General features: G+C 35.6%; 1 protein-coding gene and 1 non-coding gene across 3 annotated transcripts; one reads left to right on the top strand and one right to left on the bottom strand.

Annotated features, from left to right (window-relative positions):
- Window positions 1-209,141: 209,141 nt before the first annotated feature.
- Window positions 209,142-1,148,385, top strand: SNTG1 (syntrophin gamma 1). Of its 2 annotated transcripts, XM_044245617.1 has the most exons (20): window positions 209,142-210,491; window positions 493,690-493,765; window positions 758,107-758,160; window positions 767,613-767,747; window positions 827,673-827,729; window positions 845,749-845,806; window positions 846,638-846,681; window positions 846,773-846,814; window positions 847,479-847,538; window positions 894,988-895,090; window positions 903,022-903,104; window positions 919,342-919,472; window positions 945,814-945,943; window positions 975,498-975,536; window positions 1,047,607-1,047,723; window positions 1,048,826-1,048,897; window positions 1,088,170-1,088,322; window positions 1,090,865-1,090,957; window positions 1,115,854-1,115,964; window positions 1,147,767-1,148,385. In XM_044245617.1, the coding sequence occupies exons 3-20, from the start codon at window positions 758,134-758,136 to the stop codon at window positions 1,147,923-1,147,925; spliced, it is 1,614 nt and encodes a 537-aa protein (XP_044101552.1). In that variant the 5' UTR covers window positions 209,142-210,491; window positions 493,690-493,765; window positions 758,107-758,133; the 3' UTR covers window positions 1,147,926-1,148,385. The 2 variants fall into 2 exon arrangements, with proteins under 2 accessions (XP_044101552.1, XP_044101553.1); XM_044245618.1 differs by lacking the exon at window positions 847,479-847,538.
- LOC122905651 lies at window positions 491,078-491,212 on the bottom strand. Its single transcript, XR_006384379.1, has one exon. It is a non-coding gene; the product is annotated as a U4 spliceosomal RNA (small nuclear RNA).
- Window positions 1,148,386-1,153,433: the final 5,048 nt, after the last annotated feature.

Below are 1,153,433 nucleotides of genomic sequence, written 5' to 3'. Positions count from 1 at the left end.
TCACCTCACACCAGTCAGAATGGCTAAAATCAACAAGTCAGGAAATGACAGATGCTGGCGAGGATGCGGAGAAAGGGGAACCCTCCTACACTGTTGGTGGGAATGCAAGCTGGTGCAACCACTCTGGAAAACAGCATGGAGATTCCTCAAAATGTTGAAAATAGAACTGCCCTATGACCCAGCAATTGCACTACTGGGAATTTACCCTAAAGATACAAACGTAGTGATCCAAAGGGGCACGTGCACCCGAATGTTTATAGCAGCAATGTCCACAATAGCCAAACTATGGAAAGAACCTAGATGTCCATCAACAGATGAATGGATCAAGAAGATGTGGTATATATACACAATGGAATACTATGCAGCCATCAAAAGAAACGAAATCTTGCCATTTGCGACAACATGGATGGAACTAGAGCGTATCATGCTTAGCGAAATAAGTCAAGCGGAGAAAGACAACTATCATATGATCTCCCTGATATGAGGGAGTGGTGATGCAACATGGGGGCTTAAGTGGGTAGGAGAAGAATCCATGAAACAAGATGGGATAGGGAGGGAGACAAACCATAAGTGACTCTTAATCTCACGAAACAAACTGTGGGTTGCTGGGGGGAAGAGGGTTGGGAGAAGGGGGGAAGGTTATGGACATTGGGGAGGGTATGTGCTTTTGGGTAAATTGGAAGGGGAGATGAACCATGAGAGACTATGGACTCTGAAAAACAGTCTGAGGGGTTTGAAGTGGCGGGGGGGTGGGAGGTTGGGGTACCAGGTGGTGGGTATTATAGAGGGCACAGCTTGCATGGAGCACTGGGTGTGGTGAAAAAATAATGAATACTGTTTTTCTGAAAATAAATAAATTGGAAAAAAAAAAGAAAAAAAAATTGATGTGTTTTTATTCTGGTAATAGGAAAATTAGGGCAAATATTAGTATGTTCAAGTCCTTATAGAAAGTAATTGAATGATTTAATAAGGACCCCAGATATTACCTGAGAAACTCTCTTCTTGGATTGATTTTAATGTCTAGAAAAAACGGCGAATTTTACTTTCTGTTCTCTTAAAAATATTTCAATTTTTCTAAGGCAATGTCTCAAAATCACTTTTTTATCTTATACACCTAAACTTTTCCCCAATATTTTTCCTGTGCCTTCCCTAATAGGCTTCAGAAGTCTTTTTTAATGATAGATTTATTCTAGAATGTTTTGGGGGCCACTACAAAGTGATGGGGATTGGCTTAGACTTTTCATATGGTTGCATGATTGCATTTCAGCAAGGAAAATTCTGTACAAAAGTACAATATTTCCTCTTTCCATAGCTTCTACAACAAGTGATCTCAAACTGGAATGCTCCAGTTGAGGTATAACTGAAGTCTAGCCAGAGGTTTCCTTTGTTTTCAGTATATAACTGGGCTTCTGTAATTTCTCAGATAGGACAGTGAACCTTGATCATTTTTTAACTAAAGCATTAAAGTGCTTTAGCTTTAGGAGTATAACAGTGACCTGATATATGTATACATTGAAAAATGATTACCACAACACACTTAGTTAACATCCATCACACATTGTTACACTTTTTTCTTTTAATGAGAACTTTTAAGATCTACTCTCTTAGCAACTGGACAATTTTAAGTGATTAAGAATAGCCTTAATTCACTGTCTTATTTCATTTGAATAGCCTTAATTCACTGTCTTATTTCATTTGACTATTTCATGGTTAGTTCAAATATTTGCTTATAGTGTGAATTGGTTTTATGACTTCTTGTTAGTTACACTTGAAGGGCAACTGAGAACCACTTTGAAATCCTAAGCCTAGAGATTATTAATCAATGGTGACAAAGCCTCCATTTAATTATTCTTGTAATTATATTTATTGAGCAAATTCAGGAATCAAATTGAGGACCCAAAATAAGGACTCAAAAACAAGCAGTGCAAATTACTAAATCTAGAAAAGGATAGACATGTGTAAACATGATAAGGTTCATAAAATAGAGTCATAACAGGCTTTGCAAATGTTTGCCTAAAAATAAATATTGCTTCAGGAATATTTTCAAAAAATTAAAATGGAAATGCCTAATCTGAATTTTAAAAAATTCATATATTGAAAGTGGAGATATTCTGAATTTTAAAAAGAGAGAAAGAAAAATAGTGTAATAGAGAAGATAAATGTGATGAGTAGCAAGGATAAGACTGAGACACCTGACACAAAGAAATGCACAAGCCATGTCCAGGAGTTTGGAATTAGCCTGCATGTTCATGGGCCAGGACTGTCACAACAAAGTGCCATAGACTGGGACTGGGTGACTTAAACAACAGAAATACTATTTTTCTCAGTTCTGGAGATTAAAAGTCTGAGATCAAGGTATTGGGGGAATTGGTTTCTTCTGAGGCCCCTCCTCTTGGCTTGTACAGGCAATTTTCTCACTATGGTTTTACATAGTCTTCCCCCTATGTATGTCTGTGTCCTAATATCCCTAATAAGGACAATTGAATTGGAATTAGGGCACATCATAATGAGTGCATTTTATGTTTTCAACATCCCTCCCTCCAAATAGTCACATTCTGAGGTACTTTGGGTTGCTCTCCAACATGACTTTTTTTTTTTCTTAAGATTTTATTTATTTGCTTGAAAAAGAGTGTGTGTGAGAGAGAGCACAGAAATAGAGGGAGAAGCAGATGCCCCCCTGAGCACAGAGTCCAGCATAGAGCTATATCCCAGGACTCCATGATCATGATCTGCACTGAAGGAAGACGCTTAACCAACTGAGCCACCCACTGTCCCCTATTCAACAATTGAACTTTGGGGTGGGGTCACAATTCAGCCTCAAACAGCCTGAGAATAGGATTAGGGAGAAAATGAAAGTCCCTTGAAGGGATTTGCAACGCAAAGCAAACCCTTCCTGGTAGGGAGGATGAAACTGAAATCTGAACATATGATATGCTAGCATGGTGATTGAGGCAAAAACAAAATGAATAACCAGGAACTAAAACACGCAGGGATAATTTGAGACTCATCTTAATAGTTAATTATTGTGTCATGATAATTTATTAGATGCGGAGAGGGCTTTAAAGCAGTAGCTTTAAAATGAATCACTAAGGTTACTGCATACAAGAAAAAATGATCAGGATGTGGGAAGATGCAAGCATACTAGAAGAAAATTGTGTTAGGAAACACTGAATCCGAATTCATTAAACATTGACCCTCCACTACCTAATTTTCAGTTTAATGAGAACTCTCAGATATTATATACCTTTATTTGTTTATGAGCATTCTTTTGTGTGGTAGTCTGCAACCTAACTGAAGATGAAGCTTATCATGATTTAACAGCTTTGTTTTGGCCAGGAAGCTTTTTGTGATAATTTGCATGACATCTTATGAATATTTCAGTTGAATAAAAATCAATACAACAGCTGTTATATGATCATCAAAGATATCTGGTTATTGTGTCTTAAGGAATTCAGTTTTCCAGAGGAATATGGAACTATCATCCAAATTCAGAGTTACTTTTGTTATTTCCACAGCTACAGGGGATTTGCTTCCTCTAATTATCCACTACTGGTTACATTTTTATGAGAAGAAAAAACCAAGATGAAAGTGTTGTGGAAATCCTTTATACTAAGCCATGGAGTATGGCATAATGTACAATTTATATATCACATAGTCTAGAGATGTAGACCAGAGTATAGAATTATAAATGTTTAGTTCATAGTACAGTCCCTGATTATTAATTTTCTTTTGCAGTAAGTAGTTATTCCATTCTAAACTATGCTTTGAAAAGGAATTTCTCTCTTTTCCAACCTTGAAAATAAGAGTTTATACTTTCATTGTGTCATGATTGACATATTGATAAAATATCATGAAAACTAAGGTCTTGGGTCTATTAGAAATTAGCTACAATGACAATGAAGCAATATAATTTTCACTCCCCCAAAAGATTATAATGTACTATTCCAAGAATATATAATTTTCTATAGAATTTTAATACCATAACCTTTAGACATGAGACATTTAATAATATGCATGATTTTGAGTGTTGGTGAAAAGTTACACCATTTTCAAAAAAAAAGGAATTAATTTTCCCACATCTCTTTAATAAGTAAACATAAAACTTAAAGGAAAATAATAACAGAGTAAACAACAACTAAAATGATAGATGATACAGAAATTACCCTGGAAAACTGTTCTCTCCCCAGAAAATGAAAGAAAACCTTAAAAAATAACATCAATTTCTCCCTCATGAAACAGTGATTTAAGTGTAAAAACGAGATATTTGATTTCCTGGTGACAATATCAATATATTTAAATTTAACATTATTGCTTGAAGCACAAAGCTGATTTTGAACGCTTGGTCACATTAGTTGTCAGAGGCAAAACCATGAGTTCTGGATTATGTTTTATTAGTTAATATTAAGAGCCACTATAGTTTATCTGTAAGCTTCTACAGCCACTGAGCAAGAGAGAGAGAATGTGCCAACGTAAAGTAGATGCTCATTCATACTTCAAGCACAGCTCAAAGACATTATTCTTTTCAATACTTAACTAACCAAGCCAAAGATCACCACACTTTTTCCTCTACCTTTATAGAATTGCAGGCTTTCATATGAACATGTGCATTATATACATACATGTTACAGACTTGGAGATAAATATACTACTCAGATTGTTTCTGATCAGGGAGGCCTTCAGTAGATGGCCTCCAGCTCTCCTATGTGAGGATCTGCCTCAGCTGCAGATTACTGTCCTTTAAGCTAAGTCCCCTGAGCCCTGGCCATTTCAGTCCTACCAGGTCATTTAGATGGGCTATGCTCACACCAGATTGGCTGAAACTCTTGTTGGTCCTGCATGCAGACTGACACTGGCTTCCTTTCTCCTTTCTCTCCCTGCTTTTCTCAGGCTTTGATACCTAATACACATCTCATACCTCAACTCCAACTTGGTGTCTATTTCTGGAGAAATCAACCTGTGATATATATGGTCAAATAAGCATAAAAATACTAAATAAGAAGGAATTGTTTTAAACATTAAAAATAACATTTTAAGTCAATTGAGACAAGAGGTAATAAATTACAAATCCAGAAGAGCAGTCAGTTCATATTCATGTAGAACATAGTTGACCAAAACGGTGTGTACATATAAAGAACTTTAATAGATAAGTGTCATTAGAATCAAATTGTAAACCCTGTTACCATCCCAGACAAATGTGTAAGAAGAGGGAAAAATCATAAAGTAGGAAATTTGGGGATATGAGTCACTAGTCAGCTTCTCCAGAGATGGAATCTAAAAAGTAACAGTTGCTTGTGTACAAAAACACATGTGTGGTCAAGAGCAAATTAACATATCAGATACTCTTGTGTTTGTTGTTTTAGTTAGACAGATCAGAACTTGAACTCTATTCTGAATGATTCCAAAGTTCTTACATTTTCTTCTTATGCTTTCCCTTTGAAGAGATTGTGCAGAACAGATTAGTGAATATTCCAATACAATCAAGATGTCAACAGTGTAGGACCTTATTGTGGTCACATTTGGACAAGGTGCTTGGAACATCCTATCATGCCAGAAAGCAAGGAAGTGCTTGAAAAAGAAGATGGAAATGTCAAACACAGTAGGACACAGTATCCAACTGAAGGAGCTTCCAGTGGTAAAAAATGGGGATTTTTTTTAACATTTTCTTCAATGCATTGTGGTTTTTTTTTTTTTCATTAAGTTTTTTATTTAAATTCCAGTAGAGTTAGCAAACAATGTTATATTAGCTTCAGGTGTACAACATAGTATTCAACAATTCTGTACCTTACTTAGTGCTCACCCTGACAAGTGTATTCTTTAATCCCCATTACCTATTTCACCCATCTCCCTACCACCACCTTTCTGGTAACCATCAGTTTGTTCTCTAAAGTCAAGAGTCTTATTTCTTGGCTTGTCTCTCTCTCTCTCTCTTCATCTCTTTTCTTCTCTTGTTCATTTGTTTTGTTTCTTAAATTCCACATATGAGTGAAATCATATAGTATTTGTCTTTCTCTGACTGGCTTATTTCACTTAGTATTATATTCCCTAGCTCAAGCCATGCTATTGCAAATGGCAAGATTTATATATATATACCACATACTACATCTTCTTTATCCATACTCCAACACAGGACCCCAAGACCATGACCCAAACTAAAGACAAATGCTTAACCAACTGGACCACCCCAACATCTCTAAAGTATAGGCTTTGAAATAATATATCATATTGATTGATTAGTTGTGGCATATGCACTTTTATAAGATATTAATAATAATGGAACATGAGTGTTGGCATACAAGTTCTTGTGTTAGCCTTGTAACTTTCTGTAAATCTAAAACTATTCAAATATTATAAATTCTTTTCTTTAGAAAAGTGAACATTACAAAATAAAAAAACACATGCTGATATATATGGTCACTTAAAAAGTGTTCCAAGACTACACAATGGGTAAAAGACTGTTTCTTAAACAAATGGTGCTGGGAAAACTGAATATTTGCATGTAAAAGAATGAAATTGAATCTTTGCTTTAAACCATATGCAATAATTAGCTCATAGTGGATTAAAGACAGAAACATAAGATGTAAAAATATAAAGCAGTTAGAAGAAAATATAAGATTCTTCAAAGAGCTGGAGCAAATAATCCTAAAATTTGTATGGAATCAGAAGAGACCCCGAATCACTAAGGAAATGTTGAAAAACAAAAATAAAGCTGGCGGCATCACCTTACCTGATTTCAAGCTTTATTACAAAGCTGTGATCACCAAGACAGCATGGAACTGGCATAAAAACAGACACATAGACCAGTGGAACAGAGTAGAGAGCCCAGATATGGACCCTCAACTCTATGGTCAATTAATCTTCGACAAAACAGGAAAAAATATACAGTGGAAAAAAGACAGTCTCTTCAATAAATGGTGCTGGGAAAACTGGACAGCTATATGTAGAAGAATGAAACTCGACCATTCTCTTACACCGTACACAAAGATCAACTCAAAATGGATAAAAGACCTCAACGTGAGACAGGAATCCATCAGAATCCTAGAGGAGAACATAGGCAGTAATCTCTTTGATATCAGCCACAGCAACTTCTTTCAAGATACGTCTCCAAAGGCAAAGGAAACAAAAGCGAAAATAAACTTCTGGGACTTCATCAAAATCAAAAGCTTCTGCACAGCAAAGGAAACAGTCAAAAAAACAAAGAGGCAACCCACGGAATGGGAGAAGATATTTGCAAATGACAGTACAACAAAAGGTTCATATCCAGGATCTATAATGAACTCCTCAAACTCAACACACACGAAACAGACAAACACATCAAAAAATGGGCAGAAGATATGAACAGACACTTCTCCAATCAAGACATACAAATGGCTATCAGACACATGAAAAAATGTTCATCATCACTAGCCATCAGGGAGATTCAAATTAAAACCACATTGAGATATCACCTTACACCAGTTAGAATGGCCAAAATTAACAAAACAGGAAACAACATGTGTTGGAGAGGATGTGGAGAAAGGGGAACCCTCTTACACTGTTGGTGGGAATGCAAGTTGGTGCAGCCTCTTTGGAGAACAGTGTGGAGATTCCTCAAGAAATTAAAAATAGAGCTTCCCTATGACCCTGCAATTGCACTCCTGGGTATTTACCCCAAAGATACAGATGTCGTGAAAAGAAGGGCCATCTGTACCCCAATGTTTATAGCAGCAATGGCCATGGTCGCCAAACTATGGAAAGAACCAAGATGCCCTTCAACAGATGAATGGATAAGGAAGATGTGGTCCATATACACTATGGAGTATTATGCCTCCATCAGAAAGGATGAATACCCAACTTTTGTAGCAACATGGACGGGACTGGAAGAGATTATGCTGAGTGAAATAAGTCAAGCAGAGAGAGTCAATTATCATATGGTTTCACTTATTTGTGGAGCATAACAAATGGCATGGAGGACAAGGGGCGTTAGAGAGGAGTAGGGAATTTGGGTAAATTGGAAGGGGAGGTGAACCCAGAGAGACTATGGACTCTGAAAAACAATCTGAGGGGTTTGAAGTGGCAGGGGGTGGTGGGAGGTTGGGGTACCAGGTGGTGGGTATTATAGAGGGCACGGCTTGCATGGAGCACTGGGTGTAGTGAAAAAATAATGAATAATGTTTTTCTGAAAATAAATAAATTGGAAAAAAAAAAAGAAAATATAAGAGAATTGTGGGAATTCACAATCATCCTCCCTGGATGAGACTAATTGAAAAGCAAAGGAGGAGTGCCAGACACGAAAAGACAAATACTGTATAATTCCACTTATGTGAGATACCTAACCCAGGCAAACCCTTAGAAATTTTACAGAAAGTAGATGGTGGTCACCAGGGTATAGGGAGATAAAGAACATAATGAGAGATTGTTCAATGGAAGAAAGTTTCAGTTTTGCAAAATGAAAGATTTAAAGTTTTTTTCTACAACAATATGAATATAGTTATTCACCACTTCATTAAGAGAGTGTTTTCTAAGTTTTCCCAAAACCTAAGAAATCTATTTTTGATGTCCTACCTTGCATAGCCTAAATAAAGACTTGTCTCTTGTTTCAATCATAGGGGTTGTATTAGGAAGCTCTACTTTGTCTGATACCAGTAGCCACCCTTAGAACATACGCTTTGCACATCATTCTAATCACATTTTTGTGATATCTGAGCATAACCCTTTGTATCTTTCAAACTCAGCTGTGATGAATGTTTTATGTATACTTGATCTATAAGTTTTAGCTATTTCTTCTGGGGAGTTCTCTACCTATCCAGAGGAATTTACATTGCCAGAAACATACCTCCTTTCGAGTCCTAGTCTTCACTAAATTATTTGCAACCACTTTTGTCACGCTCTTAATTTTTTCTCCTCCTTGAAGCATTTGACTAAAACCTAGGATGTGTAACTTTTAGCATGTCTAAGGATTTTTCTTTTCTCATTAATTGTGTTTGGATTATGAAAACTAGTATGTTCATTATAGCAATCACTATTTTTTATTTTTAATTATATAATTATTTATGTATTATATATTTATAAATAATACAAATTTGTTTTGTGCATCTAAAAACACAGACAATCCTATATTTGAAAATGTCAGAGCTTCTGAAATAGAACCACTGAAAGTTGTAGTCAGACTGAACTTTATTGAATTATATAAAGTGAGCCAAAATTAATCTAATGATAATCTTTAAAAAGTAAATCTAATAGAGCAAAATTATTGAATCTAGGTGAAAAGAAAATGAATAATGCATATATATGACTTTTTGTTTATTTCATTTAGCTAATGCTAACATAGAATTATGTCGGACAATTTTCTATATAATTTCTAAATATTAACTAAGTGATTCATTTAACAACTCAATGATAAAATGGAATCTCAGAGAGGTTCTATAACTTGCCCAAAATCTAGGAGTTCAGGCAATATGTTCAGGATTTCAACCTGTCTAATCTGGCTCTGGAGTCTATATTCTTGAGCCCCTACAGGATGCTGCCTCTCACTTATAAAAGTTTTATCTAGTCTAATTCTTGAATTTTTATCTTTCCCTTATGAAAGCACTTTTACTATTTAGAACAAAATACATTTTGATTCCATTCACTTTATACTTAAGAAGGTTTGTCTTTAGGCCTCATAACCATATTTTGGTTTAGTTGTAAACAGGAAATGACTAACAATGAATCTGATATCTTACAACATTCAAATATTCAAAAGGCTTGAAAAGAACAGCTTATAAAACAGCTGTTAGATTGCCTAAGGTAAAACTCATGGAAGTGTATGATTTTCTCCTATAGGATTACTTATAAATGAAATAGTGCTAGGGAAAATAAGTGGATGCAATGAAACATAAATTAAAAATCAAAGTGAAAAGTATAATAATTTAAACAGCTTGATATATTTGAATTCCTATATAACAGAAAGGTTTTGTTGACTACAATGTTTGGCTTTGGTGTATTATAAACAACACTGCTGTCTCTGCCAGTTGAATGATAGTGGTCCACCTGTGTAGAGAGAATTGATACCTATAAGGCATCACACAGAAGCATTCCTCAAGACATGTTCATTTGGTCCTTCCCTAAGGTTATAAATTAATTGGCAATCATGACACATGGGAGATGACAAACTGTTGTTAAAATGTCAAATATCCTCCTAAGGCAGAAATTTCTCTCAGATAAGAAACCACATTTAAATGAGTTTTTTTTTTTTTAATGAAAGATCTTTCATGGCTTAATGAAAAAAAGCATTTCACTTCAGTATGAGAGATCCAGAACACAATGACAGAAAATAACAATTATTAAGCCACTGAGAGACAAAAGAATACTTTTTCATAAAAATGTTGAGAGGTGTGAAAATAAAAATTATTCCTCTGCAAACTACACAAAAAGCGTTGAGCTTTATATAAACAAAATGTATTATCACTCTTAGTTTGATGTTTGACATCTTTCCTGAAAAGCACTGCTTTGTATTTTAAAAAGTGATTGAGTTGTGTTTTCTTTTAAAATTACCCTTCTGAAACTAACAATTTCAGTGATTTCTATGTATTAATACATAAGGGTAGTCTTACTGACAAACCCTAATAGCTTAGAAAGGGAAGACTTCCCCTCTTATAATTCTCCCCCTTAATCCAGAGATTGATATTTTATTCCTAATATTAGTTATTATAGAATACAAATTGTTTACAATCCAAATACCATGTTTCTATTATGGTTTCTTCTCTGTGTCTGGGTGTTTAAAGTAATCCAAATTGGCATTAACTTTCTAAAACTTTTTGACTAGATGAGACATTGTTCATTGGCTCTTAATATTCTACCATTTCTATCCTTTATACAATGTCTCAGGCTTAAGGAAACATGAAGCATTTAGAATTAAATAATATATATTTACCATACAGAGCAAACCAAATATTTCCAGGTGTATCCACATAGGTCATCAAATTTCTGGGAAATGTCATAGACTACAGCTGTTTTTTTTCTTCTATTGCTATATGCTTTATTTTTACCAGATCTTGTAGTAGATTCAAGTAAAAATCAATTAATTAGTTTAACAATATGTATTGTATTCAAAACTGTGCCAAGACCTCCATTATCTGCTGGGACTACAATATATATATGCAGGGAATGATGATGAACAATTTTTTTAGTGAGCAATATTTCCATTTTGAATAACATAGTCTAATCACTTTTTCTTATAGAAACAGGGGCTTTCAGGCTTCAAATCATTACTCAGAATTATTATATGACAAAGAAGTCCATTTCTTCTATATTCTGCCACTCTTTTTTGCCTGTTCAGAGAGCATTTGGCCTACAAAACACTTCTTTGAGTTTCCTGATTTTGGTTCCCCATTTCCAATAAAATGGACTAGCCAGTATTGTACACATGTGTAGCTGTATCATTTTACATATTATGCTTTACATGTGCTCAAGTGTATTTACTTACAACCACTTTTCTTCCAAAAATGCTCTGTTGAAAAGTTTAAAAGTAACCTGAGAAAGTCACAAGAATAGTACAGCAAAAACCCATATACACCACATAGGTACACCAAATATAACTTTATCTTTCATATTTTTCTTAATATTATGCTATATAACAATGATTATTATTGCTAATAAAACATCAACTCCCTTAAAGCATATCTTAATCTTTCTGATGATCTCTGTGATGATTAACTTTATATGTCATCTTGGTTAGGCTATGATGCCTAGGTGTTTTATCAAACACCAGTCTGGATTTAGTTTGAAGGTATATTTTTAGATGTGATTAACATTTTCATCAGTAGACTTTGAGTAAGGCAGATGAGATGGGCCCCATCCAATCATCTGAAGAGCTTCAGAGCAAAAAATGGTGTTTCCTGAAAAAGAAGGGCTCAAGACTAAAACATGGAAACCCTGCTTGAGTTTCCATCTGTCATTCTGTGGATTTTAGATTTAGAACTGTGACATCAACCCTTACAAGTCCAGTCTGTCAGCTTGCTTTACAGATTTTAGATGCCCCAGCCCCCACACTCATGTGAAATATATATAAAATATATAGATATATGTTTATATACACATAAAATATATTTATGTGAACATACATATATGCAGAGAGAAATATATATCATTTTTATATATTATACTGTATATCACATTATATGTATATTGTATTATATATGTCTATACATACACACATTGTATTATATGTGTGTGTATACTATATATATATATATATATATATATGGAGAAAGAGAGAGAGTATTAGTGAGGGCTGTAATCCACACCCACACATACATATCATATTGTCCTTTTTTCTCTGAAGAGCCCTAATTAATACAATCTATAAACCATTATTATATTCCCTGCAGACAGCAGAGATCTTGGCACATATTAGGAATGCAATAAATACCATTGAATTAATAACCTGCTTTTTACTTGAATCTTCCACAAGACTTGGTAAAAATAAAACAAACAGGAAGCATAGAACTAATATCTATGTTTTATGGTACTTTCTGGAAGATTTATAGAAAAATGGATAAGGGAAATGGTAAGTGATGTTAAAAGAAAGTGTCTTGAAAAGATGTTAAAGAAAAAAGATGTCTAGACTTAATTTCTTCAAAGTCCCTTATGATTAATGCTTATTTTCTGCTTACTTTTTTATTTGTTTCCCCATTCTTTCAAATCTGTTTGTTTGAAGGCTAGATTTGAGGAAGTTTTCTTTTATATGCTGCATAGAAGACATATCAGAAATCTGTATACAGAAAAACAAAAGGGCAACTGTAATAACACACTGTAAAAGATAATACATTTTCATCAGATTTATGACAGAAAGTATTTATTTCCCCTCAGTGATTCACCATGGTGAGATCATCAGAATCAGCACCCAGACCAAAACACAGTCACCAAGCAAATGGAACATGCAATCTAGATATGATTACTAGACTGGAGTTTGAAAACCAAAGATAAAGATGCCTCAGAAAGCAAGTATGGAAGGGTTCTGGGACATGGAGAAGTAGGAAGTAAAAGAATTCTGTCTCCTCACCTAGACAACAATTGCAATAGCAGAATCCATGGATTTTAACTATTTTGGAACTGGAGTCTGTTAGAAAGCTTTCAACTTCCAGGAAAAGTTTGAACAGTAAATGTCAGTAATGTCAGTCAATTTTAGATTTAGTTCAGAGGGGCTACCCATTCCCCACTCCCTTACCCTTATGGAAAGCATCAATTCATGTTCTCTGAGCAGCTTTCAAATAGCTTACAGTATTTGAAGTGGAGAGTGGAAGCCCTATTCCCCAAATATTAGGGATCTGTGTTCTCATTGCTGATTGTTGCTTCTGAACACCAAGCTCTCTTCTTGCTGTTGGAAACATCTCCCAGTTGAACTGAAGTGAATTTCAGGGGATTTAAAAAGCCAGCTTCTCCTCTCTCCTTTTTTTTTCCACCTTTTCAATTTATTTTTCTCTTTTTCCCTTTTCAGGGACCAGATATCTAAAGTGTAGGACATTTTTTTAAATATGTTTTTTTATTTTTTATAAACATATAATATATTTTTATCCCCAAGGGTACAGGTCTGTGAATCGCCAGGTTTACACACTTCACAGCACTCACCATAGCACATACCCTCCCCAATGTCCATAACCCCAACACCCTCTCCCAAGCCCCCTACCCCCAGCAACCCTCAGTTTGTTTTGTGAGATTAAGAGTCACTTATGGTTTGTCTCCCTCCCAATTGCATCTTGTTACATTTATTCTTCTCCTACCCCCTTAACCCCTCATGTTGCATCTCCACTTCCTCATATCAGGGAGATATATGATAGTTGTCTTTCTCCGCTTGACTTATTTCGCTAAGTATGATACCCTCTAGTTCCATCCAGGTCGTCGCAAATGGCAAGATTTCATTTCTTTTGATGGCTGCATAGTATTCCATTGTGTATATATACCACCTCTTCTTTATCCATTCATCTGTTGATGGACATCTAGGTTCTTTCCATAGTTTAGCTATTGTATTCATTGCTGCTATAAACATTTGGGTGCACATGTCCCTTTGGATGACTATGTTTGTATCTTTAGGGTAAATACCCAATAGTGCAATTGCTGGGTCATAGGGTAGTTCTATTTTCAACATTTTGAAGAACTTCCATGCTGTTTTCCAGATAAAGTGTAGGACATTTAAAAGCAAACATATATACAGGTAAATTTAGAAAGTCACTATATATGCTCAAAGAAAGGCCCAGATTCATAAGAAGCCCAATATCTTAAATGTACACCTCAGACTGATGCCCAGCACAAAGGTAGCCTGCAATAATCCAAAAACAAAAACAAATTAATACAGGAAAGGGGATGATCTAATTTCCAGAGTTACCAAATTATTTGGTTCAAATATCCAATTTTCAAAAAGAAATAAATTACAAGGTGTACAAAGAAATAAGAAAGTATGGCCTGTGCAAGGGGATAATAAGACAGCAGAAACTATCTGTGAGAAAGTCCAGATGGCAAACCTAAAGCCAAAGTCTTTGTTAGACTTTGAAACAATTCTCTTAAAGATGGTCAAAAATCTAAGAAGAATGTGGGGAATGTCAAGAAAATTATGTATGAACAAAATGGAAACATCAATAAGAAAATAGAAAATCGTAAAAACAATTCTATAGCTGGAAATATAGTAACTGAAATGAAAATTTATGATAGGGATTCAAAGTCAGATGTGACCAGTGGGAGAATCAGTGAACTGGAACACGTGGGTGGCTCAGTCAGTTAAGCATCTGCCTTTGGCTCAGGTCTTGATCTTGGAGTTCTAGGATCGAGCCTGCATTAGGGTTCCTGCTCAGCAGGGAGTCTGCTTCTCCCACTCCCTCCTCAAGCTTGTGTGCTCACTCTCTCTCTCAAATAAATAAAATCTTAAAAAGAAAGAAAGAAATAAAGAAAAGTAAATAGAATTTAAGGGAACTATGTGAGATCATGAAGAAGACCAACATATACATTTTGGGTGTCCCAGGAGAAGAGGAGAGACAGAAAAAAGCAGAGTTTATTTGAAGAAATAATGGCTGAAAATGTCCCAGATTTCATGAAAGACATAAAAATAAACATCCAAGAAACAGCAAACTGTAGCCTGAACTGTAATAATCAAACTGTCAGAAGCTAGAGACAAAGAGAGAACCTTGAAAGCAGCAAGACAGAATTTACTCTTCATGTATAAGGAATCCTCAATTAGATAATCAGCCAACTTCTCACCAGAAGCTTTGAAGGCCAGATACTTGGGTCTAGATCTTCATAGTGATGAAAGAAAAACACTGTCAACCAAGAATCCTATATCTAGCAGTACTTTTCTTCAAAAGTGAGAGAGAAATTAAGATGTTCCCAGATAAACAAAAGCTGAAGGAGTCATCACCACTAGACTTGCCCGCCTGGAAAGAAAGACTGAAATGAATAGAAACTGGCAGGTTACTCAGAGCCATACATAGAAAAAAAGATCTCAGTTAAAGTAATAGATGGACAATTGTAAAAAGTTAGTATATTAACTTCAGTTTATACCTCAACTTTTTTCTTCTTCATGATTTAAAAAACTAATACATCTTTTACATATGTTATTTTTTTCTTACTTTATTGAGGTATAATCAAAATTAAAATTGTATATATTTGAGATGCACAGCTTGATGATTTGGTACATGCAATGAATTACCACAATCAAGAAAACCAACATAAATATTACCTCATATAGCTGTTATCATTTTAATATTTTTTCAGTTCTGTTGAGATAATTGTCATACAATATTGTGTAAATTTAAGGTGTACAATATGAGGATTTAATGCACATATATATTGCAAAATGTTTACCAAAATATTGTTATTTAACACATCTTTCACCTCACATAATTGCCATTTCGTTGTTGTTGTTATGCTGAGACATAAGTAAAATTTTATTTTCACATCAACTTTTGGGTACACTATTATTAACTACAGCTGTGCATCACTATGATGTACCTTAGATCCCCAGAACTTATTATTTCATTACTGAAAGTTTGTATCACTTGATCAATTTCTCCCTATTTCCACCACTCCTTAATCCCTAGTAACCACCATTCTACTGTATTCCTATCAATTCTAGCTTTTAAGATTCCACATATAAGTGAACTTTATCTGATTAATTTCACTTAACCTAATATCCACAAGGCCCATCCATGTTTTGTAAATGACAGGATTCCCTCCATTACTATATATGAATAACATTCCATTTTATATATTTACTATGTAATTCTTATCTACTCCCTCTCTATGGACACTTATGTTGTTGCCATGTCCTGGCTATTGCAATTAATAGATATCTGAGTACAGATATCTCTTCAAAATTTATTAAAAATTTAATTTCTTTAAGCGATATAACTAGTAGTGGGGTTGCTGGATCATATGGTACTTCTATCTTTAATTTTTTGAGGAAACTTTATACTGTTTTCTTTAATAATTGTATCAGTTTACATTTCTGTCAATAGTAAAGGAGAGTTCTCTTTTTCCCAAATCCTTGACAGCATTTGTTATATATTGTGTTTTTGATAATAGCTATTCAAGCAGATATGAGGTGATATCACGTTATGGTTTTGATTTATTTTCTCCTGATAATTAGTGATGTTGAGTACAACTTTGTTTCATTTGACATTTGTATCTTTTCTTAGGAGAAATGTCTATTTAAGTTTTCTTCTCATCTTTTATTTTTATTTTTTATTTATTTATTTATTTTCGTGCTATTGCTTTGTATGAACTCCGTGTATATATTGCCTATTAACCCTTTATCAGATATAAGGTTTGCAAATTATTTTCTCCCATTCATTATGAACATTATGATGATAATTTCTTTTGTTATGCTTAAACTTCTTAGTTGATAGAGTCCCACTTACTGGTTTTTGCTTTCATTGATCATGTTTTTGGTTTCATATGCAAAACTCATTGCCAAGACGGATGACAAGCCACCTTTTTTACCTTCTATTCTAGGAAGAAAGTTTTATAGTTTATGTGTTACCTCTAATATCTTAAACAATTTTTATGTAAATAATCAATTTTGAGTTATTTTTTGTCACTAGTATATGACAGGACCCCAATTTTATTCTTTAGCATGTGCATATAATTTTCCCAACACCATTTTTTCCATCTTTTCCTCCTTGAATATTCCTCTTCCCTTGTCAAATATTAATTAACTGTATATGCATAGGTTTTTGGGGGGTTACAATTAAGTCCCATTGGTCTGTGTATCTGTTTTCCTGCTTGTATGATACTGTTTTGATTACTGTAGCTTTGTAGTATAATTTGAAATCAGTAAGTGTGATGTCTCCAGCTTTTTCTTCTTGATCAAAATTGCTTTGGCTATTTGATGGTTTTTGTAACTCCACATAAATGTTGGGATTTTATTATTTCTGTGGAAAATGCCTTTGGAATTTTTACAGGGATTTCATTGAATCAACAGATGGCTCTGAATAGTATTTATATTTTAACAATATTAATTCTTCCAATACTTGAATAAAAAATACCTTTCCATTTATTTGTACCTTCAATTTCTCTCATCAAAGTCTTATAGTTTGGGAATAAAGATCTTTCATTTTCTTGGTTAAATTTATTCTTAAGAAGTATTTTATTACTTATGTTGCTATTGCAAATGAAATTACTTTATTTCTTTTTAAATAGTTTATTTTAGTATATAAATACACAATTGATTTTTCTATGCTGATTTTGTATCCTGATGCTTTACTGGATTTGTTTACTAGTTCTAATACTTTTCTGGTGAAGTCTAAGATTTTCTGTATACCAGGTCATGTCATCATGATTTTCTCCTGTCTAAGCATTCTGACTAGGACTTCTAGTACTAGTTAAATACAAATGGTGAGAATGGACACTCTTCTCTTGTTCCAAATCTTAGAGGTAAAGCTTTCAACCTTTCACTATTGAATTGATGTTAGCTAAATATTTTTATTCACATCATTTATTATTGTGGTATTTTCCTCCAAATCCAATTTCTTGAAGGTTTTTACCAGAAATGCATGTTAAATTTTGTCAAATGCTTTTTATTTGCATATGATCTGAGATGATCATATGTTTATTCTATTTTATTTTATAAATTTTTGTATCATATTTATTGAGCATGTTGAACCATTACTAATACGTTCTAAAAAATAATTCCTATTTTAAAAGCTGTAACTTTGGTTTATAAGTCTGTATTTTGTCTTCTGCATAATTTAAAAGACAATGCATAAAAATTAGTTTATCTTTTTAGACATACCACATATAAAAATGTAATTTTTTAGTTTTTATTTTTTGTCCCTGCCAGGCTTTATATTAACATATAATGCATTATGTGCTTCAGGGATACAGGTCTGTGAATCGTCAGTCTCTGACATCAATGACTAAAAGGCAGTGTGGATTGAGGTCTAAAAGAGCAGATAATTTTTATGTTATTGAAGTTAAACTGATAAACATTCAGATTAGAATGTTGTAACTTTAGAATAGTATATATAATCCCCATGGTAACCACAAAGAAAATAGTTACAGAATTTACCAAAACAGAAATGAGCATATAATCAAAACACTTCACTAAAAAATATAAACTAAATACAAAAGAAGGTAATAAAGTAGGAAATGAAGAAAAAAATTATAAGGAGTAGAGAAAATAGAAAAATGACAAAAGTTCCTCTTCATTGGTAATTACTTTAAATGTAAATAGATTAAACTTTCCAATCAAAAGTCAGAGATTGGGGGGGACAAGATGGCGGGGTACTAGGAAGAGGCGTCTTTTCAGCTGGTACCCCAAAGTGAGCTTATTACCTACCAAAGAACTCTGATCACCCATGAAATCAGCCTGAGATCAGAATTATACATGTCTGGATCTCTACAGGGGCAGAAGACGCCAGTGAGCAGGTAAAGCGGAATGGGAACGGCGGACTGATATCGGAAGATAAACAAAAGGGGGAGGGAGCCACCAGAGGAGACCGGTGGGAAAGTAATCCCCCAATCCGAGCGAGAGCGCCCTGCGTCTGGGGACCAGCATTAACTTGGAGACTGGTTGAAAGCACTCCAAAAGAGCAAAGGATCGCGGGGGCAAATTGTGGGAATAGGGGAGGCTAGGGACAGGGGCTTAAGTCCCCGGTCCCAGACGGCCTCCCCGGCGTGGAGGCAGAGAGAGTGCGGTGGAGAAACCGGCTCCTGGTCCCTAAGCCGCCAGCGCGCCCCAGAGCGCGGGGGTTCCGGCTCCTGTGAGGGGATGGGAGCCGCGCCGGTCTGCAGAACGCGTGCTAGCCCTACCACAAAGCTTGAGATGCGCGCGCACGTCCCTCCAGCTCTCCTGGGTTTCTAAGGCCCTGAGGCGCTTCTTGACCCGCACCATTGTTTCAAAGTCTAAGCCAAGAGCGCGCGAACTCTTCCCCGGACAGAGGCGCGCAAAAGCCCAGCCTGCGGCTTACGGACCAGCGCCCCGATCTCAGTGCCCCAGACGCACGCCGGACCCACAGCCGCCTCTGAAAAGAGGTGCGCGCAAGCCGGGCACTCCCAGCCCGGGCCGGCGGCAAAATCTCAGTGTGCGATCGCTGCTTGGAACCTCTCTGGCGGTCAGGAGCTCCCAGACAGCCGCCACTGCCTTGGCTTTGGGGACGAGCAAAAGATCCTGCGCCCCCAGGGTCTGCAACTTGGAACCTGCACTGCCAGCGGCCAAGGGGGAATTTATTCAGCTTCTGCACCCAGACTGAGGCTTCTCTCTGAGACGGAGATCAGGAAGTGTTCCAGGGTGCACCTTGACTGCACCAGAGTTGATACATCCAGCTACATCTGTTCAGTCTTCTCCCACCAAAATGACTAGGAGGAGGAATGCCCAACAGAAGAAAAATACAGAGGATGGACCTTCTGCAATAGAGCTAACGGCTATCAACATAGACAATATGTCGGAAAGAGAATTCAGGCTAACAATTATCCAGGCAATAGCTAGGTTGGAGAAAGCCATGGATGACCAAACAGAATTGATTAGGGCCGAACTGAAAGCGACCAGACAGGATGTTCACAATGTTAGGGCGGAGCTTAAAGCCACCAGGGAGGAGGTCCACAATGCTCTCAATGAGTTCCAATCCAATCTAAACTCTCTCAAAGCTAGGGTAACTGAGACAGAAGATAGAATTAGTGATCTGGAAGACAAACAGATAGAGAGAAAGGATCAGGAGGAAGCCTGGAACAAACAGCTTAGATCCCACGAAAGCAGAATCAGGGAAATAAATGATGCCATGAAGCGTTCCAACGTCAGAATTATTGGAATTCCTGAAGGGGAGGAGAAAGAAAGAAGTCTAGAAGATGTCGTGGAACAAGTCCTTCATGAAAACTTTCCGAATCTCGCGAATGAAACCAGTGTTCATGTACTAGAGGCTGAACGGTCTCCACCCAAGATTATACACTCCAAAAAAACATCACGACACCTGATAGTCAAATTGAGAAATTATAATTGTAGGTATAATCTCTTGAAAGCTGCCAGGGCAAAGAGGCTCCTTACTTACAGAGGGAAGCCCATCAGAATAACGTCAGACCTGTCCACAGAGACCTGGCAAGCCAGAAGAGGCTGGCAAGATATATTCAGGGCACTAAATGAGAAGAACATGCAGCCAAGAATACTTTATCCAGCAACAATGACATTCAAAATGGATGGAGAGATAAAGAGTTTCCAAGACCGGCAAGGCTTAAAAGACTATGCAACCACCAAACCGACACTGCAGGAAATATTAAGGGGGGTTCTATAAAAGAGGAAAAATCCCAAGAATAGCATTGAACAGAAATATAGAGACAGTCTACAGAAAGAAAGACTTCAAAGGTAACTCGATGTCAATAAAAATGTATCTATCAATAATCACTCTCAACGTGAATGGCCTAAATGCACCCATAAAACGGCACAGGGTTGCAGATTGGATAAAATGACAGGACGCATCCATATGCTGTCTACAAGAGACCCATTTTGAACCTAAAGATACACGCAGACTGAAAGTGAAGGGGTGGAGAAGCATCTTTCATGCCAATGGGACTCAAAAGAAGGCTGGGGTAGCGATTCTCATATCAGATAAATTAGACTTCAAACTAAAGAGTGTAGTCAGAGGTACAGAAGGACACTACATAATCCTTAAAGGGACTATCCACCAAGATGATCTAACAATTGTAAATATCTATGCTCCCAATATGGGAGCAGCCAATTACTTAAGAAAACTGTTAATCAAGATAAAGAGTCATATTGATATGAATACACTAATCGTAGGTGATCTTAACACGCCTCTTTCAGAATTAGACAGATCATCGAAGCAGAAAATCAATAAAGAAACAAGAGCATTGAATGACATATTGGACCAGATGGACCTCATAGATATATACAGAACATTCCACCCTAAAACAGCAGAATACTCATTCTTCTCAAGTGCACACGGAACCTTCTCCAGAATAGACAACATACTGGGTCACAAATCAGGACTCAGCCGATACCAAAAGACTGAGATTATTCCCTGCATATTCTCAGATCACAATGCTTTGAAACTGGAGCTCAATCACAAGGAAAAGTTCCGAAGGAACTCAAACACCTGGAAGCTAAAGACCACCTTGCTTAAGAATGCTTGGATCAACCAGGAGATCAAAGAAGAACTGAAACAATTCATGGAAACCAATGAGAATGAAGACACTTCGGTCCAAAACCTATGGGATACAGCAAAGGCGGTCCTAAGGGGAAAATATATAGCCATCCAAGCCTTGCTCAAAAAAATTGAAAAATCCAGAACACACCAGCTGTCTCTACACCTTAAAGGACTGGAGGATCAACAACAAATCAAACCAACTCCACACATAAGAAGGGAAATCATCAAGATTAGAGCTGAGATCAATGAGGGAGAAACCAGAGATACAGTAGAACGTATCAATGAAACTAGAATTGGTTTTTTGAAAGAATCAATAAGATCGATAAGCCACTGGCTACACTGATCCGAAAGAAAAGAGAGAAATCCCAAATTCATAAAATTATGAATGAAAAGGGAGAGATCACAACTAACACCAAGGAAGTAGAAACAATCATCAGAAGTTATTACGAACAGTTATATGCCAATAAGCTTAGCAACCTAGATGAAATGGATGCATTCCTGGAAAAATATAAACTACCAAAATTGAACCAGGAAGAAATCGACAACCTGAATAGACCGATATCTAATAACGAGATTGAAGCAGTGATCAAAAACCTCCCAAAAAACAAGAGCCCAGGACCTGACGGATTCCCTGGGGAATTCTACCAAACCTTCCAAGAAGAAATAACACCTATTCTCCTGAAGCTGTTTCAAAAAATTGAAGCAGAAGGAAAACTTCCAGACTCTTTCTATGAAGCCAGCATTACCCTGATCCCCAAACCAGGCAAGGACCCTACCAAAAAGGAGAATTTCAGACCAATATCACTGATGAATATGGATGCTAAGATTCTCAACAAGATCCTAGCCAACAGGATCCAACAACACATTAAAAAGATTATCCACCATGATCAGGTGGGATTCATCCCTGGGCTACAAGGATGGTTCAACATTCGTAAATCAATCAATGTGATACAACAAATTAATATGAGAAGAGAGAAGAACCACATGGTCCTCTCAATTGATGCAGAAAAAGCATTTGACAAAATCCAACATCTGTTCCTGATTAAAACGCTTCAAAGTATAGGGATAGAGGGAACATTCCTGAACCTCATCAAATCTATCTATGAAAGACCCACAGCAAATATCATCCTCAATGGGAAAAAGCTTGCAGCCTTCCCGTTGAGATCAGGAACAAGACAAGGATGCCCACTTTCACCACTCTTGTTCAACATAGTATTAGAAGTCCTAGCAACAGCAATCAGACAACAGAGAGAAATAAAAGGTATCCAAATTGGTAATGAAGAAGTCAAACTCTCTCTCTTCGCAGATGACATGATTCTTTATATGGAAAACCCAAAAGACTCCACCCCCAAACTACTAGAACTCATACAGCAATTCAGCAGCGTGGCAGGATACAAAGTCAATGTGCAGAAATCAGTGGCTTTCTTATACACTAACAATGAAAATACAGAAAGGGAAATTAGAGAATCGATTCCATTTACTATAGCACCAAGAACCGTAAGATACCTGGGAATAAACCTAACTAAAGAGGTAAAGGATCTATACTTGAGGAACTATAGAACACTCATGAAAGAAATTGAAGAAGACATAAAAAGATGGAAGACCATTCCATGCTCTTGGATCGGAAGAATAAACATTGTTAAAATGTCTATACTGCCTAGAGCAATCTATACTTTTAACGCCATTCCGAATAAAATTCCACCGGCATTCTTCAAAGAGCTGGAGCAAATAATCCTAAAATTTGTATGAAATCAGAAGAGACCCCGAATCGCTAAGGAAATGTTGAAAACAAAAATAAAGCTGGCGGCATCACCTTACCTGATTTCAAGCTTTATTACAAAGCTGTGATCACCAAGACAGCATGGTACTGGCATAAAAACAGACACATAGACCAGTGGAACAGAGTAGAGAGCCCTGATATGGACCCTCAACTCTATGGTCAATTAATCTTCGACAAAACAGGAAAAAATATACAGTGGAAAAAAGACAGTCTCTTCAATAAATGGTGCTGGGAAAACTGGACAGCTATATGTAGAAGAATGAAACTCGACCATTCTCTTACACCGTACACAAAGATCAACTCAAAATGGATAAAAGACCTCAACGTGAGACAGGAATCTATCAGAATTTTAGAGGAGAACATAGGCAGTAATCTCTTCGATATCAGCTACAGCAACTTCTTTCAAGATACGTCTCCAAAGGCAAAGGAAACAAAAGCGAAAATAAACTTCTGGGACTTCATCAAAATCAAAAGCTTCTGCACAGCAAAGGAAACAGTCAAAAAAACAAAGAGGCAACCCACGGAATGGGAGAAGATATTTGCAAATGACAGTACAGACAAAAGGTTGATATCCAGGATCTATAATGAACTCCTCAAACTCAACCCACACGAAACAGACAAACACATCAAAAAATGGGCAGAAGATATGAACAGACACTTCTCCAATCAAGACATACAAATGGCTATCAGACACATGAAAAAATGTTCATCATCACTAGCCATCAGGGAGATTCAAATTAAAACCACATTGAGATATCACCTTACACCAGTTAGAATGGCCAAAATTAACAAAACAGGAAACAACATGTGTTGGAGAGGATGTGGAGAAAGGGGAACCCTCTTACACTGTTGGTGGGAATGCAAGTTGGTGCAGCCTCTTTGGAGAACAGTGTGGAGATTCCTCAAGAAATTAAAAATAGAGCTTCCCTACGACCCTGCAATTGCACTCCTGGGTATTTACCCCAAAGATACAGATGTCGTGAAAAGAAGGGCCATCTGTACCCCAATGTTTATAGCAGCAATGGCCACAGTCGCCAAACTATGGAAAGAACCAAGATGCCCTTCAACGGATGAATGGATAAGGAAGATGTGATCCATATACACTATGGAGTATTATGCCTCCATCAGAAAGGACGAATATCCAACTTTTGTAGCAACATGGACGGGACTGGAAGAGATTATGCTGAGTGAAATCAGTCAAGCAGAGAGAGTCAATTATCATATGGTTTCACTTATTTGTGGAGCATAACCAATAGCATGAGGACAAGGGGCGTTAGAGAGGAGTAGGGAATTTGGGTAAATTGGAAGGGGAGGTGAACCATGAGAGACTATGGACTCTGAAAAACAGTCTGAGGGGTTTGAAGTGGCGGGGGGGTGGGAGGTTGGGGTACCAGGTGGTGGGTATTATAGAGGGCACAGCTTGCATGGAGCACTGGGTGTGGTGAAAAAATAATGAATACTGTTTTTCTGAAAATAAATAAATTGGGGGAAAAAAAATTAAATCTTATAAAAAAAAAAAAAAAGTCAGAGATTGTCAGACTTTACCGGGTGAGGAAAAAAACATGATCCAACTATATTACCTCAGGCAAAAGACTCACTTTAGATCACTAAACCACAAATAGATCAAAAGTGAAGAGATGGATAAAGATACTTCATGCAAATATTTACCAGAAAAAAGCTGGGTGGTTATACTAATATAAGACAAAATTGATTTTAATTTTAAAAGTCTTACAAGAGGGATGCCTTGGTAGCTTATTCACTTAAGCATTCACTTAAGCATCTGACTCTTGATTTCAGCTCAGGACATGGTCTCAGGTTCACGAGATTGAGCCCTGCATCAGGCTCCATGCTGGGCACAGAATCTGCTTAAGATTCTCTCTCTCCTTCTCCCTCTGTCCCTCCCTTCCCACTCTCTGTCTTTAAAAAAATAAATAAACAAAAAATTTTACAAGAGATAAAAATAATATATTTATAAAAGTTTTAACTCAACAAGAGTATAAAGAATTATTAATAATTACACCCATACTATCTGACCATCAAAATATATCTGGCAAAAATTTATAGGATTAAAAGAAATAGACATTTATACAATAATAATTGAAGTCTTTAATATCCTACACTCAATAATAGAAAAACACACAATAAAACTATTATATATAGCACATATATAGGACATTCTACTCAACAACAATGATATATAAATTAGTCTCATGTGCACATGAGACATACTCCAGATCCCCAGATTCTGTTAGGCTAAAATATAAGCCTCAACAAATTAAAAAATGTAAAGTACTGGGGTACCTGGTTTGCTCAGTCACTTAAGCTTCTGACTCTTGATCTCAGCTCAGTTCTTGATCTTGGAATGTGAGTTCAGGCTCCACACTGGGCTCCATATCGGGTGTGGAGCCTACTTAAAAAAAGAAAAAAAAAAAAAATATATATATATATATCTTTCATGATCACAATAGGATTAAAGTAAGGAAAACCAGAAAATTCACAAATTTGCAGAAAGTAAACCACACATTCTTGATCAATTAATAAATCATAGAAAAATCACAAAGGAAATTCAGAATATACTTAGAGATTAATTAAAATGAAAACACCACATATCCAAACTTAAACAGTGAAAATAGTGTTAAGGGGGAAATGTATGGCTATATATACCTCAGCATTATTCACAATACCCAAAAGGTGGAAGAAACTCAAGTGTCCATCAACAGATGAAAGAATGAAGAAAATATGGTATATACATACAATGGGATACTATTAAGTCTTAAAAATGGAGGAAATTCTGACTTATTTTGTAACATGGGAGAACAAGGACACTAAGCTAAGTGAAACAATTCAGTTACAAAAAGGCAAATGCTGTATATTCTACTATGAGGTATCTGGAATAGTCAAACGCATAGAAACAGAAAGTGGAATGGTGGTTACCAAAGGATGGAGGGAGAGGTGAATGGGAAACTTGTTTGATGTGTATGGAGTTTCGGTTTTGCAAAATGGACAGTTCTGGACATGGATGGTGGTGATGGTCACAACAATATAAATGTATTTAATACCACTGAAGTACACTCTTAAAAAGGGTTACAACAATTATCATATGGTCTCACTGGTATGTAGAATTTAAGATATAAGGCAGGATATCATAGGAAAAGAGAGGGAAAAAATGAAACAAGAAGAAACCAGAGAGGAAGAAAAAAATCATAAGAGACTCTTAATTTCAGGAAATAAAATGAAGGTTGCTGGAGGGGAGAAGGGTGAGGGATGAGGGTAGCTGGTGATGGACATTGGGGAGGGTATGTGCTGTGGTAAGTGCTGGGTGTTGTATAAGACTGATGAATCACAGACCTGTATCCCTGAAACAAATAATACATTATATGTTAATAATAAAAGTGGTTAAGATGATAAATTTTATACTATATATATTGCCACAATAAAATATTTATTTAAAAAGAAAGAATAAAAAGTCGCTGATTTTCTAAAATGAAAGTACTCAGGCAAATAATGCCTGAGATCAAAGTTAGAAAAATGAGGGAATTACCTACTGAATTGGAGAAGACACTTGCAAATAACATAGCAAATAATGGGTTACTATCCAAAATATATAAAGAACTTATAAAACTCAGCACTCAAAAATTAAATAATCCAATTAAAAATGAGCAGAAGACATGAACAAACATTTTTTTCCAAAGAAGACATACAGATGACCAATAGACAACATGAAGAGATGGTCAACATCACTCATCATCAGTGAAATCAAAACCACAATGAGATATCACCTCACACCTGTTAGAATGACTGAAATAAAAAACACAGGAAACAACAAGTGTTGAAAAGGATGTGGAGAAAAAAGGAACCCTGTGTACAGTTGATGGCAATGCATACTGGTGCAGCCACCATGAAAAACATTATGGAGTTTCCTCACTCTACTGGGTATTTACTCAAAGGATGTGAATACACTAATTTGAAAGGATATATGTACCCTTGTGTTTAATGCAGCACTATTTACAATAGCTAAAGTATGAAAGCAGCCCAAGTGTCCATCTCCAATGACTGGATAAAGATGTGATATATAATATTCACTTATATATGAATATTATTCAGCTTTAAAAAAAGAATGGAATCTTGCCATTTGTAACAACCTGGATAGAGTTAGAAAGTATTACGCTGAGTGAAATAAGTCACTCAGAGAAAGACAAATACTATTTGATTTCATTCATACGTGGAATTTAAGAAACCAAAGAAATGAACAAATTAAAAAAGAGAGAGACAAACCAAACCAAATCAAAACAAAACAAAACAAAACAAAAAACCCAGACTCGTAAATATAGAGAACAAACAGATGGTTACCAGAGGGGAGGTGGGTGGGAGGATGACAGAAGTAGATGGTGGAGATTAAGAACACACTTATCTTGATGAGCACTGAGTAGTGTATAGAATTATTGAATGACTAAATTGTACAACTGAAGCTAATATAATATACGTGAACTATATTGGAAGAAAGAGAGGGGAAGGGAAGGGAAATTGCCACCTGAGCCTTCAGGTGGATTTTGTAAATATGTGTCAATATCCATTTTATTCCTAGTACCATTTCTTAGAGCACATTCCTTTAGTAGGCTTTGGTAACAACACAGTGCTCAGGATCATAACTTTTTTAAGTTTCTGGGAATGGGAAATCAAATTCCACAACACAAATAGAAAACTGCAAAAAAAAAAATAGTACACAATGAAATGTCTTTATTATATCTCATTATATCAACTAGTTACTGCAACTCAACTCTTAAAAAGCAGCATATAAAGTATAGCTGAATATGGGATGGAATGGATTTAAACAATTTGATATTATGGGGATGAGAGTTCCAGGAGTAAGGATAGCAAAGGTCTACAAAGTTCTGAATTTGTCCAGACTCAGAGAGTAACTTTCTCATGTTTGGTCCTGTTGCTTTTTCTATAGACTCTTACAAATGTAGCTTTTTATAAATAATAGGATAAAAATGAGATGAAGAAGAAGAAAAAAAAGAGAAAATAATTCTTATTTTATCTAGGTCAAGTCAAAGCATTTGTGCAGCACAGTGTTTCCAGATCCTTCAGTGTTCCTTCTAACTATACAAGATACCTTAAAATTGGAATTTTTCCATTTTTAACATTATTAACTTTGAAACTTTAAAAGTGGTTGTGAGGAAAGGCCCACATGTGCCTTATTTCCTGACTGAATGTCCAGATGAAAACCAAAGAAAGGAAGCATTGAAGACGTGACCACAATTGTGCATACATAGGTGAAAATGAACTAAGGAGGTGGTTGATGAATGTGGTGCTGATTGTCCAGCAGGACAAGCAATTTTGTTTATTTGATAGTTTGTACAGATTGTGTTTGGCTTTGAAATGTTTTTAATTTTTTGGCAGCTGAAGCCTCTGTTTCTTGCCTCTCATCCCAAGCATTTCAATATGATGTCATTTAAAGATGGGAGCCAAGATAAAACAGGCATCTTTGGGATAAAAATTAGCCAGCTGCCAGGAAGTGGAGGGTTTTGCAATAAACAAATGAGAGGGCTGTCACTTGCACAGCCCAAAGACTGTTCAATGAGTCTGTTAATCATTTTCCCTGCCTCTACTAAGATAGTCCCCTCTGTCCAGGGTGGCCATCTAGGACTCCCCTGTGGAAAAGGGGCAAGTCAAGATGCAGTGCCAATGTCCAACATTGTTCAGGGTCTTTGCAATGAAAATGTTAGAGATTCTGTCAAATTATATTAGTTAAAGGCACAGCACTTAATTTCACTATTACATTTTGTTGGGAAATGAACCCCTTGATATATTCAAATGTATAAAGAGACACTGAGTGCCAGTGAAATTATGTGATATCTGTGAAAATACCTCAAAAATCATAAACTATTCTTTGAAAGTTCCTAAATACATATTCTACAAATAAAAGTATTTTTTCATATTAATAGAATCAAAAGCTGTAAGTGGCACAAGCCTGGAATTTTGGTTTCAGTTTTATTATTTTATATTGCTTTTACATCAATAATAGATTATGGTTAACACCCCTTAAAGCTATAGGTTTAAAAAAAAGGCATTATAATAGAGGACCGTAATAATAGAATATAAAGATACTTCAATGAGAAGAAGCAATAAATATTCCTAAAATGAAAACATTAAGAGTTATTGGATATAACAATAAATTACCTTCTAAATAACCAGAAACTTCCTTAATGTATTAACAAAATTTCCAACATAAAAATATGTTTTTTTCATGCAACCCAGAAATTTCACTCTGAAGCATTAACTCAAGAGAATTAAAACACAGAGGTGGGTGTGTGCATGCTTGCAGATTGCAGGTGTGCACGCGCACACACACACACACACAGACATACACACAACTTGTAAATGAATACTTATAAAAGTGCTTTGCATAATAATGCAGCTCTGGAAACAAGACAAATGTTCATTAACTGATGAATAAATAAAGAAATTTGGTATAGTCATAAAATAGAGTATTAGTCAATGATAAGAATAAAATACTAACACACATACACATGGATGAATCTCAAAACATACTGTTAAAGAAGTCAGCCCCAAAAAGCAACAAACAGTGATTTCATTTATAGGAATTCCTAAAACGGGCAAAACTAACCCATGGTAGATCAGTGTTTGCTTGGAGGCAAAAAGGAAGAGGTTGACTTCAAAGAGACACAAAGAAATATTCAGTGTAATGCAAATTTGTCTATGTCGATTTCGGTGATGCTCACTACTTGGGTGTGTATTAGTATATTGGTGTGAACAACCCTAAGTAGAGTAAAGGTTCAGCAGTGGGGTAAGCAGAAGTCTTTGTAAGTTTCAAAAGCTCTTTGGAAACTTTGGAAGCCACCTATTACCTAAACTATGGAGCAATTCTGGCAGAGATTATCTCACTACCATCTTGTGGCATGTTCCCATGTGTTCCCAAAATGTCCCACATGTTCCCACATGTTCCCAAAATGTCCTTTAGTTACCCAAATGTTCTCAGGAAATTCAGACCTCTACTTTTTAAAACCTTAAACAAATTATAATGTGAGTCTAATGGGGGTCCTCATTTCATCTTGCCAGACTGTTTAAGTTTAGACAAGACCCAACTTTGGCTAATAGGAGTAATTTGGGTTCTTCCAGTAGCTTGCAGAAGTTTATCTTCATCATGGGATTGTTTTCTTCTATGATTGTTGTTAATAGATTTATTCCTACTCCATGCCATGCCATCCAGCAGGAAATTGCCTATCACATCACATGCTGATGTTTATGCTAATAAACACCTTGTGGTTGAAGCCACTTTAAAAAAAAAAAATTTCACTTTCTTGTTAGAGCTGTGCTGTCAAATACAGTAGACACAAGGCATGTCTGGCTATTTAATTTCAGTTTAAACTAAAATTAAATAAAATTTAAAATTCAGTTCCTTAGTTGTGCTGTCACATTCCAAGCATTGAATATGTGTCTTGTAACTGCCAAATAATGGTGAAAATATAGAATAATTTCAACATCACAGAAAGTTCTATTGAAAAGTGCTCCTCTGGAACATGGATGAGGACTTTTCAAAATTTCTTGCCTTTTAAAATTATCACCGCTGAATTGTGGCATCCAAGGTCAACTTTAGGGCAATGCTATTCTAGACTGCTGATTCTATCCTTTTCACAAATCTAGGAACTCTAGGTATAATTCTAGGTGCAATTTCATAGAAAGCGAATCTCTTACTGCAAATATTTTAAGGCCTTACCCTTTTATTATCTAAGTTTAGTTTATCACCGGTTTCTCCAATGGTACATTTATTGGTGCTAAGTGATGTGGTCCCATCATGTCTGTGCAACAAAAGGAGTTTTACACAAAGGTGATTCCCTCCTTCTCCAATAACATCTGGTGAATAAGAGCTGGTGTACAGCAATGAATCCACTGTAGTTTCCCTCCAAGTTTACAATAACCCCACAGAAAATTTGAGATATTTAGGAGCTAGGCAGAACATGCCAATTAAATCAACCACAGTGCATGAAAGAGAATAGGAAATAAATAATTGGATGAATGAATGAATGAATGATCAATTCTTATTGTGTTGATTAAGACTGTTCAATATACATGATAGAGATTTCCAAATATGTTTCAATGAAATGTTTGTTAAAATCTTGTAATTAAAGAGTGGAACCTTTTCCAAAATTATTCGTTTGTGGGTGTACACACACATACACACACACAATGCTATATAAGGCTTATATTCTTCAAGTTATTATTACAGAAGGTATGAAGCTATGCAAACTTCTACAAGTTAGGAGAAAAATATTGAACTACCATTAGGCTTTTCCCAGGAAAATTCTTGTCCTTGATTTTTTTTTTATTTTTTTAAAAGATTTTATTTATTATTGATTTGACCCACAGAGAGAAATATCACAAGTAGGCAGAAAGGCAGGCAGAGAGAGAGGGGGAAGCAGGCTCCCTGCAAGCAGAGAGCCCAATGTGGGGCTCGATCCCAGGACCCTGTGACCATGACCTGAGCGGAAGGCAGAGGCTTCACCCACTGAGCCACCCAGGTACCTCCCTGTCCTTGATTTAAAACTGACTCCCCAGTCAATATTTAAAGAATGAATTGCATTAAAAATTGAGATAAACATGACTTCTCACTAAAAGTGAAAATAGTTTTATCATTATATAGCAATGATAAAATCCAATCTTTAAAAAACTACATTGAGCTATTAAAGGAATATTTCACTTTGAGTAACATGTTCCCAAATTCATCATTCAACTTATCACATACAATATATTTGCTTCCTGGCGGCTTTGAAAGTTTGTTAGATAATGGAGTAATTTATATGTTTTATTAATGTGTAAATTAATCCTGATGTGCTCCAAATTAGGAAACTTGGCAGTACAGTACTTCAAAAGAAAACTTGACATTTTCAGGTTGGACTCACACTATTTTTAAATGTTACCTAAAACTCAATTACACAGATCAAACAAAGACAACTCCACACATACTTGAAATGTTTTTCATATCAGAAATTGTTGTCTGGACTGATTAACTCATGGTTCTTATAATTTAAAATTAAATTTAAATATTTAATTTAAATATTATTTAAATATTATAATGTTCTAAAATACAAATTAATTGACTTATTCTAATAAGTCATTTTTATCACTAAAGGTTTACAAGGTATAAATAATACATTTAATAACTCAATCCAACAAGTTTTTAGTGAGTAACTATTTATTGCACTGTATTTTCCTAGGCCCTGAGGAAGGGACCCAATAAATGAAAGATACAAATCCTTTCCAGAGAGTCTATGTTACAGTAGGCAGGAATTGGAGGAAGTTTTAGATGCAGGTGACTAAAGGTAGCTTATGATATATTTTTACCTATATATCATGTATTTCATAAATAATATGTATGTTCAGATTTTCCACTTAGTAACTTTTCCACTTTTTCAAAAAGAAAATCAAAGGCACTGTTTTTTCTTTTTTTTTTATTAAGGAACAAATCTCTAAACAAATCTCTAGGAAATTCAGATCTTATTGGAATAGTATTTTGCTGAACTTAACTGAGTTTTGGATGACCCTAGTCCTGTAGTGATAAGATGAGGAAAGAGAAGAATTCATCCATGCCTCTCTGCCTTCTCTGCAAGATGTCAAACATCATCAGTTTTCATAACCTCAGAAAAGCCTGTTGGCTTCTCTTCACTGGCATGGGCTTGCCCTGCTACCATGACCACATGCAGAGTTGGATAAAATAAAATGTCATTCAATAAATATTGCACTTGTAAATATTTTAAGGGTAAATTCTGTGTGACCTGATAAGAACAAAACAAACATAAAGAGTTTCATTTTTATCTTAGGTATGGTACAAACTTAATATTGAATCTATGATCACTGCTATTTCAGCAACCCAAGATTCTTACCACCCTTGGGCATGCAATCCTTTCACTTCTAGATTATACTCTTCTGCTGATGGCTGATGAAATTGAACTGTGACCATAACACAACATTTACTATTACCCAAAAGGGGATTTCAAGAGACAGGTTGACCTTTGGAAATATCACTGGCTTAGTAACTTTTAAGATAATTTTATCTTGCAGGTTTGTTCACAATATATAGGGCCAAAATATTGAAAACTGTCACCAGTCTGCCTCTGTCACCAGCATAACCAGAATTGAGGAGTTTGAGCCATTGCCAACGAGATTGCCTGTCTAAATAAGATTTCAAAACCTATAATTGAGAGTAAAGCTTAATTACTAATTACTTAATTACTTTAAGTAATTAACTAATTACTTTGTAATTACTTAATTACAAATAATACATTATATGTTAATAATAATAATAATAATAATAAAAGAATATTCTGCCAGTAACAATGCAAAAATTCCAAAGTCTTGTCTAGATTTTATGTATGCAGTAAAAATAAAGCAATGTACACTGCAGAACCACATTCACTGAAGTTTTTTCACTGCTTTCACTGCTATTTTGTTCAATAGTATATGCTAGCTTGTATTTTTAACTCTTTAAAGACAAGGTTCATATTTCAAACTGCTAACTCTGCCAAAATGAGTGTTACATTTCTCAAAGTCTGCCTCTTGTCTAGGAACATCAGCATCATCCAGGACTCAGGTGAGGCACATTTTCACATTCCACCATGGACCTACTGAATCAAAACGATGGACACAGGATGACCAAGATGATTCTGATACACATTTAGGTTTGAGAATCACTGGGCTAGAGCATTATAAGAGCCTCAGATCTTGGGACCCACCAATGCTGGAGTATGTACAGGACACTTCCTCTTTCTTTGTTATTGCTAGACATCTCCAGGAATGTAGAAGTCACTGTGTCCAAAATAACTCATTGAATCCCTGGAGAGATATTAAAATCATAAAAAAGCTTCTTCTTCCCATGAGCCCCAAATCTTTAGAACCCAAGTGAAGACCCAGTTATTACAATTCCATTCTTAGGTGCTTAATTTTAAACAATGTATTCTTAATTCTAGTTGAAAATGATGGTCAAACCCATTTTATGCTAATTACCTTTCTACTTTTAGAAAATATTTCTCCTGTTACCTTTTTTAAAAAATATGTCAGAGTGGCGGGGGGGTGGGAGGTTGGGGTACCAGGTGGTGGGTATTATAGAGGGCACAGCTTGCATGGAGCACTGGGTGTGGTGAAAAAATAATGAATACTGTTTTTCTGAAAATAAATAAATTGAAAAAAAAATGTCAGAAATTCACTTCATTTGTAAATGATTCTTGGTCCTCAACTTGACCCCTGCGTGACCTTAGGTACTAACAACTTTGGTGTTACCATGGACAGGATGGAAGAGGCACAACTTTCAAGGTCATTTTGAGGGCTAAATGAGGTGCCACCAGATGCAAGTGGTTTAATTCTTGACAATAACACGGTGTTATTTCTCACTGTGTTTACCTTTCCTGGATTCCTTCAATTACTTTTCCCCTCATTCCCATCAGCTCCAAGAAAACCTGTACTTTTTTTTTTTACCTTCTTGATGCTAATCAGAATTTCAAAAATCTCTTCTTGGCACTTTTGGGAAGTATAAACTCATTTTCTCTTTCAGTATTTCTGCCTTTTCTCACAGTGCTATACCACAACCTGCATTCATTATGTGTTATATATGCTTATTTCATAATAGGTGCTTGTCTTTTAACGAGTAAATCTAAATTCTGATAAATGTTGTACTATAGCTGAAACTTGAAGACATTATGCTACGTGAAACAAGACAGTCACAAAAAGGACAAATGTTTGACTCTACATATATGAGGTATCTACAGTAGTCAAATTCATAAAGACAGAAAGTAGAATGGAGGTTAACAGAGGCTGAGGGAAATGGAGAGTTTGTGTTTTTCAGGGTACAGAGCTTCAGTGTACACACAAAAAAGTTCTGCAAATAGATGGTGGTAATAGTTGCACAACAATGTGAATATAATGCGTTGAACTGGACACTTAAAAATGGTAAATTTTTTGTTATGTATATTTTACTGCAATAAAAATATAAAAAATAAAGAGATTATGATTCACATATGTCACATAAATATCTGTGAATTACACTTACCTGTAGGAAAGACCACTTAAAGGAAAATCTGATTTTTCAGGAGAAAATAGTATGGAATATTTTATATAATCACTCCAAAGCAACTGAAATGAATAAAAAGCAGTTCATTATAGATTTTTTCCAACTATTTGTACACAAGGATTTTTTAATATGTCTGTACAATTCACATATTTCTTAACTTAGAAAGGAGACAATATTTGCAGGGTAATTCTAGTTTGTACCTCTCCTTTCATCAGTTTAAATACCAGCTTAAAAGAAATGTTAGGCTTAGACCAAGGGCCCTCATGTGTTCCATTAATTGGCACACTTTCTGTCAGAGGGGAAGAAGCTGTCTCACAAACAAGCTAGCTTGAATTGGCTCTGCTAACAAACCAGACCAACCAAGCCCCCGCCAAATGTTCACCCTCTGTCACTAACATTAGCCATTGTTTTGATGCATTTCAACCAGCTTTCCTTTACCATTATTGAAAGGTTTTTAAACTGAAATGACAAATTTTAAAGAGTACTTGGAAGTCTACTCAGAGGTCAGTATTTGGGTTACTGTCACTCTTTCTGTATGACTTTATTTTCTTCACCAAGATTTATTTTCCATTTTATGAATATAAATTTGTTATATAAGAATAGAAAGAACTACACATATAAACATAATTCAGTAAGCACAATACATGAAAATAATTTAAATGTTTAACTTTCAGATGAACAATTGTACTATCATTAAAAGGAAAACTAAGAATGCATTGTTTTATTTTTATGTTTGTGTCACATAATATAATTATTCATTGAAAAAGTCGAGCAAAACCCTATTTTTGTAAATTAGCTCTGATTACAACACTTTATGTAAATGGAACTCGTGTATAGATAAAGATTTTAAAATATCAAGAATTAATTAGAAATCACTTATTGGGATAGCAAAACTGGGATTGAACTTATTTTTGAGAAAATGAAAAAGCACTGTCCCTGAACCTATGTTACTTTCTTAGAACAGTTGATGCCCTACATTTGACTTTCCAGTCTTTTGTGGGCTATTTCACATCAGTGGTAGGAGAACTCCTGTGAGTTCTGGAGTCCTTGTGCTCTGTGTTCTCCCAGCACTTCCACAGTCAGAAGCCTCCTAATGGGGACAATGCTGCCTGCTCAAAGCAGATGTGGTGTAAAAGGTGAACAGAGCCTGAGGGCCTTCACTTGCTGAGGACCACAACTTAACAGAAGCCATGAGAAAGGCTGTCCTCTTCTGTGGAAAGGAAATCCACTTTGCAGCATCATATCACCATTTCCATTCACACAATGAATTTTTATGTATTTCTGTGTTGCCACATTTTACCTAGTTTTCCAAATCTAAGTCTTGTTAAATGTCCATTTTTCAGTAACAGTTTATATGAAGTAGGATTTGTGTGAGTACAATACTACATAACCTCATAAAGTTTTCTACTTACTATTACTAATTACTACTATTCTGTTCTGTTCTTCCTGTAGTGGTCCTGAACACCTAAATTTGTTGGTAAGCTTATTGGGTGTAACAGCCATCTCTTCCTAGAACGATGTTCTCTTTCCAATTCTCTGACTCTAGTTTCTATTTTGGGTGACTCTCATCTTCACTGTGAAACTAGTCTGGTAGACAGCCATCTAAACTTGCATTCCTATCCGCAGCTTCAAGTTAATTTGCTAAAAGTGATGTACTTTCTTGTCTGCATACCTTCCCCCCCCACCCCCAGCCTAGCCCTCTGGCACTTTCAGTCTTTGTAGACAACCCAACTATTTAAACTTCTACCCAAAGCAAATTCCTGAGTCATCTTCAATTCCTCTCACTCAAAACTGACACTGAATCACTAATGGAGTGCAGTAAATTGCATCTCCTTAACTGATTAAATATGTTTTGTTCTTTCCACTTTTACAACACTTTTTTTAGTTCAAGCTATAATTATCTTTCCTATATTGTCAAATACCCACAAAAGGAGAAATCATGGTCTTTACTATGAAAGTTTTCCATATGGGAGAACATGAAACACAATTCTTATTTCACACTATGCACAATTATTAACTAATTAAATGTAAATTCAAGATGGACAATAGACTTAAACATAAAAGATAAAACAATAGTGCTTCCAGAAAAATAAATAAGAGAATATGGCTATGATTTTCCTGGTCTTAAAGCTGAAAAAAACCATCAAGCTTCATTCTAAGAGAACATATTTGCAATATCTATCCATGCAATTGTGTCCAGACTATGTATCTCCAAATCAATAAGAAAAAACAAAAACCCAATTTTATTTTTTATTGGAGAAATATTTGAATAGGCATTTTATAAAAAGTGATACCAAATGGCAATACACATAAGAAAATGTGTTCAACATTGTTGAACATAGTTCAACATTGGGGAAATGCAAACAAAACTTTAATGAGAAACAAGATATCGCTACACACCAACTAGGATTCACAATTCCTAGTTGTGAATAGCAACTTGCATAACTTCAGTTATGCAACTGAATAGCAAGTGTTGACAAGAATGCAGAGTTTTCATTAGCTGGTGGTATATACAGTGATTGAACCATTTTAGACAACCCTTTAACCATGTTTATTAAAGCTAAACAATTGCTTATTTTATAAGCTGGCAATTTTATCACTAACCCAAGAAAAATAAGTATATATGTCCATCAAAAGATATGTGCAAAAATGTTTGTCACAGCTTTACTAATAATAGGGCCCAAGTGGAAATAACCAAAAGGTCCATCAGACAGAATAATATATTTTAAAACCAAGTTATACAATAAAATGAAGCAGACGTAGTGAAGTACTGCCTTATGCAACATTGTAGAAGTCCCAGACATAATATGGAGCAAAAAAAAAAAAAAAGAAAGAAATAAAAAACAGACATAAAACCATGTGTCCTCTATCATTACATTTACATGACATTCAAGATCAAGTATAATGAACAGAGGTTAGAAAAGCAGTTTTCTCTTTTGGAGGAAAGGTGTTGACTGAAAAGGCAGAACTTACAGTTCTGAATCCTGGAGACATTCTTTACTCAGTCTGGTTGGTGGAAACACTGGTGTTACATGTATAAAATGTTAACACATTGCACATTAAGATTATGCACTCAATTTTAAAATAGTAAAAATGAGAGCTATACATACATAACTTCTTTTTCTTTTAATTTTAAAAACCCTCCTGCCTAATTGCCCATACCCCCTTCTGTCACCACAGAATTTTTTCTAAAATTCAAATCCCATGATGCTCCCCCCATAGTCATCTTCATTTGATCCTTCTCCATTGCCTTTAGGCAGAACTCTTTCATGGATTGGCCTATACCTCTATCTCCACATTTATCACTCTCTCACTCCTCTTTGAGCTCCCACCATTCCATCCAACTCTATCAAAGCAACAGCAGCTCTTCCCCTTTCTCCGGAATCTTTCTGTCCCAATAGCACTTAGTAGAGTACATCTATGTAGTTACTAATGTGATTGTTGCATTATAATTATATGCTTCATTTTTCATACTAGATTGCTTACTAGATTTCCTTTCATAATAGATTACCTTAAAGATAAAGTCTCTAAACATTTTGCCTTATATCATGTGGTATAATTTCCTGGATTTCATGCAATTAAGCACACAGACTCCAGAACAGGAGTACAGAATGGAACATGAAGTGTAGCACCCACCAGGACTTTGGCACATGTTTTCAAGTAATATATTAGTGGCTATAGAATGACTGCTTTTGAAAGAAGATGATAAAAGTTGTGAGTGTTAAATCTTCATGGGTGTACCTTGATTCAAAGAAGTGATCTATAACTTCCTATGGCTATTAGACAATAGGACCTCCACCCAATACACAAATTAGTTCATTTGGGGAGTGATCATGATGTGCATTACATCTACTTCTCTTTAAAATCTTCAAAACATTTTACAAGCACTAATTAATTTTCCCAGAACCCCTGCTAGGTAGGTATTAGCTTTGAGTGTCACTTCATGCAGTGAACTCTGATGAGTCCATAATTAACCTAAGTTTGCAAAGCAAACATGGAAGACAATTGCAGTGGTGAGGGGCACTGAGGATGCTGGTAGCAAGTAGAGGAAGAATGACTTGTTTTTTAAAGATTATTTTTAGCTAATGGTCCTTCAATGTTTATTATGAACTTAGAAAGCACTTTGAAAAGTGTCAGCAATAGCAATTATGGTAAGACAAGTAACTTTTCTATTAAATTGAATTACTAATAAGGATATTTTGCACACTATTTATATTTCTTATTTTATCTTATCTTTTCCCTTTGGTTCTTTGCAATAGTGTTAATTTGACTATTATCTACCATACAAGTTTGGAATTTAGATGGGACTGACCTAAATGTTGATAGAACATAGACAGTCTTATATGGATCAATACATATCATTTTGGGGGCACCTAAATGGTGCCTTGGTCAGGCGGCTTGGTCAGTTGAGTGTCTAACTTTTGATCTCAGCTTAATCTTGATCTTAGAGCATGAGTTCAAGCCCCACATTAGGTTCCACACTGGGCATGGAGCCTACTTTAAATAAATAAATAAATAAATAAATAAATAAATAAAACAAACGCCCACCTTCATTTTCATTTTTCACCTAAAATATCTTGGTAGTAACAGGGCAGCTGATGGGCTTTTTTTAAACGTTTTTCTAGGGGCAGCTGGGTGGTCCAGTTGGTCAAGCATCTGCCTTCAGTTCAGGTCATGATCTCAAGTCCTGGGATTGTGTTCCCTACTCAGCAGGCAGTCTGCTTCTCCCAATACCCCTGCCTTCTGCCCATGATCTCTCTCATGCTCTCCCTCTCTCAAATAAATAAATAAAATTTTTAAAAATATATTTTTTCTAGGAGGAGTTAAGATAGTGGTATAGTAGATCTATACACTCACCTCATCCCAAGAACACAACTAAATAACTATCAAATCATTCTGAATACCCATAAATCTAGAGTACTGACAGAACATACTGCACAACTAGAGGGAGAGAAAGGGTCACATTGAGGAAGGTAGGAAATATGGAACATGCTTTGGGGAAGAAATAGATCACAGGTGCTATGGAAAGGAGGCAGTGCTGGTCAAGGAGAAAGGCAAGAGAGAGTAGAGCACACATATATATACAAACAAGGAGAGCAGTTCCCCAAAGCTATTGGTTGGGAAAATGAGAGGGGCTGGTTTTCATGAGTTTTTGCAACCAGTGGGGCTTGCAGACTGGAGTGTTAAAGGTCAGTGACTTGGCTCGGACAAAGCCCTGAGGGCACAGGCCTACTCCTGGAGACAAGCCAGGCAGATAACATGGGGAGTGATGGTGTGATCTCAGAAATACCTAAGGCACGTTGGGGAGACTGCTTTCTCTTCTTGGAGGGGCATTTATAAAGACACCTCTCAAGGCGCAAAAGACCAGGAGACACCATTTCCCTCCCCTCTCACCTCAACATAGAGACAGAGACACCTGCTGAGGGCAGCTCACCTTGACAATGGCTGCTTAGCCTGCTTGCTCCAAGTCTGACACCCTAGAGCTCTAGCACAATTGCCTTGCTCAGTCAAGCCTGCCTGCATCTTAGCAGTGCCTAACCCTCCCCCAGAAGACTAGTGCAGACACACAACAGCATATCTCTAAAGTCTGGAGTTTTAAATAGTAACAGGCTTGACTGGGATAGAGCCCAAAGTGCACTATGTTGGCATGCAAGCAACCTGGAGATGGGCAGCATAAAAATGGTAATCTGAGAAATGCCTGGGATGCAAGAGAGGAAATTATTTGCTCTTATAAGAGTGCTTCCTTCAGAGCAACAAGCATGGAGATGACTCTGTGGGGTCAAAGGAGCTGACTGGTACTATTTTCCTTACCATCCCCTCTATATAAATACAAAGCCACCTGTGGAATGAAGCTGAGTCCCCAACACGAGCTGCCTAACCTGTTTACACAGAGTACTACCCAACTGCACTCTTCTGGTACTATCCTTCGTGGGCTAGAAAGCCTAAGTCCCAATAGAGCAGGCCCCTTCCCCAAAAGACCAGCAGAGACTCCTGCATGTCCCACATCTCTTGAACAGAGATCTTCAGGGACTCAGCTCTAGTAGAAGTAGTTCCAGTCTTCTTTAAAATGAGAACCAGAGCACACCTAGATAAAACTCAACAGACACTGGCCAAGGTCCAAACATTGTCCACTATAGACAAGAAGGGTCTCTGCAGATGACTGGTCTGAAGGATTGGGCACCCAAAACAAAGCAACAGAGTGCACATAGCATACACCAGAAATACTCCCTGAAATGCCATGTCCTAGAAACAATATGATCTTTTCTTCATAAAACCATTATTCTCAGGAGCAGGAAATATAAGTAGCTTTTCTAACACAGAGAAGAAGGCAAAGACTTAGGCAAAATGCAAAGATGGTGGAATTCATTCAAAAAAAGAAGAAGAAGAAGAAGAAAGAAGAAGAGAAAAGAAAAAGATAAGGTCATGGTCAGAGAACTAAACAAAACAGATATAAGTAATATTCCTAATGAAAAATTTAAAGCAACAGTCATGAGGATGCTCACTGGGTTTGAGAAAAGAATGGAAGATTTCAGGGAGACTCTTATCACAGAGATAAAAGAAGTAAAAAAATAACCAGTGAGAAATGAAAAATACAATAACTGAGATTCAAAACAAACAATGCAATGATCACCAGAATAGAAGAGTCAGAGGAATGAATAAGTTATATAGAAGATAAAATAATGGAAAACAATAAAGTGGAACAAAAGAGAGAAAGAATTGGGGAGAGTGAGAATAGACTTAGAGAACTCAGTAATTCCATCAAACATAATAACATTATTATTATAGGAGTCCCAGAAGAAGAAAGGGGAAAGGAAGCAGAAAATTTATTTGAGAGATAATAGCAGAAAACTTCCCTAATCTGGGGAAGGAAACAGACATTCAAATACAGGAGGCTCAGAGACTTCCCAACAAAGTCAACAAAAGTAGGACAACACAAAAACATATTGTAATTAAATTTGCAGAACACACCAATAAACAAAATCTAAAAGCAGCACGACAAAAGAAGTCTCTAACTTACATGGGAAAACCCATTAGTCTAGCTGAAGATTTAGCAACAGAAACTTAGGAAGCAAGAACAGAGTGGCATGTTATAGTTAAAGTGCCGAACAGGAAAAATCTGCAGCCAAGAATTCTCTATCCAGTAAGGCTATTGTTCAGATTAGACAGAAAGATAAAGAATTTCCCAAACAAAAAACTCAAGTTTGAGACCAGTAAACCTGCCTTAAAAGAAATATTAAAGAGGACTCCTTGAGTGGGAAAGACCAAAAGTAGCAAGGACTATAAAGGAACCAAGAAAAACACCAGAAATAACAAAAGAAGTAACAAAATGGCACTAAATACATATTATCAATAATTACTCTGAATGTAAATGGACTAAAAAGTCCAATTAAAAGACATAGAGTGTCAGAATGATTAAAGAATCAAGACCTAGCTATATGCTGCCTCTAAAAAAAAACTCATTTTAGACCTAAAGATGCTTAAAGATTGAAAGTGAAGGGAGGAGGAAACATTTATCATGCAAATGGAAGTCAAAAGAAAGCCAGAGTAACAATTCTTATATCACACAAACTATATTTTAGGCCAAACACTGTACCAAGAGATGAAGAAGTGCACTCTATCATAATTAAGGGGTCTATCCAACAAGGAAAATCTGATAATTGTATATATTTATGACCCCATTACCATGGCTCTGAATGACGCACTGGACTTCACAGATATATTCGGGAGATTTCATCCTCAAGCAGCACAATACACATTCTTTTCAAGTGCACATGGGACATTCTCCAGAATAGATAAGTCACATATTGGATCGCAAATCAGGCCTCAGTAGGTACAAAAAGATTGTGATCATACCATACATACTTTCTGACCACAACACTTTGAAACTTGAAGCAACCACACAGACAAAAATTTGGAAAGTCGTTTAATACATGGAGGCTAAACAATATGCTACTAAAAAATGAATGGCCCATCCAGGAAATCAAAGAAAAAAGTAAAAACAAAATAAAACAAAAAAAATGTAAAAAAACATTGAAACAAATGAAAATGAAACTATGACCATCCAAAACCTCTGGGATGGGGCGCCTCGGTGGCTCAGTTGGTTAAAGCCTCTGCCTTCAGCTCAGATCATGACTCCAGGGTCCTGGGATCGAGCCCCATGTCGGGCTCTCTGCTCAGAGGGGAGTCTGCTTCCCCCCTCTCTCTGCCTACCTCTCTGCCTACTTGGTATCTCTGTCTCTCAAATAAATAAAAATTAAATCTTAAAAAAAAAATTCTGGGATACAGCAAAAGTGGTCATTAAGAGGGAATTATATTGGAGTATAGCCTACCTTAAGAAGCAAGAAAAGTCTCAAATATGAAATCTAAACTTATACCTAAACGAGCTAGAAAAAGAACAACAAATGAAGTCTAAAGCCAAGAAGAAAGGAAATAATAAAGATTAGAGCAGAAATAGATGATATAGAAACAGACAAACAAAGAGTAGTACAAATTAAGGAAACCAGGAGTTGGTTCTTTAAAGCAATAAAATTGATGAAGCCCTAGCCAGTTTTTTCAAAAGAAAAGAGAAAGACCCAAATAAATAAAATCATGAAAGAGGAGAGAAAGCACAACTAACACCACAGAAATACAAACAATAACAGGAGATTATAAAAACCTGTATGCCAACAAATTGGACAACATGGAAGAAATGGATAAATTCTTAGAAACATATAGGCTACGAAAACTAAAACAGGAAGAAATAGAAAAACTTGAATGGGTCAATAACCAGCATAGAAATTGAATCAGTAATCAAAAATCTCCCAAAAAACAAAAGTCCAGGGCCAAATGGCTTCACAGGAGAATTGTACCACACAGTTTAGAAAGAGTTAATACCTATTCTTCTCAAACTATTCCCAAAAATAGAAAAAGAAGGAAAACTTCCAAATTCATTCTATCAAGCCAGCATTACCTTGATATCAAAATTAGACTCCACTAAAAAAAAATCTACAGGTCAATATCCCTGATGATCATGAATGCAAAAATTCTCAATAAAATACTAGGTGTTTTTTTTTTTAGATTGTATTTATTTATTTGAGAGAGAGAGAGAGAGAATGAGAATGAATGGGGAATGGGGAGGGAGGGGGCAGAGAGAGAGGGAGAAGTAGGCTCCCCGCTGAGCAGGGAGCCCAACATGGGACTCTATCCTAGGACCCTGGGATCACGACTGATGTGAAGCTGAAGGCAGACAATTAACCAATCGACTGAGGCACCCAGGTGCTCCAAAACCCTAGCAAATCTAATGCAACAGTACATTGAAAGGATCATTCACCACAAACAAGTGGGATTTACTCCTGAGCTGCAAGTATGGTTCAATATTTGCAAATCAATCAACGTGATACACCACATTAATAAAAGAAAGAATAAGAACTATATGATCCTTTCAATAGACATGGAAAGAGCATTTGACAAAGTACAACATCCATTCACGATTAAAAAATAAAAAACCTCAACAAAATAGAATTAGAGGGAATGTACTTCAACATAATAAATACCATATGCAAAAAACCCACATCTACTATCATCCTCAATGGTGAAAGCTTTTCCTCTATAGTCAGTAGTAAGAGAGTGATGTCCAGTCTCACTATTGCTATTTATCATTGTGCTGGAAGTCCTAGATACAGCAATCAGAAAACACAAAGAAATAAAAGGCATTCAAAAAGACAAAAAAGAAGGCAAGCTTTCACTATTTGTAGACAACATGATATTCCATATAGACATATAGATTTGTAGACAACATGATATTCCAAAAGACTCCACCAAAAAATTGCTAGAACTGATACATGAATTTGGTAAAGTTGTAAGATACAAAATCAATGTACAGAAATGCATTGCATTTTGGTATACTAACAATGAAGCAGCAGAAAGAGAAATCAAGGAATTGATCCCATTTATAATTGCACCAAAAACCATGACACCCAGGAATAAAACTAACAAGATAAAAGAGGTCTACTCTAAAAACTATAAAACATTTATGAAAGAAATTGAAGATAACACAAGGAAATGGAAAAGCATGCCATGTGCATGGCCTGGAAGAAGAAATATTGTTAAAATGTCTATATTACCCAAAGTAATCTGCACATGTAATGCAATCCCTATCAAAATACCACAGCATTCTTCACAGAGCTCGAACACACAATCCTAAAATTCATATGGAACCTCAAAAGACCCCAAATAACCAAAGCAATCTTGAAAAAGAAAACCTGGAGGCATCATAATTCCAGATTTTAAGCTATATTACAGAGCAGTAGTGATCAAGACAGTAAGATACTGGCACAAAAACAGACACAGAGATCAATGGAACAGAATAGAGAGCCCAGAAATGGGCTCAGAACTATATGTTCAACTAATCTTCAACAAAACAAGAAAGAATACCCAGTTGGAGTTGGGGGGGAATCTCTTCAACAAATGCTATTGGGAAAATATGCAAAAGAGTGAAACTGAACCATTTTCTCATACCACACACAAATTAAGTTCAAAATGGATGAAGGACCTAGATGTGAGACAGGAAACCACTAAAATCCTGGAGAACACAAGCAGAACCTCTTTGATATTGGGTGTAACAACTTCTTACTATATATGTCTCTCAAAGCAAGGGAAACAAAAGCAAAATGCACTATTAGGGCTTCATCAAAATAAAAAGGTTCTGGGACGCCTGGGTGGCTCAGTTGGTTAAGCAGCTGCCTTCGGCTCAGGTCATGATCCCAGCGTCCTGGGATCTAGTCCCACATCGGGCTCCTTGCTCAGCAGGAAGCCTGCTTCTCCCTCTGCCTCTGCCTGTGCTCGCTCTCTCTCCCTCTCTCTCTGACAAATAAATAAATAAAATCTTAAAAAAATAAATAAAATAAAATAAAAAGGTTCTGAATAGCAAAACAATCAAGAAACTAAAAAGTGACATTTGGAATGGGAGAAGGTATTAGCAAATGACACATCTGATAAAGAGTTAGTAGCCAAAATCTATAAAGAACTTATCAACTTTAACATTCAAAAAACCAAATAATCCAGTTTAAAAATAAAAGACATGAATAGACATTTTCCCAAAGAAAACATACAGATGGCTAGCAGACACATGAAACGATGCCCAACATCATCCTTTGTAGGAGAAATACAAATCAAACTACAGTGAGATACCACCTCACCCCATTCAGAGTGGCTAAAATTAACACAGGAAACAGCAGGTGATGATGAAGAGGTGGAGAAAAGGGAATCTTCTTACACCATTGCGGAGAATGCGAACTGGTGCAGCCACTCTGGAAAACAATATGGCGTTTCCTCAAAAAGTTAACAATAGAAATGACCCTACCATCCAGCAATTGCACTACTATGTATTTACCCAAAGGATACCAAAAACACTAATTTGAAGGTATACAGGTACCCTGATGTTTACAGCAGCATTATCTACAATAACCAAATTATGGAAACAGCCCAGGTGTCCAATATATATGATGGGATAATACTCAACCATAAAAAAGAGTGAAATCTTTCCCTTTGCAGTGGCGTGGATGGTGCAAGAGAGTACTATGCTAAGCAAAATAAGTTTGTCAGAGAAAGACAAATAGCGTATGATTTCACTTATATGTGGAATTTAAAACAAAACAAAACAAATGAACACGGGCAATGGAGGGCGAGGGTGGAGACAGGAGGGAAAGAAGACAAACCAAAAACAGAACTCCTAACTAAAGAGAATACACTGATGGTTACTGGACAGGAGGTGGGTGGGGGATGGGTGAAACAGATGAGGGGATTAAGGAATATACTTGTGAAAATCACTGGGTGCTGTAGTGATAAATCACTAAATTCTACACCGAAACTAATATTCCATTGTAACAAACAATATTCCATTGTATGTTAATTTGCTAGAATATAAATAAAAACTTGGAAAAAATAAATAAACTATAAAAATTTAAAAAAAAAAAGTTTGTTTCTTTCTTGCCCCCTTCCCCCTGCCATTAAATCTAATTTGGAGCAGGGAGATTTTCTTCACCTATAAGAAACTGACTGGTTTCTGCTTATATTAAATGTCTTTCCCCTTCTCCCTGTCATTCACAACATAAGACACTCAAATTTGTTTCTACTTGGAATAACACAATTAGGACTAGATTGTTTGCCTTCATTTCTGTCCCTTGCACTAAGGGTCATTGTGGCCTCTTGACCTAGTAGGTATCCTGTGCTCCACCTTGTTTAAGCAAAAGGAAGGACCTCCTCCAGGATGCTATCATTCTCCCACCATCTATCTGTTTGGACATCAACTCATGGTCCCTAGTTTGAAATCAGACTAGACACTGTCAGTTGATAAATGAGGCCAAATTATTGATTTCACTCATCTTTTTTGAAAACTACAGAAAGAAGAGTTGAATAGTGTGCTGTGGCCAACAGAGGTTTCTTATGGAAAAATTGGCTTTAGTTCAAGCCTCAGTCCCAAAGAGCACTGATCAATTGACTAAGACAATTTGGGGGAAATTCAGTAGATGTGAAGAATATAGTGAAACTGCTTTATATTTTGGAAAAAGGGCTGTGATACCGGGAACCACACCAGACTATCAAATAAACTGCCATTGCAAAGCAGGAAAAGTTATTATTTATTCTGCTTGTGGCCTTATCTCTCTAACAGGAAACAGATTGCAAGATGAAACACTTTCAAATCCGATTTTACACTGTCCCTGATTATTAAAGTCCCTTTAGCAACACAACAAACTTCTCAAATTTAGTTTAATCCATCAAAACTAATGACTTAAGAAGCAAACATGTGATAGCTATTTACTCTCCAGCACCATACCCACTTTCCTAAGGCTTTGGCTTCTGACCTTTTTTGTATCTAAATAGACTTTGTGAGTTGATTAAAGTTCTGGAGATCTGAAAATGTCATTTTGGAAATAATTGCGTACAACTTTATGCTGACTCCTAAGATGAGGACATAAATTTAAGACTCATGCAGACAAAGAGATGTAGAAGAAAGAATAAAATTACTAGTGGGTAATTACGAACAGATTTACATGCATGCAAGGTAGAAGGAAAGTGAGAATTTAGGACAAAACTTCAAATGTTTGACACAGGAAAGCAGAACAAAGAATGACTTTGGTTGTCTCCTCTGATATGTCTCCAGTACATCTCCTGAGAGACCCTAAGCTAATTTCTGAATTGTGCTTTTTACCTATGTAGATGTTATTTGGCCTGTGCCCTTCGAGATACCTCCAAATTATAAAATTGGAGATTAAGCTTAATTCTGGAGATTTATCTCTATTCCAAAGGTTAAAGTAAGGACTCCAATTTACTGTTTCTCTAAGGAACCACTGGAATGAAGAGAAGGGGAAATCATCTCTTTGCCCCCCTGAAAGGGGAGAAAATAATTTTCATTTATCATTAATCCTCCTTAGTAGTTTATTTTCTCTAAAATGTTACAGTATTATTGTCCTATTATATATCAATATTCTGCATATATATATATTATTTTGCAAATAGAACTTAAGGTATATGCAAGTCAGCCCAGTTATATTTGAAAGACAACTAATACGAAAAGCTATGTTTTCACATACATAAAAGTGAGTTTATTTCTCAATTAAGAAAATGTCAATATACTATTGAAACTGATAATTAGCTCCGAGAAGAGTATAGATTTTTTTTCACATATTTTTCTATAAACGGATACTCAGTTTCAAGGAAATCACAATATTGAGTCCTTCATTTGCCGTCAGTCACAGTGCCTTAGATTTGGGGACAAATTCTGGCAATCAGCACAAAAGGTTCAATTTGAGGCCAAAATGAATCTTATAAACCCTAGAGAAAAGATTTATTTCAAGGTTAGCTGAAAGATTTTAATTTATTTTTTTTTAAGATTTTTTTATTTATTTATTTGAGAGAGAGAGAGACAGTGAGAGAGAGCATGAGCGAGGAGAAGGTCAGAGAGCGAAGCAGACTCCCCATGGAGCTGGGAGCCTGATGTGGGACTCGATCCCGGGACTCCAGGATCACGCCCTGAGCCGGAGGCAGTCGTCCAACCAACTGCGCCACCCAGGCGTCCCTTTAATTTATTCTTTTAATCAAACCTCTAGTTTAGGGCATTTTTCAGAACAGGTCTTATTTCTCTTGTCCTTTCATACTGAGAGACATAACAGTAAAAACAAGAGATGGAAATTTCTCTCATTTCTTTTACTCTCTCACACAACTTATAAATATCAAAGCAATAATTTAACAAATTATTGATCTTGAGGTCGAAGTATGAGATATGTAACGAAATTTTGTCATGCTATTTTCCTCTTTATTCATGTATTCACCACATTGCAGTTTTAAGAAAAATAAATAGTTTCGCTCTTTCTCTCTCTCTCTCTCTCTCTCTCTCTCACACACACACACACACACACACAGGCACTACTTTATCTGCAGCAATAACCAGGATGCTTCTGTTATCAGAATTTTTTTATTAAAGGGATTTCAGAAAGGGAGATCTCAAGAACCAGAAAGGAAATTTCTAGAATCTGCTTGGATGGATAAATTTATATTGAATATATTATATATGAGAAAATATTAAAATATTGCATGTGGGTCACATGCTCCCAGTGGGAAGTTCTATCCAAATTTAGGACTGAGGCATTGAGTGTCTGCAAGTTTGTGTGTGTGTTATAGTTGGGTTGTGGGAGTGTTTTAAAGCAGACACATTTATGTGCTGACAGATTTAAAAAGTCTATGTTTTCATCTAGAACATGACATGAATCTTTTCAATATGTGTCAGAAAGGAACTTTTACTTACATCAATTCGGTCTAGATTTCAAATTAAATTTCCTTACTTTAATTAATGATCATTATTTAATGTAATCTACTGCATGGATTATTAGCTGAGTCTATTACCTTCTTTAGTTTTTCTTTTTATTATGTCCATAATATGCTCAAACTTGATCCGCAAAAATTTTCTCTTGTTTGATTGTAAAATTTTACCTGCATTAAAAATGAAAGCCAAAGAGATTTCCAATTTTTCTCCACTAGTTAGGAAAATTAATGACTTATTATCTCCTAACTGAAGTATCAGACATTCATATTTAACCAAATTTAGTTTGATTCATGTCATATTTTATACAGCAAAATAGCCATAGGTATTTTATAGCTACAATACAAAAGAGTTATAAAGAAAAAGACATTGTCAAAGAATAAAGAAAGATGACAAGTATCTTACTGTTTTTAAACTCATGCAAAAAAAAATATAGACTGAATTCAAAGCAGAGACAACTCTGGAGAAAAAATTTAAAAGGACTATAAAGCTCTACCTAACAATACCCTATGGAATACAATGTTGGAATCAGCCCTTAAGTGCAGGGATTTTTTTTTTAGGAAAATGTTCATAAATATAAAGATAGATGATAGATAAATAGATGATACATAGATCATAGATAAATAATAGATCATAGATAACAGAGAGATGATAGGTGATAGATAGATAGATGATAAAATAGATAGATAGATAGATAGATAGATAGAGGTATATATGTTCACCCGATAAATTCAATTGCTATTGCGGTAAGAAGAAACTTCAGATCTATATGAATTTTAAAAGGAGGATATAGGCAGTTCTGTAAAGCATCGTAAAGCATTGAGCATGAGTTTGTCATTTACCCTGGTTATATTTCTAAGGTAATTGTTCTGTCCAATATGAATGTGGCAAGTTGAAATCATTTGATTCAGCATTGTTTCACTAAAAGTATGTTAATAGTTTTCACAAAAGGAAGAATTTAGATGACCTGAATGCCAAAATAATTGGATTGGCCCACAGTTGAAGTATGCTTATGGACCAATAGTTCTATTGTGACAAGGAGAGAGGTTTCTTTCGAGAAATGGAACATGAGTGCCATTCTTGGCCATAACTTAGTCAATATTTCTATGAAAGAACTCAATGAAAATATGGTCCTCAAATTTATGGAAATAATATAATAAGCTGCATAGCAAAAACAGAATACAAACAGTTTTTAAGACTAGAGACATAGACAAAAAGCATTTAATCTATATTCTAAATATACTAAGGCCTCAAAAACTAACTTTGTAAATCTAAATCCAAGCAGTAGGAGAATATCATTGGTGAAAACATTTTGAGACTTTAGTATATAGCAATATCAAGATAAAACAACAATGTAATTTAGCTGCCAAAACCAACCATGACTATAAATTACACTAGTAGATGTACAGTCAGTTCCTATTATTCAAAATAGTTAAATTCTGTAAGGTCACCACAAACACTCAAATAGTGAACACTGAACCACTGTTCTCAGGAAAAATACTGGATTAGATTCTTGTGAGAATCTAGTCACAATATTTTCATCAACCAATAAATATATAAACTTGTTTTATGTGTTTGTTTCTTTAAAGACAGCTCATTTAATTTTTACATTGTTGAAACATTAACATTGAACTCATGGACATTAGCATGTAACTCATTCCTGAACAAAGCTTATCTAATACGCATATTTTCTCTGCACAAGAAGACATCCCAGTCTTCTTGTGCTTATAACCACTAGACAACAATTCAACACCCCACTTAAAGGCTGTTTTAAATTGACAATTGAGAAATTGACAGCAAACAGTACAACAATCATGGCATTGAAATAACTCTTGTTATAGCTGTAATAAGAAGGCAGAGCATTGCCTTGTTCTCTGCTTTAAATGGGAACATACATATTGGGTAATTCAAATTGTTTGCCACTATGCACACATCCACAAATAACCATGAAAGTCCTATGAATATTGATTTGGGGTTTACGAATAAGTTTTGACTACCAGGAGAATTCATAAATACAAAATCTTTGAATAATGAAGAATGACTATATGCAAAATACGCCTACTTTTACCTTCTCTTGGTCCCACTTTAGAAAAGATGTAGATAAAGGACAATCAGAGGAGAATGAGGAAGATGGGTAAAGTTCTGTTGGGAGATGAAGAGAAGTGAGTTGGGGGAAATTGGAGGGGGAGACAAACCATGAGAGACTGTGGACTCTGAGAAACAAACTGAGGGTTTTGGAGGGGAGAGGGATGGGGGATTGGGTGAGCCTGGTGGTGGGTATTATGGAGGGCATGTATTGCATAGAGCACTGGGTGTGTTGCATAAACAATGAATTTTGGAACACACAGACACACAAAATTAAATTAAATTAAATTAAAAAGAAAAAATGCTCAGTGTACAAAATCTAAAGGAAATAAGAATGTCTAATCTAGAGAAAAGATCTGATAGGAGAAAAAAGGAATAAAACAAAGATCTGTCTCATGTTGAAGGCTTCCTTATTGTTCTCTGGGCCCAACTCAGCCATGGTCTCCAGGAAACTGTCCCGCTCCACTCCCGTCTACTAAAAGTGTCTTCACATCAGGCTGCCAATCTTTCTACCTGGCCTTTCCACTGTGTCCCCAGGGGTGAGTAGGACCTGTGACCCAGCAGCTGGCTAGGACATATGCCTTCTCTAACAATTCATTGCAAAATTTATGGGACTAATCCTAAATGAAAAATCTGCGTCTTAATAAAATTTTACTGCAGTAATCACTTCCATACCATTGAATAAATTCCTTCCGAATGTACTAAAAACACATATTGCAAATTATAATAATAAAATTATTTAATTTTAATTTTTATAATAATAAAAACAAATGTATTCATTATAGAAAAATTGGGAAAGAGTAAATCTAAAGAACAAAAATATTTTATCCTGATCGCACCACCTACAGGTAACATTTTTTTTCCAATTTATTTATTTTCAGAAAAACAGTATTCATTATTTTTTTACCACACCCAGTGCTCCATGCAAACCGTGCCCTCTATAATACCCACCACCTGGTACCCCAACTTCCCACCTGCCCTGCCACTTCAAACCCCTCAGATTGTTTTTCAGAGTCCATGGTAACATTTTTTTTAATTGTGATAAAAACACAAGGGCACTATTGCATGGAGCCCTGGGTGTGGTACAGAAACAATGAATCTTGGAACACTGAAAAAATTAAAAAATAATTAAGTAAGTAAGTAAGTAAGCAATTAAATAAGCCATTTTTAAAAGTGCAACAAAATTTTATCATTTTAACCATTGTTGTGTCATTAAGTACATACACTTTGTTTTGAAACCTTTGCTTCCATCCATCCCCAGCATTTTTACCACCTGCAAAACTGAAAATTTGTACTTTATTCTTCCCTCTTCCCAGTCACTGGCAACCATCATTCTGAAAGGAAGCAAATTTTAACATGTAGCCATTTACCATGTGATGATTGCCATTTGATGCTTGTTAAGAGTTAAAAAATGATTCCTCAGAGTACAGAAAGAGCCAAAGGAATAGAATGCATTGTTGACTGTGATTATTAGATCATGACACTCATGGTTAAATTCTGTCAATCATGCGGAAGTTATTTTTAACATTTAGCTTATAAATTTTTGTAATACCTGATGTCACTTGGTTGTTTTTGAAAACTGATAGGAAAATGTTACGCATTTATATGTTTTAAAAATATGCTTAAATTTTCTGTAACACTTCATTTAGAAGAACTTTATTTTTATTTATTTTTTTTTAAGATTTTATTTATTTATTTGACAGAGAAAGATCACAAGCAGGCAGAGAGGCAGGCAGAGAGAGAGAGAAGGAAGCAGGCTCCTGGCTGAGCAGAGAGCCCGATGCGGGGCTCGATCCCAGGACCCTGCGATCATGACCTGAGCTGAAGGCAGTGGCTTAACCCACTGAGCCACCCAGGCCCCCCTAGAAGAACTTTAAATAAGTTAAAAGTTTCCATTTACAAGTTTTAAAATTTTGAAATATAAAATATTGAGGGGTGTGTGTGTGTGTGTGTGTGTTAATACATTGTTTACAGCAACAAAATCACATATTGATACAAACACTTCTAAAGAGGCGCCTGGGTGGCACAATCTGTTAATGGTCCAACTGTTAGTTATGGCTCAGACCATGATTTCAGGGTCCTAAAATCAAGCCTTTAGTCCTGCTCCCTGCTCAGCAGAGAGTCTGCTTCCTCTCTTCTTTCCCTCTGCCCCTCACTCTGCTCATGCACATGTGCACAATCTCTCTCTTAAAATAAATGAATAATTTTTTAAAAAATAAACATTTCTAAACCTCTATAATCAAAATATTTCTCCATAGCATAACTTTCTCTCAAAGCAATGATTTTCTCAGTGCTAACATGTCACCCTTGCCTTGAAGTAAGGTGATATATGGTATAATTCTAAATTCCATTTTTTTTCTATTACAGAAAAGATCATCAAATTTAGATCGCTTATTTTCTCCTTTTTAAAAATAATTGTAATTTTTTTATGTTTAGCAATATTTTTTTAAAGTCAGTGATTTTTTTTTACTCAATGATTTCTATAACCAATCCTACAAAAATTGAAAACTAACTCAGAAAATGATATAATCCATACTCTAACTTAATTGATGGGAAGTAAACTTCAAAGACCATATATTAATGAAAGATTAAGCCAACCACTATGGGATCACTCTTATAAATTATGAGATCAGAGAACTTCTGACATGTAGACCATTACTCATAAAATTTGTTTTTTTAATTTAAAAATCTATGGATTTTAATGATTTCTTTAACTCCAGGAGCTTCTGAACATCTGATTTTCAGATCAAAAATCCTATAATTTCTATCTTTTTATTATACATTAGGTTTATATTCTATATTATTCTTTTAAAGTGGTGTCAATTCTGTTGTCTTTACTCTTTCCTTCAAATTTGTTAAAGCATTATTAATTTGAGTTATTAACATGAGTGTTTGGACATTTAGATTTTCACCCTCAACATGTATCATCAAAAATAGACCCTTACTCCTGAAAAGAAAATACGATTGTGAAGAATAGTGTATAACTCAAAAGAGAAAAATGTGCATGAAAAAGAAAACAATTCCATCTTAGAATTTATATATATTGACACAACCAAAACGTTAGTATTGGAGCACAAACAGCTGAATAGAAAATTAACAAACTGAAATATCTAAACAAAGAATTTTCCTATTACATAAGAGAGATTAAAACATGAAAATGATGCATAACTTTCAAAGAACATTGAATATAAGCTTTAAGATTCAAAAGCTACAACACAGTTTTCAGAATAAAAGAACAAACAGCATGGAGCAAATGAAATATTAAAAATAAAAACACCAAATACAATTTATCAAAATTAAGGAACAATAAAAGATCTAAAAAACATATGTTCAAAAATTAAAATTTTTTAGGGACGCCTGGGTGGCTCAGTTGGTTAAGCAGCTGCCTTCGGCTCAGGTCATGATCCCAGCGTCCTGGGATCGAGTCCCACATCGGGCTCCTTGCTCGGCAGGGAGCCTGCTTCTCCCTCTGCCTCTGCCTGCCATTCTGTCTGCCTGTGCTTGCTCTCTCTCCCTCTCTCTCTGACAAATAAATAAAAAAAAATCTTTAAAAAAAAAAATTAAAATATTTTAAATGTTTAAGAAAATCCAAGGAGGGATAGGGAGGGAGACAAACCATAAGTGACTCTTAATCTCACGAAACAAACTGTGGGTTGCTGGGGGGAGGGGGGTTGGGAGAAGGGGGGTAGGGTTATGGACATTGGGGAGGGTATGTGCTTTGGGGTAAATTGGAAGGGGAGATGAACCATGAGAGACTATGGACTCTGAAAAACAATCTGAGGGGTTTGAAGTGGCGGGGGGGTCGGAGGTTGGGGTACCAGGTGGTGGGTATTATAGAGGGCACAGCTTGCATGGAGCACTGGGTGTGGTGAAAAAATAATGAATACTGTTTTTCTGAAAATAAATAAATTGGAAAAAAAAAAAGAAAATCCAAGGAAAAATACTATAATCAAGGTTTATTTCCTCTTTATGTAATAAATTTGACAAGTTTATATAACTTAATTTTTTTACCACTTTATGGAGACACAACTTATATACCACAATATTAATTTAAAGTATATTATTCATTGTTTTTTAGTATATTTGCAGAACTTTGCAACCATTACCATGTCTCATCACCCCCAAAAATGACCCCTAACCCACTAACAGACTGTCTCTACATAATCCAAATCTCTTCAGCCCCTGATGAGCACCAATCTACTTTTTGTTGGTATTGATTTCCTGGAAATTTTATACAAATAAAATCACACATTATTTCTGTAATTTCTGACTGGGTCCTTGCACTTAGCACAATGTTCATCCGTACTGTAGCATATATCAGTACTACGTTCTCTTTTTTTTCTGCCTGAATAATATTCCATTGTATGGATATACCACTTCATTTATAGCTAACAAAATAACCACACTATTCTACATTGCCTCCACTAGTGTATGAGGGGTTAAATTTTACTACATTCTTTTCAACATTTGTTAGTATCTAACTTTTTTTAGTCAGTCATTCTACTGAGAGTGTAGTGGTAGTTCAGTGTAGTTTTGATTAACATTTTCCTCATGATTAAACATCTTGAACACTTTTTCTTGTGCTTATTGTCCATTTATATATCTTCTTCTGAGCAACCTCTATTCAGATCCTTTGTCTATTTTGAATTGGGTTGTCTTTGTACTATCGAGTTATAAAAATCATAATGAAGTTTTACAGTTTAAAAATGATTACATATAAGGAAATAAAAGGAATACAGAATGCAAGAAGACATTACAGAGTATCATCAATGTTATAAGCAAAATAAAAAACAAAATAAAGAAATTTAATCTTAGACTTGTCACATACGGCAATGCTGAGCTTCACCTGAGCTCTCTATTCCTGCAAAACAGCAATGGTTAAGAAATTCACCCAGAAATTTTTTGTTCCAAGAAATGGCTAACCGCAAAGGACCATCTTGCCTACACATACTCCTAAGTAAGACTTTTCTTCATACTTTTCCATAACTAATTCCCTTGTACATCTACCTGTACAAAACCTGAAGACTCCCTTCCTTTTCTTTCTAGATTTCCCTCACTAGTGAATGATAGCCTGATTTTGTTAAACTTGAATATGTATTGATATAACAAAGAATAATGATTACAACTAATAAAGATAATAGTAACATTGAATGTTGAGGTCTTTAGAGCAGATGGAAATAAACTTGCAGATTCAGGTCGAGTTTAATCTAGATATTATCAGAAAAATTCAAGTTGTAACATTTATGTGTATGTGAAATTTAAAAGGTAATCCTATAATTGAGGAAAGAATGTATAACTTTCAGATCAGTAAGATTAGAACAATTAAAACAAACCAACATCAAATTCTAAATGAAATATTGATTATAAATTGACTTTAAGACTTACCAGAAGGTCCCTGGAAATGCGAAGGGTGTGTCTTTTCACCTTGTAAATAGGGAAGGTTAAAATAATTAAGCTTATTTGATATGTTGAGTTGCATGAAAATCATTGTCAAGTAAGAGATGCTGAATCTGTCCCTAAATTTCATATGAACAAATGCTATTAATATATTTCAGAAATTATATAAAATTCCTAGAAATTTGGAAGTATCCTCTATGTCCCTATGTCCTGATACTTGCTTGCCTAATATGAGACAACAATAATGTTATTAGTCATAATTGCAGTTATTATATAAAATGTTGTACTTTACAAAAACTACCTAATTTCATCATCAAGTTGCATTACTTTAAAAATGAACTCTCATCAGATCTTTAACCATGGCAAAAAAGGATTAAACCTGATTGACCAGATCCTTATTGGCACTTTAGGTTAAGGCAGCTGCCCTTTTCCTGAAGACCTGTGAGCTGAAACTGGATGAGTCAATACAAACTACAAAGGACTCACCAACCCAATGATTTGGCAACTCGGGAAGTTTTCCAGAACACTTGTATCTTCTATTCCCTGGTAAATAACCATGGTTATAACATTGATGTCTATGCCATCAACAAATACACTGAAAACGGCAAACCAGGAAATCCTGTAAATTGCAAACTACGGCCATCTTCACTCCAATCATCTAAAAACACTTTGAATCCAACTTTTAAAAGTTATTTTGACTAGGCTGAATTCTGGATCTAAAAACTGGATTTTTAGTCTGCTCTGATTATTTTTTATTTTTATTTTTCCATCAAAATGTCCCTCATTAAATTCTTCATTACTCTTACCATCCAGTAAACACTCTCTACTCACAGAACTTGAATAATGATTCAACAGAATATATGATAATATTTAGCTCTGGTCTTTCGTGCTTACTTGACTTTGTTCTAACTTATGTTCTTAATTCCCTTTACAAGTGCCTTACTTCTGAACTGAATTTTCTCCACAAAAATCAAGCCAGATTCTTCTTTGTAAAACTTTTTGGAAAGTCTTAAATGGGGGGAAAGAAGGGATTAACAGCCCACAAGAGTGATATGAAAATTAGCTTAAACTGAAAGTGTTTGAATAATCAGCAGCCACGGAAAGAAACGTTACCTAATCTCTAGCAGAGCCTCCCAAAAATATAGCTGCCATTGATTCCTCTCTGAGGAAGTTTCCTTTTAGAAGAAGATCGACTCTTAGGACCAGGAAGTGTAAATTCAACTACTTACTAGCATCAAGAAGCCAAATAGAACCTTCCATCCTTTCCCACTAGATCCATAAACCTCCCTCCTATTTTTCTTTTTGTTAAGTTTATATATAGACATTTACTTCTGGTTATTCAGGGAGTTAGTCATCACTGAGTACTTCTCACATGCATGTGTAAATAAACCTTGGCTTTTGTCTTATTAATCTGTCTATTTTCAGCTAACTCACAGGTCCCCAGCTCCCCAGCCTGTCAGACCTAAGATGTCAGAAAGGTTTTCCTTCCAACACTCTGGTCAGGACCAGGTGGAATGGATTGGTTATGGGGAAAGAGAGGGAGTTCTCACAGTCAGGACTTGGCTTTAAAGTCACCTCAGATACAAACTTTCAGCCTTGTCCCATTTAACACCTGTGTTTTCAAATCCTCGTCCATATTCCTTACCCTTTATCTAAGAACTTTATGGTAAGGTATGTAATCTTCTGCCTGCAGTCAATGGTCTTCCCCAGTTCATCCATCTGCCTTTGCTGTATGCTCTCCCACAACTAAAAGCAATTAATTCTGAAAAGAAAGGTTAAATCCCTAGTTCCGCATGGAGTGGGCTTCATTCATTACTGAGTTGACAGTCTTAAGGAAATCCACAGACTGCCTCTTTTTTTTTTTTTTTTAAGATTTTATTTGACAGAGAGAGAGAAATCACAAGTAGGCAGAGAGGCAAGCAGAGAGAGAGGGGAGGAAGCAGGCTCCCCGCGGAGCAATGTGGGGCTCGATCCCAGGACCCTGGGATCATGACCTGAGCCGAAGGCAGAGGCTTTAACCCACTGAGCAACCCAGGAGCGCCCACAGACTGCCTCTTTACTGGTCTTCTTGAAGTATTTAGTAACTGCATCATATATTTTTACCCTAAATTACGTTGTTTTCCTTTATTATTCTCCATTTCTTTAAGGCAGTCCAATTTTCTTCTTAGTTTGTGTTTCTTAAAACATCAATGGCAATCACTGTGATTTCTCTTTTTCTCCTACTCCTTTCCCTTCCTCTCCCCTCTCTCTCAGTTCTCCTTCCATCACAACATAACAAATGTATTCCTGAAACCATAAAGGTAAATTCACAACACCTCTTAAAAGGAAGTGTTGCTATTATGGCATATGAAGAAATGTACATTTAAAGTTGACGTCACTTACTACACAGGTAGTGAACATGGAGTCAGTATGCCAACACAAGCTGACCTGATACAAATCTTTCTCTTTTTCATAGGCCATTCTTCTTGACAATATCTATTAATGGATTAAAAATGTTTAAATGTCAAATAAATTAAAACTTTCCATACCAAACCGCTGACTGTATGCTCATATTTTAGTACACACAAAATTCCCACAGTCAACATTCTCATTTTAGACAAGAAGGATAGGTTCAATTTAAAGTTTAAATATGATCATGTAGATAAAAATTGTGTGTCATTGTTTAGAGCATACTGTATAGGGTTATTTGATTTTGATTCTGATTCTAGGGGACCTCTATGTCTTTCATTGCCTTGGAGCTATTTTACAACTCTGTAAATTATAGACAAGTGAAGGAAATGCAAATGAGGCTTGTCTATTGACAGGCAAATAATTTCTGTCTGGATGAGGTTCATTGACTATCCTCCCCTACCCACCTCTGGAAAAGCCAATTTTATATCCATTTACAAATTCATTCAGAATTTGTGATCTATGGATATACTTTTTTGGTTTCTCCTTGAACTAGTCACATATAATAGATTCTCTCATTAATAGCAGGTTAAATAAAATCTTAATCATGTGATAGTTTCATATCTATACGAGAATCATATTTTACCCTTTAAAAGTTATGCCTTAACAATAAAATGATAGAGTAATAATCCTACTTTAAAAACTCTTGTAATGATAAAATTAGAAGGAATTTGAGATTTATTTAATCCCCTTTCAGATTACTAAACTAAGACACACTGAAATTGATTTGTCCACTTTCCCTTAACTAGTTAATACCATAGCTGCAACCAAATATAGATTTGCTGACTAGACACCAAAATCCAGTGTTTTTCTCATAATTGTAAAAATCTGTTTTATTATTAAATAATTCCTATAATTGTCTTGAGGAAAAAAAGAAGTAATAGACTGTCAATTCATGAAATAGACATTAATAAAAATTATAAAGTAAGCTATTTTTTGAGTAATTATTCATCAATTAATTTTTAAAACACATTCCCCAAAAAAGAGCAAATGTTGCAAAATTATTTCCAATTCTGATTGCAGCTACATAAATAATATAATTATATATAAGAAGATAGACTTTATAAATTATATCAAAATACTTAATATTGTCACAAAAGCGACCTAACAAAAAAAGATGTGATAATGCTTTAGTAATAGTTGAAACATCTATTTATAGTTTTTGTAAATCATGGTGATGAATAATTTGGGTAAGAGGGAAGTTCATTTGGGTTTCTCCCTCTCTTCTAGGTACTAGCTGTGTAATCAGAAATTATTTATGTAGAAAAGAAATCTTGTTTGTTTGTTTGTTTGTTTTTAAAGCCATCTACTGTTGGGGCACCTGGGTGGCTCAGTGGGTTAAACCCCTGCCTTCAGCTCAGGTCATGATCTCAGGGTCCTGGGATCAAGCCCTGCTTTGGGCTCTCTGCTCAGCGGGGAGCCTGCTTCCCCCCCACTACCTCCATGTCTGCCTGCCTTTCTGCCTACTTGTAATCATTCTCTGTCAAATACATGAAATCTTTAAAAATAAAATAAGATAAAATAAAAACCATTTACTGTCTATAGTATAGCATTCAAAGTTATCAGATTCTGCAGATTCTGTCCTATCTGGTAGTGATTTTAATTGACTCTCCACTAGAGAAAAATGAATTCTGACCCATTTGTAGTTTGTTTCAACATTTCTTTACTCCATATAAATTTCTCTTAATTCTTAGTTTTCTTTTGAACAGGCTATATCAACTGTCTGCCTCTCTCAAATCATAGGAATAAATAAATTCTTCAAACTTTGCTCATTTTTATATCTCTATGAGAATCATGATTGTACCTTTTCCTCAAATTTTTTTTCAATAATTACTTACTCTACATCTGAAACCAATGATGTACTATATGTTGGTTAACTGAATTTAAATTTAAAAATTTATACTTAAAAAACTCCTTACTCTAAGGCTCTAAAAGCCTTAGCCACTGTGAAATTAGTTTTTTTTTTAATTTTTTTTTTTTAAGATTTTATTTATTTATTTGAGAGAGAGAGACAGTGAGAGAGCGCATGAGCGAGGAGAAGGTCAGAGAGCGAAGCAGACTCCCCATGGAGCTGGGAGCCTGATGTGGGACTCGATCCCGGGACTCCAGGATCACGCCCTGAGCCGAAGGCAGTCGTCCAACCAACTGAGCCACCCAGGCGTCCCGCCACTGTGAAATTAGATAATATATTATAAGTTCTTGGCATAGTATATGTTTCTAACATATGTTTATATGCTCTGTTAGATAACAAAAATCTAACTGGATAAATTTTAAAGATCTAATTGGCTTCATTGGACAACTCAGATCAGATAGCATCCCATCTAGCTAGTAGAAACAAAGAGCTCTAGAAAGGGAAAGATTTTTAAAAACAGAACTGGGAAGCCATAAACCAAACAAAACAAAACAAAAGGACTTATTTCAGGCAAGCTCATCTCCCTTTGGCAGACAAAAGAGTCATATTAGCTGGATAACCACACCAGTGCTGACCAGAAAATTCCAGATTGACTGGTTAGGACTCCATTTCTGGGGAATACTAAAACTGCAATTAGTAGGTGTTGAGCCATGGTTTGTTGATGTGGACCTAGCACAAGTGACTCTAATCTGGATCTGTGTCTGGTGTTTTTGTTTGTTTGTTTGTTTATTTGTTTTCTTTTTTAAACAAATTTTAGTTTCTTTTACAATAAATCAAAGATGTCTCGTTTTTATCTGCTTATATTACTCAGTAGAAATACCATTCATGAATGAGCATTAGGTGATATGATATTTAATTCAAATGAACCACATTCTTTCTTAGCAGATCTATTTATTGAATTTGATTTTATTTCTTGTTCCCACCTACTAGCTTTGAGCTATGTGTTGTCAGTTTTAGCAGGAAACTCCATAGTTTGATTATCAGAGCAGGCAATAAAACATAATGCCAGTAAAATCCACATTCTTTTGAGAAATACAAATTTTTAAGAAAAAGATTTTGCACAGTCATGTTTCAAGCTTGAAGGCTTTAGACTCCTGGGCAACATAAGCTAACAGACTAACAGGCTTTATGCCAATTCCAAAGCATCAAGCACTTTTAAGAAATAATGGCTATTTTCAAAGCCACTTAGTATATTTTTCCTTTACCAACTATTTGATTCAATCATTGGAGAAAAATAGCAATACAAATTTACAACAAAAAGAAAACCAATAAAATTATTTTCAATATCCTTTCATGACCATAGAACATTAGAACATGCCTTGAATTTTTATTTTTTTAATATTTATTTATTTAGAATATCTCTTGAATACTTAACTCTAGGAAATTCTTGCTTGGTTCATTTTCTTCCCAAAATGTTAAACATTCAAACCCATTCTGTGTCATGAATATTTCCCTTGATGCCCAGAAAATATTTTGATCTTAAACATAGTTGCTATTTCTACATCCTTTCATCACACTCAGCAATTAAAAAAATAAACATTTATTCTCAAATTGAAAATCAGTAAGAAGAAAAAACAAGTATATACTCAGAATTTTTAGGAACTCCTCCAGATCACACTCTCAATCTCAAGTAATAAAAAGAGAGATAAAGGGGTGCCTGGGTGGCTCAGTGGGTTGGAGTCTCTGCCTTCGGCTCAGGTCGTGGTCTTGGGGTCCTGGGATTGAGCCCCATGTCAGGCTCTCTGCTCGGCAGAAAGCCTGCTTCCTCACCCCTCCACCTGCCTCTCTGCCTACTTGTGATCTCTGTCTGTCAGATAAATAAATAAAATCTTCAAAAAATAATTAAAAAGAGAAATAAAATTGAATTTCTGTCAATATTAAAGACACAAAAAACCCATAGTTATAGTAAGTTGTGAAAGGAAGGGCTGTGACAATGGTTCAAAGATGTACTATTAGAAGAAAGCTTTGGGTAGGAAACCCAAAGAGGAAGCCATCTGGAAAGCTTCTAAGTTCTTCTGTGCAAATGAGGACATAGTATGGGTACTGGGGGTTGGTCCATATTGAAAAGCTTGCTTCAAGGGTGAAGGGTGAATTCAACAGAGTTTGGGGAGTGGGAATGAAGTTTAGCATTGGCATAAATGCTCCTAACAATGTGTGCCCATGATGCAAGAAAAAAAAAATTTTAAACAGCAATTATTTCAGATTATCAAACACTTACATGCTGCTAGAGAATAAAAACTGAACCCCGGACAAGGCAGTTGATCAAACTAAATGAGTCATTGCGTAGCATGTTCCAGAAGCCCTCAGCCACTCATTCTCAAAGAATAGAAAGGAGTGACAGAACTTTGAGTGGTCTTTTTGACGGGAAGTGGTGAGGTCATATGAATCTTACAAATTGTTTACTCCTTATAAATCAAAAGAAGAATATTAAGTCAAGTCAGGGAGATGAGTGAAATTCTGTTGCAAATGGTCTAACAAGAATGGATCTGAGGGATTAAACCTAAGAAGTAAGTAAGTAAGTTTCAAAAAGGAACCATCAAGATTTGAGAGTGTTTTGTTCAGATATTGTTGATGGTGTGTGTGTGTGTGTGTGTGTGTGTGTGTAGGAAAGTCCACCCGTTTCTTGAGAGTGGACATAAGAATGGAAGACATTTGAGGAGGCTGTGGATGGTATCCAAAAAGCAGTATCCAACTGTGGACGGTATCCAAAAAGTCCTGGGATCTTGAAGTCTGAAGACCATACCTGGCAGTATGGATCTGGGAGTCATCATCATGTTGTTATTTGTTAAAAATTAAGGATTCACTGACATTATTTAGAAAGAGCTGAGTCTATAAGACCAAAAGAGGAATACAATTTCCAATATCTAAGCCTAAAAGTTAAACTGTTCCTTAAGTAACATGCTATTCAGCCAAAGCATTCAAAAATTAACTTGAATAGTTTTATATAGTTAACTTTCTATGTAATGAAAAACTTTGTCAATATTCTACAAAAATTTCAAGATTATTCTTCGCATTCTAATATGAGGTCAATAATCAAATTTGTACTCAACACACTTACCAATTACAATGCGTGTTAAACATTTGCAAATTTAGCTATTGTAGCTCCTTGATAAACAAAAGGCAGAGAGAAAAACTTGCCCTTCAGGGAGCTGTTAAACTTTTTCAAGTGTTTCAAGTAGCCCCCTGTGGAGACAGTTATTGAAATACAGTAAAAATGTTCTACGTGAAAGACTAATTTTCTTGGTGGTTAGGGGAAAAATGGTGTGTGTACAAATATTTTTTCTGCCATGGGACATATAATGATTTTATTTTACTCCTGACATTAACCTAAGTAAAATTATTAGAATGACAAAGTATTAGTTCCAACATTTAAATCTTAAATACATGTTAAGATGAACATCAATAATTCCTATCTTTTTCTGAATTGAATCTGTGTCAAGGAAAGCCGTTTTCACAGTAATCACCGGTATTTAATGATATGGGTGATTATGGTAAATTATTTGTGAAATTACTTTGTCTTTTTTTTCTTGTATAATATTTCTATAATTAATTCCTTGGTTTGTTGCAGGTTTAGGTAATGATTTCTATTATGTTTAAGTAATTAAATTGCTACACTACTTTGAAGAAAGATAACTGATTTTCACCTGAGGTTTACAGCAGTGTTTCGCATAATAACTTGAGATTTTATTATATTTTGTAAATATTAGTTAGGTTTTTAGTGTCTCCTCAATGGTAGGTCTCCATTGTGATTCCCATTTCAGAAATGAGAGAACTGAAATGCACCAAGAACGTGGCACAAAGTCCTGTTGAAGCCTACTTTTCCTTTACTCACTTAGGACTCTTCTATGCACATAGATTTTATTTATATCTGATACCCTGGGATCCTGAGATATGCTATAGATTTGTATAGACTTGTCCTCTTATATGAAATCAAAAGCACAAAACATTACTCCATCTCTACAAGAAAGACATTTGGTGAGGCACCTGGGGAGTTAAGTTAGTTGAGTGGAACTCTTGATCTCAGCTCAGGTCTGTATCTCAGGGTTGTGAGTTCAAACCCGTGTTGGGCTCCATGCTGGTCATAGAGCTTACTAAAAGGAAGAAGAAGAAGAAGAAGAAGAAAGGGAGGGAGGAGAGGGAGAGGGGAGGGGAGGAAGAAAATAGAAAAAGAAAGGAAGAAAGAGGAGGAGGAGGAGGAAGAACATAATAGAGAAAGAAAGGAAAGAAAGAAATAGAGGAAAGGAGGAGGAGGAGAGGGAGGAGGAGGGAAAGAAAATAGAGAAAGAAAGAGAAAGAAGGAAGGAAAGAAAGAAAGAAAGAGACATTTAGATCAATAAATTTTGAATGATATGGTGGAATAGGAAATCCCAGACTTGCTTTCCCTCAGACACTGACTCAATGATAATATGCAGTACAAAAAGCCTTTATATGAACTTCAGAAACAAGTTATAAAGCCCCAGTGTTCCAGGAAAGTGCACAACTGCACTGAAAGGTCTCGTATTATGTTTCACAGCAATAACCCTACCCACAAACTATCACAGCCCAGTACAATTAGGAGAAAACATACAACTCATGGTTTCTCCCTTAGAAGGGAAATAGAGTTGGACATACATCCAATGTTTTGACTTTGGCTGACCAAGACTGGTTTCTGTCTCACCTGATTCCAAGAGCTGACTGAAAATCGGTGTATCTTGAGTGTCTGGGGGGCCACTAAAAACAGGAGAACTCAGTGACTTGTTGTAGACCAAAGAACCTACAGTACTATGGACAGAAACCAGAAAGAGCAAGAGATTAAAAGCTTCTAGAAAAAAGAAAAAACAAACAAAAACTAGAAAATCTCTCTACTTGAGGAATTTTTTCACAAGCCCAGAGAAGATACATCCTCAAAAAGTGCTTGAAAGGTCCCCAGAATTTCTAGCCAGGCTGACTGCTGAAGGTCTTTCCCTGTACAAAGACAATCTTTAGACTAGGATAGATGATGTTTTTCAAATGTCCAAATGCTAACAAAAAATCAAAAAAAAAATATGAAGAGTCAGAGAAACATGATCCAATAAATGGAACAAGATAAATCTCCGGAAAATGACCCTAAATAAATGAAGCTTTATTAATTATTTGACAAATTCAAAATATCTTTAAGTTATCTTAAAGAATCTCAGTGGGCTTCAAGTCAGTACAGACAAATCAAATCAGGAAAATTAAAATGTCAACAAAGAAATAGAAACTTTGGGGCACCTGGGTGGCTCAGGTGGTTAAGTATCTGTCTTCAGTTCAGATCATATCTAGGGATCCTAGGATCCAGCCTTCTTCAGGTTCCCTGCTCAGGGGAGAGTCTGCTTCTCTCTCTGCCCACTTCCCTGCTCATGCTTACTCACTCTCTTTCTCAAAGAAAGAAATAAGTAATTTTTTTTTAAAGGAAATAGAAAATTTTTAAAAAGAAACAAATAGAAATCCTAGAGCTAAAGAGTATAATCACTAAATTGAAACTTCACTAGAAAAATTCAACATCAGACTTGATCAAACAGAAGAATCAGTTAACTCAGATAAGCCATTTGAAATACTTAGAGGGGAAAAAAAAGAAACAGGATAAAGAAAAGTAAATAAAATCAAAGAGATGTACGGGACATTGAAAAAGGACCAAGTTACATGTTATGGGAGTCTCGAAAGGACAAGAGACAGAGAAAGGCTCAGAGAACTTACTTTAAGAAATAATGGCTAAGGGGCACCTGGGTGGCTCAGTGGGTTGAAGCCTCTGCCTTTGGCTCAGGTCATGATCCCAGGGTCCTGGAATCGAGCCCTGCATCCGGCTCTCTGCTCAGCAGAGAGTCTGCTTCTTCCTCTTTCTCTGTCTGCCTCTCTGCCTAGTGGTGATCTCTGTCTGCCAAATAAATAAATTAATTAATTAAATCTTTAAAAAAAATGGGCGCCTGGGTGGCTCAGTGGGTTAAGCCGCTGCCTTCGGCTCAGGTCATGATCTCAGGGTCCTGGGATCGAGTCCTGCATCGGGCTCTCTGCTCAGCAGGGAGCCTGCTTCCCTCTCTCTCTCTCTGCTTGCCTCTCCATCTACTTGTGATTTCTCTCTGTCAAATAAATAAATAAAATCTTTAAAAAAAAAAAAATAAAAAAAAAAATAAAAAAATCTTTAAAAAAAAAAAAGAATGGTTGAAAGAAAATGTCTTGAATATAAAAAGGAAATGGATATCCAAATTCAAGAAGCTTAAAAAACTCCAGTAGAATGAACTCAAAGATATTCTAATCAAACTGTCCATTATGGGCTGAGTATTTGTGTCACCCCGAAATTCATATGTAGAAAACCTGTCCCCAGTGTAATTATATTAGGAAGTGGAAACTTCAAGCACTAATTAGGATTATATGGGTGGGATTATAAAAGTCATAAGAAATCATTCTTCTCCTTTTTGTTCTCTGCCATGTGAGGGTAAAACAAGAAATTGGCAGTCTGCAATCTGGAAGATATTCCTTACAAAATTCAAACTTGCTTCTACCTTCAAATCAGACAAATCAGTCTCCAGAACTGTGAGAAATAAAGTTTTGCTTTTTTATCCACTCTGTCTGTTGTCCTTTGCTATAGCAGTCCAAATTAACTAAAGCCAAAGACAAAGAGAAATTCGTAAAAGCAGCAAGAGAAAAGTGGCTTATCACACACAAAAGAGCATTCGTAAGATTATCAGCAGAAACATTACAGGGCATAAGAGAGTGAGATTATATATTCAATGATCTAAAATTTAAAAATAAAATAAAATAACCCTACCAACCAGGAACACTATATCCACCAAACCTGTCAATAATGAAAGAGAAATAAAGACCTTTCATATAAGCAATAGCTGAGGGAGTTCATCATCATCATTATATCTGCTTAACACACACTGCTAAAGGGAATCCTTCAAGTTGAAATGAATTGGCACTAGACAGTATCATGAAAACATACAAAAATATAAAACTCTCCACTATAGATAAATACATGGTCAAATTCAGAATTTTGTAATACAGAAATGAGGGTGCATGAATTATTTTCACTATTGGTTATAGTAAAATCAATGACAAAAGAAGTTGAATGATAATTGGCATAAAATAATGACTACCAAAAAAGATAAAAGCTTGTAAAAAAGTGTAACTAAAAAACCATGTTAATGCATAAAAATATTTTATTTTTTTTAAAGTTTTTAAAATTTACTTAAGAAAGAGAGGGGGAATTTGGGGGGAGATGGGGAGAGGGAGAGAGAGACTTCCTGTGGAGCTGGAACACCGATGCGGTGCTAGATCCCAGGACCTGGAGGTCATGATGTGAGCAAAAAGTAGACGTTTAACCAAATGAGCCATCCAGGCACCCCAAAAGTATCTTAAAAGATAACATCAATAATGTAACTGGAGTGGGGGGAAAATGTAAATTGTAGTGGATATTTTATGCAATTGAAGTTAAACTATAATCAAATTAAAATAATATTAGAATAACTATAGGGTGTTTTCAAAAACCTCCCTGGTAAAAAAACAAAACTAATTGTAGAAGACTATCAAAGAAAATGAGAAAAGAATTGAAGCATACCATTAAAAATATTCACAAAAGCCAGAGGAAGATGGAAAAAGAGGAAAAGAGGTAAAGTGTTTCAAAATAACCACAAAACATTCAGAAAACAATTTAAAAAATGACAATAAGACGTTCTTCCCTTCCACTAATTACTTTAAATATAAATGAATTAAGCTCATCAACCAAAAGATAGAGAGTAGCTGAATGGATGAAAAAAGTCCAACTATGTGCTGGCTACCAAAGAGTCTCTGTCACAAAATACAAAGAAAACATTATAGAATGATAAAAGTATCAATTCAATGGAAAGATATCACAATTATAAACATATGTGGACATCATAGCAGAGAACCAAAATATATAAAGCAAACACTGAAAGAATTAGAGGAAGAAATAGACAATGATACAATAATACAATAATATAAAACAATACAGTAATACAATAAAAGTAGGATATTTCCATACCACACCTCTAATAACAGAGACAACAATCAGACAAGATCAATAATGAAAGCAAGAACCTAAAAAAAAAAAAAAAAAAAAAGAACCTGAATAGCACTTTAGACCAATTGGACCTAGCAGACATATAAAGACCACTCCATCCTCTACTCATTCCTTTCAAGGAACATGAACATTCTTCAGTATAGTCACATATTAAGCCACACACATGTCTTAACACATTTAAGAAGGTTGAAATTATAACAAATATCTTTTCTAACCACAGCAGAATGAAACTAGAAATCAATAGCAGGATGAAAATTGGAAAACATGTGAAAATTAAACAACATAACCCTTAAACAACTGATAGGTCAAAGAAGAAATCACAAGGGAAATTTAAAAATATCTTGAGACAAATGAAAATACAGACATATTGTGCCAAAACTTAGGGGATAAAGCAAAAGCAGTGCTAAGAAGGAAGTTTACAGCAGAAAACATGTATATCAAAAACACACATCTCAAATCAACAACCTAACCTTAATACCTCAGAGAACTAGAAAAAGAACAAACTAAGCCTAAAGTTAGTAGAAAATTATGACTTAAAAAGGATTGGAGCAGAAATAAGTGAAATGGTTAATGGAAAAAGAATAGGAAAAAAAATCAATGAAACAAAGAATTGGTTTTTGAAAAGACGAACAAATTTGACAAAACTTAAGTAGACTAAGAAAAATGACAAAAAGATGCCAAAAAATTCAGAAATGAAATCAGAGGCATTCCAACCACTATAAAAATACAAAGGATCAGAGAGACTACTATGAACAATTGCACACCAACAAACTGGTTAATTTAGAAAAAAATGGATAAATTCCCAGAAATGTAAAATCTTCTAAGACTGAATCACAAAAAAATTAGAACACCTGAACAGACTAAAAATAAATCAGAAAATTGAATCAATTATCAAAACATCCAACAAAGAAAAGGCGAGGAAATACTGAAATACTGTAAAGGGAGTCAAGAAGACTGAGTGGACAAAAGACAGTCTCCTCAAAAAATGGTACTGGGAAAACTGGATAAGAACATTTAAAAGAATGAAACTAGACCTTTCCTCTTATATCATTCATAAAAATTAACCAAAAATGAATTCAAGATTTAAATGTAAGAGCTGAAGTCATAACACTGAAAACAGGTGGTAAACTTCTCAAACAATTAATAATAGAATTACCATAGAATCTACAATTGGGCAATTCCACTTCTGGATAAATATCTAAAAGGGTTAAAAACAAGATTTCCAAGAGATATGTTCACAACATGTTCATTACAATATTAATAACAATAGTCAGGAAAGGGAAACAACCTAAATGTCTATTGATGGGTGAATGGACAGAGAAAAGGTAGTATACACCTACAATGGAATATCACAGAGCCTTAAAAAATGAAGGAAATACTATCACGAGTTACAACATGGATGGAACTTGAGGGCATTATTTTAAGTGAAATAAACTAGATCCAAAGAGGAAATACTGTGTGATTGTATGTAAATGAAGCATCTAAATAAGTCAAACTGTTAGAAACAGAAAGTAGGATGGAGATGGCCTGAGCCTCGGAAAGGGTATAAATAGCAACTTCAGTTTTGCAAGTTGAAAAGTTCTAGAGATTTGTTTACACAGTAATATTCATATATAGTTAACACTACTGTACAATGTACTTAAAATGGTTAAGATGGTAAATTTATTATGTTTTTTACGATAGAAAAAATATTACAGATTCACTTATATGCTCTTTTGGATTATTAAAAATGACTTGACAGGGACATAATTTGATGCTTATAAAATTATGCTTATTAAGTTGTACTCTGGTGCTTATAAATTATGTGGATTCTCTTCTAAATTCATACCACCATGTTCTTGATACCTTCCTGCTAACACTCAGCTGGGGGACCAAATATATCTTTGTGAATACCAAATACTTACAATAATAATAATAATAATAATCGCAAAGGCAAATGGTAAAACATTTTTTTAACATTTACTCAGTGCCACGTACAAAGTACTTTATGTATATTTCCCATTTAGTCCTTGTATCTTCATTTATCCCTCCAACAAGCAGAACTATTATAACTTCATACCAACAAATAGCATTTTCATGCTCAGAGTAAAATATGTGGCAGCTGCTTGTGATACACATCACTTGAAATTCTTTGTTTACAATATTTTTCCAATCACATCATACCTAGAAGAGCTGTTCTTACTTAAAACAAACCTTTTAAATTAAAATATGTCTTATCCTTTTAGGTAAAATTAAAAAGTCACTTTCTGTATATCCATCTATGGTGTTTATATATTTGTTAGGACAAAGCTCATGGTGTGAGCCTGAGAACAGCTTATGGGCAGGGGTAAGACTCTGTTTATTTCCAAATCCCTAACACATGTGTAAGACAATAGAACATATTACAATAGAACATATTACCATTATTAATGTTTTCATTATGGATGGATATATTACATGGATAACAATTTATATTTTAATGGGATTAGAGAAAGTAGTTCATAACCATAGATGATGAAATGATAAAACACACAATACTAATGGCACAAACACACCTAACTAATACAGTGTCCATGGACACTATGACCAGAATGGAAACCAGCTTCTAATTTCACAAGAATAGCTGTTGTGGCAATAAAATTGTTGGAAAAAATAAAAGGGCAAAAAGCATACGAATTGGCTCTTTAAAGAAGCGTAAGTGATCTATAAATGAGAACAAAAGGACTTCAATTAGGAGAAACTGGTGTGAGTAAAGGCACTGGAAAGTTGTAACAATTCTTACATCTTGGGGACAGTGGATGAGTATTTTTGCCAACTTGCAGTGTCAGTGTAGAGGAACAGCGTGATGTGAGGTTGGAGAGGTATAACCCATTTATACATAGATTTCTACTTTCAAATTGCCCATCCAAAACACACTACTACCCAACTATTTTCTTTTTTATACCTAAGATAAGTGTGTTTCATTACAGGCTTTTGACAGGATCTAGCCAGCCCAGATTGGGCCCCAGAGACAGTCTTTAGTTCAAGTCAAGAGTTACACAGCTAATTGGTTTTTAGGAATTACTTATAGTTGCTGAAACTTCGATTTCTTCAGCCAGAAAAGAGTGATAAAAATACTCTCTTATAATGACTGCTGCGAAAATTACATAAAGTGTGTAAAATTTCTAGTACTGTAGCATGTATTGATACACAGTAAATGTCATCTGCTCAAGTTTCTTACATTTATAACTTTATAAACCTAGGAGTAATTATGCACCAGGCTTTATCTAATTCCTTGAATTTACTTAGATCTGCATCTACAATATGATTCAAAAAAAGGGCACAGATAATACTAATACTTGGAGAAATTAGTTCTAAATGGATGGTGATTTGTGTCTAGTAGTATCCTCACTCCTGAAAATCTCTAGCAACTATGGAAAGGAGTGATCCATTTGTGTGAATAACTGAACGAAATAAGGATGGATTCCAAGGGTGTGGCTAATGACAATCTAGCATCATAAGGAATGAGACATTTTCTTCTCCCTCTTCTAAACACTAACCAGAAGTCTGAGATATATTGCATTAGGTACATTGTTCTGTAACCCTTATGATTTTGAGAGTATTAATGGGAAGCTAAAAATAGAATGGCTAAAAATAGAACAGGATATAATTAATGAGCAATACTAACATTTAGGAATAAAGGTTGTAAAACATTTTACGATTCATTTTTGTTTAACTGTTTATGTCAAAACATTTTACACCAACTATACACTTGTCCTTCTTTCCTTTTTCTTTTTTATCAGATATAGTTCTGGTGCTATTATGTTTGCCAGACATCTTATTGCACTATTCTGAACACTGTATATGCATTTGTTAAAGATTTAAATCAGGGTGATGTCTGGGTAAAAAAAAATAAAATTAGCAAAGAAATTAATTAATTCCATTTGATATGTCTGTTACAAGGGATAGTTACATGTTAAAGCATTAATAGTGGCTGTTTTCTATGTCTGCCTGGGTCTGCACACTGTGTATGCATTACAGAATGCAAGATATTTGGAAATGCACATATAGTTTTACATATTTTTATAAGAATAAAGCTTTGACCAAGATTTAACAAATTAAAATCAACACATGCTAAGCCTTGTAAATTAAAGCAGAAACAAAATTTTACTCATCTAATGTGCATTATTGTATCCTCTTCAGGTATTAACCAAGGTTTGATTTTTGAAACCAGGGAACTAAACAGCTTGACTCCTCTGCAGATATACAGCAACAGCATGAATCTGAAATAAAATAAAAGTTCAACAAAGGAATCTTTACAGTCTTTTCCGGTGGGATATTTAGCAGGCCCAGATTGTTTTCCAGGGGTAGGTTTTTAGACGCATTATCTTTGTCTCAGTATCTTGAAGAGATAACTACATGTGTTTCTCAGAATTTGCTTCTTAGGATCTTAAAGTGCTGGAGATTTTATCTCCTGAACTTCTAAAAGGAGATATATCCTTTTAGATAAAAAGGATAGCTTTCCATCTCATAAAATATGTTATATAAAATTTAAAATGAATATTCAATCCTTTCATATGCAGAATTTATTATGTGTGGGCTATTTATTTGAGAGATAGGATCAGAACTTACGGAAAGGTATCTGTACAAGTGGTGGGACAATCTGGCATGATTTTTGCTATTTTATAGCAAGTGTTTTTTACTACATGGGATTGAATGAGAAGACATTTAAGGATTTTTTTTTTTTTAATTTACAGTTGATTGTTGGGTAGTTCATCCAATTATCTATCAAATTTAGTGCCACTCAGATATCCTATCTAACAATTGTTTGGTATTTATGACAGATACTGCAAACCACATCAGTAACAAGAGTATATTGATTTTGAGAGTTTACACACAAGCTTGAGACTGGGAGGCAAGAGACCTGAGCTCTCCTTCAGCTTGGGTACTTGCCATGTTATGGGCTGAATCAGGTACTCCAATAAAATATTTAGAAGTCCCAACTCCTAGTACCTTAGAATGTGACTTGATTTGGAGACAGGGTCTTTACAGAGTTAATCAAGTTAAAATGAGTTCATTAGTGTGAACAATAATCCAGTATGACTGTTGTCCTTATAAAAAAAGGAAATTTAGGCACAGACACACAAAGGGAAGAAGGCCATATGAAATGAAGACAGAGGATGGAGTAATATATGTATAAGCCAAGACATACCAGCAATTGACAGCAAACCAGCTGAAACTAGGAAAACACATAGAAGGATTCTTCTCCTCCAAGTTTCCAAGGGAGCATGGTCCCGCTCACATCTTGATTCCAGATTTCTTTCCCCCAGACTGAGACAATAAATTCTGCTGTTTGAAGCCACTCGGGTCTTGGTATCTTGTTATGGAAGCCTTAGCAAACTCACACACCACGTGAAGTATTTTTTTAAGGGTTTTATGTATTCATTTGACACACACAGAGAGAGAGAGAGAGAGCACATAAGCAGGGGAAGCAGGAGAGGGAGAAGCCGTGTCCCTGTTAGAAGGGAGCCCAATGTGGGGCTCATTTCCAGGAACCTAGGATCATGACCTGAGCCAAAGCAGACACTTAATGACTGAGACACCAGGCGCCCCTGACACCATGTGAACTTAAATAACATTTCATCTTTGAGGTTTCTTTAATCTATACAATGGAAATAAGATGATAATAGCTATATTCATTTTTTTAAGACAGTTGTTTGGAGAATCAAATGAGATAATGACTTTCAAAGAAAGCATATGTGTGTATGCACATTCTAAGCATAAGTATTTGACAATATGTGTCAAAGTATATGAGTAAATAGATACATATTTCAGGTTTAAGTGTATGTATGTACGTGTACACATAATATATTTTAATAGATGATACTTGAAGAAATTTTTCTTATGAGTTCTTAGAAGACAGAGGTAGAATCTTTTTCATTTTTATATCCTTGTTGCAACCCATTTGGGTCATTTATCCAAGCAGAAATCTGTGGAAATTCAATACATCCTGGTTGAATTATATCACAATATTATGTACCTACAAACAGATAAATATTACAAAAATAATTTTCCCAGGATTAATGTTAAAGGTGTAGGAGATTTAGAGCTATCATATGGGAGAGTATATTTAGGAAATTAACATGAATATTCCAATCCTTAAATAAAAATATTTTATTTATCTCAGGGTTGGAATTAGATTTTCACAACACTGTGAACATGAATTTGGAAATACTCTACTTTTTTTGTTATGTCACTCCATGTGTCTGTTCATGGTACACTGCTATTCTAATAGTCCTTGAAACACATAGAAACTTTAGATAAGTTGTCTAGATCTGATGTAGTAGAAATAAAATAATCTGCAGAAAAAATTGCCAATGATTTCAACAAAATAAATTTCCTATCTTTAGTTATAGGATTATAAAAGGACCCACAAATAATCAGAATTACAATTTAATGATCATATATTTTATAATATTAGCTGCACTGTTAGTTATTTAACATTTAGAGTTTTCAAAATATGTGAGAGTTAACTATTGTGATTACATTCATTATAATTTATTTTGGTTTTTGGTGCATTCTTCATCAAACTGGAAATTATCCTTAAATAAATTTAATTTATAAAAATATGATGATACTAACAATATAGAATCTACTTCATGGCAAGAAGATGTAATAGGATGGAGTGCAATTTTATTATTAACCTTTTAGGTTTTTGTGTAGAATTTAGTGAAAACAAAAACAGAGGGATCTTTAGCTCTCAAACAAATATTATTTTTTAACATAGTACCAAAATTAAATGATTTTCAGGCTGTCATAATCAAAGTTGCCCTTAACTAAAGTATAATCAAGTAATATATGTATGTATTATAATATCAAGTATCTTATTTTCTTTGATTCTTCAGTTTTAATTCCTACATGAATGAAAGTAAGGTTTAAAAAATCAGATAAGTACAAGGGAAACAGTTAGTGATGTCCTCTTGTATCATATGATTCCAAATCAGTATACAGCAGCCACTAAAGCCATAAATTACAAATAATATAACCTATATTTGACAACTATTGTACATTCCTCTATTCTTTTTTTTTTTTTTTTGGCATGTCTTTTTTTTATTTCCCAATTTATTTATTTTCAGAAAAACAGTATTCATTATTTTTTCACCACACCCAGTGCTCCATGCAAGCTGTGCCCTCTATAATACCCACCACCTGGTACCCCAACCTCCCAACCCCCGCCACTTCAAACCCCTCAGACTGTTTTTTAGAGTCCATAGTCTCTCATGGTTCACCTCCCCTTCCAATTTACCCAAATTCCCTACTCCTCTCTAACACCCCTTGTCGTCCATGCTATTTGTTATGCTCCACAAATAAGTGAAACCATATGATAATTGACTCTCTCTGCTTGACTGATTTCACTCAGCATAATCTCTTCCAGTCCCGTCCATGTTGCTACAAAAGTTGGATATTCGTCCTTTCTGATGGAGGCATAATACTCCATACTGTATATGGACCACATCTTCCTTATCCATTCATCCGTTGAAGGGCATCCTGGTTCTTTCCATAGTTTGGCGACTGTGGCCATTGCTGCTATAAACATTGGGGTACAGATGGCCCTTCTTTTCACGACATCTGTATCTTTGGGGTAAATACCCAGGAGTGCAATTACAGGGTCGTAGGGAAGCTCTATTTTTAATTTCTTGAGGAATCTCCACACTGTTCTCCAAAGAGGCTGCACCAACTTGCATTCCCACCAACAGTGTAAGAGGGTTCCCCTTTCTCCACATCCTCTCCAACACATGTTGTTTCCTGTTTTGTTAATTTTGGCCATTCTAACTGGTGTAAGGTGATATCTCAATGTGGTTTTAATTTGAATCTCCCTGAGGACTAATGATGATGAGCATTTTTTTCATGTGTCTGATAGCCATTTGTATTTCTTGATTGGAGAAGTGTCTGTTCATATCTTCTGCCCATTTTTTGATGTGTTTGTCTGTTTCGTGTGGGTTGAGTTTGAGGAGTTCATTATAGATCCTGGATATCAACCTTTTGTCTGTACTGTAATTGCAAATATCTTCTCCCATTCCGTGGGTTGCCTCTTTGTTTTTTTGACTGTTTCCTTTGCTGTGCAGAAGCTTTTGATTTTGATGAAGTCCCAGAAGTTTATTTTCGCTTTTGTTTCCTTTGCCTTTGGAGACGTATCTTGAAAGAAGTTGCTGTGGCTGATATCAAAGAGATTACTGCCTATGTTCTCCTCTAAGATTCTGATGGATTCCTGTCTCATGTTGAGGTCTTTTATCCATTTTGAGTTGATCTTTGTGTACGGTGTAAGAGAATGGTCGAGTTTCATTCTTCTACATATAGCTGTCCAGTTTTCCCAGCACCATTTATTGAAGAGACTGTCTTTTTTCCACTGTATATTTTTTCCTGTTTTGTCGAAGATTAATTGACCATAGAGTTGAGGGTCCATATCAGGGCTCTCTACTCTGTTCCACTGGTCTATGTGTCTGTTTTTATGCCAGTACCATGCTGTCTTGGTGATCACAGCTTTGTAATAAAGCTTGAAATCAGGTAAGGTGATGCCGCCAGCTTTATTTTTGTTTTTCAACATTTCCTTAGCGATTCGGGGTCTCTTCTGATTCCATACAAATTTTAGGATTATTTGCTCCAGCTCTTTGAAGAATGCCGGTGGAATTTTGATCGGAATGGCATTAAAAGTATAGATTGCTCTAGGCAGTATAGACATTTTAACAATGTTTATTCTTCCGATCCAAGAGCATGGAATGGTCTTCCATCTTTTTATGTCTTCTTCAATTTCTTTCATGAGTGTTCTATAGTTCCTCAAGTATAGATCCTTTACCTCTTTAGTTAGGTTTATTCCCAGGTATCTTATGGTTCTTGGTGCTATAGTAAATGGAATCGATTCTCTAATTTCCCTTTCTGTATTTTCATTGTTAGTGTATAAGTGTATAAGATTTCTGCACATTGACTTTGTATCCTGCCACGCTGCTGAATTGCTGTATGAGTTCTAGTAGTTTGGGGGTGGAGTCTTTTGGGTTTTCCATTTAAAGAATCATGTCATCTGTGAAGAGAGAGAGTTTGACTTCTTCATTACCAATTTGGATACCTTTTATTTCTCTCTGTTGTCTGATTGCTGTTGCTAGGACTTCTAATACTATGTTGAACAAGAGTGGTGAAAGTGGGCATCCTTGTCTTGTTCCTGATCTCAATGGGAAGGCTGCAAGCTTTTTCCCATTGAGGATGATATTTGCTGTGGGTCTTTCATAGATAGATTTGATGAGGTTCAGGAATGTTCCCTCTATCCCTATACTTTGAAGCGTTTTAATCAGGAACGGATGTTGGATTTTGTCAAATGCTTTTTCTGCATCAATTGAGAGGACCATGTGGTTCTTCTCTCTTCTCATATTAATTTGTTGTATCACATTGATTGATTTATGAATGTTGAACCATCCGTGTAGCCCAGGGATGAATCCCACCTGATCATGGTGTATAATCTTTTTAATGTGTTGTTGGATCCTGTTGGCTAGGATCTTGTTGAGAATCTTAGCATCCATATTCATCAGTGATATTGGTCTGAAATTCTCCTTTTTGGTATGGTCCTTGCCTGGTTTGGGGATCAGGGTAATGCTGGCTTCATAGAAAGAATCTGGAAGTTTTCCTTCTGCTTCAATTTATTGAAACAGCTTCAGGAGAATAGGTGTTATTTCTTCTTGGAAGGTTTGGTAGAATTCCCCAGGGAATCCGTCAGGTCCTGGGCTCTTGTTTTTTGGGAGGTTTTTGATCACTGCTTCAATCTCGTTATTAGATATCGGTCTATTCAGGTTGTCGATTTCTTCCTGGTTCAATTTTGGTAGTTTATATTTTTCCAGGAATGCATCCATTTCATCTAGGTTGCTAAGCTTATTGGCATATAACTGTTCATAATAACTTCTGATGATTGTTTCTACTTCCTTGGCGTTAGTTGTGATCTCTCTCTTTTCATTCATAATTTTATGAATTTGGGATTTCTCTCTTTTCTTTCAGATTAGTGTAGCCAGTGGCTTATCGATCTTATTGATTCTTTCAAAAAACCAGCTTCTAGTTTCATTGATACGTTCTACTGTATCTCTGGTTTCTCCCTCATTGATCTCAGCTCTAATCTTGATGATTTCCCTTCTTATGTGTGGAGTTGGTTTGATTTGTTGTTGATCCTCCAGTTCTTTAAGGTGTAGAGACAGCTGGTGTGTTCTGGATTTTTCAATTTTTTTGAGCAAGGCTTGGATGGCTATATATTTTCCCCTTAGGACCGCCTTTGCTGTATCCCATAGGTTTTGGACTGAAGTGTCTTCATTCTCATTGGTTTCCATGAATTGTTTCAGTTCTTCTTTGATCTCCTGGTTGATCCAAGCATTCTTAAGCAAGGTGGTCTTTAGCTTCCAGGTGTTTGAGTTCCTTCTGAACTTTTCCTTGTGATTGAGCTCCAGTTTCAAAGCATTGTGATCTGAGAATATGCAGGGAATAATCTCAGTCTTTTGGTATCGGCTGAGTCCTGATTTGTGACCCAGTATGTTGTCTATTCTGGAGAAGGTTCCGTGTGCACTTGAGAAGAATGAGTATTCTGCTGTTTTAGGGTGGAATGTTCTGTATATATCTATGAGGTCCATCTGGTCCAATGTGTCATTCAATGCTCTTGTTTCTTTATTGATTTTCTGCTTCGATTATCTGCCTAATTCTGAAAGAGGCGTGTTAAGATCTCCTACGATTAGTGTATTCATATCAATATGACTCTTTATCTTGATTAACAGTTTTCTTAAGTAATTGGCTGCTCCCATATTGGGAGCATAGATATTTACAATTGTTCGATCATCTTGGTGGATAGTCCCTTTAAGGATTATGAAGTCTAATTTATCTGATATGAGAATCGCTACCCCAGCCTTCTTTTGAGTCCCATTGGCATGAAAGATGCTTCTCCACCCCTTCACTTTCAGTCTGCGTGTATCTTTAGGTTCAAAATGGGTCTCTTGTAGACAGCATATGGATGGGTCCTGTCATTTTATCCAATCTGCAACCCTGTGCCGTTTTACGGGTGCATTTAGGCCATTCACGTTGAGAGTGATTATTGATAGATACATTTTTATTGACATCGAGTTACCTTTGAAGTCTTTCTTTCTGTAGACTGTCTCTATATTTCTGTTCAATGCTATTCTTGGGATTTTTCCTCTTTTATAGAACCCCCCTTAATATTTCCTGCAGTGTCGGTTTGGTGGTTGCATAGTCTTTTAAGCCTTGCCGGTCTTGGAAACTCTTTATCTCTCCATCCATTTTGAATGTCAGTCTTGCTGGATAAAGTATTCTTGGCTGCATGTTCTTCTCATTTAGTGCCCTGAATATATCTTGCCAGCCTCTTCTGGCTTGCCAGGTCTCTGTGGACAGGTCTGACGTTATTCTGATGGGCTTCCCTCTGTAAGTAAGGAGCCTCTTTGCCCTGGCAGCTTTCAAGAGATTATACCTACAATTATAATTTCTCAATTTGACTATCAGGTGTCATGATGTTTTTTTGGAGTGTATAATCTTGGGTAGAGACCGTTCAGCCTCTAGTACATGAACGCTGGTTTCATTCGCGAGATTCGGAAAATTTTCATGAAGGACTTGTTCCACGATATCTTCTAGACTTCTTTCTTTCTCCTCCCCTTCAGGAATTCCAATAATTCTGACGTTGGAACGCTTCATGGCATCATTTATTTCCCTGATTCTGCTTTCGTGGGATCTAAGCTGTTTGTTCCAGGCTTCCTCCTGATCCTTTCTCTCTATCTGTTTGTCTTCCAGATCACTAATTCTATCTTCTGTCTCAGTTACCCTAGCTTTGAGAGAGTTTAGATTGGATTGGAACTCATTGAGAGCATTGTGGACCTCCTCCCTGGTAGCTTTAAGCTCCGCCCTAACATTGTGAACATCCTGTCTGGTCGCTTTCAGTTCGGCCCTAATCAATTCTGTTTGGTCATCCATGGCTTTCTCCAACCTAGCTATTGCCTGGATAATTGTTAGCCTGAATTCTCTTTCCGACATATTGTCTATGTTGATAGCTGTTAGCTGTGTTGCAGAAGGTCCATCCTCTGTATTTTTCTTCTGTTGGGCATTCCTCCTCCTAGTCATTTTGGTGGGAGAAGACTGAACAGATGTAGCTGGATGTATCAACTCTGGTGCAGTCAAGGTGCACCCTGGAACACTTCCTGATCTCCGTCTCAGAGAGAAGCCTCAGTCTGGGTGCAGAAGCTGAATAAATTCCCCCTTGGACGCTGGCAGTGCAGGTTCCAAGTTGCAGACCCTGGGGGCGCAGGATCTTTTGCTCGTCCCCAAAGCCAAGGCAGTGGCGGCTGTCTGGGAGCTCCTGACCGCCAGAGAGGTTCCAAGCAGCGATCGCACACTGAGATTTTGCCGCCGGCCCGGGCTGGGAGTGCCCGGCTTGCGCGCACCTCTTTTCAGAGGTGGCTGTGGATCGGGCGCGCGTCTGCGGCACTGAGAACGGGGCGCTGGTCCGTAAGCCGCAACTGGGCTTTTGCGCGTGTCTGTCCGGGGAAGAGTTTCCCGCGTGCGCGGCTTAGACTTTGAAACAATGGCGCGGGTCAAGAAGCCCCCCCGGGCCTTAGAAACCCAGGAGAGCTGGAGGGACGTGCGCGCGCATCTCAAGCTTTGTGGTAGGGCTAGTGCGCGTTCTGCAGACCCGCACAGCTCCCATCCCTTCACAGGAGCCGGAACCCCTGCGCTCTGGGGCGCGCTGGCGGCTTAGGGACCAGGAGCCGGTTTCTACGCCGCACTCTCTCTGCCTCTGCGCCGGGGAGGCCGTCTGGGACCGGGGACTTAAGCCCCTGTCCCTAGCCGCCCCGATTCCCACAATTTGCCCCCACGATCCTTTGCTCTTTTGGAGTGCTTTCAACCAGTCTCCAAGTTAATGCTGGTCCCCAGACGCAGGGCACTCTCGCTCGTATCGGGGTGTTACTTTCGCACCGGTCGCCTCTGGTGGCTCCCTCCCCCTTTTGTTTATCTTCCGATATCAGTCCGCCGTTCCCATTCCGCTTTACCTGCTCACTGGCGTCTTCTGCCCCTGTAGAGATCCAGACGTGTATAATTCTGATCTCAGGCTGATTTCATGGGTGATCGGAGTTCTTTGGTAGGTAATCAGCTCACTTTGGGGTACCAGCTGAAAAGACGCCTCTTCCTAGTACCCCGCCATCTTGTCCCCCCCATTCCTCTATTCTTAAATGAAATATCTTTACTATTCTGTAATACTGAAGGCATCCCTTTTTTGTAAAAATAAAAAAAGAAAATAAATTTTTATTACTATCCAAGTAATATCAATTTGAGGAAACTTACAGAAAAATGACAAAACAACAACAGAAATATAGTTGCACTCTCAGAATGAGTATTTCACACTTTGTTTTCATGTGTAGTAATAAGTTACTTCTTTGGCTTTCCAAAAGTGAATCCAACAAATTATTACATTAAAAATGTCTCAAATAATTAATTATAGACTACACAGTAAACTTCCTCATTAATTTCGCCTTTTTTCTCACTTTGTTTTATTGAGGTATAATTGGCATATACTATTTTGGTTGTTTCAGGTGTACCACAAATTGATTTGGCTTGTATATATTTGTTTGTATATATTTGTATGTATATTTATATATATATATATATATATATATATATATATATATAACAAAATGATCACCACAGAAAGTCCGGTTACCATTTGTCACCCTACATGGTTATAAATTTTGTGTGCATGATGAGAACTTTTAAGATTTACTTTCTTAGGGACGCCTGGGTGGCTCAGTTGGTTGGACGACTGCCTTCGGCTCAGGGCGTGATCCTGGAGTCCCGGGATCGAGTCCCACATCGGGCTCCCAGCTCCATGGGGAGTCTGCTTCGCTCTCTGACCTTCTCCTCGCTCATGCTCTCTCTCACTGTCTCTCTCTCTCAAATAAATAAATAAAATTTAAAAAAAAAATCTTAAAGATTTACTTTCTTAGCAACTTTCAAAAATGTAATAAAATATTATTAGCTACAATAACTATGTTGTACATTACATCCCCAGGACTTAATTACTTTGCAACTGGAAGCTTGAACCTTTTGAACTCCTTCACCCATTTCACCCACCTTTCCCTCTAGCAACCATCAATCCATTCTTTGTATCTATGAGCTTGAATTTTGTTTTGTTTTAGTTTGTTTTCATTTGATTTGTTCATCTGTTTTGTTTTTTTAGATTCCATGTATAAGTGAAATCATATAGTGTTTGTTGTTCTCTAAATTGAATGAAAGACCTAGAACCATAAAACTTGTAGAAAATATTTCAGGCAGTAAACACCTTGACATAAATCCTGTTGATGACTTTTTGGATCTGACTCCAAATTGAAGTAGCCACTGTAGAAAACAGTATAGAAGTTCCTCAAAAAATTAAAAATAGAAATACCTTATGACCCAATGATACCACTACTGGATATTTACCTGAAGGAAATGAAAACACTAATTCAAAAAGATATATGCTTCCCTATGTTTATTGTATTATTTATAATAACCAAGATATGTTATGTCCAACAATAGATGAATGGTTAAAGAAAATGTGATATACATATCATATATATATTTAATAATATATATGTTATATATATGTACACACATATAATGAAATACTGTTCAACCTTAAAAACAAGATATTCTTGCCATTTGTGACAACATAAATGAAACTTGAGGGCATTATGCTAAGTGAAATAAGTCAGACTTAGAAAGGCAAATACCTCACTCATTTCCATGTTTGGAAAAGCTTTACATTCTTGCTCTATAAATCTTGGAACCAGACATTTTCCTTTAAAAGCAGAAATTAAAATGTTAGCAAAGTCATTATGTGGATAAATATAGGTGGTTAAAATAATGAATGACTTGTATATTGAATATCTTTGGCACTGACTAAGCATTCTTTTAAATCATGCTAAATAACAGTTAAAACATGTTTAACATCTTGACTTACAAGACGTTTTTGATTCATAAAAAATTATTTGGAAACTTTGAGTGGATGTTAATATCTCTGGCCATATATAATAAGACTACCCAAAACCATCAGTGATAGTTTTCACTTAATTGGGCTCATTTAATTTGGGTCTGATTTATCTCTTTCAGCAATATATATATGTATATCAATTTAATAAGTGTGAAATGCCCATGTCATGATGCAGCAATGAAACATCAAGTAATTTTTCCCTTTAGATTCATTTTTTGCCATGATCATTCACCCTTCAGATTAAAGAATTTTTTCCTTAAAATTAGTATTTTTGTATTTTTTCAGAAAATACTTACTAATGCAATTGTTGGATGATAAGGTAGTTTTATTTTTAACTTTTTGAGTACCCTCCATACTGTTTCTTTTCTTTTCTGAAGTTATTACACCAGTTTGGATTCCCACCAACAACGTAAGAGAGTTCCTTTTTCTCCACATCCTAGCCAACATCCGTTGTCTCTTGTGTTGCTAATTTTAGCCATTCTCACAGGTGTGAGGTGATAATCTTATTGTAGTTTTGATTTGTATTTCCCTGATGATCAGTGATATTGAACAGCTTTTCAAGTGTCAGTTGGTCATCTGTATGTCTTCTTTAAAAAAATGTATATCCATGTCTTCCGCCTATTTTTTAACTGAATATTTGTTTTGGAGGGTTGAGTTTTAGAAGTTCTTTATATTTTGGGGATACTGCCCTTTATCAGGTATGCCATTTTCAAATTTCTTCTCCCACTCCATAGGTTGCCTTTTGTTCCATTTATTGTTTCCTTCACTATTCAGAAGGTTTTTTTGTTTGTTGTTTGTTTGTTTGTTTGTTCTTTATCTTAATGAAGTCCCAATAGCTTATTTTTGCTTTTATTTCTTTTGCGTTAGGAGACATATCTAGAAAGAAGTTGCTATGGTCAGTGTCAAAGAGGTTACTGTCTGTATTTTCTTCCAGGAGATTTATGGCTTCCTGTCTTACATTCAGGTCTTTAATCCATATTAACTTTATTTTTATGTTTGGTAAAAGAAAGTGATTCATTTTCATTCTTTCACATGTTGCCGTCCAGTTTTCCCAACACCATTTGCTGCATTATCTGCAATAGCCAGATTATGGGAGCAGCCCACAGGTCCATCAACTGATGAATGGATAAAGAAGATGCAGTATATATGCAATGGAATATTACTCAGCCATAAAAAAGAATGAAATATTGTCATTTGTGATGACATGGATGGAGCTAGAAAGTGTAATGCTAAGTGAAATGGGCCAGAGAAAGACAAGTACCATATAATCTCCCTCAGATATGGAATTTAAGAAACAAAATAAATGAGCAAAGGGACAAAAGAGAGAGAGAGAGAGGAAAACCAAGAAACAGACTCTTAAGTGTAGAGAACAAACTGATGGTTACCAGAGGGGAAGTGGGTGGAGGATGAGGTAAATAAGGGATAGGTATTAAGGGATGCTTGCTTGCTATGATGAGCGCTATGATGTATGGAAGTGTTGAATCACTATATTGTATACCTGAAACTAATATTACACTGTATGTTAACAAAAGGAATTAAAATAAAAATCTTTAAAATTTTAAAAAATAAAATTTTTTTCATGTGAATATTGGGATTCAAAGTGTCAGAGAAGATGGTCAACACCAAGCAAGTGAAAGGAGATTATACATATTATAGAAAGTGTTAAAATATTCTGTTTCTCAAAATAAAGCTATTGCCTCTAAAAATATAATACACATGTTAGTGTAATGAATCAACAGCATTCTCATTTTAATGTTGCTTATCCCAAGCATGTTTTCTTAGTGTTTCTTCTTTAGCTGTGTGCTGTTTGAATTGCATGTCACCAGTCCATTATAACATTTTCTCAGTAAAATCTCAGTAAAAGTAGACTTTCCCACCTCCAGGTTTTAGTGACCTTCATTAAGTGGCCTTCATTAAGTCCACAATGCCAACTCAAATTGCACTGAAATTACAAAATAAAATTGTCTGTTTTACATATTCATTAAAATAATTTAGGTCTGAGTTATTTAATATAAATTGTAATCACCATCACAGGGTATAAGATTGCAAAAAAAAAAAAATAGTTTGATCTTTTTGGCATAGCTGCTCCCTCTACAGGATTCTTTCTCTGGATGTATTAGCCTCTCTCATTTTTTATGAATCATTGAATCCTTCTTTTGCATTTATAATAATACATGCAACTTGTATAGTAGCTAGCTAACTGATTACCATTTGTATTGCAAATTTTGTTCATTTATATGGAAAATTTGAACTTTCTGGAACAACAATGTCTTAATATTTCTTGCTTCTTAATTTGTAGACAGTTGCCTCTGCCAGCATTTCTAACCTCTTTGTGTGTGGGTGAGGCTATAAATGTAGATCCATAAACACATACTTGAATTTTTCTAGGCTTCACCTATTCATGGGTGTAATTACTTTCATATTTCCAGTAATTTGAATTCCACTAGATTTTGCTCCAATATGTATCCAAGACTTCCAAAAAGTTTTTCTAACTTCCCAGAAACACCAGCACATATAGACAGAACTTATCCAGGAGAACCTGAAGCCAGCTGAAATTAGGTTCTAATTCCCTGAGCCCATGGTGCAGAGAGCCACTGCCTCCAGGTGACCCTCATTCCCTGACAGCAGTATTGCTCCCGGGCAGCCCGGCACCTTGACCATTTCTCTGTTTCCAAGCCCACCCCCTTTGTCAGACATCTCTGACAAACCCTGCTGAGCAAGAAGCTCTCCACTCTCGTCTTCACTAAATAGTCCTGGCAGTAATCCCAGGGAGATGGGGGACACATCTTCTTTCTTTCCTGCTGTGCAGTATATCTAAACAGTGTTGTTTGTATCTTAATAAAATAGCCCTGCATTATTTTCTTCTAGTGCTTCCCATCTCAGCACCCACAGATCACAGCCTGACTAGTGTACCAGTTGTGATGCTGAGCCTCTTTTTCTCAGGCCTTAGTCTCTTGTTGGACATGAGTTTTTGTGGGTCTTCCCAGTTTCTGGGACATCCCATACATATTATAAGACTCAGTTTAAATATGTTAGGACCTACCGCACACTTACTTGTATGTACTTAAAAACAACCTCACTTGGGGGTACCTGGGTGGCTCAGCGGGTTAAGCATATGACTCTTGATTTTGGCTCAGGTCGTGATTTTGGGGTCCTCAGATCAGGAACCCCACCTCCAATTCCTTGCTCAGCAGGGAATCTCTCCAGATTCTCTCTCCCTCTCCCTCCCCCTCTGCACACATGCAGGTGCTGTTTATCTCTCTCTCTCAAATACATTAATTAATTAATTTTTTAAAAAAGCCTCTCTGAGTTTTCTCCCCCTCTCTTCACCATGATACTTAGTCCTTTCTTTTCTCTGCTTAAAAAAAAAGTAAGGAGGAAGAAAAAAAGAAAGGGAGGGAGGAAAGGGAGGTGAAAATCTGTATAGAGTTGGGAGGTTCCTTGCCCCAGGGTGTGCCCCAGAATCAGTATTTGCTCCTTATCTAAATCCTTCCTGAATATAGCCTCCTTCAAGGACTTGATGGGGCAAGTCTAAGATTTCGTATCAATCTGGTGGATGGAGATAAAGCCAAATTTAATTAAACTGAAAATACAATGGTCCTTGTCCTTGGACACCAAAGAGAAAATCTATATTCAATATCCTATATGACCAATTAGCTTTTTAGATCTTCTTGCCTCTAGCAACCATGGGTATTATATAACTAAGAAAATAACCAGCAACTTGGCTCTTCCAAGGCAGGAAGGCCACATGATGTCACAGAGGCTACTCTGGACAGGAATCTATAGCTCATGGGGAGAATGGAACTGAGAAGAGCTGGGAAGCCCACAGACTGGGTCCCACACACCCACACTTTGGTTTCCTCCTTCGTAAAATGGGAATAAATGTCACTTGTCTTATGTGATGGTTATGATAATGTAATTAGTATATAAAAATCAGTGAGAAAACATTTATTAAATATTAGTTATTAACTCAATTTAGAATTCTTGATTTTCCATATCTTACTCTAGCCATGTTTATTTTAAACTTTCCCTAATTACACAACACTGATCTCTTTCTCTCATTTTGTTATTATTCATTATACTACATCATTTTCCACTTTAAATAGTAATCATTATAATTATTATAATAATGGTAATGTGCTAATTATGTTAATAATGTCATTATTTTCTATGAGTGCCCTAAAGTCTTTTATTAAATAAGTCAAAATGTCAATTATGTCTGTTGATTATGACTTGCATTTATTATTAATTTTATCCTTGATAAGTGTTTGCACTAAACTAAGGAGTCTTTTAAAACTCTAGCTAAGAAAGCTATCCCGTCCACTTGGATTCATTGTCACCATGTGCTCACTAGTGCTCAGGAATTTGGTATCTAATGGGTTTGTACTTCCAAATTAGGGTGACCATTTATCAATAAATTAAAAATTAACCAAAGGGTAAATAAGGGATAAGATCTTCCAGATGAATATCCCTAAAATAGAATAATAATTTACTGAGATAAATAGGGCATGCAAAATAGTATTAAAATTAATTTAGGCTGTATAGGTAGTCATTTTAAACTATTTTGTGTGTAAATTGTACAATATTTCTCTTTTTTTTTTAAGGTTTTATTTATTTATTTATTTAAGAGAGAGAGGGAGAGACAGAACTCACACAGTGGGAGAGCAAATGGAGGCGGAGGGAGAAGAAGAGAAGGAGAGAGCATCTCTAGCAGACTCCCTGAGTTCAGAGCTTGCCAGGGTTCAATCTCACCAGGCCCCTGAGATCATGTCCTGAGCCAAAACAAAGAGTCAGATGCTTAACAAACTGAGTCACATAGGCACCCCGATTGTGCAGTATTTCTATTTTCTTTTCAGTGTCATTAAGTACCTACAAATAGTCACTTACAGGAACTTCAGAAAGAGATTTCTGACAGATTCAAAATAATACTTATGCCCTTCATTGCTTGCCCTCGGACCCTGTTGAGTCTCTATGGACCCAGATGAGATAACATTATTTCTTTCAGGCAAAATCACTTTCAAACCCATTTACACACAATTTGAAATTGTAATTTTTCTAACAGACACATTTTTTAAAGTATGACCTTACTTACTAATCGTAATCATAATATACACAACTATAATTTATGTAATCACCTGCTTTTCATTCTCCTAACTTATTTTAAAATGTTTCCTTTTTTTTTTTTTTAATTTTAAATTATGTTCCATGGTAGGCTTACTTTCACTTCTTTTCTTTTCTTTCCCGCTCTCTCTCTCTCTCTCTTTTTTTTTTTTATTGTTTTTGGTTTTTTTTGTTTTTTGTTTTCCCAAATTAGTGAAGTAGAAAGAATAGGGACAGTGTCATCAGAATTCCAATATCAGCATTCACTCAATGTGTAAAATTAGGTCATTTATCAGGCAGGCTTCTTTTCACTCATTCTATAAATGGAGATAATTCTCTCTGCCTTCCAAAAGTATTATAGCTGGCCTCTAAAAAATATATATGAAATGAAACTATCATTATTCTAACTTTTACTGTCAACTGTTAGGATGATAAATGCTTGATAATCATGTAGTCACTAATGCTTGAATAATATCAGATATTATTGAAATATGTCTAATAATTCTTTGAATTTTTTTAGTTAGTCTATCCTTTTTGAGGTACCTGGCTGACTCAGTCAGTATGGCATGCAACTCTTGATCTCAGGTTTGTAAATTCAAGCCCCACCTTGGATATAGAGATTACTTAAAAATAAAATCTTAAAATATATATTTCATAGCACATTCTTTTTATGTTAGTTAATTGTCCTAAGTTAACATTGCTTATATATAAACATATATATGTTTATACATATGTGTGTGTGATGTGTGTGTGTATCCAGAACACCTCTGACTTTTTTCTGAGTTTTCAGTTCAGTTTTTATTCACTGAGCAGCATTTATGTCCTCACACTCCTCTAGCTACACAAGTGAGCCAGACAGGTCTTTGCCTGGGGTTGTTAAGTAAACTCTTTGAGGATAAAAGAAAAGTAAGTAAGGAGAATATCCCTTTGGTTCCATAGGACAAATACAATGACAGGGGTAAATAAAGGATAGTAAGTTGCTATAGAGAAAGAGTAGGCTTAGCCAGGTTGGGGAGGAGCAAAGGAAACCTGGAGGGTGGATGTGGATGCAGAGGGTTTTCCAGAGATTTAAATCAGCACAGCTTACTTGGGGGAAGTTAGACAAGGACTCATCAAGTGACTTATGGGAGGTCATGCAATAGAACTAAGGACCCTAAAAGTCTACTCTCACACAAACAAAATAATGATCCTAATGTTGCACTGCACAATAGCGTAATTTCTTATTAAGTGATCACAGTAGAGATAGACATTGCTTCCAGGGGGCGACTGTTAGTTAGGAACAAATCACATGGGAAGTGAGAATTATCGTTCGTTGATAGTAGACCCTTTCTCTTTAGTTAGTATTGTTAGAATACTAACATAGAATGATGTTATGATTCATAATTATGAATCATAATTATGATCATAAGGTTATGAATGATTCATAATAATAGAATCATAGAATGATTCTATTCTGTCAGAGTAAAATAAATATACTAACTTAAAAGAAAAGAATCTTTACCAAGGTCATAATGAGTTTCCAAAACACTGAATTTAACAGACAGACTTCAGGGTCTGTAGGAGAGATGATGGAGTAGAGTTCACTTTTCAATTTTTTAAAATCTTCTTTGTGTTAAGTGTCTCTTCTTTTCTTTACTGGCAGGTATCTACTTCTGACATTACACTTAAATGATAGTCCATATAGGAAGGCTTCACTGCCTCCAAAGGCTTGAGGCACCATTCTTCACAAAGCTGGTGCATGTATCTTTGTCATGGCAGTTACCGTGTGCATGACAATCATCTGGTGTATGTGACACCACCCACTGATGTGAGGACATGAGGTTTCTGAATCCACAGTGGCTAGTACATAATCAGCACTCAATATCACATACATTAAAAGAATGAATAGATGTATTCCTCTAACTTGGGTTTTCTTCAGTGGAAATGAAGCACACTCCTATTGGAAGAAAAAATGGGATTTTAGTAAGTTAGAAGCGGCAAGGCCAATACTTCAATTTTTTTTAAAAGAGGAGTTGATATTTTGAGTTGATTATTGAGTTCATTTTTCTCCATGGAGGGCTATGAAAGCAAAGCAAAAGAATAGGCTTCATATTCAAAGTGAGTTTTGCTATTATTCAGTTTTTGATAGTACTTAAAAGACAACGTTGTTGGGGCAGCTGGGTAGCTCAGTTAGATAAGTGTCTGCCTTCAGCTCAGGTCATGATCTCAGGGTCCTGGGATTGAGCCCCACGTAGGGCTCTCTGCTCAGCAGGGAGCCTGCTTCACTTCCTCTCTCTCTGCCTGCCTCTCAGCCTACTTGTGATCTCTGTCAAATGAATAAATAAAATCTTAAAAAAAAACAAAACAAAACTGGTGAGAATGGATTTCCTTTCTTTAGTCTTAATCTTTGTGGAAAGGTATTCAGTCTCTTAGTTATGTTATTAGCTTTATTTTGCTTATTTTTAAAATTCTGTTTGGGTGGCTCAGTGGGTTAAGCAACAGCCTTTGGCTCAGGTCATGATCCTGGGGTCTTGGAATTGAGCCCAGCATCAGGCTCCCTGCTCAACAGGGAGTCTACTTCTCCCTCTCCTTCTGCCCCTGCCACATACATGCTCTCACTCACTCTTTTTCATGATCTCTCTCACTCATTGCTCTCTCTCTTTTTCAAATAAATAAATAAAATCTTTTGAAGTCCTTAAATCTGTCCCTGTGAAAAATGATTTTGATTGATTTTCAAATATTAAACTAATCTTAAATTTCTTGAATAAGGGCTACTTGGTCATATTGCATTTTAAGAAAAATGCATCACAATGTATTAGCAAATATATACATATAAATACAAATAAAGTGTGTATATATGCATTATCAACAATAGCCAAATTCTGGAATAAGGTCTAATTGTCCATCAACTGATGAATGGATAAAGAAGTGGGATGTGTTTGTGTGGGTGTGATGTATAGTACGCAGCCATCAAAAAGAATGAAATCTTCCCATTTCCAATGACATCAATGAAGCTAGAGTATATTATGCTAAATAAAATAAATCAGTCAGAAAAATACAAATACTATATGATTTCTCTCATATGTGGAATATAAGAAACAAAACAGATGAACATAGGGGAAGATTTACTACTGCCATTTTACTTTTTCCTTCTGGTTATTTTTTTTTTCCATTTCTTTCCATTTCTGTTTACTTTGTATGTCAGTGGTTTTCACTGGTGATTTTCTCATTCTCTTCTTTTTATATGTTTTGTGTCACTGCTCTAGATTTTGCTTTGTGGTTACCATGAGGTTTACATAACATCACAGCACCAAAATGATCCTTTTTCTGCTAGTAAGAATCTGTCCTAATTTACCTATAAACCTTTCATCCTTTTACTCTCCCTCTTTTGTATTTTTGGTGTCACATATTATCTCCTTTTATGTTGTAATTTTATCACCAAGTTGTAGTAACTATAGTTATTTTTAATGTTTTTTCTTTAGGCTTTACATAATAATTAAGTTTAATATACTATTCTGAAATAGAGTTACAGTTTCTGAATTTGACTTATTACTTTAATCAGTGTTTTGTATAATTTCACCTTTTCATCTAACTTAAAGAGCTCCTTTCAACATTTCCTGTAAGACAAATTAGTGTTGGCGAACTCCCTCAGATTTTGTTCGCCTGGGAACCTTTGATTTCTTCTTCATATCTGAAGACTAACTTTGCCAGATAGTATATTCTTTTTTTTTTAAGATTTTATTTATTTATTTGACAGAGATCACAAGTAGGCAGAGAGGCAGGTAGAGAGAGAGAGATGAGGAAGCAGGCTCCCTGCAGAGCAGAGAGCCCTATGTGGGTCTCAATCCCAGGACTCCAGGATCGTGAACTGAGCCAAAGGCAGAGGCTTTAACCCACTGAGCCACCCAGGCACCCCCAGATAGGATATTCTTGGCTGATAATTTTTTTTTCTTTCAATGTTTTCACTGTCATTCCACTGTCTCTTGGCATGTCTCAGTTTCTGCTGAGAAATCTACTAATAGCCTCATGGGACATCCTTTATAGGTTACTCCCCCCCTTTCCTGGCTGCCTTTAATATTGACTTTGACAGTCTTAATATAATATGTCTTGGAGAAGGTCATTTTGCCCTGAAGTAATGAGGCATTCTATTAGCTTTGTGGGCTTGTATATACAATTCCTTCCCCATGTTTGGGAAGTTCTCCACAATTATTTTCCTAAATAACCTCTCTGCCTCCTTCTCCTTACATCTCCTTCTGGTACACCCATTATTGTTATGTTGGTTTTTCTAAGGTTTCTGATAGCTCACATTGAGTTTCTTCGGTTTTTAGAAGTCTTTATTCTCTCTCCTCTTCCACCTGAATCATTTCTAGATTCCTATTTTCTAGCTAACTCTCTCTTGCCTCTTATCTGCTCTGTTACCAGTACATTCTAATGAGCTCCTCATCTCATTCACTGAGTACTTCAGTTCCAGAATTTTTGTTGTTATAGAATTTCACTCTCGTGGTAATGTATTCCTTTTGTTCACTGATTTTATTCCTGGGATCACTTTATTGCCCAAGTCCTTTTGTAACAGGTTGCATTTCTTCATGGCAGCTATTTTAAATTCTTTATTACCATATTCCATATCTTTGAGTTCAGTGGCTAAAAAGTTATCATCTTCTTTTTGTGATACTATATTACTGTGATTTTTTTTTTAATAGTGTTTGGTGAAAAGTGAGTGTTTCTGCTACTTCATTTGAAGTAGCAAACCCTTTTTAGGCAAGGTTCTGTTTACTTTGACAGGAACAGTTGAACAGGTTGGTAATTAGGAACCTTCCTCTTTTTTCCAGAAGGTGGAGCTACAGCACAAGTTTTTGGTTTCTCTTACCAGCGCTGTCCGCCCCACTGCCACGCCCCCATTAAGGTGAGGTGTATACATTTAAAAGGGAAAAAAAAGAAAAAGGCAGAGGAAAAACGTGATGGCAGAGTTGGGAGAGTGTGTACATACCACTTGGGGCTTTGAGTGTGCTCACCTTCGGCTGCAGGGATTCTGCAGTGGGGGATTCCAGAGGTCTGTGAACTGCTCTTTTGTCAGAACCCAAGTAGGAAGGCAGGAGACACTTTCCTTAGGGGCCCTTTGCCTCCTTCCCTTTCATTTCCCTCCTCCAGTCACTGTGGTTTCTCTTCAGTGAGAGCAACAGGTCCCTCCAGCTGCAAAACAAACGCCCAGGCTGAACTCACTGCCTTCACTCCACCTCCTCTGCCTCACACCTCTCCCACCATCAGGTTGCCAGCGCTCCCCTCTCCCCATTGCTTCCTCTGCTGACCAAATCACCCACTTTGGGGGGGCACAGATGACTGGATCTCAAGTGCCCTGGCAAGCCCTGCACAGAACTTTTTTCCAAATATGAATGGACCATTAGCTGTAAATAGAAGGGCAGAAAGAAAAAGGAATGACTCAGGATGACTCAGCAGCCACGATGCTGATGTCACTCTCTAAATTTACTTTTATAAATGAACTTAGCCAGAGTTATATCAAGTTCATACATCTTTTCAAAGGATTAAAATTTTATTTTATTAATTTATTCTACATTCTGTCATTTTTAATTTCATTGATTTCACCTTTATTTGAATCATGTACTTTGTCATACTCTGGATTACTTCACTTTTCTCTATATAATTTCTTTAGATGGTAGAATAGATCATTGAATTTATTTCAGACACCTTTCTTCTCTATTAGAAATGTTTCAAGATCTAAAATTCTGTCCAAGCACATTTAGCTTCATTCTCCACCTAATGTCATTTCATTCCATTCAAAATATTTTCTGGTTTTCCCTGTGATCACTACTGTGAATTGTGATACAAGTGTGCATAGGTGTGTTTGTTTAGTGGTATGTGTAATTTACAAATTTGTGGAGAGTTTTAGATATCTTACTGTTTTCAATTTATAATTTATTTCAATGTTGGTGAGATAACACTCTGTATGATCCTAACTCTATTAAATATGGCGTCTGTTCTGTGACCCAATATAGAATCTATGTTGGTGAGTTTTCCATGACACCAGAATACATGAACTCCATCATTGTGCAGACAGCTCTAATACTGTTAATTAGCTCAAGATTATTGTAATGCTCTTCTAGTTTCCTATTTTCTAATTTCATATCTACTTTTTAATCAATAACTGACGGAGTAGTTTTGAAATCTCAAATTAAAATTGTAAATTAGTCTATTTTTGGGGGGTTTAATAGTTTTTGGTTTATTTAAGTTTAATTTCTGCGGTAGGTAAATTAATAGGTATGATGTGATGTTATATATTCTTAATAAACTTTTCTTTACATTCTTTACATGTAATTTCATTACAAAACATTCCTCTGGGTTTTTTTTTAATATTTCTTGGATATTAATGTAACCACCTGAGCTTATGATGATTGTTTTTGTGGTATAACTTTTCTTTTTGTTTTGACCTATTGTGACATCTTATTGAAAAAGCATTTCTTTTAGACAGAATATATTTGGGTCTTGGATTTTTTTTATATAAAGTCTAAAATTCTTGGCCTCTTAATTGTAGTGTTTAGATATTGTATACACAATATCATTAATAATAGTTGGGTTTAAGCTTACCATTTGTAATTTGTTTTCTATTTGCTCCATCTAGTCTTTGTTTCATTTTTTTTCCATTTCTAAGTGTTTTGATTAATTGTATTTTTAGTATAACATTTGGTCTCCACTTTTTAAAAAATATTTTATTTATTTATTTGACAGAGAGAGAGAGAGAGCGCACACAAGCAGGGCAGAGTGCAAGCAGAGAAAGCAGAGAAAGCAGCAGGCAGAGTGAGAGGGAGAAGCAAGCTCCCCACTGAGCAGGGAGCCCGGCATGGGGCTTGATCCAGGATGCTGGGATTATGACCTGAGCCAAAGGCAGATGCTTAACTGACTGAGCCACACAGGCACCCCTTGATATCCACTTGAAATTGCTACATAGATATTTCTGTTTTATTGCTGCTTTTTCTAGGGTTTATAGAATGAATCTATAACATCATAGTAACATGCAAATTATATTATGCCAATTCACATAAGAATTTCCACCGCAGTATATTGTCATTGCTCCTCCTTTATTATTTTCACATATTTTACCTTAATATATTTTATTAACCTGATAATATAGTTACTAATTTTTGCCTTAATCATTTGTCTTTTAAATAAAACTTTGAAAATGAGAAAGAGGTATTTACTCATATATTTCCTTTTCCAGTACTTCTTGATCTTCTTATAAATCAAAGTATCCATCTGGCATCATTTCATTCAGCATAATGAACTTCCTTTACATTTTTTTTTTAACTCATGTCTGCTGACAAAAATTTTTCTTAGCTCTTATTCAGCTGAAAAGTCTTTATTTTGACTATATCTCTTCTCAATCAGAGTAGAATTCTCAGTCCACAATTGAAATAGGTGACAAATTTCCACTGGAAACTGAAAAAAATGACATTTTTACCTAAAATTATAGCTCTCTAAATTTTGCAACTGGGGGGTTGCAGTTTTCCTTTGAAAATCTATATTTTGTCTAAATTCTCTATTATGTGGAACAGTTTTATCAAGACTAAAATATTGAGCCTTCTACATTAATCATTTTTATTAATATGTACTGCAATGGGACTTCAACATATAATTTAACAGTGGAAGATGTACAAGTTTATGAATACACTAAATCAGACATTTCTTACCCAAAGAGATACATGTCCCAGGGTTTCAGGCTTTGTTTGAAAGGTCTCCATATATTGCTAAGACTTTTTCTTAATTGTGTGAGAGTTTGGACTTTTCTGCTTCAAAACTTCAGCACATTTGAAAAAACTATATGAACAAACATAATTTTCCTTCATACTGATATTCACTTCCACACTTTCTGCCCCCAATTAAGTAATTCCCACTGTAACTGGACAAATTCTAGTGTACAAAGTACAGAGTATAAGGAAATTTTCAAGAAAAATGAAGGCGGCAAAAACCATAAGATATATCTTATTTGCATATTCTTTATCTTTTAAAGGGAAAGAGATATGCCATGCTCTCCTAATCACTGGATACTGAATCCCAATGTTCACAATGAAGAGACCATTATCAGATAGAAAATGACCACCAAGTGTCCTTGGCCTGCAGTGTAATGATATGAAAAGTCTTTATATCAAAAAAAAAAAAAAAAAAGTCTTTATATCATTATACTGATTTTCAGTACTTCCACGCAGCTTTTCCACTTTTCCTCCATCACTCAGAATTCCTCTCATCTATCCATCTTCTTCCTTCCCCTTTTATTTTTTCTGTACTTAATTCCTTTCTATTGAAACTGGAACTGAAATAAGAAAATAAACAAACAGAACAAAAGATTTAAAGCAAAGGTGCAGAGCTTTAGTTCAATGGCATCCAAAATTTTTGCAAATATAATTTTTTTAATATTAGGCCGTCTCTTTTTATAATTTTTTATATTTTTTATAAACATATAATGTATTATTAGCCCCAGGGGTACAGGTCTGTGAATTGCCAGATTTACACACCTCACAGCACTCACCATAGCACATACCCTCCCCAATGTCCTTAACCCCACCACCCTTTCCCTACCCCACTCCTCCCGGAAACCCTCAGTTTGTTTTGTGAGATTAAGAGTCTCTTATAGTTTGTCTCCCTCCCAATCCCATCTTGTTTCATTTATTCTTTCCTACCCCCAAACCCCCCATGTTGCATCTCCACTTCCTTATATCAGGGAGATCATATGATAGTTGTCTTTCTCTGATTGACTTATTTCACTAAGCATAATATCCTCTAGTTCTATCCATGTCATTGCAAGTGGCAAGATTTCATTTCTTTTATGGATGCATAGTATTCCGTTGTATATATATATAGCACATCTTCTTTATCCATTCATCTGTTGATGGACATCTAGGTTCTTTCCATAGTTTGGCTATTGTGGACATTGCTACTACAAACATTCGGGTGCATGTGCCCCTTCAGATCACTATGTTTGTATCTTTAGGGTAAATACCCAATAGCTAGGCTAAGTCTTTTAAAATTACAATGTCTACCCTAGTAGGACACCTGATGTAAATACATACACACACACACACACACACACACACAAACATGTCTAAGGTCTAGGATATCATCATCATGGTAGTGTACACTGTCTGTACTTTTTGTCCCTCTTTTAACAACTAAAAATTGACAACCATGCATAAACAAAAATGCCTCTGTAGGAGTTGTGGAATCTATCACTATATATCAAAGGACCTGGTAGGAGTCTTGTCCACCTAATGCACTGGATAGTGGGTAGATGGCCCTTGTGTTGTGGAAGCAGCTGACACTGGCAAACTGCCTCCATCCCTCTTAGCTACAGTGGAGAAAAGATGGACAGTGCTGGCTTGGGCAGACATCCACAGATGAGAGAGACTTTATAGAAGTGCAGCTTTCCTGGGAAGAGAGTCCAGCACTGTGTTAGAGGAAAAATACACACACACACACACACACACACACACACACACACATACACACACACACGTACACACATTGGAGAAGATAAGGGGAACTTTGCCAACACTGCTTTATCCCCAAGAGGGCACAGAGTGGGACTGAACTAGCCAGAGGTAGACTATCTATCATAAGGGAAAGGGAGAGTGGTAAGTGAGCATTTGGCTTAAGCTATTTGGGATGCTGATAGTAACATATTGAGGTGGGAACTCCATGGCTGGAGGGAGACAGAGGGCATGATAGAGGCAGATATGAATATCAAAGTGCATTAAATGGACATGGTTCCTGTATTCAGGAAGCATGCCAATGAGCCACTGGTAGAACCTCACCTGAAGATTCCCCCCACTTGGCTCACAGGCACCCCAACGCTACAAGTGCTAAACACACACTACCCCATATTCTCAGGAAAGAGTCCTTGTACACACTCATAACTGTGGCAACAAGAGTGAGTTCCATTAGACAGGGGATGCACTCAACAATCAAGCCAGGGTCTGCAGGCAAGAGAGACCATCATCTTCTAGAAAACAAAAAAAGAATTTTCTAACTGTAAGAATAAGAGAAAACAAGCAAGCTTAATAATTTGTCCACAAAAGGGAGCAAGAAATGTAGAGCAGGCAAAATAATAAGAGGCTGGAGAAAATGCCAGAAACAAGCAGGGTCACCAAAAAATATCCCCAACTGAATGACAGCTAGTTAAGATCTGTAGAAGTGTCTGCTAGAACATGAAGAAGGAAATATGTGGTCACCAAAAGATAACTATACCTTAGTGACAGAACTCTAAGGCACAGAATCTGATTTAGCTGATAAAGAATTCACAATTGTTCTGAAGAAACTTGACAAGCTACAAGAAAACACCGAAATATATTTCATGAAATCAAGAAAGCCATACATGAATAAAATGAGAAAATTAATTTGAAAAAGAAAGAAAAAATAAGAGAGAACCAAACAGGGGTGCCTGGGTGGCTCAGTGTGTTAAGCCTCTGCCTTCAGCTCATGTCATGATCTCAGGGTCCCTTCTCAGCAGAGAGCCTGCTTCCCTCTCTCTCTCTGTGCCTGCCTCCCTGCCTACTTGTGATTTGTCTGTCAAATAAATAAATAAAGTCTCTTAAAAAAGAAGAAAGAAAGAAAGAACCAAACAGAAATTCTAAAGGTGAAGAATCTAGAAATTTCAAATGCAATAATGATCACCTACACCATAAGAGAACAAATGGAAGATAAAATGAGTGAGTTAGAGGATAGGACTTAGAAATAAACAAGAGGAGGACAAAGAAAATGAATAAAAAAGAGTAAAGAGGGGCATCTGGATGATTCAGTGGGTTAAAGCCTCTGCCTTCAGCTCAGGTCATGATCCCAGAGTCCTGGGATCGAGCCCCACATCGGGCTCTCTGCTCAGCAGTGAGCCTTCTACCCCCCTCTCACTCTGCCTGCCTCTCTGCCTCCTTGTGATCTCTCTGTCTCTGTCAAATAAATAAATAAAATCTTTAAAAAAAAAAAAAGAGTAAAGAAACCCAACGTGATCTATTGAACATCATCAAATATTCAAACATTAGAATAGTTGGAGTTCCTGAAGGAGAAGGGAGGGAGAAAGTGGTGAAATCTTCTTTAAAGAAATAATAGCTGAGAAGGTCTCTAACTCGGGGGGAAGAGGGAAGTGAGGTGGGTTTAGATACTCATATTCAAGAAGGTAATAGGTCATGCCTTCCTTTCAATGCAAAACAATATTCTCTAAGACATATAAATGAAACTGTCAAAACTGACAGACAAGAGAGAACCCGAAAAGCAGAATGAGAATGAAAGATTGTAATTTACAGTTGGAGCTCTATTAGTCTAAGAGAAAGTTTCTCAGTGGAAACTTCATAGGCCAGGAGAGAGTGAAATGATATAATCAAAATGTTGAAAGAAAAAAATTGCAAGGAAAGGTTGTATCTGGCAGAGTGATCCTTCATATATGAAGGAAAAATAAAGACTTTCAAGCAAACACAAACTGAGGGAATTAATCACCAATAGACCTGCCTTGCCAGAAATGCTGAAGGAGATCTTTGAGATAAAATGAAAAGATATTACTGAGTAAAATGAAAAAATACAACACACTGGTAAAGGTAAATAAACAGTCAGATTTAGAGAACTCTGATTCTGTAATAGGGTATTAACCACTTAACTATAGTGTAAACTTAGTGCTTAAATATAGTATAAAGATTAAAAGAAAAGAGTATTAAAAATAACTATAGCTAGCAAAATTTGTTTAAAAATATACAAAACTAAAAGAGATTAGTTGTGACATCAAAAATATAAAAGAAAAATAAGCGTAAACTTTTTGTATATAATGAAAAGATTATTTTAGCTGAAAATTGGTTATTTTATTAATAAGATGTTTTACAAAAGCTTCAGGTAATCACTAAGGAAAATTGTAGAGTAGATGTACAAAAGAAAAAGAAAGGGTTATCAGAATTACCAATCGGAAAATCACCAATTCACAAAGGTAAGAAGTAAAGAAAAAAAGAAACAATAGAACTACAAAACAGCAAGAAAGCAATTAATAACATGACATTAGCTTTTCCTTACAAATTAATAATTACTCTAACTACAAAGAGATTAAATTCACTAATTAAAAAGCACATAGGGACACCTGGATGGCTCAGTTGGTTGATCATCTGCCCTGGGCTCAGGTCAGGATCCCAGGTTCCTGGGATCAAGTCCTGCATCAGCCTCCCTGCTTAGAAGGGAGTCTGCTGAGCCTACTTCTCCTTCCGCCTGCCACTCCCCTAGGTTGTACTTTCTCTCTCTTCCAAATAAATATAAACTTTAAAAAAACAAACAAACAGAGTTTCAGGAAGGATGAAAACACAAGATCCATTGTATGCTGCATACAAGAGCCTCACTTTAGCTTTTTTGACATGCACAGGATCAAAGCAGAGAGATGGAATAAGATTTTCCATGCAAGTGGAAACCAAAAGAAAGTAGGGATATCTAAACCTATATAGACAAAATGGGCATTTAGCCAAAATTGGTTAAAAAAAAAAAAGGAGACACAGAAAGTCATTGGATATGGTAAAGTGATTAAGGGGATATAACAATCATAAATACATATGCAGCCAACATCAAAACATTTCAATATACTAAGAAAATGTTAATAGATCTGAAGGGGAAAACAGACAATACAATGATAAAAAAAGACTTCAGTAACCTTTCAGCAATGGATAGATCATCCAGATGGAAAATCGACACAGAAACATTGGACTTGAACTATGATTTAGACCTAATAAAACAGTCACTGATAGAACACTGAAACCAAGAGAAATAGAGTACAAATTTTTCTCAAATGCACATGTCACAGTTTCCAGGATTTGCCTGGCCAGAAAACAAGTCATAGCAAATTTAAGATTGAAATCATACCAATATATTTTCTGATCACAATGGTATGAAACTAGAAATCAGTAACAGGGGAAAAGTTGAAATTCACAAATATATGTAGATTAAACAACAAGCTCCAGAACAATCAATGAGTCAAAGAAATCAAAAGGAAGACTAAGATATATCTTGAAAAGTAGATTAGCCAAAATACTATAGCAGACTGCACACAACACATTCTGCAGACACTCCCTAAAGCATCAAACCTTAGGCACCATATGATCTCTTTTTCATAAGACCATTAGTTTTCAGGTGCAGGAGACATAAATGGAGTTTCTAACACAGAGAAGAAGGCAGAGACTAGACAAAATACCAAGACAGAGAAATTTATCCCAAATAAAAGAACAAGATAAGGCCACAGCTAGGAAAAGAGATATAAGTAACATGCCTGATGGAGAATTTGAAGCAATAATCATAAGTATACTCTGGGCTTGAGAAAGGAATAAAAGGCATCAGTGAGACCCTTACCACAGTAATAAAAGAGTTAAAAAATAATCAACCAGAGATTAAAAATACAATAAAAGAGATAAGAGGCTTCATGCAATGAACAGAAGGCTGGAAGAAACAGAAGGAACAAATTAGTGATCTACAAGACAAAATAGTGGAAAATAATGAAGCTGAACTAAAGAGAGAAAGAATAATTATGGAACATGAGAAAGACTTAGGAAAATCAGAAGCTCCATCCAACATAATTAACATTCATATTATAGGAGTCCCAGAATAAGGGCAGAAAATTTGTTTCAAGAAGTATTAGCTCAAAACCTTCCTAGTCTGGGTAAAGAAACAAGCATTCATATCCTTGTACAGAGAACTCCCAACAAAATCAACAAAAGCAGGCAAAGACCAAAGCATATTGTCATATAATTCACAAAATATAGCAACAAAGAAAGAAATCTTTAAAGCATCAAGGCAAAAGAAGTCCCTAACTTAAAAGGAAAGATCATTAGGCTACCTGGAGATTTCTCAACAGAAACTTGGCAAGCCAGAAGAGAGTGGCATAATATATTCAAAGTGCTCAATGGGGGAAAACCTGCAGCCAAGAATTCTCTAACCAGCAACGCTATTATTGAGAATTGATGGAGATAAACTTTCCCAGATGAACAAAAACTAAAGGAGTTAATGACCACTAATCCAGCCCTGCAAGAAATATTAAAGGCAACTCTTTGAGTGGGAAAGTAAGACCAAAAATGACAAAGACCAGAAAGGAACAGAGAAAAATTCCAGAAACAACAAAACAAGTAATAAAATGGCACTAAATATATATCTATCAATAATTACTCTGAGGAGTGCCTAGGTTGTGTAGTTGGTTAAGCATCCGACTCTTGGTTTTGGCTCAAGCAGTGATCTCAGGGTCATGAGAATGAGCCTCATATTAGCTCCACGCTTAGGGCAGAGTCTGCTTAAGACTCTGTCTCCCTCTCTTTCTGCCCCTGCCCTCCCCCCAAATAAATAAATAGATCTTTAAAAAATAATAATTACTCTGAATGTAAATGGACTAAACACTCCAATCAAAAGACATAAGGTGGATAAAAAACAAGACCCATCTAATATGCTGCTTACAAGAGACTCATTTTAGACTTAAGAACACCTGCAGATTGAAAGTGTAGGAGTGAAGAAATATTCATCATGCAAATAATAAAGAAAGTTGGGAGAAATAATACTTATACCAGACAAGTAGTTTTTGTTTTGTTTTGTTTTATTTTTCTTGTATTATGTTTTTCCAGCTTTGGTATCAGGGTAGTACTGGCTTCATGGAATGATTTTTAATGTGTTCACTGAATTCTGTTATTTGTAAGATTTTGATAAAAGTTGTCATTATTTTTTTTTAAGTGTTCAGTGAATTCACCAATGAAACCATGTGATCTTATGTTTTCTACGCTGGGAGATTTTTGATTCCTAATTCAACATTCATTCTTGTTATTGACCTAAAAATATTTCCTATTTCTTAGATTCAAGATTCATGATTCAATCTTGGTAAGTTATGCATTTTTAGGAATTATGTTTGTTTATTTCCCTAAGTGTATGATTTCTGTAGTTCTGTGGTTATCTGTTGTATTATTTTCTCCTCCACTTTTCATTTTAATTTCTGAGTCTCCTCTTTTTTCCTCTTTTTTTTTAAATAAGTTAATATAGTTAAGTCATTACCAGTTTTTTGTGGGATTTTTTTGTTATTTGGGTTTTTTTTTAGAAAAACTGGTTATTACTTTCAATGATATGTTGTTGTTTATTCTGGCCTCTATTTTATTTATTTCTGATTTTTCTTTGCTTTTTTTTCCTCTACTAAATTGTAGCTAAGGTTCTTCTTTTTCTAGTTCCTTGTGATATACTGCATCCCATAGATTTTAGAATATTATGTTTTCTTTTTCTTTTGTTTTGAGAAATATTTTGATTTGCCATTTGATTTATTTAGCCCATTGTGCAATCATATGTTGTTTAATATTTATATGTTAAGTATTTCGTATTACACTGTAGATTTTCCAGCTTTATTTTGTTGCTGAGTTTAGTTTTTACCATCGTGGTTAGAAATATACTTGGCATGGTTTCAGTCTTCTTAAATTTGTAATTTTTAATTTGTTATTTTTGTTATGTCTCCTTTTATGTGAATTAAACAGGGGATTCTTCTGTACCTGAAAAAATTGTGTATCCTATTTTTCATATGTACACACACACACACACACAGACACACACACACATATATGTCTGTATATATATGTATATGTATATATATCTTTTAGATATCATACACCTCAAACTGATATAATACTATATGTTAACCATATTGGAATTAAAAGTAAAAACTTAATTTAAAAAAAATTTTAAGAAAAGAAATATCTTGAAACAAATGAAAAGTGGAGCACAACATACCAAAAACAATGGGATGCTTTAAAAGCAACCCCATGAGGGAATTTTATAGTAATAAATGTCTACACTAAAAGCATGCTAATAAATAACCTCACCTTATACATCAAGGAACTACAAAAAGGATAACAAGTTAAGTGCAAAGTTAGCAGAGGGAAGGAAATGATAAGATCAGAGTGGAAATAAATAAAGAGAAGGAAAGTAATAGAAAAATATCATGAAAACTAAGCGCAGACTTTTTGAAAAGATAAACGAAACTGGCAAACATTAGCTAGACTAAGAAAAATCAGAAACCTCAAATAAAATAAGAAAGAAGAGACATTACACCTAATGCCATAGAAATACATAGAACTGGGGATCCAGGGTGAATCAGTCAGTTAAGTGTCTGCATTCAGCTCAGGTCATGATCTCAGAGTCCTAGGATCTAGCTCCACATCAAGCTCTCTGCTCATTGGGGAGTCTCTTTCTCTCTCTCTCTCCCTCTATGCCTTCTTTCTTTCTCTCTCTTGCTACCTCTTTCACAAATAAATAAAAACCTTTTAAAATGCATAGAATTAGGAGACTACTATGAGGGGCGCCTGGGTGGCTCAGTGGTTTAAGCCTCTGCCTTCAGCTCAGGTCGTGATCTCAGGGTCCTGGGATTGAGCCCCGCATCGGGCTCTCTGCTCGGCGGGGAGCCTGCTTCCCCCTCTCTCTCTGCCTGCCTCTCTGCCTACTTGTGATCTCTCTCTGTCTATCAAATAAATAAATAAAAATCTTAAAAAAAAAAGAGACTACTATGAACAACAGTTATATATCAACAAATTGGATAATATAAAATAAATGGATAAACTATTAGAGAAACATATGAGACTTCTAGTACTATGTTGAACAACAATGGTGAGACTGAGCACCCCTGTCATCTTCCTGACCTAGGGCAAAAGCTTTCAGTTTTTATCCGTTGAGAATGATAATCACTGTGGGCTTTTTGTAGATGGCTTTTATGATATTGAAGTATATTCCCTCTGTCCTTTCACTTTGGAGAATTTTAATCAAGAAAGGATGCTGTAATTTTGTCAAAAACCTTTTCTGGGGGTGCCTGGTTGGCTCAGTGGGTTAAGCCTCTGCCTTCAGCTCAGGTCATGATCCCAGAGTCCTGGGATTGAGCCCCGCATAGGGCTCTCTGCTCAGTGGAAGTCGGCTTCCTCCTCTCTCTCTCTGCCTGCCTCTCTGCCTACTGCCTACTTGTGATCTCTATCTCTGTCAAATAAATAAATAAAATCTTTAAAAAAAAAAACAACAACGCTTTTCTGCATCAGTTGAAAGGATCATATGATTCTAGTCCTTTCTTTTATTAATGGGATTTATCACATTGATTGATTTGTGAATGTTGAACCACCCATTTAGTTCAGGAATAAATTCCACTTGGTCCTAGTGAATAATCCTTTTAACTTACTATTGGATCCTATTGGCTAGTATCTTGCTGAGTGTTTTGACATCCATGTTCATCAGGGATATAGTTCTCCATAATTCCATAATTAATAGGGTCCTTATCTGGTTTTGGGATCAAGGTAATGTTGATCTCATAGAATGAGTTTGGAAGTTTTCCTTCCGTTTCTATTTTTTGAAACAGCTTCAGTATAATAAGTATTATTTATTCTTTTTTTTTTTTTTTTTTTTTTTTTTTTTTGACAGACAGAGATCACAAGTAAGCAGAGAGGCAGGTAGAGAGAGGGGAAGGGAAGCAGGCTCCCTGCTGAGCAGAGAGCCCGATGCGGGGCTTGATCCCAGGACCCTGGGATCATGCGGGCCAAAGGCAGAGGCTTAACCCACTAAGCCACCCAGGTGCCCCATTATTTATTCTTTTTATGTTTGGTAGAATTCCCCTGGGAAGTCATCTGGCCATGGATTCTTGTTTTTTGCGAGGTTTTTGATTACTGCTTCAAATTCCTTGTTGATTATGGATCAGTTCAGATCTTTTATTTCTTCCTGTTTCAGTTTTGGTAGTTTATAAGTTTCCAGGAATACAACCATTTCTTCCAAATTGCCTAAATTGTTACCATATAGTTGCCCATAATATTTTCTTAAAATTGATTGTATTTCTTCAGTGTTGGTCATGATTTCTCCTTTTTCATTCATGATTTTATTAATTTCAGGCCTTTCTTTTTTCTTTTTCATAAGTCTGTGTAGGGGTTTATCAATCTTATTAATTCTTTCAAAGAACAACCTTCTAGTTTTTTTGATCTGTTCTACTCTCTTCTGGTTTCTATTTCATGGATTTCTGCTCTAATTTTTATTATTTCCCTTCATCTTCTGGGTTTAGGCTTTATTTGCTGTTCTTTTTCCAGCTCCTTTATGTGGAAGATAAGCTTGTGTATTTGAGATTCCTCTAATTTTTTGAAAGAGGCTTGTATTGCAATGTACTTTCCTCTTAGGACCAACTTTGAGGTATTTCAAAGGTTTCAAACTGTTGTGATTTCATTTTCATTGGTTTCTATTATTTTTTTTAATTCTTATTTAATTTCCTAGTTGAGTCATTCATTCTTCAGTAGGATGATCTTTAACCTCCAAGTGTTCTGAAGGTTTGAAATGTTTGAGGCTAATTCCTAGCCTAAGCAAACAGAAAACAAAAAGAAATAAAAGGCATTCAAATTGGCAAAAAAAAAAGTCAAACTCTCTTTTTGCAGATGACATGATACTTCACGTGGAAACCCCAAAAGTCTTCATCCCAAAATTGCTGGAACTCATGCAATAATTCAGCAACATGGCAGAATGCAAAGTCAATGTTCAGAAATCAGTTGTGTTTCTATACACTAACAATGAGACTGAAGAAAGAGAAGTTAAGGAATTGATCCCATTTATAATTGTACCAAAACCCAGAAGATTCTTAGGAATAAACCTACCAAAGACGTAAAAGGATCTGTACTCTAAAAACCACAGGACACTTATGAAAGAAACTGAGAAAGATACAAAGAGATGAAAAAAAAATTCCATTCTCATGGATTGGAAGAATAAGTATTGTTAAAATGACTATGCTATCTAGTGCAATCTACAATTTAATTCAATCCCTATCAAAATACCATCAACTTTTTTCACAGAGCTAAAACAAACAATCCTAAAAATTTGTATGGAGCCAGTCAAAACCCTGAATAGCCAAAGAAATGTTGACAAAGAAACCAAAGCTGGTGGCACAAAAACAGACACATAGATCAGTGGAACAGAATAGAGAACTCAGAAATAGACTCTCAACTCTATGGTCAACTAATCTCCGACAAATCACAAAATAATATCCAATGGAAAAAGAACAGTCTCTTCAATAAATAGTGCTGGGAAAACTGGATAGCCAAATGCAGAAGAATGAAACTAAACCATTTCTTAGACCATACGCAAAATAAACTCAAAATGGATGGATAACCTGAATGTGAGACAGGAATCCATCAAAATTCTGTAGGAGAACACAGTCAGTAATCTCTTCAACCTCAGCTGCAGCAACTTCTTACTAGACACATTTCCAAAAGCAAAGGAAACAAAAGCAAAAATGAGCTATTGGGACTTCATCAAGATAAAAAAGCTTTTGCACACCAAAGGAAACAGTCAACAAAACTAAAAGGCAACCCATGGAATGGGAAAAGATATTTGCAAATGACATATCAGATAATGGGCTGGTATCTAAGACATATAAAGAACTTCTCAAACTCATACCCAAAAAAACAAATAATCCAGTCAAGAAATAGGCAGAAGACATGAACAGATATTTCTCTAAAGAAGGATTCCAAATGGCCAACAGACACATGAAAAAATGCTCCACATCACTTGGCATCAGAGAAATACAAACCATGATATACCAACTTACACCAGTCAGAATGGCTAAAATTAACAAAACAAGAAACAACAAATGTTGGTGAAGATTAGAAGAAAGGGGAACACTCCTATACTGTTACAAGCTGGTACTCTGGAAAACAGTATGCAGATTCCTCAAGAAGTTAAAAATAGAGCTACCCTCTGACTATGACAGAAATTATACTACTAGGTATGTACAAAAAATTCCAGAGGGAGTGAAATGAAGGGGCACCTGCATCCAAATGTTCACAGCAACAATGTCCACAATAGCAGAACTGTGGAAGGAACCAAAATGTCCTTCAACAGAGAAATGGATAAAGAAGATGTTGTATATACATTCAATGAAATATTATTCAGTCATCAGAAAGGATGAATACTTACTATTTACATCAATGTGGAAGGAACTGAAGGGGGTTATGCTAAGTGAAATAAGTCAGTCAGAGAAAGACAACTATCATATGGCTCCATTCATATGTGAAATATAAGAAACAGTTCAGAGGACCATAAGGGAAGGGAGGGGAAACTGGATGGGAAGAAATCAGAGAATATGAAAAGACATTCTCTTCTATAAATGGGATTAGGAAAACTGGATAAGCAAATACAGAAAAGTGAAATTGAACTCCTATCTTACACGACTCACAAAAATTAATTGGAAATGGAGTAAAGACTTGAACATAAGACTTAATAATATAAAACTCCTAGAGGAAAAGATAGAGAAGAAGCTCCCTTTTTAGCAACAATTTTCTTGTACATGACACCAAAAGCATAAAAGACAAAAGTAAAAGTCAATAACTGGGATTACATCAAACTAAAAAAATCCTCTGCATTGCAAAAGAAACAATCAACATTATGAAAAGCCAACCTATGGAGTGGGGGAAAATATTTTCAAACCATGTATCAGGTAATGTATTAATATCCAAAATATAGAAAGAATTCACACAACTAAATAACAACAAAAAATACATTTAAAAATGGGCAGAGAAACTAAATCAACTTTTTTTTGGAAGAAATATCCAGGAGTGCTTGGGTAGCTCCGTTGGTTAAGTGTCTGTCTTTGGCTTAGGTCATGACCCCAGGGTATTGGAATCAAAGCCTGCATCAGGCTGCCTGCAAATGAGAAGACTGCTTCTTTCTCTCCCTCTGCCTCTCTCCCGGCTTCTGAGTGTTCTCTGTCTCTCTCTGTCTCACTCTCTCTCTCAAATAAATAAATGAAATCTTTTAAAAAATAAAGAAGACATCCAAAGGGCCACCAGGTACATGAAAAGATGCTCAGCATCATTAATTATCAGGGAAATGTCAAATCAAAACTTTAGTGAACTATTACCTCATATCTATTAAAATGGCTATTATCAAGAGACAAGAGTAACAAAGTGTTGACAAGCATGTGATTAAAGGGAACCCTCATGCACTGCTGGTGGGGGTGCAAATCATTGCAGTCACTATGGAAAACAGTATGGAGATTTTTCCAAAAATTAAAAATAGAACTGCCATGTGAGCCAACAACCTCTATTCTTGGTATATATCTAAAGGAAATGAAGACAGGATATTGAGAAGCTATCTGCTCTCTCATGTTCATTGCAGAATTATTTTCAATAGCTTCAATAGATATGGAAACAGTCTAAGAATCCATCAATGTATTGATGGGTAAGTGATATTCATATACAGCAGAATATTATGCAGCCATGAGAAAGAAGACAAGCCTGTCATTTGCAAAAGCATGGATAGACCTTGAGAGCATTAGCTAAGTGAGATATGCTGGACAGAGAGGGATAAATACCATATAATATTACTAAAATGTGGAGTCTAAAAAAGCAAATTTGTAAAAACAGAGAGTAGAATGATGGTTAGAGGGTGGGGAAATTGGAGAGATATTGTTAAAGGATATAAACTTGGAATCTGTAGATGAATAAGTCCTGGAGATCTAGGGCACAGCACAGAGATTACAGGAAAAAATGCTGTGTTATATACTTCAAAGTTGCTGAGAGTCTAGATCTCACATGTTCTCACAACAAAAGAGAAATTATAATTATGTGAAGTGTTAGCTAATGCTACTGTGGTAATTATATAGTATCATAGAAATGTATCAAGTCAACACCTTATACACCTTGAACTTATACAATGGTATATTTGAATTATATCTCAATTGTTTAAAAATATCTAATTATAAATAATTATGAGAGTTTTCTCTAATGTAGAACTACTCACTTTTCTAGGATAATACCATTAGTAACCTATTAATTTTCTACTTTGGTGTTGATCTTTTATTTTTCACATATTAAAATATTTCAAAGATTGGGTGCTTTCCTTAAATAAGTACATTTTTAAGTGACCAAGGGAAAATGTAATAATTTCTATTTAGCAACAGAACTGATCCAAGTGTGTGTGTGTAACCAAGGGAAAGAACAGGTATTTATTATTTGAGATATAGCATAAATATAACATATGTGATATATACATACATATACATATGGTGTATGTATAATATACATATGTATACACACACACCACATATATATAATACATATTTTTTCAAGTCCCTTTGAATATTTTAGAAGAAAATATTGAGAATGTATAAAAATCCCTTGATAATTTTCTCATCTGTTTCATTTCTGAAATTTAATAAAGACAGTTAAGATTTGCTATCTTTGTTTTTATCTACTAAAATATATTTTAAAAAGCAGAGTACTTATAATAGTCTGTGAACCCTGCTATTATTCCAGAAGTTACCCCTTTCCCTTCACGTTAAAACTACTTAGCAACAAAGAGAACTCCTTCAGTATTCTATAGATTTTCCTTCCTCATTTCTTTGTTTCCATGGTGTTTTAACATAGTGTGTTTTCTTAGTTCCCTTGATACCAGCTTACGAAAGCAATAGAATATGAAACTATTTTAAACTTCATGCTCCTAGCTTTTAATGTCTTCTACGAGTGAACTGTGTTAGTTAGAGAAAAAAAAAAAAAAAATATATATATATATATATCTCCTCATCTTTTCCAGATCTGAATTCATCAAACCCAGGACTTTCTTATACATAAACAAATATAGTGTGAGATATTATTTACTGTCAATAATAAATGGAGAGTGTGGGATGGATTAGAATGTGGTCAGAAGATACATTTGACATGTGAATGTAAATAGTGCTACTCTGTGATGTGAGTAGGTGAAGGTGTCCTACAAGGGGACTCTACAAAACAGTAGTAGCAGCACTTTGGAGTTAAGTTACAGAAGAAATGGTATGTCCTGGAAGATTTTCAGTAAGGGTGGTATTGTCAATTCAGCTTTTAATAGAAAATAAAATTTAGTTTTCAAACGTATGTCTTTTTGGTCCAAAATTAAGTCAGCTGGAGAGCTCATTCACTTACTGATATATTCTTGTTCCTTCTTTTGACCAAGAATTGCATTTTAAAGATGCCAGGGCATAGATAGATGGAGAGCTGTTGTAAGCATTATAATATTTTCTGTTCTATTTGACTTTCAACCCTGTACAAGTATTAATTTGATTAAAATTAATTTTACATAACATTTTCCCAATACTAATACATGGTAAAAGTACCGTATCTAGTGCTATATTTATTAACCATAGAAAAGAAATTATTCTGTATGTTGTTAATGTATAACTGGCTAAGTGTTTGGCAAAATGAAGTTAGATTCTTACCTCATCTCACTAGAATGGATTCTAACTGTAATAAAAATTTACATACAAAAATTAAACTATAAAAATACAGGGGAACATATTTAAGGAAGAAGGAATTTTTTGCATATAATACTTAAGGTTACAGTGGGAAATCAGTATCAACAGAATTAAATAAATAACAACTTAGAAATCTAGATAAATCTAGTAAAACAAAAACTATAAAAGCATCTGAATATTATAAGACAATGAATTACTAATCTTCTGAAGAATGAACATTTTTTAGAAACCAATAGGGAACGTTAAGCATCTTTGTAGAACTTGGGCCAAATTTTAGAAGGGCTAATTTAGATAAAAATAAATTCAATTATACATAAATAGAGAAAATTAATTTCTCTGGAAAACTTGAAATTAAAAAAATTATAAGATAATTAGACACTGTTTATTGCTTCTGAAAGTATAAATAATACCTAGTTTTAATATTGTAAGTTTTGGGTTGTTTTTTCATGAACTATACATGCAAAAGTACACATAAGATGAACACTGATGATTTAAAGAACAAATTAGCAACAGTGTACCCATTACCCAGGTTAAGAAACAGAAAAAATTGGTACCTCACATGACCTGTGGTAAAAATCACATCTTTCTCTGCTTATCCTGCAATTTGTGTTAGGATAACTCATTTTTTTAAAAAAAAATAATTATATTCCCAATATACTGTACATCTCAATATATATGTATTGCTTTACATTAAATAATATGTCATTTTTTCTATTAACAATTTTGCATACTCTAAGCTTTTTTCTTTGACTTGCTACTGTATTTTAATGGTTGGATTTTAATCTGTTATTTCCTAAGCAATTGATTTCTTTTTTCTGAATTAAACTATATTTATGCTTGGTGCAAGTGTATACATGTATGTGGACAAAGAAGATCGGGATCAGTTCTTCCCCTCTCCATAGCTTGATGTCCATAATAATTCACTGATAACAGGGAAAGATTACAACTGGGTCAGTCACATCTTCAAGCTTGCTCATAAGTACTTATTTAAAATGACAATTTTAGCTGAAAGCAAATATAAATGGGAGTAAGAAAAGATATCTACATGTACTTAAAACCCTGGTAAAACACAAACTAAGAATTAGACTGTTATAAACATTTCCTTGACTAAAGAGTGTCTGAAACTGGTAGAATGTATCCACCTTTATTATCTTGTGTGACATCAAGTACTCCCAAGTGATTCAAAACCTCCCAAATGGGGTGCCTGGCTGACTCAGTCAGTTAAGAGTCTGCCTTCAGTTAGGGTTAGGATTCCAGGGTCTTGAGATGGAGTCCAGCATTGGGCTCCCTGCTCAGTGGAGAGTCTGCTTCCTCTGCTCCCTCTGGCCCTACCCCCTGCTCATGCTCTCTCTCTTGTTCTTTCTCAAATAAATAAATAAAATCTTAAAAAAAAAAAAAAAAAACTTTCCAAATGTATTTATCCTAGTCCACTCTATATTGATTGATTGATTGATTGATTGATTGATTCTGTCTGAATTCTGGTTTACAATGATTCCATTAACATATATGGATGATTTTTACTCTAAATACAACACGAAAAGTTCCAATCAGGGTCTCCTGAGTCGCTCAGGGGTTTAGCCATCTGCCTTTGGCTCAGGTCATGATCCTAGGGTCCTCAGATCAAGTCCTATGTCTGGCTCCCTGTTCAGCAGGCAGCCTGCTTCGCTCTGTGCCCCTCTCCCCACATGCTTGCTATCACTCTCTCTCTAAAATAAATAAATAAAATCTTTAAAAACTTCCAGTCAGTACATTCGATGCTTTTTATTTTCAAAGCAATGTGTATACAAAATAATATTGAAGTTCACATGGTCAGGGGCACCTGGGTGGCTCTCTCCCTCTCTCACTCCCCCTGCTTGTGTTCCCTCTCTTGCTCCTCTCTTTCTCTCTCTCTCTGCCAAATAAGTCCATAAAATCTTAAAAAAAAAAAAAAAATCACATGGCCCTTGCTCTGAGGCCTCTTCAGTGAAACTTCAGAGAGCCTCCTGTTTTCCTAGTGGGATTTTTCACTAATGTTCTCTCACCACATTGGCTTTGAACTCAACTTTTCCTATTATGATGTGATCTTTATCCTGCTGCCCCAGTTTCTCACCTGAATTCCTCATAACCCTCTCATTAATATGACAAGGTCTTCTCAGCCACGCTGGGCCATGTTAAGCCACACCTTAGACTCAAACGTTATCTTGGCAATTGCCCATTCTTTTTGGGACTGTTTTTTTTGGAGGTAATAGATGTCCACTCTCCATGCCTTGTTTAAAAAAAAAAAAAAAAAAGAATCCTGAAATTTACATTCTTATTTAAAAAAACTCTAAGTGTGCACTGCTGCAGAGATTGGGGAGACAGGAGTCACATGGAAGCACAGTTCCCCAGGTCACCAGCAATCACACCACTAGTCCACATATTGTGATCACTGAGATGTTGCTTATGAGGGCTTTAATCATGAGCAGAGGTGATGAGCTACTTTTCTATCTTAGTCATGAGCAGAGGTGATGAGCTATTTTCTATCTAGAATTATCTTGGTGCTACATGCCTGGTTACTTTCCCAATCTTTATCCCAAACTAAAATTAAATACCATCTGTTAATGGATGAATTATGTTTCTGCAAAATTCACATGCCAAAGCCTTAATCCTCAGTACCTCAGACTGTGACTGTATTTAGAGAAGGGTCTTTAAAGAAGTAATGAAGTTAAGATGAACTCCTTAGAGTAGGCCCTAATCTTCTCTGACTAGTGTCCTGAGAAGAGAAAATGAGGACACAGACATGAACAGAAGGAAGACCCTCAGAGGACACAGGAAGAAGATGACCATCCACAAGCCAAGGAGAGGGGCCTCAAAAAAAAAAAACAAACCCTACTGACACCTTGATCTTGGACTTGTGACCTCCAAAACTATGAGAAAATAAGTGTCTATTGTTTAAGCCATCCAGTCTGTGGTACTTTGTTATTGCCACCCTAGCAAACTAATATGGCCTCTCAGTAGCAAACTAATATGGCCTCTCACCAGACTTACAGCTCACATTTGCAGAGGTCTCCTGGTATGATGCCACTTTACTCTCTCCTATGCTTGGTTTATCAGTGGCTCTGCCTGAGCTCTGCTGATAACCGGACAACAACACAAATGTTACAGAGAATCTCACATAGATCTGAACATTCATATTTTCATGTCTGATTTTTGTCTTCAAAATGTGTTTTCCCAATTAAATGATTCAATCAATATTCCTAAAAATTCACATTTTAAACTTTAAAAAAGCACATTTTTTAGGACATAAACCTTAAACAAATCTCCTTGCCCATAATATTTTTACTTCTATATTAAACTTTACTATTTCTAAAATCATATCAAAGTTTTGTGGGTTTTTTTTTTGTTTTGTTTTTGTTTTTTTCCTTTAAAGCCAGATGTTGCTTCTTGTTTGTGATTCCAAGTCAGTATCACATGCTCTTCTTTTTGCTGAGCTGGCCCTCAGTTTGAATTGATTCCCTTCAGGGTTTCCTTGGAATCTAATCTTTCAGCTTTGGACTTTTATTACCACACTTTTCCCTATTATTATGAATAGTGTTCCTGTCTAGCTATGATCTTTCTTCAGTGACTTCAATTCAGGGGAAATTGGTATAAGTTAATGATCTCCACTAGTTTATCAGAATCTCTCCACCTGCTCCCATCTGTTTACTCTAGAATTCAGATTAAAATATTTTTAATTTTCTCCTAACAATATGCCTAAGCATTTATATAGCATTAATCATGATCCAAGCACTGTGATAAATACTTTGTGTTATATATGATTATTCCCAATTTTCCTGATGAGGAAACCAAGATTTAGAAATTAAAATACTTTTCAAAGTTCATACAAGTATTAAGGGTTGGAAATATTACATAAATATAAGTCTGTCTGGTTTTGTAACTAAGATTAAAGCACTTATATAGGTTCCTTTTAAAGATTCTTAATTTCATATTCTGTATACTCTAAAAATATGATATATAGTTCTTTCTTTTTAAAAAAGATTTACTTATTTATTTTAGAAAAAAAGAGTGTGTGTGTAAGAACTGGGGAGGGGGGCGGCACAGAGAGAGGTAGAGAGAGAGAATCCCAAGCGGACTGTCTGTTGAGCAGGAAGACCAACACAGGGCTCAGTCTCATAATCCTGAGATCATGACTTAATCCAAAATCAAGAGTCAAAGGCGTAACCAATTGAACCACCTAGGTGCTCTGATACATAATTCTTTCTTAAAGAATTTTTTTTTTCTAAGTTGGTACAGACACTATGGAAAACAGTGCAAGATTTCTTAAGAAATTAAAAATAGAGCTTCCCTATGACCCTGCAATTGCACTACTGGCTATTTACCCGAAAGATGTTGATGTAGTGAAAAGAAAGGCCATCTGTAGCCCAGTGTTCATAGCAGCAATGGCTACAGTCACCAAGCTGTGGAAAGAACCAAGATGCCCTTCAGTGGACGAATGTATAAAGATTATATGGTCCATGTATACAATGAAGTATTATGCCTCCATCAGAAAGGATGAATACACAACTTTTGTATCAACATAGATGAGACTGGAAGAGATTATGCTGAGTGAAATAAGTCAAGCAGAGAGAGTCAAGTATCATATGGCTTCACTTATTTGTGGAGCATAAGGAATAACACAGAGGACATTGGGAGATGGTGTGGAGAAGTGAGTTGCAGGAAATTGGAGGGGGAGACAAACCATGAGAGACTGTGGAGTCTGAGAAACAAACTGAGAGTTTTGGAGGGGTGGGGGGTTGGGTGAGCCTGCTGGTGGGTATTATGGAGGGCACATATTGCGTGGAGCACTGGATGTGGTGCATAAACAATGAATGCTGGAACACTGAAAAAAAATAAAATAAAATAAAATGGGGAAAAAAAGAATATTTTTCTTATAAGAGCAATCCATACTAATTTGTACAAAATATGAATAAAAGTATAAAATAAAAGTGATGTAAAAATACACCTTTATGGGCACGTGGGTGGCTCAGTGGGTTAAGCCGCTGCCTTTAGCTCAGGTCATGATCTCAGGGTCCTGGGATCGAGTCCCGCATCGGGCTCTCTGCTCTGCAGGGAGCCTGCTTCCCCCTCTCCCTCTCTCTGCCTGCCTGTCTGCCTGTTTGTGAACTCTGTCTGTCAAATAAATAAATAAAATCTTTAAAAAAAAATAAAAGGACACCTTTATGCTTATGGCCTAAAAATATTGAATTGAATATTTTAGGTACATCCTACTAGTCATCTCTCTTTATCCCTCTTTCTTTTGTTTAGGGAAGATTTGAGCCTCTGGTGGATATTTTAGGGAGGATCTGGTGGATACTTTATATAAATATATCATATTTTATATAGAAATATATAATATATTTTATATAATTATAAATATAATATATAACATAATTATATATAAATATATAGAAAAAATGTTTCCATTTAAATTTTAACATAACTATTTCCTATTTTAACATTTTGAAAATACTCACAATGGCTGTGTAATAATCAATTAAGTGGATAAACTCAAAGATAATTTAAAAAGTCTCCTATCTTATATTGGATATGATTCTTGTTTTTGTATGTTAATAGATTCCTATTCTTATCCTTATAAATAATGAAATCATTAAGTATCTTTGAAACAAACTTTAAATTTTGTAATACATTTTAATTTACAGAAAAGTTGAGAAGATATTATAATTTTCATATATTCCACACCCAGTTTCCCTTAGTATTCAAATCTTACATTAAGTTACATTTGTCACTATGAGTGAACCAATATTGATACATTATTAAGTAAAATTCCATACTTTTTTTCAGATTTCTTTAGTTTGGCCATGATTTCTTTCTTTTTTTTTTTTTGCCCAGGATCCTATCTGACATCCCACATCACATTTAGTCATCATATCATCTCATGTTCCTTTTGATAGTAACAGTTCATCATACTTTACTTGTTTCTGACAGTTTTGAGAAGTGTTGGCCAGGTTTTTACAGAATGCTCCTCAACTGAGATTTATCTGCTTTTCCTATTTTTAGACTGGGGTTATAAACTTTTGGGTTGAAGACCATTTTTATCACATCTTCCCAGAAAACATACTATCAACATGACTTACCCCTATTGATGTTGACCTATTGCCCTGCCTGAAGTAGTGTCTGCCAGGTATCTCTGCTGCGAAGTTATTCCTTTTCTCCTTTCCATACTGGACACTTGGGAAGGGAGGCACCCACACTTAAGGATAGGGAGTTGTATTCAACCTCCTTGAGGACAGAATGCTTATGTAAATTATTTGGAATTATTCTGCACTGGAGATTTGTCTTATGTCCCCCCATCTATTTGTTTATGCAATTATTATATAAATATGGACTCAGTGATATTTATTTCATACTTTTAATTATAGTCTAAACGATTTTTTTGTGTTATTCACTCAGATTGTCCCAGGTTTGTCCATTGGGAGATCTTTCAGTTGACTCCTTTGTCCCTTTCACATGTTCCCTCATTTTGTGTGTGTGTGTGTGTGTGTGTGAAAGAGAGAGAGAGAGAGAGAGCACTTTCACTGTGTACATTTCATTGTGTATATTCCCTTTGAAAGAGAGTAATGTCACAAAGCTGACTGTAAAGAACCCTTTTCAGGTCAGGGAAACTTTTCTGAAAGTGAAAATATCCCAGAGAGTTACAGCTTTAGAACATTCCTGAAGTGTGGCCTCTCCCTTCTCCTCTGATAGGTCAAAGAATCATAAAAGATGTTCACTACCTGTCTTGCAAATTATAATGACTCCAGATCACTGATGATGCCTTGTTGTGTGAAATTTAATAAATGGGAACCACACTAAAGTGGACTTAACAGTCTAAAAAGTGTGGCTGGAGGGGAAGAGGCACCATTCTGCGTCAGTTACAGGAGGAAGTGTCAGTTATAGACCTCAAGAGAAGAATCATCAACAGGTAAGGATCATCAATTACAGGTTCCAACTGGAAACCTGTAAAAACTGTAAAACCTGGAAAAGAAGTACACTGCATCTCTACAAGAAATCCATGAACCCTGCATCCATTCGATGAGAAACAGGTATCACCCTGAACCTTTGCTTTTCTCCAACAGATTTTTTTTAAAGATTTTATTTTATTTATTTGACAGAGAGAGATCACAAGTAGGCAGAGAGGCAGGCAGAGAGAGAGAGAGAGAGAGAAGAGGAAGCAGGCTCTCCACTGAGCAGAGAGCCCGATATGGGGCTCAATCCCAGGACCCTGAGATCATGACCTGAGCCGAAGGCAGAGGTTTAACCCACTGAGCCACCCAGGTACCCCAAGGCTGTTCTGAAAATTTAACAGCTTGATGTTTCTTTTTTTTTTTAATTTATTTTTTTTTTCATCTTCTTTTATTTTTTTTTTTTGGAATTTTTTTTTCCAATTTATTTATTTTCAGAAAAACAGTATTCATTATTTTTTCACCACACCCAGTGCTCCATGCAAGCTGTGCCCTCTATAATACCCACCACCTGGTACCCCAACCTCCCACCCCCCCCCCGCCACTTCAAACCCCTCAGATTGTTTTTCAGAGTCCATAGTCTCTCATGGTTCACCTCCCCTTCCAATTTACCCAAAAGCACATACCCTCCCCAATGTCTATAACCCCACCCCCTTTCTCCCAACCCCCCTCCCCCCAGCAACCCACAGTTTGTTTCGTGAGATTAAGAGTCACTTATGGTTTGTCTCCCTCCCTATCCCATCTTGTTTCATGGATTCTTCTCCTACCCACTTAAGCCCCCATGTTGCATCACCACTTCCTCATATCAGGGAGATCATATGATAGTTGTCTTTCTCCGCTTGACTTATTTCGCTAAGCATGATACGCTCTAGTTCCATCCACGTTGTCGCAAATGGCAAGATTTCGTTTCTTTTGATGGCTGCATAGTATTCCATTGTGTATATATACCACCTCTTCTTGATCCATTCATCTGTTCATGGACATCTAGATTCTTTCCATAGTTTGGCTATTGTGGACATTGCTGCTATAAACGTTCAGGTGCACGTGCCCCTTTGGATCACTACGTTTGTTACTTTAGGGTAAATTCCCAGTAGTGCAATTGCTGGGTCATAGGGCAGTTCTATTTTCAACACTTTGAGGAACCTCCATGCTATTTTCCAGAGTGGTTGCACCAGCTTGCATTCCCACCAACAGTGTAGGAGGGTTCCCCTTTCTCCGCATCCTTGCCAGCATCTGACATTTCCTGACTAGTTGATTTTAGCCATTCTGACTGGTGTGAGGTGATATCTCATTGTGGTTTTGATTTGTATTTCCCTGATGCCGAGTGATATGGAGCACTTTTTCATGTGTCTGTTGGCCATCTGGATGTCTTCTTTGCAGAAACGTCTGTTCATGTCCTCTGCCCATTTCTTGATTGGATTATTTGTTCTTTGGGTGTTGAGTTTGCAAAGTTCTTTATAGATTTAGGACACTAGTCGTTTATCTGATATGTCGTTTACAAATATCTTCTCCCATTCTGTCAGTTGTCTTTTGATTTCGTTAACTGTTTCCTTTGCTGTGCAAAAGCTTTTGATCTTGATGAAATCCCAAAAGTTCATTTTTGGCTTTGCTTCCCTTGCCTTTGGCAACGTTCCTAGGAAGATGTTGCTGCGGCTGAGGTCGAAGAGGTTGCTGCCTGTGTTCTCCTCAAGGATTTTGATGGATTCCTTTCTCACATTGAGGTCCTTAATCCATTTTGAGTCTATTTTTGTGTGTGGTGTAAGGAAATGGTCCAATTTCATTTTTCTGCATGTGGCTGTCCAATTTTCCCAACACCATTTATTAAAGAGGCTGTCTTTTTTCCATTGGACATTCTTTCCTGCTTTGTCAAAGATTAGTTGACCATAGAGTTGAGGGTCTATTTCTGGGCTCTCTATTCTGTTCCATTGGTCTATGTGTCTGTTTTTGTGCCAGTACCATGCTGTCTAGATGATGACAGCTTTGTAATAGAGCTTGAAGTCCGGAATTGTGATGCCACCAACTTTGGCTTTCTTTTTCAATATCCCTTTGGCTATTCGAGGTCTTTTCTGGTTCCATATAAATTTTAGGATTATTTGTTCCATTTCTTTGAAAAAGATGGATGGTACTTTGATAGGAATTGCATTAAATGTGTAGATTGCTTTAGGTAGCATAGACATTTTCACAATATTTATTCTTCCAATCCAGGAGCATGGAACATTTTTCCATTTCTTTGTGTCTTCCTCAATTCTTTCATGAGTACTTTATAGTTTTCTGAGTATAGATTCTTAGCCTCTTTGGTTAGGTTTATTCCTAGGTATCTTATGGTTTGGGGTGCAATTGTAAATGGGATTGACTCCTTAATTTCTCTTTCTTCTGTCTTGTTGTTGGTGTAGAGAAATGCAACTGATTTCTGTGCATTGATCTTATATCCTGACACTTTACTGAATTCCTGTACAAGTTCTAGCAGTTTTGGAGTGGAGTCTTTTGGGTTTTCCACATAGAGTATCATATCATCTGCGAAGAGTGATAATTTGATTTCTTCTTTGCCGATTTGGATGCCTTTAATTTCCTTTTGTTGTCTGATTGCTGAGGCTAGGACTTCTAGTACTATGTTGAATAGCAGTGGTGATAATGGACATCCCTGCCGTGTTCCTGACCTTAGTGGAAAAGCTTTCAGTTTTTCTCCATTGAGAAAGATATTTGCAGTGGGTTTTTCATAGATGGCTTTGATGATATTGAGGTATATGCCCTCTATCCCTACACTTTGAAGGGTTTTGATCAGGAAGGGATGCTGTACTTTGTCAAATGCTTTTTCAGCATCTATTGAGAGTATCATATGGTTCTTGTTCTTTCTTTTATTGATGTGTTGTATCACATTGACTGATTTGCAGATGTTGAACCAACCTTGCAGCCCTGGGATAAATCCCACTTGGTCGTGGTGAGTAATCCTTTTAATGTACTGTTGAATCCTATTGGCTAGTATTTTGGTGAGAATTTTTGCGTCTGTGTTCATCAAGGATATTGGTCTATAGCTCTCTTTTTGGATGGGATCCTTGTCTGGTTTTGGGATCAAGGTGATGCTGGCCTCATAAAATGAGTTTGGAAGTTTTCCTTCCATTTCTATTTTTTGGAACAGTTTCAGGAGAATAGGAATTAGTTCTTCTTTAAATGTTTGGTAGAATTCCCCCGGGAAGCCGTCTGGCCCTGGGCTTTTGTTTGTTTGGAGATTTTTAATGACTGTTTCAATCTCCTTACTGGTTATGGGTCTGTTCAGGCTTTCTATTTCTTTCTGGTTCAATTTTGGTAGTTTATATGTTTCTAGGAATGCATCCATTTCTTCCAGATTGTCAAATTTGTTGGCGTAGAGTTGCTCATAGTATGTTCTTATAATAGTTTGTATTTCTTTGGTGTTAGTTGTGATCTCTCCTCTTTCATTCATGATTTTATTTATTTGGGTCCTTTCTCTTTTCTTTCTGATAAGTCTGGCCAAGTGTTTATCAATTTTATTAATTCTTTCAAAGAACCAGCTCCTAGTTTTGTTGATTTGTTCTATTGTTTTTTTGGATTCTATTTCATTGATTTCTGCTCTGATCTTTATGATTTCTCTTCTCCTGCTGGGCTTAGGGTTTCTTTCTTGTTCTTTCTCCAGCTCCTTTAGGTGTAGGGTTAGGTTGTGTACCTGAGACCTTTCTTGTTTCTTGAGAAAAGCTTTTACTGCTATATATTTTCCTCTCAGGACTGCCTTTGTTGTGTCCCACAGATTTTGAACCATTGTATTTTCATTATCATTTGTTTCCATGATTTTTTTCAATTCTTCTTTAATTTCCCAGTTGACCCATTCATTCTTTAGAAGGATGCTGTTTAGTCTCCATGTATTTGGGTTCTTTCCAAACTTCCTCTTGTGGTTGAGTTCTAGCTTCAGAGCATTGTGGTCTGAAAATATGCAGGGAATGATCCCAATCTTTTAATACCGGTTGAGTATCAAAACTTAGGACCGAGGATGTGATCTATTCAGGAGAATGTTCCATGTGCACTAGAGAAGAATGTGTATTCTGTTGCTTTGGGATGAAATGTTCTGAATATATCTGTGATGTCCATCTGGTCCAGTGTGTCGTTTAAGGCCTTTATTTCCCTGTTGATCTTTTGCTTGGATGATCTGTCCATTTCAGTGAGGGGAGTGTTAAAGTCCCCTACTATTATTGTATTATTCTTGATGTGTTTCTTTGATTTTGTTATTAATTGGTTTATATAGTTGGCTGCTCCCACGTTGGGGGCATAGATATTTAAAATTGTTAGATCTTCTTGTTGGACAGACCCTTTGAGTATGATATAGTGTCCTTCCTCATCTCTTATTATAGTCTTTGGCTTAAAATCTAATTGATCTGATATAAGGATTGCCACTCCTGCTTTTTTCTGATGTCCATTAGCATGGTAAATTCTTTTCCACCCCCTCACTTTAAGTCTGGAGGTGTCTTCGGGTTTAAAATGAGTTTCTTGGAGGCAACATATAGATGGGTTTTGTTTTTTTATCCATTCTGATACCCTGTGTCTTTTGATTGGGGCATTTAGCCCATTAACATTCAGGGTAACTATTGAGAGATATGATTTTAGTGCCATTGTATTGCCTGTAAGGTGACTGTTACTGTATATTGTCTCTGTTCCTTTCTGATCTACCACTTGTAGGCTCTCTCTTTGCTTAGAGGACCCCTTTCAGTATTTCCTGTAGAGCTGGTTTGGTGTTTGCAAATTCTTTCAGTTTTTGTTTGTCCTGGAAGCTTTTAATCTCTCCTTCTATTTTCAATGATAGCCTAGCTGGATATAGTATTCTTGGCTGCATGTTTTTCTCGTTTAGTGCTCTGAAAATGTCATGGCAGCTCTTTCTGTCCTGCCAAGTCTCTGTGGATAAGTCAGCTGCCAATCTAATACTTTTACCATTGTATGTTACAGACTTCTTTTCCCGGGCTGCTTTCAGGATTTTCTCTTTGTCACTAGGGCTTGTAAATTTTACTATTAGGTGACGGGGTGTGGGCCTATTCTTATTGATTTTGAGGGGCGTTCTCTGAACCTCCTGAATTTTGATGCTCGTTCCCTTTGCCTTATTGGGGAAATTCTACCCAATAATTCTCTCCAGTATACCTTCTGCTCCCCTCTCTCTTTCTTCTTCTTCTGGAATCCCAATTATTCTAATGTTGTTTCGTCTTATGGTGTCACTTATCTCTCGAATTCTCCCCTCATGGTCCAGTAGCTGTTTGTCCCTCTTTTGCTCAGCTTCTTTATTCTCTGTCATTTGGTCTTCTATATCGCTAATTCTTTCTTCTGCCTCATTTATCCTAGCAGTGAGAGCCTCCATTTTTGATTGAACCTCATTAATAGCTTTTTTGATTTCAACTTGGTTAGATTTTAGTTCTTTTATTTCTCCAGAAAGGGCTTTTATATCTCTGGAGAGGGTTTCTCTAATATCTTCCATGCCTTTTTCAAGCCCGGCTAGAACCTTGAGAATTGTCATTTTGAACTCTAGATCTGACATATTACCAATGTCTGTATTGATTAGGTCCCTAGCCTTCGGTACTGCCTCTTGTTCTTTTTTTTGTTGTGAATTTTTCCGCCTTGTCATTTTGTCCAGCTAAGAGTATATGAAGGAGCAAGTAAAATACTAAAAGGGTGGCAACAATCCCAGGAAAATATGCTTTAACCAAATCAGAAGAGATCCCAAATCGTGAGTGGGGATTTCTCCCCCCTCACGATTGGGTGAGGGATCTCCTCTGAATGGGATCTCCCAACTCTTCTGATTGGGATCTCTTCTGATTTGGGGATAAAAAGAGGTTCAAAAAGAAAGAAAGAAAAAAAAAGAAAATAGAATTAAAAAGAAGAGATTGAATTAAAAATTCAATCAAGAATTTAAAAAAGAATTAAAAAAAAGATTGAAGAGATTGGGATCTCTTCTGATTTGGGGGAAAAAAGAGGTTCAAAAATAAAGAAAGAAAAAAAAGAATTTAAAAAAAAGAAAACAAATAAAGAAAAGTATAAAAAAGAAAAAATATATATATATTAGATAAACTAGTTAAAAAACGTTAAAAAAGAACAGGGTGAAAGTCAAAAAAAATTTAGCAGAAGAAGAGAAAAAAAAATGAAAAATAAAAAAATTAAATTAACTGCAAGACTAAAAAATCACAGGGAGAAAGCCATGAGTTCCGTGGTTTGTTTTCTCCTCCTCTGGAATTCTGCTGCTCTCCTTGGTATTGAAACTGCACTCCTTGGTAGGTGAACTTGGTCTTGGATGGATTTCTTGTTGATCTTCTGGGAGAGGGGCCTGTTGTAGTGATTCTCAAGTGTCTTTGCCCAGGCGGAATTGCACCGTCCTTACCAGGGGCCAGGCTGAGTGATCCGCTTGGCTTTGCTTTCAGGAGCTTTTGTTCCCTGAGCGCTTTCCGTAGAGTTCCGGAGGACGGGAATACAAATGGCGGCCTCCTGGTCTCTGGCCCGGAGGAGCCGAGAGCCCGGGGCCCGCTCCCCAGTGCGCCCTCAGCGAACAGCTCCTAGTAACTCGCGTCTGCCTAACCTCCGGTCGCGCTCTGAGTTCACCGAGCCTGCGACTGGTTCAAGGCAACACCGAGCTGTGAGCTTACTGTCGGCTCTGTCTCTGTAGCCGGCTTTCCCGTTCCAATATCCACAAGCACTGCAACACTCAGACACCCCCGATCATTCTGTGACCCTGCGGGACCTGAGGTCACGCCGACCCCACGTGGGCTTCGCCCCGGTTTAGCCTCCGGATCGATGTCCCTCAGCGGAACAGACTTTTAAAAGTCTTGATTTTGTGCTCCGTTGCTCCGCTGCTTGTCGGGAGCCGGCCCCTCCCCCCGGGGTCTATCTTCCCGTCGCTTTGGATTCACTTCTCCGCCAGTCCTACCTTTCAGAAAGTGGTTGTTTTTCTGTTTCTAGAACTGCTGTTCTTCTTCTCTTCGATCTGCCGATGGATTTGCAGGTGTTTGCAATCTTTAGATAAGCTCTCTAGCTGATCTCCTGCTAGCTGAAGTAGTCTCAGCCTGCTACTTCTCCGCCATCTTGACTCCTCCCTCTCCAACAGATTTTCATTCAAAACAGCCCCACCCAGCTTCTTCCTTTTCCATAAAATCACATTCCTCTCCTTTGTTTGTTGGATTCGCCTTTGGTTTTGCCATAGCTTGTGTGTCCTGAATTGCAATTCTCCCTTATTCCTGAATAAATTCATTTTTCTGGGAAAATAACTGACAGTTTTATTTTTAAGCTTATCAGTGGTGACAGAAGTGTATTCAGGAGTGTTCTACTTTGGGGTGAATCAATACCCTCCTGTATTAATAGGCTGCAGCAGCATTTGCAAGTTTCACACAGTTCAGAACCTGCTGGGTGAGAAAGCCACACCTAAAAATAGGATTTTACAGCAAGTCTATAGGCCAAGCAAACACTGCCTTTCCCGGTTCCCTTACTGACCAGTTCTTGGCCTGGTGAGTATGTAATAGCAGGAAATCTACACTCAGTTTAGTACAAAATGAGTAATAAATGTTAGCTTTTAGCATCTGTTTCCTAAGAGAAAAATGAAACTTTTGCAAAAACAGACAAGCAATTTTCCAAGGGACCTGATAACCATGTGATGCATCCTCGTGCAGAGAGACTTTGGGTTTCCCCAGCCCATGAAAGGAGTTTAAAAAATGGACTAATGGATGTTGAATTAAATTAAATATTACTCAAGATAAAAAAGAGAATAACATAATTCTTGAAGACAAAAATTTCTTGTATTCACAGTGTAAAGTAGGAATTTGTTTTTCTCATCTCTCCACTCTCCCTAATGTCCTGGAAAAGACAAGTTTTTGGAGAAGTCACCTCCAAGCGCTTGTGTCTTCCTCAGAACTGATACATAGGGTAAGTTGTTTCACAAATGCTTTGGCTTAAAATTCACTTTAAAATGCATACTTTTTATCTGTAAAGGTCTTTCGACCGAATAGTTGTTAGTATCATTTCAAACTCTAAAATTGAAAAAGTCCTTGAAAATGTTTTAAACTTTAAATGTAAAATAATTGTAGTAAAATATTATTTAAGCTTTAAAAATACAAAATAACCCATTGGCTAAGGAGTTAAAATTGTGGTATCTCTCCCACTTTAATGTTCCGTTTCTTTCCTTTCTTTTCTGGTCCTTATCAGGGAGAGATCTGGTGTGGGGACACTGGGAGAGGAGAAAGAGTATGCAGACAGGCCAGCTGTCAACTTAACCCAGCTGAGGACCAGGAGGAAACAGAAAGCGCAGTGTGTGCCTCTGAAAAGTCCCGTATTCCCTTCCCCGTCATAGGAGATGTGAACATCAGGTGTGCCTTCTTCAGCTCAAAAGGGGCACTGTGTCTGCTTACATCCGCAAATGCAAATGCAAACCTATTTTTATATCCAAGGTATCCAGAAACGTCATTCTTGAATTGTTTACAAATAGAATTGTAAGCTACCTGTCCCCCAAAAGCTATTTATTCTGAAAAAAATTATCTTAACTTTGAAGATTATATGCAAAATTTGAATTTTATTCTCAGGCTGACCATGAAAATGTATACATCTCATAAGCCATTTATGGAGGAACAATAATAGATTAAATCAAATTATCAGATATTTAAAGATTGCATTTTTCACCTAATACATACAGTTTTATTTTTACCTTAACTGTGAAATATGTTGACTTTCTTTTACCGCAGTACCTTGACAACCACTAAGACCACTTAGTGCAAGTTGTCACCCTGTGACACCCTAGAGCTGAGGCTGCTAATTCTATGGCATGTTTTACTGGCAGCACACACATTATTTATCAGTCAGTACAACTGACACACACTCAAAGTACTAGGGAAAGTTGATTGTGCCTTTGTTGGCAAAATCGATTACCCATGCTAAGCTCGAAATTTTTAATTATGCATAATTAAATGCAGTTCCCCTCCTTGTAATTTGCATGTTTATACCCTTTCAGAGTTAAAAGAATATGAGTGTATATATAGCAACAGGAGAGAGAACTACTAATGCAAGTAAGAAACCCAGTGGAATACACATGAGTTACACATTTAATAGCAAACATTAGGCTCCTCTGTTTAGGAAAAATTAATATACATAATATTTTATATTAAAAATTATACCATCTGTTCAAAATGTATCTGACTGCAGTTTTCAAACATTACAGTGGAAAGCTAGCTTATCTACTGTCTATAGTTTAGAATGTGGTTAGGTAGATGCTTGCTTTCCTAATGATGACAGTTCATGATGTGAGAGTTCATTCAGTTTTTTCAGTTACAGAGTTTTTCTGCAAAAATTCAACCTCTTTACTGATTCTAAAATTCTGAAATTAAACCAGAATCAAAACTTAAGTTTACATATTAAATGGTAATATAGGGGAACCTGGGTGGCTCAGTGGGTTAAGCCTCTGCCTTCAGCTCAGGTCATCATCTCAGGGTCCTGGGATCGAGCCCTGCATTGGGCTCTCTGCTATGCAGGAAGCCTGCTTCCCCCTCTCTCTCTGCCTGCTTGTGATCTCTCTGTCAAATAAATAAATAAAATCTTAAAAAAAAATGGTAATATAGTATATATAATGACATGAAAGGTAGCCAAATGTTCAGAAAAATAAAATATAAAATTCTGATTCCCTTTTAAATCAAACAAAATTGTTTGTATTTAATGCAATTCAGGGCATGTCTCCATTCAGAGATATATGTAGACAAAGAAGGCAGAATACCAAACAAAAATGAATATCAATCTCATACTGAGCAGAAAAAATATATGTTCCCTAAGTCTGGTTTCTGCTTTAAAAATGTGTGCTATATAGCATTTCTAGTAACTTATTGAAGAAGTTACATTGTGAAAATTACTGTCTGGCTCTGACTTCCCCAATTTATGGAATTTGCATAGCTCATTCCAACTGCACTTCATTTCTTACCCACTAACCAGGGGGAGTACTCAATACCCAATTTCTACTTAGCTCACGGGGATACAGTCAGGGTCAAAGTGACCTGGACCTCATTGTATCTGTACATATTTATTGTTCTCAAGTCTTGAATACTGAATCAGCATGGAGGAGATGGCTCACATTCTTGTGTTCAAACAGAACCTGTCCTTAAAGAACATTCCCGCCATTAAATGAGAAGAAATGGTTGGTTTGCCATAACTAGTGGTGGAGACCAATTTTGCTAACTAATGGAGAAAGTGGGGACTCTGTGGTAGCATGAATTGGATAGGAAGCCACACCTGGAAATGCCAGTTCTGCTCTACTTTTGCAGAAACAGTGTCTTCAAACACCTATCAGGACTTTTTCACTAAGATAATCTATCTACCACAGTGCAGATGTTATGATTAGCATATAGCAAATTAGTTTCTTAATGGGAGTTTGTGAACATAGATAAGAAAAAAAATGTGCCTTCAGTTTCACTGACTTCTAATTGATATTTAGCAGTTTTTTTCAATTATGAATGTAGACAAAAAACAAAGCTTTGGATGTACCAGTAGAACCCATAGCCATGGGGCACCTGGATAGCTCAGTCAGTTAAGCCACCAACTCTTGATTTCAGCTCAGGTCATTATCTCAGGTCCTGGGATCGAGTCCTGTGTTGGGTCCCTCTGCTCCTCCTCCTGCTCCTGCTCTCTCTCCAATAAATAAATAAAATCTTAAAAAAAAAAAAAAAGAACCCATATATATTTTAAATATTTTAATATTTATATACAATTATTGCTACAGATAACTCAAAAATATTATTTCGCTTATCACTATAATCATGGTATTTATTAAATTAAGAGGACTTTATTAATTCATGGTATTTACTAGTCCCACTGCTAAGTCTTACTTAAGGTGATTTGTATAATTTATAATCATATTTCAATATAATTTGCCCTTTTTGTGCTTGTATTATCTTACTTTATGTATTTACATGATTCTTCGGAGAAGAGTTAGTAAGTTCATTTTGCCATAGAAATACAGACAAAGTAAAAGAATTTTTATTGTGGCATGGCTTTCAGTGGCAAGGCAGAAAGTAAAGGCTTTTGAAGGCATTCTCCTTCCCATTTCAGTTTCCTGAAATTCTGACCCCCCTCAGGAGAGAAGCATAAAAGAAAGGTAGTTAAGACGGAGATAGGATGGGAAAGAAAGAGGCTTTATTCCTGAAAGAACCATACTTTGCTTGTTGATGTCCTGCAGGAAGATGGCAGATCCTCCGAAGGCTCTGGTTTAAAAGATGAGGTTTACCCAGAAAAGCTCTACCGGGGCACTGAGGTTCCCAGAATATATAAAGATGACAAATCCAGCTTGACATGGGATAGTAGAACCCCCAACCTCAAAGGAATATAAGGACTTGGCCAGAAAGTAGCACAATCAGTGGAGACCATGATGGATTAGAGCCCATACCCTTGTTTTCTGTACAACTGAAACAAACAAAAAACTAATACCAGCTCAGATAATTGTGCAGCCTTGAGAAAAGAAATGTAGCTTAAAAATGATTATAATTGGATTTACTGCCATTGTGGCAAAATGCTGGCATGGACTCAGATTTATTGTTATCTTAAGAAAAATGAGTACATATTTTACCTACATTCAAGTTGGGAAAGAATCAATCACATAGAATACATTATATACTTATTATACTATTACACTTATTTTATTTTATAACATTAACATTTATTTTATAACATTAATTAATTGTTATCATTTTTATAAGAATATTATTTCAAGTCCTGATATTTGGGAAGAATGATATGCTTAATTTTTTATAGTTTTTGAAATCTGTACTCTGATTTGGGAGATGAGTTTGGGGAGATTATTTCATTACAGAAGGAGGCATTTTATAATGAATAATCATAATGACTTCTGAATATGATTTTATGACTATCAACTTTAGTCCTTCATTAACAAATAATTATAATGTGTGTACTTTAGAACACACTGGACATTATTAGAAGCAACAAAACTACTGCCATGGACAAGAGGTAGTTCTAAATTCGTAGTGTAACAGGAGAAAGATAGCTGAACGATCACGTAACATTAGCTAATGATAAGTACTGGGAGGGGAGAGGACAGGAGCATGTAGCAGACACTGGTGAGTAGTTGGTAGGCTATTTTTGTTGGGTGGCAAGGAAAGGCTGTCTAAGGAACTGGCATTTATTCCAAGACATGAACACTGAGAAGGCACTAATCACAAGGAAGAACTCTAGATTCAGAGACTGGAGGATCCAGAGGCTTCTGGGAATTAGTGTAGCAGTGTAAGGATGGAGATGTGTTTCTTAATGTACTGGACAAGAACAAAGAGAATAAAAGCTCAAGAACCAATAGCAGAAACTTTGCCTTTTCCATACGACACTACCTGCTTCAAGGAATGTGGTTAACATTGGGTAAAGATCACTTTGGATGCCGTTTTGAGACTGAAAGCAGAGTGCACAGTAGGTGTTCAAGATAACAGAGGCTTGGGCTATATTAACAACACAAAGAGGGGAAGGGTGGACATCTAGAGCTATGCTTTATAGGTTGTTCTAACAGGGCTTGTTGGAGAAAGGAATTTAGGAGAAAAGATAGAGTAACTGTATAATTTGCTATCCAAACCAGAATGCTTTTGAGAGTAAAAGGAAGTGATTAGTAATAAGCCAGGGCAAACAATGTTAGCCAGGACTGTCCTGAATTAATCGAGGCGCATGTTTATCCCAGATTAAAGGAAGAGTCACAAGACTGAAACTGAGGTTTTGGCTTTGGTGACAATGTAGAAAGTATTGTGCTTAGTAGGAAGAACCGCAAAGCCCATAGCAGAACAAATTTGGGAGAAGAAATCAGCTGGTCCCTGTTAGATGTTAAACCTTAGAAACCTAAGTTTTTTTTAAAAGATCTTATTTATTTGACGCAGAGAGAGAGATCACAAGTAGGCAGAAAGGCAGGCAGAGAGAGAGGGAAAAGTAGGCTTCCCTCTGAGCAGAGAGCCTGAAGCAGGGCTCGATCCAAGGACCCCAAGGTCATGACCTGAGCCAAAGGCAGAGCTTAACCCAAGCACCCCCCCAAATTTTTTCTAATCATTAGAATCTAAGTAAGGATTTAGGGGTTAAAACACCCCTTAAAATACCATGTGAAGTTTTGCTAAATTTTGTTCATTAATTTTCTAAAACAGGTAGGCTGAACTTCACAATGTTATATTCCAAATTTGCTGGGGGGCAGGGAATCAGTGAACCAATTTATTTCATAAGAGGTTTTGTTAAGAAACTAATGTTAGCATCAAATGTTATCATCAAATATGTCAAATTGTTTCCTTTATGCTATTCTATTCCTTTATAATTTGTTTACATAGGCCTGGGCTCATCATTTCAAAATCAGAATAATGAGAGCAAAGTATAATGACTCTTAAGATTGAATACTTTTTGAGACTCTTATGATACTTGTAAACCCTTTCAATAGTAGCACTTATCTTTTGAAGATAATTAGTCACATCTACTCTTCAAGAGATGGACACAATATTGAGAAAAATGTACCCAATCAAGAAAAAAGAATATATTTTTTGCTTAATACACTCTACTATGAACTGGGCACATAAATTCTAGATTAAGACTGCATTATGTCCTGTGACAATAGTTTCCAAATCTTGGCTTCACATCCCAGGGATACACAAAATGATTATTTGTTATAGTAAATATGTGTATATTCCTTCTACTCATCTGTAAACATTTTATTATTAGCAAAATATACTGGCATGGTAATACATTTATAAGATAAAAACATATAAAATCAGTGCTCAGGAAATATTTTATTGATGTAACTATCAGAAAGGTATGGGGGAGGGACACTGTCATATGGCACCACTGATACTAGAACACATTTTCACTCATTTGGAGTTTTTATGTGATAGAGTGGGCTCTGAATTTGGCCAGGTGACCTTTGTTTGGGCTCACACCCACCCTAAAAATGTCTAGGTTGCAGAGTATTTCCTGTTCTCACCTAAGGGAAAGTCCCAAATCTGACTGGTCAAGAATTTGTCACATGACCTTAAGCAAATCACTTTTTCTATCTTCATATTCTTATTTGTGAAACCAGAAGTTTGGAATTAATACCTTGTTAAACTAAAGCATGAGTGAATAAATGATGACATAGTAATGAAAGTTGTACTTAGGTTCCATCAATATGAGACAGATTAACGGGAGAAAAACACAAGTTTTATTACATGCAGACAAAGGTCCAATCGTGAAAATGAAACCCCAAGAAATGAACAAGAAAGCAGTTTTTATTCATTTTAGACAAGAAGACAAATTTATGAGGAAATGACAGGACAAAGAAAACAGATATTTAGGAGCTTTAACTTGTAAAGAATTCTAAATGGAATTTGGGCTAGGGTAGTAGATGAGAATAAAAGTAACGAGGTGTGTACATACAGCTTTCTCAGCTTTAGTCCCTATCTCTGGTGATACAAGGATGTCTCACTTCTTAGAACAGGGAGGATATTTCTGAAATAGGAGGTGTGTTTCCTGCTTGCAGGGGGCAAAAGAGGGTTCTTGCACTAGCTGTTTCTTAAGTAACTTTCATTTAAAATAGTCAGTATGCCTCCAATGTTTATAGAAGCAATTTTCTCAAGAGCCAAACTAAAGAAAGAACTCAGACATCCACTGATAGATGAGTGGATAAAGATGTGGGATATGTATACAATGAAATATTATGCAGCCATCAAAGAAAAATAAAATCTTGCCATTTGCAACAATGTGAATGGAAGTAGAAAGTATTATGCTACATGAAATAAGTCCATCAAAGAAAAAAAATTATCATCTGATCTCACTGATATGTGGAATTTAAGAAACAAAACAGGATCACAGGAGAAGAGGAAAAAATAAAACAAGATGAGAGCAGAGAGGGAGACAAACCATAAGAGACTCATAATCATAGAAAATAAACTGAGGGTTACTAGAGGGGAGGGAGGTGGAGGGATGGGGAAAGTAAATGATGGGCATTAAGGAGGGCATGTGATATAATGAGCACTGGGTATTATATAAGACTGAATCACAGACCTGTACCCAAGACCAATAATACACCATATGTTAATTAATTGAATTAAAATTTTTAAATGTTAAAAAAATAAAATAAAATAATCAGTATGCCAAAGCTGAATATTTTGGGGCAGTCTACCTTTGACCCCTGCAGTGCCCTGGCGTTCACTTCCTCTCAGATGCTCATCTTCAAAGCTCTGAAGTAGGAGAAAGAAATCTTAATCTCATCTTTGGAGTTACCACAACATAACATTGGATGTTTTGTACTTTGCAAATATGTCTACACATTGCACATATTTCAACAGTAAATCATAAATGACACCATTTAAATTGTGCAATAGGTACACATAGAGAAAAAGTAAATCATGATAGGCCACAATGTGGTAGAGTTATTTTTTCTTTCCAAGACTTATGGGAGAGGGGATGGCAAAGATAAATTTAACTAATCCATTAGTTCATTTTCATGGAGACAATAATTTTTTAAAAGCACTGGAAAATTTTACTCAATGGATTTTCAGTGTAATGTTGGAGAAATGTCAGAAGCTACATATTTGCATACCTTCTGGGATTCCCCCTAAATAAAAGGAATTTGGAAAATAATTATAAATGTAATATATGCAACCTTATCTTGTCTTATGGCATCAAAACTAATAAATCATGTAGATGAATAAAGCCCTGGAACCATAAATTTTAATAGAGTAAGCTTGCACAAAAACAACAATGTCTACCAAAAATGTATTTACAAGTCATGGTTGCAACTATATTTCCATAACATAATTTATGAAATCATAATGAAGTACATACTTCATAATATGATTACAAAACTAAGAAGGCATTACTCTGTTTTATGGAAAATAAAGTAATTTAAATGAACTTCAATTTTCATTTCAAATGTCATAACTCTTTCTACAACTTATCAAATGCCTCCTTCTTGTCTCTGTGATTTGTTAAAAATGCCATCTTCCTGTCTCCAGCAAATTTGCATATCTATATTTCATTGCCAAGTATCAGCAGTTGAAAAATATCTCTAAGGACTACTTTCCATTGAAAAATCTCTTCCTGACATTTACTATGTAATGCTTGTAATATATAATCAATACTTGATAAATCAGTGTGTTTCCATATAGCATCTCCAGAACAACTAATCCAGGTAAAACTTGCAAAATGTGTTCAATCACTATGCTTGCCACTACATCACCATAAACAGCAGCAATGGCAGCCCCCTGGTTTCCTTATAATGCCAGGAGGGAGGACACTGGGTGCTTTAATAACACTGTTAGAATGGAAAAAGGCAGGAACATGGGTTACAGCATACAAATATTTACAGATTATTTGGAAGGAAATGTTGAGAAAGCTTAAAACAAGTTCTTCCTGATAAGAAGTAGTTTTCATGTGATGATCAGATAAGAAATCATTATATAGAGGAGGCAGATAAGAAGTTGGTGGGCACAGTATGCCCCCAGGAGTGAACCATCCCAAGTTCTGATCAGAGATTGTAACCCATGGTCTGCCAGTCAGTGTGAGGACACCCAAAGCCCTTTTGAATGCTTTCCCACTTATGTGATGAGTCTGGTGAAAAAGCAATGATCCCAGAATGTGAAGAACACAAGTAATAAGTGTGTCATGCATCTGGGCTCAGTTGTCCATTTCTAGATGTTTCTCATTCTTTGCCGAATTCCTGCAGGCCAGTGGAACCCATTAGATAACTTCTAGAGTGTGGTGTGGGACTTCTTTACTAACAGTGTATCTCCTAAACTGGATTCTCACTTTTTCAAAGGTTGGTCTGAGCTGCCAAATGTCTTTTAATAAGTTCCTTTTCTGTTTAAATTATTTAAAGTTTTACTCCTATTTGTGGAGTAGCTGTGGCTGATAGGAGGCCCATGGAGGCAGTGGTGTAAAATAGCTAAAAGCTTTCCTGAAGACAGCTGGATCCATGGTCACCAAATGTGTTTGCTGGGGAGCCACAGGTTAGTCAAGGGAGGCCTAATTGTCAGAAAATGAGCAGGAGGTAATGGAGTTTATACACCCCGTGGGGAAAGAGCAGAGGCACAGAGCTCTTCTAGGCTGGGATGGAGGTCCTGGTCAACCAGCACAGAGGCAGCAGAGGTTCTACCTTGCTGTGGGTACTACTCTGGCTTCTCTCCATGGCAAATCCAACCTCACATACTGAGATGTGATAAAAAATAAATGCTTGGTCTCTGTGCCTGATTCCTGTCATACAGCTTCTAAAACACTTGGACTCTACAGAATAGAGTGGTTAAGACTGTTTTGTTTTGTTTTTTAATGCTAATGAGATGACTGGTGGTTGGGGGCCCTACAGCTCCAGGATAGGGGCTGGTCACCAGAAAGGCTCTGGCTTGACTCGAAGGGTGGGACTTTCAGCCTCACTGACTTTAAGGGAGTGGGGAAGAGCTGGAGATTGCATTAATCACTAGTGACTAAAGTTTTAATCAGTCATGCCTGCACAATGAAACCTCCACCAACACCGCTTACCAACAGAGTTCAGAGTTCTGAGTTGGTGAACACATCCACATGCCAGGAGGGTGGCACACCCCAACACCCTGAACACATTCAAGAATTCTTTCTTGGCTATTGGATCTGAGTCCCAACCATTTCCTACCTCATCTACCAGGCCAGAAAATAGCCTGACCAAATTAGAGACAGTAAGTCAATGAATGATAAAACGCCTAGGGCTGTTTCAAGAATAAGGATTGACCTAATGCACACTCTTGAGTCATTTTTGTAAGAATTTAAATCACTTTGAGTACTCAAACACATGGCTAATTGGAGCCAGAAAACTGTTGATGCTGACCCTTGTTGGCCCTGTGACTTCAATCAACCAAGACCTGGGCTCTCTCAACTTAGGATGTCTTTTTGCCCCAGCTCTACAATGAATTTTCCCTTGCCAAGTACCTCCATGAATATGCATGCACCCTTAACTTAAAACTATCTCCACTTTTTTTTTTTTTTGGAAGTAGAGCATTGCTTTGGGAAATATGCTCACCGTTCTCCTTACCTGTTGAAAGTAAAATCCCTCCTTTCCCAGTTTTTGGCTTGGCTTTTTGGCTCAATGCCAGCAAGAGGTGAAGTCAGTTTTGAGTTACATTGTGAATAAAAATAAAGCTCATATGTGGGAAACAAAGGCAGAAGGAAATGTAGATAAAATCAAATGTTATTATAACCTGCAGCCCATGAACAAATCACTAAGTCAGGCAGAGTAAAACTCCCAATTGTCTTAATGTTAATTCCTTGCTAGTGGGAAAAACTACCTTAGCTTGACAATAGCAAGGCCTCCAGTATCTTTTGAGTCTTCTTTAATGTATGAAAATCCTTTGGAACTTCCCTTTTCTTTACTTCCCCTAACCCAGAAGTACATAATCACTTATTCCCCACAATCTTGGGGTGGCAGTCTCCTGTCCTGTGCTTTAATAAAATCACCTTTTTGCACCAAAGATGTCTCAAGAATTCTTTCTTAGCCATCAGCTCTAGACCCCAACAAAAACACTACCTTGGATAAATTATTGACAAGATAAGAAACAGTCTGTTCACTCACTTTTCATTCATGCTATATGTGCTACGTGCTGAGATTAGGTGGTGTCAATAATAAGATAAAATAGTTTTATCCCAGCTATAGCTGCCAATGTCTGCATTAGACTCACTGAGGGAAAGAAGAGGGAGCCCACCCTCAGAAAGCTTAGAACCATATTTATATATTGAATAAGAAGAAATGTAAAACAGGAAACACACATTTGGCAGAAGTATTCCTCTCCAGGAATAGAGAGGTACTCTTGATGTGGGAAACAAAGGCAGAAGAAAAAAAAAAAATTCCTTACTATTTAGAGCCCATTGACAAGTCCTTGCCATTCCCCTAGGGACTCAACTGCCTGGATGTTGACACTTTGCTAGGGCAAAAGGCAATCTTAGCCTGATCTCTAGGATCCTATAAGTCTACTTTAATGTATAAAAATTCCTTTGGAAACTTCCTTTATCTTTACCTCCCCACGCCCACACCCCCACCAAAGATACATGTTGGCAATCATCCCCCAAGTATATGACCCACCAATATACATCTGAAAGGTGTCATAGAGTAAGGGACAGGCAGGGCTGGGTAGGGAGAGATAGATAGGGGGCTACATGATCAGGCTCACAAAAAGCCCAGAAATGCTGAGGTATAATGAAACTAGAGATAAGGGAATAAACCAGACCATCCTGTCCTGGGCATCAGAGGTGGGTCTTTTTATGATAGTCACCTTGTTACTAACAAAGAATAACCAGATTTGAAAGAAGTAAGCCATTAAAGATGTTATCACCAGTCTTGGGGCACCTGGGTGGCTCAGTGGGTTGAGCCTCCGCCTTCAGCTCAGGTCATGATCCCGGGGTCCTGGGAGAGAGCCCCACATCCGGTTCTCTGCTCAGTGGGGAGCCTGCTTCCTTCTCTCTCTCTCTCTCTCTCTCTCTCTCTCTCTCTCTCTCCCTGCCTCTCTGCCTACTTGTGATCTCTATCTGCCAAATAAATGGATAAAATCTTGAAGAAAAAAAGAAAAAGATGTTATCACCAGTCTTTATTGAAACCAACACATCACCAGGATGTTAAGGCCAAAAGTTCCCTGGTCAATTTAAATCAGTTTTAAACAAAAGATTGTCGGTGGGGGTCCATGTTGGCAACCCTGTCAGGACTCCTCTCACTCTTGAGAGCTTTTCCTGTGTCTTGGCTTAATAAAAATCTCTTTACTCACTCTCCTTTGTCCATAGGTTTCATTCTTCAACTCCGTGAGACAAGAAGCTCACTCTCCTGCTTTACCCATATATGAAAAGGGATCAACACTTGTTGGGTCGGTGGCTCCGGGAATGCAGGAGGAACAATAGAAATGACCACTGGGGCCGCCATCTTCCTGCCCCTCACCCTTCCTTAACCCTTGACTCTCCCACCAAAAGGATGTAAGCCCAGGTCACATCTCCATAGGTAACCTGATACCTATGCAGGAAACAGGAGCATCAGGGACCTCCCCCCCAATACCCTCCAATCACGAAATACCTTCCCATGTATGGATGTGAGCCCATGTCCTGCCTGGGCCCAATAAAAGACCCTGCCAACTCACTCCCAGTGTGACTTTCCCGACTCCCCCTTCCCTTCCCAAGTTGCGGAACCTCACACGAGAGTGCTGACCTCCTCCCAGCGTGACTTTCCTGGCTTCCCTTCTCCTGAGCCCCGAAACTTCACCGGAGAGTGCCTTTAATAAATCTTGCCTTGTGCCTACCTTGCCTGGTATTGTGTTTACCTCGCCTGTAAAACTTTACAAACACCAAATAGAGTCCTATATTTCCCACCCAGGTGGGAATTTTGCAAGATGATTACTCTCCCTGCAATCAGGGATTGAAGGACTTTGCTTGAGGAGATCAATTACTGGCTCCACATCCTAAATCAGAATCCTTATTTACCCTGATGATGTAATTTATGGAAAGAAAATTAGGATACATGTTGATTCCCATGCAGAGTACAATCAGGTTAAAGGTTAAATTTCATCATGATTCAAATTCAAGGTGCCCTAAATTTGATTTCAATAATACATAGAAATGAAGAATATTGTCAGATATCTGTCACTAAAAGAGATAAGGGGAGTTGCATAGGATTCTCTTCACAGTTTGAAAGACAAGTTAGAGTACTTCTAGGGCTCACCACCTTCCAATAGATAGTAATTATAATAATAAACAACAATAACAACAGTAAATATTTTTGAGAGCTTATTATGTGCACAGTTCCAAGGTTCTAAAAATGCATGACTTATTTTGGACATCATTTTTATCCATGAGTCTTAGTTTTTTCTGCCTTTATTATATCTTCAGTCATTTCTTGAGGTGGTTTTTTTTTTTTTTTTTTTGGAATCTTGGTATGTAGCATGAATTTTAAATCTTTATCCAAATATTTTTGGAAAAAATTGGGGGAATATGTTGAACATAAGCAAAACAAAGGAAGAATCAAACAAATAAATTTAAAAGGTAAATATATATAATTTATTTCAAAATATCTTTTCTCCTTCCAAATTATTATGCTTTGCCAATTACTTATTCAAAATGCCTCAAAGCCATGATTATCTCTGAGATCCTGAATGCAGCTAAGACTAAATTTTATGACATGGACTTCAAAATTTAGTTCTATCTAGCCCTGCTCTGGCTTGCTGTGGTGTCTTCATTTTTGGAAGCATGTGGGGAAGATGTACATGTAGTCCTTGGCTTACCTGCTCCTCTGTTGGATGGTTTGGCTGCATTCCACTTCAATTCCCTAAACTTCTGGCTCTACAGCAGATTTGTTGATTCATTGCAGGGGGTCTAAACACTACTACTGCCTTCTCACATCCCTCTAATGGTGAGAATTACAGATACCCAGACACAACACCCAAGGTGAAATAGCTCAAGGGACAATTTCACATGGTATTTTTTTTTACAGTCTCTCTGCAAGGCCTTTTGGAAAAGTAAGTCTTCCTCTGGATATTGTATACTTCATATATCACAATAAAGATTTTATTTTTAAAATAAATGTGTATTTATTCAAAGCCAACTAAATTTATTCATAACTAACTAAATCATAGTTTAGTTTTATGAGTGTAGAGAACAAAATGGAGTCTCTCATGTCAAGCAAGCATCTGTGTCAAGCAAGGACGCAAGCAGTTAAGGTACTGCAACTAGGAGATTTCACCAGGACCAATGTCAGCCAACACCCCAGAACTGATAATGTGCAGAATAGAGGAGGTCTGAAGAGACCCAAAACTGATTGAATCCCTTTAAACAGGGAAGGATTTTGTCAGCAAACTGTTAGACTCTTCAGACCTGACCTCTCTATGTCGACCACTTCACAAAGGCAGCTGTCACTGAAGGCTCTGTCCGGTGGATCTCTGAACAGAACCAAGATCCTTCCCTGCTTGAGCATCAGAAGCAGGAAGTGCCAGAGAGTTGACCCGGACCAAACAGAGGGGCCTTAACTCAGCTGTACACTCATAGACTGACTTCATATTTGGTTCCTTAACTTCCTGTACCCTTCTGTTAGCTTGTTTGTTGTGTAGCTTGCCTTGTACCCTGCTCCCTGTGCTGTGTAAGAAGCCAGGTTTAATCTGTTAGTGAATTGTCATTGAGTTTGGAATCCTGAACCACTTTATCAATGTGAATTAACTTTGCTTTGTAACTGAATAAAGCCAACATTGTAGAAAGACACAATTCATGTGTATGCCTTCATAGCATCCTCATGACAATGAGATTATTAAATGTTTAAACAAGTAATACAATTAGAAACAATGAATTTTAGATATATTTATAACTGCTTGAATACATGCTACTTTGATGATATTACTATAAACTAATATAAGTACTTTCCATAAAGCAGGAGAATAGTTATTGATTATCTGTATTATTTTTGTAGTTTAATTTTGAAGTTACTGTTGACAAGCTTTCATTGAAACATATATAATTTAGAAGATGTGTACAGAAAAATCTCTTAAGATAGGAAGTTGAGGAAGTGAGGAAAGATTTCCAAGTACTTTTTTGGGATTAGATAGAATGTGAGGGTGAACACTCTCATCTTTAAGCCTAATGTGTCAGGTCCCCATAGTTTATACATCCCATACCTCAAACTCCTCTGGTTATAAGGCATAAATGGTAAGATTTGGGAAGTCATGTGATACTAAGAATAGGAAGCCAGAAAACTTTTTTTTTTTTTAAAGTATCTACTGTCCAAGCCAGATAATCATAGAACCAACCTTAGCTGAAAAAATCAAACAGGATATCTTGCAGGCTAATTCAAGCAAAGTATGTAATGTGTTTTTCTGTATAGGTGTTTGGAAAGTTAACAAGTTGGGATACTTCCAGGAAAGGCCTTTACACTCTAGGAATAAAAAGAACATTATGAAGGTGCTTGGATGGTTCAGTCAGTTAAAAGTCTGACTCTTGATTTCTGCTTGGGTCATTGTCTCAGGGTTGTGAGATTGGGATCTGCACAGGGTGTGGAACCTGCTTAAGATTCCCTCTCTCCTTATAAATAAATAAATAAATAAATAACCATGAGAAAAATTTAAGTAATAATTTTTATATTTATTGCATGTTGAAGTGATATTTGAATATACCATGTTAAATAAAAAAGGATTTTTCCAAAGCTATGAGACTTTTAGATTCCTTTGAATTTCAAAGGCTGACAAGCAATCCATAACCCAAATCAAATAGGAGGACTCTCCAGTGTAGCAACTCTTCCTGCTTCTATGAACAAGGAAGTCTTGAGGATGACTCAAAACCGGGAAAGCTCTGGGTGCTTGTTGAGCTGATGTGGAAGGAAATTTACAGTCTTTGAGGATGATCTGGAGCATGAAATAAGGTGATTTTGAGGCTCAATGACCTACGGTGCGCATCTTAAATAAAATTTCCATTCAGTCCTATACATACTAGGGCTAGGTAAAGAAATTGGTGAGGAAGTAGACATATTGGAAGGAGTAAATACTATTTAATCCTTGAGGAGTATTCTGGAACACCACTCCATTGGTAGTGAAGCTACCCACAGGGAAGAAAAAGGAAGATGTTTGGCAATAGATATTATAGTCTCTAGGGCTAGTAGGGCAAATGAAAGATATGAAGGCAGACTGGAAGGATATGAAGGATTATTACATTATTTCTTTTGAAATATAGAAGTTGGTGTTAAATCAAAAAACAACAGTTCAAGCAATATAAGACAGACGTATAGAATTTAGGAGATAACCTGCACTTATAATCTATAGTTTTCACCCTAGAATAGGAAAGTAGAAGTGGTCACCTAGAGGTAGTGAGCAGTTCAGAGTGACTCCTAATGAGACATTTTCCATCCCATATGTGGCATCAACTGCTATCTGATGTCTTAGAGAGGTACACATATATGGAACATTTCCATGGTAAACTGAATTTAAAAAGGACTAGGCAGATAATGTGACACAGAAGTGAGGGAAAAACAAAGAAGGGCATTCCAGGTCTGCTACACCACAAGCTGCTTTGATAGAAGTCAAATTATATTGCATTACACCCAGTGAACAAATTATATTGCCTTACACCCAGGAAACTTCAGGAGAATCCTCAGAATCCTCAAATAAAAATAGAGGGGAAAAATATGATAGTCCAAAAAGTACAGAACCTCTGGAGTTGTCTCTGCCAAGGACAACCACCAGTCCACCAAATTACTTGAAGTATGAAGATATTTTTGTTGCTGTTGTTTCTGCCTTTAAAAATAGCACACAATTGTGTAATTAGCAAGTCTGTTTTGGAAGACACCATAACTTCTCCAAATAGTGATTTTCTGCCGGTGAACGAAAAGCTTAGGAGAGAAAGAGATTAAAGACTTTTGGTCCAAATTGGCACTATATGTCCATGCTTCTACAAAAGAAACAAGGTTCAAAATGAACTGCATTGAGCAGAAATTAAAGTGCCAAATCGAAGTATGAATGCAGCTAACAGAAGTCATACTACAGACTTGGATGTAGGAAATGAGGAAATCGAAGAAACAAAAGGCACTGCTACAGAAAGGTAGAAAGAATCTATCAATCCTGTTTGAAGCTGAGTTATCCTGCTGAGCTTCCCAGATCCTGAACTGAGAGCACAACTGTTATGAATTTGTCAAATTAACACTTGTTAAGTGGAGCACAGGATACCAGATGGTGAGTCACTGTTCAACAACAGACCACAGGAGAAAGTGAAATAGAGTTTATGACTCATAGGTCCTGAAGGAAGTACTCTTTATGCCTCCAGGGGTCACATGGAGGACCAAGGCAGAGTGCAGAGAGAGACACAGGCCTTTACTAGGGTCTACGAGTAGAGTGCTTTGGGATTCCCAGGCTAAGGCCAGTTGGTTAATTCAAACAATTGGGGTTTTGGTAAGCCCCATGAGTCTTATGTAAGGGGTCCATAAAAGGAAGGAATTGGGAGGCAGAGGGAACTGTTGCTCACAACAGCAGCTAGGAGAGTCATATTAGGAACTTACAGTTGCTGGTGACTTTGTTGGCTCTGATCTGGGGCAGATGCTTGCACGAGGGGCTAATGTCAGTGGTCCCGGCAGCCCACCTGGCCTAACAAAAAGGGTACCAAAGCAAATTATCATGGAGGATCTTTGCTAAACTCTCAGCATCAACTGTGGCTTAAGACTTCGGGGCGCCTGGTGGCTCAGTGGGTTAAAGCTACTGCCTTTGGCTCAGGTCATGATCTCAGGGTCCTGGGATCAAGTCCCGCATTGGGCTCTCTGCTCAGCAGGGAGCTGCTTCCTCCTCTCACCAGCTTGGTGATTCTATCTGTAGATGCATCGTCCTAAACTGCCTGACCCGCTGAGACTTCCTTTCAGTGACTATACTTTCCAGAAAAGTATTGCCTTTATATTCAAATGCTGAATCTTCTCCTTCTTTTAAATATTGACTTAATCTTTGTGACCACTTAAAGATGTATTTCATATACTCCTTCATATCGTTATTTAAACAGCTTAGATCTCTGTAATGTTAATCCTTCTACTTGTTCTGTTTGCTGATTAAGGAGGATTGTGTCTACTATAGATTTGTAATGTTCAAATGTAAATTCATCTTAAATTGGTGGTATGGTTGTAGATGTGAGTGTTAGAATTTCTCCCTCCAGAGTGAATTTTTTTCTTCATTTTTTTCCTGCAATAATTCTGGAGGTATCATTGACTTAGCACCAGGTTTTCTGTTAACTTCTTGGCTCAGTCAGTGAATTATCTGCCTTCAGTTCAGGTCATGATCCTGGTGTCCTGCATTCTAGCCCCACATCAGGATCCCTGCTCAGCAGGGAGTTTGCTTCTCTCTCTGCCCCTCCTTCAACTTGTGCTCTCAATCTCTCTCTTAAATAAATAAATAAAATCTTTAAAAAGATTTCTCATCATTTCTCATGCACTGTTGTTTTTGAAACTGCATGTAAGTCAAAATTAAACCCTAGGTTTAGATTTTTTCATGTGACCATTTTTTCATACATGTTTTCTTTGTTGTCTTCTTGGACCACTGGCAGAAGATTTTTCGTCTCTCTTTCATTGGAATTATAGCTTAATGCAAGAGTTTTAATTCCAGTTGTCTACTTTTCTCAAGCGTTCTATCTAATTAGACTTGTACATGGTGCTAAAACTCATTTCCCTACCGACTGCAGTTCAAGTAACAGTACCACCACCTTCGTGGGTTGTAATAACACCAGGTAATGAGTCCATTGCTCCAGCCTTCTGCTCCTTCTTTGTTTCTGACTTTTGAGGATTGCCCCTCTTTACTTGTGCGCTGCATCATGCATTTTTTTCAAGTACTTGGATATGTTTGTAGGACAGACTTTCCTGCTACACAACAGAATTAGAACTTCACATTTAACTCTTATTACTCAGAAAAATGTAATAAATACGTTAATTTTAATGTAATTTTGGTTAACTTTCTGCTCGAGAGTGTTAATATTGTCACACTATATATTTTTCTCCAATAACATTCAATATAATTTACATAGCTGCATTTCTTAAGAGTTTCTTGCTAATAGAAGTTAGATTTTTGCCAGAAAAACTTCAACATTTTTAATTCCTCTGCCACTGATTTGGTTTTAGTTGTTTTTTTTTTTTTTAAAGATTTTATTTATTTATTTGACAGAGAGAGATCACAAGCAGGCATAGAGGCAGGCAGAGAGAGAGAGAGAGGAGGAAGCAGGCCTCCCTGCCGAGCAGAGAGCCCGACGCGGGACTCGATCCCAGAACCCTGAGATCATGACCTGAGCCGAAGGCAGCGGCTTAACCCACTGAGCCACCCAGGTGCCCATTGGTTTTAGTTTTTCAATTGTCTTAAAAAACAAAACAAACAAATCTTCTTTGCTAAATAACTTTGGCTATTTGGATGGAGAGTTCTAAGAGTTAAAATTTCAAAAGAGCAAGGCTTTGATTCTGTGCATTTGTGCTCTAATTTAGAAACAATGCTACAATGCGTGGTCAAATGGAAAAGAGGAAAAGAGACAAAGGGAAGAAGAAGTACATAATTATATCATTATTCACATAGATATATTCAGTTTTTAAAACGCCCTGACTCTCTAAAGGTTAATATAGATCAAAATATGAGATTAATGTTTCTATATATTATACATGAAAATACTGAAATTCCCAACGCTGTAATATGTATATACCATTTGGTATGCCAGTGATATGGGTCCAATGTGTCTAATAATTTAGTTATTGAATGGTTGTGGCGTTTAATATATGAAGTTTATGCTACATTTTCATAATATTATGCATAAAAAGTTTTAAGAATCATGCTTATCCAGGTCCATATATTCTCCACACAAAAAAGCAAATATCCTAAATGCAACTGAAAAAAAAAAATCATCCTATTTTAACAACAATTGCAAACTGATTATATGTTGCTTAAAGCATGCTTGTATACCAGGATAACACTATTTTTCAAATGAGTGTCTGCATATTGAATAGAGAATAGTGGTAGATTGAATTATTCACCTGGTTCTTCACCACACTGAGATCACACTCTTTGCCTTTTACAGTTCTTCCCACTAGGAGAGGAATATTCTTTTCACTGAATGGACTTTCTTTGGACAAAAAGATTTTGGCTGATGTAACACAAGTACAAGCTTAAAATAGACCTGAAATGTTTTGCCTTTGTCACGAGGACAACATGCTCCACTAGCACACTGGTTCCGCAGGTCCATGGAGAACAAATACATAGGAGCATCCCAGACCAGCCTTGAAGTTTAGAGCCAAGTCCAGCTGGGCTTATCTCCAGAGGCATGGACCAGAATAAATAAATATCATTTTAAGCCATTAAGTTATGGTCTGGTTTTTCAGTCAGCATTACTGAATCAATAGTTAAAATACACAATAAAATATGCTTAATCATTCTGGTTTTGATAGACAGTTGAATTTATGCATATAACATATTTATTGGTTTTTCAACTACAGGTTGACTTTAATGGTCTATTTTTATGATTCAATAAATATGAAAGGGTATTGAAGCTAATATACCCTCAAATTAGACAGACTATCCATTATCTGTATTAAAAGTGACTATAAATCTTAAAATAGCTGAGTAGAAATTTATTCTAGTAATAGTAGGCTGAATAATTCAGACCACTTACTAAATAAGACAAGGGAAAATGCTACAGGAAATTCACAGACAAAAACTTTTGTCTGTGAACTTTTTAAATGCTTCTCAAAGATTTTCAAATCTAACAAGATGGAAAAATTATAAGGCCAAAATCTGTGGGAAGAAGAGACCCCTGAGACCAAAGAACAGCACTCAGATTTGCTTTTGGCTAAGGACATTAATCCAAAAGAAATGGCTAAAACTTTTTAATAAATAGGTATCCATGTGGATGAAAAAGAAAACCCATATCAGGGACACCTGGGTGGCTCAATTGGTTAAACATCTGCCTTTGGCTCAGGTCATGATCCCAAGGTCCTGGGACTGTGTCCAGCATCAGTCTCTTTGCTCAGCAAGGAGCCTGCCTCTCCCTCTGCTTGCTACTCCACCTGCTTATGCTCTCTCTCTTTCTCTGACAAGTAAATAAATAAAATATTTTTTAAAAAAGAAAATACATACCTTATATCATACGCATAAAAACACTGGCAAAGAGATCAAAGGCCAAGATATGTCAGTCAAAAGTTAAAATTAATATTAAAGAATATCTATACCCCAGTAGATAAATGATCACACATTTTGAAAAATTACTTAACAACAAAGGGAAATCAGATGGTATTTGAATGAAATGATAAAGTGTACCATCTCATTGGTAACCAGGGAAGTGCACATTAAAACCACACTGAAATACAATTTCACTGACACTACATCTTTTTAAATTTATCTATTTTCAGTTTTTGTTTTTGTTTTTTGGGGTTGTTTTTTTTTTAAGATTATATTTGAGGGAGAACAAACCAGGGGAAGGGGCAGAGGGAGAGGGAGAAGCAGACCCCCCTGAACAGGAAGCCCAATGAGGGTCTTGGTCCCAGGACCCTGAGATAAAAACCTGAGCCTAAGGTAGATGCTTAACCAACTGAGCCACCCTGGCACCTTACGACTACATCATTTAAAGTTAAGAAGCCTGGCAATACTAATGCTCAGTAGGAGTGATGTTTTTGAGTAAAGGAGCTTCCATATAATTACGATACTATACTATATTATACCATACCATACTGGAATTCAATTTTTTCATTGTCTAATGAACTGACTAGACACAAAACCCAACAATTTCAATCGTGCATGCATGTCTGAGAGACTAATGTTACACGAGTTACATATTGTTGCGTAAAATTTATCCCTAAAAGAAGCTTAAAACTATACACATTATCTCACATTCTCTCACTGTCAGAAATCTGAGAGAAGTTTAGTGTGTTGTTCTGCTTTAAGATGTCCCACAATGTTATAGTCCACCTTTCAGGCCAGGGATGCAGTTATCTCAAGGCTCAAATGGAAGATCTGTTTCAAAGCCCATTCACATAGTTATTGAGGGAGCTCAGTCCCTCAGGATCTGTTAGGTAGAGATCTCAGTTTCTTACCTAATGGGCCTCCTCATAAGTTCACTCACAACATGGTAGATATCTTCCTCCAGAGCAAGAAATCTGAGGGAGAAGCCACCTGAGTGATGCAGTTGGTTAAGCACCCAACTCTTGGTTTCAGCTCAGGTCCCAATTTCAGGGTGGTGAGATGGAGCTCCATGTGGGGCTCTGAGCTCAGCAGGGACTCAGCTTAAGACTTTCTCTCCTCTGCCCCTTCCACCAATCTCGATCTCTTTCTTTCTGAAATAAATTAATTAATTTAAAAAAAAAGAAATCTGAGGAAGAAGGAGATAGATACACAGAGAGAGAGATAAAGAGAGAGAGACAGTCAGATAGAAAGACAAAGGGACAAAGACAGAAAGAGACAAAAAGAGCCAGAGAGAGTAGGGCCATCCATCCCTCCACTCATGTCATCCACTACAGAGCAACTACTATAGAAATCAAACATGAACTTCAGAGTACACAGAGTGTGAAGATCAAAAGGCAGGGATCATTAGAGACAATGCAGTGAGGCCCTGGTAACACATACATGGCTCTTCCCTATCCACATTGTTTATCATAGGTCCTAATAAGAAAGAATCCAAATGTTCATTAATGTTAAGAAAAATAAATAATCTTTGGAATACTCTCAAATTGGAATATTATACAGCAGTGAGAATAAATGAACTATAGTAACAATATAAAGATAAATCTTATAATATTGTACCAAAGGAATATAATAGAATTATTATAATTTGATGGCAACTACATATGTTCCTAAATAGACCAAATTAACTGCACTTTTACTAATGTATACATTGGAGGCAAAACTATGAAGAAAAACAAGCTAATTACAACATAAGTCAAGATAGAGGTTATAACTACTGGAGTGAAACAGAAAGTGTTTGGAAAAGACCACAGGAGGATTTAGAAAAGAAACATTATGTCTATTTTTTAATCTGAAAAATGGGTATGAATATTTTCTATGTATGAATTCATTATATCCTATATAGATGTGTATTTTAACATTTTTCCCACGTGTGTTATAGTCATGTTGAATTATCTAAATATTACATAATGTTGGAGGAGGGGCAAGATGGCAGAGGAGTAGGAGACCCTATTTCAACTGGTCCCCTGAACTGAGCTAAATACCTACCAGAGCATTCTGGCCGCCTCTGAAATCAGACTAAGATGTAAGATTATATGATTCTTGATCTCTACAGAGGCAGAGGATCTTCAGTGGAGGGTGAACCTTGCCTGGATTGTGGTTGATATTTTCAGCTATACATCCCCTCAGCCACCTCTCACCAAAATGACTAGGAGGAGGAACACCCAACAGAGGAAAAATTCAGAGACTGTGACCTCTGCCACAGAACCACTGGATATGGACATAAATAATATGTCAGAAATAGAACTCAAGGTAACAATTATCCAGACAACAGCTAGGTTGGAGAAGACCATTAGTGGTAACATAAAATCTTTAAGGTCAGAAGTAAGAGGTGATCTGCCAGAACTTTAAAATACTATCAATGAGATCCAAACTAAACTAAATACTCTAACAGCTGGAGTAACGAGGCAGAAGATTGAACTAGTTAATTAGAAGACAAACTAATAGAACCACATAAAGATCAGGAGGAGTCCTGGAACAAGAATCAGGGAAATAAATGATGCCATGAAATGTTCCAATGTCAGAATTAGTGGGATCCCTGAGGGGGTGGAGAGAGAGAGAGGACTAGAAGTTATAGTTGAACAAATCCTAGATGAAAAGTTCCATAATCTGGGGAATGGAACAAGTGTTCATGTCCTAGGGGCAGAGAGGACACCTTCTAAGATCAAAAAGGGTAGAAAGACCTCCAGGTATGTGATTGGGAAATTCACGATTCATAAATTCAGAGAAAATATTTTGAAGGCAGCTAAGAAGAAGAGATTGCTTATGTACAAAGGAAGGACCATCAGAATAACATCAGATCTGTCCACAGAAACCTGAAAAGCCAAGAAGGGCTGCCAAGACATATTCAGGGCACTAAATGAGAATAACATGCAGCCAAAAATACTTTATCCAGCAAGGCTGACATTCAGAATGGATAGAGAGAAAAAAAGCTTTCAAGGCCAGCCAAGTTTAAAAGATTATGTGACCACCAAGCCAGCACTACAAGAAATATTAAAGGGGGATTCTATAAAAGAAGAAAGAACCCAAGAGTGACATAGAACAGAAATTTACAGACAATCTATAGAAACAAAGACTTCATAGGCAACACGATGTCAATAAAAACTTATCTTTCAATAATCACTCTCAACATAAATGGCCTAAATGCTCCCATAGAACAGCGCTAGATTGCAGACTGAATAAAATGACAGTGCCCACCCATATGCTGTCTACAAGAGACACATTTTGAACCTAAAGATACATCCAGAATGAAAATGAAGGGATGGAGAAGCATCTTTCATGCCAACAGACCTCAAAAGAAAGCTGGGGTAGTGATTCTTATATCAGATAAATTAGATTTTAAGCTATAAACTGTAGTCAGAGACACAGAAGGACACTAATTCTTGAAGGGTCTATCCATCAAGAAGATATAACAATTGTAACTATTTATGCCCCCAACATGGGACCAGCCAACTACATAAGACAACTTTTAATCAAAATAAAGAGTCCTATTGATAAGAATATGTTAATTATAGAGGATCTTAACATGCCACTCTCAGCACCAGACAGATCATCTAAGCAGAAAATCAACAAAGCAACAAGAACTTTGAATAACACATTGAACTACATGGAGCTCATAGATATATATAGAACATTCCAACCTAAAACAACAGAATACTCATTCTTCTCGAGCCCACATGGAACAGTCTCCAGAATAGACCATGTACTGGATCACAATTCAGCTCTCAACTGATACCAAAGACTGAGGTTATCAACTTCATTTTCTCAGACCACAGTGCTTTGAAACTGGAACTCAATCACAAGAAAAAGTTGGAAAGAATTCAAATACCTGGAAGCTAAAGACCATCCTGCCCAAGAACGTTTGGGTCAACCAGGAAATCAAAGAACTTAAATAATTCATGAAAACAAAGACGCATTGGTCCAAAACCTGTGGGATATGGCAAAGGCAGTCCTAAGTTGGAAATAACAGCCATCAAAGCCTCCCTCAAAAAAAACTGGAAAATACCAAATACATACTCTTTACACCTTAAAGAACTGGAGAATCAACAACAAATTAAGCCAAACCCATGCACAAGAAGGGAAATAATTAAGATCAGAGCAAAGATCAATGAGTTAGAAACTAAAGATACAGTAGAACACATTAATGAAAATAGAAGGTGGTTCTTTGAAAGAATAAGATTGATAAATCACTGGCCAAACTAATCCAAAAGAAAAGAGAGAGGACCCAAATTAATAAAATTATGAATGAAAGGGGAAAGATCACAACTAAAACCAAGGAAATAGAAACAATCATCAGAAATTATTGCCAACAGTTAAATTGGCATATAACTGCCAATAAGTTAAGCAACCTAGAAGAAATGGATGTATTCCTGGAAACCTATAAACTTCCAAAACTGAAACAGGAAGAAATTGACAACCTGAATAGACCAATATCTAGAAATGAGATTGAAGCAGTGATCAAAAACTTCCCAAAAAACAAGAGCCCAGGACCTCATGTCTCTACCAAACATTCAAAGAAGAAATAATACCTATTCTCCTAAAGCTGTTTCAAAAAATAGAAACAGAAAGAAAATGTCCAGAGTCTTTCTACAAAACCAGCATTACTTTGATCCCCAAACCAAGCAAAGAACCTGTCAAAAAGGAGAATTTCAGACCAATATCTGAGATGAATATGGATGCAAAGATTCTCAACAAGATCCTAGCTAATAGGATGCAACAGTACATTAAACACATTATCCACCATGACCAGGTGGGATTTAGCCATGGGATGCAAAGGTCATTCAACATTTGCAAATCAAACAATGTGATAGAACACATCAATAAGAGAAGAGACAAGAACCACATGGTCCTCTCAATTGATGTAGAAAAAGCATTTGACAAAATACAGCATTCTTTCCTGATTAAAACTCTTCAAAGTATAGGGATAGAGAGAACATTCCTCAACTTCATAAAAATCCATCAATGAAAATTCCACATCAAATATCATCCTCAATGGGGATAAGCTGATAGCCTTCCCACTAAGATCAGGCACATGACAAGGATACCCACTCTCACCACTATTGTTCAACACAGTGCTAGAAGTCCTAGCAATAGCAATCAGACAACAAAAAGAAATAAAATAAAAGTTATTCAAATTGGCGAAGAAGAAGTCAAACTCTCTCTTCACAGATGGCATGATACTTTACATGGAAAACCCAAAAGACTCCACCCCCAAATTACTCAAACTCATATAGCAATTCGGTAACATAACAGGATACAAAATCAAAGCACAGAAATCAGTTGCTTTCTTATGCACTAACAATGAAACACTAGAAAGGGAAATTAAAGAATTGATTCCATTTACTACAGCACCAAAAAAACCATATGTACCTTGGAATAAACCTAACCAAAGAGGTAAAGGATCTATACTCAAGGAACTATAGAACACTGATGAAAGAAATTGAAGAAGACATAAAAAGATGGGAAAACATTCCATGTTCATAGATCAGAAGTATAAACATTGTTAAAATGTCTCTACTGCCCAGAGCAATCTATACTTTCAATGCCATTCTGATCAAAATCCACTAACATTTTTCAAAATGCTGGAATAAACAATCCTAAAATTTATATGGAACCAGAAAAGACCCTAAATTGCTAAGGAAATGTTGAAAAGAAAAACAAAGCAGGGGGCATCATGTTGTCTGATTTCAAGCTTTATTACAAAGCTGTGACTACAGACAGACCAGTGGAACAGAGTAGAGAGCCCAGATATGGTCACTCAACTATATGGTCAATAATCTTCAACAAAGCAGGAAAAAATATTCAGTGGAAAAAGACACTCTCTTCAATAAATGGTGATGGGAAAATTGGACAGCTATGTATAGAAGAATGAAACTTGACCATTCTTTTACACAATACACAAAGATAATCTTGAAATGGATAAAAGAGCTCAACATGAGATAGGAATTCATCAAAATTTTATAGAGAATATAGGTAGGAACCTCTTCAACATCAGTCACAGAAACTTCTTTCAAGACAGGCCTCCAAAGGCAAAGGAAAAAAAAGCAAAAATGAACTTTTGGGACTTCATCAGGTTAAAAAGCTTCTGGACAACGAAGGGGAAACAGTCAACAAAAGAATCCCATGGACTGGGAGAAGATATTTGCAAATGACACTACAGACAAAGGGCTGATATCTAAGATCTATAAAGAATTCCTCAAGCTCAAAACCCAAAAAATAGATAATCATGTCAAAAAATGTGCAGAAGACATGAACAGATAATTCTCCAATGAAGACATACACAAGGCTAGCAGACACATGAAAAAATGTTCATCGTCATTAGCCATCAGGGAGATTCAAATCAAAACCACACTGAGATATCACCTTATGCCAGTTAAAATGGCAAAAATTAACAAGACAGTAAATAACCAGTGTCGGAGAGGATGTGGAGAAAGGGAAACCCTCTCACACTGTTGATGGGAATATAAATTGGTACAGCCACTTTGGAGAACAGTGTGGAGGGTCCTTAAGAAATTAAAAATAAAGCTACCTTATGACCCTGCAATTGCACTACTGGGTATGTACCCCAAAGATACAGATGTAATGATAAGAAGGGTCATATGCATTCCAATGTTCATAGCAGCAATGTCCACAATAGCCAAACTGTGGGAAGAGCCAAGAAGCCCTTTAACAGATGAATGGATAAAGAAGATGTGGTCCATATATTCAATGGAACATTACTCAGCCATCAGAAAGGATGAATACCCAAATTTTGTATCATGGATGGAACTGGAGGAGACTTGCTGAGTGGAATAAGTCAGGCAGAGAAAGTCAATTATTACATGGTTTCACTGACTTATGGAATATAAAGAATAACATGAAGAGCATTAGGAGAAGGAAAGGAAAAGTGAATTAGGGTAAATCAGAGAGGGGGATGAACCATGAGAGACTGTGGACTCTGAGAAATAAACTGAGGGTTTTAGAGGAGAGGGGGATGGAGGGATGGGTGAGTCTGATGGTATTAAGGAGGGCACGTATTGCATAGGGCACTGGGTGTTGTACATAAACAATGAGTCTTGGAACACTGCATCAAAAACTAATGATGTATTTTATGGTGACTAACATAACACATTAAATTTTTTTAATAATAAATAAATAAATAGTTCATAAAGTTGTTAGTTTCTTAAGTGAAACCCATTCCATATGCATTACAACAGTCTTTGGTCTAATAATTACTTATAAACAAATGCTTTAAATATTAGGGAAAATAAACTTGAACATTCCTAAATCAATACAAATGTCTCATTGTCAAACAATGGAAATTGCTCCTGCTCCACTCCAATGTTCCTTATGTTCAAGCGCATAGTCAAATATTCCTTAAATGTCACACAGAGGTCTCAGAGTTGTCATGAATTGTGTCAATAGAAAATATTAGAAGAGAGAAGAGCGGGAGAAAAACCAGCAGATAATGGAAGAGGAAAGGACAGGATCTGGGATAATGGGAGGAGAAAAGAGAGACAGTAAGATAATAGAGGCTTTATCTATGAGAACAAGGGGTTCAGGAATCACCTTGCTGGTTCAGTCAGCATTGGTTACCCAAAATGTGACTGAGATTTTCCAAAAATACATCCTTTATGTCTTTATATTATTGAATTAATTAGGCTAAACTAATTATTAGCTGAGAAATAGGCTATCAGTGTCTGTCTTCTCTATTAAGGAAAGACATAAGAAAACAGAAAAGAGCTTGGTAAATTAAAAGTTTCTTACTGAACATTAGTTATTATTGTGATCTTATATCTTCAGTGGTGTATTTTGAATTTATAAATTCCAAGTCATTTGAAAAAACTTTTAATAATTTCCAAAAGACTGAGGTTATCATCTAAACATTTTAACATTTCCAGTATACTGCTTAGCCCTACACTGCAATTATAGATAATGTTACTCTATGGACACTTAAGAGAGCAGAAATCAACAGCACTCACTAATGTTTCCGAGTTCAAAGGTGACCACTGTATTTCATCAGACTGGGTGAAGTCCAGGTCAAGGATCTGCCAGAGCCACCCTCCTACATTGCTCTTTTTAATTGACTCCTCAGCTCTGATTTTTACTGTGTAGCTTCAACATCTGAGCACTAACACAGCAACAACCAGTAAGGTTCCTCAAAAAGCCTTTGGAAGGTTTTCTTTCATGTCATGTCAATAGTGTTTAGAATATCTGCTGCATGTATCTACATGTATTTAAATTAAATCCACGACAGTTATGATTTTTAAAATTATGATCCAAATGCTATAAACAGCATGTCATATTGTCATGGCAGGGCACCTAATTGCTAGGTACGTTGCTTCGTCTCCTTCCCTTCCCACACCAGCTCCATAAGGGGCAGACTTCTTTATGGTCTTTGTCATTTGTGAGTAGATATATAAAAATATTTTATAGTTTTTAAACATAGCCAACTAATAAATATATAGCACAAAATGCAATCATATAAGCACCATTTAAAAATAAATATATATTATTGTACTATTAGATAGAAAACTTATGTAATAATCCAAATAACGTGGTAGCTAAAACAAAACAAAGCACTTCCATTGACCTTCTGTGTGGACTGCTGATCTGTTCTCCCAAACAAATTCTTTTGAAGGCAAATAATTCTATAACATTAATGTTCTGGCAATTTATATGCTGGCATATCTGCTCTCTATGGCTTTTGAAATTAGTTTTTCCATCAACTTTGTCTTTTTCCCTTCAATGTTAATCTGACCATAAAAGAAAAATGTCTATTATAAATGCAACAAAAAAATATACTGCTCTTTATACTCTCATGACCCCTAAATCTCTAGCTTTCTGAAAAATATTAATCTGTACTTCCTATACCCTCTCTTTTTCTATGTCTCCACAAGTTTGAGGATATATTACACTGTCTTCCAAGTAACTACTTGAAATCCACCCCACTGTCCTCACCAACCTGATGAATGAGAAATGGACATGTGTATTTTGAAATAGATTTTTATATCAATCATTAATTTTTACTTGAATTTCTACCTCCTGCTTAAAAGGACTTCATATGACTCAGAGAAGTGGCTATTGTTCAGTCTTTGACAAATATCATAAAGGACTCCTGAAAATATATTCTTTTCAAGGTTTATTAATTTTACACTTCAAAGTATTATAGGAATAATGTTTGTAGCCTCACTGAAACTTCACTTTCTTATACAGTTCTCACATTAGGTAAGTCTATAATAAAAATTTTGTCTATAAAAACTTTAATCTACTTGAAAATTATATAATCATTAAAATGTAGATGAAACAGCATTATTATTCAACATATTAGATTTAACTATAATAAAAATAACCTTTAACTTTTCTAGAGATTGTGACCTACAGGGATCCTTCACATAATTATTACATTATTTTGGTCAAAATTACTGTCAACTCTGATATATTTTGGAAATTAAAATTAGATCTAGAGTGAACTAGTGCAGTCCTAAAAGACTGTTGGAATTTCAGGGTGCATCAAATCTGCAAGGTCACCCACCAGAAAAGAGCAAGATGCTCCTATGCTACATTTCCTTGCCCTTACTTTTCTCAGCTTTCTGGGAGTGTTGAAGTGTTAAAACTGGATCTAAAGGTAAACAAAAATGTATATGAACAGTGGAAAAAATAGAACAGAGAGTCAGGCATTTGAGCTAGATAGAACAGACATCAGGGCCAGCAAACACCTGCAAGGGTAAGCCTAAAGCTCTTGTGTCTTTCCCATTACCCCAACCAAAACAACTTGTGGCCAGACACAATCTCCTGGGAGATATTATAGCATCCTGCCTGGTGGGAGGGAGGGAATGACTTGGACAATCCAAATCACACACCAGAGAACTCAGGTAGACTACAAATGTGGCTTTAAGCTGGAGTTTTTCAGTTGGTAGCACTCTGCCACCTCACAGAATATTACTAGCTACTTAGAAGATCTAAATCCAGCATCAAATTCTCAGTGATTTAGTTTTTTTGACCAGTAGAGGCAGTTCATGCCAGCAGGAAGTTGCATACCTTTTAGGACATGGCAATGTGGAATTCACATACAGGACAAGATATCAAAGGGCCAAAAAGCCCAGACCTAGTTAAAGGATATAAGACAGTTTTATTCAGTACTACTGCAGTAGGGAAGAGATACCAGTCTAACCCTACCTCTAGGACACGAAAGAAAAGGTGAAAGGAGATGCTTCTTAAACACTGGGATGTGCTAACATACAAGTCCCCAGGGATTTTAAGGGCTATGATTAGGCCATCTCGGACTACTAACTGGTGTTTATGAAAGTTAGGCTCCTACCGTCTACAAAGACAGGGAAACAGGGGGCCCTATTCTTCCTCATGATTACATTTCTAAAGAATGGCTCCTAAGTCATTGAGGAAGATACTCCTGGGTTGTAGAACATCCCTATGTGTCTCAAAAGGACAGAGAAAGGATTTACAATGCCAAGTTTTCCAAAGTAACTGTTCTGAAAATAGAGAAGTTATGGGCCTATGTCAGGTTTTTGGCTGAAACAATTATTTGGTAGCTTTGAGTTTTCCCAGGCAGGGACTTAGAGGAGCCAGCGTCATCCCACAGACAAGGCCTTAAAGCACTAGAAGCCATGCGAAGTCTGATTATGTCTCTTAGTGTGAGAGGTCAGACAGATGGTTCCAGCTCAGAGTGTTTGCAGTTCTCAAGGGCATGTCTGAGACCTACCTGACCCATTTGACTGATAAAAGTACAAAGAATCACTTAGATTTAGACAGAGATAAGGAGAATAAACTAGAAGTGCCAGCTTCCTATGGTCCTGCATCACACACACAAAAAAGGGGCAGTGCTGAAACAAAAGGGTTCAGCTGTGCGAGCATTACCCTCTGCATACTGCAGTGATCTGGGCTCCCATTTGGCAGCTCTATCCACTTGAGCTGCTGATGGCTTCTCAGAGCAGTGATGAGGCAGCCAGAGACCACACAGAGGAGCCCTGTGCAGGACCCCAGGCTGGGGCTCAGCACAATGAGTGGGACCCACGCAGACACGGCAAGCTCAGGCTCCCCCAGCATTGCACTATATCTGCATGGAGTTGCATACTTGGCTACACTGCCTTATGGGTGCTAAACGTTGGCAATTTTTCTCTTTTCCTCTACTTCTAATTGAGCATCACTTCAGTTTAGGGTGGGCTGACACTTTGAGTTTTGTGTCTTACACTCACTGCTGGTTATTGTAGCATGATTTTCATTCTGTCTACAGGCAGGGCATTTTAGATGGGTTTGTTTCTCAGAGTTTCATGAACTCTGCAAAACTGAATCCATACTGGATAGGCAGGTGAAAGAAGGTATGATGTTTTTCTAGTTGAATCTTTAGATGCACCCTCCTCCTATATGGAACTGTTTGTTCTGTTTTGTTTTTTTCTTTTGAACCATTGGGAATTGTCATTATGCGAACAATTGCAAACTCTCAACTGTTTGTGGAGCTCCTGACTACAAGGCAGGCAAGAGGCCATTTTTGAAATTATAAGTTTATTTAAATACATAATTTTTATTAAATTTAGCATGTCTAAATTAGAATCTATCTTTAAAAATGGTGGATAATTTTCATCTAAGGACTTCATTCAAGTAATAATCTGATAAATTAAGTTTTTCTCTGGTTTTCAAATTCACCCACTTTACTGTGCAGGTGCGTCCAAGGGCTTCCAGATAGGTATAGCGTTAACAGTTCAAATTCTATAAATACAGCATTAGAAAAGAGTGAAATCTGACTGAGCAAAAATCTATATACAAATGATTACTATTTGATAGTGAAAACTTGGAGGCAAAATATATATCCAAAGAAATTGAATAATGATCATTTTTATAAGTTGCATAAAGATTAACACTATTTTTCTTCCTAAAATGTATAATATAGTTGAAAGGATGGTATTGACCAGGAACTGGGGCTTTAAATTAATCCAACGTTCTTTAGAATCATATGATAGGTGAACTAATATAGTCTAAGAGTCAGGGAAGACTTTTCCAAGATAGTAATGCTTAAGATAAGACCTAATATCTGGTGATGAAATGGGAAGAGCAGGTGAAACCAGTGGAGTTTGAAGTTTTGTGAGCAGAAGGAAAGGACTCCAAGAATATGGGGAGGTAATTTATTCAGAACATCTTGAATTTGCCATGTCTAACATAACTACAAACAAACAGATAAAACAAAATCAGAACAGAATAACAGCAAAAAAATTGCAATTTTTTAAATCCTCTGTGTTCACAAACATGACACGGAATTTACCATTGTAACTAATTTTTTTTTTTTTTTTAGGATATAGTCAATACTTTTAATATTACCAGAGAATATGATACCAATAATTTTGAATCTTAGATAATTTTATAACAACAATAATTTACCAAAATTGACTCAGGAATAAGCAGAAGATGTGAATAAACCATTTATTGTTAAAATTGTATATGCAACCATTGTAACTATTTTTAAGTGCGAAGGTCATACATTCACATTGTTGTACGACCATTCTTACCACCCATCTCTAGAACTTTCTTTCATCTCATAACACTGAAATTCTGTATCCATTAAACAATAACTCTGCATTAACTCTTGCCCCCCCAGCTCTATTCTACTTTCTGATTCTACAAATTTGACTTTTCTATTTGACTTTTCTACTTCATGTAAGTGAATCACAGAGTGTTTGTGTCTTTGTAATTGCCTTATTTCACTTAGCATAATGTCTTCAAGGTCATCTATGTTGTAGAATGTGTCAGAATTTTCTTTTTGAGGTTGAATTATATCTCATTACATATATAGCATCTTTGTTTATCCATTCACCCAGCAATAGACATTTGGGTTGCTTTCACCTTTTGGCTACTGTGAGTAATGTTACAGTGAACATGCATTTACAAATATCTGTTGGAGTTCCTGTTTTCACTACTTCAGTGTACATAACCAGTAGGAGAATTTGGGGATCATAGGATAATTCTATTTTTAATTTTTTTTAAAAACTACCATACTGTTTTTCATAGCTGTTGCCCATTTTACATTTCTACCAGCAGTATACAAAGGATCTAATTTCTCCACATCTTCAACAACAATTCTTATTTTCTGTTGTATTGATAATAACCACTATAGTAAGTGTGAAGTGGTATATCATTGTGTTTTGATTTGTATTTCCCCAATTTTTAGTGAAGTTCAGTGTCATGTCATGTGCTTATTGCCCAACTGTATGTCTTATTTGGAGAAATGTCTACTTAAAATATTAGCATATTTTTTCATTGGATTTTTTTTTTGGTTGTTAGATTTTAGGAGTTCTATTTATACTTTGAATGTTAGCCCATTATCAGATACATGACTTGCAAATATTTGCTCCTATTCTCTCAAGTGTTTTTCACTTTGTTGCTAGAGTCCTTTGATGCAAAAAAGAGTTTAATTTTAAGTGGTTCAATTTATCTATTTTTGTTTTTGTTGCCTATGATTTGGGTGTCAAATCCAAGAAATCATTGCTAAATCCAGTATCATGAAGTTTTATCCTTTATGTTTTCTTTTAAGAGTCTTATAATTCTGGTTCTTATGTTTAGGTCTTTTATCCATTTTGAATTAATTCTCATATGCAGGATAAGCTAAGGGTCTGATTTTACTCTTTTGCATTTGTACAGGTTTTATAACACCATTTGTGAAGGAGGTAAGGGCACCATGAGAGGTAATGACACCAATGAGAGCTCAAATAATAAGTGAGCACCTTGTATATATTGTATTTCCATTTTATATAATTGTCTGAGATGAGCATTCTGGGTCAGCAGATCTGTGCACACTGTTCTATGGAAATTGGGATTCCCTCCATCTTGTTTGTCTTTGATTCTTGGTGTGAGGCCTCAACTTCCTGTTGGGAGCTAGACTTTGAGTGTCTCTTTGTGGTTTGAAGAAAGAGGTGAAAAGTTCTCAGACATTCCTGCTGAGGCTCCTGGGTGGTTCAGTCAATTAAGCATCTGACTCTTGGTTTCAGCTCAGATCATATCTCATGGGCTGTGAGATCAAGCCTCATGTATAGCCCCATGTGGGATTTCATGCTCTAGGGGGATTCTGCTTGGGGAGAGATTTTCTCCTTCTGCCCTTCCCCCCACTTGTGTGTACTCTCTCTTGCAAATAAATAAAATAAATAAATCTTTAAAAAGAGAGAGAGAGGTATGCCTGCTCCCTTATGGTGTAAGCCTAGATGATCCACATGTTTCCACTTCTCTTCCATGAAGGATGCAAGACCATGGCAAGTGCTGGACAGCCATGTTCTCAGCCATCATTCTATACCAGTGGAAACGGGAAATAAATTTTGGTGGATAGTCAGCAGTATACACTACAATAATCCTCTCTTGCCACCAAACAATTGTTTATCCCCTTTCTATAATATTTGAGTGTACTTGTGGCCATAATGGAGGTAATCACAATCTCATCCAGTTATAGCATACAAGTGAAGTCCATGGTTTTTAACTAATGTACCATTTTGTTGAGAGTCCAAATATGGTGTCTCATGATCTAGTAATTTATAATTAAAAATCAATTTATCTGGACCCTCAGATGCAAAATACAAAGAAACAAACACTGTATGATTTACTTGCATGAAGTACATAGAAAAGTCAAGTTTGTAGAGGCAGAAAGTAGAATAGGGCTGGGGGGGAGAGTTAATGTAGAGTTATTGTTTAATGGATACAGAATTTCAGTTTTACAAGATAAAGGAAAGTTCTAGAAATGGATGGTAAGAATGGTTGTACTTTTTCCTTGGAAAGAAAATATAGAAATATAGAAATAATTCATCTAAAACCATCATTATACAGGGGGAGGAGCAAGATAGCAGAGAAGTAGGAGACCTAAATTTCATCTGGTCCCAGGAGTCCAGCTAGGCTATCAAGCCATTCTGAACACCTACAAATTCAACAGGAGATCAAAAAGAAGATTAGCAACAATTCTATGAACAGAAAAGTGACCACTTCCTGGAAGGTAGGATGTGTGGAGAAGTGAATCCAAGCCAGCATATGGAAAGAGAGACCACGGGGAGAGGGAGCCTCCATCAGCAAGTTACCAGCAAGTGAGAGAGCAGTGGAGAACAAAATCAGAAGATTTAGATGTCGGCTCCTTGTAGGGACATCGCTCCAATGGTTAAGTGGAGAATGAAATCCTCACTAGGACAGTGTGGTCTCAGGACCCTCAGGATCACAGAAAGACCAGGGGTGTTTGAGTGTGACAGAGGTCCCAGGTATCAGAACAGGGAAGCTGGCTGTAAAGACAGAGCCAAGGAATTGGCTTTCAGCTCCAGGTTGCCATAAACCATGATCCAAGGCAAAGTTAGGCCACTAACCTGAGCAAGAACCCCATAAGTGGCAGATCCAGGGAGACCTCCTTCCTCCACCAGGGGAAGAAGTGTGGGAATGTGCTGAAGGAATCTGCTGGGTTCAGAGACTTCAAACAGGGCCATGTGCCAGAGGTAGAAATGCTCAGTCACAGACGGGGTGAGTGCCAAGTGCAGCTGGAGACCAGAAAGAAAGGTGTGATTGACTGCTTTTCTCTGAGGGCTCACTGAAGAGGGGGACCCTGAGCCGAGGGCTCCTCTCTGTCTGGAGATATCAAGACTGCCATTTTTATTCTTATCCTCCAAAGCTATGTGAAAAGCTTTCAGGTAACAAAAGTTACTGAGAGAAAACCCAAGCAGATTGATTAGCCTGGGCCCTAGCAAGGGTGGTGCAATTTTGCCTGGGGCAAAGATATTTGAAAATCACTGTAATAGGCTCTTCTCCCAGAGTATCAACAAGAACATAGAGCCAAGACCAAGTTTACTAATCAATGAGAACTGCGACACACCAGTGCTATGGGAATACAGCACATAGCATTCATGTCTTTTTCCCCCATGATTCTCCAGTCTTTCTAAGTTAATTTTTTAAATTTTTCATTATTTTTTTTCTTTTTAAAAAAATTTTCCTCTTTCCTATTTAACCAACATCTTATCTTACCAATACCTTTTAAAAATCTTTTTAAATTCTAACTTTTATAGTCACATTCTATCACTTCTTTACATTTAATCTTATTTTTTGTATACATATAAGCTTTTTGTTCCTTAAAATTTAGGGGTAGTTTCTTCCGACAGACCAAAATATACCTTAAATGTAGTGTATGGTTTTGATCTAGTCTCCCTGATCACATTTTCTCCTATTTTTTTTTAATTTTTTCTTCCCTTTTTCAACTTTTTATAAATTCCTTCTTAAAAATATCTTTTTAAATTTTCACCTTTACAGTCATATTCCATTCCTTCATTTTGTTTACTCTTATGTGTGTGTGTGTGTGTGTGTGTGTGTGTGTGTGTGTTTTCCTTTAAAATTTTGGAAGGCAGGGTGCCTGGCTGGCTCAGTGGGTTAAAGCCTCTGCCTTCAGTTCAGGTCATGATCTCAGGGTCCTGGGATTGACCCCACATTGGGCTCTCTGTTCACTGGGGAGCCTGCTTCCCCTCTATCTCTGCCTGTTTCTCTGCCTATTTGTGATCTCTCACTCTCTGTCAAATTAATAAAATCTTTTTTAAAAATAAAAATAAAAAACAAAATTTTGGAAGGCAGTATCTTCTAACAGACAAAAATACACCCAAAATCAAGTTTGAGACTCTGTTCTATTCACCAGCTTTTTTTTTTTTTTTCTTCTCTTCTCTTTCTTCTCCCCCCACCATCCCTGTATCAGGTCTCTTCTGATTAGGTTAATGTATATTTTTTCTGGGGTTGTTGTTACCCTTTTAACATTTTATTCCCTCACTCATCTATTCTTTGAACAAACTGAAGAGGTAGAAAAACTCACCTCAGGAAAAAGAACAAAGAGGCAGTACTGACTGCTAGGAACTTAATCAATATGGACATGAGTAAGATGTCATAATTAGAAATGATCAACAAGAAAACAAAGGTTTTAAATGACACACTAGACCAGATGTATTCAGAATATTCCATCCCAAAGAAATGGAATAAATGTTCTTCTCTAGTGAACACGGAACATTCTCCAGGATAGATCACATCCTAGGTCACAAATCAGGTCTCAACTGATACTAAAAGACTGGAATCATTCCCTGCATATTTTCAGGCCACAGTGCTTTGAAACTAGAACTCAACCCTAGAGGAAAGTTGGAAAGAACTCAAATACATGGAGGCTAAAGAGCATCCTACTAAAGAATGAGTGGGTCAACCAGGAAATTAAAGAAGAATTGAAAAAAATTATGGAAACAAAAAAAAATATTAAAAACACAACTGTTCACAATTTTAGGGATGCGGCAAACATGGTCCTGAGGGAAAAGTTTATAGCAGTACAAACCTTCTTCAAGAAACAAGAAAGGTCTCAAATACACAATCTAACCCTAACTTAAAGGAGATGGAAAAAGAACAACAAAGAAAGTCTAAACCCAGTAGGGAAGAGAAATAATAAGGGACAGAGCAAAAATCAATGAAATAGAAACCAAAAGAACAGCAGAACAAATCAACAAAACTAGGAGCTGGTTCTTTGAAAGAATTAATAAGATTGATAAACATCTGGCCAGACTTATCAAAAAGAAAAGAGAAAGGACCCAAATTATAAAATCATGAATGAAAGGAGAATTTGCAAGCAACACTAAAGAAATCCAAACAATTATAAGAACATATTATGAGCAACTATACATCAGCAAATTTGACAATCTGGAAGAAATGGATGTATTCCTAGAAACATATAAACTATCAAAACTGAACCAGGAAGAAATAGAAAACCTGAACAAACCCATAACCAGTAAGGAGATTGAAACAGTCATCAAAATCTCCGAACAAACAAGACCCCAGGGCCAGACAGCTTCCCTGGGGAATTCTACCAAACATTTAAAGGAGAATTAATACCTACTCTCCTGAAACTGTTTCAAAAAATAAAAATGAAGGAAAATGTTGAAACTCCCTTTATGAGGCCAGCATTACCTTGATCCAAAACCAGACAAACTTCTTCAAAAAGAATTACAGACCAATATCCCTGATGAACATAGATGTAAAAAATTCTCACCTAATACTAGCCAGGAGGATCCAAAAATACCTTAAAAGGATTATCCACCATGACCAAGTGGGATTTATTCCTAGGCTGCAAGGTTGGTTCAACATTTGAAAATCAATCAGTGTGATACAATACATTAATAAAAGAAAGAACAAGAACCATATGATACGCTCAATAGATGCTCAAAAAACATTTGACAAAGTACAACATACTTTCTTGATCAAAAGCCTTCACAGTGTTGGGATAGAGGGTACATACCTCAATATCATAAAAGCCATATATGAAAAAACACACAGTAAATATTATTCTCAATGGGGAAAAACAGAGCTTTTCTGCTAAGGTCAGGAACATGGCAGGGATGCCCACTATCACTACTGCTATTCAACATAGTACTAAAAGTCCTAGCCTCAGCAATCAGACAACAGAAAGAAATAAAAGGCATCTGAATTGGCAAAGAGTAAGTCAAATGCCTATTCTTTGCATATGATATGATATTTGATGTGGAAAACCCAAAAGACTCTACTTCAAAACTGCTAAAACTCATACAGGAATTCAGTAAAGTGTCAGTATATATAAAATCAATGCACAGAAATCAGTTGCATTTCTATTCACCAACAACAAGTCAAAAAAGACAAATGAAGGAGTTGATCCCATTTAGAAGTGCTTCCAAAACCATAAGATACCTGGGAATAAATCTAACCAAGAGGCAAAGAATCTGTACTTAGTAAACTACAGATTACCCATGAAAGAAATTGAGGAAGTCACCAAAAAAGGGGGGGGAGATTTCATGCTCATGGATTGGAAGAACAAATATTGTAAAAAATGTCTATGGTACCTAGAGCAATCTATACATTTAATGCAATCCCTATCAAAAGACCATCCACCTTTTTCAAAGAAATGGGACAAATAATCTGAAAATGCATATGGAATAAGAAAAGATTCCAGTTAGCCAGAGAAATGTTGAAAAAGAAAACCGAAGTTGGTGGCATCATAATTCCAGACTTCAAACTCTATTACAAAGCTGTCATCATCAAGACAGTATGGTACTGGCACAAAAACAAACATATAGATCAATGGAACAGAATAAAGAGCCCAGAAGTAGACCCTCAACTCTATGGTCAATTAATCTTCGACAAAACAGGAAAGAATGTCCAATGGAAAAAAGACAGTCTCTTCAACAAATGGTGTTGGGAAAACTGAACAGCCACATGCCAAAGAACGAAACTGGACCATTTCCTTACACCACACACAAAAATAGACTAGAAAATGGATGAAAGACCTCAATGTGAGAAAGGAATCCCTCAAAATCCTTGAGGAGAACACAGGAAGCAACCTCTTCAACCTCAGTTGCAGCAACTTCTTCCTAAAAACATTGCCAAAGGCAAGGGAAGCAAGGGCAAAAATGAATTATTGGGACTTCATCAAGATCAAAATCTTTCACACAGCAAAGGAAAGAGTTAACAAAACCAAAAGACAACCCACAGAATGGGAGAAGATATTTGCAAATGATATATCATATAAAGGGCTAGTGTCCAAAATCTATAAAGAACTTATCAAACTCAACAGCCAAAGAACAAATAATCCAATCAAGAAATGGGCAGAAGACATGAACAGACATTTCTGCAAAGAAGACATTTAAATGGTCAACAGACATATGAAAAAGTGCTCCACATCACTTGGCATCACGGAAATACAAATCAAAACCATAATGAGATACCACCTCACACCAGTCAGAATGGCTAAAATTAACCAGTCAGGAAATGACAGTTGTTGGTGAGAGTGTGGAGAAAGGGGAAACCTCCTACACAGCTGGTGGGAGTACAAGCTGGTGCAACTACTCTGGAAAACAGTATGGAGGTTCCTCAAAAAGTTGAAAACAGAGCTTCCCTATGACCCAGCAATTGCACTACTGGGTATTTACCCTAAAGATACAAACGTAGGGATCCAAAGGGCCACATGCACCTGAATGTTTATAACAGCAATGTTCACAATAGTCAAACAATAGAAAGAATCCATCAATAGATGAATGGATAAAGAGGATGTGGATTGTATGTGTGTGTGTGTGTGTGTGTGTGTGTGTGTGTGTTTAAAATGGAGTATTATGCAGCCATCAAAAAAGAGATTTTGCTATTTGCAACGATGTGGATGGATGTAGAGAGTATTATGCTAAGCGAAATACATCAATCAGAGAAAGACAAGTATCATATGATCTCACTGATATGAGGAATTTGAGAAACAAGACAGAGGATCATAGGGGAAGGGAGGGAAAGATGAAACAAGATGAAACCAGAGAGCAAGACAAACCATAAGAGATTTTTACTCTCAGGAACAAACTGAGATTTTCTGGAGCAGGAAGGAGGGATAGGATGGTTAGGGGGATGGTCATTGGGGAGGGTATGTGCTATGGTGAATGCTGTGAATTATGTAAGACTGATGAATCATACACCTGTACCCCTGAAACAAATAATACATTATATATTAATATAAACAAACAAATAAATAAATAAATAAGATGGCTAATAAAGATAAGGATACATATTTATAGAAACAAAACAAAAGCATCACTGTACTCTCCAAAATAGGAATTGCAAATATCCTTTGTCCCTGCACTGGTGTAAGTTGGTTGATATGGAATGAAGGAAAACATGTGAGACAGGCTTAAGGATTTATTTTTGGACTTTCTATTTCTACAGGTCTTTTCTTTAGTCAAATACCACACTGATTCTCCAGATTTATTGTAAACTTTGGAATCAGGTAGTTTAACTGCTCCAATTACAAAAAAAAAATTTATTGACTGTTCTAGGTTCTTCTCATTTAGATAGAAATATTAGAATTAGCTTATCAATTTCTGCAAAAATCTTTCTGGAATTTGAATAGAGATTGCATTGATATTTATAGGTCAACATGGGGAAAGTTGCCATCTTCATACTACTGAATCTTCAAATTCATTAACGTCAAATGTCCTTCTATTTATTTAGATTTTCCTTAATTTATCTTAGGAATGTTTAGTAATTTTCAGTGTTTAATTCCTGTGTTTATTTTTTTTAAATATTTTCTTAACTATTTTATTATTGCTTATGCTTATATGAATGGAAATTCTTCCTAGAATTCATTTTTGGGTTGTTCACTGAAAATGTAATCAATTTTGTATATTGATCTTGCATTCTGTACCTTTGGTAAACTCTTTTATTTGTTTGTTATTTTTATGTTATTCCTAAGAAGGTCTGCCCTGAAGGACATTATTTCAACAGAGCATACATAACTCTGGTTTTAACACAGCTTGGTGGATCTGGGCAAAGGGAAAAACTTATGTCCAGCCCCCTCTAGTTTTTTGTCTCATATAAGGCAAGAGGTAAAACTGAGAATTATTTTTGGATGTCACAACCCAGGGGTGCAAAGCCATTATAGGACTGAGATATAATCATAACACTACAGAATGGTTCCCCTACTCCCACCTTACTGTCACATCAGTAGGGGTCTTATATAGTAACAAATAGTTACAACTGGGGTGGGGTACTTTGCCTCTCAGCCCTTATTTAAAGAAGGTCCTAAATAAATAAGAACTCACAAAACCTTTATATCCTATATAAAACCCACATAAAATACATGTTTTAAATATAGGGAACCCTCAACATGGGAGACAAAACAAGGGATACCAAACAAAGGAAACCAGAGGAAATGTTATCCATTGACACCTACAGATACATCAAAGCATATGGAAAGCCTAAATCCTACCCAGACTAACAAAACCTCAACTGAGGCCTTGTTTACCTCAATTCTTTCATCTGTACTTTTTATCTGGTTTAAAAATAACTATAAGGCATAGTAAAAGACAATAAGGCAAAATGAACAGTTTGATGAGACAGACCAATAACCAGAAACAGACTCAGAAATATCAGGGATGTTGGAGTTACCAGAGTGGTACTTTAAAACACCCATGATTAATATGCCAAAATCTCTAATGGAAAAAGTGGACAACATGTGAGAACAGATGGGTAATATAAGCAGATGGATAATATAACAGAAAATGTTAAAAATTTTTAAAAATACTCTAACAAATAAAGAATACCATTGATGGGCTTGTCAATATACTGAACATAGCTGAAGAAAGAATTAGCAAGTTGGACAAAATGTTAACACAAACTTTCAAAACTGAAACTGAAAGAGAAAAAAGAATATAAAAGGGAAAATGGAATATGCAAGAACTGTGAGAGCACTACAAAAGGCATAGAGAGCATATACATAATTATAAATCAGAAGGAGAAGAAAAAGAAAAAGGAAAAGAAGAAATATTTGAAGCAGTAATAATTGAGAATTTCTGAAATTAATGAGAGACACCAAGCAAAGTAACAGGAAGCTCAGAGAACATCAAACACATACACACACACACACACACACACACACACACACACACCATATCTGTGTACAATATATTCAAGCTATAGGAAAGAAATTTCAGACAAAGAAAAGCTTGAAAGATGTGGAGGTCTGGGGGAACATATTTACCTATACAGGAGAAAGATAAAAATTATATCAGACTTCTTTTCAAAAACCATGCAAGCAAGAAGACAGTGGAGTGAAATATATGAAGTACTAAAAGAAGAAAAAAATTAACCTAGAATTCTGTATCCAGGGAAACTATCCTTCAAGAGTGAAGGAGAAATAAAGGCAAAAGTAAAGAGAAGATACAAATAACTAAAATCAGAAATAAATGTGGGATATTAATACAGATCTTGCAGAAATGAAAAGGGTTATAAAAGAGTATTATGAGCAGGGGCTTCTAGGTGGTGGAGTCAGTTAGGCACCCAACTCTTGGTTTTGGCTCCAGGTCATGATCTCAGGGTGGTGAGATAGAGCCCCACATCTGGCCCTGCGCTCAGCGTAGAGTCTGCTTCAGATTCTCTTTATCTCTCTGTCTGCTCATCCCCTTGCTCATGCTCTTTCTCTTTTCCTCTCTCTCTCAAATAAATAAATAAATTTTAAAAAGATAACATTATGAACAATTGTATACCAACAAATGAGATATCTTGGGTGAAAAGGACATAGTCACAGAAACACAAAATTACCTAAACTCACTTAAGAAAAAAATACATTTTCTTAAGAGAACTATAATGATTAAAGTGTTCGAATCATTAGAGAAGTCCAGGACCAAGAGGCTTTATTAGTGAATTTATCAAACATTTAAAGAAGAATTAATAATAACTTTCCTCAAACTTTGCAAAAAAAAAAAAAAAAAAAAAGGAGAAGAAGAAGAAACAGCAGCAGCAGCATATGGTTTACTTCCCAAATCATTCTGTGTATGAGGCTAGCATCACACTGATACCACAAAAGGTAAAAACATTACAAGAAAATAAATTACAGTCCAATATCTTTGGTGAATATAAATGCAAAAATCCTGGACAACAAACTAGGAAACCAAATCTATCAGAATATTAAAAGGACTATATAAATGATTAAAAGGACTATATAAATGATTAAAAGGTCTACATAGATAATTAAATAGGATTTATATATAAATGAATGCAAAGGTGGTTCAACATTTAAAAAAAAAAAAAAAAGTACCAAATCTACCAAATCTACCAATCTACCATTGGTAGAACTTGAGGGAAAACACACGGTCATCCTAGTTGACTCTGTAAAGACATTTGATAAAATCAGACACTTTTTTTTTTATAGTAAACACCCTCAGAAAACTAGGAACAAAGGGGAACTTCCTTAACATGATAAAAGGGCATTTACCAACCTCCCTTTCAAACCTGACATCATACTCAATAGTGAAAGAGTGAAAGATTCCTCCCTCAGGTTAGGAAGAAGATAAAGTTGCCTGATTCACACCCACCATTACTTTTCAGTATTATACTTGCTGTTTTAGCCAGGGCACTTTTAAAGAAGAAAAAATAAAATAAAACTTTACAAGTTGGAAAAAGGAACTTCAAGGTTGACATGAAAATGTATTTTTGTATATATATTTTTTAAAACGAGAAAGCTACTAAAGCTAATAAATTCAGTAAATTTGCATGTAGAAGATCAAGATATTAAAATTCAATGTGTTTCTATACATCAACAAAGAGAACTCAGGAAAATAATTGAAGAAACCATGTCAATTTATATCATCATTCAAAAGAATAAGATATCAAGGAAAAATTTTAATCAAAGAAATAGAAGGCTTGTACACTGAAAACTACAAAGCATTGCTGAGACTAATTAAATAAGACATAAATAAGTGTAACTCCAACTGAGTCCATAGACAGGAAGTCTTAATAATATAATGCCAATACTACCCAACACAATCTAGATATTTTCATGTGTCTGTTGGCCATCTGGATGTCTTCTTTGCAGAAACGTCTGTTCATGTCCTCTGCCCATTTCTTGATTGGATTATTTGTTCTTTGGGTGTTGAGTTTGTTAATTTCTTTATAGATTTTGGACACTAGTCGTTTATCTGATATGTCGTTTGCAATTATCTTCTCCCATTCTGTCAGTTGTCTTTTGATTTTGTTAACTGTTTCCTTTGCTGTGCAGAAGTTTTGATCTTGATGAAGTCCCAATAGTTTATTTTTGCCCTTGCTTCCCTTGCCTTTGGCAATGTTCCTAGGAAGATGTTGCTGCAGCTGAGGTCGAAGAGGTTGCTGCCTGTGTTCTCCTCAAGGATTTGGATGGATTCCTTTCTCACATTGAGGTCCTTAATCCATTTTGAGTCTATTTTTGTGTGTGGTGTAATGAAATGGTCCAATTTCATTTTTCTGCATGTGGCTGTCCAATTTTCCCAACACCATTTATTGAAGAGGCTGTCTTTTTTCCATTGGACATTCTTTCCTGCTTTGTCAAAGATTAGTTGACCATAGAGTTGAGGGTCTATTTCTGGGCTCTCTATTCTGTTCCATTGGTCTATGTGTCTGTTTTTGTGCCAGTACCATGCTATCTTGATGATGACAGCTTTGTAATAGAGCTTGAAGTCCGGAATTGTGATGCCACCAACTTTCGCTTTCTTTTTCAATATTCCTTTGGCTATTCGAGGTCTTTTCTGGTTCCATATAAATTTTAAAATTATTTGTTCCATTTCTTTGAAAAAGATGGATGGTACTTTGATAGGAATTGCATTAAATGTGTAGATTGCTTTAGGTAGAATAGACATTTTCACAATATTTATTCTTCTAATCCAGGAGCATGGAACATTTTTCCAATTCTTTGTGTCTTCCTCAATTTCTTTCATGAGTACTTTATAGTTTTCTGAGTATAGATTCTTAAGCTCTTTGGTTAGGTTTATTCCTAGGTATCTTATGGTTTGGGGTGCAATTGTAAATGGGATTGACTCCTTAATTTCTCTTTCTTCTGTCTTGTTGTTGGTGTAGAGAAATGCAACTGATTTCTGTGCATTGATCTTATATCCTGACACTTTACTGAATTCCTGTACAAGTTCTAGCAGTTTTGGAGTGAAGTCTTTTGGGTTTTCCACATAGAGTGTCATATCATCTGCAAAGAGTGATAATTTGACTTCTTCTTTGCCGATATGGATGCCTTTAATTTCCTTTTGTTGTCTGATTGCTGAGGCTAGGACTTCTAGTACTATGTTGAATAGCAGTGGTGATAATGGACATCCCTGCCGTGTTCCTGACCTTAGTGGAAAAGCTTTCAGTTTTTCTCCATTGAGAATGATATTTGCGGTGGGTTTTTCATAGATGGCTTTGATGATATTGAGGTATATGCCCTCTATCCCTACACTTTGAAGAGTTTTGATGAGGAAGGGATGCTGTACTTTGTCAAATGCTTTTTCAGCATCTATTGAGAGTATCATATGGTTCTTGTTCTTTCTTTTATTGATGTGTTGTATCACATTGACTGATTTGCGGATGTTGAACCAACCTTGCAGCCCTGGGATAAATCCCACTTGGTCGTGGCGAATAATCCTTTTAATGTACTGTTGAATCCTATTGGCTAGTATTTTGGTGAGAATTTTTGCATCTGTGTTCATCAAGGATATTGGTCTATAGCTCTCTTTTTGGATGGGATCCTTGTCTGGTTTGGGGATCAAGGTGATGTTGGCCTCATAAAATGAGTTTGGAAGTTTTCCTTCCATTTCTATTTTTTGGAACAGTTTCAGGAGAATAGGAATTAGTTCTTCTTTAAATGTTTGGTAGAATTCCCCCGGGAAGCCGTCTGGCCCTGGGCTTTTGTTTGTTTGGAGATTTTTAATGACTGTTTCAATCTCCTTACTGGTTATGGGTCTGTTCAGGCTTTCTATTTCTTCCTGGTTCAATTTTGGTAGTTTATATGTTTCTAGGAATGCATCTATTTCTTCCAAGTTGTCAAATTTGTTGGCGTAGAGTTGATCATACTATGTTCTTATAATAGTTTGTATTTCTTTGGTGTTAGTTGTGATCTCTCCTCTTTCATTCATGATTTTATTTATTTGGGTCCTTTCTCTTTTCTTTCTGATAAGTCTGGCCAGGGGTTTATCAATTTTATTAATTCTTTCAAAGAACCAGCTCCTAGTTTTGTTGATTTGTTCTATTGTTTTTTTTGGTTTCTATTTCATTGATTTCTGCTCTGATCTTTATGATTTATCTTCTCCTGCTGGGCTTAGGGTTTCTTTCTTGTTCTTTCTCCAACTCCTTTAGGTGTAGGCTTAGGTTGTGTACCTGAGACCTTTCTTCTTTCTTGAGAAAGGCTTGTACCACAACGTATTTTCCTCTCAGGACTGCCTTTGTTGTGTCCCACAGATTTTGAACCGTTGTGTTTTCATTATCATTTGTTTCCATGATTTTTTTCAATTCTTCTTTAATTTCCCGGTTGACCCATTCATTCTTTAGAAGGCTGCTGTTTATTCTCCATGTATTTGGGTTCTTTCCAAACTTCCTCTTGAGGTTGAGTTCTAGCTTCAGAGCATTGTGGTCTGAAAATATGCAGGGAATGATCCCAATCTTTTAATACCGGTTGAGTCCTGATTTAGGACCGAAGATGTGATCTATTCTGGAGAATGTTCCATGTGCACTAGAGAAGAATGTGTATTCTGTTGCTTTGGGATGAAATGTTCTGAATATATCTGTGATGTCCATCTGGTCCAGTGTGTCGTTTAAGGCCTTTATTTCCTTGTTGATCTTTTGCTTGGATGATCTGTCCATTTCAGTGAGGGGGGTGTTAAAGTCCCCTACTATTATTGTATTATTGTTGATATGTTTCTTTGATTTTGTTATTAATTGGTTTATATAGTTGGCTGCTCCCACGTTGGGGGCATAGATATTTAAAATTGTTAGATCTTCTTGTTGGACAGACCCTTTGAGTATGATATAGTGTCCTTCCTCATCTCTTATTATAGTCTTTGGCTTAAAATCCAATTGATCTGATATAAGGATTGCCACTCCTGCTTTCTTCTGATGTCCATTAGCATGGTAAATTGTTTTCCACACCCTCACTTTAAATCTGGAGGTGTCTTCGGGTTTAAAGTGAGTTTCTTGGAGGCAACATATAGATGGGTTTTGTTTTTTTATCCATTCTGATACCCTGTGTCTTTTGGTTGGGGCATTTAGCCCATTAACATTCAGGGTAACTATTGAGAGATATGACTTTAGTGCCATTGTATTGCCTGTAAGGTGACTGTTACTTTATATTGTCTCTGTTCCTTTCTGATCTACTACTTTTATGCTCTCTCTTTGCTTAGAGCAACCCTTTCAATATTTCCTGTAGAGCTGGTTTGGTGTTTGCAAATTCTTTCAGTTTTTGTTTGTCCTGGAAGCTTTTAATCTCTCCTTCTATTTTCAGTGATAGCCTAGCTGGATATAGTCTTCTTGGCTGCATGTTTTTCTCATTTAGTGCTCTGAAAATATCATGCCAGCTCTTTCTGGACTGCCAAGTCTCTGTGGATAAGTCAGCTGCCAATCTAATACTTTTACCATTGTATGTTACAGACTTCTTTTCCCAGGCTGCTTTCAGGATTTTCTCTTTGTCACTAGGGCTTGTAAATTTTACTATTAGGTGACGGGGTGTGGGCCTATTCTTATTGATTATGAGGGGCATTCTCTGAACCTCCTGAATTTTGATGCTCGTTCCCTTTGCCATATTGGGGAAATTCTCCCCAATAATTCTCTCCAGTATACCTTCTCCTCCCTCTCTCTTTCTTCTTCTTCTGGAATCCCAATTATTCTAATGTTGTTTTGTCTTATGGTGTCACTTATCTCTCGAATTCTCCCCTCATGGTCCAGTAGCTGTCTGTCCCTCTTTTGCTCGCTTCTTTATTCTCTGTCATTTGGTCTTCTATATCGCTAATTCTTTCTTCTGCCTCATTTATCCTAGCAGTGAGAGCCTCCATTTTTGATTGAACCTCATTAATAGCTTTTTTGATTTCAACATGGTTAGATTTTAGTTCTTTTATTTCTCCAGAAAGGGCTTTTATATCTCTGGAGAAGGTTTCTCTAATATCTTCCATGCCTTTTTCAAACCCGGCTAGAACCTTGAGAATTGTCATTTTGAACTCTAGATCTGACATATTACCAATGTCTGTATTGATTAGGTCCCTAGCCTTCGGTACTGCCTCTTGTTCTTTTTTTTGTTGTGAATTTTTCTGCCTTGTCATTTTGTCCAGCTAAGAGTATATGAAGGAGCAAGTAAAATACTAAAAGAGTGGCAACAATCCCAGGAAAATATGCTTTAACCAAATCAGAAGAGATCCCAAATCGTGAGGGGGGATTTCTCCCCCCTCACGATTGGGTGAGGGATCTCCTCTGATTGGGATCTCCCAATCTCTTCTGATTTGGGGATAAAAAGAGGTTCAAAAAGAAAGAAAGAAAAAAAAGAAAAAAAATTAAAAAAAGAGAATGAATTAAAAATTCAATCAAGATTTAAAAAAAGAGACTGAAGAGATTGGGATCTCTTCTGATTTGGGGATAAAAAGAGGTTCAAAAATAAAGAAAGAAAAAAAAGAAAAAAAAATTAAAAAAAAACGAATAAAGAAAAGTATAAAAAAGAAAAATATATATATATATATATAAGATAAACTAGTTAAAAAACGTTAAAAGAGAAAAGGGTAAAAGTTAAAAAAAATTTTAGCAGAAGAAGAGAAAAAAAATGAAAAAGAAAAAAATTAAATTAACTGCAAGACTAAAAAATCACAGGGAGAAAGCCATGAGTTCCTTGGTTTGTTTTCTCCTCCTCTGGAATTCTGCTGCTCTCCTTGGTATTGAAACTGCACTCCTTGGTAGGTGAACTTGGTCTTGGATGGATTTCTTGTTGATCTTCTGTGGGAGGGGCCTGTTGTAGTGATTCTCAAGTGTCTTTGCCCCAGTTGGAATTGCACCGCCCTTACCAGGGCCCGGCTGAGTGATCCGCTCGGCTTTGCTTTCAGGAGCTTTTGTTCCCTGAGCGCTTTCCGTAGAGTTCTGGAGGACGGGAATACAAATGGCAGCCTCCTGGTCTCCGGCCTGGAGGAGCCGAGAGCCCGGGGCCCCACTCCTCCGTGCGCCCTCAGAGAACAGCGCCCAGTAACTCCCATCTGCCTAACCTCCGGCCGCGCTCCGAGCTCACCGAGCCTGCGACCGGTTCAAGGCAACACTGAGCTGCGAGCTTACTGTCAGCTCTGTCTCTGCAGCCGGCTTTCCCGTTCGAATACCCGCAAGCTCTGCAACACTCAGACACCCCCGATCCTTCTGTGACCCTGCGGGACCTGAGGCCACGCTGACCCCGCGTGGGCTTCGCCCCGGTTTAGCCTCTGGAGTGATGTCCTTCAGCGGAACAGACTTTTAAAAAGTCCTGATTTTGTGCTCCGTTGCTCCGCCACTTGCCGGGAGCCAGCCCCTCCCCCTGGGGTCTATCTTCCCGTCGCTTTGGATTCACTTCTCCGCCAGTCCTACCTTTCAGAAAGTGGTCGATTTTCTGTTTCTAGAATTGCTGTTCTTCTCTTTGATCTGCCGATGGATTTGCAGGTGTTTGCACTTTTTAGATAAGCTCTCTAGCTGATCTCCTGCTAGCTGAAGTAGTCTCAGCCTGCTCCTTCTCCGCCATCTTGACTCCTCCCTCTGAAACCTACACTTTAAAACAGTTAATATTATGGTGTGTGAGCTACGTCTCGGTTAAAAAGAGAAATACAGGAATGAAACCAAAGGGAAAAATGAAGAAAGAAATATTTTTCTACTGTACCCTCTGAATTCCCTTAGCATTTCTTTTTTCTTACATATTTTAGTTATATTTTTGGTTTCTCTGAGGATTACAATGAATACCTTAAATTATAATAATCTATTTCTCAGTAACATCAACTGAATTTCAATAATATATACAAACTTTGCTCCTTTCTTCCTCTTTCCCTTATTTCTCCTATGTGCTATGTTCATGTAAAATTGTATCTTTATACACACATGTCAAACTGAATTTGTAATTTTTTTGCATACTAGTATTTTAAATCACATATGATACACGTATTTATAAATAGAAAATATATTTATATTTTTTCATATTCACTTTTGTAATTACCTTCACTACTATTATTCATTTTTTGTTGGATTTGAGTTATTGTCTAGTATCCTGAAGTATTCCCTTTTGTGTTTATTATAGGACAGGTATCCTTGTAACAAATTCTCTCAGATTTTACTTATCGAGTAATGTCTAAATTTTCTTAATTTTTGAAAAATAATTCTGATGTCTGTATAACTTCAAGTTGACTGTTGTTGTTTTTTGGGGTTTTATTTATTTATTTTACTTCTTTTTTAGTATTTTAAATTTATCATCCCATTCTCCTCTCTCTTTCACGGTTTCTGAAAGAAACCTTAGTTATGAATATTATTGGGGAACTCTTGTATGCACTTCTGTCTTTCTACTTTCAAGTTTATCTTTGTATTTCAACTGCCTGATTATGATGTCTTTAGGTGTGTGATTTTCTTTGAATTATACTAGCTAGAGTTTGTTGAGCTCCTTGGATGTGTAGCATTTTTTTTTTTCTAATCAAGTTTTGAGAAGTTTTAGCCGTTATCTCTTCAAATATTTTTTCCACTTTCTCACTCTCTTCTCTCCTTCTGGGACACCACTTTATGTGTATGTTGGTATGCTTGATGGTGTCTCACTGGACCATGAGGCACTCATTTCACTTATTTTTTTTTTCTGTCTCTCAAACTGACTATTAATTAATCTGTCTTTACATTCATTCAGACTCAAATATTTTGTTGAGCCCTCTAGTGAATTTTTCAGTTCAATTATTGTATTTTCAAATGAGAATATATATCAAAAAGGTATATGCTTATGTTTTTTGAAGCATTGTTTTTAAGAGCCAAGATATGGAAGCAAGTGAAGTGTCCATCAATAGATGAATAGATTTAAAAAATAATATGATGCACATACAATGGACTATTACACATCTATAAAAAAGAATGAGATCTTGGGTTTTTTAGAACCTTACTTAGATTTAATCTGAGACTTCTCTCTGCCCAGTTGTAGGCAGCCCCTGACATCTCTGTTTATTATTGTATTCTTTATCCTGGCTTTGTAGGGCTTAGCTCAGTAGTAGGTCAATGATTATTCAGTGGTTATGATAAAACAGCTCAAGCCCATTAGGTTTCTACTTTCTGTTCATAGATCTGTATGTGAATTGGGAAGCACATTCAGTGTTTGGAAGGCTTCAAATCTGTCCCAGTTTTTCCTTCCACCAGGTCTTTTCAGGAAGTCCTTGAACTGATTATAGATTCTCAAACAGCCAGAAGTGTGTTGGGTGCTTGCCTCCCTCAGGTCTCTCCTTCCAAATATTTATCTTCTCATCAGTAAGTGATTTTTAGAGAGCAGAACTATTGCTTCTAATAGTGTATGGTTTTCTATTGGTGTATGGTCTTCAGAAATATTTTCTTATCAACATTTCTGTCAATAATTACAATGGCAAAGTACATTAGTTTCTCTTCTCTGCTCCAATTCAAATTAGTAACTTCTGCCAGCAAAGATCATTGTTTTCATGACCAACATCTCTTGTTAACATTTTTTTAAAGAGAGGGGAGAGAGAGTGAAAGAGAGAGCTGGGGAGGGGAGGCAAAGGGAGAGGGAGAGAATCTTAAGTAAGCTCCATGCCCAGCACAGAGGCTTTTAATATAAACTGTTATAGGCTAAATAAAGCAACATATAGGATACCATGGAACAGCCCTCCTAGGCTACATGGGTGTCAAGAAAGCAACTCAAAGAAGATGGGACTGAGGGATAAATAGAAATTATCCACTCTGGAGGAGGGAAGAAAGGTAGAAGGCACTTCCAATCATGCTGGAGTAAACACGTAGAAAATCATTACTACCCCCCAGCAAAAACAAAAACAAACAAACAAAAAAAACTATGACATAAACAAAGTTGTCAAAAACTCCTTTACATTATCAGGGCTCCAGAAATTGACCAAAGATCAACATTGAATGAAAAACATTTATTCATAAGGAACTGTTGAAGTTCCATGAGTCTCCTGTGTCTTTGTCCAGTTTTCCCTCCCTTCCCCTATGGTCCTCTGCACTATTCCTTATATTCCACATATGAGTGCAAGCATATGATAATTCTTTTTCTACCTGACTTATTCCACTTAGCATAATCCCCTCCAGCTCCATCTATGTTGATGCAAATGGTGGGTATTCATCCTTTCTAATGGCTGAGTAATATTCCATTGTATATATGAACCACATCTTCTTTATCCATTCATCTATTGAAGGACATCTCATCTCCTTCCATAGTTTGGCTATTGTGGACATTGCTGCTATGAACATTTAGGTGCATGTGCCCCTTCTTTTCACTACATCTGTACCTTTGGGGTAAATACTCAGTAGTGCAATGGTTGGTCATAGGGTAGTTCTATTTTTTACATCTTGAGGAACCCCTGTACTGTTTTCCAGATTGGCTGTACCAGCTTGCATTCCCACCAACAGTGTAAGAGTGTTCCCCTTTCTCCACATCCTCGCCAACATTTGTTGTTCTCTGTCTTGTTAATTTTAGACATTCTGACTGGTGTAAGGTGGTATCTCATTGTGGTTTTGATTTGTATTTCCCTCATAGTTAGTGATGTGGAGCATTTTTTCATGTGAATGTTGGCCATTTGTATGTCTTCTCTGGAGAAATGTCTGTTCATGTCTTCTGCCCATTTCTGGATTATTTAGTTTTGAGGAGTTGAGTTTGATAAATACCTTATATATTTGGATACCAGCCCTTTATCTGATACATCATTTGTAAATATCTTTTCCAATTCCATGAGTTGCCTTTTAGTTTTGTGGACTGATTCCTTTGTTGTGCAGAAGTTTTTTATGTTGATGAAGTCCCAAAAGTTCATTTTTTGCTTTTGTTCCCCTTGCCTTTAGAGATGGGTTTGAAAGAAGTTGCTGTGGCTGATGTCGAAGAGATTGCTGCCTGTGTTCTTCTCTAGGATTTTGATGGATTCCTGTCTCACATTTAGGTCTTTTATCCATTTTGAGTTTATCTTTGTTTATGGTGTAAAAGAATGGTCCAGTTTCATTCTTCTACATCTGGCTATTCAGAGTCTTGACTGACTCCATACAAACTTAAGGATTGTTGTCTGTGAAAAAATGTCAGTGGTATTTTGGTAGGGATTGCATTGAATGTGTAGATTGCTTTGGGCAGCAGAGATATTTTGACAATGTTTAATCTTCCACTTCATGAGCATGGCATGTTTTTACACCTCTTTGTGCCTTCCTCAATTTCTTTCATATGTTTTCTATAGTTTCTAGAGTATAGGTCCTCTTCCTCTTTGGTTAGTTTTGTTTCTAGGTATCTTACGGTTTTGGGTTCTATTATAAATGGGATCAATTCCTTAATTTCTCTTTCTTCAGTCACATTGTTAGTGTAAAGAAATGTAACTGATTTCTGTGTATTGTTTTTGTACCCTCCTACGTTGCTGAATTGCTGTACAAGTTATAGTAATTTGGGAGTTGAGTCTTTTGGGTTTTCCACATAAAGCATCATGTCATCTGCAAACAGAAAGAGTTTGACCTCTTTGCCAATTCAAATACATTTTATTTTTCTTTTTGTTGTCTGATTGCTGAGGCTAGAACTTCTAATAATATGCTAAATAAAAGTGGTGAGAGTGGGTATCCCTGCCATGTTTCTGACCTTAAAGGAAAAGTTCCTAGTTTTCCCCATTAAGAATGATATTTGCTATGGGCTTCTCATACATGGCTTTTATGATATTGAGGTATCTTCCCTCAATGCCTATATTTTGAAGAGTTTACTTCAAGAAAGGATGCTGTATTTTGTCAAATGCTTTTTCTGCATCTATTGTGAGGATCATTTAAGGATCATATGATGGTTTACTCTCTTAAGGCAAACATTTGGGTCTTAAATTTTAATTCTTTTTGATAGAATAGTAGCTTGGGTTATTAGAAATAAGTTTTTTCTTTATTGACTTAGACTACTTTTTATTTTGGTGACTGTGTGGTGAATTTATTAACAATTGTGTCTAATATCTGCCTAAATGCTCTAATTCAGTTATCCTCAAATATGCAAAAACAGATAAAGCATGTTTATATGCACATTGCACATAATTTTAGCAATTACAAATTTATTATTTTGCCAGAAAATTAGTATTTTTCACTGTTTTGTCTATGTGTGATTGACATCAACATATATTATTGAATTCCAATTCAAAACATGGCACAACAGATATTAGCTAAATAACAAACTAGCCACCTTCAAAATAAAAGTAGAGAAAGTTAAAATTTGTTATTTGATATTACCATTAACATAAGATAAATCCTTGAATAAATCTTATTCTATGGGGGAGTGTAATAGGAAAAGAATTATAAGAAGGAAAATATGGTCACTTTTACCTTTCGCCTTACTGAGGGCCTGAGATCTGAGGTTCTACTGCATGGGTTTAGGTAATGACTCTTCATTTGCTAGTTAGAGGATGTTGGGCAAGTAACTTAATTTTAACCGTTCCAAACCTCAGTTTTGACATCAGTAAAAAGGGAACAATAGAAGCTAGAGAACTGTCTGGCATTCAAAAACACCAACAGATGTTAGCTGTTCTTACTACTACAATTACTATTATCATTATGGTCATTCTTTTTGTTTTGTTTTGTTTTGTTTTGGCTTTGGATTGGTTTTATTTTTTATAAACATATAATGTATTTTTATCCCCAGGGGCACAGGTCTGTGAATCGCCAGATTTACACACTTCACAGCACTCACCATAGCTCATACCCTCCCCAATGTCCATAACCACACCACCCTTCACCCAACCCCCCTCCCCCAGCAACCTTCAGTTTGTTTTGTGAGATTAAGAGTCACTTATGGTTTGTCTCCCTCCCAATCCGATCTTGTTTCATTTATTCTTCTCCTACCCCCTTAACCCCCATGTTGCATCTCCACTTCCTCATATCAGGGAGATCATATGATAGTTGCCTTTCTCTGCTTGACTTATTTTGCTAAGCATGATACCCTCTTGTTCCATCCATGTCATCGCAAATGGCAAGATTTCATTTCTTTTGATGGCTGCATAGTATTCCATTGTGTATATATACCACCTCTTCTTTATCCATTCATGTGTGGATGGACATCTAGGATCTATCCATAGTTTGGTTATTGTAGACATTGCTGCTATACACATTCAGGTGCACGTGCCCCTTTGGATCACTACGTTTGTATCTTTAGGGTAAATATCCAGTAGTGCTATTGCTGGGTCATAGGGTAGTTCTATTTTCAACTTTTTGAGGAACCTCCATGCTGTTTTCCAGAGTGGTTGCACCAGCTTGCATTCCCACCAACAGTGTAGGAGGGTTCCCCTTTCTCTGCATCCTCGCCAGCATCTGTTATTTCCTGACTTGTTCATTTTAGCAATTCTGACTGGTGTAAGGTGGTGTCTCATTGTGGTTTTGATTTGTATTTCCCTGATGCCGAGTGATATGGAGCACTTTTTCATGTGTCTGTTGGCCATCTGGATGTCTTCTTGGCAGAAATGTCTGTTCATGTCTTCTGCCCATTTCTTGATTGGATTATTTGTTCTTTGGGTGTTGAGTTTGCTAAGTTCTTTATAGATTTTGGACACTAGCCCTTTATCTGATATGTCGTTTGCAAATATCTTCTCCCATTCTGTCAGTTGTCTTTTGGTTTTGTTTACTGTTTCCTTTGCTGTGCAAAAGCTTTTGATCTTGATAAAGTCTCAATAGTTCATTTTTGCCTTTGCTTCCCTTGCCTTTGGCGATGTTCCGAGGCAGATGTTGCTGCAGCAGAGGTCGAAGAGGTTGCTGCCTGTGTTTTCCTCAAGGATTTTGATGGATTCCTTTCTCACATAGAGGTCCTTCATCCACTTTGAGTCTATTTTAGTGTTTGGTGTAAGGAAATGGTCCGATTTCATTTTTTTTGCATGTGGCTGTCCAATTTTCCCAACACCATTTATTAAAGAGGCTGTCTTTTTTCTTTTTTCCATTGGACATTCTTTCCTGCTTTGTAGAAGATTAGTTGACCATAGAGTTGAGGGTCTATTTCTGGGCTCTCTATTCTGTTCCATTGATCTGTGTGTCTGTTTTTGTGTCAGTACCATGCTGTCTTTATGATGACAGCTTTGTAATAGAGCTTGAAGTCCAGAATTGTGATGCCACCAACTTTCGCTTTTCTTTTCAATATTCCTTTGGCTATTCGAGATCTTTTCTGGTTCCATATAAATTTTAGGATTATTTGTTCCATTTCTTTGAAAAAGATGGATGGTACTTTGACAGGAGTTGCATTAAATGTGTAGATTGCTTTAGGTAGCATAGACATTTTCACTATATTTATTCTTCCAATCCATGAGCATGGAACATTTTTCCATTTCTTTATGTCTTCCTCAATTTCTTTCATGAGTACTTTATAGTTTTCTGAGTATAGGTTCTTAGCCTCTTTGGTTAGGTTTATTCCTAGGTATCTTATGGTTTGGGGTGCAATTGTAAATGGGATTGACTCCTTAATTTCTCTTTCTTCTGTCTTGTTGTTGGTGTAGAGAAATGCAACTGATTTCTGTGCATTGATCTTATATCCTGACACTTTACTGAATTCCTGTACAAGTTCTAGCAGTTTTGGAGTGAAGTCTTTTGGGTTTTCCACATAGAGTGTCATATCATCTGCAAAGAGTGATAATTTGACTTCTTCTTTGCCGATATGGATGCCTTTAATTTCCTTTTGTTGTCTGATTGCTGAGGCTAGGACTTCTAGTACTATGTTGAATAGCAGTGGTGATAATGGACATCCCTGCCATGTTCCTGACCTAAATGGAAAAGCTTTCAGTTTTTCTCCATTGAGAATGATATTTGCGATGGGTTTTTCAAAGATGGCTTTAATATTGAAGTATGTGCCCTCTACCCCTACACTTTGAAGAGTTTTGATCAAAGGGATGCTGTACTTTGTCAAATGCTTTTCCAGCATCTATTGAGAGTATCATATGATTCTTGTTATTTCTTTTATTAATGTGTTATATCACATTAATTGATTTGCAGATGTTGAACCAACCTTGCAGCTCCCAATAGTGGGAATAAATCCCACTTGGTCTTGGTGAATAATCCTTTTAATGTACTGATGAATCCTATTGGCTAGTATTTTGGTGAGAATTTTCGCATCTGTATTCATCAAGGATATTGGTCTGTAGTTCTCTTTTTGTTTGGGTTCCTTGTCTGGTTTTGGGACCAAGGTGATGCTGGCCTCATAAATGAGTTTGGAAGTTTTCCTTCCATTTCTATTTTTTGGAACAGTTTTAGGAGAATGGGAATTAGTTCTTCTTTAAATGTTTGGTAGAATTCCCCCGGGAAACCGTCTGGCTCTGGGCTTTTGTTTGTTTGGAGATTTTTGATGACTGTTTCAATCTCCTTACTGGTTATGGGTCTGTTCAGGTTTTCTATTTCTTCCTGGTTCAGTTGTGGTAGTTTATATGTCTCTAGGAATGCATCCATTCTTCCAGATTGTTAAATTTTTGGTGTAGAGTTGCTCATAGTATGTTCTTATAATTGTCTGTATTTCTTTGGTGTTAGTTTTGATCTCTCCTCTTTCATTCATGATTTTATTTATTTGGGTCCGTTCTCTTTTCTTTTTGATAAGTCTGGCCAGGAATTTATCAATCTTATTAATTCTTTCAAAGAACGAGCTCCTAGTTTCATTGATTTGTTCTATTGGGGTTTTTGTTTGTTTGTTTGTTTCTATTTCATTGATCTCTGCTCTGATCTTTATGATTTATCTTCTCCTTCTGAGTTTAGGGTTTCTTTCTTGTTCTTTCTCCAGCTCCTTTAGGTGTAGGGTCAGGTTTTGTATTTGCGACCTTTCTTGTTTCTTGAGAAAGGCTTTTGCCGCTATATATTTTCCTCTCAGGATTTGTCGTGTCCCACAGATTTTGAACCGTTGTGTTTTCATTATCATTTGTTTCCATGATTTTTTTCAATTCTTCTTTAATTTCCCGGTTGACCCATTCATTCTTTAGAAGGCTGCTGTTTATTCTCCATGTATTTGGGTTCTTTCCAAACTTCCTCTTGAGGTTGAGTTCTAGCTTCAGAGCATTGTGGTCTGAAAATATGCAGGGAATGATCCCAATCTTTTAATACCGGTTGAGTCCTGATTTAGGACCGAAGATGTGATCTATTCTGGAGAATGTTCCATGTGCACTAGAGAAGAATGTGTATTCTGTTGCTTTGGGATGAAATGTTCTGAATATATCTGTGATGTCCATCTGGTCCAGTGTGTCGTTTAAGGCCTTTATTTCCTTGTTGATCTTTTGCTTGGATGATCTGTCCATTTCAGTGAGGGGGGTGTTAAAGTCCCCTACTATTATTGTATTATTGTTGATATGTTTCTTTGATTTTGTTATTAATTGGTTTATATAGTTGGCTGCTCCCACGTTGGGGGCATAGATATTTAAAATTGTTAGATCTTCTTGTTGGACAGACCCTTTGAGTATGATATAGTGTCCTTCCTCATCTCTTATTATAGTCTTTGGCTTAAAATCCAATTGATCTGATATAAGGATTGCCACTCCTGCTTTCTTCTGATGTCCATTAGCATGGTAAATTGTTTTCCACACCCTCACTTTAAATCTGGAGGTGTCTTCGGGTTTAAAGTGAGTTTCTTGTAGGCAACATATAGATGGGTTTTGTTTTTTTATCCATTCTGATACCCTGTGTCTTTTGGTTGGGGCATTTAGCCCATTCATATTCAGGGTAACTATTGAGAGATATGACTTTAGTGCCATTGTATTGCCTGTAAGGTGACTGTTACTTTATATTGTCTCTGTTCCTTTCTGATCTACTACTTTTATGCTCTCTCTTTGCTTAGAGCAACCCTTTCAATATTTCCTGTAGAGCTGGTTTGGTGTTTGCAAATTCTTTCAGTTTTTGTTTGTCCTGGAAGCTTTTAATCTCTCCTTCTATTTTCAGTGATAGCCTAGCTGGATATAGTCTTCTTGGCTGCATTTTTTTCTCATTTAGTGCTCTGAAAATATCATGCCAGCTCTTTCTGGACTGCCAGGTCACTGTGAATAAGTCTGCTGCCAATCTAATATTTTTACCATTGTAGGTTACAGACTTCTTTTCCTAGGCTGCTTTCAGGATTTTCTTTTTGTCACTAAGACTTGTAAATGTTACTATTAGGTGATGGGGTGTGGGCCTACTCTTATTGATTTTGAGGGGGGGTTCTCTGCACCTTCTGGATTTTGATGCTTGTTCCCTTTGCCATATTAGGGAAATTCTCTCCAATAATTCTCTCCAATATACCTTCTGCTCCCCTTTGTCTTTCTTCTTCTTCTGGAATCCCAATTATTCTAATGTTGTTTTGTCTTATGGTGTCACTTATCTCTCGAATTCTTCCCTCATGTTCCATTAGCTGTTTGTCCCTCTTTTGCTCAGCTTCTTTATTCTCTGTCATTTGGTCTTCTATATCACTAATTCTTTCTTCTGCCTCACTTATCCTAGCAGTGAGAGCCTCCATTTTTTATTGCACCTCATTAATAGCTTTTTTGATTTCAACTTGGTTAGATTTTAGTTCTTATATTTCTCCATAAAGGACTTTTATATCTCCTGAGAGGGTTTCTCTAATATCTCCCATGCCTTTTTCGAGCCCGGCTAGAACCTTGAGAATTGTCATTCTGAACTCTAGATCTGACATATTACCAATGTCTGTATTGATTAGGTCCCTAGCCTTTGGTACTGCCTCTTTTTCTTTTTTTTGTGGTGAATTTTTCTGCTTGTCATTTTCTCCAGATAAGAATATATGAAGGAGCAATAAAATACTAAAAGGGTGGCAAAGACCCCAGGAAAATATGCTTTAACCAAATCAGAAGAGATCCCACATCGTGGAGGGGGGAGAAGAGGGGATAAAAAGAGGTTCAGATAAAAAAAGAAGAAACAATTAAAAAAAATGAATAAAGAAAAAAAGGAAAAAAGTATATATATATATATATATATATATATATATATATATATATTAGATAAACTAGTTTAAAAACATTAAAAAAGAAAAGGGTAAAAGTTGAAAAAAATTAGCAGCAGAAGAAAAAAAAATTGAAAAAGAAAAAAAAATTAACTGCAAGACTAAAGAATCATGGGGAGAAAGCCATGAGTTCTGTGTTTTGCTTTCTCCTCCTCTCGAATTCGCTGTTCTCCTTGGTATTTAAACTGCACTCCTTGGTAGGTGAACTTGGTCCTGGCTGGATTTCTTGTTGATCTTCTGAGGAAGGGGCCTGTCATAGTGATTCTCAAGTGTCTTTGCCCCAGGTCTAATTACAACCCTTTCCAGGGGCTAGGCTGAGTAATCAGCTCCGGTTTGCTTTCAGGAGCTTTTGTTCCCTGAATGCTTTCTGTAGTGTACCGGAGGACAGGAATGAAAATGGCAGCCTCCTAGTCTCCAGATGGGTCAGGCTGAGAGCTCGGGGCCCCACTCCTCAGTGCGCCCTCGTAGAGTAGCGCCCAATTACTCCCGTTTCCCTGTCCTCCAGCTGCGCTCCGAGCTCACCGAGCCTGCAGCTTGTTCAAGGTAACCCCGAGCTGAGCGCTCACTCCTTGGCTCTGTCCCTGTAGCTGGCTTCCACATTTTAATACCTGCAAGCCCTGTGACACTCATACACTCCCAATCCTTCTGTGACCCTGCAGGACCTGAAGTCATGGTGACCCCGCGTGGGTTTCACCCCGGTTTAGCCTCTTTAGCGAGGTCCCTCAGCGGAACAGATTTTTAAAAGTCCTGATTTTGTGCTCCGTTGCTCCACCGCTTGCCAGGAGCCGCCCCCCCCCCCCGCAGTCTATCTTCCTGTCGCTTTGGATTCACTTCTCCACCAGTCCTACCTTTCAGAAAGTGGTTGATTTTCTGTTTCTAGAATTGCTTTTCTTCTTCTCTCCGCTCTCCCGTTGGATTTGTAGGTGTTTGCACTCTTTAGATAAGCTCTCTAGCTGATCTCCTGCTAGCTGAAGTAGTCTCAGCATACTACTTCTCCGCCATCTTGACTGCCCCCTCCCCCATTATGGTCATTCTTATGAGCAAGCAGCAATGAAGAATGTCTCACATTAGGAAAACTTAAAAAATTTCAGGTACATATGCCTTGAAAAATAATACTTTACATCAAGGGAGTAGATTGATTCTTTCTAAGTTAAGTAAATCCAGGTATGTCAATCCAATAAAGGTACTGAGCATAATGTTGAGGAGAATAAACACACATCTTAAAAGCAATAAACATTTTCAATTCACTGAATTTAAATGCCAGTTAAATTACTACACAGTGTACCGTTTACCAAAAGACATTCTGCCTAGAAGATAATTAAGTCTTTAAATGTGGATGAAGTATTTTCTCTTTCCCTAGTAATAACACTATAATAACTTGCATATCAGAAGTAGCATTAAGACAAACATGGTATAAGTCCAAAATCCTGCAGTAGCTTAAACAAGAATCTCTCTTCCTCCTCCCTTCCTCCTTCTCGCTCTCTCTCTCTCTAGAATGAAAGAGATTTCCTTCAAGGCAATTTGTTCTCCAGCAAGTATTACGCCTAGAGTAAACAGGTGGCACCACAGTGCTATGAGGATATCAAGTCCATGTATAACCCCCAAGACTAGGGAGCTTCCTTCCACAGAATGCTGCTGGGGATCACAAGATACTGCTCTGACATGCTGTTACCAGAGCTATGTGAAGCACTTTTAAAGAACAGTATCAAAGCTGTTCAGCCTTTTAAGTGCTTCACCATTATTCCCAGGAATAATGCCTCTTTTAATGGAGGTTTTTATATAGACAATGAAAACAACGTGAAAGACAAAAACCTACATTTCCTAGAAAGCTATTAGAAAAGACCTTCAGTTTTGGGGAAGACCATAATGGTTCTTTTTCTTTTTTTTCTCTAGAAATTATTGGCCTAAAAATGACCAAAAAGAAAAAGATGGAGAAATGATCTGTTCATATTCTATTTCTGCCTATTTGTACCTAGAAAAGTTGTCTACTTCCCATACTAAATAAATTACTGGGCATATTTTATGGCCTCTCTTTTGAACATAGGCTTTTTTTTCCCTCAAGCTAAATAACTTCTTTTAATATCTTCAATGGGCATGGATAATTTAGAGATGCTGATAAGAACTATACTTTTATTCAGAACAATGTGTGTGTGTTTATGTATGTATATGTATGTATGTATATGTATATATGTGTGTGTGTGTGTGGTATACATACACACACACACATATATATGAATTTCACCCCCGCAACAATTCAGCACTCAATGTATGTGGTCCAAACCTTTCAAAGACTTTACTTACCTGGCATATGAGTTTGTGCATAGCACATATATCATGAATAGCACCATATGGTATGAATATGCCTAAACTTAATTGTAATAAAAGCTGACCAAATTAGGAATAATGTTGACACTTGTGTAGCAGCAGTCTGTACATTAAAGGAAATTACCAGGTGCCTGGGTGGCACAGTGGGTTAAAGCCTCTGCTTTTGGCTCAGATCATGATCCCAGGGTCCTGGCATTAAAGGAAATTACCAGGTGCCTGGGTGGCTCAGTGGGTTAAAGCCTCTGCTTTTGGCTCAGATCATGATCCCAGGGTCCTGGCATCAAGCCCCGCATCGGGCTCTCTGCTCAGCAGGGAGCCTGCTTCCTCCTTTTAATACTACTTATAATCCCTGTCTGCCAAATAAATAAATAAAAATAAATAAATAAGAAAAGGCAATTACCAAATAGAATAGAAAGAGTAGGTTAAAGAGTGACTTCAGGGTGCTAAATAATCAGCTTTTGATGGCTTGTTTTGCTTGATGTCCAAATCAGATAATTGATGGCGATCACTGTCAGATTAAACCTTATAGGCATATTCTGAGCTTTTACACGGATAACTTTCATACTGCATCTTAGTAATGAAAGGGATCAGAATATATCACCCCCAAATATGCCATTTTGGCATAGTGATTATTTTGAGCTGAAGGCAATTGAGAAGTAGCAGACTTAGGAAGAGCTGTCCTCCTTTCTGCCCTCCCCCTTTCTGCATGAAAGCAGGGCACACATTTACGTTTGTAAAGGGAACTCCCCAGTACTAGAAGATAACTGTTGATCAAAAGTGATGACTTATTTACATAAACAAACCTTACTAAATAAGGTTTATCTTTCATTAGTTCCCCTCCTATATTTACCTTCCAATAATTTACCACACTTAAATGCCAAAACCTCTCTTTGGTCTTTGCAAAAGCTTTTTTCTCCTCTGCAGTTGCTAGATATAGCCCCCTTAAATATCAGACAATTACAATTCTACATGTCTCCCTTCTTTCTGTCTGCATTCCTTATTTTATAATTCTTTCTCTTTGTGTCTTTCCCCTTAAAAAAGATCACAGTTATTAAAGTTGTAATTCTGGGGGTGCCTGGGTGGCTCAGTGGGTTAAAGCCTCTGCCTTTGGCTCAGGTCATGATCCCAGTGTCCTGGGATCGAACCCCACATCGGGCTATCTGCTCCGCAAGGAGCCTGCTTCCCTTCTTCTCTCTCTGCCTGCCTCTCTGCCTCCTGTGATCTCTGTCTGTCAAATAAATAAATAAAATCTTAAAAAAAAAAAGTTGTAATTCTGGCTAAAGTTGTTGGTGTAAGATAATTAAAAAAAGGGGGGACACCTGGGGGCTTACTTGGTTAAGGGTCCAACTGTTGACCTTGACTCGGCTCATAATCTGAGTGGTGAAATCTATCCCCGCATCCTGCTCCATGTTCAGTGGGGAGTCTCCTGGAAGTTCTCTCTCTCTCCCATCCTACTCTAAAAAAATAATTAATTAAAAAAAGAAAGAAAAGGCTTTTTAAATAAATATAGTGATATGATCATTTATTTTGAGTAAAAAAAGATAACTTGGGCTGGAACTCATGAAAATGAAAAACAAAGTGATAAAAGTAGTTTTCCTTTCTCTCCTAGTTTATATAAAGGCACAATAGAATAAATGCATTACAAGTTTGGTGCAGAAAGAAAATGTGTTTTTGAAAATTAGGCAGCATTTTATAGAAGAAAGTCAAATAGAGAAAAGGAGGTTATCTTTTTTTTTTTTTAGGAATTAAAGTTGTTTTGCTTTGTTTTTGCTTATTCTATTGTGGTAACAAGACATTTTACCATTTTAACCATTTTTAAATGCATAATTCAGTGGCATGAGCCCCACTCACGTTGCACAACCAGCAGCATCACCAGCTTCAGTTCTTTTTCTTCTTTCCACTGTAACTGTACCCATTAGACGATAACCCCTAACACTCCTCCTCCCACAACCATGCTCCTAGGAATGTGTCTATTCCAGTACCTCATATAATAAATACGGTTGGAGGGGGTGTTTGTTTTTCATTCATTTATTTTAGAGGGAGAGAGAATGCAAGAAAAGGGGGAGGGGCAGAGTGAGAGGGAGAGAGAGAAGACGACTCCCTTCTGAGCACTGAACCTGATTTGGGGCTTAATCTTACAACCTTGAAATGATGACCTGAGCCAAAATCAAGAATCAGATATTTAATTGATTGAGCCACACAGGCACCCCAGAAAATAAGCTTTTATTAAATCATTTTATGAAGACATTTTCCTGCATAAGATGATTTTAGGACTGATAACAGGATGTCCTATTTTCATGAGGACCATATTGAATAGAATGGAATGGGACTTTTATGTTAAAAGGGGAATGGAAAATATAAGTTATACCTAGCTAACGGCCATTAAAAATTAAAAAAAAAAAAAGCCAAATAATTATAGCAAAATTGGTTCTACACTGTTGCAGGGAATGTAGGATTCCCAAGTTCTTCATGGAGAATTTTCAAGGCTTGAAGTTTCACAGAGGCTATGATAGTCTTCTCCTCAGCATTATTCATGTATGTCTCATTGTTTCTCAGTTAAGCCATTGCTAGGATGCTTTAATGGAAATTTTCTATCTGCTTTTCTATCTGCTTTCTGTATTTTAACCATCTCGTACAAAAGAGATTCAGTGGCAATTATGGACAAAAGCAAAGCGAGAAACATGCAGCCACACAGGAGGCTGCTACCAACAGTCATGCAGGCAAACTTAAAGGGCTTTTTCCAAGGGTAACAACTAGGAGGGATAAGTGATCAATTTGGAAAAAAAATATCCAATATGTTTCAAATCGATGCCAACCTTGCAGAGGAATGGAAACAAATGAAACCAGAGCAATAAGGCAAAAGACCATGTTTAGTTATTATCACATTACTGGTCACTTATATTTAAGAGAATGAGATGTATACCTAAGTATACATTAGAATTATGTTCAGTTGCATTGTTGGCTCTGGTTACATTGAGGCTTACATTACTACCTCTTGTGTTTATCCATTTAAAATAGTATGTTTCTTTATACATTGCACTTCAAAGTAAAATGTGCGCTCTGATTTATATAATTCCATATTTTGAGAGAAAATACTCAGGTTTATTTGTAAAATTAATTACTAATTATTTTTAAAATTTTATTTAAATAACTGTAAGATACAATCAGAAGAGGAATATACATGTTATCGAAAAAGTTTTGCTATGAATTGTTAGGGAGGAAAATTTTTCCTTTATCATTTAGGGACTCTTCTAGCTAATCCGAAAAATAAATTGACCTGAGAAAGATTAATTTTTTTTAATGTATGGGAACCCCAAATATATGAGAGGTTTAAAGACAGAAAGTTAAAATGAAGTATGTATGCCATCCTGAGCTAAAGAATGGAAGAGGAGGCTGAGACTTTAGAGGGAAGGAGGACAATTCACAGGGAAATAAGTGAAGGGCAGATATTTGGTAGTAATGTATTTGCTTTACCAGATAGATGGAACACTTGGGAAAAAAAAATTATCCCTGGCAAAAACTCATTCTGGGAAAGAACCTCAATTTATATTTTTCTAGGTAGTTAAGGGAGTTGAAAATTGTCTCCTGGGCCTGCAGGGTCTCAGTTGCCTTCAACTCAAAATAGTCCATGTGCTAAAGTGACACATTTTGGGGTGACTTGTTCTGAATCCCTTTGAGGTATATAAACATGATATAAATATTTTTGCAAAAGGCAGAATGCTAAGATGACTAGATACATCTTTTCTTTCTTTTAACACAGGCAGAATAAGTTTATCTTAGTTAAATATATGTGGATATATATGCCAATATTATAAACCCAAATCCATTAATCTAGTCAATTCATAAAAGTCACATTATTTTAATTCTCCTTGGTGTCACTGTTACACTTGTTGTATAACAACACAACACACAGTTGTGACCCCAAGATCATGACCTGAGCCAAAACCAAGATTCAGATGTTTAACTTACTGATCCACCCAGACATCCCACCAATAAGATTTCTTTATGAAAATTTTTTTTCTAGGGGCGCCTGGGTGGCTCAGTGGGTTGAGCCTCTGTCTTCAGCTCAGGTCATGATCTTGAGGGGTCCTGGGATAGAGCCCCACATTTAGCTCTCTGCTCAGCAGGAAGCCTGCTTCCCCCCTCTCTCTGCCTGCTGTTCTGCCTACATGTGATCTCTCTCTGTCAGATAAATAAATAAAATTTATTTTAAAAATTTCTCTAAGTAGAATATAAGTAGGCAAAACAGTAAATATTTAGTACATTGAACAAAATTTTCTTTAACTTATGTAAAATATTAAAGGATTTAAAATTTTAGAAATGTATATAAAGTTAAAATCCTCAGCACTAATACAGCATCCTTGTAAAATGTTTTGGTTTTATTTGTTTTTAAGACATTAGCTGATCCATGTCATATTCATTAAAAGTAGATTTTTTTTAAATGTCCTAAAAATTTCATTATTATACCACTAAATTATCCCAAAATATTCTCTAAAAATTTGATAGCATTATGATTGGAGACAGAAAGCTATGTCAGACATGATATTTTGATGGATTTTGATAAGATACAATTAACTTATTGCATTTCCCAGACATTGAGAAATACCTCCACCCTAATGCTTATTTTGGGCAGAGATTCTTTCAAAAACATTTAAGATGAATCTTGGAACACTGAAAAAATAAAGTAAAATTAAAATTAAAAAACATTAAGAATGTAAGTTGACTCTAAGTTCAAAACTCTAGGGGCATCTGGGTGGCTCAGTTGGTTAAGCTTCTGCCTTCAGCCTCAGGACATGATCCCAAGACCCTGGGATCAAACCCTGTGTTTGGGCTCCTTGCTCAGTGGGGAGTCTGCTTTTCCTTCTGCCTGCATTTCCCTATGTCTGCTGCTCCCTCTGCCTGCTGTGTTATCTCTCTCTGTCAAAAATTTAAAGTTTTCTTAGTTTGTTTACTTTTTAAATGTAATTTGAGGGTCAAATTGCTTATTATTAGAAATAAGAAGTCCTAGATATAATCTTTTTATGTCTAATTGCTTGTCATGCTATAAACTTATTCTTCAATGTGGTGCCTTTCTGGATTGGATGGGAGCCCCCAAAGGTGAGGTGATGATGGGGTGGAAGCCAGTAGCAAGGGTGGTGAAAGGACTCACCCAAGGCAGAACAAAGGAGATAGAAGTTTATTGAATATACCACAAAGAAGTAGCAGGCAGGATAGCAAAGAAGTAACTACCACAAGGCAGTGGGTGGGGGGTGTATTTAAAGGGGGGTGATGAGGCGGTATGGTGATGTGTGAAATTTCCCTTGTTTTGGTAACTTTATCTGGCTTTAATTAGCCCATTTGTTACTTAGGGTTATTGATATTTGAGGTGGGCTGCCTTCATGGGTGTGTCTGTATTCAGCCAGGTGGTAGCTGTGGGCCCTTTTGCCTTGACTGAATTTCCATTGCTCAAGCCTGTTGTCTAAAAGTGTCCTCTATGTCCAACTGCCTAACCCATTTTGCTATTTTCAGGAGGCTAGGTGCAGTTATCTCTTCAGGGATAGGTCTATCCTGCTAGTGAGGGCTGTATGGGCTTCACTTTTCCATTTCTTACAAATGGTTGAAGGAATCTGAGTGGCCTTAGGTGCCAAACCTGTGAGTCTTTATTTCAGATTCTACCTGTGTCCTTAGCTTTGCTCCATTGACTGCCAAGGCTGACTTCTTTTCAGAGTGTTAAGAAATGGCTCTCTTGGGCTGAGATCTGCACCTCTTACAGTAGTGAGAAGGGTCTTACAGGTCAGTATAAGGATATTTTGACCCTAGATTTGGTAATCTTGACCTTTCAGTTTCAGCTTCTGTGTTGAGATCAAGATTTCAAGGACTTGCACTAGAAAGGGGAATACCAGAACTGTATGCTGTGCAGACAGCACTCCTCTTGCACGAGGTCTTGGTGCTCTGCTCTGGGGCACGAGAGATCTGCTGTCTCTCGGTCCTTGCTTGTCCACCTTCAGGCAAGTGAGAGTCCTGGTGCCTGCAATGAATCCTCCACATCCTGCAAGTGGAAACAGATCAGTTTCATTCTACTTTTCTAAGTTATTTGCACTTTCCACATCTTTTATTGGGAGGAAACCTCATAAAAATGAAATACAACATCACAGACTTCTTGTTTTTTTGTTGTAGCTGAAACAATTCTTATTTCTCTATTTATCTATAAATTCATTTCCACTCTCATCCTCCTCTATGTATATCAAGTCAACTGAAACAAACATGGACTTATTATAGTGTGATCATTTTTTGGCACCTAAGCCATATTAGCTGCTCAGGAGCCCCCAGATTTCCTCTGCACCCAGTTATCACTATATTGTACATTCACTGAACTTGGGATAGATTCTTCTTCATGGTCTGTTGGGGTTTCTAGCAATGCATATAATAAGGTGCTCTGCAAATAGATTATTTACTAACAGATTATTGAATAAAGGCATGAAGACACACATTAAATGAATATTATAAGTAACTGTTCTAGACAATTTACTAACAGATTATTGAATAAAGGCATGAAGACACACAATAAATGAATATTATAAGTAATTGTTCTAGACAATTAGAATTTTGAAAGACGTTGGGGTTACTTAGACACAAAAAGAATACTCCTTATATAGACAAAGCTTGATTATTAAGATCTTTGAAATTCTGAGAACTGAAAGCATGCTTTTACCACATCAGAAGAACATCAGAAGACATAACAATTTTGTTTTGCACATATATATTTTCATTGGTTATGAAATCTGTGTTGATTCTGCATTTTTCTATATGGAAGATAAACTAGAAAAAGAGAAGAAGAGTAAGATGGAACAGGAAGATGAGAGAAAGAAGGAATAAAAAGCAACAGAAATACAAAGGAAAGAGAGTAGAAGGCAATAGGAGCAGAAATAAAGGAGAAAAGAAAAAAATCTGAGTAAAATGAATGAATAAACCGTTGATACTATAAATTGTAAAGAAACATTGTCAGAGTTTTAGACAACATTCAGGTTTCCTTTTGACTATGATAACCCAGAAAAAAAAATACAGAATTTCCAACTAAGATTGTTAATAAAATATAGAAATATAAAAATTTGTAAAAACTGTAATTATTTGTATGAAAATATTTCTGTGATCCCATATATGTGTATCATATGTGTTTGTGTATAGTTTATATATAGATACTATAATATTTATATTATATACATACAGTGTTAAATAAATTTATTCCAAGATTAAAACATAAGTTTAGGTTTCATTTATGAGGTTCTGCAATGCAGGAAATTGCTCTTTGAGAGAATCACTTGATTTTCTCCTAGAATGAGAGATTTATTTGGTGTTGATTGTACTGTTTTCACATGTACAAGCTGAAGGGCAGGTGTTAGGCAGAGAATTCCAAGATTAGCTAGGAACAACATTGAAGTCTCTGTGCTTGGAAGTCAATTACTTTTGTGATTTAGTTGAGGTAATAGAGAGTTAACTTCCATAGGAATTTTTCAAAGGGGTTGAAATGCAGCCAAGTGCATAAATTTCATATACCTTTGTTGGGCCACCAATCCATGTACTCACGACTCGAGAGTCTAAACATGACCTTCTATTGTTCATTCCCTAGTGTCTCAGATACGTAAGTGATGTTTTCCCCAATGAGCTTGCTAGATAACAGGAATCTGGAGCTATCTGTGTCCAATATTTCCATTAAATGTTTGGAATGCTTGGGCAACTGAGAGAAAGAGTAAGAGGAGTGGCAACACCTGCCCTAAAGGTTTAAGCTGTAGAATAAAATGTGTGTTATCTTCTCTGGGCTTCTCACTGTGAGAGTCAATATATTCCCCAATTTTCCTTTAAAAATGTCCCCAAAACAACAACCAAAGGAACTACGATTCAATGTGAAAAGTGCTTTAGAATGATATACTGGGCTTTTACACTTTCTTGCTCCCAACTGATTTCAATACAGAAGAAGAAAAACTAAAAAGAAAAAATGAAGTTTTCAGAAGCAAGAGGAGGATGTGACCAACTCAACTGGCTTGTTTGGAAAAGGATTCATGGAAAATGCAACAGTTGGGCTCAGAAAAAGATATAGTTGGTTACTGATAAACAAACTACCCCCAAAGTTAGTCGTGAGTCAAGGTCATCTAATTTCAGGTGGGTTTGCAGATATCTGTGGTGAACTGGGGGAAGGCTTGGAAACGGTTGGGCTAGAATAATGTCTACTGAGTGGATTCAGTTCTGCCCCATATCATTCTCTGGCTGGCTTTTCCAGGGGAAAGTTCTAGAAGGGAACCAGAAAGCTCAAAAGCTCTTGAAGTTCAAATCTAGGATTAAAATACCATTACTTCTGGTTCCTTCTATTAGCAAGAACAAATTTCAAAACTACCCAGATTCAAGGGAGAAATAGATTCCAATTCTTTACAAAAACTGTGAAGTATATTGCAAAGTATGGGTGTAAAGAAGCCATTGATTAAACTTGTTAATCCAATCAATTCACTAGGAAAGATAGAATATAGATAGATGATAGATAGAAAGATGATAGATAGATAATAGATAGATAGATAGATGGACTTTACACACATGTATTTATCCGAACCAAAAAACCATTATATGATCTAGTGTGTAGATAAACTGTAACATACTATATAGTTGCATCCTTGCCAGAGGGTTTTTTTTTTGTTTGTTTTGTTTTGTTTTGTTTTTTTCTTTCACCTCAGGAGTTTATGACAAGGTAATGAATCAGTGTAAAAAGAAAGCAATATTTAGGTTATATCCACAGTTAATCAGAATCCATCATAAATTTATACTTTTATACATTAACGTTGGCATTGTGTTTGGTTCTAATCTTTTTGAAAAATATGTACGTATTAAAAAAGCAAAGAAATAAAAAGTTTATATTTGTCCTTTTTATATTTATTTATTTATTTATTTATTTTTAAAGATTTTATTTATTTATTTGACAGACAGAGATCACAATTAGGCAGAGAAGGGACACCTAGGTGGCTCAGTTGGTTAAGCAGCTGCCTTCGGCTCAGGTCATGATCCCAGCATCCTGGGATCGAGTCCCACGTTGAGCTCCTTGCTCAGCAGGGAGCCTGCTTCTTTCTCTGCCTCTGGCTGCCACTCTGGCTGTCTGTGCTCACTCTCTCTGACAAATAAATAAATAAAATCTTTAAAAAAAACCACACAAAAAAACAACTAAGCAGAGAAGCAGGCAGAGAGAGAGGAGGAAGGAGGCTCCCTGCCCAGCACAGAACTAGATGTGGGGCTCAATCCCAGGACCCTGGGATCATGACCTAAGCCGAAGGCAGAGGCTTTAACCCACTGAGCCACCCAGGCGCCCCTGTTTGTCCTTAAAAAAAAAAAAATTCTGTTATAAAAATCTGAATGAGTTTATGTTTGGGATATTCTTACTTAAAGAAGATATGCAATCTGAAATCTACAGGGGAGGACCCTGGAGAGAAATTCAAAGATTTTAAATGGTTATCACCCAGAGAAGCTTGGATGAGAATGTATTTTCACCACACTTGAATGGCACTTTTGAGGCACTTGGACAAAAACACAAGTTTTTGTGGCATTTACAGAATTTAATCTTGGGAAATTAGATGATATACCTCTAAAAGGCAGATAGTTATCCTCTTGAAAGTCTGAAAATTTAATATTACAAGAACTATGCAATACTGACACACACATATTAAGATGTGAAAAAGGGAAACAAACAGTAGTTGCAGATATATGTCCACAAAGAGAGTCACACGGAAAGTTACACATATTCATTTGAAGTCAGGCTGCCTTTCACTTGGGAAACTCTATAGAGTAGGTCCTGGAGAGAATAACACCATGACAGAACTCATTTATCATGCATGTATGGCTAATGGTTAAAGATTCTCCCTAGTAAGGCAGGGTAGGCCAGGCAATTTCCTCTCTTTCTGTATGCCTACCTCACACATACACAAACCATACATTAGAAGTCATCGGCTTTATATCTGCTTTTCCATTTCTTTGACTCTTACCCCCAAATAATGCAAACAATAGAAATGATATTTCCATGAAACTATTCATACAAATAATATCAAAATTAGAAAATAGACTATGTTATAAAATAAAGATATGACCAATTATATTACCTCCACATAATAATTACATACAGTCTTTAAAAGTGATTTTAAAAGTGACTTTAAAGACTACATAAAAGAAAAGTTGTACCTATTGTGTTCAATTAAAAGTGTTAGTAAAAATTATAAATATACTGTGATAATTAATGAGAGATGGGGCAATATACTGAAAAAGATTTTAGGAGAAAATACACTAAAGTTGTGAAGTAATTGATAAGGATGTGGCAGACAATTATCTTCATGCTTTTCCAATTTTTCCACAGTTAATTGTATTGGGTTTTATAACAGAAGATGCATCTATAGATAAAAGCAATCACATACTTATTTCTCTTATGGAAGTGAAAATAATGAAAGTGTAAAGAATATAGATTAAAGAGAACGAAGGGAAGGGTGTAGAACCAAATCTGTGCTTATGCCCTTCTGTTTTTGCTAAACTATGAATAACTTTAATAATTTTAAACATGAATATCATCTAGTTGATTATACTAAAATATTATAATTATAGAAACATACAAGGTGAAACTTTCTACAAATATATGCTTATTACAATATCAAAAATACACCTTTGATGGTTTCAAAATGACTGAGTATAATTTTAAAAAGCAATTGTCTTAGGAAGTAACCACAGTATTAAAGCTCTTTCTTATGCCTGTAAATAACAAATTTTTCCAAGTTTGAAAAACAAAAACAGTATTTTGTTTAATTTTGTATTCTTGGAAATTATCACAGTGCTTCAGTAGTCTGATCATTCAATTACCAACCACTGACTGTGCACTCACTGTGTGCACACCAGTGTGCTGCACACTGTTCTAAAGAAGGGGATTTATAAGCACGCGGGTTACTGTTTTCCTACAGCCTGGATTACAGAGGGAGAGAGGAGTCAATACGGAAAGTTAATAATTTCCCAAGGTGATACTTGTTATAAAGACATTAAAACACATTGATTGATACACAGAAAGACAATGAAGATTGTTTAAATTGGCAGGTCAGGGGAGGCCTCATTGATAATGAGACTTTCAAGCTGAGATACGAAGGAAGAGTGGGACCAAACATGTAAAAGATCTGGGCGGTGAGAGTAGCCCTTCAGTTCTGGGGAATGGCATTTGCAAAGTTTCTACAGCAGGACTAAGTTTGGTGAATATGAAGATTTGAAATGTAGGTCAAGGAGGAAAGAGTGATGAAATAAATATCACACTGGCAAAACAGTGGTTATGCTCCATGGATTAGGAAACCCTGGGACGTTTTAAGCACAGGCAAGATATGGGATGATTTGTGTTGTCAAAAATCCATTCCACTGCTGTGCAAAGATTCCAATGGAAAAACTGGCTGGAATGAGATTAATTATTGGTATGTTATGGATATATATCAATTGCACTAGAGTGAAAACTTATCCTGGAAGAAGTGGAAGGATTTGGGAAATATTTTAAGAACAAAAACAAGAGTTTTTCTTTGCTGATTCTTTGAATATGGTGTGTAAGTGTAGATAAATATTTACATGGCTCCTTGGTTTTGAGCTTTAACTGGAAGGGCAGTGGTGTATTTTCTTGATGAAGACTATGTTCAGAGGAACAGATTCAGTGGGGGTGATGATCGAGTTGAGATGTCTAGTAAGTGTTCAAGTAGCTATGTCAATGACACAACTTGCATCTACATATATCTGGGACACAATGTAGTCTTTCTCAGATTGAAGTGTCAGTGTCATATAAGTGATATTTCAAAGCAATGGGATTTGGGATTGGATGAGATCACTTATGCAGATAATGCAGAAAAAGAAGAGTAGATTTCTGAGAACAAAATCCTGGGAATTCAAACATTAAGGGGTTTGAGCAGATAAGGTATCAGCACTGAAAACTGAGGAAAAAATAGCCATTTAAGTGAATAACTTCACAAGAAGGAAGCAGGCATCAAATGGATCAAGGGCTGCTCTGGAGTCAGGTAAGATGTTGAATCTAATGTTAACTTCAAAAAGAAAAGTTATTTTGGGGTGCCTGGGTGGCTCAGTGGGTTAAAGCCTCTGCCTTCGGCTCAGGTCATGATCCCAGGGTCCTAGGATTGAGCCCTGCATTAGGGTCTCTGCTCAGTGGCTAGCCTGCTTCTTCCTGTCTCTCTGTCTGCCTCTCTGACTACTTGTAATCTCTATCAAATAAATAAATAAAATCTTAAAAAAAGTTATTTTATCACAAAAATGGGTTTATTTGAGAATAAAGAGAGAATTGCAGTTTGGGTTGTGCAAGCTATGACAAAGTTATAGGTGAGTCCAACAAACAAAGGAGAGGAGTTATTTTATGAAGAAGAAGGAGGAACTTGGGAAGCATTGTTTTGAACGTAAGTCAGTTGGAGAAAAGCAGGAGTTCAGGGTGATGACAATTTCTCGTTGGCTGAGTTGTAGGATGGCTAGTCAATTTCTTGTAGGAGATGCAGTGTCCTTTTTTTTTTTTTTTTTCTTTAGCCATGTAACTGACACCTCTTCCTATAACTGACAGTGAGCGGTACCACTCCCCATTCTTGTTTTCAGACTCTACTTTGATGAGGTCCTCCTTTACTATTTTTCACAAATGTAAGGAAAGAATAATGACCACTGGATTCAGAAATAGAAAACTCATTGGTTACTTTGATAGAAAAGCCCAATTAGATGGGATGGGTCTAGAAAAAAAAATGTTGACATATAGGCTAAATTGGCAGTATATCTTTTAAGGATCGTTTCATTTTTTGTCATTGGTTAGCAACCTGCTACCATGCAGGACTTGATGAACTGTGAAAGGATTTCTATAGCACTGAAAACGTGAAGTGGAATTTCCACATATTTGTATATAAACTCTATTCACATTGATGTGTCTGAATAAAGCAATATTCCCTCCTTGAAGTTAGTGAACAAAACCAAAAAACAAACAAAAAACTTTCCAAGACACTGTCTCTGTCAAAGAGGCATGAAGTGATGTCCTAGAAGTGGACTAGCTTGTCGTATGTTGAGCATTTTATGAATAAGATCCTGAGCCAGGTACTGTGTGTTAGTTAACCTTACTAAGCAGGTTGCCTTATTTCAGTTTAAAAATAGGATATAGGCTCAAAATATTAAGTAACTTATCAAAGTGACAAAAGCACACTTTTTTTTAAGCAAGTCATACTCATTTTTTTTTCTAAAGAAAAATAAATAAGAAAGTGTTCAATCATTGTCTAAAATTAAATCTTACACATGGGCAGCTGTGGTTTACACTGCCCAACCACACTAAGTTTCTCTCACTTCCACTTGTTACTTTCCCCAACAGAACAATCAAACAAATGTAACTGATGGATTTTTGTACTTCAGCTGCTTTGAAACAGTAGACTTCTGAAATCTCATCTACCTTTTCCTATAACTGAAGTCAATTGAGCTCAACTAATACAAAAGCAAACACAAATTCCTCTAGATTTACCTGGTGATAATTCAGCAAATTAGAACATGTTAGCTGGAGGCGATCCAGTTGCAACTGACAGAAGCCAAAAGTTCATGGTATTCCAAGAATTGAAATAGAAGACCTGCATAGCCTTGCTTCCTCAATATCCTTCCTCCTGATCCCATTTTGAATGATTCTCTTAGGAATGCTTTCTCCATTTGGGATCCCCCCCCCCACAAACTCAACATTTCATTAGGAAATATACAAAAGAAAAAAAATAAATAAGATCCAATTTGGAAATAATTGGCAATAGATAGATAATACCTACTGGTACTTGAACACAAGAAAATACCAACTCAAAATGATGCTAGAGATGTTGAAACCATTGATTGAAAGAGTCAGATGTGGGTATTGGGTTATCTCTAAAAGGAAACATAAGGAAAATACAGAAATAATGAGAAAAATATGTTAATAAAAACCAGAACCCCCGCACACTTGGATGGCTCAGTTGGTTAAGCAGTTAAGCAGCTGCCTTCCACTCGGGTCATGATCCCAGGGTCCTGGGATTGAGTCCCACATCTGGTGAGGAGGGTCCCTGTTCAGCAGGGAGCCTGCTACTCCCTCTGCCTCTATCTGCTGCTCTGCCTGATTCCTGATTGTGCTCTCTCTCTCTGACAAATAAATAAATTTAAAATATTCTATTAAAAAAAAAACAAAAACAAAAAGAACAGAACCCCCAAGTTAACTATTCAGTCTTGAAATTGAGGTGTAGGAATAGTGACCAAGGGACACTCCATCAATAATATTACCTATTTTTTATAGATATATACAAAGGTATTATGATTTTATATGCAATGCTCTTTTTTTCTTTTTTTTTTTTTGGTATACGACAATTCAATCAGTTTCACAGGAATTATATTACCACCATTTTATATATGGTGTCAAGGTAGTTCAAAATAGGAGGCTTATATAAGTTATATAGAAGGTCAGAATTTTATATTATATGGATATTTTGCTTTACATTTCAAACTCCCCCCTTCAAGGACTTCAAATTATTTCCAAAATGTTTCACAAACATGTTTTCTAAGATTCCTATACCGTGAAAAATGGGCTGGGTGGGATTGTATCCTAGTTTTGTAAACAAAGAAATTAAATGACCTGGTTTAGGATTCACAGTAACCATTCTAGAGTATTGGATTTTCTTGTGAATGTAATTCTTCATATACCGCATGGTATTGATGTTTACATTCACATTTTACTATGTTTACATTTTTAAAAATTAAAAAAAATTTTTTAAAGATTTTATTTATTTGAGAGAGAGCACAAGAGAGCATGAACTGGGGAAGGGGCAGAAGGAGAGCACCAAGAAGGTATCAGAAGCAGGGAACCCCAAGGCAGTTCTCAATCCTAGGACCCTGGGATCATGACCTGGGCAGAAGGCAGACCTTGAACCGACAACCACCCAGGCACCTCATGTTTACATTTTTAAACTAATAACTTAAAATAATAAAAAATACATTTAATTTTTTTTAATCTGTTCCAAGGGTGACATTTCTTAAAACATTTCTTTGATTGACCTCAGTATATCTGTCACCTGGTCTTGTTGCATTTTATTCATTTATAGCATCAGATGTTTGACCACATTTAACTTTCATCTTAATTTCCACAACTGGTTATACAATTTGATGAGGAAAAATAAGGAGTGGATTTTGCTTCTTAAAAAAAAAAAAAAAAAAAAAAAAGACATCAAACTAACATACTTACTGGGATTGACAGTTCAAATTAATCAACCACTTCTTTTTTCTCTTCCTGGCAGAGAAAGGGAGGGGGAGAAAGATTGAAAGAGAGAGAGGTTCCGCATTAATGTCAATCAGTGCTTAGAAAGAGAATCTGTTCCTCTAGGTCTGAATAATCAAGTGCATATGTTTTTAATTAGTAACGTCTCTGTACCCTGTGCCTCATTTAAGTGCTCTTCTTTTATTTGGTGCATTAAATTTCTGCAATTATTCTTGTTTTTATATGTCTGGAGAAAATAATTCAAACAATCAAATCAACTAGAATAAGCACAGGGGCGCCTGGGTGGCTCAGTGGATTAAAACCTCTGCCTTCAGCTCAGGTCATGATCCCAGGGTCCTGGGATCGAGTCCCACATCGGGCTCTCTGCTCAGCAGGGAGCCTGCTTCCTCCTCTCTCTCTCTGCCTGCCTCTCTGCCTATTTGTAATCTCTGTCTGTCAAATAAATAAATAAAATCTTTAAAAAAAATAGAATAAGCACAAAATTAAATACTGCGGAGAGATGCCTCTTGACTGATAGGGAGAGAGTGGCCCCCGAAGAGTGTAGCTCTCACACAACAAGGCTGATTTTTGTCTCTTGACAAAACCCCACCACTTTCTGAAACTTCCTTGTACGGATGACACATACTTGTTTGTGCAGATACAAGAAGCATGTGTTCCAATACATTTAAGGAAAAGGGAAATTTCATTTACCACAATCCTGAGAAATCCATCTATTTTCACATGGACCGTAAACCAAAACACACCCTTCCAAATTAGCCTCAAGTAACAAATACTCCAAGGAAGTTTGTGTATGTTAGTGAGACCAAAATGCTTCATCAGGCACGGTTCCAGAGATTCACACCTTTTAACCGTTCCTCTGCTCAAAAGGCCTGTTAAAGTAAGTTGATAATGGGCTTCTTTCCACTGCAAACATTTCCTGCGTGTGTAGCTCCACACAGCGTCCGCGGCCTGCAATGAGCCCCCAACCGGGCGCCGTCTCTTGCAGCCAGAGCTGGGAGCGGGCAGGGCGCCTGGTGCTCACCCCGGGGAAATGAAGGTAGCGCTGAGCAGCGAAATAGCTCAAAGTCCAACGAAAACATGCACTTTTCGTGTGGATAAATAACCTGACAGCTTGATTTTCGTTCCCAAGTGATCCCAGTTCAAATGTTTCAGCTCAAGAGAACCAGCTAGCATTTTGCGGGCGCTGGCGTCTCCTACGTCCCTCGCTTAGACAGCGCCTTGGAGAGCGCATTTAGCTCGGAGAGGCTTAGACCCGCCCACCGGCAAGGACGGTTCCAGACCCGAGCGCTAATCCGTAATGGAAGCGTGGGAGGAAAGCGTTGCGTTTATGACTTCCTCTGTGCTGCCAGAATCCGAGGACGAGGATTCTGAGAAATTGTCAAGGAAGGGAGGCCAGGGACAGGCGACAGCTCTTCTCCTACCACCCTAGAGGAATTTGTGTTTCGCTCCGCCTTCCCCGCCCCCCGCCTCCCGGCTTCCATAGTAATTCTTTTCCAAATTTCCTCGCAAGTCTACCAACAGTCTTCTAGCACAGAAATCTACACTGCATAAGTTCAGAGCTTGAAGGGATGGGCTGTTACACTACATTTTTCCTCTTCACTATACATAGCTTCGAGGGTCCCAGTGGATGTGATTTGGATCAGTTTTCCAACAGTTTCAACGTTGTGTATTTCAATTCCCCTGCTCACAGCACTTGCGTCTGCACCCGTTGCAGAGTGTGGGTGGCGAAGCCCTCGGTGACCGCCCGGGAGACCATCCACACAAACCCTTTCTTGTGCTTTGGTATCAGCCGGTTAAGAGCAGATAAAATGGGCAGGAGTGGGGGAACTGTACCGGGCAGGAGCGAAGTGCCTGCAAGGCCCGGGGAGACTCTGGACCAGAGAGGCTAGGGGGCGGCGAGGGAGACTAATGGGAAATGCACTGAAAAGCCAGGCAAAGGGCCGGGTGGGTTGGGCATTGTTCTGGCTTTTAAAGGGCGGGGATGGTCGAGCCCTCCCGCTGACTTTATGCATTTCTTATTCGATTCTTTGTGAAATCAGAGTCTTCCCACACCCCTGCGAGGATCCTGGGCCGTGGGCGGCTCTCGAGCACTGCCCTGGGAATGCAACCTCCCGAGGCTCCCGACTCGACACACTGTTTCACGAGGCTCCCGGAGCACTGACACACACATGAACCGCGTCCGGCTGGATCCTCTTAGCTGCTCGGCAAGGATTCCGAACCAATTCAGCCACGTTTTAAAAGGTAGCAAAGCCGAGATAGATGCCTTTTCTTTCCTTTTTCTTTTTTCGTTCTCTGTCTTTGTTTTTTTAACTAACCTGTCATTTATGCCTGGAGGGTCCAAGAAGAACCCACGACCTCTTTACAGTGTCTAACCCAGGGATTTCAAACAGGTTTTTTCAGAATTTAAGTATGCCCCCCCCCAATTGATAATCAAGATTGCGGAGTCTTCCAAAATAATCCTTTACATTTTCTGTAATTAGAGACCCAAAGAAACTCTGGATTTTCCACGGTACATAATCTATATTTATTCATATTCCCTCTCTTCCTCCCTCCCCTCCCCCTCCCGCTTCCTCGTGCGCGTGTATGCGCGCGCTTGTGCGTTTCCTTTCATTTCTAGCATTAGGAAACTCGTTCGGGGCCACTGAAAAGTCAGGAGAGGCTCAAATCTGATCTCCCACGGATTCTTTCCTCTAATGTTAGATAATGCCCGGAAACGTTGTCACCAAATAAGTATGAGAGTATTATTTTGGAGAAACAGTTAACGCCTACCAAAATATAAAGCGCCAGAGGAAAAGAGGTGAGACTGGAAGACAAGGAAGCCCTTTGCATTCGCTGGTGGAGCAAAGTGCGATCCGGGGACGGGCCGGGGTTCCAGTCCTTATACTTCAGCACCGGAGGGGATGGACAGCGTCTGTGGACTGGGCTGCCGCCACAGGGACAAAACTGCGCTGCCCTTGCTGCTGTCGTCGCCACGGGCATCTGGGCTCCCTGCTCCTCGCAGCTAAAAGGCGGTGCCTCCTGATACCCCTTGGTTCCCCCTCCCCTTCCTTGATAGACGGAAAGTAACCCTTCTTATCCACCTGCTACAACTACCATACAGGGCTCTGAGGAGTCCTATTGTTCCACAGATTAAACTCTGAGCAACAACTTCAAGAATATTTCTCCGCAGGGGGCTGGGAGGAAATGCAAGCAGGATAGTGAAGTTGAAGTTGTTAGAGGCTCTGAAAAACCATGGGCTCTGCAGAAGGGGTTGAAATGCTCAAAGGCCCACACTTTATGAAATAAACAGAATGCTCACCGGAGAGTTGCAACTATTTTGGAAATAGCTTTGTGAGAAGAGTTCCCGATCTACTCTCATCCCTACCTTAGAGACTGAGACTTCTAATTCCTTTACTCGGCTGGTAAGTGATAATATTATTACTTCTACTTATTTACAACTCTAATGACTTTTTAATAAAGGTTTTGACAGAAAGATTATAAACACTATGGTCTTGCCTTGTGAGTTAAGGAGTAGATAATTTTATTTTTCAATGATTGTTCCTGCAGCATGATCTTAGGGAACCTCTTGCCTCATAAAACAGTAGGATATTTTACTTCTCTGAAGCCTCTTATGTGACAAGAATATTAAAAATAATATGTATTGCCTTATATGATTAAACTCCTGGTTGAGTATTTTTCTTAGTGCTGATCTTTTTGAATTTGTGTATTTAGTTTTTTTTTTTCAAAACTAATATAATCTGGCATTTTGTAAAAGGCTTTTTTTTAATCCTATGCATGCGGTTTAATCTTCTCTGTGTTATATAGTATTCAAGACTCAAAGTTACAAGAGAGATGGTTTAGCAACCTCTTCTATTATATTTTATATGATTATAATTTGTCAAAGCAGATATAAGAACAAACACATGTATACATACACACCTGATCCTCTCTCTACCCAAACCCCAAGTATACTTACACCTGTAGAATCTTATCTAAGAAATACAGACATTTTTTTGCTTAGCATAGTCTTTCCAGCCTTTTAAATCTTAACACGGCTTGCTCAAACCAGATCTGCCAGAAGGGAGAAAATGAGAAGCTTTAGTGTCCCTTTTTAGGAGAGTTGGCTTTTGATACCATTCGGACTTCTTCATTCTACAAAATACATTTGTCACTGAAATCCAAAAAGCAGTAGGCCAATAGGTTCTTGACAAACCATAAACTTTAAACTGTTAATTAAATCTGTTTTCTGTTGATTCTTATCTCTGGAGTCTTCTCCTGGAGGTTTAAAAGTACAATCTTTCACAGTGACCTTGATAAACATTCTGCTTTAATAAAAAGGGTTCACTGGGTAAAGGCAGTTACACAAATTTATAGCATATGCCTGACATTTCCGTTAGAGCTTGATCAATTCCATTAAGAACATTCAGTTCAGCAGAGTGTTGACTTGCAAGTAAGGACTTCTACAATCATGTAAATACATGTGATGCTCTCTGCATAACCAACACTGTGGAAACAGTTTGTCCCTTTGAAAAATTATAGTTCTTTATGGTTCTCTTTTAATTTCATAGTTCATATATAAAGTGATATAGAATGTTTCTAATACATATCCATACGTACTCCTCACTTTCAATATGAAAATCATCTGAGGCAGTTAAGATGGTATTTGTTGGTGAGTTGATGGGCCCTTATTTTGCATTGGCTCAGAGTGGCAGTTAAACTCTGAGGAAATATCATTCTTAACTGTCACTTACCACTTTCCATGAACCTGCTTGCTTAGCAGAAAGGGAGCAGAGGCATCTATGTCATTGAGCTCCTTGGGGGCTATTTTGCCCTATATAGGTCAGAAACGATAATCCGAGGAAAAGAAAATATACCATTGATTTGGATTCCTTCCCAGGAGACTTACAATGTGCTCCTAACACAACCTGATTTTTTTTCTAATTTTAGAGATGTGGAAGTGAAATTACCACATGTAATGATAAATCATGTTTTAAGAGAATTATAGCATATTGTTAAACTTTTATTCTGGTTGTCAATTAATTACTATAGAGAGACTCCCCTGGTCGGCAGAGCATAAAAAGAAAGCAGAGAATGTATTCCAGGAAGCATGGCTGTTGGTATGGGGCCGCAATTACCTTCTTAGTGGTAGAGGGGGCAGGCTTGCCCTATGTGTGGCTGAACTACACAAAGTAAAAGTTACCTTTGCCTAATTCCTCTGGAGATTTAGTCTTAGAAATAAATAACTCACATTCACCCACTGAAGCTCAGGCAAGGTGCTCATATCTATCCTTATCTTTGGGGAAATTGAGATAGACTTCTGCAGACCAGCTTAATGCCCATCTATATGCTAATATCTAACTGTCTTCCACTCCAAAAAAAGGAAAAAAAAAAAAAAAAAAGGAGTTGGTGGGCTAATGAACCAGACCTTTCTTTTTTATAGAATCACCTGTCTTTAGAGAGAAGTCAATAATTTACTCCAGTACATCCTTATCTTATTAAAGTCAGCTGTTTTAATAGTTATTTTGGTCTGTTACAGAGTAAGGAAGCATGTGGTTTGGCCAGTACCAGACATAGCAATTCAGCATCCCCTCTCCTGGGGGTTAGGGGAGGGGAAGTATTATTGATAGGATAAGCATGGTTAGCTGTTGCTTATATTTAAGACTCAAAAGAGAAAAGCAAGATAAGATTACATAATCAGGAAAATGTAAAGTGTATATAGGACAGAGAATAATTAACAGTGAGCTCTGGAATCTATTCAGTTGCTTTTCTAATTTTAATAAGAAATATTGGAGAGTGGGACAGAGTTCTGCTCGGAATCTTTAAATTATGAAATATTATAAAAGTACTTCTTGATCAACTTTTTCTGTAGGCCATCTAAATATTCATTTGATATTCTAATGTAATCACTGATATAATCATATCATATTGGATTTGAGTATCTTCAAGTTGCTTTAGAATTGTTGCTTGAGTTTGAACCAAGTTGCATATGTTTTTATCAAAACACATAGGAATAGGAAATGATTATTATTGAAACTTAGTAAGGCCCCTAGTAATTGACTTTTATTTTTATACAATTTAAAATATGTGAATTCTAGGCAAACAACCACTTATTCATCCAATTCTAACAAACAAGGTAAAAGACACTGGTAGAGAAAAGTATTTCGTAAGTCAGAAATTATTTCTATAGTTATCTCACCTCCCGAGAAACCTATACAGTGAGTCATAGAATAGCACTCAAATGGAAAAAGAATTCTTATTTAGTATATTCCTTCTGTTTAGATTAGGAGATTGAGTCGTACATGGCATGCATTGAGAGAAGCAAACATGCTGCAGTACAGAATATGTTCTGCATCATGATGTAGCAGAACAAGTACTGTTTGACAGTTAAAAGGTCAGGATTCTTGAACTGCTTGTCATAGATCTTGGACAAGTCCCTCAACCCACTGCAACTTAATTTTTCTTCCCTAAAAGAGATTATTTTACCTACTAATTAAGGCACAATGCTCTATGTACAGTTGAAACCCAAGTATTTGTGGGACAAATGAATGAATGTCTACTCTATGAAAGGTTGGAGAGTCACGATATGATGCTTTGGAGAGCATTTTGGAAACCTGAGTGCTGTATCTTTGATTTATTATAAAGAATCTCCAATAGCATTGATTGCTCCATTCATTGAAAAATTCCTATATGGTGTTTCCTATATGGTGGGCATATCTCCTGTATTTAAGAACTAAAGTGTAAGTAATATAATATTTTCCTGTTAACTCAGCATCAACTTTTTATATCTCTTAATCAAATCAATGTTAGAATGCAGGTAGGACCTAGTTAAAAAATATTTATTACTCAAAACTGACACCATGTCTTACACCAAATTGTCAAGCCTCGGTCAGCATGAGTGGAGTTCATTTTATCTGCTTTCATTTTGCCCTTAATTGGATCAGTCACTGCCTTCGTGTAGTCATTTTCTGGTCTGTAAAAGAGGAATGATATTATTAGTTATACCAATAAGAAAACTCATAGGGATCAAATGAACTTTAAAACTGAATATCTAACAACACATGTAGAAAGCTTAGGTTTGATTCAGGGCAAGTGACAATGGAGTGAAGTGTGGACAACATGGACTGATCCATGGAGATGTCATGGAAATGCTGTGAAGATTAGTCCAAAGCTTAGATTCTATTCATGGACATCTTCAGGAATCTCAAGTTAAGCAACATCTCATTGCTTATTTTCTTTACGTTCAAGTTAAAACTACAACTATGATTTTTTAAATGTAATGACTGTGATTTTTTTAAACGTAATTTTTGAACATGTAATCTTTTTAGATTTCTGTATCTGTAAAGATACAGATTTCTATATCTGTATCACTAAAAATATTGTGATAACATGTTTAAGAAATCTAAATTGTTGTGATGAAAATTATAAGATTACCTAGTGATAGAACGTAAAGATTTTTTTTTGTTATCAGTTACCAAAAAGGGAAAAGGAAATAAACTACAAATAAAGGAAAATGGAGAAAAAGTAGGAAATGAAAGTCATTAATATAATGTCATGTGACCAAAAACTTTATCTTTGAATTATCTCTGTGAAGCTTTTTGAACACATTCTATACAAAGTGTCAGAAGATCATTTAAGATTTTCATAAATTTAGTCTTTAAATTATCAGCAAAACTAAAATAATACTATTTTCTTAAATTAAAAGAATCATCAAATCAATGCAATAGAGTAGTGGCTAGCTCTCTATCACTTCATCACATTTAATGCACATACTTACTCAAATTTTAAAACTAAAATTTGTAAGGTAGTTATAACTACATTTATATTTAGTAAATATATTACCAGTTACTCAACATTTCAAAGAGCCAAAGATTTAATTTTTTAAAGCAATAAATGCTTACCTGATAAATTCACCAAATTCACAGAAAGTAGGAATCTTTTAGAAATGGTATCAGAATTTTAACAATGTTACTCATATAAAGCAGTTGAAAAAATAATACATTCTCTTTAAAACTTCTCAAATGGATCTATGTTGAGAAATAAGTAAGTATCTGAGATTAAGAAATTTAAGAATGTTGATAAGAAGAAAGTGTCATTTGCATGGTTAAAAATGCTTTGAGTACATATGAAGTCTGGAATCAAATATATTAGTTTTCTCATCAATTGATTATGTGATCTTGGGTAAATCACCTTATCTTAATTTAATAGCTTAACTATTTTCTTGATTCTCTTGGGAAATCATTATTGACTATTTGAAAACAAACACACAAAAACATACAGGTTTAGTTGAGCTGAAAATTTTCTTCTGCTTCCCTCAGATCATTTTTCTTGAAAACATTCCCATACTTTTATGGTGGAAAGTGCATGAGATTTGGGATCAGTTGAATCCTGGTAGAGTCTTATTACCTGTGCAAATGTGGGAAAGGGATGTAAACTCTGAGTCTCTTTATTTTCATATGTAAAACAAATAAAATTTCTACCTCATCTCTTGTTGGGAATGGGTAAAATAACAGGGCATAGAGAATGGTTGGTGAACTGCCTCTACCCAGCGGGAACTTGGTCAATTTGGTGTTTGTTATTACTTCCTTTGTTAGGCCAATCTGCATGTGGTGGCTCTCACTATCCCACAATTTTCTTTAATTACTTCTCCACATAAATCTCCCATTTTGTCTTTCAAAGCATACTATGCTCATCACTACCTAGTTCTTTTCATCATGCTTTGTCTTAGACTGTTTCTGTTTCTGTTTACTTATACAAACCTACTCTTCTTTGCATAGATTGTAGATTGAAATGCCTACTGGGTTTAGGCATGTAAGCTAATGAGAGTGGCTGGCCAGGAGAGTCTGCAGCAAACTGCAGAAAGCAAGCCCCCCAAGAGGTTCCCGACTCTCTGCTTTTCTCTATTAAAGAGAAATCTGGAGGTGCCTCGTTAGCGCAGTAGGTAGCGCGTCAGTCTCATAAAGAGAAATCTGGAAAGTGAAAGCAGAGTTTTGTGTGAAATCTCATTTTCAGCTAGTTTAACTTTTAAAGTTTTTTTAATAGAACAAATGCATTAGAAATTAGACTCAGTGCATAGGCTGCCTTTGTTCTGTGGCTGGCAGAACCAACACTTCTCTGCTTGCAGTGACATCTGTTAGAACTGACATTTGTAGTCAGTCTTTATTTTATTTTATTTAAGATTTTATTTATTTATTTGACAGAGAGGGACAACAAGAGAGGAAACACAAGGAGGGGGAGTGGGAGAGGGAGAACCAGGCTTCCCGCATAGCAGGGAGCCTGATGTGGGACTCAATTCTATGACCCTGGGATCATGACCTGAGCAGCCGCCTAAGAGCTAAGCCACCCAGGCACCCAGTAATCAGGGCCTTTTACTAGTCCTGTTTTTATCTAAAAATAGGAGAATGAACCGTGACTCAGCAAAAACCCTTAACTTAAATACCTGTTGGAAGTTTACAGCTAAAAAATCGAGGAGTAGCTGAGATGAAGTAGATACTCAATTTCTCTGGTGGTCAAAAATATTGTGGGAAAAATAGTTCATATAATAAATAGGAATGAATATAGATCAATAATATCCCATCATTTATTTATTTATTTATTTATTATTTATTTAAAGATTTTATTTATTCATCAGAGAGATCCCAGGACCCTGGGATCATGACCTGAGCCGAAGGCAGAGGCTTTAACCCACTGAGCCACCCAGGCACCCCTCCCATCATATATTTATTCTAGCGTCTTTTCTCACTACTGTCTTTCTTTCCTCTTCTTATACGTGCCACAACAATAATAACCCAGATGTTAATTTTGACTAAACTGTTAGGTGAAGAAAAAGAGATAATAAATTACAAACTATGGTCTATTAAGTGCAAAGCAGTTCCTCTACCCCCAGATTCAAATTTTGGTGCATTCTGCAGGTAAAGGGGGACTATACCATAGGATAAAAAGAACAGCAACTGTCCTCCACAGTATTACTCTAAGACATTTAATGTATCTAATGCTGACCAAATACTCAGCAAAAGTGGGCTTCTACGTTTATTGTCTTGATTTTCTAAGAAAGAACATCTTTAGGATGAAATGTATACAACATGAACTGCAATGTAATTAATATACCAAATCTTTGTGGGTGTCCTTTTTACTTTATTAGTGAAAAATGTATAGTACTAAAAGGACATGTTGATGGAGTAGGGAAAGTGACCAGTGTGGATAATAGTACTTCCAACCGGATAGCATTTTTTTTTTTTCCTTTGGAGGGTGTTTTTTTTCTTTTTTTTGCCTAGCATTTTAAAGTAATATATCTTCATTTATGATATGATAAGCTTGCTCCAGTTTCACTAGATTATATATATGTTTTTTTTCCTCTGGTCTGGTTTTAATATTGAAAAAGTAGCACTCTTAAAGGCAGATCAATTGCCTAAATACTGTACCATGTATCATAGATGATATGACCAAGAAGTAGTATGATAGGGCACATTTAGAGTTAAGGTAAATAAAGATAGGGTAGTTCATCTAATTCATTAAATTCATAAATAAGCTGCTCATTTTCTCCTTGGACTCATCATTTTCTCTACTTATAAATCCTTTAAATGACTTATCTATTAACCACCTAATCAATTTTTTTTTTGTTTTCCATTTTGTATTTTCTTTTTATGGCAATAAATTTCTGAAAAGTCCCTTGAAGTTGGAGTTTAGAGTATTTCTTTGTTATATAGAATCTTCACAGAACGTAAGAAATATGTTCCAGGAAACTTTATTTTTTCAAATTTCCAGTCATACTATGATTCTCTTGGCATTTTGTATGATAGTAACAGTTTTTAAAAAGTCCACTTTAGGGAATCTCATGTGATTTTTATGGCAGGACTGTGAAGCTAACTGTCATTCCTGTTTTCCAAATGAGGTAATTGCAAACTGGGAAAGTTAAATGCTTCTTCTATATTAAATAAAAATTAAGATTTGATTGATATTTCATACTTTTCCACATGCTGTAGGTAGTTTAGGAAGAAAAACTGCCACCTATTATATGCATATCTCACCTGTTATATGCTTCACTTGCTTCAGATTGTGATAAAAATAAAACAACTCAGCAACTGTATTTTACTGACATTTTAGTAAGTTATGGAGGAGTTTAGATTCTTAAGGATCTTGAAGGGCTCCTATGTTATCTTGACCCAAATCTTCTACAGATAGCGAGGTTTGTGGACAACATAATGACATGTTGAAGTCATATTTTAGAAGCATCAGGGAGTCATGAAGGACCAGGATTGGTTCTGTTGCAGTACTTCAGATTGGAGGTGATGGGAACTTGACCTAAGGGGATTAAAGTTAAAAATAAGCAGATGAAAACTGGATGATTAGGTGAGAGTTATGCTACTAAAAAACAAAAGAAGAATCAAGAAGAGGCCCTCGAATGAGATAATGCTTTCAATACATGCTAGGTAAACGCTAAGCATGTAAATGTAAACTGCTGTTCTTTGGAAGGAACCATGTCACATCTGACTTGGAACATGTCAAATGAAGAGTGAAAGGGTGTTACAGCCAAATGGCAGGTGAAGGAGCCATTAGGTTCAGAAAGAGGATAAAACTTGACTTACCCAACTCAGTCATTGCTATAAAGATTATTGCTGAAGCTGTGAAAATATATTAACTTTTTGAGAGAATGAAGGGAAAACACTTATTTATAAACATAAAGATTTACATTTGGGAATAGAAAATTAATAGAAGAGAGGATTATAAAAAAGTACTTAGAAAAGTGTAAGGGAAAACAGAATTTTAAGAAAAAAATAAGTTAACATTGTTGATGCTATGTGGAGGTGAAAGGAATAAGGATTCAAGGGCCTTTGGGTTGACCTATGAGTAGATCATTGGGCATCTTGGAGAGAACAGTTTTTGGAAAATGATTCAGATAATCCTTCAGAGTGTGAGGTCCTAAGGACCAAACCAAGGACAAGTGAATGGAAAGACCACATTCTTTCCAAGAATGTGATAGGAAGCAATATAGTTACCTTTTTGCTCCCAGTTCACAGCACCCGCTTCCCCTCTCCTTGAAATCTGGTGACATCATATTCCTGGGAAAATGAATACTTTGTTGCATTACATAGTTTTGCCTGTGGTAATGGAGGTCTGGTGAGAAAAAATGTCATTTATCATAGAGTAAATCTAAAAGAGATACATATAATACTTGGGAAGAGATTTGCTTAAGCTTTTATTTTTCCCATTATGGAAATATTTATTTTTAAGTGATCATGTAAAATATATAGAAGTCAACAATTGTTCTTTTTAGTTATTGGAAAGTTAACTTTCCTCCACTAGTAATATGTAACATAGTTTTGACTTTGCTTGAAAGGATGAAATTCATCTCATATTATTAATTATTAATAATTATTAATCATCCTTTGTATTCTTATCTATAATATCCACTTTTTTCTGCTTTAGATGTGTAACATTTTGATATCTATCTAAAAGAAATTTCTGAGGATGAAAATGGGTACAAGAGATCTTCAGACCAATCTAAATCTCTGTACTTTTTTATTTCTCATTGAGTTGAATGACCTGGAAGACCACAGAAGTATTGCCAGTTCTACTGAAATAGCTGGAATTTCCAAGAGTTCAGGCAAACAAAAACTTTGCTCTTGTCTTTTGGCTTTTTTTCTCCTGGTCTCATTTGAGAAATGGAATAATTTATTTCTGGCCAATTATAAATTTGCATGACTTAAATGTAAATGAGCTTACTAAATGCAACTCTTTGGTTATAATCCTTCTCACATTTCTCCATAAACTCACCAATAGTTGTAGTGATTCATGTCTATTAAATATAATTTTCTGTTGCTGTTGATATTCTATCTGGCATGTCAGATGAAAACTTTTTTAGAATTTTTTTCCTTCTACCTCTGGATCATATTTAAAGTAATATATGCATACATACTACATACTGTTCTACTGAATAAATTATAGGTGTTCTACATTATTTTAGGGTATACTATAAAAAATTGACAAATGATAAATATTTACCAGTTACGTTTATGAATAAATGAAATTGTTTTTGAGAAATAAACAATTCTATTATAAACAATGCAATTTTTGTGAAAATGAATTTCTTTAACTCATATCCAATCTTTAGTTCTCTGAGAAAATATATTGTTATATATATAAAAGCAGTAAAATCATAGAACAATCAATTAAGTGAAGCTTAGAAATCATTTACATTATTTTTATAAGCAAGTAAAGCCCCAACAGGCTAGTTTCTCCTGAATGGAATTAACAAAACTCCAAATGAAATACAGTCTCTTCCTTCAATGTGTAGTCCCAGAATATTTGCATAAGAGCTTCACTTCAGTGTGTGTAGCTGAGCCAAACCACTGAGTTTTTTCAAGTTTATCAAGGACACATACACATTAAGAGATTGAATCCTAGGAGCAAGATGGCACTCAAATAGATAAAAGTTGTAAACATCAATCTGAGACTATATTATAAATATTCTTTACGAACATGGAAGTTGAGTGGTTGGAACAAGGCCGATATGTGCCCCTCCCCCAACACACAAAAAGTTTGGCAACTGATGAATTACTTAGCATTTCTTTTTGTAAAGAATAAAAGCTCTCTGGCTTCTAACAAAGAGTTTGTGAGCTGTATGGCAGTATTTTGAACAAGGAGATCATTTATAAATGCAGTCTTTATATTTAGGAAATGATTACGGGATGCAGCTGCAGTTTTTAATGACTTTTAATAAAGCACATTATAAAGTGAATTAGCAAAAATGTTTAACAGATGATACTGAATCAAGACATTATAGAACATCAGTAGATCTGTATATTAAAGCAATATATGACTTTCCTGTGATACCACTGGTTTGTAATTTTCTGGAATATTTTGTAGGAAAATTCAGGGAAGATTTAAGTTTAATGAATGAGATTAGTGTATCAACAATTCTGCTAAGACAGTAAAAACTTTAGTTGTATGTCTGATTAAGTGAAAAATCTGAAAATTCCTTAAATTTCTACAATATATAGAATAAGATTCATACACGAACACATGAAAATATAATACTTCAACCATTTTAAATTCTTGAGTGTTTCATAAAGGGTGAATGCACTTTGTAGAAAGAAATTATTTGTTAGAAATAATCTGTGTTCAACACTTGTTTTACTGGCATTGTCAAAATTCTAAATTTCAGTGTCAAGTGGTTAGAATATTGATGAATAGAAGCAAGCCTGGCCCATAACTTAGCAGTTTCTGTACAATATTTGTAGGCCACTTCAGTATGCAGAACGATATGATATAAATTCCTTTTAAAGACTAAGCTTGGTCTCTGACTTAAAGAAGTTTAGAGTCTAAAGAGGCAAACAATGGATATCCAGAATCATGAAATCATGTCAAGGTAGAACCTGAAGTGTGCTCAGAGGTTATCAGGTTAGGAAACTGACCTTCAGAAAACTTTTGATATTTGCTAACAAGTTCAAATTAGTTCATAGCTGAGTTGAAATGGAACCATAAATTATGATTTAATCAATCAATGATGATACTCCAAGAACAGTAAAAGAAAGATAAATACTGTTTAATGCCCATCATAGATGCATTTAGGGACAGCAATGCTATATTTGGATAATCTTTTTTTCAACTTCTTATCCAACTTAAATAATTATAAACACAAAAGGATGTTGCAGAGACGGTTTCATGTGAAACCTCTCCCCAGCTTCCCCGCAAGGTAACAGTTTACATACTTAGAAAACAATACCAAAACCAGGAATTCATATTGCCACAATCCTGTCTAACAAATTACAAGTCATCTTTAGTTCATCAGTTTTTATTTCAGCCCATTTGTGTGTGTGTGTATGCAGTATGTGTAGTTTTATGTAATTTATACCACTAGATTTACATAGCCACCCTAACAATCAAGATATAGAACTGTTTCATTCCTGCAAAAGAATTTCCTTGTTTTAACCCTTAATAGTGTGACCCACTCCCACTTGCAACCACTAATCCATTCTCTAGAATTTGCCATTTTTTTCATTTTGAGAATGTAATGTAAGTGTGATCATACAATATATAATCTTTTGAAAATGACATTTGTTTTTCCACTCAGCATAATGCCTTTCAGATCCAATCAATTTGATGCATATGTCAGAAGTTTATCCTTTGAATTGCTGGATAGTATTCCATGGTACAGTTGTACCAGATTGTTGGCCCATCTAGTGGTCAGAGGACACTTGGGTTGTCTTAAATCTAGGGCTACAATGAATAACAGTGTTATGAACCCTCATGTTTATGGAGTTTGTTATATAATAACAGATAATCAGAATGTCTCATTATAAGTATATGGGACACTTAATTAGGATATGTTAATAATACATATTCAGAAGCCAGGTAACATACTGGAGAAAATAAAGAATTTTGAGCAAGTAATACTATTTTAAACTGATGGATGATGGATTTATACCAGTTACTTTTGCTTTATGAGCACTAATTTCTGATATGTATTAGGTATAAAGCAATAATATTTGTCTAAGAATTAATGTAAAAGTTTAAATTATTCAATAACGTTCCCACACAATTACTGATTTCCTAAAAAAATTTTTCATTAATGAAAATTAATTTTCATTATTTGATTTTATAATCTCTCCCACATTCTATAACAAAAAATAAGGATATAGGTATGCAAATTTTAAAAATCTACACATAATACTTACAAATGTAGATTATTTGCAATTTACATTATTTAGAAGTTCAAAAATACATTTACAAAAACTTGATCATATATTGTGCCACATAGTAACCTATGACAAATTTCAAATGTTTAAAATTCTAAGAGCATGGGCTTTAATCAAGACCATTCAATTAAATAAATTAATTTTTAAAATGCTAGAGCTTTTTCAGCAAATTCACATGCCAAAATAAATAAATAAAGAATCTAGACACAAATCTCACACCCTTCTTAAGAAATAACTCAAAATGGAAAATGGACCTAAATGTAAAATGAAAAACTATAAAACAAAAGACAACATAGGAGAAAATCTAGATGATCTTAGGTATGGTGATGACTTTTTAGATACAAAGACACAATTCCTTAGAGAAATAATTGAATAATTGGTAAGTTGGATTTCATCAAAGCTAAAAACGTAGCTCTATGACAGATCATGTCAAGAATGAGAAGACAAACCATGGACTTGGAGAAAATTATTTGTAAAAGACATATTTGGGGGCATGTGGGTGGCTCAGTCATTAAGCTGCTGCCTTCCACTTGGCTCATGATTCTAGGGTCCTGGGATTGAGGGCTGCGTGGGTTCCCTGCTCAGCAGGAAGCCTGCATCTCCCTCTCCCGCTCCCCCTGCTTGTATTCCCTCTTTTGCTATCTTTTTCCATCTCTGAGAAATAAATAAATAAAATCTTTAAAAGACATATTTGATAAAAGACTATTACCCAAAATATATGAAGAACTCTTAAAACTCAACAGTAAAAGAAAGAAATTGGGGGAAGTCAGAGGAGGAGACAAACCATGAGAGACTGTGGACTCTGAGAAACAAACTGAGAGTTTTGGAGGGGAGGCGAGTGGGGTGTTAGGTGAGCCTGGTGGTAGGTATTAAGGAGGGCATGTATTGCATAGAGCACTGGGTGGTGCATAAACAATGAATCTTGGAACACTGAAAAAATAAAACAAAATTTTTAAAAAAAGTTAAAAATGGGCAAAAGACCTAAACAGAAACCGCAGCAGACACTTCACAAAGAAGATATACAGATGGCAAAAAAGCTTATGAATAGATGTTCAACGTCATTTGTAATCAAGGAATTACATATTAACACAACAATGAAATACTACTACACCGCTGTTAGCTGTTAGAAAGGGGAGGTGGAGAACCACGAGAGACTGTGGACTCTGAGAAACAAACTGAGGGTTTTGGAGGGGAGAGAGGTGGGGGGTTTGGAGAGCCTGTGATGGGTATTAAGGAGGGCACATACTGCATGGAGCACTGGGTGTGGTGCATAAACAATAAATCTTGGAACACTGAAAAAAAAAAAAAGAATGTGACTAGGGTGGCCTAAGGTACTTAAAAGTGATGATTGTTATAACAGTTATAGGTTCTAATATAAATAAATAAAAATTATAACATTTATAATGAAAAAAAAAATTGGCCAACATGCGCCTAATGCTGGTGAGGACATGGAGCAAAAGAAACTCTAACTTCGGAAGGAAAGAAAAATAGTACAACCACTTTGGAAGACAGTTTTGCAGTTTCTTACATATCTAAACATAATCTAACCATGCAATCCAGCAACTGTGCTTTTTGGTATTACTCTAATGAATCAAAAACCTATGTCCACACAAAAACCTGTGCAAGGATGTCTATAGCAGCTTTATTCATAATTGCCAAAACTTGGAAGCAATATTGATGTATTGGGTGGATAGGTAGATGGATAAACTGTGGTACATACAGTGGAACATTACTCATTTCTAAAAAGAAGTGAGCTGTTAAGCTATGAAAAGACCCAGTCCCTCCAGTTCCTGGTGCTTTTTGCCTACCACATTTACTCAGAAGTGCTCAAAAATTGCTATTAAATGATTGAATAGTTACCTTTTTAAAGAGGATTAATATTACATATAGTTTTTGCTTTGCTGTTTAACTTCAGTGCTATTCCGTTCACTTTTCTTCTAAACATTTATTTTGAAAAATTTCCATCCTATAAAGAAGGTTGAAAGAATGGTACAATAAACATCTGCAGATCTTTCACAGATTCTTTGTTAGTATAGTCTCTCAGGTCTTTCATTACGGTGTTCAGTGTTCTATTGTTATACATTATTTTTAATGATCTCAAACTAGTCCTTGTTACTGTTTTTTAAAATAATCAGCACTTCTTCAGTTTTACTGACAATTTCTACTTGATATTTCCTTTAGAAAATAGATATGATTTCCAAACATAGTATCTAGCCTTTTAGAGTATATAATTCAATGGTTCTCAGTATATTTACAAGGTTGTGCAGCCCAATTTCAGACTATTTTTAGCACCCCAAAAGAAATTCCGTTAGCAGTCACTCTCCTTTTTCTTTTCTTCTCAGCCCTTAGCATTTTTTAATCTATTTTCTGTCTCTATCTTAGAATAGGTTTCCTTCTGCACATTTCATGTAAATGGAATCATAAAATCTGTGGTCTTTCGTGATTGACTTTTTCAGTTAGAGTAATGTCAAAGTTTATGCATGTTGTAGAATAAATGAATACTCCCTTCATTTTCATGTATGATATTCTATTCTATTTTATGAATATACCACATTTTGTTTATCTGTTTATCAGCTGATGTGCATTTTGGTGTTTATACTATTTTTTTGTTAAGATTTTTATTTATTTACTTGAGAGATAGAGACAGCGATAGCAATAGGGAGGAGAGGAGGAAGCAGGCTCCCTGCTGAACAGGGAACCCATGGGGGGCTCGGTCCCTGGACCCTGGGACCATGACCTGAGCAGAAGGCAGATGCTTAACCAACTGAGCCACTCGGGCGTCTTAGTGTTTCCACTTTCCTGACCGTTTTGAATAGTCATTAATATTAACATTCATCTACAGGTTTCTTTGTGAAAACACATTTTCAGTTTTCTTGGGTATATACCTTGGAGTGAAATTGCTTGGTCATATGGTTAATAATTTGATTAACTACAAAAGTGTTTTCCAAAGTAACTGCACCATTTCACATTCCCAGCAATAATGTGTGAAGGTTCCAACTTCTCTACATCTTTACCAACACATGTCATATCTGCTTTTTGATTATAGCCATCTGAGTGGGTGTAAAGTGGTATCTCCTTGTTTTGATTTGCATTTACCTGATGATTAGTGATGTTCAGCATTGTTTCATGTGATTATTGGTTTATCTATATATCTTGCTCAGAGGAATGTCTATACAAATGCTTTGCCTGGTTTTTAAGTGGGGTGTTTGTCTTTTTGATAATGCCTTGTAAATGTTCTTTTTATTTTCTGGGTATTCCAAATGTATTAGATAAATGATTTCAAAATATTTTCTCCAGTTCTATAGAGTGTTTTTGGTTTTTTTTTTTGTTGTTGTTGTTTTTTTTACTTTGTCAGTAATGTTCTTTAAAGCACAAAAGATTTCGACTTTGATAAATTCCAATTTATTACAAACTTTGCCTGTAATGATTGATTGATTGATTGATTGATTTTTGCTATAAGTAAGGAACCACTGACTAATTTAAGATAAGATTTTCCTCTGTGTTTTTCTCCAAGACGTTTACAGTTTTAGCTCTTACATTTAGATATTTGATCCATTATGTGCTATGTTGTAGGGGCCAATTTATTTTTTTCCTTTTCTTTTCTTTCTTTTTTTTTTTTTTTTGCGTGTGTATATCCAGGTATCTCAACACCATTTTTTGGAAAAGACCATTTTTGTCCTTGAATGATCTTGGTACTTTGTTGTAAATCAGTTAGCCACAGATGCAAGGGTTTATTTTTGGATTCTTATTTTTTTTCATTGATCTAGATGTCTAATCTCATTCCTTTACCAGTCTTGTCATTGTGCTTTTATACTAAGTTTCTAAAATAGGTGAACCCATTCACTTTTATCCCTCCTTGCTTGATGCCCTTTCATTTACATGATGGCTACTTATTTGTAACTTCCTAAACTCATTTTTATAAGGTTTGAAAAGGATACTAATATACATTATATCATCCTTGTTTAGCTTAGTATTGGGGAAAGAGAAGAGGAATAAGCATGAAGGAATAAATAAATACATAAAAATGTATATCCAAAATATTTACTTTTTTTGAGATTCAGTAAGTTTATAATGGAAGTCAAATATGCTTAGACACAGAAATAAATGGTACAGTCTCTGAGACTACTATGTGCATGAGAAAGTCTCATGTAGTGAGTGGTCTGAGGCTGCCATCCATATCCTTAACCTAAATTTGACTCTAGTTCTTGTCATGGATAATTTCAGCATGGATATCTTCTCTGGTTGTGAACACTTCTCCTTGCAAAAAAATACCTCTTCTTCTCATGGCTATCTTTCCTAGTCATGTATTCCTTTGTGCCTTTATATAAATATAATAATACATGTTATATGTGTGTATATTATATATATTGCATTTTTATAAAACTGATGTGACATAAAATGATATAAATTATAACATGCATTATATACCATATGTGTGTATATCACCATATGATGCATATGTTATATACATATGCATGTTATATATAACATTATGTGTGGGTTGTATGTATGTAATATACAATATGAATATATAATATATATATGATATATAATATGTATATATTAAAGAACACATATATTTATATATACAAACATATATTATATATAAAATATGTTGTATGTAATATACATGTACATATTATATATGTTGTAGATATACATATATTAAATATGTACCTAAACTGTATATGTTCTTTGTCATATTTCCATGTAGACCTTCTTTGAGGGAAAGCATGATGGAGTGGTATTTGCAAACTAGACAATTTGTGGGGGTCTGAACCACATTCCACTTGAATATTAAACTACTAATTCAAAGAGGAAATGCTGTGATTGAGAAAGGAAAGATTACTGTTTGGGAGGGAGAGACTTCAGGGCTAAACTATTCACTGGACAATATTCCTCTGGAGGGTGTGTATCTTATGATATTTTTTCTGTCTGAAAGTAAAGTGAGTGCAAAGTAAACCCCAAAATAATTGTCAATGCCATGGTTATCTATAGTTCAATGATATTTTATAAAAATTTCAGGTGCAAAAAATCTGTTTGTATGTGCGTATAAGAATATCTTTTTGAACAGGTAAATAAGTTGATTTAAAGTATAATTTCCTGGGGTAATATGAGTTACAGTATGAAGTGCCTAATCAAATAGTTGAAACAAGTTTATGCATGTGTGTTATAAATAGATCTTTGACAGGATTAGATAAGAAGCCTGGAGACAAATGCAGGAATAAAGAAATTGTTTCTCTTTGAACTTGTGGAGAAAAAGTCTTAAATATGGTTTTACAAGTCATTATTATGTATCTCTGTGAGAAGGCCTGAGAAATCAATGCCAATACTGATTTAACGCAAGGAATTTCAATCCGTCCAATACCATAAAGATTGAGGAAAGCAAACAAAGTTGTCTAGATTACCAGTTAATAAGACTGACCAAGCAATTTTTGGAAGATTTAAATTATGAATAGACCCTACTCTAGACTTTCTAAATCTTAATCTTAACTCCATAATGAGAGAGTAGCAAAAAAGTGTATATATTATAGCTCTCCTGGATATTCTGATGTCTTCTGAGAATAAATGTTTGTAGAACACCTGATGAAATGAGGAATTAGAAGCATATCATGGGTCACCCCCATACTATTTCCCTTATTAAGGGCCCTCAAGGCCATAATTCACAGGCAGAGATGCTCTGGAGGATTTTGCATGTGGGAAATGCTGGACCACTGGAATAAGTGGGTTTATTTGAGGAAGAGGAGCTGAGACAAGAAAGAATCCCTGAAGCAGAGAAGGTGGCCCTGTTTAAACACATGCTGGTTCTCACCTTCCCAGTCCAGCTCAAGAGAGATGCCAAGGCATTGAACCAAGGTTTGCAGCACCGAGATTGGTGTGTTTGTTGCTTGTGACCTCTCTTTGTACACTTGGCAGCATTCTTTGTTCTCAGCCTGCATCTCTGACCCAAAGGGTGCAAGCTAGAATCCTGATACCCTGGACGTTGCAAAACCGAAAATTATAATTCATCAGCGAGCCTGGCACATGTGCTCATTTTGGTTTTTAATTTTTATTTGCATCTTAATTCTCCGTTCACTTTCTCTACTGGACTATGAGACTTGATCATGTTTTGTTTCTGTTTTTAAGTTCCCTGTCATAATATCTGTGATCTTTCAATGGCCGTGGACACCAATGCTTTGGCATCTCAGTTTAAAGGAACTAATCGATAATATGAACCCAATGAAAACCAGTTAAAGTTGAAATTAAAAAATGTTCATGACCACTGAATAAAATCCTAATGGGATGGATCCTGTGGACTTAGTTGGCAAGAGTTGAGTTTCCAAAATGCAAAGCCATTTGCAAACTAATAGATATAATTTAAAAGGTTTAGTACATGAGTAAGAATCATTAGCAGAGTTGGCCAAAATTATGTCAGCTAAATTAATACCTTTTAAAAATAAATTTAAAAATTGATTTGGACAAAAGGAACATTTTTCTTTTATTTTTTATGTGTGGCTCCAATAATTATGTGCCTTGACAATTCAGTGTGCTTAAAATTTCAAATCTACTTTTGCTCTGATTTCCCTATTTATTTATTAGTATGAGTTGATTTCATTGTGATCTCAATATTCTTTTGAGACTTACTATGGAACTTGCAGTTTTGGAGACTTGTATAAGTATCATTCACATGTTTGGTAATTAAAACATAATTGTCAAATTGGTTCAAGTAAAGTGTTGAGTATCTTGATTGTGGTAATAGTTTTAAATTATACACTTTAAATATGTGCAGTTTGTTATATGCCAGTTATTCTCACACTGCTAAAAGAATTTCATTTAATCTATTTCTTTGTACCTTTTAAGGTGGCTGTTAGATAATTTAAAATGACCTATGTGGCTCACATTACATCTCTATCAGAAAGTGATGATCTAGCCCTAACTACCATTTCACGGGAAATACAGGGAACAAAAAAGTCTTTTATACAACACCACTGGGATTCGATCAGCTATATCCAGAGTGGAGAATGTGTAGCACAAATGACCAGGCCTTTTCAACTAATATATGGCAAAACAAATCATAGCTAAAAATGGGACTTATGAAAAATAAGACAAAGGCAAAATGTGACTTTTTTTAGAGCTTTATTTTACATTTCTCTTTAAAGAGTTGTTCAGTTCGCTTAAACAGTGTGTTTTCTCTCTCCCTCTTTCTTTTACTACCTCCCTCTCTTGTTTTAGGGCTGTTCTGTTTGTGAAATATTGCTCCAACCAGATCCACAGGCTGGTAGTTTTGGCATAGTCATTGACTTTGTCTCTACTTCCTTTTTCATACCCCATCAATAATCAGTCTTAAATTCTGCTCTGTGTTTGTCTTTGAATTTGGCTTCTCCTCTCCATGTCTATGCTAGCAGTGTCCTAACTGGTCTTAACAACTCCTTTCAAACCCATATCACTCTCAGATTTATTTCTAAAACACAAATCCTAATCTTTCCATGACCTGGATCCTTACCCTCACTGATTGCAGACAGCTGACATGTCATAATTTTCAAAGCTGTTTACAAGCTGAACCCACTTGTCTCTCTAATCTCGTGTTTAGTCATGTCCCGTGATACTTTCCAAATGACAGTATGAGCTGAGTATGTACTAAGTACTTTGCCTGCCATATCAAATTTAATCTGTACCAGAATCCTAGAAGGTAGATAACAATCATAATCTCTGTTTTATAGAGGAAGAGACATGGTGCATGTTGATTAAATTGGATACTCAAGATGAAAACCATGGCATTATTGTCAAAAGACAGCTTAACTACTGTCCTGTTCTGCCACTGCCTACCTAACATCGAGTGGAATTCTTCCCTCCCCCAAATCCACAGCCTGTTCTCTCCCTCTTCCTTTCTTCCATTATTTTTTTTGGACTTTATGAACAGAAGTTAAGTTTATTATACCATTTACTACCAGTGAATTCCTCAGCAGGAAATATCCATCACTGAAAGTAGATAATCTGAAGGGAACTTAATAAACGGATTATTTCCACAGTGTGGGAAGGATGCAGGGAAACATCATGAGCCTGCATGCAGTATACCATTGGGTGCTGTCTGAAACAGCAAAGGACAGAGGACAGGAGCACTCATTTGGTCTCAGAGAAGGTGAGTGTGTGGACAGAGGTGACTACCAGGATCTGTGTTTTCCTGAAGAGGGACTTTGCCAACTCAAGGACTTTGCCAACTCAGGGACTTCATAGGCAGCTGACTTGGGGACAAACACCCCGAGCTCTCTTTCTCCACTCTCCCGTCTCCTGTTGGTGCCTCTCATTGACTTCATTTAAGCAGAAGTCAGAGGCAAGGAAGCCACTTGATATAATCCGCTCAGCTCAGGCTCCTGTGGCACAGAGGTGAGTGGAGAATATGTATGAAGGTTTTTTAAAAGACAAAAATATCACTATAAAATAGGTAACACATTTTGTATGTTATAAATTCATACAAACAGTATTGTGCTACAGACTTGTTATGCTTATCACCCTTTTTTCTTCCAGCAATATGTTTGTGAAGGTACCACCATGGTATTTATATAGATATAGTTCAGTACTCCCAGGTACCACATAGTATTCCATACTAGAGATCTAACATTTTTTACCTACTTATCTCCTGGAGATGGACCCACAGATTGCTTTCAGGGACAAGATACTACATGGGATAGTATAATAAAGTCCTCACACATGTCTCTTATTGACTTAATGAGTTTTCTGAGTAGAAGGTTTTCACAATTTGAATTCCATTAAGTACTGCCCGACTGTTCTCCAAACTGTCTATTTGAATTTATACTTTCTTCACCAGTGCATGAAGATTTCCATTTTCTCACATTCTGGATAACTTTTGGCATACTCCATTCTTTAAATTTGCCATTCTGTTGGGTGAAAATTAATATGTTGACATTTGAATTTGCATTTCTATCTATATGAGTAAATGTTAGAATCTTTGCAAATTATTTTCAACCATTACGATCCCGTCTGTAAATTGTCTTTTTATGGTCAGATGTCAGTAAGTAGTTTAAATGAATGACAAAGCACTGAAGCATGTGGTTTTATTACAGCTTTTTGAAAGTCCCTTACTCTTGACCACTTAGTAGACACAGATAAACACTCATTTAATATAGAGCAGTGTACTGTACTTACTTTTTGTATGTAGAATTCCTGCCATATGTCTTTTGAGTTGGCTCTGACTCTTCCGTCAGTCAATAAGGCTTTTAAAGTAACCAGACTGAACAACTTGTTCTCTAACTCCTTAGTACATTCTATACTTATGGATTCTTTTTTTAGAAAGGCCCACCTTTAGAACCTCTGTTCTCCCAGACAGCACTGAATGTTAGAAGAAATTCTAAACATGGGGCTTCTTGGGAAGACAGCAGATTCTGAAAAGATCTAGAATCCTCCTCCCCAACTTTTATTATAAAAAAGAAAAAAGAGGAACAACAAAATTCACTTTATAAAGTGAAATAAGCTAAAATGTGAAGGCCTTATAAAGCATAGTAAATTATACACTAGAGGGTATTTGAATGTGAGGTAGTATGAGGTAAATTCTAGGCTCTTGGCATTCTACTTGTTCAGGATTTGGTCTGTATAATCTGAATTCCCTGGAATTTGAGGTGCTGGGATTGAGCCAGCTCACTACAGAGAAATGTTGCATTGAATCCTGGAGGAGGAGCCAGGGCACAAACCAAATGCTCTGAAAGACCTCAGAAACTGGGCCTGGAGACAGTGAGCTCAGCAGTCCTCAACAAATACATTAAATAGGAGTGAGCAAAAATGTCTTAAAAGGCAGAGAATCCCACACCAGAGACTGTTACATAATAGTATATCTGAGGAAAGCCTGTGCCCACTCAGAGGGTAGGTGACAGTTGGTTAATTTAGGAAAAAAAGTTGATTTACCTGGACAATACTTTCTAAGTAGAAGCAGGCATAGCTGATCTAATCATAACAGATCTATCCTTATCTGTTAATATTCTTAATTTAAAAAATATAAATTTTTAATTGAAATATAGTTGGCATATAATGTTATAGTAGTTTCAGGTATACAACGTAGTGATTTGACTGTTATATATGTTAGGAAATATTCACTGTGCTAAGTGTGTTACCCTCTGTCAGCATACAAAATTACTACAATATTATTGAGTATTCCCTATGCTGTACTTTTCATCCTCATGACTTACTTCTTTTATAACTGGAATTTTGCATCTTTTAATCCTCTTCACCTATTTTTGCCTGTCCCCCAACATCCTGCCCTCTGGCAGCCACCAGTTCATTCTGTGTACCTATGAGCCTATTTATTTTTTTTATTTTTTTGCTACTTATCTTTCCCTGACTTGTTTCACTTCATATAGGACCCTCTAGGCCCATCCACATTGTCACAAATGGCAAGATTTCATTCTTTTTTAAGGTCTCATATTTTATCTCTTCACTTGATTATGTATAATATTCAATTTATATGGCTAAATCATTGGTTGTGATTCCAGAATTACCAAGGAAACTTTTCTAACATTTGAGCTCTTCTTAAATTTGCTCGATGAGAGACACTATGTACAACAGACAACATTTCTGTACATTCCCTTTCCTCAAGGGACCTATTATAAATATATATTGAGGGCCTGTTATGTTCCCAATATTGTGCCAGGGACAGAGGATACAAAACAGTTATGGCCCTGCCCTCATGGAGTTTATAATCTGGTGAGGGAGAGAAATATTAGACATATAATCATACAAGTGAAAATGTAAGTTGTGAGTGAATATGTGAGGGAGAAATGCAGGATGCTACCACGGTGAATGTCCTAGCCTAAGGTGTCAGGAATGACTACCTTGAGGAATTGATCTTTGGACTGATATTCTAAATTTAATAAACTTTATTGATAAAATCGAGGTAACTTTAATGGGACAATATTTAGTGCACTTTGGAACCACCTTGTAGATTTAGAGTAGAACATTAAATAGACTGAATTCGCCAATAAAATATGTGTCTATATAGAGTGTATCTGAGTGGACAACTGTCATTCCAAGAGAAAAACTCTGCAAGCCCATATCCTTTTGCATTCAAAATATGAAAGATGTAAATAATAATAATAAAATAAAAAGGTAGCTAGGTTCCTGGGTAATGTCAAAGGACACTATCCTTTGATCTTTCACCCACTTTCCATCTGAGAGGTGCAAAAACATAGGCTCCTTGCTTTTTCTTTTGAGGCAACTTAATGTCATCTAGCAGGTTAAATGACTTTCTTATACTGTAACAGGGCCTCTCTTCACAGAGAAAGTCATCTTTATAGCTCCCCTTTACCTCCCAGAAGTTATAAGATGGAGCTTATAATAACCCTACTTATAATTGATATTACTAGCAACAGCTTGATGTTGCTTCTTACCTTAATTCTGACTTCCACATTGAAACTCATTAAACAATAATTATATTAAAACACTGAAGACATTTTTAATAAAAAGTAGCATTTAAGGTCAGTCATGGAGGTCTTTGCATATCCTTAAAATTAACGAGGGGCACAGCTGACAGCCCAAATTAGCACCTTGGGCTTGGAATGTCCGACCCTGCCCTGTGCACTGATTTACTTTATGCACCTGGCAAGCATTCCCAGGAGGGAATCTGTGCTGTGCTTTGCTAGTGGATACCATGAACTCTATAATAAAGTTTGTAATGAAAGTGTAGGAAGTTTTGGGGATAGAGGCTGGATATTCCTACTAATCTATTTCAGTATGCCTGAAATTATATGTGGTTCTTTTCTTCCAGATGCAACTCTGCCTTGGTTTACCATTTTATATTTATTTACTTATTTTTGGAGTAGTAAGTTTTTATGAGTCTGAGAAACCTACTGAGAGCACATACTAGGATAAAAGATACGAGAAATGTTTAGAATCAGAAGTCCTATCTTTGCCATCAAGAGGCTTAAAATCTAGTGGGATATGTGAGAATGGATACAAATGATTACAGATCAATATAGACCAATAAGACAAAGGGGGGATATGTATACTAAACATAGACTAGGCTACATCTGTCTGCCTTTCTAGTTAGACAGTGATATGAAGGAGTAAAGGAGGCATTCTAAACTTTGACCAAATAATCTGGTAAGAACTTTTCTTAATAGATGCTGTATTTGGCATGAGGGAATCCTACCCAAGACTGGGGAAAAGAAAAAATGAACTAATCATGATCATAGCTCTAAGCTTGCAGATCACTTTGTAGCCTAGAAAAATCTTACATACATTTCTTTTTTAAAAATAAGCTTTATTTTTTAGAATAGCTTTAAACATACAGAAAAGGTACAGGGAGAGTACAGAGAGTTCCCATATACTTCATACCAAGTTTTCCCCTTCATTAGCATTATGGCATATTTGTTACAATTAATGAACCGATATTAACACACTATTTTTCACTTAAGTCTACAGTTTGTTTGGGTTTCCTGTAGCTTTCATCTGCTGTTCTATAAAGGATCCTACCCAGGATACCACACACATTACATTTAGCCATTATGTTTCTTCGGGTTTCTCTTGACTGTGGTAATTTCTCAGACTCTCTTGTTTCTTGATGCCCTTGACAGTTTTGAGGCATACTGGTCAGGTGTAGTATAGGATGTCCCTCTATTGGGGTCTGTCTGATGTTTCTCCCTAGGATTAAATTGGCGTGATGGGTTTTAAAGAAAAAGATTGTGGGGGTAAGCTGTCATCTTCACCAAATCATGCCAATATGCCTAAGATCAACAACAGCTTATTACTGTTGATGTTGACCTTGGTCACCTGGCTCAGGTGGTGTTTGTCAGGTTTCTCCCCATACAGCTACTTCTCTACCTGCCCCTTTCCATCTTATACTCTTAGAAGGAATTCACTACAGGGAGTTGGGTTCCACGTCCTTGAAGGAAGACTATCGATAAAAATTATTTGAAATTCTTCTTCATGAGTGGTTTTCTCTTCTCCTCCTTGTTTAGTTATTTAATCACTGATTATATTAGTATGGACTCATGGATGTTTATTTCATACTTTATTTATAGTGCAGCACCCATTATTTTTTGGTTCAGTAAGTTTCTCTTAAAAATATTTAATATTCGGTTCCATCCATTAGGCAGTAAGTGAAAGGTTGGGTCAGAGAGGTTAAGTGACTTGCAGAAAGATGTGCATTCAGAACTGCACCCAATTATGCAACTCATAGGCATTGCTCATTGTTTGGCAACAGGAAACCTCCGAAGTAGTGGTGAAATTGGACAATAAAGGAAAAATTGCAGGACTGGGTATTGTAGGATGAAGATGAAATGTATATTAAGCACCAATTATATGTGCTGACATTTTAGGATAACTTTAAGGTCTTCAGACCTCTGAAACTGTTTTAATTTTCCTGAAATACATAAAGAAGAACAGGATGACCTATTAAGGCTGGGAATTATAGTGAAGCAATTTAGGTTGGAAGCTACGGTAGCATCTCCCTCTCTGAAGGCCTGAGCCAACACTGCAGCATTTTGGAATGATTACTATTTTGTCCAATCTATAAAATTATTATTTCTGCCCCTTTGGCCCTATAATCCATGTTTTTAAAATTTCACTCTGAGCCCCACAGTAAATAATACTTCGTGTATTAGGCATTTAATATATAATAATTTAAAAATTATCTTCCTAAATGTCCTTATCCAAAGTAGTGCTAGTTAATCTATCCTTATTTTATGCATCCCTTGATTCTGTATAATACTGTCCTGGTGCCAGATCTTTGTAAGTTTTGAATTCTGACTCACATTTCAAAACTGTTTCTTTAGGAAGAGAAAAAAATACTCCTAAGATGGCTAAACATGTATGTATCAGCTGTCTTTGGACTGTGAGTTTTTAATTATATTTTAAGAAATACGGTATTGACTATTATACCTTTTATTCTATAAATCCCTAGACGCTATGTTAGGAAGAAGTATTTGGAGAAAAGAAATTGTGTCAATTTCAGAACATATTCTTAATTATGGAATCTGAAAATTAGCTAATGTTTCTTATTGTACTTGGCATAAAGTCCCCCCATTAAAATAATTAATTATGTAGTTTGCTCTTGCAGTGTGATGAACCGACTATTCTGAGTAGATACCTAATAATTATGTATTTAGTACCCTACTTAGGATGACATCCATTTTTCCATCTGTAGTATTTCAATTTATAATGTTCAAAACAATGTTAGAAGTTTGATAAGTTAACTTTGATACTAATACACACACACACACACACACACTCATAGATTGACAAAATCTGGGGTGAAGAGACTGTCCTCCTCTGAATGTGGAAGTCTCTGGTGCATTGTCCCTGGTCCATCAGCATTTCATCTGTGCTCTGCTGGAGCACCTCTCATGGTAGAAACATTTGATTTTTAGAAGCAGCCTATTCCAGTATTTGGGAAGCTGTAAATGGTTAGAAAGCCAGTGTCTGTATCAATTTAGTCTTTTCCCACTTATCTTCTGTTAATTAACTATTGCCCCAAGAACTCTGCATTATGGAGACAGTGACTTGCAATTATCTTACAACGACAAACCATTATTTTTACATTTATGTTCTGCTGATGAACCATATTCACCCTATCTGTGCTGGGCTGAGCCTTGCTCCAGACTCACTTTAGGTTAGGTCTGTTTCTCACCCGTGCCTCCTGGGACAGACGGGACAGCATCTGTCAGGCTCATGTTCTCGTGATGGCTGGAGCATGACAAACAAGCCAAAGAACGCAGGCATGTTTAAGGTCTCTGCTTGCATCAGCTCACCAAATGTCCATTGTGAAAGCATATCATATGGCCCAGCTAAGCATGAGTGGAGCAAGGATGGACACTCTGTACACAGGGGAGCAGGAGGGTGGGAACATTTGCTGGACAATAATTCAAAATATCATGCCTCTTAAATCTGCATGAAAGCAGGTAATGCTAAGCATCCCCTCATATTGCAAATGAAGTAACTGAGAATCAGAAAGATTAAATATCTTGCCTCGGGTTACATTGAGTGCAAAAGCTAGGAAGCTAACTGAGGTCTGAGTCCAAAGCTGCTTTTCTTTGGACTTTGTGCTTTTCATTGTGCCCACTATCTCACCCTGGTCCAGTATCTTTCTCTCTATTTACACACATTAATGCTGGGAGACAATGTCATGCTTCACTAAAGATTTCTCTTTTCCAGCTTTAGTATTCTACATTCAGCATCCTTTGATTTTCCAGGTGAACTCAGGCTCCTACCATATATAATAACCATTATCTTCTACTCGCAAGCATATTAAACTCTATTAATTCAATTAGACAAAATACTGAGAATAACTTCAAAGATATAATAATTCAGTGTACGTTTTGACCAGTTTAGGCTTCGGTAAGATTCTAAAAATGACATTTTGAAAACTCTGGGAGATGTGTATGGTGGAGAAATATGCATACTTCTATCAAGAGCATCAGTTCTTTCTAAATTTTACTTGGCTTCATGGGGCACCTGGGTGGCTCAGTTGGTTAAGCCTCTGCTTTCAGCTCAGGTCATGATCTGATCCCGGGGTCCTGAGTTCAAGCCCTGATCCCTGCTCCAGGCTTCCTGCTCCGTGGGGAGTTTGCTTCTTCCTCTCCCTCTGCTCCTCGGCCTCCCTCATGCTCTCTCTCAGTCTCTTGCATGTAGGCTGTCTTTCAAATAAACAAAATCTTAAAAAAGTAAATTTTACTTGAATTCTTAAAAATTTTAAGTATTTAAAAAGTACTGATTCTATTTATTTCATTATAAATTTTTTTTTTAAAGATTTTATTTATTTATTTGACAGAGAGAAATCACAAGTAGATGGAGAGGCAGGCAGAGAGAGAGAGGGAAGCAGGCTCCCTGCTGAGCAGAGAGCCCGATGCGGGACTCGATCCCAGGACCCTGAGATCATGACCTGAGCCGAAGGCAGCGGCTTAACCACTGAGCCACCCAGGCGCCCCCATTATAAAATTTATTTTTAAAGTTTTATTTTAATTCCAGTTAACATAGTGTTATATTAGTTTCAGGTGTACAATATAGGGATTCAACACTTCCATACAATACCAGGTTCTCATCACAAATGCCTCCTTAATTCCCATCACCTGTTTAACCCATCTCATCGCTCCTCCCCACTCTGGTGATCATCAGGTTTTTTCTCTATTAATGGTCTGTTTCTTAATTTGTCTCTCTCTCTCTCTTCCATTTGCTCATTTGTTTTATCGTTTTTAAATCTACATAATAGTGAAATTATATGGTATTTTTCTTTAAAGGACTTATTTCACTTAACATTATACTCTTCAGATCCATCCATGTCATTGCAAATAGCAAGATGCCATTCTTCTTCTGATTAAATACTATTCCATTGTGTGTGTGTGTGTGTGTGTGTGTGTGTGTGTGTCCCTTTTTCTTTATCTGTTCACCAATCAGGGGACACTTGGGCTATGTCTCTATCTTGGCATTGTTAAGTAATGCTGCCATAAACATTGGGATACATGTATCCCTTTGAATTATTGTTCTTGTATTCTATGGGTAAAACCCAGTAGTGCAATTGCTGGATCATAGTTTTAACTTTGAGGAATCTCCATACTGTTTTCCACAGTGGCTGACCAGTTTGCATTCCTACCAACAGTGCCCTAGTGTTCCTTTTTCTCCACATCCTAGCCAACATGTGTTGTCTCTTATATAGTTGATTTTAGCCACTCTGACAGGTGCAAGGTGATCTCTCATTGTTTTGATCTGAATTTCCCTGATGGCAAGTGCTGGTGAGAAGCTTTTCATGTGTTTGTTGGCTATCTGGATGTTTTGTTTTTGTTTCTTTTTTTGATCTGGATGTCTTCTTTAGAGAAATGATTGTTCATATCTTCTGCCCATTTTTTAATTGGGTTATTTGTTTTTTTGGTGTTGAGATTTTTAAGTACTTGATATATTTTGGATGCTAATCCTTTATTAGATATGTCATCTGCAAATATCTTTTCTCATTCCATAGATTGCCTTTTAGTTTTGTTGATTGTTCCCTTCACTGTGCAGAAGCTAAAACATTCTAGTTTTAAAGTGGTGGTGGTAACTTTTAGGGGTGTTAGTGGATTTCTTCCTTTTAGTGTTTTTAGTGGTTTCAGAATTTTTTTTCTTTCTTTTTATTTATGAAATAGAAGACAATATTTCTTTTTGTCTTTCCTTTTTCTTTTTTTTTTTAAGACTATTCTTTTGACAGAGGGGGAGAGATAGTGAGAAAGAGATAGAGAGAGAATGAGAACAAGCAGGGGGAGCAGCAGGCAGAGGAAAAGGAGAAGCAGGCTCTCTGCTTAGCAAGGAGCCCAATGCCGGCCTCGATCCCAGGATCCTGGGATCATGACCTGAGCAGAAGGCAGACCCTTAACCAACTGACACACCCAGGTGCCCCAAAAGACAGTATTTCTGATTTGGAAAAGAAAGAAATTGCCTTAGTACTTTAAGTCTCACAATGTTTTCACGCAGTCAAATTGGACCTTTTGGTATAATCTGAATTTGGTCAGTGTTACGAAAATCAACCATTACATGACACAAGTCCTCTTTATTGGGACCAGACCTAAATCATGAAAAGGATATCTTTTATCTCTGTTAAATAATCTTAAGAGATGTAACCTTTAGTTGGATTCAAATTCATATTAATTGCATACCATTTTATTTCTTCTTAAAATGAGTATGTTTATAAATATTCATATTTTCAATTTTTTATTAATATAGTCAACATTCATGTTTATCCCATCTACTAAAACTAAGTCCTCCTTAATCTTACAAGAGATTAAAGAAGAGTAAAGATATGTCTGTCCTCAAAACAGCTACAGGTTATCCTCATTGGTAAGATAATTCTGACAGGTGAAGTTGCAGAGAAAATTACAAAGATGTAAGGAAAAGGACCTGGGCATGGATTTGCCAGAGCACCCTAACTGTGTGACCCTAGAAAAGGCACCTTTCTCATTGAATTTTACTTTCTTTATTTGGAAAAAAATATAATTCTAGAAAACCTTTTAAGATTTTCTAGAAATAACATAAATTAATGAATTAAACATCTATACAAATATCTGTCTTATGAATGGTCAGTAAGTATTAGCTTTTTTTCTATAAGCAGCATAACTTATATGTCTTCTGAAATAAAAAGCTATGGAATGATCATTAAAAGTATTCACTTATTATGAAGGGCTCGATCTTTCTTAGCACATCCTTACATTCTTTTTTTTTAAAGATTTTATTTTATCTTACTTTTAAGGTTTTATTTATTCATTTGAGAGAGGGAGAGAGAGGGCACACATGAGCAGGGGGAGGGGCAGAAGAAGAGAGAGAGAAGCAGACTCCTGCTAGGCTAGGAGGAGCCCATGGGTTTCAATCCCAAGACCTAAACTGGGACGCTTAACTGACTGAGACACCGAGGCACCCCAGCACATCCTTACCTTCTTGATATTTACATAAAAAAGAAGTTCTTTAAAATTCACTCTAAGTATAAATATAACTGTATGAGTTCTTGGATTCATACCTTAAATAAGTTGGCATGAAAAAATAGCTACACTTGTGCTGTCTATTTTAGTGATCACAAACTTTTCTTTTACAATATTCTATAGAATATGACAATTCAGAAAGAAATGGCATTGGGATATTTAATCTTATTATACATTTTAAAAATTGCAAATAAAAAATAAAAATAAGTGTTTCCCAAATATCCATTTTATCTCTTTAAAGTATTTTGTATGTTAGAAAAAGGCTTCTTAGAATCCTAAAATGATTACTGGAAAAAAAGCTAATTCATTGATTTGACAAAAACAAAACAAAACCAAAATCAAAAACAAATAACAAAAAAACCTCAGTGGAAGCATATGTAAGCAATTAAACCAGGGAATAGAAGAAATATCATGAGGGACATCTGGGTGGCTCAGTCAGTTAAGTGTCTGCGTTTAGCTGAGGTTATGGTCCCAGGGTTCTGGGATTGAGTCCTGCATCAGGCTCCTTGCTTGGCGGGGAGCCTGCTTCCTTCTCTGCCTGCTATTCCTCTGGCCTGCTGCTCCCCTGCATGTGCTTGCTTGCTCTCTCTCTCTGACAAAATAAATTAATAAATAAAATATTTTAAAAAAAAAAAGATAATTTTTTATTTTTTTTAAAGATTTTATTTATTTATTAGACAGAGATCACAAGTAGGCAGAGAGGCAGAGAGAGAGGAGGAAGCAGGCTCCCTGCAGAGCAGAGAGCCGGATGCGGGGCTCGATCCCAGGACCCTGGGATCATGACCTGAGCCGAAGGCAGAGGCTTTAACCCACTGAGCCACCCAGGCGCCCCCAAAAAAGATAATTTTTTAAAATTTTAGACCAAAAGTCAGATATCTCATTCCAAAATCCGCATGTGCAATTTATTAGTCATATATCATTTTATAAGCTATTTGGTCCTTTGGATATTCAATTTCTTAATCTGTTAAGTAAAAATGACATTTCCGATGCTAACCATACAAGGTCTTTGTAAATTTTAGATGCAAGAAGGCATGTGAAACCACTTAGCAAACCAGAGTACTATATTGGTGAAGGCATTGTTTTCACCATCATCATTTTATCAGGGTAGTAAGTAAATCAAGAGGTTTGCTCCCTGCATTCACTGATAAATACATACAAATTATAAATTGTGCCTTCCAGGAAGGATGTTTCTTCTTACAACTTAAATATATTTTAATCTCCTGTAGATGTTGTCTGTGTCAATGAATATATTTGCATTTTCTAACTGACATAAACTGTGAAAATGGGTAACAAGATGTATATTGCTAGAAGACTTCTAATCCCCATAGAATGTTAACTCAGGAGTTGATTCTATGTGATCATAATGACCATCTTCTAACTTCTTCAGAGACCAGGTCATTGGAGCTTGGGATTTTTTTTTTTAAAGATTTTATTTATTTATTTGACAGAGAGAGATCACAAGTAGGCAGAGAGGCAGGCAGAGAGAGAGAAGAGGAAGCAGGCTCCCTGCTGAGCAGAGAGCCTGATGTGGGACTCAATCTCGGGACCCTGAGATCATGACCTGAGCCGAAGGCAGCAGCTTAACCCACTGAGCCACCCAGGCGCCCCCGGAGCTTAGGATTTTAACGGAAAATGCTCAAAGATTTTAAATTTTCTACAAATAATTATATTTTGCCTTTATTAAAACTCCATTAACATTAAAATATGACACCTTAAAATTCAAAAGAGGTTTTGATCTCTGTGATTATGGCATAAATGTCTCTGACTCTTAATTAATCTCTTCTCTTTAACCTCATGAGATCTCTAAATTAAAATCCACATCAGGGCGCCTGGGTGGCTCAGTGGGTTAAGCCGCTGCCTTCGGTTCAGGTCATGATCCCAGGGTCCTAGGATCGAGTCCCGCATCGGGCTCTCTGCTCAGCAGGGAGCCTGCTTCCCCCTCTTTCTCTGCCTGCCTCTCTGCCTACTCGTGATCTTTCTCTCTGTCAAATAAATAAATAAATACAATCTTAAAAAAAAAAAATCCACATGGACTCATGTTTATCATTAAAACCTAACATTTGTTAAAGTCATACTGTAAGCTGGATCTCCAAAACCTGTGTTAAGTATATTATTTCATTATTCATTAACCATCACAGGTTATTGTCCTCATTTTGCATTGTGGAATTTGAAGTTCAAAGATGTTTAACTGTCTTCTACCAGACATGAAGACTGATAGATCTGTTGTAACAAAGACCAGAGTGTCTCCTCCAAATATGTTAACTTTTCCTTAATGGTTCCTGTCCTGTACGTTTTTTATTACATGATTTAATGTATTTCTTCAACTTTAACTTCCAAGCCACTCAACAATTACTATCTCATTCTCCGATCATCTACTGAATCATTTAATTTAAAAATTATGTTCCTATTTCTGGGACTTTTGGGACTTTGAACTTGAATTTACTCGAGTACTTTTATTATTTTTTTTAGATCAAAACAATCCTCTGTCTTCTTGAGCAGCTATATTTGGGTAAAAATCAATTTTTGTTTCTTTTTCCTCTCTCCAGATCCCCCCCTCTTTTCTTCTTCTTTTTTTTTTTTTTTTTCTGTTTATGATTGATACCTAAAGCTCAGTTCTGGCTGTTAAGAAAAATCAGGGAAAATGTTGGAACATCTGTGGCTGGAATGTTATCAGTCTTCTGCTGAGGCATTAGGAAGAAGCCATTCTTTCTATAGTTGCCTTAACTACAAATCAAAAGGGCTTGCGGCTCAGAATATAGAGGAGACCAATTTACCTATTCATTTTGTCCATTAGGTCCTCCAGGATCTATGTTACTCTTCCTTTAGAGGTTCCAGAGCCACTAAGAATCACATTCTCTACATCATAAGTGGACTGATTCGTTCTCATTGGTTTTCACCCCCTGATCTCCAAGCTTCTTGAGGCCAAGTAGGAAAAAATCCTGTGCTTATTGTTGGTCCAGACAGTATTGATGTTAGAAGCCATTCTGTCTCCTGGTCTGATGACTCAAGAAGCTCTTCCTAGGACATACTGCCGACTGATTAGTGATTGGTGAGGAGGCCTGCTGGGATCCTGTCCACCACTTACTAATGAGGCATTTGAGATGGTAATGCACATTTATATGAACACAGATCAAGAATCAGTGTCATTATGGGGAAAAAAGATACCTTTAAACTGTTTCCATATACAACTGATTTACAGCTTGCTTGCAAATTAAAAATAAATGCCCACTCCTTGTGTGCTGAACTATTCACCCCTTATGCTCATGTGATACATAGTTCACTGATCTTCATAAAAGAAGACCAGTGAACTTTCTTTTTCTTTTATGGGCATGAAGCTTACATCAAGATCTTCATTATTATTTACTTATTTCAAATTGTGTAAATTCACGTGCAAATAGTTGGGACATGCTTTACTAATTTTTTTTTTTTTTTTTAAGATTTAAAAATTTATTTTAGAGGAACACCTGGTGCCTAAGTCATTTAAGCGTCTGTTTTTGGCTCAGGTCATGATCCCAGTGTCCTGGGTTTGAGTCCACATTGGGCTTCCTGCTCAGTGGGGAGTCTCCTTTTTCCTCTGCCTGCTGATCCCCCTGCTTGTACTCTCTCTCTCTCTCTCTCTCTGAAAAATAGATAAATGAAATCTTTTAAAAAATCGTATTTTAAAGAGAGAGGGCATGTGGGCAAAGGGAAGGGTAAATGGAGAGGGAGAGAGAGAATCCTTAAGCACACTCATTGCTGAGTGTGGAACCTGATGTTGGGTTCAGAATCAGGACCCTGAGATCATGATCTGAGCCAAAGTCAAGATTTGGCTGCTTAACCACCCTTAAATTGGCACCCAACTGAGCCACCCTGGTTGCCCAAGCTTTACCAATTCTGAACTACATGCAGCTTCTCAGAAGAAAGAGTATTATATATTAGATGGACTCATTGGATGTTTTTGATTTTTGTATTTTTCAGTTGTGATAAAGGAGAGATCTGACTTCTGTGCTTAGCTTATGTTGCCTGAAAATGCCATACTTCCAAAACTATGAGGGAGTATTGTTGATGCACACTTTTGAGTTAGCTGAACTATTTTTTCTTGTATATGTTTTTGTGGATGTAATTATTCTTTGTTGAAATTCTCAAGCATGTTTCAGTTACTATTGGAACATTTTTACCTTAAAGAACAGTTCAAAGGACAGTGTCACTGGAACGCTTCCTTTTTTTTTTTTTTTTTTTTTAATTAATTTATTTATTTGTGAGAAGAAATGAGAGATAGAGAACATGAGCAGGTTCAGGGCAGAAGGAGATGCAGACTCCCCATTGAGCAGTAGCCCCATGTGGTGTTCTGTCCCAGGACACTGGGAACATGACCTGAGTCAAAGGCAGACCCTTAACTGACTGAGCCACCCAGGTGCCTCTTACTGAATCTTTATAGACTATCCCCCTCTGGGTAAATCCTAAATGTTAGTTGCTTAACTTCTATTAAAACTAAATTTATTATTGTCCCAAATGGCCTATGACACATGATTGGTAATATAAATAATTTATTTTTAGTTTTAATCATAATTGTAAAGGTTTGAATAAGTATTATTTACATTGTGTATGCTATTTCTTTAGCAGTTCTTATTCATATTAATATTTAGGCTTTATTTTTTCCTTTTTAAATGATATCAGGAATTCAGGGAAAAAGCTATTTCTTTGCCAATCAAATAAAAGGCAGCTTCTTAATGTCTTGGTATTTTTTTCATGAAAAGGATATATTTCGCCTTCTCAAAATGACAAATTTGATCATGCAGCAGTCTGGGCAGTTGGTTTTGATTTGGCATGTAGAAACTCCGTCAATTTTCACCTTCACCATCTGTCAAATGTGGGTTATAGCAAATGCTCCCCAAGCTTTCTCTATTTCTCAGAGCTCTGAGACATATGAATTTTTTCCAGAATTCCAAAAAATATTGTCACTGTGAAACTGTCCATTTCTTAATTGCTAGGAGCTCACACTGCACTTTTTTTTTCAGTATAAAATGATCTGTCTAGATGATAGCGAAACTGTTTTTTCTTTAGTCATTCATTAGGGTTGTCAGGTAGAACTGACAAAAAGTTCCAATACTTTCATTTTTAGAGATAGTGAAATTAGAACAAAGAAAGATTATGTCTTTACTCCAATTTTACACAGCTAATTAATGGTCAAAGTAAGAATAGATATTCGGTTTGCTGACATCTAATTCATCATGCTATTGTTTTAACGTGAATACTCTGAAGGTGAAAGCGGTGATATTTTATCAGTGAAAGGAGAACTAAATAACCAGTTATACTAAGAAATAGAAAATAACAATAATAAATGCTTTAGACTCAATATTTACTGTATTTAGACTTTATTTAAATTTTTCAAAGGATTTTATTTATTTACTTGTCAGACAGAGAGAGAGCACAAGCAGGTAGAGTGACAGGAAGAGGGAGAAGCGGTATGCCTGTCAAGCAAGGAGCCCTATGCGGGACTCGACCCCAAGATCCTGGGATCATGACCTGAGCCAGAGGCAGACGCTTAACCAACTGAGCCACCCAGGTGCCACCCTCCTAAACCTTAAAGGCAGATATAATTATCCCAGTTTCCTGTGGACATCACTGAGGCATAGAGAATATTCCCTGGCCATGGTCATAAACAGGATAGTGGCAGTGCTGTTCCTGGAGAGTGCAAATCTTTATTAATAACTTAACTCCTTGAGGGAATCTATGAACATAGGGAGCACGGCAAGGGTAGCCGCCAGTAAATATATCACCTAGAACTGCTCTTTTCCTTGTTGTGTTATGAGAATAATTGGAACTGGATTGATCTCAAGAAGGTTTTAGAGTCTAGAGAAAGATTTCCACCAGAAATACCATTTTAGATTCGAATGTCTTCGCAATGACTGGACTTTTCTTACAACAAACTTATTTCTTACTAGTTTTTATTCAACTATCATGTTGAATAAATACACTATACTAAGCAATGAAAACTGAATCAGTACTCAGGAAAGTCTTATTAACCTCTCTTCTCACAGAGTTTCTGAGGAAACATGGGAAGTTCTATAAAGTAAATATTGGTGGTGGTGTATTAAATGATGCAAAGTCCTGCCAAGAATGTGGAGGGAGAGATTTCCTTTACAAGTGAGAATGGAAGAGAAGGAACCAGGCTTGCACAACGAGTGGGGGAGGCATTCCACATAGGAGAAACAACCCCCATGTAGGCCTGGAAATGTGAAAGATCTTGGCCTCTTCAACAAATTAGAGGTCATTGTGCTATGGCTTAGGAATGAAGGACTATGGTTTAGAATAGGGTGAGAGATAGGCAGGTGCCTGACATCCTTTGTGTTTTTGATGCTCCATCAGTGAGTCCCAAGGGCTGCCTGACCTGGGAGGGGGAGTGACACAATCAGGTAGTTTTAATTAATACCACTGCAGTGGTGTAGGCCATACAGTTATGTAGCTTGGACTGAGATCACAAAGCAGCTTTGGACAGATACTAAATGTGCTTCTGAAATCAAATATATAAAACTTGTTGATAGATGTGATATGATAGGTGATAATAAAGAAGGACTCAAGGGGAAACTCCTAGTTTTTTAGGTTTTGTTTGTTTGTTTGTTTTTGTTTTTTACTTTGCTGTCTAACTGGTTCTGTCCAGTTTACCATGATGAAGATAATTTGGTTCTGAATACATTTTGGGTGGCAGAATGATGGAAATCAAGTGTTGAGAATCAGGAATGGTCATGTTGGTAAAGTCATTGCCTTCCAGATAGAGATGTCAATAACTAAGTGGGTAAGTGAACCAGAGTTCAGAGGAGTCTGAATTGGATATGTACATTTAGATGACATTAGTTTATTGATGAGGTTCATATCAATGAGAATGGATGTAACCACCATGAGACTGTGTCTGTCAGCATCCCAACAGCAAATAAATAGCATGTCAAATTAGGAGGATTTCCTTTCACGGGGACTAATAACCCGTGTGTTACTGCTTCTCATCCATACGACAGCAGACTTGCTAGTATGAATTTTAACTACTCTCTAGGGACTCACCGAATCTGAGAGGACCACTGGGAGGAGGCAGAGGTCAAATGCTCTTTCCTCATTCTTTTCCTTCCCTCCCATCTTCTGTTGATAATGCCTACTAGCCAAATACACCTGGAAGCCAAAGATTACAGGCTGTTGGTATAATGATGTAGATCAGTGTCCTAGAACCTTAAAGAAGGTGGAGGAGGCGGGGTTGGGGGGGTGGGGTGGGGGAGATCTAAGGGAAGGACAAGGTGATGCCTAACACATAGAGCCAAGTATTTTAAAATCAAGAGTATGGAGCTCATTCTCTTTTTTCTTGTGTACTTTTAATCGTCTATGAATAAAAAGGAAATATGGAAGATATCTATTTTGTTTTCTTCCCAGGGTATGATGAGAATTAAATTACTTTAGACACTGGAAATCACCCTGAAAAATGTAACACTATACGTTGTCATTAGTATTGTTCTTTCTAAGGCGAGGTCTCCCATAGAGTGAAGGAAAACGGAGTCTATGTTAGAAAAATCCAATTTTGTGGAGGCTCAGTTCATTTCTTGGAAAATCAGATCCCTGGAAAAAAAAATAGTGTGATAGCACTGGATAAGAACTTAGAAAATCATTTTATGTAGCAACTGAAACTTACTACCTTTGTCTCCTCCTGTATTTTATAGGCACTTCAATTATATTTGTAATAAAATTGTGTGGTTAAAAAATAAACAGAGATACAGATCTCAGAATGTATTTTTGCTATAGTAAAGGTTAAGAAAGTTAAGGACGAAAATCATTGGTTATGTTTTCTGTTACAACTAAATGTAGGGGTAGAACTAATGAAGTCTTAGAATATAAGTGAGGTTCAATGGATTGAGCCAATGGCCAAGAAAAAATTTTTGAGACATCTTTGGTGCAGAATGATGGCTTATTAAAGCACAGGGACAGGACTTGTGGACAGAAAGAGCTGCTTCCCCAGGTCTTGTGAGGAGTGCTCCATTACAGACTTGCAAGGTGGGAGGAAGTCAAAGTCTTGAGGGGCTAGCTATTGTTGGGAAAAAGGTTACTCATTAACGGTAATAAAACCTTTGTGTGAGACCCTTTAGATGTGTATCAGTGGGTGATATGTTTGGGAATAATGGTCAACCCTACCTTGAAGGCATTAGAGATAAAGTTTCCAAGGGAATTGTTAAAGTAGACAGACCTACAGGATCCTGGTTGGGAGTAAAGGTCGGTCAGGCTAGGATTGCCCTTTGTACTTAACAAAGCCACCAAGTGGAGGTAATTGAGTCCCTAGAGGAATGTCACCCTTCCTGTTTTAAGGTCCTGTCTGTGGGTAAGGAAATTTTAATAATTTTTCTCCTGCCTCTGTTTCCCACATCAGAACGTATGATTAGAAATATTATGGAAATGATTTGTATAGAAATCATTGTAATAATTTGACACTTTTCATTTGATTTTCATCTCCCTAATAATTGGAAACTAGCTGGATAATTTTTAAAGGAACCCAGTCAGAGGGAAAATCCCACACAGCCAGAAAATAAAATTTAAAATAATGCTATTGTCTGAAAGCGTAATAATTAAATAGCAGGCCACATTCAGAGAAATGTCAAATAGCTAAATGGCTCATACTTTGATTAGCAATTACGTATCAGACATAAAAGTCACCAACAGTATTCCTTAAGAGAAATGATTTTGGTCTGTAATGTCTGGTAAGTATCATAAGTTGAAGTCAATTAGTAAATGCTGCTATTTAGAAGGAGAAAGGTGATCAGTTTTTATTTCCTTAATTCTGTTAAGTTTTCAATAAGAAATAGAGTTAAATGCAAAACTTGAAATAATTAGAATGTGTATTTTCTCTTTCTTTTTGTCTTTAATTTATGGGTCCAATAAAATCTGCCATTATCTCGGAAGCTTATGTTATAGAACCCCTTAAATTAGTAGCCCTACCTCATGAAATACTGAGGCCTAAATTAAATGGCAAAGCCTATTTTTATTACAAGTTCAGAATATTTTTCAGAAAGAAGGCTGTTATTCCACTAATAGCTTTTACTACTTTCTTTAAAAAAAAAAAGCCCATTGATGTATTAGTTTGCAATATTACTTTAAGTAATGTGTGTCTTATTGTTTGCTTCAAAAAAGTTAGAACACTATATTATTTTTTAGTTTTCTAGTATCCATATGTTGTAAATGTTTATCTAGTATTTTATTAAGCGGAGTGTTATCAACTGGCATCCCTATCGTTGGCAGTGATATTAATGACTCCAAAAATGTGAACAATTTTGAAGTGCTTCCATGAACATCCAAAGAATAATTATGCCTGGCATCATTTTAATATTAGGTATATTTTGTACCTTTGTTTCTTAAAGATTCATAACCCACATATGGCATGAGGGAAAACAATCTCAGCCAGAATAGTTGGCATACTGCATTTCTGTTAAAGACCAAAGACTGTATAATGTATCTCAGTGTATATCGTCATCTTATAAATCTGTTGTATGTACTGAGTTGACAAATAATGTTTTCTTTTTTAGTCAGATAACATCATTTTTTAATTTAAAATAATCTCATTAGAAAGTATTCATGCAACGTAGTGATACTTTCGGCATTGTCTGGCTCTCCTCTGGATCTTGGTTCAGTGACAGGCATTTTCAGTGTGCCTTTTGCGGGAGGGTTAAGGTGAGGTGAAGCTCTTTGTGTATAGTGAGCCCCAGTGTTTTAAGCTGCTTTTTGTCCATTCAAATGCAGAGACAGGAAGTAAACCTATTTCAAATACAAATCTGGCTGGCAAAGACACACCCAGTAGCTTTTTGTCACTTACTTATCTTTAACAGGAAATGGATTAATGTGGTTTACTTTTTTACCAGGCACTTCCTTTGATTTTAATGAACTCTCTGCTTTAAAATACACCAACTCACTTGTGTAAAAGACCAAGACAAAATCTTTAGGCACTGGGAAACTGCCTTGGTCATCCAGACTGCTGAGCAGATTTGCTACATATTCATCACAATTTCATCATGGAGATAAATGCCCTTAATAAGCTTTTCTCGGCCTCGCCTAGTGCAAGGCTGGAAAACTCTGACAGACCTTTGATTCCTAAGCCCTTGGCAAAAGAATTTTGGGACCTATATATGTCATCTCATTTTCAGTGCCATTTTTCTTCTGCTTTTTTTGATTGGCATATTTCTTTACTGTGCCAAATTTTCCTTTGATCCAGCTGGATGATGTTCTCATCACAGAAATATCTTTTAGTATTATAAGTATCAGTTGCTGTTTATTTAACAAGAGTCATGGGTATAAGGAACATACAGATTTAAAATTCTTACCTGGTTTATTTTACATTTTCCAGGAAGAAATTTTACTTATTTTATTTTTTTTTTTTTTTGGCATAAACAGTAATAAGAACATAATCTAGGAGTTTGAGCCCAAACATGGTATAACTAGTGAGTTGGAGGATCCCTCAGAGACAATGTATGCAAGTAAGGCAAAACGCAAAACATAACTACCCTAACTTTGTCTTTTGATTGAATTATGTAGATTACAAGACTTGTTGATCTTTCTAAGTAACTGTGCATCTCAGATTTTGCTTTTCTATTTTATAAATAGGGTCCTAGCATATTATTAACTTGTATTAAAAGAAAGTCGGTGCTAAGGCCAGTGTGGCTATGATCCGTGGGCAACCCTAGGCAGTGCATAACATGGGGTAGCTCTGATAACATTGTTACTCATATTTGTCTCCATTAACATATATGAAGTGGGACCCCAAGAAATAAAGTAGGAGCCTTAGACAAGCAGTGGTTAATTCAAGTCTTTTTTAAAGGCAGCGACCTCTAAGAGCTTTAGCAAAAACAATGCAGTCAGCATTATAACTTCTAGAACTCCACTGTTTAGGATAATGCAATCCTCATTGGTATTTCATGTAGACTTGTGAAAGGTGTGTGGGTTGTCTCATTTTCACACTTTCCAAGAGAGAGTGGTATTTTGTTACCAAGAATGAGAACAGCAAAATCAACAAAATGCCATTTTGCTGAGCTCATTTTAGTCACTGGCTGTCCAACCTGTAGTATATATTTTTATTATAATTAAATGCATTCATTTAAAAAAATGTGAATATTACTATGGGTGTCATTCATTTTTATGTTCTTTTCGTTCATTACTGCTATATTTTATATGAAACAGTTTTGAGCACTTGGAATTAGCTTAGCCATATATGGAACGGGGAGAATGTCATGATTTGTTGGTCCCTACACAGAGGAGAGAGTAACAAGGAGGAAAATGCATGGCAAAGATAGGCTGGTGGGAAAGAATGTTTTCCAGAAGACAAAAGTTCTCTTAATAACGTTTCTCACTGATGTCCAGATAAAAATAAAAACTGGAATGTCAGCAGAGACTGAATAAGGTTACTTAATCAAATCATTACCTTCATGGAGTCCTTTGGTTGGATTTTGAAAAGCTTGCTGAAAGGGTGGTGGCTTTAAAATTATGCAGATGACGTACGACCTATAGAACATGATATTTGAAGTCTTGCCCTTAAAAAGTATCTCTGCTGTCCTATATCTAATGCTGCACTTCCACATTTAAAGATTTGCCATTGGGTTTAATAAGAGATCAGGGATTTAAACACAGGGAAGGACCAGGGAAGGAAGGTAGATGAGACTGAAGCTAATTGCTAAGGTCCATGAGACACCGTGGTCAGTGAGAGGTGCTGTGTCCTGTCTAAAGGATCACATACCCCATTTTAAATCCACTGTGGAACCAAACACAAGGCAAACCACCTGTAGGGAGGCCACCCACCTGCCAGCAGCAGGGGAGAGATGTGATACCATTTATAGAGCTGGACATCTACCGTTTATAGAGCTGGACATCTGAGAAGGAGGCATTCCTACAACTCTAGAGCTGATTTGCTTGTCAATGTTTTCTTTCTAGTCCAAGAGTTTACTACTATGAAACCTAATTAAGATCATTCTTAGGTGGAAACAGTAAAGTATATAATCACAGGTGAATCATTACTGGTCATGGAGTAGAAAGATGACACTTTTTATTAGAGAAATATTTCTCCTTTTGGGTCTCCATAGCAGAAATTATAGCCTTCATAAAAGTGAAAATATACCTTCAATCAGAGCTTAAATTATCTCATGGTTGAAAATGTGCTTCTAAGCATCCAGTGGCTTGCTTTTTGATCTTTTAGTTACTGTGGAAAATATGATTCTCCTTGCAATATGAAAATTTAATTTGTCTAATTAGCTCTTGAACGTTTTTTGTTTGTTTGTTATAGTATTCCTTAACTAGTAAAAATAAGTGGGATGCATTCTTTATATTTTTAATAGTAATTGTTAAATAACACTGCAGACATTTTCTGATTTGTGGAAATCATGCTCATGAGAAAATGATCTACAGTCCACGTGTGCCAAGGGCTCTCCCCATCCTGCTGCCCGTGAGATGGAGCATCGTGGCAAAGAGCAAGGAAGGGGAGGAAAGACCTTTCTGGTTTTTATTAGTATTAAGTATCATTGAGAAATAGGACATCATTGACCTGGGGCCCTTAATTCTTACTGCCAGAAAGTTAACATTTTAGTGGACATGTGATTCCATGTTTCTGACCTCACAGCAGTCAGACATCTGAATCATTTTTCCATAGAGAGATTCTTAACACACTGCATTATAATTGTAGCTTTATTGAAATATAATTCAAGTATCATAGTATTCACTTAAAGTGTAAAATTCATTGTTTTTTTGTATGTACACAGAGTTGTGCAACCATCACCATAATTGTAGAACATTTCATTACCCAAAATAGAATGTTCAGACCCTTTAGTAATTCCTTCCATTCTCCTCACCCCAGCCCCAAGCAACCACTAATCTGCTTCTGTCTCCATAGATCTGTTAATTCTTGACATTTCATACAAATAGACTCATACAATGTGTGTGTGTGTGTGTGTGTGTGTGTGTGTGTGTGAGAGAGAGAGAGAGAGAGAGAGACTGGCATTTTCACTTAGTATAACGTTTTCGAGACCCATCCGTGTTGTAGCATGTATTAGTAATTAATTCCTTTTTATGGCCAGATATATTCCATTGTAGGGAGAAATCACAGTTTGTTTATCTATTCGTAGGTGATGGGAATTTTGGCTGTCTCCATCTTTTGGCTATTATGAAGAATGTTCCTATGGACATTTGTGCCTTTGTTTTTGTGTGGAAGCCCATTACAATGCACATTTAGTTTCTAGAATCCTTATGGTAACTTTTCTTGGTCTGCAGAGCACACCTGCTGACCCACATGTAATATTAAATTGCATCAGAATCTTTTCAGGATAGAGTGGATGAAGATTTCTAGTTTAACCCCTTCACTTTGCTGCTAAGAAAACTGGGAAGCCCATGAAGTTGGAAAGTTACCCACAGTTTTGCAGCTCCAAAGAGTCAGCACTGAAACTCAAGGTTGCTGGAGACTTAGCGTAGCATTCTTCATGTTGTACATTATACAACCAAACTGGATGCCGTTAAAATGAACTAGAATCACATGAGCTGTACTGGGAAACTGATTTTTATAGTTTTGTGTTTTTTTTTTTTTTTTTTTTTTGAGAATATATTTGTTTTACAAATGGTCCATATGTTATTGAACTTTCATTAGGTGCTTTATCTGCTGCTTCAAAGAGTGTATATGTATGCAGTATGTTAGGTATTAACATGCATATTCATATGCATGTAATATTTTAATGATGGTATTATTTTTTAGAAGATTTTATTTATTTGAGAGAGAAAAAGAGATCATGGACAAGGGAAGGGGTACAGGGAGAGGGACAAGCAGACTTCCTGCTGAGTGGGGTGCCAGATGTGGGGCTGGATGAGCTGGAGTCAGATGCTTAACCACCTGAGCCACCTAGACGTGCCTGATGACATGGTTGTTTTTTTTTTTTTTTTTTTTAAGACTTTATTTATTTGAGACAGAGAGAGAGAGCACAAATGGGGAGGAGGGTCAGAGGGAGAGAGAGTAGCAGACCCTCCGCTGAACAGGGAGCCTGATGAGGGACTTGATCCCAGGACCCTGAGGTCATGACAGAGTCAAAGGCAGATGCTTAACTAACCGAGCCACAGAGGCACCTCATCTGATGACATTCTTTTTAACAATTTTGATTTATGTTTTTCTTCAATTTGCTGTAAGACAGCCTATAAAGAATGTTGTATATGTCAACTATATCTCAGTAGAGTTGGTGAAGTTTATGTTTTTCTTGACTTTGAATTTGGATGTTTTTAATTCAACAACATGTATTTGTTGAACATAAATATGGACTTAATATTAAATATTTTGAAGTTGAGGAGAAAATACAGTTATATTAAGGAGTCAAAATAATACAACAAGTAATGAACAAGGAAGTGAATAACAGAGGGTTAGGTTGGATGTTCTAAGGTCAGTTTAAGCAAATACACAGATATGACTTAAAATACAGATTTTGGTGACACTTTTTTTTTCTTTAAGATTTTATTTATTTGTCAGAGAGAGAGAGCACAAGCAGGCAGAGTGGCAGGCAGAGGCAGAGAGAAGCAGGCTCCCGGCTGAGCAAGGAGCCGGATGCGGAACTTGATCCCAGGATCCTGGGATCATGACCTGAGTGGAAGGCAACGGCTTAACTGATTGAGCCACCCAGGCATCCCAGGTGACACTCTTTATATTAATTAGAAATAGGACTTTGACAGAAAGATCTATATCTTTAAGCCTAACTTACGTTATCTTTGAGTGGATTGGATATGTTGATGTATAGAATGTTTTATAGCTATAAAATGCTATGGTATAAATGGTACCATGAGTTATTTTGAGGAATACAAATGCAAGTATAATGGATTGATATTCAAATATATCAGATGCAAGTGAATGGAGGGGACGAAGGCACAAAGTGGATATAGCTCTAGAAGGAGCCGGGTCTTGTTCCAGTTCTATTCTGTTGCTAAAAGCTTGTGTGACCTTCTCTGTCTGTATCTTTCTAAATTGAAGATAAAAGATGTGCCCTGCCCTTTAATGCTATGCAACAAGACCTCGGCTCTTCCATTCTCAGGTAGCATGGTGAAGGTCTTCCAACAATTAGGGAAGTGTGGAGGAATCCCAAGCCTGGATATGGCTAGGAGACTTAATAGGAGCAAGGGTATGAAGAGGGGAAAGGGTCACATGTATAGAAAAATATACTTTTATTATAAGACCATCTTACAAACAGTTTTTCTGTTTTCAGGGCTGTTATTTTCCATATGTTAGCTGGTGACTTGGGGAAAAATATAACTGGAGAAGCAGGATCTTGCCCTACCATTTGACTAAAGCTCGGTTATATAGGGTGTAGGGGTCCTGTTTTTGGCAGATTCTACTTCAGAAACACAGCTGGCTCTTTTTTCTGCCCCCCTCCAAGCTGTTCCTTCTTTAAAGGACATTTTTATTCACTGTTTGCCAGGCAACAACACTTTGCTGCAACACTGTTGTCATTAAGCATTGTATTTAAGATTTGCCATTATTATCTACAATAAAAAGAAAAGTCTTATCTTCAATAAGAGGTTGAACTCCACTGTCATTCAAAGGCTGAGATTCCACGCTGGATGGAAACTGCTGGTTGTGGGAACCAGAGTGGCTGGTGCTTTCTGAAGTGTAGAAGATACATGTATCCTTGCCAGGGATACTTTCATCAATGTACCCCGACCTAATGTCTTTCTGCAGTAGAATTTTCAATACTGTCCCCCTTTTGTGTGTGTGTGGGGGCATTGAGGGTCCATGTTTGTAACTGTTATCCTGGTAAATGAAAACTCTGTGGTAAAGAATACCTACATCACTGCTGAAGACATTCTTCTGGTGGGCTTCTTGGAGGAATACTTTCTGTCATAAATTATTGTTATAGAATGTACTTGATCGACTTAAAGGAGAATAGTAATAACTTACATTGATGGAAATTGTTTGCTGAGTCATCTCCCCATTGTGATACTTTTACAGGTCTTGTGGCTCACATTACCTCCTGAACCCGGATCCCCTGTAATCTCCTTCTGTTGGAGGGAGACACTGAGACTCCGGAGAATTCAGTGACTTGTCAGAATCACACAGTTAATTAGTACCAAGGTCACTTCTTGATTTTCCATCAAACTGTAAGAAAAATGACATTGTTTCTACTGGTTTTACAAAAATAACTTGTAATTGGCCTTGAGGGAGTCTGAGAATGGCAGTCAAAGTACACCAGTGGCAGCTGGGCAAACACCAGCTGCCCTTCTGTTTCTTGGGCTTTTGCACAGGCTCTGGTTAGCAGGTTCTAGTCAAGGGGACATTTAGAAACAAATATTAGCTTCTGCAGGTGTTGCTGAGGTGAGAGCGCAGAAGACGAGACATGGGGTCAGGTTGGCACTGGTGACTAGGTCTGACTCTAGGATATGCAGAGCTGGTCTTAGTGGTCAGACTGGAGCAGTACCCTGGTTACATGAGTGTAGATGGCACCTGTAGTCAGCAGGATGAGGAGATGTGAGGGGCTGGGCCTGGGCTACTCAAGTAGCTGGGTGAGGGACTCTAATGGCAGGCATCCTGGACTGTGTGTAGCTGTGAGGCAGGCAGTGTCCTGGCAGGAGCAGGGATCCACGTGGGGCTCCATGAACCAGAGTGCTGGTACTCAGACCAGAAGAGGGCAGCGCATACAGGGAGCTTCTGACTTCCAGCAGTTTCATTGCACCACATGACATAATTGTGTAAGATGGAATCTGAACAGATTAGTTAAAAGAATAAATGAATGGATGAGTGAATAAAATATGAATGGTTGAGTAACTAATCCAACTCCAAGTTAGGAAGCCATCTTCAACCTGCCCCACTGTTATTTCCTTGGTTTTTTCCCGTGCCAGGAAGCTGAGAGACCCCAGGCATGAGCCCTCAGCACATGCTAATTGAGCGTTTTTCTGCAAAGGCTCTCCCAGGGATCAAATGAAGAGAATATTGGAGACCAGTGCTTAAAAGTGAGTTTTGGCACATTGTCCAATTCTTACCTTGGCAAGTCTGATCTTGTTTTGTTTCTTGTCTTGAGCTTGCAGTGTCCATTTATAAACTACCATCTCACATTTTTTTTATTGTTTTTGGATCACCATTTGTAAGACCTTGGTTTATATTATTATTTCAATGCATTAGGGTGCCTTTGTTAGTGTTTACTCTGTTATCTTAAAAACTAAGGGTCATTTATTCTTTTATTCTTTATTCTTTTCCTCACAGGGAACATTCCTGACCAAGCAGGCAGTGCCTATATACTTTGCTTCTTTTAATTCTGTAAGCCAGGTAGAATTCAGGTCTAGTGCTTGTAGGCTGGAGTTTCCTTTACCGTAAGCTACTGATCTTTTTATTGTACATTTGGATGACTAGGAGCTCAAATTCATGAAGCAGTGCTATGAATAGCTACCAATTTATTTCAGTGAGCTCTAAAATCTGTTAAAAATAGAACCTTGAAGAGATTTCATTTTCTTCTCTGTTTTCCAGAGCTGATGTGACAAAACATGTCTTTGTAAATTTTTTCCTTTCTTTTTTGTAAATCTTTTCAATTTAGAGAGAATTTTTCTTTGCTTCCCTACTAATGTCTGACAAAAAAAAAAAAAATTTCTAAAGCTTAAAATGAGAAAAATGGTTTGAATCAAACTTGTTAAATTCCCACAATTTATTTTCAACTTAACACAAGTTAAATTGAATATATGTGTATTTCATACTTGCCACAGTTCTTGTTCATAGTAGGTCCTTAGTGTGATCATTAATGTAATGTATCAACATCAAAGTACCCAGGTAATTGATCAAACATTATTTTTGATGTTTCTTTAAAGGTGTTTGTAGGGGCACCTGGGTGATCCAGTTGGTTGGGTGTCTGACTCTTGATTTTGACTCAGGTCATGATCTCAGGGTCGTGAGATAGAGCCCTGCCTTGGCTTCATGCTGCGCTTGGAGCCTGCTTAAGACGGTCTCTCTCTCACCCTCTTCCCCTCCCCCACTCCAAAAAAAGGTGTTTTTATATGAAATTAACATTTAAATTGGCAAACTTGAGTAAAGCAGGTTGCCTTCCATTATGTGGGTAGGCCTGCAAGCATTTGAAGGCCTTAATAGAAGAGCTGATCTTCTCTGAACAAGAGGGAATTCTGGCAACTGACTGCCTTTGAACTTGAGCTGCAATGTCCCTTCTTTCCTGAGTGCCAGCCTCCTCTGCAGAGTTAGACTTGCCACTTTCCACAGTCATGTGATCCGATTCCTTGAATTGAGTCTTTCTCTTTCTTTGTCTCTCTGTGTACACACACACGCACACACACACAGAGCAAGCTCTAATGGTTCTGTTTCTCTGATGAACCCTGACTATTACACTTAGTGACATTGGGTTTTGTCATTTCTTCTTTCTCATGAGGTGGCAAACCTTTGGTACAAACCTTTGTGTGTCCTTTGTGCTCACCTTTGCAATCTTCCATCCTAGCAAAATCCTGGCATGAGCAAGATACACAATCATGTTTGTTGAGATAAATTAGACTGTTCCTTTTCTCATTTTTATTATGTTCCTATTTTCTTTTCTCTTTTTAACAAGTATTTTTATATTTATCCAGTTCAGTGACAGTATTAGTTAGTGATGTCCATGAAACAATGAAGTTTTTAAAAATGTCTTATGGATGTCCAAGATAGATGGAATTATGCTCAATATAATTTCGAAATTTTGGATATTTTGTTTCTTCATCTGGTACCTGAAGTACTGTCCAGACATATTAGTGCCAATATCTAATATAAATTACAGGGGTTTTTTGTTGTTGTTTTTGTTGTTGTTTGTTTGTTTGTTTTAGAGAAAGAGAGCACAAGTGGGAGGGGCGGGACACAGGAAGAGGGAGAGGGAGAATCTCAAGCAGGCTCCACACCCAGTGCAGAGCCCAACACAGGGCTTCATCTTACAACCCTGAAATCATGACCTGAGACTAAATCAAGAGTTGGTTGCTTACTGACTGAGCCACCCAGGCATCCCTATAAATTAGAGTTTCTATGTACAGTAATCACTGAAGCAAATAGAAATTATAAATGCCATATGGAACAGGATAGGACATGGAATTTCTGACCTTTATTTTCAGTTAAAACAGGAAACACCGATACTATTTTTTGTTAAATGATGTCTGGTATCACATGTCTTCTTTGTTGAATGGTTGTGTTTTAAATGTTATCCTGGTAAGTGAAAACCTGACGTAAAGAATACCTACATCATTGCTAATGGTGTTCTTTACCTCAGGTAAAGGATACTGGCATTGCCTGCTCCCTGAAAAGTATTAAAATGGCATGATTTGATTGTACATCAGCAATATTGGACTTGCATATTTGTTATACCTTCAGCAGTGAGGGATTTGCATTAAGTAAATGGTGATAGGCTACACATACTTAGCTGTAAGAAGGTAGTTTTCTATTGCAGATTGTAGCACACCTGGGTACAGAGAGCAAGATGTTTAATAGGTGGTGCTGCTGATGGTGGTGGTGGTGGAATCCAATGGCCCTTTTCACACTCCTTTCTTTATGAACAGCTGAACATGTGAGTATGTGGTGATTGAGGCCTGAATGTATTTGCCAGTATGACAACTTCCTGGTTAATTGGCTTGTTCTCTTCCTAAGGACGTCTCTGATTTTCATGCTTACTCACCTGAGCAAACAGAGAATGAAATAAGAAAGTGAATATGTTAGATTATCAGGGAGAACTCAAGAGAGTTCTTGCTCTAGACAGCAGTCATCTCCGTAGAAATTTGACATCTAGATATTCAGACACCTAACTTATATTTCCTTAAGGCGGGTGTTAGCATCTCCATTAATCACCATCCCCCACCCCCACCAGAAGGATTCAGTTTTCAAATAACAGAGAATTTTTTAATGAAAATAGTATAAATAGGTACCACTCTGGGTCATGTAATTTCAAAGATATTTCAGACCGAATGTTATGTCACAAAATTTAGTTTATTTGCACTCTCTTTCTTTCCTAGATGTTATGTTTACTAATTTACTGAGTTTTTCCTTTGTCCTGAGATCTTTCGTTTTAGCTTCTATTTTGTTTAACAATATTAAAGCTAATTTATTTTTGTTCTTCAACCTTTTATGTTGGGTCTTCTTACTCTTCCCCTTCATCCACTATTTAAATTTTTGTGCACCTTCCTCTGTTTTTCCCTGGTCTTTTTACCATAAAATATTCATATCTAAAATATATTTTGTTTCTATTTCTGATTGAATTTTACTTATTTTCTATTTTTCTTGATCCTCTTGGGAAAATGGTATGAAAAAATATACTTTGGAGTCTGACTGCTTGGGTTTTAATCATTGATCAAGTTGCTTCTTTCATGCCTCAGCTTATGTATCTGTTAAAAAGGAGCTAAGAAATCATGGGGTTGTTATAAATTGCAGATTTTCCCTCAAAATACAGTTTGTACTTTAGATGTATTAGTTACTGTTGTTTTTCTTTTTTAAAAATAGTGTATTACAGATTCCAGTCTTTTTTACTAAAACGTAGATTTTTGCCTCTGCAAATGATTTATTTTTATTCTACTTTTTTCATTCCAGTAGTAGTTAATTTGTGATAAAGCAAAGGATGTGATGACTTGTGAAATCATTTTATTTTACAGCCATATTTTGTATGTACTACTCTGCATGCCTAGCACATAATAAATGCTCAATAAATATTTGTTTTATGACTATAATGCAAAGCTAACAGCTGTATTACAGTTTATGTAAGTTTGGTGTCATATCATGAATTTGCCAACAATATATTTTTTGATCTTTCTATAAACAGTATCAGCAAGTGTTTCTGTGTTCTATATATCATTTGAAGGGCACTATGCTAGACAATATCATGAATAATACTAAAAGCTAACACTTCCTTAACACAATATTGGCTAACATTGATCCAAGGGCTTAAGTGAATTACAATCCTCTTAGTAACCTCAGAAGCTGGATATGTGATTTCTATTTTGCAGAAGAATAAGCCGACTCACAGAAAGTTTATGTGACGGCCCAAAGTCACATTGTTTAAAGTAGCACAGCAGGGCTTTGAACAAGGCCTTTCTGGCTTTGGGTTCTGTGCCTTTAATAATTCTTCTTTATTTCCACCAAAATGCAGAGTCCCTGTTACCAGGGTACTTACAGTCTATCACATTATGGTGTTTGCCACCATGCAACATAACCATTTGTTCTATCTCATTTGATCTACTATAGAGTCTACTTTTGTAGATATTGATGTGGTTTTGGAATATAGGTGAAGTTCGGTGGGGTGAGGTCTGGAGCCAATGACCAAGAAAGAATTCTTGAGACATTTTTGGTTTAAAATGGTGGTTTTATTAAAGCACAAGGACAGGACATGTGGGCAGAAAGAGCTGCTGCACCGTGGTTATGAAGGGTGGCTGATTACATATTTTGGTTTGGGGGGAGGTAAGGAAAAAGGGAGGTTTTCAAAAGCACTTTCGTATGCTAAGGAGGGCCTACAAGATATCATAGACCTAGTCATTGTCAAGTTAAGGTTGTTTCCCCCACTAGCAAAGCATTAACATTAAGATATTTGGGACCTTCTTGGAAGGATGTCACACATAGCCCACCCAGAAGTGGGGGTGGGGAGGGAGGCTGCAGGGTGTCAGCTTATGCTTTGTCTTCAGCTAACCTTCTGTTCCCTCATCAGTATGAGCCCATGAACCTTCCTGAGTTGGTTTATTTTCTTCTTCAGGCTACAAATTTGCTCAGTGCATATACAATAATAAAAGTTTTCATTGATAAAGTGATAAAATCTTCACTACTCATCAATTTTTGTTTTCAATTTTTGTTAATTTATTATAATGTATAGTATATATTAATATATAATGTATAATGCATATAATCCATTATACATTATATAATCAGATCAAATGAAGCTTCATAATGAAGGTAATTCTTAAGCTAGATTTTGAAGAATAATGAAGACCTTTCTTTTCCTGGGCTGATGAGAGAGTATTTATTTCTAAGTTCAATCACATTATATATTTATATATACTATGCTCTGATGTTTCAGATAATTAAAAGGGAATCCACTCAGGAACTTAGGAAGCAACTGGGAATAATACTGGGTCTTTCCATTGGTTTGGTATTGACTTGAGGCAACAATCAATGTTGAAAAGGAAAGAGCAAAAACTAGGCTGCATCTAAAACTTGGGGGACATGAGTACCAAGTAAAGGGACTTGGATAAAATCTGGACAAATGGGATGGGAAGTGAACATATCTGAGCTCCATATATTTTAATTTAAGAAAAGTGTGTAAAATGGATAAGAGGTAGAATGAGAGAAAAATTAGTTGCTAGCATATCCAGAGCAAGGTAGTTAATGTATTGGTGGCTTGTGTAAGCACTGCTTAATTCAATTAAAGCTCTCTGTTCTGATTATTTTTTTAATGGGGTGATTAAACTAATTTTTTAGGAGGCTTAGTTCACTTCTTAAATTTCCTTTTTTGATTGATTATGAATCTGTAAGAACTCAGAGGCTTTAATACAATAAAACCTTGAATTTCTTTCACCACAGGATCCATATATCACTTTACAGAGAATTGTATGATGTAGAAAAATTCCTAATAGTAAATTTATTTCATTTTAATTCACTTGATTTTTCAAACTACGTTTGTGACATAGGGCACTTTGCATTGGGCACATAAGAGAACACAGATAGCTGTGCAATGACAACAATGACACAGTATAAATTCTAAGTTTATAGAACTTGAAAAATAGTGGTTTCTTCCCCCTCTGCTTTCCTCAGCTGCACTCCAAATACTGTTGATGATGCATGGACCAATATTTGCAGCTTTTTGATGATGAGATAAAGGATCATTTGTATTTTTTTTTTCCCCAGCCTGGTGTACTGTTGAGTGCTAACAAGACAAACTCGTGTTTTTATTATTTGTTTTAGTCAGCTTGCCATGATGCGTACTGACTGAAGGGAACATTTATATCAGTCTTGGGATGACTGGCAGGGGTTGGATGACGAATGCAAATTCTAGTATGGTTAATGTCTATTAAAAGGTTTTTCACTGACCCGAAACTAATAATATCTTTGGGCCTCACCTTCTTACAAAAATTCTCAGTGTGTGTATGGTAAGATCACAAACAGTTTCAACAGCTGTGGGTAGTGCTTTAGAAACATGTGTTGAAATAAGTTGCATTCTTCTGGTAATACATGTAAGTCCTACTATACAGTTTTTAATTTATTCAATTTCTAGCACTTGGTGGCCTTGTCAGATTAGAGCAGACACTGTCTCCTCAGGACACATGCCGTTGTTTTAGATGATTATTTCTGTTCTGGAACTTCCAAAATAATTAATAACAAAGTATCCATTCATTAGAGAATAAGCACTTACTACTCCCATCCAAATTATAGTCAGATGTCTGTCTTTTTTTTTTTTTTTTTTTTAATTTTGTAGATTCCTGACTGAGTTGAGTGTCAGAGAAAGTAATAACGGACGTGGTTCTAATCACTGTGTCTCTAGAGAAGGACAACTCTGCTGTCCTAGATTCTACAGCTAGTGAGACTGGCAAACAGCATTTTTTATTTTTTCTCTCTCTCCTTAATTGTAGAGACCCTTTTCTCTTACCTTGAACAGTTGGCAGCTGTGGTTAGGGAATGAAGCCAAGTCTAAGTAAAGTTGACTTAAAGGTGTAGGGCATGTGGGTGAACTAGTGGCACTGTGAATGCACTGGAGACTCAGGTCCAAGCTGGCTTCAGGTAAAAAGAGACTGTTTCAGATGAGATGAAATTCACTGCTTTCATTTGGCGAGTCCTGGCTTTCATAAAATATGCACCTGTGTATTTTAAAAAACTAAAAAAATAATTGAAGCAAGATAGAAAGGTGTAAGGAGAAGTATAGGTTGGGAAAAAAGAGTATTTTTTAATGTATTTAGTATTCAATATATTTCAATGTGAGGTCAAATCAATTGAATTTAGGACTTTAGAACAAAATTAGAGATGCAGAGATTGTGAAAAGAATATTTGGAGAAATAAAACTGAAACCAACATTGATAATTCTGATCCTGTTTGATAAGATATATAGCATTTCATTTCAACAGGCTGATATTTCTACAATTAGTCTAACAATTGCATTAAATTCTGTATTTTTATTCGAATTAGGGAGCATTCTTGGCATTATGCACATTATCATCTTAAAGGAGGGGAAAGCACGTTAATGTCATACTAGAAATCCCAGCTTTCCTTGTGTTAGACTCCTGGTGTTAGACTACGAGGTTGTTTCCTTTTTGAATACACTAAAATTAACCATTAGTTCAGGTTTTTATTTTGTTATATTAGGAAACATGCTGTTCTCCAAACTGAATGAATGTCGCTTCCAAAATTTCAAATAGTCCAGCTGTCTTTTTGTTCCCATCTAGAAGCATAGGCAATAACTCCATTAGCAAGTCATAAAAATCATAGACTAATCATTTTTAATTACAAAAAATCACCTTAGATTTCCAAATGGAGGTTGATGAAGTAAAACAACCACCATAACAATATTAATTAATGAGGACTAATACTTGGTTAGTCCTCCATATTGTATAGAGTGCTTTTATGTATTTTATTAGCTTTTTTGCACTTAACAATTCAATGGGATAGGGGCGCCTGGGTGGCTCAGTGGGTTAAGCTGCTGCCTTCGGCTCAGGTCATGATCTCAGGGTCCTGGGATCGAGTCCCGCATTGGGCTCTCTGCTCAGCAGGGAGCCTGCTTCCCTCTCTCTCTCTCTCTCTGCCTGCCTCTCCGTCTACTTGTGATTTCTCTCTGTCAAATAAATAAATAAAATCTTAAAAAAAAAGATAAATCATTATTAAAATAACTTTTCTACAAGGGAAATTTATATTCTAAGGACATACAGTTAAAAAGTGGTAAAATTATTCTGAGGCCTTTGATTTCAAATTTCTTATTCTTTTTAGTCATTCTCAGGATGATGCATAAGGGATTTTTTTTGTTTGTTTTGTTTTTCTTTTGGCTTCAGTAAGAGCCCTGGCCCGGCAATTTGGAGAACACATCCCCCACATGCCAGATCAGCGATTTACTAGCTGCATGACCTTGTGGCTCCTTTTATTAACTATAAATTGAGGGCTTTGAACTAGATAATTTTAAGTACTTTCAGCTATAAAATTTGGTGATTCTATTTAAAGTAATGTAAGATGTTTCAGAAAAAAAATTACATCTACAATAATATATTTTATTGCTGAAAGTTTCCCAGAATATATTCTGAAAATATTAGTTTCATATAGGTCAATATATATTATGTCATAAAAGGGTTTTATGGGTAATTGGTTTTGGGAAATTCAGGGTAAAACAAAATGAGACATCTATTTATGGTAGAACTTCTGGGTAACTTTAGCAGACCAAGTATGGAGTAAATCTAGCAAAAGGGCACATAGAATGAAAACGTCGAAGTGTGCATTGCAGGTGTACTTCTCCAGAGGGGTGGAGGGTCCAGAGAATGCTCCCTATGGAAACTCATCCTAGCCCAAACCTTCAGAACCTGTTCTCAATCAGCAGATCATCATTGTGTCTAGCTACACCTTGTCTCCTCAAAAATGAGTTGGGAAGGTGTTTTGTTTTGTTTTGTTTTTTAGATTTTATTTATTTATTTGACAGAGAGAGAGAGAGAGAGATCACAAGTAGGCAGAGAGGCAGGCAAAGAGAGAAGGGGAAGCAGGCTCCCTGCCCAGCAGAGAGCCTGATGCGGGGCTCTATCCCAGGACCCTGAGATCATGACCTGAGCTGAAAGCAGAGGCTTAACCCACTGAGCCACCAGGTGCCCCTAGAATGTCTTAATTCATAGTGATTTCAGCAACTGAGATTACGCAGCAGCATTCAAGAGATATTTTCATTCTTCATTTATGGTAGTGTTGGGTGAAAGAATTTATAAAATTTCTTGGAATTTGTTCCTAAGGATCCTTGAGTTAGTTTACTTTCATGCTATTTAATTTTGACTTTATGATACAATGCTATTCAACTAAGTTTTCCAAGGATAAGATTTTTAAAAATTGCCACAAAATATATGGCAACATTTGCCTTCAAGATCCTTATATCCTTATATTCTGAGTTGTAGAGTTGGCACACAGTCTCTACAACTCTTGATAATGTTTTTGTTGTTGTTGTTTTATTTTTTGTTTGTTTGTTTTTGTTTTTAATTTTGTTTAGGATAAGAACACTATGAAGTTGAGCTGAATGTTTTGGTCTTTCACAGATCTTGCAAGATAGCTCTCCAATAACCATAATAGACAGGTTGTCCATGCACATAAATCATAGGAGGTCCACAAGAAGGGGACTGTTGCTTTCAGTTTGGGGAAAGATTTCTCCTGTTTTTACAACAGCATTGTTGTGTGACTGCAACACTTAGAAAAACATATTTACATGTTCAGCATCTTCATTTGCTGATACATGCCTTCTTTATTTCTGACAAATTAACAAGGTTGAGAATTTGCTAACTTGCTTTATCATCATTTCTTTTCTTTTTCTTTCTTTTTTTTTTTTTTTGTTTATGTTGGTAGTAGGGCACATGGAATTCACTTTCATTTATTTTTCAATTAACAGCTTCTTTCAGAAACTATTTTCTCCCTGAGTCATTTATTCTTCTTATTTTATTTCAAAAATTGGGATGGTGAGAGAATTGGAAAGATCTACTCCTGTTTTCGACATCTATTATTAATTTTCAAGGTTCATATCCCAATTTACTATATAACCATGATTTATCCAGATGTACCTTTCAATCAGTGGCAAATGTAATAAAATTTTATATCTTTTTTGAGGGAAAAGCAAGGCCTTCTTTGAAGGCCCCATGTGTAAATATTAATGTGGAAAATGAAGGAATGGGAAGCTTTTGTTTTTGTAAAGTGAGGTAGTATATAGCATTATTTAAGTGCCATTGATACAAAGCAAGCCACTCACTTATTTTCTACATTTTTGCATTTTTGTATTTATTTCCAAACATTTTACTTGATTTCTCCCAGATCACGAGGCTGACTGAGGCAGACTTGTTTCTTGTGTTTGTGAAACTTACATGGAAGAGTGTGTGTTTGGGAGGAATAGGGAGAGGAGAAATAAAACATGACACTGGTTGATGTTCAGCAAAGAATGTTACAGTATTACAACAAAAGAAAAGTGAATTAAACTTGCCCAGGGAAGCCTTTTCTAAGGAGGTAAGATTTAAACTGAGCTATAATGAACAGAACAAAGCTAAGTACATGAAGAGCAGGGGAGGAGGTCACGAAGCAGCTGGAGGGGAGGTGCCAAGGTGCCTGTTTGAGGAACCAAAGCAGAGAGGAAGAGCACCCTGGGTCCTGATCCTGTGGAGAATTTTAAAGCCAAGGAGAGGAGTTTCAACTTAATTCTAAGTATAAGAGGAAGCCACCAGCAGGTATTAAGCAAGATTAAATAGCATGATTCCATTTGTTTTGAAGAGATCACTGTCTATATTACGTGCAGAAAAGAATTGCAGAGTCAAGAAGGCATCTCGGAGACCAGGAGGTGGGCTCTGTTCTAGTGACCCAAAAGATAGATGCTGATGCTTTGCACTGAGGACGTGCTGGTGAGGAAAATAGAGGTATTTGGGGCTCTGAGCTCATGATTTAATTACAAGCTGTGGAAAAGCCCAGTCGTTCCAATCTACCCAATTCAAAGAGAAGGAAGACCACCCTGAAAAGGAAAGTCAGTGAGAAGTGGAGAGCTGAGAGAGACAGTTCTAGAGGAGGAAGTAAGAATGGGTTTCACATCCTCTCAGCATCCTTAATCAGACTCCGTGCATAAAAGCAGGCATACAACTATAAAATATCTTTATACAACTCCTCGTACTACACCCATAAATATTTTAGAGGATTTTCTTCAGAAATTAAAAAAAAAAAGTCTCATAAAACAAACAAAAAGTACACAGACTGTACCTTTGGTTCATTCTCCCTTTGAATGTAGAATCCTACTTTTGAAGCCAGAAAGAATCTTGAAGGCTGTTAAAAATCTAAGCCTTCATTTAGGCAGATGAGGATAATCACATCCAGAAAGTGTTACACCAGATGCAAGGCCACTGGACCAACCGTGCACAGGTTGGGCCTAGAGCCTCATTGTTCTGCTGCCCATTCCAGTACGAATTATATCAGAGTTTTTATACTGAATTAATAGCTTGAAGTAAATGTTTCGAGAGAAAAATGAAGTAGGAAGACAGCGCAGAAGAATAATGGGTGTGTAGATAGAAACTTGGAGGTTCAGGGGTAAACCATTCAGTCTGGACATTTTGTGTGGGCAGGGTGGAGATGTTACAATGGATCACTTACCTTTCCTCAAATGAAGACAAAACATAGATACTGTTTCTCCTCTTGACCATCACTATGGTTTCTGTCCCCTAATGATCCCATGCCTGCAGCACCAAAGTGTTCTGTCTTTCATCCTCAGATGCTGAGGGTCGGGGCCTTCTTGCAAATGTAGTTAGCTGTGCTCTACTGTGTAGTCACTTGTTTCTCTCTCAGCTTTCTTCCCTGTTAGATGACAAATTGCTCCAAGGCAGAAACTGTGTTACAGTGAACTCAGAAGAAAGGTGCAATAAGTGGATGTTGAGACTAGTGGGAAAGAGACCCTGCCCAGGATATAACACCACCTGTCCTACACATAGTCTTTCAAGTGTGAATCTTGACTTCAGTTCTGCTTTCCCACTGTTGATCATGTCATAGGTAGAACATGGAAAGGGAGGAATTCACACCAAAGATTACTCAAGGTTGAGATTAGAAGACAAGAACACATACATAGTTGCTGAGGTAGACACAATGGAGGTGAAAACACTGCTTTGGAGTCTAGAAGGTCCTAAATTTCTTTCCTGGGAAAACAGCCTGAAAGCTTGGTAAACATGGGCAGGTGAACTTGCTTGAATCTTAATTTCAATATTTCCATAACGGAAAGTAAAAATTGATCATGTTACAATGATGAGGGGATGATCATTTATGTTAATATGTATATCATGCTTCATGCAAATCAACTTACTGTTCATTCTCATTGTGTATAAGTAGTTCATAACCAACATTCTGTGGTTTTGATGATAGTATTCTTCTTTTTCCAGGTCATTTTCATATTTTGACTCTTCTACTTAACCTTTGCTCTTCCTTTTGTACCCTCCCTCTATTTGTCTACAAACCTATCTCCTTAGGACTTACTCATTCTTGGGTTTTTAGCTTGGTCGGGGTAGACATCCAGTTCTTACCTTATTGTGGCACTCCATGGCTGTAGCATCAGGAACTGTCTCCAGATTATAGGTTCCATGTGGGTTGGGACCATGTTTCTTCTGTTTATTGATGGCCTGGGCATAGAGGCTGCTCAATGCACATTGGCTGAATGTCCAGTAAAAACTGTGCAGTGTCCATACTCATATCTCATGAGTGTGCAAGCAGCATATGCATGTTATTTATAGCTCTGTGTGTGTGTGTGTGTGTGTGTCTGTAGAAAGTCAGCCAGGCAGATGCACATGGTTATTTATATCTGCAGATTATTTCTTGGGGAAAATTCTATCCTAGTAATGGAACTTGCTGTTAGGAAGCAATCATTGTACCCAGATCAAAGGCACAAAATTTGCTGAATGTTGCTTGACAGGCATACTTCATACTGTTAGGGTATAAGGAGCCATTGAGCCTCTTGAAATGTAGGGATAGAGCAAGTGAAGGGAAAGGACAGATGCATTTTGTATCTACATTTTCTAGATAATCACCTTAAATTTTCATTTTTCTTTGCTGTCTTCAGTATGATCATTGTATTAGATCATAAATCATAGTCCTTTTCTAAAAAAATAGCGATGGTAAATTACATATGACAAAGTTTTCCATCTTAACCATTCTTAAGTAGTTTACTCGTATTAAGTATATTAATACTGTTGGGCAATCAATTTCCTGAACCTTTTCATCTTCTAAAACTGAAACTCTATACCCATTAAACAACACCCCATTTCTCCCCACAACCAGCTTCTGGCAACAACTATACTACATCCTATTTGAATTTGATTCTGTAGATGCCTTTGTATTTTAATTAAGGCCTGCTTGACACTGTAAAGGAACTGTTTGGACCAGCAACCATTTTCATATACACACTCTGGATCCAGTCACTCTGAAATTCTCAAGAACATCTAAGCCCTGAGAAGACTAATCCCTTTGCTCCTCGACTTACACCTGGGCTTGGTCTCATACAAAATGCCCTGTCCCAAATCTGTTTTCACTAGTTCCTCCATATCCAGCCCCAGGGCCCTAATTTCTCCAGCACAGGAGCCTTTACCTCCTGACCTCCTGGTCCATAAGTGGGAGGCATCTGTGTTGCCCAGAGAATTGCCTTGTGAAGTATAGTGTAGACTCCTTTTTTTTTTTTTTTTGGCATAAAACTATGTTTTTAAATCTATAAAAACTATAGATTATACTTGGGTGTGGTTGAAATAAAATTTAATGTCAGGTGTTTTTAATAAAGTGGTCTTGTTGTTTAGACCAAAAAATTAAATTTACTGTAAAACAGTCCTTAGGGAAAATGTACTCCTAAGACATAGAAACATTAAACCTAACGTTTGGTAAGTGTTCCTTCACTAACTATACACTTGTAGGGTTTCTGTTGTGTTTTTCTCAATATTGTATGTAAAAAAAAAGTAGTTTTTTCCTTAGAGAAGACCTGTATTTCTAATAAAAATGGTGTGGATTCCCACCACAGCAGCCTCATCTCTCTAACTGCCAGTCTAGAGCTGGTGTACGCATAAGACAGTGAAGAGCAATGTGCTTGTCTTTGGGGAACTAAATAAGAGATGCTTTTAAGTGTCTAACTTCTATCCAGGCTGAGTTCCTGATCAGCATTGAATTGAGTCCCCTGGCAGGCCTGAGTATTAATCTGGGGAGAAGGAAAGGCATATGAGTTAAAAGAAGAAGTATCAGACAACAAGAGCAAACAAAAGCATTTGAAGTAATCTTAGCAATAATAGCAGAAAAGAAAAGGAAGAAAGAGAGAAACACACCAGAACCAGATCCCTGTACAAGTCTCATAATTAGAAGAACCGAATAATACAAATGCAAATAAGGAGCACTTGACTTTCCACAGGCTTCAGGCTCAAAAACTTTGCCTGTTGCTTTGCTAGACCATGAATGTCATTATTTTGTTTGTCTTGAAGGCAGGCTAGACTGGAATGATAAAGAGTCTGGACTCTATGACATTTAGGTTTCCAATATTACACTATTACTTTTAAGGACATTATTGATTAGAATAAGTCAAAAACTGAATCGATATCATTTGTTTTAGTCTGTCCTGTATTATGGTTAGTTGTTTATTTGTCTGCCACCAACTATGTTAAATGCAATTTTAGAAGAAGAAGATGACCATCTAACCACTACAACCTACTATTGAAATCAGTTGAATAGCTTTATCTTTTTCAGGTGATCAGTAATAGCTAAAATAATCTAACCTGTTCATCCTTTTTATGCATTTTTACTTATGTGTTTTATGAAATGTTTTCCTGATCCTTAAAGCTTCATGAAAATGTTTTTCTTTTAATTAAGTAATTAAATATGTCCTGTGTGTGTGTGTGTGTGTGTGTGTGTGTGTGTGTATGTGTTTATAAAATGACCTAACAGTCCCTGCCATTGTTGGGTATTTGAAGGATTTAAACTTTCAAAATAAAATTTTGTAGTGTAATAAGAATATTAAGAAATAAAATACTACTTTTAAAATATCTTTGCTTTAAGTTTATCTTTAATGTTTGGGAGGAGTGTACTATTAATATTTTACCACAGGTCTTTTTTAAGCAAAATAACTAAATCTAATCTGTGGAGAAAATGATAGCTTTAAAATTAAAAGTCTTTGAGAAAAAAATGAATATGATTATCAAAATAAGTTGGTCCAAATCTTCATGTCCTGGGACGCCTGGGTGGCTCAGTCAGTTAGGCCACTGCCTTCAGCTCAGGTCATGATCCCAGGGTCCTGGGATTGAGTCCCGCATCCGGCTCCTTGCTCAGCAGGGAGCCTGCTTCTCTCTCCGCCTCTGCCTGCCACTCTGCCTGCTTGTATGCCCTCTCTCTCTCTTTTTCTGTCTCTGAAAAATAAATACATACTTTAATTAATTAAAAAAAACACAACTTCATGTCCCTTTGAAGTTAAAGAACACTATTCTTCCATTTCTGCATGAAGTCACTTATAAAAACAAAAGTGTATCTGTGTTTGGAAGGTTACCTGAGAATGTGAGGTCTTTTCAATGATAATATGAATTGGCACCTCAGTGTTCAGCTGCTTAAGAAGTCAACATTTGAATCTTTTAAGCATTCAGAATATTGGGTATCTGGGTGGCTAAATGTGTTAAACCTCTGCCTTCAGCACAGGTCATGATCCCAGGGTCCTAGGATCCAGCCCTGGCTGCATCGGGCTCTCTGCTCAGTGGGGAGCCTGCTTTCCCCTCTCTCTCTGCCTGCCTCTCTGCCTACTTGTGATCTCTCTCTGTCAAATAAATAAATAAAATCTTAAAAAAAAGAAAAAGCATTCTGAATAATTTATGAGGCATTAAATAACAAAAATACAGACCTGTAAATTTAAAGATCAAATTGGCTGTATTCAACAATTCATGAATTTGGCAATATCCCACCTAGCAATAGAAAGGAGTTTTGCAGAGCGTAGGAAAGAAGTTTTTGAATATGGAAAGGGGTGGGAAAAAATTATTGGCAAAGAATGCATTGTTTCAGGCAATGCACTGTTTCTGCCCTCCTAAAGGGAACAGAAGATGTCTGTGGGGCACATTATGTCACGAGTGCTGACCAGGTAACTCCACGTTGACTGGTTAAAGTTTATATTCTTGGGAGAGGTTGAAACTGCAGTTAGGTTAGTTGTTAAGCCTTGGTTTGCTGATGTGGAGTTTAGGACAAGTGACTCCATTTTGGGCTTGCAGTCTCCTTTTTAACAATTCTCCCCCTTTGATCAGTTGTAGCTTAAGTAAAACATGTGATCATAATTTAAGGCATTGGCACCACTCAGCCAATTCTTGTAGATTTTGTTGATCTTCTTTGTGGTGTTCACAGGTCATGATGACTTCAGATTCACAATTTTTTAAGTTGGACATGCTCTTCATACCTTTTCTGAGGTTCCAGTTTTAGGAGATTATTTTTTTGCTGGTTGGTGGCTACGAATATGCATTTAAAGTTTTTGAGAGGGGCGCCCGGGTGGCTCAGTGGGTTAAAGTCTCTGCCTTCGGCTCAGATCATGATCTCAGGGTCCTGAGATCGAGCTCCGTGTTTGCTCTCTGCTTAGCAGGGAGCCTGCTTCCCCCTCTCTCTCTGCCTACTTGTGATCTCTGTCTGTCAAATAAATAAATAAAATCTTTAAAAAAAAAAGTTTTTGAGAGAATACAGTGCACCTAGGAGATACTAGGATGATTATAAACAGGATAATTCTTAATGTTTGGAGTGCATTTTGGAGCAATTGTCCCTAAGACCTAAACCAATCAGAATCAAATAAGTTAAAGGAAAACCTTCCCGAAGGATCTTTAAGCTACTAACTGGCTTAGTCATCTTAAGTAATTGAGTTTCAACTTTCCCAAAGTATTTTGTTTTCAGTTTTCCCAGAAATATTAATCCAGGTGCAACAGATGGTGTTGGCCACAGCACAAACACTTCCTTGTTCAGCTAAAAGATAATCAAGAGTTATTATTCTATCATCAGAAACAATTTTGGCCAGGGAGTCTAAGGATCTTTTTTGGGCAGCTGTTGTCCTAGCAATGGATTCTACAGTGTCATTAAGAGTTAAGGAGAGATTTCTGATTATATTTTCATTACATTTACTCCTAACTGGGAAAGTATGGCCCTGCCAAAGGAAGTAAACCCTGAGTTGTAAATGCTTCCTGGTAGGTCCTTTTGATTCAATAATGGGCTTAGTTCATTTGTGGAAAGTTGGGGGCACAGTTAGATAATTTAAGAGATATTGTCCAGCTATGTGCCAGCTATCTAGGCATGGATAGGCTCAAGGAAAATGATAACCACCACAGACAAAAACAAATGCTGTGCGTACACAAACCATTTTCAGGAAGGTTGTATTATTGATGGACTCATTCACAGGGATTGCTGCGTTTACCCATTCAAGCAGAGTAAGTGAGGTTTTCAGTACATACAGGGGAAAAAAAAATCTCCTAGCCTGAAATACAAAGTCATTTTAAGTGTTTTGCAAAGAGGTGCTGCTGATGGGAATTTTTAGTGAAAAGAGACACATTTGATTTAGATAATCATGGGCATGTGAGGGTACAAGTATGTTAAGATTTATGTGGGTCATGTCTAGTTAGGTTAGTACAATTAAAATCAGAGAAAGAAATAAAACAAAACAAGGCACTAGATGCTCTGGGTGTATGAATTGGACTTGGTAAGAGACTTCTAAGCGTGTCAACTGTAATTTCTGGTCATGTTGGGAATAGAAGGGAAATTGGTCACAGGGAGGACCGGGGGCTCTAGCAATAGAGAGAGATGGGAATCTTTGGATACAAATCCAACACTCTGAAAGTTTACCCCCTTGTAGCAATGGCCTGGTAGATTCAGATGAGGGTGTTATCTTTCCAGGCTAATGCCAGAGTAAAGGAAAGAAAGAGAAGGGGAAAAAAAAAGTTTTATTTTCAGTTAGAGTATAAGTCATGATCCTGGTACCTTATGTGGAAGCAATCTACCTTGGTGTCAGCTACTTCTTTTCCTTGTCAATTTGATTCAGAGGTCTTCACTGTCTGCACAGGACCAGATGTCAGAAAGAGGTTGCTTGTTTAGCTGTGAGAAATCTCAATGCTTTCCAGTTTTGTAGCTGTGTCAGTGTTCAGGAGTGCTTGGTAAGGTCCTTTCCAATGGAATTTGATGATTGTTTTCCTCTGTTGATGTTTCCAGAGTACCTAATCACCACAGGCTCCAGATGATGACCAACAGGATGCTTTGAGTTGGGATCCAGGAAAGCTTCTTTAACCTTTAGCCTAAAGCATTAAGCACTTACAATAACTGGTCATAGTAACATGGGATAATGAGGGACCAGCAGAAAGTTGTATACCGATGGACAGCTTTCTACTGGTGACTGTCAATGTGCAGTTTGTTTCCAAAAGTGGGAACTGTGAACAGTTAGCAAGGTGTGAAGTAGTCACACCTTAGGCCAAGGAAGTCTAGTATTTTCAGTAAGTTTAGAGATTTTAAGTTGGAGAATCTCATCAGTTCTTTCAAACTTGTCTGGTGACTGAGGGTGACAGGGACACACTGATAATTCCAAGAGGTTTGCAAAGCTTTCATTAAGGTTTGTATGATTTTCCAAGTGAAGTGGGTGTCTCAATCACTGCAGATTATGGGAGGTAGAACCCAAGTGGAAAACGTGTTCTCCAATAATCTCTCTGGCACTGTGAGGTCATGCTTTGTGGCAAGAGAAAGCTTCAAGCCATCCCAGGAAATAAACATACCATAAGAAGAATGTATTGATAACAGCTACTAACTGGTAGTTGAATGGAATCCAGCTATAGGTATTCAGTGGGTCCAGAGTGAGGAGGTCTGAGGCCTCTGGAGATAAAGGTCATTTTTCCTGATTATGGGCCTGACCGGTCAGACATTATTGATAGACTGTTCTCACAGTCGTATAGAAGTACCCCCACCAATGTCTATTCATAATTAGAGTCATCTCAAACGTGCCATGGTGGGTGAAGGAATGCAAAAAATTTTTTAAAAAATGGGGTTTTCCAGGGATCTGGGAAGAACCAAGAGGCCTTCTTGGGTTTCTCATAGCTCCAACTGTTCATTGAATTTACAGCCATTTTTTGCTCATTTTAATTTCTCTGAATCAGGAACAGACTGTTGCCATGTTACAAGGACATCAGAATGGCAAAAGTCTAGCAGTGAGGGATCATTTTTACAGAAACAGAATGTACTTCATCTACAGTCAGCTGGGGCATTTCCCTGATGCTCAGGTTCAGTATTTTTAGTGTAAGCCTCAGTTTTGATGACAGCAATTTTAGAAGGTAAATAGCAGTAAGAAGATCATTTACTTGTTGCTCATTTTTGTTTGGGGTCCCAGAGAACCTATGAAAAACCCCTTTGTTTTCATAACATCCCCAAATTATGGAGAAATCTAAAGGTATACCAGCTACCGGTGTAAATATTGACAGTTTGTCCTCCTGATAACTGGCAAGATCTGGCTAGACTGTGGAGCTCTGTTTGTTGGGCAGATTGAGTTTGTGGGAGGAAGGTTTTCCCTTTTGAGTAGTTTATATTGGGTAGTAATAGCACCACCAGCTTAGAAGGCCCCTTTCCTTTTTATGGTATAACCCATCAACAAACAAGGTTGGATCAGGATTAATTAAAAGGGTGTCTCAGAAATCAGGACATGGTATTACAAAATGGGCTGTTATTAGCATGGGACTTATGGGGCTCATCTTCATCATGAAGGGGTACTAATATAGCAGAATTAAGAACTTTGGGACATTTAAGATTAGATTAGGTGGTGACAACAGAAGGGTCTCAGAGGAAGTTAGTCACTTGCAGAGAAATATTGAGTTAATTCAGAGTTAAGAAGATTTTGGACAGTGTGAGGGTTTGTACATAAACATCATTTGCTAGGGTTAAGTCTGCTGAGGCTTCTCCCCTCCTTTGCAGCTACAGCATACAGTTTTTGAGCAGTTAAGGTAGGCAAGGGCAACTGAATCAAGGTGTATGCCACAATGGACAATGAGCCTATATTTATTGCCTTGTTCTTATGTGAGCTTTCGCAGGGCCTGGCTATCTCGTTTATGCACAAATAAAATGAAAATGTTTTGAATGGTTAGGTAGTTCTAAGGCAAGTGTGGTTCTATAGTCTTAGTCGTATGAAAGCCTGCTCATATTTATCTTTCCAAGGAAGTGTTTCAGGGACTAAATTTTAGGAAGTTCATAGATTGAAGAAGCCAAAAGAGAAAAATTAGGAAATCATGGTCTGTAATAGGCAGCCCAAAGTCCACAAAGCTCTCACTTAGTAGTGGCCTAGGAAATCCCTGGGGTAACTTAATTCCTTTTGGAGACAGTGTTCCTTTAGCATTCAGGTTATGACTTAGGTCATGAATACTATCTAGAGATAATTGCAACTATGGAAACTTTTATGAGCACCTATTTGGTAACCAACTACAGCAAGCAGTCATCTACATTTTGCATAAGGGTTAATTTTCCCAGGATCTGGAGTGTGCTTGAATCTTGGTGGAGTACTTGGAAGAAAGAAGAAGGAATCTCAGTGAATGCTTAAGGCATGACTGTCCAGGTAGATAGTTGATTCTTTCAAGTAAATTCAAATTGATATTGTGGCTATGGTCAATAGGAATTTTGGAAGACGCTGAGCAAAGGTTCAGAACAGTGAATTATTTTGATTCAGGTGGAATTGATCAATCACAAAAGGTTTCAGCTTTGGAACAACTGGGAAATGGAGAATAACTATCTTATTAATAACTTTAAGTCCTGGACAAATTACCATCCCTTCCCATTAGGTTTCTGGGTGATAAGATCCCTATGTTACAGGGGCTGGTACTGGGCATGATTAGCCCCGGAGTGACTAGGTCTCATGTTAATTGGTGTGAGGCCTTGTGTGGGCTCAGACTTTAACGGATATTGAGCCAATTTATCAAGATGTTCAGTCACATCCATCTGCACGTTTTATTCTCCCAGTGTCAGTGTATGAAGTAGCGCACAGAATTTCAGGCATCTAAATGATATTAGGGGACTTTTGTTGGACTTCTTCCTCTTCTATATCAAGGACAGATGGCAAAGAACATGAAAGTTCAGGTTTAAGTTGGCCAGAAAACTCTAAGGTGAGGTCTTCACTGGAAGCAAAATGTACGAGCCCTTTTAACTTAGAAAGGAGATCTTGAGCTAATAGATTGACTGAGGTGGTATCACACAGCAAAAACTGCTTTTCAGTAAAAGGTCTCAGAGTCATTTGTACTGGTTGAGATAGAAACTTGCTCTGAATTTTATTAGATACACGTACTACAGAAACCTCTTTTTTACTCTGAGTGATTTGTTGTCCTGTGAGGGTGGATTTAAAGTAGAAAACATAGCTCTGGTATCAACTAGAATTTGGCAAGGCTTTCCGTTGTTATAGCTATAAAGCTAATAGCTTGACAGATTTTTGTTTGTAGTCTTGCTCCAAGGTCTTTTCAAAGTATTTTGCTATGGTCACGAGTTCTGTCAGGCTGGTGGCCCCCATCCTATTTTCTGCCTTTTGATTAACCCACTAATCTCAGGAAATAGTTCATTTACAAATACAGCAGCTAGAGCAGGTTGAGTGACCTCATTTATCTTATGAAATCCAGAATGCTGTAGGAAGAGAGCTTCCAAATGGGCTTTAAAGTTTGTCACAGATTCATCTTTCTTTTGTTTGCGTGTTTGAATAATAGACCAATCAATGTGGCAGGGAAGACTCCAGGAATGGCTATTAAAAGATCATTTGTGAGATGCCTGGATGGCTCAGTTAAGTGTTTGCCCTCAGCTCAGGTCATGATTCTAGGGTCCTGGGAGGGAGCCCCACATGGAGCCCTGCATGGAGCTCCCTGCTCAGTGGGGAGCCTACTTCTCCCTCTCCCTCTACCCCTCCCCACAACTTGTGTTCTCTCTTGCTTGCCCCACTCTCTCTCTCTCAAATAAATAGATAAATAATCTTTAAAAAAAATTAAAAATGAGTTGTTCTATTGTGAGTTATTTCTTGTCCACTAGAAGACAATGCTGGAAATCAAGATCTTGAATCTTGGGGCACCTGGGTGGTTCAGTCATTAAACATCTACCTTTGGCTCTAGTCATGATCCCGGGGTCCTGGGTTCAAGCCCCACATCGGGCTCCTTGCTCTGCGGGAGCCTGCTTCTCCCTCTCTCACTCCCTCTGCTGTGTTCCTTCTCTTGCCGTCTCTCTCTCTCTCGGTCAAATAAAGAAATAAAATCCTTAAAAAAAAAAAAAATCTTGAAAATCATTCTTGGGATTGTGCTATTTTGCTTCCAAATCTAGTTTTGGGCTTTACCAGGTCTTACTGCCATGTGCACAAACTGATAAAAATCTGGTAGCCCATGGTTACAGGTCCCAATTAGGACTCTAACACTTTAAAAAAAAAAACATTTAGGGATCACAGCTGGCTTAGAAAATCCTTTAGTTGTGACCTTCAGTTCAGTCTTTGGTCAAGGAGTGAAAGATATCTAGGGAGGAAATCCTGCAACCTCGGGTGGCTTTTTTTTTTTTTTCCCCTTTAAAGTAAGCCTTTTGGCCAAAATGGGGCTTGAATTCACGACCTGGAGATCAAGTGTTACATGCTCTACTGATTGAGCCAGCAAGATGTCCCACTGGATTGCTTTGCTTTAATTCAGTATTCTCTTCAGAGTGGACAGGCATTAGTATTCTCTTCAGAGTGGATAGAATTAGTAAAATGTGAGTTACTCAGGTAAGGAAGGATAAAGGGGAATGGGAGCACCTTAGTTTTATCATCTTTTGTTTTGGGTACCTCTGTGTCTTCAATTTCTCATTAGCCTTTTGTAGAGTCTTTAATGAAGATATTTTGGAATCCTGAAGCCGTTTAGAAGGTTTTTCATACAAATTAAAGTAGGTACCACTTTCTGTTTGTTTAATTTTGGAACCCTTACTTTGAGTTGCACTTCTTAAATGAATGAGCCTGTCTTAACCGGAACTTCCCCATAACAGCCATTGTAATTCTAGGTTGTTTTTAGTAGAATTTGGGGAGGGATTTCAATCAAATGGGGAAACTGTAGAAAACTAATTAGATCAGAAGCTCCATGCAAAGAGAGTAGAACTTAGAATCCAGAACTGACCTTAGAACTGCAGAGAGCTCTAATGGTTTTGTACAAAGCTTGTGTTTCTTGTTGTCCCCAAAGCTGCTGAAAGTGTCCTTTAGCCCTGCTGCTACCAAATCTGCTCAATAACAGAAATTTATCCATTTAAATTTAAAGATCAAATTGGCTTTATCCAATGATTCATGAATTGGGCAGTGTCCCATAGCAATAGAAAGGAATTCGGAGAAGCTATAGAAAAGGAAAGACTTTTAAAGAGGAAAAGGAACAGGAAAAGGAAATTCTTAGCAAAGAATGCATTGTTTTTGGCAAGGCCGCCTTTCTTAGGGGAATGGATAGGGTCTGTTAGGCATATAATCTCCTTATTTTGACCAGGTAATTCCATGTTGATGGATTAAGGTCGCATACCTGGGAGGTTGAAAGGTTAGGCATTAAGTATTGGTTTGCAGATGTTGGGTTTAGCATAAGTGACTCCACCTTGGACCTGTTGTCTTCTGTTTTAACAGGAGTCAAATGATTTTGATTCATTTGGTAAATGTTTTTGCATTCTTGCTTTTTGCTAGGCACTGTTTTAAGTTTTGTAAATAGGCAAATATGTAAGAAATTCTGATAGCTGAAAAATGTGGATTTATAAATATATGGACATGCAGATATTTTATGTAGTACAAAAATATGTAATATGTGTGTTTCTAAATGTAGAACTATATACACTTGACAAAAGCGTAAGGATTTTACCTTACCTTTTATTTACCTTAAAAAAAAAAGACTTAATCCAGTCTACTTTAAATCATATCTAGTTTTATTTTTAGAAAAATAATCAAATGGCTGTTATCTAGTAATATAATGTCCACATGTTTCCTACATTATTTGGTTGACGGTTAGAATACATTAGAGTTAGTGTTAAATCATGAGATAGAAAATACCATTCAATTGATACAATTCCATTCAGTTGAGTTGGAAAGTTATTACTTTTATAAAAGCATTAAATAGTATGGGCTTTGTATATTTTCAGTGAAATTTTTTCCAAGGCTAAAAAGCTATCTGAAGTAAGTCTAGTGACCCTTCATAACCACAGGTTCTTCTCATATTTAACCAAAGAGGTGATGCAGGAATAGGAGGATTTTTACTGAGTGGTTTCATGGACCATAAAATTTCAAGTATAGCTCCACAGTTATGCAATTACTTTGAGTCTTGGCAACTGGTATTTGATGGATAATTATATTTTATGGAAACTCAACTCTGACAAGGGAAAAAATTTAACATAGAAACTTTCTGATTAATCTTTGTGAAAAGAGAGTTGCCCATACATCAAATATAAAGGTCAGGTGACTTAGAATTCAAAATTCAAATAACCTCTCTTTAAATTGTACATTTAGTGTGACTCCATATGCATAGTATTATTTATTCTGAGTTCAGTAAAAAGACCAGATTTAGTTACTTAATACAAAGCATATGAACTATATGTTTAAGGAACCCTTTATTCTCTAGTTTTAATCTCTAAATATTTTATAAATAATTTCATTTGCTTTTTATTATTGAGAAGTTTATGAGGTATGAGAACTTAAATAACCACTTGAGATAACGTAAATAAGGTGACACGTAAGTGTAGTGTTGAGGTTGCCAGCAACTGCTTTTCTGCAGTTCCTGCTTTTCTGCCCCCACCTTATCTGGTAAAGCCCACACTAACCTTTTCACAGGGAAGCAGTTAGCAGTGCCCACTGAGGTCACCTGGATTATGCTATCTCTGTGTCCTGTATTTTTAAGGTTTGCAGGAGAGAGATATAGAAAAAAACACTGCTAGCATACTCCCATTTCCTTGTGTTCTCTCTTCAGTATGCAGAAATGAAATACTGTAGATTTCAAAGTTCATGTTTAGTTGTATTCAGGGAGCATTTCATCATGGTCAGATGAGTGGGGAAGACTGTTGCCATGAGGTCCTCCTAGGATTTAACTTTTGGGCATGTACAAATTCTGTCTATTTAGAGGAGGCATAGTTCTGTCTTGTTTTCTTCCAAATGTACCATTTTTTCTCACTCTCTTGACTGCAAGTTTCCTTTGAGGGCAATTGTAGCTTCTAAGTTGTAGATTTAAAAACAAATTAACTTGAAATAAAGCACAAACATTTAAAAATATAATTCATGCTGTGACCAGCTTTTGTTTTTGTTATTTGTAAACAGTATTTTTCTCTTAGGTTGGAGGGAGATCAAGTGTAAATTATGTCCAATAGCATTAAATGAATGATGAGGTATGAACATTTTCTTAATGTCTCAGACCTAAAGCTATAGCTTATTTTTCCCCCCAAAACCATCACTACATTCTATGGGAAGTAAATTGAAGAATTGACACTTTGTAATAGGAAGAGATTACCGTGTTAAGTGTTGTACAGCTTTAAGAATTTCTGCCTTGCTGATTTCATTAATGAAATGGCAAACTTCCCACATAATACCATTAAAATTTTTGGCTGGAGATGTGTCACGAAAGGTAAGTTGCTTCTGTAATGTTAATTTCTTAAGCATCTGTAACACAGCAATCTGTTCTTCTCTTGGGGTATGCTTTCTATCCTCTGCTTTATCAATTTCCAGAAGGAAAATTATCTCAAAGACATTTTTAATTGGATCCTGGTTAATCAGTTTTCACTGGTAGCCAGGATTAGATTCCTAAGGAAGTTGAAGTTTCAGTATCAGGACTTGGGAAGCAAGGTTACAGAGGTACAAACTGACAGTTGAAAAATACTGCAAGGGCTATAAAAGTGGAAACAAACATAATGCTTTTATTTTACTAAGATAAATATTGAAGTCCTACTTCTTATTATCTTCCTGGAGAATATTAATGTAAGTTGTTATAGAATTTTCTTAGGGTAGATTAGACTTTTATTTAGAGGTAAAAATTTTTTTTTCTTTGACTAACAAGTTGAGGGAATTAATGACAAAGTATTTCATAGAAATCACTATACTGTAAAAATGGTTAAAAGAAGACTCGTATTTAGTCTATGGCAATACAAGTTTTGATGATCAAATCAGCAGTTTCAGGTAATTCAGCAGATGGCATGCTTTTCTTTAGCTCTTGGTGGTGTTAGTTTCTTATCATAGGTGGTCACAATTTCACTTGATTAGTTTTTAAACTTTTAATTTTATAAACATTTTATTTGACATTTTTTCCGGATGATAATGATCTAAATTTGTGCTAGTATATCTGTTATGATCTTCCTATTTTATAAGTAGAATTTTTGTGAGAGGTCTCATAAAATTCTACTTATTAAAAACAGTCAAATAATTCATTGTAATGACAAAGAACTATGTGAGGTGAGCTCTGTAGAGAAGTGTTAATTTTTTAAAAAATCATTGATTAGGATCATTTACATTTACTGAAGTGAATGATATGTTGATCTCAGTTCTATAGTACTATTTTATATTATAATATATCCCCAAAATATTCTAAGTAAAGGTTGCAAGATTGATCTTCAGATCTACAGACATAATTTTCTAGCATTAGTATTCTACAAAAAATAGAAGGTGGAATGAAAGATAAGATGGTCAGATCAACAGGGAGACTGTGATAATCTGAGTCTTTCATGTCAGTCAGCACTTTATATATTATATTTCCATTTTTCTAAGGATCTAATTGGTTTAGCTAGTCTTCAGATAATGAGGTTTTCGAGTGTAGGTGAACTTTTCATCTAAGTCCTTTGGGCTGCTGTGACAAAATACAAAATAAAAAACAAATTTTAAGTTCCAAAAATACTTTATTTAAAAATATTTTTGCAAATACATTAACAAAATAATATAAGTATAATATGTACATAAGGAGAATAATGTATTCATACAAAGTAAAAACTAGTAAAAGGTCAAATGTTTATAACTGAACAAAACCTATGTAAATATTTTAATGATAGTGTAAGTAGAGTAGGTGCTGGTATTTTCTTAAACAATTCCTTACCCTCTACATCCATGTGGAAGTGCTTCTTCAAATGGATTGTGAACCTATTCTAGTATTTCATTTATTCCTTCAAAGCATTTATATCTTTCCACTCATGGTTTTTAAAACATGTTTTCAATCTTACTTTGTTAGATAAAATGAGAAATTTATCTTTACAAGGAAAAGAATTCATTTACCTTTTTATAATATAAGGAATAATATGAGATTATTATACAACAGATTTTTTTTTTAAGACTTTATTTATTTATTTGACAGACAGATCACAAGTAGGCAGAGAGGCAGACAGAGGGAGAGAGGGGGAAGCAGGCTCTCCACTGAGCAGAGAGCCTGATCAGATTTTGGTTTTTATAGCTCTACAATTTTTTTTTTTTTTTTTTTTGCATTTTATGAACTGGTTTAACAGTATTGGATTTCTTAACTCTTGTAAGTTTTGAAGTGTACAGAGCTGGCTTGTTTCTCAAAACAGATATAATGCAAGATTATTGCTGAAATACTTACGGACCATTTCATAAAATGTGGAAAAGTTGCAGTTTTAAACTTACAGTTTGATGGGGTCAGTGGTCATAGACTGGGTGGCTTACACATTACAGAATTTTTTTCTTCATAGGTCTGGAGGCTAAAAGTCCTAAGATCAGTATACCAGCATGTTCAGGTTCTGGTGAAGTCTTGTTTCTAGGGTACAGACAGCTGTCTTCTCAATGTGTCCTCACATGGTGGAAGGGGTGAGGGCTCCCTCTCAAGCTTCTTTTGAAGGACACTATTCTCATTCATGAAGACTTCTTCCTCATGACCTAATCACTTCCCAAAGGTCCCACCTTCTAATAACATCACATTAGGCATTAGGATTTGAACATTAATTTTTGGGAAACATGTTCAGAGCATAACAGATCCCTTCAACATATAACTGGTCTAAATGTGGGTAAGAGGCTGATCCTTGATTAACCCAGTTGTAGATAAGCTGGATATATTACATGTATCAAATCATGGTCACTGTACATAATTAACACTTAACAATTTAATGCACAGCAGCTTTCATCAGAATAGGGTTTTCAGTATAGTGAATACTCAGTATAGCCCAGATTAAATAATAAACTCCTGGACATTGGGTATGAAGAATTCTTCCATAATGGTTGTTGCCAATTAAAATTCAAGGTTAGACCAAAATTTCTACCTGAAGTAAGGGGTTTGGGTTGACTTTAGCTGATATTGGGGAAAAATGGGTAAAGTTTGGGACAATATGATAAGTTCCATTTGGGAGAATGTTGACTTTGAATAACATGTTGGTATTCACGAGGACTAATCGAATTGAAGTGCCATATAGGACCTCAGAAGAGAAGCTGGGAGTTATTCCTATGCAGATGATGAATATATAGAATAAAAAGAAAATAGATGAAGATATTTCATGGAAGACATGAAATTTAAGAGGATGTTAGAAAAAATATGATAATAAGAATGGATTAGGAGAATGACTTCCAGAATGTTAATATAAGGAGCTCCATAGCCCTTAGAGCAATAGTCATAATAGTTAAAATTGTAAAATGAACCAACAATGATTTAAAGTCTGTGGAAATTCAGTGGCCTACAACAAATAAAGAAACATCTATTCAAGAAACTTATTAAATCTTCATAAGAATACTGACAATCTGTGTTTGAGTCACAACCAACTCCCCCAATTTGACTCAGTATGACAAATGCTTTTTCCTGACAAGTGCAGCCAAGGTACAGGCCACCATTTCCATCCAGTTCTCAATATGGGGCTACATAACTGCCTCTGGAGGGGCAGGTCATCAACTTTTCTTATTTTACTCAGCTCTATGTTCCAGAATCTCCATTCCAGGCGAGAAAAACTGGGAGGTTGGGGGCTCACTTCACCTACGTATCTCCCATTTGTAAGGTAGAAACTCTCAAGATGCTACTGGTCCAAAATACTGGGATTGCAATTTCCTTAGTCCTGGCTTAAACATAGAGGTTCATTGCAAGGAAAGGGAAGCATTAGAGAAGATTAGAGCTTCTTGTTCTACCCAGCTCCTGATCATAAAACAGCTGTAATTCTAGAAGTGGGCTTCTAGTTTTTGACTTGAATTATCGAACAGTAACATAGAAGGTTTTCCCAAGAGGAGAGACAGACTTTCAGATGCAGTGCTCCTAAGATTTCCCAAAGGGAAATGATTTTATTTGGAAGCAGTGTGGGAATTTTAAGCCTAAAAGTGCTACTGAAAACAATGAAAATTTTGTTTATAAGCAATTAGGAGGATACTGATAGTTCTTTGAGAGCAACAAGCTAAATCTTGTTCTATCTAAAACCTTAACAGAGAAAATAAAGTTTAGAGACAAACAAGAACAGATACATTTAAGAAGAACCTTCCTGGGGCTGGAACAAACCATGCGTTCTGTCCCCTAAGTCTGTAAAGGGACCTAAATTTAACTGGATCATTTTTGTGGAACAATTTCAGCTCAGGGCACTTTTGAATATAATAAAGCAATGAGCCTGAAATTAATGGGAACTTATAGCTAAGTGTGACATAAACAGATGTAGACAGCTTAATAGAGAGATCAAGGAAAGAGACCATCAAAAGAGCTCTTGAAAACCTCTGTCATTCCAGGGTGACTGCACACAGGCTCAAGGCAGTGACTTCTGAGAAGTGACACCAGAGATGGCGCATGGAAGGGGAGAGACATCAGTGAAATACTCTAGCCAACCAATGAGACAAACAAGAAAGCAAAAGCTGCAATGAGATTTGGGGAAATAGGGTTAAGTATCAGTAATCATAATTGTTACATTATTATCTAAAATGTCTGTTTTTCAACAAAAAATAGGGACATTTAAAAAAAAAAAAAAGGACAAAATGACCTATATATGGGATGAAAAAATAGAAACTGCTTGGAGAGGGCTCAGATGTCAGATTTCACAGAAAAAGACTTCCAAATCAGCAAGTACTGGTATGTTTAAAGAACTAATGCCAGTGATACATACAAAAGTAAAGGAAGCTATGATGACAGTGTGTCATCAAACAGGCAATAAAAATACAGTGATAAGATTATTAAAGAGAACCAAATGAAAATTCTGGATTTGGAGTAATTGAAATCAGTGATCAGTAAGCTGAAATGAAACTAAGCAGTAACTGAAATAAAAATTCAATAGATGGGTCCATCAGTAGATTTGAGCTGGCAGAAGAAAGTAAACTTAAAGATAGATCAGTAGAGACTATGTAACCTGAACAGCAAAAAAGAGATGAAGAAAAACCAACAGAGCTTCAGGGAATAACCAACCCATGAATAATGGGAGTAGCAGAGTAAGTAGGGGAAAAGAAAGTAGAAAAAATATTTGAAGTAATAATAGTGGAAAATTTCCTAAATATGATGAAACGAAGTGAATCTAGATTTTGGAGAAGCCCAGTATACTCTAATTAGCCTAAAGACAAAGACTCTCAAACCCGAACACATCATAGAAATATAGTGTATACTGAAAGCCAGAGATGAAGATAAGCTCTTAAAAGCAGCAAGAGAAAAATAACTCATCATGTGTAAAAGAATGCCAATAAAATTAATTGCAAACCTCTTGTCAGAAACAATTTAATCCAGAAGTCAGTGAAATGACATACTAAGGTGCCAAAAGGAAAACAACAACAACAACAACCTGTAAAACAAGAATCTTCGATCCACTAAAAATATATTTAAAAGTTAAGAGAAAATAAAAGCATATCCAAAGCAAAACCTGAGAGAAATTATTGCTTCTAGACTTGCCTTCAAAAAAATGTTGAAGTTCCTCAGACTGAAAACAAGTGATCCCATAAAGTAGTTTTAATCCAAACAAAAAACAGTAAAGCATAATGTTAAAGTAATTATTCAGTTAAAAGAGAGTATAATTAATTGTAGATTTATTCTCCTTTTTTCTGTTGCCTGATGTATAGCATTGTATTTTTGGGACTGTAACATGTACAAATATAACTGTTGGACTCTAACACCACTAGGATGTGGGTGGTAACAAAGCTTATTAGATATGTATATAATACTAGACAATAATGTGAATCCACAGGAAAAAGAGCCAGTTAGGAGTCACATTTATATATATGACTGGATTAAGTCTGTATATATCTGAAACAGATTTTGTTAACAAAATGTGTATTGTTAGCCTCAGAGCAACTAAAAAAATTGACCCAAAAGTGTAGTGAAAAATACATAAAGAATCAAAATTATATAATTAAAAATATTCATTCAATGAAAAATAAGAAAGAGAAGAAGAGTGGTATAAAAAATATATGATGAATAAAAAAGCCAAAGTATAATGGAAAATAAAAACCCAACTATAGCAGTAATAACATTAAATATGAAAGAATTAATCCACTCAAATATAATCAAAAGGCAGATATAGTCTGATTGGTAAGAAAAAAATCCAACTCTGTGCTGTCCACAGGAGGCACACTATAGAGTCAAAGAAACAGAGACTGAAAGTAAAACCTCGGAAGGAGATAAAGGAGATCTTTTAACAAATGGAGTGGCTATCTTACTGTCAGAGAAAATGTATTGTATTTTATTTTATTTATTTCATCTCATTTCATTTCATTTTTTAATATTTTTTAAATGGGATCTGTACTAGGCACAAACTCTTGACCCTGATTAAGACCTGAGCTGAGATCAAGAGTTAAACATCAACTGACTGAGCAAGCCAGGTGCCCCAGACAACATGCATTTTAAAAGTTATATTTGTTGCTAGAGGTTAAGAGCAATATTTTTATAATAGTAAAAGGTAAATCAGTTAGGACTAATTATATAACTAATATAATTAGTTATATATATATATACACACACACACACACACACATATATATATATATATATATATATACACATGCCCAACAACAGAGCTTCAAAAGACATGAAGCAAGAAGTACCAGGATGGAATAAAAAGACAATTCAAAAGTAATCAAAAATAATAGTTGGAGACTTTAACTTCTTATCAGATAATACATTTAATAATGGATAAGACATCCAGAAAGTAAATCAATAAGGGAAGAGGAACCTTGAACAACACCATCTAGATTTAACAGACAGCTATAGAACATTCCATTGAACAACAGCAGAATACATGTTTTTCTCAAGTGCCCTTGGGACATTGTCCAGGATAAACTATATATTAAGCTATAAAATAATCCTTAATAAATTTAAAGATATTGAAGTTGTGCTAAGCATGTTCTTAGATCATGTAATTAAAATCTGTATTAGGTGGTTCCTGGGTGTCCAATGGGTTAAGCGTCTGCCTTGGGCTCAGGTCATGATCTCAGGGTACTGGGATGGAGCCCCATGTTGGGCTTCCCACTCAGCAGGGAGCCTGCTTCTCCTTCTGCCTCTCCTGCTGCTTGTGTTCTCTCTCTCTCTCTCTCTCTCTCTGTCCCTATCTTTCAAATAAATAAATAAAATCTTTAAAAAGAAATAAAATCAGTATCAGAAGAAAAACTGGGAAATTCACAAATACATGGAAATTAAGCTAAATCCTTGTAAATAATCGATTGGTCAATGAATAAATCACAATGGCAATTAGAATATACTTGAGATGAAAGTAACTGAAGACACAGCATACCAAAACTTACTGATATATATATATATATATATATATATATAAATGGTGCTTAGAGAGAATTATATAGATTAGTGCTTATATTAAAAAAAATCTTGAATGACATAGTCTATCTCATCAAAAGCGGGGAAAAAGGCAAAGTAAACAGAAGTCAAGAATAAAAAAGATGTGAACAAAAATTAATAAAATGGAAATAAAAAACAGTAGAAAAAAAATCAGTGGACTTAAAAGTAGGTTCTTATAAAATACCAAAAAAAATTGACAAACCTTTTTGCTAGAATGACCATGTTCAGTCGACCCTTAGCCAGTGTGGGGGTTAGAGGCACAACCTCCCTTGCACTTGAAATCCCTGTATAACTTTTGACTTCCCCAGAGCTTAACTATTACTAGCCTATTTTTTTAAAAGATTTTATTTATTTATTTGACAGAGATCAGAAGTAGGCAGAGAGGCAGGCAGAGAGAGAGGGGGAAGCAGGCTCCCTGCTGAGCAGAGAGCCTGTTGCAGGGCTCGATCCCAGGACCCTGGGGTCATCACCGGAGCCGAAGGCAGAGGCTTTAACCCACTGAACCACCCAGGCGCCCCAATAGCCTATTATTGACCGTAAGACTGTTACTACATATTTTGTATGTTACATGTATTATATATAGTATTCTTACAATAAAGGAAGCTAGGAAAAAGAAAATGTTATTAAGAAAATAATAAGGAAGTTGGGGCAGCCTGGGTGGCTCAGTGGGTTAAAGCCCCTGCCTTCTGCTCAGGTCATGATCCTGGAGTCCTGGGATTGAGCCCCACATCCGGCTCTCTTCTCAGTGGGAGGCTGCTTCCTCCTCTCTCTCTGCCTTCCTCTCTGCCTACTTGTGATCTCTGTCTGTCAAATAAATAAAATCTTTAAAAAAAAATAATAAGGGAGAGAAAATACATTTATAATACTGTACTGTAGGTTAGCTATGATCAGAAAGAAAGGTAATAATGAGAATTGGTGAGGATATGCTGGTGGGATTGTAAAATGGTGCAGTCACTTTTGAAAACAAACCTCAGATGTTAAACAGTGTTACTATGTGAGCCAGAAATCCCACTCTTAGGGGATCTAGCGGAGAAAAATGGAAACATATGTCCACCTAAAAACTTGTACACAAATGCTTACATTATTCATAATAGTCAATACCTATCAGTTCATAAAGGGATAAACAAAATGTTTATCTTCTATAAAATGAAGACTAATGACAATAAAAAAGATTGAAATAATGATATATATTACAACATGGATGAACTATGAAAATATTACAGTAAGTGCAATAATGCATTCCACAGAAGAGCATTATTCCCTTTCTATAGAATGTCCAGAACAGGCAAATCCATAGAGTCAGAAAGTAGATGAGTGCTTGCCAGGGGATGGAGGAGGGGAGAACAGGTGTGATTGCTAATCAACATTGTGTTTCTTTAAGGCTTTATGCAATATAATAAAATTAGACAGTGGTGATGTTTGCACAACTCTATAAACGAATTATAATTTTTTAATGGGGGAATGTTATGGTTTGGGGATTATAACTCATTAAAATTATTAAAAGATAAAGAATGTCTTAAAGAGAATTCTCCCAATTTTTTTCTCCTGCTGTATTTCTCTAATACTATACTAATTTTCTATGCCTCCCTTACAACAAGTATTCCTATACAGGAGCAAGATTTTAACAGCCTTGAAATTTATTATATGTATATTGCCTATATTCTTGGAGCTGCATAATGTAGATTTCTACATAGTCAAAGAAGAGTACTTTCAAATTACATTATTGTAATAGTTTTCAAACTGAGATTATAAGAAAGTAAGGAATTTTCAGAAATGATACCACATTGTAGTGTAGATCAGGATGTGTGGGTGAAAGAAACAAGATAATTGTAAATAAGGAAGGAATACAACAACCCTACCCTGAGTTTCAGAAGTCAACCATAGCATACTGACCTTTAGTAATTTTGCATGTAAGAATTTGCTGTATTCCCATTCTTTACCAATTATAATGTTTTTTCTATGCCACCAAACAATTCTCCAGTTCTCAGTGGACACTGACAAGGTGTCTCACAAATTTAACACAATTCTGGTACTATCTACATGGAGAGTGTCAGATTTCACAGATTAAGGGTTCAGTTCCACAAGATGGCCCCAATTTAGATACCAGTCACAAGCAAGCAGTCAGTTGCCTGTGCTTCTGACCAACTAGCTTGAATCTGGAGGTTCCTACAACTCCCCTCTAGGGTTTGATTTATTTGCTAATTCGCTCAAAGGAAACCAGTTCACTTCTTAGGTTAGCAGTTCGTTATAAAAGAATATAGTTCAGGAACAGCCAGATGGAAGAGATGTACTCAGCAAGAAGTGGGAAGGAGCAAGGAACTTCCATGCTCTTTGCCAAGACACTCTCAGAATCTCCACATTTACCAACCTTGAAGTTCTCCAAACCTTGTCCAGTAGGATTTTAATGGAAACCTTGTTACATAGGCATGATTGATTAATCACTGGCCTTTGGTGATTGATTCAGCCTTCAGCCCTTTTCCCTCTCCAGATACCAGGTGGATGACACTGAAAGTTGGTTCTACTGAAAGTTTATCCTTAGGTGTCTTCCAAAAGTCATCTCATTTACATAAACTCAGTTGTGGTTGAGAGGGGCTTGTTAGGAATATCAAGACATCTTTGTTGTTTTTATCACTTGGGAAATTCCAAGGGTTTTAGGAATTCTTTGCAGAAACTGGGATGAATACCAAATATATAGTTCTCATAAATCACAATATCACATTGTAATTGTTTTTTATTTGGGAAAGATTTGTTTTTCATTTTAAATATAGCTTGAAACTGTAATTTTATTGCATAGTAATTTGGACACAGATTTCTACTATATTTGATTTGAAGCACATTAACTTTTATATTACTTGAGGTACTCGTAGTACAGATAATCTTGGTGGGTAAAAGTAATAAGTACACAGACAGCCTCAGAAACCTGCTTAACTGGAAACAAACTCCCACATGTCTGCATTGACAAATGGGTAGTGTTAAAAGAGACTTTAAATTGGCTTTTCATGGTAGTGCCTAACATCATTAGAAAGGTGGAATTCTAAGTAGTACCTTTCTCCTGATTAAAATACTTTACTATCCCTGTAGGGTAAAAAGTGAGTTTCATCTAGTAATGGACCTCTTGAGAATAATTAGGTTTTACATATTGCTTTAACTATTAATTTACAGACATAATTCTAGGTATGATGCCAAAAATTTATTCGTAGTAAATAGAATGCCTAGAGAAATACTAAAATCAGCATTTTGTGAATGCAACCAATAGTATTTATATTGTATTTTTAAACTCACTTTCTTGGCTAGATTTTAAATACATACAGACATTGGAAACTTGGAAGCAAAGTATTATTTTTGCAGGAATACATTATCCATGTTTAAGGTTTTCATGTTCCTGAATCTCTTCGTGAAGGAAAAGCTTGTCATTGTGTTTATGCTTACATGTATATATGCAAGCATTTTAAGTAATTGTATTGTTGAGAAGGTCAAAGAGGATGTTAGGGAAGGTCTTTGATCCTAAGGTAAGAACAGTACTTTTCTGTGGCTCTGCATTGAAAGGAGGATGATGTTGATTATTGTATGGAATACAAGGTGAATCATCATATTCCTGTTGAAGAACCTTTGAATTCTTACACACCTAAGCATGTGGGGACATTTCTTTTCCTTTACATCCTTTTCTACTCTCTACTTACTACAGCATAAGATTCTAGTTTCCTAGGATATCTGTTATATGCTCAGCAGTAGTGAATTTTATTATATACTTTTTTGGTTGTTTTAATAGTAATGAACATGTTTTTGTGTGTTTGTTTTAAAAATATTAAAAAAATATGTTTTTACTGCATATCATAAATGGTATGTAGTATCATATATATATGATACTACAAAAACAATTTATTGGTACTTTGTACAAAGAACAAAGTACTTTGGTATTTGGTACTATTGTACAAAGTACAATATAGTACTTTGTCTTAGGTGGTATAAATGAGTTGTGAAAAAATAAATTATTTTCTACCATCCACATAATATTGGTCAAAATTCTCCAGTTCATTTTTCTTGCTAAGGAACATTATAAAGAATTGTGCATTGAATTGGGATAATTCAATGAAATAATATTATTTCAAGACCAAAAGAATTGTTAAAGTTATTGAATATAATACCCTAATTTTTACATGATAATACTTTTTTTTCTCTGAACCTAGAGAATACCCTGAAGAAATGAGATGAAAGGTGACAATGTTTATGTAGAAAAGTCAGGAGCTAAGGACTTTGAATGGGTTAGAGGACACAGCAAAGATAGGGTATTAAAGATAATTATGGCCACTTCTTTATTTCATTTAGAATCATTTCAGATGTTAAAATATAGTAAAGGAAACTTTATTATCTCAAAGTCAATAGGTCTTTTAATTAATAGAACAGAAGTGCTAGAAAAAGATGGAGTAATTACTTAGTCATATCATCTCATACTTTATTTATTTATTTATTTATTTATATAGATTTTATTTATTTATTGTCAGGGAGAGAGAAGTGCGAGTAAGCACAGGCAGAGTGGCAGGCAGAGGGGCAGGCAGAGGCAGAGGGAGAAGCAGGCTTCCTGCCAAGCAAGGAGCCCAATGTGGGACTCAATCCCAGGACGCTGGGATCATGACCTAAGCTGAAGGCAGCTGTTTAACCAATTGAGCCACCCAGGCGTCCCACACCTCATACTTTAAATCAGAATATTAAAACCCAACAATAAGGTGATTTGAACTTGGTTTTTGCTTTAAGATGGGAGAATACAGAGATAGAAAAACACCAGTTGAGAGAGAGATATTAATGAAAAAGAGATAAGGAAATAATCATTTGGTAAGATCTCAAAAGTTCCAGAATGGAGGAAATCCCAAGTCTGATAAAAAGTTATACTGAAAATTAAAGAGGGCCACTCAAAGTAGTGTGGAAAAATAAATGAAAAAGAATGGATAGTTATGTCTATTGGCACATTTGTTGGATTTGGGTAAGTTTTGGGGGATGTTATTTTTAGATTGCCCTTTTAAAAGGAAAATTGGAAATAAGATTATTTTCTGGAAATAAATCAGGTGGCCACAGGTTTGTAACTTTGAGAGGAATGGAGACATTGGAAAATAATGTGCTATGAAGAATGGGAGAAAATACTGACATTAGGAGAATTGTGGGTAGTAGCTGAGAACCCAGTTGAGTTTGGAAACTTAGTATATAATAAAGGCAGCACCAGTGTATGAAATTGTGTGACCTTTCTCCCATGGCATTCAGCAGTTTAGGGGTTTTGCAGGACTGGCAAGCACATTTGTCCAGGTGAGGGTCCCCCCACCATACACACATGTACATGCACACACTTCATCACCACTACTCCACCTGGTCAGTGTAAAAGAATACTGTAGTAGGCAGCAACCTCTTCGACCTCAGCCGCAGCAACATCTTCCTAGGAACATCGCCAAAGGCAAGGGAAGCAAAGGCAAAAATGAACTTTTGGGATTTCATCAAAATCAAAAGCTTTTGCACAGCAAAGGAAACAGTTAACAAAACCAAAAGACAACTGACAGAATGGGAGAAGATATTTGCAAACGACATATCAGATAAAGGACTAGTGTCCAAAATCTATAAAGAACTTAACAAACTCAACACCCAAAGAACAAATAATCCAATCAAGAAATGGGCAGAGGACATGAACAGACGTTTCTGCAAAGAAGACATCCAGATGGCCAACAGACACCTGAAAAAGTGCTCCATATCACTCGGCATCAGGGAAATACAAATCAAAACCACAATGAGATATCACCTCACACCAGTCAGAATGGCTAAAATCAACAAGTCAGGAAATGACAGATGCTGGCGAGGATGCAGAGAAAGGGGAACCCTCCTACACTGTTGGTGGGAATGCAAGCTGGTGCAACCACTCTGGAAAACAGCATGGAGGTTCCTCAAAATGTTGAAAATGGAACTGCCCTATGACCCAGCAATTGCACTACTGGGAATTTACCCTAAAGATACAAACGTAGTGATCCAAAGGGGCACGTGCACCCGAATGTTTATAGCAGCAATGTCCACAATAGCCAAACTATGGAAAGAACCTAGATGTCCATCAACAGATGAATGGATAAAGAAGAGGTGGTATATATACACAATGGAATACTATGCAGCCATCAAAAGAAACGAAATCTTGCCATTTGCGACAACATGGATGGAACTAGAGCGTATCATGCTTAGCGAAATAAGTCAAGCGGAGAAAGACAACTATCATATGATCTCCCTGATATGAGGAAGTGGTGATGCAACATGGGGGCTTAAGTGGGTAGGAGAAGAATCCATGAAACAAGATGGGATAGGGAGGGAGACAAACCATAAGTGACTCTTAATCTCACGAAACAAACTGTGGGTTGCTGGGGGGAGGGGGGTTGGGAGAAAGGGGGTAGGGTTGGGGAGGGTATGTGCTTTTGGGTAAATTGGAAGGGGAGGTGAATCATGAGAGACTATGGACTCTGAAAAACAATCTGAGGGGTTTGAAGTGGCGGGGGGGTGGGAGGTTGGGGTACCAGGTGGTGGGTATTATAGAGGGCACAGCTTGCATGGAGCACTGGGTGTGGTGAAAAAATAATGAATACTGTTTTTCTGAAAATAAATAAATTGGAAAAAAAATAAAAAAAAATAAAATTCTGTAAAAAAAAAAAAAAGAATACTGTAGTAGAAGTGCTCAGGATACTAACAAAATTGGGGCTGGCTCAATAAAGAATGAAAACCGACTCTAGAACACTCTGCAATGTGCTCACAGCTCACCAGCTTGACCTGCACACATAGGCATTACTACTTTTTCAATAGATTGCCGTTTTCCTCTGTTCATTGAATACCATTTATTTGGCTTCTTAGTAGTTGACAATCAGATTCTCTTCTACCCTGAAGCTTTAAAGTTTTTTTAGGTCTAAATGCCTTTTTCTTTAAACAAATATTTTCTTAGTTTCAGTAAGTCTACAGATGCACGTTGACAATCAGGGAGGATAACTATATGGCAAATGAATCAACTGTAAATTTTAAGGCAAAAGAAAGGAGACTTAGAAATTCAAAAGACTAGCTGAATGCTGGGAAATATATTCTATTCAGTTTAATATTTAAATTAGCATTTATTGGCTTGTCTTGTTATTTGCCGTTTTAGAAAGCAAGTCTCTTAGCTTTTTTCATTTATTTTATCCTATTTCCCCAATCTTATACATACAGCTAAATGAAATAAAAAGATGTTAGTATTTCGCAACTGCTTTAGTTATTCTATGGTGATAGGATTTTTCAAAGGAATAAGCATGTGCCAAATCACCTGCAGTATTACGGATCTTGGAAATAAGGACTGTACTGCTCATTATTCTTGGATAAATGTATCAAGGTGAAAAGTTAAAGCAGAAGCAATATAGATACATATTTTTTCCTCCACAATGTTTGAGGAAACATTCTTTACGGAAAGAGCATTTCATTCTTTCGTTCTGTGCTTCTCGTCTCCTTCAGTTCTAATTTTATCTGAAAGCCTCACATTGCATGTCAGAGAGAGTTATTTTGACACAATAAAACTTAGAAATAAGGACAAGATTAAAATATATAGAATGTACTTTCTAAAACAATAAAGTCCCTCTGAGTAAATAAGCTGAGGTACTTCTTAAAATTCTAACTATTAAAGAATACAGTATTGGGGCACCTGGGTGGCTCAGTGGGTTAAAGCTTCTGCCTTCCGCTCAGGTCATGATCCCAGAGTGCTGGGATTGAGCCACGCATTTGTGGGGAGCCTGCTCCCCTACCTCTCTGTGCCTACTTGTGGTCTCTGTCAAATAAATAAATAAATAAATCTTAAAAAAATAAAATAAAGAGAGTTGCACCCTATCCCCATAACCCTAATTAAAAAAAAAAAAAATACAGGTTTAGTTGATGATATGACCTGATGATGATCAAGATGTTTGTTAAAATGTGCTCCCTGGAAATGATCTGGATCTCCTGTCAATGCTTTTCACTACTGAATGCTATCAGAAGTGTTATAGTTTTAATAACTGCCATTTTTCGTAAGCCTTGAAGTTCTAATATCTAGGACCTTGATGTTAGCAGGTACCTAAGAGAGTTGCTTGCTTTCTGATATAAATTTGAAGGTGGAAGCCAGTATCACATACCTTTTAGATTGCCAGCAGCCCTGGCATAATAATATTTAATATATTTATTTTATACAGTGTATGTGTAATGGATGGCACAGCTAGAAAATAATTAGCCTTTTTAATGGTAGACTTCTGTGAGCTACTGGCCTAGTTTATCACTTGAGAATATAAAATTTAACTTGGATTTACCCAAACTCGACAATTATGTGAATCCAAAACTGTTCTCTGTATAAACTATCCCTGTGGAATGAGAACCCCACATGTATTATTTTAATTTAAACTTAAATTAAGCTTAAACTAAACTTAAGCCGTGGGTCTGTCTAGAGCCAAAGAGAGCATGCGCATATTTCACTCCGTGGCATCACACTGTCTCATTCCCTCCCTCCAGCTTTTCAACGGCATCACTCCAGAAATTTGGCCTCTCTCTAGGGCAGCTTTTAATCCCTATGCTTAGTGGATTATTCCCATAAGCATACAGACCTATATTTATGTTTTATATCAAAAAAAGGTAAAACTTAAATTTCTTGATTTTCATGAATTGCCACTTTTCTCTGCTTTTTGTTACTCTTCAGTGGAATTGTCCACAGCCTGTCTTCAATTCCTTTCCACTCCTGTTTCATTTTGAATGCACTCATGTCATAGTTCTCCCTCACCGCATTACTGAAACTTTCCCTAGTCACCATTGAGATTTATGTTATTAAAACAATAACCAATTCTTAGTACTCATTTTAGTGAGTGCTAGTGAATTAGCTATTAGTACATTTGTCACAGTGGGTTATACTCTTACCCAGGGAATGTTATATCACTTGACTTCAGAAGAACAGTGGCCCAGTTTTCCTCCACTCTACTAGTTATTCTTTCTTAGTTTTTTGGGGAATGATTGGGGGCAGATTAGGGGGAGGATTAGGAGCTCCCCAATCTGGAGATTTTGGAGTATCCCAGGGTTTGATTGTTGGACATCTGCTATTTTATCCAGTTTCCTGCCTCTAAAACCTATGCCAATTCTGAAATTTGTATCTTCAATCAAGACAGGTCCAGCCTCATATATATCTAAATTTATATGTCTATATTTGTATCTGTCTATCTATCTATCTGTCTGTATGTATGCAGCTCAACATAGCTCTTTTATTTAAAAAAAATTACTTATTTTAAAAAATTTTTTACTTATTAGAGAGAGAGAGCACATGGAGGAGTTGGGGTGGGAGACAGGGGCAGAAGGAGAGGGACAATCAGACTTTCTGCTGAGCAGGGAGCCCAATGCGGGGCTCGATCCCAGCAGGACCCTGGGATCATGACCCGAGCCGAAGGCAGACGCTCAATGACTGAGCCATGCAGGTACCCTCAACATAGCTCTTTGGATGTCCAAAAACCATATTAAAGTTATGTCTAAACTTAATTCTTTATTTTTTTCCCCCCTCTCAAACCTTATCTTCTGCATTCAAAAAAAAAAAAGTTTCCATTTTTGCAGTTCTTAAAGCCAGAATCTTTCTTCCTTTTTTTCACTGTATATTTGCTCCCCTAAGACAGTATCTCTTTTCTTAAAATATATCAGAATTCTCTTAAGTCACATGACTTCTGCCATTACTATTTCATCCAAGTCAATGTGTCTTGTGCCTGGATTGTAATTATAGCCTCCTGACTGGTTATTAGTCAGTTTTTTGTTTTTTGTTTTTGTTTGTTTGTTTGTCTTTGCCCACCCCTCTCCAGTGTGTTCTCGGCAAGTGGCCAGAGTGATCTTATTAAAGTCGGATCTGATCAATTCCACTCAGTGACGTCCCATCCCACTCTCTTGAAAGCCGAGATCCTGTCCTGGCCTGTGATGAATCTGGCCTCACAGGCCCCTTCTTTTTCAACAAAGATACTGCCTAGTCTGTCACTCACCTCTAAAAACCCACAGGTCTCTGCATGGGGCTTTGCCTTGCTGTCTTGTCAGGCCTGAGCATTCTCTCCTCAGTTGTTGTCACCTGTCTCCTACGGTTCCTTCATCGCTTGCTCCTGTGTCTCTGTCGCACGTATGCCTTCTCTGCTAGGTCTGTGAGATGCTCACTTGACCCTGGCATCTTGCCCCTACTTCCCATTCTGCTTTCTTTTTCTCCATAGCACTTGTCAAGCATGGGCTCACTAAATACACTAAATTATTTGCTTCAGTTTGTTTGATTCCCCCACTAGAATCTAAGCCGCAGAAGCGTGGGGATAATTCTAGCTATGTTGTTCCCTACTGCATCCCCAGAACCTAGATCCGTTCCTGGCCTAATAAACATTGTTGAATCTGTCGGGTAATTGTGGCTGGTATTAACGTTTCATCATTCCTCATTACAGGAAAAGTACGACCGTGGTCTAGAAAGACCAGGAGGGAGTCTGTTCTTCCATTTAGTGCTGACCATAATAACTAGTCCAGGTGTTGCCTCTTCATGTTTCAGGCTCCGTGATCTGCCTCTGCTCTTGCCGTCTGTGTAGAAATGATTGATTGCTTAGGGCAGGCTTTTAATATCTGCAGCACAGAGTTTTCAGTCTTTTTCTCGCTAACGTTATTTCTAGTTCAGATTTAAAGCCCAAGTGTCATCAACTCTGTTCCTAAAAATCTATCAACTCCAATTCCTCAAAGTTTTTAAATCACAGAAATGCAGCAAGAGCTGTGTATACTCTGGGAGTGCCTGTTTTTCCCCATTATCCTGGAATGACTTCTCTTTTTCTCCTGTTAGATTTTAGTTCTGCACATCTTTATCCCTGTGTATGCCTCTTTCATCTTTCCTGTGACAGCTGGAGGGGCTTTCCATTTTTGGGAAAAGAAAGAAAACATCAGTGGTGAGCCTGACCTGAGAAGAGATAGCCCATAATGCAAGTATCGCAGACCCCGTGCTACTTACTGTTAGCAATATCAAATATTATCATTGTCTCCAATAAACCAGGCTTTTACTCTTTCCTGCCCTAATGTCACATCAGTGTATAAAGAGCAGAGACTGTGCTTTATAAATACGGGCAGAAATAGCGGCTTCCTGCTAGTTATTTAATGTACTTCATTCCATTCTTGCTAGTCTACTGTAAATTTGGATGAGAGGTTTTCCTTTGTGTCACTGGCAGACTAATTTGTTTATTTTAGCTGATTGAGGGAAACTGTTTCACTATGTCTGAACTTTTGGCCCTTTGAAAGCATCAGAGCATAGTTACTAAGTGATACAGTTGTCACAGTGCATTTTTTTGTGTTTTGTTTTGTTTGTTTTTTTGTGTTTTGCTTTTACCTTTCATTTTCTTTCCAGATACCTTATCATCTTATCTAGTTGATGACTCTGGTTCATCATTACTACCCAGGCGCTCATCCTGGAATTTGAACTCTTCACATTAAGACAGGCCTCCTATTGCATAATCAAAGTAGAATGTAAATGGGATAGCAGTAAAACTAGTGTTAGGTTCTCTTTCTGGTCTAAACTGGTGTGACTTGATTACTGTTTGTTGAAGGGCACTGACAACTTCCCGCTCAATGTCAGCAGGCAGTGCTCTGCTACCATGTGCTAAATCGTGTGGTTCCCTCAAGGTTAAACAGCTAGTTTGCAGCAAAATGTATGGGTTATAAAAAAGTAATTTTACAAGTATCAGTTTATTTGATTTATACAACCCTTGTATGAAGAAAGCAGAGAACTGAACTCTGTTTTGTAGGTAAGAACTTTAAACTCAGAGAAATTAAATGCTTGCCAAAGGTGACACAGTCAATAGAGCCATTGAATCAGCCCAAGGACTAAGGTTCTGGGGCTCCAGGACCAATGCTTTGCCAATACTTGGCACCTCATTTCTTATCATGCTTCTCACGTGTCATTAGACATTTTATTATATTAAAAAGTTTTGTTGATCAATAATATCTCTGGAAACAATGAAGAAGCATAGCTATGAACTGAAATGATGAGATTAAATCATTTAGGAAATTGATAACATCACAAAACAGACATTTTTTGAAAAGATGTTTTCTCTCTCCTGAATACAGAAACATAATGTCATTACTGTTTAGCCCTCAAGATAGTTTACTGCGTTTCCCCCCCAACTGTGTCTCCTTCATCTTTATTGTTTCCCCAGCTATAATGTGATTTTCTGGAAGATATGGGTGATATCTTTTATTTGTAGGTATTACTCATGGTTTATACTTGGTGTGTAGTGTGACTACAGGATCGATTATTGATGATGAAATGTATTTTCATTTTTAAGGTTCTCTGAACCTTCCCCCTACAAAACTATAAATGTTATTTTGGATTATCATTCAGTGAGAAGATTCATTTATGGAGGGTAAGGAGGTATAATAAAGATGGTCAGAAATTTTAGTAAATGTGAAAAGAGTACATCCAACTAAAACTCTTTGTTTAAAATTGAAGTATAGTTGACATATAATTTTATATTGGTTTCATTGTGTAAAATATCCATTTAACAATTATATTCATTACATATGCTTACCCAATAAGCATAGTTACCATACAGTTATCACAGTAATTATTAATTGTGTTCCCAATGTTGCACTTACATTCCCTGTGACTTATTTATTTTCTAACTGTAAGTTTGTACCTCTTAATCCCATTTACCAATTTTACCCATTTTTCGCCCTCCTCCCCTCTGGAAAGTACTAGTTTTTTCTCTGTATTTGTGAGTCTGTTTCTCTTTTATTGTTCCCGTTTATTTGCTTGTTCATTTGTTCTGTTTTTTATAATCCACATAAGTGAAATAATATGTTGTCTTTTTCTTTCTTAGTTATTTCACTTAGCAAAATACCTTCTAGGTCCACCCATGTTATTCCAAATGGCAAGATTTAAATCCTTTTTATGGTTGAGTACTTTCTATTGTGTCTATGTACCACATAGACATCTATTGACAGACCTTTGGGGTGCTTCCAGATCTTGGATATTGTAAATAATGCTGCAGTAAACATAGGGGTGCATATATTTTTTTGAATGAGTGTTTTCAAATAACCCCATTAAAAATGGTCAGAAAAACTGAATCTTCCAAAGAAGACATCCAGATGGCCAATAGACACATGAAAAGATATTCAACATCATTCATCATCAGGGAAATACAAGTCAGAACCACAGAGAGCTATCACCTCACACTTGTTAGAATGGCCGGCATAAAAAAGATAAGAAATAACCAGTGTTGGTGAAGATGTGGAGAAAAGGGAACTCTCCTGCACTGTTGGTGGGAATTTATATTGTTGCAACTACTATGGAAAATAGTATATGGAAGTTTTTCAAAAAAACTAACAATAGAAGTAACATATGGTCCAGTAATTTCACTTCTGCTATTTACCCAAGGAAAATGGAAACATTAAAAACTCCAAATTATTAAAGAAATAGATGGAAAAAAAGAGAAATGACTTGGAAAATTTGGTATTGACCATTTCTCTCTGGGATATTGGATTATTTTTGGTACAAATGCAGTATTTGTAACATGAACAGCCATTAAGTTCAACTGTAAAAAAAAAATCATTATTTTAGTATCTTAGTACAATTTCCTCCTTTGTTGTGGAAAGAAATCCAAGACCATTGGGAGGACTGCTCAGTTCTTCTGTTTGTTCTCCATAAGACTTGTTCAGATTTCAATTCTTTTTTTAGTATATGTGCTGCTGAAGCGAGCACTAGATTTCAATTCTTAAAATTGTTTAAGAGATTATGTATATTACCTCCTCCAAATTTGGCAAATTTGAATATTATTCATATATTAGAATGAAAGTTACTGTATGACCCAACAATTCCACTACCAAGTGTATACCTACTACCAAGTGTATACCCAAGAGAAATGAAAATCTGTCTAAACAAAACCTTATACAAAATGTTTTTAGTAATATTATTTATAATCAACAGGTGGGAACAAGCCAAATCCCCATCAACAGACTAATGGATAAGTGAATTGTGGTATATCCCCCATATTGGTACATTATACAGCCACAAAAAGGAGTGAGGTAATGACACATGCTACAACACAGGTGAACCTTGGCAATGTTATGCTGCATGAAAGAAGCTGTTACAAAAGACAACATTTTATATGATTCCATGTATATGAAATGCCAAGAATAGGCAAAATAACAAAGACAGAATTCAGATTAATGGTTGTCAGGGTCTGGTGGGATGGGAGAATGAGGAATAACTGCTTAAAGTTATGAGGTTCTCTTTTGGTGTGACAAAAATGCTGTGAAATTAGTTTGTGTTAATGGTTGCACAAGTCCACGAATATACTAAAAATCACCAAATTGCACTTGTAAAACATGAATTTAAAATCCACCAATTATATCTCAATAAAGCTGAACATTAAAAAAAATGCAGTGCATTTTATATTTGTTTAAAATAAAGGGCAACTAAATTATTTCTTTTAAATACTTAAAATATAAATGTTATCTACTGAAGATTAAATATTGGTGTTTTTTTATCTCCCAAACAACTGAAGTGGCTTTATGGGAAAAATAGATGCTTTAGGAAAATCTTCATGGAATCTAGCAACATTTACCATTTTTTTTTTTGTTAAGCACTTGAACTAACAAAAAAAAATCATTTAATTTAAAAGAAATTTAAAATTTAAGGATAAAACAGTACATTTCAAAATTTTAATGTAAATATCATGGAAATATTTATTGTCTTGCTTTAATTAAAAGGCATGATTATCATGTGAAATTTATTTTCTCCTCTTAAAGAATAATTCTATATAGAAGATAGATGTTTTTATTACTGGAATTACTTGATATTTTACATTTTTTCCCCTGCAAGTGGAGCCACCCTTATATATATTAGAACACTGTACTAATGCCTCCATAGGGGATAAAAAGTGATTTGGCCATCTTCTTTCTGGAAAATGTCCAAATGAAAATTGCTTGCTCACTTGGCATTATCAGTTAGAATTAAGTTATGCTTCCAGGTGTCACCATCCTGTTCCCTAGAGTCTGGTCCTGATCCAGAACAATCCAGGGGAGGTGAATTTCACTGTGGTTGATATAGGGTTATTGCTCTAGTTAAAAGACTTTGCCAAGGATCCAAAATTATGCTAGAACTTTATTTCCTGTCAGATCTGCAAAATTTGCAGAAGAGTACACATTATGGCAGTGTTTAACAGCATATACATGAGGACCATGTACTACCAGGAACATTATTTAATGTCCTTTAACCTCAATTTGTGGTCTTTATTAATGCTTTTTTGTAAGGGTTAAATATGATGATGTACACACAGCTTTAGAATAATAACTTAAGTAGTTGTAATAGTGATCATACAACTGCTTAAATTCTGCCCCTCTTTTCTGCCCCATTTATTTTGTTTATACTACACCAGCTTCACACTAATCGAGAATTACTAACTTTGAACTGTTTATTCTGGAATTCCTAGTAAATTAGGGAAAATTTTTGGAAATATTTGTCACTTTAAATACTTGGATCAAAGGCTGGTGGTTTCCCACATCCCAGCAGAGAAAGACAATGTAAGTCATGTTTACTAAGAATTAAGGTTTTTGTCAGGATCTAGAGGATGATCTCTTATTATAATTCTGCAGTGGATATTGTGCTTACCTTTCCAATACCTCCTTCCCCTTCCCTTTTCATGCTCTCAACACCTCCCCTGTGCAGCTAATGCTTGGTGAAGCAGACTCTATCTTGACTGGACAAAAAGACAGATTGCTCCATCCTAACATCCTAACCAGTGAAAATGTTTGCTATTGGCATATGACCCCTTGTGTTTCAATAATGTCTATGTAGAAATTTCTAGAGCTATTAGAGAAACAAATGAAGTTCCTTTTTCTCCTGAAATACCTTCCAGAAGAAAGCCTCTGTTGTCCTTGGAAGTAGATGAAGGAGCAAATAGCTATATACCTACTTAGAACTAAAAGGGGAGCCAACATTAGAAGAAACCTGGTATCACATGAGAAGGAGCAGAAGAAATAAATGAAATTGGAATCTTTAATGGCATTATTGCAGTGCTGAACTAAATCATGTATGAAGCCTCCCTGCCCGTTAGCTTTCCATTATTTGAGCCAATAAATTTTCTTTATTGTATAGCCAGGTAGAATTATATTTTTTAGATTTGTTTTGTTTCTTGCAACAGAAAATATACTGAAGTACCACAGAGTCGTATGTATTTTTTCTATTTCTAATATGAACACTTAGAAAGATATAGTCTAGTTAAGTGTCAAAAATCTCTCTCTTCAAACTGTTACTCATGATAATGAACGCATATTAAAACAAAAAAGAAAAATTTATATCTAAACTGGGGAACAAAATGATAATAGAACATGGTGTCCTTATCATTATGACTGTTAAAGAAATACAAAGAAAATCTTACTTTATTTTGCAAAATGCAGTGAACCATTTCAAGAATGATAAAAATTATTAATCTTTTTTTTAAAATTTATTTATTATTTATTTTTTCCAATTTATTTATTTTCAGAAAAACAGTATTCATTATTTTTTCACCACACCCAGTGCTCCATGCAAGCTGTGCCCTCTATAATACCCACCACCTGGTACCCCAACCTCCCACCCTGCCGCCACTTCAAACCCCTCAGATTGTTTTTCAGAGTCCATAGTCTCTCATGGTTCATCTCCCCTTCCAATTTACCCAAAAGCACATACCCTCCCCAATGTCCATAACCCTACCCCCCTTCTCCCAACCCCCCTCCCCCCAGAAACCCACAGTTTGTTTCGTGAGATTAAGAGTCACTTATGGTTTGTCTCCCTCCCTATCCCATCTTGTTTCATGGATTCTTCTCCTACCCACTTAAGCCCCCATGTTGCATCACCACTTCCTCATATCAGGGAGATCATATGATAGTTGTCTTTCTCCGCTTGACTTATTTCGCTAAGCATGATACGCTCTAGTTCCATCCATGTTGTCGCAAATGGCAAGATTTTGTTTCTTTTGATGGCTGCATAGTATTCCATTGTGTATATATACCACATCTTCTTGATCCATTCATCTGTTGATGGACATCTAGGTTCTAAATGTGTAGATTGCTTTAGGTAGCATAGACATTTTCACAATATTTATTCTTCCAATCCAGGAGCATGGAACATTTTTCCATTTCTTTGTGTCTTCCTCAATTTCTTTCATGAGTACTTTATAGTTTTCTGAGTACAGATTCTTAGCCTCTTTGGTTAGGTTTATTCCTAGGTATCTTATGGTTTGGGGTGCAATTGTAAATGGGATGGACTCCTTCATTTCTCTTTCTTCTGTCTTGTTGTTGGTGTAGAGAAATGCAACTGATTTCTGTGCATTGATCTTATATCCTGACACTTTACTGAATTCCTGTATAAGTTCTAGCAGTTTTGGAGTGGAGTCTTTTGGGTTTTCCACATAGAGTATCATATCATCTGCGAAGAGTGATCATTTGACTTCTTCTTTGCCGATTTGGATGCCTTTAATTTCCTTTTGTTGTCTGATTGCTGAGGCTAGGACTTCTAGTACTATGTTGAATAGCAGTGGTGATAATGGACATCCCTGCCGTGTTCCTGACCTTAGTGGAAAAGCTTTCAGTTTTTCTCCATTGAGAATGATATTTGCAGTGGGTTTTTCATAGATGGCTTTGATGATATTGAGGTATGTGCCCTCTATCCCTACACTTTGAAGGGTTTTGATGAGGAAGGGATGCTGTACTTTGTCAAATGCTTTTTCAGCATCTATTGAGAGTATCATATGGTTCTTTTTCTTTCTTTTATTGATGTGTTGTATCACATTGACTGATTTGCGGATGTTGAACCAACCTTGCAGCCCTGGGATAAATCCCACTTGGTCGTGGTGAATAATCCTTTTAATGTACTGTTGAATCCTATTGGCTAGTATTTTGGTGAGAATTTTTGCATCTGTGTTCATCAAGGATATTGGTCTATAGCTCTCTTTTTTGATGGGATCCTTGTCTGGTTTTGGGATCAAGGTGATGCTGGCCTCATAAAATGAGTTTGGAAGTTTTCCTTCCATTTCTATTTTTTGGAACAGTTTCAGGAGAATAGGAATTAGTTCTTCTTTAAATGTTTTGTAGAATTCCCCCGGGAAGCCGTCTGGCCCTGGGCTTTTGTTTGTTTGGAGATTTTTAATGACTGTTTCAATCTCCTTACTGATTATGGGTCTGTTCAGGCTTTCTATTTCTTCCTGGTTCAATTTTGGTAGTTTATATGTTTCTAGGAATGCATCCATTTCTTCCAAGTTGTCAAATTTGTTGGCATAGAGTTGCTCATAGTATGTTCTTATAATAGTTTGTATTTCTTTGGTGTTAGTTGTGATCTCTCCTCTTTCATTCATGATTTTATTTATTTGGGTCCTTTCTCTTTTCTTTCTGATAAGTCTGGCCAGGGGTTTATCAATTTTATTAATTCTTTCAATGAACCAGCTCCTAGTTTGGTTGATTTGTTCTATTGTTTTTTTGGTTTCTATTTCATTGATTTCTGCTCTGATCTTTATGATTTCTCTTCTCCTGCTGGGCTTCGGGTTTCTTTCTTGTTTTTTTCTCCAGCTCCTTTAGGTGTAGGGTTAGGTTGTGTACCTGAGACCTTTCTTGTTTCTTGAGAAAAGCTTGTACCGCTATATATTTTCCTCTCAGGACTGCCTTTTTTGTGTCCCACAGATTTTGAACCGTTGTATTTTCATTATCATTTGTTTCCATGATTTTTTTCAATTCTTCTTTAATTTCCCGGTTGACCCATTCATTCTTTAGAAGGATGCTGTTTAGTCTCCATATATTTGTGTTCTTTCGAAGCTTCCTCTTGTGGTTGAGTTCTAGCTTCAGAGCATTGTGGTCTGAAAATATGCAGGGAATGATCCCAATCTTTTGATACTGGTTGAGTCCTGATTTAGGACCGAGGATGTGATCTATTCTGGAGAATGTTCCATGTGCACTAGAGAAGAATGTGTATTCTGTTGCTTTGGGATGAAATGTTCTGAATATATCTGTGATGTCCATCTCATCCAGTGTATCATTTAAGGCCTTTATTTCCCTGTTGATCTGTGGCTTGGATGATCTGTCCATTTCAGTGAGGGGAGTGTTAAAGTCCCCTACTATTATTGTATTATTGTTGATGTGTTTCTTTGATTTTCTTATTAATTGGTTTATATAGTTTGCTGCGCCCACCTTGGTGGCATAGATATTTAATATTGTTAGATCTTCTTGTTGGACAGACCCTTTGAGTATGATATAGTGTCCTTCCTCATCTCTTATTATAGTCGTTGGCTTAAAATCTAATTGATCTGATATAAGGATTGCCACTCCTGGTTTTTTCTGATGTCCATTAGCATAGTAAATTCTTTTCCACCCCCTCACTTTAAGTCTGGAGGTGTCTTCGGGTTTAAATTGATTTTCTTGGAGGCAACATATAGATGGGTTTTGTTTTTTTATCCATTCTGATACCCTGTGTCTTTTGATTGGGGCATTTAGCCCATTAACATTCAGGGTAACTATTGAGAGATATGATTTTAGTGCCATTGTATTGCCTGTAAGGTGACTGTTACTTTATATTGTCTCTCTTCCTTTCTGATCTACCACTTGTAGGCTCTCTCTTTGCTTAGAGGACCCCTTTCAGTATTTCCTGTAGAGCTGGTTTGGTGTTTGCAAATTCTTTCAGTTTTTGTTTGTCCTGGAAGCTTTTAATCTCTCCTTCTATTTTCAATGATAGCCTAGCTGGATATAGTATTCTTGGCTGCATGTTTGTCTCGTTTATTGCTCTGAAAATATCATGCCAGCTCTTTCTGGCCTGCCAGGTCTCTGTGGATAAGTCAGCTGCCAATCTAATACTTTTACCATTGTATGTTACAGACTTCTTTTCCCGGGCTGCTTTCAGGATTTTCTCTTTGTCACTAGGGCTTGTAAATTTTACTATTAGGTGACGGGGTGTGGGCCTATTCTTATTGATTTTGAGGGGCGTTCTCTGAACCTCCTGAATTTTGATGCTCGTTCCCTTTGCCATATTGGGGAAATTCTCCCCAATAATTCTCTCCAGTATACCTTCTGCTCCCCTCTCTCTTTCTTCTTCTTCTGGAATCCCAATTATTCTAATGTTGTTTCGTCTTATGGTGTCACTTATCTCTCGAATTCTCCCCTCATGGTCCAGTAGCTGTTTGCCCCTCTTTTGCTCAGCTTCTTTATTCTCTGTCATTTGGTCTTCTATATCGCTAATTCTTCTTCTGCCTCATTTATCCTAGCAGTGAGAGCCTCCATTTTTGATTGAACTTCATTAATAGCTTTTTTGATTTCAACTTGGTTAGATTTTAGTTCTTTTATTTCTCCAGAAAGGGCTTTTATATCTCTGGAGAGGGTTTCTCTAATATCTTCCATGCCTTTTTCAAGTCCAGCTATAACCTTGAGAATTGTCATTTTGAACTCTAGATCTGACATATTACCAATGTCTGTATTGATTAGCTCCCTAACCTTTGGTACTGCCTCTTGTTCTTTTTTTTTTGTTGTGAATTTTTCTGCCTTGTCATTTTGTCCAGCTAAGAGTATATGAAGGAGCAAGTAAAATACTAAAAGGGTGGCAACAATCCCAGGAAAATGTGCTTTAACCAAATCAGAAGAGATCCCAAATCGTGAGTGGGGATTTCTCCCCCCTCACGATTGGGTGAGGGATCTCCTCTGATTGGGATCTCCTTTGATTGGGATCTCCCAATCTCTTCTGATTGGGATCTCCCAATCTCTTCTGAGTGGGATCTCTTCTGATTTGGGGATAAAAAGAGGTTCAAAAAGAAAGAAAGAAAAAAAAGAAAAAAAGAATTAAAAAAGAGATTGAATTAAAAATTCAATCAAGAATTTAAAAAAGAATTAAGAGAAAAAAGATTGAAGAGATTAGGATCTCTTCTGATTTGGGGATAAAAAGAGGTTCAAAAAGAAAGAAAGAAAAAAAAAGGATGAAAAAGAAAGAAATGAATAAAGAAAAGTATAAAAAAGAAAAATATATATATATTAGATAAACTAGTTAAAAAACGTTAAAAAACAAAAGGGTAAAAGTTATAAAAAATTTTAGCAGAAGAAGAGAAAAAAAAATGAAAAATAAAAAAATTAAATTAACTGCAAGACTAAAAAATCACAGGCAGAAAGCCATGAGTTCCGTGGTTTGTTTTCTCCTCCTCTGGAATTCTGCTGCTCTCTCCTTGGTATTGAAACTGCACTCCTTGGTAGGTGAACTTGGTCTTGCCTGGATTTCTTGTTGATCTTCTGGGGGAGGGGCCTATTGTAGTGATTCTCAAGTGTCTTTGCCCCAGGCGGAATTACACCGCCCTTACCAGGGGCCGGGCTGAGTGATCTGCTCAGCTTTGCTTTCAGGAGCTTTTGTTCCCTGAGCGCTTTCCGCAGAGTTCCGGAGGACGGGAATACAAATGGCGGCCTCCTGGTCTCTGGCCCGGAGGAGCTGAGAGCCCGGGGCCCCGCTCCCCAGTGCGCCCTCAGCGAACAGCTCCTAGTAACTCGCGTCTGCCTAACCTCCGGCCGCGCTCCGAGCTCACAGAGCCTGCGACCGGTTCAAGGCAACTCCGAGCTGCGAGCTTACTGTCGGCTCTGTCTCTGTAGCTGGCTTTCCCGTTCCAATATCCGCAAGCTCTGCGACACTCAGACACCCCCATCCTTCTGTGACCCCGCGGGCCCTGAGGTCACGCCAACCCCGCGTGGGCTTCGCCCCGGTTTAGCCTCCGGAGCAATGTCCCTCAGCGGAACAGACTTTTAAAAGTCCTGATTTTGTGCTCCGTTGCTCCGCCTCTTGCCGGGAGCCGGCCCCTCCCCCCGGGGTCTATCTTCCCGTCGCTTTGGATTCACTTCTCTGCCAGTCCTACCTTTCAGAAAGTGGTTGTTTTTCAGTTTCTAGAATTGCTGTTCTTCTCCTCTTTGATCTGCCGATGGATTTGCAGGTGTTTGCAATCTTTAGATAAGCTCTCTAGCTGATCTCCTGCTAGCTGAGGTAGTCTCAGCCTGCTACTTCTCCGCCATCTTGACTCAAAATTATTAATCTTTAGTAAGAGATTATATATCATCATGATAATGTGTCTTACATATTACCTTTAATTGAATGTATGCATCATAAATTTTTTTTAAATTTCCTGTGATGTTTTTCATCTTTGAAAAAATAATAAAGATTATTTAAACATAATGGCATAGTCTACAGCTTTTGCTATAAAAAATGAAAATGATTAACCATGTGATTGTATATTAATACAATACATTTTTAAAAATAGAATTCAAGTAGCTTTTTATCAAAATAAACTGAAAATATGACATAAAGATAGTGGTATATGTATAAATATAAAATAGTCTATCTATTGCATCATTTTTGAAGGTGGATATATATCTTAGTTAAGATACAGATGATGAATATTTAAAACTCTGACATAAAACAGTGCATGAGATAATGTTAGATTTGATGATGTGTCTGTTGGATATTTTGCTAATATTCCATGGGTCCCTGAGGCTATATTCCTTGTTTCTTAGTTTGGGTGAAGTCTTTCAATCTCTCCTCCAGTTCACTGTTCTATCTTCTGTCAACAACTCAGAAGTCGAACTCATCCAGAGGTTCTTATTTTTGTTATTTTATTTTTCATTTCCGTCACTTCTGTTTTTTAAACTTCTTTTTCTTTGTTGAATTTTTTTTTTTTCATTCAGTTCAAGAGAATGTGAATTTGCTTGCTGAAACATTTCCATGATGATTGCTTTAAAATTCTTGTCAGGTTACAATATGTATGATTCATCTCATTGTCAGTGTTAGAGAATAGTCTTTTAACTTTCCAATTGTGATCTTCCTGGTTCTTGGTATGACACATAATTTTTTTTTATTTTATCCTGTCTTTTTTCTAAACATCTTATGAAACTCTGCATCTTATTTAAGGGTTTTTTTGGTTTTTGTTTTTGTTTTTCGTTTTGTTTTGTTTTTCTTTTTAGTATGCATTGACTCTACTTAGATGTAGCAGCATACAGGTTCTATCCTAATTTTGTAGACTGACTGACTGGTATCATTGGCTGTTGCATTTTTTGACCCTGTGTGGTACTATTTCAGTTTCAGTAGTTTCTCTTGTGTCACTTGAGTATCCACTGGTCCCTTCTGGTACTGCTTGAATGGACAGAAGAAGTTGCCCAGGCTAGGCCTTTGAGTGCCACTAAGTGGGGAAAGGGATCCCTTGCCTTGTGGTGACTCTGAGCATTTCCAGGCTAATACCTATTGTGTAAAGATATCCCCTCATTACAGAGGAAGTAGGCAGATGAAGATCGCCTCTCAAGGGGATGCTTGTTGGGGCAAGACCCTGTGGGTCTTTCTCACAGTGTAGTGTCTCTGGGTAGGAGGAAGTAGTCTCAGGTCATAGGGAACAAACTGCCTTCCCAGACTGGGCACATTTTGTAGCTCCATGCTTCTGCTGATGACCCTGGCTGGATGATGCTTCTAGGTGGGAGAGAAGAGTCAGGCCAGGGAAGGAGGCCATCTCCACTGGCCACTTACTGTCATATGGTTTCTGATTTTCACCAGCTTTCTCCAACATATTTGTGTTGGTGGGACTCCCTTTCTATGCTAGAGGAGCTTCTGAGCCTGCCTGGTCTGCTTTTGTTTTTATATGGAGGGTCAGGAATTGCTAGGCCTGAACGTCCTTCCTCTGATGAGTGGGGGTGCTGAATGACACCTCCCTTCCGAGCTTCTCCTCTAGTCCTGGGGCCCCAATCAACTCCCTTTTCATTTTCTACCATTTAGAGCTCTCTTTTGGTTGTCTTCTTGCAATTTGTCCTGGAGTCTGTCATTATATGGCAAGGAGGAGCCAGGAGAGATTGTCTTCACCGTTTTGTCTGGACTAGGAAATATTGTGTGTGTGTGTTTTGTTTTTTGTTTTATTTTAGTTTTTTAGGTGACACTGCATTCTCTGGAGAGGAAAATAAATTAGCAATATTTATCTACCAAAGGAGCTGAGAGTTGACTAGACAAAATTTTAAAGGTGAAAAAGTGATAACTATGTAATATATATCGATAGTTCTATGAATTGGTTTCATATCTGTCATCAGGCAGACCATGACTGGTTCCTGAATGATGATAATTCTGTAGGATTTCAGAGAAGAGAAGCATCACAGTGAGCTAGTGGGTGGGAGAATTTTACTGAGTCCAGTTCCAAATTTCCTCAATAAGAAATTTAGAGGGACAGAGAAGAATTTGTGGGATTATATACCAAAATAATATTTCTGTGTAGAATGCAATACTGTGTGTTTTAGAGTAAGAGCTCTAGAGTCAGATTTCTGGATGGGAATTGTCACTCTTCTCCTAACAACTAAGTGATGCCAAGAAAGTTGCCAAACTCTCTGTACAGTTTTCTCATAGGAAAATGAGCTAGTAATAGCACCTGTGTCAAAGGGACGTTTGAAGGATTAGATGAGCAAATATGTGCCCATTTCTTAAAGGTGATGTCTAGACGAGTACTTGATGCTTGTTCTCCTCTATTATTAGACATACCCTGTGGGAACTATTTCTTTTCTTAGCAGTCAGGTCCAATTTTCCAGTTTCTCTTCTTATGTGAGGTTCATTATTGTGGGCTGTTTTTTTTTCTTTTTTTCTTTTTCTTTTCTTCTTCTTCTTTGTTGTTGTTGTTGTTTGCTTGTTTGTTTTTCAGTCATCCTAGATGTGGTTTGTGGCTGCATGAATGGATGGATGGAGAAACGAAGAAAACTTTTCATCAGACTTATAGCGGCTAATGCTAGAGAATGCTATGCTGATTTAATTCTACCTATGGCTAATCCCAGTAAATCAAATGATCTGTCAACCACCTGTTGTGTCATACTGCTGATTTGTTAGAATAAGTGAATTCGATTCCTCGTAAGATTTACAAATGATTATGCTAAGATGCATTGCTTAATGCATGCTCTGTGTAGCTCCTGTTAATTAGGTGTTTGTCTGTACTTGCAAAGTTAAATCACAATGTTAGAGACATCATTGTATTTCCTCACAACATGTGAATAGTTATTTCAAGTAATTTTGGGTAATTTTCATTTTCATTCTTACCCTCACAGTTTTCCTCTTATGGTGACATGACTTCTCTGTTGGTGCTTCAATTAATTATTGATTTGTTACAATTTAATTCACTTCTATCAAATCTTAGATTGTCCATGATTATCTGTAAGGATATTACATGTGCTTGTTCAAGATGTTGGTAAGCTGCCAGATTGTCATTTCTGGCCTCCTCTGCACCCTAATTCTGTATGATTTGCATGCTAGTTGACTGGGAACTGATTTTTATATAACATGTAGCTCCCACTTAAAATGTATAATTTAATTTCAATGTCCATGCTTTGTAAAATTTTAGTTTTAATATTGGGAATATCTCATTGTTCATGGGATACAAATTCTAATACGCATACTACTCTAGCTGAAGGAATGGTTGGGTATACTTGGACTACATTTCCTTTTGGTCTAAGAAGCATGGTAATGTACTTTGGCATATGTTTGCTTACCTTTGTCAGAAACACATGCTAAAGGAAGGAGGTCTATAATCTGAGAAGGAGCCCAAGCATTTTTGCTTGTGGATTTAATGGTGACATTTTATCTTACTATGCTCTATGGTTTGAGAACAAATCTTGCCACAGCCATTGTCTCTTTATTTGTCTGGAGTAATATATTTAAATTTTTCTTTTGATTGTTGTCAATCTTCCAAAATCAGTGATAGTTTCTTTTGAACTCTTATAAAAAATCTTTCAAGGTGCTAATTATATCTTTTTCTCAAGTAAGATTATGTATAATGCTGGCACTCTATCATATTCTTTATCTCTTGAACCTCCTTTTTTTTTTTCCTCTTTCCATAAAGATTTCTTAATGGAGCCTACTTTCTTGGTAAATTTTATTAATCTATTGATTTTAAAAGAAATTCTTTAATGTGTATAAAAGTAAAAACGTAATAGTTACTGATTCAATACTAGTTTGGAATTATGTCTACTCACTACTTAAATGTAGTAAACATTATGTTCAATTATGTCAGGCATTATTCTATGTGTAATACTTAGAATGATCTATTGAATCCTCATAGAATCTCATGAGATCTTTTCCACATTTGATAGGTGAGGAAAATGAAACACAGAGAGTTTTAGGAGCTTGATCGTGATCACACAGTTAATAAGGGGTATTCTTGTGTGGTTTAGTAGTTTTACCAATCCTTATGTGTTTCACTAATGTTTAGAGTGATAAACCAATCAAATTCCTAACTTCAAAAGACAACATCTGAATGTATCATATGATTACCAATACATATAGATTAAAAAATCATTTATCTTAGAGAATCACCAATATAGATTTTTTTCTTTTGAAGAATAAGACATTTACTAGGTGAACATGATGAATGCATTATCTTAAATTCTGAGAGACTCTCTTAAGTGGTAAATATATATATATATATATATATATATTTTTTTTTTTTTTTTTCCCCCTAAGTACACACCCACTTGCTAAAAAGCTTCCCCAATGTTTTGGTTGCTTAGGAAACCTCAACTCATATTCTATCAACCACAGCTTTCAATAGACAAGCTACCATCTTTTAGGTATGATTTTTGGTTATAAGATTTTGTTTGGTTGTAGGTTTCCTAGTGGGGAGTAAAGGGAAGATGCTGGTGTCTGTGAACCCAGAGACTAGTTAACTGGTTGCCCTTATCTAGGGCACAGGCCTCTTTCAAACAATTCCATTTTTTTGGCAGTCAGAGGGCAAGATGGTAACCTGTTTTGCTGTGTTTCAAATTTCATTGCTCACTTCCCTGGAAATAGAGTAGTGTCATTTTCTCTATATTTTATTTCTTCATGTTGTCACACTGTAGCTCATTCATTTTAATAATAGTGAAATATTTCCCTAAATCAATAATATATATGCCACTTGACATGCTGAATATGAATAAAATAGAGACAAATTTAAATTACTTCTGTCATATGTCTGGTTTGTCCTTTTAAATGCAGGACTAGGTGTATCAATGTGACTGCATATGACATCGCTTTGAAATGGGATAGGCTCCCCATTAAATAATGAGTGCACTTTTTACATACGGCTTATTGAATTAGTCTGATCACATTATTGACAGACTGGAGAACCAAAAAGACTGTAAAGGATTTATAATCTGGCAGACATAATTTTGAATTCCTGCTCTGACACTTTAAACTTTTTTACATTTAACAAATAAAGAAAACTTTCTAAATCACAGTTATTAAGTGAGATTAAAATACTCATGTTTAAGGAGTTTTGAAAGATAAAATAATGTTTTAAAGAGCCAGACATTTGTACATGATACTCAGTCTTAGTCTTATGCAGGAATACCCCATGAACCCTCCCATATTTTTAAGTACAAATATTTCTCACTTTCCCCAAAGATCTGTAACAACTCAGAGTTTTGAGGCCTTTGATAGATTTATTTAAGTTTAAGCTTTTTTTTTTTTTTTTTTTTTTTTTTTTAGCTGGTAAGAATTCCTTTACTGACAGCAAAATGTTAAACCTAGTGCTTTCTGGTTTTACTGTGTGTGTGTGTGTGTGATTCCAGTCTATTGCCCCAAGGCTAGAAAAGATCTTTTGAGCATTTCTGGTCCTTTTATTTTTCTTTTAGGAATTGTGCTATTAAATATTAGCACAATTTTGGACAGAGATTGTCAATTCCTTAATGCCACATGAAGAGGAATATATTTTGTGAAATCACCCTGTTTTTTGACACTGAAAAGATGGACAGGTTGCTGACTTAGCACCTGGTGCTGAGAATACAGAGGTGAGCAGAGATAGTAGCTTCAGCCCTCCTGGACCTTGTGTTCTGATGAAGGTGGCAAATTCTTAAGTAGTAATAAAATGTAGTGCTTCTAGATTCATAGTGGAAATACTTTTTTTCATTGCCTCTTTGTTAGGATCATGCTATGGCCCACAAAGCCCTCCCCAAGTAGGACTTTTCATGGAGTGGATTCAGGTTGTTGCACCATAAAAATAACATCAAATATACTTGTGGTGAAAGGTTAGGTGAAATTGGCAGAAGGTGAAATATTTCCATACACACATTAATTTTACCTAAAAGGGGGGGTTTCATTAAATAAAATTTTACTGCTTATGTTACATCCATACTGTCCTTCTTCTGGGTATGTTGCCTGAATCCCATTTTTTGTTTGCTTATCCTTATGCAGGAAAGTGCAATGGAGGCTGTTAGTTGGAGTGTTTGTGTTTTAAGGGTGGACTGTATTGTAAAGAAACGGAGTCCTGCTGCACACATAGAAATTACTTTCACTATCCTGTGTGCATCCAGAGTTAGTACTGTGGGTACTGGACTGCAAAGTTGATGAACCACAAAAATGATGAAACGTGCAGGATCTTGATATTAATTCCCTAACTTTGTACAAACTTTAAAATTTCATACAGACTATCTATTGGTTAATGTCTCATCTAGTTGCAGCGACTCTGAGGTTGAGAGGTCATACTATTAAACTTACTGGAATGAAGGCCATGCTTTAAAATGTAGGTAGTGTCATTATTCCAATATGGTGAGGTTGGCACATCAGGAGATATTGCTATTGAAGTGATAGTTTGTGGATCAGTTTCCAAGAGGAAGGGACACAACACCTCATGGGAGTTCACGTGGGGAAGTACCAGGTCCAGTAACAAAGTAGAGGATGAGGGTCCAACTCTGAGCAAGAGACTTTATTGTGGTTTCTGTGGGAAATGACAAGTGAAGCAGGATAAACAGGTTTAGATTAATAGTATAAAACTTTAAATGCATTTAACCTATTTCCCTGAGGAAATTAGAGAAAAAATAAACATGGGCCCAGGGTTTTCACAGGTAACCATGCTGAGAGAGGACAAACCTGAATCCTGAAAAATTTACTCTGGAGGAGGAATTCCAGAATTGCAGAGTGAGGACCTCAATTAACTCAGTCTTTGTCTAAAGCGACAAAAATATGACAAAACATCTAAAATCAATCATGTCATAAATTGGGCAATTAACCAAGCCTACAAAATGAACCAAAGATCATGTATCCGACAGAAAATATTGAACTACAATGTGACAACAGGCTCTGTGATGTTTTAACTTGGGACTCTTCCCATCCTTTCTCCCAGCTGCACATACAGACCAGTTCAGTGGTATAGTAACCAAGAGCCAGAATCATTGCAGACAATGGAGAGATGTGACTATTTTTACAGCTCCACTAAAGCACCATCCCTTGGGATGCCTGGGTGCTCAGTTGGTTAAGCATCTGCCTTCAACTCAGGTCAGAATCCCAAGGTCCTGGGATTGAGTCCCACATCTGGTTCCTTGCTCAGGGAGGAGCCTGCTTCTCCCTCTGCCTTGCTGCTCCCCCTCCTACTGCTCTCTCTCTCACACACAAATCAATAAAATCGTAAAAAAATAAAACACCATCTCAGGGCACAGTCAATATATTGTTCAAATTTTCAGTTCTTTGGAAAATCTCAGAGTATAGGAGCTATTTGATTTGACTCAGAGCTCAGCTCAGAGTCGGGGCAGCAAATAAAAATGTCTACCCCCATATTAACACAGAAACAACAGAAAACTGCAGGCAACATGCTGGATACTTAAGGCTGCTGTTCAGTTGGGGCAAACAAGAGTCTGGTTATGAATTTAAAAGGAAACAGAACCAAAAGACAGCTGATAGAATGGGAGAAGATATTTGCAAATGACATAAAAAATAAAGGGCTAGTATCCAAAATCTATAAAGAACTTAAACTTAACACCCAAAGAATAAATAATTCAACCAAGAAATGGGCAGAAGACATGAACAGACATTTTTGCAAAGAAGACATCCAGATGGCCAATAGATAGATGAAAATGTGCTCAACATTACTTTGCATCAGGAAAATACAAGTTAAAACCACAAGGAGATAGCACATCACACCCATCAGAATGACTAAAATTAGCATGTCAGGAAAGTTATTGGTGAGGATACAGAGAAAGAGGAACCTTCCTACACTGTTGGTGGGAATGCAAGTTGGTGCAGCTACTCTGGAAAAGGGTATGGAGTTTCCTCAAAAAGTTGAAATTAGAGCCCCTGTTGACCCAGCAATTTTACTACTGGATATTTACCCCAAAGATACAAATGTAGTGATCTGAAGGGGCACCTGCACCCTATTATATAGCAGCAATGTCCACAATAACCAAACTATGGAAAGAGCCCAGATGTTCATTGACAGAAGGATGGATAAAGATGTGGCATATATATATATTCAATAGATTATTACACAGCCATAAAAAATGAAACCTTGTCATTTGCAAAAACTTTGATGGAACCAGAGGGTATTATGCTGAGGGAAATGAGTCAATCAGAGAAAGACAATTATCATATGATCTCACTGATATGTGAAATTTAAGAAACAAGACAGAAGATCCTAAGGGAAAGGAGGGGAAAAATGAAACAAGATGAAACCAGAGAGTGAGACAAACCATAAGAGACTCTTAATCTCAGGAAACAAAATGAGCGTTGCTGGAGGGCATGAGGTGGGGATAGGGTAACCGGGTGGTGGACATTGGGAAGGGTATGTGTTGTAATGAGCACCAGGTATTATATAAGACAGATAAATCACAGACTTGTACCCCTGAAACAAATAATACATTATAATGAATTAAATTAAATTTAAATTAAAAAAAAAACCTCAACAATAAACAAAAAAAGAAATCACATGAACACAATGATAAGGATCTCAAAGAAGCTTTGATAGGTGTCTGAAAGTATGTGTCTATGTACAAGAAAGATCTGAGAAAGAAGGCACCAGTCACTCAATGTTGGATTACCCTGAAGCCCTGTAGAAACAGGAAATGAGAGCTATAGCTGTCTTATAGGTTGTCTGAAGTTGAAATGTATGCTCTTACACACAAATCCTTATGGCAAAGGATGGAAAAATACAGGCAAGGCACCTAAGGAAATCCAACCAATCATTGACTGATCCCTAAATCATAATGACCAAGGTATGGTTCTTAGGAAACTGAGCTTAAAAATAATAACAAGAATTTACTGGGGCACCTGGGTGGCTCAGTGGGTTAAGCCGCTGCCTTTGGCTCAGGTTATGATCTCAGGGTCCTGGGATCGAGCCCCGCGTCGGGCTCTCTGCTCAGCAGGGAGCCTGCTTCCCTCTCTCTCTCTCTTTCTCTCTCTGCCTGCCTCTCCATGTACTTGTGATCTCGCTCTGTCAAATAAATAAATAAAATCTTTAAAAAAAAAACAAAACAAGAATTTAAAAACAATGGTAGTGGAGATCTCAATGGCCATAAAGTACAGGAAGTACAGACTCTGTATTAAATTAGTCCAGGAGTTACTAAACAAATAGTAACAGCAGCAAGATACCTTGCAAAGAGGTGCAGAGTGGAAGAATCTGACAGCAGAGAAGTTATGATAGGTCCAGTTTTCAACAAAAAACAATTATGAGGGACACCTGGGTGGCTCAGTTGGTTAAGTCGCTGCCTTCAGCTCAGGTCATGATCCCAGGGTTCTGGGATCGAGTCCCACATCAGGTTCCTTGCTTGGCAGGGAGCCTGCTTCTCTCTCTACCTCTTTCTCTCACACACAAATAAATAAATAAATAAATAAATAAAATCTTAAGAAAAAATATGAGACAGGCAAAAGAAAAACACACATATACACACACACAAAAAGAAGGGAGCCAAAAAAATATATATATAGGAGCACAGATTTGGGACTTAGTGGAAAGAGACTAGGTTATAAAAATAAAGGATAGATAAAACATACAATTTATACTTTAACCAGTGGAGCTGGAATAACAATACTAATATCAGACAAAATACAAAATATGAGAGACTGTGGACTCTGAGAAACAAACTGTGTGCAGGGTTAAACTGGTGGTAGGTATTATGGAAGCCACGTCGTATTGCATGGAACACTGGGTGTGGTGCATAAACAATGAATTCTGGAACACTGGAAAGAAGTAAAATAAAATAAAATGGAAAAAAATAAATACTGTAGCATTGATATGAGCAAGGGTCTCTGTAATTTTAAGAAAAAAAAATGCTAGTGGGGTTTTTATATGTCAAGCTGCTTATAAAATTTGTATAAAGTGGCAATGACTCAGAATAGTCAAAATAACTTTAAGAAAGAATATTATTAGAAGATTCATTTTCCTGATTTCAAAAAACCTCCTGGAAAGGTACAGTAATAAAGATATTGAAGTATTGGCAAAAGGATAGACATCTAGATCACTGGAACATAATTGAGAGTCCAGAACTAGACATTCACATTTATTCTCAATTCATTTATGACAACAGTGATCACTCAATGAGGAGAGAATAGTCTTATTAACAGATAGGGCTGGCACAACAGAATATCTACATGCAAAGAATGAGTTTGGGCCCCCACTTTTTAACATAGTCAAAAATCAACTAAAAACGAACTGTAGACCTAAATGTAAGAGCTAAAACAATGTAGCCAGAAGGAAATACACAAGTAAACTTCAGTTACTATGTATAAGAGAATGTGTTTTTACATATGACACCAGAAGCAAAAACAACAAAAGAAAAAAAATAGATAAACTGGACATCATCAAAATTAAAAACTTTATGTCAAAGGGCACCATAAGGAAAGTGAAAAACAATGCATAGAATGTTTTCAAATTATATATTTGGTAACATTTTAGTACCTAGAAAATAAAGAGCTCCCATAACTTAAGAGCAAAAAGATAACCCAATTTTCAGATAGGAAAGGATTTTGCTATATGTATCTCCAAAGACAATACAAATAAAATAAGCACATAAAAAGATGCTCAACCTCAATAGTCATTTAGTTAATGTAAATTGAAAGGATGTTGAGATACCACTTCCTACCCACTAAGATGGCTGGAATCCAAGAGACAGAAAAGAATAAGCATTGACCGGTATGTGGAGAAAACAGGCCCCTTGGCTATTTCTGTTGAGAGGTAACCCGGTGAAACCCTCTGTGGAAAACAGCTGAGCATTCCTCCTTGCAAATGCAAACTTGGAGCCACCATATGATTGAGCAGTTCCAAGACGGGTTATATATCCAAGAGAAATGGAGACGATTCATAGCCATATTCTGCATAATATCCCCAAAGTGGACACATCATAAAAGCTCATCAACTGATGAATGGATAAAAAAATCCATGCATGGTATATCTATACAATAGAATAATATTTAGTGATGTAAAATAGAATAATATATTAGTGATGTAAAATAATGAAATACATGCTACAACATCAATGGCACATGGGAACATGCCAACTGAAAGAAGGCAGTCACATAAGAGCACATATTGTATAATTTTATTTATTTTAATATCCAGAATAGGCAAATACTTAGAGACACCAAATAGATGTAAGGTTGCGTGTGGTGGAAGGATGAGAGGAAAACAGAAAAGAGGAATGCCTGCTGGTGTGTATGGAGTTTCTTCTTGGGATACTAATTTTAGGACAAAAAGCCCTAAAATTAGTTTGTGGTAATGTTTGCACAACCCTGTGAATATATGAAAAAAAGGCTGAAGTGAATACTTTGAATGGGTGACTTTTATCTCAATAAAGCTTTAGAAAAAGTTTCCATTATCACTCTGATAGATTTGAGAAAAATTATTTAGTTCTCTTATTTGGTAAGATTCTCAGACTTTAGAAAGAATAGTTAAATAGAGAATATGCTTATAAACACAATAAATGCAGTGGGTTTGCAGAGGTGTGTGTAATGAATGTGTTGTACACTTTACGATGGAGGAAGAACAGTCTATTTGTTGAGTGAAATCCAAAGAACCTTCCTTTATACTTTCTACTATTTTCAGCAAAATTTTAATTTAGCTTGCTTTATGTAGCTGGAAAATTTTATCTGGGCCATTCATTTATCCCTTTAGCATTCACTTATGCATCTGTTTGTTCATCCTTCCATCCCTGCATCCATCCAATACGCTTTATGAACCTCTTAGCTCAAAGGAAGAGAGTTCTGGATGTGTTTTATGCATTCAGTAAAAACATAAATAACAGAATCTCTCAAAATACACAAGGATATATTAAGAGTAGGTAGCAATATGATAATAAGGAAATGATTTTAAGGCATTGGAACTTGGAATTCAACTACACAGATATTTGATGGACTTTAATCCATATTGAGATCCCATTGTATGTAATGCCTTATGCACAGGGGTACCAAATATTCCAAGAGAGATAAAGGTGTTCTCTAAACATGGTTGTTATTTTGCCCCAACTCTAAAATTGAGAAACTATGAAAAATAATGTGATTGGGGAAATAAAACAGATAGTGATTTAGCGGTAGAATGCATGATCACTTATACTGTTAATCTATAAAAGAGATGAGAAAGCAATTAGGTCTACATGTCACTACACTTTGCCATTTAATATAGGATTCCTCTTCTTAAACAGCATTTAACAGGGCAATCTCTTGCTCATTGACAAATCTGAAATCCCAAAGGAAAATATTTGATTTGATGGAAAGCTATTCTCCTCCTTTTTTTGTCTTCTCCTTCTTATTTTTTTCATTTCATTAGAGAAAGGAAAGTTTTCCACAATACAGAATGAGTAAAGTACCTATACTTTCTTTGGGTGGGTTTTGATGTATTTACACTAGGGTCTTCCTAGGCACAAAGCAGACACAAGGCTTCCTACACAGCTGCCAATCTGCTATTCATTTCACTTATAAATCATTGGGTTTAATGCAAACAAAGCTCTGTCAAGTTTATTAACCTTGGATAGTAACTTTACTATGTACAGTGTAATTGTTTGGGGAAAATAAACTTTTAATTATATTTAAAATATTCTTTATCGGTAAAGTATTTTTCTCGTAAATATTGTCTATTTAGGCACACTACTAATCTGTATAGAGTTTTTCTTTTTAATCTACATATCTTCATAAAAGTACATTTTATTGGAATGAAGATGGTAAAAATATACACAAACCATATCCCTGGGTAGATTGACGATTTCTATTCTGTTAAGCTACAATGGGGAGGAGACCACTAATGCTTCTCTTTCTTAGGACATAAATGTAATATACAAGCACCTGGGATTTTGACTTTTGTGTAGTACATGAAGGAATTTACTTTTGTAGATTCAAAGAAATTTGGTAGTGAAAATCTCTACTTGGTAGGGATTAAATTATTTGGTGGGGTTAAACTCAATTATAAGTAGGTTCTTTATCCTGTTTTAGATACAGGCACAATCTAGGGTTTCTCGAACTGTTGTAAAAGCCTGCTATCTTGTAATCACCCCAGATGTCTTTTAACCATGGAGATGGTTAAGGGCCACCCCTAATCTGCTGAAATAGAATCTCTCTGGTGGGGGCAGAGGGGGCTGCATTTTAACTACAGTTCCAGGTGTAGATTTTGCCCACAAAATCCTGAGACCTACAAAGGGCCTTCTGTAGGTTTTCTTCAGAGCTGACCACCCTTGAAGAACTGGCCATGATAAACCCCACTGATTTCAGATTTGATCTTTAAGGAAAAGCTGGAAAGTCTATCTAAAATTTTCCAGTCTTATAATGCTCTTCTATCGGTTTCTTTAATTCTAAATCCACTGTCATCATTTCTCAGTGCTATTAGGTGAATTCTGTCTCATTTACCCTTCTTCAGCTAGCCCCATTGTCAAAACAGATACAGTCTGTTATTCTTTCCAGATCCTCAACTTCTCTTTATTTGTCCCACCAACATCGCATATATTTCTCCATTTAGATGCAAACTTTTAATTTGATAGTGAAACTAAGGACACTTACTATAGGTACAGTTAATGTGGGGGTTATAGCAGGCCTGGAGAGTCAGTGCTGTGGCCACAGTGCTGGTGAATTACACAGTTCCTTGATAACCAATAAGCCTGTTCAAGCACCCTCTGAATTTTGGTTGCTACCTACATATGTGTTGAGTTGAGAGAGGTAATATAGCACCGTTAACTTTAAAGATACTTCATTCCAGTGAACAAAGCAGTGATGGAAAAATTTACCATATATGTTAAGGGAGCATGGTCATGTCATGCAAGGGACCAGACTCCACTACTTTCTTGTTCTGTCACAATTTACAAGATACAAAACCACTGTGGGACCCAGTAATGGGGATGGTGAATCCCTGTGATAGGAATAATAACAACTTCTTGAGGCTACTGTGCAGATTAATGAGAGAATGGTGCTGATAAGTGCAATAGTAGGAATCTGTACAAAAATGCTTGAGGTTTTAGAGAGTAAAATACCCAATTATGTCTTGAGATGTGGGAGAGGAGGGCCTCTCGGACAGGCCTTACCAAGGCAGCCAAGCCAGAGGCCAGTGCTGTCATAGGAAGTATGTGAATAGTCTAGCAGAGTAGAGCAAAAACAATTATTATTAAATTCTGGAAAGCCACAGAAATCCCAAATCAAGTCATCTTATCAAACAAACACATGAAAGCTACAGGTCCACTCTGTCAAGGAGGCCCGCAACTTAGTCAATGTCTTAAATATATAGTGAATTAAATTGGAAGGAACTGGATTTAATTAAGCAGATTAGATTTCCTCTAGGCTACCTCATGTCACCCTTGTATCCATCTGGCAAAATCCAAACTACAACAAAGAGATGTTGTGGGGTGAGGGTGGATCCTGATTTTCAAGTCATTCTCACACAATACACATATTGGTGAGGAGCAAAATGGGACCTTCAGGATCTCCAGGTTAAGGGTATTTAGAATTGTCTTAATAGGATGTAAGTAGATAATCAATGTGATCAGTGGCAAAAGAGAGAAAAAAACAACAACAAAAAACCCAAAAACCAACCAACCAAACAAAAAACCCTCCATCAATGTTTTCTGTAAATATATAGTAGGAAAAGAATGGGAGCCCCAGGCTAAGAAGTCTGGCCATTTATGGAAGATTAACATGGATAAAAATAGGTGGATAATAGAGTGAAAATCCTTCTAGACTTGAGGAAGAATTAAACTTGTTTGATATCCATTAAGAGGGAGCCTGTGGAGAGGGACAGAGTAAAGATAGGATGGGCAGATATCCACAATAGCCAAAATATGGAAAGAACCTAGATGTCCCACAATAGATGAATGATTAAAGAAGATGTGTGTGTACACACACACACACACACACACACAGAAATACTATGCAACCATCAAAAATACAAAATCTTGCCATTTTCAATGATGTGGATGAAGCTAGAGGGTATTATGTTAAGTGAAATAGGTCAATCAGAGAAATACAATTACCATATGATCTCTCTGAGATGAGGGATTTGAGAGGCAGGGTGGGGATTTGTGGGAGGAAGTGAGGGAAAATATGAAACAGGATAGGATCAGGGAGGGAGACAAAACCATGAGACTCTTAATCCTAGGAAACAAACTAAGGGTGACTGGGGGGTTGTGGGAGGGATAGGGTGGCTGGGTTATGGACATTGGGGAGGGTTTGTGCTTTTGTGAGTGCTGTGAATTGTGTAAGACTGATGATTCACAAATCTGTACCCCTGAAGCAAATAATACATTATATGTTAAAAAAAAGAAATTGGATGGGCAGGAGGGAGTGAATCCTAGGAAAGAGGTAATGTTAATAAAAATTGGAATGAGTCAGTGCTTCTTATTATTTTCTGTATCCTCATTACAAATGACACATTTATAATTTTTTTTTAAGTCAAGTAGCACTTAAGATGGTACTATTTTGTGGATGATGCTTTCCCAGATACAGTAGAAAACTCCTTAGGTCCTCTGTATAAGGTTCCCAGGGTAAAGATGAATTTATCAAAAATTTGTATTTAGATTTTGTATTTGTTGCAAAAACCTTACCTGTGTATGCAACTATGGGTTTCAGAAAATTATATTTCATCCTTGCAATTTTAAGAGTCTTCTAGAGATTTTGTAAGTATTTTGACCATTGCCTCTTTCCTTGCGCTTTTCAACATCTTCCATGTCTTCTCTAAAGACTCCTGCTGCTCACAGCAAAGTTAATGCAGTTTCATTAATACCCAGTACATTAGTGGGTTAGTCTTTCCTAAACGGAAAGAATGGGTGGCTATAATAATAGCGACAAAATATTTTAAACATACATTTCCATGACACCCAGATAATAATGAGATGAACTAGAGACCCCAGTAAATGTTTAAGCTCTTTTGTAATCATCAGTGCAAACTTCAGTTGGGTCCACAGGCATTCAGGCTTCAGCTCAACTAGGACATCACTGAGTTATATTAAGCCATGGGCATGTGTTTATGTAGATGGTGAGGGAACGCACTTCATTTCTAAACTTGATTCTATATTAAGGTTGTGTCTTTTGTCAGTCTGGATATAGTTTCTGTAGTGGTGAAAAGGAGGGTATTCTCATTTTTATCCATGCATTCACCGTATGTGATCCCTGGACCAGCTTTGTCTGCATCACCCAGAAACTTGCTAGAAATTCAAATTTGGGCTCCACCCTAGAGCTACTGAATCAGAAACTCTGACAGTATAGCCTAGCAACCTGTGTTTTAATGAACTCTCCAGGTGATTTTCTTGTACAATAAGGTTTGAGAATTACCGTTCAAGGCAGATAGAATCAAAATATAAGAAGAGAAATGAGTATGTACTATAAAACTGCATGGCCTTAGACATTAACTAAAGGAAATTTGCAAAATCCTACATGTTAGATTTGTGTCAGGAAAGCTTACTTTTAAACATATGAAAATAACTTACTCCCTTTTAGTTATCATACTCTGTTACCCTCCACCATGTTTTCTATCAAAAACTAATACCGTACTATGTTACTTGAATAATGCCAGTCTCTTTTTGAAATGTAATCTTTTACACATTAATTCTTGGTAATATGTCTTTATAGCCACCACTCTGAAAAATATAGAAAACTGAGAAAAAGACATCTTTTTGATGAGCTTTCTGAAATATAAAAATATATTCTCTCTGGTTCTTTCCTGGCACAAAGTAGGCTGCTATTTCACATTTTAAAAAAGGGTATATTCATTAACTTCAGTCATTTATAATAGGCCATTTTATCAGTAATCTGAGTCCTAATTTATCTAAAATTTTAATTAGGTATTAAAAAGGTATTTTTTTTTCTCTACTAACTTTACCATGCATTCAACCATGTCTGTCAAACTATTAATTAGTTTAGAGTGATAAATTTGTCCTAAAAATTAATGGAAGGTAAGAAGTCTAGTTCTATGAGATGATGCAATATCCACAGTGTATGAAATGTATTTTCTTTTTATAATGCTACTCAGAGGCATATAATAAGTAAAAGAGAAGAACTATTAGATGAGAACTTTATGAAAAGGGAGATGGGAAAAGAAACGGTTTTTGTTTTCTAACTCCTTCAGTCTGAAAAAGCAATGGTATTTTTTTAAAGCCTTTTGACACCAATTCAAGATTTCAGATATTTAGGAAAAGCCCATGTTCTTATAAAATGTTACTGTTTTGGAAAAATGTTTGGAAATCTCAGCATGCTGAAAATGTTAGAACCACTCTAAAACTATTCTTTCACTTTGCTCTTGCTTTAGGAAATAACTTCCTAATCGATTCATTGCAATTCTTTTTCTTTCACTGTTACATGTTGGTATACAGAGTGCATCCCACTGGCTACAGTGAAGCAAATAACTCTATTCCTCACATTGATAAAATGCTAGACCAGTAGTTACATAAATGAGCTTGTATCCAGCCAGCAATCCTCCTCAGAGCTCTGTATTTAGGTCTCTGGCCCAGATTTTCTCAACCTTTTAGGCTGCTGTATATTTAGAGTAGAATACAAATGAGTTTCAGAAGAACATAAATTACCTAAAATTGTTCCCTACTGCAAAAAAGTTCAGATGTTTATTTGTAAAGAATTTCTTTGATCACTTGTGTGCTATTTTCCATCAATGCACATTCTGTTTCTGATATAATAGAAAAGTAGTCTTATGTTGTTATCAAGTCCAGTTTTTAGGTTACTTTTCACTCCATGTATATCTTATAAATAATGATTTTGGTCTATTTGTAGGATTTAAAAAAATGTCTTTGGGCATGTACAGACAGTAATGGTTCTATATTTATCTTAGACCTCTTGTTGTGGAAAATCTTTGCTATCTGAATTCTACTTGGTTTGGACTACTTGGTCTGTATGTTTTTGTGAATGACAGTATAATGGATTTATACCGCTCTAATGTAAGACACTTGTCTGGCTAGTTAATTTGGTTAAAGGAAATTGATAATAAGATAAAGATTGAAGGTTCCAACTCCCTGTTAACCAACTGTCTTCATAAGGAGGAGAACCCAGTGTCCATACTCTTGTGCTGGAGACTACCACATCACAACTGGAAAATGTTGTACAGGAGTGAAATTTATGAGCATAAGGACAGTTGAACAGGAACACAAAACCAAAAATAGAAAAATAGCCCAAATTAAGAAAACCCAAACAGGAGGAGATTTATATATTCATTCAAAAAATTGCATTTATAGCACACATCTATGTGTGTGTGTGTGTGTGTGTGTGTGTGTGTGTGTGTATCCTAAAATTATCTTGCCTCCATTGAAAGGAACAAATTCTACATGAAATATCACAAAGAGATGGGTTTTTAGATTTTTGGATTTATAGATTTTGTATTGTTAAAACCTATTTTTTTCCCATTAAGAAATGTGTTTGGAGTGTCAGTGATAAAAGAACATTAGAATAAGTATATAGATCAGAGTTAAATAAACAGACACTGAATTAATTCGTTTGACAATGGCTTTTGCCTAAGATCTCCATCCCTATTGTTTAAAACCACACTGTGCTGTGTCCTCTTAACTGATCACTCACTTTTAGCTTTCTGTCCTGAGTACATTATGTATACCACTGTAAGACTGATCTTTCTACAGATCACTACTGTGTTTCAAATAAGCAAAAGTGGGAATAAGGAGAGTGCTCAGGTGGAATGGAAAAAGCAGGTAATATAGCAAACGGTAGCCTCATCTCTCAGGGCTACATGCTTTCTATACCTCTCTTTGTGATAAGGTTTTGTTGTCATCCTTTATGGCTTCATGATTTTCTCTTCAGTTGGCACCAACCCCATCCAGAGATCTCATGTGTTATTTTGTTGCCCACTGTACTGGGTTTAATACTTGCCCTTCTCCAGATACTGCCCATCCAGAACCTTAAAATGTGACCTTGTTTGGAAATATTCTTTGCAGATGGGACTAGTTAAGATGAGAGCAAGTGGAGTAGTGTGTGCCCAATGTGAAGACATGTGACATGTGAAGACAAAGATAAACATAAAGGGGAAAAGTGTATGTGACAAGAGCAGCAGAGGTCAGAGTGATGCATCTATAAGCCAAGGGATGGCAAAGATAGAGACCAACCACTAAAAGCTGGAAAAAGCAAACATGGAAGCATGGCCCTGCTGCCACCTTGACCTCAGACTTTAAGCCTCCCTGACTGTGAGACAATAACTTTCTGTCCTTTGAAGACATACACTTTGTGTACTTTGTTATAGCAGCTCAAGGAAGCTAATACACCATCCAACACAATTCATTGCACATAGCACCTGTTCAGACTTTGATTTTTGTCCCCATACCCAACTTTCTCAATTCATCCTATCTTCTAATGGAAGATTATTTTGGAATACATATATTTTGGAATAAATAAAAACTACAGAATAAATACAAACTTACAGAAAGTTGTAAAGATAGTACAGGGATGTCCAGTTTATCCTTCCCCCAGTTTTCTCCAGTAGTTGTTTCTTACATAATTAGAGTACAATATTGAAAGTAAGAAATTGACATTGGTACATTGTGTATATATAGTTTTATGTCATTTTATGACATTTGTAGTTCCTGTAATTGCTACTTTGAGCAATCAAGATACAGAATTATTCTATCACTCTGAAGATTATATATATTCACACCCCTCCCTTAACCTGTAGACACCATCATGTTCTCTATTGTTATAGTTCTGTCATTTCAAAATATTATACATATGGTAATACATCACTTTAGAGATTGGCCTTCTTTTTCAACATAATAACATTGAGAGCCATCAAAGTTATTGAGTGCATTAACAGTTCATTTTTATTGTTAAGTAACATTCCATGGTGTGGATTTTTTCAATTTATAAACTTTCACTTATAAATTTGATATATCTTAAATTATAATTTGCTACAATTCATAAAGTTTCCTTTAGTAAATTTGTTTAACCATTCAGTCTTTGAGGGATACTGAGCTCTTGGCTATTACAAATAAAGCTGTTATGATCAATTGTATACAGAAATTTGGGTGAAATATAAGCTTTCATTTCCCTGGGATAAATGCTGAGTGTAATTGCTGGGTCTGGTGGAAGTTTGATATTTATTTATTTATTTTTTAGAAACTGTCAGAATTTTAATTTCTTACTAGCGATGTTTGAGAGATTCAATTTCTTCAAAACCTTGCTAGAATTTACATTTTTATTAATTTCTTAAAAATTTTTGTTAATAAATGTTATAAAATTTCATTATAGTGTTATTTGCATTTCCTTAATGGTTAGAGGTTGAATATGGGTTTATTTTATACCCATATAGTTTCATTAGTGATATATTTGTTCATCTCATTTGCCATTTTCTAACTGAATTGTTTTTCAATGTTGAATTTTGAGAGATATTTTATGTTGCAGTTACAAGTGTACAAGATTTGTGATTTGCAAATATTTTCGCTATGTTTATGACTTGTGTTTTCATCCCTTTAAGAGGATCTTTTATAGAAAAAAATCTTTTTTTAATTTTGATGAAGTCTGGTTAATCAGTATTTTTCTTTTCTGTTTGTGCTTTTGGTTTTATGTCTAAGATCTCTTTACCTTAGATCCAAACAATTCTTTCTTAAGCTTTATTCTTAAAGTTTTACAGTTGTTATTTTTGCATTTCATTTTGTTTTATATTTTATTATTTTGAAGATTTTATTCATATACTTAACAGAGAGAGAGTGCACAAGCAGGAGGAGCAGCAGGGCAGAAGGAGAAGCAGACTCCCCTCTGAGAGACCCTGGGTTCATGACCTGAGTCAAAGATAGACACTTAAGTGAGCCACCCAGGCACCCCTAATTTTACATTTTAACCTATGATTCATTTTCAGTTTTTTTTTTTTGTATAAGGTATAAGATATAGTTAGATGTCCATATTTTTTTGCCCATGGATGCTCAGTTGCTCCAGCACCATTTATTAAATAGACAACAATTACTCCATTGAATTGCTTTTGCTCTTTTGTCAAACATCAGTTGTCGATATATGTATGAGTCTGTTTCTAGATTCTCTTTTTTCTTATTGATCTTTCTCTATTGATTTTATGTCAGTCCTTCTACCAACATTACACAGTATTGATTAGAATGTAATAAATCTTAAAATTGGGTGGAGTATTTCACTCATTTTATTCTGCTTTTAAACGATTTCAGTATTTTTCCTTGTCTTTTCAAATACATTTTATTTATTTTTTAAAAGATGTTATTTATTCATTTAAGAGAGAGAGTGAGCAAGTATGAGTGGGGGAGGAGCAGGGCAGACTCCCTGCTGAGCAGGAAGCCCAGCTATGCAGGCAGTGCTCCATTCAGAAACTCCTGGAGCATGACCTTAGTCAAAGGCAGGTGCTTAACTTACTGAGACACCCGTGTGCCCCTCCATATACATTTTAGAATAATTTTGCTTAAATCTTCTAAAAAATGTGGTAGGATTTTGGTAAAAATTGTGTTAAACCTGTATGTAATTAGTAGCAAATTAACATTGTCACTATGTCAAATCCACCAGTTTGTGGACATGGCATTTAATTTTTTAGATCTTACTTGATTTTTTTCAGCAGTCTTTAGTAGTTTTGTAATTTTGTGTCTAAAATAATATTTGTTAGATTTATATTTAAATATTCTTTTAGTGACTATAAATGGTATTGTGTTTAAAATTTGTATTTCTATCACTAAAGAAATGTAATTGATTTTTTTATGGTGCTCCGGTATCCTGTGACCTTGCTGAACTTATTTATGAGTTTTAGGCCTTTTTGAATAGATTGCTTGACATTTTCTGCATAGACCATGATGTGATTTGCAAATGAGAACCATTTTATATCTGTCTTTTAGATTTGTGTGTCTTTTATTTCTGTTGCTTATCTTAATGCCTCTGGCTATAACTTTCAGTACTATGTTGAATAGTAGTGGTAAGAGTAGATTTCTGTTTTTTTATTCCCAATCTTAAGGGGAAAACAATGTTTTACCAGACCATCTGGCTCTCCATTTTTTAGTTACACTTTATCAGGTTTAGAAAGTTATCCTTCTATTTCTGCTTTGCTGGGAGTTTTTATTATGAATGGGTATTAAATTTTGACAAATGCTTTTTCTGCATCAATTGATATGATCATTTGATTTTTGTCCTCTAGCTTGTGAAATGATGGTGTATATGGATTGATTTTCAAATGCTAAATCAACTTTGCATCTGTAGAATAAATCACACTTACTGAAGGTGTGCAGTACTTTTTCTATATTGATAAATCTTATTTGTTAATATTTTATTAAGAATTTTTGTATCAAATCCACTAATGATATTGGTCTGTAGTTTGTTTGCCTTTTCTTTGACTGCTTTGGTATGAGAATAATACTAGATTCATAGAATGAGTCGAGAAATGCTGCCCTGTTTTCTGGATGAGAATGTATGATGCACATTCTTGAATATTTGAAGAATATGAAACTCCATGAAACCACTGAACCTATGTATGTCTCTTTTGGAAGTATTTAATTATAGATTTGATTTCTTTGATAGTTATAGGGTTATTGAAATAATTTATTTCATCCTTGCTGGATTTGGTAGAGTATTTTTTTCCAGGAATTTGTCTATTTTGTCTAATTTATGTGTGTAGAGTTGTTCATAGAAGCTGTTTTATCTTTTTGCTATCTACACTGTCTATTATGATGCCCCTTGTTCCTATTGTTAGTAGTTCATATCTTCTCCCTTTGTTTTTTCTTAGTCATTCCCACTAGAGATGTGTCAATTTTACTATTTTTTCCCCAAAGAACCACCTTTTCCGTCATTGATTTTGTTTTCAATTTCATTGTTTTATTCTCTTTATTATTTATTTCTTTTTGCCTGTTTATGGTTCATTTTCATCTTCTTTTGCTAATTGCTTAAGATAGAAGAATTGATAATTGATTTGAGACTTTCCCTTTCTTCTACTATAAACTTCGTGCCCAGAGTTTGCCTCTCAGGATTTCTTTAATGGTGCCTCATATTTTTCTGTTTGTTTATTTTCACTTTTATCCAATTTGACCTGTAAATTATTTAGAGGCATATGTTTAATTTCCACGTATTGGAGATTTTCTTGTGATCTCTCTGTTACTGATTTATATTTTGATTCTATTCTGGTCAAATACTGTACTCTATATGATTTCAATTCTTTGAAACCTCTGTTTTTAAAAGTCCAAAATATAGTCTACCTTTGTCCGTAGGCACTTAAAGATAATGTTACTGGGTTGAATGTTTTATACATGTTGATTAGATACTTTTGTTTGATGGTATTGATGAGTTCTTTTTTTTGTCTTTTGTTCTATTAATTGGTGAAGAGGTATGTTGTGATCTCCAGACATAATTGTGGATATCAGTTCTGTCAGTTTTTGCTTCACATATTGTAGAGCTCTGTTATTGTTATTTGTTACATACACACTAACTGTCCCTCTCTGTCACTGGCAATTTTCTTTGCTCGAAAGTCTGTTTTATCTAATATTAACATAACTACTCCTGATTCATGATTGTATGATATCTCTTTTTTCATCGTTTCCCTGGGTATATTCAAGCTGAGTTTCTCATAGTCAGCATAGAGTTTTGCAACTTTATTATTTTTAATCCACACTGCAAATTTTTGTCTTCTAATTGGTGCATTTAGAAATTTACATTTAATATCATTCTTGATATCTTGGTCCTTAAGTCTGCCATTTATTTTAGCTTTTTAAAATTTTTTCTTATTTCTGTTTACTTTTTTCTACCTTTCTCTTGTTATTTAAGCAATATTAAGAGCTTTATTTTAGTTGTAGTGTTTTTGAGTGTATTGGTTTGCGTAGCATTTTTAGTGGTTGCAGTAGGAATTACTGCACACACACACACACCTGGGTATTTAAATATATACATACACATCTATGTGTGTTTACCCATGTGCACAAACAAAAATTCATACAGACACACATAGACATCTTATCAGAGTCTACTGGTATTGCTATTTTACCAGTTCACATGAAGTTTAGAAACCTTACTCGCTTTACATTCCTTTAAAATCCTCCATTTATAATATAATTGTTTTATTTCTTTTACATATATTGAGAGGCACATTATAGTGTCATACTTATAGTTTTAACCCTCAGATGTAATCAAGAAAGCTGAAGTGGAGAAGAGAAGTAGATTCTATCCACATATAATTTTGCTCTATCCATCTTTTCTTTTCCTTTCCCATTATCCCATTTTCTTTTTCATATTCTTTCTGTTCTGAGAGCTTCCTATAGCTTTTCTTTCAGGGTATGGTCTGAATCTCTGTGTCCCCTCAGCAGTCACTTGTTGAAATCCCAACATCTAATGTGTTATGTTAGGTAGTAGGACCTTTGGGAGGTGATTAACATGAGGTGGAGCCCCACAGAGACCTTATAAAAGAGACTCACAGACCCACAGAGCTCCCTTGCCAAGTCTGCCACGTGAGAATACAACAAGAAGTCTGGAACACAGAAAAGGTATCCCACCTGACTCTATTCATACTCTGATCTCAGAATTCCAGGATCCAGAACCATGATTACTAGCTTATTATACAGCATATAACTAAACAATGGCTAGATGGAAGAGATGCACTGGGCAAAGTATGGAGAAAGGGTGCAGTTTCCATGCCCTCTCCAGGGCACCACCCTTTCAGCACATTTACATGTTCACCAACCCCAAAGCTCACCTTATTAGCATAACAAAAGACACATTTTTCTCTTTCACTTAGGACATTCCAAGAGTTTTAGGAACTCTGAAGGAAACAGGGACAAAAACCGAATGTATATTTATTATTATAAATCAAGGTATCACACTCTTCCATCTACTTAAGTTGTGGGTTTGTTTTAGACAAGAAAATGAGATGTTACAGGTGAAACTTATTTGAAAACTGTCTTGCACAGTGATAGGCAAAAGTAATAAACTTTCTTAAAAATCATGGTTAATGATGAAGTTCTCGAACCTAGATGAGGTTCGGTGGGGTGAGGTTCGGAGCCGACGGCTAAAGAAAGAATTCTTAAGACGTCTCTGGTGCAAAAAGGTGGTTTATTAGAGCACGGGGACAGGACCCGTGGGCAGGCAGAGATGCGGCCGCCCCGAGTTGTTAGGGTAGGCGTGTTATATACCTTGCAGTTGGGGGGAGGTGGTGAAGGGATGGGAGATTTCGACAGAGCTCTCACGTGCTAAGGTGGGCCTACAAGGTGCCGGGGGGAGTCCTTGCCCTTATGGCTTGATCAATGTCATTTTTAGGTCAGGCATTAACATCAAGATAGTTGGGAGATTCTTAGTGGGGTATTATGACCCTGCTGTCATTCACATTCCCTTCTACCTCAGTCTCCTCCAGTTTATGGTGGGGAGGGGGATATTAGGGCTTCAGGACATGAGAGTTATCTGCCTCTGGAAATTTGTGCTATTGATAAGGTAACCTCCCTGTTTAGATCTCTAGGATACCCGTAGAGCAAGGGAGATTCCTGTTCTGCAGGATCGCGATCCCTGCAAGTTAACTATTTATCGTTTTATGGCAGTCAGGGGTGCCTGAGGAATGCTACACATATGGAGGGGAGCGGGTGAAGAGGGGGTGCAAGGCGCCAGCTTCTACTCTGTCCTCAGCCAGCCTCCTGCTCCCTCATCAGTTAACATATATCCAATATCCTTCATATTATTTGGGATAGAAAAAATGCTGTATAATCTCTTGAATTTGATTGTTCAGTCATGGATAGGAAAGGGTGAGCAGTAAGAAGGGTAAATGAACTCTTGGCAACCACTTACTTGATAGTGATAAAACATTTTTAATTAATTGCATTCTTTGTTGGTGAAAGTCACCCCACCATAAAGAAAAAAAGAGCAGGGATGAAGGTTTTTCTTCTGTTAAAATAGAAAAGTCTGGAGCAGTCAGGCACAAATTCCCTGAGGATCTGGATTGTGGGAGAAATTAGAGTGTTTCCCCTTCTCAATCTGAAGAAATGTAGCAATTGGACCATCAAGCTTGTTGGCAAGAATGCTTTCAAAGCATTAGAAGGAAGCTGCCAAAGAAGCATGAAGAATGATAAAAATCATACTCCTTTGTCTTCATTTCATTAGAATAAATAAAAAGTGATGCAATGTGGATAAAGCTTTTCTTAAACTTGGCTACCTAGTCTACTTAGAAGGCAAACAAGATTGTTGAAGCTCCTAGGAATACTGACTGTTTTTCTGTTTAAGAGGTTTAAATACAAGGTAAATGACAGCATTATTAAAGCAAAGGGAATTCTTTCATTGAAATTGCTTTAGCTGTAAGAGCATAGGTGACTCAGTGAGTTGAAGTTGGAGTAGGGGGAATCTTTACTCTCATCTGATTTGAGCCTCTGCCCATAGCCTAGGATGGAATGCCATCCTGGAGAGTTTGGTGTTTTAGAAGCTGAGGTCATTTTCTGAGATCAGTAATATTCTTAAGTAACACCATGATCAGCCTCATGTAGATTGGGGTGGATTACCCACCCTCAGGCCAGCATTCCTCAACCCAAATTCTTAATTTACAACAATCATGGGGCTGTCTTATGCAGAACTACCTGCTCTCCAAGCTTCCCCTCTGGCTGCATTCTTTTCTGCTTTGCTGATCTGAGATTTCCTCCTGGCTGGCTCCTTTCTTAGCACTCTGTATGTATATCAAAAGCTCAGTGGGTTAAGCTGCTGCCTTCAGCTCAGGTCATGATCTCAGGGTCCTGGGATCGAGTCCCGCCTCTGGCTCTCTGCTCAGCAGGGAGGCTGCTTCCTCCTCTCTCTCTCTGCCTGCCTCTCTGCCTACTTGTGATCTCTCTCTGTCAAAAAAAAAAAAAAAAAAAAAATCTAAAAGCCTTACTGAGGCCTGGCCCCGCAGAAGCTTTATTGACCCTTCTAAGGATATTTGGAATTTCCACATTTCCTCTTAGAAATACAGCTCCTCTCACAGAGTTAATGTTAAATGTTGAAGAAATGAACCACATTACTCCTTCTTCATCCTTTTGCTAACGCTGGGAATCATTTTCTACTAGCCTTTTCCACTTCTGTGGCCTCCCTGATTCTTTTTTCTTAAACTTTTGTGTTGTTTGCTATCTAATATGAGGCTGCTTGCCTCTTCACTTTCCTATCTGTGAACATTCTTTTCCTATTTTCAGGATATGTAGGTTTGGACACACACAGTCTTTTTTCCTTGTACCCGTTTTTTCTAGAGGTGAATAAAAAAGTGTGAAACTTTTATAAAGGTACAAGTCAAATATTTTGGGAGTTGTCAAAATTTTCACCTTCTTACTATAAAAATGTGTGCTGTATCCCCAAGAAAAGTCCTGGTATGTCCTCTTGTATTCAGCTCAGTTTAATTTTAAGAGTCATTTGTCAGTTGGGATTCCAAAATTCCGGCAAAGGAAATCACTTTTGGCTTCTGCCCAGTGTCACAGGCCTTTATAGATAGCTATCCTATGTAGACAGTCTCAATAGGTTCTAAACAAGCCATTTAAGGCACAGTGGAATAAAGGGGACATCTGTGACTAGACTAGCAAGTGCTAACCTGTCAGCAAGGAAGGCCAGATGGAGTTCCTTTTGAAAAAGATTTGGGTTAATCGTTAGGACAGATGTCCAAGCATGGCCTACACCTGCCACAATCAAACTACAGACAAGTTGGAGACTAGTTTTGGGTTTATATCAGAGATCTAGTGAGGAAAAAAGCAAGTGAAAAGGTAGGTCATCAAGAATCAGTATTGCAAAATTTAGAAAATTTGCTCTCTTTATGCCTAGATTTCTGCTTACATACAACAAGTCCACTCAGAATAGTATAAAATGATTGAAAAAGGTGTAACTATGTAGTAATATGAATGAAAATTAGACTTGTTACATATGAACATGCAATAATATGAATTAAATGTGTCATGTTGCATAATAATTATGCTTTCCCATTAATTCTCTCTTGAACATTCAAAAAAAGCTGCAAGGTAGATAAATAAGATTGTTTTTGATGAAAAAAATAAAATTTTGACATGTTTGTGCAATTTCTGTACAATCTTTTTGGATCTTCTTGTGTTCTATGCTCAATGTCACTCTCAACTCTGAGCATGCTCTTTCCTGTACCTGAAAAATCTCTTTCCTACCTTGGCTGATATTAGGTTCATGCTTATTCTTAAGCATCTTCCTAGATTTAATTTTCTCCAGATGCCTTCATAGTGTGGGATGGGTATTCTCAGCAGTACTTCCCCTGTCATCACGTATACATTCCATCAACATGGCCTATCTCCTTGTCCATCTCTTTTTTAGATGAGGAATTTCCTGTACACAGGGGAACATCTCATGCATTAAGGAATCTTCAGATTCCAGTTGTGTGCCTAGTCTACACTGGCAGAGGATGATAGTTATAGAATGAATGGATGGCACAGCTGATAATTTATTATGTGTATTTAACATGTTAAAAATGAAGTATCTTTTCCTTAAGCCATAGCAAACATCCTCTATAAGTTTAGAAGAACTTCTTTTCTTTCCCTCAGAAATATTATATCATATTTTATTTTGCCTAAAATCATATTCTAACAATAGGTGTTGTTCCTGAGCACACAGATTCTTCTGGGACTAGATACTTATGAAATATACAGGAAGTTATGTAAGAATAAAAAAATTACCATTATATAACCTGCAATCTTGAGAAGTGAATACCTATGTAAATTTTAATGATACAAGTTCATCTGTTTACTGCATACTTAACAGCTTCTTCATTTAAACAGTAGATACATAACTGTTTCATAACTCTGTAGCTTTCCAGCATTATGTGGTCTGGATTCCTTTTCCAATTCATGTGACAACTGAACTGCACAGCCAGCACATTTATTTTCTAAGTTTAGGAAGTGATCAGCTTTGTGTGTATTTCCACCCTTAAAATAGACAGTTTTGGTAAACTATAGATAGTTTCAAAGTCGTTATTTTAATGAAGGGTATTTCTAAGGTTTTTGATGAGTGTATAATAAACCAGTGCTTCTCCAACTTTATTTCATATGAATCATCCTGGGATTCTGTTAAAGGGAGATTCAGATTCAGCAGATCTGGAGGAAGGCCTGAGATTCTGCATTTTTCACTAGCTCTCTCTGATGGCTTATATGTCACCCATGGACCAGAACCTCAAAATACAAGTTCTTATCTGCTTCACTTGAGCTTCATAAAGCTCAAAATGGAATCAATATTAAGATTGGTAATAAAAATACAATAAGTGAATAGTGAAAATATCAATGCTTCACTAAAAAGCTTAGAGATAGGAGTTTTAAAATGAGATTTCTGGGATTTGATTTTTGGATCACCATTTTAGTGACTGGTCTTTGGGAAGAATCATTATTTTATTAAGTTACTAGCACTGGGTAGGTGCTAAACTTAAGATCCTTTTTCTGAGTGTTGTTTTGAGAAAAATAGGTAAATTCACATAAAATAGCAATAAGTATGAGATAAAGACATTATAATAATAGTAATTACTATTATTATAGTAAAACCCTTTAGAAACTGATCAAAGAATTACCAAACTTTAGGGTGGAAAGGGATTTTATGATCATCTAACTCAAACTTTCATGTGACATTTGAATCCCATTTGATAAGATGCTCATCCTCGCCCAGATGACAGCCCATGGCACTTGGGATTAATTTAATCACTGAAATCCCTACACTTGGTCTTTAGTCTGTCTTTTGGGAACTTCTGCCTGGGGGGCTCCTTCTTTCCTGTGGATAGAAATAGCCTCATCGATCTTCCATGTGCTGATCCTTCAGGGTTTGATAGTTACTACTAGCTTGCCCCCTTGCTTTTACCTCTTCAGAATGAAAACACAGACTCTTCAGTTTATACCCTCCTTCCCATCTACTCCTTAAGTTAATCTATAGTCCCCACTTTACATCTTAAAGTAGACTGTTTGGAGGTGAGTGCCATGTTCCTAGGATGGACTAATCCTGGGCATGTGCTGTAGGATGGGTTCTTCCATGTTTCCTGTTCTGACTGCAGTAGTTCTCTTCATCACATCAACACTATGGCCACATCACAGTGTGGACCCAGAACTGCCGCTGACTATATCCCACATTCTTCCATACGTGACTCCGTTACTCTTCTTTCTAGCCCTTCTGTGCATTAGGGCCCTCGTAGAACCACTTATCATGACTCCTGTGATGTAGGCCTCATGCCAGTCCACATGGATAATTTTCTCTTCAATGAATTTGCTATTCCTCCAATGTTGTTTCAAAGGTAAAAAATGTATACATTAGCCTGACATTGAAGTCCTCCTTCAAGTCCCAAATAAAAGTTCTAAAAGGGAGAACCTTAAAGAAACAAATATAATGACCAATGATACTTAAGGAATATCCTTGAATTAATTTTTATGCAGTTACGATGAATCAAAGAAAGGGTTACCATAAAAGATTATATTCATAGCTACTTTTACCCAGACTGGTATTTTAGTGTTAACAGGAAGATGAAGTATAGATGCATATTTATTTAATGGGAAATTATCTCATTTATAGGTTAACTAATCTTGATTGATTTTCCTCATTTCTATCCTATTGCTTGATTCTTGGTTATTTAAGTTTACTAAATGCCTGAAGAAAACAGACACCAAATTTAAGATCATCTAATATGCAAATTTTGTCAGAGCCCTGGAAGAAGAGAGACCGAAGTGACTGCACATTAATTCAAGTTGTTTTTTATGATTACCTATATATTCTAGTATTTTCTTTCCTTCCATTTCTTCTCTTAAAATTGGATGTAGCAATAAGGGAAAAATATTGGCTTAAATATGTCAACTCTATGAGTGTAGCCTCTAGTTTTACTATATCTTTCTGTTCGGTGTTCTGGTAGTGTGAATGGTAGTTTTGCTTTTTATGGCCATGACACTCAGTTGCAAACCTTGCTCCTGATTGGCAAGAACTCACTGCTAAGAAAAAACCTGAGGAGGGGAGCCTGGGTGGCTCAGTGGGTTAAAACCTCTGCCTTCAGCTCAGGTCATGATCCCAGTGTCCTGGGATGGAGCCCCACATCAGGCTCTCTGCTCAGCAGGGAGCCTGCTTCCTCCTCTCTGCCTCCTTGTAATCTCTGTCTGTCAAATAAATAAATAAAATCTTAAAAAAAAAAAAGAAAAAGAAAAAGAAAAACCCGAGGATAAAAAGATGGAGGGGGAGGGTAGGATCTAAAGAGAGTTTAAATACAATCCAGGAGGAAGTGGCTGCCACATGTGAGTGGGCTCTACCCACATGGTGATGAAGACAGAGCTAATCACTCATTTGACATCCGTATCATTATGACAAAATGATACCACAGACACTGTGGACACTCTCCTTGGCCAACACCTAGTAGGAAAGTGTGTGTTTCCGCAGTTTCAGTTTTTGTTACTCAAGTGTTTGTCTCCTGCCTGACAAATCGCCTGATGCTCACCCTTTGTACAGTAGATAAGCTCTTCATCCATGGTGCAGTGTGTTCCAGTGGGACCTGAGGAAATACTGTGCTTACAACATGACATCCCACTGCTTTTTGTGAGATGGGAATAGAGAAAAATTTAATAAGCTGTGGGTGCCATTTGCCTAGAATGGCCACAACAGTTCCCTGCATTTATCCAAATAGCTTCCTATATTTGATAAACTCTGGGAATAAAAATTCAGTTTAATTACCAGGCCATTTCCTTATCTAAAATGGGTATTAGGATAAGTTAGACCCTATAATTGGCTTTTTTAAAATTTGATCCCTTTTATCTAAATCTAATGTGGTTGAACATTTTATCATTCCTTTCATCTTTCCCCATACATTTCTCTAACTATTTATTTATTTATTTTGGCCTATTGAATATGTTCCCTATTACCTCTTGTTATTGAATTCCCTGGAATGCTTTAATAGATGTGAATTCTCTAGTTTCTTTCTTCTTCTTTTATGTCAAATTGATCACATTCATTTTGTTTTTTCTAGTGGTGTGGGTACCATAAATCCAAGACCTAGACCCATAAGTCATGATTCCAAAGATACCAGACTTGCTTTTGTTAACTGACAGGTTAGTGGTGAAGGTGGAGATCACCTGTGCCCATGGTATCCTGCAAGGCAGAGACATTTCCATGGCCATGGACTGAGCCACAGTATAAGGGAAGGACAGATGTCTGTGTACCCAAGGATTATCCATGGGGGCAGTGCATGTTGATTCTTGGAAAACACACTTGAGTTTCCAAAATGAGAACTAAGATGAGGCATTTTGAATCAAGGACTTGTGTGACCTTTAAAACAGTGAAGCAGAAAGGCAAGCTAAGGGCCGGAGGTACGCTTATCTCAGCTCTAAACAAGCACCAGGAGCCTGCTTATGCTTCTTGTGGGGTTGTGGACTCTGAACACTAATGTCTCAGCCCTGCTTGAAACAGTGTGCTTCACTTTTCAACTCCGGTAGAAATAGACTAGCTCTTTTGCACCAAACATTGAATATAACATCTTTGTTTTGTTAAGTCTTTATTATTTGTCAAATATCATTAGAAATAAGTGGGACACACACATATTTTTTTCCATGAAACTTTTTGTAGCGTTTTTCTCTTACATATTCATTGTCTGACATATTAAGCATTTATGATTGGTATAGTTTAATTACACTATAAGCCTTAATTTGTTAGTCGTCTCTTGGAATGCTTTTAACTTATAACATTTAATATTTATCCAAGAAGAGAGATTTGCTCTTCTGATTAAGGTCATCCAGAGTTTATTCAGTATTTATTAGGAAACAATCAAGGAAACTGAGATTATTAGATATTCTGCAGGACAAGCAATGCTATTTCTTACTAATTTTATTAGGTGTTTTTGTGGCATTTTTTGTTATTTATAATGTTGTCTGACATGTTATACAAGGCAACAGAGATACAGTTGAAATAAAATGATATCAAAAATCGTCTTAAAATTCAGCAAAAAATAAAGGTGGGGGGAAGATAAAATTAGTAGCCAATTATTGATGGCTGTTGGAAGTGAATTGTGTGTACAGGCAGGGTCACTACACTATTCTAATTCTATAAACTTTTGAAAGTTTTCATAATAAAACCTAGATAATACACTAACAAATGAATATTACTAAAGGCTTTCAGGCATTTTACAATTTAAGATTAATGTTAAACAGTGACCTTCAAAACTCAAGGTTTCTCTAGGTGAAGTTAAATAAATCAGTAAGTCATGGTGAAGCTTGAAAGATAAGACAGGAATGAGAATTATATTCAATGTGAAAAACAGATATTGATTTGGGATTAAAAGGGATTGAGCTCAGTAAAAGCTTTAATGTCAAGAAGTATTTTTTTTTTCCTTTTAAATCATCATTGCATTTTAAAACATTTACATTTCTTTTATTATTTATACCTTCTTTTATTCAGCGTAGGGGAAAGTAAGGGACTGTGGAACCATATTTATGTGCTAGTTGAAAAGTTAACAGCCTCCTTTTTTTGATTCTTGCTTGCTTGTGATAGAATTAAGTCCTGGAATTAGGATTTGATAATCTTTGTTATTTAGACAATGTGAGTTGATTTTTCCACCTACTGAGTTTGCCCAAGCACGTAGGAAGAACATCAGACACCATTCCTTCTAGCAGGAGCGGCCTTTGCTCCTAACAGGGGAGCTTGTCAACTTTATAGCCGAAGCTAGATCTTGCCTTATCAATGTCACACTTCTGAAAGTCTAGCTTGTCCTTTATTTGCAGTTTTTTTCTTTTCTCTTAGTTTTCTGTTTTCAGCAATTATACATGAGATAATTTCTCTAATCTTCAATTTTCTTTGCTTTGATTATGCAAACAACAATTAAATATAATTTACTCCCTAATTCTCTCAGTGGTCTGTTCCCATCTTGCCACTCCGAGGTCACCTCTCTAACTACCCCTCCCCCAAATGTCTTTCCCCTGGACGATGCTAACATGTCACAGATCCTACGCTTTTCAAATTATTATTCATATGGCATGTTGAAATAGCTTTGAAAAAATAAGCTACCTCCATAAATCTGTTGACTTAAAAACCTTCAGTGGTGCCCATTTTCCATTTGTTATAGTGCAAACACCCCCTTATGGTATTATGGGCTCAGTTGTGTCCCCACAAAATTCATATGTTCAAGCCCTAAGTCCTCCTACCTCAGATGTGGCTGCCTTTGCAGTAGGGCCTCTAAAGAGGTGATTAGGTTAAAATGAGGTATTAGGATGGGCTGTAATCCAATATTGGTGGAATCTTCATAAGAACAGGAATTAGGACACAGAGACATCAGCCATGTGCACACACAGAGGGAAGACCATATGGAGAAAGAGCAAGAAAGTGGCCATTTGCAAGCCTGAGAGAGGCCTCAGAAGAAACCAACTCTGCCCACACCTTGACCTTGGACTTTTAGCTTCCAGAACTGTGAGAAAATTAATTTCTTTTAAGTCAACCAATCTACTCTGTTATGGCAGTCCTGACAAACTAATAGTACGTGTGGTTTCCATGTTTTGGTCCGTTATCTTTCCAGTTTCTCCTTCTTCTGTTTTTCTTATTCTAGTTCTGCCAGTATTTTCAAGGTGACATGTTCTTAGCCTCTGCACCTCTGTACGTACTCTAAATAGTTCTTCCCATTATTGCTTTATTTAGCCTTCAGGCCTTTGTTTAAATCATACATCATTAGAAGAGTTGCTTTCATTTCTAAACACATTCAGATCTTTTGATATGTATTACTATAGTATGCTATACCTCACTATCACCACATCGGTCATTATGTTCTTTGCATGATGATTAAATTAATGGATATTTTCACTCGGCTATTTTGACCTTTGGAAGGTCAAAGATATCAGTTCCCTAGGTATTTTAGGACTGAAGAATTTGGATTGATGTTGGAAGGCTATATATAAGAGAATCATATTTACCAAAATTAAAAACACTATTTGAAGCTTTCTTAGAAAAGAAGTTCTGTAGGTGACTCAACGCTTGAATTAATTAGATGTATTTTGTATTTTTTTAAGAAAGCAATGAAAATTCTAGAACTTGATGATACTTTTTATCTGAAAGCAGCCCTTCCTAGTAGCAGTTCTTAGATTCCTGTGACAAAATATAATTTCCCTGATATGTGACTTTCATCACTTAACTGAGGACCCCTATAACTTCACCTAATAACTGGGTTTTACAGAATAAAAAAAATCATGCTAAAACTTCATATTTATGGGATTGATAACAATAATTTAATTTCTCTGTCATTTTGTGGGGCCATATTTTATAGTCTAAAAGAACTGAAGATATGAATATATCAGGATTAAGAAAATGGAAATTTTATTATCATTGCTATTAAAAATGTGTCTTTTTTTTTTTTTTACCACATATCCCAATTATAATAATTAGGGATAAGTTAAACAAAAATCTTACAGAAATAAAATTATGATGGTTAATATGTACTTATTTTGAAGATTCACCCAAATTAAATATAACTGCATTTTAAATATACTGGCCTTTATTATTGTGGTTAAAATTCAAGGCTGAAATCCCCCTTCTCCAGTCCTAATATAAAAAAGGTCTTACTGTCTCTATCTTTAAGGTTTTTATTAATTTTACTCTTAATTTATTGGTATCTAAGCAATTTGAATTATTTTTGAAGTTAACCAATAATTTCATTTTCAGATATTATGTAATTTTTGAAAATACACATTTTGAAATTCGTATGTTCATGTAAAGTTTTCATATTAGTTTGATTATGATTCCCTCTAAAATATGTTTATATTTTGAATATATAATTATTATATTATATTATTATATTATAATATATATACCAATAATTTTCTGTTTAGAATTAAATCAATGTAGTCTTTGATCTGTGACCATCTCTGTATTAACCATTGGTTCATAAAAGAATAGTTCATTACTCAATATCTTGATTTTAAAATAATCATTATATCCTAAAGATTACTGACTCTAGCTTCATTTATTTTCCTCTTCTTCTTTTCCTCCCCCTTTATTTTCCTTCCTCCTACTTTAAAATAATAAATATATCATAATTTTTTACACTTTCTCAAATATTAATATGCAAAATAATCATTTAGGAAGAGCTTGTTAAAATATAAATGTTTCATTATCAGCAGAGATTCTATATTAGCAAGTCTGGAGTGAAGCCAGGAATCTGAATTTTTATAAGTGCAACGAATGACTGATCTTAAAAAAAAAAAATTATTTATTTATTTGACAATGGGAGAGGCAATGAGAGCAGGAACAAGAACAGGGGGAGTGATAGAGGGAAAGCAGGCTTCCTGCCAAGCAATGAACCCAATGTGGGGCTTGATCCCAGGACCCTGAGATCATGACCTGAGCTGAAGGCAGATACTTAACGTCTGAGCCAACCAGGTGCCCCTGAATGAATGATCTTAATAGATAGTGTCCATTTACAGACACTCCAAAGTCTTCTGAACTTATTTCTTATGTAGCAGAAGTTAAATTAGAATGTTTGACTAAAGCACAAATGTATAATTTTATGGTATACCAACATGACCAAGAAAAAAAGTTTAAAGAGAAGTAACTGGGAACTATTCCTGGTATACTTTAGTTATATCAAGCATATAAAAGTAGTCTGGCTAACAAAATAGTTTGTGCACTGGATATCTCTGGACAGAGCTGATGGGGTGAACTGTGAGTTCTTTTACCCTCAAGCTAGTGTGAGTAGTCTCAACAAAACCACTTCTAGAGCTGACTATGTGTCCCCACAATTAAAGGATCATGGTAGATATGTGTCTGACTCATGCCCAGACAATCTATGAGACATGGATGGTTCTTGCTTTCTTGGGATAATTAACGTTGCCTTGTATGCAAATATGCTCCTAGTATGTTAGGGGGTGCTTCCTGTAGACAGATAAGACTGCCACTTGGGGACATAGTCACACACACACACACACACACACACGCGCGCGCACGCGTGCGCACACACCCAGCCCTCTTTCCCCACAAATAACAACATGAGCTGAGGGGGCAAAACAGCATCCTAGAGAAAATCCTGATGAAAACACATTACCCACATCTAAGTAAGTTTTGGCAGATATTCTTAGTGAAAATCGTTGAAGAACCACCAGAAAATGAATATACATCAAACATTTCCCAAGTTTATGAAGTGATAAATCATCTTGTGATAACCAGTCACAAAAGAACTTTACCGTCCTTCTACCCTGTGCCTGCACACTGCTTTTCCCAAATAACACTGAATATATTTTTTTAAAAATCACAATTTTCAACCTTGGGGCAAATGAAAGAAGAGAAGGACCATACCTCCTCTGACTCGAGAAGTCAGCTCACACAACATCCAGCTGGGGTTAAAAGAAGATACAAATTTAAAAGAAGTTCATTGCTTCTAATATAACATAACGTCAGACATATTTAAACACCAAATTGAAAATGTGTTTCTAGGTTAAAGTGACCATAGAGTTTTTAACCAAGAATTATTAAGAAAGTCATGAAATTGACGATGTCTTTATCCAAGAGCAGAGGAGAAATTTCTCCAAACATATTTTAGAGGGAATCATAAGTGCTGTTTGTCAGATATGCCAGTTATAAATCCTAATTGTCATTTAAATTCTTTGCTGTTTATCAAAATTCGAACTGTTTGAAAACAAAACAAAACAAAAATAATAAAATTATATGCAATTATGAAATTAATGTCCTTTAGTGATGGAAAGAGCTCGGAAACCGACCATTCTCTTTTGTACATATGAATGTCACCACTGCTTTAACCATTCCATATCCTGACATCACCTAAGGGTTCTGATTCAGAGATTCTGTGACATGCAGCCACAGACTCTTTTTAGTAGCTCTGAAAATTAATCTGAAATGCACCATAGGTTGAGAACTATAGGTTTGTATAGAGATCTAGGGTGTGGCTTTGGGTTTATTTTTGTTCCCTAAATGAAAAACATACCTATAAATTGATGTATCTAAAGTTTTAAAGTAGATTAATAAATTGGGTCATTTAATTAGGCGTTGCAAACATTTGTCTTGGGCAAGGAGAGAAAAAGTTACTGATTTCAAGATCTTCTAGATACAAGACTTAATAATTGATTATGTGGTTCCAAAAATTTTTTTCTAGTTGTTCAGTGGATTGAATATGTGATTTACAGAGTACTTGGAAGAGTGTCTAAATTATAAGAGAATTTTGTTGGCTTATATAGAAATGTGGTAGCTATATAGATACATAAAAGATGTTGGTAGATGATAGATTACATAGAGAGAGAGAGAGAGAGAGAGAGAGAGAGCCAGACTGAGGCACTAAGTCTACATGTTGTAAGGCTCAAACAGATAATTTACCTGATAAGTGACTTGCATAGAGTAGGATAAATATGGGGCAACTTTTGAACTTCTGTCACTCTAGGTCTGTGATTCTAGTAAGACAAAAGAGATGCAGAGTAGTGGCACATCGTGGAAAAATCTCACAGGCAGTCAGGATAGCTGGGTCCTGATTCTACATTCTGCTGTGAACAATTTGCAGGACCTTGGACAGGTGATCAGAGCTCTAAAAACTTCGTTGTGGGAAGAAAAGTTCAACTGGATCACTGGTTAGCAAATTTTTCAGTAAAGCACCAGACAGGGAAGAAGGGGAGGATTTGAGGGCCTATGTGATACCATTGCCACCACCCAAAGTGCCTGCTGTTTTTGCAAGGAAGCAGTCATAGACCATACATGAACAAACAGTCCTGTACCTGTGGGCACACACGGTGTTTATGAACACTGAAATCTTAATTTCATGTAATTTTCACTTTTCGTAAAACATTCTTTATTTTTTTCTTACTTTCTTCAATATTGGTAGTGTAAAAATCATTCTGAACTCAGGGACCAGAAGAAAGAAGTGGCAGAGGGGATTTAGTGCCAGGGCTAGTTTTCTGACCCCTAAATTAGAGTATTTCCATTAGCTGTCATGCTCTCAAGCTCTTGGGTTGTTGTTGTTGTTGTTGTTTTTAAGAGAGAAAGAGAGCACGAGTGAAAATGGGGGGGGGCAGAGGAGAGAGAATCTTAAGCAGACACTGCATTCAGTGCGGCACCAGACTGGGGTCTCTATTTCACGACACTGACATCATTACCTGAGCTGTAAGTCAGACTCTTAACTGATGGAGCCACCCATGCCCTTTCAAGTTCTTGATTCTGTTATTATGACTGCTATCCTTCTTCAGTCTGTTTTCTCATTTCTCTGCTATATCCTTATTTTTGCCTATGCATCTGGTACTATTTTTGAAAATAACCTTGTAGCTGCAGGCTCACAGTTTTTGAAGGACAGTCACAAAGATACTACATTCTTTCTCTCATACTTCTCTTCACTCATCAAACGGAAAGTTAATTCACCTCCTTTCAAAATGTTCTGAAATCTGTAATCACAGCCAACTTCATTCTAAAATGACTATAAAGCCTCCAAGACCTGGGCCAAGAATAATCACTGATTAAACTGAATTCAATTAGATAAATCTAAAAAAAAGCAATCCTGTTTCCTTATAGAGATTGAAGATAAATGATCTCAGCATTTCCTTGAGTTTTGTATATGTTTGTTCATTTAAGCAAAATAAATGATACCTTACTGCCACAGATGCTGGTTGTTCAATTTTTGTGTCATTTCCAATTTCCCTACATGTCTAATCCCTCTGATGTGTTATAGCTTCTACTTTTACCTAGTGGAAATTGCTGTTTCGTTACAGTCAAATTATTAACTTTACTATAATAATTTTTGGATTCTTTATTCATATTAATTTTGTTCTAGTAAATGTCTCCTCCCAAATTTTAAGTGTCATTTATTTCATGAGGATAAGTTATTTACTTCTTTTTACTCATATTCTAATTTTTAGGAGTATTAGATTTTGTTAGAATACATAGTAAAAGGCTAAAGAAATATAATTTTGAGTTCAGCATAGGACTGTAAACATCATTTACCTGTACACAGAACCATTATAAAATTATGTACTTAAAATATTTTGTTAAAAAAATTCATTTTATGTACAATATGAGAGAGAAAACCTAGGTCCTAGGGAATATTCAAAATTAAAAGATACTGGGAATTCAGGGGCACCTGAGTGGTGCAGTTGGTTAAGCATCTGACTCTGGGTTTCAGCTTAAGTTGTGATCTCAGGGTTGTGGGGTTGAGTCCCAAGTCAGGTTCTGGGCTCAAAACACAGTCTGCTTGAGATTCTCTCTCCCTCTCCCTTTGCCCCTCCTGCTCATTCTCAATCTCTCTCTCTCTCTCTCTAAGACACATAAATCCTTTTTTTAAAAATAAAGTATATTAGGAAATCATAAAAAGCTATTATAGTTACATGAGCAGAAGAGTTAGAGTATGTTTCTTGTGGTAAATTGATAGGAGAAATAATTGCCATTTTAGGAAAACTTCTATTCCTAAGATTTTAACCAAGTAACTGTTATTTCTTTAATGTTTTCTAATTAGCTAAACACAAACTTTTCTCCTACTCTTCTCCCTCAAAGAACTGGTGACATCAAAGCTTATCTAGTGTTTCCTGCCCTTGTCTATGATAATGACCTTGGGAAGCACATGTTGAAATAAACATCCTCCATGTCTTAGAGATTCTAAGCAAGGAATTTGCATTTTAACAGGTGACTGATACTACTACTCTTTAAAAATTAAATCAGGCCCACTTGATAACCCTGGTTTTTAAGAATTTAATTTAACTTAATTTAAGAATTAAGGATCGAGGGGGGACAAGATGGTGGGGTAGGATCAGGGTCTTAGTTTCTTCTGCTTTGAAATTGAATAATATTACCCATTTTAAAACAGTGAATAGAGGATTAAATGAGAAAACCCATGTAATGGATTTATTTCAGAACTTGGCACACTGGAAATAATAAATCACCCTAATAATCACAACAAAACATAAGTAAAATAGCTTTATTTTTGGCATTCATGGGTGAGGGTATTACAGATACATTGTTTTATTTATCAGATAGAAAAATTTCCTTCAGTCAACCAGCTAAGATATTTCAAGGAAATTTTTAAACTTCTCTGAATTTTAGTTTATCCTACTCTAAACTGAAGGGTTAAAATAGTTCCAGAAGTATTGGGATAAAGGAAAATTTGAAACCTCGAAGATAATTACAATAGGAGACCAAAATAAACAAGCAAAGAAAAAGGTGAAATGCACAAGATTCAGAGTTAAATTGTTGCACACATGAAATGAAGATCCTGACTTCCTGTCTTAGAGTCTACTGTTACTGGCAATGTGCAGAACAACAGAACATGAGGAAAATCTGCAGTCTTTGTGTGCAGCAGTGCCTGCACCTGATTTATTATGTCTCACAGCCGAATGTGCCCATTTGTTGTAGTATATTCCATTTATTGTCTTTTTGCCTCTTAAAAAAATGATTAACATAGATTTTTTTAGGTTTAGACTTTTTCAAGATTATATTTATCATAAAGCACAAAGAGCATCAACTACTGTAAAAAAAAAAAAAAAAAAAAAAAGTGCACCTGAGTGGCTCAGTCAGTTGAGCATTCAACTCTTGCTTTTGGTTTAGGTCATGATCCTAGGGTTGTGAGATCAAGCCACTTGTCAGTCTCCATGCTCAACTGCGAGTCTGCTTGAGATGCTCTCTCTCTCTCTGCCCTACTTCTCCTCATCCTCTCTCAGTATCTTTCTAAAATAAATAAATAATTTTTAAAAGCAAATATTATATGAAAATAATGATACTAGGTTTTTTTTCCCAATCAATTCATTAGTTTTATTTCTGTAGCATATGTCTCATACTCTTCAATATGAATTAGGTGAACACTGGCAATATTGACTTTTTGACTTTAACATTTTATTCTTGACTTAAAATTAGTGTAGCATTGTTATAAATGGTGATATTGCCAATTAATTTTTGCTTTCACAGCACTAATTTGCATTTCTATTGACTTATTCTTTATTTTTCTATTTTTAGAAAAAATGTGCCATTTAAGTCTCTTGAAGGCATGAGCTCTGTCACATGAATCAACAATGCTTTAGTATTTGTAAATTGAATGAATGCACAATGATTTTCCTGAGTCTTTCTCTGTGTTGTGTTGTGTTGATTTCTTCTGTGTTCCTAAAATTTTACTTTTCATTGCCCCTGCTACTTTCTAACTGGTATTGCCATTATTTATAATGTGCCTTACTGCTTTTGAGGAACATATAGTTTTCTTGAGTGTAGAACTGTTTTCTGATTCACATTTTCATTCCCAAAGTTTTGCCCAAGTCTTAAGAATTCCTTTCCTATGTTTCAAAATAATGTGGACTTATAAGAAATTGTAAAGTTTGAAGGTACAAAAAACTATAAGTTGCTCTCAAGAAGATATATTAGAGGTGGACAGTATTTTCCAAAGAGTTATCAGTGTTCAGTCACAATTCATTGAATATCTATTTCTTTCCTTATGTGGTGTGCAGCGAACACACAAAGATAAGGCAAGTTCCTATTCTCAAGAAGTATACAGTTTAAAGACAGAGAAAATAACCAGATAGAAGCATGTGTAATACAAAATAGCTCAAGCCCCTCAAGAGAACTATTTACGTAACATAGTGGGGCACAGAAACTGGAATAACTAATTTTATCTATGGATTTCAGTAAAGTTTTCTCAGAAGTTACACAGTTACACAGTCCTGGTAATTTTTACATGTGTTTAGTCTATATAAGTAGTTATATTCTTTTATATGCATATATGTGAAAAAACATATGTATAAATATGTAAAATACATATATAAAAATAGGTATAGAATATATAGATATACAATAGGCATAAAGTATAAATATATAAAATATATTATTTGTCTTACATCAATTATTAAATGTATATAATAATAATATAATTATATTAGATTTAATATCAAATATAATTTATAATATAAATAAAAATAAAATAGAGAATCTATATGTAGAGAATATAAATAAAAAATTAAAAATATATGAAAACATTTCTATAATGGTAAAGTAAGGACCCCTTGAAATCTGTGTCCTCATAAAAGGAAGGCCCCTCAAAAAAGAACAGGAAAGCACTGGCAAAAATTGTCAAATTAACTTTTATAGAACTCTGGACATTAATCAATGGCTTATAACATTTCAAAAAAATGATTGAATCCCATCAAAAGTCATGATCATTCTGAATGTTAACGTGCCATATTTTCATTTTTTATCTCAACTTCCATGATCTCGTAGAAGACCAGCAGCCTCCCAACCATGGTAGATGTGAAAATTCACAGCATAGCTACCACCAGAAGGGAGGACAACAGATTCCTAAGGAAGCACCCACAGAAAACTGTCACTACTTGATTTGTCTGATATCTCCCTGGAAAATTCCATTTTGACAGGGTCTAGTTTTATTTGCTCTGACTCAGAATTCGCACAGTGAATAGCCTTTCTCCCAGGGTGTTTGTTGAAAGCAGTCATGTTTAACATTGTAACTGTCCATGCCAGCAGTACCAGTAGGCAAATAAGAGGATGATCAGAAAACTTACACAGGAAATCTGGGAAACAAGATGTCTATATAGGACTTTGAAAAGCTCCAATATATTCCTGAAGGTCTAGAATGCTATCTGAATCTTCAAGGCTGGGCATATGCCCGGGAGAGACCTGAGAAGGCCCCCTTGTCTCATCTTTGGCTGACTTTGAGGCTCTCCACAAGCAGAAAGTGAAGGCTATGAGAGAGTTGTAAACTGCCGTAACATGGGAAGCATGCCGCAACACAGATGTGTGTGCATGCACGCATACCCCAACACGTGCACTGAGCTGAGAATTAAGTGGCCACATACAACAAAAAAATACAGATATTACATAATTAGTCCAGGAGTCTCCAGAGAAAAAACAACACAATAATAACAGCAAACGAAAACAACAAAAAAAAATTTTTTTTTTTTAGATTTTATTTATTTATTTGTCAGAATGAGAGAGAGAGAGTGAGAGCACAAGCATTGGGAGCAGCAAGCAGAAGAAGAGGGAGAAGTAGGCTCCCATACAAACCCAACATAGTACTTAATCCCAGGGCCCTGGAACATGACCTGAGCTGAAGGCAGACACTTAACCAACTGAGCCACCCAGGTATCCCAAAAATAATAAATCTTGGAGAATCAGGGGGTTAGTTTAGAGAGTTGCCGTAGTATATTATTTTAAATGTTCAATTTTCACCAGAAATTATGAAACAGATAAGAAATAGCCCAATAGCCCAATACCAGGAATAAATTCAGGGAACAGAAACTATCTCTGAGGCAGACCAGACAGAATTACTGAATGAAGCCTTTAAATCAGTGATTATGAATATATTTTAATAAGCTAAAGGATATTATATCTGATAAATTAAAGGAAAGTGTGAGAATGATGTCTCACCAATGGAAAAATATTAAAAAAAATAAATTATTTCTAAAGAACCTAATAGTATTCTAGAGATGAAAGTGGAATAACTTAAATAAAAAATTTGCTACTGAGGTTAAAGAGCAGATTTGTGTTGGCAGCAGAAACAATCAGTGCATTTCAAAATGCATTAACTAAGATTACTTAGATGAGGAACAGTAAGAAAAAATAAATGAAAATGAATACAACTGACTTTTGGTTTCCGCTTCGGCAAGTAAGGAAATCATTACTTCCATTTTCAGGATAAAAAAAAAATTGAATATATTAAAAATCAACAACTATTTTTAGACCCATCAGAAAATTCAGGTCACAAAACAGTGCCCTCTAAATTGGACAGACAGATAGGCAGATACAGATAATCATTGCTTACCACAACAGAAGACCAGGAGCAGTAACCTCTGTTGGAATAGGTACTGGGTAGGAACATTTGAATTATGATTAATGGTTTACTGGGGGATCAGTGTGGATCCAAAATTCCAAAGGGGTTAAAAATTCCAAAGGGGTTCAGTTTTATAAGACCCCAATCCCATTATTTTTGTGAGTTTTACCTTGAAGATCCCTACTAGGTGAGAAAAGATGTCTTTGTGCTGCTAGCGAAGAAAAGTAGTCATTTTGAAATATGCCCAGAAAATTATGTTCTTAAGGCCTGTCTTCAAGGGAAAGAATTCTACTCTAGACTAGGACTTTACCAGAGACGAGCTGGCTTGAGGAAAAGGAAATTCCCAATTTCAGACCCCCTCAGCCTTTCTTTCTACCTGAGGAGTCTGGGGAATAAACAGATTCAATGTGCAAGTCACCCAGACTGCGGCCACAGGCTTCCTGAAAGACTGACATTAAATCATTAGGTCTGAAGAACACTTCTTCTACCCTACCGATAGGGCTCCTGTGTAATTAACAGGAATACAACTGAAAGAACGACATGTCTGATCTTATTTAAGATTTAGGGGAATCCAGAGACTACAGGAGAGAGAAAACAAGGACAACACCACAGGAAATTTAAGCCACTGACACTAACAGCTGTAACAGTAAGCAGAGCTTTAACTACAGGCCAGATAAACATAAACTCTCACACTAACGGCCAGTTTATCTCAGTTCTTTTAAACCTGGCTTTTCTTTTCTTTCTTTCATTTTTTTTTAATATTGTTTATATTTATTAAGTAATACCTGTTGCTTTTGGAATTTTTAAATTTGTTTTGTTGCTGTTGATTTCTTACATTTGTATCTTTGCGTGATACCAATCAAGATTCCAGATAAGGGTCATTATCACAGGAACCTGTATGATTTTATTTTATTTTATTTTTTTTTAAAGATTTTATTTATTTATTTGACAGGGAGAGATCACAAGTAGGCAGAGAGGCAGGCAGAGAGAGAGAGAGAGAGAGGAGGAAGCAGGCTCCCTGCTGAGCAGAGAGCCTGATGCGGGACTCGATCCCAGGATCCTGAGATCATGACCTGAGCCGAAGGCAGCGGCTTAACCCACTGACCCACCCAGGCGCCCCTGTAGGATTTTATTAATCCCTGGTGCCACAGGCATTCTATTTCTATTGTTTTATTTAATTAATTATTCTTTTAAATTTCAAAAAAAATTTTTTTTAAAGATTTTATTTATATATTTAACAGAGTGAGAGAGAGAGTACATAACAGGGGGGCGAGGTAGAGGGAGAAACAAACTCCGGCTGAGCGTGGAGCCCAAGACAGGGCTCCATCTTAGGACCCCAAAATCATGACATGAGCTGAAATCAAGAGCCTGAGGCTCACTTGGTGCCCATTTATTTTATTATTTAAAAAAAAAATTGAGTATAGTTGACATAAAATGTTACAATAGTTTCAGGTGTGTAATGTTGTAATTCAACATCTCTATACATTATGCTTTCTTACCACAAGTGTACCCACCGTCTGTCACCATAAAATGCAAATATAGTACCATTGACTATATTCCCCATGCTGTACCTTTTGTCCCCAGATTTATTCACTCCATTACTGGAAATCTGCATCCCCTATTTCCATTCACCCATCTCTCCATCCACTTCCTTCTGGCAACCATCAGTTTGTTCTATTTTTTCAGTGAAGAAAACTATCAACAAAATAAAACGGTAACCTACGGAATGTGAGAAAACATTTACAAATTACATATCTGATAAGAGGTTAATACCAAAAATGTATAAGAAATTTATATAACTCAACACACACACGTACACACACACACACACACACACACACACACACAAAACCAAACAATCTGATTAAGAAATGGGCAAAGGACCTGAACAGACATTTTTATGAATATATACCTGTGGCAAACAGACATATGAAAAGATTCTCAATATCACTAATCATCAGGAAGATGCAAATTAAAACCACAATGAGATACCACCTTACACCTGTCAGAATGGCTAAAATAAAAAGATAACAGTAAGAAGTGTGACAAGGATGTGGTGAAAAAAGAACTCTTGTACATTATTGGTGGGAATGTAAATAGGTGCAGTCACTGTGGAAAGCAGTATGGAGGTTTCTCTAGAAACTAAAAGTGGAAATAGCATATGATCCAGTAATTCCACTAGTGAGTATTTATTCAAAGAAAATAAAAACACTAATTTGAAAAGATAGATACACCCTTATGTTTATTGCAACATTATTGACAACAGCCAAGGTATGGAAACAATGTAAGTATCCACTGATACACAAATGGGTAAGGAAGATCTGTTATATTATATATGTGATATATGTATTTATCTGTTACCTATCTACCTATCTATAATGTAACTCAAAATGGATTATAGACCTAAATATAAGAGCAAAACTTAAAAATTTTAAAGGAAAATGTAAGAATATCCATGCCTTATGTTAGATAATATTTTCTTAGCTATGCAACCAAAATCATGAGCAAAAAGTTAAAAAATGTATAAACTGTGTTCTCTTAAATTTACAAAAGCACATTTTCCTTCAGTGAACACTATGAAGAATATAAAAAAATACCAAACTCTACAAATTTAAGAGAATATTTGCCAATTAATTTTTGATGGATTTATGATCCAGAATATATAAACAAAATTTCAACTCACAATAAGAAATAATCCACATTTTAAAAGGGAAAAAGTTGAACTTATATTTCTCCAAAAGAATATATACCCATGGCCAATAAACACATGGATATATACTTAACATCATTAATTACTTTTGAAATGCAAATCAAAATTACATTGAAATACCATTTAATACCCAACAGAATAGTTACAGTCAAAACCCAACAACAACAAATGTTGACCTATATGTGGAGAAATTTGAATAATCCTGCTTTGCTGATAGGCATGTGAAATGGTGTAGCCACTTTGGACAACATTTTGGCCTCTATATGTTTAATTGGTTAAACCTAGTGATTTGACTGTTACATATATGGCAAGATAAATGAGGGATGCCTGGGTAACTCAGTGGGTTAAGGGTCTGCCTTCAGCTCAGATCATGATCCTGGGGTCCTGAGATCAAGTCCCACATTAAGCTCCCTGCTCAATAGGGAGTCTGCTTCTCCTTCTACCTGCTGCTCTCCACTGCTTGTGCTCTCTCTCTCTGACAAATTAATACGTAAAATCTTAAAAAAAAAAAAAGACATTTACACACAACGACTTTCATAAAAAGATTTATAGTAGTGTTATGCATAAAAGTCACAAAATGGAAACAGTTCAAATATGATGAAAAGATAAACAGAATGTGGTGGTCCGTAGTGTAATATTATTTGTCAATACAAAAGGATGAACGACTGATACATCTTAGAACATGGGATGAACTTGAAAACATTAAGCTAAATGAAAGATGCTAATCACAAAAGACCAGGTATTGTATGATTGCATTTATATAAAATGTTTAGGATAGGCAAATTTATTCAGTTGCCCAAGCCAGGCACCGGGATGTCATTTTTTTTTTTTAAAGATTTTATTTATTTATTTGACAGACAAAGACATCACAAGTAGGCAGAGAGGCAGGCAGAGAGAGAGGGGGAAGCAGGCTCCCCGCTGAGCAGAGAGCCCGATGCGGGGCTCGATCCCAGGATCCTGGGATCATGACCTGAGCCGAAGGCAGAGGCTTTAACCCACTGAGCCACCCAGGTACCCCTGGGATGTCATTTTTGAATGCTCCTCTCCTCCTTATATTATACATGCTGTCAATCACCAGATTCTGTGTTTGTTTGTTTGTTTGTTTTTAATGAACTTGTGAATCTCTCTAATTCTCTCCTAACCATCCTTGCCCAAACTACCATCTTCTCATACCTAGAGTATTCAGCAAACCCTTAAGCTGTTTCCAACTTTGTTCCCATAAAATCATGTTTTATGCTGTTGCCAGAATGTTTATTCTCATCTGAGCATTGTTCAGTGTCTTCCTTTCTTCAGGGTAATGTCCAAGTTTCTTTCTTTCTTTCTTTTTAATATTTTATTTATTTGACAGACAGAGATCACAAGTAGGCAGAGAGGCAGGCAGAAAGCGAGAGGGGGAAGCAGGCTCACCGCTGAGCACAGAGTATGATGTGGGGCTTGATCCCAGGACCCTGGGATCATGACCTGAGCTGAAGGCAGAAGCCTCTGCCCACTGAGCCACCCAAGCACCCCGTGTCCAAGTTTCTTGATGTGGTTCCTGAATAACTCTTCCTTGCCTACCTTCCCAGCCTTCAGTTCTTTTAACTTCCCTCACTCCTGTGGTTGACACACAATGACCTTTCTTACATTCCTCAAATGGGATGCAACCTTTGTCATTCCAAACTTGCCACTATGACCCACTCTCTTTCCTGAATTGATGTCAACTGCTTCCATGGCTCCAACTAGTTAATATCTACTGAATAGTCAAGAGTTGAGTGAGCTGCTATTGCTTCTAGGAATCTCTCTGACCTCCCCCATCCTGGTGTGGTGTTCTTACTATAAACTTTTTTTAATACTTTGCTGTAATTATGTGTTTAATTTTCTATTCCTTCCACCATGTTATATCTGGGAAAATAGGGGTCACTCTTATTTCATTATATCTTGCTTTGTAAAAAGAAAACAAACAAACAAACAAATAAACACCTCATGCCCAGTAGATATTTTTGAATGAATGAATGTAATATTACCTGAAAGATACCTTCCAGGTTTTCAATAACTATGGAAAACATGTTAATGCTCTTGTTTCTCTGCTCCTCAGTCTTGTAGTGAAGTTCACGTCAAGGGGTTCCATAATGCTGGAAAGTGTGGGGTCGGGAGAAAAACAGATGTTTTTTTCCTGTGTGGGAAGCTTATTAACATCTCTGACTCTCACTTTCCTCATCCATAATAGGCGTGACAATGCCTTAGAGGACTGACTGAGGATAAAAAGAGATGTATGTAAAGCATGCCAATGTAGTAGGCGTTCTCTTTTCCACCTTTGCTCAAAGAACCTCTCTCAACCTTACTCAGACTTGAGAACGGATATCTCTGAGGTTTGACATAACTTACAATTCATCCTTCTTTTCTCTCATATAAGAAGTCGTTTGCACCATTTCTAAGCTAAACTTAGATAAACACATCAATATATTTTGTAACTTTTTAGAAATTCCTTTTTTTTAATAGATTTGGTAGTCTCCCTTTCCCTTAGAAAATAAATTTTACTGTCTATTTATTGGAAACAGTGGATGCTATACCATGCCAGACAATTTCTTTGACCCCATTTTTCTATCCTTTCTGTTTTCAAGGGCTTGGAAGCAGTTCCAAAGAGAGGAAAATATGAATCATTGCCTTCCCGTACATGCATTTTGAATTGTCAGGTTGTATTTGAAAATAGCCTTTTATTGTTTCACTTCATAATAGTTAAAACATGGATTTCTGTCAGCCTCATGATCTTTTTGGTTCTCTGGGTCCTCCTGCTTAATCTAAGGATTCTCTGTCCTTAGGGTTTGTTTGTTTGTTTGTTTGTTTTTGTTTTTTTTAATGTTATGTTAGTCACATACACCATTAATTTTTGATGTAGTGTTCCACGATTCATTGTTTGCATATAATGCCCAGTGCTCCATGCAAAATGTGCCCTCCTTAATTAATATCCATCACCGGGCTAACCCATAAAAGAAAATTAGTGGAAGATCATGTATTCTACATATAAGACATTGATCTCAATCATGAAGGACAAAGCTGAGTAGGCACAGAAATTTTGGACTTAGCACTATAAAACTTAGGTGATTTTCTCTGAAAGAGAAGAACCAGCCCTTTACTTGGGGCTACATCCCTACATCTTCCAATCACTATGGAAACTCATCTCTAACTTTTTTTTTCTTCTTTTTTTGTGGTTGCCAGCCATATGACACAGCAGAAAAGCTATGGCAAATGGTGAAGTCAGGAGTTGAGAAACAGCTTTCAAAATACATAGCCAACTGGTTAAATTTGCAGGCACCAGAGCCTAATTGCTTGCATTTTAAATTTGTTTACAAATCACATGAAGCAGGTCTCTTAACCTCTCTGTGCAAGCCATCACAGTGTTATTCAGGTAGGGATAATAATAATAATTCTGCAGCACAAGATCACAGTCAATGTTACCTATCATTAGCAAATGTCTCCTTCCAACAGTGTCAAGTAAGACAAATGAGTGAGTGAGTGGGCTCTGTGGATTACCCAAACAGTAGTACATTGGACTATACGTATTCAGATTAAGGGCATTTTATTTGGAAATAAACAAGCAAGCTTAAAAATTGTCACGGAGCCTCCAGGCTCCGTTCAAGAGGCTTAACATGTCAGTTGCACTGCATTTTGGGGTTTAACCTAATAAATTTGTTATGTCTAACAATATATTGTCACAGGACGTGATATAGACAGCTATATTTCATTGTGCATGTCTGTAGTGATACAGCAAGACATAATTTAAAGGAAATATTTAGAAGTGTGATTGTTACTAAGGGATTGATTACTTGGGTGGCTTTCCTTTTCTTCTTCCCTCCCTCTCTCCTTCTTTCTGTCTGTCCATCTATCTGTCTCTATTTTCCCCTTCCTTTCCCTTCCCTTTTTCTGGGGGGGCGGGGAGTAGGGAATTGTATACTCATAATGTGGTGTTATTTTTGCCAAAGATTGGTGATTTTGTCATAGGTGTTCATTCATCTTTTGTTGCGTTAGTCAGCCGAAATGTAGTTGTCAAAAATAAGTTTAGCCCATAGATGGAAGCCAGGATGCGTGACAGCAAAATGCGCTAAAGTGATGACATCTTGTTGGGACGTGTGCCTTGGCTGAGCCTGTACATTTTTTTTCTTTCTTCTCCTTTTGAAGTCTTAGTTCTTTGCTTTTTTTTTATTCCCCCCCCCCCCCCAGTCTTTTTAATTTTGTGTAAGCTGCCACAGTGCAGCAGAAGGTCTGTGGGCTCTAAAATGAGAGAGAACTAAGGTCAAATGTAAGGTCTGGTACTTATCTGGGGGAATTATATAAACTCCTCAAGCATCAGTGTCAGTGTCTGGAAAATGGAGATAATGTCTACTTACCAGGGTTGCTTTAAGGATTAAACACTATAAGGCAGATGCTGGTGTCTTCAGCACTATGCATATAGGATAAGGTGTAAACACGAGCTTCCTCCTGTTGTTTTAAACTGTGAGGGATCTGTGACCTGAGGCTGTGCCCTCCCTGTGTTTGTTGCTCAGCGGCATTTGGCTATGTCCCTCCTCTGGCCTGGATGTTACGGGAATGTCACATCTCAGGGCCGGGATTCCTATTTCAGGATCCCAGGATTCATGATCAACTTAGGAAATGATATGCACAAAAAAATTCTGACTGATGACATGTCTTTTGCATAATGACAACAGTCTATCTGTGCTTTATAACTTATTGACTGATTTGCATGTAATTTGATAAGGTACTTACACATATTGGAAAAATGATTCATATGCAAGCTCTTTGTGGCTTGTGGTGTAAATCTAAATTGGTACCTTGGAATCCTAGGTCTCAAAGGGAGCTTTGAGATTTTGTATTCTATCTTTTGAAATTTGCATAACAACCATAAGTTGCGGACTCCATAGAGCTGAGGAGCTACAGCAAGGGGTCCTAAGACCCTTAAAGGCTGTACACATGTTCTGTAGGATAGATGAATGATATCTTCATGACACACTATACTTTTCCTAGTGTATTTAGGTGTTTATGCAATTAATAAAAGCAGAGGCACACAGAATAGATTTTTTTTAAAATATGAAAATCTCTATCAGTGGTTGCTAAATATAGTGATGATCATGGTAGTGAAGGATAGTGGAGAAGGGCCTATGAAGTGTTTTGCTGTGTAAAATGATTATAATTATCATATGGCCTGGAAATCATACATCATATCTAAATCCTTCCTTTTCTTATAAGGAAACTGAAGCCTAAAATAATAAAGTGAATTTTTTTGAGGTGACACAGCTAAGTTAGGGGTAGGCCGGAGTCTAGAAAATGTATGGCTTCACACCCAGTCCTCTGTTCTTTCTACTACCTCAGATTTCTTAAATAAACTTTTTATTTTGAGATAATTATAGATGGTCATGCTGTTGAAAGAAATGATGTAGATGATCCTGTATCTCCTTTACCCAGTCTCCCCCGGTGGTAAAAATGACAATGATAAATGATAGTAAAATCAAATAACCAGGATCCTAACATGATACAGCCAATGATCTTTCACACATAACTGCAGTTTTACTATATTCATGTGTGTGTGTGTCTTTGGTTCCACACAAATGTATCTTGAGTACAGATTCTTGAGTATATCATCTGAGTCAAGATGTGGAGTTTCATCACTATGGGGATCCTTGCTGCTGTGCTTTGATAACCATACCAACCTTTCCCTCACCCATTCCCACAGGCTCCCCTAACTCTGGCAGGCAATAAATTGGTCTCCATTTTTATAACTTTGTCATTTCAAGAATGTTATATAAGTGAAATCATATTGTGTGCAGTCTTTTAGGACTGACATCTTTCAGTATCGTTCCCTTGACATTCATATAAGTTGTTATGTGTATCAGTAGTTTCTTCTTTTTTATTTCTGAGTAATATTCCCCAGTAAGGATTTACCATAGTTTGTTTAACCATTCATCCATTGAAGGACATCTGGATTGTTTCCAGATTTTGGCTTTTACAAATAAAGCTGCAATATATATGCATTTAAATTTTTTGTTTTTCTTTCAGTAGGATAAATTTCAAGATTGCAGTTGCTGGATTGTATGGAAGTTTCCTGTTTAGTTCAGCTTAGTTTTAGTTTTTATTTTAATAACTTTATTGAGATATAATTCTCATACCGTACAATTCACCCATTTGTCTGAAATTAAAGTAAAAAACTTAATTAAAAAACACAACTCGCCCATTTGAAACGTACAATTCTGTGGCTTTTAGTATATTCATGGAGTTATGCATTTATCAACACATTCAAATTTTGGACATTCTCATTACTCAAAAAAGAAACACTGCACTCCAGCCATCACCTCCCCCAACTTCCCAATCCCTCTAATTCCCTTGCATTAGGCAGTTACTAATATATTTTCTGCTTCCTATAGATATACCTATTCTGGGACTTCTGTATAAATGAATCATGAATTATGTGGTCCCTTGTGATTTGCTTTTTTCGCTTAGCATAATATTTTCCAGGTTTATTCACTGGAAAGAGTATCAGGTTTTTAAAGTGGTCAGATAACTTTCCATTTTATGGATATACATTTTATTTATATGTTCATCATTTGGTAGTCATTAGGGTTATCTGCATTTTTGGTTATTATGAATCATGTTGCTATGAATATTTGTGTACAATTTTTTGTGTGGATATGTTTTCATTTATCTTGGGTATATCTTGGAGTGGGAATTATTGGATCATATCATAACTCTAATACTTAACCATTTGAAGAACTGTTTCCCAAAGCAGTAGTAACATCTTCATTCTAACCAGAAGTGTGTGTTTCAATTTTTACACATCCTCATAAATGATTGTTATTTTCCGTGGTGTTGATTGTAGTCATCCTTGTGAGTGGAAGTATTAACTCACGGTTTTGATTTGCATGTTCCTGACAGTTAATGATGCTGAGCATATTTTCATGTACTTACTGGCCATTTGTGTATATTCTTTGGAGAAACATCTGTTGAGATCATTTGCCCATTTAAAGAAAATTGGGTCATTTGTTTATTATTGAGTACTAATTATTCTTTGTATATTTTAGGTACAAGTGCCATAACAGATACATGGTTTGCAAAAAATGTGTTCTCACTCTATGGGCTATATTTTCAGTTTCTTAATAGTGTCCTTTAAAATAAAACATTTTTAATTTTGATGATAACCAGTTTATCTTTTTTTTTTTTAAGATTTTTTTTTTTATGTATTTATTTGACAGAGAGAAATCACAAGTAGATGGAGAGGCAGGCAGAGAGAGAGAGGGAAGCAGGCTCCCTGCTGAGCAGAGAGCCCGATGCGGGACTCGATCCCAGGACCCTGAGACCATGAACTGAGCCAAAGGCAGCGGCTTAACCCACTGAGCCATCCAGGCGCCCCCAGTTTATCTTTTGTGGCTTGTACTTTTTTTGTGTTCTATCTAAGAAACCATAGCCTTGTTATCCAAACTCATAGGGTTTACACCTATGTTTTCCTCCAGAAGTTTCATCATGCTAGCTCCTGCATTTCAGTTTTTGATCCATGTTTGGTTAACGTTTTTAGATGGTATAATGTGGGGGGTCTTTCTTTTTTCCAGTTTCCCTTTGCCCCTTATTGTAGATGCTTAAACTTAGAACTTTCAGTGCTGTGCTGAATAAAAATGATGAAAAGAACCATCTGTGCTTGCTCATCTTAGGAGAAGGGGGAATGGTCTCATAATAACACATAATAACAATTATGTGTATTGTTAGCTGACCATTATGTGTATTGTTAGCTGTAAATTTTTATAAATGCTCTTTTTCTACTTAAGGTATTTCTTCTATTTCTAGATTGCTTGGACTTTTTTCCTCTCCCTCCATGGATTTGTCTTGAGATATGTCAGATGTTTTTTATGTCAATTAGTATGATCATATGATTTTTCTTTTTTATCCTGTTGATTTGGTGGATGGCAATGGTTGAATTTCTCATACCTGGAATAAATCCCAGTAAATCATAGTGTATACTTTTTTGTGTGTATTGGTTGAATCGGTTGGCTAATATTTGGTTGAAGCCTTTTGTATGTAAGTTCAATGAAAATATTTGAAATAGGGTTTATCTTTGTTCAGTCATTGTCTGGTTTTGCTAACTAGGTAATACTGGCTTTATAAAATGAGTGGGAAGTGTTTTTTAAAATTTGTTGATGTTTGCTTTATGGTTCTGGATAAAGTGCCTCTTAGTGAATGTTTGTTTAGTTTTGGAAAAAGAAATGCATTCTGCTTTTATTGGATAGAGTATGCTATATGTTAATTAGATTATATTGTTGGTTGATTACGTTGCTTATATTTGTAATGCTGATCTGTTGTTTTGTGGTTTTGTCAGGTGCTAAGAGTAGTGTTGGAATCTTGGAGTCTAATCGCAGATTTGTTTACTTTTTCTTTCAACTCTGTCAATATTTGTGTCCAGCATTTTGTGGACCTGTTGCTTGATGCATACACATTTAAAGTTGTTATGTCTTACTAGTGGTTTGAGCCTTTTGTCATTATGTAATATCCCTTTTTGCGTCTAGCAAGGTTTTTTTTGTTGTTGTTCTGAATACTAATACTAGTGTTGACACACCTGCTTTATTTTTTTAATGTTTGCATGTTGTGTCTTTTTTCTGTTCTTTTACTTTAACCTACCTGTGTCTTTGAATTTGAAGTGAGTCTCTTGTAGTCAGCAAAATAGGATTCAGCCCAACTAGGATTTGGTTTTTCTTGAAATTCTGAGAACTCTAAAAGGTGTTTTGCCCACAAATACTGGTTTAGTCCATAAATCGCATATCACAAATATGAATGAAGTTTGCACATTTTAATACGTTCTCTGTATTACTTATGTAGCTTGAATGTATAATATATAATATTATGTGTTATATATTTCCCCAATTGTATTAATTGTATGGTGAATTCAGTTGAACGTAAGGAAACTGGAGATAAGACATATGAAGTGTTACTGAAACACAGACTAATTAACTAATGGCTATAGACTTAGATCTAATTCTTTTGTCAAAGTAGGTAAATTTACAAGATGCTTCAGATACATGTACTGATATTAAGACACATGGTGACATCACGGTGGCCTTTTGCTTCTCCAAGGAAAATACTCTCTTTCAAGAGGCATCAACGTGAAGCACCACTGTGGTGGTAAATCTGTCCTAGTATGGAGTTGGAATTGCTAATCTACAATCTCAGATAACCAATTGTATTAACAAAATTAAAGTAGATACACTTTTTAGTTTTTTGGTTACCACAGTAACCAAACTTGGGAGATGGATGAATTAAGTCAGCAAATAAAAATACTGAGAATTTCCCAAGTGTCCAGAATACTCATGTGTGCATGGCCATACATTTGTATACTCACAATGAGAATTCACTGTCATGTGTCTTCTATCAGCAGACAAATAATAATAAGGAGAATTCATGAAGAGAAGAAAACAGGGAAATGCATTAGATGATTCAAGAGTTAAATAACACCAGTCCACAAAAAAAGAACAGTAGGATCAGGATGCTCAACTGTCTTGCCAGTGGCCACTGAAACTAAAAATGTTGACTGATGTCCCCTGGGAGAGCACTGCCAGTGCTAACTGACATCTTTCCTGTGCCCTCCACATCTATGACCAGATCCTTCCTGGCTGATACATTCTTTGTATGTAGAAGTGGTTGATACCAGATCACATTACAGTTGTATAACCCCTTTCTGGAAGTCATGGCTCCCTTCCCTTTGATTTTGACTATTCAATGGCATTAGGACAGGTGGGGGATGGGTAAAATAAGGAACGAGTTAAGAAGTGCGCTTGCACTGATGAATACCAGGTGTTGTATGGAAACATTGAATCACTATATTTATACCTGAAATTACTATTACACTATATATGACCTAACTGGAATTTAAATAAAAACTTGAAAAATGCTAACAGAGGCTATCTCATTTTCAAGTCTTCAGGATGAACCTTATTGTAGTTTTAAAATGTTTAAAATATATCCCAAGGTTGTTGTGGGTGCTGGTGACCTCCAAATGCCCAGATCTTAAGTCCTGCTCTTCTCATTAAGACTGTGCATAGTTTCACAGGGATTAAGAACACAAACTTGAGTCAGACTACTTGGGTCATATTCTCTGTATACCAACTTGACTAACTGTACAGCTCTGGGTAACATTCTGGCTCCTTTTTCTCATTTGTAAAATACCTAACCATAGGATTATGATGAAGATATGATATTATAATATGATAATACATAAAGCAACATAAATAGTGCTTGGCATAAATTGAACATTCCATAAATATTAGCTATTCTTAATGGTTTCTCAACATTACCAAGTATAGCATGCCCAAGACAGAATCCTTGATTCCCATATTCAGTTTCTCCTCAATCCCTGGAAATGGCATCAACCCATTTTCTTAGGCCCTCAGCTTAGCCATCAAAATACATGTACCTTCCCCTTCTTTCCTTTCTTCTCTCTCTCAGGAACTTCTGCTTTCTGTGCCTACGAAAAGCAAATCCATTTCCTTGTCTCATGTCTCCCATCTAGTTCAAGCCACTGTCATTCCCTGATGGGCATCTGCATCCTTCTCCGGACTTCTCTGCTTGCACTTCCTGTTGCCACACTTGTACCACACTACACTCCAACATCTGTGCATTAGAGTAAGTGATCTTTTCATAGCCAGCAGTATGCTTTCACCTTCCACAGTTTGTCGGTGCACACTTTCCCTGAGAGCCGGGTGGCCAGGCATGATTTGGGCCTGCCCACTCCTCTGATTTCATCTCCTGGTGCTTCCCTGTGTCCACTCCATCTTTCCTTGTTGCATGCCTCTCTGGCGCTTCAACACATTCAGCTCATTCTCATTTCAGAGCCATTCCTTGCTCGGTCTCTTCTGCCTGCAAGACTCTGACCAGATATTCACATGCTGGGTTCCTTCAAATTCTGATTTCAGTTCGCTTATCACCTTCTCACAAAGCTAATTTTGACCACCATATTTAAAATGCTCTCTGTCCCTTCGGATGCCTGGGTGGCTCAGTGTGTTAAGCATCTGCCTTCCACTCAGATCATGACCCAGGGTTCTGGGATTGAGTCCAGTCCATCCTTCCTCAGTAGGGACCCTGCTTCTCCTTCTGCCTGCCGTTCCCTCTGCTTGTGCTCTTTTCTGAAAAATAAAGTCTTTACAAAAAATAAAAATAGAAATAATGAAATACTCTCTGTCCTTACACCTGCTTGCCCATATTGGCATGTCTGCTCTCTGCATAGCCATCCTAAGTAAGTCTGGTGCATTAACTTATTATTTATTATCCCTGTACTATAATGTTTAGAATATGAAAATTTTTGCAGTCTTCAGTGCCTAGGACAGTGCTTAGCACATAGTAATTCTTCAGTAAGTATTGGTAAAATAGACAAATTTAGGGGCACCTAGGTGGCTTAGTTGGTTAAGAGTCTGCCTTCAGCTCAGGTCATTATCCCAGCAATTGAGCCTCCAGACTCCCAGCCCAGCGGGAAATCTTCTCCCTCTGCCCCCTCTGCTCCTTCCTCCTGCTTGTGCTCCCTCTCTCTCTCTCAAGTAATTAAATGAAATCTTAAAAAAAAAAGACAAATCTAAGGAGAAATAAAAAGTGAGAGGGTAATTACATCTGCAAAAGTTTCAAAAGATTTAAATTTTAGGTTATTACCCTTCAAATATTTATTAAAATATAATGAGCCAATAAAATAGTTAACCTCGCATACTAGCAGGTAATTTTCTTTTTTTTCTTTAATGCTTTTTTTTCTTTTTTTAAGATTTTTTTGGTAAGTAATCTCTATACCCAACATACAGCTTGAACTTACAACTCTGAGATGCATTCTCTACTGACTGAGCCGTAATTTTCAAATGAAGGAATCGGACTATGTTACAAATCTAATAAAATGTGATAAATTAAAATATCTTGAGATGTTTATTTTCTTTAAAAAAATCTTCTTTCGTTAATGCCAAGAAGAAGTTGATATTAAACATCAAACTTCTAATCTTATTTTTGTTTAAAATATTTAAAGAATAAAAGCAATTATAATTTTACATTAAAAAGAGTCTAGAGACAAAAAGAGTCTAGTGAACAATTAAAAAGATGAATAAATAAACCTAAGAAATAAAACAGCAACTTAATTTGAAGTTCAGTTTATTGAAACTGAGTTTTTAGGCCTTTATGTGGTTATGACTTATCAAAATTACAGGTTCTAAGTACATATAACCTATAAGAAAAACACGTGATTCAATCATAGTTTCTTTTTAACTGCATTTCATAGGGTATTTTGAAATCTTTTTTAAAAGTTTGTCTTGGGGGGCGCCTGGGTGGCTCAGTGGGTTAAAGCCTCTGCCTTCAGCTTGGGTCATGATCCCAGAGTCCTGGGATCGAGCCCCTCATCAGGCCCTCTGCTCAGTGGGGAGCCTGCTTCCCTTCCTCTCTCTCTGCCTGCCTCTCTGCCTGCTTATGATCTCTGTCTGTCAAATAAATAAATAAAATCTTTAAAAAAAAAAGTTTGTCTTGGGAGATGCAGATATATTCAGAATCATCACAGAATATTGGGCCGTGGGGTAAATAGATGTTCATTTTTCTGTATGAACCCTGGCAGTTTAATTACACATAAGCTGAAATGCATGAATATGCTGTTTAACCAATCTGGGAAGTACTTTTAAATGAGGTAGTTCATTTGGACAATTAAAAAAAAATTTATATATATATATATATATATATATATATATATGTCTCCACTCTCTTCTTAATGTGTTCAAGGTACAGATGTCTCCAGGATGCTTTGACTAGAGGAATAGGTCTATGGAATCCAGTTTCTCAATATTATTTCCTCAGCTTTAAATAATCCTCACATGATAGGGACTTTTTACTTTCTTGGATTTTTTTTTAATTCAGTGAACATCTTTTTAGAAATAAAGGTAGTAATAATACTTCTAATAATAATAAAATGACAACTTGTAAATAATGATTAAATTCCTCCTTTTGTTCTCCCCTATATTTTTCAGTTTGTTTATGTCTATGCTATTGCAATGAAAATGTTTTCAGTCACAAGTAGCGCAGGCTTTACAGTGAAAATGTATGAGCCCATAATTCTATTTCCTTATGTTCTAAATCAGTAGTGAAGGATAAATAGGAGTTGTTTTAGCTTTAATACTTAATAAAGGATAACATGAAATTACTCTAATATCAGGGCTTTGTAAATCATGACAAATAATACCTATCATATTTGCCTTTACACTGTTATACCTAACTACCTAGTCATTAGTAGTTTCTAGCACTTATGGAGAAATTTGTTGGAAGATCTTTGAATAGATAAAGATAAACATAGTAAGAAAATTTTTGTACTCTTATGTAGAAAACAGCAGTGGAAAAAAACAGAAGAATGAATTATAACAGTAAATACATACAGTAAATATTAACCATTGCTTATTCTTTCATCAATTATTTTTCATTCTTTTTTTTAAAGACATAAAAAGCCATTCTGCCATTAGCCGCATTCATCTTTTATTTTGTTTTAAATGTGCCTCTTCCTGAAACATGTCAAAGTGCTACATTATTTTGTGCTTAGTCCCTTTCATTAGTTTGCTTGTTATGTTTTGGTGCAAGCAATTTTAATGAAGTTTCACAAACTTGAGAACATTCTTATTTGGCACATATGTGGTTTTTCACCACTTTATTTCAAAATCCGAACTCATGCTATTACTTTAAAAATTGAACTATTAATTTACACACCATTTAACTTCCAATTGCATTCTGAACCTAATTTAACTTTAAATTTACCTTTAAGCCATTAAGAAAATAAGATTAGTCGAAATACAATTGCAGGCCATATGGTTGTTTCAGGTCTTTCCTTTTCTGATGTGGAATTTTATTTCAATGGGCTTGTTTACTTAGCTCAGTGTGAAATTAATTGCTTTCTGGAAGTACCCTTCAGTTGTTAAAATTTGTGAAACTTTTTTGGTGTTCCCTTTAACAATTTGTAATTTGTTTTCTTTTTCTTTTGATTAGTGGGTGTGACTGGGGAGGAGTTCTAGAAATTTTACTCTTAAATTTATCTGCAATTATCTCCAGGCAGATTATCTACCTGCTATACCACCTCTAATTATAGCATTTCTTGTCACCTGACTTGTACTTTTTATCTAAATCAATCTTGTCAACTCAGTCTATAGTAGTCATTGAAGAAAAAAAAATGAGCAAAAAATCACTTCTAAGTGTTTCCAAGGTGTTTGGCCTGAACAGGGCCCAAGGACACTTGCAGTGATATTTCAAGCGCTCTAAACTCAGTGAGCATGGCCTGAACTCTGTATGAAAGGAGAAATAATTTCCACTCTACCATTCTTGGTAGAACCAAGAACCATTCTTGGTTCCTGGCTAAAACATCCCTGTAATAAAAAATAGATTAACAGAAGAGGAAAAAACAAACAAACAAAAAACCAAAAAACCCTTTCAAAATAATGTATGTACATACCAGGTTCCCATAAAGATATAAGACTCAAAAAAAGGCAGTCCAATAATTGAGGCTTATATACCATGAGCTAAGGAAACAAATAGGAATTTGGGGGTTCAAAAAGGTGAAAGCAATTGCTAGGAAGGTGAGAAGAGGAAACTGTGATAAGTGCCTTGTGGATAAGTCCCTAAGGCAAATCAGCTGTCTCTGGAAATAGGTCTCTCCTTAGTACGGATCCTGTTCTAATGTAAACTTTCCTTCTAAAACAGTAACTTCTACTCTGTTTTTAGAGCTTCTCTAGAGCCTACTTTTTCTTGAAATAATCAGCTCAAAATAACTCCTTACACCAAAAAGGCATATTTTGGGGTGGTACATTCTGCTACTCTTCCCTCCCTGATGTAGAGCTGTGGCCAGACCTCTGCCAGATGGAGCAATTCTTAGTCTTCTTCTCTAGCTATATTTTGTCCAGTAATACTGAGCACTTTGTAACATATTATATGCTACTAATTGATCTCATTCATTATCTATCTCCAATACTAGAATGGATGTTCATATATAATAAGTATTTCTTTCTAGGGGTGCCTGAGTGGCTCAGTCAGTTAAGTGTCTGCCTTCAGCTCAGGTCATGATCCTGGAGTCCTGGGATTGAGTCCCATATCAGGCTCCCCACTCAGCAGGGAATCTTCTTCTCCCTCTGCCCATCACCCCTCTAGTGTACTATCTCAAATAAATAAATTAAATCTTAAAAAAATAAGTAATTATTTCTGTTAGCTCACTACTGCATCAATACTACCCCAAAATAATCCCTAATATGTAGTACACACTCAATAAAGATTTCTTAAATGGGTGTGCTGCTGTTGAATGACTAGTTGAATGTTTTGTTCTTGCTCAGCTGATGTTAGTTATTCCTTTTCCTTGCTCTTGCTTTGTCCCATCATTTCCCCATGTGTCTTTCCTAAATCTATTCACAGACACTGTTACTTAAAGCATTATTTACAAAAAGTGCATGGGAGTGGTAGTTTTTATAAAATGACCATGTATAATCTATTCAGTGTAGTTCTTGACAAAACAGAAGAAAAATCAAAAATGTTATCGTACCAATGATTTAAAATTGGTCTGTTTTCTCTAGATTGTTGATAACTGTCATTACCCCTTGAAAATACTATCTAGTATTTTTCATTTCAGAACTGGATGCTGGAGTGACATATTTTATGTATAAAAGGAAATATATGTGAATTAACTAAGTGTCCAAAAAGTGGTGAAATAAAGTTTTGTCTAGCTCTACTATTTAAAATAAACTAAATGATGTACTTGAACTGACTTATGCCAGCTCACAAGAATCTATTCTGTGCATTTCTTCCTAAAATTACATTCAATGGAATCATGTTGGTAGGTAAGAATTGGACAAAGTGAGGGTATTTACATAAGAAAAACTTTCAAATGCTACAAATCACAGCTTCTTTTTTTCTGAAGTGCTACTTGTCAAAAATTTGCCTCAATATTTACCAGCACACCGGTAAAAGTAACTCAGTGACATGGGAAAGAGGTAATATGAACAGGCCTATATCTATTAAGAAGATTGAACCAATAATTAATACTCTTCCAAAACAGAAAGCACAGGTCCAGATGAGTTCACTGGTGATTTCTACCAAACAGTTATGAAATGGATTATGTTAATTCCCTATGATTTTTTTTCAGTGGATAGAAACAGAAGAAATATTTCCTAACTCATTTTATGAGGCTAGTGTCATCCTATTACTAAAACTCCTGCAAAGATATAACAAGAAAACTGCAGATTAATATCTCTCATGAACATAGATGTCCAACCTTAACTAAATATTAAGAAATAGAATTCAACAATGTATAACAAGAATTATACACCGCAACCAAATGAAATTTATCCCAGTATGCAATGCTGATTCAATATTTTAAAATAAATTAATGTAATCCATTATAAGTATAGGCTAAAAAAGAAAAACCACATGAGCATATAAATAGATACAGAAAATCATTTGACAAAATCCAGCACCTATTCATGATAAAAATTCCCAGTAAACTGGGAATACAAGGAAACTTCCTTAATTTAATAAAGAATATTTTCCAAAAAAAAACCCCACGACAGTTACAACTTATAATTAATATCACATTTGCTAGTAAGAAATTCCTCAAAGCTTTCCCACTCAGATTGAAGTATGAGGCAAAGTCGTCTTCATTCAATGCTCATTTCCAACATTGTAGTAGAAGTTCTAGCTAATTCAGTAAGCTAAGAAATGGAAATAAATGTATACAAATTGGAAAGGAAGAAATAAACTGTATTTATTCACAGTTAACATGATTAGCTGTGTAGAAAATCCAAAAGAATAAACAGAAAAACTCCTGGAACTAAGTGATTATAGCAAGGCTGCAGGATACAAGGTTAACACCCAAAAGTCAATTGATTTCCTATATATCAGCAGTGAACAAGAGGAATTCAAATTAAAAACACAATACCATTTACAGTAGCAACCTCACAATGAAAACTGTTCATATAAATCTAATGAAATATGTATAAGGTTTATACAAGGAAGACTAGTAGACTGATGAATGAAATCAAAGAAGAAATGAATGGAGAGATATTCTATATTCATGGGTAGGAAGACTCTATTGACAGGATGTTAGTTCTTCCCAATATCATCTATAGATTCTATGCAATCACAATAAAAATCTCATCAAGTTATTTTGTCAATATTCTAAAGGTTATATAGAAAGGCATGAGTCCCAGAAGAGCCAACATAATTTTGGAGGAGAAGAACAAAGTTGGGGGACTGACCTTATGTGTCTTCTAGACTTAGTAGAAAGTTACAGTAATCAAGACAGTTTCATGTTGATATAAATAAATAAATAAATAAATAAATAATCAAAGAAATCAGTGGAGCAGAATAGAAAACAGAGAAATACACCCATATAACTATAGTTAGCTGAGCTCTGACAAAGGGCCAAGAGCAATATAATGGAGCAAAGATAGTCTTTTTAAAAGATAGTGCTGGAAATCAACTTGGATATCAACATGCAATAAAATGAGTCTAGACACAGAACCTTACACAACTGCACAAAAATTAACTCAAAATGGACCACAGGACTAATTATAAAATCCCAAACTATAAAACTCCTAGAACATAACATAGGAAAAAACAAACAAACAAACAAACACCTTGTATGTCAATAACTTTTTAGCTATAACACTAAATGAACACCCCCTGAAAGAAATAACTGATAAACTGGACTTCATCAAAATTTAGAATTTCTATGGAAGATAAGAGAATGAGAAGACAAGCTACAGAATGAGAGAAAATATTGTCAAAAGACCCATCTGATAAAGGACCCAAATCTGGTAAGACAAAATACACAAAGCACTCTTAAAACTCAACAAGAAGAAAACAAACAACCCAATTAAAAAGTGAGCTACATAACCTCATCAAAGAATATATGCAGATGGCAAATACAAGTGAGTACATGAAAAAACAAACAAACAAAAAGTTCTACCTCATTTATCTTCAAGGAAATGAAAATTAAAATGTTGAGATATTATATGCCCATTAGAGTGCCAAACTCCAAAGCACTGACAACAGTAAATGCTGGTGAGGATATATAGCAACAAGAACTCTCATTCATTATTGATGGGAATGTAAAATGGTACAGACACTTTGGAAGAGTTTGGTGGTTTCTTAGAAAACTTAACCTATTCTTACCATATGATTCTGTAGTTACGCTCCTCAGTATTTACCCAAAGAAGTTATAAACTTATGTCCACACAGAAACCTGCACAGGAATGTTTATAGCGGTCTTTCAGTTCTGTAATTCATTTTCTAGTTTGGGAGGGAGGGTCTCCAGTAGCGAACAATTCTTAGGACACTGGAAGGGTATCCTATAATTCATGTAGATTCAGACACCATCTAGCATCTGAATCCACAGGTTGAGGGCTCAGTACCACAAGACTACCTCCCACTTCAGGTGCCAATTGCAAGCTGGTCTTTTTACCTGTACATCTGCCTGACCAGCTACTGATTAGAGGCTTTCAAGATCTCCTCTTTAGACTTCACACCTCAGTTAAGCTCAAACTGTTACCTACTCTTCTGACTAACTAGCTATAAATCAGAAGTTTGGACAACCTCAGATTCAGTTGATTTACTAGAGCATGTCACAGAATTCAGAGACACATTGCACTTGCAGGATCACCAGGTAATTATAAAATATGGTAGGACATAACTCAGCCAGATGGAAGAAATGCTTAGGGCAAGGTACGGGGAAAGGACACAGAGCTTCCATGACCTCTCTAGATCCACTGTTCTCCCAGAACCTCCACATGTTCACCAACCAGGAACCCAGTCCTTTTGGGATTTTGTAGAGACTTCATTACATAGTCAAGACTGATTAAATCATTGCCCATTGGGGATTGATTCAACCTTGGGTTTCTATTCCCTTAGTGGAGGTTGAGGTGGGGTCGGACTGAAAGTTCCAACCCTTTAATCACATAGTTCATTTCAAGGGCAATGAGCCCCCACCTTTAGGTGCTTTTCAAAAGTTACCTCATTAACATAACACAAGATACTTTTCTCACTCTCAGCACTTGGGAAATTCCAAGGGTTTTGTGAGGTGTGAGCCAGGAAATGTGGATGAAGACCTAATATATATAAGGAATATATTTTGGTTATTTGAATGACCAAATATATATTTTTTCTTATAAATCACAATATCTCAAGGAGCTTTATTTATAACTTCCAAAACTTGGAAGCAACCAAGACATCCTTTAGTAGGTGAATGGATAAATAAACTGTTGCACATCAAGACAATGAAATATTATTCAGTGCTAAAAAGAAATGAGCTATCAGGCTATGAAAAGACTAGAGGAACTTCAAATACACATGACTAAATAAGACTGATAAGATTATCAGATTGAGAAGGCTACATATTGTATAATTCCAACTATATGACATTCTGGAAAAGTCAAAACTATGGAGATGGTTAAAAGCTCAGTGGTTGCAAGCTGTTCTGGTGAGAAAATGAGTATAGAAGGAACACAGTGCATTTTTAGAACAATGAAAATACTATGTATGGTATCATAATCATAGAAACATGTCATTAACTTTAGCCCAAACCCACAGAATGTACAAAACCAGGAGTCCACTATAATGTAGACTGTGGGTTTTGAGCGATTATGATGTCAATTTGGTTTAGTTATAACAAGTGTGACTCCTGAGTGGGAGATGTTGCTGTTGAGGGAAGCTGTATAGTATAGGGACATGGGGTACATGTGAATTCTGTGTATATTTCAGTTTTGCTGTGAACTTTGTTTTCAAAAAATTCTCTTAATTAAAAAACAATAATTTAGTGATTATAAAGTTATTTTTTAGAAAATATTTTTTGATGGGAAAATATAATTTAAAAATACTATATAAGAAAAGAAAAAGGAAGAAAGTAGTAAAAATAAAGAGTACATTTTCTCTATTAAAAATAAAAATGGGACACCTGGGTGGTTTCATTGGTTGAGCATCTGACTCTTGTTTTTGGCTCAGGTCATGATCTCAGGCATGAGATGTAGCCCCATGTTGGGCTCTGTGCCTGTTGGGAGTCTGCTTGAGATTTTGTCCTTCTACCTCCTCCTCTGCTCTTCCCCTGCTTATGTACTCTCTCTCTCTCTCTCAAATAAGTAAATACATCTTTAAAAAAGTTTAAAAAATAAAAAATAAAAATACTATATATAATTATTCATTACTAAAAATTGTATTCTGAAATCCTACTGAAAATAAGAACTTTTAATATGGTGTTGGTGGTTATCGCTGGATAGTGGGATTGGGAATGTATTTTTTATTTTTTTTTTTTTCCAGTGACAATATGCAGTTTAATCAGAAAATCTTTTCCTTTCAAAGGTCTGATGCGTTCTCCTTCTACCTGACTTCTTCCTCTGTAGTCACAATGGATTCCTGATGTGACTTCCTGTGCTTTATTTCCTTCCTACTGCTCACTCTTTTTTCTACTTAGTGCACATTCCCTGTCAAAGAGAAACCAGAGCTGGACAGTAGTTAAAGTGGCAAAAGTAGATTACAGTCATGAATATTGCAAGAAGGGAAAAGAGATCTTAGTATAGAAGTGGGCTGAATTCCGAATACAACACGGACACGTGGGAATTTATAGTCCAGGAGCAGAGTGAATGGAAAATTACTAAGAGGAAAGCTCAAGGGTAAGGGGGATTCTGGCTACAGACTTAAGAGGATTCTGGCTGATAAGTGACCAGATACCCACTTAAGGGGGTGAAGAATTTGATCAGTTATCTAGGGTGATCAGATATTGAGGGTGGGGATTCTCTCTAAACTGACTCAGCAGAATTCTTGCTACAACAGGGCTTTATAGGACAGCGACCAAAGCCCTGCTGTGGACCTACTAGAATAGAGAGCTCAGAAGAACCTGAATAAAATTTGGTCAAGGAGAGTATCTGGTAGTCACTACTGTTCAAAGGAAGGAGAAATGTTCTTTCACTTGAAAAATATGTCAGTTTTCTCATTCAGTTGCTTTTTGTTTATTAAGAGCCAAAAGAACCATCTGTTGGGACTTAGTGGTAGAGAATATTTGTGAGCAGTCAAGCATTTAATGAGGGGAATTTCTGTGGAAATAAAAGAAAGAAAGAAAGAAAAAAAGAAAAACAATCAAACAAACAAACAAAAAAAACAGTGGTTGGAAACCCAGTTTCTGAGCCCAGAGAGTAGTAGCCAGCTGAAAAGATTTATGTTGGGTTGGAAGTATTTCTGACGGTGGAAAGAGGACAGTGCTGATGAGTAGACAGATTTCCTAGTTTGCAGTCTGAATATCTCTGGCGATGGCATATGTATCAGTATTAGTCATGTTTATTGGAGTAGAGCATAGAAATGTCCAGCTTCAGCTTATGGAATTCTTCAGAGAATCCAAATAAAAATTGAAGCAGTCGGGTTTTAAGTTCTCAGAGACACCAGGTAAATAAGGTGAAAGAAATATTGGAAACACTGATTTGGAGAATAGTAGCCATATATTGGAGGAAATTAGAGGAATTGAGAACTCACAACGATTCACTGTAAATTTTCCATTCAAACATAAAATTTCCCTCTACAGTTGCCCCCGTTCTGATTCTGTTTACAAAAAGAAATCTGGTCTCCTTAGATTTGGCCTAGTTATTTACATAAATGCAGCAAGAATGATAACTGACCACACAGGTCTTTCTTTCAGGAACTCCACTTTGCTGAAACTTTTCAAAAGAAATGTCATACTAGACTCTTAAAAGTCTCTAGACTCTAGGAAGCCAAGCCAGTAACTCACCACCAGACTTCACCTTTTGTACCTATTGATTTAAGTGACTTCTTCTCTCCTATGGGTCCCCAAAATACCCCACGTTTCCTAGGCCTGCCAGGAAGTGACCTTGCTCACTTGCCTGTAAGCTGGGAATCCTTTAAACCAGGTACCAATCTAATTTTTCTGAGAGGGCTTTGTAAAAGTTCTGTAATTCAACTTCGTTCTTTAAAATTGATTTATGCATCCATGTTGTTCTCAAACATGACATTCCCGTCAAAGCCTGGGTTATATAACCAGTGTTTCAAATTATGTCCTGTAACAAAGAGAACCAACTCTCTTTTAATTTATGCAAATAGTTGTATTGCCATAAAAATAAAAGTACTCAATAAAAGTTTCCAAATTTTGGAGGATTAGGCAGGGAGAAAATGTTTCCTTTTTGTTTATAATGGTATAATCTATAAAATTGCTATAAATTATTGATAGCTGAAAAGAAAAAAGAAAGGAGGTTTTTTAACAACCAGAGAATAGATCATTAAAGCACCATCAGTGTTCCAAGCAAAACCATAATCATCCTTTATCACTTCATTCAGTCCCTATGTAATTAATTCTTATTCTGCTTGATCTTAGGTTATTAGTTTCATAAACCTATCAGTTTCTTCACTAGAATTCTGGACATTCTATCTAGTTCAGTGGTATATACTTAGAGTTATTTAGGCAACTCAATCACAAAGGATTTTGCCCTATAGCTGATGGCAAGAGCTTTTAGGAAAACATCAAAGTAAAATAACAACCGTCTGTGAATGACAAAAAGCTTAAAATGACCATGGTTAAAGATTTGATGAAGAGACATTTGACAAGAAAATGTGATTATTTTTGTGACATATACAACATTTTAAATAATAACTGGATTTATAACTGATAACATTATATCAAGACATACCATGAACAGCAAGGGGACTGACAATATTCAATGAAGTTCACTCAATTTCTAGAATACCGACATTAATAACATTTATCTATATAAATAAACCTAGGAAATGTTAAAACATCTTTTCTTACTTGACAGTATCTCTCATGTCATTCAACATATCATATAAGCCAAATTATTTTTAACACGTCTCTTTTCATAAGGTGAAAGAATAAATCCCTTGAGATTATCCAGGAACCCTCTAGATGATGTCAATGTTAGTTTAAGAACATGATTTCATTTAGGATTTGATTTGGGGAAGACAAGTCTGTCAAAAATGTAAAATACCTTACCTCTGTAAAAGTAAGAAGTCTCACTTCTTTTAAGTAATCAAGGACATGGAAAAGGTTAACATAAAGCATAAGAAATTATTCTGATTAAAAAAACATAATGTTGGTGTTCTAAGAACGTTACTCAAAAGGTAAAAATGTTTTATAATGTCCTATAAAGAGCAGACCAATAGTCCAAGACAATTCCGTCATTTTAATAGGAAAAAAAAAACCCAAATTCTAGTTTTATACCAGTGTATTTTATATTGAATATTGTTAAAAAATCAAACTTATGAATAAATCCATTCAGATATTAGCCAGCTTGTCCACACATAATTTTTTTCTTCAAACCTTCTATAACTTTCTATGTTTAGTTAGTATTTTTTCCTTCATTTTCCTTTGTCTCATTCTGAAATACCTAGTCACTCTAACTTTAGGACTAAATGACTCTTTTACCCTTAATGAAAATATATCCTTCAAGTACATCTTACTTTCCTTGCATACTTTTCATGCAGAATTGTTTCCCTTATTATTTTTAGTAGTTTTATCTCCATATTTGGTCATAATTTCTAACCATTAGTAAATTTTTTCCGCAGAAAATTGGAAGGTAGAAAGCTCTGAATTGTCTACAACATATCAGCATTCTGTAGAATATTAGCAAATTTTACATCATCTCACATTTTTTAGAGGTTTATTGTTCCTCATAGTATGGTTTTCAATGTAGCAAAAAGAACATGTTTATTAACAGGCCTAAATATGTTTAGCTTCCCTTTATCATATAAAGATAATATGCCAGAAGTATTTAATCTTAAATTTATGTTCAATAATATAAAGATAATATGCCAGAAGTATTTAAGCTTAAATTTATGTTCAATAATTAGTGCTGCAGGAGTTTATCTTACTTTGAAATGACCGAGGTTTTAATCAAATATTAACATAATTTAGCATAGGTCTAAAAGTGAGTGTTACCACAAAGATTTTGGAAACTTGTTATTTTTGTTTGTGTATTTTTTTGGTCAGATTAATATTTAATAGACTTAGGCATCATCTCAAGATAGTTCCCAGTTAATTACTTTTACAGCATAAACATGTCAGGAAATATCACAAATGCAAAAAAACTAAGATGTTAAATACATGGGTTTTTGTTTTATTGCTGTGCCTGATATGAATAAAGTAACGGATTATCAAACAATTCATTTTTTACTCTATATTTATTATTTTTTGTTCATAAGTTGAATTTATATTTTTTATAGTCTTAAACATCTAGTAGAGATTTACAAATAAGTTTATTTCACTAGTAAACACAAGTAGAATTAAAATGTATGGTTATATTGTATTTAATGATGACTCAGAAGATGCTGCTGTTTTTATTAAATTAACTATGAACCCAATATTATTCACCCAAGATTTCCAAATTTATATGAACCTGAGAAGCATTTGGGTTGGTTTGTATACTTCTGGAATTTTAGGAATATTTAATTTATAGAAGTACTCACTTATCTTTAAACCAGTTTGAAAAGAACCCATTTAACTCATTTGTAAATTAATTTGGTAATACCCTCTGGAGGTAAGACTATATCATGAATGCATAACATACATATCTGATGCCCAGAAACATACTAATAGATGTAAATAGAGCTCTTACAGCTTTTATTCTAAAAATTTGAGCCGGGACCCAGGCTCAAATGTAGTGATATACTCTCATATTTGCTCCACTTTATAGATTTTATTTGAACTTTTGGGAAATGGGACAAACTGAGATTACTTAACTCTTCACTGTGAGGACTAAAACTTTTTACCAATATTTATAGAGGAGACTTTTAAGATTTTCTTCGGCTTATGGACGTTATGAAAGCTGCAGACTGTGCACTTTTAGGTGAGGGATGGAGGGGACAACAAGCAGCTGTCTGGTTGTCTCCAGGCCTCATCTGAGTGGAAAAAATATCCAGTCTAGTTCCAGTTAGCCTTTTCCCCTCTTTTTAGCCTGGGGTGGTTGCTTCTAGGGGTCCCCAGGCCCCTGGCGAGGGGAGCAGTTTCAGGTGGCTGGACAGAGCTGTGGGGCTGACAGTGTGGAGAAAGATACGGGAGGGACATTGAAGGGAGATGTATCGAAGGATTCAAAGTGCTGAAGGGAAGAGCGAGGTGGATAAAGGAGGAAGAAGGAGCAGATGTGTGGGAAGGGAGAGGCCTTAGAGGAGTCGGTTTCGGGAAATCTTTAGTTTCCCAAAGAGGCTGCTTATACTCTGTATCATCCTTAGTAAAACTGTGCCAGTGAGAAAAGAAACAGAAAGCTGGTGAAGCAAACAGTCAGCAGAGGTTCAAGAAGGGGGTTCAGTCAGCTGGAAACTCCTATTCTGAAGTAATGCTATGCTGGTGCTTATGAACAGGAAAACTGGGGTCTCTAACCTAGCCTCAGAGCCACTCACAAATAGAGAAGTGTAGGGCTAACCCAGCCTCTCTTAATCTGTGGCCCAGGGCCACTCCTATGTTACACTGAGAATCTTAAGGATCACATTATTTTAAGAATGTCCTACTATGTTTCAGCTGATTGCCATTCGAAACCCTGGCTTGGGAGTGAGTTTCCCCAAGAAGCCCATATCAGTCAGCCAAGAGTGAGGGCAGGCTTTTTTGAAAGGTACACATTTGGGATCCTGTGTAAGAGGGTCCTGGGTATGAAGATGGATCTGATTCTGAGCAATTTGTGGGCACCACAACTATCAACCAGAGCTGGACAGTAGTTAAAGTTAATAAAACAGATTTTACTCAGGATCTCCAGCATTAAGAGGAGACCTCAGCATAGAACTGGGCCCAATTCTGAATACAATGTGGACAAGTGCGATGCATGGTCAAGGAGCTTCACTCCCAGTGGATGGAGAATTACTAAGAGGAAACATTAAAGGCAAAGGAGGAGTTCCTGCTGGAAGAATCTGACGGGATTCTTACTGAAGGCAGGCTGGAGTAACCAGATCCACCTGGACCATGGTGTGGCAGAGAAATTCAGTCAGATATCCAGAATGAACATATTTCAAGGGTGAGGGTTCTCTCCACACTGACTTAATGGGGTTCTTGCTAAAAACAACCTCTATAGGGCTGGGGTTGGAAGCCTAGGGTTGGCCTAGTTAAGCAAGGGGCTCAGAGTCTACGATGAACATGAGGAAAGTTTGGTTCAGGAGAACACTTGTTATCTCTCACACTCCCTTGCTCTGACACCAGATTTTTCTTTTGAAGATAGGTTGTGGTCAGGCTCCTCCAGCAGGTGTGGTCTGAGGCTGCCTCTCCTTAGCCCTCCCATCCCTCCCCTAGGGAGGTTCTTCCTTTGCAGGACATAAGGTTGGGCAGCATATGGTTTCTAACTTGTCAGTCTCTTCTCTTATGATTATTTGCAAGGTGATTGTGGGATTTGCATACCCAATAGAGTATCTGAAACAGAAAATATTCAATAAATTTGTGGTAAAATAATAAGGAATGAATGGATATCATGATAGTAGAAGTATAATCATCACAACAGTTAATAAAGTATTATAAGTAATTCACTATTTATAAAAATCTAAAAACCAAAACATTTACTGAGGAATATCATCAACGGCTATATAGAAGTTACCTGGATATGGGAAAAATCTTAAAACTCCATTATGGAAATGCTTGTGCATTTTCTTTTTGGAAGTCAAGATGTAGAAAAATAGCTGTTGCTCCCATGATTTGAAAATGAAAAAATAGTTTTTCTTTTCCTTTACCAATTGTTTTTAACTTTTGGAGACCATGTTGGAAATCTATCATGCCTCAAAAAAAAAAAGCATTATGCTACTTTCTTGTAAGCAAATGCAACTATAAATTAAATCTGTATTTTTTCCTATTACAAATAAAACTATTAAGTCAAATAACATATGCAGTCATGCACCTCCAAATTGCCGGTCAGGCCAAATGACAAATCTCATTTGGAGATTTGTCTCCAAATGACCTCCATGTTAGAGATTTAGGATAGAAGCAAAAAAAAAAAAAAAAAAGAAAGAAAGAAAGAAAGAAACTGGCTTTAACTCCATTCTACAAACTACATTTGAGTAAACTGTTCAGGTTATCTCTTGCTACATAGGAAAGTGCCCTTCAAATCTCGTACTTTAAAACAACCACGGTGGGTTACCTGGGTGGCTCAGCTGGTTAAGCATCTGACCTTGGTTCAGGTCATTATCTCAGAGTCCTGTGATCCAGAGCTACCCCCCACTTCCAGTGTCTTCACGTTCCCTGCTCAGTGGGGAGTCTGCTTCTCTCTCTCCTGCTCCTACCTCTCCTTGCTCATTCATGCTCTCTCTCTAGTAAATAAATAATAAATTATCTTTAAAAAATAATAAATAAAATAATCATTATTTTATTATATCTAATGATAGTGTGATTCAAGAGTTCAGGCAGAAATTGACTTGGTAATACTTCTGCCTGGCCTGTTCTTAGTTGTGATCACAGTGTGTTCATTTGGTGGCTGGACTGGACTACAGAGTCAAAAAAGACTCAAAAAAGACTTTACTTATATGCCTGACACCATGGTAGGAATCGCTTGAAGCCACACCTTTGTCTCGCCTTCTTTATGAAGACTAGACTTTCCATACATTCCTTTAGCTGGGCGGTTGTTGTTCTTACATCAAACCTCAGGAATCCAAGGGAGCATGTTTCAAGAGACAAGCAGTGGAAACTACCCATGTTTTAAGGCCTGGACATGGAAATGGGTACAAACTTCTTACTCTGTATTCTCCTGCTCAAAGTGGTTACGAAGATTGCCCAGATTCAAATGGCATATACCTATTATTTTAACTCCTAAATGTGGAAGAATCTGTAGATTTTTTTTATCTGCCATATATTCACAAACTTCATTTAAGAGACAATAAACTTTAAATTCAAGAGAATGTGCTAGCACTAATAAAACTAAAAGGAATTATTGAGAAATAAAAGGTAAAGTTTCACTTGATTTATTTTGTCATGTGAGATAATGTCAATGATAAAATATAAAAATGGTAAGAACAGATCCATTTGTTTTATTCCATTAAAAATGGTATTATTGTTGAATAATATTCTATTGTATATCTATATACCACATCTTCTTTATTCATGCATCTATCAGTGGGCACTTCTCTTAACTATAGAGAACAAACTGATGGTTACCAGAAGGGAGGTGGGTGGGAGGATGGGGGAAATGGGTAAAGGGGATTAAAAGTACACTTATCATAAGTGAACACTGAGTAATATATAAAATTGTTGAATCACTATATTCTACACCTGAAACTAATATAACCGCGTATGTTACCAATACTGGAATTAAAATGACAAAAAAGACTTATAAGTACTATACCTATTGTATATCTACCATATATCTTGAGAATACTTCATTAAAAAATTTTTAGTAATTAAAAATACTTGGATTTTTAAAAATGATATTATGTCCTTGCTAATAGTTATATGATTCCTAGAAACTTAAACTATGAAAAAGTATAGCAAGGTAGGCCCCTTAGTTTTATTTGTATGAATTCACTCTTGAGTACATTTTTGAAAGTAGTTGTATTTTTGGAAGTCAAATATCAGAAAATTACAGTTTAGCATCGTGGTTAAGAGCTTGAGACAGAGATTCAGACTGACGTGGATCTATTATTTGGTCAAGTAATAGGATGGATGATCTTCCATTGTGATAGAAGAAATAATAGTAACTACCATCAAGAATGGTTGATTATTAAGTGACAGTGTTATGTGAATTACTTAACATGATGATGAGACAGATAGACAATTAACAAATAACATTATTTTTACAAGTTATAGGTCTTGTAGGGGAAGAAACTAAGGAAAGGTATAAACTTCTAAACTATGGTGCACACAGTTAATGATTTCTTCAATCTCAGTCTTTTTGACAAGAAACATGAAAATAGCAACTGAGGCTCTTCCCTTTCTAGGAATTAACTATTTTTATAGTTTCATAAGATTGCTATAACAAAGTATAAAAATTGGTGCCCTGAAAAAACAGGAATTTATTTTCTCACAATTTTAGAGGCTGGAAGTCCAAAATCAAGGTGTTAGCAGGGCCATACTCCTTCTGAGACTAAGGAGAATTTTTCCTTGCCTTTTTCCAGCTTCTGGTGGTAGCCAGGGACTCTTGCCCTCTTCTGGGTTTCAACTAAATCACTGCAGTAGGTAAAGCTATCATTACTTGGCATTTCACTGAGTGTTCCTGTTTTCACAGGATTTTTTTTTTCCATCATATAAAGATACAAGTCATTGAATTAGGGCACACCTAATGACATCCTAATTTGATTACATTTGATTACATCTGTGAGACTGACCCAATTTCCAAATAAGATCACATTCACAGGTAGTCATGTTAAGACTTCAACTTAACATCCCAGGAGACAGAATTCAACCCATAACAGTCAACCTTCTGGTTCTTTGAAATTTGTATCTTTCTCATGTGTAAAATGTATTCACCTATTTCAGCATCCCCCAAAGCATTAACCAAATCCAGCATCAGCTCTAGGTCTAAAACCTTACCTAGATTTAATCAACTAAAAAAAAAAAAAAAAAAATCCCAAATGCTATCTTCTGTATCATCTAAACCAGTTATGAGATAGACCTAGGATATAAATGATCCTAGACAGTATACCTTAGCATCAGTGGACCTATAATCAGACAATTCACTTGCTTCCAGAATGGAATGGTGGGAGGGGCATTGAATAGACATTCACATTCTCAAAGGAAGGAATTAGAAGCATAAAAGGTGTAATGGGTACTAAGCAAGTCCAAAACATAGCAAGAATAAATTATTTTTTTAATTTCAAGGCCTGAGAATAATCATCTGTGTTTCAGTGTTTTTTGTTCTTGACCAGAAGAGGTCATGTTGACTCAACCGTGTGCATCTGTGGCTTGGCCTCAGAGTTAATCTTTGTTTTGTCCCATCTCTGTTTTTGTTTGTTTGTTTGTTTGTTTTTTCAGACCAGGCTGGAAATGTTTCTGATGAAATAAAATTCTCATAAACCTTGTCAATTCATGACAGGGGTAAGTCATCAGATGAATGCTTTCCACAGATAATTGCATATCTATTCCTAGATTCTGATGAGATGGTTGTGTGGATCTAAGAATAACATTAACTACTCTCTTTAGAAAATGGTTTTCCACCCACAGCCTTTAATGTTCATAGTTTTGTCAGTATTCCTAATCATGCTGATACATGTATTCTTTAAGAAAACAGGAAGATTTTTTTCAAGCGCTCTCTCTCTCTCTCTCTTTTTTTTTATCCCCCCAGGTTCTTAACGGGAATCACATCCAAATTTCTACCAACAGTCTTTTCAAGTCAAGCTAGGTTTTTTCCTATTAGATGTCTCCAGACTCTTCTAGTCTCTACTTTTTATCCAGTTTCAAGGCCACTTTCATGTTTTTCCTTGTTTTTTACAGTAGCCCCCACTTCTTGACATCAAATTGCATAGTGAATTTCAGGGCCGTTGTACCAAATTATCACAAACTAGGAGGCTTAACACAACAGAAATTTTAATTTCTCAAGGCCACTTCAGGCTTCCTGCATTTCCTAGAGGGGAGGATCCTTCCTTGCTTCTCCTAACTTCTGGTAGCCCAAAGCATTCCTTGCCTTGCAGGTACATCACTCCAGTATCTGCCTCTGTCATTAGTTGGTGTTCACCTGGGTGTTTCTGTCTTCATATGACATTTTTCTCACTGGTCACATTGAATTAGGGCACAACTTAAAGACCTCATATTAGCTTACTACTGCAGACCTTATTTCCAAATAAGGTCCTGTTTACATGAACTGGAGGTTAGGACTTAAAACATATCTTGTTGATGGACATAGTTCAACCCATATCACTGTCCTAATCAGATCATATCCCAAAGGACTAAGATACAGAATCTAACAATCTTAAATTTTATTTTGGGATTGGTTAGGCGTCTAGAGTGGAATTTTAGGAAACAAATCTATCTTATCCACATGGGTGAAGAAGAATGCTATTTCTGAGTACTATAAAGATCCCTAGCTGGAAGCTTGTCTACCTTCAATAAACACTGATCCCACAGGGGCACCTGGGTGACTTAGTTTGTTAATGTCTTTGGCTAGGGTCATGATCTCCAGGTCCTGGTACAGAGCCACGGGTCAGGCTTCCCACTCAGTGGGGAATCCGCTTCTCTCTCCCCCTCTCTCACGTTCCCTCTGTCTCTCCCACCACTTGCTCAAGTAAATAAATAAAATCTTAAAAAACAAAACAAAACACAATGATCCCATGAAATGTGGGGAATTTTCTAGCAGGTCAAGAAGCTGGAACCATGAGCACGGGCCAACAAATACTGCACAACAGTTTAGCTGGAGTCAAGCCCTTTCTCTTAATGGTATAATTGGCAATGATTACTTCTTAAGTAACCTATTTTTTTAAAAACTAAGTTGAAAGTTGAAAGTTAGTCTGTGTGCATTATATAACACATTAATATGCTATTAATGTTAAATATTAGTGCAGGTTCTATAAAAACATGATTGAAAATATATGAAAATTGAGAAATAAAATTCTTTCTTTCCTAGAATTGCTTTGAATGGATATGAAAGGGCCTCAAAAATTATATTAATTACTATTAAGCCAAAAAAAATAAAAGTAAGTACTAGTCAATAAATAGAAGTTGAGGGACGCCTGGGTGGCTCAGTTGGTTGGACGACTGCCTTCGGCTCAGGGCGTGATCCTGGAGTCCCGGGATCGAGTCCCACATCAGGCTCCCAGCTCCATGGGGAGTCTGCTTCGCTCTCTGACCTTCTCCTCGCTCATGCTCTCTCTCACTGTCTCTCTCTCTCAAATAAATAAATAAAATCTTTAAAAAAAAAATAAAAAATAAATAGAAGTTGACATACACTTGCCTACATGGTCTATTATACATCATAAAAATCTTAAGATTCTCAGGTGTATCACCAACTAACTTGAGACTTTCAGGTCTTTCTCTGAAATTTTAAGTTTATATTTACAGGCACCTTGTTTTCCTTTGTAAATTATAGTAATTCAAATCTCATATTCCTGGGTATAATATTTTAAGTTCCTTGGTAAAAGAAACTTTTAGAGAATCACTACCAATTATATAGCTCTGTTATTTATAATGTAGTCTGTATTTACAATTTTAAAGTAGTAGTGACTCAGGAGATTCCTAGCACCACACTTTCTCTCGTAATTTGCTTCAAATATATAAGTAAATTTAAATTAAAATTATCACCAGGCAAAGCCAATTTAAAGGGGAAGATATAGAGTAGATAATTTAGGTATTAGTGACACAAACTTTAGAATTTCAGCACTGACACAATTTTTTTAAAAGATTTTATTTATTTTTTTGAGAGAGAGAGAGAATGAAATGGGAGAAGGTCCGGGGAAGAAGCAGACTCCCACTGACCTGGGAGCCCGACTCAGGACTTGATCTTGTGACTCCGGGATCATGACTCGAGCCAAAGGCAGTTGGTTAACCAACTGAGCTACGCAGGTACCCCGACACCATTTTTTGAGGTACAGAAATTTTATCAAAATGGCATGACCATCTTTTCTGCTTCTGGCTTAGCCGTCCATACGTACTCTCTGATGTTATGCTGGCTTTTGTTGATTGACAGATTGCAGATGCCAGTACAACATCCAGACACATATTTTGGCTACAAAGAAACGAAGGTGCAGATTAATCTGTATTCAGTTTGGCAGCTCTGTGTAGATTCATCCTTGCTTCTTTGTTTTATGCCTTCCCCATCTGATTGGCAGGAATTTCAATTATCATCCAGGGCAGGATATCCGAAGGAAAATTTTCTGGCACTCAGGTTATTAAATCATTTTACTGCTTCATGATTTCCTATTTTATTTTACAAGACAGTCCTAAAATAAAAGCCCTATCTCTTAACTTGTCCAGAGAAGTAATGAATATTTTTCTCTTTTTTATTTCTTTTTTGAGGGGAAAAATTAAATTCAATTTAATTTTCTAACACTCTTATACTTATATATCATTATTAATCATATTCCATAGAATATTCTGAGATATATATCTTCAGCTTTCATTCTCTAACTTAAGTATTTTTAAAAGATTTTATTTATTTATTTGACAGGCAGAGATCACAAGTAGGCAGAGAGGCAGGCAGAGACTGAGGTGGAAGCAGGTTCCCCGCTGAGCAGAGAGCCTGATGTGGGGCTCCATCCCAGGACCCTGGGATCATGACCTGAGCTGAAGGCAGAGGCTTAACCCACTGAGCCACCCAGGTGCCCCAAACTTAAGTATTTTTAATATCATTAGGCTATATTTTTATGTAACATAAAATTCTCCTTTGTAATGGACAATTCACACATTTGTAGTGAACTTATAGTGTTGTGCAACAATAATTTCAATAAATTTTTATATCAGTTCCATCACCTTGAAAAGTCTGTTCATGTCCTTTTGGAGTCGATCTTACTCCTAACACCAGCCCTTTTGTGTATGTATGTCCAGTAATTTTTGCCTGATTCAATGTCATAAAGATTGTCTTCTGTGTGTGTGTGTATAAATGTATGTGTGTACATATGTGTTTAAATCTTACAGTTTTAGCTTTTGCCTTTAGATCATTTTGAGCTAGTATTTTTTATGGTGTGAAGTTAAGGGCTTATACATGTTTATCTATTTCTATTTACATATATGCATATATGTGCCTGCATCTGTATATATGTGTATATATGTATATACATATGTATATGAATATATGTATATGTATATATGTATATGTATGTTGTATATATGTATATTTTATATATATACTTATATATTTTATATATATACGTGTGTGTGTGTGTGTGTATGAATATGCAATTGTTGGAGGAAGTTTCTTTTCTTCATTGAATTCTCATTGCAAATTTGTCAAAGATTATTGAAAAATACAGGTAAAGATTTATTGGTGTACTCCCAATTAATTTTGCTGACTTACATTAAATCTTCACACAACGCTACACTGTCTTGGTTTTGTAGCAGTATAGTAAGTTTCAAAATTGTCTATGGTGCATCTTCTACCTTAGTTCTTCTTTTACAAAAGAACTTTCACTATTTGTTCCTTTGCATTTCCATGAAAGTTTTATGTTTCGTTTGTCAATTTCTGCAATACTGTAAATGCCTCCTGGGCTCTTGATACAGATTGGAATGAAAAAATAGGTACATTTTCAGAGAATTGCCCTCTTAATAATATTCAGTGTTCCATCCCATGACCACGAGTATCTCTCTGTTTATTTTGATCTGCTTTAATATTTCTTAGCAATGCTTTATAGATTTCAGTGTATAAGTGTTCATGTTTAGTTAATCTTATTTCTAGATATTTTATAAAATTGTTTCTATTGCTAATGGACTTTTTATTCATTTTTTAGTATCTAATGTTATTATATAGAAACACAATTTATACTCATGTTGATCTTTTAATCTATGACCTTGCTAAACTTATTAGTTCTATTAGTTTTATTGCAGATTCTGTAGGATTTTCTATATAAAGGGTCATGTTAATTACAAATAAAGATGGTTTTATTCCTTTCTTTCCAATCCAGATTCCTTTATTGATTTATTTGTTTGTTTGTTATGGACTATGTATGTTTATTATGGACTTACTGCATTGTAAAATACAGTTATTGCAAAGTAAAATGTTGAATATAAGTGGTGAAAATTGATAGTCTTACCTTGCTCCAAACTTAAGGAGAAAACATTTACTCTTTCTCTATTAAGTATAATGTAAACCATAGGTTTTTCAAAGAAGCCCTTCATCAGTTTAAAACTTCTATTGAAATTCTTTTGTCAGGAACTGGATTTTGTAAAATTCTTTGTTATCTGTGCAGGTAACTATGTGTTTTTATCATTTATTCCGTCACTATCACTTAAATTAATACATTAATTGGCTTTTGGATACTAAATCAATCTTGCATTACTGAAATGAATTCCACTTGGCCATGATATATAAATTTGTGTAAGTTGTTAAATGTGATTTGTTAATATTTTTTAAAGACTTTCATGTCTATGTTTAAGAGGAATGATGTTCGATAATTTGCCCATTCTTGTGATATTTTTGTCTGATTTAGGATTACAGTGTCCTGGACTATAGAATGAGTTGAGAAGTGTTCTACACTATTTTCTGAAATACTTTGAGAAAGTTATGTTAATTCTTTAATATTTGATGGAATTCAGAGTGAAGTCACTTGGGTAGGCTTTTCTTTGTGGGAAGATTTTAATTGCTAATTATATATATTTTATTAGCAAGTAACATAAGTAATAAGTCTACATAAATGACTTTATTTACTTTAGTTGTTCAGTTTGCATAATTTGTGTCTTTCTAGATATTTTTCTGTTTCATTTAAATTGTCTAATTTGTTGGCATACACTTGTTTTAATTGTACCTGACAAGTTTTTTGCTTTCATTAACAAAGTTAGCAGTGATGTTTCTTTGTCTTTCCTACTTTCATGGACAGATTACATTTGTCTGTCTTTTTTTTTTTTTTTTTTTTTTAATCCTTTTAGTGAACCACGATTTGGTTTTATTGATTTTCTATCTTGTTGGTTTTTAACCCACTGAGCCACCCAGGCGCCCCATTATCTTGTTGGTTTCTTTTAAAGTTTCTACTCTATAGTTTATTATTTCCCTCTGTTTGCTTGGATTGGGGCTTAGTTGAGTTCTTTCCTAGTTTCCTAAAATGAAAGCTTAATTTAGTAACTTGTTACCTTTCCTCTTTTTTGATATAGCATTAAAAATATAAATTTTTCTCAAAATACTGTTAAGCTTCATTTCATAAATTTAGTATGTTCTGTTTCATTTTCATCAAAGAAAAAATTTTTTAGAAGTTTAACTTGTAATTTCTTTTTGACCTATGTATTATCAAACTGTATTCCTTAATTTCCTAATATTTTTGGTTTCCCAATTTTATTTTTGTGGTGGATCTCCAGTTCCTTTTTTTGCCATAGAATATACTTCTCATGACATTAATCTTTTTTACATATATTAAGTCTTCTTTTAGTAGACTTGCATAAAATCTGCCATTAGAATGTTCCATGTGTACTTTAAAAAAATGTTTATTATTCAGTTGTTGGATGAAGTATTCTAAAAATGTCTACCAGGTCAAATTCACTGATAATGTTCCCTGGTTTTCTATAGATTTCCTGACTTTTTTTTAAATCTTGTCTTATTAATTGTTTAGAAAGGATAGTTGAAGACTTCAATGGTTGTTGTTAAACTTTTTAATTCTGTTTGATATTTTGTCAATTTTTTTGTTTCCTATATGTTGGGACTCAGGTATATATGATTATATAATTCTCATTTTTTTGTGTATAATGACAAATTTATCATTATGAACATCACTCTTTTCTCTTGCAACATTTTTTGTTTTAAAATTTATTTTGTCTGATACTATAATAAAACCAGTCCAGTTTTCTGATGGTTACTGTTTATATGTGTTTATATGTTGTATCACTTGTTTTTTTCATTCTCAATCTGTTTATGTCCTTGATTGAAGATGTGTTTCTTATTGACAAAATATATTTGCATCTTGATTTTTAATCAGAACTGAGAAATCTGCTTCTTTAATAGACTGTTTAATCTACTCATATTTAATGTTAGTATCATATTCTAGCTGTCTGCCATTTATTACTCATAATTTAATTATCCCATGTCTTTTCAGCTTTTCTGTCCCCCCCACTTTTTAAAATATTTATTTATTTGAGAGAGAGAGAAAGAGAGAGCAGGAAGGGCAGAGGGAGAGAGAGAGAATCTTGAGCAAACTCCCTCCTGAGCACAGAGCCCAAAGAAGGGCTCAGTCCTGACATGACTTATGAGATCATGATCTGAACTAAAATCATGAGTCAGATGCTTAACTGACTAAGCCACACAAGGCACTGTGTTCCCTTTTAAAATCTCCTTTTGTGCTAAGCATTTTTAGTATATTATTTTATCTGTTTATATTTTTACTACATTATTTCAAATTATTTTTTAGTGTTCATCTGTGGTAAGGGTTGTCAGACATTTTTCTGTAAAGACTCACATAATAGATACTTCAGACTTTGTAGACTATATGTTCTTTATTATGACTGATCAGTTATTCTATTGTAGTGTGAAGTTAGGCACAGCCAATATATTCATGAAGAAGGATGACTATTTTTCAATACAAATTTAAGTATAAAGCCGGTGGTAAAGCAATTCTGATCTGTGGGTCAGTTTTGTCCTCTTAAATTCTAAGGATTACACTGTGTATACTCATTTGTTACAATCTACTTCAGAAGCATGGTAGTTACATTATGATAAAATAGACAAATTTGCTAATTTCCTTATTCCACTTCCCTTTTGTTATATAAATAACATATATTATATCTATATGTTAATAAACCCCAAAATGTCTGTGATAATTTTTACTTCATATCATCTTATGATTTTAAATAGGTTAATAGTAGAAATGAGAATATATTTTTATAGATTCTTTTGCATAAACCCACACAATTACCATTCCAGAAATCTTACAATTTCTTTCTGTCAATATTAATTCCTATTTCATTTTTTTACTTTCAGATTAAATGATTTATTTTAGTATTTCTTGTAAGTCAATTCTGGTGGTAACATATTTCCTTAGAATTCTTTCTTCCTGAGAATGTCTATATGATTTGCCTTCGTTTCTTAGATGAGTTTTACTGGTTATAACATTCTGAGTTGACAATATTTTTCTGTCATCAATTTGAACAGAATAAAACATTGGGTTTTTTTGGAATAGAATAAAACACTTTGGAATAGAAGAAAACATTTTTTTGCTTATTATGTCTGATGTCAGACATTAATCATGTATATGATTGATCATTTATTTCTTGCTGCTAACAAGTTTTTTTCTTTGTCTTTGGCTTTCAACAGTCTGATTGATGTGGCTAGATGTTATATCTTTGTCTTTATTTGGGATTTATTTGGCCTCTTAAATCTGTAGATTAAAGTTTTCCATAATGTTTGGAAAGTTTGAAATATTATTTCTTCATCTATTTTTCTTCCCCTTTCTCTTCTTCCTTTCTTCTTGTGGTTCAATTTCATGTATGTTGCTCTGCTATCAATTTTATCACAGGTTTCTGAAGTTATGTTCAGTTTTATTTAATCTTCTTTCTCTTTGTTCTTTAGATCTTGCTCTATCGTCAAGTTCATGGGTTCTTTCTTCTCCCCTCTCAAATTTTCTGTTATACTCTTCTAGGAAATTTATTTTAATCATTGTCCTTTTTAACCACAGAATTTCCAATTGATTTTAAAAAATAATTTCTGTGCTAGCTGAGACTCTTTGTTGAGATATTGTTGTTCTGCTTTAACTCTTTAGATATTACTTCCTATTGTTCTTTGAACATATTTATAAAGGCTGCCTACATGTCTTGGCTGAATCCCACATCTGGGCAGTCAGGAGAAATAATGCAGACTTTTTTCTGTCTTCTAAGTATTGGTCATACTTTCTTGTTTTTTTATTTATGTTTATTTTGTGGCATAATGGTATTTTGATCATTTATTGGAGCAACTCTGAATTCTGACTTTTTCCACTAAGTGCTGTTGTCATTTTGTTTGTTTGATTGTTTTGTAATTTTTCTGGATATATTTATAAAACCTTTCTTTCCTGCAGCGTGCCCCTGCTTATTTCTCTGCTTTGATTTGTGCTGTTTTATTTTTAAGTCTGGATTCCTGTTATTACAAACTGCTGTGTTTGAATAGTTTTGGATTCATCTTAAGGTTGATAAAAAGATATACTCAGGGACCTGTAGTCAGTCAACTTTCTAATCCCTGCTGTCAGATCTCTGTGTGTTCCGGAGAGGGTTTTTAAATGTCAGATCATTTTAAAGCTTTCTTAGCTGTTAACTTCTAACGGACTCATTCATGACACCTGTGCACATGCAGAGGGTCTTAAAAGTTGCCAGGGATGTCTGAGTGTGTTACTACCCCCATCTCTGTTGTGCATGCACACTGACTCCTATCAATCAGGAATATGTGGACAGTTTATAAAGTCCCTTAGACCCTAATGGCTATCTCAACTTCTTAAGCACCCTGTTAAACCCCATGCTCTTTTGGGACCTGGATCTCTGGCTGATGGAGTCACAGGACTTTCTTTAGTTGCCAGCAGGATTGCCAATTTAACTGACAATGTTTCAAAACAAATAAGATTTTCCCAAGTGATTGTGAAGGTACTGGTTTTCATAGCCTGTCCCATCCTGTTCCGCTACTATGCCAACAGAACCAAGGCAGCCTTGGTAAAACAGCGACAGTCCGTTGGGTACAATTTTTCATGGCTTTTAGCTTAAGTTCAGTAGTCTCCATGACCAAATACTTGTGTTTGTTATATGGCTTTGGCCAAAATCCAGAACTCTGAAATAGCCTATTTTATCATTTGGCCAGTTTTGTAGTTGATTTTTAAGAGAAAGATGTGTCTATTCATGCCAGAGGTCAGAACAACATTTTTATATAAGTGCTTATACAGAAAGCTAAAGGTACTTAGACATCTTTTTTTCTTTTCAAATTCACTGTTCAATAGTTGAAGTCAGTTTTATACCTGTGGATTACCTACACAGCTAACCAAACACAGCTAATATAATAAAGCTTTTCAATGAGAAAAATGGCTTATAATAGAAGAAGAATTAGACAATTGGAAACCTGGGCTAATTTCATTAACCATGTACAATTTTAGGTCTTAAATGTGTGAGTTTTATGTAAAGCAACGCATTCTTTCACTTCCAGTATTCTTTTTTAAAGTTAATTTTTTTTCACAACCAGAGTTCTGTTCTTCAGAAATAGTGTATGATGTACATAAGCTATAAGATTAAACAACTTCTTCAAGCATTCATTCAGTTGGTGTGTTAATAGTTCATTGTCATCTTAATACAGATCTACATCTGTGCCATAATATATTTCTATTTATTGGGAAGAAGTGAATTACCAAAATGATGGAACCATATTTGCTTGTGTTTTTCACTTGCATAATGCATCATGCTTTCTGACTATCCAGTCAGTAATTTTGCAATGTCTGATTATTCAAAATTGTGAATCTTTAGTTCTGCAAATAATATCACATAGTTTCCTTAATCTACAATTTCTAGAAAAATCTATAGTGCATAAATTAATACTTCTTTGGCCATCCTGAATATATTGATGTAACTTTTATTTAAGACTTCTTTAAACATCAAGTGCCTCATTTTATGTGCAAACTCATGATTTTGTAAGCAAATTCATTTCATATTGAATAAATATACCCACCTTTTAAAGGCAACCCCTATCCCTCTAATACTAGATGGCACATTTGGAGAAAATACCGTCCTAAATATTGTGTAGTGGTACAAAAATTTTAACATACTATATTTTTGTTTTAATTTAATTTAAATTTGTTTTAATTTACTTTTAATGTACTATATTTTTGTTCTGGCCAAAATCTAGATGACCAAAATTTACATGACTTTGCATAAGTTATTTGTGGATCTTTTCTTTAATTATTTTATTACTGAAGTGAGAGTAAACTGTTATGGTTTAATGATTTAAATTACTAATGAACACATTCATGATTAAAATTAAGATGTTTGTAATTACAATTAAGTATGAGCATGTTTTTAATTTTTATATGTATCAGTAAAAATATAGTCTCAAATTAGATGATGCAATAGCAGGAAGTCATCATGCAGCATTTTCTTCAGGTAATCCCAACTCTCCATGTTATAAAGTAATTGTAAAGGAAATTTGAAAAAAAAATCTTTTGTTTATTTTTAAAAATAACTTTTCTTCCATTGTGAAAATTATACACAGACATTTCAGAATATTAAGAAAATACAGAAAATGTATACAAGTCAAGGCACATGGTCAATAATCCTACAATCTAGAGCACTAATTCTTTATAGAAAAATCCACGAGTCATTGAAAATGTGCTTATTTCTCAATAGGTATGTCTGGACTCTCTTTTTGAAATTTAACAATTCTTAAAAATTAAGTTCCTTCTCCCTGTTTTTTCTTCTTCCTTGCACATTTTATTAAGTCCCAGAGGCTCTGAGCACTCCTCTGGGCACTATACAAGCAGTACTGGATAACTCCAATGAAGTTTTTTTCACATTTAGATTATATTCTGGAGAAGTCAAAAGCTAAAAGCATTCAAAGACCAGAGACAGGGTTGTATGCACAATAAAATCAGCACCTCAATATCATCAAATCCTTAGGTTCTTCTGTTCTTCTTCTCTACTTCTCTTAGTGCTTACTTCATTCTTAGGTTGCTTTCATTGTCACCTTACATAGGCAATCTGTGCTTCAGTCTGTACTAAATATCTCCTGTTCAAGTCAGGAGGATGTAAAGAAAACTTAGTTCCTGAACCTGGAATATTATTTACTTTCTTTGATTAGGTCATCAAGTCATGTACCCAACCCTGGGACAGTAAAAATCTTCAGGTTCATTTACTTCAAAGTTGTTCTCATGCAAGTTGTACTTTGGGATTTTTGGAAAAATTTACAGTACACATGGATGCAGGTTCTGGTTCAAGATGGCAACATACCATCCTGAGCTCACCTTCTTCTATGGACACACTGAGTCTATACTTATACAAGCAAAAACTTCCTCTTAAAATATTGTAAAGGCTGACTGAGAGACTGCTACACATCAGGCAAACAAAAAGAAAACCATATCAAAGTGTGGGGGGGGGGCTGGAACACAATCTTGACATAAACTCCACGTTTGGTGAGGCAGTGTACAAATGGCAGAAAACTCAAACCCTGAAGCTTCTCATTGAGGAGTCAAGGGTTTGATCCCTACATTGGTACCTCAACTTTTTTTTTTGGGGGGGGGGATTTTTTTTCCAATTTATTTATTTTCAGAAAAACAGTATTCATTATTTTTTCACCACACCCAGTGCTCCACGCAAGCCGTGCCCTCTATAATACCCACCACCTGGTACCCCAACCTCCCACCCCCCGCCACTTCAAACCCCTCAGATTGTTTTTCAGAGTCCATAGTCTCTCATGGTTCACCTCCCCTTCCAATTTACCCAAAAGCACATACCCTCCCCAATATCCATAATCCTACCCCCCTTCTCCCAACCCCCCTCTCCCCAGCAACCCACAGTTTGTTTCATGAGATTAAGAGTCACTTATGGTTTGTCTGCCTCCCTATCCCATCTTGTTTCAGGGATTCTTCTCCTACCCACTTAAGCCCCCATGTTGCATCACCACTTCCTCATATCAGGGAGATCATATGATAGTTGTCTTTCTCCGCTTGACTTATTTCGCTAAGCATGATACGCTCTAGTTCCATCCATGTTGTCGCAAATGGCAAGATTTCGTTTCTTTTGATGGCTGCATAGTATTCCATTGTGTGTATATACCACATCTTCTTTATCCATTCATCTGTTGATGGACATCTAGGTTCTGTGACCCAGCAATTGCATTACTGGGTATTTACCCTAAAGATACAAATGTAGTGATCCAAAGGGGCACGTGCACCCGAATGTTTATAGCAGCAATGTCCACAATAGCCAAACTATGGTACCTCAACTTTTAAGACCGGCACCTGAGTGATGAATCCTTAAAACTTATAACTTTGAAAACCAACAGGCTCAAGTCCTGAGAATCACAAGATTGTAGTGATATTACAGATAGCTTTCAAAGGGCCCATATAATCAGGCGTATCTGCCCCAGTTCCCAGCTCAGAGGAAGCCAGTCATGCCCAGACTTAAAAGTGAAGGAGGCTCATCTGCTTACACTGAAGTGTCAGGCTGAGGACAGGTATCTAATTTAACACATACCTTTATGAGCTTGCTGGAATACTCTCCAGGGTTAGAGACTGCTGGGTACCGTATCTGCACTCTCCCTTGCCATGTTGCAGAGCACCGGTCTCTCTGCGAAGGGAGATTTTACATATATCTGGTGCTCTTATCTTTGTGGCTGCTATCCAGGGGACACCTGTTGATTGCTTGGCTCTGCAGGGCAAGGAAGCTTGCATTCCTAGTCCTATAGGACTGTAATAATGGGTGTCACCTAGAAAGGAGCACATACTTCTGATTTTTGTGTGGCTGTGGTGGCCAGTTGGGCTTTTGCTTATGCATTCCTTGGGACGCTAATCAAAGAAGAAAGGGTGTTTAAACAGCTGCTCTCCCCGGGGCACAGAAAGCATCAATAGGCCCAGAAGCTCCATCTTTGTGGGAAGGAGACCTATTAGCTATTAACCATAGCTGCAGCCTGAGGGATAGTCTTGTAATTAACCATGTATCTAGGGTCTTACTGAAGGACATCAGGTGGCTGGCACTGTCTTTACACTCTTTCTTTGCTGCAATCCAGAGCTCTACTGTCTCTTGAGGGAGAGTTATATATGTGGCTGATGCCCTACTTTTTATATTTGATTTATATTTATATTTTATATTGCTCTGGTTTTTGCATTTGGTACCCTGGGGATGTCTCTTGATTGCCTGGCTTTGGTGGCCAGGGGGTTTACATTCCTGGGTCCCCTGAGACTGTGATAATCAGAGAGATGGCACTTGCCTACAGCACACTACAGATAGAAGACCAGAACATGCTTCCCCTTTTTACCCCCTTGCTGTCTTTCTTTGAAAAAGGCCTCTTTGTGCCCTTTGTATATCTTGGAACTTTGGCCTGAGGGACAGGCTTCAGGTTTGGCATACTTCTAGTGGACTATGGAGCTGCTCTCAAGGAATGTAGCTGTCAACACCATTTTGGTGCTCTTTCTCTGCCTTGCTCCAGCTTGCCAGTTATCACCCAGTAAATAGCTTGTACACTATCTGGAGCCCTGATTTTGTGACTGCTGTCCAGAGGACATTGCTAGATTTTCTAGCCAGTAGGATTACACTTGTGATCCCATATGATATATTTATGTACTTTTAAAGGCTACTGCCTGAAGGTCTGCCTTCCAAACAGTCTGAATCTGTGTGCCAGGATGCTCCCTTTAGAGACACTAACAGGTCGTGGCATACCCTTAAGTCCTGGGAGCTATAAAAAGATAATAGGCTGCTTGGGCAAACACAAAGGTCTAAGTGACAACTAAAAGCTGAGGCAGGATTGAACAATAAGATTCTCCTCCTACATGAGGCCACTTTTTAAAGATTGAAGTGGTGGGGTTTTTTTTTTTTGTTGTTGTTGTTTGTTTGTTTTTTTAGTTTGCTGATAGAAACCAACACAGAGAACCAAGCAAATGAAGAAACAAAGGAATGTGTTCTAAATGAAAGAAAAAGACAAAAACCTCGGGAAAAACTCTTACTAAAATGGGGATAAGTAAAGATGTTTTCTGGATTCAGGAGATGAATGGATGGATATAGTGAGAATTTCAACAAGGAGATGGAAAATGTAAGAAAGAAAACATAAGAAAGAAGTCAGAGACTTGAATATAAAATAATTGAACTGAAAAAATACAATAGGCTAGTTGAAGCAGAAGAAAGGATCAGGCAAGCTGAAGATCAGGTGGTAGAACTTACCCAATTAGAGCAGCACAAAGAGAAAAGAGTGAAGAAAAGAGAAGAGTTTAAGGGGCTCGTGGAACAACATCAAGCAGACCAACATTTGCATTGTGAGTTCCCAGAAGGAGAAGAGAGAGAAAGGAGCAGAGGTTAAGTTTGAAGAAATTCTGTCTGAAAATCTCCCTAACCTGGGGAAGGAAACAGATATTTGGATCCAAGAAGTTCCAAGAATTTCAAATAAGATGAGCCCAAAGAGACCCACACCAAGACAGGTTATAATTAAAATGTCATAAGATAAAGACAAGGAGGAAATATTAAAAGCAGCAAGAGAAAAAAAAATCTTGTTATATACAAGGGAAGCCACATAAGGCTATCAGCAGATTTTTCAGTGGAAACTTTGCAGACCAAAAGGATCTTCACAGATACACTGATGAAAAACAAAAAACAAAAACAAACCAAAACAAAACAAACAAAAAACAAAAAACAAAAAAACCTTCCAACCAAGAACATTTTTCTTAAAGCTTTTATTCAAAGCAGAAGGAGAGATGAAGGGGTGCCTGGGTGGCTCAGTGGATTAAAGTCTCTGCCTTCAGCTCAGGTCATGATCCCAGGATCCTGGGATCGAGTCTTGCATCGGGCTCTCTGCTCAGCAGGGAGCCTGCTTCCCCCTCTCTCTCTGCCTGTCTCTCTGCCTATTTGTGATCTCTTTCGGTCAAATAAATAAATATATAAAATCTTTGGGTGGGGGGTGAGGAGAGATGAAGTTTTCCAGAAGAGCAGAAGTTAATGCAGTTCATTACTACTAAACCAGGCTTACCAGAAATGTTAAAGAAACATTTTTTAAAGGATTTTATTTATTTATTTGACAGAGAGAGATCACAAGTAGGCTGAGACCCAGGCAGAGAGAGGGGGAAGCAGGCTCCCTGTTGCGCAGAGATCCTGATGCGGGGCTTGATCTCAGGACCCTAAGATCATGACCGGAGCCAGAGGCAGAGGCTTAATGCACTGAGCCACCCAGGCACCCCAAAGAGATTTCTTAAGAACAAAAACAATGGGCAGTAATTTTTAACAAGAAAAATAATGAAAGAATAAATATCCCTGGAAAGGTAAATATATAGTAAAGATAGTACATCAATTACTTACAAAGCTAGTATGAAAGTTAAAAGACAAAAGTCATAAAAAAACTATGATTTAATTAGTTTAATTAGTTAAGAGATGCATATATAACAAGATATAAAATGTGACATCAAAATAAAACATTGGGGATTGGGAAGAGAGTAAAATTGCTGAGCCTTAGATTATGATCAAACTTAAGTTGTTATCAACTTAGAATAGACTGTTGTAAGTCCTTGTATATAAGCCTCATGATAACCATAAAGCAAAAGCTATAGTAAATACACAAAAGATTGAGACAAAGGACATAAGTTTAACACTAAAGAAAATCATCCAACCACAAAGGAAGAGTGTAAGAGAAGAAAGGAACAAATAGGACTGCAAAAACGGCCAATAAATAATTAACAAAGTGGCGATAAACACATACCTATCGATAATTGTTTTAAAGCAAATGGACTAAATTGTCCAATCAGAAGACATAGAATAGCTAAATGGATAAAAAAGAAGACCCCATCTATATGTTGCCCACAAAAACAAGACCACAAAAAACAAGACCCATCTATATGTTGCCCACAAAACACTCACTTTGGAATAAGGAAATACACAGACTGAAATGAAGGGATGGAAAAAGATATTCCATACAAATGGAAGCAAAAGAAAACTGGAGTAGCTATACTTAGAACACACAAAATAGTTTTTAAAACAAAGACAGTAATTAGAAACAAAGATGGGCATTGCAAAATGATGAAGTATATAACACTTATCAATATTTATGGACCCAATAGAGGAATACGTAAATATGCAAAACAAATATTAACAGACCTAAAGGGAGAAATAGATAGAAATAGTAGGAAAATAGATAGAAATAGTAGGAAACTTTAATGCCCAACTTGCATCAAAGGATAGATTATCCAGACAAAATCAGTAAGTATTGGTCTTGAATGACACATTATTAAATCAGATGGACTTAACAGATTATATATACATATATAATCTGTTTATGTTTATATATATATGTATATTTATATATTTAACACTCCATCTAAAAGTAGCAGAACATATATTCTTCTCAAGTGCACATGGAAAATTTTTCAGAATACATTATGTTAAGTCATAAAACAAGTCTTAGCAAATTTAAAAGGATAGAAATTATATTGTGTCTTTTCTGATTACTATGGCATTAAGTTGGAAATTAAATAAAACTGGAAGATTCATAAAATGTGGAAATTAAACAACATGCTACTGAACAACTAATGGATCAAAGAAGAAATCAAAGGATAAATAAAAAATACCTCGAAACAATTGAAAATGGGTACATAACATATCAAAATATGTGAAATGCAACTGAGCAGTTCTAGGAGAAAGTTCATTGTAATAAATGCTTACCTCAAAAAACAAGAAAAAGTCTCAAACAGCCTAACTTTACACTTCAAAGAACTAGAACAAGAAGGATAAATGAAACCCAACGTTAGTAGGAGAACAGAAATAACCAAGATTAAAGCAGAAAAAGTGACATAGAGACTAAAAAGGCAGTAGAGAAGATGAATATAACTGAGACCTGATTTTTGAAAAGATAAAATTGGCAAGCTAAAACTCACCACAGGGGGCGGGGGAAAGAAGATTCGAATAAGTAAAATCAGAAATGACATAGAAAACTTTATAACCGATTCCACAGAAATATAAAAGATCATAAGAGACTACCATAAACAATTATATGCTAACAAGTTGGGCAATCTAGAAGAGAGATAAATTCTTAGAAACATACCACCTATCTAGACTGAATCATGATAAATAAAAAAATCTTAATTACTAGTAATAAGATTGAATTAGTAATCAAAAACATCCCAACAAACAAAAGCCCAAGACCAGACAGCTTCATTGTTGAATTCTACAAAACGTTCAAAGAACAATAGAATTAATATCAATTCTTCCCACAGTTTCTCAAAAAATTGCAGAGAAGGTAACTCTAGCAAACTCATTTTTTGAAGCCTGAATTATTTTGATACCATAAACAGACAAAGATACCACAAGAAAAGAACATTATAAACCAATATTTCTGGTGAACATGGATGCAAAAACCCTCAACATAATACCAAACTACCAAATTTAATTTAGCAATACATTAAAAAATCATACATCAAGGGGCGCCTGGGTGACTCAGTGGGTTAAGCCGCTGCCTTCGGCTCAGGTCATGATCTCAGAATCCTGGGATCGAGTCCCGCATCGGGCTCCCTGCTCAGCAGGGAGCCTGCTTCCCTCTCTCTCTCTCTCTGCCTGCATCTCTGCCTACTTGTGATCTCTCTCTGTCAAATAAATAAATAAAATCTTTAAAAAAAAAAAAAATCATACATCAAAATCAAGTGAAATTTATTCTAAGGATACAAGGGTTGTTCAATATCCACAAATCAATATGATATACTACATTAATAAAATGAAAAATGAAAATCATATGATCATTTCAATAGGTGCAGAAAAAGCATTTGATAAAATTCAATGGCCATTTATGATAAAAACTCTCAACAAAGTGGGTATAAAGAGAATGGTCCTCAATATGATAAAGGCCATATATGACAAGCTAACAGCAAACATACTCAGAGGTGAAAAGCACACAACTTTTCCTTTAAGATCAGGAATAAAACAAGGATAAAATAAGGATGTTCAATCTCACCACTTTTATTCAATATAGTATCATATGCCTTACCCAGAGAAATTAACAAGGAAAAAAAAAGGTATATAAATTGGAAAGGAGGAAGTAAAACTGTCACTATTTGCAGATAAGATGGTATTACATATAGAAGACTCAAGACTCTATCAAAAAAACTATTAGAACTAATAAATTTAGCAGAGTGGTAGGAGACAAAATTGAAATACAAAAATCTGGCACATTTCTATACAATAATAATAAGCTATGAGAATGAAAAAAAATAATCCCATGTATAATTGAGTTAAAAAGAACAAAATACCTTAAAGTAAATTTAACCAAGGAGGTAAAAGGCTTATATAGTGAAAATGATAAGACATTAATGAAAAAATTGAAGAAAACACATATAAATTAAGATACCCCAAATTCGTGGATAGAAAAATAAATACTGTTAAAATGTCCACGCTGCCCAAAGCAGTCTATAGATAGAATTCAATTACTGTCAAAATTCTAAAGGTAATTTTCAATGAAATTCAAAAATAATCTTAAAATTTATATGTAACCAACCAACCAAACAAACAAAACAAAACTCAGATTGCTAAAACAATCTTGAGAAAGAAAAACAAAATTGGAGATAACACGCTCTCTCATTTCAAATTATAGTACAAAGATATACTAATTAAAACAATATGGTAATGGTATAAAAACAGACTCATAGATCAATAGAATGGAATAAAGAGATCAGAAATAAATCAACACATATATGATCAATTCACTTATGATAACAAATCCAAGAATATACAGTGGGGAATTACATTTTCTTCAATAAATGATACTGGGAAAACTGGACAGCCACATGCAAAATAAATGAAACTAGACCCCTATCTTATACCTTACACAGAAAGTCAACTCAAAATAGATTAAAGACTTGACTCTAGGACCTAAAATCAGAAAACTCCAGGAAAAATACATAGTCAGTAAGCTCCTTGACATAGGTCTTGGTGATGACTTTTTGCACCTGACACCAAAATCAAAAGCAAGAAAAGCAAAAATAAATACATGAAACTGTATTATAAGAAAACATTTCTGCTCATCAAAGGGAATGATTGGCAAATTTAAAAAGGCAACCTGATGAATGGGAGAAAATATTTGTAATTCATGTATCTGATAAGGAGATAATATCCAAAATATATCAATAATTCATACAACTTAATTGCAACAACAACAAAAAATCCAATTAAAAAATGGACAAATGTGAATATACATTTTTCCCCCAAAAGACAAACAGATGACTAAAAAGTTCATAAAACTATGGCCAACATCAAATCACTAAGGAACTGAAAATCAAAACCACAATGAGATATAACCTCATTCCCATTAGAATGGCTATTATCATAAAGACAAGAAATAACAAGGGTTGGCAAGGATGCTGAGAAAAGGAAACTTTGTGCACTATTGGTGAGAATGTAAATTGGTGCAGCCACTATGAAAAACCATATGGAGGTTTTCAAAAAATTCAAAATAAGACTAACATATGATCCAACAATTCCACCTCTGGGTATTTATCCAAAGAAAATGAAAACACGACCCTGAAAAGATATATACATGCCCGGTCACTGTAGCATTACTTACAATAGCCAATATATGGAAAGAATCTAACTGTCCACTAATGGATGAATGGATAAAGAAATAATATATACACATGCACACACACACACACACACACACACACAGAGTAGAATTATTTAGCCATGAAAAAAGAAAAAAATTGCCATGTGATAACATGGTTGGATCTCAAGGACATTATGCTAAGTAAAATAAGTCAGATAGAGAAAGACAAATACTGTATGAGCTCTCTCAGATGAGGAATCTAAAAGAAACAAAAACAAAACAACCTACTAAAACAACAACAAAAAGTAGCTCATGATAGAACAAATGGATGGTTTTCAGAGGTGGAAGAGGTGGGAGAAATAGTAAAAGGAGTCAAAGGGTAAAAAGAAAAAGCGGGATCTAAAATTCTTGAGCTTCTGGAATAATGAGCCAAGGGAAAAAAGTGAAATTTCACAGCAAAGAAGTCCTGATTTTACGTTAAAACAAATAAGTCACAAGAAAAGGTTTGAGGATATTTGAAACAGCTCATGTAAAGAGAAAAACGATCAAACAAAACACACTGAAGCCCAGGTAGCATTCCAGATCATTTATATCAAAATCTTTGATGCTGGGGATGTGGCAGTCACTTTTTTGTAAAAGATGCACATTTTCAGGCAGGCCTGAGGGCTGCTGGCTTACAATGAGAATTTACCTGTTGTCTTATGTGAATGGGAATTCCAGTTGAACTGGGGTTCTCTTAGAAAGGAAGGATTGATTTGGGGTAGCAACCAACTATGTCCACGTTTTTCACACTTCTCAGGAGTGTATAGATGGAGTTGGGATGCTGTGTTTGGGAGGAGAAGGCAGAGGGGCAGGCAGGCTGGCCAGAGTACCACAGAAAGCTTCAACTGATGTTTGAAGTGAGTCTCAAAGAATAATAACTGGCAAGACAAGTGTTAGACATCATCTAATTTTTAGTATCAATTGTTTGATCTGAACATAGTGTAGAGACAATATTGGGTACAGAGGAAGAAAGTGGAGACAGAGAGACCATTTGGAGGCTGTGAGTGTACAGCTGGTGAGGAGAGACCATGTACTGAATTAATTCAGTAAGGACGGACCTGAAGACAAGGCTACAGATTCAAGGGATAATAGGAAGAGGATCGACAAGATGTAATAATCAGTGTTGTGAATGGTGAGGAATGGTTTTTTAGGTTAACAACCGGTTTTCCTCTTGAACGATCGGGTGAAGCAAACGGACTCCTGAGCCTAGAATACAACTTATTCCTTATGTCTCTGAGGCATAGGAAATAACAGCAGAAAGACAGGCTTGGAAGGCAATGGCTTGGGTTGTATCTAAAGTTTCCGAGGCTTTCCATGGAGCTATGCCCAGCATACAAGTGGGTAGCAATCCTGTGAGTCAACTGAGTGTGTTCATGAATAGACACCGATTTCTGTGTTGTTTGCAAGAGGTCATTGAAAATATGGGTTTGGTGACCACCATTTGAAGGAAAATATCCAAAGGCCTGTTACATATTGTGTAACATGGTAAGGAACTAGGGTATAGGTTTTAAGCAAATGGTAACTTTTAGTAACTGTAGTAGAGGACCAAAGGTCTTCTGAGACAGGAAATGGGCAGTGTTTTAGAATACTCCTCTTGAAGGTAGTTATGTTCTGTGGCTTTCCACAGTTCGAAGGAAGGACCATTGCTCTTTTATTGCTCCACACAGGAAGGCGCTTCAAGGTCTTGTCAGGATTAAAAGTGTCTTTGGCTTGTGGTATTACACCATTATGTTCCAGATAGTTTTTGTGAAGTAAGTGAGAGATTGTCATGTCTATTTTTTTTCACCTGGGCTCTGTTATTGAACTTTTGTGAGCAAGGCATGTTTCAGAAATCCTCAGGAATGCCTGACTCATTTTCAGCTTCTTCTTTTGTTGATATAATACATCTCTCAGTTGTTGTGATCTCCTGGGGATTCTACCTTCCTTTCAAAGGGTCAGACTTGTCTTTGATTATAACAAGACTCTTGCTCAAATATCCCTGAGTCTTGATCTCTCAAATAGAGAGTTTGCACAGTTTTAGAGTACCTGAAATTTTTAGTAATATATTTTATTATTTTACTATGACATGTAGAAATGTCTTCTTTCAATAAATTCAGGCATCATTACATGGTATCAAAATAGTATTAAAAATCCCGATTTTACTTGTTACCTTTCCTCCCATTTCCCTTTTGATTCTAAAATATTTTAGGTGTTTTCATATGAAAGAATGTTCTTAAATAATCAAACCATGTATTAGTCTATGCAAGTATTCTCCTTATATGAGTAGTTTTGAACAAATTATGAACTTGATAATATTCCCTATTTGAAAATATGTGTGAATATTATTATTAAACTTAAATCCAAATTAGCCAACAGTCAACCATTGGAAGTCCTATTACACTTCAAAAAAACTTTTTTAGGAGGTATTTCTTTCATAATTTGTAGTTCGAGAAAAAACAGATTCTATCTTTTCTTCTTATGCATGTTTTAATTAAGGTGATATGTGTGTCTGTCTTTAATGTACTCTTGCTGATGGGATCCCTGAAGATTGACTGATGGGAAATGAAGCTATAGGTAATCTACTGGGAGGATAACAGATACCTGGTTCCTTTTTAATTTTAAAATTTATCTGTTACTTAATGGTCCCTGGAAGCTTGAGCATCATTTTAATTAAAACAAAATTCAATTTGAGTGAAATATGCAGTATGACAAGAATGCAGCCAAGAACCAATGTCAATGACAAAACAAAATTTGTCACATAGATATTCCCAGTCTATATATAGAACTCTATCCCTTTTTCCTACTGGATAAAAAGGATCTCAAAGCACTTATTCCTTGTTGTGACCTGTAGTGAAATTATAGTCAATAAACTATTTGCATACCTTTGTTGTTTCATGACCTTCAGCTCTCTGATGGCAGAGACCTCTCCACCTGGTTAAGTTCACTGTCCCTTAAATAGAGACAAGAATACACTTCATGAGTAATGAGTTGATGATGTCAAATGAAATGAAATACAAACACCTAACCAGGATGCTTGTTGAAATCAGTGAACAAGTTGTGAAACAATCTAAATAAGTAAACTTTAGTAGGTTTGTGAAAACCACTGTGGCAACAGTGAAAGTACCTCCTAGACTATTGACTTTAGGGAACATAATTGATATAGGGTTCTCTGGGCTCGAGTCTGAATTCTAGCTCTGTGTTTGCTCCACAGCTGTGTTTCCTATAGGATGCACTCAGATGATGCCTGACTGTGATAGGGTTAAGTGAAACAAGTGGGATTCCTCTGGTGGGTGACTTTGGCTACAGACTCCACAGTGGTCTTCAGAAATTTTCTAAGCCTGCCAGGCAGTTTAGGGGATGACCACCTAGTCTTGCCTTTCCTCTACCCAGAAACAGCCTTGTGTCATGCAGGGGCTGATGTGCCAAATTTCCTGGACCCATTTGCATTTTCTTTCACAGACGTTTCCTCCCCCAGATTATTGTGTACTAAATCCCATCTGAGCATTTGCTTTTCAAAGAACCAGGACTAATACAATCTTGGTATACTGACAAATAATTTTATTATTTGACAACCTGTGTGCAGTATGATGTTATTATGCTAGTTCTAGAAATGCAAAGACAAAAAAGAGAGCACGCTTAATGAAATCTTGCTAAATTGGGAGAAAGAGTAATTGCAATACAATAAAAGTGTAATGATTTATGTTACATGGATTTATCACAAAAGGAAAATGATGTGATTAGTGGAAATGCACCAATGGATACAACGAAAGATGAATTCTGAATATCAAAGTATATAAACACTCATCTGTATATAGATAAATTATGCACATCATTGATCCCAGCTGGGGAACAAACATTCTTGCCAATTATGACCTTATGAAGGTGTGTATGTGTGTCCAAAGTTTTATTATGCTTCACTTTATTGTGCTTTGCATATTTTAGGTTTTTTGCAAATCTGTGGTTTATGGCAACCCTGTGTGCATCAAGTCAACAGGCATTTCTCCAGCACCATTTGTTTACTTTGTGTCTCTGTGTAACATTTTGGTAACTCTCACATATTTTAGGCTTCTTCATTAATACTGTATTTGTTTGGTGACAGTGATTATGACTCAAGAAGTTCAGATGATGGTCACCACATTTCAGTAATAAAACCTTTTAAAATTAAGGTGTCTGCTTTTTTATATTTTTAAGTTTTTATTTAAATTCAAGTTGGTGAACATACAGTGTAATATTAGTTCCAGGTGTATAATACAGTGATTCAGAACTTCTCATCAACTTCTTGCTCATCACAACAAAAGCATGCCTTAATCACCATCACCTGCTTAACCCATCCTCCAGCTCACCTCCCCCCGGTACTCATCAGTTTGTTCTCTATAGTTAAGGGTCTGTTTTTTGGTTTGCCTATAACTGTGTGTGTTTTTCTCCCCACTTTGCTACATTTGTTTTGTTTCCTAAATTCCATATATAGTGAACTCATATAGTATTTGACATGAATATATTTAGGTATATGTATTGAAATAAAACTGACATTATCTTTATCCATTCAGGTGATATCTCACTGTAGTTTTTGATTTGGATTAACCTGATGATCAGTGAAGTTGAGCATCTTTTCATATGTCTGTTGGCCATCTGTATGTCTTCTTTGGAAAAATGTCTATTCATGTTTTCTGCCCATTTAATAATTGGATTATTTGTTTTTTGGGTATTGAATTTTATAAGTTCTTTATATATTTTGGATACTAACCCTTTATCAGCTATGTCATTTGCAAATATCTTCTCCCATTCCATAGGTTACCTTTTGGTTTTGTTGTTTCCTTCACTGGGCAGAAGCTTTTATTTTGATGGAGTCCCAAAAGTTTATTTTTGTTTTTGTTTCCCTTGCCTCAGAAGACATATCTAGAAAGGAATAAATATGGCCATTGTCAAAGAAATTACTGCCTGTGTTCTTCTATAGGATTTTTATGGTTTCAGGTCTCACATTTAAGTCTTTCATCCATTTTGAATTTATTTTTGTGTGTGATGTAAAAAAGTGGCCCAGTTTTGTTCTTTTGCTTCCTGCTGTCCAATTTTCCCAACACCATTTGTCTTTTCTCCATTGAATAGTTTTTCCTGCTTTGGTGAAGATTAATTGATCATATAGTTGTGGGTTCATTTCTGGGTTTTCTATTCTGTACCATTGATCTGTGTCTATTTCTATGCTGTTACCATACTGTTTTGATAACTGTGGCTTTATTATATAACTTGAAGTCCAGAATTGTGATGCCTCCAGCTTTGCTTTTCTTTTTCAAGATCGGTTTGGCTAATCAGGGTCTTTTGTGGTTCCATACAAATTTAGGATTATTTGTTCAAGTTTTGTGAAAAATGCTGGTGGTATTCTGATAGTGATTACATTAAATGTGTAGAATGCTTTGGGTAGTATGGACATTTTGTTCTTCTAGTGCATGAGCTTGGAATATTTTTCCCTTACTTTGTGTCATCTTAAGTTTCTTTCTTCAGCATTTTATAATTATAATTTTATAATTTAAAGCATCTTTCACCCCTTTAGTTAGGCTTATTTCTAGGTATCTTGTTATTTTTGGTGTAATTGTAAATGAGATTCATTTCTCAATTTCTCTTTCTGCTGCTTCTTCATTGGTGTATTGAAATACAACATATTACTGTATGTTGATTTTGTGTCCTGTGACTTCACTGAATTCATTTATCAGTTCTAGCAGTTTTTTGGTGGAGTCGTTAGGGTTTTTTGTTTTGTTTTGTTTTTGGGGTTTTTTTTAATATATAGCATCACGTCATCTGCAAACAGTGAAAGTTTTACTTCTTCTTGGTGGATTTGGATGCTTTTTATTTCTTTTTGTTGTCTGTTTATTGTCGTTAGGATTTGAATAGAAACGTAAGAATGAATATCCCTGTCTTGCTTCTGATCATAGAGGAAAAGCTCTCAGTTTTTTTTCCCATTTAGGATGCTATTAAACTGTGGGTTTTTCATATGTGGTCTTTATTATGTTGATATATGTTCCCTCTAAACCTATATGATCAAGGGATTTTACAAAGAATGAGTGTTTTTTATAAAGAATGGATGCTTTTTCTGCATCTATTAAAATGATAATGTGGTTCTTATTCACTTTCCATTAATATGATATATCATGTTGATTGATTTGTGAATATTGAACTACCCTTACAACCCACGAATAAAGCCCACTTGGTCATGGTGAATAATAAAGACATCACTAAAACAATATTCCTAATGAACCAATATTCCTAATGAACAAAGATGCAAAAATTCTCAATAAAATACTGGCAAACCAAATTTAACAATGTATTAAAAAAAAAAATCAGTCGCCATGATCAAGTTTTGGTGTCAGGGTAATGTTGGCCTCTCATAGAATGAATTTGCAAATTTTCCTTTCTTTCCTTTTTTTTTTTTTTTTTGAATAGTCTGAGAAAATAGGTATTCACTCTTCTTTAAATATTCAGTAGAGTTTATCTACGAAGTCATTTGACCTTGCCATTTTATTTGCTGGGAAATGTTTTTGATACTGATTCAGTTTCTTTACTGGTGATGGATCTGTTCAAGTTTTCTGTTTCTTCCTGTTTCAGTTTTTGTAGCTTGTATGTTTCTAGGAATTTACCCATTTCTTCCAGGTTGTCCAATTTGTTGGCATATCATTTTTTTCATAATATTCTCTAATAATTGTTTATATTTCTGTAGTGTTGTTATTTCTTCTTTCTCATTTGTGATTTTATTTATTTGGGTCCTTTATCTTTGCTTTTATATAAGTCTGGCTATAGGTTTATCAATTTTTAAATTTTTTTTCAAAGAACAAGCTCCTGGTTTTATTAATCTGTCCTTTTTTTGGTATCTATATCATTTATTTCTTCTCCATATTATTTTCTTCCTTCTGCTGACTTTAGGCTTTGTTCATTGTTCTTTTTCTAGCTTCTTTAGATGTAAGGTTTCATTTTCTTTTGAATTTATTTCTTGCTTCTTGCATCATGCCTTTAGTGCTATAATATACTTCCATATTAAGATTGTTGTTGCTGCATCCTGAAGGTATGGACCATTAAGTTTTCATTTTGATTTGTTACCATGTAGTTTTTAATTTCTTTTTTGATTTCCTGGTTGCTCTATTCATTGTTCAGTAGCATGTTATCTAACCTCTATGTATTTGTGGTCTTTCTCAATTTTTTCTTGTGGTTCACTTCTAGTTTCATAGCATTGTGGTCAGAGATAGTGCATGGTATAACTTCAGTCTTTGTATTTGTTGAGGCCTGTTCTGTGACCTAATATCTGATTTATTCTGGAGAATGTTTCATGTGCACTTGAGAAGAATGTTTATTCTGCTGCTTTAGGATGGAATGTTTTGAATATACCTTTTATTCCATCTGGGTCATTGTGTCTGTTATTCAGAGCCATTGTTTCCTTGTTTATTTTCTATGTAGAAAAATATACACAGGTTTTAAATTGTACTATTATCAATTATTGAATTATTATGTTAATATTGTATTATTATCAATGAGCCCTTTTATGCTTATTATTAATTGTTTTATGGATTTGGGTGCTCCCGTTTTAGGTGCATAAATATTGAGAATTGCTATAAATTTCTTGTTGGGTTGTCACTTTTATTATTGTATTGGTCCCTCTCTGTATCTTGTTACTGTCTTTGTTTAAGTGTCTGGTTCCTCTGATGTAAGTATTGCTACTCTGGCTTTCTTTCGACAAACATTTGTAGGATAAATGTTTCTCCATCTCTTCACTTTCAATCTTCAGGTGTCTTTAGGTCTAAAATGAGTCTTTTGCAGGCAATATGTAGATGGGTCTTTTTGTTGTTGTTGTTGTTGTTGTTAAATCCATTTTGACACCCTGTGCCTTTGATTTAGTCCATTTACATTCAAACTAATAAATGGTAGATATATATTTATTGTCATTTTATTACTTGTTTTGTAGTTGTTTCTGGGAGATTTTCTCTGATCCTTTCTTGTCTTTGTCACTTTCAGTCTCTCTTTTCCACTAAAAGAGACCTCTTTAATATTTCTTGCAGGGCTGGTTTTATGGTCATGAACTCTGTTAGTTTTTGTTTGTCTGGGAAATTATCTCTCCTGTTTTGAATGATAGCCTTTCTGGATGGAATATTGTTGGCTATGTATTTTTCCCATTCAACACTTTGACTATATCTTGCCACTTCTTCTGGATTGCCAAATTTGTGTGTGAAATCTCTAGCTAGCCTTATGGGCTTTCCTTTGTAAGTTCAGGACTTCATTTGTCTTGTTGCTTTTGAGATTTTTTCTTCACTACTATATTTTGGAAGTTTAATTACAATATGTCTTTTTCTTTCTTTCTTTTTTTCTTTTTTGTATTTCTGTGACTTTTTTTTTTCAGTGTTCTAAGATTCAATGTTTAGGCACCACACCCAGTGCTCCATGCAATATGTACCCTCCTTAATACCCACCACCAGGCTCACCCATCCACCCCCCCCAACCAAAACCCTCAGTTTCTTTCTCAGAGTCCAGTCTCTCATGGTTTGTCTCCCCCTCTAATTTCCCTTAATTTACTTTCCTTTCCTTTTCCTGTCCTCCGTGTTATTCTTTATGCTCCACAAGTAAGTGAAACCATATGATAATTGACTTTCTCTCCTTGACATATTTCACTCTGCATAATCTCTTCCAGTCCCATCCATGTTGATACAAAAATTGGGTATTCATCATTTCTGATGGAGGTGTGATATTCCATTGTGTATATGGACCATATCTTCTTTATCCATTCGCTGTTGAAGGGCATCTTGGTCCTTTCCACAGTTAGGTGATTATGGCCATTGCTGCTATGAACATTGGTGTACATATGGCCCCTCTTCTCACCACATCTGTATCTTTGGGGTAAATACCCAGTACTGCAATTGCAGGGTCATAGGGTAGTTTTGTTTTTAATTTCTTAAGGACCCTACACACTGTTTTCCAAAGTGGCTGCACCAACTTGCATTCCCAACAGTGTAAGAGGTTCTCCTTTCTCCACATCTTCTCCAACACTTGTTTCTTGTCTTGTTGATTTTGGCCATTCTAACTGGTGTAAGGTGGTATCTCAGTGTGGTTTTGATTTCAACCTCCCTGATGGCTAGTGATGATGAAATTTTTTTCATGTGTCTGTTAGCCATTTGTATGTCTTCTTTGGAGAAGTGTCTGTTCATGTCTCTGCCCATTTTTGATGTGATTACCTGTTTTTTGAGTATTGTGTTTGAAGAGTTCTTTATAGATCCTAGATATCGCCTTTTATCTGTACTGTCATTTGCGAATATCTTCTCCCATTCCGTGGGTTGTCTTTTTGTTTTATTGGCTGTTTCCTTTGCTGTGCAGAAGCTTTTGATATTGATGAAGTCCCGAAAGTTCATTTTCACTGTTGTTTCATTTGCCTTTGGAGACATGTCTTGAAAGAAGTTGCTGAGGCCAATGTCAAAGAGATTGCTGCCTATGTTCTTCTCTAGGATTTTGATAGATTCCTGCCTCACATTTAGGTCTTCCTCCATTTTGAATTTATCTTTGTGTATAGTGTAAGAGAATGGTTGAGTTACATTCTTCTATATATAGCTGTCCAATTTTCCCAGGACCATTTATTGAAGAGACTGTCTTTTTCCACTGGATATTTTTTTCTGCTTTGTCGAAGATTATTTGATTATAGAGTTGTGGGTCCATATCTGTACTCTCTACTCTCTTCCACTGGTCTATCTGCCTGTTTTTGTGCCAGTACCATGCTGTCTTGGTGATCACAACTTTGTAGTAAAGCTTGAAATCAGGCAATGTGATGCCCCCAGCTTTGTTTTTCTTTTTCAACATTTCCTTAGCAATTTAGGGTCTTTTCTGGTTCCATACAAATTTTAAGATAGTTTGTTCCAACACTTAGAAACATGCTGATGGAATTTTGATGAGGATGGCATTGAAGGTATAGATTGCTCTGGGCAGTAGAGACATTATAACAATGTTTATTCTTCTGATCCATTAACATGGAATGCTTTTCCATCTCTTTGTGTCTTCTTCAGTTTCTTTCATGAGTGTTGTATAGTTCCTTGAGTATGGATCCTTTACCTCCTTGGTTAGGTTTATTACAAGGTATCATATGGTTCTTGGTGCTATAGTAAATGGAATCAATTCTCTAATTTCCCTTTCTGTATTTTCATTGTTAGTGTAAAAGGAAGAAACTGATTTCTGTACATTGATTTTGTATCCTGCCACATTACTGAATTGCTGTATGAGTTCTGGTAGTTTGAGAGTGGAGTCTTTTGGGTTCTCCATATAAAGTATCATGTCATCTGCGAAGAGAGAGAGTGTGACTTCTTCATTGCCAATTTGAGTACCTTTTATTTCTTTGTTTTTTGATTGCTGTTGCTAGGACTTCTTGTACTATGTTGTACAACAGTAGCAAAAGTAGGCATTCTTTTTGTGTTCCTAATCCCAAAGGGAAGGCTTTCAGCTTTTCCCCTTTGAGAATGATATTCACTGTGGGTTTTTCATAGATGGATTTTATGAAGTTGAGGAAAATGCCTCTATCCCTGTACTTTGAAGAGTTTTAATCAGGAGCAGATGCCATATTTTGTCAAATGCTTTTTCTGCATCAATTGAGAGGACCATGTGGTTCTTCTGTCTTCTCTTATGGATGTGTTCTATCATATCAATTGATTTGCAAATGTTGAACCACCCTTGCATCCCAGGGATAAATCCCACTTGGTACTGATGAATAATCTTTTTAATGTACTATTGGATCCCATTAGCTGGGATCTTGTTGAGAATCTTGACATCCAAATTCATCAGGGATATTGGTCTGAAATTCTCATTTTTGATGGGGTCTTTGCCTGGCTTGGGGACCAGAGTAATTGTTGGCTTCATAAAAAGAGTTTGGAAGTTTCCCTCCCATTTCTATTTTTTGAAACATCTTCAGGAGAATAAGTATTATTTCTTCCTTAAATGTTTGGTAGAATTCTCCAGGGAATCCGTCAGGTCCTGGACTCTTGTTTTTTGGGAGGTTTTTGATCACTGCTTTAATCTCGTTACTAGATATTGGTCTATTCAGGTTGTTAATTTCTTTCTGTTTCAGTCTTGGAAGTTTAAAGGTTTCCAGGAATGCATCCATTTCTTCTAGGTTGCTTAACTTATTGGCATATATATAACTGTTGATAATAATTTCTGGTGATTGTTTCTATTTCTTTGGTGTTGGTCATGATCTCTCCCCTTTCAGTCATAATTTTATTAATTTGGGTCCTCTCTCTTTTCTTTTGGATTAGTTTGGCCAATGGCTTTTCAATCTTATTGATTCTTTCAGAGAACAAGCTTCTAGTTTCATTGATGTGTTGTACTATATCTCTAGTTTCTAAGTCATTGATCTCCGCTCTAATGTTGGTTATTCCCCTTCTTGTGTGTGAAGTGGGCTTAGTTTGTTGTTGATTCTCCAGCTCTCTAAGGTGTAAAGAGAGTTGGTGTATTCAGGATTTTTCAGTTTTTTTGAGTGACGCTTGGATGGCTATTTATTTCCCCCTTAGGACTCCTTTTGTTGGATCCCACAGGTTTTGGACCAATGTGTCTTCATTCTCATTGGTTTTCATGAATTGTTTAAATTCTTTGATTTCCTGGTTGATCCAAACATTCTTGATCAGGATGATCTTTAGCTTCCAAATGTTTGAATTCCTTCCAAACTTTTTTCTTGTAATTGAGTTCCAGTTTCAAAGCATTGTGGTCTGAGAATACTCAGGGAACAATCTCAATCTTTTGGTATCAGTTGAGCCCTGAATTGTGACCCAGTATATGGTCTATTCTGGAGAAAGTTCCATGTGCACTCAAGAAGAATTAGTATTCTGTTGTTTTAGGGTGGAATGTTCTTTGCATATCTATGAAGTCCATCTGGTCCAATGTGTCATTCAAAGCCTTTTTCTTTATTGATATTCTGCTTGGATGATTTGTTTGTTACTGAGAGTGGTGTGTTAAGATCAGTACTACTAATGTATTCATATCAGTATGATTCTTTATCTTGATCAACAGTTGGCTTAGGTAGTTGGCTGCTCCCATACCTGGGGGATAACTATTTACAATTGTTAGATTTTAGTGGATAGACCCTTTAAGAATGATGTATTGTCCTCTGTATCTCTGACTACAGTCTTTAGTTTAGAATCTAATTTATCTGATATGTGAATCATTACCTCAGCTTTCTTTTGAGTTCCATTGGCATGAAATATGATTCTCCATCCCTTCTTTTTATGTCTGGAAGTATCTTTAGATTCCAAATGTGTGTCTTGTAGACAGCATATGGACTGGCCCTGCCCTTTTATCTAATCTGCAACCCTGTGCCATTTTATGGGAGCATTTAGGCCATTTCACATTGAGAGTGATTATTGAAAGATAAGTTTTTATTGACATTATGTTGCCTATGAAGTTCTTGTTTCTATAGATTGTCTGTACATTTCTATCTGTCACTCATGGGTTCTTTCTTCTTTTATTCACCCCCCCTTAATATTTCTTGTAGTGCTGGCCTGGTGGTCACTTACTCTTTTAAACCTTGCTGGTCTTAGAAGCTCTTTATCTCTCCATCCATTTTTAAAGTCAGTCTTGCTTTATAACATATTCTTGGCTGCATGTTCTTCTCATTTAGTGTTCTGAATATGTCTTGCCAGCCCTTTCTGGCTTGCCAGGTTTCTGTGGACACATCTGACGTTATTCTGGTGGTCTTTCCTCTGTATGTAAGGAATCTCTTCCCCTTAGTTGCCCTTAAGACCTCCTGTCTGAAATTGTGATTCATGAATTTCACAATTAAGTGTCTGGATGTTTTCTAGAGTTTTTGATCTTCGAGGGTATCTTTTCGGCCTCTAGGGCATGAACACTTGTTCTATTTCCCAGATTAGGGAAATTTTTATCCAGAATTTGTTCAGCTATATCTTCTAGTCTTCTCTCTTTCTCCACCCCATCGGGGATCCCAATAATTCTTTCTTGGAACATTTAATGGCATTATTTATTTCCCCAATTCTGTTTCATGGTCTAAGCTATTTATTCCAAGCCTTCTCCTGATCTTCTTTTCTATCAGTTTGTCTTCTAGATTAGTAATTCTATCTTCTGCTTTGGTTATTGTAGCTATTAGTGTATTTAGATTACATTGCATATCACTGATAGTATTTTTAACTTCTGCCAGATTGGCTATCACTTCTGCCCTTAGAGAGTCTATGTTGTTACTAATGGTCTTCTCCAACTTAGCCATTGCCTGGATAATTGTTACCCTGAATTCCCTTTCTGACATACTGCTTATGTCCATATCCAACAGTTCTGTGGCAGAGGGAACTCTGAGTTTTTCTGCTGTTGGGTGTTCCTCCTCCTAGTCATTTTGGTGAGAGATGGTTGAGGGGATGTATAGATGAATATATCAACCACGATCAAGGCAAGGTTCACACTTGCTACTTTTGTTGAATGGCCAGATGGGTAGGATCTGACACAGTTGATTGCTGCATGTAGGTCATAACCAGAGGCTTCTGGAATTAGTTCAGTTTTTAACTCTCATAGTTTCTATAGATCAGGAATTTGAGAGCAGCTTAGCTGTTGGTTTTGGGTCTTTGGGTTGTGCTGCAGTCATCTGACGTCTTGAGTGGGGGCTGGAGAATGCACTTCTATACTCACTCATATGGCTGTTACAGTGGGCTTCAATTCCTCACCACATAGGCCACGCCTCACAATGCGATAGCTGATCTCTCTCAGAGTGAGTGATCTTGTGGTTTTGGTTAATATTTAAAAGTGAGTTTTTCGGGCACCTGGGTGGCTCAGTGGGTTAAAGCCTCTGCTTTCGGCTCAGGTCATGATCCCAGGGTCCTGGGATCGAGCCCCACATCGGGCTCTCTGCTCAGCAGGGAGCCTGCTTCCCCCTCTCTCTCTGCCTGCCTCTCTGCGTACTCGTGATCTCTCTCTGTCAAATAAATAAATAAAATCTTTAAAAAAAAAAAAAAAGTGAGTTTTTCATATATTTAGGTCACAAAATTCCTGAGCACTCCAGGAGGAATGCCACCCTGGACCACAACCCACAATATGTCTTGATGTGGACCTGCTTTTTTTTTTTTTTAGTTCTTTTGCTTCCTGGATCTGGATGTCTGTTTCCTTCCACAATTTATATGTTTCCTGCCAATATGTCTTTTTTTTTTTTTTAAGATTTTATTTGTTTATTTGACAGACAGAAATCACAAGTAGACAGAGAGACAGGCAGAGAGAGAGAGAGGGAAGCAGACTTCCTGCTGAGCAGACAGCCCGATGCGGGACTCGATCCCAGGACCCTGAGATCATGACCTGAGCCAAAGGCAGCGGCTTAACCCACTGAGCCACCCAGGCGCCCTCCTGCCAATACGTCTTAAAACAAGTTTTCTGTCCTCTTTCCCTCTCTTTTTCCTCTGGAACTCCTTTAATATGAATATCATTTCATTTGTCAATTCTTATGTTCCCTAATTCTTTTTCTCTTTTGCTAAGCTTCATTACTTTCAATTACTTTGTCTTTTATGTCACTAATTCATTCCTCTCCTTCTTCCAGCCTGCTGTTCATTGCATCCAGTATGTTTCTAATCTTGTTTATTACACTGTTCATCTCTGATCTATTCTTTTTAAATTATTTTATCTCTGTTGTATGGGCCTCACTGATGTTGTCTATTCTTTTCTGATGCCCAGTGAGTATCTCTATGGTTGTTGCTTTAAATTCTCCATCTGGGATCTGCTTTGTGAAGATCTTTGGCTATGGCCTTATCTTGTTCTTCATTTGATATAAATTCCTCCATCTTTGCATTTTGTCTAAGCCTCTGCCTTCTTTTCTATATTACAAAAGCCAGTTATGTCTCTTGCTCCTGAAGGTAATGGCCTTAGGAAGAAGAGGTGATGTAGGGCCCAGGGCCTGGAACTTCACGTGGTGTCTCTGTGTCTGCTAAGTATGCTCTGCTATTGTGTTTTGGCTTCTCTTTTCTTTGGACCAGTCATCTGCAGAGGCTCTTCTTGCCTGCTCTGGGCACTGTTTGGTCCCTATCCTGAATGTGTGAAAAGTAGAATACAATAAGATAATAGTGATGCTAGTTACTACTGTTGCTCAGTTTTAATTTCCTTGTAATAATCAGGAAAGAGTGTAGAGCACTGTTACACTGAGAGAAGTTTGGTGTGTGTGTGTATGTGTGTTTTTCCCTGTTGGGTGCCTTTAAATAATAAATAAAGTGGAGAAAACTATGAATGAAGATTAAGATCACATATTTTGTTTTTCAGAGTACCTACTTTGTGGGTCGATTTTTCTTTATGGAGTTTGTTTTTCTCATTCCTTAAAATAAGCCTGAATCTCTTTCAGAAATTTGTAATAAAACCCAAGGCTTATAATATGTGCAAGTTATTTTGAAATATGGAAAGTGATTTGGCGCTGTAAATGATTCTCTTCACTACAATTATTTAAATGTAAGAAATAATTCCTTGGATGACAGCCTTTTTTAAGGACAGAAGAAACCAGGCAAGTTAAGGACTAAAATGTGGAAATTATAGTTCACACTGAAATATAATTTAGTTATGTTGTGCAATGGGCTGAATGTTTTTGCTTTCCCAAAATTCATATGTTGGAATTCTAATCCCAATGTTAAGGGTATTGAGAGGGGAGACCTTTAGGAGCCCTCATCAGTGGGATTAGTGCCCTTCTTACGGGATTAGTGCCCTTCTTATGGGATTAGGGAATTTATAAGAAGAGGCCTCAGAGAGCCAGCTAGTGCTCTTACCTCCTTGTGGCAAAACAAGTCCTCAGTCTGCACTCCAGAAAGCTCTCACAGAACTGGGCTATGCTGGCACTCTGATTTCAGAGTGCCAGTGTCCGGAACTGTGAGGGAAAAAAAAATTGGTTGTATAAACAAGTTTATTTGTAAATGTAGTCAGTCATACATAATTAACTTCAACAGAAGGATACATTTTAAACTCACTCAGAAAGCCATCCATAAGTGATGTTCCCAAGACTGTACGTCAGATGTACCCTAACCTGATGCCATTTTAACTGGTGTAGTTTAAGTGGGATAGAAGAAGAAGAAGAAGAAGAACAACAACAACAACAACAACAACAACAACAAAAACCAATTACAATGTAATGGAGGAGGATTTAAGCATATTTTTAAATTGCAGTGGCTCAAGTTTGTTCCATTGAATTTTTTCAGCAAGGTTTAACTCTATAAATCTTTGAGTTTCTGCAAAATATGTAGAAACTTTTAGGGCAGAGGAGTCTAATCATGAAGAAGACCTTGGGACACTTACTTACAGGACAGTGAAGTCCAAATGAATCTGCTTTTGAAGTAAATAAAGGCTTTTCTCAGTTTACAACACAATTGTAGTCATACTAAAAACTGAATTGTAGAGTTAAGTGTTTTCCAGTGAAAGGAACAGTTTTTGTCTGTTCAGAATATGACCCACTATTTACCAATAGTAATAGAAATCACAGAATGTGCTTAAGAAGGTGGCAAAATGTGAAAACATAAGATACTTAGGAACTTGAATAGATACAGATTGCAAAATTTGTTTTGTTTTCTTTTGTTTTGTTTAAGAAAGAATAGCTGCTTGTAAGTTTCTTTTTATTTTTAGAAGGGTACATGCAGAAGATTTGGTGGGATGGTGCACAGAAGTTAAGGATGGATCCAACTGACTTTTGTGCAGAGCTTGTAGTCATAGTCTAAGTAGTTGTTGATGATATATATGAACAAATTTCCTCAAGCATTTATGTATGAGGATGAAATAAATAGTGGTAGTGTTTCTAGAATAGGTAGCATAGAGATCATTGAAGGAAAACATGAAACACGAATTTTTACTATAACTTGTTTGGATTGCTGATTCAACTAAAAATTACCTGTAGAAGTGGTTATGAATTTGGGATGCTTCATGTTGAAGAATTAAGTTCTGCTAATACCCAATAATTTAGATGAATGTGGTGTTATCAGAAGTTTAAAGTTGAAATAATCTCTTTCTCATATTCTATTTTTTAGAGAAGTATAAATCATACAATTACAAAGTTTTTCTTTCTTTTTAGCATTTCTTAGTTCCAGAGATAAATTATGACTTGATGTCAAGAAATATCCTTCTTTTCTCAGCCAATTTCAAAGTTTAAGAACAGTTCTGTATAGTGTGTGTGTGTGTGTGTGTGTGTGCATCACAGAGTTTAAAGAAAAGTTTCTTTGAATCCTGATTCAGAGAGGAAAATTTTAAGAGAATTTCTGCCCATCAAGAATTTTGTCAGATACCAGACTAAAAAGAAACTTTTAGGTAAAGTAGATATTTGTTTTAAGTGTGCTGTATTTTGTTCAAACTTATGTTACAGTGTTTGTTTCGTTGATTTTCCTTGGCATACTTATACATACTTATACATACATATTGATTTTTATATGAATATTTTGAATGATTTGGGTATCACATTTTGGGAAAAATATATTCTTTTTTGGTGTTTGAAGAGCTATTGGAATTCTTTTTGCTTCTCTAAAATCTGATAATTTTCATTATTTTTCTTATGGGAGTAAGAATTTCAGATTAATTAAAACATAGAATTAACCTCAGGCAAGGAGACAGATTTAATCTTCATTGTCTCCTGATACTCTTTTAAATTATTTTCATGGATTCAGCATCTTTCTAGTGAGCTCAAAATGTTTCTACTGATTTGATCTTAATGGTCAAGAAGAGGACATCTGCCAAATTAATTTACCCTAGAGGAGTTAATGAACAATACATTCTTTCCAAAGGACTGCATTTCAAGAGAGAGTAAAATAATGCTTCTTAATATAGTGGAGAAAGCATGGATTTGGGATTTAGACAAGCCATTTTTCATAATGTGATCCTTATTATGTGATGATGAACAAGTTATTTTTTAAGCCTCAGTTTTTGTTTAAAAATCATTATGTGATTTGGGGGAGAATTTAACATGATATATTATCTATTTCTCAGGGATTGTGCTAGGTTTTGGAAGTTCTGTGAAACAAAAGCCTGTTTTCATATACAGTTCATACTCTAGCAAAGGAGATAGATATGCATTACAGGTATATAAAAAATAGTGACCAAATCACCCTAGTTTCCTTTTTAGGGAGCGTATAATGAGCCATATGCACAGTAAACAAAAGGCCACAAAATATCTAGAGGTTACAGAAGGTGTTGGGGAGTTATTAATATTTTATACTGAGTTTTATAGTTTTAAAAGTATATAAAACTGTCTCATACAAAATGGGTGACTCAGCTGAAAGAAATATGTCTCAAATGGTAGAATTTTTGACATTTTGTTACCTGCATGGGAAAGATATTTAGAGACAGGTAGATATCTAGTCACACTCCACTGCTGATGATAGTCTTTACTCTACAAGTGGATTTCTGTTGTTGATCTTTGAAAATTTAGTTAGTTTTCTTATTTTATGAATAGACCTGGACCTTTTTTTTAAATTTTAAATAATGTCTGTCACTGAAACACACACACAGCTACATACACATACACACTATAGTGTGGGAACCAGAGATGGTTAATTGAGAACATTGGTTAAAAAGGGAAATGACATATTCTCCTAAATATGTTAACATCAACTTACAATTGCATATTTACTTCTCAATCTTTTGCAATAAGGCCACGATATTTTCTTTGATTATAAAAGTATTGATTATGGTCTTATCATTTTTTCCTTGCATAAATTGTAACTGGTTTGCATTTTCTGTACTACATTTTTATTTTAAGGATTTTTTGAGTATAATAATATTTAGATTATTGATAAGCAACTTGAATGCAGAGCTTTCCTTTATATTTTTAGTAGTTTTTCAAACTTCTAAGGTTGCCTTGCTTTAATTTTGATAACATTTTGCTTAACTTACTTTTAGTATGTCTGTCTAAACATTTATAGATTTCATAGCCTCAATTCTATACCTTGGCATGGATATTTCAATAATTTGAGTTTCTCAATATTATATTAAGTAGTCACACTAACATGTCATGTTAGAATCAATAGGTTCGGACAAACACAGTTGATTGACTCATGGTACCAATGTGAATTTTTCTGACTGGCAAGAAAGGAAGTGTATGGGTATCCTGTAACCTGTTGACAGCATGCATATAGAGCACATAGCAATAGTCAATACAATTATTAGAAGACTTCCATTCTAAATCAGGACAGTTTCAGAGATTAAATTTTCACTATCTTTATTTTTTTTTAATTTTTTAAAAATTTATTTGTGAGAGAGATCACAAGTAGGCAGAGAGGCAGGCAGAGAGAGTGGGGAAAGCAGGTTTCCCGCTGAGCAGAGAGCCCAATGCAGGGCTTGATCCCAGGCCCTGAGATCATGACCTAAGCCAAAGGCAGAGGATTAACCCACTGAGATGCCCAGGTGCCCCAAATTTTCACTATCTTTAAAGACAATATTACTAATATCCATTAAAATAATTTTTAAATGCCCTTTAATATTTTCATTTTCTAAAGATCTTTATATTGTATGGAAGTCCCTAAAAACTGTCAGAATTTGCCAAAAACAAAAACAAAAACAAAAACAAAAAACAATCAAACTGGAGAAAGAAGAATAGGATGCCTCCCTCCATGCTGTAATAGATTTCTATACAGAATATCAACAACAGAAACAGATGGATAGGTACATACATAGGTACGTAGGTACTTTAAATTATGAATCAGTATCCATATCATAGATCACATCCAAACTGCCTAATGTAGTGAACTAAATATTTGCATCAGGTGAGGATCTAGATTCAGAGGTAGCAACCTTCCATGGGCTCACAAAAGTCCTACCTTGCAGAGTTTTCTGTCTTCAGGTGCTTGGGTCAATATCACATACTAACAGAACAGAACTTTCTTAAAAGATACAGAAGCAAAACAGAGCACTTTTTGTTTGTTTGTTTAAAAATATAGTAGGGAACTGTTACTTATTCAACTTGATGTGCTGAGTAAAGTCAAGTGGTCTTTGGAAGACTGAAGAAATGTTACAAAAATACAAGACAGGTTATATTCTGGTATTTCAGAGGATAGGTCAAAGGCTGATGTGGTAAGAGTAATATACATTTGCCATCCCTAGCAATAATTTCGTAAGGAATTTGGATTGATGGATGTTTAATAATAATAGTAAGAAAGAAATGTGGAAACAAGAGTTATCACTGTTATAAAGATGATACTCTATGATAACCCAGATTTATATTGTAAAAAGTGTCTATGAAGGAGGGGAAAAAAAAAAAAACTAGCCAAGATTTAATACCTAAATAAATCAACAACAAAAGTGTGATCTGGTAATTTGTTTATTTTTGTAACATTATTAAAGCAAAAAATACTTTATATATTTTTGTTCCATTTATCAAATCTTTCTTTGTTGAAAACCTATGAAACAGGTTCTTTGTTAATTTATTTGTGAGGTATTCTGGTCATAGAGTGGTCTGAACAAATGTTTTTCACTTTTGTTCTAGCCAATACTCTGCTCAGGGAGATGCATCACTAAAACAATTGTGGCCTACTTTTGGAGTGGAACAGGAGACTTTGGGCTTTTCAACAACCTGTGGATTTTGCAGGTGTGAGATGTCATGACCTACCGTGATCCTTGCATCCCTTCCATGTGTGCACATGGTCAGAGGGAGGAGATTATAATTGACATAGGACATCTCATTAAGAAAGGGAGAGATCCTCCTTTAATTCCTGGGTTCAGCTTATGAGAAATCAGCTGCCCTGTTGATGTCAGAGCCCCTCCTTGCTCCTGAATATGGAATATCTATATTCCTCTTGTGAAAAGGAAGAACATGTCAACCCATGGCATGCTGTGAGAAGTCAGGGGGAAAAAATCTACCCATTGAGCTTCACCTGCCTTTCATTCCAGAACACCCAAATTTCTAACACAACATAAGTAGGCAGGGATTTAATTGTGCAAACTGGCCCTTGCTATCAAACATAATGAGAATTGCTAAGTAGATGCCATTAATATTCATTCACAAGTTTCAGAAATCATAGATTCTTATGTCCTATAGAAAATCACATTATGATAGACTGGCAGGGGTTGTCAAAAACCATCAAAACTAGAGTCAGAGTCAAGAGTTCTAAATTCTAAGTTCTCCTGCAGGCACCCAAAAGCTGAGAGTGCACAGTGGGGATGAGAGGACATGGAATCAACCCCACCTACAATATTTTATCCAGCAACCCTACCTTCATATTTTAGTGTGATGATCTCTGCTTTACACAGATTTTTTTTTTTTTTAAGGAATTCAGTATTATCTCAAGACACCTAGAAAAATCATCTCTCTTGGTTATAGCAGCAATGTTAATAAATACACATCAGTTTTGGTGGGTTTCTTTTGTTTTTTTTTTCTTTTCCTTTCTTACTCTCTGAAATCCCTCACATTTGCTTTTCTGGGATTACCTCCTAAATAAGCTTCTGTACCTCCCAATAGGGCCTGAATTATGAACTCCCTAATGGTGTTAAAGCCTCAACCCCCAAGGTGACTGTATTTAAAGAAAGGAAATTTAAGGGTAATTTAAGGCTAAGTGACATCATAAGGGTAAATAGGATTACTTGCCATATAAGTAGAGACACCAGAGAGTTTTCTTTCTCTCCTTACGTGCACAAAAGAAAAACCATGTGAGGAATTAGTAAGAAGGCATCCATCTGCAAGCCAGGAATAGTCCTCACCAGAAGCAAATCCAGAAAGTACCTTCATCTGGAACTTCTAGCCTCCAGAACTGTAAGAAAATAATTTCTTTTGTTAAAGTCACACAGTCAATGGTATTTTATTATGGCAGCCCTAGTGGACTAATATACTCATGCTCCCTAGTGAAAATTTTTAATAGAAGGAGATAAAGAGGGTCACAGGTAAAACTGTGTTAACATTTGCCAAGGCCCAGTGGAGGACCTCTGCCACAGTTCCAAGCAAAAATCCTAGGATATGGAAATCATGATTGATAAATGAGACATGGTGGACAATTCCATTATCAAACAATAGGAGATGAACTGGAAAGAAAAAAAAAAGAAAAAGAATAAGAAAGAAGAAGAAGAAAGAGGAGAAGGAGGGGGAGAAAAGAAAGAAAAGAAGAAAGAAAAAGAGAAAAAGAAAAAAAATGAATCTATTCAGAGCATCTGGGTTGTTCAGTCATTAAGTGTCTGCCTTGGGCTCAGGTCATGATCCCAGAGTCCTGGGATGGAGCCCCAAGAAGGAGAAGAAGAAGAGGAAAGAAAGAAAGAAAGAAAGGAAGGAAGGAAGGAAGGAAGGAAGGAAGAAAGAAAGAAAGAAAGAAAGAAAGCAAGCAAGCCAGTTTACTTTTCTGATGTTCTCCTGCAAAATTATGGTGTTCAGATATACGGTTGAAAGAAGTGTTGATTGAATTCCATTAAAATGTGGTTTTACAATGTGAGGAAGAGAATTAAGATTGTTTAAGGGTTCTTCAGGGACATTATTATCATGAAGCTTCAGATCATATTCAATTATTTAATTTCTTAAGGTTAGATTTTTGAACTAGAATGTGTTTTTCTTGTGACTGTTTCATGGCCGCTTGAGAAAGCTTAATGTGATGTTAGGCCACTAATCTACAATGCTCATGTTGATTGATGGTGTTGTTGAGTTCTTCTATATCCTTCCTTAGTATGTCTAGTAGTTTTGTTTTGTTTTGTTTTTTTGTTTTTAAGATTTTTGTTTATTTGGGCGCCTGGGTGGCTCAGTGGGTTAAAGCCTCTGCCTTCAGCTCAGGTCATGATCCCAGGGTCCTGGGATGGAGCCCCATATTGGACTCTCGGCTCTGCGGGGAACCCGCTTCCTACTCTCTCTCTCTCTCTCTCTCTCTTTGCCTGCTTCTCTGCCTACTTGTGATCTCTGTCAAATAAATAAAATCTCTTTTAAAAAAAGATTTTTGTTTATTTGAGAGAGAGAGAGGGAGAGAGAAAGAGAGGAAGAGAGTAACGAGCAGTGGGGGAAGCAGAGGGAGAAGGAAAAAGCAGGCTCTCTGGTCCCTGGGATCATGACCTGAGCTAAAGGCAGGAGCTTAACTGACTGCGCCACTGAGGAATTCTTGTCCAGTAGTTTTATCAGTTGCTGAGAGATCAATGTTGAGATCCCAGCATAGTTGCGGATAGCTTTATTTCTCCTTTCATCTCTAACAGTTTTTATACATAAATCCAGAAGCTCTGTCCATTGAGATATACACAATTAGGATTTGCTGTATCAAGTGTTAATCATCCCTGCCTACTTCTCAGGTCATATAAAATATGCCGTCATGCAGCATAAAAAAAGCAGTATTTAAGTATTCATTCTTCAATAAAGTATTACTTAAGTATTTAAGTCATCATGTTTATGGCATTGTTTCAGGTGTGTTGATATGTTTCTATTTAACCTTTTACGAGATATGTTCCATTTTCCTCCCTGTTCCACATTAAAAAATACAGATAGACTTTAGGGACTTTCAATTGCTAATAAATAGTCAAATTTTGGATGCAGGATCCTAGACCTCATGATAGGAACCATTATAACTAACATGTGCTGCCACTTTACACTTCAGACGTGATTTTTTTCTATTTAATACTTGCTGTGACTCTGTGATACAGGATTTACTCAGAAGTGCCTGGCTCTGTTTCCTTGTTTGCAGAGCAAGAAGATAAGATTCCAGGATATCTCCAAAAATCTGTCTTAGCATAAAATTGGTCCTTCTTCTGACTTCTCAGTGGTCCTGACTTGTTCCCAACTATCCTGCTAGGTCCTTCATTTCTATGACTTTTAACTTGTCCTTTTGCTCACTGTGCTTATGATTTAAGAAACACTTTGTGTTGCAAAGCGTTTTGTACAGATAGAATAAAATTCTTACCCACTTCTATGTCTTCAGTCATTGCCCACATCATTGTGAGTCTATACATTTATGAGAAATTCGAATATTTACTTTCTCAGTATGTACTTGGCATGCTCACTGGATGCATGCCTCATGAAGTTTTATATTTTAAAAGTCTACCTGTATCTTCCTCTTGATAGTTATATTTTTTAATATGCCCAAACTATTTTGTTTTAATATCACCCTCTGTGAGCATTTAGGTATGAGGCTTAGGGTGATCATTGGTTTTATTTCTATGTTGATACAGGAATTATATTTCAATAACTTACTGAGTTTTATTCTCTCATTCTGAAAATTTACACATGATTCTACCTGATCATACCATTAGCAGAATAATCTCTAGTAGAACTGTGAGAGAGTTACAAAATATTTTAGCATTTTAAGTGGAAAAAAATTATATTTCACTTACAGAGGACCAGAGATTCTGAATATATATTATATATATTTATACATACATATGTACATTTATATATGTATTTTTAGTGCTAGGATTCATTTTATCAGTGGAGAATGAGATACAGCACAGTATGAAAAATATTATATTTGATAATGTTTTAAATTAGGCTCATACTGTAAAACATAGTTTAATAGTACTGGAATCAACGTATTTTATTCTTTCTGCTTAACAAAGTTCTGATCACTAAGCTGAAAGAGAACCACTGTTTGTCATTGTTCTACATATGTGTGCAAATGTTCAAATACCTTTTTAGATACCATTTCCAGAGTGTGAACACAGTTTGGACTTGTTATAGTATAAAAACAATTTAGCTTAAGAATGGATGCAATTTATTATTTTAACTTTAGAATCCAAAATTATATTTCAGCATATCAAAATACAGGGCTAACCTTGCTGTAATAGGAAAATGTATGTGATTCTTCAAAGTTTCAGAATATTCTGGAAAAGTAAAACAAGAAGAATTACTCTTTATCTAAGACTGATTCATAACTTCAGTATGTGACATATTTCACCTTCTTTTCCTTATAAGAAACATAAGATGTAAGGTATGTGAATCACATAAAAGAAAGCACCAATATCTCAGAGTCAACCGGTAAGTAGTTACAGATACACTGAGACACTGTGTGAGCCTTCATGTCTCCCAGTAAAATCCTCTTCACTGGATTCCTGTCTGAATCCTGGAATTCATTTTTAACAAATAACTTTTCCACATACTTTAATTTAGCATCACAGATACAGCTCTCACTGAATTTATGAAGGGAGAGATGACATTTGCTCTCCATAGGTCACTGAACTCAGTTGTTCTCTCTGTTGCCACTAGGCACTAACAGTGAGCATTTATCAGTAACTTAAAAGTCTCAGGAACTAGGAACAAAGTAATGTTTCCCACAGTCATTTTTATTTTCTTTTCAGAGCAGGTCCCAAGTTATGTTTTTGTTTCTCCTCACAGTCTAATAAGTACTGGTTGGATTTATAATTAGCAAAACTGAGGCCTGTTAAATGCACCATCACTTGGGAAGAGTTATGTGAGTGTTGGTACTTGAGGAGGAAAGAGACCATGAGTACTGTACAAACTTTGGTCCACCATGTTTTGAGATTCCATTTACCATAAAGCCTCTATGCATTTCCCTATTTTTCAAATTTTTGGTTTGAAAATGGTCTATGTGATTTTGAAGCTAAGTTGCAACCTGCAACTTGAAAACATGATTTACTGATTTTCTGGTCAACTTAGAATTTCCTAGTTGTTCAGATATTTCAGGTATTTGAGCCACTAAAGGTCCACTGTCAATGGACTCTACCCTGAAGAGTAGAAAGCATTTTTCAATGGCTGGAGAAGGTAGTAATTCAGATCCAACAAGCAACAGTTTATTTTACTTCCTAAGGCTTTTTAGAAAATTACACTTATCAAAATCTCCAATATTTTATGTCAAATAAATGATAACAGGAATTAAGATTTATTGTCAAGTGTTGTTCTCAGTGCTTACTTGCTTTGCCGATGTAGAGTCATGTCATCCTTACAATATCCCTATGAGGTAGACACAGTTGTTCTCTCTATGTAAAAGAAAATAGATGGAAGAGGATTTTACTTATTTTTTTAAAAGATTTATTTATTTTAGAGTGAGAGAGAGAGTATACATGTGTGGGGGAAGGGGCAGAGGGAGAGAATCTTCAAGTGACTCCCCACCAAGCATGGAGCCTGATGTGGGGATCAATCCCAGGATCCTGAGATCATGACTGAGCTGAAACCAAGAGGTCTGTTCTTAACCAGCTGAGCCACCCAGGCACCCCAAGAGGATTGTATTCAAGGCTGGATAAGCAGTGACTTGCTGAGCTGGGTTATGTAAGGATGCTGACTACAGAGCCTGATTCTTCATCTTCTTCCATATGGCCTGCAAAGAATCTGGAGAAGTTTGAAAGAAAGAGTGAATAATTCTTTTCTTATCCTTTCTTTTTATAGTTTATAAAAGTTGAAATCCATTCTTAAACTCCATAGATGTTAGTTTTCAAATGAAAAAAAAAAAGTATCTGCTTTTTTTTTTATCATTATAAAGACATGGATATAATATTATGTGCATTTTGAAAACAAAAGTTAATGTTTTTAACAGATGTGGAAGCTGAATAATGAAATCTAGAACCACTATGTATTAGTCTTGAATAGAGATGTATTGTGTTCCAGTTGGATAAAAGAATCTTACCCTTGACTAACTCAGGAAAATATGGGTGCTATATTGGCTAAGGAAAATTAAAGAGTCAAACCCCCAATCTGCTGGGATTGGAGGCACACAGCTGGCTTCGGAAACATCTGAAACAAACAAACAAACAAGTAATTTAAAAAATCAAACCTGAAAACAACCCCAAAAAACCTTTTAGAAATTTATTATTTCTAAAAATTTATTATTATTTATTTATATAATAATATATAAATATATATTTATATATACTTATAAATATGCAAATGATAATTTATATAATTTATTATTTCTAAAAAAATCAAACCTGAAAACAACCCAAAAACCTTTTAGAAATTTATTATTTTCTGATTTTTCTCTTGAGTTAGTCTTTTTTCTTTCTCTGATTAGCTTTCTCTAAATAGTGGGAAAATACAGCCAGTGGAGGCACCCAATTTTATATTTTATCACTGCTACAACTGGGAGAAGACTGATTGTCTTTTTTGGGTGCAATTTGAAAAATTTCAGGAATGCACTCAAGATGCCATTCCTGGGGGTGGGAGGAAGTGGCCTCCTTGGCATTGCTGTGCACATAGGAGGCTTTTGGATGAAGCTGGGTCATAGTATCAGTGGAGATGAAGTGATATGAGAGTGGATCTGAATAGACCAAGCCCACGACAATGACCTTGCCTCCAAGAAAATAATAATATGACGCAGTGGCAAGAGCAGAGGATTTAAGAGTTAAAGGAATAGTGATTCAAATCCTGGTAATCACTTGGATGACTGAAGTTAGTGAATCTCTTTTTACATTGGTTCATTCATCTAAAAAATGTTATGATAAATAAATGGGATAACATATAAACAAGTCATAGCTAGCTTTAGGCTAGCTAGGTATCATTTTTATCTAACCCCCTGTATTATCCATGTATTATCTAAGCCCTTATTAGTCCATATACTTCACTCTGTAAATCCAGTTAATAGCCCCCTTCCAGATGAGAAACTGAGACATATGAAACTTAAAAAAGATGTTCTACACTCATATTTAGTAAATTTAGGAGACAGAATATGTAGATGTTCAAGAAATATCAATCATTTATAATATAAATTCAAAGTTCATTCATCTTCAGAGCATGCTTGCTCTTCCAGGAGAGCTCAATGTTCAGAGGTAGAACATGCATCATGTACTTTTCTGAATCTGACTTAGAATGGCCATAATTATAAAAATATCCTCATTCTTCATTAATGATTGCTCATCACTGGTCTTGTGCATAATTCAGTATCATACCTTGAGATATGTGGTGGTTAAGAGCATGGACTTGGGAGCCAGTCTGCTTGGGTTAAAAGTGTAACTTTGCCATTTTTACCAAATATAGTTTCTTGACTGTGTTGCTCAACAATTTGTGTTTTGAATCTCCTTCTCGTCAAAATTTAATGGTACTAATATCTACCTTTCAAAGGTATTACAAGGAAATCATTAACGAACCAGCACTTTTAAGGGCTCTGAATAATGCCTGACCCATAGTAAGTACTCAAGAAATAGCTACCAAAACAAACAAAAAAAGAAATAGCTGCTCCTACTGCTACCAACTATTACCATCTCTACTACCACCACCACCATTACCAACACCACCATTAATATTAAGGTGGGCTTTCTTCTTCTGAATCCACTATTTCTGTTAATCACATTTTAATTTTGAGTTTCTACTTAATTTATATGTCTCATATTTAATGTAGTCAAGAACTACATATCAAGTTCTAACCTATACTAAACTGGTAAGAAATGGTGTATGGTATATTAAGGGAACACATCATGTAGCTCGGGGATGAGTGCAGTTATATGAGACAACAGATCGTATTTATATGGCAGCTTGCTAGATACGTTCATAAACATACTGTAGGAAAAGTTGACCTACAAGAAATACCGAAAAGTTCTTTTCTCATAGTGTCATTTTCTTTTTGCCCATACTTTAGGAAGACAGCAAACTAAACGATGTTGAAAAGTTATTGTTATTTATTGAATTTATTTTTCCTTAAGAATATTACAGTGTCTTCTGATTTTATTGCTAATAAATACACACTGGTAACACAAAAAAATAGTCTCTCACTATATTATTTTTTAAATTACCTTTCATATGTAAGTGGTTGTGAACATAATAACAGAATCTTCAAATAGAGTCAAAATATATTGTACTGGATGCCTGACTAATTTTGGCTTTTGACTTGATTCTGTAATTTATTACTTTTGTGAATTTAGACAAATTACAACCACTGAGCCTAGTTTCCATATCTTTAAATAAAACACCTTAGCTAGATGGTATCTAAGCTCCCTTGAAGTTCTGATATTCTTAGTTCTACATGTAAAACACAGAAACCCAAGTGCATTCTAGGGAAGTTAAGCTCATCTATTTATCAGCATATACAAAATTTTATATAAAAAATAAAAATAATCTTAAAGGAAACTGTCAGAAATAATCTTTATGTTCTTTGGAAGGTAACAGAGGCTGTCAGGCAGGTGTGTGAAATAACATGATTTCATAATATAAATAATGATTAAACTTACTTTAGTTATATTATGCAGAGTATTTTAGAATAGTTAGATATTGGGAAACCAGTAGCACAGATGTAGAATTTTTCCAGGAATTCCAAGATACTGTGACTATACCAAAAGTTTGAATTTTAAATTATGAAAATAATGCAGTTTGAGCTTTAACCTAAATGAGCAGTGGGGGGCCAGGGAAGGTATGGAATAAGACAGGCATATTTATCTTAAATCTAAATCTCAAGTTTATGTTTCTGGATGAGAAAATGAAGAGTGATGGTTCTATATTTTGGTGGTATAAATCCTGGGGTGGGGAGTAATCCTGAATGAAGCTGTGTGAGAAGCTGGCATGTGCATGCTGGCCCCTCACCTCCAGCCTCAACACTGTGCCTGCCTTCCAGTGCTTGTTACCTTTGCTGAGGGCCCTTGCATGTCCTTTGTCACACAGACACGCACATCTTGTAGGCTATGTGCCCTATATATTTCACAATTTTTAATCCATGCTTTCTTTGGATAATATTTTAAAAATTCAAGACACATATACGTCCATGGTAATGTGCACCCTACCTACCCACCTCCCAACCCTTGATTTCTATTCATTTTGCAAAGCCAATAGCAAGATGTTAGTATTTCCAGGCTTATCCCAAGCAGAAGGTCCAGTGTGCTCACGTGCCTGGAGAGTGAGGGGATGGGAGAGGCAAAGAAGAGGGAGTGAGGGCACTTTCAGGAACTAAAGTAGATCCCAAAGCCAGGTACATAGGAAGGACATGAAGAGAAGCAGGTTTTGGATCTAAAGGCCCTATAAACTTCGCTAAGCTGTGTGGATGCCACCCTCAAGTTACTTGTAGAATTAAAGTCTTTTGAGCAGAGGAATGATACTTAGATTCATATTTTAAAAAGAGCACCCTGAAAAATAAACAAACAAACCATTCTGGCTACAATGCCAAAAATTTGGGGTGATGCAATTCAGCCCAAGAAGTAATAAAGGGGTGGGGTCAGGGGGATGATTGTTGGTGTTCTCCGGGTTGGGAAGCAGTGGCCTGGACAGAAGCTGGTCATGGAAAGGGGACAAGAAGATTTGTGTGAAAGCACTGTTGATCAGTTAAGGGGGAACAGAGTAGTAAAGAGAAGAAATTTCAGAGGTTATCTGGTAAAATACAGTGTCAGTACTTCTTCTCATGGGAAATTGAGTTGTATGAGCTCCAATAGGAAAGTATACTAAGGGAACAGAGAAGAGAATCTGATCTCTTTGCTTATAAAACAAGACTGGCAATACATATATTTAACCCCTGTTTATTGAGTGTCAGTTATGTGCTAACTACAAATACTGAATGGATTTCAGCAACTCGTACTTCCAGTGTTGTCGTAAAGATTACAGAACTATGTGGGAACAGGTGGCAAAATAAGTCATAGGTACTGAAGCAAAAATTAGATCATGAGGGTATAAAACCTTAGGTTCATTTGCTGTGGTTGCTATTTGCTTCTAAGAAGTCTTGAAACTCTTCTTAACCTAATTTGCCAGTTTGTATCTAGGCATTGCAGAGGTTTATGTAAAAAAGACTGCCAGCTAACAGCAATCATTGTACTGCTCAGTACTTCTGCACACAGTTGTGTTTTGACATATAGGAGCATACAGTCTTAATTGTCAGACAGGTAATTTAATAAAAGAAATGTGTTCACTGGTTTCAGTGTTTCTGAAAGGTTAGCCTAGGATGCTGAGTGAATCTCATATGAATTCCTAATAACGAATAGATAAACCAACTGTTACAGCAGTGAACATATGATACAGAGACACTTAGCTCAGTTTTATTTGCTACTGCCAAAAATATAAAGAGATCAGGTATTTAAGAATATCTTTATGTTAAGAAAGTGAAAGGGCAGTTTTATCTCACATACTTTAAAAATGATGAAATGGCAGATTGCTAAAAATTTCCTATTATAATCCTTCATTAATTATCATAATTTTCACATAAACGCTTTCTTTCAAAATAAAATGTACCTTTTAGGTGTGTCCAAAAACACTTTTGTTTTCTTCCCAGGAAACAGTGGTATCGTGGAAAGCAAAGAAAGAGACACTTTTAAGGTCAAATACTTAAAAATGAACACTAATAGTCATGATAGCGAAAGCCATGGTCATATCGATGACAACATCAACAATTGTTCTTAATGTTCACCGACCCTTATCACAGCACACTTGTAGAAATATGAGATGAGGGCACAGAAAGCTAAGTAAGGGCAATGTCTAGAAAAGAGGGGAAGCATGTTGGGATCTTCTAGTCTTTCCTGTTCAGAACCAGCAGGGTATTTGTTAAACACCAATTTTTAGTTCCCCTCTCAGATGCAGTCACTCAGAATCCTCTGGGAAGAGTACCTGGGAAACTGTGTTGATAACACTCCCTGCTCTCTTCCCCCAAGCACTTCTAATTGGGGTACTTGGGAAACAGGTTTTTATGGGATAGTAAGTTTTAAGGAGTTCTGCATGAAGAAGAGCTATATAGCCCACAAGTATGTAGTTTAAAATGCTCAAAGTTCACCACATATTTGCTTTTTTAAATGATTTTTCCAAGGCCATGTAGGTTCTAAGTAGCAGAGCTTGGATCAAACCATCACTGGAAGTGATTTTATTTCCAACACAATTGAATATGAATAAATATACTTCAGGGTTTTTAGTCTCTTTTTCTTAGCATAAGAAAAGTATCTTTCAATTTTGGGCTGAATTGCATCACCCCAAATTTATGTGTTGAAGTCCCAACCCTCTGGAGCTCAGAATGGATTCTCTGAAGAAGTAATTAAATTAAAATGAGACCATTAGGAATGACTTTCATCTGTTGGTTGGTGTTCTTATAAAAAGAAAGGACTGGACACAGACACCCAAGAAAGACTATGAGAGGACACAGGGAGAATATGGCCATCTGCAAGTCACAGAGAAAGTCCAAAGGAGAACCTCCTCTGCACCCCCACCTCAAAGTGCCTGGATCTCAGACTTTTAGCTTTCAGGACTATGAGAGATAGATTTCTGTTGTTTAGACATTGTTGCTGTGAACATTAGGTTGTATGTGCCCCTTCTTTTCACTACATCTGTACCTTTGGGGTAAATATCCAGTAGTGTAATTGCTGGGCCATAGGGTAGTTCTATTTTTAACATCTTGAGGAACTTCCATACTGTTTTCCAGAGTGGCTATACCAGCTTGCATTCCCACCAACAATGTAAGAAGGTTCCCTTTTCTCCAAATCCTTGCCAACACATTTGTTGTTTCCTGTTTTGTTAATTTTTGTCATTCTAACTGATATAAGGTTGGTATCTCCTTGTGGTTTTGATTTGTATTTCCCTGATGACCAGTGATACTGAACATTTTTTCGTGTGTCTGTTGGCCTTTTATATGTCTTCTTTGGAGAAGTGTCTGTTCATGTCTAGTGCCCATTTTTTGATTGGGTTATTTGTTTTTTGGGTGTTGCGTTTGTTAAGTTCTTTATAGATCTTGGATATCAGCACTTTATCTGTATTGCCATTTGCAAATATCTTCTCCCATTCCATGGGCTGCCTCTTAGTTTTGTTGACTGTTTCCTTTGCTGTGCAGAAGCTTTTTATCTTGGTGAAGTCCTAAAAGTTCAGTTTTGCTTTTGTTTCACTTACCTTTGGAGATGTGTCTTAAAAGAAGTTACTGTCGCCAGTGTTGAAGAGGTTACTGCCTATGTTTTCCTCTAGGATTTTGATGGATTCCTATCTCATGCTGAGGTCTTCCATTCATTTTGAGTTTATCTTTGTGTGTTGTATAAGGGGATGGTCCAGTTTCATTTTTCTATATGTAGCTGTCCAATTTTCCTGAGCCAAAATGCCCTTCAACAGGTGAATGGATAAAGAAGATGTGGTCCATATATACAATGGAATATTATTCAGCCGTCAGAAAGGATGAATACCTGCCATTTGCATTGACATGGATGGAACTGGAGGGGATTACGCTAAGTGAAGTAAGTCAAGCAGAAAAAGACAATTATCATATGGTTTTGCTCATATGCAGAAGATAAGCAATAGCACAGAGGACCACAGGGGAAGGGAGGGAAATCTGAAGGGGCAGACATTAGTGAGGGAGATGAGCCATGTGAGAGTACAGAAACAACCTGAGGCTTTCAGAGGGGAGGGAGTAACAGGGTGATGGATATGAAAGAGTGCATGTGTTAATGATGAGCACTGGGTATTATACATAACTAACAAATCATTGAACATTACATTTAAAAAAAAAAGGAAAAGCAAATAAAAATAAAGTTTTTACATCAAAAAGAAAAAAAAAAAAGGAGAGAGATTTCTGTTGTTTAAGTTAAGTCACCAGTACCTTTTTAGTATATCTATAGGCATGTATGGGCATAACGAATAATTTTTTAGAAATTTCTTGTAGACTGTGTAAAATAGTATTTTTCTGATGCTTCTGAAACATAAAAATTATTTAAAAAACTAAAAATACATATTGGTAAAACTGACATCTAAACATAAGATGATGAAAAGCAGTATGTTCCTCACAACATGAATGGAACAGATTGAAGCTTTATTTTTAATCATCTACTTATAAATTATTGATATAGCTTCAAAATATGAGTAAATAAGGCAGAAAATTATCCCATTTACATGCCAAATTACTTTCAAGGGGCTTTCCTTTTTTCCATTTGTGCTAGGCAGTGATGGAGAAAATTGTTGCCAAATTTCTAAAGAAACTGGCCCTACATGTTGAAGCTTATTGCTAAAATTGGAGTAGTAGGCTGAAGAAAGTATGAGAATGGGATTTATTCTTAAAGATAGGATTAAATACTTCTTAGAATTTTCCAAGTATTTGCTTTGTCAAAGGATTAATATCTGGATTACAAGTTCTCTGATATGTAGTTGCTTGCACTGAACATGTTATTTTATTTTCATGGTATATTATCTCATAAATGATACTATAAAACAATTAGGTACCTACTGATACAGCCTACCTGAAATTGCTCAGACTGTTGCTATCACTATGTAAGAGTTCAACTGCTTATTCTTAAAAGACATATTTTGGTTTTGGGTTGGAGCTCTTAAAAGAGATGAGGCGGATAAGAAGTAAATTGCAGAGGTCTCCTTCAATGGGAAGTGGAGTGGTGAGGGGAACATATGTGCTTTTAATGTCAGGAACTCAGTCATCAATTTCCTCTAACTGTGAAATTAAATCCTGACTAAGAACCCAAGCCCTTTTGGAAGCAATTACATGTGAAATTCTAAATATAGATGTTATCATCTCTTGTTTTTCCCTTCTCTAAACAGTCTCAAAATGATTTTGCTATCATTATAAAAAATGCATAAACTAAACTGAGGGAAAGGTTAATTTGGTCCAGTATTATTATCCTTTATTTTTGTTTCCTTTCAGAGGCATCAGGTTTTCTCTTTATTTACTAGTGTGTGTCACATAGTAGTCATTCAAATGTCAATTTAATTAGTATCTATTAAGCTTAAATACATAGAACATGAATTTTTCTGCAAAAAGCACATAAAACATAAAGGATTTTTTATTTACTGAACCAACTATTGTGCTAAGTACTCTACCATTGAATTCATTCCCTGTGCTAAGATAATACTGGGGAAAGTGCTGTGGATAGAAAGATAATATGTAAACTTGCTGTCATGGGGCTCATGTTTGGTCTGGTAGCAAAGTATCATTTATAATGCACTGTATCCTCAGTGGCCACCTTATAATGTGCTATGTGCCTATGGTAAGGTATGCTTAATGTTCACTGATGACATACAGAATGCTTATCATATGACATCCTAGGTAACCATTCTATGTGCTTATTGGCCATCATACATTATTCTGTACCCATCATACAGTATGCAAAGTACCCATTGTATGGTGTGCTAGGTGACTTTTTACACTGTACTTAATGCCCTTTATATGGCATGCTGAGTGTTAATCATAAAGCATGCTAAGTGCAATATGTGATTGCTAATTGACCATTATAATACATGCTAAATGCCCATTACATGGTGTGCTAAGTACCACTGTATGTCTTGCTAAGTGTTTTTGTATGGAGTGCTATGGATGGGGGTCAGTGGAGGGTAAAAGGCATATTAACATACTAACCTTGGGGAAAATAAGGACTATTTCAGAGAGGGAGTAACATGCTTAGCTGTGATGAATTAAAGGAATAGGATTGAATGTCAGACAAATCTCTACATATAGGTAGCTGTGTTATTGGTCAAACTATGTAGTATGTCTGAATCACCATTGCCTGATCTGTGAAATGAGCTAATACCACACAACCCATATAGTTGTGAGAATGAAATAAGATACCGTATCCATTACACTTGGAAACATGGCTCTAGAGTTTAGTCTTCAATCCATGGCCTTCATCTACTAACTGGTAATCTTGGACAAGTTATGCGAATTCTCAGTGCATATGAGTTATATGTAAATGGAGGACGACAGTTTATAGTCTCGGGGCTAAAATTAGATGAGCACCTTCAGGTAAATATGCTTAGAAACATTCTTTACACATAGTAATAAGTGTTAGTAAATATTTGTTATTATTAGTTTATGGTAGATGTTCATGGATCAATAAATAGCAGCCATTACCCATAGATATTCATCTAGAAATGTTTAAAAATAACAGGGAGTAGCCAGGCAGAGAAGCAAAATAAACTACATGAGGACACATGGAATATTTTAACTCTGTTTTAGGGTTCATTTGGAGTATATTAGAGAAAGGGCATAAGGTAGGAATGGAAAATAAATCTAGATGATAATTATTATCATCATAATAATATTGAATGATTGATATTATTAAGCCATTTTTTAGTCAGGTCTGGAGGGTATGGAAAGTATATATTGAAGTCACATTTTAACAGATATTTTTTAATTGCCTACCTCCAAATTAACCTTCACTCTGATTCAAATGTATTTTTTGTTTGTTTTTTAAATAACAGGAATCCTATTTTTGTTCATGTGTCAGTGAGTGAGCAGAGCCCAGGGAATACAAGATGATCTATCCAAACTAAACAGAGTTACAGAATTCCCTATGGTAGTGATTGACCTGGAAAAGGGCACGTGACTCAATTCCGGCTGAAAAGACATGTGTTAAAGAACACTGAGCATAAGAAAAATGGTCTCTGGTTGCCCTGATGACGTTGTACTGAGGGTCTGATGGCTGGTGCTGAAGCAGCATTCTTGGGTCAAGAGATCCATGGGCAAATGTTCACATGCTGAGGAAGCTGAGGTGAAAGTACTAATCCTGGGCAGGAATATTCAGGGATATTGCTTATTTATATTTTTCAGTAACAAACACAGTGATTTTAACTTCTGAAAGGGACATGTGACTAAACTTGGATGCAGAATAGCCAAATTAAATGGCTCTGCCACATCATTTAGTTTTCTGAGGGGTTCTACAATGATAATAGATATAAGAGAGGAAATTTGAATGGAATGAAAATGAGTTTTTTTTTCCAGAACTGTTCATTAGAATGTATATAAATTCAATTAAAATAAGTTAATAACGAAGACCTAAACAGATTAGATTAATACGTTCTTTAAAAAGTTTAGTATTGATGGAACAGGAAAGAATGGAGTTAACTTGACAAGGTAGGGGTTTAAGAGCTGTTTTCCTTATATCACACAGACCCCAGTGTTGGTGATTAACAAGACATTATTGTGGAGGAAGGTGTGGAATTGACACATTAGTGAAGAAATATTTGAAACCATTCAAAGTAGTACCCAGGTTAGGCAGAAAGGCAAATGAGAGCCAAAGAGGTTCCATGAGGCATGAGGACCAGAAAAGGCCTGTCTACCAAGTGATGAGTGCAAGTGTTGCCTTGGAATACAAGATCCCAAGGTAGAATGCTTTGAAAGTAGTAACGGTGTCAGGGGTGTTAAAGGGATTTAGGACCTGTGCAGTCAGAGATACAAGGATGATCGTTAAGTCCTCTGGTAAATAGAGACAATGGAATGGTGAAGGTAGAGAACTCTGATGTATAATGGAATATAGTGTCTTTCAGTACAGGGTAGATTCTTTAAAAAATAAAGAGAATTCTGGTGAGATGGTGGAGCAGAGATTCTTTTGATACAGACATGAAAATTGAGCCTGGTGCCCCCTCTTCAGTCTGTGAGCTGTGTGGTCCATATGAGAGTCACTTTGGGCAGCAGTTTATTGTTACTTGTAATAGTAATAAGGTGGTACCAATATTATATTAAAATACATTTTTAGACCACCAAAGGGAAAATGAAGTCATAGTGAAATTACAGGCTTAATTAATAATTCTAAAAATAAAGTATATCAGACTTAATTGTCTTGAATGACAGGCAAGGGTTTGATTATAGCAGGTGGTCATTGTAGGTCTTTTTAATCAAAATAATTCTTCTGGTTTCCAGACAAAGAGGGGGAGGGTCTGGAACAAAAGTCTCAGAGGCTTTTCCAGGTCTCAGTCCTCTTACAGCTGACCTGTCTCTGGGCCTAGCAGAAAGCCCGCCAGGTCCAAACTGAGTATTACCGGGTTGAGTTCAAGGCAAAAAGTGAGCTTTCTATCACTTTTAATGCCATTTTGATTAGTTTTCTAATAACGTTTCATACCAAAATGCCCAAACCTAGTATCTTTATATTCCCAGTGTTATCTAAACTTATGAACTCTCTGACCAACAGTATACCATTAAGACAGACTCTCTTCAGTAAAGAAAATGTTATCTCCGTTTATTTTTATTGGATTATCTTCAAGTATGTTTTGTAAGTCCAATTGTGATGGTCTGACCGTGACTGCCTCTGTATGGCTACACACCAGTGCATCTAAACACAGCTTCCAATATCACTTCTGTATTCAGTAGGTGGCTTGCAAATTTATGTGCATCATTATTATGCTAAACTGGTCATTAGATTGGGGAAAGAGCCTAAAGAAATGTCTTTTACTGCAAACAAATGCGAGGGATCAAATTTTAAATCGCTCAAACTGGATAGCACTGCATATTAAGTTTCTAATGTGGAACTCTAATTACCCTCTAATGAGGAATCACAACTCACAAAAGCAACAAATATATTGAGGCGGGAGAAGGATTTACATGGAGATACTATTTGCTTATCTCAGTATCAGTGCTGATGTGTTAATTTTATCTTTCTCCATTACTGACAGTGAACGAGAAAGAAGGCAAAGACATACACCAAGCACAGAGTAAAGGAAACAATGCTTGCGATTAAGGGATAAACACTTTGCTGTGTTTCAATATATCACTCATAATAAGAGCTTCTGTCTTTAGATTTGAGCCTATAGCAAGAGCTTGTAGAAATTTAAAAGGAATATTTCTTTATATCATGCACTTAAGCCTCTAGCAGATTCTAAAATTCACAGGTCCTAAAAGCAATAATAGTGAGCGCCTATATTCTTTCCAAAATACCTGTGCAAATAAATGTCCATTTAAATAAATGAAATATATATTGCTTCCAATATTTTATCCTAGATTCAATTCCAGTGCCATGACTTCAGAGTGATATTATGTTGGACAAATTACATTTTTTTTTCTTCTTCAATAAAGTGGAGAAAATAATTGAACGTGCCTTATGGAGTGTTGAAGAGTAAATGAGATAATAATGTGCCCAAGTTCTTACTACAATACTCAACTTATATATAGCCAATGCTCAATAAATGTTAATTCTAATTACAGTTACAAAAACTTTTTTTTTTTTAAAGATTTTAATTGTTTATTTGACAGAGAGAGAGATCACAGTAGGCAAGAGGCAGGCAGAGAGAGAGAGAAGGAAGCAGGCTCCCCTCTGAGCAGAGAGCCTGATGTGGGACTCGATCCCAGGACCCTGAGATCATGACCTGAGTCGAAGGCAGAGGCTTAACCCACTGAGCCACCCAGGTGCACTTTTAAATAGAGTTTTCTCTGGTCTACCTATGTGTTCATCCTGTTATTTAAAGAACTCACAATTTTAACTCTATAGCATTATATATTCATGAGTTGCAAAATACATGCTGTATTCATGTCTCAGTTCAGTAACCTGTGACTGAATATCCACTTAACTATAAGCATAGCTATGTCAGTCCAAAAGATAATGAAATTATGAAGAAAACCAATGTGACTAAGAACTGACATGACTAATATTGAATCAAAATATCATTTCATGAAAATTGAACATGGTAGACAGCTCTATTTTCGGAAATTGCAGATATCTTAATTTATAGCACTGAAGTTATTATTCCTGCAACTAACATTTATTGGGTGCTTACTATTTATGTTGTACTACAATAAATATTAGAAACGCAGGAATACATAGGCTAAGTTAAATCTCTCTTCCCTACCATTGCTTAAATCTGTTTGATTAATTTAACATATAGGAAACCTGATCACAGAGCACTGAACATTGTGCTCAAAGTAAAAGAATATTTAAGGGAGTTCTTGTTTCAAAGTTTTTTGTTTTGTTTTGTTTGTTTGTTTTGCTTTGTTTGTTTAGCATCTTTTTAAAAAATATTGTATTTGTTTATTGTAGAGAGAGAGCGAGCACACATAGCAGGATGGGGAGGAGCAGGGGGCAGACCAGAGGGGGGAAGAATCTCAAGGAGACTCTGTCCTTAGTGCAAAGCCTGAGGGGGGCTCCATCCCATGACCCTGAGATCATGACCTGAGCCAAAACCAAGAGTTGGATGCTCAGTCAACTGAGCCACCCAGGTGCCTCTCAAGGGTTCATAGCAGAAGAAAGCCTTGGCTTTTACTCTCCAAGTAAAAGACAGAAGGCAAGTGTATTAATCTGCTCTAGCTGCTATAACAAAATAACATAGACTATGTGGCTTCAACAGTAGTTTATTTTTCACTATTCTAGAGGATGGGAGTTCCAAGATCAAGGTGCTGTTAAAGTAGATTTCATTCTGGGCTCTTCTCTTAGCTTCTGGGGAGTCTCCATCTCACTTGTGTTCCCATGACCTTTCCTTTGTGCAGTCACAGAGAAAGAGAGAGAGGGCGCAAGCTCTCCAGTCTCTTCATGTAAGGGCACTCATCCCATTTCGTGGACCCCACCTTCACGAATTCATCTAAATCAAATTACCTCCCAAGGGCCTCATCTCCAAATACCATGATACCGGGGTTAAGGCTTCAACATACGAATTTTCGGTGGGCAGACTCCAGCTCATGACAGCAAAGGTCTAAATAAATTTGAACTGAAGCTTCAGTTTAAATCCAAGACTTTTCAAAAAATCCAGAAATGTGTCCAGAAAAAGTATCAGGCTGTCTGCAAAAATTAACAGCACAAGGCTATGACAGTCTTGGCCTGGGTTCTCAGTGGCACACAAGATATTATTAGAAACAGTTTTACCCACTCTGCCTGCCTTTCTGCCTACTTGTGAGCTCTGTCAAACAAATAAATAAAAGCTTAAAAAAAAGGTGGGGGCTCCTGGATGGCTCAGTGGGTTAAGCTTCTGCCTTCAGTTCAGGTCATGATCTCAGGGTCCTGGGATCGAGCCCTGCATCAGGCTCTCTACTCAGCAGGGAGCCTGCTTCCCCCTCTCTCTCTTTGCCTATTTGTGATCTCTGTCTGTCAAATAAATAAATAAAATCATTTAAAAAAAAAGAAAAAGAAAAAGAAACAATTTTACCCACAGACTTGCTCTCAGGATCTTAGGTTTAAATTTATACTATCCCTAGTGGAGAATTATTTCAGGCTTGATAGTTTTCCCAAATGTGATATGGTGAAACCACCCTCAACTGTCATGTATAGGTTTCTCAAGATAAAGAACAACCAAAAATTATGTTACATTTTTACAGAATCAACAACTATAAATTACAAATTACAGGAGAAACAAACTTCTTTTATTAAATATCAGAAGAAAACATAAACATAAAGCAATACTGTATTTCAAGAATTTCACCCAACAATCCCTGGCAACCACCATTCTACTCCCTGCTTCTATGTGTTTGACTTTTTTAGATTATGTATATAAATGAGATGATGCTCTCTTTCTCGTCTTTCTCATTCTGGATTATTTCACAGATTTATCAAAGTTCTTAAAAATGGCAGAATTTCTTTCCTTTTTCTAGCTGAGTAATATTCAGTTGCATATTTATGCTACATTTTCTTCATCCAGTCATGCAGCAACAGAGACTAAGGTTATTTCCATATATTGCCTACTGTGAATAATGCTGCAGTGAACATAGGCATGCAGATATATCTGTCAGAGCCTGACTTCACTTCTTTGGCTATATAACTAAAAGCGAGATTGCTGGATCATATGGGAGTTCATATTTTTACTTTCTAGAGGAGCCTCCCTATTGGTTCTGTAATGGCTGTGCCAGTTTACATTTCCACCAGCAGTGTATGAGTTCCTTTTTCTTCTCACCTTCAACAAGAGTTTTTATCTCTTTTCTTTATGCCAGCCACTATAACAGGTGTGCTGGTGGTCTCAAGCTGTCTCGCAAATAAACAAATAAAATCTTTAAAAATCAATAAAAATAAAAAATAAAATTACTACAGGCATAAAAGAAATTGAAACGTTAACTAAAGAATAAGACTTTTTTTTTAAGAAGGACAAGGAAAAACACAAAAGAAACTAACCACCCCCCCCCAAATGGGGTGGGGGGGGCAGAAGGACATGTCAATATGAAAAGATTTCCCTATAACTGAAAAATACATTTATTAAAATTAAAAAGTTAATAGACAAGGTAAACAACAGATGAAACAGAGTTGAAGAAGGAATTACTAGAAGATAGATCTGGGGAAATCACCCTCAATTCAACCCAAAAAAGATAAATGGGTAGACAATGAGTAAGCTCTAGTATTTAGAAGACAGAATGAGAAGATCCAACAAATACATTACAGTAGTCCCAAAATACAAAAGAAAAAAATGGGAGAGACTTGAAATTCAAAGGGATAATGGCCGAAAATTTCCAGAAGCAATGAGACAAAAAATCCTCATCTAGAACCAGCCCAACAAATAAAATCACACCTAGATGCATCATAGGGAGACTACAGATCACCAAAAAGTAAATCTTAAAAGCAACCAATGAATAAAGCAGATTACTTACAAAGGAACACAACTTCTCAACAACTGAAACCAGAACAATAGGATAGTATCTTCAAAGTGCAAGGGAAAACAGATATAACTAAACTTCTCCAGTGAGGTAAAATATTATTCAAGAGAGAAAGTGAAAACTACTCTAGCACTTGACTGCATTATGTTCTTTCAAGCCTGTGAAGCTTTGTGTGTTCTGTTCCTTTTATCCATAAAGTCCTCCTTCACCTCCCAATCTCCCTGCAGATCAAATTCAAATTCTTTGTAGTTTTCCTTCACGTTGACTAATATGTAGTAACAAAAGAGGCCCTGGGAAAAAGCTAAGAACACAGGTTTTGGTGTAGATAGAAATAGTTGTGAATAAGAACTGTGTAACTTTGGTCAAATTGCTGCTCTGAGGCAATATTTTACTTGTGTAGATGATAATTTCAATCCCTAAGGGCTTGTTGAAAATGTTAAGTGAGATTTATGTAAATTCCTGATACAAAATAAGCACTCAACAATAAGAAAATCTACAGATTAACTATTAGGAAAAAAAAAATTCAGAAGGTTGCTTAAGATTGTCCAATATAAACAACTCAATAGTATTTGAAAATGTTTAACATGTAAAATACTGGATAAAAATCTTCTGATTCAGAAACCACAAGAATTAAGAAAGATAAATAAAAAAAAATACATCTTTTGACTGTTTTATGGTAGGTTCCAGAATGCCAAAAGAAAAGAGAAAAATGTATTTAGTAGCCAGAGAATAAAGATCATACATTTTATCGTCATAATGGAAACCAGATATATTTTTAGGTATTTGTTTCAAGTACTTGTTACATCAGTGCTCTACTTTCCAGTACCAAAAACTGTATTAGTTTCCTAGGATTGCCATAACAAAGTACCACAACCTGGGTGGCTTCAAATAACAGAAATTTATTCTCACACAGTTCTGGAGGCTACATGTCCAAGATCAAAATGTCAACAGAGCCAAGCTCCTTTTGCAACTCCAAAGAGGAATTTCTCCTTTCCAGTTTCTAGTGGTAGCTGTCTGTGCTTGCCATTCCTGGCTTGTAGCTGCACCACTCCTGTTTCTGCCTCCATTGTCACGGGGCATTTTCCCTCTGGTTCTCTTTTCTTATAAGGATATTAATCATTTTGGATTAATGACTCTTGACTCTAGGACAACTTTACCTTTACTAATGACATCTGCAATGTCCATGTTTGCAACGAGGGTCGTATTCTGAGATACTAGGCATATCTTTTGGACATAATTCAACCCTAAAAAAAGAATTCAATATAATAAATAGAGGATGTTATGAGAGCAGAGAAAAGAGAAAGCTTCTCCAAACTGGGATGCATAGGAAGACGGTGTTTGAGGACATGGTGCTTAAATAGTTTAGCATAAGAATTTCTTAAGGCCATTGCTGCTATAAACATTCGGGTGCACGTGCCCCTTTGGATCACTACGTTTGTATCTTTAGGGTAAATTCCCAGTAGTGCAATTGCTGGGTCATAGGGCAGTTCTATTTTCAACATTTTGAGGAACCTCCATGCTGTTTTCCAGAGTGGTTGCACCAGCTTGCATTCCCACCAACAGTGTAGGAGGGTTCCCCTTTCTCCGCATCCTCGCCAGCATCTGTCATTTCCTGACTTGTTGATTTTAGCCATTCTGACTGGTGTGAGGTGATATCTCATTGTGGTTTTGATTTGTATTTCCCTGATGCCGAGGGATATGGAGCACTTTTTCATGTGTCTGTTGGCCATCTGGATGTCTTCTTTGCAGAGACGTCTGTTCATGTCCTCTGCCCATTTCTTGATTGGATTATTTGTTCTTTGGGTGTTGAGTTTGTTAAGTTCTTTATAGCCAAACTATGGAAAGAACCTAGATGTCCATCAACAGATGAATGGATCAAGAAGATGTGGTATATATACACAATGGAATACTATGCAGCCATCAAAAGAAACGAAATCTTGCCATTTGCGACAACATGGATGGAACTAGAGCGTATCATGCTTAGCGAAATAAGGCAAGCGGAGAAAGACAACTATCATATGATCTCCCTGATATGAGGAAGTGGTGATGCAACATGGGGGCTTAAGTGGGTAGGAGAAGAATCCATGAAACAAGATGGGATAGGGAGGGAGACAAACCATAAGTGACTCTTAATCTCACGAAACAAACTGTGGGTTGCTGGGGGGAGGGGGGTTGGGAGAAGGGGGGTAGGGTTAAGGACATTGGGGAGGGTATGTGCTTTTGGGTAAATTGGAAGGGGAGATGAACCATGAGAGACTATGGACTCTGAAAAACAATCTGAGGGGTTTGAAGTGGCGGGTGGGTGGGAGGTTGGGGTACCAGGTGGTGGGTATTATAGAGGGCACGGCTTGCATGGAGCACTGGGTGTGGTGAAAAAATAATGAATACTGTTTTTCTGAAAATAAATAAATTGGGAAAAAAAAAAGAATTTCTTAAGGCCAATCAATATAAAGAAAATAGGTATTTTCCAAGATTCAGTAGATTCTATAAAACATATGAAACTCAACATTGCTGATGGAGGTTTAATGTCAGAGAAGATGGTATTCTTGAATAAATGAGAACAGGTGGGGTTGTTCTGACAGTGATTATGATATAAGTTGTAGGGGAACCACTGAAAGCAAATAAATCTCCCAGTTTAATCAGATGTGCGTAGCTAATTAGAGAGAAGAGAATATGAAATTCTGGAAATTACCAACATGTGTGGAAAGGACAAAAGAAGAGGAACTTTCAAATGGGGTTAGAATAATCAGATGGGATAATCGAGAGAATATGTTGAACCTAGAGAGGATGGGTTGGGTGTGAACTGTTCCAAAGAGATTAAGCAAGGGAGGGACGTGCTTGTGTTTACTGGATTTGGCAAATAGACTCTCTGTGACTTGTGGAAAAGATGTTTTGGTGGAATTTTATGGAAATGTACTCAACAAGTGTAGACAACAATTTCAAGTGTCCTTACTATGGTGAAAAGAAAAGATAGAATGTGATAGGTAGGTGACTATTTTTGATGAGAGATGGATGCCTGGGTAGTTCAGTTAGTTAAGCGTCAGACTCTTGGTTTTGGCTCAGGTTGCGATCTCATGGGTCAAGATATCGAGCCCCACATGGACTCCATTCTCAGCAGGGTTTGCTTAAAGATTCTCTTCCTCTACCCCTCTTCCCAGTCACACATCTGCTCTCTCTCACTCCCTAAAATAAATAAATAGATCTTTAAAAAAATGAGAGATACTGAGGTATATATATGTATTTAAAAAGAAAAAAAATGTTGAAAGCTTCAAATTAAAAATATGAGGAAATTGCATTTTTTAAAGTATTTTTTTAACTTTACTCTTTAAAGTAGACTCCACACCCAGCCTTGGGATCAAACTCATGACCCTGGGATCAAGAGCTATATGCTCCTCTGACTGAGTCAGCGAAGAGAGGCGATATTTGAATAACATATGTAGTGTTATTCCTGCAAGAATGAACACTGAGAGCGTGGGTGGGGGGATTCACTTTGGATTGGAGACTAAAAGGACCCAAACTTACTATAAAAAAGAATCCAGCGCTGATGGTGCTCTAACAGTGATTGTAGGAGTAATTTCGATTCTCTCTTGTTCTTTACAATGAGGAAGGATCAAAGAAATAGAAACGGTACCGGAGATTTGATCTTGAGTTGGGTGTTTTCTGTGATCCTAGTGAGAAACAGCTTTACAGGTTCCCTGCTGTCAGCCCAGTAGTCAGCCTGGAAATGAACATTTCTGCAAGGTTCAGGCTGCACACTGCAGAGCAAGAAAAGTTGAGCTCTTCAAAGCAGTACTCCATCAACAGGAAAAAATATCAAAAGTGACCGAGTCTAATTCCTGGTTGTTCACTCCTTTTAGCCAAGACTCACTCTTCAGTGTCTGCTGAGTGAAGTCTGGTTTTATTTTATTTTATGTGCGTTAATATTTAAATTTGATTTTAGATCTAAATGGTGACAGTTCTTAAATAACATTCCTTCAGGTGTAATAAATAAATAGGTAAATCAAAAATTAAAATATCACATAAAGGAATAAAACTATAGCCTTCTTTTATGTTCACTTTCATTTTTTAAGCATTTGTCATTATTTGTATTGGTATATTCTATTTGCATATTTAATAACAATTTTTTTTCATAGCTACCATTACTATGTAACAGATGTTAAAATGATCATGGGGAAACAAGAACTATTTTATTGTTTTTCATATGTCTGTTCATGGATATATGATTCGTTAAATTCCATATAGTCTTTCAGAATTTTTTTGGCTTACTTTATAATGTTCCTGTTTAGGCAAAACAAAAATATTAAATAAAACATTGAACACTTGGAAAAGAGATTTACATTCCACCAAAATTAAAACTATCTCAAAATCACTAATTATCTTTCAGTATAAAATGCAGTAGTTAATTTCCAGATGTTTCCACTATAGGACTATTTTTCCTCTTCGAAATACTTCATTAAAAAAATAATCTGTTTGACCATAGATTCCACCATCCTGGCCAATTTTTATTTCTTTTTTTAACTTAATCACAGTTTGACACCTCTTTCTTTACTAATTCTGCTAATGTCAGTGCCCTTTGGAGTTATTTTACTTTCTTTTGCTTTGTGAGCTACATATTTTGTGAGGATTACTACATAAACTTTGCACAATTTCAACTAATCTCTTTCTCCTCTCTCATTTTCCTTGTTCTATTTCATTTTCCTCTTGCTGGGTCATTTACTTGCTGGAGCCTTGATTTGATATTTGTTGAATATTATTTTAGGTTTCAGCTGCAAAGAACACAGAGATGAAGAGACTTATCCCTGTGCTTTAAGAGCTCATGTTAAACAGACCTATAAACCAACCAACAGGTCCCATAATGACAGAGAGAAGTCCACACAAGTCACAGGGTAGGGGCCATGAGGAAATTGTGATCACTACTGCCTTATTGAGGAGGAGATTGGGAGAATCTTTAGAATGGACTCACTTGAACTGTCGAATAAAAGTAGGTTTTTCACCAAGAAGAAAGGGCACAAAGCATTTGGGGACCCATGGTACTTGTTGCAAAAGGATATGTGGAGAGCAACCTAAAATACCACACATCTGGGGAAAAAATAACTGCTTCAGAATGACTTTAGTTTCAGCAAGATTGTTGCCATGGAGGACACTCCGAAATACTGTAAGAAACAGAAACATTACCTCCTACACAGTATTAATGCACTGTATTTAGAAATCCTCCCAGGCAGTGTGGGGGGGGGGGAGGGAAAATAGAGAAGGGCAGTGGGAAGATGTGTGAGAGGCTCCTGCATTCATTAGTATAATGAGAGAATAAAAGGCAGCATAGCTTAGGATAGTGTTTTCAGTCAGCCCACTCATCTTCATTCCCGTGCAGATGACAAGATCTGAGCCCCCATTTCACTGATAGAAGGTCCCCACACCACAAGGGCTTCCTGCGGCTTCCATTCATTTCTTCTGCACTCACTCAGCAAGTGTTTATGTGAGGATTACAGTGTTGCTTGTGCTGGTGTAGGTGTGGGAACATGACGGTAAACAAAGACTGGTACTTAAGGAGTTTATCCTCTAGCAGGGGAGGACAGTCACTAATTAAGTAAACATGCAAATAGATAGTCTCCTGGAAAGCACTTCAAGGTCTGAGAATAAAGAAAGAGGGTGAGAAAAATGGAGTGAGGATACGCTGCTTTACATGGTATGGTCCGGGATAGACTCACTGAGAATGTCATGACTGACAGTGACCTGGAGTAAGGGATGGCGAGTGAGCCATGAGGGTCCCTGGAGAAGAGATCCCTGGATAAGCCGGAGGCAGGAGGCTTTTTGTCCTGGGGCATCGCCAACTCAGTTATTGCTTTTGATACTCAGGTTGGACAGGGTCACCTTGGAAACAACTGTACAGGAGCTCTGAGGACTAAGTCTCAGGACCTTCTGAAATATATGGATTGATGAGCTAAAAACTAACAGAAGAACCAAAAGTTATCAGCAGTGAGGGAAGAAGAAACCAAGAGAAGGGAGTGTTCTGGTAGTCAGATGAAGAGCCTGCTTCTGAAAAAGAAGGAACGATCAGCTATGCTGCATTTGTTCTCTATTGCTGCATATTATATGATCACATATCCAGTGATTTAGTACAAAATACACTTACTACCTCACACTGTCCATGTGGGTCAGGAATCTGAGCACAGGTTAGCCAGGTTCTCTGCTTCAGGAACTCATGAGGCTAAAATCAAGGTGTTGGCCAGGATTCATTCTCATCCAGAGGCTTAGTGGGGGAAGGTTCTGATTCCAAGTTTGCTCAGATTGTTAGCCAAATTCAGTTTCTTACACCTCTATGACTGAGTGTCTCAGCTATTTGCTGACTGTCAGATGAAGGCCACCTGAAGTTCCTTATGAAGTAGCTTTCTCCAGCATGGTCACTCCCTTCATCAACCCTGCAAGGAGAATCTTTGGCTTCAGAATACTAAGGTGGGGTCTTATAAATACAACATGGTCAAAGCAGTGACTTCCTCTTTGGCCCCTACTGCCCATCAGAAGTCTTAGATACCTCCTGCTCTTGAGAGAAAAGTGTTGCCCAAAGACATTTATATCAAAAGATGGGGACTGTCTTCCTATACCCATAGAAGGGTCATCTCTGGGTCTATCTGGCACACATGCCAGAAGATGCAAAGAGGTCAGAAAAAATGGAGATTGAGATTGGGTCTTTGGATTATCAGTGAAGGAGGGATCATTGACATTAAAAGCTGTTTCATGGGTTAAGGATTTTTTGTTCCAGAAAGAATGGTTGAGAAGAATTGTAGAATACACAAATCTGAACACTTCAAACCTCTGCTTTAAAACTTTTAAACCCTATCCATTTCCTGGAGGATAAAGTTTTAATTCTTTGGCCTGGTCTTCAGAGAAGCCTTTTTCATCCCTTCCACAAACTCTACTTTTCAGGCTCTTCTATCTCTTTTTTATAATCTACTACATGCATCCTATGTCCCAGGCAGGAGTCATCTCTCACCACCCCCTGAATATATCTAGTACTTCATGACTATCTAGTACTGCATGACTTTGCTCAGTGTGACTTTTTCTCTAATTTTCTTTTCTCTTTTCTACTTGGAAAAGTACTACTAATTTCTTAACAACTGATGTATGTATCACTTAACTTATGAATTCTCCCTCAAGTCCCCCAGGCAGAATTGCTCATCTGGTCCTACCCATATTATAAGCCATAGATAGATTTTTTTTTTCATTCATTTACAGACACTTGAGTGTTTACTGCAATTACTTGTATTTAGAATTAAAAGAGGTGTGACCTTTTCTTGAAAGGAGTTGTTCTCTCTGTATCTCAGTAAAGCATTTATAAAGCATTCTTTTATTTTATGGTGTTAGTTTATTTTTTAAAATATGTCTGCATGTTGTGAGGTTCATGGGACATGAACAATTTCCAACATAGATCTGCATGCTAAATCTAACAAGTATTGATAGTTAATAGGTCCCTTATAACTAATAAATGGATTAATGATAAATGTTAATGGATTGCCTGTGGGTACATTTATGCTTATTTTCATGGCAGATAAACCTAATAGTAAAGTGAAAGCTAAAAAAACATTTATTTCATTGATAAAATTACAAATATAATAGATTTTTACACATGTACAACATGGTCACACACATTTATTTACATAAAATCTATAGCTAATTACCTCCCAAAGACCCTTTCTCTAGATACAGTCAGGTTGGAAATAGAATTTTGACATATGAATTTTGGGAGGACATAATTTAGTCCGTAGAAGACTATGGGAAAATCATGTGAACAGAAAAATTTCAGTTTTACTTATTTATTTTTACTCTATTCTCCAGTATTTATTTTTCATATCTGAGGTTTTTAAAAATGTAAGTATAGTTTATATACAATATTAAATTAGTTTCAGGTGTACAACATAGTGATTCAGCATAATACATTCTAAGTCTGTTCATGTTGTTGCAAATGCATTTGCAGTAATATTTCATTGTGCACTTATACCACATCTTTTTCATATTCTTTATTAAAAAGTTTTAAATGGCAGCAAAAAATTATATTGAATACATATACCATAATTTGTTTAATCAATAATTTATATTTAGACATGTAATAAACATTTTTAGTATAAATTTGATGTGGATATTCATATATTCTATTGCTATGTCTTACTTCCTTAAGTAGTAAATGTGGACTTACTGAACCAAAGGATATAAACAGTTTAAGCCTTTATATATATTGTTGAATGGCCCTCCCAGAACGGCTGCAACATATGAGAAGATGTCACTGACCTAGAAAACCGGATGCCTGTGCCGTATCTGCCAACAGTTGACTCCATTAAAATTCCCAGATATATGCTAAAATGACTCCAAATTATTTTCTTAAGAATCCATTAGTGAAGACCTGAAAAACAAGAGCATATTCACTAGATGTGTCATGATACTGGCTGCTTTTTGAGAGTTCTGCAAGGGGAAGAAGGAAGAGCCCTCATCATTTGTAGGACTCAAAATTATCTTAATGTACTCCACAATGGTGCTATTTGAAGAAACAGCTAATTATCTTTCATGTGCCCACTGTGCACATTCCCCAGATACCTGGCAGGATTGCAAAGCATCAGAGCCAAGAATGAGTCACTGAAATTTAAAGGAGATGAGACAGTTTGCAGGAAGATTCACAGTGATTTTTAGTGATGAGTACCCTGAAATAGCTCAGTAATTTAGTTCGGTTTAGATCAGTTGGTTTTCTAAGTTAAGCTGAGGTCTTAAGATTTTCAGAAAACCTTGTAGTTTTGATCTATATTGTAAAGAAACCAATGCAAAAATTATTATAGGGACCAGAGTAAAATGTCACACAATGCATGGTGTCATTGAAATGATATATTATTGTATAAGGTCTCAGTATGGATTATCAGAAATCATCAATTAGTGACATCTATGAGGCAAACCTTTGTTCAGTGCAACGAAGTGACTTGAAAAAGTTAAGAAGTGACTAGTTCACATAACTAATTCAACAGTTGCTACTGTAGTCAAGAAGAAGGCTACTTGGAGTGGAACAAGGGTCTCACTTTCAGAATTGCAGTGTGTCAATTGTATACATGTTTACAATCTTCTAATTCTAAGTCTAGTTCAATGCCACAGGAGATATTTTATCCTCAGCCAGATTCCTTGTTCTTATTAATCTTGAATGTGTGTGTGTGCCTATGTGCATGCATATGTAAATTTTTACCTCTTAAGCAAAAACCAAAGTTTATTTCATTTGTATTAAAATTTTAATGAAGGTCACTTGTGAGTACATCCTCTTAATTTTTGCTTCTATAAAAATATTGCTTGTTTTTGTTGTTAAAATTAATTTTTCTGGAAATTCATATTTTTTAAATTAAAAAATAAAATTTATTATTAAAATAGTATTTATTTTTAATATGGACCTTCAATATGGTATTTTAGGTGTTGATGCTTGATGCATTTTAATTATTTCTCTTATTTTGATTTTCTTGATTTTTAAGGTCGATGATTTCAACAATTTTGGAAAATTATTAACCATTATATCTCTATATAGTATCTCTTCCGTGTTATACTTCTTGAGATAAGATGATCTTCTTGAAACTGTGATTTAAACATCTTTATTGTTTCTAGAAATGTCTTACTTATCATCCTACTGAATATTGTTTTTGGCCAATCTATTTTTATACTCCAGAGCTTGGACCAGATGTATGTTAGTGCTTACTTAACCTTTCATAGCTTCCACATACACATTTTTTTTTTCACATACACATTTTTTATTTGTTGTTCGCAGTATTTATTTGAGATCTGTCTAATTTACTGATTCTACTGCTTAACTGTTTTTTAAATATTTGATTTATTATGTATTCCATTTTTATAAGATCTTTATTCTTTTTGAGTTATTTAATTAATTTTAATATATATTTTTTTCCAATTTATTTATTTTCAGAAAAACAGTATTCATTATTTATTCACCACACCCAGTGCTCCATGCAAGCTGTGCCCTCTATAATACCCACCACCTGGTACCCCAACCTCCCACCCCCCCCCGCCACTTCAAACCCCTCAGATTGTTTTTCAGAGTCCATAGTCTCTCATGGTTCATCTCCCCTTCCAATTTACCCAAAAGCACATACCCTCCCCAATGTCCATAACCCTACCCCCCTTCTCCCAACCCCTCTCCCCCCAGCAACGCACAGTTTGTTTCGTGAGATTAAGAGTCACTTATGGTTTGTCTCCCTCCCTATCCCATCTTGTTTCATGGATTCTTCTCCTACCCACTTAAGCCCCCATGTTGCATCACCACTCCTCATATCAGGGAGATCATATGATAGTTGTCTTTCTCCGCTTGCCTTATTTCGCTAAGCATGATACGCTCTAGTTCCATCCATGTTGTCGCAAATGGCAAGATTTCGTTTCTTTTGATGGCTGCATAGTATTCCATTGTGTATATATACCACATCTTCTTGATCCATTCATCTGTTGATGGACATCTAGGTTCTTTCCATAGTTTGGCTATTGTGGACATTGCTGCTATAAACATTCAGGTGCACGTGCCCCTTTGGATCACTACGTTTGTATCTTTAGGGTAAATTCCCAGTAGTGCAATTGCCGGGTCATAGGGCAGTTCTATTTTCAACATTTTGAGGAACCTCCATGCTGTTTTCTGGAGTGGTTGCACCAGCTTGCATTCCCACCAACAGTGTAGGAGGGTTTCCCTTTCTCGGCGTCCTCGCCAGCATCTGTCATTTCCTGACTTGTTGATTTTAGCCATTCTGACTGGTGTGAGGTGATATCTCATTGTGGTTTTGATTTGTATTTCCCTGATGCCGAGGGATATGGAGCACTTTTTCATGTGTCTGTTGGCCATCTGGATGTCTTCTTTGCAGAAACGTCTGTTCATGTCCTCTGCCCATTTCTTGATTGGATTATTTGTTCTTTGGGTGTTGAGTTTGTTAAGTTCTTTATAGATTTTGGACACTAGTCCTTTATCTGATATGTCGTTTGCAAATATCTTCTCCCATTCTGTCAGTTGTCTTTTGATTTTGTTAACTGTTTCCTTTGCTGTGCAAAAGCTTTTGATTTTGATGAAATCCCAAAAGTTCATTTTTGCCCTTGCTTCCCTTGCCTTGGCGATGTTCCTAGGAAGATGTTGCTGCGGCTGAGGTCGAGGAGGTTGCTGCCTGTGTTCTCCTCAAGGATTTTGATGGATTCCTTTCTCACATTGAGGTCCTTAATCCATTTTGAATCTATTTTTGTGTGTGGTGTAAGGAAATGGTCCAATTTCATTTTTCTGCACGTGGCTGTCCAATTTTCCCAACACCATTTATTGAAGAGGCTGTCTTTTTTCCATTGGACATTCTTTCCTGCTTTGTCGAAGATTAGTTGACCATAGAGTTGAGGGTCTATTTCTGGGCTCTCTATTCTGTTCCATTGGTCTATGTGTCTGTTTTTGTGCCAGTACCATGCTGTCTTGATGATGACAGCTTTGTAATAAAGCTTGAAGTCCGGAATTGTGATGCCACCAACTTTGGCTTTCTTTTTCAATATCCCTTTGGTTATTCGAGGTCTTTTCTGGTTCCATATAAATTTTAAAATTATTTGTTCCATTTCTTTGAAAAAGATGGATGGTACTTTGATAGGAATTGCATTAAATGTGTAGATTGCTTTAGGTAGCATAGACATTTTCACAGTATTTATTCTTCCAATCCAGGAGCATGGAACATTTTTCCATTTCTTTGTGTCTTCCTCAATTTCTTTCATGAGTACTTTATAGTTTATTCTTATAGTTTCTTTTCCAAGTTGCCTTTCAATTATTTAAACATGTTATACTTAATGAAACTTATTTTTTTTTACAATTTTATTTACTTATTTGAGAGAAAGAGCAAAGTTAGGGGGAGCAGCAAGCAGAGGAAGATGGAGAAGCAGGCTTCCTGGTGAGCAAGGAGCCCAATGTGGGATTCGGTCTCAGGACTCTGGGATCATGACTTGAGTAGAAGACAAGGTTTTCTGAAAATCAGCTTAGTGGACTGAGCTACCCAAGTACCCCTAATGAAACATTTCTGTTTCATAGTTGCTAATTATAATTTTGGTGGTATTTGCACTTTTGATTCTGTAGAATTTCCAATGGTAGTGTCTGTATTGCTTTGTTTATGAACATATGTCTTCACTAATAATTTCCTGTACCATTTGTTTGTGATTTTGATTGTGTTTTCATTTTCTTTTTACCTTTGCCTTTGGAATTTGTGGCATCTGATTTGATAAGTCATTAGAATTGCTCAACAATAATCTGTGTCTCTTATTGACCATCCACTAAGAGTTAGGTATGTTCGTAAGATTGGTTTTTATCAATGAAATGTGAGTAGAAGGTTTAGAACCAATATGCATTTACGGTGCTCTCTCTTCTCTGTGTTTCACTAAGAAACAATCCAATCAGAAGCTAATCAGTAACATGAGTTCCAGAACTTCAACTTAACTGTAATGCACTTATTTTTTTTTAAAGATTTTATTTGTTTATTTATTTGACAGAGAGAGAGTTAGAGATAGTGAGAGACAGGACACAAGCAGTGGGAGTGGCAGGCAGGCAGACAAAGGAAGAGGGAGAAGCAGGTTCCCCACTGAGCAAGGAGCCTGATGTGGGGCCCAATCCCAGGACCTTGGGATCATGACCTGAGCTGAAGGCAGAGGCTAAACCCACTGAGCCACCCAGGTGCCCTAACTGTAATGCACTTATAAGCAAGAAATAAAACTGTTGTTTTAAGGTAGTGAGATTTAGTGGGAAGGGTGTTTTTAATACCAGTGTAACCTAGCCTATCCTGAATTTAATATGCATATTTTTTGCAGACATTTGTGTTTACCTCTGTTGGGTACATTTGGGCATGTTATAATAACATATTAGCTTGAAGTTTTTCAAATAACATATAGAGTGTTACTTGCAGCTCCAAATCCAGGTTATTTTAGAATTATATATAGCTAAAAATTCTCAGGACTCACTTTTGTTTCTTGTTATCTTTTCTTGTGTTTAAATAATTTAATAATGAATAATAATTATTTAAATAATTTTAATAGTTTCTTATTAAGTATTTATTCAATAATATGTTCTATGAAGGAGATGCTAAATTTTGAAAAAAATAACAAAGTTAATCTAAAGTATAAAGAAACTTGGCTGCGGTGTTCTTAAATATGCCTTCTATTTAAAAGATAATTTTGATTTATTTTTAAATTTGTTCTTTAACTGTAATGTTTTCCTTTTAATTCATGTTTTGGATAAAACTTGCTCAAGATATATGTTTTAATGAATTAATATTCATAGGTGCTCAATTATATGAACATAGATTGATGTCTTTTTATTGACTTTTGCTATATTCCTTTAAATCACTAAAGGATATCTTTCATTAGATATAATCTTTTTTTTGTAATTATGCTCAAGTTGTCTGGTTCTATATCCTTTTGCTCAGAACATTTCCAGAAGTATGCTTCTTTCCCCTCTTTAAATATCTGTAATTAAAAAAAAAAACTTGTATTAAGTATAGCACACTAAATCAAATTCAGATTTAAGTGACTTCAAATAGCTAATGATTGATTTTTTTGTTTTATTTTATTCTAGCTTTATTGAGATATAATTGACATGTAACATTGTGTAACTTTAAGATATAAAATGTGATGATTTGAATTGTGTATGTATTACAAAATGATTACCACCATATTGCTAGCTAACATATGCGATCACCTCACATATTTATTCTTATGTGTGTGGTGAGAAGTTTTACGATCTACTCAGTCAGTAACTTTCAAGTATATGAAACACTATCATTGACTATAGTTATCATGCTGTACATTAGATCACGAGGGTTTATTCATCTTTTAACTGGATGTTTATATACTTTGACCACCTTCAGTAATTTCCCTCCTCCCTCTTAGCCCCTGGCAACTACAGTCTACCCTCTGCTTCTATGAGTTCACTTTCTTCTTCTTTTTTTTTTTTTTTAAGATTCTCTGTAGATAGGTGATTATACAGTACCTGTCTTTCTTTGTATGATTCATTTCACTTAGCACAATGCATAAAGGTTCACTGATGTTTTCACAAATTGCAGAATGCCCTTAATTTTTTTATAACTAGATAATATTCCATCATATGTGTATACCACTCTTTAATCCATTTTTCTGTGACAGACACTTAGATTGTTTCATGGCTTAGCTATTGTAAATAATGTTGCAGTGAATATGGAATGGAGTTGTAGACATCTCTTGAGAAAGTGAATCCATTTCTTTCAGATATATACTCAGAAATGGATCACTGGATCATATGATAGTTCTGTTTTTAATTTTTTGAGGGGCCTCTCTTCCATTGCCATAGTGCCTATACCAATTTACATTCATACCAACAGTGTATAGGGTTGAGTAGAAAACCTTTTCATCTATCTACTGGCCATTTGTATTCTTTCTCTGAAAAAATGTACTTAAGTACTGTAACCTTCTTTAAAATGGATTATTTGATTTTTTTTGCTAATGAGTTACATGAGTTTCTTGTTTATCAACTCACTTTTTAATTTTTGCTTTGTTATTTGTGCCCTTGGTGTCAAAAATTTAAAAAATCATTGCCAAAACCAGTATCAAGGAGCTTTTTTCCTATGTTTTCTTTGAGGATTTTATAGTTTTAGGTCTTACATTTTAGTTTTCGCTCAATTTTGAATTGATTATTGTGTATTATATAGGATAAAGGTCCAATTTCATTCTTTTGCATGTAGATATATAAAATTCCCAATACGTTTGTTGAGGAGACTATCATTTCCCCATTGTGTATTATTGGCACATTGCTCAGAACTTCATTGACAGTATGAATTGTACAATTTTTCCTACATCAGCCCTAACAGTAGTGAAAATAAAGGATGTAATATAATTTACAATATAATGTCATCAAATTTATTACAGAGTTGTGAGCAAAGAAACTTGTGAAAATAGATTGAGATATTGGAGAATGGTTCACAATGGATATGCATAACAACTATAAATAATTTTGCCTTTCTTTTCTTAATACACCTCTCATTTCTTTGAATATTTCGGTGAATGAGTTAAATGATTAGCTATATGACATTTTATTTATATTTTAAGAAATGGTAACCAGAAAGAATGCATGCCAGTGACATTGTACTCAGGTTTATTTGGGAAGAGATATGCTTTTACTAATTAAGTTAATGGTAAATGGAGTAAATTTTTCTAATAGCACAAATTTTTATTCTGTGAAAGTGTGATATACTGTATGAATACATGCTAGTAGGTATAACTCATTATATCTTTTCACTGAAATTTTGCAACAACAAGGCAGTTTAAAAGTGAAGTCCAGGGGTGCCTGGGTGGTACCCCAATTGTGTCTGCTTTCACGTCAAGTCATGATCCCAGAGTTCTGGGATCAAGCCCTGCATCAGGCTCCCTGCTCAGTGGGGAGCCTGCTTCCCCTTCTCCTTCTGCCTGCTGCTCCCCCTACTTGTTCTCTCTCTCTCTCTTTCTCTCTCAAATAAACAAATAAAATATTTCAAGAAAATTTTTAAAAAAGTGAAGTCCATGGTGCATCCCTATACACAGGACAGTGACATTAAATTACCATGTGCCACCATCTGCTAGAACACTTCCTCTTGCTGGAAATTTGTTTATGTGCTTCTCATGCTCTTATAATAACAGCACTTTTTTGTCAGAGACAAAAATTTTGCTTAGTTTTCAGGTTTTGCTTTGCTAGTTTTTATATTATTAAATTATATACTGAAGACAAAAATTGAAATTCCTCGTTTTCCTCCCTTAATATCGAAATGCTGAATAAAAGAGGAGTAAAATCACATTTCAGTAATGGATGGAATGATTCTAGAATTTTTTTTTCCAGATGGGGTGACAGCTAGTCATTGGTGTAGCAGAAACTCATTCTGTGTATTAAAAAACTCATATTAATATGAGACAGAACTTTAAAAATGTCATATAGAAGCCATTTTCCACCAAATTTTCTGTTATTCTCTTATGTTTAAATATGTGTGTATAACTTTTTAAAAATTATGTGTTTATTTTTATTTTAAAGAGAGAGGGAGAGAGCAGAGGGGACCAGCAAAGGGAAAGAGAGTCTTAAGCAGACTTTGCACTGAGTGCAGAGCCCTGAAGGGCTCAATCTCACAACCCTTAGATCATGACCTGAGCTGAAACCAAGAGTCTGATGTTTAACTGAATGTGCCACCCAGGCAGCCCATGGGTGTATAACATTTGCTCAGATGCAAGGTTTGATTAAATATGCTTAGCTATCAATCTGAAAAAGCAATTTAGGGTGAACCAATACACTGTTTTGGCATACAACTCTAGTTGTGATCTGGTTTAATTTGGGAGTACATTTTAGTGTAAGTGAAAAAATGGACATGTCACATATTCCTGAGTAAAACTTCCATTAAAGATACTTTTCTAGGGGCACCTGGGTGGCTCAGTGGGTTAAGCCGCTGCCTTCGGCTCAGGTCAGGATCTTAGGGATCTGGGATCGAGTCCCGCATCGGGTTCTCTGCTCAGCAGGGAGCCTGCTTCTTCCTCTCTCTCTCTGTCTGCCTCTCTGCCTACTTGTGATCTCTCTCTGTCAAATAAATGAATGAAATCTTTAAAAAAAAAAAAGATACTTTTCTAATGACATACTATATGGTGACTAACATAACATAAAATAGTAATGATAATAATAATAATAAAAAAATGAAAATTCAGTATTAAAAAATATACTTTTCACTTTTTTGGTAATGGGAGTAAATGCTAAGACTGAGTTCCTAATAAAGAGTTGGAATGCAGCTATTCTATGTTGCCAATAAACAATGACATTATATATCTTAACCAGTATTTGAAAACTCCTCTTTAACATGAGGTAACTGAGTCACCAGAAAGCTTGCTATTCTCTTTTGTGCAGATTTCATTCAAAGTGTACCTTGGAGAGCAGGACCAAATGATACCACATTTCATCAGAAGCATTGGCAAAAGGATGTAACCATAAATGTTAAACATTAGCTTAGAAAATTTTGTCAGATAGAACCAAATGCCTGCTTCAACCATCACTTTGCCCAATACTATCTCAAGTTACTGTATTGAAATTTTTAACAACTTCAAATGGCCATAAAAGTTACTTATAGACTTAACTTACTTTATTTAACAAATTATTTAGGTTGCATTGGATGTTGGATCTCCACCAGGCAGGTAAGGGGTAAAACCAATTAGCTGGAAAGTACACAAATGAAGATTATAATTTGAGGTAGTGGTAATCTCTATAAGAAAAACAAAATATATTGACAAGATAGAGATACATATAAGGCCAGACACTGCCTTGGTTAGGTTATCAAGCAGTAGTGTTTCTCTAAGCAAGAAATATTTCATCCAGAGAAATAATATTTTAGGAATAAGGAGCAATAAGTGCAAGGGTTTGAGTTAAGACCAAACTCATCGTATTTAGGTAAAAGATGTCCACTCATTAAGCCAAGAGGGAGTTGTAAGATATAAGGATTAGCGGTTTAGGCAATTTAATGACAAAGGGGTCATCTCATTAAAAAAAATAATTATATAAGACTTATGAGAGCTTCCAAATATATGATGCAAAAATTTGAAAGAAAAATAGGAAAAAATGGAAAAATCCATAATCACATTTGGAAATTTTGATGCCTTTCAATAATTCATAGAACAGGTAGATCACATAAAAAAAATAACATCAATCATCTTCATCTAAGACTACTAATAAAACATTTTAACAAATAATATAATATAAATTTTTTTTCAAGTTCTAGCATATAGAGCATTCACAGAACAAATGATCGACTAAAGAATGTCTCAATAAACTCAAAGGACTATAAATACAAAAATACTGGAAATATTAGAAGGGACATTCACAACTGCTTTTTGTTTGTGTGTATGGTTTTTGTTGTTGCTGTTGTTGTTGTTATTTGTTTGCTTGTTTTTAGCCCAGCATAGCCCTGAATCCAACACTTGAAAAACACTATAGCAGAATGGAAAAGTATAAATTACTGATCTGTATCATTTATGAGCATGGACACCAAAATATTTTATGAAATATTGTCAGATCTCATCCACAATATATAAAAATAAGTGGAACTGCTGGATCACTGTGGTAGTTCTATCCTTGATTTTTCGAGAAGATTCCATCCTGTTTTTATTAGTGGTTATACCATTTTACATCCTTACCAACAGTGTGCAAGGGTTCTTTATCTATGTCCTCACCAACATTTGCTATTTCTTTTTTTTTTTTAATATTTTATTTATTTATTTATTTGACAGAGAGAGATCACAGGTAGGTAGAGAGGCAGGCAGAGAGAGAGAGAGAGAGAGAGAGAGAAGCAGGCTCCTTGCTGAGCAGAGAGCCCGATGTGGGACTCGATCCCAGGACCCTGAGATCATGACCTGAGCCGAAGGCAGCGGTTTAACCCACTGAGCCACCCAGGCGCCCGCTATTTCTTTTGATAACAGCCATTCTAACAGGTATGAGGTGATATTTCATTGTGGTTTTGATTTGCATTTACCTGATGATTAATAACATTGAGCATCTTTACATGTACCTGTTCACCATTTGAATATATTAGGAAAGATGTTTATTCATTTATTCTGCCCCATTTTAATTAGATTATTTTCTTTTCTGGTATTGAGTTTTTTGAGTTCTTCATATGTTTTGAATATTAACCCCTTATCTGATATATGGTTACAAATGCTTTCTCCCATCCCATAGGTTGCCTCTTTACTTTGTTAATTGTTTCTTTTGCTGTGCAGAAGCTTTTTAGTTTGAGGCAATCTCATTTGTTTATTTTTGCTTTTGTTGTTTGTGCTTTTGATGTCATATCTAAAAAATCATTGTGAAGACCTGTGTAAAGGATATTTTTTTCTGTTTCCTTCTAAAATTTTTATGCTTTTGGGTTTACATTTAAGTTTATGATCCATTTTGAGTTACTTTTTTAGATTATTTATTTATTTATGAGAGGAAGAGAGCAAGAGGAGAGGGAGAATCAAATTCACCACTGAGCAGGGAGACATGGCTGTGGGGCTAGATCCCAGTACCCCAAGATCATGACCTAAGGCAAAGGCAGACACTCAACTGAGTGAGCCACCCAGGTGCCCCTTGAATTAATTTTTATCAGTGGTCAAAGATGGGGTCCAATGTCCTTCTTTGACATGTGAATACCCAGTTTTCCCAACACCATTTATTGAAAAGTCTATCCTTTTGCCCATTGAGTAGTCTTGGTTGTCTTGTCAAATACTGGCAATATATGCATAGGTTTATTTCTAAGCCTTCAGTTTTGGCCCATTGGTCTATTATGCTGTTTTTATTCCAGTACTACAGTGTTTCTACTACTATAGCTTTATAGTGCATTTTGAAGTCAGAAAATGTGATGTCTCCACCTCTGTTCTTTCTCAAGATTGCCTTGGAGATTCAAGGTCTTTTGCGGTTCCTTATGGATTTTAGAACTATTCTATTTCCATGAAAAATGCTTTCAGAATTTTGATAAGGATTGCACTGAATGTGTAAATTTGTTTAGGCAGTACAGACATTTTAACGATGTAAATTTTTCTCATCAATGAACATGGATATCTTTCTATTTATTTGTGTCTTATTGGATTTCTTTCATCAATGTCTTATAATTTTCAGTGTATCGATCTTTGACTTCTTTTGTTCAATTTATTCCTAAGCATTTTATTGTTTGTTCTATAGTGAATGAGATTATTTTCTTAATTTCTCTCTCAGATAGTTTGTTTTTCATGTGTAGAAATGCAACTGATTTTTGTTGATTTTGTATCCTGTAACTTTGCTGAATTCATTTATTAGTTCTGTTTTTTTGGTAGAACTTTTAGGGTCCTTTATATAGCAGATCATGTCATCTGCAAAAAAGAGAGTTTTACCTCTTCCTTTCTGTTTTGGATAGTTTTTATTTCTTTTCTTGCCCAAGTGCTCTGGATAGGACTTGCAATAGTTTATTGAATCTTAAAGGAAAAACTTTTCAGCTTTCCTGATCTTAAAGGAAAATCTTTCCGCTTTCCCATTGAGTATATTAGGTGTGTGGTTATCACATGGGACCTTTATAATGTAGGGTTAATGTTCCTTCTATACACAATTTATAGAGAGATTTTATCATGATGAAAGGGTGTTGAAATTCATCAAATGTATATTCCTGAATCAACTGAAAGGATTGTATGACTTTTATCTATCCTTCTATTAATGAGATATATCACATTGATTGAAGTATGTATGTTGAGCCCTATTTGTGTCAATCAATCAATTAATTAATCAGGGTGTACGATCCTTTTTTTGTGCTATTGAATTTTGTCTTCTAGAAATTTGTTAAGACTGTTTATATGTGTATTCATCAGGGGCCTTGGTCTGAAGTAGCTTTTCTGGTAGCATCCTTAACTGACTTTAGTATCAGAGTAATGCTGGCATTGTAAAAAGAATTTGAGAGTGTGCTTACTTCAGTATTTCAAAAGAGTTTGTGAAAATTTGGTATTAATTATTCACTTAATGTTTGATAGAATTCACCAATGAGGCCATCTGGCCCTGGCTTTTTCTTAGTTCAGGAGGATTTTAATTACAGTTTCAAGCTCCTTAGTCATTATTGATATGTTCAGATTTTCTATCTTTTCATAATTCAGTCTTGGTAAGTTTATGTTTCTAAGAAATTTATCCATTTTTTCCAGGTTTTCTAATTTGTTGGTGCATGAAAGAGCTTAGTAACCTCTGGTGAATTTTTGTATTTCTGATTCTGTGGTTCCTTTGTATTTTTTCAGTTATAATGTCTTCTCTTTCATTTATAATGTTGTTTATTTTATCCTTTTTTTCTTCCTTCGTCATTTTGTTTATTCTTTCAAAAAAACCAACTCTTAGTTTCCTTAACTTTTTCTATTGTCTTTCTATTCTATATTTCCATTTACTTCTGCTTTAATCTTTGTCGTTTTCTGCACTCTGCAAACTTCAGGCTTAGTTTCTTTTTTCTTTTTCTAGTTCCTTGAGGTGTTAACTTAGGATGATAACTTCTATTGAGCAGTAAATTGCTCTTTTTCCTACCCTCAGAGGCAGATTGCAGTGAATCTGTGATATTCAAGGCTAGAACTGTAGAAAACATAGAAATCTCTGAATTTATATGATGTCTATTCATCTCTTCATATGTTATTTTTAGTATGTCTCTAAGGACAAAACAACACATTTACTAAGCTGATTACCAGACTGAGATTCTTCAGCTAAATAAGAATTACTTTGTTAATTACTTTGTTACACACATCTATCACTGTTGAATACATTTTTGTTTAGATTTCCATATTTTAATTATCTTAAAAATGAAGGCTAATCATAACTAGCCATTTCCTAAGTGGATGGCTTTAGTGGTTTGGAGCTCAGCTCTAAAAATAACTTTGATCCCTAAAAAAAAAGATGGGAAAGAGAAGAAACTAAACTAGAATTTGGCCACTGGAGTTGTGGGCTTGAAATGACCCACTCAGAAGTCCAGCAGACACAATGCCAGTTACACTGATAGCTGTGCCTTTCAGTTCACATCCCACTTACTTTCTCATTTGCACATATTTCCTCCTCTGATTTCTTTAGGTAGAGAATCAGTCTTTACATCTCCAAATTTGCAAGACATTAACTCCCCTAAGGAGCGTTTTCCTTGGACCCTAAGAAGAAGATCCTTTCATCTGCTTCTGCATTCCTATGACACTTTTGACTTTTATATCATTTATTACTTTCTGGTGTGCAGTATATAGAGTTTTCTCTTCTATTTGATTATAATAAGCTCATTGGTGCTGTGGTTCATTTTAGCTCTGTTTGCCAAGGTGGTATCTGCACAATTTGGGGGAATGTGTTAATGAGTCTGAGAGGTCAAAGCTGTGTGTATAAGAAAATTATGTTTTTAATTTTCCAGTTGTGCTGCTTATATTTGCACAGTGATCTGAAAACACCTGTGGGTAAAACCTCTGGTGCCTTAGCACCAGGACAACAGTACCAAACCACAGAGTAGTCACACTATCTTTCACCATTGCACATTCACAGTTAGAAAACAATGGCAGTTTATACCTAAAAGCATCATTTATGAAACAAAAAAATTTGACTTTATTAAGTCTCTACCCTTGAGTACACATCCTTTTAATATTCTGTGTGAAGAAATGGGACCTACACATACAACCTTCTGCATCAAACCAAAGTACATGGTTATCTAAAGGAAAAACACTTGGGGGATTTAATTGTGGCCTGAACACTTTTTCATGGATCTCCTTTATTCCTTGCAAAAAGAACTGACAGATGTAAGTTAGTTACTCAAGCCTGGGATTTTGGCAGACATTTTCTCAAAAATGAATGAAGTGAGTCTGTTATATCAAAGAAAACAAATGACAGTATTTGTTATCAATGATAAAATGTGAGCTTTCAAAAGAAAAATTAGACTTGGGGAAACATATCTATTTCATCTGCTTCACTCAAAACAGCATATCACAACAGCTACAATGCTGAAGCAAATAGGGCAATCTAGCTATTGTTTCATAAGGTAGACACATTAAAGAGGTTCACATAAAAAAGGTACAGCAGGGACACTCTTTTCAGTAATTGACTTTGCTATAGAAGGGAATATAGTTATTTTTTTTTAAGATTTTATTTATTCATTCGACAGACAGAGATCACAAGCAGGCAGAGAGGCAGGCAGAGAGAGTGGATGGGAAGCAGGCTCCCCGCTGAGCAGAGAGCCCGATGCGGGGCTAGATCCCAGGACTCTGGGATCATGACCTGAGCCAAAGGCAGAGGCTTTAACCCACTGAGCCACCCAGGTGCGCCGAAAATAGTTATTTTTATAAGAAGATGATATTTAAGTTAACATATAACTGGCTGATTGTTATTTTTAACTAAATTGATAGATACCTTTAAAATTTCTGTTTAATTTCTAATATAGTATTTATTGATAGATGTGACTCACATACCCAATAACTCGTTAAGTTCTGAATACTTTTTAAGGGTATGAAGGGGTTCTGAGGGGAGCACTGGGCAAACTCTCCGACAACAATGTTCAGTAGATGCTGTCCCCATGGTAATGGAGCATGAACAGTACTTTCGTTTAACAAAATTAAAAGAATTCAAAACACAACATAGACTGGGAAGTTAAAGTTTCTTATTTTTTCAACTGCACAGTTAAGTACGTGAGCACATTTCTAAGTTACCCATGTTGATTCATATAGCTGGAGTTGATTACTGTTGTAACCAACCTTCTATTATAATATTGCACAATTTGTTCTATCCTCCCCACCCCATGGACATGTCTTTGTTTTTCTTGAGTGTTTTGCTATTACAAAAATGCTTTTGGTGAACAAAGATTCAGCTATATTTTGATTTGCATGTGCAGGAGATGTTTTGTCCTTTTTTTAAAATGGATGTATGTCTGATAATAGAATTTCTGATACTTCAGATATAGAGTTCTGCAAAGTTAATAAATAAAACAAGACTCTTTTCTATACTGATTTACCAATTTATTTTCCTACTAGAATGTAAAAATCAGTTGCTCCACTTAGTCATAAACATTTATTATCTATTGCTTTCCAGTTTGATGGTTACGGATGACATTGTGTTGTGAATATTCTATATCTTTGCCTGATTACCAATGAGCAGGAATGCCTTTTAATATGATTGCTGGCCATTTGAATTTTTTCTTCTTTAAAATTCCTGTCTTAGGTTCATTTTTATACTGATTGTCTTTTTTTTAATTGTTTTTTAGAGAAAATTTTTTATATACTTTATTCCTTTTCTTAAGTTGTATTTTGTTACACCATTATTTGAGGTGTTTTTGACTTAATGCTTCAGATATCCTGTAAATCAGTCTTCTTGTTTTCAGTCCCACTTGTGACAATACTTTCAGATTATCTAATTTCTACATTTCCTAGCTTTCCTGTAATTCTGCAATATAAATTGTCTAATTTCTGTTCTTGCCAGCGGCTGACTTAGGACAGCTTTAAACATTCTTTAGTGTTCCAAGCAAGGTACCCATTAACTATCTGATTTTTAACTTCTAAAATTTCGTTGTTGTGTCCCTTCCTGCAGTTTCTAGGTTTTGATTTATGTTTTTTCTAATACCTTTACTGTAATCTCCATGGTATTTTGGTTGATGGAAGGAAGGAAAATATGTCTTTAGTCTATTGTTATGGCATACTATACTAGAAAATGTTTTCAGTATTTGATATGTGAATTTAAAAAAATAAATAAAAAAATTATTTTGAAGCCTCAGTGAAACTAAAAACCATCTGCTTACGTTTGTTTATTTGACTCTATCAGCAGTTTTTATTTGATAATGGTGTCTTGTGATTCCAGGATACTTTCACAGACATGCTCTTATTCTCCCCCTAAATGTATTATGTCCCACTGGTTTTACTAATTCCATCACATATGAAAGTGTACCACAGTTCAGAGGTCTTAATTAGCTTGATAAAGAATGCCACTGAAGAAATAGAACAAGAAATTAAACCAAGTCCTTCAGAATCCACCTGCAACTTCCTTTACTACAGAAAAATAAACCCAATTACCTAAAATAGACACTTAACCCAAAAGACTTAAGACAAACCAGCTGGGAGCAATTTTAATTCAGAAGAAGAAGAATGTAGAAATGCTGCATGTTTGACATTTCTTCAGGACATATTGAACAATGTGTTTGCCGGGTTTTCTAATAAAAGAAAAACGTGCTCTTGAGCATTGCATTTAATTTCTGATGCAGTTTGCTCCAAGTCTTTTGAGAAAAATTTACTAATCCTTAGAGTTGGAGCAACTGTTTCTAGATATTCCTCACTTGGAGCCTTGTGGAATTGAGTTCAATTTCTGACACGTAGATTTTGCTACACTGAATTGATTTTCAATTATTACTGAAATTTTTGTGTGAAATGATATAAACAATATCTATTATAATGGTAACTGGAAACCTTTTGCTGACTTCTGAGAACAACTGCAGTGGGAAAAATGTTATTGCTTTCAAAGAATTACCTCTTTCCAAGAAGAAAACATCTCAGTTTTCTTAAAGTTATAGGGATTACTGAAGATATGCACTAATCATTAGAGGCTGTGACATGCTTTTCCCTTTTGTACTTTGATTTTTGTATTATCAGCTAGAGTAATTCATGGTGAATTCATGGTAAATGAAATGTAAACAAAATAATACAGTATGTTATTAAATTTCCTTGAATAACAAAATGTGTCGTTTGTACTTTCTGAATAGTAATGTCCATGAAATTTTCCTTAGTAACAAATAGGTATGATTTGTAATTACTCTGTAATATATTTTATGCATTTTGAAGTTGACATCACATTTACATGTATATTAGCCTATTATGATACTTCCAAGAAGCTCTTACGGAAGTACAGGCTAGCTAGTTTATTTCTTCTGGAGTGTACAACTTGAACACGAATCATGTAGTGGAGAGAACTTTCTATAAGGTTTTGGAAAACAAATGGGAACAAACCCATTTGCTTCCTGGCAGAAGGATATGAGGCTAAAGGGCACAGAGAAAGGAGAGTCCAGGCAGAAGAAACCACCAAGGGAAAGTAACACTGGTGCAGAAAGAGGAATTCACATTTAGCGAATGACAATGACTATGGAATAGTAAAACTGAGGAGAAGATGAGATTGTAAATTCAAGGCTTACAAACATATTATTATTATTTTTTAAAGATTTTATTTATTTATTTGACAGAGAGAGAGATTACAAGTAGGCAGAGAGGCAGGCAGAGAGAGAGAGGAAGAAGCAGGCTCCCCGCTGAGCAGAGAGCCCGATGCGGGACTCGATTCCAGGACCCCGAGATCATGACCCGAGCCGAAGGCAGCGGCTTAACCCACTGAGCCACCCAGGCGCCCCATGGCTTGCAAACATATTATTAAGGACAGTGAATATTACTATAAATGATATTGTGTCCAGAAGACAGGGAGATCCATGAAAGGTCTAGAAGCTGAGGACCTGCATGATTATACATTTGCATTTTTAAAAGATTATATGTTTGTAATTTAGGAAAAAATAACTTAAGCATTAGGGGAAGAGGATAAGTGAGGAGTTTTTATGTGGGACACCATGTGATCAGTATGTTTATGGAAATCTAAGCATGTAATGATAACAGAATAAACCCAAGTAGAAGCCAAGGGAGGTGGAAAGACTTAGAGGGTGTGTAAGTTTAAGAAAAATTAGGAGGATATTTTAAAAGAACTTAATGGCCCACTGAATGTGGAGGATGGAAGTGAAGGAAGAAATCAGTTCGGTTTTTTGTCTTAGAAGATGTCTACCATTGATGGAGACAGGTTCTGTGGAAAGATGAGTGTGTTTGGGGTGGGAGAAGGCTAACTTCCAATTTCAACATGTTGATTTTGAAGATTACAATAGAGGAAACATATGGCAGGATGTTGTTTATGTTTGAATTCAGGAAAAACTCTGGGCTAGAGTAAGAATCAGTGATTGATTCTTGAATGGATATGGTAAAGTATGGTCTAGACTTAAAAGTACTGCTATAGTGAGGAAAGAGTTCCCAAGAGGAAAAGTGTAGAATGATCTGGGGTGGGGGGACATGATTAACTTTGTAAAGCACAGAAGATAAAACCCTAAATTACATCAATAAGTAATATTTTTTTCAAAAACACGGTTCATTTTTCATTGTGCATTGATAAAGTATATAACCTTAGTTAGACATTCAAATCCTCTGTATTCTGGCCTCAAGGGCTTCATAAGAATGAAGAGGATGAACTCAGGGATGTAGGAGACAGAATGAAGGAGAAGAGTAACAAGGAGGAAACAATGTTACTTTGTTGAATTCAATGAGTTGTGGAAATTACAGACTAGAAAGTTCAAGAGCTTGACTTGGCTACCACTCACTTAGGAGGACAAAAGAAGTTTTTGAGAAAAATACATTAGATGAGAGAATCATCACCTTGGCTCTTGTCAGGGCAGTTCTGTGAATAGCCTTTGGGTGAGAAAGCAGTGTAACAAAGCCAGGGGGAAAATGAGACAGCACCAAGAGCTGACCATGAAGTCAACTGGTTATTAAGAACCATGCAATAGCTAATAGGACTTTATCTTCCACTACGGTATCTGTCCTCAGAAGTCTAAAGCTCAATTTTATCTAGAGAGCTGGGATACATCCAGGTACTAAGGCATATACTTAAAATGTGATCATGAAATAAAAATTACCAGGAAATTACCTTCTCCTTTTCACATATAAGCTTAAAATTGTTAAGAAGAATAAAATATTACTCTGCTGCTATTCAGATACTTTACCATAGTTGACATAACATGATGAACAATTATGAAGAACTTTGCACATGAACATGTTCTGTTCCAGTATCAAATTCTGAAAAGGATTACGTTTTATTAGAGAATACATAATTCTCAAATGACAAGCATGGATAGTAGATGACACAGCAAATCCCATTAACTGTTACTTGTCAGATTAAAGCCATAACTATGAGACATTCTCTCTGAAATGGTAGTTTAGCTATGAAAAGTCAAAAGATATTTAAAAGCAGATAGGATTTTAAGTAAACTACAAATAGACACATTTTTTATCACTAGGGGATTTTTGGTTGCAATTCTTTTCGGTACATTTAATATATCATATATATAAATTTCATTTTTTTAAAGATTTTATTTATTTATTTGACAGGCAGAGATCACAAGTAGGCAGAGAGGCAGACAGGGAGAGAGAGGAGGAAGCAGACTCCCTGCAGAGCAGTGAGACCGATGTGGGGCTTGATCCCAAGACCCTGGGATCATGACCTGAGCTGAAGGCAGAGACTTTAACCCACTGAGCAACCCAGGCGCCATATAAATTTCATTTTTAAATTCATTTTCTGTGTTCTTCCTCTGCAGTGTTCACAGATCCTAGAACAGTACTGGGTTCTTAGTAGACACTCAAATATTTGGTGATGTATAAATAGAAATAGTCTCATGAAATATATAACTTCATACCAGCAGTTGGAAATAGTGTGTTTGGCCATCTTAAAAAGTATGGCTATATGTGAGAGGATAAACTTTGTTCTTGTGAATATTTCTCTGGCATTCTGGTCAAAAGATGGAGTCATTCCTTATTTACACGTTTTTAAATTTGCCTTTAGCTTATTTCATATGTGTCATGAATTAAGAAAATAACCATAGGAACTAAGGTTCCTATGGAACCTTAGGAAATCTATTGAATTACTCTAGGAACATAGGACCTAACCATAGGAAAAATCCATAGGAACTAAGCATTTTTTACTCCCTAAGGAAAAAAAAAATTTCCCCTCATTTTTAAGAAATGCTTGAACTTTGAGTCAGGTGTTTTTAATCTTTAGAATAGGATAGAGAGTTGCATTCTGCATTGATGAACTTCACAAAAAATAGCTTTGTTTACTGAAAGAAGTACAAATGGCCTAACGCTGCTCTATTTCGTTAAGTGAAATCAATTTAATGTAAAGATTAGTCTCCATTCCCAACCAGGGATTCCCATTCATTTTGCTCTAGGAAACTCTTTACTTGGAAAAATAAACATTCTACGTCACAGTGCAGTCAGCGATAGGAATGATACCTTAGCAAACTGATGTATGTATATATTGAAAACATTTTGTAGGCTAGTCCTTTATTCAAAGCGAAAACCAAGAGAAGAACGCTAGTCAAAATACACTCCAAAGTCTGTCTGTGCTGTATCACTGGTGTTTTTCTCTTTGTCTTATCCTTGTACTCATCTCTAGATAGAGTGTCTTAAACTGGAAAGTGTACAATCGACTTATTATTGCTTAATTTAACTAAGTGAAATAATTAAACTTATATGACAGTTTTCATGCCCTGCCAGGCACAACTGTCCAGCTTGTGCTGGCTTATTATCTTCCAGTCCCTAAGCCTGGACTGTCACCCATTTAATTAAGTCCTCTTTGAATGATTTTGTCAACAGTTACAGAAGTAACTCTTGCTATGCAGGCGCTGTGTATGTTCGTTATATTTGCATCTAAATATTTCTTTCGCCTTGGGATGATCCTAAATAGCATTGCATTTTTAAATTTGGTTTCTGCTTGTCTGAGGATAGTATATAGAAATGCAGTTTAGGGGCGCCTGGGTGGCTCAGTGGGTTAAGCCGCTGCCTTCGGCTCAGGTCATGATCTCGGGGTCCTGGGATCGAGCCCCACATCGGGCTCTCTGCTCAGTGGGGAGCCTGCTTCTCTCTCTCTCTCTCTCTCTCTCTGCCTGCCTCTCTGCCTACTTGTGATCTCCACCTGTCAAATAAATAAATAAATAAATAAATAAATAAATAAAATCTTAAAAAAAAAAAGAAATGCAGTTTAATTTTGTACTTTGACCTTGTATCCTGTAACTTCACTAATTATTAGTAATAGATTTTTTTGATAAACTATTAGGGATTTCCTGCATAGACAATTATGTAGTCTGCAAATAGAGTTTTACTTCTTCCTCTCCAATCTTTAGACTGGTTAGAATTTAAACTACCATGCTGGAAAAAAAAAAAAAAAAAGAAGAAGAAGAAAGAAAAAAGCAAGCAAACAAGCAAGCTATGTTTAATGGAATTGTGACAACAGGCGTTACTGTCTTTTCGGTATTAGAGGAAACATTGTTTCTTCATTAAGTCTGATGTTAACTGTGGTTTTGGGGTTTTGCTATTTAAAAAAAAAAGATTTTTATTTTATGTATGTATATATGTATTTATTTATTTATGTATTTATTTATTTTGAGACAAGAGAGTGTGTGAGAGAGAGCGTGAGCCAGGGAGCAGAAGAGGGAAAAGCTGACTCCCGGCTCAGCAGGGAGCCTCACAGGGGGACTTTATCCTAACACCCAGGGATCATGACCTAAGCCAAAGTCAGACACTTAACTGACTGATTCACCCAGGTGCCACGGGTTTTGTTGTTGTTGTTGTTATGAGTCTTTTTATTTGTTTTTGTAGAGTGTCTGTTGAATTTTATCAAATTATTCTTCACCTACTGATGTGACCATGTGATTTTCCCTCTTTAACCTGTGGAAATGATGGATAACACTGACTTTCAAATATTGAATCAACCTTGTATGCCTGGAATCAAACTCACTTGGACTTAGTGGGTCATATAATTATTTTTATACATTGTTTGATTTGGTTTTCTAATTTATTTTTGAGTGGTTTTTGTATGTTTGTTTGGTTTTGGTTTTTTACTTTTAAGTGTGTAAGAGATATAGTGTTCTCTAGTATTCTTTTTTTGTATGTGTTGTACTTGTCTGGTTTGGGCATCAGTTAATCCTAGATTCATAAAATGAGTTGAAAAATGCTCCCTTCCTCTTGTAGTTTTAGGAAAAGTTTATATAAAATGGTTTAAATTCATCTTTGAATATTTGGGAGAACTGTCCAGTAGCATCTCAGGATAGAGATTACTTTTCACAAGATTTTAATTACAAATATAAATGATTTAACCATATTAGACCATTTGGTTTATCTTTTCTTTTTGTGGTTGTTTGCAAAAGTTCAGTTGGTTGTTGTCTCAAGAAATTAATCCATTTCTTAGTGAATTCAAAGTGGAAGGTTTTTCATATTATTCCCTTATGATCCTTTTAATGACTGCAGGGGATCTTTTTTTTTTTTTAATTCTCTGTTTTATTCCATACATTTGAGATGTGTGCTTTCAATGTTTTTATCTTTATCACTCTTGCTAAAGACTTAACATTATTGTTTATTTTCTTCTAAAAGTCAGATTTACCTTGCTAATTCTTGCTAAAGTTACTGTTTTAAATTTCATTGACCGGCATTCTAATCTTTACTTTTTTTTTTTGCTTACTTTAGATTTATTTTGCTCCTTTTCTAGTTTCTTAAGGTAGGAACTTAGATTATTGATTTGAGATATCCAATTTTTCCTGATATAAGCATCTAGTGCTATAAATTTCACTCAAACTGTTTTGTGTGTATGCAATAACTTTTGATGTTATATTTTTCATTTTCATTCAGTTTAGTGTATTTTTTTTATTTCCTTTGAGACTTTTTCTTAGAACCATGGAATGTTTATAATTTTGTTTTTTAATTTCTACATCTTTGAACATTTTTCTCTTGTCATTAAATTTGTTAATGTTTGTTTTATAATCCAGAATATGATCTATCTTGATGGATGGTTCCACAGACACATGAAAAGTCCTAATTTTGCTAGGTAGAATGCTCTATAAAATCCATCATCTATTGATGGATCCTTAGACTTCTACCTGTTTTAGCTATTCTGAATAATTCTGCTGTGATCTTGGGTATACAAATATATCTTTGAGATTATTTTTTTCCATTTATTTGGGTATATGCCTAGAAGTGAATTGTTGGGTCATATGGTAATTCTGTCTTCAATTATTTGAAGAATCTCGATACTGTTTTCCTTAGCAGCTCTACCATTTTACATTCATACCAACAATGTACAGATATTCAAATTGCTCCACATCCTCACCAACAACTGTTATTTTCTGTTTTATTTTTTATTATTTTTTCTTTAATACCAGTGATCCTAACAAGTGTAAGGTTGTATCTCATTGTAGTTTTGATTTCCCAAGTTAGTGATGTTGAGTATCTTTCTATGGGTTTATTGTTCATTTGTGTATCTTCTTTGAAGAAATGTGTTTTCAGTCTTTTTGCCCATTTTTAAATCAGGTCATTTATTTGTTGTTTTAGTTCTCTGTGTATACTGGATATTAATCCCTTATTGGAAACATGATTTATGAGTACTTTCTTTCGTTCTCTGGATAACCCTTTTACTCTTTAATATTGTCCTTTGGTGAACAAAATATTTAATTTTAATGAAGTCTAATTTGCCCATCTTGTTTCTTTGCTAAATATGCATTTGGGGTCATATTCAGAAATCATTGCAAAATCCAGAGTTGTAAAGCTTTTGCCTTATGTTTTGTTCTCTCTGTTTTGTTATATTCTGTTAACTTTAAATAAATTTTGTTATTTCTCTATTATGTTTTGTTATACTTTGAGGTCTTACACTGGGGTCTTTGATCTCTTTTGAGATGTTTATTTATGGTATTAAGACAGGATCCAATTTCATTTTTTTTGCGTGTGAATATCCAGTTTTTTCAATACATTTGTTGTCAAGACTGTTTCCCCATTGAATAATCTTGCTACTTTGTCAAAAATCATTTGACCATATATGTGAAGCTTTTTTTTTTTTTTTTTTTATTTAAAGCTGATCTTTGTATTCAATTCCATTGGTCTACAGATCTATCTGCCTTTGTGACAGTACCACACAGATTCTTTTGACTGCCAAAGTTTTGTAGTTAAGTTTTAGTATATGTGTTGCCGAAGCGAGCACTGTAGTTAAGTTTTGAAACCAGGATATTTGAGAGTTTTTCAGCTTTGTTCTTTTTTTCAAAAATTTTTGACTATTTGGGATAGTCTGTGATCTCTGTATCTGTGAGCTTGGCTACATATATATTTTAGATTCCATGTAGGAGAGATCTTAAAGTATCTCTTTCTTTGTCGACTAACTTTACTTTGCATAATGCCTTCAAGGTCCATCTATATTATCACAAATGGCAATATATCATTCTTTCTTTATGGCCAAATAGTATTCCATTGTGTATATGTACCATATCTTTTTTATCCATTTATCCATCAATGGATACTTAGGTTGTACCCTATCTTGGATATTATAAATAATGCTACAATGAAAATGTAGCTGCATATTTTTTCAGTTTATTATTTTCATTTTCTTTGCATAAATAACCCAAGGTATATTGCTGGATTATATGGTAGTTCTATTTTTAATTTTTTGAGGAAACTCTGTATTTTCCTTAGTGGCTGCACGAATTTACATTCCCACTCCCATGCAACACTGCATGGGAGTTCTCCTTTGTCCACATCCTTGCCAGCACTTGCTATTTTTTGTCTTTTTGATTCTAGCCATGGTAACAGATACGAGATGGTCTCTCATTGTGGTTTTGATTTAGTTTCCCTAGTGAATAATGAGGTTAACTATCATTCCATGTACCTTTTGGCCGCCTATATGTCTTCTTTGGAAAACTTCTATTAAGGTCCTCTGCCCATTTTAATTTTTTTTTTTTTTTGGCTATTGAGTTGTGTAAGTTCTTTATATATTTTGGATACTAGACCCTTACCAGAAACATGATTTGCAAAAATTTTCTCCCATTCAGTAGGTTGCCTTTTCATTTTGTTGATCATTTCCTTTGCTGTGGAGAAGGTTTTTGGATTAATTTGGCCCCAGTTGTTTATTTTTTTTCTTTTGTTGTTTTTGATTTTAGTGTCAGATTAAAAAAATCATCATCAACATCTATGTCAAAGAGCTTACTGATTATGTTTTCCTCTAGAATTTTTATAGTTACAGGTCTTATGTTCAAGTTTTTAATCCTTTTTGAGTTAACTTTTGTGCATGGTATAAAAGAGTGGTTCATTTCATTAATTTGCATGTTACTGTTCAATATTCCCACATCATTTATCAAAGAGACTGTACCTTTCCTATTAAATATTCTTGGCTTCTTTGCCATAAATTTGTTGACTGTTATATGTGGATTTATTTCTGGATTTTTTCTTCTGTTCCATTGATCTTTCTTTATGCCAATACCATACTGTTTTTAATTAGTGTAGCTTTGCATAATTTGAAATCAGGGAATGTGATGACTTTATGTTTTGTATTTCCTAGTAATTTGGTCTTAAGTTTTTGTTTTTAGGAATTTGTCCATTTCATCTGAATTATTCCATTTTCTGACATATAATTGTTCATAGTACTTTCTTGAAATATTTTTTAGTTTTATTGATTTGGCAATAATATCTCCACTTTCTGATTTTATTCATTTGGGTCTTCTTTCTTTCTTTTTTTTTTCCTTTTTCTTTTTCTAGTCCATGTGGCTAAAATTTTGTCAATTATTTTAATCCTTTCAAGGAATTTCTGGTTTCACTGATTTTCTCTACTGTTTTTTCTAATATCTATTTTTTAAAAGATTTTATTTATTTTAGAGAGAGAGTGTGTGTGCAAGTGGTGGGAGGGGCAGAGGGAGAGAGAGAATTACAAGTGGATTCACCACTGAGCATGAAGCCTGAGACAGTACTCAGTATCACGATCCTGAGATAATGACCTGCGCTGAAATCAAGAGTCAGCTCTTAACCGATTGAACAATGCAGGCACCCATCTAATATCTATTTTGATTGTTTTGTGTATAATCTTATTATTTCCTTACTTCTTCTAGCTTGGGCTTAGTTTGTCATTTTCCCTCCACTTCCTTAACTTATCAAGTTAGGCTGTTGATTTGAGACCATTCTTCTTTTTCATGTAAGCATTTGCATCTATTGAGTTCCTCCTTAGCATTAAATTTCCTGGTCAGAGAAGATACTTTGTATGATATCTATCTTTTCCAAATCTACTGAGACATACTTTGTGGCCCACCATATGGCCTATCCTGGAAGATTCCCCATGTGCACTTAAGAGAATGCACGTGCCGTTGTTTCAGTAGAGTGTCTTGCATATGTCTCTTAGGTTTACTTAGTTATTGCGTTTAACTTGGCTCTCTCTGTACATTTTGAGTCTGGTTATCTATCCATTATTCATAGTAGAGTACTGAAGTCTCCAACTATTATGGTAGACCTATGTACTCCCTTCTGTCAGTTTTTGCTTTATATATTTTTATTGTTCCTAGATGCACAAATGTTTATAATTATTTTATCTTCTTGATATATTATACCTTTTATTAATATACAATATGATCCTTTGTCTCATAAACTTTTTTGATTTGAAGTTTGTTTTGTTTGATAATTATGTAGTCACCATTGCACTCTTTTGGTTACTATTTGCATGGAGTAATTTTTTCCATTCTTATACTTTCAGTTTCTTTGTGTCTTTGGTCCAGGATGAATATCCAGTAGATAACACTTAGTTGAATTATAAGTTTTTATCCATTCTACCAATCTCTGTCTTTTGATTTGACAGTTAAATCCATTTACATTTGAAGTAAGGAATTTATTTCTGTCATTTTTCTATTTGTTATCTATATCTTAAAGGTTTTTGTCCTTTATTTCCTACATTATTTCTTTTCCGTTTAGTTGATACTTTGTAGTGAAATGTTTAAATTCTTATTTCCCTTTATGTATATTCTGTAGCTAATTTATTCATAGTTACCATGGGGATCATATCTGACATTCTAAACTTATAACACTCTAATTTGAATTTATATTAACCTAACTTCAATAACGTACAAAAACTCTGCTCCCTTACACATCTACCTGTATTGTTTTTGGATGTTGATGTCACAAAATTACATATTTATACATTCTATGCCCCCCCAAACATAAACTAGTAATTCTTTTAAATGCATTAGTTTCTTATATTAGGTAGAAAACAAAATGTGGAATTATAAACCAATGTTAAAACAATGCTAGCTTTCGACTAATAATTTTTTAAAAAATATATTTGTCTTTTAAATCATGTAGCATTATAATGTACTTACAGTAATACTTTTTTAAATTGCCAATGTATTGCCTTTCTTGAGAATTGTTTTTATAACTACAAATTACAATTTAATGTTCTTTCGTTTCACCCAGCAGGATTCCCTTGAGCATTATTGCAGAGCAGTTCTAATTGTAATGAACTCCCTCAGCTTTTATTTTAGAAGAATGTTTCAATTTTCCCCACACTGTTGAAGGGCAGTTTTGCCAGATACAGGAATCTTGGTTGACAGCTCTTTTGTTTTGTTTTTTGTTTTTGTTTTTCCAGCTAGTACTTTGAATATATTTCCTACTGCTTTCTGGCCTGTGAAGTTTCTGTTGAGAAATCTGCTGATAATCTAATTGAGAATCAGTTGTATATTGTGTGCCAATCTTCTGTCTTTGACTTTTATTAATTTGACTAAAATGTGTCTTGCTGTGAGTCTCTTTGAGTTCATTTTGTTTGGAGTTCATTGAAATTTTTGGATGGGTATGTTAATGTTCATGAAATTTAAGACATTTCAGCAATATTTCTTCAAATGTTCTCTTTATCCCTTTCTCTCTGTCTTTGCCATTTGAAACTTCTTCCCTTTCTCTCTGTCTTTGCCTTTTGAAACTTCTATTGCGTGCATGCTTGTTTTCTAGGTGATGTCCCATAAGCCCCTTAGGCTCCGTTTACTTTTCTTCAACCTTTTTTTCCTTTCTGAACCTCAGATTCAATAATTTGCATTGCCTTATCAAACCTGCTTGTAAATTTATTTATACTTTTCACTTCCAGGTCTTTTTTTGTTTGTTTGCTTCTTTTTAGGCTTTCTTATTATTAATATCTTCATTTTGTTTATACATAAACTTCCTGACTTCATTTTCTTCTTTAGTTCTTTGAACATCTCCAAATCAGTTATTTTAAAGTCTTTATCTAGTAGATCTGTCCATAGATCATTTTTCAGAAACAGTTTCAATGATTATTTTTTCTCTTTGAAAGAGCCAGACTTTCCAGTTTTTTTGTATACTTTGTGATTGAGTATGTGTGTTTGTATGTGCATGTGCATGTTGTCTAACTGGATATTTGATTCTAATAATATAATACTTGAAATCATATTGTCCTTCCCTGACTTTTCAATTCTTAAAATAATTTTTGCTTTAGGTTTGTTGTTGTGGTTGTTGTTTTGTTTTGTTTACTTTTATATTCAGTTGCCGTGCCAAGTATTCGTCTCAGATTTAAACTTAAGTTCTTCTCAGGCTTTTTCTGAATCTTTGCCCTTTTCCTGGACATACACAACTGCTTTCTGTCACTGTAGATACACTTGCTTGTACATGCCCTGGCCTTTGAAGTCCAACTCCCAAAAGAGAAAAAGAGAAAGTGAATGCAGTGGTAAAGAGCACGCAATCCCCTCATAAGTCACTTCCGCTGGAGGGGAAGGAAATTACCACACTGGGAGGAGATGTAACAACAATGGCCTCTTATCCTGCTGTCTGCATCTCTGTGATCATAAGATACAATCAGTGATCAGAACATAAATCCTCAATACTTGGAGGACAGGGTCATTTTTTGCTCACTCTGGCTCCAGAAATCTGTGTGCAGGCTGCTCTAGGAACATGTGCACAGCTGCCTGACATTGGGCTGGAAATGAAAGATATGCAGCTGCTACTGTACTAAGAGCTAAAATTAACTACAATTTATTGTCCAAGTCTTCCTCTGGAAGTTTCAGACCTTCAAATAAAGTCCCAAACTCCCAAATTACATTAGACATATTCTGACAGTGCAATTGTTGTTCAGGTGAGGAAACAGATTCCCTGCACCTACTATTCTGCCATCTTCCCAGGATCCTCTCCTTTTCCTTGCTTTTTCGAAAAGTATGTATGGTTGAACAATTTGGCATTTAATTTTCTTCTGTTTTTCCTTTATAAAAATTATGTTATAATACACATCATTTTCAGATACTTAAATTTTCTTCATTTAACTCTTTATTTCAAAGACTTAAACATACTCCCTTTGTGACAGACACTCTGTTAACAGATGAAATAGCAGATGTCTCTTATACATTCATTTCGTACTTTGAAGGACTAGCAAATTGTTTTCCAAATTGTTGCATTAATTCCAGGGGACAGAGATGCATTTCTGTGGCTGCATTGAAGGACATTGACTATGACTTTTGATTTTTGCAATAATTGTATATAGGTTTATTTTGTCATGACAGATATAGAAACAAAGGACAGAAAGACACCCGATAATTCACAGACTAATGCTATTGTAGAAGTCTACAGAGGATGTTCTCTGAAGACAATAAGAAAATACATATATAATCATTGCTTAAGCAATTCAATGTAAATGAGTTAGAGAAAATGAGATTCATGGAAGTGTCTTTTAAATGTACAATTGTATGCATTTTTTTTTTCTTTTCTGTGGTCATATTCCTTAGTGTTTGGTGTGTAACAAACTTTCCAAAATTTTAGTAACTTGAAAAAATAAGTAGTTACTATTGCTTATGTGACTATGAGTCAGCTAAGAATCTCTAGCTTTGGCTCTTGCATGTTCCTCTGGATGACTGTGAGTCAGATAAGCACTTTTGGTGTCTTCTCAAATGTCCAGGGCCTCACATGGGACAATTAGTCTCTCTATGTGAACTCTCATCATTCAGCAGGCTCTTCTGGGGTTGTTCTTTCCACTGGAAAAGTTCTGAGAGAAAGTGGAAATATGCAAAGCTTCTTGAGACCTGGTTCCAGTACTAGCATATGTTTCCTTTTGTGGAAACTACTGATCAAGCCCAGCATAAATTTAAGTGGTAAGAAACTAGTCACTCTTACTGGGAGATGCTGTGGGCCAATTGCAAAGGATCAGAGTACAGGGAAGAGTTAAGAATTATGACCCTTTTTACAATCTCTGTCACGGTTTTGAAAGACTGATTTTCCCCTGTCTCTATTATCCTAAACGGATTGACAAATCAGCTCATTGCCTTAGCACAATAATCTCATAAAATGTATTTTAAAATGCAAGTCCAGATAACATCACTGAGTCACTTACTATGTTTTTGTAAATATTATGAAAATAGTTAATTAAAATTTATTTTGCCACTCTTGAAGCAAAACCCTAAATTCCCATTAATAATATTCCTACGCTCTGTAGTGTAGAATGCTTGCTACTAGCCTGCAACTTGAACATATATCCTTAACCTTATGATTATAGCTCACTGTACTATGCATGTTCTTAACTACTGCTGGCAAGTTTAATTTGAGGTTGTCATTCTATTACAACATGCTCTATGTTGTAACAAAAGACTCATGTTTGGAGGACACAAAATGTCTTTTCTTAGCTATAACAGGGTTCTGGAGTACGGAAAGCTTACTGCAGTTCTGCTGACAGAATTTGATTTTTGTTTTGTTTTGTTTTGTTTTGCTCTGTTTTGTTTTTTCTCTTTGTAACATCAAAGCTGATAGAATTTTTCAAATAGTGACAAACATTCCATTTTAAAAGCTCTGACTTGTGAAGTCCTTATTGTTCATAAAATTGAAAAAAGTTGTTTTGAAAACATATCAAAATTTACTTGCCGGTTTAATAATGATGCTTTCTCTTACAAGTGTATGAAGAAACCCTATGTTGAAACCCAAGTAGAATTTGGATAATGTTGTGCCTCATTAAATAATGATTGTTTAAAAGGTCTATATCGATGAGTAATGTTCCAAAATTCTTTAGAATTCATTTATTTAATTTTCTTTTTTTAACTTTTTAACACTTGTGAATTTGTTTTCTTCAATGGTATTTGTGGCACACTGTTTTCAGTGCATAACAATTTATGAAAATCCAGTATAGGGCATACAGGCAATATGATTAAATCTGTATTAAATGACATACCTTGAATAACTGAAGTAAGAATGATTTTAAAGTCATAAGTATTCTCTTACATTTCTCATTTAAAAATTTTTCTATTAAATTCCTAAAACAAAAATTGAGTTGGATTTCTGATTTTCAATTAGCAATAATCGTGCCTCGGATAAACCTCATTGGCTACGATACTGCCACTGATTTTAAAGAAATTGGAGTAGGCGAAGTTTTATCTATTTCTTATACTTAAGTACAGCTTAAGATCCTAGACATCCTATGTAAAACATGTTTACTATGACCTGGAAGGCAGAGATAGAAAGACAGACCAGTCAGTCAACTTAGAACCTGAGGAAGGAGATGGTAACAAGGTCTCCAGAATTTCTTTTTTGTCTTGTTATTTCCCAGGTGGCAGAAACTCTGAATCCCTCTTTTCTTGGATTTTCTTAAGCAATAAATTATTCTACTTAAACTTCTTTAAGTATTGACTTATTAGCATTAGCAAATTCAGAGGGTTTTTTTGGTTAATTGATTATTGTTTTGGTTTTTAGTTTTTATTTGTCTTCTTTGTTTCACTCATGATGTTACATTAGAGTCTCTGTGGAGCCCCCAACTGCTGCTTAAAAGTAAACATCATTGGGTGGTTGTGGAATTAAAAATGGTGAGTATGTGAACAAATGACATAAACCGAGATGTCTAGCCATAGGGTTTCTTTTCCCTTTTTCACTAGTCGTTGCTACTGCTTGCCCCTGAGGTTGTAAGAATGGTTGCTTATGGCTGTGTAGTGCTAATACCTGTTCCCATCTGTAATTATAGAAACCAGGTGTGGAGCTGCGTGAGTGATGACAGCATATTTTTTCTCTAAGAAATGTTCCTACTCTTAAACCTCAATAGGGACCTGTGGAACATGTTTTATTTGTTTTTAATTGGAGAGATTTCACGTATATTTATTATTTCTGAACTAAAACCCATGGGATTCATCTATAGGGAAAGAGAAATGCAGAAAATGGGAGTGGGTTAAGTAATTAGTTCATGGAAAACAAGTAAAGAAACAATAAAGGCTTAGATTGTATGTACCTTGAGATATTGTGTGGAGAATTGTACTGCAATTGATATTATTCTCACTTAATATATAATTCTGAATCATCAAATTTATGAATTAAAAAAAAAATAACCCCAGTCATAAGCAGGGTTTCCCAAGGCTGCAGTCATGTATCAGCTGGGGTATGTTCTGTTCCTGAGCTCAGGGTCTTTTTCCAAATCCATATAAGTAATTGGCAGAATTCAGTTTTTTCTATTTGTAGGACTAACTTCCTTATTTTTATGTTGCATCAGCTGGTGGCTTCTGTGACCTCCTACAGGCAGCCTTCTGAAGGTCTTAGGTATATGTTCTTCCATATACCTAAGGATAAGGCATAGGCAAAAGGATTAGGGTTCCCCTATCAAGAGAGCTTACTTCTTCAAAGAAGGAAAATCTTTCCCAGATTGAGTCTCTGACCCTTTGTAAGACTCCCCTCCTCTGGCCAACTCTGGCTACCCCAAGATAATTTCCCTCAAATTGGTTGACTCAAAATTAACTGATTTGGGAAATTATGGCTACAAAATCCCTTTGCATTTGTTCTCTAATGGAAACCCATCACAGAAGTGAAATATATCATAGTCACAAGCTCAACCCACAATCACGAGATCATGGGGAAGGGATCATGCAGGGTGTACCCTAAGGCATGGGAATCTAGGATCCAGTCCAGTATTATTCCTACCATAGTCCAGAAGCTTATATTCTAGTTTTGGGTTCTCAACATGGCTAAGGTTCAAATTTCTCTATGGATTTGTTAAAAAAAAAAGTCATATATTAACATTCATAGGCCTCTGTATAAATCTGATTTGGATATATCTGTTGAATGAGATATATGTCTTTAACAGGCTATGCAAACAATTTCTACGCAGCCGGCTGTATGCCTCTGGAACTTCTCCCAATAACCACTGCTTGGTCAAATATAACATTTCACTTGCCTATCATTTTAATAAAGTGTTAGAGCATTTTGAAAACTACGATTGAGTTCATGGGAGGACAAATAACATAAATGGGATCATTAAAAATGAAGTGCAAAGGCAGAAACATCATTCTAGCCTTTGGAAATTGCAATCTGTTGCCAGGTCTTGCTTGATGTGTAGAGGCTATCCCCCCTCTCCCTCAATATAAAACTGAGTTAATAGCTATGTCTCATTAAAAATAATGGCATCAAATCAATAGACTATTCCTCACAAGGAGTGTTTTTAAATAATATTAATAATTTAAACTTGGAATCTAATTCTAAAGGCTGTGGTATTGGCAGCTTATATCTAAATGCTGACTACTGGCAGATAAAGTTTTGGGAAGATTACCAAATATGCTTTTGTACTTTTTTTTTTATAAGCCAATTTCCCCAAAATGTGTTCTGCAGAACTCAATCTTATGACAGTAGCCGTTTGGGAAATACCATCATATTATTTTTCCCCTTGGTGATTCACAAGGTTTTGAGTTACTCCTAGAAATTCACAAAGAAATGTGTTGAAAATGTGTATGATATAAACATAAAAGGGATGCATGTCTTCCTTATGGATAAAGTGAATAAATTTCAGTGTATAGATTTTATTGCTTCTATTTTGAATGCTCATAGGACTTTTGTTTTTTGCATCTAGACTATTCCCCCAGAATGTTGAGATTGCCAGAGAAGTGACCTCTGAAAAAGGAAAATATTGCTCTACCTAAATTCAAGTAAGACCATTACTTTTCAAAAAGTCATTGTGAGTAAATAAATGAAAAAAAATTCATTTTTCTACATTTCTATTACAAGTTGTTTTCTTCAATATTAGGCTTTATGAAGCCACTTTGCTCTAGAACAGTATCTTTTTTTTTCTTTTCTTTTTTTTTTAATTTCCTGGTGTGGGAAGTGGAGCAACAGTCGAACACAAGTCAAGATTCAGTAGTTAAGCTGCATTTGGACATACCCTTCCACCACATTTACTTAAACAGCCGTATTAAATGTATGTTGTTCTTTCATGAGCATCATTCAGAGGAAAGAGCAATATAAATGGGGTTTTCTAAAGCTTACTTTATTAAGGGAGGGGTCCACGACTCCTGATCAGGATGAGAACTGGAGTCACATACTTTTGTGAAGTCTGCAATCTCAGAGAAAGGATAGATATGTGACCATACAGGGGAGGGCGGGCTTGGCTAAATGTTCTAAAATGCTTCACAACACTAGGGCCTAGAGAACTATCACATTTTCTGTTGTTTAGTCAGAGCAAAGGGTGAGAAAGGGTAATGAAAATTAGTAAAGTAAATCAAATTGCCTTCAGAAAGGGAGCTTGAATCAGTATAGGCAAAGCAGGTGAAAGATAAGATGAGGTCTCTGACTTTGGCACTAGGAAAAAAATTACTTTTAGAAGGATTCACACTCTATATGCTTGGAAGACCAGAACCTGGTCACTAAAGTTTAGGACTGAAGTAACTCATTTTATTTTCCTAATAAATTTTCACAGCATTTTTGAGTTCTAATTTCCTGTCGCGCAAGGACTTATATTATGGTCTTAGTGAGAATCATGAAACTCATTGTCATCTATTATGTTTAAAGGAACTTTAACACTTAAAAGTGTGTTGTGCACATATTGTTGCATTAAATTATATTTAAATGTAATGTTAAAATGCCAGGAATTCTTGAGTATATACCTATGCATTATGAAAATCATAGAGTTCTAGGACTAAATGCATTCATACAGGTAATTTAGTAGAGGATTTCCTGGACTGGGTTCTTGAGGAGTATGGCAAGGTTCAGAGTCACTTAGGATGATAAACAACTAGATCTAAAGTTGTTCTGGTTACTCAACATCTAAATTATTTAATAATAAATATTTAGAATATTATATGTAATGTTATATTAATCATAGTAGCACTCAGATAGAGGTGATTGCTAATAGATTCACTCTTCTTTCCTCACTGAATCCTGATCCCTAACCACCTAAATGCAGTTTTTGGCTTCATGTTAAAACACAGATCATTCTTGGGGGGCCTGGATGGCTCAGCGGGTTAAAAAGCCTCTACCTTCGACTCAGATCCTGATCCCAGGACCCTGAGATCACCTACATCAGGCTTTCTGCTCGGCGGGGAGCCTGCTTTCCCCTTCCCCCAGCCTTCGTCTCTGCTTACTTGTGATCTCTGTCTGTCAAATAAATAAATAAAATCTTAAAAAAAAAAACAAACCATAAATCATTCTCATCATTTGAATACACTTAGAAAATTCTAAAGCACATTTCCAAGGAATCAAAAGGAACACATCCCAGTGCATCAGAAAATTGTATCCAGGGTTTTTCACTGATTTTTCATCACTATACTGTTTTCATAGTTGGACCTGTCCAAAACAATATCAGAGAGAAGCCCAAAAGACAAAAGAGAGGGGGGAAAAAAAAGAAATTATTGAAACAGGAATGGGCGTTGTAGATCCTTGGTTTCTCAACCTCTGCTTTTCCTTACCTCTGAATCCATTCCTCCCCCTAAACCCTGCAAACCTGACAGACATTACTGTTTCCTGGAAGCCTGTGATTTTTTGGCTTCCCAGTCCTTTGTTTTGAAGCCCGTGAGAAGCATTAACTTAAACAGAGATAGAGAGTGAAACATAGAAGTGAGAATTGCCAGAATTACCCTGTGTTAGCCAGAAATGGAAAAGTGATTACTGTGCAAGAGAGATCATTCATTACTAACTTAGGTTTCCCAGTGTCAGGTGTTGCTGTCTGTGCTATAACTTCACCATCATGCAAAGCTCACTCTACATGATTTCAAAGTATCATACACTGTCAAAGCTGTTTGAAACCCAGAGAGGTACATATAAATGAAAACAGGGAGAAAGGCAGTCATAAGAAGAGTAATGGAAATTCATTTGAGGATGGCTATTCTCATCCTTAAAACGCCCCACAAAGAATAGTTAAAATTTTATTTAAAAAGTATCTCTAGATGCATTTCAAACATCTCTCTATTGTCTTTGGTATATATCTTTGCCTCCCATATTTGTTTTAGTTTAACACACTTTATTGATAAGCAGCATGTCTGAATTGATAATGCTTTTTTTTGATAATGGTTTTTTTTTTTGAAGATTTTTAAAAATTTATTTGACAGAAAAAGAGAGAAAGAGAGAGTTACCGTGAGTGGGGGAAGTTGCAGGCAGAGGGAGAAGCACACTCCTACTGAGCAGGGAGCCAGATGTGAGGCCTTGATCCCAAGACCCCAGGATCACGACTTGAGCTGAAGGCAAATGCCCAACAGATGGAGCCCCACCAGGTACCCCTGAATTGATTCTGTTTTGAGACAGGTTGAGTAAAGAAGAGAAGTACTAGACATGGTCTAATAACACATAGCCTAGCCACATTGCCTATTTTCTGATACTTGGCGCATACGAAATAGGTCAGAACAACATGTCTCAGCATATACTGTACTGGGTTCCTTTTCCTTACAGTTTCTGACCTGACCTGTAGAGTTTTACTTGTGCTTCCAATGATTTACTCGTGCTTATATTTGTCCACATTTAAAGTCAAACTGGCTTCATGTTCGAATGGAAAATAGCCCCATGAGCAGGAAAAAACTAGATGTCTGCTGGGTGAGCAGGTATCCAGGCCTGCTCACCTGTCCCTACTTTCTGCCGACTGCCATCTTTACTTGGCTAAAGGGATTTCACTGGGCTTTTTCTATTGCCAGAACAAGATTACTGTAATATAAATACTTAATATTTGGATGTGTAGAGTTTTTTCTATTACTGCTTCTCTATGCTTTGAGGATATTTGTGGCATCTGACATTGTACTTTGATTGGTCTTCCTGTGGTCTGTCCCCTACCGTTACCACTGCATCTGCTGGGGGGGGTGCAACTTCTGTAGACCCATTTGCCACCAGGATTGTTATTCAGATCCCCAGTCCTTTCAGGCGTGCTTATGAGTTTAGTCATTGGCTTCAGTGGTGAAACATCTCTCTTTTTGGTTTTGCTGGCTGTTTGTCCTGGGTAAAGCGACACAATTATCAAACACAAAGAAGCTTCGCCTTGAGCACAAAACTTAACATTCTAGGCAACTTTCTTAATGTTTTCTGACTGAGCTTCACTCCCCATCTACCTTGTTTAGAGTAATATGACTGAGTAAGTTGCCTGTGGGAATTGTAGCTCCTGGTCGAGATACAAACAGCGGTACAAAGAGCAATACTGTTCCCTGCTGACTTGTGTTTTAGTTTTTGCTTATTGTCTGTTTTCATGAGAGTTTGAGGAGAAAACTGTAGTTACTCTTTGTGACCCCAGGAGGTACCATCATGCCAATGTGTATAGGGTCCCAATAAATATTTCAAAACAAGTAGTAGAGTGATGAAAATATTTTTGGAGCTGTAGTCTGTGCATTTAATCTATTCATTTTAGAGAGAGAGTGTGTGCAAGTAGGGGGAAGATTGGGGGAGAGAGAAAAAATCTTAAGCAGACTCCCTGTTGAGCACAAAGCCCACTGTGGGACTCTATCTCATGACCCTGAGATCATGACCTGCACTAAAATCAGGAGTTGGCCGTTTGACTGATTGAGCCACTCCCTGCATTCTATGCATTGTAGACATTCTCTCATAGTTGAAAAAAGAATGGCTAAATTAAAAATATATTACATATATAAAATTAATATAAAATACATATATATGTATATATATGTCATATATGTGTATATATGTGTGCATATAAATGTATAAATTTGTATATATGTGTGTATATAAATATATAAATTGTATATACATATATGTATGTGTGTATATAAATATATAAATGTGTATATATTTATATATTACTCTGATTCCTCTGATTTCTCTCCTTTCTATTTCCTAGTCAGTGTGTGTAGATTTCTGGTAGCTCTTGGTATTGCTTTATATCATGGGCAGATTAATTAGGTTGCTTTCATCTTGATAATTCCATTCCGTCTCCTTCTATTCTGGAGTATTCTCAGTGAAGAGAAGCAAGGATAATTCGGGCTGGATGAAGACTACTGGCAGCCTCTCAAGACTCAAAGTATATTCACATGTCTGTGTCTGGCTGTGAAGAAGATTCACAAACTCTTCAGGCTACCATCAGATACTTTAGTGATAAAGAAAACAACAAAAGTTCTAAAGAAATCTCATAAATATTATCCCTTTACATGTGAGGCATTGTATCAAAGCTACAGAGCAGAACTGGAGAAATGCTGGAGCTTGACAACTGAAATGATGCTCAGAGATACAGGTTGTGCCCAGCAGAAGTACAAGGGATTGTAGGTTCACTAGGCAAACATGGATCAATGAAAGGGGATCAGGGATGACTTTGTGGGAGGGAGAAGTGTGTTCTCAGAGAAGGCCTTGCACACAGAAGAGCCCTACTTTTGATCTGATTTACATTAAGTTCTCAAGATCTATAGGTATTTTTCAAAAACACAGTGTCATGTACCTATTGTTAGAGTATCATACAGAGGAGTTTCATGACCCAACAATATTCCCTGTGCTTGGCCTGCGTAGCCCTCCTCCTTTCCTTCTGAACTCCTAGAAATGATTTGTTCTGTTTTAAATTATCTCTAGAATTTTGCCTTTTCCCAGACCTCATGGAACAGGAATCATACAGTGTGTAGCCTTTTCAGCCTGGCTTCTTTCACTTAACAATATTCATTTAAGAGTCAGTGTGTGTGTGTGTGTGTGTGTGTGTGACTTCCGTGGAACTTTCTTTTTATCTGAATAGTATGTCATTCTATAGAGGTCCCACAGTTTGTTTATTCATTTACCTACTTAAGGAAATTATGAAAAAATCCTCTATAAACCTTCCTGTGAAGGTTTAACATGTTATTGAATCAGCTGGCTGACTATCTAGGAATGCAGCTGCTGTTTCATATGGTAAGACTACAGAGAGTCTTGTAAAAACCTATAAAACTCTTACCATTTAGCACTCCTACCAGCAATGGAGAGCTCCTGTTGCTCCACATCCTTCCTAGCAAATGATATTATGAGTTTTAAAATTTCATTTTTTTAAAAAAAGTTAACTTTAATAGTATCTTTTTAAAAATGAGGAACCAAAGTATTAATTTAAAAATAAACTCTTATAGTAAATAAAGACACTTTTTCCCAAAATAACAAAGTTTATTAACACAATATCCAGCAAATATACATCATGAATGTATTTTGTGGGAGACATATACATTAAAGAATTAATAACAAAAACAAAGTACTTACAAATTCAAAATGAATTAAAAACCTAAATGTGAGACTTGAAACCATAAAAATCCTAGAGGAGTACACAGGCAGTAACCTCTTTGGCATTAGCTGGAGCAACTTCTTTCTACGTATGTCTCTTGAGGCAAGGGAAACAAAAGCAAAAATAAACCATTGGGACCTCATTAAATTAAAAAGGTTTTGCACAGTGAAGGCAACATTCAACAAAAGTAAAAGGCAACATATGGAATGGGAGAAGATATTTGCAAATGACATACCTGATAAAGGGTTAATATCCAAAATATATAAAGAACTTATAAAGCTCAACACTCAAAAAACCAAAGAAGACAGACGCATGAAATGATGTTCAATATCACTGATCTTTAGGGAAATACAAATCAAAATTAAAATGAGATATCTCGTCATATCTGTCAAAGTGACTAAAATCAACAGCACAAAAAACAATAGGTGTTGGCAAAGATGTGAAGAAGGGGGAACTCTTTGACACTGTTCATGGAAATGCTAACTGGTGCAGCCACTCTGGAAAACAGTATGGGGGGTCGTCAAAAAGTTGAAAATAAAAGTACGCTATCACCCAGCAATTGTACTACCAGGTATTTACCCAAAGAATACAAAAATACTAATTCAAAGGGATACACCAATGCTTATAGCAGCATTATTTCTAATAGCCAAAGTATGAAAACACTCCAAGTGTCCATCCATTGACAAATAGATAAAGAAGAAGTCATACACATATATACATACAATGGCACATAGCCATAAAAGAGAATGGAATCCTGCCATTTGCAATGACACTGCTGGAGCTAGAGAGTATTAAATTATGCTAAAGTTAGAGAAAGAGAAGTACTGTGTAATTTCACGCATATGTGTAAGTTAAACAAATGAATAAAGGGAAGATAAAAAGAGAAGTGGAGGCAATCCAAGAGACAGACTCTTAATGATAGAGAGCAAACCAGGGTTTGAGGGTTACCAGAGGGAAGGTGTGTTGGGGGATGGGTTAAATAGGATTAAGGAGCACACTTGTGATGAGCAGTGGGTGTTGTATGCAAGTGTTGAATTACTAAATCGTACACCAAAAACTAATATTACATTGTGTGCTAACAAACTGGAGTGTATATAAAAACTTAAAAAAAGAAACTAAAAAAATAATAAATCTATGTATCTCAAACAGGAAAAAAAAGTAGCTATAATTAGTTGGAAGTTCTATGAAGGAAAGGCTAAGTAACTAGGGGAGAAACCAAAGGAGATTTCTTCTTCTTTCCCTTCCCCTGGCCTCTCCTCCCCCTGTTTTTCTCCTCCTTCTCCCTCTTCCTCTCCAGCCCCCAGCGCAGAACAGTACGGCTATTTTAGGGGGTTGCCTAACATTTAAGTATTGAAATGAACAAATTTGGAAAAGGCAATTAGAAACAACACAAATTAATGCATGAAAGAACAGAAACAATATGAAGTGTCTTTATCAAATCATAGTATATACACCTGGTCAGTTCTTAATCTCCACCTCTCAGAGAAATTAGTCATATAATGAATCGGACATTTCTTACTCCTAAATATCAGTTATTTGTAACATTTGCAACCATCCATTCTTCCTGCCTTATGACCCATTCTCTGATGATTATTTTTGTTTTTCCTATCTTGATCTATTTTTGCTTTATTCTTAAATTTCATTTTTCTTCGGTGCTGTTAACTCTGAATGTACTAGTTCTTTACAGGAATGGCCTTTATTCTAATAAAAGCCTTCTCATCATATAAGAACCAGACACAGTTCCCATCACCTTTCTCAAATTTTGCAGGAGGCCCAATCCTAATTATGTTTTTCCTATATCTACATGAAGACATTTTAGATTATTTTTTGCCTGTTTCCCCTACCAAATTGTGAAGTCCCAAAGAGAAAGAATTGGATTTACTTTATTACTAATACTTGTTCAATCCTATTCATTTCATCCAGCCTGTCAGAATCAGGACTTTCCAGTCTCTGTTGGTGGAAACTGCCCTGGGCATGATTTCCAATTAACTAACTCTGGCTCGGATTCCATGTCCCTATATATCTTCCAGTCTCCAAACTCATTTTTCTATACCTTGCACCCCTCAAATACTGCATCTGGCTGTTTGGACTTGATCTTTGTATTTGATTTTCCTAATAGACTTCAACATAAATGTGACCCCTGGTTCTGTTAATTATCTTGATGTAATTCCAGCATTCTTGCCTTTGCACAAACTAAAGCTCCAGGAACAACCATTTGGCTAGCAGTTTCATTGTTCTGCCTCCATAAATAGGCAGAGAGGGAGGCTCAGGAGAGTTCAGGAGGTGCAAAAAATTTGCACACTGTACATTCTCATTATGTTTTAACTGAATTGAGTTTAACTGGTATTTACAGCATTCATTGATTCAACAAGTTAACATTTTGAGTAATTTAAGGAAGAAAATAACGCTAGTACAATGGATAATGGTTAACAGGTTTTTAAATTCTTTTAAACTATTATGATTGCTAGTATGACTATGAAAGTGCTTTAAGGTGAAAAAATGCATAATTCCATCTGTAAGATTTCTTAGTGATGGGTAATACTTAGTGATGGATATATAAAAAATGAGATGCTTGTGAATTATATTACGTTTTAGTCTTTTAGAAGTCCTCTTTGGATGTTTCCACTTACTATATATTTTGAATAACACTGGAGGAAAACCAACAGTTTGAGAAGAGGCCAGTTGGCCAGATGAAGAAACAACAGTTCTCCTGAAATGAATGTCATGACACAATACAAGAATTATTATGCTATTTAAAAACTGAGCCAGATTTTCAAAATTACTCTACACCTGTGTGTCACAATATATAATTCCTGAACTCAGTGGAGCAAACGGTTAACAGCTGATTAAGAACATAAGATTGTTTTCTAAAGTTAGATCAAAACTAACAAACCTTTTATTTTAAAAAAGAATGATATTTACAAAGTGAGACTCCTTTGTAAGCTTTCTCAACTGTGGCCTAAATTCTTATGTATCGAAAAGACAGAGAGAAATGAATATATAATAATAACTTGTCATTTGTATAGTATTTCACATCTTTCATTTTTTGTTTTTTGTTTTGTTTTGTTTTTTAAATTTAAGTGCAGCATCCAGCTTTTGATATATGGATGGTAGATCTATTATTGCCAATTGCATTTCCCCTAATTTATACATTGTTATAATGGCAGATCAAGAATTGTCTCTTTGGGGGGCGCCTGGGTGGCTCAGTGGGTTAGGCCGCTGCCTTCGGCTCAGGTCATGATCTCGGGGTCCTGGGATCGAGTCCCGCGTCGGGCTCCCTGCTTGGCGGGGAGCCTGCTTCCTCCTCTCTCTCTCTGCCTGCCTCTCTGCCTACTTGTGATCTCTGTCTGTCAAATAAATGAATAAAATATTTAAAAAAAAAAAAAAAGAGAGAATTGTCTCTTTGGGATTCCAGTCGACTGATCCAATATCTTTTTCACTACATGGCCCAACTAAATTTATTAGTTTGTGGTATGAAGAATCTAAGGAATGAGTCCTCAGTTAAATAATAATAATTAAGGAAAATGAAATGAAGAGAAATACATAAAATATGGATAGATATTACTAAATGCAAATTATTTTATGATTATGTCTACTGATGACCCAATGTATTAGTGACAAAAAGAGCCCTAACCATAACAAGAAGCATTTTTCAAGAAAATAAAAAAACTTTGGAGAGTGTGTGTCTCTGTGTCTGTGTACCAGATAGCTCTTAAGAATGACTTCACATTCTCTCTCTCTCTCTCTCTCTCTCTCACACACACACACACACACACACACCTCTTTGGGTCACTTTTTCCAATTTTATCACTCCCACCGTGGTCAGGTCTACCTGGATTTGAAATACTTTATGCAGGCCCAAGTCACCAATTCCTCATCTTATTTCTGCATCTCATACCTTTCAGTTATTTTCTCTTTCCTGGAAAGTACTATAAATATTCCTTTTACCTTCTTGCTCTAATTCAAACCTGGAGGTCTCCTGTGGGTAATACTTTCTCTCCAGGCTTCTCAGATGTGGTTGCCTCTGGTACAACTTAAGAACCACTGGACCTGGAGGTGGGCCTGTGTTCTCCATTGCTCCTCTTTGCTTACTGCATATGGAATTTGTCTTTCTGTTCTCATAAACTGCTGCTCCTCTGCAGTGCATTCCAGCAGATGTTTTGGCTCATCTGTAGGATGGCAGCATCTACAAAAACATGGACCCTTGCTCATTTCCTAAAGATATTAGCCTCTGCCTAACGGTGTTTTTCTACGCTACTTATGGAGTTTCTATGCTTCAGTATTTATGTAGAAGTTTCAAAACTCAGCTTTCAGTTTACAGTTCTTCCCTTTCAATTCTTTTTCCCTTCTTACACAACATTCCATTCCTGTTAATTTTTTAAACTACATTATTGCCTTTTACTGAAATATCTTCAAAATCTGTTTTTGGACTCTTTATAGCTCCCTTACTTTAGTTAGTCCACATCGCTGTTTATTGAGGATTTCTAATCCATCAATGTTTTACCTAATCACCATCTATAGCCAGTTATGTCTTCATATTCTTTAATATAACTTGGATTCCATAGTGTGTCAGTATAATTTCTATCACACATTTTTTTGCCTTTCTTTCATTTTCTAATACTTACCTGGAAAAACCTTAACCAAGGTTAAAACATATTTCTGTTTGCTTGCCCAAGTAGCAGAATAGACTTAAGGAAAACACAATTATGCTGATAAGTCGACTTTTAATTTTGATCCCAAACCTCAGTCAGGTCATAACAATTACTTGTTAGTAATCATTTGTCTTAGCTGGCTATTTATTTCTTCATTCTCTCCAAAATCTTCAGCAAACTTCCCCATCCATCATTTATATCTAATAATCTTGCTTTTACTTTACTCCAATAGAAGCAATAAGAAACAAATTACTTTTGTCTGTGTATGAGAAAATCTACCAAACTACCTGCATTCTTACCCATATTTCTCTTGTTACTGAGGATGGAATGTATATGCTCCTATCTTAGGCAAAATCTCTTCACTTTTACATTAGATTCCATCTTCACCCCACTTAAGGGCTTTACTCCTGAAATTGCATCTTATCTATCCAAGTTTCACCAATTTTTTGATGTCTGTTCTATTTCTATATTTCCACCAGAATACAAACATGGCTGTATCTTAAAACTAAAAATAAAATCCTTCCTTTATTTCCACTTATCCCTCTAGCACAGTCTGAAATTTCTGTTTTTCTCAATGTAAGACTTATTGAAATAGCTGTGAATATTCCTTGTTTCCAAATAGTTACATCTTAGTCATTCCTGAAACTGTTATTCACTTATTCATTACTAAAACACCATTCCATGGATACCCTTCTTTTTGAGGTGACCAGTGATTGTCTAAAATATGTTTCTGCCCCGTTACTCTCCATTTAAAATATCCTCCTTCACATCCTATTAATTCAATACCATTTATATCACTTTTAAAAGTTGTATTAAACAATACACATTGGAATTCCAAAGTAAAAAAAGAAAATGGCTATGGTTGCTTTATTATTTGACATTTTGAAAAAAAGTTAAAATATTCCTTTAAGTATCCTTTTCATGTAATTTATGAATCATCTTTTTCATTGCAATTATTTATTCTTATGAGGCTCTAAATTTTTACCAATGTTTTAAAACTATGATTGTTCATTTTTAGCAAAACAAAGAACAATTTGAATTTTTTTTCTCAATTGGATATTTTGTAATATTAATTTCTCTGATGATGATGAATTCCTTTTATAAAGGGATGAAGTTCTAGAGTATGCTTAGAAAATATTTGCAGGTTGGTATGCCTATGTGGCTCAGCTGTTTAAGTGACCAACTCTAGGTTTTGGCCCTGATCATGATCTCAGGGTTATGAGCCGAACCCAACTTAGGCTCCATGTTTGGTGCTGAGTCTGCTTGAGATTCTTTCCTTTTGTCCCTCCCCTTCTCTGCGTCTCTTAAATGAATAAATAAAATCTTAAGGAAATATTTGCACACTGCGTTAGAAGTTATACCTCTAAACTTAGACTTAAGAGGTTAAAAGTTGATTCCATCATTCACCAGCTGTGAGACTTTTGACAATTTCTTAAACCCTCAGTCTTAGTTCCCACATAGATAATTGCCATAGAAAGATTAAATGGATGATACATGTGAAGTGCTTAATATAATATCTATCAAATAATAAGCAAATATTAGTAAGTAAATTTTAAATGCTAAATCTTTATTTCATTTTAAAGTTTATAAATAATTTTTCCAAGTGCCATATTTAACATTTTATTTAATTTTTGCACAGGCCTCGTTAGGATATGATGTTCTTTGGCTCATTTTATAGCTTATAAAAAATAAGAAACATCAAATTGTATAAAGCCATTTTGGTATAAGCTCAGAATGTAATTGTTTCACAGAATTAATAAGTTTAGATCATTTAACACACTTCTTTTGCTATGAAATGAGTTCTATGGTCAAAAGCAATGCTGAATAAATACCACAATGTTCGAGAAGGCATTTTATAGGTTCATGAATGGTAATTTGACAGAAGTGTCAGGGAAGGTAAATTGGTATCTGTAGCAAGTATCTACTCCACAAAGAACTAAATGCTGCTCCTTCCATAATGGCAGTGATCCAATGTAAACAATCTGCCACTAGGCAGCTGTCTGATCACACCAGGAAAGGAAGCCATATTAGCATTGGTTGTATCCAGTTCAGCCTGGGGGAATGGAAGTCCTTTTCACTTAGCCCGTGCATACCCTTCATCCCTGCCACCATGACCATTTTGTTCAGCAACCCCTGGCTGGGGAAAGAGACTGACTGATACCAACAGAATGAGTCATCTCACCCTTATAAAATATTCTGCTAAGGTCACTTGTTGGAAATCATTCACACATCTTCACATTCTATGCCACTCTGGATTGGACTACCCTCATTCCAGTTTCCTAGACCTCCTTGTTGTCAATATTCTTGTCATACTTCTTCAGATTCTTAACTATTCAGCCAAGTCATTAGCCTCAGCACACAAATCAGTCAGATCATAAATCTTCTCTTCTTCCAGGCAAAGTGAATAACCAGGTAGATATACTGTTCCAAATTCTGTCCACAGGTTGTATTTTACTTCATGATTGTCTTTAGGACTGTTCTGGAGTAAAGCTGTGGTGTCCTCTCTGTTCACCTGTGGATGGTACCTGCAATATCATAGAACTACACCTATAAACCAAGGCTGAGTTTTTTCATCCTCAGCCAGTTAGTCAAAGGGAACTCCTCCTAAGATCATAGATGCAGGCTGGGAGAGAGAAGGCAGGATAGCAGGAGGGGACCATGGGCATTCAGGCCCACGCCTTTATGCTATCTCAAAGCTATGTCCTTGGAATAACTCCCATTGTGGAAATGGTGTAGAGTGCATTCCAATAACAGGGGACTGGATGAGGAACTTCCAATAGCCTGGGTCCAGCATGCAGGCAGGTCAACTAGCCCTCATGTGCTTGCTGTTATGTCCTTCAGCTTGCTATTATGACCTTCAGCAACAAGGTACATTATAAGATCATGTCAGAATGTTTGTGTTAATTCTTTTTGCAATGAAAGAAAATTAATTGACTTTGGTAGCAAATCTAAGAATTGACATTCTTGGAATCATCATCCTAAATTCTAATCTAAGTTAAATTCTAATCTAAATTAATTTGCCTCTAGAGCATGTTTGATCAGAGGTATTTTGTGAACAATGGGGAAAGATTTGAGTATGTTATGGATGTTTCTGATTTTGTATTTGAAAATTAAATTATCCATAACATTTATTTGGTAGCTGTCATTCATTCATCCATTCAACAAGTATGTGTTGAATACCTACCAGATATACTAGGTTCTCCATTAATCACAGGTGTTCAAACATGAATAAGATAAAAATCACTGCCGGGGCACCTGGGTGGCTCAGTGGGTTAAGCCGCTGCCTTCGGCTCAGGTCATGATCTCAGGGTCCTGGGATCGAGTCCCGCATCAGGCTCTCTGCTCAGCAGGGAGCCTGCTTCCTCCTCTCTCTCCACCTGCCTCTCTTCCTACTTGTGATCTCTCTCTGTCAAATAAATAAATAAAATCTTAAAAAAAAAAAAAAGATAAAAATCACTGCCTTTATGGAGTTTGCAAACTAGTGATTTTAACTAAGTATTTACAGAGGAAGACCAGCATTCTAATTCTGATACTTCCTAGAACAATTTCAAGTTTCACTGTATAAGATGACATGTCTAGTGCAAAATTCAGCTGTTAACTGTGTTTTACAGTCTTCACCTTCCTAGACTGAGGAGGTCAGTTAGAACAAAGAAGAGTAAGACTCATGTTCTGTGTTCTGCTCTTACAATTACAATCTAGATTAATTTTTATTCAATGTGTCAAATAAAAAATTAAATGAATATTTTCAGTTATCTTCAAAACATATGTTTTTATGTCACAAATTCAAACTTGTCCTACCTGCTCTACTGAATTCAGAGGGTAATAGCTATGTGTATAATTAAAATTAAAGGCATACTGATTCAAGTCAGCTATTAACAGCATCGGCAACATCAATAAGGGTATGACTATTTCCAATCAGCTTGAAATGTATAGCTCCAGTTGATTTAAATTGTTTCTCTTTGATAAAAGGAACAGAGAATTGGCTGTAACTGACTAACGGGTCATAAATCAAATGGATATTCTTTTCCATTTGAAAAACTGAGGAAGGTATAGTCACAGCAAGTACTCTGTTTTCCTTTTGTTACCAGTGCCTTTTAAAGGTGTATTATTTCAATCAAGCTTCTTGCACACTCTTGGAGAAGATTTGTAAGCCATCTTAATGTCTCCTGTTGATAAACACAGCAAGATTCTGCACACATCACAGAAGTGCTATGCCTGGTCATTTGAGGCAAGAGCTATTAGCAAGGCAGTAAGACAGGCTCCAAGTGATGAAGCAGCCACCTGTTTACTCTTTCAGTAGGTGAAGCAAGGTGGCTAGAATTTCTGTAGGAGAAAGGTGCAATGACAAGATAATAAGACTAAATTGGGCTTAGATGGAATGGTGCAATTATACTACAAACAGCTTTCTTTTCATTGCCAATAAGCCGTGCTGGGTTAGAGTATTTTCTGGATAGGCAGCTTATTTTTCTGTTATTGCTCTTATTTTCAGATTTTACCTTTTCAGTATTTTGTTTTCATTTGTCTTGCCATACATCATAAATGCACATTTCTTTGAAACCTCACAGGTTTATGAGATTTTTTTGTCAAAAACATTAGCATGTTTTATATTACATGTTAGACTGTGATTTTTCAGGGGACAAAAGTCTCTCTGATGTCAAACAAGCTGGTTGGTGATGGTTAGAAGACCAAGATTTTATTCTAAAAATTATTTTTATTCTCATTTTTGTTTGATTGGAATCAACGTTGTAGGACAAAGAGAAAAGAATGCTTTGCAAATTGTTATTAATTTTGAAACAGTGAGTTCTTGGCATGGGTTGTTCTAGTATGCCAGATCAATCAGTATTATTCAATTTTTTTGCAAGAGCAATTTGAAATAACTTGGCAAATCACTTACTCTGTTGTCTTTGGTTAATTAGCTGCAAATGATACTGAAAAAGATGTATTTTTAATGTAGAATTATGAGGGAGAAATTATTCTTGAGCTGAGAACAGTGATACGAATTACTATGAGATGTTTGTCCTTCAATAAATTAGCATATTATGACAGGACAAAAAAAAAAAAAGAAACACAAGATTTCCAAATTTTGCTGCCTCAATTTACCTCCCAGTATTACTAGATTACATAGAGTCAGAGAAACCATGGAGGTGGCTATGTGTGGCCTAATTTGTCCAGAAAAAGGCCATGGAGAGCATGAGTCATGCTGAGCATGGCAGAAAAGCACAACCAAAGTTTTTGTTTGTTTTAGAACAAAACCACAGATTCTATTGGCTTGGGATGTCGGGAGTCTAGCTCAACTATTCATCTACTTTATCAATTTGAGAAATTTACTTCCTTTCCTTGAGCCTTAGTTATGTCATCTGTAAGACAAAAAAGTGCCCCATTCCATTGTTACATTCTAATTACACTTAGCCCAAGGATTAATGTGTGCTGCCTATAGGCATAAATATGGAATTACCTCTGAGAGAAATATATAAATTTAATCATGTTTTTCTCTGATAGTGTGTTCATTTGCTTTATTTATGTACCATATTAACAAAAGAATTAAGTTTGTACTGTCTCAAATATTTCTAAGTAGGTAAAGTAAGCAATGAATGCAGAATTTGTTAATCTATTTTAAAACAGAACTTCATTTTTAATATTTAAAAAATACTAAAACATCAATTTTAATTGACTTTCCTATGGTTTTAATTTACCTTCTGTTATTTGAAAGCTTTTTTTTTTTCCTTAAATAGAGATTCTCTTAGGACAATGACATTATTTTAAGTGCTGTGTTAAAGCCTTTGAGTACTCTATCTTCCTACTGTAATATAAAGGTTAAAATTCCTTGATCAAAACATTCATCAGTATAATTTATTAGAAAGACAACTCTTCCAGTTTCAGTACTATTGGAGTTTAGAAAGGGGCAGTCATCCTCTTTCTAAGCTACAACCTAAAGTCTTAAGTCTTTATGAGTTGAATCTTTAAGATAAGAACTTAATGTCTTTAGTAACAAAAATATATGAATTATTATAATTGAGTATCTTTTATGAATGTAGTCAACCAGTTGCTTTCCATATATCATTTGATCTTCTCAAGATGAACAAGATGGCACAAATGAAATTCTAAGGAAAGATTACATACATAACCTTTTGTCAAATAGACCACAATTTAATAAGTGACCAAGATCTGTTTTCAAATGAACTTTTATGCATTTTATGTTTAATTAAATGCAGAAAAGGCTTAAGAGAATTATAAAGCATAACAAAGCATATTACCTTAAAACCACTAAAAACTTCATTTTCCACTTTTGTCCTAATTAAATATGCTTAAAAGTGTCTTAATTACATATGTTACAAGTTAGACTACTATCTAACTTCTATCAAGTTAGAAGAAATACAAATTGTTTACACTTAGATTGGACAAGTATCATACCACAAACCAAATATGTTGGTTTCTCTCACAAAGAAAGAGTACCAGAAGCAACTTGATGCTTTAAAACTTGACAATCTATTTAGCTTAAGTCTGTTTTTGGAGAATCACCTTATTATAATCTACTTTGTCTCTTGCCCTTAAAATCGTTCATTGAATACCTATTACTGTTAAATTTGTTGCTTGAATTTAGGTGATGATCCAAAGATATGCTGTATAGATTATTCTTCATGCAATTAAAAAGATAATGTTATTTATTTTCAATGTGAAAAATTTCAATAATGAAAATCTTGCTGTTGACTTTAAAATAGTATTTATTTCTAAAGTATGGGTCAGATTGCAATGTGATAAGTTCTTCAAGAAATATCTATGAAAGATGGTGTACCAAAGCAAGCAAATTTTAGTTTAGACTTCAGAAAAAAGTGGATTCAGCATGCCAAGACATCACGAAATGTATGCATATTTGAATCGTTGGTTTGAATTTCTTTATTATTTTATATAACCTTCTTAATAACAGTAAGTTTCTGTTGCTGTCATGGCTGTAAAATTTTGTCCATAATTTCAGGACTCTGTTTTAGTTATACATTGACGTGTAATAAATTAGCACAGACTAAATGGCTTAAAACAGCCCATAGTTAATATTTATCTCAAGGTTTCAGTGGGTGGGAAATCTGACACAGCTTGGTTGGGGCCTCCATCTCAGGGCTGTGACAGGGCTTTAGTCTCATGGCAAGTATCTTGTCTAAAGGTCTCAGAACTGCTAATGAGCCCATTTGTTTCTAAGTTACTCACTCAGGACCTCTCTCTTTGAACCAATCAGACATACTTTAAGACGGGATTAACTAATTTAAAACACTTAAAAGTATATAAGTAAGAAAAAAGACAAAGGGAATTCTTTACACTGGAGATGACTGATATTGGAAATATTTTGAGAAAACTAAGAGGTGCCCCAGGATGATGATGAACTACATACATAGCAACTGTTTAAGGAAAACACAAACAGCAAAATGTAAGAAATAATGAAGGAATGTTTCTTGTGGGGTAATTTGTTGCATTGCATAACTTCGAAAATGCTTTTACCTTTAATAATTTTGGTGTTCAGGTTGATATTTTCCATGAGTTAAGCAGACGGTAAATTAATTTTCAGGCTCTTCAAAAAATGCATGGTTTAAATCCATCATGAAACCATAACATTGTCATCCCTTCAGATCAGCCTAAAGGATCTACTCCTATAAAATTATTTTATTTTATTTTATTTTATTTTAAAGATTTTATTTATTCATTTGAGAGAGAGAGACAGTGAGAGAGAGCATGAGCGAGGAGAAGGTCAGAGGGAGAAGCAGACTCCCCATGGAGCTGGGAGCGGATGCGGGACTCGATCCCGCGACTCCGGGATCATGACCTGAGCCGAAGGCAATTGTCCAACCAACTGAGCCACCCTGGCGTCCCTATAAAATTATTTTAAAAGACTCTTCCAGGATTTCAAATAATGACAGTCTTTTTAAGAGTTTTTTTTTTTTTTTTGAAGAGTTTTTAAGAGTTCAGATCTATAAAGATCACAGTTATCATTTCAACATCTTTTGTGGGGGTTGAGGGGTAGTCTGTATTATCTCTACTTATTACAGCTACTCATTCTTAAAGCCATTGTGTGTGTGCACAACTTGAGATACTCTGTTGGTTGAAAAAGTTCTCCTTTTTAAATACATGCCACTGTATTTTTTAATCCAAGCCTTCCCTCTCTTTTCTCAGTCAGCCACATTTAAAAGAATAAAAACAACAGGGGGTAATATTGGAAGCTGAAGGGTAGAAGAAATTTTCATAGTGATAGAATGATACTAAGGACCAATAAACTCAGTCATTTGAAAAATTTAAAAAGACTTATAGGGCTGCATGATGGTGGTGTACTGCCCTGGTCTACTATGGACTGATGAAAGACGTAATGGCCACCCATACATTCAGCAGGTCCGGATGGCAGCTAAAAGTCACCACAGCACCACGGTGATGCACTTCTCCTCTGAGATTTGGCATGCTTCTAGATTAACCTTCTGAATTGTCCTTGTGCATCCAGAATCTATTCAATCTATTCCAGGTATTTTTTGGTTGTAGCCTTAAAAAGTTTTAACTCCATAAAATCTTTATTCCAAAGTAGGATCAGACCCCACATATGTCAGAAGAATGGTCTAATCATTTTTTTAAATGTTTACAGATATTTGGTAAAATTTCCTACCTAATAGTCTGTTAACATTGTTTATGATCTTCTTTACACTTCTGTTTTCTCTTTGACCTTTAGCAACCTACAGTGTCATTTAAAAGACTTGAAACAAGTATCAAAGTAGAAGAATGTTTCTGTGTAATACTAGGTCATATCATTATTCAGGTCTAGGATGAGTCTCCTTTAACATGAATCATATATTACTAAGTGTGTGCATGCATGCGTGTGTGTGTGTGTGTGTGTGTGTGTGTGTATCCATATCAGTGTCCTTGAATTTGTTTATATGGAATGGTAGAACAAGTAACCTGTGAGTGTGGTGCAAGCTCACTAGTCAAAATTACTAATGGGACAGACTGAAAGAAGAGTTTTACTTTGCTACTGTTAAAAGATGAAATGAGGCTTATTAAACATTTTAAGAGTTTACGTGAGCCAACATTGATTCCGGTTGGGCACTGCCAGACCAGAAGTGGTTGGTAACAGGAACTGGGGGAAGAGGTTTTTTGTTTGTTTGTTTGTTTTTAAATTTATTTTTTATTTATTTTCAGCATAACAGTATTCATTATTTTGGGGGAAGAGTTTCATAGAAGAGGCAGAAGCAAGACAAAGAAACTATGTGATTGGCTCTAACTTAAGCAGTTGTCTTATTTGTGAAAATCTAGTTGGGTGTTTGTGATTGGTTGTCCTTTGGTTTTGATTTCTTAAGCTTGAGGCATTACAAGCTTAGACTTTAGTTTGATTAAGTAAGCTACTGGGGCATTTAAACCATTGTCAGTCAAATAGCCTCATTTTAAAAATAATTTAACATTTCTCACTTTAAGGGTTTAACTTTCCTTTTCATGATTCTCTGGATAATAACTTTAGTGCAGAGAGACTATTGATCATTAATTCTTTTGAACACGTTGAGTACAGCTGCCGTGAGAAAATATTTAAATTGTTCAAATAAAGTTATTTAAATAAAAGTGGTTCATTGAAAGATTTAAGCTCTGGGAAGGTAAAAGGAAAAAAGAACAAAAAATAAATGTATAGATTCATATGTTATTTCTTTTTTAACGATTTTATTTATCTGTTTGACAGAGACACAGTGAGAGAGGGAACAGGAGCAGGGGAGTGGGAGAGGGAGAAGTAGGCTTCCCGCTGAGCAGGGAGCCCAATGCAGGGCTAGAACCCGGGGTCCTGGGATCTTGACCTTAGCTGAAGGCAGACGCTTAACAACTGAACCACCCAGGTGGCCCCATACATTAATTTTAATAGGAAATTCTGCTGTACAATAAAAATTTTCTTAATGTTTTTATGAAAAGGTCACTTTTAGTTATGTTTTTCTCCCATTTTATAATATTATTTTATATTATCATTATTATAATATTTTTACTGTAGGATGGAGAATCGGTATAAACTATTCTTCAATCGGTATAAACTATTCTTTTATAGTTTGAGGCCAAAGAATAGTTTGAGGCCAAAGGAAGAAAAATAAATTATATAGATTCATACTGACTGCGAGTGGGGATAAGCTGTTCTTGGATAACAAAATAATGCAGATCAGAATTAAAAAATATATATCCTAGAGGTTAAATGCTTTCATTGCCGAAGAACTTGCTGTAATGTTCCCTGAATTTTCCCAAGGTGATACAATGTGTTAATTTTAACTATTTGAACAAAGCATATAAAATATGATTAATATTAGATGTCAATTAAAATTAATACTAATAAATTATGCCATTGTTAATATTATATAAATACTATGAAAAATGATAAGAAAACTATCATTTTCAGGAAACACTGTGTTTGAAGACCACCTCTGTTATGTAAACATAGACATAGAATTGGAAGAAAAAATGTTTCCCTCTGGTGATAGCTTTAAGTTCTAGAGAGAATCTAATTCCATATATAAAATGGAACTTTTCCTAAGCTGAATGTCTAAATCATGGCTTTGTTCCAAGATCATATTCATGTAGTTCTCAGCGATTATAGAAATAGAAAACATCCAGGATTCTTGATCTATGTTTGCATTCGAAGAAACAGAGCTCTCCTAATTGAGAACAAGCTCTTACATGTTTGTTTAATTAAATGTTTAGTTGGCTGCTATATAAGTTACTCTGAGGTGAGTAGGAAAAAATACTTGCATCCTGAGTATGTCTTTGTTTCAAAGGTATTATTTTTTTCCCTAAGAAAGCTCTGAAGAACAAAGTAACTCTGAACTTGTGAAACAGGGTGGGATTGCGAGGGAGACAAACCATAAGTGACTCTTAATCTCACAAAACAAACTGAGGGTTGGGGGGTGGGGGTTGGGAGAAGGTGGGTGGGGTTATGGACATTGGGGAGGGTATGTGCTTTGGTGAGTGCTGTGAAGTGTGTAAACCTGGCGATTCACAGACCTGTACCCCTGGGGATAAAAATATATTATATGTTTATAAAAAATTAAAAATTAAAAATTAAAAAAAAACTTCTGAACTTGGATAGGTTACTCTCTAGAATATCAGTTCAGAGTTATCAGTTTTTTATGCAGCAGTATTTTTGCAATACAATCTTCAGGTTGAATTTTTTTTTCCTTGAGAAAAGCTTTTTTATTGACATATAATACTGTGTAAATATAAGGTGAATACTGTGATGATTTAATACATTTACATATTGCAGTACGATCACCAGTGTAACATAAGCTAATACAACCATTACACCACATAATTATTTTTTTCTGTTGTGAGAATATTTAAGACCTAGTGTCTTATAACTTGGAAGCATATGATACAGTATTAACTATAAACACAACACTGTAGGTTGGATCTCTGGAATTTATTAATCTCCTAACTGCAGGTTTGTACATTTTATGAGTATCTTCCCTTTCCCACACACCCAGCTCCTGGTAACCACTGTTCTACTCCCAGTTTCTAGGAGTTTGGCTTTTTTTAGATTTCACATATAAGTGATAGCATACAGAATTTGTCTTTCTCTGATTTATCTTGCTTAGCACAATACTGTCATGGAGTATCCACATTGTTGTAAATGGCAAAATTTGTTTATTTCTCATTGCTGAGTAATATTACATTGTATTTTAAAAAATCATCTTCATTATCCTTTCATCCATTGACAGACACTTGGATTATTTCCATATCTTCATTATTGTGAATAATGCTTCAATAAACATATGATATCTTATTATCTTATTTATATTTCTTTTGGATACATACCCAGAAATGGGATTCTTGGATCACCTGCTTTTCCCATTTTTTAATTTCTTCAGCAAATTCATGCTGTTTTCTCTAGTGGTTTCACCAATTTACATTCCCACCAATAGTACACAAGGATTCCTTTCTCTCCAAATTCTTGCCAACATAGGTTTCTCTTGTCTTTTTGCTAATAGTCATTCTAATAGGATGAGGTAATATCTCATTGTGCTTCTTTATTTGCATTTCTCTGATGATGAATGATTCAAAGCACCATTTCAAGGATCTGTTGGCCATTTCTATGTGCTTTAAAAAAAAAGTCTCTTCAATTTTTTTGTCCATTTTTAATAATTTTTTAAAGATTTTATTTATTTGAGAGAGAGCGAAATAGTGAAAGCACAAGCAGGAGTGGAGGGACAGTGAGAGAGGGAGTAGCAGGCTTCCCGCTGAGTGGTGAGCCTGATGTAGGGCTGGATTCCAGGACTCTGAGATCATGACCTGAGCCAAAGACAGATTCTTAACCAACCGAGGCACCCAGGTGCCCCAATCAGATTATGTTTGCTATTGAATTATATGCATCCTTTTATATTTTGGATATTAAACCCTTATCCAATACCTGGTTTGCTAACATTTTCTTCCATTCAATAGGTTGTCTTTTCAATTTGGTGGTTGTTTCCTTTGCTGTGCAGAAGATTTTGTTCAAAGTAGTCCCACTTGTTTATTTTTTTCTTTTGTTATTTGTGTTTGGTGCATATAAAAAAAAAAAAAAAGTTGGCAAAACTAGTACCAAGGATCATTTTGTCAATGTGTTCTTTTAGGAGTTTTGAGTTTACTGTCCTTATATTTAAGTCTTAAATCCATTTCAAGTTAATTTGTGTGAGGAGTGATGTAAGATAAGGGTCCATTTTCTCTTTTCTACATGTAGTTATCCAATTTCCCCAACACCACTTATTGAAGAGACTGTCCTTTTCCCATTGAATATTTTGGCTCCATTGTTAGGAGACAAGATAAGTGGTTTTTATTTCCCTGGGGCTTTTTATTCTGTTCTATTGATTTATGTGTCTGTTTTTATCCCAGTGCTATACTGTTTTGATGGCTGCCTAATTTCAAATCAGGAAGTGTAATGCTTCCAGCTTTCTTCTTCTTCAGGTTTCCTTTAGCTATTTGGGGTCTTTTGTGGTTCTATAAAATTTTAGAATTATTATTTTTACAACTGCTTTGAAAAAAAATGGCATTAGAATTTTCATAGGGATTGCATTGACTCTGGATGGATTTGTCAAGCATGGACATTTTAACAATATCAGTTTTTGCAATCACAAACATGGGATATTTTTCCATTGGTTTATAGCCTCTTTAATCTTTTTCTTTGAGTTTTGTAATTTTCATTGTACACATCTTTCAGTTTCTTGGTTAAGTTTATTTCTGAAGATTTTATTGGTTTGGTACTATTGTAAAATATAGTGAATATTTCTTTTTTAGATATTTTGTTGGTAGTGTATGGAAAACCAACTAATTTCTGTATGTTAATTTTATTTCCTGTAATTCACTGAAATTGTAGATTAGTTCCAATGTTTTGTTTTGTTTTCTGGTTTTGGGGGTCTTTTCTGGGTCTTTAGAATTTCTTATATATAACATCTTATTATCTGCTAATAAAGACAGTTTTTTTTCCTTCCATTCTGATTTGGATGCCTTTTATTTCTTTGCCTTGCCTGAGTGCTCTAGCTAGGAATTCTAGTACAATGTTGAATAACAGTAGTGTTAGCTTCCTTATTTTGTTGTTGACCTTGAATGAAGAGCTTCCTTTTCTTTCCTTTTCTTTTCCTTTTTTTTTCTTTTCAGTGTTCCAAAATTCATTGTTTATGCACCACACCCCGTGCTCCATGCAGTATGTGCCCTCCTTAATACCCACCACCAGGCTCACCCAACCTCCCACCCCCATCCCCTCCAAAACCCTCAGTTTGTTTCTCAGAGTCCACAGTTTCTCATGGTTCGTTGCCCCTCCAATTTCCCTCAACTCACTTTTCTCCATATCCCCATGTCCTCCATGTTATTTCTTATGCTCCACAAATAAGCTAAACCATATGTTAATTTACTCTCTCTGCTTGACTTATTTCACTCAGAAGGAAGAGCTTTCAGTCCTTTACCACTGAGTAGGATAGCTTTGAATTTGGAAAAAAAAAAAGGCCTTTATTATGTTGAGATATGTTCCTTCTATACCCAATTTGTTGAGGGTTTTCCTGAAGTAAGGTTCAAATCCAATATTTCCTTGTTGGTTTCTGTCTGGATGAGCTGTGCATTGTTGAAAGTATGGTATTGAAATCCCCTTCTATTACTGTACATTTGTCTATTTCTCCTTTAATTATATTAGTATTTGATTAAAATATTTAGGTATTTAACTATATTTAGGTATACATATAATCATAATTGCATATGAGTAATTGCAATTAAGAGTAGATAAAGTTGCCTTAAACTATCGAGCAGTAGATATATAGATATATTTTCTATATATCTATATGGTTATTTGTATACATGTGTTTATACATACACACATATATGTAGTTATAAATATATAATGATCATTTTTGCTCAAGTAAGCTTTCTGCTAATTTCTGTTATTTAATAAAATAAACATTAGCATAGCAGAATCTTTCAGATAAGAGGATTTTCTCTCTTTCTTTCTTTGCTACTTACAAATGCATCCATTAAACATTTTCGTATCTACTCGCCAAGTATATCCCTGAAAAACTATTCTCCTTCCTCTTTATTCACTTCTTTATTCTTCTCCTGAATGAAATAAATAATAAAAAAAAGCAGAAGATATTTTGATCCAAATTAGCCAGACAGATAATTCTTCGTTTCTTCAATGAGCCAGACTTGGAGTAAATGAGGAATGAAGTAGAGGTTACTCAAATAGGAGGAAAAGACAGCTTAAAGGCTGATTCTAAAAAAAAGTACTAAACTGAACAGTCATGATGATTGTTACCTTTACCAGGCGTGATAATGTTATCCTATAACATTTTTGCATTTGGGTTTTATAAATTATCTTATTAGACCTTCATAAGCACCTCATATCATTGTCAATTCTAAGAACATGGTATAGTTCAACAACTAGATATTTAGTTAGCTATAAAATGGCAAATCACATTTCTGTCCTAGCCTTCTGAGTACTTTTTCAGTTCCCTTTCCTTGACATTAAATCAAAAACTCTTGTAAATTTTGGTCACCCTAGGTTAGGTGTTCCTAGAATTTACAGAAGTGATTTAGTAGGAGAATTCCACCAAATACAGCAGTCTGAAATGATAATGACATTAGGAAAAAAGAGTAATTTTTTTATTGAGCTAAAGGAACTCCTGAAATTAACTCTAGTTAAATAACCTCGATATACATAGATGGATAGAGATCTGTGATCAGGTTATTGATATTAATATTATATCCCAAGACTGTTTCTTAAAATTAATGTTTTAATTAAAATATTTTATTGGTAAATTCTGAGTATTAGGGAAGAATCTGCTTGCACTTCCTATACATATAAGTTTGATTAGAGATGGATTTGTTATCTGATTTACATTTTTTTCATTTTCATTATACCTTTACTATTATAAACTTAAATTTAATGATGTGCTAATTTTAAAATTTGTAAGAAGCATGGAGATAAATGTATTCAGTGGAAGTATGAGAGGCAAGTAGGTGAGGCAAGTATTATTTTTTCTAATTCCAGTTTGACTTGTCATTGAATTTTTCTTCTGAGAAACACAAATCATTTTCCTAAATTATTTTTCTGTCTCTTCAAATGTCATGGGATAAATGTTGAACACATATACTCTTATTGACTTACTTCAAGTTGAAATTCAGTGTGTTTTCATCATTTATAGGCACATAGATATTTACTTTCAATAAGATATATGTGTTATACCTATAACATAAATCATACTAAGTAAAAAAATTTCAGTTCTGAGAATTTTGACTCCTTGTATGAGAATGTCTTCACAATTTTTATCCAGGATCACATTGTCTTTGCCCTAAGGGTTACACATACATAATTAGATTCTGTATTGCCAGATTAATCTCCAGGATGGTGCATGAAACTATCACTGTGGGGAATAAAAATATTCTAGTTCATTATCTCCTATTATCTTTATTGTTTTATCTTCCACATTTATGTTTTCAATACATCTGGTTTCATACTTTGAACATGGAATTATGTGGGGATACAGTTTTAATTTTTTCCCTAATAGTGGAACATTTCCTAAAACCATCTGCTAAACAATCTATTTCCCCCATTGATTTTAGTGGCATCTTTATTGCATAATTAGTTGCCACTTACAAATTGGTCCATTTGAAACCTCCCAATTGTGTTCCTTGGGTATATACAGCCCTACCAGTACTATTGCATTTATTTTTGTGGTTCTGTAGTATATCCGTACACTTGTTTACTTTTGGGAATGAGCCACACACCCAATAGCAGCACACACTCCATAGCACTGCAGTGAGCTCCCTTGTTTGATGGCCAGTCCTCATTTCAAAAACCAACTTTAGACTGTTAGAAAGAAATAGTACTGGGGAGAAGCAAACCAGGACGACAGTCTCCCACTTTTAATTTGCCAGCTGTGAAGGTGAGAAGGGGGAAATTAATATACTTTGGTAGCTGCTTACACCTAAGAGCTTTTCAGTATCTTGAAAAGCATGCCATACTGTTGGCCTGAGCTTCTACTGGTAATTTCTCTGGAGATGATTGTACTAGACAACACGGGATAAGCAGAACCTGAATTAGAGATTTTCTTCATTCTCAACACAATCTCCGGGAGCTGCGGAGCCCACTCTGCATGTCAAATCTGCAGGGGCTCTGCAAGTCCATGCCTCCTTACTTCCATAGTTTCATAAGGCAAGTTTGAGTGCAGTCCTAGTTGACTTTTGTGACAGATGACAGATATTAAGTAAGTATTTATAACAGAAAAGACAGAATTATAGCCCAGAATAGTAACATCATCAGCAAAGTACAGTAAGGCATCTAAGGCATCCGTTTCTGCTTTTATAAGCTATCTCTTCTTTAAACTGATGATGTGAAACTTTGTAGAACTTTGTTTTAGGTTGAGAGGATAGTAAAAACTGCTATTCAGCTTTTAATGTTGCAAATCAAGGAAACAAAAGTTCTTCTGTGATCAGTTACTTTTACTACAGCCCAAGTCCTTGTATTTTCTGATATCACAATCATGAGGAGGCTCAAACAGAATAAATAGTATAGTGGTTTATGAAATGATTGAAAGCAGAACTACCCAAGTTAAATTATTTCCAATACTTGTTTAATGTGACCCTGGAGAATTATTTTCATTTTTGATGAAAATTCCATATGAAATGGTTAATAGAAAAATTTATTGTTGAGTATGGTGAGGATCATCTCACCTGGAAAGTTGGGATCAAAAGGAATTTAATCATGCTTACATTTAGAATGCTGTCTCTGGGAAAATGTAGGAAATACTTCTTTTCAGTAGAAATTTGTGTATTTTCCTTTTACTGTTAGGAAATTTTGTTTATTTATTTAGTTAGGTAGAACTGTTGAAACACAGTGGATTAGAACTTAAATTCTAATGTGCTCCTAAAAAAGCAAGTCAACTAATTAGGAGTTAAGCCAGCAATTATGACTGAGTAGCACAATTCTGGGTTGGCCCAAGAAATCCGAACCCCATTTGTGATTACAGATTCTGAGAAACTATTAAAATGATAGAGGCCGGTTACCAGCTGTCTGCTGTAGTATACGGTTATCTATAAGATGTTCTTCAGTCTATGTTGTAAATAGGGGGCTGGTCTACCCAACATTCATCCCAGGGCTCATATAGTGTGTGTGTGTGTTATAACAATATAGAATTCCCAAATGTAGAGTTTCCAGACCCCTTGTGTGATTTAACTTTTATCAGTCCACTTACATTTATGGGGAATTTGATTCTGAACTGAATTACATGGATAAAGGAACAAGATCTTGAGATTGTCATTTTGCTTTGTGTGGATGTTAACAAAAGACTGAGTGAGTAAGGGGTGATAGACAATTAATCCAACTCTACTTTTTGGTTTACCACTCTCCCAGTAAGTTGATTTTTCTTTTGAGGCTCTGAATGACATACTTAACCTTCATTTTCCATATGATTGTGTTGGATGAGTACATAGGACATAATATTGGCATTTTTTTCTTAGTGCCTCCTGCATAATAAATAGGCAGTGTACTAAGGCTTTATATACATTGACTCACTAAATCCTATAGTATCTTGTGAATTAACTCCTATTAGTATTGCCACTTTACAGTGAGGAAATCAGGTCACCAAAACTGAAAATATTTTGCCCAAGTTCACAATGAGAAAAATCTCAGCAATGGAACTTCAACTCAGCCAGGTTAGCTTTGAACTCCCTTTACTTAACCACTCTACAGTTAATCCTCTGCTAAAATATTTGAACCTCTTAATGGTTGTGATACCAGAAAGTCCATAGTCCTAACAATTTGGGCTGTAGAGAAAGTGAATAACCATAGCAGAATACGTTGATTCCTTGATTTGCACTATTAATGCATGAGGCTTGGTCCCCACACTTGGGCTAAAACTTGGAAAATATAACAAGCTGAAACATTTCTTGTATGATAAGGTGAACAGCTTGAAATCTGGCCTGTTCCATTCAGGTATTTATCAAACAATAGTGTTACCAGAAGCACAATAGTAGCAAGTATTGGAAGCATTTGGGGAAGACCTCAATTGACGAAAGACAATTTCAGAGTGAACCAAGGGAATTGAAGACCAAAGGGGTTTCTGAAGAAGGATGCGGAATAATCCATACCATGTTCAATATGCATCGTGTTGATAGTATTTAAGGCCGCTGGGACTAGAAAAAACAAACAACAGAAACAACAACAACAAAGAAAACTGAAGTACAAGAATGTCACATTTGACATAAGCAAATATATCTACTTTATTCTTCACTGCAGTAAACAGAGTACACACAATATTATTTCCCCGAGTCAGAAAAAGGGCTTGTATTTATAAGCAGCTTCATTATCTATTTGACTTTTCATGCTAAACCTTTAAACTTTCTCTAGTACCAGGTGTTACATTGAGGTATGTGACTAGAACTCTTGAGGAAGGAATACAGATGGAAATAAAATATCACTTTCTCAAAGTAGAAACTAGGGATTTAAAATGGTTACCATGTACTTTAAGGACATAAACCCAAGGTCAGAAAATAAATAATTAGGATTAAAGTTTTTTCATTTCTGTACCACTTATGTGGTATTTTGTTTTAACTAGGTGGCTGCAATTTCTTTTTCCCAAGAGAATCGAAAATATATGGGTTGCAGTTGTGAATAGAATGTAGAATGATTAGTCTAATTTTATGTTTTTGAATTAGGAAGAGAAATGAGTGTCATTCAGATTAGGGTTGGACATCTGTGATGTCCATTTTATCCTTTTGCTGTGATTTTTAAATAGATTTTAATATTTAGAATGGTTTTAAATTTATAGAAATATTGAGAAGACAGTACAGCATTCTCATGTATTCCCATACCCAATTATTGTTATATTAATATGATGAATTTGTTACAACTAATGAACCAATATTAATACATTATTTTAACTGAAGTCTGCTTCTGTGGACTATACAATGGAGTATACTTATTCAGATTTATTTAATTTTTACATAGTGTTCTTCTTTTGATTCAGGATCTCATCAAGTATATCATATTACTTTTAGTCTCCATGCCTCTTTAAGCTTCTTTTGGCTGAAACAGTTCCTTAGACTTCTCATGATTTCAATGACCTAGACAACTTTGAAGAATACTGCCAGGTATCTTATATATAGAATGCCCCTCAGTTGGAATTTTTCTGATTCTTTTTCTCCTGATTAAATGGGGTTATTAGAAGGAAAATGGAAAATGGAAGTGCATTTTTCATCACATTATATGAAAGGCATAAACCATTGATGTGATTTATGACTATTGGTATTGATCTTGATCACCTGGCAAAAGCAATTTCCCCACAGTAAAGTCACTTGTCACCTCTCTCCATCTTGTACTCTAGAAAGAACTTACTTTGTGCATGAGAAGTTATACACTTTTATTTAGAGTAGAGCATCTACAAAATTTATTTGGATTTTTTTTTCTTTAGCAAGGAAATTTCTTTCTTTCTCGCATTTATAAATTTGCTCAGTCATTACTTTATGTGAGTATGGATTCATTTTTATTTTATACTTTAGATTTTAATTAAATACTAAATTATTTATTTATTTATTTATTTGAATATTTTATTTATTTATTTGACACAGAGAGATCACAAGTAGGCAGAGAGGCAGGCAGAGAGAGAGAGGAGGAAGCGGGCTCCCTGCTGAGCAGAGAGCCCAATGCGGGACTCGATCCCAGACCCTGAGATCATGACCCGAGCCGAAGGCAGCAGCTTAACCCACTGAGCCACCCAGGTGCCCCTAAATTATTTATTTTTTAACTCAAATTGTTTTACTTTTGGCCATTGGGAGATCTTTTCAGTGGCTTCTGCATTTTTGACATGCTCCCATGATGAAGAGGTTTTTATTTTTGTTTGTTTTTGAAGAACTTTGTTATGTTCTGGTACTAAAAGATACTCTAGGATCATCTTGTGTATTTCCTGTCCAAATTCTGGAATCAGACATTTCTCCAAGGAGCCTGGTTCTTTTTATTGGAGAATGATACTGGTAATCAGCGTCTGGGGGCTATGTATCTTCATTGCTGCTTTTAGGCACTCTCAGCTGACAGAACTAAGAAATATGTGTGTGAATACTAAACCTGGTGCAAACATACATCTATATCTGTTCTATATCTGTATCATCAATATCTACTGTATATCTGAGTCTATACCTGTATCTATTAAGCCAAACATGAGTGGATACTAATTACTCCAACTCTTAATCTGTTGCCACATGGACCGTTTTAGCTTCCTTTCTTGATTATTTGTAGATTCTCACTCCAAATGTTGAAAATTTGCCTCCCACAATCAGATACACATTTCCTGAAATATTTAATTCCAGAATATCAATGTCAGGATTCTTAATCTATATTCCCATGGGAAAAACCTTTATCAACTTAAGTAATAGTGTTTTTGTCTAGTTCCTTTTACTTTTAGCCTTGTAGACTCTAGTCCTTTCCAAAGTTACATAGGTGTGCACCTTCTGTCCATAATCCCATCAATAAAATTGTTTAATACATATTCATAGTAGAATTAGAGTCTCTTGGCTAGTGTGAATTCCTCCTTGGGATCCCCTAAGCTCCTAAATTACTATTATTATTATTATTATTATTATTATTTACTTTGCATGCAGTATATTTCACTCTTTGTAAGTTCTTTGATTATTGTTAAATGGATAAGAGTCATGTATCTATGATTACACTTATCACACAGAGTAGTTTCAGTGGCCTAAATAATTTGTGCCCTCCCACCCTGTTTCCTTCCCCCTGGTATTACTAACCTTTTAAAATCATATCTATATTGGGGCGCCTGGATGGCTTAGTGGGTAAAATCCTCTGCCTTCTGCTCAGGTCACGATTCCAGAGTCCTGGGATCAGGAAGCCTACTTCCTCCTCTCTCTCTGCCTACTTGTGATCTTTGTCTGTCAAATAAATAAATAAAATATTAAATAAAAAACATACCTATATCTTTGCCTTTTCCAAATGTGATATAATTAGAAACATGCAGTATATATTCTTTTCACACTAGTCTCTTTCACTTCGCACATATTGTTTCCTTACTGTCTTTTTGTGGCTTGAAAGTCCATTTCTTCTTTTTGGTAAATTTTGTTTTATTGTACATATGAACTACAGTTTCTAATTCATTTACTTATTGAAAGACATCTTGATTGCCCCCACATTTTGGCAATTATGAATGAGTTGATATAGACATCAGTGTTCATCATTATCTGTGGAAATAAATTTTCAAATCAAATGAGTCAATACTTGGTGATGCAAAGATGGATTGTTTAGGGAGACTAAATTTAGCTTCAGATGAACCTTCCAAACTTGTCTTCCAAAGTGCTTGTACCATTTTTCATGTCCATTGGCAATCAAGGAGAGATTTTTTTCCCAAAGATTTATTTATTAATTTATTTGACATTCACAGAGAGAGGGAGAGAATCACAAGTAGGCAGAGAGGCAGGCAGAGAGAGGACGGGGTAGGGGCATGTGAAGCAGGCTTCCCGCTGAGCAGAGAGCCGGATGCTGGGCTTCATCCCAGGACCCTGATATCCTGACCTGAGCCAAAGGCAGAGGCTTACCACACTGAGCCACCCTGGTGCCCCTCAAGGAGAGATTTTGTTCCATATCCTTGCCAGCAATTGCTATTCTCAGGTTTTGGATTAAGTCATTGCAATAGGTAACGTAATGGTAACTCATTGTTTAATATGCAATTCTCTACTGACTAACAATGTTCAGTAACTTTTCATATGCTTATTAACCAGTTACACATCTTCTTTATAAAATATATGTTCAAGTCCTTTGCTTATTATTTAACAACGTTATTTGTTTTCCAAGTGTAGAATTTTAAGAAAAGTCTATATTTTGGATCTGAAGGCACATACATGGATTCCACCCCCCCCCCCAGTCTTCAGCTTCTATCTGCATTTTCTTAACTGTGTTTTCTACAGGCAGACATTTTAATTTGATGTAAATTTCCAATTCATTATTTTCTATCTAATTTCATGTTTTCACTTTTAGTTTTATAGCTAAAATCTCATCACAAAACCCAAGATTATATAGATTTTCCTCTATATTTTCTTGTAGAAATTTTATATAGATTTGTGTTTTACATTTAGGTATGCATTTTATTTTGAGTTAATTTTTGTGTAATGTAAGGCATCTTCCTAGTTTTTTTGTTTTGTTTTGTTACATGGATATCATAATATAGCAACACCATTTGTTAGGAACTATTCTTTCTTCTTAAAATTGCCTTTGCTTCTTTGTCAGAGATTCACTGACTATATTTTTGTGGGTTTATTTTTGGGCTCTCTGCTCTAGCCCATTGATCTATGTATCTATTCATCTGCTAGTACCACACGTCCTGATTACTGTAGCTTTATATTGAAACTTGACATCCATTAGTGTAAATCTTCCAAATTTTCTCTTATTTTACAGTATTCTGCTGTTTATTATAGAAACATCTTTTGTCTTTCCATATACATTTTATAATCAGTTTGTGACTATAAACAAAGTAGGTGTCTAAATATTAAATAGGATTGTGTTGAATCTATAAATAAATATGGAAGGATGGATATCTTAGCAATACTGAGTCTTCTAATCTCTGAGCCCAGAGTTTTATAGAGTCTCATGAATAGATCAGTACATTTTTGTCAGAATTATACCTTTCTATTTCATTTTGGGGTGATTTTGTAACTGGTATTTTTTTAATTTCAAATTTTAGTTGTTCACTGCTGATACATAACAAAGCAACTGGCTTTTGTGTATCAACTTTGTATCTGGTGACATTGTATTACTCACTTATTGGCTCTAGGAGATTTTTAAAAAGTCAATTTATGTCAATTATTGTTCAACACAAATTACTATATCATATGCAAATGAAATGTTATAATATAATCATATTATCTGCAAATAAAATGAAAGTTTTATTTTTTCTTTGTAATCTGTATATCTTTGATTTCCTTCTCTTGTCTTACTACATTAACTAATACTTCAATTAAAAGGTTAAATAAGCAGAGGTGGGAGAGAGCATCATTGCTTTTTCCCATAGTGATGGGGGCCTAATTCCTACCATTTAGTATGATAAAGTTTGTGTCTCCTTTTAGTAAATACCATTGAGATTAATTGCTGGATCTTATGATAAGAGTTATTTAATTTTGTAAGAAAGCACCAAACTGCCTTTGAAAGTGATTGTACCATTTTGAATTTCCATCAGCTATGAATGGAAGTTCTTGTTGCGCCACATTGTGTGAACATTTTGTATGGTCAATGTTTTGGGTTTTGACCATTCTTATGAGATGAGTAGTAGTATCTCATTGTTTTAATTTGTATTTTTCTGATTTATCTCTGGTTTTAGTTCAGTTGGTAGATTTAGGTCATTCAAATATGCCAATTAAAATAATCCATTTTCAAATTCAAAGTGACTATTGACATAATTGGATTAATATCTACCATGCAGGGGTGCCTGGGTGGCTGAGTGGGTTAAAGCCTATGCCTTCGGGTCAGGTCACGATCCCAGCATCCTGAGATCGAGCCCCGCATGGGGCTCTCCGCTCAGCAGGGAGCCTGCTTCCTCCTCTTTCTCTGCCTGCCTCGCTACCTACTTGTGATCTCTGCCTGTCAAATAAATATATAAAATCTTTTATTTTATTTTATTTTATTTTATTTTATTTTAAGATTGATTTACTTGACAGACAGAGATCACAAGTAGGTAGCGAGGCAGGCAGAGAAAGAGGAGGAAGCAGGCTCCCTGCTGAGCGGAGAGCCCCATGCGGGGCTCGATCTCAGGATGCTGGGATCGTGACCTGACCCGAAGGCATAGGCTTTAACCCACTCAGCCACCCAGGCACCCCAATAAATAAAATCTTTAAAAAAAACTACCATGCATAAAAATATTTACTATTCATTGATTTTTTTGTTTTTTTCTCTTCTTTCCCTCTTTTTCTACCTCTGTGGTTTTAGTTAAGAGAAGACATGAATCCTGTATCTGTAGTTTGATATGCCATAATTTTGGCAAGTTCTCAACTACTATTACTTAAAATACTTCTGCCTCATCTCTCTCTTCTTACACATATGATACATCTTCAGAATTATCTCTAAGTTCTTGCATATTCAGTTCTTCTATTCTTTTTTTTTTTTTTTTCCCTTTGTATTTCAGTTTGGGAAGTTTGCATGTTTTCAAGCTCACATATTCTTTCCTTAGCCGTGTCTAGGGTTCTGATGAGTCCATCCAAAGCAGTCTTCATTTCCATTACAGATATTTTGGTTCAAGCATTTCCTTTTGATTCTTTCTTACGGTTTCTCTCTCTCTGTTTGCATAGCACATCTGTTTCTGCAAGCTCTCTACTTTTTCCAGTAGAGTCCAGTTTATGGCTCCAGCAGCCCTCTCCTTGAGTTAAGCTTATCTCAGCTCATTCTTTGTATTCACCTGTCTGTCTAGGTTTCAGAGTAGCAGTTTGCTCTCAGACCTTAGCTCTGATGAGTACAACAAATTTGTTGACTTTCGGTTTGTTCTGTTTTTTTTTTCCTATTGTAAAGACAGAATAACTGCTTCCGAGCTCTCTGTTTATCAGTGCTGAAACAAGAAGTATATCATTTTTTAAATAGCAGTATTCAGACTGTTTATTTCATTGTTTTACTCTCTCTGCAGAAAATCAGTCAGTAAGTGGGACATGTATACCTTTTACTTATTTATTTTACTTACCGAATTTGAAGTATAGTTGGTATACAATGTTGTATTAGTTTCAGGTATACAGCATAGTGATTCAACAGTTCTATAGGTTATACAGTGCTCACCACAGTAAGTACAGTCACAGCCTATCACCTCCAACATAATAACAATATTATTGACTATGTATCTTATGCTGTACTTTTCATTCCTGTGACTTACTTATTTTCTAACTGAAAGTTTGTACATTTTAATCCCTTTAATGTATTTCACCCATCCCCTTATCATCCTCCTGTGTCAGCCACCAGTTTGTTTACTGTATTTATGAGTCTGTTTTGCTTTGTTCGTTCAGTTATGATTTTTAGACTCCACTAATAAGTGAAATCATGTGGTATTTGTATGACTTATTTCACTTAGCATAATACCCTCCAGGTCTATCTGTGTATACTTTTTAATTGGGCATTCTAAAGACCAGAGAGAGAGGCTAATACAAAAGTTCACTCATTATACTATCTTGTCTTGCTATTTGGTTGATTCAAAAAAGCACAGGTGTTTGCAAGAAACTCTGGTTATATTTATAATGAAGAATAATGTAACACTTTTAGTTTAAAAAATAAGAGGTTTTAAAAGGAACGAATGTAAGATGACTAGAAATAGCTAGGCAATGTCAAAACAATTTTTTAGCAAATATATTATTTTCAAACCCAATAATTCTGTTGTTATTGATGAAATCTATAAAGGACAGTCCTGCCTTAGAGACCTTTCAGTTTTGAAAGGTTATGAAAAACATACAATGTTATTTCCTGAAAAAAATATGTAGTGAATACATTTTGTGACAGAGAATTTAATCTAAATTCAATAATTTACTAATGCATTAAAACAGGAACAGAAATGTTTGATTTCCTCAAGTGAGAGTGGCTGCTATAGCCTAGTTATCTGTCTTGTAACTTTTGAAGTATATCTGCAAATGAGATTTATTTTTTAAATGAAGATCTTTTAATTTTTGAATATTTTAATTTATCTTCACTATACCTACATCTGTATTAGGTATGTTTTTGGTGTCTAATGGATGTGATACTGAAAGGGATAAAATCAGTACTGGATTATTTGGATATGAATTGGACTCACAGTGGATTATCCTAACAGTGTTTTTCTGTCTTGTTCTTGCCAGTGAAAATAAATTTTTTGGTCAGATATCTTCGAGTAAACTACTGGTTTTATTCCTATAAATATTAGATTGGCATAAATGTGAAAATGAATCTTTGAAAATCAATTTAATTCTAAAATGAAATGGAAATACTTTAATGGTAGCTAAATAGAATTAGGCAGTGATTAAATAATAGAGTGATTTCCAGGGCGCCTGGGTGGCTCAGTGGGTTAAGCCGCTGCCTTCGGCTCAGGTCATGATCTCAGGGTCCTGGGATCGAGGCCCGCATCAGGCTCTCTGCTCAGCAGGGAGCCTGCTTCCTCCTCTCTCTCTGCCTGCCTCTCTGCCTGCTTGTGATCTCTCTCTGTCAAATAAATAAATAAAATCTTAAAAAAAAAATATAGAGTGATTTCCACCATTTGGTTTTAACACTCAAATATTTCTTCCGATATCTCAAAAGAGTATTGTAATAATACCAACAACAAATTTATAAAAGAGGATGAGTTTCATGATAATTTAGCTCTTAGAAGTGGCAGAGTATAAAACGAGCACAATTAGAAGCTAGTCTTTTTTTAAAGATTGATTTATTTATTTGAGAGAGAGCATGAGTGGGAGGAAGGGCAGAGGGAAAGAGAGAGAGAGAGGACACTCTCAACCAGACTACCCAGTGATCACAGACACCCCCCACCACCACCAAGGGGCTCAATCTCAGGACCTGAAATTATAACCTGAGCCAAAAATCAAGTGTTGTACGCTTAACCCGACTGAGCCACCCAGGTGGCCCACTTTTTATTTTTTTAAAAGATCTAATTTTTATGTAATTTCCATAACCAACATGGGCTTCGAACTTATAACGCTGAGATCAAGATCACATGCTCTGCTGACTGAGCCAGCTAGGTGTCCCTAGAAGCTAGTCTTAATTGTACATAGTCACTAATTAACTTTGTTCTTAGACAAGTTGCGCATCTTTTCAGATATTATCTGTAGTGTAAGACTCCTGCAGTGACTAAAATTCACACATGGATAATTTATGATTTTTTTTTTTCAAGACTAACATTTTAGAGTCATTGTTGTTTAAAAATACAAGTGGGGAAACAGGGTGTTAAAAATCAGACCAAAGAAATGTAACGTAATACAATTGATACTAAATATGTTGACTATAAAAAAAAACTATGAACAAGGGATCTTTTAGTCACATAGTGATATTGAGATAAATTTCATAGCAGTGCACAGAAATCTGGAGCTTTATTGTTTAGCAAGTCCATCAGGAGAATGTAAGAAATCTGTTCTACTTAATATGGAAATGTTTAAATGATGCATTTTAAATGCATGCCATTTGTTGGGACACCTGGATGGCTCAGTTGGGTAAGCATCCAACTCTTGATTTCAACTCAAGTCATGATTTCAGGACTGTGAGATTGAGCCCTGCATTGGCCTCTATGCTGGGCATGGACCCTACTTAAGATTCTTTTTCTACCACTCCCTCCATCCCTCCCCCACCTCTCTCACTCTCTCTTCCTCTCTAAAGGAATACTATGATTATTTGAAAGTGATTGCTATAAATAGAAATGTTAATAGAAATGTAGGATAGTAGTAGAAAACCATTTGTGACATTTGAATTGATTTTGATCAGAACTTTATTATCAGAGAATATTTCATTTTCTCTATATGATTATATTCAGTTAATAATGACTATGTAAAAAATAATGATTGTGTCATCCTTACTTCATGCCTGGCACTGTGTTAATTCTTCAATGTCTTGACTTTTTTAATCTTAATAATAACACTATGTAGTCAATAATCTTTTCCTCTCACTCACCTTCAAGTAACAAGTCTATTACAGTCAGAGCTGGAATTACAACACAAGCAATTTGATTTTAGAAACTTGTGTGTTACTATTTCTCCTTTAAGAAAACCTTAAGAGAAAAAAAAAGAGAATTTTAAGAGAAATGAAATAATTATCAACAAAAAATTATCTGATACTTTTAAAAAAAGTGATACCCAGTGTTTATAGAAAGTATTTTATTTTCATAAGAAATGCTACAATTACAAATATAAAATCATTTTGGTTTAATGGGATGAAAGAATTTGCACATTAGATAGTGACAGACACTGGGTTTCAGAATCTATTTTCTTGTCATTCTGTGCCTCCCAGTATGTGAGTCAACCACTGTGAACAAGATCAAAAGGCTTCCCCTCTCAAGATGCTCACAGTTCAAAAAGAGAAATAAATGAGTAAAAAATAAATGACAAACTGGATATGTGCACTCCAGTAAACTGAATTCTTTCAGGGATTTCAATAATAGCTTTTTACAGAATAAAATGTATTAAAATATAATCCAAAGCATGAAAAGAAGTCTAGAAATTTCACATTTGTCACTTAAAAGCAGTAGTTTTTCTCATTCTCTCCATCAACACACTTATATACAAACTCAGTAATTTCTTGAACATTGTCTATTTTAACTTCCATTGTGATAATAAGGAAAGTCATTCAAACTAAGCAGCTCTGTTGCCTGGGCAACGTTTTTCTTTCCCGTATTCATCTGGTTCCAGATAGGGAACCATTTTAACCATCAGTAAAGACATGCAGATTATATCCTCTAATGAATGACAGGGATTCAATCCAACCTGAGTAACAAAATTCACTTGTAGGAGAAATACATCTCTATAAAACAAGATGGAATTTAGTGCTGAAATGCAGGATTGCATGGAAGCTATAACATAATCCCTCTTTACCTATTAGGTTTCCATTAGGCAAACATTGTCTACACATATAAATAATGTGTGACTAAATAAAAATATGCACAACTCTTGCTCTCCAAGAATTCACATGTCTGCAGGAAAGACATATGAGCAAACAAAAGCAAAACTGACAACAAAACCCAAAATTAAATATTTTAGCATAAGAAAAATGGTATTTTATTTTTCTACTACAAGGTGCCACAGTGATTTGAGATAGTTAACTCACATTTTGTCATGTGATCTATTCACTGAGGCTCTGTCTATATATATATTCACTAGCAGAAAAATTCCAATTCCAAATGTGCTATTGAATGGTGTAGATCAGATACGGTTTGTCCATGTGGCAGTGTGATTGGCAGGAATTCAAAAGTACCATTCACTTCCTTTGAGCAGCTGTGTTTTAAGATCAAGCTGACCAATTTGAATGGAAGTTTTGGTTGGAATGTTTTTCAGAACTGTTCCATAAGAGAATGTGTGGATGCAGCTACAGCACAATTTAGGCATGTCTGTGCAATGGTGAGCATTTCAGTGATCTTCCCCCAATAACCTCCATTAGAAATAACTTTTCTTATGCCTCTAAACTACTTAAAATTTTGCCTGTCCCAGTTATAGAGCCATTGATGTACTTTCTTTTGTGTCTTTATTTTTTTTAAAGATTATTTATTTATTTATTTATTTATCTGAGAGAGAGAGCGAGCAAGTGAGCATGACCAGGGGAGAGGCAGAAGGAGAGGGAGAAGCAGACTCCCCACTGAGCAGAAAGACTGATGTGGGGCTCTATTCCAGGACCCTGGGATCATGACCTGAGATGAAGTAAGATACTTAACCAACTGAGCCACTCAGGCACTCCTCCCTGTATCTTTAAAGCATACATGTATGCATCTCTTTAGTATTTAAATGTTCTAGAAAATTTTTAGGAGATCATAACAGTTTAATTAAATTTATCCCAGATGACCTTTCACACACTGTTTATCACAGAATAATAAGAATTAAGAACAACGAAGTTCTTAGGAGAGATACTTAGTTTAGTTGCAAAATTGAATCAGTGATCAGTATTTTTTTTTTAAGAATTATTTATTTTTTTTATTCAAGACAGAAAGAGAGGGAGAGATAGTGGAGGTAAGGGGCAGAAGGAAAGGGAAAGAAGTCTTACAAAGACTCTGCTCTGAGCACAGAGCCTGACCCTGGGCTCTTTCTCACGACCTCAAGATCAGGACCTGAGCTAAAACCAAGAGTCCACTGCTCCACCCAAGGGCCCCAAATTAGTGATCCGTCTTGGTTAGAATAGCTTATTTATGGGAAAATATATTGGCAAATCCATTGATTAACATTAATTTTAAAACCAAAAGTTTTTGCTGTTGTTTTGTTTTCATTTTTAAAGAAAGAGAGTTTTGATCTCCAGCAGGAGCATGGCTCAGATGTGTCTTCCTTTCTGACAAATGTCTAATTCTTTGGTGCTGACAGGAGTCTGGGACATCCGTCATTCCATGGATTGCTTTAGATGAGGAAGCTTATTGACTGGCCTTCTTTCTTATCTTTTCATGTAGGTGACTTCCAAAGCTGTAAAGGTACAAGAACAATTTTAAATCCCCTCTTTAGGTATTATTGACCTGTTTTTATTTTAGATTCATTTTTAATTTTAGATTTCTTAGCATTTGTTTTTTGTGGCTTAATGTGTTTCAGCACTTCATATATATATATATATACATACATATATATATACACACATATATATACATATATATACATATACATATTTGTAAAGCAGTTAAAATATATATATATTTTTCAAATATGGAGCTCCTATCCCTCCAGTAGGACTGAAGGAAATATGTGCTGAGGGAAAATCTGTGCTATTTGTTTTGTCAATAATCATATATTTGGTTTGTATAAGAACCTGGTAAAAGGAAAATAAGAAAATTCAATCAATCACATCTTCAAGAGGGTGATGACCTTGGAGGAAGGAGGTAGTTGCCACTGATTTATGACATCTGCTTATTTTAAGTTACTTTGATAAATTTATTTCCAGTTTTATCTGAGCTAGTGTTTACTAGCCTTTATGATTAAAATAATTATTTTAGGGCAGATGCAATAATTATAGTTTCTTTTAAATTGAAGTACAATTACCATGCACTATTATTTTGTTTCAGTTGTTCAATATAATGATTCGATAATTCTGTACATTTTGCAGTGCTCATCAGGATAAGGGTAATCTTAATTCCCTTTAACTATTTCAGCCAATCTGCCCACCCACCTCCCTCCGGCAACCAACAGTTTGTTGCAATTTTTTTTTTTTTTTTAATTGAAGGAATTTGGGTGTGAGGACCAACTGCCTACAACATTTATCCTTGTTGATTGCCAGGGTTGGTTTGGTTGATCTGCCTGGCTAGATGGGTGTCCTCTTTCTCTCTGACTGCACTGTAGACATTAGTAGAACAATGGGGGTTGTCAAACTTCCAAACATTTAAGTGAAGTCCTGTGTGTGGCAGTCTGCATTTCTAAACAAACAAACGAACGAACAAACAAACGAACAAAATGTACAATCATGAATCATGGTATTTGAATGTTAGAAAGGGAATCTTGGGATTCTTTTATATTTTTTGAAGATTTTATTTATTTATTTGACAGAGATCACAAGTAGGCAGAGAGGCAGGCAGAGAGAGGAAGGGAAGCAGGCTCCCTGCTGAGCAGAGAGCCTGATGCAGGGCTCAATCCCAGGACCCTGGGATCATGACCTGAACTGAAGGCAGAGGCTTTAACACACTGAGCCACCCAGGTGCCCTTTGGGATTCTTTTAATAAGGACAGGAAAGTTGCTAAAATTGTATGTCAACAATAAATTAGAAAATATAGTTTAATGAATGTTTTTAGAGAATATTAGATGTGTTTAACCCCAGAATTCATGCCAGGAGAGCATTTAGAATACCATTATTACAAGGTTTGTTGGGACAGAGATTGTTCAATACACCAGGTGTTCTGTTAATATTTAATAGAAATAGAAAACTTATTTATTGTTCTTGGAGGGAAAAATAGTTAAAGGGTAAACACAGAAAAAAAAGGTTTAAATCTTATTAGTATTGAACATTAATGGAATAAATGTGCTGACACCAAAAAAGAAGTTGAATTTTAAGTTTGTGATTCAACATGATCCAGATATGTTAATTTAATAAAAAGAAACTTTATCATGATATGAATGTTTACATATTTAAATGTTACTAATTTAAGTATGATTGGTATATTGAGAAGTATTGTAACTCATTTCGTATTGCTGATGTATATTCATATATAAGAAATATCTAATAAAATTACATTAGACTATGATGAGAGTTGTATTATGGAGTAGAAGTAGAGTAGAAGTAGACTTTTTAAAGGCACTAGGGAGATGGCCCAGAGGGCTAAAGAATTTTACATTTGCCATATGTCTAAATCAGTGTTTAAAATACTATTTCCTGACCTTGGTAATTGCTCCCTTGTATTGTAATCCAACACCTTCATATAAGGTGATGAATATAATAATGTTCTTATCTCATTCCATAAAATGAAAATAAATCCACAATAGATTTAATAGAAAAAAAAATCAGATGGAAGCACACAAGGCCAACTCTACATACAATTTAATTCAAGGATTTAGAAGGACTTATGGTAATAAAAGCCGATTACACTTAATATCCCTTTACATTCTACAAAACACTATTTTCACATCTAATGTGCTTTTGGGTAAATTGGAAGGGGAGATGAAACATGAGAGACTATGGACTCTGAAAAACAATCTGAGGGGTTTGAAGTGGCGGGGGGTGGGAGGTTGGGGTACCAGGTGGTGGGTATTATAGAGGGCACAGCTTGCATGGAGCACTGGGTGTGGTGAAAAAATAATGAATACTGTTTTTCTGAAAATAAATAAATTGGAAAAAAAAAAAGAGTTGGATGCTTAACCAACTAAGCCACCCAGGCACCCTATAAACAAGCCCTCTTATTAAGCCCTCTTATTATGTGGATTGTTGTAGGTACAAAAGAATTTTTTTTCCCTCAAAACACAATCAGGCTATGATTACTAAAAAAGTAGGTATTAGAATACAAACCAACTGGTGTGGTTTAGCTATATTGATCTGAATTTCTGGAGAATATAAATTATTTCTTATTCCTCCATGAATCATACAACTACACCAGCTGGTTATCAAAGGATATTAGCCTTGCCATATCAGTGTATATTTGTAGAAGAGACAGAGGGAGGGAGAGAAAGAGAATAGGTGAAAAAGAAAGAGGGTTCCACGGTACCCCTATTTCAGTCATCTGTCCATGTTCTTCTACCCCATATCCTATCTGGTACAACCTTGGAAATAAATCTAACTATTTTCCTATTTAAAAAAAAAAAAAGTATACTCATCATGACAACTCTACAGATCTTGAGAGTAAGAATGATTACTTGATTTTCAAATGACCATGAGAGTGATAGAAAAGCTCTTCGAGTCCAGTTCCTCTGACCTGTTCTATGCTGTTACCACATCATTATCAGGAGGAGTCGGTGGATTCAAAGATGAGGGAAAGACTGGAGACCGAATTCCATGGAGAGCCATGAGGAAAAGGGCTTATCAGCTCAGTTTGGGGGCTTTTGATTCCTTTTCTTAATTTTGTTGTCATCAACTTCTGCTCTTCCCAGAGAAATAAAAATATATATTGTATTTCTATGTATAAACATAAAATATAACAAAAATACACTATTACATCAGACCTTGAGACAGGACAGCATCATGTGTTCACAGCTGTTGAAATATTATTCAACATGAATTGATTCCCTATGAAATTTGGGTATATGGTTTTGTTCATTTTTTCATGGTAGTAAAAATTTGGATTCTTAATACAAATGTTGTTTTATAAAATGAGAACAATGTTTTCTGTTTAGCAATATGAACAGTATACTTAACTAACATTCTTTATAGCATCTAAAGGTTTTAAGGAAGATGGAAGGAGATTGCAGGATTAAAAGTATGAAAGAATGTTTAGCATTGTGTGCAGTGCTTTTTTGCTTCTCAACACTCTCAGCCATTCCAAGTAGTTATGAATAAATAAAGTTTAAAAATTCACACACTAAGAAGACTTCATTCACATTCAATGTATTGGATTGCAGTATTTAAGAATACTCATTGTGTGGTCATTTTTCGTGTGTGTGTGTGTGTGTGTGTGTGTTACGTATTCAGATTTGTTTAACATTCATAAGTACCTGGGTTATGTATTCTTAGAAATAAAAAGAGCTATTCGTCTTTAGAAGTATAAAAACATAAAATACTTGACAATCACTATTACATTGTTCTTTTACTTTCTTACAATATAGGGGATTAGAGTGAAGTTTTCAAATAACCAATGCTATTTTGCTTAAAATAACACTTTATCATCATAGTAATATCATGATAATATAATAATATGATTTTAGTTATGGAAATGCAAAAAATGTGGACTAGAACAACAATAATCAGACTTCCTATTCCAACATATGTACAGCCGACTAATTTTCTGAATAAGTTTTGCAACACATCATGTATTAAAAAGTAGGTACAAATACCTCTTTATGTGCCCATTTGATTTGGCAAGACAGTGAGAGAAATACCAAAGCCTGAAACAGCAAATTGGATGAGTAATAGAGCACCAAAGCTGATGTCAGAGGTGAGAGCTCTTGATCCTCAATGGACAAAGTGTTTCCATTTTAATGGGACTCACGAAGAAGAAAGGAGAAAATGCCCAGACCTGCACAAGGTGGGGAATCATTAAGAGAATCTCACACAAACAGACTCCAGAAGGTGATTTTCTCAAGAAAGGGGCAAGTTATACAAAGAAGAAAGTGCTCAAAGGATAAGACAGAGGGAAAACTTTTATGCTTTATGTAGAAGGAGAAAAACAACTTTAGCAAAGAATTTCTGTTGACAGTCTGGTTAAAATATACCTTTTAGACTAGAATCCACTCTATTGCTGTTGCCCTCAAAAGGCATAAACCTGGCATTTACTTTAAGAAGTTCCCAACTGGTGACCCCCTCCAGGTTCATAATGGAATGAATAAATGGAATCCATTTTAAATCAAAACCTCAAAAGATCCCACAGATAAAATTGTATTGATCATAATCTCACATTCCTCAAAATCACATAAGTTGAAGCTACATCCATCATGAGCAAGTGTAAGCAGAAGCAACAAATACCCATAACAAAGTAGCATTTTTTTCAGATGGAATAATCATATTTTGAAAGGCAAATGACACAAAGAACAGTAGTATAATTTTAATAATGTGAGTTAAAATGGATTTTATGACCATAGCCTTTCTAGAGATCAGACGTGGATGTAAATTTCCTAGGAGAAAATAACAATTCTAAACTTTCATGAATACAGTAACATAACTTAAAAATATATAAAATATATAAAACCAAAAGTGATTGAACTACAAGAAAGAATTAACATATCTATAAGTCTTTGGAGAGATTTTAATACATTCATCTTCAAAATTGATAGTAAATATATGGAAGGTTTTTTTAATTAAGTTTTTCACTTTAATTCCAGTATAGTAAATATACAATATTAGTTTTAGAAGTCCAATACAGCAATTGAACATTTCTATACATTATGTAGTACTCATTAGGATAAGTGTACTCTTAATCCCTTTTACTTATTTCACCCATCCCCCTACCCATCTCCCTTCTGGTAACCATCAGTGTATTCTTTACATTGAGAGTCTGTATTTTGGTTTGTTGCTGTCTCTCTCTTTTCTTCCCTTGCCCACTTGTTTTGTTTGTTAAATTCACATGTGAGTGAAATCATATTTGTCTCATATTTGTCTCTGAGTGACTGGCTTTACTAGCAAAATGTATGGAAGATTTGCACCACATAAATTATAAGGCGAAATAGTAATTTCTCCTCTAAAACAGCATATGTCCTAACAATCTTTTTGTTCTATCAAAATATACACAAATAAACCGCAAGGCTTCTGAGAAAAGGGAGAATTGGAGAGGATAGTACAAAACCACGTGGCTTTGTAAAAAAAACAAAAAACTCACAAAGCAAAAAAAAAAAAAAAAAAAAGGATTTAAGACTCCAGGGGATAATTTGGACAGCCCATCAGACGTGTTAATGTCAACAGATGTTGTCACAGTGGTTACTAAAAATGTACCAAAACAATAGAGTAGTTATGATGGCAAAACATGATTTGGACCATGGCTGGTGTTTGCTGAGACAAGATAGATGGAAAGGAGCATGAGCCAGTGTGCTCCTGTTAGGATGATCACAGGCAGTATGGCAGAGCAGGGAGTGTGCCTCTCTGGGATGGAGCCCAGGAAGCCAGTGTCTAGGATAGGACACTCTTCCCATCATAAGATAGATGATAAAATGCTCTTCCTGATGGTATAGCAACAGTCCTGAACATTTTTCCATTTCCTCATAAAGACCATAATTCTGCTATCATTTGACCTCATTTTGTCTAGGATGTGTTATAGATGAATGAATCAACACAATTTATATGCTATTCCAGAATAATTCTCCTATTGATGTATCATATGTAAGTGAATTTGCTTAACAGAAACACATATTGTGGTGCAACAGGCTGCACATAGAATATTGCACTGAGTGACTGGAGAAAACTTCTTTCAAATCAACTCCACGAAACAACTGTGGGTATCCCATAGACTATATTCTCTGACTCTAGCACAATTAAATTAACACAACAAATTCAACAATAACAAAAAGAAGTCATTAAAACCTCCATATATTTGAAAATGAAAACATTGGAGATTAATTTTAATCTCCTAAGTAGCTCATAGTTCAAGAAGAAATCATACTGGAAATGCATGCATATGTATACAAAATTGTAATAGAAATGGCTAAATATAAAAATGTGTGCACAGAGAAACATACAACCATTAATGCATTTATTGAAGAAGAAATCCAAGACTAAAGATTATTTTTAATATTAAGAAAAGTGCAATAAGAAAGAAATCATAAAAATGAGAATTGCAATGGAAGGCAGAGATACAATAGAGATCAATGAAGCTCAGGTGTCAAAATGGAAAAGCTCAAAAAAAAAAGATGAATACAAAAATTACAAAGAAATCTTAATACAAGGTTTTCCACTTCCGCTTCTCCCCACCACACACATACAACAAAAACTTAACCAATTATAAGAACGTGTATTCAAAGGTGGCAAAAGAGAGCTACTGATAAAGGAAGAGTCTGATAGAGAATAGCAGTCCAGCAACATGTACTGTGTTCTTGGCCCACTTTTCCTCTGTATTTTCCAATTTGGGGGGGAATTTGACAGCTTTGTGGCACTATGGGGATAGCAATTTGAAACTAGTGCTTACAGAGTGTTAGGACCTTAAAAAGCAGCATGTTAAGAGTAAGAATAAACCTGAAGTAGACAATTGGTCACTAGGGACGCTGCTCAGTCTCAAGTGATCTCCAATGCCAAATTTAGCTTAAATGGTCCTTGGAGTGTTTGTGTCTCCAGGTACAGACAGACAGAAGCAAATGTATCTCTTCTCTGAAGGAAGCTAACATCATCCTAGGCTGCCAATTATTTCTGTAGATACCCTTTCAGATACAATGTTCTGCATGCAATAGAAATTAATCACCAACAGGAGGAGGAGGTAAGAAAACATGAATGTTATTTCTCAGTTTACAGAAACTGAGAAATAAGTCAATAGTGGTTTCAGTAATTGGGGATATCAGAAGCAGTCCCTTAAACTCATAATACACTTGAAAATTTATATAAAATTGCAAAATTCCTGAAACAGTTTTTAGGACTAATTCAAAACAAAACGAACAAGCTAACAAAGAATTGGAAGAGATATTAATGGGAGTGGCAATTAAAAAAATGGCCTACTAAGTGGTACAGGTTCTTTTGAGGATAGCAAAAATGTTCTGGAATTAGATACTAGTGATAGGTTAACAACTTTTTGAATATATTGAAAACTACTGAACTGTATACTTAAAAGACTAGAAATGTTAAATATCTCCCCAGAGTCAGGATAGTCTAACATGTAAGTTTCACCAGTTATTCAATCTTTTTTTTCCAGCTTTATTGTTGCAGTATTACATTGTATAAGTTAAAGGTTTATGATATGATTTGATACATGTGTATAATGTAAAGTGATTACCACAATGAGGTCAATTAACGTATATATTACCTCACATAACTACTATAACTACTATTTTTTTTTTTTGGTAACAGAAGCTTTTAAGATCTACTCCCTTAAGAACTTTCAAATATACATTATTGTAGTCACCATGTTGTACACTACATCCCCTAAACTTATTTATCTTACACTGGGAATTTGTACGTTTTAACCACATCTCCTTATTTCCTCCATATCTCATCGCTGGCAACCACCAATCTACTCTGTTGCTAAAAGATCAACTTTTTCAGATCCACATAGAAGTGAGGCAATACATTTGTCTTTTTTGTCTCACTTATTTGATTAATTTCCTTTATGTTCATCTATGTTGTTACAAAAGAGAGTCTTTCCTCCTTTTTAATGGCTGAAAGATTCTGTTACAGAAACACACACACAGGTTGTTTCTATGTCTTAGTTATTGTAAATGCTGCAGTGAACATGAGGAGTACAAATATCTTTTTGAGGTATTAATTTCATTTCTTCTGGATATGTACCCAGACATGGGATCATAGGATCATAATACTAATTCTGTTTTCAATTTTTGAAGAAACTCCACACTGTTTTCATAGTGGATATACCAATTTACATTCCAAACAACAGTATAGAAGTGTTCCCTTTTTCCACATCTTTGCCAGCATTTGTCTGTCATTTTGAGAATCGTCATTCTTAAGAGGGGTAAGATGATATCTCATCAGTTTTGATTTGCATTTCCAAAATGATTAATAACATTGAACACTTTTTAATATACCTGTTGGCCATTTGAATGTCTTCTCTGAAAAAATATCTAATTCAGGTCCATTGCTCCTTTTGCAGTCATATTATTACTTTTGTTGCTATCAAGCTGTCTGAGTTTCTTATATATTTTGGATTTTATACCCTTATCAAATATATAGTTCTGAAATACTTTCTCCCATTCCACAGGTGGCCTTTCTATTTTATTGACTGCTTCTGTTGCTATGGGAAAGCTCATTAGTTTGATGTAGCGCCACCTACTCATAGTTTTGCTTTTATTGCCCATGTTTTTGGTGTAGGAAAAATAGCTGCTAAGTACAATTTTAAGGAGATTTTTCCTTATGTATTCTTCTACAAGGCTTATGGTTTCAAGTCTGATGTTTAAATCCTTAATTCATTTCAAGTTTCAGTGAATGGTGTAAGATAGAGGTCCAGCTTTCCCACCACCACTTATTGAAGAAACTATCCTCTCTTTATTTGGTATTCTTAGCTTTCTTGCCAAATCTTAGTTGATGTTAATATGCATTATTTCCGAGCTCTGTATTCTGTTTCACTGGTCTATTGGTTGTATGCCAGTACTGTATGTTTTGATTACTATAGATTTGCAATATGGTTTGAAATCAGAAAGTCCAATGCCTCCAGCTTTATCATTTTGCAAAATTGCTTTGGTCTTTTGTGGTACTGCATAAATTTAAGGATTGTTTTTTCTCTTTCTGTGAAAAATGCTATTGTAATTTTGACAAGAATTGCATTGAATCTACAGATGACTTTTGGTAGTATGGACATTTTAACAACATTATTTCTCCCACTCTGTGAACATAGGGTGTCTTTTCATTTGTTTGTATCTTCTTCAGTTTATTTCATCAATGTAATAATCTTCCATGTACACATTTATCACCACTTTGATTAAATTTATTCCAAAATATTTTTGATGATTTTATTTTGATGCTATTGTGAGTGGGGTTATCTTCTTGTTTTAAAATATTTAATTTATTTATGTATTTGAGAGAGAATTTATTTGTTAATAAACAAATAAATATTTGAGAAAGAGTGGGGGAAGGGCAGGGTGAGAGGGAGAGAGGGAAACTCAAGCATACTCTGCTTTGAGTGCAGAACACGACTCAAGGCTCAGTCTCACAACCCTGAGATCATGACTTCAGCTGAAACCAAGAGTCAGATAGATGCTCAGCTGACTGCACTCCACAGGCATCCCAGGGATTATTTTCTTTTTCCTATTGTACGTAGTTTTTTTTGCCAGTAAATAAAAGGAAATTGATTTTTGTATGTTGATTTTATATCCTGCAAACTTAATGAATTAATTGAATAGTTTTTTTCCAATTTATTTATTTTCAGAAAAACAGTATTCATTATTTTTTCACCACACCCAGTGCTCCATGCAAGCTGTGCCCTCTATAATACCCACCACGTGGTACCCCAACCTCCCACCCCCCCGCCACTGCTAACCCCTCAGATTGTTTTTCAGAGTCCATAGTCTCTCATGGTTCATCTCCCCTTCCAATTTACCCAAAAGCACATACCCTCCCCAATGTCCATAACCCTACCCCCTTCTCCCAACCTCCATCCCCCCAGCAACCCACAGTTTGTTTCGTGAGATTAAGAGTCACTTATGGTTTGTCTCCCTCCCTATCCCATCTTGTTTCATGGATTCTTCTCCTACCCACTTAAGCCCCCATGTTGCATCACCACTCCCTCATATCAGGGAGATCATATGATAGTTGTCTTTCTCCGCTTGACTTATTTCGCTAAGCATGATACGCTCTAGTTCCATCCATGTTGTCGCAAATGGCAAGATTTCGTTTCTTTTGATGGCTGCATAGTATTCCATTGTGTATATATACCACCTCTTCTTGATCCAGTCATCTGTTGATGGACATCTAGGTTCTTTCCATAGTTTGGCTATTGTGGACATTGCTGCTATAATCATTCGGGTGCAAGTGCCCCTTTGGATCACTACGTTTGTATCTTTAGGGTAAATTCCCAGTAGTGCAATTGCTGGGTCATAGGGCAGTTCTATTTTCAACATTTTGAGGAACCTCCATGCTGTTTTCCAGAGTGGTTGCCCCAGCTTGCATTCCCACCAACAGTGTAGGAGGGTTCCCCTTTCTCCGCATCCTCGCCAGCATCTGTCATTTCCTGACTTGTTGATTTTAGCCATTCTGACTGGTGTGAGGTGATATCTCATTGTGGTTTTGATTTGTATTTCCCTGATGCTGAGTGATATGGAGCACTTTTTCATGTGTCTGTTGGCCATCTGGATGTCTTCTTTGCAGAAACTTCTGTTCATGTCCTCTGCCCATTTCTTGATTGGATTATTTGTTCTTTGGGTGTTGAGTTTGTTAAGTTCTTTATAGATTTTGGACACTAGTCCTTTATCTGATATGTCGTTTGCAAATATCTTCTCCCATTCTGTCAGTTGTCTTTTGGTTTTGTTAACTGTTTCCTTTGCTGTGCAAAAGCTTTTGATTTTGATGAAATCCCAAAAGTTCATTTTTGCCTTTGCTTCCCTTGCCTTTGGCAATGTTCCTAGGAAGATGTTGCTGCGGCTGAGGTCGAAGAGGTTGCTGCCTGTGTTCTCCTCAAGGATTTTGATGGATTCCTTTCTCACATTGAGGTCCTTAATCCATTTTGAATCTATTTTTGTGTGTGGTGTAAGGAAATGGTCCAATTTCATTTTTCTGCACGTGGCTGTCCAATTTTCCCAACACCATTTATTGAAGAGGCTGTCTTTTTTCCATTGGACATTCTTTCCTGCTTTGTCGAAGATTAGTTGACCATAGAGTTGAGGGTCTATTTCTGGGCTCTCTATTCTGTTCCATTGGTCTATGTGTCTGTTTTTGTGCCAGTACCATGCTGTCTTGATGATGACAGCTTTGTAATAAAGCTTGAAGTCCGGAATTGTGATGCCACCAACTTTGGCTTTGTTTTTCAATATCACTTTGGCTATTCGAGGTCTTTTCTGGTTCCATATAAATTTTACAATTATTTGTTCCATTTCTTTGAAAAAGATGGATGGTACTTTGATAGGAATTGCATTAAATGTGTAGATTGCTTTAGGTAGCATAGACATTTTCACAATATTTATTCTTCCAATCCAGGAGCATGGAACATTTTTCCATTTCTTTGTGTCTTCCTCAATTTTTCATGAGTACTTTATAGTTTTCTGAGTATAGATTCTTAGCCTTTTTGGTTAGGTTTATTCCTAGGTATCTTATGGTTTGGGGTGCAATTGTAAATGGGATTGACTCCTTAATTTCTCTTTCTTCTGTCTTGTTGTTGGTGTAGAGAAATGAAACTGATTTCTGTGCATTGATCTTATATCCTGATACTTTACTGAATTCCTGTATAAGTTCTAGCAGAAGAGAAATCATAAAGATCAGAGCAGAAATCAATGAAATAGAAACCAAAAAAACAATAGAACAAATCAACCAAACTAGGAGCTGGTTCTTTGAAAGAATTAATAAAATTGATAAACCCTTGGCCAGACTTATCAAAAAGAAAAGAGAAAGGACCCAAATAAATAAAATCATGAATGAAAGAGGAGAGATCACAACTAACACCAAAGAAATACAAACTATTATAAGAACATACTATGAGCAACTCTACGCCAACAAATTTGACAATCTGGAAGAAATGGATGCATTCCTAGAAACATATAAACTACCAAAATTGAACCAGGAAGAAATAGAAAGCCTGAACAGACCCATAACCAGTAAGGAGATTGAAACAGTCATTAAAAATCTCCAAACAAACAAAAGCCCAGGGCCAGATGGCTTCCCGGGGGAATTCTACCACACATTTAAAGAAGAACTAATTCCTATTCTCCTGAAACTGTTCCAAAAAATAGAAATGGAAGGAAAACTCCCAAACTCATTTTATGAGGCCAGCATCACCTTGATCCCAAAACCAGACAAGGATCCCATCAAAAAAGAGAGCTATAGACCAGTATCCTTGATGAACACAGATGCAAAAATTCTCACCAAAATACTAGCCAATAGGATTCAACAGTACATTAAAAGGATTATTCACCACGACCAAGTGGGATTTATCCCAGGGCTGCAAGGTTGGTTCAACATCCGCAAATCAGTCAATGTGATACAACACATCAATAAAAGAAAGAGCAAGAACCATATGATACTCTCAATAGATGCTGAAAAAGCATTTGACAAAGTACAGCATCCCTTCCTGATCAAAACCCTTCAAAGTGTAGGGATAGAGGGCACATACCTCAATATCATCAAAGCCATCTATGAAAAACCCACTGCAAATATCATTCTCAATGGAGAAAAACTGAAAGCTTTTCCACTAAGGTCAGGAACACGGCAGGGATGTCCATTATCACCACTGCTATTCAACACAGTACTAGAAGTCCTAGCCTCAGCAATCAGACAACAAAAGGAAATTAAAGGCATCCAAATCGGCAAAGAAGAAGTCAAATTATCACTCTTCGCAGATGATATGATACTCTATGTGGAAAACCCAAAAGACTCCACTCCAAAATTGAATAGTTTTGATAGCTTTTTCTTATAGTCTTTGATTTTCTATATATGAGATGATACATCTAAAAAGATAATTTTATATCTTTTTAATTTAGCTGCCTTTCCTTTCTTTATTTTTCCTAATTGCTACCTAGGATTTTCAATAATATGTTGAATAGGAATAGTGAGGGTCTTGCTCCTGATCTTGTCCTGATCTGATCTTATAGGAAAATGTTTCAACTTTTCACCATTGGCTATGATGATAGTTTTGGGCTTGCCGTATATGGCTTTTATTACATTGAGATATGCTTCTTCTATACACTCTTTGTTAATAGTTTTTATCATGAAAGGATATTTAATTTTGTTAAAGGCTCTTTCTGCATTTATTGAGATGATAATATATCTTTATTTTCACTTTATCAATAAAGAGTATCACATTTATTGATTCAGTATGTTGAACCATTCTTGTATCTCAGAGCTAAATCCCGCTTGATCATGGTGTATGATTCTTTTTACATGTTGCTGAATTCAGTTTACTAATATTTTGTTGAAGACATTTTTTTCTATATTCATGATAGATATTAGCCATTAGCTTTCTTTTTTTACAGTGTTCTTCTCTGGCTTTTGTATTAGTATAATGCTGTCTTCCTTGTTAAATAAATTTGGGAGTAGTTCAACCTTTCAATATTGGGAAGAATTTGAGAAGACTTGGTATTAATTACTCTTTATTTTTTGCTTTTTATTTTATTTTTATGTTATTTATTTTTTTTTAAGAATTCACCTTGAAGCCATCTGGTACTTTGCTTCTTTTTTGGGGGGAGTTTTTGATTACTAATTCAATCTTCTTGTTTGTTATTGGCCTGTTCAGATTTTCTATCTTTTCATAATTCAGTGTTGGTAAGTTCTATGTTTCTAGGGATTCATCCATTTCTTATAGGTTTTCCAATTTGTTGGCTTATTGTATGTTCATTGTAGTATATTATGATCTTTTGTATTTCTGTGGTATCACCTGTAAATGATGTGGGAGAGCTAGGTTCTTGTCTCACAAAGTTGAAGCATGAATTTAATGGACAAAGGAGAATGAATAAAGCATTAGAAGTTTACTAAGCAAGGACAGAAAAAGCTATCAGAAGTGAGAGGGCTCCTGACAGGGTTGCCACTGAAGGTTTTTAGGGATGGTCTTTTATGGAAAGCTAACCAGGGAACTTAAATCATTTAACGTCTCTCCCTGGGGCCCAGGGGAAGGAATGAATAAGGGACAGACAGGGCTAGGTAGGGAGAGATAGGTAAGGGACCATGGGATCAGGCTCACAAAATTCAAAATATGGGAGATGAAAGGAAACCAGAGATAAGGGAACAAACCAGACCATCCTGTCCTAGGTATCGGAGGTAAGGTCTTCTTAGAACAGCTACTTGTGATAAAATAAGAATTACCAGATGCAAAAAGAAAGTAAGCCATTGAAGGTGTTATCACTAGTCCTTACTCAATGGTGCTATCAAGAGAGATGCAGAGGCTAGCCTCAGACAAATACACAATAGTGAGCAGTAGCCATGGGATCCTGGGACAGCACAGGGACAGAGGCCACAGCTAGCTATTGGTATGGATGTAGGTTGCAGTGGGAAGAGGCTGAGGGAACAGGGGGAGACTCAGGTAATTGATGTCTGCAGTCACAAAAACTATGTATAAAAACTTTATTAGCAAAATCTGGAGGGCATCCATGAAGGCTATACTGGCCATTGGTTTTCTCAGTGATAAAAGCTGATATGGTCATCTGTGGAATAGACTTCTGGAGTCCAAGGCAATGCCCTGAGTGATGACACCTAGGGGATCTGAAGCATTTGCAGGAGCTGTGGAAGTCCTCAGTTGTGAAAGCTGCTGGAGTCTTCTGCAGAGCAAGCCACTGAGAATTGCAGGTTCTTCTACCAAGTGGCTCATACTGGTAACTCCAACCCTCCTTCCTTATTCCTAACCATCTTTAGTGGTCTCAACTTTGCCTGTCTCTTGGTGTGGTAAACTGACACAGGTCCATTGCGTAGTTCCTTGAAAGGCTGGGGTAGCTGGTCACTCAACTCATTCTCCTTTTCTTGGAGAGGAGAACTCTTAAACAGAGGAATTCCATCTTGGTGCTGAGTAGTGTCAGCCTGGGGCATGGGATGATGCAAAAAAATGAATCCATTCTTCCTTAACCTTATATGTTATTATTCTGTTATTTTGTTCTGCTCTGTTACTAAACTTTTTAATCTGGACTTCTGAACTCTCTTACTTAGAGTTATTTTCATTTGTTGGTAGGTATCCAATAGTTGTTCATTATGGGGAAGCAGAGGCTGAGTCTTCTGCTCTGCCATCTTGATGACATCACTGTCCCTAGATCATTTCAATCTAATGCAAAAATTTTCAGAGAACAAAAAAGAAAGAAAACTCCTAAATCAGTATTATTAATTATTCTATATGACTAATATAACGATAAGACAATTAGAAAATGACAGTGAGATGAAGGGGAAAGATGTCAATTTTACTCAAGTACAGAGATGCAAATGGATTACATAAAAATTAACAAATGGAATGCAGTATAAAACATAACCATTACATCACTGAGTTTATTATAGGAGAGAAAGATGTGTTTCATATTAGAAAATCAATTAATGAAATGCACCTCCTCAAGGAACTTAAGAAAACTGTTATCCCATTAAATGCAATGATAAGGGGGATAGGGTTATGGACATTGGGGAGGGTATGTGCTTTTGGGTAAATTGGAAGGGGAGGTGAACCATGAGAGACTATGGACTCTGAAAAACAATCTGAGGGGTTTGAAGTGGCGGGGGGTGGGAGGTTGGGGTACCAGGTGGTGGGTATTATAGAGGGCACGGCTTGCATGGAGCACTGGGTGTGGTGAAAAAATAATGAATACTGTTTTTCTGAAAATAAATAAATTGGAAAAAAAAGAAACATAAAAAAATAAAAATAAATGCAAAGATAATAATTTTATGAAATGCAACTACCACTCATCAAAAAACAAAGAAAATGTGAACAAAAAACAATAAAATAAAACAACATTAAAAAATTTATTTTTGGGGCGCCTGGGTGGCTCAGTGGGTTAAAGCCTCTGCCTTCGGCTCAGGTCATGATCCCAGAGTCCTGGGATTGGGCCCCGCATTGGGCTCTCTGCTCAGCAGGGAGCCTGCTTCTTCCTCTCTCTCTCTCTGCCTACTTGTAATCTCTGCCTGTCAAATAAATAAATAAAATCTTAAAAAAAATATTTTTGATTAAGTGAAGTGTATTTTTGAAAAATACAGCAAAGATTGTCTTCAGTGGACAATAATTTTTAAAAACCCATGTAAATTCAACAGCATTTTAATTTCAGTACTTCTTTCAATATTGCACTAATAGCCTTGCCACATAAAAATAGTAATAGTATAAACATATAAGGAATGAGGAATAAAATACTGCTACTATTTGCATAGGAGGTATTTATTTGTCTACATAAACACACCCTTCAATCTCAAATTGTTAAACCAAGAAACTAGCAAAATTATTATGTATAAGATAAATCCATGTTAATGTGTGATATTTCTATATAACAGGAACAAGCATTTTGAGACTATAATAAAATACAAATTCTTTAAAATGCCAAAACTATAAAATAAGCATTATAGTAAGTGAAACAACATTATAAGACTTGCATGTGCAAATACATAAAGCAATAAAATACATTACAGAAAACCCAGATGGTTAAGAGAAATATCGCATTAATGGAAATGATACTGTTTTAAGTATATTGAGTCTACTTAAATTGATTTGAATATTTAAAGCAAGGGAAAATGCTATGTAGTGAACACAGTTTTTCAAAGAGTATCATGCTTTGACTTAGGCAAAATGTATCCATCTAGAGACCCCAGACTTTGTAGAATTCCACACATCACAAATACAAATAGTTTTGTTGTAGCACATCTGGCTTCTCTGTCATGTAGGATCCTTAACTCAGCTTTCACATGGTAAGACTCAAAACCCTAAAAATGGATCTAGTAATTAATACAACTTGGGCTCCAGGATCTAATGTTCTAAATCCATAAAACAAAATTTTTCTTTTCTTTTTTTTTTTCTGAATGCCATAAATGTTTGTCATTTGGACAACATAAAAAACAGAGAGACTTTTGCATAGTGAAATGCTTAGGTAAGAGAAATAAATTAAATAACATGTCAGATACTTTTTAGGTGCATGAATGCAGTATGTTCTTGCATAACAAAATATGCTTACTCAGTAGAGCCAAAGAATCATTTTGTTTTCTTTCTGCCCTAACTTATGGTTCCTGGAATATTCACAAGTTAGCATAATATTTGTAACAGTTAACAGCTGACAGTTGAAGATATCTTGCAATATTAAAAAACATTGTATTACTATTAGGTATTTTCATATGTGTGCCTAGACATGCATGCATGAAACATGACACTAATTTACTCCTTAAATATATGAACACTGAAGCATAAGATTATAGTGTTATTTTATTAAAAATGATAAATATTTAGTTTCACTTTAAGCAATTTAATATTAAATTTTTATATGCATCCATTTTAAAATAATACTTTATCATTTAATGGAATAGACGGTTTTGAATATTTTCAAAATACAATTAGTAACATATTTGAGGGGCAATTTGGTTAACATGCAAAGAATCTGGAAGTTGTCACTCCATTTTTTACAAGATAATACTGAGCAAACTGAAAATCAGCGACTTTTATTGTATTCATCAGAGAACTGACTGTAAGGTACATCACCACACCAAAATTTGGAGACATCAAATCAAGGAAATGATATCCTAGATATGCTCATGTGTGACAGAAAGTCCTAGAACTATAAGCTGGTAGGAACAATTAACTGACAATGTTATCAAATTGGCAGAGACTAAATGTGAACTAGGATGATGGGGACAAACTCAAGGTGCTACAGTCTTAGGGGAGGTCTTTATACTTGCATGGTTTCACCTCCAGGAACCACTAGGTACTGATGGTGAAAATCTCAGAAAGTTCTCCTGTTGGCAGAAGGAGGGGTAGAATAATCATTGTGGAATAGTTGATTTATGTCTACATGAAAAAGACTAACTCTCTAGAGTTTTACTGTGCCTGGGGAATGGTTTTTCTCTCACTCCAGCTTACTCTAACCCTCCTGTTCATAAGGTGAAAATAAACTATACCTTTGAGAAAAACTTGTAAATCACATCCCAGAAACAAAGACCCACTAAAGGAATGAGCTGTCACTATTGGATTGTAGACTCTTTCTCATTTTTCCTACTTTATCAGTACACCAACAGGACTCCAGTAAAGTCATAGTAGATTACACTTGAAAGAGCTGCAAGACACAATCTCTCTGAGGAGGAGTATATAGAGAAAGCAAAAGCCAAGAGAGAAAGGTGAAAGAGGAAAAGCTTAGGAATTGAAGCCTCTGACCATCATAGTTAAAAACCAAATTTAAAAAGCCCAACTGTTAGAAAATTAATATATATATTAACATGTAAGGCCAATTTACCCTCAGTCTTTATTACTGAATAAAATATGTGCAATTTTCAACAAAAAGTATAAACAATAACAACACAAACAAATAAAATTTAAAAAAAATTATGCAGAGCAAAACACAATGTGGGACCAAATTGACAGAATGTTCACTAGCAAGAGTGAGCCTTAGGATAAGCTTTAGATAGTGGGTGATTATGATGTGTCAGTATAGGTTCATCAGTGTAAAAAAATGTACCACTCTTGTGGGGATGTTGATAATGGCAGAGGCTATGTCAGTACAGGTCCAAGGGGTCTGTGGGAAATCTCTGTATCTTCCTCTCAAATTTTCTGTGAACTGAAACTGCTCTAAAAAATAAAATCTCAGTAAAACAAAACAAAAGTTGTCAAGAGACAAACCAAGCAGTAGAAATAGAATCAGATATGGTATTGATTTTAGAATTATCAGGGGGAGAATTAAAAATGGTGTTAATTCTCTAATAGTCTCTAATAGAAAAAGAAATAGACAATATAAAATAACACATATAATAAAATAAGAGAGATAAATCACTAAAAAGGAATTTAAGAAGAAATGTTAGAAATCTAAAACACTTGGGGCACCTGAGTGGCTGTCAGTTAAGCGTCTACCTTTGGCTCAGGTCATGATTCCAGAGTTCTGGGATCAAGCCCTACTTTGATGTCCCTGCTCAGCGGGGAATGTGCTTCTCCCTCTCCTCCCTACTTATGCATATGCTCTCTCTTGCTCTCTCAGATAAATAAATAAAATCTTTAAAAAATTAATAAATCTGAAACACTCTAAGGAAAACAACAAATATTTTTGTTGTTCAAATTTGTAGACTTGGCATAGCCAAAGAATGTCACCAAACTTAAATGCAAAAGGGAAAGAAAAATAATGAAAAAAAGCAATAAAACATTAAAGAAATATGGGACAGTTTCAAAAGATAGCATATATAAATGCTTGAAGAATTTGAAGAAGAATAAAGAAAGAACAGAGTAAAGGAAATATTGAAAGTAATAATAATTGAGAACTTTCCAAAACAACAGATACCAAACATAAATCCAGGGGGAATAGGCAACACCAAGCATCATAAATGCCAAAATTCTCTACACTAATAATATTATATTTATGTAGAAACCATAAGCAAAGATAAAATACTGAAATAAGCCAGGGAAAGAAACACTTTACCAATAGAGGATTGAAGATATAAAATGTAGCAAACTTTTCATCAGAAATCATGCAAGTAAGAAGAGAAAAGAGTGAAATATTTAAAATATTTAAGGAAAAATTTCCACCAACTTAGAATTCTATATCTGGTAAAACTATCTTCAAAGTGTTAAGAAAAATAAAGCCTTTCTTAGAAAAACTCAAACTGAAGGAATTCATCACTGGCAGACATGTCCTGGAATGAATGTTTAAAAGAAGTTCTTTAGGGAGAAGGAAAATGATATAACAAAAACTCAGGCCTCATAAAAATGAAGAGCACAGGAGAAGGGATAAATGAATATGCAATAGATGAATTATTTTTCTTATTCTTAATTGAAAACATAACTATTTAAAGTATTAATCGATCAATTCACAAGGTGCTTATATCATATGGTTAAGTTGAATGACAATGCCATAATGAATGTAGGGGAGGAATGGGGTATACTCTCTTACAAGGTACATTCATAGCAAGTTAAACAATATAGTGTTACCTGAAGATGTACTTAGATTAGTTAGAATTATACATTGCAAACACTACTACTGATTTTACAACGTATAGTGAATGTACTTAGAGATTAAAAAATGGAATCAGAGAAAGGTCAATTCAAATCAGAGAAGGTGGAAAGAGAAGAAAATAAAAATAAGTACAAAAATTGAAAATGGGTAAACATGGCAAATACTAATCTAATAATTATTTTGAATACCAATTGTCTTAAATACATCAGTTAAAAGACGGAGCTTCAGACTAGTGCAGAAACAAAACAAAACAAAACAGAACTGAATGTTGTTGTGTTGTGTCCCAGGAAATACATTAAGTGGAAATAATCTGATTGGTTATACTTAAAAGTATGGAGAAAGATATATTAACACTAACAAGAAGAAAGTTGGAGTAGCAATATAAATGTCAGAGAAAAAGACCCTTCCAAACAAGATAGAGTAAAGGAACAATAGTTTTACAGGAAGACCTTGAAATCTTTTAATATGTACACAACTAAACTAACTAGAATGTCAAAATATGTGAGGCAAAAACTGATGGGTCTGAAAGAAAAATACACAGAAATATGATTATGATTGGAGACTTCATCATCCTTCTTTCAGCAACTGACCGATCAAACAGGCAGAAAGTCAGTATAATTGATCTGGACGGCACCATAAATCAATTTTTCCTAAGTTGATATTTCAAAAATTATGTAGCCAGTGATAGCAGAACAAATATTTTTCTCATGCTCACATGGAACATCCACCAAGATAGATCAAATTATAAACAATAGAATTACATATTAACACATTTAAATAATAAAAATTATACAATGTTTTCAGAATGTGGTTAAATAAAGGTAGAATAACAGAAAGATAACTGGGACATCCCCCACCAAATATCTGATGATTAAATAACATACCTCTAAATATAATTGTATTGAAAGTCTTAAAAGTTATTTAAGTTTATAGCAGCAATGTCCACAATAGCCAAACTATGGAAAGAACCTAGATGTCCATCAAAAGATGAATGGATAAAGAAGATGTGGTATATATATACAATGGAATACATGCAGCCATCAAAAGAAATGACATCTTGCCATTTGCAAGAACATGGATGGAACTAGAGGGTATTATGCTTAGTGAAATAAGTCAATCGGAGAAAGACAACTATCATATGATCTCCCTGATAGGAGGAAGTAGAGATGCAACTTGGGGGTTTAGGGGGTCGGAAAAGAAAAAAATGAAAGAAGAAGGGTTCGGGAGGGAGACAAACCATAAAAGACCCAATCTAAAAAAACAGACTGAGGGTTGCTGGGGGGAGGGGCGTCATGTGAGGGTGGTGGGGAATGGACATTGGGGAGTGTATGTGCTATGATGAGTGCTGTGAAATGTGTAAACCTGGCAATTCACAGACCTGTACCCCTGGGGATAAAAATACATTATATGGTTATAAAAAATTAAAAATTAATAAAAAAGTTATTTAAAATATTTTATTTAAATAAAAATGGAAATACAATTTATCAAAAAAGTGGAATGTGGCAATGTAGAAAGAGTTTACAGCATCAAAAATCAAACAACAGTAAAACACACAGACACACACACATATATATGTGACAGAGAAAATCAATGAAAACAAATGTGTTTCTTAGAAAAGATCAATAAAATTGACAAATTTCTAAAAAGGCTAAGAAACAGAAAAAATGATATAAGTTTTCATTATCACTTGAAAAAGGTAATTTCACTACTGACCCTTCAGAAATACAAAAGTATATTAATGGAGTCAAAGGTATATTAATGAGATAATAGCCTGACACATGAATTAACAATTTAGATAATATAAAACAATTTCTTAAAAAGGCAAAGTACCACCACTCATCTAATGACAAATGAAAATTTAAGTAGTTTTATAACTATTAAGAAAATAGAAATTATAACATAAAAACTCCTAAAAAAGAAATCTATAGGATTAAATCATTTCACTTATGAATTCTACCAAAGATTTAAGGGAAAATTAATACCAGTTCTACACAATCTCTTCTAGAGAACAGAAAAGAAGAAAATGCCATTTCATTTTTTTTCAGCTCTTCTTTTTTATTTTATTTATTTATTTTTTTATTAACATATCATGTATTATTGGCCCCAGGGGTACAGGTCTGTGAATTGTCAGGCTTACATACTTCACAGCACTCACCATAGCACATACCCTCCCCAACGTCCATAACCCAACCACCCAATACCATTTCATTTTAATGAAGCTAGTACTACCCAATCCCAAAACCAGCAAAGCCGTAAAAAAAAAAGAAAAAAAAAAAAAAGTACAGGGCTCTATCTCTCATTAATATAGATGCAAATGTATTAAAAAAAAATAGCAGGGGCACCTGGGTGGTACAGTTGGTTAAGCATCTGACTCTTAGTTTTGGCTCATAATCTCCTGGTCACGAGATCAAGCCCCTACGTGGAGCTCCATGCTCAGCAGTCTGCTTTGATTCTCTGTCCCTCTTCCTCTGCCCTTCCTACTTGTACTCTCTCTCTCTCTCAAATAAGTGAACAAATCTTAAAAAAAATTAAAAAAAAAAAAAAGAAGCTAGAAGTGGACTTAAGCAGTACATATACCAAGTGGGTTTTCTAGGGATGCAAGGCTGGTTAAATAATTTAAAAGAAATTGATACAATCCATGATATTTTCAAACCAAAAGGAGAAGTTACTTGAAAAACTTGACAAAGTTCAGTATACATTTATGATAAATACTCTCAGAAACTTAATAGTAGAAAGCAAGGAACTTTCTCCACCTAATGAAGAACATCTACACAAAAATAATGGTTTACATACTACTTAATTGTGAAAGACTGAATCTTTCCCTCTAAGTTTAGGAAGAATGTTTACTCTCCTTACCCTTAGTAAACATCATTCAGGAAGTTAGGGGCAATGAAATAAGACAAAAAAAATGCATATGGATCTGAAATAAGAAATAATATCATCCCTAATTCTAGGTGACATAGCTATCTACATAGAAAATACCAAAGAACATGCAAAAACAAACAAACAACAACAAAACAAAACAAAAACAAAACCCTCTTAGAACTTAGAAGTGAGTTTAACAAGGTCATGAGAATTATGATATCAATATTCCAAAAGTGCTTTGTATTTCTGCACATTAGGAGCAACAAATGGAAACTAAAATAAAAAATATGGTACCATTTACAACTGCTCAAAATGACAAAATACTGGGGTATAAATGTAGACATCTACAGGGCTTCTAAGCTAAAGAATAAAACATTCCAATAAAATGAATCAAAGAAAATTGATGTATAGCCTTAATGCAATTCTTGTCAAAATTACAGCAAGATATTTTGTGGATAAAGACATGATGATATAAAGTCAAATAGCAAAAATAATTTTGAAAGGAAACAATAAAGTGGGCTGGATAACTATATCTGATTTCAAGATTTATTTTAGAGCTTCAGAAATCAGACCCTGATGTATTGGCAGAGGCAAAGGAACAAGGATCAACAGAACAGGATAGATACCCAAGACTTATATACACACAAATATGACCAACTGACTTTTAACAAAGGTGCAAAAGCAATTGAATGTCTTTTTGAAAAATGTTACTGGAGTAACTGGATATCCATAGGTAAAAGTGAACCTTGATCTAAACCTCACTCCTTATTTAAAAAAATAACTCAAATCATAAACTTAAATAAAAACTGTAAATCTATAAAATCTTTAGAATAAAATATAAGACAAAATAGATGTTGAAGACTAAGAAGTCTAAGAAGACTTCTTAGACGTGAACACCAAAAACATGATCATTAAAGGAAAAAATCAATAGATTGGACTTCCTCAAAATTGAAACACTTGATTTGTGAAATTATCCATCAAGAAGGACAAACTACAGGTTGGCGTAAAATATCTGGAAACCCCAAATCTAACGAGGGCCTTATATTTAGAAGTTGTAAAGATTTCTCAATACTCAACAGTTTTTTTAAAAAAAAGCACTCTGATTAGAAAACGGGGAAAAACATGAAGGCACATTCACTGAAAAGGATATAAGGATGGCAAATAAATACATGAAAGTATGTTCAACTGCACCAACTTTTAGGGACATGAAAATAAATTGCACAGTATAATATCACAGTTCAAATGCTGACAAGGATGCAGAGAAGGCAGATCTTCCATATAATTGTGGTGGAAGCATTAAATGATGCAGGAATGTGGGAAATACTTTGAGAGATTTTTATAAAACTAAATGGATTATTCATTCTTTGGGTGTTGAGTTTGATAAGTTCTTTATGTATTTTGGATACTAACCTTTTATCAGATAGGACATCGGCAAATATCTTCTCCCACTCCATAGATTGCCTTTTAATTTTATTGATTATTTCCTTTGCTGTACAGAAGCTTTTTATTTTGATTAAGTTCCAATAGTTTATTTTTGCTTTTGTTTCCTTTGCTTTTGGAGATCTCTAGAAGGAAGTTGCTATGGCTGATGTAAAAAAGGTTATTGTCTGTGTTTTCTTCTACAATTTGTATGGTTTTACGTCTCACATTTAGGTCTTTAAACCATTTTAAATTAAATTTTTATGGTGTAAGTGGTCCAGTTTCATTATTTTGTGTGGTGTTGTCCAGTTTTCCCAACATCATGTGTTGAAGAAAATGTTCTTTCTCCATTGGATATTTCTTCCTGCTTTGGTGAAGATTAGTTGACCACATAGTTGTGGGTTCATTTCTGGTCTTACATTCTGTTCTATTATCTATTCGTCTATTTTTGTGCCACTACCATGCTGTCTTGATCAGCTTTGTAATATAACTTGAACTCTAGAATTGCGATGCCTCTAGCTTTGCTTTTTCAAGGCTGCTTTGGCTATTTGGGAACTTTTGTGATTCCACACATATTTTAGGATTGTTTGTTCTAGCTTTGTGAAAAATACTGGTGGTATTTTGATAGGAACTACATTAAAGGAACCCCAGTGTTTATAGCAGTGTTATCTATAACAGACAAATTATAGAAATAGCCCAAGCATCAATCAACTAATGAATGATAAAGAAGTTGTGATATTTAAATATATATGGCACTTGCTGTGATGAGCACAGGGTGATGTATGGAAGTGTTGAATCACTATACTATACACCTGAAACAATTATTACCCTCCATTTAACTAATGGGAATTTAAATAAGAACTTAGAAAAAAGAAAAAAGAAACTAAATGGAAACTTACTATAGGACCCTGTAATTGCACTTCTGGGCATTTATCCTAAAGACATGGAAACTTATGTCAACACAAAACCCATACCCAATTTTTCATAGTAATTTTATTTGTAATAGATAAAGACTAGAAACAACAAATGCTACTTAATAGGTAAATGATTAAACAAACTTTGCATATCCATATCATGAAATACTACTCAGTAACAAAAAGGAGAAACTATTGATACATGCAGCAACTTAAAGAGATCTCAGGGACATTATGCTAAGTAAAAAAAAAAAAAACAGCCAGTATCAAAAGTCCTCATGCAAAACAAACAAACAAGCAAAAAGCAAAGGTCTCATACTGTATGATTCCATTAATAGAACATTCTTGAAGTGATCATATTAATGAAATTGAGCACATATTATTAGTTACTATGGGTTAGGATAAATTGGTGCCAATACAGAGGTCTCTGTGGAAATGGAATGGTTCTGTATTTTTATTTTGTTGATTAACAGAATCCAAATGTGTGACAAAATCACACTGCACTTTACACACACTTCATAACAATGTCAATTTCTTTGCATTTATTTTACTATAGTTATCTTGGTTGTAACAACTGGGGAAAACTGGGTGAAGGGTAAACAAAATGCTCTGTATTATCTTGAATTTCTGTGGGTCCATAAAAATCTTAAAATAAAAAAGTTAAAAATATACTAAATTTCTAAAACCATAATGTAAATACTACTATTATTATGTATTCTTAAATATTACCAAAAATCCAAAATGAGATAACTTCATATCACAGAGTTACTTTAAAAAATGATATCACACAATTATTCAAAAATTTTAAAAGAATTTTTCAGGTATTAAAAAATAACTGAATCCTGTGTTAGAATGAAAGTAAGTAACTAGTTGTTATAACCTGTTAGTAAATGTAGAAAAATAGATAGGTTTGATAAAGATAATCACAGAGAATTACACAAAAGAAAGCAGTATTAGGGAAGCTGCAAGTACCTTTGGAAAGTTCAGTAAAAAATTAAAAATGAAGGAATCAGGGTTTGATTGGTTATTCGTAATGTTCTATTGCGTGTTGACAGGGTGTATAGTGTTCTGTGACTGGAAATCAAAGCTTTTTTGTTGAAAGCAAACACTGAGCAGACCATTAAGTTCAGCTATGCTTCTTGTAATAAACCTGCTGTTTTATGGGGAAGGGGTTGTAGAGGAGAAAAAGCTCATGAGATAAGAAGTAGATTGAGCTTAGAAAGTATGTATTCTTTCTTTCTTTCTTTTTTTTTCCCCCCTACTAGTATGCTTCATAGATTTTCCTTTCCTAAATGTGTGGAAGAACAACAGCACCAAGTGTTTAAAATAAATTCACTTGGGTTTTTATTTTTCCTTCAAGTTGAATGTTAGCTGTTTTTGTTTTCACAATGACTCCAATGCAAGAAAAAAATGTTTCTAACCTTTCATTTTATTTTAAGGAATATATATTATATTCCATACTGAGTGCACAGCCCCATGTGGGACTAGATCTTATGACCCTGAGATTTTGAACTGAGCTGAAACCAAGAACCCAGTGCTAAACTGACTGAGCCACTCAGGTGCCCTCCCAGAGATGTTTCTACTTTTTTTTTTTTTTTTTTAAGATTTTATTTATCAGAGAGTGTGCACAGAGGTGGGGGGGGCAGTAAGGAGAGGAGGGACAGAGGGAGAGGGGAAGCAGATTCCTTACTTGGCAGGGAGCCAATGACAGGCTCAAGCCCAGAACATGAGATCATGTCCTGAGCTGAAGGGAGAAGCTTAATGAACTGAGCCACTGAAGCATCCCTGATATGTTTCTGACTTAAAGTAGATAATACCTTAGCCATGGAGAATTACAGAACATTGAAAAATCTATTCCTGATGAATTTGTAAACAACTTTAGGAGTCTAAAGCCCACTTATCTCAAAAGAGCAGAGGCATTGCCCCTCATTCTGAATGTGACAGATTTCTGAGTGGTGCTGGGGGAGTGTAGAGAGGAGGACATGCCTCTTTAAAGACGACATCCAATCCCACTGGATGGCTTTTCCAGATCACAAAAATTTCTTTTTAATATCCTAACATAGATGAGCCACCCTTGTCTGTGATGATATGCTGTACTGCTCCTGTACAATGAAGGCAGAAATTACAGATTTAGAAAAAATAATTTCTGGAATTAGAAAATAGACCATAACTGAGTATAGAGAGACATTCCATGATATTCATTGTAATTAGTTGCTTAATGACTAAGGTCTTAAACTTTTTCCTCTGTGTACTGCTGTTTTATCTGTTTATATTTTGTAAGTGAAATCTTTTTTTTATGTTCTCAATCATTTTTTAATTAGAAAAACTTTCAAATATCAAATATATACAAGTATAAAATAACATAACAAACCCTAATGTAGGTATCATACAGCTTCAATAACAGTCAGTGTATGGTCAATTTTATTTCATTTATATTCTCCACCCACTTCCCTCTATTTTCTCTGATTATCTTGAAGAATATCCTAGACATCATAGAACTTCCTTTTTAAGTAGTTTAGTGTATGTATCTAAAAAATAAGAATAATTTTTAGAGGCACAACTGCCATACATCATTATCATAAGCAATGCTTTCACATAAACAACTATTCAGTGTTTGAACTCCCCCAGTTGTTTTGTAATATTTTAAAAACTTTACTCAAATAAAGATAAGTAAAGATCATACCTTAAGTCCCTTTTCTCCTTCTCCCTCCTTTATTTTCATTCTCTCTTTTTTTTTTCTTTCTGTTTTTGCTTGCAATTTATTTCTTAAAAGAACTAGCACTTTTGTCTGGTAATGTTTCCCACATTCTGGGTTCTTTTTTCCAGTGGCATTTCCAGGCAGTAATTATTATATTTATATTCCTTTGCTCCCTATATATTTTCCTGTAAATCTCAAATTAGAACTATGGGCTTGATAAGATTCAAGTTTCATTATTTTTGTCAAGAATACTTAATTAGTGATGTCAGGTACATTATCAGAAGCTGCATATCCAATTTTCTCTCTTTTTATGAAGTCAACCATCACCAGTGACCATTTACTAGATCCACCTTTTCATTAGATTTTGAAAGTGGTCTTAATTTATTACCTAGAATATACTTGTAACAGAAACCTTCCTCTTACCAACTGTTTAGTTACCACAAGGAATAATCCATATGTGAAAGAAAGGACACATGCTAGATTGATTTTCTTTACTTACCAGTTTTTGAAATAATGATTTTCCCCCAAAGCAATCTACAGAGAGGTGAAAAGGGATTTAATTTTTAGTCTTTCTTTAATATTTTAAACACATTTAGTCCATCTCTGTGAAATTACTAATATTATTAATTATTAAAGCTAAAATAATCTCAACTTTGGTCAACAAGAACCTCCTAAATTGTTTTCTGAGTTCATATAATACACCATTAGTAGTGTTTGTAGTGTTAATAATCTATTATAACAAGATTTCTCTGGTGTATATATTACCTGCTCTAGAATCAGCTAAACCTTTAAGAAACAGCTAAACCTTTCTGTCTCTTTAGAGACAGAACTCTGGGTACTGTGGGTATTCACTGTTACTCATACAGTCCTGGCTTCCCAGTCTTTTAGTAGGAAGATTCAATTTTTTATTTATTTATTTTTTCCCTCCAAGATGAGATATATCATGGGATCATACTTCTACTTCTAATCCAAAATTTTGGAATTATTACTTAACTCTGGCTTTGCATTTATTTCTCCTTCCCACAGTGAAACCTCCTGATTCCTAACAGCATTAAGATCCTAATTTATTTTATTCCACAACATGTACAATGTGAGAATCATAGCACCAACCTTCCTAAAAAACAAGAATACTGAAAATTTTGCTGAGATTTTGCAGATCCGGTATTTCCTTTCCACATAATCTCTAATAATATTTGATAATTATTGTATTCTCAAGCCACTTGAAATAATTTCTTTCTGTGAGATTTTACTGCTCTGGATAATAGGTTTCATTTGTTTCGCTTTCAATTTTTGGAATTTTCTTTTTAAATATATTTTTTCAAATTCAAATGTACAAACCAATATATAATCATAGAATGCTATTAAACCCTTATATAATCATAGAATCTTAGTTTTATTCTCTCCAACATAGGTTTTTATTTTAGTTTCTAGTGTAGCTTTCTAATGTCAAAATAGAAAATACTGTCTTTATACCATATACAGATAAGTGATAACATACTGTGTTTAATTTCATTTTTATCCCCCAGAATCCTCAGGAGTACTTCATAGTTGCATGGATGTATTAAGTTGCATAATGAAAGGCCATTTCTGTTTCACTTGCTTAAACTATCTGTGCATTTCACCTGCTCATTTTGACATAGAGCTGTTGTTCTTTTTTAATTAATTATTTCAAATCTTTTAAAATATATTAGTGATATTGCAATTGTGATATGTTTCAAAAACATGCAAAAGTACATTCAAGTTTGTTATTTATGTTCTAATAGTTTTTGCTGGGACAGAGTGTTTCATTTTATCTTATTTTTCTTATTTAGTCAAGTAATCAACCTTTTTGTTTTTTCTTTTTATCTCTGTATTTTGAGTCACAATAAGGAAAGGTTTTTTTCACTCAAAAGGCAAAGAATAATTAATTGAAATAGTATTCATGCTTTTAAAATTACATATAAATATCTGATGTGTGGTCATTTATCCTGGAGTATGGTTTAGGCTAATAAATCCAATTTGAACTTTCTATATCTACCTATGCAATCATTGCCCGTGTGACTTATTAGAAAGTCCACCTTTTCCACTTATTTGAGATACTATTGCCTTATTTATAGCAATCAAACTTTAACTAGCAGTAGAGAGTATTTCTGTGGTTTATTTGAATCCATTTGTCTTTTTGCTTATTCATGTATCAGAACTACACTGCTTTAATTTACAATTTTTAAATTGGTTATTATGTCCTAATTACTCTGCTTTTTGTGAATTTTCCTGTCTATTTTTGCCTCTTAACAGCTTCCAAATGAGTTTCTAGGCCAACAAAAAATACTTAATGACATTTTGTGGTATGTTTCATTGAATTCCTTAATTAACTTAAGGGATTTCAATGTCCTATAGAGATTTCAACATAGATCATGAATAGATTATCCTATAATAATTTCAAAAAACTTAGAATAATACTGTCTTCCTATCTTCTGATCCAAGAACCTATGTTTTTTGTCCAAGTCTGACTTTATGTTTTTCAGAAGTGTTTCTTCACATGGATTATGTGAGTGTGTGTGTGTGTGTGTGTGTTATTGATGGGTTCTGCACTTTTGTTCTTGTTTTTTGGCCTTGAGTTAATACTTTCCATTATTTCTTCATGAAATAATGTTTCATGTTTACATGCAGCTATTGATTTTTGAATGTTGATGTTCTCACCTCTTGTCTCTTACTGGTATAGAATTTCCTGTTTTTCTTTTGACACTCTGTTCTCATTATCAATTTTTCCATTGATTCTTTTCATTATTCCAGGTCTGTTACATGCATTTCCCTTTATATTTGTATACCTCTAATTGTTGTGTCTTGTCCAGCTCCAGTTCTTATTCCCAGACAATGTTGAATAGAAGTGGTGGGGGTATCTTTATTGTCCTTTTGAGTTCATCAGGAAAACTTCCAGTGTTTCCTGCTCAAGGAAGACAATAAATATATCTCTACATGGATCACATTAAACATTTGAACCTTGTTATATTAACATTTGAATCTTGTTAACATTTGAACCTTGGTAAATCTCTCTACTTGTGTATGTGGTAATATGAATTCTTCCTTAAATATATGAAAATGGCAGATTATATTAAAAGCACTTTATAATTTTAAATCAGTGACAATTCCATAAACTCCAAATGTCAATTTGTGGAATTATTTAATATGCTTAAGCATTATAAGAATGTTTACCTTAATTAAATAATTCTATAGTGTTATTTGGTGCAATTTGTTAGACTTATAGCTATTATCTTATTGAGTAGAATAGAATGGAAATGGAAATTTTTCTCTGTTTTTACACTGAAGAACAATTTTAGTAGCGTTAATGTCTGTTTCAGAGGTTTAGTGTGAGTCTATTGTGAAACTTTCTGAGCTTACTGTTTGTAGGGAAACTTGTCAACAACTTTTTTATTTCTTCTATGATACTTCCTCAGTTTAGTTTCTGTATATACCAGTTTTATCACAATTGATTATATTGTCTTTAAAAATTTTTTCACTCAACCTAGATTTAAGATGTATTTTTTAAGGATCTAAGACTTTTGAAATTTCCTCTCTTAATAAATAGTTATTCCATTTTTAATTTCCAATTTTATTTAGTTGAGCTTTCTCTCTCTTTTCTATCTATTAGATCGGCTAGAGCTTTCCCTATTTTATTGTTTTATTAGCACCACGCTCTAACCAACTGAGCTAACCAGCTGACTATTTTATTGTTTTAATTAATGAATCTCTTTTTGGATTTTTATATTAGATCCAGTTCTTTTGTTCTTTTAACTTTTTTTCTTTCTGACTTAAATTCACTAATTCCATTCCTCTCCTCATTTTTTAATATCTTATTTTATTTACTTTTTCTTTAGTAGTGTTTAACTTATTATTTTCATTTTTAAATGTATCAGGATCATCTGTGATAAGCATCCTTCTCATATTTCCTTTAGCTATTTCCCACACAGTCAGAAAAATATTCAATGCCATTATTTTAAAATGATTCTTTTCATTTTGCATTTTTATTTAATATAAAGTTGTTGAATAAAACATTTTTATTTTGTGTTTGTGCTTTTTCTACCTAACTAATTGCAACAACATTGAAGTTGTGTTGTTAACATCATTTTTATTTTTTCAAAATGACTGAGATCTTTTTTATGACAAGACACAGAAAATTTTGCCAAGGCTCTCTATGAACTTAAAAGGAAGATAATATTCTATATCATCAACCCTTGGTCATAAACTAAAACCTGCAAAGTCCATCTTTAGCTGCTGTTAATCTTTTCATACTGAGTGACAGTGCTAAGTTGGAATAGCTTCTACTTTGCTGATCCACCCAGGACTGCAGAGCTGCTGACACCACCCAGGGACTGCCGCGCAATGCAGTTAGGATCCGTTGGAAATATTTTGGGTTTGTGAAGATACTTTGTCAATATTGTAGATATTGTCCATGCTTTTTTTTTTTAATAAAGATTATATTTATTTATTTGAAAGAGAGAGAGATCACAAGTAGGCAGAGAGACAGGCAGAGAGAGGTGGGGGTGGGGAAGCAGGCCCCCCGCCGAGCAGAGAGCCCAATGTGGGGCTCGATCCCAGAACCCTGAGATCGTGACCTGAGCCGAAGGCAGAGGCTTAACCCACTAAGCCACCCAGGTGCCCCATTGTCCATGGTTTTATTTGTTTCTTTGTTTGTTTGTTTTACCCCACTTGTTCTGTTGTTTCATTTTTTTGTCAAGGCTTGGGAGAGGGGTAAAGATTGTCAAGTAGTTCATCCATCAATGTCTTGACAAGCTCTTGAACTTACTCATTTGATCTTTTGAATAGTTAGAATAGCTTCAAGTTAAAAAGTCCCAATTCTCCCTGCAGATACAAGAATAGCCTTTGACTTCTATCACAACTTGAAATTACATTATAACTTATAAGTAATTATAATATTTTGGCATTAACTAATGGGTGGAGAGCTGGAGGAATAGTTGGAAGAATAGTTAATACTAAGGCTATCAACCAGAGTTAATGGAAAAGCAGGGTGAAGACCCTATCGATATTTGCAGAGGGCAGCCACAAACATGTCAGCTGGACTGTTGAAGCACATATGCCCAGGCCCAGGTGTTTCTGTTCTGGAAGGCAAGTAAACAACAGGGCGAGGGAATGATAAATTCATGCTTTTGAAGCATGGACAAAGTTTTGCGTATTGTTTATTTTAACAGTGAGCCAAAGCATTTTAATTTTACCATACTGAGTTTATAATTTTAATTTCAGCAGAAGGTGATGACAGCCTGAACTGCTTTTTCAAATACTGAAAGTCACACTTCTCATTTTGATGTTTGTGTAATAAATGAGATTTACATAGTTAAAAGAATTAAAATTCCAGTAAGTTCCCTTTAGTTATGTCTGAAGTAATTTAAATTTTATGAACCATCATTAATCTTTCATTCTACTTTTGTTTTGTGACTTTGCTTAACAAATTTGCCTCACAATTTTACATTTGATATTTCATCCCAAGAGAGTTCTCATCTGTGGTAACCTGAGAAAACTGAAAACAACCAATAAAGATACTCCTGCTTATAGAATCAAATTTAATCCTCAAAACTGTCTCAACTGATGGGTTAGCAATAGAAATTCTTTATACTTGAGTCCCTTATCCACAAGTGAAAGAATTTATAATATAGTGCTTAAACAAACAAAAAATTAAGCTTAATAATTTTGATTACCCAATTTTAAATAAACTCCCTCTCACTCATGAGACATTCATATTCTGAATTTATATATATTTTTAAAGATTTCGTTTCTTTATTTGACAGAGAGAGACAGTCAGAGAGGGAGCACAAACAGGGAAAGAGGAAGAGGGAGAAGCAGGCTCCCCGCTGTGCAGGGATCCTGATGTGGGAATCGATTCCAGGATGCCGGGATCATGACCCAAGCCGAAGGCAGACTCCTAATGACTGAGCCACCTGGGCACCCCTGAATTTATATTTTTTAATCTTAAGGAAATGATACGCACTTTTCTGTTTTACTTTTTATGACAATGAAGGATAGTAAAGAGAAGAAAGGTAGCTTTCTAAAGAACTCTCCTTGGAAGAATCAAGAAGTATCTACTCTAAAAAGCCATCCAGAAATTCATGAGGGCATAGGATAACTTTCTCTTTTACTAGAAAATTAGAATTAAAACAACAACAACAAAAAAATTTGTGCCACATAGATGTAGATAAGGACTAATTGTAAAGTAAAAAGTTATTAAACATTTAAAATTTAAAAGCTAGATCAATACACTTGTTTGGTGTTTTTATTTTATAAAATGTTTTGACATACTTATTTTTTGTTGTTGTTTTGTTTTTTAAGTACTTGATTTATTTATTTGTCAGGAAGGGAAGCACAAGAAGGGGGAGGAGCAAACAGAGGGAGAATCTGTCTCCCTGCTGAGCAAGGAGCCCAATCTGGGGCTTTATCCCAGGATTCTAGGATCATGACCTGAGCCCAAGGCAGATGCTTAACCAACTGAGCCACCCAGGTGTCCCCTTATTTATTTATTTTTATTTTATTTTATTTCTTTACATTTTCTACATTCTAGCTTTAGATTCATATGAATCATTGTGTTATATTTAAGGCTTAACATCCAAGAAGGAGGGCAGAGAGCATGAGAGGGAGCAGCTTGGTGTCAGAGTTACAATTTGGGAGAGACAAATTCAGACTGCATGGGATTAGATGAGGTTCCAGAAAAGTCTTGAATGGAGGAGAAACAACATTTTTGGTGTATCATAATATAACACTGAATTTTACCTTCTGACCTGCAGCAGTGACTAAGATGGAGCTGTGTGACAATCCTGTAAATACGTATAGGAGGTGGAGTAAGGGGACAAGGGATTTAGGTGGCTGATGTTCCAGTGTCCATGTGGGCAGGCATGCAGTATCTGAGGAGTCTCTTCAAGCTCCTGAGTATGGCTTTCAGTTAAATAGACAGAGTTTAGATCTTGGGGAGAGAGGGATAGCAAGGTGCCTGTCACAATCCTAAGATCAGCTATAATAATAGTTGCCACAAAGTACTGACAAACATGAACTAATGTAGAGCATTGCCGATGAGCAGGGGAAAGACTTGAGCCATGGGGTAATGACAGACTTCTCAGTTGCGTGATGAGCTTTGTTATGAGAACAGAAGTACCATGGGGTACTTCTGGAACCAGGAAGCAAGAAGGTTCACACTGGGCAAAGCTGACATTCCAGCCTCAAGTCATCTGAGTGAGAATTATTCATGGCAAGTCCTGTGGTCCTGAAGTCCCTGGCACAAATATAAACCTTACTACTGAGTGATAGAAACATGGGCTAAGGCTCCTGCCCTCTTTCTACATCACACTTAGACAGCCAGTGGCCTAGACCGATCTGTAACCCACATGTCTTACAGTTGTTAAAAATAAAGGCAAAAAGAGTTAGGTGTGCTTGGATGTGGATTTGAGGGTAGCAGAGGACTAATCTGATCACTACAACTTAATTAAACAAGGCATTTATTGTTATCTCAAAATTTTATTTAAGAATTAGCCTTGAAGAAGTTGAGATGTTTGTGCAAGGTGAAGTGTATGGCGTGTGATAGGGTCAGGCATTTTTCTAACATGCTCTTTCTACTACATCCCAAAGTCATTCTACTTATGCTTATTTGTTTTTACTAATTACTAGTACTGGTGTTACTGTTAGTATTAGTTCTTGATCATTTTTAAAGACTGGAACTGCCTCCATCTCTTTTGCAAAAACATTCTTTTTTTTTTTTGGTTAATTAAAAACCCTATTTTAAAATGAAATAAAGGAATAAATAAATGACTTCTTTAGTGAAGGACAAATGACACAAATGTTCATAGGTTGCTTCACACATCCTCAGAGAGCATTCACATCCAGAAGAGTCCCAGTATCAGATTCCTTATGAGGGTCTGACACTTAGATTTTCTAGCCTAAATTATTCTTTCCTAAACTGACTGGTAAAAATTTCTCTTTACTTGATGCATCTGAATTCCTTTTATAAAACTTGGAATGACAAAGTGAAATTGTGTTTGAGAATTAGTTAGAAGCTAAAGCAGCAAGTTCGCTAAAGCAGACCCTTCACAAAGAATGCAGGGCAGTTTCAGGTGTTCAAAGAATTTTAAGTCAGAAGTTTGAACTTCAAGTGATATCTAAAAGGAAGGTGCATCTGGAAGAACTCATGGCAGAAATACATTTTTCAAATCCAGAGGTTATTTTTTAACATGATTTTTTCCTTCACATCCACTCTATTCATATGTATGTTTGGTTTATCATAAGGCAGTCTCTTCTCTAGATCTTTGAGTAAGACTGATGCTTAAAGACCCACCCTATTTATTCTGTGTCTGTTTATACCATTTAGTGTATTGACGTGAACCTCCAAGAAATACACACATTCCACTTTGTGAACATGGCAGTGTGTAGACATTATGTTTCCAATAAACTTTTTTAATACTGTATTGATGTGTATACAACCTTTAATTTAATTGTGTATAGAAAACAGATAATGAGGTCTGTTTGTAGAATAGTACTGCATAGAAATCATGGAGTTTACTTTGATTCTTGGACTTACTGAGTGTCGCTGTTGAGATCACTGAGCTCGTCTGCTGTTTCTACTGAAGTCTTGGACTCAAGTAAACGTTGACTTATATAAAATTAAATTCTACTTCTGAAAGTTAAATGATTAACGTATATATGTATATATGTGTGTGTGTATGAATTAGCATTCAGTTCAACAAAAATATATATCTATAAAATATTTAGGAATAAATTGACAGCTAATAACATGTGCACCAGATAAATCAGTGTTGAACTGTTATCTTCATATATATTAAAAAAAAAATCCATGTGACAAGTACCTAATTTTAGTGTTGTGATAGTCTGATAAAAAAATTGTAACAACATTCTTTGATATTTCAGATTCCATAAGCAATTTTAACTATTAATGTTCATTTAGGGTTTCATGTAAGTACAGTTCTTCTGAGTTTGTGGATATTTTTGAGTGCTTTACTTATGAGTACTTTTTCCTTGTTCACATTGTTTGCAAGATCAATTTGACTGTTTTAATCCTCTCACATCAATATCTCCTTTTTCACTTCTCCTGTACCAATATTAGAAACCAAATCTCTTAGGGTTTGAATGGACTTTAGAATGCAAATGCCCACCTGATGTTTCACCAATTCTATGCCATTTTTTGGTTACATTATTGACCAACCATTCTTGAACACTTTCAAGGATGTGAACTAATCGGGTTCAGCACAGCTCTCCTTGGGACTACTCTTAAGAGCAAAAGTCATGTATGTTAAGGTATTTGTCTTCAGGCCAGATGTCAGTGGAAAATCTCCATCTCTTTTTGTTTTTCTGTATTATGCCAAGGGCATACATCCAGATCACAAGCTCTGAAAGGTGAGATTGGAAACTTGAACTCTGGCAGGTTTCCTCATCATCTTTTCAGAATCACAAATATACAGTGCCAGAATCTACATGTGATAAAGGATATGAAAAATAGATACATTCTCCAATGCTCCTTTTTTCTCACTGAGATAAATGTGGAGGGGTCTCAGAAGAGTACAGAACTGACTTGGTGGCACTGAGCTGGTTTCCGGGGCCGGGGGAGGCTGTTGGCAAGTAGGGAGATGATGAATTCACTTTTTTCCACATTCTGCTTCCCACTGTCAACAATCTACTCAGAATGTCAAGGCAACAGGCCTGTGGAAATGCTACCCTGTAACCTCTTGATATACTCAATATTGTTTCATGTTTTTCTCTTAAAATAGAAAAGTCATGGACTTTAAAACCAAGTCCATTTGATTCTAAAATGTACTCCCCTAAATTTTAGATAAAACATGCTGCATCTTCTGTGTTTCCTTTAGGAGTACTATAGACATTTTAAATTTCAATATGAAAGCCAGCCCCTCTCAAGCTGGGAGTTGTGTTAACACAGAAGAGATTCTCATGGGCTTCACCCTGTATATCTGTGGCATCCACAAACATGAATATTTACCAACTCTTAGCCAATGGAGGATTACATAATGGCCAGTTCAATGGTGAGACATATGTGTCTCAGCATTTTTTTTTTTTTTAAAGAAAAACCTGTAGTTTCAAATATGCTTAGTGATCACAGAGTGGATGATGGTAGACTACTATTTCTGGTGTATAAGCCTATAACCTTAACTCATAGAGGGAAAGGGATAGAAACAGACATTCTACAATCCTAGAGCTCATTTTCCTTTGAAAATCATATTCTCCCATTTAAAGTGTTGTGGTTTGGATAAATCCCAGCAAATAGAGTTTTTCCAATCCTTTTCCATTTTTATTCTCTCAACAAAGGTTTTTATTAAGTTTTCTTGGCTAGATCAGAGCAATTATAACTCTCAAAGTGCCTAGGAATATTCTCAGTGCATGTCTTTGGAGCAATAAACGTGTTTCATATGCTGTGTTAACCCGAATGTTTTCCTTCTCCCAAAGAACCTAATAAGTCAACACACCAAAATGAGTGTGACTTCAGAATCCTGCCTGGGGCCACTCTCTCACTCCTGAGAGCAGTGATCTGGGGTTTTCAGTGTCTCACAAGTACTTGATTTGAGGCAGAATGCCAGACCATAGACTCTGATCTCTGTTGCTCTTCTGAGGTTGATGGCTAAATAAATAGGGGCAACACAGTCTGGAAGGTGAACACTGGGTGTAGAACCCTCTGCTCACTGTAACCTGAGGCTTTTCACTTATCCATCTGCCCTCAAGTTTCTTATCTGTCAAAAGGGTGAGACCACAGGAATGAGAGTGCCCTCCTCCTCTTTTGGTTATTATGAAACATTACTAAATGCATACAAATGATTTTGGAAAGTACAAAAACTGTGTGAACTATTAATTGTTACAGCAATGGTTCATGGAACTTATCTTTAAATTGGGAGAATGCTACACAATTGCAAGTCTTAAAAACCAGAATTGATATAATAGCTTGCTGAAGTCCTTATGAATTGAGTAATTTAAGAAAGAGTGAAAATCCTTAAATATGTCTTATTAAAATGGTTAATGCATAGAAATAATATGCACTCAATATTAGATGTACTAAATGTGACACTACTTAGACTGAATAAATAGGGATTATCTGCTCTTTCCTAATTAATGCAGAAACATAGCATCTTTGTTCTTCATCTTCTGCATTAGTTTGCTAGGGCTACAGTAAAAAAGTATCACCAGTTAGGTTGCTTACACAACAGAAATTTATTATCTCAGTTCTGGAGGCTACAAGTCCAAGATCAAGGTATTGACAAAGTTGGTTCCCATTGGGGGTTGTGAGGGAAGAGTCTGTTCCAAGTCTCTCTCCTTGACTTGTAGATGACCGTCTTCTCCGTATGTCTTGTCCTGTCATGTTTCCTCTATGCACGTCTGGCTCTTTATCCAGATTTCTCCTTTTTTATGAGGATACAAGTTATACTGAATTAGCGTTCATCCTAATGAATTTTGTTTTAACTGCTTGCCTTTATAAGGACGCTGTCTCCAAATAAGGTCACATTCTGTGGTACTAGGTGCTAGAACTTCAACATCTGTATTTTGGAAGTAACATAATTCAACCTATCACATCCCCTATTTTGAAGAGGACAGCCTTCAAATCACAGCTCTTTATTTTTTCGTTATACAGCCTTCTTACTTTTCAAATAATACTGACAACTCTTTACCACAATGCTTCAAAGATTCAACTTTCAGCTTTTCTGCATCATGCTTTTAAACACAATTCCCCCAAGGACAAATACATCCTTATTTATCTCTGCATTTCCAAATGTTGATTTCCTTTTTCCCAAAAGCTTTTTCTCTGCTTGACACCTTCATAAATTTCTCCCCATCCTAGTGGACTCAGTCAGACTGTCAATTCCCCTGTGAAGCTCCTGATAACTTTCACCCCAATCTTGACAACAGTAAATTCTACAGAACCTTCCTGGGCTGCCTGCTCCTTATTATGGGTCTGTGCTCTTTGAAATGAAAAACTCTTTTTTATTTATATATATCTAGATATTTCTAAAACCCAACACAATAATAAGGTACATAAAACACAGCAACCACTCAATTTCAGTTAAAACAAAGAATCAGAGTGAATGGCTGGAAATGAAAATAGTGGTAATACTGGTCATCCTATTAGCAAGATCTCATGTTTGTTTGCTCTTTACCATGTGCCACGTATACATTAATTGTTTTACAAATTTATTCTCATTTTACAAATAGAAATAGGATACAATGTAGTTAAACAACCTGCCTCAGTTTATAAAGTCATTAACGGGGATGCCGGGATTAGAACCACGGCAATGAGCACCAAAGACGACATTCTCAGTTACACAAAATATTGTCTAGCAAAGAATATAATCTTTGAGAGATTTTTGTGTTAGATGATGAAGTTGTTTTGCAGAACCTACTTTCATTTCAGTTGTCTTTCTGGAAACTGATAGATACTAAAAGTAATGGTGAAATCTCATCTTCATTATTCCCTAGATAGCCTGAGTTGTAATTATCATGGAAACTCTTGGGTAATTTCTTGCACCTTATTCTCCTACTAGAATCTTGGGTTTCCTTTCAGTAATATCAATACTAAAAAGAAGTGAATGAGGAAGGACAAATGGGTGTTTGTATTCTGCCAAGATTTTTGCTGCTGGGGAATTGATGGTCTTTTTTATTCTCACTGCTTTTGCTTTGAACACTTTTGTTATCTAGCAATTCTCGTTAAGTTAATCTCAGTCTGAATTGTAACCTTTCTGATATTATTCATCTTTTTTTTTTTTTACTTTATTTGCTATAGCTTATTCAGTGTACCTTCTGTCCTTTTTAATTGACCCTTTTAGATCTGAGCTCATCACAGAGCAGAGAGCTATCTTTGCATCTGTAATTAGTCTTTAGAAACCCTTAGTTTTCTTTCTAACCAGGGTCATTTGTAATTTTAATGTCAGACTTGTATTTTTAGAATGGGGCATGGGTATTTATCATGTTTAGCCTTGATTATTATTCTTACCACTTAACTGGTTTCCTTGCCTCTGAAAGCCTCTTTCTCTCTAATTCATTTTATAAATATGCCACATTTCTATTGTTTTGAACTAAATTCTGAAGGACATCATCATACTTTGTAACCTTCACTGTCATCACATGTATTAGCTAGGATGGCAGTAATACAGTACCACAAACTGGATGTTTTAAGCAACAGAAATTTATGTATTCACAGTTGTGAAGACTAGAAGCCCAAGATCAAAGTGTCAGTAGAGTTTGTTGATTTTTTCTGAGGTTTTGAAGAAAAATATGTTCCGTCTCTTGCTCCTCGTTTCTGGTGGTTTGATAGCAACTTTTGGTATTCCTTGGCTTATAGAAGTATAACTGCAATCCATCTACACATTGTGTTCTCTCTGTGTGCATGTCTATCCACAAATTCCCCCTTTTTATTAAGATACAATTGTATTGGATTAAGGACCCATCCTACCTGATTACATCTGTAATGCCCCTATTCTCAAAAGAGATCACATTCTGAAAGTACTGGGGACAAAGACTTCAACATATGAATGTTTATTTAACTCATAACACCAAGTTACTTGACACTGCAAAACTCCGTCCTTTCATTTTTCTATAGGATAAAGTAAACTCTACCTCGCCTCCAAGATCTGTCACAGTCTGACACTTAAAAAATACCATGATCTACTGCTTCCCCACAATAATGTCCTTCTCAAATACTGATCTGTTTACCAATGACAAAGTATGTTATCTGCATTCTACTGCTTCTGTGTTTAGTTTTCCTACTGGTTATTTTCATCATCTGGATATTCTCTTCCTTGAGTCCCCTGTGGAGTTTCATAATTACAGGACTGTTTCCATATTTAAATATGCTCCATATATTAGTAATAATCTCTTGGTGTATACTCCTATTTATCTTATTAAACTGTGAGTATCCACAAGATAGGGGCCAAGCTTCTTATGTCTTTCTAATTTGCACAGGGCCCACCATTGGGTCTGAAATATGGTAGATATCTATATATTGTTTTCTTAAAAGGACTGATAATCAGTAAGAATAAGAAATGAAAGACTAATTATTGTAGTGAGTTAACAAATAAACTACCTGATCTACCATAAAATATTTAAAAATTTTTAATTTTTAATATTAAAATATTTAAAGACTAGAACCTCATTAATATTTTTATGTTTTTATTTATTAAATAATAGGTCCTGGAAACCATGTAAACATGAATAAAACATATCTTCAAGAAGTTTATTATCTGAGGAAATAGTTGAAACATGAGAAAATAGAAAAGGGAGAAAATTAATTCCAACATTGTTTTAACTAATATTGAATGTGTTGAACAAATATTTTAATTGAAAGTAAAATAAAAGGAAATTACTGTACTTAAAAAACTGGTCTTGACTTTCAGAATGGAATTGTGAAGAGCTCAAAGTTTGTAACTTCTCTACAACTACGTAAGTGCTTAACTGGAGATAGTGGTATATATATGTGTGTGATTTCTGGACATTCTCCTAATGGCATACACCAAATGGAGAACAACTTATTCAAGAAAAACTGCTTAATCTAAATCAGAATAGCAAGAATTATCGCATTTGAGTCATACCTGCTCTCACCTTTCACCACACAACTCCATATGATAAAACCTATTCTGTGTAAATATGGTAATGATAGGACTCTCTCCCTAGATTCTTCATGAGTATGGTTTAATCCCAACAAGAGTGAACCAACCAGAATCTTTCATCAACCCTTGCCTCCAGCTTGTGTTGAAGGAGCTCTTAGAGGAAGGCATGGTAGAGATTGAGAACTGAAGTTCTATGTAAGATATGACTGACAGAGAATATTGGGCCCAATAGTTTTCAACTGAGTCTGCTCATAGGGTGTTTGTTCCATGCCAGAAGAAAGCCAAAACAACAATAACAACAAGAAGCCAGAAGCTACCATCTTCATCTAGCACCTTGCTTCCAGAGTAGGGATATCCTTCCAGAAGCAGGATGATAACAGGATAATCATCATGTTCAGTGCAGTAGTGTGGATTTTCTGCCAAGTGTGAGACAGAGGCTATAAGAATAGAGAATGTCATATCTCTCCCTAAAGATGACACCTTTGGAATTGTTTTCTAAGGGTGTTTTGGAAAACAATGGAAATTTTTTGGTCAGTAATTCAGAAAGAAATACCACCTAAAAATTTGAAAGAGAGAATCAAGATACAAAGACAGCTAAGAAGAATTCTCCTAAGGTTCTAGGAAGTTACAAAAATTATAAAAAATGCACAGTGTGAATATCAGAAGCAGAAGAAATACAGAAAGGAAGATAAGAAATATATGAAGCAATGATGACTGAAAATTTTCTAAGATTAATGTCAGAAACAAAACTACAGATCTAGGAAAACAAGAGAACAAAAGCATGATAAATACTTAACTATAAACACCTAAGCACACTGAAGTCAAACTGAAAAAGTAAAAAATACATATTTTTAAAATATTGAAAAAAGTGAGAATAAAAGTAAAAGTGCATATAAAGGACAAAGGGTAAGAATCATATAAGATTTATCTTTAGAAATTGTGTGAAGCTTTATACCTGAAAACTACAGAACACTTATGAAAGGAATTGAGGAGGACACAATAACATGAAAAAATATTCCATGGATTGGAAGAACAAATATTGTGAAAATATTTATGCTACCCAGAGCATAAATATTGCACATTCAATGCAATCCCTATCAAAATACCATCAACATTTTTCACAGAGGTGGAACAAATAATCCTACAATTTCTATGGAACTGAATAGCCAGAGGAATGTTGAAAAAGAAAACCAAAGCAGGTGGCACCACAATTCCAGACTTTAAGCTACATTACAAAGCTGTAATCATTAAGACGTTATGGTACTGGAACAAAAATAGACACATAGGTCAATGGAACAGAATAGAGGCCCCAGAAATGGACCCTCAATTCTATCAACTAATCTTTGATAAAGCAGGAAAGAATATCCAATGGAATAAAGACAGTCCCTTCAGCAAATGGTGTTGGGAAAGTTGGACAGCCACATGTAGAAGAATGAAATTAGACCATTTTTTTTAAATACCATACACAAAAATAAACTCAATGAATGAAAGACCCAAATGTGAGACAGGAACTCATCAGAATCCTAAAGAACACATTCAGCAATCTCTTTGACCTTGGCCACAGCAATTTCTTGCAAGACATGTCTCCAAAGGCAAGGGATACAAAAGCAAAAGTGAACTGCTGGACTACTGGGATGTCATCAAGATTAAACACACACACACACACACACACACACACACGCGTGTGCGCGCTCACACAATTTCTGGGGACAAAGGAAAGAGTCGACAAAACCAAAAGACAACCTGCAGAATGAGAGAAGATATATGCAAATGTCTTATCAGACAAGGGGCTAGTATCCAAGATCTATAAAGAATTAACCAGACTTAACACTCAAAGAATCCAGTCAAGAAATGAGCAGAACGCATGAACAGATACTTCTCCAAAGAGGACATACAGATGGTCAACAGACAAATGAAAAAATGCTCAATCACTTGGTATTAGGGAAATTCAAATCAATACCACAATGAGATAACACCTCATACCAGTCAAAATGGCTAAAATTAACAAGTCAGGAAACAACAAAAGTTGGTGAGGATGTGGAGACGGGGGAGCCCTCTTACACTGTGGGTGGGAATGCAAGATAGTACAGTCACTCTGGAGAACAGTATGGAGGTTCCTCAAAAAGTTAAAAATAGAGCTATCCTACCACCCAATAATAGCACTCCTATTTACCCAAAGGATACAAATGTTGTGATCTGAAGTGTTGCGTGTACCCCAGTGTTGTAGCAACAATGTTCAAAATAGCCAAACAATGGGAAGAGCCCAGGTGTCCATCGACAAATGAATGGATAAAGAAGATGTGGTGTATAGGGTACCTGATTGGCTCAGTTGTTGGCAGCTGCCTTTGGCTCAGGTCATGAACCCAGGGTCCTGGGATCAAGGCCCACATCAGGCTCCCTGCTCAGAAGGAAGCCTGCTTCTCCATCTCCCACTCCCCCTGCTTGTATTCCCTCTCTCTCTGTCAAATAAATAAATAAAATCTTTAAAAAAAAAAAAAAAAAGGGAAGATGTGCTGTATAAACACAATGGAGTCTTACCCAACCATTAAAAAAAAAAAGAAAAATCTTGCCATTTACATTGATGTGAATGGAACTAGAGGGTATTATGTTAAGTGAAATAAATCAATCAGAGAAAGACAATTATGATTTCACTCATGTGGATTTTAAGAAACAAAACAGAGGATTGTAGGGGAAGGAAGGGAAAAATAGATCAAGAGAGACAAAAGATAGAACAAGAGAGGGACACAAACCATAAAAGACTCTTAATCATAGGAAATAAACTGAGGGTTGCTGGAGTAAGGTGGGGGGTTTTGGGATAACTGGGTGATGGTCAGGGAGAGCATGTGATGTAATGAGCACCGGATGTTATATGCAACTGATGAATAACTGGACTCTACTTCTGAAACTAATGATACACTATGTTAATTAATTAAATTTAAATAAAATAAAATGAAAAAACAAAGAAACTGTATAAGAAAGAAGAGAGTGGAATGAAATACATAGTGTTGAAAAAAGTGAAACCCACAAACCTAATATTCTGGATCCAGTGAAAGTATTTTTTCAAAAGTAAAAAATAAATGACTTCCTCAGAGAAATAAAAATCAAAGAAATTTGTTGCTTGTATTTTATTTGTTTCTTCAGAAACAAGAAAGTGGTATAGGACCATGAAGACTGAAGAGCATTAGAAAAGAAGTAAGTGAAGGTAAAAGAAAAGATTTATTTTTTAATTCTTAATTGAAGTAACAAGTAATAGTCCATTCAAAATAATTATAGCAACAATATATTCGGTGGATATAGCTAATGGGTAAGTAAAATGATGAGAATAAGGATAGAAGGAATTGATGTGAAGAATTAGAAATACTTCCTTACAAGGTACTTTTATTACTCATCAATCAATATAGTTATTTGAAAGTAGAATTGGGTTATACATAAATGTATATTGCCAACCTAGGACAACTAATAATTTAAAAAAGAGCATAATTTTTATGCTAAAAAGGAGAAAAATGGAATCATATAAAATATCCAATTAAAAACTAGAAAACAGAAAGTTTAGAAGACAAAAATAAAAATAAAGAACAAGGGACCCCAGATAACATGATATTTAGTGGGTGAAAAACTATTCAATATAGTGGTGGTGGAAGGGTCCTAGCCACAGGAATTAGACAAGAGAAAAAAATTAAAAAATACCAAAATCAGAAAGAAGAAGTAAAAGTTTCTCTATGTGCGGATGACATGGTTTTATTTATACAAAAAAATATACAAAAATCTGTTGGAACTAATGAAGGAACTCAGAGAAATTGCAGGATACAAATTTATTATACAAAATATACAAATTTAATCACAAAAGTTGCATTTCTGTACACTATTAATAAATTATCAGAAACAGAAATATAAAAAATAATTCCATGTATGATTACATCATAAAGAACAAGATACTTAGGAATTTATTTAACCAAGGATGTGAAAGATCTATACACTGAATATTTTAAGATATTGATAAAAGAAATCGAAGAAGACACAAAAAGTAGAAACATATCCTATGTGAACATGGGACTGGAACAACTAAGACTATTAGAATCCATTTAACTAAAAGCAATTTGTGGATTCAATGCAGTCACTATCAAAATTCAAATGATATCTTTCATAGAAATAGAACAACCTTAAAATTCAGTGGAACAAAAAAAGACTATGAATAGTCAAAATAGGCCTAAGAAAAAAGAACAAAGCTAGAAGCATTATGCTTCCTGATATCAAACTATATTGCAAAACTAGAATAATCAAAATAATATGGTTTTGCAAGAAACAGATACATAGAATACATAGCCCAGAAATAGACCCTTGTGTGCCACCTCCTGACCACGCACAGGAGAAGAATGAGGCACAAACAAGTCAGCTGCAGGAGAGTGGGAGCAGGGGGCAAAAATAGAAAAGACTGTTGCCCCAAACAATTCCTCAGTCTCATATTTATTAGACAGTAGGTAACAACCAACAAAGAAGCCAGAGTAGATTACACATTGATCATGAGTCTTGTAAATACATAAAAAGAAAGGCAAAATATGTCTGGTCACGTCATACATGACCTATAGTGAGCAAGCCCAAATGAAAGATTGTCTTACTAACTGCTGATGCTCTTGGGGGAAGGAGAGAAAACGGAAAAATGACACAGGTGGCATTCAGCCTTGAGCAAGCCGGGTATCCCCAGCTGCTTGGCTTCAAGGATGTATATTGTCTTCTCCCCCAGAAGCCTGTTGCCAGTACATGTTTTTCTTAAAGCTATATCTAAGCATACTTGGTAACTAGTATAATTTCTCATGGGCTCTATTTTGAGCAGTACATTGTTCTGAGGGACAGTTACATTTCCCGCTTTTTGTTTGTACAGAAGCAGGAATGTTGATTTTGTGATTTCTCGATCCATCAGTTGTTGGAAGGATTTTTGTGTACATCTGAGGACTAAGCATAATAAGATTTTAGCAATAAAAAGAATTATCATTTCACCTATAATGCCAAGATGAGTTTGTTTGATCCAAGTTTTGCAGGAATTCTGGTGCCACTTCTATACAAATTGTGTAGTTTGTACAGTCTGATGCAAAGCTATTCCTGTAGTGGTAGCTGTAGCAGTAATGGCTATAATTCCTAGGATAGCTGTTATAAACAGCCCAAGATATCTCTTTGTTTTATGGACCAAATTCTTCAAAACTGTTAAAAGTACATGCATATCTGGGGAGCTTTCCCAAACATGGTGATGCTTCTATCTATGAGAATAATAGAATTGTCTGTGTAAACATTCTCATTCACACAAGTGAACATCTTAAATTGGGGATAGTTTATTTCTCCAATGTTATGATCAAAAGTCATTTTGCATTTGGGAATAGGCGGTGCTGCTGTGCTATATTTAGGACCCCACTATTCATTGGCTACGAATCCTTTAGTGGAGAGTATACATAACTGAACTTTAGCTACATTAGTATTTGTAGGAAAGTCCACTAACCATCTTTGATCATCAGGGATAAGACAACTGGAATGATTGCCAATATATATCTGTCTATTTTGACATTCTAATGTAAGATTAATACTTGTGCCTTCCTCTTGAGGCAATAATGGCAATTTGTAATCCAATATTTCAGGGACCCATTTTGAGGCATTCAAATAAATTGGTATTATATCTTCTCCCCATTTTACTGGATGGAGCAGGAGAGGATTGAGTATATAAGCACAGTAAGTAAAGTTTTGATATGCTATAAAATATACACTGTATATAAAGAATCAGGTAACAGACTAAATGAGGAAGAAACATCTTGAAATAATGTAATAACTGTCATTAATTTTGATTTTTGTGTTGAGAGACCAGTAGTAGATATTTTTGAGGTAGGACCATAATAACAGGCTTTGCCTTTTGTTCCCTTATCATTGCCCCTGAACAATTTTTGACCCTTTAATCTTTAAGGTTGTTGAAGGTGGGAGGTCTTATCTTCTGAAACTTCTTCCTACTGAATAGGGGCTTAGAGTTGTCCCTACTTATTTGGGTCAACATTGGTCAGTTGGGAAGTGTATAGGGGAGTTACAAAAGACAGAGGCAACTCAATCCAATGCTGACAGTAAAGAAGTGTCTCTGTGTGTGGTAATTTCTCTGATTTTTACCTCAAGTTGTCTATCTTAGGTAACATTTAAAGACAATCAGATCTAGAATTTAACATCCACAAAGGTGGGTGTTATTTAAACAATTTTTCTCTCTAAAATAGCCCCCATTTCCAGAGATAGCCAAATTCAGACCAATTTATTTGAAAAATAGGTCCAGTTTTAGCAAACTTGGCCTAATTATTTACATAAGCTCAGTAAGAACAGTGAGTGATCATATAGATTTTTTAGAATCTGCTTTGCTGGAACTTTATAAGGAATCTCTAGGTTGAACTCTTAGTAACTTCTACTGGCTAGAAGCCAAGCCACGTACTTGCCATCAGATATACCTGTAATACCTGTAGATTTGGGAGGAATCCCTTTTCCTGAGGTCCCCAGAGTATCCTGAGGTTCCTGTGATGAAGTTCTCGAACCTACGTGAGGTTCAGTGGGGTGAGGTTTGGAGCCGACGGCTAAAGAAAGAATTCTTAAGACGTCTCTGGTGCAAAAAGGTGGTTTATTAGAGCATGGGGACAGGACCCGTGGGCTGGCAGAGATGTGGCTGCCCAGGGCCTGTGAGGAGTGGCTGGTTATATACACAGGAGTTGGGTAGGTGAGGACAAAGGGGTGTTCAGAAGGGCTATTGGGGTAAAGAAGACTGTCAGGATATTGAAGGCCTGGTTACTATCAAGCCAAGGCCACTTTCCCTCTAATGAGGCACTAACATAAAGACAATTGGGAGTCTCCTGGTGGAATGTTACATTCCTGCTATCAAACGTCCTTGTTAGTGAGATTTAGGTTTTGAAAGAAATTTAACTTTATTTACTTTTCCTTCTACCTTCGTCCCCTTCAGTTTTTTATGGAGGGGAGGGTGATGTTAGGGCTTGAGGAACTGAGATATGTGTCTTTGGAAATTAGGCTATTGATAAGGTAACTTCTTTGTTGTAAATCTCAAGGACATTTGTAAACCAAGAGAGACTCCTGCCTTGCAGAACTGTGATCTCTGCAAGATAACCATTTGCTCTTCCTTAGGGCAGTCAGGGGTGCCTGTGAAATGTCACACATATTACCAAGGGTAGTGGGTGGAGAGGGGGTGCAAGGCGCCAGCCCCTGCTCCGTTCTCAGCCAGCCTCCTACTCCCTCATCACCTGTACCTGTCAGGAAGTGACATTCTTTACTCACCTGGAGAGCCTGCTGAGAACCTGTAAGCAAGGTATCAGGCCAACAGTTCCAAGGAGCTTTGTGGCTCCAGGTTTCATAAAACCAACCCCAATTCCTTAAAGCTGTCTGGTTATATCTGAGTCTATACGTGTCTTTTTCAAATATGACATTCCAGTCAAAGCCTTGGTAAGATAACCCATGTTTCCAATGGTGTCCTGTTACAAAGAGAACAGATTCTTATGAATTTATGCAAACGACTAGGATTATTATGGAAGAAAGAATACTTATTGAGACCTTTTGAATGTGAGGGTTCAGGTAGAAAGAAAAGTTGAATGCTTTGATTTGTTTACAAATGAGTATTTTTACATTTCTGTAAGTCACAAATGTCTTAAGAAAAGGTCTCCTTAGTCTGAAAGAGCAAACATTAGATAACCAGCAATGTTTCAAACAAGAGTCATAACACTATAAACCTTTTAGTTTATTTAGTCCTATCTTACTAATTCTGGTTTAGTTTGAATGCAGCTTTTTCTTAGTTCTGATTTTACCCATTTCACTTTTAGGATTTTTAATATAATGAATACCTGTATCTATCCTAAAAGTCTTTTATATGAATCTCTTTGAAGATATAACTTATTTTATAAGAGAATAAAAATAATTATAAGTGTCAAAAAAAAAAAAACCCTCAGAAATGGACATTGTTAATGATCTGATAGGAGAGTTGACTAGGATATGATTAGACAAGGAAACTCAGTTATTCTGTGATACATAACACTTCAATAGCCAGAACCAGAATGTTACATACCAAACAAGCAAGCCTAATTAGTCAACAAGACTTTGTTCATGATTTAAGTCTTTGGGAAGTATGTTAAAAACCTTAGAAGTTTTAAAACACATGCCTAAATAGATCAGGGGCTTTAAAGACCTGATAAAGGCAAGACATAGAAAATGTTTTTTTTTCTAGGCAGGCAGAGAGAAAACAGCTATTTGCATTTTCTTATCAAGAACAGACCAGCAATTGAGAAACCTTTGTCTTTTTGAACAGGGTGAAACTGACTTTTTTTTCTATACCAGTGTCTTTAAAATTAATTCATTTCAATCTTAGTCCATCCTGACCACACCTAAAATTTGTTTCCAAAGATTTCCCTTCATAAACTTTCTACAGCTTTCTTTTACATTCAGATCCTGTCCTGAGCCATTTCTTTCCAAAAACTAAGTTAGGACAAAATTACCTTCTTATACCTTTAACAAAAATGTATTCCCATTCCTCATCTTTCTTATATATCTCCTACTTTTCTATATCTATAGTTGCATCCCTTATTTCCATTAGTCTTACAGTTAGTAGAATTTTTCACTCTTTAGAAACCTTAATCTCCTGTGCTCGCTCCGGCAGCACATATATAGAAACCTTAATCTCCAGTGAAGACCAGAGAGTAACCAGTTGTGAACTGTTTTGTCAGAATTCTTAAATGGCACATTTGTGAATCAGTTAAGCACAAAGCTTTTATTTCATTTTGTTTAAAACTGTTTATCAACAGTTTTAAATATTTCTTTGAAATAAGTCAAAAGCACAAACCTATGTCCAGTAATCAGTGCTTTAGCACTTTATCCATTTGGAAAAGACCTAGGTGTCCAACAAATTTTATTCCATTTATCATCCAAGCAAAACTTTAAAGTTTTAGGCAACCAAAAACTTTGAAAGCTATCTTAACAATTACTGAAGAAAACTTCGAGACAATTAACTATCAGTTTAGTCATCTTTTTGTTAACAAATTCCAACAGAGATAATATGAGCTTATTTGAACTTCAGCAAACCTCCATAGAAAAGGTTTTATATTTTGTGATGATGAATTTAAAGACATGTCTATCTTACTTAAACCAACAAAATTAACTTAGTTAAAATACTGATTTATGTTCCACTTGGGCCCACCCCATTTTCAATTTTTACCTGAGACAGCAGGTTTTGTAAAAGCTGCAGAATGGAGCAAGTAAGAGTCTAAGTAGACCATATAGTAACTGGAATCGGTTTACCTTTAGCAGGCAAAAGTTTTAACTTATGTCATACTTTTTCCCATGTCCATAAATCTAAAGTCCCTAATATAGGGAATTAGGAGCAATATTCTTTAATTACCTTTAAAAGCTCCAAAATTTTGTCCTCCCACTTTTGCTCCTCCCTCGTTAGGAGCCATCTCAACAAACATACATAAGGGTGATAATTGTTAGTGCTCTTTATATTACCCATACCCTGTGATAAGTACCCACAACACACCAGCGGGAAAAAGGCACAGTGGTGAAAACTCACATTGGAGCTTCTTCTGTTTCATTTCTTATCTGTTGTGTCTTGTCCCTGTTTGGGCACCACTTGCCGCTTCCTGACCATGCATTGGAGAAGAATGAGGCACAAACAAGTCAGTTGCAGGAGAATGAGAGCAGGGTGTCACAACAGTAAAGATTGTCACCCTAAACAACTCCTCAGCCCATATTTATTAGAAAGTAGGTAACAACCAACAAAGAAGCCAGAGTAGATTACACATTAACCATGAGTCTTGTAGATATGTTAGAAGAAAGGCAAAATATGTCTGGTCACGTCATACATGACCTATAGTGAGCAAGCCCAAATGAAAGGATTGTCTGACTAACTGCTGATGCTCTCTGGGGAAGGGGAGAGAATGGAAAAATGAAGCAGGTAGCATTCAGCCCTGAGCGAGTCAGGCATCCCCAGCTGCTTGGCTTCAAGGACATGTATCATCCTCTCCCCCAGAAACCTGTTGCCAGTACATGTTTTTCTTAAAGCTATATCTAAGCATACTTGGTAACTAGTATAATTTCTCATAGGTTATATTTTAAGTAGTTCATTGTTCTGAGGGACAATTACACTTGTGTACATGATTGGTTAATTTGTGACAAAGGAGCGAGGAAAATAAATGAGGAAGTACAGTCTCGTTAACAAAAGATGTTAGGAAAACTGGACAGCCACATGCAAAATAATGAAACTAGATCCATATCTTAAACCATAGGCAAAAATGAACAACAACAACAACAACAAAGAAAACAACAACCAAAACAAAAATATGGATCAAGGGAAAATAAAAAATAATATAAATACGGTACATATTAATCCAAATACATCAATAATCACTTAAATTATCAATGTTCCAAATATACCAAATAAAATGTAGAGACTGTTGGACTGGATCAAAAAACAAGCTTCAACTATATCTAGTCTGAAAGAAAAACCCACTTTAAAAATAAAGGCACAATAGATTACATATAAAAGGAAGAAAAATGATATACAATTCTTACACTACTCAAAAGAAAGCTGAATTAATTATAGTTGTTAATAGTAGTAGTATTAAGCAAACTGTAGAACAAGGAAATGATGAAGGATACAGAAGGATATTACATAGTCACAAAGGGTTCCATTCTCTGAGTAGATTTAACAATCCTTATAATGTTAAATGCATGTATTAGAAAAGAAGAAAGATATAAAATCAATAAGGTATCAACTTAGAAAACTAGAAAAGGAAGAGCAAATTAAGTCCAAAGTAACTAAAAGAAAAAAATGACAAAAAATGTAGCAGAAATCATTGAAATATAAAACAGGAAACTGATAGAGAAAAATAAAACAAAGAGCTAGTTTTCTGAAAATATCAATAAAATTAATAAACATCCAGCCTCTTTCTATGAAAAGAAAGAGATGATATACATTGTTAATATCAGAAATGAAAGAGGGGCCATCATTAGTGATCCTACTAAAAGGATAGTAATATTAATATTATGATCAACTCTAAGACCACAAATTTGATGACAGATGAAAAATAACAAATTCTAGACAATAAATATAGGCCTATATATATTAGGGAAATGTAATAAATTATTAATAACTTTCCAAAAAAGAACATACTGGGTCCAGATGAGCTCACTGGTGAATTTTATCAAACATTTAAAAATATATATATACCAATTCTATAAATCTTTCCCAGAAGATAGAAGCAGAAGTGATACTTCCACACTCATTTTGAAACAAGCATTATCCCAATACTAAAACCATACCAAGACATAACAAAAAGAATACTACAGACCAATATTTGTCATGGATATAAATGCATAAATCCTTTAATTGTTAGCAAATAGAAAATAACAATGCAAAAAAAAAAGAATTAGAAATCAATTAATTTTCTTTGGTATACAAGTTTGGGTATTTAAAACCCACTTATATAATTCATCACATTAATAGGACATGGAAGAAAAATCTCATGATTACATTAATAGATTCAGAAAAAGCATTTGATAAAATCCAAGACTCAGCCATAATAAAAACTCTCAGCAAACTGGAAATAGAGGTCAACTCCTCAACTTGCTGAAAAACGTTTACAAAGCCCTATAGATATTATACCCAATGAAGAGAAACTAGATCCGTTCCAGTAAGATGAAGAACAAGACATAAATATTTGTTCTCACCACTCCTACCAAGTGTCGTACTAGAAGTCCTAAATAACATGATAAGACAAGAAAAGGAATAAAAAGTATACAGATGGGGAATGAAGAAATAAGACTGCCTTTGTTCATAGATGACATGATTGCCTATGTAGAATGTCCCAAATCATCAGTAAAAAAAAACCTCCTGGACCTAATTAATGGTAACAGCAAGGATGCACAATACAAAGTTAATATGCAAAAGTCCATTGTTTTCCTATTTACCAGCAATGTACAATTGAAATTTAAATTGAGAATACAATACCATTTATATTAGCATCAAAAATAAAATATTTATATATAAATCTAACAAAATCTTTACAAGATGTATTTGAGGAAAACTGCAAAACTTGAATATGTGAACTTAAAGAACAAAATAATGGAGAAATATATCATGTTCATAGATAGGAAGAAAATGTTGAGATATTAATCACTTCCAGTTTGATCTAGAGATTCAGTGGTATCCCAGACAAACTCTAGCAAGATCAGTGGGAGAAAGGAAGAATGATACATAGGGTAATGAGGATTTTTAGGACAGGGAAACTATTTGGTATGATACAATAATCATGCATGTCTGTCATTATACATTTGTCAAACCCTATAGAAGTTATAATAGAAAACAAATCCTAATGTTAGTGATGAACTTTAGTTGATAATGGACTGTCAATATTGTTTCACTGATATAATAAATGTACTGCAATGATGCAGAATGTTAAAGGCAAGACAGCTATATGTTTTGGGGGAGGAAATATGTGGAATTTCTCTGTGCTTTCTGCTCAGATTGCTGCAAATCTAAAAATTTTCTACAAACTAAAATCTATTAAGTTTTTAAAAAGAAAAATAACTACTAAAGTTAGATCTTCAAGCTAAAAAGCAAATAAAAGCATACAGTAATTCAAATCCACATAAAAATCTAAAAGAACAGAAAAAGATAATCAGGTAATTATAAAAGGTATTATAATTGGATGTTTATTCCTTTTCTTCTCATAAATGATTTAAAATTAAACTGCGTAACACAACATGTATGTAATTTCATTGTTGAGCCTATAACAAATTGAAATGTTTGTAATAGCACAAAAAATTTGGATGATGATGAGGGAGAATTACAGTAAGGAAATTATATCAGAGAGTAACTAAAATTCACAAAAAGAACAGCCAGAACAGTAAAAATGAAGTTTAATATAACAATCTCCAAATATATATCCTTGGTCTTCTCATCATCTTTTTTTTTTTCCCTCAGCATCTTTATAAATTAGTACAAAGTAATTATTTTTAAAATTCATTACTGGGTTTGTAATATAGAGAGATATCACATATATTACAAAATAAAAAGAAAAATGATAAATAGGAAAAACAATCTTAGGTTTCTTCTTTTCTCTGCTACTCACATCAAACATTTATGTAAACAACGTGTGGTGTTTTTCCCCTGAACAGAAAAATTCTCTGATACCAGCTGGGTGACCTACAATTTAACTAAATTCTGACAACTACCTGGAGATAGTATCAGACCCCACAGTTTAAAGGTTCAATTTCACATATCAGCCCCTGCTTCAGATGCCAATCTCAAATCCAGCTTGGTGATTAAACTGAACCTTGAGCTTTTCTCCTGTCCCCAGAGTTTGTGGATGGGACTGAAAATTTCAACCTTCTAATCATATGGTTGGTTCTATGGTAACCAGCCCCCATCTAAAGGACTTTTGGAAAGTTATCTTATAAGTGGAAATTCAGAAGTGGTTGAAAGGGGTTTGTTATAAATAACAAAACTTCTTATCACTTATCAAATACCAAGAATTTTAGAACCTCTGTGGGAGGGACAGGGACAAAGAATAAATATATATTTATTATAGGTCACAGTATCACAGAAATAACTAGGTTATATAGGAGTATAATTTCTTTATCTCACTGGAATTGGATTAGTATAATGTGATATGGTTTGTTAAGATGTATGTTGTAAACTGTGGAGTAAACACTGAGAAAAGTGCTTAAGAAATATAATTAAGATAACTAGAAGAATTAAAATGTTAATAATAGAAAATACACACTTAATATAAAGGAATGGAGGAAAAATCAGAAGACAAAAACAGATATGAGAAATATAAAAACAAGGGGAAAATGTCAGATGTAAATCCCACCATATCAATGATATTATTAAATATAAATGGGTTAAACAATCTAATCAAGACAGAGATAGTGGAATTGGATTAAAACAGCCTAGATTCAAAGGTATATGTAAATTGAAAGTAGAAGGACAGAAAGAGGCATATCACATCAACAACAATCTTAAGGCATGGTTTTACTAATATCATGCAAAATAGTTTAAGATAAACATTTTTACTACGAACAAAGGGAATTTTATCATAAGTTTATAATACTTCAGGAAGAAATGGTAGTTATAAAAATATGTGTACATAACAAGAGAAATATATGAAGCAAAACTGACAGATTAGAATGAAAAAAACAGACAATTTAGAAGAGTATTTGGAGACATTGTACCACACTTTGAGTACTGGCTAGGATAGGCAGAAAGAGCATGAGGTGAGAGACTACGGACTCTGAAAAACAATCTGAGGCGTTTGAAGTGGCGGGGGGGTGGGAGGTTGGGGTACCAGGTGGTGGGTATTATAGAGGGCACAGCTTGCATGGAGCACTGGCTGTGGTGAAAAAATAATGAATACTGTTTTTCTGAAAATAAATAAATTGGAAAAAAAAAAAAAAAGAAAGAGCATGAGGATATAGAAGTCTTGAACAACATTATAAATGAACTAAACCTAACAGGAATATGTAGAACCACTCTACAAGAACAGAATGCATGTTTAGGAACACATGGAACATTTACATGATAGGTCAAATGCTAAGCCACAAAACAAACTTCAATCAATTTGAATACAAAGAAATGAAATTTTAAAAAGATTAAAAGGAAATCTGGAAAAAATATAAATATATGAAAATTAAACATTCCAATATAGTCAAAACATCAAAAAAGAAGTTGCAATGGAAATTAGAAAATACGTGGAGAAAATTTAAAAATACAATATACCAAAACCTATGGAAGCCAGTTAAAATTGGGTTTAGTAGAAAATTATAACTATAAATGCCTATATCAAAAAATAAAGATCTCAAATAACATAACTTCCACCTTAAAAATGATTAAAAAAGAAACAAACTAAGTCCAAAGAAAGCAGAAGAAAGGGAATTGTAAAATAGAAAAAATATATATACAGTATAGAAAACAGGATAAAGAAAATCAATGAAAACAGTTGATTCTTTGAAAAGATCCACAAAATTATAAAATCATTAATTAGACTGACAAAGAAAATAAGAAAACTCAAATTACTAAAATCAGAATTAGAAAAGAAGGTATCAGCATTGCACTTACAGAAATAAAAAGGAATTTAAAAAAAAACTATGAACAACTGTATATTTTAAGATTGATACATTAAAAGGACAAATTCCTAGAAGGGAACAAAATACCACACTAACTCATTAAGAAATATTATAATGAGCCAATAAATATAAATGAGATTAAATTGCTAAATCAAAATCTTTCTTACAAATTAGAAGCCCAGGATCAGATGGTGTTACTGATAAATTCTATCAAATATTTAAGGAAGAATTAATACTAGTCTTTCATATATAACTCTAAAAAATTAAAAAGGAGTCAATACTTCCTAATTCATCCTCCATGACCAATATTACCATAATATAAAAAATGTATATTTATGTAACAGTTTCCAAAAACACTAGAAAACTAGACCTAGAACACATAAAAACATTGTACACCAAACCCTGTGTGTATATCACTAGAATGAAAACATAGTTTAACATAAAAAAATCAATTAATGTAAAATCCTATGTTATTAAAGTAACTTAAATGTAATTATTGGGGTTCCTGGGTGGCTCAGTGGGCTAAAGACTCTGCCTGCCTTCAGCTCAGGTCATGATCTCAGGGCCCTGGGATCAAGCCCCAAATCAGGGTCTCTGCTTAGCAGGGAGCCTGCTTCCCCCTTTCTCTCTGTCTATCTCTCTGCCTACTTGTGATCTCTCTCTCTGTGTGAAATAAATAAATAAAATATATTTTTTAAAAATGTGATTATCTTAATAATGCATAAAAAATTTTCTGATGAAATATAACACCATTGCATAATGAAAATACTCAACAGACTAGAAAGAAGGCAACTCCCTCAATCTGTAAAGAGCAGCTTTAAAAAACCCAAAGAAGGGGCGCCTGGGTGGCTCAGTGGGTTAAGCCGCTGCCTTCGGCTCGGGTCATGATCTCAGGATCCTGGGATCGAGTCCCGCATCGGGCTCTCTGCTCAGCAGGGAGCCTGCTTCCTCCTCTCTCTCTCTGCCTGCCTCTCTGCCTACTTGTGATCTCTCTCTGTCAAATAAATAAATAAAATAAAAAAATTAAAAAATAAATAAAAAAATAAAAAACCCAAAGAAGGCAGCATTCTTAATAATTAAGGATTATCGTCTTTCTTGATAAGTTCTGAAACAAGACTACTTGCTTTTGCCACTTTTATGTGATAGAAAGTTCTAGTACCACAATTAGGCAAGAAAATGGAATAACAGGCATCCATATTGGAAGAAACAAATAAAACTATAATTATTTATAAATGGCGTGGTCTTCTAAGTAGAAGATTCTGTAAAATACACACACACACACACACACAATAGAGCTAATAGACCAGTTAAAAAGAGTTTCAGCTACAACAGCAGCATAAAATGAATTATATTTTTAAAAACTAGGAATAGTTTTTTTTTCCCTTTTTTTTAATTTATTTTTTTCCAATTTATTTATTTTCAGAAAAACAGTATTCATTATTTTTTCACCACAGCCAGTGCTCCATGCAAGCTGTGCCCTCTATAATACCCACCACCTGGTACCCCAACCTCCCACCCCCCCGCCACTTCAAACCCCTCAGATTGTTTTTCAGAGTCCATAGTCTCTCATGGTTCACCTCCCCTTCTAATTTACCCAAAAGCACATACCCTCCCCAATGTCCATAACCCTACCCCCCTTCTCCCAACCCGCCTCCCCCCAGCAACCCACAGTTTGTTTCGTGAGATTAAGAGTCACTTATGGTTTGTCTCCCTCCCTATCCCATCTTGAAAAACTAGCAATAGTTTTTTTAAAGAAATCAAGCAAACAATTATTTTGCAATAGCATTGAAAATAACAAAACAAATTTATTTAGAGTAAATTTAACAAAAGCAGAACAAAATAGGTACAGTAAAAATTACAAATTTTTGTAGGAAATTAAAGACCTAAATAATTAGACATTCCATTTTCCCTGATTGTAGGACAACATTATTAAAAGAATTATACTTTATAAATTGATCTATAGACTACATGTAATTCCTGTTAACACCACAATTGGCTTTCTTGCAAAAATTGATGAGCAACTGGTTCTAATATTTATGTAGAATTTCTAAGGACTGAAGTTATCAAATTCAGTCTTGAAATAGAGGGAAAGAGTTAATTTCTAGATTTCAATACTTCTAGATTTCAATACTTACTTCAAAGCTACAGTAACCAGGATGTATGATGGAACGCATAAGGAAAGATATAAACAAAAGAATGTAATTAAGATTCCAAAAATAAACCTTTACATTTGCAACAAATGGATCTTCAACAAAAATGCTGAAAGAATTGAGTAGGAAAAGTAGTCTTTTCAATAACTTGCCGTGGGACCATGGGATATACACAGACAAAATAATCAAGTATCACTTCATCAGACCATAAACAATAATTAGCTTAAAATGGATTATATACCTAAATATATCTAAATATATCTAAAACTATAAAAGTCTTAGAACACTGAAGTAAGTCTTCATGAAATTTGGTTAGGCAATGATGTCTTATGATAGGAAACAAAAGCTCAAGTAAAAAATAAAAATACATAAATTAATAAAATTAATAACTTTGGTGTTACATATGGTATCAGTAAGAAAAGTGAAAAGACACCACACAGAATGAGATAAAAGATTCCAAACCATGCATAGTCCTTTAGATTTAAAAGACAATCTTCATGTCCCACACTTCATCTAATTTTCACTCCATTCTTGGAGGGTAGGTGTGCTGAAGATTACCCTTCTGACTTTTAATATACCTTTTGGAGGGTCAGTGAGGTCCACTAAGTGAAAGATTCTAGATTAAATCTCAGCTTTTCTGCCGACCAATGGTCTCCCTAGTAAACTACCATTGAAGGTGGTAGAATAAGTATGTTATATGTGGTGAATGGTTGGAGATGAGGATGAGTGGGTAAAGGAAATAGAGCAAAGTGTTTTGGATAGGAATAGAGGGATATCTATATGGGTATATGCAGTCAGGTTTTAAAGAACACATTTATGAGCTCAAATGTGATTGAGGTGGCAACAGGAAAACCGTATGGTTTATGGAAAATAGTAGACAATATTTCACACCTAGCTTTAGAGTTGACAAAGCCAGGGTAAATATGGCAAGCTATTTAATTTCCCTGGATCTGAGTTTCCTTATCTTTAGAGTGAAAGTACTTATCCCTTCCATCACCAAAGTTTTATCGTGACCAGAAAGGATGACTGTGATAATGTCTATGAGATGCACACAGCCAGCTCTCCATCAAGAGCAGTGGCTCTGATTATAATCCCAAATAAAGTGAAATAGAAACTATGTTTCAAGTTGGTTAACCTGGAAACAATGTAAAAAAGAAGGGAAACACGAGACCTTGGGTCAAGGGAAAAAATAATGTGGCATCATTTCAACATAAAAAATTCTACTCTTCTGGGGCGCCTGGGTGGCTCAGTGGGTTAAGCCGCTGCCTTCGGCTCAGGTCGTGATCTCAGGGTCCTGGGATCGAGTCCCACATGGGGCTCTCTGCTCAGCAGGGAGCCTGCTTCCTCCTCTCTCTCTCTGTCTGCCTCTCTGCCTACTTGTGATCTCTGTCTGTCAAATAAATAAATAAAATCTTAAAAAAAAAAAAATTCTACTCTTCTCCTTCATATCTTTTACTGGCTTTCCATTGCATTTGTGTTCAAGGAGGCATTACAGTAAGGTGGCTTGAATGGCCTGGTCACCTTTATAAGTAAGCCAAAACCTAAGCCAGAGGCAATTCCTACAAGTAACTCAAGGTTAAGAAGGGAACCAGTCACAAATAGCCAACTACACTTTCACAAGTAATGCAACCGCTTCAGCTATAGCCAAACAAATAATTTCCTTGCTTTGCTTCCCACCTTCTCTATAAAAACTGGGCCTCCTAGCTTCTATGGATGGAGCTGCCCTACTTCCTGTTTCATATTGCCTAACTAGAATTGATGTTTGTTGAAATAAAATTCCTCAATTAAAAAAAAAAAAGATTCCAAACCATTGTCTGATAACAAAATTGTATCTAGAATGTATAAAAAGTGTTACATCTCAGTAATAAAAAGACAAATAACCCAACTGAAAAACGGGTGAGGCATTCAAATAAATGTTTCTCCAATGATGGTATGCAATTGGACAATCAGCATATGAAAACACATTTAACATTATTAGGGAAATTAAAGTCAAACCACTAGGAGATACAGTTCACCCCCACCAGAACTGGTGTAATAAAAAAGATACTATATACTGCTAAATGTGAAGATAGGAAGGAATTGGAATGCCCATGCATTGTTGTTGGGAATGTAAAATAGTGTAGTCACATGGAAAGACAATTTAGCAGTCCCTAAAAATGTTAAACACTAAGTTGCTTTATGAATTAGCAAGGCATAGTCAATATTCAAAAATCAAACTGAGTAATCTGCTGTATTAGTGGGCTAAAGAAGAAAATATATAGTCCTATCAATTGATGCAGAAACCACACTTAACAAAATCCAACACTCATTCATGACAAAACTGTCAATAATTTAAGAATTAAAAAAAAAAAAAAACCTCACCCTGAGAGAGAACATCTTTGAAACCATACAAGCTAACATGATATTTATAGTAGTGGAATAAATGTTTTTCCCCATTTATGAATAAGGCAAGAATATCCACTCTCATTCTTACTGAGCACAATACTAGAAGGTAAATGTCATACATGGTGAAAATGAAAAAATAAAACTATACCTATTTGCCAATGAAATGATTAAAAAAATCAAAATGAATCTACAGAAAACTCCTAGAAAGAATGTACGAGTTTAGCAAGATTATAGGATACAAAACCAATACAGAATATTCATTTGTATTTCCACATACTAACAATAAACATAAGGAAACAAAAATTTAAAAAACACATATATTCAAAATCTTGAAAAAGAAAAGCATATATTTTGGCAAAAAATTAACAAAACATGTACAGAATCTATATGCTAGAAATCAGAATATGTTGCTGATTCAAATCAAAGAAGATTTAAATATATGGAGAGAAATAATGTGTTCAAGGATTCACGGACCCCATGATCATGAAAGACTCCTCATAGCAGAGAGTTTAGTTCTCACCCAAGCTGACATACAGATTGAATCTGATATTCATCAAAATACTAGCAATTTTTTATAGACATAGATAAGAATATTCTAAAGCAAAGTCTCTGGTGCTAGACTAGCCAAAGTATCATTGAATGTATGAGCATTCCAATTCCTTCACATCTTCATAGTCTGCTGTATGCTTTTTGTAGATCAAAATGAATTAACTTCCGTTTATTCTTAAATTGTCAAAAGTTTTGTCAGAAACGAATACAATATTGGATGTAATACTATACTAGTTTTCCAAGATGTTACCATTGAAGGATAGTGTATAAAGGGTAGATAGGATCTATCTGTGTTGATTTTTGCAAGTGCATGTCAATCTAAAATTTATTCAAAAAGTTTTTTGAGAAGAAAAAAACATTATGTACAGGCAAAATTATATTTGAATGTCCTTCATGGTGTTCTTAAAATATGGTGGTGATATTTATGTGCCCAGTATTATACTATAAATATGTATAGTATGCATGTGCAAACTTTTAGTATTTTGCCATGTATAATAGCTTCCATGTTGCAAACCAGAATCTGAAACAGGCCAAAAAAAAAAAAAAAAGAAAAATAACACATACATATATAGTTTTTGCCGTCAAGGATTTTGCAGGCTAGTAAGATAGTGAGACATATAGAAATGACTGTGGTACAGGGCACTATGTGGTAAAATACATGAAAGACATACTCACATTTACCATGTAAGCAAAGAAGGGAAATAGCAACGCTTTTGAGAAAAGTCCATGGAACACCGGTCTTTTGTGGTAATTGTCTTATCTTTAAGGATAAGACAATTGTTATAAACCTAAATTAGTAGTGGGGATAAAATAAGGATGAAAGAAACACCTTAAACAAGGACATCAAAACATGAAACATGAGATGGCAAAATACATTGATTTCTTCCAAATCAATAACTATATGTGATGATGTCAGGAAAAAAATAATTAGAGCCAGATTTTAGAAGGTCTTGAATGCCAAATTAAGAATTTTATAGTCATCCCATACATGGTTAGAGTCATTTAAGATTTTTCAATAAGACTGCACATATATAAACTAGGAAATCTGATAAAAAAGCAAGCATATATAAAAACTTTCCATTATATCCTAAAAAATGAATTAAGAATTGTGAAAAAGAAAAGTTATTTTAACAAATAATTCTGTTATCTTGTGATTTGAAAACCAAAAGTCTTCCATAATTAGGGTACAAAGAGGTCTTCTATAGTTAGGCTATTGAAATATTCTAGTCCAGAGGAATTGAGATTTGCATGGTCTTTGAAAGAACTGAGTTGAACTAAGTTGAAAAAGATGAAATGCAAGGGTCACTTATGTCAAGGAATTTGAAATGGAGCCCGAAAACCATTGAGGAAGTGGACTTTATGCACATCCCCACTGGTGGAACCATGAACTTTTGAACTCGGCCAAACCACAGATGCTTCAAGGATTCTGCCTGAAAAACCCACAGCTTGCTGTAGTAACAGACTTTTTCATAGTGAGAGCCCTAGAAACCAATTATGTTTAGCCAAGATTAGTTTCCTGCTGCCAACACCAATCAAAATTTCTTTGTAAACAACATATACAAGCAATTCCTGTTGTCTTTAAAAACCTTTAACCCTTTGCTTCTGCCTTTATTCTCAGTCGAGATGGATTCAAGAGCCCTTCTGTCCTATAAGCTCAGTGAGGGAAGGACTCATAATCTCTGTTCAGGGCTTTTAGCATTTTGCAAGGTGGTTGGAATGGAACTACAGATCAATATCTATTTTATTTATTTATTATTTTTTAAAGATTTATTTATTTGATAGAGAGTGTGGGTGGGGGAACGGGCAGAGGGAGAAGGCGAGAGAGAACCTCAAGCAGACTCCCCACTGAGTGCAGTGCCTGTTGTTGTGAGGCTTGATCTCATGACTCTGAGATGATGAACTGAGCCCAAATTAAGAGTCAGCTTTGTTGTTGTTGTTGTTGTTTGTTTTTTATTTAAAGATTTTATTTATTTATTTGATAGAGATCACAAGTAGGCAGAGAGGCAGGCAGAGAGAGAGGGAGGAAGCAGGCTCCCTGCCGAGCAGAAAGCCCCATGCAGGCCTGGATCCCAGGACCCTGAGACCATGACCTGAGCTGAGCCAAAGGCAGAGGCTTTAACCCACTGAGCCACCCAGGCTCCCCAAGAGTCAGCTTCTTAACTGACTGAGCTACCAATATGTATTTTATTTTATCTTATTATTTTTTCAATCTATTTATTTGACAATGAGAGAGGGAACACAAAGAGGGGAAGTGGGAGAAGGGAGAGCAGGGAGCCCGATGTGCGGCTAGATCCCAGGACCCTGGGATCATGACCTGAGCTGAAAGCAGACACTTAGTGACTGAGCCACCCAGGCGCCCCTCAATGTGTATTTTAATGAATTATGAATGCACATGCACATTAAATAGAATCACTAGACTTAGTGAATATTGATTTTGTGTGTCAAAGAGAAAGGGAAGATGTAAAAGCAAATCTGTTGAGGCACTGGTGTCTGTGTCCTGTGAATTATGAGACAATCACAGCTCAGCTGTTTGCAGTGCCTTTGGGCATAGCTGGAATAAGGTGAAAGTTACTCTAAATATGCTCTTGCTGCCTCTGTTATTGCTACTTAGAAACACTCAGTCAGAGTCAGAGAAATAGATGAATCTGGTTATTTTTCTGAGAGAGAACATGAGATACTATGTACCAAATTCGAATCAACAATGAATGCTTTGAGCTTGGATGATTAAACGGAATAACAATATCCCTGGCAAACATGATTTGAGGTAAGATTATAGAAGTGTGTGAGAAATGGAAAGTATTAAAAATGTTTTCATTTTTGGTGTTTCATCCCTAACCCTTTCTGAAGATGCATTATTATGCCAACAAACTGAGAATAATGATGGCGACATTTACTGAACAAGTACAAACAGTATAAGTTTCCTTTTTAATGCACCATATTTCTCATGCTTATCTGGATCTCAGAAATTTTTTATGTCCAAATTCATTGTGGGTTTTTTTTTTTCACTTGTTTTTAAAATAACAAATACTTTTTGCATCCGCTTAAAGTTTGAAGCTCTAGGAGGCTTTCTGGTAGTGAATAGGCAGTGACATCATTTTAATCAGCTCTAGATGAGCTGTTTCTTTTACTCATTATATTTATAGGGGTTTGTTTTATACCTGCATAGATTTCTTATAGCAATTTGCTTTCCAAGAATTAAATTGCTGGCTAAAAATTTAAGGTATAATTCAGTTTTTTTTCATCAGGATGATTCAATTGAGTTTAATTAGGGAGTTAGCTATCATATTTGTACTTGAGCTTACTTTCTAAATCCTACAGTTAAGATTATTTGGGAGCTTCTTGTGTTTAAGTTAAGGTGTGTGCTATGCATACTCAGCTATAGTATTACCCATTTGTCAATTAATTGCTGATTGTTATGGCTTTCTCAATGTTCACTTGTTTAGTTTGTACTACATTTCCCTGAATGCTCACTCTGTATAATGCTGGTTAGGGTGGGCAGTAAAGAATATCCTTTTGCAAGATGTGCTCTAGAGGCTGATGTTGGTGAAGGAACAGAGAATAACATTGTGACTAGGAGTTTACACACCAATGAGAAGAGATTGGTAATATACACATAAGCTAGTAATAACATAGACTGTGACATTTTCTGTAAAACAAAACCAAATGGGTAACAAGGTAGAGATGTGCCAATTTATGTAGGGAAAACCAAGGATACCCAGTTATATAAAGACAAAAAAAAAATGTAATGAAAGACCAAGAAGTAGTCCTCCACAAGCAATCTAGTCATAGCCCAAATGGGATAAAAGGATGGAAAAAGGCATGGTTCCCTTAGCCAGACTTCTCTGAGTTGTCCTGACATGAACAACTATTTAAATCAATAGACTTTATTTTTTTAAAAGAGTTTAGGTTTAGATAAAGATTGAGCAGATAGTACAGAAAAGTTCCACACACTCCCTCTGCACATAGTTTATCTTCCTATTAGCCACTTCTATTATTAGTGGAATACATTTGTTATAATTAATGACCCAATATATTATTATTAACTAAAATCCAGAGTTTACACTAAGGTCGACATTTTGTGTTGTACAAGTCTGTAGGCTTTGACATATGCATAATATCATATATATATATATATATATATATATAATTATAACATCATGTAGAATAGTTTCAGCACTCTAAAAACCAACTGTGCTTTACCTGTTCAGTCCCAGCCACCTCCAAAATTCCTGGCAAGCATTAATCTTTTATTGTCTCTATGGTTTTGCCTTTTCCAGAATTTCATATAGTTGGAATCATAATGTAGCTTCTTAAGATTGGCTTCTTTCACTTAGTAATATGCATTTAACATTCCCCATGTCTTTTTTTTTCCGCATGTCTTTTATGTAAATTGATGTCTCATTTCTTTTTTTGCTGAATGATATTTCATTGTATGGATGTACCAGGATTTATTTGCCAGCTTACCTAGAAGGGCACATTTGTTGCTTCTAGTTTGTGATGGTTACACGTAAAGCTGCCATAAGCGTTTGTGTGCAGTTCTTTGTGGAGTTATATGTTTTCAAATCAGTTGGGTAGTGCTATAGGCTCGCTTGATCATATGGTAACACTATACTTATCTTCATAAGAAACTTCAAAGCTGTCTCCCAAAGTGGCTGTACCATTGTGTATTCCCACTGACGATGAATGAAAGTTCCTGGTACTCTACCTACATCCTCACCAGAATATTTTATTATTAGGTGTTTTTAAAAGTTTATCTGTTCTAATAGATGTGTAGTGGTGTCTCATTTTGCATTTAATTTGCATTCCTCGTTTTAGGACTGTATGTTCTGTTCTCCCAATCTGTGTGTCTTTTCCTGCACCACTGTCGCATACAACTTTATAGTAAATCATGAAGTCATATAGTGTGAGTTGCCCAACTTGTTCTTTAGTGTCATTTTGGCTATTCTGAGTCTTCTGTCATTTCATGTAAACTTTAGAACCAGCATGTCTGTATCCACAAAATATCTTGTAATTTTGATTGGGATTGCAATGAATCTACAGATCAAATAGACCTGTCATCCTAACAATTCTGAGTCTTTCAAAAGCACTGAAGTGATTTATAAATGTTAATTAGATCCAGTTGATCACTGGTCCTCTTCAGTTCAGCCATGTCCTTATAATTTTCTGTCTCCTGTAATTTTATTTATTCATTTGACAGAGAGAGAGGACAAGCTGGGGGAACAGCAGGCAGAGGAAGAGAGAGAATCAGGCTCCCCACTGAGCAAGGAGCCTGATGTGGGGCTCAATCCCACAATCCCTGGGATTATGACCTGAGACTAAGGCAGACACTTAACTGACTAAGCCACCCAGGAACCCTTAACCCACTTTTAAATATTACCATAATACTTCACAAGTAGTGCAGGTACCTTATAACCCTTACAAGAGAGTGATTCATTAGTCCTCACTCTCTTTGTTGTGACATTGCCATAATTCATTTCATTTATTCATATGCTATCATCACCTAGTACATGGTTGCTATTGTTACTTTGTACAGTTACCTATTAGATCAATTTGGATATGGAAAATAAAATACCTTATCATTTTTGATGTTCTTTCTTTATGTAGATCTAAGTTTTACATATATCATTTTTCTTCTGTCTGATGAACTTCTTTTAATATTTCTTGCAATGTAAATCCATTGAGAAAAATCCCTTCAGTTTTTACTTGTCTGAGAAAGTCCATATTTTTCCTTCACTTTTGAAAGATAATTTCACTGGATACATAATCTGTGATGGTATTTTTTCAATACTTTAAATACCACCCTTTTGCTTTGTGGTGTCTGATGAGAAATGCAATATAATTCTTACCCATGTTTCTCTATAAGTAAGATGTTTTGCTCCCCTCTGTCTTTTTTCAAGATATCCTCTTTGGTTTTTGTTTTCTGAAGTTTGAATTTAATATGCCCTGGCATAAATTTTTTAGTATTCATCTTGCTTAGTGTTTTTAGAATTTCTTGTATCTGTGGTTTGGTTTCTGTCATTAGAAAATTCAGAGCCATTATTACTTCAAATATTTATTCTATGTTCTCTTTTCCTTCTGATATTTCAATTATGCATGAGTGACAACTATTGTACTGGTTTCACAGTTCTTTTTTAAAATTTAAGTTCAGTTAATTAACATTTAGTGTATTATTTGGTTAAGGGGTACAGGACTGTGATTCTTCAATCTTATATAATACCCAGTGCTCATTACAACACATACCCTCCCCAGTGTCCATCACCCTGTTAAACCATTCTCCTAGCCCCTCCCCTCCAGTAACCCTCAGTTTGTTTCCTAAGGTTAAGAGTCTCTTACAGTTTGTCTCCCTCTCTGGTTTCCTTTTGTTTCACTTTTTCCTCTCTTCCCCTAAATACTTAGATATCCTGGGGTGCCTTCATCTCTTTCCTTTCAGTTTGGGAAGTTTCTATTAGCATATCTTCAAGCTCACTGATTCTTACCTCAATCATGTTCAGTATACCAATAAGCCCATATTTTTTTTTTAATTTTACTTTTTCAGTGTTCCAAACTTCATTGTTTATGCACACTTTTTAATAATATTTTTTAGTTTTATTAAGGTAGTGAGTGTCGAGATTGTAGTGAGGCAATGACTCACTGAATCCTTCCATTAACTATTAATTAATAAAGATGCAAAGTTCCGATATTTTGCTAATTAACTAAACAGAATTCATCTGATTTATTTTTTTTCTTACAGATCTTAAAACTGAATTAACATCTTTCTTTCTTTCTTTCTTTTTTTTTTAACTTACCCAGGAAACAATGAATTTAACAGTGTAATAGGAAACTAACATTTGCTTTCTCCCACTTCTCATTTTTCATAGTTTAAAAGTATCAGGACTAATTGGATAAGATAATGACTTAATCTATAAATCTTAATTCTGTATACTATTTTTATCTATTTATGTTGTGGAATGACCAGCATACCATGCATTTCTGTATTTTGCTTCCTCTCTACCTAATCTGTTTACTCAATATCAATAGTAAAATTTTTGTTTGCAATTATCTGTAATGTATAAATTATTACAAACTAGAAACTGTCTTTTGTGAAAAGAGGCTTTCCATAAAATAGTCAAACTAGAAATTGATTATGTTAACATAATAAATAAGTTCAGTTAGTGCTTAACATTCTTTTAACACAAAAAGCTATTGTGGCTATGCCTGATCATAGAAAGCTTTTCAGAAGTTTCAAGAGAATCATATGTAGTTTTGAGAGGAAAACTAGAAGATGAAATAATTTTATATGTAAAGTTAGGTAGACATATGATTTCAATTTATTTTTGAATGGAATTGAAAATGGGACCATCTGAGTGAGTAATAGATGTCATAAAATGGAATTTAAAACACCATTAAACAATTATGAGATATGGTCCAAGGTTGATGTAAATAGTTGTTTATTTTTTGTCCAGAGGTGTAGACATTTTACAAACTTTTTCTAAATCCTATTTCAGAATTATATAGTTAATGCATCAGAGAAATACTAAACATTTCTGTGAAATGCCCTGTTTCTAGTATTATTGATGGTTATGGAAGACACCTACTCAGGATCTAGATTAAATAAATTTTTATTAAATAATTGTGCTTGTGTTTTATTAGTTTTATTTTAAAATTTCACCATTTTAAAAAAAATTAAGTGTTGATGCTTATGGAAGACACCTAATCAGGACCTATATTAATTAACAAAAATTAACTTTATGAACTGTTCTTTCTCCACATTTTGAAAGTATGATTTTATACACAATTGAGCGTAATACTTCCCAAAGACATGTCATTTCTCTGACAACTAAGTCATTTCTAGCCCTTCACTCCTTGAAATTGCAAGATTTTTTTTTTTTTTATTGATTTTGCACTTTGTCTCTTCCTATTGATTTGACCTTGTGATGTGTTTTCTGCTTCATTAAAAGTATGATAATGAGACCTGCTTAATTGAAATGGAAATCTCCTCGGAACTCCCTGTGATTGAATTTATTGTGAATCATAAACAAGGATTCTTAAAGATAAACAAACTTTGAATGTTGATTCACAGCTAAATGCTGAGGCTGTTTTGGGTTGCTTATTTGTCAAATAAACTCTGTTGTATGAAACCTTCTGGGGAAACATCAGTGGACTCTAAATCAATAATCTCAAGCATGAAGGAGAAAAAAATAAGAAAGAAAAATGAATAAAGAAGAATGTAGAACTCTTTAAATGTGTACATTGAATCAAAATAATTACATATCTGGGGAAATAAATAGCAGGCACATTTCTATTAGCTACAATTGTTTCAAGTAAAGAAAATATGCTCTTATCTCGAATTCTTAATGTCTAGGAGAACAGTTTAGGGTTATTAGACTGCCATTTTCTGCTACAGAAATTCCAGGAGTATTTGTAACATTGTTGAAGTTCTCTTAGGGATCATTCTTATCATTCTTACCATGTTATTGCTATAAAATCTACCATGGCTCACATAATAATTTATAATACAGTATGAGTTTAGGACAAGAGAGGATACTTTCAAATATTTTCATGTATCTGCCCTTTACACACTTGCTTAACCACTATTTACTGGAAACTTAATGGGTGCATAGAAACCATGAAGAAAAGCATGGTTCCTTACCTAAATAATCTATAATCTAATTGAGAATCATGAGTGTTTGGTAAAATTAGTAAGAGTGTGAATAGAGCAAACTAGAAAGCTCCAAATAAAATAAATGAAATCAGATGATACTAAGAAAACTCTTTAAAGATGCTGTGATTTCAGTATGCTATCCCTCTTTTTGGTTCTAAAAAAAATGGGAGAAGCATTATAAAATTTTGAATTACTATTTTTAAACATCAACTTGATGAATTTTACCAAAACACTTTTTTACTTACTCACTGTATAATGGAATGAATAAATAGACAAAAAAGTAATAACTAGGACAAGTTTGCTGTTTTAATCTCCTTAGTTCATGTTTTTCATATGTATACTTGTACTTGTTTTGAAAGTTTATCATAAAAGAGTCAATCTTTAAGTTTTGAATATTCCATTTATTTTGTGTAAATTCACTTTTTTTGGTCATCACTCTTTCCAAAGTCCTTTGATAGTAGTACTCTGTTTATATGGATTCAGTTGTTACCACAGTTTTAAGCACTTCCTTCAAGGTCACATGAGTACTGTACTTCCTGTGCTTTTCTGGTTGAGCAAGTTTGTAGTTTCCTTGATGTCTATGTACAATAATTTGAGTTGCATATATTTTTGTTTTTAATAAACTTGGTTTTTTAAAAAAGTTTCAGACTTAGAAAAACTTAAAATATGGTATAGAGTTCCCATGGCATCCCCTGTTTTAAGAGCACATTAGTATGGTGCACTTGTTAAAATTAATGAACTAATATTGATACATTAATATTAAATAGAGTCCATAGTTATTTAGATTTCCTTAGATGCCCTGTTCTGTTTCATGATCCTATCTAGGATATCACATAGCATCATTCATCATGTCTGTTAAACTTCTCTTGGTTGGTACAATTTCTTTGCCTTTGATGACCTTGAAGTTTGAAGAGTACTTGTCAGTATTTAGTAGAATGCTTCTCTATTGGAAGTGGTTTGAAATTTTGCTCATGAAAGAATGGGTGTGTAGGTTTTGGTGGGGAAGACCACAGAGATAATGTGCTTTTTCATCACATCTAACCAAGCACACATTAATTATCAACATAACTTATCACTATTGATGGGTTATAATATATTACTAATTTGCTATTTTATTGTTCGAATTGTTCTTGGTCTTGACCACTGGAAACTCTTTTAGCTGACTCCTGTATCCCTTTGGCATCCTTCCATCAATGTGTATGTATTTGTGTTTTAGTACTTCCTTACTTTACTTCACTATAAGATGCTCTGGTCTTACCTTGTATATTTCTTCTCCCAATCCTAGAATCGGCCATTTCTCTAAAGAGCCCTCATTCATTTGACTAGAGAATGATATTAGAAAACAAGGTCTGAACATTAAATCTGTCATGGGTACTAAATGTCATTTCATTTGGTTCTTCCAGATAATAGTAAAAGGGATTGTATTTATACACAGTAATTCATAAACCTGTATTTGTATAGAGCTAAATGAGATCTTATGATGTCTCCACAACTATTATGTTACTACATGAATTTTTATAGCCTCTAGACACCTTGTTATATGTGAATCCCCTCTCCCAGAGTGAGATCTGTCTCCCACCATTTTCTGAATTATTCAATTCTAGTATACATTTATAGCAGTATCAGAATTGTTAAGCATTACCCCTTGGGTAAAACATGAATGATTACATCACACTGCTTATGTGCAGGTTCCTTTGCCCCAAACTTTTAGTTGAAGACTCTCCTGACATCCAGAGTTTCTTAAACCAGCAACTTTTTCCTTCAGTGACATCATTGTCACATTTTGGATTTCATCCTAGTTTTTCCTGACCACTTAAATTATTTTTAAAACATTTTCATACATTAAAGTTCACTCTTTGTATTTGGCAGTAAAGAAGGTGGCCTCACTCAGAGAGAGGTCTGGCCTTTGTCCAGGCTTCTGGGAGGTAATCTCTAAAACTTTTGGTATATTCTGAGTGATAGGAATATCTTTGTTATTTATGGCAAACTGCTTTGAGCACAGTTGGTAGTTTATGCTAAGAAGGTGACTACTCAGGCAGCCTGGCTACACTTGATGTTCTTAGGATGGAAATTGCCAAAAAGCCCAACCGTATGATTTACTGTGGGCTTTGGGTAACATAGTAACAGGTCAGCCTGGATTCTAGGCTCAACCCTATAGACAATCAACCATCCAATCACGGTTAGGTAATGAAGGCTGTGGACACTGAAGCATGGGTGAGATGCCCAGGGTGGCAATAGTCTGTGCTGTTTGTCATCTATCAGTTCCGGGAGAAAAAACTTTCTGAAGACAATGCCAGCTTCATATTTGGAACCCTCCTAGATTCTACCCTATGTGTCTGTTCCCTGAGCTGATTTTAATGCATCCTTCCTCTGTAATAAGTGTATTCATAAATACAATAGATTTTGGTGAGATAATGTGCAACTTCCTATCAGTTTTTGAAACTGAAAGTAATTTTGGAAACCCCAAATGTAGTTTGTGTCAGAAATGTGAGTAGTCTTATGTGGAAACTGTGCCCTCAAACTTGATACGTGGACACTAACTTCTTGTAGTTGGAGTTAAAAGTTTTTGGTAGACTTGGCAACCTGGAAGGCTATGCACAGTTTTTCCAACTTGGGGAAATGCTCTACAGTTCTGTGAATTTTGATGAATGCATAGAGCCATATAGCTATCATTACCTTATCATAAAGAGTAGTTTTGCTGCCCTAAGATATCCCTTGTGCTTCACTATTGGTAATTTGCCCCCCTCAGGAAGTCTCTGGGCATCTCTGATTTTTTTATTGTCTCCATAGAGTTGTCTTTTCCAGAATGCTATGTTATAGGATCGTACAATATATACCTTTTGCAGACTGGTATTTTCCCTTTGTGATATGCATTTAAGATTCTTCCATGTCTTTTCATGACTTGATAGATAATTTTTAAATTACTGAATAATATTACATTGTATTGACATACCATCTTTGTTTATCTTGTCATGTATCAAAAGACATGTTGCTTCCTGTTTCTAGCATATATGCCATAAATATTTGCATGCAATTTTTTGCATAAACATAAGTTTCAACACAAGTGGATTAGTTGCTTGATCAAATGGTAAGACTAAGTTATACTTAGTAAGGGACTGTCAAACTGTCTTGTCAGTTTTCTTTTTTTTCTTTTTTGTATTTTGGAGATTTTAAAATAAATATGATAGTACCTGATTATTGTTTTAATTTGTAAGTGCCAAATGGAAATTTATGTTTAGAATATTTGCATATACTTATTTATCTTCTCTACATCTCTTTTGGTGAGATGTTTATTGAATCTATTGTCCATGTTTTAATTGGATCGTTTTGGATACAAATCTTAGATGTGTTTGGATTTTTCTTTCATTTGGTTAGTATTTCCTCCCATGTGGTTTATATTTGTTTTACTTTAGCAGTGTATTTTGCATATAAGAATTTTTTAATAAAGTTCAATTTACCACCTTTTTACTCAAATATTGTGCTCTTTTTAGAAAGGTTTTATTTGTTTATTTGACAAAGAGAGATAGAGAGCACAAACAGGGAAAGGGGCAGAGGGAGAGAGAGAGAGCAGACTCCCCACTGAGCAGAGAGCAGACCTGGGGCTCACTCCCAGGACCAGGATCAGGATCATGACCTGAGAAAAAAGCAGACACTTAAATGACTGAGCCACCCAGGTGCTCCTGTATCAAGCTCTTGATATTGTTTATAAACACTCTTTGCCAAATCTGAGTTCCACTGGATTTTCTCTTATGTTTTCTTCTACAGGTTTTATAGATTTAGGTAATATAATCCATTCCGAGCTAATTTTTATGAGTGGTATAAAGTATGTCTATATTCATGCTTTTGCATATGATGTCCAATTGTTCCAGCATAGTTTGTCAAACAGACTATTATTCCCCCATTGAATTATACTTCCTGTTTTGTCAAAAATCTGTTGATTATATTGTATGGATCTATTTCTGGGCTGTCTATTCTGTCCCATTGATCCACATGTCTATTTTTTCACAACTACATTCTCTTGATTACTATAGCTCTGTAGTAAGTTTTAGTGTCTGGTATTTTGAGTTCTCCAACTGTTTTTCTTTGTGTTGTTTTGACTATTTCCATTTATTTATTTATTTATTTAAAAATGTTTTATTTATTTATTTGACAGAAAGAGAGAGACATCACAAGTAGGCAAAAGGACAGGCAGAGATAGAGCGAGAAGCAGGCTCCCCACTGAGCAGAGAGCCTGATGCAGGGGTCAATGCAGGGGTCAATGACCTGAGGCAAAGACAGAGGCTTAACCACCTGAACCACCCAGATGCCCCTGTTTTGGCTATTTTGATTCTTTGCATTTCCAAACATTCTTAAGGATCTGCTTATGAATGCACTGAATCTGCAGATTATGTTGGGAAGAATTAACATCTTAATGGTATTATATCTTTCTTTCTGTGAGCATGGAACATCTCACTATCATTTCAGATTTTTTAAATAAATTTATTTACTCAGATTTCTGTAGTTTTTCTGATTTAGATCTTATGTTTATTTTGTCAAGTTTATAACTTAAGTATTCATTTTTTTCATTATTGGTTTAAATGATATTTTGTTTATAATGCCAAACTACAATTGTCCATTACTGGTGTATTATAAAGCAATTGACTTGAGTATATTAACCTTACGTTCCATGCACTTACTTGTAATTATTTATTAGTTTCAGGAATTTTTTGTCATATAATTGGGACTGTCTTGCATACACAACTATGTTAATTACAAGCAGATATTATCATTTCTTCTTTCCTAACTGTATCAATTTTTTTAAAATATTTTATTTATTTATTTGACAGACAGAAATCACAAGTAGGCAGAGAGGCAGGCAGAGAGAGAGAGGAGGAAGCAGACTCCCTGCAGAGGAAAGAGCCCGATGTGGGGCTTGATCCCAGGCCCCTGGCCCACTGAGGCACCCCACAATCTGTATCAATTTTATTTACTTTTCCTGTCTTATTGCTTAAGTAGGACTTTCACTACAGTGAGGGAAAGTATTTTGCTTTGTTCCTGATCGTAGGGGAAAATATGTAATTTTTCACCATTGAGTATGATGTTAGCTATAGGTTTTTCATACACAAATATGTAATTTTCCACCATTGAGTATGATGTTAGCTATAGGTTTTTCATACACTCTTTTATACACTCTTTAAACACTCTTTTAATTTGCTGACAATTTTTACTATGAATGGATGCTATATTTTGTCCACCGTTATTTCTAAACATTTTATTTATTTATTTGAGAGAGAGAGAGAGCATGAACAGAGGCAGAGATAAAGTAGAAAAGAAGGAATCAAGCAGTCTCCCTGCTGAGTGCAGAGGCCAATGATGAGCTGGATCCCATGACCCTGAGATCATGACTTGAGCTGAACCTACTGAGTCATCCAGACACCCCTTTTCCACTGTTATTTCTGAATCTATTAACACGATCCTGTGGTGGTTGTTTTTTAATGTGTTGCTATGACGGAATTATATTAATTTGTTTTTGAATGTTGAAGGAGCATTCATACCTGGAATAAATCTCATTTGGTTGTGTGGGTTATGTTTTACTATTCTTTAAATGAATTATTGAATTTCAATTGCTAATTTTTTTCCGAGTCCACATGTTCTTTATTCAGAATTGTATAAATCCTTATCAGTTGCCTTTGTGTACTTTTTCCATGTACATGTGTGATGCTAGCTTGATTTTGCAGAATCCTCCTTTTTTCTTAATAGATTAACTAGAATTTCATATATTTATATCTATATATACACACATACACATAAAAATATTATCTAAAGGTTATATAGATAGCTCACAGTAACATTTTCTTGCATAATACATTTTAATACATCTCTTCAAGTAGGAGGTACTGTATTTTAGGCACAATAATTATCCTTCAGTTAAAAGTTTTTCTACTTTCACTTATTTAATTGTTTTATATTTTCACTTGCCTTTACCCTCATTTTTGCAAATCTTTCCTTTATATTAGGTATGAAAATTATTTTTATTATGCTTCTCATTTTTAATAGTGTTTGTTTTCTTTAAAATGTTATTTTGAACCTCAATGAATTCCTTGAGATTGGCAAATTCTCTTTTCATTTCGTTCTATTTTTTTTTAATTTTCTCACTCTTAAACTCTTAAACTCTTCCTATATGGAATTCAAGTGCTTACTAATCTGATATTGAATGAAATAGTTATGATAGCATAAAACAAGTGTGAGAAATTTCTCTCAGCATCTTGAATTATGTTATGTTCATTTGTCTCATTAATAACATGGTTCTTACATTCTACTGGTTTTCTACTTCAATATTGTGTTTGCATAACATATTTGCCAGGGTTCTTTAACTCACCTCTGTGCCCTTATGTTCAGTACTTTCTTTTGTTCTGATACAGTATGACAGATTTCTCAGTTCTTTTCCTACTTTATGCATGACATCCTTTCCCTCTTTCTATCTGACTTGTACCTTAAAGCCTATGCTGTGCTCTTTTCTATCTACTGATTTATATATACCTTGAAGGAATGATAGGGGTGGGTGATAGCATCAACAGAATGGGGGGGGTCCAAGTGGAAGTGGCCACATAAAAGCATATTGTCATTGCTAGAATACCAGAACTTCACTTTCCTTCTGGTATTGTCATTTTTAAGTGCTCCCCACTAATATTTGTTCAACCTATTTGGAGGCTATATCTATTTCAATGTGACAAATCTCTTGAATTTTGGTTTTCTTGGTTTGCTTAATGTCAGTGTATTTTATAAGAACCTTCACCTCTACAGTCATTCTTGGCATTTTTTTTTTTTTTATCCCTAACTCACCTATTTCTCTCCACCAGTAACTTATTTTATACTTCCATTAAAAATAAGACCATAAAACAGTAGCCACAATTTTCTTTTCTTGAGATCTGGAGTATTAGGGGGGAATTCCTTACATTGCTACCATACATCTGTATCTCTTAGAAATTGTGAAGGAAGTGTTAAGATCTGAGTTGGTCTGGGTGTCTGTTTAGTCCCTCAATTTACTTTTTATCCTTTTTTATTAATTTCTAAAGTTAATTGCATTATGTTAATTCTGATATACGGGTTGGGGTGCAGGTTTTCTTACTGTTTTTAATACATTTTTTGTTAATTTCATAATTGATGAAGAAAGTTTGCAATGCAATTTTAACCCATTATTTTTTTTAAGATTTTATTTATTTATTTGACAGACAGAGATCACAAGGAGGCAGAGAGACAGGCAGAGAGAGAGGAGGAAGCAGGCTCCCCACTGAGCAGAGAGCCCGATGCGGAGCTCGATCCCAGAACCCTGGGATCATGACCTGAGCCGAAGGCAGAGGCTTTAACCCACTGAGCCACCCAGGCGCCCCTAACCCATTATTTTAATAAGGAACGACCAGTTTATTTTTTAAGCTATACTATTAGGCTTCTGTCCCATTTCTCAACTGAACACAGTTCAATTGAAGCCATCAATGATTTCTTCTTTACTAAATCCAAGCATCTGTTTTCAGAGCTAACTTTATCCCACCTCACTCAAGCATTTAATGAGATCAGTTTATTTTTCTGTCCAAAAATCCTCTTCTCCTTTCTCATCAGTTAACTCATTCTCTCCTTACTGTATTCTAATCTGCTTAAGTTCTTCCAGTTCTATTAGCATGTTTCTTCCTCTGACTTCTATTGAAACATGGGTTTTCCTCTCATCTTCATTCTTTCCCTCCCTGCATAATCACTTCCATGCTTACTGTCTCAAACATGTGTCAGGTTAAAGTCTCTTTCTCAACATCTAAGCCTACTGTCCATTTCCCAATGAAAGATACCATATAGGACCTTATTTTTTTTCCCCTATGATTGTTCTTTCCCTGTTTTGTTTTGTTTGTTTGTTGGTCTTCATGAATGAAACCACTCCACCAGGCAGTCTGAAAGGTAAACTCATTCCCTCTTACCTTTGTGCGCAATAGTGCCAGTCACTGACTCAGAACAGTACCTAGTCCAGAGGACTGGCTTGGGTCACTTTTCTTAGCAAGAACCAAAATGCCTATGGTCTAGTTGTTGCCTGTCTCCACATATAAAACAATACCCAAGGCTTTTAACCATGAAAGTAGTTACAAATCCGTGGTCAGTTGCCTGCTTTCTGCCTCTTTCCAAGTTTATAAACCCTTCATGTTATACCTAACTTGTCTTCCTCCTTCCAGAATCATCACCATCTGATCCAGCTTCTACATTGTTTGATTGATATTTTTTACACATAGTCCCAAGTATGCTATTTTCCTTGCATAAGCACTTAACTAACTTTCTACCACTGTAACCTGAGTCCAGACCCTGAAAAAGCTTTAAAACCTCTCCTCATTAATCCTTTATTCCGTATTGCCTGCTACTGGTCTTTAACCACATTCAGCAGCAAATTCAAAAATTATTTCATGAAAATTTTGTTATGCTCACTGGCACTCCCAATATCTGCTGTGTTCTTTCTACTCATCTGTGTCCATCTGGCTCTCCCTTGTTTATTATATTGCCAGTCTCGTTGTGCACACCATCTCTATGATGCCTTTTCTGACTCCCTGCCTGTTATCTACTTTCTCCTTTGCCTTCCTCCAAGTATGGCATTCATATTATGGACGTTCAAGAACTGTAAATCTCTTTAGGAAAAGAACAGGATGTTCTTGTTTATTTAAATTTTTTCTCTTTAGTAGTTAGATGAATGCCAGTCATACAGTAAGACAGAATGGAATGATATTAATGAATGAAATATATGTTCTAAGCTCTGAAGAAGAATTCATTTATTGAAGAGTAACAATTTGGGAGTGCCTGGGTGACTCAGTTGGTTAAGCAACTGCCTTCAGCTCAGGTCATTATCCTAGAGTCCCAGGATCGAGTCCCATATTAGGTTCCCTGCTCATCACAGAGTCTGTTTCTCCCTCTGACCCTTCCCACCCCCTCGTGCTCTCTCTCTCTCTCTCTCTTTCTCACTCATTCTTTCTCTCTCTCTCAAATAAATAAATAAAATTTTAAAAAATGAAGAGTAACAATTTGGGTTTCTCAAAAAAAAATTAAAACTCCACACACCTAGATTTTTCATATTATCTAAATACAAAGCCCCTCATATTTTGTATTGGTTTAGAAAAAAAAAATAATTAACCCAGTCAAATAACAAAACATATTTTCCATAGGTTTAAATTGTATGCCATTGATTTATTGATTTAATTGGTTTAAACTTATTAGAAATCAGTGATGTACACCATTTATTTCCCCATAATTAAAGACATTTTCTATAATGGGGAAACTCTATACTTTATACTGCTCTTCTTTGAGAGCAAAGAAAATCCTTGGTTTTTCCCTCATAACCCAAACACTTTGCATTTGTACTCAGTAGGTCCTCACTGAACTAAACTGCTCATTTCAAGACAATACAACTGTCTGGGGAACTCATGGGTTCAGAAACATTGAAGATTTTATGCAATAAGCTTTGCTCTAAAGTTATAAAATGTTGTTTAAGGTCCTCTGGATAATAAAGGGTAGGATAAATAGAATGATTTCCTGTTATACAATGAAATGACATTGAAATATATGGCTATTTTTGTCATTTCAGAAGTTAATGTACTTAACACTTTAGTCTTACACCAAAAGGAGGGATAATTTATCTCTTAATTACCACCCAAGTATCACATGTTTAAGGTTGCTAACATTAATCTACAGTGTCTCTTCTTTTTAAATTAAGCATGGCAATTTTACCCTTTTCTTGTCAGAAGAGCAGGGCTGAGTTCTAAGGTTCTATCTATTTAATAGGAAAATGTAACATATAGTTTCAGAATGTGACCAACTGGAAAGTAGGAATTTAATTCTGGTGCTGTTCTAAATTTTGCTTTGGAAGATTTTTTTTAAGGATCAAAATGGTAAGGCTCAACCTGTAGACTTACAATAATTAGAATGCATATAATAAGCTTAGCTAGATGATTCTTTTATATAAATACCTCAGTCTTTTGTTCTACAGGATGTGGAAAATAAAGTGACATAAAACCTAATCATGTGCTCTTATGTTTATGGGAATCCAGGTAAAACTGTGTCTTCAGTAGATAATACATCAATTTTAGTGAATCTTACAGCATTGTCTCCTAAGTTATCATTGAGTAGCATGTACAAATCTCCAATTCATGAATGCTTCAGTGCCTATGACTCTTCTGTAGAGCAATAAAACATAACAACCTCAGAAAGTGCAGATACGCAGTCAGTGGCTAAAGTAGATCATTTCCTTTAGCTTCTACCTCAGTTATGATGAAATATTGTTGTGTACTATTAAATAGTTTCCATACATCATTGCATCACTGACACCCCTAAAGTTCTTTAATATTTACTTATTTGAACTTAAAGAAATATGAAATTAGAATGTAAACTATATCTGGCAGGAAACTTTGTCTGTTTTGTTCTTACTGTATTTTCAGTGACTCTAAAGGCAGAATAATGAATAGTTACTGAATGAATATTAATGAAAGGAGAAGCCAAATAGGTTTACCATGGTTACAGTCAGGATGATGCCAGAAAACAAAACAAAACAAAACAAACAAACAAAAAAAAAACGGGTGAAATTGGTTGAGCATTCACGTTCCTGTATGATAACTATGTTTCTTTCATTTTATAGCAAGGGAATATATGGTATATACATCTAGTGAGTTTGAGGTTCCTCAAAAATGTACTCACAAATTTAGATGACCATGAACATCAGTCCTGTAGAGTGTGTGTATGTGCAGGGGGTATGATTAAGGTCCCTTCATTTTTTAGTTCTTTCGCTGAGAGCAGAACCCTCACTGTTTGGATTATACTTTGACCTCTCGGAAAGGGCAGCTTTATATTTCATGTGGGCTGAGAACCTCTTCTGACGTATTCCGTCAAGCTTATGTTCCTCAAACCCCTTCTGTGCCAAGGTTTCTCCAAATCCTCCTTATTTTAGGCATCTGGAACTACTCTAATAAACAAACCATCTTATGTGCTTTGACAGTTATTATATTATTTCTCTTTATTCAGCACGACTTTTTAAAAAAGTACCGTAACTCAGATTTCAAAATGCCATTGTGAATGCCAAATGATTCTTAAGAGAGGATTTTTTTTTCATTCTTTGTAATCAAAATAATTATAGCACAACTTATACCAATGTTCACTGGTGTATTTTCTATGTAATATTGGACCACTGCAGGAAAACTTCATTGTTAGGATTACTGGGGCTATAGAAAAGTTGCTGACTAACTGCGCAATCTTTATTTTTCAGAAACTTTGGGGTTATAGTTTTCAGAGATATGTTAAGTTCTTTCAACTTTGTACATCCCATGCTCCTAAATATGATCATGTTAGCACACATATATTACTCCATTGCCTTTATTTGTCTTCATGTTTGTCTGTTCTTTTTGTTCTTCTTGAGAATGGGTCTAGGAATTTACCCATTCATTCACTCTTATTCATTTTTGCATGTGTGCACTTCATTCAATTAATAAATAATAAGTGTTTGTAATGCATTCCTACAAATTCTGAGGTTATTGCAGAGAAAAAAATGGCCAAATATATTTCCTCAGGTGTCTTACTACTAGACAGAGAGACAGATACATAAATATATAAATACACACATAATACAAAAATTGATATGTAATTTTATTTATTTAAAAAATATATAATACATAAATATATAATAAAAATATATGTAAATGTATAGTAAAATACCAGGGCTATGAAGTAAAAACAGAGCACAGGATAGAGTCTGAATGGTATTATTTTTAAAAGTGTGGTCAGTGAAGAGCTCTAAGGCAAGTGATTTGAGCAGAGACCTGAATTAGGTGGGGAGCAAGCTATGTCAATATTTAGGAGAAAACTTCACCAGGTACAAGGAAAAGGTTGTATCTATGTCATGCAGTAGAAAGCTTGCTTTGTGGTTTGAGGATCAAGGATATAATGAATGGGAAATGAAATAGTAGGAATGACATTGGAGAGGATGCAGGGCCAGATAGGAAGCCCTCCTAGACTGTGCTAAGGATTTGGAACTTTATTGTGTATAGAGTCAACACAGGTTTTGGACAAGATGTAACACGACCAAATGGTTGATTTTTTGTTTTGTTTTGCCTAATTACTCTGGTTATTATGTGGAGAACAGACTGTAAAGAGGGAAGAATGGAATCAGAATTTTCAGTTGGGAGAATTATAGAATAATCAAGTGGTAGTTTGTGTGCTAGAAAAGGGTGTTAGGAATAAAGTTAAATAGAAGGGATAATTGGGGGGTGCCTGGGTGGCTCAGTGGGTTAAGCCTCTGCCTTCGGCTCAGGTCATGGTCTCAGGGTCCTGGGATCGAGCCCGGCTTCAGGTGGTCAGTGGGGAGCCTGTTTCCCCCGTCTCTCTGCCTGCCTTTCTGCCTACTTGTGGTTTCTCTCTCTCTGTCAAATAAGTAAATAAAATCTTTTGAAAAAAAAAAAAAACAGAAGGGATAGTTGATATATATTTTGAAGACAGAGAAGATAAGATTTGTTGATAGATTGGACCTGAGAAGTGAGAGAGAGGAAGGCATCAGCATGACTCCTAGTGTTTTGGACTGGCCAATATAGAGATATTTATTGGAGTAGAGAAAGGTTTGTGGTTGAAGGCAGAATGGAGGAAGTTTTGTGTCGCTTTGAGTGCTTAGTGTGAAATGCTATTATATGTGTAATGGCAATAAGTAGTTAGCCTGAGTCTGGAGTTCGTAGCAGAAGTTGATCCTAGACAGACAAATGTAGGAGATGCCAGTGATGTAGATGGCATCTAAAACTGTGGACGTGGTTGATACCATCCAGGGAGTAATACTGACAGGAGAGGAACAGAGGGTCAGGGAGAGGGAAGTTGAGTGGTTACCAGATTAGGAAAGCAGAAGGAAGATTCCAGGCTGATATAATATATAACAGGTGTAGTTGAGAACAGGACTCATTTGAAGACAGGACAAACCAATTGGAGTAAACTGCAGAACAGAGAGTGTGATATGAAATGAGCAGAAGGAAGGAACAAAGCAAGTGCTAAGTTGAGATGAAGCTGATTACTGACTGACTGAAGAATTTTTTACCAGCAATTACTAACATATTCAATTGTTTCTTTAAAATCCATCTAATTGGGGGAACCTGGGTGGCTCAGATGGTTAAGCATCTGCATTGGCTCAGGTCATGATCCCAGGTCCTGGGATTGAGTCCCGTGCTGGGCTCCCAGCTCAGCAGAGAGTCTGCTTCTCCCTTTCCCTCTGCTTCTCCTATTGCTTGTGCTATCTCTGTCTCTCTTTCTCCCTCTTTTGAATGAAAAAATAAAATCTTTTAAATAATAAAAATAAAATCTAATTGAATTGTGAAAACTTGTTTAGAGAGATGAAGAGAAGGGGCAGATAAACTGAGCATTCAAGAAGTACAGGTGAGAGGTGGTTGATCTTGGGCCCTGATGGTGACTGTAGAAAGAGAAAAGTGAGGTATTTGAAAGAAAATGAGAAGACTCAGGTCAGGTTGCTAGTCTGAGTGCTTGGAAGAAGTTTTATTATCTGTTGAGATGGAAAGCACTTGTACATGGAAGAAGCATCACAAATTTGATGTGTCTCTTGTCAGGTGGGTGTTTTGGTATTTGGGAGAAAAATTAGATGCATATTCTGATTTTTAATCATCTGCAATATACAGTTGGCAATTAAAGCCAAAAGGGTAAATGAGTTTTCTCTGTGAGTGCATAGAATTAGGGGAAGCAAGCACTGGAGAAAAAGCCATGTCCAACAGTATTTGAGACAGATGGAGAACAAAAGAGATGGAGAAGGAGCAGACAGAGATCTGAGATAAAACCCAGTGGATTCTGACCACAGAAACAAACAAACAAACAGAAACAACATACAAAAGCCTTGTTTTCAGGGCATTGAATGTAGGCAGTATTCGTGAGGTCCCCAAATTGTGCTCCTACCAATTTGCTCCTTAGAATATCTTATGTATGAGGGTCTGTTGTGCATCTTATAGAATTGATTGTGGAATTGGGACATCCAGAATGTTGTGTCAGTGTATTAGTTTGCTAGAGATATGGTTTGGTTTAACCACCAAATCATTGTATTTTCTCAAATTTCCTTAGGCTAAGGCCTGAGATCAAGGTGTGAGCAGCATAGGGTTTCTTCTGGGGCCACTTTCCTTGGCTTTGGATGGCCCTCTTTTTGTGTCCTCACAGTGTCTTGCCTCTGTCCTCATTGTCCTAATATCTTTTTATAAAGATGCTAGTCATATTGGATTAGGGCCCACCCTAATAATTCCCTTTTAACTTAGTTACCTATTTAAAGACCTTATCTCCAAATATACTCATATTCTGAGTTATGTCAATATGTGAGGTTTAAGATTTCAACACATGAATTTGGGGGAAACATAACATATCCCATCATAGTCAGATTACATAAAATCCAAAATTTATAGGATTTATGACTTGAAAGGAAAAAAACTTAAAATTTGTCTAGAAGTCATTCTATATGTAGCATCATACAACTTTACTATTCCTGAGGAAAAAGTAATTTATACTTCTGTATTGCTGGAAAGGATGTTTAATCAAGAAAAAATTATGACATAATTAATGATACCTTAATTTAACATCTGTTATTAGGAAATGTGGAAGAATGGGTCAAGTTGTGAACAGGTGCCCACGGCACCCTCTCTTCTACCCCCAAATCTATAAAATAATGAAAAGAAAAGAACAGAATAAACTTTTGCATAAAAAAAAAGCTAAGAACAAGTGAAAAAAGTGAAAAGGTCAGATCAATAGATTAGATGATTACCTCTCTAATAACACATTAATAATTGCATTTGTGCAGAGTTCAGGTAGTGCTAAGCCAGATTCAATAAATATAAGAAGCAGAAAGAGCTCAGGAGCCACTGAACAGACTTCAGGGAGCAGTGTTTGATACAGGTAGTATGTTTAGTTACTGCAGAAAAGCAACCAGTCAGATGTTTGTAAATATAATAGGTATATTTTGAGGAATGGACTCGTGCTTATGGAAATTTGAGCCCAAAATCTGCAGTTCAACTGTGAAGGCCTATAGGCTGGAGAAAAGAGCCTAAACTGCAGTTCTATTCCTAAAGCCATCTGTGGGAAGAATGCCTTTTTTGCTTAGGGAGGTCGTTCTTTTGTTCTAGTCAGGCCTTCAGCGAGTTGGAGTATTGGATAAGGCACACCCACATTGCACAGGGTAATCAGCTTGACTCAAAGTCCACCAATTTATATGTTAATTTCATCCAAAACACTTTCACAGAAACTTCAAGAATAATGTTTAAACACATATCTGAGCATCATGGCCCAGCTGACACACAAAATTAACCATTACAGCAATCTGTTTCTCCTCTACCGCTGCTTACTTGCAGCAAAGCATAAATCAGGGAGGAGGCCAGTGTGGCTGATGCACAGGTCAGCGGTTCAAGTGGCCACTGTCCTGCCAAGAGCCCCCTTTTCCCTGGGATGGACAGTGGACTCTAAATCACTCCTTCCACCAATATGTCACAGCCCTTCCCTCAGTAGCCAGGTACTAAAGAGATGAAAGCAGTCAGATAAATAAAATCTTTTTATAAAAGTCGTTTTGTACAGCTCATATACTCATGGATATACTAGATTCTGAGAAAGAAACGATTTAAGACAACATCTACTTCCAAAGCATTTAGAAATGTTAACAAAAAGGCAAAGGCAATAAAATCAAGCCTAGGAATAAAGTACATTTTTTAAAGGCTATGATTTAAATACTAAATAATAATATACATTTTTTATTATAATCCAGCTCATAGTAAAAGAATGAAGTACTACTAATTATAACACTGGTAGACAGTTGAGTTGTGGAAATGCTCTGTGCTTTCTACCTCCACTTCAAGCACTCATAAGATTTCCACACCCCTGTTCGTTAAAAAAAAAAACCCAAAACATACATATATATATGTGTGTGTATATATATATATATACACACACACACACACATTTTTTATTGTGTGTGTGTGTTAAAAAAACCCCAAAACATACATATATATGCGTGTGTGTATATATATACACACACACACATTTTTATTGTTTCTGTCCTAATATATATACACATATATACACATTATATATATGCATATATATAACAATACACATATACTATATTTTTTGTGTACTATGCTAGAACATACACTGTATGTGCATAAAGTATTTCCAGTTTCCCTGAAAATATATTTTCCATTTAAGGTGCCTGGGTGACTCAGTCACTTGAGAATCTGACTCTTGATTTTTGTTCAGGTCATGATTTCACGGTTGTGAGATCAAGCCCAAGGTAAGGTTCAGCATGGAGTCTGCTTGAGATTCTCTCTTTCCCTCTCCTTCTGTCCCTCTGCCCCCTCTGTCTCTGTCTCTCTAAAATAAATAAATAGGGGGGCCTGGGTGCTCAGTTGATTAATTGTCTACTTTTGGCTTAGGTCATAATCCCGGGGTTTTGGGATTGACTCCTGCACTGGCCTTCCTGCTCAGTGGGGATCCTGCTTCTCCCTCTCTCTCTCCTGTTCACTCTGCTTGTGCTCTCTCTCTCTCTCTCTGTCAAATAAATAAATAAATCTTAAAAAAAATAAATAATATCTTCTTTGAAAGAGTTTTTGCACTTAACAAAATAGGTGAATAATTTCTTTGAAATAAAAGTTCTATTCTAAACCAGTGTGCCATTAATAGGATTTGTAGTTTTAACTGAGAAGTAGTTTCCCAGCTGCCACCACAGATCCATTGATCTGAGTCATCTGCATTATCCAATCATAGATTCTTCTTTTTTGTGATAGGTTAAAGGGAGAAAACATGACTGCCAGTGAGTACTGATGCAAATCATTTTTCACAATGTTAATTATCCTCATTCTGTGGAGATTCTTAACTGCCACATTCTTTGCAAATGTCAATTTAAAGAAAATTTAGAAACTTCAAGAATCCCCATATACTATTCATAAAAAATAAAGCACTAAAGACACTAATATCTTTAGACAAATGTTCCCCTGTTGAATCAAATCTATTCTAGAGATTTCAATTCCTGATTGTTAATAAAGAAAGTCTCAATCTACAAAGTACATATAATGCATGTGGATCCTATGATGGCATTAAGCATGTGCTTATCTCATTAATAGGATCTGAAACAGGAAAATATGTTAAGGTATTTAAGAAGATTTTAAGATCTGAAGCTATTTAGGATGGAGTTTGTTCTCCTGCAGACCCAAGCACAGCACCATCTTTTGCATTTTAATTAAAGGAGAGAACACTAGTAATGGAAAGGGTGGGTTTCAAGTGGCAATGAGACCAAACTTCATGTCATATCTGAGGAAATAAACAATCCTTCCTTTAAATAGTGAGTACAAGAAGAACTGCCTAAACACGTGCCCCACTTATCCCATAAATCCATCTCAAGATTTTTTATTCATCAACTTGACTCTGGGTTCCTTAATTGGAGAGTCCAATATCATTTATGCATTAGTGCTTGGCATAGCTCAGAACACACAGTAATCCCCAGTGCATGTTTATGGTTTTCTATTGCATGGATGCAAGTATTTCTCAAATTAACTACAGAAATCGAATGGCAAACTTTGAGGGAATTCATTATGGAGCTGAGGAGTAGTGCAGTAGGAGGAGCATAGAGCTTTGGGAGTAGAGTTGGTTGGTATGCCTGGCTTTTTTGAGAGCAATCATTCAATCAATAACCACATGTCTGGTATGTGAGAACACTCTGTTAGAGGAGGAGAAAGTGAATGTAAGTAAAATATTGCTTTTTTTTTGTCAAAACAGAGTAATGGAATAGTGTTGAGGAGGGAAGAACACAGATCCTTTACATCATTATCCTGTTCAAAAGCTAAAACATCCCTAGCAAGGACCAGACTCCCCTACTCATTGGCCGGCTTTACCAGTGCTCCTGAATTTCACTCCCTTAAACGGGTGCTCCTGACACTCGCCACTTTTTCCATGCCGTTCCTTCTCAACATCTAAGCACATGTTCCTTCTGCTTGACATATTTTTCACATCAACTGCTAATCATTCCTCAGGAAGACACTCCTTCTGGCTTCTTTCCAATGGTTAGCTTATTTTTTCAGGTCTCATTAAAAAAGTCATTTCCGGGCCCCGGGGTGGCTTTAGTCATTAAGTGTCTGCCTTCAGCTGAGCTTGTGATCCCAGGGTCCTGGGATTGAGCCTGCATCCTGCATCCTGCTCAGCGGGAGGCCTGTTTCTCCCTCTCCCACTCCCTCTGCTTCTGTTCCCTCTCTCAACTGTGTCTCTCTGTGTCAAATAAATAAATAAAATCTAAAAAAAAAAAAAAAGTTATTTCCTTGAGGATGTAGATCATTATACTAATAAGAAATGAGAAGTGAAATAGCATATGCCTAATGCTTCTTAGCAGGTTCATTCCTCCTGTTTGTTACCTCCTGTGTTGTTCTTTCAGAACAATCTGACAATCTTAATTATTCAAGTAAAAACTGATTATATATTTATTAAATTATAAGTTATAAGAAAGCAGAGATCAACTTCTGCTATACTTAGCATATGATAAATATATAGGTATGTGTGTCTATACATGAGAGGACAGAGCATTATGTTTGTGTAAGAATGGACATGCTTACAGAAGTGACGAGGAAAGGCATTTCCATCAGACTGGGGTATCAGGAAAGGCTCCCGAGGAGGCTGAGATGTTCGCAGTGGGGAGTTTTGCATGATGAGACAGTAGGTAACAGTTTTGTCTCCAGAATCACATTGCCTAGGTTTGTCACTTTACTATGTAATATTTGCGAGTACAGCTCTTAGAAGGTCCTCAATAAAAATTACCTAATTACTTATTCATTACTTATACTTATTCACAAGCTAATTACTTATTCGTTATCACTTTGATGCCATAGCTGGTCATAGCTAGTGAACTCTGTCAAAATAATTGTTGTCTTTGACTCATCCATTTACTGAACAGAAGTTCACTGAATGCCAACTCTGAGCATTGTGTGAGAGTCAATTCTAAACAAGATACCCACATCTTAGATGATGTAGTGATCTTCACTTTTCTGCCCCGCACTGTGCTAGATGCAAGGGTACAAGTATAAGCAAGAAACAGTATCCCAGGACCGAAACTATTCCCCACTCCCCTGACCCATAGTGGCAACTTAAAGCACTTGCAGATTTACCTTGCATGTCTTTTTATAAACCTTGCCCACAGAGCATAAGAAAAATGTCAGAAAAATTAGTATAAAAACTTGGCAGCCTGTCTTTTTAAACAAAATTATTGTTTTTTATCTTAATTCCAGTGTAATTAACATACATTGCTACATTAGTTTCAGTTGTACAATATAGGGATTCCACAATTCTATACATTACTCAGTGTTCATCATCACAAGTGCATTCTTTAATCCCCATCATCTATTTCACTCATCCCCCTACCCACCTCCCCTCTGGTAGCCATCAGTTTGTTCTCGATAGTTAAGGTCTGTTTCTTGGTTTCTCTTTCCTTTTTTCCCCTTTATTCGTTTTCCATCTTAAATTCCACTTATGAATGAAATCATATGTTATCTGTCTTTCTCTGATTTATTTCACTTAGCATTATACTTCTAGTTCTATTTATGTCATTACAAATGGCAAGATTTCACTTTTCTATGGCTGAACAATATTCCATTATATATAGGTACCACATTTTCTTTCTCCACTCATTGATTGATGGACACTTGGGCTGCTTCCATAATTTGGCTATTTTAAATAATGCTGCAATAAAGAGCAGTGCATGCATTCCTTTGAATTAGTGTTGTTGTATTCTTTGGGTAAATACCCAGTAGTGTGATTATTGGATTATAGGGTAGTTCTGTTTTTAACTTTTTGAGGAACCTCCATACTATATTCCATAGTGGCTGTGCCAGTGTGCATTCCTATCAACTGTGTACAAGTGTTCCTTTTTCTCCACATCTTCACCAACACCTGCTGTTTCTTGTGTTTTTGATTTTAGTCATCTCACAGGTATGAGGTGATATCACATTGTGGTTTCAATTTGCATTTCTCTGATGATGAGTGATGATGTTTTATGTTTTCTTGTGTGTGTTGGCTATCTGGATGTTCTCTTTGGAAAAATGTCTATTCATGTCATCTGTATGGCAGCTTATCTTTAAAACAGATTAATATGACCACATCACTATGAGAATTCCTTAATTGTATTTTTCAAATTACATATTATAAAATAGACTATATAATACAATTTCCAGTAACTTATACAATAAATCATCTCAAAACTTAGGAGCTTAAAACAGTAATAATCATTGTATTATCTCTACAGGTTACTGAGAAGATTTGATAGGAGAAAGCTCAGCTCAGGGAATCTGCTTGGTTTCCTTATATTTGTTTCAAAAATGACAAACCAAAACAGTGGTGTGGATCTCTTTCTTTTCATGAAATTAAAGGGCATACTCATGTGTCTTTTCACATAGTTTGGTTTAGGTACCTTGCAGTGAGGTGGCCAGTCAGACATTCACATGGTTACAGAAGTCTTCCAAGGTATGTATTCCAGGGAACAAAGTAGAGACTGCACTGCCTTTCATGACAAAGCATCAGAAATCAAATAATGTTATTCCCATCATACTCTATTAGTCAAATGTCACAAAATCCTCCCCAGTTGTAAAGGGAATGGTCATAGGCTCCACCACTCGGTGGTAAGTGGGATAGTTTCACATTGCAAGAAGAATCTATGAGATGGGAGGTATTGTTGTGGACATATTTGCAAATACATCTGGCCATGTTGAAATTTCAGAAATTTTGTCCTAAAAGGTTCCTCCCTTTGCCTAAAAGGGTACATAAATACCTAGTGTTTGCATTTTATTTCTTTGACTTAGCAGATAGCTCTTCAAAAGTATTTTCCTTCATTTTCATTAGGGCATACCTTTGGTTAGTAACTCAGAAAATGTGAATGAAAGAATTGCTTGATGTAACTGAGTTTAATAAAGAAAATTATTCCACTTTTTGTCTTATCTTAATTCATGAATAAATTATTTTCTTTATTTTTGACGAAGGTATAATGAGTATCTCTGAATACAAGAATTAATAAAACTAAAAAGGTAGAGAAATAAATCTGATTTCAACAATAATATTGGTGAATTAAACTATATATGGTAAATATTATTATGCAGTCAGAAATATAGAGAGTTGAAGAAGAACACTGGATCAGAAAGTGTTCATGAATACATATTTCTGAAAGTATATATGCACATAAGACACATTTTCAGGCATACTTTCTAAGAGTGCAGTGTGTGACTTGAAATTGATTTAAACAAAAATTGATATACTAATAAATACTAGCAATTAGAAAATTTCTCTTGTGGTTATAGATAAGGTAATTCAGACAAATCTTCCCATGGAGCAAAAATATACAGGGAAAAGGCTTATTAAAGAATCTAGATAGGGGTGCCTGGGTGGCTCAGTGGGTTAAGCCGCTGCCTTCGGCTCGGGTCGTGATCTCAGGGTCCTGGGATCGAGTCCCGCGTCGGGCTCTCTGCTCATCAGGAAGCCTGCTTCCCTCACTCTCTCTCTGCCTGCCTCTCTGTCTACTTGTGATCTCTGTCAAATATACAAATAAAATCTTTAAAAAAAAAAGAATCTAGATAGAGCTAAAAAAATAATGAACAATTACTAGAGTAAGATCTGGGAGACACTGAATACTAATGTATGCCGATGTAAAATTCCTAATCAGTACTTATTATTTTTTTTGTATGAGTTTGAGTTACTGGTGTCATTTCCTGTTAGCCTCAAAAAATTATTTTGGAAAAAACTATTTTGGTACCTTTTGTAAAGCAGGTATTATCAATAAAATCTATTTTCTTTGTTTTGCATTATCTTTGCTTTGCCTTTATTTTGGAAAGATAGTTTTGTTTGATATATAATTTTTGGTTGGCATTTCAATTTTCATCCAACAGTTTGAATATGTCATTCTACTGCCTTATTGCTTTCATTCATTCTAATGAGTAGTAAGCTATTTAATATTGTGGTTTCCTTGTATGTGATGAGTTATTTTTATCTTGCTGTTTTCAAGACTTTTTATTGATCCTTGTCTATCAATAGTTTGACTCTGATATAGTTAGGTGTGGATGTTCTGTGTTTATCTTTTTGGAATTCATTGAGCTACTTGAATGCACAGACTAATATTTTTTATCAAAGGTGTGAAATTATCAACTGCTATTTTTTCAAATATTTTTTCTGCCCCCCTTTCCTCTATTTTTAGGATTCCTATTGCACATATGTGTTTATGCTTGATGGAGTCCTATGGGACTATGGGTCTCTATTTTTCTTAATTCTCTGTAGTTTTTATTCTTTAAATTGGATATTTTCTATTGATCTATCTTCAGGTTTACTGATTCTTTTTTGGCCAACTCAAATTTACTGTAATCCTATCTATATTGAAATTTTCATTTCAACTATTATATCTGTTTGGTTCGTTTTAAATAATATCTGGGGGCGCCTGGGTGGCCCAGTGGGTTAAAGCCTCTGCCTTCGGCTCAGGTCATGATCCCAGGGTCTTGGGACAGAGCCCCTCATCGGGGTCTCTGCTCAGTGGGGAGCCTGTTTTCCCCCCTCTCTCTCTGCCTGCCTCTCTGCCTACTTGTGATCTTTGTCTGTCAAATAAATAAATAAAATCTTAAAAATAAATAAATAAATAAATAATATCTGTCTCTTTATTGATAGTTTATTTTTGAATAATCATTGCCATCATACTTCCAGTTAATTCTTTAAACATATCCTTTTCTTCTTTGGACATATTCATAATAGCTAATTTGAAGTCATTTACTAGTATGTACAATAGCTGGAAGTTCTCTGGGCAGTTTCTATTGACTTCTTTTTTTTTTTTTTTTTTGATTTATTTATTTTCAGAAAAACAGTATTCATTTTTTTTCACCACACCCAGTGCTCCATGCAATCCGTGCCCTCTATAATACCCACTACCTGGTACCCCAACCTCCCACCCCACCGCCACTTCAAACCCCTCAGATTGTTTTTCAGAGTCCATAGTCTCTCATGGTTCACCTCCCCTTCCAATTTACCCCAACTCCCTTCTCCTCTCTAACACCCCTTGTCCTCCATGCTATTTGTTATGCTCCACAAATAAGTGAAACCATATGATAATTGACTCTCTCTGCTTGACTTATTTCACTCAGCATAATCTCTTCTAGTCCAGTCCATGTTGCTACAAAAGTTGGGTATTCATCCTTTCTGATGGAGGCATAATAATACTCCATAGTGTATATGGACCACATCTTCCTTATCCATTAGTCCATTGAAGGGCATCTTGGTTCTTTCCATAGTTTGGCGACCGTGGCCATTGCTGCTATAAACATTGGGGTACAGATGGCCCTTCTTTTCACGACATCTGTATCCTTGGGGTAAATACCCAGGAGTGCAATTGCAGGGTCATAGGGAAGCTCTATTTTTAATTTCTTGAGGAATCTCCACACAGTTCTCCAAAGAGGCTGCACCAACTTGCATTCCCACCAACAGTGTAGAGGGTTCCCCTTTCTCCACATCCTCTCCAACACAAGTTGTTTCCTGTTTTGTTAATTTTGGCCATTCTAACTGGTGTAAGGTGATATATCAATGTGGTTTTAATTTGAATCTCCCTGAGGGCTAATGATGAGTTTCTATTGACTTCTTTTCTTCTTCTTCTTTTTCTTCTTTGGGTCTCACTTTTGTGATTCTATTTTTGTTTTATTTATTTATTTCTGGAACCTGGAAATTTTATATTCTATTTTATATACTACACTGTTGCTTATAATTTGTTTGTCATGTCCTCTATATTATTATAATTTTTGCTATTTTTTCTATTCTTCTTTTCTATTTTTTTGTCCTTTATTTTTGAATGACTTGCCTGGACTGTTTCTGTATAACTGGCTTCCTGCAGCATTCATTCACTGAAGGCCCTGATTTTAAATTCTATTTATTTTCCTTTATTTTTTCTTTTCTCTTTCCTTCTTCCCTCACTCTCTCTTCTCTTTCTTTCATTCTATTTTTTTTAAAATATTTTATTTATTTATTTATTTCAGAGAGAGAGAGAGAGCATGCACAAGTGCTGAGGTAGAGTCAGAAAGAGAAGGAGAAGCAGACTCCCCTCTGAGCAGGCAGCCTGATGGGGCACTTGATCCCTGGTCCTCAGCTGAAGGCAAACCCAACTGAACCACCCAGGTGCCTCATCTATCTTCCTCCCTCCCTCCCTCCCATTCTCCCTTCCTTTCTTCCCTCTTTCCTTCCTTCCTTCTTTCTTCCCTTCCTCCCTTTTCTCTCTCCCTCCCTCACTTTTTTTTTCCTTCTACCCCTCCTTCCCTTTGCTTTCCTTCCCTTCCCTTTCGTTCCCTTCCCTTCCCTTTCCTTTCCTTTCCTTTCTTTTCTCTGAGCTTCCGAGGAGTTACCTGTAAATCAGCCTTGTTTAGGGATTCATCAGAGGTTGTGCTTAAGCATATATTATTTAGTGACACTTTGCAGATAGATCAGATCAGTGTAGGATATTGGGAAATGCATTCAATGTTGAGGAAATTTATAGCATATCTTAGCTTTTATTTTCTGCATGTGTTAGTTGCCCTGCTCAGCTGAAGAATTTCAGTTAGCTATAGTTCTCTGCTATCTCTTCTGAGATGCACAGCCTTCTAGACAGCCAGGGATGCTGGGAGTTTCTCAAAGACCATTATGGTTGTTTTATCCCCAGATTGCCTTATCTTTTCAACTAATCTGTTCCTTGGCTTTCTCTGCTGTTTGTCAATGGGATGATGAGAGCTTTTGCTAACACCTCTGGTTATGTTCCTCCTGCCCCCTCCCCATATTTCCCTTGGAATCAAGATCTCTGTATCCTGAAGTGAGGTTACCAGTACTCATGACTTTCCTACCCTGGTAGGATTGGGCCACATGGAGCTGGGTGGGGACTTAAGAAAAGCTTGAAGTGACACTTGGGGTCTGCCATATCCCTCCTTATCTTCACCAACCCTCTGTACTCCCTGCCCACATGATGCTCAGGAAGACCCTGGTACTCACGGCCTTGTTCTCCCTAGCTGTGGTTTACCTCATAATAATTCATTACTGACTTAGACTTGATCATTGACCTTGAGTTGATTAATGAACTTGAGTTGATTAATGCCCTTGAGTTGACTGCTGAACTAGAGTCCACTGCTGACCTTGAGTTGGCCACCACAGAGTTCCCTGCCCACCTGGAGTCATCCACCACTGCAGACTCCACTGCCACCCTGGAGTCCCCTGCTGACTTGGAGTCCCCCACTGACCTGGAGTCCCCTAGTCACCTGAAGTCAACCACTGACCTGGAGTCCACAGCCACCCTGGAGGTCCCTGTTGACTTGCAGTCTACTGCAACCTAGAGTTCACCACTGACCTGAAGTCCACTGGCGCCCCCGGGCCTCCCACTGGTGCCCCCGGGCCTCCCACTGACCCAGAGTCCACTACCCCTCGGAGTCCCCCACTGACCTGGAGTCTCCCACTGATGTAGTCTCCATTAGTCATGTAGAATTGACCATGGATGTGCATTTTGCAGACATACAAGCTTTCATATCATCTACTGAGGTGGCATCAAACACTCATAGATTTGAGGAAGCAATCACTAAAGCCATGGAAGATGTCACTGAAGCTCATTCAGAAGAGCCCATGACTAGAATACCAGATGAGCCAGGCACCTTTGTGGGATGCAATGAGTCCATCTCAGTACTTTATTAAAATGAAGCAGATTTTCCATTATTTGTGAACATCACTCTTCCAACCACAACTTTGTAAGAAGATTAGGAGATCCTGAACAAGCTTCCATTCGACTATAGTATACTGACTAATTGTAAAGGACTAGTAAGACATAAGATGTACTAGCTGAAGATAAACAGAGTGGCAGGAGTTATATCTACGCAGAGGAGTGCTATCTCTTAACCATGTCCCATCTTATAGGGGCTCAATAAATGAATTTTTTTGGAATTGAAAGGAAAAAAAAAGAAAAAGATCAGACAAAACATGAAAAATCCCAAATGTTTTTATGGCAGTTCAGCAAATTTCCTTGAATAAATGCATCTTGATTAGTTGTAAGATTTTGGTCAATTTTAAGAATAAGAACTAATTTATTTTGACAATTTTTTTGCAGTTTTATCATTGTTCTTTTAGAGATTTGCTGAAATGTCCACTTCCAGAATAACTAAAATATACATTCCAGACTAAAAAATATTTGATGAATAAAATAATTAATATATTAATTAATATCCCACTTGGCAAAAATGTCTTGAGATGGCTCATTTTATTAACATGTTAAAATAATTCAGTGCTGTGATGCCTGCATAGCTCTGTCTGTTAAGCATCCCAGTCTTGATTTTTGGCTCATGTCATGATCTAAGGTTCTTGAGATCAAGCCCCAAATCAGGCTCCATGCTGAGTGTGCAATTGTTTAAGATTTTCTCTCCTTTTCCTTTTGTCCCTCCCTTGCTGATTTTTGCTCATTTTTGCTCTCTCTCTCTAAAAAAATAAAAATAAGATAAAATAATTTAGTGTTGAACACTTAAGCACATATTTATGTTACCACTTCCAAAGTTCTTAAATGCTTTGGTAGTATTTCTATGGTCTTCATGGTGTGAAATTACTATTTTTATCACATTGGACTCTCTGATGTTTTAATTAGTTAGCTAAATAGGTAATATTTACCTCTTTATTCTAAATCAAACAAGTTTAGGGACGCCTGGGTGGCTCAGTTGGTTAAGCAGCTGCCTTCGGCTCAGGTCATGATCCCAGCGTCCTGGGATCGAGTCCCACATCGGGCTCCTTGCTCGGCAGGGAGCCTGCTCTGCCTGCCTCTCTGTCTGCCTGTGCTCGCTCTCTCTCCCTCTCTCTCTGACAAATAAATAAACAAAATCTTTAAAAAAAAAATAAATAAAAAACAAGTTTAGGCCTCAAAATTTTTAATAATAAGATGCATAAAAATATAAAAGAACATAACCTTTATAACAGTATGCTCTCATAGAACATAATAAATTCTCCAGGATATGGAAATGCGTATTTTACTAGAAAGTAATATGTAAAATGTATATTTTACTAGAAATGAAAATGCATGTTTGTAAAATTTCAAATAGCATACATTTAGAATGTTTTGTTTGGTCATCTGAAATTTTATTTATTTATTTCTTTTTATTTAAAAAACATAAAACAATTCTAATATTTTAATGTTTTAGCATGTGTAACTTGTATTGGGTCTGATTGCAGGCCATGGGACATAGTCCTCTGTGAATTGGACATGGAAAATGGAGTAAATTCAAAGTCAAAAGTTATCACTTCAAAAGCAAAAATCCATTTGATGTTCTTACTCTAATTTGCTACTTTAAAAAAGAACCTTATTTATTGTCCAAGCTGCTTTCCTCTAATGATGTTAAATGCATTTGGATATTGTGAGTCACACCATAGTTATGCCAAAACAGATGTGTTTGTGCTCTGCTTTGGCACCCCAACTTGGTCCTGTTCCATCATAACATTACAGCTTCTTTTGAATGAAATAACAACTTGGATAAACTATAATGCCACACATTTTGTCAGTTGAGTTTTCTGCAGTGGAATACACTGACATTGACCAAATTGTTTCCATATCTGATAAAGAAGAAACTTATGGATCCCACTAGCATGGTCAAAGGACAGACCCAACTGAGAGGATGAGGATAAAACAATGGCAGAAAGGTGTTATTTAGATAAATCATATTTAAAGAGATAGTTTTATTAACAGACATTATTTATTAGAGCCATTTTAGATTCACAGCAAAAATGCATGGAAGATATAAAGATATCTCATATACCCTCCATCATACACAGACGTAGGTGCTCCTATTATTAACATTCCTACCAGACTAGTACATTGGACAAAAGACATACTTACACTGATGCATCATTATTACCAAAGTAATGGTTTATGTTAGAGATGATTCTTGGAGTTGTACATTCTATGAGTCTGAACCATATATAATGACAATATAATGACATACATTCACAATGTTAGTATCATTCAGAATAGTTTCACTACCCTAAAAATTCATACTCCACATATTCATCCGTCCTCACCCCAGCCCCTGGCAATCATTGATTGCTTGCTTGATTTTTTTTTTTTTACTGTTTCCATAGTTTTATGTTTTCCAGAATGTCCTACAGAATCGTACAGTGTAGATGTGTAGTGTAATGTAATGTGTAGACTTTGTGAATAGTCTTCTTTGACTAGTCAACTGTATTTAGGGTGCCTCCACATCTTATGGCTCAATAACTCATCTTTATTAGAACTGAGTAATATTCCATTTTCTGGATAAGCAAGAGTTTATCCATTATCTACTGAAATCCTTCCTGGTTGCTCTCTCTCTCTTTTTTTTTTTTAATTAGGAATAAAGCTATGTTTAGCTTTATTTTATTAGGAATAAAGCTAAGTCTATATTTATAGACATCTGTAGGTTTTTGTGTGAAAATGAATTTTCAGCTCCTTTGAGTAAATAACAAGAATACAATAACTGGATTTTATGGTAAAAATATGTTTAGTTTATAAGAAACCACTAAACTATCTTCTGAGGTAGATGTACCATTTTGCATTTTCACCAAATGCAAAATTCCTGTTAATTGTATTAACATGGGTTGTGGCTATATTAACATGGCTTCCTGTTCCTGCACACCTTAACCAGTATTTGGTATTGTCAGAGCTCCAAATTTTGGCCATTCTAATAGGCATGTAGTAATGTCTTATTGTTGTTTAGTTTTACATTTCCCTGATGATACCTGCTGAGGAGCATCTTTACATATCTGTACATACACTTGTACATCTTCTTCAGTGAGGTGATTGTTAGGAGCTTTGGTCAGCTTTTATTTTTGTCAGTTCATTTTCTTATTGTTGAGTTTGAAGAGTTCCTCTCATATATTTTATCTATTTTATTAGGTATGTATTTTGTAAATATTTTCTCTGAGTCTGTGGCTTTTCTTTACATTTTTTTGACAGTATCTTTTTTTACTTTTTTTTCATTTTTACTTATTTATTTATTTTAGTAGACTCCACACTCAGCATGGAGCCTAGTGTGGGGGTTGAACTCACCACACTGAGAAAAAGACCTGAGCTAAGATCAAGAGTTGGTTGCTCAAATGACTGAGCCACCTGGATACCCTAGCAGCATCTTTCCTAGAGTATACTTTTTAAAATTTTAATGTGGTCCACTCTGTCAGTTGTTCTTTCTTTCATTGATTATGCCTATGGTGTTGTATCTAAAAAAAAAATATTGCTGAACCTAAACTCATCTAGATTTACTTCTATTCACTTTTATCTAGAAATTTTATAGTAGATATGTGATCCATTTTGAATTAATTTAGAAGAGTACAAATTATATGTCTAGATTCATTGTTTTTGCATATGGGTGTCAATCAGTTACAGGACTATTTATTAAAAACACTGTCTTTGTTGCATTGTGTTGCCTTTGTTCCTTTTTCTAAGACTAATTGGTATATTGGGGTGCCTGGGTGACTCCCTCGGTAGAGCTTGCAACTCTTAAATCTTAGGGTTGTGAGTTCAAGCCCCACATTGGGTGTGGAGCCTACTTAAAAACAAAACAAACATTAGTTGGCTATATTAACATGGGTGAGACTTTGAGCTTTATAGTCTGTTCCATACATCTATTTGTCTGTTCTTTTGCCAATATCATAGTGTCTTGATTAGTGCAGTTTTATAGTAAGTCTTGAAGCCAGATTAAGTTGATCTTAACATTGTTCTTCTTTTCATTATTGTGTTAGCTATTCTGGATCTTTTGCTTGTACATATAAAACTTAGAATCAGTTTGCCAATATCCACAAAATAATTTCTTTGGATTTTAATGGGAATGCTTTTTTTTTTTTTTAAAGGTTTTTTTATTCGCTAGAGAGAGAGAAAGAGAGCAAGACCACAAGCAAAGGGGAGGGTTAGAGGGAGAGGGAGAAGCAGGCTTCCTGCTGAGCAGGGTGCCCAATGTGGGGCTGCCTCCCAGGACCCTGAGATCATGACCTGAACTTAAGCCATGCACGTAGCCCTTATTGGGATTGAATCTAAAGGTCAAGTTGAAAAGAACTGACATCTAAAAATATTGAGTCTTCCTAATTTAAACATGAAAAATCTCATCTCTCCATTTATTTATTTCTTTGTTTTTTCCCATCAAAATTTTGTAGTATTACTCATATAGATCTTGAACTTTTTTTTAGATTTATAACTGTTTCATGTATGGGTGGTAATGTAAATTGCAGCATGGTTTTAATTTCAAATTCTAGTTGTTCATTGCTGGTGTAAAAAAGAGTGATTGATTTTTGTATCCTGCAACCTTACAATAATTACTTATTAGTTTCAGGAGTTTTTTCCTTGATTCTTTTATAGGTTTTCTATATACATGATTATGTCATCTGTAAACAAAGATAGTTTTATTTTTTTCATTCCTAATCTGTATAAATTTTATTTCCTTTTCTTTTTTAAAAAATTCATATTCAATGTATTAAACTTGAAATCAACAGTGAAGCTTGTCAGAGCCTTTAAGCTCTACTTATAAAACTTTGTTTACAAATTAAGTATACTTGGTTTTAAAATTTTAAAAATATCTACCTTCACTTCTTGTTATTAATACTCAATTTTTTAATAATTTTGACAGATTAAACTTCTGTAAACATTTCCCAAACACATACAAGCTTTATTAAGTAATTTCTCCTAAACTATTTAAACCATCACAACTTTGATTCAATAGATCAAAATTGTTCAAGCATTTCACTCACTAAACAAAGCAAAGCCAGCTTTACAGCAGTAATGACAAATCTTCCTTAGGATGTAAATTCTTTGCAAGCCCATTCTAAACATACCAGTTTACTAAATCAGATCCTTTTAAACTTGTGAGACTGTCTACAATCACATTCTCTTAAATGTCAAATTAAAATGATATCCATCAGTCTCAAACATTATAAAGTACAAGAATAACATTATTTTACTATGTTAGGTAGGCCTTCTATATATTCAGACATTTTTTGACCTTCTGTATAATGTTGACAAGTTCTAGTGAGAGATTTGTGTTTGCCTTGTTTCTGTTTTTAGTCAGAAAGCTTCTAGTTTCTCACCAATGAGTATGTTTGATGTAGTTTTTTTTTTTTCCCCTTTCTTTTGTGGATTTTTTTTTTAAACAAGTTGAGGAAGTTCCCCTCTATTCCTAGTTTACTGGCTGTTTTTATCATGGGGGGGTGTTTGATTTTGTCACATACTCTTTTCTGAGTCTGATACAATTAAGTGACTTTTCTTCTTTAAGCTATTGAATTGATGGATGACATAAAACTGATTTTTGAATGTTGAACTAGCTTTGTATACTTGGAATAAGTCATACTTGGTTATGATATATAATCCTTTTTATATATTGTTAGATTTGATTTGCTAATATTTCACTGAGGACTTTTGCATCCATATTAATGAGAGATAATGGTCTATACTTTACTGTTCTTGTAATGTTTGTCAGTTTGATATTAGGGTAGTATTTATCCCATGAAATGAGTTGGAAAATTTTCCCTCTTTTTTAATCTTTAGGAAGAGATTGTAGAGAATTGGCATAATTTCTTTCTTAAAAGTTTGGTATAATTCACCAGTGAACCCATATGAGGCTGAATGGTTATGGATTATTGCTTTAATTTCTTTAATAGATATGGGCATAATCAGTTTGCCTATATATTCTTGTGAGAATTCTGCCAGATTATGTCTTTCAAGGAATTGATCTATTTGTTATCAGTTTTTTGAGCATAGAGTTGATCATAATATTCCTTTTTTATTCTTCCAGTGCCTATGGAATCTAATATCTCTCCTCTTTCATTTCTGATAGTAGTAAATTTTGTCTTCAATTTTATCTTATCTTTATCTTCTCTAGCATATCAGTTTTATGGATATTTTCACAGACTGCTTTTGTTTTTACTTATTTTATGAATTGATACCCTATTTTCAATTTCATTGATTTCTATTCTTTTTTTTTTTTTAATAGGCTCCACACCCACTGTGGAACCCAATGTAGGGGGAGGCTTGAACTCAACCCTGAGATCAAGACCTGAACTGAGATGGTGACTTAGATGTTTATCTGACTGAGCCACCCAGGCACGCCATTTTAATTTTTATTATTTATTTTCTTCTGTTTTATTTAGATTTTATTAACTTTAACAAAAATTCCTTAAGTTTAGATGACCAATTTTTAGATCTTTCTTATTTCTAATATATGCATTCAACGATACAAATTTCCTTCTAAACACTGCTTTTGTTGAAATACACAAATTTTGGTATGTTGCATTTTCATTTTCACTTAGTTTAAAATACTGTAAAATTTCTCTTGAAATTTCTTCTTGGACCCATATGTAATTTAGAAGTGTACTTTTTAGGAACTCCTGGATAGCTCAGTTGTTTAAGCAGCTGCCTTTGGCTCAGGTCATGATCCAGGGTCTTGGGAATGGGCCCCACATCAGGCTTCTTGCTTAGTGGGTAATCTGCTTCTCCCTCTGCCTGCTCTGCCTGTTTCTCTCCCTGCTTCTGTTCTCCCTCTCTCTCTGGCAAATGTATAAATAAAATCTTTAAAAAAAAAAAAGTGTACTCTTTAATCCTCACATAATTTGAGGATTTCCCAACTATCCATTATTTATTCTTACTTTAATTCCATTGTGATTTGACAGCAGAGATTTTTTATTTCCATCCTTTTTAAATTTTAAGGTGTTTTTTATGGTCCAGAATATGGTCTATCTTGATGAATATTTTGTGGAGCTTGTGAAGAAATATGTATTCTACTGTTGTGGATAAAGTAGTCTATAGATGTTCATTTTATCCAGTTGATTGATGTTGCTGTTGAATTGAACTATTTTCTTACTAATTTTCTGTCTGCTGAATCTGTCCATTTCTCATAAAGGGGTGCTAAAGTACTGAAGTATAACAATGACATTATCTAGTTCTCTTTGTAGTTCTATCTGGTTTTGCTCATGTATGTTCACATAGTGTTGTTAAGCACATACATGTTAAGAATTGTTAATTCTTGGAGAGTTGACCTATTAATCATTATGTAATGCTTTTCTTTATCCCTTATAATTTGGTTTGCTCTGAAGTCTGTTCTATTCATTATTACAATAGCTACTCCAACTTAGTGTTGGACAATTAGTGTTATCTTGATATATTTTTCCTCATCCATTTACTTTTCATTTCTATGTTTCCTCACTTATAAAGTGAGTCTATTGAGCACAAAATAAAATTTGCTCCACTCTGACAATCTCTAACTTTTAATTGGTACATTTAGACATTGACATTAAAAATGGCAATTGATATAGTTGGATTCTACCACATTAATTACTTTGTTGCCATTGCCACTGTTTTTTGTTCCTATTTTTGTCCTCTACTTTTTTCTACCTTTTGTGGTATTAACTGAGCATTTTATATGATTCTAGTTTCTCTCCTTTGTTTCCATTCTAGTTTTTCTCCTATATCATTTATACTTATTTTTTTAACTTTCTTTATTGATTGACCTAGAGTTTACAGTATGCATTTACAACAAATCCACATTCACTTATAAATAACACTATTGCTTCTCAGGTAGTGCAAGCACCTTATAGTAACATAGTCCCAATTTTTCCCTCCTCTTATATTGTTGCTGTCATTCCTTTCACTTATACATAAGCACAGATAAGAATAAAATATTTTTTCCAGGTACAGAACTCTCTCAACACTTTAAATATTTTCTCTCAACACTTTAAATATTTCACTTTACTCTCTTCTTACTTACATAATTTCTGAGGAGGATTCAGGCGTAATTCTTATCTTGCTCCTCTGTAAGTAAATTTTTTTCCCTCTAGTTTCTTGCAGGAGTTTTTCTTTATCTTTGATATTTGTATTCTGGAAGTGATATGCCCAGCTATAGTTTTTGGTTTTTTTGTTTTGTTTTGTTTTTGTTTTTTAGGAGGGAGGGGCATTTATCCGTCATCATGTTTTCTGAGTTTCTTGTATTTGTGGTTTAGTGTCTGACTCTAACTTGGGAAAATTATGTTACTGTTCTTTCAAGTAGTTCTTCTGTTCCTTTCTTTCTTCTCCTTCTGGCATTTCCATTATGCATATGTTACATCTTTTGTAGTTCTCTGGAAGATTTTTGATATTCTTTTCTGTGTTTTGTTTGCTTGTTTTTTGTTTTTTGGCGCTTTTTTTCTGATCTCCTTCTCCTTCTTCCTTCCTTTCTCTTCATTTTTTGAGGTTTCAATTGAGATATCCACAAGGTTAAAGATTTTGTTCCTTATCTGTGTCTTAGCTACTAATAAGCCCATCAAAGGCATTCTTCATTTCTATGTATGATTTTGGTCTTTAGCATTTCTCTTTTTTTCCCCCCTTAGGATTTTCATCTCTCTGCTTACATGTCCATCTGTTCTTGCATGTTGTCAACTTTATCCATTAGCACCCTCAGTATATGTATCAGAATTGTTTTAAATTCCCAGTCAGGTAACTCCAACATCCTTGCCATATCTGAGTCTGGTTCTGCTTCTGTGGTTCTGTCTGGTTCTGTTTTGCTCTGTGTCTTCAAGCTGTATTCTGTGTTTCCTGTTAGTATATCTTTTAGTTTTTAGCTGCTTCCCAGACATAGGATAAAAGGAACAGATAAAAGGAGCAATAAAAGGAACAACTTTAAATAGGTCATTACTAATACATCGGTGTGAAAGAGAAAATATTCTACAATCCATGATTAAATCTCAGTGTTTTAATTAATCTTCACTTTTAGATGTGAATTCCACCTGTATCTCAGCTACCCTCCTCCAACTTTAGATAGAACAGAAAGGTTAAAGGAGGCTATGGCTTGGTATCTCTCTTCTTCCAGGTCAGATTAAGCTGTGATAAAAGCCCAGCAAGTTAAGATCTGGTTGAGTAGTTTCTCCTAAAGGCAAAGATTTTTAAGAACAGAAGTACAGAATGCTGTGTCATATTTCAAAATGGTAACTTTTTTCTCCCCCTGCTAGAAAAACATGGGAATTTTCTCTGATATAACCGAAATCATTTTAAAATTACAGAAGGAAATGGAAAACAAAAAATGCAAAAAATTTTGGATACACTTGGACTAGATTTTTCAATAGAGTTAATAACGTTTCATCCCATTTACGTTATGTCTGTTTTTTCTCTTCTCCCTTATTCCCGCTGTTCCTCTCCCATGCCTCCCTATGTCTTTTTCTCATATACATACACATTTTCTTCTACTTTATTTATGCCTGTCATTGTGAATTATAGCCTTAGTGGGATAAGGATACTCCTTATTTTTTCAATGCTTTATTACTCTGAAATATATCTTGTCAGGTATCAAGTTTGTAACTCCTGCTCTCTTTATATTTGTATTTACTTGGCATCTTTGCTTAAACTTGTATTTTAACCTTCCTATCTTTGTCTTTGTATCTTTTAAATACAGGATAGAGTAGGGTTTTGCTTTGTCAACTGGAATTTTTTTTTTTTTAAGATTTCATTTATTTGACAGAGAGAGAGGGATCATAAGTAGGCAGAGAGGCAGGCCAAGAGAGAGGGGAAGCAGGCTCCCCGCGGAGCAGAAAGCCCCATGCAGGGCTTGATCCCAGGACCCTGGGATCATGACCTGAGCTGAAGGCAGAGGCTTTAACGCACTGAGCCACCCAGGCACCCCAGAAATTTTTTTTTAAGACTTTATTTGTTTATTTGACAGACAGAGATCACAAATAGGCAGAGAGGCAGGCAGAGAGAGAGGAGGAAGCAGGCTCCCTGCTGAGCAGAGAACCCGATGCAAGGCTTGATCCCAGGACCTGGGATCATGACCTGAGCCAAAGGCAGAGGCTTTAACCCATTGAGCCACCAAGGCACCCCATGTCAACTGGAAGTTTAATTTTTTTAATTGTTTGAATCCATTTACCTTATTGATATATTTCATCTGTTCAGTGTTTCACTGTGTTGATGCATATTCACATCTCTTACATAAATAGACTCTGGTATTATATAAATTCTCTCTGACATTTCATTTTCTTTCTCTTCCATTTTAAACCTTTTTTTTCAGTAGGAAGTTCTTAATTTTTGATCTAATGGCTACTCTTCTATTAACATCAATGCATTTATATAATTTTCTTTCTCATTTATTATCTTCCTCTACAAAGAGCATTATTTAAACATCACATAACTTCTGCCCATGCTATATTCTATCCCATCATTTAATGTTGATCGAATGGCAAATATAATTTGCATTCACCATTATTCTTCTTGTCAATGTCTCTCCTCCCATTATGTTTATCTGAAGTTCTTTCTCTAAAATAGTCTTCAAAAAGTACTCATAGGAACAGTTCTCTGGGCTTCTAGGTTCATGACTATTTTACATTAAGTCTGTTTTACTCAAAATAATGCCCTGAGCTCATATTTTCTTTTCATGAATATCTTAAATATGTTACTTCACTTCCTTCTAGCAAAAAGCATGGTGATTAAGAAACTGAAAGGCAGTATTATCCTCTTTCCTTTATATTTGACTAGCTCAATTTTTTCTTAAATGATGAAATGATTCATAAAAATCTCTTTAAATTATGTTTAAGTCCAGTATTTTTCTAAAATATATCTTGATGTTGGTCATTTAGATTTAACATTTCCAGATTTCAGACTATTTAAATTTCAAATATTGTTTGAGAAAAGATGTGTGTGTGTATGTGTGTGTGTGTGTGTATAAAATAGTTTACATGTATAAATATATAATACTACATAATACCATATATTATAAAATCATATATATATATATATATATATATATATATAATTCTTTTGCTTTGGTTTTCTCCTGTGGTCTTACCATGTGTGTGTTAGCTCTTTTTTCTTGTCTTCAATATGTTACTTTTTAAAATGCTTTTAAAATTTCCTTTCTTTCATTTTTTAAAAGAAATTTTGGTTGAATTATAACATATACATTAAAACATGTAATAAAGATTACAGTTAAATGAATTGAACATACTCTTGTAAACAGTGTTTAAAGAAGTGGAAAGTTATCAAAACCCCAGTCGTCCCACATTTCTTCATTAAATTGCTAATATCATGAAAGGTAACTCCCATCTTGACTTTTAATATGTATTTAAGTTTTATGTAAGGGATAACTACAGTATGTACTTTTTTCATATTCACATACAATTCCTTATTCACTCAATCATATCCTTGTTGTTGTGTATAATTGTTAATTAAATGTCTTTTATATATATATATTCCATCGAATTATCATGTCATGATTTGTTATTTATTGTGCAGTTAAATGAAATTTGGGCTTTTTTAGGTCTTAGTTATTATGAAGAATTCTGTTATGACTATGAGGCTATCTGTCTTTCAGTGAACATATATAGACATTCTTGTGCATGTCTACAAATAGGATTGCTGGGACTTGGAGATATTGAATATGGCCAATTTTGGTAGGTACTGCCAGTCCACCAGTGTTGTATGAGATGTGTAATAATTCTTCATCTATGAAAACAATTGAGATTGTCTTTTTTTTTTTTTTTAGCTGTTCTGGAGGTGTTCTGTTTTTTTCTTTCTTTATTTTTTAAATTTAGTTGTATGTGGTAATATTGCCTTGTAGTTTTATTTTTTTCCTCCTTTCCCCATGTCTTTTTTATTTAAAAAAAAAAAAAAAAAGCTTCCAACTTCTCTTTCTCTTAAGGCATTTTCTGATGGGTTTACTTCTGCTTTTTTTCTTAATTTTACTTCTAAAAAATGTGTTTTTCACTTTTAATTTTTTCCTGATTTATCAATTAGCTTCTCAGTTTTATTCATTATTTTTTTTCCTTCTATCATGTCCTTAATTTATTTTAGTTCATTTTGAACAGTTAGGTAAATTTTTTGTCTATTTGTGAGCTGGTCTTATTGTCTGTAAGGACACTATTCTGTTCCTCATTATCTTTTTCTTATAGTAACTTTGTGAGTAACTCAATAATGATTTGTTTCTTATTCTTAATTTTTCAAATAAGGCATTCAGTACCCCCCCCCAACTTTTGGGAAGGAGATTCTAAAACTTACTCTTCTAAGTTTGTGGCTTTAGCAGTTCTTCAGTAGCCATAATGAGTTTTTCAAAAATAGTTTCATGCTTTCTGAGATGTCTTGGGTCTCCTCTTTTCTCCCACTCAGCTGTATCCTCCCTTTTCTTTGCCACTATTTTTCCCTGTCCTTTCAGTGATGAATATATTCCCAGAGGTTTGTCCTCAGTCCAAGGCTTTGTTCTGAAAGATAACTTTGGCTGGACAACTTGAAACTTGAAAAGATTTACTGTTCCAGCCCCTGTAGACCTTATCAGAGTCCTTCTTCTACGCACCTATTAATTAGAGAATACAAAAAATCCTCCAAGCTTCAGCTGTTCTTCTCAAATGAGCCTGCTGCACTCTCCAGAGAGCTCTTGTTAGCTATGAGTATTTCTTTTTTCTGTTCTTTCATATCCATCAGAGGTTTTTTTGTTTCTCTCTTTTTCCTTCCATACAGATAATAGTTCCAGGACAGATTATAACAGTTCTTGTATTTTTTTCTCCACTACCAAACACACTTTGAGGTGTGTGAGGCTACCTCATTTCTTTTTGTGTTGTCATTGTTGTAGATTTTATTTATTAATACATTAATATGTTATTATTAGTATGTGTGTGTGTGTCAGTCACTTTGTTTTAGGGAGAATTTAAGAAGATCAGAAAGTCACATTGACACCACCTTTGTCTTCCTTCAATTTTCTTTAAGATTTATAATATTCCAAGTTCTACATTTTTTATAAAGATTTTATTTACTTATTTGACAGAGAGAGATCACATGTAGGCAGAGAAGCAGGCAGAGAGAAGGGGAAGTAGGCTTCCCGCTCAGCAGAGAGCCTCATACAGGGCTCCATCCCAGGACCCTGAGATCATGACCTGAGCCGAAGGCAAAGTCTTAACCCACTGAGCCACCTAGGTGCCCCCTAAGTTCTACATTTTAAGCTGAATAGACTACAGTAGTGTTAACTTCATTTTCCTCAATGTCTCACATATTATATCTATTCATTCATGCATATTAAATGTATAGTAAAATAAAAGTTGGTATCATTTCATAACTGTCCATAGATATAAAATAACTGTTAACAATGGACTATTAAAATTATAAATGCTATTTAAAATTTTTTTGTTCTTGCTAATTTCTTGCTTTCATTTTCTTAAAAAATGTATTCCAGAGCTACAGAATTACAGACATACTGGTCTATTTTCTAGAAGTTACATTTATTCTATTTTTATTGTTATAAATCAATATTTTATTAATGCAGTTATATTTCAAGTACTCTATTTGGGTTGTTATTAAAGGTAATCCATTTGAGGAAATTTTTCTCATAAGAAAATAATTACTCTAAATTTAAAAATTTATTCCCTTGATGCCATTACAAAAATATGGATGCTCCTTATTTTTTATCATGTTTTTGAGAACTTTGGGAAAATAGCACACTCTCTGTGCTCTATAGACTACAGTTATCCCCTTTAAGTAAAATATGACAGTTATATATTTTTAAAATAAAATGCTAACTGATGTCACCTGTAAGTTTATGGAAATTAATGACAGCTTAAACATATATTTGCACTTCAAGACAGAAGGTAGTGAAAAATAGGTATTGACATATTCCATGGCATGTGAAGTTCTTTTTTTAAAAGTTTAATTTAATTTAAATTTTTTTAGTGTTTCAAAATTCATTGTTTATGCACCACACTCAGTGCTCCATGCAATACATGCCCTCTGTAATATCCACCATCAGGCTCACCCAACCCCCCACACTCCTCCCCTCCAAAACCCTCAATTTGTTTCTCAGAAGCCACAGTCTCTCATGGTCTATCTCCCCTTCTGATTTTCCCCAACTCACTTCCCCTCTCCACCTCCCAATGTCCTCCGTATTATTCCTTATGCACCACAGTAAGTGAAACCATTTGAGAATTGACTGACTCTGCTTGACTTATTTCACTCAGCATAATCTCTTCCATGTTGAGCCCTGTCCATGTTGATACAAAAGTTGGGTATTCATCCTTTCTGATGGAGGCACAATACTCCATTGTATATATGGACCACATCCTCCTTATCCATTCGTCTGTTGAAGGGCATCTTGGTCCTTCCCACAGTTTGTCAACCGTTGCCATTGTTGCTATGAAGGTTGAGGTACAGATGGTCCTTCTTTTCACTACATCTGTATCTTTGGGGTAAATACCCAGGAGTGCAACTGCAGGGTTTTAGAGAAGCTCTATTTTTAATTTCTTAAGGAATCTCCACACTGTTTTCCAAAGTGACTGCACCACCTTGCATTCCCACCAACAGTATAAGAGGGTTCCTGAAGATGCATTTATTCTATTCATAAGCCAGGTTTTGTCTATTATAACTAGAAAGCAATAGTTTTGATCTGCATGTCAAAGATGACTTGAAACAGCTTTTTCAAAAGAAAGCAAATGCATCTTCATGAATTCTTGGCATTTATAGTCATCTGGAAAGAGCTAATAAAAATATTTTTCTGAAGTTGTCTGATGGTGTTAATGGCCCTTTACTGAGTTTAATCAAGCTTAAAGTTCAAGAGGCAAACCACATGCTTTTGGCTATTCTTATATATTTTAAAGGGCACTGAGCCTTAAATTTATTTTATTTTTATTTTTTAAAGATTTTATTTACTTATTTGACAGAGAGAAAGAGAGAGACAATGAGAGGGCGAACATGAGCAGGGGGAGTGGGAGAGGGAGAAGCAGGCCTTCTGCTGATCAGGGAGCCTGACATGGGGCTCAATTCCATCACACTGGGATCATGACCTGAGCTGAAGGTAGAGCTTAATGACTGAGCCACCCCCCCCGACCCAGGCACCCCAGCTTAAATTTCTTTTAAAACCGATCATTTCCCAAACCAAAATTTTATGATTAGAAGTGAGCAGTATATTTATTCTCTCTCTCTTTTTTAAATTTTTTGAGTATTAAATAGTCTATGCCTTTTAATCTTTTGAATATTAAGAAAAAAGATTATTATTCTTTTTTTATAAAGATTTTATTTATTTATTTGACAGACAAGGATCACAAATAGGCAGAGAAGCAGGCAGAGAGAGAGAGGAAGGGAAGCAGGCTCCCCACTGAGCAGAGAGCCCGATGCGGGCCTCCATCCCAGGACCCTGGGATCATGACCTGAGCTGAAGGCAGAGGCTTTAACCCACTGAGCCACCCAGGTGCCCCAACGATTATTATTCTAAGAAATACAGGTCCAGTGGCTTTGATCCCCCCCAACCCCACCACATTGTTTGATGCCAAACTACTGCTGGGCAACCAAATGTATTTAGAAGCATATCTGATTTCACTACACTCAAATTTCAATAGGATAACTGGGAAATTTGACCTGCAACCTAGTTCATTCATTTAAAGCAGATTATTTCTGTCTTAGGTGAGAAGTTTTAAAAATCTACAAAAGTGACAGACAGGTTCTGAATTGTCTGAGTTGTTAGATAGCTGATGTAAACACCTGAAAGAAGAAGTAGAGATGTCAGGCAAATGGCTATCTCATTTCTCTGTCACCATCTCTCTTCCAAAATGTCCTAATTCCTTAGAGGAAAATCATTTTAATTCTTAACATGACAGGAAAATGTTTTTCAATTCAATACCATGCATATTTGAATTCCCTATCCACAAACCCCCTTGGCCAGTAAGCAAGAAATATTAAGTTGAGACAGTTTACTGGAGAACATAATTTTTGTTACTTCTGTCATATTGATATTAAAAGTGAAAACTCAGTCCCTACATTTTTGAAAATAGGTAATTGTCCCTTTTATTTAATATATGTTAATTAAACTTCATTATCTTTATATGCATATCCATTGGCAAATGCTTTAATCTAAAAGATATACCTAAACTTGTAGGTCTTTTTTAAAATTTTTTTATTTTTTATTGACATATAATGTAAATTTGTAGTTCTAAATGAATGTTATCCTTCAAATTGGTCGCCTTGGAAAGGAGTATACGTATTACAGTGATACCATAATTGCTCAAGATTCCTGTTCTTTTTTGTTTTTGATACTTGTTTCCCGCCTTGTTCTCTAGTTTTGTTAAATAAAATGGATTTTGTGAATTCCTTGGAATACATAAAATTTCAATTTCAAAGGATGAAGATTTGACATGGCTAAAGGAGAGTTGAAGAAATGCATTCTAAAAGTAGTTCTAAGAGTAGGATTAAACATCTTAAAGAAAAATAGCTACCCAAATATAAAGAGTATGCGAGTATATGTTGTATATTTCATCAATATATAATGGAATGACAGAGTGTCATAGCTAAAAAGGGTCTTATAATCTGTATCAATTCTCAATTGGTGCTGTCTTTAAACAAATGTCCAGAAGGTTTTGTTTCCTGATTTCACAGCTTCTTAAGACAAAACTGAAAGTATGTCCTAACTTCTGATTCATTGTTTATTCACTGAAGCATGCTTTTTAAAAAATGTTATGAACTTTCATACGAACTCAAAATTATTGCTGTTAACTTTTGTTTCTGAAAATGTATTCCTTTAATTTTGTAACTGGGTAATTGAGGTTGTGTTCTATCTCTGTATTTTCCCCCACCCTATTCATCTAACAGGACCAAGGGGTCTGGCTGTAGCCAACCCAAATAATTATGTACCGCAGCATTTATATCAGGGACTGTAGGACCCCTGAGGTGAGCCATTTTACTAAAGGTTATGCTCCATTGTGAATACAGATCCAAAGTGTTTTTATAATCACATTTTGATGTGGTTTATGTTTATATGTGACTTTCGATTGAAAGGAAAATTAACCTTTTATTAACATGAGGGCTTGAAGTAGTTATACCAAAAGTAGGTTGTGTGTCCTGAATTACAAATAACCTTTCATACGTAAATGTTTTATTCTCAAAATATATTTTTAAAATGTGTAATGTGACAGGAAATACAAATAATTTGACCCATGGACCTTGAAATTTTAGAAATATATTTCACAATTTTAATCTGTTATCACCTGCACCTGGGTCAATTTTCTCTCTCTCCATACACACACACACACTGAACCCTACAAATACCACATTTAAAAAATAGATAGGAATTAGAAAAATGCCTAGTTTAAGATTATTCTCAAAAATATTCCATAGAGGGGCGCCTGTGTGGCTCAGTGGGTTAAAGCCTCTGCCTTTAGCTCAGGTCATGATCTTAGGGTCCTGGAATTGAGTCCTGCATCGGGCTCTCTGCTCGGCAGGGAGCCTGCTTCCTCTTCTCTCTGCCTTCTTCTCTGCCTATTTCTGATCTGTCTCTGTCAAATAAATGAAATCTTAAAAAAAATTCCATAGAAAAATGCATGAAAATACACTTTGTATAGTTTTGACTAACCCAAGAGTCATGTGAAGTAAGTCATCAAGGTAAGCAAACAGTAGTCTTTGTAGTTGATTCATCTAGTTCAATTATTTGATATTTATGTATTATCATCCCCTCTGATCACTGTAAAGTATTAATTATCTATATAAATGGAGAAGACAGGAAGAATAGATTCTCCTTAATAACAAACATTAAGTGAATGTAATGCAAATGTGATTTGGAAATGTATTTTAGAACTGTGTATGTAGAATATTTTTTGTCTTTATTTTTTTTTTCCGTCTTTAAAATAGGCAATCTAGCTGTATGACAATGGATAAGTTATTCCTCTACTCTGGGATTCACTCTGGTCCTCAATGTTCTTATCTTCAAAGTGTGAAAGATTGATTAAGTAATAAATCTAAAGCTATTAGAATAAATGTATCAATAGAGTGTTATCATAAAAACTTAAACCAACAACTAACACTTTTCAGTTCCTACTTACATTTTCTGCTTGAATCCTCCCTACACCTGTTTCCAAAAAAGTGAATGCTTAGTTATCATCTTAAAGTATACAAACAGGTGCCCTAGCCCACAGATAGCTTATTTCTCTAATAAGCCCAATTAAATTATTTCTTTTACTTCTAAACATAAGACAGATTTAATAATATGAAAAATATAAACTTTGGTACAGAAAGTCTAAAACTTGCAATAAATCATAACATTGTTTTAAGTTTATAACAGATTTCAAAAATAAGTAAGGTGAGGGGGCATCTGCCTTCAGATCAGGTGATGATCCCAGGATCCTGGGATTGAGTCCCAGATAGGGTTTCTTGCTCAGCGGAGAATCTGCTTTGCCCTCCCTCTCTGTCCCTCCCCCGTGCTTGTGTTCCCTCTCTCACAGTCTCTCTATCAAATAAAAAAATAAAATCTTAAACAAACAAATAAAAACAAGTATAAACACCATAAAATTAGTAATTAGAGTTGTAACTAAAGCCAGTGCTTCCAGGGTCTCAAGGAAAGAGGAACATGGATACAGAAGGGGTCTGCTACTCACCAACCAAGGCTTTGGATTAAAACGTATATTGGGCTGCCTGGTGGCTCAGTTGATTAAGCCCACTGCCTTTGGCTCGGTCGTGATCCAGCTCCCAGTTCCGTGGGGAGTGTGCTTCTTTCTCTGACCTTCTCCAGTCTCATGCTCTCTCTTACTCTCAAATAAATAAAATCTTTAAAAAATATACTATGATAATGGAAAATTTTAAGTATAAATACAGAAAATAGTATAATAAACAAGCACATATGCATCACCGAACGGCTATATAACAAAACATGGTATATCTTTGGGACGCCTGGGTGGCTCAGTTGGTTAGGCCGCTGCCTTCAGCTCGGTTCATGATCCAGAGGTCCTGGAATCGAGTCCGACATCGGGCTCTTTGCTCAGCAGGGGGCCTGCTTCTCTCTCTGCCTCTGCCTGCTGCTCTGCCTGCTTGTGTTCTCCCCCTCTCTCTCTGACAAATAAATGTAAAAAAGAAAAGAAAACAAAACAAAACATGGTATATCTTTACCTCTTCTCAACTCCCAAAACTCCTTCTTTGGTTTGCAACAAAAACAGATGACATACAATTTCATCTGTAAAACTTTTCTCAATGTGCCTTAGTGAAGGAGTAGACTTGAAAAACTATGTGCAGCAAAGGGAGAATATCCAGGCAATGTATTTATTACATTTGGTCTATGGGTAAAAATCATCTTCTCTAATATTCACAGCCATACATCTACTATTAGATAGCTTTGGGATTTAAATTTACAAATTCTATATGATCTGTGAACAGGCAGTAAACAAAGTTAACACCTAAAATCATTTGCACACTGAAAATATTGCTGGAAGGATCCATCCCTGATGGAGAACACACAAGAGTCCTTTAGGTCATCCACCAGAACATGAGTTCACAATCCAAATTGCAAAATACACAACAAAGCTTCCAATTTTAGTGTAAGGAATGTCAGAAAGTACAGTAAGCAAATTAATGTAACCACAAAGTTTTTAGAAGCAGAATCTAAAATCAATATATACAAAATAATTAAATAAAGATTTAAATATATAATAAGTTACTGTCAAACAATATACCAGTCTTAAAGAAATATACCAGATTTAAAAGAAGTAAGTAGAAATTCAAAAAAATATATATAATATAAAAATATGTGTGTTAAATATAACCAAGGAAATTAAAATGTGTGGTAAATATATCTGGTAAATAACATAAACTATAGTTGTTGCAATATAAGAGGTAATTAGAAAGTTCGGGTACATACTCTAATTTAAAATATGGAAAATGTGACAGAGGAGTTAAGAGATAGTTATGGAAAAATATGTCTAACATATATCATTTAAGGATTCCAAAGAAAAAATTACAGAGAAAATATTTATTTAAAGGTATGGGTATAATTGGAGTTTTAAGGGATTCCCCAATAAATAACAGTATTTTTTTTAATCTGGCCCTGGACAATTTTACAATATAATTAATGTAAGAAAAATGTCACTTTTATTATTGATAGAGAATGTATTAAATAATGTTTCTTATTGTGAGAAACAAACAAACTTATGAATGAAATTCTAGAATTGAACAGAAATACTGACCCATCAACATCAGTGTTTTACTGGGTAATATTGTGAAGTAAAACTTGCAGAATGGAAGAACAGTAAGAAACTTCCCAAAAGAACAAAGTCAATGATAAGTCATGGGGAGGTAACCTCTCTAAATTTACCGTCATGTAAGTAAGTCATTCTACATCCTCTGAAGGTAAGTGGATTAAGGGATGGAGGGATACACAAAGTTATAAACACTGAAGATATTTCAAATTTTTAAAAATTCAGATGATAGGAGATAAGGGCAAATAACATCACAAAGTTGACTAAAGGTAGGATAAAACTCCTAAACAGGGTAAATTGATAAAAATCTACACTAACACATGATGGAGTGAAATTACAAAGAATAAAAGCAAAAAGATTATCTGAAAAGCACACAAGGAAGAAATGCAAATTATATAAATAAAAAACAAATATTAGAATAATGGTACATTTCTCAGTGGCAAAACTGGAAGCCAGAACTCAATGACATAGTAACATCAAATGTTTGAGATAAATTAACTCTTGATCTATAATTTCATACTTATGTAAACTACTATTCAAAAAACAAGACCAAGATAAAAAAAATTTTCAGATGATATACTTGAAAGCATTTACCTCTTACACAGTTTCATTACAGAATTTTCTAGATTGTTCATAATGTGTAGAAGCATTGAACATTAAAATAAAGGACCAAGATGCAAGAATGAATTATGTATAGGTATTTAGATAAATTTGGGAGTAAGTGTAAAATTGTTTGACAAACTGTAGTGATAAAATTTAGATCATACTAAAATAATATGCAAATAAAATGTCATGAAACAGTTAAACATAATGTAAGTCATGGCCAGTCAAGTCAGGGAGATAGAGGTATTTATTGTCTAATATGAATATATATATATATATATGTTAGCAGAAATAAAATAATTAAAATAAAGTATAAATTGCAAAATAGTAGAAAAATTCAATTAACAATAAAATAAAAATAATTCAGCTAAGAAAAAAAAAAACTCTTGAATAAACCAAAAATAAAGGAAGGAACAATAACAACAACAACAAGAAAAAAGACAGATAAATCAAAAGCTTACTGTGAGGGGTGCCTGGGTGGCTCAGTGGGTTAAGCCTCTGCCTTCGGCTCAGGTCATGATCCCAGGGTCCTGGGATTGAGCCCTACATCGGGCTCTCTGCTCAGCAGGGAGCCTGCTTCCCCTCTCTCTCTCTGCCTGCCTCTCTTCCTACTTATGATCTCTGTCTGTCAAATAAATAGATAAAATCTTTAAAAATATAAAAAAAAGCTCAATATGAAATGTAACCAAATAATATAATATAATATAGTATATGATATTAAATGTGAATGAGCTAAACTTACTAGTAAAAAGATTCCCATTTTATGTATAGTAATGCAGTAATTCAGTGTAATGCTTATAAAGAGTTTTTTACTCCATTTAGTTGGATAACTAGACATTTTAAAAATGGACAACCAACATATTATATAGTTAAGTTAAAATAGCAATGACATTTATAAGGTTTTGTCATATTTCCAATAAATAATTTCCTATAGGTACTTCAGGTTATAGTAATATACTTTTCACACCAAAATATGCTTCTGAATTTTTCAAGTCTTCACCAAAAATAATTTTGGGATGATTTTTTTGTGGAAGTAACCATGCAAAACATAGTAAGATATAGGAAAAGATAAAACATTTTATTTTTTTAAAGATTTATTTATTTTTATTTTGGAGAGAGAGAAAATAACTGCACAAATGGAGGGGGGAGTTGAGGGAGAGGGAGAGAAGCAGATTCCCCACTGAGCACAGAGCTGACTCAGGGCTCAATCTCACAAACTGGAGATCACGACCTGAGCTAAAACCAAGAAAAGCCATATGTTTAACCAACTAAGCCACCTAGGTGTCCCAAAATAAAACATTTTAAATCATTACTTGCACTTAGGTATTTCTCTTTTAGTATATTTCTTTTATATTTGTTATTACATTAATTTCCAAGACCGTTTCTTGTTTACTCTGCATTGATTCAGTGACATTTAACCATGTTCACTGATTTGACTACATTAAAATTATTTATAAGACTGCCCATATCTGCCATCTATCATATATCTTTCACATAAATGATTTCCAGAAATCTATTTTATTCTTTTTATTTATTTTATTTATTCCTTTTTTGTCTTTCTCTGATTTCTCAGGAGCAGCAACCATTTTTTTTTTCTTTTCATTTACTTACTCAGAATATATTTTAACCTTTCTGTAGTATAATCTATATTTTTAAAAGCACTTATTCCTTTTTTTCATCATTAATTGAAAAATGAAATTTATTATGTGACAGTTTGCCATCTTTTATTTATTTCCTTTTCTTCATTTGTTCTCTGGTTTCATTAATTATATTACTTCTTTGTTCATACTAATTGTGTTTTCTTCACAATGCATGTTGTCATTATTTATTGACTCTTTCTTTTTTTTTTTTTTTTATGAAGATTTATCCACTACTTTTAGAGAGAGGGCTAGAGAGTATGGGGGAGGAGCAGAGGTGAGGGAGCAGGACAAGCAGACTCCACATGGAATGTTGAACACAGAGCTTGATCCCAGGACCCTGAGATCATGACCTGAGCTGAAAACCAGAACCTGATGCTCAACCTACTCTGACACCCAGACATTGACCCCCTGACTTTTTTCAGTTATGGTCTTTTGAATCTTAAAAATATCATTTCTGTACTTTTATTCGTGTGTGTGTGTGTGTGTGTGTATTAGGTTGATTAATGGAGCTAAATACTAAACAAAAACTTCAGAGATTTTTTGAATATCGCACTATACCTAGTTAATCATAGACTAATAAAAATAAGAAACACCTTTGGACTGAATGATTCTGTGTAATGTTCAGATTCGAATCTACATAGATTCAGCCTTCTATAACACATTTTGGTTATTCATCCTCATTTCCAATTCTTGACGAATTAATGGTACAGAAATCACATATTTATTTTAGTATATATTGATGTTTAAGCTGCAATAAAATGTTAGAAATGATGCTCTCAATTTTCAAAATTGTTTTCTAAACTGCCATAATAAATGCTTTTTGTATGTGTGTTTATCAATATGGATTCCAGCAACTACATTAATAGGATGTCATTGTAAGAGCCTATTTAGTTAGAATGTGATGGAAAGGCTACTTAGAAAAACCTTCTGTTCTTCACCAAAATTTGTAAAACACATGCCAAAATCAATTTTATTTACTTGTAGTCTAGTTTTAAGTATTTAAGTTGTACAGTTTCTTAATTGCTATATATCCTGTAGCAGATAGCCTGGATTACAACTGGTTTTGAGTTTGAAAATTGCCCATTTCTTTAAAAATTTTATGTTAAATGACAGCATTTTCAAGATAAAGAGGGAAAAGGCATATGAAAATATAAAACCCACTTTTTTTTTTTTTTTTTTTTTTTTTACCTTTTAACTTCAGCTGCAATTTCCTAGATTGAATCTGTACATCCACTGTTACATTAATTGCTTTATATGAAATTTTCACTTGCAGGAAATGTTTTATTTGTTGGTCACCAGGTATTTCTGTAGGTGGAGGAATTATGTCATATAGGACAATGACACTTAATTGTTAAACTGCACATTCTGAATTTATTTCATGTTGTCAAAACCATGGAGAACAAGCTTGGAAAGAACTTTAAAAAATACATCTTTATAGTTGTTTTAAAAAGCCTTTTATTATGGAAAGCAAATAAAGAATAGTATAGTGAAATAATAGTGATCAACATCTTCTTTCATTTCCTCTCAATATCATTTTCTTCAGACATATTTAAAAATAAATTTGCACTTCCTCTCATTTCTACCTTAAATAATCCAGTATGCAAACCTAAAATACAAAGACCTTCTTTTTCTGCTTAATCAGCTATTATCATGATTTTTAAAAATATTGATAAAACTTATATCAGTATTTAATAAATAACCAATTTTCAAATTTTTTAATTATCTCCAGGCTATCTTTTCCACTTTGGTTTCTCCAATTTAACCCAAACAAGCTTTTTACATTGTTAAGGAATCTCATTGACCACTGGATCATCTTTACCTTTAGGTCTCTTCTATGGAAGCTATTTATTAAACATGAGGTGAGCATTCCAACTCAAATTCAATTAGTGTGTTTTACCTAAGTAGTTTTTGAGTTTATACTTGCACCTTTTTTCTCTTATAATGACATAAGTACCTTGGTCCTTTTTATCTCTGTTTCATTGAACATTTTCCTTTTTATCACTCATTTTGACCACTTTGACCATGGCATATTTATTGTACTTTTCCTTGTGTCTTGTGCCTAAGCTTTGTTGAAGTTCTTGGATCTGTGTGTATATAGTTTTTACCAAATTGAAAAACTTCCAGACATTGTTTTTTCAAATATTTTCCTTTCCTACTCCAGACATTCCAATTACATTTGTAGTTGGCCAATTATGATGGTTTGTTTATTTTTTGGAAAATGTTTATTTTCTCATTCATTCATGTGTATTCAAGTTCAGTTCTTTTCTTCGTAATGTCTAAATTGCTATCAATCTTATTCAGTTTTTTTTAATGTTACATACTATACTTTTCATATCTGGAAGTTGAATTAGGAACTATTTTCATATCTCTAATATTTATATTTACCACTTTGAATATGGAGAATCTAGTTATAATATTGTTCTAATATCCTAATCTTAATTCTAACAGCTGGTCATTTCTAAGGCAGTTTTGATTGATTTCTTATCTTCTTACTATATAGCGAATTGTCTTGCTTCTTTGCATGCCTAATAAATTTTTATTGCTGTGAGACATGAATTTTACTTTACTGTGTACTAGCTGTGTTCTATATTTTTATAAATAATACTAAGCTCTATCTGGACTGTAATTATTTAGAAGGAGTTTGATCCTTTTGGATTTTGCTTTCAGGTCTCTTGGGCTGAATTAGGTTTGTTTAGATTTTACTAGAACACTGTTCAGACCAGGGGTAATTATACCTCATTGTTGAGTCATGCCCCTTCCAAGTAATTTACCCAGTGATCATGGAGTCTGGATGAGGGGAGAGGCACTCTTCTTGGCCAATACAAGAATGGAGTACTATTGCACCAAATCTTTTCAGGTGCTTTTTTCCTGGTCTTGAATAATTTCTTCATATACATATGCTGTTTCTGTCCTGTGGCCTGGAAATTCCCTCAGGCAGTCACCTGGGGCAATCATAGGGGTCACTTCATTTTTTCCCATTACTATGTATCATTGGCTTTATTCCCTTATTATTTTGAAAACCATTGTTTCTATCTTTATTTTCTATTGTTTTCTGCAGGAGGGTATATCCTGTCTATTACCCCATCTTGGCCAGGAGCTTAACTCATTATTAGTGTGAATAGCCAATTTTTATCTTGTATTATGATTACTTCAGTGATATGATAACTTTAATGTAAATCAGTCATATTTATTATACCATAGCTTAATTTAAGGTGATGTAATTGTTATGCAAAATAGAGAATCAATGCAAGGATAATTGGGCAATAAAATCTATAAAACTTGATCACCTTCAGTTTTAGAAGATGATGTAAAGGGAAGACTAAAAAAATGGATATAAAGATTACTGGAGTGTCAGAAGTAAGACAATTTTCAGTGGAAGATATTGAGACCCTTGTTAGGCATGTCTCACGTTAAGTGAGAAAACAATTTCCATTTAAAGAAATGGAGGGGTGAGGGTGGAGATCTGAATCACATGAAGGAGTTTGGAACACTTCACTATTTCCTGAAAGAGCCTTATAATTTCTAAATCATGCTTTGCCTTATGTTGTTTTACCAGTCTGGAATGATCTGTGTCACCTGCCCCTTTATTCCAAGTCGAATTTAGACAAATGCAAATGTCACTTGTTTAATAAAAACTTTTGTAATCTTACTAAATATAATTGCGTCCCTCTCTGCATTTGGCTTATACGTCTATTGAGTACTTTAAATTTATCCTGTATTGTAGGTACTTGTAAACTTTATTCTCTACTAAATGGTTATTACTTTGAAGATAGATTGTACATTAGATTTTTTGCATCCCTTACTAGAGATTGTGAATTGTGTAGTTCATTTAAAAGTGAGTTAAAAAAGATTCAAGTTTAATGTTAGTATAGTATTCTTTTATGCGCATTATTTTTTTATTTTTAATATGTGAGATCAAGGGATAGGGCTGCACTGATCACTCAGGTGATTGCCAGTTTAGCTTCAATCTGTCACAGATGTGATGCAGACAGTGTGCAATACAATTCAACTTCATTTCCCACTTATGTGCTGCAGCAAAACCAAAACAAAAACAAAAACAAACAAGCAAACAAAAAAACATTGATTTTCAGGAGCTAATAGGAGATACCTTACAAGTTGAGATAAATAATTATAATATTTTTTCTTACTTCATAAATACTTTAATATCATTCAAATACCATATGCATTTTATTGAGATTCCCCACAAGTTAGATAGTAAATAGTAAAACAAATTAAAAATAACTGAATCAATTGCCTTATGTAACATCCTTAGGAAATTGTTTAAGGGTAATAAAAACAGCATTTAAGATATAGTAAACTAATATTGTAAGCAATGAAAACAAGGTACCAGAAAGTTATTGAATTTTGGATGGGAAAATCAGGAATTTTGGATTGCTTCAGATAACAAAGTGGAAAACCTGTAGCATTGGATTAAAATGTGGACTAGATGAAATTATGTTAACATAATCATTCCAAGAAATTTTTTCCTCTTGAATACTCACAGGAAAAATAGCTAACTTTCATTCGAAATCACCAAAAAACCCTCCAGAACAGTAATAGTAAGCATGCAAAATCATTAAAGCTCTGCTCTCTCTATTTATGCCATGAAAAACTGTATCACAATTAAGCTCAACAATTCACAGGTGTAAAATGGAAGTATACTGCTGACAAGCCTATTTCTTTCTAGCTTTTGAATTTTCATTGAATAAAATATGACCTGAGAATTTAGAGTAGTATGAAAATAAATATGAGAAGAAATCATTCAAAGGAAAGAGTATTACTCAAATGCTATCCCCAATTTCTTTTTATTGAAATTACAATTCATTTGGTTTTCAAGGAGCCAAATTTTGAAATTGTACATTTTCTCAAAGATTTCAGGTGTTATGGTTTACTTTATGTTATTTAATTATATTTCAGGTTATATTTAATCTTCTTTTCCCTTAGTCTTGTAATTGTAAGTCATCAATTCAAAAACATATCATAGTCTAGTAAAATAGTACTTAAATCTATATCCTAGTTCTATGTAATTTCTACCTAATAAATGTGCTTTTAAGTACATTTTTTAATATTCTTTAAACCTCACTTCCTTCACCTGTTAGATGGAGGTAAGCCAGCTGATCTTTAAAATCTGTTAGACTAGAGCCCAGTTGTACTTTCTTTAAAACAATAAATTACTTTGGGGAATTTTTCACCTGCAATATACCACTGACCTATTCACTTCATGGTAAACATGTATACTTTCTCCTAGCCTATAGAATTTGGGAAACATGGAAGAATCTACAACAATGCCAGATGTTTATTAAGAGCAGAAAATGCAAATTCTGGGCATTGAAAGTTTGGTGTATAGACCCAGTCTCTGTTAATGACTCACCTTGTGACCACGGCCATGTATGTTTAATCAATTTGGACTAATTTTGCATGTTTCATTCTACTTAAAAGTAAAGCATGTTTGTGAGAAAGAAAAATCGGTGCTTTTCCTCATGTTACTATTAATAAAACCCTATAAAATGTAATTAAGAAAAGTGAAAGGTATTGAAATTTTCTTTATGTAACTTAATGCTTGGTCATTATCTTATATAGCAAATTTGTCTAAAAATATACTTTACAAAGAGATTTTAAATAATTTTACTTCTCTTTTGTATCTGTGTCTTCACAGTGTACTTCCCTGCTTAAAGCACATTACTTAGCACCTGGGTTGTAATTACTACAGGCTCATTTGTCTTTCTCAGTGGACTTGAGGGCAAAGAGCTGTCTCTTTTCACATTTGTTTAGTCTGTAGTTGGAACTGTTCCCAGCATGTACCAATACAATCTACAAATATGTGTAAAGAATATTTTAAGGTAATTATATAATTATGCCACTGTGGAATCCACTGGATACCATGCTTAACTGCATAAAGAACATCCGTCTTTCTGTAACTTGAGAACACATATTGATACACTCCTTGTGGTCTAGATCTTGTTTACCTCCCTGGAGCTCCATCTGTTAAATTTACTTACTCATTTCCCCAGGAGAAAGGAAGATAATGTGTGATTCATTACCCTCCATCACTTCACAGCACAGAACTAATCTCTCAATTACCCATAATACAAATGGCGCTGTGTGACTCCCGTGGTAACACTCTGCACAGTTTATCTCAGAAGGATCTAACAGAGGACCAAGAGTTCTGCTGCCAATACTGCTGGGCAAATTTCCTTAAGTAGATTTAAGAAGCTGCCAGTCTTTCTTGTCAGCACGTGAATTATGTCATTTGTGATCACCTAGATTTATAGAGCCATGAATATCAGTTTTAAAATCTTGAAATTTATGTTCTGTATATGTGTTTGAACCACAAGTGTTATTATAAGAAAATAATACATGCACATCCATCCAACCGGCAACCTCGTATTTTAATGTACTTTTTTTTTAAGATTTTATTTATTTATTTGACAGAGAGAGATCACAAGTGGGCAGAGAGTCAGAGAGAGAGAGAGAGAAGGGGCAATGCACTTCTTTTTAAAAGAAATTCTCAGAGTGCTATTACACACATTTTCTGTTCTGTCATTCTATCTTCCATTATAAACTGGGATATTCATATGAAAAGAAATATCTCTTCTACTATTTATCTACCTGATGTTACAGCTTATATAGAAAAGGCAAGACAAATGCTTCTTTCCATTTATTTAAGAGTTTTCAGAAAATGATTTGGTATTCTTCATAGAAATACATCCCTGGGGCCATTAAAATTTTAAAAATAGTCATAGTAGCTTTATTCACAATAGCTAAGAACTGGAAATAAGTCAAATGCCCATGTATAGAATGGTGAAATGAATTGTGTTGTGTCCATGTAGTCGAATATTATATAGCTTTCAGATACCTTGATTAGCAATAGCACAACAGCATGGTTAAATCTCAAAAGTATAATATTGAATTAAGAAAAGTCAAACAAAAAGTACATAGTGTATATTTTTATTTATGTAAGTTTAAAAGGAAATAAAATTAATCTCTGGTGTCAGCAGCTAGATTAGCAGTTACCCCTTGAGGCAGATAATTCTGAGCAGCCTGTGAAGTCTTTTGGAGTGTAGGAAGCTTCCTCTGTCAAACTGTTCGCCGAAGTCTTCTGTGATAGAAAGTATGCAAAGTATAACGTAATTGTAAACTGTGGTTTAGTTCATGTCAGTGGCTAATAACATGAACACACACATGCAATCTTGCAACACTTCTTTTTATTGGTCTTCAGAGTATCTTTTATGAAGTTCTGTTCAAGCTGCTCCTGTGTCTTTTTTTTTAACTTTAATTAATTTTTGTACTTAAAATTATTTGTAATTTTTTTTTTAGTTTCTTTATCTTTTTTTACACCAGCATGGTAGTTTTTGATTGCTTCCTTGCTGTTTGATATGATATTCCAGACACACGTTGAATGTTTCTTACTGAAATCAACTGTTTTCCAAATAGCACATCTTGTAAGTAAGAAGTGACATTTGGAATGTCAGTTTATAATCTTGGAGCACTTATTTCTACTGGACTTATCATTGTTTCAAAATTATTTCAATTTAAAATGTATTTTAATATATAAATATCAGTGTTAATTCATACAATATTTTGACTTCAAACTCAATACTAAGGATTTGTATTTAATCGCATATTTTATTTACCACTTCTCCTATGACAAGAATCCTGTTGGTAAGCATTTGGGTTTTTCCCACTTTTTGCAACTGTGGATAATGTTCCCATTACTTCTTTGATAATTGCCATGAATCTTCACTGCCAGAATATGTAGTCACTATGGAAGTCTTTCCTTTAGAAACACTTTTAACTATGTACTTAATGCTCACCATTAGTCCTTATGCAATGTGTATCTAGTTGTTTTTGTTATCTGAAATTTGTTTTTAAAGATTTTATTTATTCATTTGACAGACAGAGATCACAAGCAGGCAGAGAGGCAGGCAGAGAGAGAGGAAGGGAAGCAGGCTCTCTGCTGAGCAGAGAGACCCGATGCAGGGCTGGATCCCAGGACTCTGGAACTCTGACCCGAGCTGAAGGCAGAGGCTTCAAGCCACCGAGCCACCCAGGCACCCTGTTATCTGAAATCTTTTATGAAACACATTGCTCAGGGGCACCTGGGTATAGCTTAGTGGGTTAAGCCTCTGCCTTTGGCTCGGGTCATGGTCTCAGGGTCCTGGGATAGAGCCTTGCATCAGGCTCTCTGCTTGGCGGGAAGCCTACTTCCCCCTCTCTCTCCCCCGTCTCTCTGCCTGCTTGTGATCTCTCTCTCTGTCGAATAAATAATTAAAACAAAACTCTTTTTTAAAAAAACCCAAAAAACAAAAAACACATTGCTCAGAAAGAATTCACTGACTTATTTCATGCTGGTAACTACCTATATACATGATATTTGCAAGTCATTTGATTGAACACAAAAACCTTGGGTGACTTTAATCTTTCTTTCTATAATTTATTTATGGAGTAAGAATCAGTTATATAAAACTCTGTGTTAGGCTTCATTATTTACCCCTTAAATACATAATATATTCTCTTTAAAATTTTGCCCAAGAACATGTCAAACAAGATCACGGTCATGGCACCAAATTTTATTTTTCCTCAAAATTTGAATGTTACTTAATTCACAACATTTTCCCAATACTTGGTGATATTTCTCATTTCCTCTCTGGTTTATCAGCATTGTTCATGTGATCGGATGCCAATCTTATTATTTGCTTCTCTGTGAGTACTGTCTACTTTTTTCTTTCTTTTTTATTTTTTTGGTTTTATACATTTATTTGAGAAAGAGAGAGAGCACACTAATGAGCCTGATGTGGGGCTCTACCCCAGGATTCTGGGATAATGACCCAAGCCAAAGGTAGATACTTAACCCACTGAGCCACCCAGGAGCCCCAGCTTTTATCATTTTTCTCTATGAAGGTTTTGTAATTTTTCTTAGCCATTCCTGCTCTGAACAATGACTATCATGTAACTAGATATTTTATATTTATCTTTCTGTAAATTCATTAGCCTCTTGAATTTTAGTATTTCTATCTATTCCAGTGACAAATGCAGCAAATGTATATTGACCTTTCCGAATTGATTGACCCCATGATTCCAGATTGCTATGTAGCCCTTTCATTTTTGTTTTGTTTTGTTTTTTTTTAAGATTTTATTTATATATTTGACAGGGAGAGAGACAGTGAGAGAGGGAACACAAGCAAGGGGAGGCGGAAGCAGGTTTCCTGCAGAGTAGGGAGCTTGATACATCTCAGGACCCCGGGATCATGACCTGAGCCAAAGGCAGATGCTTAATAACTGAGCCACCCAGGCGCCTCGCCTTCTTCTTCTTTTTTTTAATCCATCTATTTTTTTTTCCTGTGAAGCTCATATTTAAAATTTTCATGATTACTGGATTTTTTTCATGGATATGATATTCTATTTCACTTCTTAGAGTATATTTATCACAGTTTTAATTTTTTTTTTATTAACTCAGCTTCCTTTTTTTTAAGTTGTATTTTATAAATTTGTAGATTTTCCTGATTGTTACTATACAACATGTCAGGCATGAGAAACAGTACGAGAGATAGTATCACAGGCCCACTTAATCACTACCATACTAAAGAAATGCTCAGCGGTAACTCTCTAAAATGCTGTATCCCTTTCTGCTTCCTGAATCTGGTATTTACAATTTCAAATGCATATTTTTACACATTTAATACTCTTAAGGAAATATTTTAAGTTGTGATAAATTCTCCAAAAGCAAAAGTTTGTCCTGAATTTTGAATCATAGGTAATCCATGGAGCTGCAAGCAGATTGTTCCTAAGGCCCACAAGGACTGGAGGATCTTCTTTATATTTAGCCTGGAAGATTTATGCAGTAGTTTGGAGAGATAGAATATAGTCTATCTTTAGTGTAGAGTCAGTTTAAAAACATATTTTTTCTCACATGGCAAATTAACCACAACGGCTCAGTGCTTTTATTTAGCCTGTTCCTATTTTATCTATGAAAAGAATAAATCTTAAATGTATTTCTCAACCCTGAAGTAAATCATATGTTGCATGTTATGCAATTAAAAATAAAATTGCCTACATTGTCTGAAGCTATTTGTAGAGACACAACTTTTAAAATTAAAAGACTTTGGTTTCTGGAGCAGTTTAAAGTTTATGGAAATACTGAGGAGAAAGTGCAGTGAGGCACATTTAACTCTCACGCCCATGGTTTCCTCTGTTATTCATATCTGGCTTTACTGCGGCACACTTGTTAACAGTTGATGAACCAATATTACTATTAACTAAAACCCACAGTTTGTGTTAGATTCTGTGTTTTCAAGTTCTATGATTGAACGAAAGTGTGTCATCTATCCACCCTTACAGTATCATACAGAGTAGAGTAGTTCCTTGATCTAAAAATCCTGTGCCCCCCCTTTTTGTACCTTCACTCCTCACTCTAAACCACTGGCAGCCGCTGGTCTTTTCACCCTCTGTAGAGTCTGACCTTTACAGAATGTCATGTGGTTAGGATAATACAGTGTTGTAGCCATTTTATAAGCCTGCCTGCCTGCCTGCCTTCCTCCTTTTCTTTCTTTCTTTCTTTTTTTTTTTCTTTCTTTCTGATTTATTTATTTGACACAGAAAGAGTATAAGCAGGGGGGAGAAGTAGAGGGAGAGGGAGAAGGAGGCTCCCTGCTGAGCAAGGAGCCTGAGGTGGGACTCATCCCAAGACCCCAGGATCATGACCTGAGCCAAAGGCAGACACTTAACCAGCTAAGCCACCATGTGCCCCTAAACTGGCTTCTTTCTTGCGATAATAGTCATTTAAGGTTTCTCCTTGAATGGCTTGAGAGCTCCTTTTTCTTTATTGCTGAACAGTATTCCATTGTCCGGATGTACCAGTTAATCCTTTCACTTATTAAAAAACATGTTGGTTGCTTCTTCGGTAATTAAAAGCAAAGCTACTATAAGCATTTGTGTGCAGGGTTTTGTGTGGACCTAAATTTTCATTCCAGTTAATACCTAGGAGTGAGCTTGCTGGATCATGGCAAGACTATGTTTAGTTTTGTAAGAAACTCCTAAACTGTTTTCTGAAGTGGCTGTACCATATTACTTTCCCACCAAAAAGAGAAAAAAGAAAAAAACAAAAACAGGAGAAAACATAAAAAGTTTGCTCCACATTCTTGCCAGGATTTCATGTTGTCAGTTTTCTAGATTTTTTCCCATTTTAATAACTGTAGTGATATCTCATTGTCGTTTTGATTTGAAATTCCCTAATGCATGTTGAACATCTTTCCATACATTTATGTGCCTTCTGTATATATTACTTTGTAAGGAAGATCTGCTCTTTTGTCCATTTTTTGTTTTAAAGATTTTATTTATTTATTTGACAGAAAGAAAGAAAGAGCTCAAGCAGGGGGAGCTGCAGGCAGAGGGAGAGGGAGAAGCAGACTCTCTGCTGAGCAGGGACCCAGAGGCAGAGCTTTATCCCAGGACCCTGGGATGAGGACCTGAGTGGAGAGCAGACCCTTCACCAACTGAGCCATCCAGGTACCCCTCTTTGCCCATTATTTAATTGGGTTGGATATTTTCTTACTGCTGAGGTTTAAGAGCTCTTTGTCTATTGGGATAAACATCTTTTATCGACATATTTTTTATAAGTTATTTTCTCCAAATCAGGTTTATCTTCTCAGGTATGAGAGTGTCTTCCACATAGCATTATTTTTAAATTTGGATAAAATCCAAGTTATCCATTATTCTTTAGATCATGCCTTTGGTGTTGTTGACAAACCCAAGACCACCTAGATTTTCTCCCATATTATTTCTAGTTTTATAGTTCTGCATTTCACTTCCAATACAGTTCAAAAAGACAGGTCTTGTTCCTGATCTTAGCAGGACAGCTCATAGTTTTTCACCATTAGTAGAACTTTAACTGTAGATTTTTTTGTAGGTGTTCTTTATCACCTTTAAGAAGGTCTGTTCTTACTACTGGAAGTTTTCATGCTGAATACATGTTTAATTTTGTCAAATGGTTTTTCCATATTCCTGTGAACATGCGATTTTTCTTCTTTAGTCTTTCAATGTGATAAACTGAAATACTTAATTTGAACTGCTAAACCAACCTTGGAGCCTATGATAAATTTCACTTGGTCCTGGTGAATAATCCATTTTATACATTGTTAGATTCAGTTGGCTAATTTTTTTTTTGATATTTATTTATTTATTTATTTATTTTATTATTTTTTCCCAATTTATTTATTATCAGAAAAACAGTATTCATTACACCACACCCAGTGCTCCATGCAAGCCGTGCCCTCTACAATACCCACCACCTGGTACCCCAACCTCCCACCCTCCCGCCACTTCAAACCCCTCAGATTGTTTTTCAGAGTCCATAGTCTCTCATGGTTCACCTCCCCTTCCAATTTACCCAAAAGCACATACCCTCCCCAATGTCCATAACCCTACCCCCCTTCTCCCAACCCCCCTCCCCCCAGCAACCCACAGTTTGTTTCGTGAGATTAAGAGTCACTTATGGTTTGTCTCCCTCCCTATCCCATCTTGTTTCATGGATTCTTCTCCTACCCACTTAAGCCCCCATGTTGCATCACCACTTCCTCATATCAGGGAGATCATATGATAGTTGTCTTTCTCCGCTTGACTTATTTCACTGAGCATGATATGCTCTAGTTCCATCCATGTTGTCGCAAATGGCAAGATTTCATTTCTTTTGATGGCTGCATAGTATTCCATTGTGTATATATACCACATCTTCTTGATCCATTCATCCATTTTCAATACCAAGGAGAGCAGCAGAATTCCAGAGGAGGAGAAAACAAACCACGGAACTCAGTTGGCTAATTTTTGCTGAGGCTCTTTGCATCTGTATTTATGAGAGCTACTAGTCTATAGTTCCCTTGTACTGCCATTGTCTGATATTAATACTACTGTTAACACTAGCCTCATAAGATGAGTTAGGAAATATGGAAAAGCATGCAGAGAACTATGATTTCTTACTTAAATGCTTGGTGATTTCTTACTTAAATGCTTGGTGGACTTCATCATGGAATCCATATGGATTCCATATTGGATTCCGTATGGATTCCATATTGGATTCCATTGCTTTCAATTTGGGAAGGTCTTAATTTTTCCTTCAATTTCTTTATTAGGTATAGACTTAATTATATTATTAGGTATAGACTTAATTATATATATATATAATTAATATATATAATATATATATTAATTATATATATAATAACATATATTAACATCTTCATATGTTATCTTCATAATATATGAAGTATGTTCTTCATACAAGAAGAACCATTCTTCTTGTATGGGTTTTATCAGATTATGTTTTCAAGGAATTGATCCATTTCATATAGGCTACCAATTTTGTGAGCTTTGAGTTTTCCATAATATTCCTTTACTATCATTTTAGTATCCATAAAATCTGTGGTGATAGCCACTTTATCATTTCTTATAGTAGTAGATTGTGTTCTTTCTCTTTTCCTAGCCTTATCTTCCTGGCTAAAATTTGTCAATTTTATTGATCTTTTCAATTAATCATTTTTGTTTTCATTGATTTTTCTCTATTGAGTTTTTTGTTTTTAATTTCATTGACTTGTGCTCTAATAATTTTTTGTTTACTTTAAATTTAATTTGCTCTTTCTTTTCTAGTTTCAAAAGATAGAAGCTTAGATTATTGGTTTTTATCTTTCTTCTTTTCTAGTATGTGCCTCCAATTTTATAAATTTTTCTCTAAGCACTGCTTTTGCTGAATCCCACACTTCTGATTAGTTGTATTTTCATTTTAATTTGTTAATTTTTTTAATCTTTTTTGTAATTTTTTAATATTACTTTATTTTTCTTCCTTGAACCATGTATTATTTGAAAGTGTATTGATTAATATCTAAGTGTTTTGAGATTTTCCAGCTATCTTTCTGTTATTTATTTCTTGTTTAGTTCTATTGTATAGAGCACACACTGTATGGTACCTAGTCTTTTTTTTTTTTAAGATTTTATTTATTTATTTGACAGACAAAGATCACAAGTAGGCAGAGAGGCAGGCAGAGAGAGAGGAGGAAGCAGGCTTCCTGCTGAGCAGAGAGCCCGGTGTGGGGATAGATCCTAGGAGACCCTGGAATCATGAACTGAGCTGAAGGCAGAGGCTTTAACCCACTGAGCCACCCAGGCACCCTGGTATCTAGTCTTTTACAATGTTAAGATGCTTTCAACCAGTCTCCAAGTTAATGCTGGTCCCCAGACGCAGGGCACTCTGGCTCGTATTGGGGTATTACTTTCCCACCGGTCGCCTCTGGTGACTCCCTCCCCCTTTTGTTTATCTTCCGATATCAGTCCGCAGTTCCCATTCCGCTTTACTTGCCCACTGGCGTCTTCTGCCCCTGTAGAGATCCAGACGTGTATAATTCTGATCTCAGGCTGATTTCATGGGTGATTGGAGTTCTTTGGTAGGTAATCAGCTCACTTTGGGGTACGGCTGAAAAGGCGCCTCTTCCTACTACCCGCCATCTTGTCCCAGATATGGACCCTCTACTCTATGGTCAATTAATCTTCGACAAAACAGGAAAAAATATACAGTGGAAAAAAGACAGTCTCTTCAATAAATGGTGCTGGGAAAACTGGACAGCTATATGTAGAAGAATGAAACTCGACCATTCTCTTACACCGTACACAAACATAAACTCAAAATGGATAAAAGACCTCAACGTGAGACAGGAATCCATCAGAATCCTAGAGGAGAACATAGGCAGTAATCTCTTCGATATCAGCCACAGCAACTTCTTTCAAGATACGTCTCCAAAGGCAAAGGAAACAAAAGTGAAAATAAACTTTTGGGACTTCATCAAAATCAAAAGCTTCTGCATGGCAAAGGAAACAGTCAAAAAAACAAAGAGGCAACCCACGGAATGGGAGAAGATATTTGCAAATGATAGTACAATGTTAAGATGCTTTTTTATGATCCAGATGTGATATTTTGGGATTTGTTTCCTGTGAGCTTGAGAAGAACTTGTATTATGGCTGTTGGATGAAGTAGTCTATAGATATTAATTAATTAATTTTATCCAGTCCATTAATTATGCATTTGACTTCAGTTATGTCCTTAGTGATTTTTTTCCCTGCCGGGTCTATGCATTTCTCAAAAAGGGATGTTGAAGTTTTCAATTATAATAGTGGTTTAATTTATTTCTTGCATTTCTATCAAATTTTTCCTCGTGTTTTTTGATAGCCAGTTGTTAGATGCATAGGCATTAAAGATTATTATGTGTTCCTGGAGACTTGACCTCCTTACCATTATGTAATGTCTATCTGTATCCCCTAATAATTTTTCTCAGTTTGATGCCTGCTCTGCCTAAAATTAACACAGCTACTATAGCTTTGATCAGTATTCACATTATATACACTTTTTTCATCCCTTTCTTTTTATTTAATTAATTGATTTACATTTAAATTTTATTTATTTACCCGACAGAGATCACAAGGAGGCAGAGAGACAGGCAGAGAGAGAGGGGAAAGCAGGCTGCCTGCTGAGCAGAGATCCCCACGTGGAGCTTGATCTGAGGACCCTGGGATCATGACCCGGGCTGAAGGCAGAGGCTTTAACCCACTGAGCCACCCAGGTGCCCCATCCCTTTCTTTTTAATCTATATGTATCTTTATATTTAAAGCGAGTTTCTTACAAACAACATACAGTTGGGTCCCGTTTTTTTATCTACTCTACAATCTTTGTCTTTTAGTTAGGGTAGGTAGATTGTAATGATTACTACTGCTATACTTGGATTAATATCCCCCATATTTGTTATTGTTTTTATTCATTTATGTTGTTCTTTGTTTCTATTTTCCACTCTTTCTGCCTTCTGTGGTTTTAATTAAGCATTTATATGGTTCCAATTTCCCTCCATTCCTAGCATATTATTATACTTATTTTTAATATTTATCAGTGTTGTCTAGAGTTCACAGTACTCATTTGCCACTAATCCAAGTTTACTTCAAATGACTCTACTCCATTTACAGTTAGTGCGAGTAAGTTAGAATAAATTTTTTTTTTCCCAATTTATTTATTTTCAGAAAAACAGTATTCATTATTTTTTCACCACACCCAGTGCTCCATGCAAGCCGTGCCCTCTACAATACCCACCACCTGGTACCCCAGCCTCCCACCCCCCTGCCACTTCAAACCCCTCAGATTGTTTTTCAGAGTCCATAGTCGCTCATGGTTCACCTCCCCTTCCAATTTACCCAAAAGTACATACCCTCCCCAATGTCCATAACACTACCCCCTTCTCCCAACCCCCCTCCCCCCAGCAACCCACAGTTTGTTTCGTGAGATTAAAAGTCACTTATGGTTTGTCTCCCTCCCTATCCCATCTGATCTCCCTGATATGAGGAAGTGGTGATGCAACATGGGGGCTTAAGTGGGTAGGAGAAGAATCCATAGAATAAATTTTTCTTAATTCATCACATTCTTTTTGTTATTGGTGCTATTCATTTCACTTATAATTGATCTATGCTTATCAAATACATTGTTGCTATTATTTTGAACAAAGTGTTATATTTTAGATCAATTAAGAATAAGAAAAATAAATTTTATTTTAACTTATTTCTTCTCTAGTTTCTGATCTGTATCATTTTTCTTCTCTCTTAAGATCTTTACATTTTCATAAGATAGGCCTACCAGCAACAAATTTTCTCAATTTTTTTTTCCTGAGAAAGATTTTATTTATATTTCACTACTGAAGAATATATATTTTTTCAGGTAAAGAATTTTTGGTTTTTGTTTTGTTGTTTTCTTTTTTTCTGCCCCCCCCAACCTGTCTTCTTTCCACTTTCTTCTTGCTTGCTTGATTTTATGACAAGTAGAATAAAATTTTTGTCATTGCTTCCTCATAAATAAGGATATTTTCCCCTTAGTTTCTTTCAAAATTTTCTTTTTCTTTTATTTCTGCAGTTAAACTATGATATGCTAGATGTAAATTTTTTTTGTTGTTTGTCTTTTGTTTGTTTGCAGTTACCTTGCTTGGTGTTCTCTGAGCTTCCTGGATCTGTGGTTTGGTGTCCAACATTAATTTGGGGCAAGTTCTTTGTCATTAGTGGGTATATGAGAATTATTCCTGGCTAATATACAAATCTCGGGACCTTCTTCAACAGTTTAATATTCCTGTTCCTTTATTTCCTAGCAGAACACTGTTAAGGGTCACATTTTTGGTAGGAGAGAACTATCTTTAGGAGAGTAAAATATGATTAACATATTAAAGCAATGGCAAGTTACAGTTGCCATGACTGAACAAAGAAAGATGTGAGATTCCTAATGAGCAAACACGGAGTGAACATATGATTGGCCTATGATTGGTCTCCTCCCTCTACCCCAAAAAATGGAGTGTTTGAAAGAATTTAATAAGATTATGTATTAAAAGTGAAAATTATTTCCTATGATACTTTGTGTCATAGTAATAAAAATTTATCTTACACAATTGGGCATTTTAGTAAATAATTGTTTAGTAGGATCCCCCCCCCCGCCAAAAAAGACAGAAATATTAAACTGTTACTTGGCCCATATTTTCCTAGGTTTAAGGAAGAAACCAGAGGCTTATGTTGTAGGAAGATTATTTGAAAAGCCAAGAGGAAGACAGAATCAGAAATAATAAAATGAGAAATCTTTTGAAGTGATTTAATGTTCTGAAGGTGTCTATTACCCCCCCTCCTTTTTTTAAAGAAGATGGTTAAAATGTCAAGGGTAAAATACATAAAAGAAAATAAATTTAAGATGAAAAAAATCTGAAAGAAAGTTTGCAACTACATAGAAACCAAGATGATAGATAGATAGATAGATAGATGATAGATTCAAGTGTTTGGCTAAGATAAGGATCCATTCATAATGACCATCCATCTATAAGACTTCAGAATCTTTTATTTTAAGATCATATATACAACTAAAAATTCATAATATTCTCTCTCTACTTTTAAAGCCAAAATGTTAAAAATATAAATCAAATAATGATTATATCTTCCAACATTAAATTAAATCTCCATCATCACTATTAACTTTAATGACATATTATTTAAGCAAAAGGGTGAATTGGACAGCTATGCCCTATACAACAAGTTATAGACATGCACTATTATAAAACTGTCACATTATAAGAATTCATTTAGCTAATGAAAAAAATTTTCATCAATTCCATAAGAACTTATAAATGCATACATATATTTATACATGTATACATGACAATTTATTTTTATTATTTATATATTATGTATATTATTATTTTATAGATTAAATATACCTGTGAATATTTTAGATATGTCAATATAAATATATTTATGTAGCTTTTGAGTGATTTTACAAGAAATGATGAAAAAGTGATTTGAACTTAATAGAGTCACATAATATTTCAGGGTTTTTCCCCAGTCTCCTCTGAAACCGGATAGATTTGCTGAGAAATTCTAGGCAAAAATTCTAAATGTAGTTGGTACTACATGCTAAATGTGATAGGCAAGATTTTAAATGTAGTAGATAGCTTATGCTTGATTCTTTTTGAAAAGCTTTACAAACATTACTTATTTAATCCTTCAACTATTTTGTCAGGCAGGTATTATCTGCCCCATTTTACACAGGAGAGTATTTTACAAACTAAGTACTTTTCTCAAGTACTCTCTAGATACATTTTATACATACTTTTTAAAAGTAGCTGCTGTGAACCATGCTGTGTTGTGGTCACAGCAGCAAACAGTTGTGGAGTTGATGCACTCTCTTTGGGCAAGGTGAAGATTACTGGGGTCTGGTTTGGTTGAGGAAGTCAGAAGAAGAATTGCTGAAAAGTTGTATTAACTTGAGGGCAAAGGATACTCAATGAGTGGAAGAAATAGCCCAGACGGAGAACAGAGCTTTGTATTTTTAGAAATTGAAGGAAGATCAGCAGGGCAAGAAACCCAACCAAGGAGAGAGACACCTCCATTGGAAATCATATGATTCCATCCTTGGAAGGAATTTTTTTTCTATTTTTTTTTTTTTCTCAGTTCACAGGAGGCCCACATGGCATTTAAACACAGGCATGGTAAGGCAAATGTATATTTTAACAGTATTTGTGGACAATGGATGCTTGCAGATAATGAATTGGGGATACATTAAAAAAAGAGTAGTTCTTGTGAAAGATGTTTGTGGCTTGAATTTCTAGGGGAGCTAGAGAAAGATATAGTTGGGACATAGTTAATAGGATATGGCAATTAATTCTGTCCAGAAAATGGAAAAAAAAATCTTAACTTCTTCACATCAAAGCTATGGCAGGAGCAACTGGTGGATGGAAGTTCCCTGATTCTAAGTGGAGGAAACAGTAGAAAGAGTATTCAGTTAAGATTCTGTCAGTTAAATGAGTCATGTCTGAAGCCAGGAGGGCAGATACAGATGGGAAATTAAAAAAAAAATAATTAGGATCATCAGAGCTGAACAAGGAATTCTGAAGCTACACTGCTAATTGCTGCAGATCCACCATTTAATTCTTGGCTTTCTAACTCCCAGACATATGTTCTTAACCACTAAGCAATGGAGCCAGGCAAGCACACAATTTTATGAAATCCGAAAAACTGCAACACTGGAAAACTCCCTTAATTACTACATCTACTCTAATGAGCTACCATATTATAAGCATCATATGATGTTTATTACATACATATTTTTTAATCTGTTCTCTAACCATTTTTCTAAATGGCTGTTGTTATTTTCATTTCATAGAAAAGAAAACATCAAGTTTAGAAGGTTAAAAACTAAGCCAAGACATTGGTTTATAACCTTTCTCTTGAAGTTCCCTCTAGGGCTCCCATGATGCCCACCAGCTTAAAAGAATAACATTCTTAGGAGGAAATGATTCCTTAGGCTTGTAGTAGTGGTGGTAGTTGGGGGGAGGTATGGATTCTTTTCATAATTAAGTTAATAGTAAAATAAATTTCACTGAGGTATAATCAAGCTTGTTTTGGCAATAAGTGTTAAAATTTACAGTCATGTGTGAAATGTTTAACAATATTTACTTAATTGTGTGATTCTCCTGTTGGAATCAGCTATTATGTCAAGATCTCATCTGATCTACTATTAATAATGTATGTCACAGGTGTATGCATGACTGGTCCACTAATGCAGCCGTCTATCTCTAAAATTAAAATGAAAGCTTCACCAGCAATTCATATCCACCATCGTCAGAACAGATTATATACCAGTCCCCTCAGTACAAGGAAGGGTGAAGGCACTGCTTTCATGTAGGGGCATTTGAGACACTCAGTACTAAACAACGAGAGTGTCACCAGGAAAGAGTTCAGTTACAGAGTAACAGAGAGCAGTCACTTTCTTCTGAAGTACAATTACTTCCTTCACTGAACCAATGTAATCATTTGAGTAGACCCATTTCTTCCATGTATTCAGGTTGTAAATGTGTATCAATATATAGCCAAATACTATTAGGTAAAATCTATTACATTTGAAGTCAATTAACAGTAATTTGATGTGGCTTTAGATATATGAATATTGCCCCTAAAGTAAGTGAAAGTATTGATAACAGCTTAAGCTTACAAAAAATAGTAATGAAACTAAAACAAATAAAAAAGGCAGGACAAAGAAAAAACATTTTTAAAAGTCACCACTACTTTGTCAAAAATGTGATATTCCAACGTTCCAGGGAGTCTTCCATCCATTTGCCTAATGCATAATTTTCCGAATGGCTGAACTAACTTTCCCCATGTGTTTATGCTAAATATTTTGTTTTGGTATCAAATCTGACGTATTTTAAATAACAGTTAGTGCTGTGTATTTTGAGGCACTTTTTTTTTAAAGATAGATTTATTTATTTATTTACTTGGCACAGAGAAAGAGAAAGAGTGAGCACAAGTAGGCAGAGCAACAGGCAGTGGGAGAGGGAGAACCAGGCTCTCCACTGAGCTGGGAGCCCGATGTGGGGCTCGATCCCAGGACCCTGGGATCATGATCTGAGCTGACGGCAGCCCCTTAACCAACTGAGCCACCCAGGTGCCCTAAAGCACATTTTAGTATATGTGCTGCCGAAGCGAGCACCCTAAAGCACATTTTAAAAAATATTTTATTTACTTATTTGAGAGAGAGAGAGAGACAGCAAGAGAGATCATGGGCGGTGGGGAATAGGGGCAGAGGGAGAGTGAGGAATAGACTCCCATCTGAGCAGGGAGCCCAGCACAAGCTCCATCATGAGACCCTGAGCTCATGACCTGAGCCAAAGGCAGATGCTTTGCCTACTGAGCTAACCAGATGCCCCTCAAGGCACATTTTAAGCATAGAGGAGCTGTGAAGTGACAAGCTCTAGAGTCAGACTGATAACCTCAGGGCCTGGCCCCATCACTTCACAGCTAAGCTCTTAGGCACCATCACTGAACCTCTCTGTGCCTATGTTTCATTATCTGTAAAGTGGGAATAATAAAAGTGCCTACCACAAAGCATTGCTATATAGAGATTAAATTAATTAGTATTTTTCAGTTAGTACCATTCAATGCTATTTTAGTGTTTATTTTGCTTTTACTGACATTTTCTAAATATATGTTTTATATGTTCCCCAGACTTTTATAGATATGCTTACTTTATTATTCAGAGTTCTATGGTTTCAATTTTTATCTGAATCACAAATACATCATATAATATTTCAGCTTATCTTTTCATTTCAAAGCCAGGTTTTGCCTTTTTTTTTCTTTTTGTGATGAATATGCATTACTATTTATTGTTACTATTGGGAACATTATGGTGACTACACACTGGAATTTATTCCAAGCTTTTCCCTCAACATGTTATCCCAACCACAGTGATTCTATGCATTCATGCTCTGCCCTCTTCCTGGAATGCTCTATCTCCATTTACTTCTTGGAGAGATACCACTCATTTATCAATGGCATTCCTTTTGTGGCATTGGTAGAGGCTTTGCGAGGTTCTCCTCGATTATCTGATTGAGTCATTTGCTTCTTGTCCTTGCACAGGAAATTGTTTGCATACTACTTATCAAATGAACCGTAGTTGTAGTCTGCCTCCTTAGAATGTAGGGAGATGTTTTCTCAGGTCAGAGATTGTATCTGTGCACACTCAGCCTTTGCAAAATCCCATAAGTAGAGTATGTTTGTTTTTTGGAATGAAGAAATGTTGTATATAAAAGAATGTCCCATAAATATCAGATAAACTTCTTGACTACATGTGTCTTAATAATAGTTTCTTCTTCTAGTAACCTTCTTATGTAGCACTCCCAACTATTCTACAATAAGGAAACTAAGCCATTGTGCAGTTAAATTACTGCATAAATTCATGACCCAGGGACGGGTAGAGATGCACTTTGAACCCAACCATTCTGGCTATTGAGTTTGTACTCTTTACTACTATATGTCTCTTAATATCAACATTACTAAAGAAGTAACTGTTTATTGTTGTATTTATTATGTGCCAGACAGTATAAATGTTGCTTTGGGAATATTAAAAGTTTTTTTTTTAATCTTCACAACTTCCTTTCAGAAGAGGTATTGCTAGGCCCTTTTTATCCTCCAATTGTATCAGATTAGAAAATCAAGAATTCAGACTGTTCGTTCTTACTCTTATATATAAAGAGTTTAAAGGTCATAACTCCTTTTATCTCAAAAGAAAATGTAAGAAACAGTAAGTCAACAACTCTTTCAGACCCATTAGAAAACTGATCAAAGAGAAAAATGACACCCCCAAGACTGGAGAGACAGGCGAATGTACGGTGTCACTAAACTTACCAAGAACATAAAACACCACTGAACTCAGCAAATGGTAGGAAATGGTGAACTGTAATTTACAAATTTTTGGGAGTTCAGTGTAGGCTGGATTTAACTCCTGTTAAATACTCCTGGGGGTCCAGCGTTAAGGGGCCAATGAACATTCAGGTGTCTTTTCTCTAATAGCCCCACCTGGTTCTCACAGTAATGATCACAGAAAAATAAATACCCATCTGCTTCCTGCAATACCAAGGGAAAAGTAATTATTTTGAAATACACCAAGAGCATTCTCTTTCTAATTAACGAAGATACTTCATCAAGAAAAACACTTTATAGAGCCTAACCAACCTGGAGACATGTAATATACTAGCCTCCAGACTTCTCAAGATTGCCTATCTCACTCAAGGGCACGGGAGGGAAGAAAAGCTGAGAAACACTTGTGAAGGTCGCAGCCCAGGAGCAAAAAGAGTACCTTATCAAAAGATCAATGACTGTTTCCCTTTCTCTCCCACCTTACCACCGTAACAACAGCCTCCAGTAAAAAAGCAGTGGATTGCAGCTGAGAGAACCCAAGAACAGACTGTTTAAAAAGGAGTCTGTCTGGAAACTCAAAAATAGCACAGGAGATAAAAACAAGCATACTAGAGGAAATTGAAAGCTCAGATGCCTATAACTACAGCAAATAGTAAACACCAGATAAACATAAAACCTCACAGAGAAGTTCTTTTTTACCTGTATATCTTACCTAGTTTTGAACCAAAAATTTCAGGCATACTGAAAGACAAAAAACAAAACACAAAAAACCCAGTTTGAAAAGAGCAAATAAAAGAATGGAAATCAGATAAGGCAGAGATTTTGGAATTATCGGAGTGGGAGTTAAAATAACTGTAAAGAACCTAATGGGAAAGGATGGACAATATACAGTATCAGAAGCATAGATATAGAAACTACAATAAGAAATCAAAAATAAATGCTAGAGGTGAAAAACTTTGCAATGGAAATGAAAGAATGTCTTTGGTGGGCTTGCTAGTGACTGAATAGAGCCAAAAACTTAATCAATAAGCTTAAAGATTTATCATTAGAAATTTTCAAACATAAAAACAAAAGCAAAAAAAGACTGGGCGGTGGGGGGGGGGGGGACAGAGTATCCCAGAACTCTTGGACAGTTTCACAAGGAGTAACCTGTGTGTAATGGAAAAACCAAAAGAGACAGAAAGGAATAGAAGACATCTCGAAGTAAAAATGACTGGGAATTTTCCAGAGTTAATGATAGACCTAAACCACATATTCAGGAAGTTCAGAGAACATCAAACAGAATAAATACATTAAAAAAAAATCTATCCATCTCTCTATATAAAATCTATACCTAGGCTCATCATTGCAAAAAATTATGAACAATAAAAATCATGAAAGAAACCATATGGAAAAAACAAAACAAAATAAAACCAAAACTAAAACAAACAAATAAAAAAAAAGTTCTTCAGAGAGAAGGATAATTATATAGATGAGAAACTTGGATCTAAGTGTTCCAAAATTCATTGTTTATACACCTCACCCAGTGCTCCATGAAATAAAATAAATGGGAAAAAAAAAAGAAACTTGAATCTGTATAAAGAAAAGAAGAATGCTAAAGAAGGATTAAATGGAGGTGGGATAAAACGATTTGTCTTTCTTATACTTAATTGATCTAACAGATATATGTTCAAAATATTAATGGCAACACTATAATTGATAATAGTTTATAGACTATATAGTTTATAGACTATAGTGATAATAGTTTATAGACTATAGTGAAATGAAAAAGCGGAATTAGAAATATTGGTTATAAGTTATTTGTATTCCCATGAAAACACATAATGTATTTCAAAGTGGATTAGTTGTAAATGTATATTGCAATCATTACAGCAAACACTGAAATAATTGAAAAAATTAAATTGGTATGCTAAGGGACAAGAAGAAATGAAATTGTGTGAAATGCTTAATTGACACCAAAAAAGGCAGAAAAATAGGGGAAGGCAAAACAGAAACAAAACCAAAAAAAAAAAAAAGGGTCAACAAATAGAAAACAGTTACAAATGTGATAGATACAAATCCAACTATGTGAGTTATGACCTTAAATGTGAATGACCTAAGGACAGCAACGGAAAGGTAGAGCATCAAAGTGGGCAAAAATCAAGAAGACCCAAGATATTTTGACAAAGTTTTACAAAAATAACTATACTCTTACCTTATTATGCAGCAATAGTACTCCTACAATGTTCCAACTTAATTGAAAACCTACTTCCACACAGAAATATATGGACTAATGATATAGCAGCTTTGTTCATAATTACAAAAAACTATAAGCAAACAAAATATCTTTCAATAAGAGAATGAGTAAAGAAAATGTGATGCATTCATAAATAGGATATTATTCAGTGATAAAAAGACATGGGCTATCAGTCCACAAAAATACTTGGAGGCACTTGTAATGCATATTGCTAAGTGAAAATTCAGTCTGTAATGGGAACATAATGTATGGTTCCAACTATATGACATTTTGTAAAATACAAAACTATACAAACATAAAGTTCTGTGATTTACAAGAATTTGAGGAGAGGAAAGAAAGGATCAGTAGGAGGAACACAGGGTTTGTAGAGCAGAGAAACTGTTCTGTATGACATGGTAGTGGTGGGTATATATGACAACGCATTTGTCACAACCCCGTAGACACATAGACCATGGAGAGTGAAACTTAACCTCAATATAAGCTAAGGACGTTAGTTAATAATGCATTGATATTGACTCATCATTTATAATGAATGTGCCACACTAATACAAGGTTTAATAATAGGAAATGCTGTGTATGATAAAGAGGTGGTATATTGAATCTCTCTATACTTTCTTAAGTTTTCTGTCAACCTAAAACTGCTAGGCAAAATAAAGCCCATTATCTCTTAATCTTCTCTATTTTGCCCATCCCCCACCTACCTCCCCTCTAACAACCGCCAGCTTGTTTTCTGTATTTAACTTGGGTTGTATTTGTTTGTTCATTTGTTTTGTTTTTTAGATTCCACATGTAAGTGAAGTCCTGTGGTATTTATTTTTCTCTAGCTGACTTATTTCACTTAACACAATACTTTCTAGGTCCATCCTTGTTGCCAAAAATTATATATATATCTTTATATATATATATATCTATATATATATATATAAAGATATATATATATATAGATATATATATATATCCCATTATTTCTACACACACACCCTACACATCTTTATTCAGTCACCTACTGATGGACATTTGGGTTGTTTACATATCTGGCCTATCATAATTAACACTGCAAAAAACAAAGCTGCATATATCTTTTTGAATGCGTGTTTTCATTTTCTCTGGTAAGTACCCAGTAATGGAATTACTGGAGCATATGGTATTTCTATTTTTAGGTTTTTGAGGAACTTTCAATTATAAAATAAATAAGTCAAAGAGATGAAAAGTGCACCATAGGGAATATAGTCAACATATTGTAATAATTCTGTATGGTGGCAAATGGTGACTATACTTAATCATGGTGAGAACCGAATAATGTATAGAATTGTCAAATCAATAGGTTATAAAGCTCATATATGTTAATTATACATCAATAATACTGCTGAAGAAAACAAAACAAAATATATTAATTTAAAAGTTGTTAAATTAACTTATGCATCTTGTATGTGGCAGAGCCAGGGTTCCAGCCCAGTTCGTCCGACTCAAATACCATTACTTTGAAAAAATTCAGTATGTCTTTTGAAATGACACTAAGCCATCTACTAAGGATGAGGATTGCTTGGTTATTAGCATACAAAGAGAAGACTAATAAGATACTTATTAGGAGTGTTATTATTTTTCTTGAAATAGTATATGACTGACTAACAAAGTAACTTTGAACAGCATTTACCTTTATTTTACCATAATTTTTGAACTGGGTATGTTGTGCTCAGAGAACAAGAACACACCATTAGCCTTTCAGAACCCGAGATTCCATAATTAAAAGTATTTGTGCATGAAGACCTTAAAATTATTCTATGTGTTTCTGATAAACTTTGAGCATGTGACTTATAATCACACCATCTCTTTTGTCTTCCTTAACTGAGAACAGATTTTTTCCCAAGAGTTTAACCAGTGTGTGTGTTAGCATTTCCCACTGGGCCATTGATTACAAGAGGATTAAAAATACACTGTGTAAGGCAGAGACATTATTTTCATCTTTGCAGTGTCTCTAAAATGTAAACACTCCCTACTTCAATAGGTGCTTAGGTTAGTTGAATGAGTTTGGTTACAGAGAATCTTTCATTTTAATGTAGAAAAAATATTGGACTTGTTCAGAAAAGAATGACATTTTACTCTTGGATTGAGACTTAACCTAATTCAAACCTTCAAGTATGGACAATCCCAGAGGAAAGAAAGCAGAGGTTTAAGTTATTTGAATTTTTATTGCTCGGGCTGTTTTTTGTTGTCTTCCTTTGTTTCTGGCTAAATAGCATTTGGGCCAACTCAGTGCAGTGTAGCCTAGGTTAAGAAATGTAGAACCAGGCTTCCTTGGAGAGATTGATCTCTCTCTCCCTCTTTCTTTATATATATAGCCAAGTATATAACCGTGTGTGTGTGTGTGTGTGTGTGTGTGTGTATAACCAAGTATACAACCAAGTACTCTATATGGCATACTGAGAAGTAATCAATACTATAAAAATAGGCAGCTAATGTGCTGGAGTTCAAACAAGGAGTATATAAGAGAGGAACAGAACCTAATATATTTTTTCCCTGTTTCATAAGTGGGGCTTTTTCTCTTCCATCTGTATAAGCACACTTTAAGCTTAATGAATATTGTTATTTTCATTTCTGTGCAAAATATTGGGCCAATCTGACATATTATTTATTTGACAAACAATTGTATTAATTGGTTCAGTAGTGTTTATTAGAGTTAACTACTGTTTGCTACTCCTTTGAATACTGAATGTCAATAGATGTAGAAAATGAAATTAGGTGAGTATTGATGTGAGAAACAAGACTCAATGGCTGAGAATAAATTCTGATTGCAGGAAAGGAAGAAATTAAACAATTGGAAAGAAAATATGATAGTAAAGCAACTTAATCATTTAATTCTGTTGTCCAGATGAATGGAATTTAATGTATTACCAGAAAACTAATATTGGCAGGGGTGGACTCAAACATTAGTGGTAACAGTTTGGCAGTGACAAATGTCATTTTTGCATAGTAAAGGTAATTGATACTGAGAGGCTGAGAGTCTGAATAACCACCCCCACTCCCACATACATGGCAAGATCATTGTCCTTATAGAATAATAAAAGGCCAAAAAAAAAAAAAAGGTAAATACAGTGATTTTTTCATTCACTCTTAGCTGTTAGAAAGTAGTTTCCCCAAAATAATTTTTGCATGGCTGCCTATTTCTGTATTCTCAAATTAAATGTACTATCCCAAATATTGTGGTTTTCAACCTCACTTCCTCCAAGCCACTTTTATAGTCTGGATGACCATAAAAATGGCATAATCACTATTTGTGCAGTAGCAATTTTGTCACTACTTGCAGAATTGCAATAAATATATAACTTGTTTTTGTTCCAGAGAATAAATAGGCTGCTATAAAAGGCAGTTTTTTTTTTTTCTTCTGCTCATTTTAGCTGTTCCTGAAGTAGTTTAAAAGCTTTCAGAATACCATGTACCTTTTTAACATTACAGACTGCCACCTACTGGAAGATAAACTAAACATCTAGACACTCGTGAAAACACAGCATTTATCTTGTTGAATGCACACACACATTTAAGAAAAGAAAACATCAATATACTTTATGAAAACAATAATTGGCTTGCATATTTCTAATTGTTTTAAAGACAAGAATTTTTCATAACTAACCAGAAATGAAATATAGTCTATGCACTACCCAAAATATTTCTTTACCTGCAAATCAATATATAGGAAAAAAAAATGTTTTACTAAGGTAGGCAAATCAGAAATATATTTAGAAAGAGGTGTTTGGCTCTAAAAATGCAATTATATCCATTGATTTAATCTGCCAGTGGTTCAATTACATCATATTCTAGGTTGCCTTAAATCTGTCACCTATATTTCCCAAGCAAAATTGAAGCCAAATCAGTTGGAAGAGAGGCCTAGGAAACCACATGATTATTAATGGAGAGGAACAATTGACCGAATAAGTTAAAAGTAACTTCGAAAGAAAAAAAAAAATGATTGCTCATGGTAATGTTTATTTAACCTTATCTTACTTGTCTTAGCTATATGTACCTCAACCTTCTACTTGCTATAATTAATTATAGAAAAGGATTCTTATATCGCTTGTTATTGATGTTAAAACAAACGTGTTTTTCTTATTTATCATTACTGATACACTCTTAGAAAACTGGAAATGAAGGTTGAGATATTATTACTCCCGGGCCTTGCACAAATGGGGACTTTCTGTACAAATTAAACATAAAACAAGTATGAGGCACTATATGTATTTCACTATCTTTATTTCCTTCTATTTCTGAATAAAACAGAATAAAAACTGATAAAACTAGCAAGATCCACACAGGCAACAGGAAGACTACATTTAAGTTCAATTAGTGTATCACCTAGTCCTTGGAATCTGAACCAATCCATCTGGGATAGCCTGAAGGAGTGCCTCAAAAGGCAGCTCCAGGGAATGCAGGAAATGTGCAGAAGTAGATGAACCCTGCTTTGAGCTTCCTTTTTCATTGGTGGGAATGGAAAATCATGGCTTGCTTATATGACATCAATGCCAGTCTCACACATAAGCTTGGTGTGATTCAGTTCTACCTAATTCCCTGTCTTGAGTAATGAAACTGGAGCCTAAATTTAACAAACAAATAAACAAACAAGCAACCCTGGTGAAGAAACCTACTCAAGATAGAACAAAATTTTACAGTGATGCCTGGGAATATGTTTCTACAGGACTAAGCCCTTCTTCAGGATAGAGACTATGTTCACATCTTTATACCTATGATGTCTAGCTCAGAGTCTAATGCATAGTAAGTACTTAGTAAATGTTTATTAAACAAATGACCACTTTTGACTCACAAGGCTTTTGGTAAAAGCATCCTCCTATGCTATAAACTGGGAATGATTACTTACTCCTATAAATAACTGAACAACAAAAACAAAATATCTTTATTCCAGACAAAAATCCAGGAAAACTGGGAAAGACATACATGTTTGTCCTTGTCTTATTTTCAGACTGTATGTGACAATGGAAGTAGAATTACCATAACGATTTTCTCTACTGGGATGCTTTCTGAGATAGTCTAGCAGGCCATGGACATCATGATAGAATGCTCTTCATAACTGAATGGTGGGGAAGAGATGGGTTCTGGAATTATCAGTGAGCCTTCTCCAGCCCCATGGACCTATCAGGGTTCCTTGAACACATTCAGCTTGTCTACTTCTCAATCTCTGCAAGTGGGTTTCCTTTTGCCTGAAGCAATCTTATCCCAAATTTTCTTAAAATTCATTTTCCTTCTGAAACCCACTCTCTGCACTTCTTTTCAAATGTATTTAGAGACACTAGCATTGGCAATGTGTATTATATTTTCTTCTTGTGGGATCACTAAAGATATTTGAAAGGTGGTTATGAGAATTGGAATTACCTATGTACTTTTGCTTTATCTTAGATTCAGTCAAAACTCTTCAGTTTGTTCGTTTCATTTAGAAACATAATAGATTTCTCGATGTATACATGGTGTATTTGTATTTTGGCCGAATCCCCATTAGTCTAATAAAAAATAATACTGTTTTTAAACACTTCACAGTCTACGGCTGGATAGCTTGCATTTTTCTTTGCATCTGGATGTGTATTTTGTTAGGGTACAGAGGTCGACCACCCCTCAAATGGACAGAGGACACTCACGATAATGCAAGTCATACAGCGAGGTTTATTTCCAGCTAGCTGGGGTCCAAGTATCTGCCCGGCGCAACGGACTTCAACAAGGACCCTGAGCACTTAAAGCCAAGGGTTTATATAGCATTTTCAAAACATTTAACACGGTAATTTTCCATAGCTACATTTATATCTGGTGCCCCACTCTGACGGCTTACTTTTGCATTAGTCCTGGTGGTTTAATGAGATAAGCTCTTTACCAATGCATTTGGTCTGTGACGCAGCCGCCCTCATTCTGGTGCTTATGATTGACTTGTTGTTCAAAACTTGTTCAAAACTTGTTTTTCAAGCTTCCCCTAGTCCCTCTTCCCTCAACTCAGTAAAATGGCTTCCTGGCCTTTGAGATGGCCGTTCTCATGCTAACCCATTCTTACATGTTTAAGGATTTATTATTTATTTGACAGAGAGAAAGAGGGTCCACAAGTGGGGGGAGGGGCACAGGGAGAGGGTGAGATTCTCAGGTTGACTCTGGGCTGAGTGCAGAGCCCTTTGCAGGACTCAGTCCCAGTACCTTGAGATCATGACCTGAGCCACTGAAATCAATAGTCAGACACTTAACACACATGGGCACCCTGTGTGTGTGTGTTTTTAGGGAAAATGGGGATTTTAGTCCTAGGAAACAAAGTTGAAACCAAAATTAGAAACCCAAGAAACACAACAATCAAACAAAATTTTGTCACAGAAAATATTCCTACCTTGTTGTTTAATCAATGCTAATTTTTAGTGGATTTGTATCAATCAACCCAGATTGCACTCTTTTAAACCTGAACAAGCTTAACTTCCCAGTGAGTGAAGGTCTTTCAAACCTACAATAATAGCAAATTGGATAGATAGGAATGCCATCAGCAATGATTAAATAGATTACATGGCTTTAGTTAGAACATAGTTTATGAATCAACTACTAAATGGATAACCTTTGTATCATTGCTATGATTTATAGGTCAAAGTCCCTACCTAAGGTTATGAAACAACATTTTAAGGATAGAATAGTAAAGTAAAATATTTCTGTAAGAGCCATCAATGTCTTATGAATATTACAATGGTTGGAAGAAATTAACAATGGATTTGCTTTATAAAAATGTTGTAAAGATTGCAAAATACAAACAAAATAAAGCCAAGGGAATTATTTCTTTAAAGATTTTATTTATTTATTTACTTGACAAAGAGATAGAGAGAGACAAGTTGGCAGAGCGGCAGGCAGAGAAAGAGGGGAGCCAGATGCAGGGACTCGATCCCAGGACCCTGGGATCATGACCTGACCCAAAGGCAGGTGCTTAAAAGCCAAGGGAATTACTAACTGCCTATGTTCCTTCTTTTGTAAATGAAGAAATGTAAATAGCAAAAAAATAGTAAACTAGATCAAATCTAGAAATAATTTCTTTACTGTATTTTATCTGTATTTGTATAAAAATGACTTTAATCATTTTTACTCTTTTTGACTCTTGTGTGATCACCATATCCACTTAACATAGTGAGGTTATCAGATAATGAAAACCAAGGCAATGTCCCTGTTGATTTTTTAAATAAAAATAACGATGACTAATATAAGAGGTGCACTTTTTTTTTTTAATTGGGTTATGTTCTAGGCTTAATAAAATTGAACCCTGGGCCTTAACATCATCACAGTAAAGATGAATATGGATGCTTCTCAGGCTTGCAAATTCAGGAAGACATTAATCAATAGAAAGGAGGGATCAGGGTGGCTTGGCTGGTGTTAGCACCTTGAGAAGATGCTAACTCAGTCCTGCAGCAGGTTTTTCTTCTTTCTGATGGAGTACCATAGTCTCCAGTGATAATCTTCCAAAAGACAGTACATAGACCCCGAGGTCAAACATTTTGCTTTCTGTTTGAGAAGGTTTAGTTTTGGAGTTTGCTGTTTAAGAATCTATTGGTTGATTGTATACTGAGTATACTCAGAATTTATTATGGTTTTTCTGTGAATCTTGACATGTGACCATTTTTGAAAAACAAAAAACTCAGTGTTAGAGTTAAGTATGGCTTTGTTTTAAAAAAGTACACATATGCTAGTGGTTTAAAACAACACAGCAATGTTTATCTCATGCTGTATTAGCTGGGGCCTGTTGAAGGCTGGCCCATGTGTTCATATAAAGGCTCGTTCATCCATCAGTCTACTATACCATTGCAGCCTCTCTATGCGTCCTGAGCATCCTCACAACATAGTGAATGCATTCCGAGAGTAAGTGGCCTGAGATAAACAAGAAAGAGTGTGACAGAGGGAGGGAAAGAACCAGGATCAGGTCACCAGTGCAGTTATTAGGTGGCTTCGGAAGGCATGTGTGTATTATGGTACACTTTTATCCATCTATCCATATGTGTGTGTGTATGTGTGTGTGTATAAAATATCTCTCGATAGAAAAAAAGCTTAGTTTTTTTTAAATTTTTTTATTATTTTATTTTATTTTATTTTTGGAGGGAGAGAGAGTGCATACGTGCATGCAAGCAGAGGGAGGAGCAAAAGGAGAGGGAGAAACTCTTAAGCTGGCTCCATGCCCAGCACAGAGCCCGACACGGGGCCTGATCTCACGACCCTGAGAACACGACCTGAACCAAAATCAAGAGTCAGATGCTCAACCAACTGAGCCACCTGGGCACCCCTAAAACTTCTTTATATAAAACAATGTTTTGGGGCACCTGGGTGGCTCAGTGGGTTAAAGCCTCTGCCTTCAGCTCGGCTCATGATCCCGGCGTCTTGGGATTGAGCCCCACATCGGGCTCTCTGCTCTGTGGAAAGCCTGCTTCCTCCTCTCTCTGCCTGCCTCCCTGCCTGCTTGTGATTTCTCTCTCTGTCAAATAAGTAAACCACTCTGGAAAACAGCATGGAGATTCCTCAAAATGTTGAAAATAGAACTGCCCTATGACCCAGCAATTGCACTACTGGGAATTTACCCTAAAGATACAAACGTAGTGATCCAAAGGGGCACGTGCACCCGAATGTTTATAGCAGCAATGTCCACAATAGCCAAACTATGGAAAGAACCTAGATGTCCATCAACAGATGAATGGATCAAGAAGAGGTGGTATATATACACAATGGAATACTATGCAGCCATCAAAAGAAACGAAATCTTGCCATTTGCGACAACATGGATGGAACTAGAGCGTATCATGCTTAGCGAAATAAGTCAAGCGGAGAAAGACAACTATCATATGATCTCCCTGATATGAGGGAGTGGTGATGCAACATGGGGGCTTAAGTGGGTAGGAGAAGAATCCATGAAACAAGATGGGATAGGGAGGGAGACAAACCATAAGTGACTCTTAATCTCACGAAACAAACTGTGGGTTGCTGGGGGGAGGGGGGTTGGGAGAAGGGGGGAAGGTTATGGACATTGGGGAGGGTATGTGCTTTTGGGTAAATTGGAAGGGGAGATGAACCATGAGAGACTATGGACTCTGAAAAACAGTCTGAGGGGTTTGAAGTGGCGGGGGGGGTGGGAGGTTGGGGTACCAGGTGGTGGGTATTATAGAGGGCACAGCTTGCATGGAGCACTGGGTGTGGTGAAAAAATAATGAATACTGTTTTTCTGAAAATAAATAAATTGGAAAAAAAATGAAAAAAAAATCTTAAAAAAAAAACACACACAATGTTTTTTCTTCAGGTATGCTTTTTTAGTTGATATTTTTAGTGTCTCTTTCATTTTATCTGCATTTGCCTGGTATCTTTTTCCATCCAGTTAATTTTAATCATCTTTGCTTTAGTTTCACTGCCTTACTTTATCAAATATAATTGTGTTTAATTTCAGTAACTGGATATAGTTAACTTTACTGGTAGTATGTAAATGTTCAATTTAATTCAATTGAGTTTTATTATATTATTTGACATGATGAGGGGACATAGTGGAGCAAAATGTAATTCTAAGTAGTTGCCAAAAGTCGTCTGATATATTAAACAGGTATCTGCAATGCATTAACCACAGACAAGTAGGCATTTCCTTCTAGCTAACTTTAATAAATGGCATTAGATATAATTGTGCTTTTGGTACTTCCTTAGATTTCAACCTGGGATCCATTTAATGATTGATTGATTTGTTCTGAGCACTTGCTGTGTACTTGGCACATAACATACACATAATTGAAAACATATTAAACTGTAAGTTCCTTGAGGGTAAGGACCACACATTGCTCATCTGTGTACCCCCTTGCTTAGCCTATACTAGGTGTTGAATAAATATTCCTCCCTTCATTCATTGCAAGAAAGTATGATGTTATGGATCCCTGAAAGAGTTTCCAATTGAATTCCTTAAGTAAGATAAACAGACATAAATAATCATATATATATATATATACTTGAAATAGGACTGTGGATTTCCCAGTGAGCCTGTAAAAAGCCCTAGCTTAATGAGCCATGGAAATATAAATTAGAGAATATTTACTTTCTCTCTCCCAAGAAACCCTCTTACATACCATAAGGATCAGATCTGTGGCCAGCTGTTGCTCTAATAATGGACTTAATTGCTGTGATACAATAGGAAAATAAACCTTGTCTCATTTCCCCAAAAGCTAACTGGATACATTGTATGATGGGCACTTAGGTTAGCTCCCAAGGTGGTAGCGTGGCTGAAGACTTATCTTTCTAGGTATTCATATTTTAAGAAGGAGTGAGGTCAGGGAACTAGGAGCTATCTCTAGGTCTTAGAAGTCAGAGACAGAGGGGTTATCTGGCCTTTGGAAGGTGCATTTACATTTCAAGATGTTAGAGTAAGAATTGAGTCCCGCTCCTCTAGTCTCACTGGAGCAAAAAGGTCCCTCTTCACTCTTTCTCCTTTAGGGGAGATGGAATGAATCTCTCTTTCCTGTATATAATGGAGAAAATCCATGTTTTTAATCACTTGCATATGAGTGTCCAGTTACTCATGTACGATGCTTGGCTTGGTTTTCATTATGTTGCCTCAAGGGTAAGGGCTGAGGCAAGGAGAGACAGTGCACTTAATATTTATTATAAGATGATGAATCAGACATCTGTCTGATCCAGAACACCTTGTGTGCTCAATCAGAATAAAACTAATAAAGATGAATGTTAAATGCCACACAAGTAGATAGCTTATAATGAATGTGGCAAATATAAATAGCACCCTATGGATTTAAGATATGAAGCTCTTACATTGATTTTTTTCTTTCTTTTTTTTCCTTTTTTTTTTTTTTTTTTTTTTTTGTTTTCCTCAAAGGGAGGAATATAAAGGCAAAAGGCAATCATTCTATACTTCCATCATTGTGCCTATCCTGTGGATACCTGGTATAGATTAAGTTTTGCTTTTTAATAATATTGCTAGGCTGACCAAGCAGAGAGAGTCAATCAATTATCATTACAGTTTCACTTATTTGTGGAGCATAAAGAATAACTCAGAGGACATTGGGAGATGGAGAGGATAAGTGAGTTGGGGGAAATTGGAGGGAGGGATGAATCATGAGAGACTGTGGACTCTGAGAAACAAATTGAGAGTTTTAGAGGGGGGTGAGGGATTGGGTGAGACTGATGGTAGGTATTAAGGAGGGCACGTATAGCTTGGAGTGCTGGGTGTGGTGCATAAACAACAAATGCTGGAACACACAAAAAAATAAGTGATTACATTAAAAAAATCATGATATTATTGCTAGGCTGGGACTTTGTAGGAAGCCTTTCAGTATATTTTCTATACATGCATATGATTATAGCCATCACTCCTGAGGATTTAAACCTAATTTCATTCTTACAGTATGTATTGTTTAACTGTTATAGGTATGACATCAAAAGAGATATTGCATAGTTTATAATAAGAAGGAGTCCCCACATAAAGAGGTTTTAATGCTTCTAACCTGTTTAGATATTTAAAATACCTACATTAAGCATTTAAGAACAAAAAGCATTTAAGAACAGAAGCATTAAGCATTTAAGAACATTAAAGCATTAGTAAAATGTTGAATGTGATAAAGTCTGCAAATTGGCAGTATTTTCCGTTTTTCTAAGGGTCAACCACATATGTACCTCTGAACATTGCTTCAGATAGAACACCCAAAACATAGACTTGTATCTTACAGTGTTGGTTGTAGTAATTATAACCACAGAATTTCTTGACTATCCAAAAAGCTAATAATTAAACTTTCCAAAATATGAAATTGTAACACATCTTTCATCACAATAGCTTAATTTATGATACTTTTAATTCCCTAAAGCCTACTTTTCTCATGGTATTTATATATGTCTACTTAGAACTTACTAAGAACTTGCTAAGGGTTGTTCTTTTTGTTTTATGTTGAAACCATTTAAGATAATTTTTTTTCCTAAGACATAATTTATCCTGTTGAAAAATTCTTTCTTGTAAGGAATTGTATTAATCTATATTATTTTGTATGCTTCTCTGTGTTTTGGCTATAGCAAGTAAAGGAGATTTTAGAACTTTTGGTAAACCTTTCTGTGGAGTCTGTTTTTACCTGATTTTTTAAAAACAAGAAGTACACCTATACCCATAACTTTCTTTTACCTACCTTTACAAGTGAAATTGGATCGTGAACCTAGGGAATTTTGATCTCTGACAGACTTTAAGTAATCTTATTTATAACCATCTCATCTTAGATATTGCCTAAGACTCAGAAAGGTAGACTTACTTAAATTAACTGCCAAGGGTAAATACAATTAGATAATTAGCTTAAGATTGGAAAGTAGTTTTCAAAACAGAGTTGCTCTAATACATCCCCATGTTAATTGACTCCTGAGGAGAACTTTTACTGCTTCTTTCTGCTGGCTGCAGGGGACCCCTGTGGAGAAGGGAGAAGCTCTGGCTCACAATTACTCAAAAAAAAAAAAAAAAAAAAAACAAACAAACAAACAAAAAAGCCTAAATCTTGGTTATTGCTTTTCATTCTTTCCATTATGGAAACAGCTAATACATAAATTAAGACAACTATTAGACAGGTTTCCAAAAGCAGTAGAAATCCTGTTCCCCAGACTTATAGTGTGTAGACTTCTCAGAGTACCTGCCCCAAAAGAAAACTTTTAGTGATTCCCATGCTCCCTGAAAGTAGAAAGTAGAAGTGGACAGGGGCCCATTTATTACTTCAAGCAAGCAGAACTTAGTGATATCACAAAAATAAGAAGTTACCCTGATAGATAATTCAAGTCCAAAGCTCCCTTTTAATGAGATATGACACCTTAGATTGGGGTTTTGTTGTTGTTATGTTGTTTTTGTTTGTTTGTATGATCCTGAGGTTAAATGCAGAATAAACATTTATTTTAAGCACACTTAGCCAGGCATGCATGTTTGTACTTGTGTCCATCCACAGTATGTTCTTACACATCATTCACTGATAATGCACTGAGGCCAGGAACCAGCCCTTTCATTCATACAAGGTAAATTTCAACCATGAAATCCATATTCAGTATGACAACAGAAGCAATAATTTCAATAGAAATGTGAATAGGTGAAGAGTTGTTAAATCAAGGCTAGAAACCTTCCAGGAATGCAAGGGTGAAAGACTTCAGTTGTGAATCACATGCTTTTAATGTCTAGTATTTTAACTGGTCCCCAAGAAAGCACCATGAACCACCCCCATGGTGCTATAGAAGGACTAATTGGGAGTGTGTATCTGCTGCTCAGAGTGAGGAGGCCACATAAGCCCTCAGCAGGGAGTAGACCTATCTTGGAAGGGCAGACCTGTGAATGAGAAGTGCACTCAATGATTGCCAAAACAGCATTTTCCATTTCAGAGAACTCTGTTGTCCCCTACCGTCCTTATCCAGAAAGCTCCATTTGTCTGTTTTCACTGCACTCCTGCTGATACAAACCACCTTTACAAGCTTTTACTAAAGAAAGCCTTGACTTTTCCCCTCTGAAGATTTAAAAGTTACAGAGAGTTCTTTAAACAGCTTAAGCAGGAACAAACAGTTACAGATCTACCATTTTATTAAGAGGAAGTATTGACTCTGCAAAATGAAACATGACCAAGCTTCCATCCAAAAGCTTGGCAACATTCTCACACCTGGCCTGGAATACTCTGTTTAATACTGATACTCTATGGAATATTAATAAAAATTTCTTTCTTCCCTATTTTATTTATGGTATTTCTTCTTTTTTTTTTTAAGATTTTATTTATTTATTTGAGAGAAAGAGAGAGAGAGAGAATGCAGCCAGGTGAGGAGCAGAAGGAAAGGGATAAGCAGACTCTTGTCTGTCCAGACTGTTGCTGAGTGAGGAGCTGGAACAAGGCTCAAACCTATGACCCTGAGATCATAACCTGAGCCAAAACCAAGAGTTGGGTGCTAAACCAACTGAGCTACCTGCTTATAATAATTATTATGGTCAAGCATCACATTTTCTATGCATTGTATTACTACTGAATCTTGCATATAGTGATTAAAAATGAATTAGCAGTGATTATATGTTGTTTCACCTTGTCTTGGTTACCTGTAAGCAAATTTTGCAATCTGATGGTTGGCCTAACCATATCTTCTGCTATATTAGTTTTCTATTGTTGTATAATAGATTATCACAAACTTAGTGGCTTAAACGGCATTCATTATTACCACATTTTCTATGTGTCAGGAGACCAAGCATGGCTTAGTTGGATACCTAGTTCAGGATATTCCAAAACCACAATCAAGGTGTCAGGCTGCATCCTTTCTGGATCTTGGGGCTTCTTTCCAGCTTACACGATTGTTGGCAGAATTTAGCTCCTGGCAGTTGGAGTACTGAGGTCCCCATTCTCTTTCTGGCTATAAATAAAACAATTAAATGTAAAATCAGCACACAGAAGTGCATGCCTAGTGTGTAAAATTGATGCTATTAAGCCTCTTGAAAGTGGAAGGATATAGAGAAATGTACTTCGATATAATACTCAAGTATCTTTTAATAAAAGAAAGCCTGGCATTCTTTAGAAGCATATATTGTTTCCAACAAGAAGACTTGAGGTCTGAAAGTCATGGAAGAAATTAAAATGAGTCTGTTGACTTTCAACACCATTTCCCTGAAATCATGCTGCCTTACAGAGAATTTTAGTTTAAATATTTCATTTTATACATGAAGAAACAGAAAAATAAAAGACAAATATGTACTTAGTAAAAGCTTTGAGAGCAGAAGAACTTAGATCTTCTCATAATTATTTATTGATTTTCTTATTAATTAGATTGCCAATTTTAATCCAAATAATATGCTCACATCTCTAATTCATGATGTATAATGATTAGATATTATCTAGTGAAGGAAGAAAATTGAGGTCATTTATATTGCTTCCTCATGCTGCCCATTATCCCTGTCCAATCTGAGAATTCTTATTTTGGATTCTATGGTACTCTAATACATCTTTATATACTCACTTTCATTATATCCTCAACTGCTTTTACTTGAGAAAGGACACATGAAGGATAAAACGTGTGAATCTTTTAAGTTCCAAAAAGGTTTTTGTTCTTCCTTAATATTTGAAGGATAGTTTGGAAACATTTTGCCCCAGGGCTTCCTCCATTGTTCTAGCACCATTACTGCTGTTGAGCAATCTGACTCCCCAGATGTTTTACCTTCACTTGAAGAATCAATTGACCTCAGACTGTGGGATTCCTACACTGTACAAATGAAGAGATGTCATTCTAGGACAAGAATATCCTCATTTTTAGACTTATCTTTCATGAGAACAAATTTAATCTGGTCATTGAAAAAGCTTCTAATTATTTGTCTGGAGTTAATCACAACATTTAGGCTCCTTGATTTCAGGCTTCAGGTATAACTGCTGGTTCTGAGCTCAGAGAGCCATCCAGTCCTAGAAGAATTGTCCTCACTCAACATCCTATGCAATTTTATCATATTTTATTTTAAGCTATGGTTTTTCTACTGTCAAAATTCTTCCATTTCTTTCTTTTTTTTTTTCTTTCAGCATTTTTGAAATAACCCTTGCCATGCTAACTCCCTATCTTTGTGCTGTCCTCACCTGGGAGGCTTAATTTTTCTACACTTGTACATGAGGGGACGTCTGAAGGGTAAAAAGTCAAACACCTGCTCAGTTCACCACATTGAAGGCAGCACCTGAAGTCTTTTTAAGCCAGACTACTGGGTCCATCTTCCTAAGGAAGGTGTGAAAGCAGCCCATAGAAGCACAGCAGGCCTCTATTAGCCTGGTTTTACCTCTTCCCTCAGGAATCTCAAAAAGAGAAACAAGGAACTGTGTGCTGTTGTGGACAGAACCAGGGATTTATAGTTAAAAAGAAGTGTTCAGTTCTACCATAAAAATAAATGTAATGTTACATTGGGCAAATGTTCTGTACTCATCGTGTCTGTTTCTTTATCTTCATAAGTAGAAATAACTCTTATGAGAACTACTTAAGATGGTGTTTGTACAATGCCAGAGTCTACTGGTCCCCAAACATCCCAACACTTTTGCACAACTTAAGGGCCCCTATGAGTTATCTCTGTGTTCTGCTTTTCCAGTCTTAGTGAATCAGTGTGTTTGTGTTATATCCAAAATTGCCCTACTGGGCCTTTAGCATGTGTACTATCTTCTCTCTGGACAGCCTTCCCTCATATGTATTTTGAGAACCTGCTCTGCCTATGAGATTTGGTTTCACCTTCTCATTGGGAATGATTGCCTCATGTCTGTTACCCATACCAGCCATACGCTGCAACCAGGGTGTTACCTGTTCCCGTTGGCAAGCAAGACCCTGGGCTCTGTAAACGTGGCTCCATCACAGCACGGCCCACACTGTTGGGTTGTTGAGTTTCTCTCACTGGTCTCCTTAGCCAGAACTCTCAGAGGGCAGGGATTTAGTTCTCTACCTCTCTCTATTCCTGTGTCAGCTGCTATCCAGGTATGTAGAAGTCAATCAATAAGTGCTAAGTTAAATTGAATTGAAATGAAATCCTAAGTACACATATTGTTTCTGAGACATGCTTTATTACTCCTTTGAAGCGGTGTGAATTCTCAGAGCATCAGACATGTTTATGTTCTAAGGAAGGTTTGAAATTACATTCCAAAATCAATATAAATGTTCCTGGCATTTGGGAATTATCACTATTCCTCCCAACACCAAGCTGAATAGATTTTATATTGTATTAACATCATTTTCTGTGGAGTAAGACCAGACTTAAAAAACAATTGACTATCCTTGATGCTGAGGCAGGTTTAATACTGTTATCTCTTGATTGTCCTTGTAAGTACACTCATATTTATCTGTATTCCCAGAATGATTTTCACCTGTCACCTAGAAAATTTTCCAGTATATTAATAACTGCTTAGTGTTGGGATTTTCAAGAATATAAAGTAATTTTATCTTGTATTATTTTTAAAATGGTGAAATAGGCTTAATAAGAAAAAATATATATATGAACACTCCAAAGCATATTGTAAATGATTGTTGGATTACAGTGGCCCCTATTTCCCTACATGAACCCAGGTAGTTGGTAATTTGTGTCCACATTGACTATTTTATAGGTAGAAGTTGTAGTTGTTTTCTCTTTCTATGATGTTTTAAGTACTCCCTTAGTCTTTTAATATACAAACCTCAGCTTATCCATAAAAGCTTTCTTCAGCCACCTTGACATCATAAGAGACCTTTTTCAAATATTTAATGTGTGCCCACCATGTGGAGGTACCCACATGACCTGGGTTTTGGGGGTCCTATGCTAGCCAGTGGGAAGCAAGCCTCCTCTTAGGAGTCCGTGGGCTACTTCCAAAATCACTTTAAACTGTATAGGAATGAAAGTTAAGGAAACAGTAGTTTTTCTATGCCAGTTGTACTCCAGGTCATTCCCAGTTTGTTTGGAAGAACACTCTTATATTTGCTTTGTGTTTGTTAGAGCACTTGTGTGTGTGTGTGTGTGTGTATGTGTGTGTGTTTAATTTTACCAACTAATGGAGGATAAGAGCAAAGGTTAGGACCATTTATCTCCATGTGTTCTCAGGAAACCCTGATAGACAGTCTAAGGAACAGCTCCATGTTTACATTTGACCCACTGAAGGAGAGAATTGAATTAAAAAAGGATAGATGGTTCTGGAGATGATTAGCCCAGAACCCCAGTTCACAATTCAAGATTTCTGATGAGCTTTGCAATGATTTAGGCACTAGAAAACATTGACTCAATAATAATATGTTTAACTTTCATAATTTCATTCTTTTAAAAAATTCTGGTATGATTATTGGAATAATTTTAATCACTGTAAATTACCAAATAATGCTACCGTAAGTATTGAAAAGATAATATACTTTTAGCAGTATTGGGATTAGTGTTATGTTTTTTTAACAAACTTTAAATTTAGTCAATAAATTAGCATCTTGTGCTATGGAAAATTACCACCTTCTATGCAGATACGGTAGTGTTTTTTAAACCTTGATTAATTATTCAGGTTCAAACCATCAAGTGTAACAACAGAACATTTTCGTGCCTGACATTTATATTTCTTCTTATTATAAGTAATTTGCACAGAGTTGGGTATTCCTTTGCCTCTAAATATTTAAAGAATTATGCATAGTGGTAATCTGTGAACTCACCAGAGTGGTCTGACATCTTCATTGTGGAACATCACAGACATATCACCACCCTGCCCTGCAGTGTTGGGGAAAGTGACCATTTCTGCCTTCCAGCTGCAGAATGTCCTTATATTTTCCCTTTTGCCTTTGCTGTCATAACTGAAGCTGTCAGCTAGTTCTTTCCATGGGTACATGAACATCAAAATTTCCCAAAATAGGCATGCCTTTTATTCTGTGCTAGGCTCAATGTTCAGCTGAGTTTACAGTCTTTGTCCATGAAATCGTCCCCTATTCAAAGGGGCCTCTGGATTTCTGACATTTACTCTCTTCCTATTCCCCAGTTCATAGGCATGTATTTGACATCTGGACAGGGATGGATCTTACCCTGCGCTGCGCAATTTGCTTTCTGGGATTGTACGTTGTAAACAACTGTCATTTAAGTGGTCCTGAATTTGCTTGCCTTGGATATTATAACCTAGTATAGCCCTGGCTTATCTCTAATTTTTGCATCTCTGCTTTTCTTGTTGTTCCCAATGTGATAATCTTTTTCAAGAAAGTTCCTTTGAGCTAGTCTTGCATCAACGACAGGAGTAATGTTTTCTAATCTCTAAGTGATTTTGTGAATCTGTCTAAAATATGCTGCTGTCTTACAAGTGAAAACAAATGTCTGTTAAATTAAATGTGTGAAAAAAGCTGGAGTGGTCTGTCAACTTTTCCATCTTAAACTCTTCTTAAAACATCGTTCAGTATGATGGGAGTAAATTTTAAGGCATAAAGCTTCAAGATTAAAGATTTTAAAAATCTTATTTAAGAGTATTTTTTCCTTTATCCCCCCTTTCTATTGGCTTCTTTCAGTCCTTGTTCTACATTTAAACCTTCAATCCATCACAATTTCCAAAATATCTACTACACAAATGTAATATATATATACACACACATTCATATATATATATATATATATATATGTATATATAAACATACATATATATACACACACTAACCCCAGAACCTGGGGCTTAGCATCTACTTGGTAATCCAATTTTCTATCAACATTGGACAGAGAGATCATGCTTCCCCCTTCCCCTTTTTCTTCTTTTGGAGAAAACTATTTATCAGTCTTATCATCGTGGTACTTGTTTGGTATCCTGGAAAGCGTGGATGTGTTATTATCATTTTTTTCTGACACATTTAAATAATAACACCACCTTTCTTTCTTATTTATCCTGAAGTGCATTACTACATTTCATCTCAGGTGTCTTTTCTAGGATATTTGTATAGCGAATAGCCTTAGAAAAAAGGACACTATCTCCCTCCAGAGCAAAGGGCAGGATGCTTAATGTCCAGTATAAGAAAAGTAATGTCTTTCTATAGAGCGGAAGGCAAAGATGTTTCTGCTCGTTGTAAAATATTTAGATTTCCTAAGCTCAATATTGCTTTACTGTGAGGCAGCTTACTTCTTGTGCTGGACCCTTCTGTGCCACCTCCATGGGACATTGGGACAAAGAAATCTGATAGAACATGGTGATGCTTGTGAAGCTTGTTATTCTGTGAGTGTGTAATGAAGTTCTTAACCCTGACCCAGGAGTCTCATGTTTTCTGTCAGACACTTGAAACTGAGACAAGCCAAATTGTTAACTTGCAAGTAAGTTATGGCTTGCAAAATCTTAGACTCTTCACTGTTCTTCACAGCCAGGTCATGGGAAAACTATTATTATCTTATAATTACTTAAGTCACTGTTAATAGATAGGTATTAAGGAGGGCACATTTTTTTAAAGATTTTTTTTAAATTTATTTGAGAGAGAGAGAGCGAGCATGAAAGGGGTGAGGGGCAGAGGGAGAAGCCGTCTCCCTGATGAGCAGAGGGCCTGATGTGGGACTTGATCCTGGGACTCCAGGATCATGACCTGAGCTGAAGGCAGTTGCTTAACCAACTGAGCCACCCAGAGAGGGCACATGTTTTGATGAGCACTGGGTGTTATACACAACTAATGAATCATTGAACACCACACAAAAAACTAATGATGTACTATATGGTGGCTAACTGAACATAATTTTAAAAAGGCAAAAATTTAAAAATGTAAATATTCAGTATTACAGATATTTTAATTAAAATTATTTTTTTCATAAATGTTGAAAAAGCAAGAGAAGGAACACAAGCAGGGGGAATGGGAGAGGGAGAAGCAGACTTCCTGCCAAGCAGGCACAATCCCGGGACCCTGGGATCATGACCCAACCCAAAGGCAGACGCCCAATGACTGAGCCACCCAGGTGCCTTAAGAAGAAAGAATTTTAAAAATGAAAAGTTATTTGCCATGTATTATATATTAAATCCTTTTATGTTTTCCTATAAATACATTTTATAAACTAACTCAATTTCCAAAAAAGGTATTTTAGAGAATCTTTGAAAAGCATATGATTTATGACTGAAACTGCAGTTTGAATTTCACATTTTGGTAAGATATTTTCAACTATTGGTTGAGGAAAATACAAATTTGCTAACCAAGAAACCCCACCAAAACCAAAACCAAATAAACAACAAAAATCCACTTTATATTTCTGCATGGCAGAATATCTATAACAATAGAACAAAACAAGGAATCATCGTTTTCTTAGAGGTCATCTATTGCCTTTGTTCAGAAGTTTCATTTTTCCTGACCTCAGAAGAGCAATGTAGAACCCAAGTTTAATAGAGGAATAAAAGTGAACTATGGAAATGCTCTCAAGAATTTCAAATAAAATCAGAATACATTATAATTGAACAACCGGAAAAAATAGTTGAGACCTCTTCTGAATTCATATTTTTCGTGTATTTTTGCTCACAGCTTTATACAAATATCAAAGATATATATGCTGTTTATATTTACCTGGAGAATACAATGGCACATAGTAAAAATATTCTGTGACAGTAACAACCATTTAACAAATGTAAAGCATGGATACTAACCTTTACTCTGAGATGATCATTTACTGCTACATAATCTGTACATCACAGAATTGCATATTTTTTATACCAAAGAGCCAATTAAGAGGGAAAAAAACACGATAGAATTGCATATTTATTAGCAAAAAGACTCTTCAACAACATTTTAAGTTTTTTTATCAAAAGGTTATTAGATTATATTACTATCCAAAAAGTTATGTAAGTATGTATTTGCATAAAATATATGTAAAATATATTTATTTATGTGTAAATGCATATATGTGTTTATACATATATATAGTTACAAGAAATGTCTAGATACAGGTAATGCATACATTCCTGCCACATATTAATATGTACAAATACAAAATGTATATGTGTATTCCAAATTATTTTGATTCAAGAAAGAAAAAAAGAAAATGGAATCTTACTACCCCAGGTAGTTCATATTTTTATTTTAGATTTGATAAGATCACTTTAATTTCAGTGCTGTAATTTATGTCACACTTTCTAGAATATTACATGTACTTTTTTTCTTTGTTTTTGTTTTTCATAAAACAATCATCTCTGCAGGACTTTAGGTGAAATATTATGTCTTTTGCCAGTCTTGCCAGAACTCACCCTTCTTGTAGGATGTGGCATAACATTATAAATTCAAATCTCCCACCAGGGTACTGTATGCATGATACTCTTATGGAGTCAAATGACAGCAGGCATTTATTGCTGGTATCCTTTAAATGATACTCTTCTGGTATGGGATCCAGCTTTAATTTTGAAAACTGTCTTTTGTCCCAGGTAGGTGTGTTCAGGAAGAATCTGATGTCTGATTTCTTCATTGTACTCAAGAAATGAAAATGGTCTATCCTAAAATCTTAAGAGGGGAAATTCTTTTGAGCCTGTTTAGTTTCTTACCTTCAGATTCCAATTACTTACACATGTAGAATTATATACAGTGGCTGACTCTAATTTCAGAAAGTCTGAAAATTATTTACTGATACACAGGAGAAATTAGGAGTTTCTATTGAAATATATTTATAGCGCCCATAAGTGAATTATAATAATTTAGATTATAAAGGTAACTTATCAAAAGACAAACATCATTAAAAAAGAAAATCTAATAAAATAATGATTTAGATTTTAAGTTATATCTCTAATCATTTAATGTGTATACATATTTTTATTTAATTTTAACATTTTATCTGAGATTTCTCATGGGATAAAAACATGAATAGAACTCCACATGTTAAGGATAGAAATAATTTCAAGCACCTTGGTAGAGAAATGTGGTAAATTATAATATTGAAGCCTTCCTTTATAATTGTCCCAGTTTTAAAGGGGCCTAGGATCGAGTCCTGCATCGGGCTCTCTGCTTGGCGGGGAGCCTGCTTCCCTTTCTCTCTTTCTGCCTGCCTCTCTGCCTATCTGTGATCTCTGTCAAATAAATAAATAAAATTTAAAAAGTTATCCAAATACACACAAGTTATTTCTTGTAAACTAAATTATTTTATATCCCTATAGACAGATAATTCTATCATAATGACATGATCTTTTCTCTAATTATAACCATAGTAAGTATAGAAATAATACAAATTGACCATTGCTGAAACTCCTCCCCTCTGTCTGACTGTCATACGCCGGGCTTTTGTTATTTAAAAAAAAAAATCTTGGACATAAATAGCACAGAAGTCGCTTCTCCTCCAACTGCCATTTCTGCTCCTCTCAACCTTTCTACAACAGTGCAGAATGCTGATATGTGCTGGGATCACTTGTGTCACACTGTTTTCCCTGTGCATGTCTAACATGATGTCAGAGCTCATGATTTCTCACTGGCATCTTAAACCATCTCCTTCCAGTCTTCGTCTTCCATGGGTAGTTCTTTTTAGGACTAGCTCCATCTATCATGATTCTTTATGTTGCAGGTAACAGAAAAGCAAATACAGATTGTCTCACTGAATGGAGAAGTGTGAAGGTAAAACTAGTTTAGATCAAGCAAGCAGCTCGAGGTAGAGAGGGCCACGTTCTCTGCACCTTTCTGGTCTGCATTCCTCAGCATTAGCTCTGCAAATCCTCCAGCTCCATGTGTCAACTTCAGGGGCTTGCCCTGGGTCTACCAAAAACTGCTGCAGCCTTGAATGCTTATGTGCTGTCTGGGCCAATGATTCTCAGACTTCATTGTGTATCACCTTGACGATTAAGCAACACCTTGTGAGGCCTCACCTCCCAGAGTTTCTGATTCAATAGGTTACAGTAGTGCCTGAAAACATGCAGTTCTAACAAGATCCGAGGTGATGCTAATGCTGCTGAAACTCTTTGAAAATCACTCTTCTAAGTAAAATGTGTTTCCCAAACTTTAATGCACTTATGAATCTTGAAGAACTTGTTAAAATTTAGAATCAGATTCAGTAATCCAGGAGAAGGTCCTGGAAGTCCTCCTCTGCAACAAGATCTTGGTATTTCTGATGCAGCTCAAATGGAACGAGATCGTGGGAAGCTGGAATCATTGTAGACCACTGTTTTCCAACTTTATATCCTGAGTCTTCTGGAAATACTTTCACACATGTGGATTTCCAGGAGCTTCCCATGATGATTCAGGTCAGGGCGTCTGGAGTGTAATCCTGGAATGAATTATAAAGAAATGCCTCAGGTGACTTAAATTTTGACAAGTTTAGGAAGCATAGAAGAAGGAGAAAACTTCAGTGTGATCTCCTGGATGAGAGAAAAGAGATTTTCCTCAAAGTCCCAGCAAACCTTGTTACATTTTGTCCCTCGTTGAGTTTCCTGATGCTAGGGTGTTGGCTAACTAGAACGACCCTGAAAATGAGGATAATCAGATATAAACAGCACATGTTCAGTTCTTGTACCCACAATAAGGGTGACAATACAAACAAAAACTGAATATATATCTAATAAACCAACATAGTAGCCTTAATCTGGTCAATAAAGGTTTTTGGAAATCTTTTAACAAGGGAAAGGGGAAAAATTGGAGACTTTCATACCTCATTTTTTTTTCTTATGCACTTACAACATTTTTCATTTTAAAGGTAATTTGTTTTATTTTTTCTTCCTCCCTCCCTCCCTTCCTTTTTACCCTCCGTCCCTCCCTCCTTTCTCCTTCTTTCCCTTTCTTCCTTCTTTCTTTCCTCCCTCCCTCCTTCCCCCCTCCTTCCCTCCTTCTTTCTTTTCTTTTCCTTTTTTTCTTTTCTTTTCTTTCTTTCTCTTTCTTTCTTTCTTTCTTTCTTTCTTTCTTTCTTTTTCTTTCCTTCCTTCCTTCCTTTTCTTTCTTTCTTTCTTTCTTTCTTAGGAAAAACTATAAAAGTGATTTAGCAGAACTTTAATTGTCTTCACATGAACAAATCAAGAGCCTTTTAAATTACTTTGCCAAGGTCACACAGACATTAAACAGTCATTATAAAGTATAAAATTTAGTGTCTTCTTCCCAATTCTATTTCTACCACATAGGAGCAACTTATATTTATTGAGATTTTTAAACACATTTTATTAAAATTTAGCACCATATGTAGGGGATAAATAACTTTTCATCATATAAATGGTCTAATTTCCACAAGGCACTGTGCTTTGTTATGGATATTTTATGGATGGTATTCTTGCACTCTTGGTGTTAAATAAGGCTTTGCTGAGATAGATACAAATACGCATCTAAGTGTGAAATAAAATTAAATGTACAATCAAAACATAAATGAACCATATCCCTAAAATCTATGAAGATCTATTTCCATTAATAAATGCTAGTAACTGGATTGCCAACAGAACTATAGCCACTGGGGGACAGAAAGGATGACAAATGAAACTAGTAGAGTCTTCCTTTCTTCGGGCCTATTAGGACACAGAATTTTTTTAATCTTATTTTATTTGTTTTGTCTTAAGGCTAACTGAAAGTCTATTTTCCCAATCACAGTGCCAAGGCCAAGCAGAATTTCTAATCAGAATTTACTGCTAAATAATCAGATTTTAGTTAAAAACACTTTTGGTTAATCTTTTAACTGTTTACTCAATAAATAGTTATTAAGAACATATTAGATGCTAGCTTTTATTTTAGGAGCTGAAATGAATAAGAATGGTCTTTGCTCTACCTGGGTTGGCATCTCCTGTTTCTTTTTCAGTAGAGATTGTGCTGGTGGTCCATCTGGGGGGTGAAGATGGTGGTCAGTGTGCAAGCAATGACCACAGTAGCAGAAGGTGCTACATGGGGATTAGAATTCAAGCTGAATCTATGTGACCGCTAGTGTTAGCAGCAAGCAGTTCACATTTAAAAACTGAACTTTATCCTTGAAGCTTGTGATTGGGGAAAACCTTTATGGTGTGTGTGTGTGTGTGTGTGTGTGTGAAATAACTCTAGCTATTCAAGTGTGATGTTAGTGATTGGTGAAGAAATGAGAAGTTCAGAGAACTATAAGGTGTATTCGATTTCAATTACTCACAAATATTAAGCAAGCTGCATCTATTTTATCCAAGTTGAAACAAGAGCATTTTTTCTTCAAAAATTAACTTACAAGTTGTGTGTTATTATAAGTGCAGTGTACAACCATTTTATGAGGCGTTTTTGTAGGTTTAAATAAACTCAGCCATCTTCAGATGCAATTCCTTTGGGAGGAAATATCTAGAGAAAATCTTATAGGTATTTGTACACTGGCCAAACCAAAGGTGGAAGGGTGGTATGGAATTTTCCCATTGGTATTTTTTTCTTAGTCCACTGAAGGATACAAGTTATTAGAGAAATTTCCATAGGTATTTATATACCTATCTGCCCAAGGACAGTCCTCTCTCTGAAATTCATGCCTTACAATATGAATGAGCTCTTGCCATAGTGCAAAACTGATTAAAAAATAAAACAAGTTACCACACTCTCAACAGTATTTATTTCCTTGAAAATGTTGTGTGTACATGTGTTCGCCACCCCCCCAAGATTTATTTATTTATTTGAGATGGAGAGAGAGAGTGTGTGTGAGTTGGGGTGCTTGAGTTGGGGAGGGATATAGGGAGAGGGAGAGAATCTCAAGCAGACTCCCCACCCAGCTGGGGAGCCTGAGGCAGGGCTCAATCCCACCCTGAGACCCAACCTGAGCCAAAAGCCAGAGTCAGAGGTTCAGCCAAATAGCCACCCAGGCACCCCTGTATGTGTGTTTTCTAATGACATTGGCTTGCATGTATTTTGAAAGTAACTAGAAATATAGACAAGATCAATTTAGACTAATGTGTATTTTCTGTATGGTTTGGCAACATCTACACAATGTTTATTAATGCATTTTCTCAGAGACACAGTATCTTAAAATACTGTATTAATTACAGTGCCTCTCCTTACCTTGGATGTGAAAAAGGTTATGATGAGTAATTCACTCATATTCAGGATCCATGCCTGCATTTGCTTTTCTATACTCCTTGAACTTTGATGAAGCTATTTAAAATAAGTTATATTCAATTCTATCTTACTCATCATTTGCAGGTCAGCAAACCATTTTTGTTTTTCTCTTATTTTAATAAGCATTTAAATAATTTTGTTGAGTTCTTACAAATCACAAAACTTAAATAATAATAATAATGTCTTTTTGGAAAGAAACAATTTAAAGTGATGGGTTCTTTTTAAAGCAGTAAAATATCATTTGAGGCTTTTTACAAATTGAATAACATTGTCTTTTTACTGCTATTACTATTACAATTGTTACTACCTTCCATAATCATAATTTCTATTTATTAAGCACTGATCTTGTGCTAAGCCTTATGTTGAATACTTTAGATGTATTACTGATGTGCTCGATTTCAACAATTTCAGACTGCATATGAGTCAACTAATTTCCAGACTACATGTAAGACTACACTAGTTTCCATCAATATAGTCACATTTACATGAATAATTAGGGGAAAATACAAAAGGAAAAACTGGAAATATAAAAGATCTCTAAAATTAGATTTCTAAAAGTTTTTCTGTTGAAATATAATTGACATATAACAATAGGTAACTTTGTATACAATATGCTGATTTGATATATTTATATATTGTAAATGGTTAGCACTATAGCATTAGCAAGCATCTCTATAATTTCCTTTTTGTGGTTGGAAGAATTAAGATCTAGTCTCTCAGCAACTTTGAAGTTTATAATACAGTGTTATGACTGTAATCAATATGCTACGCATTAGATCTCTGGGACTTATTTATACACTAGGTCCCAGATTGTATCCTTAAACAACAGGTCTCCAATTCTCCCACACCCAGCCTCTGGTAACCACAAATCTACTCTCTGTTTTTACAAGTTTGTTTTTATTTTTCTGGTTCCACATATATGTGATATCATACTGTATTTGTCTTTCTCTGTCATCTCACATAGCATAATGCTCTCAAGGTTCATTCATGGTGTTTGAAATAACACGATTTCCTTTTTTTTCTCATGGCTGAATAATATTCTCTTCATCTTCTTTATCTACTTATCTATTGACAGACATATAGCTTGTTTCCATATCTTGGCTATTGTGAATAATGCTACAATAAACATGAAGAAGCATAGGTCTCCTTAAACTCCTGTTTTCATTTCATTTGCATATTTACCCCAAAGTGGAGTTTCTTAATCATGTGATAGTTCTATTTTTAAATGTTTGAGGAACTTCAAACTGTATCAATTTACATTTACATTCCCACTAGTTCCCTATTCTCCACCCTTGCCTACATTTGTTATTTCTTGTCTTCTTGATGATTAATTTTTAACGTGTTAGGTAGTATCTAGTGCATTTGGAATTTGCATTCCCTTGATCCTTAGCGATGTTGAACATCTTTTCATGTGCCTTTTTGTCACTGGATATCTTCTTTAAAAAAAAAATGTCTATTTAGGTCCTCCGGCTTTTTTATCAGATTGTGTCTTTGTTACTGAGTTGTATGGGTTTTTAAAAAAATATATTTTGGACATTAACCTATTATCTGATATATGGTTTACAAATATTTTCTCCATATAGTTTCTCCTTATGTTCCCTTTTCATTTTGTTGTTTGTACCCACAAACAACAGAAGCCTTGTTTTGCAGATGCCTTCTTTAGTTCTTTAGTCTAGCTTTTAGTTTGATGTAGTCCCACTTGTTGATTATAGCTCTTGTTGCTTGTACTTTTGGTGTCATACCCTCCAAAATTGCCCAGCCTAATGTCAAGGAGTTTCTTCTTTGTCTTCTTCTACGAGTTTTATGGTATTTGGTTTTATGCTTAAGTGTTTGATTCCTTTTGAGTTAATTTTTATGAATGGTGCCCAATTTCATTTTTTTACATGTGGTTATCCAGTTTTCTCCCACACTGTTTATTGAAGAAACTGTCCTTTCCCCATTGAGAATTCTTATCTCTTTGATCAAAGATTAGTTGGTGTATATGCAGGTGTTTTTTTCTGGTCCCTCTATTCTGTTCCATTGGTTTATGTGTCTATTTTTATGCCAACACCATACTTTTTAAATTACTATAGCTTTGTAGTATGTTTTGAAATCAGAAAGTGATACCCTCAAGTTTTTTGTCCTTTTTCATGATTGCTTTGGCTATTTGGGATCTTTTGTGGTTTCATACAAATTTTAAGGTTATTTGTTCTATTTCTTTTATTTTTAAGTTTTTTGTTTATTTGACAAAGAGAGAGATCACAAGTAGGTAGAGCAGTAGGCAGAGAGAGAAGGGGAAGCAGGCTCCCTGCTGAGCAGAGGACCTGATGCAAGGCTTGATCCCAGGACCCTGAGATCATGACCAAAGGCAGAGGCTTAACCCACTGAGCCACCCAGGCACCCCGTTTGTTCTATTTCTGTGAAAAATGCCATTTCTTTTCCATATGTTTCATTACTAATCAATGAAAACACAAATGACTTCTGTATGCTTATATCCTGCAATTTTGGTGAATTCATTGATAAGTTCCAACAGATTTTTGGTTGACTCTTCAGAATTTCTGTATATAAGATCATATCATTTGCAAATAACAATAATTTTATTTTTTCCTTTCTGATTTTGATGTCTTTAATTTATTACTCTTGCCTAATTGCTCTAGCTAAGACTTTCAGTACAATTTTGAATACAAGTGATAAGAGTGGGTGTCTTCTTTTGGTCCTGATTTTAGAGGAAAAGTTTTCAGCCTTTTGGCATTGAGTATGACATCTGTGGGTTTGTTGAAAATGGTCTTAATTATGTTGCGGTATGTTTCTTCAGGACTCAATTTGTTAAGAATTTTAATCATGAAAGGATGTTGTATTTTGTCAAATGCTTTTTCTGCATCTGTTCAAATAATCATTTATTTTTTATTCTTTCATGCTGTTATTGTGGTGTATTATATTTATTGATTTGCATAGCTGGACATTCTTACCTCTTAGGGACAGCCCACTTGATCATAGTGTATAATCCTATTGAATTGACTATTGAATTTGGCTTGCTAATATTTTGTTGACAATTTTTGCATGTATATTTTTCAGTCATATAGGTCTCTAGTTTTCTCTTCCGTAGTAACCTTATTTGGCTTTGGTTTCAGGATAATGCTGGCCTTGTGAAATGAGTAGGGAAGTATTCCCTTCTCTTCCGTGTTTTTGGAAGAGATTGGGAAAGATTAACATTAATTCTTATTTAAATATCTGGTAGAATGCGCTAGTGAAGCTATCTGATCCTGAACTTCTCTGCTTTGGGAGGTTTTTGATTAGTCGTTCAGTCCCCTTAATTGTTATTGGTATGTTTAGATTTTCCACTTTTTCCTAATTTGGCCTTGTTTGGCTGAATGTTTCTAGGGTTTATACCTCTCCATTTCTTCTAGGTTATCTAATTTATTGGCATGTAATTGTTCATAGTGGTCTCTTATGATCCTGTGTTTCTCTATAGAAATAGTTGCAATCTCTCCTTTTCATTCTAATTTTATTTATCTCAGCCTTTCTGTTTTCTAAGTTAATCTAGTTAAAGATTTGTCAGTTTTGTTTAGCTTATCAAAAAACTAGCTCTCAGTTTTTTTTTTTCCTACTTTTTTTGTGGTCTCAATTTTTTTTATTTCTGCGTTCATCATTGATAGTTCACTCTGCTAAATGTAGACTCAGTTTGTTCTCCTTTTCCTAGTTCCCTGAAGTATAAACTTAGATTGTTTCATTGAGATCTTTATATTTTCTTTTCTTTTTTTTTTTAAGATTTTATTTATTTACTTGTCAGAGAGAGAGAGCGCGAGTGAGCACAGGAAAACAGACAGAGTGGCAGGCAGAGGCAGAAGGAGAAGCAGGCTTCCTGCCCAGCAAGGAGCCCGATGTAGGACTTGAACCTAGGACGCTGGGATCATGATCTGAGCTGAAGGCAGCCGCTTAAGCAACTGAGCCACCTAGGGGTCCCAAGATCTTTATATTTTCTTAATATCTGCATTTATTACTATAAATTTCCCTTCCCCAAACTACTTTTGCAGCATCCCACGTTTCTGGTATATTGTTTCCATAATGATTTGTTTTGAAATAGCCTTGATTTTGCATTTGATTTCTTCTTTGGCTGATTGATTATTCAGGAGTGTGTGGCCTAATTTCCATGTGTATGTTGATTTTCAGCTTTCTTTTTGTTGATTTTGCTTTATGCTCTTATGATCTGAAAAGATATGTGGTATAATGTCAATCTTCATAAGTCTGATAAGACTTGTTTTGTGTCTTAACATATGATCTATCTTGGAGAATGTTTTGTGAACTTTGAGAAGAATGTATATTCTGTTTCTTTTGGATGGAATGCTGTCTAAATATCTATGAAGTTCATTTGATCTAATGTGTGGTGCAATTCCATTGTATCCTTGTTGATTTAATGTCTAGATGATCTATCCCCTCCTTGAAAGTTGGGCACTAAAGTACCCTATTATTGTATTGTTTATTTTTCCCTTGATATCTGTTATTTTTTTTTTTAAGATTTTATTTATTTATTTGACAGAGATCACAAGTAGGCAGAGAGACAGGTGGGGGGTGGGGGGAGGGAAGCAGGGTCCCTTCTGAGTGGAGAACCTGATGTGGGATCTCTGATTCCAGGACGCTGAGATCATTACCTGAGCTGAAGGCAGAGGATTAAGCCACTGAGCCACCAGGCACCCCAGTATTTTTTTAATATATTTCAGTCATCCAATGTTGGAGATATATATAATTGCTGGATCTTTTTTATGATTGACCCCTTTATCATTATGGAATAATGTTCTTTATCTCTTGTTACCATTTTTGGTTTATAGCTTATTTTGGTCTGATGTAAGTATAGCTACTTCTTCTTTCTTTTGGTTCCTAATTTAAAAAAATTATCTTTTGCTGTCCCTTCACTTTGAGCCCATATGTGTTCTTAAAGTGAGTCCTCCAAATGCCCCATATAGTTGGGTCTTGTTTTTAAATCCATCCATCTACTCTGCTTTTTCATTAGGGCATTCAATTGATTTACATTTAGAATAAGTACTGATATGTATGGACTTACTAATGCCATCTTACTTTTTTCTAGTTGTTTTGTATTTCCATTGCTTCTTTTTCCCTCTGTTCTGCCTACCTTTGTAAGTTATTGATTTTCTGAGACAGTATCCTCTGTTTCTCATTTCTTTATCATTTGTACACCTGTTGTAGGGTTTTGCTTAGTGTTTATCTAAGCTTACATAAAACACCTTTACAGATAAAACAGTCCATTTAAAGCTGATAGTAACTTAAATTTAGTTGCCACAAAATCTTCACCCTTTTACATTTTTGATGCTATTGTTTGCCTTTTTTTACACTGTATACTTATTAAAACATCACAGCAGCTATAATTATTTTAATATTTTTTCTTTGACCTTTATACTGTACTGAAGTGATTTATACACCATCCTATTACAAATTAAGAGTTATTTATGTCTGAATATGTCTTTACCATTATTAATGTGTTGGATACTGTTATATGTTTTTATGTAGCTGATTTATACCTTTTCATTTCAGCTTAAAGAGAATTTTTTTAGCATTTCTTGCAAAACAGGTCTAGTGGTAGTGATCTCCTTAGCTTTTGCTTGTCTGGGTAAGCCTTTATTTCTTCTTTATATCTGTAGAATAACTTTTCTGGTAAAGTATTCTTGTCTGGCAATTCTTTTCTTTCTGCAATTTGAATATATCATTCCACTCTATCCTGGACTCTAGGGTTTTTCAGGGAATTCTGGTGATAGAATAATGGAGATTCTCAGGTTGCTTTTCATTTTCTCCTGGATGCTTTTAGATTTCTTTCTTTATTCTTTATTTTTGGCAGTTTCATTATAAAGTGTTTTGGAGATTTCTTTGCATTGAGATAATAGGATCATCCATTAGCTTTACGAACTTGGATGTCTGATTTGTTCCCCAAGTTTGGGAAGTTCTCAGCTATTAGTTCCTTAAATAAATGTTCTGCTCCATTCTTCTTCAAATGTTTGTTTGTTTTATGAGTTTCTGTCAATCACCTATGTTTTCTTCATTTTTTCATTCTTTTTTCTTGGATCTTCTATAACTGGGTTATTTCAAAATTCCTGTCATCTAACTCAGTGTCTTCCATTCACTCTACTCACTACAGATATTCACTACTGCATATATAAAGTTTTAATTTCACACAGAGTTCTTCAGTTCCAGAATTTCTCTTCAGTTCTTTTTTGTGATTTCTATCACTTTGGAAAAAATTACATTTGATCACATATATTTTTGAGAATTCATTGAATGGTTTTCTTTTTTCTTTTTTTTTTTTTTAAGATTTTACTAATTTATTTGACAAAGAGAGAGAACATGAGCGGCCAGGAGGAGCAGGGGAGAAGAGGAGGCAGCCTCCCCACCAAGCAGGAAGCCTGATACAGGACTCAGTTCCTGGACCCCAGGGCCATGACCTGAGCCAAAGGCAGATGTTTAGCCAACTGAGCCACCCAGGAGCCCAGTTTTCTGAGTTTCCTTGTAGCTTGTTGAGTTTCTACAAAACTGCTATCTTCAAATCTTTATAATCTAGATTAAAAAACATTCTATGTCTTTGAAAATGGTTATTGAAGAATTATTATTTTCTTTCTTTCTTTTTTTTTGATTACATGTTTTCTTGATTTTTTTCATGTTCTTTGTGGTTTTGCACGGATGCTTACACATTTGGTATAGCAGATGCTTCCTTACATGTTTTCTAGTTGCCTTCAGATGAAGTATTCTGGTTAATGTTAATATCTGTAGAATTACCTATCTCTGTTTTGATACACTTGTTCTACATTTCTGATCCTTCTGGTAGCAGAATTTGTTAAGTTTTCATGTTTTCTCTGGTTCTTACAAGGCACCAGAATGGCTACTAGAATCATTTCTCCTCCTCCTCCTTTTCTTCTTCTTTTTCTTTTTCTTTTTTAAGAAGGTGGCATTATAGCTCAAGTTTGTGGTTTCTCCCTTGGTGACAGACTGAGGTCTGTTTTCTCAATGCACTTTCTCTTGCTGCTGCCCATGGAAATGCACACAAAGAGATGGTTGTAGTTTGTTGGAACGTGTGGATTTAACAGAGTTGGGCATACCTGTGGATCTACCAACCAAAGGTTGGTAGGTGGACTTTCTTCTATGTGAATTCACCAGAAACCATGTCCCTTATCTTGCTTTTTCCCAGTCGTCTCTATCCCTCCTGCTGCAGTTAGCATTTAGTATTGATGGAGAGAAATGGATTTCCCCAGCTATGTCCCACACAACTGGATTAGCTGGGCACCCACTCACCACTGCCTTTGCCCTTGTGGGAAAGTCACCACTGTTAGATCACCCATGTGGTGTTTCCTTTTGGGGTGGTGCAACTCTCGGAAAGCTTATCTCATCATTGTCTCCTCTGTGATTAAACTCACTTTTTTTTTTTCTACCTTTAATGGCATGCTGAAATTTCATCTCAGGAAAGCTGGAGTTCTGCATTTTCTCTTATACATGGGTACTTGTCCAGTTCAGCACTCTCTAGGTTTTTTTCCCAAAAACACAGAGAGGGCTCTGGGCAGGTTTGCTGACCTTCCTGGCTATATGGCTCTTACAGAGCTACCTGCCTATTACCAGACGCACAGGTGGGAGAAACTCCTCCTGGGTTCCTTGGAGTATAGTGCTAGATTACTCAACATCCACAAATGTGGGTGTCTATTCTGTTGTTAAAAAGAGGGAGGATAAAAAATAGGAACATCTTATGACACCACACAATGCTGTTGTATATTACCTAAATGTTTTATGCATTGATTTTCTCCTAAGAATATTTAAACTTTTGTTGATGTCATTATACTATGCAAAAGGACATAGTGATATAATTATCTAAATATATCTCTAAGACAAAATAATCCAAATGTGGAGACAAAGATAGTTAACGAATTTACTTTTATATCAGTTATTTTTAATATACTTTTTAGCATATATACTTCATATATATAAATATATATAAAGTATATATACTTTTTAATATAACATATACTTGAACTTACACATATTAAGTGTATTTATTAAATGAAGTTAATATATTACATAAGTATATATGTTATAATTAAGCATTTATATCTATTAAATACATATGTTAAATATATAGTATATCTTTAAATATACACAATATATATTCTATATACATATTTGAAAAATGAATATGTATATGGAATGTATATATTTATTTATTTTCCCTTTGAGAGTTGCTAGTCAAAGAGTAAGAAACTTTGCCATATCGGAACTAAAATATTTATGAGGTGACCTTAGAAATTCATACATTCTTTTTTTTTAAGATTTTGTTTACTTATTTGACAAATAGAGATCACAAATAGGCAGAGAGGCAGGCAGAGAGAGAGGGGGAAGCAGGCTCCCTGCTGAGCAGAGAGTCTGATGTGGGGCTCTATCCCAGGACCCTGAGATCATGACCTGAGCTGAAGGCAGAGGCTTAACCCACTGAGCCACCCAGGCACCCTGAAATTCATACATTCTTAAAATCTTGTAGGAATAAATGAAGAAACTTTTTAAAGTCATATATAGACTATGAGACTAGAAGAATGAATATAGCAAATTCAGTTACTTTGACCAGTTCCTTCAATTTATTATGCTCTTATTTAATTCAATATTTCTGATTACTTTATGGTATCTTCATAATTATGGCTGTTGATTAAGAGCTCTTAAAAACATAAATTATGAGAGTAAAGCACAACTGTTCTTGCTTATTCATTTTAAATTGCACAAAGTATTTCAAAAGCTTATTGGTCTCTAATTGTTAACATAAATCCTTTTGAAACCTTTTTTTTCCAAAGTGTTCTAAAACTGCCTAAAATATAGTTTTGAGTCTGGGCACCTGACATAGAAACTATTTTCTGAGTATTTCCTGCTTTTCTAAAATACATCACCAATTAGATATATATAAAACAGTTAAATTGATTGCCATCACTATTAATATGTTAGCAAACCATTTATCACCCAAGCGTTTGAGTAATATGGAACTTTCATCATTCAATATTAAAAATTTCCAATGAACAATGATAGAATGAGAGCTACATTTACCCAATGGATAAAATCATTCCCAAATGCATTTCTACTTTTATATGTCCTCATGAGCTTGAGGTATGGTAAAGGCAATATACCACAATAACCCCGCAAAGGCATGCTTGTAGGCCCTGAAATCCAGAAAAGAGCAGAGCTCAGTCCTGGTACTTGGATATGACTATACCAAAATCAAGAGATGCTACACAATTATGCTCAAGATCACAAAGTGAGGCAGGAGAGAATTATATCTTAGCCCAATGATTTTTCTGCCACACTGTGGAATTACATTTAAGTCTGTATTTTCAAAGTGTGACCACTTGAATCCAAATAATTTCCTGAATTTTTCCCAAAATCCACTGAATCAAAATGAAGCCTGGGAGGATCTGCACTAATAACAATCAACCTGTAACCCTTTTTTATATGCATCAATTAAATATGTGTATATATACACACATATATGTATATATATGAATATATATATTAAATATGTATACATATGCATATATATAATACAAACATTAAGGAGTAAATTATACAAACATTAAGAAGTAAAATATAGCTATAACTATAAGCAATCAACTTTTTTGTCAGTGTCATTAATATACTAATACCAGACCGATATCTAATAATGAGATTGAAGCAGTGATCAAAACCTCCCAAAAAACAAGAGCCCAGGACCTGACAGATTCCCTGGGGAATTCTCCCAAACCTTCAAAGAAGAAATAACACCTATTCTCCTGGAGCTGTTTCAAAAAATTGAAGGAGAAGGAAAACTTCCAGACTCTTTCTATGGAGCCAGCATTACCCTGATCCCCAAACCAGGCAAAGACCCTACCAAAAAGGAGAATTTTAGACTAATATCACTGATGAATATGGATGCTAAGATTCTCAACAAGATCCTAGCCAACAGGATCCAACAGCACATTAAAAAGATTATCCACCATGATCAGGTGGGATTCATCCCTGAGCTACAAGGATGGTTCAACATTCACAAATCAATCAATGTGATACAACAAATTAATATGAGAAGAGAGAAGAACCACATGGTCCTCTCAATTGATGCAGAAAAAGCATTTGACAAAATCCAGCATCCGTTCCTGATTAAAACGCTTCAAAGTATAGGGATAGAGGGAACATTCCTGAACCTCATCAAATCTTTTTTTTTTTTCCAATTTATTTATTTTCAGAAAAACTGTATTCATTGTTTTTTCACCACACCCAGTGCTCCATGCAAGCTGTGCCCTCTATAATACGGGGGGTAGGGTTATGGACATTGGGGAGGGTATGTGCTTTTGGGTAAATTGGAAGGGGAGATGAACCATGAGAGACTATGGACTCTGAAAAACAATCTGAGGGGTTTGAAGTGGTGGGGGGGTGGGAGGTTGGGGTACCAGGTGGTGGGTATTATAGAACCTCATCAAATCTATCTATGAAAGACCCACAGCAAATATCATCCTCAATGGGAAAAAGCTTGCAGCCTTCCCGTTGAGATCAGGAATAAGACAAGGATGCCCACTTTCACCACTCTTGTTCAACATAGTATTAGAAGTCCTAGCAACAGCAATCAGACAACAAAGAGAAATAAAAGGTATCCAAATTGGTAATGAAGAAGTCAAACTCTCTCTCTTCGCAGATGACATGATTCTTTATATGGAAAACCCAAAAGACTCCACCCCCAAACTACTAGAACTCATACAGCAATTCAGCAACATGGCAGGATACAAAGTCAATGTGCAGAAATCAGTGGCTTTCTTATACACTAACAATGAAAATACAGAAAGGGAAATTAGAGAATCCATTCCATTTACTATAGCACCAAGAACCATAAGATACCTGGGAATAAACCTAAGCAAAGTGGTAAAGGATCTGTACTCGAGGAACTACAGAACACTCATGAAAGAAATAGAAGAAGACACAAAAAGATGGAAGACCATTCCATGCTCTTGGATCGGAAGAATAAACATTGTTAAAATGTCTATACTGCCTAGAGCAATCTATACTTTTAATGCCATTCTGATCAAAATTCCACCGGCATTCTTCAAAGAGCTGGAGCAAATAATCCTAAAATTTGTATGGAATCAGAAGAGACCCCGAAGTGCTAAGGAAATGTTGAAAAACAAAAATAAAGCTGGCGGCATCACCTTACCTGATTTCAAGCTTTATTACAAAGCTGTGATCACCAAGACAGCATGGTACTGGCATAAAAACAGACGCATAGACCAGTGGAACAGAGTAGAGAGCCCAGATATGGACCCTCAACTCTATGGTCAATTAATCTTCGACAAAACAGGAAAAAATATACAGTGGGAAAAAGACAGTCTCTTCAATAAATGGTGCTGGGAAAACTGACAGCTCTATGTAGAAGAATGAAACTCGACCATTCTCTTACACCGTACACAAAGATAAACTCAAAATGGATAAAAAACCTCAACGTGAAACAGGAATCCATCAGAATCCTAGAGGACAGCATAGGCAGTAATCTCTTCGATATCAGCCACAGCAACTTCTTTCAAGATACGTCTCCAAAGGCAAAGGAAACAAAAGCGAAAATAAACTTTTGAGACTTCATCAAAATCAAAAGCTTCTGCACAGCAAAGGAAACAGTCAAAAAAACAAAGAGGCACATACCCTCCCCAATGTCCATAACCCTACCCCCCTTCTCCCAACCCCCCTCCCCCCAGCAACCCACAGTTTGTTTCGTGAGATTAAGAGTCACTTATGGTTTGTCTCCCTCCCTATCCCATCTTGTTTCATGGATTCTTCTCCTACCCACTTAAGCCCCCATGTTGCATCACCACTCCCTCATATCAGGGAGATCATATGATAGTTGTCTTTCTCCGCTTGACTTATTTCGCTAAGCATGATACGCTCTAGTTCCATCCATGTTGTCGCAAATGGCAAGATTTCATTTCTTTTGATGGCTGCATAGTATTCCATTGTTTATATATACCACATCTTCTTGATCCATTCATCTGTTGATGGACATCTAGGCTCTTTCCATAGTTTGGCTATTGTGGACATTGCTGCTATAAACATTCGGGTGCACGTGCCCCTTTGGATCACTACGTTTGTATCTTTAGGATAAATTCCCAGTAGTGCAATTGCTGGGTCATAGGGCAGTTCTATTTTCAACACTTTGAGGAACCTCCATGCTGTTTTCCAGAGGGTATGTGCTTTGGGGTAAATTGGAAGGGGAGATGAACCATGAGAGACTATGGACTCTGAAAAACAATCTGAGGGGTTTGAAGTGGTGGGGGGGTGGGAGGTTGGGGTACCAGGTGGTGGGTATTATAGAGGGCACAGCTTGCATGGAGCACTGGGTGTGGTGAAAAAATAATGAATACTGTTTTTCTGAAAATAAATAAATTGGAAAAACAAAACAAAAAAAAAAAAAAACAAAGAGGCAACCCACGGAATTGGAGAAGATATTTGCAAATGACAGTACAGATAAAAGGTTGATATCCAGGATCTATAATGAACTCCTCAAACTCAACACACACGAAACAGGCAAACATATCAAAAAATGGGCAGAAGATATGAACAGACACTTCTCCAATCAAGACATACAAATGGCTATCAGACACATGAAAAAATGTTCATCATCATTAGCCCTCAGGGAGATTCAAATTAAAACCACATTGAGATATCACCTTACACCAGTTAGAATGGCCAAAATTAACAAAACAGGAAACAACATGTGTTGGAGAGGATGTGGAGAAAAGGGAACCCTCTTACACTGTTGGTGGGAATGCAAGTTGGTGCAGCCTCTTTGGAGAACTGTGTGGAGATTCCTCAAGAAATTAAAAATAGAGCTTCCCTATGACCCTGCAATTGCACTCCTAGGTATTTACCCCAAAGATACAGATGTCGTGAAAAGAAGGGCCATCTGTACCCCAATGTTTATAGCAGCAATGGCCACGGTCGCCAAACTATGGAAAGAACCAAGATGCCCTTCAACGAGCGAATGGATAAGGAAGATGTGGTCTATATACACTATGGAGTATTATGCCTCCATCAGAAAGGATGAATACCCAACTTTTGTAGCAACATGGACGGGACTAGAAGAGATTATGCTGAGTGAAATAAGTCAAGCAGAGAGAGCCAATTATCATATGGTTTCACTTATTTGTGGAGCATAACAAATAGCATGGAGGACAAGGGGTGTTAGAGAGGAGAAGGGAGTTGGGGTAAATTGGATAGGGAGGTGGACCACGAGAGACTATGGACTCTGAAAAGCAATCTGAGGGGTTTGAAGTGGCGGGGGGGTGGGAGGTTGGGGTACCAGGTGGTGGGTATTATAGAGGGCACGGATTGCATGGAGCACTGGGTGTGGTGAAAAAATAATGAATACTGTTTTTCTAAAAATAAATAAATTGGAAAAAAATATACTAATACCATCAAAATAACTGGGGGAAATTCTCAATAACAATAATGTAAGTTCTGAGAGTTTATTCCACATATGATAGTTGGTCTAGTGTGAACACAAATGATGGACAAAATAGAAAACATTTTTCTATGTGATGCCATCATTTCTTTTTCCAAGTGCATTAGCTAGGCATTAGAAATGTATTGTTCTTTTTATAAAGCTATTTTTCTTAAGCTACAAGTTGAGAATTAGTCACTTGACTAGCAGTGAGTCTATTGAAGCACATGACGTCTCCTAGTTAGCTGTACTAAAATGTACATAGCTGTAGAATTCATAAAGCTCCTATAATAAACTTAATTAAGAGCACATTTATTTTATTTCTGGCTGTACTAAATGCTGGATTATAGCCAATATTAAAAGATATCACTTATATCCTAAGCTTAAATACAAACTTCATTGATTTTATTATGTTTATAATAGTAACAGAAGTATGTGTTTGCATGCATGGTCTTTCAAAAAATTACTGCTTTTGATTAGAACTCCATTGAAAATATAGAATATGTATTTTAACTAATATAGAATACATTCTAATCTTTATCCCTCATAGTTTGCTAAAAATATTAAAGCATTCAATCATGACTATTGGCAGATAATATGTAGCAACCTCCTGTCGTGGTTAATTTTAAATATCCGACTGATTGGCCTACAAAGTGCCCAAATATTTAGTCAATTATTATTCTGAGTGTGTCTGGGAAGGTGTTTTTGGATCACATTAACATCTGAATCAGTAAGATGAGCAAAGTAGATTGCCCTCCCTTCTTGTGAGTTGTCCTGATGCCCTCAGAATGCCTGAATCAAACAAAAATGATTGACTCTTACACAAATAAGAGTGAACTCCTGCAATAAAATAAAATTTAAAAATAAACAAAAAAAATTAAGAAGAGTGAACTCCTTCTGCTGACTGACTTGAGTTGGAACATCAGTCTTTCCTTGAGTTTTGACTTGAAGCAAAACACATATTTTGAGTTCTTGAGCTTGCTGACTTTGAGATTAGAATCTATACATACCTTTGGCAGTTCTGGGTCTCAGGCCTTTGGACTGAAACTGAAACAACACCATTGGTTCTCTTGCGTCTCCAGCTTGCTAATTGCAACTCTTAGAATTTCTCAGCCCCCATAATTATGTAGGGCAATTTCTTATAATTAAGGAATATAGTTTTATATATACATATCTGTGGGGATATATGTATGTGTGTGTATGAATACATATGTAGATAATATTTAAACATACATACATACATGTATATATATCCTTTCTGGCTCTGTCTCTTTTGAGAACCTTGACCAATATATCACCTACCCACCTACGTAAAGTACAGCTCAGCTTTATTACAGACAACAGAAGCCACAGATGTGCTTTCTGGCAATATAATCTTTGATGAAGTACATATGCTTTTCCTTCACAGAAAACAAGATGCTGACATCATACTAGAACATTGTTAGTCAGTGATTTCCTGCTAGAACAGATGTAACATAATAGTATATTTAGGTAAAAATGGTACAGAATAACTTCTTGTGTAAGAGAGACTTCAAAATTAAATTTGTATGTTGCTTATACTTGTAATTATGTTTATTCTCATTTGAATGAGATTAAATCAAGCTGGTAGAATAACTCCCACATTGTACTATCTATCCACTATGAGGCAAATAATTCAGGACTAAGTTAATAAATATGCCCATGTTGTGCATTTCCTTATCGTTTTCCTCTTTATGTGTATCTTTGACTACCTCCCATTTTTGACAGTAGAGAAAATAAAATTAAGTGTGGAAAGAGCATGGTCACACATATTTTATATCCCAGCTCTATCACTTCTGAATTTGGCTATGTCCCTTAACCAAACTGAGTTTCCCGGCCTTCCTTAAAAATTGTGTTCTATATAACAAACACCTTAGACTTATAAAATTTCAGTTATTTATCATGATATAGGTAATCTAGTAGACTTTCAATAAATATTTATTAAGTGGAAATTTATACTTGCTTCAAAAGACCAATACATCATTATGTTATTTTCCCTTATTTTAGAAGAATACAAATGTAAAATGAGGGATAAAATAAGTTGTTCAGTGGGTAGGAGAAGAATAAATGAAACAAGATGGGATTGGGAGGGAGACAAACCATAAGTGACTCTTAATCTCACAAACAAACTGAGGGTTGCTGGGGGGAGGGGGGTTGGGAGAAGGGGGGTGGGGTTATGGACATTGGGGAGGGTATGTGCTTTGGTGAGTGCTGTGAAGTGTGTAAACCTGGTGATTCACAGACCTGTACCCCTGGGGATAAAAATATATGTTTATAAAAAATAAAAAAAATTAAAAAAAAATAAGTTGTTCAGAGATCACTTTTGAGGAAATGTTAAAAAATCTAGATGTTTGAAAGTATCTAGTTGCCAAATTTATATAATCTTAATGTGGAAATTGATTAAAAATATTTGAGAATTAATTCATTACACATATGTATGTATGTGATGAGGTTTTGCTTCTTAAATTTTGAAATAATTTTCATAAATAAACTATCCTATTAAATTTAATCATTAAATAAAAATAAATTTAATTTTGAAATAATTTTAGATTCACAGAAATTTCCAAAGAAATGTACAGGGAAGTCCCTTGCATTCCTTACTTAGCTTCTTATAATGTTAATATCTTCAACATCAAAGACAGTACACTGTGTGTGTGTGTGTGTGTGTGTGTGTGTATGTCTACAGCACTGTGCATTTTTATCACATGTGGCTTCATGTAAATACCACCGCAATCAAGATATATGTCAATACCATAACATCAAGCTCCCTTTTACTTCCTTTATAGCCCTTTCCCCATTTCTTTTCTCTCTCTTTTTTATTATTGAATTATCTTGATCATTAGTAACATCATCATCAACAGCAACATCAGACATTTTTTTTAAGTAAGCTCCACATCCAGCATGGAGCCAAACATGGGGCTGAACTCACAACTCTGAGGTGAAGACCTGAGCTGAAACCAAGATTCAGACACTCAGCTGACTGAGCCATCCAGGTGCCCTAATATCTGACATTCTTAAATGAAGACCAAAGTTATACCCTGCGTTAAATATCTTCCAATACTCCAACTTTCCACTCCTACCATTCCTAACTTTGAGACATAGCAATAGAGTTAGTGACTGTCAGGACTTGACCTAACATGACTGGTTTTAGTTGTTGTTGTTGCTGTTGTTGTTTTTGTTTTACCATATTCACCATTTCTACTTAAATACATATACATTATTCTGTAATTGTCAGTAACTTTTTTATTTTGTGATCCTGTTGAACAACAATGCCACTTTTCCCCAGTCCCAGCCACTGGGTACTGCCATCCCCCTTTATGTCTCTAAGACTTTGATTCCTTTAGATATCTCATTGTGAGTAGAATCATGTAGTATTCGTATTTTTGTGAATATTTTGCTTGTTGTAATATCCTTAAGGTTTATCTACGTTGTACCATATGACAAGATTTCCTTCATTTTTAAGACTGAATAATATTTCATTGCAGGTATACTACATTTTGTTTGTACATTCATCCATCAGTGAATATTTGGGTTACTTCCATCTCTTGGCTATTATGAACAATTTTTAAAGAATATGAATGTGCAAATACCATTTTGAGATCCTGTTTTATAACTGATGGTTAATTATAAATGGAATTCTTTTGGCTGTATACCCAGAAGTTGGATTGCTGGATCATATAGTAATTTTATTTTTAATTTTTTTGAGGATGATCTGTACTCTTTTCCATAACAGACACACCATTATATATTTCCACCAACAGTGCACAAGTATTCCAATTTCTCCACATCTTTGTCATCTCTTGTTATTTTCTGTTTTTTTTTAAACTAAGTTCTTTATTTAACTGCAGTATAGTTAAAATACAGTGTTATATTAGTTTCAGGTGTAGAATATAGGAATTCAGCAATTTTGTCCATTACTTAGTGCTCATCATAAATGTATCGTTAATCCCCATCTTCTATTTCACCCATTATCCTACCCATCTACCCTCTGCTAACCATCTATTTATTCTCTATAATTAACAGTCTGGTTTTTTGGTTTGTTTCCTTTTTTCCCCTTTGTTTTATTTCTTAAATCCCATATATGAGTGAAATTATATGGTATTTGTCTTTCTCTGACTTCCTTATTTCACTAAGCATTCTACCTTTTAACTCCATCCATGTAGTTGTAAATGGTAAGATTTAATTCTTTTTTATGACTCAGTAATATTCTATTATATGTACCATATGTTCCTTATCCATTCATCTATCAATAGATATTAGGGCTGCTTCCATATTGTAAATAATGCTGCTGTAATATAGAAGTACAAATATCTTTCTAATTAGTGTTTTTGTAGTTTTGGGGAGAATTTCCAGTAGTATGACTATTGGATCATAGGGTAGTTCTATTTTCAATTTTTTAAGGAAACTCCATACTGTTTTTTGTTTTGTTTTTGATAGTGGACAATCTAAGAGTTATGAAATAGTATGTACTTGTGGTTTTGACTTGTATCGCTATTATGACTACAGATATTGAGCATCTTTTCCTATGCCTATTGATCATTTATCTATCTTCTTTGGAGAAATATTTATTCATATATTTTCCCAATATTTCATTTGAATATTTTTGTTGTTTTGTTTTTGAATTGTATGGATTCTTTATGTATTGAAGATATTAACCCATTACTAGATATAAGCTTTGAAAATATTTTCTCCCATTTCTTAGCCTGCCATTTTACTATGTTATTTTCTTTTTTCTGCTGAAGTTTCTTTTCTAAGTTTTAGGTAGTCCCATTTATCTATTTTTGCTTTTCCTGCCTGTGCCAAGAAATCATTGCCAAGTCCAATGTCATGAAGTTTTCCTTTTTGCTTTCTTTCAGGAGTTTTATATTTACAGATCTTATATTTAGGTCTTTTTAAAATTTTTTTCAATTTTTAAAAATTTTATTTCTATTTAAATTCAATTAACATATAATATATTATTGATTTCAGAGGTAGAGTTCAGTGATTCATCAGTATTATATAATATCCAGTGCTTATGATATTGTGTGCTCTCCTTAATGTCCATCTCTCCCCAGTTACCCCATTTCCCCACCCTTCTCCAGCAACTCTCATTTTCTTTCCTATGTTTCATATTTACATGTTTCTAGAAATATATGCATTTATTCTAGGTTGTCCAATTTGTTAACTCATTAGCATTTTTTTAAAAAATTGTGGCATTATTTTGTAATATCACCTCTTTTTTCTTTTTGAAAGATTTTATTTATTTATTTGACAGAGATCACAAGCAGGCAGAGAGACAGGCAGAGAGAGGGGCAAAAGCAGGCACCCTGCTGAGCAGAGAGCCCAATGCGGGGCTCAATCCCAGGACCCTGAGATCATGACTTGAACCTAAGGCAGAGGCTTAACCCCTGAGCCACCCAGGTGCCCAATATCACCTCTTTTATTTCTGATTTCTCTTATTCTGTTTTTTTCTTTTTTCACATTTAATCTAGTTAAGAGTCTGTCAATTTTGTTAATTTTTTTCAACTCATTTTTTTTTCTGTTTCGTTTATCTGCTGTCATCTGTTTCTTCTGCTAAGCTTAGATTTAGCTTGTTCTTCTCTTTTTAATTCTATGAGGTGAAAGTTATCTTATTGATTTGAAGTCTTTCCTCTTCTTCTTCTTTTTTTAATGTAGGCATTTACTGCTATAAACTTCCCTCTTAATTCTCTTGCTGTATCCTGTAAGTTTTGGTATGTTGTATTTTCATTTTCCTCAAGATAGTTTATAATTTCTCTAGTGATTTCTACTTTGATCCATTGTTTTTTCAAGAGGGTTTTAATTTTCAAATGTTTATGGATTTTCCTGTTTTTCTTTTACTATTGATTTCTAGCATCATTCCATTATGCTCAAAGATAGTTTGTGTGATTTCAATCTTCCTAAGAGTGTTAACAGTATTTTTGTGACCTAACATCTGATCCACCCAAGAGAATGTTCTGTGTGCTTAAGAAGAATGTTTATTCAGCTGTTGTTCAGTAGAGTATCTTGTATATATCTGTTAACTTCAGTTATTCTATAGTATTTATTTAAGCCCTTTATTTCCTTTTTGATCTTCTGTCTGGTTATCTATTCATTATTGAAACTGGAATATTTTGGTTTCCCATTTCTACAATATTTTGGTTTTCCACTTCTACATTTATTGTGTTGATGTGTATTTTCTCCCTTCTATTCTGTAAATATTTACTGTAGGTATTTGGATTCTCTGTTGTTAAGTGCATATTTATAATTGTCATATCTTCCTGCTAAATGACCCTTTTATCATTATTTACCATTTAATTATGTATCCTTGTTTGTCTTTTATGAGATTATTTGACTTAAAGTCTGTCTTATCTGATATGTGTGTAGCCACTTCTGCTCTCTTTTGGCTTGCCATTAAACCATTTTTCCCCCCATGCTTTCACTTTCTGCCTATGTACGTCCTTATATTTAAAGCCAGGCTCTTGTAAGTAGCATATAGTTGAATCTTATTGTTTATACATTGAGCCATTATACATATTTTGAGTGGGGGATTTAATATATTTACATTTGAAATAATTACAGATATGGAAATACCTATTATTGTCATTTTGTTTATTTTTTCTGTATGTCTTGTAATTATTTTGTCCTTTTTTTCCTCTATTGCATTCATTTGTATTTCATACACACACACACACACACGTATATGAAATGCATATGTGTATATATTTATATGAAATGTATATGTATATATGTAAATGAAATGTATATGTATATACACACATATACATATATATATGTATTTGGTGATGTGCTTTGATTCCTTTATCATTTTCTTTTTCCATCTTCTATAGGTATATTCTATGTGATTACCATACACATTACAAAAAATATCATATATTTATAACAATCTATTTAAACTGATAAGCTTTAGCACATAAAAAATCTCTACTTTTTATCTCCTTCCACCTACTTTATGTATCAGATATCATTATATCATTGTCTCTCTGGGAAAATAAGGGCTGGGACTTCTATTCTGCCATCTTGCTGGTGTTGCTTTCCTTTTCCTTCTATTTTTAAATGGACAAATAAACTTTTAGAGTTATTATTTCCTATTACAAATAAGTCAAATAATTAGGAGATTATCATAATTTAACTTAATATACTTTTACTAAATATCTACTCTGTGCCAAGTTCATTAGAAAGTCTGGGAATTCCAAGAAAAGTAGGACACATGTCTGACCTCATTCAGTAAAGAATTAACAAATAAGAAAAAAATCATTAAAATCTAGTGTAATGATTTAAATAATGAAAACATGTATAGAGTGAATTGTGAGGAATTGATTCTCTGAGAGAGTTATAGAATCCATCTAAAGAAAATCCTTACTGGGCTTAATTTTGGGAGGTAGACGGGTAGATTTTATATATACCAATATTTATATACAAATCATACACACAAAAAAAAATCCATGATTTTTTACTAGAGAGTTTCCAAGAAACAATTGTAAACATAACTGATTTAGGATATAATGGTTACAATGAAAATGATTTCCTGGTTCTGTCTGCCCAAGGAATAGATTTAGATGTAAACATGTATCCAATCTGTGTGGGTTTGTGTGTGTGTGTGTATGTGTATGTGTGTACATTTACCTACAGAATTTTTAAAAACCTCAGTATTGCCTGTTTCTTTTTATAAATGAGTTTTATTATTGTCTCTGCAGAGAATGGAGGGAGTAAAAAATGCTGATGCAGGTAAAATGTATTGTACTTCTATTGAAAGAAACCCCAATGAAGTATACGGTGAATTATTTTTGTAACATAAACAAGACATTTTTTTTTTCATGAGAATAAATGAGTTGCAATACTCTTTGATTGGAGATTATTAAATTCCAATATAACATTATTTAAAGAGTGCAAATGCATATTCACAAAGTAGAGTTGTTAATTTAAATTTATAAGCTGAAGAATGGTGAGTTATGTTTAATTAATGTGTAAATCTCATCTTTACATGTGCTACTGTTTGGTTAAATTGATGTAAAAAACTTAAACATTTATTAAGTAGTTAAAAATGTATAATATGTCTCAGTTTCTTCATATTCAGAATAAATATGTATTTTCCAGGATTGTTCTGATGACAGAGAGACAATAAATGGGAGCTCATTTAAAAAGTGTGAAGTTCCGGGAAACCTGAGTAGCTCAGTATGTTAATCCTCTGCCTTTGGCTCAGGTCATGATCTCAGGAGGTCATGATCTCAGGGTCCTGGGGTCAAGCCCCATGTTGGGCTTCCTGCTCAGCGGGGAGCCTGCTTCCCCCTTTCTCTCTGCCTCTCTTTCTACCTACTTGTGATCTGTCTCTCTGTTAAATAAATTAACAAATAAAATCTTAAAAAAAAGTAAACTTAAAAAAAAAGTGTGAAGTTCCAAACTCACACAAGACATTGTGATTTTATTATGATTAAATGTGCATTTTAAAATACATTTGAAGAGCCCAATATACTTGCAGCTGAATATTATTTTTCTTAAAATCAGATGTCCTTAAGTCCGCATGTAATAATTGTGACATTGACTCTCACATCACCTGGCTTGTCTTGATGCTGACTCCAGACCTCATTCTCTATTATTGTTTGATCACCAGGTTGTTTTGTCTCAAGATTCCATGAGCGTCCTCACTCCCCTGGGCATCCTTACTCCTGAGACTTTGCCAAAGTCATTTCATTAGTGCTCCAGATCTAGCCTGTACAGTGCAGTCACATTATTAATAGACACTGACCTCATCAAAAGCTAAAATTTTCCAAATGTGGCTCCTATCTGCCTTGATAACGTGGTCTCCACTACACCTGCTCTATCCATTTTAGTTGGCTTGGGAATTCAACAGCTCCTTCATTCTGTCCATACTTGAGTGCAACATCATTTGTTCCCCCGAGGACATTCACTTGCCATTATATATCTAAATTCTTCTGAGTTGAAGAATGCAGTGGATAGGACTGTATACTCCTTGGCTCAAAGGACTTGGTCTTAAGCTCTGGCTCTGTCTTTCCTGCTGTGTGGGCCTGGACTCGTTGCTGAAATTCTCTCTGCCTCAGGGTTCTCGTTCATATGATGAAGATGAGAGCAGTACCCATTTCATGAAACTGGTGTAAGCAATTAAATCAAGACTCCATGTAGGCAACACAGGCCTAGCACAGTACAGGCCTACTTAGCCCTATTTGTTATTAATATAACTAGGACTAATCATTAGTCGTAGTAGTATTAATGGTAATAAAAGTAGTGGTAGTCATATGGTGCTGGTAGTAGTAGTTGTAGTAGTAGTTGCAGCAGTAGAAGGATTTGTATCAGAATCTTCTTCCTGACCTCACATCCTCTCAGCTTACCTTTTACTCCAGCAATTACTGAGAGAATATATCCCGAGGGGAAGCCCTTGCTAGCTGCCTCAGCTGCACTGCATGTCTCTGTCTATCTGCCTGGGGGAAGGGAGTTGGTACCCACTGGACAGCTTGGCCCAATAAGGTAGACATGTGCATAAGATCCTGCTTCTTCCCTGCCTCAAGAGGGTAATTTTAGGAGCATTATAACAGCTCTTCAGCAGTCCCCAGGCTGAGCACAGCTGGAATGGGTAGTGAGTTTGCATTTTTGACCTTCATATGTCCTTCCCACTTCCCTTTCTGTTTCTTTTCCTGTGCCACCTCTCATCCCCATCCCCTTTTGCTCCCCAGGACTACCTTAGGTAATAAACTCTCTTCCTGTAAATTCTTCTTTTCAGCTTTATTGAGGTATATTGAGGTATAATTAAAATACATCATGTGAAGATTTGACATATGTATACTTCACAAAATGGGTACTGTACACCTCACTCACATAGTTACTGTGTATTTATGCATGTGTTTGTGTGATAAGAATGCATGAAGTCCATTCTCTTAGAAAATTTCAAGTACTCAACACAGTAATCTTTTTTTAATTAACATATAACCTATTATTTGCTTCAAGGGTACCAATCTGTGATTCATCATTCTTACATAATTCATAGCACTCACCATAGCACACACCCTCCCTAGTGTCCATTACCATTACCCAGCCACCCCAACCCTCCCACTCCCCTCCCCTCCAGAAACCCTTAATTTATTCTTAACCCTGGTCATCATTCTGTACATTAGATCTCCAAGGCACGTTGATTGTTGATTTTGGTCATTCTAACTGGTGTAAGGTGTAAGGTGTAAGGTGTAAGGTAGTATCTCAATGTAGTTTTGATTTGACTCTTCCCAATGGCTAATGATGATGAACATTTTTTCATGTGTCTATTAGCCATTTGTATATCTTCTTTGGGGAAGTGTCTATTCATGTCTTCTGCCCATTTTTTGATGTGATTATCTGTTTTGTGTGTGTTGAGTTTGAGGAGTTCTTTATAGATCTTGGATATCAACCCTTTGTCTGTAGTGCCATTTGCAAATATCTTCTTTTGTTCTGTGGCTTGCCACTTAGTTTTATTGACTGGTTTCTTTGCAAGAACAAGAAACTCTTGATCTTGATGAAGTCCCAAAAGTTCATTTTCGCTTTTGTTTCTTTTGCCTTTGGGGACATGTATTGAAAGAAGTTGCTGTTGCTGATGTCAAAGAGGTTACTGTCTATGTTCTCCTCTAGGATTTTGATAGATTCCTGCCTCACACTGAGGACTTCTTTCCATTTTGAGTTTATCTTTATGTATGGTATAAGAGAATGGTCAAGTTTCATTCTTTTATATACAGCTGTCCAATTTTTCCAGCACCATTTATTGAAGAGACTGCCTCTTTTACACTGGGATATTTTTTCCTGCTTTGTCGAAGATTATTTGACCAGAGCATTGAGGGTCCATATCTGGGCTCTCTACTCTGTTCCACTGATCTCTGTGTCTGTTTTTGTGCCAGTATCATGCTGTGTTGGTGATCACAGCTTTGTGTAAAGCTTAAAATCAGGCAACATGATGCCCTCAGTTTTGTTTTTCTTTTTCAACATTTTCCTAGCAATTCGGGATCTCTTCTGGTTCCATACAAGTTTTAGGATTGTTTGCTCCAGCTTATTGAAAAATGCTCGTGGAATTTTTATTGTGATGGCATTGAAAATATAGATTGCTCTGGACAGTATAGGCATTTTAACAATGTTTATTCTTCTAATCCATGAGCATGCAATGCTCTTCCATCTTTTTGTGTCTTCTTCAATCTCTTTCATGAGTGTTCTGTAGTTCCTCGAGTACAGATCCTTTACCTCTTTTGTTAGGTTTGTTCCCAGGTATCTTATGGTTCTTGGTGCTATAGTAAATGGAATCAATTCTCTAATTTCCCTTTCTATATTTTCGTTGTTAGTGGATGAGAAAACAACTGATTTCTGTGCATTGATTTTGTATCCTGCCACATTGCTGAATTGCTGTATGAGTTCTATAGTTTTGGGGTGGAGTCTTTTGGGTTTTCCATACAAAGTAGCATGTCATCTATGAAGAGAGAGAGTTTGACTTCTTCTTTGCCAATTTGAATACCTTTTTTTTTCTTTTTGTTTTCTGATTGCTGTTGCTAGGACTTATAATACTATGTTGAACAACAGTGGTGAGAGTGGGCATCCTTGTTATGTTCCTGATTTTGAAGGGAAGACTGTCAGCTCTTCCGTGTTGAGAAGATATTTGCTGTGCATTTTTCATAGATAGATTTTATGAAGTTGAGGAATGTTCCCTCTATCTCAATACTTTGAAATGTTTTAATCAGGAACAGATGTTCTATCTTGTCAAATGCTTCTTCTGCATCAGTTGAAAGGACTATGTGGTTCTTGTCTCTTATCGATTTGTTCAATCACATTGATTGATTTGAGAATGTTGAATAAACCTTGGATGCTAGGGATAAATCCCACCTGGTCTTGGTGAATAAACTTTTTAGTGGACTGTTGGATCCTATTAGCTAGGATCTTGTTGAGAATCTTGGCATCCATATTCATTAGGGATATTGGTCTGAAATTTTCCTTTTTGGTGGAGTCTTTGCTTTATTTGGGGTCAGGGTAATGCTGGTTTCATAGGAAGAGCCTGGATGTTTTCTTTCTGTTTCAATTTTTTGAAACAGCTTCAGGAGTATAGGTATTATTTCTTCTTTGAATGTTTGGTAGAATTCTCCAGGGAATCCATCAGGTCCTGGGCTCTTGTTTTTTGGGAGATTTTTGATCACTACTTCAATGTCGTTACTAGATATTGGTCTATTCGTGTTGTCAATTTCTTCCTGATTCAGTCTTGGAAGACTGTAGTTTTCCAGGAATGCATCCATTTCGTCTAGGTTTCTTAACTTATTAGCATATGACTGTTGATAATAATTTCTGATGATTGTTTCTATTTCCTTGGTCATGATCTCTCCCCTTTCATTCATAATTTATTAATTTTGGTCCTCTCTCTCTCTCTCTTTTTTTTTTTTTTTTTTGGATTAGTTTGGCCAGTGGTTTATCAATCTTATTGATTCTTTCAAAAAACTAGCTTCTACTTTCCTTGATGTGTTCTACTATATCTCTAGTTTCTATCTCACTGATCTCTGCTCTAATCTTGATTATTTCCCTTCTTGTGCATGGGGTTGGCTTAATTTGTTGTTGATTTTCCAGTTCTTTAAGGTGTAAAGAAAGATGGTGTATTTTTCACCATCTTTGGGATTTTTCAATTTTATTTTTGAGTGAGCTTGAATGGCTATGTATTTCCACCTTAGGATGGCATTTGCTGCATCCCTTAGGTTTTGGACTGATGTGTCTTCATTCTCATTGGTTTCCATGAATCGCTTAAGTTCTTCTTTGATTTCCTGGTTGATCCAAACATTCTTAAGCAAGGTGGTCTTTAGCTTCCAAGTGTGAACTCCTTCCAAACTTTTTCTTTTGGGTGAGTTCCAGTTTCAAAGCATTGTGGTCTGAGAATGTGCAGGGAATAATTACAATTTTTTATCAGTTGAGCCCTGATTTGTGGCCCAGGGTGTGGTCTATTCTGGAGAAAATTCCATGTGCACTCAAGAAGAATGTTTTTGTTGTTGTTGTTGTTGTTGTTGTTGTTTTAGGGTGGAATGTTCTGTACATATCAATGAAGTCCATCTGGTCCAATGTGCCATTCAAAGTTTTTGTTTCTTTTTTGATTTTCTGCTTGGATGATCTGTCTGTTACTGAGAGTGGCATGTTAAGATCCCCTACTATTAATGTAGTCATATCAATATGACTCTTTATCTTGATTAACAATTGGCTTATGTAGTTGGTTGCTTCCGTATTGGGGGCATAACTATTTACAATTGTTAGATCTTCTTTGTGGATAGACCCTTTAAGAATGATGTAGTATCCTTCTGCATCTCTGACTATAGTTTTTAGTTTAAAATCTAATTCATCTGATAGGAGAATCACTCTCCCAGCTTTCTTTTGAGGCCCATTGGTATGAAAAATATCTCTCCATCCTTTCACTTTCAGTCTGGATGTGTCATTAGGTTCCAAATGGGTCTCTTGTAGACAACATATGGGTGGTCCTTGTTGTTTTATCCAATCTGCAATCCTGTACCATTTTTGGGGAACATTTAGGCCATTCATTTTGAGAATGATTATTGAAAAATACGTTTTTATTGACATCATGTTGCCTGTGAAGTCCTTATTTCTATAGATTGTCTCTATACATTTCTGTTCCATGGCACTCTTGGGTTCTTTTTTCTTTTATAGAACCCCCCTTTAATATTTCTTGTAGTGCTGCCTTGGTGGTCACGTACTTTTAAACCTTGCAGGTCTTGGAAGCTCTTTATCTCTCCATCCATTTTTAATGTCAGCCTTGCTGGATAACGTATTCTTGGGTGAATTTTTTTTTTTTTCATTTAGTGCTCTGAATAGGTCTTGCCGGCCCATTCACAGCTTTCTGTGGACATGTCTGACCTCATTCTGATGGACCTTCCTCTGTACATAAGGAATCTCTTCCCACCAGCTGCCCTCAGAAGCTCTTGTCTAAAATTATTATTCATCAGTCTCACAGTCAAGTGCCTGGAGGTCTTTCTAGACTTGTTGATCTCGGAAGGTGTTCTTTCTGCCTCTAGGATATGAAGGCTGGTTCCATGCCCCCAATTGGGAAAATTTTCATCCAGAATTTGTTCAACTATATCTTCTAGTCTTCTCTATTTCTCCAAGCCCTCAAGTATCCCAATAATTCTGACGTTGGAACATTTCATGGCATCATTTATTTCCCTAATTCTGTTTTCATGGCTTCTAAATTGTTTCTTCCATGCCTCCTCCTGATCCTTTTTCTCTATCAGTTTGTCCTCTAGATCACCAATTCTATCTTCTGCCTCAGTTATCCTAGCTGTTGGAGTATTTAGATTAGATGGGATCTCATTGATAGCATTTTAAACTTCTTCCTGGGCAGCTTTCACTTCTGACCTTAGAGATTCTATGTTGTCACTAATGGTTTCCTCCAACCTAGCCATTGTCTGGATAATTGTTACCCTGATTTCTCTTTCCAACATATTGTTTATGTCCATATCCAATAGTTCTTCTGGAGAGGGCACAGTCTGTGAAATTTTTCTCTGGTGGGTGTTCCTCCTCCTAGCCATTTTGGTGAAAGGTGGTTGAGGGGATGTGTAGCTGAATATATCAACTGCGATTCAGGCAAGGTGCAACCTGGAACACTTCAGAGCAATCGGAAGTCAGCACCAAAAAGAAAGAAAAAAAAGAGAGAAAGAGGAAAAAAAAAAAAGAGAAAACTCAGCTAGAATGAGCCCCCAAATTAAGATTTATAAGCTATTCAAACAAAAACGGAAAAACAAAAAGACTGACAAAAGTAAATGACAAGGGGGGAAAAAAAAAGCCCAACCAAAAGGAACCTGAAGGGTAAGATTTATATAACACCAGAACAAAACCAAATACACATGAGAGACTATGGACACTGAAAAACAACCTGAGGGTTTTGAAGGGGCTGGGGGTGGGAGGTTGGGGGAACCAGGTGGTGGGTATTGGGGAGGGCACGTATTGCATGGAGCACTGGGTGTGGTGCAAAAACAATGAATACTGTTACACTGAAAAGAAATTAAACAAACAAACAAAAAAACCCAAAAACAAATAAACAAAAAAACCCCAAAAACCAAACAAACAGAAACATTGACAGAAGAAAAAGATGGGACGGTGGTTATAAATCCTTGATGTGGGTGAGGAAGGTTATCTTGATCCTTCCTGGGTGTATCTTGATATCTTTGTTAAAGATGTCAACTTTCCAGAGATAAAGAGAGATTAAAACTCATTTATATATAGGGGTAATATTGGCTAGGGAATGAGGATTATCTTGAAGCTTATATCTATATGTATATTAAAAAATAGAAAAGAAAAAGAAAAACAGGTATATGTATGAAAAAAGTTCAATTTAAAAGGTTATTATGGAATATGTTATAGTAAACCTCTCATTGTAATGGTACATAGGTTCAAAAAATTAAAAAGAACAAGAATAGTGAGAACGAATTAAAAATAAAAGTTGTATCTATGAAATACACAGGTTTTAGGGCAATACTGGGAACTGAATATCTTGTTTTCCCTGATATTGGGGTTTTTCAGTTTTATGGGGACCCTGTGGTGGTTGTTCTCTCATTCTTTTGGCTGCCTTTCTCAGGGATGAGGCTGCCACACTGTTTTTCAGTCAGTCTTACTTCCTTTGAGTCCTCCTGCCCCCTATCAAAGGACTGGGCTCTGTGGAAACCACTTTTTCAGGCTTTTGTTCTCTGGAGGTTTTTGTTCTTTGGTGGCTTTTTGCAGCTTTTCAAGGTTTATTAGAAAGCAAACTGCACCCAGACCTCAACCTTAGAGAGAAGCCTCTGTCTGCTCCCCTCTGGTGGTCCAGAACACACACACTCCCCCTCTGCAAACTTTGGTGAACTGTGCAACTTCCCACAGGCAGTGCACATTCCCAGCCACCTTCTCAGGGGTCGCCCTAAGCACCTGCTTGTCTCTGTACCCCCGTGCCACTAAAACCTTGAGCAATATTGGTCCAGGGAACCCACTTTTGGTGGTTGCCTTTGCTGGGACTGCTGCCTGGGGTTCACACCTCACAGTTGTGCATGTCGCTACCAAGGAATCCAGACAAGAGATCATGCCGAGTTTCTTCAGGCCTGGGCTGAGAGCCTCCAGACACTCGGTGGTCCTAGAGACCTCCGGCATGTGCCTGCCAGGAGCTTTCTCAGGCACAGGTTGGACCCAGTCATGCAGTGTGCACAGAGCATAAAGGCTGTAGTTCTAGGGAATGCAAGCTGGTGCTATCACCAGACTCCCTCATTCAGGGGTGGGTGTACACCTAGCCCAGCAGTGGTGCAAGCCACACAACCTCAGGGCCTCTGGGACCAAGAATTGGAGCCTCTCTCTGGCATGGGTGGTCACTGGTGGTGGCTGTCCTAGGTTTGTGGGCTTAGGTCCATGCCCATGAACACCCAATTCCACCAGTTGCCCCTTAAGATCTTTTACTCTTTTTGAGTAACCAGACTCCAAGTTAATGATGTTCTGCAATCACAGGGCACTTTTGTATTGGAGTGTTACTTTCCAATGGGTCACTTTTGGTGGCTCCCTTCCCTTCTGTTTATCCTCTGATATCAGTCCAAGTGTTCCCAGTACGCTTTACCTCTCCACTGGTTTCTTCTGCCCCCAAAGAGATCCAGAAGTGTATCATCCTACATCTCAGGCTGATTTCTTGGGTGGTCAGAGTGTTCTGGTGGATAATTAACCCACATTAGGGAACCAGTTGAAACAGGGTCTCTTACTTCTCTGCCATCTTGCCCCTCCTCCCATTATTTCTTGAAATAACTTTTTTGCCCCTCCCCTTTTTTTTCTCTCATCTCTTTATAGTCCTATAATGAGGAGTTTTTGGGTGTTTTTTTTTTTTTTTTTTTGGTTTTTGAGGGGTTTTTTTCTTTCTTTCTTTCTTTTTTTAAAATTGGTATCCTGTAATTCACATAAGCATTCATAACTCTTGTTGTTGTTGTTGATGTTGTTGTTTGTTTTGTTTTCCTTTGACTGAATGATTGCAAATGACTTGTCTTTGACTTCACAGATTTTTTTCTTCTGCTTCTCAAATATACTGTTGATGGTCTCTATTGTATTTTTCAAGTCATTCATTGTATTCTTCAGTTCTAGAATTTCTGTTTGGTTCTTTTTATGATTTCTCTATATCTGTTTAACTTCTTATTTTGTTCATAAAGCGTTTTCTTGATCTCATTGAATTCTTTCTGAGTGTGTTTTCCTTTTTTTTTTTTTAACCTCATTGTGTTTCCTTAAATCAACTATTATTTTTAATTATTTATCATGTAAGTTGTGTATCTCCATATCTTTTGAGAAATTATTATTTTCTTTTGGTGATCTCTTGTGTCCTTGATTTTTTTATGTTCTTTTAAGTCTTGCATTTGTCTTCACATTTGAAGAAGCCGTTATGACCAGCAATCAGTGAAGACTGACTTTAAAAGAGAAAAATTTGTTAGCCTAGCCAAGGATACTGAGGCTTTCTTAAACCATTTCCATGGATACACATGCTCCACACTTGTTCCCTCTTGTGGGGAAATTCTTAAGATTGGATGCCTTCTTGGAGTACCTCATGGTTCAGTTGGTTAAGTATCTGACTTTAGCTTTGGTCATGATCTCTGGGTCCTGGGATTCAGTCCCACTTTGGGGTCTTTACTCAGCAGGAAGTCTGCTTGTCCTTTTCCTTCTCCCCCTGCTCATGCTTTCTTTGTCTCTCTCTCTCAGATAAATGAATAGAATCTTGAAAAAAAATAAAAACTAAAAAAAAAAAAAAGAAAAGAAAAAAAGAAAAGACTATGTCTTCTCTCAATCCTTGAAAGTGAGGTCAGGTGTCATGAGCCTCCCATTTGCTTTCCATGTAGTAGTGCTGAAAGCTCAATTTTGAGTACTTTCTCCCAGTTTTGAAGTTGAGATTTTTTTTTTAAGATTTTATTTATTTATTTGACAGACAGAGATCACAAGTAGGCAGAAAAGCAGGCACAGAGAGAGGAGGAAGCAAGGTCCCTGCTGAGCAGAGAGCCTGATGTGGGGCTTGATCCCAGGATCCTGGGATCATGACCTGAGCTGAAGGTAGAGGCTTTAACCCACTGAGCGACCCAGGTGCCCCGGCTGAGATGGCTTTCTATGTGTACCCACTAGCTATCTACAAAGGTCTGTACTCACTACCCCTCAGAGGCATGAACAAGGAGTCAGCTATAACCTGTAAGGATGTGTTGGTGAATTGAACAGAGCATTGGGGTGCCTGTAGGCCATTTGGGGGGACCCACATTGGAAGTGACTTCAGTGGTTTATTGATGAGCATCCTCATAAGTCTGCAAAGAGGTTAGTAGGATACATGAGAGCCCTGGATGTGTCTTCCCAGCCCCTGCCCCACCAGTTATATAGTTCACCTCAGTATTCTGAATAGGGCAAGGAAGAGGAGGACTTCTTTGGCAGTGTTCTGCACAGCTAGGGAAGCCAGGAACTCATTCATACACTCACTCTTCTCTGTGAATGAAATTGTGAGTTGAGAAGGGCTTTTTGTTTGTTTGTCTGTTTGGCACTAAGCTGTTCCACCTTGGGGGAGGTATGATGTGGGTAAAGTAAAACTCTTCCCCTTACCCGCTTTGATGTGTCCAGTCTTAGATTCTTTTTTCCTCCAATAGTTTGTTGGAACTTCTCCACCGAACTCCCAGATTTCCACATAGGTATGTTCATCCATGAGTTATTGTCAAACTTATGTTTGGGGAGAAGATGGTAGAAAACACCTGTTCTGCCACTTTGTTTTTGTCATTTGACTTGTAAGTTCCTGTGTGAACCTTTATTTTCTGAGGTGAGACCAATGGTTAAGACTTTTTTACTTTCGATGTCCATGATTTGACTTTATTCCATGAATCTTCTCAGCTCTAATACACAGTGATATATTCTTGTTTATGCTGTTTGGAAGTTAATCTAATCCAAAATGTGATATACCTTTATTTATATTTGTTACTGTGTAAAACATTAGCACTGTTGACTGTCTATGAGTATGGGCACTTGAGAAATCTCCTTATATGTGCTATCCAACTGAATTCTTTCCACTTACCCTTGCTGGTGGTGATTATCAACTTGAAAATTATAGTGGAAGAAAATGAGGTTTAGAGAATTTAAAATATTCGACAGTTTCTTATAGGAAGTGAGTGAATGGTTTGAATTCAAACCTCGCTTTCCTTTATTACAAAGTTAATATATCCTTTCTAATATTATTTGTGCTTTGTCTTTCCATTTACAAAAGTGACATGTGTCTTCTATTTCACACTAAACCAATCACTGCTTCTGCAAATATTTATGCTACAGTGGAAAAACAGTCCACCTAAAATATTGAATTATATTTTAAGTTTGGGCACAAAACTGAAGGATCTTAGAAAAAAAATATCATTTTCAGAGGTTTCCAATTCCAAAGGGACTTCCCTTTACTCAATAATGTAAAGAGGAAGTTGTAGTAAAATGATTGTCAAGGCTGTGCTCACTTTTAAAATTTTATTATCTTTCAATCTAACCTGATACTTTATGATTTCATAAAGTGAGATAATATTTAAGAAGCTTGAATATTAATAATCTTGTTTCTGAAAGTGATTTATTTTAATTATTACCATCACACAATTATTTTTCCAAATTTTAAACATTATATCCTGTATCTTTTAATAATATTAATAAATAATAATATTCTTTCTTACAAAATTGAGCTGAATACATGTGTTCTCTGCTGTGAACTATCATATCTAACAATTTGTTTTAAAATATATAACTTCTAAGAAGACTAATTTTGATGGTGAAGGACTCTTTGAAAAGGAATTTGCCAAGGCTATTCTGCCATATTTTGGACCACCTTTTAGGTATCTGAGACTTCTACATTTTCTACTGAAATCATATATTAATTTGGACTAGTTTGATAATCTGTTGCCTTGCTAATAAGAGAAACAACAGAGCTTTTGCTATCTCCTGGGAGCCTGACTTTCCATCAGGGACCTACTGGATTGAAATCTTCATGTTAACAGAATCCCTTGGTGATTCCTTTGGATGATAAATTTTAAATTGCATCTTTGAAATACAACTCAATTACTTCCCCAGGCCGCAAAATGAATGAAGACTTCATATTTTTTTTGAAGTTTTGTCTTTCTAAAAAAATGATAGGGCATTTTTTCCAATTTATGTCAGTCCCTGAGTTTACAATGAGAGCCATTAATATTATTGTAGTCCCCTCCTTAAATTCATAACAAGAATTCTTTTAATAGTTGTAAAGAGTAAAGATAAATCAAGTCTGTCAGAACTTATCATTATTGTTAAAACTAAGGTTGAGATGTTAAAACCATTCTGATGACAATATTGTTCTTTCTATAGAAAAACTTGGTAATGTTTTTGAAATGGCATAGTGATAAAAATTTCACCTCAACTGAACATTCAACTGGTCAAAATATCAGAGTAGTTGTTTTTGGAATCATGGGAAAGATTTAATAAGTAACTAAATTTTGTATAACAAAATTATACCTTTCAAATTCATTTAATTTCATTCCTATTCTTCAGTGTATTATTACTATTTTGTGTGGTTGAGTGACTTATCTTTTAATTTTTGTTGCTTTATTGAAAAGCATATGATACATGGAAAGCATGTTGATTTGATACATTTACATATTATAATATAATTCCCACTATAGCAACAATTAGTACCTTTCTCATATTACATAATTACTATTTCTTTTAGTGGTTAGAATAATTAAGTACTAGTCTCTTAACAAGCTTGAAGATTATAATACAGTATTGCTGTCTATAATCACTGTACTCTGTACCAGATAGATATCTAGGACTTATTTACTACTTACTGCAAATTTGTGTCCTTAAACCACATTTGTTTTATTCTTCTAGTGCCCAACCCCTGCAAATACTATTTTAATCTCTGGTTGAATGAATTGGCTTTTTTAGATTCCATATTTGGAATGGTTATAGTACAGTAATTGTCATTCTCTGATTTATCTCACTCAGTCTAACGTCCTCAAGATCCATCCTATGTTGTCACAAATGGTAGGGTGGTCTTCCTTTTCATGGTTGAATTATATTATATTGTGTATATATGCTACATTTTCTTTATCCATTTATTCACTGATGAGCACTTAGGTTATTTCCTTATCTTGACAATTGTGAATAAAATTGCAATAACTGGAAGCATTTATATTTCCTCAAACTCTTATTTTAATTTCATTTGGATATATACCCAGAAGTGGAATTTATGGATCATAAAGTAGATTTATAATCTACATTTTTGAAGAAGCTCCATATTGCTTTTTTCATAGTGGCTGAACCAATTTACATTCACTACTAACAGTGTATAATAAATATTGTACAATGGTTATCATTTCTCCAGTGTTCACCAACCCTTATTGTCTCTTGTTTTTTGATGATAGCCATTCTAACAAGTGTGAGATGATTTTTCATGTACCATTGGCCCTTTGGTTGTCTGCTTTGGAAAAATGTCTATTATCTATTGTTTAGGTTGTAATGCAAGGTACACTTTCATACAGATGGTGTTACTCTAATAAGGTGTGGAAACAGTCATGATTTTCCCTCCAGAGCTCCAGGGTTTGAAAAAAATGGCCTAATTTTCTGCGAGAAAGAAAGCAAGCCTGTGAACTTGAGCCTACTCTCTTGCCTATATCAGCAGTAACAGTTCAACACTAAGGCATTTTTCATACTGAATTTCTGCATAGCATTTAGGTGGAACGCATCATCCCATGGCTGAATAAGGAAATGCAATTCCCTAGTTGGTTTTGTCTTTCTCTTAGCAGGTGGAACACTGTTTTAAGTTGGGAACTTTTTTTTTTTTTTTGTTAACATAAATGAGTGTTTTCCTTGTGAAGAGCAAAGGTCATAAGCTCAAATACCTCAGGAGATAAATTAACAAGTGAAGGTGTAATGTATTCTAGAGAGAAGCAACTTGCGATCAATTAATTGAAGAGGGAATTGTCTTGCTAGAGTGAAAATTTGACACACAAACAAAATCTGTCTACAGGCCACATTTGGTGCTTGGTTTGTTATCAGAGATCTTTCTGATCTCTCCTATAGAGGATACTTGAACATGTAGGGCAAAATGATGTGTTCTAAAATGAAATCGTTTCTGAAATGCATTTCATCCTGGTGATAAAAAATGCTATGCTAATTGCTGACCTCTGTGGGCATAAAGCCTTGTATCTTTAATGTCATCAGATCCATTCCAAGCATGTGGCTGGCAGACTGGACTGACTGGGTGAGCCTGCCTGCTGTGCTGACCTGGTGGATGCCAGGGAAGTGGGATGGTCACAGGACAGCATAGGTGACAAAACCCAGAACTTTATAGAGTCAAGGATTTCTGCATGAAACAAATATAACTGGTCGAGGAGCCAAGTGAAGATAAGTGAATGAGAGGAACTTAGCCATAGACTAAAGGGAAGGTAGCATATGACAGTTAATGCTAAATAATCATAGTTATAATCAACCAAAAGTGAGAGTAAATAGTCCAGAACAGTAGCAGGGAAAGTGAGAAGTTTGGGTTTAATCACAGGGAGTGGTGCCAACCTCAATTCTGACATGCAATTGTTTGTGGATATTATTCCCATTGAAAGGGAACCAGGATAGGGTTATTGACCAAATCCTCCTTCGCTACAATGAGCAATTAGAATTTTGTGTTACTATGATTATGTAGATCGTATACATCCTGCACTTCAAATTTAAAATAAACTCGCAGTTAGTAAAAGTTGAGACTCATTCTTGTGGTTGAGTTTTGAGTGTTTACATGTCTTAACATGGGTAAGATACTTTCATTTATCATCTTCCTGAGTTTTCCTTGTGGCAGTAATAATGATTTTTTTAAGTTAACAATGCTATTGATTGACTTATTTATATTAATTTCTAAGTTTTTCAAAATACTTACACACACCGTATTTTATTTGAACTTATATTATCCTTGAGTAGAGGGATTAGATTCCTCATTGGAAAGAAAGAGTATTGAGAATTGGACCATTTAAGTACATTTATTAAGTGCCATGTTCGATATAGTGTGCTTCCTGAATGGCTTTTGATGTTTTCCACACTGCACTTGTTTTCTTTCTGGATCCTCATTAAGTTGGATACTTGTTTTCACCTGCCTTTATGTATCTGAGGGCTTCATTTTAAATCTGTTTTATCAATACACATCTATATTAGTGTTTCCCCATGGGTTTATAAAAACATTGCCTTACTCTGTAATCCTATTCATTTTCACCTTCTTTTGTAAGTTATATATGTTGATCGTTTTTTCTGTATTCTTTACATATATATTTAGAATTTACTTTCTAAAGGATTAAAATCTCATGCCTCAAAGCTGAAACTTCTATCCAGACCTGCTCAAGATGAAAATAGAGATGGTCACATAGTGTATTGTATAGAAATGTTCATGTGGAGGAAAGGTTTTGAAAATAGCAAGAAAATAATTAACTCCAGAATAGAAAAGTCCATACCTTGAAAATCTCACCGTCAGAGATGGTGTTAAGACATTGAATCTGTAGAGATCTTAATGCCAGCCTGTGTGCCAAACAATTACATGAATTGTAAGGGAAGCATACCTGCCCGGGGGGCTCCCTGTCCTGGTAAGATACCATGAATCCCATGTTCACACTAAGATAAGTGGCATGAAATGTCAGCTTTCTGAGTCATAGGCACAAAATAACTATATTTATAGGAGATGCTTCTTGGGAATTGTGTATGGGGAGGGCATAAAAAAGTAAATGAACTAAGGGTTTGTATAATGATTTTGAAGTCTTAAAATGATTAGACCTAGGTACTGAGAAACCAGCATCTTCATCAATCTTCTTTGAGAAGAAAAAGGAAGAAAAAAATAAAGTGTGTTAACAATATGAATATTGATATCCATATATTTATAATTTTTTTATTTATTTCTGTGCACAATGGGATGGTTTGTAACTTTGTATATAATTTCATGTATTTTAGCCATTTTCTGGGTTTGGAGTAGGAGATAATCTTAAATAATTTTTATTGAAATATATTTGACATAACATTTTGTAAGTTTAAGGTATAAACATATCAATTGATATACATTGTAATATGATGACCATTGTAAAATTAGTTAGCACCTCTACCTTATTGCATAATCATTTTTTGTTGTAAGAATAAAGGCTCTAATCTCTTAGCTAGTGATTATAACACAAAATTGTTGTCTATATTTACTATACTGTGCAATAGATCTCTAGGACTTATCTACTTATTGAAAATTTATACCCTTAAACAATATCTCTCCTATTTCCTCCATGCACCAACCTGGTAACCACCTTTTCACTCTGTTTTTATGTGTTTGGCTTTTTAATATTCCACTAAATTCAAGAACACAGAGGAGGAGACACTTTGTGCAAAATAGGACATTCTTCCGTTTTTTGGAAAACTCTTATAAGCATGCATTTCTTTCAACGCATTATTTGCTGTATTTCTAATTCACTAGGCCTTGCAGTGCTTGTCTGGCAAGGTATTGATGAATTCCCAGAATTTCTTCTCTTCCTCTAAGTGAAGTATAAAGAGACAAAGAAACCAAAGGTGATTTTTCTCAGACTGCATATGGTGAAGACAACAAGGAAATAAGATGGAAAGAGTGAGTTTCAGATGCTTTGAAATCATCTCTTGATTATTAATCTTGGACCTTATAGGAGAGGAAAAACAAGCTGCTATCCTGTTTAAGCCATTATCACGTTGGTAATTTTTTAAGTAACCAACTAGTATGCTAACCAATATAGAAAGCTGAAAGAAAGGGTAGTCAAAGATGGTAGATGAGTCTTAACCAGGAAGAGTCTTAACTAGGTAGAAAATTATTGGTTATCAGACTTTAACAAAAAGTACCATAATGAAATATACCTATTAGAACGACAAGTTTCCTTACCTGAAGATTTTTCAAAACTGGAGTAGCAATACTTCTATCAGACGAAACAGACTTTAAAACAAAGACTGTAAGAAAAGACATAGAAATGCATTGCATAATGATAAAATGACCAATCCAAGGAAAGGATATATTTGTAAATATTTATGCACCCAACATAAGAGCACCTAAGTTTTTTTTTTTTTTAAAGATTTTATTTATTTATTTGACAGAGAGATCACAAGTAGACAGAGAGGCAGACAGAGAGGGGGAGAGAGAGAGAGAGAGAGAGAAGCAGGCTCCCCGCTGAGCAGAGAGCCCGACGCGGGACTCGATCCCAGGACCCCGAGATCATGACCTGAGCCGAAGGCAGCGGCTTAACCCACTGAGCCCCAAACTCACTTTTTTTTTTAAAGATTTTATTTATTTATTTGACAGACAAAGACTACAAGTAGGCAGAGAGGCAGAGAGAGAGAGAGAGGAGGAAGCAGGCTCTCCATCCCAGGACCCTGAGATCATGACCTGAGCCGAAGGCAGAGGCTTTACCCCACTGAGCCACCCAGGAGCCCCTTCCAAACTCATTTTAAAAGGCAACATTACCTTGGTACCAAAACCAGAAAAAGATATCACAAGGAAAGAAAATTTAGGACAATATTCCTGATGAACATAGATACAAAAATTCTCAACAGAAAATTAGCAAACCAAATGCAACAATACATTAAAAGATCATATAACACAATCAAATGGTATTTATTCCAGGGATGCAAGGATGGTTCAACATCCACAAAGCAATTAGTATGATATAATTCATTAACAAGATGAAAGACATAAATTATGTGGTCACCTCAATAGATGCAGAAAGAGCATTTGACAAAATTTAACATCAATTTATGATAAAAAAAACTACATAATAATGGCCATGCATGATAACCCCATAGCTAACTTCATCCTCAGTGGTGAAAAGCTAAAAGCATTTCCTTTGAGATAAGGAACAATACAAAGATATCACTTGCCATCACTTTTATTTAACACAATATTGGAAGTTCTAGCTACAGCAATTACTGAAAATAATTACATTATTGTATGTAATAAGGACATACAAACTGGAAATGAAGAAGGCAAACTCATTATTTGCACAGGGCATGTTCCTATATGTAAAACATCTTAAAGATTCCATATACAGAATCAATTATATCTTTGTACACTAACAATAATTTATCAGAAAGAGAAATTAAGAAAACACCCCTACTTAACAATTGCATCGAAAAGAATAAAATAAGAATTAAAAAAATAGGAATAAATTTAACCAAGGAAGTGGAAGACCTATACTCTGAAAATATAAGACACTGTTGAGAGAAACTGAAGATCATGCTCATGGTTTGGAAGAGTTAATATTATTAAAATGTCCAAAGCAATCTACATATATAGTGCAAAACACATCAAAATGCCAAAGGTATTTTTCAAAGAACTAGAACAAAGAATCCTAAAACTTGAACAGAACCATAAATCCTAAAGTTTGATAGAATCACAAATGACCCCAAATAGATAAGATCATCTTGAGAGAGAAGAACAAACCTGAAGGTATCACGCTCCCAGATTTCAAACCACTAAAAAGCTATAGTAATCAAAACAGTATGGAACTGGCTTGAGAACAGATACATAGAAAAATATAACAGAATAGAGAGCTAAGAAAGAAACCTACAATTATATGGTCAGTTTAAAGGAGGCAAGAATATACATGGAGAAAGTATATGGTGAAATAAATGCATAAAGAAATGTATGAAGAAATAAATGGTGCTAGGATAACTGAATAGCTACATACAGAATGAAATTAGACCACTATTTTATATCATATACAAAAATAAATTCAAAATGGATCTAAGATTTGAATGTAGATCATGAAACCATAAGGCTGCTGGAAGAAAGCATAGGCAGTAAGCTCTTTGAGATCGTCTTACTAATATTTTTCTTACCAGTATCTCTTCAATCAAGTGAAAGAAAAAGCTAAAATAAGCAAATGAGATTTCATCAAATAAAAAAATCTTTTATACAGTGAAGGGAACCAACAAAACAAATGGCAACTTACTAAATAGGAGAAGATATTTGCAAATCATATGTCTTATAAGGGGTTAATATTCAGAATATATAAAGATTTTACACAACTTAATATCAAAAAAGAAAACAAACAAATTAAAAACTGGACAGAGGACCTGAGCAGATATTTCCACAGAAGACATGCAGATGGGCAATGGGAACATGAAAAGACAGTCAATATCTCTAATCATCAGGGAACTGCAAAATAAAAGCAGAATGAGATTGACTATTATCAAAAAGGTAAAATAAATAACAAGTGTGATCAAGGATGTGGAGAAAAGGGAACCATCCTACTTCGTTGGTGGGAATATAAATTAATGCAGCCACTATGAAAACAGTATACAGGTTACTCCAAAAATTAAAAATAGAATTATCAAATAAATCTACAATAAATTCCACTTCTGGGTATTTATCCAAAGAAATCAAAAGCACTAATGAATAAAAAGATACATGTACCTCTATGTCCACTGCAGCATTATTTTTAATAGCTAAGACATGGAAGCAACCCACCTAAGTGTACACTGATAGATAAACAGATAAAAAGATGAGATATGTACATGTGATATACATATACATACACATAGACACAATAAAAAGATGAGAGAGATACATGTCGTATACATATACATGCACACACACATATATGTGTGTGTGTGATACTCATGTATATGTATGTACATAGTAGAATACTACTCAGCCATAAACAAGAATAAAACCTTGCCATTTACAACATGGATACATCTAAGCATATTATTCTAAGTGATATAAATCAGACAGAGAAAGACAAATATCATATGATTTTACTTGTATGTGGAATCTAAAAGACAAAACAGAACCAGACTCATAAATACAGAAAACTGCCGGATACTGGAGGAGATAGGGTTGGTGTGCAAAATAGGTGAAGGGGATTAAAAGACACAAAGTTTCAACTATTAAATAAGTAAGTCATGAACATATGATGCACAGCATAGTAAAGAGTCAATATTACTATAATAACTTTGTAGGGTGACAGATGGTAACTAGACTTATTGTGAGGATAATTTCATAGGTATAAAAATATCCAATCACCAAGATGTACACCTGAAACTAATAGGATATTTTATATAAATTATACTTCAACTAAAAAAAGATGAAAGATGCATAAACATTTGCCTCAAGGCACATGATCTTAAATGAACTAAATGTTCACTAAAAATGAAACCTGAGTGACTGACTGCAGCTATCATTTTCAGTTCTATTGTTTTAACCAATTTCGAGGGGGACCAATTAATCAATTTGCAAACAGGCACCAGCTGAAGATGTGGAAGCATCTGGAGAGGTTATATGTTGGGTTTGAATTTGGCATACACAAAAAATGGAAGATAAATTTTGCATATTTCATAATTTTGCCTAGGGCAAATTCTATAAATAGATAACATTTTTCCCTTCAGTAAACTGAACTGTCATAGTAAGCAGAGTATTATAAAGACTTTTTTTTTTTACACTCATTAAGTAAAGCATTCTGGAAATTATCTAAGTAATTTACATCCAAAATATTTTTGTACCAATGCTTTCTATTCCATCGTATGTAACTACCAACTCAATTCTCCATTTCAACATTTTTCTAAGGGTATGCTGTTGTAGAAGTACATTTTTTTTTTGTTTTATCAGCCTCATGCTAAATGAAACATTTTTACGTTTTATATGTAGCATGCGTAAATTTGGCTGTATTTGTCTAATTTTCTTTCCTTGTTTGGGTTATAAAGATGAGCTTAAATCAACAGGAATTGGTGCTATTCTCAGCGCAGTTGAAGACAATAATTTGTGTTAATTTTTTAGTACTAGAACCATAGTCCGTTGGTCCATGCCATTTAAGTAGTATACTCTGTAAGTGCTCAAGAAATATTCATCTTCACCTTCTCTTTTCTTGGTCAGGGACCATGCTTTCATCACTTGTTGGGACACTTACGTAATACTAGTAGAAATTGGTTTCCTTAGACTAGGACTTTTCTATGCAGTGTGGCTTATCACTGAGCTGATCATGGGGATTCTAAATGGATCATGAATAAGGTAGGTCACATTTAAATATTGTGATACTTTAATTTTATCATTTTTAATTTTATCATTATTCACCCAAGCTATTAATGCCTTGTTATTCTCGTCATATTTTAAGTGATGAGATTTTCTACTAGCCATATTTTAAGAAACTAATTTCCATAAAGTCTATTTTTTTTTTCCCTATTGCAACTGTACTGGATACCAAAGTCAATAAACCACTTTTTTTTTCTTATCCCTGGTTATGAAGATGAGTGCATTTGGAAATTATACATTTGTTTTTGCATTATATCTTAATACAAATCAATTCATTTAAAGCAATTATACAAAGAAAGCCTTAAAAATCTCAGATGTGAATAGGAAAAAGTAGTATTGAGATGATGAATGTGTCTCTAGAAAATTTTGTTGTTGCTGTTTTCTGAGGAAAAGATTAAGTTTGAAATTTCCAATTAAGATGTCATTATTTTGTTAATGGACCACTGAAAAATGAAATTCTTTTCTCATAGCTTTTTTTATAGTATAACGGAAATATCTGATATATAATATATTTTGAAAACCATGATATTGAACCTGCTTGTACTTATTAATTGTGCTTCATGGACTTTCAGAGATACTTAGAGACATGTTTTATTAGTCAGTTATTGTCACAGCAATTCTGCATAGTAAAATCATAAATCTCACTGGCATTCACTATTGTGTCGGTCAAGATCCTCCAGACAACAGAACCAGTTTGATACCTACATATCTTGAAACATACACTGAGATTAATTTTTAAGGAATTGGCTTACACCATTATGGGAGCTGACAAGTCTGAAATCTAAAGGATAGACTAAAAACCTGGAAATGATGTAGGAATCGGTCCTGCAGACTGGAAGCTGGTGTTCTTTATCTGAGACACGTCTGAGTTTGCCTTCAAGGCCTGCCAATTATTTTATTTGCGTGAGTCTCACCTACATTATCTAGAAAAATTTCATTTGCTTAACGTCAACTGATTCTAGATATTTGCCATATCTGCAAAATACCCACACAGCAACTCGGTTAGTGTTCGATTACATAACTGAAGACCAGGTTGAATAACTGGTCTGGCCAAGTTGGCACACAAAAACCGTCCACTCCTTGTCACTTTGACACCCAAACACATCTTCTTAACCTACTTAACCTCCAAATAGAAACCACAAAGTCATTCTTCAAACAAAAAAAATGCAACTATTCTTCATAAAATCTAGAATACACTAAGCATTTCCTTTCAAGGTAAGAGTCCTTAAGTGATATTCACTCTTCTCCTTAGTGTGCTATAACTTAAATATTGTGATATAAAAGTTTATATTATTAATAAGTTATATGTTACATAAGAAGGGGATAAGAGAGGGAAGAAAACAAAAACATTTGGTATCCACATGTACTCATGCATATATACACACAAACATATTTATATGCATATATAATATATACAATTTAAATATATAGATTAATGTATAATGTATAGTATATACTATATAGTACACTATCCATGATATACAAACACAAACTTACTCATAACAAAATGAAGAAGAAATACATAACTGGAGTCTCATTTCTGTAATGGGACAACATGGTTGTAGCCCTTATTTATAGCTATTTTCTTCCACCATCCATTACATATTCCTTTGCCTCAACAAGTACCTCAGCTGGTCATCATTCATCATCTCATAGGGTAATCCAAACTTTCCTTCACAAAGGGTCTGACCAATGGGTAGTTGTGTTTTAATTGTTCTTTTTGTTTTGTTTTCATTTTTTTAATGGTTTTCCATTGACTTCAATCACATGGTGTAGTAATACTAAGAGAAGCCCTAAGGTACCTCCATATTCCACACATATGTCTCATTACTTTGTTGTAGAGTAGCAGTCCAATTTCCCTTTGAGATCAGGATCAGTCACCCCAGCTGGTAAAGTAGTTCCTTCTTTGATATTGATTCAGTCATGAGTATCCTAAAGTGGCTAGGCATCTGTCTTAGTTTCCAGTTCAATGAAATCATCCTGTCTCCTGCTGGAAGTATTTCTCTCTTTGGAACAAAGATCTCTAGACCAGCAGAACCTAAGTTTACAGGAATAGGAAGTAAACATTTTGCTAGTGGGTAATAGTGGGTAGTGCCACTTTCATTTCCTCTTTTGATTCTTGGATCCATCGATCCTTGCAATGGGAGAAAGAGAACCAAAAATATGATGCCATTTCAGAGCATATACAGCTTTCTGGAGAACCTTATCCCAGTCCTGCAAGATATAGCTAACTGAAACTGTAATTAAGTCTTCTTAAGGCTGTTACACTCTTCTGTCAAGCCACCTATTTCTGATGAGGTACATGGTAAGACCAGTAAATTCCATGACTTTGTGCCTATTCCTCACAAAGGGTCTGACTAATGGGTAGCTGTGTTTTAATTGTTCTTTTTGTTTTGTTTTCATTTTTTTATGGTTTTCCATTGACTTCAATCACATGGTGTAGTAATACTAAGAGAAGCTCTAAGGCTCATTAACTGTTAAGTGAGTTTCTTGATCAAAACTAGTGCTGGACTCTGAAAAACAGTCTGAGGGGTTTGAAGTGGCGGGGGGGTGGGAGGTTGGGGTACCAGGTGGTGGGTATTATAGAGGGCACAGCTTGCATGGAGCACTGGGTGTGGTGAAAAAATAATGAATACTGTTTTTCTGAAAATAAATAAATTGGAAAAAAAAAAAAAAAAACTAGTGCTGTATGGAATACCATGGCAATGGTTAAGGGATTCTATAAATTTGTGGATGGTAATTTTGGTAAAAGGGTTGCATATAGGAAAGGCAAGTCTATTCAAAATATTTACCCTAGGAAGAACAAAACAGTACCCATTCTAATATTGAAGTAGTCCTTTGTAACCAAACTGTCATCAGGTAGCTGGCTAATCATCACAGGAAATGTTGCTACATTCAATTCAGCATTGATCTCTGTTGTTGGATGATTAGATATTGAGCAGTGACTAGCCAGTTTGATCTTGGGGAGTAGAAGTCCATGTGGCTGACCCATTAATATACTCTATCCTTGCCACAAATGTCACTTTGTTCGTCTGTCCATTCACCACTGTCCATTAATCACCTAAACTTATGATAACCCACTGTCATTCTCAAGACTGTTTTTCTGCACTAGCCAAATAGGTGGGTTGGATGGGAATGTAATGGGAATCATTACACCTCTGTATTCTTGAAGTTCTTGATGGTGGCACTAATATCCATAATCCCTGCAGAAATTCAGTACTGTTTTACTATATGTCCTGGCAGAGACCATTGTAGGGGCTTTTACTTCTAGGGCTTCTAGACCTTTTCTTTCATAATAGCCCTCACTCCACAGAATAAGAAACAATGTGGAAATTCTACCAGTTGCTGGGTATGTCTACTTCAATTATATATTCCGGAGCTCTGGCAATAATAATAGGATGGGTTCAAGAATCCCCTGAACTCACTGTGAGATGGGTCTGAGTTAAAGTTTCGCTTATCATCTAAACTTCAGAAGCCCCAGTGCTAACTGAGGGACCAGTGTGATGTTTTGAATCTCCTAGAATTCGTGCCATGTCAGTTAAGGACTAGTATCCAGTAGTCCCTGAAAAGTCTGATTATTTTCTTTTCCTCAATAGACAGTTACCCTGGTGGAAGGCCATCTGTTTTCTTTTGTTTTTCCTTTAAGGAAAGCCGGAGAGACATAAACAGGATCCTTTTCCAAGGGAGCCCACCCTTCCCCCATCCATGGGGTTCTGGTTCAGATTTGGGAATTGATTGAAGGCCCATGACTGTTTTGGTGACTCAGGATAGACTATTCCCTGGACCTACAATTCTTCTGCTTTTTTAAAGATCAGGTTAAGCAGGAAACAGGCTTCCCATCTATTTCAGTTTTGGGGAATACATAATCAACTTGCCAGTGCCATTGTGCCAGACCCACGAGAGACCAAGTGATACGCAGACAAGTAGGAGAACTCAGATTTATTTTATGCCGGCAGACCCAGATGAGCTCCTGCTTGAAGTTCTGGGCCCCAGGCAATGGGGTTATAGGGCTTTTATAGAGGACTACAGGAAGTCAGGTTCCAAAGGCTATGCTGACTGCTGTTAGGTGGGTTTAACCTGGGGGAGTAGGGCCTGCTTTAGGCGGGAACAGTAGTGCAGGGAGCCTGTGGTGGGAAGCCTGTTTACAGAAGCAGAAGCGAATGGTTATCTCTTGCTCCCAGTAGGGCTCTGGTTATCTCTAGCTTCTTGTTAGTAACATTCCATCTTCTGGGGCCTCCTGGTCTGGGTCTGCTCTGGGTAATTTTCTTCTTCAATAGGTTTCTGAGAGTCAGACTATTCTGATTACTGCTTTGAAGACTCTGATGTCCATTATGGTAACCATTCCCACTTTATCTTTGGTGATTAAGTGCTGCCACTTGGCCCCGCCACTCCAAAATCCAATTACTCCCTGCATTTAAGGATCCCAGTTCAGTGGCAGCACTTTTCACTGTAACTTCTAACTCACAGAAGTGACCACAGAGTGTTTGATTCCTAGAGCAAATCCTTGCCTCACAGTCCTGGTAAAAGTTGTAACTGAGTAGGTTTTACATGATACACTCACTCTGACACCCCAACCTCCCTAAGCCTTTGGATCTCATCCTCTGCATAAACCAAGGCAGGTCTAACTCTCCTGTTGTGGGCCATGTTTTGGTCCATGTTTTAACCAATGAGCCAAACAAACTGATAGATCCCTTGTAGCCCCACTAGGTTAAACATTAAATCCAGAATCTGCTTCATGGGGCCATGTCAGTAAATTTGATTTAATTCAACTTTATGTTCTCTCCACCATTATCCCATATTCTTTTTTTTTTTTTAAATCCCACATCCTTAGTATCTATTGGTACACATATTCCTCAGAATTCTGTCTGTATAAATTGGGGAAAATATGCAATTCTTTTCACTGTAGCATACCTCTTCATGGGTCACACTTCAATTAGGAGTATTCAATGCTGATATTTTATATATTTCTATAGCTATATTAGTGTTTTCTTTCATAGTTGAGGTAGAATCACTGGTGCCTCTAATCAGATTAGAGAACAAATTCTGGAAATCCCAGAACCAATTCAGAAAACGCCTTCTTAAGGTTCTATTCCTCTAAAACCACTCTTGGTTCCAAAATCTGTATCAGGCAGGATTCTCCAAAGAAATAATCACTTTGCATGTATGCACATAAACATATATACATATACATAAACATAAATATTTATGTATGCATATGGAAACACACACATATATGTATGGAGAGAGAAACAGAGACAGAGAGGGAGACTTTAAGGCATTGGATATAATTGTGGTAGCAAAGCCTTCTTATCGATTGGATGAGGCTAATGCACATTATTGAGAATAATCGCCATACTTAATGTAAGTCAACTATAGGTATTATCCACATTTACAAAGGTTTTTCAAAGCCGAACCTAGATCAGAGTTTGACTGAATAATTAGGGACTATAGCATAGTCAGTCTGACACATAAAGTTAACCATTACAAATACTAAGCCTTTATTTTATTCTAGAATCTGGAGGTTGGCTGTAGTTCAGTCTGTTTGGCCAGGGATGTGAGGGTGACTCTGCTTTACCCTACGTTCTGTGGGTCATTTTAAAAAGTTTTGGTTTAGGTATGTCATTCTTTGCTCAGGCCAAGTGTATGGCAGCTTCTCGAGATGCAAGAAGTGCAAGAGAGCAGTGGGAACTTGCAGGCCCATTTAAGAAATCAACACAAAATTGGCAGAAGTAAATCATGTGGTCAAGTCTAAAGTCAATGTATGGAGAAAATAGTCCCTCCATGATAAATTTATGGCATGGAAGTGGGTGCCAAGAGAGATAGAAAATCTGGGTCAATCATTCAATTTTCCACAAGTGTTTACATATTTTAGCTTATAGTTAATTATAGCCTTGACGTCTTTCATTGCTTCTGTAGAGAATCAAAAGTTATCAATATAACCTTCACTCAAATGGTAGTGTTCATCTAAAAGATATTCCTTTGCTGTGGTGTTTTGTTTTTCAAGCCTATTTTTGTTACTAACTCAGATATATTATTACTGACATATTTGTCATTTACTAAAAGCTTCCCCAAATATGAATAATTTATTTCTGACACCATATGCTGTCAGAAAAATAGAAACATAAATACATATAGATAGAGAGAGTTATATTTATATAAATATAAATGGAAATACACTAAAAGGATCAGATAGAATTATATCTTTGCTTTCATTGGGAAGAACACGTGGAAGTTTAGTGTAATTTTGCCTGGATAAATATTACTGGGTGCATCCTTACAAATGGGCTTTTCATATATATATGTATACTTCCTTGCTCTATCAGCTGACCTTGCTCTATCAGGATCTTAAGTAAGTGGTTGTGTAAATAAATAAACAAATACATAAATAAAATGGGGGAAGAACAGATACATCTTCTTTCCAATGTAATTTCAAATAATTCATGTAGACACTTCACCCTCAAGGAAACAAAGCATAACTTCCCACTCCTTAAGTATGAGCTGCTCATAGTGACTTCTAACCAAAGAGTAAAGTGTGGAGAGAGGAGAAAAGAGTAATTTACCAATGGGGAAACCTGATAAATAATATCCTAGTCATGTGGTTATAGTCAGCCTCTATAGAGATAAATCCTGTTGACAGGTGGACCACTGATACAATGTGGTTAAATGATTCCAATGTCTGTGGTATCCTCCCTAAATCTCTAGCTCTAGTATAATCATGAGAAAAACAGCAGAATAATCCCAATGTAAGTACATTCTACAAATTACTGATTAATACTCCTTAAAACTGTCACACTCATTTTAAAGAAACAAAGTCTGAGAAAGAGTCATAGCCAAAAAGAGCTGGAGACATGGTGATTAAATATAATGTGTTGTCCTGGATCCTAGAGCAGAAAAAGGACAGGAGATAAAAAAAATGGAATCAAGTATGGATTTAATAATAATATAATAGTATTGATCCATCAACTTTAACAAATGTGCATACAAATGTAAGATGTTAATAATAGGGGAAAAAGGAATGTGGGGTATATGGGAACTCTTTGTGCTATTTTCACAATATTTATGTAAATCTAAAGCTGTTCTAACATAAAAGTTTATACAGAAAAGTCTCAAAATTTTTAAATAAAAGAACTAAACAGCTTTCACTCCAATTTTTAAATTTATAATCATTGAACATAGTTTTATTATAGTATGCAATTTATTTTTACCTAGTGACTTACTTGTTTCAAATCTCATAATAATATTTTTCTGAATAAACATTGATATTACTACCTAATATTTTGATGAAAGATAATGGAAGATTCAAGAAAAAGAAGGAAAATGTTAAAAATAGTAGAGGTGCATGCATAATGTGTCATATTATTAATAATGCCTTAAAATGTATGAACTAATATTCAGCATATGAAACTAAACATAAGCTTATGTCAGAATGGCTAAAATCAACAAGTCAGGAAATGACAGATGCTGGCGAGGATGCGGAGAAAGGGGAACCCTCCTACACTGTTGGTGGGAATGCAAGCTGGTGCAACCACTCTGGAAAACAGCACGGAGGTTCCTCAAAATGTTGAAAATAGAACTGCCCTATGACCCAGCAATTGCACTACTGGGTATTTACCCTAAAGATACAAACGTAGTGATCCAAAGGGGCACGTGCACCCAAATGTTTATAGCAGCAATGTCCACAATAGCCAAACTATGGAAAGAACCTAGATGTCCATCAACAGATGAATGGATCAAGAAGAGGTGGTATATATACACAATGGAATACTATGCAGCCATCAAAAGAAATGAAATCTTGCCATTTGCGACAACATGGATGAAACTACAGCATATCATGCTTAGTGAAATAAGTCAAGCGGAGAAAGACAACTATCATATGACCTCCCTGATATGAGGGAGTGGTGATGCAACATGGGGGCTTAAGTGGGTAGGAGAAGAATAAATGAAACAAGATCGGATTGGGAGGGAGACAAACCCATAAGTGACTCTTAATCTCACAAAACAAACTGAGGGTTTGTGGGGGGAGGGGGGTTGGAAGAAGGGGGGTGGGGTTATGGACATTGGGGAGGGTATGTGCTTTGGTGAGTGCTGTGAAGTGTGTAAACCTGGCGATTCACAGACCTGTACCCCTGGGGATAAAAATATATGTTTATAAAAAATTAAAAATTTAATAAAAAAAATGAAAAAAAAAAAAACCATGAGCTTGTGTTTAGACAGATGGTTAAATAACCCCATGTTTATTTCTCTAGTTGCTTTTTAGTAGCAGGAAATTGGTTCTAGATAGATAGACCACGTTTTTATATAATTAATAAATATTGAAATTCTACTTTTATATAAAGGCATAACTTTACATCAAAGTTGGGAATAAGCAGATATTTATAGATTTTTTTCAACAGTTTTTTTTTTAATTTTTTATAAACATATATTTTTATCCCCAGGGGTACAGGTCTGTGAATCGCCAGGTTTACACACTTCACAGCACTCACCAAAGCACATACCCTCCCTAATGTCCATAACCCCACTCCCCTTCTCCCAACCCCCCTCCCCCCAGCAACCCTCAGTTTGTTTTGTGAGATTAAGAGTCACTTATGGGTTTGTCTCCCTCCCAATCCCATCTTGTTTCATTTATTCTTCTCCTACCCACTTAAGCCCCCATTTTAAGGGCAATTCTGAAAAATAATTGTTAAAACCAACAACGAATTTCTCATGGCTATCAAAAATTTAAGTAATTTAAATAGAGAGGGAGACAAACCATAAGAGACTCTTTAAGATAGAGAGCAAATTGAGGATTGATGGGGGAAGTGCGTGGGGGAAGGGCTGAATGAGTGATGGAGATGAAGGAAGGTAACTGTGATGAGCACTGGGCATTGTATGTAAGTGATGAATCACTACATTCTACTCCTGAAACCAATATTACACTGTATGGTAACTAACTAGAATTTAAATAATTGAAAAAAGAGATTACCATCAAAAATAATCTAAAAAGAAAAAAGATTGAGTAACTTACATCATCAAATTATGATGTTTATCATCAAATTGCCTTTTATTTGTAAATAATTTGTTGCTACCTAGCTTTACTATAATCAGACTGCTTGTGCATTCCAGGTCCACAACCCTTAAAACTTATTTAGGGAAAATACTCAATATATTATGCAGTATGTTCAGTTGACTATTGAAAATGGTCAGTCTCTTTTCTTTCAGGGTCAATAGCAATGATCCAGTGACAGCATAAGTGAATTCCCTGCTCTATTTCACCCACACTCACTAAAAAGAACAAAATAATTTACTGTAATAAATTATTAAATAATTTACTGTTCCAAAGACTAAGAGAAGGATTAATTTTGAGGAGTCCAGTCTTTTACTGTGGAATTCACCATACATTTCACTTAAAAGTCTCATTTACCTAAACTATATTATATTTTGGCTCTGCGTTTTTTCCAGGGTCAGGGTGTTAAATTTCTATGACCACTCTTGGTTTTATTATCATATAACCAAAATAAAATTATCTAAAAACATTAAAAACATGCACTTTATGTGCATCTGAGTCCATGTTCACCATTTACATATTATAATGACCACAAAATGAATCTGTGTTAATATTTCATACATCGATTTATCTTAATATTATTCACTCTGATAAATAGCTTATTTCCTTACATCATACTGTTTGTGAATAAAATTTTGTTTCAGAGAAAATTATTCATGCATGCAGCTTTTTAATTAAAAAGAGAAAGATTAGTCAACCTTTTTTCAAGAGATAACCACATGAAAGGCAACTTTTAATTACTCCTTTGAAGTTTCTTTCCCAGTTGCAAACTCAGGTTTCAAAACGAAAGCTGGGAATGTGCAGAACACTTGAGAGAAGAGGTTTATCCTATCTCAGATCCTGTCTGAATGCTCATTGGAGTGGAGGAGTGCATAGAAATGCACCCTCTGGGTCACACTGAGCCATTTACGGTGCACAAGGGCGGGGGTTAAGACTTCTTTCTTTTCCTTCTGCTCTTTTCATTGTACTCAGGGAATTCTTGTACCTTACAGGTGGCCATAAACAGTTTGCCCAGAGTATCTGCTCCATAATTGCTTATGCTTTGCTTTATTAGCGTTTTCCACTCTTACACTCAGTGCTGTGCTTGATGGCTTACCATTTCTCTGTCTTTTCAGACGACATCCTTTGAGGTGCTGTAGCACATGGATTTCAGGACTGCCTGTGAAGAGGTATGTTACATGGCTTTCTGCTTTTTCAATAAGGGAAACCTGTTATAAATGGGACACACTTAGCCCTCTTTTATATAAGTGGAACACTGCTTTTGGTGAAGGGATGGGTGACAGGTCCATTTCAAATCCAAGGTACGGTCTGTTTCTGCAAGTCTCAAAAAGCCAGAGTGCCTGGGGAAGCTCTGATTTTCACTCTTCCTTAAGAATACTGGAGCATATTTGATGTGATTAAATTGCCCTTCTCCATAAACTATGCACTCACTACATGATTTCAGGTAGTAGAAGTGTTGGAAGTAATTCTTTTCACATAAATGGTTATAAATTAGAAGATATTGATGTCCTTTTCAGCACTAAAATTCTACAATTTTATGATTCCAGTATTATTTAAGTATTTCAGTATTGTTTTAAGTATATCACACATAGCAGTTCAGATTCTCTGTAGAGCTGTCTTCACACTTGGTGTGAATTAAAGTGATACATTGCTCTTTCAAGGATTTTAAAGGCCATTCAAGTGTATAGTCAGTAGTGCATGGAGTTAGGCTCCAGGGATATAATAACCATTCTATCTTAGGAAAAAACACTATTTTACTAAACATGCAACATTCAAAGCATTCTTTCATTTTTCAGGCCAAATGCAGTCACTCATAGGTTAAAATGTTCCATATTTGCTTAAAAGATTTAAAATATTTTTATTGTATATATAGATACCCCAAGAAAAACAACCATGACTAGATTACCTATGATACAGTTAAAAACAAACCAATAACACTTGTTATTAACATTTGTGAAGATTGTTTTTTTTTTTGTTGTTCTTTTTTTGGTTTTTTTAGATTTTATTTATTTATTTGACAGATCACAAGCAGGCAGAGAGGCAGGCAGAGAGAGGAAGGGAAGTAGACTCCCTGCTGAGCAGAGAGCCCCATGCAGGGGTTCAATCCCAGGATGCTGGGATCATGACCTGAGCCAAAGGCAGAGGCTTTAACCCACTGAGCCACCCAGGTGCCCCAGATTGTTCTTTTAATGAGATGTCAAGTGTTGTTTCTTGCAAAAATATCTACTTTTAAAAAGTATTTGTCACAGTTGACAGGTTCAACTGTGACAGGTTCAAGGTTTAGAACAGAAGATCTTTCAGAAAGTTAATAAATAGTTTATATATATTTTTATTTTTTTTATTTTTTTTTCTGTATTAAGCAATCTTGCTGACCTTTTTATTTTTTTTTCCAATTTTTTTATTTTCAGAAAAACATTATTCATTATTTTTTCACCACACCCAGTGCTCCATGCAAGCCGTGCCCTCTATAATACCCACCACCTGGTACCCCAACCTCCCACCCCCCCCGCCACTTCAAACCCCTCAGACTGTTTATATATATTTTTAAACATTTAGTCATTTGAGAGAGTGTGCACACAAGGGCATATGTGCACCCAAGGTCAGAGGTGTGGGGGCGGAGGGAGAAAATCTCAAGCTGACACCTGGTTGAGCTTGGAGCCTGATGTGAGACTGATCTTACCACCCATGAGGTCAAAACCTGAGCCTAAGCCGGGAGTCATTTGCCTTAACTGACTGAGCTACCCAGGCACCCTGCTTTTATATTTGTAATACTTAAGCTTAAGCTTTTTGTTTTCCAAAAGATTTTCTCTATGCTAACACTTTTCAAATTATAGTTATTTATTTACAGATCTCTCTTACATGCTACACTAAATACAATAATGACAATGTATAATTTATTCATCCTTTTAACTCAGCTATCAGTTCATACTTTTTAAAAATAATTTAATGCTTTAGAAACTTAAATTTGAAAACTTACATTTTAATTCTGTGTCATTTCTAGTGTTAAATACACAGTCTCATACTCTCAATTTTGGATGTAGTAAGTCTATTTCCATCACTGTGTTTGTTATCTTATGTTTTGGGTAGTAAAACACTCATCGCATGGATAGTTGCATGAATGAAATACAAACGAAAAACTTATGAGAGTTATGAGATCCTCAAAGACAAGATAGTGACCAAATACTATTTTAACACTTGGTTTACCTTGGACTCCAGAGACTGACTTAAGATTTATTTTTCCAACTTTTTTTTAAACAAAATTGTTTGATTCATTGATTTGGAATATATATTTATATCAAGTATTATTTTAAGGTTCAGATTTATTTTATTTTACAATGATAATATCACTATGATCATCTTACTGTTGCTTTCTGTAGACAGAAGTTCTTGTTCTCTTGCAATGAGTCCTTTGATAATTTCCACCATTTTAGACTGTCCCCAGGGTGGATTTAAGCTGCCTCAGAACTGCTCAGCAGCAGCAGCCATGTGTCTTCCACACACTGGCTGGGTTGGCAGGAGTACAGAGCTAGGAGATACTCTGAAGATGATCAAATCCCCCTGCAGATGGATCAAAGTCATTGAGTGCAACTGAAATGTACAGTCTTAGAACATTTAAGTGGACAGAAACCATAAAGATAATTTAGCTTAACTGTCTCACTTTGCAGGTATAGAAATTGAGCAGTTTTATGAAATGCTAAGTCCCATTTAATTAATTAGTTAAAAGCAAAACCATAATGTGTAGCTTGGAACTCTTTAAGTTTGATCCTCTTTCTAAATTATGTTGCTGGAAATTATAACATAGTCAATTATAATGTTATAACATAGTCAAATATATGTTGAATAAAAGTTGTTTTCTCTTAACTGCTAAGATATTATCAGATGTAAATCTGATAATATGTAAATCTGATATCCACATCATTGGACAGATCTAATTGATTATAACCATACACATACCAGGAAGTCTCTTCATTGAAAGGAAATGGAAGTATGTCTAATTCCTATAAAATATCTTAATTTTCTAATACAAATCCTTTGTAAAAGAAAGGTTTATTAATTAAGAAGTTTCTCCCCTTAAAAAGAAAATGTTGCAATACTTTTAAGGAATTGGAATTTAGATGTCTGATAAAATGTAAAAATAAAGGTAGAGAATATAATTGGGACAACACGAAATTCACAGTTTGGAAGAAAAAGTGCATGTTATGGGCAGGCATAATTACTGATTCTCTACTTTTAAAAGTGTTATCAAAATAATAATGTGTTAGGGGCGCTGTGTAGCTCAGTTGGTTAAGTGTCTGCCTTTGACTCAGCTCATGATCCTAGGGTCCTAGGATTGAGCCCTGCGTCAGGCTCCCTGCTGATTGGGGTATCTGCTTCTCTCTCTCCCACTGCCCTTCCTCCTCCTACTCCTTCTGGTGTTTTCTCTCTCTCTCAAGTAGATAAATATAAATCTTTAAAAAAATAAAATAACAATGTGTTCAAGGAGTAATTATGCTATCTTTAGTGTAGGTATTCCTCTTATTTCATTTTCCTCATATTAATTTTCATCTACATTCCTTAAAATGCTATTCACATCTCTGTGTTGACCATGAAAATACATATTTTCTACAACATATATTTAATAATTTATAATTCATTTACATATATAATTTAACTTAGTCCTTCACATAATAAGAGAATTTGTGACTATGATTCAATCAACAAATGTTGAAACAAAGCTTACTCTCAAAAAACATTGTACTAGGTCCTACATATTAATAGTCCATAATGATAAAAATGGTGTTAACTTATTATTAAGATCTTCTTGTGATAGCAACGTATGTGACAAGGTTAAATACTGTGATATTATTGAAGTCTCTACATGTGATGCCTAAATACAATTCTGCTTAATTGTTAGGTGAATATATTTATTCAATAAAAACCCCGAGTTCAGAAAAGGAAGCACTTGTTTGGATAGAGTGGTCTTGGAAAGCCTCAGGGTGAAGTGAGTCATGTACTAGGGCTTGACAAATGGCTGGCATTTAGGCAAGGAGATCATGACTGGAAGTAATCTTGGAAGGGAGTGCAAAATGCAGTTGGAGGCAGATGGCATCAAATGGCATTTAGTGCAATATTGCAATAATATGATAGGGTATAAGAAACTACACAACACTTAAAACTATAAGGTTACAGAATAAATTAAGCTATATTTGGCAAGCAAAATATGGAAATACCAATGATACCTATAAAACTATGTGCAGGACATATATGGTCTCTGCACCCTTGTAGTTTGTAGTTTTTTTATGTTTGATATTACAAGTGTTATATTTCCAGATTAAAGGAACATAGATTTTAAAGTTTCATGAAAGTGGTGGTGCCTGGATGGCTCAATAGGTTGAGTGTCGTGACTCTTGATTTTGGCTCAGGTCATGATGTTGGGCTCTGTGCACAGTGCAGAGTCTGGCTGAGATTCTCTCTCTCCCTCTCTCTGCCCTTCCCCATGCTCACACACTCTAAATAAATAAATAAGTAATAAATAAATAAAATCTCTAAAAAAAATGTTTCATGAAAGTGCATGTTCTTTCAAAGCCTAGAACCTAAAGAGGCCTTAGCTTTTTAAGATTTTATTTATTTGAGAGAGAGATTGAGAGAATGAGTGGGAGGAGGGACTGAGGGAGAGGCCGACTCCCTGTGGAGCAGAGAGCCCGAGGTGGGACCCTAATCCCAGGACCCTGGGATCATGACCTGAGCTGAAGGAAGACACTTAATTGACTGAGCCACATAAGTTCCCAAAGAAACCTTAGCTTCTAAGTATGAAAGGAATCATAGCCAAGTTTTTAAAGTTCCAAGGTTTAAGCTAAGCCTAAATTCTTGTTAAGTTTAACTGTGAGGTCTGTTTGTTTAAAACAGAGTGAACTCATGTGAATTCATAAACACACTTCATTGATTTACAGAAAGCTAGTTGATGACTAGATTTTTTAAAAAGTATTGCCTGTTAAATAATTAAGATGCATGGCCTTTTAATAGTCCTCTAAATAAACAATGTGGATTTTGTAAAATCCCCCATGCAATATAGTATCATACATCAGGCACAGGAAAACATTTGAATCTATATCATTTTTTATGAACCATCTCTTTAAAATTTAAAGTTTTATGTATGTTTCATAATTTGCATAATATATTGTCTACGTCTACATAGAGCACATACATTTCTTTACTCATGTGCAATGTGTACACAGTCCACAAAGTTTGAAGACAAATGATTCTTATGTTAATAAAGAAACAGACTGATACGGGATCTAAGTTTATAGTAAAATGTGCAGCCAATACTTATTTAGGTGATTCTTTATTGTTCAGCAGTCTGGGTGCATGGATGTGATGACTGCAGCCAGACTCTTTTAGGTTATGCTCTTCTAGTGGCCGCTCTCACAGTCTTGGTTCCCATTTTTAACCTTAAGCAATCTTTGGGGTTGAGGCTACGCAGAATAAGCCTCTCCCCATATAAGACAGTGTTTTATGCATCCTCAGTAGCTTGCCTTTGAGGGAAAAATCATCAGGTCAGCGTGGTCTCACTCACTTTACCCCCAGTGGTCATTGTTTGATACAGAAAAAAACAGTTGGTTCAAGATGATGACCTTCTCACAACTGTTTGTACTCCCAAAGGAGATTCTTGGTGACTGAAGTGCTGTCTCCTGGTGAGAGACACCAGTGGCCATATCACTGTTTATGGGGGGATTGGGCGGAAGCATCCCTCAAATCATCTGTGCATGAGTGAAACCAGAGCAGGTGGTTAAGAGCACAGAATCAGGAGCCAGCAGTCTGGGTTCAGATCCTGACTTCATTCATCTCTGCTCCTCTGCTCCTTTCCTATCTATGAAAGGGGGTGCACTGGGTTGTTAGGAGAAAAAAATGAAATAATATTTCTGGAAACACAGTAAACTTTATGCAAGTGGTTATTAAACAACAAATAAAAATATGGCTACATTTCACTAGTGATGATACCAGTCCAGCAATGCTGCTCTGAATCAGATTTCCCAGAAATGGATTTTACCTATTTTTTAATCTACTGTACCAGTTCTGACTCTAATGCAGTTATTTACCAGCCCCCAACATCTTCTGCTCAAGGCTTATATATCTGTTAACAAAAAGTATGTGGTATCTTTCCCAATTCCTATCCATCTCCTTTTCGAAGAAATATATTTATAAAACATAAATCACTGTTCAGGCATCTCTAATACCTTTAAACTCCTGGAATATCACGTAAGGGCCTTGACCTTCCTCCTCTTCACCTGGCCTCTGCTGGATTATGCAGACTTAACACTGGGATGCATTCTCATGCCTCTCTCTTCTTGAATCATGTCAGCTACCCAGTCTCATATGTTCATAATTTTATTCATTTTCCCTCTTGAATAAAATAACTTTTGCATCCTCTAATTATTTCCTCAATTTATTAAGACAACCATACATTTTTTTTATCTAGACAACCTTCTTTAACACCTCCCTTCCTCAAAAATATTTAACTCTTCTCTTTATGTTGCTCCCACATCTGATACCACATTGCATCTTATGCATGTATACATATTATATAAGTAAGAACGCTCTGAGGTCAGAGACGATTGTCTGATTCATGTCTGAATTATTTGCAAATTATTTGCAAAATTGATGTATGTATGGGATTTAAATGTTTTCATGTACATAGCTGAATATTTATAATAATATATATGTAAATCTATAAAATCTATAACCTCTAAAGAACTTAAAGAATTTAAGTTCAATTTGTTTCAAGCTTCATTAGTGCTGTTTTCTGTTTTCTTCAAACAGCTATTTGTGTGTGTGTGTGTGTGTGTGTGTGTGTATTCATTTTAACAAAAGCTACTTCGTTGTTTGTTCTCTTTAATTCTGTCTTTTCAGGACCCAAATGTGAGCGCAAAGTCTATATATTCTGTTTTGCAGACAACTGTCTAATAATTAGGGGACATTTTATACATTATTTGAGTGAATGGAGCTTTGACCACATCAGATGTAATGAGAGAGGTCTCATAGCTATATTTTTGTCTCTCAAACTTTCCCTGGATGATCTTTGATATCTCTTTGATGTGTAACAATAATGTATTTATGGGCTCTCAGGGAAAACCCCTCTTTCATCCTCACGTTGAGACAGAGCATTATTTGTCATTGCCAGATATTCCATTACACTTCTGGGAGAAAATTGGCTTGACTATACTGTGCATTAAAACATCAGCAAATGTGCTCAATTATGTTCACTTGGCTTTGATACTATTTTATACCCTCCTCTTCCCCATGCTAGCTCAGAGAGTCCTGATGTTGGCTCCCAGCCAAGATCACATTGTAAGCATGAAAGACATTTCTCTGTGAAAAATGTAGAAAATTATGTTCTATATTAAGGAAAATATCATTTGCCTTTGCTGAAATATTTTTATCCTCTAGATGTATCCACTTGAGTTATGCTCTAGAATAGATTAATTGACACAATTTAGTGAGTGCCTGCTGTGCGCCAGTCTCGTAAAGGAGGAAAGAACACCATCCTTGCTCTTGGAAGAGACTTGTTTTTTTCTTAAAAGATATCATAACACTTAGGAAATAATTACAGACTAATATAAGCCCATAGTGATAAAGGGTATGATTGGTATGTATTAGCATATGGGATAAAGCTATTTACAGAAGGAATTATCTTTAGCAGCATCAGTATCTAAGTATGTTCCCATTTACATTATGAAACATTCTTTTAAAGAAACAAACTCCTAGCAATCCATATGTAAATTTATATTCCAAGAGAAAACCTGGTATTATTGCCTAGAATTTTACGCTCATTAATACTAAGGATAAATACATATTTCTATAAACTTATCCTTTTATCCAAATTAAGAATGGCTTAACTCTAAAAAAAAAAAAAAAAAAAAGAATGGCTTAATAATTATTAGGTGAAAATACAGTTGCCAAAGTGGTCATTGTTCCTATTGACTTTCTGGTTCAGAATGACAGCCAGTGATTATTTTCTGTCTCAAAAAATTTCCTTTTGTATTTCTGACAAATGAGAACCTTAAGTGCTCTTGCTAGGAGGCATATTTCTTTTTTTTTCTTAATTTTTTCCTTTCATTGTTGCAAAATTCATTGTTTATGCACCACACCCAGTGCTCCATGCAATACATGCCCTCCTTAATACCCACCACCAAGCTCACCCAACCCCCCACTCCCCTCGCCTCCAAAACCCTCAGTTTCTTTCTCAGAGTCCACAGTTTGTCATTTTTTTTGGCATATTTCTATTTATCTGGGTGAATATTATATATTTTCAGGAGTAATGGGATTTGTGGGTTTCTTCAGTGATTACTGAAGTGATTACTGGTGGAAGGCTATCTAGTGCAAGTTCAGCAGTCTTCACAGACTATTTTTATGATTCCCCCAAAAATATGTGAAGCAAAACAGTGGCTTGGGAATCACAGATTTGGGGTCCTAAGCCAGGCTCTGTTTTTATTTATTTATTTATTTTTAAAAAGATTTTATTTATTTATTTGACAGAGAGAGAGAGATCATAAGTAGGCGGAGAGGCAGGCAGAGAGAGAGAGAGGAGGAAGCAGGCTCCCCATTGAGCAGAAAGCCTGTTACGGGGCTTGATCCCAGGACCCTGGGATCATGACCTGAGCCTAAGGCAGAGGCTTTAACCCACTGAGCCACCCAGGTGCCCCCAGGCTCTGTTTTTTTTTTTTTTTTTTTTTTTTAAAGATTTTATTTATTTATTTGAGAGAGAGAGAGACAGTGAGAGAGAGCATGAGCGAGGAGAAGGTCAGAGAGCGAAGCAGACTCCCCATGGAGCTGGGAGCCCGATGTGGGACTCGATCCCGGGACTCCAGGATCACGCCCTGAGCCGAAGGCAGTCGTCCAACCAACTGAGCCACCCAGGCGTCCCCCCAGGCTCTGTTTTTAATTAATTGTACTAATTTAAGCAATTCACTTCTCCCCTTTATCCTCATTTTCTCTTCTGTACTATGTGTGTGTGTGCGTGTGTGTGTGTGTGTGTGTGTGTGTGTGTTGGCAAATAGGAATGATGAAATTGTGGAGGATAAAAATGATGTTAAGTAGGTATGGTTTCAGTTTCAAAATTCTATGATAGAGGCAGAATGTAGGTTAGTGGTTGTGTGGGGCTGGGGACGGCTAGGGTGATGCATGAAATAGATTTTCTTTTGGAATTTTGAAAATGTTCTAAAATTGATTATAATGATGCTTACACAACTTTGTATGAAAAACCACTGTCTTATAGATCTTAAAGGGTTAAATTATATAGAATGTGAATTATATCTCAATAAATCTCTTATCAAATATTTTATATTTAGATAATATGTATTAAACAAAACTTTATTTTTCAAATCTAGTATATAAACACACTCCTTATTCTCCTAATCTTAGTGGGTTTTCTAACAAATCTCTATTACCTGAGGTCTACTTCATGTGAAATGGTTAACCTTGTCTCTGTTCCTATATTAAGTATTATGTTCCAGATTTATCAGAGTGCATTTTCCTTAGCTCTCAAATGCTATTCATCATGTTTTGCTGTGAATAGCCCATAAAATTAAATTCTATAACCTAAGTATAATTTTTTTCCTCTGTTTTGTTCTTTTCTTGCCTGAAGACAAAGACAGGGATTTGTTTGCTGCAGGATGGTAATCAGGAGCCTTTCAAAGTCCGGCTGCACCTAGCCAAAGATATTTTGATGATCCAGGAACAGGATGTGATATGTGTGTCTGGTGAGCCTTTCTATTCTGGTGTAAGTAGCTTTCCTTCTGTTGAACTCTTTTTTTTTTTTAATTTTTTTTTTTGTTAATAAAAATGCTTATTCACAGAAAGTTCATAATATATTATTCTTTTACTTTCAGAGCACAGTCAATCCTCCTGCATGTAATTTTTGTTGACATTATTAAGTAAGCAATGTCCTTGTATAAGTACCAAACCTAGGTCCACAGCCACCTATCAGGGCTCATCCTTACACATTAGGGCATCCCATTGACTCCCAGTTGTTAAGTGGCTGCAATGACACTTGTATAATCTGATCTTGAGAAAGTGCATCTACCTTTTCATACAGAGGACTATCTGAAGACAGTGCACAGTAGTTTTTCCTGCCCCAGTTTTCCCTTGCATCACACTGGACTTTTGGAGGTGACACAACCGTGGAGCCCATTGCATTTGGGAAGTGTGAGACTTTAGGTGGCAATCACTGGACAATATCAATGCTTTTCCCCAGGAGATTGTGCATGAATGATTCCCTGATAGAATTATGCCCAGGTGTCATAGTAGTTTCTGTCTAATGCCCTAAATGGTTGGCATATTACCCTGCTGCTAATCCAGCCTCAGAAAGAGCCATAAATTATCAGTCAAAACTCATTAATCTGCTCACGAGCATTGAAGTACAGCTGTGGAAGACATCTTTAGGTGAAATTAGATTATATTGGACAAAACAACTTTAGCATTAAAGAGGACAACTTTAGAGTTCATCATTTATTATGTAATAACATTAAAGACATTATTTTAACAGTGTTGCCAAATATGATCTCAGAAGAAATTACAGCAAGTAACAAACAGTCTGCTTCCTGGATTCCCCAGACATCTATAGCTATTTAGCACAAAGATTTAATTTGTAGCTTATTAACAGACTTACCTAGGAGTATTTTGTTGGTGGTGAATAATGCTGAACTTGAGTTTCCACCTCACTTCTCACCAACATCCTATGGGAGTCACACCAGGTCCTAAATCAATAGGCCCTTGCTAACTAAAGATAATGGACATTTTGCAGACTGTTAACTCTTCTTTTGTCACAGCTGATTTAAATCATCCTGAATCATGGGTCTGGCTGTCAAAGCTGATTAAATTGTTCTTATGGAGTGCCCATTCTTCCTTTTAGTTAATAAAAGAATGGCAATCAATGGTTGATTTCTCCTTCCCTCCCTCTTTCTTTCCTCTTTTCTTTCTTCTTTCTTTCTTTCTTTCTTTCTTTCTTTCCTTCCTTCCTCCCTTCCTTCCTTCCTTCAATTCTTTCACTTTTTCCTTTTTACCTTCCTTCCTTTTCTTTAACTCCTTCTCTTCCTTCTCTCCCCCACCTCTCTCTCTTTAGTGAAACAATATGATTAATATAACTCTCTGGAGTGAGTATTTTACACAAATTCTACATCAGTAAGGTTGTAATTTGTAAAATTCAGTCTATTAATACTGAAATAACATTACTGATTTTAAACTATGCAGTAAAAATAGTTAATACACAAAAATGTAATCTCTCATTTCAAAAGAATGCTGGAAGAACTTGACAGAATTAAGACAATTAACACTGGGAAGAACTTGACACAATTAAGACAAGAAGAACACTGGGAAGAACTTGACAGAAATATCCTATGATAATGTCAACAAATGCAAAAAAAAATTGACAAAATTTGACAGTCATTCATAAGAAACACTTTCAACAAAGTCTGGATAGGATGGAACTCCCTTAATTGAATAAACCCTAAAGAATACTTCTCACTAACATTATAGTTTCTGAGTTTGTAAGCAAGTCAAGGATCATCACTTGCTTCATTTTTACTCAGTATTGCTTTGGTTATACAGTAAGTTGGGAAATGGATATAAATGGCATAACAATTGAAAAAGAAGAAGTAAGGGTCTCCTAGGTGGCTCAGTTGGTTAAGCGACTACCTTCGCCTAAGGTCATGATTCTGGAGTCCCGGGATTGAGTCCTATATTGGGCTTCTCCCTCTGACCTCTCTCCTCTCATGCTCTCTCTCCCTCTCAAATAAATAAATAGAATCTTAAAAAAAAAAAAGAAGAGTAAATAGCTCTATTTTAGATGTCAAGATGGTGTATGTAGAAACCCCTAAGAAATCTGCAAAAATAGAATAACATAATAATTCATCAAGGTTGCTGGAAATAAGGATGATGTCCAAAGTTAATTGTACTTCCATAATTTGTAACAAACAAAATAAAAGTGAAATCCACAATACATCAAAGGAATACTACACTCTGAAATAAAATTAACAAAATATGTACAAAGTTTTAACCTTGAAAACTATAGAACTGTGATAAATGAAATGAAAATAAACAAGTAAATGGAGAAATGTAACATGGTCATTAATTAAAGACTAAATATTGTTAAGTTTTCAAATCTTCCTAAGCACCCAACATCAATTAAAATCTCCAAAATGTTTTTGTAGACCATGACAAGTTGATTCGAAGATTTACATGGAAATGCAAAGACTCAGTACAGGCCAAAAATGTCCCATCCCCTCAGTCCTTGACAACCTCTATTCTGCTTTCTGTTTCTATGTTTTCATCCTTTTGTATCTGGTTTATTTTATTTAGTCTAATTCTTCAAGGTTCACCCATCTTGTAGCACATATCAGAATTTCCTTCCTTTATAAGACTGAATAATATTTTTTCTGCATGTATATACCATATTTTGTTTATCTTACCTATCTATCTATCCAATAGTGTACATTTGGGTTGTTTTCTCCTTTTGGCCCTTTGGAATAAGGTTAATATGAACATGGGAGCACAGACGTCTGAGTCATTGTTTTTCATTCTTTTCTGTATGTTACCAGAAATAGAATTGCTGGATGAAATGGTAATTCTGTGGCTTTTGTTTTGTTTAATCTCATATCAGGTGTGTGATTTGCAAATAATTTTCTCCCAACTTATGGGTTGCCTTGTTACCCTGTTGTTTCCTTTGATGCACAGAGATTTTAATTTTTATGAAGTTCAGTTTGTCTACTTTTCTTTTGTTGACTATACTTGTGTTATACCTAAGAAATCATTGCCAGATCCAATGTCATGAAGATTTCCTCCTCTATTTTCTTCTAAGAGTTCTTAGTTTCAATTCTTACATGTACAGCATGTACACTGATTCATTTTGAATTAATTTTTGCATATGGTGTTATATCCAGCTTCATTCTTTTGCTGGTGGGTATGCAGTTTTTCTGATACCATTGCATCTTTGTACCCTTGTCAGAAATCATTTGCCCATATAAACGAGGTTTTATTTCCAAGCTCTCTATCTGTAGCATTGGTCTGTCTGTCTGTTTTTATGTCAATACCATACTGTTTTGATTACCTTAGCTTTGTGGTTAAGTGTTGAAACCAATAAACTTATGGAGGGAGGAAGGGCAGGATGGCGGAGAAGTAGGAGACCTTGTTTCAACTGGTCCCCTAAAGTGAGCAAAATATCTACCAGAACACTCTGAACACCCATGAAATCAGCCTGAGATGTAAGGTTATACACTTCTGGATCTCTACGGGGGCAGAAGAATATCAGTGGTAGGGTAAAGCAGATTGGGAGCACTCAGACTGATATGGAAGGATTAACAGAAGGGGGAGGGAGCCACCAGAGGTGACCCAGTGGAAAGTAATACCCCAACACAAAAGTACGCTGTGCTTGGGGACCAGCATTAACTTGGAGTCTGGTTAAAAGCACTCAAAAAGAACAAAGGGTCTTAAGGGGCAACTGGTAGAATCAGGCAGCATGGGCAAGGCCCTAAGCCCATGGTGCCAGGGCATTCACATCCAGCACCCACACATGACTGAGACAGCCCGGTAGTAGTTCCAGTTAGTGGTCCTGAGCCTATAGCTTTCCACTTTCCACAGGTGGAGCCTGTGTCACCACCACTTGGGCTGGACACACTCTGGCCCACAGCTGAGAGAGCCCAGCACAGGCTCCTACCAGAGATCACTGGGTCTGCAGCCTTCTGTGACCTGTGCCACAGCTGCTGAATATGAGCACACCTGGTGTGGGCCTGGACTCCACAGACAGCAGTCCTGTCAATGGCAGCCACAGGAATTGGGCTCCTGGGACCAATATTGCTCATGGTTTTAGTGCCATAGGAGTGCAGAGACAAGCGGGGGCCTTGGGCAACCACTGAGATGGTGGCTGCAGTTGCGTAATGCCTGTAGGAGTTTGCAGTGTTCATCAGAGTTTGCAGAAGAGGAGACTGTGTGTTCTGGACCATCAAGAGGGGAAGCAGACTGAGGCTTCTTTCTGAGGCAGAAGACTGGGTGTAGAAAGTTTACTTTGCACTAACACTCCAAAAAGCCACAAAAAGTCACCAAAGAACAAAAACCTCCAAAGAACAAAAGCTGGAAAAACCAGTTTCCATAGAGCCCAGCCCCTTGATATGGGGCAGAGTGACTCAGTCCAAGTGAGAGTGACTGAAAAACAACACGACAGGCCCCTCCCCCAGAAGATAAGCCAAAAGAACAACATGACACAACCACAGGGTCTCAATAAAATTATAAAATACCAACATCAGGGGAAAACAATGTATTAAGCCCTGGTGCACCTTGCCTGGATCATGGTTGATATATTCAGCTACACATCCCCTCAACCAACTCTCACCAAAATGACAAGGAGGAGGAACACCCAACAGCAGAAAAACTCAGAGATTGTGCCCTCTGCCACAGAACTATTGGATATGGACATAAGCAGTATGTCAGAAAGGGAAGTCAGGATAACAATTATCCAGGCAATGGCTAGGTTGGAGAAAACCATTAGTGACAACATAGAATCTCTAAAGATGGAAGTGAGGGCTGGTCTGGCAGTACTAAAAAAGCTATCAGTGAGATGCAATGTAATCTAAATACTCTAATACCTAGGGTAATCAAGGAAGAAGATAGAATTAGTGATCTAGAGGACAAACCAATAGAGAAAAAGGATCTGAAGGAAGCCTGGAACAAACAGCTTAGAAGCCATGAAAATAGAATTAGGGAAATAAATGATGCCATGAAACATTCCAACATCAGAATTATTGGGATTCCTGAGGAGGGAGGAGGAAGAGAGAAGACTTGAAGATACAGTTGAAAAAACCCTGGATGAAAATTTCCCTAATCTGGGGGATGGAATAAGTGTTCCTGTCCGAGAGGCAGAAAGGGCAGCCCTCAAGGTGAATGAGTCTAGAAAGACTTCCAGACCTTAATTGTGCAATTCATGAATCATAATTTCAGACAGGAGGTCTTAAGGGAAGCTAGGGGGAAGAAATTACTTATGTACAGAGGAAGAACCATCAGAATAACTTCAGACCTGTCCACAAAAACCTGGCAATCCAGAATGGGATAGCAGGATATATTCAGGGCACTAAATGAGAAGAACATGCAGCCAAGAATACTTTATCCAGGAAGGCTGACATTCAAAATAGATGGAGAGATAAAGAGCTTCCAAGACCAGCAAGGTTTAAAAGAGTATATGAACACCAAGCTGGCACTACAAGAACTATTGGGGGGGGAGGGTCTATAAAAGAAGAAAGAACCCAAGAGTGAACATAAGATCTATACATAAAGGATTTCATGGGCAACATGATTTTAATAAAAACTTACCTTTCAATAATCACCTCTCAATGTGAATGGCCTAAATGTTCCCATAAAATGGCATGCAGTTGCAGACTGGATGAAATGACAGGACCCATTTATATGATGTCTGTAAGAGACCCATTTAGAATCTAAAGATATATCCAGACTGAAAGTGAAGGGATGGAGAAGCATCTTTCATGCCAGTGGACCTCAAAAGAAAGCTGGAGTAACAATTCTCATATTAGATAAATTAGATTTTAAGCTAAAGACTATAGTAAGAGATAAAGAAGGACACTACATCATTCTTAAAGGGTCTATCCACCAAGAAGATCTAACAATTGTAAATATTTCTGCCCCCAATAGGGGAGCAGCCAACTACATAAATCAACGGTTAATCAAAATAAATAGTCATATTGATATGAATACATTAATAGTAGGGGATTTTAACATGCCACTCTTAGTAATAGATCTTCTAAGGAGAAAATCAACAAAGAAACAAAAGCTTTGAATGACACATTGGACTAGATGGACCTCATAGATATTCACAGAACATTCCACCATAAAACAACAGAATACTCATTCTTCTTGAGCAAACATGGAACTTTCTCCAGAATAGTCCACATACTGGGTCACAAATCAGGGCTGAACCAATACCAAAGAATGAGATTATTCCCTGAATATTCTCATACTAAAATGCTTTGAAACTGGAACTCAATCACAAGAAAAATTCTGGAAGGAACTCAAACACTTGAAAGCTAAAGACCATCCTGCTCAAGAATGTTTGGATTAACCAGAAAATCAAAGAAGAACTTAAACAATTCATGGAAACCAATGAGAATAAAGACTCATCAGTCCAAAACCTATGGGATATGGCAAAGGCAGTCCTAAGGGGGAACATACATAGCCATCCAAACCTCATTCAAAAAAATTGAAAAATCCTGAATGTACCAGCTCTCTTTACACCATAAAGAACTGGAAAATCAACAACAAATTAAGCCTATCTCATGCACAAGAAGGGGAATAATTAAGAATAGAGCAGAGATCAATGAGTTAGAAACTAGAGATACAGTAGAACACATCAATGAAACTAGAAGCTGGTTCTTTGAAAGAATTAATAAGATCAATAAACCTCTGGCCAAAAAAAATCCAAAAGAAAAGACAGAGGACCCAAATTAATAAAATTATTAATGAAAGGGGAGAGATCATGACTAACACCAAAGAAATAGAAACAATCATCAGGAATTATTATCAACAGTTATATGCCAGTAAGTTAAGCAACCTAGAAGAAATGGAAACCTATAAACTTCCAAGACTTCGAAGACTAAATCAGGAAGAAATTGACAACCTGAATAGACCAATATCTAGTAACGAGGTTGAAGTAGTGATCAAAAATCTCCCAAGGAAGAGTCAAGATGGCGGAAAAGTAGCAGGCTGAGACTACTTCAGCTAGCAGGAGATCAGCTAGCAGGATTAGCTTATCTAAAGATTGCAAACACCTGCAAATCCATCGGCAGATCGAAAAGAAGAAGAACAGCAATTCTGGAAACAGAAAAACAACCACTTTCTGAAAGGTAGGACTGGCGGAGAAGTGAATCCAAAGCGACAGGAAGATAGACCCCGGGGGGAGGGGCCGGCTCCCAGCAAGCGGTGGAGCAACGGAGCACAAAATCAGGACTTTTAAAAGTCTGTTCCACTGAGGGACATTGCTCCAGAGGCTAAACCGGGGTGAAGCCCACGCCGGGTCAGCGTGGCCTCAGGTCTCGCAGGGTCACAGAAGGATTGTGGGTGTCTGAGTGTTGCAGAGCTTGCGGGTATTGGAGCGAGAAAGCTAGCAGCAGAGATAGAGCCGACAGTAAGCTCGCAGCTCGGGGTTACCTTGAACCGGCCGCAGGCTCGGTGAGCTCGGAGCGCGGCCAGAGGTCAGGCAGACGGGAGTTACTGGGCGCTGTTCTCTGAGGGCGCACTGAGGAGTGGGGCCCTGGGCTCTTGGCTCCTCCAGGCCAGAGACCAGGAGGCCGCCATTTGTATTCCCATTCTCCAGAACTCTACTGAAAACGCTCAGGGAAAAAAAGCTCCTGAAAGCAAACCTGAGCAGATTACTCAGCCCGGCCCCTGGTAAGGGCAGTGCAATTCCGCCTGGGGCAAAGACACTTGAGAATCACTACAACAGGCCCCTCCCCCAGAAGATCAACAAGAAATCCAGCCAAGACCAAGTTTACCTACAAAGGAGTGCAGTTTCAATACCAAGGAGAGCAGCAGAATTCCAGAGGAGGAGAAAGCAAAGCACAGAACTCATGACTTTCTCCCTGAGATTTTTTTTAGTCTTGCAGTGATTTTAATTTTTTTCTTTTTCATTTTTTTCTCTTCTTCTGCTAAATTTTTTTTTAACTTTTACCCTTTTCTTTTTTAACGTTTTTTAACTAGTTTATCTAATAAATATATTTTTTCTTTTTTATATTTTTCTTTATTCTTTTTCTTTTTTTAAATTCTTTTCTTTTCTTTTTTTTCTTTTTTTTCTTTTTTCTTTCTTTCTTTTTGAACCTCTTTTTAATCCCCTTTCTCTCCCCTCATGATTTGGGATCTCTTCTGATTTGGTTAAAGCATATTTTCCTGGGGTTGTTGCCACACTTTTAGTATTTTACTTGCTCCTTCATATACTCTTCTCTGGACAAAATGACAAGGCGGAAAAATTCACCACAAAAAAAAGAACAAGAGGCAGTACCAAAGGCTAGGGACCTAATCAATACGGACATTGGTAATATGTCGATCTAGAGTTCAGAATGACAATTCTCAAGGTTCTAGCTGGGCTTGAAAAAGGCATGGAAGACATTAGAGAAATCCTCTCGGGAGATATAAAAGCCCTATCTAGAGAAATAAAAGAACTAAAATCTAACCAAGTTGAAATAAAAAAAAGCTATTAATGATGTGCAATCAAAAATGGAGACTCTCACTGCTAGGATAAATGAGGCAGAAGAAAGAATTAGCGATATAGAAGACCAAATGACAGAGAATAAAGAAGCTGAGCAAAAAAGGGACAAACAACTACTGGACCACAAGGGGAGAATTCAAGAGATAAGTGACACCATAAGACGAAACAACATTAGAATAATTGGGATTCCAGAAGAAGAAGAAAAAGAGAGAGGAGCAGAAGGTATACTGGAGAGAATTATTGGGGAGAATTTCCCCAATATGGCAAAGGGAACGAGCATCAAAATTCAGGAGGTGCAGAGAACGCCCCTCAAAATCATTAAGAATGTACCCACACCCCATCACCTTAATAGTAAAATTTACAAGCCTTAGTGACAAAGAGAAAATCCTGAAAGCAGCCCGGGAAAAGAAGTCTGTAATATACAATGGTAAAAATATTAGATTGGCAGCTGACTTATCCACAGAGACCTGGCAGGCCAGAAGGAGCTGGCATAATATTTTCAGAGCACTAAACGAGAAAAACATGCACCCAAGAATACTATATTCAGCTAGGTTATCATTGAAAATAGAAGGAGAGATTAAAAGCTTCCAGGACAAACAAAAACTGAAAGAATTTGCAAACACCAAACCAGCTCTACAGGAAATATTGAAAGGGGTCCTCTAAGCAAAGAGAGAGCCTACAAGTGGTAGATCAGTAAGGAACAGAGACAATATACAGTAACAGTCACCTTACAGGCAATACAATGGCACTAAATTCATATCTCTCAATAGTTACCCTGAATGTTAATGGGCTAAATGCCCCAATCAAAAGACACAGGGTATCAGAATGGATAAAAAAACAAAACCCATCTATATGTTGCCTCCAAGAAACTCATTTTAAGCCCGAAGACACCTCCAGATTTAAAGTAAGGGGGTGGAAAAGAATTTACCATGCTAATAGACATCTGAAGAAAGCAGGAGTGGCAATCCTTATATCAGATCAATTAGATCTTAAGCCAAAGACTATAATAAGAGATGAGGAAGGACACTATATCATATTCAAAGTGTCTGTCCAACAAGAAGATCTAAATATTTTAAATATCTATGCCCCCAACATGGGAGCAGCCAACTATATAAACCAATTAATAACAAAATCAAAGAAACACATCAACAATAATACAATAATAGTAGGGGACTTTAACACTCCCCTCACTGAAATGGACAGATCATCCAAGCAAAAGATCAGCAAGGAAATAAAGGCCTTAAGCGACACACTGGACCAGATGGACATCACAGATATATTTAGAACATTTCATCCCAAAGCAACAGAATACACATTCTTCTCTAGTGCACATGGAACATTCTCCAGAATAGATCACATTCTCGGTCCTAAATCAGGACTCAACAGGTATCAAAAGATTGGGATCATTCCCTGCATATTTTCAGACCACAATGCTCTGAAGCAAGAACTCAATCACAAGAAGAAGTTTGGAAAGAACCCAAATACATGGAGACTAAACAGCATCCTTCTAAAGAATGAATGGGTCAAAGGGAAATTAAAGAAGAATTGAAAAAAATCATGGAAACAAATGATAATGAAAATACAACAGTTCAAAATCTGTGGGACACAACTAAAGCAGTCCTGAGAGGAAAATATATAGCTGTACAAGCCTTTCTCAAGAAACAAGAAAGGTCTCAGGTACACAACCTAATCCTACACCTAAAGGAGCTGGAGAAAGAACAAGAAAGAAACCTTAAGCCCAGCAGGAGAAGAGAAATCATAAAGATCAGAGCAGAAATCAATGAAATAGAAACCAAAAAAAAAAAAAAAAAATAGAGAAAATCAACGAAACTAGAATCTGGTTCTTTGAAAGAATTAATAAGATTGATAAACCCCTGGCCAGACTTATCAAAAAGAAAAGAGAAAGGACCCAAATAAATAAAATCATGAATGAAAGAGGAGAGATCACAACTAACACCAAAGAAATACAAACTATTATCAGAACATACTATGAGCAACTCTACGCCAACAAATTTGACAATCTGGAAGAAATGGATGCATTCCTAGAAACATATAAATTACCACAACTGAACCAGGAAGAAATAGAAAGCCTGAACAGACCCATAACCAGTAAGGAGATTGAAACACTCATTAAAAATCTCCAAACAAACAAAAGCCCAGGGCCAGACGACTTCCTGGGGGAATTCTACCAAACATTTAAAGAACTAATTCCTATTCTCCTGAAACTGTTCCAAAAAATAGAAATGGAAGGAAAACTTCTAAACTCATTTTATGAGACTAGCATCACCTTGATCCCAAAACCAGACAAGGATCCCATCAAAAAAGAGAGCTATAGACCAATATCCTTGATGAACACAGATGCGAAAATTCTCACCAAAATACTAGCCAATAGGATTCAACAATACATTAAAAGGATTATTCACCACGACCAAGTGGGATTTATGCCAGGGCTGCAAGGTTGGTTCAACATCCGCAAATCAGTCAATGTGATACAACACCTCAATAAAAGAAAGAACAAGAACCATATGATACTCTCAATAGATGCTGAAAAAGCATTTGACAAAGTACAGCATCCCTTCCTGATCCAAACTCTTCAAAGTGTAGGGATAGAGGGCGCATACCTCAATATCATCAAAGCCATCTATGAAAAACCCACCGCAAATATCATTCTCAATGGAGAAAAACTGAAAGCTTTTCCACTAAGGTCAGGAACACGGCAGGGATGTCCATTATCACCACTGCTATTCAACATAGTACTAGAAGTCCTAGCCTCAGCAATCAGACAACAAAAGGAAATTAAAGGCATCCAAATCGGCAAAGAAGAAGTCAAATTATCACTTTTCGCAGATGATATGATACTATATGTGGAAAACCCAAAAGACTCCACTCCAAAACTGCTAGAACTTGTACAGGGATTCAGTAAAGTGTCAGGATATAAAATCAATGCACAGAAATCAGTTGCATTTCTCTAAACCAACAACAAGACAGAAGAAAGAGAAATGAAGGAGTCAATCCCATTTACAATTGCTCCCCAAACCACAAGATACTTAGGAATAAACCTAACCAAAGAGTCTAAGAATCTATACTCAGAAAACTATAAAGTACTCATGAAAGAAATTGAGGAAGACACAAAGAAATGGAAAAATATTCCATGCTCCTGGATTGGAAGAATAAATATTCTGAAAATGTCTATGCTACCTAAAGCAATCTACACATTTAATGCAATTCCTTTCAAAGTACCATCCATCTTTTTCAAAGAAATGGAACAAATAATTCTAAAATTTATGTGGAACCAGAAAAGACCTCGAATAGCCAAAGGGATATTGAAAAACAAAGCCAAAGTTGGTGGCATCACAATTCCGGACTTCAAGCTCTATTACAAAGCTGTCATCATCAAGACAGCATGGTACTGACACAAAAACAGACACATAGATCAATGGAACAGAATAGAGAGCCCAGAAATAGACCCTCAACTCTATGGTCAACTAATCTTTGACAAAGCAGGAAAGAATGTCCAATGGAAAAAAGACAGCCTCTTTAATAAATGGTGTTGGGAAAATTGGACAGCCACATGCAGAAAAATGAAATTGGACCATTTCCTTACACCACACACGAAAATAGACTCAAAATGGATGAAGGATAAACTCAAAATGCATTAAGGACCTCAATGTGAGAAAGGAATCCATCAAAATCCTTGAGGAGAACACAGGCAGCAACCTCTTCGACCTCAGCCGCAGCAACATCTTCCTAGGAACATTGCCAAAGGCAAGGGAAACAAGGGAAAAAATGAACTATTGGGATTTCATCAAGATCAAAAGCTTTTGCACAGCAAAGGAAACAGTTAACAAAATCAAAAGACAACTGACAGAATGGGAGAAGATTTTTGCAAATGACATATCAGATAAAGGACTAGTGTCCAAAATCTATAAAGAACTTAGCAAACTCAACACCCAAAGAACAAATAATCCAATCAAGAAATGGGCAGAGGACATGAACAGACCTTTCTGCAAAGAAGACATCCAGATGGCCAACAGACACATGAAAAAGTGCTCCATATCACTCGGCATCAGGGAAATACAAATCAAAACCACAATGAGATGTCACCTCACACCAGTCAGAATGGCTAAAATCAACAAGTCAGGAAATGACAGATTCTGGCGAGGATGCGGAGAAAGGGGAACCCTCCTACACTGTTGGTGGGAATGCAAGCTGGTTCAACCACTCTGGAAAACAGCATGGAGGTTCCTCAAAATGTTGAAAATAGAACTGCTATATGACCCAGCAATTGCACTACTGGGTATTTACCCTAAAGATACAAACGTAGTGATCCAAAGAGGCACGTGCACCCGAATGTTTATAGTAGCAATGTCCACAATAGCAAAACTATGGAAAGAACCTAGATGTCCATCAACAGATGAATGGATCAAGAAGAGGTGGTATATATACACAATGGAATACTATGCAGCCATCAAAAGAAATGAAATCTTGCCATTTGCGACAACATGGATGGAACTAGAGGGTATCATGCTTAGCAAAATAAGTCAAGCAGAGAAAGACAACTACCATATGATCTCCCTGATATGAGGAAACTGAGAGGCAACGTGGGGGCTTAAGTGGGTAGGAGAAGAATAAATGAAACAAGATGGGATTGGGAGGGAGACAAACCATAAGTGACTCTTAATCTCACAAAACAAACTGAGGGTTGCTGGGGGGAGGGGGGTTGGAAGAAGGGGGTGGGGTTATGGATATTGGGGAGGGTATGTGCTTTGGTGAGTGCTGTGAAGTGTGTAAACCTGGCGATTCACAGTCCTGTACCCCTGGGGATAAAAATACATGTTTATAAAAAATAAAAAATTAAAAAAAATCTCCCAATTAACAAGATCCCAGGACCTGATGGAGTCCCTGGGGAACTCTACCAAACATTCAAAGAAGAAATAATACCTATTTTCCTGAAGCTTTTTCAAAAAATAAAAACAGAAAGAAAACCTCCAGACTCTTTCTATGAAGCCAGCATTACCCTGATCCCCAAACCAGGCAAAGACCCCACCAAAAAGGAAAAATTCAGACCAATATCCCTGATGAATATGGATGCCAAGATTCTCAACAAGGTCCTAGATTATAGGATCCAACAGTACATTAAAAAGATTATCTACCATGACCGAGTGGCATTTATCCATGGGATGCACAGTTGATTCAACATTCTCAAATCAGTGTGATAGAACAAATCGATAAAAGGGACAAGAACCTCAGGGTCCTCTCAATTTGTGCAGAAAAAGCATTTGACAAGATACAGCATCTGTTCCTTACTAAAATGCTTCAAAGTATATGGATAGATTGTACTTTTCTCAACTTCATAAAATCTATATGAAAAACCCACAGTGAATATCATTCTCAATGGGGAGAAACTGACAGCCTTCCCATTGAGATCAAGAACACAGCAAAAATGTCCACTCTTGCCACTGTTGTTCAACATAGTACTAGAAGTCCTAGCAATAGCAATCAGACAACAAAAAGAAATAAAAGGTATTCAAATTGGAAAAGAAGGTGTCAAACTCTCTCTCTTCACAGATGGCATTACAGTTTATTTGGAAAATCCAAAAGACTTCACCCTCAAACTACTGGAACTCATACAGAATTCAATAATGTGGCAGGATACAAAATCAGTGCACAGCAATCATTTGCTTTCTTATACACTGACAATGAAAAAATAGAAAGGGAAAATAGGTAATTGATTCCATTTACTATAGCAATAGGAACCATAAGATACCGAGGAATAAATCTAACCAAAGAGCTAAAGGATCTGTACTTGAGGAACTACAGAACATTCATGAAAGAAATTAAAGAAGACACAGAAAGATGGAAAAGCATCCCAATGCTAATGGATCAGAAGAATAAACATTGTGAAAATGTCTATACTGCCCAGAGAAATCTATACTTTCAGTGCCATCCTGATCAAAATTCCACTGGCATTTTTCAAAGAGCTGGAGAAACAGTCCTAAAATTTCAATGGAATCAGAAAAGACCCAGAATCATTAAGGAAATGTTAAAAAAGAAAAACAAAGCTGTGGGCATCACTTTACCTGATTACAAGATTTACTACAAAGCTGTGATCCTGGTACTGGCACAAAAACAGACACATAGACCAGTGGAACAGAGTGGAGAGCCCAGATATGGACCCTCAACTCTATGGTCAAATAATCTTCGACAAAGCAGGAAAAAATATATACAGTAGAAAGAAGACAGTCTCTTCAATAAATGGTGCTGGGAAAATTGGACAGCTGTGTTTAGAAGAATGAAACTCAACCATTCTCTTACACCATACAGAAAGAAAAACTTGAAATGGAGAAAACACCTCAACTTGAGGCAGGAATCCTGGATGAGAACATCCCATTAGAATCCTGGATGAGAACATAGGCAGTAACCTCTTTGACATTGGCCACAGCAACTTCTTTCAAGATATGTCTCCAAAGGCAAAGGAAACAAAAGTGAAAATGAACTTTTGGGACTTTAAGATAAAAATCTTCTGCACAGGGGCAGCTGGGTGGTGGCTCAGTGGGTTAAACCTTTGCCTTCAGGTCAGGTCATGATCTCAGGGTCCTGGGACTGAGCCCTGCATTGGGCTTTCTGCTCAGCAGGGAGCCTACTTCCTCCTCTCTCTGCCTGCCTCTTTGTCTACTTGTGATCTCTCTCTCTCTGTCAAATAAATAAATAAAATCTTTAAAAAAATAAAAAGTTCTTCACAGCAAAGGAAACAGCCAATAAAGCAGAAAGGCAAGCCACGGGATGGGAGAAGATATTCATAAAGGACACTACAGACAATGGGCTGATATCCAGGATCTATAATGAACTCCTCAACTCAACACACACAAAACAGATAATCATATAAAAAAAAAATGGTCAGAAGACACGAACAGACACTTCTCCAAGGAAGACATACAAATGGCTATCAGACACATGAAAAAACGTTCATCATCATTAGCCATCAGGGAGATTCAAATCAAACCCACATGAGATACCACCTTATACCAGTTAGAATGGCCAAAATTAACAAGACAGTAAAATAACGTGTGTTGGAGAGGATGTGGAGAAAGGGAAACCCTGTTACACTGTTGCTGGGAATGCAAGTTGGTGCAGCCACTTTGGAAAACAGTGTGGAGATTCCTCAAAAAATTAAAAATAGAGCTACCCTATGACCCTGCAACTGCACTCCTGGGTATTTACCCCAAAGATACAAATGTAGTGAAAAGAAGGGCCATATGTGCCCCAATGTTTATAGCAGCAATGGCTATAATCACCAAAACTGTGCAAAGAGCCAAGATGTCCTTTAACAGAAAAATGGATAAGAAGATATGGTCCATATATACAATGGAATATCACACCCCCATCAGAAAGGATGAATATCCAACTTTTGTATCAACATGGATGAGATTGGAGGAGATTATGTTGAGTGAAATAAGTCAAGTAGAGAAAGTCAATTACCATATGATTCCACTTACTGTGGAGCACAAGGAATAACATTGAGGACATTAGGAGAAGGAAAGGTAAAGTGACTTGGGGGAAATTGGAGGGGGAGATGAAGCATGAGAGACTGTGGACTCTGAGAAACAAACAGAAGGTTTTGGAAGTGAGGGGAGTGGGGGGATGGATGAGCCTGGTGGTGAGTATTAAGGAGGGCACATACTACATGGAGCACTGGGTGTGGTGCATAAACAATGAATCTTGGAACACAGAAAAAAAAATTAAATTAAAAAAAAAAAAGCAAGTTTAAAATGTTTTTAAAAAAATCAGGAAACATACCATCCAGCTTTGTTCTTTCTCAAGAATGTTTTGGCTACATAGAGTTTCCTTGGGATTCCATATAAATTTTAGGATGGATTGTTCTATTTTCATAAAAAATGACATTATAGCACTGAATTAATAGCTAGCTTTGGATATTGCCATGAACACAGGATGTCTTTTCATTTATTCATATCTTTCTTTCAGTAATGTATTATGGTTTTTAGTGTATGTCTTGCACCTTCTTGTTAGTTAATCCCCCTAAGTTATTTATTATTTATATGCTATTGTAAATGGAGTTGCTGTCTTATTTTTTCCTTGATCAACTGATTTCTGTGTATTCACTTTGTATCATGCTGCTGATTTTTTGTTTTGTTTAGTGACAGTGCATGTATAAGTAATCTTTAGGTTTTTCTGCATATAAGATCATGTCATCTGTGATCAGAGATTAATTTTACCTTTTCCCTTCCAATTTGGATATCTTTTTTGTAATTTTCTTACTTAATTTCTCTATTTTTTTTAAAATTTTATTTCACAGAGAGAGAGAGAAATCACAAGTAGGCAGTCAGAGAGAGAGGGGAAGCAGGTTTCATGCTGAACAGAGAGCCTGATGTGGGGCATGATCCCAGGACTCTGAGATCATGACCTGAGCCAAAGGCAGGGGCTTAACCCACTGAGCCACCCAGGGACCCCCCTAAGTCTTGTATTACTTTGTTTAATAGAGGTGGCAAAAGTAGGCATCCTTTCTTTCGATCTTAGAGAAAAAGCTTGGAGTTCACCTCTGAGTCCAGTCTTACCTGTAGGTTTTTCATATGTAACTTTTATTATTTTGAGGTAGTTTTCTTCTAAGATTTTTGAGTGTTAAAAGGGTGTTGAATATGCCAAATGATTTTTCTCCATCAAATGAGACGATTTTTTGTGTGTGTGCATACATGTGTGTGTTTCCTTCATTCTGTTAATATGGTATATTATAATGATTGAATTTCATATATTGGGTTATCCTTGATTCCAGGAATAAATCCCCCTTGTTCATAATATATAATATTTTCAATATGCTGCTGAGTTCAGTTTGCTAGTATTTTTTTTAAAGATTTTTTGTTTATTTATTTGACAGAGAGAGATCACAAGTAGATAGGCAGGCAAAGAGAGAGAGAGGGAAGCAGGCTCCCCGCAGAGCAGAGAGCCCGATGCGGGGCTTGATCCCAGGACTCTGGGATCATGACCTGAGCCGAAGGCAGAGGCTTAATCCACTGAGCCACCCAGGCGCCCCAGTTTGCTAGTATTTTGTTGAGGATTTTTGCATCAAAGTTCATAAGTTCATAGTTTCTTTTCTTAACATCTTTTTTTCTGGTTTTGGTATCAAGGTCAAATTACCCTCAGTGGATGAGTTAGGATGTTTTCCCTCTTCTTCATTTTTTTGTAAGAGTTTGAGAAGAAGTGGTATAGTTTCTTCTTTTAATGTTTGGAAGAATTGACTATTGAAATTAGCAGGCTCAGCCAAGTCTTTTCTTTGTTGGAAGGTTTTTGATTACTGATTTAAACTCTTTGTTAGTGACATATCTGTTCAAATTTTCTATTTTTTCATGATTCAGTGTGATTAGGTTTTGTGCTTTTAGGAATCTGTCCATTTCATCAAGCCTAACCAGTTAATTCTTCATTCTTTCTTTGGGTTATTTTAAAATTTCTATCAAGTTGATAGTAATGTCTTCACTTTTTTCCCCCTGATTTTAGTCACTTCTTTCATCTTTAATATTTTTTTTCTTAGCCAACCTAGGTAAACAATTGTGATTTTGTTAATATTTTCAAGGAACAAACTTCCTTCATTGATTTTTCTCTAGAGCTTTTCTATTCTCTTTTGTGTATCTCCGTTCTAATCATTATTATTTCCTTCCTTCTATGTATAGATGTCTCTCACTGGGGTGATGGTGGGATGGGTAGTTACCACAGTTCTGAGAGCAGAAATTGACCTAAATTAGCTGTGATTTACCATCCAAAACTTCTCCTGAAAGTTGCAGTGTTTACAATAGACTCTAGGATTCAAAAATAATTGCACCAGACAACCAAGTGCAGTTGTCTAGGTGGAAAGGATTCTTAGTGCTTCCTATTTTCTCATCTTCTTTAAAGCCCCTGGTCAATTGTCAAACCAGATCAAAGGGGAATAAAAATCTTTTCAATAAATAATGCTCAATGAATATATGGAAAATTCCCATTACATCTGACTCCTACTTTATATAAACTACAGATATTTTGAGATTGATTCTTACTGTGAAATATAAAACTAAAACAAATAATTTTCTGGAAAAAAACACACAAAAATGGTTTTGTATTCAAGGCTAGACAAATTATTTTTAGGATGAAACAATACTAATAAAATTTTTTAAAAAAGAATTGTAATGTGAACTTCACTGAAATTTTTAAAAATTGAACTTTAAAATTCCTTATAAGAAAATAAAATGACAAGCTCCAGACTAGGGGAAAATATTCCCATTTGACACAGGGCTTGTGTCTAGTATATCTAAAGAACTGTCACAAATTAAAAAAAAAAATCCTACTCCTTGGGATGTACCCAAGAGTAATGAAAATAAATGTTTACAAAAAGACTTGTACAGGATATACAAGTTGTGAACTAAAACAAATTCTTCACTGATGCATGAATTCTGATACCATCCTAAAATGATTTTCTATTCATGTATTCTCTTAATAAAGAAATAAATAAAGTATTTTTATTTTCTGGTTTTACATATAAGAGCTTGCAAGTCACCACTTGATCATAACAAGTAGAATTTGAACAGCCTGGAAAGTCATCAGCTCTCCTAGGATCCATAAGAGAGGAGAGGACACAGGGCAAACTGCTGCTCCCAAGACTGGTTAGACAAGCTAGGCACTGTGCTCAACAGTGCTAGGGTAGGAAAGCAAGAATTGTAATCGAATTGCTGGAGGCTCAGTGTGGACAAGTCTGAGAGTCAAAAATGCAAGGGGAATTCTGGTTTTAGTTCTGCTTTTAAGGAGCTTGAAAATAAATCTCCACCCCTTCCTCAAAAAATATAAAGTTGAGGGGTGCCTGGGTGGTTCAGTGGGTTAAAGCCTCTGCTTTCAGCTCAGGTCATGGTCCCACGGTCCTAGGATCAATCCCTGCATCGGGCTTTCTGCTCAGCAGGAGCCTGCTTCCCTTCCTCTCTCTATGCCTGCCTCTCTGCCTACTTGTAATCTCTGTCAAATAAATAAATAAAATCTTAAAAATATATATATATATGTATATATATATATATATACACACACACACCTATCATATATATATTGAACAGACTAAAAAAATCACCAATTCTCCTTGGATTCATACGAGAGAAAACTGGACAAACTTCTGTCCTCAGGACTGGAGAGACAGGAGGTTGAATACAGAGAGTTGCTGCTAACCAGAGCAAAGACTTAAAGGCAGACAGTGGCAATCAGAACCAGGGTAGGAAGACCAAACTAATTGAAGAACTGCTAGCCACTCAGTGTGGGCAGTCTGAGAATTAAATACTCCAGGAGGACTCAGTCATAGGGACTGCCACAATGGTGTAAAATTTACCTCAGGAGTTTGACCAGTTTCTCAAAGAAAAAGTTGGAGAAAGTCCGTCAAGTATTCCCTGAGGTGGAGGGAGATATGGAACCATTTTGAAATAGGCCAGATCACTCTGTTCTTCTTACCAAAGCCTGCTCTCTAGGAAGCTAGTTAATCAGAGCCTAAACTACCTGGGTGTTTTCAGACCCTAACTGACCTGAGGGAGGGAAATACCCAACTCCAGCACCTACTCCAGTGCATTCTGGACATTCTGTCTAACTCAAGGGAGTAGGAAAAAACTGAGAAGAATTTGTGAGGTTCACAGTCCATAATCATGGGCTTACCAAAAGAGTGAGAAAAAATCATAGGACTATAGAATACTTCTCCTTCCCTACACTGCACCACCACATTATTAAAGGCCTATTGACAGTAGTTCCATTTATGTAATACAACATGGGAAGCTACCAAGAAAATTTTACAAGGACTACCAAGAAGGTTACAAAAACACACTCAGATTTTGAAGAGACAGAACAAACACCAGAACCAGACTTGTCAGACATGCTGGAATTATCATATCAGAAATTTAAAATGACTATGGTTAATGTACTAATGGCTCTTCAAAATAAAATGGGCAGCATGAGGAAAAACGTGGGTAATATAAGCAGAGAGCTGGGAATCCTAAGAAAGAACCAAAACAGTTCTAGAGATAAATACATGGTAACAGAAATGATGAATGCTTTTGATGGGCTCTTTAATAGACTGGACACAGCAGAGGAAAGGTTTTCTGAGCTAGAGGATTTATCAATGGAAACGTCAAAATCTGAAAAATTAAGAGAAAGAAGACTGAAAAGAACAGAATACAATATACAAGGACTGTTGTAGGATAGCTACAAAAGGTGTAACACATGTAAAATGAGAATATCAGAAAGAGAAGAGAAAAAGGAAGAAATATTTGAAGGAATGATGACTGAGAATTTCCCCAAATTAATGTCAGACACCAAACTACAGGTGCAGAAATCCTAGAGAACAGCAGCAGAAGGCTGCTTCAATGCTAAAAAACCTACATCTAAGCATGTAAATTACAGAAAAGCAAAGATAAAGAAAAATAAAATAAATAAATAAATAAAATTTAAAAAGCACACCTTGCTTATAGAACAGAGATCAGATTTACCACTGTCCTCCCCTCAGAAATCACTGAAATAGGAAGAGAGTGGAGTAAAATATTTAGAAAGTGTTGAGAGGAAAAGTTATCTAACCTAGAATTCTGTACCCTGCAAAATTATTCTTCAGAATTGTAGGAGAAACAAAGAGTTTATCAAACAAAAACTGAAGAAATTTGTTGGCAGTCAATCGCCTTTCAAGAAATATTGAAAGATGCTATTTAGGGAGAAGGAAAATAATATAGGTCAAAATATGGATCTTCATAAAGAAGGGAAGAGCAACAAAGAATAAATAAGTGAAAGAAAAATGAAAAATTTTCCTTTTTTTTCCTAATTGGCATAACAGATAACAGTTTATTCAAAATAATAACAACAAAAAGTGGTTTTGATTATGTATGTTTATGAGTACTATATATATATGCATATCCATTCTCAACATAAGTGAAATGACTGACAGAAATTAGACAAGGGAAGGGAGAGCAGAATTAGCATTACTTGGTTATTATAATGTACACATATTACCTATGAAGCATTGTAGTGTTATTTGAATGTAGATTTGGATTACCTGCAATTATATATTGCAAACTTTTGGCCAACTACTAAAAAAAGTAAGTATAACTGACATGTTAAAATAGGAGAGAAAACAGAATCATACAAAATATTCAATTTAAACAACAGAGGCCAAAGAGTGGAAGACAAAAATAGGATAAAAAAACAGGGCAACAATCAAAGGAAATGAAATCTTGCCGTTTGCGATGACATGGATGGAACTAGAGGGTATTATGCTTAGCGAAATAAGTCAATCAGAGACAGACAATTATCATATGATCTCCCTGATATGAGGAAGTTGAGAGACAACGTGGGGGCTTGGAGGGGTAGGAAAGGAATAAATGAAACAAGATGGGATCGGGAGGGAGACAAACCATAAGAGACTCTTTTTTTTTTTTTCCCCAATTTATTTATTTTCAGAAAAACAGTATTCATTATTTTTTCACCACACCCAGTGCTCCATGCAAGCTGTGCCCTCTATAATACCCACCACCTGGTACCCCAACCTCCCACCCCCCGCCACTTCAAACCCCTCAGACTGTTTTTCAGAGTCCATAGTCTCTCATGGTTCACCTCCCCTTCCAATTTACCCAAATTCCCTACTCCTCTCTAACGCCCCTTGTCCTCCATGCTATTGGTTATGCTCCACAAATGAGTGAAACCATATGATAATTGACTCTCTGCTTGACTGATTTCACTCAGCATAATCTCTTCCAGTCCCATCCATGTTGCTACAAAAGTTGGATATTCGTCCTTTCTGATGGAGGCATAATACTCCATAGTGTATATAGACCACATCTTCCTTATCCATTCATCCGTTGAAGGGCATCTTGGTTCTTTCCATAGTTTGGCGACTGTGGCCATTGCTGCTATAAACATTGGGGTACAGATGGCCCTTCTTTTCACGACATCTGTATCTTTGGGGTAAATACCCAGGAGTGCAATTGCAGGGTGGTAGGGAAGCTCTATTTTTAATTTCTTGAGGAATCTCCACACTGTTCTCCAAAGAGGCTGCACCAACTTGCATTCCCACCAACAGTGGAAGAGGGTTCCCCTTTCTCCACATCCTCTCCAACACGTGTTGTTTCCTGTTTTGTTAATTTTGGCCATTCTAACTGGTATAAGGTGATATCTCAATGTGGTTTTAATTTGAATCTCCCTGAGGGCTAATGATGATGAGCATTTTTTCATGTGTCTGATAGCCATTTGTATTTCTTGATTGGAGAAGTGTCTGTTCATATCTTCTGCCCATTTTTTGATGTGTTTGTCTGTTTCGTGTGGGTTGAGTTTGAGAGACTCTTAATCTCACAAAACAAACTGAGGGTTGCCAGGGGTAGGGGTCTAGGGAGAGCGTAGTTCGTTATGGACATTGGGGAAGGTTTGTGCTATGGTGAGTGCTGTGAAGTGTATAAAACTGGCGATTCACAGACCTGTACCCCTGGGCCTAATACATTATATGGCAATAACAAACAAACAAACAAAAACCTTTGAAAGTGGGAAAAAAAAACAGGGCAACAAATCAAAACAATTACAAATATGGTAGCCATTACTCCATCTGTATCAATAATCACTATAAAATCAATGGTTTAATATATCAGTTAAAGGACAGATACTGTCAGAAAGCAGATATTGTCAGAGCGGATCAAAAATCCAGGCCCGATTACATGCTGTCTATACTAAACTCATCTTAAAAATAAACACATGCAGATTAAAATTAAATAAGCTGAGAAAAATATGCTGAAACTATAGACTATCTTTAATAAATACAGATATAAAATCCTCAACAAGATATTCATAGATCAAATCCAACTATGTATATAAAGAATTCTACACCAAGACCAAATGGGATTCATCCCAGGTATGCAAGTCTGGTTCATTATTCAAAAATCAATTAATACAATACATGACATCAATAGGCTAAAAAAAGAAAAAAAAAACTTTTTAGTGGAAGAGTCCTAAAAGGGAAGCCCCATCTTCCCTTGGCACACTGTTACAAAGAGACCCCATCTCCTTTCCAATACATATCTCACTACTAGGCCAAATCAGTTTGGTCAGGAAAATATCTGGTAGCTACTGCTGCTTAGTTAACGATTTTTCCCTCTCACAAAATCATAGGAACTAATGAGGCTCCAGTCCTTTCCTTCTGAAACCAGCTGCAGCTACTAAACAGGTATTCCCTATGTGCACCTTTGTAGGCAGGGTCTAGAGTGTGCTTAGTCACAGTCTTTCAGGGTCATTAGTCCCTGTCTTCAAGGACACAGCAACATTTTAGGTCTCTATGTTCACCACCTCTTGGTGGATCCTCGCAAAAGGTAGAGGAGATGGTGCCAGTGCTACAGGGACTTGCCTGCATTCCTGTGGTCCACTGCTTCCTACACAGTTGTGGTTCCTTACCTGGGCACTGGCCACTCTCATGCTCAGGGCTTTCTCTGTTTGTGCAAGTTCAGTAATTATGTGCACAAGGGAAGGGAAAATGCTGGGAATTTCCTCCCCCAACCAGTGGCCAACAAGTACTAAAGGTTAAGCACCAGCATCTTCAATTTTGGGTGGTACTTTAAGGGACCTACTGATTCCAGTAGGACAGGACAAGCTATACAGAACAGCAACCTGCTTGAAAACACTCCTTGCATTGGCTTCATTTCCTTCTGCTCTCTCAAGCCCTCCCCTTCATTTGAGAGCATTTCCTGGGACCCATCCCAAATGAAATTCTACCTTCTGTATTTACACCTGGGGGAAACTAATCTATGAAAAAGAATGTAGTGCCCTATGCTCTCAGACTTAAACAGTTTTTCTCTGGGAAAACTTTGTCTTCTTTTTGAAACCTTCCACTGCCAAAGGCCCTTAGACACCTGTGTACTTGAAACCAGACCCTCTTTGAATGTGACCTTCACAATGTATGTTTTTTGTGCTTTCTCCACAATGGTAGCTTGACTTTTCACTTAATATGAGTTTGGGAGGGTGGGGGAATTACTCATCCAATTTGTGAGAGAATAAAGTCACATTTTTTTGTGAGAACTGGAACATTGCTGACACTTATTCTCCTTAAGTTAGTGGAAAGTTCTGGAAAACAGTCTCAGGGAACAGCAGACATTAGGTGGACACTCAGGCAAGGATGCCAGTATGAAATCTGGGGACAATGTTATGAAGCTCTGGCTGGAGAATACAGGAAGAGAAAATCCATGGTAAGCATGGGAGGGGGGCCTCCATGAGAGGGGACATCAAGAGAGATAGTGACAGCCTTGTCCTCAGACAGTTTACTTGTGAGGGAAAATGAAGCTCCACTCTTCAGAAAACTCCAGGAAAGTATAGAAATTCACAGTTTAAATTTTCTTACATCCTGATAGTAGGTCAGGAGGAGCTGAAATTTCTGTTCCTAAGCCCATTCCATTAGTTTAGGCCTGGCCCTGGGATTGTCACCTTCTGACACCTTCTGAGAAAGCCCTGGGGAAATGAGACTCAGGAGCCACCATGGGATAAGTGCGGAACTGGAGAGTTAGCAGTGATACCTGAACTTCTGTGGCATATATGGAATTGGCCTACTGAACAGGGAGCACAGACACTAGGGCATAAGCCCAGGGAAAAGGTCCACTTGAATAGATGAGACATGGGGCTGAGTGGTCTGAGAACTTGAGTTAGGCAAAATGTTAGTTTGTGAAGATCAAGGATTAGCAGACTGGCCAAAACCCAGGCATCCATGCTAAGTGAGATTCATAGCTCCTTTCTCTGAAGGCCCTGATATAAGGTAGGTCTTCATCACAGGAATCTAGAATTGGAAAATTCATAGTAACTGTGTGAGGAGATGCCTCCGTGAGAAGACAGGAAAGATATTGGATTGGGATGATGAAGGAATGCCTTGGAAGTCTATTATGGACTGAGTGTATGTTCATCCCCAGTTTTCATAGGTTAAAGCCTCACCCTGAGTGTGGTGGGTCCTTTGGGATGTACTTAGGTTTAGATGAGGTGATAAGGATGGAGCCCAGTGATGGGATAAGCATGTTTACAAAAAGAGGATGACTTCCTCTTCTTCCCATGTGGAGATACAGCAAGAAGGTGGCCATCTGTAAGACAGGAAGTAGGCCCTCACCAGAATTCAACCCTGCTGGCTGGCACTCTAATCATGGACTTCCAGTCTCCAGAACTGTGAGAAAATAATGTCTGTTGTTCAATCCATTCAGTCTATGGTATTTTGTTATAGCAGCCTGAGCTAACACAGAACCTTTACTTCATGGAATGGGGTATGGAATTTGAGGGAGGAGGGCAGCACAGGAACATCGCATAGACCACAGGATGAAAACACCACAACCTGGTGAACTTTATTAGCAAACTATGGTGGAGCTGAGCTCCTGAAATGCCATCAGTATGAGCTTAGTAATGAAAATGTCAGAATAATCACTCTCATCAGAGAGGGACATAAACCCATGTCATCACTCCCTCCTCAGAGAGCTTTGGAGTTTACAACAGAACTGAGTCACAGACTGGAGCAAAGGAAAAGCACCTTGACAAATGACATTTTTATTCTAGTTATATGCATAAAATTCAGCAGAATGTTGATTATTTGGAAAGTTTGGAAACATTTTCAATTATCAGTAACAAAGAACAGAGTTCAGCTATCTAAAGCAGGTACCTTGACTTCTACCAGCAAACAGACTAGATTTTTTTGTCCCAGGCTTTGTATTTTTTATTTTTCTAGAATATTCTATGATTTGTTCAGACATTATATGATTGAAATTTTAGCATCAAGTTCTTATCAGTTAAGTCCTTTTCCATCTGTAATAATTTGGAAACAGTAGAAAAATGCCAACAGCAATTACTCAAGGCCTTAGATGCAGATAAGACAGTGACTGCTGATCAGAATGATACATAATGGTTGTCAGATAGATATGTTGAAGCTTCAGTTAATGTAGGAGAAAGTGATCATCTTCTCTTGTGCTCAGAAATCATTCAGCTCCTGTCACCCTCTGAATGATCTACCACTCTTAAGTCAGAGATGGCTGTGGTTGATCTAGTGATATTGCCTTCTCCAATGTTGCCATGAAGGAAAATCAAATTTAGCCTATAATAGTTTTAATATTGACAAAAAAATTTTAGAAAGCCATTGAGGCTAAAATCAACATGAGATAGCTACATATTTCATTAAAAGATACCAGTTTCAAACATATAGCAAGCAGAAGGCCAGAAAATCTTGGATATTAAATCCCAGATACAGTACAACTACCAGATAGTGATATAGCATCAATATCAAGTAGCTCCCCTCCCATGATCAATAAGAGATAGAGTCCAAGAGCCCCAGTGGATGCCTGAAACCATAGATAACACCGAACCTTATATAAATTGTGTTTTTTCCTATACATGTATACTTATGATGAAGTTTAATTTATAAATTGGGCACAGAGATTAACAATTGATAATAAAGTGGAATAATTATAACAATATCCTGTAATAAAATTATGCATGTGTGGTCTCTCCCTCTTTTTCTTTCTTTTCTTTCTTTCTCAAAATATCTCACACTGCACTCACCTTCTTTTTGTGATGATGTTGGATGATCAAATGCTTGTGTGATGTTTGATGATCAAATGCCTATGTGATGAGATCAAGTAAGGAGAAAGATGTATGCATGTGATATAGTGGTAGGCTGCTATTGACTTTTTGATGGCGCATCAGAAGGAAGAGCATTTGCTTTCTCACTGCACTTGACCCTGAGTAACTGAAATAGTGTATTTTAAAAGAAAACCTTGGGTAAGGCAGAGTTTGGGGAGGGGTTGTTACTGTAATCAGTATCTTAGCAGAGTTTTAATGGGCATTATTAGAATTTGGAAACAAGAAAACACACAAAGTTCCTTTACTTGTGCTTGTAGGAGAAGCATGCAATTAGTAATCCCACTAGAGAAACATAATTTCCTGAAGGTAACATTCAGAGAAGTTAACAGCTACCTTTAGCCTTGGAGTTAGTGCTGATTCCCACAGGGGGTTGTGATAGGATGCAGAGCAGTGTGGATGATCTTCATTACCTGTGGAAAATTTGATCAGAAGAAAGACTGCAGCTAGATTAGATAGCTCACTGGTGGTAAATTCTTATTAGGTCACCTAGGACAGATGGACAGATAGTGTGTGTAGCCTCAGATAATGTTTTTTTCCCCCCACGTCAAAGAGCCATTCAATAGAGATGAGAATCTATGCACATACAAACAGAAAACATACACATATTTTTCAATCTTTTACTATTTTTATTTTTATGTATTTATTAGAGATCTATTTATTTTAGAGAGAGAGAGAGAGAGAGCACAAAAGGGCAGAAGGAGAGGGAGAGAGAATCCCAAGCAGACTGCTAGCTGTGCACAGAGCCCAATCTGGGACTGAGTTCAGGATCTGTGCTAAAACCCAAAGTTGGAGGCTTAACTGACTGCACCACTCAGGGGCTCCTATTTTTCAAACTTTTGAAAAGTCATCTTAAATGCCAACAATTACCTATTAGAACATGTTATAAAATTTGATCTAAGTGAATATATGATTTTCCCAAGTCAGTTTTACAGTTAAAAGGGGTCATTGATAAGTAAAATTAACATAGAAGCTATTGGTGTAATTCTGACCTTTTTTAAATTTTATTTTATGTGTATGAATGAAATAATGGAGGGTATTTATCTCTGTTCCTCATTTTGACCTGTGTTTTTTGGGGGAGACAGTCATTGTAAGGAAGACTAGGAAAGGGGGATCTGAATACTCAAAATTAAAAAAAATAGTTATAGATAAACAATTGTGCTGTATATAGCTGTAATTTTATAACAGAAGGACATACAAAGGTGTAACCTTCAAAACTAGAGCGTCTTTTTCTTTTATTGTTATAGAGATTGTAAAATTTATGTGAGCATGCTGGAGAACTTTCTTTTGAGGTGTTTTTGTTCTTTGAAACAATCCACAATCACTACGTGGTCACTGATATTTGTAAATCTCCCAGGGTTTAAGCTGCAGGAGCTATGGCAGCTGTAGAACATAGGATTATGGTTCAAGGAAAAACATTTTCTCTAGACCTATGGTGATGTCAACAGTTCTAATTGATCAGGGAAAACTACAATGATGTAGGCAACAGCAGCAGTGAAGTTTGTGATTACTAGCAGTCCCTTTGTTTAGACAGAGGAGGTGCAACGGGAGATTTCGGTGGTATTAGTTGAAGAATGTTCCAAATGAAAAAGAAAATGAACAATAACATTTACCACAAGAAAAATAATAGCACTGGCAGAAGTATCCTTTATAAAGAGAGTTAATTTTTCTCATGAAATCATTATTAATGATATGAAGCATATTAAGAATATTATGCATAACTTGCTCTGTTAAATGCAGATTTTTAAGAGCATTTTTCTCTTGTGTACTGGAACTCTTTTTTTTCTCCATTAAAACAATTTTAACATGTTTTTCTTCTTACATATAAAACAAATGTATGGGCAAGTCTTTAATATTCCACTTTAAGACCAAAATATAATTTATTTATTATATTGCTTTTGTAGCTTTATTACCATTGAGTCTGTAAGAAACATCCAAAATGATGCCAGAATATATTATATTGATGGCATGCATAGTTATTGAAATATAAGTATGTAAGAATAACAAACACATTTTTCAAATATATGATTCAAATACTTGAACAAATGGAATAACAAGTCATCACCATTATATGATGTTGAATTAGTATAATCCTATTATATTTTTTCATGTATTGGACATATACATAATGCGTAGATTATGCCCTCTTAAAAACCATGGCTCATCAGTTAGATTGCTTGTCAAACCAGATTGCTAATTTACTTGGTTTCAAATGTAGTTTATCTCCCCACTTGAATCAGCCTACAATCACCGAAGGACTTTGGATATGTCCTTTACTGATAGGTATTTTAAAACTCTATTATTTTTGTGTTTAGCATTTTCAAATAACTTATAATAAAATTATCTTTTCCCCCCATTAATCTTAATGCTCTTGATTTATGAATAGAGCTGGTCTTTGAATTATTGCTCAATATGTATATGTTACCTGATTACCCAAGAAGATAATGCATTTTTGTAGAAAAAATGGTATCTAATCTCTAGCCAATTATCTTGTATCAGCTGTCATAAACATCAGTATTAAGGACTAAAGTGTGAATAAACTGTCCCATGTCTTCTACAGCTCCACCTGCTAAATGAATTGTTCATCCATATAAACAGACAAAGCTTGGATGGTGGAATTGGATTAGTTCTAGGCCAGATTTTTCCACTTACTAGTTTGATTATTTCAGTTTCCTTACTTATAACTGAGGAAAACATGATTTGCCTCATTTCCTTACATGTAAATCATATAAATGAGGATAATATTTATTTCAATGAGTAATTGTGAGGATCAAATAAATTAATACATGTAACACAGGCAATACAGTCCATGGCACATAGTAAGGTCTTAAAAATAATATTTTCATTAACATGAAATATGACATATGTAGGTGTGTATAGATATGATGATAACACAGTACAATAGTCTTACTTAGGGGCTGCTGCTCCCAGACTGTCATTAAGGAAATATATCTAAAGTACTGGGCAGAATGTTGCAAGATGTACATGGAGAGCAGAACTTCTACTCAAAGGCAAAGTGTATGGAAAATTAATAAGCTATGAAAGAGCATATAAGAGGCAAGGATTGTGAGTCATGGGACAAACTGCTTATGGGATGGAGTGGGGCAGGATTTAAGGTAAGGTGCAAGCTCATAGGAAAAGTTGCTGTTGTGTTGCCTTTAATCAAGAAAGGTACATGAGAAGAAATACCAGTTTTCAGAGAAAAGTAAGATAAAAGTTGAATCTGAAGCATGCTCAGCAAAAATTTCTATAAAACTCCTCTAGGACCAGCCTTAGAGAATGATGCATGGGTATAGAGTACAAAGCAAACAAGCAAAATCAGCGTTGGTTTCACACACTTGGAGATAATTGGAGTTTCCACTAGACCTGTTTATATTTCTTTTTAATTTCTCTAATATGACACTTATTGCACTTCCCTATTTACATATTTTCTGCCACCAAAAGCCTATGAGTTCCTAGAGGGCAGGGAGTTTGTTTTAATCATCTTAGCAACCCTCATACTTACAAAGTACTAACCTTGAATAGCATTTGATAGGAGTTCTAATAAAGAATGAGTTAAGGGGGAGGAGTCAAGATGGCGGAGAAGTAGCAGGCTGAGACTACCTCAGCTAGCAGGAGATCAGCTAGAGAGCTTATCTAAAGATTGCAAACACCTGCAAATCCATCGGCAGATCGAAGAGAAGAAGAACAGCAATTCTAGAAACAGAAAAACAACCACTTTCTGAAAGGTAGGACTGGCGGAGAAGTGAATCCAAAGCGACGGGAAGATAGACCGCGGGGGGAGGGGTCGGCTCCCGGCAATCGGCGGAGCAACGGAGCACAAAATCGGGACTTTTAAAAGTCCGCTCTGCTGAGGGACATCGCTCCGGAGGCTAAACCGGGGCGAAGCCCACACGGGGTCGGCGTGACCTCAGGTCCCGTGGGGTCACAGAAGGATCGGGGGTGTCTGAGTGTCGCAGAGCTTGCGGATATTGGAACGGGAAAGCCGGCTGCAGAGACAGAGCCGACAGTAAGCTCGCAGCTCGGAGTTGCCTTGAACCAGTCGCAGGCTCGGTGAGCTCGGAGCGCGGCCGGAGGTTAGGCAGACGCGAGTTACTAGGAGCTGTTCGCTGAGGGCGCACAGGGGAGCGGGGCCCCGGGCTCTCGGCTCCTCCGGGCCAGAGACCAGGAGGCCGCCATTTGTGTTCCCGTCCTCCGGAACTCTACGGAAAGCGCTCAGGGAACAAAAGCTCCTGAAAGCAAAGCCAAGCAGATCACTCAGCCCGGCCCCTGGTAAGGGCGGTGTAATTCCGCCTGGGGCAAAGACACTTGAGAATCACTACAACAGGCCCCTCCCCCAGAAGATCAACAAGAAATCCAGGCAAGACCAAGTTCACCTACCAAGGAGTGCAGTTTCAATACCAAGGAGAGAGCAGCAGAATTCCAGAGGAGGAGAAAACAAACCACAGAACTCATGGCTTTCTGCCTGTGATTTTTTAGTCTTGCAGTTAATTTAATTTTTTTCTTTTTCATTTTTTTTTCACTTCTTCTGCTAAAAATTTTTATAACTTTTACCCTTTTCTTTTTTAACGTTTTTTAACTAGATTATCTAATATATATATATTTTTTCTTTTTTATACTTTTCTTTATTCATTTTCTTTTTTTTAATTCTTTTTTTTTCTTTTTTTTCTTTCTTTCTTTTTGAACCTCTTTTTATCCCCAAATCAGAAGAGATCCTAATCTCTTCAATCTTTTTTTCTTAATTCTTTTTTAAATTCTTGATTGAATTTTTAATTCAATCTCTTTTTTTTTAATTCTTTTTTTATTTTTTTTCTTTCTCTCTTTTTGAACCTCTTTTTATCCCCAAATCAGAAGAGATCCCAATCAGAAGAGATTGGGAGTTCCCAATCAAAGGAGATCCCAATCAGAGGAGATCTCTCACCCAATCGTGAGGGAGGAGAAATCCCCCCTCACGATTTGGGATCTCTTCTGATTTGGTTAAATCATATTTTCCTGGGATTGTTGCCACCCTTTTAGTATTTTACTTGCTCCTTCACATACTCTTAGCTGGACAAAATGACAAGGCGGAAAAATTCACAACAAAAAAAAGAACAAGAGGCAGTACCAAAGGCTAGGGACCTAATCAATACAGACATTGGTAATATGTCAGATCTAGAGTTCAAAATGACAGTTCTCAAGGTTATAGCCGGGCTTGAAAAAGGCATGGAAGATATTAGAGAAACCCTCTCCAGAGATATAAAAGCCCTTTCTGGAGAAATAAAAGAACTAAAATCCAACCAAGTTGAAATCAAAAAAGCTATTAATGAAGTTCAATCAAAAATGGAGGCTCTCACTGCTAGGATAAATGAGGCAGAAGAAAGAATTAGCGATATAGAAGACCAAATGACAGAGAATAAAGAAGCTGAGCAAAAGAGGGACAAACAGCTACTGGACCATGAGGAGAGAATTCGAGAGATAAGTGACACCATCAGACGAAACAACATTAGAATAATTGGGATTCCAGAAGAAGAAGAAAGAGAGAGGGGAGCAGAAGGTATACTGGAGAGAATTATTGGGGAGAATTTCCCCAATATGGCAAAGGGAACGAGCATCAAAATTCAGGAGGTTCAGAGAACGCCCCCCAAAATCAATAAGAATAGGCCCACACCCCGTCACCTAATAGTAAAATTTACAAGCCTTAGTGACAAAGAGAAAATCCTGAAAGCAGCCCGGGAAAAGAAGTCTGTAACATACAATGGTAAAAGTATTAGATTGGCAGCTGACTTATCCACAGAGATCTGGCAGGCCAGAAAGAGCTGGCATGACATTTTTAGAGCACTAAACGAGAAAAACATGCACCCAAGAATACTATATCCAGCTAGGCTATCATTGAAAATAGAAGGAGAGATTAAAAGCTTCCAGGACAAACAAAAACTGAAAGAATTTGCAAACACCAAACCAGCTCTACAGGAAATACTGAAAGGGGTCCTCTAAGCAAAGAGAGAGCCTACAAGTGGAGATCAGAAAGGAACAGAGACAATATACAGTAACAGTCACCTTACAGGCAATACAATGGCACTAAAATCATATCTCTCAATAGTTACCCTGAATGTTAATGGGCTAAATGCCCCAATCAAAAGACACAGGGTATCAGAATGGATAAAAAAACAAAACCCATCTATATGTTGCCTCCAAGAAACTCATTTTAAACCCGAAGACACCTCCAGACTTAAAGTGAGGGGGTGGAAAAGAATTTACCATGCTAATGGACATCAGAAAAAAGCAGGAGTGGCAATCCTTATATCAGATCACTTAGATTTTAAGCCAAAGACTATAATAAGAGATGAGGAAGGACACTATATCATACTCAAAGGGTCTGTCCAACAAGAAGATCTAACAATTTTAAATATCTATGCCCCCAATGTGGGAGCAGCCAACTATATAAACCAATTAATAACAAAATCAAAGAAACACATCAACAATAATACAATAATAGTAGGGGACTTTAACACTCCCCTCACTGAAATGGACAGATCATCCAAGCAAAAGATCAACAGGGAAATAAAGGCCTTAAATGATACACTGGATGAGATGGACATCACAGATATATTCAGAACATTTCATCCCAAAGCAACAGAATACACATTCTTCTCTAGTGCACATGGAACATTCTCCAGAATAGATCACATCCTTGGTCCTAAATCAGGACTCAACCAGTATCAAAAGATTGGGATCATTCCCTGCATATTTTCAGACCACAATGCTCTGAAGCTAGAACTCAACCACAAGAGGAAGTCTGGAAAGAACACAAATACATGGAGACTAAACAGCATCCTTCTAAAGAATGAATGGGTCAACCGGGAAATTAAAGAAGAATTGAAAAAAATCATGGAAACAAATGATAATGAAAACACAACAGTTCAAAATCTGTGGGACACAACAAAGGCAGTCCTGAGAGGAAAATATATAGCGGTACAAGCTTTTCTCAAGAAACAAGAAAGGTCTCAGGTACACAACCTAACCCTACACCTAAAGGAGCTGGAGAAAGAACAAGAAAGAAACCCTAAGCCCAGCAGGAGAAGAGAAATCATAAAGATCAGAGCAGAAATCAATGAAATAGAAACCAAAAAAACAATAGAACAAATCAACCAAACTAGGAGCTGGTTCTTTGAAAGAATTAATAAAATTGATAAACCCTTGGCCAGACTTATCAAAAAGAAAAGAGAAAGGACCCAAATAAATAAAATCATGAATGAAAGAGGAGAGATCACAACTAACACCAAAGAAATACAAACTATTATCAGAACATACTATGAGCAACTCTACGCCAACAAATTTGACAATCTGGAAGAAATGGATGCATTCCTAGAAACATATAAACTACCAAAATTGAACCAGGAAGAAATAGAAAGCCTGAACAGACCCATAACCAGTAAGGAGATTGAAACAGTCATTAAAAATCTCCAAACAAACAAAAGCCCAGGGCCAGATGGCTTCCCGGGGGAATTCTACCAAACATTTAAAGAAGAACTAATTCCTATTCTCCTGAAACTGTTCCAAAAAATAGAAATGGAAGGAAAACTCCCAAACTCATTTTATGAGGCTAGCATCACCTTGATCCCAAAACCAGACAAGGATCCCATCAAAAAAGAGAGCTATAGACCAATATCCTTGATGAACAAAGATGCAAAAATTCTCACCAAAGTACTAGCCAATAGGATTCAACAGTACATTAAAAGGATTATTCACCACGACCAAGTGGGATTTATCCCAGGGCTGCAAGGTTGGTTCAACATCCGCAAATCAGTCAATGTGATACAACACATCAATAAAAGAAAGAACAAGAACCATATGATACTCTCAATAGATGCTGAAAAAGCATTTGACAAAGTACAGCATCCCTTCCTGATCAAAACCCTTCAAAGTGTAGGGATAGAGGGCACATACCTCAATATCATCAAAGCCATCTATGAAAAACCAACTGCAAATATCATTCTCAATGGAGAAAAACTGAAAGCTTTTCCACTAATGTCAGGAACACGGCAGGGATGTCCATTATCACCACTGCTATTCAACATAGTACTAGAAGTCCTAGCCTCAGCAATCAGACAACAAAAGGAAATTAAAGGCATCCAAATCGGCAAAGAAGAAGTCAAATTATCACTCTTCGCAGATGATATGATACTCTATGTGGAAAACCCAAAAGACTCCACTCCAAAACTGCTAGAACTTATACAGGAATTCAGTAAAGTGTCAGGATATAAGATCAATGCACAGAAATCAGTTGCATTTCTCTACACCAACAACAAGACAGAAGAAAGAGAAATGAAGGAGTCAATCCCATTTACAATTGCACCCCAAACCATAAGATACCTAGGAATAAACCTAACCAAAGAGGCTAAGAATCTATACTCAGAAAACTATAAAGTACTCATGAAAGAATTGAGGAAGACACAAAGAAATGGAAAAATGTTCCATACTCCTGGATTGGAAGAATAAATATTGTGAAAATGTGTATGCTACCTAAAGCAATCTACACATTTAATGCAATTCCTATCAAAGTACCATCCATCTTTTTCAAAGAAATGGAACAAATAATTTTAAAATTTATATGGAACCAGAAAAGACCTCGAATAGCCAAAGGGATATTGAAAAACAAAGCCAAAGTTGGTGGCATCACAATTCCAGACTTCAAGCTTTATTACAAAGCTGTCATCATCAAGACAGCATGGTACTGGCACAAAAACAGACACATAGACCAATGGAACAGAATAGAGAGCCCAGAAATAGACCCTCAACTCTATGGTCAACTAATCTTCGACAAAGCAGGAAAGAATGTCCAATGGAAAAAAGACAGCCTCTTCAATAAATGGTGCTGGGAAAATTGGACAGCCACGTGCAGAAAAATGAAATTGGACCATTTCCTTACACCACACACAAAAATAGACTCAAAATGGATGAAGGACCTCAATGTGAGAAAGGAATCCATCAAAATCCTTGAGGAGAACACAGGCAGCAACCTCTTTGACCTCAGCCGCAGCAACATCTTCCTAGGAACATCGCCAAAGGCAAGGGAAGCAAGGGCAAAAATGAATTTTTGGGATTTCATCAAAATCAAAAGCTTTTGCACAGCAAAGGAAACAGTTAACAAAACCAAAAGACAACTGACAGAATGGGAGAAGATATTTGCAAACGACATATCAGATAAAGGACTAGTGTCCAAAATCTATAAAGAACTTAACAAACTCAACACCCAAAGAACAAATAATCCAATCAAGAAATGGGCAGAGGACATGAACAGACCTTTCTGCAAAGAAGACATCCAGATGGCCAACAGACACATGAAAAAGTGCTCCATATCACTCAGCATCAAGGAAATACAAATCAAAACCACAATGAGATATCACCTCACACCAGTCAGAATGGCTAAAATCAACAAGTCAGGAAATGACAGATGCTGGCGAGGATGCGGAGAAAGGGGAACCCTCCACTGTTGGTGGGAATGCAAGCTGGTGCAACCCCTCTGGAAAACAGCATGGAGGTTCCTCAAAATGTTGAAAATAGAACTGCCCTATGACCCAGCAATTGCACTACTGGGAATTTACCCTAAAGATACAAACGTAGTGATCCAAAGGGGCACGTGCACCCGAATGTTTATAGCAGCAATGTCCACAATAGCCAAACTATGGAAAGAACCTAGATGTCCATCAACAGATGAATGGATCAAGAAGAAGTGGTATATATACACAATGGAATACTATGCAGCCATCAAAAGAAACGAAATCTTGCCATTTGCGACAACATGGATGGAACTAGAGCGTATCATGCTTAGCGAAATAAGTCAAGCGGAGAAAGACAACTATCATATGATCTCCCTGATATGAGGAAGTGGTGATGCGACATGGGAGCTTAAGTGGGTAGGAGAAGAATCCATGAAACAAGATGGGATAGGGAGGGAGACAAACCATAAGTGACTCTTAATCTCACAAAACAAACTGTGGGTTGCTGGAGGGAGGGGGGTTGGGAGAAGGGGGGTAGGGTTGTGGACATTGGGGAGGGTATGTGCTTTGGGGTAAATTGGAAGAGGAGATGAACCATGAGAGACTATGGACTCTGAAAAACAATCTGAGGGGTTTGAAGTGGTGGGGGGGTGGGAGGTTGGGGTACCAGGTGGTGGGTATTATAGAGGGCACAGCTTGCATGGAGCACTGGGTGTGGTGAAAAAATAATGAATACTGTTTTACTGAAAATAAATAAATTGGAAAAAAAAAAGACTCAAAGAAAAAAACCTTTGACAGTATGACAAAAAAAAAAAAAAAAAAAAAGAATGAGTTTAAGATAGTGAATAGAAGAGGAGCCAATCTGTTCAAACTATTACAGCCTGACCCCAGTCTCTTCCCCTTAGGACTGTTGCAGAGATTGGTAAAGCTTGAAACCAGATCAGAATAGTTTGAGCAACATATGAAAAGTAACTTACTGACACTTGTTCTTCAAGTGAAAGATGGTGATTACAAGTAAACACAGAGAGTGAGGAAAAAAAAAACACACAAAATTTTTTCTCCTTTAATTTTTTATTTTTTCACTCTGTGAGAGTTGAACATGTCAGTTGACTAAGGAGAAGCCAATGAAGTAGACATGAGAAGATACAAGGGAGAAGGGAATAAAGATTACTTTCAGGATCATTAATTAGAAAGACTTGTTTAGGAAGATTGGCAGCAAAGCCACAGCTTCTCATTCTAATATGTGGGCATCTCTTCTCTGAATTGCATAGCAGTGATGATGTGCACAACTTATCTCTGGACTTGAGGCAAAGGAGGAGCAAAGTAAAAGAGATAAGGGATTGGCAACAATACAATATATTGATTGGATATTAGATTGGAAAAGAAGATATAGAGTACCTTTAGACCAACTGGAGACATTAAATGTGGGCCATATATTAGATAATATCATGGTGGCAGTCTTAAATTGGGATTGATGATGGTATTGGAAAAATACATTCAGAAAAAGAAAATGTCCTTGTTCTTAGAAAAAATATATAGGAACATTTAGAGATGAAATGTCAAGATGTCTGGAACTCACAAATGCTTCAGCAAAAATAATACCTAAATCAATATCTAGAAAACAAGAGAGTACTTGTAAATGTGGCAAATATAAACATCTTGTTAATTTTAAATTTAGAGTCTAGGGATGCCTGAGTGGCTCAGTCAGTTAAGAATCTGCCTTCAGCTCAGGTCATGATCCCAGGGTCCTGGAATGGAGCCCTGCATCCAAATCCCTGCTCAGTGGGGAGTCTGCTTCTCCCTCTTCCTCTCCCCTCTTTCCAGACTTGTACTCGCTCTCTCCTTCTAGCTCTTGCTCTATCTCAAATACATAAAATCTTTTTTTTTTTAAAAGGGGAGTCTAAAGGGGGATATTAGCCATTCTTGCAATGTATTATAGATTTGATTTTTTTCTCAAAATGGAAACTGTGGAAAGATGACTATCTACTACCATTTTAAAGTATAAAAGTATAGTATATTTCCAAAGCTGAACTAAGAATGTAGGTCAGATCTATAATTTTAAAAAACAAAAACTGAAATTGGCTTATTAGAACAATGATGCTTAATTGGCTTATCAGTTATATTATTCTTATTTATAAGCTTTCATATACAAAATATATACCATACTTATATAAATTAATTTTTATAACATATAATTTGCATTTTAAGAGCAAGAAGGATATGTCACTCATGTGCCCATCATCAGCTTAAGAAGTATGATACTCATACCCCCGGTGCTTCCCTCACTGGTACATTCGCATTTTACATTTTATTTTTATAATACAAAAACTGATTTGCATTTTGTGTTTATAATCCTGTTAACTTTATTTACTATGTGCAAATATTATGAATCTATCCATAATCTTTATCCACATATATGAATCATATATAGTATGTATATAAGTTGTAAATAGGTGGATAGGTAGATAGATATTTTAAATTTTTTAATGTTTGTTTTTCTTCGCCTTATAAGAAGGTTGACATTTTTGCCTTATTTTGTTATATTTTGCCCCCCCCCCAAGGTTCAGTGTGGAGTTTTAGAAAGTCTGCCATTGATCTAATTATGCTTTCTTTTTTTCCCCATTTAAAAAAAATTATGTTATGTTAGTCACCATACAGTATATCATTGTTTTTGATGTAGTGTTCCATGATTCATTGTTTGTGTATAACAGCCAGTGCTCCATGCAATGCATGCCCTCCTTACTACCCATCACCGGGCTCACCCACAGTCCTACCCCTATCCCTCTAAAACCCTCAGTTTGTCTCATGGAGTCCATAGTCTCTCGTGTTTCTAATTATGCTTTCTTTGTAGGGATTCTGTCCCTTCTTCTGTGCTTTGAAGATTTAGGAATCACTGTCTCTGGTGATCTCCAGTTTCACTCTGATGTATGAAGATTTCTTTCTGTTTACTTTGCTTTGGAGTCATAGTGACTCTGGAATATTCATGATTTTTTTCAATTCTAAAGAATTACCAACAATTTTTTTTTAAGTATGCATATTTCCCAATCTCTCTGTTCTTTCCCCTTGGTAATATGTTTTAGGTGGATGTTAGATCATCTCCCCTGATTCTTCATTCTCTTACTTTCTTATATTTTATTGTCTCTCTGGAGCACTGACAGTAACTCCTTCATGTTCTTTCAGTTCACTAACTCTCTCTCAGGTTACATTCACTCTGTTGTTTAAACTATTTATTAAAATTCTGATTCTCGTAATTATGTTTTTTTGTTTGTTTGTTTGTTTTATTTTTGGGTTTTTTTTTTTCTTCTAAATGTTCTATTCGATCCCATTTTGTATTTGCTACATAATGTTTTATGTCACAGTCATATATTTAATATCTCTTTCTATTCTAGTATTCATATTAAGAATCCTATCTATGTGGTGTCCTTGGAATTCCATCATAATGTTTATTATATATTATTATATATGATTATAGATCATAATATGTTTATTGTTCCTTGTTTGTTGGTTTGTTGTTGTGTTGACTCATTCATCATGCTCTATTTCTTCCTGTGATTTTTCACTGTGAGCCGAGAGTTTTTGGCACTCTGGGTATTTCTTGGGGTTCAGCTATATAATGTGTCACAAATATAAAATTTGGGTTTGCATTTGCTTTTGCAAGTTGTCCAAGGATACTAGCAATGAGATACTCTTTAAACTAAATTCTGTATTGGGATTTGAGGACAGAAAGGTAGTGTGAACCTCATCTCAAACCCACCTGTAGAGCAATAATATTTACAAAATCTCAGGAGAATTTGTTCTTAATTCTTTCATTCAGAGCAAAATTCAAAATGAACAAGTTTTCTACTATAGCCCTTTGGGTGGTAGAAATATTTTTCCTGCATACCCACTATTACAATGCCACCTCTCACCTTGCCTAGGTCCTGCCAGTCACAGGCCCAGGATGAATGCAAGCAGGGCCACGGCTTGTGCAGAGCCTTCCCACCCCTTGATTGACATTTCATTCTCATTCTGACAGACAACTGAGATATTTTTTCCTCTTCTCTTATCTCCCTGGCTATGCTTTGGCATTATTTTTTGTTTATCCATCATCTTTTTGTATGTTGTCCTGGAGAAATATTTTAGCATATCTGACTCAAAGGAATGCCAGATTTAAGATTGTTTGTGTGTTTGTGTGTGTGTGTGTGTGTGTGTGCGCGCGCGCGCAGGCGCGCACACACACATGGGTATGTTTTATGATGGAAATCTATTGGCTTTGAAATTAAGCAGATCTGGCTTGTAATCTCAGCCTCACCACTTGCTAGCTTTGTGACACTATGTGAGTTAATTATCTTCTCTGAATCTTGGTTCCCATGAGTGAAAAATTTATATAATTTACATAATTCACTGTGACAGCATTAAATGAGATTGCATTACCTTGGAGGCTGCTTAAGGTGAAAAATAAAAGTTGGTTCCCTTCTTCTCACTTTTGTTTTTCAACTATTTAGTTATGTTTGCCTTGGTTCCAGAACTTTATCTGAGGTCATAATTGATTCCTAAAACAATGAACAATCTACTGATCTGGATATTTGTTTCTTTCTGTAATTCACTTTGCCTATAATTTTGAATGATTATTCTGGATGAACAATTTTAACAATTTAGGCAGTAGCCTTTCTGTGTAAAGTTAGAAAACAACAATTGTCACCTCAAAAAAAAAAATGTTCTATGAGTTAATGAATGATTTTTAAATGCAAGGGAGTTCCATTATTATTACTTGACACCAAAGTAAAGTGTTCTTGATATGATATTGGTAAAAAAAAGCCTAGGGATATTCTAAATATTATAGATTTATGAAGGTTATGTTGCTTCCATAGAATTTTATTTTAATTAAATATGTAATATTTCAATGAGATTGAGTAAGATTGATAGGCTAACATTTGGATTGTTTTGGAAATGAAGAATCACACAAACCAGGTGAAATTAAATGTCATATTGTGAAAACAAGTTCCATATAATTTATGTAATTGCTATCTACATGATTTAACATAATAAATTAAAGAGTGATTTTTTTAATTAAAATGGTCATTTTTTAAAATGATGCATTTACTATTTTTCCCACTTAGAACTGACTTCTTCCTATGTTTTATGTCGCAGACAGAGAAATTTGATGTTTAAAGAAACATGTTTTTTTTTTTTTTTTTTTCCTTCACATCACACTGGAGAGGTACACAAGGAGGCCTTACAAAAAGTCAGGATTTTCACTACAGCCCATTGAACCTCTCTTCACAATAGTGTCAGCTGAGAAATCTAGGGGAGCAGTAATGAGGCATTCCTATGCCTCCAGCCATAGTTTTGTCCGTGGAGGCCTGGAGAGCAGCTGGAATTTCACCTATGACCAGTAACAAGGAAATTCTCACCTTATATGAGAAAAGACAATCAACAGATGCCAACCATGAAATGATACAGATGTTACAATTATCTAACAAGTATTATAAAGTAGCTGTCATAAAATTGCTTCCTGTTTGTTATAAACAGGATTGAAACAAATGAGAAAATAGGTCTTAGCAAAAGTGGAAATTATAGAACTGGAAATACAATTGTAATAAAAACTCAATGGATGGGCTCAACAGAATGGAGAAGATAGAGAAAACATTAATTAACTTTAAGATGGAAACATAGAAATTACCTTTCTGAACAAAAGAGAGAAATTGAACTGGGGAAAAAAGAATGGGACACATGGGACTCTAACAAAAGATCTAACATTTATTTCATCAGAGTCCCAGGAAAAGAGAAAGAGATTAGAACTCAGAGTGCTTGAAGAAATACTCACTGAAAACTCCCAAATTTTGTAAAAGATATAACTCTACACATTCAAGAAGTAGGGCAGATCTCAAAGGTAAAAGCAGAAAGAAAAAAGGTTAACATAGTAGAAACAGGGAGGAAACAATCTACTGAAAATGGCAGCAGTTTTCCCCTAAAAGTGGCAAAGTACTTCAAAGGCTGAAAAGAAGCAACTATCAACCCAGATTTCTGTATATGTCAAAGATATTCTTCAGTAATCTCAACACACACAAAACAGATAATCATATAAAAAATGGGCAGAAGATATGAACAGACACTTCTCCATTGAAGACATACAAATGGCTATCAGACACATGAAAAAATGCTCATCATCACTAGCCATTAGGGAGATTCAAATTAAAACCACATTGAGATATCACCTTACACTAGTTAGAATGGCCAAAATTAGCAAGACAGGAAACAACATGTGTTGGAGGGGATGTGGAGAAAGGGGAACCCTCTTACACTGTTGGTGGGAATGCAAGTTGGTGCAGCCTCTTTGGAGAACAGTGTGGAGATTCCTCAAGAAATTAAAAAAAGAACTTCCCTATGACCCTGCAATTGCGCTCCTGGGTATTTACCCCAAAGATACAGATGTCGTGAAAAGAAGGGCCATCTGTACCCCAATGTTTATAGCAGCAATGGCCACGGTCACCAAACTGTGGAAAGAACCAAGATGCCCTTCAATGGACGAAGGGATAAGGAAGATGTGGTCCATATATACTATGGAGTATTATGCCTCCATCAGAAAGGATGAATACCCAACTTCTGTATCAATATGGACGGGACTGGAAGAGATTATGCTGAGCTTGAAATAAGTCAACCAGAGAGAGTCAATTATCATATGGTTTCACTTATTTGTGGAGCATAATAAATAGCATGGTGGACATGGGGAGTTAGGAGAAGGGAGTTGGAGTTGGAAGGGGAGGTGAACCATGAAGAGACTATGGACTCTGATAACAATCTGAGGGATTTTAAGTGGTGGGGGGTGGGAAGTTGGGGGAACCAGGTGGTGGGTATTAGAGAGGGCATAGATTGCATGGAGCACTGGGTGTGGTGCAAAAACAATGAATACTGTTATGCTGAAAATAAATAAAAAATAAATTTTAAAAAATATTCTTCAGTAATCAAGGGGAAACTGATACATTTTCAGAAACAGGAAAACTAAGAAAAATTTTTACCAACAGAAATATTCTGAAGAATGACTAAAAAAGACTTTATAAGCATAAAGTAAATGAAGAGGAAAGAAATTGGAAAAACACAAAGGAAGAAAGAACAATTGAAAGAGTAAAAATATGGGAAATACAATATTTGTTCTTTCTATTGAGTTTTCTAAATGATGGATGAAGGTTCAGCAAGAATTGTAGCAATGTTTAATGTGGTTTTCAGTGATCATAGAGGACATATTAAAGGTGCCTGGGTGGCTCAGTGGGTTAAGCCGCTGCCTTCGGCTCAGGTCATGATCTCAGTGTCCTGGGATCGAGTCCCGCATCGGGCTCTCTGCTCAGCAGGGAGCCTGTTTCCTCCTCTCTCTCTGCCTGCCTTTCTGCCTACTTGTGATCTCTCTCTGTAAAATAAATAAATAAAATCTTTAAAAAAAAAAGAAATAAAACAAGGTAAAGGACATAAATGAAGATAGGTATTCTTCATCTGCTTTGCATTGGTAAAATATTGGCAGTGGGAGACAGTGATACTACCTATAACAAATCCACTGCCTGCTCAGTGTGTCTCTGTATAAATAAATATGTTATACAGAGACATGCTCAAAAAGGACGATAGATAAATCAAACTGTAATTCTAAAAAATATACACATATCTACGTGAAAAGGAGGGGAGAAATTAACAGAGAGAACAGAGACATTACAAAATAAAATAAAATGCCAGAATTAACATATCAGGTATTTGATTAAATTAAATTCAGTTTTACTTTATTGGTACAGACTTATAAATTAAAAGGTAGAGATTAGAAGTGTGAATAAAAAAAAGTAAGTTCATGCTATCCTCTCTGCAAGATTTATGTCAAGTAAAATGATATAAATAAGTTGAAAATAAAATTATAAAAAAATCTATAAAGATATGTAATGAAACTGTTAATTGAGAAAAGCAGACCTCAGAAAGAGTAGATAGTAATATCAGACTGAGTGGACCTTGGGGCAAAACAAAAATGATAAGGTGCAAAGGAATATATTACATAATAGCAAAAGATCAACTTATCAGAAACGTATAGCAATCTTAAATGTGTATGAACTAATAAAAGAACTGCATAATACATTAATCAAAGAGTGATAGAAATGAAGGGAGAAATAGAGAAATCCACAATTATATTTAAAGACTTTGACATCCTCTCTCAAAAATTGATAGGCCAATTCAGCAATATATTCGAACTCATTAACCAACCAGATCTAATGAACATTTACAGAACATAAAGCATATTATGTATGTGTTTAAAACAGAACAGAGAACATTTATCAAGGAAAAACACACTGTGAGTCATAAAACATATGTTAGGAAATTTAAAAGAATTGAAATACAAAGTGTATTCTTTACGTAAAATTCAATCAAACTAGAAATCAAAAACAGAAAGGCGGCAATTACCAAACACTTGGAAACTAATCAATGCAATTCTAAATAACAATGAATCAATTAAAATGTCTCAAGGGAAATCTAAAAATACATTGAATTGAATCAAATGCAGCACATCACTATGTGTGGGATTCAGCAAAAGTTGTACTGAGAGGGAAGTAGCATTAGATGCATACATTAGAAAAGAAGAAAATTTAGAGTCAATAATAAAAACTTTCTTGCAGAGGACATGGAAAAAACAAAAGCAAAATAAATATAAAGCAAGTAGAATGAAGGAAATAATAAAGAGCAGAAATCAATGAAATAAAAACAGAAGGAAAAATGAATTGAGGAAAAATCAGGAGAGGAAATAAATGTAACAAAAACCAAGTTTTTAGAAAAGATCAGTAAAATTGACAAGCCCTCAATAAGACTGATGAAGAAAAGATACTGAATATATGGATTCAGTTGCAGATCACCACAGGAAAGGGAATATCACAGTAAGGATAATCAAATGGATTTTCTGGTTTTCCACATGTATAGACATTATGTTTACAATATGCTATAGTCTCTTAAGTATGTAATAGTGTTCTCTCCTAAAACAAACAAACAAACAAACAAAAACAAACAAACAAAAAAAACAAAACAATGTGCATACCACAGTTAAAAACACATTATTGCTTAAAAATGCTGACTATCATTTGAAATTTCAACAAGTCATAATCTTTTTGCTTGTGGAAGTTCTTGTCTTAATGCTGATGGCCACTGACTGATTAGGATGGTGGTTGCTCAAGGTTGGGTGGTTGGGGCAATTTCTTTAAGACACCAATGAAGTTTGCTGCAACAGTTGATTTTTCCTTTCATGCATGCATTCGCAATAGTATGTGATGCTATCTGATAGCATATTACCCAGAGTAGAATTTCTTTCAAAATAAGAGTCCATCTTTTCAACCCTGTCACTGCTTTATTAACTATGTTTATGTAATATCCTATATCTTGTTTTGTTATTTCAACACTAATCACAGCATCTTCACTAGTAGTTTCCATTTCAAGAAACTATTTTCTTTGCTCATCCATAAGAAGCAACTTTTCATCTCTTCAGTTTTTAACATGAGATTGCAGCTATTCAGTCACATCTTTGGACTCCACTTTAATTTTAGTTCTCTTGGTATTTCTAGCACATCAGCAGTTACTCCCTCCACTGAAATCTCAAACTGCTCAAAGTCATCCATGAAAGTTGGAACTAACGTCTTTCAAACTCCTGTTAATGTTGATGGTTTGACCTCTTCCCATGAATCATGAATGTTCTTAGTGACATCCAGAATGGTTAATACTTTCTGGAAGGTTTTTAATTTACTTTGCCCAGATCTATCAGGGAATCACATCTATGGCAAATACAACCATACAAAAATGTATTTCTTATATAATAAGCCTTGAAAGTCTAAACAACACCTTGATCTATGGGCTACAGAATGGATGTTGTGTTAGAAGACATAAAAACAATATTAATCTCATTGTTTTCCATCAGAGTTCATGGTGATGAAGTATATTGTGAGCAAATAATAAAATATTAAAAGGAATCTTTTTTTTCTTATAATTTTTAAAAGATTTTATTTATTTATTTGACAGGCAGCAAGAGAGGGGACATAAGCAGGGATAGTGTGACAGGGAGAAGCAGGCTTCCTCCTGAGCAGGGACCCCCACCCAAGACAGGGATCAATCCCAGGACCCTGGGATTATGACCTAAGCGGAAGGCAGACATTTAACAACAGAGCCACTCAGGTGCCCCCAAAAGAATCTTTTTTTTTTCTAAGCAATAGGTCTCAACAGGGGACTTAAAACATTAAATAAACCATTTTATAAACAGATGTGCCACCATCCATACTTTGTTGTTTCAATTTTAGAACATAGATAGAGTAGATTTAGCATCATTTTGAAAGTCCCTAGGATTTTTTTAGTGATACATGAGCATTGGTTTCAATATAAAGTCACCAACTGCATTAGACCTTAACAAAAGACTCAGCCTGTCTTTTGAAGCTTTGAGCCAGACATTGGGACCTCCTCTCTAGCTATGAAAGTTCTAGATGGCATCTTCTTCCAATGTAAGGCAGTTTCATCTACACGGAAAATCTGTTGTTTAGTGCAGCCACCTTCAAGCATGAACTTCACTAGATCTTCTGGATAACTTGCTTCAGCTTCTACATCAGCACTTTCTTCCTCATCTTCCTCATAAGTTATGGAGGTGGTTATTTTTCTCAAAGCACATGAACCAACCTCTGCTTCAAGCTTCTTCTCAGCATCTTCCTCATCTCTCTCAGTCTTCACAGAATTGAAGAGAGTTAGGGCCTTGCTATAGATTAGGCTTTGGCTTAAGGGAATATTATGACTGGTTTGATTTTCTATCTAGACCATTAAGGTTTTTTCCATATCAGCAATAAGGTTGTTTCACTCTATGATCATTTGTGTGTTTATTGGAGTGGGACTTTTAATTTCCTTTAAGAACTTTTCCTTTGCATTCACAACTTGGCTAACAGTTTGATGCAACAGGCCCAACCTCTGGCCTGTCTGGTTTTCAGTGTAAGTTCCTCACTAAGCTCACTCATTTCTAATATTTGATTTAAATTGCGACATATGCAACTTTTCCTTTCACTTGAACACTGAGAGCCTATTTAGAGTTATTGATTGGTTCAATTTCAATATAGCCATATCTCAGGGAATAGGGAAGCCCCAAAAGAGGGAGAGAGATGGAGGATTAACTAGTTGGAGAACAGTCAGAACATACATGATATTTATGAAGTTTGATGTTTCATATGGACATAGTTTGTGGTGCCCCAAAACAATTACAACCATAACATCAAAGACAGTAATCACAGTTCACCATAATAGACATAATTAATAAGGAAAAATTTGGAAATATTTTTAGAATTGCTGAAATGTGACACAGAGACATAAGTGAGCAAAAGTGCCTGTAGATTTGCTTGATACTCAGGTCCCCCAATGCCTCAGTGTGTAAAAAACAATATCTGTGAAGTGTAATGAAGTGAAGCCCAATAAAACGAGGTGTCCCTGGATTATGAACAACTCTATGCACCTCAGTTTAACAAATTAGGTAAAGTTGGCTAATTCTTCAAACAACTCAGGCCATATGAAACTAATTGTTTTATAATTAAGGAAACGGAATTTCCTGTAATTAAAGAACTCTATAAAAAGGAATCTCAGGTCTCAGGTGGTTTTGTTGGAGAACTCTACCAAAAAATAATTAATAAAAAAATCTATAAAGTCTCCCTCCAGAAAAGAGAAGTAGAGGTAATATGTAACATTTCATTCTTTAAACTTATTCTGATACCAGAACAAGAGGCAGTACACAACTTAAAACTATGGATCGATATACTTCATGAATACAGACACAAAAATTCTTGGAATGTTAGCAAATAGAATTCAACACTGTAAGGAATTATACATCACAATCAAGTTGGGTTTATTTTAGGGATATAAGACTGATTTAAAATCCAAAAATAATCAGTGAAATCAATTCATGATAAAAACTATCAGAAAACCAGGAACTTCTATAATTTTGAAGAGAATATCTACACAAATTTATAGTTAATAACATAGTTAATACTAAAAAATGAAATACATTTCCCCTAAGTTTGTGAATAAGGCAAAGATGTCTGCTCACACCACTGCTTTCCTATGGAATACTGGAGGTTTTTTCTAGAGCAGTAAGGCATTAAAACAGGAATGAAAGGCATATAGATCAGAAAGAAAGAAATCTGTCCCCTTTTTTCTGGGTATACCTGATACTTCCTGAGTATATCAGGTGAATTTCGTTGTAGGGTTTTTGGACTTGTTGGCCTTTCTCTCCTGAAATACCCTTTATCTGGGTATATTTTCACTTACTATTTTCTCACCAAAACCAGTTGTGCTCAAGTGTCATCACCTCAAAGAGACCATTTTTATTCCCTTTTCATTAGTATGAAGTTCTATGTCTCTGGAATTATTTTTCTCCAAAGCGTGCATTGCCCTTAACCTGTCTCCCAATTAGAATGTGAACACCTAACAGCAGGGATTTTTGATGTTTTGTTCTCTTTTGTAGTTACAACAGATAAAATAGTGTCTCCTATGTAGTAGCCATTTATCAACTATTTGAAATATTTACCATTTCAAAAAAGGAAATAAGAAGGTCTCATCTCTCTTGGTTTTGAATTCTGTATTTAAGCTATTCTGAATAATTATCCTTTAATTGTCCCTTTCGAAAAGTTTGACTCTCTTAATATTTTTCCCTTTAACATTCCCATAAAAGTTTCAATTTTAACTGAAGTTTATCTCATTTTTCCCTTCATCCAAAAACCACAGCAGAAAAGTGTCATCTCACAGAGAAATAGGGTGATTGCATGCACAGACGCAGTGCTTCCAGTTCAAGGATGAAGACAGGGTATCCTGTGTGGAAATCGGCTAAGTAAAGCTCAGTGCGTGAAGACTTAACTTAGAGCAAATCTATATATCACTTCAAGAGAGGCATAAAGCACAGGAGAATGAAAAGAAATTCCAGCTGGAAGCTGTCAACAATTTGGTGGGGTGAGAGACAACTGACAATAGATTAGAGAAAGCTAAAATCTCAGTGTCTGAAATGGGGCTGCTAACATAGGCAATGTGAAGTAGTCAAACCTGAACTTCACGTGGCACAAAAACTCAAGAATTTAAAGCCTAAGAGTCCAATGAAGTCCTGGGTTCAGGAAGGGCTCAAGATAGAAACTGAATTTCTGTGTAAAGTTTTAAAGAACTGGATTGCCTTTCTTAGGTCACAAATCCTCGTTCCCCAGTCTGTCCCTAACAGTAAGCAAAGATGAAATTTGCTTTTAGAGGGTGAACCAGAGGCTCAGGGAATATGGCTGTAGTGGGGCATTTCACTGAAAATTTAGGAGGCAGAAACAGTGAGATGAAATACCCCAGTGACCCTCTTGTACGTCATTCCCTCCCCAGAATATAACAGGGAGCGAGGTTAGTCATTGGCTAGTTTGAATAATTGCAGCAAGCTTGAGGCATAGGCAGTTCTTAGCTCTTAGGTTCTTAGTTGTCTAGTGCCAAGTCATGAGTGATTAGGGCAGATGGGTAGTGACCCTGAGAGTGAGAGCCCAGTCAGGGAGGTGGTTGGGTGTGGACTTAGTTTGCTATTCCAGAGGCGAACTGTCCTGCTTCAAGCCAGGGCCTCAAACTGGGCCAAAACTAGCATTGAAACAAACAAACAAACAAACCCCAAAACAATGTCACAGGGTATTGTTTCTTCTAGATCCTCTCAACAAAACGAACAAGTAGATTATGTGTGTGTATGTGCCTGTGTGTGTAAACCAACCTAAAACAAGGATCTCAGGAAAAGCAAAAGTCAAGATTAATAATATTACTGTAATTTCCCTCTAAATTAGGATGATGACAAAGGCAACTATCACAACCATTATTTAATGGTGTTATAAAATTAAAAGCTAATTCCACTAAGATATGAAATACCACAGAAATATAATCATTATTAATATCAATATTTATAAATGTATAAATCCCTTTTTGAAAACTGGACTATTAAAAACATAAAATAAACAGTGGTTATGTACATTTTCAAAATTATTTTCATATTATGATTCAAACATATTCTAGGACAAATAACTTGCTCAAATGTTCTTTTAATATCTGCCTAGAGGTTTTATGGGTATGGCATATTCAAACACAACTTATTAGGTGATTAAAAGTGAGTGAATCTTTGGTCCACATGACCTTTTAGATATATATGTGTCTGAAACAATTAGAAATCACAGAGTACATTATTCAGTTAGGGAAACAATAGATTAAACAAAAGAAATAGCATGCTTAATACAGGACTTCTCAGAGCTGTCATAATCTTAATAAGTGTTAGAAGAAAGGAGACAGAATGGATCAGGGGACAACCACATGGGTGGTTGCTCACAGTGCCTGGATTTCAATTCAAAAGATTCACCACTGACTGAACTTGGCCACAGTAATTGACATCACTTTACCCCTTGAATCCATTATAGATGCTCATTTGTCAGAACAAAACTATAAAGATAAGATTTCAGTTTCGTAGGTGGGGGAGAATATGAAAGTGGAAAGGTCTATTCCGTTCTCTGCAATGGTACCTTTAAAAATAAACAGGAAATATTTAAATTTCAAACAACTCCCATGTCTAACTATTAATTCAGGAAGGACTCACTACAAATTACATTTGCCAACAGGCTTTGGGATGCCATCATTGAAAATAGTTTTTAAAAAGAATGAAACACTTGGGCGCCTGGGTGGCTCAGTGGGTTAAAGCCTCTGCCTTCAGCTCAGGTCATGATCCCAGGGTCCTGGGATGGAGCCCCACACTGGGCTCTCTGCTCAGCAGGGAGCCTGCTTCCCTCTCTCTCTCTCTCTCTCTCTCTCTCTCTGCCTGCCTCTCTGCCTACTTGTGATCTCTGTCAAGTAAATAAATAAAATCTTAAAAAAAAAAAGAAAGAAACACTTAGAATTAAATTTGCAAATGTACAAAATATATATTCTGAAAACGAAAAACAACAACAACAACAGCAACAAAAAAACACTGAAAGATATTAAAGAAGATCTAAATACATGGAAAGGCATTCTTTTTTCATGAGCTCCAAAATGTAATGATATGTTAAAATACTAGTAATCTCCACATGATGTACAGATCAAACTCTATTAAAATCCAAGCTTATTTCTTTGCAAGAATAGACAAACTAATGCTAAGATTCATATAAAAATGAAAGGGACTTAGAATAGCCAAAACAATTTTGTAAAAGAAAAATTTGAGGCACTCACACTTCCAGATTTAAAAAAAAAACTTAGCAGTTTTAGAGAAGTGGTAATTTGGACAGTGTGAGATATGTCCACATATGGCATATGGATAGTGATACAGTCATTGAAATAGAATTCAGAGTTCAGAAATAAACCTTCATATTTACAATCAATTAATTTTCAGGGGTGACAAGACCAATGGGGAAAAATTATCTCTTCAGCCAATGGTGTCAGATTAACTGGATATCCACATGCAAAATAGTGAATTTGGAAACTTACACCATTACAAAAATTAACTCAAAATGGATCAAAAATCTAAATATAAAAGCTAAAAATATGAAACTCTTAGGAGACAACATAGGTATAAAATATTGTGACACATTCAAAGGGTTCAAGGGGACATTTCTCCCAAGAAGGTATATAAATAACCAATAAGCAAATGAAGAGATGCTCAACCTTGTTAGCCATAAAGGAAATATATATCAGAGCCACATGAAATACTTTATAGCCACTGGGATGGTTATAATAATAAAGATAGAGAAGGGCAAGTGTTAGTGAAGATGTGGAGAAGTTGGAATTCTCAGACACTACTGGTGAGAATTGTAAAATGGTATAGCTTCAATGGAAAACATTCTAACTGTTCCCAATTTCACTCTTTAGCAAAGGGTCAAAGGAATAAAGCACATAGGGACATACAAAATTTGCACACAAAAGTTTATAGCAGCATTATTTATAATAACCAAATAGTGTAAACAACTTAAATGTCTATCAGTGGAGGAATGGATAAATAAAATGTGGCATATCCATGTGATGGAATGTCATTAATTTAAATTAATATTTAATTAATAAAAAATTAAATATTGATACTAAAAAATTAAATATTGATACATGCTACAACATAGATGAACTTTGAAAATATCATGGTTAGAAGCCAACAAGAAGGACTGTATGCTGTGTGATACCATTTATGTGAAATGTCCATAATAGGCAAATCTATAGAGATAGAAAGTGGATTAGTAGATCTACTAATTAGTTAGATTAATTAGTAGATATTTAGATAATTAGTAGATCCCTAAGGCTAGGATGAGCTTTAAGGATTGAAGGATATGGGGTTACATTTTGAAAAATGCCAATATTTTAAAATTGATTATGGTGATGAATGCATAACTGTGAATATACTAAAATTCATTAAATTGTACACTTTAAATAGTTGGCTTTATGGTATATGAATTGTATTCCTGTAAAACTATTTTTAAAAGGATGAAAGATAACCTATATATATTCCTATATCTTTAAATATTTCTGTGTGTAACCATCTGTATCCACATTACACTTGCATGAGTTCATACTGCTATCTTTAACTGTCTTCCATTACACAATGGACTGTTTTAGCCTTTTTCCCTTGCTGTAAATTCCCCCTCCAAGAGTAAGAAACTGGTTGTTCCCATCTACTATCAACTTACTTATTTAATTCATATATATATATATATATATATATATATATATATATAATCAGAATTATTAACCATACCTTCATGTGGAAGGGCTTTCTCAAGCAGAATAACCAGAATACAATACTATGTGCAGTCCCTTTTGTCTTTAGCCTTTAGCTAAATGAACTGATTCCGTTCATTTCCAAAGTTACCTAGTTCAGCACATTTACTGGTATTCCTTTCAAGGAGATAGTAACAGACATTTTAAATGCAATGAGATTGTTTTGTTACAGCTGCATTCCCTCTCTGGATCCTCTAACTTCTTAAATGACTCTTCTAGATGAATCTCTATTAAGGTGCATTCTTTGTTCTCTAAAGTTTAATGTGCTTTCACTAAAGCCTAACATCATGTACTCATTATTGTAATATCAAAAATAATAGTTTCATTACCCTGTAAATCTCCTGTGCTTCATTTATTCAGCCCTTCCTCCCTCTCCCTGAATTCCTGGCAACCACTGATCATTTCATTGTCTCTATAGTTTTGTCTTTTCAGAATGTCTTATAAATGGAATCAGAATATGTATCCTTTTAAGACTGGCTTCTTTTACCTAGTGGTATACATTTGCGGTTTCTCCATGTCTTTTTGAAGCTAGACAGTTATTTCTTTCTACTAGTGAATAAATATGTTCTTGTATAGATGTACCACACACAGTTTTGTTTGTTTCTTTATCCATCCTATGGATAAAGTGCATCTTGGTCACTTCCAGTTTTTGCCAATTATGAATAAAGCTGTTACAAATATTTTTATGCAGACTTTTTTAGGTAAACACAAATGTTAAAATTAGTTGAATAAATATGTAGGAGTGCAGTTCCTATGTAATCTTTTCAGACTTCTTTGAACTCTATGAGAAACTACCAAACTCTCTTGAATTCTGACCTGCAAGGAGGGTGAATTCTTATGATGATATATTCCACTTGATAGAGTCAATGTTTTAGATTTTAGTCATCCTAGTAGATGTGTAATGTTACTTCATTATTTTAATCTGCAATTCCTTAATAACAAATGATGTTGAGCATCTTTTCATATGCTTACTTGCCATCTGTATATTCTTTGATGAGGTGCTAGCTCAAATATTTTGGCAACATTTTAATTGGATTGTTTGTTTTCTTGCTAAGTGTTAAGAGTTCTTCATATATTTTGGAAACAAGTCCTTTACCAGAATGCATTATGCAAATATTTTCTTTACATCTGTGACTTTTCATTCTCTTAAGCATATCTTTTACAAAGTAGATGTTTTTAATTTTAAAATATTTTAACATCAATTTCTTTTTATGGATCATGCTTTTGATATTGTATTGAAAAGCGCATTGTTAAACCCAGAGTCAGAGATTTTCTCCTGTTTTCTTTTAGAAGTTTTATAATAATAGTGTTTATGTTTAGATCTGTGATCCATTTTGTGTTAATTTTTATGAAAGGAATGGCATCAATGTCTAGATTGCTCCCTTCCTTCCTTCCTTCCCTTCTTTCTTTCTCCTTCCTTCCTTCCTCCCTCTTTCTTCTTTCCTTTTTTTTGTTTTTCGTTTTGGTTTTTTGGTTTTTCTTTTTGCCATTGAATTGCCTTTGTTTCTTTGTCAAAGATCAATTAACTGCATCTGCATGTTTGCTTTTGCTTTGTTTTGTTTTGTTTGGGGGCATTCTGTTCTATTCCAATAATCTATGTGTTTAGTCTTCAAAAATTTCATGCTGTCTTAATTACTGTAGCTTTTAGTAAGTCCTGAATCAGGCATCCTGAGTCCTCCAACTTTTTCTTCTACTTCAGTATTGTGGTGGCTATTATGGGTCTTCTGGCTTCCCATGTTAACCTTAGAAACAGTATATTAATATTCATAAATAGCTTGCAGAGATTTTGGGATTGGGATGGCATTGATTTTGTAGATCTAGTTGGGAAGAGTTGAATCCTAGAAATACTGAGTCTTCTAGTGCATGAATATAAAATATCTCTGTTTTAATCATCTTTGATTTCTTTCTCCAGAGTTTTGTAGTTTTCCATATATAAGTTCTCACTTATTTTGTTAGATTTATACCAAGTATTTCCTTTTTTGTGAGCTATTATAAATGATATTGTGATTTTCATCTCAAATTTTAATTTCTCATGGGTAATATATAGGAAAGCAATTGATTTTTGTATATTTTTGTCTCCTGTGACCTTGAACAATTATTTATTATTTCTATGAGGATTTTATTGATTCTTTGGGATTTTCCAGATAGACAATGACTTTTACTTCAGATTATTGCCTCATTGCACTAGTTGAGACTCCAAGCACAATGTAAGAGGAGTGATGAGACAAATGATCCTTGCCTTTTTCTTGATTTTAGAGGGAAAACATTCAGTTTCTCACAATTCCTTCTCTTTTTATTACAATGTACCCTGATTTTCCAGTTTCTTTTTTTTCTCTCATCCCAATTCTCCATCCCATCCAGTCCTGTTGTTATAGTGGAATCAGAGATACCTTCATTTAAATCATGATTTGGATCTTGTCAAATTAATATAACTCTTTTGTATTTAGTTTTCTCATTCTAAATTAGAAAAATATTGTCTATCCTAAGTGTTGTTAGGATGATTACTTAGGAAAATACTTGCAAAAAGCTTTTGGTTTTTCACTTAATGCACGAAAACTTAACTTTGATATAGGCCCTATGCTAAATTCTTGGAATTCAACTGTGAACAAGCCTCAGCTCTCAGAAAAAATAGCTGACAAAAAAAAATCAAGGTCACAATGTATTTTAATAATTATATGTGCTGTGAAACCCGTCAGTTCACATATTTTATTTTCAGTACCTAGAAGCTGCCATTTTTATTATTATTCTTTTTTCAACTTTTTATACTCTTCTTGAACCATCAAAAGAACTAATGACATTCCCTCTTTTCTTGTATATCTTCTTTATTCCCACCCCACATAATCAGTACAAACAATTCTCCTTTTGATAATCTCTCTCGCTTCTGCACTGTTCTCATGGCTTCCTTCTCTTTTCAACTACATATCTCAAATCTTTCTATACTTGGGATACACCATAACAATACTTTGTGTTTGGTATCATGTATATTTTGGTTATAGTTCCCGTATAGTTCATACAGCATACATGGAGTATTCAAATATAATAATCCAGAGGGCCGTGGTGACAATAATTTGATTTTTACATAAAACGAATGTAGCATTTAAAACAAGTTTTTTTTCATAACATTTATGCTGATTAGTTAGGTATACAGCCCATCTTTTTTTTTTTTATTTAAAGATTGTATTTATTTATTTGACACAGAGAGACAGAGTGAGAGAGCACAAACAGGGAGAGCAGCGGAGGGAGAGGGAGAAGCGGGCTCTCCACTGAGCAGGGAGCCTGACCTGAGGCTCTCTATTCCAGGACCCTGGGATCATGACCTGAGCCAAAGGCAGACACTTAGGCAACTGAATCACCCAGGTGCTCCTACAGCACCTCTTTATAAGTCCATCCTTTACATTTTACAAGGAGAAGGAAGATTAAAGAGAGGCTTTTTGTATATGTAAGTGTTTGGGGATGCTTGTCTTGATTTTGTGTTTTAAAGAATAAAATAACCAATAATGCATTAGTTTCCTGAATGATAGGGCTTTGTTACTTAGGCAATGTCTTTATGACACCCCAGATGTAACTACAACTTCAGATCAGCTTTCAGATAGATATTCTCTGATTTATGAGGTGAGCAGCTGAAACAATTCATTACATTGCATTAAAAAAATATTTTGGTGGGGACAGTAGGGAAGAACCAAATGTGAAGAGGTGGAAAGGGGATAGAGGGTATAGCTAACACAAACATAGAGACTGTGGGAAGAATGTCGGGAAGGTGCCACACTGGTAACAGTTGTTTTGCCATTCTATACTTCCCACTACCTGCAGTGATAAATTTAATATTTTGGCTTAAAACACGAATTTGTCTTGCTTGTTTCTCCTTACTTTCTTAAAAAATAAGCTAATGAAGCAATAGCATATAAAGGTGTTGGCTGGGATTTGCATATATGTGCATGTGCCCATGTGTTTAAAATACATTAAAATAATTGCTGTCTCTGAGATTTTCAGCTGTTATTGCTGACTCTCTAGTCTCCAAACTCCTTTCTGCATCAGCAATTTTGTATTTGATTTGGAACATGTTCTAAATATTCTCCACCAAAGACTGCAAGGCAGTCTTGTAGAGAAGGAGTAAACACGTTGCAAAGACCTTTGATCACCCTGGCATGCTTGTTGTCCCTTCAAAGAAAAACAGTGTTTCAGTATACATTTGGCTGTTTAATAGAGTTTACTTATCAAGTTGTCCTTGTGACTAATGACTTCTGTGCAAGATGTTGTAGGAAATTTAAGTGAAGTGATTTACTAATACATTTTCTTTGACAGATTGACTTATTTACTTTGAGAAAATAAAGATGAATCTTTAAGGAGTCAAGAATTTGTTCCTTATAGACATGGAATTAAGAAAATAACTACTATCTAAGAAGCTGTTTATTTTGATAGGCAGTTTTGTGAAAGCAGTTTGCTTATCCGTTTTAAAAGAGTAAAGATAACCATTTACTTGGCTTATCCTTGAGCTGAGACTTCCAGTATTTGAGTTACTCTGTGATGTAACTATTGGAATACAAAGTGGATAAATATTAATCAGATATTTAAGTGATACTAATAAGAATATCTGTCTAGAATAACAGATTGTGTGTATTTGTGTGTGTGTGTGTGTGTGTGAGAGAGAGAGAGAGAGAGAATATTATATAAATTTCTACTCTATCCTGGGGTCCTTCACTATTACTACTCCTCAAAACAAAGCTGTTACTGTCTTATTTATCACCATTTTACAGATTAGGAAAAAGAGATTCATAGGGATTAAGTAATTTTCCGAACATACTAAGTTGTGGATACTTGAGTCATTGATAGATTCTTTGATTTCAATTCCATTATTTTCAATTTATAGCTTTAATCAATCCTTTAGTGAGAAATAAACAATGATTACTTAATTTAACAGGTTCCTCTTACCTTGTCTAACAAAAGGACATTTCCAATAAATATGTAATATATTTTAAATTAGATTTTCTGTGTGTATAATGCATGTGTCCACTTTCCTTTTTGCTTTTGTACATGAAGTTATGCTTATATACATAGATATCACAATATAAGTTCTAAAGTACTGTTTCTTCCCATATCTGTGATCCCCAAAATGGGGAGTGATAAAATATTTGGCTTACAAATAAAAAAGTAGAGTTTATGGTATTATTGAACATGAATAATGTGTTTTATATTTCATGTTTCTTTTCATACATTGTAATACATCTATGAACTTACTTTGTGTAAGTAATTTTAATGTTGACTTGAAAACATAGTTAGAGGACAGGTTTTAAGAGTGAAATCTATAGTTTTAAAATAGGTCAAATTACTTAGGACATGACAGAAAATTGAGATAACTGTTATTCATTTGTACTAATAGTTCTTTTTCTTATGCACCAATCTCCAACCATAAATGTTTATTTTTTAATTCAAAATAAATGACACTTATTATACCTCAATTTCTGGTATAGTGGCCTTGTTCTTTAAACATTTTTTTGCTTTTATTTATGAAATTTAAAAACATGGCTAAATGAAAATATCTTGTAACTGCCAACATGATGAGGTTTTATACTATACTACCTTAAAGTATTTAGGAAGAACCATCAGAAGCACACATTTTCCAGATTTTCTCTTTGTTCTTTTTAAATAATATAAACTGCTCCACATAGCCCCTCTAAAACCAGGGAGTAAAGGAAAGAATCAGTAAGAAAGAGATCATAGCAAACAAGCTGGGCATTTGTAGGGAGAAACATCTATCCTAAGTACAGCAGGAGAAAGGGGAGGAAGTCTTAAAGTGTTATGGATAGGGGGAGGTTCAAAACATAAGAAAGTTATAAGTAAGTTGAGAAGGTAATAAATAAAAGCTTCAACACACTTCCAGAATATGCATGATGTAGAAATGATGGCCCTAAAACAGAGTAATACTGATTTTTTTTAAAATTAAAGGATTTGTTCAAATGTAGATTTTTGTGATTTTTGTTTTAAACACTAGTGATTGAATTATCTTTACCATTGTTGAAGGAAAAAGATAATTGATTTTGAAAATTGATAATTCCCTTGTCATTATTAGGTATAAAATCCATTCTTTTCCAAATAAACAATCATTATGAACCTGGTTTATCCACAGTTTCAGTCCTAGACACACACATGGATCATTTATGTGTTGGGACATAGCAGCGTCCAGCTCAGCTCTCAGATTTCCACAGCAAGATGATTTGGTCCTGAAGGAAATAAGACCTTGGTTGACAAAGATAATATTTACCATTGACACAGAGTTATTTTTTTGTAACCCAAACTTGTCATTTCTTAGACAACAAGAATACATAGTGTGAAAATGAGAAAATGAGAAGATAAAAGTTAAAATTCCAAAATATGTCCGGAGAATCATTGAAAGGAAGTTTAATAACCATATAGTCCCTTTTATCTAGACAAATACATTAACCTTTGATTAAAAATTACAAAATGATCCATTTGTTGCAAAAATTAAAGCCTGTTTGGTGTCACAAAATGTTTCTTTTTTAAAGGAACAAAAACAGAATTGAGAGGAGGAAAATGGTGTGTAAGTCTATTATTGTGAAATTCTAACCTCTTTTAAAATCCTGTCTTTCAGGAAAGAACGGTGACCATTAGAAGACAAACTGTAGGAGGATTTGGATTAAGCATAAAGGTATCCTGTCTTTTCAGTCTATCCTCAAAGGCCATGCTGTAAAGCCTGCATTTTTGTGTATTTTGATTTTTTTGCTGATTAATAATTAGATAAGAATGGCTATAGCAAATTGTTTAATATTTGGAATGAGATGTAAAATAGGTAGGTTCTCACAAAACCTTGGGCAACTTTTGATTAAGAAATTCTCTTAGAAAAAGTATTTGGGAATTTTACCCGATATGAACATGGGTCATTCCCTTTCTCTGGTGTCATTTAACATGTCAGATATTGTGTTATAATATGCATGTCTTCCTCTAACCAGCTAGAATAGGCACGACTGCCCTTTCAGTGAATGGAACAAGAACAAGTTTTAAACTAATAATACATAGTTAAGACTTAGTTGGATTTTATTCATCTTTTTCTTTGGTTAGTTTTCCTCTTTTAAAGAATTTTCATATCACAATGCCAAGTATACAGGATAGACAGAATTTTAGCATCTCATTTATTTTAAAAATGACCATACCTGTTCACTTACATTTATTATTAAACTCTAAAGGCCTCTTTTCCTCCTGTGTATGGTTGACTACTAAAGATGTACCATATCTGCAATTTGTCATCACTGAAACAAAACAGAAAACTTGAAAGGGTGAGAAATTACATAAATATTATAAAAGTTAACTCCATGTCTTTAAAGCCCCTTTAGAAATCTACGTCTCTGCATAGATAAATGAAACCTAACTTTATCTTGACCGTTGGGTTAGGTATTTTGCCTATGTAGGGTGACTATCATACATCTCAGGTATATATTTCAAGAAATTTTAACACAGCTCAGTTTATATATGCTTGGAAAGTGGAACTCTAAATTTGGTGGTTATCAGTTCTAGTTGACATTATGGAAATGACTTAGAAAAATGTACCTGTGTGGAATAGCATTGTGTTGTCAGGTGATAAGAATATCACTACATAAAGTGTTAGTTTTGGAATATTTATTTAACTTTCCTTTATCTATCATCAACTGAAACGAGGAAGGTTTGCAGACCAAGTTAATAGGATATGGAAATTATTTTTGTTTTTGCTGTGATATTTATTGGGATTGCTTGAAGGATTTAAAGTTGCCACTAGAGACAGTAAAAAGTCCATGAAAGAGGAAAAAAATGCTAAGTGTGATTAAATCCAATCGTGAGAGTTGGTTTCATTTGAGATAAACATTTTCGCCTAGTAGGCCTGACTCACTCTTTCTTTCTTCTTTTCTTTCTTTTATTTATTTATTTGAGAGAGAGATAGAGAGAGTGTGTGTGTGTGTGTGTGTGTGTGTGTGTTTGCTTGAGCAAGGGAGGGGGCACAGGAGAAACAGACTAGGGGAGTGCAATATGAGACTTGATCTACTACCATCAGGAGATGGTGACATGAGCCAAAACCAAGAGTTTAACACTTAACCAAATAAGCTATGCAGCCACTCCAACTCTGTTTCTGATGGTGGAGCTACATTAGTTTTGTGTAGGCTGGAAATGTTCTTTTCTATTTATTTTTTTTCTGTTTCCATTTATAATTTAAAGCCAATAATACAATGTAATTTATTTTTACTAAAATGGCACAGTTTTAACCTAGGCAGTTTTTAAAACATCAGGAATTTCGCCAAATGAATTATATCCATTTAACATTTTTGTTATTCCAGTCCAACTGAAACTCCTACACCTAACTAAATAATTTTTTAAATCAAATGTGTATAGTTTGCGTTCATAATATTGACCACAAAAGCAGTATTTTACTTTATTTTCATTTTTAAAAATTTTTATTTATTTATTTGACAGACAGAGATCACAAACAGACAGAGGCAGGCAGAGAGAGAGAGAGGGGAAGCAGGCTCCCTGCTGAGCAGACAGCCTGATGCGGGCTTGATCCAAGGACCCTGAGATCATGACCTGAGCCAAAGGCAGAGGCCTTAACCCACTGAGCCACCCAGGTGCCCCAAAAGCAGTATTTTAATTGTGATTTGTGCCATATGTTAGGAATTCTAACAAAAAAGGCAATTCGTTTACACACTAAAATTCGTTTACACAATTCTTATGACACACTAACCATAGATACTAAAATTAATATTTTCATTTAGAATATTACACAGTCATTCTGAAAAGATTTTTTTTTTGGGGGGTTTTGCAATTTGCTTTTCTTAATACTTACCTCTGACACTTGCTTTTTTATTTTTAAACTATCTTTCAGGGCATCTGGGTGGCTCAGTCAGTTAAGTGCCTGCCTTTGGCTCAGGTCATGATCCCAGTACCCTGCTCAGTGGAGAATCTGCTTCTCCTTCCCCCTGCTCTTGTGCTCTTGCTTGTTCACTCTTGTTCATTCTCTCTCTCTCTCCCTCCCTCTCAAATAAAATCTTAAAATAATAAGCTATCTTTCATTCTGTTAATGTATGTGCATATATATATATATACATATATATATTTCATGTTATATATATATATATATACTATATATGCAGAACGAACATTTAAGAAATCATTTTAGCTTAAATGCAGAAATAATATTTTAATATTCACCATTTATTTTCTTTTTTTTTTCTTTAACACCTTTATTTTTAGGATAAACACTAGATTTTTTTTAATTTTTAATTTTTTATAAACATATATTTTTATTTTTATCCGCAGGGGTAAAGGTCTGTGAATTGCCAGGTTTACACACTTCACAGCACTCACCAAAGCACACACCCTCCCCAGTGTCCATAAACCACACCCTTCTCCCAACCCTCCTCCCCTCAGCAACCCACAGTTTCTTTTGTGAAAGTAAGAGTCACTTATGGTTTGTCTCCCTCCCAATCCCATCTTGTTTCATTTATTCTTCTCCTACCCACTTAAGCCCCCATGTTGCATCACCACTTCCTCATATCAGGGAGATCATATGATAGTTGTCTTTCTCCGCTTGACTTATTTCACTAAGCATGATACGCTCTAGTTCCATCCATGTTGTCGCAAATGGCAAGATTTCGTTTCTTTTGATGGTTGCACAGTATTCCATTGTGTATATATACCACATCTTCTTGATCCATTCATCTGTTGATGACATCTAGATTCTTTCCATAGTTTGGCTATTGTGGACATTGCTGCTATAAACATTCGGGTGCACGTGCCCCTTCGGATCACTACATTTGTATCTTTAGGGTAAATACCCAGTAGTGCAATTGCTGGGTCATAGGGCAGTTCTATTTTCAACATTTTGAGGAATCTCCATGCTGTTTTCCAGAGTGGTTGCACCAGCTTGCATTCCCACCAACAGTGTAGGAGGGTTCCCCTTTCTCCACATCCTCGCCAGCATCTGCCATTTCCTGACTTGTTAATTTTAGCCATTCTGACTGGTGTGAGGTGATATCTCATTGTGGTTTTGATTTGTATTTCCCTGATGCCGAGTGATATGGAGCACTTTTTCATGTGTCTGTTGGCCATCTGGATGTCTTCTTTGCAGAAAGGTCTGTTCATGTCCTCTGCCCATTTCTTGATTGGATTATTTGTTCTTTGGGTGTTGAGTTTGCTAAGCTCTTTATAGATTTTGGACACTAGCCCTTTATCTGATATGTCATTTGCAAATATCTTCTCCCATTCTGTTAGTTGTCTTTTGGTTTTGTTTACTGTTTCCTTTGCTGTGCAAAAGCTTTTGATCTTGATAAAATCCCAATAGTTCAATTTTGCCCTTGTTTCCCTTGCCTCTGGCGATGTTCCTAGGAAGATGTTGCTGTAGATGAGGTCGAAAAGGTTGCTGCCTGTGTTCTCCTCAAGGATTTTGATGGATTCCTTTCTCACATTGAGGTCCTTCATCCATTTTGAGTCTATTTTTGTGTGTGGTGTAAGGAAATGGTCCAATTTCATTTTTCTGCACGTGGCTGTCCAATTTTCCCAGCACCATTTATTGAAGAGGCTGTCTTTTTTCCATTGGACATTCTTTCCTGCTTTGTCGAAGATTAGTTGACCATAGAGTTGAGGGTCTATTTCTGGGCTCTCTATTCTGTTCCATTGATCTATGTGTCTATTTTTGTGCCAGTACCATGCTGTCTTGATGATGACAGCTTTGTAATAGAGCCTGAAGTCCGGAATTGTGATGCCACCAACTTTGGCTTTCTTTTTCAATATTCCTTTGCTATTCGAGGTCTTTTCTGGTTCCATATAAATTTTAGGATGGTTTGTTCCATTTCTTTGAAAAAGATAGATGGTACTTTGATAGGAATTGCATTAAATGTGTAGATTGCTTTAGGTAGCATACACATTTTCACAATATTTATTCTTCCAATCCAGAAGCATGGAACATTTTTCCATTTCTTTGTGTCTTCCTCAATTTCTTTCATGAGTACTTTAAAGCTTTCTGCGTATAGATTCTGTGCCTCTTTGGTTAGGTTTATTCCTAGGTATCTTATGGTTTTGGGTGCAATTGTAAATGGTATTGACTCCTTAATTTCTCTTTCTTCTGTCTTGTTGTTGGTGTAGAGAAATGCAACTGATTTCTGTGCATTGATCTTATATCCTGACAATTTACTGAATTCCTGTACAAGTTCTAGCAGTTTTGGAGTGGAGTCTTTTGGGTTTTCCACATATAGTATCATATCATCTGCAAAGAGTAATAGTTTGACTTCTTCTTTGCTGATTTGGATGCCTTTAATTTCTTTTTGTTGTCTGATTGCTGAGGCTAGGACTTCTAGTAATTTGTTGAATAGCAGCGGTGATAATGGACATCCCTGCAGTGTTTTTAACCTTAGCGGAAAAGCTTTCAGTTTTTCTCCATTGAGAATGATTATTGCGGTGGGTTTTTCATAGATGGCTTTGATGATATTGAGGTATGTGCCCTCTGTCCCTACACTTTGAAGAGTTTTGATCAGGAAGGGATGCTGTACTTTGTCAAATGCTTTTTCAGCATCTATTGAGAGTATCATATGGTTCTTGTTCTTTCTTTTATTGAGGTGTTGTATCACATTGACTGATTTGCGGATGTTGAACCAAACTTGCAGCACTGGCATAAATCCCACTTGGTCGTGGTGAATAATCCTTTTAATGTGCTGTTGAATCCTATTGGCTAGTATTTGGTGAGAATTTTTGCATCTGTGTTCATCAAGGATATTGGTCTATAGCTCTCTTTTTTGATGGGATCCTTGTCTGGTTTTGGGATCAAGGTGATGTTGGCCTCATAAAATGAGTTTGGAAGTTTTCCTTCCATTTCTATTTTTTGGAACAGTTTCAGGAGAATAGGAATTAGTTCTTTTTTTTTAAAGATTTTATTTATTTATTTATTTGAGAGACAGATCACAAGTAGGCAGAGAGGCAGGCAGAGAGAGAGGAGGAAGCAGGCTCCCTGCTGAGCAGAGAGCCCGATGCGGGGCTCGATCTCAGGACCCTGAGATCATGACCTGAGCCGAAGGCAGAGGCTTTAACCCGCTGAGCCACCCAGGCGCCCCAGGAATTAGTTCTTTAAGTGTTTGGTAGAATTCCCCCGGGAAGCCGTCTGGCTCTGGGCTTTTGTTTGTTTGGAGATTTTTAATGACTGTTTCAATCTCCTTACTGGTTATGGGTCCGTTCAGGCTTTCTATTTCTTCCTGGTTCAGTTGTGGTAGTTTATATGTTTCTAGGAATGCATCCATTTCTTCCAGATTGTCAAATTTGTTGGTGTAGAGTTGCTCATAGCATGTTCTTATAATTGTTTGTATTTCTTTGGTGTTAGTTGTTATCTTTCCTCTTTCATTCATGATTTTATTTGGGTCCTTTCTTTTTTATTTTTGATAAGTCTGGCCAGGGGTTTATCAATTTTATTAATTATTTCAAAGAACCAGCTCCTAGTTTGGTTTATTTGTTCTATTGTTTTTTTGGTTTCTATTTCATTGATTTCTGCTCTGATCTTTATGATTTCTCTTTTCCTGCTGGGCTTAGGGTTTCTTTCTTGTTCTTTCTCCAGCTCCTTTAGGTGTAGGGTTAGGTTGTGTACCTGAGACCTTTCTTGTTTCTTGAGAAAGGCTTGTACCGCTATATATTTTCCTTTCAGGACTGCCTTTGTTGTGTCCCACAAATTTTGAACCATTGTGTTTTCATTATCATTTGTTTCCATGATTTTTTTCAATTCTTCTTTAATTTCCTGTTTGACCCATTCATTCTTTAGAAGGATACTGTCTAGTCTCCATGTATTTGGGTTCTTTCCAAACTTTCTCTTGTGATTGAGTTCTACCTTCAGAGCATTGTGGTCTGAAAATATGCAGGGTATGATCCCAATCTTTATATACTGGTTGAGTCCTGATTTAGGACCGAGGATATGATCTATTCTGGAGAATGTTCCATGTGCACTAGAGAAGAATGTGTATTCTGTTGCTTTGGGATGAAATGTTCTGAATATATGTGTAATGTCCATCTGGTCCAGTGTGTCATTTAAGGCCTTTATTTCCTTGTTTATCTTTTGCTTGGATGATCTGTCCATTTCAGTGAGGGGAGTGTTAAAGTCCCCTACTATTATTGTATTATTGTTGATGTGTTTCTTTGATTTTGTTATTAATTGGTTTATATAGTTGGCTGCTCCCACGTTGGGGACATAGATATTTAAAATTGGTAGATCTTCTTGTTGGACAAACCCTTTGAGTATGATATAGTGTCCTTCCTCATCTCTTATTATAGTCTTTGGCTTAAAATCTAATTTATCTGATATAAGGATTGCCACTCCTGCTTTCTTCTGATGTCCATTAGCATGGAAAATTCTTTTCCACCCCCTCACTTTAAATCTGGAGGTGTCTTCGGGCTTAAAAAGAGTTTCTTGTGGGCAACATATAGATGGGTTTTGTTTTTTTATCCATTCTGATACCCTGTGTCTTTTGATTGGGGCATTTAGCCCATTAACATTCAGGGTAACTATTGAGAGATATGACTATAGTGCCTTTGTATTGCCTGTAAGGTGACTGTTACTGTATATTGTCTCTGTTCCTTCCTGATCTACCACTTGTAGGCTCTTTCTTTACTTAGAGGACCCCTTTCAATATTTCCTGTAGAGCTGGTTTGGTGTTTGCAAATTCTTTCAGTTTTTGTTTGTCCTGGAAGCTTTTAATCTCTCCTTCTATTTTCAATGATAGCCTAGTTGGATATAGTATTCTTGGGTGCATGTTTTTCTCATTTAATGCTCTGAATATATCATGCCAGCTCTTTCTGGCGTGCCAGGTCTCTGTGGATAAGTCTGCTGCCAATCTAATATTTTTACCATTGTATGTTACAGACTTCTTTTCCCGGGCTGCTTTCAGGATTTTCTCTTTGTCACTAAGACTTGTAAATTTTAGTATTAGGTGACGGGGTGTGTGCCTATTCTTATTGATTTTGAGGGGTGTTCTCTGCACCTCCTGAATTTTGATGCTCATTCCCTTTGCCATATTGGGGAAATTCTCTCCAATAATTCTCTCCAGTATACCTTCTGCTCCCCTCTCTCTTTCTTCTTCTTCTGGAATCCCAATTATTCTAATGTTGTTTCGTCTTATGGTGTCACTTATCTCTCAAATTCTCTCCTCGTGGTCCAGTATCTGTTTGTCCCTCTTTTGCTCAGCTTCTTATTCTCTGTCATTTGATCTTCTATATTGCTAATTCTTTCTTCTGCCTCATTTATCCTAGCAGTGAAAGCCTCCATTTTTGATTGCACCTCATTGATAGCTTTTTTGATTTCAACTTGGTTAGATTTTAGTTCTTTTATTTCTCCAGAAAGGGCTTTTATATCTCCCGAGAAGGTTTCTCTAATATCTTCCATGCCTTTTTCAAGCCCGGCTAGACCCTTGAGAATTGTCATTCTGAACTCTAGATCTGACATATTACCAATGTCTGTATTGATTAGGTCCCTAGCCTTTGGTACTGCCTCTTGCTCTTTTTTTGTGGTGAATTTTTCCGCCTTGTCATTGTGTCCAGAGAAGAGTATATGAATGAGCAAGTAAAATACTAAAAGGGTGGCAACGACCCCCGGAAAATATGCTTTAACCAAATCAGAAGAGATCCCAAATCGTGAGGGGGAAGAAAGGAGATAAAAAGAGGTTCAGAAAGAAAGAAAGGAAAAAAAAAGGGGGGGGCAAATGAAAGAAAAGAAAAGAATTAAAAAATGTAAACAAATAAGGAAAAGTACAAAAAAGAAAAAATACATATATATTAGATAAACTAGTTAAAAAACGTTAAAAAAAGGGTAAGTTTAAAAAATTTTAGCAGAAGAAGAGAAAAAAAAAAGGAAAAAGAAAAATAATTAAATTAGCTGCAAGACTAAAGAATCATAGGTTGAAAGCCATGAGTTCCGTGCTTTGCTGTCTCCTGCTCTGGTATTCTGCTGCTCTCCTTGGTATTGAAACCATACTCCTTGGTAGGTGAACTTGGGCTTGGCTGGATTTCTTGTTGATTTTCTGGGGGAGGGGCCTGTTATAGTGATTCTCAAGTGTCTTTGCCCCAGGCAGAATTGCACCACCCTTACCAGGGGCGGGGCTGAGTGATCCGCTAGGGTTTGCTTTCAGGAGCTTTTGTTCCCTGAGCGCTTTCCGTAGAGTTCTGGAGGACGGGAATACAAATGGCGGCCTCCTGGTCTCCGGCCCGGAGGAGCGGAGAGCCTGGTGCCCCACTCCTCAGTGCACCCTCAGAGAACAGCGCTCTGTAACTCCTGTCTGCCTGACCTCCGGCCGTGCTCCAAGCTCACTGAGCCTGCGATCGGTTCAAGGTAACTCCGAGCTGCGAGCTTACTGTCAGCTCTGTCTCTGTAGCCGGCTTCCCTGTTCTAATACCTGTAAGCTCTGCGACACTCAGACACCCCCGATCCTTCTTGACCCTGCAGGACCTGAGGCCACGCTGACCCTGCCTGGGCTTCACCCCGGTTTAGCCTCTGGAGCGATGTCGCTCAGCGGAACAGACTTTTAAAAGTCCTGATTTTGTGCTCTGTTGATCCGGCCGCTTGCCGGGAGCCGGCCCCTCCCCCCGGGGTCTATCTTCCCGTCGCTTTGGATTCACTTCTCCGCCAGTCCTACCTTTCAGAAAGAGGTTGTTTTTCCGTTTCTAGAATTGCTGTTCTTCTTCTCTTCCATCTGCTGGTGGATTTGTAGGTGTTTGCAATCTTTAGATAAGCTATCTAGCTGATCTCCTGCTAGCTGAAGTAGTCTCAGCCTGCTACTTCTCCGCCATCTTGACTCCTCCCCCTTATTTATTTTCTTATGTATTTATTTGCGTACCTACTGCTGGAGCAATTTGAGCCAGTAATATAATTATTCACATAAATATATAAACATATATCTTATCCTTATTTGCTTCAGTTAAGTAATCACTTCTGGCACACACTGGAGATTTTGCAATGAGAATTATTGACTTAAAACCTGGAATATCTCAACTGGAGATAACAGAAGGAAGAGTGCCTGTTGGACAATTAAAGAGGCTTTAACCAATATATTGAAGACTCCTACAGGTCCTCCTGAATTTCACTATACTAAGAACATATAGTGATGTTATTTCAGTTTTATCTTCTAAAAAATTATTGTAAAAACCTAACTAAAGGGTAAAAAATGTTTTTCTTTCTTTCTGTCAGAAAACACTAAAACACTCCAACATGTGCTGTTACAGGTCAAAGTCAACTGGCCATGCTCTGTGCTCCTGACAAATCTTGGCTCATGGGCCTTTACTACCACTGTCAACACTGTGCATGGTGGCAACTCCTCAGTTTTCCCACGTGGTGGTCAGTGCTACAAAAGTTGGTGGACAACATCATAGGCTTCTTTCATAGCATCTTTCTAATGCTTTATTTTTTAACGTGCCCTAGTGGCTATAGCCTGTGGGCAGAATGATGTCCTTGAAGCTACCAATGCCCTTTAAGCCTTGATGTTGCCTGTTCATGTACAATGTTCTTATTCCCCAACATTCTCCAGGCAGAGATTCCCCTATAATGGTGATGAAATAAAAGTGAGACTTTACCTTCTTTTATTTTCGTTACCTTATTATTGAAACAATATATCTTAGGGATATTAAAACTTCAGGGATAAAAGTTTGTGGCTTATTCCAAGGTGGCTTAGAGACTGAGGTAGTCATATGTCAGTATGTCTGATTCTAGGTGTTTATAATTTGATATCTTCCCTTGAAGGACAGAATGATGTAGTACATGTTAAGGAGAGTTTCCATCTCAAAATTTCCTAAAAATCTTAAGGAATAAGAGAAAAACACAAATAAAAATGAAAGATTATATTAGATCTAAAGTTCTAAAAATATATTTAAGTTGTAACTCAGTTTCCTTTCAAATTTTGTTTATTTCTTCTCTTACTATAATTTTGCTTTTTTCACCTTAAGAAAATTTTTTGTTTGCATTATTCGGACTTTCTTACAAGATCTAAGACTCTTCTTTGGAAATCCACATTTATTAACATTTTAAATCATATCCAAAGTTACTAGACCCCCAGTGTGGAATACAGCACCCAAAAAGAGCTTTGACATCAGTTACATTGAGATTTAATGTAGAAGTCAGATTTATCTCCAGAGACAAATTTATTTTTTAGATCCTAAAATCCTATTTTTTTTTATAACAAGAGTGTTTTAAAATATTTATTTATTTATTTATGAGAGAGAACACACAGGCATTTGCGCGTGCAGGAATTGGGGGGAGGGGCAGAGGGAGAGAATCTTCAAGCAGACTCCCCACTGCGCACAACCCTCCCCAGGGCTCCATCTCTCGACCCATGAGATAAAGACCTGAGCCAAAACCAAGAATCAGTCACTTAACTGACTAAGCCACCCAGGTGCCCCATAACAGGTGTGTTTTATAATGGAAAGGTAGAGATGAAAATTACCTATGCATCTATGTTAATTCTACAGGAGGGCAAAACAAAACAAACAAAAACAAAATCCCACAATGCAGAACCAAGGACCTGCCGGGACGTGACAGACTTGTGCTAATGCTCCACGTGACAAAGCAGGTATCCTGACAAATAGAGCCGCCACACACGAGGCTGACTATCTTGATCCATCTTCCCATCCTCTGGTTTAGCTAAACTTTGGTCTTCAGCTCCTAAAAAAGAAAGGAATTCTTTTTAACCCCTGGGGAGCATGCCTATCCCTGGATTCCTGCTAGTTTCTACTTTGTTCTCTCAGTGCAGTTGGCCAATCAAGTAGGAGCAAATGCACAACTGAACCAAGGTATAATGAGGTGAAATTTGGAGGTACGATATACACACCTCGGTTGTCATCAAATAGCATTTCATCCACAAGCACTTATACCTAAATAGAAATTATGGTCCTACATTCTGATCAGAAACTTAGTCATGAAGCACTGCTAGAGTTTTTTGCACTGTCTTCCAGAAAGCTTTGCTCATTCAAGCTATTTTTACCTTTGTGTTGCTTTTTAGAACACTTTTAGCATCTGCCATAACTTTGGATTTTTTTGACAATTCTTTAGGAGTCTCCCTGGCTTTCACCATTATTCATTCTTCCTCAATTTAAACATCGCTCAGAATTCAGTGTGTGTGTTTTTCTTTTTCTTCCTTATTAGTTTTTGTTTTTGTTACTCAGTAAAATGTCAAGCTCTTCTTATTTACGTTTTTAAACTTCCAAAATACCATTCTCCAAAAACTGAACAAAAAGATGCCTATACTCTCCACCTATAATCACATAATTTTCTCTGTTCTCAGACTGAAACTGCTTCTTTTTATAAAAAAAAAATTCAGAAATTACAAAAGTAAAAATAAGGAATTATTGAAATAGTAATTAGTGAAAGTTTATGTGCACTCACCAAAAAGACAGTTTGCAGAGCAAGAGCACTCAAACCAAACCATGGAATGAGACTCAGGGTAGATTGCTATAAAAAAACTTACATTGTGGGAAGGCAGTGACTATTTATTCTTCACAGGGACTGGTTATAAAATTACAATTTTCTTAAATGATAAGGAACTGGTTAGTGGTTACCTCATAACAACCTTGGGAAGTAGTTCAAATTTTACTTATGATTTCTAGAGGCATAAACAAGAAAGCCTTGCAAAATAAGCTAAATGAAGCTTTGACTAAAGTGGTTTTGTCTGCTCAGAGAATTTTCAAGGCTGTTCTCCATTTGTTTTCGATTTTCACACCTTGAAGCTCTCAGATTTATCAGGCTGCCTGGCATATCTACTCGTTTGTATTACAGGACATTCTGATCTGGGCCCTTGTCTAGTTTTCCAGTGTTCACTTTTCTGTCTTTTCTGTCCTTTATTTCCGCCTCTTCAGCTCCTGCCCCCCTTTCCCTCATACCACATCTGCCTTCTGGCCTTCTGGTAAAATCTTTCTTTCAAGAGCTCATCCCTTTTGTCTGGACTATTCTGAAACTTAACTATTTCCAAAAATAACTTAAAGGTCTCCCACACCTGCATTCCCAATAATCACCAAAGCTTTGCAACATAAGACCCAATGTTCTTGTATTTTTGCTTCATTCTTATGAGACTCACCATATGGATAATCACCTTAAAGCAAGCCACTATCTTTTATTGATCTTCCACATCTTTGAAAATAGAATATCATATATTTGCATATTATTAAATTCTACTTCTAGCCATTGTCAGTTAATAAATCACTTTTTAGAGAAAGGGTGTTTTTTTTTTTTTTTTAAAAGATTTTATTTATTCATTTGACAGACAGAGATCACAAGTAGGCAGAGAAGCAGGCAGAGAGAGTGGAGGAAACGGGCTTCCCGCTGAGCAGAGAGCCAGATGCCGGCTCTATCCCAGGACCCTGGGATCATGACCTAAGCTGAAGGCCCACTGAACCACCCAGGCACCCCTGGTGTTTTGATTATTATTATTAGAAAAGGTTCCATAGAATTATTTTCCAACAGACAATGCTATGTCATCCATGTCCATTAAGGGTATGTTTGTAATCAAAGGTGATATTTACATGAAATCTTTAACATTGCAGCAATCAAAAATGAAATTATAATTATTATTAAAATGTTATCATTTATAAACAATAATTGCAAGTATTTTTTAACTCTTCCTTAAATGCCAGATGCTAAGTACTTTATATTCATTTTCATTTGGCCTTTAGTATCGAACAAAGTAGGTAACTATTGCTATCCCTCTATAGGCAATGTGGTTAGGTACTAAGAGGTTCAGTAATTTACCCATTGTTGTACCTGGCAGAGCTGGGTCTAAACTCACATAAAGCAAATGACATAGTCCTTACTGTTAATAACTATGCTCTGTAGCTGTAGAAGCCAGATTAAATTATCTCTAAACTCTATACTTGGGAAAAGAAGTAATATTTCCTCTCTAAATTATTTACATTCTGATTTATTCAAAATTAAACTAAATAGATCAATATTTCCAGGATCAAGCAAGCAGTTTAATATCAAAGACTTGGTATTATTTGCATCAAATTTACCAAATAAAAATATATGTCTTAATAGCAGCTATAGTAAATGTCTGCATTTTAGGGGCACTTGGGTGGCTCAGCAACTGTCTTCGGCTCAGAAATGATCCCAGGGTCCTGGGATTGAGCCTCACATTAGCTCCTTGCTTAGAAGAGCTTCTCCCTCTCCCTGCAGCTCCCTCCACTTATACGCTCTCTCTCTGTCTCTGACAAATAAATAAATAAAGTTAAAAAAAATAAATTTCTGCCTTTTAATTTATTAGTAGGTGATACAACACACCCTCATTTACATATACTTCTCCTCACCCTGTTCTCTGTTCTTTTTACTTGAGTTTGATTCTTCTATTTCCACCAGAGACATTATGGATACATACCTTTACACCATAGAAATAGGAGGATATCAGGCAGGTAATAAATCTGAGGTTGAAGATTATGGATGAATCCCCAAGAGTCAGTTAAAACCACTGATCAATTTTTATTATAAAGACCATTTTTAATTAAATAGTTTATTGAGATGTAATTTACATATCATACAACTTAACCACTGAAAGTATACAAGTTAGTGGTTTTTATTATATTCACAGATGTGTGCATTTTAGAACAATTTGTCTTCCCCATGTTCTTGAGCTATCATTCCCTTCTCTCCTTATCTCCCTAACTCATCTCTAAGCAACTACTAGTGTACCTTCAGTATCTATAGATTTTCCTACTTTGAACTTTCATATGAAGGAAATTATACAGTATGTGGGAGAGACCATTAATTTGTGCCAAATTCAAACTAAGTGATATTAGGAGGTAGGCATGGCACTCAAATAGGTAAGGACATTTTCCCATGATATTTTCAGATTATATTCTTTTAGGTACTTATCCTATATTTGTTCATTAGGCTCTTGACCTTAATTATTGTGTTGTTATTATCTGCTTACAAATATTTTCCTAGCTCTAAATAGATATATAATGGTGGGGCCTACTTCTCTATATCTCCCCCCAGAGCCCAGAATATGATTGATTAACTGGGATAATGAAAATATCAAATTAAAAATATTTATCTGGCAAGATTTCCAATGTTCTAGGAACATCTTGGCTTTGATTTGGTGGAATTTCAGATATACTGGCAAATTCTTTGTATGGAGTCTTAAAATGCTTCAGAAAACAATTAATATCCTGGTTCCTATAAAGCTAGTTGTAAACTTAATTATGCATTGAATGGTATATATTTTAATAATTTCTGGGATGCACTGTAGAATGTTGCCTCATTTTCCTTAGTCTTGATTTTACACTGGAACAACAGAGCTCAATTAATTCATTTATTCTCTAAACCTTGACGACAAGCCTGCACCCTGGCTGGCCTAATGGTAGGTTGAGGAGAAGTACCTGTAAAGGAAACTCTGTCTTAACCCCCTGCCCTTTATAATCCAATGGGACAGTAGATATTAATCAAATTGTGATGTAAATAAATGTAAATTATAGCCTGGATTCAGTGTTACAGAAGTATATTACTTCAAGCGAGGAGACACTGATGAATGGGATCCTTTAGCTAAAATTCTGAATTTGAGTGGGAGTTTACCAGATTGAGTAAAAGAAAAAACAAACAAACAAACATGTAGGCAGAGGGGATAGTGTGTAATGATGTCCTTTGGTGTTCCAGTGATAAACATCCAGGATGAAGACATAAGGCAGGTTGAGGCCTTAAGACAGAGGGCTGCTGAGGATCTGGGGTTTTATTCTAAGTGTAATAGGAAGCCTGTCACCTGTTTCAAACAGGATGAGTTGCATTGTTTGATTCTTGACTGGAAAACCTTACATTTCCTTATTTAGGTTGAGAGCTAAGTCTTATTAATTTTAATAGAGCTGGACTGCTCTCACAAATCATCCAATAAATTAAGGTACTCTGATTTTAAGTTCCAATTTCATCTCCTGAGTTTTGTCTAAAAATTTGTTCTTTAGCAATTAATTTAAGAATTCTTTCAGAACTCCTCCTTTGATTAAAAAATTTGATTTAGAAATAAAAAAAAACCACGTTTGGACTCAAACCTTTCAAATTTCAGGAGAAATTTTACATATAGAAGAAAAACTTGACAAAATACGGGTTAGTTTCAGTCTGTCATTGAAACATAGTTCTAACTTTCTGGTGTTGAGGGAGGAATTGAGTTACTGAGCTGGCCCTCAGAAATTGCTATTTCGGTTTTTTTTGTTTGTTTTTGTTTTCCCTAGATAGATCTCAGGGAGCGGTTTCCCACTGTCCTACCATGGTACTTGGCATTAGAAATCTGAGCGCTAAGGAATTTTTGGATTCAGTAGTGCAAGGAGAGAAAAATGTGAAAAGCAAAAACAGCTAAAGAAAAACACTCTGATGACAGCCACACAGACAAGAAAAAATATATGACATAAAAATATGTGCCAAAAAAAGTGACATAAAAAAATGTCACTTTCTGTCCCCAAATATCTGAACCACAAAATATCTGGATGAGCTTATTTCTTCTTTTTATACCACCTAAAACTTCTTTGGTGGATGATTAGTCTCTGTTAACTAGTTTTTTCTTCTAAGAAATGGAGACATATTCTTAAAATCCTTTCCAATCACCAAGTATCTCTAGAAACTAACTGTAACCATGGGCATTTAATTTCATTGTACATTCTTAGCTCCTACTTAAAATCATTCTTCAGTATGTTTACAACGATAGCTCTTGGGCCTGGCAAAGCTTTTGACTTTATTTATTCATTTGTTCATTCATCAATAAACATTTCAAAGATAAAAAAAGAGAGATATTATTCCATGCACTGGGTTTACATCTATGTATGAAACAAATTACTAAAAAAATTCAGTGCCCTCTTGGAACTTATATTCTTCTTAGGGATGGGGGAAAATGAATGAAAATGAATAATAGATATAATAACTGAATAAAGATAATAGGAGGTTGGAAACTGATAAGTATAACGGGAAAGAACGAATAGAACAGAAAAAGGGGATTGCGAACTTGGAACCGTAACTAGTAAATATTAAGGGTCTTAGAACAGATTAGTGTTAAGCTTATTTACCACTCTAATGCCATATAATTTTATTCATAAATCTTAATTGATAGACTAATTAGGATAATAACTACCTTGTATTCAGTGCTTGTTGTGTGCTAAATAAGGACTAATTTCAATTATACTATCAGACACAAATCACTATCTTTTGATCAAATGAGAAGTCATCTTAAACAGGATTTGGGCTTGTTATGAATATACTGACCAAAAGGCAAAGCAGAATTAGGAGCCATGTTTCTTACACAGAGCTAGTCCTGGTGGGTAGGTGAGGATTTGGTTGGTAGAAAATAGTGAGTAAAGTGAGATAGCACTGGGATTGAATTTCAGTGTGAGGAAGACACTGTTTTCAATATTTTTGAAATATTTCAATATTTCAATGTTTTCAATATTTCACTTATTATGTTTCTTCTTTAATATTCTGGAAATAAATTAGGAATACTTGCCAAGAAAATGTTGACTACTACTACTTTTCTCAAAAACTATTGCCCGCCTTATATTTAAGTATATTGGCAATTCAGTACTAAAAACTAACATTCATGGAAAAAATAGAGTTCTAAAGTAACTTTTGTTCTTAAATAAAAAAAGGTTTAGGAAGTTTATGTGTTCTGAAGATAGAGAAACCCAGTAGATTTTAGATTGTCTTTTCAACTGTCTTGTGTTAAAAGTGCTATACTTCTTTAATACATGGCATTTTATTTTCTATTATTAGTTTTTTATAATTTTTTATGATTTTATTTATTTATTTGGGGGAGAGAGTGAGAGAGGGAGACAAAGCAAGAGCAATGGGGGGTTGGCAGAGGCAGAGAGACAAGCAGACTCCCTGTTGAGCAGGGATTTTTTTTTCCCCATAGGAGCTCCATCCCAGAATCCTGGGATCATGGCTGAGGTGAAGGCAGATGCACCTAGGCACCCCAACATTTTATTCTTTAGTGAATTTATTTGATTTTTCAACTGTTGGTTTCAGCTCTGTAATATTTAAACAGAATTTTTATGCACTTATTTCAGGATTTATTTTGTTTCCTTCCATATAGGTCTCACTTACTTATTATTATTATTTTTTTTTAATTTTCTCTTATCTCATCTGGTCAGTTAGATGAAGAATTATCACAGTGTTTTGCCAGCATATTTTATTCTGTTCTTTCATATGTGCTTTCACACATAGAGAAATCTAATATTAATTAAAGAAATGCAGATGATCCCTTTCTCAACATGCATATGCACACTCTGATTTTTTATATCATTTTGTGCAGGTAAAAGTCTCTCTAGTTACTTAACATCCCAAGGGGTCTGTGCTTGATCACATAGAGCAACTTAGCTAGTTAATGGAAATACATAATTATCTGGTATTTAAACAAAATAAGAAATTCTACAATGGACAGCATGCTACGCATTGGAAAGAATGCCTATTCAAGGCATTTCCAATCTTTAATTGAAAAACAAAGGCTTTCAAAGTCACTGTTATTAATTGCTAGATGTCACAGTATATTCTAAATAGGTAGATGAGTTTTTTGGGGAGCACTATCTGCTGAGTAGAGAAATTTCACAAGATTATTTAGATTGTATCTGGTGTCCATTAACATATTATTCTTAGCATGTATAGTTTCCTAATTGAAGGCAGAATTTTTACTTTTGCAATTAAAAAGCACAACATATGATTTTTTTCTTTGCAGGGGGGAGCTGAACACAATATTCCAGTTGTCATTTCAAAAATCTCCAAGGAGCAAAGAGGTAAAGTGTTTAGAAAATTACATAGTACCTGTTCCTTTGTAAGCCATCCTTACTGAAGAATGGGTCATATTAAAGAACCATAAATTAACATGTGACTGACTAGCTCCAGGTTCCCCATGACCAGAGAGTAGGTGGCCAAGTCTGATTCCTAAGTCTATCACTTTATTACTCTAAGGAAGGATTTCTCTCACAGGAAAGCAAGGATGAAAGACAAAAGAACATGCAACTGTATGAAAAATTAGGGACTGCACAGCTTTTCAATTATTTCATTATATAAACAGAGAGACACATTTAATGATAAAAAGTCCCATCAAATAAGGCAATTCTTTTTTTTTTCCTCATACACATATTTTTTCAATTCTCGTATGCAGTTTAACTTAGCCTGTCATGAAATTTCATTTAGAAAAACACCAAACATGTAAACCAATTTTTTCAATGACTGAAATCAATAAAATAATCTAATGTTCAAAAAGAAACCTAGAGCTGATCTCATAGCTGATGGATTGAATGTCTAGATAGAAAATTTTTCATAGATACCTTAATATTATAAGTACGTGAGAAAATTTTGTCATCCATCCAGAAGAGTGACCAGTTTTAGGCAACTGTAAGATCTGAAATGATGAGATTAAATGGAAATAGGTATTCCAGTGTGTGGGCAGAATCATACAATTGCTTTTGCACTCCTATTACTTGTGGATCTTTTAAGATGCTATCTGCATAAAACATTTAATATTTTTCTTGTATTAATTTTGATTTTACTTAATTATAAAACTTTTTCATCTGTGTGAAGAAAATAGTTTGTGCATAATCATTACCCTTCTTCCTTTCCAGCGGAACTTTCAGGGCTGCTCTTTATTGGAGATGCAATTCTACAGGTATATATTTTACCCTTATTTTCTATGTGCAGCCAATACATAAATTCAATTCACAGTATGCCAAGTGAAACCATAATTTTTTTCACTGCAGATAAATGGAATTAATGTGAGAAAATGCAGACATGAAGAAGTGGTGAGTTTTCTTTACTTTTTCCTAATATCATAATATTCCCCATGTGCAAATAAGGATCTATGGCACTGCTAAACACTGTTCGATTTATTCATTAGGTAGATGTGACATTGGTCCAGTGTGTTAATCAGATTTTCAGATGATCTCTTAATTAGTGTATGTGTTTCATATTAGAAGTAGGTCTGTGGCACTACCCAGGATGAAATGTAGTTCAAAGAAATACCTTGACCATTGCTTATTATGTGTTTTTGCAGTTTTCGTATTAATCCCTGCCAGCCAATGTCCACTTAGTATATATATTTCTAGGTGAAATATGTCTCTGACTCTTTGCAAATGTTGAGAAGCTTATAAACAATAGAATTTATGTCTGTAAAACCTTACACAGTAACAGAGTCAACTGGAAGAGCATATAAAGGCTGTGTGTGTGAGAGAGAGAAAAAAAAGAAAGAGACAAAATTTAGAGTTTAATCTCAAAGCATACTGAATTAGCCCTAGGCAGAATGGTCATCAATCTTTGTGTGTGTGTGCTGTTGTGTTCTGTGGTATGTATGTATGTATGTATGTATGTATATTGGTAATTATACATATCTGAAGCCTCTGTTTCAGTCAGTTTAGGTAGGCCCAGGAATTCGAATTTTAATAGTCGGCCCACGTGGTTCTATTGTAGGTGGCCTGTCAACCACACTTTGGGAGAAGCTGGAAGGTTGAAGGGCTTCTGTTGGTGATGGTGAGAAGACATAAAACATGTTACAAAAAGAATAGGACAGTGTTAGGCATTTGGGAAACATTCGTCATGGTTGATTAAATAAGATTCATAAAACCTTCACTGAATTTCTATAGCAGCTCGCAATGGAAGGGATAGAGTAGAAATTATGTTCAAAAGTTTATGCTAAAGGGTTGTGTTTGAATATGTTGTTCCTCTGTTAAAAGCTATTTTGAGAAAACCATTCTGATGTGTTTGTGTATTTCAAACCTCAACGAGGCACCACAAGTGTTTCTGAGAAACCACAGTCCCACAAGCAGTGATGCACGGGAGGGTTTTCAGTTGTGCATGCTTGGAAAATTCATCTAGTTTGTATTCATCACTTGTCTTTTGTCTTCTCCAAAATCTTACTGGGGCCATGGTATCGCCACTCTGTGCTGAACATCACATGTAAAATATGCGTTTCAAGTCTTGAATTTACTACAGATACGTTCAGAAAAAGCAGAGTTTTAGAACAAGTTAGAGACAAATGAGAAAACAGCAAAAAGCGCTCTGTTCTGCCGATACAGATGCAAATGTTAAATATAGCCATGTAAGCAAAGATATTTTAACTTTAGTCTTCTCTCGAAAATACAAATTGATTTTAAACTCATTATACAGGGAGCAAAACCAAGTGCATTCTCTTTTAAAACCACATGCTGTTAGATGGGGTCCTGTTTGCAATTTGGCCTTCCGAGGCAGGCAGCATGCTCACACAAGCTGTGCTAGCTTTGATTAGACAGATTAGTGTGGCGTGAAAGATTAGAATGTGCTAATAACGCCACTTCCTAATGCTGTTCATTCTGTTTCAAAGAAAAGGAATTTAGGATTGTATTGCAAATTATGTGCAGCTCTTCACAATACACTTATTTTTTTGAGAGGCTTAACCTTATCAACTTAGAAATATAGGTACTAACATTCTGAAGTTCCACTCTTTCCTTTTCCAACAGTAATTAGATGCCTTTGTCCTCACTGCTAATTACCTAAGCAAGTAGAATGACTTATACCTCAGTGGGGCTGAGATATTAATTAAATGTTTAAGAATGGACTTAAATGGGCAGAAAAAGGCACAACAAGCTCAAAGGATGTAGATGGTTTTAAAATAGCATGCTGATATACCACATTCTGTATTCCAAATCTGTGATTCACACAGAGTTCCAAACTCAGAAACAAATTGAGTAGGTGTGACAGTATGTTGTGGGTGCATATAACTTTCCTTTTATTCATCTGCATTACTCATTGATGTTGCTAGAAATTTTGTATTTGGTCCCTGGTTAGCTTCAGTCTTAGGATGCCTTCAACAATATAGATGTAACTTCTGTGTTGATGTTACAAGATTTAATCTTTGTGATAGGTGAATCCACAGTGTCTGTTATGGGTACCCAGTAAGACTATTAAGGAATTATTTAGCCAGATGCCTACAATTAGATCACTGAAGCATTTGTGTCTGTGTGTTTCTACGTTACTAACGTGGACATAAAATACATCAATTCTGGGTTTGCATCCACACCATGCAAAGCAAGAAGAAGATTGCTGAAGAAGAGAAGCTTCTGAAGTTTCCTCATAGGAAAGACCAGCACAAGTGTTAAGGGTTGTTTGGTGTGTGACATGGTGGGAAGGTAGCAGGGTACTCAGGTTAGAGGGCTTTCACACTCACAAACAACTATCTACAAGTCCTAGCTAGGCCACTTACTAACATTGTAACTTCAGGAAAATGAACTTGCTTGTTCTGTCCCTCTCTTATTCATCTGTAAAAACAAACTAATAATTACCTTTATAAAGATTGAATGGGAGTAATGTATATGACACTCCTGGCACAGATCTGGCAGTTAAGAACACTTAAGTATTATTTTATGCCATCGAATAATATTGCTTCACATGCTGGCACTCTTCTCCCTAGTCACTCCCAGTGGTTACTACTGTGTCAGTGTTGGGCAGTGTCTTGTTGAATCCATGCTGTCCCCTTGGAGCTTCCCATACAGAGAGAGTCCTAATGCATGCTGGTCTGCATGCCAAGCTCCTTCCACCACACCCAGTCAGAAATTGAAGTGGGCACCCACGTCTTGAGGGACAGAGCTGTTTGTAAATGAGGGTTTCTTGTTCATCATAGCAGACGTCTTTTTATTTTTTTATATGAATGTGTTTTGTAGTCCATGAGTTATAATCCCAAGATACAAAAAAACCCTAAGGTACCTTTTTTTTTTTCCCCCAAGAAAATGCAGATCTGTTGTCACTGTTGATGTTAAGATTGATTCTATTTTTATTTAAAGATTTTATTTACTTATTTGACAGACAGAGATCACAAGCAAGCAGAGAGACAGGCAGAAAAAGAGGAGGAAGCAGGCTCCCTGCTGAGCATAGCGACCAATACAGGGCTCGATTCCAGGCCCCTGGGATCATGACCAGAGCCGAAGGCAGAGGCCTTAACCCACTGAGCTACCCAGGCGACCAGATTCTATTATTTTTTACCTGGCCATTGAACCTTAGACATATTAAATTGATTGCTATCTCTCTACCTTTCTATCTTCTATCTATCATCTATCTATATTTTATTAACAGGTAAATTGATCACATATCAAAATCTGAGTACCATCTATATGAGACATACTGAGATAGAGTTCTTTGTGTGACAAGAAAGAATATACAGATAATTTTGTCTCTAACTTTATTGCTATGTGGACATCATTTCTGTAGAGTTTAATAATAAAAAGAGTTGTACAAAAAATTTATTAGGAAAGGGCATGTTGACTTATGGTCTTCAAAGTATAACAGTGGTGATCTATATATGCTCAGTCGGAATAAAAGGAAATAAGCTCTAGCTATAGTAGAAAAAAATGCATCTTGAGTCTACAATTAAGATGGTTGGAAATGAAAATCGATGAGTGTAATTGAAATTTCCATCTAACAAGACTTTCAAAATAGGATAACTCATTATTAGGCAAAGCAGAATGGGTGGATAGAGGATTCCGGAGGTTTCCTTCTAAAATATTTCTGGTTTCATGTTTGAAATTCATGTGTTCTAAAAAGGATGCCTTTTGTTTCTATGGTTTTGTTGATAGAAAACATTAGATAATTAGAAATGCAAATAACTATCCACTTCTGAATTTTTATTTTTAAACCAAACTCTAAAAAACTTTGATTCTTATAAGAACAGAATGAGTATCTCAAAGTATGTAAGTTAAAATGATATATGTAGGAGGAGCCAAGATGGCGGAGAAGTAGCAGGCTGAGACTACTTCAGCTAGCAGGAGATCAGCTAGAGAGCTTATCTAAAGATTGCAAACACCTGCAAATCCATCAGCAGATCGAGGAGAACAACAGCAATTCTGGAAACAGAAAAACAACCACTTTCTGAAAGGTAGGACTGGCAGAGAAGTGAATCCAAAGCGACGGGAAGATAGACCCTGGGGGGAGGGGCCAGCTCCCGGCAAGCGGCGGAGCAACGGAGCACAAAATCAGGACTTTTAAAAGTCTGTTCCACTGAGGGACATTGCTCCGGAGGCTAAACCGGGGCGAAGCCCACGCAGGGTCGGCGTGACCTCAGGTCCCGCAGGGTCACAGAAGGATCAGGGGTGTCTGAGTGTTGCGAAGCTTGCGGATATTGGAACGGGAAAGCCGGCTGCAGAGACAGAGCCGACAGTAAGCTCGCAGCTCGGAGTTGCCTTGAACCGGTCGCAGGCTCGGTGAGCTCGGAGCGCGGCCGGAGGTTAGGCAGATGCGAGTTACTAGGAGTGTTCGCTGAGGGCGCACTGGGGAGTGGGACCCCGGGCTCTCGGCTCCTCCGGGCCGGAGACCAGGAGGCCGCCATTTGTATTCCCGTCCTCCGGAACTCTACGGAAAGCGCTCAGGGAACAAAAGCTCCTGAAAGCAAAGCCGAGCAGATCACTCAGCCCGGCCCCTGGTAAAAGCAGTGCAGTTCCGCCAGGGCAAAGACACTTGAGAATCACTACACCAGGCCCCTCCCCCAGAAGATCAACAAGAAATCCAGGCAAGACCAAGTTCACCTACCAAGGAGTGCAGTTTCAATACCAAGGAGAGCAGCAGAATACCAGAGGAGGAGAAAGCAAAGCACGGAACTCATGGCTTTCTCCCTGTGATTTTTTAGTCTTGCAGTTAATTTAATTTTTTTATTTTTCATTTTTTGTTCTCTTCTGCTAGAATTTTTTTTAACTTTTACCCTTTTCTTTTTTAACGTTTTTTAACTAGTTTATCTTATATATATATATTTTTTTCTTTTTTATACTTTTCTTTATTCGTTTTCTTTTTTAATTCTTTTTTTTTCTTTATTTTTGAACCTCTTTTTATCCCCAAATCAGAAGAGATCCCAATCTCTTCAATCTTTTTTTTAAATTCTTTTTTAAATTCTTGATTGAATTTTTAATTCAATCTCTTTTTTTAAAATTTTTTTTCTATTTTTATCTTTCTTTCTTTTTGAACCTCTTTTTATCCCCAAATCAGAAGAGATCCCAATCAGAGAAGATTGGGAGATCCCAATCAGAGGAGATCCCAATCAGAAGAGATCCCTCACCCAATTTCTCCCCCCTCACGATTTGGGATCTCTTCTGATTTGGTTAAAGCATATTTTCCTGGGATTGTTGCCACCCTTTTAGTATTTTACTTGCTCCTTCATATACTCTTAGCTGGACAAAATGACAAGGCGGAAAAATTCACAACAAAAAAAAGAACAAGAGGCAGTACCGAAGGCTAGGGACCTAATCAATACAGACATTGGTAATATGTCAGATCTAGAGTTCAAAATGACAATTCTCAAGGTTCTAGCCGGGCTTGAAAAAGGCATGGAAGATATTAGAGAAACCCTCTCCAGAGATATAAAAGCCCTTTCTGGAGAAATAAAAGAACTAAAATCTAACCAAGTTGAAATCAAAAAAGCTATTAATGAGGTTCAATCAAAAATGGAGGCTCTCACTGCTAGGATAAATGAGGCAGAAGAAAGAATTAGTGATATAGAAGACCAAATGACAGAGAATAAAGAAGCTGAGCAAAAGAGGGACAAACAGCTACTGGACCATGAGGGGAGAATTCGAGAGATAAGTGACACCATAAGACGAAACAACATTAGAATAATTGGGATTCCAGAAGAAGAAGAAAGAGAGAGGGAAGCAGAAGGTATACTGGAGAGAATTATTGGGGAGAATTTCCCCAATATGGCAAAGAAAACGAGCATCAAAATTAAGGAGGTTCAGAGAACGCCCCTCAAAATCAATAAGAATAGGCCCACACCCCGTCACCTAATAGTAAAATTTACAAGCCTTAGTGACAAAGAGAAAATCCTGAAAGCAGCCCGGGAAAAGAAGTCTGTAACATACAATGGTAAATTAGATTGGCAGCAGACTTATCCACAGAGACCTGGCAGGCCAGAAAGAGCTGGCATGATATTTTCAGAGCACTAAACGAGAAAAACATGCAGCCAAGAATACTATATCCAGCTAGGCTATCATTGATAATAGAAGGAGAGATTAAAAGCTTCCAGGACAAACAAAAACTGAAAGAATTTGCAAACACCAAACCAGCTCCACAGGAAATATTGAAAGGGGTCCTCTAAGCAAAGAGAGAGCCTATAAGTGGTAGATCAGGAAGGAACAGAGACAATATACAGTAACAGTCACCTTACAGGCAATACAATGGCACTAAAATCATATCTCTCAATAGTTACCCTGAATGTTAATGGGCTAAATGACCCAATCAAAAGACACAGGGTATCAGAATGGATAAAAAAACAAAACCCATCTATATGTTGCCCACAAGAAACTCATTTTAAACCCGAAGACACCTCCAGACTTAAAGTAAGGGGGTGGAAAAGAATTTGCCATGCTAATGGACATCAGAAGAAAGCAGGAGTGGCAATCCTTATATCAGATCAATTAGATTTTAAGCCAAAGACTATAATAAGAGATGAGGAAGGACGCTATATCATACTCAAAGGGCCTGTCCAAGAAGAAGATCTAACAATTTTAAATATCTATGTCCCCAACGTGGGAGCAGCCAACTATATAAACCAATTAATAACAAAATCAAAGAAACACATCAACAATTATACAATAATAGTAGGGGACTTTAACACTCCCCTCACTGAAATGGACAGATCATCCAAGCAAAAGATCAACAGGGAAATAAAGGCCTTAAATGATACACTGGATGAGATGGACATCACACATATATTCAGAACATTTCATCCCAAAGCAACAGAATACACATTCTTCTCTAGTGCACATGGAACATTCTCCAGAATAGATCACATCCTCGGTCCTAAATCAGGACTCAACCGGTATCAAAAGATTGGGGTCATTCCCTGCATATTTTCAGACCACAATGCTCTGAAGCTAGAACTCAACCACAAGAGGAAGTTTGGAAAGAACACAAATACATGGAGACTAAACAGCATCCTTCTAAAGAATGAATGGGTCAACCGGGAAATTAAAGAAGAATTGAAAAAAATCATGGAAACAAATGATAATGAAAATACAACGGTTCAAAATCTGTGGGACACAACAAAGGCAGTCCTGAGAGGAAAATATATAGCAGTACAAACTTTTCTCAAGAAACAAGAAAAGTCTCAGGTACACAACCTAACCCTACACCTAAAGGAGCTGGAGAAAGAACAAGAAAGAAACCCTAAGCCCAGCAGGAGAAGAGAAATCATAAAGATCAGAGCAGAAATCAATAGAAACCAAAAAAACAATAGAACAAATCAACCAAACTAGGAGCTGGTTCTTTGAAAGAATTAATAAAATTGATAAACCCTTGGCCAGACTTATCAAAAAGAAAAGAGAAAGGACCCAAATAAATAAAATCATGAATGAAAGAGGAGAGATCACAACTAACACCAAAGAAATACAAACTATTATAAGAACATACTATGAGCAACTCTACGCCAACAAATTTAACATATCTGGAAGAAATGGATGCATTCCTAGAAACATATAAACTACCAAAATTGAACCAGGAAGAAATAGAAAGCCTGAACAGACCCATAACCAGTAAGGAGATTGAAACAGTCATTAAAAATCTCCAAACAAACAAAAGCCCAGGGCCAGATGGCTTCCCGGGGGAATTCTACCAAACATTTAAAGAAGAACTAATTCCTATTCTCCTGAAACTGTTCCAAAAAATAGAAAGGGAAGGAAAACTCCCAAACTCATTTTATGAGGCCAGCATCACCTTGATCCCCAAACCAGACAAGGATCCCATCAAAAAAGAGAGCTATAGACCAATATCCTTGATGAACACAGACACAAAAATTCTCACCAAAATACTAGCCAATAGGATTCAATGGTACATTAAAAGGATTATTCACCACGACCAAGTGGGATTTATCCCAGGGCTGCAAGGTTGGTTCAACATCCGCAAATCAGTCAATGTGATACACCTCATAAAAGAAAGAACAAGAACCATATGATACTCTCAATAGATGCTGAAAAAGCATTTGACAAAGTACAGCATCCCTTCCTGATCAAAACCCTTCAAAGTGTAGGGATAGAGGGCACATACCTCAATATCATCAAAGCCATCTATGAAAAACCAACTGCAAATATCATTCTCAATGGAGAAAAACTGAAAGCTTTTCCACTAAGGTCAGGAACACGGCAGGGATGTCCATTATCACCACTGCTATTCAACATAGTACTAGAAGTCCTAGCCTCAGCAATCAGACAACAAAAGGAAATTAAAGGTATCCAAATCGGCAAAGAAGAAGTCAAATTATCACTCTTCGCAGATGATATGATACTCTATGTGGAAAACCCAAAAGACTCCACTCCAAAACTGCTAGAACTTGTACAGGAATTCAGTAAAGTGTCAGGATATAAGATCAATGCACAGTAATCAGTTGCATTTCTCTACACCAACAACAAGACAGAAGAAAGAGAAATTAAGGAGTCAATCCCATTTACAATTGCACCCCAAACCATAAGATACCTAGGTATAAACCTAACCAAAGAGGCTAAGAATCTATACTCAGAAAACTATAAAGTACTCATGAAAGAAATTAAGGAAGACACAAAGAAATGGAAAAATGTTCCATGCTCCTGGATTGGAAGAATAAATATTCTGAAAATGTCTATGCTACCTAAAGCAATCTACACATTTAATGCAATTCCTATCAAAGTACCATCCATCTTTTTCAAAGAAATGGAACAAATAATTTTAAAATTTATATGGAACGATAAAAGACCTCGAATAGCCAAAGGGATATTGAAAAAGAAAGCCAAAGTTGGTGGCATCACAATTCCGGACTTCAAGCTTTATTACAAAGCTGTCGTCATCAAGACAGCATGGTCCTGGCACAAAAACAGACACATAGACCAATGGAACAGAATAGAGAGCCCAGAAATAGACCCTCAACTCTATGGTCAACTAATCTTCGACAAAGCAGGAAAGAATGTCCAATGGAAAAAAGACAGCCTCTTTAATAAATGGTGTTGGGAAAATTGGACAGCCACGTGCAAAAAAATGAAATTGGACCATTTCCTTACACCACACACAAAAATAGATTCAAAATGGATTAAGGACCTCAATGTGAGAAAGGAATCCATCAAAATCCTTGAGGAGAACACAGGCAGCAACCTCTTCGACCTCAGCCGCAGCAACATCTTCCTAGGAACATTGCCAAAGGCAAGGGAAGCAAAGGCAAAAATGAACTTTTGGGATTTCATCAAGATCAAAAGCTTTTGCACAGCAAAGGAAACAGTTAACAAAATCAAAAGACAACTGACAGAATGGGAGAAGATATTTGCAAACGACATATCAGATAAAGGACTAGTGTCCAAAATCTATAAAGAACTTAACAAACTCAACACCCAAAGAACAAATAATCCAATCAAGAAATGGGCAGAGGACATGAATAGATGTTTCTGCAAAGAATACATCCAGATGGCCAACAGACACATGAAAAAGTGCTCCATATCACTCGGCATCAGGGAAATACAAATCAAAACCACAATGAGATATCACCTCACACCAGTCAGAATGGCTAAAATCAACAAATCAGGAAATGACAGATGCTGGCGAGGATGCGGAGAAAGGGGAACCCTCCTACACTGTTGGTGGGAATGCAAGCTGGGGCAACCACTCTGGAAAACAGCATGGAGGTTCCTCAAAATGTTGAAAATAGAACTGCCCTATGACCCAGCAATTGCACTACTGGGTATTTACCCTAAAGATATAAACGTAGTGATCCAAAGAGGCACGTGCACCCGAATGTTTATAGTAGCAATGTCCACAATAGCCAAACTATGGAAAGAACCTAGATGTCCATCAACAGACGAATGGATAAAGAAGAGGTGGTATATATACACAATGGAATACTATGCAGCCATCAAAAGAAACAAAATCTTGCCATTTTCGACAACATGGATGGAATTAGAGCATATCATGCTTAGCGAAATAACTCAAGCGGAGAAAGACAACTATCATATGATCTCCCTGATATGAGGAAGTGGTGATGCAACATGGTGGCTTAAGTGGGTAGGAGAAGAATCCATGAAACAAGATGGGATAGGGAGGGAGACAAACCATAAGTGACTCTTAATCTCACGAAACTAACTGTGGGTTCCTGGGGGGATGGGGGTTGGGAGAAGGGGGTCAGGTTATGGACATTGGGGAGGGTATGTGCTTTTGGGTAAATTGGAAGGGGAGGTGAACCATGAGAGACTATGGACTCTGAAAAACAATCTGAGGGGTTTGAAGTGGCGGGGGGGTGGGAGGTTGGGGTACCAGGTGGTGGGTATTATAGAGGGCACGGCTTGCATGGAGCACTGGGTGTGGTGAAAAAATAATGAATAATGTTTTTCTGAAAATAAATAAATTGGAAAAAAATGATATATGTATGCAATAAAAACAAATTTCGAGAAAACTAATATTAAGTGTTGTTTAATAGCATTTTAATTATTATGATATGCTTGACCTAATTCAAAATTTCCATTGGAATAAAAAGAATATGTTCTTTTCTTAACTTAGATTAATCAGAAAATAACTTTAAAAGGCTTATATACTATCATTTGAAAATAAAGCATTAATTTATTGAAATAGTTCAGGTTTTATAAATTACCAAGGAACATATTTAGGATGTGATTTGGGAACACACATCATTTTACATCTTGGCAAAAAAGATTAAAATATCACAGAGTTACCAATTGTGTTTTACTTAACTGCTAATAATTCTTAATTTGTTCTCAGCTTGGAAAAAGGTTTTGTGCCTTTACTACTTAATACTTTGCTTAAGAATTCTAACCATAGTAGACTCCTTTTCTTTAAATTAACTACCACCAAGGAAAGCCATATATGAAATAATTATACTTTTAATACTTTCTACTGATTTTAGAAGTGTTCAATGCAAAGACAGAAATGTGCAAAATATTGTTTATGCTGTGTCTGATTTTGTGAAAGAAATAAAATATCCAGAGCTTGCCTTACCTACAACTTAGCTTTTTATTAACACTGTTAGGAGTTCCCTCTCGCTCAACCCACAGGTCTGCCTCATTAGGTATGAATATAGATAGCATAGGCCACCCTTTAATTAAATGCATGATCTTCACTCTTGGCTACTAATTCTCATCAATTCCTTTATTTGCTGTCTAACATAGTTCAATGATCCAACTTTGCAGCTCCCTTAATAATGAGACAAAGCCAACCCTGATAAACCAATTACTTAGTGCGGTTCCAGCAAATTTTTATCTAGAGGAATGGACACAGAGAATATATAGCAGCAGGCACAAGGAGACCAGGTCATACTCGGGGGACAAAGTGACTTGAGGCAGAAATGAACATGTTGATATTCCTTCCTCACCTCTTGCAAAGACTCTTAGTCACTCTCACTCTCCAGGTTAAAATGACAAGGGTACATGTGTGTTATAGAGATTATACAAGTTCACAAAACCGAAATTTTATTTTCAAAATGATTAAACTGAAAGGCAAGGAGGAGAAAATGTGTGGAATGGAAGTTTGAAGATCTAAATTAAAAATTGTGTTACAGGGGTGCCTTGGTGGCTCAATCGGTAAGGCATCTGTCTTTGTTTCAGGTCATGATGCCAGGATCCTGGGATCAAAACCCATATTGGGCTCCTGCTTAGTGGAGAGCCTGCTTCTCCCTCTCCTTCTGCCCCCCCCCCCACTCCTGCTTGCTCTCTTTCTTGCTCAAATAAACAAAATCTTCTAAAAAATTGTGTTATAGGCACTTTTCTCATCTTTGTTGTTTGAAGGGTAGAGTTTGAATGGTGGACTATTTGAAATATATCAGTCTTAATATCTTTTTCAGCTAAAATGTTCAATTTTTTTATTTTAAAAGAACACATACTTTGTTAAAACTGTAAAACTAACTATACAACACAAACAGTGAACTCTGTTGGATCTAACTATGGGCCTTAGCCAATAATAATGTACTGATAAGGCCTTATCAACTGTAACAAATTAATACACTGGTGCAAGATCTTAATAATAAAGGATACTCTGTGAAAAAAGATGGGAAGGAACTTTCTGCATAATTCTGTAAACTTTAAAGCATTGTAAAAAGTAAAGTCCATGAAAATTGAATAAAAGGGAAAAAACAAAACCCATTATTTGTGGGTTATTTCTTTTAGATCAATTTCACTATAAATATAGTCTTCCCTCTTAGTGGCAAACAAAACAAAACAAAAACAAAAACAAAAAAGTGCCTAGATGCCAGTGTTCTGAGAGTTAAAGGAGGGAAAAAGCAAAGAAACTTGCTGCTCACTTTATCTCACTTTATTGTAGTACAGAACCTCCCCTATGCCCTCTTCTGGGCCTGGACCCAAATATTCAACTCCTATTCTTGGCTAGAATGCCCCTGTTCACTCTGATTCCTATCTGAGCTTTCTAATGTGAATGCTTGCTGGACATCGGCTTTGCTTCAGCTTTCTCCGATCTAGGACAGTACCACTACATGAAAATCTGCTTTCCATTTTCAAAAAATTTACCTATGACTCTGTTTATTATGATAAAACAGTGTTTCAGGAGGGGGAAACAATACAAACATTTCCTTTACCTCCAAATCTCTGCATTGACTTGCTGAAGATTGCACACACACCATGGAAGAAGGTGTTTTTGTACCAGCTGCTATAACAAAACAGCACAGACTGGGTAGCTTCCAAACACAAGAAACTTATTTCTTCCAGTCTGGAGGCTAGAAGACTAATATCAGTGTGCCAACATGGTCAGGTGAGGGCTCTTTCCAGGGATATAGACGTCTTACATTTCACATGAGGGAGGTGGGTAGCTAGCTCTGTAGGACTTCTTTAATAATGTCACGAATCACATTCGTGAGGGCTCTACAATCATGACCTAATCACCTTCTAATGCTATCACACTGGCATTAGAATTTCAACATATGAAATCTGGGGAGATACAGCTATTCAGACCACAGCAGATTTGTCTAGGAGTTTGTTTATATATACAACATTGGAACTATTAGGTAAAGGGTATGGTATTTTCTACGGCACAATTCCATAGCAGCTGTTTTAGGGCTTCCAGACCTTCTTAAAAGTAAACACATGCATAATAGGATATCTTTCTGCCTTAAAATTACCCAAAGAGCCACTCCTTATCCAGGTGATCACAGGTGTTTGGATCTTTAACTAGATCTTGGGTTTTCCCTTTCTGATGCCCAGATCTCTGATCCAGAGAATCATGTGTACTGCCCCAATTATTTCGGTAGTAGCTTGTAGCATCCTGAGATGCCTCAGAACAACTTCAGAACATAGAACTCTAGAAGCCTCTTGGTAAGAATGACCCACTTTGAGAGTGATAGATGAATGCATAAGCCTTATCTCATTTATTTTTTTTACTCCCCATTAAATTGTAGAATCTCAACCTTTGTAAAAAATTATCTATCCCCTGATTATTCTGAGTGTATCCTTGTGCTTATCATTTAGTCTTTCCATTTGTCCAGTGCTCTTTCTTTCTCTCTTCTTCTCTGGTCACCTCTGTTAAATTCTCCTAGTTATGTTAGATGCTGACAAGACTTTACTGCTTCTGCTGGACACTGTGGCTGCTCTACTGGGTACCACTTCCTTCATCACATAGTGGTAGTCAGTGTTCTGAGATATTTTCTTAGAGGCAGCAAGTCATCATTCCTTGCACTCTGATATTTTAAAGGCATTCTCCCCAAAATATTTTTCTTAAGTTTTTTTCCCCCCCTAATGAACTCTCTCCTGGGACACAGACTGAATCCCTAGGAGTTGTGGGTGGCCAAAAGAAGAAAAACTAATCTGAGTAATTACGACAGCTTTCAGTATCACTTCCTAATTTACATGACTTTTCTGTACACCTGACATAAATGCCGTGATTTTGGCATATAGCTCCTTACTCAGGAAAGAGTTTTGCAAGTTTCTTTGCTTTTTCCCTCCTTTAACTCTCAGAACACTGGCATCTAGGCACTTTTTTTGTTTTTTTTTTTTTTTTTTTGTGGAATAAAGAGATTGGCCACTATCTAAGGAATGTCACAAGAAAAGTATCTAGAGTTGATGTATATGCTTTCAAATATAAATGAAATGCCAAGCAAAAAAGAGAAAGAAAAAATATAAAGAAAGCACATCTGCATATCTATGCCTCCTATGAAGTAGCAAACTACTATAATTTTAGTTTGTATTTCCCTAAAGACTAAGAATATTGAACATCTTTCTATGTGCTTAAGATATTCCTTTATATTCTTGATTAATTGGGTTACGTACCTATTTGAGTTTGTTTATTTTATACATTCTGGCTGCAAGTCAAATATATAATTTGCAAATATCATTCCCAATCCTGGCTTGGCTCTTCAGTTCTTAATTGTATCTTTTGGGCTTAAAGTTTTTGATTTTCATTAAGTTCAGTTTATGGATATTTTAACTTTATCACTTGATCACAGCTTTTGCTGTCTTATCTAATAATTCTAAGGATGTGAAGATTTATTTATTGCTTTGTTTTCTTCTGAGAGCTTCATGGTCTTAAATGTTACACTTAAGTCTATTATCAATTTAAGTTAGTTTTTGTATATGGTGTGAGATAAAATAATGTGGGTATTCATCTATGCCAGCATCATTTGCTTTGGCACTTTTGTTACAGTGAATCATGCTAAATTTAAGAGTTTATTTCTAAATATTTATATATGTTCCATTAATCTGTGTATGCTTATGCCAATATCACATTGATTACTGTAACTTTGCAGTAAGTTTTGTTATTGAAAATTTTAAGCCTCCAAACTTACTATTTTCATATTTTGTTCTTATTTTTATTTTTTATATTTGATTTTTTAAAAAAGTTTATGTTAGAACAGTTTTAAATTGACAGAAAATTGTAAAGATAGTATTGAATACTGTGATATACTCTACACCCAGATTCCCTATTATTAATATCTTGGATTATTATACATTTCTAATGATTAATAAAACCAATGTTGGTACACTGTTATTAATAAAAGTCTGAATAACATTCTATTCAGATTTCCTTCACATTTACCTAATAACTGTTTTTTCTGTTCTCAGATCCCAAGCAGAACACACATTGCATTTAGTAATATGTCTACTTAGGCAACCCCTTTGCTCTAATATTTTCCAGAGGTTTTTCTTTTAATAACTTTAGCAGTTTTGAGGAATTCTGGTGAAATATTTTGTTGAATGTACCTCAATTTTTTTTCTTTTTTTCTGATTTATTCCTTGTGATTAGGCTGGTTTATTTTGTTGGGTAGGAAGACGACAGAGGCAAATTGCATTTTTGTCACATCAATAAAGTGTACATACCATCAACATGACTTTATTAGCACTAATATTAACTTTGATCACTTGGTTAAGATAGAGTTTGCCAAGTTTCTCCACTATATAGTAGCTTTTTTGTTTCTTTCCATATTGTGTTCTTTGGAAGGAGTATAGTATAGAGAGCCCACACTTAAACAATGCAGTATCAGCTTCACCTCCAGAACTGTGGGTTGTCTACTTATATTTTTTGAAATTTTGCTACATAGGAGATTTGTCTATGCACCATAATTTGTTTATTCAATAATATGATAGATCAGTATAGACGTGTTATTTTATAGTTTGGATTAGAGGCTAATGCTTATTTATTTGTTTGTTTGTTTGTTTGTTTTTGCTCAGGTGGTTCTAGCATTGGCCCTTGGGAGCTCTTTCAGTTGGTTTCAGTGTGGCTTTGAAATACTACCTCAGAATTTTTTTTTTTAAGAATTTATCCTTTTTTGACACTATATTATGTTTCAGAATCATCTTGTAGATTTCTTGCCAATCCAAGAATCAACCATTTCTCCTAGAGGTCCTTCTTCCCTTTATTAGAGAGTGTATTAGATACAAAAATCTGAGTCCTGGGTGTGCTCTTTGCTGCTGGAGTAGAAGTAACTTTGAGATACTCTCAGGTGATAAAACAAGGAAATATGTGTGTGTGTGTGTGTACAGACTTGTTCATAGGTGCAAGTGCATTCATATATATTTCTCTATATAGTCATATATATCTTTATTAAGCTGAATGTGAGTTTATATGGCTGCCTCCAACCTAATCCAGTATCATTTGGATAATTCTAGTCTCCTCTCTTGCTTATCTGTAACCTCCCTCCCACTTCAACAGGTGGCTACATCATCTGCCATACATTTGGCTAAGTGTTCAAATCCAGTATGTATGTGCAGGAATATAAGAATTGTTAACTCATTCCCATTGCCCAGTGGGAAAAACTTCATTAAGTGGAGTAGAGTTTGTGTACAGTTTGTGTTTGTTTGTTTGTTTGTTTTGGCCTACAGTCTTAACAGATTTTATTCATTTCCAAAGTTAGAGAACTCAGTACCACTCCCCCTACCCCTGGAGTGAGCTTGTTTCAAACATTCATCATACAATGAGGCACTCTTGTCACATTTTGCATTACATCATAATATCCCCCAATCTCCTAAAGACTTTTTTAAAAGGATTTTTACACATTGAGGTTCTCTCACTTTTTGGCTCTAAATTCTATGGGTTTTGACAAGTGCAGGGTGTCATGTATCACCATTACAATACCATATAGAATAGTTTCACTTTCTCATAAAATCCTCTTCATGTATTCCTTTTTTACTCCTACCGATGCCAGGATTATGGAAATGACCATTTCACTGTATGTATAATTTTGTCTTTACCAGAAAGCTATGTAATTGTAATCCTAGAGAATATATCCTTTTCAGATTGTTTTGTTCCATTTAGCAATGTGCATTTATGAATAATCCATGTCTTTTCATGGCTTGATAGTTCATTCCTTTTTGAGCACTGAATAATATTCCATTGTTCATACAGTGGAATAGTAAAAAACTGCACTACAGTTTGCTTATCTATGCACCTACTGAAGAACATCACCTTTATTTCCAGTTCTTAGTGATGATGAATAAAACTATTATAAATATTTGCATGCAGGTTCTTGTGTGGACATAAATTTTCAAATTGACAATAATCTAGGACTAGGATTGCTGATTATGTAGTAAGACGATTCTTAGTTCTTAAGAAACTGCCAAACTGTCTTTCAAAAAGGTTATGCCATTTTGTACATCCATCAGTAATGAAGAAGAATTGCCATTGTTTGATATTCTCACCAGCTCTTGGTATTGTCAGGTTTTTGGTTATAAACCATGTTAACAGCTGTGTAGTAGTATCTCATTGTTATTTTAATTTATAGTTCTTTAATGACAAATGATGTTGAACACTTTTTTCATAGACTTATTTACCTTATTTTTATTTTCTTTGGTGATATACCTGTTTGTACAGTTTGCCCACTTTTTAATTGAGTTGGGAGTTTTATTGTTGAGAGTTAAGTTCTTGGTATATATTGGAGATAGCTATGTGTACATGTTGGATACATAATCAGATTTTTTAAAATATATGTTTAAAAATAGTTTTCCCTGCTTGTGGTTGAGTTTCCTTTTAGTTTTCTAAAAAGTATATTTTTCAGAAGTTTATCATTTTAATAAAGTCCAATGCATCAATTTTTTCTCTCATGAATTGTGCTTTTGGTGTTGCATTTAAAACTCATCACCAAACCTAAGATCATTGGGTAATGGCCTTTACTTTCTTCTAAATATTTTATAATATTGAATTTTTTATTTAGTTTATGATATTTTTGAATTAATCTTTGTGAAAAGGATAGGTTTCTTCTAAGTTATTATTGCTACTATTTTTGCATATGGATTTTAATTGTTCCAGCACTTTTGTTGAAAAACTATGAATTTCCATTGCATTGCCTTTACTCCTTTGTTGATCAGTTGACTGTACTTGTGTGAAGCTATTTCTGTTTTTTTTGTTCTTTTCTGTTAATCAATATTTATGTTCTTTTGCCAATAGCATGCTACCTTGATTATTGCAGCTTAATGGTTTAACTCTTGAAATCAGGAAGAACATGCCCACCAACTTTCGTTTTCCTCCTCAGTATTTTGTTGGCTCTTTGAAGTCTTGTTTTTCCATATAAACGTTAGAATTACCTTAATTTGTTTAAAGTTTTTATTTACATTCCAGTGATTAACCTACAGTGTAATATTAGTTTCAGGTGTACAATATAGTGATTCAGCAATTCCATACAACCCTCCATGTGCATCACAAGTTCACTCTTTAATCCCCATTACCTATTAACTCATCTTCATACACCTCTTCCCCTCAGATAACTATCAGTTTGTTCTCTATAGCTAAGAGTCTATTTCTTGGTTTGCCTCTCTCTCTCTCTCTTTTTTTTTTTTCCTTTTGCTCATTTGTTGTATTTCTTAAATTCTATATGTGAGTGAAATCTTAAGGTATTTGTCTTTCTCTGACTCAATTATTTTCTTTAACGTAATATTCCCTAGCTCCATCCATGTTATTGCAAATGGCGAAATTTCATTATATTTAAGGCTGAGTTATATTTGTGTGTGTGTGTGTGTGTGTGTGTACCACATCTTCCTCAGTTGATGGGCACTTAAGCTGTCTATAATTTAGCTATTGTAGGGAATACTTCAATAAACACCAGGCACATGTATCCTGTGAGGTAATATTTTTGTATTTAATGGGTACTTAGTAGTGTAATAGCTAGATTATAGGGTAGTTCTATTTTTAACTTTTCGAGAAGCTAGCATTGAGTTCAGAAAACTTGCACAGTATGATTTCAGTCTTTTTGCATTTGTTGAGGCTTATTTTGTGATCTAATATGTGATTTACTCTGGAAAATATGCCATGCACACTTGAAAAGAATGTGTATTCTGCTATTAGAATGGAATGTTCTAAATATACCTATCAAGTACGGACATCTACAAAATAGCTTTTAGGATTCTGATAGTGATTATATTAAATTGATCAGTTTAGGAAAATCAACGTCTAAACAATATTGACTCTCATAACCCATGAGTGTGAATTATCTAGTCTTTATTCTATCTTTAGGATTTTGTAGTTTTGCACATCTAAATCCCACATATAAATTGTTAGATTTAACAAAGGTTTGACAAAGAAATTCACTTTTGTATATTAAATGTCCATTTTGTTCCATTGTTTTATTTCTTCATCTGTTTCAGGAATTGGTGGTTGTTGTTATTGTTGATTTTGGTTGAGATTTTCTATGCAGATAATATCTGTGAATAAAGGTGACTTTATTTCCTTCCTTCAATCTATGTAATTTTTAATTCTTCTTGGTTATTGTCATAAGGTACTAGACTGGGCTTTCAGCATGATTTGAATAGACATTGTGGAGCAGATATATCTTCGCCTTGTCTCAGTGGGAAGGGTTCCTGCTACTTACCATTAAATACGATGTTAGTTGTGGGGTTTTTGTAGATACTCTTTATCTAGTTGAGGAAGTTCCCTTGTATTCCTGCCTTGCTGAAAGTTTTAATCAGAGATATATGTTGTGTTCTTTCAAATGCTTTTTCTGCATCAATTGATACAACCATAGTATTTTTGTTTGTTAGCCTTTTGATGTGCATGATGCTGATTGACGCTGATTGTATTAAAGATGTTTAATCATCCTTGCTTACCTGCAATGAACCCAATTTGGTGTGGTATATCATTCATTGTATAGAATGTTTGGATTGTTGGGCTAATAATTTTGGGGGGGATCATCGTGTTAATGAGATATATTGGTCATCATTTTCTTTTTCTATAATGTTTCTTTAAAATATTTTTAAAGAGCATTTTTTAAATTAACATATAATGTATTATTTGCTTCAGGGGTACAGGTCTGTGATTCATCAGTCTTACACAATTCACAGCACTCACCATAGCACATACCCTCCCCAATGCCCATCATCATTTTTGATATTAAGATAATGCTAACAGTAAAGAATGATTTAGGAAATGTATCTCATGCCTCTCTATATTCTAGACAACATTATGGAGAATTGTTATCATTTCTTCATTAAATATGATAGAACTCAACAGGGAAGCTGGGTTGGGTATTTTTTATATATTTTTTGGTCATATTATTAGTATTGGTTCGATTTCTTTAATAGATAGAGGCCATTTCAGAATACCTATTTTTCCTTGTGTGAGTTTTAGTAGTTTTGTCTTTTAAAGAATTGATCCATATCTTCCAAGTTATCAAATTGTGGGCAGAGTTGTTCAGAGTATTCCATTATTGACCTTTTGTTTTAATGTCTATGGGATCAGTAGAGATGACCCTTCTTTCTTCTCTGATATTGGTGATCTATATTTTCTCTCTTTATTTCTTCATTAGTCTGGTTAGAGGTTTATAATTTTTATTAATCATGTTCAGATTTATTTAATCATTGTCTATGTTTCAAAGAACATGCATTTTGTTTCATTGATTTTTCTCTGTTGCCTTTGTTTTCCATTTCATTGATTTCCTCTGTAATTTTTATTGTTTGCTTCTGTTGCTCTACTTTTTGTAGGTTCTTATAGTGGAAGCTTATAGCACTGATTTCAATCTCATTTATAAATATATGCATTTAATGGTATAAATTTCTATCTAAGCATTTCTTTCACTGCATTTCACAAATATTGAAAAATTATATTTTATTTTTATTGAGCTCAGAATATTTTTAAATTTCTCTTCAGGCATTTTCTCTGACTATGTTTTATAAAGAAGGTTACTCTTTTATCTTCAAATATTTGGGGCATTTTCCAACTTTCTTTCTCTTAGTGATTTCTGTTTTAAAGTCCTTGTTGTGGGGCACCTGGGTGGCTCAGTTGGTTAAGCATCAGTTGGTTGGGCTCAGGTCATGATCCCAGGGTCCTGGGAACAAGCCCCACAGTGGTGGTCCCTGCTCAGTGGGAAGGCTGTTTCTTCCTCTTTCTCTGCCTGTTGTTCCCCCTGCTTGTGTGCTGTCTCTCTCTCTGTCAAATAATAAATTAAAAAATAAAATAAAATAATGTCCTTGTTGCCTGGGGATATAGATTGTATGATTTCTTGTTAAATTTTGTTTTCTGAACTAGAATCTGGTCTGTCTTTATTAGTTTTCCATGTAAGCTTGTGAAGAATATGCATTACACTGTTTTTGGATGGCATGTTCTGGAAAAGTCCATTGTATAATTTGTATAATTCTATTGTATAATGTCTAATTCATACATTAGAACCATTAGAATGGAACCAATAGAATACATTAGAGCCACTAGAGCCATAAGAATGGTTCAACTGTACCATTGTGGAATTGCTACCTGCTTGAACTATTAATTCTTGAAAGAGTGCTGTTGAAGTATACAACCATCATAATGGATATATCTATTTTTCCTTCAATTCTGTAAGTACTTACCTCACATGTTTTGATATTCTTCTGTTAGATTATTTAGTATTACTATATATTCTTAGATTCTATCACTTTATTAGTATTCAATTCCTTTCCTTTTAAAAGATTTTATTTATTTATTTGACAGACAGAGATCACAAGTAGGCAGAGAGGCAGGCACAGAGAAAGAGGGAAGCAGGCTGCCTGCTGAGCAGAAAGCCCCATGCAGGGCTCCATCCCAGGACCCTGAGATCATGACCTGAGCTATAGGCAGAGGCTTACCCCACTGAGCCACCCAGGCGACCCTCAATTCCCCTCTTTAATCTGCAGAAATTATTTTGGTTCTGAAGTTGGCTTTGTGTGTAATTCATATATTTCCTCCAGCTATCTTTGATTAGTGTTAGCAAGGTACATTTTCTGTAAGCCTTTACTTTAATCTTATCAGTATCTTTATATTTTTTGGGTAGAATTTAGAGTTAAGTTTTATATCCCCTTGGCAAACCTCTTTTTTAATAGATGAATTTAGACCATTCAAATACAAAATGGCTATTGATAGAACTGAAGCAATAACCACATGCTTATAAATATATTCTATTTGTTGAGCATTTATTCTCTGTTTCTGTCCCCTTACACTCCAATTTTATTTTTACTTCCTCCAATACATATTTTTAATTAATCAGCATTATTTAATCTTCAAATAGCCTTATTCTGTTTCATTCATAATTCAGGTACTTTATTACAGAATATTCCTAATTCATCCCTTTCATCTCTTACATAGCTGTCATTGATATTACTTATCTGTATCTTTCAACAAAGCCATACATTGTTACTATTACTTTTTTTTCTTATCTTGATCTGAGTTTCTGGCATACTATTTTTCTAATTCATAAACAAATTCACCTAACTTTTTTTTTCCCCCCAGCTCAGAGTCTCATGAAAAGCATTCTTTGTGTGTTTCTAAAGTTTTTATTTCTAGGTAAGATGTTTCTGTCAATCTGTGGCTTATTTCAGGATTTCTTTTTTGTCTTTGATTTTCTCCAATTTGAGTTACCACAGTAATTACCCATGGAAAAGAACATATCCACACAAATACTTATATGCAAATGCTCACAGCAGCATAATTCATAGTATGCAGAAAACAGAAACAACACATCAACTGATGATTGGATGAACAAAATACAGCATAGTCACAAAATGTTATTTGATAATAAAAAAGGATAAAAGTACTGATACATGGTACAGTGTGGATGAATCTTGAAAATGTAGTAAATAAAGAACCTAGTCACAAAGGACCATGTATTGTGTTATCTCATTTACATGAAACATCCAGAAAGGCAGATGCATGGAGATAGAAGAGAGATTAGTGTGGCGCCTGGGTGGCTCTGGGGGGGTTAAGCCTGTGACTTCTTGGGTCATGATCTCTGGGTCCTGGTATTGAACCCCCGCATCAGGCTCTCTGCTCAGCAGGGAGCCTGCTTCCCCATCTCTCTGCCTGCTGCTCTGCCTACTTGTGATCTCTCTCTCTCTGTCAAATAAATAAAATCTTAATAAGAAAATAGATTAGTGATTGACTAGGCCTAGGGAGAGGGGGTGATGAGAAGTGAATGTTTATGGATACAGGGTTTTTTTTTTTTTTTTCAGGTTGACAAAAATATTCTAAAGTTAGATAGTGGTAACAGTTACACAATTCTATGTGGATATTAAAAACCACTGAATTGGATACTTTAAGCATGTGAATTTCATGGTCTATAAATAATTTATCAATAATGATATTAGATAAAAATGAAAATACACTTGTAGAAGTCCCTGAATACGGTTTAAATGTTATTTTAATTCTTATTTGAGGTAACTTAGTTTTACATACATTTCATGGTGAAATAAAAGGCAAATACAAAAAACCCCACAAATATATAGCTTAGTAAATTATTATAAAACAAATAACCTTTAAATATTACTATACTAGGGAATGAATTTGTCTCCCATCCAGAAGTCCCACTGTACACTCTGTCTTAAACATAGGCTTCCAATAAAACCACTAGCTTAAATCTTACATTGATCAGTTACTTGGGTGATTTTTATTAGATCCCTACACAATATTGTTTAGTTCTGCCATTTTTTTTCAGAACTTCCTATGTAGTTTAGATTTTTAATCTCCAGGCTTCCTCTGGAGTCGTCATCTCAAATTTTGTTTTATTGTTCATTGATAATGGAATAGATATTTTACAAAAGGAATTTATGCCATCTCTCTACCTTATGTTCTGGAAATACCACAACTGTAGTGATAGTTACAGTTTATTTTATTTTATATTTTTAAAGGTTCTATTTATTTATTTGGGAGAGAGAGATAGAGCATGAGCAGGGGGAGGGGCAGAGGGAGAGGTAGACTCCCTGTGAATCAGGGAGCCCAAGACAGGGCTTGAATGCAGGACCCTGAGAACATGACTGGATCTGAAGGCAGGTGGGTTTAACTGACTGAGACACACAGACGATCCCCTCCCCCTTTTTAAAAAAGATTTTATTTATTTTTTTTATTTGTTAGAGAGAGAGAGACAGAGTGAGAGAGAGCACAAGGAGAAGGGAGTGTGGAAGGCAGGGCTCTCTGCTGAGTAAGGAGCTGTATGTGGGACTCTATCCCAGGATCCGGGGATCGTGACCTGAGCTGAAGGCAGATGTTTAACCGACCGACTGAGCCACTCAGCCATCGTTAGTCACATTATATTAATAAAACCTTTTATCTTGAGATAAGTGTAGATTCACATGAGTGAATATAATTATATATCTTATATCTTATATCAGAATATAAGAGATAAAGAGAGATCACCTTATTCAGTTTCCTCTAAGGTTAACATCTTGCAAAACTTCTTGAAAACATCTTGTAAAGTACAGCAGCATCACAACCAGGATGTTGACATTGATATAATCAAGATAGAGAATGTGCCCATCACCAAAGGGACCCCCATTTTATCCACTTAGAAGAAAGTAAAAAGGAAGTAGCTGTTCCTACTTCCCTCCTGCCCTCACTCTCTACCAAACACCTGGCAACAACTAACCTGCTTCCCATTTTTATTATTTTGTCATTTCAGGAATATTGCATAAGTAGGATCAGAAAGTCTAACCTTTTGGAAGTTGCTTTTTTTCCCCCAGTGGCTATCTCTGGAGATTCGTCCAGGACATGAAGACTTATGTTCATACAAAAACCATAAATGAGTGTTTATAACAGATGTATTACTAACTGCCCCAAACTGGAAACATCCAGATATTTTTTGATGGTGATGGTTAAAATGTAGTATATGCATACCATAGTCTAATACTCAGAAAATGAGTGAACTATTGATATATGGCTATATGATTTTAATAACTATTCAGGAACTCTAGTAGTATTCACATCAGTGTAGTATAAACAAGTAGATGTTTGTCATTTCTAGTTAATGAACATTAATGTAAAACTTTTATTCAGTTCTTTTTTTTATTTTTAAAAGTAACAAGCATGTTTTCTGAATTAAAGAATAATAAATGAGAAAAATGCTGCAAGTACAATCTTCTGTTAATTTACAGAGCATTAATTGGCAAGACTTTTTCCTAGAATTTGGCCAGCATGATTTTTGATGGTTTACAAACATTTAAAAATTAAATCCTAGGGAAGTGGTTCATGTTACACAAATGTGCCTATTATTTGTCTTATTCAGTGATCTGAAAATAACAAATAAAACAATGTAAGGAAATTGTTATAATAAGATGAGAAATTTTTCATCTCTTGATGCAATATACATACATTGTATATATGTTTTATATATATATTTGTAATTATATCATATATTTATATATCTATTACATAATTTAAAGAATATACATTTAACATATTTAAATGAGTATGTATTTTATATAAGTACTTTATAGATATAAGTCTATATATTTTATTTACACATATGAATAGAAATATATTTCTATAGAGATATATTATACATTTATATATGCTATATTATACATATTCATATATGTGTATTTTATGTGTGCATATATATATATACATATATACTAGTTTTGCTATAAGCTTATCTCACAAAATGATGTTATTTTTTCTTTAGTATAAGTTTCCTCGTTGAGTCTAAGCCTGAACCTGGCAAAAATAGATTTATTAAAATTTTCCATTTTACTCTTCTGAAATGTTTACTAAGAAGGATAGAAAACAAAACTTCAGATGATCATTATGTTCATTAGGATTTTTTCAGAGAGATATTGTAGAGATAAGATAAACCATATATGTGTGTGAAATGTATATTTATTGGCTTTTATTTTTATAGGGTATATATTACTATTTCTTTTCTTTTTTTTTTTTTTTTTTACTATTTTTTTTCCCAATTTATTTATTTTCAGAAAAACAGTATTCATTATTTTTTCACCACACCCAGTGCTCCATGCAAGCTGTGCCCTTTATAATACCCACCACCTGGTACCCCAACCTCCCACCCCCCCCCCGCCACTTCAAACCCCTCAGATTGTTTTTCAGAGTCCATAGTCTCTCATGGTTCATCTCCCCTTCCAATTTACCCAAAAGCACATACCCTCCCCAATGTCCATAACCCTACCTCCCGTCTCCCAACCCCCCTCCCCCCAGCAACCCACAGTTTGTTTCATGAGATTAAGAGTCACTTATGGTTTGTCTCCCTCCCTATCCCATCTTGTTTCATGGATTCTTCTCCTACCCACTTAAGCCCCCATGTTGCATCACCACTTCCTCATATCAGGGAGATCATATGATAGTTGTCTTTCTCCGCTTGACTTATCTTTCTAAAGGTTAACTGAATTCTGTTCATAAATAGATTCTTTCACATGAGAAAATATTTAAAAAATACTATTGTACACCTGAACCTAATACTACACTCTATGTTAACTACTGGAATTCATATAAAAACTTAAAAAATTAAAAAAAATCACAAAATATATTACACATATAGTCAAAGTTTTAAAAGCATCTTGCCTAAGAATATACATGTCTAAATTAACTTTTAAAATAAAAATATAAAGGTTTAAAAGAGATCAATTAAAGTGTTCAGAATTTGGTATTTTTCTACTTTCTAAATTTTAAGCAAAAAACAAATAGAAATAATAAAATAATTATTTATTTTACAACATCAAGTTACTTAGGCATTTAATAATAGTATGAACCAAACCACGCATCAAGCAATTTCATAATCTCAGGTATATAGAAGTTATTACTATACCACTTTGACATATGAGGAAAGTAAAACTAAAATACATAAGAGTAATTGGCCCAGATTTGAGTCAAAGTTGAGTAGTGGCAGAATTAAATCAAATCCAGTCCCACTTCCAAAGTTTATGGCCAATGGACTACAAAATTAAAATTGTGCATGAGATTCACTCAGTAAATACATGTTTAAAAGAAATGATTACTATAAATTAGTAGACAAAGCAAGCTCCCTCCCCACTTTTTAAACAAAAGATTCTCTTCAGAATGATTTCAGTAGGAAACTGTAAGAGCTTCGACAATGGTTAGAAAACACTTCTTAACTTTAAATATTCCCTTCACTGGATAAGTCATATTAATGGAGATGGGATTTTAAGTTCTTAGATATTCCCCTTTTTTCCAGCGATAAGTCTTTACCATGTGATCATTATATTTCATGTAAAACCACAATATCACTACAATTTTGAGGTCTAAGTGTTCTATTGTGAATGACAAAGACCTACTTATTTATCTTCTAATGAAAGGAAGTATTTAATATAAGAGATAAAGATTTTATATTGATAAAGATACAGATAAAAATGAGGATATTTTGCTTTTAATTATGGAGATCTTCTTTGGCATCCAAGATAAATTAAGTATAGATTTTAATTATTCTTACTTATTTTAAATTACATATCATTGCTTATTAGTATGTACATATGTGTAGAGAAATTTATACTAGTAAATATTATTCTTTCAACAGGGATAATATTCCAAGACAATTGAGAAATAGAATTGTGGCTAGAATAACAAAAAATTAATAGAGGGAATATATGTTCCCTCACTCTATTCCCTGGGAAGTAGAATGTAAACCAAAGGACTGCTTTGACCAAACTTAATGTTCTTACTGAGAAATCTTAACTCCAAAAGCATGTAATAAGTCATCACTATGAGATTATATTTTGTGATTGAAGTATGGTCAGGACTCTAGTACAATAGTGTCAGCCCTGGTAGAAACATCTTAATCAAACCATCATTTTAAAATCACATTTTATGTATGTGTGTGGAGACACCTTGTTCCTTCCTACCAGAACATGTTTCTCTACCCATTGCTTCAATTCTGTGAACTGATACCCTTCCAATATGCTTATTCTCTATGTGTCTAAAAATTATCATCTATTATGTATAACAAGTGAAACAGAATAGCTTCCATCAAGATACCACTATAAACCTGTTAGAATAGCACAATTCAAAAGTCAATAATATGAAACGCTGGTGATGATATGAAGCAACAGGAAGTCTCATTCACTGCAGATGAAAATTCAAAATGATGAAATCACAATGGAATATAGTTAGTTTGTTACAAAGCTAAAATATTATCTTACACAATCCAGCATCCACCCTCATAGGTATTTACCCAAGAGAAATGAAAACATATATTCACACAAAAACATATATAGGAATTTTCAGTGAAGTTTTATTCATCATTACTAAAACCTAGAGTCAATCAACATGCCCTTCAGTAAATGAATGGATAAACAAACTGTAGTGCAACCATGAAATGGAACTCTTTTCAGTGATAAAAAGTAATGATTGTTTCAACTGGTATACATAAAGCATTTGACAGAATTCAACACCTTTTTCTGAACTAAAAACAAAAAACAAAAACACACACAAAAACACCCCACTCAGCAAACTGAGAATAGAAGTACATTACCTCTACATAACAAAGGCTTCATATAAAAAGCCCCCCATTGGCTCAGGGTTAAGCCTCTGCCTTCAGCTCAGGTTATGATTCCAGGGTCCTGGGATCGAGCCCCAGGTCAGCTCTCTTCTCTGCAGGGAGCCTGCTTCCTCCTCTCTCTCTGCCTGCTTCTCGGCCTACTTGGGATCTCTCTCCGTCTGTCAAGTAAATAAATAAATAAAGTCTTAAAAAAAAAAAAAAAAAAAGCCCACCATTGTCACACTTAGTAACAAAAGACCAAAAGACTTAAATGTTTTTTCTCTAGGTTGAGGAATACAATAAGAAAGCTTACTTCCACCATTTTACTCAACATAGCACTGAAAGTCTTAGCCAGTGTAATTAAGCAACGGAAAAAAAAAAAAGACATCCAAATTTAAGGGTAAAATAACATTATTTCTCTTCCTAGATGACATAATTTTATATGTAGAAAATCCTAAAGATTCCATTTGAAAATGTTAGAAATAATAAACACAGAAAGGCAATGGGACAAAAATCAACACACAAATATCAGTTGCATTTTTATACACTAAAATGAATAATACACACAGAAATTAACAAAATAATTCCATCTATATTTACATCAAAAAGAAAAAATATTTAGGAAAAAACAAAGGCATATCATAGGAAATAAAGTCAATGATACTGTAATAGCATTTTTAAAGTCAATGATACTGTAATAGCATTTTTTAAAAGATTTTATTTACTTATTTGTCAGAGAGAGAGAATAAGCAGGAGAGAGTGGCAGGCAGAGGGAGAAGCAGGGTCCCCACTGAGCAAGGAGCCTGACACAGGACTCAATCCCAGGACCCTGGAATCATGACCTGAGCTGAAGGCAATTGTTTAACTGGCTGAGCCACTCAGGTGTCCCTGTAATAACACTTTGTGTGACGATTAGTAGGTAACTACACTTGTGGTGAATATGGGATAATATATAGAGAAGTTAAATCACTGTTGTACACCTGAAAATAATATAACATTATGTGTCAACTATACCTAAATAAAAACATTAAAAGTTTTTATTTTTATTTTATTTTAAATAAAATAGTACTGGACAATAGATAACCATAAGAAAAATACAACAATCTATAATCACTCAATACACTATAATAAGCTTTTTTTCATAATAAGCTTTAAACAAACCATTTTTAAAAAGAGAGGCGATAAGATTTATACACTAAAGACTAAATGTTGCCAAAAGAAAATAAAGAAGAAACAAATAAGTGGAAAGACATGCCACATTCATAAATTGAAAGATTTAGTTTTGTTAAGATGTCAGTTGCAATCCATAAATTCAATGCAATCCCTATTAAAATCTCAATGACTTTTTTTTGCGGAAACAGAAAAATTCATCAAAAGACTGAAATAGCCAAAACAAAATTGGAAGTCTCATACTCTCAAAACTTACTATAAACCTACATTAAACAAAATGATGTGGTACTGGCATAAAACCAGACATAAACTCAAGGAATAGAATAGAGAGCCCAGAAATAAATCTTCATATGTATGGTCAAATAATTTTTGAGACATATACCACAATCATTCAATAAGTTAAGGAGAGTTTTTTCAACAAATGGTGTTGGACCCTTCCCTTCCACCATATACAAAAATTAACTAAAAATTTATTAAATATCTTAATGTAAGACCTAAAATGATAAAACTCCTAGAGAAAACAAGGGGAAAGCTTTACATAGGACTTGGTAATGACTTCTTGAATATCACACCAAAAACCCAGGCATTGAAAGTAGAATGGCGGTTGCCAGGGAAGACTGGTGGGAGAAGAAATGGAGTTTTATTTAATGGTCATGGAGTTTCACTTTTACAAGATGAAAGCCATCTGGAAATCTGTTGCACAACAATGTAAAGTATGTTTAATACTCCTCAAGTGTACACTTAAAATGGTTAACACATTAAATTCTATGTGTGTTTTACTACAATTAAAAATGTGGGGACGCCTGGGTGGCTCAGTTGGTTGAGCAGCTGCCTTCGGCTCAGGTCATGATCCCAGCATCCTGGGATCGAGTCCCACATCGGGCTCCTTGCTCGGCGGGGAGCCTGCTTCTCCCTCTGCCTCTGCCTGCCTCTCTGTCTGCCTGTGCTTGCTCGCTCTCTCTCCCTCTGTCTCTGACAAATAAATAAATAAAATCTTTAAAAAAAAAAATGTGAAAGAAAATCTAGATATCACATAAAATTTCAGATTTCTGTCTTTTCCCAAAGGATTAGCAGCTCTCACAGCTCTAGGCCTACATACTTCCTCTGTTTGCCACAGTTTATAGCCTTTCCCTGTTGTCCATTTGCCTGTCTGGCTCATGTAGTCACTTGAATGGCAACCCTGGGATGGCAAAATACCCAAGTTAGTGAATAAGAATGTATCAGTATTGGTTCATGATTTTGAGTCATGAGATGACATGGCAATGAGAAATGAAATAGATTAATATAAAATGTTAATAGTGGGGGAAATTGGGTGTGGGCTATATAGGAATGGTTTGCACTACTTTTCAACTTTCTGTAAGTCTAAAACCGTTTTTTTTTTTTTTTAAGATTTTATTTATTTATTTGACAGAGAGAAATCACAAGTAGACGGAGAGGCAGGCAGAGAGAGAGGAGGAAGCAGGCTCCCTGCTGAGCAGAGAGCCCGATGCGGGACTCGATCCCAGGACCCTGAGATCATGACCTGAGCCGAAGGCAGCGGCTTAACCCACTGAGCCACCCAGGCGCCCCAGTCTAAAACTGTTCTGACCTAAAAAGTTTATTTTTTAAAAACTGAATCAAATGGTACTTAAAATAAGCTCATGTTATTTTCTTTTCTTTGGCTGTTTTTTATTTTTTCTCTCTTTTGTTGAGAATGTGAACTCCTTGGGAGTGAGAATTGTTTCTCTTTTATTCAGTGTTTGTGTACTGACACAATGCAGGTGATCAATAAGTATATAGTGAATGAAATATTGAAACACCATCTCTACCTCAAAGTAGGCTGTTGCACTAAGAAATAATTTTCCTCTTCTCTTTCAGAGCTTGTTTTTCTTCTTTTCTCACTCTTTCCACATAATTCTCATAGATTTTTATTCAATTGTCCGTCACAACAGTTCTTTTGTCAACTTAAGAAAGGAATCTTATGCAGTCTCTGGGCTACTGGCTTTAAAATATGTCTTCGTTTTCCTACAACGAATCATGGGATTACAAATGAATCAACACAATCTGGATCTCCACCTACCATTTTGAAAACCTCCCTGTGAATAATTCTTTGGACTCTAAGTCATTCTTAATACATTTCTACATTTGATTGTTTTGGGATTTAATCTGGTGCTGTTGTTTAATTATAGGTGTTTGGATTCCCATTTACCTGTTTCTGGGTCCCAATGATAAATTTCTAAATAACAAACAAAATGTGATAAGACTTAATTTAAAATTCTTCTTTGCCCTGGAAAGTTGATGGCTATCATCAACCATTTCATTCTTCTAATTACCGAAGCAAATTTCTAATCGCCAGTTTGGTATTTTTTGTTTTGTTTGTGTTTGTTTTTCCAATTTCAGGATTTCTGGGATAACCCCTTTCTCTTTCTTTAAAATGTAAATTATGTACATTGGAAGTATATTTTCAAATTTTGCCTTCCTTGTCTTTCTCAGAGTTTAGTAGTGTGCCGGTATGGCTGAAACTATCTTTGTTTTTTGGGGGGATTCATCCTATTTCAAACAGTTATGTTACTTACATATGTTGAAGACTACCAGGGGTTTGTCTTGTGGCTTTTAAGGCAAGAAAGTGAATGGGTGTGTATAGTCAGATATACGTCTAAGGGTATTTTACTGGAGTCCCCTATATTTATTGAAAAAAATTAATAAATTATTCCCACAATATAAATATATAGAAGTTCTATAATAAAACATTTATATGAAATTCCTCTTATTTCAATTAATCTAAGTAATTTTCTAGTAATGTGGGTTATCATTTATTAAGTAGCTACAGTACTAAAATCTTGTCTAAGCATCTTGCTTGTACCAAAACATTTAATTTTTTTTTTTTAAAGATTTTATTTATTTATTTGACAGAGAGAGATCACAAATAGGCAGAGAGGCAGGCAGAGAGAGAGAGGAGGAAGCAGGCTCCCTGCTGAGCAGAGAGCCCGATGCGGGACTCGATCCCAAAACCCTGAGATCATGACCTGAGCCAAAGGCAGTGGCTTAACCCACTGAGCCACCCAGGTGCCCTAATTTTTATAAATTTATTAGATAGGTATGACTACTACATTTCAAAGATGAGAAATAGGTATCACAGACAAGTTAAATCAGTTGCAGATTATACAGTTGGCAAATTGTGGAAATAGAATTCAAACTAATAGAGTCTAGCTCCAGAGCTCAAATTTTAACAAGGATATACCATTTAGGGTAAATAGTTTAAGGATAGTTTTATTATAGTAATTTCTTTTGAAAATATGATGGGAATTAAAGTTATTGGACGTTTTGTTTTGTTTCTTTTGTTTGGTTGTTGTTGTTGTTGTTGTTGGGTTTTTTGTTTGTTTCATTCAGGAATGTTATTGGGCATGAGTATTAAGGAAATCTGATTCAGCTTTCTGTCCTGAATATGAATCTCATCTGATGCCAACTGCTAACTGTTTTTAAGTACTCCAGATCTGAAGTTCTCTGTGTTAATAAAAAAAGTTTTTTTTCCTTCAGCATTTGAAATGGATTTCCTAATGCTTGCTTAGGGGTTGAATTCTAGTTTGCTTGTTTGTTTTTCTCCTTCAATTTTCCTCTACCTACTAAATGTCCCGGATGATTCATTTAGTAAACATCTGAAGAGAATTTGGTTTCACATGGCACAAGATTTGTACATCATGGCTTCATTGGAACTCATGGAGAGACCTCTCCTCTGCTCTCAGAGAGAGCCCTATCTTGAGGCTAGCACCATTATGATTCCTGGACCTAAACAACATCACCCTCTTCAGCTGTCCCCTGTGTCAGGCTGGCTGTGGATTTATACAAAAGCTAGTCTACACATTGCCTCATTCCTGCTGAGATATTTTCCTCCTAAATCCTTGACTAAATTCCCCTCTTCAAAATGCCCAAAATAGTTTCTATTGACTAGACCCTGACAACTGCAGATATTTATCTATATTTCAAGTTTTCCTGGGGTTTTAGTGAATGCTGTTGTACTTATCATCTTGGGAGTTCAATAGATGTTTGTTGATTAGGATAATAAATTGGATGAGGAAAAGTTATAAAAATAGATTACTAACTATGGAGGTGAAAATATAGTAAGACCTTAATCTAACTGAGGAAAGAACACTTCTCGGTAGAACTACATGTCAAATGTCTTAAAGTATAATACTCATATTTTTATTTTTAGTCATAAGACTTAATAACACAAACTCTTCAATAAAGCATTCTTTCTAAGTCACTTTTTTGTTCTTCTTCTCCCTCTCTTCACCACACACACACACACACACACACACACACGCTCATTCTGATAGTGAAGGCTAAAGTTAGCTTTGGAAAATATTACTGTCTTCTTCCTTGAGATCTTTTTCAGCATGAACAAATTTAACTTTTTGTCCAACCCTTAGTTGGGTGTGTGCAGTCTCCCTCAGAATGGATACAATTACTTTCAGTTCACTGACTTGAGAGATCTTGAAATAAACAGGAAAGAAATATGTCTAGATCCATTTCAATAGTTGGAACTGTAATGTGTGGTTTACTTAAACTTATTTACTACTTACTTGGAAAGCTACTCGGGCAAATTAATACATTCCTGATACACAGCATCACAAAAAAATCTGAGAAAATAAATGGAAACAAACTGTCAGTTAGCATTAAAATAATTAGATGAGATATGCTCGTTTGACATGAAAATCTTAGCAGCATAAATCTTCTAGAGAACTTTTATACTCTCAATAGTGTTTTTTTACACTGACTTGATATTGAAGACTTGGTCAAAAACATTGTACATTTGTTGCAAAATTAAATTTTGATGATCATTTATAGAGTATTTCATATGGTCTAATTAAGATCAATAAAATATTTTTACTTCACAACATGAATCTGCCTATATTTGGTAATATAAAATATTTCATTGAAAAAATCAAAAGGTTGTAAAAATAAGAGAATACACAGTTGTTTCAAAAGTGATGCAGTTCAAATATTATGTGGGAGACACAAAACTGTAATTGCTGTTATTTTTATTAACAAACAAGTATTGGAAATCCAATATATACATAGAATAAAAATATCTCAAATAAAAAGTATCACACTAGAAAATGTTTCTTCCTATAAATGGTTTATGTTTAATATGACAGCACCCACAGAACAGAGCAGTGATAGTTTGAAGGCATATGATATAAGGTATTATATACAACATGCAGAGCAATGTATTATATACAACATACAATATAAAGTATTGTATGTAACATACAACACAAGGCAATTATATATAACATGTAACACATGATATTATATAAAATAGGCAACATAAGGTTTTTATATACAACATATAATACAAGGTTTATATATAACATGTACTTTGTTTTGAAATGTTTACACTCTTTTCCTGTAATTATTCATGTTTCATTTATTCAGGAAATGTGAAGTATCATACTTACTGGGTTGCAAATAATTATGACCATGTCAAATGAAATTCAAGAACTTTACTCTTTTTCCATGTTAAAAGCCACTGAGGTTAATATAGAGGATAAGATGCCTGCCCTTTGTTTTCCATTATGTTACTCTAGATTTTATGAAAGAAATCATAGTATCTTTCTGAGATTTTTTTCTAACCAACAATTGGATTAAGGTTCTCTGTCTCCTAGTTACATCAAAGAGAGTTTGATGATTGGTTTCAAAAATGTCTAAGAATTCCTGTTGAGTTTCTTTCACAAAGCAGTATCAAAGAGAAGGCTACTTTATTATTCCTAATGGTTTCCTTTACAATGCAGTATTTGTTGCTGTTAATTCATTTTGTGCTTTCTGCACAGTAATGAAAGTGAGATGGTCAGTTCCAGTGGTGAACAGGATCAGTGCTGGTCCTGAAGTTTTCAGCCCTGCCTGCCACGTGTTATAGACACATTTATTGAGTCTCCAGTTTATGAAGCTAAGATAGGAACCGAGTCAGCAGTGTTGTTGTAGCGATTTCCCAGTCCAGTGATCTGACAAATTGTTGCCCCAATCAATCTGTCAACATGTCTTTCCCATGCTTCCTCTTTCCTCTCACTGGGTTGTAGTTGTGGAGCAACTCTGTCTGGGGGTATTGCTGTCCCAGGTTGCTATGGAGACAGAGCAATAATAGATATGGAAGTAAAAGCAGCTTTTCACCTCCTCTTATTACTGACAAATGTAAACCCTTATCCTACTCAGGACTGCACATGTAACTGAAGCAGGTGGAATGAGAATAAAGTAATATCAAAGACATATGGGTCTACTGTATTTAATACTCCTGCTGGGAAGGGAGCCCAGCTTCCCTTATTCTCACCTATGTACCACCTGCTTTTCAAAGGAAGTATTTGTGAAAATTAAGATCAGTAGTTTTCTCTAATACTGTCTCATCTAAGGTACTATTGTCAGTAGATTTCTCTAATACTGTCTCATCTGAAGGTACTACTGATACACTTACATAACCTCAGTGGACATTCATTGTTCTTAAAATCTCTAACAGAACATAAGCTATTTCAGTTTTGTGTCTCAAAATAATAGCCTATAGAGTTCTGAAATTGGCATTAATTTACTTCAGTTCATATAAACTGATAAAGCTTAAATTCCTTGCTACTAAGCCATTTCTATGAGGCCACACAATCATTCCGGATGGCCTCTGACAAAATGTAGTTTTAGGAATGTGAGGGGCCTAATATACTAGCACCAAACTATGTTCAACAAATTGTCATTGATGTGTTTACCTTTTCCTGACAATTCTTTGGGATTGAGGCCATGACTCATGTGGTTTGGAGAGGAATGGAGAAGGGAATGAAGTGTGAGCCTGGAACAATGTACATGAATGCAGAGAGATTTCCCAGAGTTGTTTCCTTGTTTTTGTCATTCAGGTATCAGATGGTTAGAGTGTCCTTAGAAATTCTGTTGGAAAAGAAGTAGGGTTCAAAGTAGAAAAGTACACTAGAGAGAAGTTCGAGGCAGTAAGTTTATAATTTTGCTAAAGGTCATTCTCTCAGTAATATCCATGTAAGTAAGATGGCGACATGCATGGCTCCCAAGTACAGTGGATGCATCTCATAAAGTACATCCATTCTGTACCATTTGATAGGTATCTTAACGACCTTTACAATTGTGGTCTCTCCAACACCTTTGTGCATGATAGAGTTCACTGAAGACTGAGATTTGAAGTAATTGTTAATAGGAGGGATATATTTTTTCATTATGCCTTTAGGAACATAGGAAGGAGGCACATTATTTTTTTTTCCTTCCTTATTGAATATATTATGTTTGAAGCATACACATGTATCTTCAAGTATTTGAAATTACCAAACACCCAAAGAGACCACTGGTTTCCCATAGCAGTACAGCTGTGTTTCTCTTTGTGCAAACTTCAGTTACCACGGAAATGAGGCACAGCTTACTCTGGTGGTCCCAACAATGCTGCTAATGGTATCAGAACATTTATACTGTACTTAATGTGCATCACAGGGGATGGCATTTAAAATTTAGAATAACATATTTAAATGACTCACGCAATAGACTGAAATGACAGTGTGTGGCAGAAAGAGTATAGGCAGTTGTAAAATATTTACTTCTTAGTTCTATGTTGTGCAAACATGTGATAATATACATAAACAAATATTTAGCAACTGTATTCTGCAGCTGCAAATCTAATGTGGGTGTGATAACATTTAGCTTTGTGTTTCAGATTTTAACAATCATTTTGTGTGAGATAATTTTATGCAGAATTCTATAAAAATAAGGAAAAGCATTATGATTACAAATTTGACTTAAATCTGGAACACTATTTTACAAACTAAAGATTCCTGTAGCTGTGGCTTTAATGTGAATTTAGAATAAATATGTGCATCTAATATGTGTAATATGTGTAATCTAATATAATTATAAAATAGTGTCATCTTCATGGGATTTTGTTTTAAATACTCTGGACTTCCTTAAATAAATATGGAGATGCTCTGTACCTCACCGTCTGGTTCAAATATATCATAGCCATGTATAAGAAATGTTATAATATTTTCACCTGTAAAAGGTCTTTTTTTTTTCCCCTTCCCCCAAGATTTGAACAGATTTTATTAGTGCACACTGACTGCATTTTATAATTATACTTTCCATCATTGAAGGAAGGTTGGGAGCCATTCAAACATAAAGGCCTGATTTAAATATTTTCAGTCCTCAGTAAACAGTTGATTACATTCGGATTGGTAGTTGAAGCTTTGCTCATTTGATGAAGTTAGTGATGATCCCTGAGGTATGACCAGTGGCAAAACTGGTGGCAAAACTTCTGAGACCTTCTATTGTGAGGGCAAGCATCACACTGGTCATCTCACTTGTCATGCCAAGGAATGAGAACAGTGTGCAAAAGTTCAGTGATAAAGAAAATCTTGTGATGCCAAGTATACTAAGTATATTTGGGCTTGAGTAATTTGCATGTGGTATTTACTTTTAAAACCTTCCTTTATAGCCATTTTTCCCCTTTTAATTTATTGTGGACACTGGTTTCAACACTGCAGTTTCTGTATTACAAAATATGGTGTTTTGAATATGGTAGACACCTGATGTATGTATGTATGTTGCATTGATTTAAACTCTATGCTAATTAATCCCCCCAAAATATGCACAAGTAAGTAATTTACACAAATGTAGTCTTACTAATTTAGAGTGAAGCTACTTTCTCCATTTCATCCTGTCTCCTAGTTCCTGAGGGAACTGTGCCTTCTATTTATCTCCTTCTCAGAACTAGGGCACTGAGGTGATGCAGTGTAACTGGACTCTGGATATAAGGGGTCTGTGAAAGCTGAGAGGTTGTGATTATCATCTTAAAATCAATATGAGAGTCAAATATGCTTTTTACATAATTATTTAATTTTGCCACTAACCTCTCTGGAAAAAGGCCCATGAAAAAATGGAGAACTCATACATGTAGTTTATTTGTCAGTCTGTCATGTATTAGCTGATATTATTTCAGCAAGTTACTTAACTTTGAGATGTTTTCAAATCTCATTTGTAAAATAAAAGGCAATAACTTCACTGGCTTTATTTTACAAACCTAAGGCTCTTGTGTAACTTGCATCTTTGGTGACAAGATATTCATTTACATACATGTGGATTATTAAACATACAACTGAATGTTAAGACTTTTAGTAGAAACAGGGGCACCTGGGTGGCTCAGTGGGTTAAGGCCTCAGTCTTTGGCTCAGATCATGATCCCAGGGTCCTGGGATCGAGTCCTGCATCGGGCTCTCTGCTCAGTAGGGAGCCTGCTTCCTCCTCTCTCTATGCCTGTCTCTCTACCTACTTGTGATCTCTGTCTGTGAAATAAATAAATAAATTCTTAAAAAAAAAAAAGACTTTTAGTAGAAACAAATTAACAAATCAAAATAATTTATTAGTCAGATAATGTGGGCCACTACTAAGTAGAAACAATATTGTCATATTCAGTTATTGTTGGGATATTTTAACAGTGTTGCATTAGGTTGCATTGTCATCTCTGAAAGTATAGTGTTTGAAGAATCAATGTTGTATATAACATTTAATTAGGAATAATAATGATGTTTGGGGCACCTGGGTGGCTCAATGGGTTAAGGCCTCTGCCTTCGGCTCCGGTCATGATCTCGGGGTCCTGGGATCGAGTTCTGTATTGGGTTCTCTGCTTGGCAGGGAGTCTGCTTCCTCCTCTCTCTCTGCCTGCCTCTCTGCCTACTTGTGATCTCTCTCTGTCAAGTAAATAAATAAAATCTTAAAAAAAAAGAAATATTTTTTAAAAAAGGAATAATAGTAATGTTTAAGACAGGTTGAATGGTGCCCCAGTTATCACGCAGCCAGCTCTTAGCCCATGAATCTAGTTTTGCTTCTGTGTCTAATGAGATGCAATATTCAAGCTAATTATTCTTTGTGTTTTTGTCCAGCACAAGAATGAAATGATGAATTTGAAAACTGTTCTCTCCTATTTGTTGGTCTCAACAAACATATAATCCTTTGAAGTTTCCTTTTGAGGTCTTCCAAAAGAATGTCAAGGGTTAAATTAACAGTGGCCTTATATAACAGTTACTTACAGAAATTGCAACCAAAGCAAACAAACCAGTAGACAAACAAAACAAAACAGCTGTTTTCATATGTATTGGAAGGAAGTGACTAATTCAGCTGAATTTAAAGAACAGGAAAAACTGTTGCAAAATTTACATTTGTATACATTGCTATCTATCTATACATAGCTTTACAAATATAGCTGTCTCCTCTGAGTTCTGGGTTTGTAGTTGAGTTTAATATGTTCCTTTCACCCCTAGATTTTACATATAATTTCTTACATTATTTTGGTAGTAGTATTCACATTTAACTCCTTAATTCATTAAGACTTTTGTTAATGTATTATTTAAAATCATGTCCTCTCTTATTTTCTTCTTAAAGGATAGCCAGATGTGTTTGTATCATTTATTATAACCAGTCTTTTAAACACTAGATTAAAAAAGTCTGTCATATATTAAAAGTTCAAGTACATTAAGATCTAATTTGTAGTTTTTATCCATTTCTACTGATTTGTATATCAATAAAGTACTGATATGATTAAGTACGTTAATAACATATTCAAATATGGGTAACTCAATTCCTCCTGACCCCTGCTGCTATTCTTTAAGCTTGAAGTATTTTTGGATGTTCTGGGAGACTTGACTTCATTTGTTCTTATAGAAAATTTCACCAAGTATATGGTACATCCTTGCAAGGCTTTATATTTTGATTTCTATCCTGCAATAAAATATACAGTTTACTTTAAAGCAATCTATGCTTTGAAAATTCTAAGGTTTTTATAGGTTTCCGCCCCAGATTTTTAGTATTTTTTTCCTTGTGCTAATTGCTAACATATGAACAAGATATTTTACGTTACAGTGATCTTCTATGAAGCTACCTTAACACAATATTTTTAAAATTCCAATCAGTGTTTTAGTGGGGAATTTTTTTAAGTATACAACTATATTTTTAATAATGAGTTAATTTTATCTTCTTAATATTTATAAATTTTATTTTATATTTTTACTGTATCTGCTAGAATTCATAAAATATTTTTGAAAAATAATAGGGACAGTAGACATTTTTATCTAGTACCTGATTTTAATTAACATGGTATTGTTGTTTTAACATTTAGGATAATGTTTGTTGTTGTTTAAAATGACTTTATTAAGTCTAATGACCAAAAATTATTCAATGAAGACTTTTTATGAGACAGGTGCTATGCCAGACTCTTTCAATATACTGTGAACAAGATAAACCCTATTGTCCTTACATAGCACACATTTTTATGGTGCAGAGATAGGAGAATATTAGACATAATATGTCAGCACAGTATGGGGTAGGTAGGAATGTGCTAATAGGTATAAAAAATGACAAATAGAACAGGAAAATGAGGACAGAAGTATGTGGAGAGCTATAATTTTAAATAGGTTGATAAAGATAGGACTCATTAGGATGACTTTTGAGGTATGAGGTAAGAGTAAAGGAGGTAAGGATGTTAGCCATGCAAATATTTAGGGAGAGACCATGCTAGGCTCAGGGAACCACCAGACATACTCAAGAAATATCACGAGATATTCTTTTATTCCTATTTTTCTTAGAGTTTATATTAGAAATTATAGCTCGATTGACCAAATGTCCTTTTAGACACTAATGGAAAGGATAAAATTCTCTCTTTCTCTCATCTATTATCTATATGTATTAATAGACAGGTTATATATGTTTAACTTGTTGATGAAATTAAAGAAATTATTGATAATAACTTCTTGATATTTATCCAGACTTGCTGTTTTGAAATAAAGCCTATTTGGTCATAGTATAATTTCATTTGTCACTTGTAGGATTCTATATGTGAATAGTGTATTCAAATTATTACAACTATTTTTATATTAACAGTGACCTTTTGTTTCTTTTCTTCATATGTCAGACTTTATTATTCATTTTCATTTTAGTTTGATTTAGTGACATGAATTGAAGAGGCTTCAATAATTTTATGCTGGAATAATTTCTTCTTTAAGAATTAGATAAAATTCAGTTTTGAACCCAACTGTTCCTGTTGCCTTTTGTGAAGTAAAGCTTTCATGAATTTTAAAATTTAATTAAACCTGCTTAATAGAACATAAACTAGACAATTGGCTATATAATAGTAAGAAGACAAAGTAAAATATTGCTTGAATTATTGAGGAAATCATCTTGGAATTAAAATAAATGTTATAATAGCATTTCTATAACCATGGGAACCAGCTAACAATGTATTCTGCTTGTTATATTGAAGTTGGATTCATCTAGTATTTGACTTTTCACCCACTTTTGTTACATAAAATCTTGTTCTAATGGAGTCTTTGAAAGTGATGGAATTATTTTTAGTTATAGCTCTAAATATTCCAGTAAAATTTGCTCAAGTGTTTCAAAGTACTTGCCTCACTAAAGTAAATGGTCCTTTTCTGTATTAAAATTCATTGATGTTATTCCATCCTGATTATCAGAGGTTAAATTTATTATTCAATCAAACTTCATTCGTGATTGTAATATTTACCAAAATCCAAAAATTACTGCATACATCAATACCATTTTAGGTTGAAACTTAACGAATTCAGAAATATTAAAATTTTAATAGTTATTTTTAAACATATAGCTAGATACACATTTTTGCTATAACTTTTCATTTTAAAACAACACAAACTTTGGACTAGAAATACCTGTAGAAAGGCTCTTATTTTAAACCTTTATATATATGTAGGGTTTTTCATAAATTAAAATCCAGGAAAGATGAAAAAATGAGTGAATGCATCCTCAGGAATGTCACATTACCATTCTGGAGCTACTTTATCCATGATAATTCTGACCTCCAGGCCCTCCATCCATTCCTCAGTCTTCCAGCACTGTTTTGTATCTCCCGGTCAAGTAATATAAGGTAAGATATGACAGTTTTAAACCATCCCAAATTTCTTACCTCTTTTGCTTTTCTTCTTCCAAATTCTAAGTCATAGTTGATTTCTCACAGCTGGTTCACCCACTACTTCCAATGGTGATGCGGTATGATCTTCCTAGATATAGTTCTATACCCTGTTTTCCAGTTGGATAATCTATGCTGTTCCACTTGATTTACTACCAACCCAGTAGCACAATTCTTGAGACTATTGTAGACTCCTCCCTTGGTCAAATGATTCTCTCTAAAAAGGGTCTATCTCCTGCTCTGAAAACTGACAGCCACTGTGACCCCAGGTGTATCAGTAGGTATGAAGGTATTCACTGGCATTCACACTATAGAGTGTCACTCTGCAGATTCCTCTGAAATGAATGTGAAAACAGGTGCACAGTGTAGAGGACCCTCTAACCGCATTTAGGAAAGCTTTTAAATTACAGTTTCCTCTCAAACTTTTACTCTGTAATACAAGTAACAAGTCAAGTTTTTCCATTCATTAATATAAACAGAATTAATTAATATAAACAGAAATTAATATCAACAGAAGGTGATTGCATAATAATATATAATAAAAAGTGATTTATTTATTATGTGTTGACATGTAATTACCATGTTAATGTGAGTAGCAAAGCTTGTGATTGTACCTAATGTTAGCCTAGTTGCTTTGTCTGTAAGGCAATGTGTTTAAAACCATTCCTCATGGGGCACCTGGGTGGCTCAGTGTGTTAAGCCTCTGCCTTTGGCTCAGGTCATGATCTCAGGGTCCTGGGATAGAGCCCCACATCGGAATCTCCGCTCAGCGGGGAGCCTGCTTCCCTTACTCTCTCTCTGCCTGCCTCTGCCTATTTGTGATCTCTGTCTGTCAAATAAATATATAAAATCTTAAAAAAAAAAAAAAAACATTTCTCAAAGTCATGTTTAATTTCCTTTTCAGCCAGGAGTCAGGGCTTTAAGAAAATGATTTACTTCACTTAATAATGTGTCAAGAGAGATGAGTCAAATGTTAATGTGAAATTCTAGGTAATTCTTTTCCATCACTGTCATCAGTGAGCCGCAATACTTACCTTACTCTCTGGAGATCTAAATCTTACTTGGTTGTCCTGACATCATGTTGGCTAGTGGCTATGGTCCTCACAGACTTTCTTACTGCCCTTTTTGCCACTGAATATGTATGTGGGGTGTGTGTATGTGTGTGTGTGTGTGTGTGTTTCCTGATATGTGTGCTTACAGTATGTCTAGGCAAAGCAGAAATCCTTCTGTTCATCGATTATAAACCATCCTCAAGGTTAAGGTAAGAGACAGGGATGAACAGGCAGACCACAGAGGATTTTTAGAACAGTTAAAATACTCCATATCATACAATAATGTGAATATATATCATTACATACTTACCCAAATCCAGAGAATGTACAAGACAAAGAGTGAACCCTAAGGTAAATAATGGACTCAGTGATAATGATGTATCAATTCGTCATTTGTAATAAATGTACCCTTCTGATGGAGGACAGGTGTTGATGACCAGGAGACTGTACACATGGGGAGGCAGGGAGAATATGGGAAATCTCTGTGCTTTCCCCGAAAGTTTTGCTGTGAACCTAAAACTACTCTATAAAAATAAATTCTTCAAAAAAATAAAAATATAAAACAGTTCCCAGCTATGAATATTCTTGATGTCATATACCAAAACAGTGGCAGACAGAAAAATTCCTCTTTAAAATCTCATATTAGATAGAATATCCTACAAGGGGAAGGAGAAAAAGGTGAAGAAGACAAAGCGATTTTATGAATTTCACCTTCTAACAGCAAGTAGAACTCAAAAACATTCAGTTCATGAATTGAATTGTTAGGTTTGTCATGATTTAATATAATAAACCTATAAACATCTATTTTAATTCCTGCCCCCTGTTCCTTCTTATTGATTGCCACACTTTACCTGCCTCTCACCCTTTGTTTACATACACACCCAAGGCAATATGATAGAATAACTGTGGTAATCCTTTAACAGATCAAAGAGCATATTTGATTTGCATCATAAGATGTGAATGAAAATGAAAAAGCTGGGTTTATTGGTGCAGATTTCTGATTTTGCAGGAAGTTGACATCCATCATAACTCATGATGTAGAACCTGTATTTTCCACCCTGACAGTATCAGGCTGATAAAATATGCATCAAAGCATAGTAGCAAAGCTGAGAAAAAAATGTAAAACCACATAATGTCAATCCTGTTCACTGAAAAACTGAATTTTCCTGCATTTATTAAGAAATGTATATGTGTCAAGGACTTGAATTTGTGATTGCCCTTAAAGATAACTATAAATGATCTTTTATTACAAACAAAACTAAGTTATCTCCCGAGGGTGAGATTTTACAATTAAAAGTTATTTTACTATTTTTCTTAATTACACCTGAATAAAGGTGAATTCAAAATTGAAGTACACATGTAAAGCAATCTTCTTTAACTTATATACCTTTATTCTCATATTTACCCTTAAGATGATCATACTTCTCTTTATTATTTAATGGTAGGAGTTATTTGCTGTACATTTACTATAGAATATAAGTATTGACCTATTGTGTTCCACCATCCCATATATTTCACTGATTCATGACCTCTCAATACAATTATTAATAATTATTGTATCATTGTTAAATGTCAATGCAAAACATAAGCCAAGTTCATAAGTTTTTACTAAGCCAAATACTGAAAACAAAACAAAACAAACACTGGGACCTTGAGTAGGATTGTCTTTCATCTATAGAAATGTGGGAGGGAATTGATACCTTTACAGTATTATATCTAATGATCCATGACATAACATAATCTTCTGTTATTTAAAAATTGATGTTATATTTGTAGATACTGAATCAAAACCAGTTGACCTTTGTGTTGTTAAAAAGCAAAATTTAAACAAGTAAACTTGAAAAATCAATTTATTTTGTTAAGCCATTTATGAATAAGGCAACATCCCATCTAGCAAGTAGGAAGGATCTCCAAGGTTCTATACAAAACAGAAGAATTTTATAGACAGACATAGGAAGGGACAATTTGTCAAAGAAATTTAAAAAAGAAAAAAGGAAGAAAGTTTTGTTTGAGGCAAGGTCACCTTCCTGAGGAGGAACGGCAGGGGGCCTTTGTAGATGGATTACCTAGTCTTCCTTTGGGGAAATGAATAGGGTACATGTGACAGATCACCTTCTTGGTGCTGATCAGAAAACTCCTCACTTATTTAAGATTACATTTCTGGAAAAGGTTGAAACTGCAATTAGATTAGGTATTAAGCTCTGGTTTGGTGATAGCCTAACATACATGACTCCATTTTCGGCCTATGGTTTTCATTTTTTTAAAATAAAGATTTTATTTATTTATTTGACAGAGAGAGATCACAAGTAGAGATAGAGAGAGGATCCCTGCTGAGATTCTGTTGTGGGGCTCCATCCCAGGACCTTGAGATCACCACCTGAGCTGAAGGCAGAGGCTAACCTACTGCCACTCAGGCACCCGTATGGTTTTCATTCTGATAGCATATTACTTTGTATCTATACTATTTGATGCTGAACTTCTTTAGTAACTCAACTGCTAATGTCTCATGTAAGATGTCTACAGATTCCCCAGGATTCCCTATACTCAGAATTATCTTATCTCTGAATAATGACAGTTTCATTTCTTCTTTCAATCTTGTGTATTTTATTAGTTTTTTTCTTGTCTTATTGCAGTAAGACCTGACGAAAGATTAAGGGAAACAAGTTAGTGGACATTTTTGTCTCATTTCTGAGCTGAGAGAGAAATATCTCAATAAATCACCATTTATTAAGAAAATGGTGAGAAAATTTTAAGAAAATTTCTTAAAGAAATTTCTATATCTTCTTTATAATATGAAGATACTATTTTATAAACTCAGTTTTCTATAATTTTTATCAAATATATTTTATTAAATTCTTCTTTGCAACCTATTAAATGATTATTTTTTATTTTATTAAACTTTTTTTAATTTGTCATGAAATATATTATTTTTCCTGCATTTGAGTGGGTGAGTTTTATTGTTCTGTCTTCAAGTTTACAGATTCTAACTTCTGTCATCTTCACTGTATTACTGATTCAATCAATAAGTTTGTTTGTTTTTTATGTTAATGCTGTTTTTAGTTCTATAGTATTCATTTGGTTCTTTTTTCACAATTTGTATTTTTTTGCTGAGATTTTGTGATTTTTCTTGATTCAAGAGGATTTGTAATTTCTTGCTCACATATTTTTATTAAAGCAGCTTTAAAAATCCTTGTCAGATAATACCAGTTTGTAATTTACCTAGTTGGAGTTAGCTATCTTTTCTCATTCGAATTGTGATTCTCCTGGTTCTTAGTGAGACATGTTATTTTATCATATCTTAGCCACTTTGCTTATTATGTTGAGCCTGTGGTTCTTATGTAAGCTCTCCCCCTCCTTTTTTCCCCCCTTTTTAGCAGGAATTCACTCTATTTGCCATACAGGTCCTAGTCTAATTTTGTGGGCTGTGGTTCCTTTGGCAATGTGCTTTTTAGAGACTGTTTGGATTCTTTAGTCTAATTGATTTCCCACTGTTACCTGCTGATGCTGTTTGAGGAATGTGGAAAGAGTTTTCTCAGGCTGGGCCCCTTGGTGCAACTAAGTGGGCAAAAGGACTCTTTAATCCACCATTGGGTAGAAATCCCTCTGTTGAGTGGGAGCTTCTAAAACACCCCTCTTCTGTGCTGTTCCATCAGTCCTGGGATCCCTAACAGTTCTTCTTTTCTCTTTCTACCTTTCAGAGTTGGACTTGCCTTTCAGTTGTCTCTTGCAGGTTTTTGAGTGTCTGAGGGGGAGAAGGGAAAGATGAAGAAGCAGAAGTCATTCTAAATCATTTTGATAGTCAATTCTCTAATGACCGGATGGAGCATTTTTTCTAGATGTTTAATCACAAACTGTGTTCACATGTTTATTAACTGTCTCCCGACTAATTATTTGTAATTCTCCTCTTAGTTGATGTGAGATATCCAAATTATAAGTACACCTATATCTTTTCTAGATATGTTTGTTATACATAACTCCTCAGCTTCTTGTATTTCTTTTAGTATTTCTTACATTTGTCTTGATACAATTTTTGAAGAACTTGACATTATTTAAAGTGGTAGAACTAGACCTATTAATTCTATAATTTAAAAAGCATTGAGAGTTGATGATAACAGTCTCCACCATTATTCCAAGTCTTCAGGGAAAGGGAAATAAAATATGCAATAATATAATAGGAAAATAATACCTTTTTATGTTTTTTGCAAATGTGTTTGACTGAACTTTGCCAATTTTGTTTAATTTGAATTTGCTCTTTCATCAACATCTGGAGGGTCATTTGTTTTTATATCTCCAAGTGGTATATAATAGAGGTTTAATATATATTTTTAAATTAATGACACAGTGGCTTGAGCACTGCATCTTTCTGTAGACATCATAATCTCTCATATTGCCTAATATATACTGTATACTAAGAGACCTCTACCAGTACGAATGGACTATGATGACATTGTGAGTGAACAGGAGACCACCAAATGTTGGGAAGAGGAAGAACATGATGGCTATATTCCTACAATGTTACATAATCCATTCCCTCTATCTTTAGTAAAATGTTTTTGACCACTATAGAAAAAAGAGAGGTAGAAAAGACAACAAATCATTCCAGGTTTTGTAACCATATAAAATACTTTGTGACCATACTGATAACAGTATCATTTTTATTCCGTTTTATTTTAGGTTCAGGTGCTTCGGAATGCTGGAGAAGAAGTGACCCTAACAGTGTCATTTTTAAAAAGATCACCTGCTTTCCTCAAACTCCCACTGAATGAAGATTGTGCATGTAAGCATTTATGAAGAATAGGTAAAATGCTCACATCATCATACTTATTTTCTAAACCATTATTTTCTAACAGTAACTGGTACATTTTTTAAAGTTGGGGTTTCTGTTTGAATACAAATATTTTTATATCACAAAACATTCTATGAATGCTCATGCAAAGAACAGATGTTATTTTTGTTTCAGAATGTATTTAGCACATTTACAGTTATTTGCTAATCTATAATTGGAGACATTATTTATTATAAAAATAGTGTCATATCAGCTACATACATTTTGTATCTCTATTATATCTCATTCATAATATTTGATTAATATATTTTATCTAACTTATAGAATTATATATTCTTATTTGACTACTGGGCTTGCTAAACAAGCATTATCACTTAAGTCATCTGATGAGGTTAGGGAGATTGAAGGAAGTAACAGTCCATGTGGAAATTTATAAGAGTTGCTTAAAAATCTCTTGCTTTTAAATCAATTAGTTAACAAATTAATTATATATCTACCTGGTGACTTGGCAATTCTACTCCTAAGTACTTATGGTAGTGACATAAAATTGGAAGTCTTTCAAAAGCCTTATGCAAGAATGTTCATAATAGCTTTATTCATAGTGGCAAACTATAGGAAAGAGCTCTGTTCTATATCAATAGGAGAGTGATTAGCAAACTTCAGTATATTCATCAAATGGAATATTACACAGCAATGTAAATGAACATCTGAACTACGTAACTCAAGTGACTTTCATTATGAAATAAGCCAGACATAAAAGAGTAAATAAAGTATGATTCAATTCTAAAAAAGTTCTAGAAGAAGCAAAAAGAAATCTGATACTAAGAAATTAAATTAATGGCTGTTTCTAGGAGTGTTATTTATTGGGAAGAGGCACAAAGGAATTGTGAGATTTTTGTTCTTTTGCAAATGGTTATTGTTTTCTAGATCTCCTCTAAGAAATCTTTACCTACCCCATGGTTGCAAAGAGATTCCCCTACATTTTTCCTAGAAGGTTTATGAGGTTAGCTTTTATGTTTAAGTTTAGAATCCATCTTAGATTAATTACTTTTTGTGTCTAAGTGAGGAATTTAGAATCAAAAAATGACTTTCTTATTTCCATTAATTTTTGTGTCTGTTCTTTCACTGTAGCTACAGTGTTGATCACATTTTCCCATTTTGCAAATTTTCAAGATTATTTAGCTGTTCTAGATCTTTTACATCACTGCATATATTTTATTTTTTTAGAAGATTTTATTTATTTATTTGACAGAGATCACAAGTAGGAAGAGAGGCAGGCAGAGAGAAAGGAGGAAGCAGGCTCCCCGCTGAGCAGAGAGCCCAATGTGGGGCTTGATCCCAGGACCCTGGGATCATGACCTGAGCCGAAGGCAGAGGCTTTAACCCACTGAGCCACCCAGGTGCCCCCACTGCATACATTTTAGAAATAATACATCAATTTCTACAAAATTCAATTATGATTCTGAATGGGAATAAGCTGGATTTATAGATAATTTTGAGAATTAATACATTAATAACTTTAAATCTCTCAATTCTTGAATGTTATATATCTTTTTATTTATTTATGTTTTAATTTTTCTTAGTGACATTTTAGTGCTGTTAGTGAGAAGGTCTTGCATATCTAAACTTATTTTTAAGCATTTTTTATTCTATCATAAATGGTATTAAAAAAACTTTTATTTTCCAGTTACTATTGCTAACACATAGGAATACAGTTTATTTTTATACATGCACATATTCTGCATCATAGGGTTAACTTTCTGTTAGTCCTGTAGGATTTTTGATATATTCTTTAAGGCTTTTCACTTATGTTATCTGTAAATAATGAATTCTAATTCTTTCTAATCCACATTTTTAAAATTTCCTTTTCTTGCCTATTGCAATAGTTAGGACTTCCAGTAAATTGTTATATACTATATTGAGAGTAGGTATCTTTCTCTTGCTCAAGATATTAGAGGAGAAATTTACAGTCTTTTACCATTAAGTATTATATTAGCTATAGGTACTCCACATGTCCTTTATTAGTTTGAGGAAGTGTTTTTATTCTTGGGTAACTGAGGAGTTTTCTTTTCCTTTTAAACATAACTTGATGTTGAACAGTCACAATTTTTTTTACATCCATTTAAATATATTTTTAATCTATCTTTTAATTCTGCTTATATGGTGAATTTTTCACTTTTATTTATTTATTTATTTATTTATTAAAGATTTTATTTATTTATTTGACAGACAAGGATCACAAGTACACAAAGAAGCAGGCAGAGAGAGAGGAGGAAGCAGGCTCCCTGTTGAGCATAGAGCCCGATGCGGGGCTTGATCCCAGGACCCTGGGATCATGACCCAAGCTGAAGGCAGAGGCTTTAACCCACTGAGCCACCCAGGCACCCGTATTCTATTATTTTAATTAATTAATTAATTTTTAAAATTATTTTCAGTGTTCCAGAATTCATTGTTCATGTACGATACCCAGTGTTCTATGCAATACATGCCCTACATAATACCCACCACCAGGATCACCCAACCTCCACCCCCACCTCTCCAAAACCCTGAGATTGCTTTTCAGAGTCCATAGTCTCTCATGGTTCATCCTCCCTCCAATTTCCCCAACTGCCTTCTCCTTTCCATCTCCCCATGTTTTCTGTGTTATTCCTTATGCTCCACAAATAAGTGAAAGCATGATAATTGACTCTCTCTGCTTGGCTTATTTCACTCAGCATAATCTCTTCCAATCCTGTCCATGTTATACAAGAGTGGGATATTCATCTTTTCTGATGGAGGCATAATATTCCATAGTGTATATGGACCACATCTTCCTTATCCATTCGTCCATTGAAGGGCATCTTGGTTCTTTCACACTTTGGTGACTGTGGCCATTGCTGCTATGAACATTGGGGTACAGATGGTACTTCTTTTCACTATGTCTGTATGTTTAGGATAAATGCCCAGTAGTGCAATTGCAGGGTCATAGTGAAGCTCTGTTTTTAATTTCTTAAGGAATCTCCACACTGTTTTTCAAAGTGGCTGTACCAATTTGCATTCCCACCAAGAGTATAAGAGGGTTCCCATTTCTCCACATCCTCTCCAACAATGTTGTTTCCTGTCTTTTAATTTTGGCCATTCTAACTGGTGTAAGGTGGTATCTCAGTGTGGTTTTGATTTGAATCTCCCTGATGGCTAGTGATAATGAACATTTTTTCATGTGTCTGTTAACCATTTGTATGTCTTCAATAGAGAAGTGTCTGTTCATGTTTTCTGCCTGTTTTTTTGACATGATTATCTGTTTTGTGTGTGTTGAGTTTGAGGAGTTCTTTATAGACCCTGGATATCAGTCTTTTGTCTGTACTGTCATTTGCAAATATCTTCTCCCATTTTGTGGGTTGTGTCTTTGTTTTGAGTGTTTCCTTTGCTGTGCAGAAGCTTTTGATCTTGATGAAGTCCCAAAAATTCATTTTTGCTTTTGTTTCCTTGTCCTTTGAAGACATACCTTGAAAGAAGTTGCTGTGGCCGATATCGAAGAGATTACTGCCTATGTTCTCCTCCATGATTCTGATGGATTTCTGCCTCACGTTGAGGTCTTTTATCCATTTTGAGTTTATCTTTGTGTGTGGTGTAGGAGAATGGTCAAGTTTCACTCTTCTACATATAGGTGCCCAGTTTTCCCAGCACCATTTATTGAAGAGACTGTCTTTTTCCCACTGTATATTTTTTTCCTGATTTGTCGAAGATTATTTGACCATAGAGTTGAGGGTCCATATCTGGGCTCTCTACTCTGTTTCACTGGTGTCTGTTTTTATGCCAGTACCATGCTGTCTTGGTGATCACAGCTTTGTAGTAAAGCTTGAAATCAGGTAACGTGATGCCACCCGTTTTATTTTTGTTTTTCAACATGTCCTTAGCAATTTGGGGTCTCTTCTGATTCCATACAAATTTTAGGATTATTTGCTCCAGCTCTTTGAAGAATACCGGTGGAATTTTGATTGGAATGGCATTAAAAGTATAGATTGCTCTAGGCAGTATAGACATTTTAACAATGTTTATTCTTCCGATCCAAGAGCATGGAATGGTCTTCCATCTTTTTGTGTCTTCTTCAATTTCTTTCATGAGTGTTCTGTAGTTCCTCGAGTACAGATCCTTTTCCTCTTTGGTTAGGTTTATTCCCAGGTATCTTATGGTTCTTGGTGCTATAGTCAATGGAATCGATTCTCTAATTTCCCTTTCTGTATTTTCATTGTTAGTGTATAAGAAAGCCACTGATTTCTGTACATTGACTTTGTATCCTGCCACATTGCTGAATTGCTGTATGAGTTCTAGTAGTTTGGGGGTGAAGTCTTTTGCGTTTTCCATATAAAGTATCATGTCATCTGCGAAGAGAGAGAGTTTGACTTCTTCATTGCCAGTATGAATACCTTTTATTTCTCTTCATTGTCTGATTGCTTTTGTTAGTACTTCTAATACTATGTTGCACAAGAGTGGTGAGAGTGGGCATATTTATCATGTTCCTGATCTCATAGGTAAGACTGTGACCTTTTCCCCATTGGGAATGATATTTGCTGTGGGTTTTTCATAGATAGGTTTTATGAAGTTGAGGAGTATTCCCTCTATCCCTATATTTTGAAGGATTTTAATCAGGAATGGATGCTGGATTTTGTCAAATGCTTTTTCTGCATTGAGAGGACCATGTGGTTCTTCTCTCTTCTCTTATTGATTTGCTCTATCACATTGATTGATTTGCAAATGTTGAACCACCCTTACAACCCAGGGATGAATCCCACCTGATCATGGTGGATAATATTTTTAATGTGCTGTTGGATCCTATTAGCTAGGATCTTGTTGAGAATTTTAGCATCCATATTCATCAGGGATATTGGTCTGAAATTCTCCTTTTTGGTGGGGTCTTTGCCCAGTTTGAGGATCAGGGTAATGCCGGATTCACAAAAAGAGTCTGGAAGTTTTCCCTCTGCTTCAATTTTTTGAAAAAGCAACAGGAGAATAGGTCTTATTTCTTCTTTGAAAGTTTGGTAGAATTCCCTAGGAAATCCATCAGGTCCCCAGGAAATCCGTCAGAATTCCACAGGAAATCCTCTTTTTTGGGGGGAGGTTTTTGATCACTGCTTCAATCTCATTACTAGATACTATTCTATCCAGGTTGTCATTTTCTTCCTGGTTTAATTTTGGAAGTTCATAGTTTTCCAGGAATGCATCCATTTCATCTAGGTTGCTTAACTTACTGGCATATAACTGTTGATAATAATTTCTGATGATTGTTTCTATTTCCTTGGTGTTAGTTGTGATCTCTCCCTTTTCATTCATAATTTTATTAATTTGGGTCTTTTCTCTTTTCTTTTGAATTAGTTTGGCCAATGGTTTATTGATCTTATTGATTCTTTCAAAAATCCAGTTTCTAGTTTCATTGTTGTGTTCTGCTGTATCTCTAATTTCTATCTCATTGATCTCTGCTCTAATCTTGATTATTTCCCTTCTTGTGTGTGGAGTTGACTTAATTTGTTGTTGATTTTCCCATTCTTTAAGTTGTAAAGACAGTTGGTGTATTCTGGATTTTTCAATTTTTTTGAGGGAGACTTGGATGACTATGAATTTCCCCCTTAGGACCACCTTTGATGTGTCTTTATTCTCATTGGTTTCCATGAATTGTTTAAGTTCTTCTTTGATTTCCTGGTTGATCAAAGCATTCTTAAGCAAGGTGGTCTTTAGCTTCTAGGTGTTTGAATTCCTTCCAAACTTTTTCAGGCTCCAGTTTCAAAGCATTGTGATCTGAGAATACGCAGGGAATAATCTCGATCTTTTGGTATCAGTTGAGCTTTGATTTGTGATCCAGTATGTGGTCTCTTCTGGAGAAGGTTTATATGGTGAATTTTTAAATATTTATTTTCAATACCAAATTAAGCTTGAATTCCTAGGATAAACACCACTGATCATGAAATGTTAAGATTTTTCTTTATATATTGCTGCTTTCCATTTGCTAATATATTAAGACTTTAAAAAATATATATATGTGCAGGGGCCCTTTGGTGGCTCAGTCATTTGAGCATGTCCTTTCTTTTCAGGTTATGATCACAGGGTCTTGGGATCAAGTGGCAGCATTGGGCTCCCTGCTCAGTAGGGAGTCTGCTTCTCCCTCTCTCTCTCCCCACTGTTCAGGCTCTCTCTCTCTCTCTCTTAAATAAATAAATACATAAGAAAAACTTAAAAAAAATATGTTCATGAGGGATATCCATATATACACTTTTGTAGTGTTTTAGTACTATTTTGGTACTAGGGTTTTTAATGTCTTCATGTAACTTGTGGAATGTAACTCCTCCTTTATTTCCATAAGGATTTTGCTTACCAGTAATAGTATATATTTCTTAAATAATTTAATAAATTCACCAAAAGGCAACCTAAGCCTAGAATTACAGTTTTTATTTTGTATGAATTCATCTCTTGAATTTTTTTTACGATTTTATTTATTTATTTGACAGAGATGACAAGTAGGCAGAGAGGCAGGCAAGAGAGCAGGGGAGGCAGGCTCCCCACTGAGCTGAGAGACCAATTCGGGGCTCAATCCCAGGACCCTGAGATCATGACCTGAGCCAAAGGCAGAGGCTTAACCACTGAGCCACCCAGGTGCTCCAATCTCTTGAATTCTTATAGGACTTTTTCTGATACTTTTTTCTTCTTTTCTAAGTTTTGGTAAAATGTTTTTCAAGATTTTTTTTTCCATTTTAACTGAGTTATGAATTTATTTGCATGAAATTATTCATCATATCCTCCTATTATTCCTTTTAATGTTTGTTGGAGGCAGTAATTCCACCTTCTTCATTCCTGATATTAATAACTTGTATTTCCTCACTCTTTTTCTACATCATTTTTGCTATAAGCTTTATTAATCTTTCCAAAGAACCCATTTTTGTCTTGGTTAATTTTTCCGTTATTTTGTTCCAATCTTACTATTTTTCACTTTTATTTTTATTATTTTCTGTCTTCTACTTTGATTTAATTTTCTTTTTCATATCTAACTTCTTAAGATGAAAACATACATCATTGAGTTTGTACCTTTCTTTTATGCATACATTTAAATCTTTGAATTTCACTCAAAAGACTGCTTTGGATCTGTCACAGAATTTGACATATTATTTTATTCTGTTCAAAATGGATATACATTTTAAAGTAATATGCTTATGTATTAAAATATTACCTTTAAAATATATAATGTTTACCAAAAAAAGAATAAAAAAATTAAGAAATATGTATTCTAATCCTAACTGTAAAAAATACTGAATTGTTAAATCTCAGTTTAAGACATATAATACTCATATTTAAAGAAAGAAAGATATTAGTAGATTTCTTATGAGATTCTGATATGAAATATTTTAGTATCAAGTGCACCAATTTAGGGAACGTGAATGAAGTTACTTCCAATTATAGCATATACCAAGAGCATTTATAAAGAGCCCATAGGTATCACTTCTCAGCCTTTTGGCAAAGATCAAGTATATAAAGAGCCCATATAAACTTTTTTTGCATCGTGGAAAATTATGGTATCTAAAAATATGACTTCCTCATACATTGAGACATGATAATAAATAGAATCTCTGTAGACAAACCACATTCTGAACAGTTATAAGTATGGTTCATAAGTGTAGGTCACTTTGGATAATGAAATTAAATAATAATTTTGTAAGGTTATATGTTTTTATTTAATAAAGCCTTGCAATATTTCTGAAATCAAAGATCAACACATGGTTCTCTTTCAGGGTCCCACTTGCAAAACTCCAGCTTTGATATAAGTGAAACTAAAATTAATTTTACTAACTGATTTTCTTGACATTACTGAGTATATGGAAATATATAATGTAGAATGCATCAGTCTAGAATATTTTGGTGTTCTAACCAGTGGTATGTTGTGATGTTTTTTTCTACAGGTGCTCCAAGTGACCAGAGCAGTGGCACCTCCTCTCCTCTTTGTGATAGTGGCTTGCATCTCAACTATCATCCCAACAATACAGTAAGATGATCAAGCCATAGTTCAGATAAATAAGGAAATAGCACAAAGAAAGGAAAAGAGTTATATATATACATACATGAAACATACAATGTATAAATGAATACATTACATATTATATATAAATATACATCACATGTGAGTATAATATACATATTATATATATATGAATAATCACAGTTTGCAAAAACTGCTAATGACTCTCATTGCTCTGATATAGTAAAATCTTTGTTGGCCTCATCCTTTAAACGTTAGGAGTTAAGATTATTTTTTACAACAGTTATTTTTTAATGTCATTGTTGTCACGGTGGGCTTGACAACACGACCAGGGTGGAAGAGGATGGTGAGACGAAGACGAGACATAAAGAGATGGGGACAGGAGGGACACAGTGGATGATGTCTAAGCAGTGCCAATTTTATTCAAGGCTGTGAGGCATTATATAGCTAACAGAAACAATTATAAGGAAGTATCTATTTTCGGTTGATGGCTCATATACACGTAACATTCACATGAAACCCCTCAAGCCTTTAAGAAGCACATTTCCCAAGGTGGTAGGGATCTTCTGATGCCAGTAACTTTTGTCTACTTAGCTAATCTTTAACTAGCAATTCACGAGTTTACAATGGTGCAATTTATAATCCGAGCAAGTACAGGGTAATCTTGTAACAGTTAAATGCGCAACCCAGTTTTGCCTCTAATACGTGCAGGCAGTCACGTCAGCTCAGGCACTTTCTCAAGCACAACTCAACTGATATTCAGAAGGCACAAGTCAGGGCCTGGTTTGATCCTTTGCCTCTAGCTGGGTCCGTGGCTGCCTACACATTTTTCTCCTCTTGGGTCTGCATTAAGCCTTTTGTAAGCTGTAGAAACTTAATTTCATGAGATCACACATAACATCACATAATCATTTTATAACAGTGCATATTGTATGTAATTTCATGCTCTAACTGATTTGACATAATTTTTATCATTTTTCTTTTGAAATAATTTAGCTGAAAGTAGCTATTTAATTTTCCATTTGGTAGGATTTCTTAACAATCTGCAGGCATACCAGGAAATTAATGCAAAGAGAGAATAGTCTAACATCTTGTTAAAATGTCACAAATGTTAAACTATAGATGTACTTAATCATTGATAAAATTGGCATATTTGTTTTATATATATTTAATAAAATGTTAAATTTTCTTTTCCAATTATAATATGAAGGAAACAAGTTTTCGTTGTTGTTTTTTGGATTTTTTTTTATAAATATGTTTGGAACACCTTATATTTCACCCTTCAAAATGTTTACACATGCTAAAGACAAAACAGTTCTCTCAGGTTATATATGAGTCTAACAAATTTCTCCTGAGATCACAAACATGAAGAGTAACAGTAGTGCTGATATTAAATAGAGTTTTATTTTTCTATTCTAAATATTAGGATATATAGAAAGCACATATCACTTCTTCCTTGTAAGATTCATCTTTCATTTGACATTCTTGATCAAAATGTGGCATTTTACCTCAAAGTACTCCTTTTGAGCATCTTTAGCCTTCATTGTACCTCAGTGCACCACTACATTTCTTAACTGTGTACCTTAAGTACCCAAGTCTTTTTAAATTTTATTATTTCTTTGTTCTTAAACCTTGGCAAGACCAAGGGTTATCTCCATCCTCACAAACCAACCACATCCGACTTATTTCATCTGATCTTCTCTTTTATTTTGTTGCCAGAGAAATAATGATCACAATATAGATAATATTTAAAACACCGCTCTTCAGAAGACGGCAAGATCTTAGGAAAGCAACATTGCTTTCCTAATGAATCAATGAATATATACATTCTGTGCTGCCACTAGAATGCTTCTTATTACTACAGACTTCTTATAATCTCCAACCAAGCCTTTACATTTTTTTAAATTTATTTTTTATTTTCAGCATAACAGTATTCATTATTTTTGCACCACACCCAGTGCTCCATGCAATCCATGCCCTCTAATACCCACCACCTGGTACCCCGACCTCCCACTCCCTGCCCCTTCAAAACACTCAGATTGTTTTTCAGAGTCCATAGTCTCTCATGGTTCACCTCCCCTTCCAATTTCCCTCAACTCCCTTCTCCTCTCTATCTCCCCATGTCCTCCATGCTATTTGTTATGCTCCACAAATAAGTGAAACCATATGATAACTGACTCTCTCTGCTTGACTTATTTCATTCAGCATAATCTCTTTTAGTTCCGTCCATGTTGCTACGAAAGTTGGGTATTCGTCCTTTCTGATGTAGGCATAATACTCCATAGTGTATATGGACCACATCTTCCTTATCCATTAGTCCATTGAAGGGCATCTTGGTTCATTCCACAGTTCGGTGACCGTGGCCATTGCTGCTATAAACATTGGGGTACAGTTGGCCCTTCTTTTCACTACATCTGTATCTTTGGGGTAAATAGCCAGGAGTGCAATGGCAGGGTCATAGGGAAGTTCTATTTTTAATTTCTTGAGGAATCTCCACACTGTTCTCCAAAGAGGCTGCACCAACTTGCATTCCCACCAACAGTGCAAGAGGGTTCCCCTTTCTCCACATCCCCTCCAACACATGTTGTTTCCTGTCTTGCTAATTTTGACCATTCTAACTGGTGTAAGGTGATATCTCAATGTAGTTTTAATTTGAATCTCCCTGACGGCTAATGATGATGAACATTTTTTCATGTGTCTGATAGCCATTTGTATGTCTTTATTGGAGAAGTGTCTGTTCATATCTTCTGCCCATTTTTTGATATGATTGTCTGTTTTGTGTGTGTTGAGTTTGAGTAGTTCATTATAGATCCTGGCTATCAACCTTTTGTCTGTACTGTCATTTGCAAATATCTTCTCCCATTCCGTGGGTTGCCTCTTTGTTTTGTTGACTGTTTCCTTTGCTGTGCAGAAGCTTTTGATCTTGATGAAGTCCCAAAAGTTCATTTTTACTTTTGTTTCCTTTGTCTTTGGAGAATATCTTGAAAGAAGTTGCTGTGGCTGATATCGAAGAGATTACTGCCTATGTTCTCCTCTGGGATTCTGATGGATTCCTGTCTCACATTGAGGTTGTTTATCCATTTTGAGTTTATCTTTGTGTACAGTGTAAGAGAATGGTCCAGTTTCATTCTTCTACATATAGCTGCCCAGTTTTCCCAGCACCATTTATTGAAGAGACCGTCTTTTTTCCACTGTATATTTTTTCCTGCTTTGTCAAAGATTAGTTGACCATATGTATTTTGGACCAAAGTATCTTCATTCTCATTGGTTTCCATGAATTGTTTAAGTTCTTCTTTGATCTCCTGGTTTATCCAAGCATTCTTAAGCAAGGTGGTCTTTAGCTTCCAGGTGTTTGAATTCCTTCTGAACTTTTCCTTGTGATTGAGCTCCAGTTTCAGAGCATTGTGATCTGAAAATGTGTAGGGAATAATCTCAGTCTTTTGGTATCGGTTGAGTCCTGATTTGTGACCCAGTATGTGGTCTATTCTGGAGAAAGTTCCATGTGCACTTGAGAAAAATGATTATTGTGTTGTTTTAGGGTGGAATGTTCTGTATATATCTATGAGGTCCATCTGGTCCAATGTGTCATTCAATGCTCTTGTTTCTTTATTGATTTTCTGCTTGATAATCTGTCTATTTCTGAGAGAGGCATGTTAAGATCTCCAACGATTAGTGTATTCATATCAATATGACCCTTTATCTTGATTAACAGTTTTCTTAAGTAATTGGCTGCTCCCATATTGGGGGCATAGATATTTACAATTGTTAGATCATCTTGATCATCTTGGTGGATAGTCCCTTTAAGAATGATGTAGTGTCCTTCTGTATCTCTGACTATAGTCTTTAGTTTAAAATCTAATTTGTCTGATATGAGAATCACTACCCCAGCCTTCTTTTGAGGCCCATTGGCATGAAAGATGCTTCTCCATCCCTTCACTTTCAGTCTGGGTGTATATTTAGGTTTAAAATGGGTCTCTTGTAGACAACCTATGGATGGGTCATGTCGTTTTGTCCAGTCTGCAACCCTGTGCCGTATTATGGGCGCATATAGGCCATTCACATTGAGGATGATTATTGATAGATATGTTTTTATTTTATTTTTTTTATTTTTATTTTTATTTTTTTATTTTTTTCCAATTTATTTATTTTCAGAAAAACAGTATTCATTATTTTTTCACCACACCCAGTGCTCCATGCAAGCTGTGCCCTCTATAATACCCACCACCTGGTACCCCAACCTCCCCCCCCCCCCGCCACTTCAAACCCCTCAGATTGTTTTTCAGAGTCCATAGTCTCTCATGGTTCATCTCCCCTTCCAATTTACCCAAAAGCACATACCCTCCCCAATGTCCATAACCCTACCCCCCTTCTCCCAAACCCCCTCCCCCCAGCAACCCACAGTTTGTTTCGTGAGATTAAGAGTCACTTATGGTTTGTCTCCCTCCCTATCCCATCTTGTTTCATGGATTCTTCTCCTACCCACTTAAGCCCCCATGTTGCATCACCACTTCCTCATATCAGGGAGATCATATGATATTTGTATTTCTCCGCTTGACTTATTTCGCTAAGCATGATACGCTCTAGTTCCATCCATGTTGTCGCAAATGGCAAGATTTCGTTTCTTTTGATGGCTGCATAGTATTCCATTGTGTATATATACTACCTCTTCTTTATCCATTCATCTGTTGATGGACATCTAGGTTCTTTCCATAGTTTGGCTATTGTGGACATTGCTGCTATAAACATTCGGGTGCACGTGCCCCTTCGGATCACTACGTTTGTATCTTTAGGGTAAATTCCCAGTAGTGCAATTGCTGGGTCATAGGGCAGTTCTATTTTCAACATTTTGAGGAACCTCCATGCTGTTTTCCAGAGTGGTTGCACCAGCTTGCATTCCCACCAACAGTGTAGGAGGATTCCCCTTTCTCCGCATCCTCGCCAGCATCTGTCATTTCCTGACTTGTTGATTTTAGCCATTCTGACTGGTGTGAGGTGATATCTCATTGTGGTTTTGACTTGTATTTCCCTGATGCCGAGTGATATGGAGCACTTTTTCATGTGTCTGTTGGCCATCTGGATGTCTTCTTTGTAGAAACGTCTGTTCATGTCCTCTGCCCATTTCTTGATTGGATTATTTGTTCTTTGGGTGTTGAGTTTGTTAAGTTCTTTATAGATTTTGGACACTAGTCCTTTATCTGATATGTCGTTTGCAAATATCTTCTCCCATTCTGTCAGTTGTCTTTTGGTTTTGTTAACTGTTTCCTTTGCTCTGCAAAAGCTTTTGATCTTGATGAAATCCCCAAAGTTCATTTTTGCCCTTGCTTCCCTTGCCTTTGGCGATGTTCCTAGGAAGATGTTGCTGCGGCTGAGATCGAAGAGGTTGCTGCCTGTGTTCTCCTCAAGGATTCTGATGGATTCCTTTCTCACATTGAGGTCCTTAATCCATTTTGAGTCTATTTTTGTGTGTGGTGTAAGGAAATGGTCCAATTTCATTTTTCTGCACGTGGCTGTCCAATTTTCCCAACACCATTTATTGAAGAGGCTGTCTTTTTTCCATTGGACATTCTTTCCTGCTTTGTCGAAGATTAGTTGACCATAGAGTTGAGGGTCTATTTCTGGGCTCTCTATTCTGTTCCATTGGTCTATGTGTCTGTTTTTGTGCCAGTACCATGCTGTCTTGATGATGACAGCTTTGTAATAAAGCTTGAAGTCCGGAATTGTGATGCCACCAACTTTGGCTTTCTTTTTCAATATCCCTTTGGCTATTCGAGGTCTTTTATCGTTCCATATAAATTTTAAAATTATTTGTTCCATTTCTTTGAAAAAGATGGATGGTACTTTGATAGGAATTGCATTAAATGTGTAGATTGCTTTAGGTAGCATAGACATTTTCAGAATATTTATTCTTCCAATCCAGGAGCATGGAACATTTTTCCATTTCTTTGTGTCTTCCTTAATTTCTTTCATGAGTACTTTATAGTTTTCTGAGTATAGATTCGTAGCCTCTTTGGTTAGGTTTATTCCTAGGTATCTTATGGTTTGGGGTGCAATTGTAAATGGGATTGACTCCTTAATTTCCCTTTCTTCTGTATTGTTGTTGGTGTAGAGAAATGCAACTGATTTCTGTACATTGATCTTATATCCTGACACTTTACTGAATTCCTGTATAAGTTCTAGCAGTTTTGGAGTGGAGTCTTTTGGGTTTTCCACATAGAGTATCATATCATCTGCGAAGAGTGATAATTTGACTTCTTCTTTGCCGATTTGGATGCCTTTAATTTCCTTTTGTTGTCTGATTGCTGAGGCTAGGACTTCTAGTACTATGTTGAATAGCAGTGGTGATAATGGACATCCCTGCCGTGTTCCTGACCTTAGTGGAAAAGTTTTCAGTTTTTCTCCATTGAGAATGATATTTGCAGTGGGTTTTTCATACATGGCTTTGATGATATTGAGGTATGTGCCCTCTATCCCTACACTTTGAAGGGTTTTGATCAGGAAGGGATGCTGTACTTTGTCAAATGCTTTTTCAGCATCTATTGAGAGTATCATATGGTTCTTGTTCTTTCTTTTATTGATGTGTTGTATCACATTGACTGATTTGCGGATGTTGAACCAACCTTGCAGCCCTGGGATAAATCCCACTTGGTCGTGGTGAATAATCCTTTTAATGTACTGTTGAATCCTATTGGCTAGTATTTTGGTGAGAATTTTCGCATCTGTGTTCATCAAGGATATTGGTCTATAGCTCTCTTTTTTGATGGGATCCTTGTCTGGTTTTGGGATCAAGGTGATGCTGGCCTCATAAAATGAGTTTGGGAGTTTTCCTTCCATTTCTATTTTTTGGAACAGTTTCAGGAGAATAGGAATTAGTTCTTCTTTAAATGTTTGGTAGAATTCCCCCGGGAAGCCATCTGGCCCTGGGCTTTTGTTTGTTTGGAGATTTTTAATGACTGTTTCAATCTCCTTACTGGTTATGGGTCTGCTCAGGCTTTCTATTTCTTCCTGGTTCAATTTTGGTAGTTTATATGTTTCTAGGAATGCATCCATTTCTTCCAGATTGTCAAATTTGTTGGCGTAGAGATGCTCATAGTATGTTCTTATAATAGTTTGTATCTCTTTGGTGTTAGTTGTGATCTTTCCTCTTTCATTCATGATTTTATTTATTTGGGTCCTTTCTCTTTTCTTTTTGATAAGTCTGGCCAAGGGTTTATCAATTTTATTAATTCTTTCAAAGAACCAGCTCCTAGTTTGGTTGATTTGTTCTATTGTTTTTTTGGTTTCTATTTCATTGATTTCTCCTCTGATCTTTATGATTTCTCTTCTCCTGCTGGGCTTAGGGTTTCTTTCTTGTTCTTTCTCCAGCTCTTTTAGGTGTAGGGTTAGGTTGTGTACCTGAGACCTTTCTTGTTTCTTGAGAAAAGCTTGTACCGCTATGTATTTTCCTCTCAGGACTACCTTTGTTGTGTCCCACAGATTTTGAACCTTTGTATTTTCATTATCATTTGTTTCCATGATTTTTTTCAATTCTTCTTTAATTTCCCGGTTGACCCATTCATTCTTTAGAAGGATGCTGTTTAGTCTCCATGTATTTGTGTTCTTTCCAAACTTCCTCTTGTGGTTGAGTTCTAGCTTCAGAGCATTGTGGTCTGAAAATATGCAGGGAATGACCCCAATCTTTTGATACCGGTTGAGTCCTGATTTAGGACCGAGGATGTGATCTATTCTGGAGAATGTTCCATGTGCACTAGAGAAGAATGTGTATTCTGTTGCTTTGGGATGAAATGTTCTGAATATATGTGTGATGTCCATCTCATCCAGTGTATCATTTAAGGCCTTTATTTCCCTGTTGATCTTTTGCTTGGATGATCTGCCCATTTCAGTGAGGGGAGTGTTAAAGTCCCCTACTATTATTGTATTATTGTTGATGTGTTTCTTTGATTTTGTTATTAATTGGTTTATATAGTTGGCTGCGCCCACGTTGGGGGCATAGATATTTAAAATTGTTAGATCTTCTTGTTGGACAGACCCTTTGAGTATGATATAGTGTCCTTCCTCATCTCTTATTATAGTCTTTGGCTTAAAATCTAATTGATCTGATATAAGGATTGCCACTCCTGCTTTCTTCTGATGTCCATTAGCATGGTAAATTCTTTTCCACCCCCTCTCTTTAAGTCTGGAGGTGTCTTCGGGTTTAAAATGAGTTTCTTGGAGGCAACATATAGATGGGTTTTGTTTTTTTATCCATTCTGATACCCTGTGTCTTTTGATTGGGGCATTTAGCCCATTAACATTCAGGGTAACTATTGAGAGATATGATTTTAGTGCCATTGTATTGCCTGTAAGGTGACTGTTACTGTATATTGTCTCTGTTCCTTTCTGATCTACCACTTGTAGGCTCTCTCTTTGCTTAGAGGACCCCTTTCAGTATTTCCTGTAGAGCTGGTTTGGAGTTTGTAAATTCTTTCAGTTTTTGTTTGTCCTGGAAGCTTTTAATCTCTCCTTCTATTTTCAATGATAGCCTAGCTGGATATAGTATTCTTGGCTGCATGTTTTTCTCGTTTAGTGCTCTGAAAATGTCACGCCAGCTCTTTCTGGCCTGCCAGGTCTCTGTGGATAAGTCAGCTGCCAATCTAATACTTTTACCATTGTATGTTACAGACTTATTTTCCCGGGCTGCTTTCAGGATTTTCTCTTTGTCACTAAGGCTTGTAAATTTTACTATTAGGTGACGGGGTGTGGGCCTATTCTTATTGATTTTGAGGGGCGTTCTCTGAACCTCCTGATTTTGATGCTCGTTCCCTTTGCCATATTGGGGAAATTCTCCCCAATAATTCTCTCCAGTATACCTTCTGCTCCCCTCTCTCTTTCTTCTTCTTCTGGAATCCCAATTATTCTAATGTTGTTTCGTCTTATGGTGTCACTTATCTCTCGAATTCTCCCCTCATGGTCCAGTAGCTGTTTGTCCCTCTTTTGCTCAGCTTCTTTATTCTCTGTCATTTGGTCTTCTATATCGCTAATTCTTTCTTCTGCCTCATTTATCCTAGCAGTGAGAGCCTCCATTTTTGATTGAACTTCATTAATAGCTTTTTTGATTTCAACTTGGTTAGATTTTAGTTCTTTTATTTCTCCAGAAAGGGCTTTTATATCTCTGGTGAGGGTTTCTCTAATATCTTCCATGCCTTTTTCAAGCCCGGCTAGAACCTTGAGAATTGTCATTTTGAACTGTAGATCTGACATATTACCAATGTCTTTATTGATTAGGTCCCTAGCCTTCGGTACTGCCTCTTGTTCTTTTTTTTGTTGTGAATTTTTCCTCCTTGTCATTTTGTCCAGCTAAGAGTATATGAAAGAGGAAGTTAAATACTAAAAGGGTGGCAACAATCCCAGGAAAATATGCTTTAACCAAATCAGAAGAGATCCCAAAATGTGAGGGGGGATTTCTCCCCCCTCACGATTGGGTGAGGGATCTCCTCTGATTGGGATCTCCTTTGATTGGGATCTCCCAATCTCTTCTGATTGGGATCTCTTCTGATTTGGGGATAAAAAGAGGTTCAAAAAGAAAGAAAGAAAAAAAAGAAAAAAAGAATTAAAAAAAAAGAGATTGAATTAAAAATTCAACCAAGAATTTAAAAAGGAATTAAGAAAAAAAAAAGATTGAAGAGATTAGGATCTCTTCTGATTTGGGGATAAAAAGAGGTTCAAAAAGAAAGAAAGAAAAAAAGAAAAAAAAGGAATTAAAAAAAAAAGAAAATGAATAAAGAAAAGTATAAAAAAGAAAAATATATATATATTAGATAATCTAGTTAAAAAACGTTAAAAAAGAAAAGGGTAAAAGTTATAAAAAATTTTAGCAGAAGAAGAGAAAAAAAATGAAAAAGAAAAAAAAATTAAATTAACTGCAAGACTAAAAAATCACAGGCAGAAAGCCATGAGTTCCGTGGTTTGTTTTCTCCTCCTCTGGAATTCTGCTGCTCTCTCCTTGGTATTGAAACTGCACTCCTTGGTAGGTGAACTTGGTCTTGCCTGGATTTCTTGTTGATCTTCTGGGGGAGGGGCCTGGTGTAGTGATTCTCAAGTGTCTTTGCCCCAGGCGGAATTAAACCGCCCTTACCAGGGGCCGGGCTGAGTGATCCGCTAGGCTTTGCTTTCAGGAGCTTTTGTTCCCTGAGTGCTTTCCGTAGAGTTCCGGAGGACGGGAATACAAATGGCGGCCTCCTGGTTTCCGGCCCAGAGGAGCCGAGAGCCCAGGGCCCCTCTCCCCTGTGCGCCCTCAGCGAACAGCTCCTAGTAACTCACGTCTGCCTAACCTCCGGCCGCGCTCCGAGCTCACTGAGCTTGCGACCGGTTCAAGGCAACTCCGAGCTGCGAGCTTACTGTCGGCTCTGTCTCTGCAGCCAGCTATCCCGTTGCAATAACCGCAAGCTCTGCGACACTCAGACACCCCCGATCCTTCTGTGACCCCGCGGGACCTGAGGTCACGCCAATCCCGTGTGGGCTTCGCCCCGGTTTAGCCTCCGGAGCGATGTCCCTCAGCGGAACAGACTTTTTTTTTTTTTTTTTTTTTTTGGAACAGACTTTTAAAAGTCCTGATTTTGTGCTCCGTTGCTCCGCCGCTTGCCGGGAGCCGGCCCCTCCCCCCGGGGTCTATCTTCCCGTCGCTTTGGATTCACTTCTCCGCCAGTCCTACCTTTCACAAAGTGGTTGTTTTTCTGTTTCTAGAATTGCTGTTCTTCTCTTCGATCTGCCGATGGATTTGCAGGTGTTTGCAATCTTTAGATAAGCTCTCTAGCTGATCTCCTGCTAGCTGAGGTAGTCTCAGCCTGCTACTTCTCCGCCATCTTGACTCACTTGCTTCCAATTTTTTAATATGATGAATAATTTGCCATGAGCATCTTCTCAAACAAGGGACAGACGCAGCAGTATTAGGTAACAGTGGAATGATAATCCTGTCCTCGCCTCTGCTCCCTCAGGTGCCAGAAGCTCCGGGACGATGTAGGATCCGTCCCACCCCTGAAGTGCCCCCGATAGATACGTTTTTATTGACATTGTGTTACCTTTGAAGTCTTTCTTTCTGTAGATTTCTTTACATTTTATTTCAGAAACTACTCACCTTCTTTCCTTAAAATTTAGATGCTCTTGGTGTTTTCAATGTTTTTCCAGTCCGCTTTACTGGGCATACCTATACCCAGCCGCTGTGAGTAGGTTACCAAACCACGCCATCACACTCTCCACTCCACATCTCCCGCCCCCAACCCACCCCATTCACTGCTGACTTCTCTGGAGTCACTACTCCCTCCCAGGTGGTTGCAGCCAACATTTTGAGATCTTCAGGAGCCCACATCTCTGCCAAGTTTGTTCCCTGTCTCATCCACTGCTTTCCTCAGTCATCACAGGTTTATCCTGAGAACTTTCCCTTCACATATCATTGAAAGAAAAGTCCCCATCTCAGCTCCGCTCCTCAGACAGGAAGGAAGAGCTCTTTTACTTCAGAATAGGCAGAAGCTGTTTAGTCATATTTTTAATCTAATTCTTGTCCTATTACCCTTGGATGCCTCTATAATAATGAGAAGTGAAGAAGTCAACATAGAAGGGCTATGGCTAACAATCATTCTTCTTTTTCTTCTTCTTTTTTTTAATAACTCATCTCATTAACACATAAAAACATCTATGGATTTAATTTCATGAATGATGCCTCTATGTTGTTGCTTGCTATCATGTCCTCTTTAAAAAGGTATGATTAAGCAATAAAATCATTGAGTAATTCTACAACATAACTCTTCCACATAAATCCCTTTATATAAAATTTAAAATACAATTGTTAATTTCCCTTATAGGAATTATATCTTTTTATTTTCAAGAGAGACTTTTATTTTCATTTTTAGCATTAGGATTGAACACTATTTTGCCATTGATGAAGATCTTTAGGTGCAGGGCAATTCATGATACTTACCATGCGTTTAGAGAATAAGAACCAAGACGTATGTAAATTGAAATAAAGTATATTAAAATTAAAAAGAAAATAATGTGCTTCAATTAAATAAATTTTTACTGAGTATCTGCTTTGTGGAAACACTCTTCTAGATACCATGGGGAGAAGTTAATTGTGTGTCCTGACCCAAAAAGTTTAAAATTCAGATCTATAGACAAATGCATAAAATTAACTATAATAGAAGCAGAAAAAGAACAATGGATATTAACATTTAGATATCAGAGGAAAGGGCTAGTAGGGACTTTGAATATCTGATTTAATTGAGCTCAACAAAGATTGAAGGACTATGAACCAAATCTTTGTTCTAATGCCTCTAAGAAAGTGAATCTTCAGGCCCCATCAGATCACACTGACTTATCTGGCCAGTGCTATCCTGTGTTTCTCTTCCGTGTCTTGATTGGCTTGGAGGCAGGTATGGAGAGTGGAGGACATTTCTACCCAGAGATTTCTAAAATTAGGAGCAGTTAAAGGCATGTTTTCTTCTGATCCCTCACTAAATAACAATGAACAAGGGTAAATAGGAAGGGAATATGAACTGAGAAGCATTTTTTCACAGAATATGTGCACAATCTAAGCAGTCTTCTTAAGAGAAGCATTCAATTCTCTGATCTGTCTAAATCCTCAATTCTATTCTGGGCCCAGGTAACCCCATTTTTTAATTACTAAGTCTTAATTATTCTCTGAAGCAAATTTTGAGTAACTAGGCACTATTTTTGTTTTCTGAAACAGCATTTTAAGAATATGGGAAAATATATTAACATCACTCCACCGTCTCAACTAAAAATATAGTCTAGCTGTTCTAGGTCACTGATTTTAGGGTATACAAGAGTCCTCTGGTTTGCAGCCAATGTGGAAGAACAGAATTTATTTTGTGCTCACCAGGAGACTCAAGTTCAGATAATTAGCTAACCAGATTCTGAGAAAAACTTTTCTTAACTATATACCTTTACTGAATACTTTTTATGCCAAGTCCTTACAAAATCTGGATTAGCATTTTGCTCTATAGCCAATTCTATTTTGGTATAATTATTGTTCTTGAGATTGTTGTGTGGCAATATACCTTGAGTTGTGTTAAGTTTGGGCAAAGAATCTATTTTAAAGCAAAGACTATGTAAATATTACTTTTCCCACTCACATTATTACTATTCTAGAAAACAACATTCTTGACATTGAAGAATAAAGCTCTTAAAAAGTAGTTATGAGACTTATACTATAAAAAACATTATTTTAGTTCATTCATGTATAATTAAAAAGAACTCTAAGATATAATAGTAAATACTATTAAAGAAAAAATAGAAAACAAAATTATATTCAATTTTCATAATTAAATAAGGATGAACAATCATCAAAGCTCATTATAAATAACAGATCTGTAAAATGAAATACATTAATGTTGATTCACTCAATAGCTGAAGTGGGACTTATTTCATACTTTTTATAAGGAAACATAAAAGAAAGTGACATTTGACAACTTTGTTTCCTGAAAGTATCAAGTTAAGATGCTACATCAAAGACATGTCAAAGATCACATGTATTTTCTTTTTTTTTTTTTTTTGAAGATTTTATTTATTTATTTGACAGAGATCAGGAGTAGGCAGAGAGAGAGAGGAGGAAGCAGGCTCCCCACCAAGCAGAGAGCCCGAAACCCGGCTTGATCCCAGGACCCTGGGATCATGACCTGAGCTGTAGGCAGAGGCTTTAACCCACTGAGCCACCAAGGTGCCCCCACATGTATTTTCACATATGAAGTATTTTATATTTAGGTGGCGCCTGGAGACTTCGTAAGACTATGAAGTCTTATGAAACATGATTTCTAAAGCTTATATTCATCTACTAGTGATTATCATTGTCCTCAAATTCCATTGCTTTACTCTTTTATCTTGTTATACTTCCTATGTCATTTGTTCATGGAACATAAAAAGAAAAGGGAACTACTTGTGTTTTTCAAGAAAGATGAGGATCCATCTTTAAATAACTTGCCAAAAATCATATAACAGAATTGCAAAATAATCAAGACAAAAATCTGAGTTATTATTTGCATGGTTTCACCTTTGATTATGAATGGTAAATATTATGCTATAATAGATATGATGGCCCTACAATCATAAAGACATAGGTATGAATGAATCTGCCTGGCTCTGTCATTTTCAGGTGGGCTGACCTGGGCCATTTATTTACTGTAAAACTTCTCAGGAGAGAACCATGCACACTGGGGTCCTTTGAGTCCATTCCAGACATACGTTGATATGTGCTTGATAGTTATAGGGCAGCTTGGTGGGACCTGGGACACTTACACTTGCTACAGTCTGTTCTGGTCACAGAAACCTATTCGGTTTATCCTAGTGTGTCACTGAAGATTATTGTTTTTTCAAGGGTCCTCATGCAGAAAGTGGGGACATAATAGTTTACTGAGTCCAAAAATGCTTTAGGTTTTTCTTTTGTGAGCAGAAGCCTTGTGATATCCTTATCTTTAGAGATAAACACACTAAAGCACAGATATTTTAAATAAATTGCCCTTGGGTTTAAAGGAGTGGTCAGTTGGGAAATTGGCATTCTTGAACCCTGGGTGGTCTGATTCAGAAGTCAGAGCCTGAACCCTCCCCACCTTGTGGTACTGTCACCTAACTGACCCCATTCCAAATGTTGACCATCTATAACATGTGACATCAAGGACAGAAGAGAGATTAACATGACTCTATGTCTGTGCCTTTGCAATCACCAAATAAGCATGAAAGACACTGGTGTTGCATCAAAGGCTGGGTGTCTTGGAAACCAATTACCAGTAGGGGGCCCCCTCAACTGGATGGTCTTTGCAAGTCTACCCTTGCTTTCTCAACAATTGGAAGGATTTAATACATTTTTATTGGCACAGTTGGTACCAATTAGCATAATAATACCAAAGAGCACTCAACCTTTAGTGAAAATAATGGAAGTTTTTCCCCCTAAGCAATTTTGAAGAAATTAATACCTTATAGAAAATATTAGGGGAGCCTAGCTGACTCAATAGGTGGAGCACCTGATCCTTGATCTTGAGGCTGTGGACTCAGGCCCCATGTTGGGTGTAGAGATTACTTAAAAAAAAAATGTTAACAAAAAGAAAATGTTACTAATAATATTGATATTATTGGAGTTTCAACATTCAGAATATAATAGGATCTTCTTCCAAAATTTTCATTAAAAATTATAAATCTATAGAATATAAAGAAATCAATTTATGCCTTGGCCCATTACAATCCATCCCAATTTAAATATCAGCATTAGTCCATGTACTACTGCCAGGAAGATATATTAAACTAAATATGAAATAATCAAAGAAGCATGAATCATCATCAAGTGTGAAAAAGCCCCAACTTTGTTCAAGTATATGTCTTTTCTATACATAAGGAAAAAGATCTAAACTTCTAATGGAACTTAAAATATATGTAATTTTAAACCAGTGGTGGTTGACTTAACATGACTTTAAAACAATAAAAGAAAATACGAACTTTTCATAAACATGAAGTTACAACAATGGACAAAGATTACCTCAAGTAGTTTTTAAAAGATGTTTTATAAGAATATTTATTCTACTCAAAAATATTTATGAGCAACTGACAAATCACAAGCACTTACATAGCACTGTTTAGTGCTTAGCAGATACTCAGAAAATTGTGGCTAATAGAATGAAATACAAATTATTTTTATATTGTCACTACTTCATTGCAGTTACACCTTGCCCCTTATTTCCCATTCCTGATTGAATTCAGTTCTGTCATTCTTCTATTTTTTCTTCCTTCTCCCCACTTCATTTTTTTTTTTAAGATTATTTATTTATTTATTTGACAGACAGAGATCCCAAGTAGGCAGAGAGGCAGGCAGAGAGAGAGGAGGAAGCAGGCTCCCTGCTGAGCAGAGAGCCCATATGGGGCTCAATCCCAGGACCCTGCGATCATGACCCGAGCTGAAGGCAGAGGCTTAACACACTGAGCCACCCAGGTGCCCATCCCCACTTCATTTTTTTTTTTTATATGCTTTCTCTACCACTTAATCTCAGTGATTCCTTTCTCACATTCCTATAGAATGCCTTTTAATAAAGAAATTAACGGATGCAGCTTTATTGGCAATGAATATGGATCCCTTTTTGAGGCAGTCTTTAAGTGTCTTGATAATTTAGGGGGGAAAAATTGATCCTCTCCAAATGAAAAGTATTTGTTACATAGAAACTCAAAACATAGAAATGAAAACAAGAACATTGATTGTTTGTATTCTTTTCAGGACACATTATCATGTTCTTCATGGCCAACATCTCCGGGTTTGAGATGGGAAAAGCGATGGTGTGACCTTAGGCTGATCCCGCTGCTTCATTCACGTTTTTCTCAGTATGTGCCTGGGACAGATTTGAGTCGGTGAGTTCAAGTTAGTAGGTTCTGACTTTCTGTTCACTGCAAAAGAGGCCTACAACTAAACTTTTAACATAATATGGCTTATGATTTTTATTCTCAACACATTTCTTTTTTTTTTTTTTTAGATTTTATTTATTTATATGACAGACAGAGATCACAAGTAGGCAGAGGCAGGCAGAGAGAGAGGAGGAAGCAGGCTCCCTGCTGAGCAGAGAGCCCAATGTGCGGCTCGATCCCAGGACCCTGAGATCATGACCTGAGCTGAAGGCAGAGGTTTTAACCCACTGAGCCACCCAGGCGCTCCTTTCACCACATTTCTAATAGTAGAAAGAAGAACTACAAAAAAAAATAGTGTAACACAGTAGAACATTTAGGAATTCAATGACTTAAAACATTCAGTTAAGGCCCTAACTCTACCAACTTCTGTAACACATTTAGTGTCTTAATAATAGAGTTTTATTGTTTTCTTTTAATTTCTTATCTTAGTTTTAGTAAGTTTTGTTTTTTTTTCTCAAGGAAATTATGTAGTTCATTTAGGTAGCAAACTTTATTTTCATGTACTTAATAGTGGTGCTATCTCATGCTGTCTTTTTAAATAAAGGTAACATTAACAATGTCCTGAAGCTCTGCATTTTTTGTTTTATAAATAATGAGTTTCTGCTTCTTTCTTGATTGTTTTCATTCCTTAAATTCTTTGGCTTGACTTTTTGTTCTCATAGTTTCTTGAGATTGATGTTCTAGGTGTCCTGAAACTTCTCTGTAACAAGTGGTATAGTAAATATTCTAGGCTTTGCAGGTCTAATTTCTCTATCACAACTATTGAATTCTTCCTTTGTTTCATGAAAACTCTCATAGACAATATACAAACAAATGGGTATGGCCGTATTCCAATAAAACTTTATTTATAAAAACAGGTGTCAGGCAAGATTTGGTCTGTAGGTCATGGTTTCCTAAACTTTTGTTTGATCATTAATTTTTAAGACTTCCTTTGCTAATATATGTAGTCAGAACTGCACATTTCCATCAAAGTCTGCTCTAGCTATACCCAGAAATTCAGGATTATAAATTGATTTACTTACATAGCTTTTTAGTGTATTATTTGGTATAGTTTTCTGAGTGGTTGCTCATCTTATCACACCCTGCTATTGATTTATCACTTTGAATGTAGTATAGAAATATTACTTTCTTTTAGGTCCCTTAATCCTCCCTAATTTGTAAGCATAATTTATCTTAACTTTTTCTACATATATCAAGCACCATATCGGATGGTATGATTTTTGCTTCAGTCATCAAAAATTATTGTAAAAACTTATGAAAAGGATAGTTTTTTTTTATATTTAACCCAAGTTTTACCCATTCCAATATTTTTTCTTTCAAAAGTTCTAAGCCTTCTGTTAACATTTCCTTTCTATTTAGAGGTTTTATTTTTTTTACTTTTTTTTTTTTTAAAGATTTTATTTATTTGCCAGAGAGAGAGGGAGGGAGAGAGAGCGAGCCATTCTTTAAAGGTATATTTACTTGCATCAAATTCTCTTAATTTACTTTGTCTGAAAATATCTTTATCTTCCCTTCACTCCTAGGATTAGTTTCCATGGATATAGAATTCAAAGTTGATAATTCTTGCCTTGTATCTGAAAAATGTCATGCAGTGCTTTGGGCCCCCTGATCATTGAAATTGGTGCTTCCCTATAAATAATATGCCCTTTCTTCCTTCCTGTTTTCAAAGGTTTTCTGTTTTTTTCTTTTTCTCTCTTTTTTTTTTTTAGTTTTCAGAAGTTTAATTATGATGTATCTTTGGATGGATTTCTTTGGTTTTATTCTCTCCTGGTTTCCCTCAGCTTCTTAAATCTGTATATATATGACTTTCAGCAAATTATGGATGTTTTCTATCATTACTTCTTTAAATACTTTGACAGTCCCAGTCTCTCTTCTTTCCTTCTGTCACTTTGATAATACAATGTTAGCTCTTATATTATTCTTTCACAGATCTATGAAAATTTATACTTCTGTTTTCAATCAATTTTCTTTCTGTTATACAGACTGGGTAAATTCTATTGATCTGTCTTCAAATTCTATGATTCTGTCTTCTTTTGTTTCCATTCTGCTATTGAGCCCATTCACCATGATTTTATTTATTTATTTATTTATTGTTGATGAGATATTCAGGTCTATCATGTCTATTTGGGGGGGTGTGTGTTTATTGCTGAAATTTTCTAATTTTTTGTTTGTTTTAAGAGCACTTGTAATTACTAATTAAAGCATATTTATTATGACTGGTTTAAAATACTTGTCAAATAATTTCAGTATCTTGTTCATCTCAGATTGGTGTGTTTGGATGATCTTTTTTCAATCAGGTTATAATTTTCCTGGCTTTGGTAAAACCAGTTATTTAAAAAATATATCCTGGACTTTTTGGGTATTAAATTATGAGACTTTGGATTCTTTTTTAATCTTCCTTTTAAAACAGGTAATCCCTATGTTGCCATGTAATATGAGAGCTGGATGGGTGTGTATGTTAAATTCCCTGGATCCCCACTCATACTGCCTCATTAACAATTACTGAAATGCAAGTTGTCAAACTCCTCAGTCCCTCTAATAAATCCTGGTGAATGTCAGATGCCAACTGGATTATGCAGTGCCTTTGACTGGAGTGTCCACTTATTTTCCTGCTTGAACCTGTTGCCACCTGGGAGGTGGAAGGGCAGGATTGACCACATTGCTTTATTGCTGCAGGATGAGGTAGATGCTCAGCTCTCCACAGTGAGACCCTGCGGACAAAGAGGAGGAGATGGAGGGAAAGCTGAGGGCAATAAGTCCCACCTCCAACCACCTCACTTCACCTTGGTGATGACAGGTGGAAGCTAGGCTTCCTGCTGATCCATGGTGGTTAGCACGGGAGGAAAAACAGAGTACCCATTAACTCCATTTCATGTCACTTTCCTGAGTTTAATTACTGCAGGGTGGGGATGGGAGTTAAGCTTCCCACTAGGTCCCAGTGAAATTATCTCAAGGGGAATGGAAATGCTGCCTGCTTCTTTGATGTGGGAGATGGAGGATCAGCTTCCTGCATGGTCTCTTGAACACCACTAAGTGATGGAATCAGAGGATGTGTGTAAGGCTAGCTCCCTGCTTGGCCCTGATGAAACCTGGGGGAGAGGGGACAGTGGTTACATTGATGCTTGCCTGTATTAGGGCAGGTTTCCAAAAAATATTGAATGTGCTTAGCCCACTCATTTCATAGTCCTTTAGGGAGAAGAGACTTTGTCGTAACCCTTTTTCTGTCTTGCTCTTAGTAATTCTGGGTTGCAGACTCCTAGAGCACACTGTGTAGGATATATGGGAGGCAGTAAGAAAACCCATAAGACTTACCACCTTGTCATTCCTCAAGTCAAAAGTTCCCTAGGCAATTAGCCTTATCCTTTTCTTTTCATTTGTCATCTCTACCTGTTGTTGAAATATGTCCATGATTCATTAATTGTGTTGAGGGGAATTTGAGAAGAATGGGGCTACTCCTTCTTGGCCAGAATTGGAGTCCAGAAGTGTTGCCATTCATGAAGCTATTTTTTTTAAGTATTCATTTAATTATATTTTCTAATTATTGTTATAATTACTTCTTTGACTCATGGATTATATTTTAGATAAAAATGTATTGCAAAATTTCAAAATATTTGGGATTTTTCTAATTATCTCTTTTGTTATTGCTTTCTAGTATAATTTTATGTAGAATAATTTCAAGCCTTTAATACTTGTTGAGACTTGATTTCATCTGGTGTGTGAATAGTTCTAAATATTCCATATACACTTAAAATAATCTGTATTGTCATTCCCTAAAGTATTTTACATATTTTACATATGCAGTATTTTACATATTTCAACTAAGTCATATTTATTCATATTGAGAAAGGTGCATTTCAGTGTGACTTTGTGTCTTTGTGTGGTGACTTTGTGTGTCTCTCCTTTTTAGTGTGTCAATATTTGCTGTATACATTTAATTTTATATTATTGGATATAAGAAGATTTAGAACTTTATGACTTTTTGATGTATAACCTTTTTATCACTATGAAATATTCCATATCTCTGAAATTGTTTCTTGCTTTCAAGAATTGCACCAAATTTACATTATATATTCTTTTATCGATTTCTTTCAACTTTCATTAGTCTTACTCTAAAAAATGTGTCCTTTCTGAGCTGTATATATTTCTTTTACTTCTTTTTTTAAAATCCAAAATAACAATCTTAATCTTCCAATTGGATTATTTAGTCTAGTTCTTGTAATTACTGGTATATTTGGGGTTATATCTACTGTCTTAGTATTTGTTTTCTATTCAACACTTTAGGTTTTTATTTTTTATAATTAAACATTTTATCTTGAGATAATTGTACTTTCACATGTAGTTGTATGAAAGAATACAGGTATTCTGTTTACTCCTTACCCATTTTACCAAATGGTAACTTCTTGAAAAACTATAGTACCATACCACATTCAGGAAATGAACAAAATCCACTACTCATTCAGATTTCACATGTGTGAGTGTGTGTGTGTAGTTCTATAAAATTTTTCTCATGTTCACATTCTTTTATCCACAAACAAGAACAGTTACATGAGAACATAAAAACCTTCCTGTTGCCCTTCCATAGCCATGCCAATATCCTTCTCCCCAGTATACCCCTGATCTCTGACAATCTATTAATCTGTTCTTCATCTCTATTATTATGTAATTTTAAGAATATAATATAATATTATAAAATATATAATATAAATGAAATCTCAAATTATGTAACCTTAATGGGTTGAATTTTCTTACTCAGCATAATTCTCTAGTAATTCTTCCAAGTAGTTGCATTTTTCAGTTTTTCATTTCTAAAAAAAAAAATGAAAAATTTCTAATTTTGAATAGTATTCCATGGTATGGATATACTGCATTAAAAATATTCACCCCTTGAAGGATATCTGGGATCTTTCTGTTTTGAGATATTCTAAATTAAGATGCTATGAACATTTATATATAGATTTTTATATGAACATACATTTTCATTTCTTTGAGTAAATGCTCAAGAGCTCAATCATTGAGTTGTATGTATATTTAGTTTTGTAAGAAAGAGGTACATTGTTTTTTAGACTGGCTATACAATTCTACATCCCCACAAGCATGTATGAGTGATCTCATTTCTCTACATCGTTGCCAACATTTGGTGTCATTGCCATCTTTTTAGTTTGCATTCTGTTAGGAATGTAGCAATATGTCATTGTGACCTGAATTTGTGCATTTTAAAGGTGTCGAACATCTTTTCATGTGCTCCTTTGTCACATGGAATCCTCTTTGGGGAAATTTATTTTGTCCTTTGTTGTAATTCGGGATTTCTTTGGAGTCTCTTTTATAAAACACTAATGCCAGGGCACCTGGATGGCTCAGTGGGTTAAGCCTCTGCCTTCAGCTTAGGTCATGATCCCAGGGTCTTGGGATCAAGCCCCAGATTGGGCTCTCTGCTCAGCGGGGAGCCTGCCTCCCGGACCTCTCTCTCTGCCTGCCTTTCTGCCTACTTGTGATCTCTGTCAAATAAATAAATAAAATCTTAAAAAAAAAAAAAACACCCAAATGAATTCGGTTTTGTTAATTACATATCACCTTAGAAAACTTTCAACCTTTAAAAAAAAAACCCAAAACCAAAAAACACTAATGCCATTCATGAAAATTTCACTCTCATGGCTTATGGTTAAGCCACTCCCAAAGACTCCACCTATTAATGCCATCACACTGGTCATTAATATTTCACCATATAAATTTTGGGGTGAGGGGAGCAAGGGACATGACACTCAGACCATAACATCATACAATTTAATTCAATTTACTAATTTTGCCTTTTCAGAAAATGCTAGAAACTTAGAACAATTTAACTCTTTATTCTTTTCCTATCTTTGGACATATGTCTTTTTTTCCTTTCTTCTTTTTTTTTTTTTTAAAGGTTTTATTTATTAGAGAGAGAGAAAAAAATGAGGCAGGGGGAGGGGGCAGAGGGAGAAGGAGAGGCGGCCTCCCTGGTGAGCAGCAAACCTAAGGATCTCAGGAGTCTGAGATCACTACCTGAGCTGCAGGCAGACACTTAACTGACTGAGCTGCCAGGCATCCCTGGGCATATTTCTGATATGATTTTTAATTCCATATGTGTTTTACATTCCTCAAGAAATTATATTATTATTTTTACATAACTCTTCACGTGTATCCTATCTTTAATCTTTCTGCTTTTCTTTGTTTCATTCTTTTGGGTTTATTTTTCTTCTGCTTTAAGAAGTCTCTTAATATTTCTATTAACAATATATATTCTTAAGTGTATATATTTGTTTTGTTTTTACTTCAGAAAAATTCACACAGATACATGATATAGAATCCTTTAGCTAAAACAGTTTATGAGGAAAAAGAAATTGGTTGAGTCCAGATGACTCCCTACATTTTTATTTTTATGGTGCTGCAATACATCAACAGCTTTTAGCAATTGAATTAATTACACTCAATAAATATTACAGTAATAAGCAGTTATAAACATAGCACTATTCAGAGTGGATTTCACAGCAATTCATATCCAAGAGCTAATTTATTGTTCATTCATTCACTCAATAAATATTGATTTAATGTCTGTAAGTAGGAGGTGTTGTGTTTGGTTCTTTCTCTGAAGGAACTTACAGGCCAGTGGCAGTTGCAACAGTGAGGAGAAAAAAAAAAATAAAAGGTTAAATTACTAGCTCAGGATGATAAACATAGGAAATTATTTATGTTGGTTCAAAACCTAGGATATTATTTGTTGGCTGGATTTCCCAAGGTCCATAATTTTAACTTCAGTGATAAAATACCTCTTGTATTTAATTGCAACAAAGTAGTGTTGCTGTCATATACTCTTGTCTAGGTATGAATTAAAATATCACAGTATTTTTTATCAGTGATAAGACAGTTTATGTTCATCTATGGTAATGATCTAGATTTACAAATATATATCGGATTTCAATTCTGAAGTGTCAATATTGTAGAGCATTGTAGTGTTGAATGTTAGAATGGGAATGGGAAGTAGAGATTGTGGGAACTTTGGATACATTTAAATTGCTAAACTTAATTTTCCCTATATGAAAAGAGTATATTGAATTTATATAATGTTATGTGTGTGTGTGTATTTGAATTTTAGAAAGGTAGTATGTATCTTCATACATTCAATACTGAGCATGCCTCATGGCTCACAAACACTCAATAAATGCTTATTAAATTAGTTTTAATGAGGACACATTCCATCACTTTGTTTTTGAGTAGGAGCATCACCTACTCAAAAAAAAAAAGCATGCTTTTCAAACAGTAGGAAAATCAATAGTATTGTAATAAAAGCTACTGATTTGCACTATTGCTTTTAGAAAATTCCAATGGCAGCAGAATCCCTAGTGTCTTTCCAAGAGTGCTCAGCCTTTCTCTCCTGAGGTGAAGACATATGAGTTGGTGTTTTTGTTTTTGTTTATGCTTTTGTAGGCACCTATGGATGAAGTTTAGCACTGGAAGAGAGCAAGGGTGGTGATTGTGAGAATTATGCTTATTTAAGCATGCAAGAATTTTGTAAAATAAATTCTAATGCTGGGGACAAATATAAGTCAGAAATACTCAATTCATAGTTGCTCATTGAAGGATGGGACTTCTTAGAAATGTATAGTTAAAAAAGACATCTCAGGAGAGAGGAAAACAGGTGATAATATGAAATAGAAAAGAAGTAAATAGGTAGGGAGAAAAGACTGATTATAATACTATAAAAACAGGATCTATTATAAATAGTGTTTTAAGGTGAACAAAGTTGTTGATTTTATCAACTATAAAAAAGAAATACTGAAAGGATCAGAAACTCATTAATTTTGGAGTGACTTAGGATGGAATGATTTTTGGAGTTAACTGAATGGGAAAACAGTTGTTTATAAGAAGAATATTGACAGGGGCACCTGGATGGTTCAGTTGGGTAAGCATCTGACTTTTGATTTCAGTTCAGGTCATGATCTCAGGATTGTTATCTTGAGCTCAGTGGGGAGTCTGCTTGAGATTTTCTCTCTCCTCCCATTGCTCCTACCCATTCTCTCTCTCTCTCTAAAATAAGTAAACGAAACCTTTAGAAAATGATCAAGAAGAATATTGACAGTAAAGAAAGGGAAACTATGTAAAGGCTATGCTAATGTAATGAGGCGGGAAAGAGGGATAGGGAATTCAAGGCATATCATGGTCAGGCCATGGTTACTAATTGAGGGAAAGGAGTCAATGCCAGAGAAGCTAGAGGAAAAACAGCTTCCTGTTTGGTTTATTCTTGCTATTCCATTATTCTTGCTATTCCATTGATCACTTGTTACTTGTGGTCCTATACAGATCCAGAGTGATTGAACCGATTGACTTTTTTCATTTTCTGTGATAGGTTGACAGGTCCACAAGGACTCTCCTTCATGTAAACCAAGAACAACCAATAACTTTCAAAAAATATTCAACTAAATAACATTAAGATTCTACTTGATTTCTCCTACCCACAAGCCATACATGTGTTGCTTTGTATAGCACAATATCCATATATACTCCTCCTCTTCACCTGTTGGTTTGCAAACTGGCCCCCTCATTCATGTTAGGGCAAGGAAATATCTAAGAAAGAGGCAGAATCCTCCAGATTGGTAGGTGACAGGTTTAATAAGCAAAGGAACTTCCTTATGTGGTTTGTCTTGGGTGACTGCAAAATGAATAGATCTCTGCACCCACCCAAAAGAATCTTTAAGGGTGTGTCTGGGTGGCTCAGTGGGTTAAGCCTCTGCCTTTGGCCCAGGTCGTGATCTCAGGGTTCTGATATGGAGACCCATATTGGGCTCCCTATATTGGGCTCTCTGTTCAGCAGGGAGCCTGCTTCACTGGCTCTCTCTGCCTGCCTCTCTGCCTACTTATGATCTCTCCTCCTCTGTCAAATAAATAAATAAAATCATAAAAAAAAAAAAAAAGAATCTTTAAGTTGATATAGAAGCCTTAATTGGGTTCAGTCACTTATGCCATCCAGATGGTTTCAACAACACCTTAATGTCCTTAGGACAGCTCCTACTGTGGAAATGGTAAGGAAAATGTATATTCTAAGAACAGGGCAGGTGGTGAGGAGCCTCCAGTCGCCTCATTCTAGCGTGAGGATCAATTTGCAGTCATTTCCTCTCCATTACACTATCTTATGGGGTTAAGGGAGAAAGTGCCATAAACCCTTTAAGATACTAGCAAGTTATTTTGTGATTTTTTTTTTGGAAGAGGTAGAAGAGCCAGAATAGCCAACACAAAATTCAAGAACAAGAATATTTAGAGGACTGATACTACCTGACTTTAAGACTTAGCAAAAGCTGCAATAATCAAGACAGTGTGGTACTGCAAAATAATAGACAAACAGATCAATGGGACATAATAGAGAGCCCAGAAATAGACTCCCATAAATACAGTCAACTGAAGTTGAAAAAGAAGCCAAGACAATACAATGGAGAAAAGAGTCTTTTCAGCAAATGGTGCTGGAACAACTGGACATCCACATGCAAAATAATGAATCTAGACCCACACCTTACACCCTTCCTCAAAAGTAACCCCAAATAGATCAGAGACCTAAATGTAAAACACAGAATTATAAAATTTCAAAAAGATGACATTGATAAGAACTTGTATAATCGAGTGTAGTGATGATTTTTAGATACAACATTGAATGCATGAGCTATGAAAGAAGAACCCGATAAGCTAGATTCCATTAAAATTAATAATTTATGTTCTACAAAAGATAATGTCAGTAGAATGAGAAGATAAGTTATGGATTGGGGGAAAACACTTGCAAAAGACATCTGATAAAGGACTGTTATCTCCTGCTCCAGCCCCCCCCCAAAAAAAAGGAAAAAAAGAAAGAAAGAAAATAAAGAGAGTTGAAGCTCTAAAACCGGACAATAAGAAAATAAACAACTCAACCAAAAAAAATTTAAAAATAAAAAAAAATAGGTCTGAAACCTTAATAGACACCTCACCAAGAAAGATATGCAAATGGAAGGTAAGTGTATAAAGAGATGCCCCCCTCATATATTACCAGGGAAATGCAAATTAAAACACCAACAGGATACCAGCATACCTATTTAAGTGACCAAAACTAAGGACAGTGAGAATACTGAATACCTAGGAGGATATGGGAAACTCAGAATTCTAATTTATTGGCAATGAGAATTGAGACACTTGTTCCAGACACTTTGGAAGTCATCTGGAAGTTTCTTACAAAACTAAACATAACACTTATCATGTGATCCAGTAACCACATTTTTTGGTATTTACCCAAAGGAGATAAAACTTACATCCATAAAAAACCTGTACACAGTTGTTTATAGAAGCTTTATTCATAAACACCAAAGCTATTTCAATAGTTGAATGGATAAGGACAGCAGGGTGTGTCAGTCAGTTAAGGGTCTGCCTTTGGTTCAGGTCATGATCCCAGGGTCCTGGGATGGAGTCCAGCATCGTGCTCTTGCTCTGCAGAGAGCCTGCTTCTCCTTTTGCCTGCTGTTCCTCCTGCCTGTGCACTCTCTATCTCTCACCAATAAATAAATAAAATCTTAAAAAAATAGCTGAATGGAGGAACAAGATGGCAGAGGAGTAGGAGATATGAATTTTGTCTGGTCGCAGGAATTCAGCTAGATAGTTTTCAAACAATTCTGAACACCTACAAACTCAACAGGAGATCAAAGAAAAGAATAGCAGCAATTCTGTGAACAGAAAAGTAACCACTTTCTGGAAGGTAGGACGTATGGAAAAGTGAATCTGAGGCAATATACAGGAAGATAGACAATGGCGGTGGGGGAGGTGAGGGAGGGAGCCTCTGTCAGCTAGCTACTGGCCAGTGATAGAATCACGAAGCAAAAAACCACAATTTTTAGAAGTCTGTTCCACAAAGGAAACTCATTCCAGTGGGTAAGTGGGTTGGGGGGAGGGATGGTGAAATCTTTGCTGGGACAATGTGGTCTCAGGACTCTCAGGGTCACAGAAAGACTGGGGGGCCTGAGTGTGACAAACCTCCCAGGTATTGGAGTTGGAGTGGGGAAGCCGGCTGCAAAAATGTACCCGAGGAATGGGCTCTAGGCTCAGGGTTGCCATAAATCATGATCCAAGGCACAATTGACCACTACTCTTCAAGCAGGGACCCCACAAGTGGCAGATCTGGGAGACCCCCCACCTTCCTCCACAGGAGGAGTGGTTCAGGAGCATGCTACAGGAATCTGCTGGGTTTGGAGACTTCAAGGAGGGCATGTGCTAGAGATAGATATGATCAGTCACAGGCTGGGTGAGCTCAGAGTGCAGCCAGAGACCAGGGAGATAGGAGTGATTATCGGCTTTTCTCTGAGGGCTCACTAAAGAGAGGGGCCCTGAGCTCTTGGCTCCTCTGGGGCTGGAGATTGAGAGTCCACCATTTTCATTCTCATCCCCCAAAGGTGTATGGGAAGCTTTCAGGGAACAAAAGTTACAGAGAACAAAGCCAAGCAGATTAATTAGTTTAGCCCCTGGCAAGGGTGGTGTAATTCCACCTTAGACAAAGACACTTGAGAATTATTGCAGCAGACCCCTCTCCCAGAGGATCAGCAAGAACATCCAGCCAAGACCATGTTTACTCATCATTGAGAACCACAAAACTCCAACACTAGGGGAATAGCATGTAGAATTCATGGCTTTTTTCCCCATGATTTTTAGTCTTTCAAAGTTAAATTTCTAAATTTATTTTTCTATTTCTACTTTTAAAAATTTTTTCCTCTTTTCTATTTTAACCAACATCTTATCAGTATCTTTAAATTTTTAAAAAAAGATTTTATTTATTTATTTAACAGAGAAATAGGGAACACAAGTAAGCAGAACAATAGGGAGAGGGAGAGAGAGAAGGCAGAGGGAAAGAGAGAAGCAGGCTCTTTGCTGAGCAGGGAGCCCAATGCAGGACTTGATCCCAGGACCCTGGAATCATGACCTGAGCCAAAGGCAGCCACTTAACCAACTGAGCCAACTAGGTGCCCCCCAAAATTCTTTAATTTTCATTTTTGTAGTCATATTCTATTCCTTCATTTTATTTAGCCCTATTTGTGTGTGTGTGTGTGTGTGTATATATATATATATATATATATATATATATGTTTTTATTTCTTTAAAATTTTGGGATACAGTTTCTTCTAACATCCCAAAATATACCCTAAATCTAGTGTATGGTTTTGTTCTAGTCTCCCCTTGATGACATTCTCTCCTCTTTTTTCTTACTTTTTTCAACCAACTTATCAATTCCTTTTTTAAAATCTTCTTTAATTTCCACTCTTACACTCATATTCCATCACTTCATAATATTTATCCCTATTTTTTGTATATATATCAGTTTTCCTTTCTTTAAAATTTTAGGAGGCTGTTTCTTCTTAGACCAAAATACACCGAAAATCACATGTGTGGCTCTGTTCTATTTACCAGCATGATCATTCTTTTTTTCCTTTCTTTTATTTTCTGATATCTTCTGATTTGTTTCGTGTATATTTTTCTGGGGTCATTGTTACCCTTTTAGAATTTTGTTCTCGCATTCATCTATTCTTCTTTGGACAAAATGATGAACCAGAAAACTCATCTCAAAAAAAAAAAAAAGTACAAGAGGCAGTACTTACTGCTAGGGACCTAATCAATATGGACTTTAGTAAGATATCAGAAATAGAGTTCAGAATCATGATCATAAAGATGATAGCTGGGCTTGAAAAAAGCATAGAAGCTACTATAGAATCCCTTTCTGGAGAAATAAAATCCCTTTCTGGAGAAATAAAAGAACTAAAATCTAACCAAGTCGAAGTTAGAATTAAAAAAAGCTATTAATGAGGTACAATAAAAAATGGAGACTCTTACTGCTAGGATAAAAGAAACAGAAGAGAAAAATTAGTGATATAGAAGACCAAATGATGGAGAATAAAACTCTGAGAAAAAGAGAGATGAACAACTACTGGGATCACAAGGAGAGAATTTGAGAGATAAGTGATACCATAAGATGAAACAATGTTAGAATAATTGGGGTCCCAGAAGAAGGAGAGAGAAGGGCAGAAGGTATATTGGAGCAAATTATAGCAAAGAGTTTCCCCAACTTGGGGAAGTAAATAAACATCAAAATCTAGGATGCACAGAGAACCCCCACCCCCAAAATCAATAAAAATAGGTCAACATCCCATCATCTAATAGCAAATCTTACAAGTCACAGAGACAAAGAGAAAATCTTGAAAGCATTTCAGGACAAGAGGTCTATAATCTACAATGGTAGAAATATTAGACTGGAAGCAGACCTATCCACAGAGATCTGGCAGGCCAGGAGGACAAGCATGATATACTCAGAGCACTAAATGAGAAAAATATACAGCCAAGAATACTATATCCAACTAGATTGTCCTTGAAAATAGGAGAAATAAAAAGCTTCCAGGACAACAAAAACTAAAAGAATTTGCAAACACCAAGCCAGCCCTACAAGAAATATTGAAAGGGGTCCTCTAAACAAAGAGAGAGGGGTGACTGGGTGGCTTAGTGGGTTAAGCCTCTGCCTTCAGCTCAGGTCATGATCTCAGGGTCCTGGGATCGAGCCCCACATTGAGCTCTCTGCTCAGCAGGGATCCTGCTTCCCCCTCTCTCTCTGCCTGCCTCTCTGCTTAGTTGTGATCCCTCTCTGTCAAATAAATTAAAAAACAAAACAAAACAAAACTAAAAAACAAAAACAAAAACGAAAAACAGAGAGCTTAAAAGTAACATAGACCAGAAAGGAATGGAGAAAATATACAGCAACAGTTAACTTACAGACAATACAATGGCACTAAGTTCATATCTTTCATTAGTTACCTTGAATGTAAATGGGCTAAATGCCCCAATTAAAAGATATAGGTATCAGAATGGATTAAAAAAAAAAAAAGACCCAATGATATGCTCTTTGCAAATGACTCATTTTAGACCCAATGACACCTCCAGATTTAAAGTGAGGGAGTGGAAAACATTTTACCATGCTAATGTACATCAAAAGAAAGCTGGGGTGGTAATCCTTATATCAGACAAATTAGATTTTAAGCCAAGGATTATAATAAGAGATGAGGAAGGACACTATGTCATACTTAAAGGCTCTGTCCAATAAGAAGATCTAACAATTTTAAATATCTATGCCCCTAACATGGGAACAGCCAACTTTATAAACCAGTTAATAAGGTCTATCTAGCTAAATGTGTCATTCAATGCTCTTGTTTCTTTATTATAATTTTCTGCTTGGATGATTTGTCTTTTACTGAGAGTGGTGTGTTAAGATCCCCTAATATTAATGTATTCATATCAATATGACTCTTTATCTTTATTAACAGTTGGCTTATGTAGTTGGCTGCTCCCATATTGGAGGCATAACTATTTACAATTATTAGATCTTCTTGATGGATAGACTCTTTAAGAATGATAAGTGTCCTTCTATATCTCTGACTACAGTCTTTAGTTTAAAATCTAATTTATCTGATATGAGAATCACTACCCCAGCTTTCTTTTGAGGCCCATTGGCATGAAAGATGCTTCTCCATCCCTTCATTTTCAGTATGGATGTATCCTTAGGTTCCAAATGGGTCTCTTGTAGACAAAGATGCTTCTCCATCCCTTCATTTTCAGTATGGATGTATCCTTAGGTTCCAAATGGATCTCTTGTAGACAACATATGGACAGGTCCTGTCATTTTATCCAATCTGCAACCCTGTGCTGTTTTATGGGAGCATAAAAATAAACATGTTGAGAGTGTTTATTGAAATATACATTTCTATTGACATCGTGTTTTCTGTGAAGTCCTTGTTTTTATAGATTTTCTCTGTAAATTTCTGTTCTATGTCACTTTTGGATTCTTTCTTCTTTTATAGACACCCCCACTCCCTTAATATTTCTTGTAGTGCCAGCTTAGTGGTCACATACTCTTTTATACCTTCTGGTATTGGAAGCTCTTTATCTCTCCATCCATTTTGAATGTCAGCCTTGCTGGATAACGTATTCTTGGCTTCATATTCTTCTCATTTAGTGCCCTGAATATGTCTTGCCAGCCCCTTCTGGCTTGCCAGGCTTCTGTGGACAGGTCTCAAGTTATTCTGATGGACCTTCCTCTGTACATAAGAAATCTCTTCCCCTAGCTGCTCTCAAGAACTCCTGTCTGAAATTATGACTTATGAGTTTCACAATCAGGTGTCTCGAGGTCTTTCTAGATTCTATGATCTTGGGGGGAAGCCTTTCTGCCTCTAGTACACAAACACTGCTTCCATTCCCCAGATTGGGAAATTTTTCATGGAGAATTTGTTCAACTAGTCTTCTATCTTCTAGTCTTCTTTCCTTCTCCTCTCCCTCAGGGATCCCAAGAATTCTGACATTGGAACATTTCATGGCATCATTTATTTCCCTAATTCTGTTTTTATGGCTTCTAAGCTATTTGTTCCAGGCCTCCTCCTGATCCTTTTTCTCTATCATTTTGTCCTGTAGATCACTATTCTATCTTCTGCCTTGGTTACCTTAGCTGTTAGAGAATTTAGATTAGATTGGATCTCATTGATAGCATTTTTAACTTCTTCCTGGGTGGCTTTCATTTCTGCCCTAATTGATTCCATGTTGTCATTAATGGTTTTCTCCAACCTAGCCATTGCCTGGATAATTGTTACCCTGAATTCCCTTTGCAACATGCTGTTCATGTCCATATACAATAGCTCTGATGGAGAGGGCACGATCTCTGAATTTTTTTGTCCGTGGAGCATTCCTCCTCCTAATAATTTTGGTGAGAGGTGGTTGAGGGGATGTATAACTGAATATATCAACTGTGATTCAGGCAATGTGCACCCTGGAACACTTCTGAGCAATTGGAAGACACCACCAAAAAGAAAGAAAAAAGGGAGAGAGAAAGAGAGAGACAGGAGAGAGAGAGAGAGAGAGAGAGAACCTAGCCAGAATGGGCCCCAAAAGTAAGATTTATAAGGCATACAAACAAAAACAGACAAACAAAAAGACCAACAAAAGTAAAAGACGAGAAAAAGAAAGAAACTAGACAAAATGAACCCCATGTATAAGATTTATATAATACTAGAATAAAAACAAACACACAGAGACACTGATAAGAAAAATGTGGGAGGGTGGTTATAAATCCTCAGTGTGGGGGAGGAAGGTTATTTTAATTCTTCCTGGTGCATCTTGATAACTTTGTTAAAGGTCTCAACTTTCCAGAGATAAAGAGAGATTAAAACTGTTTTATATACAGGGGTAGTCTTGACTAGGGGAAGAGGATTACCTTGAAGCTTTTATCTATATGTATACTAAAATAGAAAAGAAAAAGAAAAACAGATATCTGTATGAAAAAAAGTTCAAGTTAAAAGGTTATTATGGAATACGTTGTATTAAACTTCTAATTGCAATAGTAAATAGGTTAAAAAATTAAACAGAACAAGAATAGGGAGAATTACTTAAAAATAGAAGTTGCATCTATGAAATATACAGGTTTTAGGGCAATACCAGGAGGCGAATATCTTGTTTTCCCCTGATATTGGGGTTTCACAGTATGGAGACCCTGTGGTGGTTGTCCTCTCGTTCTTTTGGCTGGCTTTCTGGGGAAGGCCCTGCCATGTTGTTCTTTTTTTTCAAGCAGTCTTGCTTGGGTTGAGCCCTCCTGCCCCATCAAGGGGCTGGGCTCTGTGGAAACCAGATTTTCAGGCTTTTGTTCTCTGGAGGTTTTTGTTTGTTTGTTTCTTTGGCAGCTTTTTGTGGCTTTTCAAGGTTTAGCAGAAAGCAAAATGCATCCAGACTTCTCTCTCAGAGGGAAGCCTCAGTCCACTCCCTGCTGTGTGGTCCAGAACACACAGACGCCCCCTCTGCAAACTCTGCACCCTCCCACAGGCAGAGCACATCCCCAGCCACTGCCTTAGGGGTTGCTTGAAGCGTCTACTTGTCTCTGCGGCCCTGTGACAAAACCAACTAATAACAAAATCAAAGACAAATACCAACAATAATACCATAATAATAATTGTAGGGGACATTAATACCCCACCTCACTGAAATGGACAGATCATCTAAGCAAAAGATCAACAAGGAAATAAAGGCTTTAAGTGACACACTGGACCAGATGGACATCACGGATATATTTAGAACATTCTATCTCAGAGCAACAGAATACACATTCCTCTCTTGTGCACATGGAACATTCACCAGAATAGATCACCTCCTAGGGCACAAATCAGGTCTCAACTGGTACCAAAAGATTGGGTTCATTCCCTGCATATTTTCAGAGCAAAATGCTTTGAAACTAGAACTCAGCCGCAAGAGGAAAGTTGGAAAGAACTCAAATACATGGAGGCTTAACAGCATCCTCCTAAAGAATGAATGGGTCAGCCAGGAATTAAGGAGAGTATAAAAAAATCATGAAAAGGGGCGCCTGGGTGGCTCAGTGGGTTGAAGCCTCTGCCTTCAGCTCAGGTCATGATCCCAGGGTCCTGGGATCGAGCCCCGAGTTGGGCTCTCTGCTCAGCAGGGAGCCTGCTTCCCTTCCTCTCTCTCTGCCTCTCTGCCTACTTGTGATCTCTGTTTGTTAAATAAATAAATTTTTAAAAAATCATTAAAACTAGTGAAAATGAGAACACAACTGTTCAAAATCTTTGAGATGCAGCAAAGGCGGTCCTAGAAGGAAAGTATATCGCAATACAAACCTTTCTCAAGAAACAAGAAAGGTTTTAAATACACATTCTAACCTTATACCTAAAGCAACTTGAGAAAGAACAGCAAATAAAGCCTAAACCCAGCAGGAGAAGAAAAATAATAAAAACCAGAGCAGAAATTAATGAAATAGAAACCAAAAGAACAGTACAACAGAACAATGAAACGAGGAGCTTGTTCTTTGAAGGAATTAATTAGATTTATAAACCCCAGTCAGACTTATAGAAAAGGAGAAAGACCCAAGTAATAAAATCATGAATGAAAGAGAAGACACCAAAGAAATACAAACAATTATAAGAACATATTATGAATGGCAACTATATGCCAGCAAATTAGACAATCTGGAAGAAATGGATGTATTCCTAGAGATGTATTAACTACCAAAACCGAACCAAGAAGAAAGAGAAAACCTGAACAGACCTATAACCAGTAAGGAAACTGAAACAGTCATCAAAAATCTCCCAACAAACATGAGTCCAGGGTCAGATGTCTTTCCAGGGGAATTCTACCAAACATTTAAAGAAGAATTAATACCAATTCTCCTGAAACTGTTCCAAAAAATAGAAACAGAAGAAAAACTTCTAAACTCATTCTATGAGGCCAGCATTACCTTGATCCCAAAATCAGCAAAGACCTCATCAAAAAGGAGAATTACAAACCAATACCCCTGATAAACATGGATGCAAAAATTTTCACCAAAATACTATCCAGTAGGATTCAACAGTACATTAAAGGGATTATTCACCACAACCAAGAGGGTTATATTCCTGCACTGCAAGTTTCGTTCAGCATCCACAAATCAATCAGTGTGATACAATACATTAATAAAATAAAGTTCAAGGACCATAAAATACTCTCAATATACAGAGAAAAAACATTTGATAAAGTAAAACATCCTTTCTTGATCAAAACTCTTCGCAGTATAGAGATAGAAGGTATATACTTCAATATCATAAAAGCCATCTATGAGTATCCCACAGTAAATATCATCCTTAATGAGGAAATACAGAGCTTTTCCCCTAAGGTAAGGAACATGGCAGCGATGTCCACTATCACCACTGCTATTCAACACAATGCTATAAGTCCTAGCCTCAGCAATAAGACAACCAAAAGAAATAAAAGGCATCTAAGTAGACAAAGAAGGAGTCAAATTGTCAATGTTTGCAGATGAGATGATACTTTATGTGGGAAATCCAAAAGATTCCACTCCAAAACTGCTAGAACTCATACAGGAATTCAGTAAAGTGTCAGGATACAAAATCAATACACAGAAATCAGTTACATTTCTATACACCAACATGACAGAAGAAAAAGAAATTAGGGAGTCAATCCTATTTATAACTGTACACAAAACCATAAGATACCTAGGAATAAATCCAACTAAAGAGAAAATGAACCTGTACCCAGAAAACTCTGGAATAGTCATCAAAGAAATTGAGGAAGACATAAAGAAATGGAAATCCATGCTTATGGGTTGGAAGAACAAATATTGAGAAAATGTCTGTGTTATCTAGAGCAATCTAAACATTTAATGTGATCCCTATCAAAATACCATCAACTGTTTTTCAAAGAAATGGAACAAATAATTCTAAAATTTGTGTGCAACCAGAAAAGACCCCAAATAGCCAGAGGAATGTTGAAAAAAGAAAACCAAATCTGGTGACATCACAGTTCTAGACTTCAAGCTCCATTACAAATCTGTGATCATTAAGACAGTATGGTACTGGCACAAAAACAGACACATAGATCAATGGAACAGAAAAGAAAGCCCAGAAATAGACCCTCAACTCTATGGTCAACTAATCTTCAACAGAGCAGGAAAGAATGTCCAATGGAAAAAATACAGTCTCTTCAACAAGTGGTGTTGGGAAAATTGGACAGCCACATGCTGAAGAATTAAAGTGGACCATTTCCTTACAACCCACACAAAAATGGACTCGGCATGGATGAATAACCTCGATGCAAGACACGACTCCATCAAAATCCTTGAGCAGAACACAGGTAGCAATCTCTGTGACTCTGGCTATAGCAACTTCTTTTTAGACACATCACTAATGGCAAGGGAAGCAAGCATGAAAATGAACTATTTGGACTTTATTAAGATTAGAACCACAACAACAACAAAAAACAAAAAACAAAACACTTTTACATAGCAAAGGAAACAGTTAACAAAACCAAAAGACAACTGATAGAATGAGAGAAGATATTTGCAAATGACGTATCAGATAAAGTCTAATATCCAAAATCGATAATGCACTTATCAAACACAACACCCTAAGAAGAAAGAATCCAATTAAGAAATGGGCAGAAGACATGAACAGATATTTCTGCAAAGAAGACATCCAAATGGCCAACAGACACATGAAAAAGTGCTCCACATCACTCAGCATCAGGGAAATGCAAATTGAAACCACAGTGAGATACCACCTCACACTAGTCAGAATGGCTAAAATTAACAAATCAGGAAAGGACAGGTGTTGGGGAGGATGCGGAGAAAAGGGAACCTTCCTACACTGTTGGTGGGAATGCAAGTTGTTGCATCCACTCTGGAAAACAGTATGCAGGTTCCTCAAAAAGTTGAAAATAGAGCTACCCTAAAACCCAGCAGTTGCACTACTGGATTTTTACCCAAAGATACAAATATAGTGATCTGAAGGGCCATGCACACCCCAATGTTTATAGCAGCAATGTCCACAATAGCCAAACCATGAAAAGAACCAGGATGTCCATCAACAGATGAATGGGTAAAGAAGATGTGGTATATATATACAATGGAATATTATGCAGCCATCAAAACCCCCAAATCTTGTCATTTGGAATGACGTGGATGGATCTAAGTGAAATAAGTCAATCAGAGAAATATAATTATCATATGATCTCACTGATATGGGGAATTTGAGAAGTAAGACAAGATCATGGGGGAAGGGAGGGGAAAATGGAACAAGATAAAACCAGAGAGGGAGACAAACCATGAGACTTTTAATCCCAGGAAACAAAATGAGGGTTGCTGGAGGAGACAGGAGTGGGAAAGATATGGTGATTGGATGATGGACATTGGGGAGGGTATTTGCTATGGTGAGTGCTGTGAATTATGTAAGATTGATGAATCACAGACCTGTACCCCTGAAACAATAATACATTATATGTTAATAAAAATAATAAAATAAAATAAAGTAGTTGAATGGATAAATAAACTGTATATTCCAGATAATGGAATATTATCCAGAACTAAACAGAAATGAGCTATCAAGTCATAAATAGACATGGGAGAACTGTAAATGCATATTACCAAATGAAAAGAAGTCAATCTTGGGGCGCCTGGGTGGCTCAGTGGGTTAAGCCGCTGCCTTCGGCTCAGGTCATGATCTCAGGGTCCTGGGATCGAGTCCCGCATCAGGCTCTCTGCTCAGCAGGGAGCCTGCTTCCTCCTCTCTCTCTCTGCCTGCCTCTCTGCCTACTTGTGATCTCTCTCTGTCAAAAAAATAAATAAAATCTTAAAAAAAAAAAAAAGAAAAAAAAAAAGAAAAGAAGTCAATCTGAAATAGCTACATGTTGCATGATTCCAACTATCTGACATTCTAGAAAAGACAAAACAATAGAGGCAATAAAAAGATCAGTGGCTACAGGTGTAGGAATATACAAGGGGAAGTAGGGGAAGAAATTAAGAAGTTGGGCAGAGAGGATATTTAGGGCAATGAAAATACTCTGTATGATATAACGATGGATATATGATATCCTACATTTGTCAAAACCCACAGAATACAGAACACTAAGAGTGAATCCTAATGTAAACTGTGGACTTTAGGGGCTAATGATGTGTCGATGTAGATTCATCAATTGTAACACATGTACCACTCTAGTTAGGGAATGTTCATAATGGGGAAGCTCTACATGTGTGGAGGCAAGGAGTATATTGTAAATCTCTTTACTTCCCCCTCAATTTTGCTGTGACCCTAAAACTGCTCTTTTAAAAAGTCTTAAAAATGCAAGGTGTGAGGGGGCAAATGTTGCTTTTTTTATTTTACACACAAAAAAATTCAGAGTTAGAAAGTTACATAAAATTATTTGCAATAATTTTGCAGATAATAAATGAAGTGGGATAGAAGAGCTTTTCAGACAAAAGGAATACTAGGGAGGGGCAGAAATAACTGCATAAAATTACAGGACTTATTTAGAGAATGATGAGTTACTGTGTTTCAAATCACAAAACAAACTGGCAATTTAAACCTTGGAAAATAGGTAACAAAATAGTTCAGAAGAGCTCCCCATGTACCTCACCAAATTTTAGGTTTTGAGCCTGACTAATAAAAGCTATAATGAAGCATTCAACCAAGATAGGATGCCCAGTGCAGAAAAGATTCTGAACTTGGTGAATGTGATTTGAACTCAACAAGAAATAGAGTAAACTTCTGAAATCACTAAGTGCCTTTTACTTTTTTTTTTCCTTTCATTTATCACTTTCCCAAATAACTAACAACCAAATCAAGGAAATGGCTTGTTTTCAATACCACTTGAATCAATGTTCTCTACTAGTACACAAAAATCCACTCTCTCTAAACAAACTCTGATTTTGTCGGTCTTGACTATTGCAATACCCTCCTATATCCTTCTTCATTTTATTATCATTTTTTCCCATTTTCTTCACCACCACAGAGAACCTCTCTAAAATACAAATATGAGCCTTTCATTCCAATTCTTGAATGTTTCCATTGGCTCCCCCTGACTTTAAGGATTGGGTAGAAGTGTTCTAACATGCTTTCATGCTTTGCAAAACTCTTAATGATTAGGCTTTACTTTATCACCAACTTCATGACTTGCCACCTCCCTACATGCACATTGTCCAATTCCAAAAGCCCCCATTTCTCCCAACATGCTCATGATAATTTGGTTTTGGATTAACTATCTCCTGTGCAAATGCTTTTCCTTATCATCATCTAAGCTCTTAGCCAGTAAGAACCCAAACTTTGAAGTAATTTGACACTATTCTCTTCCTCAAATTCCATTTAAAAGATGCTGTTATTAAATCACACCCTTTCTAATGACTTTATAAAGCCCTTGAGCTAATTGGTTCATTTTCACTCTGACTAACATGTATTTATTTCAGTTCCATATCATCTCATAGTTTACCAGTTACATTGGTAGTTTTTTATATAAAGGCCCATGGTTTCTCTCTGTGGACTTTGAGCCCCTCTAGTGACATACAAAGCCCTTCTGCTCCAAGCCTGCCTGCTTTTCCATGCTGATATTCCACCCTCTTCCTCATGGATGTGGCAATCCAGCCCCTCCAAATTGGTATATTTTAGTGTCTGCTCTTCTTTTTCCTCATATTTGAAGTGCTGTCTCTCTCTGCTTTCTCCTGTTCACTCCTCACAAATTTAATGTCTTCCTACATATGCCTTCATGAGGTATAGAATCAGCAATGAATCAAAATATGAATTATAAATGGTGTTAATAAGACATATATATATATAAATTTATATATATGCATAAATTATATTGGAAATCATGTAAGAACTTTTATAGTTAGCAGAACATTTCTCACACAAAGAAAGATTAAATTTTTATTTAAAAAATTAAAAAAATTAAAAAAATTATTTAAAAAATAAACCTGCATTAAAATTCAGCAACTTTTGAGAATATTTTTCATTGCCAGATCAATGACCAAGAATCCTCAGGAAAATATAAAAATATTAAGCAGATATAACTTCAGGTTATTTGATTCTAATATTGTAACTGTTTTTTCAGTGTGTGTGTGTGTGCACACATGTGTGTATATTAAAAATCATAATTCTGTCTGGGTATCCTCTAGACTACTAAAATACTGTTAAAGTTTAATGTCTCTCAATACCAAATAAATAGTTAATATAGTCTATTGATTTCAAAATGTGTACCATCAAATAAGATGAAATGAAAAAGTTTTTTTTTCCTGATTATCTCTAGTCAGAGAAATACATTTTCTAAAAGCTAAAAGTAAAAGCAAAAGCACTATAGTTCTTCCTAAGTACCTGATGAAGCAATAAGTCCACTAAACATTCCCAAATATTGCAGTTAAGACTACATATTAATAGATTATCCACAGGAAAATTATTCATGGAGCTTCAGTGATATGTGAAAGTTATCTGGATCTCACAAATTACTCCATAAATACTTGTTAAATCTGTAAAGTAGATTATTCTCGTTTGCCTATATAGGAAATTCCTGTCACAACTAAGTAGACTAATTTGCCAATACTCTCATTTATTCAAGACTATAATCTTTATGATCAGATGTTATATGTAAGCAAAGGAACTGTTCAAGTATTTCACTTATATTCATGAAAGAGTTTCTATTAAATCTACCTAAAAAGTTGAAAGGAATGTAAAAAGTGATATATGTTAACATGTAAGCCTGGATTTATAAAAGATTAGTCCCACAGAATTATTCTTTCTAGAGACCATGTAACATACATGATTACATAGGGAGCAGATTTGATCTTAGTATATTAACTTTAATCAGCTAAAAATATCAGAAGGTGCCATGATTTATTTAAAACAGAGAGGACAAATACGTTCAGCACATGCCTTAATTTATGGGGCATGAAGAAACAGTTATGATCATCAGAGAGCAGAAAGAAATGTGTATTACTAAACTCAAATTAGTTCTCATTTTCCATGGATGGTTGAGTTCTCTGGATGTTTTAAATGTCTTCCTCACTGCTGAATATCAAAATTAAAGCTAAGAAAGGCATGTGAAGTTATAATATTCTTTTCATGCTATGCATATTTTTTTCTTGTCACAAATTCAAAAGAACGCTACTTCAAAGAGACAGACAATAGTTGAACTTTCTAAAGTCTTTTCATGTATTTTTAAGAGAAAACAAAAAAGTATATTTGAACACTTCCCAGTTATCTGTTGAAAGGGGTTAGTGAAGGGTGTAAGAGCAGAGTTCTCTAAAAATATCAATAACTTAGAAGCAGAGTGCCTTTGAAGTGAGAGCTTTAGCATGTGTCCACTTATAAGACATGGATTTATGTCATGGGAAGGCAAGGTGACACAGGTGCTGGAGGTGAGCGAGGCCTATTCTCTGTGGGGTGTCCTTTCTTTGTTTGAGGAAGTGAAATCATGCCTACTACCCACATATACCTAGTTACAAAATACAGAAGACAGCAAAAGTATTAAAGAAAAATATATAAGTTTATATAATTTACAAAGCCTTTGAATGCTGAACTTCAGAAGTTTCAGTTTCTTCATAAATGGCTGAGATTTAAATACAGTTTGTGCATTTCCAAAGTGTGTCATGTTATATACAACAGAGTAAGTCTCAAGCTCAAACCATTTGGCTAGCTTCCTTTCATTTTGAAAATTTTATCAATGCTGTCCATTAAGCTCACATCTAAATATGCAAGAACTTTATACAAAAAAAAAAAAGTTGTTAAAGCTGTAGGGAGCCAGTTTGAATTCTATAACACTTGGTAAGCAACTTAGGATGACATCATTTAATTTTCTCTACAACAATGACAAAAAATCAACAGAAGACCATAAGGATATTTATACTGGCCATGGATTTTATTTTATTTTATTTTATTTTTTTTAACATTTTATTTATTTATTTGACAGACAGAGATCACAAGTAGGCAGAGAGACAGGCAGAGAGAGAAGAAGGGAAGCAGGCTCCCTGATGAGCAGAGAGCTTGTTGTGGGCTCAATCCCAGGACCCTGGGATCATGACCTGAGCCAAAGGCAGAGGTTTTAACCCACTGAGACATCCAGGCGCCCCTGGCCGTCGTCGATTTTAAAGAAAAGTTTGGTTATTGAAACACAATATTCACATAAATTCAGAGAAAATTTAAAGCTGAGGAGGAACTATGAAACTCTTGTTCAAACCATCTTTGAGAAAAGGGATAAACTGAGGTTGAAGAGTTTACAATTAACAAAATGCTCTAGCGTATGACATCAGGTAATTTTGTATGTGATATTTAATGTTTGTGTGTCTTTTTTGTGGTCTTTCCATTGTAAATAAAAAAAATGCTTTGAAAAATGTAAAGGGGCCCTTGGGAGGCTCAGTTGGTTAAGCAGATGCCTTTGGTTCAGGTCATGATCTCAATGTTTTCAGATTGAGTCCCCCATAGGGTTCCCTTCTCCGCCGTCTCCTCCCCACTCATGCGCTCTCTCTCTCTCTCTCTCTCTCCCCCTATCTCTGTTGCTCTCTGTCTCTCTCAGATAAATAAATAAAATCTTTAAAAAAAAAGAAAAGAGAAATGTAAAGAAGAAATGTGTCAATGAAAGTAATAAATACACTTTTATGTATATTTTTATGGTAAACGGGGAAAATAAGCCTTCTAACATGTCTTAGATATACTTCCATATATGTAACATAAATTTTACAACTCAAATCTTCAAATTTATCTGAATCTCAAGATATTTTCTAGGAATTCAAAATTATATGTTTTCTGGGTTCATCCTTGGTATTCCATTTAAAAACAGAAATATCTATAAAAATAAATAAGAAAATGTGAAATTGAAGCTGTATTTGTATTGTGTAAAAGCTTTCAACAGATAACTATTTCAACGTGCAAATAGATAAATGAGGTGATGTTTAATTTGATTTGTTCTGACATGTCTGCAGGCAGAATGCTTTTCAAGTCATTGCTGTGGATGGGGTCTGCAGTGGGATTATTCAGTGCCTCTCTGCTGAAGACTGTGTTGACTGGCTACAAGCAATAGCAACTAATATTTCAAACCTCACAAAGCACAATGTAAGTACTGACTCAAGGAATAGCTGGCCATAGAGTTTCTCAGCTGTGGCAAATTTCTTCAGTATATATATAGCTTTATAATAACTAGTTGGTGCTTACCTAAAAGTGAATTTATATCCATCATGGAAGCTATTCTCTAATACTTACCTAAAGAAAATCACTTTATCTTGAGAGTTTTAGCCTAGAGTATCAGTTTAAGAATACTGACACATTTAAATTTGCATCCACAAACATGATAAACCATCAGCATAAATTAAATAAGTGAAAGTAAATATGTATATATGTAGATATACAGACATATAAGTATAAAATTATTCTCAACTCAAGCAGTACTGAATTTCAAGATTCATTGACTTTCCTTTAGTGATTTTAGAATTGCAACTGGAACTGTTTGAGGGGGGTGAAAGGGGTAGGTGAGAGTCAGCATGGAGACAGATAGCCTCACCTGGGGTGATGCTGGCACTGGAATGGTCAGAAGATGAAATGTAGATACACTGCCTCTTAGAGTCATGTCTGTATTATCAGGAATGGCTTCTCTACTTTTTCTCTATTTTTCTACTTCAACCTTTTTTTCCCCATTTGACTGATCTCATCATTATCTCTGTCTTTTCATTATCACTATTCTTTCATAACATAATCAATCCTTTCTCCTTACTTCTAGAAGTATAGTCCACCAAAATATGCAAAACTAAAAACATCACTTCATTGAGTGCTGACATGAATCATTAAAAATTATTTGATCTTAATGAAAGATTATTCTATTTCAAAGACAATACTAGATACCATCCATACCTTTGTCTTAATATGCCCCTTCAGACACAACCCTTCTTATGCCATGTTGGAGCATGTCAGTCCCAAGGAAATTTCACAGGTCTATGATGTAAATGGTCAGGCAGAAATACGTAACCCTCAAGCTCATGAACATACAAAACTCTCCTCATGTGAATGACCCTTTAGATTCAAGAATCTTTGCACAGATTCTGCTTTGAAATCTAGGAAAGAGCAAGGCCATGAATGTGTCTTCTGAGTCCATGCTGAAGGGATTGCCTGGGAGTGCAACTGGCAGGGAGGGGACACGTTAGTACTCAGCATTTCTCGGAATGCCAAATGTTTTTCACTCCATGGCTGCAGGTCTCTTGCTATAGATAACTTCAATGCTTAGCAACATTGTGTGTTTTTAAATTTTGGTTATTTGGTATGTGTGAAATTATTTCTCATTTTGGTGCGAATGAAGGGAAGTAAGTTTATTTTATGGTGTCTAAATGGGTACAAATACACCAGCCTTGCCCAGGGACATCACCCGACAAGGAGGCCTGGCCTGAGAATATCTGGCTTGAGCAGGAGTGACTCCCACAGCATCCAATCTTTGCCATCTTTTGGTTTCATCATATGGGAGTTACAGAAGATGAAGATATTAAGAAATTTAGGACTGTTCCCACCCCCCAAAATGACAGTGTTCTCTGAGGATCACGACTTTCCTCATTCCTGACATATTTCTAAGGGATTTTCTAGGGATAAAGTACTATGAAAGTACTGACTTTCTATTTCATTATATGTAGTAATTAGAGTGCTTAAACAATGAGCCAAAATAACTGTATTTATGAGAAAAAAAAGTATTTTTAAAAGAGCAGAATGTTATTCTTTGATTGACTTATTTTGCATTGCATAACACCCTCTAGTTCTATTCATTTTGTTGCAAATAGCAAGATTTGTTTTTTTGATAGCTGAATAGTATTCCGTCGTGTGTGTGTGTGTGTGTGTGTGTGTGTGTGTGTGTGTGTGTGTTTATACCATATCTTTATCCATTCATCTGTTAATGGACATCTGGGCTCTTTCCACAGTTTGGCTATTGTGGACATTGCTCCTACAATGGGGTGCAGGTGCCCCTTCAGATTACCACATTTGTATCTTTTGGGGTAAATATCCAGTAGTGCAATTCCTGGGTCATAAGGTAGCTCTAGTTTCAGCTTTTTGAGGAACCTCCATGCTGTTTTCCAGAGTGGCTGCTCCAGATCGCATTCCTACCAAAACTGTTAGAGAGTTCCCCTTTCTCTGCATCCTTGCCAACATCTGTCATTTTCAGACCTGTGAATTTTAGCCATTCTGACCAGTGTGAGGTGGATATGCAATGTAAACAATACACCGAATTCAAAAGATTTTTTTTTAATCTTGTGAAGAAAGAATGTAAAACATCCTGTTCATAATTTTTATACTGATTACATATTAAAATATTTGAGTTAAATAAAACATTATTTAAATTGAAAAAAGAGTATTAGATTTTAAATTCAATATTTTTCTCTTACCAGATCCAAATTTATAATGACCCCATATCCTAGGAACATTCTCATGAAAACTGTTTCTTTGGAATGTGTTTAGTTAGAATGCTGTGACCCAGAAGACAAGCATATGGAAAGAAAGTGAAGATGCAAATGTGTCTGTTCTTTATAGGCATAGAGAAGAACAAGTCAGATTTTACTGCTTGTTTTTCATCCTTGTGATAAGTACTTGCCACAAGAGAGGAAAGCATTCTTTATCCAAAGCTGAGAAATCCATAGGTCTAGTGTGATAATATTGTTGTATTAAAGTTATCTAGTTGTTCTTACACACCTTTGAGATTACATTCTAACTGCAGGTCCTTTTCATCTTGTAATCAGTTCTCACTCAAAAGGACTATTATTGCAACAAACTCCCACGTACCTATAGCACTACATAAACGTTGAAAGGTCACTGGGCATAATAATCATATGTGAAAGTTAGATTGACTTCCCTGAATAACAGTGGTTGCCCTGACAATACAATTGATATGGTTGGTTCATATGGTGAAAGAAATGATACAGTTTGAGAATAGCTGGATGAGTTTTTTTTTTTTTTTACAGAGGCAGATTATTCTAGTTCTCTTAATTTTTTTATTCTAAAAAAGATAGAAATAATACTTTGCAGAAGCCTATAGGAGTTTTTTTTTTCCCCTTTATATCTGCAAATACATTGAGGGTACATAAGCTTATGGGAGTGTAATTCTGAACAGTTTAACTACTATTAATAGGTGCAAAAATGAAAATAATGAGATGGATAACTTAGGAAATTTCACTTGAGATTAGCATGCATCAACATACATTTGAAAATGAGATCAACTAGGAAATGCATATAAAATATTATATTAACAAGTAAAAACAAACATCATATTATTGAAATGACATAAAACGTATGCACTCCTAATGATTAGAAGGAAAAAAGAGATATTAAAATTTTATTATAGAAACTATTTAATAATGAATGGTTTTTTAGTAATTGGACTAATTGGAAAATATACATAGAAAGTTAAAAGAAAGCAAACAAAACAAAACAAACAAAAACTCTATACTAGAATTACTTGAGTAATATGTTAGCCATCTGCTAATTCTTCGATCACTGATTTCTAACAGTAATAAATCTGTTAAATAGGGAGATTTTCATACCTATTTTATATGGAGTTTCCGTTGTATTTGTTATCTTAAAAACATTCTTTTTCCAGAAGGTCATTGAATATAATAGTTAAAAATATTTTGACAAACACTATTTCAGTTCGGCAGTATTCAAGGTGACTTCAAAATATTCATAGAGCGTTTAGTAATGGGATGTAGTAGAAAAGGATACTTCAGGGACTTGACTTTAAGTCATGCTTGCACAGAAGCCCATTCATTCTACTTAAACTACATACTCACGCATTGGAAAGGAAGGAACGGCAAAGGCTACAGTTTCCTGGGCTGGGTTCCAGCAGGGCTAAACCAGGTCGCTGTGGGCATTTGCTGTTACTTTGGGTAAAGTAGACTTGAATAGATTAGTAAAGGTAAAACTCATGAATTGTAAAAAAAAAAAAAAACCAGTTACTACTTATAAATTCCCTCTTTTGCTCTTTATTATTTTATCAAATCCATGATTAAATAACTAGAGAAAGTTATTAATTTTTATTTCCATGATCAATCATATAAAAAATTGAAGATCTTAAAATACAGTGACGCTGTAATGGGATGAAACTCTTGGGAAATATTGTGGAGGGTAAATGTATTTTGCATGTAGAAGGAATATGAGTAATTAGGGACCAGCTGGCAAACTTTAATAGGTGAGTTTCCAAGATGACTCAAGTTTCTCTACTTCCAGTATACACCATCTGTGCAATCCTTCCCCTTCATGAGCAGGCTGGATAGTGAATTGAGAAACAAATGCTTCCCTGTCAGAATTTCAGAAGACACTGTGGTTTCAATTGACCTGAACACAACCTGGTGAGAAACCCAGAGAGAGGACCCAGCTAGCTCCTCTGGATTCCTGACTACAGAAAATATAGGATAGTAAAATGTTTCAGTAAGTCACTAAATGTTGTAGCTAGTTACACAGCAAAAGGGAACTGCATTTGTTTCCTAGAGCTGCTATAACAAATAACTGCAAACTTGATAGCATAAAATGACATAACTATTTTCTCACTGTTCTGGAAGGCAGAAGTGCCAAATCAGGGTGTCATCAGGGCTGGATCTGGAGGCTCCAGAGGAGAATCTCTCCTTTCCCCTTCCAGCTTCTGGTAGCTGTTAGTGTTTCTAGCTTCCATGGCTCAGGGCCACAACACTGTAATCTCTGCCTCCATGGTCACATCACTCTGTGTTCCTGTTCTCCTTTATGTGTCTTTATGTGTCTCTTATAAAGGCACTCATCATTGGATTTAGGGCCCACTCAGACAATCCAAGATAATATCGCCCCAAGATCCTTTAACTTAATCGCATTTATAAAGATCCCCCCCCCATAAGGAAACATTTGCAAGTTCCAGGAATTTAATGTGGATATCTTTTTTATTTTTTTTTTTTTTTAGTGGTGGGAGGGCAGTCATTGGTGTACTGCAAAAACTAATATGGCAAACAAACAAGTTAGATTCAGACTTTATGTTCTGATTTATTTTCCAAGGTAGTGTGTCTAATAACAGCAGAGTTTTCAAATCTTTATTATGCACTTCATGAGAGTGGACCTAGAATTTCTTTCAGTTCATCCATGGAATCAGGGTATCTCCTTCTCCCACTTGCTTGTCTCTAGGATCTCCCCTACACTGTTTGGCTCCCAGGGAATAGCTGTCTTTGATCTGTCCAGAAAGTCAGAGCTTCTCTCAAACTATTGCCCCCTGCACTGGTGTACATTTCCTCATGATTAAAACTTCTTTCAAGGCAAAACAACGTGAAGAAAAAGAAAAAAAAGAAAGTAGTAAGGATTCCACCCCCTCCATAATGGGACCCCCTTCCTAGTTTCTTATTCTAAAAGGTGGGTTTTCTCTTGGGATTTCTAGATGCTCACAGTGCCACTGAATTCATAACAGCAGCTGTTTGATAGCCTGGCTTTGGAGCAGAGTTGTGAGCCAAAAAAGAAAATGTCATGACTGTCCTTTCCAGAACCCATGACTCACAGGGATCCCTTTCTCAGGGCTCTGGTCAGAAATATGAGCTTTTCTCCGTTTTGCTGTTCATGATCTAATTTGTCTTTATCTCACGAAAGCTTTGGGAAATAAAGGAAGCAAAAACAAAGCACAACAAAAACGGGAAACCCACTGTAATCCTATTAGTTGTTATTTAATTTTTTACTTCTCTCCCCAGTGTCCTAGTTATAATTTTCTTTAAAGATTTTTCGTGTAGTTGCCTTTTGCATTTTGCCCACTGTATTTAGTTATGGTCAGAGGGAGAAATGGACTGCAGGGGGCTTATTTCTTTTTGTCTAAAACTGGAAGCAGTAGTTTTAATAAAAATAAATGTAAGCAAAAAGGCAGTGTACTAAAAGAAAAGAATTGCTATCCTATCTTGAGATATCTTGGAAATATCCTTGGAAAAATTAAGTCATTTTCAGTTAAATAGAAAGATATAGAAAATTCATAAGAAAGAACACTGGAGGGATTTTTTTTTTTAAGAAAATAAGGGCAAAGTAATGGCCTCCTCAAAAAATTTATATCTTAATTTCTAGAACACATGAGTATGTTATCTCACATAGCAAAGAGAGTGAATTAATTGTTGTTGGAATTAATTTTGTTAATCGGCTGACCCTGAAATAAATTGATTAGGTTGGATTATCCAGGATTACCCAGTGGAATCACCAGTGTTTTTAAAAGTGAGAGAAAGTATGGTGTACCTAGGTGGCTTAGTCAGTTGAGCATCTGACTCTTGATCTCAGCTCAGGTCTTGATCTCAGGGTCATGAGTTCAAGCCCCATATCGGGCTCCACACTGAGCATGGAGACTACCTTAAAAAAAAAGTGGAAGAAAGTAAAATGAAAGAACAGTGGCAATAACAATATCTGACTTTGCTTGCCCTGAAGATGCAGGAAGGGACCAGAACTTAAAGAAAGCTAGGAGGTCAGTAGAAGATGCTAAAGACAAGGGGATGTTGTTCCTCCAGAGCCTCTAGAAAGGAATACATCCCTGTCAGCATGTTGATTTTATGCCAGTATGACACATCTAGGACCTCTGACCTGTAGAACTGTAGGATAATAGATTAGTGCTTTGTTTTCAAGTCACTAAATTTGTGGTAATTTGTGATTGCAACAAGACAAAACTAATTCAACATCTAGATAAAGCCACTGCATTTTTTTTTTTACCTAATCTAACTCTCATGGTTCAATCTGAAAAGCATCCCTCTAGTAGCCACAAAATGCACTTGCATATATCAGAAAAACAGCTTAATATGCATATTACTAATCAATCCAAGTGCAAAGCAGAATATGATGTTATTTGAGTCCCTACATCCTTTTTTTTTTTTTAAGATTTCATTTATTTATTTGACAGAGAGAGACAGCGAGAGAGGGAGCACGAGCAGGGAAGTGGGATAGGGAGAGCAGGCTTCCCACCAAGCAGAGTGCCCAATGTGGGGCTCAATCCTAGGACCCTGGGATCATGACCCAAGCCAAAGGCAGACACTTAATGACTGAGCCACTCAGGCACCCCAGAGTCCCTATATCCTTTAAAAACAGCTCACTTGTAATATTGCAACAAAAATAATTATAATTGTTGAGTTAAAACACACTAACCAAGTTGTCTTTAGAGCTGGAAAGAGGGTCTGTTTTTCCTCAGTACATTGCTGGGCATGGCTAAAAGCCTTCAAATACTACAGAAAATGAGTCAGGAAAACCATCTGAAGCCTATGAGAACTGCTAGTGCCAAAAGAGCATGCAGGACTGGATGGGTCCTTCGGACAGAGATTAGAACTAAAGTCAAAGGGAGTCATTGTCATGTGGAGAGTTCTGCCTCACTTGGGGAACAACAGCAGCAGTGGCCAGGAGCAAAGAGATGGTGTGTCCAACCTTACCCTGCTCAAACAGGGTAGCATCTCTGTCCTATGTCCTTGCATTTTGGTCCTTACCATAGTCCATGTTGAACAAATATGAAGTGGATGAATGAGTCAGCCACTCAATCAGTAGTTGTTTGAAGTAAAGATTCCTGCATAAGTGGGCAAAAAAGAAGGAAAGGGGAAATTAATCAAGCTACAGTAAGCACTGCAGTGAGGACGTCTCATTAAATTCTTATAACTCATTAGATACTACTCAGTAAATTCTTACAGCTTCGGAGGCATCATCTGATTTAAAAATAGCTGTGGAGAAGAGGCCCTGTCAGTGCAACCCACCATAGATAATTCCTCTAGACCGCTTATTTCTGGACATATTTCCCTGTCCCTCATAAATCTCTACCCCCCCAATAGGTGTCTGATAGATGAGCATGTTTTAAAGCCACTGTTTCACAATGCAGCAACTGAATCTTTGACAGCTCAGTATCAGGAAATGCTTCCTTATACTGAATAAACCTCTCCTGTTGCTTTCATCCATTTGCACTAGTTCTGCCTTGGGAAAGACAAACAATAATTTAAATTTTCTCTTTTACTTGGCAACTCTTCTGATATAAAAGGGCAAGTATTGTATGCCACAGGCTATTTCTGTTTCTGTTTTGTTTTGTTTTCCCAATTAAAATATCACTGGTGTCTTCCTCGGGTTTTCCTATTCTGGCCCCTGTCCCTGAACGTAGAAGCTCTTTTGAATAAGTACAGTATGAATTATCTATTTAAGTTTTTGTTACTGATATTACCATGAACTCAAATATCTTAAAGTTTCACTATTTTTAAAATTTAATTTAATTTAATTTTTTTGTGTGTTCCAAAATTCATTGTTTATGCACCTCACCCAGTGCTCCATGAAATATGTGCCCTACTTGATACCTACCACCAGGCTCACTCACCTCCCCACACCTCCCCTCCAAAACCCACAGTTTGTTTCTCAGAGTCCACAGTCTCTCATTAAGTTTCATTATTATTTTGACATGCATTTACTGAATTTGCAGTATGAATTTACATATGATTATATATTAACATTCAATGACATTACATTTCATTATGATGATTAATAAAGATTTATGTTTTCTCATTAACTAATATTATATACTACATTAGCAGAAGTGAAAAAAGTTCAAAGTTTAAGTATGTGCTTTATATTTAAGTACACTTATGAGTAAGAAAACCTGGTTCTTGTTTTGGTTGCACCAATTACAAAATATTCCAAGTTATGCAAGCAACTATATTAAGGCATTTAGGAAAAAACAAAGAATGAGCTATCATTGTATTTGTTCTCCTTACTAGGTTGCAGTGAGATTCAAATAAGATATTTCTTCAGCTAAGTACCATAGCCTATAATATGTAATTTTAAAGATTAAAATTACATTTATATTTAAAATTATATATAAATATATATAAATATATATAAATATAATATGTATTTATTAATAATAATATATATTATATATATAAATTAAATTTATATTTATATTAATATAAGCCCAATATTTACCCCCACATTTTTAGAAGAATGTTGTGCAATGGAGATTCAAGAAAATGTTTTAGATATTACAAATTGATAAAAATACAAGAGTACTAAAGATATGTCTTCTTTTAAATGTTTCTTAATATGCACAGTGATTTACTTTCAGTGTACAGAATGGAAAGGGGAAAGATGTATAACTTTATAAAGCAGACACATAAAAACTATAAGCACAGCAAGTGGATCAAAGTGGACTTTAACAGTTATAGTCATATTGATAGTATAAACCCTTGATATGATGTAGTAAAAATGGCACTTTACCTCTGTGGTCTTCCTCCCACAAATCTGTAACTTCTGTTGTACCATGAGAAAGGCACCAAAAAATGCCAGGTGATGAAGAACCTACAAAATACTTGACAATTACTCCTCAAAACTGATGTCATAAAAGACAAGGAAAAGTCTGAGAAATTGTCACAGCCAAGAGTAGCCTAAGTCCTTAAGGTAATGATGACTAAATATAATATGGTATCCTGGATGAGATTCTGGAATAGAAAAATGATATTATATAAAAACTAAGGAAATCTTAAGAAAGCATGGACTTTAGTTAATGATAATGTATAGGTATTGGTTCATTAATTATAATAAATGTTTCATAGCGATGGAGAATACAGAGTTAATAATATGAAAAACTGGGTTTGGTATATGGGAATTACTATCTTTGGAATTTTTCATAAATCTAAAACTGTCTTAATATAAGTAACATACAATGTTATATTAGTTTTAGGTATATGATATAATAATTCAACAATACCATATATTACTCAATTCTCATCAAGATAAATGTCCTTTTAATCCCCTCTGTTTCCCCATTCCTTTACCTACCTCCTCTCTGGCAATGCACCAGTTTGTTCTCTGAATTTATGAGTCTGTTTTTCTTCTTCATTTCTGTTTTCTTCCTTAAATTCCACATATGTTGGACAATAAATCTAAAACAGTTTTAAAATGAAGTGTTTATTTTAAACAATACGCACAATGTGTGTTTATAATGCAAATATATGTATATTTATTTATATTATTTGTAAGTCCATTAACACCAGATATTGACTTTTTTAAAAGATTTTATTTATTTATTTGACAAAGATCACAAATAGGCAGAGAGGCAGGCAGAGAGAGAGGGGAAGCAGGCTCCCTGCTGAGCAGAGAGTCCAATGTGGGGCTCTATCCCAGGACCATGAGATCATGACCTGAGCCAAAAGCAGAGGCTTTAACCCACTGAGCCACCCAGGCGCCCCTGATGTGTGTATTTAATAAAATAAGAGAATGTGTACCCTATGGCATTGCACCAGACTATTTAATGTTTTAATTTGTCAGGAAATACATTTCCATACAGTTGAATAGAGCCTTGCCAAATAAGGAAGGTCTAGATACATCCCTAGAATAACTGAAAACTGCAAAATCATTAGCCATAGCTCACTGAATACCAGGGATGGATGGAAATCATTAAGAAGAGATTGGGGGGCGCCTGGGTGGCTCAGTGGGTTAAAGCCTCTGCCTTCGGCTCAGGTCATGATCCCAGGGTCCTGGGATCGAGCCCCACATACGGCTCTCTGCTCAGTGGTGAGCCTGCTTCCCCCTCTCTCACTCTGCCTGCCTCTCTGCCTACTTGTGATCTCTCTCTCTGTCACATAAATAAATAAAATCTTAAAAAAAAATTAAAAAAAAAAAAAAGAAGAGATTGGATTTTGCAAAGTCCCCAAGACCACTCTTCAAATTTCTCTAGGGTGCCTGGGTGGCTCAGTGGGTTAAAGCCTCTGCCTTCAGCTCAGGTCATGATCTCAGGGTCCTGAGATCAAGTCCCGCATCAGGCTTTTGGCTCAGCAGGTAGCCTGCTTCCTCCTCCTCTCTCTCTCTCTCTCTGCCTGCCTCTCTGCCTACTTGCAAAATAAATAAAATATTTTTTAAAAAAAGAAAAAACAGAAACAAATTTCTCTAAAGCTTAGCTCATGTAACTCCAGAACATTTTTGATAATAATTGACTAAATTACAAAAATGTTTACACATGCACACATATGATATGGTAATAAAAACAAATACAGAAGATTGAAGTAATAGAAAAGACTGTTAACTGAATGATGGGAGTCAGGAACTTACCAATCAACTATTAGTATTTGTATAGCTAGACCAGAAAACAGAAAGAAGTATGACTTCAAAACACTCTGGTTTGATCAGTCAAAGACAATCCAAACAGACACGTGGGGTTTGGCGTCATCAGCTTTGACATAAAGTCCTAGCTTCTCTACCTATGAGTTCTGGGGCTTGGGCTTCATATTCTTCCTCATAAAGAGGCACTAAGTTAAATTTCAGTCAATGTGAGGGTTAACTGAAGAGAGTACTTTAAACATTGTGGCCCTTAAGTGATGCTGAGACATTAGTAGTTTTCCCTCTCTCCAGCTGCATTCTAAATGACATGATTTAATCCATAAACCATCAATAAATGACAGGATCAATTTGCTTATTGTATGTGAAGTTGCACCTCTTTGTTTTGTAGAACAGTCATTTGAGATTCTGAAAGATGGTTGTTTAGGTAACAGAATGTTGATGAAACTGGATATGAGTTAAAATGAATATCTAGTAGTGACTACACCGTTAAGTAGCTTCAATTTTAGGCAAGCCAAAGGTCTACACCAAAGCTCTCTCATGTTTAAAAGAAACAGAGGAGGCAGATAAAATATGTAACTTTCTTTCAGCCAGTGTCTCATAAATCCAATCTTCCTAATCACTCTCTACTACTGTACCACTAAACTAATCCTGACTGATAAACAGTTTCATTTGACATTTCCAAGGTTAATTGCTAACATAAAGGAATACCCTATCTTTTTTTTTCTTTCACAATTTTATTTAAATTCAAGTTAGCATGTAGTGTAGTATTGGTTTCAGGAATAGCATTAGTGGTGTATTACTTGCATATAATACCCAGTGCTCATCACAAAAAGTGCACTCCTTAATGCCCATCACCCATTTAGTCCATCTCCCACCAACCTCCCCTTCTTCAACCCTCAGTTTGTTCCCTACAGTTAAGAGTCTTTAATGGTTTGCCTCCCTCTCTGTTTTTCTTATTTCACTTTTTCTTCCCTTACCCAATGTTCCTCTGTTTTGTTTCTTAAATTGCACATATGACTGAAATCATATGGTATTTTTCTTTCTCTGGCTTACTTTACTTTGCATGATATGCTTTAGTTCCATCCATGTCCTTGTAAATGGTAATATTTCATTCTTTGATGACTGAGTAATATTCCATAGTATATATACATCATATCTTCTTTATCTAATCATGAGTTGATGAACATTTTTCCATAATTTCGCTATTGTTAATAGTGCTGCTATAAATATTGGGGTTCGTGTGCCTCTTCAAAGCTTTATTTTTGTATTCTTTGGATATCTCCTCCTCTTTTTAAAATTCCTTCATATGTATATGTATATAAATGTGTATATATGTATTTTCTCAGCATGCATTTCTTTTATCGAAATGAAATGTATAACTGGAAAAGTATTACTTGTGTGTATGTGCATGTGTTAGATGATATATAGAAGATAAATAGGTAGATGATAGACATTCTGTGTTTCTATTCTCAATGTTTTATTGAAAATTAATTTGAGTTTAAGAATATGTGATTGCACATGTGAGAATCACACGTATTCACATTGTATTATGTGAAAGAGAATAGGTTCTCTTCCACAGATGTTTGCATCAATTAAGAATGCTTTCAATGACAAGTAAGAGAAACCCTAAGTACTGATGGAGTAAATAGATGGGTTTTGTGCCCAACTGACAAGAATTCTGGATGGTGGCACTTACTGGCTTTGTTTCAGTGGTTCAGGGAAGCCACCAAGAACCCATCTTCTATCTATACACATTATCATCCTCCACTACCATTAGAGTGTTGACTTTTACCTTGTTGGCACCTCATGGTCATATAAGGGCTTCAACAGTTCCAAACATCACTTTCATCTTTGGAACAGAAAAAATAAAGAAGGACAAGTAGCACCATGTACAGATAGCCACTTTAATCAGGCTAAGAGAAAAGTTTGTTAAAGGGGGTGGTGGCAGTGAGGTGAAGGTAGCTAGTCTTTACCATTTTTTGCATTTACAGTGGGAAATGACTGAGAAAAGTAGATTGTGAACAGCTTTTGAGACAAATAACTAACAGTATCTACCACATTATTTAATAGTAAAACCATACTAATCTTAAAATACATGTGTATATAACAAATGCCCTCTGATTTTTGTGAGATAATCATAGTCTTTCAGGACTTTTTTTTCTCTCACACACAGACACACCTTTAAATCAGTCCTCTGAGTTGACTCAGCAGGTATTTCACTCATCTTCTGTCTTTTACACATTTACCTTCTGAAGTGAAAACAAATTTATTCTGGAGTCATATGTTTAATTCATAGAGATCTGCAATATTAGATGGCAAACGCTTGCAGGTTGAAAAAATAGAATATTTTTTCCTTCAAGATGTTGGTTGTGAAAAGCTGAAGGAAAAACTATTATGTCTGCCACATTGAAAAGGCTTGACAAAGCTTGTAGGTGAATTGAAAGTCATGACAAAATAAAGCCGAGCACAAAGAAGATTTACTGACAATGAACTAAGCGCTGTGATCAGAGTTTGCAGAGTGTGGTTCTGACAAGCATGGGTGTCACTTAAGTAGACTTTTTCTTCCTTTTTATAGCTGCTGACATTTCTGAGTCCTTAGATGTACTTTTTAGTCCTAGTGTGTTGTTGTTTTCTACATTGTTTTTCCTCATGCACAAAAATATGAACATCAGACATGCAGGTGTCAACTAAAAATGGGTTATAGAGAGTGAAATCAAACTGCAGAGTCAGTAATTTAAATCAGAATAAAACCAAGGGCAAGTTTGGGCATTACACTGTATGCATATTTTTAGCCATCATATTTTTGCTTTTTACACAATTAGAGTTTATTTTGGCATGTTAGGTCAGGAGAGATCTCAATAAAATAACCTACTTTGTTTCTTGGAAAACTGCTAAAACTTAAAGTTCCTAAATTTTTTATGTTGAACAATATTAGCTGATTTTCATTTGTACAACCCAAAACGTCTACTTTGGTGTTAGCTGAATAATGTAATCATTATAAAATGGGGCAGTGTTACTGGACAGAATTTATGTGCCACCCTTGATCCAGCCAGCTCTGCCAGCTTCACTTCTTTCCCCTCACCCAGTAGGACTCATTCTTTTGCCTTTCTTTCTGGCCAGAGCATTTCCAAATCTTAATGTTCTCCAGTTTTAGAGCCACAGGAACTTCCCAGGGGGCCTCAGCTTAACACACCCACCATTCTAGCCACCTGCAGTGCCTAGGACTAGACTTCAAGATGACCTTTATCATGCCATAGTGGCAGGAGCCAATCCTACTGGGCCCACCTGCTGCCCCCACACTAATGACAATTCAGAAAGAACGGGCAAACTGATCCCCATGAGACATATATTATCCAACAAGAGACAAAGGGCCAAAAAGAACTAGTTAACAAATTATTTGCCTTTCTGCAATAGATGAATTATTTGGAAATGAAGTAGTTGCATAAAGCTCTATAGGTGTACACACTTGACTGAACACCAACAATGGTTCATGGAGAAGCTATTGCCAGCTCAGTGACTCAGGCAACTTACCACCATGCATTTGTCTTCTGCTGTTCTGCCTTGCTTCCTTTTACCTTTCGCTCTTGCTTCCTTGGGATTGAACATTCTCCAACAATAAAGGTTTAACACATATAACTTACTCAGGCTATATTTCTAGGGAAGCAAGACTAAAGACATACATTTTCCCTCTAAACGTTCATTATATGGTACTAAGCGTTCCATGGGGAATACGTTCTTGCCTAGTAGCAGTGCAATATGGAAGAAAAGTGTAAATGAAGTGTGCTAATAGATGAAGGGCCTTTAGGAAATTATGCAAGAAATCATTTTGAGTTTGCAGTTGCTCAATTGAATACATCTTAAAAGACCCCTTATTCTACAATGGAGCTTAAAAGCTGAAGACACCTGACTAGAGTGCAGAGGTGGCTACAAACATTTCCTAAGAATTGAGTCTGAATTATTATGTATAAACATTGCATTTTCTTCATTAAGAGTCCTGCTTAATAACTTAGCGATGGTAAAACTAATTTCTTCACCTATGATTAATACTGACATATTAAAAAATAGGTTTTATTACTTCCTGAAACCCATAGTTCCTACACGGTGGAGGCACACTACCCTGCAGTCAGTTTTTCCCTTTTTTTTACTTTAATAGTGTCTTACACTACCTGTTCTAACACTCATTCCAAAACTCAGAATTATTTGTTCCATGTTTGTTTTGCCAGCTATAACAGATGATTTCTGAGGGTAGGAATCCTATATCCTTGGCATTCATTTGATGTCTGACATACAGTCCTTTCTGAAGTTTAGTGAACTCATGGAAGAAAGAATAAGTCAGCTCTGAATGAATAAATGTATGCAAGTATAAATGGCTGCAACCTACTATCAGCTACCAGGCTTTTAATTCACAGTAAGATTAGATAGAATATATATATATATATATATATATATATATATACACACACACACAGATATAGATAATCATGTGAAGTATGTATATAGCATTTATCATATATACGCTAATCTTGAAGATGATGACAGGTAGAATTGAAAAATTCTTGTACTAGAAAAAATAAAGTTTAAGAATACTCCTTTGCGTATAATATAGAATCATCCAGAAACATTGATTTACTGTTAGTAGATATGTTTTTAAAAGTAACATGGTACACTTTTAAAATTATATCTGCAGGGATGGGAAGTAACCAAGGTAGCAATGGCATAGAATCCATATCCTGGGCGCGGGGGGGGTGGAGGATGAAAAATATGAGCTGAAATGTGGGCTCCTGAGGCAAAAATCATTTTTTGATTCTTCCCTCTACATGGTAAAGGTAGAGTTTTATCAGCACGTTCAGAATGGATATATTGCCTTATGTGCCCACAAACTAATTTCATTAGTCATCAGGTGGATTTATAGCTATAGAATGAAGATCTCTCTTTGTCCTCACACATCTGTTAAATAATATTGTCCACAAATCTTTAAGGAAATTGGAGGACTGTTTTTTGCTTCCATGAGAATGATTTGCTTGGGTAAATCTTCAAAATTGATTTTCCTGGGAAAATATACTTTGTTAGCAGGGTCCTGGAGGATCCATTCTGAGAACACACAACTCCAGCCACCAAAATTGACTTGTTTTTGAGGTATAAAAATAAAAAAAAACTTAATAATACTTGGATAAAAGTTTTTAATATGAGATATTCACTGATCTTCAAACATTTGAGTAGAGAAAACTATCACCAAAGACATTAAATGTAGGAGGGAAGAAAATTTTAAAAGGGATATTTGAATATTCTATTGTATTTCTTTTTTGGCCTCAAAAGATAGTCACAAGGGGATATTACTACTTTAGTTTCTAGATACAAATTGATTATGCTTAAAGTTCATATACAAAATTAAGGGATTCAAAAACTAAGAGTGATGCCCATCAAAATCCTACTGGCATTTTTCAAAGAGCTAGAACAAACAATGCTAAAATTTGTATGGAACTAGAAGAGACCCCAGATTGCTAAGGAAATGTTGAAAAAGAAAAACAAAACTGGGGGCATCACTTTGCCTAATTTCAAGCTTTACTACAAAGCTGTGATCACCGAGATAGCATGGTACTGGCACAAAAACAGACACATAGACCGGTGGAACAGAGTGGAGAGCCCAAATATGAACCTTCAACTTTATGGTCAAATAATCTTCAACAAAGCAGGAAAAAATATATACAGTGAAAAGAAGAAAGTCTCCTCAATAAATGGGGTGCTGGGAAAATTGGACAGCTCTGTGTAGAAGAATGAAACTCAACCATTCTCCTACACCGTACACAAAGATAAACTCGAAATGGAGAAAAGACCTCAACATGAGGCTGGAATCTATCAGAATTTTAGAGGACAACATAGGCATTAACCTCTTTGACATCGGCCTCAGTAACTTCTTTCAAGATATGTCTCCAAAGGTAAAGGAAACAAAAGCAAAAATGAACTTTTGGAACTTCATCAAGATCAAAAGTTTCTGCACAGCAAAGGAAACAATCAATAAAACAAAGACACAACCCACATAATGGGAGAAGATTTTGCAAATGGCACTACAGACAAAGAGCTGATATCCAAGATCTATAAAGAACTCCTCAAACTCAACACTCACAAAATAGATAATCAAAACAGGAAACAACATGTGTTGGAGAGGATGTGGAGAAAGGGGAACCCTCTTACACTGTTGGTGGGAATGCAAGTTGGTGCAGCCTCTTTGGAGAACAGTGTGGAGATTCCTCAAGAAATTAAAAATAGAGCTTCCCTATGACCCTGCAATTGCACTCCTGGGTATTTAATCCAAGGATACAGATGAAGTGAAAAGAAGGGCCATCTGTACCCCAATGTTTATAGCAGCAATGGCCACAGTCACCAAACTATGGAAAGAACCAAGATGCCCTTCAACGGATGAATGGATAAGGAAGATGTGGTCCATATACACTATGGACCATCAGAAAGGATGGCTCCATCAGAAAGGATGAATACCCAACTTTTGTAGCAACATGGACGGGACTGGAAGAGATTATGCTGAGTGAAATAAGTCAAGCAGAGAGAGTCAATTATCATATGGTTTCACTTATATGTGGAGCATAACAAATAGCATGGAGGACAAGGGGCATTAGAGAGGTGTAGGGAATTTGGGTAAATTGGAAGGGGAGGTGAACCATGAGAGACTATGGACTCTGAAAAACAGTCTGAGGGGTTTGAAGTGGCAGGGGGGTGGGAGGTTGGGGTACCAGGTGGTGGGTATTATAGAGGGCACGGCTTGCATGGAGCACTGGGTGTGGTGAAAAAATAATGAATACTGTTTTTCTGAAAATAAATAAATTGGAAAAAATAAATAAATAAATAAATAAAATCTTAAAAAAAAGAAAAATGGACAGAAGACAGGTCAGACACTTCTCCAAAGAAGACATACAAATGGCTAACAGACACATGAAAAAATGTTCTCTATCATTAGCCATCAGGGAGATTCAAATCAAAACCACATTGAGATACCACCCTACACCAGTTAGAATGGCCAAAATTAACAAGACAGGAAACAACGTGTGTTGGAGAGGATGTGGAGAAAGGGTAACCCTCCTACACTGTTGGTAGGAATGCAAGTTGGTGCAGCCACTTTGGAAAACACTGTGGAGATTCCTTAAGAAGTTAAAAATAGAGCTACCCTATGACCCTGCAATTGCACTACTAGGTATTTACCCCCAGGATACAGATGTCATGAAAAGAAGGGCCTCCTGTACCCCAGTGTAATAGTAACAATGGCCACAGTCACCAAACTGTGGAAATAACCAAGATGTCCTTCAATGGATGAACAGATAAAGAAGATATGGTCCATATATACAATGGAGTATTATGCCTCTATCAGAAAGGATGAATACCCAACTTTTGTATCAACATGGATGGGACTGGAAGTGATTATGCTGAGGAGAAATAAGTCAAGCAGAAAGAGTCAATTATCATATGATTTCACTTATTTGTGGAGCATAAGAAATAATATGGAAGCCATTGGGAGAAGGAGAAGAGAAGTGAGTTGGGGGAAATCGGAGGAATAGACAAAACCATGAGAGACTGTGGATTCTGAGAAACAAACTGAGTGTTTTGGTAGGGTGGGGGGTGGGGTGAGCCTGGTGCTATTAAGGAAGGCACATATTGCATGAAACCCTGAGTGTGGTGCATAAACAATGAATTTCGGGACACTAAAAAAAATGAAATAAAATAAAATTTTTAAAAAGAGTGATAAAAGGTGGACAGCCCTATTACAACAAGTTTTATTTTTAATCAATTAGTTCCAAACTTATCTTTATTAGAGCCAGTTGTGTATTATTATTCTTAACTCAATTTAACAGATCTGCTGCAATAATTAAGCTTCCTTTAGGGAGTTCCCATCATTAACATTTGTGAAATGTTGTCAAAGAAAAAGGAAGACACATATTTATCATCTTCCCCAGCATTTAGTCAAAGTGAATATTATTCTTTAAAGTACAGTTCATAATATTTATTTTAGCAATGTTCATTTTTGATGTTGGGTAAATTAAAGTAGTTGATTTACCATGATTATTTTCATTTCTTTAGTATAAGAAATTCATCTGAAAAAATTTGTAATGTAAGCATTTGATGACTTATACTTGTCCTCCTAGCTTTTTGAAACAATCTCAAACTTAAAATTCAAGTTCTTATGAATTTAACTGTATTTAAATGTATTTTCAATTTTAATTTTAATTTACATTTTAATTTTAATTTACAGTTAAATTTAAATGTTTTTAAAATGAAAAGTCTTTAATGAAATGAAAATCTTTAAATTCAGTACTACTGAACTTTAACTTTGAATACTATATTCTTGCATGTAATAGAGCTTCAAAATATTTATTTCTCTAAAAATTTAAGACTTCATCATTACCAAAGATTCCTACAAGGAAAAAACGACCCCTAATGTAATAGAATAAAAGAAGAAGAGAGAATAAGTGTTGAAAATGTTTGATAAAATAGAATGCATCGTTTTTCTGACATTATTTAATATCTATAAAACTATGTAGATGGTATGCAGCAAGTAAAATTTTTAGAAATTATAAGATCTAGAAAATAACTTTCTTTTCTGTTTCATTTCATCCATAAAATGAAGATTCTTCTCATGTTGGCTATTTAATTATTCTTCCCCTTAAAAAAGTCTATTCAAGGGTGCCTGGGTGGCTCAGTGGGTTAAGCCGCTGCCTTCGGCTCAGGTCATGATCTCAGGATCCTGGGATCGAGTCCCGCATCGGGCTCTCTGCTCAGCAGGGAGCCTGCTTCCCTCTCTCTCTCTCTGCCTGCCTCTCCGTCTACTTGTGATTTCTCTCTGTCAAATAAATAAATAAAATCTTTAAAAAAAAAAGTCTATTCAAAATCCTCTTTCTGCAAGAGTGTATCTATATTACTTGATTTTTATATTTCTTGGGCCAATTGTTTTCTAGAAAATCAAATACAAAACCTCATTTGCCATTTGAAGTATTAGTGTTGGTAAAAAAATGTATTTTAAAATGTCCTTTCATTTGTTTTTAACTTTAGATTTTTATTAAAGTGCAGAAGAAAATAACATGAGCATTTATTGTAGTAATAGCATATATATTGCTAGTGTTTTTATTAGTTTATTACTATATATGCATTAAAATATGTGTATTTCTGTTCACATATATAAAATAAAATTACCATTCTCTTGTGTAGATGATATTATTCTTTGTTCAATTAAGATTTAATCATGAACATTTCCCCATGATACTAATTATATTTTGAGATTACTTCTAATGGACTAATAGGGTCTTAATTTTGCATGTGTGATAATTAATAAATGGATGTTATTACTTAACATATAAATAATTTAAAATATATCATTAAATAATAGTGCACTGTGGATTTGGGGGGCATACATATTAATCAGTTAAGACACTGCTGGTTATACCTTAATATAAGTATCTAGAAAAATAATAAAATAATAATGAACTTTTTTTAGTCTTGCAAACCAAGAATATGTCTTAATCGTATCAGTCGGATCAAGGCTGGGTTGAAATTTTGTAGGATTCTGTTTACTTTGTTTACTTCTTTCTTTCTTTTTTTTCCCCTTTCTCAGTGCTATAGCCCTCCAGGCCTTTGAGCTGAGAGTACAGTCTCTTCCTGGGAGCTCTCCTTAGCTGACTCTGAATTCTCTTTGCTTAACTCTCAGCATAGCAAATTTCTAAAACTGGTCTTCTTTTGCATAATTTTCAGATTAATATTTTTAACCTTTCATCCTGCATCAATTCAGAACTCAGCAAATACCTTGAGGTGAAAACCAATTTTGTGTTCAAAGCCCTACAGATCAAAAATGCTGCCAATATTATCCTATGAGAAAAATACATTCTCTGCTTATTTCTCTGTCTGGGCAAATTATGCTTCTCACACTCTTCCAGTGCCAGTCCAGTATTTTCAGAAGGCCAGCTCACCACTGTGTGCTCATCTGTCTTAGACCTTACCTATGCACACCCTTGTGAACAGCAGGTGCGCTCACATGCCTTCAAACAAATGCTTTTAGTCAGTTCACAACTCCATTCTAGTTGTTATCAACAGGGAGGTAGTTGTGCTTCATGCTTTCTCATTCTATTTAGGAGCCTAATAGTTTTGCTTTCTTTCTTAAATATGTCTCATTAAATATGGACTGCATAGGCTAGTGGGTGATCCATTGTTCTTGAAGTAATTAACCACTTGCTCCACTATTGCTCTCTGTTAAAACTTAAAATACAACTTTATCATTAATTCAGTATACACATTTTAGATTCAATTATTTTTATTATTATATTTTTATTTACATATTATATTTTATTAGTATATTTATTATTCAGTATTATTTATTCAATTAATTATCTGCTAAAAGTCATTGGCTCATTTAATTTTGCAGTGGCAAAACCCTGTTTTATTTTTTATTTTTTTTTTAAATTGTATTTATTTATTTGACAGACTGATCACAAGCAGGCAGAGAGGCAGGCAGAGAGAGAGGAAGGGAAGCAGGCTCCCTGCTGAGCAGAGAGCCCGATGTGGGGCTTGATCCCAGAACCCTGGGAACATGACCTGAGCCAAAGGCAGAGGCTTTATCCCACTGAGCCACCCAGGTGCCCCAAAACCCTGTTTTAATTACTGTAATTCTACATGCTCTTAAAATTCTAAATGCATTTGAATAGCCTTGGAGATTAACCTTAAATACCCTCCAGTATATTTGACCATTTATTCCTGATGGACCCATAGAAGTCTAAATACAGTTGTATTTAAATGATATCTCCAGAAATTTTAATTTGGAAGAAATTTGACACTCAGGAATGGATCTACATAATCTACATATTTCATATCAAGTTAATTGTTATGAATTTTATTCTTCTTAGGTTCATCAAAAGCATTTTGTTCCATTTCTGTATCTATTTTTTTCCAAGCTGAAGACTACTGATTTGGATATACATACATGATATTCATACACCTTTAAATCTAAGTCATTTTTGTCTAATTATCTTGGATTTTTTTATGCAATAATGACATACGCATTCTGCTCTTTTTAATAGTCACATTTTTCCATTCTGTTTTTCCCCATATTATCTGGGCTATAATTTTTAATGCCACTGTTAAATAATAATGATAAGGATTATTTTTTGCTAAATCAATTTCATATGTTTAATTCTTTTCATGATATTTGTTAATTTGAAATAAATGATTCTATATAATGTAAAAAGATCATTATTTTCTTATTTTACTTATTCTATTTCCTTTACCATTCTTTATAAAGATTGGAATTGCATTTTAAAAAACAATTTTGCATATCTATTTATGAGACTAAATTATTTTCCTTCTTTAATAACCATTCCTTAGATGTGTTTCCATAAATCATACCTGGCTTACAAATAGGTTTTTGTAGGTAGTCCTCACTGTCTTTGAAAATTAAAGTAAATATTGAAATTAACATGTTGAAATTTGTCATAAAAATTAAATTTCCAGAATTTCTGATAAAGTTAAAAAAAATGTTATATTTTGAAAGAGCAAGTGTCAGTTCCTAATACCAACTTCTATCATTAGTCCAAAATACATATTAATATAGTGATTTCCATTATTTTTAGCCTTTCTGTTAATTTTACTCATGTAGAAATCATTGGCAAAGTTGAAAAATGGGGTTCCTTCAATAGGTTACAAGTCTCTGTCATAAGTGTAGTTATAAGATTATACTAAGAAAGAAGATTCAATCAGAACCTAGTTCAAGAAGTTACATATTTTCACATCACAAATGAGAGCCTCACGGCAAACCCTGGCGATAAGCTTCAGAGTACCACCAACAGAAGGAACACTGGCATTATTTTGATTCAGATCTAGGATTGTCAATGAGTTTGAGAAGGTAGCAGAAGCATGCGATATTCCCCACAAAATAGTTAACGGTGATTGGTAATACTTGTCAGGTAGTTGGACACACTGCTAAGCTAAGAGAAGATAAAGGCAGTGCAATTAAGGGTTATGGTGATGTAGAAGTCAGTAAGCACATTGAATGAGAACAATGTATGAATTAGAGCCACAGAGAATACTAAAGAGAAAGCTACTGGCCAATTCCAGTAGAGTTTTCAGAAAAATTTTTATGATGCTTATGGTTCTTGATTATGTAATACAACACCACAGCCTTTGGTGTCAGACAGAACCAGACTGTACCATATTCAGGATGAATTTAAAAGCTGTTTAATTTTTGTGCACCATAGGTAAACACACACACACACACACACACACACACGCACACACAGATGACTGGAATCTTGCCAGGTGAAAAAGAAAAGAAAAGAGAAGAGAGGGAGTGAGGATGGGTCATAGAGGGAAAGGGACAGGAGAGAAAACGTGCATGCATAAGCTAGCAGGTGATGTGGCAGGGAGAGGGTATGTGAGAGAAGGCACCAGGTTTGTATCCAGGAGTTCCATACAGACAGAGACCTAGTATACAGGTGATCCCCAAGAGAGGCAGGGACAAGATCACGGAGGGACTTGCATGGTATTACATTCTACCAATTTGAGATTTGAATTTTTAAAATAGCGTCTTAGAAGTGTGGTATAAGCATTTTAGATTATTGTTTTTATTAATCTCCCTTTTATCAAGAACATATAAAATTATAGAAATGTGAACCTTCATCTGTGATGTCCTTTTTTGTTACAATGAGAAATTGGAGAAAGAAATTCCCAAATCCCCTCTATAAATAAATGTATGCAGGTCACTTTCAAAGGTCAAGAAAAGCAGAAGATAGGAAATCCTACTGAGAGGTACGATAATAATTTACTGGCTAAGCACTGTGCTCAGGTGTCATAAAATATTTTTTTAACAGAAGTCTATTTAAATCTCACGGTACTCAATCTGCCATTTCTACTAATGCAGTAAACTCAATGTTGATGATTCTTAGTATCGTAGCCACTTCAAAATTATAATTCAGTCTTTTTTGGGTAAATACTAAAATTCTGGGTCTCCTCTTCTCCCTTTCCTCCCTTTTCCCTTCAGGAATAATGTTTCACTTCAGCATTAGTCTCTGGAAACTCTTCTGTGCAGTCCGTACCATGCACTCTGAATGTCATGCTTTGTCCCTGACGCACTTCCCGTTGTGTGTGATCCTACCAGTATCTTCAGCTCACATGTCATGAAGCTTCCTTTTGTCTTCCAGCACTGCTATTATTTTCTCATCAACCTAGCACTCATGAGAAATCTTGGATTCTGTTCTTCAGATTAAAACACTTCTTCTAGCTATAGCTGTTCTATTGTTTTGAAGCCATGCTTAATAACAGGATTCTGTGAAATTGAAGAAGAGAGTCCAAAGCTCTCCACTGGGATGTCACAAACTAATTTGTGCTTTCTATGTCTACTTCCTCAAAACTTGGCCTCCCATGCCCCAACCTATCCCCTCCTCTCTTTATCTCTCTCTCCATGCTTTTGTCTCAGTCCGGAAATTATTCTTCCTGGGAGATGAGAACTTGCTATTAATCATCAAGCATTCCTTCCAACTCTCATGTATAGTATTAACTCCATGTTTTGAAACCATTAGAATTCCTATAGACATTCAAAGTTAATAATCTAGAAATTTATTTTCTTTAGAAGTAATTTGCTTTCAATACCAAGTTAACCTCAGAGAATTTGATTCTTTGTTTTGAGATATCCTGTCTTTTCATCTGTTCAGCAAACATTGATTGAATACCCACTAAGACCTAGACAATCTTTTACATGTAAGAAGTAATATATGGAATAAAACAAAAGTCTGAAATTTCTCTAAAGGGAGGGAGCAAGCCGATCATAATACAGAACATAAAATAAATAGTATTTCACAATGCTAAGTGATATGGAAAGAAAGAAATTTAAAGAAGGCCATTTATAATGGGGCACTATTTTAGACCTTTATTCTGCTATTTCTAAGCCTAGAGGTTTATGAAGAAATATCAACTTTCTTTTTCATAGCATAGTAACTTAAAAGAATTCATTTGTTTTCTTTTGGTCCTTTCACCTATTTTAATGAAAAAATTTGTTCAGGTACCTATTTGTTTATCTCAATTTAAAATTACTCAATACATTCCCTAGTTAGGCCATATGAACACAGATTAACTAGGAAATCTTTGCAGCTCTCCATGGATTGTCTGCATTGTAAAAACATTGTATGCTATAAATGATGCATGTGTTTGTGCTGTAAACCTGAAAATATCTGTCTCTCCCATTTATTTTGAAGTACTGCATTTTTTTTATTTAGAAGGAAATGTTCCAGTGTGATTCTAGAAAAAATAGAAATTAAAGTACTATATTTTGTTTTCTTGAACAAATCTGAAAGAACTTATTTAAGGATATATGATAGCATAGGTTTGATTTTGAATAACAATTTTTATTGAATGTCATTGTTAGTAGGTACTACACAAAGAAATGCCATTTGTTTAACCTCAGCCATGAATTTTATGTCATTCGCAAAACTAAAATCCCATATTGTGGGAACTAAAAGATAGGAGAAGGTAGAATTTCCATTCTCAAAGTGACTTCAGCAACCTAGGAATCAAAGGTAATTCCAGAAATGACCCACTGAGTTGGGCCTTATCATACAATTGCACAATAAAACAAAAATAAGTTGATATTTGATTTTTAAATATTTGAATCTCATACCATACTTTTATAAAACTTATGTTCTCAAATAAAATAAGAAATTATCATCACCTAGATTTTGTTTCCTTCGAGTAGGTCACACCATTCTGAATCTAGGCATCGTCTTTCAAATATGTAGATCAATTCACATGTTTGTGAATAACTGTGGCATAAAACTTCTTGGATATGCAAAGCCTCCACCTTTGGACATAGCACTCAGTCTCAGCTCATTTTGTTGTAGTTATCTTCTCTACAGGACCATCACGTTTTACTACCTGATGGAAGGCCAAATCAACTTTGTTTCTTTAGCCATTAAATTAATTTTCCTTCTTTTCTGGAACTCTCTATGAAGTTTTAAAGCATCTGTGAATCTTTTAGAAGAGGTCATGTAATTTTTATCAGATTTACAAAGAGGTATGTGATTAAAAATTATTTATAGAAAAACTTTGTTGTCTTTGAAGTAAGTATCTTTCCTTAAGGTTTCAACATAAGATCTAATTCTGTATTCATCTTGAAGGTAGAATATCTACATAAATAAAAGTCATATGCTTGAGAGATTTGTTTATTCTTCTCTCCTTTCCTTCTTCCTTTCCTCTCTCCCTCCATTCTTCCATCTTTCTCCTTATCATTTCTTTGTGAGTACTGATTCAAGTATTCTTCCTATTTTTATCAAGATGTGAGGGGGTCATGAAAAAAAATACACAATGCAAATTGTATCCTCTTATACTTCCACACAGACATTAATTATATTCCAAATTCTTAGCTTAAATCAACATGATGTTAAAACATCCAGTGTTTACAGATTTGTCTTTCTCTTTTGGAATAAAATCTTTAACATGGATTTCCTTCATCTGAATGCACTTTACTTGATAGTTGTCAATGTCACTTAAGATTCTTATAGAATGACATGTTAGGCAATCATAGTCAAAATCATACTCTGCTTCCTTTACAGCTTTGGGATTAATAGTTTAAGTAATCCCGCTCCATAAAGAGCTAGTTTGATGTATCTGTAATTATATACTTTTGTCTCTTCAAGCCTTCATGTTCAGACACTGACTCTTTTTGTTCAATATTATATTAATTTTTCAGCTTTGCGTAATACAAATTACTGGTTCTGATAACACATGATTAACATTGGGTTCTAACAAAAGCATCTTTTGGACAAATTTTAACTTTCCTTATTTGAAGAGCAGTCTAAAATTATGCAGAGAATTTAGGATTTCCATTATTTGGAATTAATATTGTTGCCAAAAGAAGACAGTTTTTAAAACTTTGCTCAATGAGTGCATTTAAGAATATATTATAGTTTTTTTTATAGTTTGATATTTTATTACTTTTAATAAATAAACATTATTTCAACCATACAACATACAGCTTTATTTTTAAAAATAAGGTTAAATTGTCATTAATGTTTCCAATATTTTTATCTTATCAAGCTACTTTATTGATATGATTTCTTATAACTACTAAATGAGTGATTTAAAACAAAGTACTTCTAGCATTTAGCATTTCCTATGTTGAGTGTTATTTATAATTTAGGTTTCCTAGAATATGCTTGTAAATGTTAAATAGGCATACTGTTTCCAACTGATAAAGACTTTCACATCTGAGGAAACTTCAACTAATTCCTTATTCCTCTGACCGTGGCATGCCTGCAAGTGATTCTCTGGAGGTAAATGGTGGGCAACCTATATTCTGGAACCCAGCCTGGTTCACATATGGTTGTCACTCACTTGGTACTTGCGTATATAAACCCTAATCTAGAGTTGCCAAGAAAACTGAAAGGCATTTGCAAAAGACATCTTTGCTTAGCTTCTTTAAAGCATTCTCAATGTTGGAATGCCTGGGTGCTCAGTCAGTTAAGCGTCTGCCTTCAGCTCTGGTCATGATCTCAGGGTCCTGGGATTGAGTCCTACATCGCATGGAGCTCCTTGCTCAGCATGGAGTCTGCTTCTCCGTCTCCCTCTGCCTGATACTCCCTCTGCTTTTGCTCTTTTTCCCTCCCTCTCTCTCTGTCTCAAATACATACATACATATATACGTACATACATATGTACATTATCATTGTCTTCAAAGGAAATACAAACTTCTTTTATATTAATTTTATATATTATTATTTATTATATTAATAGTAGTCATCACTTATTAAGCTCTAACTTCATGACATTTATTTTTTCATTAGTTTTTCCAACAAATACATGTGGTTAATATTGTTGAGGACATTTTACAAAAGATGGAGATTAGACACAGAATAATTAATAACTGTCTAATGATATTTAACAACAGTTACAGCTGGATTTCAAATGCAGGTCTCTATGACTGCAAAACTTTACAATGTTATTATGCATCTACATTGTGGCTCCTGTGTTGCACTTAAGTTCGTTCCACACTGAAGCCACTTGGACTCTTCAGATTCTGTAAACTAGCCTCATTATGCTATTGTCTCAGCTTGGAATGACTTTTGTTTTCATGTTTCAGCACTTCGAGCACCATGACTCACATCAGTAGAAGATCATTAAAAGGATTTTAGAAATGAATGAATGACAGTCTCAACATTTCTCTTTGCATTTATTAAATCTAGACATGTATGTGCATGTGCACATTTACATACAATACTGTGGCCTGAGCATTGTTATGATTACTCAAATTATTCAGTCTTTTTTTTTTTCAGTTAAAAAAAATAAAAGTTACAAAGCTAGATAGTTCATGCTGGAAGACAAGGGTCCATACAAAATATTGGTAGAATTTTACATTTTTTTATAATAATCCATAAGAACTAGCAAGAAGCATAGTTCCACAAAGTATTCAATATGGATTTTTTTTTTTATTGATTAAGAAAAGGTGTTTAGGAAGCTGTTTTTTCTGTCCATGTCTCTAGACTATACTGATTTTAGCTTAAGATGCCAATAGTTTTAGAGGTTTCTTTAGTTGATTCCTCATCAAAGCAAAAACTATTTTGTAATTACTATAGCAGTATAAGAAAGATATATGTTTTTTGTACATGTACCTGCTGAAATCACATAAATCTTCTAAAGTTTTTTTTTTATATATTTTAAATGACACACAGTTTGCCAGAAAGTATTTTCTTACACACAATTTCATGATTCTCTAATTTTATGCATCATATCAATTAAATTTCCTGTTATTTACACATTTGTCAGTAAGACAAAAGGAAACAAAACTAACAAAGAAGGAAAAATAAAATAATTCAATAAAACAATTTCTAAGTGGAAACAGTCTGTGATTAGGGTAGTGTATGGTTATATTGCACAGAGTTAGCAGTCTTTAAGTTCTCCAGAAAATCAATGAGAAATAAAAATTGGTTTAATGAGTAAAGATTCTGTTGAACAAAGACTTTGTGTGTTATAAGGTCATTTGTCTAAATATGATATTCATTTTTCAGTTGGATTTTGAAGTTTGTTTATATGAAAGAGGAAATCCTTTCTCTGAAGATTCATTTTAAGTTGTTTTGAAATGTTAATCATTAAATTATCTTAAAGTAAATGTTATACTTTATTTAGGGTCCTGAGTGAAAATATTTTGACACACATACTTTATCTTTTAGTGTTGGAGTATTATATTTCTTCTATTCTCTTCAGTGTTAAAATACATTTAATATAATATTTCAAACTGAAAAAATAAACTACAAAAAGTTACTCTATATTTTCCATAGATTGTTATTTAACATTATATGGAAGCAGAGGCTTTTCATTTCTCAATAAATGAGAAAATTGTTAGATTAAAATCTTTCAAAATGTTTACATGTCAAATTTGGAATACTTTTGATAATCAAATTTCAAAAAAATTATAATTAGTGTTTGACATGCAGTGATTTTAATATGTCAATTTAGAATATCAGTATATATTAACTCACTTAAAATAGATTCTACTAAAATTTGGGAGCTCTCGTGTAACTTTATGTTTATTGTTCTCACATTTATTATTTATTTATTGTTGCAGATTAAAAAAATCAACAGAAATTTTCCTGTAAACCAGCAGGTAAGATGGAAAAGTACTTGGAGAGACATATCATGCATTTTTTTTATTGTATCTATTATAGAAGATAATCTTGATTGCACTTAATATTTAAATGGTAATAATTGGCACTATCATTTCCTCTCCAGGAAAATACATACTTTATTAGATTTCTTTCATATTACATACTTTATTATATTTCTTTCATATCTGTTTCTCTAATCATATTAAAAGCAGTTTTAAAAAAAATTTATCTAAGTAAACTAAATCAAAACTATTTTCAACAAAAAACATATATTTATTTAAATATAATATTGAAGACCTAAGAGAGCTATTTCCATAAGATAGTTTGACTGTATCTTAACATGTGGGAAACCTATTTTTTTAATTTTAATTCCAGTTAATTAACATATAATGTATTATTTATTTCAGGGATAGAATCTAGTAATTCATCAGTTGCTTAAAACCCCCAGTGCTCATTAAATCAAGTATCCTCCTTAATGCCTTTCACCCAGTCACCCCATCTCCTGACCTAGCAAACCTTAGTTTGTTCCCTATAGTCAAGAGTTTGTCTCTCTCCATTTTTATCTCATTTTATTTTTTCTTCCCTTCTCTTATCTTCATCTGTTTTGTTTCTTAAATTCCACATTTGAGTGAAATCATATGGTATTCATCTTTCTCTGACTGGCTTATTTCATTTAGCATAATACACTCTAGTTCCATCCACATTGTTGTAAATGGCAAAATTTCATTCCTTTTGATGGTTGAGTAATATTTCATAGTATACCCCCCCCATATCTTCTTTATCCATTCACCCATTAATGGACATTAGGGCTCTTTCCATAGTTTGGTTATTTTAGACACTGCTGCTATGAGCATTGGTGGCCATGTACTCCTTCAAATCACCATTTTTGTATAGGAGATCTATGTTTAATTGATCTAAAAGTTAGAAGGAATTTTCAAAATTAGGTGAAGGTATTTTACATGAATCTAAATGAATGCATAGAATGAAAGTGATGTCTGATTAATCTAGCCAAGAATCTAGTTGATTTATTAGACTATTGATTATAGACTAAAATAATTGATTATAGAAAATAATAATTCTACTTATAATTTTATTAAGCTGAGCTTAACTTTTACTTTGCCTCATAAACATTATAAAAACATTTGTTTGAATGAGGAAAGTAAGTATAGGCTCAGTTTTGGACTCACTCAAGTCAGCAGTGTGTGAGGTTTGTGTGATGATAGAGAAGCAAAGGCAAGCCATGCATTTCTTACCCTTGACATCAGCCTCAATGTGTAAAAATTGATCAAGCTCTAAACATCTAAACTATATGGGGCGCCTGGGTGGCTCAGTGGTTAAAGCCTCTGCCTTTGGCTCAGGTCATGATCCCAGGGTCCTGGGATAGAGCCCCACATCGGGCTCTCTGCTCAGCGGGGAGCCTGCTTCCTCCTCTCTCTCTCTGCCTGCCTCTCTGCCTGCTTGTGATCTCTCTCTGTCAAATAAATAAATAAAAATCTTAAAAAAAAATAAAAATAAACATCTAAACTATCTATTTATAAATGGTAGACCAGTTACAAGTTAATTTAAATGATAAAAATTTTAAATAACTCTCTTATGAAAACCAAGTTACTTTTATCATCTAAACCTCAGTTCCTTCATTGGTAATTTTTTAAAGTTCAACTACCTTACATGTTTATTTTTGAAGATTAAATAACAAATGTGAAATTCTTTTTTTTTTTTTTTTAGATTTTATTTATTTATGTATCAGAGAGAGAGGGCGAGAGAGCAAGCACAGGCAGACAGAGTGGCAGGCAGAGGCAGAGGGAGAAGCAGGCTCCCTGCAGAGCAAGGAGCCCGATGTGGGACTCGATCCCAGGACGCTGGGATCATGACCTGAGCCGAAGGCAGCTGCTTAACCAACTTAGCCACCCAGGCGTCCCACAAATGTGAAATTCTTGATATATATGCCATTATTACCATTAATGTGTTAAAATTTTAAATTTGCTTTTTAGAATACATAATTTATATTATTGCATAAATTATATTATTAATGGTGCTACTAGCCCATACTAGCCCACAAAGTTATGTGTGACTGAAATACTAGTGAAAATAAATCTGGATAGCTCAATATATCTACAAAGCTGTGAACTATGTCTTTCCAGCCATAGGCATACCCCATTTCCTAGCCTCAGGTCCTCACACCTGAGTCATGCTGATATCTTAGGCGGATGTAGAAGTTGGAGAGATGTATGTGCTGTGTGTCTCATCACATTCCACTGTGGTTATGTCTCATGCCTTTGTTTGTGGTGCAGAGATCAGGGCTCTATCCCAGAGCTACTGATACACTAGTTCTGTGATGATACTTCGGAAACTCCCATTGTGACTCCCATTCCATTCCAGATGCTTCTGATCCTAATAGGATGTTACATAGGAAATACAGTTTGGCAATTGTATAGAGCTATAGTGGATGGAAAATTCATTAATGAGAAATTATTAAAATAGAAAGGAGCATCAGCCTTTGAGGAAGGTTGTAATGCCCTTCAGTAAACATAGTCATTTTATTGTTGGATACATAAAAATGTAGATCTGCTCATTTATGGAATTCTTGCCAAAAATATGAGTGATGAATGTTTCTTTAAGAATGACTCCAATTATCTGTGTTATCAACCTTCCTTGCCCTTTCTAACCTCGACATGTGAAGAAGTATTAATAATTAATGTAATTTATGTTGCTATAAATATTTCATAATTGTAATAATTCCACAGTATTCTTTATTTATGATGACAGCTACATTTGACACTTCCTACATTTTCCCTTCAATAACCTGCAGGATTCTTTGCCACCTCTTCATTTATCTAGGTTTTGAATAATAGTAAAGTAAATAAGAATCTGAAAAAACTTAAATATAGAGTAAATAGTAAGAACTGTTTACTATTCCAACCCACACACATATAATAAATGTAGGTAAGCATTAGCATCCATAGCTTTTTATTTTCTAGCTTTTTAATATTATTATACCAAAATTTTATTTGAAATCTCTTAGCATCTTACATTTTTAAAAATCATAATGAATTCTTTTTGGCATTTTAACAACTGAAAGCAAGAGTTAATAGATTTTTACCTTACTACTTTCCATCATGGAAATGAAGACACCCAGGATATAGGATTTGTTTATAGTTCGATATTCTTATTTCCACACCATTGGAAAACTTGCCTGCATAATTTGATAGCAATGCATTCGGAGACCAAGGTACATTCCCTATTTAGTAAAATGTGAGTTACTTTAATGAATAAGCATCTGAAAACACATATAATCTCATTTCTTCTCCAGATTTAGCATTCAAACAGGACTCTTGGACTAAACAACATTGTGTTGCTTTAATATCAAATTTTTTCTAACTTAATTTTGATGTAAAGTTTTCTGAAGCTTTAATTATAAATATACATGTTTATACATATGTTTTTGATTGAATAATTTAGGGATATATCAAAATAGTCAAGTGTTATTAATGAAAATCAAGTCCCTTCATATCCCCGATGCTCTATGTCTGAAAAAAAATAAATAAATAAAATAAAAGATGCCACCCACTTGAAGAAAAGTCTTCTGCTTCCTCTGGGATTCAGTTTTGAATTTGTGCTATCATGTGGTACAGCTACCCCCAACCAGAACAAATTAGAATAAAATAAAACATAAAGGGGACTGGAGGATATTACTATTGTCTAATGGGCCAGTGTTAGAATTTAGCTCTGTAGGGACACTCCCACAAACCAGGATGCATGAGACTTTCAGTAAAATACTCTCATGAAAGATTTAAATCCAAAATGTTAAATTATTGAGTAAATAGATCACTATAGGGGAAACCATAATTTAGAGATTAAAAAATTCAAAATTATTTTTTGAGGCATGGAGGGTTAGAGGAGAGGGAGAGAAAATTTTAAACATGTTCCATGCTCAGCACAGGACTGATGTGGGTCTTAATCTCATGACCCTGAATCATGATCCATGCCAAAATCAAAAGTTGGACATTTAAGTGACTGAGCCACCCAGGCTTCCCCCCAAAAATCCAAAACTATTTTAAATTATCATGTGCTCTTTAAGTAAAGGAATAAAAATTATAAGTCAAGAACAGGATATTGTGTTAAAATATATGGATTTTCAAAAGAATCAAATAGGAGTTAAAATTTTTTAAAAGAGCATATTTATTTATTTATTTAATTTTTTTATTTTCAGCCTAACAGTATTAATTTTTTTGCACCACACCCAGTGCTCCATGCAATCCATGCCCTCTATAATACCCACCGCCTGGTACCCCGACCTCCCACCCCCTGCCCCTTCAAAACACTCAGATTGTTTTTCAGAGTCCATAGTCTCTCATGGTTCACCTCCCCTTCCAATTTCCCCCAACTCCCTTCTCCTCTCTAACTCCCCATGTTCTCCATGCTATTTGTTATGCTCCACAAATAAGTGAAACCATATGATAATTGACTCTCTCTGCTTGACTTATTTCACTCAGCATAATCTCTTCCAGTCCCATCCATGTTGCTACAAAAGTTGGGTATTCATCCTTTCTAATGGAGGCATAATACTCTATAGTGTATATGGACCACATCTTCCTTATCCATTAGTCCATTGAAGGGCATCTTGGTTCATTCCACTGTTCGGCGACCGTGGCCATTGCTGCTATAAACATTGGAGTACAGTTGGCCCTTCTTTTCACTACATCTGTATCTTTGGGGTAAATAGCCAGGAGTGCAATGGCAGGGTCATAGGGAAGTTCTATTTTTAATTTCTTGAGGAATCTCCACACTGTTCTCCAAAGAGGCTGCACCAACTTGCATTCCCACCAACAGTGCAAGAGGGTTCCCCTTTCTCCACATCCCCTCCAACACATGTTGTTTCCTGTCTTGCTAATTTTGACCATTCTAACTGGTGTAAGGTGATATCTCAATGTAGTTTTAATTTGAATCTCCCTGACGGCTAGTGATGATGAACATTTTGTCGTGTGTCTGATAGCCATTTGTATGTCTTTATTGGAGAAGTGTCTGTCCATATCTTCTGCCCATTTTTTGATATGATTGTCTGTTTTGTGTGTGTTGAGTTTGAGTAGTTCATTATAGATCCTGGATATCAACCTTTTGTCTGTACTGTCATTTGCAAATATCTTCTTCCATTCCGTGGGTTGCCTCTTTGTTTTGTTGACTGTTTCCTTTGCTGTGCAGAAGCTTTTGATTTTGATGAAGTCCCAAAAGTTCATCTTCGCTTTTGTTTCCTTTGCCTTTGGAGACATATCTTGAAAGAAGTTGCTGTGGCTGATATCGAAGAGATTACTGCCTATGTTCTCCTCTAGGATTCTGATGGATTCCTGTCTCACATTGAGGTCTTTTATCCATTTTGAGTTTCTCTTTGTGTGTGGTGTAGGAGAATGGTCAAGTTTCACTCTTCTATATATAGCTGCCCAGTTTTCCCAGCACCATTTATTGAAGAGACTCTTTTTTCCACTGTATATTTTTTTCCTGCTTTGTCGAAGATTAATTGACCATAGATTTGAGGGTCCTTATCTGGGCTCTCTATTCTGTTCCACTGGTCTATGTGTCTGTTTTTATGCCAGTACCATGCTGTCTTGGTGATCACAGCTTTGTAGTAAAGCTTGAAATCATGCCCCCCATTTTATTTTTGTTTTTCAACATTTCCTTAGCAATTCGGGGTCTCTTCTGATTCCATACAAATTTTAGGATTATTTGCTCCAGCTCTTTGAAGAATACCAGTGGAATTTTGATCAGAATAGCATTAAAAGTATATATTGCTCTAGGCAGTATAGACATATTAACAATGTTTATTCTTCCGATCCAAGAGCATGGAATGGTCTTCCATCTTTTTGTGTCTTCTTCAATTTCTTTCATGAGTGTTCTGTAGTTCAAAAGAGCATATTTAAAATTAAAATCAGTATGTGTGCTGCTGAAGTGAGCATTAAAATTAAAATCAATTAACCAATTGAATAATAGAACAGATGAAGATGAACTGAAAGGGAATGTGATCAGAATACAACACACACAGAAAAGGGTAAAAAAATAAAAGTTAATGTAAGATATGAATTTTAGAATGAGAAACTGAAAAAAAAACTTCAGAAAGACTGGAGAAAATGTATGAAGGTCAATGTATGAAGAGAGACATGGCTGAGTTTCTGTGAGTCTTCAGATTAAAGAACTAAACCAACTCCTGAGCATGGATTAAATAGAAATGAATCCACACCAACAAAGGATCTGAAACAAACTCAATATCCATCAGTGGAATAATTTGCAACCATTAAAAGGATAAACTAGTTCTGTTGGTACTAGTATAGAAGGCCATCCAAGAAAGTTTATTAAGTGGTAATAGTGAAGAGAAGAATAGGGAACAGAATAAGCCACTGTGTTTTAATAAAGGAGTTGGAAAGATACATACACATGTTCTTACTACAGAATTAAAAAAAAATCTTGAGGAGTTACGTAAGAATCAGGTAAAGGTGTCAAATCTGAGAAGTATTACAGCCCAGTCTCCTTCCCGTTGGGAGGGTTCCGTTCCCAAGTTCCTGTGCTTAAGTCTTATGCCTTTCCCTGGAGAACCCTCTCTTTTCAATTTCCACTCATTTTGTTGATTTAAGTTCCCTATTCAGTTCCTGCAACAAGGAATTGCATTTTGTTTAGTTTTGTTTTGAGCTCAGGTGTGTGTTAGCTCCATTGTTCCTGATACAAATTCTATTTTCTAATTCTGCATATAGGGATCAGCTCAGAATACCTTATTTATTTGACATCTTTTGGCTTTGGTCTTTACTATTGGAATAATTGGAAAATTTATGTGCTTGCCATTTAGGATGTATTTCTAAGAGGTGTCAGGTTGAGCGTCTTTATGTGACATCAGTTTATGTTTTTAAGTGTCTGCCTTCAAATTTTGAATATGTTTCTATTTTCTTCCTATTTTTTTGTTAGTACTGGATTCTCAATACATGAAGGACATTTACCCCTTGTATTTCTGTGTGGCCTAAGTTAGCAAAAAAAAAAAAAAAAAAAAAAGTATGTAGGGGCAGAGAGAGAGGGAGAAAGTGAATCTTAACCAGGCTCCACACCAAGTGTAGAGCCTGACAAGGGATTTGATCTCACAACCCTGAGATCATACCCCGAGCCAAAATCAAGAGTTGGACACTTAACCAACAAAGCCATCCAGGTGCCCCAGCAAAAAACACTTTTGTGGCTCATAGGATTTCTGTTGTACTTAGAAAGATTTTTTTTTTAATTTAAAGGTTAAAATAAGTAAAAAACGATCCACTGTTTATGTCTAGAAAATTTAAGTTTTTATTTTGACAGTTAAACAACAAGTTTTTATAGGACCCTAAGCATTTCTTTCTTATTGCATTTATCACATTTTGTGGTATTCTCTATTAACCCATCCTCCTTCTCCCACCCCAAACTCAACTGTAAACTCCTAAAGATAAAGGTATTATTTCTTGTTCTACCCTTAGCTCCTAAAACAGTGCTGTACATATCAATCATCCTTCTGGTAGAGACCTCAAGGTAAAGATCTTTGGGAATGTCTTTAAATATCAAAGGAGATTAAATCTGAGTCTTCCTCAAAATTTAAAGCTTCCTTTTTTTCATAAAAGATTCTTAAAGAAAAATACAAGGTATAGACTAGAAGAAAATATTTGTGAATTTTATTATCTAATAAAGGATTTGCATCCAGAATATATTTTTAACAACTGAAAAGTGAATAGTTAGTAAAGAAACAACTCAAAAAAAGAAAATGTGCCAAGATTTGAATAGACAGTTCACCAAAGATGTACCCAAATATCAGATAAGCACATGAAAAAATACTCAACCTCATAAACCATAAAGAAAATGCAAATTAAAAACACAATGAAATACCACTACTTATACACTGGAATGGTTAATTATAACTGTTCTTGCTAAGTATTGGCAAGGAGAAATTGGAATTGTTATATACAGCTGGTGGGAATATAAAATGGCACAAACAGGACCGCCTGGGTGGCTCAGTGGGTTTAAACCTCTGCCTTCGGCTCAGGTCATGGTCTCAGGGTCTCTGCTCAGCAGGGAGCCTGCTTCCCCATCTCTCTCTGCCTGCCTCTCTGCCTACTTGTGATCTCGCTCTGTCAAATAAATAAATAAAATCCTTAAAATAAGTGGCACAAACACTTTGAAGAGTTGGGTGGTTACTAAAAAGTTAAATCTATGCCTACCATGTGGTCCAGCTAGTCCACTCCTAGGAAATGAAAACATGTGTTCTTACAAAGATTTTTTGATAAATGTTCATAGGAGCTTTATATGTTTATAGCCCCAAACTGGACACAGCTCAAATTCCAACAAGTGAATGGACATTTAGTGTCATGTCTATACAATGGAATATTACTTACCAGCAAAAAGGAACATGCTATAACACAGATGAATCTCAAAATAATTGTACTGAGTGAAAGTAACCAGCCACTCTTTCCTCCAAAAATAGAGTATAGGTTACATGCTTCTATTGTGATAATATTCTAAGGATTACAAATTAAGGTACAGAAATCAGAGAGAAAATCAACAGTTGCCTGGGGAATGGGAGGGGTGGGTGGTGACAGAAAGAGATTATAAAGGAGCATGAGGGAACTTTGTAGTGATGGATATGTTCATTATGTTGGTTGTAGTGATGTTTTTATAGGTGCATATGGGAAAACTTATTAAACTTTATCCATTAAATATGTGCCATTTATTTATGTCATTATACCTCAATAAACTCTAAACCATTCTTAATGTTAAAATGTCTGGGAATCAAATAAGTTAAAAATTATATTAAACCAAGGTTATTGGGATTTGGTTTAATCTTAATTGTTGTCTAGACTTGAAATTAAAATTATGTACCTCCCAGTTCACTTTTCGTTAGGAGTAACTTTCTCATTTCCTCTGTACATCTAGAACATAACCATTTATGTTCTCTATTATGATTTTTATCAGATTTATTTATTAAAAAATGCAATGAAATTCCTCTTCAATTGATATATTTAATGAAAAGCATGGAAAAGGGTGACAGTGGTCTTGGTGTTAAGTATCTGTTAAGCCAGTGATATTCAGTGAGGTGTAAAATTATGTTACAATGATTTTCCCAATAAATTAGAGATTGTTTAGATGAGCAGACCTGTATCACACTGCTGTATATACCTAAATCCTCTATCTAATGATTTACTGTATTTTACCATTTTTAATCATCATTAACTAAAACTCCTCCATTGTGAAGAATACCTCATTATTCTCATAAAAATAACATTTTACAATGAATATCTTCTGTGATTACTAAGGAGATTACTAATGGAGGATTAATTCATCATAAAAATATAATGAACTCCCTGTATATCAGGCACTATGCAAAATCGTATCATTAAATTATAATATTTTGAGTACATAAACATATTATTTCAAAATAAAATATTACCTTAGGTAGTTTATTTTATAGAGGGATTCATTTTGTCTAGCTATAATAATTGGTATATATTATTATAGATCTATAGAATTTATAGAATGCTGACAACAGCAAAGAAAAGTGACCAATTGTCTCTAATTGTGTTGGGAGAGGTAAGAAATTAAAAAAAGTCTTCAAAAATCCATTTTTGGCATAGCGTCAAAGAAGATAGAGGAGTAATGATCTCCAAAACTTTGCTTTTCTATAAAAGCAACCAAGAAATTGCAGAAATGGTCCCAATAAACTTTTCACAACTTTGAAAATTCACCAAAGGCTTGCTGAATCCAGGGAGTATTTACAGGCATCCTTCGAAAATATTGCAGGTTCAGTTCCAGACCACCAATATAAAGTGAATATCACAATATAGTGAGTCAAATGAATTTTTTGTTTCCCAGCTCATATGAAAGTGCCACTGCAATCTATTAAGTATGCGGCATCCTGTCTATTTAAAAAAAAAATTATTGCTAAAAATGTGAACTATCATCTGAGTTTTCAGTAACTCAAAATCTTTTTGCTGGTGGAGGGTCTTGCCTCAATGTTGATGGTTGCTGACTTATCAGGAGGGGATGTTTGCTAAATGTTGGGGTGACTGTAGTAGGTTCTCAAAATAAGACAACAGTGAAGTTTGATGCATCAATTGGTTCTTCCTTTCATGCATGATTTTATTTATTTATTTATTTATTGTTATATGTGATGTTCATGTGTGTGAAATGCTATTGAACAGGATTTCACCCACAGCTGAACTTTGTTCAAAATTGGAGTCAATCCTCACAACACCCCAACACACTCACACTACTTTATCAACTAAGTTTATGTAATACTCTAAATCCTTTCTTATTTTTCAACAAATTTCACAGCATCCTCATCAAAAGTAGATTCCATTTCAAAAACCACTTTCTTTACTCAGCCATAAGAAGCAACTCTTTATGCATTCCAGTTTGGTCACAAGATTGCAGCAATTCAGTCACACCTGCAGACTCCACTTCTCATTCTAATTTTTTTTGCTATTTCCATTCCATCTGTAGTTACTACCTCCATGAAGTCTGGAACCGCTCAAAGTCATCCATGACAGTTGGAATCAACTTCTTCTAAACTCTACTTAATGTTGATAGCTTACCTCTTTCCATGAATCACAAATGTTTTTAATGGCATCTGGAATGGTCAATTCTTTTAAGAAGGTTTTCAATTACTGTGCCCAGATCCATCAAAGGAATCACTGTCTGTGGCAGCTATAGCCTTTTGAATTGTGTTCTTAAATAATAAGACTTGAAAAGTTGCAATTACTCATTGACCCAAGGGCTACAGAACCGTTGTTGTGTTAGCAGAAATACTAACAACATTGATCTCATTGTACTTCTCCCTCAGAGCTCTTGGGTGACCAGATGCATTGTCAATGAACAGTAATACTTTGAAAGGAATATTTTTTTTCCTGAGCAGTAGTTCTCAACAGTGGGTGTAAATTGTTCAGTAAACCATGTTATAAACAGAAGTGCTGTCATCCAGCTTTTGTTGTTTCACTGATAGAGCACAGGTTGAAAAATAGAGTTATGCTGCTTCCCGATTGCACAAACCAGTCTGCTACAAGAGAAAGGGAGCAGGGGTAGGCAGTAGAGAAGACTGTTATTCCGAACAACTCCTCAGTCCTGTATTTATTAGATACAAGATAACAGTCAACAAAGGAGTGGATGGAGATTGTAGATAAGCAGGATATGTCTGATCAAGCAGTATAGGATTTGTGGTTGAGTAAACACATTTAAAGGGATCATTTAATTAACTACAGGTGATCTCTGAGGAAGGAGAGATAACAGAAAAAAGAAGCATGTTCCATGCTGAGCTGGCCTGGGGTTCCCAGCTGTTCAACTTCAAGGACATATATCATCCTCTCCCCCAAAGCCTGTTACTAGCACATGTTTAAGCTCTTTGGTCAGTACATTGTACCGAGGTACCGTTACAGAGTTAGCGTAATTATGAAGGGCCCTAGGATTTTCAGAATGGTAAATAAGCTTTGGTTTCAGTTTAAAGTCACCAGCTGCATTAGCCCCTAACAGGAGAGTCAGACTGTCCTTTGAAGCTTTGAAGCAAGGCACTGACTTCTGTCTAGCTATGAAAGTACTGGATGGATAATTCTTCCAGTAGAACATTGTGTCACCTACACTGAAAATCTGTTGCTTTGTGTAGGTACCTTCATTAATTATCTTAGCTAGTTCTTCTAGATAACTTGTTGCATCTTCTACATCAGCACTGCTGCTTCACCTTGGCATTTTTATATGATGGAGATGGCCTCTTATGCCTCATGGATCCTCTGCTAGCTTCAGACAGTATGCTTACCTTTCTCACTCCATAGAACTGCAGAAAATTAGGGCCTTACTCTGGATAAAGATTTGGCTTAATGGAGTGTTGTGGCTGGTTTGATCATCTGTTCAGATAATTACAAGTTTCTCTATAACAGCAATAAGGCTGTTTCACTTTCTTATCATTCCTGTGTTTACTAGAGTGGCACTTTCAATTTCCTCCAAGAACTGTTCCTTTGCATTAACAAGTTGGCTATTTGGCACAAGAGGCCTAGCTTTCAGCCTGTATCAGCTTTTGTAAAGCCTTCCTCACTAAGGTTACTCATTTCTGACATTCGATTTAAAGTGAGAGATTTGTGATTTTTCCTTTCACCTGAACTCTTAGAGGCATTGTAGATTTATTAATTGGTCTAATTTCAATGTTGTTGTGTTTCAGGGTATAGAAACACTTGAGAAGAGGGAGAAAGATGAGGGAATAGCCCTGGTCATTGGAGTAGTCAGAACACAAATAATATATTTTTTTAAAAGATTTTATTTATTTATTATTTATTTGAGAGAAAGTGAGAGTGAAAGAGCACAAGCAGGAGGGAGCAGCCGAGGGAGAGGGAGAAGCAGGCTTCTCACTGAGCAGGGAGTCCAATGTGGGGCTCAATGCCTGAACCCTAAGATCATGACCTGAGCCAAAGGCTGATGCTTAACTGAATGAGTCACCCCAGCATCCCCACAAATAAGATTTATTGATTGAGTTCTCCATCTTGTTTGGGGACAGTCTATGGAGGCTCCAAATAATTACCATAGGAACATCAAATGTCATTGATCACAGATCACCATAGCAAATATAACAAATAATGAAAACGTTTAAAATATTGCAAGCACCACCAAAATTTGACAGACCAGGTGAGCAATTGATGCCGATAGACTTGCTCAACATAGGGTTGCTGTAAACCTTCGATTTGTTTAAAAAAAATGTGGCAAAACAAAACATGATAAAGCAAAGCAAAATAAAATGAGGTGTGCCTGTATTCAGGAAAAACAGCTGAATATTGGTAAGTCAGTTTTGTGGCACTTCAACTTGGTCTAGTCCCAGTGTGCCTCTTCTCCAGCAACACGGGGACCCTGAAAGTGGCAGCTCACATTCCCAGCGCACCCTGTCGGCTCAGACCTACTCATTGTCTGGTCTTGCTCCAGGCATCATTTAAAACCAGCTAGCCTAAGTAAGATTTGTGTATTCCTTTCACTTATTTAGCTTTACTGAAATGTGTGCATCTGAATGTCATTTTTAATCCTTTTTTTTTTCTTAAAGATTTTTATTTATTTTATTTGACAGATAGAGATCACAAGCAGGCAGACAGGCAGGCAGAGAGAGAGGGAGGAGGAAGCAGGCTCCCTGCTGAGCAGAGAGCCCGACGCGGGGCTTGATCCCAGGACCCTGGGATCATGACCTGAGCCGAAGGCAGAGGCTTTAACCCACTGAGCCACCCAGGCGCCCCTTTAATCCTTTTTTTTAAAAAGGTTTTATTTATTTATTTGAGAGAGAAAGAGCACAAGTAGGAGGAGGGGTAGACAGAGAGGAAGAAGCAGACTCGCCCCTGAGAAAGAAGCCTGAAGCAAGGCTTGACCCCAGTACCCCAGGATCATGACCTGACCTGAAGACACATATGTAAACTGACTGAGCCACCTGTGCAACTCCTGTGTGTCATTTTTAAGCAAAATATTCTACTAGAGATTGGCAATTTGTTTTTATTTTGGATTTCAAAACCCAGATTCTTTTCAACAGGAAAGAAAACTTATAATTGTTGACAATAAAACAGTCACATAATCTGGTGACAGTGAACCTGTTACTGTTTCAGTCCATTTTATAATACTCGGTGATAAAATTTCATGACATTCTATGATTTAAAGGAGAATCCTCCTCAAAATGAGTATTTCCCTATAAAGGAATTCTTACAAAAGCAACTAGCTTATACATCAGTGTGAAGAGATAGTGGCAGAGGTTTCAAAGGAAAAAGAGGAGTAAAAAGTATTTTACAGTTGAGCACACACCAAATTATGCACAAAAATTAGCTATTATAATAGAGTTATAATGAAATTATTATAATAAAATTAGCTACATGTTAGAAATCTTGGAAGAGAGTTGTGGGTGGGAAAAGTTAGAAAGATGAGAGGATAAGATATAGTGTAGAGTGTGCACAGAATTTCATATTAAGGGGAAAGCACTGATGCAGAGACAGTGGAATACTGAGATACAGGATGGGGTCATCTGTGTAGTTAGATCCAAGGATGGAAATGTAAAAGCCCAAATTTCGGGCGCCTGGGTGGCTCAGTGGGTTAAGCCGCTGCCTTCGGCTCAGGTCATGATCTCGGGGTCCTGGGATCGAGTCCCGCGTTGGGCTCTCTGCTCAGCAGGGAGCCTGCTTCCTCCTCTCTCTCTCTCTGCCTGCCTCTCTGCCTACTTGTGATGTCTCTCTGTCAAATAAATAAAATAAATTAAAAAAAAAAAAGCCCATTGGGGTACCAGGTGGTGGGTATTATAGAGGGCACGGCTTGCATGGAGCACTGGGTGTGGTGAAAAAATAATGAATACTGTTTTTCTGAAAATAAATAAATTGAAAAAAAAAAAAGCCCAAATTTCCACAAATTTTCTTTGCAGCCATGTTTCATCAGTAGGAGTTGCCTCACAAAGAAATGCTCACAAAGAAATCTCCTCAGGATTTACTTTCTATTGCTTTTCTGGACTTAAAATGATATTTAGATCCTTGCACATTCCAATTTGGGAAATACAAATCCGTCTTGAGACGAGATAGCTTGTGCATAGCCAGTACAGGTGCGGAATCTTATCCTCCCTCAATCCTACCCTTACCTCATCCCCAGCCTGCTTTCTATTACTACAGGCCAGTTTACATTTTCCAGAATTTTATATAAATGAAATCATACCATATGTATGATTTTTTTTTTGTTTGGCTTCTTTCACATAACATAATTATCTTTAGTTTTGCCCTTGTTACCTTATGAATCAGTCTTCATTCCATTCATCACTGAGTAATATTTCATTGCTGGCTATACCATTTGTATAACCATCCATTCACCTGGTAAGGTGCATTTGTTCTGTTGTAAATTTTGGTGTACTACAGATAAAGCTTCTATAAATATTTATGGACAAGTCTTTGTGCTGACATATGCTCTTATTTCTTTTTGATAAAATACTAGTCATGGAATAGCTGCATATTATTGAGGTGTATGTTGAACTTTTTAACAAACTGCAATACTGTTTTCCCATTTGACAAATTGTCATACTCTCTGTGTAAAGAGAGTCCCTGATGTGGTCAGTTTTTAGATTGAGGCATTCTAATAGACAAATTGTGATCTGTTATTGTGGCTTTAATTTGCATTTCTTGAATGACTAATAATTTTCGTGTGCTTACTTACCATCCATATATCTTCTTTTGTGAAATGTCTATTCAAATATGCTGCCCCAAATTAGACGTTTAGTTATGATGAAGTCCAATTTATCATATTTTAATGGATCATGATTTGGCACTGAATTTAAGAAATCTTTGACTAGGGGTGTTTGTATGGCTCTGTTGGTTAAGCGTCTGCTTTCGGCTCAGGTCATGATCCCAGGGTCCCGGGATGGAGTCCCACATCCAAGTGGAGAGCCTGTTTCTCCTTCTCCTGCCATGCCAACCGCTTATGGTCTCTGGCTCTCTCTATCAAATGAATAAATACAATTAAAAAAAAAGAAAGAAAGAAATCTTAGACTAATCCAAAACAGAAATTTTCACCTATGTTTATTCTTAAGTTTTTTTGTCTTATAATATTCTCTCATGTCTTTGATCCATTTGGTGTTAATGCTTGTTTTAAGAGTGAGGTAGAGGTGAACACTATTTTTAAAATAATATCTAATTGCTCCAGTGTTCAAAATATTATTCTTTATCAGTTGAATGGTTTCATGCTCTTATCAAAAAATAAATTGATCATATATGTGCAGATTAATTTCTGGACATTCAATTCTGTTGAGCTGGCTTTTTTATATATTTTGACACTAATATCACACTGTCTCAGTTGCTGTAGCTTTTTAATGTCTAGAAACCAAGAGCTTAGGTTCCAGGTGCCTGGGTAGCTCAGTGAGTTAAAGCCTCTGCCTTAGGCTTAGGTTATGGTCCCAGAGTCCTGGGATCAAGCCCCAGAGCCCCATATCGGGCTTTCTGCTCAGCGGGGAGCCTCCTTCTCCCCATCTCTCTCTCTGCCTGCCTCTCTGCCTACTTGTGATCTCTGTCTGCCAAATAAATATATAAAATCTTCAATAAAAGAAAAAGAGTTTAGGTCCCTTAGCTATGTAATTCTTACATGAAATTATTTTAGGTACTTAAGGCACTTGCTGTTTCTACAATTGGGGGCGCCTGGGTGGCTCAGTGGGTTAAGCCGCTGCCTTCGGCTCGGGTCATGATCTCGGGGTCCTGGGATCGAGTCCCGCGTTGGGCTCTCTGCTCAGCAGGAAGCCTGCTTCCTCCTCTCTCTCTCTGCCTGCCTCTCCATCTACTTGTGATTTCTCTCTGTCAAATAAATAAATAAAATCTTTAAAAAAAAACAAACATTAAATTGTCACTGTATTTGTAGGGGTATTTGGATTTGTATAGGGATTGTATTGAACCTGTAACTAAATTTGAGGAAAGTAAAGATTTACCAATTTTGGGTTTTGAGATCCTTGCACCTGGCATATCTGTCCATTTTTTAAGCTTTCTTTAATTTCTCTCTAAAATTGTTTTTTAGTGCGCAGTGCATAGATGTTGTATATATTTTATCAGATTTATTCATAAGTAGTTCATAATTTTTAGATGGTATAAAAATGGTAGCATTATTTAAATTCAATTTCTGGTTTTTCTTTCCTAATGTAATAGAGATACAAATGATTTTTATATTGATTTTGTGTTCTTTAACCTTGGAAAAATCATACTAATTTCTAGGAACTATAGATGATCATGTTTGTCTGTGAATAAATATATTTTTAATTATTCCTTTCCAACATGGGTACATTTTACTTTATTTTTTATTGATTTATGGCACTGTAGGATTCTCCAGCATAATGCACACTACATTTGGTGAGAGTGGACATTCATAATTGGTTTCTGATCTTAGGGAGAGAGCATTAAATATTTCAACATTAAGTATGATATTAGTGGTGTGTTTTTCATAGATGTCCTTCATCATGTTGAAGAAATCCCTCTCTATTATGACTTTGTTGAAAAGCATTTTATCATGAATGAACGCTAGATTTTGTCAAATGCCTTGTTTTATTTTTTTATTTATTAATTTTAAAACTTCTTTTCAGTGTTCCAGAATTCATTGTTTATGCACCACACCCAGTGCTCCATGCGATACATGCCCTCCATAATACCCACCACCAAGCTCACCCAACCTCCTACTCCCTTCCCCTCCAAAACCCTCAGTTTGTTTCTCAGAGTTGACCTTGTATTGTATTATATTAATTTATTTTCAGAGTTAAACCAATCTTTCATTTTTTGGATATATCCCACTTGATCAAAATGGTTTAAATTTTTTATATGTTATTGGATTCAAACTTCAAAAATGTCAAGAATTTTTGCAGATATATTTCTGGGATATTGGTTTGTAACTCTCTCTTCTCTTAATGCCTTTATGTGAAATAAAATGTGATGTGTTATATTTTCACATATTTCATTGAAGGTAGTTTATAACTACTTATTGAGTTCTTTTTTTGCCCATAACTATTCAAAAAAGTGTTGTTTAATTTCCAAATATTTAGGGATTTGTATGCCCTAGTATCAGAGTAATGGTAGCTGTAGAGATTTAGTTGGGAAATCCTCACTTTTCTTGAATTTTCTGAAGAAGTTTGTGTAGCACTGGGATTACTTTTTCTTGAAGTATTTGCCAAAATTCTCCCAGTTAAGCTACCTAGACCTGGAATTTCATTTATGTGTAAGTTTTCAACTAAAAATTAAATTCTTTTGGAAATATAGGACTATTCAGACCACTTGCTTTTGGTAATTTAGGTCTTTTTAGAAAGGTATGCATTTTATTTTAATCTAACTTGTGAACATAAATTTATTATTCTTTTCTAATATATATTTTAAGAGTTATAAATTCTTGTTGAGTAGTGTTTAACAGACTCTCTTCAAGTTTGATATGTTGTATTTTCATTTACAATACACTCACAGTATTTTGTCACTTTATTTGTAATTTATTATTTTATCCATGGTGGTTTAGGTAAATGTTTAATTTCCAAGTGTTTTTGAATCTTCCCTATTTCTTTCTGTTTTTAATTTCTAATTTAATATAGATTTAGTGAGGTAACATATTTCAATTGACTCCAAATCTTTAAATTTTGTTGAGGTTTATGCTACAGTTTATCCTGGAACATAATATGTATGTATTTATTAAAAAAAGTATGCATGTACTCTGTTGTTCTGGGTAAAAAATGTTTTTTTTTCAAATGTCAGGTATGTTAAAATGGTTGATAGTGCTATTCAAGGCTTATATATATTTTTACCGACTTTTTGATGAGTTGTTTTTCAAGTATAATGATAATAATGTCTATTTCTCCAACTATCATTTTAAAAAATTAGTTTTGTCATTTGCTCATTATATGCTAGGTTTCTACATTTACAGTTGCATATATTAATAAGATATTGGCATTTTTGTCATGGAGATGTCTTTTCTATATTTCTTGACCTAAAGTCTATTTTTTCTGATATTAATATTTCTGCTCCATCTCTCTGATGATTCTTATTTTTTGAAGGTTTTTAATTCCAGTATAGTTAACATACACTGTTAAAATATATATAAATATATATATATATATACACACACACACGTATGTGTGTGTGTGTGTGTGTGTGTGTATGTGTATATATATAATATTTATACATACCACATTTTCTTTACCCATTCTTCTATCAATGGACACTTGGGCTCCTTTCAGAATTGAACATAATCATGTGATAAGTATGGGGTGCATATATCCTTTTGAACTAATGTTTTTGTATTATTTGAGTAAATACCCAATAGTGCAATTACTGATGGTAGGGAAGCTCTATTTTAATTCTTTTATTCTTATTTTCTTAGTGAATCCTGTTCTAATCTTTTACATCCCATCTATTCTTCATTGGTGAAGTTAAAGAATGTTTATTATAGAAAGGATAAAGTTGGATCTTGTTTTTTTAAATCAAAATCTGAGTGCAAAATTAGAATCCATGAATAGGTGTTTGATGAAAATGATGGAAAAATTGCAGTTTCAGGTGAGTCTAAAAGTGTTAATCTACTAACTTCAAATCCACAATTTATGAATGTAGAAGTATATGAAAGAGTTGGGTGAAGTTAAGCTTGTTGTGATGAGAAGGGTAGAGTGGTATCAATAGCTCAAAATTTCCTGAGTTCAAGGTTATCTTGATTTTGAAATATGAAACAAATGAAAGGTGTCCCTTTTGCAACAAAAAGATATCTTCCTTGAGCCTGTGGATTTATCACCAAGATCTTATTTCTTATAAGAGGGCAGTGATAAATTGCAATTATGTATTCAAAAATCCAAATGAAAAAGTATGAATTCAGTGATTTATTATTTCATTATGGTCAAGTGAAATACACAGAGACAGAAAATATAAGAAAATACATTTTAACTATATTATCTCCACCTTAATGAGCTGGTGAATACAGATTTTTTTGAAGCACAGATACCACCAGTTAACTGATTTATGTTTTTTTTTTTTTTGGTTTAATGCATTTAAATATTCAGATATTCTCATACTATTCGTGAGAGTGTGAACTGTTACAGTTTTTAGAAGGTGGTTTTGTATTGTGTATCAAAATGTAAATCACACATATCATTTGGTTCAATAATAATTATTTCTAAGAATATTGTGAATGGGAAAAAATTACACGTAGTAGAAAAATTAAGAGAATTGTGATACTATACATAATAACAATAACAATTCTTAAATTTCAAAGTAAGTTTTAACCTTTATTTATATTTTGAAAAAATACTAACATATTTCTGAAATACAGAAGAAGAGCACTTAATATTAAACTTGAAGGAGATTAATGCTTTCTAGATTAGAATACCTATAATCATCATGGCAGGAGGGTCGTACCATTTACAATAACAAGGAATTGAGAGATAATTTTCTTTCACCAAATATGAAAACTTTCCTGATTTGTTAATTTTTATTTTCATCTCAAAAAATGAAATTAGAAATCTAGTGGAAGAATTAATTTGTGAAGCCTCAAAGTATCTTCTGACAAACTGACATACAACAGAAAGTTATGATAGCATTTATAGTTACTCAGTAACCAATGACCCATACTGAAATTTGCATTTTAATTACATAATCTTACCCACCGAGGCATGAGTTATTTTATACAGTTCGAACAACAGACAGATTTAGGAGAATGACTAAAGTGGATATGCTCAATACTTGTTTTAATGACTGAAACTGTACATTTTTTTACAATGAAATCTGATTGGATTTCTTATACTCTGCATAATGGTTTATTTTGTCCCATGAACAAAATAATAAATGCAGCATGTATATCAGAGCATATTAAAATATAATAAATATTAATTATTACACAATAAAAAGCTTAAAAATGAATAATAATGTAATATCTTAAGATAACCAGAAGCATTGAAGAACAGGAATTTTCTCTAGACAAAATGATATAGTATATTTAGAAGTCAATAAATAGTAAATAGTCTGTGATAATACATTAGAAGGAAGGAGATCTAGAAGCAGAATAACATTATGGCTGGAGGAAGAAAGACAAAGATAAACACCTATCAGCTTATTTTGACATTCTGTTCAATTAAAGCATGTTGGGGCTTCTGTGTGGAGAAGCTTTTTGGGCACATCTTCATAGTGGACTTGAAAAGAGCCTTGAAGAGAAAGTATGGACATGCTAAGGGCATGGACGGTAGACATCACAGTTTCTTTTTTTTAATTTTTTTTAAAGCTCTTATTTATTTATTTGACAGACAGAGATCACAAGTAGGCAGAGAGGCAGGCAGAGAGAGAGAGAGAGAGAGGAGGAAACAGGGTCCCTGCTGAGCAGAGAGCCTGATGGGGGACTCGATCCCAGGACCCTGAGATCATGACCTGAGCCGAAGGCTGCGGCTTAACCCACTGAGCCACCCAGGCGCTCTGACATCACAGTTTTGATGGGTGTTATTTTACTTTTTAGAGGTACAGGGAGGAGAAATTGTCCTTTCATAATATGTCTCCACTAACTTCCAATCACTGAATAAGACCCAAGGTCTTTACAAGAAAGCATCATTCAGAGTCCCATCAAGAGCCAGAAACCACACCAATTGTCTGAACAGAGAACATTTAATGTAAAGAACTAGATATAAAGTACTAAATAAGTAACTGAAAAGGTATAAAGAGATTACACAGGGGTTATCACAGAGGCAGAAAGCAGCCCACACACCTAAGGTGGAAAGAAAAAAAAAAAAAAAGAAAAGCAGTACTGTCAGGGTATATTTGTGGTGTGAAAAACAGAAAACAGAAAAACAGAAACAATATAATATATATATTTTATTGAAATACATATATTACAGTCTTGAGACAGAATTCCTTCTTCAGGAATTCAGGCTTTGCTCTGAAGTGCATCAACAACTGGGAGAGGCCCACATTGTGTAGGGTAACTAGATTTACTTAAAGTTAACTTATCGTAAATGTTAATCATATTACAAAATAGCTTCACAGGTAGGAGTAATTAAAACATAAACACTTAGATGGTGTTTTAAGGAAGTGAAATTCCGATGTATGAGGAGAAGAGAGCATGACTTGGCTAGCACTAGTGTCCCTGAGCTAGAAAAGGGACCTGGTGGAATGGCTCAATGAATCTGGTCATGAAAATGTTGGAAAAACTGTAAAAAGGATACAGTTGCCATTACAGGAGGTAATTGGGGCTGTCCAGGTAAAGAAGAATTTCTGGGCTGAAGCTCAGAAAACATGATCAGGCAGGCAGTTCGCCAGCAGTAAATAAGTAGTAGAGAACAAAACAAACAAACAAACAAACAAACAAAGTCCCTTCTTCAGCCTTGCTGCTTCTTTTTTGAGCCCATATCCCCTGCTTCCCAGAGTATACAACGCTAGAATCAATCAGCAAAATTCCATCAGGGTAGTAGATCTATATTATACTGTGAGAATGTCAAGATGAGCAAAGCTCTCTGTGGACTATACTACAGAAAAGAGCCGGAGTTGACAAGCCCCTGAGACAAGTTTGTGGCAGGTATTAGAATATTGTTAACTAATATAGCCACTCAGTCACTCTGTGGTTCTTTTTGCCACTCACCTTGTTTTATTTTATTTTTTGTTGCCAGTTTTAATTTACTTTAATAACATTTAACAAGAATTATCAGTATTACAGATATTCTTTTTCTTTTTCTTTTTTTTAAATTTATTTTTAATTTCTTTTCAGCATAACAGTATTCATTATTTTTGCACCACACCCAGTGCTCCATGCAATCCGTGCCCTCTCTAATACCCACCACCTGGTTCCCCCAACCTCCCACCCCCCCACCACTTAAAACCCCTCAGATTGTTGTTTTATTTTTCTGCCTATCACTTATCACTGCATTCAACACTAATCAAGTGATACCGTACTGGCAATTTGCCATGAATTATTTTCTGTGCACTTCCTTTTAGTTAACCAAAGAATTTTACTTCTTGTGTGTTCGTTTCATATTTTATATCTTAAGCATTCTCCCCTGTTATATTCATGGTTGCTATTTTAAAATCCATGTAATATTCATACTATTTTCCCATCATTTAGTGGATTTTTCTGTCTGATAAGATATTTCTGCCAAAAATGAACTCAAAACTTATTTTAATTTTCCATTGCTGTTATAGGACATTGCCCATAGGTAAGAAACTTAAAATGATTAACATTACATCAGCTCCAGGTCAGGAGTTCTCCATAACTTAGCTTGTTTCTCTGCTCAGTTCCTCCTAAGGCTGCAATCAGGTTGTTGGCTAGGATGTGTTCTCCTCTGGAAGCTTGATAAAGATAGAATCCACTTCCAAACTCATTAGGTTATTGGCAGAATTCAGTTTCTTGCACCTCAATGACTGAAAGCCCGGCTTCTTACTGCTTGTCAGCTGGAGATCTTAAATACTAAAACCTACGTGCAGTCCCCTACCAAGTGGCCCCCTTCACAGGCTGTTCACATGTTCACAACACGGCTGTTTGCCTCTTCCAGGCCAGCAGGTAATTCTCAGTAGAGTGTGCCAGCAAGATGAACTTTCGCTAGCCAAATAGTCTGTTGGGTAGAAGCAAGTCACAGGTCCCTCAGGGTAGGAAATTTTACAAATATATGACTGTGTGATTCATTTGCAGTCATTTGTGTATATGTTCACCACAAAACCCCACAAAATAAATGAAAAAGTCACAGACACCCAAAAAATAAATCCCAAACTTATTTTGCTATCTACTTCTTATGTAATTTCACTGTTTCATAGTTCTTTTCTCATTGGCAGATGAATTAAATACCTATGGCTGTGTGACAAATTACTTTAAACTTGGTGACTAAAATAACATCATTCTCTTATAGTTCTTGAGGCCAGAAGTCAGAAATGGATTTCACTGGGCTGAAATAAAGGTGTCCACAGGGTGCACTTTTTACAGAAGCTCTAGGGAAAAATCAATTTATTTATCTTTTCCTGCTTTTAGAGGCTGCTCTCCTCATGGCCCCACTCCCATCACAGCATCTTTTCCTGCTTTCATTTCACATCACCTTTCTCTCTACCTTCCACTCTCTCTCTAAGTCTCTCTCATAAGGATGACTGTAAATACATTTGGGCCTACCCAGACGATTCCAGGTAAATTACTCATTGCACAGTGCTTAACTTAATCACACTTGCAAATTCCCTGTTACCATATAAAGTAACATCCACAAGTTCCAAGAATTAGGACATGGATATTTGGGGGGACACATAGCAAGTATTCAAAACTGGTGTGCTTATTTATTTTTTTTAAATTTTATTTATTTATCAGAGAGAGAGAGAGAGAGAGAGAGAGAGAAGAGAGACTGAGAGAGAGCACTGATCTGGGAGGAGAGGGAGAAACAGGCTCCCTGCAGTCAGGGGGCCCAATGCAGGACATGATTCCAGGACCCTGGGACTATGACCTGAGCTGAAGGCAGATTTTTAACTCATTGAGCCACCCAGGCACCCCTTGTATGCCTATTGATTTATTTATTTATTTATAAAAGAATTAATTTATTTATTTTCAGCGTAACAGTATTCATTATTTTTTCACCATACCCAGTGCTCCATGCAGTCTGTGCCCTCTATTATACCCACCACCTGGTTCCTTCAACCTCCCACCCCCCCACCACTTCAAACCCCTCAGATTGTTTTTCAGAGTCCATAGTCTCTCATGATTCACCTATTTAAATGACAACTCAATTTTTAGCCACTCTCAAGGGTAACATCCAACAATATAAAAGAAACCACTAAGCTCTGTATGTTCTCATGCTTATCCACCCCTTTATTGATCCTACAATTTCCAGGTTTTAGTGGACTTGCATTTGCATTAACATCATCTAGATTTCTCCTGAAATAAACACACTCCCATTTTTTTACAGTCTAATTGTTACAGAAAATCTATAAATCAGTGAATATAAAAAGAAACAAATAATTACTTCACTTCCCAAGGGCAACCTATATGAAGATACAGTTCTTCCCCGTGTTTGTCTTATTCATGTGCTTGTTAACTTTTTGTTATACTAGCATATTGCATGTATAACAATGTTTTCTCTTGCACAACTTCACATTTAAGTTATGTGCATGTTTCCATTCTCTGTTACGGAGATTCTCTACTATGGAGCATTACAGGAGTCATGCTCCCATTAATAGCACTATGATAAATATCATGGCACATGCAAGTGTTTGAAAATTCAGATATGAATTTGAGATGCATTCAAAAATGGATTTTTGTTTCAAATATGATGAATATTTGAAATTCTTTTGATAGTAATAGCAAAATTGGATATAGCAAAAAGGATATACCAGTTTACAGTACTTGTACAGTGTACATGAGAGATATCTCTGCCTTCATCTCTGAGCCACCACCAGACCCATTGCTCAAAGAAAGTCATGTCAGTTTGGGCCTTTTGTCTATTCTACTAAATGTTCATTATCTTTTTCTTTTCATAGGCCCCTGTTTTAATGGCTTTCTACTTGGAATGTAGTTGTTCATACTCTTCAGCTTCCCTCCTGGACTTGTCTGGGGAAAAGCAGCATGATTGTATCAGTTTTCTGTTGCCACCATAACAAATTAACACAAATTTAACAATTTAACACATATTTATTATCTTATATTTCTGTAAGCCAGAAGAGGTACATGGTTTCATCAGCCTGAAACTAAGATGCTGGCAGCATTGTATTCTTTCTGGAAGATCTAAGGAAAAAAGTATTTCCTTTCTCAAACTTTCCCAAGGTTCTTGGCAGAGTACAGCTTCTGCGGTTATAGGTCTGAGTCTCCAGTTCCTTGCCAGCTGTCAACTAAGAGACAATACATGATTCTAGAGATCACTCTATTACTTGGCTTTCTTCCACCATATTCAAAATAGGCGTAGTGCTTGTGTTCCTCTCATGCTTTTAATCTCTGCTCTTCTATCACATTTCTGTGATGCCACCATCTTGCTCTGTTAAAGACTCATCAGATTAGGGATGCCTGGGTGGCGCAGTTGGTTAAACGACTGCCTCCGGCTCAGGGCGTGATCCTGGAGTCCCGGGATAGAGTCCCACATCAGGCTCCCAGCTCCATGGGGATTCTGCTTCTCCCTCTGACCTTCTCCTCGCTCATGCTCTCTCTCACTGTCTCTCTCTCTCAAATAAATAAAAATAAAAATAAATAAATAAATAAATAAATAAATAAACTGTTTAAAAAAAAAAAAAGACTCATCAGATTAGATTGAATTTGTGGGGTTAATTCAGGATAATGTCTGCATCCCAAAGTCCTTAACTTTAATAACGTTTGTAGAGTCCCTTTTTGGCATGAAGGAGCACATTTACATGGATATATTTGAAGATAATAATTATTTCCACCCTGATGGAGATGAAAGAGAAGACAGCATACATAGCTTTTCAAGCTGGACACAGCTCTTATTTTACTGTGGGCCTTATGCAAGTTTTTTTTACCCATTTTGGACTTCTGTTTCCATATCTTTAGAATGGAAATAGTGATTCTTGTTAAGAGAAGCAAACAGTGAACAAATACATATTCATAAGGAAAGTATCAGGTTGTCATCTGTAGAGGAGATTAGGGGTCAGTTTAGTCTGTGTATTGAATAAAGGTCTCATCCAGAAATGAGACATGCCTGAGAAAGCTTTAGAGGGATGAAGCAAATTTCCAAGTCAAGTCTGTTCAGGGGTAACTGGTCTTGGGTTTCTCCTAGAATCACATAAAGCAATTTTGGCTAGACCATAATGGATGACAAAGAAAGTGGTCCCAGCTGAGCCTGGAAAGGCAGGCAGTTATTAAGTCAGTTAGTGCTTTGCAATCCAGGGCAAGGGGATTGAAATTTATTAACTGAAATGGGAAAACAGAGGGCTAAGTGGAACTGTGATTATAAAGAGATACCATTCTTTGAGATGTGGTTATTTAATGAGAATTTAATTTTCTATGCTATTTACTTTCATTGTGATAGTCATAATTTTATACTGTTCCAATTTTTCCCAGATTTTTCAAGTAAATATAGCATTCTTTGAGATATAAATCGTATTATATCACATTACATCCCTTTTGGGGCAACAGTTCACACATTCAGAGGTAAGATATAGCATTCTCACTACAGAACTCAGGTTATCTCCATCCTGAGTTACAGGTACAAAGCGATGGATTCATATAGTAATATCACAGGTTCTCCAAAATGTAAAAGATGTAAGGGTGGGCGAAGGAGGTTTTGTCCCTTATTTCTTTTTAAACATTTGGGCCAAGAAAATTTAAGCAGGGATTTTACTGAGGTATTATAGTCAGTATTAGTCAGCAATGATAAAAAGCAAAGATATATTATGGATGGTTTTCTAACTCTTTAAAGTAGAGAACAGATAAAATAAAGAGTATAATAAACAAGTCTTAATATAAACTTAAAAGTTGATTGAAAAGAAGTTGTTGATTTGTAATTTCACAATCTAAGAAAGGAAAAGGATAAGAGCAAAGCCTAATTTGATCAATTATCCTAACAAGTATATAGTGATGAGTTATTGGTAGGTAATTAAGTGTACATCTACAATACTGATTGATGTAGAAGTTAATTTGGAAACATTTCAATTATGTAAAAAAGGGATGATGAGAGAAAAATGATGAATTATATCTCTCAGATTTTATGTCTAGTTGCTTTCCATCTTGCTTCCTTCTGCTGCAGCCACTCTGGTATACTGGCCATCTCACAAACACATTGGAGGTTCTCATTGTCAGGTCTTTGTGCTGATAGCCATCTGCCAGCAGTGTTCTTTCATCCAGTATCCCTACACCAACTCTTTATCTGCCTCAAGAAGATGCTCATTAGTGCCTTTCTCCCTTAGCCTGACTGGCTTATCTAATTAACCTACTTACAACCACCTTATCCCATGTGCTGGTCTATTTTTTTCTTTCCTCTAGAATATTAAAATACATAGTAAAGAAACATTTATTAGCTTTGTTCGGTATATCCTAAAAAGCCAAAATAGAGCTCAATAAATATTTGCTGAATTACAGACTGCATAATATTACATACATACAGCTAATTGTATTTTCATTACTTCCAAACACCTCAGCTTGTGTAGAGTTAATCCTGTTATAAAGACATATTTTGTGATTAATCTGTATTTTTTTTCCTCAGATTTAATTGTTACAGATAACTTAGGAAAAAAAAAGAGGGCATGTGTATGTGAGACTGGTATTTGTCCTTATTGTCCTTTGGAACCAACCATCACACTTTATTTTTTCAATTAATCATTTAATGAGGATATCTCATTCTTTATGAATTAAGCATAAGATCAACTTACATTTAAAAATTACATGTTGGCAATGATATTTCCATATTTTTGTTAAAATTGTGATTTTGGCAAAAGGAAAAATATATCTGAAGAGCAAAATACATATAATTACAAAAATAGTTAATAAGTTCATCATAAATAAATCATATTGAAAAATTGTGCCATTGATTATTTCAAAGACTTTAGTAGACTAAAATTAAGTTTCTGAGGACATACTAAATTAAGAATTTTGAATAATTAAGGGTTCAGAGAACTTCAATTTTATATCTCTTCAAATTAAATATTTCTAAACTAGTTGGGGAATGTTTTAAATGAACATGTTTATTCAAACTCTACATTTAAGTCTTTTTTCGTTCTGAATTGCTTATTGTTATACTACCAAAATGAAATTGGCCTTTATGGATTGGATTTATGTCCTGCAGTTCCACTAAATATGCTTATTAATTCTAAACCTTTTTTTTTTTTTGGTAGTAGAATCTTTAGGGTATTCTACATATAATATCGTGTTGTCTGTGAACAGATTATTTAACTTCCTTCTTTCCAATTTAGAAGAACATTTTTTCTTGACCAGTTGCTCTAGCTAGAATTTGGATAGAAGTAGTAAAAACAGCCAACTCTGTCCTGTTGCTGATCTTACTGGGAAAGTGTTCAGTATTTTTTAAAACTGAGTGTAAGGTTAGCTGTGGACTTCTCTCTATATTCTCTCCATATCCTTTGTTTGCTGAGGAAATTTCCTTCTATTTCTAGTTTGTTGAGAGTTTTTATCATGAAGATGTATTGGATTTGTTGAATCTTTTTTTTTTTTCTTTTTTTGGACATCATTTGAAATGATCATGTAACTTTTACCTCATTCTGTTAATGTGGTTTATTACATTGATTGATTGATTGATTGATTGCTTTTCATATGTAGAACCATCCTTGAATTCCAGGAATAAGTACTATGTGGTCAGAATATATAATCTATTTTTTAAAAAATATTTTATTTATTTATTTGAGAGAGTACATAAGTGAGCAGTGAGCAGGAGAAGAAGAGAGAGAGAAACAGACTCCTCCCTGAACAGGGAGTCCAACAAAGGACTCGGTTCCAGGGACCTGACTTCATGTTAACCAACTGAGCCATCCAGGAATCCTGAGAGTATAAAATTTTTTTAATGTGTATTAAGTTCTATTTACTAGCATTTGGTTGAGGATTTTTGAATCTATATTCATCAGGGATATTGGTCTTTAGTTTTCTTTTCTGGTAGAATTTTTATCTAAATTTGATATTAGAGTAATGCCCTCACAGAATAAGTTTGGAAGTTTTTCCCTTCTTCAGGTTTTTTATTTTTTTTTAATTTTTTTTAAATAATTTAAATGTTTGATAGAATTCACTAGTGAAGCCATGTAGTCCTGAAATCTTCTCTGCTGGGATGTTTTGATAACTAATTCAACCTCCTTACTAGTTATAGGTATCTTCAGATTTTCTCTTTCTTTGGGATTCAGTATTGGTAGATTGTGTATTTCTAAATTTGTTGTTGTTGTTGTTAAATCTAGGATATTCAATGTCTTGGCATACAATCATTTATGATACTCTTTTGTAATATTTCTTATGTATATAAAATTAGTAGCAATGGCCTCTTTTTATTTTTAATTTTATTTACTTGGGTCTTTTTTCCTTTTTCTTAGTCTAACCAAAAATTGTTATTTTTTTTTTAATCTTCTTGAAGAACCAACTCTTGGTTTTATTTAGTCTATTTACTTCTGCATTTTCCTGTTTGCTTGTTTCTGCTTTTATCTTTATTATTTCCTTTCTTTTTATTATTCGAGGTTTAATTTGTTTTTTAAGATACAAATTTTTGTTTGCAGTGGAATTGAAGTGTAAGTTTTAATATTTATTAGAGGATCCATTTTCATAAGGAATTCCTTTAACTATGTTCATAGTTTTAAAAGCAATTTTAATGTAATTTATGCCCCTGAGTTCCATAAAATAAGATAGTGAGGTTACAGTCAATGTGTTAATTTTAACAAGGCACTTAGTAAATGGCAAGCCTCAAATACAACTTTAAGTGAACAGACAATTTTCTACAATAAATTTTAAAAATCTTTGCAAATACAGTTTCCTCTAACAAAGATTTATAACCCAAGGTTTACAATTCAAATATCCTTGAAATTATTAGATTAAATACTTCAAAATTTTTGCTTTTATAAAAGTAAACAGAAATAGAGTAAGAAATTAAATTTTATGACAACTTATATGTGAATAATATAACATATAATAACTGATATGTAACTTTTATCCCCTTTTCTTAAGGTTAGTTGTTAATTCAGTACATTTTTGTGACTATATCATTCATTATGTAATTTTTACTAGAGATACTATTTTTCTTGTCATTATAACTTAAAAGTTATACTCACTTGTTTTATTGTGAGCTTTCCCCTGTATTCCTTTAAAATCTAAATTTCAATAGTTTTATCAAGGTGTATAGATATAATCTATTAACATAAATTTATTTTTTCTATTGCTACAACTATTGATTCAATAAATAGCATGTGTATGCTTGTTTCTGTGCATTTCTGATCATTTTCTTAGAGAACTCCTAACAATTACTGAGTCAGAGATGATTTTCATGGCTATAGTTTTATATGTATATATATAGATTCATGTCACAAAATCGCCCTCAAAAATGTTTATAATAAATGTCTCTGTACAGCCACGTTAGAGCAGCCTCTAGTGTCATTTTAATGTCAGGATCTCACACTAGAATTCATATATTTACTTTCCTTTAGCATGATGATTTATTTTTTCATCTGTAGCAGAAAACAATTGATGAGTAATAGCGTGTAGTTTTGATAACTTTATTTGGCAGCTCTAATGGAATATTTTCTCTGTTCTCATATCAGGAATTTCTGTTTGTTGTTTGGGTCACTCTGGCCACATATCAACTCTAGTCAACTTTACTAAGAAGAGCAAAGTGGCCCAGGGAGTCATTTTAAGTCAGAGAACACACAAAGGAAATGTAATATTCTAAATTCTCTGAGAGAATGAGGTCAAGACCAAATTACCATGTTAGCAGCGCTTTTAGAAAACATAATAGTTTTGAGCTTAAGTATTCTAAAGCAGTATTGATACCCCTGTGCTGAACTATGGGATTCCAGTCTCAAGGAAGATCCTATACATTCTCTAACTTGACCCTCCATTTCTTAACATCACCATCATTCCATCAGGACTTATTTCTGTGATACACTTTCACAAAAGCCATTGCTTTTATTTATAAGGTAGAAAGAAGAGCAGATTCTCTTCATGAAGAGATTATTATTTAAAGGTTTTCTTACAATGACAGGATGTCATGTTCCTGGCAATATTGATTCAACAATATCCTTGTGTTCTTTGGAGGGAGCCAAGAAAGTGTATTCTCTCTACCATGTAAGATATTCATAGAATATCTTATTCCTCTCTGTCTTCTCTTATATGATCTAAACATACTCAGTTTCTTTACCTGTTTTCTTTGAGTCTCATCTTCCAGAACCGTCAACATTATTATTGAACTTCTTTGAACATATTTTAATTGGTCAATTGCCCTTTTAAAATTTGGTCCCAGAATAATGATAATAATATTGGTCCTCTTTTAAATTCTTTACTTGTATTATCCCACTGAGTCCCACATCATATATATGTACTTAATTCTATTACCCCCACATTCCAGATGAGGACTCTGTTGTTCATGGAGTTAAAGGAGCTTGAGCAGATTACATAGTTATTGACACATTAGGTGCTGGGCCCCCACAAAATGCAACCTTACCCAACTTCTTTTACATGCATCTACTCCAGATATGGCAGTCCATGTAGATCACAAAGGGTTATTACTTCCTTTGTAAGCAGTATATTGAATGAATATTGTGGAGGACACCATCTGGCAGTTATATAAAATCATTTATTTATATTGATCTTTCAGAACACTACTTTCTTTTTTTTTTTAATATTTCCATCATAGATTACCTTACTCATACTCACATAGTTAATGTTCTGAAAGTAAGTGAATTCTTTTACGTTTAAACCTTTTAAATTTCATCGGTTTGTTTTAGTCTGACGAAATGTATTTGGATCTGCTCTTCCATTCCAGTGGATTAGCTAATATTCCCAACTTTGTGCCACTGCAATTCTGACAGGAATACTTTCTGCATGGGTGCCTGGGTGGCTCAGTCAGTTAAGCTTCTGCCTTTGGCTCAGGTCATAACCCCAGTGTCCTGGAATGGAGCCCCACTTCCAACTCCCTGCTCAGCAGGGAACCTGCTTCAGCCTCTGCCATTCCCCTCCCCACCATTCCCACCCCAGCTTGTGCTCTCTGTCTCTCTCTCTCTCCATTTCTGTCAAATAAATAAATAAAATTTAAAAAAAAAGTATTTTTGTTTTTGTCCAGATTAGTCATAAAATTGTTAAAAATGACCAGGGTTTTCTGATAGGTTTGGATATGATTCATTCACCTAGAACAGGGACAGGAATACATATTTATTGAACTATTTTTTAGATATTCTTTTAGAGGACAGACACTTCATATCTGCTCTTCTTTCCAGACATACTGTGTAGAGGGATTACATACATTTCCTTCAGCTGTGTATACATTTTCAGACTTGTTACATAAGGTGTTCAAAGTCCCTTCTGATATCAGCTTTGCCTGAGAACATATGTTTTTTCAGATTATTCTTCTAGATTCAGAAGTTTCCTAGATATATTTTGGGACATTACCACACTTATGAGAAATTGTGTGTTGTTTCCTTTGCTCAAAACCTGTCTTTACTATGTACTTTTGTTAAAGTCTGTTAAAAATATTTCAAAAGTATGCTGAGAGTATTAATTGTAGGTTATTACTAGCTGGCTACACATTGAAATAAATAACAAAGGCAGCAGTTAGATTATGTAATTCAGTTCAAGAAATTAAGTAAAACACATTCCTAGATTAGAAAGAACATTATCTTTTATGTCATTACTTACGTGTTATCTATTTGGTCTGTCATGAAAAAATAAATGTAAATTAAAGTGTCAGTTTATTTCTCATTATAATTCCCATTTACTTTCCATTATTGATTTTAATGTTTTTTTTTTATTTGTGTAGTGATACTGTAGATTGCCTATTTTGTTATTATAAAGTGTCTTTCTTAGCCTCACTTAATGCTTTTTCCCTGAGTTCTATTTTTTCTGGTATAAACATTATCCCTTCCATTTTATTTCATTTGCCTGCATGTCTGCCTTTGCTCATCTTTTTATTTCCAACTTTCCTGAGTCACTTTGTTTTGTATGATATCTGTAATACTATGTAGTTGTGTTTTTCTCCATGAAGTAATATGACAGCCTTCTTTTAATACAAATTTACTTCATTTATGATAGTTAAATATTAGCTATGTGTGGTTGAATTTTATAATCGTATTTTAATCAGTTTTAATAAAAAATTGTATTATTTAATACTTCCTGTTTGTGTTTACTTTTAGTTGATAAGGTTTGCCTTTTATAATCTTCTAATTTACAATCATTCTCCACTTCCTTAGATTCGAGCTATAGAATCCCTAATTTGAAAAATAAGAGAATGTATGCATTTATTCATTTTTTTCTTTCTAATATCCCATTGCTTCAATAAATTACTTCTATATCTTTAATATACTTACTTCCTTATTACTTGATTTTTTTAGCATTGAATGATATATTTTGATAACTGGCTACAGTGGATGGTGGTTAGCATAATCATGCTACTGCTGTTTTCTTTTCTGCAACTTCTCCCAACTACTTTAATTTATTTTAATTTCTGCAGTGCAATAATTTACAACATTTTAATCTTCCTTTGTAACAATAAGTATGAATTCAAGTTTGATCTTGCTTTTTTACTGATAGTGTAGTTTCTACTGTCCAGTAACAACTTGGTTTATCTATTTTCAACTCATCTCATTTCTCTGATTGGCAAAAATTTGCCCTCTTATTTTTCCCATTAGAATGGTGTTTCCATTTGTTTTTACATGTTCAGAATGTTTAAACTGTGTTCTTTACTCTTGAATAGCATGTTCATATTAAGACAGCACTCACATTTTCTTTTTTTCAGAACATTATTTTACTATTTTGTTAAATTTTGTAGTCAAATGACTAAAACAAAATTGGTTTTCTTCCCTCTTAGGAGATTTCTGTATTGACCTGGCCTAACTGACCAAAACCTCCTTTCTTTTTTTTTGAAGCTTAATAACTAGGTTTAGGCCTCATGATTCACTCTTCCGGTTCAATTGTTCCTGGAACACAATGTGTAGGTTCAAATAATCTTATATTTTGTAAATTTTTTCTTTAAATGTATCTTCATATATTTTTTCTTTTAATGATTAGCACAGTATTACGTCTTGCACATAGTAAAGACATCAGTTTTATGTCCGTTTTGGGTGTCTTTTACTTCTTTTCCATGGATATGGTCTATGAATCTTTATATGTTCTTCATCTATTTCTGTTTTGTTCCTCTCATTTTCTCACTCCTCTATTATTAATTGAGTTCTCAGTAGTCTCCTTTCTAATAGTATCTTTCAATTTCACCTTCATTTCTGTGAATTTTAAAATTTTTGTCTCCATTTCTCTTCTGAGATGAACCAGCTCTGTTTCTTCTCTTTTTTTGCTTTAGTATCTTTCTTGTAGTCTTTATAATGGCTTTGTTTTCTTATCATACAAGGAAATTTTTTTCAAATTTTATACAAATTTTTATCATAATTTAATTTTATTGCAATATTTCTTTCTTAATATTGTTTATTTTGAAATGAATTTTCTGTTCATTATTTCTCTTGTGTTATATTAATTTTAAAGAGCAACTCTGCATGTTTCTTCAAGTGAAGTAAATTTTTCCTGGTCAAATCTGTAGCAGAGAAGCCCTCTTTATTCAGACATGCAGAAACTTTCCTCTAATAGATGTAACCTAACAAATCTTTACTAATCATATTCAGATAACTAATACAAATTCTGGTTATGAAATAAAAATATTTGAAAATATTTTTCCCTGAGATATATAATATCTGCTAACCCTGCATGCTTCTCATGGCTGGAAATTATTCAAATGTGTCATCATTGATATGAACCATTGTTATAAACAGAATAATCGAATCCTTAAAATTGGACATGAAGATTCATAGAAGATTTATTTCAGCAATCATTTATTGTTTATACTTCTGTAAGATTTACACAGAACACTTTATTTTATGATTTCACAGTCATACTGATTGGGTCATCTCATGTTCATATAAACTATAGTCCTTATTTTCATATAAACTATAGTCCTATTTTTTTAACTTGCTATTGTAACTGGCATATATCATGATAAAAAATTTGAGTGAAGGTATTTTTCTGATGGACTTAGCTACTGTGAAGGAAATGTGCTTCCCAATATTATTAATATGTATGACCTCATCACTTAATCCAGGGACTATGCATGGAAAGTATTTGTTTTCTTTCACTTCATAAATCAGTTGATTTTTCTCTGATTTCTGAATAATTTTGTAATTTTTTTAAAGATTTTATTTATTTATTTGACAGAAAGTTATCACAAGTAGACAGAGAATCAGGCAGAGAGAGAGAGGGAAGCAGGCTCCCTGCTGAGCAGAGAGCCTGATGCGGGACTCAATCCCAGGACCCGGGATCATTACCTGAGCCGAAGGCAGCGGCTTAACCCACTGAGCAACCCAGGCATCCTGTAATTATTTTTAAGATTCAATTTCCATTGGGCATGTTGGTGAGAAATCAGAGATGACAAAAGCTAAGAAGGGATTTATGAAAGACTTAAATTACATAATTTTATACATATACATATGTATATATGTAAGACAATGAAATATAAAATGAGGCTTGAAATCTTAATTTATTTCTGTATCTGTATCTTACTATAATTGAGTAATAAAAGAGCATTCTACTTTAAATATCCTATAAAGTGAGAAACAGAATTAGATTTAGTTTTAGATTTTAAGAGGATAACAAAAAATAGAAATTATCTGCTCTGGGGTGCCTGGGTGACTCAGTCAGTTAAGTGTCTGTCTTCAGCTCAGGTCATGATCCAGCCCTGCATCAGCTCTCTGCTCAGCGGGAAGCCTGCTTCTCCCTCTCCTGTTCCCTCTGCTTGTGCTCTCTCTCTCTTTGTCAAATAAATAAATAAAATCTTTAAATAACAACAACAATAATAATGATAATAATAAAATTATCTGCCTTAAGGGGCGCCTGGGTGGCTCAGTGGGTTAGAGCCTCTGCCTTCAGCTCAGGTCGTGATCCCAGGGTCCTGGGATCGAGCCCCGCATCTGGCTCTCTGCTCAGCGGGGAGCCTGCTTCCTCCTCTCTCTCTGCCTGCCTCTCTGCCTCCATGTGGTCTCTGTCAAATAAATAAATACATAAGTTTAAAAAAAAAAATTATCTGCCTTAAGCTTCTAAATCCTGGTCAATACCATGTGTGATTAAGGGATCATAGTAAGTAAGCAAGTTTGGAGGTCTGTAAACCAAACTTGTTTCTACACTTCTTCCTGGCTGAATGAATGTTCTGTAGTTGTCCTAAACTCTTACTTCTAGTTGCCTTAACTATAAATGTGTTGTTCTAAAGTAGGATTTAGGGTGCCTGAGTGGCTCAGTCATTAAGTGTCTGCCTTTGGCTCGGGTCATGATCCCAGGGTCCTGGCATCAAGACCCTCATCAAGCGTCCTGCTGGGCGGGAAGCCTGCTTCTCCTTCTCCTACTCTCCCTGTGTTCCCTTTCTTGTTGTGTCTTTCTCTGTTTAAAAAATAAATAAAATCTTCTAAAAAAATTAGGATTTGATTTAATAGAATAGCACATTATGTCTGTCACATAGCGAATACACCAGCTTTGTCAAGAACTGCAAAGCATCTCAGATGTTATCCCAATTACAAGATTATGTACTTTATATGTATTAATACTGCCAAAACATGAGGCACCTGGGTCATGGAAACAAGTACTTTACTGATTCTCATAACCAGACCTACAGCCAAAGCACCGTCAGTGTCAGTCAGTGTCCGTCATCACACTTAGACCTGCAGAAATGCAATGAGAACTGATAATTACATTCTACCTGAGTGTCAAGTCACACCCCTAGAAGAGAAGTGAGGGAGAACAATATTTCTTTGATTATGCACAGGCAATAGACAACTGTCCGCTCCACTCCTGAAAGGACAGATAGACAGCTTATTTTTTTGAAAGAGAATGAAAAGATCCTGGGCTCTCTGCCTAACTTGGAATGTAAATGTCTCTCCAGTGGCCAGGTAAACCCTAGGTATTTACAGATACCTCCAAACTCTGGGCTTGGGCCTTTTTTCATTAAGGCTTTATTTTTCCATAACTGCTACACCTAATATGGGTCTCAAATACAACCCAGAGATCAAGAGTTCCACGCTCTACCAACTGAGCCAAACCAGGGACTTTCTTCTTTTTGAAATGTACACCTAAGGAAGGAGCAGTTCACTTTTCTTGCACCGTGGGGCTTAGCCTGGGAACTTTAGGAGTGTAATCATTTGGCGCTCTTAGGGAGATTAAAGAAAGTTTTATTACCCTTTCAATTCAGATCAGAGCAATTAACTAGAAAAATAGCTACAGATTTAATTCTCCTGGTATCTGAAAAGAAAAATGTTTCTAGTAGAAGTAAAGGCAAACATTTTTGTTTTGTTTTGTTTTGCTTTGTTTTGTTTTTTGCATGTTTGTTTGTTTTGTACATTCCTTTGCATCAGGAGGCTAAGGTTTTTAGTAAGAGCACTGAGAAATCCAGTTTTATTTCTTCAAAGTAAGGTAAGTGGGCACAGATATTTTGAAAGTTAATATACCATTTTCTTTAACACTTCATTTTCTTTAACCTTGTTTTTCAATAATCATCAATCATGATTTTGATTTTATTATACTAGGCTATGATGAGTCTAGTGTAACCAGAACATATTTTGTATGCTTGCCTGCATAGCATTCTTTTGAAAATAGTTTTTTTTTTTAAGATTTTATTTATTTATTTGACAGAGAGAGATCACAAGTAGGCAGAGAGGCAGACAGAGAGAGAGAGAGAAGAGAGCCCGGTGCAGAACTCGATCCCAGGACCCTGAGATCATGACCTGAGCCAAAGGCAGCGGCTTAACCCACTGAGCCACCCAGGTGCCCTGAAAATAGTTTTTAATTGAAATAGTTAAATAGTTGAAATAGTTTGAAATAGTTTTTAATGTTTCATGGACTTCATCAAATTAACAATGAATAGGTCTGAACCAATAACCAAAAGGTTTATTCAAGGGGATGATTACATGCTAAGTATGTAAATTAACAAAGGATAAGTTAAGACAATCCCCTAGGTGAAAGGGTTATATTTTTAAATAATGCATGGGTAGGACAACTGCTATATTCTGTTTTATCACTTCCTCAAGTGTGATTTAATTGGCCAAACCATGTAATCCATTTCCCTTGACACATGAAGGAAGATAGAAGTGATTAGTGTCACAGAAAAGCATAGTAAGAATGTTTAGCTTAAGAGACCAAGTCATCCCATTTGGGATTTAATGGATTGACTCTATGCTGCATAGTGCATACACTGCAGAAAGCTTCTTTATTGCCAGCATTTCCTTTCTACCACTTTTGATGATGTAGGCACTAAACCAATGCTCAAGTCTGCTGTATTTTACTAGACTAGTCTTTAGTGCTATTTGAAGCATTGAAGTATAATTCAGACAATGTGACTAATCTGTTAAGTGATTTGTCATTAAGAAATACTTTTAAAACAAGCTCATGTGAAACAAAAATATTGCACAGTTTAGAAAACACATTTTTTAACAGTGGTTATTTTTCACAGGAGGATATATGCCATTAACTGAAGGAAAAAAACAGCTCAAAATTCAGAACTGTTTATTAAATTGTGTTTATATTTATAGTATCTTGTACCAGTAAAAGACAGATATAAGTTTGAGAGTTAGAGAAATAATATTATAAAATGATAAATGTTATGTCATAGATATTTTATTATCTTTTATTAGCTTTAAATATATTTTATAGGAAACTAGTGAATCTTTGTTTTCTTTTTTTTTTAAGATTTTATTTATTTATTTGACAGACAGAGATCACAAGTAGGCAGCGAGGCAGGCAGAGAGAGAGGAAAGGAAGCAGGCTCCCTGCTGAGCAGAGAGCCCTATTCGGGGCTCAATCCCAGGACCCTGGGATCATGACCTGAGCCAAAGGCAGAGGCTTTAACCCACTGAGCCACCCAGGCACCCCATGAATCTTTGAACACTACATCGAAAACCAATGATGTACTATACAGTGGTAACTGAATATAATGAAAAAATAAAAAATATATATCTCTCTTTATATATTTGTGGACTATTATTATGATGAAATAATAAACAAGGAAAAGGGCTCAATCATGTATATCTGAGAGCCAGATATTATAAAACCTGTAGGATATTTGCAAAACCAAAACTATGGAGAAGACTTTGATATCCAATAAATAAATTGTGGTTATATAGCAAACGAAGTTTGAAGCTGTTTGTTTGCACTTGCAGGCCCAAAATGAGATTGCTGGCAACTGTAACAAGTAAAATCCCTAGGTGGGAATACTCCAAACTCATTGAAACTAGATAGGCATTTTCCTGAGATACCATACCTAGGGAAGGGACTAGTTATTTATGACAAATACTGCTAACACTTAAATATGAAAAGTGAAGTAAAAATTGAACATTGAAGTATGAGAAGCAAGATGTCAGTTGAGTAAGTTGGTGGGGGAATGAGACGTCCGAGAGGAAAGCTATGAAGTCCAGTTGTCTATGGTACATGTACAATTTGAGTTCTGTATCTACAGAAGATAAGGAAGGATTGCTTCCAAGGTAAAGGGCGTACATGACAGGACAAATCAGTGAGTGAAGGAAAAAGCTTTTATACTAATAAGGCAAAGATTTGATTTTCAAATGAAAAGTTATCATCGTGTCAGGCATCAGTAGGATGGAGTGACACAGGAAGGAAATGCATATTCAGCATATGGACTAAAGCCCGTATCATTTTTCCTTTGAAGAATAACAGAAATAGATCTTCCAGATCCTGTTTGATCAGGAAAAGAGAAGAGTAAGAGCATCACCAAAAAGGTGCCCAAGTATTGAGAAACAATTCTTTAAGGCACTTCTGCATGTATTCGAGAAGAAACACTAATTTCCAGACTTTTTTTTTTCAAGGATGTTTATATAGCAAACAGTCTTAGAAAATAATGTTTCTCTTCAAAGCAAAGGGAAGAGTTGTTTACAGTCTTAGAGAATAGAGATAATATGTCCCTCCAGAGCAAAGGGGAGGCATGCATACTGTCCATCATAAATGATTTCGTTAAGTTCCCTAAACTCAGAAACCCTCTTATGGAATGTAACATAAGGTAACGTGCAGGCGCATCTGACAAAAATACATTAATACACATGGTGTTTGCTGTATCGTGATTAATAGTTTTGTCTCTGAACCAAGAATATTACATCTTAGGCCAATAGCCATACTAGCAACTGTTTCCTTCCTATAGAATTTAGAGAATCCAAGAGCCTCGTTTAATTTTGTGTTCTCTCTGTTCCTTTTGCAGTTCAAGCTAGCAGTATTGCTGCTGAAATGATTTTCACATTTGGAAGTGCCCACAGGTTTCAAATGTATTCACTCCATTGGATAAAAGTTATCTTCACAGATCTTCTGAGATAATCTCCCCTGTAGCTTGACCTCCTGCTGAGATGCCTGGGAATAACACCCTTGAGATTCCTAGAGATCCTCCAGTTTAATTGAGATCTCTGAATTACATCCTTAACTTAGGATGTAACTCTGTGTGAAATCTTGATCTTTCTGGGATTTGGGGGCAAGGTTGTATAACCACATACTTAGGCTTTCCTCTCTGCTAACATTTCAGGACCCACCCAACTCTTGACATATATTGCCATCTGGAGAAACAGAACATTCAAAATCATCAAGCCCTGTTTCATTTGTATTAAATAGTCCTTCACCTACTTTTCCCCTTCCTTCTCTCTTCTCACATTTTGACTATTTGCAACAAGAAGAAACCAGGCAGCACCTTCAATATTTGCTTGAAAATATCCTTAAGAATATAACTAGTTTCATTCTTTACAAGTTTTGCATTCCCAGTAACAGTAGGAGACAATTTTGCCAAGCTTGGTGAAATTACCTAGCAAGATCTCCTTTCTTCCAGCTTCCAGTAACATGGCCTTATTCCCTTCTGAACCCTCACTAGTAGGTAGCATTCCTAAAGTCCACATTCCTTCTAATAGTTCAAGATAATCAGTCTTTTTGCAATGTGATTTATCTTGCTCTATCATCCAGCCCAGAATTTTTCCAGCCTCTGTCGTCTCCCTTCCCAATTCCAAAGCTGCTCCCACCTTTTAGGGTTTTATTAAAGCAGTACTCTACTTCTGTCCTGGAGGTCTGTATTAATTTTCTGCTGTGGCATAACAAATGACCACAAATGTAGTGACTTTAAACAACACACTTACTCTTTCACAGTTTCTCTCGGTCAAGTGCCCAGGTTTGGTTTAGGTGTGTGCTCTACTCAGGATCTTACAGGGCTGCAGTCAAGGTTTTAGCCTTGGGTATTATTTTACAAAAGGTTTGGAAGTCTCATCAAGGGTTCAGTTCAGATTGTGAGACTAAGATTCCCAGCTACGAGGGGCTGGCTGCCATTTCCTAATGCATGGTCTTCTCCACAACACAGCAGTTTTCTTCTTTAAGAACAGTCATGTGTCCCTGCTGTTTCCAGTCTCCTTTTAGTGATTTACTTGAATAAGCTCCACCAAGATAATTTTCTTTTTGATTAAATTAAAGTCAAGTTATTAGAGACTTTAATTACATATGCAATACCTATTCACCTTTACCATATAACATTATATAACCAATGGAGTGACATCTACCATATATTTATAGGTTCCTATGCACACTCGAGGAAAGGGGATCATGCAAGGGCCATTGGGCATAATGGTAGCATTCCTATTATTTATTTATTTGTTTACTTATGCTTTTTATTCTCCCTAAGGGACTTATTAGACCTCCAGAATTTCTAAAAGAATTATTAGGTATTCTCTTAAAACTTTCTCATGATCACACAGAATAATGTCTCATGGTAGAGACTCCATTAGTACTTCTTGCATGAGTTAATCTCTTCATTTCTCATATCCTGTATAGTGCCTGATAAGTTTTGGCAGCCAGTAAAGATTTGATGACAACTAAAAAAGGAAGAATTACTGTAAATTCATCACCTTCCAGTTGTATAAGTGAGATGTTAACCTTTAAAGAGATATCACTTCTTGGTTCCTGAGATAGACCAGCATGTCATTGTATCATGAAACCGTTTTTAAAGAATTATAATAATGTTTCCATTTTTGGGGGGGGGAAGAAACTAATAATAAGCATACTAATTATCTGATTGATATATTAATTGGGTAAATGAGCTGCCAAAACAAAGTAGTTCATAACATGTGAGGGTCTCGTAACATGTGAGTTTAATTTTTTACTCACCTAACAGTTTAACACAGGTGTTGAAACAGGCAGACAAATTCCCTCCACACTATGATTTTGAAAATCATCTTGTAGCTCCACCATCTGTTAGGGTCTTGGTATCCAAATGCATCCAGTTGCATTTCTCTATTCTCTTCTCTTCCAAACAGTGAATAGTACAGAGAAGCTGCCTGCAGGTGGCACTCACCATCTCAGCTCATATCACATTGATGAGTTCTAGTCACATGGTCACACCCTCCTGAAAAGAAGCCTAGAGAATGCACTGTTCTGGATATTTCACTGTATTTTTCAATTTAATTTACTAAAATGATCTCTAAACCTTAGCATTTGATCCTTGCTTATTTGGGTGCAAGTGTCTTAGGTGAATAAGATGTTTCTTGTTAAACAATCATGTTTATTAAAATTGTGAAATCTTCAATTTAGATTTCGTTTTAGGAAATCTTGTTTGTTTTTCTCATTTTAAAGAAAGAAAGCTGGGACGCCTGGGTGGCTCAGTTGGTTGGACGACTGCCTTCGGCTCAGGTCATGATCCCGGAGTCCTAGGATCGAGTCCCGCATCGGGCTCCCAGCTCCATGGGGAGTCTGCTTCTCCCTCTGACCTTCTCCTAACTCATGCTGTCCCTCACTGTCTCTCTCTCAAATAAATAAATAGAATCTTTAAAAAAAAAAAAAAAGAAAGCCCCCAAAGATTAATACAATTCAGCAAGTTTTTTCTGTTAGCCCTATAAAACCTTTTTTTTTTTTTTTAAAGTTCTGTTGCTCCATTATGAATAAGTTATCTTATCTCAAGAAGCTTAAGATATAGCCTGGTTAAATGACTTCCCCAAGGTTATAGAGCAAGTAAATTTTAGAATTAGACTTAGGATACAGGTTTCTTAAATGTTTTCACTACAGTATTTAGTATAGTCTTTGTTGCTAACTGGCTTTTATTTTATTTTTGATCCAAGCAAGATGCAAAATTGGATACTTTATGTTTTTGACATAGAGAAGATAGGTAACAAAAAATCCCAAAATTAATTTGAATTGTTTGCTAATTTATTTAAATGAGTCATATCAACATTGATTTAGTTTAGTTTTTCAATTTATTCAAATTTATCTATCTAGATATTATTCTATTGTCTAAAATATTTAAGGTGCAAGAGTTAATTAAAAATCAAAGAGTGCAATTTTTATGAAATATTTCCTTTAATCTCCACTAAGATATTAAGGATAAATTACTTGAGCACATATTTCCTTTAATCTGCACTAAGACATTAAAGATAAATTACTTGAGCACATTTTCTCAATACTTTGATTCTAGGTTATTTTCCAAAAATATGTTAACAATAATATGATAGGCAGAGTAATGGCCACCAGAGAGGTGTCCATGTCCTAGTCTCTGGAACCTCTGATTATATTACTTTATATAGAAAATAAGATTTTTCAAGTATGATTTTGCTTGAGAACATTGAGATGGAGACATTATCCTATAATTATCTAGATATGTCCAATCAAATCACGAGTCCTTAAAAGTTGAGAACCTTTTCAGTCTCAGATAAGTGAATGAGAGAGAAAGAGATATTAAACTAATAATGTGACCATGTAATAAAGGCAAAGATACTTAGTTGCTGGCTTTGAAGATGGAGAAAGGAGGTCATGTGATACAGAGTATAAGTAGCCTCTATAAACTGGAAAAGGCAAGGATATAGATTTTTCTCTAAGGCACCCAGTAAAGAGTACATCTACTAACAACTTGATTTGAGCCCAATAAGACATGTTTCAGACTTTTTACCAACATAACTGTAATACAATGAATTTGTGCTATTTTAAGCCACTAAGTCTGTATTAATTTTAATAGTTGTGACAGGAAATGAATGTAGATTTGGTATCTAAAAATGAGGTGCCACTATAAAGAACCAAATCCGTAATTGTCCAGAAGTTAGTGTAGATTCAAAAATTCATATGACAGTAATGATTTTCCTCATCTGCCTTCTGCTATGCTTCTTGAGTGAAAAAGCAAGTGTCCTCATGTTTTCAAGAATTTTTTTTTTAAGATTTTATTCATTTATTTGACAGAGAGAGATCACAAGCAGGCAGAGAGGCAGGCAGAGAGAGAGAGAAGGAAGCAGGCTCCCGGCTGAGCAGAGAGCCCGACGCGGGGCTTGATCCCACGACCCTGGGATCATGACCTGAGCCGAAGGCAGCGGCTTAACCCACTGAGCCACCCAGGCGCCCCTCAAGATTTTTTTTTACAGAACATTGGTAGTCCAGTGAAAGTAGGTGGAGCAGGATAGCATCTTTCCTTAGGGGTCTGTGTAGGAAATGCCTTACAGAGCACTGGGATATTCAGATGAGGAAGAAAAGCAGTTATTCTTGGTAATCTTCAGGTTTTATGAATAGCCCTCTCTTCTCCAGAAGAGGAAATGACTATAGTGCAGTAGGCATACTTTCTAACAGAGGAAAACCCTGTCAAGTTTTCTACTTTAGACACTATTTCACTTAATGCAGAATTTGTTTGATGATTAAAATTGGAATTTAGAATAGAATATGCTGTAAGAGTTACAGTTTTTCTGTACCAAAAATATAATCAGATGTCTACAAAGTCATAAATGTTTACTCACTATAGTAAACATAAATGTTTACTGTAGTGAGAATCCCTCTGTCTAGATTGAGATTCATGACTGATTTAATTAACTGAAATTAGCAAAAAAAAAAAAAAGACCATTGTTATGCTCAAAAAAGCTGAGAAATATTCAATGCTTTTTTTCTTTTTTAACTATTTAATTGTTGGAGTCTATATAATACTGTTTCAATTGTGTAAGAACTTAATTATGACCTACATATTAAGGAGAATATATTATTTATGCAAAAATAGAAACTAAAAATGCACTAGGTGGAAATGCAACTTTAAAGTTCTATAAAAAGAGAAGCTAATTATTCTCTGATACAAAATAATCTGTTAGTGACAGAAATGCTTTTCTTTTTTTTTTTTTTAAAGATTTTATTTATTTATTTGACCGAGAGAAATCACAAGTAGGCAGAGAGGCAGGCAGAGAGAGAGAGAGAGGAGGAAGCAGGCTCCCTGCTGAGCAGAGAGCCCGATGCAGGACTCGATCCCAGGACCCTGAGATCATGACCTTAGCCGAAGGCAGCGGCTTAACCCACTGAGCCACCCAGGCGCCCCAGAAATGCTTTTCAAAAATAAAACTATCACCTTATTTCAATGGTGTATTTATTTTCACAGCATCCCTTTAGTCACTAGCCTTTATCAGAATGGGAAATTATGTCCAATGCCTCACTGAGCTCTCTAAATTTTTAGTAATTTGATTTCCTTCATACACTTGTTTTATATGTAGAACTTATTGCCTTTTCTTCTTTGAAATTAGGTCGGAGAAAAAAATTGTAATGTCAGCATAGCAATGAAATTAAATTATAAAATATGTGATTTGATTTTATTGATCTTCTATATTAATTTCAAGTAGTATGTATTTTCTTACAGTACTAAGACATATATTGCTGATCCCAGCAGAATCCTCTATAACCATGCTTACAGCATCCTATTTGCAGGGTGGTACATATTATTGACAGCAAAAAATTCAGATTCATTTACACTTCTGTTGTGGTAATGTATATTTAAAGATATATTCAAGTAATATATCAATTAAACCCCCAGGCCAGGCCTGAATATTTATAAACTCAAACCTGTAACTATTAACAAATCTTATCTGTTTGTGCAGTGATAGAAGACTTTTATCTTTCCAACAAACCATTCAAATGGGAGCATCCTTTCTCCATGACATTTATCAACAGAAGCTCTCTCACCTGAAACCGTTGTTTATTAAATTATGTGACATACTCAATTTTGCTTTTTCTTTTCTTTAAAAAAAAAAGATTTATTTATTTATTTTAGAGAGAGTGAGAGGGGGAAGAGGCAGAGGGAGAGAATCTTCAAGCAGACTCCCACTGTGTAGGGAGCCCAAGATGGTGCTCAATCCTACCCCCATGAAGTCAGGACCTGAGATGAAACCAAGAATTGGAGGAAGCTACTGAGACACCCAAGCACCCCTAGATTTTATATTTTCATGACCACTCATGTTATATCCTCATGTTTCAGTGGTTGTAAGGTCTTCTGTGATCATGAATTTTGGGATTACTATCGTTGCAGTTTGAGAACACTTTAAGCTCACCATCAAAATGAATTGAGCAAATTGCCTGATAAGTTTGATTTAGAAATAAAAAGCAAATATTGAAAGCATAATATGCATTAATCAAATTGCCTTATTAAAACCTTAACTGTGAATAAATATATGTGGAGGAGGAGGAATAAAGACGTTTGATTTCATAGTAAAATACATCCTGTCTTTACCTGTCAAGAGGAATGCTTTTCTTGCTTTGTACTATTTATATTCCAGGTTTTTCTTCTCTTTATACTCTCTTACTCTGAACAGAGGTGAAGGGATTTATATAAATAATTTAAGGACACTCCTCTGTAATTCCTCTTTCCCCTTAGTTCTTTAATCTATACTTTCCCACCTTCCTGTGCTAATTGAGACCTGGCTCTCCTGCAGAGAATTGTTCGATCCTGTAGCTCTCAAATGGAATCTGGCTTCTCTCCCTAACTCTTCATTTTACTAAACTTGGAGAGGCAAGGCAATTTGTTCTCTCCCACTGCACTGTCCTCTGATCTTTTCTCCATCTCTGTCTCCGTCTGTCGATCTCTCTCCCCCCCATATAAACACGCTCTTTCCACCATGCACTATCACTATCTACTATCCCAGATATCTGCCCAGCCGGTGAGAATTTTAGTCCTTGGATCATTACATCTCCACTGTTGGTCCCTCAATGCTTTTTGCCATATGAAGAAAGCTATAGGAGAGTGTCCTGACCTTTCAGTTATTTGACCTGCTCTTATGCAGTTGCCTTGATGTTCACACTTTCTCAAAACTGTGTAACCTTGGTTGTTCCCTGCACCTTGTCATTATGAGTACTTACAGTGTGATGATAAATTCCAAATATTCTGCTCTAAAGTGATACTTTCCACCCCAGCCCTCCAGGCACCCCAAATTCCACAATACTTGACCCTAATGGAGTCTTGGACTGTTTGATCCCATCCTTATATTTTATGCCCTTTACACAAGGGAAATTCCATAACCATTTAATATTGTCATTCCTTCACATATATCTTGAGCTCACTTGCTTTCTTATTCTCTCCTGGGGAAAAATCATTCCGATTAAATCCAACTCTCCTTTTACTCTATGACTGTTCTCATAGCTAAATATAGCTAAAGAAAATCAAACAGCCATGCTGACATTAAATTCCTGATCACTGACCCCAAGTAGGCTCCTAAGGCAGCATGACAGTTATTCTACCTTCTTTAGTCTTGTAGTTCCCTTTTTTAAATGAATCTCCGCTGTCTCTTTAAACTCCAAACCACTGCCCTTATCCTCATAATCAAAAGACAATTTTGGTTCCTGCTTCACTGAGAAAATTGAAGCAATCAGTGGAGAACTGAGCACATCTGCCCACTCTCTGCATCTGTGCTCTGCAGTCGCTCGAAGGGAACCCTGAGCTCTGAGCTCTCCCCATGCTCCTCATGCCCCCTGCATGGCTGCATAGCCTCTCCTCTCTCCATGAGCAGTTGTCATTCACCTTTCCCTCTCCACCCAGGATTTCTTAGGACCACTATGTTCTTTGCTGTCCTTGAAAGCAAACCTCCTTGAAAGCGATTGCTATACTCACTGTCCCTAGTCCTTTTTTTTTTTTTTAAGATTTTATTTATTTATTTGACAGAGAGAGATCACAAGTAGGCAGAGAGGCAGGCAGAGAGAGAGAGGAGGAAGCAGGCTCCCTCCTGAGCAGAGAACCCAATGCGGGACTTGATCCCAGGACCCTGAGATCATGACCTGAGCCGAAGGCAGCGGCTTAACCCACTGAGCCACCCAGGCGCCCTGTCCCTAGTTAGTCTTGCCCATTTTTCCTTGGGTTTAACACAGCTGCAATCTGTCCCAACATCACAAAAGAGGGCTGTTTTGCTAGATCAATAATCAATTCAGTCCTCATGGCATTTGAGTTGTCAGAAGGATTTGATGCGGCTGCTCACCATCTTTTCACTTGTCTCTCATTACATCAAAATTGCATGAGCTTTTTTTCCTACATCTTTGTTGTTTTCTCCTCTTCTCTGACACTTTCAGAGCCCTATTTTGGGTCTCTTCCCTCTTCTGTCCACATCCATCCACCTTCAAACCATTAAATAACAGTCTAAACTTGAATTCAAGATTTCAAGACTTGACCGCTCCTTTGAACTCCACAGTGGTTCTACAATTTATCTCTCGAAATGCCCACTTTATGTCTAAAATTATCACTGTCTTAAAATGTCTAAAACTGAGCTCCTGATTTTTCCCACCAAAGCTGATTTTTTTTCAAAAGCTTTCCCATCTCACCATGTTCATCACCATCTTCTGTTCATAAAGGTCAAAAAGCTGTATCATCCTTAACTTCATTTTTTCTTTCACACCATATGATGAAATTCGACTTTCAAAATTCATCTAGAATCCAAAACCTCCTAAAACCTCTGTTGACAATCTTTTACAGCTTCTTTCCTCTCTCCCAGGATCCCTGCAATAGCATCCTTCCTGCCTCCGTGCCTTTTATAACCCTTCCCTTTCTGTCAAGTGGTACTGTTCAGACACATTCAGATTCTGCCTTTCCTCTCCTCAGACCCTTCAGTGACTTACCATTTCACTCAAAGCCAGAGTCCTCACAGTTGTCCCAAGGGTCATCTTCCATTTGGTCTCTCAGGCTGTCAAGGCCTCACAAACCCCCAAAGCAAATCCTGCATTCCAGCCTCTGTCTTCCTCAGTTTCTCTGTCCTAATGCTATTCCCCCAGATGTCCATACGAGGAATTCTCTCAGTTCACTTAAGCCTATACTCAGATACCCCCTGGCAGACTTTATGGCAATCTCATCCAAAATCTGAGCCCCTTTCTACTTCTTCCCATTTTTCCTTCCCTTGTTTTTTTTTTTTTTTTTTTAACTTCGTTTCCTTTAGGACCTCTTACTTCTTGACATAACATGTTTTTTGGGTTTTTTTGTTTGTTTGTTTGTCTTTTTAATTTGACAGAGATCACAAGTAGGCAGTGAAGCAGGCAGGGCAGCAGGCAGAGAGAGTGGGGGAAGCAGGCTCCCTGCTGAGCAGAGAGCCTGATGCCAGGCTTGACCCCAGGACCCTGGGACCATGACCTGAGCTGAAAGCAAGGCTTAACCCACTGAGCCACCCAGGCACTGCATATGTATTTTTTTAATCTTTTAATTTTCAGTCTTCCAAAAGGGAATTTAAGTTGCATTATTGCAGTATGTATTTAGTTCACTGCTGTAGCTCCAAGACTTGTAACAGACTTGGTTGAATTACTCTATTGTGTTAGTGTGTTGGGGAAAATGTTCAAGTTACCAGTCATATGAAAACATTACCTTTATGTGTAGAAATCTTGGATGGTGTTATATATCCTAGCCAAAACACAAAACAGAACAAAACAAATCTTGAGTTTTAGTTTTTAATTATAAATCAAGAGGGCCTAGAATTTTTTTAATTGTCATAGAAAAGTCAGCCTAAGATGAACAATATATTTCAGATAACATTGACTTGCTGCCAGAAAATGGCCATCCTGTTTCCTATTAACATATTCAGGGTCTGCTGCCAGGTCTACCTGCTTTCTTGCGCTGACAAGGGTGTCTCTTTTTTCTTTCCTGATTGCTACTCTCCAAAATACCCTGGCACAGTCCCAAGCTGCTTAATTTCAGTGTCTTGAAAGGATCCTTTGTAGCCAACCCTTTGCAGTGACAAATCAGGGTAATTGCCATAGTCCCCCATCTGAGGGGCTTTGTGCTGCTACAGTAATTGCTGGCTCAGCAGTGGTTTTCAGGGAAGCAGCTGGCAAGAGGGAAAGGAGATGGTTTTTTACAGCTAATACAAAAATAACAACAGGTTCATTTGTAAACTCACGATCAACCATGTGCCCTTCTACCAAAAGTGAAGATTACTTCTTTCTGCTTATACCAGAGCACGCCGGGTACATTCAGTTCATTTCGTGACTTCTTTTTTGTTTAAAGCTCTCTTTGAGATTCAGTTTATTAAGATTTCTCTTGGATAAACATTAACACAGCAAAAGTCTTGTAAGAGCCCCCACGGAAATAAAGCCACCTGGTGAAATATTTAGCCAACAGTAAATAATTGACTTTACAAAGGGGTTGGACCCAGGAATGATTTCCTAAAAGGAACAGGAGTAGCTTTGATTGCTACTCTGGGGAGCTGGAAGCAAGTTGCCTTCTGGTATGAGAGGGAGGGTGAACTTAATTCCGAATACTTCAAAGGCTGTGATGAGACAGTCTAGTTTGTCACTTGAGCTGAAAGGCTTGAATTCCTAGAAGTGGTGCTCACTGAATGTGAAGCATATAAAGGGTGCATTAATATGAGTAGGTGGGTGAGCCAGTCCATAGTGGTACAACCCCAGGGCTCCACAGAAAGTTTTTTCTCCTAGAAGTAACAGGAGTGGATACTTTGAGGTGCACAGTGGTTGCAGTAGTGCATGGTGTGGGTGTGGGGTTTTTGTTTTTGTTTTAATCTTCTGGAAACACAATTAAAAGCAGACATATGGATTTAGTAGATGCTGTTTATATTTTTTTCTGAGAGCAAAGGAGGCTGGGTGGAATATAAAGATGATTCTATTTGGGAGATATAATCTCTTCTCCCTTAATTCAGAAACATGAGATTAATTCTAAAGTTCTACAGAAATGCTCTGAGATGGGGGTACCACCAAATCGGGATTCCTAGGTAAATATTTTTAAAAATTCTTATTTTCTTGTCTTCTGTAGGCATTTTTTGATTGCTGTGGTTCTGAAAACATCTGTTACTCGCAGGTGCTTTTAGTTGTAACATGTAAACCCACTAATAAGCTGTGTGCATGTGTATACACACGTGCACAGGCACACACACATCGAGGTTAGAAAAAGTCTTTTTGGTGTAGAAACGCAACTGATTGTTATGTTGATTTTGCATCAGTGACTGTTAAATTCACTGAATTCTGTGTTCCTCTATACAGCTGTATGTAAACTTCTAGCAAATCCATATATTGAATTGCATTTATTCTATTTTCATTTGCAGATACCAATTTTATTATTTTGTAATTTCCAGTTACCTCTCATAATTGTTGAACCAATGATTTAATTTCAAATACACTGAGCGTAGCAATTGTAAGTTCTGGGTCTGATACCATCAAATTCTGAATCTCTAATGTGCATTTCCCCTATTGCTTATTTTACCTCCTATTTTTCTAAACTGTATTTATTTTTGTCTCCTTTTACAGCTCCTAAATATTGGTTTAAAAGCAGATATTGTATGTAAACACTATAGACATTTGAGGTTCTACCTAAGGTTATCTTCCTCTAGAGAGGATTTACTTTTATTTCTGGCAAAATAAAATTAAAAAGATGTAGTTTATCTTATCTCAATCAGGACTGAGTGTTTATGAACTAGGCTCTAGTCTTTATAGTCATTTATTTTTACTCTTATGTTGCTGTATTCTGCTGACTTCTTTTCTTGGAAGGCCAAAATCCAAGATGTGCTGCTTTAACTTTTGACTCTGGGGAGACTTAGTATGTTGGCCCCTCAGCAGTTGGTTTACAATAGACAAAGGCTGGGGAAAATGGCAACTGAAGGTGACTCACATCCCTGAATTTTCCTTTTCACTAAAAGATGGGTTGCTTAGGTCTTTGTGCTATGGTAACATGGCAATATCTTCTAAAATGCTTTTATCTTCCTTTTAAAAATTTTGCTTATTTTATTCCAGTGGTTCCAGGAAGTAGAATTGATTTTAAACAAGCTTTCTATTTGGAAATACCTGTTAATCAAGAACCCATATTTTTTTTTTTTCTCTCTCTTTCAAGTACTAGAATACTTTCATCATGGTTTCTTCTGCTATAAGTAATAAGCCTTGTTCTCAGTAATACAGACTTACCAGCTATTGGGTCTACTTCCTGACTTAAAGATAAATATGTCCAGAGTTGAGATGGCTTTCACATCAGATAAAGAGTTTGTTAACATATAGAAGGCTGGGCCCCAACCCTAAAATTTCTGACTCAGGAGATCTGGGATGACATGAGAATTTGTATTTGTAACAAGTTCCCAGATGATACAGGTGATGATGGAATAAGGACCACTCGAACACAGGGAGATCAGATGAGCATATAATCCATCTTCACTTTGGTTGAGAAGAACTTGGAGGCAAATCTGGGAACCTACGTTAATAAATATAAAAGATTTAGAGTGCTATAATTATTTTGCTACAAAAATATACCATTTGCCTCTTTATTATTCATAATGAGTATGTTGTTACCTACTATATTAAATCTTAAATACCTTCCTTTCCATCTACCCCCCCTAAAAAGTTGGGGATGCATTTTTTTTTTTTTTTAATTTGACAGAGATCACAAGTAGGCAGAGAGGCAGGCAGAGGGAGAGGAGGAGCAGAGAGCCTGATGTGGGGCTCAATCCCAGGACTCTGGGATCATGACCTGAGCTGAAGGCAGAGGCTTTAACCAGCTGAGCCATCCAGGCACCCCGGGGATACATGTTTTAACATTAAATAGTGCAAATGGCAATTTAATTAAACAAAGATGAGTTTATTCAAGAATATCAGGGAAATTACAATTTGGGATAAGCAAAGGATGGCAAATCATAGGCAAGTCCCTTAACACAAAAAGAAGGATAGCTTTTATTAGGAGCCAGAGGAAACTGGGGAGGTATGTGTTAAGCAAGGTCACTTGGAGGAGAGTGAGAGTTTGAGGTTGTGGTTGTTATTGAAACATGGAAATCCTCCTTCTTCTTACTGGTCATTTGGATTGAGATGAGTGGTATGTGCATGAGAGCTCTCCTTTCATGGTTTCCTAACTCCATTTTAAATGAGGTTTCTTTTATTATTTTTTTATTTCCTCCTTTTGATTCTGATTTTTTTTTTTTTCCTGAAGGCATCAAAGCATCAAGTAGTCCATTTTGGTTGATATATTTCTGTCTATATTTGTCCTCAGTGCTGGGAAGAACCTTTCCCAGGAGTCATGCCCCATGTCAGAAAAAGGGAGAATAAGTAGTGACCAGAAATCATACAGCCACATTTGAGTAACAGGAGAGATAGAAGGACAGGATCTCAGGCATTTCCCCCTCTTAAATTCGTATCTTGTCGAGGTTATATGCATTGGCGATCATCTCAAAGCCCTGTGCTAATATTATTTTGTTTTAGTCATCATTTTCACAGCCCTCAGCATTGGTAACAAAGACAGTTAACTCAAAAAGTGGTTCATGGGTACCGTGACTGTATTTCTCATTATCCCCATCACCAAACCTTCTAGCACTGACTTGGAAACTCCAGGTTGGCTGGTTAAAGGTCACACTCCTTTTGAAGCCAAGTGGCTTGCTTAGAGATTTTATGTAACTAGATAGAGTTTCAACCATTCCAGAAATGTTAATTCAGGTGTAGCAAGTGATGTTGGCCACAACATAGAAACCTTATTGTTTGGCTGAAAGATAATCAAAGATAATCTAATAATCTAAAAAACTCTGGACAGAAAGCCTAAGGATCTTTGTGGGGGCAGCTATTGTCTTAGAAGATTCTGTATAAGAATTAAGGAGAGATTTCTGATCATATTCTCATTTACATTTACTCTTAATCAGGGAAGTGTAGTCACAAAGGAAGTGAATCCTAAATCACAAAAGCCTCTTGGCAATTCCTTTCTAACTTAGTGATCTCAATCCAGGGAAGTCAATCAACCAGTGAAGTGTCTTTGTTGGTGGAAAGTTAGGGTTACAGATAACTAAGAGACATTGCCTGGCTATGCACCAGCTATCCAGGCATTTATAGTTCCAAGGACAATGCTAACTAAAGTAGGAAAGACATCAGTTTGAAGCCAATGACCAAAAAAAGGATTTGTGAGACATCTTTTATGAAAAAAGATAGTTTTATTAAAGGGCAGAGACAGGACCCATAGGCAGAAAGAGCTGCAGTGGGGTCTGCTGCCTCCTGACAGCTCATGGGAGAGGAATGAGGCACAAGCAAGTCAGTCATAAGAGAATGGGAATAGGGCCCAACAGTAGAGAAGACTGTCATGCCGAATAATTCCTTCATCTCATATTTATTAGAAAATGAGTAACAACCAGCAAAAAAGCTGGAGTAGATTACACATTGACCATGAGTCTCACAGATTCATAAGAAGGCGGCAAAACGTGTCTGGTCATGTGGTTCATGACCTACAGTGAGCAAGCTTAAACGAAAGGGTTGTCTGACTAACTGCTAGTGCTCTCTGGGGTAGGGGAGAGAATGGAAAAATGAAGCAGGAGGCGTTCCTCCCTGAGCGAGTCAAGCATCTCCAGCTCTGGGGAAGGGGAGAGAATGGAAAAATGAAGCAGGAGGCGTTCCGCCTTGAGCGAGTCAAGCATCTCCAGCTGCTCGCTTCAAGGACATGTATCGTCCTCTACCCCAGAGGCCTGTTGTCAGTACATATTTTTCTTAAGGCTATATCTAAGCATGCTTGGTAACTAGTATAATTTCTCATAAGTTGTATTTTTTTAAAGATTTTATTTATTTATTTGACAGAGAGATATCACAAGTAGACAGAGAGGCAGGCAGAGAGAGAGAGAGAGGAGGAAGCAGGCTCCCGGCTGAGCAGAGAGCCCAATGCGGGACTCGATCCCAGGACCCTGAGATCATGACCTGAGCCGAAGGCAGCGGCTTAACCCACTGAGCCACCCAGGTGCCCTCATAAGTTTTATTTTAAGCAGTACAGTGTTCTGAGGAATGGTTATAGGGGTCGTGTGCAGGGATAGTCTAAGTCTCTAAGAAATTTGGGAAGCAAGGTTTCAGGACCTCCAGGGGGCTAGCTATTGGGAAAAAGTAATTTATTACCATCTAATAAAACTTTAGTCCTGAGACCTTGTAGAGGTAGGCACTTGAGCCATATGCTTGGGGATGGTTGCCAACACGTATTTGGGGGGTTTAAAAATAAAGGAAATTTCTAAAAGATTTTTTATATGTTAAATAATGCTCTTTTTAAGACCACTTTTCTGGAACCATGTAAAGAAATTACCAGGTCACTTTTCTCCAAGGGGCTTTATTTGCTCTGAAAAGTCAATCTTAGTTCTTTAAAACTGTCTGGTCATATCTGAATACAGGCACATGTCTCTCAAATATGATATTCCAAAGCTTTGGTAATGTGACTAATGTTTCAATTGTGTTCTCTTACAAGGATAATATATTCTTATTGAACTTTTATAAATAACTGTATTTAATAAATAAGAATACTCACTGTAAGTTTCTGATTCTGGAGGGAACAGGTGGAGAAAAAGAAGTGTTTTACCTTTGTTCATAAAGATATGTCTCATAAAATTGTAGTGTAAGAGAAAATTAAAAAAAAGTTTCCTAAAATCTGGGAAAAACCTCATTAAAGAACCAAATATGCTTTAAACATGAGGTCATAAAAATTATAATCATCTTCCTCAGTTAATTCAGCCCAGCCTTATTGATTCTTTTTCTACTTAAATCCAGTTTTTCACTAGATGAGGAAATTTTTACCTATTTAAGTTTTATGATTTTAAAATAAACTGAAAATACTATTTGTCAAAAGCCATTTCCTTGAATCTTCTTAAAGATGAAATACTTTCACAGGAGTACTTTTGGTGAAAGCATCAGAATAAAACAGTAACTGTCTATAAATGACAAAAGACTTGGGAGTGTCATGGTTAAAGATCTAATGAGAATTCACTGCAATACAACTGACAAGGGAATTTGGTTATCTTCGTGAAATACATTTTAAGATAGTAACTACAATGACAAGAGTTCTTATTACATTAGGACATAGAAAACTTCAGGAATTTCTTTTAATTACTGGGACACTTGTATTAATAACATATATTCACACAAATGTAGTCAAAAAAGGCTTAGAATCACCTATTTGCTTAACATGTTAAGTTAATATGCCAAATAAGCCTAATTAGTTTCGCATCTCCCTTTTTTTTTTTTTAAAGATTTTTTATTTATTTATTTGACAGAGAGAAATCACAAGTAGGCAGAGAGGCAGGCAGAGAGAGAGAGAGGGAAGCAGGCTCCCTGCTGAGCAGAGAGCCCGATGCGGGACTCGATCCCAGGACCCTGAGATCATGACCTGAGCCGAAGGCAGCGGCTTAACCCACTGAGCCACCCAGGTGCCCCTCGCATCTCCCTTTTTATAAGGCACGAGAACAAATCCTTTGAGATGGCCCAGGGACCCTCTGGGTGGTGGTGGTCGGGGAGTGGTGGTTACTTCAAGGTGGGAAAGACTTGAGAATTTGATTTGGGTGAAGTTTGCCAAAAATAGCAAAAGGTTTGCACACTTGGTCCAATAGGAGTAGGTCACTGTGAAACAATACTTAGTTATCTGTTTAGCCAAAGTGACAAACACTTCACAAGCAAATAGAGAAAGTTAAATAGTTGTAAAAAGCCTTAGCTTTTTTAGTATTGAAAGGACTCAGTTTTTTGTTTTTTGTTTTTTGTTTTTCTGCATGTAATCAAAGAACTGATAATCAAAGACCTGACCTTGTTTTTCTAGGGAAATTGCATTAAAGATTAAGAAAAACATTTTTTACAATATTTTATTGAGAGCAGACCAATAATCTAAGAAAACTTTATTCTTTAAAGAATAAATGGAGAAAAACCAAATTCTAATTTGGTTAGCCAGTGTACTTTTATTAATTTTTTAAAAAATTTTAATTCCAGTGCAGTTAACATACAATGTTATATGAGTCTCAGGTTTACAATATACTGATTTAACAATACTATAGATCATCTTCAGTGCTCACCATGATAAATCTGCTTTACCTATTTTACCCATTCCCCACCTCCCCTCTGATATGCTTAATTTTAAACAAGTACTCTCAGTTAAAGTTTTTTTTTTAAGAATTTTTTTTCTTTTTTTTTTTTTGTAAGATTTTTTTTAAATTTATTTGACAGAGAGATCACAAGGAGGCAGAGAGGCAGGCAGAGAGAGACAGGAGGAGGAGGCAGGCTCCCTGCTGAGCAGAGAGCCTGATGCGGGACTCGATTCCAGGACCCTGAGGTCATGAACCGAGCCAAAGGCAGAGGCTTTAACCACTGAGCCACCCAGGCGCCCCTAAAGTTATTTTTTAATAAGATTTCTTTACTTGAAATAAGTATTGCTCCAGAATACATGGTTCTAAAAGATATGTGTGTGTGTGTGTGTATAAAATAAAAGTATTATTTATATATTATATATATATATATAAAATATTCCATACAAGAAAAATAGAATAGACATTTTCTCCAAGTGCACATAGAAGAATCCCCTGGTTAAATCACATAAAAAAAGATATAACAAATGTTACAAATTTAAGAAGACTGAAATCATAGAAGCACATTTTCCAACTACAGTGGTGCAAAACTAAAGATCAACAATAAAACAAAGCTGGAAAATATACAATGTAAATGTTAAATATTTAATATGTAAATATTAAACAACACATACTGCATAAGCAATGGACCAAATAAGAAATCAAATCATGAGAGACTATGGACTCTGAAAAACAATCTGAGGGGTTTGAAGTGGCGGGGGGGGTGGGAGGTCAGGGTACCAGATGGTGGGTATTATAGAGGGCACGGATTGTATGGAGCACTGGGTGTGGTGAAAAAATAATGATACTGTTATGCTGAAAATAAATAAATGAAAAAAAACTGAAAAAAAAAAAGAAATCAAATGATAAATCAATATATGTCTTGAAACAAAAGAAAAACACAATATTCCAAAACCTATGGGATGCAGCAGAAGCAGACATTAGTAAAGTTTATGTTATAAATGCTTGTATTAAGAAAAATATTTCAAATAAAGAACTTAACATTACACCCCAAGGAACTAGAAAAAGAAAAAGTTTAGCTGAAACTTAGTAGAGGAAGAAAATAACAAAGAAAAATCAGAAATAAATAAAAGAGGCCATAACAAATAATAATATAACATTGAAATTAATGACCAGTTTTTCAAAATAAAACAAAAACAAAACTGGCAATGTTTCAACTACCTTAACTAAGAAAAAAAAAGAGAAAGAGAGAGAGAGAAAGAGGACTCAACCAAATTGAAAAGTGGAAGAGAAAACAATATGACAGATAATAGAAGAAATACATAGTATGATAACAGATTACTATAGAGAACTATATATTAACCAATGAGATAAGATAACTTAGGGGAAAAAAACCAAATAATTCCTAAAAATGCACAAGTTAATGTTTCCCCACTTCCTCACTTTCAATCTCAAGGGATCTTTTAGGTTGAAAATGAGTTTCTTATAAGCAGCATATAGATGGTCTTGTTTTCTTAATCTATTCTGACACCCTATGTTTTTGATTGGAGCATTTAGTCCATTTACATTCAAAGTAATTATTGATAGATATGTATTTAGTGCCACTTTATTACTGGTTTCATCATTGTTTCTCGAGTTTTCTTTGTTTTTTTCGTGTCTTCTTTGTCACTTTTGGTCTCTCTTTTCCACTCAAAGATACCCCTTTACTATTTCTTATGGGGCTGGTTTAATGGTCATAAATTCCTTTAGTCTTTATCTGGGAAACTCTTTATCTCTCCTATGCAGAATGATAGCTTTGCTGGATAGAGTATTCTTGGTGGCAAATTTTCCCATTCTTCACCTTGAATATATTTTTTTCCACTCCCTCCTGGCTTGTCAGGATTGTGTTGAGAAATCTCCATCTAGCCTATGGATTCTCCCTTGTAAGTTAAGGACTTCTTTTGTCTTGCAGCTTTTAAGATTTTTTTCTTGCCATTTATTTTGCCAATTTAATCACAATATGTCTTATGATGTTGGCCTGCTTTTTTGTTCCCCCCATGAGAGTTCTGTGTGTCTCTTGGATCTATGTATTTCTATTTCCTTCCCAAGATTAGGGACATTTTCTGCTATTAATTCTTTAAATAAAGTTTTTACCCCTGTTTCTCTCCCTTTTTCTCCCATAATATGAATTCCCATAATATGGAATTCTCCATATTTCATAATATGGAATACTCCCATAATATGAATTCTATTATATTTGATGGAGTCACTGATTTCCCTCAGTCTATTCCTGTGTTGTATAATTGTTCTTTGTCTCTTTTGTCCAGCTTTATTATTTTCCATTACTTTGTCTACTATGTCACTAATTCATTCTTCTCCTTTTTCCAGCCTGTTGTTTGTTGCATCAAGCCTGATTTCTATCTCATTTATTGCATTCTTCATCTCTGACTGATTCTTTTTTAACTCATTTATCTCTATAGTGGGGTCTCCCTGATGTCCTCTATTCTTTTTTCAAACCCAGTGAATATCCTTATGATTGTTGCTTTCAATTCTCCATCAGGCATGTTACTTATATTTATTCCAGTTAGATCTCTGACTATGGCCTTATCTTATTGTTTCATTTGGGATAGATTCCTCCATCTTGTCATTTTATCTAAATCTCTGCCTTCTTCTCTGTGTTAGAAAAGCCAGTTATGTCCTGAAAGCAATGGCCTTATGAAAAAAGAGTTCATATAGTACTCAGGACCCATTGCTTCAGTGAGTGTCTCCAGTGTGTGGCGCTCTGTTGTTGTGTTTTGGCTGCTCTATCCTTCAGGCCAGTTGTCTGCAGAGGCTCTCCTTGCCTGCTGTGCTCAGTATTTGGTACCTGGACTAAATGTGGTGAGTTAACTAGGCATGCTCTGGTCTGCTTGTGAAATGAGACCTGACAACCTAACCATGAGAATTAATGCCCTGCAGAAGTCTCCGGTTGAGAGATGTGATGGGGGCAGAGACTTGTGCTGATCTTCTGTGGGAGGGGTCCACCATGCTGGGACAGAGTCAAGCTTGACTTAGAAGAGCAGTCCAGCCAGAGCATAGGGGGTGGGGTTTTTGTAGGCAAGTTAGGCAGACTTGTTGTAACTGTGCTGCCTCCTGCTGGTAGCTCTGTGTTTATGCTGAGTGGCAGGGTAGGGAAATGCCCCTGGCCAGCTCCCCTTTTTCCAGAGAGGTGTATATGAGAATGCTTCCTCCTTGGGACTATCTCCAAGAAAAGTAAATAATCACCCCACTGTGTGACCCAGGTATTCTTCAGATCACTGTTTCCACGCTGTCTGTTTCCTGGGTTGTTTGTCAGTCTTCTCTCCAGGAGTAGGGAATGCCCTCAGGTATCAGCCAAACCCACTGACCTTTAAAATTATAGACTTTAAACCACACTGGATGCAAGAACTCATGAAATGCAGTCCCTTTTGTTTTCTAAGCCAACGATTTTGGGAAACATTATCCTTGTGCATTCCCCTGTGTGTTCCTCTTTCTTTTGCCACTTTCTGAGATTGTCCTTCCTTCCCTGTGTAGCAGTTGCAATCTGTTTTTTCCCTAAACCTCATCTTTGCACCTCCTACCTTCTTTGATGTGGCCTCCTCTTTCTCTTTAGTTGTGGAATTTATTCTGTCAGCCTTCAAGCTGATTTCTAGGGTATTTAAGAGGATTTAATTGTTACCTAGTTGTGTTCGTGGGATGAGACAAGCCTAGGGTCTTCTTACTCTGCCACCATCTTGGGGTTAATTGGCAGCAGTTTACTTTTGATATTAAAACTCATTTTAAAATAAGTTCATTTTAGTTTTAGCGAGTTGGACCACATATTAAAATTCTTCAAAGATTCCTTTTCCACAAACACTCTACAACTTTCTTTTTTTTACATTCATATTTTATCCTACTTTCCCCCTCTTTAAATAACCAACCTCAATTTAGCACAAAATTTCTTTCTTTTTCTTCAACAAGAAAGTATTTCCATCCCTCATACTTTCTTTTACCAAAAGCACACATCCTACTTTTCTTGCTGTAAAGATGTTTTCCTTGTTATTTATGGTAGCTTTAATCACCTAAATTAATCAGAATTCTCAACTCTTAGGAAACTTCACTAAGAAATAAACAATTGTAAAAAAAAAAAAGAAATAAACAATTGTGAGCTATTTTTTACATTAGCATTCTGTGAAAGTATAAATGCTTTCTATGATTTCTGGAAACATATACTTTTTTTAATAGAAAATTTCTCAGCATAGCATAAAACATGTTTATTGATAGACTCAAATATCCTTAGTTCCTCTATAAAAGGAAACCAAAAGTGGATAGGCCTGTGCTTGGTAATTTATGTTTCACTATTTTATCCTATTTGAAATTATCTGAATAGTCAATGAATTTAACTTATTACTTTACTTAGCAAAACTTTAAGGTTTCAGGTTACCCCAAAGAGTAACTACTTAAAAAGTTCACCTAAAAATATTTTATCCTACTTATATCTATTTAATTTACTTTCATTATCAATTAGGTTTAGATTACCCACAAAAATTTTATGAGAAATTAGACAAAGTCAGCCTTTATTTCAAGGTATTTTTATTGTTGACAAATATTTTGACAGAAATAACAGAATCCAACAGTACATTAAAAGGATTATTCACCATGTCCAAGTGGTATTCATTCCTGGGCTACAAGGTTGGTTCAACATCCACAAATCAATGTGATACAACACAATAATAAAAGAAAGAACAAGAACCATATGATACTCTCAATAGATGTTGAAAAAGCATTTGACAAAGTATAGCAATCTTTCTTGATCAAAACTCTTCAAAGTGTAGAGATACAGGGTACATACCTCAATATCATCAAAGGCATCTATGAAAAACCTACAGCAAATATGATTCTCAATGGGGAAAAAAAAAAACTAAGAGCTTTCCCCCTAAGGTCAGGAACATGACAGGGATGTCCACTATCACCACTGCTATTCAATATACTACTGCAAGTCCTAGCCTTGGCAATCAGACAACAAAAAGAAATAAAAGGCATCTGAATTGGCAAAAAAGAAGTCAAACTCTCACTTTTTGCAGATGATATGATACTTTATGTGTACAACCCAAGAGACTCCTCTCCAAATCTCCTAGAACTCATACAGGAATTCAGTAAAGTTTCAGGATATAAAATCAATGCACAGAAATCACTTGCATTTCTATACACCAACAGCAAGACAGAAGAAAGAGAAATTTAGGGGTTGATCCCATTTATAATTGCTCCCAAAACCAAAAGATACTTGGAATAAACCTAACCAAAGAGGCAAAGAATCTATACTCAGAAAACTATAAAGTACTTATGAAAGAAATTGAGGAAGACACAAAGAAATGGAAAAATGTTCCGTGCTCATGGATTAGAAGAAAAAATATTGTGAAAATGTCTATGCTACCTAAAAAAATCTACACATTATTTGCAATCCCTATTTTGATATGGTATCAAAATACCATTCTTTTTTTTTTTTCAAAGAAATGGAACAAACAGTCCTAAAATTTATATGGAACCAGAAAAGATCCCAAATAGCCAGAGGAATGTTGAAAAAGAAAGCCAAAGTTGGTGGCATTGCAATTCCAGACTTCAAGCTCTAGTACAAAGTGTAATCATCCAGACAGTATGGTACTGGTACAAAAACAGATACATAGATCAATGGAACAGAATAAAGAGCCCAGAAAGTGACTCTCAATTCTATGGTCAACTAATTTTTGACAAAGCAGGAAAGAATGTCCAATGGAAAAAAGACAGTCTCTTCAACAAATGGTGTTGGGAAAATTGAACAGCCACATGTCAAAGAATGAAACTGGACCATTTCCTTACACCACACACAAAAATAGACTCAAAAGGGATGAAGGACCTCAATGTGAGAAAGGAATCCGTCAAAATCCTTGAGCAGAACACAGGCAGCCTTCTCTTTGACTTCAGCCACAGCAACTTCTTCCTAGAAACATTGCCAAAGGCAAGGGAAGCAAGGGCAAAAATGAACTATTGGGACTTTACCAAGATCAAAAGCTTTTGCACAGCCAAGGAAACAGTCAACAAAACCAAAAGATAGCTGACAGACTAGGAGAAGATATTCACAAATGACATATCAGATAAAGGACTAGTATCTAAAATCTATAAAGAATTTAGTAAAAACACACAAAGAACAAAGAATCTGATTAAGAAATGGGCAGAGGATACGAACAGACATTTCTGCAAAGAGGACATCCAGATGGCCAACAGACATATGAAAAAGTGCTCCAGGTCACTTGGCATCAGGGAAATACAAATCAAAACCACAGTAAGATATCACCTCACACCAGTCAGAATGACTAAAAGTAACAAGTCAGGAAACGACAGATGTTGGTGAGGAGGAGGAAAAATGGAAGCCCTCCTACAAGGTTGGTGGGAATGCAAGATGGTGCAGCCACACAGGAAAACAGCATGGAGGTTCCTCAAAATGTTGAAAATAGAGCTACCATATGACCCAGCAATTGCATTACTGGGTATTTACCCTAAAGATACAAATTTAGGGATCCAAAGGGGCATGTGACCTGAATGTTTACAACAGCAATGTCCACAATAGCCAAACTGTGGAAAGAACCTAGATGTCCATCAACAGATGAATGGATAAAGAAGAATTGGATAAATGGATAAAGAAGAAAAATTGAATGGATTTAAATGGATAAAGAAAGAATTTAAATGGATAAAGAAGAAGAATTGAATGGATACAATTTCACTGTACACATCCATATCTATATCTATATACAGATACTATATGTAGTATATAGAATATAATAATGAAATACTATGCAGTCATCAAAAGAAATGAAGTCTTGCCATTTGAAATGATGCGAATGGAAGTAGAGAGTATTATACTGAGCCAATTAAGTCAGTCAGAGAAAGATAATTATAATATGATTTCTCTGATATGAGGAATTCGAGAGGCAGGGCAGGGGGGTTGGGGAATATGAAAGAAAAAAAGGAAACAAAATGGGATTGGGAGGGAGACAAACCATAAGAGACTCTTTATCTCACAAAATAAACTGAGGGTTGCTGTGAGGTGGGGGTGTAGGGAAAGGGTGGTTGGGTTATGGACATTGGCAAGGGTATGTGCTATGGTGAGTGCTGTGAAATGTGTAAGCCTGATGACTCACAGACCTGTACCCCTGGCGCTAATACATTATATGTTAATAAAAATTATTTTTAAAAAATAACAGAACCTTATTTGATTAGTAAGCCTAGGTGGAACTGCATGTCTGCAGTATATTTAATGTTGGTACTCTGAAGACATGCTTATGTTAACTAAAACAAATTTAAATTAGCTTCTATTTGCCAAAGATTGTCTCAAATCAGGTGAACCTGAAAAACATTTGGGTTAGTTTCTACTAAGTTTGAGACTTTTATGAATAATTAATTCATGTAAGTGCTTATTTGTTTAAATCAATTAAATAGAGATCTTTTACAAATTAATTTTAATAATATGAACCAGAGGTAGAAAACAACACACATCTGCACTGACACATTAAACATGCGCAGAGACCTTACAGCTTCCATTTTACTAGTTATAATAGAAGTTGTTTCTAGGTTGTTTTTCTGGTAAATGAAGCTGCCTGTTTCAATGGCTAAAACTAAGTGGTTTTTTTTTCAGGTTTTTATTTAAATTCTAGTTAACATATTCTATAGTTAACATATATGGTAAAATTGGTTTCAAGTATAAATTTAATGATTCATCACTTACATATAACACCCAATGATCATTACAAGAGTCCTCCTTAATATCCATCCCTCAGCACATCTCCCACTCATTTATCCTCAATCAACTCAGTATATTCTCTATCTTTAAAAGTCTCTTATGGTGTGCTTCCCTCTCTTTTTTCCCCTCCCCCCATGTTCATCTGTTTTGTTTCTTAAATTCTTCATATGAGTGAAATCATATGGTATTTGTCTTTTCTTGTCTGACATATTTCACTCAGCACAATACACTCTAGTTCCATCCACCACAAATGGTAAGATTTAATTCTTTTTGGTGACTGAGTAATATCTCCCTCTGTGTGTGTGTGTGTGTGTGTGTGTCTGTGTATACGTTTCACATCTTCCTTATCCACTTATTAAGCGATGGATGTTTGGGCTATTTCCATAATTTGGCTATTGCTGGCAATGCTGCTATAAACATCTAAAATAAGTTTAAGTGATATTTTTTTCTTTTGTTTCTTTACTGATAAGAATGACCTTTCTGAAGTTTGTACTTTAACATGAATATCTCAGGCACAGAGAAGAATGCAAGTTATAAATCTTTTAAGGTAAACAGGGAAAGTTTGGAGATTGAGAGGAAGGAACTGGTGAACTTCGAACTGCTTCTAGAGTTATATTTCTAGTTTTTCACACATTTTAAAGATAAGGACCGTTGATTTCAAATCCTCAAAGAACTAGGTTGCAACTTAATTAGCAATATAAATTAATCCACCCACCCAACTATATCATCTTCAAGTTGTTTAAGGGAGAAAGCCTAAAAAGGATTCTTATCCGGCTCTGAATATGAGCTATGGTCACAGAGTTAGTCAGATTGGTGGTCTCCCATTTTATATTCCTTTCATCTAATCTCAGGAGGAAATCCTCTTACAAAAAATTTGAGGATAATCTCTGTCTAGTTTCTTTCTTTCTTTCTTTCCTTTTTTTTAAAGATTTATTTATTTATTTCTTTTCCATTTTTTCCAATTTATTTATTTTCAGAAAAACAGTATTCATTATTTTTTCACCACACCCAGTGCTCCATGCAAGCCGTGCCCTCTATAATACCCACCACCTGGTACCCCAACCTCCCACCCCCCTGCCACTTCAAACCCCTCAGATTGTTTTTCAGAGTCCATAGTCTCTCATGGTTCACCTCCCCTTCCAATTTACCCAAAAGCACATACCCTCCCCAATGTCCATAACCCTACCCCCTTTCTCCCAACCCCCTCCCCCCAGCAACCCCCAGTTTGTTTCGTGAGATTAAGAGTCACTTATGGTTTGTCTCCCTCCCTATCCCATCTTGTTTCATTTATTCTTCTCCTACCCACTTAAGCCCCCATGTTGCATCACCAGTTCCTCATATCAGGGAGATCATATGATAGTTGTCTTTCTCCGCTTGACTTATTTCGCTGAGCATGATACGCTCTAGTTCCATCCATGTTTTCGCAAATGGCAAGATTTCGTTTCTTTTGATGGCTGCATAGTATTCCATTGTGTATATATACCACATCTTCTTTATCCATTCATCTGTGGATGGACATCTAGGTTCTTTCCATAGTTTGGCTATTGTGGACATTGCTGCTATAAGCATTCTGATTTATTTATTTTAAAGAGAAAATGAGAGGAGAGTGTGTGCATGCATGGGGGTGGGGGGAGGGGTAGGGGGAGAGGAAGAGAACATCTTTTTTTTTTTTTTTAAAGATTTTACTTATTTATTTGAGAGAGAGAGAGAGAGAGAGATATCACAAGTAGGCAGAGAGGCAGGCAGAGAGAGAGGGGAAAATAGGCTCCCCACCAACCAGAGAGCCTGATGTGGGGCTCGATCTCAGGACCCTGAGATCATGATCTGGGCCAAAGGCAGAGTCTTAACCCACTGAGCCACCCAGGCGCCCCATGGAAAAAAAACTCTCATGCATTGGTGGTGAGAATGAAAAATTGTATAACCACTTTGGAAGATAGTTTTGTGGTTTCTTACAAAACTAAGTATACTTTTGTCATCTGTTTCAACAATCACACTTGTTGGTATATAACTAAATGAGTTTAAAGCATGCCCGGACAAAAACTTGCACACTGATATTTTTAGCACTTTGTTCATAATTGCCAAAACTTGAAATCCACCATTATGGTTATCTATAAGTGAATGGTTAATTAATTAGTATATCCAAGAATGGAGTATCACTCAGCACTAAAAAGAAACAATCTATGAAACCATGAAAGGACATGGAGAAACCATAAATGTATATTAAAAAATGAAGAAAATCAATCTAAAAAGGCTACATAGTCTATGATCCTAAGATATAACATTCTAGAAAAGCTAAAATTATGTAGACAGTTAAAAAAAAATCAATGGTTTCTAAGGCTTGGAAGGGAGGGATGAATCAGCAGAGCACAGAGGATTTTAAAGGCAGTGAAATGATTCTGTATGTTACTATAATGATGGATACATGTAATTATGGACTCTGGGTGATAATGATGTATCAGTGTGAGTTCATCAATTACAACAATGTATCACTCTGCGGAGGGGGATGTTGATAGTGGGAGAGACACACAGGCAGTATATGTATGGGGCAGGAAGTCTATGGGGAAATCTCTACCTTCCACTCAATTACATTAAACTGGTCTAAAAAATTGAAGTTTATTTAAAAGAGGCAAAATAATAACATAAACTAAAATAAAATTTAAAGTAACAAATAAAATGCTGCTATGCAGTGCAGGCTTTAAATATCAGTTGTGTTTTCAGATAATTACACATGTCATTTAAAATAAGCAAGTTTATACAAATCAAAACCACAGTGAGATATTACCTTAACACCTGTTAGAATGGCTATCATCAAAAAGATAAGAGATAAAAAGAGTGGAGATGTGGAGAAAAGGCAAAAATTTTCCACTTTTAGTGGGAATGTTAACTTGTACTGCCAACTGTGGAAAACAGTAGGGAGCTTTCTGAAAAAAATTAGTAATAGGTCTACCATATGATCTAGCAATCCCTCTCTTGACTATATACCCAAAGGAAAGGGAAACTGGGCCTCAAAGATATATTTTCTCTTCCATTTTCATTGTAGCATTATTGACAATAGCCAAGATATGGAAACAGATATACATCGACAAATGAATGGATAAAGGAATTATCTGTTAATTGAAATAAGCCAGACAGGGAAAAGGGAAGTGAGGTATCTTTCATATTAATCCTTGAGAAAGGAGGAAATCCTGTTGTTTGTGACAACAGGGATGTATCTTGAAGGCGTCATGTCAATTGAAATAAGCCAAACAGAGAAAGACAAATATTCCATAACGTTACCAATACATGGAATAGAAAAAAAAAATTAAACTCAGAAGTAGAGAGTAGAAAAGTGGTTGCCAGGGGCTGGAGAAAATGAGAGGTTCGTATAAAGGTATAAACTTTCACCTATAAGATGAATAAAGTCTGAGGATATGGTATAATAACATAACTGAAATTTGCTAAGAGTAGAACTTAAATGTTTTTATCTATATAAATAAAATACATACATATGTATGTATGGTTGATGGATGTATTAGCTAGATATAATCCTTTCATAATATATGTGTTTACCAAATCATCAAAATGTACAACTTTAAATATGTTTTAATTTCATTTGTCCATTTATACTTCAATAAAGCTGAAAAATAGGCAAGCTTCTGAAATATTTATCTTAAAATTATACATTTTGGAAGTCCTCTTGTCATTTCATATGCAAGAGAAACCATTTCCTTTTAATTATTCTTATTTCTAAAATATACCACTTGAAATACTCTTATGTCTATATGGCCCATTTGGTTTTAAATACTTTTTTAAGATTAAATGATAGTTTTTTTAAAAGAATTATCATTTGCTGTGACATGCGTGGGAAGAATTTACTAAAAATGGCTCGATCTCCTCAAACATATAATTATTTCAAAAGAGTCCTGATAATGATGAATACCAAATTGTGTCTTTTGACATCTCTGCACAATTGAGAAGAACTTCTTTTCCTTGTTTTAGACCACAAGAAGATAAGAGCAATCGTTGGCTTGGAGAACAAACATGAAGTAATATCCCAAACAGATCTGATAATCCCATTTTTATTATTTATATCATCAATGCGTCCCCAAAGCTACACACTCAGTCAAAATAATAAAATTGTATTCAATGATATTACTTGAAAAATATAGTATTTTGTTCTTAATATTTCAGCTTCCAGGAAATTATAGAGGAAGAGGCAATGAACTGAAATTTCACAATGTTAAAGAAACTTAAATATTTCCTTCTCATAATTATGTATACCACTCAATTCTTTTTTCTCTTGCCAATACAAAGGAGTCATAAACATAAACTACAAGTTTTATCAAATTGAGTTAAAATGAAAGATTCTGACCTAATTGTGAAGTGATACAATGACTAAATCATTTGTAATAACTAAAATTTCATCTCTTTGCAGTGGCCCAAGAATGACTGCAATTTAACCATATTTGTCAAAATACTTTTATTCCCATAAAACTAACAAAGCTCTATTATATGAGATTGTTATTAAAATATTATTAAAAACACACATTGCATGCCATTATAAACAGGGTTTTACAAAACATAATGCATGTAAAGAAAATTCATAATTGAAATTCAAATTCTTGATTATTCAAAAGCCACACCCCTACACAGCTATAATCCAGGTCAAGAAAAGTAGTTTGCTAGTAACTCGCACTTTTTCCCCATGCTGCATTCTCCCCAATCACAACTGGTTTGCTGTCTTCTCAAGTAACCATTATTCTGACAATAGTGGTAGTAGTTGTCTTGCTTTATGATAGCAGTTTTTTTCCCAACCAGAAATGCATTCCAAAACAAGTTTATTTGAATCAAATTATATATGTTTGTGTGTATTTATTATTCCATATCTACTTCTTTCAATTAACATTATGTTCTGTGAGATTCATTTGTTTTTCCATTGAACTATAATTTACTAATTTTCCTTGTTGTATACTATTGCTTTATTATGCTACAATTTACTGCTATTTTTAATCTATAAAACATTTTTAGGGTACACATTTTAATACCTTGAACTATCTGGTACATAGTTGGAACTAGGAAGAATAATGCTACATGAGTAGTCTTTTTTTTTTTTTCAGGATTTTATTTATTATTTGGCAGAGAGAGAGAGAGCGAGTACCAGCAGAGGGAAGGACAGAGGGAGAAGCAGACTCCACTGAGCAGGGAGCCCAGCATGGGGCTTGATCCTAGGACCCTGGGATCAACAACTGAGCCAAACACAGATGCTTAACTGACTGAGCCACCCAGGCACCCTGCTACATCAATATTCTTATACATGTGCTTCAGTGCATATATATACACGTTTGTGTTGAGTTGATATTGGAAGTGAAGAATCAAACTCTTACCAGTTTTATATGAGCTTTTGCATTGCTACATGTCCTCATGAAAATTTGTCACTTCCTGTCTTTTAAATTGTAACCAGTTTGGGAGATATACACAGAAAATGCATAATGTTTTAAAAATTGCATTTCTTGTGGTTTATGGTTTTAGGGCCCACATTTAACTTTTTAATTCATTTTGAGTTGAGTTGAGTTAATTCATTTCTGTATATGGTGAGATAAGGATCCAATTTCATTTATCTGAATGTGATTATCCAGTTTTCCCAGTCTATTTATTCAAGTGAATATCCATTCCTCATTGCTCATTCTTGCATCTTTGTCAAAGATCAGTTAACCTTGAATGCACAGATTTATTTCTGGGCTCTCACTTCTGTTTCATTCTACATATCTCCTTTAAGGCCCATATCTTATGGTTTTTTTTTCCAATTTATTTATTTTCAGAAAAACAGTATTCATTATTTTTTTACCACACCCAGTGCTCCATGCAAGCTGTGCCCTCTATAATACCCACCACCTGGTACCCCAACCTCCCACCCCCCCGCCACTTCAAACGTTTTGGTTACTATTGCTTTGTAATATTTTTTGAAATCAGAAAGTACAATGCTTCTAGCTTTGTTCTTCTTGCTCAATATTGCTTTGGCTACTCAGGGTCTTTTGTGGTACCATATGAATTTTAAGATAATTTTTCTATTTCTATAAGGCATGCCATTGGGATTTTGATAGGAATGGTATTGCATCCCTAGGTCAATTTGGATATTATGATTTTTTAAAATAATTCTTCTAACCCGGGAACATGGGAAGTCTACTTATCTGTGTTTTATTTCTCCCTGCAAGTGAACTTGTTTTTTTGAATTAGCCACTAGCCTAGACTTGACTAAACTTTGTCCAGGAGGTAGTTCAGCTCTGGTTGACCCCACATACCTTGGGTATGCTTTTCTCATAGTAATGGCAGAAGCACAAGATACTAAGCCCCACTCTACTTGTGTCATGTGCATTAATACCCCATTAGTCATAACAGATCTCAAAACAACAAGAAGAACAAAAGTCTAAGAGCAACCACAAAATCAAAGTAGGTTACTTGAGGTAGGAAATAAATCCTCCCAGATACTTCTATCACATAGAGATAGAGATAAATGACATATGAATATATTGTCGGGAATATAAAACTCATTGAATTAATGCTTATGTATCTATTTGAGCTTCACGACAATCAAATAATTGAAAGAGGAGTGTCTTATCTCAGATGATTTCATTTTGGAAATTGACCCACCAATATTTAAGGTCTAGAGACAAAAGTGATACTGTCATTGCCATTTAATATATGAATAATATTTGAATAAACTATATTCATATTAGATTTGTGATTAAAACAAGAAAAGTTATCATCTCATCCTGTCAGTTAGAGGGGAGGTGTAGTATGCCACAACACTGGTAGTGACACAAGGTACTTGTCTTTGACTCATCTCCTTTACCCACTTAAATATTTTATCCTGGGACACATCCTCATAATAAAATGCCACTAATTGGGAAACTGATAGGATAAGTCAATAAATTTTATTACAAAGAAACATTGTTATAGTAGAATTGGTGGAGAGTGGGAAATATAATGTATGCCAAGTTGGATCACAAGACAAGCAAACACTTGATAAATGCGGATGGAAACAAACTCTTAGGAGTGGTTTACATTCACTTATTGGAAAGTATATCTGTCTAATGTATTTTTTCATCTATTACTTTGATAATTTTATGAGAGAATTAAAATATTCAAGGTATGAAAAATACATATCTGTAATGAGACTTTTCTTTTACTTACTGTTAATCATGTTCAATTTTCTTGTAGATAGTCTACATGGGCTGGTGTGAAGCACGGGAGCAAGACCCTTTGCAAGACCGTGTGTACTCACCAACATTTCTAGCCCTGAGGGGATCATGTCTTTACAAGTTTTTGGCACCTCCAGTAAGTGTCTTCATCCAGTGTTTTTTTATCCATATTATCATTACAGAATGACATCAAGTTAATAATAATAAATACCATATTACCGACATATTTTTAAAAATAAAATACAGAAAAAAATGGAAAACAGTCCAAATGTTCTGTTTGGACTAAAAATATATGTTCTAGCATTAAATACTTACTTTATAACCCTGAAAGGCATTTCTGTCCAGGAATTTATGACCTTCAAAACATGTTTGTCTATGTGATACAGGTCTATCTAAATTTAAAAAAAATAGCATTTTGATATCCTATTTTCTAGTCATTGGTCTTTGTATTAAATATGTATGGGTACCTATGGACCTAAGGTCTTTCTTCTGGAGACATGTACCTTACACAGTAGTAGATTCTCCATAAATATTTATTGAATATAAATATCAAATGCCAGACCACTCACTTACTGGTTTGAAATTACATAGGGTTTTGGAAATATCAAGTCTGACCTGTTGCTATTTTGTAGGACTATGTCTACACAAAGTTCAAAGGACCCAGAAGGCTGGAAAAAAGCCATAAATATTTTTATATTTTACTATATTCCTACTATGAAAAATTTCTTATGACTAGACAAATACATGTTTTAAACATAAAAAAGTGAAATGACTTCACTGTGGTATTTGGTGTTTTCACAATGTTACAAGACCTTCACAACCTGAAATAATGTCCCGATATAAATGATGTCTTTTTAAAAAATTAAAGCCAGCATTGACAACTATTATTCTACTTTGTATGTAACTGGTGGCAAAATTACTATGTGTGTGGAATATAAAAACTTAGTATTTATATGTAGATAATATACACAGTATTTAAAATATGTAAGTACATTGAGAAAATGAAGATTGATAGAGAACATAAAACACTTGCTGACAAAGGAAGAGAAATGGTGATAAACTTAGAAGAGAGGAAACCAAAATACCACACATGGACCTCTATAAAAATAGCTCCACAACTGATATATATAGTACATATGGGAAAGTTTCTTTGTGTACCATAATATATAAATAAAATGAAGAGGGAAATCAGGGTTACCTTTCTAAAACAAATGACATAAGTTTCTCATCTTTTAAAGGTGACAACATGGGACTGGACCCGAGCAGAGAAAACATTTTCAGTTTATGAGATTATGTGCAAGATTCTCAAGGTATGAACAATAAATAGGTAGTGAAAATTTTCATGGCTTTTCCTTACCAATGGTTCTGTGCTCATAAATAGTTCATGAAAACAAATGATGCAAGGACATAAAAGATAAAGATAAAAGAAAAAATATATAACAAATAGAATGCAGAGAAGTATATAAGCACCCTCATATCAGTTTAAGTAATTACTAAGAAGATTCTGTAGTCTCTCTGTCTGGCTAGAGGAACAGAAAGCTTAGTTCATTGAAGGAGAAATTCAACTGAAAATAGTATTAATTTAAACTACAATTATTACCATATTTGTTTTGTTTTGTTTGTTTTTCTTTTTTTTAAGTAAAACAGGAAAAAAGTCTTAGAGAAGAATTGAATTAGAAAATGCAGAAAATATGAAGGCATGTGCAAAGAAAGATCATTTTTTTTTTAAATCTCAGAGTTAGGTTATCCCCCTTTTTTTTTTTTTTTAAATGTCAGAGTTAGGTACTTCTGAGTACACCAAAGAATATATAATTGTCATAAATCAATTAAAGTTCCGGCAATACACAAGATAATTGGAATGGGAAGTCATTGAGAATTCTGTAAAATTCTAAATGATTTCTGTAGCCATTTTAAGATGCAAACTGGGAATAATTTACAAAACCTAAATAATAATCTGCATTTGGATTTTACTCTGAGGTCTATAGGATTGGAAGATGATAATTAAATCCTTGTTAAGTTTGACCTTGTTTGTGTAGCCAAGAAGAACTAAGTTCCCTGCATTTTATGTTGATTATTTTCTTCTAGTTAAAGATTCAGTAGAAAATGCTGGAATATTTACAACATAAATGAAATGTATCAAAAGTATCTGAAGACTGAGAAACAAAAAAATATTATTACCTCAGAAATGTTCATAATTTTTCTTCCCTACAAAATAATCCTAGATTAAAGCTAACATTCATAGTAGCACAAGAGCTAAATAAAAATAAAGGTCATTGTTTGCTGATTACTGTGTATGGTTCTGGTTCTATTTTGGGGCAGTTGGAGGAAGAACAACTCTGACATACTTGAGTTGATTTTTAGTAAAGAAGCCCCCGGCAACTCCTAAAAGATGTAGGAGTGTCTGAAGAAAAGGAAAGCATGCTCAACTCCAGTTTTTTAAATAAATACCAAAGCAGCTAATGGAATTATAATTTAATCTAATTGAATGAGATTCTAATTAAAAATTTTAGCCAAAAAACTGGTGGAATTCAGAAGAAAGGATTAAAGAGCGGGAGGGAAGAAGGAAGGAAGTGGCGGAGAAAGGAAGGAAGGGAGGGGGAGAGGGAGGAGAGAGGGAAAGAAAGGGAGAAAGAAAAGATAAAGGAAAAAAAAAAACCCAAAACTCAGTACTCTAACAAGTCAGTTTTGTTAATTCCTTCGTCCTACACTAATGTAACTTTTTCATAGTGGAATCCAGGATGCATTTCTATATTCTTATTTAGATTTAAATTATTTCCTAATCATTTTCCAAGTAGCTATATGGTCTTTACAAGCCTCTCTTAAATCAAAAAAAAAAAAAAAAAGGCAGATTGAGCATTTAAAAATAATTCAGTTTATGGTATTACTTGAAATAAGGACAGTTTTAAAGGAGAGAATAAGAATTATGTGTGGCTCCATGTAACCACTCACTACTTCATTTCTCTTTATTTTTTTTACAATGTTAGGATTATATGGTTTGTAATCTTTTCTTTTATAAAAATGTGGAGTTTTTTTATGTCAATATACTTAAAAAAAAACACAAAACCTTGACCTTTTGGTAGATGTAATGTATCCCATCCTTTGGCCATATTTATTTACCCATTTAGGTGCTTTCTCATTTGTTCCATCAGACAGCACAACAATGACTAATTTATATAATAGTTAGTGATTGAATATTTGACATACAACAGGTAATCTGCTAAGTGCTTATTATGTGGCTGGGGGAACAAAAAGCAGAAAAACTCCCTTCTTTCACTGAGCTTACATATCAGTAGGGTGGCAGACATAACATTAAGTTAACATGAAGGCACACACACAAAAAGTCGATAGCAAAGAACTGATGTTTCCCTACAGACTTTTATGTAACTTTCTAGTTATTTATTTTAATCTAAATTCTGAGTTTAGCAAATCCTGGGTGGAAAATATTTCAACATATTCAAGATGTTAGGTTTAGGTATCTAAATTCCTTCCTAGAAAAGTCATACCAATTTATACCGCCATTTCAAATATCTACAAGTGCCCGTGCATTTGCTCTCTGCGCAAATTAAAATCAAAGAGCACTTCTCATTTATCTTTTCCTATATAATTTCCTATTAGCTCATTAGTTGCTTTGGGAAAATTTTTTACATAAGTTAGTGAGGCCTGAAGATAAATATTTTTAGACGCTCAATAGAACATAACTTTACTCTTACTTGTGGTATGTAAATAAGAAAGCTCTTCTACCATTAATCAATACAACACTAATTATCTGTGCTTCATGAATTTACATTTGGCACACAAAATTGTCTGCTGAGGATTCTTTTTCCCAAATGGAAATGTGATATAGCACAAGAATAGAAGAGTGAACATAAGACTCAGTGTTAAATGGATACTTTTCCTGCATTCGGATCAGTGCCTGGAGGATGATTGGTTTAGTGCATCCAGACTCAGAGATTTGGGTCTGGGAAGCAATTCTGAAGGGGGTCTTCTGTAACCCAGCCATCTACTGCCATGAGGGAACAGTCCTGTGCAGATGTATGGATTGTAGACTTCAGTCTCCAGAAAGGTATCTCTTGGATAAGGCAAATTTAAAGGCAAGTTTAATGATCTGGACAATAGAACATCTGCCCCGGTACCATTAATAGAGAAATCTCTCTCCCTCTCTTCTGACAGGAAACTATACCAGTACTTAGAAAAATGAAGTAATAATAGTTACCCATTATATATAGCTAACACATAAGTGCCAGGTATTGTTCTCAGTTTCTTGAAATAATAATTTACTTAAACTTTACAACACCACTATGAAGCAATTATTTTTCCCATTTCACATAAATGGAAATGAAGGCAAAGAGTTTAAGTAAATAGCTCAAGGTCACAATAGCTAGTAAATGCCAGAAGGAAGGATCTGAATCTTGCAGTCTGTCTTAGAAATCTGTGCTCTTAAATATACTATATTACCTCTTTCTCTTTCAGGAAAAGCATTGATAAATTAGAAAGAAATGAAAATGAGAAAGCCAGCCAGGTGATGAGAGAACAAAATTTTCAGAACAAGACTCTTGACAAAAAATGACAACTCTGTTACTAAATACATTACCCTTTGCAAATATAGTAGGCACTTTGACCTTCAACTTCTTCTGTTCAGTGGATCTAACAAAGCATGGGGTGCTGTAATGGTTGGCAATTCATTAATCGATATGTGAATGTATTTTTATGAATTAATTCATACTACAAATGTTCATGAAGTACTCTCTATGTGCCAAGCACCTAACTAGGTATCAGAGATCCCTTGCATCTGGAGAGGAGAGCTGAGCTCCCAAAAAGCCTAGATGACCAAGGAATTTAGAAGGGCCATTTTGGAGGAGGCCTTAAATAAACTTGAAAGATAAATGATTATTAAAGGGTTCAGATGATGTCTTTTAGTTAGGGTTGGAGTTTGGTGAGTGGGAGAAGTGGGCTTTGTGCATATAGGAAGTAATGGGTAAACTTTTCCAGGTGTACAAAGAAAGATGTGTCATTTAAACAACTAAGAAACATTCCGTAAGTCTGTAATTTGGGTATGGAAGCTAATGCTGCTGCTTGTGTGGGGGGAGGGGAAGCTGTTAAAAGTCAATAAAAAGGAATATAAAACTTATCTGAAGAACAAAGGAGCCCCCTAAGAATTTCAAGCCTGAGAAGTGACTGAGGTTGCCATCTTCAAAATAGTCTTCTAACTGTACCATGAGACAGGATGGGAGGGATGGGGTGGACGGATGCTTCCAAGCTGCCACCAAGATTCTGGGATAGAGACGACCCATTCCAACAAGACATGGGCAGTGGGCTGGAAAGGTGCAGGGTCAGAAGATGGGCAGAGGAGAAGACTGCACGGAGGCCTGCAGTGGTAATTACCCTCATGACAGCCACAGGCCCGTAAGGCCTGTCCTCTCTTAACCGCTCTGGTTTATCTGACTCTTGGGGCAAAATGAGTGCCTGAGTTCTCACTCTAAGACCACAGTGTAGCTGAATGCAGCTGGAAAAAACTCACCATGTGTTGAATTCTGAGCTTGCACCTCAAGAAAGCCTTTAATTCTGTTTCACAGAATTCTGTCCTCGTGTCTAATCTACCAAAACCTAGGTTAAACCTTCTCCCTTTCCTTCAAAGTTAATAAATATTTCTCCTTCTTAATCTTAATTGATTGTTCTCTTTCCTACTTATAGAGGCTGTCAGCTTTGTAAATCCACTGGCAGCCCAGTTCTAGAGATGGCTGTCCTCACTCATGTCTAAGGCCAGGCCAGCTCCTCCAGTATAAGAGGTCTTACTGGGAATCTGGCATTTCTGCCCTGATAACCTCCAGTGCACATGTCTTGCCCAGACCCCATTGTACCTGACTGCTGGCATGCCTTATGGAAATCTCAGATGTTATATGTCTCAAATTTAGGAAGGGCAGTTAATTGGTGAGGAACTTGAAATACCATGGAGATTAGAGAAAAAAGGAAAAACAGAAGCTCGAATTCTGTTTTATTTTCTGAAACTAGGAGAAGAAGGAATGACCAACAGATACTTTATATAAAGTGGCAAAACCAGTACTCTAGATAATTGACTGATAGCCTACTGATTCTTAGCACTGGGTACACTGACATTAGAGTACCTCATATGCTGATCAAGAGGAGTATGTTCAGACGTCCTGGGACCTCTCGTTTATTCAATTTGGGGGCCTCATTACAAAAAAAAAAAAAAAAGTAAAACTAGGAATAAAATTGGGCATGAAAGTGAATATTTAGAATGAGGAAAAAAATCACAACACAGAATAATTTTAAAAGAAACACCAGAAACATTAGAAAATTTGTAAAAATGCATTATAATATTTACCAGCTATCCAATGCAATTCTTTAGTACTTTTTCCCCTATGACTTTGGAGTGCTGTATATTCTTTGTTTCTTCAAACAAAAAGAACTTTAAAATATTAGCTTCCGATTATGCTGAGTGAAATAAGTCAAGCAGAGAGAGTCAATTATCATATGGTTTCACTTATTTGTGGAGCATAACAAATAGCAAGGAGGACAAGGGGCGTTAGAGAGGAGTAGGGAATTTGGGTAAATTGGAAGGGGAGGTGAACCATGAGAGACTATGGACTCTGAAAAACAGTCTGAGGGGTTTGAAGTGGCGGGGGGGTGGGAGGTTGGGGTACCAGGTGGTGGGTATTATAGAGGGCACGGCTTGCATGGAGCACTGGGTGTGGTGAAAAAATAATGAATACTGTTTTTCTGAAAATAAATAAATTGGAAAAAAAAAATATTAGCTTCCACAGGAAAGAGAAGTTATTCCCTGTATTTTGTCTGTACCTAACTGGGCACCTGTGCTACCTCCCAGCTGGAAAATACCCAAAGTGCCATCCTTAAATACAATTCCTCATGTAACCTAAATCTCATCCTACAACTGGATTTAGTAATTCAATTTCAGTGATCAGATGCTTCCTAGTAAGAGAATGACAGGACCTATCAGCATGATGTGAAAGCCAAGGCACAGTAATTATCCTGTCAGCCAATCAGACATGAGGAAACACAGGAAGTATGAATGGAGTATCTGACCTAGTTCAATGTAGTTGAATTGTATGAACCTCCTAATATCACGTGGCTAGCAAACCTTGCAGAGGAGGAGGTCTACTTGGTTTGTAGATAGTTAAAGCTTACCCCTTTCAGAGCCAACATTAGACTGAGGAGGAGCAAGCCTTTTTGAAAGGCCATCTCTCTTTTTTTTAATTTTTGGAATACTGCATTCCATACTAACATTATATGTTGGTTTTTTTTTTTAATAAATTTTTTTATTTTTTATAAATATATATTTTTATCCCGAGGGATACAGGTCTGTGAATCGCCAGGTTTACACACTTCACAGCACTCACCAAAGCACATACCCTCCCCAATGTCCATAACCCCACCCCCTTCTCCCAACCCCCCTCCCCCCAGCAACCCTCAGTTTGTTTTGTGAGATTAACAGTCAGTTATGGTTTGTCTCCCTCCCAATCCCATCTTGTTTCCTTTATTCTTCTCCTACCCACTTAAGCCCCAGTGTTGCATCACCACTTCCTCATATCAGGGAGATCATATGATAGTTGTCTTTCTCCGCTTGACTTATTTCGCTGAGCATGATACGCTCTAGTTCCATCCATGTTGTCGCAAATGGCAAGATTTCATTTCTTTTTATGGCTGCATAGTATTCCATTGTGTATATATACCACATCTTCTTGATCCATTCATCTGTTGATGGACATCTAGGTTCTTTCCATAGTTTTGCTATTGTGGACATTGCTGCTATAAACATTCGGGTGCACGTGCCCCTTCGGATCACTACGTTTGTATCTTTAGGGTAAATACCCAGTAGTGTAATTGCTGGGTCATAGGGCAGTTCTATTTTCAACATTTTGAGGAACCTCCAGGCTGTTTTCCAGAGTGGTTGCACCAGTTTGCATTCCCACCAACAGTGTAGGAGGGTTCCCCTTTCTCCGCATCCTCGCCAGCATCTGTCATATCCTGACCTGTTGATTTTAGCCATTCTGACTGGTGTGAGGTGATATCTCATTGCGGTTTTGATTTGTATTTCCCTGATGCCGAGTGATATGGAGCACTTTTTCATGTGTCTGTTGGCCATCTGGATGTCTTCTTTGCAGAAATGTCTGTTCATGTCCTCTGCCCATTTCTTGATTGGATTATTTGTTCTTTGGGTGTTGAGTTTGCTAAGTTCTTTATAGATTTTGGACACTAGTCCTTTATCTGATATGTCGTTTGCAAATATCTTCTCCCAATCTGTCAGTTGTCTTTTGATTTTGTTAACTGTTTCCTTTGCTGTGCAAAAGCTTTTGATCTTGATGAAATCCCAATAGTTCATTTTGCCCTTGCTTCCCTTGCCTTTGGCAATGTTCCTAGGAAGATATTGCTGCAGCTGAGGTTGAAGAGGTTGCTGCCTGTGTTCTCCTCAAGGATTTTGATGGATTCCTTTCTCACATTGAGGTCCTTCATCCATTTTGAGTCTATTTTTGTGTGTGGTGTAAGGAAATGGTCCAATTTCATTGTTCTGCATGTGGCTGTCCAATTTTCCCAGCACCATTTATTGAAGAGGCTGTCTTTTTTCCATTGGACATTCTTTCCTGCTCTGTTGAAGATTAGTTGACCATAGAGTTGAGGGTCTATTTCTGGGCTCTCTATTCTGTTCCATTGATCTATGTGTCTGTTTTTGTGCCAATACCATGCTGTCTTGATGATGACAGCTTTGTAATAGAGCCTGAAGTCCGGAATTGTGATGCCACCAACTTTGGCTTTCTTTTTCAATATTCCTTTGGCTATTCGAGGTCTTTTCTGGGTCCATATAAATTTTAAAATTATTTGTTCCATTTCTTTGAAAACGATGGATGGTACTTTGATAGGAATTGCATTAAATGTGTAGATTGCTTTAGGTAGCATAGACATTTTCACAATATTTATTCTTCCAATCCAGGAGCATGGAACATTTTTCCATTTCTTTGTGTCTTCCTCAATCTCTTTAATGAGTACTTTATAGTTTTCTGAGTATAGATTCTTAGCCTCTTTGGTTAGGTTTATTCCTAGGTATCTTATGGTCTGGGGTGCAATTGTAAATGGGATTGACTCCTTAATTTCTCTTTCTTCTGTCTTGTTGTTGGTGTAGAGAAATGCAACTGATTTCTGTGCATTGATTTTATATCTTGACACTTTACTGAATTCCTGTACAAGTTCTAGCAGTTTTGGAGTGGAGTCTTTTGGGTTTTCCACATATAGTATCATATTTGACAAAGTACGGCATCCCTTCCTAACTAACATTATATGTTTTAAGTTTAAATTTTTGGTAAAATATACATAGTGTTTAGTATAATCACAGTGATACTCTTACAAAATCATTTTCAGGAAAAAGTGCCACAATATTATGGCTGACTGCGCTGTGTGAGGAGAGCTTTTCTCTTGGTGGGAGATGGAGAAAGAGAGAAAGAGATTCAACCAAGTAGATATGGGGATGAGGAATGGGAGCCTGATTTCTCACTGTCAGACATAAGAGTTGCGAGTGAGGCAGACCAGCCTGAAATAAACCCCGTGGGGCTGGATTAAAATTAGAAATACTGCTATACGTAGGAAAGGGGGGTTGGATTATGGACATTGGGGAGGGTATGTGATATGGAGAGTGTTGTGAAGTGTGTAAGCCTGATGATTCACAGACCTGTACCCCTGGGGTCAGTAATACATTCTATGTTAACAAAATAATTAAAAAAAAAAAAAAGTGGGCGCCTGGGTGGCTCAGTGGGTTAAGCCGCTGCCTTCAGCTCAGGTCATGACCTCAAGGTCCTGGGATCGAGTCCCGCATCGGGCTCTCTGCTCAGCAGGGAGCCTGCTTCCCTCTCTCTCTCTGCCTGCCTCTCCATCTACTTGTGATTTCTCTCTGTCAAATAAATACACAAAATCTTAAAAAAAAAAAAAAAAGAAATACTGCTATACAATTGGGGTGTGTGTGTGTGCACAAACCTTACCCTGCTTTCTGAGAGTACCTGGTTCAGAGAGTCCCCAACAGCAAAAGCACATCCAGCAAACCAGCTCTCACTTTCTTAATACCACCCTCCACTACGAGGAGCCAGAACCCTACAGAAAAATTGTTGCTGGGTTGACTGCAGCATAGAAAGTCAAGGATAAGTTCAAATTATTATATTGTCCCAGAAAATCAGAAAGTGCTTAAAGAATGATGGAGATATGTCAAAAGACACAGAACTGCTTTAAGGGTACCTGCTGACAAATCTGGGACAAACTGATATTCAAAATAGGAAGCCATGAATCTATCTTCACAAAAATAAGTAAATAAGTGGAAACTTCAATAAGAAACAGAACACTTAATAGTTTCAAAGTACCTCCCTATACAGTACTTACTACAATTTCAAAAGAAAAAAGAGAAAAGAGGGGGCGCCTGGGTGGCTCAGTGGGTTAAAGCCTCTGCCTTCAGCTCAGGTCATGATCTCAGGGTCCTGGGATCGAGTCCCGCATCGGGCTCTCTGCTCAGCGGGGAGCCTGCTTCCTCCTCTCTCTCTATGCCTGCCTCTCTGCCTACTTGTGATCTCTGTCTGTCAAATAAATAAATAAAAATCTTGGGGCGCCTGGGTGGCTCAGTGGGTTCAGCTGCTGCCTTCGGCTCAGGTCATGATCTCAGGGTTCTGGGATCGAGTCCCGCATCGGGCTCTCTGCTCAGCAGGGAGCCTGCTTCCCTCTCTCTCTCTCTGCCTGCCTCTCCATCTACTTGTGATTTCTCTATGTCAAATAAATAAATAAAATCTTTAAAAAAAAAAATAAAAATAAAAAAATAAATAAATAAAAATCTTTAAAAAAAAAGAGAGAGAGAGAAAAGAGTAACTTCACAGGGACTTCACAGTCTTCACAAGTTGATCAAAATTAACATTTTATTAATGGAAAAAATAAAAAGCATTATGCCTGATGGTATGATAGTAGAATATAACAATTAGTAGAAGAATATCAGGTCTTGGGGCGCCTGGGTAGCTCAGTGGGTTAAAGCCTCTGCCTTCGGCTCAGATCATGATCCTAGGATCCTGGGATCAAGCCCCACATTGGGCTCTCTGCTTGGCAGGGAGCCTTCCTCCTCCTCTCCCTCTGCCTGCCTCTCTGCCTACTTGTGATCTCTATCTGTTAAATGAATAAATAAAATTAAAAACAACAACAACAACAACAACAAACTATCCATAGAAACAGCAATTTATTAAAAAAAAATTATCAGGTCTCTTTCATTCCTCCTAGAACTTTATAATAAACCTAATCTAACCATGAGAAACATCTGGTCTAATTTAATGTAATAATGACAAAACCCAGCATAATTTAACTTAATCTAGTATGATGTGATCTAATCTATTCTAATCATAAGTAAATGTCAGAAAAACCCATTGGAGGCACAGTCCACAAAACAACTGGCCTGCAGTCTTCGGTAGTGTCAAAACTTCAATAGTGGTCAAACTATTAGGGGCATGTGGGTGGTTGAATCAATTTAGCATCGGACTTTTGATTTTGTTTCAGGCCATGATCTCAGGGACCTGAGATTGAGCCCCTAATGGGGCTCTGTGCTGGATCTGGAACCTGCTTAAGATTCTCTCTCCCTTTCTCTCTGACTCCCTCCTGCTCACTCTCTCTCTCTCAAAAAAAAACAAAAAAAACAAAAAAACAAAAAAACAAAAAAAACACAAAGTATTAGTGTCAAAGTTATTAGAGTCAGGGTAAGGCCAGGTACTCTTCCCATTTAAGGCAATTTAAGAGCCATGACAACTCCATACCAAGATGATTCTGAACTGGTGAATCATGAATGAAGTGTAAGGACTATAGAGCAACAATAGACAATGTCAAATTCCCTGTTCTCATGGTTGTATTATAGTGATATGGGTGAATATCCTAGGGTCTTATTTGTTAAAACTACATAGGAAATTATGGGGGTGATGGGTGATGAGGTATCACACTGGCAATTATCAAATGGTCCAGAAATAAGTCTTTGTAATTTACAAGCAAATTTTCTTTATGTGATTGTAATAAAAAATATCACATTTCAAGATTTGCTAAATAGAATTGTAAAACAAACATATAAGAAAAATAACCCTGTCTCATGTAGAGTAGATACAGCAAATCATTCTAAAGGCACCTTTTTTAAAAGATTTTATTTATTTGTTTGACAGAGAGACAGATCACAAGTAGGCAGAGAGGCAGGCAGAGAAACTGGCTCCCCGCTGAGCAGAGAGCCTGATGCGGGGCTCGATTCCAGGATCCTGAGACCATGACCTCAGCCGAAGGCAGCGGCTTAATCCACTGAGCCATCCAGGTGCCCCTCTAAAGGCAGTCTTGCTGGTAAAGAACATTTTAAGACAATACTGATTAAAATTTTGCTTAAATACAAGCAACTAAAAATCATTGTTAAAATGAGTAGAATAAAGAAAAAGATAAAAGGAAAAAAATAATTTTATCAAATTTAAATAATAATAAAAATTAAATTAATCCCATATTAAAGATAGAAGTTATTTAACTAAGTGAATGTTTTTCATGAGTTTCATATTTTGATATCAAATGTATTCCTGTATTTCATAGTTATTATATTGGTAACTAAAAAGCTAAATCCAGTATTATCATTTCTTTTATCATTACTACTAGTGTTTTAAACAGAAAAGAGCTGCTCCAAATTTTTTTAATGATCCAATTTAAGTAAAAGCAAAAATAAAAAAAATTAACAATGACATTCAAATATGTAATATATTCATAAATGAAGATATTACAAGAAACAAAATGTAGAAGATAACGTGGCATCAGAGTATATTGATATCATTATTAGGCAAGAACTAATGGTTTGTTAGAAACAAGAATTATTTCAAAGAATCTAATTTAGATAAAGAATTACTTTTGAGTAGAATTTTATGCCAATGGCATTATTAATGGGAAGGATATTATTTGACTCTGAAGTTACCACTTTTTAAAATTATTTCTTAGGGAAACCATCTCAGTAAAAAAAGATATGTCTGCATTTTCTGGATAAATTTGTTTCAGTTTTCATTTTTTAGATAATAACTATTAATAACTATTCTTCAAAGCGTATCAATCACTTTGCATTTTATTAAGTCATTTAAAAATGGCTAGGGTTCTTCATTTCTTAGCGTTTCCCCAGAGAATTAAATTGTCTTAAAATGTGCAATCACTTCCTGAATCCAGGCTTAAACTATGTTTTACTTTTTTCCCCTCTACATTTCACTGGTGATTTCTTTTTAAAGATTTTATTTATTTGAGAGAGACAGAGAGAATGAGAGAGAGAGGATAAGAGAGCAGAGGGTCAGAGGGAGCAGCAGACTCCCCACTGAGCAGAGAGATGGATGTAGGACTTGATCCTGGAAGTCCAGTATCATGACCTGAGCCGAAGGCAGTCACCCAACTGGCTGAGCCACTCTGGTACCCACAGAGGCTTTACAAACTGTATACTAAGGGAGTGTTACTGCTTTGGATAAGAACTATGGCTTCTCTTACCCTGATATCTCTCTGTGGAAATGCCTCGGGACAGCAAAGACAGGGTGACTGCTGTCCACAATGCTGTCCACAATTCAAATCCAGCCTCCTTTCTTAATGAAACACAATGATCATCATTGATAAACATTTGACTTTATCTTTTATTTTGTTATTTTAGAATTGTCTTAGATTTATTAATATTATAGCATTGTACATGACTTCTGAAACCTATCTGATGATTCCTCAAATTTTATCTTTTTTGTTATAATATTTACAGACTTAAAATACTTTTATAAAGCTTCTAAAAAAACTCAATGTCCTTATTTAAAGCAGACAAGTATCTCTTAGCAATGGAATGTGGGAATAAAAAGATTCAGTTTTTTCCCCTCCTTGAGAATGTTATACACTAAAGATATCTAATCTTGTTTTCCAAATAACTAAAACCCATCCCTGTCTTTCTTAATATCTAATTATTTATGGCCCATTCCTTCCTCATTTAAGTGGGTTTAAGAACAATTTGTTTATGAATTGTCACAACTTCATGTTACAGAAATCTCTTTTCCTTCAGTCTGACTAGAAACATAGCCTGGCTAATTCTGTAAATAAGTACTGGGAGCATTGCTATTCTAAATCTTAATATTATAACTTATTCCAATAATTTTAATAAAACATGAGAATATAGCTATGTTAGGAAAACCTTCCAAATGAGACATATTTCAAGTGAAATTTATATAATACTCATACAATATGAATAGGTTTAGCATTTTTAAAAAGTATTTAAAATAATTGAAAAATCTTCCATGTTAATTTTCTGGTTATGAAAATTTTGTGTGGGCAGTTAGTGAGAACATACCTTTTTTTAAGGAGAAAGTTAGAAAATTGGCTTTATTGCCCAAATCCATTTGGTGCCAATCTCAAGGATTCATCCTGTAAGAAGAAAATAATTTGTATTCCTCAATTCAGTATAAACTCTTTCAGGTCTATTTTAGGTTTTGTGGTAATCTCTCTAGACTTAATACATTTGGATTTTTGTTTATAGACATTTTCTACCTTGCAGATTTACTACTGTATGAAATCTTAAATCTGTTTGACCTTCCAAAACCTTATATTACTATTTACAATGGTGCACATAAAGTTTTAGTACTGGAAGAAACCAGGTATAAGCCCCTTCTGAGGCCTTCATTCATGAAGGAACATTGCAGGAAAACATTGAAATCTCCTTCAAGTTGTTTTAGAATGTCTCTTTTTTAAAGATATAGTGTCATAGATAATTTTCAGTTCCAGTTTTTAATCATATCATTTTATTATTATCAATAATTGTATTTGTTCTATTATATATTTATTAAAAATAATGTTATTTTTATTTTTCTATTGTTTAGAATGATATCAACTTCTATGATTAATATTTTTCCATAGAAATTCAGCAACACACACTCAACATTATCTATATCTTGTTAGTTATCCTTTGCATAATCATCCTTTGCATATTTTAAAGAGTTGAATAAGTTGTACCCATTGCTCACTTCCCACTTTATAAAGTAGAAACAATGAATATTAGAGGCACTCTAGGTTATGACTACTCAGTCACTGCTGTAGAAGGAACACGTGAGGACCAACTCTCTGAACCCATTCTGCTCTCTGTTTTCACTAGATCATAAACCTTTAAAGTATGGTTTTACTGTCCTGTGATGTTTACATTAAATGTGTCAGGACATATACTGTTAGAAATGGGCTTTGCAGTGGGTCAGGTTATTTGTTTTTTTAAAGATATATATGAACCAGATTTATTAAATTTAACTTATGTGATTAGATTTCATTATTTGCTTCCCCTTTTAGCTTAGTAGCTATAAAATTATATTACATCTATTAGGAAAAAAGAGTCTTTGGCCAAGCTCTGAAATGCCTGAAGTATTTTCAATTAACATGTAGTTTTCTTTTCTTTTCTTTTCTTTTTTTTAAAGATTGTATTTATTTATTTGAGAGAGAGAGAGAGCACAAGCAGGGAGAAGGGGCAGAGGGTGAGGAGAAGCAGACTTCCTACTGAGCAGGGAGCCCTATGTGGGGCTCCATCCCAGCACCATGGGATCATGACCTGAGCCAAAGGCAGATGCTTAACCAACTGAGCCAAGGGGCCCAAAACATATTTTTCTAAATAATGATATTAGGAGCATTAAAATTTACCTTGAGATTACATATTTTTTTAAATTATTTATTTATTTGACAGAGAGATCACAAGTAGACAGAGGGATAGGCAGAGAGAGAGGGGGGAAGCAGGCCCCCTACTGAGTAGAGCCCGATGAGGGCCTTGATCCCAGGACCCTGAGATCATGACCTGAGCTGAAGGCAGAGGCTTAACCCACTGAGCCAACCAGGTGCCCCAAGATTACATCTTTTTTTTTTTTTTTGCTGTTGCTCAGGTTTTTATTTTAATACCAGTTAGTTAATATACAGTCTAATATTAGTTTCAAGGTATAGACTTTAGTGAGTTATCGCTTACATACAACACCCAGTGCTCCTCACAAGAAATGCTCTCCTTAATACTGATCACACATTTAACTATCTCCTACCCACCTCCTCTCCAACAACCTTCAGTTTCTTTCCTATAGCTGGTTTGCCTCTCTCTTTCTTTGCCTCCCTATGTTCATCTGTTACATTTCTTAAATTCCACATAGGAGTGAAATCATATGGTGATGTTTTTTCTCTCACTAATTAATTTTCTAGCATAATACACTCTAGCTCCATCCATGTCATTGCAAATGATAAGGTTTCATTCTTTTTGATGGGTGAGCAATGTTCCATTGTATATCTATGCTGCATCTTTATCCATTCATCAGTTGATGGACAAACTCTTTTCACAGTTTGCCTATTGTTGATAATGCTATCATTATCATAACAATATCCTATTGTTGATAATGTTTATACATCAGGGTGCATGTATCTTTTCAAAAGCACATTTTTTATCCTTTGGGTAAATAACTGGTAATGAAATTTCTGGATCATAGGGCAGTTCTATTTTTTTTAAATATTGTATAAATAAATATTGTATTTATTTATTTGTCAGAGATAGAGAGCACAATCAGGGGGAGTAGCAGGCAGAGGGAGAAGCAGACTCCCTGCTAAATAAGGAGTCTAATGCAGGACTCTATTCCAGGACCCTGGAATTATGACCTGAATTGAAGGATCATGACCTGAAACAGACATTTAGCCAACTGAGCCACCCAGGCATCCCTGGGTAGTTTTATTTTGAGCCTTTTGAGGAGCTCCCATACTGTTTTCCAGAGTCACTGCACCAGTTTGCATTCCCACCAACAGGATTAGAGAGTTTACATCTATCAACAGTTGGATCTTGTCAAAATGACCCTTGTTTCTAACTTTTTACAAAACTATTTATCAAGAAAATTCTTTATAGGATTCCAATTTGTTGTGGCCAACAAAGCATAATTGGGAGAAAAATGATTCACTCCTGTGAAAGGTTTTCCTTTCCAAAGATACAGATATATAAACATGCATATGTGTGTTTATGTATTTGTCTGTGTTGGGGGATGTTGTTTTGTCATTTTGTGCTCTGGAGATATTGGTTATGATACTTTGGAAATAATAACTATTTGATATATTTTTGTTTTATCAAAACATGGAAAAAATTTCCATTTTGCTTTAGCATTACTATACAATTATTCATTTTTTTACTATGTCATGTTTTCTCTGAAAAACAGCAAATGATCTTAATAGGAACTAACATAATTCTTAGGAAGAGAGTTAGGGTTGCTTTTATTTCAACAAATAACTTCACTACTTTTAGTTTTGCTTTTCTAAGGTGTATTCATCCTTCAGCCATTCATTATGTACTATTATTGTCTAGTTTCTATATGCCATATTAACATGATTATCAGATTCGTTAGTAGAATCAGCATCAGATTACTGAAGCTTGACTTCTGGACCTAATAATTCCCAGCAGTATATCATTGATAAATCACTTCATTTTCTTTATTCTAGAATCATCACCCTTAAGTCAGGAATTATAATTATAGCTACTTTAAAAAATTATTGGTATGAATAAGCATGCTAAGAAAGGGCACTTAATCAGCATTGGAAAAAATATTAGTGATTTATTTTTTTCAGTATTTTTGTATTGTGTTTAGTTAGCAGCATATAGTACATCTTTAGTTTTTGATGTACTGTTTAATGATGCATTATTTGCATATAACACCCAATGCTCATCATAACACATGCCCTCCTTAATACCGATCACCTGGTTACCCTATCCCTCCCCTCCTTCCCCTCTGTAACCTTCGGTTTTTTCCCTGTAGTTCAGAGTCTCTCATGGTTTGTCTCCCTCTCTGATTTCTTCCCATTCAGTTTTCCCTCCCTTCCCCTGTGGTCCTCCATGCTATTCCTTATGTTCCACGTATGAGTGATTTCTGTCTCTAAATTGCTCTTGAAAAGTATGCCATGATGATGAACTAGAATTAGACTAATTTTATAACTCTTGACAGTTACTTTTCTCTGGTGTTATACCAGGTTCTATTGCAACCATACACATTATAGAAAGAGAAATAAGGAATGTCCCAGAGACCACAAATAAGGCTCTTATCCAATGGAAAAAAATTTATCAGCAACGTATCCTGTATGGAAGTCATCAACAGACATCTTTCTGTGCAATAGGGTACTTTGGTGACATCCATTCCCTGTGCCAATTTTTGAACAGCCTGTTAACAAATATGGAAATACAACCTTGATCAATTGAACACCAAGGCAATGTTCTTTCTCCACTACCCTTAGTTATAAGAATTCTTTTGAGGGTGGTAAATGATTCCATCATTTGTGAGTCCAACAACATATTGATCCATCTTCTTGTATACCAGTAGTAGGAGGAGAACAAACATGAAGTGCACACAGATTCTCCAAAAAGGGTTTTATATGTAATAGCCAATTTTATTTTAGACTTGCTTAATATACTAATTCAAACAGTATACATCAAATAGTGTCCTCCTCTTGGTGTTCTCATATAACATTTGCAATTCATATAAGAATATTTGTATAATATGGCAAATCTCATTTTATTGTGTTTTACTTTATATTGAGCTTTGTAAATTCTTTGTCTTTTAGAAATCAAAAGTGTGTGCCAACCTTGCACTGAGCAAGTCTCTTGGTGCCATTTTTCCAACATTTTCTCACTGCCTGTCTCTGTGCTACCTTTTGGTAATTCTCACAATATTTTAAATTTTTTCATTATTATTTTTTAATTTTTTAAAATTTTTTATTAACATAGAATATATTGTTAGCCCCAGGTGTACAGGTCTGGGAATTGCCAGGTTCATTATTATTATTTTTAAAGAGATTTTATTCATTTATTTACCAGAGAGAGAGACAGCAAGAGATGGAACACAAATAGGGGGAGTGGGAAAGGGAGAAGCAGGCTTCCAGCTGAGCAAGGAGCCCAATGTGGGGCTCAAACCCAGGACCCTGGGATCATGACCCAAGCCAAAGGCAGACAATGACTGAGCCACCCAGGCACCCCACAATATTTCAAATTGTTTCATCATTATTATATTTGTTATAGTGGTCTTTGATCAGTGATCTCTGATGTTAATATTGCAATGTTGTTTTCATGCTTGCTAACATAACATTCATTATGCAGCCCATTGACCAAGGAGCAATTTCAACTTTCAAGTCCTACTTTTTAAGAAATACATTTTGTAAAGCAATCTCTGCCATAGATAGTGATTCCTCTGATGGATCTGGGCAAAGTAAATGGAAAACCTCCTGGAAAGGATTTACCATCCTGGATGCCATTAAGAACATTTGTGATTAATGGGAAGAAGCCAAAATATCAACATTAATAGGAGTTTGGAAGAAGTTGACTCCAATCATCGTGGATGACTTTGAGGGGTTCAGAACTTTAATGCAGCCAATAACTATAAATGTGGTGAAAATATAGACAATTAGAACTAAAAATGGAGTCTGAAGATGTGACTGAATTGGTCCAATCTCATGATAAAACTTTAATGGATAAGGAGTTACTTCTTATGGATGAGCAAAGAAAGTGGTTTCTTGAGATGGAAACTACTCCTGGTGATGATGCTGTGAAGATTGTTGAGATGACAACAAAAGATTTAGAATACTACATAAACTTAGTTAAAGTAGCAGCAGAGTTTGAGAGGATTGGTTTCCATTTTAAAAGAAGTTCTATTATGGATAAAATGTTATTAAACAGTATCACATTCTACAGAGAAATTGTTCATGAAGAAAAAAGTCAATCAATACAGCAAACTTTATTGCTCTCTTATTTTAAGAATATGCCACAGCCACCCCAACCTTGAGCAACCATGACTCTGATCAGTTAGCAACCATCAACATTGAGATAGGACTCTCTACAAGCAAAACCATTATGAATCACTGAAACCTCAGATTATGGTTAGCATGTTTTAGCAATACAGTATTTTTTTTATTAAGGCTTGTCCATCTTTTTAGACTTAATGCTATTTCACACTTGATAGACTATGCTATAGTATAAATGTAACTTTTATAAGTCCTGGAAAACGAAAAAAAGTCCATTTGACTCTTGTGACATTCACTCTGTCGAAAGAGTCAAGAACTGAACCTGCAATGTCTCCAGGGTATACCACTTTAATGGACTTCTGCTTCTTGACTTAGGGATAAAAGCCTGATGAAACAGTAGTTGGTTAAAAGACAGAGTGTGAAATTTTTGTGAATATCCTCAAGGCACTAAAAATAAATTTAGTTTTTCTCACTGGACAAGGAAGTATTGCCCTTATTAGGTATTGTTTTCTCTTTCTGCTTAGAGACAGTCTAAGCTTGCACACATTGAAATGTGTGAGGGTACAGTTATCAGACAGATGGCAGTCGCTCTGTTCACCATTTCAGTCAAAACTGTCCCCAACCATACTTTGGAGAATCCTAGGTCCCTGGTGACATGGAAGCATTGAACTGCAACATAGAAATGAGACTGAGTGTGAGAATGGAGCAGGTATATGCTCACACTCAGCTCAGTTTAGTCTCAGGACAGTAAATGGCCTGCAGGGGACAGTCTTCCTCTCTGCAGTGACATTCCATCAGAATGACCAGAAGATAGTGTGGACAAACATAATAAATAGAATTTAACAAATATTAGGAATTTGAGGTGTCTGGGTGGTTCAGTTGGTTAAGCGTCTGCCTTCAGCTCAGGACATGACCCCAGGACATGACTCCCTGCTCAGTGGAGAGTCTACTTCTCCCTTTATCTCTCCCTCTCCCTTTCCCCTGTTTCTGTGTGTTCTCTCTCTCTCTCTCAAATAAATAAATAATTTTTTTTTTTTAAAAATTCAGAATTAATTTTGTTTTCTTTGTCTAATTCCCTATTCCTCTTGTTTTTGGGGAGCTGCTTGCAAATAAACAAAACCATCTAATCTAAACATTATTTTTTTTTATTTATTTGACAGACAGAGATCACAAGTAGGCAGAGGCAGGCAGAGAGAGGGGGAAGCAGTCTCCCCGCTGAACAGAGAGCCTAATGTGGGGCTCGATCTCAGGACCCTGAGATCATGACCTGAGCCAAAGGCAGAGGCTTAACCCACTGAGGCACCCAGGTGCCCCGAATCTAAAGATAAATTAACACAAGATATATTTATTAATTGCTCTTAAAATTTTAAAGGTAATACAATAAATGCCACAGAATAGATCAGTTGTAGACATTGATTAAGAAGATTTCCCAACTTAATTGCAGAAATAAAAATTATTTTGGACCAAAAAATATTTGCATGCTTTGTATTTATGTAAAATTAGAGTTAGGAAAGTTATATTGTTGTAGTTTTTGTTTTATTTATTAAATTTTTTAAATATTTAAATTTTTAATTTTTTATAAACATATATTTTTATCCCCAAGGGTACAGGTCTGTGAATTGCCCAGTTTGCACACTTCACAGCACTGACCAAAGCACATACCCTCCCCAATGTCCATAATCCCACCCCCCTTCTCCCAACGCCCCTCCCCCCAGCAACCCTGTTTGTTTTGTGAGATTAAGAGTCACTTATGGGTTGTCTCCCTCCCAATCCCATCTTGTTTCCTTTATTCTTCTCCTACCCACTTAAGCCCCCATGTTGCATCACCACTTCCTCATATCAGGGAGATCATATGATAGTTGTCTTTCTCCGCTTGACTTATTTCGCTGAGCATGATATGCTCTAGTTCCATCCATGTTGTCGCAAATGGCAAGATTTCATTTCTTTTTATGGCTGCATAGTATTCCATTGTGTATATATACCACATCTTCTTGATCCATTCATCTGTTGATGGACATCTAGGTTCTTTCCATAGTTTTGCTATTGTGGACATTGCTGCTATAAACATTCGGGTGCACGTGCCCCTTCGGATCACTACATTTGTATCTTTAGGGTAAATACCCAGTAGTGCAATTGCTGGGTCATAGGGCAGTTCTATTTTCAACATATTGAGGAACCTCCAGGCTGTTTTCCAGAGTGGTTGCACCAGTTTGCATTCCCACCAACAGTGTAGGAGGGTTCCCCTTTCTCCGCATCCTCGCCAGCATCTGTCATTTCCTGACTTGTTGATTTTAGCCATTCTGACTGGTGTGAGGTGATATCTCATTGTGGTTTTGACTTGTATTTCCCTGATGCCGAGTGATATGGAGCACTTTTTCATGTGTCTGTTGGCCATCTGGATGTCTTCTTTGCAGAAATGTCTGTTCATGTCCTCTGCCCATTTCTTGATTGGATTATTTGTTCTTTGGGTGTTGAGTTTGCTAAGTTCTTTATAGATTTTGGACACTAGTCCTTTATCTGATATGTTGTTTGCAAATATCTTCTCCCAATCTGTCAGTTGTCTTTTGATTTTGTTAACTGTTTCCTTTGCTGTGCAAAAGCTTTTGATCTTGATAAAATCCCAATAGTTCATTTTTGTCCTTGCTTCCCTTGCCTTTGGCGATGTTCCTAGGAAGATGTTGCTGCAGTTGAGGTCAAAGAGGTTGCTGCCTGTGTTCTCCTCAAGGATTTTGATGGATTCCTTTATCACATTGAGGTCCTTCATCCATTTTGAGTCTATTTTTGTGTGTGGTGTAAGGAAATGGTCCAATTTCATTGTTCTGCATGTGGCTGTCCAATTTTTCCACCCCATTTATTGAAGAGGCTGTCTTTTTTCCATTGGACATTCCTTCCTGCTTTGTCGAAGATTAGTTGACCATAGAGTTAGGGTCTATGTCTGGACTTTCTATTCTGTTCCATTGATCTATGTGTCTGTTTTTGTGCCAGTACCATGCTGTCTTGATGATGACAGCTTTGTAATAGAGCTTGAAGTCCGGAATTGTGATGCCACCAACTTTGGCTTTCTTTTTCAATATTCCTTTGGCTATTCGAGGTCTTTTCTGGTTCCATATAAATTTTAGGATTATTTGTTCCATTTCTTTGAAAACGATGGATGGTACTTTGATAGGAATTGCATTAAATGTGTAGATTGATTTAGGTAGCATAGACATTTTCACAATATTTATTCTTCCATCCAGGATCATGGAACATTTTTCTATTTCTTTGTGTCTTCCTCAATTTCTTTTATGAGTACTTTATAGTTTTCTGAGTATAGATTCTGTGCCTCTTTGGTTAGGTTTATTCCTAGGTATCTTATGGTTTTGGGTGCAATTGTAAATGGGATTGACTCCTTAATTTCTCTTTCTTCTGTCTTGTTGTTGGTGAAGAGAAATGCAACTGATTTCTGTGCATTGATTTTATATCCTGACACTTTACTGAATTCCTGTACAAGTTCTAGCAGTTTTGGAGTGGAGTCTTTTGGGTTTTCCACATATAGTATCATATCATCTGTGAAGAGTGATAGTTTGACTTCTTCTTTGCTGATTTGGATGCCTTTAATTTCCTTTTGTTGTCTGATTGCTGAGGCTAGGACTTCTAGTACTATGTTGAATAGCAGCGGTGATAATGGACATCCCTTCGGTGTTCCTGACCTTAACGGAAAAGCTTTCAGTTTTTCTCCATTGAGAATGATATTTGCAGTGGGTTTTTCATAGATGGCTTTGATAATATTGAGGTATGTGCCCTCTATCCCTACATTTTGAAGATTTTTGATCAGGAAGGGATGCTGTACTTTGTCAAACGCTTTTTCAGCATCTATTGAGAGTATCATATGGTTCTTGTTCTTTCTTTTATTGATGTGTTGTATCACATTGATTGATTTGTGGATGTTGAACCAACCTTGCGCCCTGGAATATATCCCACTTGGTCGTGGTGAATAATCCTTTTAATGTACTGCTGAATCCTATTGGCTAGTATTTTGGTGAGAATTTTCGCATCTGTGTTCATCAAGTATATTGGTCTATAGCTCTCTTTTTTGATTGGATCCTTGTCTGGTTTTGGGATCAAAGTGATGCTGGCCTCATAAAATGAGTTTGGACGTTTTTCTTCCATTTCTATTTTTGGAACAGTTTCAGAAGAATAGGAATTAGTTCTTTAAATGTTTGGTAGAATTCCACCAGGAAACTGTCTGGCCCTGAGCTTTTGTTTGTTTGGAGATGTTTAATGACTGTTTCAATCTCCTTACTGGTTATGGGTCTGTTCAGGCTTTCTATTTCTTCCTGGTTCAGTTGTGGTAGTTTATATGTTTCTAGGAATGCATCCATTTATTCCAGATTGTCAAATTTGTTGGCGTAGAGTTGCTCATAGTATGTTCTTATAATTGTTTGTATTTCTTTGGTGTTAGTTGTGATCTCTCCTCTTTCATTCATGATTTTATTTATTTGGGTCCTTTCTCTTTTCTTCTTGATAAGTCTGGGAAGGGGTTTATCAAATGTATTAATTCTTTCAAAGAACCAGCTCCTAGTTTTGTTGATTTGTTCTATTGTTTTTTTGGTTTCTATTTCATTGATTTCTGCTCTGATCTTTGTGATTTCTCTTCTCCTGCTGGATTTAGGGTTTCTTTCTTGTTCTTTCTCCAGCTTCTTTAGGTGTAGGGTTAGGTTGTGTACCTGAGACCTTTCTTGTTTCTTGAGAAAATCTTGTACCACTATATATTTTCCTCTCAGGACTGCCATTATTGTGTCCCACAGATTTTGAATCGTTGTGTTTTCATTATCATTTGTTTCCATGATTTTTTCCAAACCTTCTTTAATTTCCTGGTTGACCCATTCATTCTTTAGAAGAATGCTGTTTAGTCCCCATGTATTTGGGTTCTTTTAAAACTTCCTCTTGTGGTTGAGTTCTAGCTTCAGAGCATTGTGGTCTGAAAATATGCAGGCAATGATCCCAGTCTTTAGATACCGGTTGAGTCCTGATTTAGGACCGAGGATGTGATCTATTCTGGTGAATGGTCCATGTGCACTAGAGAAGAATGGGTACTCTGTTGCTTTGGGATTATATGTTCTGAATATATGTGTGATGTCCATCTGGTCCAGTGTGTCATTTAAGGCCTTTATTTCCTTGTTGATCTTTTGCTTGGATGATCTGTCCATTTCAGTGAGGGGAGTGTTAAAGTCCCCTACTATTATTGTCTTATTGTTGATGTGTTTCTTTGATTTTGTTATTAATTGGTTTATATAGTTGGCTGCTCCCACGTTGGGGGCATAGACATTTAAAATTGTTAGATCTTCTTGTTGGACAGACCCTTTGAGTATGATATGGTGTCCTTCCTCATCTCTTATTATAGTCTTTGGCTTAAAATCCAATTGATCTCTTATAAGGATGGCCTCTCCTGCTTTCTTCTGATGTCCATTGGCATGGTAAATTCTTTTCCACCCCCTCACTTTAAATCTGGAGGTGACTTCGGGCTTAAAATGTGTTTCTTGTAGGCAACATATAGATGGGTTTTGTTTTTTTATCCATTCTGATACCCTGTGTCTTTTGATTGGGGCATTTAGCCCATTAACATTCAGGGTAACTATTGAGAAATATGAATTTAGTATTGTCTGTAAGGTGACTGTTACTGTATATTGTCTCTGTTCCTTTCTGATCTACCACTTGTAGGCTCTCTCTTTGCTTAGAGGACCCCTTTCAATATTTCCTATAGAGCTGGTTTGGTGTTTGCAATACTTTCAGTTTTTGTTTGTCCTAGAAGCTTTTAATCTCTCTTTCTATTTTCAATGATAGCCTAGCTGGATATAGTATTCTTGGCTGCATGTTTTTCTCATTTAATGCTCTGAATATATCATGCCAGCTCTTTCTGGCCTGCCAGGTCTCTGTGGATAAGTCTGCTGCCAATCCAATATTTTTACCATTGTATGTTACAGACTTCTTTTCCCAGGCTGTTTTCAGGATGTTCTCTTTGTCACTAAGACTTGTAAATTTTACTATTAGGTGTCGGGGTGTGGGCCTATTCTTATTGATTTTGAGAGGCATTCTCTGAACCTCCTGAATTTTGATGCTTGTTCCCTTTGCCATATTGGGGAAATTCTCCCCAATAATTCTCTCTAATAGACCTTCTGCTCCCCTCTCTCTTTCTTCTTCTTCTGGAATCCCAATTATTCTAATGTTCTTTCGTCTTATGGTGTCACTTATCTCTCAAATTCTCCCCTCATGGTCCAGTAGCTGTTTGTCCCTCTTTTGCTCAACTTCTTTATTCTCTGTCATTTAGTCTTCTATATCGCTAATTTTTTCTTCTGCCTCATTTATCCTAGCAGTGAGAGCCTCCATTTTTGATTGCACCTCATTAATAGCTTTTTTGATTTCAACTTGGTTAGATTTTAGTTCTTTTATTTCTCCAGAAAGGGCTTTTATATCTCTGGAGAGGGTTTCTCTAATATCTTCCATGCCTTTTTCGAGCCCGGCTAGAACCTTGAGAATTGTCATTCTGAACTCTAGATCTGACATATTACCAATGTCTGTATTGATTAGGTCCCTAGCCTTCGGTACTGCCTCTTGTTCTTTTTTTTGTGGTGAATTTTTCCGCCTTGTCCTTTTGTCCAGAGAAGAGTATATGAAGGAGCAAGTAAAATACTAAAAGGGTGGCAACAACCCCAGGAAAATATGCTTTAACCAAATCAGAAGAGATCCCAAATCGTGAGGGGGGAGAAAGGGGATAAAAAGAGGTTCAGAAAGAAAGAAAGGAAAAAACAAAAAAAAAGAAAGAAAGAAAAGAATTTAAAAAAGAAAACAAATAAAGAAAAGTATAAAAAAGAAAAAATATATATATATTAGATAAACTAGTTTAAAACGTTAAAAAAAGAAAAGGGTAAAAGTTAAAAAATTTTTTAGCAGAAGAAGAGAAAAAAATGAAAAAGAAAAAAAATTAAATTAACTGCAAGACTAAAGAATCATAGGGAGAAAGCCATGACTTCCGTGCTTTGCTTTCTCCTCCTCTGGAATTCTGCTGCTCTCCTTGGTATTGAAACTTCACTCCTTGGTAGGTGAACTTGGTCTTGGCTGGATTTCTCGTTGATCTTCTGGGGGAGGGGCCTGTTGTAGTGATTCTCAAGTGTCTTTGTCCCAGGCGGAATTGCACCGCCCTTACCATGGGCCCGGGCTGAGTATTCCGCTCGGGTTTGCTTTCAGGAGCTTTTGTTCCCTGAGCGCTTTCCCTAGAGTTCCGGAGGACGGGAATACAAAGGGCAGCCTCCTGGTCTCTGGCCCGGAGGAGCCGAAAGCCCGGGGCCCCGCTCCTCAGTGCGCCCTCAGAGAACAGAACCCAGTAACTCCCGTCTGCCTGACCTCTGGCCGTGCTCCGAGCTCACCGAGTCTTCGACCGGTTCAAGGTACCCCTGAGCTGTGAGCTCACTGTCAGCTCTGTCTCTGTAGCCGGCTTCCCCATTCTAATACCTGTATGCCCTGCGAAACTCAGATACCTCCGATCCTTCTGTGACCCTGCGGGACCTGAGGCCATGCTGACCCCGTGTGGGCTTCACCACGGTTTAGCGTGGTGTCCCTCAGCGGAACAGACTTTTAAATGTCCTGATTTTGTGCTCCGTTGCTCTGCCGCTTGCCAGGAGCCCGCCCTTCCCCCCAGGGTCTATCTTCCCGTCGCTTTGGATTCACTTCTCCGCCAGTCCTACCTTTCAGAAAGTGGTTGTTTTTCTGTTTCTAGAATTGCTGTTCTTCTTCTCTTTGATCTGCCAATGGATTTGTAGGTGTTTGCAATCTTTAGATAAGCTTTCTAGCTAATCTCCTGCTAGCTGAAGTAGTCTCAGCCTGCTACTTCTCTGCCATCTTGACTCCTCCCCCTGTTGTAGTTTTTTGATGCAGAAACATAAACTGATAACATGAACATTATAGGTCATATGGTCTTTAAATGCCAGAAATAGAAAAAAATTATTTACAATGGGAGGGAGAAAGAGATGTTTAATTCCACATGTAAATGATGGCTCTGAGTTATACCACATTCAATTATTTTCATAACATGTTTTCAACAATATTATGTATATTAAAACATTTCATTAGGACATATATGTATGTATATATGTATATATATGCAGTACTTTATAGTTTAAAATATGCAGTTATATATACTTACATATATTATGTAACCTATTTTCTATTCAACAGAAATATGTAAAAATGACAATAACGTTATTTTTGTATGTGCAAAAGGAAATGTATTCTTAAAATATGTTTTGATGTTTGCACTATTATGTAGAATATTGCAAGAGAACCAAAAGCTACTCAGAATGATCCAGCAATGCTTATGGTTCTTCAAAGACTCTCTTTTTTAAAAATGTATTTATTTCTTCTTAAAGAGTGATTAAGAGCAAGTAAGAGCAGACACACAAGTTGGGGGAGGGGTAGAGTGAGGGAATCTTCAAGAAGACTCCCTGCTGAGTGTGGAGCCAGATGCAGAGCTCAATCTCAAAACCCATGAGATTATGACCTGAGCCAAAACCGGGAGTCAATCACTTAACCAAGTTGGTCACTTAACCAAGACTGAGCCACCCAGGCACCCCCCAAAAGTCTATTTCTTAGCTGTTCCCAACCAATTGCTAGTTTCATTGCTATAAATGCCATTTATATACCAATAAGCATGAATTCATGGAGAGCTCTCTCCTCCATTTATGGCCTTTTAGATCCCTCCAGATGGATGTCTAATAGGCATCTCAAACTCAAGTCCTCCCACTCTCCATATGCCCACCTCAGCTAATAGCCATTCTAACTTTGGCATTCTAGTTGCTTATTTCCAAGAACTCGGTATCATCCTGAAGTCTTTTTCTCCCATACCCTTATCTGGTGAGCAAAATATACCCTAAACTGTTGTTGTAACAGTGGCTCACCTTCGTGTCTCACCTGTGTTAATCTCAGCGGGTTTTGTCAGTTTTCCTGACTTACCTTGTCTCCTATTAGCTTTCAACTGAATCAAAGTAAAATCCAAGGCTTTCATGACAAAAACAGAACACTGTAAGATCTCCTGCACACTTTGCTCAGCTATCCAACTGTCTACTTTAGTGGCTTGCTACCTTCTCCTAACCCTCCATGGCTATGATGATATTTTAGAACTTGTATCTATCCTCCCCAAATATTTTAAATAGTGTATTCTTTTACTTTATGCCTCTCCTCCAATGTCATGTCCTTAGAGAGCCCCCCTTTTTTTTAAATCATTTTATATAAATGGCAATGCCCCCTGAGGTAACATTGCCACATGCTTTTAATGGGCTTTATCAGCATCTGACACATTCTGGTTAAGCATCTTTTTGTTTGCTATATGGTCAGTTTCCTTCTTACTCAAAACACATCTCCATGAGGCAGAGATGTCATCTGTTTTGCACAGAGATATGTCTCTACACCAGAACAGTGCCCGGCATGTAACAGGCGTGGAATCCTTTTTTGATTGAATGTCAGCTGACTATCTATGGACATTGGTATAGGACAAGGGTAAAATATGTTCTGAGAAAGCAGTGTATATATGCAATATTGAACTCTTCTCGAAAGGTTGAAAGTTATTGGTGTTGTTTAAAAGAAATGACAATAGACTTTTAAGAAAAGACAACATCTCATGGTATTAGGCTGTAAATAGCAGTCTGTTTTATTTTGAGCTGATCTTTAGAAGACAACTCAGAAGCCAGGAGTAAGATTATATTATCTATACTCGTGAGTATTAATTGAGCAGTTTGGCATCAAAACTTCCCCTTCATCAGACAGAATGTACAGGTTTAATTGAACACATTTTTATGAGAGGTTTGCTAGTCCAAATAGCACTTTCCACAAAGATCTGCACTTTTTACATGTCCCCAGACAGAGCACTAATACAGAATAATAGGGGATATAAACAGAAATGTAATTTTAGGAGATGCAAGTAGTTCCCTTTATATCTCATTTTGCTTAGATCCACTAGTTCATTCTGGCTACTTGTTGGCTTTTACTACTTGCAGGATTAGAAAAAGTTATAGAGGTTGCAGTAGAGAGACACTATGATAATTAAATCCTAAAACATAGGACCTATGTTTTAGGTGTTATGAGAAAAAGTAAAAGAATTTACATCATTTGGTTTTATAAAGGAAAAGCTGAGAGGTGACTGGATAATTGTCCTCAAGGATATACAAAGTTACTTTTTAAAAAGTGATGACTACCTGTTTTTAATCACATTTGAAGAAAGATTAAGAAAAAAGGTATTATAAACTGCAGTATGAGGGATTCCATTTTTCAAAAAAGAAATACCAAGGAGTGCCTGGGTGGCTCAGTGGGTTAAAGTCTGTGTCTTCAGGTTAGGTTATGATCCCAGGGTCCTGGGATTGAGCCCCACATCGGAACCCTGCTTCCCCTTCTCTCTGCCTGCCTCTCTGCCTACTTGTGATCTCTGTCTGTCAAATAAATAAATAAAATCTTTAAAAAAAAGGAATACTAGAAGTTGAAAAGATGTTCTTTACATACCAATTATTAAAGGCCAAGAATTAGGATTTTATTCTTTGAATATATTTAGAGGTGGGATTGTTTGGATTATAACTTGAAAGCAGTAACAAATGACCAGTCACAATCCCTAGTTTTTATGACCCTAGGATATCCACATTTATGGTAACAAGTTATAATTTCCACCCCTTCCATACTCCTTTCCTCCAGAAAGCTTTTTATCCAGAAAACCATATCCTCTTCCAGTGGAATCATGGATTTCTAAGCACAGATCTGAGGATCTTTTTAGTATGATATAATCATCCCAAGAAACAAAATTTTTGAGTTGAAATCTGGAAGATTAATTTATAACTATTAATTGAAATCATTAATTTCAATAGGTAATTTTGAAAGAAGTCTTTTAATCATATTATAAAAAATTAACTGCATTGTTCTCTGTGTCTATTGTTTGTTTTTATGTTTCTAGTAATTGTAATTTATGGTGGTAAAATTTCTACTAATTTCAATAACAGTGTCTTAGAGAAAATGCTGATACCAATCAAAATAATAATGAAAAATGATTCAAGTATATTTAATAAGAAATCAAGAATGCAGATCAAACATGAGGATTAAGTTTCCTTTGATAATTATATGCCCTTTATGTGCCATTTACTTTGTAAAATCATTTTCATATTAAAAAAAGTATTTTCCCTTTGAAGGTGCATAGCATTTTCCCACATGACCTAGCTGTATTTCCTGAAACTCCTTTTTTTTTCTTTTTTTCCTTCATATAGGGCTTTGCTTCCCTAAATTTCCTATAGGAAGCTAAATCTAACACATATTTAACCAAAGAAAGAGATTTAAGTTCTGCAGTGTGTACAGATTTAAACAAGAGAATTCTTACAAATACTGTAAACTATGGATCATATTGGAAGCACAGAAAGTTGCTGTGGTCAATGTATTCCCACCTAAAAGAGCCAGGAAAAACAACCTGGGTTTTGCTCCAAGATAACAGTTAATGTATTTGCATCTGAGTCATGTAAATTCCAGTGACAAGATGGATGCTTGTCCTTTTAGACTACCTGTCTGTTAGCTTCATGGTGGTCTGGGGTAATATGTCCCACATGTATTTTATTTAAGCTACCCTCCCATTCACATATGTTTTGCACCTAAGAATTCTAATCTTAGAATATCTAATCTAATCAGAAAAAATTTGTGAAAACTGAGTATATTTTTTAAAACATATTTAACCTATACTCCCTAGAATTATTACCTGTCCCATCAGGCTGCTTGCTGCTTGAAAACCAGTATTTGAAAGACACTGGTTAGATGGGAATGAGGTGTTTAAGGAGAAATTCAGGAAGAGATTACATGCATATTGGTGAAAAGGGTGGGGAGACTTATGGCTATCTGTGAGGAAAGATGGAACATGCACATTGAGCAAACCTGTATGTAACATATACCCCATTCACTTTGAGGTGGAGACTTAACATCAGAGTAATGTGTTTTTGGACTAGTGTTGTTGGGGTCAGGAGTAACGGCCAAGAAAGAATTACTGAAACATCTTTGGTGCAGAAAAGTGGTTTCATGAAAACATGGGGACAGGACTATGGGCAGAAAGAACTGCCGTCCCAGGATTGTGAGGAGCATATGCTTATATACTTTAGGGTTAGGAAAAGTAAAGGTAAGGAAAGTTTCAAAAGGGTTTCCTTTGCCAAAGAAGACTCACAAGATACCAGAGGTGTTGCTATTGTCAAGTCAAGGTTATTTTTCCCTCTAGAAAGACATTAGCAATAAGATAGTTGGAAGCTTCCTGAAGGAACAGTATACTCTGTCTGCCTCAAGTATTTGTCAATGGGCTGCTTTCAAGGATGTTTCATTTAATCTACATTCTTCTGCCTTTGTTTCCCACTCAACAGCAAGGCAAAATTCAGCCCCTAACATCAGGAGGTTGTCTAGGACAAAGAGAGGGCCCTGTGTTTGCTCCCATAGACAGTATAAGTCAGATGGGGTCTTGGGCTACTAAGGAATTCTCTGCTAAGGAATGCAGGGCTTTGCTTGTTCATGGACTGGAGCCACATCCGTTGACCTGGAGTCCAGGCTTCTGCAGAGACAGCTAGTGGGTTTGTTAGTGGGATCTGAAAACACACAATAGCTGAATAGTGGGAAACAAGTCTCTGAAAAACAAGCTTTAAACTTTCTGGTAGTTTCAACTTCATTAACCCTATAGGATAGGGTTTTAGACCCTCTGAATTTTCTGTATGTATACATGTTTAGGTTATTGGACCTTTCCAAACCTTAGTGTTCCCAAATATAAAGTGGATAATGGGATACCTAAAAGGATTTTATAATATATACAATATTTGTCAAGGGAAGATATTTTTTAACAGGAACAGTACATGAATATCTATAAGGATTAAAGATTAATTAACATTTAGGAAGTTGTTTTAAACTGGGTCCAAATTTACACACCCAAATAGGCACATATGCATACAGCACACACAGATATCTAGAGAATGGCAAAAGAGTGAAGTTTGCCCATATAATAAACAGTTACAGTAAACATGTTTCCCTTTCAATGTGAATACTGGTAGTAAATTTTGTTAGAAAATGAAGCCTTCCTGATTGCCCTTATATATCCTACCTTCTACCATACCACTATTACACCATATTACAGAGAAAGGTGTGTGTGTGTTTGTGTGTGTGTGTGTGTGCTAAAATGTACATAAGATTTGGAGTCTGATCTACTCCAGATTTTTAGTAATAGTCAATATTAGTGATGGCTAATATTGTGACTATTAGTGATATTATGTGATATTGATGATAGTACAGAGCACTAGTATGTGCTTATTACTTTCCTAAGTGATATACACATATCAACTCATTTAATCTTTAAGAATCTTAAGAGAGGTACTATCATCCCCTTTTTAAAAATGATTCTAAGAGATGTGAAAAGAAGTGGTAAAATTGACGTTCATATTTAAGCTGAATGGCTTCCAAACTGATGGAATCTTAATCCCTAGGGCCAAAGAGGTTTTAAAAGTGTGTGTGTGTGGGGGGTTGACCACTATGTCCTAGACCTAGTTCCCTCATCAGGGAAATGAGGATGATAGCCTGTTCTGATGGATTATTATACAGATTAATATAGAGATTATATTTGAAAGATATGCTTTCTGGTTTTTTCTGAAATTTTTTATTATGTCCATTTATATCAGGAATTCCAATTGCCTAAGAAGAACAAAGAGATTTAAAGTTTTATTCCGTTTCCCAGATAAGGCAACTAAAATCCAAAAAAAGAGAATTAACATACTGCATAAAGCACTCACTTGGTTTGATTTTATTTTTCAGTATCTAACATCTAAAATAGTATTATAATGCCATTAAAAGTATCATTTTTTGTACAGGACTTGATGTAGATTTAATAAGTCCCTTTAGAGACTCACTCATTCTTGAAAGTCTTATTCAAAATTAATTGGTAAAATTTAATTTTGATAGTATGTTTTTCTCTCTCATTTTTAGTCACTAAAATATTTGCAAAAAATAGAAATTATTATTTGTAGCTAAAGAACCCTTACTGGGTCTCTTCTTCTTGTTTTATTAAAAATACATTTTTGTTTGTTTTTTAAATTTTTATTTGTTTTACACAATCATGCCTAATGATTGAATGATTTCCTTATTTCCTGTAAGTACAAGTAAAAGAAGCAATAGCAAACATAACAGTCAAAAACACATTAGTTAAGTCATTTAATTTATAAAGTAGCTTATATTTAATATAACAATGCAAAAATATTTATCCTTCATCTCCCCATTCTTTTTTATTTGCTTTTTCAAATCCACAAGTGTCATTAACTTGAAGAAAAAAAATCTATTATTAGAACAATAATAAGTGTAGTTGGGAAAGTGTGAAACAAGTGACTTGCCAGATTAGCAAATACTGGATGAAACAGTTGCAGTGTCAAGGAGAGAAGAAACCATATAAATATATGTGGAAGCTTTGCTATAGGGATAACTTGCTGATTTTTGGCAGCATTTTCTGCATTTAATCTTACATGTTTAAAATACAATAGAAAATTTATGGCTCACTATATCTATGCTCTCAATAATTATTCTAAACACATAGTTTATTTATTTATTTATTTATTTATTTATTTTAGTCAAAAAATTCTTTGGTTTACCATTGTCCTCTGAATACCTTGGAAAAGCATATATATTAATAGCAAACATAGCTGTAGTATGTTGTTTCTGTGTAATACTGCTTTGTGAATCTGAGACAAATCCTAAGATCTGGATATTAGTCTGTAGAAAGTGTCCAGAAGACCTGAGATAAATCTAAAAAACTAGAGGTTACTTCTGAAGCAGAAATGGAAAATGAGATCAATGTACAAAAATAGTGCTCAAGATGTGTATAGCTGTTATTTTATTACCATTAATTTAGCGATACTTTCCAATGAGCAGACATTACAGAGGCTACTGTTCCTACTGGACCCAAACTTACACTCTGTCTAAAGATAAACAAAGTGTATGGAGAGCAAGTTAAGGAAGTAGAGATTAGGGAATGCCATATATATTTATTTTATTAGATATCAACATGATATTGATGTCAGAAACTATGCTAAAATGTATATGCATTATCTTGACACATCCTAATAAATGCAAAAGTTGAGATTTGAATCCAGACAGCATCTGAGGCTACTGCCTGTGTTCTTATCACTATAGCAGGTGCACTCCAGTAGACAGCATGAGGGAGAGACAGAGGAGTATGGATGTTTTGGATGATTACTTTTAAAGCAGCTCTTTCACATGCTTGAGCTATAATCGCTCTTCACTATACTTCAAAAAAGGATTCCAACATGTTACTCTTCCCATCTTCCTTCTGTAAAGCAGTGTACTCTGCCTCTTTCTTGCCTCACACGCTTCAAGGGGTTTTCATGGCACAGGCAGTAATGTGCATTTCTTAGCAGGAGCACCTGAGCCCATTAGACTTGAAGTCGATTGCTCTTGCAGGAGTCCCTAAGTCCTTGATGATAAGGCGATCTCTTCCTAGAGCAAAATTTTCTCCTTTCCACTTTCAAGAATGTTTTATTGCTCCTTATTCTGTTTCCTTAGCACTTTAGCTGTATGTAACTGTCATGAGGCTTTTTATTATTTTTACATACTTGTCTCCCCCAGTAAACTGTAACGCCTGAGGGCCTGGATGCCCATAGCAGTTATCGTTCAAGTCAGTGCCTGAGGAGTGTTCTATAAGCAGCAATAGGCAATAACCACATGTGTTCTTAGATGTCCAACTTCTATTTTCAGAGTTAAATAGAGGGTTCTATCTCTGAGGGCTTCAGTGCTCAGGTAATGTAATTGAAGATGCTAATTCAAGTTTTCAAAGAGTTTACTGCCAAGAAAACAGAAAATCTTAAATGAAGATTATTTTAAGATTTAATGGCAACATGTAACTTAGGAGAAGGAAAAATACCAAAAGTTTCTGGCTATTAATGACATTGATTATTTTGTTACAACTCTATATTACAAGGAAAGTTAAGGCCCATTGAATAAACCATAAAACTGGAGGGGTTTCCAGAAATTCTGTAGTATTTAGTTACAGTTTCTGTGCCAAGTTTATCAATTCAAATAAGTAATAGAGAAGTCGAAATATTTACAACATAAATAGAGGATTTGCTATTTTTTTATATATATAGCGGCTTGTCATTACGCTTATGTTAAAGTCCAAAATTCATGATCTGTCCAGTGACTCATCTCCTTTCCCAGTGTTGGCTCTCAACAACCTCTCTCTTCTCTGTTCTCTGGATTTCTGGAACATACTTGAGGCTTTTGCTTCAGGCCTCTACCAATACCAGCCTCTCTGTCCGCCAAAGTTCTCTTCCTGGCCATTCAACCTTTAATCCTCCACTCATCTTTCAGCCATTGTTTGAAATTTACATCCTAGAGGACATTTCCCTAACTTGTCCATATAATTTGATGTAAACTTCTGTTCTTACTCTCTATAATGGCACTTATACTAATTTATTTAATGTCTGTCTTTGCCACTCCTCTAGACATTATATGCTCTAAATGATTAAAAATTATTTTATAATTGTTTACCATTGTACTATATTTTTTAAGATAATGTGTTTTCATTTTTTCCCCTTGAAATAGTATAGGAAAATCATAAATACAAAGAGAATCTAGCTTTCTTTAAGCTTGTATCTCCTGGCAGCAGTTATCAAAGCTAAATTCTACAATCAGAAGAACTACTACCATATATTCACTCTTCCTCTAGTATTTTAAGAATCCAAATTAAAAAAAAAAGAAAATTGAATTTACTAATAAAATAGTTATTATTTTGAAAACACTTGCCAAAATAGATAATTCTGACATTTTGGGTGCTTAATGATGATACCTTTATGTAACTCCATATAAGAAACAGAGACACAAGTTACTAACTATTCTTTGGTCATTTTCAGTACAATCCACATGTAATTCAAAGGCTATATCTGAATTATTGCCTGAGATTACCAAATTTCATCAATTCTTTTTTTTTTTTAAAGATTTTATTTATTTATTTGACAGAGAGAAATCACAAGTAGATGGAGAGGCAGGCAGAGAGAGAGAGGAAAGCAGGCTCCCTGCTGAGCAGAGAGCCCGATGCGGGACTCGATCCCAGGACCCTGAGATCATGACCTGAGCTGAAGGCAGCGGCTTAACCCACTGAGCCACCCAGGCGCCCCAAATTTCATCAATTCTTAACTGTATTTTCTTTGAACATCTCTGAAATTGAAATACACATAGATGTGTGAACATAGTTGAAAACTTCAAGTAAGACCAAGAAATTGCCATGTGAAAGGTTTTTTTGACTCAATAAAATACAGTCACATAAGTAAGGTAAATATGTATCTTTTTTTTCCAATTTATTTATTTTCAGAAAAACAGTATTCATTATTTTTTACCACACCCACTGCTCCATGCAATCCGTGCCCTCTATAATACCCACCACCTGGTACCCCAACCTCCCACCACCCCGCCACTTCAAACCCCTCAGATTGTTTTTCAGACTCCATAGTCTCTCATGGTTCACCTCCCCTTCCAATTTACCCCAACTCCCTTCTCCTCTCTAACACCCCTTGTCCTCCATGCTATTTGTTATGCTCCACAAATAAGTGAAACCATATGATAATTGACTCTCTCTGCTTGACTTATTTCACTCAGCATAATCTCTTCCAGTCCCGTTCATGTTGCTACAAAAGTTGGGTATTCATCCTTTCTGATGGAGGCATAAGACTCCATAGTGTATATGGACCACATCTTCCTTATAGAGGGCACATACCTCAATATCATCAAAGCCATCTATGAAAAACCTACCGCAAATATCATTCTCAATGGAGAAAAACTGAAAGCTTTTCCGCTAAGGTCAGGAATATGGCAGGGATGTCCATTATCACCACTGCTATTCAACATAGTACTAGAAGTCCTAGCCTCAGCAATCAGACAACAAAAGGAAATTAAAGGCATCCAAATCGGCAAAGAAGAAGTCAAACTATCATTCTTCGCAGATGATATGATACTCTATGTGGAAAACCCAAAAGACTCCACTCCAAAACTGCTAGAACTTGTACAGGAATTTAGTAAAGTGTCAGGATATAAAATCAATGCACAGAAATCAGTTGCATTTCTCTACACCAACAACAAGACAGAAGAAAGAGAAATTAAGGAGTCAATCCCATTTACAATTGCACCCAAAACCATAAGATACCTGGGAATAAACCTAACCAAAGAGGCACAGAATCTATACTCAGAAAACTATAAAGTACTCATTAAAGAGATTGAGGAAGACACAAAGAAATGGAAAAATGTTCCATGCTCCTGGATTGGAAGAATAAATATTCTGAAAATGTCTATGCTACCTAAAGCAATCTACACATTTAATGCAATTCCTATCAAAGTACCATCCATCGTTTTCAAAGAAATGGAACAAATAATTTTAAAATTTATATGGAACCAGAAAAGACCTCGAATAGCCAAAGGAATATTGAAAAAGAAAGCCAAAGTTGGTGGCATCACAATTCCGGACTTCAAGCTCTATTACAAAGCTGTCATCATCAAGACAGCATGGTATTGGCACAAAAACAGACACATAGATCAATGGAACAGAATAGAGAGCCCAGAAATAGACCCTCAACTCTATGGTCAACTAATCTTTGACAAAGCAGGAAAGAATGTCCAATGGAAAAAAGACAGCCTCTTCAATAAATGGTGGTGGAAAAATTGGACAGCCACATGCAGAACAATGAAATTGGACCATTTCCTTACACCACACACAAAAATAGACTCAAAATGGATGAAGGACCTCAATGTGAGAAAGGAATCCATCAAAATCCTTGAGAACACAGCAGCAACCTCTTCGACCTCAGCTGCAGCAACATCTTCCTAGGAACATCACCAAAGGCAAGGGAAGCAAGGACAAAATGAACTATTGGGATTTCATCAAGATCAAAAGCTTTTGCACAGCAAAGGAAACAGTTAACAAAATCAAAAGACAACTGACAGAATAGGAGAAGATATTTGCAAACGACATATCAGATAAAGGACTAGTGTCCAAAATCTATAAAGAACTTAGCAAACTCAACACCCAAAAAACAAATAATCAATCAAGAAATGGGCAGAGGACATGAACAGACATTTCTGCAAAGAAGACATCCAGATGGCCAACAGACACATGAAAAAGTGCTCCATATCACTCGGCATCAGGGAAATACAAATCAAAACCGCAATGAGATATCACCTCACACCAGTGAGAATGGCTAAAATCAACAAGTCAGGAAATGACAGATGCTGGCGAGGATGCGGAGAAAGGGGAACCCTTCTACACTATTGGTGGGAATGCAAGCTGGTGCAACCACTCTGGAAAACAGCATGGAGGTTCCTCAAAATGTTGAAAATAGATCTGCCCTATGACCCAGCAATTGCACTACTGGGTATTTACCCTAAAGATACAAACGTAGTGATCCGAAGGGGCACGTGCACCCGAATGTTTATAGCAGCAATGTCCACAATAGCCAAACTATGGAAAGAAACTAGATTTCCATCAACAGATGAATAGATAAAGAAGATGTGGTGTATATACACAATGGAATACTATGCAGCCATCAAAAGAAATGAAATCTTGCCATTTTCGACAACATGGATGGAACTAGAGCGTATCATGCTTAGTGAAATAAGTCAAGCGGAGAAAGACAACTATCATATGATCTCCCTGATATGAGGAAGTGGTGATGCAACATGGGAGTTTAAGTGGGTAAGAGAAGAATCAATGAAACAAGATGGGATTGGGAGGGAGACAAACCATAAGTGGCTCTCTCACAAAACAAACTGAGGGTTGCTGGAGGGAGGGAGGTTGGGAGAAGGGGGGTGGGGTTATGGACACTGGGGAGGGTAGGTGTTTTGGTGAGTGCTGTGAAGTGTATAAACCTAGTAATTCACAGACCTGTTCCCCTGGGGATAAAAATATATGTTTATAAAAAATAAAAAAAATTAAAAAAAATAAAAGTGATTTTTAAAATTTTCTAGATTTGAAAAAAAAATAAGTAAATAAATAAAAACAACTTTTTTAGGGGCACCTGGGTGGCTCAGTGGGTTAAGCCGCTGCCTTCAGCTCAGGTCATGATCCCAGGGTCCTGGGATCAAGCCCCGCATCGGTCTCTCTGCTCAGCAGGGAGCCTGCTTCCTCCTCTCTCTCTGCCTGCCTCTCTGCCTGCTTGTGATCTCTCTCTGTCAAATAAATAAATAAAATCTTAAAAAAAAAAACAACAACTTTTTTAGATAACCTAGACTCATTTTTTTTTTTTTTTTCATTTCTCTTATAAATGAATACTGTCATGGTGCTTTAAGGTTTAAAGAAATCAACTCAATAGGAAATATCATGCTTATTAAACTTTACAAAATTTGAAAACATATTAGTAAGTATTATTTAACTTCATCTTGACAGCTCTGTAAGGGAAAAGGGAGATTGTTTCTGTTATCCCTTCACATAGTAAAAACTGAATCTCATGGTAAAGTACTTTTTGGTAGCTACATTGCTAGTAAGCATAGAAGCCAAAATCTTCACTTCTGTTTCATGAGGATGCTTCAGCATTGATACATAAAAGAAATGCATTCATTATGAGTTTGGGATGTGGAATTCAGGCTTCTATGACCATTTTTAATGAAGATTTAGTTGTATCATAATCCTTAGGAGTATGGCATCTCCACCATGAATTTAGTCAACATTGATTCAAGGTATGGCCATGTTAGCAATATGGATTGATGTATGCGAGCCTGTGTAACTCCAGGTTTTCATCAGGACAGTGACCTGTTGGACCGGCGGAAACACTGCTTCACAGTGCAATCTGAGTCTGGGGAGGATCTCTACTTCTCCGTGGAGTTAGAGTCTGACCTCGCCCAATGGGAAAGAGCCTTCCAAACAGCAACCTTTCTGGAGGTGGAACGGATACAGGTGAGAGTCTGTGACATTTTAGGAACTGTGACTCCTAAAAATGCATGACTGCTCCCTAGAATTTAAATCTTCAATAGAAAATGCTATGACTTTAATTAATTTACAAAGTAATTTCCTGTTCTCCAGTCACGACCACCCAACTTTTAATGTGAATGGCTTCATTCTTTCACTGTGGTTTTTCTAGAAATAATTCCCTTCAACTCTACCCTTCAAAATCATACATGTAATTTGAGACTTTTTTCAGAGGTCATATCATCACCAAGATTTTCCCGATTTTCAGTCTTTCCTGCCCATTACTACCACTATTGCCACAACTATCCTGTTCAAACTCATTCCACTTGTGAGCATCAATAGCACTTCTTTCGTCTGTTTTCGTAGGTCAACTAACACTGTCTTGTATTGGAGTGATATGTGCTTGTCATTCCCCACACAAAGTTATAGCTTGCTTGGGATTGTTTTATTCATTTACCAGCTGAAGTACAGTGCATTTGCCCTGCATATTTATTAAGCTTTATTTCTTAAATGTAAAGTTAAATGTAGGTCAAACTTCATAGAACCCTCAGCCTCTCCAATTCATGGGACCATGGAATAGATAAAGTCCCCAAATGTTGCTTCTGTGGCTGATGTCTGTCTGATAGAGACTGATGGCAAAATTGAGCAGTTGTGATGCACTTGCCATATGTAAATGGATTTGTAGAGCCAGGATCTAAATGTGTGATTATTCATCACACAACTAATTCATTACAAATGATTTAGTTCCATTTGTAATTCTGAACTTAATGAGATAAATTTTAATGTTCTGTACTGAAGAGGTTTTCATCTGATATATTCTTTTAAATTATAGTAGTTAAGAATAGCAAACAATTATGTCTAAATTAGTGGGCATGAGATAGCCTTGAAGATTTCTTAATATTGACAGTAGTTTTAGTAAGGTAGTAATGGGTGGATACAAGCATGGAAGATACCCATGCATTAAACAAGTAAAATTAGACCCAAAACTGAAGTTAAAAGGCCCATTAAGTTTGTTTTTTGAGCTGGTTTTTGAAAACTTGACTTCAAAGGGGTAATTTGGCATGGTTATAACTTTACTATGCAAATTGGGCTTAAAGCCATGAGTATAGGTTTTTGGTGAAGGCAACTTGATGCATTTAGCCATCATTATAGTCAAAATGTGATTCATTTAATGTACTTTTATATACGGTATTATAAATATAATGTAAGGATTAGTATTAAAAATTTGCTTGGGGCGCCTGGGTGGCTGAGTGGGTTGAGCCGCTGCCTTCGGCTCAGGTCATGATCTCAGGGTTCTGGGATCGAGTCCCGCATCGGGCTCTCTGCTCAGCAGGGAGCCTGCTTCCTCCTCTCTCTCTGCCTGCCTCTCTGCCTACTTGTGACCTCTCTCTGTCAAATAAATAAAATTAAAAAAAAATTTGCTTGAGATCAGTTTATCTCGTTCTCTTCTTCCCTTTCTCCCTCCTTGTGAATTATGAACATTTTTCTTCATTTGAATATACCAGTAGAGTTTGCAATTAAATGAAAACAAAATTGGCCTGTGGACAAAAAGAGGCATCATGTAGCATATATGTCCCGAGTTTTTATTTCATATTTGTTATTGTTAAATTTTAGTATTTCTATTTTAGTAGTCTTTCCAAAATATTTATGTAAGTAAAATTATAATTTAATCTTATCTCATTGTGAAAAGTCGTTAATGATTTTTGAAGAATCAGTAGGTTTATACAAATAAGAAGCAAGTGATAAATGTCTTTAGGAAATAGCTTGTACCACATGGATGAGCATTATATGAGAGACTCTCAAGGTAAAGATGTTCTTATATTTTTTCCCTTGGTTACTGAATCTGTGTTTGTGTGCCTTAAAGTGCTCTTTTAATAATATCCATGAAATTGATATGCCAAGAATTTGAATAATATCTTAACCTTTAATAGTTCACTTTTGTTTTAATCTAAATGCAGTGTTATTTAGCTATAAAATATAATAACAACATAATCTTGCCTAAGCTTAAACATTTTTATACCAGTTTTATTGGCAACATTGCAAAGGTTGTCAGTATAGCACAAGATAAAGACAAGTTCACAAGGAGCAGAATTGAATATGTGGTCCTGAATACCTCTTGGCAGGTGAAAACCTATTCAGCTAGCTTTATTAATATTAAGATGTCAATAATACTATGTTTCTTATACAATTATTGCTGATATTAAGTTACCTATTGTAGGGGCGCCTGGGTGGCTCGGTGGGTTAAGCCGCTGCCTTCGGCTCGGGTCATGGTCTCAGGGTCCTGGGATCGAGCCCCACATCGGGTTCTCTGCTCAGCAGGGAGCCTGCTTCCTCCTCTCTCTCTGACTGCCTCTGCCTACTTGTGATCTCTGTCTGTCAAATAAATAAATAAAATCTTTAAAAAAAAAAGTTAGCTATTGTATAAACAACTTATTAGGACCTATCACACAGTCTTTTGATAAATGTTGTCTGTTAATACTGATATTGGGTCAATCACAAGAAAAGTAACAGTATTTTCTGTTCTATCTAGTGCAAGACATATGCATGTGTGCTAGAAAGTCATCTAATGGGACTCACAATTGACTTTAGCACTGGATTTATCTGCTTTGATGCTGCAACAAAGGTAATGTGTTCAGATCAGCTCTGAGGAATGTGCTGCAGACACTGTAGTTTAAGAATGACTGAAATAACTTCTAATTCCTGTCAACATTTTAATTGGTTATCATGTATCAAACTTAAGATCCTCATTTTTTAATAGAAGAAAAATCATGCTTTATTCTGTTTATAGAAACACAAAAGCTTGAATTTTTAATGACACAAACATGTTTCCAAAACACATTTTAAGTGTATAAAGTGAATATATATGTATAATATATATACATTACAATTTATAATATATTATAATGTATGCATTATAATAATGTATGCAAAAGAGAATATTTATATATTCTCTTTTACTAAAGGTTTAGCATCTTACTAAGGGAAATTTCTTTTTCTCTAAACACAAGTTTTTTTTTTTTTCCTTTCCCTCCTTTATTGGACATGTCCTCACAGAACATCAATCAGTTAAAGAGTAAAATTGATGCTGAATTTCTGACATGTCTAACAAGGAGATTCATTCATCAGATTGACTTGTCACATTTGAAGGAGACACAACACAAAGAGACCCAAACTGGCAAATACAAGTTTTTTAAAAAAGGGTTTCTTTATTTATTATTATTTTTTCTGCATCAGTATCCCCAATATCCAAACAGGGAAAACATTTTTTTTTAGAGTTTAGTTTTATAGGTAATATGTTAGAATCATAGTATAGAGGAATTTGGGGTTTAGAAATTCTAGCCAGGAAATATAATCCTTATTAACCCTTATTAGCTTGGAAAGGTCCTGTCCAATCTGATTGGATACCTTTTCCACAAAAGATCTTCCTCTAAGAGGAGTGTATATTGAAGCATGAAAGGAATCCTCTCAGTTAGTCATGTCTAAAAAATCTTTAAACACAACTGATCCTTCACCCATTGATAATCTCCCAGTACCAGAGTCACTGCTGCATTTTCTGACTTGAGGTTCAGGTCCCCATGGAGGACATTCTTTTCCCTCCCATGACAATCTATTCCTCAGATACTCTCCACTTTTTCCTTCATCAAATTATGGCCTAAGAAATAAACCCATATATTCCTTCCCACTAATTTTAAAGATTACTGAGTAACCCTTTACTGGGAAACATTTATCTTACCTAAAAATCAAGCATTGTACAGAATTTTCAAAATACAAGGAAAACAAGCTTGATATAAATGTGTGAGAAAGGCAGTGTCCTGAGAATAAGAGGTTTCGGATCTCGGGAAAGATGGGAATCCATTGTGTAGTCAAGTATGATGTGGACTGGTGTCTAGAGATCTTAGGAGTTTTCATGACCCAGCAACTGAGACTGTCACACAAAAGCTCAAATTATTTAAAGATGGGCAATTTATTTTTCACTTAGTGAAATTAAATAGCGTACATTTGCTGGTCAGATTGATTAGACCATCCAGTGCATTGCCTTTGTATAAGGCCAAAAAAATTTATCTAAATATGGAATTTCAGGTGCTGTGGCTCTTTTGATAACTCTCAGATGAGACTGCCATCTCTTTTTTTTCCTATGACCAAAGACTTTCTTTGGAATAAAATATTCATTCAATTCAGGATAGCCTCACGAGTACTAAATTAATATAACATATTACCCATGGAAAAGTCCTGTGCAATCTGATTGGATACCTTTTAATCTAAATGCAGTGACATTTAGATTAGATAGATATTTAGATTAGAGTAGATATTTAGATATTTAGTGCAATCTGATTGGATACCTTTTAATCTAAATCTAATAACATATTTACTAATTTTACTACTCAATTTCATAATTATTAAATCAATGTAATAAATAACTTTCAAAATAATTAAAGCAGTTAGAAAAAAAATTAAAGTGTGATTTTATAAAGAGAACATTATAGCTATAATTGTCATCAAATTCTACCACATGAAGATGGAAGAATCACTCATATATAAGAGGGAAAGTAATAAAATAAAATTCATCTGAACTCATTTCTGAATGCCTGAACTTAAGTTTTTGTTGTTGTTGTTGTTGTTTTGTTTCTGTTTATTGGTTTTTATTTTTAAGGATAGTATAATCTAAATCCATGTCAAGGTCCTGTTTTATCCCTTTGTGTGGTAAGGGAGAAAATCCAGATGTGGATGTTCTATATGACATGTTGAGGTATTCCTGCCTGGGTGTGCAGGAAAGGAATGAGCACCCAAGAGACTCTAAGCAAATTGTTATGATACCATCTAGGGCATATCATTTAGCAAAAATGAGATTTTAGTCAGTACAAGCTTGACACAGAAAAAGCCAGTGGCCTTGGGGAGTGGTAAGCACCATCTTCCCATTTTCCTTTATTGGAAGTTTCTAACTTCAAAGCCACCTGAGAATTGTGATGGAGGGAGAGAGCCTGTCTCCTTGTGATGAGCAAGGTATTCATCACTAAACTGACACTTGCACAGTAATAGGGAACTCTTAATAATTATGTCAGGGCAAACCACTGACCTGCCTGTACTGCAAGAAGGTGGCCTTACTCCATGGAATGGAGTAAAGTAAGTAAAGCCCAAAGTAAGTAAGTAAGTAAGTAAGTAAGTAAAGCCCAAAAGTTATTTTTAAATATAAAAAAGAAAAAAAAATAATTATAATGTATAAATTAAAGCTTGTTTTGTTCCAATATTTTATTAAAACAGTTAAATAATATTGTTATTTTCTCTACTTGATATGCCAGTGGAAAGAATCTTTAAAAATATGTGCCCAGCAGATTTTTTAAATGTTTGGATTCAGGAAGGCCAAAGCAGCAATACTATTGATACCTTTTAACTGTTCTTATTTTGTCCGTCTGCTCTGCATCTTGCTCAGGGCCTCCAGCTTTGAAGTGACTATGGAAGCAAACCAAAGGTCGTATGATAAAGTATAGATTCCAGAAAGGGGGAGGAGGTGTACTGAGTAGTTAGCTGAGTTCCATTTAAAGCAAGTTCTACACTGTTAATACACCAGCAAAGGGGAGAATTTATATATGTATATATATATATATATATATATAGAGAGAGAGAGAGAGAGAGAAATGATAAATATGGATATATATATATATGGATATATGCATGTCCATATATATATCCATATATATCTCCATATTTATCATTTTTAAAAAATATTTTTTAAGTAAAATAGACAATAATGAAAAAATAAATTAGAAGACCAAATTAGATACTTGTGGTAGGGAATAAAGTCTTTGTGGCCTTAGTTTACACTAGACTGCTATAGGTTTGGAAGCAGTGAGGTTCGGGAATGTCAAGCTAGTTTTGTTACTTGTCCCTTGTGCCTGAAAGTCCTCAGGGAAAACTCTTTCCCTGGACTTTCTAGACAGTACAAGACACACTAAATAACTCTGCATTTCCCATACTTCAGTTTACATTAGCAATGTAGCAGAAGGTTATCCATTCTTCTGTTTCAGTTAGTGTTGCTGGGGAGATTCCCTCATAGAAGTTTATTGCCATATAACAGTTCAGCTTGTTCTTTGTAATATTTATCTTTATTAAAATGTGGCCTGAGTGTTAAAAAAGGTTTTCTCATTAATATGTCAAAGTATGATGTTGCAGTACTAATGTAATTCCCATAGCTAAAAGTATTGATTTGTTGCCATTATATTCCTTCAAAAATTCATATATGTATTACTTATAGCTATTAATAGATTTCCTACACAAACAGAGACTTTAGTAACATTTGTAAATAAGTAGTTAATGAATACTTGTTTCCTATTGAAAGATAGAAAAGGGATATATAAGGCTTCCTGGAAATTGAGACACCAAGGATAAGATTATCCAGACAAATATCTGTAAGTAAGGAGAACACTGAATTTGAGGTCAGACATGATGCAAGGTCAAGTTTGTGGGTAGCCAAGAGCCACATTATGAAAGGGATCCTAATAAAGGATTGCACCTGATCCTAAGAACAGAAGAACCTTTGAAGGGTTTGAGACACAGGAATGAAATCACCAGAAATGTGTTTGGCAGCATAAACCCAGTAGAAGAGTAGATGACTGAGATGGAGAAAACCTGGGGAAAGCCTGGTTTGGCCCTCTACCACTGGACACCTCTGGACATCTACCACTTGGAAATGTTCTAGGAAAAAAAAAAAACATGCATGGTTAACAAGGTTAAATAAACACACTGTTACAAGTTGAGGTTGAGGGTGAAAATAATGTATGAACAGAAGTAAGAGATGTTCGATATCATGGAAGCTAAGTTATAAGGAAGGAAATGTAGAAAATGCTTGGAGTGAAAAACTGGGCTCCTGGATTGTGGTCCAGTGCATGTTTGACCTAAATCTGATTTATACTGTGTAAAGGTCACTCTAATGGAGGTATACAGATTGCATTGATTGGATGGAGGCAAGACTAAATGAAGAGCCATGAATGGAAATAAGTTATGTCTCGCCTTGATAATTTAGAATAACTTTCAAACTTTTCTTTTTAAACATGAAATTTTGTAAAAATTTTAAAAATGAGGGAAATTTCTTTTATTTGTATCAAACAAATAACACCTGAGTTCTAATGGTTAAAATAAGGATGAAGCCATCAGATCTCACACCTTAGACCTCCCCCTCACTCCCAATGCTGCAGGCCACGGGAAAAGTCAACTCTGTTGCTATAATTGGAGCCCCAAAACTGTTTATCCTGTGTAAATAGCAAATGCAGTGTGTGGAGTACCATAAATCCTAACCCGAACACTACATGAGAAGTATAAATATTATTTGTATTACAGTTTCCCAACAGAGTCTCTGAAACCATTGGTTCCCTAAAACTGTTAGTCTGATAGTTTTTTTTTTTTAATATTTTAATAGTTGACTTTGAGAAATTCTAGGATAAATTACTTAAAAGGCTTCTCTACTTCAGTATATCTACAAAACAGTACTAACACAGAGAATGTCAAAAATATTTTTGAAATCATGATTGATTAACAGATCTACGCAGATAATAAATTATTAAGTGAAAAAAGTAACGTGCTTAAGAATTAGCTCTGTCCTATTTTAGAAGCTACCATAATGATTTTATGTTTCCTTTGTGTACTCATTACTAACTTTAATTGATTATAGTTTGGAAATATTATCTGGAGGGAAGTTATAAAACTCATGTCTGTGCATGATGACCTGCATTTTGGGAACTTATATTCTATGCCATAAAAGACAATGTCATCCTAACCGAAATAATTTCTTTCATGGTTTTGAGATGTTCTGTATAAAATTAGAGGGCTTTCTTTTCCCAAAGAATTGTGCTGCAGAATTAAATTCATTGTTAACATATTAATCCCTGAAGTATCTTAATCCCTACAATACATTTATATCTTTAAGTAGATACTGATTTCTACAGTATTTCAAGGTAAAATTTGGAAGGAAGTTGAAATGACCTCTACTTATACTTTTCATTTTCAAGTCTTTGACATATGTTGGAGAAGTTGAAGGTCACTGGTTTTGAGGAGCTTTGAGCTACTGTTTCTCCTAAAAATATATGATATTGTTTTCATGTACACATACACATTTCATTATATGTTTGACTTTTTCTGAAAAGCACTTATGTAATTATAACATAACTATAACAAGAATTCCATAGGTCAGAACTCTCAAAATGGAATTAAACCTTTAGTTTTTCCATTTATGCTATTTTTTCTATAATATTTCAACTATTTCATATCAAAGGTAGATCCTAAAAGCCCAAAAGGAAAGCTTGAAATGATTAAAAATGAATATTTTCTTGAAATTTCTTTTACATAAGTAGAAATCTTAAATGTAGATATGCTATTATGTAGTGACAACAATATTCATATAAACCTTAACATTTTTCCTTATACAGTATCTTTCAATCATTTTGCTTCCTCAGTTGTATAACTTACAGTCCCTAAATATGGACAAAAACATCAAATTCTATTTTTTGGAATTTTTACTTTCTTCTTCAGATAAATTATATTTTCTTTGCTTTTAGGAGAATGAAGAACATTGTATTCATTGCAAAACAAACTCAGACATTTAGGGAAACAATCCATCAGGTAATTTTTTAACCCTCAAACATTTCAAAGATAGCCCTAAAGTAAAGTTCAAAAGAGAGGTATTAACCCAAGTTTTCATGCCAGTATATTAGCTAGATGCAACATAATAATAGAATCCTATATTTATAATTCGAAGTATATAAAGAACAAAAGCAGGCAAGAGTCAAAAATTCTTTGGCTAGTATGTTATTTTTAATTTAATAATAAAAATTATTTTGAAAAATTTAAGTCAGATATTATTAAAAATATCTGACTTAAAGCTTCTTTCAGTGTATCTTAGATTATCTCCTTTAATCATCAGTTTTGTTTTTTATGAAATTTTTTGCTAATGTCACATAGCAAGTAGAATAATAGCTGTGTGTATATCTTGCAGCATTATTCTAAAATTAAATAAGATAGAAATAAAAACATCGTAAATTGTCAAATACAGATTCTGAAGTCCTTAAGCATTATTTCCGACCAAGCTATTTTTCAGAGGGTTTTGTCTCAACCACAGATCCTATCTTTTCGTCCAATCCCAGGAATTCAAATTCCCCAGAATTCACTGATTAGCAGCCTTTCACCTTTAACCCCTGTAGAACCTTTGCAAATCACATAGCTGCTGAGCCTTCCTTCCTCACCTCTGAAACAGACATGCAAATGACACTTTTTTTCATGGGATTATTGTAAAATTTAAATGAAATGTATATTGAGAGTGTTTTTTTTTTTAATTTTATTTATTTGACAGAGAGAAATCACAAGCAGGCAGAGAGGCAGGCAGAGAGAGAGAGAGAGAGAGAGGAGGAAACAGGCTCCCCGCGGAGCAGAGAGCCCAACGCGGGGCTCGATCCCAGGACCCCGGGATCACGACCCGAGCTGAAGGCAGAGGCTTTAACCCACTGAGCCACCCAGGCGCCCCTACTGAGAGTGTTTTACAGTGAGTGGCACGAGATGAGCCTTCCTAAAAGGTGGATACTTAAATTTCTTCCACATGGCTGGGTAGTTCTGCCCACTACAGGGCACCAGAACCAACAATACCTTGCTACTATGTGACCATCCTCAAAACATCACAATAGCACTGTGTTTTCTAGAATTTTGATAAATCCATCGACACATGTGTCTGCTACATTCCAGTTCTTGTGAATCTGTGCTTTCATGAAGGTCTTTGTTTTCATGGCACCCAGTGGAGAAGATAGACATTAAGCAAGTAATCGTGTTTAATGTTCTCAGCAAAGGGGAGTTCAGGGTAGCATGGAAGCATGTAAGGTAGGTTAAGGGCCCACAGGTGGTACTTAGAGTAAACCACATTTCACTTGAAAGTTGACAGGTCATGAGTGGCTAACAAGGAGCACAATGGAGGCAGATGCAGCAACGTGTGTGAGCACTCTGGTATATGAGATGACTGACAGCTTCAGTGTGGCTGGAGCAGGAGAGTGAGAGGGCTGCACTGACCGAAAGTAGTCAGGCACCGAATAATAAGGACCCATAGACCTCACAGTAAAGACTGGGTACTCACATCAGTTAGCTGTGGCCACAAAATTGCTATTGAACACCCAATGGCAACGTTCACTGGCTTACAGCAGTAAATGTTTGTCTTTTCGTTGTTTTCCTCACAACTGTATGGGATCAGACTATTGATCTGCATAGGGCTCCATTGTGAGTCTGCAGTTTGGATGGTTCCCTCAAGCGTCATGATTTGACCTTACTCTAGTTGTTCCCCATTCTTCTTGTAACCAGGAGGTAAGTCCTGGCATGTCCTTTTCTTGTAGATGGCAAACGCAGAAGAGAGCAAGCAAAACCAAGCAATTCTTCTTTAGCATCTATTGCTGGAACAACTGCAAAATCCCACCAGCCAAAGCATGAGGCTGCAACCGAATAAAAGGACAGGTCACCTGGGAGAGCACCTCAGAGTTACACTGAAATATGCCTGGGTACAGGGAGGATTTAGGCTGAAATGCCATTAGTGCCAAGGGCCATGGAAAGCCACTAAGAGATTTTATCTTAGTAACATGATGCAAACCATGATGACTGCAGCACCTTTATGGAGAATGCTTTGGAGGGGAAGATGAGTTGATGTTGGAAGGGAAGAGGGTTATTAGAGTAGGATTAGAGTAGGAGGCTTTGAGAATGAAGAGCAGCAGGGAACTGAGTCATAATAAGTCATAATAGTCAGGAGTGCTTAGAGAGAGAGTAGAGCTAAGTATAACACCAAAGTTTCTGACCTGAGCAACTGTATGAGGGGAAACTGAAATACACTGGAAAACGAGTGGATTTGGAGGACATCTGTTGAATTATTTTCATGCAAGTAACTGTGGAGAAGTCACTGAGTAGTTACTATGTTCAGCGTAAAATGAGAAGGATGTTACTTTTTTGGTGTTCTGTATCTTACATGATACAGACTTTTTTTTTTCTTTTTTTTTTAATAAATTTTTTTATTTTTTATAAATATATATTTTTATCCCCAGGGATACAGGTCTGTGAATCGCCAGGTTTACACACTTCACAGCACTCACCAAAGCACATACCCTCCCCAATGTCCATAGATACAGACTTTTCTAAGTTCAATGACTTTTCTAAGTTTCTTAGGAAAACACACTCCAGTGAAGTGTGATATACCATGGAATTCAGATACTATTGAAACAGGAGAGCTAGGTTTTTGTCTCACAGAGCTGAAGACTGAATCCCATGGACAAAGGAGAGTGAGTAAAATGAATAGAGTTTTTAATAGGCAAGGGTACAGAAAAAAAATTTCTGTATCCTGGCAGGATCGGGATCCTGACAGGGGGGCTTTTAAAGATGGTCTTTCAAAGAAGGCTAGCCAGGGAACTTAAATCCTTTTAACATCTCTATTGATTGCACCGGTTGAGTAAGGACCAGTGATAACACCTTTAATGGCTTTTATTTCTTTTTAGGGTAGATAATGTTTTGATCAGAAGTAACTTATAACAAGACCCCACCTGGACACCTAGGACAGAATGGTCTGGTTTGTTCCTTTATCTCTGGTTTCCTTATGCCTCTACATTTTGGGGATTTTCATGAGCCTGATCCTGTACCCTCCTACCTATCTTTCCCTACCTAGCCCTGTCTATTCCTTACACACTATAAACAGACAACTTACATTGGGAACGTAAAATGCCAGGGTATAGTTCTGATTGCTTTTCTGTATACCATGCAGTACTGTGTAACTGTTTTTACTTATGTCAGAATGACTTCCATCTTGAGATACTTCTTGGTCTCTAATACAGACCAATTTCTGGCAGGCAGGCTTCATTCACCAATCCACTGAGATATGAAATTACCACAAATTCTTTGGGTAAATAAAATTTAAGCTTGACCTGGGATTCCCTATGTATAACATCCTATGTAGATCAATTTAAGCATTAGATTTACATATGCGCTCACGAACCTTGAGTAATTCAGACTCTCTTCAACTGCTTCAACTTCAATTGTATGGCCATTTTAACTAAATCAAAATGTTTCAATGCAAAAAGAAAGATTATGCATCTTAAGGTAATTCATTATGTTGCTAATTTAATGAATGAAATAGTTTCCCAAGTGACATCTTTTACAACTCAGTTAAAAGTAAACTATAGTAATTAAGATAAAAAACTTAATACTACTAAAAAAAAAAAGGCAAACTATCCATTTCTAGAAATGCAAATGTCTTTGAATTTTGGGATTTTTTTAATTATGTTCAGGGAGAAAAAGAATAAATGATTGATTCATACCAATAACGTTCATAATTAAATTTTAGAAATCAAATTAGTTAATGCAAATAATGGTGCTGCCTCAAAAATGAAGATATGCAGATACTTATGCATTAATTTAGCAGTTCTTTAGTAGCATGCTTCATCTCTGTCAGTGGAACAGCCTGCAGACAACCAGGAGATGAAACAGTAAAGGCTTATTACATTGCACAGACACATTGTTTTGGATGTAGCATCTCAGGAACCCCCTTTCTTTTTTTCTCTAGAACTATTTCTATCCATTGAGCAGGCAACTAACTATGTGTGCATATGTTAAAAAGAAATAACTGGAAAAGAGTTCATTTGTAGGGTGGATTGATAATAAGAACTAAAAGTATGACTGAATTCTGTCATGTTGCCAGAAAACAAGAACAACAACAATGATAAACAAAACAAAAGCAAAATTCTAAGAATCTGAGAAACGTATACCAACTAAACCATATTTTCTTGCCCATTCTTATTATGCACATGACATATAAGGTTCTCAAAATGAAATATGTATGTTAATAATAACAAATAGCATAATATGTCCAATAGTATTTGGAAACATGTTAGTATATCCTTTCTCATATATATTTTGATTATTCTTTTGAAAAAAATTATGTAGATATGATTAAAATAAGTACTCCATCTGTCAACTTACTAGATTGATGACTTCAATCTATTACAAAATAACTCACAAAGTCTGAGTTTTAAAACACTTTTTCTGGTTTTAAAATTCTTTGTTGTTGTTCTATTATTCCAAATAAATTTTTAAAGTGAAATTCTGTATAATATTCTTCAAATATTCTATATATGAAATGGAAATATTTATATATAGGTCCCTATATGTAGAGTCCATTTGAAGGGAATTAATTTAAAAGAAATATGTCTGATAGATAACTCTGAGTTTGATTGGACTGTTCCAGCCTGTCTTTAATTTAGGCATCTGGCCTGATGATAATGAATTTCTGTTCTGTTAACTAAAGCTCAGATATGCATCTTGATCTCTAAGACTACATGTTAAAAACATCTCAACACAGTGTGTCCTACACTGAGTTTGTTGTCCATTTTGGTCTGGCTTCTTTGCATATCTTAGTCATCAAAAGAAATTTGAATTGTCTCTATACTCTTGTCTCTTCTTTAACAACTCCTCCTAAATAAATCTGCAATGTGTTTGCACACTAACTTGGGTAATCTGTTCTCATTTGGGTTTTTGCAATACCATTCAAATAGTCCTTTTTGATTTATTTATTAAACACACTCTTTTATGCATTAACTATATCATGACCACTAATATACAAGGAATACAAAAATGAATATGAATACAATCCCTCCTTTCTTTTTTTTTTTTAAGATTTTATGTATTTATTTGACAGAGAGAGATCACAAGTAGGCAGAGAGGCAGGCAGAAAGAGAGGAAGGGAAGCAGGCTCCCTGCTGAGCAGAGAGCCCTATGCGATGTGGGGCTTGATCCCAGGACTTTGAGATCATGACCTGAGCCGAAGGAAGAGGCTTAACCTACTGAGCCACCCAGGTGCCCCACAATCCCTCCTTTCAAGAAGTCTACAGTTTAATGAAAAAGAGAGATCTGGAACTGGGTATGCTTAGGTACTGTGACAAGAAACCAAAGCATTATAAAGGCATAGAGTTGCATTCCTCTCTGGCCCATCTTTCACACTAGATTAATTTTACTTCTAAAATGTAAATTCAGCTATGTCTTCAGTTTCTCTTGTTAAATTACTTGAGTGGCTTCCTACTGCCTTTAAGACAATATCTGTTATCATATAGAGAAGCCTCTTAATGTTCTTATTTCTGCCTGCAGTTTAGCATCATCTCCTGGAACATTTGGTGATTCAGGGAAGTTCCACACTTTTAGAAATAACATTCCTACAATTTACGTTCAGCCTTGAGTGCAAATCTTCATCCGTAAAGCCTTCTTTCATCCATCTTATTTATTTATTTATTTATTTATTTATTTGGTTAGTTTTAATTTAATTTTATTTTTTTCAGTGTTACAAGATTCGTTGTTTATGCACCGCACCCAGTGCTCCATGTAATACGTGCCCTCCTTAATACCCATCTAATTTAGATGTCCCTTCCCTGAGAGCAGAGAACTGTAGGCATACCCCAGCATAGCACTTATCATAATGTACTACAATTAAGTCTGGTGGAGATATTAACTCTAATCTCTGATCCAGACTCAAGCACAGTTCAAAGACACAGAATTAACTCAACGACTAGTAATGAATATATTGATGAATATCATACCACCTAAGGAAATAAGTGAAAGCCATATGCTTTCATCTAATTCTGTGATCTTTTGATATTGCTCTTTTTATCCCTCTATCATCATCGTTCAAACGAAATTTTAAAATTAGTATAGAGATGAAGTAAAATGCAAATTAGGCCCAAATATATAATTAATAAGGATAAATTTTACAGGAATGAAGAACAAATGAGAAGTATAAAGATGTATAAAGAGAAGTGGTTTTAAAGAGAAAGTTTCTTCTGCCTTTCCACCAGATATGACCCCTAGCCCACCTACAAAAAAAGAGAGAAGGAAAAAGAGCCACTTCTAGAACACTAAAATGTGTGGGAAATTAATTTCAGGGTGTGGGAGGGTATATGGAAGGAAGGCAAGAGGTGATGTGTATGCTTGGGCTTCTTGCCAAAATGAAGGGTGATGCAAAATGGAAATAAGGCTGAGTCGAAAGTTTGATTTACTGCTTAACTAGAAGATCCATCACAGCAATTTGCAAGTAAAAGAAGAATGCATTTGTGGTTATTGCTGGGCAAACATGAATTAAATGTGAAGTACCAGGTGTTGGTGGTGTTACAGGAAGTGTGAAAATAGATCCTGGCTTCAAAGCATTTTTTGTTGTAATTATTAACACGATCTAAGCAATAAGTTGTAATACATATAGATTGTTCTTCCTAGTGTTGTAAAATATCCTATATCTATTTCTCATAAGTTAGATAACATGATGTTTAAATTACCTTCTTATGCAGAGGTTATTTCCATTTTTTTCAAGAGGAATTTTTCTGTGGGGCATTAAAAATTGAGTCTTGCAAAAAGTGAAAGAAGAAAACTGCAAAAGTTTGCTTTTGAGATTGTTTTTTCTCTTATTGTTCAGCATGCCAGTTTTTCATTATCATTTACACATTTTTTTCTATTTATATGAAATTAATGAATTATACTTTTGAATAGTCTGCATATAAGACATTCTGGATGCTGTACAAACATGAATTCATTCACTGACTTGGGTCAGTTGGTTATATCCAGTTTTGAATACTATTTTTTGAGGGATTATACAAATGTAAAATGTTCTCCAGATAACTAATATTCCCAAGCTTTAAGCCAATTCTAGCAGTGGGTCTTTAATAAATAAATAGTTTATGGAAAGCTTTTGACTTGTAGAGGGAGAGGGAGAAAAGCTTAAAATAGCAAAGTATTATAAAGAAACAATGACTCAGAACACACCGTGTTTGGGAAAATCAGTAAATAACTTTCCTGGGTTTAGTGTCTTACACTAAATGGGACTCTGGGTCTTTCTTCTATTTTAAGAAAGGAGTCAGGCATTTGCAATGAATTTTCATTTACAACTGATCATGCTCAGTAAATGGGTCTGTGATTTTTTTTTTTAGTTAGGTAAAGAATTATAGCAAATCAAAGATCCAGCTTGAGATAAAAGCAGAAATATGAATCATGGAGAATGATATACTTAGGTTTGATTTCCACTTATTAGCTGTGAGATCTTATGAATGTGTATACTCTTTCTTAAATTGTATTATCTGGAAAATGGAAATACTCTGGTCTCCTGCATCACTCTTGCAGGCATGAAAGGGCCTACATAGAACAATGTGTTCATGGTAAAAACATGTCAATTGAAAGACCACAATAGACACACAAAATGCTTCCAAGGCACTAACAAAGTTTTTTTATTTTTCCTTTTTCTTTTTTTCTATTTTTTAAAGATTTTATTTATTTATTTGACAGACAGAGATGACAAGTAGGCAGAGAGGCAGGCAGAGAGGAGGAAGCAGGCTCCCCACTGAGCAGAAAGCCTGATGCAGGACTCGATCCCAGGACCCTGGGATCATGACCTGAGCAGAAGGCAGAGGCTTTAACCCACTGAGCCACCCAGGTGCCCCAACAAAGTATTTTTAAATCACATATAATCCGTATGTGTGTTCACCCAACAAATGATTCAATGCTATGTGCCTCATTATTTGCATGAGATATTCTGTTTGATAATAGTTCAACATTTCATCTTCAATCATCCTTTGTAGGCACATTTTATAAGGATTACACTCTGGTTTAAAAATAATGACCTTAAGTTTTAAATCCCAAATGACATTGAAACAGAGGTTTTTAACATTTATGTTTGCCTGTGTTGTTTTGAATAAAATGTATTAATTATAAAGAGTAGGTCAGAGGCAAAAGATTCCTTTACACACTTTTTGTCATAATCTTTAATTGAGAGAACACTCTGATTAATAAGTTTCAACTATATATTTTCTTACTGTTTGTTTTTGTCATTTTTAATGACTTTATTATCACTACAGTATTAAAAATGCTGTGATTCATTGTGTTGTTCTTTCCTCATAGATACAGAGGACTTTACTTGCAGCTTTAGGCAGTTAAAAATATTTAAAGGCATCTTCAAAATGCCACATACGTTTTATATTTGTCATTCCTTATAATCAAAAAGCTGTTTATGATTGTCAAAAACAAGCAAATGTTTTAATAAATCAACAAGGTATTTAAGATAGCTTGTTGCATTAAACATTTTATTTTATAGTGTAATTTTTATTGTTTTTTTGAAATGTATTCCATGGAAAAAAATACCAGGTTAAACTAAGTTAAATGAGTTTCATTTCTGAAAATATCCTCAGACATTATTGTGCTAATGAACCTCACACACCAACTGTATTTGACCATGTTGAACCTCCTTTTTCTCCAGGAACAAGTAAAAGCAGTCCTCCATGGAAAGACTTGGGCAAGTGAAAAATCTAGCCTTTGATTATTTATAATGAAGTCTTTGGGATCAAATTTCACATTTTAAAAATGTTCAGAAATGTCTTTACATATTACTGGTAGTTTTGTTTTTTGTTTTTTTTTTTGTTGTTGTTGTTTTCTTAGTCATTTTGTATTTGATCTCCATCAAGTTCAGCAAATTAAGCTTACTACTGGTGGCAAGAATTTTCCAATACTTCTAGCCCCAAACATGGCCATTTCATTAAATTTATCTAGAGAAGACAGAGATTATGGATTTGCCACATCCAAAGATATTGTTGTCTGTTGATTGTTAGAGTGTTGCCTGCTCAAAAGTTGGATATTTCACAGGTTTTTTTATTATTATTTTTATTAACATATAATGTATTATTTGCCCCAGGAGTACAGGTCTATGAATCATCAGACTTACACATTTCACAGCACTCACCATAGCACATATCCTCCCCAATGTCCATAACCCAACCACCCTCTCCCTACCCCCTGCCCCCAGCAACCCTCAGTTTGTTTTGTGAGATTAAGAGTCTTTTATGGTTTGTCTCCCCCCTGATCCCATCTTGTTTCATTTTTTCCTTCCCTACCCTCCTAACCTTCTTCCCTGCCTCTCAAATTCCTCATATCAGAGAGATCATATAATTTTCTTTCTCTGATTGACTTATTTTGCTCAGCATAATACCCTCTAGTTCCATCCATGTCCTTTCAAGTGGCAAGATTTCATTTCTTTTGATGGCTGCATAGTATTCCATTGTATACATATACCACTTCTTCTTTATCCATTCATCTGTTGATGGACAACTAGGTTCTTTCCATAGTTTGGCTATTGTGGATATTGCTGCTATAAACATTCAGGTACACATACCTCTTTGGATCCCTACATTTGTATCTTTAGTAGTGCAAATACCCAGTAGTGCAATTGCTGGGTCATAACGTAGCTCTATTTTCGAGTTTTTGAGGAAACTCCATACTGTTTCCAGAGTGGCTGCTCCAGCTTGTATTCCCATCAACACTGTGGGAGGGTTCTCCTTTCTCCACATCCTCTCCAACATCTTTTGTTTCCTGACTTGTTAATTTTAACCATTCTGACTGGTGTGAGGTGGTATCTCATTGTAGTTTTGAATTGTATTTCCCTGTTGCCAAGTGATGTTGAGCACATTTTCATGTGTCTGTTGGCCATCAGGATGTCTTTTTTGCAGAAACATCTATTCATGTCCTCTGCCCATTTCTTGACTGGATTCTTTGTTCTTTGGGTGTTGAGTTTGTTAAGCTCTTTATAGATTTGGATACTAGCCCTTTATTTTATGTCATTTGTGAATATCTTCTCCCATTCTGTCAGTTGTCTTTTGGTTTTGTTGGCTGTTTCCTTTGCTGTGCAAAAGCTTTTGATCTTAATGAAGTCCCAATAGTTCAATTTTGCCCTTGCTTCCCTTGCCTTTGGCAATGTTTCCAGGAAGAAGTTGCTGCAGCTAAGGTTGAAGAGGTTGCTGCCTGTGTTCTCCTCAAGGATTTTGATGGATTTCTGTCTCACATTGAGGTCTTTCATCCATTTTGAGTCTATTTTTGTGTGTGGTGTAAGAAAATGGTCCAGTTTCATTCTTTAGCATGTGGCTGTCCCAATTTTCCCAACACCATTTATTGAAGAGACTGTGTTTTTTCCATTGGACATTCTTTCCTGCTTTGTCAAAAATTAGTTGACCATAGAGTTGAGGGTCTATTTCTGAGTTCTCCATTCTGCTCCATTGATCTATGTGTCTGTTTTTTTTTTTAAATTTTATTTATTTGACAGAGAGAGAGAAATCACAAGTAGGCAGAGAGGCAGGCAGAGAGAGAGAGGGAGGAGGAAGCAGGCTCCCCGCGGAGCAGAGAGCCGGATGTGGGGCTCGATCCCAGGATCCTGGGATCATGACCTGAGCTGAAGGCAGAGGCTTTAACCCACTGAGCCACCCAGGCGCCCCTATGTGTCTGTTTTTGTGCCAGTACCATACTGTCTTGATGATGACAGCTTTGTAATAGAGCTTGAAGTCTGGAACTGTGAAGCCACCAACTTTGGCTTTCTTTTTCAACATTCCTCTGGCTCTTTGGGATCTTTTCTGGTTCCATATAAATTTTAGGATTTTTTTGTTCCATTCCTTCGAAAAAAAATTGATGGTATTTTGATAGGGATTGCATTACATGTATAGATTGCTTTAGGTAGCATAGACATTTTCACAATATTTGTTCTTCCAATCCATGAGTATTTCACAGATTTTTTTTTTAAAGATTTTATTTATTTATTTGACAGAGAGAAATCACAAGTAGGCAGAGAGGCAGGCAGAGAGAGAGGGGGAAGCAGGCTCCCTGCCGAGCAGAGAGCCCGACGCGGGACTCGATCCCAGGACTCTGAGATCATGACCCGAGCCGAAGGCAGCGGCCCAACCCACTGAGCCACCCACTCACAGATTTTTTTTTAATGAAGTTCTCATTTTAGCATTATTTTCCCCACCTTTCCAATAACATGACAACCACAAAATAAAAGGAAGGAGAAGGAAGATTTTTCTTCTTTAATATGTGTTCTCTTGGCGCATGTATTTAACAAAAGTTAGGTTCATTGTGTCAGTTGTATACCAGCTACTCTATTAAGGGTAAGGGATGCACTGATGAGGTAATCAGACCAACTGCTTGTAGATTTGAAGTTTTCTTTACAGTGAAAACAGGATGATCACAGACTGAAGTTTTGTCTGGGAAGGAAATGAACAAGGTATTGACAAACAGATTACCTCAAAAAGGCCTTTTAATAGTTTGAAGGGAAAGGGCTCTTTGAGGCATTGATATTTCTAGTGAGACATAGATAATAAGAAGGGACCAACTATGAAATGAGTTGAGGGAGGAATTTCTATCATACAATATACAGACCTACATCTATTCAGATTGCTGTCTAGAAACCCCACAGAATTCCCACTTATCCTCTTTTTCCTGTGCATCTTTTATGTATAGGAAATCTAGAATTTCCTGTTTCCCACTGACCTCTCTGACAAATTTGCTATTCTTCTTTGAAACCAGGAGACAAGTTGTAGCATGCATTCTGGTACACCAACTGGCTCATGGATATGGAAATAATGAATATGTCTCTCCTTACCTCATGACACCTGAAGAAACAGCTGACTTTAGCACTTCTTGTCCAATTGCACTTAACTTTATCAGCAGGGACCCTCCATGTTCCCTTTGTGCTGACCAGGAAAATATTCTGGTGTGACATTCCCATATCAGCCAGTATTTCAATATAACAGGAAACAGGACTCTGGGATGCAGGATGGTGTAAAAGATAAGCTTGTTTTTGTTGTTGTTGTTGAGTGTGGATCTTTGGAGAGGGCTGTACCACATACTGAGGGGCAGGGTTGGATGGAAGAATTAGGCAGCATGAAAAATATACTTCCATTTAAAAGGTTTTATATAAATGAATAAATTAATGAATAATTTTGTCTCTGAAAGGGTTTAAGCACTCAGTCAAAAATTCTCCCTGCCCCTCCTAGTTCTATGCTATTCTTCTACTTACTACCCTTTTGCTCCGAATATAGGAGCAAAACATGCTAAAACTCTTGCAGGAAAAAAAAAAAAAGGAAGAAACACAAGGAAGTCATAGGAGCAGATGGAGAGGGAGGAGGTTTTCCAGACATGGTATAACCTAGAACCAGAAGTCTGTGCAATATAGCATTCATAGCAATGAGAAATTGTTATGACATTTACTGGGACATGTTTTCTCAAATGTGATGTATTTTATGACTTATGTGTAAGATCAAGTAAACTTTTAATTTTAAAACTAAATATAAAGGTTGTTTTTGTTTTTGTTTGTTCCCCTCCCCACCCCCCATAGAAGACTATAGACAGATCCAGAAGGCAGTCTTTGTCTTTGGAAAGTTGTCACCTCTACTTCCATATTCTCCCCAAATCATCTCTATTATTGCCACTTGTGTTCAGGGGCCTTCTTACCTCAGAATTTGCCATATTCTACTGTTCTACTGGAAAAAACTACAAAATTTAACTAATAGGGAAAAAAACCTTACTATTTATAAGCAATTTTCATTAGTATCATTTTCACAGTAATACTTTAAATTAGGATAGTCAAGTATTACTAGTTTTAATTTACAAAGAATGTACTAGTCTCTAATTAATTAAGAATCTTACCCAAGGTCATGTGGCTTAAGTTTGGGTTACATTTCAATACTTATGGCTCTAAGATCAGGACTTATTTTTATTTCAGTACATTGCCCAAAAAATGCACTACCTTTCCTGAGATAAATGCATTATAATTGGGGAAAAGATCTTGCTATCTTACTGGTAATGAAAATTAGATCAGTATATGGGGAAGAGGGCACCAAAAAGAGGTGATCAGGGAGAGGAGTTTCTGATCCATAAGATCCTCCTTATCTCATTCCATGTTGGCAACTATTGATTATACCATTGTGTGTAGTATGCATGCATATATATATGTGTGTGTGTGTGTGTGTGTGTGTGTGTGTGGTGTGTGTGCATATATTTGTGACATATATGTGTGTGTGTGTAACAGAATAAAAAAATGGAAACAAAAATTTCATATATTTTTTAAGTTTTAGTGTGGCATCACGCAAGCTCACTTTTCCAATAGAATTCTGCCTGCATTTTATAGAGAACTTATTACTGTATATTGGCTTACTTTCTATCCTGATTGGAAAGCTCTTGAGGCAAAGAACACCTGCTTCTGTCACTCTTCACTAGCACCTTGTTCCTAAGAACATCAAAATCTGTTAAATAACCCCAGACAATCCCGCTCTCCATACACATCTCACCTACACCATCCCATCTCAGTGTGCGTCAGAGCTGGCTACTAGGAACCTACCATTGTATTCATCATAGCAATATATAAACCACATGTTATAAAATATAGTGGTGTCTACTCATCTTTTTCATCATTAATATTCTTAACATAGTTGCCATGTTTATCAGAGTCTTAAAAACAAAATATTGTCATAAAAAATAGGATTTCTGAAGAGTTCTTAAAATAAGTTCTTTTTTAGACCTGTGAAACTTTTACTGGTAACATGTTCAGATTCAGAATCCTCCAAATTGGCCTTAATGAATTTCTGTGAGAATTACCCATTCACATAGCTTATCAAGCCTGTTCTAACTCTTCCTAGTATATTGTGTTAACTTTTGTTTGTTTTAATACTTGCAAACATTTATTGAATACTATTTTCCAGGTACCATGATAAGTGTGTTAAGTGCATGCTTTGTTTTGCTACTGATTTACCTTTTTTGTTGTTGTTGAGGTGGAGCTGGCATACAATATTATATTACTTTTAGGTGTACAACATAGTGATTCAACATTCATATACATTAGTGAGTGATTACCATGATAAATCTAGCTGTCCTCTGTCACCAAAGTTATTATGACATTAATTATATGTCATTGCTTCTTAACTGACAAATCTTTCAGTCAATCACTATTAGACTCATCAACTATGTTATTTTTCTTTGGAATTTCCCAATTACAGCCAAGTAGTCATTCTGCATATTCCCAAAAGTTTCCAAATGTCCTTCATATGTCTATAATATGCCTTCTTTAGCCAGAGTAAGTTTGTTGTTGTTCTTTATTTAAAATAATGAGCTTTTAAAGTCTGTTTTACCCCTTGAAAACCCATCTAGTTGAAATAGTAAATTTCTGTTTTACATTGTAATAATTACATATGAAATATTTTAAAATTTTAATTATAATTTGAGAATGTAAAAGCCTTAATTTTTTAGCTTAGCAAGATAAAAATAAAATTTCTTATGCAAAACCATATATAAGTTAATGTCAGTACCTGAGCTACATAAATTGCTATATTTAGCAGACATTTTCTCTCCAGCCTGTTACAAGCTCCTTAGTTTTAACATGGTTAATCTCATCTAATTTCATGTCTTCGTGTTCTTCCTCACCATTATAATGTTTGTATTTTTCTATGTAAATATATAATTCTGGTGAACAGTATTTTAAGCAAAATGTTCATAATTTCCATTTTTGATATTTACTAATAATATATTTAACATTATCATTTATTTTTCATATATCCTATTCCTTAGTTAATTTTTAGAAATGGGAGTTCTGGATCAAATAATATGAATGTTTTAAGGCTTAAAATATATTGAAATTATTATCCTAAGGAATTCACATTTTTGCTAGCAATTTTATGCAAATATTTGTTACAACATAACCTTGCTAGCTTTAGTTACTAAATTTTCAGTGCTCTTTACTAAATGTTTGGCAAAGCTAAGTCATTTTAATATTATTATACTCTAGTGAAACTGAACACGCTCTTATATTTATTAAAAATAAGTAATGTTTTGCCATTTTTAATGGCTTTTCCATATTATTATGTGCCTTTTTATTATATGTTTAGAATTTTCTCTACACTATACCATATATCCTATATGCCGCTAAGTTTATTGCATTTCATTTTGGTAAATATACATTACTTGTACATATGAGTATATTATTTTTTGTTACTCCTGTATCTAGAACTCCCTCTTTTCAAAGTTATTCAATATTCACTTACATTATGTAGTTTTCCTACAATTTGGCTCATTTAAAATTATTTCACTTTTTAAAACATAAGGAATTTTATTTAGAGGAAGTTGTGAGTTAAATGTTTAGCTTACATTTTTTCCCAGAAAGTTAATTGTCCCATGTGATTTTATTGTTAGAGGATTCTGTACAGTAGTAGAACTAAAGAAATATTTAAGACAATTTATAATATCGGATATTGCTTCTTTATAAGTTGTATACTCTTATAGTAAAAATTAAGACAAGAGCATTTACTTGTTCAGAAATTAATGTCTTTGGGATGGTGACAATGTCTTTTTTATCTAAATCTATCAAAGTGATCACTATAGTACTCATTCAAAAATGTTTGGTGAATAAGTAGATAAAGACTCAGCAAGATTCTGTATAAATGCATTATGTGTCCTTATTATTGATAAGTTTGTCATCCTTATTTTTAAGGAATTTGTGATTTTGAAATTTCATTATACCTTTTAAAGTGTGAACTTTTTAATTAGCATTTGCTTTGAGTAGATTTTGGAGCTATATTGTTTCCAGAATGATTTTTTTTAAGTTTTATTTCTATTGTGTTAAAATAATATAAAATTTCTCATTTTAGCCATTTTTAAGTGTACAATTTGGTGGCATTAATTGATTCACACTGTTTCTGAAACTTGTCATCACCCCAGGCAGAAACTCTGTTATCATTCAGCAGTAACTATCATTTTCTCTTCATTACAGAATAGATTTAAAAAACATGATGTAACAACATACTGTCTGCAAGAGGCTAACTTTAGATCTAAAGACTCAAGTGGGTTAAATAAAAACAATGTAAGAAAGTAATCCATACAAATAGTAACTAGAAGAGATCCAGTGGCTAAACCAGTTTAAGAATAGATTTTGTCAGGGCACCTGGGTGTCTCAGTCAGTTGAGTCTGACTCTTGATTTTGGCTCAGGTCATGATGTCGGGGTCATGATCTTAGTTAGGGCCCTGAGACGGAGCCCAGCATCAGGCTACAATCTCACTGAGGTCTGCTTCTCCCCCTCTACATCTCCCCCTACTCACTCTGTCTCTTTGTCTCTGTCTCTCTCAAACAAATAAGTCTTTAAAAAAAAATTTTATGGGGGCGCCTGGGTGGCTCAGTGGGTTGGGCCACTGCCTTCGGCTCGGGTCATGATCTCAGAGTCCTGGGATCGAGCCCCGCATCGGGCTCTCTGCTTGGCGGGGAGCCTGCTTCCCTTCTTCTCTCTGTGTCTGCCTCTCTGCCTGCTTGTCATCTCTCTCTGTCAAATAAATAAATAAAATCTTTAAAAAAAAAAAAGATTTTATGTTATTGTTATAGGAGACAAAGAAGAGTATTATATATTGATAAAAGGATTAATTCAAAAAGAAAATTTAACAATTATAAACATAGGCAGCAAACATCAGGGTCCCAAAATATTTTAAACATTGAGAGAATTAGAGTACTATGACTTTGTTAAATTAACATTTGCTAAGTAAAGCACAGGGTGCCAGATGGTGAGCCACAGTTCTGCAACAGACCACAAGACAAAACTGAAATAGAGGAGTTTATTACTAGCGAGTCCTGGAGGAAGGGCATGGCATGCCTTGAGGAGCCACATGGGTGGTTAAAGCAGTGAGCAGTACAGGCAGTGAGACAGGACCTGGGGTGCATGCCTTTTTAAGGGTCTATGGGTAGAATGCTTGGGGTTACTGAGCTAAGCTGGACTGGTCAATTCATACCCAAAGAGCAAGATTTTAGTAGGCTGCATGGGGGGCTTATCTAAGTTGTACACAAAGCATACAGACCCTGGGAGACAAGGGATTCTATTGATCAGAAGGGCCGTTGGGGAGTCATATCAGGAACTTATATGTTTGTGACTCTGTGACTCCTGTCTAGGGTGTGCACTTGCACAGGGGGGCTAATGTGGGTTTAAGGTCCTACAGGCCACTTGGTCAAACTGAATGGATGCTGAGGCAGCAAAACAGCGGCTTTGCTAAACTCTGGACATGCAAGGAGACATACACAACTCTATAATAATAGTTGGAAGTTTTGATACTCCACCTTCAATAATGAAATGAACGACCAGACAGAAGACCAATAAAGAAATACAGAACCTGAACAAAAGTGTAACTATATCTCACAGACATATACAGAATACTCCACTCAACTGGAACAGAATATAGATTTTTTTCAAGTGCACAAGAAACACGCTCCAGAATAGACCATATATGAGAATGTAAAACAAGTAGTAACAAATTTTAAAAGGTTGAAAACTTGCAGAAATATTATTAAATACTTTAATAATAGAATAATAAGAAATATAATTCATATATAAAGCCATTTTTCCAAAATAGCTTTACATTTCAATGAATTATTTAATCATGTTAAGGCCACCTGATGAAATTTAATAAACACATACAACACACTCCACTCTAATAATATATTGTAAGTGGAAACCTCTCAGAAACACACACTGAGATTATTGTCAAAAATAACAGGGTCTTATCTCATTTCTAAAAATCTTTGGCCCACCTAGTTATAAGAAATAATCAGATAAATTCCAGTAGAGGGCATTCTACAAAATCTTGAGCCAGAACCAGTACTCCTCAAATTGTCAAGGACAGTCTGACAAGGATCTGAGAAACTCTCACAGACAAGTAGAGCTGAAAACAAAATGAATAAATGTAATGTGGTATCCTAGGTGGAGTCTTAGATAAAAGTCATTAAGCTGAAACTAACAAAAACTGAGTAAATGATGGACTTAAGTTAATAATAGTGTGCTAATATTGTTTCATTAATTGTGACAATGTACCATATTATGTGAGATATTAAAATAGAATAAATTGTGTGATAAGAATTCTTTATATCAGGTCCTATTTTTTTCTCTCCAACAAAAAAAAAATGCATACTTCTCACTTGCAAAAAATCTTTAGGCTTGTCTTTGGGATTCCATGTCACTATATACTCAAACAATGAGTTCATGGTCATATTGTAACTAATGTTTGGTTCTTACATAGATTTCATACTACCTAAATTTGTTTCTGTGATATTGGAAGATGGCTTTTAGTCAAATAATTCTATTGACTGGAATATTATAGATTGATGGGTTAGTTCTCTAAAATGTTTATTTTAGTAGTCTTGTGAGGGTACCATATAAATTTTTGTTGTAATTATTTGCTAAGGCTGATCTTTTATCTTGACAAAGCTACAGATTATTAGTTTAAGCTTTAAGAGAAAGTACTACAGAATATCTATAGAATTATCAATTCAAAAATCACCTTACCGCTTCTATTAATAGAAAAAAGAAACAAATAACAAATATTATTGCTCTTTCAGTAGCATAGACATATCTTTTAATTGAGCTTGTTTTTATTTCATGATAATATAAAGCAGGATACTCAAATTGATTTATTTGCACATATTTTTTGAAATAATTATTTCATTGGTACTAAAGTTATTTCTGGAAACTAAAAGATATGTTGAATAGTAAGTTATGGCTTTTGATAATATATTTTAATTTACTTTTTAATCCTACGATATAGTACTAATTTAATATGATTAACTTTACCACTTAAAAGAGGACTATTTCTTGGTTTGAATGTAGATATTAATTGTGCTGACTTGTATATGTTTCTCTTTTTTTCCCCCTTTAGGCTATACTTTGGAGATATAAATTTTCTCAGCTTAAAGGTTCTTCAGATGATGGCAAGAGCAAAATCAAATTTTTGTTTCAGAATCCAGATACTAAGCAGATTGAAGCAAAGGTAAATACAAACTCATCATATAAACCATCATCATATAAGCTGACTATATTAATGCCATTAGGATGCCAGGGGAGAATATTTAGGAGAACCAAAAGAGCAAAAACCCACATTATCTATTTATTTTGGGACATCCCTCATGGCCAAAAGAATAAAATCACTTTGAGATTTTAGTGGTAAAATTTCACTGAAAGGCATAACTCAAAATAAGTTAGAGCTAACTGCATTTTTTAAATTTCTTACAAACTGCATTTGTGTCACACTAAAGTAACATTCTAGGAACCAAAATATTCACTTTCTTTGTAGTTCCACATTTAAAATAATTTAAATAAAAAATTCTGATTATCTATTATCTATTCCCTCTTTGAATATGAATACAAATACCTGAAGAAAAGTAGTTTTTAAAATTAATTCACATTTTCCTCATGTTATTATGTGTTAATAAAATGAATAAGTGAATGATTTCTTGCTTTGTGATGCAAATTTTCAGTATTTTGAAATATATTAAGTATGTTGTTTTAAACTCATCGGAAAGATTCACTAAATTTATTTTTATTAATACATATATTTGTATATATTCAGAATTTAAATTATTTCAATTGCTCTACCAGAAAATTCACAATAATAATGTTTGGGGTAGAACAAATTATAAATATATTATTCCAATGTGGAGGAAAGAATAAATAACAAACACTAAAGTGAAAAACTAATGCTATGGAAATGAAAACTCATATATAATTTTTCAACTATAGATTAAAATTAGCATAATTTTGTTACATTCCTGCACCTATTAAATTCAGGTGAGGAGGTCAGTCTGACCATCAAAACCTTCCAAAGAACGACCCTCTCTGACATCTTAGTGCACATCTGCTGTAACACTGCTCTATATCCACATCAGGTCCTCTCATTCTTATTTTAACAATAACTTCTTTCTTACCTTATATATCTGCTCATTCTTGTCCCTTAACTTTTCTCCGTGGTTTTTTGTTTGAATTTCTCTGTGGATACTCTAACTCTGTCTTATATTTATCTTTGGAGTTGCCTCACCACTCTGCCTAGTCTGTAGGTTATTTAAAGCGGAAACTGTGGATACAGCCCCTTTCTGCTGGCTCTTTTCCTGCTACATTTCTCTAAAGCATTGGTGTTACACATGGACTTGCCTTATATTTGTCTCCTGTCAGTTTAGGCAAATACCATCAAAACTTGACCCACTCCCTTTATTTAAAATTGCTGCATAATTTTCAATTCTACATTTCCATCATTGCCTCTTCCCTAAATATAGATGTATCTATGGAGCTGCTTTCTTCCCATCTCTTGCTACAGCTCCTCCTCTTTTACCCTCCAACTAGGATTGGTCAATCATTTCCTTTGTGCCAGATGCTCACACTGCTCTTTAAATCAATTCTTAGTATTACCATAAAAAAATGCATCACCATATTCCAATAACGGTGATCGATGTTAATATTTTCAGTTCTATATTCTGGCTAATATGGAAACTCAACCACTAGCTATTGATAGCAGTATAACATTTGATATATCACTTCTCTTCTTGTTTTCTTAAGTGCTAATAAATCATAGTTGACAACAAAATCAGTTGAAACAAAAAGAGAAACTCAAAGCAATGACTAAGTATAATGTTTGTACTTTAGTTCTATGTAGCATATGTTGTTTATACAGCTAATTATACTTACTTAAGTTTATTACCCCACAGCTTCTAAATATTACTCATTTTTTATAGTGTTTAGGCAATATTTAATAAATTCATTCATTAAGAGCTAGTTTCAGAAAATTCATTGAATGGCTTTCTTAAAATTTTAGATCATAATTATGGATAGGAGAAAGACAGACAAAAATAACATTGGTGAATTATATAACCATAATGTGTGTGTGTGTGTGTGTGTGTGTGTGTATATACATAACGTGTGTGTATATATATGTGTGTGTGTGTGTGTGTATATATACATATAAAATATATAAATTATATAACTATAACTTCTTTAAAGACACCACCTCCTTCTATAGAAAGAAGGATAATAATACCTCTAAGGGTAACATTGAAAATACCAAGTTAAATATGGAGACTAACACAGATGAGACCAACTAAACGGCTCTATAGGATTGTTTGGCCTTACTGGCCACCTCTGGCCAGTCTGCTGACTGTCACCTCTGCTGACATAAAATTTGTTTAAGATTTAAAATTAGGGGCACCTGGGTGGCTCAGTGGGTTAAAGCCTCTGCCTTCGGCTCAGGTCAAGATCCCAGGGTCCTGGGATCCAGCCCCGTATCCGGCTTTCTGCTCAGGAGGGAGCCTGCTTCCTCCTCTTTCTCTGCCTGCCTCTCTGCCTACTTGTGATCTCTGTCAAATAAATAAATAAATAAACTTTTTAAAAAAGAATTAAAACTACCACAATTGTTATTTATAATTGTAACTTGTGAATAATAATAAAAAGTACCATCACAGGAGAACATCAAGGAGAATGCTGGCATATGTCACATTATTGGACTTATTGGACTTATGTATCATAAGGTGACTTATGATTGAAATTGATGTCATTTGAGAGTTCAACATTTCCTCTGTTAGAATATATTTTTTTAAATTAAGGGAATAGGCAACATGATACAGTGGAAAGAAAATTAGAATCAAGTAGCCTTGAGTTAAAAATCTCCTTTTTACCATTTTCTATCTGTACTACCTAGAGCAATCTATCACCAAATTACAAATTGCTCCTCTTCAAGGAAAGTGTAGAAATAAATATCCCCAGGGCCTGGCACATAGAAGACAGTAAAAACAAAAAACAAAAACAAAAACACTGATGAATGATTTTATCATTCAAGACCTAGCATAATGACTAAGGAAATATCCAAAAATAACAGCTTTTATTATTAAGAGAGAAGTTAGTAAAGGTGATTAATGTATGTAAGCTCGGTGTCCTTCCCACATTTAAAATATTCAAGTTTATAACCATAAACCAAGTTTGCATCATTGATTAAATGCCTGGGGTATTTTCTGTATCTTGTTAACCTTATTAATTTTTAAAATTTCAGTGTAGAAAATTTGCCCTGAGTCCCTGTCTCCGAAACAGGGACAGAAACATCTCTGTATATTGTATAACTCTTCTAAATTTATGTATATCATAACATTGGTAACCATCCTGGATGGAAATTGTTCACTAGCATGCTTCCTCCACTGGATCAAGAACTTTTAAACACAAAGACTATATCTTATAACATCATATCCCTAAGGCCTGCCCTGATGCTTGCCTGGGAGCAAGAAATAATAATTTCTTAAATTACACTAGATCATTATTTTACAGTTGAGGATGGTAAGCACTTTTCTCAACATTTTATTACGAAAAATTTCAAGCATACAGCATACTTTAAATAATTTATAGTAAAGGCCCTCTGCACACTAAATTCTATGATTAGCATTTCACTGACTTCTTTATCATATGTGCCCATCCCTTTATCTGTCCATTAATCCATCATATCTTGACACATTTTGAAGTAAATCACAGACATCAGCATTATATTGAGCAATTTTCAAAATGTATTTGTGGAATATTGTCTTTGTCCCTCTAATTTAAAATTCCTCACCCACTGTTTTATTGGACAATTCCTCAATTTATAGTTGTCTTTGATAGTTAACAACTGTATACTTTAAATCACATAATCTAAATAACAAAAATAAATAAATGAATAAATAAAACTCTACCAGAAAATAATTTTAGTAAACAACAAAAACACCCAGCAAGATAAAGCATTATATTTTAGGGGTGCCTGAGTGGCTCAGTTGTTAAGCGGCTGCCTTTGGCTTGAGTCATGATCCGAGGGTCCTGGGACCGAGCCCCACATTGAGCCCCACATTGAGCCCCACATCGAGCCCCACATTGAGCCCCACATTGGACTCCCTGCTCTGTGGGAAGCCTACTTCTCCTTCTCCCACTCCCCCTATTTATGTTCCCTCTCTTACTGTGTCAAATAAATAAAAAAATCTTTAAAAAAAGCATTATATTTTAGTCCATAGATTTTTTAAAAATTTCATTTACAAAAGTAAGTTGTACATATACAATTTTTGACAGAAGAAATGAGAAACAGTTTCAAAAATAATCAATGACATAAAATTCCACGTTACTTGAAGAAAATTTTTTCTTACCTAGAAAGATCAGCTTTCTTATGACTTAGATTAACATAAAAGAGATCAGAGTGACAATTTCTACTCACCGTATTTTGATAAATACTTTGAAACTATGTGTCATGAAGTCTCCATGTACTTCCATAAGTACATTGTAAAACTTTTGTGATTTTGGACAACAACTTGTGAATATATTTTTATAATCATTAAGGGCCTATAAAAAGTTTATTTTTAAGTTAAACATAAAGGACACATTGGTCAATAATTATGTGAAGAAAATAATTTATTACTTCCTTTGTCCTAGCCTTAACTAGATAAAGCAAAACTAAACAAATACCAGTTATTAAAATTTGTTAAATCTTATAATGCAATTTATCTTTATGTGCCATTTATTGTTTATCTAATTTTTATACAAGCCATTACCCTGTAATAGTAAGAATATGAGCTTACTAGTTAAAGACCTCTAGAGACCTGGGTGGCTCAATTGGTTAAGCGTCTGCTTTTGGCTCAGGTCATGATCCCAGAGTCCCGGGATCAGCCCTGTATCAGACTCTGAGCAGGGATCCTACTTCTTCCTCTCACTCTCCCTCTGGGTTCCAACATTTCAAATTCCGTCTGTTATCTCAAATAAATAAATAAATAAAATCTCAAGAAAAGTAGTTAAAGAACTCTGGTTTCCATATATAAATATGATGCCTGTTATGTAGGATGAGTTATCGAAGCTCAGACTAAGCATCCTCCAGGGTAAGAGGGAGAGTATTATAGTCCATGGTTTTTTGTGAGGATAAGAGCACATGTGCTCTTCTCAGAAGACTTGAGAATACCAACATACTTCAGTTACGTGTTCAAAATATCCTAGAATTTGCAGAAAGTTATAGGTAAAGAAAAAGAAGAAAAGGAGTTTTCGTCATCAGCATAAAAGTAAAAAGATGCACAGAAGAGCCCATAACCCCCAAAAGATAAAAAGCCATTAAAAAGATTCAATTGAGGGTGCCTGGGTGGCTCAGTGGGTTAAGCCGCTGCCTTCAGCTCAGGTCATGATCTCAGGGTCCTGGGATCGAGTCCCACATCAGGCTCTCTGCTCAGCAGGGAGCCTGCTTCCCTCTCTCTCTCTGCCTGCCTCGCTGTCTATTTGTGATCTCTCTCTGTAAAATAAATAAATAAATAAAATTTTTTTTAAAAAAAGATTCAATTGATTTGACTTGAATTGGGTGGCTCAGTCAGTTAAGCATCTGCCTTTGGCTCAGGTCATAGTGGTGGGGTCCTGGTATTGAGTCAGGCATTGGGCTCCCTGCTCAGTGGGGAAGCCTGTTTCTCCCTCTCCCTCTACCTGTTGATCTGCCTACTTGTGTACTCCCGTGCTCTCTCTCTCTCTCTCTCTCTCTCTCTGTCAAATAAATAAATAAAATATTTTTTAAAAAAATGAATCAATTCAGTGATTCTCACTCAGGCAGTTCTCCGTATGAATGAGTGAGGAGTGAGAATGAGTAGTGGTTCAGTTGTCAGGATAATTATTTGGAAACTCTATTTGAGTTTATAGGCTAGTCAGTCCTTTCCCATGAGTTTTTGTTGCAGTAGAGACAATAAGGGGTTTATCTCATGCTGAAGCTGTGAGTGTGGATCAAGCTCTAAGTGCCCCAGAAATGCCTTCCAGAAATGATGGAAGACTCTACTCCATAAGACAGACTTCCAGCTTATCCTCAGCCACAATATCTCATCCTCAGCAATTACCTAAGACAATCTCCCTAAAGTAGAATATATATAGTAACCTTCTCAGAGTGCTTAGAAAGACTTGGAGCTAATTTTTAAAAACTAGCTCTTAGGAAATAGAGTAATTAGTGATTTTATGAAACATGAAGATCACATTTGAATTAAAAACTCTGTAACAGAATAGAAACAGCAAAAGCTGGAAAATATAGCTGAGGGATTCTCTAAAAATGTAGCAGTATAAAATTTGGAAAACATAAGACGAAAGACGATTCTGTGAATCCACTGCTGGAACAAATAGCATTCAAGATGAATAGAAAAGGGTAAATGAAAGAGAGAAAAATAGAAAATTTACCTTAAAAAAATTGATGTGTACTTCCACTTTCAGAGTGAAAGGAAAAACTGAGTTCTGATTAGTAAATAAATAAATAAATGAATAAATCACACCCCAAAACTTTCAAAATCCAACAATAAAACAGAAATTCAAATCATCTAGAGGAGGGGTGACTTGTGGAATAGTGGCTAGAGGGCCTCAGTAAACTTGCCCTCCCTCAAAAACAGTGGAAATGCCTGCAAAGCTACTGAAATCAAGCCTCCGTTTTCAAGTTTTCTAGAAATTAGCCAAATTGACGAAAATGGAAAATAACCAAAATCACAGAATGAATGGAAAATTGTCTCTGCAAGAGAAACTGCTTGGCCTCACTCAGTAACACCCAGACAGTGGCTTTATAGCCAAAAGCCAGTGGCATTGCAGAAATTTGAGAGGTCTGACCTCATCCAGAGCAGAGTCAGTAATTTGGTTTAATTTGCAGCTTCCTGAGAAGTCTCTATTCTTAGTGTGGTGGTTATGTGACTCAGAGCTTAGCTCAGCAAGGGGAGGGGAGAAAAGAAAAGAGGGGATCTACCTTAGGACATAGCAACAGCAAACTGCTGGCAACATTTTGACTATCTAAGCCTGAGATTTCAACTGGAACAAACAAAATTCTGGTCTGGAATTGAAAAGAAAGTCATAGAATAATAGACAATGATTGTGAGTTTAGGAAAACTCTGATGTATTCTTGGAGATTTATGTTGATAATGTGCATGCCCAGGAAAGACCTGGAAAGGAAAAGACACCAATCACTTTGACTGAACTAGGGACCACATATAGGAAGAAGATTAGAGTTAACTTTGTCTTGTAAGTGTCCTGAAATGTGCCTTTATATGCAGATTTCCTTGATAAAGAATAACAGACTTAAAGGCAACGCATAAAATGAAATTATCTGACCGATAGTTGGCTGACCCAGATATGACCAATGGGCAGCTAGACTTAAAAATGTAAAACAAAAACAATAAAATATAAAACAAAACAAAAAACCCTAACACAAACTAACAGAGATCTTAGTATGAACACACTACAGGGAAAGCAAATTCTATAGAATTAATGCAAGAAAGTGTCAAACAAACAGCAATAAGAAAATCAGCAGATTTTCCTTGGGAAATCTTGGGATTAAACCTTGGGAAATTAGAAGAATCTGATCCTAAAGCTGTTAAAAGATATTATCTAAAATATATAATTTCCACCAAAAAACTATCACATGTGTAAAAAGCAAAAAGTATATACATAAGCAAGATAAATACCAACCAACAGATTATGTCTTAAATGGGGTTCAGACTTTGGATTCAGTAGACAAAGACTTTAAGTCAGGTATAATTAATATGTTTAAATTACTAAAGAAAACAAGGTCTAAAGAACTAAAGAAAAATATGACAATGATGTCTTACCAGAGACGTTACATTAAAAAATAGAGTATCTGTAGTTGAAATATTCATTAACTGAAATAAAACATTAACTAATGGGACTCAAAAAGAGTTGAGCTGGCAGAAGAAAGAATCAATAATCTTGAATATAGGTCAATAGAGATGATCTAATCAGAGAGACAGAAAAATAACAAAGAATAGTGAAAAATGACCAGCATCTCAAAAACCCATGTCATGCTATCAAACACACCTGTATATGTATAATGAGAGTCCAAGAAGAAAAATAGAAAGGGACAGAAAGAAGAAATGATTAGAAGAAATAATAGTTGAAAACTCAAAATGGATAAAAAATAATCTACATATTCAATAATTCAATGGACAAAATACGTGAAGGGGAGTAAGAGATATAAGCTTTCAGTTAGGGAATGAATAAGTCATGGCAATAAAAGGTTTGGCCTCGGGGATACAGTCAATGATATTATGATAACATTGTATGGTGATGGATGGTAGCTACACTTGTGATGAGCATGCATCACATGCAGACTTGTTGAATCACTATGTGGTACACCTGAAATGAGTGTCACAAATGTGTCAACAATCAGCTATATTAAAACAAAACAAAACAAAACACACACTCCAAGTAGAATAAAATAAAAAAGAACTGTATCTAGACTTATCATAGTCAATTTGATGATCAAAGAATTTCTATTCAATACACAAAAAAGCAGGAATCAAAGAATAGAGGAACAAAACCTAAAAAACATAAAAAAATGAGTAAAATGGCAGATGAAAATCCTCCATTTACAGTGATTGCATTAGATGTAAAAAGCTTAAATACCTCAGTTAAAGGTAGAGATTGAAGAAAATTACTAAAATCATTGTTCAATTAAATGCTGTTTATAAGAGATAGAATTTAGATTTAGAAACAGATTGAAGGTAAAAAAATCTATCTATATCTCACATATATAATATACCATAGAAACATAATAAAATAGAACTAAAGTGGCTACATTAATATCAGATTAAATAGACTTCAAACAATAATTGTTAATTTTATAGTGATGAAAAAGTGAATTTGTTAGAAAAACATAGGAATTATAGATATACATGCACCTAATAATATTAGTTCAAATGCATGAAGCAAAAGCAGAATTGAAGGGAGATGTAGAAAACTAAACAATAATAATTAGACTGCAATGTCTCATTTATAATTATGGATGGAATAACTAGGAAGAAGGTAAATGAAAAAAGAGAAGACTTGAAAAAACAGAAGGAAACAGCTTGCTTGGGCAGACATCTATAGGACATTCCACCCATAAAAAGCAGAATACATATTTTTTCTCAAGTACTTATAGAATGTTTTTCAGGATAGGCCCAATGCTATGACATACAAAAGCCTCAATACATCAAAAGTATTGAAATCATATAAAATATATTTTCCATCAAGTATGAGATTAAACTAGAATAAACAAAAGAGAATTGGGGAACTTCATAAATGCAGTTAATTCTTTTTATTCATGATATTTATGTTCTATAAAGTCATCATGAGCAGTAATACAGCAAAAACTGAAACATTGCTTCTAGGCGATATACAGGGTTGAGTTCCTGCAAGCCTCTAGCCACAGCATTTTTCATCAACTGATTAAATATAACTTGTTTTATGTGTGTTTTTGTTTAAAGGCAACTTATTTAATATTACTGTTGAGTCTTTAACATTGAACTCCTAGTCAGCAGCACTGTAACTCATACCCAGACAAAGCTTATGCAACACTTGTATTTCCTCTGTAAGCATATTATAGTGTTCATTTTTTTTTTAAGATTTTCAAAATTTATTTATTTGAAAGAGAGAGAGAGCAGAGTGAGCAAGAGAGAGAGCACGAGTTGGGGGTGAGGGGCAGAGGGAGAAAGAGAAGCAGGCTCCTCGCTGAGCAGGAGACCAAGGCAGGGCTGGGATCATGACCTGAGCCAAAGTCAGAGACTTAACCATCTGAGCCACACAGGCGCCCTAAAGTTCTTGCATGTGAGCACCAAACAACATTTTAGCACTATGTTTTGCAGTCATTTTATTTTATTTTATTTTTTAAGTTTTTTTTTTTTTAATTTTTATTTATTTATTTATTTGACAGAGAGAGAGAGACAAGGAGGGAGGTAACACAAGCAGGGGGAGTTGGAGAGGGAGAGCAGGCTTCCCGCTGAGCAGGTAGCCCAATATGCGATGGGCAGGTAGCCCATCCCTGGGATCATAAGGAGCCAAAGGAAGACACTTGAGTACTGAGCCACCCAGGTACCCCATCTTTGTGGTCATTTTAAAGAGCAAAGCCACAGATACAAAAATGTGAAAATCTTGACACTAAACAGACTGTAAAAAAGACATTTTCTTGTGTACATTTCACAGTCTGAGCTGAAACAAGGAGTCCAAGTGTTACCTTGTTTGACCTCTACTAGCAAAGTGCATGCTGCATCACTAAAATTTTTCACTGCTTTGCATATATCCACAAATGACCATGAGAACACCATGGATAGTGATTTGGAAGTAAAAATATATGTTAGCAAGTAGGTAAATTTGCAAATACAGAATCCACAAATAAAGAGAATTGACTGTATATGCTGGGAAAAGGAAAACTTTGAAACTATCAGTGAGTCTAAGGTTAAAGCACAAGAGTTATTAGTAAATATTTTGAGATAAATGAAACCAAAAGCAATCTATTAAAATTTATTAAATGCTGATAGATAAGTGATTGAAGTAAATTCATATCTATAAATATGTGTATTAAGAAAGATTCATATCAGCATCCTAGATTTTCATATAAGGAAGCTAGATAAAGAATGCTAAATTAAAATCAAAGGAAGCAGAACAAAGGGAGCAATAAAGATTAGAGCAGAAAAATATAAAATAGAAGATAAAAACAATAGATAATATGAATAAAATCAAAAGCTGATTCTTTGAAAGTTCAACTAAATTGAAATCCCTTTAGGAAGTCTCATCAAGCAAAGAGAAAATGCATATTGCTAAAATCATGAATGAAAGAGAGGACGTAATTCCTAATGAAATAAAGTTTTAAAAGATAAAAAGGAAATAAAGGAACAACTTTATGCCAACCCCAACTAGGTAACTTAGATGAAAGGATGAGATTTATAGAAAAACACATACTCCCGAATATGACTCTAGGAGAAATAGTACATTGATTAGACCTACTGAAAGTAGAGATTGAATTAATAGTTTGAGAACTTCATTAATACAAAGTGATTTCACCAATGAAAAAAATACTAACCATATTATTATGCAAAATACTGTCTTATTTAATAGTATTAATATTATTAATACTTATACAAATTTAATCCATCAATCTTTTAAAAGAATTATGAACCATGACCAAGTGAGATTTACAACAAGAATTCATGATTGGTTTATCAACCCCAGAAGAATCAATGTGGTACACCGCATTAACAGAATTTCAAATACATGTATTGTCTCAGTAAATACAGAATACAGAAATTTCATAACCCCATCACCCTTTCATAATAAAAACACTCAGTGTAAGAAGAGAAGGGAAATTCTTCAATCTAATAAAGAACAGCTGTGTGCAACCCACAGTGAACCTCATACTTAATAATAAGAATAAATGTTTTTCTGCTAAGATCAGAACAAGACAAGAAAGTCTGCCTTACCACTCTTACTCAACATTGTACCAGATGGTCTAGACAGGACAATCAGGCAATAAAAAGAAATAAAACTATCTCAATTCACATATGCTGGTGTTGCATATTGAGAATAATAAGGAATCCTCTGAATACCATTTTCACTAATAAATAATTTCAGCAATGTTGCAGGATACAAAATCAACATACAAATATCAACTATATTTGTATATATAAGCTATGAACAATTTCCAAAAGAAATTAAGAAAATAATTCTACTTACAATAACATTTAAATGAATGAAATAAGAAAATACCATCAAAAGAAGTGCAAACTTGTATACTGGAAATAAATAACATTGTTATAAGAAATTTAAAAGATTTGCGTAGAGGGAAAGTTGTCCTATACTCATTAATTGAAAGGCAATATTGTGAAAAAACAATTTATTCCTAAATTGAACAACAGATTCAACAAAAACCCTTTCAAAAAAGCCAACATTTTTTTATCATGGAAATTGACAACTAATCTTAAAATTTTATGACAATGGAAGGTATCCAGAACAACCGAAACAGTTGAGAAATAATGAAATTGAACAAAACACACTCTTTAATTTCAAAACTTATTACAGAACTATGGTAAGCAAGACAGTATATTGACAGCTCTGGCATAAGGATAGACATACTGCAATAAGAATCAACAGTCCAAAACAACCTTTTCTCTTATAATCAATTGATTTTGGAAAGTCTGCCAAGGCAATGCAATGAGGAAAAAATAATCTGTGTGTATGTGTGTATCCATATGTGTGTGCGTGTGTGTGCATATATATATATTTTTTCTATTTAATTAAAACTAAAATTTTTGTATCAAGAGACCCTAAAAAGCCATAAACAATTCACAAAATGGGAAAAAATATTGTTTCTTGATTCTTTGTTACTCAAATTTAGGTTTTGTGTCTTCTAAAGTAAGAACACAAACTGGAAAAAAATATTGACATTTTGCATTGAAAGCAACATGCTTATGGAAAATTGCACTTGATATGCTCATAATAGAGTGATTTTAAGAAAAATCCAATTGTATTGATTTTTAACAAGACCACAGCCATATATATTTCATAATTAGCATTTCTGTTTATCTGAATCTTCCTGATTTTGCACAATGATGAGTGATAGGGTGTGTAAGCAGACACTGTGATACATTTTAGACTGGACGTCTCTTTATACTTAGACTGAAGGTAATAAAGCATTGACTTCTTCTGTCAGATTTATTACTTATTATTGTAAAACTGTAACAATACATATAAATAGTAATATAGTCATTATCAAAATCCTTTATTGTGGAATATAAATTCATAAGTAGTTATAAAGATAATACAGAGATATTCTGTATGCTCTTCATCCTGTTTCACCCAATGGTTATATCTTATGTAGCTATAGTATGATATAAAAAATAGGAATATGACATCAGTGCAATATGTGTATAGTCCCATGTCAATGCTAACATGTGTGCATTTGTGGAACCATTTCCATGATCAAGAAACAGGACTTCCTTCATCATGTTGACCCAACTCTCACTTCTACCATTTCTAAATCATAGCAACAATTAATCCACTTTTTCATTTCCATAGTTTTGTCATTTTGAGATTATTATGTAAAATAAATTATGCAGTGTGTGACATTCTGAGCTTTACTTTTTTCACTCAGCATAATGGCCTTGAGATTTGTCTAAATTGCTCTGTATATCAATTAATTGTTCTTTTTTGTTGCAGAGTAATAGTCCATGATTTTGATATATGTTTACCCATTTACCTGTTCAGGGACGTTTGCTAGTTTCCAGTGTTTAGTTATTGCAAATAACAATAATGTGCATGGATATGAGATTCCATTTCTCTGGGATAAGTGCCCAGAAGCACAGTTGTTCTGTGGTATGGAAAATGTTTGTTCAGTTTTGAAGAAAATGCCAAATTATTTTTCAGAGTGATTATTAGTGTTTTACATTTTCTTTTTTTTTTTTTAAGATTTTATTTATTTGACGGAGAGAGAGAAATCACAAGTAGGCAGAGAGGCAGGCAGAGAGAGAGAGGAGGAAGCCGGCTCCCTGCTGAGCAGAGAACCCGATGCGGGGCTCGATCCCAGGATCTTGAGATCATGACCTGAGCCGAAGGCAGAGGCTTTAACCCACTGAGCCACCCAGGCGCCCCAGTGTTTTACATTTTCAATAGTAATGTATGAGGAATCCAGTTTCCTCATCAGCATTTGAAATAGTTACTACTTTTTATTTTAGTGGTTCTTATCAGTCTTAATTTTCATTTTCCTAATGGCTAGTGATGGTGAACAAATTTTCATGTGCCTGTTTTCTAACTATATATTCCCTTTAGTGAAATGTCTATTTTTATCCACTTTTCAATTATATATTTTATTTGTTTTACTATTGAGTTTTTGAGGGTTTTTTTTTTTTTAAGATTTTATTTATTTATTTGAGGGAGAGAGAGCACATGCAAGAACAGGGAGGTGAAAGGGGAAAAGAAGCACACTCTCCATTGAGCAGGATCTGACATGGTGCTTGATTCCAGGACCCTAAGATCATGAGCTGAGCTGAAGACAGACACGTAACACATTACGCCACACGGGTGCCCCTTATGAGTCTTTATATATTCTATATGTGAGGCTTTGTTAGATACGTTGTTTGCAAATATTTTCTTCTAATTCTTCCAAAGCGTATCTTTCATCTTCTTAACAGGTATCGTGCAGAGAAAGTTTTAAAATTTTCATAAACCCCACTTATCAATTACATCTTTTATAGATTATGCTTTTGATGTCATGTTGGGAATTCTTCATAGCCCCAGGTGTCAAAGATTTTTCTCCTACACTATCTTCAAAAAGGTCTGTAGGCTAGGGGAACCTGGGTGGCACAGTTAGCTAAGGTCTGGTTCTTGGTTTTGGCTCAGGGGGTGATCTCAGGGTCATGAGACTGAGACCCACATGTGCTTCACACTGAGCAGGGAGTCTGCTAAAGTTTCTGTCTCGTCTCACCCATGCACACACATTCTCTTTCTCTCTCTCTCTCAAAAATAAATAAATAAATATATTTTTTAAAAAGTTCTATAGGCTTGCCTTTAAATATATAACACATCTGAGTTCATTTTTTCCTGTAAGCTGTGAGATTTAAGAAAACAGATATTTTGTCCAAAGATGCCAATTATTTCAGCAACATTTGTTGTAAAGACTAAAGACTATTGGACTGTTTTTACAGTTTTGTCAAAAATCAGTTAGTCATACTTGCGTGGTGTTATTTCTTGTTTTATTTACCTCTTTGTCAATATCATATAATTCTGAATACATTAACTATATAATAATACTTTAAATGAAGAAAAGTGATTTCTTCTATTTTATTCTTATTTTTCAGAATTGCTTTAGCTATTCTAGTCCCTTTGTCTTTCCATAGACATTTTCTAATTACTTTATATGTATCTATGAATAATCTCATTGGTATTTTGATAAGGATGTCATAAAACAATCAATTTGAAAAGAATTTGCATCTTATGCTATGTTGATTTCTTAAAGCAATGGAAACTGGATACTTTTCTCTTTTTTAAAATCTTTTTGATTGAATTATTCTGCATTGTGTACTTTTCACCAAACAAACCCCAGGCATGTTTTGTTAGATTTACAATTAGGAAAATCATTTTGCAAGAAAATGTAATTGGTATTGCTTTTTAAAATTTTGTTTTTCAAATATTGTTACAAATGGAAATATAATTAATGTTTTTATATTTACATTTTATCCAAAACCAGTATAAATACACCTATTATTTCTAGGTGTTTTTTGTTTTTGTTTTTAAGATTCCTTGAAATCTACATAGATCATCAACACATGAGAATTATGGGAAGATATATTTATTTTTTTCTGATCTGTATCACATTGCTTTCATTTTCTTGCCTATTGTTTTGGCTACATATTTAAATACTATGTCATTATCAATAGTGACTGTGGACATTCTCTTCCTTCTTTATTTTAGGGGAAAGCATTTAGTCTTTCACTATTAAGTGTGTTGTGAGCTTAGGGCTTTAACAGAAGTTTTCTCAGCTTGAGTTCTCCTCTACTTCTGTTTTCCTGAAAGTTTTCATTATGAATGGGTGTCAATTAATATGACCATGTTAATTTTTTAGCTTATTAATAAGATGAGATGTAGTAATTGGTTTTGAAATGTTGAACCAATCTTACATTCTTAGAATAAACCTTACCTGATAATAATGTGTAAGTTTTTACATATAGTGATGAACCATGTTTGTAAAATTTTAAGAATTTTTGCTTTTATGTTAATGCGAGATACTGATTTATAAGGTTTTTTGGTGGTTTTGTTTGTCTGTTTGTTTTTTATGCTACCTTTGCCAGGTTTTTGTATCAGGATAAAACGTCTTATAAAATGAGTTTGGAATGTTTCCTTCTCTTCTATTTTCTGGAAGATACCATGTAGAATTTTTTTTTTTTAAAGATTTTATTTATTTGACAGAGAGAGATCACAAGTAGGCAGAGAGGCAGGCAGAGAGAGGGGAGGAAGCAGGCTTCCTGCGGAGCAGAGAGCCAAGTGCAGGGCTCGATTCCAGGACCCTGGGATCATGACCTGAGTGGAAGGCAGAGGCTTTAACCCACTGAGCCACCCAGGCGCGCCACCATGTAGAATTTTTGATTCTTTAAAGATTTGGTAGAATTCTCTAGTGGAAATATCTGGGCTGGGAGGTTTCCTTTTTGAGATTTTTAAAAATTATTATTTCAATTTACTTAGTAGATAGCTATTCAAATTATCTAGTATTCTCAAATGAGTTGTGATCATTTTTATTTTTTTAAGGACTTGGTCAATTCTATCAAAATTGTCAAATTTATTTGTGTCAATTTTCTTATAGTATTTCCATAGTCCTTCTTTCTTTCTTTTTTTTTTTTTTAAGATTTTATTTATTTATTTGACAGAGAGAGAGATCACAAGTAGGCAGAGAAGCAGGCAGAGACTGAGGAAAAAGCAGGCTCCTTGCTGAGCAGAGAGCCTGATGTGGGGCGATCATGACCCGAGCTGAAGGCAGAGGCTTTAACCCACTGAGCCACCCACGCGCCCCATAGTCCTTATTTCTTTATTTCACTTTGAATTTCACTTCTTTATTTCACCTAATTTTTGTATTTCACTTTGAAGTTCTGCAAATTTTATAATGGTATCTCTCATTCCTGTAAGTAATTCATGCTTCTTCTCTATTTTTTTGTTAGTCTTGGTAGAGACATTTCAAAAAACCGAAATTATTTTCTCATTGATTCTCTTAGAATTTTAGAATCAATTACATGAATTCTTGTCTTAACTTTATTAATTTGCTTCTTTCTGGTTGCTTTAGTTTTATGTTGCCCTTCTTTTTCTAATTTCATAAGATCGTATTTTAAGATCACTGATTTGACAGTTCCTTATTTATAACACAAATATTTAATTCCAAAATTTCCTTCTTATCACAGCATTTACTACATTCCACAAATTTTGATAAATTGCATTTCTATTTTAATGAAATTCAATGTGTTTTTAATTTTCTTGAAGTTTTTCTTCTTGATCAATGGAATTCTTTAGAAGTGTAATGTTCAGTTTCTAAGTATTTTAGGATTTTCCCATTATCTTTCTAGAATTGATTTCTTGTCTGATCTACTTGCTCAAAGAACATACTCTGTATGATTTCACTTTTTTTTTTATTAGTTGACATATTCTTTATTGCTCAAGATACAACCTTATTACAACTTGGCAAGAGTGGGCATCTAGATCTTTGCTGGTAGGAGTGGGAGTAAGGCCAGTTTTTCTGTAGCATTAGTCCAGAGTAGAGTAATTAATGAGTAGACTGCCCCTTTTCAGATCATATGGGTAGATAGAGTTGTCTATTGTTTTGTTTTGTTTTTTCCACTTGTTTTGTCTGTAATCATTGGTGTTTCTGGGCCCAAGGTCTCTACTTTCTTGTTTGGAATATATGATTTAAAAAGAAAAACTGAGTTTTTACCATATTATTCATCAGGTCCTGAGGTCACTGGATCCCTGGTTTATCTGCCTTCTCCTCTCCTTTCAAAATGTCCTTTTGTTTGTTTTACATGTCATTTCCAGAGTTTTTATTATACTTAGGAGAAATAAGGAAATCATTCTAAAAGTAGAAGTATATTTTTAAAGTACTATTAATACCACATCTAAAGAAATATAATTGTCATAGTGAGTCAGCTTCTTAGTTAATAACCTTTCATAACTCCAATGAGATAATGACAGACATATAACAAAAATTTGACAATGAAAATCTAATTATAGATATGGCTCTTATTATGGTGATAACTAGCAAGGAGATTGAATTAGTGATCAAAAACTTCCCAATAAAGAAAAACCCATAATCAAAAGGATACATAGGTGGATTATTAATAAACATTCAAAGAAGAATTAATACTGATATTTTAAAAACTCTTTTAAAAGATAGAAGAGGAAACACTCTCAGAATGATTGTATGAAGGTAGAATTACCCTGATTTCAATGCCAGACAAAGATTAAAAAAAAAAAAGTAAACTACACGCCAGTATCCTTAATGAACATTGATGCAAAAATCCTCAGTGAAATACTAGGAAATCAGAATCAACAGCACATTAAAATGGTCATAAGTTGGATTTATTACTGTGATGCATGAATGATTTAACATACAAAAATCATTATGATATACCACATTAGCAGAATAAAATATAAAAATCACATGATCATCTCAGTAGATGCAGAAAAGCTTTTGACAATCTTCAGATTCTTTTCATTATAAAACCTGGCCCAAAAAATGGTATGAAAGGAACCAATATCAATGTAATAAGGCCAGATTTGAAAAACCCACAGCTAACATCTTACTGAATAGGGAAAAACTAAAAACTCGACACAAAGCCATTAAAACTCATAAATTCAATGAATTTGTTGAATACAGAATTGACATAAAAATCAATGGCATAAATATATACTAATAAGAAGTTATCTGAAAGAGGAATTAAGAAAACAATCCTATTCACAACAGCAACAAAAATAATACATTACTTAGGAATTAACTTAAAGAGATGAAAGACTTATACATTGAAATTTCTAAAACACTGATGAAGGAAATTCTGAAGGACACAAAAGGAAAGATATCCCATGTTTCCATGTTTATGAAAAGGAATAATTAATATTGTTTAAATAGTCATATGACCCAAAATGATCTGTAGATTCAATGAGATACTTATACAAATCACAGTGATGTTTTTTACAGAAAGATAAAAAATCTTAAATTCATATGAAATCATAAGACTCCAAATAGCCAAAGCAATCTTAAGTAAAAAGAAAGCTGTAGGATCCCATTTTCCAACTTTAAATTATGTTACAAACCTATAGGAACCAAAACAAAGCTATAGGAACCAAACCACACAAATATATATATGTGCATGTGTACACACACACACACACACATATATGTAAACATATAGACCAATGAATTGGATACATATTCCAGAAATAAACTCACATATTTAGTCAACTGCGTATTGACAAGTATTCCACGAACAGCAAGGTAAGTATAGTTTCTTCAACAAGAAATGATGGGAAAACCATGTATCTGTATGCAAAACAATAAAGTTGGATCGCTAACAGACAACATACATAAAAATCAACACAAAATGGATTAAAGACTTAAATGTAAGACCTGAAACATAAAACTCCTTAAAGAAAACATAAGCAAAGACCTTCTTGAAATTAATCTTGGCAAAAATTTTTTGGCTAGGACATCCAAAACATAGGTAACAAAAGCCAGAAGAGATAAGGGGACCACATCAAACTAGAAAGTTTCTGTACAACAAAGAAAATAATCAAGAAAATGAAATGCAATCTACAGAAAAAGGAAATTATTTGCAAATTATGTATCTAACAGTGGATTAACATCCAAAATATAGAAGTAACTAATACAACTCAATACCCAAAATACAAATAACTATATTTAAAAATGGGCAAGTCTTAATAGACACAAAAGAAGAAATTTAAATGACCAACAATTATATGAAAAGATGCTCAACATCACTAATCATTAGGGACATATAAACCAAAATCTTTTTTTTTTTTAAAGATTTTATTAATTTATAGGGCAGACGGAGATCACAAGTAGGCAGAGAAGCAGGCAGAGAGAGAGGAGGAAGTAGTCTCCCTGCTGAGCAGAAAGCCTAAAGACCCTGGGAACATGACCTGGGCTGAAGGCAGAGACTTTAACCCACTGAGACACCTAGGCGCCCCTAAACCAAAATCTTAATGAGATATCACCTCACACTTATTAGAATTGCTATTATCAAAAAGACAAAAGATAATAATGTTGGCAAAAAGGTGGAGAAAAGGGAACCTTTGTGCCCTGCTGGGGGCAATGTAATTTGGACAGAAAATATGGGAAACAATATGGACATTTCTCAAAAAATTAAATAGAATTATCATATTATCCAACAATCCCAATCCCAGGTATATTTCCAAATGAAATGAAATCATTACCTCGAAAATATGTCTGCACTCTCATGTTCATTGCAGCATTATTCACAATAGCCAAGATATAGAATAAACCTTACTGTCCTTTGACAGATGAATGGATAAAGAAAATGTTATACACACACATAATGAAATGTTATTTACGCTAATAAAAGCACTGCGTGTGGTGAATAAATAATGAATACTGTTTTTCTGAAAATAAATAAGTTGAAAAAAAAAAAAAAAAGAGAGCATCCTGTCATTTGTTATATGGCTGGAACTGGAGGATATCATGCTAAGTAAAATAAGACACAGAAAAAAAAAAAAATACTGCCTGATCTAACTCACATGTGGCATCTACAATAGTTAAATCCTGAAGCAGAAAGTAGAATTTGATTGCCAGAGGTTTAGGGGACGGAAAACGAGATGATGTTAGTCAAAAGGTATAAAATTTCAGTCATATAAGATGAATAATGACCTATTATATAATGTGATTGATGATAGTTGACAACACTGTTTTGAATAATTAAAATTTCTCCCCACCCCCAAACACAATGGTAGTTATGTAGAAGTGATGATATGCTAATTACCTTGATTTTGGCACTCTTTTCACAATGTATACCTGTATCAAAACATCAAGTCATATCTTAAATACATATAATTTTATATGCCAAAGATATCATGATAAAACTACTAGAAATAAAAAAGAAGGTTACCCCAGCATTTAAACTATGGGTCAAAAAAATAATTAAATATGGAAGCTGTTACAGTGTTTCTTTTCTCTTGAAAATGGTTTAAAAGTGATAAAAATGGTTTAGACAGTAGATGCATATCTTGTCATATATAATAATAAGTAATTGTTAATAAAACATGCTTTAACTTAATAATACTATGTACATTCCTAGTTACAAGACAAATACATTATAGTCAGAGCTTATTTAACAAGTAATATGGTTTGTTTGGGGAACGTGATTGAGTTGCCACAAGTATTACAAAATTAAAAGTTCTACATAGTATTTAACTTTTTGGTTGTGAAAAGGTCTCAGAAATACTGAAAAAAGTCATGTAGATTTACCTGGGAGTTGGGGAATTTACTTTGTTTTTACGTTTTTGCTTTTGTTATTTTTTTTATGGGTATATGAGAACAATGTCATATTACAAAACTCCATTATACTTTTTTCTCTGAAAACAGAAATAAATTCTCATAAATTCTCACTTCATTACTCAGAAAGCTTAATAAATTTGCCATCTGTTTTCCAGAGCCTCATTAAATTTCTCAGAACTTTCCTAGTAGAACAGGGAAATCGTTCCCAGTTGAAGTCATGAGCAAATTGTAGCTATTTAACAGTTTACCAAAAATCTCATTTTATCGCTATTGGGAACTTTTAAAAAGTGGCTTATATCTGTTGTAAATATGACGCTAGTATATGAAGGATTACTGACATATTCTTATAGTCATTCCTACTAAATTTTCTAACCATATATATTTTCCTTTACTCTTCTAATACCTTGTTTTTGTATTTATGTAGATGTATTTTTAAAATTATACTTTGATATAATATGGCCAGACAATCCTCTGACTTCCAAACAGGTTGTCTTTGAAAAACATCAATGAGGCTTTATTCATTGAACTTAATAACAATTTCCCACAAAAGAAACACTTAAAATATTGCATAAATTAGTCTGTACAGCATATTAATCCTAAATTGTTAACCTTGAGATCTGGAAACCATGGTAGTGCTTTTTTTGCACAGTATAATAAAATAAAGAAAAAAGCACTTGCTTTTCTATTTAGTGGAACACTGCAGAGTATAGAAACTCATTTCCATTGATTTGCTCATTGGAGTCTTCTCCCCCAAACCATTTCCTGCCCTCAGTTTCCACCATCTCAGAGGCTCTATGCTGCTGGAAGATAACTTTTCATGAGTGTCAGGTTCAGTAAGACTTAAATCAAAAAATCAGGAATTGACTTCCAGCAATGCCACTTTTAGCTAATCTGTATATATCTTCATTTTCTCATTATAAATTGTGTATAAAATTCCTGTCTTAAATGAGTTCTGTAAGGACAACATATTTTGTGGTTTGATGGTAAGGATTTTATATATAACACAGTAGATGGAATATTTTGTATGCTCAGTGTCTGCCAAAGATGCTACTTAAGAATTCATGGTGTGCTGGTTTTCTTTTTGTAGAATGACTGGCAGTTTAAGTGAATTCATATTTATATTTAGCACTGAGGTCTCATAGATGAGGAAGTTTAATATTTCACACTTGGGTAGGTATTTGAGATGAAGGAATTCCCTCTGCATTAGAAATGAAGGGACATCTTCCTATCCTGCTTTTCACAATTTCTGACTTTTTTTGGCATCTGGAATGAAAGATTTTATAAAATTCCATGATTCTCTTCCTTTCACTGCAAATTATAGACAACACCAGCTGTTCAGACCATGGACGAAAACAAATGAGGCTAGGGCAGGGATACCTACTTAGTAGTGCTGGTCCTGCATCCATCCATGTTTTGTAGTGCTTCATACTGTAAAAGAAACTGAAGCATCAGTAGATTGATCAGGGGAAAATTGAAGTCATTTTTGTGTGTGTACATAATTTATATACCCATTGTTTTATCTGAAATGTTTTTTCAAACTACTGATTGGATTATGAAAAGAAATATGTGGCAAAGGAGATACCTGGGATTATGCTTCTACTTTTAAAAGAACTTCTAAACTCCTGGGAATCACTGAGGATTCCAAACCATTTTTATTTCCTATTAAGAGTCCTTTTTCTTTGTACATAATTGGTTTTTCAAGTCTTCTATTTTCTCTTTAGGCATATTGAACTTGGTCATGTGTGCTAGGAGTCAAAAACACTTCTTAACTTGTTAACCTATAAATTTAAATTGACATCTTTAATGTAAAACAAATACATTAACTGCCTCTAAAATAAGAAACTGTCAAGGGGAAATGTTCATGGTGTGATATATTTGTTTTCCTTTTTGCCAAAAGTCACCATTTACTTATAGAAGGAAAGTTATTACATTTTTCTTTATTGATGTAAGTAAAAACATTTTGAAAATCAAAATTTTAATAATAAAGTTACACATGGGGTGTCTGGGTGGCTCAGTGGGTTAAACCGCTGCCTTCCACCCAGGTCATGATCTCAGGGTCCTGGGATCGAGTCCCACATTGGGCTCTCTGCTCGGCTGGGAGCCTGCTTCCCCCTCTCTCTCTGCTTGCCTCTCTGCCTACTTGTGATCTCCCTCTGTCTGTCAAATAAATAAATAAAATCTTAAAGAAAAAAAAAAAAGATACACATGAAAGCATTTTCCTAGGCGGTAAAATAACTTAAAATATAGTATAGTAACCAGGTACTGTGTCTTCTCTTAGTAAGGAAATAGATAAAAAATTACAATAATCATGAAATCTTTTGAAAATGGGAAAAATTGAATTTTGATCTGAAAAATTATTTGATTGTGAAAACAGGTGCTATAGAATTGTTCATAATATGTACATATTTACAGTCTTTTAGATTTTCATTATGATCAACTGTTTAAAGTGTCCCATATGAGTTTCTTAAGTGCATAAGTCATGTCTTCTTCAAATTTATGGTCCCAGTGAATATCAATACATCGTCTGGTATATTGTTATTCACTAAATAACTTCATATTAGAGAAATGGTATAAATATGGTAATAACATATATCAGTATCTTATTCTTTTAATTAACTTAAGGAATGACACAAGATATTACTAAATAAGATTCTATTACATCAAGATCCTAGAAATACTTAAGTCTTTGAAAGTAAGCAGATTAATAAAGATTGACAATTAAATGAGTTTTTATTTTTATTCACCAAGCCTTGTAATTAAAAGTCAGGAAACCAAGATAAATAATAAATCAATAATCCAAACCACCTAAAAATTGCAAATCACTCTACTTTAAGGCATCTTATAAAATCAAATATAAATGTGGGTTGGAGTTCTAGAATGGGAAAATAAAATCTTCTAAAAAGGCACTTCTCTGGAAAAAGAATGAAAAATCAGTCAAAATTATCAGGATTAAATTTTTCAGAACTTTAAAGTAACCATATGTTTGCAATAACTGTAAAGTATTCATTACAGACAAAGCAAACATAAAACAAACAGCTTAGAAAACTTGACAGCTATGAAAAGCAGTACCCCCGAAGCCACTGAGAGTACAGACTGGGCTTGGAGTTTCTCAAAAAGCCTATCCCAGGAAAGTTGTAATTATTTGATCTTATTTGATCTATCTGGAAGCTTGATGGAAAAGCACATTTGTAATACTTTTCATTACTTGACATGACTCAAACCCTGTTCATTGGGCAAACCCAACACCAAGGGATTTATTGGTATTCATTGAAAACAATCAGAAGCACATTATAATTACCTGAGTTGGTGATTTTAGTAGTGGCAAACAAAAAGCTAAGGAAACCTTAAAACTAAGATCTGAGGAATAAGGGGCATTGAAAAACTCTAATTATCTTCCTGAGAACTATAATGACATATGGTTAGGCAAAGCTGTGTGCATGACCTAATGTCAGCCCTGCTGAGTCAGACTGTTATAACACTGGACCACTAAGACTTTACTGGCAACAGTGATGGGAAATACAGTCTTTAGAGAATTATGGATTATGTCAGGAAGGTCACTAAAAAACAAACAAAAAAAATGAAAAGGAAGGAAGGATGAACAATAACAAACTATCAAACTGCCTCAGATACCAGGGAAGGATGATAATCTTTTTTCCAAAGTACGTTATTGAAATGTCCAGTTTTAAACAAAAACTATGATACATTTAATATGTGTTAATTAAAATGAATTTAAATATAAATCGATTAATGTAAATGATATTAAAAAATAAAATGATATAATAAGCTCAGTCATCCTAAGAGAATGTGAGGAAGGAAATCTTCCCTGGGGTTGGTAGCATCCAATCCTAGTTTTATCCCATTTATATTTGGCAAAAATAATAAAACCAAAAATGAATTTGTCCACAATAAAAAAATAACTATGATACATTTAAAGAATCAAGAAATTGTGGCACTTATATAAGAAAGTTAACTATCAGTAAGAACTTTCCCTGAGGAAATCCAGCTATTAGACTTAATAGACAAAAACTTAGAATTATCTATTGCATACATGTTCAAAAGGCTAATGGAAACCATGCTCAAAGAATTAAAAGAAAGTGTGACATGTCTCATGAAATGGAAAATGTCAAAAAAGACATAGAAATAATAAAAAGAATCAAATCAAATTATATCATATAAAAGTACAATAACAAATAAAGAATTCCCTAGAGGTATTAAACAAAAGATTTGAACTTGAACAGAGAATGAGAGAACTTGAAGAGTTCATTATATGTCAGTCTCACTAAATCAATTGAGATTATCCAATCTAGGGAACAGAAAATGAGAAAATGAGTAAAAATGAACAGATCCTCAGAAACTTAAATATGTGACAGCATCAATCACATACATAATGGGAATCTAAGGAAAGCGGGGAAAAGGGGGGAAGAATGACTATTTAAAGAAGTAAAATAGCTGAAAACTTCTCAAATATGATGAAAAGCATTCACCTCCAAATCCCAGAAATTCAGTGAATTCCAAGTATGATAAACCCACAGAGAAACAAACATCGTGATTGAACTTTGAAAAGCCCAAGTAAAGAATTTTGAAAGCAGCAAGAGAATGATTCCAACAGTACTTAGGATTACTAATAAGGGTAACAGCTGATTTCTAAAAGTAAGCGATAGAGAGAGACCTCATGGCACTAGAATGACATATTTAAGTCCTGAAACAAGGATTAGCAAACAAGAGTCCTTTATATAGCCAAATTTGCCTTCAAAAATGAAGAGGAAATTAATTAAATCTTTACTAGATTAAGCAACAACAACAGAGTTTGTCACTAGCAGATCTACACTATAGGAAATGTTCTTCAGAATAAAATAAGAGAATATAACTTGAATCAACATGAAGAAATCAAGCATACTTTTAAAGCTAATTCCATAATTAAATATAATTGACAGTAGAAATACATTTTGTTTGTAATTCTTCTGTTCTTCTTACTGATTTAAAAGATCACTGCATAAAATAAAAGTTATAAAACTGTCACTAGGTTTATAATTTACAAAGATATAATATGTAAAATAGCATAAAGGAAAGGGGAGGTATATTGGAACAAATTTTTAAATACTATTGAATTAAATTGGTATTGATCCAAACCAGATTGTTCTAAGTTGTTAACTGTATTCTCCAGAATAAATAAGATAACTAAGTATACAGTAAAATAACAAGTGATTTAAAATTATATATGCATACACACATAAAAAAAGGCAGGCATAGAGGAATAAAAGAATAAAATATATTGTAAACAAATAGCAAATGATAAACATAAATTATACTTTATGTATAACTACATTTAAAGTAAATATATTAAGCATTCCACACAAAAATCAGATTAGAAAAATGAATTAAAAAAAATTCTTGAGGTGATGACCTCAAGAAAAATGCTTTAGATTTGTAATTAAGCTTTATTAATTAATAAATTAATTTTAACTTAAACCATTTTTTCTCAGGTTTGAAAACTACATTTTGAGTTAAATCTTATGTGCAGTATAAGGTAGTGCTCTAGTTTCATTCTTTTGCATATGACTGTTGTTGGGGTCTGTTATCAAAGGAACGAGACTGAAACAAAGTGAAAGTTATGCAAAGCTTTATTCTATGCCAAGCATTAGAAGTCAGACTGACCGGCCAGGGGAACGAGACTGAGACAAAGTGAAAGTTATGCAAAGCTTTATTCTATGCCAAGCATTAGAAGTTAGACTCACTGGCCAGGGCCACCTCCAAAGAGAGCAACCCCATCCGGATCTCACAGTCTGGTTTTATAGAGCGTAACCGCAGACCACAAGGTACGTGGCTTCTATTGTTAGGGCATTTACTCCGGGAATCGATACCCAGAACCAATACCAGAAACTGCTGGGATGTTTGGAACTGCTGGGGCATGCTGGGGCATTTAGAACTGCTGGGGCGTTTACTCCCGGAACAAAGTCCGTAGATGTAAACAACAATATGGCTACCCAGGTAATATGGAGTCGCTCTAGTTAAGCAGGCCCTAATAGTTAAACAGGTTTTAACATTAAATTGGCCCTAATACCATCTGGTTTCCCCAACACCATTTATTGAAGAAATTGTCCTTCCCTCATTGTATACTCCTGGCTCCTTTGTTTTAAATTAATTAAATATATATATGCATGAGTTTATTTTTGGATTCTCAATTCTATTGTAGTGATGTGTGTGTCTGTTTTCATGCCCATACCACATCAATTTGACAACTATTTCTTTGTAAAAAGTTTGAATTCAGAGAGTGTGATGCCTTCAGCTTTTTTTTTTTTTCTAGAGATTTAGAGATTGCTTTGGCTATTCAGGTCTTTTGTGGTACCATAAAAATTTAAGCTCATTTGTCTTATCTTTATCAAAAATACCATTGGAATTTTGATGGGGATTACACTGGGTCTATAGATTGCTTTGGCTAGCATGGACTTTTTTTTTTTAAGATTTTTTGTATTTATTTTGAGAGAGAGAGAGAGCACAAGTTGAGGGAGAGGGACAGTGGGAAAGGGAGAAGCAGACTCTCTACCAAGCAGGGAACACAAGCCAGGCTTGATCTCAGGATCCCAAGATCAAGACCTGAGCCTATAGAGATGTAGCATATTTCTGTATATTGATTTTGTACTCTGCAATTTTACTGAATTTGCCTATTAGTTCTAATCTATTTTTGGTAGAGTCTCTAGAATTTTCTTATATAATATCCTGTAATCACCAATGTCTGGTCTAACATGGTGTTTAAGGATGATGTCTCTTTATTGATTTTCTGTCTGGATGATCCATCCATTGATGTAAGTGAGGTATTAAAGCCCCCTACTTTCATTGTATTGCTATTTCTTTCTTTAGAGCTTTTATTTTTTAAGATTTTATTTATTTAGTTGAGAAAGAGAGAATGATAGATGGAGAGAGAAAGAGAGAGAGAGCATGAGAGGGGGGAGGATCAGAGGGAGAGGCAGACTCCCTGCTGAGCAGAATTCAGGACTTGACTCTGGAACTCCAGGATCTTAACCTGAGCGGACATTAACCTGAGCAGAAGGCAGTTGCTTAACCAGCTGAGGTGCCCCATCCCTTTAGATTTTTTAATATCTGCTGTATATATTTAGGTGTTTCCTAATTTCTTAAATATTGGATAAATATTATTGATTTCACTTACTGATTCATTTCTCTGCTCATTTAAGAAAAAAAGACTTCTCTAAAAGATTATTATCTAAACTTGCTCTATTTTTTTTTTTCACTTAATCACTTGTGAACTGATTCCTATGGATCTTTTGCATCCACTTCTCCATTAAACTACTTTGTCAAGGTTAAAAATGTTAAATCCAATAGTCAATTTCCAGTTTTCATTTTACCAGACTCTCTGTTTTATCAATCTCTCTTCCTGTGGCAACTACTGCTCTCTTTTCTTTGCTGGTTCTTTCCTATCTTTCTTAATTTTATATTGTAGGATCCCCGGGATTAACGCTTGATCCTTTTTTCTACATATCCTCCACACCTTGAACTCACTCAGATCACAAGTTTATTTTTAATCTCATCTATATGCCAACACATCCTAAATTTTATGTCAACCTTGAGTTTTCCCTTAAGTCTACACTAATATATATATAATTATCCTTGTCATTCTAATACGCTCTCAGATATGACAGGTCCAAAGCCAAAATCTTTGTCTTTCATGCCAAACCTGTTTTTTGTTTTTTGTTTTTTTTTTTGTAATTCCTCCATTTTAGTAAATGACAACCCTCTCCTTTCATTTGCTCAATCAAATATTTTTGAATCATCCTTGACTCAACTTTACTTAGAAATCCCATACCTTTTCCTTATTAAAAATGTTGTAATATTTCTCCTTTTTTTCTATCTTATTCCCATAGAGCTCAGAATTATGATTTTTTTCAGAATTATAATTTTAAGACTTATGTCAATTCTTATCACTCTCTGCTCAAAAATCTCCCATGGTTTTCCATGTCACTCAGAGTCAAACTCATGAAGAGTCCATATGGCACTCCAAATTCTGACCTGTGTTATTTCTTTGACTTCATTTCCTAAATTAAGTACTCCTTAATTCATTCAGTTCCCACAATAGCTTCTTGCTTTAATTCAAAGTCTTCTAGATGTCTCTCAGGGCTTTTGAAATTACACATCTGTCTGGAATTGTTTGTTTGTTTTACAGACATTCAAACGGTTTATTCCTTTGTCCCCTTCAGATTTTGCACGCATGCCAATGAAGGTTTTCCTGTCTTGCAGCTCCTTCTACACTTTTTTCTCTCTTCTCTGCTTTGTTATCTTGACTGTACTTATAAACATATTCAGTAATATTATATTTAATTTATTTATGCCCTTATATATTGTCTTTTGCCACTAGATTGTAAGACCCATCAAGACTTTTTTTGGTCTGTTTTGCTCAGTATTTCCACCCAGAAAAAGACTAAAAGCATATTAAGCACACAATAAATATTCGTTGGATGAATGTACGCTAAAAATTTTGAAGAGAACTTAAGTTTAGTGAGATTTATGGGGTTCAGAAGAACTTTATTACAAGGAGATAAATAATTTGATGGATGCCATTGTGGATGCTCAGCCGATAGACGGATATGTAGGTCTAGGAGTCATATTAGCAATGAGTAAGAATATATATAGAAAGAAGTGATAATTGAAGCCCCAAGAAGGGATATAATGGCCCAAAGTGAGTATTGAGACAGAGGAAAAATGAGTTGACAGAGTTGACATTGGTATCAAGAACCAAACTTGAGCGCATCTCTGCCTCCTGCTTTCTTTTTACCAATTATTTCCTCTCTACCCCTAACTCCCCTGAAAAAAAGGTATAAAAATTTTACAGTGGTAATCTACATCAAATAATTAAGTTAGAATTTATAAGGCACGAATAATTGAGAATATTAACCTTTCTAAAAATTTCTGTATAGTTAAATATCAATTTTTATAATCTCTAAATTAATAAAGATGTGGCAGAATTATTTTTGAAAAAAGTTGTTATATTTTTGCCTACTTGAAATATTCAAAATATTTTCCCCTTTATCAAGAGTGAATTGCATATTTTTGTTGTTTTCTTTTTTAGTAGTATATAGGCACATTTCATATTTTTCTAAGATTTTACCACCCTTTTCATATCTGATGCTCTTAATATGGATCAATATCAAAGGTAATTCAGAATCTTCATAATCTGGCTGCATAAAGAACAGGAGGACTTCAAAGTTGAGTTAAGGCAATAGAAAACTGCTAGTTGTCAAGTAACATATCATAGTGCCACTGTAGTGGATTCTTAAGAAACCATGAGAGACTATGGACTCTGAAAAACAATCTGAGGGGTTTGAAGTGGCGGGGGGTGTGGGGAGGTTGGGGTACCAGGTGGTGGGTATTATAGAGGGCACGGCTTGCATGGAGCACTGGGTGTGGTGAAAAAATAATGAATAATTTTTTTCTGAAAATAAATAAATTGAAAAAAAATCATAAAAAAAGAATAAAGCTTCTGAAATAATTATGATGGAATAACTAAAATAATTTTTAGATTGAAGTATTTTAAGAAATTAGAATAGCTAAATCTTTGCTGCTTTCTAGAGTAAGTCAACATTTGCCAAAGGAAACTATGAAATACTGACATTTTGAAGGGAATTACTGAGAAAGCATAGGTATTTTATGTATATTTTAGAGAAATATGAGTGAATTTGTGTTGTGCTCTATTGTGCTTCTACTGCATGATCTGATAAACTATTCTGAAGATGAATTATTTTGCTTAAATAATTTCCTGGTGCATAACACATATGATATCTCCCAATTGAATAGGTACTTGTATTTTTTTCCATCATCACACACTACACATTGCAAACACTATTACTAATGTGCATATAAATTGTAATTCTACATCTTTTATTTTAAATATGAATTATATAGCAACAACTTTGTAGGCAATTTCATATGGTTTACTACTCTCTAGTTATCCTTTTTGTAATGTTTATCATATAGACTCCATTAAACATATGAATGAATTTGCCTTTCTCAACCCTCTTGGAATTAAAACATTTTATGGGACTACTGATGGTTTTCCATACCTGATCACCAAAGCTGATGTCAGCTTTTAAAATCTATCCTGAGCATCACCTCATGATTTTACAGCTAGTCTGACATCATTCCTAGCTTGAAAATAATCAAAACAAAACAAAACTCTTTTCTGTTTTTTTTTTTTTTTTCAATGTGGTCCACAAATTTCCTTAAGGATCCAAATGGGAAACATATTTTAAAAAATCCAAATGATTAGTGGGCCTTGGCTGATTTTTTTTTTTAACAACCAAATACAACAAATTTAAACAACCAAATACAACAATTAAAGTTAATTGCATTTAAGATTAATGCATGCAGGATATTTTGGAATTGAACGATTTGGCTCCTAGTGCCATAAACATTCATAATCTTTCACTTTCAGCATTTCTTATTCAGTGACTTATGATAAATTGTAACTTATTCTAGGGAATAATAGAGAATATTTTTTAAATTATTTCAATCCAAATCTATCATGTGAAATGTGTGGAGAGAGATTAAAAATATATTTTAAGCTACTCCCATGTTTTGTACTTTATCAAGAATAAAATTTTATTCTGATCAAATATATTTCTATCTAGCGTTCATCAATACTGAAATGACTTTCATAGATAATAAAAATGGTTAGTATTTCTAGCTCTTAGACTGTCATGTTTTGAAGTAAATCTGTAATACATCTGATATTTATATATTGAATAAAAATTTCTACAGTTTCTATACATTTGATATATATATATAGATAGATTCAATGTATATTGATTCAAATCATGTTTATTGAGCTTGGGAAAAAACTCATTGTCTAGTTGTCTAGTTATTATCAACTTTTCTAAAGAAATTGATTTTTATTTTATCTAAAACGTTTCTTTAACCCACTGAGCCACCCAGGTGCCCTATCTAAAGCATTTCTTTTTCCCTTTCAGGAGCTGGAATTTTCAAATCTATTTGCTGTTCTTCACTGCATTCATTCATTTTTTGCTGCCAAAGTAGCTTGTTTGGACCCTCTCTTTTTAGGCAATCAGGCTACTGCTTCTGCTGCTGCCAGCTCTGCTACTACAAGCAAAGCAAAGTACACAACTTGACATACCAAGATTTGCATTGTCACTTACTATGACTATGTAAAGAATATAAACATAATCATCATTTTAGACCCTGGAGAAACAATCATATCACCAAGTAAACAGTGAATTCAGTTTGAAATTTGAACAGAAAGCAAGGTCATAAGGATCTCAAAAGCACTTCTATTTTGGAAGACATTGTGAATAATCTTAAATGAACATAACAGCTTGTTCTCAGTTTATTTGTACCATCGAAAGTGAAGACGAAAGAATGAATGATTCAAAGTATGTAAATAATATACAAATTGTAAGCTACCTATAAATAAAAATACCACTTAAATGGTTATTTCTGTATTTTAGATTATTTTGTATGACAAATTCATGTTGGGCCAGATCATGAACTAATGCCCTATCATTGAATTTTGAGTGATATAAAGGAGGCAAATAAACCACATGGCAGTGAAGAAAATAGCATGTAAAAAATTTCATCAAAGAAGAGAGCACTTTAATTTGCTTATGTAGATTTTCCTTGCATTCTCATTCTGCAATATGACACTGGCATTCCAATTTTCTCTTGTTGTCAACTATTCCTAAGATGTTCAAAAGAATAAATACATTGATTCTATGATAGTCACAATGTAAAATGTACTATTTTTCCTTAAATCACTGATATCAATGTTTTATTGCTGCTAGTGTCAACCAAATATGCTGACATGTGTTAATTTAATTATGAACCAAGAAAACATTCATGAACCTCTTGTTCTTTCCTTCATTTAAGAAGGTTTATACTTACTTAATGGGATTTGTTATCAAATTAAAGTTTCATAAATTTTCAGTGACTCCAAAAACTTTTGTAGAGAAAATAATACAAAAAATGTGGTATAAGAAACTCATACAATTCTTTGTATGCTAATCTACTAGTTAATCATGGACTGAAATGACCTTAGAGTGTGATCTCAGTTTTACTTATTTCAGGAAAATGATATTTTCCCATTTAAGAAATATTTTATGGGAAAGTAAGGTGAGATACGAAAATAAAATTTTTAATTTCTAGCTTACCATGTCATAAAAGTGATTATATAATGCAAGACTCTGTGGGTTATTTTAGTTATCTTGTCTTAGTAAATGTGAAGAAGCTGGAAATTTGAAAGTATCGGAGGTATGGGCACCTGACTCAGACCCTGGTATTATATAACTATTGGTTTAATGTGGAAAACACTGTCCTTTACTACAGCTGTACTGAGATCCGCTTTTAAACAACTAGCTGCCTATTTAAAAAAAAGAAAAAAAAATACTTATTTTTAATTAACACACATGTTCCCAACTAAATCAAACATAGATAGTTCCTTGTGAAGATGATGAACTATCCAATAAGGTGGTTTAATTTTCTTTTTTAAATAGAAAAAAAAAAGTACTCAAGAAGGAAACACAATTATTTGCAAAAAAACACTTGATCATTATGCTTTAAATTTATTAAACCATTTCCATAATCATCATAAATTATTTATTCACTATGCATCTGGTTAATTCTTAAGCATGTTAAATTAAAAAGAAAAATTGAAGGTTCATCATTGTACCTGACAAGAGTTAAGCTGGATCTAGGACACCTTACTAAAATAACTATGGCTAGTTGGATACTACATAGTTTAAATATATTTTATCTTGACCATAAAATTAATTAATTATATTCATAATTGGGATGACACTGTGGAGTTATTGCTTACTAAGTATTCACCAAATAGAACAGTCATTCTAAAGTCAAAAGTCCACCAAAAGCCGACTTCAATAAGCCTCTGTTGAGCATATGGAGGAAGAGCAGAAGGAGGCAGCTACCTTAGGGTCAGAAGCAGTAGTAGCCACTTCATTATAGAATCTCTGCTATGAGCTAGAGTTGTATCTTGGTGTGCCCCACATTGGGGTAACATTTATGTGTCCACAGTGTGATAATCTGGTTTATTAAGTAATATGAAGTGGGCTAGTTAGCCAAAAAGAAAAAAAAATAGTTTTTAAACTTAAATACCTGTTATATAATCATTTTTAATAAATAAAATATCAGATTTTTGTAAAAGCTCCATTTTAAATATACAAAAAACAATTTAATCAAATACCCTTTTTCATTATATCATAAAAATCTTCTAGTCTGTGCTTATGTGTATGATGAAGGAAAAGGTGCACAATGAGATATGTATGGGTATATATCTCCTTGTACAACACACACACACACACACATATACATGTGTGTATATGTATATAATAAAATGCTACCCTCAAAATATATTAGAATTATTAGAATATATTTCAAGTAATATATTTAATATACTTTAAATTTACACTGTAAATTGTAACTTGAATTAAAATTTATGATAATACAATATTGTGTTTATTTTTGATACCATTGATAAAAAGCTAACAGGCCTAAATTGCCATTTAACATTAGTGGAGCACCTACTTATTAGAAAAATATTATTCTGATGTTCATCAGTTACCAAATAGTATTTAACATTTTCCTTTACAGTGGAATGATTAACCACTGTCATTTGTTATAACTTGGACTATTTAAATGAGAAAGCTTAAAAATGAACAAAATAATAAGACAAATCTCCGTTTCTCATGTAATTTATGTTTAGGTGCATGAGATTTATTCATGAAATCCTAATTTGTACTAGAGCACATTTTAATAGCTGAATGCTTATTTATGTGTTAACCCCTCCAGTGCCTTGGGATATGAGTGTATGTGTGTGTGTGTGTGTGTGTGTGTACACATTATACATATATATGTATGTATATACATACATATATATACATATGTATATATGCACATACATATATATGCACATTAAAGGATTCATTCTAGTGTACATAGTGCAAGCTCAAAGGGAATATTATATTATAGGTTCTTAAGTCAGAGAAGGAAGTTCAAATATCATTTGAAGTCTTTGTTAACTACTATAATAATGTATTTTGCCTGATAAAGAATAATAATTAATTAAAGCTGAAGTATATTGAAGCAGGGGCATTTTTAATTTGTTATACTGCAACAAATATTTATTTAAGAAATACTTTAAGATAATGTAAGTGTAACATATACCCCAACATTTATCATCCAACACTATTTTAAAGGGAGAATAACTAGCTAATCACTTTTGCCCTTTTTTCAGGCAGGTACCAAATTAGAGTTTTAAAGTCTTTGCTTACAAAACTGGTGTTAAACAGGAAGAAAAGTAATTACTTGAAAATAAATATCAAGTTCATATTAACCATGTTAGCAGAGAAACATTCCTTTGGGTAAATTGGTTTATAGATGGACATTTTCTTCATTTACGAGGACAAAACTTGTTCATAAACTCTGTTTACATGGAATGCTGGGTTTGCAAGAAGGTTGATTTATTATTGTGGAAAAGTAATAATCCTAACAATTATTTGAATTACTGCTAGAAATCAGCAGGTGGAGAAGCTTTAAAAGCACAAGGATGATCTTGTGCTTAACTTTTTAAGGTAAGTGTACATGTTCCGAATTAATAACAAACATTTTGCTACTCTTAATTGTGCTGTACTCATCAGCTCTTCTTAAGGAATTGCTTTATTCATACCTCTAAAATTCTTGTTTATGATTTATTCTTATTCCTTAACACTTTAAAATCATAATTCACTTATTTGCACATTTGAATTTGCTTTTGAAGATAAAATATTATAAATGTTATATATTTTATACATATTAAAAATGCAATGAAAATACCAGAAATATGAAATGTAAATATATTTATTTCATTTTTAATTGTTTTGGTGGATGTTTGTAAAGTGTAAATTAATATCTGTGACAAAAGATTTGTCACTTTGTTCTTTAAGTTCATTAATGTATCACTAATAAAACTGTACCTTTTTTAATGACGCATACTGGAAAATAAAAACAAATACTTTTTACTACATTTGTATTTTTACTTCATGGGTTTGATTTATAAGTTTCACATGTGTTTAGAGCATGATTCTGATGAACTTAACTGTAATGAACAGGGACAGATAAGACCTGTCAGCCTGGGGTGCTGGTCTCTGGGGGCATGATCTGTTCTGGTTCGTCAATATTTATGAAGATTAGACATCTGACCCCTAAAGACCCTAAAGATTGAAAAAAAGATGTATTTTCCAAATTACTTAAACAATCAGACTTGCAACTTTTGAAAACATGACAACTTTGATATTTTCACAGTGGTTCATTGTGAGGCAAATCTACATTGAGAGGACTGGTCTAACTGGGTATTGACATCTGCCCATTTTTAACTGAAAAGGCCACAGTTGTCTTTCAGGTAATTACAGTGCCATAAAAGAGAGTGATTATAGGAATCAGTTTAAAACAATTATTTCAGTTGTTAGTCCAGTTGATATCTGTATTATTTTTCCAGTTGTTAAATGAACATCTCTCATTTTTTATATATTTTTGTTTTGAAAAAAAAAAACTCTGCTGAAAAAATATTATATGTCCATCGTTAGTAATTTAAGCCACTAAAAAATATTAAAAAGTAGATACTATATTAAAACTTAACAACCACAAAAATAAACAATACATTTTAGAATTATAGATATATATTTTATATATATATATATTTTTAATTTTATATATATATATATTTTTTATTTTATATAAAGCCCCAAAGAAATATAATTAGTTGAGAGACTGATGTACAAGGGCATGGATTAAAATGCTTCTATAAATATATTCTTTCAAGAAGTACAATATAAAACAGATAACTGTTTTGGTTATGTTTTTTGGTTTTGTTTTGGGTGAATGTATGAAGAATAATAGCAAAATGTGGATATTTAAAAATTAACTAGCTATTAACAATAAGTAGAATTATGCATATATTTTAAAAGGATCATGAACTTAAGAATATTCTTTTTTAATTTTTAAGATTAATTGCAGTTTAAATGCAAAACTATCAACTTTCCAGAATATAATCCTGTATGTTTTGATAAGTGGATATGATTGCACACTGCTACCAAGATAAAAATATTGTGTAGTTCAGTCTCACCAATAAATGCCCCAGTGCCACTTTGTAGACAACCCCCTCTTCTAACCTTCTAACTTAACCTTCTAATTGTTCTTCTAAAAATCTGTCCCCATAGCTTTCACTTTTCAAAATTGAAATGCACAGTATGTCATCTTTTGAGATTACTCCCTCTCTTTTGAGTGATCACTTCTCTACAAAAAGCCTTTTTGTGTATGTTCTCCTTCAGTAGGATACCAATCTTGATTCTATTCATCATGTCCACAAAGGTTCTGTAACCATCATTGTCTTTACCATTGGATCCCTCCTATCTTCTGTCAGAGGCACCTGTAACCAGCTTTGTAGTCTTCTAGGCATGAAACAGGTACTACCTCTTATGTGAGCAAGTAGGGAGAGAAGGGAGGAAACATACTCTTATAATTTGAATTCCATTTAAGGAAAATACAACTCTCTCTCTCTCTCTCTCTCTCTATATATATATATATATTTATAGAAAGAGTTGTTTATATATAAATAAATATATATTTATATA

This window comes from Neovison vison, chromosome 4, assembly GCF_020171115.1.
Source record: "Neovison vison isolate M4711 chromosome 4, ASM_NN_V1, whole genome shotgun sequence".
Classification (NCBI taxonomy): Eukaryota; Metazoa; Chordata; class Mammalia; order Carnivora; family Mustelidae; genus Neogale; species Neogale vison.
This window is presented reverse-complemented; position numbering and strand designations above follow the sequence as displayed.

What these genes read in the sequence shown, in the direction of transcription:
- SNTG1 (XM_044245617.1), top strand. Translation starts at nt 758,134, where the DNA reads ATGGATTTCAGGACTGCCTGTGAAGAG. An exon ending in TCAGGACTGCCTGTGAAGAG is followed by an intron (nt 758,161 to 767,612) that starts GTATGTTACATG and finishes TCTTGCCTGAAG; the next exon opens with ACAAAGACAGGGATTTGTTT. An exon ending in TGGAGGTGGAACGGATACAG is followed by an intron (nt 1,088,323 to 1,090,864) that starts GTGAGAGTCTGT and finishes TGTTCTATCTAG; the next exon opens with TGCAAGACATATGCATGTGT.